Genomic DNA, 1,153,433 nt, shown 5'->3' with positions numbered 1-1,153,433 from the left:
AATGAAATTACTCCCAAATTTTTTTTCTATTTTTATTTTACCTGTTCATATGACTGACGCAAAGATAGATTTTAAAATATCTTCAAAGATTTTGAAGATATTCCGATAAAATTTGGTACATACATTTTTTTTGGTCCGACGACAAAGCCTATTGAAAGTGACCTAATTAGTCATACCTCCCATATAATGCCCGCTTCCAAAAATCACTTTAACGAGCATAAATCTCTTAAAAATGTTGGTATAAACACAAAATTCAACACAAAAATATATTCCATATAGACGTAAATCACACGACCTAATTTCATGGCGATCAGTCCATAATTAGTCATAGCTCCGATATAATGCCCTCTTCCGAAAATGCCTTTAACGAGCATAAATCTCTTAAAAATGTTAGTACAAACACAAAATTCAACAGAAATAACTTCCATATAGACATAAATCACACGACATAATTTCATGGCGATCGGTCCATTATTATTCATAGCTCCCATATAATACCCACTTCCGAAAATCACTTTAACGAGCATAAATATCTTAAAAATGTTGGTATAAACACAAATTTCACCAAATTACACCTAATTTCATGGCGATCGGTCCATAATTAGTCATAACTCCCATATAATGCCCTCTTCTGAAAATCATTCACGAAAATAAATTATAGTGTAGGGTATTACATGGTCGAGCTTGACCGAACATACTTCCTTACTTGTTTTTATCTGCTTACAAATTGAAAATCGTTTATTTTTGGATCCATAATTGCTTTTAAATATTATCGGTAATTTAGTTGTCTCCTAACAAAAAAATTCGAGTCCATTCGGTCCCTATATTTCTAAAAAAGCGGACCAAATGCCTATAACTCGGAAGTTATAACAGATAAATAGCACACGCAGACCTAGCCGAGCGCTTTCCAAAAATATAAAAATCGAATGGGAAACAAAAAAATGGCACGTGTTTAAAAATTATCGAAGGTACCCGACTTTGAGCCCGCTATCGCAGCACCTGGAGCATATGTAGTTCATATTTTAATAACTTAAACTCGAAAACTCCTTGGCTACTTTAGAAATGCCAGATTTATTTCCAAAAAATTTTGATTCTGCCCCACTGTGCATTATCAAAACTAATAAATGAGAATATCCATAGAGATTTTGAAGCACCACAGCAAAAACTTTTTTACTTTTTTTTTTCAAAATGGGCCCTTGTTTCTTAAAAGAATGTTTAGATATTTTTCTTGAAGACCTATTTGGTCGCTTAGTGGGTCGATATCTATCAAATTAAATGTTTTGTAATTCGATTTCAAAAATTGGTTCACTTGCCATGAAATCCCCATATTTATTACTGATACAAATTTTAAGGTAAAACAAATCGTTTGGTGAAAATTTTTCCCGATTTTTACCCATTGTAGGTCCGAATAACTATGCCGTTATCATTAGATATCCATATTGTCTGTATTAATGATTTAGTAATCCAGATATAGATAAAAAGAATAGGTCAAAAGTCAAAAGCCAATCAAAAACCGAACCGGTATGAATCATGTATGTAAGATATTTGGGGGCTACGAAAAGTGGATTTCAACATACAGATGAACATGGCTATATCGAATAAATCCAGAATAAATATACTTTATGGGGTTAATCAAATGAAAAATGTGTATACCCTTGCCACTCATGGAGAAGGGTATACAAATATTGTCCTTATTTTGATTCAAGGGGAAAACATATAACATTGTTACACCATTTTGCACAATGTTTTGAAAACTGTTTATTCTTCGTAATTTTAAAGTCCATTTAAAAGGATATCTGAATCGATCAAGAAAAACTGAGAGAGCATTGTTACTATTTTACCATGTGTATGGAAAAAATATTAAAACTGTTACAGTATGTTAAAATGTATTTATATAGAATTGCAAAATAATTTCTCTCAGTGCAAAAAGGTGTTACCTAATGCATTTATCGACCACCAAGGAATAAAAATGCTATAGTGGGCTTAAATAATAGTTGCACTACTAAAAAAAAAGTTAAAAGCTTTTTTATATCTCGATCTTTTCCGCCGATAATTTTATGTTTAGCTACAAAATTACCAAATAATTTCGTTTTGTTATTTGTTTACGACAAGTTTAACACTATTTTGAAGAAAATTTCATTACAATAAAAATGTCATAAAAACATTGAAATGACACTGACTACTCGCACTAACAAATCAGAAACACCCTCTCACTAGCACAATAACTACTCAATATTATTCGCAGATATATTTGTAAGTAGATGTGTGACATACAAATACAATTACACAAATTTGACAGTCAAAAATAAAAGTCAGTTGTCAAAGTGCAAGTAGTAAACAAAAAAATGTTCAACGGTCGATTGGGTGTAAATGTCAGACATTAAAACGACTTACATACGTTAGAATGTACATGACTTACCTTTCATCTGGCTGATGAAGACACTCTTGCAAGAATCTATGTTTGTATGTCATATGATTTTTTTTATGATTTAAATGGGGCCACCACACATTCGCCCTTCGCCCACATATCCCAGGCAGGCGTTTTATATGACAAAACAATAACAACAAAATAACTAAACTAATGCAATTAAATAGAAATAAAATCGTAGAAATCTTTTTTTGTATTTTCATTTCTCGAGTAAAAGTAAATATCTAACACATTCCTCACTAGTATTCATAATAAAACCATGGACGAAAAGGGGATGTATGGATGGATACATTTAAGGCTCATAAATGTTTCGCTAAAAAAAAAATCCATATAAGAACAACAACCAACGTCAACCAAATATAAAAAAATAAACAAATTTGTTAATGTACTTTTAGGCGTTCAATGTAAATAAAACACGTAAACACAACATCTTCATCATCATTAGACCAAAATGTAAAGTATTCGTATGTTGGTTATGAGAACAAAAAATAAGGATTTAAGTCGACCCCATGAGAACTCTATGTCAAGTGTCAAATATTTAGAATCAGAAATACTGGTAGAATCTAAAGTTAAACTTAATAATACACACAATGTAAAAGATGGTGTAGATCATTGATCGGCTTTCATAGCCACCAGTGCACAGTGGTTCCGCCCATAGGCCAAAAATAAATAAAACGATCACAAAATATTTATACAAAATGCAAAAAAATTGTGTCTTAAATATCCAATCTTTTTAATGGCAAACCGGTTTTTACTGGAAATCTAACGGGACTTTTTAAAAATAAAATTGAAAGCATGAGCAAATATTCATTTGCAAAGCGCAGCTGAACGCTGGAAGAATAATTCAAAGCAAAAGTGCACTTCAAAACGGTCTTGCAATTGCTGTAGTCTACAAAATTAAATTATTTTCAATGGATTTTGAAGTTAAAGGTTTTTATTTTATCTTTTGAAAATAATAAAAACTAACTTGTGTTGTAATTCTTGTGAAATTAATGTTTTAGTTAACCTATATGTTTGTTACTTTTTTGTAAAACTTCATTATGTTTACTTAAAGTTTTAGTTGTGTTCCCCCAAGATTCCCCCGTAGGTTTCTTTTTCATTGTATTAATCTGATTCTTAAGATAATAAAAGTGCTGAAGTTAGTTGCGGAAATTTGCGGATGGGCGTGTAATCTGTAATATACTAACCCGCCCCACAGAAGAATGCTTCATACATTTTTTTGCAAAAAGTGTAAGGAGTGGTTGTAGAGCACTGAAATTTGGCACAGATAATTATATGGACCAAACTAAGAAACAAGTAAAATTTTATCAAAATCGACCACGCCCACTGCCCATACAATCCAAATAGATTTGTTCGCATAAAATTTTCCCTATTCAAGTAAAAGTCTAGAAATTTGGTACATATATTTTCTGAAACAAAAAAAGAACGTAAGTTTTATTAAAATCGGACATGCCCACCGCATACCGCCCATGCAATCCAAATGCAATACATTTTTGAGCAAAAATTATAAGGGGTGGTCGTAGAGTATTGAAATTTGGCACCGAGAATTATATAGACTAAATTAAAAAAAAATTAAATTTTATCAAAAAAGTCCACGCCCACTGCCCATACAATCCAAATTGATTTTTTCGCATAATATTGTTTATATCCAAGCAAAAGTCTAGACATTTGGTACATACATTAATTGAAACCAAAAAGGAACACATGTCGAGTTTCAATAAAATCGGTCACGCCCACCGCCCACGAAACCCATACATAGATAAGAATTTTTTGGATATTTCGTTTATTATTCGACAAAAAATGTTAAGTTTTCATCCTGTTCCGAAAACTATTCTTTTTTTTAATCGAAACAAGACACTCCCACCTTTCATTTTATTAAAAAAAGAGCTTGGGGGGAAGTGGGGCTACATTTTTTTTTCTCCATGGAAAATCAAAAATACAATAATAATTAGAGTCTTATAGATTTGGGCATGTCTTCTTAACGGTTTATGGTTTCCCCATAATTTTTTTTTACTGATGTTGAAATGTTATATTTTTCAAATATGTTAAAGGTAAATGGTATTATTAGGAAAATTATACCACTGAATTGCGTGAAAATATAAGTAAATTTTTGCTAACACCCTTGCATGGACTTTAGTTCAATTTTCTAAAAATAAAATAAATTTTTTCTTAAAACTATAAGTGTACATTTCATCTATAAACATTTCTCTACAAAATTGCATCATTTGATTGTTGAAATTAAGTGTTTGAAAAATTTACTTTTTGACACCAAAATCCCTCTGTGCACCGTCTTATTTTTACATCGGTACATAAAAATCTGATCCATGGAGCTGAGGTAAGCAAGCTTGTAGTAGTGTCAATAGGTGAATTATCGGAGGAAGCAGCTGAAGCGAAAAATAAGCATATAAAACGTTTAGGTTGCAACATACCCGAAAAATATCGCGCAATGCTACAAATACAGAACTTCTAAATAGGCTGTTTTAAGTTCAGATCCATTTATTTCTGGAGGCCAAACTTACCAACAAAGAAAACAAGTAGTTTAAGTCAAGGATTTTTAAATTTGATTAATATTTGATATATATTAATGCCCTATTTTACCTTACTACCTTATATTACTTAGTAATACCTCATATTGCATTATATAACTTTGTATAACTTTTTAATTTAGTTTTTTTTTTCAGTGTATAATTCAAATGAATTAAAATGGAATAAAAATTTACTTAAATTGTTTAAAACAAACAAATTTTCATACAGAAATATTTTATTTCAAAAATTCATAAAACAAATCTAAAAGCCAATTAACCCTTGAAAGATCAAAGGGCTACAGTGGTTACAGTTGTTAATATTTTTTCTTAAAAATTTGCAAACTTTAAGTTCTTCGGGCATGCTATGAGGTGACAAATTTTGAAGACCCCAGCTTTTTTAGTTTTGGAGATATTGATTATTGACCGCTTGTTCATATAAGGGAAACCACTGTGCAGTGGTCGAAAATTATCGATTACACTGTGTGTAATTTTTTAAGTCATGGAAATATAGCCATATACGGACACCAGTACGTGATAAAAGACCAAAAATAAAAAGACCCGTGTCTCCCAGTTTTGCCCAAAGTCATGTCCTTTTTTTGTATTTGCTCATATCTTGCAAACATTTCGGAATTTTGATTTACTCAAATGACTAGAGCTGAGGTACTTTCGAGTTTATTTACAGTTGTTCAGCTTCCTAGAGTTAATGGAGGCCAGTGCATGCCCAAAGTTTGTCACCTCGGGTCTAAATTTTCTTTAAAAATTCGCCAAAAATCCATTTATAATCCGAATGATCAGAAATTTAAAATATAAATAGTCCTTGAGCAGATTTACAAAAACTAGGCTTACATGTATTGGTTATCTATATTAGATATTTAGGTTTATTGATTTTTTTTATTTTGCTCGATCTTTAAAATTATTATACTTTAAAATAAATTTTTTTAAATATTATTGGGTAAACAAAATTTAATTTTTTTTAATTGTTTTTCAAAATTTTTTTGTTTTTAAATTGTTTTTTAATTTTTTTTAAAAAAAAGTTTTTTAATTTTTTTTAAAAAAAAGTTTTTTCCAAATTTTTAAAAAAAAATTTTTTTAAAATTTTTTTTTTTAGTTTTTAAATTTTTTTCTTTTTTGGAAAAAATATTAAAAAATATTTTTCCCGATTTTGACCCATTGTAGGTCCAACTTTCTATATATATATACCTTATCCTATACCTTATCTACATCCAGATATAGATCAAAAATAGGTAAAAAATCGAGGTTGTACCGGTTTTTGCTCATTTCTCCGTTATTTATGGACCGATTTTGCTGATTTTAAATAGCAAACTTCTCGAAAGCATGTCTGACAGAATTATTGAAGATTTGGATCCCGAAGATATCTGGGGTCTTCAGAAAATTGATTTCAACAGACAGACAGACGGACATGGCTTAATCGACTCCGCTATCTATAAGGATCCGGAATATATATACTTTATAGGGTCGGAAATGAAAAATGTAGAAATTATAAACGGAATGACAAACTTATATATACTAGGGTGGGTCAATTTTTTTGACTACTAAGCGTATAGCAAATTCCTAATCTACGGAAAATTCTAAGAACTTTTCCAGAAGAAACCATGGTTCTAAAATCAAAATCGAGCTTCCGGTTTTTTACGAGAAAATTTGGAGCTCAAGACCTCTTTTGCTAGGAGACCTCGGGTATGTTCAATTTTAAAAATAATAATATTACTTCGTTTGTGTTCCGATTTCAAAAAATTACATATATATAGAATCTTCTCGTCGAGTACTACATATAACATCTCATAGCTATATATTCTTTATACATCTTCGATTTTGATTTTAGAACCATGGTTTCTTCTGAAAAAGTTCATAGAATTTTCCGTAGATTACGAATTTGCTATACGCTTAGTAGTCAATTAATAAGAGGTTAATCGAATAATTTTAAATTAACCGACTATTAACCGAATAAATCTAAACACCGATTAATTATTTGCTCGGTTAACCGATTAAACCAGAAACCCGATTAATTGAATACCCTAGTAAACACCATAAATATAATGAAAAATCTATCCAATATTTAAAAGTTTTGGTTTGTTGGAGATTGAGCTGAATAATAGAAGTCGGACTATAATTATTTTCATGATCTTTAAAATATAAAAAAAAATTCACTGGTGTTTACGAAATTTTGAGGTTGGGTTTATATAAATTTGATAAACCACAAACAATGTCCAACCGTTTAAACAGTTTGTCTGCCTAAGACTGCCAACTCATGAGCGGACTGTGAGGTCTTTCGACACTAAACTAGTATTCTCCTCTGCTACGCCTATGTGAAATTTCCAGTCAATTGTCAAACTTAATAATTCATAGAGTATGCATATTGTAGGGCATAAAGCCATCTCATAGGTATATATGTATGTTTATTTCATGTATGTAAAACTGTCTGTTGCTGTATTTTTGTAATGTTTGCTCCACTCACAACTGTCATATCCCCTTGATATGTTTGTCTTTGTTTAATTTTCATAGTTTATGAAAATTTTATGAGTATGAAGACGTTTGTCTTTTTTTTACAAGTACGCGTAAAAGGCCTAATGTAAAATCACTGTCAAATGTAATAATATTAAAACAATTTAATATAGAAAACGTAACTAATACGAGTACAAACTAATATAATAAATGTAACGATATTAAAATTATATGTTGCTACAACTGAGTGAAAGTTTTTGTAAACAAGTGGTTACTTAAACTTTGAAATAAGTTGTGGGATAAGGGGAAAATGATAGCTACGTTTTGTCCTCTTTTTGTTTCTTTCCAAGTCTTGTTCAATATTGTAGGTTCAGGCTCCATTAGAGCTATTATGTCTTTCCACACAAGACACTTAAAAGCAGACCAATGTTGTAGTTTGATTTGTTAGTGGAAATTTGAGTACAATTTTCTCCTATATTTTAAATAAAAAAATTTAAATTGAAGAATTCACAAACATATACAGCCCAATTATGAATAAAAAATTCCGCCGGAGTTAGTTCCCCGGGAGTTTTTTCCCATTGAATTTGAATAGGAAAAATGAGAAAAGGGGAAAACTCCCTGGGAATTTTTATTCATAATTGGGCTGATAGTAACCAATAAAAGGTTTGTTCGTTAACACATCTCAATGAAAAATATGTTATTCTAGGAATTTTGGTTTTTCTGTATAATGTTGCCAAAACTTAATAATTTTTCACATTTAAATAAATGTGATTTTCTAATGGCTTAAAAATATTGGATATGTGATTTAAAGAATGCTGTTTTTTTTAAATTTTTAGCTTTTATTTTGATACATTTGTACAATATAAATTTATTCAAAGTATTCCCATCTTTCTGGCAACATGTGAGTTCTGAGCCAAAACTACTGCTCATCTTTTGAGGCCAACAACGAATCAAGCCAATATAGGATATTGAATTCGGTTATCTTTCAGAATTCCAAATGAAGGTAGTTTTATTGAAGCCGATATATCGACTATCAAAAAGGCGGCTAACTGGCTCTGTCATAACAAGATATCAAGCATATATATTCGTATACATATATACTGATAGTCAAGCAGCAATAAAATCTCTGATAGGTGTCTATACAACATCGAATATAGTCCAGGAGTGCAGGGCATCCTTAAATAGGATGACGAGACATTCAACAGTCGTACTCATGTGCTTACGTCTACACGGATATACTTTGGGTAGCTTATGATCTGATGAAGAAAGGCGCCATGATGCCTGACGGACACATAGACTTCCTATGTGGCATTCTGTTATCTAATTGCAAGCAGCATATAAGTAATTTTTACTAATAGCTCGCTCAAATGAGGAGGTGAATCCATCTGTGCGATTACCAGAATGATATGGCCCGACTAAAACGAGGGCCATATCTTCTTGGCCTGACATGCTCACAATTAAGCAAAATATCCGGACACTGCAATTTTGGCAACTATGCTAGGAGACTTGGTCTGCCTATAATGACTTCTGTAGAAGTTGTCTAAATGAAGAGGAGGATGAGAAAATTGTTCATTTTCTTTGTCATTGCTCGGCATTAGGGGATCTACGCATCGGGTTTCTGGGACATAGTTCCTTAAATAATCTTTATTGGGAATAGCAATTGGCTACTATTGGCCAGACATGGGAACCTTCACGCACTGGCCCAGTATCCTTCAATAGACTGGTACATACTATTATCATCACTTCTTCTCTTCTGACCACCTTCGTCTTTATTTCTTCTACTCCTTATTCTATCTGACTTTCCCCCTTCTCTTTTCATCTCTATCTAGCACTCTTCTATTTCTATTTTCAGGTTACATAAAGGGATGTTTGGACCCAAGTGAGCTGCTCTAATTCCTGTCTTTACCATGCGGATTTCTGTTAACTTAACTAGGATTCTTTGTTCTAAAGTGAAGCGTATCCCAGAGAGATCGTTCTGCTTCGATCGAAACAAATAGTAGTCGGGACACGCTCTGGACTATAAAACGTGAGGCAAAACTTCCCAACCACTTCGTTCTAAATAGTTTTTAACAGGTATTTCAACATGTGGACATTCTGGCCGCATATTTTGGGAGTTTTTTGGCTAAGAATAACCTTAGCGCCATGGATTCGATTGGTGACGATTAGGCTGGTTGTCCGGGTTTCATATAAGATCTCTTATGCTTCCGGTTATTGTAATGGATCCATTTTTGATCGCAAGTAATGAGTCGGTGCAAAAATGATTTTCTTTTGTAGCGTTCAAGTATCATTTCGGACATGCAAAATCGTCTTTCAAGGTCTCTCTGCATCAAGTCTGTGGTAACTAATTTCACTGCTTTTGGATGAATCCTGCTACTCACAAAAGTTTTGAAATTGCTGCTTGAGTAGCCACCAATGATTTTGCAAGATCTTGTTGAGCTTTACAGCAATCTTCATGGAGTAATGCACCCAATTTGGTACTCCTCCTTGGCCTTCAAACTTTTTTGGCTGGCCTGGGCGATCTTTGTTGTCAAACTCACCAGTTCTGAACCGCACAAACCATCTCCCGCAGGTTGAAATGTGTGAAACACATTCAAAGTGAGCAATAGGTGTGCTTTAGCGACACTTATTTTCAAATTAAAGAAGTAAAGCAAAATTTCCCATATATGACGCTTTGTTGGCTCAAAATTTGACATTTTCGAAGAAGAAGTTATTAAAATCAATAACAGCGTTTAAAAGATACGGCATCTATTGTAAATCCCGCATTTTTATGTCATACATCCAATACAATTTTTATTTTCTCAATTTCAATTTGTGTTTTCTTAATATTAATTTCTATTTCTTAATTTCAATTTGTTTTTATAGCCTACACCACCATAATGGGGAGGGTATAATGCGTTTGTGCAGATGTTTGTAACGCCCAAAAATATTAGTCTAACACCCACCTTAAACAATACCGATCGACTTAGAATCACTTTCTGAGTCGATTAAATATTTCTATCAAATTTGGTACATATTATTTTTTCGGCCTAAGGACCAAGCCTATTGTAACTGACTAACTGATCGGTCCATTATTTCACCTAGCCCCCATACAAATGTCCTTCCGAAATTGGACTTTATAGGTCATAAATGTTTAATTTATCCATGTATCTATACAAAATTCATGTCACCAAATTTTGCTACGATCGGTCCATAATTAGTCATAGCTCCCATATAGACCCACTTCCGAAAATCACTCAAAAATATAAATTATTGAAATGTTAAAAGAAACATTTGTTTGCTCTTTTACTTAGTGTGGGGTATTATATGGTCGGGCTTGACCGACAATATTTTACGTGTTTCTCAATATAAATGTGTTATTCTTAATTTCATTTTTTATTTTCTCAATATAAATTACGAGTTTCCCAATTTCAACTTGAAAAGGTGAAGTTAATCGTTCCTTAATCATCTTATGGTCTCTCTAAGTCCCCATCCATACTGTGAAACATTTGCTGCAAAACATTTGAGTTTGTTGATGAAAGGGGAAAGAGGAATGGAAAAGGGTACTCTGTTTCATGTACATAAAGTTTTTGTTGAGTATGTCATTCACATTTATTCGTTCATATTCGTTCTGTACAGAAATGTCAAAAACTGAAAATCAAAAACTTCACTGTGTGTCCACGAATGTAGTTTCAAAGGAGAATTTACAAATGTTTTGTAGCAAATGTTTCACAGTGTGGACCGGGACTAATAGAGCGACAGCAGCTTCTAGAAGTTTCCCTATTCGTTTCGTTTTCTTGAACCCAAATACAACTCCACTCAGTTGTAATAAAAGGGAGTCTAATGAAAGTTCTTATTAACAAACTTTGTCAAGCAATCACGAATATGAACACCATGAACATTTGAAAACCTCTACAAGTAGCAGTATTCCTAAAGACTTGAGATTTCAAAGAGAAACATATTATTCTAATTCTAAATAATTAAACTACCAAACTATTGAAACATCTTAAATTTAAATCAAATATGTATTTTCCCTTTCGCTGACAATTGAAGCACGAGTTCAATATTTTTCTACCAAAAAAATTTAAAACTCATTATTCTACTCAGATTTCTAATCCATTACGTATTTTGTCATTGTAGTCACAATGGCTCTACATCATCTTCATTTTATTTATTTATATTTTTTTTTCATTTTGAAAGATTACATCTTCTCTTTGACACCAGCCAGGCATGTGTCTACTGCTCTGCCGTTATCTATTACTGTATCAAATGAAAATTACAAAAAAAAAACGAAAAACATTTCAATTGCAAAAATAATGAAAACTCTGATCCTTAAACATGTAATTATGCAATGCAGGTGTGTGTTTGAAATTGTAAATTTTAATTTAAGGTAAAAGTACCGGTGCACCGGTGCACTTACAGTTAATGGCAACATGCAGCAACACATGCCAGCAGCCATGACAATCAACAGTTACAGCAGCAGGCTGAAGACAGTGAAAAGAGAGAGAGAGTGTCAGATTGTTGCAAAACCATTAAACAATTGTCAAGAAATTTGATAATGATTTAAGAAAAAATACCAAAAGTATTAAAATTTCTATTGTTGGAAACTAATTGCAGGAAAAGATTTTAAACTATATTGAAGATCCTTAAAAAACTTTAAATATAAACATTACAATATTTCAATTTGTTTTGAAATGACCTATTTATTTCTCTCTTTTAAGCAACGTATTTCATTTTCTTTGCCCCATACTTTTTTTAATTTCTAATTAAAATATCAATTGTTTATTTTCCAAATAATAATGGCTTAAATAAATATTTTTTTTATTTTTTCAAAAGCTCTAAAAATAATACCTTCTGCCAATAGAAATACAGTTAATAGAAAAAGAAAGTTTTCTTTTTCTTTTGCTGTTACGATAATGATAAAATGGAGAATGAAATTCTTAACAAACCATTATCCTTTATGATGAAATACTGCCACTGCCACTTAAAATACGGTGCGTGTCTATGAATGAATTAAACAAAAAATAATTCGTTATTTTTTTCTATTTCTTCTTCCTTTATGTTTGTTGTATGCTAAACTTCATGGTGTTGTTGGTTGATGAGCTTTAGTTAGAATGTTTTAAAATAAAGATAGGGGACAGTGATTTGGAAAGCATAAATTTGGACTGACTTACATTTGTAGTTGTATCCCAAAGGGGTCATAGTAAGGTAAATAAACGTTCCCTCAAGAATTGAATTACGTGAACAACCTAAATCTTATTCGGACAAAAATTCAGTGGGAGTATCATAATTCCAGCTTTCGGTAGCAGGGAAAGTTTGACAATGACGGCAACTTACAAAATAACCGAAAAGTATCCCTAAATAACGCTTTCATATCAACTACCGTTACCGAAATAACTGCAAATACCTTTACCGCTAGACAGCATATACTGCTATCTGTAGACATTTCGACTTCACCTCAATTGAACGGAATGGCTTGATTGCTGCAATACTGTCCAAGTAAATATCGATGGTACGGCTATAGATTGAATTCCTGTATAATTCTCGGCGTAAATTTCCATTTGGAAATAGGTTTTTTTTCATCGTCAAAAGTGAGTACATTTTTTGATTTTTTTAAAATCATGAAAACCATTATATTCCGACTTACATTTTTCTTAAATCGAATCTATTATTCAGCACAATTTCCAACAAACCGAAATATTTAAATTATAATTGATTTTAGATTTTAGGAATTTCGTTATCTTAAAAAAAACAAATAATTTGTGGCTCTTTTTATCTATCTTTTGAGGCTCTCTGTAGTTATTTTTTGATCAAATCTCTTTACGTCGTAACATTTCTTCAGGTTTGGAAACAAGAAATAATCACTCGGTACTAACTCCGGAAAATAGGGTGGAAGAAGGAGCATTTCGTAGCCTAATTCAAGGATTTTTGCCCGATTGTGAGCAAACGCGACAGCCATCATATGGAAAGCTTTTTCATACCCAAGTGATCATTCAAAATTGAAACCACTGAGCCATGTGAGATGCCTATGGCTTTCATATTCCCTCGTGATTTTTTCATTTGTTTCGGCTGTACAGACCTCAACTGGGCGTCCAGAACGTTCGGCATCTTCCATGTTTGTACACAACGAAATTCAGTAAACCACTATTTTACCATTGAAATTGATGGTGCAGAGTTCCCATAGTATTTATCAAGCTTAGCCTTAATTTGAGTGATCCTTTTTATAATGCTTAATGAGCAGACGAAATTCACTTTTTTCAAATATCTCCTCAAGTTCCGAGGTAGTCTGCTATCAATGGCTGTCAAATACAAACTAAATGACGCAGCTTGTTCAAATTTTGATAGGAGTCAACTGAGAGATACATGTTGACAGAAGCAGTGTTGCCCTTTGAGTAAAGAGCCGGGAAATACAAAAAGTAGCGGACTTATTTAGTCACCCTCGTACAATGTCTAGTACGGTAATGTTTCAGCCACCTGTCTCTTAAAATTTCAAGGGGAAGTATATTCAGCATGGTCGCCAGACTGACTTGAGGAGTAGAGCTCTTTGCCGCATTATTCAGAAAGGTTAATTACTGCACTTTATTTAGATTAGAGAGGTGTGTTTTGGCCTTCACCTCAACCCATCACACAAGTCCAGCATATGGACTAATGGCTGCTGTCACATCCAGTATACAATTACGGTTTGAGACCACATATTTTCCCAAAGATTTTCTTACAAGTATAAATGCTCATATGGTCTTTCGCACACGACTCTCAACATTAATTTTCCATGAGACTAAAACTACAGCAAGGCATTTGATTTCTTTTGAGAACTCCAGAGTATTGCTATAGAAGAGGCCTGAAAGCTGGACATTTTATTTTTATAAGCAGCCCGACGTCATCAGAATTTGCATTGATATTTAGGAGAATGTTCCTCAAGAATATCGATATAACACAAACTTCCTTATACTATCCAAACTTAAACTTGAGTTTATGGTCTTTGAAAATATTACCCGTTAAATTTATTATTCGCTGATCAATCCTGATAAATTTTGTTGTCAAGAGTATCCTCGATAGTACCAGAAGTTTATTGAGAGGATACTCTTTTCTCATCAATGAGAAGATACTCCTGATGTCAACTAGTATTTGTCTATCCAGTGTTTTCGATAACAATGATAACAGACTGATTGATCTATAATCCTTTGAGTTTTGGTCAATTATACCCGCTTCCATAATTACACAACAATCTACCAGATTTGCTGATGAAAATTTCAAGGCGAAGTATGTTTTGCCTTGTTGCCATACTGACTTCAGTAGTACAGCTCTGTGCCACATTAATCAAGTGAAGCGTTAATCACTTCACTTTATATAGATTAACACCCTTCAACACCCTCCATTACACAAATCAAACATATGTATTAATGTCCGCCGTCACATCCATTATATAATTTACGGTTTGAATCTACATATATTCAAAAGGTTTTCTTACAAGTGTCAAATTTCTTTTGAGAATTTCAGAGTAATGCTGGATCAAAAAGGCCTCAAAGCTGGAATTTTCATGAGTTCGCCTATAATGGGAAGAAATATTGTTTTTATAACCAGCCCGACGTCTTCAGAATTTGCAATTATATTTACGACAAGGTTCCACAAGAATGTCGATATAACACCCATTTGCGGAAAGTTTCTTGTCACGAACTTCCTTATACTATCCAATCTTAAACTTGAGTTTATGACCAGTTCATGCTTTGTATAATGGTACAATGTCTAGGACGATAATATTTCAGCACACCTGTCTCTGTTTTTCTGATGAAAATTTCAAGGAGAAATATGTTCTGCATTGTCGCTAGACTGACTTAAGCAGTAAAGCTCAGTGCCGCATTAATCAAGTGAATGGGTACTCACTGCACTTTATATAGATTAGAGAGGTGTGTTTTGGTATTTACCACCATCCATCACACAAGTCCAACATATGACTCATGGCTGCTGTCATATCCAATATAATATTTACGGTTTGAATCCACATCTTTTCCCAAAGGATTTCTTACAAGTGTAAAATATTCAAATGGCCTTGTTCAGACGACTCTCGAAATTACTTTTCCATGAGACTATAACTACACCAAGACATTTGGTTTCGTTTTAGAATTCTAGTGTAATGTTATCCATTAGAAGAAGCCTGAAAGCAATTTTATTTTTATAAGCAGCCCCCCGACGTCATCTGAAATTGCAATTATATTTACGACAAGGTTCCACAAGAATAGGTGTTATTTTCAGTGGCATTATCAGACCTCATTTCTTCAAAAATTAAGCCGGAGATACGGTTAATGGAGATCATATGAAAATATGGATGATATTGATCAGAAAATTATGACATAATTTATATTCCCTTAGATATTCGAAGTGATCCTTTTTGAGATCCAGGAAGCTGAGTCATTTTTTGAAAGCCCTACTATTATTGGCTTTTGTATATTAACATATTAGAATTTTCTCGAAATTGGTGTAAACTCTCCAGACCCTTTATATGGTGTTATTATCTCCTTGCTCGTGTCTATGATAAGAATGGGAGAAAGCAGCATTACATAAATTGATTTGTTTGGGCTACGAGATGCTAAACTCTTTGTTAGATCCGATCATATCGGATTTGTATATCTGAGTAGAAAAGGAATTTTAGTTATTTTATATACGCCATGAAAAAATCTAACAATAATATTAGTTTGGAACAATTAAGTTTCAGTGAAAAATCCCATACTATTCTAAGATCCTCTCCATAGTAGATTTTCTAGCATTTCAAATCTAACGAATCTTCGAGTCTATTAAACTACTGTTCTGGTTGTCACACCATGAAATGAAATTAGAGAGTTGAAATAGGAAGGACATTGAGATGAATAAAATGTATACTAAATATAAAAATACCAGTGCAAACCTTCTACGAATGACAAAAACAACAAAAAAAAATCCCATAATCAAACTGAGATAACACCTTGCCTTAGATCACAATAATATCAACGTCATCAACGCCACCACCAACCAGCATCAGCAACCTCAATTTCATCCTCCTCACAAAGCAGTAGAGAAACTCATCCAAAGATTGTTTGATTTGAGGGAAACGTAAGACTTTGGCAAACTTTGTTTAGAATGGTTACGGACATACAGACGGACGGACGGATAGTATGCAAATGAAAAACGAGTTGTTGGATTTTTACTTTTAACGTGGTGGCCATAAATGTAAAACGAACAGGAAAGACAATGTGGTTGTTAAAGTTTTGTGTGTGTTCGCTCTTCTTGGCATTTTTCGGGTTTCATTTCCCTGTTTAAGGGTTTAAAGCCAAAGGCAGGTTAAAACAGAACAAAGAAGAATTTTATGTTCTGGCTTTTTTCCATAAGAAACAAAAATATGTGACAAAGAATGAAAGTTATCCTGTGAAACATTTGTTGTTCTTCTACTACATAATACGCGAATGACATTAAAGTTGTATGAGAAACGCGCCAATGCCTCTAGGGGAAGGGGGTAAAGGAAAATGCGAATGAATTCGGTAAGGAATGTTTAACTCGCTTTGCCTAATGGCACTCAGTCAGTATTTACTCGTAAATACAAAGCTGGAGTGAGTAGGAGTTGAAAAACCCGCGTAATATTATACTTTCAATATTAAATGTTGTTTCTGCAAGTATTGTCGTGCTAGTAGAAAATTATTTGGTAATGGAAAATTGGAATTTTAATTCGTTTTATTTGTTGAACATGGTCATCAACGCCATATTTTCCATTATTTTTTTGTTAAGTTTATTTTGTTTTGGGGAGAAGGTAAAATAATGGCCTATAATATAGAGCACTGAGAGAATTATTTTCGAACTTTGGAATTATTTGAATATTTCAAAGATTTCAGGTATCAATGTTCATTTTTTCACCTCCCAAATTAATATTGTAAAATTCATTTCCACGACAATTGGATCTTCACTACGGAACTACCCGACTCTCACTCCGTCAAAGATGATCAACTCAGCGACAGATGTAAGGTAAGGTTTCCAGGCAGCCATGAAGTGAAGAAGAGCAGCTCACGTGGGTTCAAGTTACCTGAAAGTAGAAAATCATAAGAATAATCAAAAAAAGATTAAAATGAAAAAAGAGAAGGGGAAGATTGAAAAGTTAAGAAGAAGATGTCCGAAGAAAGAGAGAAGGAGGAGACTTTTAAGATCTCGTACCAATGAGTCGGCGGTTATTAGATTTTTCAAAATGGATCCCCATGTCTGGTCTTTTTAACCAATTACTACTCCTTATAAAGGCAATAATGCCCTCATATTCGAGAGCTCAGAAAGACTAATTAGGGAACGATGTCCCAGAAACTTTAAGCGTAGATCTCCTAATGCCGGATAGTGACAAATAAGATGAAATATGGCATAATTCTCCTCCTCGTTTTGACAACTTCTGCAGAAGTCGTTGTATGGCAAGCCAAGTCTCCTCGCGTGGTTACAAAAAATGCAGTGTCCAGTTATGACCGCTACTACACCACAATGTGAGCGTGTCAAGCTAAGAAGATATGTTGTTCGTCCACGATCCAGTCGGGGCCATATCGTTCTGGTTATATTGCATGTGGGTTCACAACCCCATCTCATAGTAGAAGTTACAAATTTGTAGCTTGCATTTGGATAACGGAATCCCACATAGGAAATCTACGTCTCCATCAGGTAACATGGCGCCTTTTTTCGCCAAATCATCAGCAACGCAGTTGCCCATATTATCTTCGTGTCCCCGTAACTACATGAGTACGACTGTTGAATGTCTCACCATCCTGTTTAAGAATGCCCGGCACTCCTGGACCAAATTATATGGCTAATATTTCAGCCTGAATAATTCTACATTCATTTGGATGTCTAAAAGATAACCTAATGCCGAGTTACCGAATGTAGACACCTACGCCAACTCGATCTGCCTTCATAGAACCGTCTGTATAGACTCAAAGACCCTTTGTGTCATTTAAACGTCCGTCCACTGCTTCCGTGTCATACGGAATTGATAAATTCCCTGGCGTCGGAGGAGAGCTGTTAGCAACTAGCCTACTTTAACTACTAATTAGCCATTCAGGTCTTCAGCACTGCTACCATGCAAAATCGATCGATTGAGATAGAGTTGAAAATAGAGAAACCCAATTTTGTAAGAGGACGTTTACGTTTTCTTTCAGCTTGAAGTTTTAGTCATCGTTCGCATAGAAATAGAGTTTACTAAACTATAATCAGATTTCCTTCACTTAAAATGCAAAGAGAATTTAGTTCGAAGGCCGTCACCGTTTAGTCACCGTTCATATAGAAATGGAGTTAACGAAACTCAAATAATGTTTCCTTCGCTTAAAATGTGACAGAAATTATTCGTTCGATATCGCGAAACTGGCCTTTAGTTTATTCTTAAAGGAAATGATCGAAAATATAGTTATGCTGAAAATGAAATCCTTCATTCCGTTGAAAAAACATTTCCGAACCACAACATTCCTAGGGGTGAGGAAACCGATACAAAGCTGGTACCATGATAGGTACGTGGATATGAACCGGTTCTTGTTTCTTACTTTAACTTCGCGATGGCCTAGGAGAGAGTATATTCAAACTCTCTGACAGAGAAAAACAGATTTCATTCGGCTGGTTGTTTTAGTCATCGAGTTAATAAAACTCAAATCAGATTTCCTTCCTTTGGAAACCAACAGAAAGCATTCGTTCAATATTGTAAAACAGGCCGTTAGTTTATTCTTAAAGGAAATTATCGAGAATATAGTTATGCTAAAAATGAAATCCTTCATTCCATTGAAAAAACTCTTTATATGAGTGGTTATTTGTGGAGAGGAGTGAGGAAATTGACACTTTTTGAAACTCTCCGACAGGTCTCTTTCACATAGATCTTGAGTTAATTAAACTCAAATCAGATTTCCATTGCTTAGAATGCAAAGCGAATTTTGTTTGAAGACGTTTACCTGTTCATTCGGCTGGTTGATTTTGTCATCGTTCGCATAGAAATCGAGTTAACGATTTCCTTCCTTTGGAAACCAATAGAATGTATTCTTTAGTTTATGCTTAAAGGAAATGTTCGAAAAAAATGTTATGCTGAAAATGAAATCCTTCATTCCATTGAAAAAACTCTTTCGACTTACAATATTCCTAGGGTTGAGGACACAAAACTGGTAGCATGAGAGGATATTTGTGCATAGGAAACAGTTCTTTTTCTTACTCTAACATTACGTTGGCCTAGGAAAGAGTAAATTGGCACTTATTTGAAACTCTCCGACAGACCAAGGGACATACACTGAAAATGAAATCTTTCATTCCATCTATAGGAAACCGACACAAAACTGGTAACACAAAACTGGTTAATCGTGGGTAGGAATCGGTTCTAGTTTCTCACTTCAACATCGCGTTGTCCTATGTGAGGGTAAATTGACACGTTTTTGAAACTCTCTGACATATTGCAGAACTTAGATCAGGTTCACTAGGGTTCTTTTTAGGGCTTGTAGTGATACCATGAATCCAGCGCACTAATTGTTCTATGTTTCTTGCCTGCCGTCATTCTCCAGCCACCATGTTATTCTAATGAAGGAGTGAATCTTACCTAAATCACCTCTGGATAGACAGGTTTTGTCATTGAGTTTTTGCTGGCCAAGAATTCCGCATCTCAGGTCTACATATGCCGAACAGTGACAGAGAATATGTTCAGTAGTTTCCTCATCTACCTCGTTACTACAGCTTCTACAGAAGTCCTTATAAGGGAATCATAACCATTGATATTGTACTTCCTCAGGACAGGAATGCCAATATCTGGTCTACAAATGCCGAACAATTACAGAGATGTTCAGTAGTCTCCTCTTCTTCCTCGTCACTATAGCTTCTACAGAAGTCATTGTAAGGGAATCATAACCTTTGTACATCCTCAGGAGAGGAATGCTAATATCACATCTGAATTTGTTTGAATTTGTCGCAAGTTCTTCAGCTATGTTATTACCTTATATGTCCTCGTGCCCAGAAACCCATTCTCAATAGACATCCGGCATTCTTGGGCAATTTTCGATGTGATGCATAAAATCTCTAGGTGCCTAATGTTTGCTTTGCTATCAGTAAATATGTGAATATTCATGTTTGATATTCCTAGATACTGAATTTGTTCCGCCGCTACTTTTATAGCCATTAGTTCAGCTTAATCTGACAGCCTAAGCTACAGAGAAGATAGCCGTCTAATTTTTTCGGCGACTCAAGGTGTAAAATTTGGGGTACATTTGTTTCTTACGGATTGCATGAGGATTTTCTGAGTCCCAAATTCGAATATTTTGTGTATTCACGAAGCCATTCAGACGGAAATGTGCTTCATGGGAGAATATCGAAAAATTGCTCCATTACCCATTGAACGGCGCTTTCCTGATTTTTTTACGCGTAAAGATGGAGGCTTTTTGTCAAAATTCGCTGCGTTGTGCTCCGTGAAATTTGAAATTGTTGAGAACGATGCCGAATTAATGTATTCGGCGACACTCTTGCATACAGCTGCAATGTTATCAAGAGACCGACCGATACGTTGACGCATAGGAGTCTTATTGGCCACAACTACCCAGTTTCTTCAAATTTTTCGACCACTCTTCCAATGGTTGACACATTAGGTGCACTTTCTCGACTGAAAATTCTTCGAAGTTTGCGAGCGGTCATAGCATACCTTTCCAAATGTTTGTAATGAGTTTTCACGCTTTGTTCTTTCGTAAAGCGATCCATTTTTAATAATCGGAATAAATATATAACCGAACCAAGTCATGTGATTTTGATCAGTCGGTGAATATCTGGATGAGATTCTCCGAAAGATGGAGGTCATTGTCGGAATATATTATTTTTCTTCTCCAACATTAACCACCAAACCGCTGTATCGTAGAATAGAATTGCTTTGGAAACAAATCGTATAGCTGGTTTACATTTTTAGGATTAATGCCACAGTTTACATCAACTGCATTTTTACACAATTGTTAATTTAGTGGTATTGGATTGTATATTCAAATTTAGTTTATTATACAGTATTAGTCCTAGATAAAAGTGATACTCCATTGATTCTAGGGCTAACAAATTGAGGTATAAGGTAAATCCTTTTTACCAGTTGCTTTTTTGAATTGGGTTCCTACTATAAGATATCCTTGTAAAATATATCTCTTCAATCCCTTCCATTTCGGTAAGTGTACAATTTAGACCTTTAATTTCCAACTCCTTCCTTTACTCCCCCGAATTATATGAACCGTGTAATTGAAGCAGCATAAATGAACGAAAAACAACAGACACGGTCACAAAACCATTTCAAAAGCTCATCTCCACTCACTGTGTCAACTCGTAAAGGTCAGCCATGGGCAAATTCACAAAAACAATTTCATATATTAAACAACAAACCTAAAGAAAAAGTATCTAGAGTCGTGCTTTTAAAAGGGTTTCTTTCTTTCTCCACTCAACTTGTGTGCAGAGAACAGATAATAGTGGTGGTTTCCATAGCCCATAAACATTTTAAAAACAATGGCTCTCTCTACATTGTTGTAGTTGTTATTGTTTTAGTAATTTCTTGAAATAATCGTTGTCCTTTAATATCAAGTTTTTTAGGACGAGTTTTTTTTGTTGGTATCATCATGATGTTGTAAAAGTGGTCGTCTTTTTTTTTGTTTTTAATTTCAACTAATTTACATTCATTGTATATTTCAAGTTTTTTTTTTACTTTTTGGAATTTTTATGATGATGCTGCTGCTTTATGCCACAGATACTGTTTATTATTGTTGTGTATACTGTTGTGCTGCTTATGCTGTCATTAATGATGGTGGTTGCTCCAACTTGCAACTCGTTTCTTTAGGGTAGTGTGGTTACGGACATCCACTAACGAATTAACCTTTTGTGTCTTCTTTAGGGTTTTTTGTTTTAGTATAATTTTTATGTTTGAAAACAGGTTTAAGTGGTTGTATGGCATTGGTCAAGTATAAAAGAGAAAGGGTTAAAAAGATTGGATTATTTTAAATAAAAATTCAAAATGGTTTCCACAGAATTTGCTTTAAAGGGCAAAAAATTATTACACTAAAATAAAGAAAAAAATCATAACGTAAAATTTTCGAGTTTAAGAAAGTACTAAAAGTAGTATTAAAATTGGAATAAAAAAGATGAACAGTGTTATTTCTGTGTTAAAATACATTTTCATTTGCCTCCCACACAACACTCCAACTATAGCCTCCTAAAATATGCTGGTCCAAAAAACCCTTATAATTCCGTTCAAATCCGGCACAGCAAAATTATGTACGAACAAATGAGGACAGAGGGACATAAGCTTTCAGAAATATGAATGTATGACCATCCAATTAGGATACAAAGTGAGATACAGGGTGTCAAAGTTTGATTTGCATAACTTTGTAGAGCTTGTACCTTTTAAAAATATGGACAGATATTAAATAAGAAATCCTGTTTGTTTCAATTTTGAAACTTTCGATTTTTACCTCGACTTTATCTTTCGATAATGAAATGTTAATTCCAGAGTTAAAATAATCTACAATCTGGAGTGGAAATTGTTCGATTCTGGAGTGGAATAAGAGAGATAGCGTTATGTTAAATCGAATAAAGACAATAGAGAAATAATATAATTTGCTGCAGAGTGGAGTATTATATCATTATAAACGTTGCTTAATACTCCAATTTTTTTTTTTTGAAAATCTCAATCACCCTAGTTGTGAAAAATAATCAAATTCAAGAATTTGAAATAACGTGAACCCTACTCCAGGTAATTGTCGAAAATAGTTATTTTTTAACAAAATTCTAAGATTATCATTAAATAACAAGTATAATACACCGATTGTTCTGAATTTTGTATAAAATATTTGAGCTACTTTTAAGGCCATAATTAATTTCGAGCCCAAGTTTTGAACCGATATGGCTGAAATTTGGAATATAAGAGTTTTTCATAAGCAGCAACAGCTGGGTTTTTTGATTTCTGTAATAGTGAATATTTTTAGGGTTGCAACCATATGACAAAAAGTAAAAAAAAAATTCAATATATCGAAAATAAACTTATAAATTTTTGTGAAATTCGTCATGATGTAAATACGCAAGGGGGCTAATAAAATGGCGCATAAGCCGTGAAACAAAATCTTACTTGAGCATTGTGTCACCTTGACGAACAATTGTAACAAAGCCGAATCTTGTTTTGAAACATTATTTAAATCAATTTCACTGATAATAAAATTGTAAACAGCATCAGTTTTTTATTTTTATTTTTTCACAAATCCAAACATTAGAAAGTTCGCTGAGGCTGTTTGAAAGTAAATTATATAAATTAAAAACCGAAACGAAAAATAACAAAAAATAAATTCAGAATTCTTATTAACACTTCTCATCAATGAAAAACATGGCAATCCACGGCCAACATTATCGAAAGCCTATGCAAATTTTATTTTTATGAAAAAATTCATTAATTTGAGGTTAAGTTAGAATTATACGTTTTGTTAACAAAAGCAATATCGTCCACCAAAATATTTTGTTTTTTTTAATTACATACTATTCCCTCTCTTCTTCGTAGTATCCACGATTCCCTTCTATTTGTTTAATCACTGATAAAACAACGTTTTAATTCATATCAAAATTACGCTGAATTTTGAACGTTGCTTACAAATGTCTACTTCGACTGCCTATAAATCAGCTGATATTTGTTTTTACAAAAACCTAATAAGCAGTTATTTGCTTTGATTTATTCTTAATCGAACATCATTAACAAAAACATTGTTATTGTTAGTGCAAAAAATAATTTATGGCCAAGATATCGGGTTAAATTACATACTGAGCAGTGGGTCCGTGCCTATTTGAATGAAGCACTGATTTTTAGATAAAAAATTATTTTATTTTTCAACATAAATAAATAGTCTCCTTTCGTTTGTCCAACATTTCTCCATCTTTTGTATCCCTTTCAAAAAATAATATTTGTCTAGATCATTAAAATAGGTATTTTTTATGAGATGAACATCGTTGGAGTCAAATCTCTTTTCGCCGATCCATTTTTTCAGGTTTGGAAACAAGAAATAGTCATTATAATTCTCGGAAGAGGGAGCATTTCGTAGCCTAACTCATGGAAACTGCACATGTGTGTACCCGATTGTGAGAAAATGCCACAACCAAAATTGAAACCGCTGAGCCATGTGAAATTACTACGGCTTCCTTCAGTGCATCTTCAGCATCTTCGGCATCTTCAGTGCTTATACGGCCACAACGAAATTCAGTAAACCTCTTTTTTACCATTGAAATTGATGGTGCAGAGTCCACATAGTATTCAACATATTTTTGGATACATAAGTAGGTATTAGCAATAACTGTTTCGAATATCCTATTTGAAATATTGGACGGAGATTTTGTTCTGAAATTTTGTTTGATTGGATCGATTTTGTCCATTTTAAACAACAAACATTTCTGATCAACAAAGAATATCTGCAGGAAAATTTAACCACTTAGGTCAGTCCCTCTAGGCCCTATCGTTATAAAGTTATTCTCGGAAGTTTATCTTATTACTTCGATATTTATCAGATATTTATGTTTGTTAATGTGTTTTTCGGAATTGGGGGCTATGAGAAATTACAAACTCATTTATTTTTGGAGTTTGTAATTGAGGAAAATGTCCATCCCTCTAGGTCCTATCATGCCTTCAACAGAAGGACATTGCCAGATCGTCTTAGTACTGTATAAGGACCCATAACACATACTTTTTGGTTCAACGAATAATATTTCGATATGTTACAAATGAAATGACTAAATCAATATACCACCAATCTTGTTGATGATGGGTATAAAAATAACAAGTAAGAGTGCTATATTCGGCTATGCCGAATCTTATATACCCTTCACCTTTGTTGTGGTTGCATTATTATTTTTTATAATTAGTATATATGTATGTACATTGCCCACTTTCAGCGTACAGCATCCTAAATTTATCAAGAACACAAAAAACAACAACAATGCCAAACGAAACAAAACACCAAAAGAAAAAACAAAATACGCAAGCCACCCAGCAGTTAAGCAAGTAGTCAATGTATCCCTTAAAGACAGTAATTGTCACAAATGTCTTATCACTTGGCTGACTCCATTTTATATATTTTGGTCATTTGACACGTGTGTGCACTTTGTAGTGCAGAGAGAAGACAATTGGTTACTTTATGCATCCCAAGTAATCTAGCGTGAAGACAATTGTCACTTAAGTGTCTCTAAGTAATCTAGAGTGTAGTCACTTTAAACGTTTTGTGAGTAATTCGTACAAACTGGTTTTTTACAAATTGTGTTAATATAATTCTCATACAGTTTATTTTTGTTTTTGCTTAAGTATACTGATATCGCATGTAACATAGCATGAAGTCAATAGTCACTTTAGTGTCTCTTAGCAACCTATGGTGAAGTCACTTCAAACTTTTTTTTGTACTGCAGTTTATTTTACCCACCAGAAGCGTTGACTACCTTCGATCAGCTATCCAATAGTCACATTGTAATCAAAAGGGTCAATTGACCCCCTGCTTAGGACATGCATGTGTTAAAATAACTAGTCAAGTAACTGATCAAGTAACCAGTTACAAAGCTAGCAAGGTAACTGACGCTATGTAACCAGTTTGTGAATCCAATGCGTTGCCTACTTTGGACCAGCTATTAGACAGTCCCATTGTAATCAAAAAGAGACAATTGACCCCCTGCCTAGGACATGCCCGTGTTAAAATGACTGGTCACGTGGCTATTGAAGTAACTAGCTCCCACCCTAAATGATGGGTAAAATCACTAGTTCGGTACTGTCTCCTAGAACTGCTGGGCAATGAAACCAACACACATCCAAACATACGTTTAATTGTATAAAAAACAACAACAACGCCAAAAGAAACAAAACACAAAAAAAACAAAATACGCAAAGCCTGCACAACCAAGCCTACGTTTTGTTGCTTTTTTGTAAAAAAAAACCAACACACAACCAAACAACCGTTTAGTTGTATAAAAAACAACAACAACGACAAAAGAAACAAAACACAAAAAAAAACAAAATACACAAAACTTGCACATCCAAACATACGTTTTGTTGTTTTTTTGTCAAAGCATGCAATACATTGTGTTTTTTGATGAAATTTTCAGAGGTTGTCTCGGATTTTTGCTCATATCTCCGTTATTTATGGACGGATTTTGCTGATTTTAAATAGCAAAATTCTCGAAAGTATGTCTGACAGAATTGTTGAAGATTTGGATCCCGGAGATATCTGGGGCCTTCAGAAAATTGATTTCAACAGACAGACAGACAGACAGACAGACAGACGGACAGACAGACAGACAGACAGACAGACAGACAGACAGACAGACGGACATGGCTTAATCGACTCCGCTATCTATAAGGATCCAGAATATATATACTTTATAGGGTCGGAAATGAAAAATGTAGAAATTACAAACGGAATGACAAACTTATATATACCCTTCTCACGAAGCTGAAGGGTATAAAAATTTAATGTATGATGGATTCAAAAATCTACATTTTAAATAAATGTTTAAATAAATTAAAATAAATTTCCTTAACAGAATAGAAGAGCTTGTTGTACAACTGCTGTAACGAAGTAATGTTTCTTTAGAATCAAGGGTAATGTTTCTGAGAGTAATAAATTCAAATTATTAAGGAACCATTCACAGAACTATTCCAAGGAATAGTAACAAAAATTATTGATCATAACATCAAACAGAATTAGTTGCGAAACTAATGTAGTTTATCCTAGATATATTCTGTTTAGATGGTGAAAAGTTGACTTAAAGATGTTTGTATGCCAGAAATAAAGTTTCAAGAAATAACCTTCAATTATTTAACACCTTACAACTCTAATTTCCTCAATCTAAAGAAAAAATATCTTCTCAAATAATTAACGTCTGCCACACGAAAGCATATATTCAATTACAATGATACACTGGCAGCTGAATATCAAAACTAATTTGAATAATTATTTCCTCTAACAAACAGTCTGTGATTGTTTTTTGTTTAGCATGCGTCAAAAATAGTTTCAAAAACACCTTGTGCTCTCTCTCCCAATATTGGCTTTCTAAGGTAGAAATAAATAAACAAAGGAAGGAAGGATAATGGGTAATTTTTAATGGAAGCGAAAAAAAACAACAACTCTTTTCTATATTGCTCTCAAACTCATACAAATGCTAATTTAACAATATGCAAATGTAATTACGCAAAAATATTTAAATTCAAACAGCAGCAACAGCAAAAAAAAAGGTTACAGACAGTAAATATCAAAACACATAGATGCAGCTTTCTGTGTAACATCCGTATCCGGTGCATTGCATAGACAACAAAAGAAAATCGATATGTTACCCATAATTTTATGAATTACAAAACATTGAAATTGAAAAAAAAACTGTAAATTCTTAAAAAAAGAATAATAAAAAAAAGAGTTACACCAAAGAAGGAACAAAGGTGTTCTATTGTTTGAATTTGAAAAAAAATGCAAATTTTTCTAAACTCTAAAATAGAAATATTAAACCCTTTACAGACACACATAATTCATGTCAAAACGAAAAAAACGACACCCTTAAATTCGAAAAACCTCACCCAGAGTTAAAAGATTTTTATTTATTTAGAAAAAAATTAGGGTGACGCGTGTGTAGTTTGGTTTCTACATTGAATAATTGCTACTGATACCCCTGGTTTTTTTTTCGTTTTGTTTTATTTATGCTCTTAGAGTTTGTTAGTTGTTAGAAGAAATTTGCATACGATTTTATTTTTAATTTATGGATTTTTATCAAAAACACACATTGATGTTTAATTTTGTATGTTAAATAATGGAAAAAAGTTATTTAACTCTTTTCAAGACCAGTAAGTAACATTTGGAAAATAGGAAAACCCTAAAGCCTAGCACATGTTTAGCACACGCCAAGGGTTTTGTTTCAGTAGTCCTTGTCTCTACACGAGAAGCATCATCATCAGTGTCGTTAAAAATCAAGCACGCGAGTTTTGGAAATCTTCGATGGAGTTTTAATGTTTATTAGATTTCCAAAGGGAAGGTATATTAGGTTGGTTAGACAAGTTGTAACACTATAACAAATATGTGCCATAATTTCAAAAGTATTAGATAATTTCGTTTTAAATCTTTGCAGTAACACTGTGCAACACGAAAATAAATAATCATATACGTACACACAGTGGTTTAAAAACTTTTTTTTTGGAAATAATTCGGTATCTTGGGAACAATTAGAGATATTGTTTCACATGGTTTGAGCTGAGGTGTTTTCGAGTTGATTTACGTTTGTTCAGCTTCCTAGCGCTAATGGGGGCCAGTACGTAGCCCCTCAAAATTGGTCACCTCGGGTCTCAAATTTAAAAAAAAAAAATCGCCAAAGATCCTTTTATGATCCAAATGTACTGAAATTTTGAATATAAATAGTCCTTGAGAAGATCTACAAGTGTAGGTTATCTCTATTAGTTGAAGAGATATTCAGGTTTATTGATTTATTTTATTTAATTTAGCTGGATCTTTTTATGGTTTTTAAGATATGGCGGGCCTACGGAAGCTCAAAATTTATTTCTGAAATATCAGCCATATTGGCAATAAAATTCGAAATAAAATAAAACAACCTTCTAACAGTTATCTCTTCCCTATAAAAAGTTATACACATCCAAAGTTGGAACTTGTAAAAAGGGCCGTATTTTTTACGTTTTTTCCCAAAAAAGTCCATATATTTTTTCTTTTGTAGAAAAAAAATTTCTTTGGGACTATATAGAATTTTTATATTATCCGGAAAGATAACTTAATCCAAAAGCGTGTAAAGAAAAATTTGGTTCACTTAAGCGGACATACCAACCCCCAGTAATATCCAAACTTGGCCAATTTCAAAACAAAAATTTCGGTTTGGGTAAAAAATTCTAAAAAGGCAAAGCTCTGATCCACGAAAAAGCACCATATTTGTATATATATTTCTTATATTTCTTAAATACCCACTAAGGCTTTTTACTATCACACGGTAAATAATGTCACAGGAGGAACTTTTCTAAAAAAAACTAAGTTTTTTGGAGCACATTTTCCCCGTTTTAGGAATTTCGGAAATTTAGAAAATTCTAATAAAAATTCAATATAGACATTTGAGTCTATATTGGTTACAAATTTTGTTATGATATCTTTAATTGTTAAAATTTTACATTAATTCAAATTTTATATTTTTATTCGTGGAAAATCACCATATGAAATTTTTTTAGTTTTTAAGGTAAAAGAAGTCCCAACATTTTATAAAATTATTTAATTTTACTAAAATATCAATCTAAAGGTCATAATGTTTTCAACAATATCAAATACTTATATAAAAAGCCTTTATTTACTCCTCAGAAGTTCCACAAACCTTGCCCCCTTTCAAAAATTTGTACTTTTGTACAAATTAACTCGACCTCAGCTCAATCCATGTGAAATTTCGTAACAATATCTCCAATAGTTCCCAAGATACCGAATTATTTCCAAAAGAAAAAGTTTCTAAACCACTGTGGGACACCACTACGTGATAAAAGACCAAAAAAACGACCCGAGTTTTGCCCAAGTCATGCACTTTTTTTTATGGGCCCCCAAAGATTTGGGGATAAATAGGGAACATATCAAGGTTTCTAAGGCTGCTTTCCGTTTTTTTTAAACCCAACTTTAGGATTTTAGAACATGTAACAATCCGACAGGGCGACACTCCGTAGGGGCGACATATTCAAAAAATAGGACATGTTTTTTATATCAAAATGTTCTCCATGAAGATACCTTAAAGAAAAATATAAAATTGTTATATGTTCTTAAAGAATATTTATTTTTAATAACAAAAAAAGTAAAGACACCTTTTGATTCTGCCCCACTGTGCGCTGCTCAGAGAATTCCGAACATAGGGTAAAATAGAGACGGGTCTAACTTTCAAATACTTATGAAAGGTACTTAAAATTCGTTCTTACCCATTGTCGCTCACTTCCTAGAATTCTTTCCCAATTATAACAGCAAACAACAGTACAAGGCGATCAATATTACATTTCTTTATTTATATTTTAGAATTTTGTATTTTTTTTTTGTTGCTTTTAGTGAAATTATTTAATGTCAGCAGCACTTTAATTTATGCATAAAAAAATGTGTATCCCATAATTTTTTTTAACCGTTTTTTTTTTGTTTTGTTTTCATCCAAATCATTATTTCAAAGTTTGGCTGAGGAGAGCACGAGCGAGTTACATTTATCTTAAGGGTTAATGGTTTATGGAGTTAAGGTGTATGCAAATAAACAGTACAGACGTCAGGCAAAAAAAAAAAATGACACCCCACAAAATTTTGTGAGCGTATGTAGGTAGGACTTTGGCACACAGCTGTAAATGTGTTCCACTTTTTAATTTAAATGAGTTTCTGTGAGTTTCTGTTTGTACGCGTATACGCTTTACGAATTTATGAATATAAATAAAATTTAAATGGATTTAATTTAAATGTTTCAACAATTTCAGGGAGAACCTGTTTAAATATTTAAATATCGATTGTAATTTGAGGGAAGCGTAAATGGAAAAGCGAAAGAGTAGAAGATTTTAATGAGGGAAATTTAAAGGGGTTTTGAAAAGCAGCGTATGTAGGGTGAGGGAAACTTTTAAAAGCTTTTAATTAACTTTGTTAGTTTTTGTCAGAATATACAGTAATTTGGCATTCATGAATATGACAATGCAGTATTATGTTCGAAAATTCGTAATCAAATGCGCAGTTATGTTCGAAATTTTTTTAAAACTGTTAAACAAAATTCCTAGATCGTGTATAAACCTGATGATAATGCAATACTATGTTCGAAATTATATTCGAAAATTCGAACTTATATTCGAAATTTTTTTAAAGCTGTTAAAAAAATCTCTAAAATGTAAGGATTCTGAAAAAAATACTTTCAATTTAGTTTGAAATCCGTGATTCAGTTCTAGTTCAGTTCGGACGTGTTTATTTTTACTCCGAGTTAACTCGTTATTTTAATGTATCTATCGGAAAACAAATATAAATATCACCTGTTTATTATTTACGCGAAAGGACGCTTTTTTTTTTAATAATATTATTAAATAAAAAATCAAAACAACAACTAAAAGACAAATAAGTAAAAAAAAAAATTCTTTATATTTTTTTTTCTTTTTTTGAACCTTTTTTGTGCATTGACTATTAAATAAAGATCAAGAGTGTTAACGAAAGTAATTACAAATACTCTTAAATGAGTCTCTTCAACGAAAACAGTGAGCGAAGGTTAAGTGTAAACGGCAGAAATGCATACGTTACAGTTAATGTAGACGAAAAAAATATAAACAAAACAAACAGAAGAATAGATGACAACTTGTTTTTAACAGCCAAACCTGTTAACCGCGCTCGTTCTTGTTCCCCCGCATTGACAACAACTAATGATTGTCAAACAAAAGAAAATTCAACTCAATCAGAAAATAAAAATATTTTATCTATGCCTGAAAGTATGCTAGCTATATCAGCTTCAGATACGAAATCCACCACACTAACTACAAATAAAATTAACCCATTAAGCGGCGCTGTACCCAAGATTAGTCAACCATTAAATAATGAAAATAAATCCCAAATACAGGTTGGAATGGACCGGTATATTACAGTTTTAAAACGGGCACGAAGTCCCAAGTCCTCGAAAGCGGCACCCTTGGCCAAATTATATAAGGATAGTGAACCTCATAGACTAAACAATGAAAATCGTTTTTCTATTCTGGAATGTGAAACTAATGAACCAGTAAATAAAATCCATTCTACAAAACCACCCCCCATTTACTTGAGAGAAAATAATTCGAATCCACTGGTTCAGAGCCTGATCTCATTAATAGGAGAGAACTCTTTTTACGTAATCCCAATCAAGAAAGGCACGATTCATGAAACTAAAATACAGGTCAATAGTGAAAACGATTATAGAAAGGTTGTAACATATTTTGAAACTCAAAAGAAAAGTTTTTACACTTATCAGCTGAAAGGAAGCAAGGGTCTACAAGTTGTAATAAAGGGTATTGACTGTAATGTTGAACCACTCGAAATAAAGCAAAGCTTAGAAGATAAAGGCTATAAGACAAAAAATGTGATAAATATTAGAAATCGCGAAAAAATACCCCAACCACTCTTCCGTGTTGAACTTGAACCCGGTGACATAAACCTGAAAAAAAATGAAACACATCCCATATATAACTTGAAGTACTTATTGCATCGTAAAATTACGGTAGAAGAACCACACAAACGATTTGGCCCCGTTCAATGTATGAATTGCCAAGAATATGGACACACCAAGGCATATTGCAAATTGCCACCAGTATGTGTCATTTGCGGGGAGTTGCATAACACATCCCAATGTAACAAATCTAAAGATGATCCTAAAATAAAAAAATGCAGCAATTGCGGAGGTAACCACACAGCAAACTACAGGGGTTGTCCTGTCTACTCAATTGTTAAAAAATCACAAAGCCAGAAACCAAAGATTTTCCCCGCTCAGCCATTAAATAACATCAATTTGAACTACCCCCCGTTGCAACAGACATATGACAACAAAGTAACATATGCAAATGTACTTAGAAACAACCAAACTCAGCCGCAAGTCCGTCAACCCCAAAACGAAAATATGAACCCAGAGGTAAGAGAGCAAACGCCAATTTTCAATTTTACCCGACTAGAATCTACAATAGAAACTCTTGTGCAATCGGTAAATAACTTTACAAACTCAATGAGTAACATGATGCAAGAAATGCTTAAGATGCAATCAATGTTATTGCAGGCTGTGCTTAACAGACCATGAACTGCCTAAGAATATGTTTTTGGAATGCAAACGGCATACGCCAACACAAAAACGAACTCGAATATTTTTTAAGAAACCAACAAATTGATGTAATGCTGGTTTCTGAAACTCATTTGACGTCCAGAAGTTCCTTTCGAATAAATGGATATGTAATATATGACACCAAAGATCCCAGAGGTAGAGCATGCGGAGGCTCGGCAATTTTAATAAAAGCTCGAATAAAACACTACTTAATGCGTGATTTTTGCGAAGATTATCTTCAAGCTACTACAATCTGTCTTGAAGATTTTCATCGAAACTTAGTGATTTCATCGATATACTCACCCCCAAGATTCTCAATTACAGAAAGTCAATATAATAGATTTTTTAAATCACTAGGCCCCCGTTTCCTAGCTGCTGGCGATTATAATGCTAAGCACACATTCTGGGGATCACGACTGATTACCCCTAAAGGTCGTGTTTTGTTCGACTCAATCTCTAAAATGGGTTTGCATGTGCTTTCGAGCGGCCAACCTACTTACTGGCCTACTGACCCACGAAAAATACCGGATGTTATTGATTTTAGCGTGATGAAAAATATCCCTAGAGAAATGATTCAAATTGAATCCTCGCTGGAACTATCTTCAGATCACTCACCCACTATTATTACTTTATTGAGCCCCCTAGAAATTGTATCCCCGACTGGTAATTTAGCGATGGCAGGCACAAGAATAAATTGGCTCAAATATAAAAAATACCTCAGTACACATTGCTCGGAAAACATACCGCTAAGAACACCAGAAAATATTGATCACTCTCTTATCAATTTCGATAAAAATCTCAGAATGGCTGCTCAACATGCTACCCAAACACCCCGAAAATTCAGATATAATAGAATTAATTCTGCAGATGTCGAACGGCTCTTAAATGAAAAAAGAAGATTTCGAAGAGAGTGGCAATTGCACAGATCCCCCCAACTAAAATCGAAGCTTAAAGATTGTATAAAAAGACTTAAAAAGCTCTTGGAATTTCGAAAAATGGAATCATTGAATAAATATTTAGAAAGCCTGGACGCAACCCCACAATCGGATTACTCATTATGGCGAGCAACAAAAAATCTTAAAAGACCCGTTATATGTAAGTCCCCCTTGCGAAATTCAAGTGGTGGTTGGGCAAGAAATGATACTGAAAAAGGGAATCTGTTTGTTAATCATTTAAAAAAAGTATTTACACCGAACACATCAAACGAAGCAATTGAGTTGCCACCTGTTGCACCCTATTTTGCAGCAGCCGTACCCCTACGTTTTGAGATTCGAGAGATCGAAAATGCTATTGCTGATTTAAATCCCAAGAAAGCGCCTGGTATGGATAAGATCAGCAACAAGATGCTTATGGAGCTACCCCGGATAGCAATAAAAATAATTCTTTTTATTTTTAATGCTATATTACGACTTGAATATTATCCTCCAGAATGGAAGGTTTCCCTGGTTACCATGATACCCAAGCCGGGAAAAGATCACACAAAAGTAGAATCATACAGACCCATCAGCCTATTGTCTAATATATCAAAGCTATTTGAGAAGATACTTATGAACAAGTTGTACCCGATGTTAACTGAAAACAATTGTATTCCGAATCATCAATTTGGATTTAGAAGAAAACACAGTACTATCGAACAAACCCATAGACTTGTAAATATGGTGAGAAAAGCGTTTGAAGAAAAGAAATCCTGTTCTGCACTCTTCATCGACATCTCTCAAGCGTTTGATAAGGTATGGCATGCTGGATTAATATACAAATTGAGTCAAAATTTACCGGCAAACACACATAAGCTGTTGGAAAGCTATTTAACTGGTCGAACATTTAAGGTTAAAGAGGGAAACTTTTTAAGTACTGCACAACCCATTGAAGCTGGAGTCCCCCAAGGCAGTATCCTGGGACCTTTTTTATATTTGATGTATTCGTCTGATATGCCAACTAACAATCGCACTCATACATCAACATTTGCTGATGATACTGCTATTCTAAGCATTCATGAAAACCCTCAAGAAGCGTCTCGTCACTTACAAAACCACATATTTGAATTAGAAAAATGGTTAAAACAATGGAAAATTAAAGTCAACGAGCAAAAATGTACACACATTACATTTACATTGCGTAGAGAATCATGCCCCCCTATTCATATCAATAACCAAACAATAATTCAACAATCGGAAGTGAAATACCTCGGAATACATCTCGATCGTCGCCTTACATGGAAAAGTCATATAGATGCAAAGTTGACTCAAATGAAATTGAAATCAATTCAAATTAATTGGCTTATTGGCAGAAACTCCACGCTTAGTTTAGATTGTAAACTTCTACTTTATAACATGATCATAAAACCGATATGGTGTTATGGCATACAGTTATGGGGCACGGCCTCAGCGTCAAATGTAGAAAAGATCCAAAGACGCCAAAACAAGTTTCTAAGAATGATCACAGTTGCCCCCTGGTATATCAAAAACGCGAATATACACAAAGATCTAAACGTGCCCATTGTAAAAACTGAAATCTCGAAAAACGTACAAAAATATTTAAAAAAACTTGAAGTTCACCCAAACCCGCTGGCCCGCAACATATTAGATAACCGTGGCCACACTCGATTAAGAAGGAGGGACACAGCAGACCTAATCTAGAAGGAAGAATGCCAATTTAACCAAAACAACCATGAACACAAAATTTTTTCGTCCGGCACTGGCTGGACTAATTAAATAATAATATTAGATATAAGATTTGAACCACTTATTGTTAGTTCATTAAATAATGAAGATACAATAAATAAATGATGAAAAAAAAAAAAAAAAAAAAATTTAGTTTGAGGCCAATTTCTTCGATTTTCTAATTTCAAACTTAAAAATTTTCAAAAAAAAATTCAGATTGTTCATGAATTTTGAAGCACATATTTTCAATATTGTATCAGAATATTAGATATTCAAAATATGTTCGAAGTTCGAATTTAAATTCGGGTTATCGTAATGGCTCAATTTTTCATCGCAAGTAATGATACGATGCAAAAATGATTTTCTTTTATAGCCTTCAAGCATCATTTCGGACATGCAAAAAAGCCTTTCAAGATCTCTCGACTTCAATTCGTATGCTTTTGGATGAATCCTGTTGCTCGAAAACATTTTGAAATTGCTGCTTGATGATCTTGCAAGCTCTTGTTGAGTTTGACAACAATCTTCATGGAGTAATGCATCCAATTCTTTGTCTTCCGTATCAAAATCATCACTTCTGAACCGAACAAACCATATCTCGCACGTTGAAATCGATGGAAAACATTCACCATAAGCTTTAGTGAGCAATCGGTGTGTTTCAGCGGCACTTTTCTTCAAAATAAAGAGTGAAGCAAAACTTCCCTCATATGAAGCTGATGAAAATCGAAACTTTCGAATCAAAAAAACATTGTTGTTTACACTATAATCTTCAATAACTAAGTGAGAATAAATGACAGAATGTATCCATCAAAATGACATATAATTACGTCATCTATTATAAATATTAAGTAATATTTGATAGTTACTAAATTTTAATTGAATTTTCAACTTTATTTTTATCAATTTCGAAAAATATCAACCAATTTCCTTTACCTTCCTTTGCTTAGGACTAAAAGGCCACTTAACTTTTTCACATTAAGCAGCTGTAGACATGAAAAAACCAACTTACAAAAAATTAAATCCTTTTTTCTTTTTTTCAAACGATTTCAAACCAAAAAAAAATAACCCTCAAACTTAACCCTCCCAGCAAACTGTGAAAATAATACCCACAGTTTTTTTTAGTACTTTTTTTCAAAATTTTACAATATTTTTAAATATCTAACAAACAAAAGCACAGTTTTTTTATAAAAAAAAACCCAACCCGAATAAAAAATCATCTCAACTGGAAGTTTTACCCCAAAAACACAAAAAACACTTCTCATTAACTTAAGCTGCTGATGGTTTTTATAATAATTTAATTATTTTAATGAAGTTTTTTTTAGGAAACAAACAAGTTTTTTCTAAAAAAAATCCAGTTTTTCCTCAAAAAAAATCTGTAATAAAAAACTATTTGTAAAAAATTGTGTCAAAAAAAAACTGTTGAAAATAAATGATGTACGCGTGCTGTCACAGGAAGATTTTTTTGTTTTATTGTTTCACCATACATTTCTTTGTTTAATTTCGAATTAAGGTGGTTTTAAGTTACCTCCGAGTCTGTTGTTAGTTCTCATACTTACTCTAGAACATACTTGACTTTAAGTAATTTTCTTAATTATGTTTATTTAAGTTTGAATTTCTTGGCACGAGTGTGGAGAAAGAAAATGTTGGTGATTAATGAAGAAGTTAGTCGGTCATTGGTTAATGAAAACAATTAAGTTGGTTTTCTTAATCAAGGAGAGGGAGGGGTTGGATTTGGCACCATCTTTACATACTTAGGAACTTTGGGAGATTTATGTTGTTGTTAGTCATATAAATAAGCCAAATTTTTATTTCTAGGTCTTGGAGGATCTTTAGATATTCGTTTTTTAATCTCTCTATCTCTGAATTGCAAACATAATTTATATACTCGATTTAACTGCTCCAGGCGTGATGGGAGCAATCCTCAGACCATGCGAGTTATAAAACAGGGTATTAAAGAAGATAAACAAATATACTATTGAAGAACTCGATACATATTATTTCAAACGTTGAAGTATGAATAACAACTTAGCAAATATTACGGTATCTACTTAATCGGTCTAAATCAGTGTCAACCAAAAAGAGATTTCGTTTAAATGAGAATGTATTAGTATTAAAATATAAAGCTAGCTTTTGTTCAATCATATATTTGTTACCATATCTACATTTGCTTTATATGTTAACCTTAAGTAAAGGTGAAAATAAATATACGTTTTATGAATAGTTTTGAAATTTTGCTGGTAAAAGTATAATATAAATTATTTGGACTACATCATAGTATCTAAAACTGTTGCCCATTTTGAATTCCCAGTTCGGAATTTATCGATTATTTTTGTACTCGTAAATTATATTTCTTGAAGCCTTTTTCATATGATTTTTTTTATTTACTATTAACTAACTGAAACAATTTGGAAAAAATCGCTCATACATTTTGAAAAAACCAAGTATGTATAGTAAATTTTTGAAATGTTAATTTTCAAATGTTAATATCTATCTACCTATAAGATATAAATAGAATCCACAAACATGTTTTTATGAGCCAAATCGAGGATTTTAAGTTTATATTAAAATCTTTGGTTTAAAAATATTACATGTCTGAGGTGACCTACTTCGATACCCCCAGCCCTCACAGCACTGCTCTTGAAGGGATAAATCTCAAAATCCCAACATGCCTTTACCAAGGGTAGATCTGTGAAAACAGCTTTACTTTCGCTAGTTGGCTCCAGTGATGAGTCGATATCTCTATAAGGAGTATTTTCTTGTTGGCTTCCCAATGCTATCATATCCGAGATGGAGGGACTTGGAATTGACCTATGTATACGCCGAATCGTCGAAAAGATACTCGGTAACAGAGTCATATGTGCTACGATAGTTGGCGCCAGTGGAACCCCGGTGGCAAATGGTGGAACCCCGGTGTAATGTTGCCACTTCTGTGGAACATGGCTACGAATATCCTGCTGATCGAAATGGATAACAGAAGGATCAAAACCATCGCTTACGCTGAATACGCACAGTGGTATAGAAAACAAGTAAGAGTGCTATATTCGGCTGTGCCGAATCTTATATACCCTTCACCAAATTATACTTCAAACTTTTAAATATTTTTAGGTAAACAAAATTTAATTTTTTTTCCATTTTTTTAATTTTTTGGAAAAAAATTTTTTTCGATTGTTATTTTAATTTTTTTTTTTAAATTTAAAAATTTTTTTTTTTTTAAATTTAAAAAAATTTTTTTTTTTCAAATTTTTTTTTAAATTTAAAAAAAAAATTTTTTTAAATTTTTTTTTAAATTTAAAAAAAATATTTTTTGTTTTTTCAATTTTTTTTTTTTTTTAAAAAATTCGGGTTAAAATTTTTTTCCCGATTTTGACCCATTGTAGGTCCAACTTACTATGGTCTTATATACGTAGTTGCAAATGTCTTTGAAATATCTATCATTAGATATCCATATTGTCTAAATTAATGTCTTAGTAATCCAGATATAGGTAAAAAATAGGTCAAAAATCGAGGTTGTCTTGGTTTTTTCCTCATATCTCAGCCATTTGTGGACCGATTTTGCTGATTTTAAATAGCAAAATTCTCGAAAGCATGTCTGACAGAATTATTGAAGATTTGGATCCCGAAGATATCTGGGATCTTCAGAAAACTGATTTCAACAGACAGACAGACAGACAGACGGACAGACAGACAGACAGACGGACATGGCTTAATCGACTCCGCTATCTATAAGGATCCAGAATATATATACTTTATAGGGTCGGAAATGAAAAATGTAGAAATTACAAACGGAATGACAAACTTATATATACCCTTCTCACGAAGGTGAAGGGTATAAAAAGAGGGATATAAATCTGTAAGTTCTAAATGGTTAGTCCTGTTTGAATGAAGTGGAAGTGTTGTCGAGTTTAAGTTTTGAATTTGGACCTCATGGGCCCACCAGGGGTCCCCAAAGTAAGACACCTCGTTTGTGTTCCGATTTCAAAAATCGTTATCAACAGAGACTTCGGTGATCTGTTCAATTCTATTGTACGTACCACAAACATTGCAAACTTTTAAAATTTTTAGGCTACTTAACTTCAGCACTGCTCTTCAAACGAAAATTACTGCCATAAAACATGCGTCCAACTGGCATAGGTATTATCGAATATCGGGAGATATCTGTATATATACTAATAACAAGGCAGCCGTTAACGGAAAAGCGGTTGTCATATGGATAACTAGACACGATGAAAATCAGGATAATTGTATAGCAGATGATTTGTCCAGAAGGGGATCGATGATGGCTGAGGAGGCGATTGATCCATTTTCTGATATTTCCCTTACAAAATGTAAGATGTAGGAGCAGGAGCTTTATGAGACTGTACAGAACAGGTGACCTAGTGAATCTACCTGTGGACCGTGTGAGATGTCGGCAGGTCGAATCTACTTATATAATTACGTCATGAGCCAATAAGGCTAATTGTTTCATTTATTACAGGACACTACATAATCGGACATGCTAGAAGAAATGGTCTACGGTTTAACGTCCACTGTATAAGCTGTCGAAACGATGAAGAGCAGGAGACTGTGTCCTACCTATTCTGCCATTGCCCGGCTTTAAAAAACTTGAGGGAAAGTATTCTTGGAACCCCTTCCCCTCGTCTTTAGATGAGATATCAAGGATTAATCTGAGACGCATCCATTCCTTCATCAGAGATTCTGGTTGGTTGAACTTGGAAACAACTGATGCCGAATAAGTATCCTGCTTGATGAGTGGCTATCCATGGAAGCTAACCTACTCCTATGTGCAGTTTCGTGTCAATCGGATAATCTAGTTAGAAATGCCAGTTTTATTTCCAAATAACTAGTACTACATAAATTGATCTGTTGCATCGTCATAACAATGATTACCTTCTAAAGGTCCAAATAACAGAGTCCCACCGAAACCGGTTTATTCAGGCTTAAAAACCAAACCGAACCTAATATTCGCCAAAAAATTTTATTCGGTCAAATCCGAAACAAACCGAAAGTTTTCAAATGTACTATTAATTAAAAAAAAAAACAATTAAGAAAGTCAATCCCCGACAATTTAGAATAATACCCTACACTGAGTAAATGAGCCAAAACCGTTTTCATTTAACATGTCAATAATTTATATTCGTGAGTGAACTATAGGCAATTATGAACTGATCGGTATGAAATTTGGAGCGAAATTTGTATAGATGCCTATATAAAGTCCTATTTCGGGAGGACATTTGTATTAGGTCTAATAATACAACGATTTCAGCCAGTTTCAATAGGATTCGTCATTGGGACTAACAAATTTATGTGCCGAATTTAATCGAAATATCGTATTGCGACCTGTACTTTATGCATAAGGTTTACATGGACAGCAATTGGTGATTTTGACACGGAAGACGACCAGTCCAGCCAAAAAAGTTTGCAGGCCAGCAATTGGAGGCATTAATCAATGAAGATTGTAGTCATTGGGAGCTACTCAATCAGCAAATCAGCATTTTTCCAAAAGCAGGAAAATTGGGTACCATACGAATTGAAGCCGAGAGACCTTGAAAGATGATTTTGAATGTCCGAAATGATCATTTGCATGCACCGAATCATTATTTGATATGAAAAATGGATCTATTAAGACAGGCGCGGATCCAGAGGGGGTGAAAAGTTTTCGTATAAAAAAGGAATAAAAAGAAAAATGTAGAACAAATTTTAATTTTTACCCCCCAAAGGGATGACCTGGATCCGCGCCTGTATTAAGATAACCCTAAGAGTAAGAGATCGTATGTGAAGGCTGTCCAACCAGCCGAATCGATACCAAAGCCAAATATCCAAGGCGCTAAGGTAATGCACCGTTTTTGGTGGGACCCAAAGGATAATATCTATCATGAGCTGCTGAAATATAACCAAAACATCACAGGGAACCTATACCGAACACAACTGATTCGTTTGAAGCGACCATTGACTGAAAAACGCCCATATTATACGGCCAGATATGAAACTGTAATATTCATTATGACAACACTCGGACACATGTTGCAATACCTGTTAAAAACTATTTAGAAGGAAGGGGTTGGGAAGTTTTGCCTGCCACGCTTTATAGTTAAGACTTTGCCACATCCGACTACAATTTGTTTCGATCGATGTAGAACTCTCTCTCTCTCTCTCTGGGATTACGTTTCACTTTGGAACAAAGTATCCGATATAGGGTTGATTTGTTCCTGGACTCAAAAGATGAGCAGTTATTTTGACTCAGAATCCATATGTTGCCAGAATGATGGGAAAAGGTCATAGCTAACAGTGGCCAATACTATGAATAAATTTATATTGTACAAATGTTTCAAAATAAAAGCTAAAAATTTAAAAAAAAATCCTGCATTTTTAAGTCATACGCCCAATATAAGTATCAGAAGAAAATTAGGGCCTCATTTTGTAAAACGAAGCGTTCAGAAACGTAAGCAATTTGTATGAAGAATACTGGGAAAAGGGTTTGAAACTTGAATATTTTCCATAAAAAATTAGTTGAACGTTTTTCGTTTCGTTTTATAAAATGAGGCCCTTGTATTCTGGGAAGCAAATACTAATCAATATTTTTCGGAAAAAAACTTCGAAAATTCAAATATTTTGATTATTCTCCATTCATTCTATTAATTCGTATTAAAAACTAAATTTTCACTTGAGAATGGACTGCTGCTAAAGGACCTAAGAGCATTTCAATTTTATCACACAAAGCCATATTTTGTTGAAGATGAATTTAAAAATTGATTTCCCATATGTAGTTAATTGAATTTTTAACTTTTAAGGATTATCCCAAGATCTCAATCAGGCGTAACAATTAATTTTATTTAAACTTACTATATTTCCACAATGATTATCTATCACTTAACGGGCAAGTAAACAAATTTAAATATAATTTGCATAAACATTTCAATATAAGCCAACAAACGAAATCAAATGTTTTGTAATTGTCACGAATTATATTTGTTTTTTGGCAAAAATCCCTTTTTTAAAAATAGCAACCCTCTAAGGGGGTCCTTTAAAAAAATGTCCTTTAACGTAATCATTATCTTATGGATATGTGTATGTAGGTAACAGGGATTACTATAGAGTTTTTTTTTCATGGCTAAATGAATTTTATTTAGGTTTGCTGTTATTTTTTTTTTTTGGAGGGGGGTAAACAATTTAACACTTCTTATCGATATTAAGAAATCAAAAAATCATAGAAAATAAATTTACATACAAACACACAGGCAAACATCCTGGCACACACTCATCTTTATAAGTATGAATGTATGTTTTGAAGTGAAAGTGTTTGTATTTTGGTTTACCCCAACACAAGCAAACAAACAAAGGATATGTGAGAGAAAGACCGCTTAGGAAAAAATCATTTAAGGGTCAACAAGGGACCGACCGGCTCGGTATGGCGGCAACAATCACATCATTCTTATGGGATTATGTTCATACATGTAGAGAAAGTAAAGCCTAAGGAAAGGGACACCCCATTTGATTGCTTGCTACCGTCTTATTATCCTTGTTAGAATTTCTATTTCTCATGCAAATTTGTACAATATTTTTTGTATGATGGTTGTTTTCAATTGATTGTATTTTAAATTTTGCCAATATTTTTCAAATCAAGGTTAACAATGCTGTAATAAACAGGACAATCATAACAACACAACACTTTAGGCCTGAATGATTTTGATTTTATTTAAAAAAATCCAAAGAAAAAAACAAACCTTCAAGATTATATTTTTTTGATATGGAAATGATGAGTTATGTTGTGCAAATTTGTTATTCATTTTTACAGTTTTTTTTTTGCAAAACCTAGAAAATTTACCTTTTTATCCCTGTCCTGGTTAAAAATTGTTCTGTTTGCTATTATTATTCTAGTTATTGTATGTATTATCCTTAAGGAATCCTTAAATATAATTATAGTTTATACACATTGATTTTATATCAACCATCCTTATGTTGGCTGTCATAACAATACATTTACATACATTTTTTTTGTTATTTTCCTCTGTTCGTCCTGTTGTAAATATAATAATGGTCAAGGGTTTATTTTTTGTCAGCTTGGGATTTTACTTTTTTGACATTTTAAATTTTTGAAAACAGTGGGAACAATTTGAAAATTTTAATAACGGTAGTGAGGGAAAAACTGTTAAATAATATGCAACAATGTATGTTTAACCTAAATTTGTGCAAATGCCTAAAATTTAAAAGGGAAATATTTTTACATATGTTAGGTTAGGTTATAAAGGCAGCTAGTTATCAACCAGCTCACTTGGGTCCATTAAATTGGTCCCTTTGTGTTACCCTAATGATCATGCTCAGGGCCTCAAGAGGTCCTTCACATGTCAGAAATGGGTTCAATGCCGAACCAACCTGAGGCACGAATGAACGAATCCATCCTCCTGACATCCAGAGTAGATAGATCCGCTAGGCCGTGCAAAAATGGACTACCTATTGTCGCAGTCCGCACCCCTGCTAGGGCAGGGCAAAGACAGAGGAGATGTTCAATCGTCTCATCCTCGTCTTCATCATGGCAACTCCTACAGAAGTCATTGTATGGAGTATTCAATCTCCTAGCATGCGCACCTATCAAGCAATGCCCCGTGAGCACTGATATCAGAGCTCGTAGCCTAGCCCGAGGTAGCCCCGTGAGGGACATTGACCTATGATGGTCAAATACGGGCCAAGTGAGTCTCGATATCGAGCAATTTGTCAAATTAGACCATCTGAGCTGAGCAGACTCAAATAATTTACGCTGTATGGTTGACTTACAACAAGATAGCGGCAAACCGACCAAGTGATCGATCTCGTCAATTTGTAGACGTGAGCCTCTTTTAGCCAGTTCATCCGCAATAGCATTGCCAGGTACATCAGAGTGACCAGGCACCCAGAATAACTCCAGGTTAGAATGTCTCGCCATCTCATTAAGAGATACCCGGCATTCATGTACCAATCTGGATGTCGAGTAGACGCCAGATAGGGATTTGATAGCAGGCTTACTGTCGGTACAGATTCGGATATTCACACCAAATAGCCTATAGTACTTCATCCAGTGTACCGCCATTTTGATCGCTTAAATCTCTGCTTGAAATACACTACATTGGTCATGTAGCCTGAAACACACCCTCTTCTGAAGATGGGGAATATAAAAGCCATCTGTGTATATGACAAGCGTGTCCATAGAGAAAGGAGACTCGCGCGCCAATGACACATTAATATTTGGAAAACTTTTGGAGGATTTAATGTGACTACTTTCCGAAATGAGAAAACTGTAAACAAATGTATTAAAAATATATTTCCGAAACGGCGAATTCTTGTTAAAAATGATACTCTCCAAGAGGCTCTAAGCCTCGAAGACTCTAACTTCGCTCTAATTCTTACCCATTCTTCATATTTCTGCATCGGGTTGCCTTCTCCACGTATAAGCTTGGCGTCCCCTTCATCTGCTGCCTTGTGGATTCCACCCAATTGCATTTCTTGTGATGTCATTCCATAGCCAACACAATGTACAGTGGGGAGCTCAAATGAGTACATGTTTCTATTTTGTGCACTTCTTATGGAATAAAAATAAAACTAATAAAGCAAATCCAAAAATGTTTTCTGTCATTTATTTTATGTTTAATATGTAACAAAATTAATTACAATTCAAAACTAAAAACATCCAGTTCTAAATAAAAAAACAGACAAAACTAAAATAACTCGCATGTACTCAATTTTGCACCCCACAATAACTTTAGGGAAGAATTGCATTTTTTAAAAAAATTTTCAAAATCCTTTATTACGTAAATAAAATTTTACATGCATTGGCATATTTTCTATCAATTTTTCATTAACTTTTTTTGGAATACTCTCTCTCTCGTGCTTAATCCGCTGTTAAAGCTCGTACAAATTGGTAGGAGTTAATCGGTATTGTTTCAACCGCCAATTCTCGATTCACTAAAAATTCTCAATAGAATTGAACTCAAGACATTGAGCTGATAACTGCATTAATAAGAAATTTTTCTAGGAACACCATTCTTTACGATTTTTGACGTGTGCATTGGGTCACCATTCTATTGAAAAATTACTTCTTCTGCAGGATAAGCGTTATAATCTACAAAGTCAAAAGATGAATGTGAAAAACACAAAGATGATTACGTATTGAGGTCAGTATATCGAACTGGACACTATTTCGGTAGAAATTTTGCTCACTAAACCATTTTTCAAAGTTTTTGATGAGTGCTTTAATTCGCCATTCTGCTGTAAAATAACTTCTTGAACATGATTGGCGCTCTTATTTACAAAATCGGAATGGCAAGTCTATAAATTCGGTATGATTAGTCTTCAATATACGCAGATAGTCTTCTTAACTCATTATTTCGCCGATTTTTTCAAAATTGGTGATACAGTAAGGAAACAGTAAAACACGGTAATGATATGGGGTTGCTTTATATGGTGCCACCTTGGACCAATGCAAAGAATCAATGAAATAATGGGTAAAGAAAACCATCTGCGTATTTTGCAGACTCACCATACCGATTTTTTAGTCTCATCATCACGTTTTTGTATATAAAAGAGAAAATCCTGCAGAAGAAGTAATTTTTCAATAGGATGGTGACCCAATGCACAAGTAAAAAATCGTAAAGAATGGTGTTCCTAGAAAAATTTCTTATTAATGCAGTTATCAGCTCAATGTCCTGAGTTCAATCCTATTGAGAATTTTTAGTGAATCGAGAATTGGCGGTTGAAACAATACCGATTAACTCCTACCAATTTGTACGAGCTTTAACAGCGGATTAAGCACGAGAGAGAGAGTATTCCAAAAAAAGTTAATGAAAAATTGATAGAAAATATGCCAATGCATGTAAAATTTTATTTACGTAATAAAGGATTTTGAAAATTTTTTTAAAAAATGCAATTCTTCCCTAAAGTTATTGTGGGGTGCAAAATTGAGTACATGCGAGTTATTTTAGTTTTGTCTGTTTTTTTTATTTAGAACTGGATGTTTTTTGTTTTGAATTGTAATTAATTTTGTTACATATTAAACATAAAATAAATGACAGAAAACATTTTTGGATTTGCTTTATTAGTTTTATTTTTATTCCATAAGAAGTGCAGAAAATAGAAACATGTACTCATTTGAGCTCCCCACTGTATGTCCAATCCATCACCATTTACGCCTTTTATATTTCAGAGGCTATAGACTGTTGATTGGTGACCGCCAGAATGGTCGTCCACTACCTCTTCGTACAGAGGTAGCGCAAGTATTCGCAGTAGCTTCAGTTATGGAGCTCGTAAGCTTATTCACAGCTCTTACAATATCCTCAATATCATTTATGAGCTCAGATATAATTCGTCAATGCTCATCCCATATTGTCTTCCTTGTTCTCAAAAAGTGTGCAGCCCCTTCAGGTTTCCTTGTGCTCGAAAATACTTAATAACGATGATCAGATCATGTAAGAGTGGCTTGCACTGACAAGCGTAACATCAAGAACCTCTTGCCTATATGCGACTACAAAAGTATGTTCTGAGTATTGGCATCAGCCCCTATGGCCCCAGGAGTCCGAGAGTGATTGGCAGCATGCAGCATATTTCTCACCATGTTTTTGGGCGGTAGATCGGCCTGATCGTGCGCCATATGGCATGAGAGGAGCCAGATATAGGATATCCTTGACTATCAGGAGTAATGCAGCAGATGCTGCTTTATAATGATGAAGGTTCGCCTTCACCATTGTCAGGGTCATAGACGACGGTAACGTCCACGTTCTGGATCATGAAGAGAGTTAACCTTAAAAATGGTTAACTTAGTACGCTGGGAAAGTGAAGACGAATTCCTAATAGGTCCGAAAGTTTATCGCGCTTCCTGTACACGGTTGTCAATGCCTTCACCATTTTTGAGTACTGATAATTTTAAATAACTCCTGGGACATCGCATTAACTCGGAGGATTTTAGCAGTATTTATTTTAAATCCAGCCGCATCTGTTTTTGTTGTTAAGTTTCTCAGATTTGGTGCAAGATCTAAGAAGAGTAATCTGCGTAATCAAGATCGTTCATACTACCTTGCAGTCTTTGTGGAATTGTATCTTGGACTATATTCTACTTAACACTTTACTGTGTTTAATTCGGCAGCTAGCATTCTGGTAAATGCACTTAATAAGTGAAATATGTTTGAGCGTATACATATTCAGTGGTGATCGTCATTCCACAGATTGCTCGACGATAACAGGGAGACTGTTTATATCGTCGATAGTGGATTTGTGTGGTCTGAATCCCGTCTGTTCTTGTTTTAATGCTGGTGTAATCCTATTGGAGATTCTTTTTGTGATTATTTGAGCAATGTCATTGTTCATAATGCTTTGGATTTCTAAAACGGTGTAAGAAATAATATAATCCATCTGATCACTTTACTATTTACACCACCTATATCCGACCGAAACTAAAATAAAACGTTCACGTATGAGATCCTGCTTCAAAGTCTATTTTGAAGTTTCTCGACCGAGTAAAGAAAAGGACGAAGGAGAGGTTATTCATATATATTAATTTACTGGAGCATCGTCGTCTTTAAATATACTACAGAAAAAATTCGTTATGCAGAAGTCTTTTCAGTCACTTTCCATGAAGGAGAATTCGAATCAAATGTCACCAAACACTAACCCTTCTGTTCACCCTCCCATAAAAGATTTTCCTACACAGAGAAAACAGATTCGTTATAGCAACCTAATTTGTTGCCAATCGAATGATTCTACCTTAGTGACCGAATTTTACAGTTGTGGCTACAAAATTTTAAACGGGGTAACAAAAGCTTGGTTGCTTTAACCGAAATTCTTCTTTGTCAACTGACTTTCTGTGGATAAACCGAATCATTCGATTGGAAACAAATTCGGTTGCTATCTCGAATCTGTTTTCTCTGTGTAGTTCCAACACAATGCACTTCATGAACCCTGTGGGGTGGTCCAAGATTAGACACAGCTCAAGGCTGAGAAACTCAGTAATCATCTTTTAAGTAAAAATATTTACGGTGTCTGAATCAGTTAGCCATTTCTGTCCACCATAAAGATACTCGGAAGTATGAATAATAGATCAACTCAGTCGCTGTGTAGACAACTATAAGTTTTCAACGATCAATGAGACTAAGAAAGTTTGCGAAACCGATACCGAAGTACAACGTAATTGAACTGTAGTATATAGAATTCGCATGGTAAAACATATCGCGAACATTCTATGTATCTACCACAGTACATGCAAAGTTATTACTTTCGTATCGACATAAACACATCCAGAGGAATGGAAAGAAATTATTAGAGCTAACTCGCAATTAACTCCAAGAATCTGAAATAGATAAGTATAAGTTATTGATGGCGAAATGTTGAAAAATCCTAGTTCCATTAAAACAGCATCTTAAAATAAGCCTGAGTTTCGAACAAGAAATAAAAATGTATGTAAATTTATTCAAGAAAGACTAATCTATCTAAACGAAACCCTATCACCATCATATTTGGTGAAATATTTGTTGATTCGTGTTTTTACAAATGTACTCTTGATTCATAGTCATGGAAAATATCACAGTGTCAGTAAAGATGATTTAAAACATATCAAATAAACCGTAATCTAAGGACACGAACCCATTTTAGAGGACACAATAGTATTCATTCTATGATTGATTAAAAGAACCACGAAACTATGTTAAAGGAATCTTTCAAACGTAGTTCATTCCTTTCTGAGACACCACTGCCAGTCGGCGAATATAGTCGAAATACTCTACAATATGTTTCGATTAATAACTTTTTGACTTGATAAGTATTTGCTCACTCTAAGTACTCTTGTCCAGTAAGAATTCCCAATTGTATAGATTCTTTTTTTCCCACAAATTTTACGGAGATAAGGTTAGCTTTGCATGCCTGGATGCTTAGTCAGCAACCCTGGCACCAGAATCGGACGCAGTGGACCAATAACCCGCTCGCCTTAAACCCAACAATTAACGAAACTGAAACAAATACAACCGAAAATAAAGGAAATCTAACCGAAAAACGGTTTTCAGCCTGAAATATGTATCACGAATTGGAACATGGAATGTACGCTCACCACGGGAAACATCCAAGTTAACTCTCTTCTTTGGTTCTCTTCTCTCGTTCTCCGAAAATAACAATTTTAAATCATTCGGGGCGTAGAATTCACCAGTATCGGGTCATCTGGCCTCGCCTATACAATTGGGGTGAATTCTATGCCCCAAACGGTTTAAAATTGTTATTTTTGGAGAAACTAGAGGACCAAAGAAGAGAGGAGCCCACATCATATATCACAAGAAATACCAACATTTAAATATTTAACGCCAGCTTAAAATCGTTGGTTCTTTACGGCTGCGAGATATGGAACGCAGCCAACAATGAATTTCAGGCTTTGTAAGCCTTTGTCAACCGCTGCGTATGAAGAGCTCTGGATTGGAATCCTCAGGGTAGTCGGTGAAGTGGTAGGCCGGCTAATACTGGAGGCGAATGAAAGTCATAGAAGCATTAGTTGCAGGCTATACATAGCGAGACATTAAACACATAGCTTTAGACAACATAAAATGGAAAGACTATGTTAAGGCCTATGCTCCTCCTAGGAACTATGGGAAAACATATATAAGGTTAGCTTTGTAGAAAGAACCGCAATTAATCCAAATGAAAAACCAAATACCTGGCACAAATTTTGCAACCACAACTAAACAACTTGATTACAATAACCGAACCATAAGTATAACAACACAATTTTCTGCTGCCTAAGTGTACAGAAGTTTAAAAATTTTACCTTTATCTCATTAACAGAATTTCATTTATCCATTAAAGTATTTTTGCAGGTTTGCCAGGAATTACTTAAAAAGTGAAAGTGAGTGAGTGGCTGCCAGTAAGTAGAAGTTACTGGGACCCAGCCACTACTTAATAGCTTATTGTTTAATATCATTAAAATGTTTTGTCGTTCTTATCTTTTAACTCCATTTGGGTTCGGAAAAAAAAACCAAAACTTTTTAATCTCTAACAAAGCCAGTTGCGACCTACTGGCCAAGAAAAACAAAAATAAAACTTTTACTCTGACTTGTTTTAAAGGCCAGCCTTACTTGGGATGAATATTAAAATGTCCAACAAAAAAAAAGAAAGAAAGAGGAAATGCAAACCCACTTTCTCAGCAATCACAGCTCGCAAGCAAACATTATCAGTAATGAGCCTTTGGAAAAGTATGGACTCTGTCAAAAAACTGTCATTTTAATTTTTTTGTTTTTCTTATTTTTTTAAGTTTTTTATAAATAGGAGTTGGAAGGGCTTTAGACAAAGGTAAAGTTTTCGTATTTTATTTTTAAACATTGTTGGGGTAAAAACGTGTGTAAATGACTTGAAAAATGGTGGTTGGTGGAGGAAGAGATGGAGAAGGAAGTGTAATACAAAAACTGTTACTTAAATATTTTTTGATTAATCATTATGGTCATTAGATAAATGTTTTAAAGGAATTTTTAATTTTTGTTGCTTTAGAGCTTTTTCATCATTTAGGTAGAAATATGTTTCACTTTGGAATTTAATCCTGTTTTTAATAGGAAGTTGGGGGTATGATGGAGTATAGCGCTAATTACACTGTCCAACAAATTGAGACTTTTTGATTAGAACAGAATAGCGACCATATAATTCCGAAAGGGCATGTTGAGTAGTAGATCATTTTTGTGAAATAAACTTATAGTCCAGCTGGTCTGAATTTTTTTTTACTGTGGATCAAAGTTTGCATTTTTTGATCGAAGAGAGCTTTATACTAGATGAAAAAAATGTTGTAAGTTAATGTCTGAGAGAATTCTTATTGTCAGAGTTATATTGTGGAATTTTATGAGGATTATTTTTGTAGAAGATCTTAACCCTCTACCTCCTTTCTTTAGGGGTCAATTTGAAGCTTTTTTCGAACCACATATCTAAAAAACTAAAAAGAGATGGAGCAAAATTAAAAAATAAATAAACCTAAATAACTCTTGACCTAAAAGTGATAACCTACATATCTGTGCATGATTTTGGTAGATCTTCTCAAGGACTATTTATATTTTAAATACCAGCTCATTCGGATCATAAATAGATTTTTGACGATTTTTTTAAAAGTGTGAGACAAAAGGTGGATTTTTAATTTCGCTAATTAAGCGTAAAGGCATTTATTTACAACTATCTTTGGTATCTTTGGTGACCCCCACTGAAATTTTCCGGCAAAAATTTTCGTAGAATATTTTAATCCTTAAATGTTCTTTTTGAAAGGACTTTTATTAATTTTCTCGAAAAAAGGCTCAAATTGACCCCTAAAGAGAGGAGCTAGAGGGTTAAGATCTTCAACAAAAATGATCCCTATAAAATTCCACAATACAACTCTGACAATAAGAATTATCTTAGATATTATTTTACAACATTTTTTTCAGTTAGTATATTGGTCCCTTCGACCAAAAAATTAAAGCTTTGATCGACTGTAAAAAAAAATTCAGACCAGCTGGACTATAAGTTTATTCTACAAAAATGATCTACGCAACATGCAGAATTATAGGGTCGCTATTCTGTTCTAATCAAAAACTCTCAATTTGTGGGACAGTGTAATTAGCGCTATACTCCATCATACCCCCGACTTCCTGTTAAAAACAGTATTAAATTTCAAAGTGAAACATATTTCTACCTAAATGATGAAAAAGCTCTAAAGCAACAAAAATTAATAAACAAAATTAATTTGTTGGACAGTGTGTTCCTAGAAGCCGAATGTTAAAAATATAAATTTGTCTTATTTGTCTTAACGATTTTTAAGGAAAATTAAAGTAGATCTTTTAAGAAATCTCTAAAGGGTTTTGAAAATTTTGGTTTGAATTAGATTCAATTGCTTCATAGCCAGATGTTCCTCATTCTAAATGGAAAATGTGAATGTGGATCAGTTTATTGCTCAATACCTACGATGTCTCCAATCGTTTACGAACCACCAAATTATTTCCAAAATAAAAAGTTTCTAACCCCCTGTGGGCTGTATACTTCAGGTTAATTAAAAATTTTAATTTTAATAAAAATCAAAAAATTGTTTATGCCATATAAAAAATCCATAAAACAAATCCATCATCCATGAATTTATGTAAAAAAACAAAACAGCCAGCTACATCCATCCTAAAACCTTGGAACCTCTTTAATCGTCATTATCATTAAGGGCGAGAGAAATCATACAACAAAAATCTTCTCTTCAGGATAGCAGCAACGAAACATGAAGTACTATAGACCTGTTTTCAGTTACTCCAACTCCTCTAAAAGAAAAGAAGAAACTCTATGAAAAATGTTTTCTAATGTTCCTTGACTACGTATAATTCATGATTTTTTATATTTTACTACCATCTTTTGTGTATTTTTAGTCATGTACCACTTTGTCCACCCAAAGTCCTGTATAATTTTTGGGTTAGTAAGATGAGTAAAAAATGAAGGAGAAAAAAAAAATGTTCAACAATTTTTTTTATGAAAATAAAAAAAAAATACTTTCGCGAAATGTTATTTTTGGGGATACTAAAGGAATATACAGTGGGGTGTCGCTCGCTAAAATTATGGTTAAAACGTAAACACAGTAACAATGAAAAGCTTCCACCATATCATCTTCAAGGATGGTCATTTATATTGAATTATTTGATTAAGAAGAATTTCGGTTATCACAACCAAATAAAATATTTACCAACTTAAAAAAGTACACATTTTAAGTTCTTAATGGAATAATTAAGAAGCTTTAAATTAAAACTTCTAAGGATATTGATATTAAGAGAAAATAATTGTTTAAATTTGTCTATATTCAATTTGATTTGAAATAGTTCTCTTTCCCCCTTCATCCTGAGGAATTTTGGTTTCTCAATCCCATCCAGTATGGAACCTGCTGATAGTCTCGATGAAATTATGGTTCAATAACGGGGGATAGAGTAGGCGGGGGGAGTATATTCCTGAATTCGGAATAAGAATATCCTTTAGACTCCCAAATGGATGCAGCCACAGTGTATCTGGTAGAGATATCAGTATATATACTGACAGTAAATCCGCAATTAAATCCCAGGTAGGAATATGGTTCAGGAATGCCGGACAGTTGTACTCACATGGGTAAGTGGTCACATGGACAATGAGGGCAATTGTATTGCTGATTACTTGGCGGGAATAGGAGCCTTGATGTCGGATGACGAAATAGACTTCCTTTGTGGAATCCCGTTGCAAGGAACTGATACATGACTCATATTACGAACTTGCCCAAGCAAGGTGGGGTAATGTATCCACCTGTGCCATCACGAGAATGATATGGCCTGCGTTGGAGTGTAAACGCAATTCGTATCTACTACGGCTACAACGAATACGACTCAGCAACATGGTGACGATGATAACCGAGTATTCGGTACTCACGTCGCAAGACTTGGGTTACCTTTACAACGACTTCTACATAAGTTGTCAGAATGAGGAAGAGGAAGAGAGGATGGTCTCTTCCTATCCTCATTCTGACAACTTCTACAGAAGTCGCCAGAATTGCACGGCAGTGGGTGATCTACGTGCCAGGCTTTTAGATGAGCGATCCTTTAGTGCCCTCCCCAGGTTATCTGTGAAGGAACTACGGAGCATAGACGCCTTCGTCAGGGCAAGCAATGCAAATTGTACCTCTTAGGGACCCAGCAACTATCCCATGATGGTCTGCGTTAGCTGAATTCTTAACCTCTGTCCTCCTTCGACTCTCATTTCTATATACACTATACTCTTGTAAATTTCGCTATAACTCAATCTATAGATTTCGCTTTTCTTCAACATCTATTTCTCTTTTCTTTCTTTCTTCTTCAGGTATCACAAAGGTAACGATTATTGGACCCAAGTGAGCTGTACGAGATGAAGGTTTTGGACGGCGGCCTGAATACCATACCAACTTCTCTCGATTTATATCAAGCTTTCTCATATATCGCACTATACAAGTTGTTATAGATGGGATCTCATTAAAAGAGTTCAATATTTATTCAGGGGTACTGCAAAGTTTCGTTCTTTCTCCTACTCTATTCCTTATTTTTATAAACGACCTCCTACGTCAAACTTCCAACCTTATCTATTCTTTTGCAGATGACAGCAACATTTTCCATTCATATTCATTCAGCTACAGACTAAGACCAAGATTGGGGCAATGAGGCAAAACATGAATGATTCCCTTAATCGAGACCTTCTAACAATCTCTGAATGGGGTCCGGGCGAATATGGTCGCTTTCAACGATAGCAAGACTCAATGTTGCACAAAAAAGAATGACAGACCATGTCGCTTCATCTGTATTTATGGGGTGGTGTAAATATTGTGGAATCAGATGCTCTTGCTGTTCTGGGCATGCGAATACAATGTAATGTTCGCTGATCTTAACACATTTTTCAAGTGTCGAAAGAATCAATCAAGTGTCTCGGATTTCTGAAACGGTGTAGAAAGAATAAAGTGTGAAAAGAAGCATTCAAGTGTCTCGGATCTCTGAAACGGTGTAAGAATTACTTTACTCCATCTGATCTTCTCACTATTTACACCACCTATATCCGACCGAAAATGGAATACAACTCCCATGTATGAGCCGGTGCTTCAAAGTCTATTTTGGAGTTTCTCGACCGCGTACAGGAGATGGCGAAGGTGATTATTGGTGACAGTAGGGTATTCAACTCTATTGATTCGCTGGAGCACTGTCGCTGCGTTTCACTGTTCTATCGGTACTACAATGGTGTGTGTTCTGATGAAATTAGGGAACTTTTTCCTGATCCCCTCAGATTTTTACGTAATACACGTTTTTCATCAAAAACACATCCTTTTGTGGTCGATTGGCCAGGGAAAATTCGTTCTTAGTCGTACTATACGTATGTGGAACAAACTTGCCGCTGAAGTGTTTCCTGTCATTTTCAATATAGGATAGTTCAAATCAAATGTCCACAAACACTACTCCCTCTTTCATCCCTCGCATAACCTACATTCCTAGTGCCAGCTCAATGCTTTGCATAAGAAGAAAATCTCTCGCACTTCACATCTCCGATTGGCCAACACCATATCTTGATTTTTTTTCAAGTTTTTGGACATCTATTGGGCATCCAAAACATTATCCGTGCTTGTACGGCCACAACAAAATTAAGTAAGTAACTATTTTTCCATTGAAATTGATGGTGCAGAGTTCCCGTAGTATTTATTAATTTCAGCTCAAGTCATGTGGTAGTCTGCTATCAATAGCTGTCAAACACAAACTAAATGACAGATGCCTGTTGACAAGAGCAGTTTTTCCCTTTCATTTATCCAATTTGTTGTCATTACACATACCAAAATACAAATGAGAATGCGATGAAAGTGGGAATAGGGATTATTACCCTGATATCTTACAGTATTTTTCCTTTTTCTAATATATTTTAATTCATTTGAAAAAAAATTTAAATAAATTGTAATTTTGTTCTTTTTTCCTTATTTCAAAAGTACCTGTTCCACTGTCCCTCAACTCATATTACTCAAACGCGAAAATTCATTAAGGCATAGTCATTTTTCTTGGCCGAAATAAATAAAATATACAAAAGAAAAGAAAAAACAACAACGTACACACTTAAAGGCGTTAAGTAAAAAATGAAAAGTATAAAATGGAAAGTACTCGTACAAAAGAAGCAACAAAAAAATACAAAAAAGAAGAAAAGCCTTGAATGGACATTAATTCTACACCCACTCCGGTGTCCATACGAAACGAAAAAACGCACTTGTACTCCTACAAACAAACAAAATTTTTAATGAATACTTTTTAAGGATTTTTCACTCATTATTGTAGTTGCTCTTGTTATTGCTACCACCAACAACAACAACAAAAATAAAAACACACAGCAGAACGTAAAGAAAAGCCCCACTAAAACACCTGAATTAGAAGCCCTTTTTTCATTAGAAATTCAAGAAAAAAAGGAAGAAACAAAAATACGCGACCAACGACCCCCTTTTGAAGGGCTTCTTCTTCCTTTAAGAGGATGTAAAATGAAACCGTGTTAAACGAAACGTAGCATTCAAATAAAATAACAACAACATCAACTACTTACTACTCGTCCTAAGTACAACAACACTTCACTGTAGCGAAGGAAAAAAAAGTACCAACACCCATTTAAAAATTGTGCGTAATTCACGAATTTTAAAATTAACAAAGAGTCTTAACAAAAAGGAAGAAAATACTCGTTACAACAACAAAAAGAAACGGATTCAGTTTTTTTTTTGGAGAGAGAGAAATGAAAGACAACGAAGTGGCCATTAAAATAATTTTAAGCAAAGAGCTCCACTTTTGTTGTGCTTGCTTGTTCTTGTTGTCAATGTCTTAACAAAAGCCGGCTTCTAAACAGCCAAAGACCATTATCGTGCTTAGGAAATATTTAAGAACCCTACACATATTTAGTGGATTCACAAGGTATCCTATACCTTTGCGGTCCTAAAAATATTACTGGATTCACAAGGTATCCTATCATGTCATAATGTTGTAATATTTCACGACTTGGTTTATCCGGCGCCGGTTTTTCAACGCTTGCGATTGTTAGATAATGATACTCATTGGGAATACACCCTCAGATATGCTATTCTTTCCTCAAATACGAACATTGTTTTCGATTATTATCTCAATGAATTGATAACAAAACTATGAGTGCGACACTCTTATGAAAGTTGTGAAAGATGGAACTGATCGCGTAGATTTTGGCACCGATACGCTCACAGAATGATAGTACACTTGCTTCATCAGGAATGTCAGCTACGTTGTTGTAAGGCGGTCGAACTGCTCATTCAGAACTCAAGTTCCCATTGAATACGCAAATCAATGAAAATCCAACATGCAACATATCCAAGAATAGTGCGATAGCCAAAGTTTTTCAGCAATGCAAACTGATCGTTTGGAATGTGTGTACAACGCCACGAGTTGTTAAGTTTTCCCTAATTAGTTTGCCACATAAAAAACATAAGGTAGACATGATATATATTAATGGATAGGGAATTTTGTCTATTTTTCAAAAATATATATAGCTTTTGACAATTAAAAAATTCATGGAATACTTTTTTAAAAAATTTTGCAAAAATCGCTTTTTATTGAGTTTTTGCAAAGATACAAATTTTTCAATTGAAATTAAATTTTTATTTATGAAAATTTTTTAATAAAAATTTACAGTTATATAGATTTTGCCATTGAAAATAGAAAACTGAAAACAAATTTTGAAATTTGTAATCAGGAATCCTGCAATTCCTAAAATAGTGTTGAAAAATCCCAAAAATAGTTTTTTGGTTGTAATATCCATACCAAGGGCGGGGTTATCGAAACCCTTTACAAAACAATTAAAAACACATTAAGCCATCTAAATGGTTTATTATATTTTGATATCGAGTATGCAATTTGAGAATTTTTGCCCACTTTTAGCCGTTTTTTGGATGGACCTGGTCCCCTCGGTATCAACAATTTTATTTTTTTTTTCATTTAAAATATTTAATGTAAAGTTAGCTTTCCAAAAAGTTTAAATTCTTAATACACCTTTTTAAAAATTTTTTAGATAACTTAAAAAGATAAAAGTACTTTTTTCCCCAAAAACTAGCGAAAAATCGCATTTTTTAAAAAAATTTAAATTCAAATGTATATAACTTTGGAGTCGTCACGATTTTTAAAAAATTCTTTTTTTTGTTTGACATAAAAAAATGGAGAAAATCGGGAAATAGGGTGGGTAAAAATTTTGAAAATTTAATTTTCAAATGCGAATATCTCCTAAGTTATAAGAGACTAGCTGAACCCGGTCCGCGTTGCTGGCCCTTAGAAAACATCTGTTTTATATTACATCTCTATTTTAATATACAGCTTCGGACAAAGTCGCTGATCCAATGAATTCAAAAATTCAGTAAGATAATCGACGACTGTTTTCTTCGTTCATTACTGTGTCAATCTATTTGTATTTTATTGTTTTGCCAGGCAGTTTCAATTGTATTTGCTTATTGATCTTGTTAATATCATAATTTGTTGGTGCCAAAATCGCATGTTCCCACAGACAATCCGAATTGTTGTAGTTCGTTGTAAGACTTGGGAATACTTTGTCGACAACGTCTTGAATATTCATTTGCATTTGGCAGAAGTCAGGAAATGAAATCTCATTTGTGGAGGAATCAATTGGAATTTTTCGTATCGTCATTGGGAAGCGTGAGCAATGATCCAAATCTGTGGTACATTTGGCCTTTAACTTTAAAGGTGGGCATGAAGCCGACGTCATTTGAAAGCATGTGTTGTACTTTTGGATATTTAGAAGGAAGTGTTTGGAAATAGGATTGGCGCCGGAAATGTAACTTAGTAGCAGCTCAGACGGCTCAATAACTGGTGGCAGAATAACTTTACCGTTCGAACAGCACATTCCCGGGGATTCCTTAGGGAACTTCAGAATTCTGAAATGTAAGTAATGTTTGTTCATTGCGCCAATTAGTACATCCTTGTGATTCCTGTAGTCATCATACTTATTGTAATAAAATCCGGGCAACTTTAAATCGATTCTTTCTCTTGATCGAGCCATTCGGGAGCGAACAACTATATGCTTTTGAGGTGTTTCTGCAGCACTCGATGAAGATGCACTGCGACGCATTTTCTGAAGCCGTTATTCTCGTTCTCTTCCCGTTTCTGCGACTCTAGACGTAGATGCCCTTTCGAAAACAAATTTTATTTGAATAAAACCGTTATTTTTTATTAAAAATGATATGCGGAGAGTTATTCAAAATATTATTTTTTTAATAGATTTCATATGGAAATTTTTTAATCATGCACCTATTTGCAAGAGTAAACAAAATTGTTTATCATCGATTGATAATATAAAAGAACTTCTATATTACCGGACATGTGTTGGAATGTATTCCTTTTTTCGCTTACACCAAATCATTAATTTTTAGAATGATATTAAGCAACAAAAGGAAAATTGTCATTGTTTGAACTTTGGAAATAAAAAAGTATTTATGTATATGACTTCACAGTGTTACCCGCTATGCTTTTCCGAAGATTCCGTGAAAATGTTATCAAAATCGGTCCAGCCGTTTTTGAGTCCATATGGAATATACATACACATCTGTTTTTATATATAATGGCATTAACGGTATAATGTAAAAATTCGATTTTTACACACCTCTCCGCCCACAGACCGAATATGAAAAATCTAACTTTACAGTGTTACCCGCTGGGTAATTCTGAAGATTCCTTGAAAATTTCATCAAAATCGGTCCATAGATATTAGCGGTATAATGTAAAAATTTGATAATGCCACGCCACTCCGCCCACAGACCGAAAATCAAAAATCTGCAAAAGCAATTGAAAACCAATTTTTACACATTTTAAACAGCTTTTCAAAAATTCACAAACCGAACACAAAATTTTTTTCTCATTTGGACAGGACCTAGATTCAAAGTCAAAAAGAAGTGCTCATCTTTTGAGGTCAAGAATAGATCAAGTCAATATCGAATACTCTGTTCCAAAGTGAAGCGTATCCCAGAGAGAGCGTTCTGTTCGTTTTTCGGCCAATGATAGCTTCAAACGTGTGATGGTCTGGCCAGATTTCAGCAGAGCATTACATTATCGCCATGGATATTTGGCTTCGGTGGAGATTCGGCTGGTTGTCCCTGCTTCACATACGATCTCCTACGCTTCGGGTTATCGTAATAGATCCATTTTTCATCGCAAATAATGATTTTCTTTTATGGCGTTCAAGCATCATTTCGGACATGTAAAATCGTCGATCAAGGTCTCCCAGCTTCAATTCTTATGTTACCCAATTTTCATTTGGATGAATCCAGCTTCTCGAAAATGTTTTGAAATTGCTGCTTGAGTAGCTCCCAATGATTTTGTTGAGTTTTATAACAATCTTCATGGAATTCTTGGTTTTCATACTTTTTTGGCTGGCCTGGGCGATCTTTGTCTTCCGAGTCAAAATCACCACTTCTAAACCGCACAAACCATCTCTCCCACGTTGAAACCGATGAAACACATTCACCATAAGCTTCGGTAAGCAATCAGTGTGCTTCAGAGGCTAAGAAAATGTTTTCATTATAAAACGTAGGTCCCATATTTAAGCCCTGCAATTTGTTAAGTTCTCCGGAAAACCGATTTATGATGTTAGCATAGCATACATAAAAAAAAACTCTTTATAATTATATCGATTCAACAAACTATTGCTCTAATATATTCTAGTAACTGATTTATAGGGTACTATATTATCGGACCTACTAGACTATAATTTTTTCTTTGTTGTATTTAAAATAATAAAAGTAAAATAAAATCTTAAAACGCGTTATGTATGCGTGGCCATTAACGATTTCTTTTCGTGCATTTTTCATTTACGAAAAAATGGCAGGTGGGGGTAAGAGATGGTGGTCGCAAGAGGCTGGACGAAAATGAATGAATGGATACTTGGGCTGCTGTAACGGCTGCTGCTACGACAACTGTTGTTGAAGGGGTGCTTGTAATAAAAGGACACACGAAACTGTAAAATAAGAAACTCTTCAAAATTACCAAAACAAATTTACTCATTTTGTTTAAAAAATTACCTGCGCGCGTTTTGGTTTTTGTTGTGCCAAATGTTATTAATTATTCAAAACAAGTCGACATTTATAATAGAAGAAAAAGGCTTCCTTTGGTAAATTATTTTTTATATTTATGATGGAGCGAGAAAGTATTAGTTAATGGGACAAAGAAGCAGGAGTTCCTTACAAAATAAAATAATTTGAAAGCAAATATTTATGAAATAAATTGGAAGATGTTTGGAGACAATTTTGAATTACATAAAATTTACTTTACTTCCTTTAACAGAGACTCTAAATACTCTAAAATTCTATTTACTTTATTTTATTTTTTTCTTCTATTAAATTGTTTTTTTTTACCAGAAATGTCCTTTAATATTTAATTTCTAATTATATTTAAAAGTTTCTGTTTTCTTTGTGACATTTTCTGTACATAATGCATTTTGCCTTAAATTTGTTAAGACAAATTAGTTGTGACATTAAGCTGTATTTGTGTTTAATATTTTTTGTCAAAAAAAAAAACGTTAAATGTTTCACTATTTAGGCTCAATCAAAAAGAGCATTACGTTTTATTCTTAATGGCGTAGATAATTGAATTATGAATTTTAAAATATGCCTGCCCCTGCCCTTTTATTAAAAAAATAATAAGATTTAATAATATTTCTTGAGAATTTATAAAATTATAAACAAAAAAAAGTAAGAAAACATTTTGTAAAACTTTCATACATACGTACACAATATTTAAGGATAAAGGACATACTTCCCATCATATTATTAAGAAGTTTTGCCATATGAGAAAATGTTTCATATAAGAACAAATTTGTCTTAGAAAGACAAAGACTAAGAAAAACACTATTCTAAAGAATATTATGTTGTAAAGACACTGTTCAAAGAATATTCTCTTGGAAAGACGCCATTCTAAGAAATGCTGTCCTAAAAAGACATTATTCCAAATAGTGTCTTAAAAAGACACTACTCAAAGGACTACTGTCTTTGGACAGACAATATTCTAAGGAATACTATCGTTGGCAAGACACTATTCTAAGGAATACTGTCTTTAGAAAGACACTGTTCTAAGACAAGACACTATTCTAATGAATACTGTCTTTAGAAAGACACTATTCTAAGAAATACTATCTTTGGAAAGACAATATTTTATGGAATATATTCTTTCGAAAGACACTAACTATCCTAAAGAATACTATCTTTGGATAGACACTAACTATCCTAAAGAATATTGTCTTGGAAAGACACTATTGTAAGAAATATTGTCTTGGAAAAACACCATTCTAAGAAAGACTGTTTTTGGAGAGACACTATTCTAAGAAATGCTGTTCGAAAAAGACAAGTAGTGTCTTAGAAAGACACTGTTAAAAGGAAAACTGTCTTTGGAAAGCCACTATTCAAAGGAATACTGTCTTTGGAAAGGCACTATTGTAAGGAATACTGTCTTTGGAAAGACACTATTCTAAAGAATACAGTCTTTGGAAAGACACTATTCTAAAGAATACAGTCTTTGGAAAGGCACTATTCTAAGGAATACTGTCTTTGGAAAGGCACTATTCTAAGGAATACTGTCTTTGGAATGGCACTTTTCTAAGGAAAGTCACTATTCTATAGAATACTGTCTTTGGAAAAACACTATTCTATAGAATACTGTCTTTGGAAAGACACTATTCTATAGAATAGTGTCTTTGGAAAGGCACTATTCTATAGAATAGTGTCTTTGGAAAGGCACTATTCTATAGAATACTGTCTTTGGGAAGACACTATTCTATAGAATACTGTCTTTGGAAAGACACTATTTTATAGAATACTGTCTTTGGAAAGACACTATTTTATAGAATACTGTCTTTAGAAAGACACTATTTTATAGAATACTGTCTTTAGAAAAACTCTATTCTAAGGAATACTGTCTTTGGAAAGGCACTATTCTAAGGAATGCTGTCTTTGGAATCGTACTACTGTAAGGAATACTGTCTTTAGAAAGACACTATTCTAAGGAAAGACACTATTCTAAGGAATACTGTCTTTGGAAAGGCACTATTCTAAGGAATGCTATCTTTGGAAACGTACTGCTCTAAGGAATACTGTCTTTAGAAAGACACTATTCTAAGGAATACTGTCTTTGGAAAGGCACTATTCTAAGGAATGCTATCTTTGTAAACGTACTACTCTAAGGAATACTGTCTTTGGAAAGGCACTATTCTAAGGAATACTGTCTTTGGAAAGGTACTACTCTAAGCAATACTGTCTTTGGAAAGACACTATTCCAAGTCAAGACAATATTCTAAGGAATACCGTATTTGGAAAGACACTGTCTTTGGAAAGGCACTATTCTAAGGAATACTGTCTTTGGAAAGGCACTATTCTAAGGAATACTGTCTTTGGAAAGATACTATTCTAAGGAATACTGTCTTTGGAAAGGCACTATTCTAAGGAATGCTGTCTTTGGAAACGTACTACTGTAAGGAATACTGTCTTTAGAAAGACACTATTCTAAAGAAAGACACTATTCTAAGGAATACTGTCTTTGGAAAGGCACTATTCTAAGGAATGCTGTCTTTGTAAACGTACTACTCTAAGGAATACTGTCTTTAGAAAGACACTATTCTAAGGCAAGACAATATTCTAAGAAATGCTGTCTTTGGAAAGGCACTATTCTAAGGAATACTGTCTTTGGAAAGACAATTTTCTAAGGAAAGACACTATTCTATAGAATACTGTTTTTGGAAAGACACTATTCTGAGGAATACTGTATTTAGAAAGACGCTATTCTAAGGAATACTGTCTTTGGAAAGGCACTATTCTAAGGAATACTGTCTTTGGAAAGGCACTATTCTAAGGAATACTGTCTTTAAAAAGGTACTATTCTAAGGCAAGACAATATTCTAAGGAATACTGTCTTTGGAAAGACACTATTCTATAGAATACTGTCTTTGGAAAGGCACTATTCTAAGGAATGCTGTCTTTGGAAAGGCACTATTCTAAGGAATACTGTCTTTGGAAAGGCACTATTCTAAGGAATACTGTCTTTGGAAAGACACTATTCTAAAGAATACTGTCTGTGGACAGACACTATTCTAAGGCAAGACAATATTCTAAGGAATACTGTCTTTGGAAAGACACTATTCTAAGGAATACTGTCTTTGGAAAGGCACTATTCTAAGGAATACTGTCTTTGGAAAGGCACTATTCTAAGGAATACTGTCTTTGGAAAGACACTTTTCTAAGGAAAGACACTATTCTATAGAATACTGTCTTTGGAAATACACTATTCTAAGGAATACTGTGTTTGGAAAGGCACTATTCTAAGGAATACTGTCTTTGGAAAGGCACTATTCTAAGGAATACTGTCTTTGGAAAGGCACTATTCTAAGGAAAGACACTATCCTAAGGAATACTGTCTTTGGAAAGACAATATTGTAAGGAATACTGTCTTTGGAAAAACACTAACTATCCTAAAGAATACTGTCTTTGGAAAGACATTATTCTAAAGAATACTGTCTGTGGAAAGACACTATACTAAAGAATACTGTCTGTGGACAGACACTATTCTACAGAATACTGACTTAGGAAGACACTATTCTAAAGCATACTGTCTGACGAAGACACTATTCTTGCAAAACTCCAATTCTTATTAGAAACAAAATTTAAAAATTAAACAAGTAATATTTTTATTATAAATAATTATTGAAAAATTTATAAAATTATTTAAAAAATTAATTAAAAAAAAATTAAAACTAAAACCCTCTTAAAACTAAACAATTATACTCGTACTCATATACTTATCAAATTTACTATAAAACATAAATTATATTCCCAATTTACATGGGAAACATTTCATCGTATGTTGTATTTTCCATTAACATATTAGCGATGTCTAAGAACTTTTTCGATAGACCTTTCTCTAGGCCGGGAATAATTTCATTCAAATACAAATCGCGATTCTCATTGATAATGGTGTTGCCAACTTCGCCTAATACACGATCACCATTGAATAAATTGTCTAATTGCATTTTGAAAACATCGATATTGATTTTCAAGGGCATTTTGGTGAAACGAACATATTCAACGCCATCTTGGAGTACACGAATGCCGCGAATTTTGACCAAAGCTTTGGCGTTTTCTGAAAAACCAAATTAATAATTTCAGTGGAATTGTATGAATAGAAATTTGAAAATCTTAATTTTCTTAGAATCTTTTATAGCTATATCCTTACCTGCATAACCCTTCACATTACCACGTCCTTGCAAATCCAATAATAAAATATTAAGTTTCATTAAATACTTGGCCGTAAAATCAATTCTCGGCAGCGTTAAAGTCACATCAAATGCCAAATTTGAAGCATTAGCTCTGTAAAGATACAATTAGTTATAGTTTCCTTAATATAAAATTTCAATATTTCTGTCACTTACGATAATTTATTGATGATGAAATTACTGCCACCCCTTACCACCATATCACTAAAAACCGCATGAAACTGCCCACCTCTTCCCAATTCTATGTTGTCTAAGTACAAAGGTTCCAAAGGGGGAGAATGATAACCATCTCCCAAATCACCATGTGCCAATAGAGGCCTTATATCGTCTACAGCTTTAATGATGCAATTATCTAAGTCGGGATCATCACGATGGCAGGGTACAATAGAGGAGGCTGAAAATGGAATAGATGATTGTTAATTAAAATTTAATCTTAAAATATGATTGTAATTAACTGTAAGCTACGTTACGTTGAAAATATCTGAATTGTCCCTGTTGAAATAATGATCTAAATCGGTCCATAAATGACCGAATATAAGTAAAATGTAGGTTTTGAAAAACAGGGTGGTGTTATTTTATCAAGGCCGGGAGCTCTTATAGAGTTGTTGCATTTAATAATTTTTTCAACGTCCTCAGCTCTAATTATGAAATGGCTAAGATCAACACTTTATCTTGGGCACTTCGTGCTTAAATACCATCTGAATTTCTCAATAGACTCGTCTCTCTATCGTTGGCTTTATGAATTTTGCTGTCCCTCAAATAAATGTTAAAATTTTTATTTTTAGTATTCGTCAGCTTTTTCAATGTAACTTATATTTCTATGATCCTCTTCCTAACGAAGAGTTTTCTTCAGTTTTCAGCAATGAACAGCCTCTGCTTTGCTGAACATCATCTATTTTGATGCTACTCTCTCGTATCTTTTCGAAAAGACGTCTTTCAATATCAGAATTCGATATATGAGTTTTTGTTACAGGGGATTTTAGAACTTCGGATGATCGAGAGCCGAAATTAAGGTTCCCAATGGGAATTTTTGGTGTGCATTGAATAACAACAGAAAATCCGACAGTTTGTCACCTCAACTAAAATTTGTCAGCCCTAACAGAAAAATTTCGTCGTTTAGAACGAATCATTTGATTGACAATAAATTCGGTTATCACAACCAAAACTTTTTCATCTGTGTGACAAAAAATGGAAAAATGTTTATTTAAAACAGGAAAATTAACTTGTGTAGTTGATCAACTTAATACAAATTGAAATGTTAAGTTCTTAAAGGGATTCTTAACATTAAAACTCTAAAGATATTCATACTTAGAAGAAATAATGACATTCGGATTTGAAAAAAATTATCTTTGTAAAAAAATTAAGCATTTTTTCATATTAACTTACATTTTATTTTAATAAAAGTAGATACATTATTGAATTTTGATCGTTTATTTGAAAAATGTTATTGGTTTTTGGTTTAGTTTAGTAATAATAATTCTAGGAAATGAAACGTCCGAGAAATTAGGAACCCTAGCCGAAACCATTAAAGATAAAATTGAAAATTTATAGGAGACTTTGGAATATTTTTCCCGTAATATCGGTAGACTGATCGTATGATAGTGCCGTTGATATTGAATTATGATTTATTTTTTTGGAAATGGCAAAGTCTTGAAAATACCAGTAATTGAGTTGACCAGACTATAAGACATCCAAGTCATTTTTACGATCAATTAGCACCTCATATAGGTGTATATCTCTAGGATTAATTAATCGAGAACCCCCAGTATGTTTCGTATAGTAATCTCCGCAAGCCAGGAAATAATATCCAAGAATTGCAAAAAATTCATTGAACTTTTTCTCATTTGGATCAACAGCTCAATAAGTGGATTGACTATATGAGAGATACGATATCCAAGCAAATTTGTATGTATCACATTGTAATATCCTAGTGTTTCAAAAAATCGGAAAGCGTGGATGACAATCACCAACAAAGAAATGTAATTGAACTGAAGTTGATTTCATGTAGTCCCTAAAGAATGATTGGTCGGTCCATTATTTCACCTAGCCCCATACAAATGACAACCCGAAATAGGACTTTTTTTGTCACTTTGGTTGTATGACTTAAAAATGCGGGATTTACAATAGATAGTGTATTTTTTAAACGCGATTTTAAATAACTTATACATTATTTTTGCTTCTAAAATGCCGAATTTTTCATATGCGGGAAGTTTTGCATTAAATTGAAAAAAATGCCACTGAACCACGCCGATTGCTCACCGAAGCATATGGTGAATGTGACTTCCATCCGTTTGAACGTGCGAGAGATGATTTGTTGGATTCAGATGTAGTAATTTTTACATGGAAGACAAAGATCACCCAGGTCATCCAAAATTGTTTGAAGATCAAGAATAGAAGGCATTACACCATGAAGATTGTTGTAAAACTCAACAAGAGCTTGTAAAATCATTGGGTGCAACTCAGGATTCATCCAAAAGCAGGGAAATTTGATTACCATACTAATTGAAACCAAGAGACTTTGAAAAACGATTTTGCATATCCGAAATGATGCTTGAACGCTATAAAAGAAAATAATTTTTGTACCGAATTACATTACTTGCGATGAAAAATGGATCCATTACAATAACCCGAAGCTTAAGAGATCGTATGTGAAGTCCGGCTAACCAGCCAAATCGACACCATGGCGCTAATTCTCTCTATTTGGTGGGAGCAAAAGGGTCTTATCTATTAAAAGAGCTGCTGAAATCTAACCAGTACATCACAGGGAACTTGTACCGAACCCAACTGATTCGTTTGAAGTGAGCATTAGCCGTGAAACGCCCAGAATATCCGGTCAGGCATGAAACGGTAATAATCCATCATGACAACGCTAGGCCATATGTTGCAATATCTGTTTAAAACTATTTAGAATGAACGTCCCCCGTCCGACTACCATTTGTTTCGATCGATGCAGAACGCTCTATCTGGGATACGCTTCACTTAGGAATAGAGTATCCGCTTTTGGTTTGATTCGTTCTTGGCCTCAAAAGATGAGCAGTTCTTTTGGCCAGAAAGATAGGAAAAGGTCAAACATAACAATGGTCCATACTTTGAATAAATTTATATTGTACAGATGTTTCTAAATAAAAGCTAAAAATTAGAAAAAATACCCCATTTTTAAGCCATACACCCAACAGAAAGAAATCACGCGACCTAATTTCATGATGATCGGTCCATAATTGGTCATAGCCCCCATATAAGACCCACTTCTACTTTCAGAAATTTCCAATTGAATTTCAAAAATTTCCAATTGAATTTCAGAAATTTCCAATTATATTTGAGAATTTTTAGATTGAATTTCAAAATATTCCAATTATATTTCAGAATTTTCCATTTGTATTTCAGAATTTTCCATTTGTATTTCAAAAAATTATAATAGCAATACCAATTGAAACTTCTGAAATAGAATTAGAAAATTTTGAAATACAAATAAGAATTTTTTTTAATTATAAATTGAAACTTCTGAAAAACAAATGAAAAATTCTGAAATAAAATTGGAAATGGTGTAGAAATACTCAGAAAAAAAATTATTGAAATTTTAAAAGAAACAAAATTTCCCATGTACTCAGACTTGACCGACTATACTTCCTTCTTTACTTATTATTATTTTACGAATGCAAAATGCGAAGCCTTTAGCTTGTCTGCAGACACACCCAGAATCTTTGGCGGGAATCGAACCCGGCATCCTATCGTCTAGTCTAACTGGACATATACAATATATAGCTTTATTTTAAAGACAAAAATGTTTATAATGTTGTCAAGACAGATTTGAGATTAAATCCCAGAATTACTTAATTTTCTATTAATCATTATCTACGTTATCACTAGTTCATTTATTATATCAAGGTTTTTTAATTGTAAAGAAATTTGTTTACAAGTCTTTGTTTACAATCAATTACTTCTTTGGTTTATTTATCTATTCGATTAAGAAACACGTTCGCTTTAATCAAAATATAATCATATTTATAAACATTTTTCGCATTAAGCCAAACTTTAAAACTGTGACCTTGATGTATGAAAACGTGCTTAGATTTCAAAATAAAATATTGTACTTTACAATCAAACGGTTATTTCTTTACCAACGATAAAACCATGTAAACTATAAATATTTCTAGTAATCTATATAAGCAAATTAATATAAACAAATAATAACTTATTTATTTATTTAATTTCCATGTATATCGCGTTTAAATACATATTTTAATTACAATTTAAAAATTCCACACACATTTAATGTCACTCACTTACACATTCGATGCTTTAAAGGCGCTTCTAAACATTAATATTTTAATTTATATTGGCTGATAAATATTGGTATTCTTAGCTGATTTTGCAAAAAATAATAATAAAAAAACTTAAACAAATAGTTATGTTGTAATAAGTGGGGAAGTTTTGTTAATTTTTTTATTTTTGCACACCTTAACAAAATGCATTTCAATTAAGGTATTGGGTATGTGAATAGGTTTTTGGTTGGTTTAAATAACAAAGATATTGATTTAAGGTTAATTCAACTTAGGTACTAATTTGATCGGAGACAATTAAAACATAAACAATAAATCCCAGCAATTACAGAATAACATAAATTTTAAATACTACTGCTTACCATAAGCATTACTTAGATATAGTCGAATAATGACTTATTCATTATCTGTTATATAACTGCTTAATTTCTAGTTATTTTCAAGATCATTACTTCTGTGAGTCCTAACTATTAATGAGTAATTTTTATACCGTGAGAAGGGTATATATAAGTTTGTCATTCCGTTTGAAATTTCCACAATATAATTTTCCAACCCTATAAAGTATATATATTCTTGATCCTTATAATTAGCGGAGTCTATTAAGCCATGTCCGTCTGTCTGTCTGTTGAAATCAACTTTCCGAAGCCCCCAAATAACTTACATACACGATTCTTACATTAATATCTCCGGAATTCTTCCGCCTCGGTTGCTATTTAAAATCGAGAAAATCGGTCCACAAATGCTGAGATATAAGGAAAAAAACAGGAAAACCTAGATTTTTTACCTATATCTGCAACGACGTATATAAGACCATAGTATGTTGGACATACAAAATCAGAAAAAATATTTTTTAACCCCAATTTTTTTCACCAAAAGGTTTCTTTCGCCAAATATTAAAAATTATATTTTTTAAAATTTAAAAACAATTCGAAAAAAATATAAAAAAACAACTTTGGTAAAAGAAATAAATTTTGTTTACCTAAAAATATTTAAAATTTTTATTTTGAAGCATAATTTGGTGAAGGGTATATAAGATTCGGCATAGCCGAATATAGCTCCCTTACTTGTTTAATTAGTTGATGTCATGACTTCTATATAAGCGGTAGTGTAAAGTGCTTTTAGGTCATTACTTTTGAAAAATTTTGATTTTCCCAAACATCTCCATAAATTTATTTCTTATAATTTAGTGTCATGTTCTAAACATTATTGAAATTTTAAGACCATAAACAATATCTTCACCCAATACTTTTGGTAGTAGGTGTTGAAATGTTTCTTAGAATTTTTATTGACTTATTCTTTTTAGATACAATTTGCAGTATTTCTTTACGAAAATCTTTAAAAACGTAGAAAAACAAAATATATCTAAGTAGACCTTCATGCAAAATTATCTTTAAACACTTATGTAAATGAAACTATTTGGCCAAAACTAACTAACATCTTAATTGATTATAATTAAAGGTGTGTCTAGGTCTTGCAGTTTTAAGAATTGCAAACATTATTTACCAATTATGGTAAATATTGCAAGTATTTAAAAATGAAACGTTAAATTTAAATATATTAAACTCTGGTAAAATTCTGTATTACTGAAATACTGCACGCCTGGTTATAATCTTGGGGTCATTTAAGAAATATCTAAGTCAAATTCTTTGATCTGAAGAAACTATAAACAAATGGGGTTTTATGTTAAAGATCTTTTGAAGGCATATGCAAAATGTAGGATCATGGAAATACTTAAGTTTCATATACATTTTATTTGGAGTATGACTAAAAATGCGGGGTTTACAATAGCGGTTTTTGTTTTTAATAAGTTATACATGTCTTTTATTCTCACTTAGTTATTGAACATAGTGTAAACAACGTTTTTTTTTTTTTTGTTTCGAAAATTTAGAATTTTGTGCCAACAAAAGACCATATGCAGGAAGTTTTGCTTTACTTCTTTAATTTGAAAACAAGTAAGAGTGCTATATTCGGCTGTGCCGAATCTTATATACTCTGCACCAAATTATACTTTTTTCCAAAGTTGTTTTCTTAATTTTTTTTTTTTTTAAATTATTTTACAATTGTTTTTTTTAAATTTTTTAAATTTAAAAAAAAATTTTTGTTTAATTTTTCTTTAATATTTAGCGGGTTAAAAAATATGTTTTCCGATTTTGACCCATTGTAGGTCCAACTTAATATGATATTATATATGTCGTGCAAAGGTCATTGAAATACATATCTATCATTAGATATCCATATTGTCTATATTAATGACTTAGTAATCCAGATATAGGTAAAAAATCGTGGATGTCCAGGCCATCTCATTTGTGTAGCCGGAAGAATTCCGAAGATATTGATGTATGAATCGTGTATGTAAGTTATTTGGGGCATTGGAAAGTTGATTTCAATAGACAGACGGATATGGCTTAATCGATTCTGCTGTCTACAAGGATCCAGAATATATATACTTTATAGGGTCGGAAAATTATATTGTGGAAATTACAAACGGAATGACAAACTTATATATGGTGAATGGTAAAAAAAGCGTCGGTTTTAAAGTGCTAGAAATGGTTTGTGCGATTCAGAAGTATTGATTTTGACAAGGAAAACAAAGATCGCCCTGGCCAGCCAAGAAAGTTTAAAGACAAAGAATTGGAGGCAGTAATCCAGGGAAATTGGGTATCATACGAAATGATGCTTGAACGCTATAAAAGAAAATCATTTTTGAACCGAATCATTATTTGGGATGAAAAATGGATCAATTACGATAACCCAAAACGTAAGAGATCGTATGTCAAGCCCGGCCAACCAGCCGAATCGATACCAAAGCCAAATATTCGTGGAGCTATGTTAATTCTCTGTATTTAGTGGGAGCAAAAGGGTCAGGTAATTGAAGCCGACCTTGAAAGACGATTTTGCATGACCGAAATGATGCTTGAATGCTATAAAAGAAAATCATTTTTGCGCCGAATAATTATTTGCGATGAAAAATGGATCCATTACAATAACCCGAAACGTCAGAGAAGCCAAGCAAACCAGACGAATCGATACCAAATCTAAATATCCAAGGCGCTAAGGTAATTCTCTGTATTTGCTGGGAGCAAAAGTGTCCTATCTATTATGACCTGCTGAAATCTGCCAGACTATCACAGGGAACCTGTACCGAACGCAACTGATTCATTTGAAGTGAGCATTGAACGAAACACGACCAGAATATGAGGCCAGACATGAAACCGTAATATTCCATGATGACAACGCTCACGCTCAACGGCCACATGTTGCAATACCACTTATTCAGAATTAAGTGCTTGGGAAGTTTTGCCTCATTCGCCTTAAAGTCCAGACCTTGCACCGTCCCACTACTATCTCTTTCGATCGATGCATAAAGCTCTCTCTGGGATACGATTCACTTCTGAACAGAGTATCCGAAATTGGCTTGATTCGTTCTTTTCCTCAAATGATGAGCCGATATTTTGGCTCGGGATCCATTTGTTGCCAGAAAGATGGGACAAGGTCACAGCTAACAATAGCCAAAACATTGAGTAAATTTATATTGTAAAAATGATTCAAAACAAAAGCTAAAAATTAAAAAAAAAATAAGCCAATAGTTCTGTCTAATTTTTCAGATCCATAACAATGTCGATAACTGAGACGCTTGAATTATAGAAGAATTCCATTTCTGAAGGTTGCAATAATATATTTCCAAAAATGTTCTATGTTAGACAAATAATAGGTTCCCGAAAAGCCGTATATTTTGAATTACGGGAATCATATAGATTACAAATAGGAAAGAGATAGAAAGAAAAGTATCCTTAATATCTGTCTCGCTGAAAGATAATGAGATTCTATAGTATTTTTATAATATCTCTGCATAGGAATATGGATTAATAAAGTAAAACTTTCCAAATTTTAAAAATCCGACCGAATATTCGTTTTCGGATTAGGCCAAAAATCGCCTAAATTATGAGTGTTCAAGCCATTTTCTTAGGGTCACCTTGTATGGGGACTAGGGACAAATGTTGCCCGATATTCGCCATTACTTTTCAGAGTACTCAGAACTAGTTTGTGCAAAATTTTGTCAGGATAATAATCAACATATTTCAGACTGCTCAAACAGTATTCCGAGATGATATTTGTATGGGGGTTAGGTGAAATCATGAACCGATATTGCCCATTTTTAATACCAAACAAACCTTATCAACAGAGAGTGTTTGTGGAGCCAGCTAGCTCCTTTGGTGTGGGCCCTATAGTGTTTTCAACAGACAGACGGATATACGGACGGATCTAGATCGTCTTAGAATCTTATGAGGACCCAGAATATATATACTAATATGGGTCTGCGACAAATATGTTTATGTGTTACAAATGGAATGACAAAATCTGAAAAACAATGCAAAAATTCTGAAATACAATTAGAAACTTTTTAAGTATTCGGAAATAAAATTAAAAATTCTGAAATTCAATTAGAAAATTATGAAACATAATTGGAAATTTCTGAAATTTAATTTGAATTTTCTGAAATATAATTAGCAACTTTTGAAATACAATTGGAAATAGTGTAGTTTCAAACCTTTTCCCAGTATTCTTCATTCAAATTTCTTAGATTTCAAAAAGAATCGAGCTATAAAATGAGGAACTGTTTAATATTTTTTTTTTAATAATGCTAAATTATTCTTATGTCTTCAATAAATAATTAATAAAGCTTAAAAATTAAAAATATATGTAACTTACGCAGTTTTCCCAGGCACACTTGCAGTGACACGAGTATGAAAAATATTAATCCATTTACTTTAACGCACATTATTATGTTGAATGAAAATGACAATGATTTTAATGATGACTCAAAGTTGTACTATATTTTTTTTTAATCAAAAAACCCACGGAACACAAAGGGAACTAGTTAATTATAGTATTAAATTTAGTTACTTATTAATAATTTAATTATAATTTATTTTCTCTTTCGACACAGACACATTAAGTAGGATGAAATTTATTTTATGAATGAATGTAATGATCGCACTTGAGAACCGATCTAAGCTGAGACTCAGACAGCAATTCAAAACACCAGTTATGAAAACTTAAAAGCAACTGAAATTGTAAGATCTAAAACAGTCAGTATTTGAATTGAAACTTCGAAAATCAAACAAACGATCAAACCTATAACTGACAGACAAAACACATATGAGTTAAGTTAAGTACATGTGATAATGATTGTGTGTAAGTAGCAAAGTACTAACTACTTGTATTCGTACATAAATAATACATAATAAACAAAATACAAATCAACACACAAATAACAATAAAAACTGACAACTACCTAAATATTGTATTATAAATGTCATATACAGCAGCAGCAGCAACTATAAACAGCTGATCACTTTGGAAGAAAAAGCTTTGATTATAGTGTTATTAAGTAAAGCTTAACATAAAAACGTAAATATTATAGGGTGCCACTTAGAATTATGATTTTAATCTTAACCCTAGGGGGAAGACCCAAGATCTAGTCTAGTATCTAGTTTATTCTCTAGTCTAGTCGCTTGTCTAGTAACTAGTCTAGTCTCTTGTCTAGTCTCTAGTCTAGTCTCTAGTCTAGTCTCTAGTCTAGTCTCTAGTCTAGTCTCTAGTCTCTAGTCTAGTCTCTAGTCTAGTCTAGTCTCTAGTCTAGTCTCTAGTCTAGTCTCTAGTCTAGTCTCTAGTCTAGTCTCTAGTCTAGTCTCTAGTCTAGTCTATAATCTAGTCTCTAGTCTAGTCTCTAGTCTAGTCTCTAGTCTAGTCTCTAGTCTAGTCTCTAGTCTAGTCTCTAGTCTAGTCTCTAGTCTAGTCTCTAGTCTAGTCTCTAGTCTAGTCTCTAGTCTAGTCTCTAGTCTAGTCTCTAGTCTAGTCTCTAGTCTAGTCTCTAGTCTAGTCTCTAGTCTAGTCTCTAGTCTAGTCTCTAGTCTAGTCTCTAGTCTAGTTTCTAGTCTAGTCTCTAGTCTAGTCTCTAGTCTAGTCTCTAGTCTAGTCTCTAGTCTAGTCTCTAGTCTAGTCTCTAGTCTAGTCTCTAGTCTAGTCTCTAGTCTAGTCTCTAGTCTAGTCTCTAGTCTAGTCTCTAGTCTAGCCTCTAGTCTAGTCTCTAGTCTAGTCTCTAGTCCAGCCTCTAGCCAAGTCTCTAGTCTAGTCTATGAGAATTATGATTTCAATCTTAACCCTAGGGGGAAGATCCTAGGTCTAGTCTAGTCTGTAGTATTGTCTCTAGTCTAGTCTCAGAAACAAGTTTCCAAGTTTTTTCAGATGGTCAGTGTTTTATTCGTATCATGGGGTTGAAGTTAAAACATTTCGATAACAACTTGTTACTAGGACCAATTTTTTTCATATAACACCTTGGAAACTCAATAAGTCTACAGAAAATCATACAAGTTCCCCGATTTTGAAGCAAAATGAATCACCATGTATACAATAAGAAAGAGTGGGGTATTTGAGGAAATGAAGTATCTATGAATTCTGAAAACCAATAAATAACCAAGAATTTTTAAACAGAATTCCAAAAAACTCACGCCAATAATTACCAATTTCGAAACCCAAGAGGAAAGGGAACCGACACTTGGGTCAGGAACTGGTATTATTTGTAACTCTTTATAACTAAGAAAGTAACTTTAAATTTAACTAGGCGGAAGTGGAAAATTTAAAACTGTTTGTAATTATTAATCGATTATTCGAGATATCGAATTATGATTTAATCGAATAAAAATATTTTGTTATTTTAAAAACATTAACAGAAATGAAATGTTTGTATTTTTCAAAAATATATTTATATAATATTAGATGGAACGAATAATCGTTAATATAGAACCGAGTAGACAGTAATTTTTTTTATAAAAATTTAAAAAAAGCAAATAATTTTGACGAGCTTGTTATATTAAATTAAAAAAAAAACATTTAATTATTAAACGATTATTTGATTAAACAATTATTCGATTAATGAATTAATCGAATTAAATTATATTTGATTCTTTAACCTTAATTGAAGTGCATAAATCGTATTATATTAAATTATAAAAAATTGTTTTAATTATTAAACGATTATTCCATTACCCAATTATTCGAATAATGAATTAATCGAATAATATAATATATTCTCTTCTTAAACATTAATTGAAGTGCTTAGATATTGTTTTATTAAATTATAAAATTTTTTTTTAATTATTAAACGATTATTCGAGTAAACACTTATTCGAATAATGAGGTAATCGAATTAAATTATATTTTTTATTAAACGCTAGTTGAAGTGATCTTATTATATTAAATTATAAAAAATTGTTTTAATTATTAAACGATTATTCGATTAAACAATTATTCGAATAATGAATTAATCGAATAAAAATATATATTTTTCTTAAACTCTAATTATATTAAATTATAAAAAAATGTTTTAATTATTAAACGATTATTCGAGTAAACAATTATTCGAATAATGAATTAACCCAATAATATAATATTTTTTTTCTTAAACATTAATTGAAGTGCATATATCTTATTATATTAAATTATAAAAAAATGTTTTAATTATTAAACGATTATTCGAGTAAACAATTATTCGAATAATGAATTAATCGAATTAAATTAATCGAAGACCAGCATATGCTGGTCGTTCAAAAAATGTATTTGGTTTTAAAATGTAATTTTTTTTTACCCAGAGTCTCTGGCGGTAATCGAACCCGCAACCCTCAGATTAATAGTTCAGTACACTATCGACTGGTATATATTCAAACCTGTCACCATTTGTATCGGAATGGTTTCAATTTCCATTAGATTTTGTTCTACCTTCGTTATATTCCAATTAATTCTGTTGAATTGGCAATGTTTTGCTTATTAAATCAAAAATTAAGTAAAAATGTTAATTATGTAAAATTTTAAAATAATTCCGACTTTCAGTCGGAATAGAATTCTGTGACAGCCCTGAAAATTCACGAGTTTTGGGAATAATTTGAATAATGAACATGTTATTGGTCTATTTGGGCTAAATGTTTTTTATGGTATGAATTTTATGAAAATTTTGCGGAATTCCCGGGTCTTCCCGTCCCTTAATGTATTTATACCGATCGACCCAAAATCACTGTGTAAATCGATTAAACGTTGTACATCCGACCGTCTGTCTTGCTGCCCACGTAAATTTTTTCCGCCGATGAACAATTAGTCTATTATTGCACCTAGCCCCCATATAAATGTCCTCCCGAAATAGAACTTTTATGTCGCAAATGTTTGATCACAAATTCCTCCACAAATAAGTTTTATATAAAAGGATATCACAATTCAATTTTTTTTGGATCAATCCATAATTGACCATATCTTCAATATAATGCCCACTTCCTAATATTTTTTACGATTTGTAGGTCCAACTTACTATAGTCTTATATACGTCGTTGCAAAGGTCTTTGAAATACCTATCATTAGATATCCATATTGTCTATATTAATGACTTAGTAGTAATTCAGATATAGGTCAAAAATAGGTCAAAATTCGAAGTTGTCCTGGTTTTTTCCTCATATCTCAGCTATTTATGGACCGATTTTGCTGATTTTAAATAGGAAAGCATGTCTGACAGAATTATTGAAGATTTGTATCCCGAAGATATCTGGGGTCATCAGAAAATTGATTTCAACAGACAGACGGACATGGCTTAATCGACTCCGTTATCTATAAGGTCCAGAATATATAAACTTTATAGGGTGGGAAAATTATATTGTGGAAATTACAAACGGAATGACAAACTTATATATACCCTTTTCACGAAGATGAAGGGTATATTAAGTTTTGATATGAACGTGTGGATTTCCAAAGTAATGTTATTCGGGCGAAGAAAAGAAGCGCTGACGAACATTCCTTGAATTACACTGTCTAATAATCCAAATTGTCTCAGAGATCTGCCATGAAGAATCTAATCAGATAATACTACTGTTCGATATATACAGAAGCTGAGGAAATTGTAATTTATTACAATCTAGATTGTTTGATCCCTAAATAACATGTTTTATTATAAAATTTGGCTTTAAAGTTAAAGAAAAATATTACATTTAATGTAAACATTTCGAAGAATTATTTATAGAGATTATTCCTTCTTATTTTCCTTTTTATTTAAAAATTCACAATTTATGCATTTTTTAAAACGCATGAATTTTGTGATTCCCAAATGTTTAGTAATGAAACAAACCCCTAAAAACAATAATCAAAAAACATGGACAAAATTTGAATATAAAATTTTGTAACAATTTACGAAAAAATAAACAACAATTTTGAAGTTGTAGTTGCCACAATGGAAAAAGGACATATAACAATGAATGTATAAACATTGGACAAGGATATGAATGTATGATTATGTATATAAACGAATATATAGATGTCAATCTTCCATCAAGGCTAGTTAGTTCGTTAGTTACATATTTAGTTAACAACAATTTCCCTTAAATAAATGCTTGATTTCTGTTTGGTTTTTTTGTACGATTACCATTTGGAAATACACAAACCAAAAAAAAAATAAATTCAAATTCAAAATTGTATTGAATTTACTAACGAACCAACAAACAATTGCGACAGTTACAGATTAAGCGTAAAGTTAACAACCACCACAAAGTTGTGGTTGCCTTTGTTACCTCCTCTTTCCTAATCTACTGTGCGTGCAATCATACATGGACGTATTTATATTTATTCTTCTCATATCACATGTCCATCATCAAATCTAAATTCTATTGTTCAGTCAATAGATGACAATTGTGAGCACAATTAAAAAATGCTGTTGATTTTTTAAGTACAAAGGTTTGATTTGTTAAACAAAAAATGGAGAAGAAAAAAATCAATCAAATGTCATCACTTTTGTGAGTGCAATCACTAATTATTGTATATTTACGCTTAAATGACTTCTTGCTCGACATTTAATTGCAACATTTTGTTGCAAATTTTTGAGAAAAATGGGAAAATAATTGCTTCTTTTTGGGTATGCAACTAAATTTTGATTCTTTTGTTTAAAATGTTCGTATTTTTACAATGGAAACTCACCATATGCAGATGACCTTTGACACCTTCGTTTAGCTTACTTCATTAGTTAGAGGGTTTTTTTCAAAAAAAAAAGCATTTCAGGTATTATTTTTAAAACAGACAGGATTCATAGCTGTTGTCCCTTAGCAAAAGTTTAACCGAAATCCATTTCACTTCGAATCACTTTCGAATATTCATCTTTGTAATACAATCCTCAAGATTTTTTATTGCCAAACCAACTTAATTTCCGATCATATACACATTTTAATTCAACATGTGATTAAAACCATAAAAATCATATGTTTTGTAATTACTTAAATGGATGAGAAAACTTGTTGTGAATTAAATTATTTAAGTTAGCAAACAAATATAAGACGGATAATAAAATTTTGAAAACTTTTTGAAACATTCCTGACTCACTCACCGACTAAAGAAAATAACCACCTCATAAGATGAATAACAAAACTAATCTAGAGAAATGATTGGCAAGCGCGCCCCTGCCAATCTTGGAAAATAATGTAGAAAAGTGGATAAAGTTATGGTCATAAAATCAAAAACATGCTTAATTTTTAAAAACAAAGTACATACATTTGTTTGGACCATTTTTTTGAAAAAGAAAAGATGTGTTAACATACTTTTTTAAACACGTAAAGTTGTCCGAAATGAAAACACACAGAAATAGAGAATAAAAACCATCTAATAAAAACCCACCAAATAAAAGTACATCAAATTTATAATAAATTACGAAGCAAGGTAATCATGATGGAAATGCATAAGTACAACTTTTCAAATACATTACAACGAAACAGAGACGTATTGAAGTTGTTAAAAGAAAATGACTGTAAAGGGCTCTAAATAAGTTTAATAGTTAACTTCACTATCTACCGATCTATTAAGTTTAAAATAAACATAACTAACAAGTAAGAGCGTTATATTCGACTTGGTGGTGGGTATCACCAATATTATCCCTGTATTATTTTTGTGAATTTTATATAAAAAATCTGGTTCACCCGATTTCATCAAATTCTCCTAGCTAGATTCATGTATTTATATGTTATCGGGCACAATGTGGTTATTTCGAATAAATTTGTTCAAATATTTTGATACAAAACGTTTTACCAATTCAACCTATTTTGTTTATTTTGAACACTCTCGTGCATGCACCAACTCTTATGAAAAATAGGGTCAGAATAATGGATGCCCAAGAGTTCTGTGTAGGGTTTTTATCCCGTGAATTCCCGGTACAAATTTCCCGGGAGTTTTGCCAATTTTTCACTACCCGATTCCCGGGATTTTAAAAACTGACGAAAATACATAGAAAACAAGTTAAAACTCTATTTTTTTTTTACCAAAAAACAGTGAAAAGTTTTTTACAGGTTTTTGCTTATATCTCGGCAATAATAGACCGCTTATTATTATTTATTTGGGGTTTTTCGTATGAATATTTAAAAAGTGAATTCTTTATTTATAGAATTTATTTCTTATTGAATCATTCTAATTTCTTTAAATTTCTTATAAATAGAAATAGCTTCAAAAATTTATTAAATGATTAAATTTTTCTTGCTTAAGACAATTTTTTCAATTAATTTTGTAAATGATTTGATTTAACAAAAATTTAATCATTCAAAGTTTGAATAAATTCTGTTATTAATTAACTTTAAAATTAATTCAGTTTAAACAAAACTTTGGAATGAATCTAAAAAATTAAATATTAGGAATGCATTTATGGAATGAAAGGCTGACATTCTTTAATTAAGGATTAAGATTTTAGTTAATTAAGCTCAAATGTTATTAATTAATTTGAAGCTCTGATATTAAATAATTATAACACTAAGTTTTTATATGAAATTTGGCTATAATATTCCTAATTTACAGACCCGGGAACGTAGATTCCCCGATTCCCGGGATTCAAAAAAGGTCGGGGAATTAAAAACCTTAGTCTGTGCCCTATCCACAAAAAGCAGACCCTACTATTTGCACCAACTATCGAGACATATGTCTACTTTATATTGCGTACAAAATACTAAAAGGAAAAGGGTATTTCGCGCTACACCGCGTTTTTATCCTTTACTCTGGGTAACCACGATTAATAGTCTCCAAAGGACCCTAACCGAGAATAGACTTAGACCTATCAGCTATGTAGACGATGTCGTAATACTTCTAAGGGGAAAGGAATCACTTGTGTAGAAGTTCTGAAGAGGCCCTGAATACTGTCTTAAGCTGGGCTCAGCCGTGAGGGCTAAATGTTAACTCGGCGATGACTGAAATCTGTCTTTTCACAATAAATACGAAAATTCCTAAGGAGATACCTGTGACCGACAGAGTTAAGTACTTAGGTGTAATCCTTGACCGGAAATTAAAATTGAGACACCACATAGATCGGCGCTATGTAGGAGAACCATAGGCACGAAATGGGGCCTTTGTCCTACTGTGACACGCTGGCTTTATAAAAGTGTTAGACTTATGCTTCAATCGAGGCTACTCGAATGAAGATGGCACTGACAATGTACAATAGTCTTTGTACAAAAAGTGTAATATCGCTCATTTGCTGCAACAACGTCATAACTCAAAATCCGGGTGTTTTGAACTGAGTAATAAAGAATATGCGCCGTTCTTTAGTTTTTCATATAATTTTCCTCCTATTGAAATATATTTTTACGAATTTGTATTAGCGATTTGAATTTAACTGTCTGTAGCGACTGCCAGCAACATTGATCATGTTTATAAACATGTCCATCAGTAGAAGCTTATACTTATCAACAATGTTGATAGCATGCAGTTATTAGCATTGATTGTAAGTATGACAACACTAAATGTTTAAGCTGCTAACATTAACATTGAAAACTCTAGAATTCGAGTATTCTAGTTTTGTCCGTTAAGAAAAATCGAGGCTACTCGAATGAAGATGGCACTGACTATAAATAGTGGCTGCGGTTGCAATAGTGAGTGAGTTTATTATATGCGCTGTTAGAGTTAATACCCATAGGAATCCATTGATACACAGATGGCTCTAAATTGGGGAACAAAACGGGCCTGGGGTTCTACATTGAAAACCCAGAAACAGAAATATACTACCATCTACCTAATCATAACACTAGCTTCCAGGCAGAAGTCCATGAAATAACGTAATGTGTAAATTGGATTCGAATAAATATGGCGGTTAATGGGGTTAACATTAACCGTCTTATTCGACATCCAGAAGACAATTAGTGGGATATCAGATGATAAGGTTAAATCTTAGACCGAATTGGCCTGTAAAAGAGCTTTGACTGAATACTCTCTCAGAGATAAGCTTTGCATTATATGGGTACTAGGACACTCTTGAATAATCGGCAACGAAATAGCGAAGTACTTGCTTTAAAGGGAAGGGAACTCGAGGTAGTTAACCTGACGAACGCAAAACCGTTCAACACAACGAGAGCAGAATTAAAAATATGGGCCAGTGAATCCCATAAAACCGCTTGGGATAATGAAACGGTGGGTAGAACCACAAAAAAATAAATAAAAAATTTTCAAAAACAATTTTGAAAAAAAAAATTTTTGTTTACCTAAAAATATTTCAAATTTGTACATATTTTAAAATATAATTTGATAAAGGGTATATAAGATTTGGCACAGCCGATTTGTTATTCAACCATTTGAAAGGCAATTATGTACACTAAATTCGAAATCGTTACTAATAATCATAGAAAATTTCAATAACTCGCATTGAAAAAAATTTGCTTTTGGCTCTCTTGAAAAGCGGCTTAAACAACACCAGAAAATTTAAATAATTTGTTTTCAATTCCCCCTTTGTGCAACAGGGAATGAATTCCGAAGTTGCAATTCATCACCAAAACGAAGGCTCTTCAATTATTTCCTTGCATCAGCTTCTGTAACTTTAAATATTTCGAGAGTTATGGGCCCATAATTATAGTCAAACACTAAAGTCGGTTCTTTTTAAAAACAACTTTAAAATAAAAATCAGCTTTTAATTATTTTACAACTATAGTCGAAATTAAAGTATGTTTTAAATTGAAGCTTTCTCAGAATGAGCAAGTCCGGGGTTAGTATGCTGGTACATATTCTAAGTGGACACATAGTATTACGGGCACAACTGTATATAATTGGACATGCGGATTCAGACTAATGTAGAGCATGTGGAGATGACAGTGAAACTCTTGAGCACTTTATTTGCTCAATTTGATTTTCGAAATTTGATCCAAATACGATGGGAGCTATATTAATCCAGATATAATATCCCTCACGAACACTGATTGGAAAATTCTTAGGAATTACGTACAGGAAACTGGGTTGCTGAACATCAGACGATAATACCTTCATAGATCACTATATAAGTTTTTTTTTTGTCTTTACCAACAAACATTTTCCATGAAAAGTAGCGCACAACAGGCTTGATAGTGACCTAGGTGTATTTCTTCAGATTTGATGTAGTATACATCCTCCTAACCTAACCTAATCGAGAAAAAAGTGTCGAAAGACGATGCTAGACATAACTCCTCACGATGTCTACATCAAATGCATCTCTGCAAAGTATGCTCTAAAACTCATGGAGTTGCCCGAACTGAAACATGACATTATTGATATCTAAATCGTCCTACAAAATGTTGGTAGGATAATTTTGTGGCAGCGAACGGACCGTTCTTTCATAGAACCTTTAAAATCTACACTGATGGTTAAAACACAGAAACTGTCAATGGCTCTGTAATTTTTTCTTTTGAACTTGGACTCTTTCTTGGTTTCTCTCAGACGTTCCGATACCGACAGTGCCGCCAGAAGAATTCCTGAATTATCTCCAAACGTCTGCCAAAGATATATACGTAACAACCTACATATGTACATCAATCAAGGCTCTCAACTTTAGCGTAATAGGATCAAAATGTCTTCTCGATTGCCCAATTTATGCTACACCTTGACGAGTTAATATGTGTTCCAGAACATAAAGACAAGACGGGAAATGAAATTAATGATGAGTGCGCAAAAGCGGGTAGTTCTTGTACATTATTGTGCCACAAAGGACACTGGTTCCGGTATCGAATGTAGGAGAGGCTATAAACGGAATAGGGTCATAGGTCATTTCGATTGCCCAACTTATGCAACACATTGTCGAGTTTATATGTGTTCCTGGACATAAGGACAGGAGGGGAAAGGCGGATAGTTCTTGGACATAAGTCTACAACAAAGATACATTGTGTGCTGTAACGTATGTAGTAGACAAAAGGGCGTTGAAAGAGACGAAACTCTGGTGGTCCAAAAATTACCACTTGTAGAATATCCAAAATTCTCCAGCACTCTCTGGCAAAGGGAAAAACCAAGACTCTCTTGGCTCTTAATCAGAATTCTATTAGACTTATCACATATATAATTACTGGACACTATATGCACGTAACAACTATTGCATAATTTCTCCGGATGAATACTAATAGGAATCGGTGAAACCTTCTATGTGATTGCCCTGTTCTATAGGAGACTGAGTTATTTTGTTACAGGACTCTTTATTGATTCGGAGTATCTCAGAAGTTTTGGTTTTTGGTCGATTTTGAATATTCATTTATAATTCGCAGTATATGTAAAAATGTCTAAGTATATTACAATGGGCCTTCGACAATAGCGAGCCAATTGACCAATCGGCTAAAGTTATTAAAGATTTCAAGTTAAAAAGTAAACTGATACCAATATAAAGTAGAAATATGGGAATAATAAAATTAGTAATGGAATATGATGTCGGTCAAATGTCCACTTCTAGCATGTCTACATACATCCGCTCTTCTCACAAAATTTTAAACCACATTTTGCACAAAAGCTTCACTTATGTCCTAAATGCAAAGCATTTTAAATGGCCCGAAATGAAAATAGTCTAGCGGCCTTAAATATCAAAAACAAGGCGGCCATTTGACATTGCCCAATCGGAAAAAAAGCGACTGGCAAATTTCTCATGCTACAACGGGGTTGTAAGACGGCTGAAGCGAGCTGCCGAAATTTTCAGATTGAAAATATCCGCGGTTTTTTATAAAGTTCCTTAGTAATTTCATTACATTTTCGTAATTTCACTTTTCACCCTTTACCTTCGTAAGAAGGGTATATATAAGTTTGTCATTCCGTTTGTAATTTCCACAATATAATTTTCCGACCCTCTAAAGTATATATATTCTGGATCCTTATAGATATCGGAGTCGATTAAGCCATGTCCGTCTGTCTGTCCGTCTGGCTGTTGAAATCAACTTTCCGAATAATTTACATAATATCTCCGGAATTCTTCCGGAAAATCGGTCCACAAATGGCTGAGACATAAAGAAAAAACCAGGACAACCTCCATTTTTGACCTATATCTGGATTACTAAGTCATTAATATAGACAATATGGATATCTAATGATAGATATTTCAAAGACCTTTGCAACGACGTATATAAGACCATATACCCTTCAACAAATTATACTTTAAAATTAATTTTTTTTAAAAAAAGTTTTTTCCAAATTTTTTAAAAAAAAAATTTAAATTTTTTTTTTTAGTTTTTAATTTTTTTTTTTTTTTTAAATGTATTTACGACAAAAAAATTTTTTGATGAAAAAAAATTCGGGTTAAAAAATATTTTTCCCGATTTTGACCCATTCTAGGTCCAACTTACTATAGCCTTATCTACATCGTTGCAATGGACTTTGAAATATCTATCATTAGATATCCATATTGTCTATATTAATGATTTAGTAATCCATATATAGATCAAAAATAAGTCAAAAATCGAGGTTGTCCCGGTTTTTTGCTCATATCTCCTTTATTTATGGACCGATTTTGCTGATTTTAAATAACAAACTTCTCGAAAGCATGCATGTCTGACAGAATTCTTGAAGATTTGGATCCCGAAGATATGACGGAATGACAAACTTATATATACCCTTCTCACGAAGGTGAAGGGTATAAAAATTTAAAAAAATTAAAAATTTAAAAAAAACAATTCGAAAATTTTTTTTTTCAAAAAATCAAAAAAAATACTTTGAAAAAAAAAATTTGTTTACCTAAAAATATTCAAAATTTTTATTTTTAAGTATAATTTGGTGAAGGGTAAATAAGATTATGCATCGACGAATATAGCTCTCTTACTTGTTTTTCTTATTTTTTACAATTTAAGTAATTTTTCTTTAGTGGGCTCACAGCCCGACCTGAAATTTAGTCGGCGCAGATCTCCGCAGTGAGGCTTTTCACCATTTTGTAGTAAATTTTCAGAATTAAATTTGTATCATTTGATAGCCTTTATAAACTCGTATTTCGGTTTAAAAATTGTTTTTTACTCTGAAATTTATTAGTAAAATTTTGTATGTTCTTCCAACTCTTATAACATTTACTGTAAGGCCCCTTTAACATATTTCGCCTGTTCATTTTCACCTGCCTTTTTGAAACGGTAAACATTTTGGGCAGGCTGAACAAAAAAATTAAAGAAAAACTCACATCAAATCAAGAAAATTTCTACATGAAATGATGATACTTTTCTAATTAGATTTTATAGCAATAAAATTTAAACGTTACTCGAGAATATGAAACTTTTTTTGTGTTAAATCAAAAAGGTGATGTTGGTGGTGGTTGATGTATGATTTTTAGACACTTGTATGCAAGCAAACACGTATCAGGTGTATTTCTAACTTAACTTTTCCTTTCAGAGTTTTGAAGGTGTAGATGACGGTGATGTAATGTTAGATCTCATTACATTACTAGATTTTACATTTAGACACAACTTTTATTTTATGGCTTTTTTTCTTGTTTTGTGCAATGTTTTTAAAACAACTAATTGAAGATGAGTGGTCGGTCAACCTACAATTTATGAATATATCTTTTGAAATGAAGTTAAAAATAAACTAAAGAGGTGTAATGGTAATAGAAGAAACCTAAAATTTAATAATTTAGTGATTTTTCCGATAAAAAAATTAAATTCGAATTAAATATCTTAATAAATAAATTGGAATTTATATAAATCGAAAGTTACTTTAATCAATGAATTGATGACTTTTGCTTTAAAAAAGGCCGCTCTGCCGTTATTTACCGATTGATGTCTTATTAACTTTTGGTGAATTTAAATAACTTATAGGGTCTTCCAAAAAAACATTAAAAATAAAACTGAAATTTGTCTAGTCCTTTATCTTGTTAGGAAAATCATTAACATTTAATGATTTAACAAATAAAATTTAAAATTTTTTAAAAAACAATTTATTAAAGACTTCCAGAAAACGGAACAAAAAACGTAACTTTAAAAACGATTTTAAAAAAAACATAAATTCAAAATATTTACATTCCTCCCTTGGTTTGGCGAGTACGTTTTCGTTTTTTCGGCAGTGGCTCCAAGGGCGGAGCACACAAAACATCTGGATCTTGAGGCTCCGAGTCGCGTAATGCACGTTTCTTGGCGGTCTTAGCATTAATTTTTGCCAAATTATCCATTAGTTGCGTGCAAGATTCACGATTACTTTCGTTGTCTAAAGTCTCAGCATCATCGTGTGTAATAATTGTTACATCGTTCTCATTATCCGAATCGATTTCAATGGTAGTGGTTACTTTAGAGGATTTCTTTTTTGGATTTTCTTTATCCTTTTTCCTCTTCTTGGATTTTTCGTCAGGTTTTTTTACTTCTTTGTCTTTTTGCTTGCCATCTGCTGGTTTTCTTTTAGTAGGTTCTTTCTCTTTAGTCTTTTTGGCCTTTTCCTGGGTTTTCTTTTGAGCCATTTTCGAGGTAGTAGCACAAGGTGTAGAACTACGGCTGGCAGTAGTAGTGGTGCTTTCACTATCGGTTTCATTGGATTTAGTGGTTTCATCTCCCTCTGTATCATTGTCATAGACTTTAGAGGTGGATTGTATTTCTCTTGATTCCTCTTCGATTTGTCTCAGCAAAGTTTCTTCTTCATTTTCGCCATCCTCACTATCTTGTGTTGGGTCTTCGGCATCTTCGGCCTCTATTTGACTGCTATGTGAGAGAGTACGATCTATGGCTGCCTTTAGATCGGAGGTCTTAATGCGAAAATCTCTGACCGTACCAAAGTGCAGAAAATTTGTCAAACGATCATTGGTCTTTTTGGCCAAGAGTATAACATGTTTGTTAAAGTTTTCTATGCACATTATAATTTTGGGTATAAATTTGGTTTCTCTCAAAACTTTGGCCTTTTCGGCTTGGGCGTTGAATTTCTTTTTGGAGGTTTCCTCCAAAATATTACTTTCGATGTAAGTAATCAAAGCATAAATATTGGAAGGTAAAGGTTTGCCTACCACTCTCAGCAATAAATCGAATCTATAGAAAATTAAATATATTATTTACTTTAAAATAAGTTTATATGATTATTATTAAAGCTTAACTTACTTAGTTCCTTGTATGGACACTTTCACACCGCCCGCGCAACTAGTAAGAAAATGTCTGGCCAAATTTTTCAAACATATAAAATGTTGCATCAATAATTTCATTAAACCATCCATGCTGGAGCCCAACGGCAGGCAGACATTTGTTAGATGTTTCAAGGTATTGGAAATATGCACCAGTTGCGAGCAGATCGCTCGTTCCATAGACTTTAGACAGCCTAAACAATAATCACGATCATCTTCAGCTACAATACGACATTTGTAACTTAAGTTGTTAGCTTTTACTATAAAATATTCAACATCTTCGATTTGTTTACGCAAGGATTCGTAAAGATAATGAAGACATGTCTCAGCAGTAGATTCGGTTATAGATTTTAAAGTAACATTCAACTGGGTGTTGGTATCCTAACAAATTTAAACAGTTTTTAACAATTTTGTTTATTAATTAGTTAAAAAAAAAACTAACCTCTTCATCTGCTGCATTATCTCTCACAAAAGACCACACCTGGGCCAAATGCAAAGGTATCAGCTGGAAAAATTCTCCCGAATGTGTCTTCTGTCTTTGTTTGAACAACAACTTATGCACTAAACCCAATTCCTTAGCATTAAGTTCATAAGTTTTGCAAAATTTTAACAACCAAGTATAAGATTCGGTAGTCATGCGATTGCCAAAGGTTATATTATCATACAAAATCTCCAAACTCTGCAACAAATTCAGGGGTATCTTACGGCCGGCACTATCATTTAACATGGAATCGTTGGCCCCTGTCTCTTCGGAAATTTCTTCTTGCATAAACTCATCTATGAGATCTTGTAAGACTAGAATACATTCTTTACTCTTATCAATCATATGAAAATCAAAACCCTTATTAAATACGGTGGAAAATTTCGATTTATAAGTTTCATTAGCTGTTTGTAAACACTGTCGATAGCATTCTGCCGCCAAGGAGGCAGTTTTTAAATCAAAATCCCGCCACAAAGTAGATAAACGCTTGATACAACGTTCGTATACAACTTTGCAAATGTCGGTTAGATATTTTAAAGTACGTTTGCTGTGAGCCAATTGTTTATAAGCCGGTTCCAAGCGTATTTGTTCTACCTTAGCGGCCGCCACTTCTAGCACATAACGTACCAAAGATACTTTCGAGCGCAAATTAGAAGTTGTATTGCGTGAGGCAAATGGCACTATGTCTCTAAAAAAGAAATACAATTTTGTAGTTAACATCTTTTATAAATCTTCTGAATTCACTTACTCATGTAGCAAACGCAATAATCTTTCGATAACAAACAAATCCCATATATTTTCCGGTTGTGAGTGTATTTTTTTCACTGGTACTCCATTGACTGTTATATTGATGGTAGTATTTTCATTATCATTGTTGGCTTTAGCTTTCTTTTGTGTTTTTTTACTTGATAAAGACTGAATAAATAATGTATTACTGTAGTACTTCAGCTAAGTTTATAGTTAACTTGAAATTTACCTTTAGACCTTCACAGAGATGTTCATGTTCCTTGAAAAGAGGCAGCAAATGTTTTACATTTTCATTGGTTTGTTTTGAGTTTACAATGCAGTACGACATCAGACCCTCAATGAAATTAAGTTGTTGTAATATTAATTCATTTTTGAGGTGGGTTAGGGAACCAGTCTGTAAAAATTTAAGTACAAAATTGGAATTGAAATTTGAGTTTCTCAAACTCAACTATTGGATGTATGACTTAAAAATGCGGAATTTTTTAAATTGCAACATGTGGCCTTGAATTGTCACGATGGAATATTAAGGTTTAATGTCTGGCCGCATATTCTGGGCATTTTTCGACCAATGCTCGCTTCAAACGACAATGTTGCGTATAAGTAATTTAAAGCATTTAAAATTTTGTTATATTTTTGAAATTAGGTTGAAATTTTTGAGGTTTAGTTCATTTTTTCATATTTTTAAAGGAAAATACCTTTTTATAACTTAAATCTTTTAATAATTTATTTAAGCTTTTAAATGCTTTCAATTTTGTTAAAGCTAGAGCTATAATTAAAAAAATATTTTTGAGGTTAGGTTGAAATTTTTGAGGTTTTGTTGTTTTTTTCATATTTTTAAAGGAAATGTAGCTTTATTAAGCTTAAATCCTTTACTAATTTATTTAAGCTATTAAATGCTTTCAATTTTGTTACCCCCTGTCTATACTTGATAAATTTTTATCATGATAAACGTCAAAATGGTTGTCAAGATAAAAAATTATCAGGTATAGTCTCCATTTATTAGTATTATTGCTTCGTTATGACAAAATTGTTAGTGCTTCTGCTAAGACAACTTTGTCTTGACAACAAATGTCATTTATTGTTTTGATAAATATTTGCCAAGTATAGACAGGGGGTTATAGTTAGAGCTTTAATTAAAAAAATGTATTTGAGGTTAGGTTGAAATTTTTGAGGTTTTGTTGATTTTTTTTTCATATTTTTAAAGGAAAAATAACTTTTTTAACTTAAATCCTTTACTAATTTATTTAAGCTATTAAATGCTTTCAATTTTGTTATAGCTAGTGCTTTAATTAAAAAAAATATTTTTGAGGTTAGATTGAAATTTTTGAAGTTTTGTTGATTTTTTTTTGCTGGAACTTGTTTAATATTTTTGGGGTTATGTTGAATTATTTATTTTTTTTAAAGAAAATTTCCGTTTTTAAGATAAAATATTTTTTATAATTTCGTTAAGCTATTTAAATTTCACAAAAACCGATTTCAAAATATACCTTATATACTGTAAATCCGCATTTTTAAGTCATACATCCAATATTTTCTATAAATAATTTGTAGTCGAGTTTGAGACTCAACTATTTTCTATAGATATATAGTAGATTTTGAGATAGATATTTTTTTCCAATTACTTACCATATCTTCAAATTTAATATTCTTTCCAATTACTTTCTCCAGCGAAACATTTATCAAACGTTTAATTTCTCTGGTATCATATTCAGTTTCGAATTTTTCAAAAATAACCAAACAATGACTTACGAATAACAAAAGTTTGCCCAAATTATCATGAATTTCAATTTCATTCTCCAAAGCATCTTTGGCTTTGACAATTTTTTCAAATTTAATACAAAACACATGATCAACATCTTCTTCCAAGGGAGCCTCGAAAAATGAACGAAAATGCCAATCAATGAATTGTAAGATATGCGGTACCAATTTGGGATTTAATTCAACGGCACGTTGAAGATCTTTAATAAAACATTATATACATATATGATATGTTAAAGCAAAATGTTTAAAAATAAACCAAATACTTACTCTCATATAAAGTAATTTTTATATCCAAAGACTGATAGAAACAATTCCTTAGAACTCCTATGATTTCCAATGTCAACATGTCAAAATGTCTTTGAGGATTATTGCGATTACCCAAAGTCGCCTGCGACATTAGGGAAAAGCCAGATATACTATGTTGAGTGCACATACCAGAGGCACTTAGTTGGGAACGCTGAGAGTTACTGTTGTTTAGTTGTTTTAAAATCATACAAAAGCCATAAACTGCCATACGACGGGTTTTCATTTCACTTAAAAGAAATATTCATAAAATAAATTAAAGAATTAAATAAAATAATAAATTATTAACCTATGACTCATGGCTTTTCTTAAGATTTCTATAAAAGCATCCCTGATAATAGGTGATATTTTTAAAATGGGCAAAATAAAAGACATCATACGCATTGCTTGGTCACCAGGAATCTAAAAATGAAAAGAAATTAAACAATTTAAAACAAAGTGCGAATTTCCAATTTTTTTTACATAAAAACTAAAGAATATTCCTATTAAAGTTTCAATATTTACCCAAACAAAATAATCCATTACATAATTTATAGTCTTAACACATTCAGACACTGTAAAAGTATCAGCCACACTTAACAAAGTTAAACATTCTGCAAACAAAAACCAAATATTTATTAAAACAATTGAAATTTAAATAAAATCGAACAGCTTATCATACCAGAATATTGATTTTGATCTTGTTCTACAATCATCCATTCAGCCACACGTTTCACTATGCCCTGGCCGAAAACAAAACGTTTTCGTATAAATTTCGTCAGAAATCCCATGGCCAATTGATTTAGTTTTGGGCTATTTTTGGTTTTTAATAAAACAAAAACCAAATTAACTAAACCCGGTGTGACAATATCCTTGCCATCCTTATTTTGATCAATTAACACAGTAAATAATTGTTCCAAATCAACTTGTTTACGTTGCAAACTATCACGACACCAAACAGAATAATCCGACAAAGTACTTTCTTCTTCATTATTACGAATGACACTACGTATAAAGGGCAAAAGGACAGATGAAGACAAACGAGAATCGGGTTCACGATTTGCCGTAGTCATGGACAAAACAGCACTTAAGACGAAAGGAGTTAAAATGACATCAGGCGTGGCCAAGAAATTCTGTAAACAAGTATAAAAATTATGAATAGGAATATGTAAATAGTTAAAAAAAAACCTACTCTTAAAACAATACACATTTGTATTTCATTAATTTTATATTGTGTGCAATAATTTAAATGATGTAAAATTGTTTCTTCAGCTTCTCTTAGTTCTTTATCGGAAAAGGCATCTTTAAAATAAGAATAATTTTATACCTAGTATTTTCAAAGATTTTTAAGCAAAATGTTCTTACCAATACTATCAAAATCTGTTGAATTACTATTCATATCGGAGAATAGTTTTTTATAGTAATAACGATGAAAATATTTCTCCAAGGCCAATATGGGTATAATAATTTGTGGTGCCGTAGAACACATTGAGAATAATTGATATGCCAGTGCGGGCAAAGAATCTGGTGCTAGGGATTGCAAGCATTCGGTAAATTTATTTAGAACTGTAACCGTTTCCGGAGCTGATAAATGTAGCTCTCTAAGGACATGAAAAAAATTCAAGAAATCATGAAATCTAGTTTAAAAACACAGTTTTCTGGACTTACTTAAACATATCAGCAATCGGTGTCATAACCTCATTTGGCCATTTCATTGAGCATAGATTTTTGACCGTCATATCACGGTACTCTTTACCACTCATCGAAATGCCATTCACACTTAAATGCTGCATTGATGCCAGTACATTTAGTGTCTCCGGCAGTAAATCTTTCCAGCCCACACATTTCGGATCACCCGTACGCAAGCCATCAATACAATGTTCTAAGATCTCTACCAACTGATCACTGGGAAATGTATTTAGATCTTGACACAGACGAGTTATCAAATCGTAAGTTTGTTTATAGCTCAATTCGACTTTTAAAATACCATCCAGAAAACTTTTAACGCAGGCAAAACGTTTTTCTTTGGAGTCGTAATTGGAGGGTTTGAAGCCCAACAGAAGATAACTCCAAAATGTGCTGCAATCATTGCGACCCAATTTTGAGGTGAGCAGAGCGGACAACTACAGGGAGAGATAATTAAAATATATATTTGAATAATTTAAACATGTTGTTAATGTAAACAACTTACCTCCTTGGACGAAGTCTTCTCTATTAGAGACTGCAGCTGTAATATGTAATGACTTTCGCCCAGCCGTATTATTTGCCCATCCAACGTTTTGTCTTTTGTGGAACTTTTGTCATTTTTGGTGCCTATTTGTAACACTGATATCATGATTATTATAAAACACACACAAAATATTTATTATTAACAAATATAAACATAAAATTGTACGATTTTTCTGCACAAATTGCGCTTAATTGCAATGAATTTTGAAATTATTAATGAAAACTGCACTACCCACCTTAAGATCTACAGTATTTTGTTGTTTACAGTGACTTTCAAACTATAAAAACAGCTGAGAGAGAACAGCTGTTTCTAAAAACAGAGATGTTAAATTGGAAATAAAAAAACTTTTTTGGGCCAATATTTTAAATTATTTTAATTTTATGCGTTTTATGAAACCAAATGCATAATTACTTAATAATTGCTTAAAATTTATTCTCTACTTTTTTAAATTGCCACCTATAATAGGCCCCACAATTTGTTTGTTTATATTTTTTTTATATTAACAACTGGCCACCTTACAATTTCTTTATTTACATTTTTTTTTGTCCCAAAGACAAATGTCAAATTAATTTAAGCTCAGCTGTTGTCATTTACTTAAAAATTAAGAAAATTTAATCAGTTCACACACAAAAAAAGTAGACATCAATTAAACTAAGAAAAATGTGCTAATATTTTTTGTATAACGCTTAACATTATTAACAAAACCAACAACAACTTGAAGGTGATATAAAAACCTTTGGGGGAGAAAGGTTTTTTTCCAACTCACCCAAGAATTGCCACACAATGACCACATTTGACCTCACATCCGTGCAAAGCAGCCACAATAGTTCTTCTACGGCCCAACTAACAGCCTCATCAACATCTATCAATTCCGCCAGCACTTATCATCTAATAGACAGCGAAAGAGAACAGTTAATAAAAACCAACACATCTTCATTATCTTCATCAGCAGCAGCGGCCGCTAACCCAGCAACAATAGCATCTACGTCGACAACAACAACGAGTAGTACAGCTTCATTGGGCACCATAGTAGCGGCTGTGTGTGGCGGCATGAATTCATGGTTTCGTCATTATCGCATTTACAAAACTATTTTGTTGATATTATTACTGTTGGTACTCCTGCCTTTGTTTGCGCATAGAAGTTTATTGAATGTAGGACAAATTGTGTTTTTTTTTAGTGATAGTGTCTATAATGTTTAATAATTGTTTGTTATATTGTTTATAGCCTGACAATGATGTCCCTCAATTGGATTTACATAGAGCCAGACCTTTGCTGGATGCCTATGAGGATTTTAGCTCCATGCGCGCCAGTGACTTGAAAATGAGAATAGAAGAGTTATTAAGAATTAAGGTAAGTTTTCTTCTCTCGTTATAGTCATATACAAAATCAATTTTAACTCTGGAGCAAATACAAACTTATAGAAAGCGTAACTATTATTAGCACAAATTAGTTCGACCTAATATAGAAGAACTATCTAAACCTTGCTATTAAAAATGAAAGTCTATCTTTAATAGATTTTTACAATACTAAAACAATTATGAATTAAGCCATGCTTTGACAGCTTTTATCTTTTTTCAGTGACGCCCGAGAGATTAATCTGTATTACAAATTTAATCTTTATTAATTTCTTTACATTGAACAATTCCCACGTCTTTCTTACAGAGCACAGTGTCCATTGAACTTCGTGAGCTGGAAGCCCGACGACAAAAGCTGCAATCGGACATCGGTCAATATAATCAGAAGATTGAAGAACTAAAACAGGAACTCATGCGTGAACAGACCGAATTGGAAAGATTGAAAATATCTGTAGAACAAGCTCAAGTGGCACAACGCGAAGCAGTACAACGTAATACTCCCGATTTGGCATTGCCACGTACCCTGTATCCCAATGTTTTGCCGCGTAAAATGCCACCCACATCTGCACAAACAACAATCTCATGCGAAATGCACAACTGTTTCGATCATTCCAGATGTAGTCTAACTTCTGGCTTTCCCGTCTATCTCTACGATCCTGATGCGTATAATGTTTTAAAGCCGGGCTATGATATTGATGGTTTCCTAAGGACCACTATCAAGCAAACATTGGGCTATAATGCCCATATTGTTAGGGATCCTAAATTGGCTTGCATTTATTTGGTGCTGGTAGGAGAAGCCTTATTTGAGAATGATTTGGTGAAAAATAATCGCTATGCCGCCTTAGAAGAGGAGGAGAAATTTAAACTGGGCACGAATGTCTCAGATAAATATGATGCCATTGATATGAATAGACTTTATCGACTGCCGTACTGGGGTGGAGATGGTCGTAATCATGTTTTGTTGAATTTGGCAAGAAGAAATTTAAATTCCAAAGCTACCAATGCTCTACTCAATCAGAATACCATGAGAGCCATAGTGGTGCAATCTTCCTTTGAGGCCACACAATTTCGTGTCAACTACGATCTGATAGTGCCTCCCATTTTGGGTCCTCCCGGTGGTGATGTTTGGCAGGAATGTGCTGCCATGGTGCCGGCAAGACGTACATATTTGTTGTCCTTCCAGGGAGAGCTAAGACCTTTAAATGAACCCGTTAGAACACCACATCCATTGGATGATTTTATTTTGGATCACTTAATGGAAATGTCTAAGGGTCCCACTCAGGACAGATTTCTTTTGCAATTCAAATGTGTGCCCGCTACCGAGCAGCATGATGAAAACTCTGTAGTAGATTGGGCTTTATGCGGCACCGATTCATCGCGTAAGAATATTTTAAAAGATTCTACCTTTGCTTTAATCTTGCCGCCTTTGGAGAGGAGAGTTAGTTCCACTTTAATGTTGGCACGTATTTATGAAGCCTTGCGTTCAGGTGCCATTCCTGTTGTATTGGGTGCAGATGAGGTACGTTTGCCCTATAGTGAAACTATCGACTGGAGAAGAATTGCTTTGCTGCTGCCCAAGGCTCGTATAACCGAATTGCATTTTCTTTTGCGTGCCATACAAGATGGAGATCTTTTGTTAATGCGTCGCCAGGGCCGTTTAATATGGGAACGTTATTTGAGTTCGGTACAGGCCACAGTAGACACGGTTATTGCTAGTTTAAGAGATCGCTTGGGTATACCACCACGCCCTGTGCCTCCTGTTATAGCACAAAGTGTTTTCAACAATACTTTCATACCCTTGAAGTCAGATCCTCCGGTGGGCATGGATACAGAACCTGAAGAGTCACTGGGTCCTATAGAACCTCCGTATCCCAGTCCTGCTTTTAGAAGAAACTACACCATATTAAGAATGCAATCGAGGGAGGCCTGGAACGATTGGGTGAGTTAATAATTGTTTATTTCTCTATGAATAAGGCGTGAAAATAATACATAGTTAAATTAAAATTTTTTATCAAAAATCAAAGTAAAAAAGTTTTTTTTTTCAAAAAGAACGTTTTCAAAAAGAAAATTTTTAAAAAACTACTTTTTCAGAAAAATTTTAAAAAAGCCCATTTTGAAATCATACATTTTTAAAAATTAATTTTTAAAGAGTAAATTTGAAAAAGTAAATTTTTAAAAAAGAACTTTTTCTAAAAGTAAATTTAAAAAAAGTACTTTTTGAAAAACTCAATTTTTAAAAGTACTTTTTCAGAAAGTAAATTTTTTAAATATGTAGTACTTTTTTAGAAAGTAAATTTTAAAAAAAGTACTTTTTCAAAAACTAAATTATTTCAAAAAGTAAATTTTTCAAAATGTAAATTTTAAAAAAGTACTTTTTCAAAAACTAAATTTTTAAAAAAGTACTTTTTCAGAAAATACATTTTTCAAAAAGTACTTTTTCAGAAAATAAATTTTTCAAAAAGTACTTTTTCAGAAAATAAATTTTTCAAAAAGTACTTTTTCAGAAAGAAAAATTTAAAAAAGTACTTTTTCAGAAAGTAAATTTTTCAAAAAGTACTTTTTGAAAAACTCAATTTTTAAAAGTACATTTTCAGAAAGTAAATTTTTTAAATATGTAGTACTTTTTCAGAAAGTAAATTTTAAAAAATGTACTTTTTTAAAAACTAAATTATTTCAAAAATAAATTTGTAAAGTTATTTTTTCAGAAAATAAATTTTTCAAAAAGTACTTTTTCAGAAAGTTAGTTTTTCAAATAGTACTTTTTGAAAAACTCAATTTTTATAAAAGTACTTTTTCAGAAAGTAAATTTTTCAAAATGTAAATTTTAAAAAAAGTACTTTTTTAAAAACTAAATTTTTAAAAAAGTACTTTTTCAAAAACTAAATTTTTAAAAAAGTACTTTTTCAGAAAATAAATTTTTCAAAAAGTACTTTTTTAGAAAATAAATTTTTCAAAAAGTACTTTTTCAGAAAGAAAAATTTCAAAAAGTACTTTTTCAGAAAGTAAATTTTTCAAAAAGAAAATTTTAAAAAAGTACTTTTTCAAAAACAAAATTTTTCATAAAGTACTTTTTCAGAAAGTAAATTTAAAAAAAGTACTTTTTCAAAAACTAAATTTTTAAGAAAGTGATTTTTCAAAAAATAATTTTTGAAAAACTCAATTTATAAAAAAGTACTTTTTCAGAAAGTAAATTTTAAAAAAGTACTTTTTTAAAAACTTAATTTTTCAAAAAATAAATTTTTAAATAAGTTTTTTCAGAAAATAAAATTTTTAAAAAGTAAAATTTCAAAAAGTATTTTTTCAGAAAGTAAATTTTTCAAAAAGTAAATTTTAAATAAAAGTCCTTTTCAAATACTAAATTTTTCAGAAAGTAAATTTAAAAAAAGTACTTTTTCAGAAAGTAAATTTAAAAAAGTACTTTTTCAAGTAAATTTTTATAAAAGTACTATTCCAATATTCATATTTAAAAAAATACTTTTTCAAAAAGTAATTTTTTCAAGATGTATCAGTAATATTTTAAAAAAAGTTTTTTTTGTTAAAAAATTAAAAAAGAAAAAAATCTTTCAAAATTTTATCACTTATTTCGGTGCAAAAAATGTTTGGTGAAAAAAATATGCTTCCCGATTTTGACCTATTGTCGGACCGAATCTCTATACCGTTATATACGGCGTTGGTAAGGTCTTTGAAATGTCTATCATTAGATATCCATATTGTCTATGTTATTGACATAGTAATTCAGATACAGGTCAAAAATCGAGGTAGTCGTTCGAGAGCCGATTCTCCCGAATTGAAATTGCAATACAAAATAAAACATATTTTTCTTTATAGGTTGATCCCTTTTATATGTATCCTCAATTACCTTTCGATCCAGTCTTGCCCTCGGAAGCCAAATTCATGGGTTCTCACATGGGTTTTCGTCCAATTGGTAAAGGCTCTGGTGGTGCTGGTAAAGAATTCAGTGAAGCTTTGGGCGGCAACTATCCCAGAGAACAGTTCACTATTGTGATTTTAACATATGAAAGAGAACAAGTTCTTATGGATTCTTTGGGTCGCCTCTACGGTCTGCCATATTTACACAAAGTAGTTGTTGTATGGAATTCACCCAAACCTCCGCTAGATGATTTAAGATGGCCCGATATAGGTGTCCCCGTAGCAGTGGTCAGAGCTCCACGCAATTCTCTCAATAATCGTTTCTTACCCTTCGACGTCATCGAAACTGAGGCGGTATTATCCGTAGATGATGATGCTCATTTAAGACATGATGAGATCTTGTTTGGTTTTCGTGTGTGGCGTGAACATCGTGATCGTGTTGTTGGTTTTCCGGGACGTTTTCATGCCTGGGATTTGAATGATAATCATCATTGGAATTACAATTCCAACTATAGTTGTGAACTGAGTATGGTGTTGACGGGTGCAGCTTTTATACACAAATACTACATGTATTTGTATACATATCATTTGCCGCAGGCCATACGTGATAAAGTGGATGAGTATATGAATTGCGAAGATATCGCTATGAATTTCTTAGTGTCGCACATAACAAGAAAACCGCCGGTGAAAGTAACATCACGGTGGACATTTAGATGCCCTGGCTGTCCAGTATCATTGAGCGAAGATGATACACATTTTCAGGAACGTCACAAATGTATAAATTTCTTTACACAAGTAAGTCTATTTTTTTTAACAAAATTTAATTAAAAACTATAAATAACCTTTATTTTTATTACATCTCTTTCTCATTTTTAGGTTTTTGGTTATACTCCGTTATTAAATACGCAATATCGAGCTGATTCGATATTATTTAAAACTCGTATACCGCATGACAAACAAAAATGCTTTAAGTATATATAAAACAATTAAATTTATTAATTAATTAGTTAATTTTAAGTCTAATATGCTGCTTACATTTAAGTTTTAAAACCTAGAAATTACTAACAAACAAAAAAAAACGATTTTAATTACAAAATGAAATCTACAATTAAAAAACAAGGACTGCATTATCAAAACAAATATCATATAATTACTAATAATTAATTAAGGTGCAATAAATGCTGGTCAACAAAATTAATTCAATTAAATGAAAATCCTGATATAATAAAAAATACTCGATTAAAACGAGTTAAAAGGCAAGCTAAAGTTAATTAAAAAAAATAAAGTTTTAGATTTATAAAAAACAAACAAAATGCATACATATATTTTTTGAATCAAACTAAAAATTCCTCGTTGATCAGTGTTATTTTTAAAATTTTATTTATAAACGTACTATTTTACAATTGAGAAATTACTAACGACTCTTATATTTTTTACATAACTATGTGTCATATTAGTTTTATTATAAAAGTAAATTTTTAGTAAAAAAAATTAATATAACTTTCGTACAAATATTTGGTTTATTAAAATATATTTTTTAAAACAAGCTTTATTTTAAATAAACAAATACTCTGGACATTCTGTTTTTATTACAAAAAAAATAAGAAAAAATCTCAAAATTAAAATTTATTTATTTTAACATTCAAAACTAATTTTTCATGTGTCTTTCCTTAAATACGCCTTATGTTAAATTATGCGTACATTCCCTCTTTTTATATCTTTTTAGCTTGGAAACCTATTTTCCTAAATATTTAAGTTAGTACACAAATCTTAAACCTTCTTAAACCTATCTGCTTTAAGTTCTTGCTCACCATTCTGTTTCCTCTATTTTAGTACTTAAATACATATCTTTTTTTTTAGTTCTAATTTATTTTCCAAATATATTTTAAATAAATTTAGTTTATTTTATATCATTTATACTACAAAACCATAAGAATATATTTTTCCTAAACAGAAGCTAAATTAGCAAAAAAAAAATATTTAAAATATTTCCCTTTATTTTTATACCAAGCAATGCATGTAATGTGTGTAAGAAATTATTCTTTTATTACAAAAAAAAAATAAAGTTAAAGAAATAAAATAAAAAAAAATGTTTGTTTATTTTTTTTATAACATCTTTGAAGGTGGATTGAGAAAGAAAATTCTTTATTCGAATTTTGCACAGGCTTAACTTCCATATCATCGGAATTCAAGAAAATATTGAACAATGGTTTTATATACTGTACCATAACCATTTGGGAATATTTCTCCTAAAAAATTTCTTCGGTCTAAAGCATAAAAGGGACCAACAGCAACGGAAATCCTTGGAGTTCTCGAAATCTTCATCGTAATCATGCGACATACTTTCGCAATCACATGCATACAATAACCAAATGTCAAGCAAATGGATCTAACATTATACTTTATAGATTGTTGTCCTTGTCATGGTAACAATCTGGTCGAGTTGCGAGGGCTTAAGTGCATTATGTGGTTCTGATCTCCTGTGTTTATCTACAGGTTGTCTTTAGTACATATCCACAAGAGGTAATGAAATTTTAAAAGAATACGCAACCAAAGGTTACTCATTTTGTCAAGATATTTGGACGGACGTGATATCATCCCTGTCTGCGCTGCTATTAAAACAGAATATTATTTACCAATCATCTATTAGACTAGGTTCGCTCCTTGTTTATTAGCAGCTTTACCGATGGTTAAAACGTTATATATGCACTTTTATGGCCAATGAGTTTGGTAGCAGTGCCGAAGGCACTTAGTGCTTAATGAAACTAACCGCTCCCCTCAGCGTCAGGGCAAAGCGCTGTTGTATGTCAGTTGACTAGTCCACACATGCCGTCACTAAGTAACATGGTCAGTTAATACGTGGATACTAGTGTTAAAAAGATAGAAAGTAAAAGTTTAATTGGAAAGGATGTGGTAGGAGTAGATGCTGCGGAAGTGAGTACTGATGAAGGGGTAGCTGCGGTTGATGCTACGGCTTTCGCTTATGCGCACGATGTATATCTAGTTCAATAAGAATCGAATTAACATCGATAAACCCAAGTAGTGGAGAGATCACACCACTTTGGGGTATGCCACGACCAACATGCTTGTACTTAACGCTGCTGCCAAGATTTGTGATACCTATTATTGATTTCAACAGGAATACTAACCAATTGTTTGTACTCCTCAACATCTAGTTTAATAAGAGCTTGTTGAATTGCAAGAAAGCTCCCCACTCGGAAAAATGTATGTATGTTGATGTGGTGCCAGAGTTTCATATACTGAATTTGTTAGTATTAAATAAAGACATAAGTTAAGTAGACTCACCTCGTTCATCAATTTCATTGCTACGCCTAACTGGCATTGGCATCGCAACCAAGAGCTATATCATATGAAGACCCAACAAAGGCCAGGCTGGTTGTGTTGTCTACTCATGTGTCCTCCACCATGACAATGTCCAGGTCCTCTTCAACTAAGAGCACTTGAAGGTTATCTGTTGCACATTACAACATGTTCAACATCTGTGCCGGAAACCCTTTACCTTTGTGTACCTCACACCGAAGAAAATCCTTAATCCCGCCTTCCCGAGCTCGACTGAACCCGATAATGTGATGGAGGGAATTGGACATGTGTTGGCTTGTTCCATATGAACGTTGGGGTATTGGAGCTTCAATAAAGAATCCATAAACTTTTAATACTCATCTACAACAGCTTGATATTTCACGCAATCTTCCTAATCACTTTAATGAAGAATTTTTTTCATCAATTGATCGCCAGGCATTGCTTTGTGGTTAGGATTTGAGAGGGCAGTAGGGTACTGATCTGTCACCCAAATTGCTTGAGATCAGATTTGGTTCTTTGTTTTTTCATTATATGTTGGTTCCACGAGTTGCCACATAAGGGAATAGACCGTAAATGCAGTGACGTCGTACAAGGACTAGACATCGCAATTACAACTACCCCATGTCCTAGCACCGGATGGAAGCTGTTAGTGACTAATGATATTTTACCACAGCTACCAACCACGTTAACCTTACAAGTGAAGAATATGGAAGGAGGAATGGATTTAATATAGGGATAGGATAACCTATTGTTACAATTTATTTTAAGACTTCGACTGTGACTGACTTCGGATAGAGGATACCAGTCCTTAGACGACTAATAACCTAAACATTTTTCTACTTGGATTGTATTCATTAGTTAGTCCTAGCTAACCGATTGAAGGCCGAATAATTGACCTCGACCTTTGGGTCTCAGGTCACAAAGACCTGCAAGAGAATATTAGACTTCCTAGAATTGGCACCATTTTAAGGATTACTCCGCATTTGGAATGTGTTAATATAATCTACTTTCTCTATAAGCTCACTAAATAGCCACTTTTGATGGCCAGGAGACATATATGTATGTGTGTATCTGGGTAAGTGTGTGTTAAATAGTCAGTGGGAGACACGTGTGATCTTCACAAATTTTCCTGAAGCTGTTGAGTTGAGGTTGTTTGATTTTGAACACATTATCTACCACATTTCCTAGCTGTCAAGAAGGAAATTGTACTTTTTTAGGATCAGCTTGCTTTCGGTCATTGAGTTGGAGTGTATGATGAACGAATTTTATTCATTAGTTACTCTTAGAATCGTTTGGGCCTCATGACACAGATAAAATGTTTGACTTCCTTGAATTGGCACCATTATACGGATTACTCTGCAACTGGAATGAGTTAGTATAACTAACTCTCCCTATAAACTCACTATGTATGTGGATAAGTGATAAATAGTCAGTGGGAGACACGCGCGATCTTCATGACTTTTCCTGAAGATATTGAGTTGAGGTTGTTTGATTTTTGTTGAGTTGAATTTTAACACTTCATCTAAAGCTAAATTTACCATACGGATAAGTGTCTGTGTTAAATAGTCAGTGGGAGACAAGTCAACATCTTCACAACTTTTCCTGAAGATGTTGAGTTGAGGTTGTTTGATTTTTATTGAGTTGAATTTGAACACTTCTTCTAAAGCTTCAGTTAATGAAAAATCTCAGGAATTTTATTAGTTATTTTTCAAATGATGTTTTAAAGATTTATTTCTGATTTTAAGTTTGTTGTTTTTATTTATTCTTTTTTTCATTTATTACTTTTATTATAATAATATAACAAATTAAAATATAATAGTTGTTTTTTTAATGTATTGTAATTTATATATATATATAAGAAGTGTATGGTGTGTGTGTGTTTTTGTTGTATGCATTGGTGTATATAATGTGTACTTAAATGTATATTTTGTATGTGTATATAAATACATATGTATATTATTTCATTAAGTATACAAAGTAAAAATAATATTAAGTGTATATAATAATTAATTGTTGATTCTTAAGATGACTCTTGATCTGATCTCTTTTCTCTACATACATTACCTACATGTAAATATGTATAAATAAAAATAACATTTATTTAACATAAATTTGGCATAAAAAAAGGAAAGAAACCACAACATCATACGAAGGCATTTAAATAATAAAATCGAAATCAAAAACTAAAGGTATGTTGTATACAAAGCTACATATATAAAATAATATATATAATATTGCCTTAAATCCAAGATTTTAGAGCGGATTATTTAACAAAATTACAAACAAAACTACAAAAAAGTAAACACAACCTTTTAGTTGAGTTCTAAAACTCAAAAGGAAACAAAAAAATAATTTAAAGGAATAAACGTAAAATATACAAAAACAAATGAAAATAAATGTATAAACTTATTTCTAATGTTCTTGTAAACTTAATTTTAAAGCTTGTTCTATCATCTCCTGTTCACGTTGACGTTCCAATTCATATTGCTGCTGATCCTGTTGGCTGAGACGCAAAGCCAACGCTAAATCCGGATCTATAAATTTAAAGCCACCGTCGTCATCATCATCTTCGGAAACGGGTGAGCCACCCGTTGTATTGACAGCACATAAAGATTCTTGTAAAACTCTACACATAAAAGAGGAAACCACAAAGAAAAAGGCCAAGGTTTTTGGGATCAAATATTAAGGTTAAATAGCGATAAACAGGAAATATTACTTTACTTAAACCACTACTTTCATCAACCACAACACTTTAATAAAAGCATTGCAAATTGAAAAGCCAAAACCAAAAAAAAAAATTATGAAAAAACAAAAAAACTAAAACATGCATTTAAACTACTTGAAAATATTTTTCATTTTTTCCATATCATTTTTAAAATGTGTATTGGAATTTTGTGTTGAAGGTGTACGATTTCTCTGTTGGGTTATGGGTGAAGGATTCAAAGAGTTGGAAGTTGCAAAAGCATTTGAGTTTCGGTTGGGTCTTGGTGGATTTGGTGAATGTTTGCCATAGTTAATGTTTTGCTTTTGTGTACTGTTATTGCGAAATTGTGTATAATTTTGTGTGGTTAAACGATTGGGTGTTGTTCGGAAATTTACTTTCGATGACAATAGTCTAGCAGGGGAATTTAGTTTAGTTGATTGAGTAAAGGACAATTTTAAGGGAAAAAATTACAAAGAAAAATTTAAATTTGATTACTTTTTTTTAATAAATAAAATCATGCTTATGCAAGCCAATTATGCATTTTGAACTACATATCCCTTTTCTATGGACGTAAAATTTTTTCGAACAAAATACATAAAAGACCTTTGGGTACCAAATAGACAATCAAACATAGCTGAAGATTAAGTATTTTATACTATTTTCTTAGTTTGACTACATATCGTAAGACCGTGAAATTCAAATTTTAAAATTAATATTAATATTTATTCTTTGGATATTATAAAGGAGGGACAAATTTTAGGTTAGGAAGTGAATTGACTGTCAAATGGGGAAATTTCAGAAATTGACATTTATTTAGTAAAAACTTGGGAAATATTAATCAATTGTCTTTTTGAAAAACTGAACAAGTGCGAGAGACTTCCTTGTAGAGTAACACTGAAGCTATAGCGAGAGACTTCCTTATTTTGGAAGACTGGAGCTATAGCGAGAGACTTCCTTATTTTGGAAGATTGGGGCTATAGTGAGAGACTTCCTTATTTTGGAAAACTGAAGCTATAGCGAAAGACTTCCTTATATAGGAAGACTGGAACTATATCGAAAATTCTTTATGTAGGAAGATTGGAGCTATAGCGAAGAACATACTTATATAGGAAAACTGGAGTTTTAGCGAGAGACTTCCTTATATAAGAAGACTGGAGCTGTAAGGAGGGACATCCTTATATAGAACAATTGGAGCTATAGGGAGAGAAGATTGGAGCTATATAGGAAGACTGGAGTTCTAGCGAGAGACTTCCTTATATAAGAAGACTGGAGCTATAAGGAGAGAATTCCTCATATAGAAAGACTGGAGCTACAGACTTCCTTATAGAGTAAAATTTTATTTATGGCGAGAGACTTCCTTATATAGAAGGACTGGAATAGCGAGAGACTTCCATATATAGGAAGACTGGAGCTATAGCGGAATACTTCCTTATATAGGAAGACAGGAGCTTTCTTATATAGAAGGACTGGAATAGCGAGAGACTTCCTCATATAGGAAGACTGGAGCTACAGACTTCCTTATAGAGTAAAATTTAATTTATGGCGAGAGACTTCCTTATATGAGAAGACTGGAGCTATAGCGAGAGACTTCCTTATATAGGAAGACTGGAGCTATAGCGAAATACTTCCATATAGGAAGACAGGAGCTATAGGGAGAGACTTCCTTATATAGGAACCCTGGATCTATAGCGAGAGACTTCCTTATATAGGAAGACTGGAGCTATAGCAAGAGACTCCTTATATAGGAAGACCGGAGCTATAGCAAGAGACTTATATAGGAATACTAGAACTATAGCAAGAGACTTCCTTATTTTGGAAAACTGAAGCTATAGCGAAAGACTTCCTTATACTGGAGCTATAGCGAGAGACTTCTTTATATAGGAAGACTGGATCTATAGCGAGAGACTTCCTTATATAGGAAGACTGGAACTATAGCAAGAGACTCCTTATATAGGAAGACTGGTGCTATAGCAAGAGACTTATATAAGAAGACTGGAACTATAGCAAGAGACTTATATAGGAAAACTGGAACTATAGCAAGAGACTTCCTTATTTTGGAAAACTGAAGCTATAGCGAAAGACTTCCTTATACTGGAGCTATAGCGAGAGACTTCTTTATATAGGAAGACTGGATCTATAGCGAGAGAACTTCCTTATATAGGAAGACTGGAGCTATAGCGAAAGACTTCCTTATATTGGAAGACTGGAGCTTCCTTATATATTAAAACTGGAGCTATAGTCAAAGACTTCCTTAAATAGGAAGACTAATGCTATAGCGGGAGACTTTCTTATGTAAGAAGATTGGAGCTAAAGTTAGAGACTTTCCTATAAAGGAAGACTGGGACACTTCCTTATAAAGGAAGGCTGGAGTTATAGCGAGAGACTGCCTTATATAGGAAGACTGGAACTACGAGTGAATTTCAGGAGCTATAGCGAGATACTTCCTTAAATAGGAAGACCGAAGCCATAGCGAGAAACTTCCTTAAAAAGGAAAATTGGAGCTATAGGGAGAGACTTCCTTACAAAGGTTGAGGGAAGCAACAGCAAGAGACTTCCTTTAAGAGGAAGACTGGAGCTGTAGTGTTATACTTCCTTAAAGAGAATGACTGGAGCTGTAGCTATATACTATCTTATAGAGGCAGCCATAGCGGGCAGACTTGTTATAGAGGAAGACTGGTGTTATAGCGACTTCCGTATATGAAGACTGGAGATATAGCGAGGACTCCCTTTTAGAGGAAGACTAAAGCTAGTGCCAGAGATTTCCCTATATAGGAAGACTGGTATTATTTACAAAGGAAGATGAGAGGTATAGCGAGAGAATGCCTTATAGGTGAAAACTGGAGCTATAGCGAGAGACATCTTAAAAAGAAAGATAGGAGCTATAGCGAGCACTTCCTAAAAGAGGAAGACTGGAACTATAGCGTGAGACTTCCCTATAGCGATAGACTTCTTTATATCTATAAGAAGCTAGGGGCTATAGCAAGAGACTTCATTATTATAAAAACATGGAACTATAGCAAAATACTGGAGCAATATCAAGCTATATGTGGCATTTCCAGTTCGCATAATTTCTCGATTTGGCAATGTCAATTGTCCGCCTTATTTTTTGAATTAATGCCGCTGGATAATTTGAAAGATCAACAGCTAATGTTCTAAAAGATGGAATTCAGCGTTGCTTGGTATCAAACAAAAACTGAATTTATTGAAAAAACAGCGAGTCAATTTACTTCTTAACCTCAAATTTGCCCAACCAGTATGAATGTTTATGCTTAAAATTTGTTAATGGTAAAAAGAAATCGCCATGAGTTAAAAAAATTACATTTAAGCAAAAATTTAATTACAATTTTGAGTGAGGCTTATTAATTCATAAAATACTTTTTTGTTGCTAATTTGTCAAAACTTTTATATTTTCTGAGTATGGTTTATTGAGTTTAAAGTAAATCTTTTATAAAGTATTTAAAGTTTTCCAAAATGTTGGGAAACGATTTCTAATGAGCTGGCCTAAGCATCCAGCGAAAAGCGCAACAACTTAACTTAACCAACAATACAAAGTCATTTATATTCGTCAAACTTATCTTCAAATATATTTGAATGTCTAATGGCCTCTTTACAGTCAATATTTGAAAAACCCGTTTTTAAAGTCAAGCTAATTTAATTCTGCCTACTTTAGGTAGAAGAGATGATTAAACATTTCTTCTGTCCGTCCACCATCAAATAAATGATTGAATTTTCGCGAAATGAAATTTGTTTTTCACAAAAATCAAATTCTACAGATACCGATATTAATCCGTTAGGTATATAAACATTTTTAATTGTGCGTTATACAGTGAGTGACAGTCAATGGAAACTTTTTTAAAAAACTATATTTTTTAACCAAACTAATACACGATTTTAAAATGCTAGAAGCTAAAAACTAAACTATAAATCAGCAGTTTTAAAAATTAAAAAAAAATCATGTAAGAGGTACTGTAAAAAGTAAATATTTAGTAGGAAGACCCCTAGAAGACAAAATAATTTAATAGCAAGAGAGTTTAAGAATTTCCCAACAATTATTATCAATAATCATAAATTGCAAAATAATTTATCGAACTGTGGTTGGTTTTAGTTGGTATCTTCTATCAAAAAACCTTTCATTTCTACAATTTGCCGAGACAGAAATGGAATAATTTTTTTTTTGGTGAATCCAAATACATTTTATGATTTAGTGATGTGAGAGCATTTGTAAGACGCCCGAATGGAAAGAGACTGGACAGAAATTTGACAGATTATTATGAATGTTTAGGTTGCATCCTTTTTGTAATAACTACATTAAACGTATTATACTATTTTTAACAACGTTAGAATATATTGTTGTTTCCTTTTTTTATGCAACTTAGCTGGAAGTATTTTACTAGATTCTAGCGAGTAAACCGTTAAATATTGTTTGCCACCAAATTAAGCTTGTTATTTTAGCATTAAAAACCACTTGTCAAATTGTCTTATAAGCACTACGTGCATCTTACTAAAAAACGCGATATACATATTCCTTCTACGAGGTAATATTTATTTACAATAAAAAGAGATCTTCGTCTCTAATTTAAATTTGAAATTTGTTTGTTTTATTTTTATAACAATTTTGAAAAACTTGGATTGATGCCAAACAATGAATTTATGGAAAAGTTTCCATTGTATTGTCATTCACTGTTTAAAAGGTCACAGACATTTCAGTTCTAAAAAGGTTTGTTTTCATTCATTATTATAAAGTTCTACTAATTTAAATAAAATTTCAAAGCTAATTCAATTCAGTTACTCCTACAAAAAACTAATCCATGCATTTTAATACAATATAAACCCCCAAATAAAATCTTACCTCTGCAATTGTTCATCTTCTTCATCATCGGCACCCACACCTTGACCTCTTAAGGCCTCCCATATATCAACCTTATCCGTAGAAGTGCCATCAAGATTTAAGCCACAGGCACCACCAGAAGATTCCACCAAACTCTGTTCTATAGCATATTGCAGCATATCATCCTCATCTAAAGGCATTTGCCGTCTGGAATCAGTACCTAAAATATTACATAAACAATTAAAACAATTAATTTTAAGTAAATAACTAAGAAACTCTTACCCTTATTCGTGTAATGTGTGGGTATATCGAAACAACGATCATCCACTATGCATGTTATGCGATCATCTTCATTTATCGTTGTTACATTTTCAATTGGCATTGTCATGGCGAATACATTACCAAAGGTAATGCACGCATTTAGCACATGGAATAATGGTATTTCTACTTTAACTGGAAAACCGGAAGGCAGTTGCATTGTAATAAAGTCTTTTAATTTGGACACATGTGGACTGGCCATAGTGGACATAAGATCTAAAATGGGAAGTACTTGTTCTTGGAGACGCATGGGATAATCTTCACAAAGCCATAGATTTGCTTTGAAACGTTGAAGCTAAAGTGCAAAGAAAAACAAAATAGCAAATAAATTGGAGAAAAAATAATAAAATAATTAAATATTTAAGAGATCAATAACTTACCTTAGTGTTAACTTTTTTGGGTCGCCCTATATCACGACCATTTAAATCTACATCGGGTGTAAAATACTCCTGGGGTGTTATAACATTTTTAGGAGAATTTGAACCGGAATTATTAGGACTATTGCTATTAGAGGCGGCCACTTCTTCGCCATCATCTGTATTATGTTCCTCAGTATGAGGTGTGGGTGCCTAAATATGAGATATTTATATGGATAAGTGGGTTGTGATATAAATGTTCTCAATTAAAATCATTGTAATTTAAAAAAAAAAATTTTAAATACAGTGACCGACAAAAGTCTGCATACGACCACTATTTTCGTAACTCGCGGACTTCTAAACTATAATAAGTAAAAGTAATGATGCAGTTTTATTACAAATGCATTTTTAGTAATATAACAAAAAAATATCGCTAAATTTATAATTAATTTAACTTTTATTCACAAAAAATTAAAAAAATATGTTGACAAAAGTCTACATACGATCTGTACACTAAATAAACATTTTTCAGCGATTCATTAAATTCAATATTTCGTTGGGCCACCACGGGCATCTACAAGCGTCTGGGCATCTTCTGGAAGGTTCTCCTTTAACATTGGTGCACAAGTAATAAGATGTTTTCGGATCTTCCGTTGTAGAATTTCTCACACGTGCCTAATAAAATTTAAGTCCGGGCTTTGAGGTGGTGTGTACAATTGAGGAGTTCTGCTTTAATTACCATTATTATTTAAGGTTCTTTGAATTGTTCGTCGATGAACAATAACTTCTGATCTTATTGCGAGTTTTTTGGCCAATTTTGTGGTATTTACTTTTGAGTTTTTGTTGACTTCTTTTAAAATGAAGATTACATCTCTACGATGTAGTTTCTTTGGGCGACCACTTCGCAGCTTGTTTTTAACTCTACCAGTGTTTTCAAAGTTACTGAATATTGTTTGAACTGTAGACTTAATACATTGCATGCTTATCTGTTAGTATTCAAAAATTGTGTAGCGAAATTCTACCATCAGCTTCATAATAAATAAGTATAAAAAACCAAAATTGTGGATACTATTCACCGATGCGGACAACCGCAATGCACATTACCAGCATGCAAATTACATTGGAACACCATCAACACGAGGAAACAAAGATTCCTACAGTAAAGTAACACAACGTAATGTTGTAAAAAAAGTTTCTCCTTGGACGTCATCAGAGAAGTCATCTTAGCATCAGCATCACACAGCTGGAGAATCCCATGAAGGCTCTTCGTGTATACGAGGAAAACATACAAAGGTATGTGCAGGATCCATTGGATCGCAATTTATATAGGCCAGCTTTGAACGACATTCATAGAGACGTCATCAATACCGCGGTTACAGCATGATTGTTGTACTTGGAGGCCGCCCAACGCCTATAGCTGACACGTACAAATACCTACCGCGGAAAACTAGAGTAGCTCTGTTACAACTGAGGTCGGCATGGAGCAACATATTCAATTCCTACTGGTCCCGCATAGACCGTGCCGTCCCAAATGTATGCCCATTATGTGGTCAGAGTCCTCATGATACCCCCACATATATAACTGCCCAGCCAATGTTACTTCACTTAGTCCAATGAATTTGTGGACCAACCCCGTTGAAGTAGCACAATTTCTTGGCCTTGAACTCGAATGTATAGAGAGTTCAAAAAAGTTCCATACACTTCAGCTTCTAGAGTAATAGATTCTCTCAATCTGCAGTTAAGTGTACCGACTGTATAAAGAAGAGAAGTGTCAGCTGGACATGTTATGATGTGGGGTTGCTTTACTTGTGAAAGCTTAAGACCTTTACACAAACTTGACGATATTATGTACAAACAAGTGTATACAAATATATAGAGAATCTTATTAGTTGTATGCCAAATAAGATGTGCGGCATTTGTTGTTTCTAAAATCTTTACTTTCTTTGGAATTGGAAAAAGGTTATAAAGCAAATGTTGTCCAAAATGTTTTGGCCGGTACTGTACATGATTGATACATCATTAATACCGATTCGTCTATTTAAATTTGGGAAAATCGGCCCACAAAAGGCTGAGATTTATGCAAAAAACACCGGCTACCTCGATTTTTGACATATTTTCTATATATATCTCGATTAATAAGTCATTAACATATACAATATGGATATCTAACGATAAACATTTAAAAGATCTTTCCAACGACGTATGTATACATCGCTATAGAATTTTATACCGGCAATGTTTCAAAATTGGAAAAACAATTTTGTACCTCGAATTTATTTCCACCAACATTTTTTACAAAATTTTTTTTACTGATAAAATGTTTTTTTACAAATAAAAAAAATCAATATGTTTTTACCAAAAATTATTGTTTTCACCCATTTTTTTTTCACCAACAAATTCTTTCACAAAATTTATTTTCACCCAAAATTTTGTTCAATCTTTATCTTAAAGTAAACCCTATATTTCACAAAACCATTTCCATACTCCTTTTTTACTCACTTTTTCTCTCAGCGATGCTAAATCTGGACTGGCTATATACTCATCTTCTGCTAAGCCCAAAAAGCTATGGAATGGTGTTCTTGACGTTTTAGCCTAAACGAAATTAATTGAAATTGTAATTTAAACATCAAACACGTTCTAAATGTACACATTCAAAATATCTATTACCACCACCTTTATTTGTTCTTCTGATAAATGATCCATTCTGGTTTTTGTTACAAACTCCACATTACTAGCTCCGTACACTTTGCAATTGTAGCCATTAATTATTTCGGATTTTTCACTACGCCAACCCCAAATGCCCGATTTGTTGCGTTCAAAACTGATTTTTTCCATTTCAATATTATTTGTGATGACGGGGGCATTTAGGCGCGCTCTCACCGATCCTATGGGCGGTGGTATTGCAACTATATCACCAATATCAGAGCTCATTTGTTCAATCATTACCTCATGGGTGTCATGATCGATTTCAATCATTGTAGCACTGTCCTCTGTGGTAGAGAGAAAAAATTTAATATATTTTTGTTTTAATCATTTAAAATTCTAAATTACTTAATCCTTTGAATATATATGAACGATTCCCTCGTTGCCAGGTGTTATTTTCAAAACCCAACAGTGTGGTATCTATTCGTACATTAGCTCCGCGCTTGTACACTCTGTATGTATCACTTGGACAAAGGCGTGACATTAGGGGAACTACAAATTAAGAAACTTAAACAAATTTTAATTTTTATTAGTAAATTTTCAAACACCCACCCCAAGAGGTGAATTCCCATTTCATTTCTATGTAAAAATCCGGAGCATCCAATAAATGTTGCAATAACTTTGGGACATGTGTAACTCTTTGGACATGACGTTGTAAATCTCGTACTTCCAGTATGGCAGTTAAAATTTCCTCATTACTCGAACAAACAGCTTCCTGGACAACTACAAAAAAAGATAGACAATAAAACACACACAGAATTAGCGTAAAATAAACAAAATTCACAAAGTCGCACTGACACATAAACAAACATCTGAAAAGTTAATGCAACTTACTTGACCAACCCTCATGCTCATAGGTGGCACTACATTTGGCAGCTAAAAGATATTTGACACATTGTAAATGTGCTAATTTCACCGCTAACATTAAAGGTGTACGGCCACGGGGATCGATTTTTTCCTTATCAATCTAGAACAAAAACAAATTAACAATTTCAATATGAGTATGAAAATAAAACAAAAATACCTACATACATATAAAGCTTATCTTAGAAAATGACAATAAATTCGCAAATTAGCACAAAAGTACATAGCTATTTGCTTAACAAACAAAAGCAATATTTTTAATTAAATTAACTTCCAGATTTCAATGAAAGTTTGTTGGCATGATGAATGACAAACCTTTAGAGACTCTAGTCAATGCGGAAATTTTGACCCGGAAACCTTAATTTATTTTCTTCACTTTTCAACTTGTTTTACACATTTTTACCACTTGACCCTTTCCTTAGAATTGCTTTATTTACTACTATCACTACGGCCAGTTGTACCTCAATGCCTCCTCGTCGTCTATACTTTTCAACTTACTTTTTCATTTTTTAGCAACTCCCCCAGTTCGTCGACATTATTTTGCCAGATATGCCAGTGCAACGGATATTCTTGTTTAATTTCTTCCAAAGTCTTCATTTTTTAAGAAATTAATTTAATTTTTTTGTAGCAAAATTTCGCTTTTGCACCTCCTGGTCTTATTTTTAATTAGCAGGTTTCTTTTAGTTTCACTTGTCTTTTTTTATGTGTCTCCTCAGCTGCGCAAACGTTAATTTTTCATTTGTTTTTATTTCGTTTTTTTGCGGTCTACTACTGCCACTGCCCTTACTACTGCATATTTTTGTTTATTACTGCTGTGTTGTGTATTATTTTGTTGCCTTTTTCGCCTAATTAAATATTTATTTAGTGATTCGTTTTGTGTTTATGTTTGTCGGCTTTTTTTATTGGCAAATTCTTATTTGTTTTTAAATTTTGTTTGTCATGTTTTGATTTGTTTGTGTCAAATCACAAAGAAAAAAGTAATTTTGATATTTCTATGATAATTTAGAGTTGAAATTTTCAAAATGAAATAATAAAGTTTAAAATACCATATGGGCAATTCCATGAGAATGTCAACAAAAACCATTTGAACTTTTTGAAAACAGAGCTTTACTTGGGGGTTACACGATCAAGTTTTGCCTTTCAAGTTTTAATACACTCACACTTTTTTACTAATACACTCACACTTTTAAGAATTGAAACGAACTTGCATTCAATTTCACATTCAAGTTGGTGTTCAATTTTTCATTCAAGAAAACAGCTGATTACATTTTTATGTCCAATTTGTACTAAAATTGTTTTCAAGTTGCGTGCTGCCTACGTCACCGCTTTCAATTTTTATAAATTTTGACAAACAGTATATGTAAAAGACTATCAAGAAAAACTTGATCGTGTGGCTGCAGTGTTATTTGAAAAAAGAGCTATGTCTGCTTTTACACACAGCAATTTTTCTTGAAGCAAGTCTCACACACAGCAAGTCTGTGATAAATTTTGTATGTCAAAACTTAATAGACGCCATAGTACCTCTCGGTACAAGCAATTATGTATCCCTCTTCTTTCAGAAATAGCTTGAAGAAAAATTGCTGTGTGTAAAATCAGATTACCACGGCTCTTTACAATCGTGTAAACGGCACTTTTCACATCTTTCAGTAAATTTTCCCCTTTTACCCACTTGTTTCGTCTTTGTGTCACTAACATTTTTGCAACTATGTTGTTTGTAAATGTAGATACTATTTATGCAACTATGTCAGTTGTATTTACACAGTTTGAAATTATAAAACCCCCTTTTTATTATAAAATGTTTTTGAAGAACTGTTCTTAACAAATTATTTAAATGGATTATTACAGCCAGAAGAATAGAAAGGCTTAAGAATCAAATCTTGCGTTTAAAAATGGATTAAACCAACAAAAGATCCGCATAAACGTAATGAAATTCTGTTTTTAACAGGTTCAGACGTTACAGTTACATTTTATCACTATAACTGCTCTAACTACATCACACACAAAAAACAATCACTACGGTCGGCTAATCCCTTAACAAAGTCGTTTCAAATAATTAAAAATTTTGTAGGTTTTGCTACTAGCTTTTTCCAGTTGCTACAAAAAACTAGAAGGATCTAGAGATGATAAAATGCTGTCAGATTGTTCAACTTCATCTCCGACTCTCATCTAGATGGGGGACTAATTGGCTTGAAGACCCCCCATTTCTCACAATGAAAAATCCATTATAAAAAATGGTTTTGATCAAAGTAAATTAATAAAGTAGCGACAGTACTACAACAAATACAACATTTACAAAAACCACAAGCAATTTTGTTTTTGGTTTAAGGTCTGAGCTGTCAAAGTTGCCTGTTGTTGTTTTTGCTTTTGGGCTTGTTGTATTTTTCGCCACAACAACCACAAGTGAATTGACAGTTCAGACCAAAGTAAAAAAAATAGTCAGCTGTTCTACTGAGTCTACTTTATTAATTTACTTTGGTTTTGATCATTTCAGTGGCCCATGACGTGAGCAGCGCAATTTGAGAATGGCTTCAAAAGAGATAGAAACAGCGTTGCATTTTTACCAGTGTTGTTGCCAGTTTAGCGATTATTTGCATTTTGCAGAGTCCAGGGATGGAAATGTTACAATTCTAGATTTTTGTTACAATTCGATCATTCGATCAATTAATAAAAATGCTAAATTAGTAATATATAGACGTAAATAGAGTAAATAAAGTCCAGTTAAGTGTTTTCTGAAATAAATTATATAAATAGATTTGTTTATTATTATCTATTCCATATATTTTAACCTTTAGTGGGCCTTTAGTAGTCACAATGTTTGTATGTATATTTTAGTTAGGTTTCATAATATGAATATAAAAAGTGGTTTCTAATATTTCACAAAAATATTTTTGTTCTAAATTTAAAAACGTTAATCAGTAGAATATGAACAGTACATATTAATATTTGGAGCTAATCAACAGAATAAATTACTTTTTTGAATGTCCAACTGGAATTACTTTAATTTAGCTACTTTTTACAGCAACCATGCTTAACTTCACTGAACATACTCCGCTCAAAAAATCAATCATACAACCAATGATGTTAACTTTTTTCTGCAACGCCCGACTAAACTAGCTTAATTTAGTTTTTATGCAAATTTTGGCGTTTCATCTCAACTATATATTATTTTTCATTTAACTTTTACTATAATTTAATCGACTAAATTCCTAAATTCTGACTCAAATACAAAATATCAAACATTTGTTGTTGATATTTTTGGTTTCGTTAAATCGCTTAATTTAACAACAAAAATAGCTAAATTAACATCACTGCGAACAGCTGTCAGTTGCGGTGTAATTGTAATTAAATACAGAATTGGTGTAGGTTTTTTTTACTATTATCGAATATCATAAAAAAGTAAAGTTTTCTCTAAAAAATTAATAAAAATATATAAAATTTTCCACAACATTTACAAATTAATGGAATATTTTATATGTAAGTACAATTATTTACCAAAAAATTTAGCAAACAAATGTTTACAAGTGAATTAAACAAGATTGTAAATATTTTTTCTACGCAATTGATGTACATAATTATAATGATGTAAAATTGTATTGAAATGTATTTAGGGAAATAATAAAAACAAATCCAATGATGTTTTAAATTTGAAAGTCAAGGTCAGTTACATTGAAAACAAATGTCTAAAATAAATTAAGCACATACTATTGAATTGCATTCAATAATTTTGGGTGCTTTTGCCAAAAACAATAATTGGGTAGAGAATATTATACATACTGGCTTTGTTTTTGGGGGATTCGTGTTGTTTGGTAGTACATATTAGATTTTGATTCTATCATTTAAAATATCGCGATTGTGTAAATAGTTTATCAATGAAAATGTTTGATATCAGTAAAGGTACGTCAGTTCTGTGAAATCAATTAAAAACAGAACTTTTATATAGCTCTATATTTAAAAACTTTTCCATTATCTAAACCTAATATACTTACTAAATGACCGAAATACTTCTTAAAATATCAGAAACATGTTGAACGGTAATGTAGCTCATAACTGTGTTTTTAATTTCAGTAGAGTTCAAAATCGAAATATCTAAAATTTTCTAGGCTCTGGGAGTTATTACGCTGTTTTGTGGAATAATTTCAAATTTATAAACATAACCACATAAAAATTGGTCATCATATTGTCCATAAATTGTTTATTGCTGATGTTATACTTATATTTTAGTCGATAAAAACATTTATAGTATGTGTACGAGTACCATGTACCATGAGCAGATTTCACTTAAATTGATTATTTTATTTTAATCAAAAGTTAGTTTATTTCCTGATGGTTTATCTTTATATATATAATTCTTCTGTACGTGTGTTAGTAACTGAACTCCTCCTTAACGGCTGGGCAGATTTCGATGAAATTTGTTGTGTGTGTTTGAGTGGGTCCCTGAATGGTTTAGATTCATAATTGACCTATATAGGTATAATGGGCATGGCATCTCCCATACGAAATAAGCATTTATTATTTTATATCTGGAGTACTATTATAGTGGGAGTCTTCAAACTTTGTGTGAGCTATGGCAGAACAACGTTTGCCGAGACAGCTAGTTATATATATAATTCTTCTGTACGTGTGTTATTAACTGAACTCCTTCTTAACGGCTGGGCCGATTTCGATGAAATTTGTTGTGTGCGTTTGAGTGGGTCACTGGATGGTTTAGATTCACAATTGACCTATATAGGAACAATGGGCATGGCATACAAAGTAAAAATTTATTATTGCATATCTGGGGTAATATTATAGTGGGAGTATTCAAACTTTGTGTGAGCTATGGCAGAACAACGTTTGCCGGACAGCTAGTTTCATATAAAATATTTGTTGGCTTTATTTCATTTTATTTGAGCCTTATTTAATTTTCATAAAAGTTATTTGTTGACACATTTTTAAGAGTTTTTAAAATCTTTGTTACAACTAAAAACCAATAGGATCCACTTGATGTAACTTAATATCATCAGAAGTGGACTACAATTATTATTCATTTGAAAACCTTTGTCACTAGTTAAAACTAATTGTTAATAATGGAATACATAATTATGAGTGGTCGCCTCAGAAATAGTAAATTGATATATTCTATTGCTAAGCAACAATTATAATTAAAAAATCCGTTTTCGATTACAAAACTTGTCTCTGTTAATTTCGCTATACATTATGTTCTGAAAGTCATTCCTCAAATGTTATTGTTCAGGTATTTCCGATTGTATTTGTTTCAAAATATTTCGTCCCCTCAATAAAACAATAGTGTATAAGCATAATAAGAATCTACATAACTGATTCTATATGTCGTCAAAATTTGGTGAAATTCTACTTCCACAAAGTGGGTCAAAAGATCAATTGAAATATTACTTTTGTTCTAGATGTCTACTAACACAAAAATTTTAAACTCAATTATTTGGAAATGGCAAAAAAATTATACACTATTTTTTTAAGGGGAGGATTTATTTTTATATATTTTATTTTCTTCTTTATTTAAATGATCGAAACCATTGGGCCATATACGATTAATGCAATATTTTTACAATTAAATAATGAATAAAAGTAATAATAGTAAAACTAAAAGTAACAAAAACTTAAAAAATAATCCTATATTGGAAAAAAAGAAAACAAATAAAACAATAAACGATACATTTTGTAATCCTAGTTGAGCAAGTCTCTTGCCCAACAACAAAACAGCATGGAAAATTTTCTTCTCCTTAACCCGACATTACCTCCGGCATCTACAAACACAAGAGATTTGCGCAACTAAATTGCCTAGTGTAAAAGGGGTCTAAGTCTCCACGTTGCAATATTTATTCCCGCAATTGTCAAATTTGATAGCGTCCAATTTTCCATGTGTAGACTGCAATTGCCATATCTAGCAATCCATTGCGCAATGATTGCTTGAGTTATTATTCCTAAGCAGTAAGCTGTCAGTTCAATGATATGGTGTGATTAATGCATACATATTTAATTTATTTAAGGATCAAAAGTAAAAAAATTAAAAAAAATATTTGAAAATATCCTTCAACACAATTGGGTATTCATACGGTCTAAACTAATAACACTATTTGAACTATGTTTATTGTTTTGTCATAAAATAATACTTTTTTTTGTTTAAAACACAACAACAACTATTATAATGTATTAGGACATTATGATAATATGACTAATAGCAGACCATGTGAATACCTCAAATATATAAGCAAAATACACCTCAGTTTTTCATACAACTTCTCGCTTTGAAAATTTTGTATTTTTGACGAACGTTTTTCCATCTAAAGCAATCAACAATCGTTGTGCTGTTGTTCTGTTGTTCTGTCGACGTTTTTGCTTGTGCAATAAAAATTGCTACGTGGAGACTTAGGGCGATGCAGACAAATTCTATTGTTTTCGGTTACTAAATATTAATTTATACTCATCAATTTGATACCCAATAATGATATTTGGATCTCTCTTGTTTGCAATAATAACGTATTAATACTTTTAAAAAGTCTAAAGTATGGCTATATAGAAATCCTTCAAATAACTGTTGTATAAAAGATTTTAGTTTTTTATTAATATAATCTTTCCAAATTTCGCATATTTTTAGCAAAATCATAAAAATATTTTTCATTTTGATTCATTACATTTTTAAAATAATTAAAAGCTCTTTAAATTGGGATTATTTATATTTTTTATATATCAGTTATATATATCAGTTATATATTAGTCTATAAAAACAATAACGGTAAAATTTGTATTCTTTCTATTTGTTGATTAACCCATTTCCACTTAATTTTAGACGAATATAAGGTTGATACTAATTCAGAAAAATTAAATGGAGTAAATCAAAATAAAGCTAAAGGAAATATAATAAATAAAAATTTTCTAAATATTTGATACTTTAGGGAAAAATAAAAGTAAAAATCATGCATTTAAGGGTTAAATGAATTTTATGAAAACCTTGATTTACTCATATACTTTTCATAAAATCGTAATTTTGAGATAAAAAATCAGCAAATTGCACTTTGAATTTTTTCACACTCAAAAATCGCCAAAATGCCAATAAACCGGCAATTCTGGAAACAGTAGTCATCACTGACAAAACATTTTTGCACACAAGGCGAATTTATAGAAGGTGACCTCAGAAGAACAGCTGATTATTTATTTTCATCACTTGTTTAGATAATTGAACTGTCATTTCACTTGTGTTTGTTGTGGCAAAAAATACAACATACCCAAATGCCAAACTAACAATAGGCAACTTTGACAGTTAAATTATCATTTAACAAAAACAAAATAACTGTTGTTTTTGTACATGATGTAGTTCTGTCGTCACCTTCTATAAATTCTCCTTGTTTGCACACTTACAAATTTTATTGCGAATTCTTGACAATTGTGAAATATTTAAGTAAAGTTTGCAAATAAATAAAAAAAGAAATGCCTAAGGAGGACTGCAAATATTGGGATAAATGTTATCAGAAAAATCCCACACACTTGGACAAATATAATCATCCAAAAAAAGAAGAAAAGACTGAAGGAGCTGGGAAAGAATCGCCTGAAAAAATTACAACAAAAGCCCCACCAAAACGTAGATCCTCAGAAATGGAGAAGCCTGCTACATCTGTAGTAGCACCCAAAGAGGATGACGGTAAAGCAAAATATGAAACAGAAGACTTGAAAAAAGAGGCCATGGCCAATATAAGTGGTAAAGATTGGATGGCTATGTTGCAGAAACGTATTAAATTTTCGGAGCAGCAAGAATACGACAATTTGCTAAAAACCAATGAATTTATACGTCACAAATTTCTGGTAGAAATGCCACCAGATTTCTATGCATTTTGGAAATTTTTGGAACATTTTAAAAATAACCTGAAGGGTGAGGATTTGTTGTCTTATGTGGAGAAAACATTTCAATTAATGTTGGTGGGACCATTTGAATTTTTGGCGGGAAAGTTTAATAAAGCGCAATTGCACGAGCCGGGTGATTATCTACGACATTGGCGTTTTTTCTACGATCCCCCAGAGTTTCAGACATTATTCGTAAGAAAAGCCACAGGCATACACTACGGTTATTGGCGTGATGATCCCCATGATAAGGAAACTTTGCTGGTGGCCCGTAATGATGCCTCTAAAAATTGTGAATTCGAATTTGTGGCCGGCAATGCATTTGATGCCTTTTTAAGCTACTTGGAAAAAGATTTTCAAGGTACACCCTTCACAGCGGCTACTGTGAACAATGTTAAAAAATCTCAACAGAAATTCATAGAAACCAATGAAGTAAAATTGGAATCCTTGGAGAAATTGCAGAAGGCTCGCAGCATGAAAGTAGTTTGTAAGTCTTTCCACCGTGCTGGCATTGTGGTTCCCTTTGAAACAAAAACCCAATTGGGTTACCGGCCCTTAATGGAAAGTGATGCCGAGTTAAAGAAAATTTTGAAATTATTTGATACGGCTGGTTGCTTAAAGGACGACAAAGATGATCCTGTTACCAAGGCTGTAATGGATAAACTGCAACCCATTGCTACTGCTGCCACCATAGCTGTAGATGAATGTGATTTTGGCACTGCATTGGAATTGGGTATCGATTTATTTTGCAGTGGATATACACAATTGCATTCGCTTATACATTCTTTGCTGGTACCGGCATATTCATTGTTAAAACGGCCTCAATTTATAGCTATATCTAAGGCACATTTAGATAGCCGGGTAAAAGCGTTAAGTTTAAGCATGTTTGATTATGATAAGTGAATTGTTGTAAGAATAAATTAAAACCGCACTGTAGTATTTAAAAAAAAAATTACCAAGCATGATTGATTATAATAAAAAGTATTTAAAAAAATTTCCAATATTTGTTTTTTACATTTAAAAAAGAATTAGTTAAAATACGCAAAACCTTTAAAGCGTTTGACCGTTTACATTCCCAATGTTTAATATTTTACTAATAAAATAAATTATTTCTACAATACATACAACCACTAGAATGGTTGTATGTATTGTATTAACATATTTTGAGAAATATTAAAATAAAAGCTTTTTTACTTAAAATATATCCATATTTACTTGTATGTATATGAGTTTTTGTCTTCGTAGGATACCATGAACCTATTCACAGGTATGACAAAAAAAATTATTTTTTTGAACGGCAGTTTCAAAACTCCAATTTCAAATTTTTAAAAATTTTGTTAAACAAATTTCATAATTTTTTTATCATCACATTGGGATTTATTAAAGCGAATAATAATATTAAAAAATTATGACAATCACCCCTATCGCGAATCAATATTCCACATGAAATATTTTCCCTTTTCCTTTTTTCGTTCATCAACTTTGTTCATGTGAAAAAATTCCCCTTGTGGAATTTTTAGATGGAATTTTGTAAACAATAAACAGCTGTTACGAACAATGATTAAAAAATGTAAAAATTTTTTGTATACCAATTTTTACAGGTTTTAATAAATTTTATAAAATTCAAAAAATGTAGGAAACAATTACATCAACGAAATATTTATAATTCAGTGTCAAATACCCATATTTAAAATCACATCTTCAGAGGTAGAAAAGATTCATTTGCAACTTTAGATGTGATTAAAATGTCATATGTAAAGATGCATTTCCATTATTTTTTGCTGGGTTGTAAATGAAAAGTTCATGGGAATATCACGATAGCAATTTTCCCTTCTAGGGAAATGGATATTTCATGGGAACAAAATTTCACATTTTATTGCCGATAGGGGTGAATATCTCCTATAGTTTTTCCGTACATGCGATTTTCGAGAAAAACTAATTTTTTGGCCATATTTTGGCGAATAAGTCGAACTTCCTTAGTCTGCTTTTACACAGGGCAAGTTTACTTGAAGCAAGTCTCGTCGATTCCCTTTTAAACTTGCTCGTCTGTTTACACACAGCAAGTCTGTGAGCAATTTTGTATGGCAAAACCTAATAGACGCCATATTGAAAATGAGAAAACAAAAGAAATTTGAAGAGACTTGCCAGTACAAGCAAGTGTGTACCCCTCTTCTTTCTTCTTGCCTCTCTCTCCTATAAACTCTAGACTTGCGCAAGAAAAATTGCCCTGTGTAAAAGCAGACTTACTGTTATGAATTTTAATTAAAACATATTTAGAATATTATAGTACGGGTAATTCTAAATACACAGCCCAATTATGAATAAAAATTCCGCGGGAGTTTTTTCCCTTTTCTCATTTTTCCTATTCAATTTCAATGAGAAAAACTCCCGCGGAATTTTTTATTCATAATTGGGCTGATAGTCTGAAAGTTTTACTAAAATCGGAAAACGTTAACCCTTAAATCGTGAAGGTCAAAGGTAAAATTTTTCAATATTTGGAATTTCTCATGGAAAGATAGCTAAGTTGATGAAACTTATGAAAAATATAATTCTCTAGTATTAATAATAAAAGCACAAAAATAGAAATTAACCCTTAATAGCACTTGGGGTTAAAATGACCCTCAACATTTAAAATCACGAAAAACAGTCAATTTGAATGCTAATTTTAATGTTTATCAGAATTAAATAAACTGAATAATTGAAGTTATTTTTTAAATTTAATAAATCAAAAGTACACTAAAGGGTTAAAATCAGTTTCATTCTTCAAAAATCCTCAATAAAATATTCACCTTTATCATGAATCAATATTTCACATGAAATATGTTCCCTTTTCCATTACACAATACAATATTTTAAAGTTTTTTTTTCTTTAAAAACTAAATTTTGATCAGCACTATTGAAATTTACAAGTTTTTTTTTGTGATTTTAGAATTTTTAACCCAAATTGTTATTAAGGGTTAATTTTTGTGCATAACGCTCTCTCTGGGATATGCTTCACTTCAGAATTAAGACGTTTTATATGAGTCCTCACAGATGTCAATAGGTGTAATGAAAATGTAGGTAAAATTGAGTACAAATGAAACCCCGAAAGACGACTTGACCTACATTTTCATTACACCTTTTGATTCTTCAAGACAACTGTGTCCTTGAGCCAAATTTTTAACCTTGGCACTAAATTTCGTTCAGTCGTTATATGAGAACAAGTCACTGAGTAGCGTCCTTGCTGTCGAGTAGTGTAATTTACAATAACAAAATTTTGTACTTGTATCTGGTGCCCGGATACATTCACCTTGTTGAGTACTTAGAAATTAAAAAAAAACTCTATTCAGTTTTTAAAAGCGTGCATGATATGTTAATAATATACAGTACATAATTATAATTCGATTTGACTAAATAAAACAAATAAAATCATATTACTTATACACTCATTTGTTAATTTGTTTCAATTAGACTTGTAAATGCATATGTATTGTAAGGTTTCTAATATGTTTTATTTTTAATACATATTTCTCTATTTTGTACATACATTAAATTTATACTTTTATTTAAAAGTACATGTGTTTATGTCTAATTAATTTGATGATTTTTGTACAACTGTTGGCACGTTATTTTGTGGGCGTTGTCACTAACATTTAGTATTTGTTGGGTGTTCTCTAGGACATGTGGGATTTATTTTAGTTAGTGAGTAAGTAACTTTTTGTATTTTCTTAAACAATACTACCTCAACATTTGTTTTATGAAATCATAGTTCTCATGCCCTACAAAGTAGAGTATTGTAATTGTTTATAAATATTTTATAAGGAATTGTTATATGTATATCTATGTATAGGTCTTAAAAAGTAAGATATTTTTGTTTAGCGAATAGAATATATAATTTTATTTTTTGTTAGACAATGCTGAAAAATAATTTTAGCACATAATAGAACTTTCGCTTTCGTTTTATTTCTTATTATTGACGCACTACTTTATTTCCTACTTGAATTTGTTTTTAATTTAATATCAATGTCATTTTAAGTACATAATTTTATCCATTGTATATTAATGACATTTTAATGCAAACTTTAATTATTCTTTCTTTACAGATTTGTGCTTTGCCAACAGTAGTCGTCGTCTAACTTCAACACTGTGAATAGAGTCTTGTGTGCTGTGTGTTTAAGTTGTCCATTGTTTTATTGTTAATAACAAAAGGATTTATCACTTTTAAACGCACTTAAATAGGCGCAATTTTGAAAACTTGAAGAAAAGTATTATAATTTTTATTTTCGTTTATTTATAATTTAGGTAATGTTGATTTTATTTTTATTTTATGTTTAATTTTTTTTATTTAACGATTTAAAATTAAAATAATTGTTGTATGTGATAAGAAATTGTGATACAGTGAAATGCAAAGCAAACGAAAGGATCCAATATTGGTATAATGTTGAGGAGAGCATAGTAATTACAATAGTTTGCAAGGTTTTTGTTAATGACGTGATATGGGTTTGCAATTTTAGACCAGAAAAAATATTCAAAACAAATCCAGGATGTCAAAATTTATAGATTTTTATCAAGAAAAAAAAAATTACATTAAAATTGGAACAAAAAATTAATAATTATTTGAATTTGTCTCCCTGACGACACTCCAACTATCTCCTAACATGTGCTGAAAAACCAAGATAATTCGGCTAAAAACCGGCACAGTGCATATTATAAGATTGCAAAATGATGTACAAACTAATCTTACAGGAGGACATAAGCTTTCAGAAAATGAGATTTTTGACCACCCTTTTAGAATACAAGGTGAGATACTGGGTGTCAAAGTTAACAAAATTTAGTTTGAAAAGCTTCGTAGACTTGTAACGAAACGTTTACAAATACGGATAAATGTTAAATGAATTTTTGTTACAAAGCAAATAGTATTATAAAAAAAAACTTGATTTAAAATTTTGAAATTTTCGGTTTTCATCTTGACTTTAATTTGTTTTTCACAATATCTTTTATAATATTTAACAAAAATGTTTTCTAAAAAACATTATTTTTTACCCGCATAGTCGTGAAAAATAATCAAATTAAATATTTTGAATTTAGTATAAAAAAAATACATTTTGATAGAAATGAAACTTATTTTTTTTTATATTTTTCTCAAAGATTTTTAAAAAAATAACTACCTACTCAAGGTAGAATCTATGGTTCATTTTCCTGGACTCTTTTCCGTACTGGGAGTAAATTAAAAAATCGTTCCATCACCGGAAATTTTTTAATACTAAATTAAACCAAAAATCCAAAAAATTTTTTGGAATAAATAGTTTTAAAAGAAGTATAAAATAACTAATAATTTGGTTGTTAATGTTGGTCCAAAATTTTTAAGGCTTAATAATTTAATAGTGGCATTTTATAGTGTCACACTCGAAGTTTTATCGGCACAAATTCTATTATTTAAATCGGACAATGTTAAATCTGGAAAACATGCATAGTTAGTGTCGAAAGAGAAATATTTCACATCAGATTGTATATAAACCAATTTAAACCACTATTATTTTTATTATTTTCTGTAAATATGAATATCTTAAGAAGTTGTAATATTAGGCACCTTCATAATTCCTTTAAGAACATAGAATTTTAATTTGATTCATTCTTAATGAAGGAATTTTTCATCTCTGGCTGAAAAATTGTAGTTTAGTGAACAAAGTACGGTTATTTCCTGCCTGTTTCTATAACCGAACAAATTTTTGGATATAACGAATTCAAATATTCTAACTTTATGAAGAAAACTTACAAAGAAATTCCCGGGAATTATTTTCCTGTGTAGAAATCTTAGTAGGATTTTTTGGTTCGAATTATTCGACAAAATAGAATATTCGAAACCCAATTTTTCGTATATGTTGAATATTTGATCACACATTGCAAATATTTACTCAAAAAACATAACCACATTTTTATACCCTTCACCTTCGTGAGATGGGTTTGATATAAGTTTGTCATTCCGTTTGTAATTTCCACAATATAATTTTCCGACTCAATAAAGTATTTATATTCTGGATTCTTATAGATAGCGGAGTCGATGTCCGTCTGTCTGTTGAAATCAACTTTCCGAAGCCCCCAAATACTTACATACTCGATTCATACATCAATATCTACGGAATTCTTTCGGCTAGGTTACTATTTAAAATCGAGAAAATCGGTCAACAAATTGCTATTTTTTACCTATATCTGGATTACTTATTTATTAATATATACAATACGGATATCTAATGATAGATATTTCAAAGACCTTTGAAATTACGTATATAAGACCATAGTAAGTTGGACCAACAATGGGTCAAAATCGGAAAAAATATTTTTTAACCCGATTTTTTTTTTCACCAAAAGTTTTTTTTCGCTAAATATTAAAAAAAAAAAATTTTAATTTAAAAAACCATTTGAAATTTTGTTTTCCAAAAAATGAAAAAAACTACTTTGGAAAAAAAAAATTTTGTTTACCTAAAAATATTTAAAATTTTTATTTTGAAGTATTATTTGGTGAAGGGTATATACATAAGATTCGGAACAGCCGAATATACTTCCTTTACTTGTTTACCACAAATTTGTTTGGCGTTGTTTTCTAATATCAAACAGCATCAAATAAAAAAATATAAAACAATATTTTGTTTGAATTGTAAAAGGAGTTTTTGAAATAAATAAAAGAATTAAAATATGTATATTTTATTTAGTGGTTACGTCTTTTTCGTCAAATATTTGCCATGTATGAAATTTCGTCACAAATTTTAATAAATAAATTTTTTGGGATAGATCTGTCATTTAACTGTTACCTCACCCGTCCGCTCAAAAACGTGGACAGTGTAGCAGATTTTGTAAAAGTTAATCACATTTTTACTAGCATTTTATGCATACAAATTATACTATAATTATTTTGTTATTATTCATTAATCTTTTGAAATTTCAAAAATTATTACGATACCTTCAACGGAATTATTTTATGAGCTATCAAATCTAAAAAGGAAATACAGTACGGGCTCGATTTGCGCAACCGAAAGGAAATCGAGGTTGTTGCGATATTCGAAATGTTGCAATAAGCAACCACTATATACGCTATTATTTTGTATTCTTTTTTTAACAAAAACATGCAATTTAATTAACAAAAAGTCATTAATTCATTTATTAAACAAAACAAAGTAAAAATAAATGGTGTAAATAAATATAATATGTACTCGAATAAATAAAAAAATATTTTAATAAAAAATAACTGCATAAACAGCCAAAATTCTTTATGAGAGCAGTGTCGTCGTGAAAGTATTTTTCAGGTGCCTATGATTTGGCAAATAGTTTTCAATTACGCTTCTGATTAAAAAACAACCAGAATAAATAGAGAAGAGAATAGAATAACTTCTGAATTATATTACATATGAAAAAAAAATAAAGTTGCACTTATCGCGTCTGTTTTTTGAAAAAAGTTGCAGTTATAAAGACTCTAATGTTAAAAAATAGGCTGTTGCGCTAATCGGTCAGTTTGCAATAATAGGTAGTTGCACAAATCGAGCCCTTACTGTGTATACAAACATATGTATATATTTTTTTTTGTAAACTTGTTCTTACAATTGAACTAAATAAAATGAAGAAAAATCTAATATTGAAAGAATATCGAAATATCGGATATTCGGATATTCGAAGCTTTGATGTAGAAAAATAAAAATGGCGAAAATTTAAATTTATCAGAAAAAAACAAATTAAATGAAGAACAAATATTTTCATTCAATTTATATTAGATTTGAATTAACAAAAACTAAAGCATTCCAAGGTTGAATGAATTAATTCAACAATGCATGAATTCAATTCAAATAAAAACCTTTAAATGAAGCTAAATAATTTGTTATATTAGGAATGTTATTATGGAATGCGCTGTTGAAATTTTTAAATCTGAATTAAGATTTTAGTTATATTATATTTTGTTATAGATAGTGGAGTCGATATAGCCATGTCCGTCTGTATGTTGAAATCAACTTTCTGTAGCCCCCGGCTCTGTTGCTATTTAAAATGGAGAAAACCTCGATTTTTGGCCTATTTTTTATCTACATATATCTGGATTACTAAGATATTAATATAGACAATATGGAAATCTAATGATAGATATTTCAAAGTCCATTACAATGGGTCAAAATCGGGAAAAATATTTTTTAACCCCAATTTTTTTTAACAATTTTTTTTCATAATAAATTTAAATTTTTTTTATTTTTTTTTTAAAATTAAAAAAGAATTTGGAAAAAAATTAAAAAACTAATTTAAAAATTTTGAAAATAAAAAAAATTTAAATTTTTTTTACCTAAAAATATTTAAAATTTGTATTTTAAAGTATAATTTGGTGAAGGGTATATAAGATTATGCACAGCCAAATTTGTTTAACAAATTTTTTTTACTAATAAAATTAAAAAAAATATAGATCTAAAATTTGAAAAAAAAAATTACAAAAAAAATTTAATTTTGTTTACCTAAAAATAGTTAAATTTTGTATTTTAAAGTATAATTTGGTGAATGTTATTTAAGAATCGGCTCAGCCGAATATAGCTCTCTTACTTGTTTTTATTTAAGATTTTAATATTATCGTAAGGAGTCTAGCAAGAAATAAATGCAGAAGGGATATGTAGAGACTTCTGGGGTATACTTCTATTAATTTCTTTTGTATAGCACACGTGGATCAATGTTATGGAAACAAGAGTGATTTAAGTGCAGATGAGTAATTATTTTACTTGTTTATCAATTGTTTAGAAAAAAGTTTTGTATTTTATTTTTTTTATAATTATTAGTAAATAAAATATTGTATAACTATAAATGTAGTTTTACGATAATTAAAATCCACAAATTATTTTTAGAAATCAATTATTTATTATGCCATTACTAAATCATATTGTATCGATTGTTATTTCATTTGTAAAACGTTTAAAATATAATTATATGGTCAATTAAATAGAGGAAGAGATAATAAAAGAGCGATTATTTTTTATTATGTTTTAAAAGGAATTTTAAATTTAACAATCACAGATAGAAAATTATAGATTTTATGACGAAAGCAAGGTATGAATTTACTTAATATATTGTAGATAAAGATTAACCCCCATATTAATAAACAGTTTTTAAATTTATCAAAGCAGTGCTTATGTACCCTAGTTTCAATATAAAAATCCTTTTGTTTTGACAACTGATATCTGATATCACAAAAAAAATATCTTCTATTTTCTACACATGTAAAATTCAGAGTGGGACCATGAGGGAATTTCGAGATAATAAACATATAGTAAAGTTTTAATAATATTTTGAAGAATAATCAGAAAACTTTTCTGAGTAAATCTCAATAATAAATTTAAACTATATGCTTTAAGCAAGAATATTGTAAGATCATTTCGAGAGCAACTTAAAAAAAAATCTTATAAGAAATGTGTTAAGTCCCTTAAAAAAACATAATAAGTAATAACTATAAATCATACCAAATCTATATATATAAAAATGAAATGGTCCACGTATGAAATGTCATCACGTGAGAACGGCTGGAGCGATTTGGCTGATTTTTTTTTATTCGATTCGAAATTTTCAGGAGATGCTTTGTAAAGAAAAAAAATTAAAAAATTACGGCTAACACCGGCTTTTTTGAGTCCAGTCAACTGTAATAAAAAGCCCCTAAAGTATGCAGTACAAATTTAGATATTTTATTTGCAAATAAATAAGAACAAGCTGGTGTGCGTGGGTTGGAGAAACTTGAAGAACTAACATTAGTAAATGCTACCGGGCGAAGCCGGTCAACTAGTAAATAATAAAACTGCATTGTTCAAAAATATTTAAAACCAAGGATTTAAGAATGTTTTTTGGCTCCCCTGTAAATTTTGTGAAAAGGGACTTAGCACGTTTGCACACTAAGCTAACGATATTTTGTTTTTCTATTAATAGAATCCACTTGATTTACATGTTTTACTTTCATGATTCAATGTACAAATTTACAATACAATCAACAGACAATTATTCGTCTTTGAAAATAGCTCGTTTTTGAAATCACTTGATTTAGGGAATAGGGGCGGGCGAATGATTTAATTATTTAATTACGTTATTTTTATTCACTAAGATTTATTTATTAATGAGTTGTAAGAAAAACAACTATTACGAAAGATATTTGCGAAAAACAAAATAAAGTCAAGGTAAAAATCAAAAATTTTAAAATTTCTATTCTAGTATGTTTAAGAGATAACTAGTGAAATAAACAGGGGTTTTTTTTTATTATCCTATAATGCATTTAACATCTATCCGTATTTTTACAATTTACATGCTCTACAAAGCTTTGCAAACAAAAGGTGGTCAACTTTGACACATTGTATTCTAAGAGGGTGGAACAAGTTAAATTTTCCTCCTGTACGATTTGTTTCCGATCGACCACAGTGTGCCGGATTTGAACGGAATTATCAAATATATAAAAATATTTATCATCATTAGTAATGTTCATTTTTAATTTTTTGTTCCAATTTTAATTTTAGTTTTAGTATTTTTGTTTTTGTTTTTGATAAAAATCTCAAACCATAGAGAAAACACATAGAGCGGAAACTCTCCTGTCAAAGACCTAACTCAGTTGTCAAAAACCTAAGTGGTGAGAATGTATTAGTCAAAAAAACTATGAGAAAACAAAAACAACACTCGTATGTGTAACTTTTTTGAGTAATTTTTTTGTTTGAGTTTTTTTCGAGTTTCCGCTCTATGTTCTCTATGTCTCAAACGACCTAAACTAACAAATCCATGTACAGAGAGTGAGAAAACACCACAAATTATTTGATTTGTTTAAGATAATGAAAATCCTAAAATCAATCCATCGATTAAAATTTAAAAGTTTCGGTTTGTTGGAGATCGGGGTGAATAATAGATTCGATTCTGGAAAATATAAGATTTTCATGATCTTAAAAAAATCAAAAAATCAACTTTAGAGACTCTCTGTATGTTTCCCATTATGAACATAAACCTTGTAAACTAATATGATTAAGGGGATTTTTAAAAAAATTTAATTTCTTTTAATGCAAAACTACACTTAAACTCAGAATCCACATATCTTCCATGATTTTGTGGTGACTAAGAACTTTACTTTATTATATTTAATTTTTTTAATAAATCACTAAAACAATTCAATATTTTTACTGTAGTTCTAATATTTACTCTCAGTCTCACTATTAAACAATTACTCTTGTTGAAAATATATTCTCATTTTTCCACAGAAATATGAAATGGAGCGCTTTAGAAATAAAATTTGCACATGTTGCCATTAAGTCTGTAGCGGTCGGTCTTGCGGGAAACACGTACTTGTAAATTGTTTAAAAAAAAATCTACTCAAAATATACAAAAAAAAATATATAAAAATTAATTTACAATTGGGTGAAAAATATAGTTTAAATTACAATAATATGTATAAAATTACAAACAAGTGTTATAAAATAATATAGATTATTATTTAGTTGTTGCAAATTTGTTTAATTCATCGAAAATATCAGTTCTATTTTCTGGGCTCCCTGCCCGCTCTCATTACTACCCAATATGTAGTTGTTGTTATTGTTTTGTTATCTTTTTCGAGTATAATAATACATTTAAATAACACTAATAATCACTTTATTGTCAGTTTTGTTGTTGTTGTCGTTGTTGCTCTGTGTCATTTGATCTTTGACAGTAAATGGACATAAATAATTTAATTAATTAATTGTTGCATACACTTTCTTTGAATTTAGTCTATTTACAAAAATTTACATAAAAACTAAATTCAATTAAATTTAAGTAAATTGGTACAGCAATTTAAACAAATTTGTAAATTTGATTTACTTAAGTGATGTGGTATAAAAAGTAATATTGAAAAATTTGTTTCAGAATTTACAATTTAAAGAGTATTATAAAACTGAATATAACGTATTATTAAGAAGTTATCTGTAACAAATAGAAAAAGGAAATGATGCAAAATATATGCTATAAAATTTAATAATATACAACATTAATGATCATTTAAGTTTACAAGGTTTTTGTTCATGATATAATATAGTCCGTCTAACTTTGGGAAATATATATTGAGAAAAAAATCCAGGACGTCAAACTCTTGAGATATTTATTAGGAAAGATAATACAATGAAGTAAGAGTGTTATATTCGGTACCTAGAAATAACTCCCAAATCAAATAACTCGCAATGAAATAAATCCTAACAAAAATTAAATAATAATTGGCAGTTTTATAATAATAAATAGATTAAAGAGTGAGACAGAAAAAACGTATACACACTATTCCAGCCAAAACTTGTACTTGGTCCAACAAATTATAATTTTTTTAATCATGTTAACTTTTAAAAATATGTCAGATTCTCTTTTCAAGATCATTCATGTGATATTTCGGTCTAAATCGACCGCGAAAAAAAATGTACGTGAAAAAATAATTAAAAATTTTCAATAAAATCCAATATGGACTTTCAAAAAAATAGCAAAATATCTGAAGGTTTATCGTCACTCTTTTTCAAAAGCCATTAAACAGTATAATGAAGTCTTGAACATTGAAAGAAAATCTGGATGAGGAAGAAAAAAGGTCTAATAGATTGGTAAGGCAAAAGAAGTCGAAAAACTCTTTCGAAGAGCACCGAACACTTCTATCAGAAAAGTAGCTCGTAAAGTTAAGTGCTCTGATTCGTTTGCGTACAGAGCCAAAGCTAATGCTGGCTTGAAGTCGTATAAAGTTCCAGATCGCAATGCTTTAAAGAACTTAGGAGCAAAGGAACAAGCGAAAAAATTGAGATAAAATTTTATAAAACAAGTAAGATAGCTATATTCGGCTGTGCCGAATCTTATATACCATTCACCAAATTATACTTCAAAATAAAAATTTTAAATATTTTTAGGTAAACAAAATTTATTTTTTTCCAAAGGATTTTTTTTAATTTTTTAAAAAAAAAATTTTTCAAATTGATTTTAAAATTTTATTTTAAATTTGAATTTTTTTTAAATTAAAATTTTTTTTTTTTAAATTTAATTTTTTTAAAATTTAGCGAAAAAAAACTTGGTGATTTTTCCGATTTTGACCCATTGTAGGTCCAACTATGGTTTTATATATATCATTGCAAAGGTCTTTGAAATATCTATCATTAGATATCCATATTGTCTATATTAATGATTTAGTAATCCAGAAAAAATAGGTAAAAATCGAGGTTCTCCTGGTTTTTTCTTATATTTCAGCCATTTGTGGAGCGAATTTCTCGATTTTAAATAGCAACCTAGCCGGAAGAATTCCGGAGATATGAATCGTGTATGTAAGTTATTTGGGGGCTTCGGAAAGTTGATTTCAACAGACAGACGGACATGGCTTAATCGTCTCCGCTATCTATAAGGATCCAGAATACATATACTTTATAGGGTCGGAAATGAAATGTAGAAATTACATTTGCAGTTGTGGCAAAAGAAGCCAATCGTTTGTGACATCAGGTACGATTAACCCAGAAATATATATTACGTAGTGTCTACAAAAACGTGCCTTCATATTTCCGATTTGGCATCATGCCACTATGAAAAAAAGCCCCTTGAGAGTTCAAAAAATAATGTCAATTTTGTACAACGGGAGGCAAATCCACCCAACTGTCCAGAACTTCGGCATATGGAATGGTATTGGGCTCTTGTAAAAAATAATTAAAGTATACAGGAAAGATATCCCAGGACATGTCCGATTTAAAGCGTTAGTCGCTCTTTAATCCCAAAAAATGTCAGATAATTCTCAATGTATTTATTAATACTGCTGGGGTTTGCCCCAGTAACGATTTCTTGCATTGCGCGCCTTTAGATGTGTGCAAAGTTATCAAAAACCAGCTTCGCCCAGTAAAGATTTCCTTTAACGCAGATATTTTTCGAAATACTTCAGAAAAGCTTTCCCCCGGCAATGCAAGAAATCTTTACTGAGAGAAGCCGCTGTTTGATAAATCCGAATGGAAAAAACCTTTGAACCCGCCAAAGTCCGTCAATGCCAAAAAATATTATCAAGCGAAGCTTTAGATGAAATAACTCCCAATAAAGATTGCTAGAGTACAATCAAATATTTTGATGTGTTACAAACGGAATGATAAAATCAATAGACCCCCCATCTTTTTGATGTTGGGTATAAAAATAGAACCATTCAAAAGTTGAATATATTTTATTTTGAAATAATTACATTATGAATTAATTCAACAATGAATGGAATTCCATTCATATAAAAAGTTTTGAATGAAGTAAAATAATTTATTTTGTTAGGAATGGTTAGCAATTCATTACATAAAACCTCTGCAAAGCTCTGCATGTACGCAGTCAGCAATCAGAGCTTCCACTTAAGCCAACACATCGTTTCAAGAAGAGAAACCTTTTGAAGATACAAAAGTATACGAACAAATTATGCAGGTGTTCTCATGTAATAATTTTGTTTTGTTGGAGTCCATAGAGTATAGGGTTCCTACGCGGGAAAAATTACCCGGGAATACCCGGGAATAATTTTTTGTTAATTTTCGGGAAATGTTTGTTGAGAATTTTAGGGAACTCCTCCGGTTTCTTCTAAAAGTTCCAAATTCAGATACGTTTCGATGGCCAAATTTGTTGCTAATTCAATCTTATTTTAGCTAATTTCACTATTAAATTAGAAACTCTTATAAAGGCTGGACCAACAACCAAATATAGTTATTTTATACTTCTTTTAAAATCCTGCTAAAACTATAAGTCAATTTATTCGGTCAATTTATTATGGTTTAATTTAGTGTTAAAAAATTCCCGGGAATGAAAAGATTTTTTAATTTCCTCCCGGGAAAGGAAAAAGTCCGGGAAATTAGGAACCCTACTCCTGTCACTATTCCAAAGCTGCCATGGATTGGTATCGAAGCAACAAAGTCAATGTAATACCAAAACATATGAACACATCCAATTGTCCCCAACATCGGCCAATTGAAAAATATTGGGCTATTGTCAAAGCTAAATTAAAGAAAAATGGAAGCGCTATTATCGATAATAAAAAATGTTATCTGCTTGGAATAAATATTCAGCACAGGTGGACCGAAAAGTTGTACAAAAGTTAACTAGAATTTTTATTAAAAATAAAAATATTTAACTAGTTTTTTTGCATATTCATAACAGTTAATAAATAAGATTAAATTTATGGTTGAACATTATGAAATCGCATTTTTCTTTATGTTGATATTAAAGCTTAAGTGCGACCGGATTTTAAGTGAACAATGCTTTATTTGAAAGATAGAACATACTATGTCTCTTAAGTAAAAAAAGACAATTTTCAAATCAATTACAAAATAACATACTTATGATGTTTTGAAGTTGTAACTTGAAGAAAATCGCTATATCACTAATCAAAAAAAGTAATAAACGAAGTGATCGAGAAAAAACTATAAACCCCATATTCATAAACAGTTTTTATATTTATCAAAGGTTTATAAAACAAAATTTCCATACAAAATTTGATTTATAAACGTTTGATAAATTTAAGAGAGCTAAATTCGGCTGTGCCGAATCTTATATACCCTTCACCAAATTATACTTTAAAATACAAATTTTAAATATTTTTAGGTAAACAAAATTAATTTTTTTTCCAAAGTTGTTTTTTAATTTGTTGTAAAAATTTTTTTTCGAATTGTTATTTTAAATTTTAAAATTTTTTTTTTAAATTTCAAAAAAATTTTTAGTTTTTAATTTTTTTTTTTGATGAAAAATTCTGGTTAAAAAATATTTTTTCCGATTTTGACCCATTGTAGGTTCATACTATGCTCTTATATACGTCGTTGCAAAGGTCTTTGAAATATCTATCATAATATGGTACCGTGAAATACCTCCCAAATGAAATAACTCCCCACGAAAAAATGAAATAACACCCAACAAATTTTCCATACAACTTGGTACTTATTTCATTATGAAACAACTCCTAACGCATAGGGAGTTATTTCATAATTTTTTGTTGGGAGTTATTTCATAATGCAATAACTCCCAATGAAATTTTTGTTGGGTTTTATTTCATTTTATTTTGGGAATTAGGAGTTATTTCACTGTATTGATTTTAATTTTTGTTGGGTTCTACTTTGCAATAGCAGAACCCATAAATATAAAAAAAAACTGGCTTCACTCAGAAAAGTTTTTTGCATTGACGGCCTTCGGCCGGGCGCAAAGGTTTTCTCCTCTGGGGTGTTTCAAAAACCGGCTTCGCTCAGAAAAGATTATTTATACATCGTCGGCCTTTGTCAGGTTGCAACGATTACTTAATCTGGTGCGAAATGAAAATCGGTTTTCTGAAATATTATAAAACCTTTCAGCAATGAAAGAAATCTTTTTTGAGCGAAGCCAGATTTTTATACACCCCGGAAGAGAAAACCTTAGCGCACGGCCGAAGGCCGGCAATGCACAAAACTTTTGCAAAACAATGCAAAACAAATTTTCTGAGTGAAGCCAGTTTTTGACACATCCCAGAGGAGTAAAACTTTGCGCTACGTTATAGGCCCGCAATGCAAAAATTGTTTGGTAGGCGAAGAATAATTTCACTTTTGTAGTTCCTTTTTTTAGATTGCATAAATAAATAGCTTCACATTGGGAATTATTTCATTTCTATTGGGATTTATTTCATTGGGAGTTATTTCGCTTTTTTGGGACTAATATTTTTAAAATTATGAAACCGCCGATTATTGGGAGTAATTTAATTTTACCCTTTGGTAGTTATTTCATATTTCAAGTTTGGGAATTATTTAATTTTTGAAGGGAATTATTTCATTGGGAGTTATTTCACTGGGAGTTATTTCATTTGGGAGCTATTTCACGGCACCCATAATATTAATGACTTAGTAATCCAGATATAGGTCAAAAATCGAGGTTGTCCTGGTTTTTTCCTCATATCTCAGCAATTTGTTGACCGATTTTAAATAGGAAACTTCTCGAAAGCATGTCTGAAAGAATTAATGAAGATTTGGATCCCGTAGATATCTGGGGTCTTCAGAAAATTGATTTCAACAGATAGACAGACAGTATTTCCGAACTCTATGTACTCCAATGAAACAGAATAGCTATATTAGATAATGTCATGACATGATTACTTGATCTGTAATCTTAATATAATTGTGCTACAACCATAATATTATCATATAAGTTATGTATAATTTTCGATTATGGTCACCACAACCATATATTTCCATTTTACTGTCGAGTTCCAAATTTTGTACAGCTGACATTTGATCAAATGTATGATAAAGATGGTGTATGGCCTAATGTCAAGGGCTGTTATTGTAGGCGCCGTCGAATATTAAAATACAGAATATAATTTAGGTTTCAGTATTCTTCTATCGATCAATTAAAATATTATTAGTTATAACTCAATTTTTTTTATACCCTTCACCTTCTTGAGAAGGGTATATATAAGTTTGTCATTCTGTTTGTAATTTCCACAATATAATTTTCAGACCCTATAAAGTATATATATTCTGGATCCTTATAGATAGCGGAGTTGATTAAGTCATGCCATGTCCGTCTGTCTATCTGTCTGTCCGTCTGTTTGTTGAAATCAATTTTCTGAAGACCCCAGATATCTTCGGGATCCAAGTCTTCAATAATTCTGTCAGACATGCTTTCGAGAAGTTTCCTATTTAAAATCAGCAAAATCGGTCCACAAATGGCTGAGATACATATGAGGAAAAAACCAAGACAACCTCGATTTTATCTATTTTTGACCTATATCTGGATTACTAAGTCATTAATATAGACAATATGGATATCTAATGATAGATATTTCAAAGACCTTTGCAACGATGTATATAAAACCATAGTAAGTTGGACCTACAATGGGTCAAAATCGGAAAAATATTTTTTAAACCGAATTTTTTTTTTCATCAAAAAAAAATTTAAAAAACCAAAATTTTTTTTTGGAAAATTTACAAAAAAAAAAAATTTAAATTTAAAAAAAAAAATGAAAAAAACAACTTTGGGAAAAAAATTAATTTTCAAATAACAATTCAAAAAAAAAAATTTACAAAAAATTAAAAAAATAACTGGAAAAAAAAATTTTGTTTACCTAAAAATATTTAAAATTTGTATTTTGAAGTATAATTTGGTGAAGGGTATGGAAGATTCGGCATAGCCGAATATAGCCCTCTTACTTTTTTTATTTAATTTTTGCTCATGAACCTAATAATGATTCAATTGTACAAAGGGCATTTTAAGAATTTATTTTATATTTTTTTTATATGTTTACACTTTGTTGTATTCATGTATTAAATTTCTTATCACATGCACAATTCTAAAATTTTCTGTCATTTATTGTATTAACATGATAAATGTTTGTTTATTAATTATTATGTATTTTGTTATTATTTTCACATTATTTTTCAAAAAAATAAATTGTGTTTCTTGTTTTCTTTTTCTAGTTATGCTTTTTACGCGTAGACGGACTTTCATAAAAAGGTGATTGTCATTATTAACTGTTTTTTTTTCTCTTCTACTTACTATAAATTACTTGAATGTTTTTTGTTTTGAAAGTAATTAGTTTTTATTTAAATTACTATTAAATTATGGCATTATAAATATGCATTAATATTTATAACAATGTATGAACTTTTGGTTTGGTTTTAGTTTGCTTAAATTGTAATAAAATATAACATTAAAAAAAATCAATTTGTCTGAGATATTTGCTGAAGGTTTGAATTAGATTTGAATTTATTAATTTTTAATTAAACATTAAAAATTAAGAGAAACGAATTTCATTTTGGCTACTAAATTTGTTTAGAGTAGAAGTTTGCAATTGTATTTATCAAGTTGTTCAGTTTTTATACCCTTCAGCTTCGTGAGAAGGGTATATATAAGTTTGTCATTCCGTTTGTAATTTCTACATTTTTCATTTCCGACCCTATAAAGTATATATATTCTGGATCCTTATAGATAGCGGAGTCGATTAAGCCATGTCCGTCTGTCTGTCTGTCTGTCTGTCTGTCTGTCTGTCTGTCTGTCTGTCTGTCTGTCTGTCTGTCTGTCTGTCTGTCTGTCTGTCTGTCTGTCTGTCTGTCTGTCCGTCTGTCTGTCTGTCTGTTGAAATCAATTTTCTGAAGGCCCCAGATATCTCCGGGATCCAAATCTTCAACAATTCTGTCAGACATACTTTCGAGAATTTTGCTATTTAAAATCAGCAAAATCCGTCCATAAATAACGGAGATATGAGCAAAAATCCGAGACAACCTCTGAAAATTTCATCAAAAAACACAATGTATTGCATGCTTTGACAAAAAAACAACAAAACGTATGTTTGGATGTGCAAGTTTTGTGTATTTTGTTTTTTTTGTGTTTTGTTTCTTTTGGCGTTGTTGTTGTTTTTTATACAACTAAACGGTTGTTTGGTTGTGTGTTGGTTTTTTTTGACAAAAAAACAACAAAACGTATGTTTAGATGTGCAGGCTTTGCGTATTTTGTTTTTCTTTTGTGTTTTGTTTCTTTTGGCGTTGTTGTTGTTTTTTATACAATTAAACGTATGTTTGGATGTGTGTTGGTTTCATTGGCTTGCGTATTTTGTTTTTCTTTTGGTGTTTTGTTTCGTTTGGCGTTGTTGTTGTTTTTTGTGTTCTTGATAAATTTAGGATGCTGTACGCTGAAAGTGGGCAATGTACATACATATATACTAATTATAAAAAATAATAATGCATCCACAACAAAGGTGAAGGGTATATAAGATTCGGCATAGCCGAATATAGCACTCTTACTTGTTTTTTTTGAAATGTTTATTGTCTCAACAAAAAAATTGGTTCTTGAATCAATTATTTACAAATTGTCAACAAATTTTATTGTCACCTTGAATATTTGTGTTCTCTATATGATTTTAAAAAATGTATTTTATAAACAAATGTAAATAAAGTATTGTTACTTATTTTGGTTGAATTTTTTAAAAGCTTTGAAGTATTTGTTTGATCCAACACAAATTTTGTTAATTAAATTAAATTTTTTGAACTATTTTGGAAACCTTATTAATTTTCTTATTGCTATTAATTCAAATTACTAAAAAAATTATAATTAACTATTTATTTAAACACTAATAAAACACCAAACAAAAAATAATCCAAACAACAATAATAATTATATATTTTTTTATTATTCTTCTTTTTTATCTCTTCCCTTCAATATTGTATGTTGTTTTTATAACAAAAAAATAAAAAAATTTAAACACAATATTTCAGTTGAAATTGGTTCAAACATTAGAGACGCAGTATTTACACAAACACTCTAAAATTCATATAAAAAACAAATAAAAATAAATTTGCAACAATTAAAAAATAAAACAAATAAATTTTTCACCTCATCACTGTCATCTTCATCAGCATTATCTAATGTTAGTTATTTCGCTATTTAAATTGAAAACAAAGTGTTTATAAACATAATTTCTTTAAGTGTTATCGCAATAAATCACTCACTAATCCTATAAATAGTTAAAAAAAGCTAAGTTTTATACAAATTATTGCTATTTGTAATAATTTGTTATTTGTATATAACAAAAATACCAAAGAAAAAAAGTATAAATTGTTTAAAAGTACGCGCGCTATGTATGAAAGTTATAGATTTTTAAATTCACTTTTTCGCGCCACAATCATTCCCGGAGTATTTATTATAATTTGGCTAACTGGGTTGTAAGTATTGCTCTCTCTCTCCTCCCTTTTCTATGTCTTCCTTTATTTCACTTACACTAAAAAAAACTCCTCATCACATTAGTCTGGCATTATATTTTTTTTATTTTGAAATTTTATCTATTATGTTTTATGATTTTGTTTATTTCAATTGTTATTATTTTATTATCAATAAAATTTATGTTGTAGATTTTTTTTTTTGGAAAGTAGTACAGTGCAGTACAATAATATACATACATATTTTTAATCAAACATTTTCAGCATTCAGGGCCAAATTTTTTTTTCAAGTCAACATTAAATAGTTGTTTTGAAAGTAAATTTATTGGAGTATTTTTATATTTCACAAATAATGATCGAATATTTTTGCATTCTCAACTAAAATCTATTCATTTGATAAAGAAATGTGCTTCGAATAAATGTTATTTGAATGACATCGCCATTACTCCCATCGCATGACACACAGTTCTCATAAATCTTCTTCAATATAAGCTTAATATTTACTAGATGTCAACAATCCCTCAATATATAATAACTGTAAAGCACAAAAAGTACACTTACACTCGAAGGTTCATTGTGAATTCCATCAAGAAGGAAAATAAATGAAAGACTAAGGTAACAGATTTTAAAATTTTCACTTTCTAAATCTCAAAGAACGAACACAGATCTACAATGATTTTGGTGCCAAAACTAAAACAGATTTTATGTATTCTCGAAACCTTGATTTTAATGCATTAAACACATTCAAGACAGCAGGCTACACGACTACACGAACACAAATTCTGCTGGTTACAGTTGTAGTCGTGTGGCAGCTACTGAATTATTTTAAAGACGACAGCTACAATGAAAACAGCTGATTTATAATTCAGTGGTGCCACTTTAATAAAAAAATAACCGTACAAAATTCCAAAGTAATTAAGATTGAAACAATTATTTTGAGTAAAAATATATATATGGTTATAAATAATTATGTACCTGTTATTAATTTACATCAATATGGTTATCAAAAACTTCTCTTAATTAAGTAAAAAAAATATTTTTTTTTAAGCACTCATTTGATTTACATTTTTTATTATATTAGCAACACTATTTCTAATTCTCTCTTCTGGAGTTTGACAACAATCTTCAAGAAGTAATGCTTGCAAATCTTGGTCTTCAAACTTTTTTGGCTGCCTGGGCGATATTTGCCTTCCGTATAAAAATCTCCACTTCTGAACCGAACAAACCAAATCTTGCATGTTGAAACCGATGGAACATATTCAATCGGAGCAATCGGTGAGCTTCAGCGGCACATTTTTCAAATTAAAGAAGTAAAGCAAAACTTTCCGCATATGACGATTCGTTGGCACAAAATTCGACAATTAAAATCAAAGACCGCGTTCAAAAGATACGCCATCTATTGTAAATCCCATTTTTAAGTCATACACTTTTTTACAGATTAGAAGTTTGTTTTTATAGAATTTCTACGATGGAGGTCCTTCGGACACACCCGCGTGTTACTACAAGAGTAATCGGCCATCATATATTCTATCAGAGGCCAGTCTTTCCTTATTCAAGAAATTAACCCACAACCGTAGTCCCATTTGCTTGTCCTAACCCTAATTAGACAATGGCCGCATTCATACCTATGATCAGCCTAATATATACTATTTACCAAGGTTCAGTAACAACCTGGTGTCTGTCATATTCAGTGTGACGCCACAAATCCCTTGAAATTCTACAGTCCTCTCTACTCCTTCAAGACTGGTTAGTCTCGAACAAAATTTCCTCTGATAGAACCCTGTGGTAGTGACTGAGTAGTAACTTAGCAATATAACAGTGTTATTGCTATAACCACAGGTAACATTTCCTAATATTTCAAGATCGCCAGTATTTCCGAAAATCTGAATGCGTATAAGATCGTATAATCTGCCGGAACTCTTCCTACCGAAGTTTATTTCCATTGCCATATGGTCCGCGATCACCGCGAATCGTACTATTGGTAAAGTGGGAGGATCATCGAAGCTATACTGAAAGCTAGGCAGTCTTAAATTTTACCGGTATATACCGCTAGCCTTCCAATTACATTCGATATCAAATATCGTTTTCAAAATATCGATGAGAATTGACAACACATTGCAACAGGCATTCTGGTGGTGAGAAATTCCTAGTCAGGCTGAAAGTACTAGGCCAGTATAGTAAGAGCTTCTAAGGGTTTGGCGTTCAAAGAAAAATAGTTTGGCTTTATTTTTTTTAGTCGTTTATGGCCAGAATTTTGTAGTTATTGGCGAAAATTTATGAAAAAAAGGGAAATTATAGCTGAAAAACTATAATAAACCCTTTGGAGGTTTGGTTTGTTTGCACCCTGACCTGGAACTTCTCAAAACCCTGACAATGACCCCGAAAATGTTTCACAGTGTGCTAAATCGTACTAAAGGGTTGGAATATTTAAGGTTAGGAAGTCATCCTTTGAAATTTTTTTTAGATCAAACTTGGGAAATTTTATCCATGGAACGCTTTGTACACATGGAACTTTTGTAAGTTGGCTTTTTGAAACAAATTTAAGGAAAACAACGCCAATCATATTTAGTGTTGAGACCCATTTTCAATTATGCGGTTATGTAAACAAACTAATGTTGACATCAGAGAGGGCGCGCCGCTGCGCCGCGATCCTGATAAACAATTCAGTTGATGTAGAAATATAAAGTTCAGATAGAGTTCGGTTTGCTTCATAAATTGAGGACGGCATGTTCTATGCGCACTCAGTTCTGCCAGAAATACTCTTGTTTATCGCTGCAGAGTTTTTTCCTTATCTGCAATGGGCGACGTTTATGTAAATGTTAAATATTCCAGTCGTTCCTACACATACCTACTTATCTCCTCATATATCAGAAAGTCCTTCCTGACATACCTCATGGGGTCTTCAACTATATGTATGTTGTTGTAGATAGTATGACTCCTTCGATGATATTTCAGTAGGAATTGGTTAGTCAACATGACATTTTGGTCCATGAAGGAAAGAACTTTCCTCATGCAGAGGTTCCTTAGGCTGCGTTACGGTTGAACTTTGGGTGCCCCTATAGTGTGCTGGACTATTAATCTGAGGGTTGCGGGTTCGATTCCCGTTAGAGACTCTGGTTGTATCTGCAGTGTTTTTGTTTGTTAAAAAAAATTAAAAATACTATGTTGCTATTGAATTTGCTAAACCTATAGGGCTTTCATGGATCTTTTTTAAAATTTGTGGAGCACCTTGTATGTAAATTGTATAGAAATAGTATTTTCATAATGACATTATTAATTCTAATTAATACTGGAGCATAATATGCATTGTAATATTAGTTAAGATAGTCCAGTTTTCAAAGTAGATTTTTGGTGATAAACAAGTTTTATGCAAAGCTAATGTAAGTAGCCTTAGCGTTAATTTGTTTTATGATTACCTCTACAGTTGGTCCTTAAAGCTGGCATTTTGAAAACAAGGGTGTGTTCTATATTCAAAACAGTAACTAATGTCGTAAGTTATTAAAACGTTTTAGTTATGTTTAAACTACATTTTAATCATCCTCTCAATAAGTAATATATACTTTGCATAGAGATATACACATAGATCGGAAACTTAACTCAGTTGTCAAAAACCTGAATGGTGAGAATGTATTAGTAAAAAAAAATCAATAAAAACCACACACGTTTATGTGATTATTTTGAGTCATTTTTTTATAGTTTCCGCTCTATGTTTCTCTATGATACTTTGTTTTAGGAATTTTTAATTTAAGGAATCAATTATTGGGTATATGACTTAAAAATGCGGGAATTTTTAGCTTTTATTTTGAAACATTTGTACAATATAAACTTATTTAAAGTATTGGCCATTTTTAGCTATGACCTTTTCCCATCTTTCTGACGACATATGGATTCCGAGCCAAAATAACTGTTAATCTTTTGAGGCCAAAGATCATATCCCAGAGAGAGCATTCAGCATCGATCGAAACAAATAGTAGTCGTCATGGTCTGGACTATAAAGCGGATGAGAAAAAACTTTCCAACCACTTCATTCTAAGTACTATTTAACAGGTATTGCAACATGTGGCCGAGTGTTGTCATGATGGTTTGTCATTACGGTTTCATATCTGGCCGCATATTCACTCGCTTTAAACGAATCAGTTGCGTTCGGTACAGGTTGCGTATGATGGTCTGTCCAGATTTCAGCATCTCTTAATATATAGGACCCTATTGCTCCCACCAAATACAGAGCATTACCTTAGCACTTTGAATATTTGGCTTTGGTGTCGATTCGGCTGGTTGGCCAGGCTTCACATACGATCTCTTACTCTTAGGGTTATCATAATGGATCCAATTTTCATCGAAAGTAATGATTCGTTGCAAAAATGATTTTCTTTTATAGCGTTCAAGCAGCATATCAGAAATGCAAACTCGTCTTTTAAGGTCTCCCTGCTTCTCGCAAATATTTTAAAATTGCCGCTTGACTAGCTAAGAATAATTTTTCAAGCTCTTGCTGGCTTTCTCAATAATCTTCATGGATTTTCTGAACCGCACAAACCATCTCCTGCACGTTGAAACCGACAGAACACATTCACCATAAGCTTTGGTGAGTAATCGTTGTGCTTCAGCGGCACTTTTTTTCAAATTAATGAAGTAAAGCAAAACTTGCACTAAAAAACGTTGTTTACACTATAGTGTTCAATAACTAAGTGAGAATTATATCACAAACCTAGTTCAAAAGATACGCCATCTATTGTAAATCCCGCATTTTTAAGTTATACAGCCAATAGAAAGAAACGAATTGAACCTTCAGATAGTGCGGTTTTGCTTAAATTGAGATTTGTTTGAAATTGAAGACTATCTCAAATGTAAAACTTTGGAAATGCTTTAATATTATTTAAAAATTACTAGCTTTCAGACATTTTTTTGTTTACCACTTTTTTGTTTGTAAACAAAGCTATTCTCAAATGTAACAAGTAAGAGAGCTATATTCGGATGTGCCGAATCGTATGTACCCTTCACCAAATTATACTTCAAAATACAAATTTTAAATATTTTAATTTTTTGGAAAAAAAAATTTTTCGAATTTTTTTTTTAAATTAAAAATTTTTATTTTTTAAATTTAAAATTTTATTTTAATTTAAAAAAAAAATTTTGGTTTTTTAATATTTTTTTGTGAAAAAAAAATTCGGGTTAAAAAATATTTTTTCCGATTTTGATCCATTGTAGGTCCAACTTACTATGGTCTTATATACGTCGTTGCAAAGGTCTTTGAAATATCTATCATTAGATATCCATATTGCCTATATTAATGACTTAATAATCCAGATATAGGTCAAACATCGAGGTTGTCCTGGTTTTTTCCTCATATCTCAGCCATTTGTGGAATCAGCAAAATGATTTTAAATAGGAATTTAAATAGGACAGAATTATTGAAGATTTGGATCCCTAAGATATATGTGGGGTCTTCAGAAAATTGATTTCAACAGACAGCCGACAGACGGACAAACAGACAGACGGACATGGCTTAATCGACTCCGCTGTCTATAATGATTGACCTTTATAGGGTCGGAAAATTATATTGTGGAAATTACAAACGGAATGACAAACTTATATACTATACTATTCTCACGAAGGTGAAGGGTATAAAAATGTTATAGAATTTGAAAATAATGACTTCCTCAACAATTAAGGGGAATTTGCTCAAATTTTCTTAAGGATTTAATGAAAGTTTTGAAATAACGCTTGATTTCCAAATGTTTCCAAGGAATTAAGATTAATTACCTGCTTAATTTTGAATCAAATTTAACAAAGTGTTTGCATATTATTATACTGCACTGTAATTATTGTGAATGATAGTCATTTAACAAATAACTCTAATGACACGTTCTTTTATAACTTTAGCAAATTTTTGAAATGTTTTTTAGATACAATAAACACCACTTACACCAACATTTAATTAAACAAAAACTATTTAAACAATTTCTATTATAACAATTAAAACTCAATTTAAAATGAACTTATTTATTAATAACTCTTTGATGTTTTCAATTGATGGGTTCATAAATCATTAAACTTTTTTTAAAAAATCATTTATTAAAACTAGAAATTTTTAAAATTTTATATTAACGCATTACTAACTTTAGGTTTTTTTGTTTTGTTTTTATTTTTTGTTTCTTTCAATTTCAGAATATCGTTAGCCACCGTACAAATATGTTTAATAGGATTCTCAGTTGTCTTTATAGTATTACCCTTGATATTTCGTTATTCCGTAACGATACAAAGAGGCATATTATTTTTAACATTTAGTAAGTATTTGATATTAAAATTTTGTGGTTTAATTGGTTATTATTTTAGAAACTATTTTTTCCAGTCACATATCCTAGAGATCTTGACTTGAGTAATCCTTCTAGTGTGGGTCTTTATGCTAGTCGAAGTTTTTTCCTAGAAGTACCCGACTCGGATGTGGAAACTGATAAGGATGATAGTGATCATGGTGATGTAGCAAATAAACATAACACTGTGCGCATTGGTGTTTGGCATGTTTTGCCAAAGAATGTGGTGAAACGTTTTGCCAAGGAAATGCAATTGGGTGAGGTAAGTTTAGGAGAATTATTTAAATAAATCTAGAGATATTTTAATGAGTTTTTTTCATTAAGGATGCCCGTGAAGATCTGCAAAATATAACAGACTTTAAAGATGAAAACCTAGACCAATTGGAGCCGGTAATAAAATCCAGCTTCCCCATAGTAAATACCGAAAATGAACAACTATTCTATGAACGCTTGCTTAAAATACCCGACAACAATATTGTGTTGTATTGTCATGGCAATACCGCCTCAAGGGGCTCTGGTCATCGCATAGATGTCTATAAATTATTGCGCAATCTTGGCTATCATGTCATATCTTTCGATTATAGAGGCTATGGTGATTCGGATGTTGTTTCACCCACAGAGGAGGGTGTTGTACAAGATGCTTTGGCTGTTTATTATTACATACGTAATATAACCACAAATCCCATATTTATATGGGGTCATTCATTGGGCACTGGTGTGGCCACAAATATGCTATCGAAATTGAATAATCTGGATGAGAAGGGTGTGAGAGGTGTCATATTGGAGGCACCCTTTACGAATATAAGAGATGAAATTAAAATGCATCCCTTTGCCAGGGTGAGTTTTAGTATAAAATTAATAGTAAATTTTTAAAAATCGTGATAATTTATTTATTTAATTTTTTTTTAGCCTTTTAAGCATTTACCCTGGTTTGATCACACCATTTCGCGACCCATGTATGCCAATTCATTGCGCTTTGAATCCGATCAGCATATAAGCGAATTTCGACAACCGATTTTAATAGTACATGCTGAAGATGACTATGTGGTGCCCTTCCAGTTGGGCTATAGACTATATCGCATAGCTTTAGATACTCGCGGCAAAGCCTGGGGTCCTGTGGAATTTCATCGCTTTGAGGGTTCACGCAAATACGGCCACAAATTCATTTGTCATGCTCCCGAATTATCCGATTTAATTAAGAATTTTATAAACAACTATCGCAATGAAATTTTTTAAGGCTTAAGAAATAATTTCTCTTTATATAGATACATACATACATCCACCCATAAAATACAAACATACATACATTTATAAATCTTATACTTAGTATATATTAAATATACTTACATGTCTTTAGCTTTAAGTAATGTTTTCAATGGAATTTTAGCTTTAAAGTAAAATTTATCTAAATATTAAATGTTGATTCCCTCCTTTTGGAATTTTTGTTTAATTTTTATTTTTTTTTTGGCATTCAAATTAGTTTCTTCATAATTCACTGTTACATATTTTACTCTATATTATTTCATAAGTTATTTTATATTATAGTTGTGTATTAAACAAATATACAAATCAATTTTCTTTAGATTTGTTTATTTTTCAAATATTTTGTATGATCTTTTCTAAGTCATTAGTATTAATAACTTTTTAAACTAGCGTATTTAGATGTGCATCAAAGGTAATTAATAAAATAAACAAAATAAACTCTATTCAAATACGATGAGAGAGAGAAAGTGTTATGGTTTAATATTTACAACTAAAAACTATCTTCTTAAATGAAGTAATGCATATTATAGCTTTTATATAAATCTATCCTCTAGTTTTAAAAACTTTTTAAAGGATAGTTTTCATTGAACAATTTTCAACGAGTCCTAATTCTATTAATAAGCCAATTGGTATTGCTGTTGCTCCGTTTCAATAATCCCCTGATCAGAATAATAATAATGGGTCCATGAATTGGTCCATTTGTGATACCCTTGAGGATCATGCTCAGGATCTCAAGAGGTCCTTCACATGTCAGAACTGGGTTCAGTGCCGAACCAACCTGACGCACGAATGAACGAATCCATCTTCCTGATATCCAGAGTAGATAGATCCGCTGTGCCGTGCAAAAATGAATTACCTATTGTCGCAGTGCTAACCCTTGATAGAGCAGGGCAGAGACAGAGGAGATGTTCAACAGTCTCATCCTCGTCTTCATCATGGCAACTGCTACAGAAGTCATTATATGGAGTATTCAGTCTCCTAGCATGCGCACCAATCAAGCAGTGCCCCGTAAGCACTGATATCAGAGCTCGTAACCTAGCCCGTGGTAGCCCCGTGAGGGACATTGACCTGTGATGTTCAAAAACGGGCATGTGAGCCTCGATATCGAGCAATTTGTCAAATTAGACCATCTGAGCTGAGCAGACTCAAATAATTTACGCTGTATGATTGACTTACAGCAAGATAATGATCGATCTCATCACTTTGTAGACGTGAACCTCTTTTGGCCAGTTCATCCGCAATAGCATTGCCAAGTACACCAGAGTGACCAGGCACCCAGAATAACTCCAGGTTAGAATGTCTCGCCATCTCATTAAGAGATACCCGGCATTCATGTACCAATCTGGATGTCGAGTAGACGCCAGATAGAGATTTGATAGCAGGCTTACTGTCGGTACAGATTCGGATATTCACACCACATAGCCAATAGTACTTCATCCAGTGTATTGCCATTTTAATCGCTGAGATCTCAGCTTGAATTACACTACATTGATCATGTAGCCAAGCAGGTCACTTGAGTCCATTCAAAACTGATCCCATTGTGATACCCAAGAAATAAACAGCAGGATACTTATTTCATATCCACTGTTTAAAAGTTGAATCAACCAGCAAACAGTATACAGAGGTGTCACGAGACAGATTAACGATTAACTTTAACACACACTAAATTGGGTACCAACAATTTGTATCTGTGCCAACCAGATTCTCTGATGAAGGAATGGATGCGTGTCAGTTTCATTCTTGATAACTCATCTGAATACGAGAGGAAGGGAAGAAAGAATACGTTCCCTCAAGTTTGTTAGAACCAAGTTTGACAGTCTTCTTTGTTTCGACAGGTTCTAGAGAAGTCGTTAAACTGCAGGACCTTTCTTCTAGCATGTGTTCAAATTATGCAGTGTCCTGTAATAAAAGAAACAATTAGCCTTATTTGCATCACGACGGAATTCACACTAAATTGGGTACCAACAATTTGTATCTGTTCCAACCAGATTCTCTGATGAAGGAATGGATGCGTGTCAGTTTCATTCTTGATAACTCATCTAAACAAGAGAGGAAGGGAGGGAAGAATACGTTCCCTCAAGTTTGTTAGAACCAAGTTTGACAGTCTTCTTTGTTTCGACAGGTTCTAGAGAAGTCGATAAACTGCAGGACCTTTCTTCTAGCATGTGTTCAAATTATGCAGTGTCCTGTAATAAAAGATACAATTAGCCTTATTTGCATCACGACGGAATTCTATAAGTAGATTGATTTGTCCTGCCGTACTACGTACACCTAGTCCCAAAAATCTACATACGATATCGACATTTCATTTAATTTAAAAATAATTGTAATGTAAGTTAATCAGCCCAATTATGAAAAAAAAAATTCCCCGGGAGTTTTTTCCCTTTTCGTTTTTCTAACATAGAATTTGAATACGAAAAATGAGAAAAGGGAATTTTTTTTCATAATTGGGCTGAATAAAACAAATTTTGTTTTATAAAACACTAGCTGAATCCAGTCCGCATTGCTGGTCGTTAGAAAGCATCTGCTTTATATTTAATTTAAAATTTATAGCATCTCGATTTTAATATACAGTGTCGGACAAAACTAATACGGACTCCCCCGTCCTGGCCTCGCACCCTAAACACTTATTATCTGATCCTAGTGTGACCTACCCGCAATGGTTTCACTAACGAGGACTCAAATATCTTAAGTTCCTTGCGGCCACACTTTCAACATAGTGCTCAATGGGTAGTAGGTTTAAGATTATATTCTAGGCCGCCTGTGTTGTACTGCCAATAGCACCTGTTATACCTAGACATGCATACATTTGAGCTTTGTTGAGTAAAATCCTATAACTAGTCCTAACTAGGGTTTTTATCCCGGGAATTCCAGGTACAAATTTCCCGGCAATTTTGCCAATTTTTCACTACCCGAATCCCGGGATTTTTAGTCGGGAATACCGGGAATTAAAAACTGACAGACATTGAAAACAAGTTAGAACTCAACTTTTTTCACCAAAAAACAGTTAAAAGTTTTTTTTGCTTATATCACGGCAATAATAGACCGCTTATTATTATTATTTGGGGTTTTTCGTATGAAAATTTAAAAAGTGAATTCATTATTTAAAGAATTTATTTCTTATTGAATCATTCTAATTTCTTTAAATTTCTTCTTCAAATCCATAACAAAATAGCTTCAAAAATTTATTAAATGATTAAATTTTTCTTCAATTCAAATCTAGTACAAAAAGGCTTAAGACAATTTTTTCAATTAATTTTGTAAATGATTTGATTTAACAAAAATTTAATCATTCCAAGTTTGAATAAATTCTTTAAAATTAATTCAGTTTATTTATACAAAGGCTTTGGAATGAATCTAAAAAATTCAATATTAGGAATGGATTTATGGAATGAAAGGCTGACATTCTTTAATTACTGATTAAGATTTTAGTGAATTAAGCTCAAATTTTATTAATTAATTTGAAGCTCTGTTATTTAATAATTATAACATTATAAAATTTCCCGATCCCCGGGAATCAAAAAGGTCGGGAAATTAAAAACCCTAGTCCTAACACCAGATGTATATATAGCCACTTTACCTTACTTGGTAGCAAACACCAATTCTTGTCAATGAGGAGTTCCTGCATGTATTGTATTCATTAAGACTCTTCTTTAATCTCTCCTGAGTATTTATTTTCCATGATAATTTCCTATCAAGGAAGGTCTCTAAATATTTATTTGACTCACCCTGATAAAACCAGCTCAATACCGTATAATTTCGGCAAATTGAAACTCTGCAAATGTATTTCCTGGTAAAGATCCACCAATTCTGTTTTCGATGGTTTTCACTCATTTTAATAAGTTTTCATATTATACCAATAATTTTATTTAAATGAACTCATTAAGAATACTTGTTTAACTATTTAAAATTGTAGCAAAGTGCATACGATAATTCTTACATATTTGTTTGCAAAATAACAAAAATCGTATAATTTTTAAAAATACATATTTTATAACAGTTTTTAGTTTTATAGCTGACAGCATTTGTATATGTTAAACATTATAAACAACAGAGAATTTGAATTTTTGTTCTCTCTTCATTTTCTCTTAAGTAGGACAGCGGTATTGCCAGATACAAATTACACGTTACTTTATTTAAGCGTTTTTTGCGATATAAAATGTATGTAAAATTGTTTTTAATTTTTATTAAAATAAAGCACTATTATTTTTAATTTTAACAAAACAAACACTATTAATTTTAACAAAAATTTCTACTTTTTAATACATTTGTAAAAAAGTCGAAATCTTGTTCAAATAAATATAAAATCTAAGAATGAAAATAAACCAAAAGAGGGGCAACATGCTAAAAAAGGAAAAATAACAAAAAATATTAAAAAATTCCAAAAATACATACAAAACCATTCAGATCAGGGGGTTACTCCCTAATTCGATTCGAAAGAAATTCCTTTCTAATTACAATGTATTTAGCATACAATTTCAAACATTTCAGTTTTCGGATTGAGTAACGCAGTAACCCCTCAGCAAATTAACAAATATTAAAAAATTTAAATGCATTAAACCAAGTATAATAACAACTCTGTGACTCATTCCCACGACAGCCGGTTCTACGCACCGGAATGACCCGAGTTCACTCGGCCAAGGGCTGTCAACTCAGCAAACACTGCTGCTACAACAACAACAACTCTGTGACTTTAAAATAATTTTCAGACTGACATAATTTCTGTAAATAAATTTTCTATGAACATTCATATTTCAAAATTTTTAAATTTATTCAAAATCGCATTTATTTCAACCACTTACTCTTTATTCCCCCAAAATCGCTTGACAGCATTGGCTATACGTCAACTCGCTAGTTGTAGTTAGTTGTTTACTTTTTTTGAGTGCGGTTGAACGAATGTTGGTTGTCGTTAACGTCGCGGGTTGTTGGAAAAAGTTACAAAGGAAAATTATAATATAATTAAAATATGAAATAAAACCAAACAAATCTATGAAAATTATGTTAAATTAGCAAGTTTACCAATAAAAATAAATAGAAAACAAAAAGGGTGTGCAAAGTTTATATGACAAATGCCAGAAAAAAGTTCCTAAAACCAGAAACAAAGAAGAAGAAAACCTGCAAAACAAAAAAAAAGAATTGTTTCAAACTTATTTTTGCCCTAAAACAACAATACAAACAAAACTATAGAGGAGTTTAATTTGTTTCTTTCTATAAGATAAAGAAGCAAAAGGTGCAGTGCAGCAGAAAACGAGAAAAAAAAGTAAATAACATTTTTAAAAAGTTATTAAAACAAAGTATTTAAATCAAGTTTTAGCTTAGAATGAATAAAAAATATGATATAGTTTGCAAAAAAATAATTATTTTTGCTAGTCATAAAATAAAAATTATAAAGAAGAAGCAGCATCTGTTAAGGAAGTTCTCTATACAGAGTTTTTGTTGTTGTGTGAAGTTGGAATATTTTTTCCCTTATATTAGGGTTACCAAATACGTTTTATCAAAAAATCATAGAATTTATTTATTAATAAGTTATCTTAAAAATAAATTAGGATAACTTATACTTAAAGTAATGACTACTATGGACATTAGGGTGACATAGGGACGAGACGTAATTATCAAAAACCTAAGTCTGTTGCCGAAAACTTAACTCCTCCAACAACAAAATACATACTAAGGCCATTAGGGTGACATAGGGACGAGACGTAATTGTCAAAAGCCTAAGTCTGCTGTCAAAAACCTAATTCCTCCAACAACAAAATACATGCTAATCCATGTGTTTTGTTTTCGTATCAGACATATGATTTGTTGTATTGTTGTTTGACAAATCGTAGTGTCTCGTCTCTATGTATAATTCTCTATGACTTAGGCTAAACTCTAGTTTATGGGCGCCACTCCGGATCAATATCAAATTTTTAAGATGTATAGTTCCTGAGATATGGGGCTCAAAATATTGGATCTGTTGTATTTTCATTGCTTTTTATCGGATTTGTTCAATATATAATAAATAAATAAAATATATATGTATGTACCTCTTTAGATATCTTTTTGCAATGCATTTTTTGACCCATTACTGCCATTATAAAAATTGTTGTGTTTTTATACGAATAATTTTTGAAAAATGTCTACACAAAATATGTCAGGTTAATGGTATTAAATTTGTTCTAAAAATATTATTCACAAGACTTCAGGCTTTCATTTAATTTTCTATTCTCGAGTTATGGGTTATTAAGTTCGGATATATATTCATATTTTCACAATATACAGATGTATATCGATCAGTTTATTTTATACGAAACTGGTGTTCGACTTATGGAGTCCAATCAAGATAACTATGTTATGCGAAGCCAGTGTTCCATAAAACCAAGATTTTTAAAGTTTTACAGTTATCTTTATTGCGGTATAATTTAAAATAAAATAAAACGGTATAATTTAAAACAAAATTAAAAAAAACTGGATCAAAATTCGAAAAAGAATTGGGTCCGAATGTATTTCTAAAAGCTATATAAAAACGTTTTAATCTGATAACAAATATAAAAGATATACTAATATTTCAGTTTCAACTACAGAGACCCATAACTCCGAAAATATGTACGGGCGCCTATAAACATGATTTTTCCTTTTTTGGTTATAAGACAGACACAGATCCAAGCCAATTATTTGGGGGAGGTCGTGTTTTTTTTTTGTAATGTAAAATTAAGTAAAATTTATTTTCCTTTTTATACCCTTCACCTTCATGAGAAGGGTATATATAAGTTTGTCATTCCGTTTGTAATTTCTAAATTTTTTATTTCCGACCCTATAAAGTATATATATTCTGGATCCTTATAGATAGCGGAGTCGATTAAGCCATGTCCGTCTGTCTGTCTGTTGAAATCAATTTTCTGAAGACCCCAGATATCTTCGGGATCCAAATTTTCAATCAGAAAAATCGGTCCACAAATGGCTGAGATATGAGGAAAAAACCAAGACAACCTCGATTTTTGACCTATTTTTTTACCTATATCTGGATTACTAAGTCATTAATATAGACAATATGGATCTAACGATATATAAAATGTCTTATCAATATGGTTAGAATATGTTCCAAATCTGGACAATAAATTCGAGATTGACTAGAATTTATTTCAAATTTAAAAAATCGAGAAATGATTTCTATATAAGCGGTATTTTAGTTTATGAGTATTAATAAGCAAGATAATCAAGTTATCAATATATAATCTCCTGTCTTTTATATAGTGAGATCTGAATACTTATGGAAGTTTTTTTATTGCAGTCCCATATAATGGGAACAATACACCAAGTCTGGCATGCTTGCTTACATTCACCGCCCTACTGCGCTGTTGCAGCGGCTGCAAACTGCTATAAAAAGTCTGCTTATGCTAAAACAATGTTGCTAAATATATTAGAATTTGAGCGGGTTTTAAAGAAATTCTGGGTGTGAAATAAGGAGTTTAGTTGTCTGAGAAATTGGAATGTCGAGCTGGCGGATATATGTATATGTATATAGCAAACCTGGTACACATTTCAATCTCACGCTCGAATGTCTCACTATCTATTTAAACTTAACCGGAATTTATTTATTAACTGCATTCGATATAAATGCATTTTCGTCTAGTTTTTTAAATAATGGACAAATTCCGGGAAATAAGGAACCCTAATCATAACTTTAGTTTAACGCTAATTAAAATTGAATGTGTTCAGATTCGGAAGATTTAGTAAATTAAAAAAAACTACCCGCTTTTACTTAAACTCGGTATTTCTATAAAACCTTTATATTTGTTTCTATTAAAACAGATTGTTATATTCGGCATATAAACTGAATCTAGTTTTGATTATTTATATTCGATAGTTTGCAAAAATTAAAATTGCTTTATTTTTTATCTAGGTTTTTTGCTTCGAACATATACATTATTTTTTGGTTCTACCAACTTTAGCTGCAAATATTATTATTAAAATTTAGAGACGAACTGATAAAATTTCACAGAGAAAGGATTTAATGTGTCAAAAATTCGAATTGTACAATTGATTACGGGAAATAAACGATTTTCACAGTAATATAATAATTTTATCAGTACATATTTAGGTACTTTATGGATTTAAAAACGTATGTTGATCTTGATGTTTTCTTTTCTTCTTATTAATCCTTGTACTTTATATTATTTAAACAAAAATAATTAAATCTTAAGGTTTTAAACCGTCTGAATACTTTTTTCACTAAATTTGCTGAGATTTTAATTATTTATCTAAAATTTATTTGATCTTGGTGTTGTTTTATTCATATTAAGCCTTGTATTTAGTTCTTTTTAAACAATTCAAATATTGGGTTTTTTTATAAAAATATATTTTTTGCCTAAAATTTACTTTAACTTTATTAATTTTTCATTTCTAATTTTTGTTTTCCTCCTTTTTGCGGTACCTATAGGTGGCCCTATGTTTAGAAATAGTGATTTGTTTTATTAAAACAAACTGTTTATTAATCCACTTTCTTCTTTCTTTTTATTTCTCTCTTAATGTGTTTTCACAATTATCTCTCTTAATGTTTGGCTCTTCCACTGTAGTATTCTCCAAAAAATGTTTTTGCAGCAGTGGCTGGACGTCAACTCGTTATTAGTTAGTTGTTTGTTTACTTTTTTTGAGTGCGGTCGTCGACGAATGTTAACAACGTTAATGTCGCGGGTAGTTTGTTAAAAGAAGTTGCAATAAAATTTTAATATAATTAAAATAAAAATTAAAAAAGTAATTAATATTGTTAAAAAAAGTACTGTGAAAGGTGTGTTATAATTCTATAAATATTTATCTTAAGTGAAACATAAATTTATCACAGAAACAAATAAAGAAAAAGTGTCTTAAAAACGAAAATTTTTTATTAACAGCTCTAACTTTTTACACATAAAATAGAGCAGTGAAGTTTTTTTTTTTTCTCTAAAAGATAAGAAAAAGAAGCCTAACAAATACTACTTGAGATAAAAATGTTTATGGAATACTACTTTAATAAAGTAATACAAATAATTTGAAATAAGAAAAGAAAAATATCTATAAAATTTTTATTATAAAATACATAAAAGAAGAACAAGAACTAAGGAAGTTCTTATACAGAGTTTTTGTATGAAGTTGCAAGTTTTTTTTCCCTTATATTCACCGCCCTACTGCTGTTGCTGCTGTTAAGGCTGCAAACTAACATTAAAAAAATTCTGCTTACTTTACACATTTTGAAAACATCATATACCAACAAGAATTTCTTATGTAGTTATTGTTGTTGTTATTATTGTTTTATAAAGAGGTTGGCTCTGCTGCAGATTCCCTTTACATAAAAATATACAGTGTGTTTGAATGACAAACAGAGGGACAGACAGACTGTAATAGCCAGTGTTGTTGGTTTTTCTTTAACATTTTTATTGTATTCTGTTTTCAGTTGATTTTTTCGTGAATGTGTGCATGTTTATGTTAAGTGCAAATGTGTGTGCGTGTGTGTTGTTTTTTTTTCTATTAAAACATAAAAGCCGATAATGATAAATATCCCGAGAAAAACCCCCACGAATTTGTGAAAATTTGTTAACGAAAATCCCAAACAGATTTAAAAAAAACAAACATAAAACTAACACAAACAAAAAAACAAATAAATTAAACAAAAATGTTCTCAAATTAAAATACAAACATCAAAATTAGTGCTAAAAGAAAATAATCAAATTAAACAAACAAAAAAAAATATCCTTAATTGTGGAAAAAAGGAGTTGTTTTCTAATAGAAAGTGAAAGAAAAACATAAAAACAGTGAGAATGTGTAAAAAACAGAGAGCGTGATAAATTATTTTTTTGCAGACCTAAAATTTTATTTTATACTCTCTTTATATATTTTATTCACCAAAATTACTCTCTTTTTCTACTATTTCAGCAAAAAAGGAGTTGTTTGTTTTTATACTAAAACTAAAAAAAAAAGAATTAAACATTTTGAATTAACCAAATAATGTGGTAAGTTTTTTAATAATATATTTTCATTATTATTTCATAAAATTCTTTAGAGAATAAATACAAATTACACATTTGTTTAAATTCCAATGTTTAAGGAAATTAATATCAAAATAATGTCATCGCGCATGTTAAATGCTCCGTTTTTTTCATGTTATTCATTCATTTTCAATACATTTTGCCAGAAAATTTGCTAACACGCCCTTTTTTGTTATTGTTTTTATTTTTGTCTATTATTTTTCTTCACAATTTTCGGTATTTAAATTTAAACTTTATAAAAATTTGAATTTTATAGATTCAGGATAAATTAAAAAATTGTTTTTTTTTGTAAGATTTTGAAATAGATTTAAAAAAGAAATTGAGAGATTATTAGCTTTGTTCAATAAAGAATTATTAAGAAATTTTCAAGTTTTTGCAGTAATTTTAATGAAAATTCTTAACAATTTGTAATAATTTTTAAAGTTTTTTTAATACTAAACAAATTTACTGAATTAAAAAGAGTTTTACTATTAAAAAAGTTAGAAAAACTTAACGGATATGACCCTATATACCAGATTTTGTAGCTAAATATGTTATTTTTCTTACATTCTGACCATTTACTTCCTTATTTCCTGCACAAAACTCAATAATATTTAAAAGATTTTTTGAATTATTCTTAGTATAAAATTGTCTCTCATGTTTTGTTTTAATTCGTTGCGAAAACTAAACATTAATTTAAAAGATAATCATAAAATTCCACCATTAATCATTTATCTCCATATTTTGGAATAGTTTCATAAAACGTATTCTGAGGAATTTAAATGTCTAGACGTCATAATTGATAGAAAATCTAAACGATAACACAGTTAAACAGTTTGACCCCGATTTTCTCAATATCTAGTTATCGTTTTTCGTAACGATAAACCTCCAATTAACATTTTATTTGTATGAGAACTGTCAGTTTATCTTCACGATAAAAAATAACCAGAGATTGAGAAAATGGGGGTGAGTGTCCCAACGTTTTGTTGGTTGAGCTGGGGGATTTAACCGAAATTGGTTAGATGAATCTTTAGGGTGAATGTTATTATGTTGACAAAAATTACCTTAGAACAAAGATACTGATTCAAGATTCAGAGGTTGCCATCACGTGTGCTTTGAAAATGTATCCAAGAGATTCATAATCTCAATCCTAAAAATTTTTTTAATATATCGTCATAACATTAGATACATTTGGGCCATTATTGCTCCATTTGCTTTGATGATTGGCTCAAAACTAATTGTAATTTGAAGATCTAATGGATGAATGTCTACACAAAGTGGCTTGGGACTTGGGTACTGGTATCTTTTATGTTAATTAAAATAATATACACATGAAAATTTGCCTTCTATCACTTGAGCATTTTCACAGTTAGCCATTATATCGTTACCCTAATATAGAAACGCCCTAACTCGTATTTTTTTTTGTAAGCCCAGTTTTTCGATTATTTCGATATATGGTCCTCTTATATATCATATTTAGCCAACAAATCTGGACGTAAAAAAGCACAAGTTAGGGCCTTTCTATATTAAGGTGACGATATACAGTATTGGTCATAAGTAAAGCACCCCTGCAATTCATAAAATATATAAAGCTAGAAAAAAAGGCATTCCTCCATGGATATAAAATAAAAAAAAATGTATGAAAAATATTTTGTTGCAAATCCTTTGTTTTGGATGACACAAGAACATCTCTTAGGCATTGAAGATATTAAGTTTTTTATGGTGTCTTGGGATATTCCTTCCTAGACTATTTTAACACCTTTAATATCATTCATATTTCGGCAATTTTAAAGCTTTATTTTCATATTAACAATCTCCCACAAGTTATCAATAGTATTGAGGTCGGAAGATTGAGCAGGTCAATAAAGAACTTGAATCTTATAGCTCTGTAGCCAAGTCTTACACAATTTGGAGGTGTTCTCTTCACTGGCATATGACAACATTACACCTTTCAATATATCACGGTACATGAACCGATCCATAATCCCATACATTTTATAAATTGTCCCAATTCCTTGACCAGAAAAGCAATTTCAGACCATTACATGGCCTCCTCCATGTTTAACAGTTCCTTTGCAATACTTAGGATTCAGTCTTTCTCCTTTTGGTCTGCGTACACGCCTTATTTTATTGGAATTGGTTTGTATTTGGTTTCTTCAGAGATCACTGCTGTCTTTAATTTTTGGACACTCCAGAGATGTGGACTTTGACTAACTCTAGTCTAGCTTTCTTGTTCTTATCTGATATAAATGTTTTTGTTTGCTGTTTATCGGATGAATAATTCGGCTTGGTCTGGTTTAAAATTCTATCAGATTATTATCAGGAATTTAAGTAGCAGATACATAACTTCAAAATCGACCGTTGCACATTTCACTTTATATACTAGGAAGATAATGATGGGAGTCGATATATCTGTCTGTGGAGGACTGTGAATATTCCGATGATTGTAGGGCTGGTCTTCTACATCAATTGGAAAGTAAAGTAATGTTTGAAACTATTTGCTATCATCACTTTGAGTATTGTCAATACAAGGCAATTTGACGATCTCTCCTCAATTACAGATACCCAGTATTATTGTTTTTTTTTTGGAGACAATCAATGGGTATTAATTTGTTCGAACAGGTAGTCCATCTCCGTTTAAAATCTATCACACTTTTGGACACCTTTTTGGTGCTCTTCAATACTTTTTTAACAAGAGCCCATAATCTCTCCACATTCCTCAGCTCCAGGCAGTTTGAAGGATTTGCCTATCTTGATACAAATACCACATTATTGTTCTTGTACCACTCAAGAGCTTGCTCACCATAGTGATGACAAATCAGGGCAAAAAAAGTGGACACATTAAGAAGTCTTATGATTGGAAGCATCCTCTTTTGTAAATTTCGGTATTTATAGAGCCCTTTGTAACAAATGTTTGGCTTGCTTGCCATATCAAGAACTTTTTGAGAAATTTTGTCTGCTTTTGGGTCCTAAACTTTTTTTCAGCATCAGAAACATAAGAATGTTGACCTGGAAGCTGCGAAAAATTGTCCAGAACATACGTTTTGTATTCCATTATGCAGCAGGTACATTTTTTTTTATAAAATTTGGCTTCGATTTCCGTGCTTTGTCTTTGGCCTCTAAATTTTCAGCAGAGTTCCTGTCCGGAACTTTTTGGGCCTTGTATGTTTTTAAACCTGCATTGGCTTTAACATTTCGTGCCATATATTCCGAGTACTGAGCTAACCGGACTGCTTTCCTACGGGATGTGTTGGGAGGTCTTTTGAAAATGCTTTCTATTAATTTGCTTTAGAAATATCATGTGGACCATTACTTCTTTCTGAACCAGGTTTTCTATCTCTCGATACTGTTAAATAACATTTGAAATCAGTTTGACGGCAGACTTTCATTGTTTGGCCAACTTTTTGTAGGACCAAATTGGGTTTTGTTGAAAATATTTAATAATTTTAGTATGCTCTTTTTTCTCGTCTCTCATTTTAATTATATTAACAACATAAATGAACATAACTGACATTAAACATGTGTTAAGGTTTTTTCGATTTCATTCCTATGACAATCTTCAAGTCATCAGACGATCGCAAGTTAGGCGAATTTAGGGGAAGTTATTATTTAAATTTGAACATGATAAAATTCGAACGGCAGACGTTAGATTGAAAGAATCCTATTTAGGTTTCTTGCATTCAATTTAGGATACTGTATAAATTACTTGGCTCACATAAAAATACTCTCAGAAATTCTAACAAATCATGAGCTACAATTATATTTTAAAGATTTTATGTCCTTGAAATACCCATTAAAAATTAAATATCCCTTGTCGCCAAATGAAATTTTCATTCTCGTCGAGCCTTTAAGTCGCCATATCTAGCAAGCCTGATGCCTGACTTACATTTTATGGCCATTCTTTAGTATACTCGTACTTATTATATTTTCTATAAAATACTGTTACATTTTTTATCTTATTTAATATGAAACTTATTTATTAAGTCGATAATTAATATGACTAGCAAGTAACATAACAACTTACATTTTTATTGAAAGCCTTTAATTACCTGTTTTAACATCTGTCATTTACTTTGGGTTTTTGTTTTGCTCTACCAAAAACGAAATGTTGTCAATTGCATAAAATATACTCTACAACACAACATTCAAACAAATCGACCGTAAAGAATCAACTCTGGGTTGTATCTCTTTACGTTAAAATTTCTTTCAGACGACTGCTTTTGTGTGTGTTTGAGTTGTTACTCGTTTTACAATTCAATATAAATTTTTTTTTTATTTTGGCAAAAACAAAAGCCACAAAAACAATACTTTGAAAACCAGTTTAGTTTTTTGTATTTCAAATTATATAGTTTAGTTTTTGTTTTTGTTATACAGTTCGTTTTTTTGTGTTGTTGTATTAATTTGTAGTTGTTCTTATTAGTTTTTTCTCTGCTTCTTCTTGCCGTTCAAAAGCATACATCAAATAACAACAACAAATAAACCAGCAAACTCTGGCATACAAATAAACACAGCTGTGTGTTTTAATTTTTTTTGTTTTTATTTTTTTGTTGTTGTTTGTTTGAATATTTTTAATCGAATCATTTGAAACATGGTTTCGTTGAAAGTTCGTGCTTTTTGCTTAAAATTTGTATTTGTTGTTGTATTTAGTTTTGCTTTTTCGTTGTTGTTGTTTGTGTTTCTTTAATTTTTTTAAGAGCTCATCTTTTTTATCTTTGGGTGTTTTTTGTGTGATTTTTAGTGCAAAAACTTTATTTTTTTGGTTTCATAAATAATGCATTATTTCTGGGTTTTGTGTTTTTTTTTTGTTCTTGCAAATATTTCTATTGTTTTTGTTGTATCTTTTGTTAAAAGTTTAAAAATATGACAAGAGTTTCTTTCTAAGTGTAACACGAATTTTATTTTAGCTAATGTTTTTGGAAAAATTAACCGTTAATACATTATTATATTTTGTATTATTGACTTTTTAGCAAAATTTTGTCTTGACCTCAATATTTGTAGGTGATTGGTAAATTTCTGGGTGCGCTTGTAGGTAGAAATGTTGTAGAAATTACACAAAAATTGCTGAAAACCACAGTTTTTGGACCCTCGAATAGTTGTATACACTTTGTTGAACAAACTACCTCTGAACTATTTTCGGAAATGAAGAGATTCTCAGTGAGAGTGGACTTTTTAAATGTTGTGTAATTTTTGTGCAAGTGGCAACTCTGAAATTTGGCAGCTGTCACATTTTATTACGATTATAAAATATGGAGAGCTTTAAGTAGGAACAGCGCGTTTTAATTGTGAAAACGTTTACAAAGATTTGGATAAAGATTCATTCGAGAAAATGCAACTATGTAATGTGTCAACCATTCGAAGAGTGATCAACAAATTTGAAGAAATTGACACGGTTATGGACAATAAGACTCTTGTGCATCAACGTACTGGTCAGTCTATTGAAAAGAATTCTCCTATAAACGAGAGTGTCGCCGAAAACCCGAAAAAACTAAATCAGCAACGTTCCCAACAACATAAAATTTCACAAAGCACTATGCAGCGAATTATGACAAAAGACTTACACATTCATTAGTGCAAAATTTAGCTTACTCAGGAGCTCACAAATGCACCCACAACGAGCAACTGTCTGGTGGGGATTTTGGTCAAGCGGCATGATTGGGACTTACTTTTTTGAAGATGGGGCGAAGATGCAGTGACTGTGAACGGCATTATTTTCAGGAACATGATAACGGAGTTCTTGTGACCTCAACTGACATGTGGTTTCTGTAAGACGGCTGCACCTGCCACACCACGCCTGCAACAATCGATTTATTGTAGCAACGATTTTCAGAACAAATTATATCAAGAAATTCACGATACATTATTATAATGAGTCATGGTAGACTCATTATAATAATGAAACGTATCAATTATAAATCTGAAAGTTTGGTTTGGTTACCATACGCACGAAATTAAGGAGAAAACTCCGGACGTCTTTGCAAATCGTGTGGTCACCTTGAGATCCAACCGGCAATTCTGACAAATTTGACTAGATTCATCAATTACACATCTTGGAGACAGTCCAGATCATAAAAGAGAACTACATCAAGTTAAGTTATGGGTCCAATATGGATGGCAACCAAACTTGATTAATGCATGGCTTACCATCGACTTATTAGAGATGCATTTGATGTATGTAGATATCGAGCAGAGGTATGTCCAGCATATTCAAACAGATTTCATGAGTAGAGACCTGGAAAGAAGTAATAGCAAGAGAATCTAATCCATGTACTTTGATTATAATGGGGAAGTGTGGTTTAATATCCACCGATCTCCACCTGACTTGAGCAGAAGATATAGAATAGGTCAGACTATGTCTTATGACCGCTGTATACATCCATTGCAGGCTTGAGACTACAAGGTTTTATTACAAGTAACAATTTTTTATTGAATGAACCTCATTACTAAGCGAATCTGCTTTTTGATAAACATTCGTATACATTTCCAAGAGAACTTAGAATTTTGCTAATCTATTTGGCTTCCAGAATACTACCATCCAACCGTGGGGGTCTATCACTTTTCGTTGGCAGAAATTGTTCTTTAATAAGGAGCACAACATTAACACACTAAGAATTATAGCTGAACAAGTAGAAGAATGGCAGAGTAATTTGTATCTCACTTTTGTAGATTATACTACCCCATAGATTATACTACTCCGTTGCAAAAAATGCGATCTCTTAAAAATCACTGGTATTCCTTCCACATAAGCTAATTAACCATATAAGAGCTCAATATGATAACTTTCATTGCGGAGTCTTGCACAGCAACCGGCTCTTGGAACCATTGCTTCCGGAATCAGGTGTAAGATAGAGATGCCTACTGTCCCCACTACTCTTTTTGATTGTTATGGACAACGTCCTTGAAAATACGGTTGCAACTAATCGAAGCGGTATCCAATGAAACTTAACCAGTCGTCAGCGTAGTCTAACGCTAACGACATCTGTTTTCTGTCCACTAAGCATTCGGATATGCAATCGAAACTTGATGACTTGGTTGTCCACTCAGCAAATGTTGGCCTTAAAATTAACATAGGTAAAACAAAAGCAAACAACAACCCTTTTGTCATCGGTCAGGAACATGTTGAGTTCCTGCTGACTGGGAAGCATGTTTTCATTAACAGATAATGTAAAATCAGACATCGAACATAGAATTGGTAAAGCAGACATTGCGTCAGTCAATACTAAAATAAACATATTCAAATCAAACGTTCTATCAGTTTTGCTTAATAGCAGCGAAACGTGGCTCACAACAATAGTACTGAACTGTAAACTAAAAGGTTTTACAAACCGCTGATCGCGTTACATTTTGAAAATCTGGTGGTCAAACGTCATAACCAACGACGAACTATATAGAAAATGCTACATTGAGCCTATCCAAATTATTATTAAAAGAAGAAAGTGGAAATGGATCGGGCACACCCTTAAGAAGGATCCAGATGAAATAAGCCGCCAAGCACTAGATTGGAATCCACAAGATAATAGAAGAAGAGGTCGATCAAAGACCAAATGGAAAAAAGCTTGCTTAAAAACATCAAAAACAGCGGAAGAAGCTGGAATGAAATAAATGTACTTGCGAAAGATCGAATATCTTGGAGAAATTTTGCTCCACAGGGAGTTAAGAGGACAGAAGAAGAAGACAACATCGTCAGCATATGCGACTATTCTGGTAATCGTTCCACAGAGCCAAAAAAGAATTTTATCAACAATAATTTTCCGCAACACCTTCTGCCATAACCTTCCATGTTCCACCCATAACCAAACTAGTATTATTGGCCCTGTTCTTCCCCGCTCAGTTCGTTCTTTTCGTTTCTTTGGACTACACCTAAATCACTTTAGGCCTCGAATATTGAGGAATATTCACATTGTTAAAGACTCCATTTATATCCATAATGATGTCATAACATACTCTCTCCAAACAAGTGTTTCGCAAGGCATAGCTTAAGGTATTCCTTAATTCACAAATATGGAAGTGTGTCACAACAAGTTGTTTTGGCACATAGCACTCATTATCATCATCCCTTCAATCAATTTCGAATGGAATATTGAACAAATTTGATTGAGGGGTTTCAAAGAGATCCAGAAATACGGACATGCAACAGACCGTGGATCAATTGAATATAGGTTTCGAACAACTAAAGTTGTTCGCGCAAGAAACTCTTCGAAGCTCATGGTCGATCATTTCTGCATATATATTTGATCAGCGCATAAAGTATTGACATCCAATGACAACTTTTTCATTTGTATTATCAGCAAACTTGTCAACCTCACCATGCGTTTCTGACCCTATAAAGTGTATATATTCTGGATCCTTATAGATAGCGGAGTCGATTAAGCCATGTCCGTTTGTCTGTTTAAATCAACTTTCCGAAGCCCCCAAATAACTTGACAATATCTCGGGAATTCTTCCGGCTCGGTTGCTATTTAAATCGAGAAAATCTGTCCACAAATGGCTGAGATATAAGGAAAAAACCAGGACAACCTCGATTTTTGACCTGTTTTTGATCTATATCTAGATTACTAAGTCATTAATATAGACAATATGGATCTAATGATAGATATTTCAAAGACCGAAATTTTTTTCACAAAAATTTTTTTAAAATTTAAAAAACAAAAAAACTTTTTTAAAATTTAAAAAAAAAGATTTTAAAATTAAAAAAAAAAATTTAAAAAACAATTCGAAATTTTATTTTCCAAAAAATTAAAAAAACAACTTTGGAAAAAAAAATTTGTTTACCTAAAAATATTTAAAATTTTTATTTTGAAGTATAATGTGGTGAAGGGTATATAAGATTCGGCACGAATATAGCTCTTTTACTTGTTTTAACAAAAATTAACCCTCTAGACAAATATTGTTTAGATCTTATTTACTGACCACGAATATTATTACCTCCCTTATCAGCCTATATTCATTAGTCATACTAATTGCTTCCGGTTACTAAAGTGTTGCAAAGTCTTAAGTATTTTCCGTTAGACTTCAAACAAATATTACGATTTATCAATTTTTATTCACACACGTATTTATTATTAAAATTAATCATACAATGCACTTTATTTACCTTTAGAATCTTATCAATATTTAGGAATTTCTGGCGAAATTACGCTTAAAAACAGAAACTATTTATCGCCACCTTTGAAATGCATAACGGTTCTTTGTTTTGTTTACTCCCTAATCATTCGTTAAGCTGACATAATTTTACTTACCATAATTTGTTATCTTATCTATTTATTTTACCATAAACAAAATTTCTACTGCATTTGAAATATAGAAAATGATTTTTGAATGGTAAACATAAATTGAAACGTAATATTTTTATGGGAATTATGGACTTTAAAACTAGAGTTATCAGGAAATTTCATTAAATATTTAGGGGCGATGGGGTGAGTTATTTTGGAATATGATTAACAAGAAGGGGGATAAATTTCAAACAAAATCAATTTATATTTTCGTGGTTATATATTGCAGTTTTTAAAAGAATTTTCTGAATAGGTCATGTTTTAAAAATAGGACACATTTATTGAAATGTACTGATTCGAAATTGAGAAGGAATGATTAGATTTCTTAGACTTTTGCTGATGTCACTCCTAAAGCAACTCAATGGATTGACTGCCGATGGAAGCTAACCTATATAAATTTACAATTATTTGCCTTTTAAAGAGCTTCAAATTATAGGTTTCTTAATTATTTGTTATTTTTGTTATGCCGCAAAACATTTTTTCTCCAAAACATTATGACTAATTTCATTTTGTTATATTTTTTTGTTTGTTTTTTAGCTTGGACCCATATTATGAAGAATTTTAGTAATTCACTAAAAAAAAGTCTAACTCATTTCACATTTATTGTTTGCATTTGCTGACTCATTTCATCAAATTATTTATCTTCTGCACAACAGAAACCCTCAGCTATTGGTGTTTCTTTTTTTTATTGTTGTGTGAAATGAACAAATTTAAACCAGTTTGAAAATTTAGTACAAAACCTTTGCTTTTTCATAAATCTGTAAAGTTTAATTTGTTTGCTAAAAATAATCATAGTAGTTGTAAAACCAAAACTAATTGTTTTACTAATTTCTTTTTTTGACCTCAAACTATGGAGTTAGGTTTGTGTGAAATGTGTTATAGAGAAATAGTTTTTGTTAAATATGTTAAAGAGTTTTTGCAGCAGGCAATACTGGAATTTAAATTTAAAGGAATGTTTGATCTTAGGAATGATCATGTTGATCTCATGGATGTCGTTCAAAATCAGTTATTGTAACAGAAAACATAAATGCTGTTCGGGAACTGATATTGCAAGATCGTCATGTTACTTCTTGTAAGACTGAGGCAATTTTGAGTCTCAGTTGCCTTGTCTACATTTAAAATTGTATAAATATTTGGCGATGAAAGAGATTTCCTCATGTTGGATACCGAATTAGTAGAGGTCAGCACTCAAAGCTATCACAGAATATGAGAAACAGGAATTTCAAAACAGTAATCTTTATGAATCATTCAATTTAAACCACAAAATTGGTTAAGCATAAAGCACTTCAAACATAATAGTCCCAGTTTATAAGAGCGCGCTGCAAGGGAATTGCTCACCACCATTGGTAAAAAAGATAAATGCGGCCAACAATCTGGAATAATTATCCACCGCGACAAGTGTCTTTTCCAGTATTTACAATTTGAATTAATGAAGCAACCCCCAAGTACATTATTAACAAGTAAGAAAGTATGGTCGCTCAAACCCGACCATATAATACCCCACACTAAGTAAAAGAGCAAAAACATTTTTCTTTTCAAAATTTCAATAATTTATATTTTTGAGTGATTTTCGGAAGTGGGCCTTATATGGGGGCTATGACCAATTATGGATCGATCACCATGAAATTAGGTCGTGTGATTTATGTCTATATAAAACTTAACTATGTTGAATTTTGTGAGTATACCAACATTTTTAAGCGATTTATGCACGTTAAAGTGATTTTCGGAAGCGGGTCTATATGGGAGCTATGACTAATTATAGACCGATCGTAACAAAATTTGGTGACATGAATTTTGTATATATAAAACTTATTTGGAGCGCAATTTGTGGAGATACATTTATAAATTAAACATTTATGACCAATAAAGTCCAATTTCGGAAGGACTTTTGTATGGGGGCTAGGTGAAATATTGGACTGATTTCAGCCAGTTTCAATAGGCTTGGTCCTTGGGACAAAATATAATATGAAAAAATAATATGTACCAAATTTGATCGAAATATTTTCAAAATTGCGACCTGTACTCTGCGCACAAGGTTTACATGGACAGCCAGCCAGCCAGCCAGCCAACCAGACGGACAACGTTTAATCGACTCAGAAAGTGATTCTAAGTCGATCGGTATACTTTAAGGTGGGTGTTAGACTAATATTTTTGGGCGTTACAAACATCTGCACAAACGCATAATACCCTCCCCACTATGGTGGTGTAGGGTATAAAAAGGAATCAGTTGGTGCATTTCTGGAAATATTGTTCTGTAATATTAAGAAAAGTAATCAAGGAGTGAGGCAAGGAAAGCCACAGCAATCTTAACTCTCACAGGCCAGCTGCAGTGTTTAGACAGGCTCTCTCCATCATTAAGTGACACACTTTAGTCCTTTACAATAGAAGTAAGAACAGCTGTATTATAATTCCATTCTTTTATTGTGAATTCTTAAAGAAAACAATTCAGATGTAGGCATGATATCATTCTTCCTTCTGAAATCCATATGCGACATTACCACCAGATTATGAAAGTCTCTATTATCCGGACAGTGGCAGTGAAGGTATCTTCTACTGAAGTCATTATATAGGAAATTGAAACTTCTAGCAAAGTAAAAGTTGTATCAGCATTTCATTTGATCATAGAGAGTAATTAACCAAACCATTCATGTGCTTCAATGAAGGTACACCAATATCCCGGTATGCGTCGCTAATTGGGCCTGGATAAATGCGACGCAAACCGAAACGACACAAAAAGAAGTACGATTTTCCATACATTTGTATTGATTTTCATTTAATTGGTTCCTAGATTCATAATTTTTGCAGAAAAAATTGATTCTTCAATACAAACATTTTCATATTAACGACGCAAATCGAAGTACTAACAACGCAACTTCCAAGCCATGCTAAGCAAACTAAAACAAAAACGATGCAAATCGAAGCACTAACGACGCCATGCAGGCCATGCAATGCAAACTGGAACAAAATCGACGCAACTTCGAAATCACAGAAATTTTAAGAAGACGCATCTTTAAAATCGACTCAGACACCGGGGTATTAGTGTATTCATAAATATGACGTTCTCCAACAGATCCTCCAGATCATGCAAGAATAAGTTACCCATATTCTTGAATTTTTGAATCACCAGGGAGGGATAATGTAAGAGAATGTGCTTCACCGACTTCTCCTCCTGTACAGGTCGACTGAATCTACTAGATTCCGAAGCTAAGACTAATGAATGTTCGCCAGAACTATGTTCTTCTCAATCGGTCTACAAACGGAGTAAGAAAAGCTGTATTATTGTATCTGACCATTGTGAGTCCTTAACAAAACTATCAAGTTCAGACGTTTTCGATGCAGATGCTAAACAACTTTTCAAATATTAAATCTGGCAGGTGGCAACGACTCATCTTCCTGTTCGTTCTAACAATTACTCAAGAATTCATTCTCCATACAAACAATGATCACCGTTTTTAGATATTGCTGCTGAGCTCGTGGAATTTTTGCTAGAATCAGCGACCAATGACCTTTATATTCATTCAATATTGCGCTTTTATTCATTCAATTAGTCTCTGAGGACCATCTTGTCTGCGTAGAATCTTTGTAGATTCCTGAAACGATGAAAGGATTTATATCCTCTCCTAAGAGCAAAGTTCCAGTAACCCTTTATCCGTGATGCAATTACCTGGTACACCTAGGTAAAAACATTGCCATCTCCTTTAAAGACATCCATTATAGATTATTATGGCTGCTTGACTGTTGCTATATCCTATAGCTTATATCTGATAAACTCTTATCTAATTTGTGACTGATATCCCATTCTGTGGAACATTATTGGTCCGGACGACTTAAATAATAACTCATTCCACTTTGTTTAATAAAAAAGCATCCTATCCACTTTTTGGTGTTTGTGAAATCAGTCAAGACTTCAAATAAACTCACCGGAAGAGTTTGTTTCTTTTCAGCTTGACTAGTTGCAATAGAGACAAGAAGAGTCTGGGGTGTATTATTGATGAATCATACTTATATATTCTGCAAACTTCGACATGAAACTACTTTTACAAGTTGAAAGTGGTAACCCGACACCGAATTGGCCAGTTCTACGCCCAAAATGGTGACCTACTATTTAGTAAAGTCTAATCATGCATTGTTTTGCCAACTCGTTTAAAGATGCTCTCCTCTGAAGAACCAAATATCATGTGGCATTTCTGTATTTAACAAACACAAATTGCGAAGACTTAGCTTGTCAGCAAAATCACACATAGTCATTGGTGGGGATCGTACTCGCAACCCACAGACTGATACTTCTGCATCATCTATAATTTAGTCTATCGATGTACCCTTGATTCGTATTCCTTAACCAATTCGCGATCCTCTTTATGAGCGCTCAATTCTCCTTAGTTTTTGAGCCATCAGTGAAGAACTTAAAATGGCTCAACCAGAGAGTTTGATTTCTTCCATTTTGTCCAGTCCTTAGCATCGGTGATATAAGAATCTGGATCCCGAAGTTGCCAATACACCAGGATATAGTTTTTTATTAATGTATTTCAAAAGCACTTCCGAACTTTGACAGTTTATAGCGGTCATAATGTTGATGCTATATCTACCGAATTGGCTTTCATTTATTCAGTTTATTTTGCAAAATGGTAATTTAATTTTGACGGATGTAAAAATTATAAAATTGATTTTCATCAAAAAATCATCATCAGCGATTGAGGAGCATTTCTGGATGAATGAGTACTTCAACAAACAGAATTGTCGACTTTGGTTCGATACCATTCAACATGAAATCCCAGAGCGTCCTATTCATCCCGAAAAACTCACTGTTTGGTTTGGATTTTGGGCTTGGATCGGTCCATGTTTCTTTGAGAACGACGTCGGCCAGTCCATCAAGGTCGATGATTACCAACTTCTTTGGCCAGAATTGGAGAATATGTACACCAAAGATATGTGATTTCAACAGGATGGCGCTATGTGCCATACAGCTCATGCAAATTGGCCATTCTACACGAGCGATTTGGGAGCATGGCCACCGAGAGCGTACGTGGCCATAACTCGTAGGCCTATGTGAATAAGCCACAAGCCACAGCGGCCCTCATAGCAAATATAACCCATGCCAATATAAAATTTAGTCTGATTTATGTTCTAGAGGCATGGAAAATAGGTCATTTCGGAAGCGCGCGACATATGGTTTGTTTCTAAGATGATTTCATTACTGGAGTCAAATCTCTTTCCGCCGAGACATTTCTCTAGGTTTGGTAACAAGAAAAAGTCACTCGGAGCTAAATCAGGAGAATAGGGTGGAAGAGTGAGCAATTCGAAGCCCAATTCATGGATTTTTGGAATGGAACCTTACATTGACCTGCTGGAAAATATATTTTTCTTGGCCAAATGCAGTCGTTTTTTCAAATCCTTATTAAATCGACCCTATTGAATGTTTTACCCTTTTGAAGGTAGTCAATGTGGACTAAACCCCGTGGATACCAAAAAACGGTCTGACTTTATTGGTTGGCAAACTCACCTTGGCCTTTTTTTGGGTCCGATTCCGATGTTTTGAGTGCTGTTTGGTCGATTGGCTGCTGCTTTGGTCGTTTGTGAGCAAACGCGACAGCCATCTTGCGGAAAGCTTTCTCATACCCAAGTGATCATTCAAAATTGAAATCAATGAGCCATGTGAGATGCCTATGGCTTCCACAATCTCTCACACTCTCTAGGGGAACAGAAACCTCAATTGGGTGTACAGAATGTTCGGCATCTTCCGTGCTTGTGTTCGGCATCTTCCGTGCAACGAAATTCAGTAAATCACTTTTATACCATTGAAATTGATGGTGCAGAGTTCCCATAGTATTTATCAGGCTTAGCATTGAAATTCACTTTTTACCATTTTCTTCTCAAGTAACACGGTAGTCTGCCATCAAATTTTGACAGTAGTCAACTGACAGATGCCTGTTGACAGAAGCAGTGTTGCCCTTTCAGTAAAGATGTGATTAAACATTGTTATTCAAGAAAACAGGAATAGTGCTGAATATCTCAATAAATTAAAACAATTTTTAAGAACTTTTAAATTAAGTAAACATTTTATTTAACTTTGTACGACCACATTTGTCCTGGTTCACTCCTTTACCTATGGCTTTAGTGAAACTTTCTTATCTTACTTGTCTGTGGAATATTTTACATATTTTATTTCTATATTTAATTCTATTCTTCTCCATGGTATTACTTCTGGAATATTATTGCAGTTTAGAAACGTTTTTCCTCAGATTGTCTTGTCTTGTCGTTTTAGTTGTTGTTTTACACAAGTACAACAAGATATTTTATGCATTTTAATTTTATGTATTTCACTTTAGTTTTTGTTTCTTCTTTCTTTCTTCTCTAATACAAACATCTATTTTGCATTCAGGAAATTATAACTTGTGTACAATAGCATGAGGGAGAATTTAAGTTAAGAAAATATATCTACAAACATAATAAAACAAAAAACCTCAACACCTTTTGTTGTATTTTTTATAGGTCTGTGGTTATACAGCAAGAGTTTTTCCTTTAGTTTTTAGTATGAAAAAAAATAAAATTAGAAATGGCAAGACAAAAAACAAATACCTACAAATGTGTGCTAAATTCATACGGAGTTGAATTACAACAAATGGTTTTGAATTTTATTTTAAAATAAGTGTTGACTATAAAAATAATAAAAAATAAAGTATTACAATAATACCCAGCAAAAATCTGCATGTGAAACAATGTTAAAAATATTAAAATAAAATGTAATAAAACTCCTATAAGGGTTTTTAAATTACTGGGGAAAAAAAAGAAAATTGCTGTAAAAATATTTATTATGGTCTATAATATAATTAACATATCGCTTGCACCTGACCATATTATTAAAATTTATAAGCAGATGATTCATTTTTTTTAATGACTCCGACTATGTATGATGAGTGTACCCACATGCATACATTTCCTGAATGACAAATTCTTGTTACATTGAAAAATTCTAATCAAGCATTTGTTTTTAATTTCTTTCTTTCTCTCTATCATTCTATTTACTTACCTTATTCACTCCAATTGATTATTGTAATTTGTTTATTTTTTTTGTATGAAAGAAATTCTAAACATAAATACAAATTAAACAAACAAAAATATGCCGCTTTTACAGTGTGTGGAATTTATTTAAAAGCATCTAACAGTTTTCTAATGACTTGCTAAATGAGAATTTGGATTATTTTCAGTTTAATGCTTATGTTTTGAGACCGATAAAAATACTTAAAATAAATTCTAATCGTTAAAAGATGCTCGCCATTGAAGAACCAAATATCATGTGGCATTACTTTTTTAACAAACTCAAACTGTGAAGACTTTGCTTGAGTCATTGGTGGGGATCGAATCCGCAACCCTCTGACTGATACTTTAGCATTATCTAGTCTATCATTGTACCCTTGACACTCAACTCTCCTTCGTTTTTGAGCCATCAGTTAAGAACTCAAATGGGTTCAACCAGAGTGTTTGATTTCTTCCATCTATTCCAGTTCTTGACCTCTTGATCCCAAAGTAGCTAATTCACCGGAATATAGTTTTCTTCGATATTATAAAAATTTTTCCAATAAGGACTTCCGAACTTTGACAGTTGATAGCGGTCATACTGTTGATACTACATCTGTCGAATTGGCTGTCATTTATTAAATTTATTTCGTCAAGTTCTAAAACACTTGAAACTATGATCTAATCAATGTGGGTGTTCTGTTCAGGCAACGTTCCGCTAATTTTCATCAAAAAATCATTTAAAACCATGAAGAGCATTTCTGGATGATTGGGTACTTCGACTTTTGGACGCTACCAATGCACGTGACACAGCGAAGTCGCGGCGGACAGTTTCAGGATGTCTATTAAAATCTGTCATTCTTGTCCTTATTATGCTCAAAAAGAGTTGAGTTCGACTTGAATTTAAATTTACTTGACGAAAGCGCTAACCCGACACCGATTTGTCCGCTTCTAAGAATCCAGAATCCAGTAAAATCTTATCCAGAATCCAGTAAAATCTTATCAGTAAAATCTGACCTAGAATCCAGTAAAATCTTATCATGGAGTGTTTCGCCAACTCGTTAGAAGATGCAGGATATTCAAGAAGCAAATTGTATGTGACATAGAGATCCATAAGAGATATCGGCATTGATTGACTATCGTTATAGATTCGTATATTCTCTCCATATAGCCGATTAAACCTTAACCAATTTGCCACCCTTTTTTGACTGAGATCTCACTCTGTAGAACACTCAACTCTTCTTCGTTTTTGAACAATCAGTGAATATTACAAATGTTTTCAACTGGAGTGTGGTTCCCTTCCAGTGTGTTCAGTTGGGATCGAACATTATCCCGATCATCAGAGATATAAAACTCTTGTTAATTCACCAGGATATATCCTTCATTAATATAACACATCCCGATCATTCTGCAACATGGACGTGTCACTGTAGATCCGATAATTTTCAAGATAAATAATGAATACAAAACAAGCTTCCATTCAAAACTGATCCCATTGTGATACACAAGAGCTAAACAGCAGGTATTTATAATACGTCCGTAGTCTCCGAGGTGAACCAACCAGATTATCTTATGAAGGAGTGGATTCGTCTTAGATTCATGTTTGATATCTCATCTAAACTCGATAGGAATGGGATTCCCAGGATACGTTTCCGGGCATTTTCAGAATAGGTGGGCACAGTCTCTCCCTCTTCTTTATTATGACAGCTTCTGCGGTAGTCGTTGTACAGTAGGCCAAGTTTTCTAGCATGTTTCCTTATTATGCAGTGTTCTGGAATAAAGGAAGCAATTATCCTATTTGCTCACGACGGAATTACATAAGTAGATTCGTCCTGACGGTATCATATACGGGACTAGTCGACCTCGTTATAGCACTGGTGGGTTCATTGGTCCACCTGTTTTGTGCAGTTTCATATAGTCTCTGCTGTACAACCATCTTGCATTTTGCAAGGGAAATACCAGAAAAGGAATCAGTCGCCTCCTCATCCATCATCGCACCCCTTTTGGTCAATTAAATTTAAACAATTACCCTGATTTCCGTCGTGTCCAAGGATACCCGGCATTTCTCGGTTTACAAACAAAATACATTTGCAGTTGTGGCAAAAGAGGAACTGAATACTTATTTAAATTCAATGAAGCTATTCCACTGAAAGTCTGAAGGTCGCATGGTATCATATCAACAAGTTTGAATCATAAGAGGCAAGTTCTGTTCTATTTGCCTTCAACTTTGGCTTTTTGAAGTTAAATAACTTCATCTTTGGTGATAAAGCACACTGGCGTTCAAAGCTATCAATTTTGTGCTGCGATGAAATGAATCCTACGTATACCAGTGACTGCTCTCCTCATGAACACAATGACATGTAACTTGAGAGTCTCCAAATGTGTGATGTCGAAATTTTGGATGACTTCTCCGATTAAATTCCAGTTTCAGTTTCGCAATTGGCGTGTGCTGATGAGGTAGAAAGGCAGTCAAAAGATAACATAAGATCGTAACAGGTGGCGAAACATTAAACATCAGAAACACCCAAATACAGATCATTCTCCACCACGACAATGTGGTGGAGGAGGCCATACAACGGATTTTAGAGTACTGTACAAAACAGACTTCTCTTCTTTGGCAATGTGAGTTCATAGTTCGGTTCATAATTTTTGAGAACTCAAAATATCGAATTGATTGGTATTCGCACTATAGCCCCAATTGGTCACATAGTTGTAAAGGTCGTCTGATGCATGAGTAAACAACGATCGCACAATTTCGTGCGATAATTTGGAATAATTTTTGAAATCAATTGAGCTTTTACAAATTCAATCCACATTCGTTTCATACGAATAATTTGGGATCTTAACATGAAATTGAGGAATACTTGGGCATGAAGAATTGATAAACGGTTTTCTTTACATTGAATACCTCATAATTTTAGAGTCGCTCAAGAAAGGTATAGCGTGACATCTGCTGAATTATGGATCGATGATTGTGAAACCAAAAACTACGCAGTAGTTAACTGTATAGTTCTCAAAATCAGCTAAAACCTACAGAATTGTTCAAGTTCAAGGCAATTCGGCAAATGTTTCATCTTAGAATCATCATTTGGTTGCCAGAAGTATTTAGGGATATAACGATCAGTACGAATTCCGTGAGTTAAAGATCAATGAAAAATATTTCCAAAAATGTCGGGGTCGTGACAGGTGATGAATCATGGATCGATGTGAGACCCAAAACTAAGCAATAATTGACTGTATGGTTCTGAAGATGAGTCAAAACCTTAAATGTTGTGTTCGTGACAGGTGATGAATCATGGATCGTTGTGGTAACCAAAACTAAGCAGTAATTGTCTGTATGGTTCTAAAGATGAATCAAAACCTACATAATTCTTCTAGAACAATGCAATTCTAAGCAAATGTATTAACTTTGAATCATCATTTTATAGACAAATCTATTTGGAGAAATAACGAACAACAACTGTCTAACATTGATCACTCTCTAACATGAAAATTCAAGCTCTCACAGGTCGGCTTGCAAGTAAACATTTAAGAACACAAAACCTCAAATAGGTTGTTGATTGGCTGACCCGATTTGACACTTATTAGATCATTATCCACCACGACAATTCCAGCTCTCGCAGGTCGGCCTGTAAGTATCCTTCTAAGAACAAAAAACCTTAAGTTGAAGGATCATTGGTTGTCTCGATCAGGCACTTCTTTTTCTATCTATTACATTCACTTTTTTTGTTTTTACCTTTATTTAATTCTCATATACGTATTTGGAGAAATAACGATCAACAACTGTCTAACATGGATCACTCGCTAACATGACAATTAAAGCTCTCACAGGGAAACCTTTAAGAACTCAAACCCTCAAATAGGTGGATAATTGGCTGATCCGATTTGGCACTTATTAGATCATTCTCCACCATGACAATTTCAGCTCTCACAGGTCGGCTATTGAAGGATCATTGGTTTTCCCCATGAGGCACTTCTTTTTATATCCATTACTTTTTTTTGTGTTTACCTTTATATAAACCTCCTACAGTGTACTTTTTTTACTCCCCAGATTTCTTTTATAAACTAGTGTGGTGTATTTGTTTTGTTAATAATTATTTTAACATTAAATTAATATTTTAAACAAAACACGTCGTCGTACGCATCCGCGTCGTTTAATTTATGAATGAAATTAGTTGTTGTTTATTTTCTTCCTCTTTTCACTTGAGGTTGGCATACGACCAACCAACCAACCAACTAACCGGCTTAAGAAGATTTGTTATACAAAAAATTGCCTCATAAATTATTCAAAAATTAAAAAAAAGAAAATAATAAAGAAAAAATTATTCTGATTAATAATAAAAAACGACAACAACGGCAGCGAAAATTATATAAAACAACAATCACACACTTTACACAAGCAATAATATAGAAAATTGTGCAATTGTACAATTGCCGCCTCTAGAGCTCAGAGATTTGTAAATTTACAAGGAAATAATTAAGAAATATTGTAAAAAATTATACATGAGAGTATAATACTTGAAAATGAATGTAATACTTGAAATTCTACAAGTTTCTATTACAAGTCGGAAAAATTACAAAATAAATAAAAAAAACAACTTTATAATCATGTAAACAAGTCTCTGTGATAAAAAAATGCAAAAGCAATAAAAAACAAAGCAACCATAACAAGTGATTTGATTAATTTGTAGTCAAGTGTAAAATGGGTCAAGTGTCTCGGTTATGAGCTTTTGTAAAATTGAGTGACCTAAAGAATATTTTTTACAAAGTAGAACTTTTTTGAGGAGAATGGGAAGAACTGGTTTTACAGTATTTTCTTTGACATATTTAAAGAATAGAATAAATAATGAAGAAGTTTTTGATTTTCAATGTATCTTACATTGTTTAAGCTTCTTTTAGTGCCTCTCTAATAGTTTCCAATAATGAAGAAATGGTCAATTCGATATTGCTGCTTATACACATAGAAGGACAAAGTAGTCCTACGAACCAAATATTTATGGCTCAAGGAACTTTCTATAGTTGAGCCAAACTATTGCAAAGTTTTGATGAAATTTAGAAGATAAATGTTTGAGCTACATTAACGAATAGTGCTAATAAGATTTATAACAAATTTAGAAAAATGGGTTCGATAATGAGGCCAGCGGAGAAGCATCGATCGATGTGATCGAAACTAAACTGTAGTCAATAGTCCTATAGTCAGGTGTCTCTTAAGATGACTCAAAACTTTTGATGATAAATCATGGTATTTCGAAGCAATTGCTGTATGCTGATGTATTAGCATTTGTTTGTCAGATGTCTTTGGGGAAATGTATCATTCTTTATTACGACAACTGATCGACTTCTTAAGATCTCAAATATCAAATATCGAATTGATGGATCATCAGCTGTATATCCCTAATTTGACACCTACTTACTTCTTGCAAATTCAAAATAAAATGTGCGGATAATGTTTTTTTAATGAGGAAGGGCTTGATGATCTTGTTTTGGAGTTACTTCGTTAGAATGTATTACGAGTCAAGTTCAAAAGTAATAAAGATTCCAAGTGCTTCTGTGAAATTGTTCGCTTGTTGTTTTTTTTTGGAATACTTGAACAATATTTTTGTTTAGGTATGGATTAGTACTTCTGAATTCAAATTTAGCATCTTATTCTCTTAATTTACTGAGGAAGTATCAGGAAGATTGCCCCGATAGACTAGACGATAGTGTGCTGGGCTATTAATCTGAGGATTGCGGGTTCGATTCCCATCAGAGACTCTGTGTGTATCTGCAGACAAGCAAAACGCATCGCAGTTTGTGTTTGTTTAAAGAAAATGTATTCTGATGGTGTACAGAGTTTATTTGCTGAAAGATCCAAGGAGGAGTTTTTATCAGCAATATGCCAGGAGTCTAAAGAAACAATGTTGCTCGTCACACCACGTAATCCCGACGCATTTGATAATATTTTTTTTAAGTGACATTGACATCCCCTGCCGTGAACATCCATGATCTGCCTTGGCTATAAATAGAACATTGTTGCTTGATGTTGAATTCGTCTAACATCAATCCTCTTGTAGTGAAAGATTTGGAGTAATACAGCTATAATCAAATTGTCAGAATTTGATAGACCACCGAAATAACTTGTTTGGGTTCTTATACCAGACAGAACATCTACCCTTCAGTATCATTTCTAAGGACTTATGAAACTTGGTTTGTCAAGCATTCGATCATTGAAATAATACTTTATATTGAGACTTTTACTTTCTCTCAAAGCTGGATTAATGAAAATTTGTGGAGTTTCTTATGATTTTACTGAAATAAAACTGGAGGAATGATCAACGATCAAAATTGATTAACTCGATTACTATTCATACCACGAGATAGGATATATTGTAAGTAATTCCTGCTGTTATATGTTTTCGTTTCGTATCAAGACTCGTCCAGGAATTTCGGATAATTCAGTTGAATATGGCAGAAACTTATTAGACTTTTATGTATGAAAAAGTCATGTTGGATTTTTTTAGGAACGGGTTTTTAACGACACTAAAATAGCTCTTATGTTAGATATACAAGTCCAGATTTCGAGATAAATTTAACTCATTGATAAATTTAACTCAACTAGTCTTTTAGTGACTTCAAGAGAAGTTCAAATATTCATAAGCATGTTAAGACTACGTGTCATTTTTTTTTTGTTCTTGCGGGAAGTGATAGATATTACGATCGTATATATCTATTGTCGAGGATATGAAGGCTGATGGGTAGTTCGGATAGCATTAACTTGTAAACCCTTGCTCTATATACTAGTTGCTTTTAGTGATTTTAGCATAATTTCAAATATTCATAAGACTATATGACATTTACTTTATATCCTATTCTCGTAGAAAGTGATCGAAGTTTCGATCTGATAGATTTATTGACTAGGGTATGAAGACAAATTGATAGTTCTGCTAACATGAACTTGTAAACCCTTGCTCTCTATACTCTTCTTCGGCAACTCAATGGGAGTTATTGTTATATGATCTGACTGATCGATTGGCGATCGACATCTGATTAGTTCAACATTTGAACCTTGACCATTGAAATACAACCACGATTCTTATTACGGTTGCTATGCGGATAACACCAATGAAGTTTGTCTTGCTAATAAGACTACCGGTTGATTTGATTGCAAGTTGTTGGGTCAGAACGATCCGTAAATGGAAACAAATGAGCGGACAGAATCGAATTCGGTAAGCCGGTAAGGTTGATCAATAAACATTGATTACTGCATGCTACGGCCTTTCTTCATTGGGAACTTTATTTTTAAAGACTATTCGGTTTCCTGTGTATTAACTAGGGTATTCAACCGATTAACCGTTCATCGGTTAATTTCATAATTGAAATTGCCGATTTTCAAATAACAAATAAACCGATTAATTTGTGTCGATTAACCGAAAATTCTTTGTTTTTGCACTTTATATAGAAATATTGTTTTAAACACTCAAATTGTATGTCTTAACTCGTGAACATTCCCTTCTAACAATAGTTTTTTGAAGTATAGCTCCAAAACTGAAACTAAGGAATTTGGAAATGACCTTTTTTCTAGAATGTTCTATGATTATCTTTGTCCAAATTAGTCGGAGGACATTACATAAACGAGTTTTTATCAGAATTTAAAAAAACTATTAAGAGTATTCAAAATCTAAAAAAAAAATTAGAAAAAACTAAAAAAAGAACTGAGAGATTGGATATTCTTTATCATGCCTTATTTTGATTTCTCCAACATCGACAATTAGTGATACAGTTTTTCCAAGTCAAATTTTCTTAAAATTAAAGAAAAAAATCATTTAAAAGGAAAACATTTAAATTATTTTCTTTTGTTTAAAGATTTTTTCAGAAGATCTCACTAAATTCCTAAATAAACTCATATTTGTATATAAAAAGGATTGTTGAATTGTTATGTTTTGTTTGTTTTTCAGTTTAAAATTAAAATAGAAATTATTCGGTTAATTGAATAATTTAAAAATAACCGATTACTAACCGATTAAATGAAAACCCCGATTAATTATTTGCTCGATTAACCGATTAAACCAGAAACCCGATTAATTGAATACCCTAGTATTTACACAGATGATTCAAAAAGAGGGACAAGGAATGGTAGTTGCTTCTGCATTGAGGAGTTGTCAGTGAAGTTTTCCTTCAAACCACCTGATGATTGTAATATTTTTTAAATCGAAATATCTGCCATAAAACAGCTGACAATTGGCTGAGGTACTACCGAGCACAGCTACCGAGTATCTAGTAGGGATATTCGAATTAATACTAATAATAAAACGGTGTGTTTATCAAATGGGTGAGTGGACATGGAGATACTATAGGAGCCTGCATTACAGATATACTTTGCAAAAGAGGCAGCGAATAGATAGATATTTTCGTCTCTCTTCTTGTTAACGGCATGTAAAAAATTCTCTTTACAGAACAGCGATTCCACTTGGTCTATAACTACGACAACAATCCTCCAATATTGTAGATGGGTAGTTTCCAGACTTATACCATGAGTTCCGTGCAATATGTTATCCTCCATGTTTCTACTCAGCTATAGAAGATATTCTGAGACGGACAATGGGCCGAACGTTTTCCCTTGATCTAAATCAGACATCGGCAAAGAGCCACCTTAAGAGCTCTCTGGTTTTATTTTCTTTCACACTTACGTAATTGGCAAAAAAAAATTAAAAGAAATCATTCTTACAAACCTTTGTATCAGTGCACTGAATGCCAGAGAGCGCTACTCAAAAAACGCAAAGTGGTGTTAGTGTGCAAAGGCAATTTTACTCTCTGCCGATGTCTGATCTAAATAATCTACATCGTATTAATGCGTTTGTTGGGGCATTAAATTGGTTCTCTAGGAAAGCTAGTAAGGGCGAAGGATTCAACCCATTAAGGATTTTATATCCATGAATACAATGTTTTTTTCTTGGAATCAATTTTCATTTCTCACTTTGAGTTACAACCGTTATCATCTGTCTCTTGTATCTCACTTTTATGGTAAAATTTTTCTCTCTCTCTCCCGATAAAAAAAGGGAACTGTACACAGGATGAATCTTTAATGGTGAATGCAACCAATAAATTTGGCCAGGCAAGACAGGACACACTCTTCATGCTGCCAATAAAATATAAATTAATTAAAACATATTCAATTAAATAAAATAAAAGTGAATAATAAAGGAAAACTATAAGTTCTATCGAATTTCGAAAGTTTGTATTTTGATATTCCTAAGAAATCTTATATGATACATATTAAATTGAATTTGTTTCGCCAAAAATATAGTTATTATTTTCTCTACTTTAAAAAAAAAACAAAAAAAAAAACAACAAATATTTATTGTTTTCTTTTTTTGCTTTTTTGAAGTGGTATTAAGTTTAACAAATAAATTCTGCTTAAGTAGCTTAACTTTGAATTTTTACTGACGACTGGCAGACAGTCTCTCTATTGTCTGAATGCTTCAATGGCTGACTGACTTTGACTTTGTATTGTTTTGTAAGCCGCGTTAAATAAAAGAAACTAAAATGTGAATGAAAAAAACCAACAAATAGTTCTATATATTATAATATATAAAAAAGAAACTGTTTTAAACAAAGTTTAGAATTAAAACAAATAATGATGAGTGAGCGAAAATTAAAAATAAATTAAATTAAAATAAAATAAGTTCTTATAAAATGAAAAAATTCCTGAGCATGCAACTTAAGATGTTTGTGCAAAGAATAAAATGTGAATGCACTGGCAAAAAATTATGGAATTAAGGACGATTTTTTTTGAATGTTAAGAGGTAAAATTTTAATCTTTCTTTTCCCTAGAGACAGTAATCCTATGAAAATTGTAATGCCAAATGAAAATATTCAGTGCTGACCTCTAGGAACCAATCAATTCTGTTGCGATTCCCATTACATCTATGACAATTCCCAGCAGTTCTTGGTGACTGTCCCGAATTATTGATTTTACCAACCACTTAGGATTTCAAATAGTTACATAAGTAGTTACGTGCCTAGTTATTTCAACATGTGCATGTCCTCATTGTCCTTGAGCCTTTAGAAATAGAACTTTCATGAAGCTACTGGAAGGATGATGGCGCTGTGTATAAATAATGGCATCGGTTGCAGTCGGTAGTTAGTATCAAAAGTATCTGGTTTATTCTAATTAAATAAACCACCGTTTTTAAAAGGTAAACATAATATAAACGTTTAAAGTGACTACACTCTAGACTACTTAGAGACACTTAAGTGACAATTGACTTCGCACTAGATTCTTCTGCACTACAAAGAGCACATACGTAACAAATGACCCAAAATATATAAATAGGTGTCAGCCAAGTTATCAAAATCTTGTGACAATTACTGTCTATAAGGGATACATTAATTACTTGCTGGGTTGTTAGTTTTCTCTTGATTTTAATTAATTTTTCCACAGTATGGTTTTTTCTTTCTTCTTAAATATAAATCGCTGACATTCACTGCAATAATTTTAAACAATTTACACTTTTCTAACTAAAAGAACAAATTCGAAATCATCTAGTAGTCAGTCTTGCAATAACTATTTGTAAAGCTCTTCATTCCCAGCTACAGTCTAGTTAATAAAATAAAGGGCCACTTGAAAATTCTTTTTATTTTTAATTTCCTTAGACAACTATAATTATTATTATTTACTGCCCTCAAGGTGTTTTACACCTTTTTTTAACAATTTTCAATTGACGCTTAATTCTTTGCCGGCACTGTTCTTAAGACAGACGAAAGTAATAGCAAAAAGAGTCATTAAAATTGAAGAGTTTGTTTCTGCTCTAACGCTTTTTTTCTTTAGAAGTCTGTAAAAAAAACTAACAATTAATTAAACTAGAAATTACTATTAAAGCTGTGCTAAACTAATTAAAGGCAATAATAAAAATTAGTCATAATTTTTTATATTTTTAGCTGAGATTCCCACCTCAATTATCAAGTGAAAATTGCTGGCTGCCATTCTTCACATCTTAATAAACAAAGAATATTTTGCACATTTTAATGAAACAAATAAGAAATTTACTAAATTTATTAGGTTTCTTCTAAACAAAACAATATTAAAATCTATTGAAAAACAATAAAAAAAATATTAATATAAATAAACAGAAGATGAAAATGATTCTGGGATTCTTTCAATAATTCCATAACAAAGCAAAGAAAGAAGATATATTTTTAAATTTAAATAAATTAGAAAGAAATGTATAAATATCTATTGTTTAAATATAGAAAATTAATTAATTCTTAGAAGTTGATGAAAGAGCACAGCATTTCTCATTAGTTGATTGATGGTAGTGTTAGAAATAAGTTTGCAAAAACATAAAAAGTAAACAAGAATAGAAAGTGAAGGGAGGAGGTATTAAAATGAAATGGAATTTAATTGAATATTAAGAGAAAGAGATAATAAAGAACTTTTAAAGAAGCGAAAATGTAGAATTTCGCAAAATGGAGGAAGTATGTCATTACCAAAGAATTTAACTCAATATTGTCTTGTAAATAAGTTCTTTAGAGATTCATATTCATTGAATCGGAAGTTGCAATGAAACTATGACTTCACTGATCTGCCGTTAAAAAAAGAGTTTTACTGCGGAGTGAAATTGAAATTGGCACTGATCTTCACTAATCGATCACTTCACTTCATTGATCGATCGCTCAAATTAGAGTTTTTTTGCGGGGTGAAAGCTAGTGAAATTAAAGTTGGTACTGATCTTTACTAATCGACCAGTCCAATAAGGGTTTTACTGCGAAGTAAAAGCTAGATAAATGAAAATCAGTATTGATTTTAACTGATCGAAAAGTCAAATAAGGATTTTACAGCAGAGTGAAAGATATTGAAATGATTTTATTAAGAGGGAAATGAAAATTGGCAGTGATCTTTACTGATCGACCAGTCAAATAAGGGTTTAATTTCGAAGTGAATGATGGTGGAATGAAAATTAGGCGCTGGTTTGCATTAGTTAAACCGAAAGTTGCAATTAAACAATGACTTTACCGATCTTACCGGTTGATAATAGTTTTTCTGCGTTGTGAAAGCTAGTGAAATAAATATGATCACAGATCTTATCTGATCGACCAGTCAATTAAGAATTTTACAGCAGAATGAAAGATATTGAAATGAAAATTAGCATAGACTCTCCTCAGCATGTTCCAAATAAGGTGCTGGTTACTATTCATTAAACAGAAATTAGCAATAAAACAATTTCATTGATCGACCGCTCAAATATGAGTTTTACTGCGGAATGTAAGGCAGGGAAATGAAAATTGGCACTGATCTTTACTGATCGACCAGCCTAATAAGGGTTTTACAGCGAAGTGAATGATGGTGGAATGAAAATTAGCTTAAGTTATCCTCTGGATGTTCTAAATTATGTGCTGGTTCGCATTCGTTGATCTGAAAGTTGCAATGAATCAATGATTTCGCCGATCTGATCGATTAATAAGAGTTTTACTGCGAAGTGAAAGCTAGTGAAATGAAAATTGGCCCTGATCTTCACTGATCGATCAGTCAAATAAGGGTTTTACAGTGAAATGAATGATGGTGGAATGAAAATTGGGCTATATTATCCTCTGGATGTTCAAAATGAAACATTGACTTCACCGATCTGACCGATTGAAGTCAGATCGGTGAAAGTGAAAGCTATCAAATAAGGTGTTTCCTGCATAATGAAAGAATTGAAATGAAAATTAGCTTGGACTCTCCTCGGGATGTTCTAAATAAGGAGCTGGTTCCTATTCATTGAACAGAAATTTGCAATGAAACAATGACTTCATTGATCGACTGCTCAAATAAGTGTTTTACTGCGAAGTAATTGGTCGTGAAATGAAAATTGGCTCTGATCTTTACTGATCTACCAGTCAAATAAGGCTTTTACAGCGAATTGGATGTTGGCGGAATGAAAATTAGCTCATTAGCTCATTCTTTGAACCGAAAGTTGCAATGAAACAATGATCGTCACCGATCTGACCGGTTCATATGAGTTTTACTGTGAATTGAAAGCTAGTGAAATGATAATTGGCACTGATCTTTACTGATCGACCAGTCAAATAAGGGTTTTACTGTGAAATGTAAGATAGTGCAAGGCAAATTGACGCTACTCGATTTATTGAAGGTCAAAGGTCACTTGCTTTTTCATTTGATCGACTGCTAATATGCTTCGCTATGGCTTACTGTAGAATATTTATAGAGAAACTTAGTTACCAGAGGTAAATTTAGAGTATTAGCGTAAGAAATTAGATCTGGAAAACTTTCTAATTAAAAACTCACATTTGCCTGAATATTCCCTTTAAATTTCAAATCAAAATTTTAATATAAATCTCATGACTCTTTTCCTGACATTATCTGTTAAAAATTGTTTCATCACATTAATAAATTGTTAATTAATGATAATTTAATTGTAAACAAACACAATCGTATGAACTTGACACAATAAATCTGTAAGATTAAAATAAAAAAGAAACGCCCGTATATTATAAGATAATGTAATAATTATTAAAGAGTTTTGGTTTAATAAAGGGGGTGTACAACTTAATAACCATCTTAAAGCAACATAATTAAAATGATTTATAATAAAAATTGCAGCTTATGCCACAAAACATATACTTAATTACTACAATCATATATAAAAGATCGCTGTAATAAAGTGAATATTAACTGTTATATATTATATGATATAAATAACCATAGTGACCATTATATTGCTTAAAACAACTTGTAATCATATTGAAATTATTGGGGTGATCATGTACAATATCAGCCAAATCTATATATATATAAAAATTAAATGGTCCATGTATGTAATCATTGTAATGGCATCACGTTAGAACGGCTGGAGCGATTTTGCTGATCTTTTTTATTCGATTCGAAATTTTCAGGAGATGGTTTGTAAAGAAAAAAATTAAAAAATTCCGGGTAATACTCGGATTTTTTTTGCGATTTTTATTACAGTCAACTGTAATAAAAAAAGCTCCCTAAAGTATTCAGTACAAATTTAGATATTTTATTTGCAAATAAATAAGAACAGGCAGGTGTATGTGGGTTGGAGAAACTTGAAGAACTAACATTAATAAATGCTACAGGGCGAATCCAGGGCATCAACTAGTTGTGAATAAAAATTCCGCGGGAGTTTTTTTCCCTTTTCCCATTTTTCGTATTCAAATTCAATGGGAAAAAAGTCCCTGAGAATTTTTTATTCATAATAGGGCTGTATATTTATACCCTTCACCTTCGTGAGAAGGGTATATATAAGTTTGTCATTCCGTTTGTAATTTCTACATTTTTCATTTCCGACCCTATAAAGTATATATATTCTGGATCCTTATAGATAGCGGAGTCGATTAAGCCATGTCCGTCTGTCTGTCTGTCTGTCTGTCTGTCTGTCTGTCTGTCTGTCTGTCTGTCTGTCTGTCTGTCTGTCTGTCTGTCTGTCTGTCTGTCTGTCTGTCTGTCTGTCTGTCTGTCTGTCTGTCTGTCTGTCTGTCTGTCTGTCTGTCTGTCTGTCTGTCTGTCTGTCTGTCTGTCTGTCTGTCTGTCTGTCTGTCTGTCTGTCTGTCTGTCTGTCTGTCTGTCTGTCTGTCTGTCTGTCTGTCTGTCTGTCTGTCTGTCTGTCTGTCTGTCTGTCTGTCTGTCTGTCTGTCTGTCTGTCTGTCTGTCTGTCTGTCTGTCTGTCTGTCTGTCTGTCTGTCTGTCTGTCTGTCTGTCTGTCTGTCTGTCTGTCTGTCTGTCTGTCTGTCTGTCTGTCCGTCTGTCTGTTGAAGTCAGTTTTCTGAAGACCCCAGATATCTTCGGGATCCAAATCTTCAATAATTCTGTCAGACATGCTTTCGAGAATTTTGCTATTTAAAATCAGCAAAATCGGTCCACAAATGGCTGAGATATGAGGAAAAAACCAAGACAACCTCGATTTTTTACCTATTTTTTTACCTATATCTGGATTACTAAGACATTAATATAGACAATATGGATATCTAATGATAGATATTTCAAAGACATTTGCAACGACGTATATAAGACCATAGTAAGTTGGACCTACAATGGGTCAAAATCGGGAAAAAAATTTTGAACCCGATTTTTTTTTTTTTAAAAAATTGAAAAACAAAAAAAAATTTTAAATTTAAAAAAAAAAATTTTAAAATTTAAAAAAAAAATTCTTTTAAAATTTAAAAAAAAAAATTTTAAAATTTAAAAAAAAAAATTTTAAAATTTAAAAAAAAAAAATTTTAAAATTAAAAAAAAAAAAATTTTAAATTTAAAAAAAAAATTTAAAATAACAACTGGAAAAAAAATTAAATTTTGTTTACCTAAAAATATTTAAAATTTTGAAGTATAATTTGGTGAAGGGTATATAAGATTCGGCACAGCCGAATGTAGCACTCTTACTTGTTTTTCATAACAATTTAAAAAATTGTGGCGTTGGGGTAGAATCAGAATACGTTGGAAATAAATCTGTCATTTTTAACTGGCTGATTCGTTTGACATGAAATTTCAAATCGTCTTAGCAGAGGAGTATTTGAGTTTAAGTTTTGAGCGGCGCTATGGGGTCTCATAGTAGGGCACCTCAGAAAAGCAAAATGTTCAAACGCTTGGTTCGTCCAATATTAAAGTTTTTCTTAAAGCCTTCACCCTAGATTACTTAGAGACACTAAAGTGACAATTGATTCCGGATTAGATTACCTGTAATGTATACAGCAACCAATTGACTTCCCTCTGCTCTACAAAAGAGCACATAATTGTCCGAACCAAAAATATATAAATTGGAGTCAATAGCGAAAATGACTGTCTAAAGCAGCGAAATGCAAACTCACACCACTACAGTTTTTAGATATTGTAGTTGTATGAGTTGAGAATTATTCTCTGGCAAAAACAAATAGCTGAAATAATGAAATAAACAAACGTAAAAGCGTAACACAACCTGCTTCTATCAATGCTCATGCGAGACTGACTGTTTTTATACAATGTGTGTGCTTGCGTACATGTGAAAATAAAAACAAGAGAGCTCATTTGAGAGCTCACTGCAGCTCGCTGGTCTAAAGGGATTCCAGTCAATGAATATAAAATTGCTGGGCTACACCCTTTAAAAACATAAACATTTTTTTTAATTCATAAACAAACATTGTAGCAGTAAATTGTTGTTTTTGTTAAGAACTAAGAATGACATTTTATAAAGAGGAACATCCCAAATCCCGCATGGTTACAAAATGAGTCATAACGATTAAGAGGAGATGATGAGTGTGCGTGTGTGAGCTCTTTACTGGCAAGTGACTGCATACCAGTGTTGCCACCAAGAAAATTGTAAACTACACATCCTCATACCTAAATTACACATACGAGAAAAAATTACACATGTAAATAAATTTTCGTGATTTCAATAGGAGAAATTGTCTAAAATTGTCATGAATATAAAAGGTTTTTCACAGTTTGGACCAAATACGCTCACTTTATTGTCAATGGACAATTTTCACTTGCGGTGATTTTAATTTATCCAGGAATTGGATATATTAGGGTATTAAAAGAAGGTTAGCAATCTCTTTTTTTTAATGAACTTTTCTAATTTAATGAATTCTTGAGATCAGTCAAATATGTCAATCCCAAATACGCTTTTAACAAATATTAATCAATGTTCATTCGGAGATTATTCCATTGGAAATTGTTACATTTGTATTAAAAATTTAACAATATTTAAAAAATAGCACACTGTTTGCTTTCGAATTTGAATTTATTCCTATTTTGTATAAAGTGCTTTGAAATCAGTTTTGTTTTCAGTTTCAAAGATAAATATTTTTTAGTATTTGTTTAAAAATTATAGCTCTGACCATTTTCCTTCACAGTAAATACTTTACCAGTAAAATCTTGTAACGTTTATATTTTTAAAATTTGTAGTTATAAATTTGAAATAAAGCTTCCAAAATAGTAAATAGTAAGTCAATTTTATTGTTTATTATTTAAAACACACACCAGGAACCAGACAGACAATAGCATAAACACAAAACAGTTTTTACGGGTAAAAAATAACTAGTAGCAATTTGTAAAAAAAATTTTCTCACACAAATTCCTTCCTACGTTCTTGTTTTTTCTGTTAAGATTGGCTAACGTTACCCCGAAATAACTGCAATTACCGTTACCGATATAATAGTTTATATCGTTATCTGTAAATACCGCTACCCTTATTCTATAAACAATTTAAAATTATAAAAATACAAATTTTCGATTTTGGGTTATCTTGAAAATTAACGTTTTTCCAATAACAATTTTTAATAACTTGTAAAAATGTATAGTTATTGAATACTATTTGTTGTTTTATATTTTTTTTATGTTGGAATTAAAAGTCTTTAATATAAACCAAAATTTAGTTTCTATTACCAATATTACGCAAACAAAACTATCACAAACGGCGAAATGTCCACTTTGAAAACCAAACGTAGCAATCTCCAAATTACTTATCATATTTTTCTGCAAACCTTAATGTTAATTTAGTTCAAACTACACCATTTCCAATTGTATTTCAGAAATTTCTAATTGTATTTCAGAAATTTCTAATTATATTTCAGAAAATTCCAATTAAAGTTCAGAAATTTCCAATTATATTTCAGAATTTTCCATTTATATTTCAGAATTTTCCAATTATATTTCAGAAATTTCCAATTATATTTCAGAATTTTCCATTTATATTTCAGAATTTTCCAATTATATTTCAGAAATTTCCATTTATATTTCAGAAATTTCTAATTGTATTTCAGAAATTTCCAATTGTATTTCAGAATTTTCCAATTGTATTTCAGAAATTTCCATTTGTATTTCAGAATTTTTAATTTATACTTAAAAAGTTTCAAATTGTATTTCAGAATTTTCCAATTGTATTTCAGAAATTTCCATTTGTATTTCAGAAAATTCTAATAGCAATACAAAAGAAAATTTCTGAAATACAAATAGAAATTTCTGAAATACAATTGGAAAATTCTGAAATACAATTAGAAACTTTTTAAGTATAAATTAAAAATTCTGAAATACAAATGGAAATTTCTGAAATACAATTGGAAAATTCTGAAATACAATTGGAAATTTCTGAAATACAATTAGAAATTTCTGAAATGTAAATGGAAAATTCTGAAATATAAATGGAAATTTCTGAAATATAATTGGAAAATTCTGAAATATAAATGGAAAATTCTGAAATATAATTGGAAATTTCTGAAATTCAATTGGAATTTTCTGAAATATAATTAGAAATTTCTGAAATACAATTGGAAATGGTGTAGATTCATATCTTCATACATATAATTCCATTATACTGAGTATAGGAGTAAAATATAGGATAGTAGCTATTCCCTCATATAAACGTACATATTTATTTCAGTCGGTTTTGAAATCTGAACAATCCATAATTCATTCAATTAAAATCCAAAATATAGATAAAAGACATACATTGACAATTTATTTTGGATATAATTGGAATTTAAAATTACACATGAATTACACATTCACTCAATTACACATGGGCTACACATCCAAGTTAAAATTACACACAATATGTGTAATTACACATGAAGTGGCAACACTGCTGCATACAATCCGTACTCAGTCTTCTTTAGTTGTACAAAAAATGCATCATAATTTGTTGATTGTGTCTCCAAGAAGAGTCTATTTTGTTGTTTTTTATTTACTTATAATACATATTTGTTTTATGTTTTTGTTTTTTTATTATTATTGTTGCTGTCATTTGTGGGCTTTATGTTGTCCATTTAGTTTTAATACTGTTTGCCGAGACGATTTATGCGTTTATTCACATTTTGGAAAATTGTTGGTTTCGAAATGGAGTTTATAAATGTTTGTAAATTTATATTATGGCGTTTAAATGTTTTGTGAGACTGAGTGTATGCCCAGCAGTTTAGCAAGTAGCAACTTTTTACTAACTTCTAATTACTGGGCTGACTCGAATTTATATATTTTTGGTTTTTTTTGTAAGGGAAAGAGAACTCAATTGCTTACTTTATACATCCCAGGTAATCTAGCGTGAAGAGAATTGTCACAATTGTCTCTAGAATGAAGTGTACTTCACTTTAGAAAATTGTTATTTTAGCTAACAGTACGTAGTCAGGCAGACTCAAAATATTTTTACGATTATCATAAAAATTAACCCCATAATTTCACAAAAATATTTTAAAAATCCCAAAAATGGAAATTTTAGTTTTTTTTTTACTTTTGGTCCCGTCCTGGTAAAAGGTTTATTATATGGCATATTAAAAATATACTAAGGTATATGAAACTGTATTTTGTTTGGGATTTCCTGCTTTGGGATTTTAAACCAACTGGACTAAATCTGAAATTACGATATAAAATGGTTAATGCACCTCAATCCATCCTTGAAGAACCCCTATTAAAATATGTTGAAATAATCTCTGTAGTAATTTTTTAAGAAAATAATAAAAATATCGAGGGCCTATATTCAAAACTTTTCCGGAGAGCCAAAAAACTGTCAATTTTTTTGAAGTTTGATTGAAGAAATTATTTCCAAAAAATATTTGAAAATTATTTTTTTTTAAAAGATAGAGATAGGGTTTTGCATTCAGAAAAATTATTTGTGTAAGAAAGAGAAATAACAGAAATGCAAATAAAACAGCAAAAAAAAAACATGTTTGTTATAAAATTCACACCATATATGAGGGCTTTTTTACTGAAAATTTTACCATCAAAAAGTAATTTTCGTGAAAATCAAAGATAGAGGGTTTTGAATATAGGCCCTCGTTATACATTTGTAAACTATTTTGTGCAACAAAGCGTCATATGCGGAAAGTTTTGCTTTACTTCTTTAATTTGAAAAAAAGAGCAGCTGAAACACACCGATTACTCACCGAAGGTTATGGTGTATGTGTTCCATCGGTTTCAACGTGCGAGAAATGGTTTGTTCGGTTCAGAAGATCGGCCAGGCCAGCCAATAAAGTTTGAAAACCAAAAATTGGAGGCATTACTCCATGAAGATTGGGAGTTACTCAAGCAGCAATTTCAAAACTTTTTCGAGCAGCAGGGTTCATCCAAAAGCAGAGAAATTGGGTACCAACGAATTGAAGCTGAACGACCTTGAAAATCCTTACTTGCGATGAAAAATGGATCCATTATGATAATCCGAAGCGTAAGAGATCGTATGTAAAGCCCAGCCAACCCGCCGGATCTACACCACAGCCAAATATCCATGGCGCTAAGGTAATGCTCTGTATTTGGTGGAAGCAAAAGGGCCCTATATATTATGAGCTGCTGAAATCTAGCCAGACCATCACGGGGAACCTGACCCGACCGCAACTGATTCGTTTGAACCCAGCATTGGCCGAAAAACTCCCAGAATATGCGGCCAGGCATGAAACCGTAATATTCCATCATGACAACGCTCGGCCACATGTTGCAATACCTGTTAAAAACTATTTAGAAAGAAGAGGTAGGGAAGTTTTGCTTTTCCCGCCTTATAGTCCAGACCTTTCCCCCTCCCACTACTATTTGATTCGATCGATGCAGAACGCTCTCTCTGGGATACGTTTCACTTTAGAACAGAGTATATGATATTGATTCGGCTTGATTCGTTCTTGGCCTCAAAAAATTAGCAGTTCTTTTGGCTTGGAATTCATATGTTGCCAGCAAAATGGGAAAAGGTCATAGCTAACAATGGCCAATACTTTGAATAAATTTATATTGTACAAAGGATTCAAAATAAAAGCTAGAAATTTAAAAAAATCCCGCATTTTTAAAGGCCTAACATTCGCAAGCTATTAACAATTTTGAAAGTCTGAGGTGTCCTACTTTGAGACCCCACTGCCCCACTCCTTAGGGTCTTTGGGGACGTTGTCAAAAAAAAAAACTCGAATACTAATCTGCTATGATTAGTACAAGTCAGTCGGATTAGTCAGTAGAGATTACAGAAAATCTATTGATTCTGCTCCACAGTAGTGGTAATATATTGGAGAGTCAATTGTAACTTAGTGTGCTTTTATAATCTGAAGTGCAGTCTGTTATATATTGTTTTGTATTACCATTTGACTGTCCCTTAATTGTATTTCTGTTTTAAGGACTAGCTGCTTCACTAATCACTAGTATTATCAGGCTTTGACAAAAACAAGACAGCGTTGTCAAATACAAGTTTTTCTCCTCATTTCTACAATCTATCCATTTTCCAAAGAAAGTAACACAATTGATATACACCAATATTCCGGTTTGCGTCGCCTCGGTCTGTGTCGTTTCGAAGTTGGGTCGATTTTCGATTTCGAATTTGCTTCGATTTATTTTCAGTTTGATTCGCATGGCTTCAAAGTTGCATCGTAAGTGTTTCGATTTGCATCGTTTTTGTTTCAGTTTGCGTCGCATGGGTTCGAAGTTGAGAGAACTTGAAAGTCATGTCCGAAATGCTGCTTGAATGATGAAATAAAAATGGATCCATTACGATAATACGAAGCGTAGGAGATTATATGTGAAAAGTCCGGTCAACCAGCCGAATCGACACCAAGCCAAATATCCATGGCTCTAAGGTAATGCTCTGTAGTTGCTGGCAACAAAAGGGTCCTATCTATTATGAGCGGCTGAAATCTGGCCAAACCATCACAGGGAACCTGTACCGAACGCAACTGATTCGTTTGAAGCGAGCATTGGCGGGAAAACGCCCAGAATATGCGGGCAGACATGAAACCGCAATATTGCATCATGATAACGCTCGGTCACATGTTGCAATACCTGTTAAAACTATTTAGAAATAAGTGTTTGGGAAGTTTTCCTTCACCCGCCTTATAGTCCAGACCTTTCCCCCTCCGACCACTAGTTATTTCGATCGATGCAGAACGCTCTCTCTGGGATACATTTCACTTCAGAACAAAGTATCTGAAATTGGCTTGATTCGTTCGTTCGATTTGCGTCGTTGATATGAAAATGTTTGTATTGAAAAATATATTTTTTCAGCTAAAATTATGAATCTCTGAACCAATTAAATTAAAATCAATACAAATGCATTGAAAATCGAGCTTCGGTTTGAGTCGTGTTTGGCTGAGTGTTACTTCTCTTTTTATGTGAATTCTGTATCCAGTGATAACCCTAAATGATGGGAAAAATCTCTTGATTGGGAAAGTCTCCCAGAACTGTTGGGTAAATAAACATATGGGTTTAGTTGTTGCAGTCTAGAGAACATTGCACTTAATATTGAGTTGTTTGCAGTTTTATTTTAACAACAGAATTATATTCAATGAGTCAGCCAGTAAATAAAAGGAATTTAAAGGACCAGCGGATAAAATCGATTTTTTGGTTAACAATAATTGCAAAATTCCTATGAAAATTTGAATTTGTTTCTATTTTAATTTTTCGAAATTAAGTTCAGTTTAATTTTGAAATCATTTCATAATATTTTTTTTGCAATTGCTCTGTTGTTTTACATTATTACGATAAAGATTTAATTATAGTTTGGCTTCATGTTTTTTTTTTCATTATTAATTCTATATTTAACATTGACTCTGCGGAAATTAATGCCAGATTAAACCAAACCACATGCAACACTTGTTTCAATTTCATACACCAACTAATTGAAATTTAAATACAAACTTACATACAAAATAAATACATTCCTTCCTTCGTGCCCTCGTATTTATATTCGGAAGTTTGTTGGTATGAAAATATGTATTAAGTAGTGGTCGTCGTCGTCGTGGTGGATGGTGGTGACCTTTGCGAAATCCACACAATAAAATTCGAGTATATGGTTGCATTTGTAATGTATGACGGTCCGTCCGTCCGTCCGACTGGGTTGATTGTTTACACAACAATTTTATCAGTCGAATAACGAAAAGTGATTTATGGTTGTATTATTTAAAAAAATAAAAATAAAAAACATTGAAGCATGGAATGGTTGAATTGATGTCAAAGAATTTTAAGAGTTTGTATTTTTATTTTCTTTGCTTCAACAGTCATTTGTGTTAATTTGTGGCGTTTAGTGTTGTTTCGTTTCTTTTTTTTTTGAGAGTAACAAAAAGGTGAAGATTTTTTTTTTATATTTTTGTTTATTTTGTTTCCTTTTGATACAAACAATTTGGTTTATTATTATTAAATATGCCGGCCACGTCATTTTGTTTTCATGTTTTTAACATAAACATAAATTTATTTAATTTTATTTGGGTAGCAAAGCAAAGCACATCCTTTTAGCAGAAATTATGTTGATCTTAAAGGTATGATTCACTTGTGAATAGAGTGAATACTCTGAAAGTTTTAAAGAAGCATTGACTTTATTGGATTATGTGTCATAAATTCCTTGAACTCGGCTGCTTTTTAAATACATATGTTATGCAGTAAAATAACGGTTGCTATACAGAAAATTCAAATTTGTTTAATAGTGCAAGTTCAATAAAACATTTAGAGAAACTGAGTTTAACCGAAGTTTAAGTTAAATCTATAATCTAAGATTTTACTAAATAAAAATGTGAAAAGCTGATGAAAATTGCAATTATTCATATTGCAAAAATATAAATACAAAATAAAACAAGTAAGAAAGTAATGTAATACCCTGCACTAAGCAAATAAGCAAAAACATTTTTCTTTTAAAATTTCAATATAAATATTCGTGAGTGATTTTCGGAAATGGGCCTAATATGGGAGCTATGACTAATTATGGGCCTTTGGTTTTGTCCTTGGACCGGAAAATTTGTATGTACCAAATTTTATTAAAATATCTTCAAAATTGCGACCTGTACTTTGCGCACAAGGTTTACATGGACAGCCAGACGGACGGACGGACATCGTTTAATCGACTCAGCAAGTGATTCCGAGTCGATCGGTATACTTAAAGTGGGTGTTAGACTAATACTTTTGGGCGTTACAAACATATGCACAATCGCATTATACCCTCCCCACTATGGTGGTGTAGGGTATAACAAGTGCAAGTAAATAGAAATTTTTACAAGAAACAAAAACATATTGTCGGGCTCAGTCGATTAAGAGTTTAAAGCCGTATTTGTTGTCATATCGGTATTTTAGTCATAATGGAAATTTAATCCTGAATTAAATTATTAATAAAATTTACAGAAGTTAACAAGAAAGAGTGTTACATTCGGCTGGGCCTTCTATGTGGACTAGGGACAAATGTTGCCCGAATTTGTTCAAAATTATATCAGGATTTATATTTGTGTGGTTTCTTGGTGAAATCATGGACCGATATTTCCCATTTTGAATACAAAACAAACCTTTTTAACAGAGATTTCAGACATAGAGATGGACGGACGATCAAGGCTAGATCGTTTTAGAATCTTATGAGGACTAAAAGTGTATTGCAGGTGTAAGAGTTAAGATTGTTCAGAAACTTTTGTTTAGAGTCCGATTAAATATTCTGTTTCGGAATAGACCAAAAATCGGCCTAATACCAGTATTCGGGATTTACAATAAATGGCGTATATTTTGAACGCAGTTTTATACACATTGTAGTGTAACCATAAACAATTTTTTATGCTTTGAAAATGCCGAATTTTGTTCCAACAAAGAGTCACATGCGGGAAGTTTTGCTTCACTTCCTTAATATGAAAAAAGTGCGCTGAAGCGTTATATGCAGCATGTTTTGCTTTACTTCTTTACAAGAGCATGCAAAATCATTGGGAGCTACTCAAGCAGCAATTTCAAAACTTTTGTGAGCAGCAGAATTGATCCAAAAGTACGGAAATTGTGTACCAAACGAATTGAAGCCGAGAGACCTCGAAATGTAGCTTGGACGATAAAAAAGAAAATAGTTTTTGCACTGAATTATTACTTGCGATGAACAATTTAGCCATTAAGATAACCGGAAGCGTAGGAGATCGTATGTGAAGCCCGGCCAACCAGCCGAATCGACGCCAAAGCCAAATATCCATGGCGCTAAGGTAATGCTCTGTATTTGATGGGACCAAAAGGGTCCTATCTATTATGAGCTGACTGTCCGAAATTGGCTGATTCATTCTTGGCCTCTAATGATGAGCAGTTAATTTGGCTCGGAATCTATATGTTGCCAACAAAGTTTTTTTTTTTCGAAAATTTCGAATTTTGTACAAACAAAGCGGAAGTTGTTGGAAGTTTTGCTTTCCTTCTTTAATTTGAAAAAAGTGCCACTGAAGCACATCGATTGCTCACCAAAATTAGGGTGAATGTGTTCCACCCAAAAATTTGTGAAATAACTCTTAACAATAGTGAAATAATTCCGAATTCGGAAGCAATGTCTTTATTAATGCTTACAAAAACGGTAAATGTTGTATATTCTGGGGTGTATAAAAACCGGCTTCGCTCTGGGGTGTATCATCAACCGGCTTCACGTAGTAAAGATTTCTTGTATTGCTGGTAGGCTTCGAAATACTTCAGGAAACTTTTTCCTCAGGCAATGCAAGAAATCTTCACTAAGCGAAGCCGATTTTTGACACAGTCCAGAGTAGAAAACCTTTGTAATGCAAAAAACCTTAGGATGCCGTTTTTAGATACATCATTATGAAATAAGTCCCTGGGGAGTTATTTTACGGTACCGTATATTAGTAGCAGCATTATAAAACATTTAAATTTCTTGGTCTAGGAGTAATTTCGTTCGTTTTCCCAAAGTTAACCCTGAACGATCCAGTTTCGGTTATTTGAGTTTCGTTGAAGGTCACCTATAAGAGAGATTTAAGAATATTTTCATAATTCTATTCTGCAATTGTAGTTCTCTTGCGATGTTACCCTTTGGGGAGCTACTGGTTCAGCTTCATTTATTAAGAATCCATAAGTTAGGTAATCAGGCAGCCGTTCAAAACCTTCGTCTCGTACAGCTTACTTGGGTCCAATGATCGTTCCCTTTGTGGTACCTGAAGAGAAAATGAAAACAGAATGAAAAGAGAAATAGAAGTAAAAGAAAAGGTAGCCTATAGATTGAGTCAGAGTGAAGTTTGCAAGAGAAGAGTGTAGGTAGAAATGGAAGGAGTAGGAGGAGAAGAGGTTAAGAATTCAAGGAATTCAACTAACGCATACCACCATGAGACAGTTGTTGGGCCACTATGAGGTGCAATTTGCAAGTTCAGTCTTATCAACCACCTGCTTTCCCTAGTTCCTTCACAGATAACCCGGTAAGGGTACTAAAGGATCGCTCGCCTAAAAGCCTGGCACGTAGATCACCCAGTGCCGGACAATTACAAACGAAGTGTTGGATGGTCACTTCCTTTTCCTCATTCTGACAACTTCTGCAGAAGTCGTGATAAGGTTGGTAACCCAAGTCTTGCAGCATGGGAACCGAAACTGCAATGCCCGGTGATCATCGCCGCCATATTGCTAAGTGGTATTAGTTGTAATCGAAGTAGATACGACGTGTGTTTCCATGAAGCCTCATTTTGGGAGTTGTTCTTCAATGTTCTCTGGAATGGAGTGATGCTGGAAGTTTAATCGTTCTGAGAGTAGACTAGTTAGAATGTCTGACTACTATAGTTCAATTTAATTGTTATGAGTAGATGAAATTTGTGTCCGCAGATTTTATTTTGTCCACTTGTAAATATTTTGACATAGAAAAATTAACACATCTTATCATCAAACTCTCTAACATATTCTCAATTTCAACATTTAGAAACATTTTTGAAATTCCTTTAACAATAATATTGTTTACCATCTGCTTTGACTCCTAAACATTATGTATTTTATTGTTTTATTTTGAATTTAAAGCTCATTATTTCACAAAATAGATAGAAAATTTTGCCCTGCGTGTGATGAGTCTGTGACATGGTTTGCTGTATAACATACGAAATGTACTGCGAGTAATAAACTGTAACTATAAACTTTATGATCAAAATTACTTTTACACCAACGACAAGACATGAATGACATGACAATAACACTCATAGAAGACAGAAAGAAGACCATCAAATAGACAAACTTCATTATAATTTTTAGTAGTTTTATGAACACAACGACCGAGTACACCGAGCGAGCGCACACAAACATTTATTTATTACAAAATAAATGAAAGATTTTTGTCGTTTTGTTTAAACTATAAAACTTTAATGAGTTTATGCTTTTAAACAAAAAACTGAAAAAGACAAAACCAACAAAAAAACAATACGTTTTGTTATTTCCCTTTTGATTTTGTTTTAAAGGTTTTTTCAATGACTTTTTCAGCAGGCAAAGAGTCAGTCATGTTGTATGAGAAAAATAGAAAAAAATAAAAAATTATGAGGAAAAGAACTTGTAATCAGTTTTTGCCTTGTAATTTTCGTATCCTTTTTTTTACGTGCGAATATTTGAGCAAAAGTCAAAGACCTAAAAAGTCATTGATTTTTTAGTAGATGTTATTCGGTTTACTTTTTGCTGTGTTTTCATTATTTTCTGCACTTATTTGAAGGATACAAAAACTCCTATTGAAGGTAAAAGGAAGAAAAAACAAACTAGGTCTGTGCTATGTTGGATTTTTAGAGAAATCAAAGAATATTAAAGTGAGTAAGGAAAGTTTTGAGAGGAGTTAAAGTCCGTAATTAATGATTAGATTCTCGTGTTGAGGTTACGGTATTTTGTTTTATGTCGGTAAAGATTTCCAGTGTTCTTTCGTTACCGGTAGTCGTTCTTAACCATAGACCAACGTACTGGGACAATTGAATAGATAACCAGTATCGTGAGGGTTCTGGAGGCAGCGCAAGATCAGGTTTAGATCATTGGTGTTCAGAAAGAGAATATGGATATTAAGAACATGTTATGCTCTTTCTATCACTGTTGTAATTTAAGGTGATTTTTGTTTATTATTTGTCAATTTTAGTGAAATTCGTTGAAAATCGTGAAGTTTAACCGATTGTGTTCGGTTCCTGGTGTCTGCGAGTGACGATCACTGGTTTAAAGAGCCTGGATCAATTACTTTACGGGAATTTTGGAAGTACAGATCATGTGTACCTGAAAAGTAGCTTCTCCAGGATCTACTTTCATCTAAAGACAATAATGGCTGATGGTTGGAGTGAATTGGTAGGTGACAAGCCAACAGGAACTGTCTGGTCTATAAAACATTATGTTGACTAACCGACAGCATCCTGGAACTCTTTTGGGACAATATAATAAATGTACAGTATAATGAGTGCTCTTGAGGCAGGACAACGTTTTAAAGTGCCAGGAACAACTCGTTCACTCCAGCTGTTGAGGAAACTGTACCAACCGTTTCTTAAATTTGTTCGTTGAAAGCAGCTTCTCACTATTCAAGAAACCGCTGTTTGATTTAACGTTTCCTAAACAGTCACTATAGACAGAAAGAAAGTGTCTTAGATTTACATGAGCACCTGCCGCATAGGCCATATCTCATGGTGGTCTAAACACCGGATAGAAACAATGCCATTAAATACCTTGCCAAAGAACGCTCAATTTGCAAATTCTCGTACAAGACTGCACGTACAAGATTGCACCCCTTGCTCGAGAGCTCGAGCTATCTAATCCCTGCCATCCGTAGCTAGCTAATCAACTAACAAGCCCTGGACAATTATCAGAACAGCAACATCCGGCCTGGTAATCCAGTCCGATGTATGATCTCTGACTTCAAAAGTTCCCGACCGATAAAAGTCAGAGTGTGGCACTATAATACACACTTCAGACCTCGACCGAGAACCAAGCTCAACTTTAACCAACGATCTTCTTCCCGCGATTTTGGGTTTAAACCACAGCCACCACGTCGTCACCCGAAGTGAGCAACCCAATGATCCTACAGGACCTAAGTCCTGGGGCCAAAGGATCCCCGTGGTACTAGATAAGACTCTAGTCAGCTGCGAATTTAAAAGAATTAAATTCTCACCAGGAATGAGAAATTTGCATCTCGGAGCCCCGGTTTCGCTCCATATTTCCCCTCGAAGCACAACATCAAGGTCTGGAGCTAACCAAGATGCATATCCGTGACCCAAGGGGGGAAGTCACTATAGACAATCGGTCGTCGTCGGATGGATGAGTTCCGTGGAACAGGATTCTGCTTCATAATTTGAAGGTGTCGCTGGCTATTCAGGTGAAAAGCCAACATAAACTGTCTGACCAACAGCACATTATGTTACCGGGATTATCCAGCCCTTGGACAATTTAAGGAAAGGATTCGGAAACCGCTATTTGGTTTAAAGTTTTCTGAACAGTCAATATCGGTGGACGTCGAATGAATGAGTTTCGGATGTATCCTGGAAAAGGATCCTGGTAAATAATCTTAAGGTTACTCTGACTATTCAGGTGACAAGCCAACAGGAACTGTCTGGTCAACAGCACATTGTGTTACAGGCAGTGTTTAGCCCTTGGACAATTAAATAAATTCAATGTAGCGTGAGGGCTCTACAGGTAGTGAGTTAATGGTTTAAATTATCAGGAACAATTCCTTCATGGTATCAGCTGATGAAACTGTACCAACCGACTCTTAATAGTGCAAGATCTTGTATAGCTGCAGTGATGCTTCTCACTATCCGATGTTGCAGGTTCGTTTAGGACCGTGTTGTGTTTATAGCCAATAATAGTTTCGGAGACTGCCATCGGTCCGTTATTCGGTCGAAGAAGGGTTAGATGAAGTCCCGTGTACTTTCGGATGTAACGTGGAAGTGCATCTGATGGTGACAAGCCAAAAGGTACTGTCTGATTAACAATATTTTATGTTGACTGACCAACTACATCTAGTCTTCTTATGAAGATGATACACATTCGTCATCTTGACATTCGGATGAGATATGGATTGTATTATTCTGGGTATTCTTTAATTCGACATTGTTTGTCGCTGAGGAATGAGGCCTATATTGGTGGAGCATAATTGAAAATAGAGGTACAATCGTCTCCTTGTTCATGCCCCAATGGGTGTCAGTGCGAGCATTTAAGAACTTTTTTCGGATTCTCATCATATTGTTGTTCTTTTTGGTGAACAACAAATAGTGTAGTGAAGGAGGCTGTCGAAGACTATCTGTATGATTTCCGGCTTTTTCACCGCAAGTTTAAGTCTTCTTAGAGCAAGATATTCAGTATCGTCCTTACTTCTTAGATCCAAGAGGTGAAAAGGGTCACCTTGGATTGGTCTTTAAAAGTTGCCAGATATTCTGAAATATTGGCACTTATGTCCTTGATTTGTTCACCTCCTGATTAGAAAGTATTGCATCATTTGCTTATGACATCTTTGAGAAATCAGGTGGATAAGCAGGATTAGATTTATGTAAGATTTATATTGAGGAGCATTGGTGAAAGTACTCGTTCTTCTGACACGCCCATTTTTTGGATTTGTGGCCTCTGTTCTCAACAAACACTTGTCTGCCATTGAGATAGTTGGAGATCCAGGGTTTGACATTGTTAGGAGGAGTGTTGTTGTGCATCAGCATGGAGTGAAAAAGGCTTAGGATAAGTCCCAGGCATCAACAAACAAGCCTAGACACTGTAGTTGCTGATTGAGGCCATTGGCGATCTGTAAGTTTGTCAACTTAAGTGCTGTTATTGTGATACGCGACTCTCTGAAGTGTGTGGCAAGTGGGAAATCCTCTCTTAGGAATGGTCATATTAGTGATGGTAACAAAATACAACCTTGGTTATAAGTAGGGGGCGGATTTTCATGCATTTATTATTGGAAAATATGCGCCTAAAATATGCTTCAAAAAAATCAAAATATGACCTAAAAACTTAAAAAATATGCACTTATATTTTTGTGCAGAAACATGGAATTCGAAATGTCCAAAAAAATACACAACACTGTTGCCAGCAGTTAGAACTCTTTAAATTATACCAGGAATTATACAATTAAAGTTCTAAAACTATTTTTAAAATAATTTTTCTTCTGAAAAAACGATGGACGATATATTAATTGTAATATCTTGGTATGAATACTAGTTTAAAGCCATAATCTTTAGAGCTTCTCTATTTTGATCGTGCTGTAAAGTAGCATCCAACCTTAATTTTCATCTCGTAATAACCAAGCAATTAAGCAATTAGTAAATGTATCCCTTATAGAGGGAAATAATATCTGATCACTTGGCTGACACCAATTTATATATTTTGGGTCATTTGACGTGCTATTTGTAATGCAGAGAGAAGTCAATTGGTTACTTTATACATCCCATGGAATCTAGCATAAAGACAATTATCACTTAAGTGTCTCTATGTAATCTATAGTGTCTCTAAGTTTTCCAAAATCACTAGTTTACGACAGTCTCGTAGAAATGACTATCAGGAGCGGTAACTGTGTATGTGAATCTTTCGATAACGAAATCTCTTATAAATCGAATTTGCAATTAAAACAAATATGAATGTTTTTCGATACATTTAATGAATTTTTGATACTTAAAAAAACTAAACTTTTTTGAAGAAAAATGTTTTGAAATGATAATTTTCAATTACTGTTAAATCAATGAAGAACTTAATGCCAGTTTCTCGATGTCGAAAGAAGTTAGTTAGTAAATGTTATCTACTGCTATTTCTATAATAAATTCGACAAAAAAAATTGTTGTCGATACAATGTATTGCCCATTAATGACAGAAAATTATATTTTTATTAAAAATTGGCATAATATGCATATAAATATGCATTTTGAAGTAAAATATAACAAAATAAGCATTATCAATAAAATATGAAAAAATATGCACTAACAAATCGATGCCATTTTGCAGCAAAATGTGCGATTCGGATAGATAATTGGTCTACATTGTATTTGGACGTTCGAGAAAAAACATGCATTTGCATATAAATCCGCCCCCTAGTTATAAGTAATTTGCAGTAGCGACAACAGTAAATTTGTTTGGGAATTATCCTTGCCATAACAGGAAAGGTTTGTTTATTTCACTTTATGAGTCTATTGAAATTGCTTTATTTCTCACATTTTTATACCCTTCACCTTCGTGAGAAGGGTATATATAAGTTTGTCATTCCGTTTGTAATTTCCACCATATAATTTTTCGACCCTATAAAGTAAATATATTCTGGATCTTTATAGATAGCGGAGTCGATTAAGCCATGTCCGGCTATCTGTTGAAATCAATTTTCTGAAGACCCCAGATATCTTTAGGATCCAAATCTTCAATAATTCTGTTAGACATGCTTTCGAGAAGTTTCCTATTTAAAATCAGCAAAATCGGTCAACAAATGGCTGAGATATGAGGAAAAAACAAGGACAACCTCGATTTTTGACCTATTTTTGACCTATATCTGGTCATTAATATAGACAATATGGATATCTAATGATATATATTTCAAAGACCTCTGCAACGATGTATATAAGACCATAGTAAGTTGGACCTACAATGGGTCAAAATCGGAAAAAAAATATTTTTAACCCGAATTTTTTTTTTATAAAAAAAATTGAAATTTTTAAAATTTAAAATAAAAGAAATTTTAAAATTTAAAAAAAAATGTTAAATTTAAAAAAAATTTTAAATTTAAAAAAAAAATTTAATTTAAATAAAATTTTAAATTTAAAAAATTTAAAATAACAATTCGAAAAATTTTTTTTTCCAAAAAATGAAAAAAACTGGAAAAAAAATTAAATTTTGTTTACCTAAAAATATTTAAAATTTGTATTTTGAAGTATAATTTGGTGAAGCGTATATAAGATTCGGCACAGCCGAATATAGCTCTATTACTTGTTTATTTACCTTTTAATACTATAATTTCGCTAACAAAACCTTTGTATTATTCCTACAAACGTTGTCGTCTTAATTAATTAAAAACACACCCAGTCAAAGGAAAACTACAACTCTTACATAAACCTTCCAAATATACCATCTTTCCTCCAATAGTTATGTATTATTATTAGTTAATAACCACTCCAGCAATCTTCATTTCATTTTCCAAAAAAAAAAGCAAAAACTAAAAGTGTGTGAACTATTGTAATGTAAAGATGTTGGAAAACTATAAATAGCTGTGTTGTTTCACATATTTTTCTTTTGAAAAACTATTGCTGTTTGCTTTTGATGATACGCCACCATTATTATTAGTATTTCCAAATTACAAATATTTTTTTTTGAGGGGTAGGGGAGTGTCTTGTTTTTCAATTTTTATACAAGAAATGAAAGGCAAACAAATTAATTGTCTTCAACTAATTTCAACTCAACATTTATGCTCCATTTATTACAATAATTGTTAGAGATTTTTTTATTTTTTTTTTGGCATTGAATAGAAGGTTTTCTTTTTTATTTGTTCCAAGGGTGTTTTTGTTCGTATAATGACTTCTTAAAGGGAAGTTCAATAAACTAAGAAGGCAACACGCCCATTTATGGTTCATTGTAATGTCAAATGACCTGGTTAATAAGGAAAGCTGTAAATTAAAGAGGTAAATAGTTAAAGAGAAGTGTAGTTTCCATCTGTTTTATTTGTGAAAAATAGCACAAGATTATCTTTGGTTGGTAAAAGTGCCTATTATTTTTCTTATCTATATTTTTTAAAGCTGCCTTGAAACCAGTGGTCGTCACTCGTTGCTTTCAGAGGCCGAACATGATGCCTGTAAACATCACGAAGTTCAACAAAGTTCATAAAAATTATCAAATAAGAAACAAAAATTACAATCACTAGTTGATCAAATTACAACAGAGAAATTTATTTTATCCATGATCTCTTTAAGCCGACCATTCCTTTAAACTATCGGAAAAGAACTACTGAGACGTGTTCTGACGGTGTTTCTGTATTATCAGCCGATTTAGAAGGCTTTTTTCATGTAAATGATCTTGTTTTTGGGCACATATGAGAAATCGAATATTGAACCAAACGATTTCATCTTTCGTGGTCATTCATACGGCGAAGTTATGACGACTCTTTTTGCATTATTTGCACTGTTGCCCTATTGGTATTTCATCAACTGAAACTGTACCAACCGACACTTACTTATGCAAGGGCAGATCTTGTATAGCTGATGATATCCGAGGTCGCAGGTTCGTTTAGGACCTAGTTTACATTTATAGCCAATAATGGTTTCGAAGACTGCCATCGGTTTGACAATCGGTCGAAGTAGGGTTAGATGATGTCATGCTTGTCATAACGATTACGTCGTACTTTCGGATGTAACGTGGAAGTGCATCTGATGGTGACAAGCCAAAAGGTACTGTCTGATTAACAACACTTTATGTTGACTTACCGACTGTATAATAGTCTCCTTATGAAGATGATCCACATTCGTCGTCTTTACATTCGGTTACAATATGGAATGCATTATTCTGGGCCCTCTGTAATTCGAACCAAACGATTCCATCTTTCGTGGTCTTTCATAAGGCGAAGTTATGACGACTATTTTTGCTTGATTTGCACTGTCGCCCTAACGAAAAGTATTGGTTCAAAACAAAAAGTAAATAGCGAGAGAGGGGAGCGACATCATGACTAAAAATGATTTTACCAAATAGTGGAGACACCTATCCAAGACATTTAACATTTACATTTTCCCTTTTATATTCCCCTCATCCTTATCCTAAACATTCACTGGGTTATTGCAGACAATTAAATAAATCATATTATATATTTCATTCTCTCTCCCTGTTAATTGCACTAATATTTTGACCTTTTACCACTAAAAAAACCTAAAAACCAGATACCAGACACTAGAGGTAAATGCTAAACTAAACTAAAATGCAAAAAAAAATAAAGAAACCAAAAGCTATATATTTAAAATGCAATTTTACATAAATCAAATAGTAGTCGGTTACTAAGGGCATAAAACCAGTTCTATATATAACTTATTACCACAAAAAAAGAAAAAAAACTATGCATTAATCCGCTCCACACTTTCAACCATTGTGACTGGCAAAAATACAATGTTGTAAACGTATTGTGGAACAACTTACAAAGTAGTGTTTTAAGGTATGAATATGAATGTACTACACACAAGTATTATACTAATTCATACTTAAAAAAAAAAAAAACGTCATTGTTGGTTCGAACCGAAAATTCAAAAATTTGCAACACAAAAGGCGCTACAAGAACTAAAGTAGAGAAGTGAGGAAAGAGAGGAAAGGAGTTTTGAAATGCCAACTCTGACTGCTGTTAATCTCCTGGAACATGCAGCCCCTGCAACTACCCACTATGCTGAGAGTTTTAAAAATATAAATGTAAATACGAGTGGTTAATTTAGTTTAAAAGGAGATAGATGAAGTTTGGAATACCTTACGGGAAAATTATAATTTTGGAAATTTTCTAAATTTTGAAAATTGTTGTTCCTTGATCATCCTTAAAGCTGAATTACACCAATTCGAATACATTGCTAATTCATTTAATATCTTCAGCAGATTATTGTAAGTTGCGAATGGACTTCAAAACGAAGCCTGAACTACTTCTAAACTTTTAAGAGCTAATTCCAAGCTAATTCGATAGATACAATATCCATTCAGTCTAACTACCGTTACTTGTAAACAACCTTTATCCAAATATCTGCAATTAACGTTACCGCTAATAGTACCGTTACAATAAAAAATAACGTTACCGCTTTTATACCCTTCACCATGAGTTCCAAGAGTATATGTATATAAGTTTGTCATTCCGTTTGTAAATTCCACATTTTTTGTTAGCATTTTTTATACATTCTGGATCGTTATCTCCGTCTGTATGTTGAAATCAACTTTCCGAGGCCCCTAAATAACAGCGTTGGATTTTTTCAAAATATCTTTGGACTTATCGATACAAGCCTTATCAAAGCGTTTGACCATGATCCTTCAAGAATTTCGTTCTAGAGCGAGCGATGACCACATTTGAATTTGTTAAATCCAGTTTTATAGGCTCACTCACTCCTCATCGAATGTCCTAAAGAATCACTAGAAACTGCGCACTATTATGGCAAAACGTTTTTAACTTATTTGCCACAATCTTTTGCTGGATAATTCTAAACTTTAATTTAATAAAGTGGAAAACATTTTAATGCAAATATAGTTGATCTTTACACTACAAAACCTATTTTGATGATCGTTAGTTCCACTAATCATCATACGTTCCCACGAAAATTGGATAAACCCTCCGAAACGTCTCGAGTTCCACTCGGATAAAGATTGTCAAACCAGAGACAGTTGTATAATTTCTAAACAACACCTTCTTAAACGACATTATGTGATATTGGCATGATCAGTTGTTAGTAGTTGTAAGTCGCTGTATGAGAAATCAAAGAAATCTGACATGATGGCGACCAACGAATTTAAATTCCGTGAAAGTTATAAACATTTTTCATTAATTCTCTTCTTATTTTGTACTATTTGGCTCATGTAGATCTTCTATAGTCCAAAAATTACTGTAAAATTAAAGATAATCTTCAAACTAGGTAAAATTGTATTTTAATGATCAATGATCGAAAGTTCTAGTATGATTCTTTCGTGATATTACTTAGACTAATATCATAAATTAGAGAATAATATTGGTAATACAATTTAAACAACGAAGAAACAGTTTCCAATGAGCTTAATATCCAGGAGAAATCAACCAAACAAAAGAAAAATAAAACATTTTAAAAGTAATTATTGGGTGTATGACTTAAAAATGCAGGATTTTTTTAAAATTTTTAGCTTTAATTTTTTGTACAATATAAATTTATTCAAAGTATTGGCCATTGTTAGCTATGACCTTCTCCCATTTTTCTGGAAACATATGCACCCCTATCATGAAAACATGTGAAATTTAGGTTCCCATGATTTATCCAAAAATTGCTATCGTGATATTCCCCTGAACTTTTCATTCACAATAGTTGATTTTGTTCGTAACAGATGTTTATTGTTTACAAAATTCCATCTAAAAATTTCCCAACATGGGGAATTTTTTCACATGAACAAAGTTTATGAACGAAAAATGGGAAAAGGGAACATATTTCATGTGAAATATTGATTCGCGATAAGGGTGATGGATTGTGAGCCAAAAGAACGGCTCATATTTTGAGGCCATGAACGAATTAAGACAATTTCGGTTACTCTGTTCTGAAGTGAAGCGTATCCCAGAGAGGGCGTTCAGCATCGATCGAAGCAAATAGTAGTCGGACGGGGCATGGTCTGGACTATAAGGCGGGTGAAGGAAAACTTCCCAACCACTTCATTCTAAATACTTTTTAACAGGTATTGCAACATGTGATAGACCGATGTCATTTTGGCATATTACGGTTTCATGTCTGGCCGCATATTCTGGGCGTTTTTCGGCCAATGCGCGCTTCAAATTAATCAGTTGCGTTTATTACAGGTTGATGTCTGGCCAGATTTCAGCAGCTCATAAAAGATATTACCCTTTTGCTCCCACCAAATACAGACCATTACCTTAGCGACATGGATATTGGCTATGGTGTTGATTCGGTTGGTTGGCCGGGCTTCACATACGATTTCTTACGCTTCGGGTTATCGTAATGGATAAATTTTTCATCGTAAGTAGTGATTCAGTGCAAAAATTATTTTCTTTTGTAGCGACCAAGCCACATTTCGAGGCCTCTTGGCTTCCATCCAATTTCCCTTTGAATGAATCCTGCTGCTCGCAATATTTTAAAATTGCTGCTTGAGTAGCTCCCAATGATTTTGCAAGCTCTTGTTGAGTTTGACAACAATCTTCATGGAGTAATGCCTCCAATTCTTGGTCTTTAAACTTTTTTGGCTATCTTGGGCGATCTTCCATGTCAAAATCAACACTTTTGAATCGAACACGTTGAAACCGATGGAACACATTCACCATTAGCTTTGGTGAGCAATCGGTGTGCTTTAGTGGCACTTTTTTTCAAATTAAAGAAATAAAGCAAAACTTCCCGCATATGGCACAAAATTCGACATTTTCGAAGCAAAAAAAGGTTGTTGTTTACACTATGATTTTCAATAATTAAGTGAGAATGTACCCTTCAAAATGACATATAAGTTATTAAAAACAAAAAATGAGTTCAAAAGATACGATATCTACTGTAAATCCCGCATTTTTAAATCATACACCCAATAGCTAAACTTGATGTTAATGAAAACAATAGAGGAGTTATGATAAACAAACTATCGATGGGATGTTGATTTGAAAGACCATCCCCAAAATAGATTCTACTGTTTAAAACATGCATGATCTGCAAAATAATGAAAATTTGAAATATAAATAAAAATGTTTAATCATTAAACTCATATTAAAAGAAATGCGAAATTACTTTCTCTTGTGAAATTATTGTTAAATTAAAACATTAACATTTTGGTTTTGTGAATTCTATAGAACTGTTGAATTATAAAGATAACTTTCATGATCCAGATTAAAAAAAGTATGATCACTGTTAAAGAACAATCATTCACAATTGAAGATCCGATTGTGAATTGGTCATAAGCTTTGTTTATCTGCAAAAGGTTAATATCAATGAAAATTAATTTTTATTTTAATTTATTGAATTACTAATAGTCACCAACCTCATCTTTAACTTAATATATAACTTTTTTGATTGAACTGCTAACAAAGAACCAAAAAAGTGAAATATATTGAAGCTATACATACATATTTGATGACTTTACCATGGTAAAGGTTTTATATATTGGCAGTCGAAAATTAAAGACCAAAGAAAGAATAAGAGAAAGACAGACAGAAGCTTTTTTCCGAATACATTGTATTGTGTGATTTTTCGATTGTTGTTGCTTGCCACAGCCTTAAGCGATTTTCAGTTAATTTCGTTACGCCACAAAAGAAATGAACGAAAGAATGAAAATAAATTACCACAAAAAGGTGGCAACAAGATAAATTAATACAAACATCATGATAAAGAATATTATTAATAAAAAAGGGAGAAATAATAACCCAACAATGACTTGGCGTTGATTTAAAGAAGAAAATAGTGATAATAACAAAATGAAATAATAAGGTGGGTTTTTGAATTGAAAAGAAAAAAATTATAATTTTTTTCTATATTTTCAAAATTCATCAATATGACCTAATTTTTTGTAATACAAATTTATACGCACACATTTCTATTTCTATTATTATTATTATTACTATTACATTTTTTGATTTGAATTGTAAATTTAACAGGAAATCCGTTTATAAACCGTTGACACTGTATTACTTGTTGTAATTTGTAGTAATAATTTTGTAATAATTTGTTTTATAACAATTTAACCCGTGTCTTTTCATTTAACACTTACTTAATAATTTCTTCTTTTTATTGTTTGTTAGTTTGTTTGTTGATTACAAACCTAAATCTCTGAGTTTTCAAGTGCTAAAAGAAATAAAAACCTTCAGAAATGATGGAATAACAATAATAATAATAATAAATTTAATTGCTTTGTAAGTATTATTTTTTGTTATGACAAATCCGTAAGTACTCAAGCATTGAATGCAGTCAGTCTCTTTCTGTCATTCAGTTTAAAATAATTCACCATACAATAACATCAATTACATACATACGTTCATTTATATGTTCATGTAAAATGAACGTATGTTGACCGACCTTCATTATTGATCAAATTGTATAATTGGTTACAACAACAATATTAATAATAAAAAAAAATCCACAAATGTCTAAACTTTTAACTTGTAGCGTGCCTGAAATTAAATGTCAACTTTACAATTATACTTGAAATTTGTTGAAAAAGTTGAAAGAGACTCTTCAAATGTTTAGAATCCCGACGAAACAGCCTCATATTTGAGCAAAAATCGATATTCAATGTTTTATTATACCCTTCGCCATGAGTGGCAAGGGTATATACAAGGTGGCGCAAAAGTAAACTTCCGATGTTTTTTGGCTGTAATTAAAAAAAATGAAAAACTTTGATTGTTTTTGTGGATTATTTTTATTTGGTCTTTTAATTTTTTTTACATCAAGTCGAGAATATGATGTCATGTAAATGGCCGCCGCCACAGTTGATTGTCATTTGAGCCCTTTTTATGTCATTTTCCATAACTTTGGCCAAAACTTCCGGCGATAGGTCCTCACATTCTTGACGGATATTGTCTTTAAGAGCTGCAAGAGTCTGAGGCTTGTTGACATAAACCCGCGACTTCAAAAAGCCCCACAAAAAGAAGTCTGGAGCGGTCAAATCAGGCGATCTTGCTGACCAGTGCAAATCGCCAAAACGGGAGATTAGGCGCCCGGGAAATGCATCCTTCAGCATATCGGTTGTGGCACGTGCAGTGTGTGCCGTTGCACCGTCCTGTTGGAACCACATGTTTTCCAATCCCAATTCATCAAGTTGCGGCAAAAATAACTCGTTGATCATTGCTCTGTAGCGCTCACCATTCACAGTAACCGTTTGGCCCGCGACGTCTTCGAAGAAAAAAGGTCCGATGACTCCTCCAGCGAAAACATCACACCATACAGTGACTTTGAGCGGGTGTAATGGCTCTTCGTGGGTTACACGCGGATTTTCAGTGCCCTAGAAGCGTAAATTTTGCTTATTTACGTACCCGCTAAGAAGGAAATGGGCCTCATCACTCATGATTATTTTTGATGAAAAATCATCTTCCTTATTGGTCAAATAAATATTCAGCAATATTCCGCGTTCTGGAGCAGTGTAGCGTAACATTGTTTATTAACGTGTATTTCGCATGTGTTTACTACACAAATGTCAAAACAGAACTGACATTAGGGGCCAATCGCAAAATTTATAGCATTTTCTGATAGGAGGATTACTTTTGGGCCACCTTGTATAAGTTTGTCATTCCGTTTGTAATTTCTACATTTTTCATTTGCGACCCCACAAAGTATATATATTCTGGATCATTATAGATAGCGAAGTCGATATAGCCATGTCCGTCTGTCCGTCTGTATGTTGAAATCAACTTTCCGTAGCCCCTAAATAACTTACATACATGATTCATACATAAATATACCGGCTCGGTTGCTATTTAAAATCGACATAATCGGCCCACAAATGGCTGAGATATAAGGAAAAAACCGGGAAAACCTAGATTTTTGGCCTATTTTTGATCTATATCTGGATTACTAAGCCATTAATATAGACAATATGGATATCTAATGATAGATATTTCCATTGCAACGATGTATATAAGGCTATAGTAAGTTGGACCTACAATGGGTCCAACTCGGAAAAAATATTTTTTAACCCGAATTTTTTTAATCAAAATTTTTTTTGTCATAAATTATTTTTCCAAAAAAAATTTTTACCCTTCGCCATGAGTGGCAAGGGTATATATGTATAAGTTTGTCATTCCTTCAGTTTCGAAGAAAATTCCTTGTTATAGTTTTTAAAATATTGTAAATACATCTATTTTTTTTAAATTTATTGAAAACTAATCATTTTAATTTATCTTTAACTACAGATAACATTAAAATAATAATTGAATTCCTAAAACAAACTAACATTTATAACTTCATCTAAAATAATTAAGTCGAGCTTAAAGCCCAAGTAGCTATAGCTCAGTACTAAACAATTAGCTTATAATTTTTAAATTTAAGTTAATTTTATAAATAAATAAATAATTTATCTTTTCTTTGCAGGTATGTAAACAGTTCATTACTATTAATTAACGGAATAGAAAATTTGAAACCAAAACAACAGGTTAGTTTAAAATTTGAGAAATTCAGAAAAACTTAACTCCAAACAACATTAGTAGAGTCCGACCGAATATTCGGTTTCGTATTATTAAAAAAATTGGCCTAATATTAGTTTTGGGAATTCTGTCAAAATTTGGCCGTACAGGAAAATGAAAACTAGATGCAAAGGCAACCAAAACACTAATTGGATTGGTTAGGTGTAGTCTCAGAATTCTAGTAGGACTGATAACCGGTCACTGTTCAAATGGAAACAGCCAACGAGAAATTTTTTGCTGAAGTTAAAGCTGTAGTTCAAGAAACATCTATGGTCAACAATATAGTATCCAAAACCGAAATCCGGTCAACCGATTTTTCATCCACTCCACCAGTTTCGGTTTTTTTAACATTTCGGTTTTTTGACAAACCGGTTTTTGTAAGACGGTTAACCGGTTATAATGAAATATATTTTCTAAAGCTCTTTCAAACATATTTATGAAAAACTTTGATACCATTTTAAAAAATATTGATTTATTTTATAGAAAATTATAGCATTTGACAATATTTCGTATAAGATATATAATCACCCCTATCGGCAATAACATGTGAAATTTTGTTCCCATGAAATATTCAATTCCCTCGAAGGGAAAATTGCTATCGGGAATATCATGATGAACTTTACATTCACAATAGTTGATTTTGTTCGTAACAGCTGTTTATTGTTTACAAAATTCCATCTAAAAATTTCACAACAAGGGAAATTTTTTTCACGTGAACAAAGTTGATGAACGAAAAAAGGAAAATATTTCATGTGAAATGTTGATTCGCGATAGGGGTGAATAATTGCATAAATATAGAGCCTTAAGAATTCAAAAATGCTAAATTTTCGAAGATTTAGTACACAATTCTTAGCACATTTCAAGTAGCGTCCACAAATAAAAGTAAATTTAAATTTAAACCGGTTAACCGGTTTTTTGAAAGACAAAAACCGAAACCGTTTAACCGGTATTATTGAAAGACAATAATCAAAACCGGTTTTTTCAAAATCACACCTTTTCGGTTAAACCGGAAACCGGTTTTTTAAATTTGCCGGTTTTTTGGATACTCTAGTAAACAACGAGAAACTTCTTGCTGAAGTTAAAGAAGAAAATAAAATAATGGAAATGAAATTTCAAGAAACTTCTAGAGCGACAGAAGAGAAACTTCAGCAAATTTCGAAGCTACCTAGAAATACAAGCCATATACGTCAGTAGGTAAATAGGATAATAGCACGCAGGATTTTTGTAGGCTGCCCGAGATTACAGAGTCATATATTTAAATGGCTAGGTACTAAATTTCTAGATGAACTTGGGAGTGTTGCTGGTTGTAAATTGGGTAACATACACGGTTTTATCAGGAGAATAGTTTGGCTATTTAAGGGACATTCTACGATGAATTCAAATCTGTAACCACTTTACCCTCTTTACGCAGAATTGGGTTTTGCTGTCTCTAAGACAATACCTTTAAAGTTGTTTATGCCCAGATTCATCACAATATTAATTATTATAAGACAAGTAATTTTCTGAGGGGGACCATGTATGGGGACTAGGGACAAATGTTGCCCAATTTTCTCCATACTTTACAGTATATTTTCAGAGTACTTAGAACAGAATTCCATTCATATTTTTCGAACATAGTTTAATACTTGTGTTATCCGACATAAATATAATTACTGATGTTTTTTTGAACAGAAATTGAAGATATTAACTGCATGTCTTCTTGGTGATGTCGATTGTCCTCCCTAGAGCTAATATTTGACTAAGTTAGACTGTTTTTGTGGGAAGCCGTTTAAAGTTTGATTTTGTAAACTGGATTAAAAGGAGCGCTACTGCGAAACCAGTGTCATGATCCATAGAATTAATTTTTAATTCCATTTACGAAATCATAACAAATTCTATCTCTTAACCCTTCCCTTACAGAATTCTCTATGAATTAATTCATAGGCTTAATTCCTTTGTACGTCAAATGTATTGAATTCATTGCTTTGAGAATTCATTCTTTATAGAATTAATTCCTTATGGAATCATTCAAATTTAAATATTTTACAAAAAGCCTTACCCACCATCAAACAATATTGGGGGCATATTGATGTAACATATCGAAATATTGGTCATAGAACCAAAAAGTATATATTTTCAGGGTCCTTATAAGATTCTAAGACGATCCAGACATGTCCATCCGTTTGTCATTCTGTTGAAAACACAATAGGGTCCAATCGAAAGGAGCTAGTTCGCTGAAACTTTCCACAAATACTCTCAGTTGATAATATTAGTTTGGTATTGAAAAATGGGCAATATCGCTCCACGAAAAATTATTTAATTAAATTTGTATTAGATTTGAATTAATAAATAAATGTCATTTTGAATGGTACTTAAATGTCATTTATTCTCACTTAGTTATTGAACGTTATAGTGAATCAACAACTTTTTTTTTGCTTCGAAAATGTTGAATTTTGTGCCAACTAAGCGTCATATGCGGGAAGTTTTGCTTTAACGTGCGGGAGATGAAGATTGTTAAAATCAACAAGAGCTTTCAAAATCATTGGGAGCTACTCAAGCAGCAATTTCAAAATGTTGTCAAGCAGCAGGATTTATCTAAAAGGAGGGAAATTGGGTACCATATGAATTGAAGCTTAGAGACCTTAAAATACGATTTTGTATGACTTAAATCCTGCTTGATTTAACCCGAAGTGTAAGAAATCGTATGTGAAGCCCGGTCAAATAGCCGAATCGACACCAAATCCAAATATCCATGGCGCTAAGGTAATTCTCTGTTTTTGGTGGGAGCAAAAGAGTTTTATCTGTTATAAGCAGCTGAAATCTGGTCAGACCATTACAGGGAATCTATGCATTGGCCGAAAAACGCCCAGAATATGCGGCCAGGCATGAAACCGTAATATTCCATCATGACAACGCTAGGCCACGTGCTACAATACCTGTTTAAAACTATTTAGTATGAAGTATAGTACAGACATTGCCCCCTCCGGCTACTATTTGTTTCGATCGATGCAGAACGCTCTCTCTGGTATACGTTTCACTTTGAAACACAGTATCCGATATTGATTCGGCTTGATTCGATCTTGGCCTCAAAAGATGAGCTCTTTTGGCGCGGAATTCCATATGTTCCCAGAAAGATGGGAAAAGGTCATAGCTAACAATGACCAATACTTTGAAGAAATTTATGTTATAAAAAATTTTCAAAATCAAAGCTAAACATTTAAAAAAAATCCCGCATTTTTAAGTCATTCACCGAATAATTCGAAGCTATGATCTGATAGTCTATGACTTTTCGTTCATCTAAACTAGAGAAAACATGGGGTATGTGGGATTCTTTCCAACTAAAAGACCTGCCAAGATATTGCATCGCAGGCCCGCATAGTTAGCCTCTATCGTATTTGCGATCTTTAACTAGCTCCTTCTATGTTTGGGTAGTAGGGGCATATTGGAAATTCGTCTGGTCCAAACCTGTGCAGGTAACTTCTATAACCTTCGTGAGCAGATGAAAACTGTGTGAGGTGGTAACTGACCTCTCTGTGTTTTCAATTCCCATACACTTTAATGTTCTGTATAAGTCTGAATTTCCATTTACCTTCCGACTTTCTACACATTCCTTTATTAATGAATTTACAAATTAAATTGAGTTTTTGATAATTTTATTCCACAATTTATTCCGAGTTATAATGTTGCTTTTATTTCTCCAAAATTGCTGAGTTTGCATGCTTTTAATTTTTTTTGGGGCTTAAGGTGTCACACACTATTTTATAAATTCATTTATCTTTACAATCGTTCTTCTCTCTCTCTCATACATTTATTATTGTTTTGACAAATAACTGTCAAAATGCCTCACATTTCTTTTGTTATTTGTAAGAAATTTCATATTTTTTTTCTTCAAATAAATCAAATTTCTTAGTTTAAACTTTAAAATAAGAAATCAAACCTTTGGATACTGTAGCTCACTCATTCCAATTTGTTTTTCTTATCTTATAATCGTATTATAAATCTGCTACATAAATACTTGTTGAATATGTCATTATTATTTTATGTAGTTAAGAAAAATATTGTATTTAAACGTACAAAATAATTCCATTGACCTTTATTGTCATTATTTTTATTATTATTTGTTATATTTTTTTCATCTTTACGTATTTGAAATACCATAAAGTGGGTTGGTATGTCTTCTTTACCTCCTCACTATGGATAAATGATGCTGACGATGATTTTAATATAAAAAAATTACAAAAAAAAAAATAATAAAGATATGAGAACAATAATAAAGTAATACTCGTCGTCCGTCATATTCATATATAGTCACAGCCATAATGACGTTTTACTCTGATGATGATGTTGATGTTGTGTGTGAGTCTCAATTGCCTGAATAAATTGAATTGAATTTGATTTGTTTTTTACGTTTTTGGTTTCATTTCATTTCGTTACTTTTTCTTGATTTACATTTAATATAAATGAACTTTGACTTTTAAGTAAATCTAGCTGCCTGTCTGCCACTGTTTGTTTGGCTTTTCTTATGGAATTTTATTACATGTCATGAGAGTATGTGACTTTTGAGTTGCTTTTTTTCACAAACAAACAAAAAAATGTAATCATTTCATTATTACTCTAATTAAATGATGGATAGATGTCAAATTATTAAGAGATTTGTGTGTATTTTTGAATTAAAAAAATCTTCGAAAGTAAAAATAGTGATGGGTGTTCTTTTCCAGCTAAAGCTAATTAGGGAATGTTCGACTGTCTTGGGAATTGTATTACAATTATTATGTTGAACAGAAATTTCACTAATTTATTAAAAAAAGTAATTGGTTATTGGTAGCTTCAAATAAAAGAGCTAAAGTCTACGTCATAAGAAAATATAATATAGACTATAGCCTGGTTTTGTGTAAATCTTGCTTAAGATTAATGGTGTTTTCCTAAAGCAGGAAACTCTGTGGGAAATGTCACATTCTTAACTACTAAATCAGCTCCTTCGCCTTCCCAACACTCTCCGGAACTTTTTACCAAGATATTGCATTGCTGGGCCAAATAGTTAGCCTCTGTCGTATTTAGGATAATTATTCTTTCCTTATCCTTTTTATACCCTTCACCTTCGTGAGAAGGGTATATATAAGTTTGTCATTCCGTTGTAATTTCCACAATATAATTTTTCGACCCTATAAAGTATATATATTCTGGATCCTTATAGATAGCAGAGTCGATTAAGCCATTTCCGTCTGTCTGTTGAAATCAATTTTCTGAAGACCCCAGATATCCTCGGGATCCAAATCTTTCATAATTCTGTCAGACATGCTTTCGAGAAGTTTGCTATTTAAAATCAGCAAAATCGGTCCATAAATAACGGAGATATGAGCAAAAAACCGGGACAACCTCGATTTTTGACCTATTTTTGATCTATATCTGGATTACTTAGTCATTAATATAGACAATATGGATATCTAATGATAGATATTTCAAAGACCTTTGCAACGACGTATATTAGACCAAAGTAAGTTGGACCTACAATGGGTCAAAATCTAAAAAAAATTCTTTTTAACCCGATTTTTTTTTCACCAAAAAAAAAGAAATTAAAAAGCAAAAAAAAATTTAAAATTTAAAATTAAAAAAAAAAATATTTAAAATTAAAAAAAGGAAATTTTAAAATAACAATTCGAAAAAAAATGTTTCCAAAAAAATTAAAAAAAAAAATTTGGAAAAAAATAAATTTTGTTTACCTAAAAATATTTAAAATTTGTATTTTGAAGTATAATTTGGTGAAGGGTTTATAAGATTCGGCACAGCCGAATATAGCTCTCTTTCTTATTTAAGTTTATTGTGGATACATTTCACCATGCTACGTACACCTTCCAAGTTCTCCTTTGTACTTAAAATTTCGAGATTTTTTAAATTTGTTGCTTTTATTTTGAAACATTTGTACAATTTAAATCTATTCAAAACATTGGATAGCTAACAATAGCTATGACCTTTTCCCATCTTTCTGACAACATATCCGAGCCAAAAGAAATGCTTATATTTTGAGGCCAAGAACGAATCAAGCCAATTTCCAATACTCTGTTCCAAAGTTCGGATACTCTATTCCAAAGAACGCTCTCTCTTTGATAAGAGAGCGTTCTGCATCTATCGAAACAAAGTCGAACGGAGCAAGAGCTGGATTATAAGACGGAAGAGGCAAAACTTTCCATCCACTTCTTTCCAACCACTTTCCATGATGGAATATTACGGTTTCATGTCTGGCCACATAATCTGGGTGTTGTTTGGCGAATGCTCGCTTCAAACGAATCAGTTCGGTACAGGTACCCTGTGATGGTCTGCCCAGATTTCAGCAGCTGATAATTGGCTCCCACTAAATACAGTGCATTGCTTTATGGATATTTGCGATCTCGTACGCTTCGTGTTATCGTAATGGATCCATTTTTCATTACAAGTGATGATTCAATGCAAAACTAATTTTCTTGTATATCATTTCAAATATATAAAATCGTCTTCCAAAGTCTCTCGGCTTCAATTCGTATGGTACCCAATTTCCCTGCTTTTGGATGAATCCAGTTGCTCGCAAACATTTTGAAATTTCTGATTGTGTAGCTCCCAATGATTTTGCAAGCTCTTGTTTAGTTTGACAACAATCTTCATGGAGTAATGCCTCCAATTCTTGGTCTTCAAACTTTTTTTTGGCTGGCCAGGACGTTTGTTTTTTACATCTTGCGTAATTATTTCCTTTTTCATCCTTAGCAATATTTCTCTGTCCATGTAGATTGCCTTACGAAATCCCTATTGGCAGTTGGACAGACCTTCCGCCTCAACGATTGTATTTTCCCTATTGCTTCCAGTAGAGAGATTATTCTATGCGATGATGGATCACCAATGAGTTTTTTAGGTTTTCGAAGAAACACCAACATCTACTTTTTTAGGGATCTGCGAAAGTGCTCCTTAACATTTAAGCAACGATTTTTGGGGTATTCCTGATTGATAGTGTAAGAACATCGTTTGGGAATTATCTCTCCTATTAAATCCTACTTAGAAGATCTAACTTCCTCCGTTACTAATGGTCAGCTCTGTTCTATCTGGAGATTACACATTACTTTGATATTTCGGAAATAATGTCTTGGTGGGCTGTGTATATTTTTTCACCTCTAAGTCTGGAAGTTTCCACCCTTTTCCATGCCTCCAATGGGTTTGAGTCAGGTATATCTGTTTAATACAGTTTATATTGCTACAAAGAATAAAGTTGGTTGGACTCGTCTTCTAGCTTTTAAACAAATCGTTCATAAGTTGCTAATTTCACTATTCTTTGTACAGACGTTAATCTACGACTCGTCATTATAGTTTCACATGTTCTTCTGAGTTGCTTCGCCTTAGCTGCGATGTAGCATTCATTTCAGTAGACCAATAAAACTCCTGAAGTCAACGGCAAAATACGTTTTCCTAACAATAGAAGTCACTTTGTTACCGTTTGTATATCGGCGTTCCCGTTCAACCGCCCACTCGGACGATTTTAGTCAGCTATTATTTTTGAAATGCTTCACTTCATATCTTCACTAAACGATCTAACTGTGACACAGTGGCTGTACTTATATACCTCCAATTTTAACTTTTACAAATCAATTTTCAAGTTGTTTTGCAGTTTCCTCAATCGCCTTGTTTCCGTATGGAACTCTGCACCATTAATTTCAATGGTAAAAAGGGGATTTACTGAATTTCGTTGTGGACGTCCGGGACGTCCATTTGAGGTCTTTGCTGCCGAAACAATTGAAAAAATTCACGATATGTTGTTGATCCATAGCAGATTGAAAATGCGAGAGATTGTGGAAGCCATAGCATCTCACATGGCTCAGTGGTTTCAATATTGAATGATTTTTGTTTCGTAATCGTGGATGAAACGAGGATCCACGGCAACACTCCAGAAACCAAACAGAAGCTCTCTGTTGAATCGACGTCAAAGAAGGCCAAGATGGGTGACAGTTTTTTTGGGATGAACGCGGTATAATCCACATTGACTATCTTTAAAAGGGCAAAACAATCATTGGCGGACATTATGCCAACTTATTGGGTCCTGGTGAAAAGTTCTTTTTCACCAGGACAATGCTTCGAATTGCTCCCTCATCCATCCTATTCTCTGGATTTAGCACCGAATGACTATTTGCGGTTTTCAAACCTGAAGAAATGTCTCGGCAGAAAGAGATTTAACACCAACGATGAAATCATCTCACAAACCAATACTTATTTTGATGAACCCGACAAATCTTATTTTTTGGAAGGGATATAAAATGTAAGAAACGTTGGACAAAGTTTATAGAGTTCAAAGGAGACTATGTTGAAAAATGAAATGATTTTTTATCCGAAAACCTGTGTTTCACTAAAAGTCACGTACTTATTGAGCCGTCCTCTGAATCTTGGATTTTTTAATTTGATTCTTAAACCTTTATGCCTTTTAATATAAAAAAGAAAAATTATTTTGCATTCACCCATATTTTCATTCATCTGAAAATAACTCATTCCTATCCATGCTTAAGCAACTCAAACAATTCCAAACAAAAATAGTCCACTTCCATGGAATTCCATTTTTAAACTTTTAACAAATTGCCAACAATTACCATAAAATAATTTAAATTATTTCTCTTGCTATTATTCTACAACTTCAGTAGTCCAAATAAACTAAAACGTATATGATTTTACACAGCACACAAATGAGTTCTGTCATGTTTTATGACGCGTGTCATAGACTGGAAATGTTTGCAACACGCAAAATAACCATTAAACTAGTAGCAAAACTATTCCCTGCTAAATATCTAAAAAATTGGTAGCAACAAAATTAGTGGAAATGACCTTATCCTTAGGACTAAAGTATGCATTTGTAAAAGAGTTAATAGTGGTTATTTTTTTCCACCAACTAGCCCCGTCATAACATAGACCTTTCCTATGTATGTAGCGCTAAGGAAGGACATAATTTTCTGTGTTTGTGTTGAAAAATAAAATTGGTGATTCAAACAAAATTCCTCCCTTTTAACACTTTTTTCTTATTTTCTTTATATTATTGCTTGTTATATTACGTGTCCTAACAAAAGAGAGTGTAGAAAAGAAAAAATAAATAAAATATTTACACAACATGTGAAAAACTGAAAGAACTCGTAAAATTCTTTAGAAAGAAGTATGACAAATACGTGTTTCGTAAATATTTTATTACGACAAGTTGGTATTAAAAGATTTCAATGATTGAGAGATGACTGACTGACTACACTCAATGGTAATTCCCAATTATTTTATAGCTTTAGGGGAGGTTGATAACATCCACTATATAGGTAGTTCATTTTACTAATAATACTCGTAAAAGTATTATGTAAATTGAATGAAAATGGATTTTAACGATGTTAAAACAGTAACGTGGCGGATCTGTAGTACGGAGAGTATTAAACTGCTTATGTGTGTAATAGAGGAAATGATCTCGCTTTCATTCCAAGCAACAGACAGAGATCCTGGATAGGGGACTGAAGATGTCCCTCATGAATGGTTATGTTAGTTCTGGTTCTCCGGCAGTCGTATAGTGGAGACAGGAAAGAAAGCAGCTCACATGGGTCCCTTTGCGTTACCTAAAAATAAAGATAGAAAAGAGGGACAGATAGAAAAGAGGAGGGGATAGTCAGATGTAATATAGAAGTGAAGAGGATGGATGTCCGAAAAAGAGAGGAGATTATTAAGTACCAGTCAGTTGACGGTTATTGACATCATGGATACTTGAAGTGATTCAGTAAAAACACAAAAGAAGTCTTCAAAACCTCTATTTTGTGGATAATCCTTTCCGCAACTGCTTGTAAATTGGGATACTCCAAGACGCTCAATGGTGTCTGGAATACTGAAGAAACAATCAAAATGCCACTTGGGTTTCATAAAACCTATTGAAACTGGATGAAATCGGTCCATTATTTCACCTAGCACCCATACAAATGTCATCTCGAAATTGAACTTTATCGGTCATAAATGTTTAATTTATAAATGTATCTCCACAAATTGCGCTCCAAATAAGTTTTATATATACAAAATTCATGTCACCAAATTTTGTTACGATCGGTACATAATTAGTCATAGCTCCCATATAGACCCGCTTCCGAAAATCACTTTAACGTGCATAAATCGCTTAAAAATGTTGGTATACTCACAAAATTCAACATAGTAAACTTTCATATAGACATAAATCACACGACCTAATTTCATGGTCATCGGTCCATAATTGGTCATAGCCCCCATATAAGGCCAACTTCCGAAAATCACTCAAAAATATAAATTATTGAAATTTTAAAAGAAAAAAGTTTTTGCTCTTTTACTTAGTGTAGGGTATTATATGATCGGGCTTGACCGACCATACTTTCTTACTTGTTTTGAATTAGAAATCTGCTTGGAAACTAATATAATACTAGAATACCCCAACGCTGATATCGCAAATATTTCTGCTTGGAAGATGGTGCGTGAGTTTCTCTTTCTAAAGCTACATCAAATCCATAATTTCTCACAGAAAACTCCACTTCCTCTTACATTTTGTTTCTTTGAACTGTCGTTAAATACTTCAATAGCGTCAATATTATGAATAAAATATTCCCAGTCATCTCTTGGCCGAGTAATTGTAGTAATCTTCTTATTCTAATTGGCTTGAGCGGTTATAATATGCATTTTTTATATTCAGGTGACATTTACATATCAAAGATCAGGGTCTCTATCTGAATTGAGTCCTGATAATTGAGTCAAACGATAAATTTCGAGTATTCTAAACCATAGCCTTGGTAAATTTAGACCTTCGATCTAAAGTAATAATCAAAGTCACTCGTTCCGCAAATAAATTTAGTATTAAATGCTTTATCAATTGAGTAACTCCACATGAAGCTTTGAATCTATTGCTAAAATCCTCTTAAAAGTGATGTCGCGAACATGATTTCCTACAATGATGGGCTAATCAATAATTCATTCGTTCCTTCAGTATTGGGATGTGGTTTGACGGACTGCTCACTGGCGAATGTATCCAATTTGAGAATAAACGGTACAAAGAATTCCGTCGCTATGTGTTACCAGTGATTTCACCTATTATCACTAAATTTGGTAGAGAAAGATATAAGGTGGTGGGAAGTAAGAAATTCTCTATACAACTCTGATACCATCTCAGTATTCTTGGAGAAATTCTCTAGTGCGTTAACTCCAAATTCACGATCATATGGATGATGGGCTACTCCAAGGATCTTAATTTCCAGATATCAAGAAGACTTCCAGATATCTTTTTTCTGACAGATAGGATTACGGACTGGCTAAGTTGGGTTCTAGAGAATGGGGTTCTAGAAATGGAATCATTAAATACAATGATTTCAACCGGAGCTATGTATATAGGAACGAAGAGAAGATCATTCAAAAGTACCGCATTGTGGCGGAAAGGTATGATCTTTCGTCAACGTTCTATTTGACGAATATTGAGTCGGTGCATATTAAGATCATAATAATTAACTGAATTACTATGTGCACATACATGGTAATGTCGATTACTGCATCGCAAAACCTTTTTTTAGAGAGACATTTCCATATAATGATCCCGAATAGGGATTTATGGCAACGCGGACTCTTAACCCCTGATAATGTCATACAGATATACACTGATGGCTCTAATAGGGGAAATAGGGTCGGTGGAGGATTCTATATTGAAAACTTTGGGATAAATTTCTACTTTAGGCTACCTAACTTCTGAACTGCTCTTCAGGCGGAAATTACTGCCATTAAACGTGCATCCAACTGGCTGAGGTATTATCGAATATCTGGTGATATTTGCATATTTACTGATAGCAAGGCTGCCGTTAACGGGATAGCGGGTGTCTTCACGACATCTAGGTTAACCGAGGAATGCCGGGTATCCCTAAATGAGATAGCGAGACATTCTAGGATAACGCTTATATGGGTCCCTGGGCACAATGGAAATCGGGGTAATTGTATAGCAGAAGTTTGGCCAAAAGGGGTGCGATAATGAGTGAGGATGCGATCGACCCCTTTTCTGGTATTTCCCTTGTTAAATTCAAGAAACTATATGAGACTGCACAAAACAGATGGACTAATGCACCTTCCTGTGCTAAAGCGAGGTCGACTTGGCCCGTATATGATGTCAGCAGGACGAATCTGCTTATAGAATACCGTCGTGAGCAAATAAGGCTAATTTTATCCTTTATTACAGGACACTGTTTAATTGGGACACATGCTAGAAGAATGGGCCTACGGTACAATGATTACTGTTATAATGAAGAGACTGTGTATCACCTTTTCTGCCAATGCCCGGCTCTGACAAACATAAGGAAACGCATCCTCGGATTTCCATTCCTATCATGCTTGAATGAGCTATCAAGGATGAATCTTAGACAAATCTACTCCTAAAATCTGAGAATCTGGCTGTTTTAACTTGGAGGCAACGGAAGTATTGTAAATATTCTGTAGTATACCCCTTGAATGGACCCAAGTGAGCTTCTTGAAGAGCAGCTGCCCATGGAACCTAACCTAATTAACTTGGCATGGTTCTTCAGTAGGGACTCTTCCCCCCTGATGATGGTTTACAAAGAGACGTTCGAGGGCAATAAAGAAAAAGGTTCCTTTTTCTCCAAATAATTGTTTTTAGTTCGATTGTTTTAGGAACATTTTATTTCCAAATAATAGGTTTTCTCAAGGTTCAGTGATGAACTCTTAATTTGTTACAGATCGTTTGATCGTTTTGTCCTTCTTGGCGAACGATCACTCGTACAATGTGCGCTTGAAAAAAAATCACGATATGGAGTTGGCCAATCGTATATTGAAAGTCCAAGAGATTGTGGCAGCCATGCACGTTTCCATGGCAAAAATCCAGAAATCAGGCTACGAAATGCTCCCTCTTCCGGCAGCATTTGAATATTTCTTGTATCCGGTGAATATTTCTTGTATCCAAACCTGAAGAAATGGCTTGGTGGGAAGAGATTTGACTCCAACATTGAAATCATCGCACAAACAAATACTTATTTTGATGACCTCGACAAGTCTAATTTTTTGGAAGGGATTTTTACATTTTGTATAAAAACATTTATTTTTTTCTCATTTTCAATGTCAAATTTTGTATGGATACCACTTTTCTAGACATTTGAATATTCCGGGAATATATTTGTATGGCTGCTAGGAGAAATCATGTACCGATTCTTACCATTTTCTACACAAATTGTTCTTTTAGAATGGGAATAACCCGTGGAATATTCTCTGCAATATATTTAAAGAAAATTCCAAAAAAAGTTTTGAAAAATATGAAATATTTTGGAGGTTGTCTCACATTTTGGTCCATAACTCTGGTTCTACTTGATCGATTTTGCCCATTTTCGATACCAAACATTTCTGATCAACAAATAAATATTTGAGGGAAATTTCATCCCCCTAAATCCAGACGGAAGGACATAGCTAGATTGTCTTAGAATTTTACAAGGTCCCATAATATATATATTTTTGTGGATCTGTGATGAATATTTGGATGTGTTACAAACGGAAGGACAAAATCAATATATCACCTTCATATTGGTGGTGAGTATAAACAACTTATATACGATTAGAGTTAGTATTTGTACTAGAATGTTGGTATACAATTCCTTCTTGAATCACCTTTCTCAATCGCCTTACTCCCTTTTATTTGTGTTCCTTTTCTTACCCTTAGGCTTAAAACCGGAAATGATGAGAGAGTTTTTAAGGTGAATTTTCTCTGTTTATGAAATTTAACCTTGAGGTTAAAAAGGAAATTTAAACTTGAAATTAACTACACCATTCACATGTATGTATTTCAATTAAAATAATAAAAACAAAACACAAATTACAGTATTTTCTAAAAGAAACCTTATTTTAACATGAACTCCCCCACCATTAGTTTGATTTAAATGCACGTTTGTCTGTCTGTCTAAATTTCTTTCCAACGTTAAGTAGAAATAAGTAATCGTATACTCGTATTTTTGTTTTACCCCTACTTTTAAAAACATGGCCTGAGTTAATATTTTTGTTGACACATAATCCTTCTATTAACCTTATTGGATTTTTTTTAAGGGATGTTCGACATTGTTTGCTCAGCTTTAATCCGAGAATTGGAAAGACTCAGGCACACAAATATATAAATGGTAAAATCAATTGTTTTTAGGGAGACTCCATTAAAACGATTTATTATTTGTTCCTCATGAAAGTGCAATTTAGACAACAGTCTAAAATCAATTCGTACGTTACTGTCTCTAACATATGGTGTCAATTTTTGTAGGTTTTGTTTATAATTTCAGTATCTGTTCACTTCATTATTTACTTTACACTCGTTTATTGTTCAATATTATCATGTTAGTCAATTAAATCAATTAACACTTTTCGTTTGAGACTTTGGCGAAAATAAATAACGAAACAATTCTATCACACCAAACGATCGCTTGCCGTTGCTATAAAATGTTCGCTGTAGTAATTGTATCTTATAAAACATGTGTTAAATTCATTGTTTAATTTTAATTACAATTAATTGAGAGAATAATAATAATTTGTTTTAATATCTTTCACAGTTTTCTATGTGTTTAGGAATAAATGTTGAATTTGTCATGATTTTGAAAATTAAAAATTTCTAAATTGTAAACCAAATAGAAAATCAAAATAGAAAAGTTTGAAATGAAAATTTAAGAACTATTTAATTGTAGTTCTCGATATCACTACTAACTACAACATTAGAAAACAGATAGTTCGATAACTGAAGTGAACCACGAAGTGGACCACAAAGACCTTGTCTGGCAATCACAAAAAGGCGGCTTCTTCTATAAATCGATTCGAAATTTCAAAAATATAGTTGGAGAAAATGGGATCTTGTAATTCGGAAGTACAAATGTTATTCATTAAGAAAAATAAAAATTCGTGTTCATTAATTCAGCTTTGGCGAATGTGGCTATGGAATAAATCTTGCCAAAACGAAACTTGTTCTATTCACGACAAAGTACGATAACTGACTTCCGTTTCATCGTTTGAAACAGTACCGAGAACAATCTTATCGACCCTTAATTCGAAATTCAAACTAAATGATATTTAGTACAAGGGCCAATGAAGGCAAAAGTCACTCTTTCTCCTTATATACTCTCAAAATAAGTCTGGAGCTTGGGGTTGATTTAAAAACTCGTCCACACGGCCAAATATGCTGTATAGGCTTACATTGGAATTGTTACAAAAAATCCACGTTATAGTTTACCAGTGCTCTTCAAACTACACCCTCGAGACAGCGATGAACATGACTACGCTGTGAGATTCTTAGCACTGAAGTGATTATCTTCCCATTTAGATAATCTGTATTCATAAGTTAAATTCTGGAGATCCTGGATTTGGAATAAATGGGTGTGTTCGTAAATTCAGTATGATTGCATCACTGCAGCAAATTAAAAGTTTAGCGTTCGAAAAAGCATATTTGCGATTATTGCTTTACGTCAAACGTTTTTTAATGCAAATTGTTGGCAGTGATGCCGCAAATTTGTGCAACCAATGCATCATTAAGTTATATGTTGCAAAAGTTTGCAGGTCGTGGCATCAGTGATGCACAAATTTACTGCATTTACGAACACACCCAATCTTTGTAAACGAAACTTGTTCTGTTCACTATGAATTACCACATATCTGACTTCCGATTCGTATTTTTGGACAACACTAAGATCGACCTTGTGAATATACGAATTTGTACTGACAGCAAACTTGCTGTCAAATCCCTGTCTAATGTCGATTTGACATCCACATTTGTACATGAATGCCGGGTGCCTCTCGCAGGCGAGACATTCTAACCAGGAGTTATTCTGGCTGCGGGTCTTTTTGGTGTACTCGGTTAAAAAATTAAATTAGATCTATCACGTCTGCAAGTCTACGAGAGCGGTCGGTTTACCGCTCTCCTACTGTAAATCACTCATACAGCGTAATTTTTTTTAATCTGTTCATAGGTCAATGTCCATTACGGTTATCATAGGCTCGGCTATGAATTTTGATAGCCGTGTTTACAGGGCACTGCTTAATTGGAACGCATACTAGGAGACTGAATACTCCTTACACTGACTTCTGTAGAAGTTGTCAAGGTGAAGACGAGGATGAAACGGTTGAAAATCTCCTCTGTCTTTGCCCTGCTCTATCGGGGACACGGACTACAGCAATGGGATATATCGATAGTAGATATTTGGAAAGTGAATCCGCTTATTCGCACTTAAGGTTGGTTGGCATTGAACCTCTTTCCGACATGTGAAGGACCTCTTGAGGACCTGAACATGATCATTCAGGGTATCACAAAGGGACCACAATTCATGGACCCAAGTGAGCTGGGTTTACTCCAAACTCGTTGACTAGTTCAGTGTGGACCGATTCTTCTGTATGGTGTTATCATTGGAATTTCTACAAAAGGTACAAAGATTGCCCGCGATATGAGTTTACAGTGTTCTTCGCACTGCAGCCTCGGATGTACTATATATTATCCTAATGCTATTGAGGCCTACGTTGAACTTTGCAACGTACTTCGGTCATTCTATAAGTCTTGATTTTGAAGTTTCTCGGGATGTATGGCGAAATTATATTCCTGGTGGAAGGAGAGTCGTTAAAGTTTATACGGATTGGCGAATAAATTGGGGACAGGGAGAGATCTGATGTCGTTTACGCTGCTTCCATGAATATTTATTGCGGCCCATAAATCCTCACCTTTGACTGCTACTCCTCTCTGAATCATTTAAGGGTATATGAGAAATCTCAGGACAATTTTTTTCGTGAAACTTTCCTTATAACGCAAAGTATTTGGGAGTTATTCTGGTTTCGAAGCTATCCATGAATAAGAACGTTCAATAGTATGTATGATGAAATGTATGATTATTTTGTTTGGTGGATTGTCTCTGAAAATCATTGGATATGATCTTGCGGACGTTGACAGTTTCTATACGCTTCTCACATTTTATGACCCTTTTAACATGCTGAATTGTTTTCCCGTTGACCTCAATTGACATGTTACCACTGGTGTATAGAATTTTGGTTATGGAAAGTTCTCGGTGGCCACATTGACTATTGCCCTCTCTGACCTTTCTTCGCTACCACTGGCGTATAGATTTTCGGTTATGCGAAGTTCTCGGTGGACTCTCGAACACATTGACTATTGCCCTCCCTGACTTTTCTTCGACATGTCTGTAATGTGTTCATCACGATTGGAAGGACTGGACAAATGCAATCTCTCCAAGGGAACACATCTTTACTAATGCCTAGAAGCCGAAAGTGGTTGAGAACGTAGGGTTTTATATTGCACGGACTGAAACGTGGGTGTCTTTATTCTTTAAATTTGTATATTCAACATTAAGATCTTAGTGAATACTGAAATATTACTTTTCGAAAGTTCTTTCTTACAAACAAATTAATGGCTTAATTAATCATAGGCTTATGAAATAATTCTCAATTAATGCTTTTATGTCATTCGATTTTTGGAAAATAATTTAAAAAAGGATTTCTTTCGAAAAAAAATTTTTTTTTTAAAAATTAAAAAAAAAAAATTTTGAAAAAACTTTTTAAAAAAAAATTTAAAAAAAAAAATTTTATAAAAAAAATTCAAAAAAAATTTAAATTTTGTTTACCTAAAAATATTAAAAAAAAAATTATTTTTAAGTATAATTTGGTGAAGGGTATCTTCACCAATTCGGCACAGCCGAATATAGCTCTCTTACTTGTTTTTCGATTTCTTTATGAGGCTTCCAATGTCAGGAAATATTAAAGGAATTTGAGTGGATTTAATACCCAAGCACGAATAGATTTCACAATAAGTAACATAGCGATCCTCCATTTCAAAATGACTTCTGTTTGAAAGGGTTTAAGATATCTCTGCGAGAATTTAAAGATAGGGAGTATTTTGTTTGCAGTACCATAGCTAATGTATGCTGAATTCTTATAAAGTGCTAATGAAAAGCATCCCAAAAGATGGCAGGGATAGAGACCACAACCTAAAAATCGTTAATCAGAGAAAGTAAATAAATTCAAGACTTCCAAACTATATTGATTGAAATATTTTGAAGAATTTCCATAATTCAACCGTTTGTGTATACGTTTTTCCTGAGTCAGTCGTTATTTACTACAGATTTCAAAAAGTAAAAAGTTCACAGTAAAGTTTAAGTTATTCTCTTTAGTTGTCAGCTGGAAATTTCTTCAACTCATTTTCCAATTCTACTGAAACCAACAATTCTACATCTCATCTCTTTCCACAGAAATGATTAATAGTTTGTGAATCTTGAATTAAACAACTCGTGCGTTTATTGATGTCAATGTCCTACTTTAACAGTTTGATATTTTTCCCATAAATTTTCATTTGAATTTTCACTTTCATTTCCATATTTTTGTAATATATTCCCTATTGTTCTACTAGCGAGTGAGGTAACACCTTTTGTAATGTGTTACACGTGTCAAACATAGACACACACACATAATACCGAATTTCTTGTGCTATATAAATGACCAGTAAAATAGAAATAAACGGATTCGTTAAACATTGATTGTGTTTTTAACTAGAGAACAGTTTATTCTAACTACCAACCACTTTTCTCCAACATGTGTTGGTCGTAATAGTAATTGTTGTCCTATGTCCGTCTGTCTACCTTCAACTATTGTTCGAAATTTCAATAAAGAAAATCAATATTTTTTTTTCTCATTTACACACACACTTTCATACTTTTATACAATATTAAATTGCTAGAAAGGAAATATTGTTTTGTTGGTTCAAACAATCTTGACGTTAACTACATATTCTTTGTACACGTTTTATTCTCTTTTCCTATTTTCAGTTTTCAGTTTATTATTTTATATTGTATTGTTGTCTATTGTTAAATTAGTTGTCAATGAATTTCAATTTGATAGAGGAAGTATCTTCGACATTTGGTTTTTGTTTTATTCTAGTCTTGATGTTCATTTTTGTTTGTTTTTAGTTTCAAGGTTACTATTAACGAAAAATTGTCATTAAAATGATTGTTTAAAATTGCAGGGTAGAAATTTATATAGTAATCAAATGCTTTTATCAAAGGAATTTAATTATTGTTGTTGTGTATTATATTGTTAAGATTTAAATTTATTAATTTTGTAAGCCAGGAAAGTTACTGATTTATATGTATTGTAGTGTCAACTGCATACCGTTTGCATTACTTGGAAGTAGTTTAGTAATGATGGACTTATAATAATTACTTATTAACTCTTCTCGATGAAATACATCCCCATCGTTCTACTTAACTATCAAAATGTCGTGAAAACATCCTTATAACGAAAAGTATCTGGGGTTTATTCTAAATTCGAGAGTGTCTATGGTCACTGTGGCAGGAAGAACTGGGGGTATTACACCTAGGAATACTAAATATCCTTTCGACATGGTGGTTAAGCCCATACCAATGTATGATGCTGTTGTTTGGTTTCAAATTCACTCAATGTTGATCCTTTGATAGGATCTTACGAATGATCTGAAGTGTTATACGCACCACACCAGGCACTCTTTGTCATGCTGAATGAGCTTTCTTTTTACCTTAGCATAGCTCTCAACGTTGCCAAGAGACTCGATATTACTCGATACCGAAGGAACTTCGAATGACCGCACAGCATTGACTATTACACACTCCGAACTTTTTTCGGTAGTGTTTATAATGTGTCGATCACGAATGAACGAACTGGAGGAACCCATTTGAAATCTTCCCTAGTGGCTCGATGTCGAAGGTGATACGTTCCACTTAGATTTCCCTTTACCTTAGCGTTACTTTCATCATTGCTAAGAGACTCAATACTACTGGAACCGGAGGAACTTCTGTCATGCAAAGTTCTCGGTGGACTATTGGACAACATTGATTCTAGCAACTACATCTATTTCGAAATGGTCTATATGGAATACAATCCCACCAAGGCAACCCATTTGAAATCTTACTAATAGCTGGAAGTCGAAGGTGATACGCACCACACCATCTAACGCACTATTTGTCATGCTGAGCTAGTTGCTCTCAAAGTTGCCAAGAGACTCGATACTACTTGATACCGAAGGAACTTCGGTCATTCGAAGTTCTCGTACAACATTGACCATTGCACACCCCGACCTTTTTTCGACAGATTCTCTCCAGAGGAACCCAGTAGAAATCTTTACAGATGGCTCGATGTCGAAGGTGATACGTTCCACACCATCTAAGGCCCTCTTTGCCTTGTTTAGATCCCTTTACCTTAGCGTTGCCCTCATCATTACCAAGAGACTCAATACTACTGGAAACGGAGGAACTTCGGTTATGCGAAGTTCTCGTTGGACTCTTGGATAACATTGTCTATTGCACACTACAATTATTTCGACATGGTTGATATGGAATACAATCTCACCGAGGCAAATCATTTGAAATCTTCACTAGTGGCTCGAAGTTGAAGGTGATACTCACCACATCAACTAAAGCCAAGAGACTCTATACTACTAGAACCGGAGGAACTTAGGAACCATGAGTGGACAAGCTAAAGGAATACAATTCTCTAAGAGAATCCATTTGGGATCTGATGGCTCGAAGTCGAAGGTGGATATTTAAAAAGTCTTTTACATAGCACTGGCTGGAACGCGTGTGTCTTTCGACTACCAGGCCTGTGTATTTAACTCATTTTGGTTGGATATTGCTCAGGCGTTTGAAGGGCTATGAACTGACTGAGTTTTTAGGTTTTATATGCAAAAACCTTTGGAATTTATACTGATAGTTAGGTCCCCAGAAATCAATTGTGGGTGCCTACATAACATCTAAGCTTATCCTGGAACACCGGGCATCTTCCACTAAAATTGGACCTACGCTCCGGAATGACAAGAGTCTAACTCGGCCAATGATTATCAGCCCTGCAACAGCTGTATCAAATGAAATATTTTTCCCCAGGAAAGAACTATTGTTAACAGAGAAACTGTGGAGAAAACATTCGAATTTTTTCCGACGGAGATGACGGGACATTTTACAATTTGGTCCCACGACAATTGTACCTACGTTCCGGAACGACAAGAGTCTCACTCGGTCAAAGATTGTCAACCCAGCAACAGCTGTATCAAACGAAAGTTTTTTCCCCAGGAAAGAACTCTTGCTAACAAAAAACTGTGGAGAAAACATTCGAATTTTTTCGAAGGAGATGACGTAACATTTTATAGTTTGTTCGCACGATAATTGTACCTACGTTCCTGAACGACAAGAGTCTCACTCAGCCAAAGATTGTCAGCCCAGCAACAGCTGTATCAACCGAACGATTTTTCCCCAGGAATGAACTCTTGCTAACAGAGAAACTGTGGAGAAAACATTCGATTTTTTTCGAAAGAGATGACGTTACATTTTACAGTTTGTTCCCACGACAATTGGACGTACGTTCCGGAACGACAAGAGTCTCACTCGGCCAAAGATTGTTAACCCAGCAAACAGTATCAAAAGAAAGATATTTCTCCAGAAAAGAACTCTTGCTAACAAAGAAACTGTTACAACTCCAATAGTTGGAATGTTTTGGGAATTATAGTGTCCCTGGAAACTGTATTGCGGATTCAGTGGTACAAAGGCAAGCCTTGCTCTTTGGTGAATAGGTTGACCGTTTGAATGGTGCACTCCTTTCATAATGACATCGATGGGTTCAAGAGGAGTCACGACGACGAGGCCTTGGTACTACTTTCATCAATATGCAGCATAGATAAACACTCTGCTTGATAGATTAGAGAAAGTAGGGACTGATCAATATCTATAGCGTGTTTGGTGTTCACGCTAGGAGATTGAATCTCCTATATAGGATAGAATCAAATCATGACTTTTGATGGATTTGTCATGGTAATGGCGAAGAGAAGTCGCCGGGATCTTCCGCTGCCACTGCTCCGCTCTGGTAATAGTTGCCGACAGAAGGTTGGACAATTTGTCATATCCTCTTCATGAACCCATATTCTATTACTGGACCTATGGAGGACCCATAGGAATCATTCTATATAGTTCCTGCATATAAAACCTAACCCTCGATTATTTTACACATAAGTAGTTGTGTTTACCTTAAAGGCAGGATAGAATCAAATCATAACATTTTTATCAATAAATCTTTACAATAAACGAACTGTTGTAGCCCTTACATTTAACTAATTCCTTTAGTGGCTTCAAAGTAATGATTTATTCAATACAAATAACAAAATTCCATTTTCTTCATTCTATTTAAAATCCCTTTTACACTCTGTTATATTCTTCCGTTCCTATATTTGTTGAATTCTTAGAAAACTGTAATTTAATTTGCTGAAATATTATGCAAACAGAAAAAAAAACTTTTTCATTTAATTTCATTAAGTTTTGCATACTTTTCAAAGTTCCTATTTATTCCAATCAAATAAACTTTAATATACTTTTTGGTCATATTTACACAATTGATAAAGTATTGCCTACATTTGGGAGCAACTAATACAAATAAAAAAAGCTTTAAATATTTATTGGCCAAATTTAACACTTGCCCAAACATCAGCCAGCTACTACTGTGTAAAAGTAAATGTTGTGTAAAAAAATTTCGCACAAACCAAAGTATTTTTCCTGCTCTCGAAAAAAAAGAAGACGAACCCAACCGACATTTATTTATTAATCGGTCAGACACTTTAGCAAGAATGTAATTTCATTTTTAAACAATTTCCCTTGTGTGTTTCGCCTAAAATGAAAAATATTTAATGGGAAAATACATTTATCAAACATTCGCTTGCATCTATCTAAGTTAGTATTACAAAACACATTTTACACCAGTACGAGTACGAGTGAGTGCATGATGCATCAACAACATATTTTTGTGGCTTCAGGAAAGAAATTCTCGTTTTACTCTGGTTCATTTTTGTCTTGTTTTATTTTTGCAATCGTTTTTTATTTAACACTAACACAGATATTACATACAGACATAAGTACGTAATAGAGTGCTCCAAGATTGTATGGACGAAAAAAACTTTCTAGGTACAGGCCGTCCCCCCCTCTAGAATTGTTCTATGTATTGTAAAAACACGTTGTGTAAAATATTATGATGATAGGATAACGTTAACTGGTGGCGCAACGACGCTGAAGTTTTGAGGTGCATTTACAAGGGGAAAATACGTAATTTTTTCAGATTTTGTAAAAATTTTGCCATTAAATAATGACTTTTATAATTTAATTTAAAAGAATCGAAATGTGTACGTAATTGTCGTTATAATAAGATATAAAAGACAAAAATTGGTGAAAAAATGTTAAAGTTATTAAAAAATCGCCAGGCCATTAACGTGTCTCAGGCCACTAGAACAAGAAATTTATGAACAAAATTAACATATTTTGAGAAATATTAAAATAAAAGCTTATTTTTACTTAAAATATATCCATATTTACTTGTATATGAGTTTTTGTCCTCGTAGGATACCGTTAACCTATTCGCAGGTATGACCAAAAAAATTAAATTGTTTTAACGGCAGTTTCAAAACTCCAATTTAAAATTTTTAAAAATTTTGTTAAACAAATTTCAGAATTTTTTGATCATCGCATGGGGATTTATTAACAACATAATAGGGAATAAAAATGTGAAAAAAGTATGTCAATACCTCCTATAGTTTTTCCGTACCTGCGATATAAATTTTGCGATTTTCGAGAAAAACTAATTTTTTGGCCAAATTTTGGGGAATGACCAGAATTTCTTTACTGTAATGATTTTTAAGTAAAAGCTATTCAGAATAATATAGTCCAGGTAATTTTAAATATAGTATGAAAGTTTTACTAAAATCGGAAAACCTTAACGCTTAAATCGTGAAGGTCAAAGGTCAATTTTTTCAATATTTGGAATTTCTCATGGAAAGATAGCGAAATATTATATATTTTTGGGCCGATTTTGATGAAACTTAAGAAAAATATAAAATGAAGTCTAGTATTCACAATAACAGTACAAAAATGGAAATTAACCCTTAATAGCACTTGGGGTCCAAATGACCCTGAACTTTTAAAATCACGAAAAACACATTCATTTTGACCCCAAGTACTCTTAAGGGTTAATTTCCATTTTTGTACTGTTATTGTGAATACTAGACTTCATTTTATATTTTTCTTAAGTTTCATCAAAATCGGTCCAAAAATATATAATATTTCGCTATCTTTCCATGAGAAATTCCAAATATTGAAAAAATTGACCTTTGACCTTCACGATTTAAGGGTTAAAGTTTTCCGATTTTAGTAAAACTTTCAGACTATATTTAAAATTACCTGGACTATATTATTCTGAATAGCTTTTACTTAAAAATCATTACAGTAATGAAATTCTGGTCGTTCCCCAAAAAATTAGTTTTTCTCGAAAATCGCAAAATTTATATCGCAGGTACGGAAAAACTGTAGGAGGTATTGACATACTTTTTTCACATTTTTATTCCCTATTATGTTGTCAATAAATCCCTATGTGATGATCAAAAAATTCTGAAATTTGTTTAACAAAATTTTTAAAAATTTGAAATTGGAGTTTTGAAACTGCCGTTAAAAAAATTTAATTTTTTTGGTCATATCTGCGAATAGGTTAACGGTATCCTACGAGGACAAAAACTCATATACAAGTAAATATGGATATATTTTAAGTAAAAATTAGCTTTTATTTTAATATTTCTCAAAATATGTTAATTTTGTTCATAAATTTCTTGTTCTAGTGGCCTGAGACACGTTAATGGCCTGGCGATTTTTTAATAACTTTAACATTTTTTCACCAATTTTTGTCTTTTATATCTTATTATAACGACAATTACGTACACATTTCGATTCTTTTAAATTAAATTGTAAAAGTCATTACTTAATGGCAAAATTTTTACAAAAACTGAAAAAATTGCATATTTTCCCCTTATAAATGCACCTCAAAACTTCAGCGTCGTTGCGCCACCAGTTAACGTTATCCTATCATCCTAATATTTTACACAATGTGTTTCTACAATACATAGAACAATTCTAGAGGGGGGGACGGTCAAAATTCGCAATTTTATTTTTTTGGAGCACTCTAGTACGTAAGCATGTAAGTGTGATTGTAAGTTGAAATTATACGAAAGTATATGACATGAACTAAATGCAGGGTGTACGGAAAAGATGGGTTAAAGAAAGTTCTTTAGTTAAAACCAGGGTTTACAATTGCTACTATATTAGCCGTCAATTGCAGTAAATATACATTTTTATCAATCTGCATACTAAAAATATAGTTACTATTATAATTTTGTATAACTCTGCTAATATAAATTAGCTGTTACTATTCATATATTACTATACAAATTGCAATGTTAGTTTGCAATTTCTAGTAGCAGATACAACCAGTTGTCAACTCGTTATTGTAGCACAACAACCAAAATATATATTCGTGCTATAGCAGCATACACACTTTTTTGCCGAACTAATATTGCGCGTCAGCATTCGTTTTTGTTTTGTTGTGTTATCAATTTTCTCTGGCAGCAATTTACATTTCTTTGGTTGCTCTGCTATGGTTGCATTGATATTTCTTCTTTTTTGGCTATTTGGATGCTGCTAGTTATTTTATCGTCAAGTATGTAATACGAAATAACGATTATTCATTAGTGTAAATATTTTTGAATCTAATTGAGATATTGCATTTTTTTTGTAAGAACAAAAATTAAGATATCTAAACAAGAAAAAAAATGTTCGGAATAAATGTGGATCAAATTGTTCCTAATATGTATTTGCAATCCTATTAAAATTTAGATAACAATTTTAGTTTTAGAAACTCAATAAATATGTAATATGTAATAAAATCTTTATTTATTAGCAAAACTCAATGAAATTTTCAACGTTTTTTAAATTTGTCATTCCAAATTACAAAGTGTAAAAAAACTTTTCAAAATGGTAAAAGGAATCCCACAATTCCTAAAAATTTAAGCGAAAATCCCGAAAATGGTATTTTTTACAATTTTAACCATAGGGTCTACATTTCCTTCAGGGCTGGAAAAATACTTTGGGGATAAATACGGAACACATCAAGGTTTCTAAAGCTGCTTTCCGTTTTTTGATCCCAACTTTGGGATTTTAGAACATGTGGCCCAATGTAGAAACGACAGGGCAACATGTTCAAAAAATAGGACATGTTTTTTATACCAAAATGTTCTCTGTAAAGCTACCTTACAGAAAAACATAAAATTGTTATATGTTCTTAAAGAAAGTTTTTTTTTAATAAAAAAGAGTTAAGTCACATTTTCATCCAAAAAACAGCGAAAATCTACTATTTTTTGAATTCTTAAATTGAAAATCGTTTATTTTTGGATCTATAATTGATATTACTCTGAAATATTTTGTATATTACTGATAATTTAGTTGTCTAACTAACAAAAAAAAATCGAGCCCGTTCGGTACAAAAGTACGACCTATATTTTTAAAAAAGCGGACCAAGGTATGGCAAAATTTTAAAATTTCAATTTTGAAATGCCTATAACTCGAAAAGTATAAGAGATAAATAGCACACGCAAGCATATTTTTTCAAGACATAGGCGAGCGCTTTCTAAACATATAAAACTCTTTGAAATCGAATGGGAAACAAAAAAATAGGACGTGTTTAAAAATTTTGCATGTCGAAGGTACCCTATTCTGAGCCCCCATAGCGCCGCCCCTGGGGCATTTGTAGGGCCCATTTCAATAATTTAAACTCGAATACTCCTTGCCTACGCCCGCGTCAAATTTTATCCTGATCAGATCAGCCGTTTAGAAATGCCAGATTTATTTCAAAAAAATTTTGATTCTGCCCAACTGTACATTGGGTGTGTTTACTGATATGTTGTTACGCACTTATCAAGAACAGCAACTGATAGCATCAATTGCAGAAATGTCAATTGTGCTATAGCACAACTACAGAAGTGTGTATTTTTGCTAGAAAAGTTTGCCAGCACAATAAAATAAAACGAATGGAGTGCAATATTAGCACGACAAAAAAACTGTGTGTGCTACTAAAGCACGAACATATATTTTGGTGGATATGCAATGGATTGTGTTTGCTACTAAAAATTGCAGACTAGCATTGCAATTTTAATAGTAATACGAACGAACAGTATGAATATTTATATTAGCTGATTGTGATGAAATGAGATAATTTCATATTTATTGCATAGTCAAATGTAAGAAATATGTTGCTAGAGCTGAATATCGAAACCCTGGTTAAAACAAATTTTCACTCGTGAAAGGTCTGATCTCAACAAAAATTGGTTAATGTTTTCGATCGATGCATATAAGACATCAGTGGAAGTGATAAAATACATCGTTAAAGCTTAAAGACATCGCTTAAAATGGTTCTAGAAACAATCTTTAAAGTTTCCAATCCTTAAATACCTCTTCCAGTATTTGTCTAGCCAACGGACATTCTTAGAGAAGATTTTGAAATGTCTCTTCTTTTTCAAGATTACGTCAATATTTGTTAAACTGAAATCCTTATGCAGTGGGTATGCTTTCCTTTCCCTGCGCCATATCCTTGTAGTCCTTGGAAGATAAACTATGATGATTTCACTTTTAATAGTCCTAAGTGAAATATTTAAAACAGAACCCGCAATGGCTGCTTGTCAGCTCACTACCATAGTAGTCTCTCTATATGGATTATCAAAGTGCGTCTCCCATTATAGATTAATGTTAGATATCAGTCTGGTCAGCAGTTCATTACTCAGGCTTACTACGATAGAAGGATTAGTATAGGAATAGTAGCCAAAGCCGCCTGAATGTCAATTAAAATACCAATGCCCGCCAGATCCCTGGTACTTCAGCTCCTGACACTGTCTAAAATAGAAGAAAAAGTGTAAAAGTTGGGTGATAAAAGAACCGCCTGAGAATCGAAAATAATACTAATGTTTCCGTGATAGATATCCAGACGATTGTTCGAGGAACTAATCCCATTTTCATCAGCAAAGGCACTATAGTCTGTGCCGCAGCTCATGTTATCTCCATTTAGTTCTAAAGTCTAAATCGATGGCTCGAAGTCGAAGGTGGATATGGAAAAACGATTTTTTACATAGCATGGCCTGGAACGCGTATGTCTTTGGAATACCAGGCCAGTGTATTTAGCTAATGAACACCTTTTGTTGGATATTTGTCAGCCGTTTGAAGAGCAGCGAACTGACTGTGGTTTTAGGTTTTATATGGAGAATACCGGGCACTCTGAAGGACATAACGGGACATTTTACAATTTGTTCCCTCGGCAATTGGACTTAAGCTCCGGAACGACAAGAATCTCACTCGGCCAAAGATTGTCAATCCAGTAACAGCTGTATCAAACGAAAGTTTTTTTCCCCAGTAGGTTCGAGGAACTAATCCCATTTTTATCAGCAAAGGCACCATAGTCTGTGCCACAGCTCAACTTATCTCCATTTAGTTCTAAAGTCTAAATCGATAGTCTAAGGAAGTCTACATGTAAGAATCCTTTAAAGGAACTCATGGAAAACTCTACAATAAAATGAAAAAAAAAACGTATGTTCAGAAAGAACAAACTGATGAGAACATTTGAAGTGCAAAGTGGTCTTTATCCCTAAGGGTGGAAGGTTTTCTTATACGATCTCAAAGGACTATACACCTTTACTCGATCCTCCTTACCTTTGAAAGCTCTAGAGAGGTTGATTGATGTTCACCTGAGAATGTCGATGAGGGTCGGACTAGTAACCGCACCTCTACATGCCTATATGAAATTCAAATCTGTTGAAACTCTCGAGCATGGAGAATATACATTATGGCTTTCTTGGAAGTAGAAGAGGCGGCTTTCAACAATATTATCCCGGAAGCGATCTTATCGGATCTACAGGGACTTGGACTCAATCAGTTCATTACTGCCTTCAATGACCTTCTATTATAGGTGCAGCTTCAATTTATAGAGTGCCAAAAAGCGGGACTTAACAAGGCGATGTTTTATCATCGCTTCAGTAGAATTTCGCAATAAATTCACTAAACGTAGAGTTCGATTCTTTCGGTTATACGACTGTTGTGTATGCGGATGATGTCACCGTATCAGTAGCTTAAAAATATCTGGACACTATCCCTCAAATAATGGAATGGGCACTCTAGATACTCTCTGCTTGGAGTATCAGGAGTGAACTTAATGTGAATCCCGTTAAAGATCCCCATTTTCATTAGCGCAAAGTATGTGGGAGTTATTTTTGATTCAAATTTCTCTTGGAATCAGTCTAAACTTATACCAAAATGTAAAGTATTTGGAAGATATACTATCTTCGAAGCTATCTTGAAATCAGAACATTTAGACGAAAGTGTCTAACACCACTGCGGTCATTTATTCATGTTGTAAGGTGTAATGTTCAAGAGAGAACCTGGTGATTACCGATGTAATTCGCACCACAACATCTGAAGCGCAATTTACCATACTAAATTGGTATCCTGTTGACCTAATGATCAGGAGCGTTTCTCTTAGTGGTGCCATAAGACTTGAAACTACTGGTGTAAGGAACCGTAGGAACTTCGGTCATGCGAGGTTGATCTTCCGGACATCCCAAACCTTTCATCGACAGAGGCTTTAATGTGTCAACCTGACAGATAGGATACAATCTATGAAGGGGAACTCATTTGAGATCTTCACTGATGACTCGAAATTATATGCGGATAGGAGGACTGGCTTTCATATTAGGTGTGTCTTTTAGATCTTCACTGATGACTCGGAATTGAAGGCCGGTAATGGGGCAGGCTTTCATATTGGGTGTGTCTTTTAGACTACCTGATCAGTGTAGTGTTCATCCGGCTGAGATCTCAGCCTTGGATAGCACAGCGAACCGGCTGAGGTTTTACCGAGTATACGAGGTGGATATTAGGATTTGTACTAATAGTCAGGGCGATAATCTAGTCCTTTAATGCGGTACATCTCTGATCGAGATGGGCGGCTTTATATACAGGGACTTTTTTGGGGACCAGGATCTTAAAATATCCCAATAAAATTGCATTGCCGATTCATTGTCCCAAAAGCGAGCCTAGTTCATGAATGTTGAGTTTGACTGATTAGTTGGTGACCTATCATCAAAAATGTTTTCTATATGTATTTTGAAATGTTCTTAATCCACTGGAAGAAAACTTTAAAAACTAAAGCCGATCCTAGATGTGAAATTTTGGAAAAGAAAATGGTTCAAGTTCTACAGTTGGAGGGTTGTGGGTAGACGAAGATCAAAATGTTCCTGGGAATTGCATTGCGTATTCATTGGAAAAAATGGAGTCTTGCTCTTCATGTTTTAAACTAGATGGTCTCTTGAAGTCACCTGTGCAACGACAAGGCAATATGGTTTAAGTCCGACTGTCGTCAAACCATAGTTCTGATTAACATTCCCCGTTGTCGATTACGGAATGCGTGGGCAGTAATCACCGGTCACTGCCTGTTCTGGGAGCACTTTGACTTTTCTGGGTACCAGGACGCCAAAACATCCTTGGGAATTGCATTGCCGATTCATTGTCCAAAAAGAGAACCTAACTATTGGATGGTGAACTATCAATAACAATGTTTTCTATAGCTATTTTGAAATGTTCTTAATCCAATGGAATAGTTACAGTTCTACAGTTAGAGTTTTGTGGGTAGCGGAAGATCAAAGTGTTCCTTGGAATTGCATTGCGGATTCATTGACCAAAAGCGGAGTTCCGCATTATCGATTATGGAATGCATGAGCAGTAATCACCGGTCACTGCCTGTTCTGGGAGCACTTTGACTTTACTGGGCACCATGACGCCAAATATCCCTGGGAATTGCATTGCCAAAAAGAGAGCCTAATTGTTGGATGTTGAGTTTAACTGATTGGTTTGTGTACCTATCATCAACAATGTTTTCTGTAGGTATTTTGAAATGTTCCACATCCAACGGATGAAGACTTTGAAAGCTGAAGCCGATCATAGATCTCAAATTTTGGAAAAGAAAATAGTTCCAGTTCTACAGTTGGAGTTTTGTGGGTATCGGAAGATCAAAATGTTCCTTTGTATTACGGATTCATTGACCAATAGCGGAGTTTTGCTCATCATCGTGCAAACTATGAGATGGTCTCTTTATCGCCCATATAATGACTGTAGAAGTTCTGAATGATGAAAGATATGAGGAGACGGTAGTGCACCATCTCTGCTACTACCGGTCCTAGCAGGGAGTTCTTCCTGTACAAACTGACGAATCTTTCGGTGGCAGAAGTTGGGCATGATTTGGTTGAGGATTCAAGTTGGTCAGATATGAGGAATTGTTTTCTTTTTGATCCCTTATTACCCAGGAATCACATGGAGTGTTGCTCTTAACAGTTGACTACTTGTTTCACCTAACCTATATAGGGTTTTAAGTTGTGAAAAGTCTTCCAGTATAAAAATTTCATCATCAGTCATATTTGATCAAATTTCTTGATTTCCGGACGACATAAACCTTTCTGTGCTATCAATATGAATACGAATTTCTTAGGGAATTTTAGCTGCCTTGCATTTCTGTAATTTTTAATTCTTTTTATTATTACTATGCAAACAACTCATATTTCTGGATACCCTCAAATCCTCACATACTTTCTCACTCATATTTATATAAAAAAAATCGCATTTCATGTCACAGTATATAAGTTTATACAATAGAAGAAGTTGTAGGAACTACAGAAAACTACATAAGTATATAAACGATATTGAATTGCATTTGCAAAAGAACTGCTAAACGAAGAACTGTGGAAGAAACTAAATCCCGAACGACATGCAATGCGCAAAATGTAAAAAAGAAATGAAAAAAAGAAAACCAACACAAAACAACTGAAACTGAAAAATGAAAAATTTGTTGAAAGCAGGAAAAACAGAAAAAGTGAAGAAAAAAAAAACATTAACTTCAATCAATTCTATTTTGGCCAAATAAGGAGATTTAAAAACTCAAGTGACAGGCTATGAAGGGAAATGGTTTGGATTTTATTTTTTTCTCCATGTTGAACACATTTTACAACACATTCTGTGGAAACAAATGTAGTTACAATATTGTTTATATTCGTACAACATACATACATATGTAATGAAACTTTCTAAAGGGGTTATTGACTTTTAGCAGGAAAATAGTTTTGTATTTTTAGTTGAAAGGGTTTGAAAAAGCAAACAGGCTTTAAATTTTAAATTTAATGGAGGAACTTAAATAAATAGTAGAGTGTTTAAACCCCCGCCAAACAATCCATCTAAGCCCCCCTCCAAACAATCCATCCCCACCCCTTGGAAAAGATGATAACATCATGACTCCCTGGTAGGAATCAAAGATTACTATGGTGGTGTAGGGTATAATTAATAACACTGTGCTGGTTGAAAAAACTGTCAAGCAGGGCACCCGATGGTGCTCGTATTTTCGAGATATACCGTTATTTCGAAAATGAGCACTTAGCTCCAAATTATCGTAAGCGACAAAACACAAATTTTACAGGAGAATGTTTTTTTGATTATTTTTAAGGGCTCGATATATTCGCATAACTCAAAAATGGTTCAGTTTATTTAAAAAAATTAAAAAACCGAAATTCCGCAATAAAATTACCTTTAAGAAAAGCTTAACATGTTAGTATTCTTCGCAGTCCTATAGTATACATTTTTTTGGCAAACAAAAAATTATTTTTTAGCAAAATTTCTAAATTTTTGTTTTTTAAAACGACATGAAAGTTCCAAACAAAACAACCTCTAAATGATTAAAGTCTGTTTACAACTTTTGATTTTATAAACAAAAGATCAAGCAAATATCCCTTAATAACATTTCTAACAATTTTTCCCACATTTTTACAAAAAGCCTTCTATAAATTTTTTAATTTTTAAAAATTTTATAAATTTTTGAAAAGAAGACACAATTTCCTATACGTTGATATATAATATCTTTTCCACTAGTCAAATTTATGGATTCAAAATCAACAACTAACAGAAAAGTTACAGCCATTTTGTAAAAGTTACGTATCTTATCTTTTGTGAATAAAATTAAAAGATGTGGACAGATTTTCATCATTTAGGGCTCGTTTTATTTATAACTTCGTGTTCTATATGTGTGAAAAAAATTAAGAGCATATATGAATTTTCCAATTTTTAATGCCGTTTTAAAAACCAAAAATTTTTCTAAAAAATTATTTTTTTTGCCCAAAAAATAATTTTAAAAATGTTTTAAGACTTATTTAAAGGTAATTTTATTGCGGAATTTCGGTTTTTGCAGTTTATTCAAGAAACTTAACCGTTTTTGAATTACGCGAATATATGTTGTGCAACCTCCTCCATTTTTGAAATAACGGTATATCTCGAAAATACGAGCTAACCTAAAAAAAAATTCAGAATTGAATTGAATTCAGCGTACTCGAATTAGTTTAACCCACTGGGTGCCTTTCTTGACAGAAAATAAAAGTGTCAATTTCGAGCACAGTGTAATTATACAGTTAGAATCAGGGTATCGAATATACTTAAAATAAGTTTTAGTTTTACAGCATCAAAATCATTAAAGTAATATTATTTATATTATGTAATTTTACTCCATTTTTAACCTGAATTATTTTTTCTTATCTCTTTTTAGATCTCATAACATTTAAACAACAAAAACAAATTCTCAAATCTATTTCCATCATATAGACGACATCCTGTAGAAAAAAATATACTTACATACTTAAATACCGAAGATATAATTAAAACATCCCGAAAACAAAAACTATTCTGAATAACTTTTTAACAAAATCTCAAATATTTAGCAACAACAACCACAAAACTAAAGAAGACTTATAACGAAATTCAACAAGGCTTTCGTCAAACAAAAAAAAAATAAAGAAAATTTGCTATATACTCGCCAGCATTCAACGAAATACAAATATTTAACAACAGATAACAAAATACAACAGCAACAAAATACAATACAATTTTCTTATTGTATTATTAAATAATATTATTTATTTATTTATGTATTTTTTATTAAATTCTACACAATATTTTACATATAATTGAGCCTTAAAAGCCAGCATAGTTTTTTGGGAGCGCAAAAGAGGAGTGAAAAAAAGAAAGATCTACGTGGGAATTCTTTCAGAAAATTTAAAATAATTTTACAAAAATGGCGTAAGTAAACTTTAATTTTCTTGTTTATTGATTTATTTATTTACGTAAGAAAATTGAACAAAATTTTTGAAACTTGCATTTTTTTATAAAATATTGTTAAAACTTTTGTTTTGTTTTTCTGTGCTAAGGGATTTAATATTTATTTTAAAACACATTTCCTAAAAATATTGTTTTAGTTATTTAATGTTGTAAATTGCATATTTACTTTTACTGTTTTATTTATTGCTTTTATGCAAAAATTTACTGCAAAGGGAAAATTGAAAAATCTTGGGTGCCAAGACAATAGAATACGAATTCTTTATTTTTACGAAATTATTTTAAAGTCCCAACGTCCCAACCATTTTCATCTGCTGTGACGAACTCGGTTAAAACGATCTCCTGTTTTCTTCTCACGTATAGAATTTTTATAGAGACGGATGACTTTAAACTGAAATAAACCAGAGCAAAACAGTTTATTGTTACATTGGCCTTATTAATTAAATAATTTTATGGTATTAATGCTTAAATATTTTGTGTATGAATTAAAAATGCGGTATTTTTTCTAGCTTTTATTTTGAAACATTTGTATAACATACATTTATTCCAAGTATTGGCCATTTTTAGCTTTGAAATTTTCCTATCTTTCTGGCTATCTTTCCCTGTGATAGTCTGGCCAGATTTCAGCAGCTCATAATAGATAGGACCCTTTTGCTCCCACCAAATATAGAGCATTACTTCAGCGCCATGGATATTTGGCTTTGGTGTAGATTCTGATGGTTGGTCAGGCTTCACATATGATCTCTTATGCTTTTATGCATGATTATCGTAATGGATCCATTTTTCTTCGCCAGTAATGATTCGGTCCAAAAATGATTTTGTTTTATGACATTCAAGCAGTATTTCGGACATGAAAAATCGTCATTCAAGGTCTGTCGGCTTCAATTCGCTCTGCTTTTGGGAGAATCATGATGCTCACAAACGTTTACGTTGAGTAGCACCTAATGATTTTATATGTTCTTGTTGAGTTTGACAACAATATTCATGGAGTAATGTTTCCAATTCTTGATCTTCAAATTTTTTTGTCTGGCATGGGCGATCTTTGTCTTCCGTGTCAAAATCGCTTCTGAACCACACAAACCATCTATCGCATGTTGAAACCGACGGAATTCTGCAATCCTAATGCCTACCAAATGATGCATGTAAAAGTTAGTAAGCATGGGTTTATATCTCGCACCATTATGACCACGTTATTTGGGAAGAAATAGGAAACAATGAATCCACCGTCCCACAAAGTGCAATAAACAGTGAGTTTTTCTGGATTTAATGGTGTTTCGACAATGTCTGAAGTTCACAGTCATTAAACAAACGTTTTTTTCACTCAAACAAAATTTCAAATATAATTGTGGGTCAAAAGCCGATGTTTTTTCTGCTCATTCACCAAATGTAAGGCACCAACGATGATCGTGAGGCTTCAATTCCTTTGTTGAACACATTAACGAATTAACAGATATGGATCATCATCAAGATTACGCTGCACACAATCAATCGCTTGTTCTGTTCTCACTGTTCGGCGTCTTTGGGGATGCGTATTATCGTATTGCGAAAATGATCAATAGATTTTCGAATAATAATAAAAGCAGGAATACACAGCTCACTTGGGTTCATACAGTAGGCCCCTTTGTGTTACCTGAAAATATAGATAACCAGATAGAGATGAAAAGAGAAGAATAATGTCAATGGCAACTCCTACAAAAGAAGCAGAAATTAAGACCCAACCTCATGAGTCCCTATAGGCTACTAATGAGTAATGAATCATTTGTTGACCAAATATTCTAAAAGGTGTTTTACTAAGCCCGATATAACTTGCGAACTGTCATAATGTGCTCTCTTTTTGACATTTACGATCAGTAGCTCTGGCAAATCATCATTAATAGATTAACGTTTCAACAGCGCTACCAAATTATCCAAATTTAATTTGAAAATCAGTCATCGATTCGCGCAACAGACGATTGTTTTATCGCAATGAGGGTTTGTTAGTAAACAAATTTGCCATATATGGAGTGAAACAAACCCTACAGACTTCATTGCATCCAGAAAAATGCACGATGCCAAAGATCGTTACCATGATCAATGATTTTGTTGTTTAAAAATATGGATATCATTGGATCTGGGCGAGATTTGGTTTTAACAGGATGACGACCGTAACCATCGATTTATTGAAATCAAAATTAGGCAATAACTTGATTTCGAGAAATGGATCTCTCGATTATTTCCTGTGGGGCTACGTGAAGGCCCTGGTTTATGAAGATAAACCAGCAACAATTGACGCCTTGGAAGCCAACATTTTTCCGGCTTAAAAACCACCCTTTATGTCTTAAGTCCCCAAAATTGAATACAACTCTTCGGTGCTTCGAAGTCTATTATGGAGTTACTCTATCGCGTACAGGAGAGGGCGAAGGTGCTTATCGGTGACAGCTCTATTGACTCATTGGAACATCGTCGCAATGTGGGTTGTGTTTCACTGTTCTAAAGATACTACAATGGAATGTGCTCTGCAGAAATTAGGGAACTTGTTCCCGAAATCCGTAGTTTTTTACGCAAAACACATTCTTCGGCAAGGGCTCGCCAATTCGTGGTCTACTGGACAGTGTATCGCACAACTTATTACAGGCAAAATTCGTTCTTTACCCGTACAGTCCGTATGTGGAATAAGCTTCCTGCTGAAGTCTTTCCTGTCACTTTCAATATAGGAAAATTCAAATCAAATGTCCACAAGCACTACACCCTCTATCCTCCCTCCCCAGGCGCGGATCAAGGTCTACCATTTGGGGGATGGTATGTGAATCTAAATTTCTTCTACATTTTTCTTTTTCATCTTTTTTATATGAACATTTTTCGGTTTTGGAGGGGTCAAAATTCTTCTGGATCCGCGCCTGTCCCTCCCATAACATATTTTCCTAGTTCCAACACAATGCACTGCATGTGTGTTCCTTGTCGCTACTGCTACTAAATAAGTCGTTTTAAGAGATTCGCAGTCTTAGAGCGTGGAGCATATTAACCAGTAATGACAGCTATAAGGTATCTTAGGTGGTTTCTAATCGTCTACTCTCAATATTAGGACAGATTTGTCTGATCTCTTTGCAAGTGGGCTCATCCCCTGAGTGCTGGTCCAAGCAAAACAAAAGTCCCCCAAATGCCGGACAATGAGGATAATATGTTCAATTGTCTACTCTTCTTCCTTGTCGCTACTGCTACTAAAGAAGTCTTTTTAAGAGATTCGCAGTCTTAGAGCGTGGGCATCTGGAGGATAGTGACCAGTAATGACAGATATAAGGTTTCTTAGATGGAGTCTAATCATCTCCTCCTTTGTCTGGTATCTTTGCAAGTAGGCTCTTTTTCCCATCTTTCCTGGAAATCGAAAAGTAACCTTTTATTTAATACCTTTTAGGAAAGATAATGTCATTCGTTCGTGCCTAAAGTTGGTTACACTACCAACACAGAGTGCTTGGTTGGTTTGTTGGTTGTGTACCCCATTATCGTCATCATCATAGAAACTTAGTTTATGTAATTTCTTTTTGGTTCAAGGGCGTTCATATGAGCAGCAGCATTCATGTTCACTTTTTTTCTATTCTAAGTGCACATCTTTCATATTTGCCATTTTGTTTTGTGATTTTTTTTTTCATATTTTTCATTTTTGCTAGGGATGCTGACTGATGATGGTGACGTTGATGCTGAAATGCTTTCAGTTGAAATTTGTTCTAAAATAAATATTATTTCTAACATTAAAACAATAAAATTGTATATTTTTTTCCTGCTTTGAAAGAAAAGAGTAACGAAATGAACAAAAAAAAAAACGATGTTAATGAAAAGCTTTTCAAATAAATAAATAAGTCTTAGAAAGGATTTACTAAAAGTGTAAATATATTGTTGTTATTAATAAACAAAACAAAAAAACAATAAATATATAAAAAAAAGAGAGGTGGCTACTTGTGTATGAGAATGACTTTGTCAAAATATCCTTGACCCTACCTTAATGTAAAACCACAATTGAATGAAATCCTGTTAAAATATTAAAACTCATTATTTCCGCACAGATTTTGTTGTTTGTTTACACTTTGTTAATGAAGTATAATGTTCTTTTTACTGTTTTCCTGTATAATGTATTTTAACTTGTTTTAATATTTCTAATGAAAATAATAATGGAGTTTTCAGGAGCTTCAAATTAACAACATTGCTTTTTTTTTGTTATGTCTAGCTCTCTGTTGACACGCACTTTTTGCTGTTGTTATTTTGGCATGTGACTTAATTTTTGCGTTGTTCCTGTTGTCCCACTAAGGACCCCATTGGGTGAGGTCTGTGAAGCCCAACCCTCTTTTTTATGCAACAACAATCAAGGGAAATATTCTTATAATAATGATAATACTAAAGGCAGTGTTATTAAAAGTTTAGACAAAAGAAATTATTTCATTAATGTTGAATTTTACACTCTTCAGAGTTTATACACTTGAAAAAATTAAATACAGAAGTTTTAAACATTGTTGGATTTCAGGGAGGAACATTTTTTAGTTAATTTCATGTTTACTTAGGATAGACGTTATCAAGTATCTTCCATTTGGGACATCCGAACTTTGACAGTTGATAGTAGACATATTGTTGAAGCTACATTTATCGAATTTGTGTTATCGGTCCATATTTCGATCAGAACAAGGTTGGTCAGGCCATCACCGTCGACGGCGAGCGCTATAGGTCGATGAATTGGATGATATGGACACCAACGACATGTGTTTTCATCAGGACGGCGCGGCGGTACGTGCCACACAGCTCATGCCACATTGGACATTCTGCACGATCGATTTCAATTTTTGTTGTATTTTGAAGTCTTTTGAGAATATTTTAGATGGGTAAATGTGTAAGTGAATATGTGAATAGCGTTGCTGACAGTGTCGAAGGCCTTCGACAGGTCTAGCGCCACAAGCAAGTAAATACAACTGTGTATTATTTTCTTGAACATATTTTGAAACCAACATAAAACTTTTATGATTTTAAGAAATATTCTTAACTTTTCCAAAAAACTTTCAAATTGACCCACTCTGCAGCACTCCAGAGTTAATTTAGCGCCTAAAAGTAGGCAACATATTGTGTACTTTTTTTTACCAGTAGCAATATTAGTGCGCAGGCTTTTCGTTATACATACCGAGAATTCTTTAAAGATTAACTTTTTAACACTTTTAATAAATTATTACTTTGCCAAGTTAATTTTCTAAGTGTCTGGTAGCCTGTTGTGCCTCCTAAGAGAACGTATTGACACACATTAATGTGTTATATATATTTATGTGTGTGTATTATAACCCAAAGGTTAGTATATGCAATAAAGAGGCCTTTCTAAAGGCCTTATTTGGCAGACGATTAACTATTTAAATTAATTTTATTTTGAAAAAAAAAACAATTATTATTCGATTAATTTAGTCGAATAATCGTTTAATTAAATAGGTAAATTTTCTAAAAAATTGTTATTAATGCATGAAATGTTAAATTTCTATAATAATTTAATTAATTTAATCGAATAATTTTATTAAAAAAAAATTTTAATAATTTTAATCATTAAATTAATTAACCATTTAAATATATTTTATTTGGAAAACATGAAATTTAAATAATTACTCGATTAATTTATTCGAATAATCGTATAATGAAAATTTGAAAATTTTCTACAAATTTGTTATTACTGCAAGAAAACTTAGCTTTTTACTAAATATGTCACTAAAATGTTAAATTTCTATAATTATTTGTTTAATGTAATCGATTAATTGAACAGTTTTATAACAAAATCTGAAAAATTTTATTTCAAAATTCTATAAATCTCCATTAATCAATTAATTGACCATTTAAATATATATTATTCGGAAACAAAAAAAAAAATTAATTATTATTCGATTAATTTTTTCGAATAATCGGTTAATTAAATGTGTAAATTTTCCACAAATTTGTTATTACTGGAAGAAAACTTAACATTTTACTTAAATATTTCACTAAAATGTAAATTTTTTTATAATTTAACCGATTATTCGAACAATTTAATGAAGAAATCGGAAAAATTTTATTTTAAAATTATATAAATCTCCAGTAATCTACTAATTAACCATTTCAATATATTTTAGTTGGAAAACAAAAAAAAAATTAAATAATTATTCGAATAATCGGTTAATTAAATCTGTAAATTTTCTAAAAAAATTTAATTGTTGTAAGAAAACTTAGCATTTTACTTAAATATTTCACTAAAATATTAAATTTCTATAATTATTATTTTAATTTAATCGACTAATCGAAGAGTTTTATAAAAAAATAGGAAAAATTTTCTTTTAAAATTCTATAAATCTCCATTAATGAATTATTAACCATTTAAATATATATTTTTTTGGAAAATAAAAAAAATTTATAATTATTCGATTAATTTAGTCGGATAATCGGTTAATTAAAATGTGTAAATTTTCTACAAATTTGTTATTACTGCAAGAAAACTTAGCATTTTACTTAAGTATGTCACTAAAATGTTAAATTTCTGTAATTATTCGTTTAATTTAATCGATTAATCGAACAGTTTTATAAAAAAATTGGACAAATTTTATTTTAAAATTCATTAAATCTCCAGTAATCAATTAATTAACCATTTAAATATATTTTATTTGGAAAATAAAAAAATTAAATAATTATTCGATTAATTTATTCGAATAATCGGCCAACTAAATGTGTAAATTTTCTTCAATTTTATTATTGTTACAATGAACCTTAACAATTTACTTCAATAAGACATTATAAAGCTAAATTTCTATAATTAGTCGTTTAATTTAATCGATTAATCGAATAATTATCTTAAAAAAATCGGAAATATTTTATTTTAAAATTTTATAAATCTCCATTAATCAATTAATTAAAAATTTAAAAATATTTTATTTGGAAAACATGAAAAAATAATAATTATTTGATTAATTTATTCGAATAATCGGCCAACTAAATGTGTAAATTTTCTAAAAAAATTTTATTATTACAATAAACCTTAACAATTTACTTCAATAAGACCTTAAAAAGCTAAATTTCTATAATTATTCGTTAAATGTAAACGATTAATCGAATAATAATTTTAAAAAAATTGGAAAATTTTCATTTTAAAATTCTATAAATCTCCAGTAATCAATTAATTAACCATTTAAAACATGAAAAATAATAAATATTCGATTAATTTATTCGAATAATCGGCCAACTAAATGTGTAAATTTTCTTAAATATTTTTAATTACAATAAACCTTAACAATTTAATTCAATAAGACATTAGAAAACCACATTTCTATAATTATTCGTTAAATGTAAACGATTAATCGAATAATAATTTTAAAAAAATTGGAAAATTTTCATTTTAAAATTCTATAAATCTCCAGTAATCAATTAATTAAGCTTTAAAACATGAAAAATAATAATTATTCGATTAATTTATTCGAATAATCGGCCAACTAAATATGTAAATTTTCTTAAATTTTTTTATTATTACAATAAACCTTAACAATTTACTTCAATAAGACCTTAAAAAGCTAAATTTCTATAATTATTCGTTAAATGTAAACGATTAATCGAATAATAATTTTAAAAAAATTGGAAAATTTTCATTTTAAAATTCTATAAATCTCCAGTAATCAATTAATTAACCATTTAAAACATGAAAAATAATAAATATTCGATTAATTTATTCGAATAATCGGCCAACTAAATGTGTAAATTTTCTTAAATTTTTTTAATTACAATAAACCTTAACAATTTACTTCAATAAGACATTAAAAAGCTAAATTTCTATAATTATTCGTTAAATGTAAACGATTAATCGAATAATTATTTTTAAAAAATTGGAAAATTTTAATTTTAAAATTCTATAAATCTCAAGTAATCAATTAATTAACTATTTAAATATATTTTATTTGGAAAACATGAAAAAATAATAATTATTCGATTAATTTATTCGAATAATCGGCTAACTAAATGTGTAAATTTTCCTAATTTTTTTTATTATTACAATAAACCTTAACAATTTACTTCAATAAGACATTAAAAAGCTAAATTTCTATAATTATTCGTTAAATGTAAACGATTAATCGAATAATTATTTTTAAAAAATTGGAAAATTGTCATTTTAAAATTATATAAACCTCCAATAATCAATTAATTAAGCATTTAAATATATTTTATTTGGAAAACATGAAATTTAAATAATTATTCGATTAATTTATTCGAATAATCGGCCAACTAAATGTGTAAATTTTCTTAAATTTTTTTATTATTACAATAAACCTTAATAATTTACTTCAATAAAACATTAAAAAACCACATTTCTATAATTATTCGTTAAATGTAAAGATTAATCGAATAATTATATTAAAAAAATCGGAAAATTTTCATTTTAAAATTCCATAAATATCCCGTAATCTATTAATTAACCATTGAAAAATATTTTATTTGGAAAACATGAACAAATAATAATTATTTGATTAATTTATTCGAATAATCGGCTAACTAAATGTGTAAATTTTCTTATTTTTTTTATTATTACATAAACCTTAACTAATTACTTCAATAAGACATTAAAAAGCTGCATTTCTATAATTATTCGTTAAATGAAAACGATTAATCGAATAATTAATTTAAAAAAATTGGAAAATTTAAATTTTAAAATTCTATAAACCTCCAATAATCAATTAATTAATAATTTAAATATATTTTACTTGGAAAACGAAAACAATTAAATAATTATTCGATTAATTTATTCGAATAATTGGTTAATTAAATGTGTAAATTTTCTACAAATTTGTTATTACTGCAAGAAAACTTAACATTTTACTTAAATATGTCACAAAAACTTTAAATTTCTATAATTATTCGTTAAATGTAAACGATTAATCGAATAATTATATTTAAGAAATCGGTAAAATTTTATTTTAAAATTCTATAAATCCATATTAATTAATTTATTAGATATGAAAAAGCTAAATTTCTATAATTATTCGTTTAGTTTAATCGATTAATCGAACAATTTTATAAAAAAAATCGAAAAAAATTTATTATTTTTAATTAACCATTTAAATATTTTACTTGGAAAACAAAAAAAATTAAATAATTATTCGATTAATTTATTTTATTAATCGGCTAATAAAAATGTGTAAATATTTTATTTTATTATATAGCAATAATTGCGAAACCAATCATATTTGAATATTAAATAATGTTTTTTAGAAGCAAAGCTCTTCTAAACGATCCTCCGAGAGAAGGCAGAGTGGAATGAGTTCATTTAGAATGTGACTTTTAGAAGGCCTACAAAGTGAAACACCTACAATTTTTCCCGCTGCGTACTAACAAGGCAACAAGGTGTGCGTGATAACACCTTGAGTCTCTTCTTGTTTTCTGTTTTTTTTTTACTTATTCCCAAAACACATAAAATATATAAACAAACTAAAGTTTTTTTCAGGTGTTTTTTATTTTAAATTAATTTCTGTTTATAAAACCTGTAAATAGACAAACTTTTATTACCACTACTCCCCTCATTGTCTTCAGTTTTATGGTAAGAAAAGAAAATTGTGTTGTGCGAAAAACTTTTCATTTCATTTGTTTAGTGTTTTTTTTTGTGGGGGTTTTTCCATCCAAAATTTTATTTTGGAGAATGCGTAACGCAGGTTAAAAGTTGTCGAAAACAAAAATTATTATTTTTCAAAAGAGCAAACTTTATTAAATGGGTAACATTTGTCAACAAGAGCAGTAAGTTTCTTTACACTTTAACAAAGACTGTGATAAAAAGTTTTTTATAAAATAATTTGCTTAAGATAAAAAGCGTTTAAAGAATGCAAAAAAGTGGCGCGTATATGCTTTATAATAAAGTTGTTTATTTAAAGAATATTATTGTATATAAGGAATGATAAGAAAATTTAAATATTCCTAAACAGTGAGTGAAAAACGAAGGAAGATTTTAATATTTCAAATAATTGTGAAAATCTAAAATCAAAATAATTAAAAATAAGTTTCAAGACCAGATTCAATGAGTTTTTAAAAGCTACCTACAACCACATGTTAAAAATAGTAATATGAATATATAAAGCCTAATCTTAGGCTGACTTAATTACAGCCTTTAAAGTGACATTGTAAATAAATTGTTTATAAATTGCTACAGAAATATGAAGCAGCTTTTTAGGCTGCATTTACTAAAGTCTATTAACAGGCGTATTTAAAATGATCTCATATTTGTAATAACAAATAAATGTTAAAGGCTGCCATGGCGCCTAAATCTACACTAAAGTATTACTAGCTTTTACTACCTAAATCATTAAACAGTCTGGAAAAAATTAAAAATTAACATTTTTTTTGCTCACTGTTTTTGCACTACATTTAGTACCATTTACAGCTACTGAATTCAAATTTTTTTTATAATAATTTATACATATTTTGCTCTAACTGCTGTGCCAGTGATAAAACAAAAGTTTTTGTTCTGTATTTTTTTTTTGCAAAAAAAAAACTGATTGTTTTATAAAATAAAAAAAAAATGTGATAAAAACTTTGTGAGCAGTATATGAAAAATAAGTTTCATTTAGTTGGTGGTTTTTGGTTTTATTTCCTCGTTATTTATTTTTAATACTTTTTTTTTAATTATCGCTCTACAAATTATTGAGTGCTTTGAATTTTATTTCTACTTTTTCATTATATTTCACTTATTAGTATGAAATAAGTGAAATTCGTATATATTTTGAATTTGTTTTTTCTTCCAACATCCCCAAAACATCATCATTCATTTAGTTGTTCGTTTATCATCTCTATAGTATTTGTTCTATTTACCACATGATGCATTATCTGAAACCAAAAAAAAAAAATATAAAAAATAACAAGAAGCAGCTAAAACTGCATGATTGTTAAATGTGCAACGTGCTGCAGCGTGGAAGCACTCTGCTCATAGGCAGACACATGCCTAGACACACTTACCATCATGGTATCTTCTGCATAAACAACAAGTACCACATGAAATTCAAGTATCTAGTTGTTGTTGAGGTAATAATTTCGAATACATAAAGACTTAAAAGTGAGCTACACAATTTATCTGAGACAAATTTTTCAACTGAGACTCAGTCTTAAGATTGCGACAATTTTCTATGAGAATTTTACTCAAGATTGAAACAATTTTCTATAGAAAATATTACTCATGATTGCAACAATTTAGAAAATTTTACTCAAAATTGAGACAGTTTTCTATAGAAAATTTTACTCAAGTTTGAGACAGTTTTCTATAGAAAATTTTACTCAAGTTTGAGACAGTTTTCTATAGAAAATTTTACTCAAGTTTGAGACAGTTTTCTATAGAAAATTTTACTCAAGTTTGAGACAGTTTTCTATAGAAAATTTTACTCAAGTTTGAGACAGTTTTCTATAGAAAATTTAACTCAAGATTGAGACAGTTTTCTATAGAAAATTTAACTCAAGATTGAGGCAATTTTCTATAGAAAATTTAACTCAAGATTGAGACAATTTTCTATAGAAAATTTTACTCAAGATTGAGACAATTTTCTATAGAAAATTTTACTCAAGATTGAGACAATTTTCTATAGAAAATTTTACTCAAGATTGAGACAATTTTCTATAGAAAATTTAACTCAAGATTGAGAAAATTTTCTATGGAAAATTTTACTCAAGATTGAGACAATTTTCTATAGAAAATTTTACTCAAGATTGAGAGAATTTTCTATAGAAAATTTTACTCAAGATTGAGAGAATTTTCTATAGAAAATTTAACTCAAGATTGAGAGAATTTTCTATAGAAAATTTAACTCAAGATTGAGAGAATTTTCTATGGAAAATTTTACTCAAGATTGAGAGAATTTTCTATAGAAAATTTTACTCAAGATTGAGAGAATTTTCTATAGAAAATTTTACTCAAGATTGAGAGAATTTTCTATAGAAAATTTTACTCAAGATTGAGAGAATTTTCTATAGAAAATTTTACTCAAGATTGAGAGAATTTTCTATAGAAAATTTTACTCAAGATTGAGAGAATTTTCTATAGAAAATTTTACTCAAGATTGAGAGAATTTTCTATAGAAAATTTAACTCAAGATTGAGAAAATTTTCTATAGAGAATTTTACTCAAGATTGAGACAATTTTCTATAGAGAATTTTACTCAAGATTGAGACAATTTTCTATAGAAAATTTTACTCAAAATTGAGACAGTTTTCTATAGAAAATTTTACTCAAAATTGAGACAGTTTTCTATAGAAAATTTTACTCAAAATTGAGACAGTTTTCTATAGAAAATTTTACTCAAAATTGAGACAGTTTTCTATAGAAAATTTTACTCAAAATTGAGACAGTTTTCTATAGAAAATTTTACTCAAAATTGAGACAGTTTTCTATAGAAAATTTTACTCAAAATTGAGACAGTTTTCTATAGAAAATTTTACTCAAAATTGAGACAGTTTTCTATAGAAAATTTTACTCAAGTTTGAGACAATTTTTTATAGAGAATTTTACTCAAGATTGATACAATTTTGTATAGAAAATTTTATTCAAGATTGAGACAATATTCTGTAAAAATTTCACTCAGTTTCAAACTGAGTCAAGTTTTCTATAGAAAATTTTACTCAGTCTCAAACTGAGTCAAGTTTTCTATAGAAAATTTTACTCAGTCTCAAACTGAGTCAAGTTTTCTATTGAACATTTTACTCAGTGTCAAACATAGAAAACAGTTTCAGTGTTTTTAAAACTGTTTCAGTTTCCTGCAGAGTCTTCTTTTCTGTGAGTCAGACTCTGACTGAGCTGGTCTTGGTCATCTGAAACAATCTTACTATAAGAAATGTTAAATAAAGCTTTTAAGAGCTTTTTTATTTATCTAATAATATACATATATTAGGCAAGAGTTTTAGAAAAGCTTTTCATGAGCTTATCTTAACTTGAAGTAGTGCATTCCACTTGTCACTATATTGACCTCATCATTCAAGCACCAATGAATTAATTTATATTTTCTATTTTTCTTCAAACATCTCAGCTTAAAAACACCTTAATTGTTTTCAAGTGCTTTTCAACCAACTACTTTTAGTTATTTACTCTATTATAGAAAATTACAGTAAACTAACATAAAGTTTTGATGTTTTTCTTGTGCGTCTTCTTGTTTTTTAATTAATTACAAACTACAATAGTTCGACAGCACACTTGTACACTACAGTTTAGTTGAGCGTCTTCCATTCATCATTATCATAAAAACTAAATAAATAAAACGTATAAGATAAAATTGATTTGAATGGAGAAGAAGAAAGAAGCCTCAACAGTGCTGCCGGCCAAAAAGTAGGTCAAAACTAATGAGGTCAAATTAGAAGAAATAAATTAATTTGTTTTTTAGGGAACTTGTTAAAATAAAAAAACAGAAATACGTACTTGTACAAATTACATGTCAATAATGTAGAACAATGTAATAATTTTGATTTAAATTTGTTGTATACTTTTGCATATAGGCGGTTTGGCTGGCAAGGGTTTTATTTGCTGTTATAAAAAAAGGTGTGTCCTTGTTGTCAGTAGAAATTTACTGTCATCAGTTGTGGCTGGTGAGTAGGAGGAGGGTAAAGTAAAGATAATCCTTTGAAGAAAAGTTTTATTTAGTTTAATATTGTTGTTAGCAAAACTGTGTAGTAGTAAAGTTTTGAGATTTATGTAATAAAATGTAACTTTTTAGTTAATAACTTTTAAGTTTAATACTAAAAGCTTTTCATATCAAATTTGTTGTTACATCGGGCTGTTTTAATTTTTAACAAGAATTCAAACATATTTTTCGAATAGTTTTTATTATTTTTCATATTTTCTTAATTATGCTTTACGTTTTATAGCAGAAAATCCTCTTTAAACCTCACCCAACTTCTAAGTAAACTGTCTATTCATTTAAAATATTTCCCCAGCTATACAAGTCAACAACTTCTACGCATTTTCTGTTACATCAATCATAAATTTGTATGCAACTTCTGTTGCCACTGTCGCCTAAAATCTACTTCATTTATACTTATGTTCTGTTTAAAAACAGAAGGTCTAGTTACTAATTTTGGTTATTTTTTTTTATATTTTTTGGTTTCAATTGTAATTAAAATTGGCATTATGACGTAAATTCTGGTTATGACCAAAGAAAATTGCTTAAATGAACGTACAAACAGCAATCAGCAAAAAAAAAGATAAACCAAATTTGGCAGAAATTATTTACAAATAAATAAGTTTTTTTTTTTTTAATTTTTGCTTCAAGCTTTAAATTATTTGTTGCTGAAACCATCACCGGCTTGTTGGTTTTATTGATTCTTAATGAATATTTATTTGTCTTCCATATTTGCTGTCGTTGACCACATAAAATTAAATAAAATACAATGACCAATAGACAGTCAAACGCGTTTAAACTTATTGTACATTTAATATTTAATTAACTTTAAAAATATGATTGGACTGAAGCGAAATTTAAGTTTGCAAAAAAATTTTAATTTTTTCAACTAAGACAAACTTTTCTATACATAATTTTAAGCTGACTAAAACTGAGGCTCATTTTCTATAGAAATTTTTACTCTGTCTTAAGATTGAGAGAATTTTCTATAAAAAATTTTATTCTGTCTCAAGATTGAAACAATTTTCTATAGAAAATTTTACTTAAACTCAAGAGTAAGAGATTTTTCTATAGAACATTTTACTCAGTCTCATGATTCAAACAATTTTCTATAGAAAATTTTATTCAGTCTCAAGATTGAGAGAATTTTCTATAGAAAATTATACTCAAACTCAATATTGAAACAATTTTCTATAGAAAATTTTACTCAAACTCAAGATTGAGACAATTTTCTATAGACAGTTTTACTCAAACTCAAGACTGAGACAATTTTCTATAGACAATTTTACTCAAACTCAAGACTGAGACAATTTTCTATAGACAATTTTACTCAAACTCAAGATTGAAACAATTTTCTATAGAAAATTTTACTCAAACTCAAGACTGAGACAATTTTCTATAGACAATTTTACTCAAACTCAAGATTTAGACAATTTTCTATAGACAATTTTACTCAAACTCAAGACTGAGACAATTTTCTATAGACAATTTTACTCAAACTCAAGATTGAGACAATTTTCTATAGACAATTTTACTCAAACTCAAGATTGAGACAATTTTCTATAGACAATTTTACTCAAACTCAAGACTGAGACAATTTTCTATAGACAATTTTACTCAAACTCAAGATTGAGACAATTTTCTATAGACAGTTTTACTCAAACTCAAGACTGAGACAATTTTCTATAGACAATTTTACTCAAACTCAAGATTGAGACAATTTTCTATAGACAATTTTACTCAAACTCAAGACTGAGACAATTTTCTATAGACAATTTTACTCAAACTCAAGATTTAGACAATTTTCTATAGACAATTTTACTTAAACTCAAGATTGAGACAATTTTCTATAGAAAATTTTACTTAAACTCAAGAGTAAGACATTTTTCTATAGAACATTTTACTCAGTCTCAAGATTTAAACAATTTTCTATAGAAAATTTTACTCAGTCTCAAGATTGAAACAATTTTCTATAGAAAACTTTACTCAGTCTCAAGATTGAGAGAATTTTCTATAGAAAATTTTACTCAAACTCAGGATTGAGACAATTTTCTATAGAAAATTTTACTCAAACTCAAGATTAGAACATTATTCTATAAAAAAATTTACTCAGTCTCATGATTAAGACAATTTTCTATAGCAAAAATTTTACTCAGTCTTCATATTGAGACAATTTTTTATAGACAATTTTACTCAAACTCAAGATTAGGACATTTTTCTATAAAAAATTTACTCAGTCTCATGATTAAGTAAAATTTACTATAGAAAATTTTATTCAGTCTCTAGATTGAGACAATTTTCTATAGACAATTTTACTCAAACTCAAGATTGAGATAATTTTTTATAGAAAATTTTACTCAAACTCAAGATTGAGATAATTTTTTATAGAAAATTTTACTCAAACTCAAGATTAGGACATTTTTCTGTAGAAAATTTTACTCAGTCTCAAGATTTAGACAATTTTACTCAGTCTCAAGATTGAGACCATTTTCTATATAAAATTTTACTCAGTCTCAAGATTGAGACAATTTTCATTAGAAAATTTTACTCAGTCTTCAGATTGTGAAAATTGTCTATAGAGAATTTTACTCAGTCTCTAGATTGAGACAATTTTCTATAGTGAATTTTACTCAGTCTCTAGATTGAGACAATTTTCTATAGAAAAATTTACTCAATTTACTTTACTCTATAGAAAATTGTCTAAGCTTCATGATTGAGACAATTTTCTATAGAAAATTTTACTTTTACTCAGTCTCTAGATTGAGTCCATTTCCAATAGAAAATTTTACTCAGTCTCCATTAAACACATATTTTATATAAAAACTTTCCACTTCTGAATAGTAAATTTTAATTCTTTAACTTTTTTTTTTATATATTAGTTTTTCTGTTGACCCAGTTAAACTTAAAACAACATTTTTTTATTAACAACCATTTCGTAGTTATAAACGTAATAATAATATTACATGCGTTATAACTACATTCATTTTCATTACAAAACATTGTGCAGTTTAAATGTTCTTTTGCATTACAACATTAATTAAAATTACTTTTACAAGTTTAAAAAAAAGAAAAGTAAAATTTGTAGTAATTTAAAAACAGCACATTAAATCAAATGAATATGAAGCAGTGGTCGGCACTCATAGCCAACAGGGGGCGAGCATGAACAGTTTTTTGCCAGTAAACAACACATACTATTATAATCCATATTTTCTTTCTGTCGACCTTTGATATATAGAATAGAATAATACTAATAACATTACAAGACTCATTAAATAAACATAATTTTTTAAAAATTAAACCACAATAATCAGTGTTTAACAATCTACACTAGTTTAGTGTAGCAGACATCTTTATATCAAAAATATAAAACTTTTAACTCAAAATGATTATGACTTCAACATTATCATAATCATCTTCATCAGCTACGTACTCAACCTCATCATCATCATTACACTTGGTTTTGCTGCAGTAGCAGCAGATTGTTGATAAGATACACGCATCTAAGCGTTAAAATCTTAAATTATGCGGCAATTATGTAGTTTTTCAAATAAGAAAATAAAAGTTTATAAAACATAGTTATGCTTTGTAGTAATAGATGCTAAGATCTCTCGGTTTATTCAAACATTTGAGATGAGCCACATGATTTTTTATATTGTTATATTATTGATTCAATTATGAAGAAAATAAAAATATGTTGACGGTTTACACTGGCATTGGAATAAATAATATTTCTTTTGGTATTTCAAGTGTTTGTCAAAATAAAGCTTATTGATTGACCTTATATTTCAAGTAATGGGAAATCTGCATAATCATTTTGAGCGCTACTCAATCGTACTTAAAATATTGTAAAAAAATATTGGAGTACAATAAGTCCATCCACTTTACTATTTGCTTTGCTGAATCTTATATACCCTTCACCAAATTATACATTAAGATGCAAATTTGAAATATTTTTTGGTAAACGAAACTTTAAGGTTTTTGGTAAACAAATTTTTTTTAAAAATTTTTAAAAACTTTTTTTTTCGAGTCCTATGTCCTGATGTGTGTGAACTATCCTGGATCGTTGTTAATTATTCTCCCGCGTGTTCCTGGATTTATCGTCATAATTTCATCAGTAACAGTAATAGTTTCAATTGTACGATAACGGGGACAACTACTATTGTCCTGGATTCTAGCATGCTCGTATCTCAAATTTTATTTAAAAACTTTTATCCTGCAAGTGTGGTTTATTCTTTACTTTCTGCGAACCCTTTATCTATATATATAAAAATGAAATGTTCCATGTATGTAGTGTCATCACGTGAGAACGGCTGGAGCGATTTGGCTGATTTTTTTTTTATTCGATTCGAAATTTTCAGGAGATGAATTGTAAAGAAAAAAAATTCAAAAATTCCGGGTAAAACTAGGAAATTCTTTTTTTTGTGAGTCCAGTCAACTGTACTAAAAAAGCTCCCTAAAGTATGCAGTACAAATTTAGATATTTTATTTGCAAATAAATAAGAACAGGCTGGTGTGGGTTGGAGAAACTTGAAGAACTAACATTAGTAAATGATACCGGGCGAAGCCGGGGCGATCAACTAGTTTTTAATAGTTTTGAACTCAGATGAGCCCTTGGGGAACCGGGGTACTACAGAACATTGTCTAGAGAGTTACAGCTACCAGTGTCAAACAGACATATGATTGTAAATTTTTTTACCATGAAACTTTTCCGGAAAACTGCTGGCGATGTTGAAAAAACATTAGTTTGGAAAAGAAACGCTAGATGAAAATGTTCCGAGATATCCTACACATTTTTGGAAATTTCAACAAATAGACTAGGTTTAAGACGCCCAAAATATCCATTAAGAATATATGTGATCAATACGTTAGGAATACCAAATCAAAATGAAATTAGAAGGTATTTCGCAAATTGTGCGAATTATTATGGAATTATCTCATGATCATACAAGATCATGGATTTCTTTGCATGTTTCTTGCTATTACAACTGATGAAACGGGAAATTTGATTCTCTTTATTGGATCAAATGAAGCAACAGTCCTTAATTTCTTAACTGTTCGATCTGCTGAAGATCAATAACATAGCGCAGCTAGAGAAACTCGTAATGCAGTCTGTATATTGCTAATATAAATTTAACGTTTAGAAATGAAGTTTTTTTATTACACCACGGAGCTGCAATATATCTCCAATGAATAGAATTCGATGACTTTCATGAATAAATTTCTGTATGCAATGCAAAGTCTTAAGGTTTGATACTTCAAAAATTGTTTGTGTGGTAGATTAGCCCACTAGCATTCAAACATAGGATCCATGGTATTTATCATAGGTCCCTTTTATTTATCATTCGTTCTATGTTTCTTGGCCTTCCATACATGAAGGTGTGGTTTCCACCCAAATCAGCCTTAGAGATAGAGAAGTCTTGTTAATAAGTATTTGTTGATCAAACATTCTTCGCCTTATGTCAACAAGTGCCTGACTATGTCAGAGAAGATGCTTAGTTGTCTCCTCAATTTCTTCATCTTTGGAACTACTACAAAAGTCGTTGTAAGAAAGTTACAGCATTTAAATGTGAACAGCTAAAGGCCAGTGAACACTGATCTTCCTTATTTGGAATATAGGTTGAATTTTCGCAAGTCGGGTCCTCTGCATTTCCTTATTAGGCTAAATCTCCATTGTCTCTTTCCCCATCTATGCTTGACAGTTAATAGCGGCAAATATTATTGTCAGTCATTTATTCAGTTTGGTTTTCCAAACCATCATGGACGGATGTAGCGTTCAGCTACACTTGCAAATGATAGATGTTCTGCTCAGGCTCAAAATAGATGTTCTGCTCAGGCAACGTTCCGACTTCACCTAATTTACGTGATTTTTTGATGAATGGGTACGTCAACAAATACAATTGTCGAATTTGGGCCGATTACAATCCACATAAGAGCCAAGAACGTCCAATGCATTCCGAAAAAGTCTCTTTTTAAAGTAGAGTTTGGGCTGGCGGAGTCAACGACTTGATGTGAACTGGCAACCGTTAAACTTTTTCTTGTAGGGTTTCCTTAAATCGCAGGTCTATGCGAATAAGTCACAAACCACAGCTGTTCTCAAAGTTAACTTTTGTCGTCGGTTAAGTTCAGCCTGATTTATGCGCCAGTCATGAGAAATTGGACTTTTGCTCGATCTTATATTCCATACATAATGGCATTGATAGGCCTTTCAAACGAATAAACAACTTTGTTTTATTTAAATTTAAAGATAAGAAGCGCTTAATGAAAGACCCTTTATAACTCACTTCCAGTACATTGCCTCATAGTTTCAATAAACACTATTTTCTATACTATTGACTTTTCTCTAAACTCTTTTCAATTATTTTAAACGCTGCATGATTAAGTCAAATTCTATTGCTTAACTATTTAACTTTTTATTTCATCTAGTCTCTTTAGAAGGAAAAAATGCATTAATTCACTGGAAAACTTTCATTTAAAATTCTTTTCTTCTTATCTCAACTCAATACTTTTACTAAAAGTAACCAACCATTAAATACGTACTTAATGTACCAATCAAATCTAAACCTTTAATAAAATTAACTCTTCATTTTTTTCAATCTTCAAACGCCTGCGTATTCACTTAATAGAAAGAAGTCTATGAAAAATACATTAAATACAAAAAAAATAAAAAATAAAAAAACAAACTAACTCATAATTATTAATCATTTTAATGATACGAGATTTTCATCATTTCACACGGAATGTTAAAAAGAAACAAGCGCATCAAATCACAATGATTTGTTAAGATTTCTTCGGAGCTGAGCTGAGATATTTGTGTGGAGTTCAAAAGTTTTTTATAGTAATTATTTGTGTGTTCTGCTGTTCAAAAATGGCTTTTAAAGATGGTAAAGAAGATGACGTTGATGGTGAATGAGATGGACAGAAACATGGATGATTAGATTGGTAAATGGTCAGAGTGACTGATTAACAACAAGTGTAGTGTTTAAATAGTACACCATGTCCATGTACGCAAATATATATTTGTTGTAACAAGATTTTGTAAGAGCAAATATAGTCAAAAATAGTACTTTGGTTTCTAACTTATCCTAAACAAACTTTTGATGATACATTCAAATAAAACTAGTGTGTCAGAGAAGTTTAAAGTTAAAGTACATTATTGATTCACCTAGAGACAACTCATTATTTCCTGCATTACTTTGTAATACATGGTTGTTTCCATGATGCATTACTTTGTAATGATGTTTGAAACAGCTTGTAATAAGAGTAATTTTTGTATAAGTTCATAGTTTACTTTCTTATTCTTTAAACATTATTCTTTAACAATTCCTATTGGAAAAGGTGTCCAAATTATCAACATTTATAAATTTTCTTTTGTTCTATTATTTCCCCACTTTTTTCTATTATTATTATTGTTATTATTATGTTTCTTAAACTTTTAACCAGGTGCTTTTACTCACAGTTGTTAAGTTAAGAACGTTTTACAAATAATAAGAAAATAGACAAAACCATTATCACATTTAACATGACAAGAATATTAATCATTACTTTCTCACAATTCAACGTGTCTGCTGTCGCTCTGGTCAGGGTAGAAATATGTGCATTACACAGTCAGGCCAGTGAGTGAGTGCATTATGGGCCGGCCGGACAGTGAAGTCAGTGCAGTAAACTATGCGAAGCATTGTTATGCAGTATTATTTCTTGTTTGTTGTAGTTTATTAAATGTTTCGGTTGAACACTTGTTTCCTCAAATACCTGAGCGTTAGAGGTAAGAAAAGAAAAGATTTTCATTTCATGTGAAGGGATTTAGTTAGGAGGGTAGTGTGATGAGGTATGCTAGACATAGAATTGAATCTAATATTCTACAACATAAAATTGAAGCTAAAACTGGATTAGATAAAGATTTAAGATTGAAGCTAAAACTGGAATAGATAAAGAACCACGATTGAAGCTAAAATTTAATTATATAAAGGCCTAAGATTGAAGCTAAAACAGGACTATATAAAGAACCGTGATTGAAGCTAAATCTGGACTATATAAAGTCCTACGATTGAAGTTAAAACTGGACTATATAAAGACCCATGATTGAAGCTAAATCTTGACTAAATAAAGACCTATGATTAAAGCTAATACTGGACTATATAAAGACCTACGACTGAAGCTAAAACTGGACTATATAAAGACCTAAGATTGAAGCTAAATCTGGACTATATAAACCCTTTCATTGAAGCTAAAACTGGACTATATAAAGACCTATGATTGAATCTAAATCTGGACTATATAAAGACCCATGATTGAAGTTTAATCTGGACTATATAAAGACCTACGATTGAAGTTAAAACTGGACTATATAAAGACCCATGATTGAAACTAAATCTGGACTATATAAAGACCCCATGATTGAAGCTAAATATGGACTATATAAAGACCTATGATTGAAGCTAAAATTGGACTATATAAAGACCTATGATTGAAACTAAAACTGGACTATATAAAGACCCGATGATTGAAGCTAAATCTGGACTATATAAAGACCCATGATTGAAGTTTAATCAGGACTATATAAAGACCTACGATTGAAGCTAAAATTGGACTATATAAAGACCTATGATTGAAACTAAAACTGGACTATATAAAGACCCCATGATTAAAGCTAAATCTGGACTATATAAAGACCTATGATTGAAGCTAAAATTGGACTATATAAAGACCTATGATTGAAGCTAAAACTGGACTATATAAAGACCCCATGATTGAAGCTAAATCTGGACTATATAAAGACCCATGATTGAAGTTTAATCTGGACTATATAAAGACCCATGATTGAAGCTAAATCTAGACTATATAAAGACCTATGATTGAAGCTAAATCTGGACTTTATAAAGATATACGATTGAAGCTAAAATTTGACTATATAAAGACCTATGATTGAAGCTAAATATGGACTATATGAAGACCCATGATTGAAGTTTAATCTGGACTATACAAAGACCTACGATTGAAGCTAAATCTGGACTATATTAGACCCATGACTGAAGCTAAATCTGGACTATATAAAGACCCATGATTGAAGCTAATTCTGGACTATATAAAGACCTACGATTGATGCTAAAACTGGACTATATAAAGACCTGGAATTTAATCTATAACTGGGCTACATAAAGACCAACGATTGAAGCTAAAACTGTACTATATAAAGACCTACGATTGAAGCTTGAACTGTGCTACTTAGAGAACAACGATTGAAGCAAAAACTGTATAATAAAAACCTAAGATTGAAGCTAAAACTGAACTATATAAAGACCTATGATTGAAGCTAAAATTGGACTATATAAAGACCTACGATTGAAGCTAAAACTGGACTATATGAAGACCTACGATTAAAGTTAAAACTGAACTATATAAAGACCTACCATTTCTGCCCAACAAAGATAAAGATTTGAGTCATTATGATAAACCTTTAGTGTCCCTTCCATTGAAATACTTTCAGTGAAACGAATATTGCATATCGAGAGCCTATCAAAGAATGACCTCAGTATGCCTTAGTCAATCATTTTATGTTCTACCGCTCTTTTGTTTGGGCCATGTATTTTTAAACACAACCTTCGTAGTTTACATTTATTCATAAGATTCATAAAATTGTTTATGATTTAATTTAATTTCTTATTGTTTATTTTTCCCTGTAACATTTTATTAACAAACGTACAATGTCAATAATTTCCCGGTTACGCTTATTTTGTATGACAACTTGTTTATTTGTTTCTAATCTACAATATAAAATTGTTATAATAAATTCTTGAAATGCTTTTGTTGACTAACTATGAACATACTTGGGAATTCATAGAACTAAATGAAGATAAAATATTTATTTCCGGAAATTCCTTCAAAGAACTTTTTGTATTAAATGAAATATTAAAAAAAATATATTTTTATCCATTAGTATTTTAAATATTAAGAGTTTTATCCTGTTTTGCAAAAAAAATCCCCTTTTTTAAAGGTCTAAATAAAAGCGTGTGTCAATAAACTCATTTCCTTCAACAATGAAGGTCAAAATTACATTTTTACTGGGGATTTTTCGCTTTTAAAGTATTTAAATCGAGCTAGCCTGGTTGCTTTTTTTATAATTTTAATGAACCCATGATTTTATGACCGACTTCCATTAGAAGTGAGATGAAGCTTAAAATATAATGACGTTGACTTGAAAATAGGGTCGTGTTTGTATGGTCTTTGCCTTTTTTTGTTTAAAGAAAAGAAGTGTGTAAAACTCTATTTGTGTCTACGATCATGCAGTTAAAAAGACTCGTGCTAAAACTTCATTTTAAACATTTTATGAGGTGCTTAAAGACTGATCATTACCAAACACAGCATCATGTGTGTTGTGTTTGGCGGTATTTAGAGAGCTTAGATATGATAAATGGTAAAATGTGAAATCGTACTATTTATAATTAATGGTACTAAAATTGTTAAAGCGAAAAGTACTAAGATAATTCAAATGGAAAACAGCAACATAAAACTAAACAATAGAAACATCTATGATGTATAAAACTGGACTTTATAAAGAACTTCAATAGAAGCTTAAACTGGCTTTGATAAAGACCTATGATTGAAGCAAAAACTGGACTTTATAAAGACCTATGATTGAAGCTGAATCTGGCTTAGATAAAGACCTAACAGCAGCAAAAACTGGACTTTATAAGGATCTTCAAATGAAGCTCAATTTGGTATTAATAATGACCTACGATTGAAGCTAAAATTGGGTTTGAAAAATACCTACGATTGAAGCTAAAACTGGATTTTGTAAAGGCCTTCAATTGAAGCTAAAACTGGACTACATAAAGACTTAGAATTGGAGCTAAAACCGTACCTAGAGTTGAAGCTAATAAAGACTTATGATTGAAGCTAAAACTGGATTAGATAAAGACCTATGATTTAAACTAAAAGTGGATAAGATAAACACCTATGATTGAAGCTAAAAGTGGTTTAAATAAAGACTTTCAATTGAAGCCAAAACTGGCTTAGATAAAGACCTGTGATTGAAGCTAAAACTGGTTTAGATAAAGACCTACGATTGAAGCTAAAACTGGTTTAGATAAAGACCTTCAATTGAAGTTAATACTGGCTTAGATAATGACCTATGATTGAAGCTAAAACTGGATTAGATAAAGACTTATGATTGAAACTAAGAGTGGATTATATAAAGACCTGATGGAAACAAAAACCTGGCTTCAAAAATACTTAATATTGAAGCTAAAACTTTGCTTTATAAAAACCTTCTATTGAAGCTAAAACAGGCTTAGATAAAGACCTACGATTGAAGCAAAAACTGGACTTTATAAAGACTTTTAATTGAAGCTAAAACTGGTTTAGATAAATACCTATGATTGAAGCTAAAACTGGACTTTATAAAGACCTACGCTTGATGCTAAAACTGGTTTATATAAAGACCAACGATTGAAGCAAAAACTAGGCTTTATGATCTATAAAACTTGACTTTATAAAGATCCTCAATTGCATCCAAAACTAGCTTAGATAAAGACCTTGGATTGAAGCTTAAATTGGCTTAGATAAAGGGCTTCGTTTGAAGCTAAAAATGGCTTAGATATATACCTACGATTGAAGCAAAACCTCGACTTTATGATATATAAAACTGGACTATATAAAGACCTTCAATTGAATCCAAAGCTGGCTTAGATAAAGACCTATGATTGAAGTTTAAACTGGCTTAGATGAAGACCTACGATCGAACTTAAAACTGGACTATAGAAAGACCTATCTATCTGTCGAAATTACTCCACATAGTTCTTTTCATAAGACAGGTCGGCTCAATATCCAATTTCTTGCATATCTTTAAATGTTCAATTCGAAATTGTGAAAATAGTATACAAAAAAATATCTGTCATTTATCCTTTTAAATGAATTAAATATGCCGTCGTCAAAATCTAGTAACCCTCGGACACAAATTGGTTTGCTTTTGAAGGCGATCTGTAACAACTTCACGAATTTGTCCTAATCTTTTTAAATAGTACTATTTATTTAAAAAAAGTACCAGATTTATTAATTTGCTTGCTCACATATCTTAGGCCAAAAGTTGGTTGTCCAAATCAAAAAAATAAAATTCTCATTTGTTAAGACGGCCAAGAAAAACGCCTCTGTTTCTTATATTTAAGTTTTGGTATTGTTGTTGTTTTTTACTTTACATTTCAACAATTGTATGAAAAAAAATACCTTTTTTTTAGTGTTGTTCTTGTTGTCTTCAATGCATCATTCATTTGTGAGCTTGGAGACTAGATAAAAACGGTTTTGGACCACAAATACCCAAACAACATGAGTTTAATGTTTGTTGTTGGCGATTTTTCTTCTTTTACATGAACTCAACGAAGCATATACACGCCAAATATGAGCACAAACAACAACACTAATGTAAACAAAGCAAACAGCAGCAACAACAACAACTAAACACAAACATTGATTACCCATTGAACTGGTGTTCGTTCACTCAAATCACTTGCATACAACTACAAATTCTCTCCCAGTTTTTTTTTGTATATAAAAAAATAAGAAATAATCAAAGAAACCAACAACAACAACAACTATGTATTACAAATACACATAATGAATTGAACTAAACAAAAACAATGTTTATTTTATAAGAGTCATAACTTGAAACAACTTTTTATACTAGCTGTTGTTGTTTATATATTGGAGCTGATTTGTTGGTGTTTTTCCTTTAAACTGAAATTGTAATAGTAGTAATGAATTGTATGAATTAAAATGAAGACAACAACAATAACAACTCAAGCAGCCATACACTAACAAATACCAGCAACAACAACAACTACATACAGTTCAACAGAATATTCATGTCTAGAAATTGTATCTCTCTTATGGAGACTTAAGATTAGTTTTAGTTGTTGTGAGAAGCTTGTTGAGATTTGAGCTCGTTTGCGCATGCATGATTTTTGTGATCATCATCGTCATCAGCCAAGCCGCCTCTTTTGATTTCGTTTAATTCGCTTGATTTTCAAAACGGGAACGCGAAAAATAACAAAAAAATTTTACAAATAATAAAAAGTGAATTTTGTTTAGAAGTGAAAAGAAAATTCACCTAAAGTAAAATAAAAAGTGAAATTGTTTTTAAATTTGGTGAATTTGCTAAAAAAAAAATAGAAGAAATAATGGTATTATGCCCTTCTTTAGTCATGCTCTAAAAATAGAGTGCGTGGGAAAAAAAACAAGTGTTCTGAATTGAAAAATTAAAAAAAAAAAATAGATGCAGTTTTAATACAGTATGTTACAAAAGAGGTTTTCTGAAATGTGCTTGGCCTTGATATTTGAAATGAAATATTTTGTTTAAATGCGATTTTAAATTTAGTGGATATTTTTAAAATTAAATAATTATAAAACAAACTATTAAATTATTAACGATAATTTAGCAAACAATTTTTTTTTAATTATCTCAGAATTTTATAAATTTTGTTATACAAAAAAATATCTCTATAGAAAATACAGCTTTTGTACTGAAGATTTTCTAGAGAAAAATACTTTTATACTGTTATACTAAAGATTGTCGAATATAGATTTTAGAATATACTGTTATTCTGAAGATTTTCTATATAAAATTCTGTTATACTGAAGATTTTCTATAGAACATAATCACCCCTATCGCGAATCAACATTTCACATGAAATATTTTCCCTTTTCCTTTTTTCGTTCATCAACTTTGTTCACGTGAAAAAAATTCCCCTTGTTGTGAAATTTTTAGATGGAATTTTGTAAACAATAAACAGCTGTTACGAACAAAATCAGCTATTGTGAATGTAAAGTTCATCATGATATTCCCGATAGCAATTTTCCCTTCGAGGGAAATGAATATTTCATGGGAACAAAATTCCACATGTTATTACCGATAGGGGTGACTGTTGTACTGAAGAATTTTGATAGAAAATACTGTTATACTGAAGAGGAAATGCTGTTATACTGAAGATTTTCTAGAGGAAATACTGTTATATTGAAGATTTTGTATAGAAAATACTGTTATGCCGAAGATTTTCTATAGAAAGTACTGTCATACTGGAGATTATCTATAGAAAATGCTGTTAGACTGAAAATTTTATATGGAAAATACTGTTATACTGAAGATTTTCTATAGAAAAATACTGTTATACTGAAGATTTTCTAGAGGAAATACTGTTATACTGAAGAGCTTGTATAGAAAATATTGTCATACTGAAGATTTTCTATAGAAAATACTGTTATACTGACGGTTTTCTTTAAAAAATTCTGTTATTCTAAAAGTAATTTATAGAAAATACTGTTATACTGAAAATTTTCTATAGAAAATACTGTTATACTGAAAATTTTTAATAGAAAATACTGTTATACTGAAGATTTTCTATAAAAAATACTTTTACACTGAAGATTTTCTATAGAAAATAATGTTATACTGAAGTTTTTCTATAGAAAATACTGTTATACAGAAGATTTTCTATAGAAAATCCTGTTATTCTGAAGATTTTCCATGGAAAATACTGTTATACTGAAGATTTTCTATAGAAAATACTGTTATACTGAAGATTTTCTATGGAAAATACGATTATACTAAATATTTTCAATAGAAAATACTATTATACTGAAGATTTTCTATAGAAAATACTGCTATACTAAATATTTTCTATGGAAAATACTGTTATACTGAAGATTTTCTATAGAAAAAACTGTTATACAGAACATTTTCTGTAGAAAATTCTGTTATACTTTTTATAGAAAATTCTGTTATACTGAAGATTTTCTATAGAAAATACTGTTATACTGACGATTTTCTATAGAAAATTCTGTTATACTGAATATTTTATATTGAAAATACTGTTATACTGAAGATTTTCTATAGAAAAATACTGTTATACTGAAGATTTTCTAGAGGAAATACTGTTATATTGAAGATTTTGTATAGAAAATACTGTTATCCCGAAGATTTTCTATAGAATGTACTGTCATACTGGAGATTTTCTATAGAAAATGCTGTAATACTGAAGATTTTCTATAGAAAATACTGCTATACTAAATATTTTCTATGGAAAATACTGTTATACTGAAGATTTTCTATAGAAAAAACTGTTATACAGAACATTTTCTGTAGAAAATTCTGTTATACTTTTTATAGAAAATTCTGTTATACTGAAGATTTTCTATAGAAAATATTGCTATTCTGATGATTGTCTATAGAAAACTCTGTTATACTGAACATTTTATATGGAAAATATTGTCATACTGAAGATTTTCTATAGAAAATACTGTTATACTGACGGGTTTCTTTAAAAAATTCTGTTATTCTAAAAGTTACTTATAGAAAATACTGTTATACTGAAAATTTTCAATAGAAAATACTGTTATACTGAAGATTTTCTATAGAAAATACTGTTAAACTGAAGATTTTCTATAGAAAATACTGTTATACTGACGGGTTTCTTTAAAAAATTCTGTTATTCTAAAAGTTATTTATAGAAAATACTGTTATACTGAAAATTTTCAATAAAAAATACTGTTATACTGAATATTTTCTATAGAAAATACTGTTAAACTGAAGATTTTCTATAGAAAATCCTGTTATTCTGAAGATTTTCCATGGAAAATACTGTTATACTGACGATTTTCTTTAGAAAATATTGTTATTGCGAAGATTTTCTATCGAAAATACTGCTATATATAAGATCTTCTATAGAAAATATTGTTGTGCTGAAGATTTTCAATGGAAAATACTTTTATGCAGTAAATTTTGTATAGAAAATACTGTTATACACAAAATTTATAGCAGCATTCCAACCTGAAGCTGAAAATAGTTTAAGAATATGACTCAATTCGTAACAAAACGAATTAAATTTTTCATTTCCATGCTTCGGATTACTAAAATCCGACTTCAGAAATGTTTTAATATAAATTCTAACCAGTTTTGAATAAATGTTTGGCAATATTCCAAATTTGTTGTATTTTGGTCACTAAATTTAATTACAATTGCTAATATTTTTTTACCAAATTTGTTTCAAATTCATTGAAAAATTCTCCACTTTTTGCCACAATTGAAGAAGTTAAGTGATATGTCACCTTTTCACCTGTGTGGGCTAGTGCATTGTTAACAGTTGACATACATTTATCGCAGTGTTAGTATTTTCTACACAATTTAAAGAGATTCGTTTTGGCAAACCGAATAATTTGATTGTATGCACAGAGTTAGGTTAAATCAACAAAAATTTAGTTGATAATGGTTTCTTAGTATGGAATCAACTAAATTTTGTGTCAGCCTATCTAATATTTTTCATTGGAAAATGGAAAATTCGGTCATTGAGGCTGAGTCATACGACCAAAGAGTTTTATCGGGTTTCTCGGTATTAATGATTTTTTTATAAATTTAATAAGGATTAAAATAGAGCGTTATTTACAATATTTATACAAATATCAAGTGAAGAGTACATTTTATCCAAAATAACCTTAAATTTTAAAATTACCTGCTTTTGTAACCCTCTGTTTAAATTCGTTTTGCCTGAATTCTCTAGAAAAAGAAATAAATTTAAATTTTTTAAAATAAATTTAAAATAAATATTTCGTAACAAAACAACATAAAAAATGAAAAAACTTTATGCAAAAACCTCATTCTCAAGCAAAAATCGCTCAACAAAATCCAGCCATAAAGCGGATAACGAAAAACTAACCACATCCTGTTCCTCGCAAGCGGAAATTTACAAATATCATGATCCCATATTGGCCTATCAGACGACTCCGACAACAACAACAGCAACAACAAAATCGAAAGATACAAATATGAAATACACACCAAAACATCCATTTGTGAGTAAATTTCACAATTTGGAGGCATACAGAACAAATCATAATGAATTGACAGCAACATCATCAACAGCCACAGCAGCAACATTAGGCTCAACATCTATGGATGCAGCAGCTGACTTGTATAGTGATGAATCTCCATATTATTATACAATAACGGAATTGGAAAACTTACATATGTTGGATCATCGACACCCTCATTTTCATCAGCTACAAAGAATGCAACAATTACAACACTCTGCTCACAACAATAATAATAATAACAGCAATAAAGTACAATATCATCAGCATAATCAATTGGTATTGCAACTTCCTCCGGCTTCAGCCTCGGTTACATCTAATGATGTTGTAGATGCTGTACAACAGCATCAACGTTTAATTTCTCCCATCTATGAAGCACCACAAATGAATTCACATCCACAGCACCATCATCATAATAATATTAATAATTATAATTATAATCAACATCATAATCATAATAATCCGCATACAAATAGTACATCATTATCTTGTAGTCTGTCTGCCACATCAAAATCCTCATTGCTTGCACCAACATCTCCATCATCAACAACAACGGCCACAACATCGCCAGCACCACCACCGCCGCCTCCACAACATTTGATCTCTACGCATTGTGTAACAACTCGAACACCATCATCATCAACATTATCATCAGCAGCATCGCCACTTGATGTCTATAATCTGAATTGTAATATGTATGATCAAAATCAGCCTCAATTGTCATTGTCGATGATGTCGTCTCCGTCCTCCTCGGTATCGTTGTCGTCCATTTCGACTTCATCGTCGTCGTCGTTGTCTGCGCCGCGTGATAATTTGTCGTCTAAAACGGATTTTATGACCACCGCCACCACCACTATATCCCCAACAATATTTGCGTATGTTTTTTTATTATTTTATTATTTTTTTAGTTTTACTATTATTTTTTTCCAATTTAAATTTCTGGCTTACCCTACTTGAGTTGTGGCGGTCATGTGGAATGGGGATTGAATAAGAGAGCTTTAATAATCGTAAATTATTTTTAAAAACACCAGGTAGATTTATAAAAAAGTACTTTTTTTATACAAAAATTTAAAGGGCTTTGAATAAAACGTCCAGTAAGCTTATTTGGTAACAACATTCAAAGTATTTTTAATGGAAAGTACAAAAGTACATTTAATGAAAAGAACAATTATTTTAATAAAAAGTACCAACTACCAAAAATAAAGTTTTTAGTAAAAAGTACCTTAAAATTTATTACGTTTAATTAAAAGCACATTAGTACCCTAGTACTTTTGATAAAAAAAAGCATCATAGTTATTAATAAAAGTACCAACGTACTTTTAACGAAAAGTACAAAAACACTTCTAATAAAAAGTGTTTAAGTTATTTTAATATGTAAAAAATACGGCCATTTTTACATGTTCCAACTTTTGATGTATGTAGCTTTTAATAGGTACGAGATAACTGTTAGCAAGATGTTTTGACATGTTTATCTAAAAAACCAAAAATATATCGAGCGGAATTAAAAAGTAAATAAACCTAAATATCTCTTGAACTAAAAGAGATAACTTACATATGTATGTATGTTTTTTGTAGATCTCCTTAGGGACTATTTATACTTTAAATTTCAACTCATTCGGATCAAAAATTTGATTTTTGGTGATTTTTTTAAAAAAGAGAGAGACCCGAGGTGGCGTGTAATTTTGCTAATTAAGCGTAAAGAGCTTTATTTACAACCACTGAAATTTTACGGCAAAAACTTTCGTAGAATATTTTAATCCTTAAATGTCCTTTTTGAAAGGACTTTTTTCGATTTTCTCGAAAAAAGGATCAAATTGACCCCTAAAGTGAGGAGCTAGAGGGTTAAGATCTTCCACAAAAATGATCCCCCATAAAATTCTACAGTATAACTCTTACATTAAGAATTCTCTTAGACATTAGCTTACATTTTTTTTCAGTTAATATAATGCATCCTTCGATCAAAAAAGGAAAACATTGACCCACTGTAAAAAAAAATTCTGATCAGCTGGACTATAAGTTTATTCTACAAAAATGATGTACTCAACATGCCCTTTATTATAGAATCACTAGTCTGTTCCAAAAATGCTGTTGGACAGTGTAATTAATTGTCCAAAACCGAATCCGATCACTTCAGTTTTTAATTTTTGCCGGTTTTTTGAAAACTCTGATTTTAATGTCTGATTTTATTAACTCAAATATTTACTATGGGCCTAATTCAGAAACACGAAAGGAAAACGATTTTAAAATTTTTGTATGAAAATCACTCAGTTTTCAAATAATTTTTGTGTGTTTTTCATACAAAAATTTTAAAATTGTTTTCCTTTCGTGTTTCTGAATTAGGCCCTAAATTGAAAAAAATGCTTGTTCGACTTTTGATAATGAAGCACCTTTCCCGCTACCGAATTTTTCTTGTTTATATAAATTCAGTAGTGGTCGATTTTACTTCAATTCTTATTTCGTGCTGATCATCCTAAATCTGCTTGAAAAGATCGCTGTTGCGCGGATGTAGATATTGCAAGGTAGATATGGGCATTAGTTCAAATATAGTCATTTCATATTGCATGAAAATTTCATCGTCATACGGGAATACAAATGAATGAGAATTACAGACACTCAAGCTTTATTTGTAAAAATATCAAAGCTTAAACAATGTTTTTCGACAAATAAAGGTTAAGGCGTTGAAAAGACACGGTTTGGAGTTACGAGTTCGCGACATTTTACATATCCCGCCTCTTAACTGAAAGGCAAACACTGTTCCTGGCAACAGGCATCTGTCAGTTGACTCGTGTCAAAATTTTAACAAGCTGCGTCATTTAGTTTGTGTTGCACAGCCATTGATAGCAGACAACCTGAATTTCGTCTGATCATTAAGCATTATTTTTTTGCGGAAAAAATTCATCACTCAAAACAAGGCTAAGCTTGATAAATACTATGGGAACTCTGCACCATCAATTTCTCAATGGTAAAAAACTGGTTTAGTGAATTTCGTTGTGGCCGTACAAGCACGGAAGATGCCGAACGTTCTGGACGCCCAGTTGAGGTCTCTACATCCGAAACATTTGAAAAAAAATCACGATATGGTATTAGCCGACCTGAGATTGAAAGTGCGAGAGATTGTGGAAGCCATTGGCATCTCACATGGCTCAGTGGTTTCATGAATTAGGCTACGAAATGCTACCTCTACCGCCCTATTCTCCGGATTTAGTACCGACTGGCTATTTCTTGATTCCATTCCGGAAGAAATGTTTCGACGGAAACAGATTTGACTCCAACTAAAAAAAAAATATAAATTTTTTTAGTTTTTAGCAGAAGGATTAAAATAGTATTTAAACTCAACACATTTAGCCTGTAAACAAATGTTAGACCAAGATGACTAAACTCTAGGCTCCCTAGACTTTTTTCAGGCTGAAATCAAACTGAACCTGATATTCGACCAACATTTAAAATTGACAAAATCAGACCACAAATGGCTGAGATATAAGGAAAAAACCGGGACAACCTCGATTTTTGTCCTATTTTTGATATAGTATATCTGTATTACTAAGTCATTAATATAGACAATATGGATATCTAATGATAGATATTTCAAAGTCCATTGCAACGATGTATATTAGGCTATAGTAAGTTGGACCTACAATGGGTCAAAATCGGGAAAAAAAATTTTTAACCAAAAAATTTTTTTTGTCATAAATTCTTTTTCTTTTTTTTAAGAGAAAAATTTAAATTTTTTTTTTAAATTAAAAAAAAAAATTTTAAAAATGGAAAAAAACATTTTTTAAAAAAATTAAAACAAGTTGGGAAAAAAAAATTTTAAAAACAAGTTAAAAAAAAAACATTTTTTTTAATATTACTTGTTTCTTTTTGAACTGAAACGTTTTTTTGTGGGTGCAGTTTTAACCGGATGCATTTAGAGATTTTACAATTAAATTTAAGGAACATTAAGTTTATCTTTGTAAAAGTTTCGGTTTTGGTATTATTCGCCGATCCGAAACCGAATATTCGATCGGATTTTACTAAACTCCTAATTCAGAAATAAGAATTTTATAAATTTTGTGTGAAAAACACTCAAATATTATTTGAAAATTGAGTGATTTTATAACAAATTTTAAAATAAATGTTCTGTGTTCTTGAAGGCCAAATTTCTATCATAGATAACAAAGGTGTACGAAAAGCTTATTTTACGCTATCTAAGTCGTTTGAGTGTCCAATAACAATTCAGTTAAACTATTACTACTACTAATATATATCAGAGAAGCTGATCTGAATTATCTGGTGAACAGAATGACCCCCATTTTCTCAATATCTGGTTATCGTTTTTCGTAACGTATACTTCCAATTAAAATTTTTTTGTATGAGAACTGTCAGTATATCGTCACGATAAAAAATAACCAGAGATTGAGAAAATGAGGGAGAGAGTGTTAAGGATGTTGAAATATTTGTAGTCAATTTATTAGAAAATTTAGTGGTTTTTATGAAAAATGTTTTCTAAAAACTTGGGGGTCCAACCAATTCGTCTTTACCGTTAGCTAAACTAGTTTATGTTTTGATTTTCGGACCAACAAGTCTCTTTATTATTTTTATTATTATTTCTTTCGTATTTGCTATTGCCCTTTTTTATTCACTCTCTATAATTTGTTTCTTTTTGTTTGTTTTTGTTTTGTGTGGGTTACAAGCGTCTCTCGTTGTGTTTTTATTTTAGCCGTCTCGCCTTGAATTCATAAAACTAGAGTTGCATTTTTATTATTATTTGCTCTTGCTTGATTCGATGTTGTTGTCCATTTTTTTATCTATAATTTTTATCAAGTTTATTTGTTGTTATTTTTATCTTGTTGATTGGTTGGGATTTAGATTTGAATTTTTATTTCATTTTTTTCTTTTATTATTGGAAAAAAATTTGCATTTTTTTACGGTGTGTGAAATTTGTTTGAGCAAAAATTCAGTTTGAAGGATTTTGCTGGTACAAAATGAGTACGAAGAATTCTTGGGAATTTATATTATGGGTGTTATAACAGCTTGATGGATCAATAAAAATATTTCTATAAGAATTAAAATATTAGAGTTTTATGAAGACTTGATGGATTAAAAAAAAATATTTCTATAAAAAGTAAAATATTAGAGTTTTATGAAGACAAATACTAATGGTTTTCGGAAATTTAAAAATTTTTTTTTTCTTTTTTGTAAGAAAATGGCCAAAATAAATAATTCTTATAAAAATTTATTTTTATGACTTCTTGGGTTTCATTACTGGCAATATTTGATTAATTTTCCTATAAATTATAAACTATTTTTGTTGTATTGATGTTCGAAAGTCAAGAGTTCTAGAAAAAATTTGATAATAACTTGCATTTACTAATTAACACACAAAGTTAGACAATACGCTCAGATGTTGGTAATTTTAACTTTTGAAAATAATGAATAATGTGTCCTCCTAAATATTTGCTGTTTTTGCACTCTTCTTCTGAAATTAAATTCTCTAATTCTGAAACATGTCATGACATGTTGTTGATAAGTGTTTGAAAATTCACTTTCATTTAACATTTCTTTAATACTTTAAATAACGACTTAAATTATGGCATGATTTAAAATTAAAATACATAAACAAATTATAAATCCTTTTCAAAGCAGACATACTCAATAGGTTCCGCAAACATACTCGTATAAACATAGTTTCAAAACCCCTAAAGATACAACTCAGTTTACTTAACCGTACATAAATCTTGCATTATTTTATCAATCTTGAGCTAAAGCCTCCAGGCCGACTTAGATTCCTTTTGTTTGGCTTAAACTTCACACATAAAAGTGGTAACAACCACAAAAACAAGAACTGTCAAATCACCCAACAGTCATTTGACTTATATTTTCATTTTAAATTTTATTTCATTATTATCTACACAAAACATCCATAAACATGAAAGACACACATACCTTTACCTAAATGACTTATGAGAATTTTTTTATACCCTTCAGCTTCATGCGAAGGGTATATATAAGTTTGTCATTCCGTTTGTAATTTCTACATTTTTCATTTCCGACCCTATAAAGTATATATATTCTGGATCCTTATAGATAGCGGAGTCGATTAAGCCATGTCCGTCTGTCTGTCTGTCTGTCTGTCTGTCTGTCTGTCTGTCTGTCTGTCTGTCCGTCTGTCTGTCTGTTGAAATCAATTTTCTGAAGGCCCCAGATATCTCCGGGATCCAAATCTTCAACAATTCTGTCAGACATACTTTCGAGAATTTTGCTATTTAAAATCAGCAAAATCCGTCCATAAATAACGGAGATATGAGCAAAAATCCGAGACAACCTCTGAAAATTTCATCAAAAAACACAATGTATTGCATGCTTTGACAAAAAAACAACAAAACGTATGGTTGGATGGGCAAGCTTTGCGTATTTTGTTTTTTTGTGTTTTGTTTCTTTTGGCGTTGTTGTTGTTTTTTATACAACTAAACTTTTGTTTGGTTGTGTGTTGGTTTTTTTGACAAAAAATCAACAAATCGTCTGTTTGAATGAGCATGCTTTGCGTATTTTGTTTTTTTTGTGTTTTGTTTCTTTTGGCGTTGTTGTTGTTTTTTATACAACTAAACTTTTGTTTGGTTGTGTGTTGGTTTTTTTTACAAAAAATCAACAAATCGTATGTTTGAATGTGCATGCTTTGCGTATTTTGTTTCTTTTGGCGTTGTTGTTGTTTTTTATACAATTAAACGTATGTTTGGATGTGTGTTGGTTTCATTGCCTTGCATATTTTGTTTTTTCTTTTGGTGTTTTGTTTCGTTTGGCGTTGTTGTTGTTTTTTGTGTTCTTGATAAATTTAGGATGCTGTACGCTGAAAGTGGGCAATGTACATACATACCTATAGGGTAAACGCTCCTATAGTCGGCATGACCCAGTAGTCGGCATTTTTGACTTAAAAGCTTAATAAATAAGAATAACGATAATTTTATACAAAAGTAAGATTTAACTTTAATTAAACATACACTCATTTATCTTTATGTAATGTTTAAATTTGGGTGAGATGAGTATTTTCATCTATTTTTGTCCTCATTAAGTGACCATCTTTCAACTGGTGCGGAAGTGCCTGTTTTTAAAGAAATTTTTTAGTGGCAAGGCCAACTAAAACAAGTTAGTAACCATATCAATTTAAGTAATATTTTTACCAGAGTGGTGTTAAAAGATAAAACTTTGTTTAAATATTACCTACAATGTGAAAGTTTTCACAAAAAATATTTTTTTTGGTTATTTTAATTGATGCCGTCATTAGGAACAAAAATTTCTATGATTTTCAATAGTCGGCATAGTGATGCCGACTTCAGGAAAATTGCTAATTTTTTGTATTAAGCTCAAATTCTACAAATTTGTTTATTACTCATCTCTCTTGACAATAGATTTGAAGAAAATGAGTTTGAAATGAGTTTACCCAATAGTCGGCACAGTTTTAATTGAGCATTTTAAGAACTGCCGAGTATAGGAGACCAAGCATCCTGAACTCGGCAGCAGCTTTTTATTTGACTGGAGATCGTTAAACAGAGTAATATTTAGAGATTCAGTAGGTATTATTAATTCTAACATCTTAGAATTCCAAATATGGACACTCCAGAAAAAAAACCCATGCACCAATATCCTGAAAAAGCCTTAAAATATTTTCTATGCGAGAGAAGGCCCGATTTCTGTATTAGGTGCCAGTAAACAATATGGAGTTCCGCGTTCAAAAATATAGGACAAATTATACGGTTCCGAAGGTCCTATGAGAATGGGGCCGCAAACAGTGTTATCTAATTACAAAGAAAGTGAGGATTAACTTAACACGGTTCAATCAATCGTGAAGAGCAGCAAACCACACCATTTGTATATGATCTACCCGGAATGAAATGGTATAAAGGGGTTTTTAAACTGTTCTCTCTAAAATAATCATGTAAGGTACCTTAATAAACAGGCTCTTTACTAAATCAGTTGGAGTTATTAGTAGGTGATCGACCTGAAAATGAGAAAAGAAACGGATTTGGATCTAGCTTTTGAAATAGTCAACCGACTAGCTCCTAATATGAGCGTAGAATTGATTCCGATGACATTATCGAAGAGAACAATACCTTAAAAATAAATTATCAAACTACTGAAATTGTGAGTAATCTTACCATAGAGGCAGGCACGTTCATAATTAACAAGGAAAAGTTGAAAATATGGTAGTATCGCCAACTTTAGCTGCAGAAAATCACAATGAAACGTTGAAACCTGTTCACTACTCATCTCCAACTTTATCAAATAATTATTCAAATACTTGGTTTCAGCCTTTTAACTGTTCAAGTCCAATCCCAACAAGTTGTAGTTGTACATTTAAAATTTTTTCAAAGTTTTTTAATAATATTATGGTCACTGGGATATTGTATATGATTGCGGTAACCATAATATGTTTACGTTACCATTAACATGATTGTAAATAAATATATATTTATGGCAATCATTTTCATGATAATGATTTATCATAATATGTTGATCTCAGAATATGATGACCATAATCCTAGAACAACACAATATGTTGAAGTATTACATCATAAACATGGTTGCCACAAACACATAAATATTTACTACAATCATATGTATATATGATTGCTACAATGATGTGAATGGTAACTAACATAATTACAGTGACCATAATAGAAAAATAAAATAAACCAAAACAAATTAAAAAAGGAAGATAAAACGAGTTAGGGGCACATGTGAAGAGGATTTGGACACAGATCCTGAGGATGATGGTCTAAAAACGTAGGATATGATATTTGCCCACAGTGGTTTCACCTCAAATGCACTAATTTATGTTTTTTATTAGTATTTATTTAAATGGCTGATATTTTAAATAAAAAATAACTTGAATTCTTTTAAGATTTTATTCTTTTCTTAATAAAAAATGCTATGCCGACAATTGGGTCACAAATTGCCGACATTAGGATCAAGGGTGCCGACTTCGGGTACAAATCGTGTTTTTTCAAAAAACGTAAATTGCTCAAATTTAATAAAAACTGCTTGAAAAGAATTAATTGAGTCTAAAACTATACAAATTACTAAACAACAATAACCCATTTACATCCCAATACCATGTTCGCACTCATAATGGTATCACTTTAAAAACTGAAAAAAAGTTAAACTGCCGACTACTGGTGCATTCACCCTATACTAATTATAAAAAATAATAATGCATCCACAACAAAGGTGAAGGGTATATAAGATTCGGCATAGCCGAATATAGCACTCTTACTTGTTTTTCTTTACATTTTTCCCTGAAACATCCATCCATCCACATCTGAACAAAAAACAACGTATGTACTTGCTTTAAAGTACATACAACCAACATCCATCCACAGCCAAATGTAACTTAAACAGACTTGACAACTAAGCAGTTGTCAGTTGGCTGTTTGGTTTATTATTGGTTGTTTTTGGTTTTGTTTATATTACCGGCTTTTTATTACATAAAAGCATAAATCTGTCAACTTAGCAGTTTTTTTCCTTCTTCATTTACAATTTTTTTTATTTTTTTGCAAACTCTTTAGTTGGATTTGTTTGCTTTGTGTTTTAATAGAATATGAAAAAATTAAAAAAAATAATGTACGAGTAGGTATAATATAATTACAGTAAGGTTGAAAAATATATAGCAGAATATCTGAAGTTACTATTTATTTACTTATTAAAAAATAGCAAAAAAGGGGTAAAAATTGTATTTATTATTGGTACTTTTTTCATAAAATAATGTTTTTCTATAAATTTTCATTTGAATATTTTATTATGACCTTACACTACGATATTGAAATTTATTTAAATAAAATGTGTATCAATTCAATGGGGACAAAAAAAGTACCAAAAAGGGGTAAAATGGGAAAACATATTTTATTTGAAATTCGAAAGCCAATTTTGATAAAATTTTAAACATTGCATTACAATTAAATTTGTAAATACTGCGATTTTACAGAATTTAAGTTCATTCTGTTATCACTCATATTTTATATCAAAAATCTACTTTTAGTATAAACAAGTAAGAGAGCTATATTCGGCTGTGCCGAATCTTATATACCCTTCACCAAATTATACTTCAAAATAAAAATTTTAAATATTTTTAGGTAAACAAAATTTATGTTTTTTTTGTCAAAGTTGTTTTTTTTCATTTTTTGGAAAAAAAATTTATAGTTTTTTTTTAATTTTTTTTTTTTAATATTTAGCGAAAAACATTTTTGGTGAAAAAAAAAATTCGGTTTAAAAAATATTTTTTCCGATTTTGACCCATTGTAGATCCAATTACTAGGTCTTATATAATTTGTTGCAAAGGTATTTGAAATATCTATCATTAGATATCCATATTGTCTATATTAATGACTTAGTAATCCATATATACATATATGTAAAAAATCGAGGTTGTCCTGGTTCCTTATATCTCAGCCATTTGTGGACCGATTTTCTCTCGAACCGAGCCGGAAGAATTCCGGAGATATTGATGTATGAATCGTGTATGTAAGTTTTTTGGGGGCTTCGGAAAGTTGATTTAAACAGACAGACATACGGACATGGCTTAATCGACGACGCTATCTATAAGGATCCAGAATATATATACTTTATAGGGTGGGGAAATTATATTGTTGAAATTACAAAAGGAATGACAAACTTATACATATCCTTCTAATGAAGGTTAAATTAAAATGTCTTAAATCGTTAAAACATAGTAAATACTGTGATTTTAAGGAAAATAAGATCAATCTGTGAACTCAAATATCGTTAATAACTTCGTAAATACTCAATCTGTGATAACTCATATTTTTTAACCTAATTTTAGTTTAAAAAACACTCAAATATCTTGTAGATCCGGTTAAACAATTTGGTACTTTTTTAAAATATGAATACAGATTTGAATCTGTATCTCAATAAATGTCTGCAAAATGAAGCATTTAATTAAAAATTAATTATTAAATATTTTCAACAAAACCCAACTTGGTCCTACAAAAAGTTGACCAAACAATAAAAGGTCTGTCGTCAAACTGATTCCAATATTATTAAATAGTAGCGGGAGAACTTGTCCTTTGACAAGAAAAAAGAAGGAATGGTCCACATGATGTTTTTAAAGCCAATAAATAGTCTTAATTTTCATTTTCAAAAGAGCTTCCAATGCATCCGGTAGGAAAGCATCCCCGTTAGCTCAGTACTCGGACTTTTTGGCACGAAAATTTAAAGCGAATTCAGGTTTAAAAACGTACAAGGCTCAAAAATTTAGAGGCCAAAGTCAGAACACGAAAATTTAAGTAACATTTTATGAAAAAAAAAATCCTGTTGCTTAATGGATGACGAAACGTATGTTCTGGAAAATTTTTCGCAGCTTCCGGGTCAATATTTGTATATTGCTGATGCTCGAGGGAATGTTGTAGAAAAGTTTAGGACCCAAAAACAGAAAATTTTCTCAAAAAGTTCTTGGTATGACAAGCAATATGCAGTTGCGGCCAAACATTTGTTACAAAGCGCTCTATAAATACCGAAATTTACATCAAGGAATGTTTACATAAGATGATACTTCCATTCATAAGACTTCTTAATGTGTCCGCTTATTTTTGTCCTGATTTGGCATCCTGTCACTATGGTAAGCAAGGTATTGAGTGGTACAAGAACAATAATGTGGTATTTGTACTAAGAGAGGCCAATCCTCCAAACTGCCTAGGGCTAAGGCTAGTGAAGAGATATTGTGGGCTCTTGTTGAAATAGAATTTTAGAGCACAAAAAAGGAGTCCAATTTTCGTTAAAAGGCCACCAATGTCATTACAACAATGTTGTTGTCAACTAGCAGCCGGACAATGAATTAGCCTTGTTTTCTCTAACAATATTGTCAGTCAGTTCATACGATTTTAAGACATAGTATGTCTGACAATGTTGTTAGATCTGACAATCGTCTAAACAAAGCTTAAAAGTTTATTATTAAATAACACAAGTAAGAGAGCTATATTCGGCTGTGCCCTTCACCAAAGTTGTTTTTTAATTTTATGGACAAACATTTTTTTTCCAATTGTTATTTTAATTTTTTAAATTTTTTTTTTTTAAAACTTAAAATTTTTTATTTTTGAAATTTTAAATTTTTTTTTTTTTTTTTTGTGAAAAAAAATCGGGTTAAAAAATTTGTTTTCCGATTTTGACCCATTGTAGGTCCAACTTACTATGGTCTTATATACGTCGTTGCAAAGGTCTTTGATATCTATCATTAGATATCCATATTGTCTATATTAATGACTTAGTAATCCAGATATATGTAAAAAATAGGTCAAAAATAGTGGTTGTCCTGGTTATACCCTTCACCTTCGTGAGAAGGGTATATATAAGTTTGTCATTCCGTAATTTCTACATTTTTCATTTTCGACCCTGTAAAGTATATATATTCTGGATCCTTATAGATAGCGGAGTCGATTAAGCCATGTCCGTCTGTCTGTCTGTTGAAATCAATTTTCTGACGAACCCCAGATATCTTAGGGATCCAAATTTTCAATAATTCTGTCAGACATGCTTTCGAGAATTTTGCTATTTAAAATCAGCAAAATCGGTCCACAAATGGCTGAGATACGAAGGTGATGGGTATAAAAATCTACCCCAATAAATATATTTATTATCTGTCATTTAACACTTGGCCCGTCCGCTCAAAAGCGTGGACAGTGCAGCAGATTTTGTAAAGAAATCTTAAGCTACGGTCACACATGGCAAATATTTACTCAAAAATGCGTAACAAATTTTTTTTTAGCACAAATTTGTTTGACGTGTTTACTCTTACAAGTGTTTTAAAAGATCAAACAGCATCAAATAAAATAAAACAACATATTTGTTTGGAATTGTCTTAAGTAAAAGGAGTTTTTGACAGTAAATAAAATAATTAAAATATATTTTATTTAGCGGTTAAGTCTTTTTCGTCAAATATTTGCCATGTGTGACCTTATCTTTAGTAACATTTTAATCAACTGCATAAAAATTATACTAAAATTTAATCAAAAACCTAACAAATCTTTTAAAATTTAAAAATTTATTACGAAATTTTTTTTTCTACACTTATAATTAAAAGCCTCTTTCACGATGTCGAAAGAAAAATTATTCGAACAAATTTGTTTGTAAACTATTCGAAAGAATTTAAAAAAGAGAGGCATCGTGGAACAGGCAGTAACTTAAATTTAAGCCTCGGAAGCATAGATAAATGCTCATAGATCGGAAACTCTCCTGCCAAAGACCTAACTCAGTTGTCAAAAGCCTATTATTATATTATTATTCTTTAGATATTTAAAAATTTCTCTTTTATAATAAATTCATGCTATTGTTTTACTCTCTCCTATTAACACTATTACCCAGTGTTTATCAAACAAATAATAACTTTGTTGCTTGAACTAGAAACATACAACTTGAAGGTATTTATGGTACAATTCAATGTGTAAAATTCTCATACTCCTTTAGCAGATTCTTAATGGCCAATATTTTAGCTGTTTTATTTATTTTAAAGTTGGCTAACAATGTTTTTTTTATCTTTCTTGTTCACTCTTTCTCATATACAAACAAATGTATAAAGTTGTTTGTTTGAGGAACAAAAACGTATCCAACAAATGTAAAACAACAACAAGCAACATCATTGTCGTCATAACAAACCATAAATGTCTACAGATATTTAATCATTTCCTTAGAAGAACTTCAAGTGCCACTTTTTTAAGTCGAACATATAGAGGAGCAGAGTGAATTGAATGAAAACAATGAACACAAAGAGTTGAGTGAGTTTAAAAACTTGAGAGGTTTGAAACGAGTGAGAAATGTCGTTGTTATACATCTGTATGAATATACAGTTTGTATCTGTTAATCTGTACGTGCTGTTGCTTCTGTAATTCTCACCTTTATCTTCAAAAGTTCATCATCATGCAACCAAGCCAGCCATCCATCCATCAGGTTCTTGTACCTCATCACAATTATCATTATCTGGCAAACATAATCCTACTATATATATATTTCTTTAACCGTACTAGTAACTTGTAAATGTTTATAATTTATTTTATTATTATTTTGTTCTTATTTCATGTATGATTGTAATTTTTATTCTTTTTTTTATAGTCATTTTGCCATTTTTGTATTTCATTTACGTGTATTTTACACCAGTTTCAAAATGTTTTTAAACTGTTTAGAATGTTTTGTCTTTATTAGAAATTTAGCTTTACTTTTCATTTAAATGATTCATGCCTTGTTTGATCATATCAGGTGTTGTTTTGCAGTTTGCTGGAATTATTGCTGAGAAATTTTGTTCTACTCATTATTTGAAAAAAGCAAAGCAACTTCCTGTTTTTTCTTTCAAGTCATTAAAATTCTAAAAGAATTTATAGAAATATTTAAATCAACCCGAAGATTTAGAAGACATTTTGAGCCGGATATAGGCTTTGTTTTATTTGTTTAAGGAAATCATAAAGAATTTTGAACATTTATTAATTCAAATTTAATTTATTAGCTTAAAATGTGTGTTTTACAACAAGTTTGTTAAAGAAGTCATAGTCTTTACTAAATCACAAACAAATATTTATTTTCCGTCTGTAGTATATCTTCATAAGAAGAACTGACGCCATTTGTAACCCCCCCTCTTATTTGACCATTCAGCTATCAATTTGTGCGCTCAGCAAACAATTTCTAGTCTACACATGAATTTGTCTCGTGTAGACCACTCTTGTCAATGTTATGTTCTTGTTCGAATAGCGCATATTTTCGAAATAAGTCGATCATTTCAAATTCGCTACTCCGATCAACATGAAATCTTACATTGGCGCAGCACATAAGTATTCGAGTTTATTTTTGAATGATAGACCCCTCTGACCCCTCAGGAGCGCCGCTGCGAAGTCCCAAAAATTCAAAATTTGTAAATGCTTGCACCGAAATCAAAGATTTTAATGTAAACTTATAGCCTTCGATTAGGTTAATAATAAAACATATTTTTCTCAATTTCACCATACCTTGGTGTCCTAAAAACCTAAAGCTGGTATACCAAAACGACCCCCAGTTTCAGATACTATAATGGAGTTTCAGATACTAAATTATTCATATTAGTATTTTACCAGCCCCGAACCAAAACCCTCCGAATGTAACCTATTTTTAAACGATTTTTTGAATTAAGGCTGAGTGTTCTAAAAACCCAAAGCCGAGAGTCCAAAGCGGTCAACAGTTTTAGATTGTAAGGTGCCCTTTATGACATCACGAAGTTATACGTTCAATATTTATCGCGTGATCTATGATCTGCGATCCGAATTTTAAATATATTACTGGGTGTATGACTTAAAAATGCGGGATTCACAATAGACGGCGTATCTTTTGAACGCAATTTTTGTTTTTATTAACTTATATGTCATTTTGAAGGGTACATATCTGTAATTTATTCAATAAGAACAATATTTTTTTGGATTCGAAAATGGGAAGTTTTGCATGACTTCTTTAATTTGAAAAAAGTGCCGCTAAAACACACCAATTGCTCAACAAAGGTTATGGTGAATGTGTTCCATCGGTTTCAACTTGAGAAAGATGCTTTGTTGGCTTCAGAAGTGGTGGTTTTGACATGGAGGACAAAGATCGCCCAGACCATCCAAAAAAAGTTTGATGACCAAGAATTGGAGACACTACTCCATGAATATTGTTGTCAAACTCAACAAGAGGTTGCATAATCATCAAGCAGCAATTTCAAAACGTTTGCGAGCAGCAGGATTCATCAAAAAGCAGGGAAATTGGTTACCATATGAATTGAAGCCGAGAGACCTTGAAAGATGATTTTGCATGTCTGAAATGCAGCTTGAATGCTATAAAAGAACATCAGTTTTGCACCGAATCATTACTTGCGATGAAAAATTTATCCATTACAATAATCCGAAGTGTAAGATATCGTATGCGAAGCCCGGCCAACCAGGCTAACTGGCCAAAATGTTTGTGAGCATCAGGATATGAATTGAAGCGGAGAGACCTTAAAATACAATTTTGCATGTCCGAAATGATGTTTGAATGTTATAAAAGATAATAATTTTTGCACCTAATCATTACATGCAATGAAAAATGGATCTATTACGATAACCCGAAGCGTAAGAGATCGTCTGTGAAGCCCGCAGAATCCACACTAAAGTCAAATATCCATGGCACTAAGGTAATGCTCTGTATTTGGTGGGAGCAAAAGGGTCCCATCTATTATGAGCTGCTGAAATCTTGCTAGACCATCACAGGGAAGCTGTACCGAACGTAACTGATTCGTTTGAAGTGAGAATTGGCCGAAAAACGCCCAGAATATGCGGCCAGACATGAAACTGTAATATTCCATCATGACTACGCTAGGCCACATGTTGCAATACCTGTTATAATGTATTTACAAACAAGTGGTTGGGAAGTTTTGCCTCACCCACCTTATAGTCCAGACCTTGCCCCGTCCGACTACTATTTGTTACAATCGATGCTGAACGCTCTCTCTGGAATACGATTCACCTTGAAACAGAGTATCCGATATTGGCTTGATTCGTTCTAAGCCTCAAAAAATGAGCAGTTCTCGAAATCAATAATTTGCCAGAAAGATGGGAAAAGGTCATAGCTAACAATGACCAATACTTTGAATAAATTTATATTGTACAAATGTTTCAAAATAAAAGTTCAAAATTTAAAAAATTTAGAACATACCAAAACAATTGCCCGATTCCCGGGAATCAAAAATAAAAACCATACCTCTAACCCACATTTTGTTAATTTTCAAGTATATTCTAGATAAAACAAGTAAGAGAGCTATATTCGGCTGTGCCGAATCTTATATACCCTTCACCAAATTATACTTCAAAATAAAAATTTTAAATATTTTTAGGTAAACAAATTTTTTTTTTTTGGAATTTTTTCATTTTTTGGAAAAAAAAATTTTCGATTTGTTTTCTAAAAATTAATTTTTTATAAATTAAAAATTTTTTTTTTTCAACTTTTGCTGAAAAAAAATCGGGTTAAAAAATATTGTTTCCGATTTTGACCCATTTTAGGTCCAACTTACTATGGTCTTATATACGTCGTTGCAAAGGTCTTTGAAATATCTATCATTAGATATCCATATTGTCTATATTAATGACGAACTAATCCAGATATAGGTCAAAAATAGAGGTTGTCCTGGTTTTTTCCTCATTCTCACCGATTTTGCTGACAGAATTATTGAAGATTTGGATCCCGCAGATATCTGGGGTCTTCCAAAAATTGATTTCAACAGACAGACACAGACGGACATGGCTTAATCGACTCCGCTATCTATAAGGATCCAGAATATATATACTTTATACGTTCGGAAAATTATATTGTGGAAATTACAAATGGAATGACAAACTTAAATATATCCTTCTCACGAAGGTGAAGGGTATAAAAATGTGTGTAAATTTCCATAAAGAAGTTTTTGAATATGACTGTAAAAATTTAAAAAAATTGATGCTCTTTTTTATAAATACAAAGGCTAAGATATATTTAAATAAGATCATTAAGGAACCTACGAAACGCAATTTCTATACAGTATTTAAAGGCGTGTCATTTTTGTTTAACTTAGAAAATTAACCAGAATTTTCTCATTAACAAATGTATATAACTATTATTATTTTAGGTTTCTATCACTCCTTAACAATAAACCAATTTCAAAGTGTGAAATTTAATTTTCTTAATGGCCACCAATTTCAAATTTCATTAGTTAAACTAGCTTTAATTAATTGTATGTAGTTGTTTTTCGTTTCTAATTGTTTTTTTTTTTATTTGCTTAATAAACTATTTTCTATCAGATATAAAAAACGCAAGTTTTAAAAGCCTGCCATTATTTCATATAAACATATAACAATTAATTTCTTAAGCATTTAAAAGCAGCATAAAGATACAACACAAATTAAATAGTTATTAAAGTTTTAAACATCAGCAACCACAAAAAAAATATTATTAAATACATATAATTAATCATATAGGACAATGAACCTTTGAAATAAACTATTTCTTTATTTCTCTTATTAAATTGTTTAAAAATTTCATAGCTTATTAATAATTGTAAGTAATTATTTCAAATCATTATTGTTTTTCATTTTAGTGAACAAAGTATTATCGGAGCCCGAGCCTCCGTTATGGTTTACGATGATAACCAAAAGAAATGGGTACCATCGGGCACCTCATCCGGTCTCAGCAAGGTCCAAATCTATCATCATCAACAGAATAATACATTTCGTGTGGTGGGACGTAAATTACAAGATCATGAAGTTGTAATTAATTGTTCCATCCTTAAAGGACTGAAATATAATCAAGCCACTGCCACATTTCATCAATGGCGCGACTCGAAATATGTGTACGGCCTAAATTTCTCCAGTCAAAATGATGCTGAGGCATTTGCACGAGCCATGATGCATGCATTGGATGTAAGTTGACAAAATAAATTTCAAAAAATTAAAAAAATATATTTAAAATTTTATTATTTTTAGGTGCTTAGTGGTCGCGTGCCCAATAATCCCGGCCAGCCGACAAATGGCAATGGCTATGAGGAGGATATGGGCTATCGCACCATGACCAGTGAAGATGCTGCCATTCTCAGACAACAACAACAGATTACCGGCCAGGTAACACCATCGGCTCAAACACCAACTTCACAAACAAATCAAAATAATATACCACAAAGCCCACCGACACCACAGCAGGGTCATCATCGTACTAGCAGGTTAGTAATCAGATTCGGATTCGTTTATGAGCCAAGTATATGTATTTATTTAAGTCTTGCCAGTCTACAGGAAGAGAAAAGATAATGGAAACTTGAAAAATAATTAAATTGAATAGTTAAAAACTGAATTCTAAATTTTAAAAGGAAGATACAGATGTTTGTGGACATATCAAGTGACTATTTCATGATATATTGGAGATTCTCTATAAAAAATGCAAAGGTTAACAAGACAAATCCTGCTGGTTTTCAGAAAGAAAATAGTTTCGTTTAGTATTCATATTTTTGAGTGTATGACTTCAAAATGCGGGATTTTTTCAAATGTTTAGATTTTATTTTGAAACATTTGTTCAACATAAATTTATTCAAAGTATTGTCCATTGTTAGCTATGACCTTTTTCCATCGTTCTGGCAACATATGGATTCCGAGCCAATTGAAATGTTCATCTTTTGAGGCCAAGAATGAATCAAACCAATTTAGGATACTCTGTTTCAAAGAGAAGCTTATCTCAGAGAGAGCTTTCTGCATCGATCAAAACTAATAGTAATCGGATGGGGCAAGGTCTGAAATATAAATCGGGTGAGGCAAAACTTCACAACCACTTCATTGTAATTACGGTTTCATGTCTGGCCGCATATTCTGGGCGTTTTTCGGCAAATGCTCGCTTCAAACGAATCAGTTGCGTTCGGTACAGATTCCCTGTGATGGTCTGGTCAGATTTCAGTAGCTCATAATAAATAGGACCGTTTTGGTTCAAACATATACAGATAATTACCTTAGCGTCATGGATATTTGGCTTTGTTGTCGATTCGGCTGGTTGGCCGGGCTTCACTTACGATCTATTACGCATCAGCTTATCGTAGAGGATTCATTTATCATCGCAAGTAATGATTTCAAGGTCTCCCGGCTTCAATTCTTATAGTATCCAATTTCCCTGTTTTTGAATGAATCCTGCTGCTCGCAAATGTTTTGAAATTGCTGTTGAGTAGTTCCCAATAATTTTGCAAGCTCTTGTTGAGTTTTACAACAATCTTCATGGAGTAATGACTCTAATTCTTGGTCTTCAAACTTTTTTGTCTTGCCTGACCGATCTTTGTCTTCCGTGTCAAAATCACAACTTCTGAACCGAACAAAGCATCTTTCGCACGTTAAAATCAATGAAACACATTCAACATATGCTTTGTTGAGCAATCGGTGTGCTTCAGCGGCACATTTTTTTCAAATTAAAGAAGTAAAGCAAAACTTTCCTCATATGACGCTTTGTGGGTACAAAATTTGACATTGTGGAAGCAATTATCTCAAATCAAACACTATCGCCGTATTTTCATTCAAATTTTCACATATTTGAACTTTGACCTCTGTAGTATGACTTATTGTATTGTATTTTCCAAATATTATTATTATTCATAAATGTTTTACGATATATAATATCGCAAATACATCAATTCTATCATTAGCCTCGCATTTTCATTAAAATTTTCAAATATTTGACCTTTGACCTGGGTAGTAGACTTTGATCGTATCTAATTTGCCGAATATTCTTATCATTCATGAATATTTACGATATATACCTCGCAAATACGTAAAATCTGAAATTAGCGCCGGATTTTCAATAAAAGTTTCAAATATTTGACCTTTGCTCTCAGTAATAAGACTGTTATCGTATCGAATTTTACAAATATTCTAATCATTCATAAATATTTTACGATATAAGATAATTATTTATCTCAGATATGTTAAATATAACATTAGCGTCGTGAAATTTGAGGATTTGCAATGTTTGAGAATTCAGGTTTTCCGAATTCAATCATGGTTGTTTTGCACTTTAGAAAAAATTTAGATAGAGCGCTTTTATTCAAAATATTTTTATGTTTAACTTTTAAGAAGTATTTTTTTTTTATTTCTGAAATACTTCTGCCAAGTTTCCATTATTTTCTCACTCTCCTGCGTCTTAAAAACTAAATGTTATATTAATGTATGTAATTGCAAGTTTTATAGATCTATTTAAATGTACTTCTATAATTTTGTACTCAACTAGAATGCATTTCTACTTTTATTTATATTTGTTCGTATTTTTTTCTTCTGTTTTTCCTTTTTGTTGGTAATTTGTGTTTAATTTGTTTTTTTTTAAAAAAAAAAAACTCAACAACGTTCAACCACGTCATCTATCGCCATAAATATATGTATAACTTGTCATTGCTAAATCAATCAAACAAATCAATCAAACCAACAAAAATATTTCAAAATCAAAACAACGCTTGCTACTAATGTCAACTTCAAAAACAACTGTCATCACCTTTAACACTTTTGTAATTGTATCCACCACACATGTAAACACTTGAAAACTCTATATTTTGTTTACACTAACAAACTAACCAACCAACCAACCATCAAACACCTCATCATTTTCCTTTTCCATCTCTATATGTCATCCTTTTTGTTTATTACGTTTATTTTTGGAATTGTTTGTTTTCTGTCTTAATTCTAAACTCTGTGTCCTTGTTTGTAATGCCACTCATTCACCCTGTCACTCACTCACTAACACACACCCAACCCATTTCCCCTTAAACAAAAAAAAATTGGCTCAAAATTTCATACATTTTTTTAAAAATTGCAATAACCAAAAAAAAAAAACCAAACAAAAAATTCGAAAACAAAAACTATTATTTTACCTACAAACATTAAAACACTAAAGGAATTCCCTTAGTGCTCCCCCGGCTCCCCAGCCACAACAACAAATGCTACAGCAACAACAACAACAGCAGCAGCAACAACAAGCTCTATATGGTCATACTGGTAATGGGCCAACTCAGAATGGTGGCATGCCGCAGCAGCAGCAGCAACAACAGCAACAGCCAACACAACAGATACAACCACCACCAGCACCAGGTCAAACACAATATCATGCTCCCCAACAGCTGCAGCAACAACAACAACAACAACAGCAACCGTCTCAACATCAACAGCAGCAGCAACAACATTCTATTTATGCCTCACAACAAATGGTCAATGCTGCCGGTTATCCACCACAACCAAATCAGGTTAGTTTTGAATAATTTCTGTTTTTTTTTTGTCGATTTTATTTATTTTTCTTTGGCTTTTTACGTCTAACATTTGTTACAATGTTACGAGTTCATTTACAACTATAATTTACTACTGGGCTTAACATTTTTGTAAATATTTTTATTTATTGCAGTATTTTGTTTATTTCCTTTATGTATAAGTGGCCAGTATATTTTTATTTTTAAATTTTAAACTATAAATTATGTTATATAAAGTCATTTTGTGGGATTTATATTCAAAATCAACACATTACTCTCTAATTAGCTTTTGATCTGAATTGCCCAACCCAATTTCAGTGCATACATATATATTTTTTTTAAGTATAATTACTATAAGATTAAAATCGTAAAATTGTCTAAGATTTTAAGTTGTTTTACGGTGGCTAGTATTTATGCAATTGGTCAATTCACAAGGTCTCCTATCAGTCATATTGTCATAATGTCCTAATATATTATGATAGTTTAAACAAATTGTTGTAGTTGTTAAAACAAAAAAGTGTTATTTTATGATAAAACAATAAACATAGTTCAAAAAGTCTTATTAGTTTAGAACTATTTTGATTGAAGCAAAACAACAATTTGTTTAAGAATAAAAATTCCCCGGGAGTTTTTTCTCTTTTCTCATTTTTCCTATTCAAATTCAATGGGAAAAAAACTCCCGGGGAATAAACTCCCGCGGAATTTTTTATTCATAATTGGGCTGTATATTGTTACGTTTCAACCTTTTCAAAACGTTTGGTTTATATCCTTTAAATAAACCGGATACTTTTGATTGCAAATAAAAGCCGTTTAGTAGTTTAAAAATTGTAACAACTCTTTATTTATTTAAAATGTACAACAACCATAGAATTCAATAGCCACTCAATGTTTTTTTATACACGTTTATAAATTCTCAGAATTACAGACACAATTTTTAATGTACACGAATTTATTTAAAAAAACACCACACTTTAAGGCACTCAGTTGATGTTTATTCGAAAAGCGTCTCTGATAAACTCACTAACGACTGCAACCTCTGCCACTATTTATAACACTGCCATCTGCACTCTAGATTGCTCTTTAACTGTCAAAGTTCGAATATTCTAGATCATACGCCATCTGTGGTGTACTTTCTACAATGTTCTTTAACTGAATATTCGAATTCAAACAGCGTTGCCAACTTACGATCAATGGTCAACTGAAAGCTTTTATTTAATAATGCCCACAGATATGTTACAGTTTGCTATTACAGCACTGTTATTTGAAAGCATTATGCTACTTTTAAATCAGCCCTTAAAATCGTTATATTTGAATTCAAGTACAATTTCGTAACAATATATTAGGACGTTATGACAATATGACTTAATAGCAGACCGTTTGAATCCCCCAAATGCTTTATAAGGTTACTTCCAAGTCTTATATTTTTCCATATAAGAAACAAATAATATCAAAAATTATTTGGTAAATATTTTAAAAATTTACAGAATTTTCTCTTAAATCTTTCGGTTTATATTAATTTATTAAAGTACATACCTACTTTTTCATATTAAAATTTCTTAAATTTCAGGATTACAATTACCACTTGTACCATTTTTTCCAAAATTGTCAGAAATATTCTCCAGAAATTTTTGTTAAAAAATAAAATTTTTCAAATCAAATTTTCTCAAATCCTAAGATTGTTTCAGATATTCCACTATTACATTTCCCACAAGTACCCCTTGGACCAACACTTCTATATAGTTTAGTGTGCGAACCAGTTTCCAAAATGGTCACAAATCCTCTGAAGCTGTTTTTTTTAAAAAAACTAAAATTTATTTAAATCCCATGATTATTTTAGATATTCCACTATTATAATTCCAACAACTATCCCTCGGACTAATACTTTTATATAGTGTAGGGTGCAAACCATTCATTCACCCAGTTTCTAAAATGGTCACAAATCCTCTCTAGCTTTTTTTCAAAAACTCAAATTCATTTAAATTCCAAGATTAATTCTGATATCCTACTATTATTTCTCGTCAGGAATTTATTTTTAATATTTCTGAAATTATATTTATTCAAATATGTATTGTACAAATTCATTAAACATTAAAATATTTATCCACTTTTTTCGGATGAGGTGGTCCATTTACGCTTAAAATCTGATATGTCCTAGGATACCTTTACTGTGTTCTTTAATTATTTTTTTAAAAGAGCCCAATTCTTGGAATTATTATTGAACATTACCTCGTCTATCAGTCACATAAAAGTACAAAAGTTTCATCATCCATCACACAACAGGTTAATTATACCCTTCACCATTAGTGGCATGGGTATATATAAGTTTGTCATTCCGTTTGTAATTTCCACATTTTTCATTTGCGACCCCATAAAGTATATATATTCTGGATCGTTATAGATAGCGGAGTCGATTAAGCCATGTCCGTCTGTCTGTCTGTCTGTCTGTTGAAATCAATTTTCTGAAGACCCCAGATATCTTCGGGATCCAAATCTTCAATAATTGTGTCAGACATGCTTTCGAGAAGTTTGTTATTTAAAATCAGCAAAATCGGTCCACAAATGGCTGAGATATGAGGAAAAAACCAGGACAATCTCGATTTTTGACCTATTTTCGACTTATATCTGGATTACTAAGACATTAATATAGACAATATGGATATCTAATTAGTGTTTATAAAAAACCGACTTTTTAAAAAACCGGTTTGTCGGTTAACCGAAAATTGGCCTTTTTTAGAAAACCGGTTTTTCGGTTAACCGACATCGAAAAAACCGGTTAAACCGGTTAACCGTCATATATGCGTAGAAAACATAAACTGTCCAATAAAGTATATACAGCTTAAAAATTTGTAGTTTTTAGTAGTCAGGAATGGTTAATATTAAATAACTATGAATATACAAAAGTCTAAGTCCATTTTATTTTGTAAAAATTTCAAAATTATTATCTCAGTCAAATGGAATTGAGTATAAATATGTTACTATATATAATAGTTGTTTTAATTATTGGTGTATTCATTAAATTTCAACCAAAAAATGTAAATCAATTTTTTAATTAAATAATTGATAATTTTGAAATTTATTATCACCTCGACTTTCTGATATAAAACAGAAAATGCTTCAAGTCCAAAAAAGGACATATAAGGTGCAAACGCACTTCTTCATAACTGTGATAATTTGTCATTATAAATCTTACCAAATAATTAATAAAACTCCATTATCAGTTTTCAAAAATATTTCAAATCATTGAATTATTTCTGAAAAGTAACACTAAGCTAACGAAATGATTAATAAAATTAAATTTTAAGAACAAAATACACTAATGAATTCAAATTGATTGAAATAAGGTATGCATATCAAATTCAAGATAACGTTAGATAAAATCATCACTAAGTTTATAATGAATCATTATTAAGATTTAACTTAACTTCTAGAATTATGCGGAATTTCATTTTTAATAGTTTCATTATGTGCAATTTATTCTTAAAAAGTTTTAAAGTAAACTCATCGTCCTCTACTATTCAGAATCATTGTATTTCTTAAAAATATCAATATAAATTGTTTTGTATTGTAAATAAGCAGTTTAGGTTTCAAATAAGACCAATAATGTGTATACAATGAATATAAAAAATTCAAAAAACCATGAGATTTCTTGATTTTGGACCTAAATTTTAAAAACCGGTTAACCGACTGATAAAAACCGGATAAACCGGTTAACCGAAAATCAACATTTTAAATTAACCGGTTCGCAAAAAACCGAGATTTCGAAGAAAAACCGGTTTTTCGGTTAACCGCTTAACCGGTTTATAAACACTATATCTAATGATAGATATTTCAAAGACATTTGCAACGAAAATATTTTTTAACCCGAATTTTTTTTTCACAAAAAAAAATTTTTTTAAATTTAAAAAAAAAATTGAAAAAAAAATTTTAATTTTTTTTTTCCAAAAAATAAATTTTGTTTACCTAAAAATATTTAAAATTTTGAAGTATAATTTGGTGAAGTGTATATAGGATTTGGCACAGCCGAATATAGCACTCTTACTTGTTTTTTTTAATTTTACCTCAATTATTTCGCTCGGTCTTTTGCTTCTAAGTTCTTTAACGCATTGTGATCTGGAACTTTCTGAACTTTATACGACTTCAAGCCAGCATTAGCTTTATCTCTGCACACAAAAGAATCGGAACATTTCACTTTACGAGTGAAAGAGTTGTTCGACAGAACAAAAGATACTTTTTTGAAAATTTTTGATTTCAATCCAAATATTATAAAAATACCAAAAAATCAATTTGTAAAAAAATTCGAAAAAGTTTCTTTTGTTCTGCGGCTCCTCAATTAGTCATAGTTCTAAAATAAGGTGCACTTCTGAAAATCACTTTAAGGAGCATAAATGTTTTAAAAATGTTGACAGCCAACTAAAATTAAACAGAAATAAGATTCATTTAAACAGAAGTCATATCACCTAATTTTAAGACAATCGCTCCATAATTAGCCACAGCTCCCATATAAGCCCCACTTTCAGAAATTGGACCCGAAAGTTGGACTCAATCAAGATCCACAATAAACTAACAAACTAACTGGTGATTGTTCGTGCTGCTACTATTTATGCTCCATGCGGCATCTTCTAGCAATTTCCAGTATTATCTAGCGGAGACACTCGAATGTTCTACAATGATTATTGAGTGCTTTTAAAACTGTTTCACATTTAATGTTGTCATTGTTTAAAAGTAAAAGTGTCCACCAATGAAAATTTTGATAAATTGAGTAATGCAGAAACCAGCCCTTACAAACCGTTAAATTCAAATAGATAATGAAATTTCATAACAATAATTTCTGATGGAATTTTTTTTTTAATATGAATGGAATTTAAACCATTCCATATTATGCAACTCTTGGGTTTTAAACCAGTGTTAGTTTTAGGTCTTCAGTAGGAGAAACATCCGTAAATCCATAGATATTTAATTTGGTTTTTTTAGCATTCTTTTAGAGATCTCCGCACATTCCAAATACTAGCATTGCTTTTAGAAATCTTCCAATTTGTCGAGCATCTATAACGGTTAATATTCTTTGACTTAATTTGAAAAGATTAGTTTTTTTGAATTGTTAACATTTTCTTATACCATTGGAAAGATTGTCGAGTGTTTGACATTTTAGAAAGGATTTCATTTTAAATCATTGCTCTCATTATCGCAAAACAATTATGTCAGCTTGACCACAACGGCCTCTAATGTTGCTTTAATTTTCACCATTTTGACTACCAAATTACAATAGGGGGCTAAGAGATCGCCAGTATGGGGACTTGATAATCTTCCTGTCGGAAATATTTACTGTTTTTCAGAAAGTAAATTGGTTGCATTATAATTTACTTTTTCGAAAGCTTTAGCTTTTGTCGTCCTTGACAACTTATCCCGTATCGTATTAAACATTCTCAGGGCCCTTACTATGATTGTTGTTGTAGATGGGTTCTCATCAATCAAGTTCAATATTAATTTGGCGGTATTCAAGGTTCCCTCCATATTCATTCGATTGTTTGCCAAGCCAATTGTAAATTGGTTCGGTATCTTATGATAATCACTGAAGGTGGGTCGTATGAATATAGTCGATTCTAATGCTCAGTCTGCATTAATGATAATGTACAATAAATATTGAGGAAGCAATATTGGGCCATATGCCCAAAAATTCAAAATATGTAAGACAAATTTACTTTTCAATTTCATTTAAGTTGGGCAATCAAGTTAAAATGTTTATAAATTTAAGTATTTAGGTATTTCCATAAAATTTACGTAATATTTATTAATTACTAAGTATATATTTCAAAAATATCTCCTCCATTTCAACTTATTGCATGGTTTATTAAGTTGTTAATAAACTTTTATTTATATTTTCATTATTTCTTTATATTATTTCCTTTTTTCTCATTTCATTTCATGCCTGAACGCTTTTCCAACCTTTACAAAACCAATAAAAATATTATAAATATAAACTACTGCTTGATCCTATCATCAATTGAAAACAATATAAATACAAAAAAAACCTCCTGCAAATTGAAAACTACCCATCAATCAATCAAAATAAATGTATAAATATATCAAACAACAATTTGCAATATTTCAATCTGGCCGAATGATTTTCAAAAAAAAAAAACTCTTGTTATGCTCCTTCCTTTATATTGAATCCTTCCGTTCAATCATATATGCAATATCAAATATCAACAATAAACAAAACAAATAAAATAATAAAAATATCAGTATCAACAATCCCACTATGTTTTATCAAATTCTAATCCCAATCTTAATATGCATCAATATTCACAACAGCAGACCGGAGTAATGCCACCAAATGTTACACAGCCCCCCATGCCGCCACCGCATCAAAATCAAAACGGTGGCGGACCGATTTATGTGTCTTCACAGCAACAACTGGGACCAGGTATACCGAATTCACAAAGCGCCAACAGCGTGGTATACGCCAGTCAAACACAATTAGGCGTTGGTGGCGTCGGCCTAGTAGCTGCAGGTGGCGCAGGCATACCCATGCCACCGCAACCACCCCAGCCACCGGCAATGCCCAATGGACCGCCCATACCACCAAATGCTTATGGGCAAATGAATGGCGGTGGTCAGGTACAGCAGCAGCAACAGGAGAATCTTTATGGCCAGGTGCCCGCAGCACCACCCATGATGCCGCAACAAACCAATATTCCCGGTGGCAATGCACCTATGCCACCACCACTTAATCGCATGAGCAGTACTGGTGGTGGGCCAGTTGGTGCTCCCAATACCGGGGCACCAGCTCCGCCACCACCACCCACATTTGGTGGTGCCGCCGCCCCACAAATGTTTAACAATAATCCAAATCCCGGCAGTGGTCCAGCCGCACCTCCACCACCACAGCCGCCCGCACCCCCGGCACCACCTGCTATGGGCGGTATGGGTGGCGGCGGAGGTCCAGCAGCTCCCCCACCACCGCCTCCACCACCTATGGGTGGTTTAGCAGCCAAAAAAGATGATCCGCAAGCTGATTTAATGGGCTCGTTAGCTGCTCAATTGCAACAGGCAAAATTGAAAAAGAAGGTGGGTTTTCTCGTTTGTCAGCAGAACTGAAGAATAGTTTTTAATTGTAGTTTGTTTTTGCAGCAGTCCACCCCAGCACCAACAGAAAATAGCGGTAGCAGTACTCCTAGCGGTGGTAGTGGCAATTATGGCACCATTGGACGCAGTACTAATGGCATGGCCTCAATGATGGATGAAATGGCCAAAACGTTAGCACGACGACGTGCCCAAGCAGAAAGGAAAGAAGTGAGTAGAAAATAGAACTAGAACAGAACTAGAACAGAACTAGAACAGAACTAGAACAGAACTAGAACAGAACTAGAACAGAACTAGAACAGAACTAGAACAGAACTAGAACAGAACTAGAACAGAACTAGAACAGAACTAGAACAGAACTAGAACAGAACTAGAACAGAACTAGAACAGAACTAGAACAGAACTAGAACAGAACTAGAACAGAACTAGAACAGAACTAGAACAGAACTAGAACAGAACTAGAACAGAACTAGAACAGAACTAGAACAGAACTAGAACAGAACTAGAACAGAACTAGAACAGAACTAGAACAGAACTAGAACAGAACTAGAACAGAACTAGAACAGAACTAGAACAGAACTAGAACAGAACTAGAACAGAACTAGAACAGAACTAGAACAGAACTAGAACAGAACTAGAACAGAACTAGAACAGAACTAGAACAGAACTAGAACAGAACTAGAACAGAACTAGAACAGAACTAGAACAGAACTAGAACAGAACTAGAACAGAACTAGAACAGAACTAGAACAGAACTAGAACAGAACTAGAACAGAACTAGAACAGAACTAGAACAGAACTAGAACAGAACTAGAACAGAACTAGAACAGAACTAGAACAGAACTAGAACAGAACTAGAACAGAACTAGAACAGAACTAGAACAGAACTAGAACAGAACTAGAACAGAACTAGAACAGAACAGAACTAGAACAGAACTAGAACAGAACTAGAACAGAACTAGAACAGAACTAGAACAGAAAAGAAAGAAATGAGTAGGAAACGAAGAAAACGAAGGTAAGATAAGAAAACTCTAAGGTAGTGATAAAAAATTTAAGTCTTTAAAATTGGTTTCTTGAAAATACGAAGAAGTTACAAAAAATTAAAATGGTTTTAAGGTCTTGTTTCCGAATCAGGCCCAAATAGTTTAGTTTAACAGGTAGCCGCCCAAAAGAAGATTTGCACAGCTCACTTGGGTCCATATAAGTTCCCTTTATGTTGAATTACCAATTCAAAACCTACCCTTCAAGAAAACAATTTATAAATTTCAACAGCAAATTTAAAATTGTTCGATCTGAATGAATAATATTTTTATATTGAATACTTTCCCATGTGATTCTAATTGTTTTACTTAATATTTTTTTTATTTAGCCCGAACCGGAACCAGAAGTTAAACAAAGGCCCTGGGAAAAATCCAATACTCTGCCACATAAATTGGGCAATTCAAATTCCAGCAATTCCAATGCAAACTCAAATAATACATCGAACAGTGGCGGTGAATCACCCAGACCAATGCGCAAACGTTTTGGCAGTGCAAGTGAAGAAACGATACTTAAGGTAAAGTCAGGGAATTGTTTAAAATTTTGAAGAATCTTAAAAATAAATTTAAATTTTTAGCAGGTCAATGGGGATGGATTATCGGTGGCATTATCTGGTAGTGATTTGGAACAATTAAAGGCTGAAATTGTGAGAGAAATGAAACAAGAAATACAAAAAGTTAAACAAGAAATAATAGATGGTAAATACTCTTATTTTAAAACAAAAATACGAAAAACTATTTCATGTATGCATCTATCTTTACAGCTATCAAATCTGAATTTAACAGAAGATAAAATAATTATCTTTAGGTAAATAATTTTGGATCTGATTAAACGTATTTTATACATAATAAAGAAAACCCATTATATTATACATTATTATAATTAATATATAGAATACACACAAACAAAACATAAGAGAGGAACAGCATGAACTGCTAAAATAATTTTTTTTACCCTAAAACTTAAAAAAAAACCACAAGAAAAAAACAACAAGTCGTGTTTTTTTATATAAATATAAATATACATTTAAAATAATAATTCATAATTATAAAGAAGAAAAAAAAAATATGTTTTTTTTATATAAGGCAATTATTAAATTAAAACACAATTTAAGCATATATACTTATACATACTATATACATAAAATTACCATACATATAATATAATATATATTAAATAATAATTATATAAAATAATATTATATTTAAATATTAATAATGATCAAATTTATTATTAATTATTTAATAATACAATCATTATAAAAACTAAATTTAAAAAATATTTCGCAAAACAAACACAAACAAACCATTTTCGATTAAGACATTTTAACATTAATTACAATAAAAATAAAATAATTCATTTTTTTAGTTTGGTTTTAGTTAATACGTTTTTATACTTTGTACAATAAAATCTTTCAAATATCTTTAAAATTATGCTGTGTAACATTAATTCTTTAGCTTTAATTCAAATCTCTATAAATCACATTAACATAAAGTCTGGTTATACGTTAACTTTTAGTTATACTGGCGGTTAAAATAATTGTTGTATGGAAATTGTCAATATAACTTTTGGTTAAAACATAACTATACATTGTGATAATGTGGGTTAGAAATTTTACTCGAAAATCGCCCATTATTAAAACAGTTCTTTATGGGCAAAATGAAGGCGGCTAGACAAAGAAAATCACTCCATCATAAAATTTGTTAAAGCGTTTAAATAAAGACTCCTTTTAACTATTCCTCAGTAAGTTCAAAATGCTCTGTAATAATCTCTAAAACTTAGGTGTATACCTAAGATGAACTCGTCCCTACAACAATAGAAAACAACAACAGCAATTTTGTTAAAATACCAAAACTCTTTGGAAATAATGAATGCTCGAATTCAAAATAATAATAAATACTCGAGCTAGAATACATAGGAAGAGTGTGTATTCCAAAAATCTTTATCAGGAAGCCCCAAGGCTTATTTAAAGATACGAACCATAATTTTTATTCAAGTTTTAGTTGGTTAAAATTGTCATCTTCGCAAAAAATCAAATTTGATTCAAATCAAATTTAATTTTATCTCTTATCCATTCCATTCAATAATTCATTACGAATTAATTCATAGGCTTAATTCCTTAGCACTTCAAATGTATTGAATCATTCAAGCTTTCAAAATAACTTAAAAATAACTGCAGGAATGCCAATGACCAATGACTAGGTAGATATTTCACACGAAACACAAATTTATTTTACAGCTCACGTGAAGTTTTGACATAAGAACCAGATGCAATAATAAAAAAGAACAACTGTCCAAAACAATCTCTACCTATTGACTACACAGCATAATAAAAAAAAACCAAACCATTGACGCGTCTGTTGACAACGTCACCAGAAGTAAACAACAAAAGTTTAGGTTTCGACAAACTTAAATGATATGTTGGAGAAGCCACCGCACCGCGTTTTAAGAGAGCAACAGTTCGGCGATCAGTTTTTCTTCTGAGAAGCTGGCAACATTGCACAGATCCTTCCAATGTGAGTTTATACAATTTTTTGGTCTGAAACTAAAAACATTGACAAACTACACCATTCATCAAATAATTCACATTTTACTAAAATCATATAATCAGCCATCAGCGATAAAATTCCTTCTTCATGTGAAATGCCGTAAAAGATGAATCAACACGCAAATGATTCTAAAATAGATTGTGTTAATCGCGAAAGTGTTTCTGTGATGTTTTATTTTATATATTTTAGTAAATTACGCCTAAACCGCTGAAGCGACCGCTTTGCAATTTCAAGGACAATTGGATCCTTATGTGTAGTACTTTAAGCCATAAATTTCAATATCCGGTAAAGTACCTTTAAAATATATTGCAACAAAGTAATGGGTGGGCAAATTTGAGGTTATGAAGTAAATTATCTTACAACAACATTTTTTGAACAAATTAATTTTTATGGATATGAGAATTAATAATGGAATATGATGTCGGGCATATGTCCACCTTCAGCACGTGGGCAGACATCCGCACTTTTCATTAAATTTTTAACCACATTTTGCAAAAGCGCTTGGGTTATATTTTCAATACATCGGTGAATTTTATCTTTCAGAACATCAGTTGTTTATGGTTTGTGAACCCGTGAACAAAACAGAGAAAAAAGTCCAGCGGCATTAAATCGCTAGAACGGCCGGGAAATAACTCATGTAACAACCTTCTTGCTGAACCCAAAGAACATTGATACCAACATTAGCCAATTGTGGCCACAAAAAATCTATTATCATGGTTTGGTAAAGCGTCTGTGCTAATTTTCTATAAATTACGTGCCGAAGATGCGGCCTTCACGAGTGTAGCTTTCCAAAGTTAAAATTTACCAAGTTAGCAATAAATAAATGTCAAAGAACGCCAGCTTAATTCTTGACATTTCATTCATTTGACAGCCAATTCATAACCTAAAATTTTCGCACCATTTAATTACTTATGGGCCTGGTTTAGATAGTTAATAATAAAATACTTTAATTGAAGCAAACCTATGAGCAACATAAGATCTCGGATAATGAAAATGTAATAATTCCACAAGGATTCGTAGATTAAAATGATACAAAGTCCCCGGGACGGAATTTCTGAACAATTTTGGTATGAATGTTAAGTCTCATCTTTTAGATGGTCCCGACGTGACCATCCCTCCCCCTCGTTGCTAGGGTCAAATTTCTACAATTACATTAAATTAAAAAAAGTGTCTAAAAATAGACATTTTTTAAATTAATTTTTAAAAATAGTAAAAAAAAATTAAAATAATAAACATGAGGAATTATTGCCAACATATGTAACTGTTTCATAAAATATAAAAACCATGATTTACATGCAAATGTGGGACATCACATATGTTTAAACTTAACTGTTCGAAATTTTGAACTGGCTTTTCTGAAAAAATGAAAAATCGAACAATTTTTTACCCTAAAAAAGTTGTATTTTTTAAAAATACAATCTTTTGATTATATTCAAATATTAAAAAGTAAAACAAAAACTTGCTGGTATTTAACTTGAATACAAACAGTATTATGTTTTAAAACATAGAATAAACACTTAGCAAGGAAGATGAGAGAAATATCAATGAAATTAATTGAACAAAATCCCTTATAGACAGTAATTGCCATTAATGTCTGGCTCCAATTTATCATTTGACACGATGTTGGTTGGTTACTTTATATATCCCACATAATCTAGCCTGGAGACAATTTTCACTTAAGTGTCTCTAAGTAATCTAAAGTGTAGTCATTTCAAACGTTTATTTTGTATTGCCCTTTTTGTGAGTAATTTGAACAAACTGATATAATTCTCATACAGTTTATTTTCTTTTTACTTAAGTAAACTGACGTCCCATGTAACCTTGCGTGAAGTTAATTGTCACTTTAGTGTCTCTAAGTTACCTATAGTGTAGTCACTTTAAACGTTTATTTAGATTACACCAGACCTAATCTATTGGAGAGTTTTCGAAGGTAGGTTTGTCTATTAAACTGAATATTTGAGGTCAATTATCACCCGTACATGATGATCATGTAACCTGTTAGGTAGCTAGTAAGGTAATCGGTATGTGAATCCAATTCGTTGATTACTTTGGACCAGCTATAAGGCAGTCTCATTGTATTCCAAAATCGTTAATTGACCCCCTGCTTAGGACATGTACGTATTAAAATAATTAGTCACGTAACTAATTATGTATCTAGTTGTAATGATGGGTAAAATTACTAGTTTGGGACAGTCTACTTTGGATCATTCTTTTTTTGTTCTCCGTTGTCATTTATAACTTTAAAATGAAATCGCTTTCAAGCAAAAAACATTTGGTTGTCATTTATATGTTACTAGTTGATCGCCCCGGCTTCGCCCGGTAGCATTTACTAATGTTAGTTCTTCAAGTTTCTCCAACTCACGCACATCAGCCTGTTATTATATATTTGCAAATAAAATATCTAAATTTGTACTGCATACTTTAGGGAGCTTTTTTATTACAGTTGACTGGACTCACAAAAAAAAGAATTTCCGAGTTTTACCCGGAATTTTTGAATTTTTTTTCTTTACCTGAAAATTTCGAATCGAATAAATAAAAAAAATCAGCCAAATCTCACGTGATGACATTACATACATGGACCATTTCATTTTTATATATATAGATTATTTCAGCGTTGACGATCACTTGGTCGAGTGAACTCGGTTCATTTCGGTACGTAGAATCGACTGTCGTGAGAATGCATTATTGATGTTAAGTGCTCTCAGTTGTACTACAAATTTATTGCAGGAATTACACTTATTTTCAATAGCAATTACAGTAAAATGCTTATTGGAATGCACATTTCAGCTGTAAAATTAAATTTGTCAACTAGGTTTAATGGTTTGTTCGTTTGCTTCCTAGTTTCTAAAATTTTTACAAACTTTGAATAATAAAACTTTAAAAGTCGTTGTAATATTTCGTTGGTTTCTCATAAACATCCCCCTAGTTAGAATTAAAGCTAAAGTATTAACAAAATTTCTTAATCATTTCAAAAAAAGACTTCTTTTAAACTCATACTCTTCTCATGTAACCATCCCATCTTTTATTTCCTGGAATATCATTTTTTTATTTCAACAAAAAAAAAAACTAATAAATTATTTAAGATAAAACAAATATATAGGAAATATTTACAACAACAACAAATTACAATTTTATATTAATATAAATGATAAATGAACTGAACATAATTTTTATTATTTTTATTTTTATATAAATAAGTTTCGTTTTTAAATGAGTTTTTTTTGTATGAAAATATACATATATTTAGATAAAACGAAAAAGTGAATTACAAAACAAAAAAGAAAAGCAAATTATAAAATAAAATTTAGCTAAATCCCACAAAAATGCGTCTAACGATTTACAAACAGCAAACTACACAACATAAAAAAACACAAAGTAAAATTAAATTTAACAAAAAAAAGAAAAGTCCCTTAAATTTTAAATTAAATGTAACTACAACATATAAAAAAAGTTAAAGGCAGAATAATAGCATATCGAAGCTTATATTCAAAAAGGCTTATCAGCTGTATTGAAAGACCTTTTTGAGCCTTTTTGCATTATAAACCTCCGATATATTTTGTGATTTTTTTTCCTAGATGTTTAATTTAACTATTAAAATATATAGAACTTTAACATTTTACTTATACTTTATCGAAATTTCAAAATTTGTCTGTTTTAATATTAGCATTGTAAAAACTGTAACTAAATATTGATTTATAAATTATAAAACATTAATTTTATGCTTAAATTTTATAAATTATTTATCTTACTTTATGGCTATTACTCAAAGTAATAATTCGAATACAAAATTAAATGAAATGAACTTAACTTACTTTAAGTCTTTTTTTATAAATATTTTTACAATTTACTAAACACATATTTTAATCCTTTTTTTAACCGCTATTATTCTGCCCTTAATTTGCTACAACTTGTATGTTTAATTAAATTAAGTTATTTTTTTTTATACATTTTTTATTTCTTTTAGTTAATAGCGTAACACAAAACCAATTCTATATAAATAAAATTATAAAATTAATATAAAAAAACATGTTTTCCACTTTCATTGTAGTGAATAAAAACAAAAATAAAGACATTTTCAACAATAATGTCTGCTATAAATGTAGTAATTTTTTTTACTTGAACTAAGAGCAAATGAAAATATTATTAATTATAAGAAATTTAAACAAAATTTAGGTTTATGCCCGTAATTTCAACAATAAGATATCTATCAGGGCTTAGTTACTTATGGAGTAAAAATATTTGGTAATTTTTATCCGTAGATATTGATTTGAAATTAATGTCAAGTTACCTTTTAGGTAAATATATCTGCTGGATATTTTACACCGTAGATATCTATTTGTTGAAGTTACGGGCATTAATAATGGAAAAAAAAGAGAAAAATACTAATCGTAACTAAAGTTTTAAAGGATTTGTGAATATTTAAAAAAACTTTGTTAAAATTTTAAAACATTTCACATAAAACTTATTCATTAATTCAATTCACTTAAATCTTAATTATGGGGGCTAATTATAGCAGTCGAACACGATCGAATATTTATTCGAACGTGCAAGAAAATTATAATGATTGTGCTCGATAACGAACGAGCGTCCGAAATCTATTTCGATTACTAGTGCGAGAATTTATGAATGCTCAAACAGTATTCCGGGGGTACATTTGTATGGGGGATATGTGAAATAATGGACAGATATTGTCCATTTTCAATACCAAATAAACCTTATCAACAGAGAGTATTTGTGGACGGACGGACATAGCTAGATCCTCTTAGAATTTTATGAGGACCCAGAATATATATACTATCATGAGTCTGCGACAAATATTTTGATGTGTTGCAAACGGAATGACAAAATCAATATACCCCCATCATTTTTGATGGGCGAATGAAAATACGGCAATTTTTATACCCTTACCTTCGTGAGAAGGGTATATATGAGTTTGTCATTCCATTTGTAATTTCTACATTTTTCATTTCCGACCCTATAAAGTATATATATTCTGGATCCTTATAGATAGCGGAGTCGATTAAGCTATTTTTTCACCAAAAAAAAATTAAAAAATCAAAAAAAAAAATTTTAAATTTAAAAAAAAAATTAAAAATTTAAAATAACAATTAGAAATTTTTTTCCAAAAAATGAAAAAAACAACGAGAAAAAAAAAATTTTTTTTTACCTAAAAATATTTAAAATTTTTATTTTGAAATATAATTTGGTGAAGGGTAAATAAGATTCGGCACAGCCGAATATAGCACTCTTACTTGCTTTTTTTTCAAGAGTATGATGTTAAGGTAACTAGTGTATACAGGTCTGTCACAGAATTTCATTCCGATCGAGCAAACACATGTTTTTCAATAATTTATTTTCGTGAATGATTTCCGGATGTAGGCCTTATATGGGTGCTATGACTAATTATGGACCGATGTGAATTATAATTATCGAATTTACGACATTTATAAGAAATGTATGTGTATTTAAGTGATTTTCTGATTAAAAATCCTGCAGTTTGGGTTTTTTTTCAAAAATATTTTTTTTTCAATAATATGTACATATATGCTAATAATTATGTATATACATATGTATGTAAGATAAAAAAATAAACAATATTATAGAAAAAAGTTTTTTTGAAGTTTGATTGGAGTAAATTATCATAAAATGAATGGTATGCCGGTAGTATTACGCTCTTCAAATCTTGCAAGTTCTTAAACTCATTTGGCTGAATTGATAGTGAAGAAGAATATAGAGTTTTTGGTTCAATATGTCCTGTATAAGGTTGAATACGAACAGGCAGATCAATGTGATCTGTATCAAAATTTAATATACACATCTGCTCAAAATAATAGATACACCTAATTGGAAAAAATTTAAATGGCGGTAACATTGAAAATTTCCTCGCAAGCGTTAAGAATACATCATATTATTAAAATTTCTATCTGGCAATGTCATGTCAGTCAAAAATCTGGCAACTATTTGCTTTCATGTTGATTTTTAAAAACGAATTTATTTGAATTACAAAAAATTATTTGCTCATAAAAATAGATACACATCAGTAATTTGTAATTTGTTTATATACAATTTTTTTTTGTGCAATTTTTTGTTCCTATTTACGTGAAACAGTAAGTATAATTTAAATTATAGCAACAATTTTATAAAAAATAGGACTCTTTTGAAGAAAATGGGACGAAATCATCATTGTACCGAAGATGAGAAAAAAATTGTTCAAACGATGAGAAATCAAGGAAAATCATTACGGGAAATAGCAAAGAGCATAGGAAGATCTTTACATTTTGTCCAAAATGCTTTATCTAAAAAACAAAAAAGAGAAACTCGCGGTAGACCAAAGAAAACCAGTCCAGAAACAGATAGGCGGATCGTCCTTATGGTTAAAAAAGACCCTTTCATATCATCGAAAGCTATTTCTGCGGAGCTATGTAACGAAATCAGTCCACAAACAGTTCGTCGTCGTCTTTTACAAGCTAAATTGCCGGGAAGAATTGCCAGAAAAGTGCCACTAATGCGCCAAAAAAATATCAAGACTAGATTAGAATTTGCTAAAGAGCACTTACAATGGTCCGGGTGTGAATGCGAAAAAAAATGGAGAAATATTTTATGGAGCGACGAAACAAAAATAAATTTGTTTGGAAACGACTGCCAAAGAAATGTACGCCGACCAAAAGGAAAAGAATTCCACGTTAAATTTACAAAAAAGACGGTAAAACATGGCGGGGGAAACATAATGGTTTGGGGTTGCTTTTCATGGAATGGTGTTGGTCCGATATTCCGAATAGAAGATACCATGAATGCTAGTGGGTATAGAGACATATTGGAAAACGTAATGCTTCCATATGCATCGGAAAATATGCCATTAATATGGACATTCCAGCAGGACAACGACCCAAAACATAGTTCAAGATTAGTTAAAAACTGGTTCTTGGAGAATAACGTACCTGTTTTAAGCTGGCCCAGCCAATCCCCTGATTTAAACCCAATAGAAAACTTGTGGAGTGAATTAAAGATAAGGCTTTCGAAGGAAGTTTTCAAAAATAAAGACGATTTATGGGAGAAAACGCAAAAAATATGGTACGAGATTCCATTGGAGAAGTGTCAGAACTTGATATCCAGTATGCCCAGAAGAGTGGAGAAAGTTTTACAAAACAAAGGTGGATATACTGGATACTAGCTTTACTTTAATAATAAACTAATTTTTTTAAGATAAAATTTATTAGCTTTTGTTTAATAAGAATTTTTAAAAATGTATCTATTATTATGAGCACCAAATTTTTCGAAATTTAAGAAATTTAATTTACTTTATAATATTTATTATTAATTATGAAATATTTTGTTTTTGTTTTTTACTCTCCTTTTAACTATAAATAAAAATCGACTGATTTTTTTTTATAATTTTACAATATACCATTATTTTTTTTCGTTTTTAAAAAATAAATTTTGCTGTATCTATTATTTTGAGCAGATGTGTATATTTTATGCTATCATTGGATCATATAAAAGAGATCTTAAATTAGACACAGTAGGATCATTCTTTACTTGTCCTGGTCTAATGGAAGAAAAAAACATAATTTAATCATAATTCAGCATCAAACGTCATTGTTAATTTTAACAGTCTTCCTGACTTCTCTAGTAATTCTAACTTAACCCATTCTCGATTGGCAATTTAATCTCTATTTTCTCTAAGAACTTCGGTTCAGCAAATTTATTATTATCCGCAGCAAAATTTGATAGAGCTATTTTCATGGTAATTCAATTCATAATCGGCTTTCGCTATTTTGTTAAATGATTGAAAAGTGTAAAATTCATGTTCAGCATCCAAAAATTAGTAAGAAGACATGTATTGCTAGAAGAAATTATTCCAAAAAAAATATTTTAAAATTAATTATTTGAAAAGATGAGGCATAGGGTAACTTAGAGACGAGACGTAATTGTCAAAAACCTAAGTCTGTTTCCAAAAACCTATCTCTCGCAACAACAAAATACATGCTAGTCAATGTAATTTGTTGTTGTATCAAACATATTTTTGTTGTATTTTTGTTTGACAAATCGTAGTGTCTCGTCGCTATGTATAATTCTATATGGATAGAGGGTTTTGCATTCGGAAAAATTAATTGTATAATATAGAGAAATAACAAAAATTCAAATAAAACTGCAAAAAAAAAAATATGTTCGTATGAAATTCACACCATATATGAGGGCTGTTTTACTGAACATTTTACCATCAAAAAGTAATTTTCGTGAAAATCGAAGATAGAGGATTTTGAATATAGGCCCTCGATACACTATATAGTATATTGTGTTGAATTTCAACCTAATAACGATATTTATAAGAGATTTATGCGTATTTAAGTGATTTTCGGAAATGGACTTTATATGGGGCCTATATTCAAATATGAACCGATCCAAACAACATATTGTTAAAAGGTTATTCGGGAATACAAAATTAGTATTTTAGTAAAATTGTTTTTATGCTAAATTCCCAATTTTTAATTTGATAAATTCACTGAAATTTACTCTTGGGGGATAAGCTAGTTCCTATACGCATTTCACTGGTTGCTTAGGCCAGATCATCAGGAAACCTTTTTCCCAAAAGGCTTTAGAAAAATTAAAGATATTATACAAATAAAACTATAGTGTTTGAGAATTACAGACACTCAAGCTTTATTTGTAAAAATATCAAAGCTTAAACAAAACACCAACAATAAACCGTGATTTATCATTTCTTACATTTCCTTATATCCTTACATATTGTTTTTTAATTAAAGATTTCTCTAAGAGGCTTAATAGACAGTTCTTTATTCGATATTCTAAAATATTGAAAACCAATCAAACAAAACAAAAAAACGAGTTAGGGATTTTTTTAAATCGTTATAAATCTGTTTTCTTAGTCAAGGTGCATTTGACATTTGTTTAAGAGAATAAACAAAAAACGATATTTTGAAAAAAATTTAGTTACGCCTTTTTTATATTAAGCCTTCGAAATATTTAAAGAAAAAAGCAAACACGTGAAATTTTGAAATGGTGATTGGCCTCTACGGTCGCCTGATTTGACTGCTTCGGACTTCTTTTTGTGGGGATATCTGAAAAGCAAGAATTATGCAAAAAAATGCAGTCAAATCAGGCGACCGTGGAGGCCATTCAACATCACCATATCAAAATTTCACGTAACTTTCTCATTGTCACAGTAATCGATGATTAATTTTGATAAAATTTTTTAAAGATTAAAACACGTTGGTTTTTCGAATATTTTTCCATAATAAATTTGCCACGTGTCTACTTAACGACTGCCAAACATGAACTGTCAAAACTAATGTTTACCAAAATGGCGGCAAAACAAAGTAGTATACCTTCCCAGCGGAAACCCTGTATAATCAATTAGAACGATGTTTTCGCCACTGTCTAAAACGATAAATGTTTGTAAACTTTGTTTTGAACAACTTATATGGCAAATAATTCGTGTTAAATGCATAAAATTGTGTATTAAATAATTTCAGGTGAGTAGCTGTGAGACAGAATCCTCCGATACGCTCTCATCTGATTAATTACAAACATTTATTTGGTATGGACATAAGATTATAATACATATTCAAAATATTGAAAATTAAAATATTCGTAAATCCTTTAAAACTTATTCTAAGGTCTCATTTTAAATCAAACGAAATAAAAGTAGCATTAATAACAAGACACAAAAAAATTAAAAATACAAAAAAAAAACACAGAAAAAAAATTAAACATTAAAATGTAAAAAAAGTCTTCGATATCAATAAAGGTATTTATAGACGGCAATACTGAGTATTAATATTTGTCAAAAATTCAAGTATCATAATACAATTTTCAAAAAATACGAATGATTTTTGTGATTTACGGTCGGTATTCAAAATTTGTTTAAAACTATTCAAAAACTTTTTATTTTCATATGTATGGGGTATGTATTTATATATACAAATAATGCAAACAAAAATGTCAAGAAAATAAGAATAAAGTTTGCAGAAAAATATCAAAATATTTGTAATTGTATCGTGTAAATAAATAAATGTTTTTTCGAAACGATTTCTTGACATACCGAATGATTGCAATAATATTTTAAATTTGAAAAGTGTTAATACTCACTCAGTATTGCGTCTATAAATACCTTAAATAATAAAAAAAATATTTAAAATACAGGCAGTTACATTAAAACAAATTTAAATAAGAAAATACAGAAAACTTAGCATACTTTAAGGCATTCAAAAATTAACTCTTGATTATAAAAGTTTTGCTTTTAAAAATTGAACTGGTTAAATTAAAAAACAAATAAAATTGTTTAAGAAATTTTTTTAAATGAATATTAAAGTTAGCATATTTCTAAACTGTTTGACATTTTCATATTAGTTTAATAAAACTTAAAGAAATAAATTTAACATGTGATTATGTAAATGGCCTTTAAAAATGGCCAATTATTTCCAAATCTAAAACTGTTATATTCTCCATTTAATGTAACTGCCTTGTCCATTAAATCTTTAAACTTTGCTGTATTTATACTGTATGTTAAAATCTTTTATTTTTTTCTTCTCTTAAATAATTAGTAGGTTATTAAATTTAAGTAAGATTGGTATGTTTAATATTTTATAAAGTTTTTTATCAACAAAATTATTTGTTTCGGAAAAGAAAAACAAATTAACTATCATTGCCAAAAAAGCAAAAGAATTACTAAAGACGTTACTTTTGATTATAATAAATTTGGAATAACGTATTCAAACATTTCTATTCTAGTCAAATATAAAGCTTATTTTAAAACTATAAAATTTCGGGTTTGTTAAAGGTTATAAACCATAACAACTTACATTTATTTTCAAACGTTTTCAAAATTATTTAATAATATTTTGTATATCATTTTTAAAATATACATAGAATAGTTGTAGTTAGTTTTCTTTTGCAACAAATTTTCTGTCAAAGGCCACAAGTTTTTTTAAATACTTTTTGTAAATTTACATATATAATTTCCAAATCAAAAACAAATTATGTAATTATATTTCTAACAAAAAAAAAAAAAAAAACTTGTTTATATTTACACTACTATATTTATTATCATTCTAAACAAAAATCTAATTATTCATAAAATAAAAAACTGAAGAGAAAAAAACAAATCAACATCATTCATACATTACTACACTATTTACTACATGTAACTTAAACTTAAAATCTATCTAATAAAATACATACAATTATTATTATAATCTAATAGCTATGAGATGTTTTCGGTACATGGAAACCACCAGTGAAAATTAACAAAATTAATAAATCTTAGAACTATGCTCCAGGTTATTTATGTTGCATTTCTTCTGTCTGAATATAAAAATCCAATATTCTTCTGTCTTATAAATTACAAAATCATAAAGAAATAAAAGCTAAATGTTACTAAATATTTATATAATTATACAAAACAAACAAACAAACAAATTATATATTAACAAAAATAAATCAAATTACATATTAAATAAATAAATTATATACAAAAAAAAAAACAGAAAAACAGAAATAATTAAAAAACACATACAACTTATCTTATTGAGGAAACTGAAATGAATCATGAATAAAAATAATCATGTATGAACATAATAAATATTTTAACAGTTAAGTTATATTAATTAATTATTAAAATTAATACAAAAACAAAATGGCGCCTGAAAAAATCATATTTGATCATTGCCTAAAACACTCTCACACACACATACAACCAATTAGTTATTTAAGTATTCAAAATAATAAAATAAATAAAAAAAATAATAATTATAATGAAAATGTGAAAATATTTCATAAATAAAATAAAAAAAAATCTTTAAAATGTATTTTCAAATTGTTGTTTTTATTTTTAAAAATCGGTTTTCGGTATAAAATATCAGTGATCACATCGATTTTTGGTATACGAGTGATCACAGGTTAAGCTTATTTTCTCTAAACTCGTAAATATTTACGAAGTTATAAGTGCCCTGGAGACAATCAAATAAACACATCAATCACATAGTTGTGTGCGTGCAGTCGTTCTGTTTCGGCTACACGTACACGTTGTCGGCAATGATGAAAATCGAAAAGTTTTGATTTTTTAATTTGACGACTGATTATTTGATCGTCTCCTGATGTGATTGACAATCAAATTTCATTTTCTTTGCGTTTGCCATGCACGAATGAAAAAAAATATTCATATTATGTATTTTACGTCTCTGATTAACAAAAAAAACCTCAGTTACTTTGAGATTTTTCGTAATAATGGAAAAGTGCGTCCAAATACAAATGGTGATTGACGTATTTATTTGTACGTCTCTTTTAAAGCTTCAAGCATACGACACTCAAACATATGCACTGATTGACAGGTTTATTTGATCTCAGATGAGGAGCTCGAACAAAATTAAAATATTTCGATTGCTAAAAGGCATTTTGTCTTTTATCCAATAAAAAAAATTATTAAAAAAATTAATACTGCAATATCATTGGATAAAAGACGAAATGCGCATGATAGGATTTGATTTTAGACCTATGGTTTCTTGGGGAAAATTTCTTAGAATTCTAAGTAGAATGCGTTTCTGCTATACGATTTTTCGTGAAAAAAATGGACTCCTAATGTACATACTTTATTGTTATTTCATCTCATATAATGTACTCATGCACGTATTTTATGCTTTTTAGTGACTAATAAAAATAAATTGCTAAATAAAAAATTTAATTTCAATTCTAAAGACATAATTATGTACGTTTCTTTCTTATAATTTTCGGGATTTTAGATTTCCCGAAAATCCCGAAACCCCGGGTCGGGATTTCGGGATTCTTTACCAAATCCCGAACCCCGGGATTTTCAAAAATCAGTCCCGATTAGCATCTCTATTTGGTAGGCTACGATAATTCTGAATATATAAGTATTTTTGAGAGCAAAATAATGAAGAGCATGAAGAATTCTGTCATGCCATTTTAAGCTATAAAGTTTATAGTATAAACATACAATATTACATTTAATTTATATATTTAAATCAATTTACATAAAATTATAATTCATTTAAGGAAATTGTGTGTAGTCTTGTTAAATTATTTGATGATTTGTGGCATCCAGATACTAGGGATTATAAATTCACCAAATGTATTTTGTCAGTACGAATCGGATTTCAAAAGTACTGCAGTACTTCAATGATCGCTTAAGATACATTTTAAATTATGATAATGAGTGGCAATGCTGGCTATGACCATTTTTTCACCATTGAAATAATGAATTTTATTTAAATACATTTTAGTATCGTAGTGGGAGGTCATAGTATTATATGCATATGTCTATGTCAATTTATAGAAAAAATATTATTTTACGAAAAAAATAAGATTTGAAAAGCATGGACGGTTATAGGATACTGATGAGCCTGTTGCATTATCGATATATTATCTAAAACATTACGCATTCAGATCACAGCAGCAACTGCTGGTTCTCTCCTATGTTCAGATGTTTCTGCTGAAATAATGGATGAATTCTGAAATATTGTATTAAAACAAGTAAGAGAGCTATATTCGGTTGTGGCGAATCTTATATACCATTCACCAAATTATACTTCAAAATACAAATTTTAAATATTTTTAGTTAAACAAAATTTTTTTTTTTATTTTTTTGTTAAAAAAAAATCGGGTTAAAATAATTTTTTCCGATTTTGACCCATTGTAGGTCCAACTTATTATGGTCTATATACGTCGTTTCAAAGGTCTTTGAAATATCTATCATTAGATATCCATATATAGATCGAGGTTGTCCTGGTTTTTTCCTCATATCTCAGCCATTTGTGGACCGATTTTGCTGATTTTAAATAGGAAACTTCTCGAAAGCATGTCTGAATCCCGAAAACATCTTGGGTCTTCAGAAAATTGATTTCAACAGACAGACGGAAATGGCTTAATCGACTCCGCTATCTATAAGGATCCAGAATATATATACTTTATAGGGTCGGAAAATTATATTGTGGAAATTACAAACGGAATGACAAACTTATATGAAGGGTATAATTAACAAAATTGACAACAGCAGTGTATGTATAATGCATACATATTTTCAAATGTTTTAATTGAATTGGCACACGGTGTATAAATATCGGTTGTGCCAAACTTCTTTAACATACACACAAAGTCAAGACGTTCGATGAACTTCTAGCCAGAATGTCTTTGCTCTAAAATACTGACATATATTTATATATTTTCTCAAAAATTTAATAAAAATAACATACCTGAAATTATCTGACGTCCACTAACCGTAAATAAATTCTACACACTTAATGCTCACTTAATTAAATTGTAGAGCGATAAGAATATTATTAGTTTCAAAACAATGTTGTGTGTGAAAGGGGTTGCAATACATGAACGGTATTGGGAAATCAGAATTTGAAAACTTAAAAATGCGGGATTTACAATAGATGGCGGGTCCATTGAACGCAGTTTTTGTTTTTCATAACTTATATGGGGAATTCCACGAGAATGACTACGACGACCGAAAACCCAAAAACCCTTGAAACTTTTTTTCAAGATGATTTGAATAGGAGAAAACATTAAAATATTACTATGTGTAAGTACTTATTACAACATTTTATTGACAAAAATAATAGTTTAAACTGACTATATTTAATTTTTTAATTTAATTTGCATGTTTTAGGCTAAAATTGCGGTTAAAACAAAGTTCCGAATTAGCATAAGTAGTAAGAAATGAATTTAACTCTGATTGTTTATTTGCTATTATAAAATTGTTTATTGAAACCGAATGTATATTTTCTATTATTTGTTTTAGTTTTTGAATATATTTACATAATTGTTTTATTATAAGAGAAAAATCTGTCACGTACGGTATGTCACGTACGATATTAAATTTTATTTATTATAAAATCATCCAAATATTGTTTTTATTTAAATATGACGGATTGTAACGGAAAAATATTTCGTTAGGTGTAAGAAATTAAAAGAAAACATAACCGCCTCTCATGATTCGAATATTTTCGCATATTTCTACATGTACCTCAAAATTAGTTCCGTTTTATATCACGTACGATATAACTTTATTTCGCTCAATATTTTGTACAACAATATTTCGAAAGAACTATGGAATGGAACACAAGGACCAAATTATTTTTCAGATTCTCTTATTTTTGCAAAATCTATTCCACTCTATAGGCGTACAAATGTCACGTACGATGATATGGAATTGCCCATATGTCCTTTAGAAGGATACATATCTGTCATTTATTCTCACTTAGTTATTGAACATTATAGTGTAAAGAACAAAGTTTTTTTGCTTCGAAAATATAAAATTTTGTACCAACAAAGCGTCATATGCGGGAAGTTTTGCTTTACTTCTTTAATTTGAGAAAAAGTACAGCTGAATACCGATTGCTTGTATTTGGACGGACCAAAAGGGTTCTATATATTATGAGCTGCTGTAATCTGGCCAGACCATCACAGGGAAGCTGTACCGAATGCAATTGATTCATTTCAAGCGAGCATTGGCCGAAAAACGCCCAGAATATGCAGCCAGATATGAAACCGTAATATTCCATGATGACAAAGCTCGGCCACATTATTCAATACCTATTAAAAACTATTTAAAATGAAGTGGTTGTGAAGTTTTGCCTCACCGGCCTTATAGTCGAGGCTTTACCCCGTCCGAATACTATTTGCTTCGATCGGTGCAGAACGCTCTCTGGAATAGAGTATCCGATATTGGCTTGATTCGTTCTTGGCTCGGAATCTATATACTGCCAGAAAGATGCGAAAAATTCATTTATAACAATATTTGGCCAATATTTGGAATAAATTTCTATTGTACAAATGTTTCAAAATAAAAGCCAACTGTTTTAAAAAATCCCGCATTTTACAACCAATAAATACCGAAATTTCGGAGTTATCTTTTAAATATTGTAATAATAATATTTGTTAATTATTGTTTGAACAAAAATCAGTTTCAAATATATACAGCCTAATTATGAAAAAAATTCCCCAGGAGTTTTTTTCCTTTTCTCATTTTTATACCCTTCACCTTCGTGAGAAGGGTATATATAAGTTTGTCATTCCGTTTGTAATTTTTACATTTTTCATTTCCGACCCTATAAAGTATATATATTCTGGATCCTTATAGATAGCGGAGTCGATTAAGCGATGTCCGTATGTCTGTTGAAATCAATTTTCTGAAGACCCCAGATATCTTCGGGATATAAATCTTCAATAATCAGCAAAATCGGTCCATAAATGGCTGAGATATGAAGAAAAAACCAGGACAACCTCGATTTTTACCTATTTTTAACCTATATCTGGATTACTAAGTTATTAATATAGACAATATGGATATCTAATGATAGATATTTCACAGACCTTTGCAATGATACATAAAACCATAGTAAGTTGGACCTACAATGGGTCAAAATCGGAAAAATATTTTTTAACCCGATTTTTTTTCACAAAAAGTTTTTTTCGCTAAATATTAAAAAAAATTGAAAAAAAAAAAATAAAATTTGAAATTTAAAAAAAAAATATTTTTTAAAATTTAAAAAAAACAATTCGAAACATTTTTTTCCAAAAAATTAAAAAACTGCAAAAAAAAAATTTTGTTTACCTAAAAATATTTATCTTAATTGTTTCTATTCAAATTCTATATTAAACAAGTAAGAAAGTATGGTCGGTCAAGCCCGATCATATAATACCCTACACTAAGTAAAAGAGCAAAAAAATTTTTTCTTTTAAAATTTCAATAATTTATATTTTTGAGTGATTTTTGGAAGTGGGCCTTATATGGCGGCTATGACCAATTATGGACCGATCACCATGAAATTAGGTCGTGTGATTTATGTCTATATTAAAGTTAACTATGTTGAATTTTGTGTGTTTACCAACTTTTTTAAGCGATTTATGCACGTTAAAGTGATTTTCGGAAGCGGGTCTATATGGGAGCTATGACTAATTATGGACCGATCGTAACAAAATTTGGTGACATGAATTTTGTGTATATAAAACTTATTTGGAGCGGAATTTATGGAGATACATATATAAATTAAACATTTATGACCGATAAAGTCCAATTTCTAGAGGACATTTGTATGGGGGCTAGGTGAAATAATGGACCGATTTCAGCCAGTTTCAATAGGCTTGGTCCTTGAGCCGAAAAAATAGTATATATCAAATTTCATCGAAATATCTTCAAAATTGCGACCTGTACTCTGCGCACAAGGTTTACATGGACAGCCAGCCAGCCAGCCGACCAGACGGACGGACGGACGGACGGACATCGCTTAATCGACTCAGAAAGTGATTCTAAGTCGATCGGTATACTTTAAGGTGGGTGTTAGACTAATATTTTTGAGCGTTACAAACATCTGCACAAGCGCATAATACCCTCCCCACTATGGTGGTGTAGGGTATAAAAAACGAAAAGGGAAAAAACTGCCGGGGATTTTTTTTTCATAATTGGGCTGACAAATATGTAATTGTTTTAAAATTTTTATTTGATTAAAAAAGCGTTGATTTTTTACAATTTCGTTAACATCCCATTCGGTTTTGGAAACCCTATTACGTGAGCATTAATTTTGTTTCTCAATTTTTAAATCAAATGTAATCTTCATTGTAAATGACAAGATTATTTTCACATTCAGTTAGATTTAACATTCCCTCCTATCAACAACGTAATTTAATTTTTATATAAAAGCTCTTAAATAAAAAGCCATGAAATTTAAAATAAATTTGTTTACGGTTTTAATAATTTTCCTAAATTGTATTGAATTTAATGAAAGTGCTAAAATTTTAGCAGTTTTTCCGTTTCCTGGAAGATCACAATATATTCTGGTGCAGCCATTTTTAAAAACCCTAGCACAAAGGGGCCATGAATTAACCGTTATTAATGCCTATCCGGGCAAAGAGAATGTAACTAATTACAGAGATGTAGCGGTAATGGAAGTTCATAGTATAGGTTGGTACAACAGATCATTAAAAATATTTTATAGACTTTTAAATGTCTGTTTTAATATATTTCAGATTTTGTAGCTGCAGCTGAGGAGCAGGAACGTAATTTGTGGGGCGACATGACTTTTCTATCGGATTTTTTCACCAATGTGACTTTGGCCGTTATGAAGAATCCACAAGTTCAAAATTTATTGAAAACTGAAACATTTGATTTGATTATTTTGGAGTCGGTAAACACCGATGCCTGGTATAGTTTAGGTGCACATTTTAATGCGCCCATTATAGGTGTATCCTCATATGGCACTGATCCTATAATCGATGAACTTATGGGTAATATTTCTCCCTTTACATATGTGCCTTTAATGTCAACCGGGTTTACCGAGAAAATGTCCTACACAAATCGTATGCAGAATTTATTATTAAAACTTTTGGAATTAATACATAATCGTTTGGTGCATTTGCCCAGACATCAGCGCATACTAGACAAGTATATGCCCCATATAAAGCAAGATATTTGGTCTCTACGCCAGAATATGTCACTCTTCTTAATGAATCAACATTTTTCCCTAAGTTCTCCACGTTCGTATGTAACAAATATGATTGAAATTGGAGGTTTTCAAATTCAACATCAGCCCAAACCATTGCCTCAAAAAATCCAGGATTTCCTAGATAACTCCACACAAGATGTCATTTACTTTTCCATGGGTTCTAATATCAAGAGCAAGGATTTCCCTGTGGAAACTTTACAAATATTTAATAAGGTATTTGCCCAATTGCCCTACAAAATATTATGGAAATTTGAAAATCCCAAGTTGGAAGGCAAACCCTCAAATGTTTTAATCTCATCTTGGTTTCCCCAGGGCGATATATTGGCCCATCCCAAAGTTAAACTATTTATTTCACATGGTGGTCTTTTGTCTACATTTGAGTCGGTGTATCATGGTAAACCCATCTTAGGCCTACCGGCATATTTTGATCAACAAATGAATGTTAATAGAGCCAAACAGCAAGGATTTGCTTTGGCCTTAGATTTCAGGGCATTTAACACAGAACAACTGAAAACTACCATCTTGGAAATGTTAAATAATCCTCAGTACATTCAAAGAGCCAAAGAAATTTCCCTAAGATATCATGATCAACCTATAAAACCCATAGATTTGGCGGTATATTGGACGGAATATGTGTTGAGACATAATGGAGCCCTACACTTACAAAGTCAGGCCCAGAAAATGGGTTATTTTAAGAAACATGGTGTGGATTGCTTGGCAGGTTTAATAATTTTTGTAATAAGTGTTTTAGTTTTAATAATTTGGTTATTTGTGAAAATATGTAAAGTTGTGTTTGTAAAAACCTCTAAAAAAGTGAAAATAAATTAACAATTTTTAAATATTTTTAAAAAAAGGAACATCACACTCTGATTTTTTTACAATTTAACACAAGAAAAACATGAACAAAATTCCACAAAAAAATACAAATTGTTTTTGGATTTTTATGCCTTCACCTTCGCGAGAATGGTATATATAAGTTTGTCATTCCGTTTGTAATTTCCTCAATATAATTTTCCGACCCTATAAATTATATATATTCTGGATCCTAGATAGCGGAGTCGATTAAGCCATGTACATCTGTCTGTTGAAATCAACTTTCCGAAGCCATCAATATCTCCGGAATTCTTCCGGCTGGGTTGCTATTTAAAGTCGAGAAAATTGGTCAACAAATGGCTGAGATATAAGGAAAAAACAGGACAACCTCGATTTTTGACCAATATCTGGAATACTAAATCATTAATATAGACAATATGGATATCTAATGATAGATATTTCAAAGACGTTGGACCTGCAATGGGTCAAAACATATTTTTTAACCCGAATTTTTTTTTCACCAAAAGTTTTTTGTCGCTAAATATTAAAAAAACCAATTAAAACCAAAATTTTTTTTTAATTTTACAAATTTTGTTTTAAATTAAAAATCATATTTGAAAAATATTTAAAATAAATTTTTTACAAAAAATAAAAAAAAATTTTGTTTACCTAAAAATATTTAAAATTTTTGTTTTGAAGTAGAATTTGGTGAAGGGTATATAAGATTCTTCACTGCCGAATATAGCTCTCTTACTTGTTTATTTTAGTTTATAATGAATGTAAAAATAAACTTATTACGTATCCCACATAAAGAGTTTAATTACAAGAGTAATGTTGTAAATGTTAGATAACAGTTTACATAAAAGCTTTCCAAGTAAAAGCTTAGTCAACATCAGGAATGTTATTTAAGGTATATTAAAGTTTACATTAAAGTACTGTGGGACTAATGGTGGCAATTTTTTGCTTATGATTCTATAGAGAAAGACTTCTCGAGTACATATTGTTGAAGCTACATCTGTCGAATTGGTTTATTCAGTGTATAGACAACATGGTATCGATAAGCCTTTCAAACGAATAAATAAGGTCGATGATATCTCATACACATTTTGTTTTAATTAAATTTAATGATCTGAATCGCTAAATGAAACACCCTTTATCATAAATGTGGATCAGTTTAGCTAAATTTAAAAGTTTGGGATAAAGGGGTTTATAGGTTCTTTAGAAAAGCTTTTGTTTAGTTAACCACAATTGTTAGAAACAACTATATCTAAAAATAATATAAAATACCCAAAGAAAATTACTACATAGTTTATAGCATTTGCGGTTTTTACTACTCAGGAGGGATTAAAAATATTTTGTGCACATTAAGATAAATTTTTATGATTGTTTAGTAAAATAAAATATTTAAAGAACAAAGTACAATTTAAAGGTTTAGTGAAACGATTCTTCTAACTAATCATTTAAGTCGAATTTATGGTAAGAAGAGAATAATATGATATAAATGTACTGTAAATGATATATGAATATATATATTTATGTATATCATATTTAATTTAACGCTTCACTTATAAAAGTTTACTAACTGTTTCAAATTATGAAAATTGTAAAACTTGTTTTCTAAACCAACGGTTTCAAATATGCTAAAAACTCTCCAGGGGGCCCGTTAAATGGGCCGAAAGCATAATACTTTACAAGTTTAAGAATGGTCAAAATATTACAATTTCCCGACTCATAACTGAAAGGGCAACACTGCTCCTGTGAACAGTTGACTCCTGTCAAAATTGCATTAGTTTGTGTTTGACAGCGTCATTTAGTTTGTGTTTGACAGCCATTGATAGTAGACTACCTCGTGACTTGAGGATCAACTGGAAAAAGTTAATTTCGTCTGCTCATTAAGCATTATTTTTTGCGGAAAAAATCAGCACTCAAACAAAGACTAAGCTTGATAAAAAAAACTATGAGAACTCTGCACCATCAATTTCAATGGTAAAAAAGTGGTTTACTGAATTTCGTTGTGGCTGTACAAACTCGGAAAATGCCGAACGTTCTGGACGTCCTGCATAGGTCTCTACACCCGAAACAATTGAAAAAAATGAATGGTGTTGGCCGCTCGGAAATTGAAATAGAGAGGGTATGAAAAATCATTCCGCAAGATAGCTGCAGTTTCCATGGCAAAAATCCATGGATTAGGCTATGAAATGCTACATCTTCTGCATTATTATCCTGATTGAGCGCCGAGTGATTATTTCTCGTTTCCAAACTTGAAGAAATGTCTTAGACGGAAAGAGAATTGACTCACAAAAAATACCTATTTTGATGGCTTCGGCAAATCTTATTTTTTGGAAGGGATACAAAAATTGGAGCAATGTTGGACAAAGTGTATAGAGATAAAATATGACTTTTTTGGCAAATAAAATAATTTTTAATCCAAAGACCGGTGTTTCATTCAAAAAGGCACGGACTTTTTGACGCATCCTCGCAAATCTCTTAAAAATTTTGGAATCCACATAATATTCAACAGAAATAAGTTTAATATAGGTATAAATCACACGACCTAATAGCTCCCATATAATAACCACTTACTAAAATCACTTTATGGATCATAAATTTCTTAAAAAATTTTGATTCCACATAAATTAGTTTCATGTAGACAAAAATCACACGATTTAATTTGATAACGGTCGGTCCTTATAGCTTCCTTATAAGGCCAAATTTCTAAAATCACTTTAATGAGCATAATCAACCTCTTAACAATATTGATATGCAAAATAAATTTAACAAAAATAAGTTTCTTATAGAAATTAGTCACGAGACCTAATGTAATGGAGATCGGTCCATAATTGATAACAGCACCCTTATAAGTCCCACTTCCTAAAATCACTTTAATGAGCTCTTAAAAATGGTTTTATGCAAGAAAACTTTAAAATAAAGACAACAACTTTCATTGTAATGTATTAAAAAACAAGTAAGAGAGCTATATTCGGCTGTGCCGAATCTTATATACACTTCACCAAATTATACTTCAAAATAAAAATTTTAAATATTTTTAGGTAAACAAAATTTATTTTTTTTCATTTTTCTTTTATATTTTAAAAAAAAAATATTTTTTCTTTTAAATTTTAAAAAAAAATTTAGGTTTTTTAATTTTTTTTTTGGTGAAAAAAAAATCGGGTTAAAAATATTTTTTTCTGATTATGACCCATTGTAGGTCCAACTTACTGTGGTCTTATATACGTCGTTGCAAAGGTCTTTGTAATAACTATCATTAGATATCCATATTGTCTATATTAATGATATAGTATTCCAGATATAGGTCCAAAATCGAGGTTGTCCTGGTTTTTTCCTCATATCTCAGCCATTTGAGGACCGATTTTGCTGATTTTAAATAGGAAACTTCTCGAAAGCATGTCTGACAGAATTATTGAAGATTTGAATCCCGAAGATATCTGGGGTCTTCAGAAAATTGACGGACATGGCTTAATCGACTCCGCTATATATAAGGATCCAGAATATGTATACTTTATAGGGTCGGAAAATTATATTGTGGAAATTACAAACGGAATGACAAACTTATATATACCCTTCTCACGAAGGTGAAGGGTATAAAAACAGTTTTTTGCCTCTACTGAACATTTTTAAATTTTGAGTTGAATCTCTTTAGAGGAACCAGTGCGATATATAGGCGGGCTTTACCGGATATACTTTCTTACTTGTTTATTTTTAAAAATGTACTCCAAGTACTTAACAAAATGTACCACAATAAAAAGTTAATTCATCCCTGATGTCAAGCTAAACATGTTCAGTGTACAGATTGAATGAAAAGCTGTTACTCCCCATTGAAAACAACAAAAACAAACATACGCATTAAATCTTTTAATAAAAAAACAAAAGCTTTTTTCTCTCTCTGTCTTGTTGTTAACGTCTCACTAAAACAAGCTCCACACTCGCGCTCCACAGAAATAAATACCAGTCTAGTAGTATTTTGTGGATGTTTAGCATGTTTTGTGCTATTTTTGATGTGAAATAACAAACAAACAAATCAACGACAAGTGGCCAAAAGAAAAAATAACAAAAGTCCAAAAAGTTACACACATTTAGTTTAGAATCAAACGTCAACGAGTAAGGTACGTCAGTGTTCATCGCCGACTGAGGCTGGCCATTTTGTTAATTTATTAGATACAAAGTTGTTTTTATTATATCTCAGATATATTTTTGTGTTTTTGAATTATATTTTTGTTTTTTTGGTAACGCCATACAAGTTGCGGTAACTTGAAAATTGCAATAGAAAACGATTAAAACGTTGCAGATACAAACGAAGAATACATAACTAAAAATAAAAACCCCCAAAAACGAATATTAAAATCAAAAACAAACGAAAGAAAGAATGAAAAAATGAAAACAAAACGAAAATGAATTTACTATGTGTGTGAAAAAAAGAAAATATATCTATGAGAAGAATTCATAAACAGAAAAATTTAATTTTAAATATATAAAAAAAAGTGTATTGTTTATCACAATAAATATTATCAATGTTTTTTGTTATAGTTGTGCAAAAAGTGCTTTAAAATACAAAACAAAAAAACAATTTTAAATCTAAAACAAAAATTACTAAAAATTTCAAAATATACTTGAAATATTTTATAGATCTTAAGCAAAGATATAAATAATATGCACATAAATTTAAGTGAATTTTGGGAAAAAATCTATTTATTTTAAAATATTTATAAATGTTGGTCGGTTTAAAACCAAAAAGCCGCAAAACCCAAACAGCTGACATAAATTACTAATACTCAAACCCATAACCGTATTTTTTCTGCAACAATATTTAAAAGAATTAATACTTTGTTGAAATTTATGCCCTCCACCACAGCAAAAAGAGAGTTCAGTAAGTTTTATATGCCGATTTGAAAATAAAATTCTTTAATAGATTGAATTAAAACTGAAATATGTCCGTCTGTTATAATTTAATTTCCAAACAAATTTAATTTTTTCGATGAAGTGCTTTTAAAGTAAAGATTGAGAACTACACCATTTCCAATTTCTAATTGTATTTCAGAAAATTCCTTGAATTTCAGAATATGTATTCCAATTATATTTCAGAAGTTTCCATTTGTATTTCAGAAATTTCTAATTATATTTCAGAATTTTAAAATTATAGTTCAGAAATTTTCATTTGTATTTCAGACTTTTTATTTTATTAATAAATAATTATAAACTTCTGAAATAAAATTTTAAAAAGGTTGTGTATTTTTTTATTTTCGAAATGAGGATTGTTGCAAAACCAGTAGTTTATAATAAAATTTTTAGACATTTAATTATCACATACTGCTTCAGAAATACCAATAGTCTTGAAAAAACTTAATTTTTTTTTAATATGAATTATAATTCGAAAGATTCTTTCGACTGCTTCAGAAATACCAATAGTCTTGAAAAAACTTAATTTTTTTTAATATGAATTATAATTCGAAAGATTCTTTCGACATGAAATGCATATAGTACTGGGTGTTCAATGATGGTTCAAATTCAAAGAAGAACATTAATTACTCAATTTTATGTATATCTAAAAACTAAAATTCTGTAAAAATGAGCGAATTCACTTAATTGTGAATAAATTCGAAAGGAGTTAATTAATTTTAATGATCAATATCTCATTTTGTTCCTATTACATGTGGCTTTGCGATAAAGCAATAAATCTGAAAATTTTTTGACGTTTTCAATTTTTCATGATTTTATTAAAATTAAAAAATTTGCTATTTTCACGTAAAAAATATATTTTTTGCTTCAATTTGTTATTATAACTCCGAAACTACTAAGCCGATTAAAACACAATATATATAAATGAAAATTTGTACAAAGCATGGGGAAAATGTTTTCAAAATTCAATCAATCGAAAGAAGAACTACTGAATTTTATGTACATACATATATCAAACAATAAACTAAAATTTTGAGATAATGAGCGAATTAACTTAATTGTGAATAAACTCTTAAAATATCAATCGATTTTTATGATCGATATCTCAATTTGGTGCTATTACATGTGGCTTTGCGGTAAACCAATAAATCTGAACAATTTATGCCGTTTTCGATTTTTCATGATTTTTGAAAACAAAAAATTTTATATTTTCACGTAAAAAAAATGAGCGAATTATCTTAATTGTGAATAAACTCGTAAAATATCAATCGATTTTTATGATCGATATCTCATTTTGTTGCTATTACATGTGGCTTTGCGGTAAACCAATAAATCTGAACAATTTATGCCGTTTTCGATTTTTCATGACTTTTGAAAACAAAAAATTAAAGATTATGTAAATTTCAACTTTTCTAAGTTTATTTTAATAACATCGGACTAATCCTTTTTGAGTTAACATTGATTATGTGGAGAAACAACTAAAAAAATTAATAATTTTACTTCAATTTTTTTTTTAAATTTGGGCCATATTTGCACTAATGGAACCACAATACATCAAAATTGTGTAATGGTTAAAAAAGTATTTTTTTTTTTATATTTTGTTGCCTTGTGTTATTCAAATCTTTCACCATTTTTTGTTTTCGATAAACTTTAACTCAGTCCAACGGAAGTTTCCATATGTTTTATTTTCTTTATTTTATATTTAATATTTTTACAATTGCCATAATTGCATAGAGATTTCTTTAAATTTTTATAAATCTTACAATAAAAAATGTCTGTACATTTTCGTATGCGGCACAAAATCCCTCAGACAATCAGTGAAACTCTTTGAAATTTTAATTTTTTTAATCTCACAAGTTTAGATCAGATAAATGGGGGAAAAAGAAGGACATGTCCAAATATGCCCAAAATCCGCCAGTGATTCAATTTATTTTTTATAAGTTGAATTTTCAAAATTTTCTTAAAATTCTCAAAATTATATTTCAGATTCAATATGTGGTCTATTATCTTCATTTCCCATATCGTATTTTCTAAAAATCTTACAAATACATGGTTATTCCATTAGATAGAATGGAGCTTTGTCTTCATTTTCCATAACAGGTGACAAAGAAGTCCTTTTGTATTCGGTATATGACTTAAAAAAGAGGAATTTTTTCAAATGTTTAGATTTTATTTTGAAACATTTGTACAAAATATATTTATTCAATGGATTGTCCATTGTTAGCTATGACCTTTACCCATCTTTCTGGCAACATATGGATTCCGAGCCAAAAGAACTGCTCATCTTTTGAGGCCAAGAACGAATCAAGCCAATATAGTATACTCTGTTCCAAAGTGAACCAGAGAGAGCGTTCTGCATCGATCGAAACAAGTAGTAGTCTGTCGGGGCACATACAGAGCATTACCTTTGCGGCTGGATATCCATTTATCTATATATCCAAGGTCTATCGGCTTCAATTTGTATCATACCCAATTTCTCTGCTTTTGGATGAATCCTGTTGCTTGTAAAAAATTTTAAATTGCTGATTGAGTAGTTCCCAATGCTTTTTCAAGCACTTGTTGAGTTTCACAACAATCTTCATGGATTAATGCCTTCAATTCTTGATCTTAAATTTTTTTTCGCTGGCCTGGGCGTTATTTGTTCTTTTGTGTCAAAATCAACACATCTGAACCGCACAAACCATCCCTCGCACGTTGAAACCGATGGAACCGATGTGCTTTAGCTGCACTTTTTTTCAAATTAAAAAAGTAAAGCAAAACTTCCCACAAATGACGCTTTGTTGGCACAAAATTCGATATTTTCCAAGCACACATTAACGAATTCATTATTTTTCAGCTCTGGTCCACTTCTCTATAAAACAACTACATAATACTTAACTTAATACGTTTATGTATTGGTATTTATTATGAATATATGGCTGGCTCTTCTTGTTGTGAAGAGCCAGCCTGCCTGGCAGTAGTCGATGACTGCATATGGTTTTTTGATGGCCAAGTTAATCGTTGATGTTGTTCACAATCTAAATAAAATAATACAAGCCAATATAAAACAAAAATAAAATAATTAACAAATGAAATTCAAAATAACTATTTAAAAAGACATACAAGAAAAAATTAATAACAATTGTTAATAAATTTTACAAAAGAATTTTTTTAACAAAAATAATAAATAAAAGTGTAATTAATTAAACAACCTTGTTAATTGATTATTGTTTTTTGTATTATTTCTTATTAAATTTTCCAAAAATTTACATTTATTTAAGTGTAATGTAGCCCTTTGGACTATTCAAGCTGTTGGTCATTTTAAAACAATTTAACTTAAAATCATAAAAATAATTTTTCAGGGACTTGTTCACTTTTAAATAAATCAACATCTTTCTTTTCTTTTTTTGTGTTAACATGCATAATTTCCGGTTTTGTTTTTAAACTGTATGGAAAAAACTGATTTGTACTAACGAAAAAAAAGCTTCCGTTGAACATTTGAAAACCAGTTAATGGTTTAATAGAGTATACTGCAAGAAATTTTGTGTAAAATTGAAAGAATAGTAAAGGGAAAATGTATACAAAATATTAAAATTAGTTAATTTCCATCTGAAATTCATTATAAATTTGTATAAAATACCCAGTAGTTACTTTATACATCCCAGGTAATCTAGTTTGAGGTGAATTGTCACTTTAGTGTCTCTAAGTAACCTATGATGAAGTCACTTTAGACTTTTATTTTGTACTGTACTGTAGAAAGTTGCACCAGCTATTAGACAGTCTCTTTGTAAACTATGCAGGGTGTATTGACTTGTTTCTTTTGACTTGGCTTCCTTTTCTTGCCAATGTCATTTACTTGAAACTAATATCCCAAGAAATTTTTAACTGATAGTGTTTGCTCCAATATTCAAAATCTTACAATGACCACAGGTATTTTCAATCCGTTACGAAGCTCCTGTGTATGTCTTCTTACTTCATTTTAGGGATTAAATTGAAATTTTAAATTTTTTTTGACCACTTACAACTTGAGAAAATTCATTCATGCATTTTAACATGCCGTCTATCTATTTCTGGAAAACCATGCAAATTAAACAATTATTTTACAAATAAATAAATATTTAAGAAACAAATACCCTATGACACATTTAACAATACTCAAGAATTATGTATGTCTGCCAACGACTCAACAATAGACCCTGAGAATGATAAGAGTTTTATAAGTTTGTTTTATTAGCATTATTTACAAATTTTATTAATATTTAATGTGATTAGACATAAATACACACATTTTTTGAACTACTACTTATGCTATTTTTAAAGTATCCCCTAATAAATAATTTAGTAATTGAAATGTTTATTTTATGACATTTAAGGCAATCTAACTGAAGTGTTATCTTCTAAAACATAAGTGTTTGGATGTCTTTGACAATGTTCAAGAGACAATAGAAAATGCTTTGAAATTTAAATGATAATAATAATCAAATTAATTACAAATAATGAATGAATAAATTTATTAATGATAAACTATCCAATAATCACTTGGTTATTACTTGCAAATACTTAATAACATTATTTTCAATATCAAATATATACCGTCTGCATTACTTAGAAATAGTATTATTTCTAAGTAATGCAGACGGTCTCAGGAGCGACGATTTGGGGTCTCAAATTAGGACACCTCAGTCAGATATTTCACTTGGGTAGTTCATGAACGAACTAGTTCAATTGAACGATTCCATTATTTGAACTAAATGAACTAGTTCAAATCGTATGCTCACTTAGTTTAAACGCTAGCGAATTTTTTCAAGTTAATCCCACATAAATGATTTTAAAATATTCTTAAAGCTCTCGAATAGGCGTTTCGTGCACTATTTATTTCTTATATTTATAGTTAGTTATGAATATCGCAGACATCTTGAATTTGATAGATTTTTAGTTCAAGTTTTAATAGGGATCCATAACAGGTCCTTCCAAATTTAACTCATTTTATATAGATATTGCGGATCCTCAATGGAATACATTTTTTACTATATTAGTACGTTTTATCAACCTCGCACCAAATATAGAATAGGTAGACTGGTAGCCGTCCAAAGCCTTTCGTGTTATGTACAGCTCACGTGGGTCCATTGATTGTTTCCTTTGCGTTACCTGAGTAAAAGAAGAGGGAAGGTGAAAATTCGATTTAGAGTTGAGTTAATAATAGAAATTATGGATAGAAGTTAGAGGAGAGAAGAAATTCAGAGAGCGCAGACCATCATGCGAAAGATACGAGGCCACTATCAGGTTCCATTTGCATACCCGGTCTTATTAACCATCTGCTTTACATAATGAAGGCATCTATATACCTTAATTCCTTCCCAGATAATTCGAAGAGAGGAATGATCGTTCCCCTGGCAAGCATATCACCCAGAGACGGACATCATAGCCACCATATCTCTAAGTCGTATTCATTGTAGACCGAGTAGATACGACGTGCGTTTACAGTCCAATGCAGGCCATATCATATTCGCAATAACACAAGTGGATTCATTACCCCACCTTGTTTGAGCAAGTTAATAGTATGCATTATTTATCCGTTGTTTACACGTCGACAGCGGAATGCCACATAGGAAGTCTAGCTCATCTTCCGACAGGAAGTTTCCAATTTACTATGCCCGCCATTGCTGAACTATACTTGATGTTGTATAAACACCTATCAGCGATTTGATTGCCGCCTTACTGTCAGTATAAATACTATATAGATATCCTCTAATATCTGAGCCAGTTGGCCGCTCACCTAATGGCCGATATCTCGGTTTGAAGAATACTACATCCATTTGGGAGTCTAAAGGACATTCTTATACCAAATTCTTAATATCCCAAGGAATGTAGACAACTCCGCCCACTATATCCCCTTTTTTAGACCCATCCGTATAGATGGATAGCCCTATTAAACCCAAGGAGAGGTCATCATCAGATTCCATACTGGACGGGATTGATAAACCGAAGTTCCTTAGGAAGAGGGGTCTAGGAATGCAGTAATCAATATGATCAGGAAGATTTTGAATACTATATATTAAGTAAGCATGTCCATAGGGTTTGTAATTCTATGCGTTACATACGTTGAGCATGAAGGCCGTGTTCAGTGCCAACTTTAGCATTAGCTCTACTTGTAACCAGTTCAGTATTGTGAAGAACGACTTTTTCACGGTAAGAGTATACGGTTAGAGGACCTGTTCATTTCCTTCCACCACACAGAAGCCCCATAGATCGCGCCTATGGCCCTTTTGCAGACATACATACCCCTCATGGCCAGATACTCTTGCGCGCAATGTTGAGTTTCCAGGATAATTTCCTGTCGAGTATAATTTCCAAGTAGGTATTTTTCACTATTCGAGAGCGACAATTCGGTTCCGCTCAGTCGAGGTAACGTCAAAATTAGGGATCTTAGTCTTCATTGAGAACAGTACAAGTTCAGTCTTGGTAGGAATATGATCCCAATTATTTTGGGGAGTTATGGGATCTATTTTCAAGAAAATTGTTTAATTTTGAAATATTTTGATTTTGCCCCAATGTGCAATGTATAAGAATCTGTTTCCTTAAGCTTACAAAATTGCAGAAAAGAAGTGGTTATGTAATAAAATTTTAAAATTTACTATTTTTTCCCCCTAACAACCATTGCTGTAACAGAAATAAGACTCCAATGATCAAGTCTGATGACACATTGGCTGTGAACTGTTAATTTAATACTTAGGGTTCCATAAGTTGATTGTTAGATTTTTTAGAACAATCGATTTTTTGCTGAATAAAATCGAAAAGTCGAAATCGACTTTTTTTCAGAAAAAAAGTCGAACAAACGAGTGGTAAATCAGCTCTACATAGCCTTGCTGTGAAGCCGTTTGGCTTCTATGTATCGAAGCCAAGTCAAATCCTTTCCTGGCTTATAATAATCGATTACGTAATTCCAAAACCTAAAAACTAAAAAACTAAACTAAAAAAATTTGAATCGTAGATTTTTTTATTTTATATTTTTGTACTATAAGTCGATTGTTCGAATGTTAGAACAATCGACTTTTTGCTGAAAAATGTCGAAATCGACTTTTTATTCGAAAACGAAGTCGAACATTTGATAACGTTATCCCAAAAAAGTCGTAAAGTCGATTAATTAAAAAAAGTCGAATAGTAGATTTTTTTATTTTTAATTCTTGTTCTATAAGTCGATTTTTCGAATGTTAGAACAATTGACTTTTTGCTGAAAAATGTCGAAATAGACTTCTTACTCGAAAAAAAAGTCGAACAATGGATTACGTTATCCCAAAAAAGTCGTATAGTCGATTAAATAAAAAAAGTCGAATAGTAGATTTTTTATTTTTGTTCTAAAATGTCGAAATATACTTTTTATTCTGAAAAAAAGTTGAACAATCGATTACATTATCCCAAAAAAGTCGATTAACTATAAAAGTCGAATAGTCGATTTTTTATATTTAATTTTTGAGCTGTAAGTCGATTGTTCGAAAGTTAGAACAATTGAATTTTTGCTGAAAAATGTCAAAATCGACTTTTTATTCGGAAATGAAGTCGAACAATCGATTACGTTATCCCCAAAAAGTCGTAAAGCCGATTAATTGAAAAAAGTCGAATAGTCGATTTTTTATTTTTGTTGTACAAATTTTTAAAAATTTGCTTTTGTCTTCAAATAAAAATTGCAAATTTATATTTCTTACATAAAAATGGGCTAAATAGTCGAAAAAGTGGAAAAAACTCAGAAAATAGTCGAAAGGTCGACTATTCAAATATTTAAAAAGGTCGAGTTTTTGTTTCAGCAATAGCTCGGATCTAGGGGCAAATCAGCATTAGGTATAGAGATTGGGTTTTGTATATCAAGAAACCTTTTAAGATTTAATTAAATAGGCTGAACTCTCTTAACAGTGGAGGGCATACAAACATCGGCCAAGCCGATGTAATATATACATAATTTGACCTATTACTTTACTTTAAAACAAAAATCACTAAAAACACTCTAACTAATTGTTGTTTTTATTATTTTCTATTTTAGTAAATTTTACACTTTAGGTAAAATTCTATATAGAGCAACTCTTTACTCGCAATTAAACGAATTAGAAATTTTTTAAAAAAGTGCGTATAAAACAAAAAACTATTTTGCTAAATTTACACAAATACTCTAATATAAACAGACACATAAAAACACTTTTACAAATGTACATAAATACATATAAACATACATAGATACAAACATACATATATTGCTAAATAATTTTTTAAAATTTTTGCCAATTTTATTTTTTTTGTATCTTTGTTTTTGCTTTCTTTCTATTATAAATATATATTTTTGGCAGACAATTTGGCTTAGATTTCTTTTATGGAATAAAGAAAATAATTAAACGAAATTTTTTCCCAACGAAAACAAAATTTAATAAAGTGTTTTGAATACAAACAAAAAATAAAAACAAAATTGGTAAAATTGAATTGAAATTAAAAGAATTTAACTGTTTATCCAACAATAACTAACAAAAATACACTGAAACAAATTTAAAAACAAATAACTATAACAAATTTTACATATAATTTTGCTTTTTATTTCTTTTATAATTTAATAAAAATATATAAACTATTAAAACTAAACAAATTAAAAAAATATACAAAAAATTCTACAATCTACAACTATAATTTTTGTTTAAATTCCAACTTTGATTTCCGCTGGCTGCTCATCTTTAAATTTGGATTCTTTTAAACAAATTATTTCGTATTGGCTGGCTTTTTTTGTCATTATTACATCTTTAAATGTAAGTATTTAAACATTATTTTGCTATAATATAAATCTTGTATACTATTTTCTTAAATGCATTTTCAGTTTTATTTCCTCCCTTATTTGCACCCCTCTCTTATTTGTCCCAAGTCTTAAGTATAACAATTTCAAACACTTGCCTTAAAATAAAGGATTTTTTTATTGGTAAACGTAGAAAATACCCTTATGTGTTACAAAAGTGTTTTGCTTTGGTATTTTTTTGTAACACAAAAAAAGATTTTTGTCAAAATCTTTTATGAGAGTAAAAGAAAAATATTGATTTTTTGGTTTTGTCGGGCATTTAAACCCCAAGGCTGTAAAACTTTATTTTGAAGGCTGGTAAAAATGAAAAGAAAAGTTTTGCTTTAACTTCTTATCTAAATAACTGTCAGTTTGAAATATTTAAAGTCTTTTTGAAACACTTAAACAATATAATTCTAAGTTGACACATTTTATATTCGCAGAAGCCGCCTCGGCGCGCCGACAACAATTTCTAAAGTCTTTACCTGACTATGTCCGAACAATTCTGAAATAACTCCAAACAAAAGTGAAATAATTCACAATTCGGAAGCAATATATTAATGCTTACAAAAATGGTATACTTTGTATCCTCTGAGGTCTAAACGGCTTCGTTCAGTAAAGTGTTTTTGCATTGGCGGTCTATGACCGGATATAAAGGTTTTCTCCTCTGGATGTATCACAAGTCCACTTCGCATAGTAAAGAATTATTTTACTGCAGTTAGGTTTCTAAATACTTCAGAAAATATTTTCGCCCTGCAATCCAAGAAATCTGTACTTCGGTTAGTACAGATTTCTTGAATTTTTGATACATCCCAGAGGTTTTTGATACATCATCAGCTTTCGGCTGATGACCGGCAATTCAAGAAATCATTACTGAGGGAAGCCGATTTTTATACATCTCAGAGGAGCATTGCTCCCAATTTGGAATTATTTCACTTGTGTTGGGAGTTATTTCACATTTATTATAAGTTTTCTACTCAGATGTTTAAAAAGCCTGCTTCCAAATTGGAAATTATTTCACTTGTGTTGGTAGTAATTTTACATTTTTTATAAAATTTCTCCTCTGAAGTATTTAAAAAACCTGCTTCGCCCAGTAATGATTTCTTTTAGTGCAGTTAAGTTTCGAAATGCATCAGAAACCCTATCTCCCGGCAATGCAAGAAATCTTTACAAAGCGAAGCTGGATTTTGAAGCTCCGCAGAGGAGAAAACCTTGCAAGAAGTCGTTACTCAGCGAAGCTGCTTCTTGATACCTACGAGAGGTCAAATGAGCTCAGTCAAATGCCAACAATCCAAAACTTTTTTTATGGTCTAGCTCACGAACGGTTATTACTAGATCCAAAATATTTTGGAAAACATAATAAAACAAACTCAGGTTTATTTAGAGGAGGGTAACAAAATCTCGAAGTGAGCCGCTAAAATATATTTTTATGGTTTTACCTTTAAAAAGGGTGGTTTATTTGCTTTAAATAAACCGCCAATTGCAAAAAGCAATCAGTAGTTAAAAAAATAAAATACTCTAGTAATACAGTTATACTGACTCACTCACAACTCGCTGTTACTTTTTATATACACAGCGCCATCTTCTAGAATTCTCATGAATAATCTAAAGGAAAAACTAGAATGTTCTATTTCTACAATGATCACCAAGAGCTTTTAAAGCTGCTTCACAATGTTAATAACTTATAAACAATGTTAATAACAGCGTGTTATTAACATTGTTTGCTAAGAAGTAGTTTCAACTGATGGAAATGCTTATATACATGATAAATGCTTTAAGCAGCAGTTACAGACTGTTAAATTCAAATTGATAATGCAATTTCGTAACAATATATAGTATATCAGGTCTTGTAACTTTCAGTAGATAAGCTTGAGTAGATGATCAGGTCCCATAACCATTTTGGAAATGTGCGCTCTTAAGAATGTGTTTTCCCCATTTCTATAGCGATATTCCATGTTTCTCATGGTGTTCATATAACAATTTTCGTCTATAATTCGAATAAATCCTGGACATTGACACATATAATGTTCTAGCGCTTCGCCCTCTTCCGTCGAACCAGAAGAATCTAAAGTCTCCAGTTATGAGTTTTCCCCATTTCCAAAGCGATATGAATCCGTAAGATATTCGAAGTTTGGCCTTGTGTTCATATAAAAGTTTTTGTCTCTAATTTGACTAATGTTCCAGCGTTTCGTTCTCTTCCTCAAACGATCGACAGTGTCGATAGTGTTGTTGGATAGTCGAATCAGAAGAGTCTTAAATTGTGTATGTCCAGTTACGAGTTTTGTTCCATTTAGGTTCAGAATCTCCTTTGTTCTATTTGAATTTAGGTTTCCCTGTAGAGTCCAGCCAATTTCTCACACCTACTCATTCATTGCCTATTCCTTAAGTTCATCCTCTAACTTTGGGAAGGGTTTGTCATTCTATTCTGTATATCTTGTCCACGTTTTCGTTTCCGATAATGACTAGTGTTTGTTAAAAACCGCCTTTTTATAAAACCGGTTTGGCGGTTAACCAAAAATTGGCCATTTTAGAAAACCGGATTTTCGGTCAACGGTGGTCTAACAGATTTAACCGGACTTCCGAACTTTCCCAGCGGCATATTGCTGAATCTACATCTGTCGAATTGCATGTCTTTTATTCAGTTTGTTCTAAAATTGTTTTATCCAAATGGTTCTTCTGTTTGGGCAAAGTTCCGCGCGCTTCGCCTATCTTACGCGATGAGCCCCATTTCTGGATGAAACCAAACTGTCGATTTTGAGACGATACCAATCAACATGAGATCCAAGAGCGTTGAATGCATTCCGAAAAACTTACAGTTTGTTATGGTCATCGTTGTCGTCATCGGTCCATATTTCTTTGAGAATGATGTTGGCCAGGCCATCACCCTCAACGCCGAGATCTATAGGTCGATGATTTCCAAATTTTTTGGCCTGAATTGGATGATATGTTCTCCAAGGCCATGTGGTTTTAGCAAGACGGAGCTTCATTTCAAACAGCTCATGCCACATTGGACATTCTGCACGAACGATTTGAGGGCATGGTTATCTCACGTGGAAGTGATGTGAACTGGTCACTGAGACCGTGCAATTTGAGACCTTTAGACTTTTTCTTCTGGGTTTTTATTAAGTAGCCACAAACACAGCCGCCTTCAACCCCATGCCATCGGCCAAATTCAGTCTTATTTATGAATCAGAGTCATGGAACATTGGAGATTTCGGATTTCGTTGTGACTTATCAAGTTACTGCAGTAAGCTGTATCGTGCGAATTGACCCAGTTAGACTTTTTCTTGTGGGTTTTTCTTAAGTCGCAGGTCTATGTGAATAAGCCACAAAACACAGCGACTTTCAAACCCATGCCAAATTCAGAGTCATGGAAAATTTCGTTGTGACTTATCATGTTATTGCAGTAAGCTGTATTATAGCATTTTCTTTTTAAGTAATTAATGTAATGTTTATTATATTCCTTAAGTTAGTAAAACCATATTAAGTTTGTTCTAAAAAATTTACATAAAATTTAGCAATTTAAACTTAACACAAATGAGCTGCATGTTGTCTAAAAATGTTCTTTTGCCCCCAAACATGAGAATGGAGTTGAACATTTCATTTTTGTTGATAAATTAAAAAACTTTATAACAATTTCTATTTTTTTTTAGCTGGTTTAACTGACATGTTTCATGAACTTAATTTATTAATTTTGTTGTTCTTGTTAAATGACGACATACTTTTGCCAGAGCCTGTTGTTTACTTTTTGATTTATAGTGTTTTTTTTTTATTCTGGTAATTTAGCTTCTCTCTTTTACTTTCGAACTAAAACATGAGATTTTACTATTTAGTTGACCTTTTTAACTTCTTACTACTCATACTGAAAACTTGTTATATTTAGTTGCTATTAAAGTTTCAGTTTTTGTTTTTAATATATTTTTTCATGTCTTGCGTTATTTTGGCTCCAATGTTCAAGTCGTCTTCTTACATTATTTACTGACACAAAACAAATTCAAATGATGTCATCGCAAGTTGTGGAAAAAATAAATGTTTTATTAAAATTTTCAAATTTTTATTATTTATTTACTTGTTGTTGTGGTGTTGTTGTTTTTTTTTAAAAAAAGTATCTGTTTATTGTCGGCTGTCTTATTAGTTAGTAATTAATAATTAATACTTGTATTTATGTATTATTAAGTACTAGTTTTTCTGTTTATTTTCTGATGGTAAAAGAAATTCAAACACGTGTTTTAATAGAATTTATTTAACTGACCTCCCTCTAATGTTTTATTGTTTTACAGAATTAATAAAAGGTTGTGTTTTTTATTTTGTAAATTGTTTTTCATGTAAGAGTTTAGGTCAAATGTTATTGAACCTTGAAGTTGTTAACTTATTTTTGTTGCCAGTAATTGTAGAACAAGCTTAAAGCTTCTAAAAACTTTAAGTTATAATTACAAATAAACACATTTTTTAGCTCTCATATATTAACTTCATAAAAATGTTTCTAGATTTTTAAATGTTCTTGAAATTCAAATCTTTTAATACTGAAATTTTGTTTGTTTTTTTACATATATCCAGCTACTCATTTGAGTTATGCTGTTTATTTGAGCCTTAAGAATGTTATTAAATCTCTGTACTGGTATTTTTTTCTTTCTAATTGCAAAATGACTCGTACCTTTAACGTTCAGGTGTAATAATGGCATAAATACCTTTTTGTATTTGCCGTGTTATTTAACTGCTAAAGGGTGTGTGTCTGAGTTGTAAAATGGTTACAAATTTTATTCACATACTCAGACACATGCTTTAATAGCTTAGTGTCATGGCAATGAATGCAGAGCTTTAAAGGAATTTTATTATTAAAATATTCTCACTAAGCAAATTTGACAAGAAAATGTCTCCTTTATCCGACCTTACCTCTGACATCAACAAACACAAAAATTGCGCAAAAGACTTGCGCAACTAATTGCCTAATATGAAAGAGGTCTTACTAGCTTTAAGAATAGATTAGAAACCAAGGGAAGTCTTAAGAAAATGATGGCCTGGCCAGATGTAGCTTCAACAAAATGGTCGCTATCGACTGTCAACGTTCGGAAGGTCCTATAGGAAGACCCTTTAATAAGAATGAAATTATGCTGCTCTTAGATGCCAAAACACGTTGGAATTTGTCAAAATGCTAGCGGAAATTTCCAATAGTGGGCGCCTTTTGTGCGAAAAATAAGATCATCAATCATTTAATACATAATTGCGATTGATAGATACTAGCGATTAATGGAGCTTCTTTGAATCGTAATCGCGATTATAAAAACTTGAGATTAAATGCAGTTAGCTAAGGTCCCCTCAATATAGTTTCTCACAGATGGTATGATCGGACTGATCAATACGAGCCAGATGAGCCTCAATTCTGTATGTAGGTTTAATTAACACATGAAATAGTCTATTGAGGTTTAGAATCTCTTTTATTCTCTTTAGGTTTGGCTTTCACCCAAGAACGTCAGTCGTTCTGCCGACTGTATAGTTTCCTTAAGATCATCATTAAATTTCTGGAAGAGTTTGAAAGTTTCCAGATGGCGGTATCCATATATACTATCCTGGACAGCTTGTCCGCTTTCTTGTTTTCAATAATTCCACGGTGGCTTGGGACTCATATGATTTCAAGATATTCGCAATTGGAGATAGAGTTTATTTCATTCTTATATTGTAGAAGGTTGCTATATTTAACAATATTATTCCTTATGTATGTTGTTGTAACAATTCGAATGTGGCCGATAGTTTTTTCTTGGGAAAAAACTTGGAAACAAATTTTCGGTTTGTACAGCTTTCGCTGAGTTGACAATCTTTGGCCGAGTATGATTCGGGTCGCTCCGGAGCGAAGTTCCAATTGTTGTGGGAATAGTTTCTTAATAATCCATAAAAATACGAGTTGAAATTTTGTCTTCATCATCTTCAAACATTTAACTCCGTAATCTCAGCCTGAAGTAGCGGTGTTATGATCTGGGGTACCATATGCATATATGTATGTAGATCAGTTATTTAGTTATTTCTTACTCTTGTTACTTCATCCTATTTTTTTCTTTTAGGTATAATGGCAATGAAGTTAATTTTAACATGTGTGGTCTCAATTCTTTCACATACTTCTTTTGTTGTTTAGTTACATGGTCATTTATGAATCATTCTCTCATTACCAGCAATCTACTTGCAGCTAGAGTTGATTCTTATTTCAAATATATTTCGATCGGTAGTGTTAATAAAATGTTTTTAATAGCTTCGGCCTATGTGCTTTGCTTTACAGATGCAGCATAAATTCTCTATATTTTCAGAAAAGGTTAATATTAACTTTCTTTTCAATATCCTGTTCCTAAAGTTCCAAGATTCCTGAATAAGAACAACATGTAGCGAATATTTTGTAGTTTATTTGATCATTTATGGCATAGGCTGGCAATTTTGCTGTGGTTTCATCCTCAGACATTGCCACGTTTTCAGGACTCTTCATCTAGGTCTTCCCAATTTTGAAGAAGATGACCGTGCTGCCGAAAAATGCTTTCACATTCTTCTTTTCCAGCTATGACATTGAGTTTTTGTCTAAGCCAGCCATGATCACAGTATCGATCTGTCCGCAGCTCGCAGAGTGAAATCTGTCACAACTGAGTTCTTTAAACAGGCTTCTAAGCATTCTTTTTAACATTATCTGTTTTACTTTGTCTTTGTATGATCCTTCAGTTGCTCTTCCTTTAGTTCCCATTTGAGATTGGTTTCGTTTTTCCATTTTCTGTTACTCAAATAAGCGTGTTTCACACTATAACTCAAAATTCTTGATGAAGAATATGAAAAGAGTTTGGTTAGTTTCGGATATTATATTCGGATATTATGTTCATTTCAATGTTGCCCTGCAAAAAACGATTCCAGCAGACTTCTGATTGACCTCTGGTTTTTTCAATCCTGTTTTTTTTAATGCCTGACAGTGATAGAAAAGATTCAGTAGTCTCCTCCCTTCCTCATAATTACAGCTTCTGCTGAGGTCGTTGTAAGAGATTGGTGTATGTACACCTAGAGATCAGTATCCAGTAATGGCCGATATGAGGTTTCTAAGATGAACTCTACGCAGATTTATCGTAAATCGTGTCCTCTGCATATTCATATTGGACCAGATTTTTCTCTTTGCAAGTGGATTATCTTTCCCATATTTATTTCTGGAGTGAAGTTTTTGGGAAATCAGGCGTTTACCCCACAAGAGAGGAACGCCAATATCACTTCTAAATTTGTTCGAATTTATGGTGCGTCATCTTTTTTATAACCTTCTATTTCCCAGTATCCAGGAACCTATACAATGCTAACTGATGAATATATCGCTATCTACTCTAGAGACACCCGGAATACATGGACAATTTTCGATCTAATATTTACACTCTCTATGAATCTAATTCTGCTCGATATTCCTTGATACTGTATTTGTTCCACTGAAATTATTAAGAAATTATTCGTTTGAATTTATGGTAGTGCCGGCTTACGCAAGTGCGTCATCTTTTTTTATTACTGTTTAGTTCCCCGTGTCCAGGAACCTATACAAGGCTAACTGATGAATATTTCGCTATCTACTCTAGAGATACCCGGAATTTATGGACAATTTTGTAATATTTACACTTTCTAGTGATCTAAGCTGTCAGTAAATATGTGGATATCCCCGTACGATATTCCTTAATATTGAATTTGTTCCCCGGACATTATTAAGCCCTTTTCCGAATACTCAGGGCGTGACTTCTTTTCTGATATTACGAATGATGCCTACTTTCAGACTAGCAATAAACTGACGCTTCACTATAGGCAGCAGCAGTCCATTAGCCGCTCATTTTGAGGACAGTCGTTGATGAATTTTAAGTTTACGGACCAATTGAGGAGAGACAAGGTCTAACGTTCGCATTCTCTGCTCCATATATGAAGAGGAAGCTGAGAAAGAAGTTGGTGCCTATTAGCCGCCCCAAGTAGGATTAACCGACGTTAAGAGGCAGGTTGTAGTTTTTAATTCGTGCTCTGCTTAGATCTCTCTGGAATGGGTGGCCTTACTTGTATTGAAAAAAGTCCGATAGAACTTGGATATTTCAAGGATTGTAAAAAATACAACTATTGTAGACAATACTCTATTATTGGGTTGAAATATTTTACGTCATTAATGGAAAATGTTTAAATTTCTTTCCATTTCATTGTTCAAATATGTATATTCCCTTTAATGATTTCATTCCTTTAAACACGCGATTTAACTTTATTTGTAAAAATGATGAACAAGAACACTAAAGCAGTAATGGCGTCTACTTTGCGTGCCATTTGTAAATATTTAATAGGCTTGGGAAACGCCAAATAGTACCAAGAGTACTAAACACCATATCGTAGCTGTCAGTAGCAGCAGCTATAACAACTAAACTAACAAAAAACTAAAAATAATTGTTTGTTGTTTTTTTCTAGTTGATGTTAGTAAATAGACACCAACAAGATGTTTGCTACCACACAAAAAGAAAATCCATCAAAGGAAACTATTTTTGGTGGAAAAAAAGCCGCCCTTTTAGAAGCTTAAAAGTAAATGTATAGGAATGTATGAAGTTGTACTTTTAGGTAACCTATAAAGATGTGAATATTTCATTTTCGCTATATTTTTGTTTTCTTTAGCTTTATAACCATAATAAATGACGTCAGTTTTTATTTAGCTTATGTTTGATAATAAAAATGTGAGATTTTTTTTTTTACACACAAACTAAATAATACGTATTTTTGTATTTATAGAATGTGAGTCAAACTGAAATTCATCTATAAATATAAAAAAAAAATATGAAACTGGCATTATGGAATGAATTTAAATTTCAAATACTTTAACACATATTGCATTGTTTTGATTTACACAAAGAACACTGATTGAATGTGTTTCAATACAATTGATTTTTTAGGTTTGAGGAGCGGTGTTTAAACATTTTTATGTTAAGGCTGCAAAATTTTGTTTAGATCTTGGGTTATCGCAAACAAATAGTTGAGCAAAGTTTATAAAACAAATTTAGGTGGTGTTCAATATCGATTTGCAACAATTTCAGTGCAATGAATCATTATTTAATATGAACTTAAATAATAGAGTCCACTGTTTTACTCAAGAGACTTTGTCCCTCATGATTCGAGTTTTCCTTTAGTTTAAACATTTTGAATTTTTGTAAAGTTTTTTATATTTAAACATAATTTAAGGATTTTCATTCTCCAAAGTATAGTCAGGTTTTTTATTCTCAATTCTATATTGTCATTTTGCTAATATAACTAAAACATTTCATCCCAATCGGTGTAGAATTTTCCATTCTATTGGGCTGATTCATCCCAAATTGGATAGAATTCGAATTTTTCATTTACCACAGTTATTATTTCTGGTCCAAAATTGTTACAAAGTCCCGATCTAGTTATACTTTGCTCCCGGATAACAAAGCATAATTAGGCGATGCCATTAATCCTTACTTCGTATTAATAACGTAGATAAAATCCGTTGTTAGCCGACCGAGAGCCGAAGCATTAATCTCGTCGGATTGAACTCATTATCTAGTAATGGCCAATAAGTTGAAGTTAGCCAACCGAGAGCCGAAGAATTTATCTCCTCGGATCGCTTCCATAGCTATATTTATCCATAATTAGTATTTAGCTGAACGAGAGCCGAAGCATTTATCTCGTCGCATTTAACTCATTAGCTAGTCATGGCCAATAAGTTGAAGTTAGCCGAGCCAGGAGTGAAGAATGTATCTTCTCGGATCTCATCCATAGCTATATTTATCCATAATTAGTAGTTAGCCGACCGAGAGCCGAAGCATTTATTGAACCGGATTGAACCCATAAGTTAGTCATGGCCAATAAGTTGAAGTTAGCCGACCCAGAAGCGAAGAATGTATCTTCTCGGATCTCATCCATAGCTATATATATCCATAATTAGTAGTTAGCCGACCGAAAGCCGAAGCATTTATTGAACCGGATTGAACCCATTAGCTATTCATGGCCAATATGTTAAAGTTAGCCGATCGAGAGCCGATGAATTAATCCATAGCTATATTTATCCTAATTAATAGTTAGCCGATCGAGAGCAAAAGCATTTATCTCGTCGGATTGTATTAATTTACTAGACCTAACTTATAGATCCAAGGAATTTATCTCCTCGTTAGCTTACTGAGATCCGAAGCGTTTATCTCGTTGAATCCTTTTTTAGGAACTTTGCCCATTAACAATCATATCCCAAAGATACAGGACAGCTCTGTGGTAAAGAATATTTCAAAGGAAGCAGACCTAGGAGACGAATTCAATGGCTCTATAAGTTATAGCAATTTAATTAATACAAACCGACGAGATAAATGAAAACCTGAAAGGGTCTCGAGTTCAAAAAGTCTATGATTTGGTAAGCACTTTCAATACATAATAACTGTGGTAAATTTTATTAAAAATTCTGAGATGAGAATTCCGAAAATTGCTATTTTCTGTCCTCTTTGGTATGAATACCCCCTATTGCTATTTTATTTCTCCATTTAAAAACACTTTCTTGACTTCATAGAAAAACTGCATTAACCTATATTTTTTGTTTTTTTTTTTTGGCTGATAATACACTTGTTTTAATACTGTGTGTATTCTATTCTGTCATTTAAATGTATTCGTGTGTAAAAATATATTAGATAAATACACTTTGTAAGTTTGTATGTTGATACCACCATTTTGTTGTAACATCTGTGTCATTACTTTTGACAACGCAATTTGAACCAAAATAAAGGAATTTATTTTAGTGCGCAGGACACGCAATTTTTATTTTTGTTCGTTACTCTTTTAATAATTGCACGCTACATTCCAAAAAAAGGAGTGTTAGATTAAATGGAAAGTGGTTTAGTTGTTAATGAGAACTAAACATAATAATAGAAACAAAAAGGTACTTTTCAGCATGATTTTAGTACTTTTATAAAAAGAACCCAAGGATATAACAAAACTTTGAATAATTTAATATTTAAGAACGTATTAACTTTTAAACATTGTTGAGTGTTGTCTATGAATAATGAAATTTTAACATAGAATATATTTAACTTTGTATTGTGACTTTTTACCTTTTTCTGAATGTAAATCCGTAATTGTATCACCTTCGTTATACGATCCCAATAATGCCGAAAATTATATCATGGGTCCTATTGTGATAACTAGAGAAGGACCAGAACTGAAATAATGTATCAGTATTTTCATTTGACCATCGAACCCCAACCATACCAGTTTATCGCTTAAATAAAAATAAGAAAAGCAACTTGTCACTTCTGCAACCATTCAGAGTTGTACATGACAAGGCAAGGTAAATATCTGCATGCTCCTCTTCATCTCAAAAAGGAACATTTATAAGATTGGTTCCATTGTAATAAATGGAAAATGACTAGAAGAGTAAAACAATGTATTTCATTTGGGCATCTAACCCGAAACTTCTGAACTTCATCTCCGATAGTAGTGTTAAAAAAACGTATCACTAAAACGTAACCATTCAGAGTTGTACATGACAACTCTTCCTCTTTATTTCAAAAAGGAACATTTATAACATTGGTCCCTTTGTGATAACTGGAAAAGAGCTAGAAGGGTGAAACAATGTATCTGTATTTTTATTTGGCTATCTAACACTAACCATACCAGTTTATCGAGAAAATAAATAAAGAAGATTCAACCTCGTTACATTGTCTCAGGACTCACTGTAGCCAGCCACAACCAAATTACTTAGCTGGTAGAAGGCTTTAATTCTTGAGAGTAATAATTATGCTTCATAACTCTTGATCATGTAGTCTCTAAAGACTATATAAGCAGTCTATAAGTCTAAAGACTATATAAGCAGTCTATAAGTCTAAAGACTATATAAGCAGTCTATAAGTCTAAAGACTATATAAGCCGACCAATCTCTCACCAATTTCCAATTTTCCAATCTCGTTTTCAGCGAATGATTCCTTGGGGAAAGGGAAAGTGACTATCTGAATGCTCTCTTTCATCTCAAAAAGGAACATTTATAATATTGGTTCCATTGTGATAACTAGAAAAGAGCCAGTAGGGTGTAGCAATGTATTAGTATTTTCATTTGGTGATCTAATCCGAATTATGCCAGTTTATCGCGAAAATAATTGCGTTTAACCTTCTGATATCCATCTCCGATAGTAGTGTCAAAAAAGCAACGTTTCACTTCTGCAACCTTCCAGAGTTGTACACGACTCTGGATGGGATTATCTAAAGGCTCGAACCAAATCATTTTTTGGACTTCCATCTCCTATAGTAATGTCAAAAAACAGGTTATCACTTCTGCAACTTTCCAGGGTAGGGCATGACAGAGGAGACGCCTAGCAGTCAGCTCTTCTTCATATCAAAAAAGCAACTTATCACTTCTGCAACCATTCAGAGTTGTACACGACAGGGGAAGGTGCCGATCTGTCTGCTCCTCTTCATCTCAAAATGGAACATTTATAACATTGGTCCCTTTGTGATAACTGGAAAAGAGCTAGAAGGGAGAAACAATGTATCTGTATTTTTATTTGGCCATTTAATCCTAACCATACCAGTTTAACGCGAAAATAATTGTGTTTAATTTTCGGATCACCAACTCCGATAGTAGTGTCTGTAACTTCTGCAACCATATAGAGTTGTACACGACTCTCAACAATCTCCAATTTTCCAATCTCGTTCTCAGCGAATGATTCCTTGAGGGAAGGGAAAGTGACTATATACATGCTCACTTTCTTCTCAAAAAGGAACATTTATAACATTGGTTGCATTGTGATAATGGGAAAAGAGCCAGAAGGGTGAAGCAATGTATCAGTATTTTCATTTGGCGATCTAACCCGAATCTTGCCAGATTATCGCGAAAATAATTGCGTTTAATCTACTGATATCCATCTCCGATAGTAGTGTAAAAAAGCAACGTGTCACTTCTGCAACCTTCTGGACGGGATTATCTAACTGCTAGAACCAAATCAATTTTTGGACCTTAATATCCTATAGTAATGTCAAAAAACAGGTTATCACTTCTGCAACTTTCCAGGGTAGGACATGACAGAGGAGACGCCTAGCATTCAGCTCTTCTTCATATCAAAAAAGCAACTTATCACATTTGCAACTCTGCTCCTTTTCATATATAGAAGATTCAAACTCGTTACATTGTCTCAGGATGCAATGTGACCAGCCACAAACAAATTACTTAGCTGGTAGAAGGCTTTAATCCTTGAGAGTAATAATTATGCTTTATAACTCTTGATCATGTAGTCTCTAAAGACTATATAGGCAATCAATAGCTATGTAGATTCCGATCAATCTCCAGCTTGCAAGAAGTGAGTGGTAAACCGACTCGTTGGTCGATCTCAACGAATGATTCCTTCATTGAATGTTATATAGACAACCATAAAATATTTTATAGTCGGCTGGCTATGGATAAAATTTCGAATATCCTGTCAGTAAACTTGATAGAACCTTATTCAGGTTCCAAAGAATGGTTAAAAACACCCAACCCTAGAAGCTTTTTGTTGAAAATTATGCTTCTGTATATTCATAGTCCCATCAGAATCAATATAAAAATCTGTGTTACATTAGCTCCTTCGATGTCCTTAAAACTCATCAATACCAATTTTCTTTGTTCAAAGGCGAAGGTTCTCAATTGTGGAGACTAATCCCATACGGAGGAAAACAACGTATATGAATTAGTCAGGGCGCTCTTCTATATCCACCAGATTGTACTGCCAAGTCTCGGAGATTCTTCTGCTATTAAGCGTCCAATACATTCAGTTATATAGGGACATCTATATCCTTAGGGCCAGGGGTTATGTGCGATGTGAAATGGTGATCTAAGTGTAATGGGGATCCATTAAGATCTTTAGAATCTCTTGTTCACATTAGTCCAACTTCCTCTAGTTTTTGTAAATAGCTTGCAAGAGGCGGATGGGATGATTGTTTATTGAGCAATCGAATCGTTGAATAGAAAACCCTTATACAAAACTACAGAAGGAGGCCCAAGATCTTTGACGCTTCCTATAAAATTGTCTTAATATTGGCACAGATTACTCAGGATCATTCAAAAAAGATTTTAATTTCCGCCATTTATGCAACCACTCAACAAACGCGACACTGTTTGGTGTGATTTCTCGAAAATATGCAGGTTCTCATATAGCAATTCTGTTTTATTGGATTAAATAGACTTCGGAAATTCTTAAATTTTTTTCGATCGTGAAATAACAATATTCTTAAAGTTACAACTTAAAAAAATCTAAGTACGTGTATATTGTTTTGAAATTGATTTTGAAACCTTTTGAAAATCGTTTTAAAAGTGGCTGTCGTTTAAATTTCAAAAGAAACACTTTTTCCACAAATATTCAGTTTCTTCATGCTCTAAGTTGATCCTGAGGCTGTAAATTATTTTTCTGTTTAAAAAGTAAAACTCATATCTTTCAAACTAAATAAACAATTTTGAAATTAGTTGCAAAAGAACATATTTATGATGTTTTGGAGGATATCGTTTTTCACTAAAACGAAGTAATCCAATAACATGAGAACCTCTGCATATTTTTTCGATTACTTGTACATATATCACTGTATTATTAACTGAAATATATATACAGTTACAAATTTAATTGTTATTCAGACGCTTTTTTTTGTAATTCAAGCTAAATCTTTTAAATGTTGCGACATAATTATTACCCTGTTAAATAATTGATATGAGAAAGAGTCCATATGTATTTCATAACATTATTACATGATAATTTTGATGGCCTATAATATCATGAATTCTTCCTTCAATTTAATTTATTTTATGGATTTTTATGTTCGACTTCCTTTCATTTTTTTTGTACTACAAACTCATTTTATTTATTATATAAATATTTCAGCTGTTTCATGCATTTCGTAAATTGCCATTTGTTGTAAATTACATGACATGTACCCAGTAGTTTTACAAGGAGTCAATGTATCCTTTATATAAAGGGATTTTCACTAATCTCTGATCACTGGGCTGGCTACAATTAATATATATTTTTGGGTCATTTGATACGTAAGGGCTCTTTGTAGTGCAAAGGGAAGTTAATTGGTTACCTTATACATCCCCGGTAATCTAACGTGAAGTCCGGTTGACTTCACTTAAGTGTCTCTAATTAATCTAGAGTGTAGTCAGTTTAAACATTTATTTGTTCTACAAGTTGTGTTGATATAATTCTCATGCAGTTTATTTTCATTTTGCTTAAATATTATCACTTTAGTGACAACTAATCATTTACTAACCCAAAATAATCTATTCGAGAGTCAATTGTCAACTAATGTCTCTTTGTAATCTAATGTTTAAATTTACTATTTCTAGCTATTACTGCGCTTCGGCACCCAATCATAGTAAAATTAAATTGAACTGAAACATAAATGTGTCAATTAGTCGGTAAATAGAAAAAAGAACAATAATCTGTGATCACTTTATTTTCATTCAGAAATCGAGTTTTCATATGAAAACTAAAAGAAATATAAAATCGGTAAATAGTAATCTAAATGGAAAAAGAACAATAATCTGTGATCACTTATAGTTTCAATCAAAAATCAATTTTTCATGTCCTATTGTAGCTGGTTTATAGAAAATTGGTTCTATTTTCGTAAACATATAGTAGTCGGAGGATGGTTTGTTTGGTAGTTTCACCAGAATATGTTGAACTAATTCATACCATTTTAATCTAAAACAAGTAAGAGAGCTATATTCGGCTGTGCCGAATCTTATATACCCTTCTCCAAAATATACTTCAAAATACAAATTTTAAATATTTTTAGGTAAACAAAATTTATTTTTTTTCCAAAGTTGTTTTTTTAAATTTTTTTTTTTTTAATTGTTATTTTAAATTTAATTTTTTTTTTAAATTTTAAAATTTGTTTTTTAAATTTAAAAAAAATTTTCCTGTTTTTTAATTTTTTTTTTGTGAAAAAAAGTTCTGGTTAAAATTTTTTCTTCCGATTTTGACCCATTGTAGGTCCAACTGGTCTTATATACGTCGTTGCAAAGGTTTTTGAAATATCTATCATTAGATATCCATATTGTCTATATTAATGACTTAGTAATCCAGATATAGGTCACCAATCGAGGTTGTCCTGGTTTTTTCCTCATATCTCAGCCATTTGCTGATTTGCGATTTTGCTGATTTTAAATAGCAAACTTCTCGAAAGCATGTCTGACAGAATTATTGAATATTTTGATCCCGAAGATACCTGGGGTCTTCAGAAAATTGATTTCAACAGACGGACAGACAGACATAGCTTAATCGACTCCGCTATCTATAAGGATCCAGAATATATATATACTTTATAGGGTCGGAAATGAAAAATGTAGAAATTACAAACAAAATACCCTTCTCGAAGGTGAAGGGTATAATAATCCTGACAATGATTCGATTCCATAGAGAAGAAGATCGGTTCATTGCTCAAAGATCTTAAAAACGAATTGAAGGGACATTTTCTAAATATCTATCGTAAGAGTTGGAGATTTTGATGACAACTAATCAATATTATTAATATTTTCTTACACAGAGAAAACAGATTTGTAATGGCAACCGAATTTGTTGCTAATCGAATGATTCGGTTGCATACATCGAATTTTTCGGTTCTAGCAACAGAAAATCAGTTGATAAAGAAGAATTTCAGTTGAAGCAACCTAACTTTTGTTACCCTTTCTAAAATTTTGTAGCCACAACTGTAAAGTTCGGTCACTAAGGTAGAATCATTCGATTGACAACAAATTCGGTTGCTATCAAGAATCTGTTTTCTCTTTGTATTTCTTATAACACAAAATTTAAAGAAAAATTTGATAATTTCGAAAATATTCTCGAATCACCCAACAATCAACAAATAATCTGCAGTTTGTTCTGAAACTCTCTCCAGCTTTTTCTCGTCTTGTCAACCTGTCCATGAGTTCCATGAGTTCGTGAGTCTTTCTCTCCAATGGCTATATTGTGGATTCCAATTTATAACAGTTCAGGCTATGTCGTCCTGGGCTTACATAGCATATCTCCAATTCAAATCCATTTCTTTTGATTACATGCTCAATAGGTATTTGAATTGACAGTGTTCAGTCGTTTTCGGTCGGAATATTCTGAGAATTCTATGCAAGATTCCATTTATAAAGACCTGTACAGCGTTAAGGTCATGCAGTGCTGCCAGGTCTCGCGGACCTAAAATGGTATTTAGTTGGCGTTTGAATTGAAAGTTATTTTGACATTCGTGGAAAGTGAAGTTGATTTTCACACATTCGTCAATCGTTGAAATTCTTTATTTGCTTTATGTGTTCTATATAACCTTTGAGAACCTCCCGAACTCATTATATTGCCATCTAAGCATCAAAAATTGTACACGTCTTCTATGGCATTGTTATCGATTTTGAAAGTACATGGCTTCAAATGCTTGCTTCGTAGACTTAATGATTTCTATATAACCTTTGAGGAGCCTACCGAACTCGTAATATTACCATCAAATCACCAAAAATTGTCCATGGCCTCTATGGTATTATTATTGATTTTGAAAGCCCGGTATATCACGCTGTTTATTCTCATTACCATGGCTTTGTCCACAATTATAATTGGTCCCGCACTGGCTTCGGATTGGAAAGCTTGTCTAGTGTTTACGACATGTCTGTATAATTGTGCGACAACAGACAAATGTCATCTAGATCCTCCATCTGAGTACCGATCATTCACACTATTCCTCGTTCTGCTACAAGGGCTTCTCCCATGCCCATATCCAGATCAATGTTGAGGAACAATGGATGGTTTGTTTAAAAGAAACCGGTTGTTGGACTAAGTCTTTGTAACTTATATCTGGGTTCCCTGAAAATGAGTGATCTACTAAGAACACTTTATTAGACAATCACATTGTAGCTTATATCTTATTGGATTGAATACTAGGAGGTGCCTTTTAGCGGTCAATTAACTTCCGTAGCTAGTCAAGTAACCAGTTAGGTAACTAGTAAGGTAACTGACACTCTATAACCGGTATGTGTACCCCATGCCTTGACTACTTTGGACCAGCTATCAGACAGTCTCTTTGTAATTTATATAGGGTAAATTGACCTCTTTTGAGGACATGTGTTATTGTGGCAGTCACCCAGAACTGCTGGGTTTTATGATTATACAAATACTCACTTAATATTCTCGTTATCCTTGAGCTTTGCCTGTGTGTTGTTTTATTTTTTTGGTAACTTCAAATTAGGTCGTTTGCTTATAAGAGAAGAGTTGAGTTGAGAGGAAAATCAATATTTTTTTTGTTGTATTCAGTTGTTTATTTCACTTTTGTTAAGTCTTGTTGTGAGGCAGTAAAAACGTGCCACTGAAACGTGTTGTTGAGTTGTTTACCAGCCCAGAGTTTAATCGATATTTACTGTCTTCATTTTTTTTTGGTTAAATTATTTTAGTGATTTGGGACTTTAAGCCCAAATATATACAAGAAATATTTAAATATTAAATTTGTTGTAATGTCTAGTTGATGAATTGATAAAGGGGAGTGTGTACATTAAATGTATTCAAATTCTTGGTACTTAAAAGTATTAATATGGAAGATTTATTAAAGAATTTTTGGATTTTTTCGAGAAATATAAATTTATTCATAGAAATAAATTTATGTAGAAAATATATTTGCATTAAATTTATCAAGAATTTTGTATAAATTGAAAGAATATTAAAAATAATTTAAATTTAAATTTTAGTTAAATTTTCTAGCTAGATTATTGTTGTTAATTTACTCATTTACGTCAAAACACGCACTCTTACAAAAAAAAACCTATTGAAAAGCAAACTGAAAATATTCCATACATAGAAATAGTGAATCGAATTGTAGCGTAATGTACTCGTTCATACAAGTTTTCAGTCAATACAATACAAGTACTCGCCGCACGAATAAATAATTTACTTACTTGAAATTCGAGTAAGAGAATATTTTTATTTTTGTAATTATTTTCATAGTCGTTGGTTGTATTTATTGTATATTGAACTTGTAAAGTTTATTTATAGTCAACATGTAGAAAGAACAACAATACTCAAAAAGGGGCAACAAAAAAAAATACTAAAAACATTAAAATTATATTTACAAAGTAGAAATGTTTTGATACGTTTTCGTTTTTATTCATTCGTTGCCATAATTGGTAGCAAATTTTACAATATGAAAATGGAATAGTGAGGCAGGGTGACCAATAAGTTGAGAACAAAAGGTCTAAACAATATTTGTATTGGAATGTTTTATCAACTGAATTCTAGATTCCGATACTTTCCTGCCTAAATTGTCTATAGAATCAATTTTTTCCAGTTGTATCATATATATACTATTTTATTCGGGAAACAAATTTCGAAATACCAGTTAAACATTTCACCTCAGCTTCGGAAATACAGTATAAATGTCTAATCCTTACTACTTCTTATTTTTCTCACAGCAATAACTCTGTCTAATACAGTTTTCAAGCATCCATTTACCGAAGTTTCTGAAGATCACATGCAATTAAGAGAGAGAGAAAGGGTTCTTAGCTAAGATGTCATACTGCCTAGGTTAAAAACCAATCAATTAAACTATATACAAATCAAATCAATCAAAAATAGTTCACGTTTTTATTGACAAATAAATCAGACTTTTGATACGCATCTGACCAATATCAAAAATCAATTTTCCATATTTTTTCAGGTTCGTATCGTAAAGTCACTAAATTACCATTATCATATTCTGCTATAAAACTACAGGTTGTTGATTATATTCCCATGAGATTCCTTATTACCTTAAAATTGTTGGCCAAATTTGTCCCGAAATGAATTAGTTAAACCAAGCATATTTCGTCTGTGAGTCTAAATAACAAATATTGGTTGAGTTTCAGAAATTACGATCACAAATCTCTGTGTGATGGGGTTGTGTTTCTAATGAATCTGTTTCCTAGATTTTACTAATCTAAAAAGGGTAGTTTTCCAAAAGACTTTGAACTAATTTATACGATTTGAAGCTTATTTGATTGGTTTAATTTTGGAAATATTCTCGATTCACCCAACATTCAACAAGTAATCTTCAGTTTGTTCTATCTATTTGTATGTTCTTAAACTCTCTTTAGCTTTTTCTCGTCTTGTCAAACTGTCTCTTCCGTGTGTTCGGGAGGCTTTCTCTTCGATTGCTACCTTGTGAATTCCAATTTATAGCATTTCATGTTATGTCGTTCTCCAATCCAAATCCATTTCTTCTGATTAAATGCTCGATGGGTATTTTATTTTTCAGTGTCCATAGCATACTGTTTTAATTCGATTTGGTTCAGAATATTCTGAGAATTCTACGCAAGCTTCCATTTATAAAGACGTTATTTCTCTCCAGCTTTTTCTCATCTTGTCAACCAGTCTCTTCCTTGTGTTCGCGAGTCTTTCTCTTCCATGGTTACCCTGTGAATTCCAATTTATAGCAGTTCAGGTTATGTCGTTCTTCAATCCAAATCCATTTCTTTTGATTAAATGCTCGATAGATATTTTATTTTTCAGTGACCATAGCATACTGTTTGAATTCGTGTTCGTTCATAATATTCTGAGAATTATACACAAGCTTCCGTTATTATAGCGCGGAGATGCCAGATCTTGCAGCCATAGAATAGTATGGAGTTGACGTTTGAATTAAAAGTTATTTTCACATTCGTGATATCCATATATTCGTCAATCGTTCAAATGTTTGCTTCGTAGACTTTATGAGTTCTATATAACCTTTGAGGAGCCTCTAGAACTCGTAATATTGCCATCAAATCACCAAAAATGTTCCATGTTATCGATTTTGAAAGCCTGGTATATCTCGCTGTTTATTCTCAGTACCTTTGATTTGCCCACAATTATTCTTAGTCCCGAACTGGTTGCGGATTGGAAACCTTGTCTAGTGTTTACGACTTGTCTGTATAATTGTGCGACAACAGACAAATGTCATCTAGATCCTCCATCTGAGTAACGCTCATCCACACTTTTGCTCGTTCTTCTACAAGGGCTTCTCTCATGACCATATCCAGATAAATGTTGAAGAACAATGGAGTCATACGAAGCTCTGCAAAACACCTTTAAATACTGGGATCCTACTACTGAGCAGCTTTTAAAGTTGGACTAGGTCGGACAGTTTGGCAGTTTGCTCCTCTATATATAGCTTCAGTGAGCTTCAGATGTGTTGTGCGATATTCTTTTTATGATAATGTGGGCGATTATTTTATGAATGATGCAGAGCAAAGTCCCCTCCAGTTTACTCTGTCAGTTAAATAATCTTTCATGGGCAGCTTAACAATGAGGCCTTCCTTAAGCTCGTTTGATAGTTCTTCGTTAGTTCAGATATCCTTTAATAGCATAATAATTTTGGCAATTACTAGTGGCTCGGCTTTTAACAACTCTGGCGGAATTCATTCAAAAAATAATTAAGGGTCTAAGCAAGGGTCTAATTCTTGAGTTTGCTTAGTAAAGGTTTTATGTAATTAAATATTTCGGCATGTAAATAATGCAAAGCGAATCCTTTTTTCAACAGAGGTACATAACTAATACATATTTGCCATAATTGTAAGAGTAATAATGTTTGTGGATATGATTACAGTTCAAATGTATCATAAGATCCATGATGATCCTTTTTTCCCAACAAAACAATGAACAAATATTTAGTATTCTCCTTCTCGTTCTCATCCCAGGACCTCCAGCGGAAATCATAGCGATATCTCTACTACTCATCGTTGTACGAAATGTTCAGATGTGTCTATAATTGCCCGACTCGAATTTGTCAACTCTCCAGTCATACACAAAGTAGAGTATTCCGAATATGAAATGACCAGTTATTTCTTAAAGAGATGAGCGGCTATCGAGAACTATTTTCGTGTTCAGGAATGAGGATTCCGGTGAAAACGACATTCACGGCAGTTGTGAGTGAAATATTCAATCCCAGTCCGTATACATCTGCCTGGATTGTTTATATTCTCTGCCTGAAAAATATTGCTGTGATCCAGGAGAATGCTTGATGTACACAGATAAAGATTTTGAATTTTTTTTTGAGCGTTAGGTCAGTTTTAACTCTTTCAGCCATGGTTTTATGTGTAATAAGTTTATAATCAAAACAATTGCCTTTTTACTTTAATTAAGCTTCATTTGTTATGAAACAAGTAAGAGAGCTATATTCGGCTGTGCCGAATCTTATATACCCTTCACCAAATTATACTTTAAAATAAATATTTTTAGGTAAACAATATTTAATTTTTTTTAAATTGTTTTTCAAAATTTTTTTTTCCAAATTGTTTTTTAATTTTTTTTAAAATTTTATTTTTTGGAAAAAAAATGTATGACAAAAAGAAATTGTTTGATGAATAAAACTTACTATAGCCTTATCTACATCGTTGCAATGGACTTTGAAATATGTATTAGATATCCATATTGTCTATATTAATGACTTAGTAATCCATATATAGATATATAGATTATATAGGTCAAAAATCGAGGTTGTCCCGGTTTTTTGCTCATATCTCCGTTACTTATGGACGGATTTTGCTGATTTTAAATAGCAAACTTCTCGAAAGCATGTCTGACAGAATTATTGAAGATTTGGATCCCGAAGATATCTGAGTCTTCAGAAAATTGATTTCAACAGACAGACAGACGGACATGGCTTAATCGACTCCGCTATCTATAAGGATCCAGAATATATATACTTTATAGGGTCGGAAATGAAAAATGTAGAAATTACAAACGGAATGACAAACTTATATATACCCTTCTCACGAAGGTGAAGGGTATAATAACAATACAGATAATGGTTTTTATAGAATGGGGTGGTTAGTATATTAACCACCATGGCGGTTGGCATTAAAAATAATTATGTTTGAAAGCTAATCATTTTGACTACATTTCTTGACCAAAACAAACGAAATAGCTGTGTAGGAATTTTATTATATCATTTGCTTTATCCCCATCTCTTCCAATCTAATATTGGTTCCACTACAACAGTTTGGGTAGATAAGTCACTAACAGAAGTATTAGCCAAATTTCATAGAGGTATGCTGTCATACGAATGCAAATCACTATAAAATTTTGACTGGAGCTCCATAGATATATCACTGAGCACCATCAGATCGGTTTGCTACTCATAATTTTCTTCTTTGTCGGATTGACCTTCCAACTAAATAGCTTCTACATTCACTTTCATTGAGTACACGCGGCATCCTTACAGAATAACATAAAATTATATAGATAAACACATTATATAAAACCTATGTATTTCAGTCACAGTGGTTAGAAGTTAGATGCCAATAAAAATGTTTTAAAGACTCTAGAAAAGGTGGTTAGAAAAGTGACCACCAAACCGCAAAGAGTTAAAACGTTTATTGCATTCCTATGCCAATTTTGAGTTCATTCTCTTACAATCTAAAATAGGAATGATTAAAATTTCATAAGTTTTTTAGAAAAATTTTTAATATATGGGGGATTTCATGTCAAGTGAACCAATTTTTAAAATCGATGTCTTCCGATCAGATGTAATTTGCACCATTTAATTTAAGACCTATTAAGCAATTCAGATACAATTTTTCAACAAGATCGGTCAAGAACTCAAGTTATAGGGGGTAAAAATTTTACATTTTGGCCAAACATGTGTTTTTTCTCATCCATGTAACTTATTACCTATTGTTACTTTTTAACCTTTTCAAAACGTTAGTTTATTTCCTTTAAATAAACCGGATACTTTTGATTGCAAATAAAAGCCGTTTAGTAGTTTGAAAATGGTAACAACTCTTTATTTATTTAAAAATGTACAACAACAGAATTAAATAAGTGACTATTGTTATAATGTTTTTTATACACGTTTGAAAATTCGCAGAAATACAGACACAATTTATAATGTACACGAATTTACTTGAAAAAAACACACTTTAAGGCACTCAGTTGATGTTTATTCGAAAAGCGTCTCTGATAAACTCACTAACGACTGCAACCTCTGCCACTATTTATAACACTGCCATCTGTACTCTAGATTGCTCTTTAACTGTCAAAGTTCGAATATTCTAGATCTTACTAATACATACGCCATCTGTGGTGTACTTTCTACAATGTTCTTTAACTGAATATTCGAATTCAAACAGCGTTGCCAACTTACGATCAATGGTCAACTGAAAGCTTTTATTTAATAATGTTACAATCTTTCGAAAAAAAAAATTAAAAAAAAAAATAAAAAAAATTTTAATATTTTTTTTCCGAAATCAAAATCTTTTTTGAATTTTTTTTCAAAAGGGGCCCTTTTTTTATTTTTTGGTTAAAAGAAAGCGAGTTCTTGACCGATCTTGTTGAAAAATTGTATTTGAATTACCATCTAATAGGTCTATCCTTGGTGCAAATTACATCCCGATCGGAAGATATCGATTTTAAAAATTGGTTCACTTGTCATGAAATCCCCCATATATTTATCATTTTGCAAAATAAATGATTAACTGCTAATATTTTAAATTAAATAGGTTATTTTCCATATTTCTGCTCACCCTGCCTGGAAAAAATAATGATTTAGCAAAATGTCTAACTAATTGTAATACTGCAATATGCATATGAAAAATGTACAAAATTACATAAATAAAGAAGTAAAAGTGTTACGACGACAGTAATTGGTTATTAAATAGAATTAAGTAAATAAAACAAAATAAACTAAACTAAAATTTACTAAAATAAAACTAGACAACATTGACAAATTAAATATTTAACAACTTGGCAATTTTCAAATCTATTATTAACAAGGAATAATTAAAGGTTTTCTTTAATTTAACAAATAAATTAATATATTAGTAAAAACTGTCTGGCTAATAGTTTAATTATAAATATTTATTTAGTTATAATTTAAATTTTATGGAGTAATTACTTAAATATTTATTCATTCATAAATGTGTTTTGGTTTTTATTTTGTTTAGTTTTGGGCGAATTCGTTTTTTGGAGGCCAAATTATTTCGAATAATTTGTTTAGTTTTTCAAGTATAATTGATATTACGAGTGTTTATGTTTATACAAATATTAAATTATTTAAATGTGTTTATAAAAATAGCATTTGAAGTGGTTGGTTAATATTCCTATTTAAAACTAAATTATTTTTTAAGCTTTTAATGTAAATTATTTTGTTTTCAGAGATTTTGTTAGACAGCTGACAGTTAGAGTGACAAGTCTAGAGCATTTCAATATTTTATAAGGGTTATTACTATAATTACTTTAACCCTATTTTTGTTCATGTTATGGGTTGAGTAATTATAATAATATTATGCCTTGCGTTTGAAAATTCTGATAAAACAAGTTTCAACCTGTCGTTGAAATAATAAATATGGGACATTTCATGTCAAGTGAACCAATTTTTGAAATCGATGTCTTCCGATCGGGATGTTATTTGCACCAAGGTTAGTTTTGAGAGATATCCGACCCGCATCCCTCTATACGACCAAATAGTTCTTAAAGGAAAAGAGCTAAGCTTTCTTTTGAGCATAAAAAAAAATTTCAAAAAAGGGCCCCTATTGGAAAAAAGTTCGATTTTGCAAAAAAGTCAAAAAAATTTATGTTTTGAGTTACAAAACATTTTTTTTGATAGATATCCCACTCGCATCCCACTAAGCGACCAAAAAGGTTTTCAAGGAAAATATCTAAGATTTATTTTAAGAAAAAAAGACCCATTATTGAATAAAGTCAAAAAAATTTTGATTTCGAAAAAAAAATATTAAAAATTTTTTTTTTTTTTTTTAATAAAAAGATTGAAGAAAGTGCTATCTAAACTATTTGGGACACATTTTGCTAAAAACAATAGGTAATAAGTTACATGGATAAGAAAAAACATCTGCTTGGCCAAAATGTCAAATTTTGACCCCCTCTTACTCAGAGAGTTCTCTATCGATCTTGTTGAAAAAAAACCTTGGGGCAAATTTCAAAAGTTGGTTCACTTGACATGAAATACCCCATATGTATTTTTTAAACTAGTGGCGCGATTTTAAAATGATATGAGAACGAATCGTAGAGAAGGGAAAAAGCTTCCAAAATCAGGCAGCATTTGTCCCTAGTCCCATACAAGGTCCCTCTCAGAAAATGACTTAAGCATTCATTATTGTCTTACAATAATTAATATCGTGATGAAATTGGGCATAATGAACCTAAATGTTTCTACAAACTTTTGTCATGATCGGTCCATAATTGGCCCTAACCCCCATATAAGCCCTTTATCAGAAAAATATTGATGCTGGGTATGCAAGATTCGGCTTAGCTGAATATAGCAGTCTTACTTGTTTTGTAGTTGCTTTAGGAAATTTACATTTTAATGACCGAATTTATATTTGTAAATACAGAATTTGCATATTTTTTTTTTGCTTTTAGTATATAGATTTTTATTCGTTTAGAATAATTTTGTATAAAAGTATGCGTGTTAAGCAACATTTTTTTTACTTCAAATACTACACATGCCCATATCAGTTTAGACGCATAGGGATAATTTTAAAAGTATCATCATCATTTGTTATTATCATACTGCAATAACCCAGTGAACAAACAAATATATAAAATCAAATTATAATGAAAGCTAGTCAATAGAGCATTCAAAACTGAAAACCGGTCAACCGGTTTTTTCATCTTTGTTAACTTCACCGGTTTCGATTTTTTGACAAACCGGTTTTTGTAAGACGGTTAACCTGTTTTAATGAAACATATTTTCTAAAGCTCATTCAAACATATTTATGAAAAACTTTGATACCATTTTTAAAAATATTGATATATTTTATAGAAAATTATAGCATTTGACAATATTTCGTAAAAGATATAAAATAATTGCATAAAGATAGAGCCTTAGGAATTCAAAAATGCTAAATTTCCGATGATTTAATACACAATTCTTAACACATTTCCTATTAGCGTAAACAAATAAAAATAAATTTAATTAATTAAATTTCATATTAAACAAAAAGTTAATATAAACCGGTTAACCGGTTTTTTTTAACACAAAAACCGAGACCGTCTAACCGGTTTTTTTAAAAGGCAATAATCAAAAGCGGTTTTTCAAAAAACACACTTGTTCGGTTAAACCGAAAACCGGTTTTTCAAATTTGCCGGTTTTTTGGACACTCTAATTGGGTATTAATCGCAGCAATTTTATTTCCATTTTCTTTTAAAATTACTGCGAAACCCCTTTCATTTTTACACGCATCAAGTTGTCAAAACTTTTCAAGATAATTTTTGACACTTAACAACAATTCAAAGGAAAATCTTTAAAAATTCTATACAATCGCAAGCCATGTGAAATTTAGCTACTTTTCCTACCCCTTTTGCTTCTCTACACTTCTACCCAACAAACCTAAAAGTTGCTGCAATTTATCGAGTGAAAAGTTATCAATGTAAATGAGGAGCCGCAGAACAAAAGGTACTTTTTCGAATTTTTTTAAAAAATTCATTTTTTGATATATTTATAATATTTGGGTTGAAATCTTCTAGAAAAAGACTCTAAGAAAAATTATATTTCATTATATTAAAAATTAAAATCCAAATTCGAAATGTTTAACAATTTTTAATAACCCAGCAATTCTAGGAGTCTGTCTCGAACTAGTGATTTTACCTATCATTTAGGGTGACAACTAATTACATAACTAGTTATGTGACTAGTTATTTTAACACGTACATGTCCTAAGCAGGGGGCATTGACCCTTTTTGATTTCAATGAGACTGTTTGATAGCTGGTTCAAAGTAGACAACTCATTGGATTCACATACCGGTTACATAGAGTCAGCTACCTTACTAGCTTCCTAACTGGTTACTTGATCAGCTACATAACTAGTTATTTTATCATGCACGGTACTAATTGACCTCAAATAGTCAGTTAAAAAGACATTTCATATACAACTCTATAATAGAATACTTCTCGTTGTTAAAAAATCTACTTTCTTAAGAGCAGTATAAAATAAATGTTTAAAGTGACTACACTATAGATTACTTAGAGATACTAAAGTGGCAATTGACTTTACGATTGGTAACATGGGATGTCAGTATACTTAAGCAAAGAGAAAATAAACTGTATGGGAATTATATCAAAATTGCAGTACAAAATAAGATCTAGATTACTTACATAAACTTAAATGTCAATTGTCTTCATGTTAGATTACCTTGGATGTATAAAGTAACCAATTGTTAAATGTGCCAAAAATATATACATTGAAGTCAGCCAAGTGATCAGACATTAGTGACAACTACTGTGTATAAGGGATACACTTCTTCTTAAATGACTTAATGCATATCTTAAAAGGCCATGGTCCATAATCAAGTCAAACACTAAAGTCGGTTCTTTTTAGAAACAACTTTAAAAAAAAACCTGCTTTTAATTATTTTGCAACTATAGTCAAAATTAAAGTGTGTTTTAAAAAAATATAGACAAGTGGCACCGCTGAACAGCTGACATAGAAAATTAAAAAAAAAAACAAAAAAGGTAAACAATAAAAGTAACAGCAAAATCTAAAGAAAAAAGCAAATTGTTGTGGAAAATGGAAAAAAATAAGATTAATATCATAATTAGGATATTTTGGTTCTAATTTTATTGATAACTGTTCAATAAATGCAAAATCTCTGCCAATATCTTGTAACATAAATATTTTTGATTTTAGTCGAACTTTTTTACTTGGTGAAGAACAGTTGATGCTGTTGTTAAATGAGTTAAAAACAGCTTCAGCTAGTTTTATATTTACAGTCGACTTTAACGTCAAAAGTATATTTTATATTGTCTATGGTAGACCTAAAGTTCACTCTTAAGTAAAGACGACTTTATTTCTCTTAAAATATACTTTATTTCTGACTATGATTATGGGCCCATGTCACTAACAGAGCTGATTTTTTTTACAATTGTTGAACATGACAACAAGTGACTCACTGACATTGGCAAGTCATGCAGTGCTCTTCAAATATGATCGGCATGACAGTATAAGGACATACCGAAAGAAAACTCATATAAATTGCAGCATCTTTTTAAAATTGCAATGAGATATCATACATGAATGATAAAAACAATTGATTTACACAGTTCGTTATTGGCTAGCTAAATGACATGCGTGACATCTGTTCTGTGTGATGATCGCATGTCATTTATTTTTTTATTTTTGATGCATGCAATAAAATAATTAAGATTAGCTGAAGGTTTTGATTTCAAGATGATTTCAACCTAGTAAATGTTGAAAGCTATATTCCTCTAAATAGGAATATAGGAGTTTTAAATGAATATTCTTAAAGGGTTTCAAATTGTATGTCAAGTCAAATCCTGCAGTTTTAAAATTGTTCACTGGGTAGTGGGACAATTTATCAAATAAAATATAATGAATGTACTAAAAGTATTTCCGTTCTAATGCAGAAAATAAAATTAAATAAATGTTAATGTCATTTAGTTTCACTTTTTGTTTTCATTTCAAATGAAATTTTTATGAATGAACATTTAAATGTATGAACTCATACATAAATAATAAAACAAACATACATGAAATATGTACATTATGAAAAATAAAGGAGAAACAAATCAGTAAAAAGTAAATTCTATGACACACATTTTTATATTACAGTTTTACTAAGAAAATGTAAAATTTTACTTACAAAAATGACATAATTTAATTCAAATACGACTCACTGTGATTAGCCTAAATGTTAAGTGTGTGTAGTATGATTCAATAATTAAATCGTATGCATTCATTCAATTTCATTTTATCTTTATATGGTTTTTAAAACAAATTTTCTTTCTATGGAGTTTACCTTGACTTAAAGTATTGTTTATAAATAATTGTGTTCAATTTAAAATGGATTTTGAAATGGCAACTAACTAAACAAATAGTTCAATGTCCAAAGTTTGCTGCAATATCTTAATAATTATATTTATATTAAAATTTCCATAGCTTAAACGTTAGTGCGAATAATTAAAACAATTATTAGCGATAAAATTTTATTTCTTTCCATTATTCTATACTAAGTTTAATTAAGCTATTCTTGTTATTTGCATTTTGCATAAAAATGATCACGTACAAAATCAATCAATCAAGTATTTAGTGCTCAAGTTGTTTTGTTTTATTAATTTAAATGATCTCATCTTTTAATACCATTATGGTTTAAATTAAAATGAAATACATACAATGAAATGTTTATTTGATTTTATTGTTATAAACTTTTTCAAAATGATCTCACATCGTAAAAAAAAATACTGAAAGAAGAGAAAGAAACGCATAAAAATTAAAGATTTTATGGAGCGTCCAAGTTGCAACGAATTTTGGATACCCTGTCAAAACACCATAAATCTTCTGAAATATTAATAATTTCCTAACAAACACTTCCAGTGGAGGCAAGTACTTACCACAACCGCTTATAAATAAGTCATTATTTTAATAACACTATAACTACACCATTTCCAATTGTATTTCAGAAATTTCTAGTTGTATTTCAGAAAACTCCAATTGAATTTCAGGAATTTCCAATTATATTTAAGAATTTTCCAATTATATTTCAGAAATTTTCAATTATATTTCAGAAACTTCTAATTGTATTTCAGAAATTTCCATTGGTATTACTATTAGAATTTTCTGAAATACAAATGGAAATTTCTGAAATACAATTGGAAAATTCTGAAATTCAAGTGGAACTTTCTGAAATATAATTAGATATTTCTCAAATACAATTGGAAATGGTGTAGTTACAAGTAATGACTGAAATAACTCATTGATAGTTAGGTCTCATAGAAGCCGTTATTGGTAAAAACTGAATGTACACATGTAAATGACTAGAAAGTAAGCAGTTATATAACAGATAATAAATAAGTCATTACACGACAACTTCTATGTAATCCAGACAGTATGTAGTAGTCATTGAAAAATAAGTTATTTAGTAATTACCAAGTTTTTGCTAAATTCTCTATTACTATTTCAAGTTTTGAAGAATGAGTGATGTGACCTAAATTTTTTTCAAAATATCTATTATATTTCTGATAAAATTTCAAATAAAATTAAAAAAGTTCCATTCAGTTAAAATTACTTAAATTTCTATAATATTTATGGAATTCTAAAATTATTAATTTTATTATTTGTTTCATATTAAGTAAATACGAATGACATTATTGTGTTGTATGTATTTCGATTTCTATTTTAATAAAACAATAAAAGTTTCAAAATATTTATTACTGCTGCTGAGTGTTATAATCATAAAAAGGTAATTAAAATTGTTAGCTAAATACACTAATAAACTCAATCAAACGTTTAATATTTTTTAATTAAATAAAAGCTTGGTTTTTAATAATTATTAAAGATTTAAACCTAATCCTAAGTCCGGTACTACAAACCAAACAATATATTTTGTTTGTAAACAATAAATATAGAACTCAAAAATTCCACATACGTTTCCTATACTCACATAGGGAATGAGTGGCGGAGTTTTGTCAAAAATTAAGCAATATGGATATCTAATGATATATATTTAAAAGACCTTTCCAACGACCATAACAATTCGGACCTACAATGTATCAAAATCGTGAAAAAACAATTTTAACCCGAGTTTTTTTCACCAAACAGATTAATTTCAGAGTACTTAAAACTAATTTGTTAAACATTTTATCAAGATTAGCGCATAATCAACATATTTATGACTACTCAAACAGTATCTCGGGCGGTCATTTGTATGGTGCAAGGTCAAATCATGGACCAATATTGCCTATTTTCAATACTAAACCAACCTTATAAACAGAGAGTATTTATGGAAAATTTCAGCCAACTAGTTCCTTTCTCTTGGGCGCTATCGTGTTTTCAACGGACGGACATATCAACAGATTCAGCAATCTAGATCGTCTTTGTATCTTATGAGGAGCTAGAATATATATGGTGCATTTCATGACAAGTGAACCAATTTTTGAAATCAATAATTTTTGATCGGGATAATGATAGATAACCCACTCGTATCCCACTAAGCGACCAAATAGGTCTTCAAGGAAAATATCTATGCTTTCTTTTAAGAAAAAAGGGTTCATTTTGAAAAAAAAATCAAAAAAGTTTTTTTTTCGAAAGATTGAAGAAATTACCATCTAAACTATTTGGGACACATTTTGCTAAGAACAATAGATAATATGTTACATGGATGAGAAAAAACACCTGTTTGGCCAAAATGTCAAATTTTGATCGGTCGAGAACTCAGAGAACTAACCTTGGCGCAGCAGTAGATTTCATCAAAACGGGGTCCCTTCGACTCTACTTGATTGTTCGCACGTAGTGAACTACCACGTAAACCAACCTTGGCGCAATTTCATCCCAATCGGAAGACATCGATTTCAAAAGTTGGTTCACTTGACATGAAATCCTCCATCTACTTGTGTGGGGCTAAGATGTGTTACAAAAATATAGGCAAAATCAATAAACTCACCATCTTTCTTGATTGTAAGTTTAAAACTCTGTCCAATTTTTAATAGGTATTTAAACTATTTTAATTGCTAATTTTTATAAATGATCTGAAATTCCAAGCTGAGTGCAGTTTTGTATAGCTTAGTATATTTTTAATAAGTCATTTTACCAGCCTCGAACCAAATATGGTACCAGAGGGTAAAACTTCTAAAATTCCCATTTGTATATATTTAATCCCCTTTAATTCCCAGTGGAACAACAAATGATTTCCATTGTATATTATCATTACACAACAGTTGCATCTCAATCCAGGATACACCCTGAGCTCATGCAACTCGTTCTCAATTTGTCGTCTCCAAGTATATGCAGGTCTCCTAGTATATTTGGGGTTATATTCAACGGACTGTCTAGTTATATCGTTAGCTGGCTTTCTCATTGTGTGTCAACCAAATTTAAGCGATCGTGATTTGACCTGATTTGTTCTGTTCCACAAATCTTGATTTGATATCCTGGCTGGCCAGAATATTCTAAGTATACGCCTGAGACAACGGTTTACAAAAGCTTGCATAGTAGGTACTCATTTCGCGACTAGATATATTCCATGTTTCTCAGCCATATAGAAGCACAGATGTCACATTGCTGTTAAAAACCTTGACTTTGGTGTGAGTTGTGAGCAAAGGGGAAGTGTTGTCGAGTTTAAATTTTAAATCTGGACCTCATGATCCCACCAGTAGCTGGGGCAGGGGTCCCCAAAGTAGGCCACCACAGGTATGGTCAATTTTAAAAATTATCCTATTTCTTCGTTTGTGATCCGATTTCAAAAAAATTACATATATAGAATCTTCTCATCGAGCACTACATAAAACCTCGTCGATATAGATATTCGCATTTGAAAATTAAATTTTCAACATTTTTACCAACCCTACTCCAGTTTTTTGATGACCGCGGTTCCAAATATTTCCCGATTTTCAGATGTTTACATCAAATAAAGAAAGAATTGTTTTAAAATCATGACTGAGTCCAAAGTTACATGCATTTGATTTTAAAAAAATTAAAAAGGAGATATTTTTTTTGGTAAAAAAGTACTTCTTTCTTTTTAAGTTATCTAAAAAATTTCTAAAAGGATGTATAATGAATTTGTACTTTTTGAAAAGTACGAAATATTTCAAATGAAAAAAAATTTATAATTTCTGATACCGAGGGGACCAGGGCCATTAAAAAAACGCCTATTTTTCTTTTAAAATTCAACTTTAGGGCAAAAATTCTCAAATCGCATAGTCGATATCAAAATATAGTAACCCATTTTATATGGCCCAATATGTTCTTAATTATTTTGTAAAGGGTTCCGATAACCCCGCCCCTAGTATGGATATTATAGCCAAAAAAACGAAAATATCCCATTTTTGGAATTTTTAAATACTTTTTTGGGAATTGCGGGATTCGTGATTACAAATTTGTTTTTATTTTTCCATTTTTAATAAAAAAAAATCTATATAAGTGTAAAATTTCATTGAAAAATATTCATAAATAAAAATTGTATTACAATTTGAATCTATGCAAAAACTTAATAAAAAGCATTTTTTGTCATATTTTTCAAAAAAGTATTCCATGAATTTTTTAATTGTCCAAAGTTATATACATTATTGAAAAGTAGACAAAATACTCTATCCATTGATATATAACATGTCTACCTTATGTTTTTTACGTGGCAAATTAATAAGGGAAAACTTAACAACTCGCACAGAATATACCTAACATATAAAGTCATAAAAAAGCATGTGGCCTACGTAACAACATTTTTATGAATGTAAATAACAGTGCTAGGTATGTATATTCTCTGCGAGTTGTTAAGTTTTCCCTAATTAATTTGTCACGTAAAACACATAAGGTAGACGCGTCGTTAGGGTGTAAGGATTATGTCTACTTTCAGAATCTCAGGAGGTATTCCATTAGGGCCGATATTTATATCGTTCTTTACGTTATTTATGTGATGCATTGAATCGCAATCACATATTGTTGTAGATACCGTCGGATTGACCGACAACAGTTGATTCTCCCATTACTCTAGCTATTGATCATTGGCATATATCAGTTCGCCCTGATCATTCCTCAAAGGTTTTATAGTGTGTACTACCTACAAAATTTATTAGCTATATGTTAAATTATTTAGATCAATAATACATATTTAGATCAAACTACCAAAAGGATTTGATAAGATTTGAAGTCATATCTATGTTCTATATCAAAGAGCGATCTAGAGTATCTATTTATAGATCAAATGATCCCTCAATGTTACGATCAACTTTCTGTTAAGCCGTCTTAACAGATCGAGCATTATAATAGGCATGCCAATAAAATAAATATGTATGGGTCTGTCTGGTTTTGATATAAAGGCTTGGACCTTGTTTCCCCAGACGTCTTGAAAAGTTTCGAATAATTAAAAAATCAAATATTTATAAATCATGCCAACCACTTAGTATGTTTATTTGCTAAATAATTATTAATAATTTGTTGTCCATTTTTTTTTAATTAAAAATATTTTTCAACAACTATTTATAAATCTAGTTTTCTATATAAAAAAATCAATAATTTAATAATGTTAATATTCTTAACTTTAAATATGTACAAATACCAAGAAAACAAACAAATACTAATAGTAAATTAAACAAAACTAATAATAATAAAATTAAATAAATAAAACACTCCCCTGGCAATAATTACAGCTGTAGACAAACAAAAAAAACACTAAAATGACATTTTGGTCTTACGGGCGATTAATTTATTTAATATGCCGACTATTTTGGCATGTTCGATATAAATTTTGTATAGAAAATTCAATTTAGTTCGGCGACCAAAAAAAAAAGATTAATGGAGACCAAATAAGTCTCAAAGTTTAAATAAATACAAAATTTATTTTTATGTATTACGATTTGCTTGCAGCTAAATTTGCAACTCACAACAATGATACGTCGGTAATTCATTTAAAAAAGACTCTTACAAGAGTATAAAAAAATTGTACTTTTTTATTGTTCAAAAATACATTTTTAATTCAAGAAGTTCATTTACCTTCTATATTTTACAGAAAGAATAATGTTTGTATTGTATTATTTTGTGATATTGCGGTATATGTTAGTAGGTAAGAGCATGTAGCAGAGATGAGAAAGAAAAATTGGAAATAGTACCAGGGAAATGGGAAAATTAGAACTATATTGGTATACAGATGACTTTAAACAGCTATAAAAAGTCCTTCCACAATTAAAGTACCAATGGAAACTAGTTTTAAGTACCAACGAAATCAAAAAGATCGGAAGAACTAGAATTAGTACCAATTCTACCAAATAGAGTTTTAAATTCTGTCCAAAATCAGTACCAAATATTGGTACATTTTTAATCCCTGCCCAGAAAGTTTGTCTCTAGAAATCGTTTTACTCATTTGCATATGAGTTTTTGTGAAATTTATTTCTCTTCATAATAAGTATGTATGTATTTCATTGAAATTGTATTTAAATAAAATGCACTTACTTGACTTGTATCTAACTATGTATATGCAATTGTAGCATGTAGATACTCCATTCTAGTCAACTTTGCTCCATTCATGTCTACCTAGTTAAACAAATTTTGTTCACAAACAATTTATTGCAGCAACACGTTTCATATTGTGTTGCCTTCTTTTTATATCTATGTACAAGTATTTTCTATATTTAACTGTCTTTATAACGGTTCTCTTTCGTTTGAAAGTGACACTATTAAAATTATTTAAAACATTTGCAAAAATGTATGTACACTGCTCTGGTGGCATGCAGAAATTTTCAAAACTACGACTATTGTAAGCGAGTAGGTACTTGTAGCGAATTTGGTGTGAGATTGTTTCACAGCCTTATAGAGTTTTATGCAAATTCATTGTAGAAACGAGGGTGGAATGAAAAGTTATTATAAAATGTGACTATAGAAACAAATGAGATTGTAAACAAATGAGAAGTGTATGAATACACTTTGACATACAGACAGACTGCCAGAAAGACAGACGGACGGACATCGCCCTCCCCATGGTGGTATAAAAAAGTACAAATTTCTAAAGAAATTGTTTTGGTATTTTGAGCTATTAAGTGACAATGTAATATAAACTTTTCCATATATTCACTTAATAGCTCAAAATACCAAAACAATTTCTTTAGAAATTTGTACTTTTTTATACCACCATGGGTAGGGCGATGTCCGTCTGTCTTTCTGGCTGTCTTTCTTTGGTTAGAATCGGTCCATTATTTCTCCTAGCCCCCATACGATTGCCCTATCTGAAAATAATTAAGCTCTCATTATATTGATATCCAAACCAAATTCAGCAAAAATAAGTTTTATATAAGCCTAACTCGCACCGCCAAATTTTGTGATGATCGGTTCAAAATTAGTCATAGCTCCCATATAAGACCCACTTTCGAAAATCACTTTAAACAGCATAAATCTCTTAAAAATGTTGGTATTCCAATTTAACACAAATAAGATGTATCATTACACCAAATTGTGTAACGATCGGTCCATAATTAGTCATAGCTCCCATATAAGACCCACTTCCGAAAATCATTTTAACGAGTATGATATCGTAAACATGTTGGTATTCAAATAAAATTCAACAAAAATAAGTTTCATATTTATAGAAGACATGCCATTTAATTTTAAAAGAAAACTATTCTTGGTGTAGCATATGGTCGAGCTTGACCGATTATACTTTCCTACTTGTTTTAGTATTAGGTGTATGACTTATAAATGTGAGGGTCTAGCCAGATTTCAGCAGTTCATAATAGATAGGACCCTTTTGCTTCCACCAAATACAAAGCATTACCTTAGCATCTTGGATATTTGGCTTTGTTGTCGATTGGCCGGACTTCACATATCTTACGATCTCTTACGCTTCGGGTTATCGTTATGAATTAATTTTTCATCGCAAGTAATGATTTGGTGTAAAGGTATTTCAAGGTCTCTCGGCTTCAATTTCCCTGCTTTTGGATTAACCCTGCTGCTCGCTAACGTTTTGAAATTGCTAATTGAGTAGCTCCCAATGATTTTTCAAATTTTTCTTGAGTTTGACAATAGTTTACATGGAGTAATGCCTCCAGTTCTTGGTCGTTTGGCTGGTCTGGGCAATATTTGTCTTCCGTGTAAAAATCATCACAAACCATCTCTCAAACGTTGAAATCGATGGAAAATTAAGTCGGAGTTCGCGTTACGGTCATTGGAGATTGTTAACCCACCATGATCAATGATTTTTTGTTTGAAAATATGGATGAGATGTGGTTTCATCAGGATGGCGTTACGTGCCATGGTTATCGTCAAAATTTGACGATAACTTGATTTCGAGAAATGGACCTATCAATTGTCCTCCACCTCTCGTTATTTCCTGTGGGGCCACTCGAAGTCACTGGTTTATGCTGATAAACCAGCAACAATTAAAGCCTTGGAGGCCATCATTGTTCGTGTTATTCGTGACATACGGCCAGCAAAAAATGGCACTAAATTGGACGTTCAGAATGTGCTTCGTCAAGAACAGGGGTGAACATGTGCCCAAAAGCAATTTCAAAAGTTAGTGCCATATACTGATCTTGCGAATAAAAAGATTTGTTGATTTAAATTTACTTTTTTTATACCCTTAACCTTCGTGAGAAGGGTATATATAAGTTTGTCATTCCGTTTGCAAGTATATATATTCTGGATCGTTATAGATAACGAAGTCGATATAGCCATGTCCGTCTGTATGTTGAAATAAACTTTCCGTAGCCCCCAAATAACTTACAAACATGATTGATACATCAATATATTCTTCCGGCTCTATTACTATTTAAAATCGAGTTACTATTAAAATCGAGAAACTATTTAAAATCGAGAAAATCGGCCCACAAATGGCGGAGATATAAGGAAAAAATGGGAACAACCTCGATTTTTGGCCTATCATTGATCTATATCTGGATTAGTAAGTCATTAATATAGACAATATGGATATCTAATGATAAAATCGGGAAAAATATATTTTAACCCGAATTTTTTTTTATCAAAACATTTTTTTTTCACTAATAAATTTAAAAAAAAATAAAAAATTTGAAAAATTAATAAAAAAATTTTAAAAAAATTAAAAAAAAACAGTTTCAAAAAAAAATTGTTTAAAAAATGTTGAATTTTTTTTTTAAATTTTCAAAAGCATTTTTGAATTTTTTTTTTAAGTTTTGATTAACTAAAAATATTTAGAATTTTGTATTTTAAATTACATATAATTTAGTGAAGATCACAGCCGAATATAGCTCTCCTCTTACTTGTTTGTATTATTTTTTACAATTTCAAGTACTATAGGGCTTAAGAAAACTGTCTTACTTATTTAAAATATGCTGATATAAACAACTACGATTAAAGCTAAAATATGATTATATAAACATCTAGATTTAAAACTGAAATAGTACTAATAAAAACAATGGATGCAGCTATAATATGACAATATTAACGTCTAAGATTGAAGCTAAAATATGACTGTATAAACAATTACAATTAAAGCTAAAATATGACTATATAAACAACTAGGAATAAAGCTAGAATATGACTGAAAAAACAACTATGATTGTAGCTAAAATATATAGCTATGATTAAGGCTAAATTGTGACAATATGGACAACTGTGATTGGAGCTAAATATGGCTCACTACGATTAAATCCAATAATAACTATATAAGCAATTAGATTGCCCCTAAAATTTGAATATGTAACCAACTATGGTTGCAGCTAAAATATGATAGTATAAACGAATATTAGAAAATCAAAAATATGGCTATATAAACAACTACGATTAAAGCTAAAATATGCCCATTTAAGCTAATAGTATTAAAGCTAAAATATAACTATAACAGATTCTAATGAAACTAAAATACTTATGTATGAATAACTACGATTAAAGGAAAAATATGACTATATCAACAACTACTATTGAAGCTAAAATATGACAATGTAAACATTTACCAGTTAAGCTAAAATATTTGAAATAAAGTTAATGAATCCCTTCCTTTAATTCGCTATGCTGTTGAGCATATTAAAACCATAAGCAAAATAGGTCAATAATCTAATGTTATGGAGACTATAATTTAACACTTTTCAATTACTAATTTCATGCTTTAGACAGTTTTAATGATCAAATTATTTTGTTATTTTTTTGCACAACAAAAATTATAGACACAAAATTTATGGCTGATATGTGTTTAACAAAAGCCCACAAAAAAATTGTGCAGAAAATTTGAAAAAAAAACAATTTAATTTAAAACGTTCATTGTTTTTAGCGATGGATGATGATGGTGTTGGGGATGTTGATGATGATGATGAATTTTACAGAGTACAATGACGATGTCATTGATGTTGCTGGTGATGATGATGACAATATGGCTGTGAATGTCGCTATTTGCTTTGAAGCGTAACATAGCTTTTTTATAAACAAAAGACTTTGACACATAGAAAAGTACTAGTACTATTTAGTACAAGTAACAACAATGTGGTACTAAATTGAAATATAGTCAGTCAAATGCCTACATACTTACATACAGTGTGTAGTAAATGTGTTTTAGTCATTTTTGTATTTATTTTTAAAAGTTCATATACTTTTTCTCTCACACTTACTTATGTATCTGCTTTTAATTCATTTCAGAATTTTCTTTCTATTTTTAAGTTTCTTTTTTTTTAAATACATCACTTAAACCATGATATTAAAATTTTGTAGCCGCTTTAACTACAACTTAACTGGTTTTGAAATTGTGTAAATTAAAACCATTGTTTAAAGATTAATGACCTTAAAATAAGAAGCTTTCCCAAGATTTGCTAAAGACAGAGAGTGAAAAACTAGATACACTCAAAGAAAATAAAAATAAGTAGCAATCAAAATGTTTAATCTCAGTTTTAATAATAAATATACTCAAATTTAAGCTGATATAATTGATTATTAAACTTTTCTTTAAAAGGAGGTGCAAAAGATCACTTAGCGATCTTTTCTTTTTTTTAATTTGCTGCAATTTACTGTCTATTATCAGTTTTACAGATTTCATTTAATATTTTAAACTAAATGGAAATTTCTTAAACAAATCCGTTTTGCTGCAATAATAATAAATCTGTTAAATTTACAAATCGTTAGTGTAAACAAACAAAACAACCTCAACAAATTGTAAACACCACAAATTTTGTTTTAATTAAATTATAAGTGATTCATTTTATGGCTAAGCAGCTGTTGAATGTTTCCACCAAACTATTAAAATGAAAACTTTAAATTATTTTTGGTTTACTTTATGAAATACAAACAAAAATAATGATTTGTTAAGTATTCTCTTTTAAATGCTCTCTCTGTATATCTCTTAGAATGTTTCTTTTCTAATATTTCTCTGAAATTTCTGATTTTGTGTTTTTTTTATGAAAAACATAAATTTTCTTTATTTTTTTGTTCTAATTTTCAAAACAAAAATAACTTTAGTCTTTGTATGAAGAACCGGAAGAATTATGTTGAGTTTTGTTTTACACCGCATAAATATGAAATCAGGTCAACTTGTTGCTTCACTAAGTCTAAGATGTCTATAAAAAGATATATCTTTTGTACATATTTTAATAATGCAAATGATTTTGAAAAGAATAGAGGCAAATTTTAAAAATTTTGGGATAGATATGGAAGAGGAATGTTTTGTATAGTCCCGAGACTTAAATATGTAAACTATTGGAGGTAAAATAGCGTCAGGTTTTAAAGTGAAAGAATATTAAATATGACAGTATTAGGACATACATATTATAGCAAAAATATGACTATACAAACAACTACTATTGAAATTAAAATATGATTATATCAACATGTAATATAGCAGCTAAAAAATGACTATAAACAAATAACAAATATGAAGCTGAGGTAGGAATATATCAACCACATCTTAAGAAGTTAAAATATGAATATTTAAACCACTACGATTAAAGCTAATGTGACTATATAAACAACAATGATTGAAGCCAAAATATGACTATTTAAATAACTATGATTGAAGCTAAAATAGGGCTATAAAAATAGTATCAATTGAATATGACTATAAACCTACTAAGAGTTAAGCCAAAATATGATTAAACAAACATCTACGATTGAAGCTAAAACCTGACTTATAAATAACTTCGATTAAAGCTCAAACATAACTATATAAACAACTAAAATATAATTATATAAACAAATATGATTAAAGACAAAATATGTCTATATAAATAACTATGATTGAAGCTAAAATATGCTGATATAAACAACTACGATTCAAGCTATAATCAATCTATGATATAGATTCTATATATATACAAATTAATGTATATCTGTTTATTTGTTTGTCTGTGACTTATAGGACACTAAACCACTGGACGGATCCTCTTTTTACTGTCGTTCTTCTATATCTGGAATTAACAATAGGATACTTTTTATTTTGAAATTTCATGTGGGCGTGGCACTTCCCCTTAAAAGTAAATAGTTATTACGGAATATTTGGTGAATCTTGTGAACTATAACTTAAATTTACTTCGGTACCATTATGCGCTTATTGGCTGAAAATGGACGTGGCACCACCTATACCAAGTAAATAGTTATTTTCTAACTAGAACTATAATTGTGAAAGTCTTCAAACTTTACACGAATCAATTTCTTATCAGTGTATAAAGTTTTACCAAAAATGGGACGTATCGGAACAGGGGTTGTGGACACTCTCATACAAAGTAAATAGTTATTTTCGAATATCTGGAGAACTATAATTGTGAAAGTCTTCAAATTTTATATGAATCAATTTCGTATCACTTCATGAAGTTTAACCAAACAAGTAAGAGAGCTATATTCGGCTGTGCCGAATCGTATATACCCTTCACCAAATTATACTTCAAAATACAAATTTTAAATATTTTTAGGTAAAAAAAAAATTTTTTTACAGTTTTTTTTTAATTTTTTGGAAAAAAAATATTTTTAATTGTTATTTAATTTTTTTTTTTTAATTTTAAAATTATTTTTTTTTTAAATTTTAAAAAATTTTTTGGGGTTTTTTAAATTTTTTTTTTTGGGAAAAAAAATTCAGGTTAAAAAATATTTTTTCCGGTTTTGACCGATTGTAGGTCCAACTTACTATTATGGTCTTATATACGTCGTTGCAAAGGTCTTTGAAATATCTATCATTAGATATCCATATTGTCTATATTAATGACTTAGTAATCCAGATATAGGTCAAAAATCGAGGTTGTCCTGTTTTTTTCCTCATATATCAGCCATTTGTGGACCGATTTTGCTGATTTTAAATAGGAAACTTCTCGAAAGCATGTCTGACAGAATTATTGAATTATTAGGGTCTTCAGAAAATTGATTTCAACATACATGAAGGGTATAAAAATGGGAGGTTACATGAATTGGTACAGGGTGAGTCACCTCCCATAAAAATTAAAGAGTTATTTTTAAATATCTCAAGATATTTAAAAATTATTTAAACTTTGTCCGAATACATACATAGCTCTCTCGTTTAACATATACTTTTTTAACTATAAACTTTTTATTTCGTTACGATACGGGTTTTAGCTAATATAACTAGTATATAAACAACTACTATAAAATCTAAAATATAACTATAGAAACAATTACGATTAATGCTGAAATGTGACTATACTAGCGAACCTGGTTGATTTCGCTAATCCAATCATGAGTGTATGACTTAAAAATGCGAGATTTTTTTTAAAATTTTTTGCTTTTATTTGTACAATATAAATTTATTCAAATTATTGAACATTTTCCCATCTTTCTGGCAACTTATGAATTCCAAGCCAATAGAACTACTTATCTTTTGTTATACTCTGTTCTGAAGTGTATTCCAGAGAGAGGGTTCTTCATCAATCGAAACAATGGTCTATAAGGCGGGTGAGGCAAACCTTGCCAACCACTTCATTCTAAATAGCTTTTAACAGGTATTGTAGTGGCTTTCGGTACAGGTTCGCTGTGATGGTCTGATTTCAGATTTCATTAGCTCATAATAGATAGAACCCTTTTGCTCCCACCAATTACAGATGATTGTCCGGACTTCACATACGATCTCTTACGCTTCGGGTTATTGTAATGGATACATTTTTAATCGCATCGAACATTTAGAATCGTCTTTCAATGTCTCTCGGCTTCAATTCGTTTGGTAGATAATTTCTGATAATTCGCTGCTTTTGGATGAATCCTGCTGCTTAAAAACGAAAATTGCTGCTTGAGTAGCTATCATTGATTTAGCAAGCTATTGTTGAGTTTTACAACAATCTTCATGGAGTAATGCCTTCAATTCATGGTTTTCACACCTTTTTGGCCGGCCTGATCGATCTTTGTCTTTCATGTCAAAATCACCACTTCTGAACCATTTCTCAAACACATTCCCCATAAGCGTCGGCGAGCAATCGGTTTACTTCAGCCGTACTTTTTTTTCAAATTAAAGAAGTAAAGCAAAACTTCCCGAATATGACGCTTATTCTACATTTTCGAAGCAAATGTTAGAATAAATTACAGATATGTACCCTTCAAAATGACAAAAAAGGTACATTTGACTTATGAAATTCTATTTTAATTCTAGATCGAATATAAAACCGATAACTTTCGATTTCACGTGACCAGTGTACTTTTTCTGTCGTTTTCAAAACTGATTCCGACAATGATTGGATTCTATGACAACCCCGATAACTTATTAAAAAGAAAGCACCAAAGCTAAAGAAATTCAAGCACTTGAACATTTTATTGGAATTTGACTTGAATGCAAATGTAAATATTAAATCATATGGATTGAATCCATTGTTTCCATTTTACTGGAGAATGATATGGAAATAATGTGTAACACAACTGTAATTCAAGGGTTGAATTACACTTGCTTTCAACTTGAATTCTAGTACAAATGCTTATTGGGACATATCTGGAAATAAAGCTGCTGGTTTTAATATTATTAAAAATATGCCTTGAATCCTGGTGGAACTTGGTTTTGAATATTGTAAATATAAATTGCATATATAATCGTTTTCGTATAATTTGTATAGCCTATACCACTATAGTTTGGAGGGTATATTGCATTTGTGCAGATGTTTGTAACGACCAAAAATATTTAACGATCGATACAGAATCATTTAATGATACCGTGTTGATGTCTGGTCCTGTCAGGTTCACTTTCGAAAAACACTTTACGTGCATAAATCTATTAAAACTATAGGCATCCTAATAATATGCAACATACATAAATAAGTTTTAGTTAGAGAAGACGACACCCACGCTTCTCTATCGTTCCATATATGCCCCTTTTCCGAAAATCACTTTTACGAGCATAAATCACTTACTTTTGGTATCCAAATAAAATTCAACACAAATAAGTTTTATATCTACTTAATTTCAAGACGGTCTGTCTATGATTAATCATAGCTTCCATATAAATCTCTCACGAGAAACTTATTATTGAAATTTTAAAAGAAAACTGTTTTTGCAGTGTAGGGTATTATATTAACGGGCTGACCGGCTTACATTCTTACTTGATGGACATACAAATGTTAAGGTATGCACGTGTGTATATAATTTGATTATAAATAAATAATTTTGCAAAATATCTATTATGAATATATATATTTTTGTATGAATAATCTGATTTTAATTGTCAGCTAAAAATCAAACATAAATTTTCTGCATTAGCGCACAATTATTAAGAGTAGTCACAGTTTATAAGCTTAAAGCGAAATAAACAGTGAGTCATTTACAAAGGCTAAATAATAAAAAAAAAATATTTTAAACAATTTTCTATTATAATTGATTACTATTACTGTTTTCAATACGATTTCAAATTTCTCACACTTGACGTATTTTTCAAAACTCATGTCATCCTAACAAAAACTACATGGAAATTATCAATTACACTCAACTAAATATCGTAAATATCATATTATTAACTAATTAAACATATGAATGTAATTTCAGAGAAATCCAAAACTGCGTAAAAATATTTACTTTATTTTAAAATTATTGGTTTGTTTATTATCTCAATTTTCAATTTGAATAACAGAAAAACTAAAGAAATGAAATTAAAAATAAAAATATAATTTAAATAAGTTATTTACAAATCATTGCACAACTATGTAATTTTATAATAATTGCAAAAATAAAACAAAACAAAAAACTATAAACACACAAATACTAACTAATAGATACATAGATGATAGATAGACAGACAAATAAATGTATTCATAAGATCTCATCATACTAGAGTATCACTAATTTCACTCTAATACAACTAGACAGACGCTATTTGCGATGAAAATTTTGTAAGAAAAAACAATATAATTTTTGTATTTTAAATAATGATTTTAGCTGGTTTATTTCATTTGCAGTTAGTACAAAGATTTGTTTTAGGATTTTCATGTTGCACGAATATCTTGTGTTATTATAATATTGTAAATATACATACGAATATATTTTGTATTTAGTATATAGGTTTTCTATTATGAGACTACACTGCAGGAAAAAAGTGGTTTCGAAAGGTTGATTATGGGTCAGCAACTTGAAGTTATGTTGTATTAAGATAAGTGCTTTTTAAACAATGTTTTTTTATTTTCAAACTAAAATTTGTTATTTGTAATATAAACTTGATTAATACCAATTATTCTTATGCTTTGATATCTGTCATTCAGTTTTGCTTATTTATTACTGTATGTCAAAAAATATTGCGAGATCAAAGTTTATTGACAACGAACAAAGGGAAAAGAAAACCTATATCGACTTACTTTAACAGCAATTTATGGATTTTAGAAAGCGAACATTAGCATTCGTACGATATCAACGAACAGGCCCTAAAAAAATTGGAATATGAAATCTAATTCTCTTTCAAAATGAAAAAAATTCGCAATAAATTATTGTCTGAAATGGGTTGAATAAGCCTTTACTTAATTCAAAATCATTATAAATTTATTATTGCATACTAAAGTTTTAAAGAACATGAGATTAGAACATAAACTTCTAAAATTTGTATAAGCATCGATTATTTTTAATACTCAGATATCTCGCTAGCTTTAAGACCTAATAATAGATCACGATGAAGATAAAGATCTTTTCGAAATCACGATAGCTGTCCCAATATTTTTTTTAAACGGAGTTTGAGTCTATTGGTATTATTACTATGTATATTATTCCAATATTCCAATTTATGTCATAGAGAAAATATACATAGAGTGGCAACTTGAAAAAACTCAAACAAAACAAGTAAGAGAGCTATTTTCGGCTATACCGAATCTTATATACCCTTAACCAAATTATACTTCAAAATAAAAATTTGAAATATTTTTAGGTCAACAAAAAAAATTTTTTTTTTGCCACAGCTGTTTTTTCATTTTTTTGAAAAAAAAATTTCGAATTGTTTTTTTAATTTAAAAAAAACTTTTGGTGAAAAAAAATAAATTCCGGTTAAAAAATATTTTTTCCGATTCTGGCCCATTGTAGGTCCAACTTACTATGGTCTTATATACGTCGTTGCAAAGGTCTTTGAAATATCTATCATTAGATATCCATATTGTCTATATTATTGACTTAGTAACCCAGATATTGGTAAAAAAATTGGTAAAAAAATCGAGGTTTTAAATAGCAACAGAGCCGGAAGAATTCCAGATATTGATGTATGAATCGTGTATGTAAGTTATTTGGGGGCTTCGGAAAGTTGATTTCAACAGACAGACAGACGGACATGACTTAATCGACTCGACGAACATGACTTAATAAGAGTCCAGAATATATATACTTTATAGGATCGGAAATAAAAAATGTTGAAATTACAAACGGAATGACAAATTTATATATACCCTTCTCACGAAGGTAAAGGGTATACAAATTACCACCTAGGTTTTTGACAACTGAGTTAGGTATTTGACAGGAGAGTTTCCGCTCTATGTATATTTTCTCAATGAGTCAGACATTGAGGAACTATCAGAGAAATTGAGTAACTAGGAATTTTTTTGTCGCATACTCTGTTCTGAAGTGAAGTGTATCCTAGAGAGAGCTTTACGAAGCGATCGAAACAAATAGTACTTAGTCGGATGGGGCAAGGTCTGGACTATAAGGCGGGTGAGGCAAAATTTTCTAACCACTTCATTCTAAATAGTTTTTAACAGGTACTGCAACATGTGGCCGAGAGATATCATGATGGAATATTGCAGTTTCATGTCTGGCCGCATATTTTGGCCAATGCTCGCTTCAAACGAATAAGTTGTGTTCGGTACAGGTTTTATATGATGGTCTGGCCAGATTTCAGCAGCTCATAATAGATCAGCTCCGACTAAATACAGATAATTACCTTAGCGCCATGAATATTTGGCTTTCGCTTCGATTCTGATATGTGGCCGGGCTTCAAAAACGATCTCTTACGGTTCGGGTTATTGTAATGGATACATTTTTCATAGCAAGTAATGATTCGATGCGAAAATGATTATCTTTTATTTCAAGCATCATTTCGGACATAAAAAATCGTATTTCAAGGTTTCTCGGCTTCAATACCTTTGATATCCAATTTTGTTGAATCCTGCTGCTCGCAAACGTTTTTAAATTGCAGCTTGAGTTGTCACCAATCATTTTGCAAGCTCTTATTGAGTTTAACAACAATCTTCATGGTGTAATGGCTCCAATTCATGGTCTTTAAACTTTTGTGGCTGGCCTGGGCGATCATTGTCTTCCGTATCAAAATAACTCTTCTGAGCCGAACAAACCATCTCTCGCAAGTTGAAAGCGATGGAAATTAAAGCAAAACCTCCCGCATATGACGCTTTGTTGGCACAAAATTCGACATTTTCGAAGCAAAAAAACTTTGTTGTTTACACTTTAATGTTCAATAACTAAGTGAAAATAAATGACAGATTTGTACCCTCAAATCTATTGTAAACCCCGCATTTTTCAGTCGTACACCATATATTATTCGCATCGGTATTACCGATCATGTTTCCTGTATTACACCGAAGAGTATTGATCTTCTCATTCACTATTTCTCATCAGTTTTCAATACGATTAAGGTTGAGAGTCTGGCTGGCCCATTCTAGGATGGTAATCTATCTTTGCTGCAACCAGTTATTCATAACCTTTGAGGTGTTTTTTACATCGTTGTCATGTTTGGATTCATATTCTCTCGGGTATGTGGCAGAATATTTTGATACATATTTTTACTCATATTCTATCTCATGCGCCCTCCATGCTTATCAGAACCTTGACAGTATCGAAAATGCAAACGTTGATTAGTATACCGACGTCGAGACGTCCGAATTTACCATATTGAATAACATATTTGCGTTTTCTTTTCTGGCATAAATAATGCCTTTATTCTGCCTATTACCCTTCTTTGTGTTCTTTTCTGGTAAGTGTATAATGTGTTATTTTCAAATAATGTTGCCCTAAAACCCCGAAAATATGCTACATGTTTCACCCTTAATTTTCTCCAGAAAATTAAAGTTATCGATACATTTTCTCTAGAAAATCAAAGTTATCGGGAAATATTCTATAGAAAATTATAGTTATCGATAAATTTCCTAGCGCAAATTTAAGTTATCGATATATTTTTAGAGATAATATAAGATGTTGATTCACTTTATAATTATTTATTTCCAATTTCCTTAAACTTTTATTTCAATAGCCACAAAAATCGAAAACAAATCGTTTTACACAGTTGTACAATAAGAATTTGGCATTTGCCGATCAAAAAGTCAAGCAAAAACATCTTAAACAAAAAAAACGAAATTTATGGGAGGGAAACAATCTAAACGATTTTTTTATTTTTATTTTGTTGCAATGCAACAATTTCACATCAAGCCATTTATTTTATTCTTTCTAATGTTTTAATAAAAAAAAAAAAAAAAAAACTTAAACAATTTTCTTATCATGACGTCAGAGGTATGAGGTAGGTGTGTTAACAAACTGTGATGTAATGTTTCAAACCAACAGACAGTTGCCACACATGCCACTTTCAATTAAAAACCGAATACACAATGGCGTAGTTTTCTTTTATTTCTACAGAAAATATTTTTACACAAACTATTGAGTATTTTTTAAGTACCTTGCAAACAGAGTTTGGTGTTATGATGTCGTCATTATTATTTATTTTAATTTCATTCATAATTATCTCTATGATTCGACGCAGTATAAACTATGATCTTAGGTGTGTATGTGTCTCTTGGCCACTTTCGAATGAAAATTGGAAAATTCAATTCAGTTTTCTTTTGATTTTTGAAAGCAAAAATTTTCCGTTTTTTCGCTTTAACGCTTTAAGTTTGTTTTTTTTACGATTTTTCTTTCCTTGCGTTCTGTTTAATTTTTACGATTTCGATATTTATTATTAATTTTGGATTATTTTCCGGTTTTTTTCTTTTGAAATTTAATAATTGAATTTTCAATATTTAATAAAAAAAATTATTTGTTTAAAATTTGTTTTAAAAAAAGTGAGTGTTAATATGAATAATTTAAAGAAATTATTAAATTTGAAATAAAATTTTGTGAAAATATATATTGAAAATTCTAAAAATAGATTTTCGAATTTTGTTGAAAATTGTGTGTATTTGAAGAAAAATTAAAGAGATGCGCTGCCCAGCAAAATGTTTAACAAATGTTTTAGAAAGAGAGAACTCCTTGTTATATGTTAATGGGAGAGTGAGAGTAAACAATGAAACTTTTAATTGGACTGTGACAACATATTTGTGTGTTTGTGTAGAAAAAAGTGGTTACAAGTGGAGAAATATTCATTACTAAGACTAAAAACATGAAGTTAAAGAAAGTTTAACTTTAAAATTAAACAATATTGTGGCGTTTAGTCAAAATCTTATATGTACACTAATCGAACTCAATATTGCTTTCAATTTGCTATTCAAAATTTTAGTAGTTTCACTTCTTATCAATTATTGGCGGAATTAAATCATTAAACAAAACGGAAAAAGTTTTTTATTGTTATGCTTTTATCGGGGATCTACTGAAGTGATATTTGATTCTTCGACCTCTCAAATCAATGATCTGAATCCTAACTTGTTGGTCCTCTTATTACCTCATCTTTATTATGAAACTCTGTTTGCTATTATTAACATATTTTAGCAAATTGTCTTTCAAATCCCCACAAATTTTACTGGGTTACTCATGTACTGCATAGATGTCTATTATTTTCTTATATTTATTTTTTTTCTCCTCTTTCAGATTTATTTCCTCTCTATCAAGTGTTTATTTAAGAAAAATCCCAGATGTATTTGTTCAGTTTCTTTTTTCAAACAATTGCAATAACAAATATTAATTTTTAATAAAAATCTTATTTATTTTTCTATTTGTTTCTTTTGTTTTGCAAATTTTTCTTTTTTTTAGCAAAAGATAATATTTAAATATTTGTTAATTATATGAAAACAACAATACCGCATTATTTATATAATTTGTTAAAAGATTTTTTGTTAAATATTAAAGGAAAACGCAGGATTTTAATAAAAAAAAAAATTAATAAAACTTTACAAAGAATTTGAAAATCTAGTTTGAATATAATGAGATTTGGAAATTGGATTAAAATTTTAAGTACTGTAGAAGATCTAGTAAAATGTGTCCATTTATTTCATTAATTTTTATTAAATTCCTCCTTCTTGTAGTTTAAAAGTTATATTGAATTAAAGTTTTACAAATTGTATGCCTTAATTAAGTGATGCACACTATTTATGAACAAATATTCAATATTTTGCTTTGTTTACATTATGCATTCATACATCAATTCATATTTACATACATATGTATGAATGTATGTATGTTTGTATTTATTTAATTTTGACACTTTGCAAATAATAACAACAACTGGGTGACAGCATTATCAAACGTGTGATATTCAAAATAAATATATGATTTACATACATAAATTTACATTACATATTCAGACACTTTTAGATACAATATGAAAGCAATCACAATTTCCTTTATTTGAGAAAAAAAATATTTATAAAATTTGGCAGTGAATGAAATTTTTGGGTCTAGTCGAATTTGAATGAAAATATTTAATTAAGCCATGATTCAAATCATTATAAATAAAAGCTAAAACTTTGGCCAAAACCGGATAAAATAACCCTTTTACTGTAGAGTTCAAAGGTCAAATTTTTGTTTATTTAAAATTATACATGAACATCAAAATAACCAACCCAGCAAAAACTTACATTTAAAATTCTAATATATTTACTATTCACTTCTTATACATTAGCAAAGTTTTCCAAAAAAATATAAACGATGACTTCAAAAAATATAATTGTTTAGCAAAATGCCAATAGATGCCAATAAAATATGTTTTAAACACTATAGAAAAGGTGGTTAGTAAAGTGACCACTAAACCGCAAAGAGTTAACTCATTATTTTAACACGGTGATGCCATTGGAGGCAAGTAGCAGGGTTTAAAATTAGTTTAATGTTTTTTTACATTTGACTACCGACTGCGCAATAAATATGAATCGTTTTCATATTAATGTGCACAAATACTTGCCAAGTAGTTACCACGTTCGCTTACAAATACGATCTAAAATAAGTCGTTATCACGTTCGCTTACAAATAGGTACTTAAATAAGTAATCCAATATAAATTGTCCCTATAAAATTTTTCTTCATCTACTTCGTAAGAGATAAAAAAAATTAAATTGAATGCAGAAAAATATTTTAAATCAATTTGAATTAACTCAAATGTAATCATTCAAAGATTTATAAAAGAGTTATTACTAAACTACTTCTAAGTAATGCTCATGGTATGAAGAAGTCTTGCAAGTCATCACCATTTGCTGGGAACATTTTAAATTGGCTAGAAAACACTGTTTGATTAAAATTAATGTGCAAAATGAACTTAAGAATATTTTGAAATAGATTTTAAATAAAAAGTTGGAGAGAATTTATTCTTGATTAAATTTTTAAAAACAAATTGTATTAGATCTCTTAACCATTCCATATAGCATTTGTTAATTTAAACGTATTCAATTCATTCTTTTGAAAATTCAAATCCCTTTTTTAAATTTTTTTTTTTTTTAAATTGGATTTTATAAAAAATCTAACTTTTTTGTATTAAAAATCTAATTTATTCATAGGATTTATTTATTTGTAATTCAGACGTATTCTTACATTACTATAAGAATTCACTCAATTAATTTTTGTTTAATTCAAATTTAATTAAATCAATTTTTTCATTAGATTTGAATACAAAAAATTAATGAAAAATATAATTTTTATTTGAAATCATTTTGACCAATTTTTAATTATTCGACTATAGCTTGAATATCGAATAATCCCAAACATTACATATTGAAATTTGAGTTTTAAAAATACAATAATCAAATTATTTTGGTCATAAAAAATCAAAAATATATTATTTTCATTTGATATCAAACAAAATTCTCAAACGTTTCTCAAACTTAAACAGATGTTTATTTAAAAGTTAATTTGAATTTAGTTTGAAACAATAGTATAATTTATATTAATGTTACAAATCTGAAAAAATAAATTTTTGAAAATCTCAAACCTTTGAATTCTGTTTATTTAATAGTTGATAGGTGTTTATTTAAACGTTTTTTGCAGTATGTCCTCCATTTGATATCAAATACAGGATGGGCCATTTTGACAAATTCAGTTTTATGTCTGGAAAAAATTCCACCTCTAGCACTTCGGCATACGTATCTCTTATTATCTTGGCAATGCAGCGCTAAATTTAATTATTCAGAGCACCAGTTGTTTGTGATTTGTTCACTTAAACCAAAACCTAATGGCTTCAGAAATTTGTCCAGTGCTGTTAAATATCAAGAACGTGGCGTCTAATTGACATCGCCAAATCGGGAAATATTGCATGCAAAAACTGAATTGTTTGAACGGATGTGTGGCTCGTGCCACACTGATGTCATTATGTTGAAAAATGCATTGTTTTCGTTCAGTTTTTCCGAAAAGACAATTCGGAAACGCTCCATGATTAAAATTTCCCATGAATGTACTAAATAAATGCCAAAGAATGACAGTTTAATTCATGACATTGCAGCATTTGTTAAACACCATTTATTATTCTCAAATTATTCTCTAACCTAAAAACAAGTTAACGTTAAAACATTCAAAGACAACAATTTGCATGGATTTGTTTTTTTAAACATGATCTTTGATCAACAATGGTGAATCAATAATTTATGTTTACAAAAGATCTTGGGAAAACTGGAGATGGATTAATTTATAACTTCAAAACAAGCGATAAACTTTCCAAATTAAATATTTATGTGTCACATTTCACATCAGTAAGGAAAGCTTAATAATAAAATTAATCCAATCGTTTTCAAACATTTTCAATTGAATATCAAAGAGAAAAGAAAGCTTGAGAATGAAATTGTTTCTCTATTCTTTTTCAAACGTTTGAAATTTGAGAAAGGCTTTGGTTTCAAATCGTTCTCAATTGAATATCAAACCTGAGCAGATCTTCAATTTAACAAAATATAATCTGAATATTTATACATGATCATTTCTTTTCGTGTTATATTTCAATATTTTCCAATTGATTTTGTTTACAAGATAATTCGATTTCGATACGATTCCACTATAACAAAAACTTTAATTTCAAACTTCACAGCTTATTATTCTATAATTCTTATCATATCTTAGAGAAAAGAGAAACGAAAGAAATAAAATTTACAAGTTTCCTGATGTTTTTATAGTTTCCTATAAAATTTCATAAATTTTTATAGACTTTTATCGGTTTACTAATCGAAATATTAAATATAAATTAGTATTTTATACCCCAACATTATCACCAGATTAATTTTGAGTTAGGTTTAGTCGTAAAACCTGAAACACTACAACTCTGACTTAAGAAACGGTTTAGTTAAACATGGAATAAATTTGGCTGATTACAGGGCGTTTTAGCGGCCCTTGTACTGTGACAGCTGATTTGACAGTTCTTGGTTGGCAATTAATCAAGAATTGACTCAAGCCAGAGCAACGTTTGCAAATTGTTAAAATTTATTTTGAAAATCATGTTTTAATACGACAAACTCATCGGTCATAATGTGCATTGTTGGTGCTCATAATAATCGATCAGAGCGATTAATTTGGGAAACTATGGATCGTTTTCGCAATATGTTTACTCGTAACGATAATAAACACAGATGATCCAAATGTATCAATTCGTCATTGATACAATTAAACTTGTTTCCTCACGATCATCGTAATAATTGAAATATTTATAAATCTTACAAAATATGGAAGTATTTCCAAAAATGTTTATATACTTTTAGATAGGTCTTTAAAATAGTTTAAATTTTTTTTACGAATATATGCAAATCTGAGGTATATATTCATTATAGTACCGATTAGACCAACGACTTTGCAAAGAGGGGTACTTTTGTTTGTGGTGAATTTTATCTCGATATCGACATTTATATGATACTTATAGGATTTGAAACAATTTTCGGTTTTATATGGAAGTTGAGGTCAGTTATGGTCCAATTTTTGGGGAATATGGTTGCGATTTATTATTATATGAGTGCAAAAATCTTATTCCGGTAGAAATATTGTATTATAGGGCATATTTTTTATACCTATATTCATCTTTTAAAAATCTTCTTTATAACTCATCAGCTTTTTTTATATTTTCCTAACTATTTCCAGCTACGATGCCCATGGCGCTAACTATTTAAATTCCCCCCCAAACGTTTTAAAATATTATGGATTTAGCCGATCAAGTCGATGATTATATTTGTACATTTGAAGGTCTCGGTGATATAACAATGGATTCATTAGCAATGTTTATATTTATATGGGCCGTATTGGCTCTCTTCTTAGTATGGCTGTGTAAATTTTTATACCAAAAATATGTGCTGAAAGATAAACCCGCCAGTGCCACCAACAGTCGACAGAGTAGTGTTGCACCCGGCGCCGGTGGTATTAAAACCGAAAAACGTCTCTCGGAACCCCGAGAAATACTGGCAAGTAAAAGTGAAATCAAAGATTTACTCACCAAACCGGCGGCAGGTGGCAGTGGACGTGGTAGGACACCGGTAGGTGGTGTGGCTGCGGGAGGACCGGGAGTGCGTAGGCGCATGGTGAGACAGGGTTCGACAGGACCGGAAAATCGTAAAAAGCGTTATGTGCCACCGCCCTCAAATGTTGTTGGACCAGAAACGGTAAGTGTTTTTTTCTCTGTCTAACAAAATATTATAGTTTTATGTTAATTTTATTTTTATTTTAAAATTTAATAGAGTGGTTTTTTGTTGTTTAATGAATTATTGTTATTGTTTCTTTGTTTAGACTTCCGTCACTTGGACTAGCCAAGTTTTTCGTTGGCTTTATAGTGATTTGGTGATTGTTAACGAATTATTAATGTCTTGGGTTATCGCACTTAACGATACTTTGCATAAAAACGAAGAAGAGGTGAGTTTTTATTTAAATTTTACATGTTTTTATTTCTCAAATATAAAATATTTTAAAGTTTAGTGACATCTTAGAAAAGGTGTTAATTAAATGTTATTTTAATAATAAGAAAAGTTGTTCTAGGTAGATTTTTGTAGGCTCTACAAAAATATATATTTGTTTGATAACACAGGTCAACAGCAAAAAAAAAAAATAAATTTTTTACATGAAAATGGCAAATTTTTTGGTTTTTAAAAAATCATGAAAAATCGAAAACGGGTGAAATTGTTTAGATTTATTGCGTTATCGTAAAGCCACATCTAATAGCAACAAAATGAGATATCTATCATAAAAATCTATTGATTTTTTTAGAATTTATTTACAATTAAGTGAATTCGCTCATTTTCACAAAATTTTAGTTTTTAATTTGATATACATAAAATTTAGTAGTTAATGTTCCTCTTTTAAATGATTGAATTTTGAAAACAATTTCCCCATGATATGTACAAATTTTCATATATATATTGCGTTTCAATCGACTCAGTAGTTTCGGAGTTATAATAACAAATTGAAGCAAAAAATATATTTTTTACATGAAAATAGCAAATTTTTTGGTTTTTAAAAAATCATGAAAAATCGAAAACGGCAGAAATTGTTTAGATTTATTGCTTTATCGTAAAGCCACATGTAATAGCAACAAAATGAGATATCCATCATAAAAATCGATTGATTCTTTTAGAATTTATTTACAATTAAGTGAATTCGCTCATTTTCACAAAATTTTAGTTTTTGATTTGATACACATAAAATTTAGTAGTTAATGTTGTTCTTTTAAATGATTGAATTTTGAAAGCATTTTCCCCATGATATGTACAAATTTTCAATTATATATTGCGTTTCAATCGGCTCAGTAGTTTCGGAGTTATAATAACGAATTGAAGCAAAAAATATATTTTTTACATGAAAATAGCAAATTGTTTTGTTTTTAAAAAATCATGAAAAATCGAAAACGTCAGAAATTGTTTAGATTTATTAATTTATCGCAAAGCCAAATGTAATAAGAACAAAATGTGATATCCACCGTAAAAATCGATTGACTCTTTTCGAATTTATTTACAATTAAGTGAATTCGCTCATTTTCACAAAGTTTTAGTTTTTGATTTGATATACATAAAATTGAGTAGTTAATATTGTTCTTTTAAATGACTGAATTTTGAAAACATTTTCCCCATACTATGTACAAATTTTCACCTATATATTGCGTTTCAATCGGCTCAGTAGTTTCGGAGTTATAATAACAAATTGAAGCAAAAAATATATTTTTTACATGAAAATAGCAAATGTTTTGGTTTTTAAAAAATCATGAAAAATCGAAAACGGCAGAAATTGTTCAGATTTATTGCTTTATCGCAAAGCCAAATGTAATAACAACAAAATGAGATATTCAACATAAAAATCGATTGATTATTTTCGAATTTATTCACAATTAAGTGAATTCGCTCATTTTCACAAAATGTTATGTTTAAAAAGCCTCTAAAATTGTTTCGATTTTGTTGGCCTGTGTAGTACTAGATGAAGTTATGGTAAAAATTACCAATATGATTTCGACTGTAAATAAATTTAATTTTCTGTGTCATTTTTTGGGATGTTAACTTTTTATAGCAATTAATTATCAGTAAGTGATAACGATTCTAGAATGAAGATATTTTGTTTAATTTTTCAATCAATTAAAAGGGTCAGGTCATATTTATCTAATAAAAATAAATATTTTTTTATTACAATATTATTTAATGTTGTTATGATCCCAATAACAAGTTAAATGTCAATAAATTGACAAGTGTCATTCGCACGAACGAATAGATGGATGGGATGCATGAATGGCTAAAAAACTTTCTCATTGACATAGACATTATTGAAAGCCAACTGTGACACAAGTCGCAACAAATGGTTACATATATTTATACATGTAATGAACATCTAATGAGTGCATAATGTAAATCAAAACCAAAAGATGATTTGTAACAAAAAGCAAAATGTATTGATACATGTACTATTACTAATATATGGAAAATTTAACCGAGCATGACATGAAAAATTGTAGATACAATGCCACGGACCAAATACTTAAGCAAGTAGTCAACAACTATAAGTTGTAAATGAAATACTGAGTACTAGGTATGGATTTCAAATAATGAAAGGAAGGGTAATGAAATATACAACATTGTATAAATAATGAAGAGATAGGGTCGAGGTTATTTATTAATAGTTACAAAAATATTTAATAATTTTATAATTTTTGTTACTTTTTGAAACTTAAATATTAAACTGTGAATACCCCTTTTAATAAATATTTGCCAGAATTCTTGTTTGTTCTACTAAATATGTAAATACTATAATAAATGATTGAATTGTTTATTAAAAGCAAATTCCAGAAAGCAAAACCAGAATATAGAAAAAATTCAACATACATTCAAATGATTCTTCTGTTATAAATGATGTAAAATATGGAAATTACTAAAATTTTTATGTTCGTATGGAAAAATCTAAGAAAATGACATCATTGTGAAAAAAATGTCTTTAGTTCTTAGATTCCATTGAAATTAAACAGTTTTAGGTGTTTTAAATAGATGATGTCACAGTTAGTTGGAGTTTTTAGTATTCTAGTTTAAAAACTGTTTAAAACGTAATGTTAATGATTAACGACAGCATTAGAAAACAACTCAGTAAGTAAGTAGCAACAGTCAAATCCGAGTACAAACATAATGAAATTTCATTGCATCAACATACAATGGTAACAGAATAAGTTTTGTGGTTTGCAAAGTTTTGAGGTTTGAGAGCGGAAACTCTCCTGTCAAAGACCTAACTCAGTTGTCAGAAACCTAAGTGGTGAGAATGTAAGATACAAAAAACTCTCACAATTTAGTTCTCCAGATGTTGACTGTTAAAATCCTGAAAATTTTTAGCCAAGCTACTAGAACTGAACTAGAACTGAACTAGAACTGAACTAGAACTGAACTAGAACTGAACTAGAACTGAACTAGAACTGAACTAGAACTGAACTAGAACTGAACTAGAACTGAACTAGAACTGAACTAGAACTGAACTAGAACTGAACTAGAACTGAACTAGAACTGAACTAGAACTGAACTAGAACTGAACTAGAACTGAACTAGAACTGAACTAGAACTGAACTAGAACTGAACTAGAACTGAACTAGAACTGAACTAGAACTGAACTAGAACTGAACTAGAACTGAACTAGAACTGAACTAGAACTGAACTAGAACTGAACTAGAACTGAACTAGAACTGAACTAGAACTGAACTAGAACTGAACTAGAACTGAACTAGAACTGAACTAGAACTGAACTAGAACTGAACTAGAACTGAACTAGAACTGAACTAGAACTGAACTAGAACTGAACTAGAACTGAACTAGAACTGAACTAGAACTGAACTAGAACTGAACTAGAACTGAACTAGAACTGAACTAGAACTGAACTAGAACTGAACTAGAACTGAACTAGAACTGAACTAGAACTGAACTAGAACTGAACTAGAACTGAACTAGAACTGAACTAGAACTGAACTAGAACTGAACTAGAACTGAACTAGAACTGAACTAGAACTGAACTAGAACTGAACTAGAACTGAACTAGAACTGAACTAGAACTGAACTAGAACTGAACTAGAACTGAACTAGAACTAGAACTGAACTAGAACTGAACTAGAACTGAACTAGAACTGAACTAGAACTGAACTAGAACTGAACTAGAACTGAACTAGAACTGAACTAGAACTGAACTAGAACTGAACTAGAACTGAACTAGAACTGATCTAGAACTGAACTAGAACTGAACTAGAACTGAACTAGAACTGAACTAGAACTGAACTAGAACTGAACTAGAACTGAACTAGAACTGAACTAGAACTGAACTAGAACTGAACTAGAACTGAACTAGAACTGAACTAGAACTGAACTAGAACTGAACTAGAACTGAACTAGAACTGAACTAGAACTGAACTAGAACTGAACTAGAACTGAACTAGAACTGAACTAGAACTGAACTAGAACTGAACTAGAACTGAACTAGAACTGAACTAGAACTGAACAAGAACTGAACTAGAACTGAACTAGAACTGAACTAGAACTGAACTAGAACTGAACTAGAACTGAACTAGAACTGAACTAGAACTGAACTAGAACTGAACTAGAACTGAACTAGAACTGAACTAGAACTGAACTAGAACTGAACAAGAACTGAACTAGAACTGAACTAGAACTGAACTAGAACTGAACTAGAACTAGAACTAGAACTGAACTGAACTAGAACTAGAACTGAACTAGAACTGAACTAGAACTGAACTAGAACTGAACTAGAACTGAACTAGAACTGAACTAGAACTGAACTAGAATTGAACTAGAACTGAACTAGAACCGATTTAATTAATTTCACACAAACTTGCAAGGTGATTAAAAGTATAATTTTTTCTTCTACTTGGACCAGCATTCAAGGGATGACCCCAATTCATGCTAAGCATTGTGTTGGAACTAGGAAAATAGGTTATGGCAGGGAGGAAAGATGGAGTAATGTTTGTGGACATTCGATTTGAACTTTCCTTAATTGAAAATGACAGGAGACAGTACAGTACACAACGTGATGCGTTCTTGAGGAAAAACGTGTACATATTACGTAAAAATCTGCGGATATCAGGAACAAGATCCCTAATTTCATCAGTACACATTCCATTGTAGTACTGATAAAACAGTGAAACGCAGCCCACATTGCGACGGTGCTCCAGCGAATCAATAGAGTTGGAAATCCTACTGTTACCAATAATCACCTTCGTCCTCTCCTTTACGTGGTCGAGAAGCTCCAAAATAGATTTTGATTTTCGGTCGGAGTGAAGTACACAGTTTTATCCGAGACACTTGAATGCTTTTTTTGACACTTGAAAAATGTGTGTTGACCAGCGGACATCACATTGTATTCTCATGCTCAGAACATCAAGAGCGTCTGATTTCACAATATTTACACCACCCATAAATGCAGATGAAGCGACATGGTCTGTCAACATGCAACACTGAGTCTTGCGAGTGTTGAAAGCGACCCTGTTCGCACGACCCCATTCAGAGATTGTCAGAAGGTCCCGATTAAGGGAATCATTCATGTTTTGCCTCATTGTCCCAATATCCGACAGACTTGGTCTTTAATCAAATGAATATGAATTTCAAATGTTGCTGTCATCTGCAAAAGAATTGATAGGGTTAGAAGTTTGATGTAAAAGGTCGTTTAGAAAAATAATGAATAAAGTAGGAGAAAGAACGGAGCAGTACCCCTGAATTTATCTTGTACTCGTTTGATGTTATCCCATATATAATAACTCGTATAGTGCGATCTCTGAGAAAGCTCGATATAAATCGAGAGCAGTTAATACCGACACCAAAAACAATATGTTTTGACTCTATCGAACGCCTAGGAAATATCCACTTTACTCTCGCCAAAATGGTGAATAGAATGACACCATTTTTCTGATAGGAAGGCTTGCAAGGCTCCGTTAAGTAAATTGTTGGACTTCAAATATTTAACCAGATGGTACTTTCCAGAACTTTGGAAAGTGCAGAACAAATTGCTATTGAACGTTTTCAGGGTTATTAGCCTCTCTTTTTTTAGGAATTGGCGTGACATTAGCAACTTTCCAACATACAAGAAATACGCCGGCACGGTATGGAATACTGAAAAGGTTAGCTAATGGACGAGCTAACGTCGAAGAGCATTGCTTCAAGACCAGCGCTGGTATGCCATCTGATGCTGGAGACTTATTTACATTGAGATCCGATAAAACCCTTTTTAAAGCACGCGCTCGAATGAATATATTTGATATAGTCACTAATACTCTTTCGAGTTTGGGCAGTTGTTGATCACTTTCTGGCAAGTGAGAATTAATTGCGAATAATTCAGCAAAAAGGTTAGCTTTATTGACTGGGTCAGTGAATGTTTAGTCATCATTTAAAAGAGTCAGAATTGAGGAACTAGCATTATTCTTTACACTTTTAACAAATGACAAAAAGCTTTTACTATAGTTTCTGCGTTAAAGCTGTTCTCTGTCACTATCCGAAATTTCTGGACTGAAGACATAGAATGTTTGGTCAACAAATACTTATAGCAGACCTGTCTAACTAGAGGTGTTTTAAGTAAGATTCACAACTTCATTAGAACAATAGCTTCGCTGAAGAATAGCAACAGCCAAGAAACATTGGAAGAATGGTGCACGAGGTATCACAACTTTACATAAGCTTGTCTAAGCTATCCTATATACAATGTAATAAGCAGTTTTATCAATTGTGGCTCTAAACTCCATCGTAATTCAATCGAAATGTCTTCTCAATTGCATTTCTTTATTGGTCCAACTTTGGCAACATATTTGCAAGTTAATATGCTTTCCAAAGGAAATTTAATCGAGTATATGTGCGCAACGACCCACGTCCTTGGACGTAACAAATGAATAAATTGCAGCCTCGAATTTTATTTGAAAGAAATGGAACTGAGGCGGTCAAAGATAACTACTTGTAAAGTATCCAAATCTCTATCAAAAAAAGAACCATGACTCTCTTGGATCTTGGTAGGAACTCGATTAAACTTCACACAGGAAAGTATATGTTGTTCACGTTGCACAAGTTATTTGTACTAAGAAAAGAAGGAATTGGTACAACAACTTCTATGTGACAACCCTGAGCAGTGACTACAGGATCGTAGATATCTTAGTACAGGACTCTTCTATAAAACCATTCCATACACCTTTTATGTGAGATGCCAGTATCTAGTGGATTCCACCTAATGTTTAAAAATGTCTTAAAATTTCCTATTTTTCCAACATATTTTGATTTGATTCAAGATGGTATCAAAATACACAAGCTCTATGTATCCAATTGCGAAATGGTGTTTTTAATTATCTGGCAAAGTTTGTAATATTTACTAATAACTCTAGTCTCTCTCTAATTACCTAATCTAATTAAAATCACAAACAATTTGGTAATTCAACATAATAAATCTAATTTAATACTTATTAAAATTTTGTTATTAAACTATAATTACCTAGTTTGTTTGGTACAACAAAATTGTGACAGAATTAAAAATAATTAAAAACAAGTAAGAACTTAATTTGAATATTATAAAAAAAATAACTCACAAAATCTAGGTCAAAATAAAATATTAATATTATCGTTAGGTACTCAGCAATATGTTGTTGTTGTTATTGTTTTGTTTATTTAATGTATTTAATAACAAACTCATTTTGTTCAAAAATATACCGCAAAAGTAAATTATTTTAATCGAGCTTACAGTTTTTTATACTACAAATTAATATCGAATGGCTGGTTGGCTGGCTACTTTTGTAAATAAAAAAATCTCTAGTATTATTGAAAATATATATAAAAAAATCTTTATCAACATTTGATTTTTTTTTAAATAAATTTTATAAATAATTAAAATTTATGAAGTATGAAGTTACAGTTGGTTGTTCAGCATACCGGTGTGCTACATTTATTTATTTCCATATAATTTATAACAAAAAAAAATTATAATAATAATGAACCAAAACCAGCAATTGTTTAAATCCAGAATAATTTATTTAAAGCTCAAACCACGTACTCATACTCTGGCACCTCAATTACTCTTTCGAATTGAAATAATATATCAAAAACTCTGTGGTGATTCATACCCTTAAAAAAATAACACATATTTATTTTTGGAATACTCTAAACAAAAATTACGTAAGCTTTAAAAAAGACTCCGTCTTAAAAACTAAATAAGAAGAAATAACTACAAAAAACTCTAAAGAACGAGTTCACCATTTATTTATCATCATCAGACATGCTATATACTTAAGTAAGTATTATACTGGGGTTCGTCTGTTTGTCTGTCCCTTTTGTATACAAATGAAAGCAAAAAAATAAAAATTTATATATTTTAAATTAAGACCTTGACCTTAGTATTGAAATTGAAATAAATACATAAGAAACAAATTAGTAATCCAGCGTATAAAACTCATTTGGTTTCAAGTGTTGATTTTTATATGGGTCTTGATAATATTGTTTTGTTTTTGTTGTTGTTTTAATGAAGTAACCCACGTTCAAGGAAAAAGTTATCAACGGGGCTGACTTAAAGATTTTTTTTTCACATCTGTTCCAGCTGTTTATTAAGAGAAGTATTTGAGAAAATATAATTTGTCACTTTATTAAATTATTGTGACAAACAGCCAAATCAGAGGTTGAAATCACAGAATTCAATAAATTACACAGGTCAACAGCAAAAAAATGCTGCACTAACCACTATATAGATTTGATGCATCATGTTTACAAAAATGGTAAATTTTACATGTGTTTTGTTATTGTAACAAACACATGTAAAATGTACACTCAAAGTACACGCTGGTACTCACACGCAATTTTCTGAAAATAAGCGAATTCACTTGATTGTGAATAAATTCGAAAATAATCAATCGATTTTTATGATCGATACCTCATTTTGTTCCTATTACATGTAGCTTTGCGATAAAGCAATAAATCTAAACAATTTCTCTCGTTTTCGATTTTTCATGATTTTTTTAAAACATAAAAATTGGATATTTTTATATTAAAAATATATTTTTTGCTTCAATTTGTTATTATAACTCCGAAACTACAGACCCGATTAAAACGCAATATATATGTAAAAATTTGTAAATAGCATGGGGAAAATGTTTTCAACATTCAATCAAACGAAAGAAGAATATTAACTACTCAATTTTATGTATATCAAATCAAAAACTAAAATTTTGTGAAAATGAGCGAATTCACTTAATTGTGAATAAATTCGAAAATAATCAATCGATTTTTATCTTCGATATCTCATTTTGTTGGTATTATATGCGGCTTTGCGACAAAATAATAAACCTGAACAAGTTCTGCCGTTTTCGATTTTTCCTCAGTTTTTTAAAACATAAAAATTTGCTATTTTCACGTAAAAAATATATTTTTTGCTTCAATTTGTTATTATGACTTCGAAACTACTGAGCCCATTAAAACGCAATATATAACCGGTTAAAGGTTATATAAATTTTAACATTCTTAAGTTTACTTCAATAATATCGGGCTAACCGTTTTTGAGTTATCATAAATTATGTGGAGAAACATTTAAAAAAAATTCACAATTTTAGAAAAAAAATTTAAAAACTAATCTATCCATAGATTTTAAAAATGTTCCCATTTTTGTACTACTGGAACCACAATACATCAAAATTGTGTAGTGGTTTAAAAAGCATCCACAATTTTTTCGATTTTGTTGCCCTGTGTTATTTAAATAATATTTGGTTTACTGCTTTATAAAACTTATTCACTTTTATATTTCACTTTAAAGCTAGAAATTGAAAAAAGATTCAAAGATTTGTTTATTACGTTTTCGCTATTAATTGGTTCCTTTGGATTGGATGTAGAAATAAAGGGTGTTTTTTAAAGGCACAAAAATAACACAAAAATGTCAAATTGAATCAAAACAAGAATCACCAAGTTTTTTCCAAATTTTTTTTAATTTTTTTTTTTGTAAAAAATAAATTCTTTTTACAAAAAAAAAAATTGTTTATGAAAAAAAAAAAATATTTTTCCCGATTTTGACACATTGTAGCTACAACTTACATCGTAGCCTTATATACATCGTTGCAATGGACTTTGAAATATCTATCATTAGAAATCCATATTGTCTATATTAATGACTTAGTAATCCAGATATAGATAAAAACAAGTAAGAGATCTATATTCGGCTGTGCCGAATCTTATATACCCTTTACCAAATTATACTTTAAAATAAATTTTTTTAAATATTTTTAGGTAAACAAAATTTAATTTTTTTTTAATTGTTTATCAAATTTTTTTTTTGGAAATTGTTTTTTAATTTTTTTTAAAAAAGTTTTTTCCAAATTTTTTTAAAAAAAAATTTAAAATTTAAAATTTTTTTTTTTTTAGTTTTTAAATTTTTTTTTTAAAAAATTTACGACAAAAAAATTTTTTGATGAAAAAAAATTCGGGTTAAAAAATTGTTTTCCCGATTTTGACCCATTGTAGGTCCAACTTACTATACTCTTATCTCCATCGTTGAAATGGACTTTGAAATATCTATCATTAGATATCCATATTGTCTATATTAATGGCTTAGTAATCCAGATATAGATAAAAAATAGGTCAAAAATCGAGGTTGTCCTGTTTTGTCATTCCGTTTGTAATTTCTACATTTTTCATTTCCGACCCTATAAAGTATATATATTCTGGATTATTATAGATAGCGGAGTCGATTAAGCCATGTCCGTCTGACTGTCTGTTCTGAAGACCCCAGATATCTTCGGGAACCAAATCTTCAATAATTCTGTCAGACATGCTTTCGAGAAGTTTCCTATTCAAATTCAGCAAAATCGGCCCACAAATGGCTGAGATATGAGGAAAAAACCAGGACAACCTCGATTGTTAACCTATTTTTGACCTATATCTGGATTACTAAGTCATTAATATAGACAATCTATAACGATCCAGAATATATATACTTTGTGGGTTCGCAAATGAAAAACGTAGAAATGACAAACTTATATATAACCTTGCCACTCTGAAGTCCAATTTTTGGGCCACTTTTTCGAGCATTGCTGGTCGTATGTCACGAATAACACGAACAATGTTGGCCTCCAAGGCGTCAGTAGTTGCTGGTTTATCACCATAAACCGGTGACTGCACGTGGCCCCACAGGAAATAATCGAGAGTTGACAAATCGCACGACCTGGTATTCACAGGCCAATTGACAGGTCCATTTCTTGAAATCAAAATTTTGATTTCAATAACTCGATGGTTGAGGTTGCCGTATGACAGGTAGCGGAATCGTGTTGAAACCACATCTCGGCCGGATCATTGCCAACCATTTTTTCAAACAAAAAATCATTGATCATTGCGCGGTAACGACCCCAACTGATTTTGATTGAAAACGGTCCATGATTTCGCCTGGCTCCCCATACAAATTCTCCTCGTATTTGCTCATAAAAGTGTTAATTAAGCAAAAATCATAATCAAATTTAGCAAAGATCAGTTTTGTGTACTCAAATGCTCCTTAGTACAGCGTGTAAACCGCAGCAAATGGTGCATTTTTCTAGATGTTGTGTATTGGTCTCACTCCATATGCGGCAATTTTGTTTATTAACAAACCAGTTAAGCCAAAAACTAGCCTTATCGCTGAACACAATTTTGAGACAAAACAGAGTTTCAAAGTAAATTTGGATAATTTGGTAGCGTAGTTCAAGCGTCAATCTAATCGAAATGATTTGCCAAAGTATACTGATCATAAATACCAAAAAGTGAACAAACAGAGATAACTTACATATATGTATATGCATGTTTATTGTAGATCTTCTCAAGGACTAATTTTATTTTAAATTTCAGCTCATTCGGTTCAAAAATGGATTTTTGGCTTGTAATTTTGCTGATTAAGCGTAAAGAGTTTTATTTACAACTTTGGTATCTTTGGTGACCCCCACTGAAATTATCCGGCACAAATTTTCGTAGAATATTAAAATCCTTAAATGTCTTTTTGAAAGGACCTCTAAAAAGAGGATCTTTAAGATCTTTCACAAAAATTATCACCATAAAATTCCACAATATAAAACTGACAATAAGAATTCGCTCAGACAAAAACTTAAAACTTTGACCTAGTTAAAAAGAACTCAGTCCAGCTGGACTATACAAAGTTTATTCTACAAAAATTATTTACTCAACATGCCCTTTCTGAATTTTAGAGTCGCTATTCTGTTCCAATCAAAAAGTCTCAATTTGTTGGTCAGTGTTATTATAAGACAATTATGAACGTTCAATTCATTTTCTGAGGAGGTCCTTATATGGGGACTAGGGACAAATGTTGAACGATTTTCACCATATTTTACATTATAATTTCAAAGTACTTCAACTAATTTGTGCAAAATTTTATCATGATTGCTGCATAATCAACATATTTATAACTGCTCGGAGAGTATTCCGGGGGGACAGGTGAAATCACGCATCGATATTGCCCATTTGCAATACCAAATAAACCATACAGGGGCCTATCGTGTTTGCCACAGACAGATAGATGGACAGACGGACGGACATATGTAGCTAGATCGTCATAGAACCTTATGAGGGCGCAGAATATATATAATTATGTGGGCCTGCGACAAATATTTTGATTTCTTACAAACGAAATGACAAAATCATCTTTTTTTATGGTGGGTATAACAATATGAAATAAAATGCAGTGAAACTGCATCTTTTGACTTTTTCAGTTAGCTCCTTCCGTTTGGGCTCTGAATAGGTTAGTTAAGTATGCAGTCAAATCCATACCGAACACACCCAGATTCATCATAGGTACCGTGTGATAACTCAGTAATGAGGGTAGACTAAAAGGAAAAGCCATCTCATCCATCCATTCAACAAGTCGGAGTACTCAACGCAATCTTTTCGATGCACGAATGAAAACGTTCTTCTGAAGTTCGTCTCTGACTGATCGGTTAGATCAAGCAAAACAGAACCTCAGCTAGTTTTGTGTGAAGTGGAAAGTGTCAGATTTTTATACCCTTCACCTTCGTGAGAATGGTATATATAAGATTGTCATTCCGTTTGTAATTTCCACAATATAATTTTCCGAATCTATAAAGTATATATATTCTGGATCCTTATGGATAGCGGAATCGATTAAGCCATGTCCGTCTGTCTGTTCCAAATAACTTACATACACGATTCATACATCAATATATCCGGCTCGGTTTGTATTTAAAATCACAAATGGCTGAGATATAAGGAACAAAACCAGGACAACCTCGATTTTTGACCTATATCTGTATTACTAAGACATTAATATAGACAATATGGATATCTAATGATATATATTTCAAAGACCTTTGCAACGACGTATATAAGACGATAGTAAGTTGGACCTACAATGGGTCAAAATCGGAAAAAAATGTTAACCCGAATTTTTTTTTTCACCAAAAGTTTTCTTTTGCTAAATACTTATTAAAAAAAATTTAAAAAACAAAAAAAAAATTTTAAATTTAAAAAAAAAAAAAAAAATTTTACCTAAAAATATGTAAAATTTTTATTTTGAAGTATAATTTGGTGAAGAGTATATAAGATTCGGCACAGCCGAAAATAGCTCTCTTACTTGTTTATTCTAGATCATTTATTAGGCAACTTCTTCTTAAGACATTATGTGGGGAAATCAATATTATAGCGAACACACCGAACAAGTAGTGACCATTGATCACAGCTAGCACATTCTACATTGATGGAAAGAGATGTCTGGATTCTGGAGTAGATTGGACTATATTTACTAAGGTTGCTTCTTATTTATTATGAAAATGTATCGGTCTTAAAAAACCACCCTTTATATACAAGTCACCTAATTTTATGACAATCGGTCCATAATTAGTCATATCTCCCATATAGCGCCCACTACTGATAAAACTTAAAATTGAGTTTTATGTAAATTACATAATACTAGCATATTTTAAGTCATTCAGATAATAATTGGTCTTAGCTCTCACATAAGGCACACATTCAAAAATATTTATTTTAATACATATAACCACAATTAGTAGTGCTCAATAATAAACCCTCGATTTATTAAAAGGATTATTTTAAGTCTAGAGCATTGGTAGGCAAAAAGATGCATTTAATTTGTGTGCTCTTTTGGATAAAAAATAAAATATCCACAACAACATCAAGAAACTGAATGAATTGTGTGTATTTTTACGCTCTATTACGCTCTTTTGTTCACATTCGGGTTGTTTGATGAAAATCATCGTAACCTGCACAATATGAACGCCTACCATGGGTCTAGAGTCTTCGCTGAAAGTAATCCTTTAGATTTTATGTGTCTAATATTTCTTAAATAATTAGTGGATTCACAAGGTGTCCTATCATGTCATGTTGTCATAATGTTCTATTTCACAACTCGGCGGCTCGGCACATCCGGATCATAGGCGATCAGCGCAGGTCTCTGCTGGCAGGAATAGATTTTCTGAAACACTTAAATACAAATTAAAGAATATTAATTTTTTCAGCAGAAAATAAATGACGCATTTGCATGTTTGATTAATAATGAAATTTTTCCATATTTCAGGGACTCTCTGTTGAAGTTGTACGTGTATTGCCCGACAGTCCGCCACCCGGTTTAAGCAACATTTTCTGTAATGCCGATGAAGCAAATCCAGCTGATATGGTAAGTTAACACATCCATTAAAATGTATTTTCCAATAATTCAAATATACATATTTATACATAACAGCTTATTACCTTCGATTGTGATGCCATGCCGGTATTGCAAGTCAAAACCTTCCGCCAGAGATCGGGAAAAGTTGAGACCTCTCATTACAAGGTGACCGTATCGAGATTCCGAGCACGCATTGCAAATGCCATGAACTACAATACATTAAAGGGTGATATGCGGGTTGAAGGTTTTCCAGATGTAAGTAGATTAACATTTTCTTATTTTTGGATTATTAGTTATAATTTTTGTTTTATTTTAGATACGCATTGCCATGAATAGTGTGGGTGCTATTAAGCCCATGGACCAGGACGAACAACAATGTCAGGCTCAAGTTTCCGAAATTTTAAGTAGAGCCCTGCGTGATACCATTTATCCAGTGGATTTCTCCATCTATACTACATGCCCTCGTGCCGATATTGACCCCATGGATTTGCCTGTAATTTACCCCATTCCATATGATACTATGGCGGTGAGCGTAAGAACATTGAGAAGAGTACAATGCTTGAAATATTTATAAACAGTCATGAGTCTTATGACATAAACCTTACATGGTCATTGACAACAAACATGACATGTCATGATTTCTTTTTTCTTTAATTTTTTTTATACTTTCATTACCTTTACAGATTTTACCCTTTAATAATTTGGTTACTTTATGTTGAAGTCATGGTGTCAGTATTTGTGTACTTTATGTTTACTGTTATGTTTTTTTTTACCACCCTACCTACACTTCTCTCTGTTCTTAACCCTTTACCACGCCCCCTTACAGTTTTCCCACATTTAAGTTTATCATTCTTAAATGTTTTAAACTCAAAAATATGCCTTTGATAACTGTTACTTTTAACAAATTTCTTCCATATCTCTTTGGAATATTTCTCTGTGTTAAAATTGGTTTAAAATTGTTTTTATTTTATCTTCTTTTTCTTCCTATACAGGGACCTTTTCAATATTATTACAATTACTAAAAAAAATTTAACGAAATATTCATAAAAACAAAATCAAAAATTATTAACAAACCTACAGACATGCTTACATACATAATTATGTATTTAGATAAGTTTGTAAATCAGATATGTAAATTTTGAATAAATTTCGTTTTGCTTTCAAAAAATCAAAGGCTTATTTTTAGGTTTAATTGTTCACAAATAAAATCTTCATATGTACATTTAAACTGTATTAAAAAACAAATCTAAACATTTCCTAAACACTATACATTTCCCAGAATCAAATGGACTTAAGCATGCAGCAGGGAGGCGGTTTACAGCCCATGATCTCGGGCCGTCGCTTGTTGGTGAAAATTGTTAAAGGTGAAGCTCTCAAAGATGCCAAAGATCCCTTTGTGGTTGTGGAAATGGATGAGCCAGCCCAAAAGAATCAAACCGGAGCCAGACAGGGCAATAATCCCTATTGGGATGAACATTTCTTATTGTAAGCTTGGTTTTTTTGTTATAAATTCCTTTATTAATTAAAGTGTTTGTTTTTTCCAGCGACTTGGCACCCCAATCTGCTGAAATCCTCTTCGAAGTCTATGATCGTCCCGCCGATCATTCAGATGCTCCCAGGTTTTTGGGCCTAGGTTTGGTAGGCATCGATGAATTGGCTGTGGGTCCTGCCTCGACTCAAGTCCTTGCATTGCAACCCCGTCCCTATGAAACACAACCGGTCTCTGGTTCCATAACTGTAGATTTTGTGTTCATTGAGGGCGCCGAAATACCTGCCGGTCCTAGACCGTATAAACTTAAGGAAGCTCTGCATATAAGTACACCGGCCATTAATGAACACATGAAGAATGGTTCTAATTTGGCTGATGCTGCCGTACGTGCCTTACAGGAGGGTGCCTTGAACACAAATGGCCAGCCCAGTAAGAGTACACTGATTATACACAGTGTTCAGAGGGTAAGTTGTTGTTGTTGGATTATAGCCAATAAAAAATATTGTTTGTGACATAGTTTTGGGTAGATTTTAATTAAGGAGAGGGTCCATGAAATGTTGAGGCGAGTTTTAAAGGAAGGAATACTTTTGAAAGCTACTGACTGAAAAGCTTTCAACATTTCCCATAAGATTTTAACGAATGTAGAGATTATAAATAAGGATTTATTGGAAAAGCTTTAAAGACTGAAATAACTTTTTCGAGGAAAGTTCTTTTTAAACCTTAAAATATTGTTGTTAAATGAAATATAACTTTATAATGCTAAGAAAGCTTTATTAAAACTAGAAAACGCTTAATTAAAAAGAGAAATTAAATGTTTTTTAAACAAATTCTTTTGAATATAAACTGAGATTTGCTAAAACAAGCTTTCATAAAGCTCCTTTTTACTACGAAAAAATATTGACATTCATTTTAAATTTTCATATTAAATTTTGTCCAAAAATGGAAAAGCTTCATGAAACAATTTTAAAGTAAGCTTTTTAGTACAAAATTAGGCTTTTCTAGAAAATAAAATGATATTTTTTGTAAAAAAAACAAATATTTTGGTAAAAAGGATTTACAAAAAGCTTTTTAAGAGCTTTTATATCAATTAGCTTTTTAGCAAAAGACAACTTTTTGTATAATTAGCATTTTATAAAATAAGTTTTTTTTGTAGAAAAGAGCTTTTAGGTAAACAATGATTTTTAGTAAAAAGAGCTTTTTTCAATCTTTCTAAAAAAACGTTAACAATATTTTTTGGGAAAATACAAATATTTTTGCATAAAAAGAGCTTTTTTAAATTTTATTTTTTTGTAAGAAAGAACATTTATTTTTTGTAGAAAAGAGCTTTTTGAAAAAACAGCTTTTTATATTTAATTTTTTTGTAAAAAAGAGCTTTTTCAAAAAAAGATTTTTTTAAGAGTATTTTTTGTAAAAAAGAGCTTTCTTTAAAAATACGCATTTTTTAAAAAGAAAAAAGCTTTGTAAAATAAGCTTCCTTAAAGCTCTTTTTTACTACCATAAACATATTTATCATGATTTTGTTTAAATAAACTTTGATTTTTTAACTTGCAAATATCTAGAAAGCTTTCAAGCAAAAATTAAAATTTTGTAAAAAAAATATTTTTTTTGTAAAAAATAGCATTTTTCGGAAAATAAAACTCTTTTGTAAAAATTGTTTTTTTTGTAAAAAAGATCCTTTCTGCTAAAAATTTATATTTTTGTTAAAAAAGCTTTTTTGGAAAAATAGTTTTTTTATATACCAATCCTTAAAAATTCTTTTTTGTAAAATAAAAAATAAAATTTTGTTATAAAGAGCATTTTGTTAATTAAGGCTTTTTAAATATAGTTTTTTTTTATAAAAAGAGCCTTTCTAAAAAAAATAGATGTTTCTGTAAGAATATTTTTATCAACTAAACTCTAAATTATAAAATGGAAGACAGTTTTTTTAAACCTTTAAAACTCTCAACATTTCATTAGTCCGAAAACCTCACGCACTATTCGCTTTTTCTTCACCAAAAATTTTTGCACTTTTTTTAAATATTGATTTATTTTGGGTTTTTTTATTTTATTTCTTAATTGGTTTATATCTTTTCATGACTTGTTTGAACCACACCACATTACATTTTCAACAAACAATTCAAAATCATTACGATTTTTTATTATATCCTCTCTATTTAATTCGCCCTCGCACAAAACTCAAAATCAACCAAGCAGAATTCAACAAATCCAAATGCATTTAAGGTAATTATTCAAAATAATAAACCATCTAAAACATTTTTCAATAACATTTAGATCAAAGTTTCGTTTTGAGTTTTACTTTTAACATTTTTCCTTTATTTTTATTTTAATGAGTTTAAGTTTGTTTTAAATTTAAGTTGCCAAATCACACATTTCTCTCAAAAGCTCATAAAGTATATTCAAACAAAAAAAATAAAAGAACTTTGTGAATAACTTTTAGTTTATAGTGTTATGAAAAGCTAACAAAACGTTTTTCTCTTTTTTTATAAAAAAAAAATTTTGAAAATTTTCATTACTGCGCTTTATTAACCCTGCCCTGATAAACCAAACCAAAAAAAAAAACAAAAATTATTTGCTTCATAATGATTAATTAAACGCCTGTAAAAAAAAGGTTGAAGTAAATAAAGATGGTCAAATCGAAGTTAAAGAATCTCAAGATGTTTTAAATGCCGCCGCAACAAAAGCTTTAGAAAGCCCTGAATTAGCGCACACACCAGAAGCTATGGTTATAGAGCTTAACAGTGAAGATCTAGAGCAAATAGTAGCGGATACATCAGTGACTACAGATATAACAGCGAGTCCAACTGATTCGTATCCCCAAAACGAGTGCCTAAATACCGAAACACCGTCCCTAGACAACACAGGTAACGATAGTGCTTTGGGAGAATCCGCCTCCGAGGTAAGTAATCGCTTTTTGTTTACAAAATGTTAAATTTACTAAAATTACCAGCCGGCATGTTATTTCTAAAATTCATTTTCTTTTCTATAAAACAAAATATTTTAAAAAATCATTTCTTTTTTTATAAACAGTTTGGTCAACCGAATGCTGCCTCCTCACCCAATGGTCACAATAATTATAATGCCAATGGTGCCTCTGCCGGCTATTCCAATGGCCATAATAATGCCTCCTCTTATTCAAATAATGCCTTCTCCAAGAATGGTAGCTTACCTCGCAACGGCATGTCGTCGCCCGACAACAATTTCAATTTACATGAAGCCGAGGACCTGTCGGCAGCTGGTTTCGATGATCGTGGCCGCAGTAAAAAACGTAATTTCTTTGGTACACTGAAAAAGCGTTTAAGCCGCTCCAAGACACGCACCCATTCAGCTGATCGTGGCGCTTTAACGTCACAACAAAATAATAATCTTACAACCCCTACAGGAACACTTAACGGTGATTCACGTTCATTATCTGTCGATCGTGCTGTTTTGTCTAAAAGCAATTCACTTGGTAATTACCTTAGATCCCCCCACACCAACTCCACCGCCATCCTCACCCATTCACTTACTCACTCACTCACTGTCTCATCTACATTGTAGTTCATTTCAAACACTTCATCCATTAGATACTAACTTGTTTTTTTTTTGTTGGAAATTCATTTTTAATTTTCATTGTGCACTTTAGTTTTTCGTTTTTGGTTATACGAGTATGTAATTTAAGGAGATAATTTTATAGTTTGTGGTGGGATTATATAAATTTTCAATATAAGTTAGATTGTACAGTGGCCCGGCTGATCCGATTAACATAAAATTTCACGTAGGCTTAGCAGAGGATATTCGAGTTTAAATTTAGACGGCAGACCCATAAATTGTTTGTGGTTCTTTTACAATCAAATATTTTAGTATGTGCATCCATATAACCAGCATTTGAATATTCAATATTCTCAGTGGATTTGGAAAGAAGAAACTAAGGCTTTTCGAAGGTTATATATGATTTTTAAGTAAGTGCTGGTTCACACACAAGTTCACTTGCGCAAGTATTGAGTTTGAGAGAGGAGATTGGAATGATTTTCCACGTTTTCTTCCTCTCTCATAAACTCAAAACTTGCTCAAGTAAACTTGATATTCACCGCTATCGCGAATCAATATTTCGTTCGAAAACTTTGTTCACGTGAAAAAATTCCCCATGTTGTGAAATTGTTAAATGAAATTTTGTAAGCAATGAATGCTCTTCCGAATAAAATCAACTATTGTGAATGAAAAGTTCATGGAAATATCACGAGGGGAAGTTGATATTTCATGATTGTAAAAAAAGTTAACTGTATAAACACACTCAGATTTTTCAAGTTTACTTAAATATTATATATACGATTCGAAAGACCTCTCTTTCTTCTTTCTAAATCCCTAAGAAACTTAAAATCGGTTGTTATTCAACTAAGTTATTGGCTTATAAGTGCATAAAGGTATGAAAAATTGTTCTTTTTTACCCGTAACTCAAGATTTTGACAAATTAAAAAAAAAAAGATTCTTATTGTAGGTACTCGACAACACCTACCAGAAAAATAATAAAATTTTCCAGGTGTTTTATTTTTGTCGCTCAGTGTAATTAATTGAATAATTTTGAATTTGATTGTTCAAATCAAAGAACAATTGATTAGTTATTGAAAGTAAGACTTAACCCTTCGACGGTTGAGTAGTTTTTGCACTTTAGGGAATTTTATATGAAAACGCATTTTTTAAACAATTTTTTTGTTTTGATTTAATGTTAGAAAAATTTAATTTAAAATTATTAATTTTTATGAGTTTTATATGAAAAAAGCCTAAAAAACTATTGTTGAAATTTCAGTACAAGGTCCCTTTTCACACGTTCCCGTACTAAACACATTTAAATCTCAATAGAAACTAAACTATTTTTTCGCTTTGATTTTTTTAAACAATTCTAGATAAAATTTCCCGGGTATACTTCCCATGGACCATCAAGGAGTAATTTCAGTTTGAAAATAAAAAGGTCCACAGGGACCTTCTCACCCGCCGGAGGGTTAAAAATGCGGAATTTTTAAAAATGTTTAGTTTTTATTTTGAAATATTTGTACAACATAAATTTATTCAAAGTATTGGCCATTGTTAGCTATGATTTTTTCCCATTTTTCTGGCAACATGTGGATTCCGAGTCAAAAGAACTGCTCATCTTTTGAGGACAAAAACGAATCAAACCAAATTTTGTTCCAAAGTGAAGCGTGTTTGAAGCAAATAGTAGAAGGATGGGGCCAGTTCTGAACTATAAGGCGGATTGAGGCGAAACTTCCTAACCAGTTCATTCTAAATAGTTTTTAACAGGTATTGCAACATTTGGCCGACCTTTGTCATGATGGAAAATTACAGTTTCATGTCTGGCCGCGTAATCTGGGCGGTTTTCAGCCAATACTCGCTTCAAACGAATCAGTTTTGTTTGGTATAGGTTCCCTGTGATGGTTTGGTCAGATTTAAGCACTTCATATAAGATAGTGCCCTTTTGCTCCCACCAAGTACAAAGCGTTACCTTAGCGCCATGGATATTTGGCTTTGGTGTCGATTAGACTGTTTGGTCGGACTTCACATTCGATCTCTTACGCTTCCGGTTATACACAGAGAAACTAGATTCGTAATAGCAACCGTGTTTGTTTTCAATCGAATGATTCGGTTGCATACATAGAAGTTTGCGTTTCTATCAATAGAAAGTCAATTGTTAAAGAAGAATTTCGGTTGAAGCAACAAAACGTTTGTTATCCCTTCTAAAATTTTGTAGCCGCAACTGTAAAATTCCGTCACTATGATATAATCATTCGATTATCAACAAATTCGGTTGCTATCACGAATCTGTTTTCTCTGTGTAGTAACGGATCCATTTTTCATAGCAAAAGTTTTGAAATTGCTGCCTGAGTAGTTCTCAATGATTTTGCAAGTTCTTGTTGAGTTTTTAAACAATCTTCATGGAGTAATGCCATCAATTCTTGGTCTTCAAACTTCTTCAGCAATTCTGAATCGCATAAATCATCTCTCGAACGTTGAAACCGATCAAACACATTCACCATAAGCTTAGATGAGTAATCGGTGTGCTTCAACGGCACTTTTTTCAAATTAAAGAAGTAAACTTAGTATTCTAACAGGGTGTTCACAAATTTAATGTTCTTAAAGCCTAGTTTTAAGTTTAGAAGATTCTGATTTATTACCACTTGTTTGGCGACAGACATAAATAAATCTGTAACTTCTAAAAAATAGATAGTCTTATTTTAATAATAAAATTGCATATAGCTGAGTTTAAGTTTTGAATTTGGAAGGAGGCGAAGTCTCAAGGCACCAAAATGGGTTATCTCAGGTGTATGAAAAATGGTTGTCACAAACATATATTTATTTACTGCAGCCATATACATGATAGCTACAATCATGTGAATCGTAACATAACCATATTTGGGTTACCGAAATCATACAAACAATTACTGTGACTATAATATTGTTGAACAACTTGTAAACATGTTGAAGTGGTTACAGTAAATATGTGATATAGATGATACAAAGAGGAAGGGTTCGGTTTCCAATAAAGCAGCCAGCACCTGTTGCACAGTGATTTAGATCAGGGATGCCCAATGCTAAATCTGCAGTTGTGTTGGTGAGCGAAAGAGAAATCCACTGAAAGAAAAGTTTTATCAGGATTTATTTGTTAACAATAATAGTCAAAATAAAAGTCAAAAATCTTAATCAAATTGTCGGCGATATATTAACATATAATAGAATATTTTTTTTGTATAGTGGGTTCAAATGCCCTCTTTTCACGGATTTATTAATATCTCAACAACAACAATAACGAGGCTCGCAAAATTTTACGTGAGCAATCCGCATATTTTAATAAAATTTTAGGGATATAGTAGTGGGAAGTCAGATACCCCCCAAATAAAATAAATAGTATTTATTTGCACAAATTTTTTAGTTCTTGTGTTACCCATTTTTTAGCTTTTTTTCTCACAATGTGTAATTTCAACACGTGACTATAAAAATACCGTTTCATATTTGCCATTCACTTTTTGCCTGCTGATGTAGAATGTGCTTTTAAAGCGGGTACTTTCAGTTTTCACGATACTTGAAGTACCTTGGCCCCTCTCTGCCTTGTTTTGATTAAATTAATTTCAAATCTGAAAAAAATTGTTCACAGAAGTAAATTGAGAGAAAAAGCCAGAAAACAAATCAATGATTTTCCAAGGTTCGAAATATTTCTTTCAGCTTTATGAACAAAAAATTAAAAAATAGCAATACACCCACCTAGCATGTGCATTCGTCGCTGTCTCAGTGACGACTAAACAAAAGAGAATAAGGATATGTGTGTTGTTAGTCAGCTAGAAAGTACCTTGAAATGTGGACCATTAGTTTAGACTCGTTCACAAGCTACAGAATTATTTCCAAAATAAAAAGTTTCTAAACAGCTGTGTACCATTAGATAGAAAAGTTGTGAGGCTACATTATCTCATGTCAAGTAAAACTGATCTGTTAAGAGGTGTCATCGTGTATTAATCACTATTTTTACCAGGAAAAGCTTTTAAAAATATTCTTCATTTTATGATTTTTTTTTTATACATTTTTGTTCAGTTTTTAGTATTTTTTAAATTAAATGTTTTAGTTTTTTTTATCCATTTACATTTTCATTTCCCTTTCCTCTGTGAAATTTTAAAATTGTTTCTCTCTTTTTTTTTGGTTTCTTTGTCTCTGTCTCTTTACAACAAAATAACATTTCAAACAATTAATAACAACCAAATAACATTTAAACTCTTATTACTAATTTAAACAAAAAAAACTCAACTAAATTGTACACTAAATGTTTAACTAAATGTTTTATTAAAATGTGTAACAATCAACCTCCACCAACAACTGTATGTATAACAAATTTAACACCTACAAAAATACATAAACTATTATTTAAAAAAAAATGCTTACACATATACATCTACACACACCTACACACACTCAAACACTTTTAAATTTAAAACAAAATATTTATGTATTAAATGTATTTGTTTTTAATTTAAAATTATTTATTATAAATTGCTTTGAAAACAAAATTTTATTTAATTCTTTTATTTTATGAAAAATCAAATTTTAATTTATTTTCTTTTTTTTTAACTTCTCATTTCATATTATTACAAAACAAATTATAATTTACGTTTTGTTTTTGGGTTTCTAATTTGGCGTTTTGATTTAATTGACCTCAACTTTAACTACAAATCCACCAAAAACCAAACCACCAACCCCCTTTGACTACTTTATGGTTTTATTTTGTCTATGTAAATAACTGGTGTAATGGTTAATTATTTATGATTATTTGTAAACTATTTGATGCCAAAAATCCTGCACGCATTTTTTTATAATTTTTATGCGTAAACATTATTATTGTTTTTTACTTTGAAAAACAAAATAATACATCCACTGGTTAATTTGTGTAATCCAAAAAATAAAAATATTATAAACAACATGTAATATTGGGGTTTTAGGACCTCGCATGGGCATTTCACCCCCATTAGATCACTCAAGACGCTCTTCAATTTCAGAGTCCTCAGCAATCTCAGGTTTTTCCTCAGCCAGCACAAAAACTTATGTGCATGAAGCATCAACATTGGTGCTGGAAACTATCGAAAATGGTATTAAGAGGTAAGTTATGTTTTCTATTAAAAATAAGCTTTAAAGCATAAAGGAATTAAGATATAAATAAAAGTTAAATTTACATGTTTTTATAATTTTTAAAGTTTCTATATAAAAATGTATGTTTTGTATTAATATGCAAAATTTTCATATGAAAGCTTTTATATAGCTTGAAAACTAATAAAGCTTTAAGATATAAAAGTTTTCAAGGATTATTTTAGACATATTTTCAAAAATTTTAACTTTTTTTTGGATATACATATGTTTATTAAGCTTTCATATGAAAAAGCTTTGAAAGCTTTTATATATATGTAGCTATACAAGTTTTAACGGATTGTTTCGGATAATTTTAAGCTTTTATATATGAAAGCTTTCATAAAGCTATAAGCTACGAACAATAATACTAATAGCATAACAAAAATATAGGTTTTTCTCTGCTATGAATTAATTTTAATCTTTTACATATGAAAGCTTCCATATGCACAGCTTTAACAATAATAAGTCCTTAAGCTATACAAGTTTCAATGGATTATTTCAGGATTATTTAAAAAAATATTAAATTTTTCTCTGATTTGAAGTCATTTGAATCGTTTATATATAAAAGTTTTCATATATTAAGCTTGAAAAATAAAAAAGTTTTAAGCTATGAAAGTTTTAACGGATTATTTCAGACCAATTTTGACAATTTTTACGTTTTTCTTCGATATAATTCATTTGAAGCTTTTATATGTGAAAGCTTTCAAAATAATAAATCTTAAAGCTGTGAAAGTTTAAACGGAGCAAGCACCACACTCTATTATAAATTTTTTTTTTTTAACCGGACAAGTTTGTTTCTGTGAAACAATATATTGTATTAAAACAACACATTATAATTTTAAGTTTTCTTATAATCAGATCATTATACCTATAATATGTATGAATATTTAAAAGTCTCAAATAAACTTAACTTAATTAATTTTAAACCTTTCCAAATGAAAGCTTTCATAAGTACAGGTTTAAAAATAATAAAGCTTTAAGCTCTGAAAGTTTCAATTAATTTAGACAGACTTTATTTTAGTTTTTTTTTCATAGAATTTATTAAACTAATTTTTTAATACAATTTTATCAAGCTATTTCTAAACTTTAAAACTTTTTTCCTCATTAGACACTTTATTGTTCCTCTGAATATTGCACAACGTCCCAGATGGCGTCGTAAAGGCACAAAATTACACATTTACAATGATCATACCTTTATTGCCAAGCATTTAAGCGGGTAAGTTATGAAAAGCTGAACTAGAACAGAACTAGAACTGAACTAGAACTGAACTAGAACTGAACTAGAACTGAACTAGAACTGAACTAGAACTGAACTAGAACTGAACTAGAACTGAACTAGAACTGAACTAGAACTGAACTAGAACTGAACTAGAACTGAACTAGAACTGAACTAGAACTGAACTAGAACTGAACTAGAACTGAACTAGAACTGAACTAGAACTGAACTAGAACTGAACTAGAACTGAACTAGAACTGAACTAGAACTGAACTAGAACTGAACTAGAACTGAACTAGAACTGAACTAGAACTGAACTAGAACTGAACTAGAACTGAACTAGAACTGAACTAGAACTGAACTAGAACTGAACTAGAACTGAACTAGAACTGAACTAGAACTGAACTAGAACTGAACTAGAACTGAACTAGAACTGAACTAGAACTGAACTAGAACTGAACTAGAACTGAACTAGAACTGAACTAGAACTGAACTAGAACTGAACTAGAACTGAACTAGAACTGAACTAGAACTGAACTAGAACTGAACTAGAACTGAACTAGAACTGAACTAGAACTGAACTAGAACTGAACTAGAACTGAACTAGAACTGAACTAGAACTGAACTAGAACTGAACTAGAACTGAACTAGAACTGAACTAGAACTGAACTAGAACTGAACTAGAACTGAACTAGAACTGAACTAGAACTGAACTAGAACTGAACTAGAACTGAACTAGAACTGAACTAGAACTGAACTAGAACTGAACTAGAACTGAACTAGAACTGAACTAGAACTGAACTAGAACTGAACTAGAACTGAACTAGAACTGAACTAGAACTGAACTAGAACTGAACTAGAACTGAACTAGAACTGAACTAGAACTGAACTAGAACTGAACTAGAACTGAACTAGAACTGAACTAGAACTGAACTAGAACTGAACTAGAACTGAACTAGAACTGAACTAGAACTAGAACTGAACTAGAACTGAACTAGAACTGAACTAGAACTGAACTAGAACTGAACTAGAACTGAACTAGAACTGAACTAGAACTGAACTAGAACTGAACTAGAACTGAACTAGAACTGAACTAGAACTGAACTAGAACTGAACTAGAACTGAACTAGAACTGAACTAGAACTGAACTAGAACTGAACTAGAACTGAACTAGAACTGAACTAGAACTGAACTAGAACTGAACTAGAACTGAACTAGAACTGAACTAGAACTGAACTAGAACTGAACTAGAACTGAACTAGAACTGAACTAGAACTGAACTAGAACTGAACTAGAACTGAACTAGAACTGAACTAGAACTGAACTAGAACTGAACTAGAACTGAACTAGAACTGAACTAGAACTGAACTAGAACTGAACTAGAACTGAACTAGAACTGAACTAGAACTGAACTAGAACTGAACTAGAACTGAACTAGAACTGAACTAGAACTGAACTAGAACTGAACTAGAACTGAACTAGAACTGAACTGAACTAGAACTGAACTAGAACTGAACTAGAACTGAACTAGAACTGAACTAGAACTGAACTAGAACTGAACTAGAACTGAACTGAACTAGAACTGAACTAGAACTGAACTAGAACTGAACTAAAACTGAACTAGAACTGAACTAGATCTTGGAGTGAACTTATAAATTTTTTAAATATTTGTTAATTGTTTTAAACTTGTTTTTATTTATTTTATTAGAAGCGGCTTGCAATGTTCTATATGTATGAAATCAATACCCCGACGACCTGGTAAACAGGGTTATGAGTGTCGTGACTGTCATTTAATTTGTCACAAACAATGTCATGTCCGTGCACCACAAGCATGTCCCAATCCAACTGTACTCTCTATGGAATTGTAAGTATTTGATTTTCTTTTAAGCATACAGTTTTATTTCTTAATAAACTAAAGTGAAAAAAAGTTATAAATTTTATAAACTGAAAACAAATGGAAGAATTTTTATAAGTTTTATTAAAAATAGTTAAAAATTCTTGCCATAAATTGTTGTCTGTTTAGAAATTAAACTAATACCTTTTTATATTTACTCTTATTTATAAACTAATTTAAATATTTTTATTTTATTTTTTCACTTTTTCTTTTATTCTTTTTATTTGTGAATAAATTTAATGGTATTTAAAAAGGGCCTCAATTCCGGTACTCACAGAACAAGATTTACATTTAGTTAATTTAGCTAAATAATCGTAATTTATTATTATTATTATTCATTTTACATTTATTTTCTTTTAAAAAAAAATAATCAAAAAAACAATAAAACCAAAAACCTTGATTTAAGTTTAATTAATAAAAGGAAAGCTTTTAATGTAAAGCTTTTCGTAGAAGAAAATGATAATTTAAATTATTGTAAAAAAACAAGTAATTGTTTAAAAATATAATGCTTCTTATACTTTAGAGTATATTTGAGATAATGATTTAAACAAGTTATGATTTGATTTGCCAAGATTTGGGAATTATTAAAAGAAATGACAAAATTCAAAAAGCTTTTTAGCTAAACTTTAATATTTTAAAAACATTTAAAAGAAAAATACACAAAAAGCTTTCACATATTTTAAATATAATAAAGCTTTTAATACTACATTTATATTTCGTTTGTAAAAGCACCTATATTCTTAAAGCTTTTGAAAAACTTATTTTTATATTGTAGTTTATTTCCCAGTTTATTAAATTTATTTCCTCATTTAATTTGTTTTTTAAAAGCTGTTTACAAATTTTACTTTATTTAAAAGCTTTTTTATGTGATTTCATATTTTAAAGTTTTCCTTATTTAAAGCTTTATATGTTTTATTTACATTTTGTTTGTTACTTAAAGCTAAAACTGTATTATTGTTAATGAATTTTGTAAAAAGAATTCTAAATTTTTATATTTTGTATAGATATGCTTGAAACCCCCAAAGCTTTTTTGATTACAAAACTTTTAAAGCACACCTATTTTCAAAAGCTTAAACATAAATGCTTTTTTTACTTCTGTAAGTTTTTATCCCATTTTCAAGCTTGTTTTTATTACCTAGAACTTTTATAAATAGCTTTTTTAAAATACCTAAATAAAACCCTATTAAATGGTTACTGATCTTAACCTGTATTTCCATTTTTCTCTCTCTCTTTTTTCCTCAATTAACTTTAATTAAATTTTGTTTGTGCCTCCCAATTCCTTCAAAAACAGGATCTTCAAAGTTTAGTATAAATTCGAATTTTGTATTTCTTTTAAAATTCTTTAGCCGCAAATCTACAAACTAAATCAATTTTATCTTAATTCAATTTTACACATACAAATACTTAATTATCGATTATTGTGACAAGTAACTTTTTAAAATGAAATCTCCCGAAACGTCCATTTAGTAAATGATTTTGTTTGTTACCAAAAACAAAAAACATCGTTATAAATTTTAGTCAAAAGCTGGGTAAGAAGAATTTGTTTTGCATGTTTTCTTTTCCAAAAATAATAAAAAAATCTAAAAAAAGTTTATTGTTTTTCTTGTGATTTGTTTGAATTAAAAAAAATGTTAACAGCATGTTAATTTAGCCTTAATATAAAATCAGATGTTTCTGATTAGAGGTCTTTGTTATTTAAAGACTTTTGTTAGACATCTGTTTTCTATTTTCCTTCTAACTTTGTAAAATGTTTGCCTTGTTTCAAAATTTTCTGTGAGTTTCATGGATCCGGATTATGTTCTAACGCTTAAATTATTAAAAGCTTTAATAATATAAAAAAACAAATTATTTAAATATTTTTAATCACTTGTTTAAATATGTTTGCCATATTAAAAACTTTAACTGCTTAAATTATGCTTTTGATTGCTTAAATTTCCATCTTCCAAATAAAATATGTTTCCAGTTCAGCAACGGAAAACCTCCCAAATTATGCAACGAACTGGTTAACAAATGGTAATCCTTAGAGATCCTAGATCTAGGAACTGTAACCTTTTTATAAAATTTTACTTAAACCTTTTAAACATCGTAAAATTAGTGTTATCTAAATTCTATTAAAGTGTATAATTTCCGGGATATCTTTGTTGGGATAATTTTGGGAAAATGTTTGTTTTCATTTTAAAATATATACTCCTCGAGGAAACGTAGGGCCATAACAATCTCGATCGTCGGTTCGATGCTTAAATTCGTTCGTCCACTTCTTTCGCAATCTCGAAAGTTATGTTGTTTGTAACCGCTTCCCTGCGGGATCCTGTCTAAGCATTTCTTGAAAATGGCATCGTCTGGTTTTCGGAAGGTGTGACCTATCCAACTCCATTTCCGCTTTTTTATTTCTGTTTCAATAGGCATCCAAAGTTGTTTGTTGGATATTGTTACAGAGTGGATTTTATTTTGGAATTAAATAATTTGATTTTGTTTCGAAATATTAAATATTATCGACGATATGTGTTGCATTAAACCGATGATTTAGTTTTGGGTATATTTATTTTCAGCCCAACTAGTTTTGCGATCTCATTGATGGTGGAAATTTTCAACTGCATCTCTGAGAATTATTGGCTAAGTAGACATACATATGTCATTGGCATAATATAAGTCCTCCAACCGCCCTTGTAAGCCCCATATAATATTTAATGATTTATAGACAGATTTTATCGCTTTGCTATTAATTTCAATCTTACTGCTCTTGATTGTTTTACAAGTTACATAAATATATTTGGTGCCACCAAAACTAAAACTGATTTTAAATACATTCGATACACTGATACTAAATGTATAATCGTGAAATTTCAGTTTTCGAAAATAAACGATTTTACATTTTATTAAATTATTGTACAGATTAGAAGCTTATTTTTTTAGATTTTTTATGATAAAGATCCTTAGGATACTCATTCGTGATACTCCAAAAGTAATCGGTAATTTATTTCATTCAAATAACTCGTTTTTTTTCAATTGCAAACAAACAATTGTAAAACTTTTTATTTATCTAAATTAAAACAATTTAAATAGTCACTCACTTTTAATACAAAACGCACTTTCTCATCAACTGTTTACACTGGTAATACAGTTGATGAGAATTCTAACAGCGCCTACGATATACTACTCTTCAACTCGCTGTTACTATTTATATACGCCATCTGCTAGTTGTTTCATGAATTATCTAACGGACAAATCTTGAATGTTCTAGAGCTCTTAGCAGGTTAATAACAGCGTGTTATAAACATTGTTAATAAGTCGAAATTTCTTCCGATTATAAATATTTATAAACATGAGGAATGTTGCAAGCAGCCGTTACAGTCCATTAAATTCAAATTGATAATGCAAATTCGTAACAATATGTATATTACAGCGACCTTGGTATCTATCTTTCATCACTTTTAAATCTTAATAGAAACGTTCTCCTTTTCTGTCTAAATGACTAAGCAGATAGTATATTTTTATGCTCATATTATATTATTGGTTTTTTAAAGCTAATTTTCAGCCTTCTGATTTCCTAAGAAAATTTTAACAATGGCAATAAACGATTTCCATGCCTCTGCTTCTAAATCATTCATTGAATATATGAAATCGTTGTTTTATTTGTGGGCCATCAAAAATACCAGCTTTTAATTTTTCTGTACCCAAACATGGAACCTTTCTTGAAAGAAAAGCAAAACATGATCCAGTTTTATCTAATGCCTTTACATACCACTTCCTATTTGATGTGTAATGAAGGCAAAATGATCTTATCTCTGGAATCAAAATGCGAGTTTATAACATTTTGTTTTCCAACAGTCATATTTTCTCTCAGACTCCAGTCATTATTGATCATGTTTTGCTCTGCTGTCCCATAAACAGAATGAAACATGGATATTTAGTGTACCCACTTTGTTGGAATAACAAGAAATTAAACATGTTTAATTTGGCTCATACAACCCGTAGCCGAGCGTTGTCATGATGGAATATTACGATTTCATGCTTGGCCATATATTCTGAGAGTTTTTCGCTCAATGCTCTCATCAAACGAATCAGTTGCGTTCGGTACAGATTCCCTGCGATGGTCAGCAGCTTATAATATAATATATATGAAAGATTTCAGCAGCCCATAATGTATAGGGCCCTTTTGGTTCCACCAAAATCAAAGAATTAAATTAGCGCCATGGATATTTGACTTTGGTGTCGATTCGGATGGTTGGCCGGGCTTCACGTACAATCTCTTACGCTTCGGATTCATTTTTCATCGCTAGTAATGATTCGGTGAAAAATTATTTTCTTTTATAGCGTTCAAACATCATTTCGGACATGCAAAATCGTGTTTCAAGATCTCTCGGCTTCAATACTTGGTCTCCTATTGCCGAATAATCAACATATTTATGACTAATCAAACAGTATTCCGGCGAGAAATTTGTATGGAAGCTTTGTGAAATCATGAATCGATATACCAAACCAACCTTATCAACAGAGAGTATTTGTGGAAAATTTCTGCCAGCTAACTCCTTTCGTTTGGGCCCTATCGTGTTTTCAAAAGACAAACGGACGGATGGACATAGCTAGATAGACTTAGAATCTTTTGAGGTTCCAGAATATATCGCACTGGTTACTCTAAAGAGAGTGAACTCAAAAATTTTCACTATTTGCAAGAAATCGATGTACAGTGGTCATATCTACCCACTGTAAAATTCTTACATCATTTTCTCTACTCTTTCGCCGAAAAAATACAGATGTATCCGCCTTCAACTTTTATTGCAATGTTTTAATAAGGGAAACAGTTGTTTGCCTCTACTGAAAATTTTTGACTTGAGAGTCTCTTGAGAGGACTGAGACATATGAACGCCATCCTGTCGGTCAAATTTTGCACCACTTTTTCGATTATATCCGGTCTTATTTCTTCAACAGAGCTTCGAATGTTGGCTTCTAAATGATCAGTCATTGCAGGTTTATCAGCATAGACCAGATATTTGAAGTAACCCCACAAAAAGTAGGTAAAATTCACAGGTCCATTTCTTGAGACAATTCAGTCTCCAAACGTTTTGGCTCAACAAAGTGATATTTTCACTCGCTGTTGTACCGTCTTGTTGGAACCATTTCTCCTGCAAATGATTTGCAATGACATGAGGAATAATAAAAAAATTACGAATCATTTGCCTGTAGCGTTCGCCATTCACTGAAATGTTGGCACCGGTTTCGGCTTTAAAGACAAATGGGACGATGACTTCTTCGGCATGTAAACCACACCAAACAGTGATTCGTTTGGGATGTAATGGAGTCTCAAGAGTCCAAATGATTTACAATAACATGAGTAATAAAAGAAAATCACGAGTCTTTTGCGTGTAGCGTTCGCCATTCACGGAAATGTTGGCTTCAGTTTCGGATTTAAAGACAAATGGGCCAATGACGCCTTCGGCATGTAAACCTCATCAAACAGTTATTCGTTAGGGATGTAATGGAATCTCATGAGGATTGTGCTCTTTCCAAAAACGACAATTCTGCTTGTTTACCTACTTGTAAAGCCAGAAATGAGCCTCATCGCTGAATATGATTTGACTTGAGGAAATGCTCTATAACTTTGGCGAACAGAGCTCGAATTTTGGAAAAAAATATCCACAATTAGGGTTTTTCATAAGGGCATAAATGAAAATGTCTGCTAAAACATGAAATTTTCAAAATTTTTTTAAAATTATTAAAATGAAAATCTAATAATTTCCAAATGTAACTGCCTTTAAGCAAGTCCGCATGTAGTCGCTTTAAATTTACTTTAATTTGATTATTTTATTTGTTTTTCGTATTTTTAATTTAATAACTTTCGATTTTTTTAAGCCTATTAAATATTTCCAGCTTAATTTTTGTTAATTTCTTAAACTTTTTATATAAAATTTCAATTATTTTTCTAGAAAACTAATAAAATTTCGTTTAAATATCTTTACAGAACAAAACTTAATTCAGCAGCAGCAGATAGAAGCATTAGAAAATTATGAACAAATTAAAATAAAGAAATTATTTAAAAATAATTAATAAAGATAATTTTAACATAACTAACGAATAACAAACAAACGTTCTCTCTATAACTTTTATTTTTTAAAGTAAATAAAAGCAACAAATTTTTCAATAAAAAAAAACTAAGAAAATTCTAAAAAAAAACAATAATGAATAAAAAATTTAATAAAAAAAACTAAAAAATAGAATAAAATAATTTAAACAAAAGCCTGGATATATGATGCCTCATTTCTTTACTAAAACACAGCAGCATGGAGAAAAACCTCAAAGCAAAAGCCATTGGAACACTTGGAACACAAACTAAACTTACTTAAGTGTTGGATTTTTCAAGGCTACCACACAGTTTTAGAATAAAATGGCATCATATTTAACAAAATAATCGCACATGGAACCAATATAAATAAAAGAAATTAATTCATAATTTTCTTAACGAATTTTAAAAGTTATAATTAGAATTATAAAGTATAAAGTATAAATTCAATTAAACTAAACTATAAATATTTATGTTTAAATGTTGTCTTTGTGAATCCTTGTAATACAATTAATTCATAATTTTTGTTATTAAACTATTAATAATAATTTTTCTCTATCTTCCTTAATATTAAACAATATACATATAAAAGTGGCAATATTTTTTTTTAAATTTTATTTTAATTATATTTTTTTATAATGTTTTTTGTCTTGTAATTTTGTGATTTTTTTTTTATTTCGTATGTAAAAAATTTAAAATATTTTGTAATCTCATTTTATGTTAATTTTTCTTTCTTGGTAATATGATCAAAAACAGCTAATTTTAGTAATAACAAATTTATATGGAATTGTTGTTAATTAACGATGTAATAACATAGAACAAACAAAAAATAATAATAATTTGTTATGTACTTGTTTTTTGCTAAGAATGAAAACAAAAATTAAGAAAAAGAATCAAAAAAGTAAATAATATTAAATAAAATGGTGGTTTACGATAAACAACAACAAAATTTTAATGGAGTTTTATTTGAAAAAGAGTAAGAGCTATATTCGGCTGGGCCGAATCTTATATATCCTTCACCAAATTAAACTTCAAAATAAAAATTTTAAATATTTTTAGGTAAACAAAAATTTTTTTTCCAATCGTTTTTTAAGTTTTTGGAAAAAAAAAATTTTCGAATTGTTATTTTAAAATTTAAAATTTTTTTAAATTTAATATTTTTTTTTTAAATTTTTTTTTGGTAAAAAAAAAATCTGGTTAAAAAATATTCCAATTTTGACCCATTGTAGGTCCAACTTACTATGGTCTTATATACGTCGTTGCAAAGGTCTTTGAAATATCTATCATTAGATATCCATATTGTCTATATTAATGACTTAGTAATCCAGATATAGATAAAAAATCGAGATTGTCCTAGTTTTTTCCTCATATCTCAGCCATTTGTGGACCGATTGCTGATTATAAATAGGAAACTTCTCGAAAGCATGTCTGACAGAATTATTGAAGATTTGGATCCCGAAGATATCAGGGGTCTTCAGAAAATTGATTTCAACAGACGGATAGACAGACAGACGGACATGGCTTAATCGACTCCGCTATCTATAAGGATACAGAATATATATACTTTGCGCTTCGCTACCCCTGTCGAAGTAAAATAAAAAAAAATGTGAAAAGATTTTATAAGCTAATAAATGAATATAATTAATACCGGAATTTCTTGTTTGTGATTAATTGCATACTATGCCGTTGAAGGTATAAAAAATATCCTGTGATTTTAAAAAATCTTGAAGCTTTTTTTAAGACATTCGCCTATTTTTAGTCAGACTCCTTATAATGATATGAAAGCTATTTATTATAATAGTTAAAGTAATGCTTCAACTGAATTATTTTGTTACCATTGTATATAAAATATATAAATATTCGAATATCAAGTGAATCTAATTGTAAGAGTCTTTAAATTTTGTGTAAATTACGTCCTGTTATGCCAGAAATTAAGAAGGGGTGCCACACCAATTGTTCCCATCCGTCCCATTTTTGGATAAACTTAATGTACTGATAAAAAATTGATTCGTAAAAAGTTTGAAGGCTGTCGTAATAATAGTTCTGCAGATATTCGAAAATACTATACACTTTGTATGGGAAGTTCCACGCCCACTTATCCACTCCCGCCCATTTTCAGCTATTCTATGTAAAATGATAAGAGGGCTATTCGGACAAAGTAGGAAGAATCTAGTAATTATAGATCTCAAGATATTTAGAAATAACTAATTACTTTGTATGGGAGGTGACTCACCCCGAGTTCCGATCCTTCCCATTTTTTTTACTAACTTCTTGCACTGATAAGAAATTAACTCATATGAAGTTTGAAGCCTTTCCCATTTACAGTTCTCCAGATATTCGAAAATAACTATTTACTTTGTAGGGTAGGTGCCACGCCCACTAATTTAATACCGCCCATTTTCAGCACCATGATAAGGGTGCTATTCGGACTAAATTTCAAAACTTCCACAATTATAGTTCACCATATATTTGAAAATAACTATTTACTTTGTATGGGAGGTGTCACACCCCCTGTTCCGATCCATCCCATTTTTAGTTAAACTTCAAACAGTGATACGAAATTGATTCGTATAAAGTTTGAAGATAGTCACAATTTTAGTTCTGCAGATATTCGAAAATAACTATTTACTTTGTATGGGTGGTACAAATTTTGCCCTCTTTTGTCCCTTTGTGGTCCAAGCTGGAGTTGGATTTTGGCCATTCTCACCCCCCAATTTGGTGAACATTAGTAAAAAAATCATCCTGAAAAAATTTTAGGTAAAATTTTAAATTTTAAAATTAACCCTTAACTTTTAAAATCATAATTTTATTTAAGAAGTTTGGGTTCATTTTAACCCCAAGTTCTATATAGGGTTAATTTTAATATGTCTGCTGTTTTTGTAAATACTAGGCTTTGTCTTATATTTTTGTTAAGTTTCATCAAAATCGGCCCAATAATATACAACATTTCGCTCTTTAAATTAGAAATTCAAAATATTGAAAAATTTGACCTTTGACCTTCAGGATTTAAGGTTTACGGTCTTCCAATTTTAGTAAAACTTTCAGAGTATATTTAGAATTATCTGGACTATAATATTCTGAATTGGTTTTACTTAAAATTTATAACAGTAAGGAAATAGAGCTCATTCGCCAAATAATTGGTTTTTCTCGAAAATTTCAAAATTTAAATGCAGGTACAGAAAAACTATGAGAGATATTTCAATAATAATTTTTTCATATTTTTATTCCCTATTATGTTCTCAATAAATCCCAATGAGATGATAAAAAAAAATCTGAAATTTGTTTAACAAAATTTTTAAAAAATTTAAAATGGAGTTTTGAAACTGCCGTTAAAAAATAATTATTTTTTTGGCCGTACCTGCGAATAGGTTAACGGTATCCTACGAAGACAAAAACTCATATACAAGTAAATATGGATATATTTTAAGTAAAAATGAGCTTTTATTTTAATATTTATCAAAATATGTTAATTTTGTTCCTACATTTCTTGTTGTAGTGGCCTAAGACACTATAAAGGCCTGGCGAATTTTTAATAACTTTAAGATTTTTTGACCGATTTCTGTTTTTTATATCTCATTAGAACGACAATTACGTACTCATTTCGATTCTTTTAAATTCAATTACAAAAGTAATTTTTTAATGGCAAAATTTTTACAAAAACTGAAAAAAATGCATTTTTCACCTTGTAAATGCATCTCAAAACTTCAAAGAGCTTGCGGAACGTCTTAACCCCAACCGATTTACCTAAAATTTTTTCAGGATGATTATTTTACTAATGTTCACCAAACTGGAGGGTGAGAATGGCCGAAATCCAACTTTCGTTTATTAAGGGCCACCCTAATATATACCCTTCTCACGAAGGTGAAGGGTATAAAAAAGTGGTTACGTTTTTTTGAGCAAATATTTGCCATGTGTGACCATACTTTAAGTCATTAATATAGACAATATGGATATCTAATTATAGATATTTCAAAGTCCATTGCAACGATGTATATAAGCTTATAGTACTTGGACTTGGGTCAAAATCAGGAACCCAAATTTTTTTTACCAAAAACATTTTTTTTTTCGTATTTTTTTTTCACTAATGAATTTAATTTTTTTTTTAATTTTTAAAAAAAATTTGGAAAAAATTTTAATTTTGTTTACCTAAAAATATTTAAAATTTGTAATTTAAAGTATAATTTTGTGAATGATATATAAGATTCGGTACAGTCGAATATAGCTCGCTTACTTGTTATACCCTTCGCCATGAGTGGCAAGGGTATATTAAGTTTGTCATTCCGTTTGTAATTTCTACATTTTTCATTTGTGACCCCACAATGTATATATCGATGGCTTAATATAAAAAGGCTTTTTTTGGCTAATTATGATATATGATCGGACCATTTATCGAAATAAACGGAAATCTGGACTTACAAAAAAAAACACGAGTTAGAACCTTTTTATATTAAGCCATCGATATATATATTCTGGATCGTTATATGATTCATACATCAATATATCGGGAATTCTTCCGAATCGGTTGCTATATAAAATCGACAAAATCAGCCCATAAATGGCTGAGATATTAGGAAAATACAATATGGATATCTAATGATAGATATTTCAAAGTCCATTGTAACGATGTATATAAGGCTATAGTAAGTTGGACCTACAATGGGTCAAAATCGGGAAAAATATTTTTTGAAAAAAATTAAAAAAAAAATTGGAAAAAAACTTTTTTTAAAAAAATTTAAAACAAAAAAAAAATTAATTTTGTTTAAATAATAATATTTAAAAAATATATTTTTAAGTATAATTTGGTGAAGGGTATATAAGATTCGGCACAACCGGATTAGCTCTCTTACTTGTTTTTAATTGAAAAAGTTTTGATTTAGCTAAATATAAATCACCGTTACACATTTGTGCGTCAAAGTTAATCGAAGGAATTTTTTTTCAAACGTGCTTGCCAGTTCAGTTATGCTAGGTCAATTTTAGGTCCGTGTTTCTCGAATTGTGTTCGTAATAATTCATTGGTTTAAAATGAAAATTAAAGTGAGAATTAAAATGTGTTTAATAAAAGCTGCTTTATATTTATGTCGCTATATCAGAAAATAAATCATTTTCCTACATAACCTCAAAACGGTACAATTTATCCAATAAGACCCGGTTTCGAAAATCCCATATAACGCAATATATTTTACTGCATATAGCTGCAAAAATTGTGGAGATGCATTGGAAGTGGAGAAGACGAATTTTTTAAGCTCCGAATTTTAAAAAGCTAAAAAAAGTTATGGTAATTATGACCCAATAAACTCAGAAAAGCCATCAGAAACTAATTTGCAAATTAGGTTTAGGAACCAGGTGCAAAAAGGTGAAGAGTGCCTCAGGGCATTGTTGCCGGTTTAGGTGTAAAAAACAATAATTATGATACGATTTTATTGAAAAAGTAATTAAAAGTAACTAATAAAAAATATTTCGAATAGATCGGGCAACTAAAGATTAGTAAAACTTTGATTTTTTTAAATAAAAAAGACACACAAAATTTCACGTGCTAAAATTATGACATCATTTACAAAACAGCTGACAGAACAAAAACTAAAAGTCAGAATGGATTTCGACCTTCGAGGGACATGTTAACAAATCTGTAACTAAAGTCACAGTTAAATTTAAAAATATATATAACTACTTAGATGGTTAAGCTGTGGATACTCCAGATCCATTAATTTCCACATCATTTGTAAATAGGCGCTTACAAAAGCGGAAACGTTCCACACTGAAGTAATTGAACTATTATGTTCCAGTGAACCCATGGAAGAATTTCACCTTATCCAAAAAGCCGATGAAATTAATAAAAGTGAAGAGGACCTTTTTGATTTAAATTTACTAAATTTTAAGCAATTACTAAATCTGTTAGTACAGTAGTTTTGACTAGGGATGCCAATCCCGAAATCCCGATCCCGAAAATCCCGGGATTTTTCGGGATCGGGATTTCCCGAATCCCGGGATTTGTGAAAAAGAATCCCGGGATTTTTCGGGATTAACAAATCCCGGAATATTATGAGATTTTTGATATTTTAGGAAGATTTTTGAAGCACCCAAAATACCTAGAAAGCTAAATTTCAGCATATTTATAATTAGTGACCGAATTTTACAGTTGTGGGTACAATATTTTGTTAGGGGTAACTAAAGTTTGGTTGCCTCAACTGAAATTCTTCTTTATCAACTGACTTTCTGTTGTTAGAACTGAAAAATTCTATGTGTGCAACCGAATCATTCGATTGGCAACAAATTCGGTTGCTATCACGAATCTGTTTTCTCTGTGTACTAATCTCGCTTCAAATCCAAACGCAGACAGATTTTTTCATTTGAATCAGGGAGCAGCGCGTCTACCTTGCATTGACAGACTTTTACACAATTTACACTTTTTCGAAATTTATGTTCTAGTTATTTTCTGAAGGGGACTATGGGCAAATGTAGCCCGATTTCCGCAATGCTTTACAGTATAATTTCAGAGTACTTACAACTTATTTTGTGCAAAATTTTATAGGGATATTTAGGACTGCTCAAACAGTACTCCGGGGGATAATTGTATGGATGTAGGGAAAATCATGGACCATTATATTTTAATTCAATGCATTAGTTTTAGATTTGTTATATTTTTACTTAAATATATTAATGAAATTAATAGTTTTTATTCTTGAATTTGATGTTTTTGACGTTTAACTAAAATCCCGAAGTCCCGAAAAATCCCGAAATCCCGGGATCCCGAAAAATCCCGGGGTCCCGAAAAATCCCGGGATCCCGGGATTTACATTTCAAAAATCCCGAATCCCGGGATTTGTAAAACCCAGTCCCGTTTGGCATCCCTAGTTTTGACTTACCTGCCTTTCACTTAAGAACATTTTGCATATAAGTGCACAAAACTTGTGTTTTGTATATTTATTTACCAAACTGCATATAAATTCGTTAATTTAAGTGCATTGTTCATACCTGCACATTTAAGATAAGTGCATAATACTTTTGGAAGCTATAACTGGTTTTCATGAACAAAAATTTAATTTAGCTGCCTAATACAAAATTAAATCAAAACAAATAAGAAAAATACGATTTTGAATGAAAAAATATGTTGTAAACTTTTTAATAATTTTAAAAGTAGCTAAAATATCAATTTGACGTTATTTTTAGACGGAAAAATCACAAAGCTTCGTGTAAATTATTTGCCGTTAGCTGCTTTTTTGATCAGTAAACTGTAAATGCACTTACCAGCATCAATGAGCAGGTAAGTGCATTGAGGTTAACTGCATTTTTAACTTACCTGTACAAAATATCGTGCAAAGTTGAATGAATACAATGTATTATGTTTGAATTAATGGTTGCAAAAGGTTTAATTTTTGGTCGTTAGTGGGTTAAACATAATTTTTTAATAGAGTTATTCTTACTTATGAAATTCTTTCAGGTTTTGATTTGAATACCATGATTTAGTAGTCGTTGTTAATTGTGCACAGAAAAAATGGTCATTTGATCTATAATGCGCTGGCGAAATATAGGGCAAATTATAACCATTTAAATACCACTTTAGCAACCACAGCAAAAAAGTTTCTGGTACAAGTTCCTAATTGACACTTTTCAAACTGCTAGTTTATTACGAAATTATGTATTGCGCTAAAACCTCACACTAATGTTAGCTCTGGTAATGCTGCATTCTCACATATTTTATTAGTTAGCTAATACACAAACCTGCAATTAACAGCTGTTACGGATGTACTAGTTAAGGCCGAGAGTACACGATGCTGACAGTAGTCAAGTAAGGTGAATATGAAAAACAACCTTACACTGAACGTGCTATAACAATGTTTAGGAAACAGAGTTGTAAAACAAAGTACAAGCAATAATTTTTCATACCCCATGTCTTCACGCAGCAATATTTATTGCTGCAATTGTCAAATTTGATTGCATCAATGAAATTTGCGAGTGTAGACGGCAAATTGCAATAAGTAACAATCCATTGCGCAATGATTGCTCTACTGATTGCCTGAGCAATTATTGCTAAGCAATAAGCTGGCAGTTCAGTTGTCATTAATGTAAAATTTCTTCTTTCTATGATTCGGTGCGATTGATTCATACATATTTAATTTATTTCAGTACCAAAAGTAAAAAACAAAGAAATTAGTGAAAAAAATCATTCAACGTAAAATTAACATCAGTTTTTCATAGAATATCTCTCGTTGAAAATTTTGTATTTGTGACGAACGTTTTCTCCACCTTAAGCAATCAGCAATAACTCTGCTGTTGTTCTGCCGACGTTTTTGCTTGAGCTTAGCAATAAAAATTGCTACGTGGAAACTTAGGGTTATTGTCTTTTGTCATTTAAAAGTATATAAGTAACAAATATAATAATTTAACAAATTCGATAATGTTATTTATTGCATTTATTAATTGTGTTATTAAGGCATTTCATTAGTTTTTTTAATAAAACTTATTTTTGTTTAAACTACTCCCTTTTAAAGCACTACTGCTGGTTAAGGTGAATATGAAACACAACTCCTCACTGAACATACGCCAACAAACAACCTACTACTATTTTGTACAGCTATTTTGTTATACTGTTTGTTGTAGTTGTTGGTTTGATGAAAACTGTCTGAAGGTTGGATCAATGTAAAATACATTGGTTTGTTTGTCGACCGAAATGTGTGGTCTTTTGTATGAATCAGTCGCATACAAAATATACATGTTTGTGTGTAGCATGTTGTTTGAATAACACATAATAGCAAGTCTACTACTATTTTATACAGCCGTACAGCAAAATTCTTGTTTCTCATTTGCTGTCAAAAATTCGAGACGTTCGCGTATGGGTTTTTCGCACGACGACGACAGACAACAAAAAAAAAAAGAATTGTATTTAGAAGAAAAAAAAATTATATTTTAATAGAAAACGTAGTTGAGTGAAATTTTGTTTAAATTTTAAAGCCTCTGCAGAAAAAAGAAAATGCTGTCAAAAAAATTAAATTATTTAATTTAAAGAATTTTACGAAAATGAACGTGGAGTGTGAATAGAAGAAAATTATAGCGTTTGTAAAAAAGTGAGTGCTGAGAAAGTTTTTTTTTTCATTATTATAATTTTTTTTAAGTTGACGTCGCCCTTGTTTTTTTGTGTTGTGTTGTTTTTCTTGATATTCGGTGGTACGTTTTAGAAGTGTCGTCTTTGATTATAAAATAAGAAATTAAAGTAATAAAATATTAAAGGAAATTTAAAGTAAAATTAAAATGGAAATTAAAAAAAATTCTAAAGTAAAGTGATGATTTTAAAAAAATTAAATCAAAAATATAAGAGAAAAACACATTTTTTTCAATTGTTTTAAAGTGCGAGTGTGTTTGTTGTTGGGTTGGCGTGTCCACTTTGTTTAGTTATTTAGACACGCACGCCCCAGGTTTAACCCCCTTTGCCAAAAACAACTACAACAATTTATTTATAATATAAATAAACAATTTTTATTTAATTTAATAGAATATTGAAAATTGTGCAAAATTTTATTTAATATTGGCTGGTGTTTTGTTGTTGTGAGAGAAGTGTCAAGGCAAAGCTAAAAACAAAAAAAACTATTTTTCTTTACAAAGAACGAAAGCCAGTAAAAGCAAAGTGAAAACAACAACAGCAACAACAGACGAAAAAAAACAAACAACTAAAATAAAATTGTGGCCACTTGTTTTGCCTGTTTTAATTAAAAGCCAAAAAGAAACGAAAACGTATTAAAAAAAAATAAATAAAATTAAAATTGTTTGGTCTGTCTTCTTTTTTTATTATTTTGGTGTGTGTTGGAAAAAAAACGACGACGCCTTAGAAAAAAAGTAAATGAAACAACAACAACCATGAAATTAATTTAAAACAAAAATAACAACAATTTGCAACCACTTGTCTGCGACGAAAAAAAAGCTGAATACAAAAAAATCACAAGAATTTCAAGTTAAAAAGCAATAAAAAGTGTAATAAAATTGACAAATTTAAATAAATCAGAAACAAAATAAATAATTAATAAAAAAAAATTAATAAAATTTATACAAAAACAAGATTTAAAATAAACGCAAAACTTAATTAACAAAATTATGCAATTTTGTTTTATCACCTCTTTAAAAAAGCAAACGAATTATGTAAAAACAAATTTAAAAACAGCAGCAACAAAAACAAACGTAATCTTTCCTCTTTAATATAAAAAAACAACAACAAAACTTAAAGAAATTTAAACAAAACAGCTGTTTTTTAAACCTCCTTTCTCCTCCTCGTTTCTGTTTGGAGAATTCTTATTCAAAATTCCCCCACATTTTCCAACTAAACTCTATTACCAGGACTTTAAAATTCCTTAAAAGAAAATAAGTGTGGGTGCAAATTAAAGTGTGTGCTCTTTTCTCTTATCCTCTTTTAAAAAGTGCCTAGTTTTTTGTGTTGTTGCAATTGTTGTTATTTAACCTCTTTGTCCACCCGGCAATTGTGTTTTTTTTGCTTTACTCTTTTTTTTCTTGTTTAACTATTCTAACTATTCTATTTTGTTTGTGCAGTTTCTATTTGTTTTATTGTTGTAAAAAAGTGTAACTCTACTTGTGTTTTAAATTAACAACAATAAACCAGAAAATTCTAAAACATTTTTTTGGCTGCAATTAAATCTACGTGAAAGCAAAAACAAATTAAAACTAAAAATTCAACAAATCTTTTGTGTCGTGTGTCGTTTTTCTACGTCCTCTTTGATCATAATAATTTCACCAACTTTAACAACTATAACACTGTAAAATCGTTTAAAGATGGCTCATCACAATGCTAATCTTTTGAGTTCGGATATATCACGTCGTAATCCACAAGATGAGTATGAGCTCATACAGAAAATCGGTTCCGGCACTTATGGCGATGTTTATAAGGTGAGTTTAGTGAACTTTTTATTAAAACCTAAGTAGGTCTAATAAGGAAAAAGTGTTAAGTATCTATTTCATATTTTGAAATAAACAAATAAAATAAGATTTTCTATTTAGAAGGCACCAAAGAACAATTTTATATCGTTAGCTTAGTGTCCAAATAAGTTAAGTCCCTTTTACACATTTTTGCTCAAGAGACAAAACACGTTCTAAAATCCTAGGTTTTAAATGTGTATTTTTGAAATCTGTCAATGCAGTTTTAAGGCCTGTTTCATGATGTCGAAAGAAAAATGACTCGAAGAAATTTGTATCAAAACTATTCGAAAGAATTAAAAAAACTGAGTGTTTTTCATACAAATTTTTTCTACTCATTTTTCTTTCGATATCGTGGAACAGGCAGTTATTACTTAATTATTATAATCATAATAATAAACATAAAATGAAGATAATGTTGGTGCCGAAATTTATTATTTTTATTTAATTCAATATTCTAGGGATACTAAAAATCCTTACAGACTAGAAACTTGAAACTAAATTTTACATTCATAACAAATTATTTAATTGATATTGTCTTAGAGTGGTTAACAAAACAATGGAAACTTTTCCAAATTAGTGGCCTAAAATCTGAAATAATTTTTTAAAAATTTTCAACATTTTTGTAGTACAAAAAACAAAGGACATAATTAATTAAATTCTAGAAAACAAAATTAAAAGATTTCTTTATTACGGCATTGACAAAACAATGGAAACTTAATTATTATTTTAACAAATATGGTCTAAACTTTGCAACAACTCAATATTTTGTTGGGTATCCTTTATTTTTTATAACGGCTACACATCGACGTTGCATTGAACCAATTAAAGAGTCAATGGTCTCCTTTCTAAATCTTCCTTCCTGGTGTAATTTTGGGTCCTTATTTTTTATGATCTACAATTTCCCATAGATTTTCTATGAGATTGAGATCTGGCGATTGGGCAGGCCACTTCAAAACACGTACCTTGTTGTATTCGGTTACAACCCTAGAGGAGTGTTTCGGGTCGCTGTCGTGATCTCCAAACTAGCGGCATAATTTCCTCAGCGTATGGATACATAACATCGTTTAATATGGTTCTGTATCCTATACCTGTCATGGTATCTTTTATAATATGAATTGGGCCCATACCTTGTGCTGAAAACCATCCCCATACCATAATATTGCCACCGCCAAACTTTACAGTCTTATTTGTGTACTTTGGATCTAATCTTTTTCCCTTTGGTTGTCTTACAAATGTTCTCCCATCACTGCCTCTTAAATTGTATTTGGATTCGTCGGAAAAGAGGACAGTATTCCATTTCTGTATCGACCAGTTTAAATGATCCCTGGCAAATTGTAGACGAACAGAACGGTTCCTTTTAGAAATGAGTGGTTTTTTCACAGGACGATAGCAACCAAGACCAGCCTCATTTTCCCTGTGACAAACTGTTCGGGTACTTATTTCTAATTTTAGGCTATTAACAACCACTCGAGGAGTTATTTTTGGGAATTTCGCTATTAAATTGTCTTGTCTAGTAGTAGTCTTACGAGGTCTTCCACCAAAATCTTGATTTTTTACAGAACCGGTCTCACGAAATTTCTTTATAATATTTGAAACTGCTGATTTATTTATTGAATATTTGTCACAGATACTTTTTTGTTTTAAACCAGCTTTAAAATCGTTAATTATTTTATTTTTTAAGTCTTCACAAATCTTAACTTTAGCCATTTTCGTTAACTTTGAAAAAAAGCAATTATGCATAAAAATTAGAAAAAGAAATTGTGAAAAATTAGCAGAATTTAAAAATAAAATAAAATAAAATAAAATAACTGTACACAGGATGCTTTTTACATCGTTATTTTAAATTTTATTTTAGTTTTACACTTCTTTCTTGCAGAAGTTTAAAAGTTTCCATTGTTTTGTCAGTAGAGAAATAGTGAATATAGGTCTCTTACCATGTCATATTGTCATAATGTCCTAATATTTCACAATGGTTTTTATTGCTTTTCAAGCAAAAAATGTTCTAAAATAATACTACTCTGTATGCTATGTTTAATGTGTTATCGTAACCAACCAGCAGAGACCTGCACCGAATGCCTAAGAGTCGGCTAAGACTGCCGAGTCGTGATATATTAGGACATTATGACAATATGACTGATAAGAGACCTTGTGAATTGACCAAATGGTTCATATTTCTCTCTGATACTGATCTCTGAGTAGCAGAAATTTCAATATTATGCAATAGATCAGGGCAGTCTAAGATACCACAAACAATTTCATGAAGAAATAATAAAGAAGAAATATTTCTTCAAACTTCTAAAGACTTTATTGAAATCCTGATACATACATACATCTGTTTTCGTAGGAGAAAGAGGAATTGAACAATTTAAAGAAGGAAATGCAAATTTTAAAAATTTAATTTGTATATTTTCATGGCAGTTAATATGTGTACTAGCATTTGCACTTAGTGGGTGCTATGAAGGATTCCTAATTTCTCGGTAGGAAATTTAAAAATCGTTTAATTTGCTTTTGTTAAACCAAACACCAATCAATTTGTTTCTAATAAACAGTCTTTAAATTTTGCCAGCGTTTAAAAATAATTATAAAACAACTATATTTGGTTTTACAATGTTCTAACATTTTTAAGGGGTTCTAATTTAATTCTTGGTATTGTCACACGCCATGTTTTAATCTGAATAAAATCATTAAATTGTTTTACTAAAAAAACATTTCGAAAGAGAAATTTTTTAATTCATTATTCACTATTATTGTTATTATTTTCTCTAAATATGAATTTTTTTAGAAGGTGAATATAAAATTTCAATATTAATTCATTCTTATTTCAGCTGCGACTGAAAAACTATGTTTGAGTGAAAAAATTTCAAAAGTACAGCTTATTTGGCAACTGTATAATGGAGCCATTCAATTAAAAACATATTGGGCCATTACATCGAATCTGAATATTGTAACTTTAAGAAGAAAACTTAAGGAGTGATATTGAAAAAATCTTAACATACATAAATGTTAACTAAACCCACAGTTTTAATTTTTTTTTATTTGATTGAAATTATAGTTCTAATAAATTTATTAACCTTTTTCGGAAGATTTTATAGAGCTTTCTGTCACTTTGCTCGAACAGGTAGTCCATCTTCGTTTAAAATCTACCACACTTTTGAACACGTTTTTTTGGTTCCTCAATTCTCTTTTAACAAGAGCCCAATTTCTCTTCATCGGCCTTAGAATCCTCCAAATTGCATGGATCTAAGGCTTAGATCGAGGCAATTTGGAGGATTTGCCTCTCTTGGTACAAATACCACATTATTGTTCTTATACCACTCAAGACCTTGCTTAACATAGCGACACGATGCCAAAACAGGCCAAAAATAAGTGCACACATTAAGAAGTCTTATGAATGGCAGCATCCTCTTTTGTAAAAATTCCTTGGTGTAAATTTCAGTATTTATAGAGCGCTTTGTAACAAATGTTGGGCTTCTTTTGCCGCAACTGCATATTGCTTGCATTGTGAAAAACTTTTTGGGAAAAATTTTCTGCTTTTTGGTCCTAAACTTTTCTACAACATTCTACAAAAACATTCTGCGAAAAAAAAAAACAGCAGGTATATTTTTTGTATAAAATTTGTCTTCAATTTCCGTGCTCTGTCTTTGGCCTCTATATTTTTAGCAGAGTTTTTGTCGGGAACTTTTTGAGCCTTGTATGTTTTTAACCCTGCATTGGATTTAACTTTTCGTTCCAAATAGTCCCTATACTGAACTAACCGGACTGCTTTCCTACCGGATGTTGTTGGGAGCTCTTTTGAAAATGCTTTCTATTTATTGGCTTTAGAAATATTATGTGGACCATTCCTTCTACCTGAACCAGGTTTTCTATCAGAGGACAAGTTCTCCCGATGCTGTTTAATAACATTAAAATCAGTTTGACGGCAGACCTTTGATTGTTTGGCAAACTTTTTGTAATTTTGAAAATGAATCAAAGGTTTTTGGATAACAAATTATTTCATTTTTCAAATAGTCTGCTTTGAGCTCTATACACTCCTTCCAAAAAATTAGATTTGTCGCGGTCATCAAAATAGATATTTGATTTCATGGTTTGAATCAAATCTCTTTCCAACTAGATATTTCTTCAGGTTTGGAAACTGGAAATAGTCATTCGGAGCCAAAGCATTTTGTAGCCTAATTCATGGATTTTTGCCATGGAACCTGCACATGTGTGTACCTTTTTCTCAGGCCCAAGTGATCGTTCATAATTGAAACCGCTGAGCCGTGTGATATGCCTATGGCGCACATTGGTTGAAGAGTGGCCGAAATTAAATTTTTTCATGTTCGCCGATTTGGATAATTTTTTTATATTTTGTTGTCAGATATCTGAATATTATGATTCCGTAATATAAGGCTGATATATTTTGGACAGACACGATCGAAGTTCATATATGTTCGCTTGTTTAAAATGGCATGCAAATTTACTGTATATTCAATCTTTTCATACAATCACAGTAAACTTATCATTTGACTTTGTTATATATTTTCGTAAATGAACAATTACCATAGATGAGATTTGCATTAAAAAAAGTTGGAAAAAGTGCCATATAAAAAATTTCGTAGAACAAAATATTAACAACATCAAAATTTCAATGTTCATCAACTTCAGTGGACTGCATCTTTTTAGCGCTGTGGAGCTCTGTTTAACGAAAGATGTCAAATTACAGCTTGAAGTCTCAGCTAAAAGTTAAAAAAAAATTCAGCTGCTCCTACCTGCTCCTTTCCAAAAAAAACAGTAAAAACTATAAAGTGATATAGTGATAAAGTAACAACATATGAATTTTCGTTCATGCATGTTGTTGTTGCCATAATTCTTTAGTTGTAGGAAGGATGAATTTATTTCCTTTCCTGGGTGTTTTGTTATTTTATTATTTTTCATACTTAAATTATTAAGTAAACCCAAGCCAGTCGATCAACGTATAAGCTGGGTAATACTTTTTATTTATTTATTTGTTTAAAGGGACAAATCGGACTATAAAATTCTTAATCTGTCCTCTTTAGTATTATATTTTATTATTTAAAAAAACGCCGCTTTTTAATTTGGTCAACTTTACCAGTGGACAGTTTATAAGCGAATGAATTTTATTTCAAAAAATATTTATAGCTAAGCTTCAAATTAAATCAATAAAATAATACAGGATTAACGGTATTTTAAGAAGTAAATGAGAGTTGAGTGATAACATGAGAAGGGAGTTATGAAACTTTTTCAATACAAGTTGTATGGGAAGTGGGCGTAAAAGTGGGCGGATCAGTTGTATATTTTCAGGAGCCCATTCTAATTGTAATATTTATTTTTTGAGAAAATTGAGTTGATACATTAAAAATCAAGGGAGTTATGAAATTTTTTCAATACAAGTTGTATGGGAAGTGGACGCAAAAGTGGGCGGATATTTTTCAAATTTCACACAAATGATTCTGAGTGTTGCTATGTGCCAAAAATCAATGCCGTAGGTCAAAATTTAATCTTCACTTTGTATGGGAGGTGGGCGTAAAAGTGGGCGGATCATTTTGATTCTTCAATTTTTGATTCAAACAAAAAATGTCTATGTGCCAAGTTTCATTGTCCTTGGACAACTTCTTCTATTTTTAGTAGCTCGTTGTATGAACTTCAACGAATGTGTGGAGTCCACAATCTCTCGCACTTTCAATATCACATCTACAGAGTTTTCAAAATATTTATTAATTTTTTATACCATTGAAATTGATGTTGTAGAGTTTCCAAAGTATTTATTAAGCTTGGCCTTTATTTAAGAGGGTTTTGTCCTCATAAAAGTAGACGAAATTCTCTTTTTTTTCAATTTTTCCTCAAGTAACTAAAAAACGCAGCTTGTTCATATTTTGCCAAGACTCAATTGACAGATGCCTGTTGCCCCTTCGGTTATGTGCCGGAAAATTCAAAAAGTCACGGATTTATTAACTCTCCCTACTGTTAGGGTTGTCACAAATTTCATTTTCTGAATATTTATGTCCAACATTAGAATTTTTTTGTACATCATTTTGCAATCGGATCAGAATTTTAGAAGAGACATATTTGTTACAAGTAGGGTTTTGAATTTCCCGACCTTTTTTGATTTCCGGGAATCGGGAAATTTTTTTCTACATTCCCGGGTACCCGGCTATTCCCGAAATACATATATAATGATACTGTAAATCAGTGTTTAAAAAGCTACGATAACCGACAAATTTTTAACTGTTGCTACAACTACAGCTTCAAAAAAGTGTATGTAGCGGTAGCAGTAGCAGTAGCATTTGTCTTTTTTCGTTTTCTTGTTTTTTTAAAACTACTGCTACCTTCAAAATATAAAACTCTTAACAGAGCAGTAGTAATAAAACATGAATTGTAAACGGAGTAATAGCATAAAAATACAAATCATTGCTACTGCTCTATATCGAGTTTTAATTTTTAAGGTAGCAGTAAAGTAGCAGTTGATGCAGCAGTTAAGGTAGCAATAAAAGTAGTCAAAAAAGAAAATCTTCAGTCATAACACCAAAATTGACAGAATTAAACACTGTGTGTTATTTTTGTTTTGAGAGAGTTTGAAAGAATTATTCGATTTTATTCGTCTCAGATGTTCGTGTTGCTAACAGAAAGATCGTGTTTTCTGTGTGTATAACAAAAAAGCCGAACTTTTGTTTACAACACGACCAACATACACAAATATACATTCACAACAACAACACATAATATACTTTTTTGGCTGAAGATTTTTATTTTTGACTTATTTTATTGCTACCTCAACTGCTACTTAGCTGCTACTTCAACTGCTACTTAACTGCTACTTCTTCTACTACCTCAACTGCTACTTCTATTACTACTAAATTTTGAAAGTAGCAGAATTAATAAAAAACTAATGACTGCTACATCAAAACATTTTCTTTTTTAAGCTAGCAATAGAAAATAAATTACTCTGCTACTTTTAAATTTTTCTTTTATTAGTACTACTACAACTACTGCTACCAAAATGTGAAGGTAGCAGTAGTAGTAGTAATTATTGACTCCGAGTTTTTATTAATTTTTAACTAGACTACTTGTGTTTTTTCGTTTCTACTGCTACTTGTAGTCTAGTTTTTTAAACACTGCTGTAAATTAGAAATATTATAGCCAAATTTCATATAAAAACTTAGTGTTATAATTATTAAATATCAGAGCTTCGAATTAATTAATTAAATTTGAGCTTAATTCACTAAAATCTTAATCCGTAATTCAAAAATGTCAGCATTTCATTTCATAAATCCATTCCTAGTATTTAATTTTTTAGATTCATTCCAAAGCCTTTATTTAAACTGAATTAATTTTAAATTTAATTAATAACAGAATTTATTCAAACTTTGAATAATTAAATTTTTGTTAAATCAAATCATTTATAACATTAATTGAAAAATTGTCTTAAACCTTTTTGTACTAGATTTTAATTGCAGAAAAATTTAATCATTTAATAAATTTTTGAAGCTATTTTGTTATGGATTTGAAGAAGAAATTTAAAGAAATTAGATTGATTCAATAAGAAATAAATTCTATTAATAATGAATTCTCTTTTTAAATTTTCATACGAAAAAACCCAAATAAATAATAATAATAAGCGGATCTATTATTGCCAAGATATAAGCAAAAAGGTGTAAAAAACTTTTCACTGTTTTTTGGTGATAAAAACAGAGTTCTAACTTGTTTTCAATATATTTTCGTCAGTTTTTAATTCCCGGGATTGCCGACTAAAAATCCCGGGAATCGGGTAGTGAAAAATTGGCAAAATTCCCGGGAAATTTGTACCGGAAATTCCCGGGATAAAAACCCTAGTTACCAGCTTTAATTTATGTTCAATTCATTCGAAACATTGTTGTCCAAAATATCAAGCGAAATAAGAGAAATAGGCGAAAATTTGCGAATCGTGAGTGCAGTTATATTTTCCTTTAATTTCTTACACTAAACCAAATATTTTTCCTTAACAATCCGTCATATTTAAATAAAAACAATCTTTGGATGATTTTATAATAAATACAATTTAATATCGTACGTGACATACCATACGTGATAGATTTTTCTCTTATAGAAAAACGATATATATTCTGTACAAATTTCATTATGATTTTAATCCAGTACTAGAGAATTGAATTTTTATCCTTAACGATTGAGTTTTTTTCAGAATTTTCTACAACAATTTATATAAAAAATTGTAATAAAACCTTTAATAAAACATTTACACCTACAAAACAAATTTATGTTCATACACAAAACAGTAACAAAAATCTAATCTTAAAAATCTATTCAGGCAAACGTTCCATTATTCATAAAAAAAAACATTCATATAGAATTCACAACGACACGATTACAATTTATTTTTGAGTATGAAAGTTCAAAAAATAAATTTTATTTACAATTCATTCATAAACACCAAAAAGAAAAAAATTAATAAAAAAAAATCACATCATAATGAAAGAAAGAAAAAAAATCTGCTAAAGAGGTTTTCATCAATTTTAAAAATGCAAGTAGAATAAAAAAGCAAAAAATATAAAAATAAAACTGAAAATAAGAATTCTGAAATATTACATACATACCAAACAAACAAACATACGTCGAGTACTTACTATAAATATTTTACAAATATATATTTTTTTTTAGCAGCTCGTGTCCTCACAGCTCAAGATGGTAGCATAAGTGTGCGTTTGTGCTGCGCTCTGCATTTGAATGCTATTGAATATTCAATAAACCATTTCGCATTTTCTATGTGTAAAACTGTAGACATTCACATGGTTGAATTGTTGTTTGAATGAAGAAAAAAAAATACAAATAAATTGAAAAAAGAAAAATAACAAAAGTATATGAAAAAAAGAATTGAACAAAAATATGAGTAATAAAATCTGAAACACAGATGTAAGTTTTTGTATGCACTCGCAATTACACACTGCTTTTTATGATTCTTCAACCCCTCTTCTAGGTTTTTTTTTGTTTTGCTGCGTGCAGTAATAGATGCGACACATGGGTGATTTAATGAGTAAAAAACCTCAAGATAAGAATAAACTTCCACTGATTATAAGTAAATTTTTTTTTAAATTTGTACATAAATATGTATATAGCTGTATGTAATATAATATTTCAATATGTATTTTACAATATGATTTATAAATTATTGTTGAGACACTTCTGAGAATATTATAACATATTCAAAAACTCTTATAACTATAGCATACAATTGTTTCAGTCTCAAGTTATTCAATTTTGGCTTATTTTAATAAATTTCAATTTAACTGCACTTAAAAATTATGCTTGATAGAATAGGTAATCAAATTCCAAATAATACAAAACAATTTTTGGATTAACAATTATTAGTATTTGCATATTTGTGTGAAATCCCTCTGATTTTCTTTTGTAGTTTGGTGACAAATATATCCTATGAATTATTATTTTAGGAAGCTTACATCTCTTTCTTAGTAAAGTATCACAGAAATTTGGCCACTGCCTTTTACCCGAACTTTGTAAGGAGTAAATCAAAAAAGCTATTTATGAACTTTCTTAAGATTGCAAGCAATCTCAGAGTTAAACGTTTCAAATATCACGACTTTAACATTTGATATCAAACATGATTCTGAAACGTAACATAAATATTCAACAAGAGAGCTATATTCGGCTGTGCCGAATCTTATATACCCTTCACCGAATTATATTTTAAAATAAAATTTTTAAATATTTTTAGATAAACTAAATTTAATTTTTTTTTTCAAAATTGAAATTTTTTTAATTTATTAGTGAAAAAAAATTATGAGAAAAATTTTTTTTGTAAAAAAATTAAAAAAACAATTTTTTTTTAAAAATTTTTTTTTTTAACAATTTTTTTTTAAAAATTGTTTTTAATTTCAAAGAATTATTTTTTTTTAATTTATTAGTAAAAAAAATTATGAGAAAAATTTTTTTTGTTAAATAATAAAATTTTGTAAATAATATTTTCCCGATTTTGACCTATTCTAGGTCCAACTTACTATAGCCTTATGTACATTGTTGCAATGGACTTTGAAATATCTATCATTAGATATCCATATTGTCTATACTAATGACTTACCAATCCCGATATAGATCAAAAATTGAGGCTGTCCGCGTGTTTTTTCTCATATGTCAGCCATTTATGGCCCTATTTTCTCGATTTTAGCAACCGAGTCGTAAGAATTCCTGATATATTGATGTATCATCAATCAAGTTTGTAGATTATTTTAAGGGCAACTGGAAGTTGATTTTAACATACAGACGGACATGGCTATATCGACTCCGCTATCTATACTTTCTGGGGTCGCAAATGAAAAATGTAGAAATTACAATTCCGTTATATACCCTTGCCACTCATGGCTCTACCTTTTTAAAAATGGTGGTTTATTTCTTTTTAATAAACCAGATACTTTTATTTCCAAATAAAAGCTGGCAGTAGTTTAAAGTGTCATAGGCAGGAAGTTTTGCTTTACTTCTTCAATTTGAAAAAACTAAATTCACCAAATCTTGTGGTGAATGTGTTCAGAAGTGGTGGAAGATCACCCAGCCAGCCAAACAAGTTTTAAGACCAAGAATTGGAGCCATTACTCTATGAAGATTGTTGTAAAACTCAGCAAGAGCTTGCAAACTCATTGGGAGCTAGTCAAGCAGCAATTTAAAAACAGGATTCATTTAAAAACAGGGAAATTGGGTACCATAAGAATTGAAGCGAAGAGACCTGGAAATACGATTTTGCATGTCCGAAATGATGATTAAATGCTATAAAAGAAAATCACGCTTGCACCGAATCATTAATTGTGAAGAAAAATGGATCCGTTACAATAACCCAAAGTGTACGTGAAGTACGGCCAAGTAGCCGAATCGACACTAAAGAAAAATATCCATCAGTATCGAACGTAATTGATTCGTTTGAAACGGTCATTTGCCGAAAAATTTCCAGAATATTTGCGGCCAGACATGGAACGGTATTATTCCATCTTGAGAATGCTCGGTCACATGTTACAATAACTATTTGGAAATAAGTGTTTAGAAAGTTTTGCATCACCCGCCATATAGTCCAGACCTGGTCGAAATTGGCAGTTTTTTTTTGCGGCGAAATCAATATGTTGCCAGAAAGATGCTAACAATGGCCAATACTTTGAATAAATTATGAAAAAAATCTCGCATTTTTAAGTTATACCCTCAATATTTATATACACAGTGCCATATTATAGTAGTTTCATGAATTATCTATCATACAAAACAAGAATGTTTTATTTCAAGAGCTTTTATCAGCTTTAAGCGTTAATGTTGTCATACTTATAAACAATGTTAATAACAGCGTGTTATCAACATTGTTTATACGTAGAAGTTTCTACTGATGGAAATCTTTATAAACAGGATGAATGTTACAAGCAGCCGTATTACATCGTAGACCAAGTCAAGAACATATTGATGGCCAAAAAATCAATGCATTTGAACTGACTTTAATATAATCTATGTATGTTATTTTTTATGTTTGATCAATATAAGATCTGAAATTGTTCATGAATTCAACAATGTTTGATAACACGCTGTTAACATTGTTTGTAAGTATGACAACATTTACTGCAAAGAGGTCTTAAGACCTCTAGGTGATCATTGTGGAAATAGAACATTTGAGTGTATTTCCTTAGATAATTCATGAAACTACTAGAAGATGGCACTGTATATATAAATAGTAACAGCAAAGTTACTGAGCACTTAGTATATCGTAAGCGTAGTTTGATTTAACATCAACTGTATTACCTGTGTATTCTTGTAAATTATAAAGTTTATTATAAATTATTTAAACAGTGTGTATTAAAAGAGAGTGACTATTTAAATTGTATAATAAATTTAAATAAATAAAGAGTTGTTACAATTTTAAACTACATATAGCATTTATTTGCAATTAAACCAACGTTTTTAAAAGGTAAAATACAATATGATTGATTGCAATGATTTTAAAAATATCCAGCAGTTCTAAATTTGTATTAATGTCTAATTATTTGGCGGACTATATGAGCTTTTTGTAATGCAAATACAAGATAATTATACACCTCAAGTATTCAATTGTCACTTTAGTGTCTCCAAGTAATCTAGGAGGTAGACACTTTTATCTTTGTTTGTACTTCACTTTAAAAAGTAGTTATTTTACCCAGCAGAAAAAGTAATTTACATATTAAAGAATCAATTGCGGTTAAGAGTCCTTTTGCAAACCCAATTTTAGTAACTGTAATAAATGTCGGTTACTTGAATGTTATTAAGTTTATAATGTATTTAAAGGGCATTCCACGTGAAACATTTTAAAAGATAACAACAACTGGTAAAATTCTCAAGATAATGTAATATTAAAATAATTTTACAATCGCTTAACTAAATGATAAGGAAATCATTAGCCAACATTTATGATACACAAAAAAATGTCTGTTGTCTATAAGATACTAGATTCCTATTGGCCGTCAGAAGTGACAATTGTTAATATTTCATACTTAATAAAATAACCATTCTATACGCTGATAATATTATTTAAACTTGGTATTGAATTAGAGCATTTGAAAATCACCATCGAACTTTACACGAATGTTTCTCTTACAGATATTCGAGAGCGACTATCGCAAACGTTTGGAAACATGTTCACCTGTCGATCAGTTTCTGGCAGCAATTTCATAATTCTTGGAAGTTCGACAACGATATCAAGAACTAATCATAGCAAACATTTTTCATTTTAACTTTTTTTTAAAAAAGAAGATGTAAAGTCAAATTCAAAGGACTATGACGAGAGTGCTAGTGCCCTGATGTATTCTTGTTTTAACAAAGCAAAGCACCTTATTACAGAAACTCTTCAGAGAGAGAGAGCTGCCGTCATTGTTCCAATCATTATTCCTTTTTCGTTTTAGTGTGTATTTTGTATTTTGTAACCCCTTCTGTTTTCATTTATTCGTCGTAGTTGCATTCGTTTGTACTCAAGATAAAAGCAAGTGATCACATTATGATTATTATTATGGCATTCTTAAATATACAGAATGTAATAAATATTGTTATATCTAAACAAGCAAACAAATACACACATTGCCAGCAGGGAAAATAAGTAGTACAGAGGCCTTCTAAAAGGCCTTAATTAGCAGACATACTCATGCAATCACAGTTCTTGTAAAAGTCCTACTTTAGAAGCTGTTCTAGAATTCATATTCGATTTATTTCAAAGCCTTCAAGAAATTATTTAATCGAACAAGAAGCCCTTCTAAAAGCAAGGAAATTGGAATCCTAGATATTTAGAAGGGAGAGTAGAGGTCTTCCAGTAGGCTTTCCATGGAAGACACGCTAGAATGTGAATTGAATCGAACGATATTAAAGAAGGGAGAGCAAAGGCCTTCCTGAATTCATATTCGATTTATTTCAAAACCTCACAGAAATTATTTAATAGAACAAGAAGCCCTTTCAAAAGCAAGAAAATTGGAATACTAGATATTTAGAAGGGGGAGTAGAAATCTTCTAGAAGGCCTTCCATGGAAGACATGCCTAGAATGTGAAATGAATCGAACGATCTCTAATAAGGGAGAGCAAAAGCCTTCCAGAATTCATTCAAAGCCTCAAAGAAATTATTTAATCGAACAAGAAGTAGAAGGACTTCTTGCAAGAAAATTGGAATACTAGATATTTGGAAGGGAGAGTAGAGGTCTTTCAGAATGAAAGACATGCTAGAATGTGAAATTTATCGATCAATCGATTCATAAAAGGTGAATATAATCAATCGATAGATAAGAAGGGAGAGCATAGGCCTTCCTATAGATTTTCCATGTAAGGCACACCACAATGTGAATTAAATCTAAAAGAAGTTCAAACTAGCACTTCAAAAAGGCCTGCTAAGTGAAGGCCTTGTGATTTGTTCCGCTGGTTACATTCCTATATGTTTGGCCATATTTATACGTCTGTCAGTCAGTCAGTCCGTATGTCAGTTGCTTTGTTTGTTTGTTTATTTGTCTGCATAATCGTATGCATCGCAACTTGTGAATTTTTATCCTCTATATGTCTGTGTCTGTTTGTGTTGTTTTTCGTTGTTGGTTCCAATTTACAATTTGTTGTTATTTGCACATAAATATTAAACTCATCATCAACATTTTGTAGCGTCTGTCGGCATGTCGATTTGTTTGTTTGTTCATCTCTCTCTGTCTCTCTTTATTTTTAGAGTTTTGTCGGCGTAAAGACAGAGTGTTAAATACATTAGAATACAATTACAAAAAAATTGGGAGAAATGTATGAGTCAGAAGTAGAGGGTTTGAAAGGAAGATCGTATAGGGGAAGACGATAAATTTCATAACATTAGTAATAAAATACTGATAATTTAGAAACCTTCTTACAAAAAATTTTGAGCTTTTTAACAAAACAAAAGATGTTTTTTTGTCATTTAGCGGCAAGATTGGCGCCTTTGACTGGTAGAGTCAATGCTGTGGTCTTAGATGGGAATAAGCTAATTTTCACCAAAATTTTCCTTTAAATTTGAACCGAATAATTTAGTATTTTAATCGAATAATTAATTATTCGCTATACATGATTTTTAAATTTTATAGTTATATTGATCTAAGAATATTAGGATTTTTTTTATAAAGTTTTTATTTAAATTTAAACCGAATAATTCAGTATTTTATTCGAATAATTATTTATTCGCTTAAAAATTACTTAACATTTTTGCATTTTTACTTTACGTTTATTACGAAGATTTTAATATACTTTTTAACAAAAATAAGCCGAATATTTGAAATTTTTTATTCGAATAATAATTTATTCGTTATTAGTTTTTCGGTAAAATTTTCCATTTAACCTATTTTTATGTATAATTCCAGTTAAAAAATTTTATATTAAAAAAATTAACCGATTATATAGAAATTTTATACGAATAATTTTTTATTCGCTAGAAATATGTTTCCAGCATTTAGAATTATTATTTCGTTGGTCTTAGACAGTTATAAGCTAATTTTCTCAAAAATTTCAATTCAAATTCGAACCGATTAATTTAGTATTTTAATCGAATAATTAATTATTCGTTTAAAAAAATTACTCTGATTTTTAAATTTTATATTATTTTGTGATCTAAGAAATATTATGACATTTTTTGTATTGTTTTTATTTAAATTTGGAACGAATAATTCAGTTTATTGTTCGAATAATTATTTATTCGTTATTTATTTTTCGGTACAATTTTCCATTTAAGCTTTTTTTACCTTCGAATTCCAGTTAAAAAAAAATTCAAGATATTTTTTGTTAAAAAAATTAACCGATTACATAGACATTTTATCCGAATAATTTTTTATTCGTTTGAAATATGTCACTAGCATTTTTATTCATTGTTTATTTGGTCTTATAAAGTAATAAACTAAATTTCCCAAAATTTTCTTTTAAAATTTGACCCAACTAATTTTGTATTTTATTCGAATAAGCAATTGTTCGCTTAAAATAATTAAACTGATTTTTAAATTTTATATTATTTTGTGATCTCAGAAATATTATGACATTTTTTGTATTGATTTTATTTAAATTTCGCCCGAATAATTTACTTTATTATTCGAATAATTATTTATTCGTTATTTATTTTTCGCAAAATTTTCCATTTAAGCTATTTTTACCTTCAAATTCCAGTTAAAAAAGTTTTAAGAAATTGTTTATTAAACAAATTAACCGATTATCTAAATATTTTATACGAATAATTTTTTCTTCGCTCGAAATATAACGCTAACATTTTTAATTAATATTTCTTTGCTTTTAGACAGTAAGAAGAAAATTTTCTCAAAAATTTCTATTAAAATTCGAACCGATTAATTTAGTATTTTAATCGAATAAATAATTATTCGTTTAAAAAATTACTCTGATTTTTAAATTTTATATTATTATGTGATCTAAGAAATATTGTGATATTTTTTGTATTGTTTTTATTTAAATTTGGACCGAATAATTCAGTTTATTATTCGAATAATTATTTATTCAAAATTTTCCATGTAAGCTCTTTTTACCTTGGAATCCCAGTTAGAAAAGTTTCAACAAATTTTTTATTAAAAAAATTAACCGATTACTTAGAAATTGTATACGAATAATTTTCTATTCGCAAGAAATATCTCGCTAACATTTTGAATTAATATTTCTTTGTTCCTAAACAGCAAAAAGAAAATTTTCTCAAAAAAAATTCCAACCGAATAATTTAGTATTTTAATCGAATAATTAATTTTCGCTTAAAAAATTTAACTGATTTTTAAATTTTATATTATTTTGTGATCTAAGAAATATTGTGTTTTTTTTTTGTTCTTATTTCAATTTAGACCGAATAATTCAGTTTTTTATTCGAATAATTATTTATTCGTTATTTGTTTTTCAGCAAAAATTTCCAATTATTCTATTTTTACCTTGGAATTGCAGTTAAAAAAGTTTTAAGAAATTTTTTAATAAAAAATTACATAATATTTTATACGAATAATTTTTTATTCGCTAGAAATATGTCGCTAACATTTTCAATTAATATTTCTTTGTTCTTAGAGACTAAGAAGAAAATTTTCTAAAAATTTGAACCGAATAATTTATTATTTTATTCGAATAATTAGTAAATCGTTAATTATTTTTGGAATTATATATGTATATTTTCAAATTGTATGATTTATTAGAGCTCACTCTGTCTGAAATCTGTATGCTTATACATATTTCTATTTGTATTTATTTATGCATGTTTTCCGTCCAGCCTATATCTATGTCTATATTTGTTTATCTGACTTGTGTACATCTGTATGTTAGTTGCATTATACTCGTCCGTCTGTCCGTCTATCCCCCTTTTTTTTTTGCATGTCTACAGCAGGGTAATGCGATTATTTCTTGTTGGATTTTATTTATTACTTTTTATTTTCTAAAATTTCTTCTTTCGCTGATGCTTTTTACTTGAATTGCAAATTTGTTTCTTCCCTTTTTTGAATTGGTTTTTCGTATTTTATTTCTACTTAAAAGAACTGCTGATTCGGTGGTGTTTTATATTGAGTTCATTTGTGGCTACAAAGTTCATCTCATCATCATCATCATTCACATCAACATCATCGTCATGTACAACAAGAGAAATATTTTCATTTTCCTTTCATATTGTATTAGTTTTTCTTGTTGCTGTAGGTTTTATGTACGAGTATTTGATGAAATATTTGAAATGCCTCAGACATTCAAACCCTCGGGTTTTAAAATTAAACTACATCTGTACGACGAGTATTTTTTGATTTGTTTTTCCATTATTTAGCTTTTTCTCTAACTTCTGCAATGTATGTTGAACAACTTCATGTTGAACTCTTTATTTTTTCTTTTTTTAATTCAGTTTTTCTTTTTTTTTGTTATATTCCAACTGCAGACATGTCTATTAAGTGCCAAAAGGTTATTATACAGAATATGGTTATTACGAGTACCTACTATGGAATCAACAATAGTAATGGTTTCCTTTTGGCTGTTTGTATATGTAAATACTGAGTCCGCAGGAAATGCCAAGTTAAAATTAGATTAAATAAAGTTTACTTTTCCATTTAAGAGGGGTTGCATAAAGATACAGTTATTTTTTTCCATTCTTTTGATAATGGAAAATGTTGATATTTGTGGTAAATGAAGATATGTAATTGCTTTTTAAGGGATTATAATAGCAACTTAACAGCATCAATGAACGAATTAAATCAACCTTTAGGGGACTTATACCTTTAAAGAAATAAAGGTAATAAGTTCACTTAAACAAATTTAAACACAAGTCTTCCTATATAAGGAAGTCTTCCTATATAAGGAAGTCTTCCTATATAAGGAAGTCTTCCTATATAAGGAAGTCTTCCTATATAAGGAAGTCTTCCTATATAAGGAAGTCTTCCTATATAAGGAAGTCTTCCTATATAAGGAAGTCTTCCTATATAAGGAAGTCTTCCTATATAAGGAAGTCTTCCTATATAAGGAAGTCTTCCTATATAAGGAAGTCTTCCTATATAAGGAAGTCTTCCTATATAAGGAAGTCTTCCTATATAAGGAAGTCTTCCCATATAAGGAAGTCTTCCTATATAAGGAAGTCTTCCTATATAAGGAAGTCTTCCTATATAAGGAAGTCTTCCTATATAAGGAAGTCTTCCTATATAAGGAAGTCTTCATATAGAAGGAAGTCTTCATATAGAAGGAAGTATTCCTATATAAGGAAGTCTTCCTATATAAGGAAGTCTTCCTATATAAGGAAGTCTTCCTATATAAGGAAGTCTTCCTATATAAGGAAGTCTTCCTATATAAGGAAGTCTTCCTATATAAGAAAGTCTTCCTATATAAGGAAGTCTTCCTATATAAAGGAAGTCTTCCTATATAAGGAAGTCTTCCTATATAAAGGAAGTCTTTCTTTATATAGGAAGTCTTCCTATATAAAGGAAGTCTTCCTATATAAAGGAAGTCTTCCTATATAAAGGAAGTCTTCCTATATAAAGGAAGTCTTCCTATATAAAGGAATTCTTCCTATATAAAGGAAGTTTTCCTATATAAGGGAAGACTTCCTATATAAAGGAAGTCTTCCTATATAAAGGAAGTCTTCCTATATAAAGGAAGTCTTCCTATATAAAGGAAGTCTTCCTATATAAAGGAAGTCTTCCTATATAAAGGAAGTCTTCCTATATAAAGGAAGTCTTCCTATATAAAGGAAGTCTTCCTATATAAAGGAAGTCTTCCTATATAAAGGAAGTCTTCCTATATAAAGGAAGTCTTCCTATATAAAGGAAGTCTTCCTATATAAAGGAAGTCTTCCTATATAAAGGAAGTCTTCCTATATAAAGGAAGTCTTCCTATATAAAGGAAGTCTTCCTATATAAAGGAAGTCTTCCTATATAAAGGAAGTCTTCCTATATAAAGGAAGTCTTCCTATATAAAGGAAGTCTTCCTATATAAAGGAAGTCTTCCTATATAAAGGAAGTCTTCCTATATAACGGAAGTCTTCCTATATAAAGGAAGTCTTCCTATATAAAGGAAGTCTTCCTATATAAAGGAAGTCTTCCTATATAAAGGAAGTCTTCCTATATAAAGGAAGTCTTCCTATATAAAGGAAGTCTTCCTATATAAGGAAGTCTTCCTATATAAGGAAGTCTTCCTATATAAGGAAGTCTTCCTATATAAGGAAGTCTTCCTATATAAGGAAGTCTTCCTATATAAGGAAGTCTTCCTATATAAGGAAGTCTTCCTATATAAGGAAGTCTTCCTATATAAGGAAGTCTTCCTATAGAAGGAAGACTTCCTATAGAAGGAAGACTTCCTATAGAAGGAAGAGTTTTTGTATAAAAAGTGTCTTCTTACTACATTTTTCCTATGGAAAAGTTTCTTCTTATGCAGACAGTTTTCCTATAGAAAAGTATAGGTACCTATTTTACCCCTTTTACTCTTTCAACTTTCCAATTTTAATATCAACTCACATTTACATTTATTAACACCATGACACTTCTTCACCCTTAAGCTGTAAAATTTTGCAGCATGCAAAACAGAAACACATATTTCTTGTTCTTAAAACTCTAATTACTCATTTAAAAGCTATTCATTTATTATGACACACTACAATCTCTTCGCAGCCTATAAACTTGCGAAAGAATTAAAACTCGTATCAACTCTTTTGGTGGTTGATTTCCAAAAAAAAAAAATACTTGAATATTTTATAATAACAGACAGCTACAAGTAATTGAGAGCTTTTCTAAATTAAATGGTTTGTGTGTGTTTCTATATTTTTTGGGAAATATTCATACAAGGAAAATATAATCTGAGCCTTAAAAAAACACACCCCTTGTGTAGCAAAAAAAAGCAAAGTTTTTAAATCGTTTTTTTTTTGCTTTCGAGGAATTCATTAAAATGCTAATTTATAATACAAAATTTATAACAATGAAAATGCGCATAAGTATGTATATGAGGGAATGAACAGTGAAAGAAATTTTATGTTTAATAAGTAAAATACAAAATACACCACTACTTGCTAGAACAACGAAACTCTTATATCTGTCTATAGAGCAGGCTTTATACTCTCGTCTACAGAGCGGTCTTTATAGTTCTGACTATAGCCTCTTGTCCTATTTCGAATATTATAGTCTCTCGTCCTATAAGATGGACTGTAGTCTCTCGTTCTTTAGTGTAGACTATATTCCATCGTCCTATAGAGCAAACTATAGTCTCTTATCCTATAAAGCAGACTATAGCCTCTCGTTCTATAAAGCAGACTATACTCTCCCGTCTCATTATAAAGCAGACTATAGTCTCTTCTCCAATAGATCAGACTATAGTCTCTCGTCCTATAAAAGCAGACTATACGCTGTCGTCCTATAAAGCAGATTATAGACTCTCGTTTCATCAAGCAGATTATAGTCTCTCATCCTATAAAGCAGACTATAGTCTCTCGGCCTATAGAGCAAAATAAACCACCCATTCTGCTGAAATGCTGACGCGATCTCAGGGTGGATTGGAGATGTCATAGCGCCACTAGTCGATAGTAACGTCTACAGAGACTATAGAGCAGATTGCTGTAATCTCGTCTATAGAGATCTCCTAGTGGAAGTACAAACCAATCAGCCAACTATTTTTCTCAGTATTTGTTTGCATTGCAGTCCTAATCATTTAGTCTTAAGCCAATCTAGTTTGTTGCAATTGTGTAAATTATTAACAAACATATAAAACACCTACTACCCACATTTTTATAATACGCAGCATACAGAGTAAACTTTGTACAGAAGACAGACAAATGTTTTACACAACCACACATAGAAATACATTGTACCTCATATTAATGCCAAACCTGCAGCAGTAGCAGCAACAATAATAGGCAAAGTTTGTTGGCTGAACTGGATGCCAGTCAGTCAGTCAGGCTGGTAAGCAAGCAAACTAGTAGACAGGCATAAAATCAAGATTTCCTTTTGTATGAGCTGTTTATTATTATTATTACGCTCATTCTTTCTTTTTTTGTTTAATATAAAACTCACAAAAAAAGAGTGTAACAGCAACGTCACTACTATTTCTACTATATACTATTAATGTTACTGTTTCTGCTACTGCCTGCCACTTCTTCTACTAACACGACAAAGGAGCGATGAAAAAAAATACAGGGAAAAAACTCAGCAATTGTTATATGAATGAACAACAATAACACTAAGTCACTGTCATATAGTCAGTCAGTCACTGTGTTGACCTAATTTTATGATTTATACTAAAAACAGAGCATAACGGAAAAATGTATAATAACAAAAAAACATGGAGCAGCTTTATGTGGCAGGGATGAAAAAATTTGGTACAATTGTTCTGGGTGTTGGTAGCCCATGTGGAAAATTTTGTGGAAATGGTTGAAAAGGTAGTAGTTTCGTAAATAGTTAATAAGTAGACACATTTTTTAATGAATTTTAAAAGTGTAATATTTCCCAAGTTATTGCAATCTATTTTTGTAATCAATAAATCTTCAAATAATCAAGATCGATCGGAACGGAATATTTTGATCATTACAAGAGTAGAAAAAGTCTGGTGGCGCTGAAGGCTTTGATTTTCCATGTGATCAACTCTAAGATGTTGGATATTTATCAATTAATTGCAATCTATTTTTGTAATCAATAAATCTTCAAATAACCAAGATCGATCGGAAAAGAATATGATCATTACAAAAAGCAGGAACAGTAAGGTGGCGATGAAGACTTAGATTAGCCCTATCAACTTCCAATATTGTGGAGTGTAAAAGAGACTGAACTTACAGATGACTGAAATGGAGGTAAAACCTTAGATTTGACATTATTATAGGCTAATACCTTCGAGGTGCCCCCAACCACTTCTATGAGAATTGAAGGAACTGCAAATTGTGTCTTTATTGTTGTACAGAGCTTCATTCTAAACATGTGGCCGAGTGGTGTCATGATGGAATATTACAATTTTAATATTTGCTTCAAACGAATCAGTGGCGTTCGCTACAGGTTGCCTGTGATGGTATGGCCAGATTTCAGAAACTCATAATAGATAGGACCCTTTTGGTTACACCAAATACAGAGCATTACCTTAGCGCCATGGATATTTGGTTTTGTTGTCGATTCAGCTGGTTGACCGAGCTTCACATGCGATCTCTTACGCATCGGGTTATTGTAATGGATCCATTTTTCATCGAAACTAATGAGTCGGTGCAAACAAGATTTTCTTTTATAGCAATAAGCAATGATTAAAATGAGTGACGAGAAAAAGTTTGTACTAAAATTATAAAATATTTTTTCAACAAAACCCAACTTAGTCTTACAAAAAGTTGGCCAAACAATCAAAGGTCTGCCGTCAAACTGATTTCAATGTTTTTAAACAGTATCGTGAGAACTTGTTCGTTGATAGAAGACCTGGTATAGGTAGAAGGAATGATCCACATGATGTTTCTAAAGCCAATAAATAGAAAACATTTTCAAAAGAGCTCCCAACACATCCGGTAAGAAAGCAGTCCGGTTAGCTCAGTACTCGGACTATTTGGTACGAAAAGTTAAAGCCAATGCAGGTTTAAAAACATACAAGGCTCAAAAAGTTCCCGGCAGGAACTCTGCTAAAAATTTAGAGGCCAAAACACAGCACTGAAATTGATGTCAAGTTTTATAAAAAACTAGTTGTCCGCCCGGCTTCTCCCAGTAGCTATTTACTAATGTTAGTTCTTCAAGTTTCTCCAACCAACATAAAATATCTAAATTTTGTACTGCATACTTTAGGGGGCTGTTTTTATTACAGTTGACTGGACTCAAAAAAAAAATCCGAGTTTTACCCGGAATTTTTGAATTTTTTTTCTTCACAAACCATCTCCTTAAAATTTCGAATCGAATAAAAAAAATCAGCCAAATCGCTCCAACCGTTCTCACGTGATGGCATTACATACATAGACCATTTCATTTTTATATATTGTTAAAATAACGATTTTAACGGCTGGTTTAAAAGTAGCATAATGCTTTCAAATAGCAGTGCTGTAATAGCAAACTGTAACATTATTAACATTGAATAAATGGTTTCTGTTGACCATTGATCGTAAGTATGGCAACGCTGTTAGCTTCGACCGTATATTCGAATTCGAATATTCAGTTAAAGAACATTGTAGAAAGTACACCACAGATGGCGTATGAATTAGAAAGCTCTAGACAGTTAAAGAGCAATCTAGAGTGCAGATGGCAGTATTATAAATAGTGGCAGATGTTGCAGTCGTTAGTGAGTTTATCAGAGGCGCTTTTCGAATAAACATCACGTGAGTGCCTTAAAGTGTGCTGTATTTTTCAAGTGAATTCTTGTACATTATAAAGTGTGTCTATATTTCTGCGAATTTATAAACGTGTATAAAAACCATTGAGTGACTATTTAATTCTGTGGTTGTTGTACATTTTAAATAAATAAAGAGTTGTTACAATTTTCAATCTACTAAACGGCTTTTATTTGCAATCAAAAGTATCCGGTTTATTTAAAGGAAATAAACCAACGTTTTGAAAAGGTTAAAGCGTAACAATATAGATATAGCTTCCAGGTCAATATTTTTATGTTGCTGATGCTCGAGGGAATGTAGAAAAGTTTAGGACCCAAAAGCAGAAAATTTTCCCAAAAAGTTCTTGGCATGGCAAGCAATATGCAGTTGAGACAAAATAAGCCAAACATTTCTTACAAAGGGCTATATAAATACCGAAATTTACATCAAGGAATGTTTATAAAAGAGGATGCTTCCATTCATAAGACTTCTTATTAAGTCCACTTATATTTGGCCTGATTTGGCATCCTGTCACTAGGTAAACCTGGTACAAGAACAATAATGTGGTATTTGTACCAAGAGCGGCAAATCCTCCAAAGGCCAGTGGAGAGATATTGGGCTCTTGTTAAAAGAGAATTGAGGAGCACAAAAAATGTGTACAAAAGTGTGGTAAATTTTAAACGGAGGTGGACTACCTGTTCGAACAAAGTGACAGAATGCACTAGAAAAACTTTAATGGAAGGGTTTCATAAATTCATCACTATTGATTAGAACTATAAAAATAATATTTTTTGTAAGTTGTAATAATAATTTCAATCAAATAAAAACTTTAGGTTTAGTGGTGTCTTCTTTATTAACATGTATGTATGTTAAGATTTTTTCAATCTCACTCCTTAGGACGAGTTCGATATGACAAACACTCAGCTTCTGAGTAATATTTATTTATATTCAAATTCACATATTATCTTAAGATTTATTTCAATTAAGCTACTTTAATATAATATTATTCTAATAAAATTAAAATGTCTTGCTTGTGGTACTGAATTATCCATCTGTGGTATATTCGAATCTATGTTTAAATGCGTGTATATGTATAACATAAGTTTATAAATAGTATGTATAGCAATATTTTTATAAATATTGTATAATAGTAAAAATAGCAAATATGTATTATGCAAGTGAATTGTCGGCTTGTGAGAAGAACACCATGGCTACATAATAATGCTCTGGCTGTTGTACAGGAGCAAAAATAATAAACAATCATTATTGTACTTCAACAATATAATGATTGTAAATATTATCATACTCATTATTATTTGCTATAAACAACATTATTTGTTATTGTCATTATTATCATCGTCATGCCAGAATTAAAACCTATATACAATAATATATGCACATATGTACCTTTAGTTTATACACGCATTTATAAGCATGAATTTGTGCTATTTACTCACTCATTTTATGGCTCACATAATGTATTAAGAGCTTAACAAAAAAAACTACAATAAGGAACAATTATAATAGGAACTAACTGTAGAACAATCAGGATTAAATGAGTCAAATATTTAAGAAAAAAAAGCAAACTACCCAGCAGTTCTGGGTGACTGTTCCGAACCTATTATTTAAAGGGGGGTCAGACGGCATGTATTGCTTGTGTTTTGTGCCATGTATTGGGACATTTTTCCATATGTAAACATATACATACCGTGTGATCCATATGAAACTTTGTGTATGTAAAATACATGTGTATTACACGTGACATTTTTGGCAATTAGAGCATGTTCTATTTTCGCGTGTATAACAGTGTTGTATTTTGAAATACAACACTGTGTCAGTGCAAAATAAAAAAACAAAACAAAAAATAGTAAAAAAAATCATAACAAAATAAATTTCATTGCATTAAATATATTTATTGTGATTTAAAAATGTTTTAAATAAATATATTGTTAAAAACAACAAACATATAAACTAATAGAGGTTATGTCACATGCAATTACATATGTACGTTTGAACGTGGAAATTATGAATCGTATGTATAATGTGAATTTTGACATACACATGGAATTCCATATGTATCGAATACATGTCCCAATACACAAGCAATACATGCCGTCTGACCCCCCTATTAGGGTGACCAGTAGTTATTGTATAATAGAAATACTTCCTAAAGTGCAGTACAAAATAAACGTTTAAATTGACTACACTCTAGATTACTTAGAGACACTAAAGTGTCAATTGAATTCACGTTAGTTTACATGGGATGTCAGTATACTAAAGCAAAAGGAGAATAAACTGTATGAGAATTGTATCAACACAATTTGTATAGAACCAGTTTTTCGAATTACTCACAAAAAAAAGTAATCCACTCTACATTACTTAGAGTCACTTAAGTGACAATTGACTTAACGCTAGATTACCTTGACTTCTCTCTGCACTGCAAAGAGCACATACGTGACAATTGACCCTAAATATATAAATTGGGGTCAGACATTAGTGACAATTACGAACCACTAAGTTGACTATGATTTCAAACTGCATTATCATTGGTCCTTCGCACCAAAGTATCTGCACATTTTTGCGTTTATATTGTTATAGTCCGCTCTCTGCATGTCAAAAATGAGACCGTCTTACCTTTCATTTATTGAATTTATCACTATTATGTCTATCTTGTTGCTTTCAATATATTAATGTGACGTATTTTTTATTTTTTTTTTTCAGGTACGTCAACATTATTTTTATTCCTAATTGTATGAAAATGTAAGTAAATTTAATTGTGATTTGGAGATTTAAAATTATTAAAATATACTACAGTCTTTCATAAGTTTACAAAGTAAATTTCATTATTTAGATCTGCCAAGATCCAGAAACTCTTGAACGAGAAAGTAATTCACCTTTATCGCGGTTGGCCTATGTGTTTTACGCCACAGTTTCGTACTAGATTAAAGATCAAATCTAACCAGTTTCTTTAATCTAGTACGAAACTGTCGTAGGTGTAAAATACATACCGCGATAAGGACGATTGTCTTCGTACAAAATTCGATGGAAAAATTTAGTAGAAAATACTATTTCTCAGTCGACATAGAAGAGTTCAGTTTCAATCGACTTTGAAAGAAAATCTTACGGCGCAACGCCAAACATAGAGGAATAGGATTTTGGGTTGGCAGCGTCATCGACCCATATTTCTTTGAGACCGACGTTGAGACGCCAACGGCAAGCGCTATAGGTCGATGATTGGTCTGAATTGGATGATATATACACCAACGACATGTGGTTTCAACCGGACGTCGCTACTTGCCACATAGCTGATGCCACATTGGACATTCTGCACTAGCGTTTTGAAGGCTTGGCCATCTCATGTGGAGGTGATGTGAACTGGCCACCAAGATCGTGCGATTAGACCCCGTTAGAATTTTTCTCGTTAGACAGCTGCAATCAAAGCCAACATAACCCATACCTTCGGTCAAATTCAGCCAGATTCATGAAAAATTGGAAATTTCAGATGTGCGCTTCGCTAAGTCGCGGCGGACATTTACACGATGTTATATTCCATACATAATAGCATCGATAGGCCTTTCAAACGATTAAAATTTGTTTAATTTAAATTTAACTATAGAAAGCTCTTAAGGAAACACTCTATATACAGTTTAGTCATCCTTCGAACCTTTCCGAAAAGTGTTTCTGGCTTCCGAAAAGAGCCAAAACGTTTAAGCCGATAGCGTGGTAGTGCAGAGCATTGGCGGATTAAGGGTGTTCTCAAACACCATCTGCAAATATCATCCAATCACATTCGAATCTTCATTAGGAAATATATAAGATCATTAGGTCCTGTAATAAGAAACGGCAATAATATTATTGGTTTGAAAATGCTGCATGAGTTTCTCAGTCTAGAACTACGTCAAATTCCCAAATTCTCGTAGAAAACTGCACTCTTTCCTGATTTTCAATCAGCCAGTAAATATTTCAATAGCTGCAATACTACGATTCAAAGACTCCCAGCTATTTCATGACCTAATGCTAGATAGTGTTCCAATGGACTTGAGCCATAATGTCTTCAGTTTTTAATATTTTTAAATCAAATATGAGAGTCTTTATCCTGTACCATTGATGTTGAAAACTTTTGCTATCTGGGGAGTATAGTTTCAAAAAGTGGGGGTAGCAAAGAAGATATTCAGAATAGACTTTGTAAGGCAAGGCAAGCTCAACAAATTCTGGATATCGCAAAATATCTCAACTCATACCAAAGTCAAGGTTTTCAACAGCAATGTGGAATTTGTGCTTCTATATGACTGCGAAACATGGAATATATCGAGTCGCGAAATGAGTACTATGAAAGCTTTTGTAAACCGTTGCCTCAGGCGTATACTTAGGATATTCATTCTGGCCAGCCTCGAACGAATCAGTTTGCTTTGGGTTTATATATACGATCGCGTAAATTTGATTGGCTGGGACACACAATGAGAAAGCCAGGTTCTAGGAGACCTGGCAGACCTGCAAATACTTGGAGACGACAAATTGAGAACGATTTGCGTGAGCATGGTATATTCTGGAGTGAGATGAAACTGTTATGTAATGATAAAATACAATGGAAAACATTTGTTGCGGCCCTATGTTCCACTGGGAATTAAAGGATTAAATATATATTATAACTATATCGAAATCCCAAAAAGTAGAAGTTTCAATGGTCAGACACATTTCAGCAGGGTTGGCTACCGATTCGAATTGGTAAGAAGATAATACTAATTTGTCAAATGACTTGTCCCTTAACTGGTGACTAAGTGGCCACTTTAAAAAAAGTTCACACTGACTACCCTCTAAGTCCAATAACTAGGCTTTAGTGAAAAATTGCCACTATCCAAACTGAAACGATTTTACTTCCAACGAATTGTGGTTCCCTCGGTGCAGCTCATCCTGCCAATACAAACTACATACATACATATGTGGCTGCCAACCACTGTTGTAAACCCTTGTAAGATGGTTTGATTTTTTTAAATTATCGTTTGGTTTTTTTAATAAGGTACAATAAGTAGCTTCCGCTTAAATTTTAAACTTCATATTTTTTAAAATAATAAATGTTTTTGCATTAATTTTTCCTTACAACATCCTTCAATCAATCTAATCCCCTAGGAATTTCCACTTTCCCAATATCACTCACTTCAAAAATATTGTCATCAATCGTTCTTTTCCGTGTATTAACACCATTCGAACGTGATAATCAGGTTGGAGAAAAAATTGACTTTTATTTTGATTTTTGGAAGGCACAGAAATATGTTGGAATGCTGGTCGTTTTTCTGTTGTTGTTTGGCACAATGTATAGATTATTGTTGCTTTTGTCATGATTGTTTTGCCATAACAATACCGGCATACTCTGGCATGTTGCTGTCGATGGTTGCTGCTGCCTTCTGAGAAAAGCTGTACAAGTCATTTTTCTTGCAAAACTTGTGGGTGTTCTAAAGTACTGTGAATTATGCAAACTATGTAGTACAATACGTATAAACGAACAATAAGAAATAAGTTGGAGCTTCTTTTGTTTTTTTTTTTTTTTAACAAAACAACCCAAAATGTTTCAGTTTCTGATTTTTGTACACATTTTTTATTTTGTTTTAGGGATGAGTTGTATAGAAAAGGCGATTTAAACATTTAATCAAATTGCTAGAGTTAGAAAACTTTTAATGAGGCTCATAATTACAAAATCGTTTTTAAAAGCAAATCCTTTCGATATCCTTTTTGGAAGGCTGACTAAAAATGGAAAATGTTGGAAAAATTATGCAGGAATTAAGATTTTCTTAGTTAAAAGGGTAGGAGAAGTAACGAAGTCTTTACATTACTGTACAAGGTCTACGAATTGTGTTGATATTGAGAAACATGTATAAATGAGTTCAATTTTATGCTATTCCTTTTCGTAATTTTGAATTTAAGCTTTAAAGACTTTGTAAAATGATGAAAATTACTCGCATGCTTCATTTTCTGTAATGAATTTTTAAACAATTCCCAGAAATTAGAAACCTGTAGGGTTGGTAGGGTATCTACTGGTTTTCATATAAAGTTCTTTTATATGAAAACCAATGAAATAATTTAAAAAGATCTAAACAAGCTCAAAACGTTGATTAATGTAGATTATGTCTCAGCCATGAATGGGCTGGAATTGTCTAGAAATAGCTCAATCATCTATTGCAAAAGACCTTGTATTAGAATCATGGCATTTTGAGTCACCGGCATGACCAGTAATAACCTCTATAAGAATCCTTAGATGAAATCTAGGCAGGTTTATCTCATGTCCGTTTCTGGTCTTCATCCCTATGGGCTCTTCACCCATCTTTCCACAACTGAACTCATTGAAACAGAAGTAGGAGTCGGCATTCGCAAACACATCAATCCATATATGGGTAACCGATGAATGTTTCGCTATCTCCCCCATAGACATCAGGTATTCTCCTACAGTTTTCGATAAACACATTCTCCAGGGACCACAATGAATGCTTTACTATCAGTAAATATGTCGATATCCCTAATTTCGAGTTTAATTGCGCTACCGTAATCGGGTAGACTGAGGAACAGTCTCAAATACAACTAGTCTGAATAGATAAAACATCTTACACTTTCATGTGTGATCTTGATCCGTTAGGGAATATTTGAATTAAATTCCCTTGAAAGTCCTAGTCTGAACTATTCCCTATAAACGAGTTCCTGAATCGGAAACGGGTTCAGGTATTGCGGTAAATCGTAATCAAAAGGACGATCCATATCCAAATATTTCCAAGACTAACTGTAGCTGGGCAGATGACCAAACTTCAAAGACCAGCTGTGCGGAGGCTTATAGACGTACTCGTTGGTCAAATTTCAGGTTCCTTCGTCTGGGTATTTACATTAAGGATGCGATAAAATATCTCCACACATCAGCCAAGCGTCAAGTGATGAATGTCGAATATGTCATAACGAAATAGCGCGGCATTATATCATGGAGTTGTTCCTGGTGTTGGAACATGTGTTATAGGAAGAAGGCTGGTTTGATCATACTTTAATGGTCAGATAAGCAGACTTCGGGGTACCTGCAGGAACGTAGTGTCTTCCTGCAGGTATCACATGTCCTCCAGGACCATATTGCTTAATTTGGAACAAAATAAATTGGTGTTCATTGATCTATAGCGCTCACTGTTGACGAAGATGTTTCATAGAAAATCATCATCGAAGATGTTGAAAGTAATGAGCCCGCAGACTCAAATTCAGCAACAAACAGTATTGGTTTGTAGATGCATTACTGGTGAACCTCGTGTGGGTTGGTGTCGCTTTGCTTGAATATATTTAGCGGCTTATCGTTAGGCGTTTGCACGAACGAACTCTCATTTTGATAATAAAGTTTTATCATTTGGAGGTGTTACTCAATCGTGTAACTTGCCTCGGTAATTTGGCATCTGTGACTGCGTAATAAACAACTGATTTGACATTATCCAGGAGGCGGACATTTAGAGCTAATAACGAAAACCCAACTTGGTCCTACAAAAAGTTGGCCAAACAATCAAAGGTATACCGTCAAACTGATTCAAATGTTATTAAACAGTAACGGGAGTACATGTCCGTTGATAGAAAATCTGGTTCAGGTAGAAGGAATGGTCCACATGATGTTTCTAAGGCCAATAAATAGAAAACATTTTCAATAGAGCTCCCAACACATCCGGTAGGAAAATAGTTCGGTTAGCTCAGTACTCGGACTATTTGGTACGAAAAGTTAAAGCCGATGCAGGTTTAAAAACTTACAAGGCTCAAAAGGTTCCTGATAGGAACCCTGCTAAAAATTTAGAGGCCAGAGCAGACAGAGACAGAGCAAGGAAATTGAAGTAAAATTTTATTAAAAAAATATATCTGCTCCATAATGGATGTCGAAACGTATGTTCTGGAAAATTTTTCAAAGCTTCCGGGTCAATATTTTTATTTTGCTGATGCTCGAGGGAAAAGTTTAGACCCAAAAGCAGACAATTTTCCTCAAATGTTCTTGGTATGACAAGCAATATGCAATTGAGGCAAAGGAAGACAAATATTTCTTTCAAAGGGCTCTATAAATACCGAAATTTGCATCAAGGAATGTTTACAAAAGAGGATGCATCCATTCATAAGACTTCTTAATGTGTCCGCTTATTTTGTGGCCTGATTTGGCAACCTGTCACTATGGTAAGCAAGGTTGGAGCTAAGCCAGTGAAGAGACATTGGGCTCTTGTTAAAATCAAGGTACAAGTGGTACAATCTTCCAAACTGCCTGGAGCTAAGGCCAGTGAAGAGATATTGGGCTCTAGTTAAAAGAGAATTGAAGAGCAAATAAGAGGTGTCCAAAAGTGTGGTGTATATTTTAAACCTGTTCGAACAATGTGACAGAAAGCACTATAAAACCTTAATGGAAGGGTTTCCGGAAAAGATTCATAAATGCATCACTATTGATTAGAACTATAAAAATAATATTTTTTTTATTTAAGTTTATGTATGTTAAGATTTTTTCGATCTCACTCCTTAGTTACTCTAAACTGCCGGGCATGCAAAGATACTGAAGCATTACAAATGGGAACATTTTAAAGGGATTACTAAATATAATACCATATATAATCAGACATCGAATGGAAATCTTTGAACGGAATACTGAAAAAGACTGGGCTCAAAACCTCTCAAAGTTTTAGGCAGTTTTGGAGGTGGCTCATGATTTATCTCAATTTAGAACAAAGGACGAGAAGCAGGTCCCTGCTGATGAGAATAATCAAAGTAGATACAAAACAATATTAAACATTTGTATTTGCTAAAATAAATCAACAAAAGGCTCATATTATTAATAACAATCCTTTGAGAATTTTATCCTCAAATTTTCAAAAAACTATAGTTAATCATAAAAACCTCCTGTGTACCTTTAGTGTCAGGTGCAGAGAAAAAAAAATAACTCTTAAAGCTACTTAAAACTTTTTATCTAGTCAACATTGACCAATTTTTTATTTCCAAGAATTGTACAAAGCAAAAAAAAAACAGATTTACCATGTATCCTTGATAACATATCAAGGATAACAACAGAAAAACATTGAAATATTGTGAAATAAAAACGTAAATCAAACAAAGCCATTAGTATAATGTAACTACAGCACAACAACAAGAAGAAAAAACACTAAAATGTTGAAAAAAAATCAACCTAAAAGAGGAATAAATACTAGATAAAATGCAAAAAGGGGCAAAAAGATACACAATGAACAAAACACAACGCCCATTTGGCCAAACCCTCAATCTACACACTGGCAAAACGACAGCAAAAAAACACAACTGACAAGAAAATGGGGAAAAAATTAAATAAATAAAATAAAATACAAATAGAAATAGAAAAAAGCAGGACACCACCAACCAAATTATAAGAAACAAAAACGAAACAGCAACATAAAAGGAACAAAATGTATTAAAACCATAAAGCCAAAAACTAAATAACCAACTGTGTCAAAGTGTGGTCATATCGGTTGGTTTTTTCCAGCAACACAAGCAGCACCAACATCATGAAAAACTCAAAACAAAATTAAACAATTCCAGCCAAGAGTTTAGGACAAGGAACTGCTGAATATAAAAAATAAACTTTTTCGGTTCCTAACGAACTTTACAAAAAAAGAAAAGAAAAAAATTAAAGAAGGATAACACAAACACATCTGCAAAAGAAATAACAAATATTTAATAGATATACAAAGGACTAGAAGGCGTAAAAGGACCAAGTATTCCTCTAAACAAAATGCTGAATGGCATGGTTAAGATGAAAGAATATAGTCGGTTTAGTTGGTTTTTCTGCTTTCCAAGGATAAGTATGTGGGAGTTATTAGATGAAGCTAGCAACATAAGCATGTAATATTAAAACCACCACATACCTCTATAGAAAACCAAGGATTTTTCATGATTTTTTTTCTTCTTAAACCAATATACAGTATAGTAACATCTTTCACACACATTTTCCCAGTCAGTCATCTATGCTGTTGATAAACACTGTTTAAATCCCGACATATTAAAGAGTTCTTTACATAAACACAAATAAAAAGGAACAAAAAAAAAAAATCGGAGCAAAAACAAACAAGTTCAAAATTAACACTTAAAAGAAAAACCTGCTCGTTGAACCTTAAAGAAAAAAGTTAAGTATTAAAGTTAAAATGAAAAAAAAAAAATAAACAATAAGAACAAAAATAATATTGAGAAAAATAAATAAAATAAGTTAAACAAATAAACACATCCGGTGACTGGAAAACTTAACATTCGCACCAGGATTCAGACAGAAAAAACAACATATTGAAGGCATCATTAAATAACTACAAACAAATAACTTAACCTTTTGATGAGCAACGATTTTTGGGTTAAGCAAACTTAATTTTCTTTTGTTAAGAAAGTTTAAGTGATATAATATTGAACAGTTTGAGTTGTACAGTGACCAGAGGATCAATATGTTTAAATTGGCAAGATTATAAAGCAATTTGAGGAGACTGGAAGCGTTACAGTTGTTTGCGCACTGACGAAAATATCGCTTCTGTTAGTGAAAGGGATTTTTCCAAAATGACGCTAGAAGATCGTCACCGTCAATTCAGAACGATATAACCGTATGATAACCGACTTTTTTTTGTTTGTAATTGAAGATTTTGAACTGGACGATATGTGGTTTCAACAAGATGGTGCCACGATCCACACATCAAGACCGATTTTGGCTTTATTGCATGGGAAGTTTCCAGAACGCGCAATTATACCGTGTTTTATTTAACTTTACTTTTGAAACCGAAAAATGGATAACCCGTTAAGCTACGTTTCCGCATACACCGTAATCGGCACGGGAAACGAAACAAAACGGCAACGATCATTAACGAAAAACCTGTCATTTGGGGCCGGAACGAAATCAACTTCAAGTAGGTTGTTTTCGGTGCTGTAGGAACGAAATTATTTTAATTATTTTTTTATTTCAAATTTAAAGAAAATCAAAATGAAGAAAAAAACTAAATTTTCTTTATTGGAAGAGGAAAAAATAATAGATTTTGTCAAAAATTATGAAATTCTATTTAATGTGCGACATCCAAAATTAAAAAATAATGTCGTTTCTGTTTTATGCCGCAACGCACCCAACTGAAACGAAAACAATTCAGAAACGAGACGGTGACGAACACCAACGTTTTTTAGTTTCAGTTTTCGTTATCGGCGCCGATTAAGGTGTATGTGGAAACCCAGCTTTACGGATTCAAGTGGTTGCAGAAATTTCCAAATCTTGAAAATTATACTAAGCATTAGGAAGCATAATCTAAATGTCTCCGAAATATTCCAACCAGCAACAATTCCCATTTAGTTTAACTGAAAATAAGTATAAGTGAACAAACTGTGGTTACATTCAAGTTCAGTTTAAGTGTGACGAAAATTCGGTGTTTAACAACACGTGCAAATTATGAAATTGTTTTAATAAAAATCGGTGTTCTGTTAGGACAACGTTCCAGGCACTACGGTCACCATAATCGTCCTACTGTTTCTGAGTTCACTGTTTCAGTAAACAATGAATGGCAATGGTAGGATCTGACGAAATCATCGCCGCTTTTCATTAGGAGAATCCGAGGCATTCGATTTCGCATCACTCACAAGATCTTGGACTTTCGCAGACCACAACTTTCTTTGGGATTTGCAAAATTCATCTGATCCAGGAGCTGAAGGTAAACGACCATAGCCAACGACGTGTGTTCGCTGAATGGACCATGGAGTTGGAAACTGACCATAATTCTTATCAAAAATCACATTCTGCGATGAGGTCCATTTCTGAATGAATGGGTACGTCAACAAATCAAATTGTCTCCAAATTTGGGACGATGCCAATCCTCATAATATCCTAGAGCGTTCAATGCATTTCGAAAAAGTCACTGTTAGATGCGGATTATGGGCATGCGGCGTCATCGGTCCATATTTCCTTGAGAAGGAATTTGACCAGGCCATCACGGGCGAACGCTATAGGACGATAATTACCAACTTATTTTGGCATCAGAACGACAGTAAGTGCCACATTGGACATTCTGCACGAGCGATTTGAAGGCATGGTCATTTTACGTGGAGGTAATTTCAACTGGCCACCGAGATCATGCTACTTCACCCGGTTTTGCGAATAAGCCAAAAACTACAGTAGCCCTTAAAGCCAACATAATCCATGTCATCGGTCAAATTCAGCCTGATTTATACGCCACGGTCATCTCAAATTGTTCATTTAACATATCGATCTTCACTCTTCCAAATATTATCAACTCAAACAATTGGATATTCCGGAGCACGAGCCGAGTCCCTGATGGCAGTATAAACTAGAATTAACAAGGATTTCAGTTTATACGTGGATAAAGATTTTTTTTTTGGGGATTTTATCTAATGATCTTAGCCTCAAACATGCTGAAAATACTAAGACCTTTTTACAAACACGTCGACCATTATGTAGAGTCTTACATACATCTAGGTCAACAAACGTCGAAAGTTCTTTTCTAGGGAAACAAATTTCAGTTGATAAGCTGGAGACTGCGCGGCAAATGTGTCTTCTTTGATCACCATGGTGTAGAGTCTTACATCCATCTAGGTCAACAGTCGTCGAAAGTTCTTCTCTGGGAAACAAATTCTAGTTGATAAGCTGGTGACGGTAAACGTGTCTGCTTTGACCGATACTGTAGTTAAAAGAGGGTTTCATATCCCTATCGTTTCATTATCAAACCTGATCAATTAACGAACACTCAGAATTTGGTCTGTCTCCGAGATATCTAGAATTATTTGGCCTTATGGGCATCCGAAAGGAGCAAGTCTCTATTCACTCTAAACAGAAATTCGATTAGATTTCTTACATGGCACCATATGATTAGACTCATGTCGGATCGTAGGGATTATCCATAACTAATAACTATTATAGTGTTCAAAGTTGAAGAAGGTGACAGCTCTACTCTAGAATCAGATTCCTTGATCCCCTTTTACAATGCAGAAATTGAAAGGCAGACAGACGAAGTTTTTAGGCGAGGGGTTGAAGAGGTAGAGTGTGTATTACACAGGTTTAGGTTAGTTCAAAAGAGAATGAGAAAAATGTCTGCCTTTCAATTTCTACATTGTAAAAGGGGACTTGGTATGCGACTTATTACTCTCCTAGAGATGATAGATTTGTCAGAAGTTTCTATGGAAGGCTCATGAATCGTTAATTCGATCTGATTATGGTGGGTGGGATCGGTACAATACCTTATATATTACAGCTCTGCTCTAGAATCTGATATCTTGGCATGCGCTTCATTAATGATCTGGACACTCGTAGAGATGACAGATTTGTTAGAATTTCCTATGGAAGCCTTATCAAGCGTTAATTAGTTCTGATTGTGGTGGGTGATTATTATGTCTATAAGTAATTCTCGATCTCGGTAACTAGAGAATGTTGTATTGTGATAGCTGTAACTTTACTAAAATACACTTTTCTTAGAATAACAGAGTGTATAGTTTACATCAGGTAAGGTTAGGCTACCAGGCAGCCGTCTAGTCGAAAGCAGGAAATAACAGCTCATTTGGTAGGTCCCTTTGTGTTACCTGAAAATAGAGAGGGTCAGAGTGAGGTAAAAAGAGAAGAGGAAAGTCAGATAGAATAGAGGTATAGAAGAAATATAGAGGAAGAGGTCAGATGAGGAGTAAGATGAAGATTAGTAGACTCCACACATTTGCCGGATACTAGGTCAGCACGAGGCTGGCTTGAGTAGCCAATTGCTATTCCTTATGCCAATTGCTATTCCTGGTACGATGTCCCAGAAACCTAATGCTTAGATCTCCTAATCTGGTCTCATCATCCTCTTCATTCTGACAGCTTCTACAGAAGTCGTTGTGGGGCAACCCAAGCCTCCTTGCATGGTTGCCAAATTTGCAGTGTCCTGTTATCGCCGCCACTGCATTAATTAGTTGTGAGTTTGTTAGGCCATAAAGATATGATGTCCGCTCTTGGTTTAGTCGAGGTCATACAGGTGGATTCACACTCCCATCTTGTCTGATCGAGCTCATAGTAAGAGCTACTAATTCGCTGCTTGCATTTAGATAACGGAATCAAGCATTGGAAGTCTATGTCTCTGTCAGGCATTATGGCGCCAGATCATCCTCAACACAGTTGCCTAAAATATCTCTGTGTCCATGTACCCCATATGAGTACAACTGTTGAATGTCTCGTCATCCTATTTAATTATGTCCGGCATTCCTGGACTATGTTCGATGTTGTGTACACTTCTGTCAGATATTTTATTGCAGCTTGACTGTCGTATATATACGAATATCCCTGCCTGATATCTTGTTATAATTGAGCCAGTTAACCGCCTTTTTAATAGCTGATATTTCAGTTTGAATAATACTACATGAATTTGGAATTCTAAAAGGTAACCTAATTTCATATTCCTGAATGTAGACACCTCCGCCAACTCTATCTCCCTTTCTAGAGCCGTTCATATATACAGAGAGACTCGTTGTGTCAAGTGGAAGTCCATCCATGTTGTATTGAATTGAGAAAGCAAAGTTTCTCGATAGGAATGGCCTGGGGAGTGCAATAATCAATATTATCTCGAAAATTCTGCGTATTTTCAATATACTGGCGTGACCATATGATCCATGTTTCCCTGAATTAGTCGTGAATGCCATTTTTCTGGCCATTAGATCCACAGGGATCCACAGTTTAATACTGTAAATATGGACTTGCAGTCGTTCTTAGAGCTCCTGTTATCAGAATTTCCATTCTCCTTAGATTACTCCATTTAGTGTAGTTTATGTAGCCTTGAAGTAATCCGTGGATGAGGAGAATTTAAGAATATCATGTCTTGTTGTACTAATTTTAGGAAATAACACAACTTTCAGCATTCTCTTAAACAATTTGTACCATCAATGAGGAGGCCTATAACTAAAATCCTTAAAATTGATTTATGTCTTTAAACCATATCCCTACAAATCTAACAGTTTGAGTTTAATTTAAAAAATTCCATTTAACAACTGCATTTTTTATGCTCATTTATCTATTTATATTAATTTGATTTGATGATGATGACCATGTGATTAAATATCAAAATAAGTTGCTATATTTATTTTACAACCTCCATGTCGTTAATCATGACTGGCCTTTTTGACAACAAATCTTGTGTCTCTTTCAACTATCATTGATTGCTCTTCTCTCTATCAACAATATTTTTTTTTTTTTATTTTTTTTTTTCACTTTTGTCCTTTTCATTTGTCTTTGCTACCACATCATTAATTATTCGGTTTTAATCTGAAGGAAAATTCAATACAGCAACAGAGAAAATGAGACAAATTTCGTATTTAATTATAGTTTTAATGAAATTGTTGCAACATGACATGAAAGACATAAATAAATATATAAAAAATACATGAAATCTTTAATATTTTATTCTGTTTAAGGTGTGCGTGTGAGTGTATTTGTATGCTTTAGATGTTGCCACATAATCTACTTCTTGTATAGTTTTTATACCCTTCAGCTTCGTGAGAAGGGTATATATAAGTTTGTCATTCCGTTTGTAATTTCTACATTTTTCATTTCCGACCCTATAAAGTATATATATTCTGGATCCTTATAGATAGCGGAGTCGATTAAGCCATGTCCGTCTGTCTGTCTGTCTGTCTGTCCGTCTGTCTGTCTGTCTGTCTGTCTGTCTGTCTGTCTGTCTGTCTGTCTGTCTGTTGAAATCAATTTTCTGAAGGCCCCAGATATCTCCGGGATCCAAATCTTCAACAATTCTGTCAGACATACTTTCGAGAATTTTGCTATTTAAAATCAGCAAAATCCGTCCATAAATAACGGAGATATGAGCAAAAATCCGAGACAACCTCTGAAAATTTCATCAAAAAACACAATGTATTGCATGCTTTGACAAAAAAACAACAAAACGTATGGTTGGATGTGCAAGCTATGCGTATTTTGTTTTTTTTTGTGTTTTGTTTCTTTTGGCGTTGTTGTTGTTTTTTATACAACTAACCGTTTGTTTGGTTGTGTGGATGTGCAAGCTTTGCGTATTTTGTTTTTTTTTGTGTTTTGTTTCTTTTGGCGTTGTTGTTGTTTTTTATACAATTAAACGTATGTTTGGATGTGTGTTGGATTTTTTGACAAAAAATCAACAAATCGTATGTTTGAATGTGCATGCTTTGCGTATTTTGTTTTTCTTTTGTGTTTTGTTTCTTTTGGCGTTGTTGTTGTTTTTTATACAATTAAACGTATGTTTGGATGTGTGTTGGTTTCATTGCCTTGCGTATTTTGTTTTTGTTTTTTCTTTTGGTGTTCTGTTTCGTTTGGCGTTGTTGTTGTTTTTTGTGTTCTTGATAAATTTAGGATGCTGTACGCTGAAAGTGGGCAATGTACATACATACCTATATACTTATTATAAAAAATAATAATGCATCCACAACAAAGGTGAAGGGTATATAAGATTCGGCATAGCCGAATATAGCACTCTTACTTGTTTTTTATAGTTTTCTTTATTTTTTATTATTTTTTCCTTGTATTTCTTCTTTATTTATTTTTTTTTTGTTATATAACTACATTATTTTTCCTTGTATTGTAGATATATATTTTTTTATTTACCCCATCAGTTTTTTGTATGTGCTTTTCTTCTCTATTTTGCACTTGCACAGCATAAATCTTCTTCAAGGCCATTGTTATTATATGATTTTTCTTCTTCTTCTTTTCTTTTTGTATTTTTTTTTCTACGTATTTTTCTTTTAGTTTTTCTCCTTAGTTGTTGTGTATTTTCTTGAGTTCATTGCAAATAATAAGTTTAAAGTTTATTTTTCCCCATCATCTTGTCTTAGGTTTTACCATTATTGGATGGTAGAAGAAGTTTTAGTGTAAATTACAAGGTTATTGGTTAAGGCAAAGCTAGGCATGAAATTCCAGTGGAGTCGAAAACACTCCGATTTAACAAGACCACATCTGTCGTCAGATGTATGGTTTGGAAAAGTGAAAGTCTGGTCATACCGAACCTTAGATACATTTGCCGAATTACATGCTTTGGAAGAGTGAAAGTCGGGTCACACCGGAACGAAGATCCAATTGTCATTAGTCTCTTTGGATCTCTTGTAAAGATTATCAACTGAAACAATTGGATATTCACTTTACGAGCCGAGCCTCTGACAAATCGCTGATAGCAGTTTACCCAAAAACAAACTCTCAGCAATATTGGAACTATCAGCAACGATATCATCGGTCAAAAGTTGTAATGTCAGAGCTGAGGTTAGTTCGCGTATGTTTTAAAGACAGGAATGGTGTTAATGCCAACACTCAGTAACTGTGGAAATCTTACAACAACCGTATCTGGATACTCAAGTAGTAACAATTATAAATTTAAAATGTGATAGAACATAGGAGTCACCCATGGCTTCTTCTCTGAGTCCCTGAAGACCAGAACCCCTATTTCGTTTAGGAATGTCATCAGACCTATTCTTACCTTAGCGCACTTGTATCGTAACTCTTTACTCTACAAAAGATGAAAAGAGTTTGGTTAGTATGTAAATCATTTCCTCTTTTTCCACAGTCCTAGCAGCTACAACAATGGTCGTTAAAGGGGAGTCCAAGGTGAATTGTATGCTTGCCTCGAATCCAGTGCCCCGTTAATACTGCCAGCAACCTTGATATATCCCTTCTATTACGGGTTATCAGTTACATAGTTCGTTTTTCGTTAAAAGATGGCCGCATTAGCTTGGCTTACCCTATCCAAGATGAGACATTTATTCTCAGCCTTTGTAAGAAAATGTCTGAAGATAATACTTTTAATACTCCACAACGGAATTGGTATTGAAATCGCATTGGATATATCCAAAGCAGATCCCATTCAGGTAGACGACTGCTCATTGCCATACTAGTCTCTATGCGCAGGGACCCAAACTAAAGTAATGTAAGATAGACGATCTACCCTTGACAAGGTATTCTTACATTGCCTGACTAATGAAGATAACGTTGTAGGCATTCAAGGAGAGCAGTGACGCCTGGCTGTCGACAAAACTACCAATAGTCCCGCTAGTACTATGGTAATGTGCTATATTACAAACTACCATGACTGCGAAACTTTCAGCCTGAAAAACACTACAATCATTAGGAAGAAGGTTTGAGATACCTATAACAAGTTCGTAACAGAACCAACACCACAGCTAAGGGATAGTCGAACAAATCTCGGAAAGACTCTTTCTTGAAATGATTTTTTTGAAGAATTAGTTGGCCATTTGCTTCTAATGTCAAACTATTTGTTGGATTTCCCATCATCTTGCACTATTCTACATTAAACATGGGAAAATCTGACTCAAGTACCTAAATACTCATCGTTTATCCGAGATTTTCGAAGAAACTGGCTAGGATTTGCTTATATTACTTTAAGTATATAATATTTGTAGGATTTGGATGGTTCGAACGCATCCACGATTCTTCCTTCGTCTATTATAGTTATGAAGTATATTTTAAAAACCTTACATATGAGTGATTTATCCATTAACTGGATCTTGCCATTTATAACGATTTTGAATGTCAGTTCCATCTACCCTACAAGTTCTACACCAATGGATTTTTGGTGGTTTCTTCTCATAGTCTTCAACCATCTATACAAGACATTTTGCGTTATTTTCCAATCGAAAATAAACATGAACAAGTTCGTACGATTTGTTATGTTTTGCATGCGGATTTCCTTAACGTCAGTGGGACGAACAATTTGAATGGACTTTTTGTGCTCTTGCGCAATCCTGGATCAACGTGTTTCACTGGTTTTCAAAATCGTTCTTAACTTAAAAAAGGATAAAATCGATCGCAAGAAGGAACTGTTGATCGCAATTCTTTAAAATAGATGGTGAAGCCCACGCATGTACTCTTTTGATCTTTCGAAATCAAACGATAGTTGAGTACTATAGAAAGTAAATGCTCATCTTTAAATAGCATCGTAAACCTTTGAATCCTCAAAATAAACGAATCTTCGAACACGGACCATTCTCCACCACAATTATCTCTCGCAGTTCAAAACAAACTACTTTTTGAGCTCTATAAATTTCGAACTGATGGATGCTTGAACAACGTTTTCGGACAGTGTTCCGATCAACTCGAGTAATCATACACAATCCTGGATCACCGGGATTTATTAGCTTTTCCGGAGGAATTTCCTTCATGATGTTGGAGTATCATTTTCCACAAAGATCTCTCGCTGTTCAGACTAATTACTTTTTAAAGGACTCAATATTTCAAATTTGTGGGTCATCAGCGGTTATAAGTTCTAAGATTTGGGACGTCTGAAAAAGAAGTGGGTGCGTTTAAATCAATTGTCATGTGGTAACCTTTTACTGAGGTTTCGTCTTTTAAACTCCTCATGAACTCTCAGTAACGAAGTCTTCGGCAACATATTTTACTAGCAGTTTCAAGGAGATAAAGCCTAATCTTAGCTATAATCGTTGAAGTCCACATTCAGATTGTGAATACATTTCAGCAACTTAATTCATTGGAATCACGCAAAAAATCAAAAGTAAAGTCACAAATCAGGAACGTTCTCTATCTGCTAGAAGTACTGACCGGTCAGTACACAATTACTTTGCTCCATTGTTGTCCTTTTCATTGTATATTAGCCAGTAGATAAATATTCAAAGCTGTCAAAACGAAGCCTTAAGGACTTCACTGGCTGCATGGAAATCGAGGAAACGATGATTATGCCGGTTATGGAACATAATGTCATATTCCTTCTGGGATGTCATCAGAGTAGTAATCCTAACTGGAACTTCATTCATTTAAAGTCTCCTCCGAGACATGTCAGGAAACTCTTTCATATTCACGAGAATAAAATACACAGTTATCCATTGAATCTCAGTTCGTACATTGTAATTTTGAACGACATGCATTGATATGCCAATATCTGCTTGGTCGTATGATATCGCATTAATGTAGATAATGCCGTGCTGTCATAACTGGGATATGGATGGAGTAAAAGTAAGTACCTATTGGTTTCATTGAAACATTGCCGCCTCCAACTTATGCTCAGTTTGTGGTCAGGTTCTTCATGAGATGACAAACTTATTCAACTGCCGGGTTAAACCTACTTCACTTCTCCCACTTCACAATTTCATTACATTGAACTGGAAATATACGCTGCTAAGACAAGTCAGGCTCGAACAGATATTATAGTTCCCAGGATATAAGGATATTTGGGCAAATAAATTGACTGTAGAGTTTAAGGGATTGGCTTTGAACGAAACAATATCATCAAATCTCCAGGATCAATGAGTACACATGGAAATAGAACCGGAAAATAGAACCAATAACATCCTGGCTGGTGAACTGAACAGAAACGTATCGATTATAGAGGAAACTTCGGCTCCAAATTCCAGTCACATGCTCCTAAAAGTATATAAGGATATTTGGGCAAATAAATTGACTGCAGAGTTTGAAGGATTAGCTTGGACATCCCCAAATCTCCAGGATCAATGAGTACACACTTAACCCTTTAATGAATATTGTTGCCAATTGTCTACATTCCAGTTCCAATTAATTTTAGACAAATATAACCTTGATACTAATTCAGATTCTAATTCAGAAAAATCAAATGGAGTACGAAAAGTTTCAGTTAAAGAAATTCTAAATCAAACTAAAGCTAAACTCAATATAATAAATAACAATCAACTAAATATTTGATAATTTATGGAAAAATAAAAGTAAAAATCATGCATTTAAGGGTTAAGAAAGCGGAACGTATGTGGTAAAAGTTTTCCACAAATTTTCTATGTCTCTCACTTCCCGAAAATAGAACCAATAACATCCTGGCTAGTGCACTGAACAGAAACGTATCGATTAAAGTCGAAACTTTGTTATCAAATTCACATCCTCCTAAAAGTATCATCGATTAGGATCAATGAGTGATCAATCTGGAACATAAATGAACGTGGTCTACGATTATTACTGGTAGGATATTTTAACTTATCGAAACATAATAAATTATCTCCTTACACTTTTTAAGAATTTGTTACCACTTCTGATTGGACACTTACATAATATTTGACGATCAATGATTTTTATTGTTTTTCAATACTTTTAACTAGTTACTTGTGCTCTGTATTTTACAATTAAAAATTTATTGCTTTTAAAACAATTTTCTTTATCCCCCTAGACAGGTGGCATAACCGGAAATTTATCTTTACTTCATAAAATATGATATAATGTCTCGAAGGACCAACAAAAAAAAGTAATGAGTTTCAAAACTAAACTAAAACATATGCTTACACACATGCAAAACTTTAAATAAATTGAATTAAATAAATACATAGATGATGTTCCTCACTTAAGGCATTTCCAATTTAAACCGACATAATTTCATTTTATGCCAGCAGTCTGTTAATTTCAATCATATGTTGAGAATTTAACTTTAAATTTAATAATTTCTTTCATAAAAAAGTTGAGAAAACAAAAAGGAAAACTTTCACAAAAAAATGCTGCACATTATTTCATTAAAAAACCTATATAAATTACAAAATGAGTTACAAAAAAGCACACACTCTGACTCACATGCTCAACTGACACCAGAAGACAAAAATGAAAATGTTTTATAACTTTTAAATTAAATTTCTTGTTTGTCAATTTCAATACATGGCGCGAGAAGAGAGTACAGCACAGCACAGCACGCACATCATATCATGTGTTTGGAGACAGTTTTAGTTATTTTTTTATACTTTTTTTTTGGCATCCCCAAAATATGTTTGACTTTAATTCCACTTTAACTGAATATAAAGTTTTTTTGAGGAATGCTGCTCCTCCTCTCTAAAAAACTTCTTTATAATGAACATTTGTTCCTTTTTTTATTGTAGCTACTAAGCAAAAAACACATTGTTTGCCTGCTGCAGAGTTGCAAGTGTGTAGTTTGTAGTTCTCAAAGAATTTTTATAGATATTTGGCCTTTTACTCGTTTTTTAAATTTTTTATTAGTTTTACTTGAAAACTACATACAACAAGTTGTATTATCATACCCCAATAGACAAGTCGTCGTATAGTGCTGACTGTCAGGACAAACAGGCAGACATTCGTAGCAAAAGACATGACACAAAACACGCAAAAATACATTTCAAACTTACTCACTCACTCTACTGCTGCTACAGCAGAGTTAATGGATATAAACTGCAAAATAAACGACAAAATGTACTTTGCTGCATTTGCAAGCTGCAAATAGCATTATAAATGAAACAAAATAAATACAACTTATAGTTTATTTCTTTTATAAATATAAATAAATATACACATGATGATGAAGCAAGAAAGAAAAAGTAGCATAGAGAGGAAGACTAAATGCAAGAAGGGGGAAAAATATGTTTGCTATAAACTAAAATAAAATACAAAAACTATTTGTCACCAGTTTTTTTTTTTTTGAAACCCATCATGAGTATGAATGCTATAATATAGAATGCGAATAAGTAGGGTTTGTGGTTTTGTTGAGAGTTTTCTTAAAGGTATTTTTGGAGTTTAGGTTGGATTAGAATCGATATTATTCCATTTTGATTGCAACACACCACTCAATGAGTTTGTGAAACTAGTTAATAGTTGTATGATAGTAAGATGAGTGCTGGATCCAACCTGTAGCATTTAGGTATCCAGGGCACTCAGTTTGGTTCCCGATACCTCGGATCTACGTCCAGATTTCTATGTCTGAAAAGCAATCAAATAAAACCGTTACAATCAGATCACTTAATGAGTTTGAGAAAATAGATCAGTGTTAGATTCCAGTGATATTAATACTGGATCCAACCAGTGGGATTCATGTTCAATTCAGTATAATGTTGCTGCAGATATCGATGCTGGATATTTACAGACAAGATGTATTTTCTTATGCTGGAAACCAGATGTCCATGATACATTTCTAAGGGTATTACAGGGATCACATATCCTAGCCTGTACTTTTTTTATACCCACATAGGTTAGGTTATATAGGCAGCCAGTAGAGTAACACAAAGGGACCATGTTCAGGTCCTCAAGGCCGAACCAACCTGACGCACGAATAAACGAATGCTCCTTCCTAACATTCACACTCAATAGATCTGCTAGGAAGTGTATGAAAGGACTACCCATTGTCCGTGTCCTCGATAGAGCAGGGCAAATACAGACGAGATGTTCAACCGTTTCCTCCTCGTCTTCATCATGACAACTTCTACTTAAGTCATTATAAGGAGTCTCCTAGCATGCGCACCAATTAAACAGTGCCCTGTAAACTCGCCTATCAAAATTCATAGCCGAGCCCGTGATAGCCCTGTAAGAGACATTGACCTATGATGGTCATAAACGGGCCATGTAAGCCTCGATATCGAGCAATTTGTCAAACTAGACAATCTGAGCTGAGCAGACCTAAACAATTTACGCTGTTTGAGTGATATACAGCAGGAGAGCGGTAACTTGCAGACGTGAGCTTTTTTGGCCAGTTCATCCGCAATAGCATTGCCAAGTACACCAGGGTGACCCGCGATCCAGGGTCAGAATGTCTCGCCATCTCGTTGAGAGTACCCGGCATTCATGTACCAATCTGGATGTCGAATAGACAACAGAGAGGGATTTTATAGCAGGTTTGCTGTCAGTACAAATATTCACACCAAATAACTTATAGTACTTTTAATGGCTGAAATCTCAGCTTGAATTACACTACATTGATCATGTAGCCTGAAACACACCCTCTTCTGAAAACGGGGAATATAGAAGCCCCCAGCCACACCAATCGCAGACTTGGAGCCATCTGTATAGATGAGAAACATGTACCTAGAATAAGGTAAACCTCACACTATCGATACAGAGAAGCATCTGTCACTAAAGGTTAAGGGTGTGCAGTAGTTAATGTTTGCAGGGTGATATACATCCCAGAATAGACTCATGACCGGTACAACCATACCTCCATGCTCCCACAGTGCTTAGCCTAACCTCCGGTAGCCAGTGCAATATAACGAATAAAGCACGAGGTGGAGTGCTGCTCTGCGCACCCGTAATCATTAGTGAAGAGATTCGCAGCATTCTCTCAATCATCTCGCAGTAGTACTGAGATACCTCTACCATACTAGTACTATATACATTAGTATGGAGTTTACCAACATGTCAAATAGCCTTTTTGCATTCCTAAGGCTTATTTCCCAGGTTTTCCCAATGCCCCTTCTACAGGCATAAATAGCATAGCTGCCTTAGATGCTCTCGTTTGGATATTAATTCTCCAGGATAGCTTGGAGTCTAGAAAGATACCTAGGTACTTCTCACTATCCAAAAGCTTAAGTTACAACCCTTTAAGGCGCGGTAATAGGAAGGAGAGAATTTTGTACCTTCTTGAAAAGAGCACAAGCTCAGTGCTCCAACGGCTAGGTGTACTAAGTGAAGTTTGTAGGTGTACTAAGTGAAGTTTCCACAAGCAAGACAAATAAAATCGATAAACGAAGGTGCAGATCGATTATCCTTTCCATGGTCTTGAAGAGGAAGGACGATAGACTAATAGGCTTAAAGTCCTTCGGCCTATTATGAGAAGTCTTCCCTCCCTTATGGATGAAGTCTATAGGACATTTGGTTCAGGATTCCGGAATATATGACCAAGCTAAGCAGGCCGAATATATTCGTGTCAACTAGGGTATGATTAAATCATCATTCGGTTGCAGATCAGCCGGAATGCTACCGTCAGGACCCGATGATTTATATGGGTCAAAACTACGCAGGGCCCATTTCAGTCTATCCCCGTTTATGAGAATTGAGACTTCAAAAGCCTCAACGGAAAGTTGCGCAATGTTCCCTTCGGACACTGCCAGGGAAGTGAGCGTCCATCAAAACCTCTAAGGTTTCTTTTCCGCTTGTGGTCCAAAAAGTAAAAGAGACGATTATTGGACCCAAGTGCGAGACGAAGATTTTGGACGGCTGCCTGAAAACATACCAAAAGTGACCTGATTGACCTCTTTTTTTGGGGAGTTTTATTATCTCCCCTCTTATTTCCAATCGTTTGGTAGCCGTTCCTGGTGCCAGACATCTGTCATGAAGGGGTGTATAATTCCTGCCGAAGTTGAAGGAAATTCCGTTTTCTCCTGGTGACTTGTTCTTATTTACTGCAGCTATAATCTGCTCTATAGACGGGTGGGAGGGTGTCGATGTCGATTTGATCTCAGCCTCGTTTGCCTCTTTTGAACTATTTATCCAAAGAAGTCTATAAGAAGGTATTCAGACATGAAAAAGTTAATTTTGTCCCATTTATTCAAAATTATAAGCAACGTAAAGCATTCGGAATAAAAAATATCTGCAAAAGCAAACGACTTTTATTACTTCAAGTCATCTGTCTTAAAACCCTGATTTGGAAATCCATTGTGAGGTCTTCGTTGTTCAACATTAATGCAGCAGAAACTTGTTCAAATTGTTTCAAATGACTGCAAAATTATATCAATCATCATCAAGAGTGTTTTAAAAGGCAATCAATTATAATTTTTACCTGTTTCTTTTACAAAAAACACCAGCAGTAACCATTTTAATTTATATTATTGTAAATTAATAGGCATTTAATCTCTTTACAATTTTAATTTGTTTTCTTAACTTCAACTTAATTATTAAATTCTTCAAATTCCTCAACACTTGAATTCCCCCTACCATAAAAGCTCCCTAGGCAAACCCTAATTGCAACTGCAGTTTGCGTTTAATGATGTTTCATGTATGAACATTTGTTTGTTGTGTTCATGAGCGAGCGTCTGCTGCATGCATGCATCATGCATGCCACTACACGTTTAACCGTGCATGTTTCAATGTGTCCCATGATAATGGGTGTATGCGAGAGTGTGTATGTGTCTGTATCTGTATGGGAGAGTAAGTGTGTGCAAGTGTTAGTAATGCGTGTCATAAAGCAGTTGTTTAATGTTGTTTATTATAAATTTTTTTTTTATATTTTTTTCCTACAAAGTGTCTATTTTAAGGGGTAGGGGAAAGAGTTAAATTCGTGGAGATGTTTAAATTGGGCAGACAACAAACCTTAGAGTACAAAGATTGAACAGATGGAGTATCGTAATAACTTTAATTTTACCATGGAAGACAACGATCGCTCAGGAAAGCCAAACAAGTTTGAAGATCAAGAATTGGAGGCATTACTGCATGAAGATTGTTGTGAAACTCAACAAGAGCGTGCAAAATCATTTGAGTTATTCAATTAGCAATTTCAAAACGTTTGCGAGTAGCAGGATTCATCCAAAAGCAGAGAAATTGGGTGCCATAAGAATTGAAGCCGAGAGACCCTGAAAGACGATTTTGCATGTCCGAAATAATGCATCAACGCTATAAAAGAAAATCATTTTTGCACCGAGATATCGTATTTGAATCCCAACCAACCAGCCGAATAGACTACACAGAAAAAGTACATGGCGCTAATTCAATTCTTTGTATTTGGTTGGACAAAAAGGGTCCTATCTATTATGAGCTGCTAAAATCTGGCCAGACCATCACATGGAACCTGTAGCGAACGTAGCTGATTCGTTTGAAATCTGAATCGATCGATGTACAACGCTCTGTCTGGGATACCCTTAACTTTGAATCCATTCTTGCCCTCAAATCATGAGCAGTTCTTTAGCCTCGGAATCCAAATGTTGAGAGATCTGTATAGAATGGTGAGATTTTGTGGAATTCCTGAACTTAATTAGTAGAGAACTTTTATATATTTCTGTGTAAAATCTACGAAACTACTTAAACTCTCACCTAATGTAAACATGCATTTTCGTTTTCTGGTTGTTTAGGCGGCAATTATTTTTAACTTAATTTTATTTCTCTTTTCAAGTTTGTTGAACTATATTATTTATTATTTCGTTTATTGCATTTAACTTTGTATTGCATTGTATTAAATATTTTGTTGGCTTTAACGTCTAAGCCGCCTCATCATGCTCTCCTCATCATCAGCGTTCGTCATCTCCACCATCAAAAGTATTTTACCTTCAAATACTACAAAAAATTCATATTTTTTTTGTTTGTAATGATTTGCGTGAGTCAAATGTATTTTTGTAACAAACAATTTTATTTCTTTCATAATTAACGAATTGCAACACCAAATCGCTTTTAAAGTCATTAATATTGTATATTTTTGTTGAAAATTGAGAAACGAGACTTTATTTTCACAATTAAATAAATAAAACTGAAAATTGTCATTAAGAAATAAAGTTTAAATTTAGAGTAATTAAATCTATTAAGAATTTCACAAATTATTAGTTGTTGTCCCCATTTTTTTGTTTCTAACTAAAAGTGATAAATACTTCTTTCTAGTTGTTATTTTTTTCTTCAACTAGTGGAGGGGGGGCTGGGGGTTGTCCTTAAGAAATAAACAACAACTGTTACCATTTGCAAACAATTTAATCAAGTTTGTGTTTTTTTTTTGTTTTCAACATTTCAATTTTGTTGAGTTTTGAATTTCAATGATACAGTGTGACAGGGAATGCAAAACAATTTAATGCAACCTAATGCAGTTTGCAAAGAATATCTGGATCTGGAAAAAATTAAAACGTTTGGCTCACATTTCATAATCCCACAAAAATATAGACTTATGTTACAATCTTCATTATAAATCTATTTCTCAACACTGAACTCTTCAACCGATAGCATTAAATCCAAAAGGAGTAAAAATATTAAAGCCTTGATTGGTCTTCGAATCGTTCTGCGGCAACCTACAAAATTGTATTGATCTTCGTATAGAGTATTTCTTATACAAGGTGGCGCAAAAGTAAACTTCCGATGTTTTTTGGCTGTAATTAAAAAAAAAAAAAATGAAAAACTTTGATTCTTCCTGTGGATTATTTTTATTTGGTCTTTTAATTTTTTTTACATCAAGTCGAGAATATGATGTCATGTAAATGGCCGCCGCCACAGTTGATTGTCATTTGAGCCCTTTTTATGGTATTTTCCATCACTTTGGCCAAAACTTCCGGCGGTAGGTCCTCACATTCTTGACGGATATTGTCTTTAAGAGCTGCAAGAGTCTGAGGCTTGTTGACATAAACCCGCGACTTCAAAAAGCCCCACAAAAAGAAGTCTGGAGCGGTAAATCAGGCGATCTTGCTGGCCAGTGCAAATCGCCAAAACGGGAGATTAGGCGCCCGGGAATTGCATCCTTCAGCATATCGGTTGTGGCACGTGCAGTGTGTGCCGTTGCACCGTCCTGTTGGAACCACATGTTTTCCAATTCCAATTCATCAAGTTGCGGCAAAAAGAACTCGTTGATCATTGCTCTGTAGCGCTCACCATTCACAGTAACCGTTTGGCCTGCGACGTCTTCGAAGAAAAAAGGTCCGATGACTCCTCCAGCGAAAACATCACACCATACAGTGACTTAGAGCGGGTGTAATGGCTCTTCGTGGGTTACACGCGGATTTTCAGTGCCCCAGAAGCGTAAATTTTGCTTATTTACGTACCCGCTAAGATGGAAATGGGCTTCATCACTCATGATTATTTTTGATGAAGTCAACGACCGGTTATTGGTCAAATAAATAGTCAGCAATATTCCGCGTTCTGGAGCAGTGTAGCGTAACATTGTTTAATAACGTGTATTTCTCATGTGTTTACTACACAAATGTCAAAACAGAATTGACATTAGAGGCCAATCGCAAAATTTATAGCATTTTCTGATAGGAGGATTACTTTTGCGCCATCTTGTAGTACACCTTTATTATGAATCGAAGGTGGAACTCTTTAACCGATAAAAAAAAAATTTACATGGGAATAACACATAATAAAGATCATCAATTAAAGCCTTGAATGGTCAACATAAGCTCAGCTTGGTCAACATATTCAGCTGATTATAAATACTTTATGGAATGAATTCGTATTACAGCCGGATAGTAGAAGTTGGCTCCAAATGTACCAAATCTATCGGAAGATAGTTTTATCATCTTCCGATAGATTTAATGCATTTTGCAAATATCGGGATCTTTCAGTTGAGTTTCGATATTTGTGAAGAAAACAGACACAGAATATACGACTACAAATATTCGGAATTATACGTCAGTGACTTTGCGATTTCTATAGAAATTTATCAAATGGATCCAAAATCAGTCATGAATAGACAATACATCCTCTCAAAGTCACTGCTTAAAGAGCTACTTACACCGGATGTATCACAAAGCCTTTTTATATCGAGAACGTCTTGGATAACATGGTTAACTTGATTGGTTAGCGATACAGAACCATAATCATGCACTTTTTATTAGAGCAAATAAATTAATTGGGACAATCCTGGCGCGCCAATCAACATTTTGAAGGATACGTTTCCGGGTCGCCTGATGTCTCGTTTTGGGGACATCCAGTGATCCTATCCCTCGAAGTTCAGATCATAACAGCTGGAAATACATTAAAATGAGCCCAAATGGTTACCAAAAATCGCGGCACCCACTTGACCTAGATTTCATTCTTTACTTAGCGATACAGATACCACGATCAATCAGTTTTTATTGCTGCAAATAAATGAACAGGGACTGGATGATATGATATTCCAACAGGACGATGCATTGGCCAACAATGCTCGTAATACAATTGACATTTTGAAGGATGGGATGCAGTGGACGCAAGATTACCCGGTTTATCGCTCCAGATTTCTTTCTTCTGAGTTTTTAAAAATTACTCTATGCAAGAAATAAAAGCGAGAGGCTATCATTCGATAAAAGCCCAAATGATCACCATCAATGACGGCACCCACTTGACTTAGATTTCTTACCTAAGTAAGATTTGCTGCAAATAAATTAACTTGGAAATGCTCGCATGACAATTGACATTTTTCGTGTCGCATAATGTCTCGTTTTGGAGTTTTTTAAGCCGTGGGGACAAGGCACAAACTGTGAAAACTCGAAGAAAATATCAGACAAGAGTGTGAGGAATAATCACTCGAAGTTCTCAGCAAAACGATAGAAAATGCGTTGAAAATAGCCCACATGATCATCAGCAAAAAAAAAACCCTTTTTATCAACTCCATCGGATGAAAGCAGCCAGATCCTAATCTAACCTAGGTTTGTAGCTTAAACAGGCTGTCATATAATATAGTGACACACTTGGGTTCTTAAACATCGGTCCCATTGTGATACCTAGAATCAATACCTCCTTCAAACGTAATGACTTCTTAATCAAACCATTTATTTGCATGAACCTAGTCATATATCCTTTAACGTTCATCTCTGATATATTCGGCAGTTGGTGTAAAAAGAACCAAAGTAATGTTCGCGTCTTAGATCAGCTAGGGACGGACAGTGGCAGGTGAGATGATCTCAGCGTTTTCTCCTCTTCCTCGTTATGATAACTTATACAGAAGTCGTGAAATTATAGATTGTATCTTCCGGCTCGCAAACGGAACAATCCGTGGTCATCGCTACTAGATTCTGCAGCTGAACTCGCGGAATGTTTGTCATAGCAATCGATCGATTACAACTATACTTCCTACAAGTAGTCTCTGTGAAGCACATCGTTTGTACACATTCATAGTGTCCCGTCTAAAGTCACCAGAGCCAGATTATCAGGGACGTGATAACCATGTACACCTTGCTGTTCCGGTATTCAGTAGAGTCCAATCTAACCTTAGAGTTACTTCAAACGTTTTAAACGTTTCCCTCTTAAAACATCTCTTGACATGTTTCTTCATATTTGTGTTTCTCTGTAGTTGAAAAAGTAACCTTGATACGTTCATCGTCATCATCATCGCAAACATTTTCATCTTAATCAACATCTTCTAAAATGTATACATGTTGTTGGTTGGTTGGTTGATTGTTATGAAAATTTAATAACCTTGTTTAGCATCGAAAGAAATTCCGAGTATTAACAGTTTGCTAAAAACAATATTCCCCAAAACAATAAATAATTGCTACGAATATTTTATTCGCAAAGTTTACATCAACCTAAAACATTGGTTTATATAAAATAGTTGAAAGGTTTGTAACATTTCCACTAAATTAGAATTTTCATTTTGAAATCAGTTTCACATTTTCTTAGAAGTTTGAAAATTAGCAAACTCGCTCCTCAGATAAGAGAGAGATATGAGCATATGTCGATAGATGTCTTAGTAAATTTCCTGATGTATTTATTTTCTTATATTTAAAAAAAAAAAAAAACAAACACAAACTGCGAAGCGTTTGTTCTGGCAGTAATCGAACCCGCAACCCTCAGATTAATAGTCCAGCATACTATCGACTAGTCTATCGGAGCACCAGCTTAGCATTCTCAATGAATATTTGAATATCTAGTCTGCAATATTTGTACCAAATGCGTTTATTTTCTGAGTTATGATTTGGTGGTCCCCAGTGGTCTATGCCAAATTTTCATTCCTCTGTAAAAATCCATTATTCTCTTTAAAAATATTAAGTTTCCACATGTTTATAAGCTTCGGTCCATTAGGTGTCATTTTACTTAAACTTTTACTTTTTTTTATTAATTAATTAGTTAAACTAAAACAAAATACAACACAACTAACTCATTCCTTCTACCGCTCTTTCTTTTCCTCTCTTGCACTTGTCTCAATCTGAACTTTTTTTGACATTTGGTTTCGGTTGCCTTTACTGCTGCTCGTGTCACTCCTTTGCCAGGTCTTTGTTCTACTTATTTACGCTACTTAAGAGTTTTTGTTTTGTGTTCTTGCGTTTATATTTATATTTTTGTATAACTTTTTTTTTGTTTGCTGTTGTTTTGTTTTTTACGTTTAACTAGACATTTGAAAAGTCGTTTTTGTGCATACTCAAGACAATAGAGAAAAAACAAAAAAACAACGAAGTTAATTAATGCTGACATGCTTGAATTATTAAAATATTATTTCGCTTATAAAGAGCGAGCAAAAGAAAGGAGAAAATAAATATGGAAAGAAATGAGTTAAGAGAGCACTCTCGCTTAACTTAAGGTGACTTAAATGGGAAGGTTGTGTAATAAGTTTGTTTACTGGAGGGAGTTACACTGTAATTCGAAAGGAAAGGAATACATTGTAATGTCCTTGAGCATACCAATTCAAGCATTTACAGTTTCGAATTGAGGTAAGAGTAATTCTTCGAAGAATAATGGGTAGATTATGGATGGCAACCGAACTTTATTTGCATTACAGAGAAACCAATTAAAGTTACAAGAAGCAGGTATTATAGCTTAGGTAAAGAGCCAGACTCCTGTCCTTGAGGGTGGTTTAATGTTCCCAGGTCAAGGATTGAGTATCCAAGAGAAGTTTAAAGTCTCTATGGGTGACACATTGTAAGTTTTGTGTGAATATTTTAACGTAATGAGACCTTTATCTTGCAGCCTTATTAACTTCTTTGGAAGATATAATTTAACTTGCCTAACTCCCTGTTTGGAGAGGGCATTCTCTATTAAACATTCTTCCAGGTGCATAAATGTTTGCCTTCCTCGATTTTAACTCACTGCTGCTCTCATATGAATTGAGGATGTTCGTAGACAGATCATGGAGTTTGGTCTTGGGTTCCCGGTGTTGGAGCCATTTCGACATCAGTACATCCCTTTAAGCTTCCTAAATATTTTTTAACAGCAGTTTTCACAGTTTTAGTGTGCAGAAAACCCAATTAAAGTGCCAAGAAGCAACTATTACAGCCTTATTAGAGTGTCGATAGACAGACTCCGGTTCCTGAGGAGTGAACCGGTTCCTCAGGTTGACTCAGTAGAAGTTCCCTGCGAATATTTTAACTTATTATCTTGAATTTGACTTCCCTGTTGTATGCAATGACTGCATTAATGGTTCTACTAAACAAACGTCTTGCCTTAGGTACATTTTAGGCTTCCACTCTCACGGCTGCTCTCATGTGCATTGGGTATGTTCGTAGACTTATTATTGAGTTCGAATGAAAGTCTCATGAGTTTAGTGCTTTTGGGATTGGGTTCCCGGTGTTGGAGCTATTTCGACATCAGTTATGCAGAGGCTAGAACATCGTCAATCTGTCAATTATTGAACACTCATTCGGAGAGCTGCAAAGTCTCCTTGAATAAATTCGAAACTCTAAATTTTAAACATCCGTCTGTCTTTGTATAACAGGCTTAGGTTCAAAATAAATAACGGAAATTAATGAAATACCCACAAAATAGTTTATCATTGTCCTAAGTAGTTTGAAATGTGAACTAATTCCCAATTTCATTGTTCCACCAGGGTATATCCCTTTAAGCTTCCCAGACATTTTACTAACAGCTGTTCTCACATGCATCGCGGATTCTTAGTCATATGTCTAAGATGGAAAGCTCAATCGGATAGCTACATGGAATTTCTGAATTTTGTCTTTTAAATGACCGTCCGCCCATCTGTTTGTCTGTGTAAAGCAAGCTCACGTCCAAAATACACAACCAAAATTAATGCTATTAACACAAAGTTATTTATCACGGTGCAGTAGTTTATCATTGATCTAAGTACATAGTTTGATTTTCGAACTAACGTCCTGCCTTAGTTCTCAGTCTGCCAAGTTCATTGTTTCAGCAGGGTACATTCCTTTAAGCTTCCTAGACTTTCACTAACAGTTGATCTCACATGCATCGCGGATGTTTACTCAAATCCTAGCATAATTCTTAATCATCTGTCTAAGATGGAAAGCTCAATCAGATTTCTGAATTATGGCTTATAAATGACCGTCCTTCCGTCTGTTTGTTTGTGTAAATCAAGCTTACATCCAAAATACACAATCAAATTGAATGATATTCATACAAAGTTATTTATCATTGTGCTAAGTAGTTTGGTATTGCAAATCAGCAAAATCGGTTAAGTATAAAAATAAGTTTTAATTTATTTCGCCAACATCTTTAAAAATCATAAAATGTTTCACTATCTTTAGTTTTTCTTAAGCTTTTGTATTAAATTTAAAAAACCTAAGCTTTTTTCCAAATAATTGGCTTAGTCCTGCAGACCATCGAACCACATCAGAAATAAAATCCAATTCGTTTTCCAATTAATTTCAATTTCTCTGATTTTTTTTTCAAAACTGAAAAAGCATTTGCTTGGAACACCATTTAAAACTAATCAAAAACGATTTAAATTGCAATAAAGCAATTTGTAAATCTGTAACAAAATAAAATTAACTGAAATATACAGGAAAAAACTAAAACAATCTGGCATTTATATTTTTAGTATAAATTTGAAATAAAACAATTGTAATAACTTGATGCAAGAAAAGGCAAAATAAACAAATGGAATAAAAAACTATTAACCCTTTAAAAGCCAAGGTGTAAACCTTTTGCAAAACCTACCTATTATTTATATTAATATAAAATGCTCACTTCAAGGGTTAATACCTACCTGCACAACTTGTTATTGTTTTCTGTTAAGTGTTGTTGCCAGCTGCCGCCTGCTCTGGGTATTCCACAAAGCCAACGTCAGCTGCAAGTAGTTGGTTGCAACTTCCCCAACAAAACAATAATAGAACCTGATGAGCTTTCAGTTTGTTTCGTTTTGTTTTGTATTCCGCGTTTATTTATGTTTTTTTTCGTTCTATTATTCTTGTGTTTCCAACATTCATTTCTTAATTGGGAATTTACTGGCGCTGGTGGTTTCAAAACAACAAAAAATCACTACACAATACAGGTCATCAGGATGTTAGCCAATAGTATCAGGATAAAAGAACCACCAGATTACATACAGCCTCCGTCCACACTATTTGCTACAATCCCAGCCATTGTTGTGCACTCAGCTTGTTTGGCCTGGATGATGTGGCAAGAAACTAAGAAGAAGTAGAAAAAAAACATTATTTCATTGCAAAAAATGTTGTTGTTGTTTTTGGCAGGTGTTGCAAAATACATACTTTATTTCCATTGAAATTTCTTATATATAGAAAACATTTTTATTTTCCAAAAGTCTAGAGGTGGACAATAAGGGTTTTGCTAATGATTTATATTAAGGTGATAGAAAATGGTTTGCTTTAGGCAGCGATATTTGAAATAAATTTAATCGATTCAATGATTTTCACTTTGTAAATGATGTTTTTTAGAGAAAACTCAAAATAACTTAGGATAAATTCAATTCAGTTAAATATAAACACCTAAACCATTAACTTCTCTTCCTTCCATGAAACAAATTAAAAAGAACGCCTAACTCTAGTTCCATCTCTTATATAGGAAAGAAAAGACTTCCAAATTTCCTATAGAAAATAAATAATTAACGCTAGATCATCCAACTTTCTTATAGGAAAGAAAGAACTAACGTTAGCTCCAACCTTCCTGTAGGAAAGGAAGAACTAACGTTAGCTCCAACCTTCCTGTAGGAAAAGAAGAACTAACGTTAGCTCTAACTTTCCTATAGGAAAGGAAGAACTAACGTTAGCTCCAACTTTCCTATAAGAAACAAAAAATTAACGTTAACTCCAACTTACATATAGGAAAGGAAGAACTAACGTTAGCTGCAACTTTCCTATAGGAGAGGAAGAACTAACGTTAGCTCCAACTTTCCTATAGGAAAGGAAGAACTAACGTTAGCTCCAACTTTCCTATAGGAAAGGAAGTACTAACGTTAGCTCCAACTTTCCTATAGGAAAAGAAGAACTAACGTTAGCTCCAACTTTCCTATAGGAAAGGAACTAACGTTAGCTCCAACTTTCCTATAGGAAAGGAAAAACTAACGTTAGCTCCAACTTTCCTATAGGAAAGGAAGAACTAACGTTAGCTCCAACTTTCCTATAGGAAAGGAAGAACTAACGTTAACTCCAATTTTCCTAAATAAGACCCTTTCTGTGATGAATCACGAGACATTATCTGCCGAGTACTGACATATCTCTAACTTTCTTCTGATGTCAGCATAATTTGAGTCACATTCCCAATATTAACACTTACATTCTCCTTAAATTCTCTTCTCTTATTAAGAAATCGTCGACATTCGGAGAATACATATCTAGTGTCCTCCTTCACATACTTATATGTACAAACGGTGCAGGTATGATTTAAAGCTGTTTGTAAACTAGGAAATTAGGTGAGGTAGTGATCCAGATCACCATGTTTCTGTGCGAAGGGTAGCATACCAAATATCACTGACACCGCTTAATATGGCACTGTCATAACGGTGCAGCAATTTGAATAATAACCAATCTGTGAGAAGCATACATTATGATACTCCTTACAACCAGTGGCAAAGTGCAACATATGTGCCTATTATGAACATTTGGAATTCTCAGGCCGAGTTATTTAAGATGCTATGTCGTTTGAATTACGCAGTAACCAATGATTATCCTAGAATTGTCAATGTTTTATGCCCAGTTTATGTCAGTCCCATTGAGTTTAGTTTTTTAGAGTTGTAGCTTCCTTAATGTGTTTTGTCACAACTATTAGAGCTAAGCCAATAACAAAACCAATGAAGCACCTTAAAATAGTGCTTCATTATTGCTCTTTACAGCCAATGTAACAATAACATAGAATTTTTCGAGTTCTTGATAAGCCTTCTGCCATTTAAATGCTAGTCTCCAAACGTTTTTAGGTAATACTTCCTGGTTTCTTCCCTTTTTGAAGTAACTAGTACTCATTCCTGTAATCAAGCACTGATAACTTTAATGTGTTTTTCGGGAAAATGTTTGGCGACCTGTCTCAAGACGAAGTTTGGAATGCCGAGATTTTCTGTCTTGGAATTTTGAAACAGTTAATCTTTTGCAGTTTTAGTTATATTAAGTACTGGCAACTTTGGATTAGTTTTTACTTGCGCTAGTACATCCACCTAGGATGTTTTTTTACGTTTTAAAAATGACAAGGGCGTCTGGCCCAGTCGGTTTCTTCTTGTTCCTAACCTTAGGTTGAATCTTAAAACAGTTAGACTCCGTACCAACCCTCTCCAAAGATCCACTTTCTGGTTGGATCGATGTGCTAGTATTTGTATTCTCTCCTGTCTGCTTTGGTGTGGTTTTCACTTCGTCTTCCTTTTCTGATTGTTTTCCTTTGGACTCTGGGATACTGGGTCTCGTCTTCTATTTGGAATGTCCAGGGGTAGGGTCCAAGGTATGTTTATTTTCTTCTATTTTTCTTTTCGGCTTGTTTTCCTTTGGACTCTGGGATAATGGGTCTCGTCTTCTCTTTGGAGTGTCCAGTCGAGGTAATGGTGTTCAGCTGTGTGGGTATCAATGTCAATTGTCTAGATCTACTGGCACTTGCATGAGTATTGCATGGATCTCTAGCGTCATTTAGATAATCACCTTGTTCACGTTCGTTCATCATTCGAAGAACATATCTAGTTTACCTGCATTCTTATTAATCAATACCATTGTGATCTTGATGGCTTTTCGAAGAAGATTGGTGCTGTTGTCGGGTGTGGAGGGGAGGTTTTATAACAACTAACATTCTTTTATAAGAATCTTCAAAACGGTCGAAAATATATATGTCTAGACTGTATGTCTACTCTCTCTGTCTAGTCTTTATCTAACCTATAACTAAATAACTAGAGCCCTTTTTATTTTGCAATAATTCACATTCATGCTATCATGTCATTATCTGTAATAACTCATTGAGTCACTATCATTGCTATTAAAGAAATACTGTTAAATAAAACATTAATTGTATAAAAGCATTTGTAGCTAGGTTAAGGTCGTGTTTTATAGCTGCAGTTTTAATCATTTAATTATAAATAATTTGTGTCTGGTTTAAGGTTGTCATAGTGAAAAAACTTTTATAAAATGAATTAATGAAGAAGCTGAATAGAATCTTTGTTTATAATTCCTTGATCTCATTAAAAGTGCACATTACATTACAAAACAAAATGTACTTATTTATTATATGTGTAAAATCTTAGTGATGCAGACAGTTTGTAGAAAAATGTATTGGTTTGAATTCCAACTAGTTAAGCTTAGGAAAAATATTCTTCTTTCTTATTGGAAATTGGTAGCCTAGCATTTTTTTTGGAGATAGCTAGCTTAGCGACGCTTTCCTATGTATAGAGGAAAGTTGGAGCTAGCGACTGTCTCTCCTTTGTACATATGAAAGTTGGAACTAGCGACTGTCTCTCCTTTTTATAGTGGAACATTGGAGCTAGCGAATGTCTCTCCTCTGTACATATGAAAGTTGGAACTAGCGACTGTCTCCTTTTATAGAGGACAGTTGGAGCTAGCGCCTGTCTCTCCTTTTTATAGAAGAAAGTAGGAGCTAGCGACTGTCTCTCCTTTGTATATAGGAAAGTTGGTATTAGCGACTGTCTCCTTTGTATAGAGGAAAGATGGAGCTAGCGACTGCCTTTCCGTTGTCTAGACGAAAACTGAAGGAAATTGAGGGAAGTTGAAGCTAGCTACTGTCTCTCCTTTGTAAAGAGGAAAGTTGGAGCTAGCGACTGTCTCTCCTTTTTATAGAGGAATGTAGGAGCTAGCGACTGTCCCTCCTTTGTATATAGGAAAGTTTGAATTAGCGAATGTCTTCTTTGTATATAATAAAGATGGAGCTCGAATGCTTTTCCGTTGTCTAGACGAAAACTGAACTAAATTGAGGAATGTTGGAGCTAGCTACAAAGGAGAGACAGTCGCTAGCTCCAACTTTCCTCTTTACAAAGGAGAGACAGTAGCTAGTGTCTCTCCTTTGTAAAGAGGAAAGTTGGAGCTAGCGATTGTCTCTCCTTTGTATATAGCAAAGTTGGAATAGCGACTGTCTTTCCGTTGTCTGGGATAATGAAGGAAATTGAGGAAAGTTCGAGCTAGCTACTGTCTCTCCTTTTTATAGAGGAAAGTTGGAGCAAGCGACTGTCTCCCCTTTTTATAGAGGAAAGTTGGAGCTAGTGACTGTCTCTCCTTTGTATATTGGAAAGTTGGAATTAGCGACTGTCTCCTTTGTATAGAGGAACGATGGAGCTAGGAACTGCCTTTAATTTGTGTAGACGAAAACTGAAGGAAATTGAGGAAACTTGGAGCTAGCTATTGTCTCTCTTTTGTGAAGAGGAAAGTTGGAGCTAACGACTGTCTCTCCTTTGTATATAGGAAAGTTGGAATAGCAACTGTCTCCTTTGTATAGAGGAAATTTGAAGATAGCGACTGTCGACGTTGTCTGGGATATTGAAGGAAATTGAGGAAAGTTCGAGCTAGCTACTGTCTCTAGCGGAAAGTTGGAGCAAGCGACTGTCTGCCTTTCCTCTGTATAGAGTAGCGACTGTCTGTCTTTGCTTTGTAAAGAGGAAAGTTGGAGCTTGCTACTGTCTTTCCTTTGTATAAACGAAAGTTGAAGCTAGCTACTAGTGTATAGAGGAAAGATGAGGCTATCGACTGCATTTCCTTTGTAAAGAGCAAAGTTCAAACTAGCGGATGTCCTTCCTTTGTATAGAGAAAATTGGAGATATTTTATTTTTTATTTTTCCGTTGTCTAGACCAAAGTTGAAGCTAGCTCTCTGTCTTTCTTTGTATAGAGGAGCAAGAGACAGTCTGTCTTTCCTCTTTATAGAGGAGCGACAATCTGTCTTTGCTTTGTATAAAGGAAATATGGAGCTAGCGACTATCTGTGTTTTGTATTGAAGAAAGTTGGAACTAGCGATTGTCTCTCCTTTATACCGAGGAAAGTTGTAGCTAGCGACTGTCATTCCTTTTTATTGAGAAAAGTTGGAGCTAGCGACTGTTTCTCTTTTGTATAGAGGAAAGTTGGAGCTAGCGACTGTCTTTCCTTAGTACAGAGGGAAGTTGGAACTAGCGACTGTCTTTCCAACTGTCTTTCCTTAGTATAGAAGAAGGTTGGAGCTAACGATAGTTATTCCTCTCTATAGGAAAGTTAGTCTGACGTTTGAATTCCAATTCGTTAATCTCAGGAAAAATATATTTACTAAAGCCTTAAGAAATACAAAAGGCTATTGTTATATGCAATGTTATATATATGTATTATTTATTTCATCTGTTTCAACAAATTAATTTTAATTATTGTATATTCTTTTTCGTTTCAGGTATGTAAAATTTGCTTTAATCTGAAAAAAACAAGTGAGTAAAACAAATAATAAAGAAAAAAAACTTATTACTTTTAAGTAATGAGTATTATATAATAAGACAGGGAATAGTCACTCTGTCATGCTCCATTTAATTTAATATTCAAATCAACAGTATAACAGATATCATCAATACCAGCTAACGACGAAATTGTCTTCATTTCCACGCGATTCAATTTAACCTTCTCCTTGTCAACATTTCGTATGATTTTTCTCTATTACAAAATTGTAATTAAAGTACAAGTATGAATCTCTAACACTACATGGCGTGTAGATAGATTTTCTATAACCTACAAAGTTTTTCTTGTTATCTGTATTTATCTGGCTAAAATCACTGAAATAAAGATAGAATACCAAACTAAATATTCCAATTTGTTTACCTTCAACAGCGCCAAATACAACACACAAGGCTCTTCTGGCTGAGTCTCGTTCGACGTGTGTTGTAAACTGAAATCATAATGTTTGCAAAACAAGAAAAAAAAAAATTTAGAAAAAATATTCATTTGATTTAAACCACTATTTGTGCAAAAGTTAGTAAATATTTAATATGATAATGCTGCCTCCTGCCACATTTACGTTGTTAACAGAAAACACACATACATTTAGAGATTGAGTAAAGCTCATGCACATTGCATGTACTCTTAGAAACACATGGTAGAATATAAAGAGTATTGGCTAGAAGGAAAGCTGTGAAAAATAAGCTGGATATTAACCTAGATTCGAGACTCTGGTAAATACAGCCTGGTCTTAAGATTGCGATCCAATTCTTCTTCTGAGACTGCATTAGCAAATCACCTGTATATTTTAAAACCCACGATTATTTTGTTAACCGCAGCTGCGCTTCCATTAACTTCTCTATGGAAACAGTGACCATGAGTTCATTTATATTATTGTGGAATATTCTACTACTACAGCTACTATAATATATGAAATACTTACATATAAATTTCAAATAAACACAATGACACCACTACACAATCTACACTAGTGTACTTTACAACATGGCATGCTGTACACTCAACTCTCTACACTACACAAGTACTTGATAAAAAAAATAAGTTCGCGTAACGGAAATTTACAGGAAATTTGAAATATTTCGTTTCGTATTTTTTTTTGTTTCATTTGTTAACATAGAGAGCCAGGAAAAAACGAAAGAAATTTAATTTGTCTGGCTTAATAATTTATTTACAAAAGTAATAAATACTTGGTAAAAGAATCAGCGAAAAAATAAACACAAACAAAAAACGGAAAACAGAATCAGCAACCCACTTAATCCTCTTTCAGCAGTTTGTAATTTCAGTTTTATGTTTGTAGTTTTTTTCCTCCGCTTTTTATAGTCGCTTATTAACATTAAAAAACAAAAAAAAAAACATTAAATGTTCAAAATTAATGGAAAAAAGCCGAAAATTCTGTTCTTATATTAAATGAATTTAAGTGCAGTGATGTTGTTTATTATGTCGTATTAGATAAGAGGAAATGTTGTAACAAAATTGAGGGGAAAGGCTTCAAATTTAATACAGAAAGTAAATACTAGTAAAGGAAGGGCTAACGTTAGTTCTATCTTTTCTAAAGGAAGGGAAGGGCTAACGATAGTTCCATCTTTCCTATAGGAAAGGAAGAACTAACGTTAGCTCCAACTTTCCTATAGGAAAGGAAGAACTAACGTTAGCTCCAACTTTCCTATAGGAAAGGAAGAACTAACGTTAGCTCCAACTTTCCTATAGGAAAGGAAGAACTAACGTTAGCTCCAACTTTCCTATAGGAAAGGAAGAACTAACGTTAGCTCCAACTTTCCTATAGGAAAGGAAGAACTAACGTTAGCTCCAACTTTCCTATAGGAAAGGAAGAACTAACGTTAGCTCCAACTTTCCTATAGGAAAGGAAGAACTAACGTTAGCTCCAACTTTCCTATAGGAAAGGAAGAACTAACGTTAGCTCCAACTTTCCTATAGGAAAGGAAGAACTAACGTTATCTCCAACTTTCCTATAGGAAAGGAAGAACTAATGTTAGCTCCAACTTTCCAATAGGAAAGGAAGAACTAACGTTAGCTCCAACTTTCCTATGGGAAAGGAAGAACTAACGTTAGCTCCAACTTTCCTATGGGAAAGGAAGAACTAACGTTAGCTCCAACTTTCCTATAGGAAAGGAAGAACTAACATTAGCTCCAACTTTCCTATAGGAAAGAAAGAACTAACATTAGCTCCATCTTTCCTATTGGAAAGGTAGAACTAACGTTAGCTCCATCTTTCCTATTGGAAAGGTAGAACTAACGTTAGCTCCAACTTTCCTAAAGGAAAGGTAGAACTAACGTTAGCTCCAACTTTCCTAAAGGAAAGGTAGAACTAACGTTAGCTCCAACTTTCCTAAAGAAAAGGTAGAACTAACGTTAGCTCCAACTTTCCTATAGGAAAGGAAGAACTAACGTTAGCTCCAACTTTCCTATAGGAAAGGAAGGACTAATGTTAACTCCAACATTCCTATAGGAAAGGAAGGACTAATGTTAACTCCAACTTTCCTATAGGAAAGGAAGGACTAATGTTAACTCCAACTTTCCTATAGGAAAGGAAGGACTAATGTTAACTCCAACTTTCCTATAGGAAAGAAAGAAATAAAGTTAACTCCAACTTTCCTATAGGAAAGGAAGAACTAACGTTAGCTCCAACTTTCCTATAGGAAAGGAAGAACTAACATTAGCTCCAACTTTCCTATAGGAAAGAAAGAACTAACATTAGCTCCAACTTTCCGATTGGAAAGAAAGAACTAACGTTAGCTCCAACTTTCCTATAGGAAAGAACGAACTAACGTTAGCTCCAACTTTCCTATAGGAAAGAAAAAACTAACGTTAGCTCCAACTTTCCTATAGGAAAGAAAGAACTAACGTTAGCTCCAACTTTCCTATAGGAAAGAAAAAACTAACGTTAGCTCCAACTTTCCTATAGGAGAGGAAGAACTAACGTTAGCTCCAACTTTCCTATATGAAAGGAAGAACTAACGTTAGCTCCAACTTTCCTATAGGAAAGGAAGAACTAACGTTAGCTCCAACTTTCATATAGGAAAGGAAGAACTAACGTTAGCTCCAACTTTCCTATAGGAAAGGAAGAACTAACGTTAGCTCCAACTTTCCTATAGGAAAGGAAGAACTAACGTTAGCTCCAACTTTCCTATAGGAAAGGAAGAACTAACGTTAGCTCCAACTTTCCTATAGGAAAGGAAGAACTAACGTTAGCTCCAACTTTCCTATAGGAAAGGAAGAACTAACGTTAGCTCCAACTTTCCTATAGGAAAGGAAGAACTAACGTTAGCTCCAACTTTCCTATAGGAAAGGAAGAACTAACGTTAGCTCCAACTTTCCTATAGGAAAGGAAGAACTAACGTTAGCTCCAACTTTCCTATAGGAAAGGAAGAACTAACGTTAGCTCCAACTTTCCTATAGGAAAGGAAGAACTAACGTTAGCTCCAACTTTCCTATAGGAAAGGAAGAACTAACGTTAGCTCCAACTTTCCTATAGGAAAGGAAGAACTAACGTTAGCTCCAACTTTCCTATAGGAAAGGAAGAACTAACGTTAGCTCCAACTTTCCTATAGGAAAGGAAGAACTAACGTTAGCTCCAACTTTCCTATAGGAAAGGAAGAACTAACGTTAGCTCCAACTTTCCTATAGGAAAGGAAGAACTAACGTTAGCTCCAACTTTTCTTAGGAAAGAAAGTCCAACGCTATATCCAACTTTCCTATATTAGAGGAACGACAGTCGCTTTCTCCAACTATCACTAACTCTATTCTTTCATTTAAAAAGGAAATCTATTTTTCCCCACCCTATATGATTGAATTCTGTAATTTATATGAAATTTCCAAAAATTACATCATAGAACAACATACAACAACCCTTTTGCTTTATTTCCTCTACTTACACTAACGATTGTTTTCATTTATTTTTTTGCGAATTCAACAAAAACATTTTGCCAACTGTTTTCAAAAGAAAACTACTACAGCTCTACTAGTTTGACTGTTTTTTTTGTTGCTCTCTCTTACCAATTTAAAAGCAAATTAACTAAATGCACTTTTATCAAATGAAAGAAAAGAAAACTGAAATAAAACAACAACTGCAAACTACACTCCACAGATGCAAAATGAGATGGTAAATGGCCAAATGAAGGCTGGTTAGTTGTTTGAACTTATGGTAACCAGAAAAAAATACAAAATAGTAACAAAAAAAAACTTAAACTTTTGCTGCTAATAATGATTTCGCCCTAATAGTTGGAAGTGGAGTTTAAAATTAAAAAAATTATACATCAAATGATTCAATTAATTTTTATGTCTTAAGTCTATTATGCTGTTATCATAAAGATAATTAAAACTGATGTTTCAAAACTTTGTTAAATTTTGGGTGAAGGGTGTCTGAACTTCCAACATGCCTTCCATTCAAACTTCTGTCTCTCTGGTTTTGCGAAAATTGTAAGTCTACACAGAAGCACGCCTTTTGAAGTGGGCTCATTATAACGAAACAACGAAACTATTATGCCATCAACTTCAAGTTGGGAACAAAAGGGATTCTTTCAATTGTTTTTGTCGTCATCATTGCCGTTATTGCATCTAACTAAGCTGCTGATGGAGAAAGCACTTCGTTAAAGGCAAAACTTTTAGTTTTCCTTGTAGTTTGCTAGATTTTTTTTTTGTTATTCCTGGCAATAACATGGAGAAGAAACTGCAGTTTTCCCTCATTGCCAAAGGAAAACAATAAGTTTCACAGATTGTAAAATATTGAATAAAATTTTTGATTATATTCAGTGATTTTTAGAATAATAAAAAAGTTTTTGTTTTATTTTATGGAATATTTTTTCCCCTAAACTTTGTTGTATTAGTTTTTTTATTAGAATTATGAACTTTAACAAGGGTAGATACTATATAACCTTGGGTAAACAAAAATTCTGCATAGGAAAGGGTTACAATTATAGTGTTTCCTATATCATAGCTACATTTACTAGTCCTAAGTTGTTAAATCAAATATTATGAATAATATCCGTATGCTGTAAGTAAACAAACAGTCTAAATGTTTTCATAAATCCTTAAAAGCTTAATGAATATGTTTCCTGGCAAATTTCTTTTGTTTCCTTCCGTTATCCGTTTGTTACATAAAATAATAATGCCATTGTATATGTTTTTCTCTGTCGCTTGCACATAATATTATCTATACTCTCAATCAATATTTCAATTAAGTGTGTATTTTATTGCCACACACTATCAAATACAAACACGCACTCATGCAAATACTTTAATACAAACACACATGCACACACAGAAGTACTTTAATCCAAAATACGCACATTATTTATGACTACAATTTAACAAGAATGCAACACTTGTAAACTACTTATGCCTGCCACCATCAGCACCACCGACATCCTCTCTCTCTCTCTCAGGAATTTTGAGAAATTATTAGCTTTAATAGCCATTTATATAAAGGATGGCTGGCGCAAGATGCAGCAACAACGACTACAATACCTTAGACAATTTTGTATCTTTGTGTAACTGCAGTTAACCGCACTGCTTAACGAGTATTATTAGCAGGAGACCACCACATTCATGCTACGTTTTGTTTGAGTTGGAATGAGTTCAAAGCGTCCTTACCAAGTAATTTAATACTCAAGTAGGCCATTCAAATGAAATATTATGACACTTGATAATGTGAAAAGGAAGATTTCGTTGTTTGTACTACTACAAAGGTAAAAGTGTTCAATTCAGTCTTATTGAAGTAATATTGTTACAAGGGATAGAAGAAAGACGAACGCTAGGAAAGACGAACGCTATGCAAGGAATAACTAACGTTAGCTACAACTTTCCTATAGGAAAGGAATAACTAACGTTAGCTCCAACTTTCCTATAGCAAAGGAACAACTAACGTTAGCTCCAACTATCCTATAGGAAAGGAACAACTGACGATACCTTCAACTTTCCTATAGGAAACGAACACCTAACGTTAGCTCCATCTTTCCTATAGGAAAGGAAGAACTAACGTTAGCTTCAACTTTCCTATAGGAAAGGAAGAACTAACGTTAGCTCCAACTTTCCTAAAGGAAAGGAAGAACAAACGTTAGCTCCAACTTTCCTATAGGAAAGGAAGAACTAACGTTTGCTCCAAGTTCCCTATAGGAAAGGAAGAACTAACGTTTGCTCCAACTTTCCTATAGGAAAGGAAGAACTAACGTTAGCTCCAACTTTCCTATAGGAAAGGAAGAACTAACGTTAGCTCCAACTTTCCTATAGGAAAGGAAGAACTAACGTTAGCTCCAACTTTCCTATAGGAAAGGAAGAACTAACGTTAGCTCCAACTTTCCTATAGGAAAGGAAGAACTAACGTTAGCTCCAACTTTCCTATAGGAAAGGAAGAATTAACGTTAGCTCCAACTTTCCTATAGGAAAGGAAGAACTAACGTTAGCTCCAACTTTCCTATAGGAAAGGAAGAACTAACGTTAGCTCCAACTTTCCTATAGGAAAGGAAGAACTAACGTTAGCTCCAACTTTCCTATAGGAAAGGAAGAACTAACGTTAGCTCCAACTTTCCTATAGGAAAGGAAGAACTAACGTTAGCTCCAACTTTCCTATAGGAAAGGAAGAACTAACGTTAGCTCCAACTTTCCTATAGGAAAGGAAGAACTAACGTTAGCTTCAACTTTCCTATAGGAAAGGAAGAACTAACGTTAGCTCCAACTTTCCTATAGAAAGGAAGAACTAACGTTAGCTCCAACTTTCCTATAGAAAGGAAGAACTTTCCTATAGGAAAGGAAGAACTAACGTTAGCTCCAACTTTCCTATAGGAAAGAAATAACTAACGTTAGCTCCAACTTTCCTATAGGAAAGAAATAACTAACGTTAGCTCCAACTTTCCTATAGAAAAGAAAGAACTAACGTTAGCTCCAACTCTCCTATAGGAAATAAAGAAATAACGTTAGCTCCAACTTTCCTATAGGAAAGAAATAACTAAGGTTAGCTTCAACTTTCCTATAGGAAAGAAATAACGTTAGCTTCAACTTTCCTATAGGAAAGAAAGAGCTGAAGTTAGCTCCAACTTTCCTATAGGAAAGGAAAAACTAACGTTAAATCCAACTTTCCCATAGGAAAGGATGAACTGAGGTTCCTTTAGGAAAATCTATGTTTAGTTCTAGCATTAGTTCCACATTTCCTGCCTTGTAATAAATCTCTTTACTCTTGGCTGGTCATGCAACTGTTTGTTTACTTAATCATTTGTTTTTGTTTGTGCTTTTGACACGATTTTCGTGTGTTTCTTTTTTCCTTATTAGCATAATTTAATCCTGTACCTTTCACATGCACACACTTGAATGGCTATAAAATTCATATTCTAATTTAAATACAGTTTGCTACATTATTCATAAATATTTTTTTTTCGTACTTTTGCCACCAGACACACTCGTTCAACTCATGTTGAATAATTCAATTCAATCGAGCCAGTGAAGCACAGGTTGTTGTCTCTGACTCGGCGTCGTTGTTGCCCTGCCAGTCAGTATATTCCATTTTAATTTCAGGCTCATATTACCGGGGCATATTCTAACTAGCAGAATGTGTGGTTGGTCTGTCTGTCTTTCTTTCTAACCCAAATAAATGGAGAAAGCAAACAAATAAACGAACAAACACAAAAACCAATAACTAAATTGACAGGTGTAATGGATTGACTACCACTTGTACTACTACTGCTGGTACTTAGTTTTCTTTTCTCCTCTCTATGACATGTTTTTATGGTTTATTTGGTTTTGGTTTTCCAATAGCCCCCCTTCTAACCCAAATCCACCAACACTTAGTGAATGAACAAATGAATAAATGTGTCGTCGTCTTAGTAGCCGTCATCATTTTATATATGCTCAAAGAAACAACAACGAACAAAAAAATAAAAAATTGAAATTGGCTGGTGTCAGCTGTTATCAGTGGTTGTCATGATACATTAGTAGCGATTTAGCGAAGAGTGTGCTGGTGTGCCAAGCAAGAGCAGTATGTTGGGGGGCAGAGTGTCTGAACAAGTGGAAAATAATACGATAAATATTTATTATTTATTAAATTAAATTTGTTTAAAAAATATGATGGAAAACATATGCTTCTAACTATTGTTTGCTGGCCAATTCAAAAATATTTTATACTGGCACAGTAGTGGGAAAGAGAATAGAACAGTTTTGTTATATTTTAGAAAATAATATTGAAGACTTATTTTGGAAGAATTCTAAGGAATGGTGTTGAATGATTTTTGCTCATTATTGTTTAAAACTAGTGGATAAGACTTTACAATACCAGCTCAAGTTTTGTTATAGAAACGAAAGATTATTAAAGACCAGATATAGTTTTCTTGTAGATAGGAAAGACTATTTAAGACCAGCTCAAGTTTTTTTTTTATAGAAAGGAAGGACTATCCAACACCAGCATAAATTTCCCTAATAGGAAGGAAGGACTATCTCTATCTCCTATAGAAGGTTTTTATATGAAAAGGAAAGACTATCCAAGACCAGGTCAAGCTTTCTTACATTACATTGTGGAATGAAAAGACCTTCTCAAGTTTTCCTAAAGAAACGAAAGTTTAGCCAAGTCCATCTCAAGTTTCTCTAATGAAAGGAAGGACTATATCCAGATTTCCAGTGATAAAGGAAAGACTATCCAAGGACTATTCAAGATTTCCTGTAGAAAGGTAATAAGGAGTGAGATCGAAAAATTCTTAACATACATATATGTTTATAAAAAAGAAACCACTAAACTTACAGCTTTAATTTTTTTTTTATTTGATTGAAATTATTATTACAATTTACAAAAAAAATTATTTTTATAGTTTTAATCACTAGTGATGAAATTTTGAACCTTTTTCGGAAACCCTTCCATTAACGTTTTTATAGTGCTTTCTGTCACTTTGCTCGAACATGTAGTCCATCTCCGTTTAAAATCTACCACACTTTTGGACACCTTTTTTGTACTCTTCAATTCTCTTTTAACAAGAGCCCAATATCTCTCCACTGGCCTTAGCTCCGGGCAGTTTGGAGGATTTGCCTCTCTTGGTACAAATACCACATTATTGTTCTTGTACCACTCAAGGGCTTGTTTGCCATAGTGACAGGATGCCAAGTCAGGCCAAAAATAAGTGGACACATTATGAAGTCTTATGAATGGAAGCAGCCTTTTTTGTAAACATTCCTTGATGTAAATTTCGGTATTTATAGAGCCCGTTGTAACAAATGAGTGGCTTCTTTTGCCGCAACTGCATATTGCTTGCCATACCAAGAACTTTCTGGGAAATTTTGTCTGCTTTTGGGTCCTAAACTTTTCTTCAACATTCCCTCGAGCATCAGCAACATAAAATTTTTGACCTGGAAGTTGCGAAAAATCTGCCAGAACATACGTTTCGTCATCCATTATGCAGCAAGAATATTTTTTTATAAAACTTGACTTCAATTTCCGTGCTCTGTTTTTGGCCTCTAAATTTTTAGTAGCGTTCCTGTCAGGAACTTTTTGAGCCTTGTATGTTTTTAAACCTGCATTAGCTTTAACTTTTCGTACCAAATAGTCCGAGCACTGAGCTAACCGGGCTGCTTTCCTACCGGATGTGTTGGGAGCTCTTTTGAAAATGCGTTCTATTTTTTTGGCTTTAGAAACATCATGTGGACCATTCCTTCTACCTGAACCAGGTTTTCTATCAACTGACAAGTTCTCCCGGTACTGTTTAATAACATTGGAAACAGTTTGACGGCAGACCTTTGTATGCTTGGCCAACTTTTTGTAAGACCAAGTTGGGTTTTGTTGAAAATATTTAATAATTTCAGTACGCACTTTTTTCTGGTCACTCATTTTAATCAGATTAACAAAAAAATTAATATAATTGACATTACACATAATAACTGACATGTTTTTCAAAGGTAACTTGATCAAAAAAAAATTCAAATAATACTTGGGTTAAAAAATGTAATGAAAAACGTGTGTTAAGAATTTTTCGATCTCACTCCTTACTATTCAGCTAAATTTGACTATTCAAGAGCAGCTCAAGTTTTTCTATAGAAAGGTAGGATTATCGAAGACCAGTTTAAGTTTTCCTCAAATTAAGCAAAGACAATCGTTTTATGGATGGGCTATTTGGAGATATAAAAGGTATTTTGAGTTTGAGAAGCCAAACAGTTCGAGGCTAATTGAAATATTAGCTTATGCTACTTCTTCCCTCCCAACTGTATAGCTCTACAATGTAGTAGTAAAGTATTTTTATTGTTGTGGTTGAGCGTTGTAAAAATTCAAATATGCAAAACAGCACGTTTTTCATTCTCTTCTTATTTAAATTTGACATTTATCATTTGTGTTTTTTTTTTTGCTTTTCTCTTACTTTTTTTTTGTATTTTGGTGCTTCTTTGTTATTATTGTAAAATGCTTTTGTTGTCTGTTTACAATTGCTGCTACTGCTGTTTATATCAATTTACAATTGTATAAATAATGATGTTGTTATTGTTGTTGCACTGTAGTATTATTACAATATTATCATTGTATTTTGTGCTTTTAATCAATTGTCAATCATTGGAGAGAGAGATATGTAGGAAGCAATGTAACGAATGTGACTAAATGAAAATGTTCAGCTCCATATTAAATGGTTAAGTCCTTGGATATGTGCTATGCAAAGTATATTAAATTAATTACAGAAATACATATACAGAATTCTATATAGAGGTCTGAATGGATCGTTAGAGTAGATCCAATCAAAGCTTTAATACAGATGTAGGTTATGAGCTGAAAGAATGAAGATTATGTTGTAATTCCAGTTTTCGCTCTCTAAACACCAGATAATCTAGCTATTCTCTCATTTTGCACTGTCTTATTTAATAGTTCCTTATATCCGCCTTCTTTTGATTCGATTCAAAATTAAGTCTAACTACCATCTCATCGTGGAACCTTCAGATAAATGATACCAGCAATATACTACATAATTTGTCAGCCGGAATGAAACAATTTCAGTTTCCACTAAAGCTGAAATATTCACCGGTTCATAGATCTAGTTTGATCAGAAACTTCCAGAAAGTACCCGATCGTATTTTAAGCCTAAATCTACGTGACTTATTATAGTATGTTACTGCTGGTACATAAGTCACGTATATTTAGGCTTAAAATACGATCAGGTACCTTCTGGAAGTTTTTGATCAAACTAGATATATGAACCTGTGACCATTTCAGTTTTAGTGGAAACTGAAGTGATTTCAATCTCTGGTCCTTTTAAAACAAAATTTAAGCTTATAATTTGTGACAGCGTACGAGGTATCTATGTAAATGAAATTTAAGTCTATCCACCTCATCGCGGAACCTTCGGGTTAAAGATACCAACAATAGACTACTTCCGGAAGAAAGCAATTTCAGTGTTCACTAATGATTAAATATCTGATTTGGGTACGGGTTCGTGGACATTTATGTACGATCTTTTCACATATGGTTTTCATAAACATCCCAAGTCTATGCGATCTTTATAGTAGCCACGCTATCCAATCACTAACCCTGTTATAAAGACACAATTTGAGCTTATGTTCAATTTGAGAATTTTGGTTCAATTACCATACAAAATTTATAATATGGCGCTCAGGGAAAAGGAACACAGGTAGTAAATAATCAAATGCGTCGCTAACTATCAGGAGTTCAGTATGGATTAGGAGGAGGGGCAATTCTATGATCACACCTACATCAGACTTTTTGATGTATCATTTAAGTTTAATCAAGTAATCTGTAATAATATCCAACATAACTCGAGATATCAGAGTAGAGAAACAAAAAATGCTTTCTTCTTTTCCAAAGAATGTAACATAATTAACATAGTATAGGCATTAATTGCCTGAGCTTAACTTCTCCTTAAAAAGAAGGCAACAAAAATGAAGCAGGAGGAATAGTATACTTCTGCTCTTATAATTAATATTTTGTAATTATCTAATAACATAAATAAACGGTAGTGGTGAATGTTTTTCAGTGCTGGTATGAAGAAGCGATTTCTGTTTCAACCCAAAGAAAGCGGATTCCTATTGACCAAATAATCGTTCATTCGCAGCAATGTCATCGTGTTCACATCCGCAGCAAAATGTCAATCAACTGTGCGGTCCGTTCAGAGATTTGGCATAACCCATGAGTACACCCGACCTAACTTACCTCTTATAAAGATGAATGCAACCTTCCTAACCTTCTTAAGGCCTCAATCTTCGAAGGTCATACTCATGGCATCAACTTACCTATGGGCGCCCACCCGTCCATATTTCAGACAGAGATTTATGCCATCCTCATCTCCTTTGTTGAGTGTTTGAGAAGGAATGTCGTCTGTTTAGACAACTAATCCCTTTCAGGTATAAGAACCTCAAAATTCTTGTAAAATATGAAATATGATACAGATATACTCTGCCACGCATACATAGCTTGTCCTAGTAGTTTTATGGGATAACTTAATTTCATCCGTGATACCTCATCCTCTATGCCAATTTTTAGAACGTCATCGTTCCAGTGTGGAACCTTGATCTCTGTTTCACTATGCCAAACACTGCAATTTTAGCAGGCTGTCACTGGGCTGTCAACCCACCAACAACAACTGCAATTTCAATTAATTACACGCCAATCTGGTTTGAAAGTAAAACGTTCAAATTTGTTACTCGATTCGATAAAAAATCTTTTGAATTTGTATTCGTTATAAAGGATCTTCCAATAGGAGCTTCCAAGCTTTGACAGTTGATAGCGGCCATATTGTAGAAGCTATAACTGTTGAATTATCTGTCATTTATTCAGTTTGTTTTGCCAAATGATAAAACTGTTTTATCAAAATGAATGTTCAGCGATGAGGCGATGGATGAAAGCGTCAACAAACAAAATTGTCGAATTTGGGACGATTTCCCATCCACATGAGATCCAAGAGTGTCCAATGAAACCAGAAAAAGTATATATATCTTGCTGGTGGCGTCATCGGTTCATATTTCTTTGAGATCGACATTGGTCAGGCAATTACCGTTAACGAAGATCGCTATAGGTCGATGATTAGCAACTTCTTTTGGTCTGCATTGGATGATATGGACACCAAACAATTGCGGTATCAAGTGGACGGCGCTACGTGCCACACAGCTCATGCAATATTGGACATTTTTCACGAGCCATTTGAGGTCACGATCATCTTGCCAGTTTATAACTGGTCAACGATATCGTGCGATTTGTCCCCGTTAGACTTTTTCTTGTGGGATTGTCTTAAGTCACAGGTCTATGTGAATAAGCCACAAACCACAGAACCTTCAAAGCCAAAATAACCCATGCCATCGTTCAAACTCAGCCTGACTTATGCTCCAGAGTCATGGAATTTTAGCCATTTCGGATGAGCGACGGACATTTGCATGCTGTTCTATTCCATACATAATGGAATCCATAGGCTTTCCAAACTCCATGTCCTACAACTGCAGCACATCCTTGTATTTGGGTGTTGAAGTAGCGGAACATCGATTGGATTGTTTTATCTAGAGCTTAATGATATCGGTGTCGTCGGAATTATTTCTCCGTTGGGATAGATTCCCAGTAGATTTTAGACGATGTCCCTCAACACTTAGGTATCATCCATTAATTTAATAATTGAGTTAGGATCATGAGACCCTCCTATAGGTTCAGTTAGATCCACAGGAGCATGTTATGAAGGTAGGCAGGACATCCTAAAAACACTTGGAGGGTAAAGAGTCATATTGTGGCATTATGTAGCCAGAAAAGCAAGTCTGACGTTGGAGAAGCATTTGTAATACTGTAACCTTCTTCAATGACATAACTTCGGTTCGTATTTGCTGCTTATTTCTCAAGGATTCTCAGGCTACCACTGGTCGCAACTCTCTTGTTTAGTTTTTACTGTACTACATATCTGTAACAAAAACATCCCAACAAAAAATTAAATTACATCCGAAGCAAGTGCATATTTGTATCTGTTTATCTTAAGAAATTCGTTCACAACTAAAAATTAGGAGTAAAAAACTCATCTAAGCAAATGGAAGTATTTTTTTTTAAAGAAACACAATAACATCACTTACAAATCAAGAAAGTAGAACCTGCAACCTACTCCTATAACCCATTTTAAATTCATTGCTGTTTTTAATTATTTCTACTTATTTATCTCTTATTTGGAAATCCTTTTTTTATGCTGGGATATTCCATTTCAAATATTTAATCAAATCATGGCTAAAATCAGTATCTGTCTTAAAAGTCTCTTAATCAAAAACGCTACCAAACATACGAGTGACTGAGTGATTGCATGAAACAAGAACAATATAAACTGATTACATGTGATTTATACTGCGGAACACGATAATAGTTTTAAATGAAATATGGGATAGAGTATCCATCCATCTTTGTTTGCAACACCAAAACTTATAGAAAAACTGCCAACAACAACAAAAAAACACAAAAAAACAAACATGGCAAAATTAATGATGACCTAGTTTTTCTGCTAGTTTTTCATCTTTTATTCTTCCCATTTTTATTATACTACCTTAAGAGAGCCATAAAAATGGGTTTATAGTGTTTTTTTTATATTTTTTTTTATTTTCGAAGAAACAATTTTTTATCATTTTGTTTTCTATTTCATTTTGGTTTTTTTCTTTCTCTCTATTCTTTATTGTTAGAAATCCTCACGACATATGAGGTCATTTTAGTAGGGTCAATTCTAAGGTAAAACTCTGGGTATTACAATGCAAACAATGCCCAATGACTATGGTAACGTTGGAGGTGGGGACACCTACTGGTTTTTTGTTTTTTTTGTAATGTTCTAAAAATATTTATGACTGCTAGACTGACAAACTTACAAGCAGTCTGTATTACTAACGTTTTAAAAATGAGCAAGAGTAAAAAAAATAAACATGAACATGTTGGTATGAGATATTGGCCAGTTGGCCAGCTGCAATTACTGATTGCACTGCATGCTTTTTTTAGTTGAAAGAGCAGAAAAAAGAAAATTATACCAGAATTATGTACTTGGCAAAAGCCAGAACTAATCATTTCCTACATAAATTTACAGTGGCTGATTTATGAAGTGATTGCCAGAATTAAATATAAATTATATGACAATTTTAGTCAGCGATCAAGTTTGTTTCGATATGTGGACAGCAAATCTGCCATTAGATTATTGCAAAAAACAACAAAGATATCGTCATTTACTAAAATGTTATACCCATTTAAAACTTCCTTTGAATTTGGACTGCGGAAATAGCTGCACTTCTCAATATTCTATATCTGGTGTTACCAAAACATATTTTATTCAGAAAATAGATGCATCTTGCACTAACAACAGTCTGGAAATATTGAAAGTGCTAAATACCTTTCATTATCTTTAAATATAAATAAAACATAGACCTGTGATTTAAGAAAACCACACAAGAAAAAGTCAAACGGGTTCAATGCGCATGATCTCCATAGCCAATTCACATCATCTCTACGTGAGATGACTATGCATTAAATTCGCTCGTGCAGTAGGTTTAATGAAGTTAGTAACCATCGAGCTATAGCACTCGCCGTTGACGGTGATGGTCAGGCCAAAGTCGTTCTTAAAGAAATATGGACCGATGACGCCGCCAGACCAAACAGCAATTTTTTTCAGAAATCATTGGGCTCTTGGATCTCATGTGGATTTGTATCGTTCCAAATTCAACAATTTTGTAGTTGACCCATTCATCCAGAAATGGACCTCATCGCTGGAGATGATATTTTTATAAAAAAAAACGAACACAATTATAGCTTTTGCAAACGAAATAAATGACAGCCAATTCGACAGATGTAGCTTCAACAATATGAACGCTATCAACTATCAGTTGGTATGACACTATTGGAAGGTCCTTTAGATGCTCAGCAAATGGAAAATCTGTTTGGTTATTGTGTAATTCAATTGGAAAGAAAAGATTTTCGACCAATTCCAGATGGCATTATACTAGCAGGTCTAACGCCTGATGTAGACGTTCTGTTATATGCTCCGTAAAGGATTTTAGACCAATCTGCATTTCTTCCTTTCTACTGAGACATTGGAATAGTTCATTGATGTCTAACGTGACATTGCTGAATACCTCCTCATATTCATGTGAATAGAAATTAGTCTATAATGATTTAAATAGCAATATAGCTATAGTAATAACTAGATAAGTATATTGATAAGGATTCCGAGCTAAAAGAACTGCACATCCTTTGAGGCCAAGAACGAACCAAGCCAATATCGAAGTATCTGTTCCAAAGTGAAGCGTATCCCAGAGAGAGCGTTCGGTATAGTAGTCGGACGGTGCACGGTCTGGACTATAAAGCGGGTGAGGCAAAACTTCCCAAGCTTTTCATTCAAAATAGTTATTGCATAATATGACCTAAAGTTGTCATGATGAAATATTAAGGTTTCATATCTGGCCTCATATTCTGGGAGTTTTTCGTCAAATGCAAGCTTCAAACGAATCAGTTGCATTCGGTACAGGTTCAATGTGATGGTCTGCTCAGCAGCTCATGGTATATAGGACCCTTTTGCTCCAAACAAATACAGAGCATTACCTTAGCGCCATGGATATTTGGATTTGGTGTCGATTCGGCTAATTGGTCCGGCTTCAAATACTGTAATGGATCCAATTGTCATCGGAAGTAATGGTTTGGTGCAAAAATGATTTTCTTTTATAGCGTTCAAGCATAATTTCGGACATGCAAAATCGTCTTTCAAGATCTATCGGCTTCAATTTGTATGGTACCCAATTCCCTAGCTTTTGGATGAATCCTGCTGCTCGTAAACGCTTTGAAATTGCTGCTTGAGAAGCTCTCAATGATTTTGCAAGCTCTTGTTGAGTTTAACAACAATTTTCATGAAGTAATGCCTCCAATTCTTGGTCTTCAAAATCACAACTTCTGAACCGAACAAACCATGTCTCGCACGTTGAAACCGATAAAACACATTCACCATAAGCTTTAATTTTCTTCTCTTGTAAATTCATATCCAAACTAAGGGACGATATTCGATTAACCACAGTCGAATAATACTAAAATTGTGTTTAAAATGTGTCAAATTTGTTGAGAAAGCTTTAATTTTAACTGAATGTTGCCCTGATAGACTATACCGTGATGAACTGGACTATCAGTCTGAACGTTGAGAATTCGATTCCCGCTAGAGACTTTAAGTGTATCTGCAGACAAGTAAAACGTTTCGCAATTTGTGGTTGCTTAGAAAAAAGTAAACATTTGAGAGTACAGATTGTGACTTAGTTGTTGAGAAAGCTATTATTGTCAAATCAACCAATGTCTGACATTTGAGATTAAACCTTCTACGTGTTTGATAGGATTCAATTGTATTACAATTCCGTTTAAATTTTTGATAAGCAGACTTTTCAAATTCTAAATTTTTACGTGAACTACAAAAAAGCATTTTCTTTTCTTCCCTAAGCAAAGGCATTTCCAAACTTTAATAACGTATTCGATTGTCCTTTTGCAGAAAGTTCTACTACAATTTAAGGAACAATTCTAGTATACTAATAGCAGTGTCTTCCCACCATACAATCTAGGAGCTCACTAATGTACTTTGATGTGGATATACTACTCAGGAGAATTTCATCTAGTCTTGAGTATGTTGATGAGAGATATTTTCCTCATTTTCTATCTCTCTTCTATGAGTGAGATCGAAAAAACCATAACACACGGATTACGAAACGTATGTTCTGGAAAATTTTTCGCAGCTTCTGGGTCAATATTTTTATACTGCTGATGCTCGAGGGAATGTTGTAGAAAAGTTTAGGACCCAAATGCAGAAAATTTTCCCAAAAAGTTCTTGGTTGCGGCAAAAGAAGCCAAACATTTGTTACAAAATGCTCTATAAATACCGAAATTTACATCAAGGAATGTTTTCAATAGAGGATGCTTCCATTTATAAGACTTCTTATTATATCCACTTATATTTGGCCTGATTTGGCATCCATTTACTATGGTAAGCAAGGTCTTGAGTGGTACAGGAACAATAATGTGGTATTTGTACAAAGAGAAGCAAATCCTCCAAACTACCTGTACGAACCAAGTGACAGAAAGCTCTAAAAAACCTTAATGAAGGGTTTCCGGAAAAAGTTCATAAATTCATCACTATTGATTAGAACTATAAAAATAATGGCCCATAATCATAGTCAAACACTAAAGTCGGTTCTTTTTAAAAACAACTTTAATATAAAAACCAGCTTTTAATTATTTTGTAACTATAGTCAAAATTAAAGTATGTTTTTAATTGAACCGACTTTAACTGGGTTCCACCTCAAATATAGAAAATGTTTTCATACAATATACAACAAAATATAGACAAGTGGCACCGCTGAACAGCTGACATAGAAATTTAAAAAAAAACAAAAAAGGTAAACAATAAAAGTAAACGCGGAATCTACAGAAAAAAAACAGTTTGTGGTGGAAAAATGGAATAAATAAGATTAATATCATATTTAAGATATTTTGGTACTAATTTTATTGACAACTGTTCAATAATTGCAAAATTTCTGCCAATATCTTGTAACATAAACATTTTTGACTTTTTGTCGAACTTTTTTGACTTTTTGAAGAACAGCTGATGCTGTTGTTAAATGAGTTAAAAACAGCTTCAGCTAATTTTATATTTACAGTCGACTTTAACGTCAAAAGTATATTTTATCTTGTCTATGGTAGACCTAAAGTCCACTCTTAAGTAAAGACGACTTTATTTCTCTTAAAATATACTTTATTTCTGACTATGATTATGGGCCAATATTTTTTGTAAATTGTAATAATAATTTCAATCAAATAAAAAAACAAGTAAGAGAGCTATATTCGGCTGTGCCTTCACCAAATTATACTTCAAAATACAAATTTTAAATATTTTTAGGTAAATAAAATTATTATTTTTTTTAATTTTTTGGAAATTTTTTTTTTTTGAATTGTTATTTTAATTTTTTTTTTTTATTTTAAATTTAAATTTTTTTTTTTAAATTTTAAAAAAAATTTACTTTTTTTTTTATTTTTTTTGGTGAAAAAAAAATTCGGGTTAAAAATATTTTTATCCGAATTTGACCCATTGTAGGTCTTATATACGTCGTTGAAAATGCCTTTGAAATATCTATCATTAGATATCCATATTGTCTATATTAATGACTTAGTAATCCAGATATAGGTAAAAAATCGAGTCAAAATTCGGGTTAAAAAATATTTTTTTTCGATTTTGACCCATTGTAGGTCCAACTTGCTATGGTCTTATATACGTCGTTGCAAAGGTCTTTGAAATATCTATCATTAGATATCCATATAGTCTATATTAATGACTTAGTAATCCAGATATAGGTCAAAAATCGAGGTTGTCCCGGGTTTTTGCTCATATCTCCGTTATTTATGGACCGATTTTGCTGATTTGAAATTGCAAACTTCTCGAAAGCATGTCTAACAGAATTATTGAAAATTTGGATCCCGAAGATATCTGGGGTCTTCAGAAAATTTATTTCAACAGACAGACAGACGGACATGGCTTAATCGACTCCGCTATCTATAAGGATCCAGAATATACATATATGTACCTTATAGGGTCGGAAAATTATATTGTGGAAATTACAAATGGAATGACAAACTTATATATACCCTTCTCACGATGGTGAAGGGTATAAAAATAAAAACTGTATGTAGGTTTCGTGGTTTCTTTTTTATTAACATTTATCTATGTTAAGATTTTTTCGAACTCACTCCTTATATGAACCAGCACCTAGAATTGAAATATACCAAATTTGGTTTAAATTATGCTGTCTTTCAGTGGTAATTTTTAAAAATATTTTTCAAATTTAGCAGCTGGGATTTTACACTCTTTTTTGACTCACTCCTTACTATTAAACAATTCAAGATAAACTTGTAACAAGCTTGTCTTACAAATACATTAATACCAATAGGATCTTTAAAATTCCATAAATTGAAAACTTGAGTTAAGTTTCTGAAATTGAACCCACTGTTCTCGAAATTATTTGTTTGTCTATGTTTGTTGTTGCTGTTATTATTGTAACAGAAACATTACAAGTGCTTTTCTATAGTATAGTTTCAGTTTTATGATTTTGTTTTTATTGTAACATGATGATAGAACACATGCATACACATGGATAAATGATAGATACATGAACACACACAGATACTCACCCACATACCAACACACGCTCTATACCCAGGGGAACATCAATTTCTTTCATTCTTTACTTACTTACTTACTTAGTCCACAAAAGAGCAAGGGTTCGAGTGAGAGAATGAGTGAGGGAGTAAGTGCATTTGGGAGTGTGTATGGAAAACTAATTTTATGAAGAAGGGGAGGAGTAGGTGACGGCAGCAGTAACCGCTAGCATAGGAAACACTTTAGAACAAAATATAGAGTAAACTTTTGTTGTAGTTGCAGTTTATGAAAATGAAAATTGGGTCAAAATTATCAAAAAGCTATTAAGACAATAAAATACAACAAGAGAAACAACAAAACAGCAATAGCAACATAACTGTAACAAATACAAAGGCTCATTGGGTCATATATAGCAGGACAGAGAGAGTGAGAGAGTGATAGTAATATGTTCGGGGAACGCGGAGGGTTCCAGAGATACTAAAAGATGGAGAAAAGTGAACTTAAACACGTACTTTAAAACTTAAACGCCCCCACATGCTAACGAAATCTTGTTCGTACAAATTTCTGCCTCCTTTTTGCCGATTTATAGATAGAAAACGTTTTTAACAAACACAAGTACTTTGGACTACAAACATGACCCAGCAGTTTTTCAAATATTCAATGTATCCCTTCAGACAGTAATTTGCTGACTTGGCTGACTCCAATTTATATATTTTTGGGTCATTTGTCATGTATGTAGTTTTTGTAATGCAAAGAGAAGTCAGTTGGCTACTTTATACATCCCAAGTGAACTAGCTTGAAGTCAATTGTCACCTTAGTGTCTCTAAGTAATCAAGAGTGTAGTCAGTTTAAACATTTATTTTGTACTGCACTTTAGACCCCCCAAAGTAATCCAGAATCTTTATAAACTAGCTAGGGTCATGATCATGTTTATATGATCGTGTTAATATGTTAGACAAACTCATTAGGTCTGGCAAGTTAGACAGAGATGCTGGGACATATAAATGTTTGTAATATTATGTGTATGGATAAGTGTTCTTTCATTTTACAGACAAAACATAAAATTACTGAAATTAAAATTACAACATGTCGTTTGTTCACAAATTTATGTTGCAAACTACAAATAATTGAGATCAAGTACTTTATGGACAATAATAATTTGTATTTGATGTGTGTGCAGGCAGGGTGGAGCACACAACATAATTTTAATAGTTTTTTCTTTCTTTATTTCTCTACACTTATAGATGTGACATGTGTGTCACATGGAATTGATTAAAGGAAAATGTTTTGATATAAATAGAAAGGATATTAATGTCAACTAGTTAAACTTTGAAGTAAATTTCAATATAGAGAAAAGCTATAGCCAAAGATAGTCATTCATTTATATTGATAGGACAAAAAATAGCGATAATTTTTGCTGTATATATGTAGGAAAGACTAGAGCTAGCTGTACAATTTTCTCTATTTTCTTTAGAAGTGACTGGAGCTATCGGCCACAGTTAGCGATACTCTTTGCTACAGCTGGCGGTAGACTACCCATTATATGTGTAGCAAAGTCTAGAGCTATTGGCCAGAGTTAGAGTCTTGACTAAAAACGGCAATAGGCTTTCCATTATAAAGGCTTGACAAGAACCAGCGATGCTTTCGAGTATATGATAGCGGAAGTCTTTCCATTATATGTCTAGCAAAGTTTAGAGCTACAGAAGTCTTCATTTATATAGCAATGATCTGAACTATCGATAGTATTTTCATTATGTAGCAATGACTACAGCTAGTGATAGCCCCTCCTTTCTATATCAATAACTAGAGATAGCGAAAACCTTGGTTATTGATAGCGATAGCCTTTCCTTTATATAGAAAAGTCTAGAGCTAAGTCTAGAGTGATAGGCTTTCCTTTATAAAATAACCATAGCTAGCAATATCCTCGACTATTAATAGCTATAGTCTTTTATATAGCAAAGCCTAGAGCTATTTCCTTTTCATATCAATGAACTAGGTGTCCAAAAGCCAAAATTGCTGCAAAAATTATTTCCAAGGGAACTAGTATCATAAAACATTGCGTAGAGACCGCTGTTGCTAAAATAATTATTTAAAAAAAAATAGGCAATAACGCCATCCCCCTCTTTTCTGATAACCCCCACCCCACGAACTCACCAAACATTTTCAAAAAAGATTTCAATCATTATTCTCATAGCACTTTCCACAAATACCATTTCAAAAAAGTTGTCATCAACTCCACCCCCCTCACTTGCCTTATAACCCCCTCCAACTCACCAAAAATTTTCAAAAAAAAAACTCAATTTGTATTCTCATAGCACTTTCTACGAATAGTATTTCTTCGTTTGTTTGGCGTTTTAGTGGGGCTCCGCTATAAGTAATTTTTGGGTAAGCAATTGTGTATGTCTTTGACATTCGATATCGTTATAAAACTTGCTACATTAAGCTCTAATGCTGCATTAAAAGTAGTTACAAAAATGTTTAGTATGTTTCTAGAAAAAAGTAAATTATTTGCTTCGGTGCAAGTAGTTGCAAACAATTTTAGTATGGCATGAAGCCTGACCTTCTCACAAATAACCACATATGTATCATTCCTTTGGCAAATGTAGGCAACGTAAGTTCTATACTACAGAAGGCAATAAAATTTTTTCGAAACTTCACAAAAAACATGTCTAATAAAAACACGAAATTTTACACATAATATAAATATTTAGTAAAATATTTTATTTTTGTTTTAAGTACATACCTCCGGTATTTTAATCTATTTAGGTAAAATTTTAGTTTCTTTTAAGAAAATCACTTTATCCTTAATGCAATTTTTTTACTTTTTTTAGCTTGAAAACTTTATTTAAAAAATGTAAACTTTCACAGATGTTTAGATATAAACTGAGTGGCCAATTGGCATACATTTTTGGCATTTACGTCGTCGAAGTGTTAGGATTTGAACCGTAAATTTTTTTTTCAAAAAGCGAAAGTTGATCCTTTGAATTTTTGCCGCAAAAATTGGAAATGGGCACATAGTGCAATGACTCAGTGATTGCTCTATATATAAATGTCTTTCAGTCTTTCCTCTATAAATATAGCCATTCTTTTATAAAGGAATAACCAGAGGTAACGAAGGTATTGTTTATTGATAGCTATAGTCCTTTTTATATAGCAATGTCTAGAAATCGCAACAGCTAGCGTTGGTCTTTCTTTTATGGAGTGAACATAGATAGCGATAGAATTTTCTTTATAAAATAATGACCGATGCTACGTATAGACTTGATTATAGCTTTCCTTTATAAAGCGATAGTCTTTCCTTTATATAGCAACGTTAAAGCTACATATAGCTATTCTTTATACATCATTGAGCGTCGATATTGGGCTTATAATAATCAAAGTTCTAGATATTAAGGAGTGACATCGAAAAAACCTTAACACACGTCTTTCTTTAAAACTTTTAACCCAAGTATTATTTGCAAAGTATGTCAGTTATTATATATAATGTCAATTATGTTCATTTGTTGTTAATCTGATTAAAATGAGTGACGAGACAAAAGTGCAAACTAAAATTATTAAATATTTTCAACAAAACCCTACTAGGTCCTATAAAAAGTTGGCCAAACAAACTGATTCCAATGTTATTAAACAGTATCGGATGCTAGAAACCCTGATTCAGGAAGAAGGAATGATTTCTAAAGCCAATAAATAGAAAGCATTTTCAAAAGAGCTCCCAACACATCCGGTAGGAAAACTGTCCTATTAGTTCAGTACTCGGACTATTTGGTACGAAAAGTTAAAGCCAATGCAGGTTTAAAAACATACAAGGCTAAAATAGTTACTGACAGGAATTCTGCCCAAGACAGAGTACGGGAATTGAAGTCAAGTTTTGTACAAAAATATGCCTGCTGCATAATGGATGACGAAACTTATGTTCTGGAAAAATTATCGCAGCTTCCGGGTCAATATTTTTATACCCTTCACCTACGTGAGAAGGGTATGTCTGTCTGCCCGTCTGTTTGTTGAAATAAATTTTCTGAAGACCCCAGATATCTTCGGGATCCAAATCTTTAATAATTCCTTCAGACATGCTTTCGAGAAGTTCCCTATTTAAAATCAGTAAAATCGGTCCACAAATGGCTGAGATATGAGGAAAAAACCAGGACAACCTCGATTTCTGACCTATTTTTTACCTATATCTGGATTACTAAGTCATTAATATAGACAATATGGATATTTAATGATAGATATTTCAAAGACCTTTGCAACGACGTATATAAGACCATAGTAAGTTTGACCTGCAATGGGTCAAAATCGGGAAAAATAATTTTTAACCAGAAACATTTAAAAAATAAAAACATTTTTTTTTTTTTAATTTAACAAAATAATTTTTTATAAATTTAAATTTAAAAATTCGAACAAAATTTTTTTTCAATAAATTTAACAAAAAAAAAAAATTTTAAAATTTAAAAAAAAAAATTTAAATGAAAAATTCGAACAAAATATTTTTCCAAAAAATGAAAAAAACAACTTTGGAAAAAAAATAAATTTTGTTTACCTAAAAATATTTAAAATATTTGAAGTTCTGTCTTATCAGGATTTACACTAAAATCAGTGGTGATTCTCCATGAACAAAGAATTTTTAGTGTCATCACTAATCTCTGAGAGTTTCGTGAGATGGACAAGCTGGAATCCAATTTCATAAGTAGGTTATTATATGAATATAATGGGTCTTCCAATGGGGAATTCCGAACTCAAGCTATATCTGTCGAATTGGCTGTCATTTATTAAGTTTGTTTTGCCAAATCGGACGGATATAGCATTTAACAACACTTGCAAATGCTAAAAGTGCTTTATCAAAATGAGTATTCTGTTAAGGAAATGTTTTGCGTGGTTCGCCCATTTTTCGGTGAGGCCAATTTCTTGGTGAAAGGGTAAGTCAACAAACTAAATTGTCGAACTTGGGACGAACCAAGAGCGTCCTATATATCACATCTCTATTTGGTGTGGATACTGGGCTGGCGGCGTCATTGGTCCATATTTCTTTGGAACTACGTTGGCCAGGTTATCACCATCAACAACGTGCATTATAGGACGATGATTATATAGACATTAACGGGAAATTGGACATTCTGCACTACAGACTTGAGGGCATGGTCATTTCAGAAGGAGGTGATGTGAACTGGCCACAGCGGTCCTCAAAACCAATATAACCCATGCCTGATTTATGCGCCAGAGTATTGGAAAATTGGACATTTTGGATGCGCGCCACTCATTTGCCGCAAAATTTCCATGATATCTCACACGCACTTTGTTTTATTCATATTTAAAGATAGGAAGCTCTTAATGAATGATCCTTTACTTTGAAACCATTAATGAGACTAACGGAAAAGATAAGATACATATCTCTTCTGAATAAAAATCGTTCAAATTTTTATTAATTATTCATATACCCCATGGGATCTTAAATCCCCCCCCTCAAGTTCAAAATCAATACCTTCTCTATAGGAACTGCACCGCCTCATGGGAAATTTTATTAAAATCGGACCAACCATTTAGAACTTACAGATTTATTTCCAATTTGTTCAGTGCATCATTTGAATAACAATTACAATAAAAAAATGTACATGAACGTATTTTCAACATATTTATTGCAAAATGGTCCTTCGCAATAATAGTGGCAATTCTGGAGAAAGTAATGGAAATAAATAATTTACTCACAAAACATTTCGCTTTTATTTTAAGTTAATTATGGAAAAATAGTAAATATTTTGCATAAATTCTGGGAAATTTAAAATTCTTCATTAAATTTTCTGATATTTTTTTCCTAATTTTTCCATATAAAATACCAAAAAAAACTGCAAACAAAATTTCAAAAAAAAAAAAAAAATGTCAGACAACTATTTGACCACACACAACAACGACATTGTTAGCAAAGTTTTATTTGTATTTTTTTTTTTTCGACCAAAATAGTTTATTTGCACAAAAAAACTTTAACAAAATTGTTTAAAAAAAAACAGCGAACGAACGCTCTTTCTCGATTAAAGGTACAAAAGCAGGCAACAAAACTGGTTGAGGTTGGAATTTAACAATTTCACCAAAAAGGGAGGAGTAAAAAATAAAAAAAACTGGAAACTTGAAAACAAATAACGACAAGTGCTGGCAATTTATTTGGAGTACCACCAACAGCAAACTGCAAGCAAATATTCTGGGAAAACAATACACAACGATGATGAAGTTGATGGAGATGAAAATGATGATGATGTTGTTAAAAAAGAAAGAAAATTTCCAATTGAATTTTACACACATGTTTACACTATGGTTGCTTTTTCTATTTTTATTTTGTTTAGTTTTTATTACTTATTTCTAAAATATGGCAACATATTAAATTTATTTGCGCAAAAAGGAATATTTTACAACAAAACAATTTTACAATTGTTTTATAAATTTCTAGAATTTCTTTATGTTTTAACAAAAGTTTTGACAGTTGTATTAATTGAAAGGAAAAGAGAAATTGCAGCAATAAATTTATGGAAAATAAAAACCCATAAATCATAAAGAAATTAAGAATATAAGATTTAAAGGCAAATGACCTTAACACTGCAAAAAATAATATATAAGAAATTTAACATTTTAAAAATATATATAGAACAAATATGAATTGTGTTAATTAACAACATGTTTTTGCTCTTAAGCTCCATTTTCTGGAACTTAGCGCATTTGTGATTCAAATTACTTAAAAAACTAAATGGTTTAAAAAAATGTATAAATGTTTGTGCTTCATATAGTAATTATATTGTATAACAAATATGTTATAGTTTGATCTCGTTTTTCAGTTTTAATTAATTTTGTTTGTTTAAATAATATTTATGACGTTTCGCTTTACAGTGAATCATGTTTTGTATTGTGTACATGAGTTTATTTAATCATTTATATCTAAATTGCTTGTCCAAAGTGCAAATAACTGGTGATTATTACTTTGGAAAAGTTTTATTTAATTAAAAATTTAAAAATAACAAGTAATAGAGCTATATTCGGCTGTGCTGAATCTTATATACCCTTCACCAAATTATACTTCAAAATAACAAATTTAAATATTTTTGGGTGAACAAAATTTTTTTTCAGTTTTTTTCATTTTTTGGAAAAAAAATTTCGAATTGTTTTTTTTTAAATTTTTTTTTTAAATTTAAAAAAAAAATTTTTTGCTTTTTAAATTTTTTTTGGTGAAAAAAAAAATTCGGATTAAAAAATATTTTTTCCGATTTTGGCCCAATGTAGGTCCAACTTACTATGGTCTTTTATACGTCGTTGCAAAGGTCTTTGAAATATCTATCATTAGATATCCATATTGGTATATTAATGACTAGTAATCCAGATATAGATAAAAAAATAGGTCAAAAATCGAGGTTGTCCCGGTTTTTTGCTCATTTCTCCGTTATTTATGGACCGATTTTGCTGATTTTAAATAGCAAACTTCTCGAAAGCATGTCTGACAGAATTATTGAAGATTTGGATCCCGAAGATATCTGGGGTCTTCAGAAAATTTATTTCAACAGACAGACAGACGGACATGGCTTAATCGACTCCGCTATCTATAAGGATCCAGAATATATATACTTTATAGGGTCATAAATGAAAAATGTAGAAATTACAAACGGAATGACAAACTTATATATACCCTTCTCACGAAGGTGAAGGGTATAATATTTCGCATAGATCGGGCGACTTTGATTTAAAAAAAAATTACACACAAAATATCACATGCTAAAATTATGACATCACTCACAAAACAGCTGACAGAACAAAAACTAAAAGTCAGAATGCATTTCGACCTTCGAGGGAAATGTTGACAAATCTGTAACTAGAGATGCCAAAATGAAAAAACGTACAAACTTGTCAAATGGGGCAAGGTTTGTGGAACTTCTGAGCAGTAAATAAAGGCTTTTAATATAAGTATTTGATATTGTTGAAAACACTATGAATCGAGGATTGATATTTTAGTAAAATTAAATAATTTTATATAATTTTGGGACTTCATTTACCTTAAAAACTAAAAAAATTTCATATGGTGATTTTCCACTAATAAAAATATAAAATTTTAATTAATGTAAAATTTTAACAATTAAAGATATCATAACAAAATTTGGAACCAATATAGACTCAAATGTTCTCAAATCAATGGCATTAGAATTTTTGAAAGTTTTTATTTTCAAATACGGAAATTCCTAAAACGGGGAAAATGTGTTCAGAAAAGTGTATACTGTGATGTTATTTACCGTGTGATAGTAAAAACACTTAGTAAGTGTTTAAGAAACATATGGAGTTTTTTCGTGGTTCAGTGCCTTGCTTTTTTAGAATTTTTTACTCAAACCGATTTTTTTTTTTTTTTTTAAATTGGCAAATTTTGTATAGGACTGGGGGGTGATATGTCCGCTTAATTGAGTAAAATTTTTATTTGCACGCTTTTGCATTAAGTTATCTTTTCGGATCATATAAAAATTCTATAAGTTCCAAATTTGAATGCGTATAACTTTTTATAGAGAAGAGATAACTGCTAGCAACTTCCTTTTATTTTATTTAGAATTTTAGAACCGTAGGCCTGATCGAGCAAAATTAAAAAAAATAAATCAATAAACCTGAATATCTCTTCAACTAATAGAGATACATTTGTAAGCTTATTTTTTGTAGATCTTCTCAAGAACTATTTATATTTAATATTTCAGCTCATTCGGATCATAAATGGATTTTTGGCGATTTTTTTTTTAAATTTGTGACACGAGGGGCTACGGAAGGAAAAGTTCCCAAGATACTGAATTATTTCCAAAAAAAAAGTTTTTAAACCCACAAAGGAAATATGAACAAACTTTTTCATCCAAAGATTCATTAAAGTATTTCCTGACAATTAAAATTCAAATGACTGATTATTTATTTAATTTAAAAAAAAGAATCGAAAGTGTTTTTAAAAAGACTTAGTTATTTTCAAATATCCAATAAAAGTACGGAGTACTGGTTGACCCGGTGCCCTTCGCCACCCCAATTAGAAGAAAGAAATAGTACTATTAAGTCTCCCTTTGTGAATTAATAATAATTCAGCATAATATGCCACAAGTTTCAAGTTTATTGGTTCATTGTAATGTGAATTGTAGCTCATTCGAAACGTATTATTAGAATTAAAAAAAGTACCATAAAAACCCACATTTTGTATTCCCAATCAGCATCATGAATGCCTAATTTCATATTTCTGGGCCCATTATTATTGATAATGCAAAAGAAATGTACCACTAAAGTTACCTTTTGCGAATTCTAACTCATTCAGAATCATGTGTATCTAATTTTTAGGTTTATTATTATAAAATATTCCAAAAGTACTATTACAATAAAGAAATAGTACTATAGCCAACTATTATGTACATAAAAGTAAAATAATTTAATATAAAAAAGTACAATTAGTAGATAAAGTACCAATTTTCAACAATTAAATCCCCGACAAGTTTGAAATTAAAGTAATTTCCTGATTATAGGTACTAAATCCATAAAGTACCATTTTGAAAAACGAAAAAGTACTAATTAGTTTGGTTTAGTGTTCCTTGTTTGGTATCATAATACCATTGAGCCCCTATTCTTGAGTATTTCTTTACTGAGAAGCATAGTATCCAACTTTAATGTATATAAGCAAACTAATTTAATATATCAAAAAAGTGCCATTAAAAAAAAAAGTACCAATTTTCCTTTATTCTCTTGAACACCCGTCAAGTTTGAATTCTTCGGTTTTTTTGAAACTCTAGTCTAGACTGTCGCTAGCTCCAGTCATTCCTTTATAAATATTATTTCTATCTCTAGTCAAGTCTATCGCTAGTTCTGGTCATTGCTTTTTAACGGAAAAAACTATCGCAAGATTGTTTGATTGATCGCTGTCGCTGGCTCTAGTCAGTATTTTAAAAAGGAAATACAACCACTGGCTTGAGATACTGTCGCTAGTTCTAGATTTGCTATATAAAGGAAAGACTATTGCTATAAATAGTCAAGACAATCTCTAATCATTCCATTATAAACGAAATATTATTTCCAGCTCTAGTGATTGATCATTCCCCAAGACTATCACTAGCTTTAGTTATTTTTTTATAAGACAAAGTCCATCGCTCTACTGTCTACTGCGTTCACATTTTTACATTTATGATAAGTATGCCCTGGCAAATCATTATGAATGGATGACGCTTCAACAACGCTACCAAATTATACAAATTTACTTTGAAAATCAGTCATCGATTCGCGTAACTGATAGGCGACAGTTTTATCGCAAAATTATCTTCAGCACTGAGTCTCATTTTTGGCTTTCCACAACATACCCTACAGACTCCATTACATCTAGAAAAATGCACCGTTTGGTGCTAGCTCCTGGCATTTTTTTATAGATTAAATACTATTTCTATCGCTAGTTCTGATCATTCCTTAATAACTGAATGACTATCGCTAGCTATAGTGATTGCTGTCGCTAGCTCGAGTCAATATCTTAAAAAGAAAAAAACACTCACTGGCTCTAGTCATAGATAATAATGGAAATAAAGGGTGTTTCTTTAAGCCCGAACTTACGAAAGGATTAACTGTCAAACGAACTGTTATACTGCTCTCACTTTCTGACATTTATGATCAGTATACTCTGGCAAATCATCATGAATAGATTGAGGGCTGAACAACGCTACAAAATTATGCAAATTTGCTTTGAAAATCAGTCATAGATTCGCGCAACTTATAGACGACAGTTTTATCGCAAAATTCTCTTCAGAACTGGGTCTCATTTTTGGCTTTCCACAACATTACCCTACAGACTCCATTACATCCAGATAAATGCACCGTTTGGTGGGGTTTACACGCTGATGGCATCATCGGAACTTATTTATTCAAAAATTAAGCAGGAGCTATCGTTATGGTCAATAAATCGTTAACGCAACCATCGGTTTATTGGAATCATAATTTGGCAATAACAATTGGCCTCCAAGGTCGTGCGATTTGACAACTCTCTATTATTTCCTGTGAGTCCACGGTTTATGCTTATAAACCAGCAACAATTGACGCCTTGGAGGCCAACATTGTTCGTGTTATTTGTGACATACGGCCAGCAATGCTTGAAATTGAACGTCCAAACAAACTAACCAGCATTAAAAAAGTGAAGGAGTTTGACTTAAAAATTAGGAATTTTTTAAAATTTTTAGATTTTATTTTTAAACATTTTTACAACATAAATTTCTTTAAAGTATTGGTCATTGCTAGCTATGACCCTTTCCCATCTTTCTGGCAACATATGGATTTCGAGCCAAAAGAACTGCTAATCTTTTGAGGCCAAGAACAAATTCCACCCCCCCCCACCAAAACCGAAAAGTTTTCATATAAAAAAATTAATAATAAGAAAAATGTAGAACAAATGTAAATTTTCCTCCCCCCAAATGGTTGACCTGACTCCCCGCTGCCCTAGCGCCATTGATAGTTGGCTTTGGTGTCGATTCGGCTGGTTGGCCAGGCTTGACATATGATCTGTTATGCTTATGGTTATCGTAATGGATCCATTTTTCATCGCAAGTAATGATTCGGTGCAAAAATTACAGACATACAGAATCGTTTTTCAAGGTATCTCGGCTTCAATTGAGTATGGTAACCAATTTCCCTGCTTTTGGATGAATCCTGCTGCTCGAAAACGTTTTGAAATTGCTGATTCAGTAGTTCCCAAATGATTTTGCAAACTCTTGTTGAATTTGACAACAATCTTCATGGAGTAATGCCTCCAATTCTTGGTCTTCAAACTTTTTTGGCTGGCCTGGGCGATCATTGTCTTCCGTGTCAAAATCACTACTTCTGAACCGAAGAAACCATCTCTCGCACGTTGAAACCTATGGAACACATTCACCATAAATTTCGGTGAGCAATCGATGTGTTTCAGAGGCACTTTTTTTCAAATTACAGAAATAAAGCCAAACTTTTCGCATATGACGCTTTGTTGGCTTTGTAAATCCCGCATATTTAAGTCATACACCCAATACATAACATTTTGAAGTTCTTTAAACAGGAAAACGATTAGGATATGAAAAACTGAGGTGTTGTACGGACTAGATATAAACAAAAACTTACAAAAGAGTTTTAAGTCATGGAAATATAACCATATACGGTCACCACTTCGTTATAAAAGACCAAAAAAAAGACTCGTGTCTCCCAGTTTTGCCCAAAGTCATGCACAGTTTTTCTATGGGCCTCAAAAGATTTGGGGCATCGGTGTAATTTTCGCAAAAAAGTGATAATTTTCTCAGGCTCATATCTTGCAAACCGTTCGGGATTTTGATTTACTCTCTGAGGCATAGTTGTAGCTCTTTTCATAATGAACATAATTGACAATAAACATTAAAACTGACATAATTTTCAAACGTAACTTGATCAAAATAAAAATTAAATAATTCTCAGTCAATATGCCGATTAATGTGAAGGGTATATAAGACCCGACACATCCAAATATGTAAGCACTGTGACTTATTTTCATTTCAAACTGTGTCTAAATTTATACCTTTATAAAACTGCTAAATTTTTATTTTCAACTTTAATAAAAGAACAAAAATAACAACACCTTGAATTATTTGTTTATAAATAAAATTTTTGTTTATATTTTTTTGTTTTTATTTCTAAATTTGTATTTGTATATTCTAAAAGTGTATTTGTGTTTTTAACCATTTCATTCAGTTGGAAAAAAAACAAAAACAGTTTTTATTTTTCTTTAACAAAAAAAAAACAAAAAATGTTTTATGTTTTGTATCTTTCTCTAGTTTTACCTTTAAAACTTTTATATGAATTTTAAGGCTTTGTGGAAAAAGCTTTTTTATATTTGTTTAAAATGTTGTGTTTCTTTTAATGTTTATATTAAGTTTTTGTTAAAATTTTTGTTTGTAAACTGTTTGTGAAATAAGACTAAAATTGTTGTTTAATTTAACTTTATATATTTCTGTATCTATTTTCAGGTATGTTTACTTTACTTTTGGTTTCTCAACTTTGGTACTCGAAACACTATTCTCAAGTAAGTATATTAAATGATTTTTTCGGTGTAGCTGTCATTATTAGAAGAAACATGACATTGAAATATTTGGAGAGAGAGAAAAAATAATGAAATACTTAGCAATTTTATAGACAGCTAAATGTTTGGCAAATCCAGTGTTTCAGTTTCAGGATTTTCATTTGAAACAATGCACAGTGGGGCGGAATCAAAATTAGTTTTGGAAATAAATCTGGCATTTCTAAACCGCTGATCCGATTGGAATTAAATTTTATGCGGTCGTAGTCAACGAGTATTCATTTTTATACCCTTCACCTTCGTGAGAAGGGTATATATAAGTTTGTCATTCCGTTTGTAATTTCTACATTTCTCATTTCCGACCCTATAAAGTATATATATTCTGGATCCTTATAGATAGCGGAGTCGATTAAGCCATGTCCGTCAAAATCGGTCCATAAAAATCAGCAAAATCGGTCCATAAATAACGGATTACTAAGTCATTAATATAGACAATATGGATATCCAATGATAGATATTTCAAAGTCCATTGCAACGTAGATAAGGCTATAGTAAGCTGGACCTACAATGGGTCAAAATCGGGAAAAATATTTTTTAACCCGAATTTTTTTTCATCAACAAATTTTTTTTGTCATACATTTAAAAAAAAAAAAAAAATTTAAAAAATTTGGAAAAAACTTTTTGTAAAAAAATTAAAAAACAATTTAAAAAAATTTTTTTTTGAAAAACAATTAAAAAAAAATTAAATTTTGTTTACCTAAAAATATTTAAAAAAAATTATTTTTAAATATTATTTGGTGAAGGGTATATAACATTCGGCACAGCCGAATATAGCTCACTACTTGTTCCTATTCAAATTCAATGGGAACAAACTCTCGGGGAATTTTTTATTCATAATTGGGCTGAATGATTCTGACAGTCATATTAAAATATGAAAAAGTGGAATATTTTTAAAGGACGGAGTTTTAAAGTGGCATATTTTTGAAACTAATTGAGATGTTGACTTCAAATCTTTTTTGTAAGAACAACAAGTAAGGAAGTATGGTCGGTCAAGCCCGACCATATAATACCCTACACTAAGTAAAAGAGCAAAAACATTTTTCTTTTAAAATTTCAATAATTTAAATTTTTGAGTGATTTTCGAAAGTGTGGGGTCTATGGGGTGTATGACCAATTATGGACCGATCACCATGAAATTAAGTCGTGTGATTTATGTCTATAAAGTTAACTATGTTGAATTTTGTGTGTATACCAACATTTTTAAGCGATTTATGCACATTAAAGTGATTTTCGGAAGCGGAGCTATGACTAATTATGGACCGATCGTAACAAAATTTGGTGACATGAATTTTGTGTATATAAAACTTATTGGGAGTGGAATTTGTGGAGATACATTTATAAATTAAACATTTATGACCGATAAAGTCCAATTTCGGGAGGACATTTGTATGGGGGCTAGGTGAAATAATGGACCGATTTCAGCCAGTTTCAATAGGCTTGGTCCTTGGGCCAAAGTAATATGTACCAAATTTGATCGAAATATCTTCAAAATTGCGACCTGTACTCTGCGCACAAGGTTTACATGGTCAGCCAGCCAGCCAGCCTCCCCACTATGGTGGTGTAGGATATAAAAATTAACTTATCTAAACACAAAAAATTAGTTCAGAATAAATGTGGATCATATTGTTCCTAATATTTGCAATCCCATTACAATTTTGATACCAATTTTAGTTTTAGAAACTCAATAAACATTTAATATGTAATAAAAACTGTATTTATTAACAAAATTCTATGAAATTTTCAACGTTTTTTATGTTTGTCATTCTAAATAATAAAGTGGAAAAAAACTTGTCAAAAGTTCAAAAGGAATCCCGGAATTCCTAAAAATTGGAGCAAAAATCCCAAAAATAATCTGTTTTACAATTTTGCCCATAGGGTCAACATTTCCTTCGGGACTGGGAAAATACTTTGGGGATAAATAGGGAACACATCAAGGTTTCCAAAGCTGCTTTCCGTTTTTTGATACCAGCTTTAGAATTATAGAATATGTGGCCCAAAGTTCAAATTTTGATAAAAAAATAAGTTAAATTCCGAAGGGCGTAGGAGCGTCATATTCGAAAAATAGAACAGGTTTTTTATACCAAAATGTTATCCGTACAGATGGCTTACAGAAAAACATAAAATTGTTATATGTTCTTAAAGGAAGTATTTTCTATATATATAAAAATGAAATGGTCCATGTATGTAATGGCATCACGTGAGAACGGCTGGAGCGATTTGGCTGATTTTTTTTTATTCGATTCGAAATTTTCAGGAGATGGTTTGTAACGAAAAAAAAAACTAAAAATTCCGTGTAAAACTCGGAAATTTTTTTTTGACTCCAGTCAACTGTAATAAAAAAGCTCCACAAAGTATGCAGTACGAATTTAGATATTTTATTTGCAACTAAATAAGAACAGGCAGGTGTATGTGGGTTTGAGCAACTTGAAGAACTAACATTAGTAAATAGCTACTGGGCGAAGCCGGGGCGATCAACTAGTTTTTAATAAAAACAGAATTAAGTCAGCTTTTCGTGCAAAAAACAGTAAAAATTTTATATTTTTTTATTTTTAAATTTGAAAATCGTTTATTTTTGGATCCATAATTGATATTGATCTGAAATCTTTTGTATATTATAGGCAATTTAGTTGTTCACTAACAAACAAAAATCGAGTCCATTCGGTTTAAGAATACACCCTATATTTTAAAAAAAGCGGACCAAGGTATGGCAAAATTTTAAAATTTAAATTTTTAAATGCCTATAACTCGGAAATTTTAAAAGATAAAGACCTAGCCGAGCGCTTTCCAAAAATATAAAAATCTTTGAAATCGCATGGGACACAAAAAAATGGCACAAGTTTAAAAAATTTACATGTCGAGGGAACCCTACTTTGAGCCCCCATAGCGCCGCCTCTGGAGTATTTGGTGGGCCCATTTAAATAATATAAACTTGAATACTCCTTGGCTACGACCATGTGAAATTTTTTTTTTTTTTTTTTTTTTTTTTTTTTTTTTTAATTTTCCGCCAGCAAACAATTGCCAAAATCCAGCAAACATACAACAGGAGACGGCACATAGATTTCTGGTTGCCTCCGGCAAAAGGTCATGTGCGTGAACTTTTGGTATTTGTATGTTAGAGTGTGTTATTGTGAGAGACACAAGGACATCTACATAAAGAGAATAGTGGTAATAAAACTTAACATCAAGTCTGAAAGAAATGTGAATATTTCATTTAAATAAAATTTGTATACTTAAGAGAAGGGCATAAAGAAATTATATACAGCTTAGATGGTAAATACTAAAAGAAAAAAAATAGAATTATAAAATGAAAAACTTTAATATTCATAATTCTATGTTCTGCGAAAGATGTGATGACCTTTGCAGAAAAATAATAAAATTTTACGCTGTAAAAGCAAGAAATATAGGTTGAGGTTTGTGAAGTAAAGCAGCAAAATAATGTTTTTAAAGGGGAACGATTGCTAGGAAAACTTAATTTTGAAGTGTTCGAAAAATGAGATAGACCGTTATTAATCAAGAGTTCAGAAAGGTCGACTAAAAAATATTTTTAGTTAAAAAAAATTTTGTGAAAAATAAATTCGGGTTAAAAAATATTTTTTCCGATTTTGACCTATTGTAGGTCCAACTTACTATGGCGTTATATACGTCGTTGGAAACGTATTTGAAATAGCTATCATTAGATATCCATATTGTCTATATTAATGAATTAATTCAGATATAAATAAAATATAGATAAAAAATCGAGGTAGTCGTGGTTTATTGCTTATATCTCAGCCATTTGTTGTCCGATTTTCCCCATTTTAAATAGTAACCGAACCGGGACTATAGTGGATATATTGATGTATGAATGATGTATGTAAGCTATTTGGGGGCTACGAATGTTGATTTCAACATGCAGACGAATGGATGGACATACGAACATTGCTATATCGACTCCGCTATCTATGATCCAAAATATATATACTTTATGGGGTCGCAAAGGAAAAAAGTAGAAATTACAAACGGAATGACAAACTTATATTTACCATTCATTGCCCATACACAGATCCAGTGGAAAAAGGAAAATCATTGCAAATCTGTGTTTTTAAACCGAAATTAAGAAAAACTGGATTTTGTATATTTATCAAGCAAATATTTATTTTAATTTGATTTTATTGTTAGAAAATAGAAAAACCGAAGAAAACTTATTCCTAAAAAAATTTCAAAAATCCCCCCAAAGGAATTTTTATTTTCAAATTGGGAATTTGAATTTTCTGGCCCCAAAAAAGAAAAGAACCAAGAACAATAAATTTCCAAATGAAATGTGCAAAAAATCCCTTAAAAGGCATTTTTATTTTAAAAAAAGAAAAAGAAACCAAAAAAAAGAATTCTTAAAAAATATTCAAAGATCCCCTAAAAAGGGATTTTTATTTTGAAATTGGGATTATGATTTTTTTTCCATAAAAAGGAAAGTCTTAAAAGGCACAAAAAAAGATTTGTTTTCCACAAAAAATTTAAATCCTCTTTATAAATTATTAAATCCCTGAAAATTCGCATTTTTTTCACAAAAATATTAATTAGTAAACCTAAAATTCATTAGAAAATTTACCAAAATATCACTTTTAAATGAATTCCCAAAATAAAACTAAGAAATCCCCAACGGGGATATATATTTTATAAAGCAAAACAAAATGTTATATTAATATTAATGCTAATAATGTTTTAATATTCAAATTTTCAACTTTAAATTTAAATTCCTAAAATCTTTTTCAAAATCCCCAAAAGGAGATTTTATTAAAAGTCATGGGAATCTATATTTTTTCGGAAATTGAACGTAAATTACTGCACGGCAAATCTTTAAAAATATATTACTACAAAATACTTCTTAATAAAAAAACAATTACAAAAATATCACTTTAAAATGAATTACCAAAATAAAAGTAAGAAATCCTCAATGAGGAAATCTATTTTTTAAAGTAAAACAAAATGTTATATTAATATTAATGCTAATACTATTTAATATTTAAATTTTCAACTTTAAATTTAAATTCCTAAAATCTTTTTCAAAATCCCCAAAAGGAGATTTTATTAAAAGTCATGGGAATCCATATTTTTTCGGAAATTGAAAGTAAATTACTGCTCGGAAAATCATTGGAAATGTGTTACTAAAATATTTCTTATTAAAAAACACAATCCCATGTGGGGAAAATTAATTTTACTTTTTTGACCTAAAAAATATTACCACTATTTTATATTTGTTACCTAAATATTTACATTTTTATATTATTTCCCTCTAGTTGGGGGAAAAACTTGAAAGAACTCACTTTCTCCCGTTTCTTATAATCATAATACATGGTTGCTTCCCGGTGTAATTTTTCTCTTTTTTAGTGGTGTTTAGAATAGGGGAAAAATGAAAATATCCTACGGAAATTTTAATTTTTAATAAAATGAATATTAAAAGGGGAAACTTCCCGCTGAATTGCTATACATAATAGGGCTGTTAATAAAAAGTCGTATAAAAAGGTAAATTATTTCCAAAACAACATAAATAACCTAATTCCCAAAATCATTTCGAAAATTTCCTATAAGGGGAAATTTATTTTTTAATTAAACTTGCTTTTTTAATTGTATTAAAGAAATCTATTAAATTTTTGGTTTTTTGAACATAAAAACCTGAATTCCTAAACATTTTTATAAAATTCCCAAATAGGAGATTTTTATTTTGTGTTTGGGAATTCATTTTTTTCTTGGAAAATTTAAATTTTTAATGAAAAAATCGTTTATAAAGGTTAATTATGCCCAAATTATTAAATGCCCTTATTCCGGAAATCAATGTTAAAATCCCTTTAAACATAAAATAAAAACCTGAAATCCTTAAAATGTTAGAAAAAATTCCAAAAAATTGAATTTAATTTCGTATTTATTTGAAAATTTAATGTTTTTTCGAAAATGGATATCTTTAATGAACAAACTTTTAAATAGCTTAATTATGTCCGAAATAATTATAATTCCCAAAATCAATTTAAAAATCCCCTAAACATTGTTAAACCATTGAAATCGATTTTTTTATTGAAATTTTTTTTTTTTTTTTTAAATTAGAATAAACACTGAAACACCTTAAACACTGAATTACTAAATATGTATTTTTGACAAATCGCCAGAAAAATTGATTTTTATTTAGTATTTGGGATTTTATTTTTTTTTTGAGGAAAATTAAAATTTTTTGTGAAAAATGTTGTAAAAGAGATTAATTATTTCGAAAATTACATATATAACCTAATTCCCAAAATTTATTTCAAAATCTCCTAAACGGGGAAATTTTCTTTTAATAATGATTTGCAGTTTTTTGTTTTTTTAGCTATAAAAAGTAAATTCCCAAATATTTTTGAAAAATTCCCAAAAAGTAGATTTTTAATTTGTATTTGGGAATTAAATTTTTTGGAGGAAAATTCAAATTTTTAATGAAAAATCTTGTAAAAACATAAATTATTTAGAAATCACATACTAAATAATCTAATTCCCAAAATGTATTTAATAATCCCCTAAACGGGGAAAATTATTTGTTAATAAAATTTAAGTTTTTTAATGGCAATAAGCAAATATTTTACAGTTTTTGTTTTTTGACTATAAAAAAATAAATTCCCAAATATTTTTGAAAAATCGCCAAAAAAAAATAGATTTTTATTTTGTATTTGGGAATTTAATTTTTTTTAAATTTTGAATGACAAATCTTGTAAAAAAAAGGTTAATTATTTCGAAAATCATATATATAACCTAATTCCCAAAATCTATTTCAAAATCTCTTAAACGGGTAAACTGATTTTTTAATAAAACTTAAGTTTTTTAATAGCAATCAGATAATGTTTTGCAGTTTTTGTTTTTTGGCTATAAAAAATGAATTCCTAAATATTTTTGAAAAATCGGCAAAATGAAAATTTGTATTTGGTATTTGGGAATTAAATTTTTTGGAGGAAAATTAAAATTCTGAACGAAAACTCTTGTAAAAACATAAATTATTTCGAAAATCACATAAATAATTTAATTCCCAAAATGTAATTTATAATCCCCTAGACGGGGAAACTGATTTTTTAATAAAACTTAAGTTTTTTAATAGCAATCAGATAATGTTTTGCAGTTTTTGTTTTTTGGGTATAAAAAAATAATTCCCAAATAATTTTTAAAAATCCCCAAAAAGGAGATTTTTATTTTGTATTTGGGATTTATTTTTTTTGGATTTTTAAACATTTCAAATGTGTATTTTCATAATGAATTCATCCAGACTATGAGTTTAGCTTGTTACTTTTTTTCTTACTGCTTCCAAATTCTGTCATATTTGAGCTTTTTGTGTCAGAATGATTTGTTGCTTTTCATGCCTAATTCCTCCTCCCCGAGCATAAGTTATACACTCAACTTCTGTCTCTATTACAATGCTGAGTATGCCTCATCATACTCAGCATGTAAGCGCCCCAGAAAAACTACATATCCCACTTTATTTTTAAAGGAAGGACGAAAAAAAACTCCTGTACCATGAAAACTGACAATTAAAAATTTTTTTCTTAACGTTTATTTGCACCTTAAACTACTATATCCATCAAAAATGTTGTTTGTTTTTTTTTTTTGTTTGGTGTAGACGTGGCAGAAAATTCATTTGAATTTTTATTTTTATAACATTCGTGTAGCAAATAGTAGTTACTCTAACGTTTCCTGGGCACTTGATTTTTTCCCCCACTGCTTTTTAACTGTCAAGTATTTCTGTTGAATTTCCTAGTGCATGTGTTTTTATCTAACATCTTTCGTGTTACATAGCTTTTTCCATATATATTTTTTTTAGGGATTTTCACTTCGTGCCGTGATTTCTTGTTTCATTTCAGAAATTCTCATAAAATCTTTAGCTACACTCCCCTCATGAATTTCTAATTAAATTACCAAAAAACGTAAATCCTTGCTGTTTGTAGGTGGTGAAAATGGCATTTAAAGATTATTCCTTTTCAGCAGAAGGCACGAGTTAAAACCAGTTAAAGGGCCACTTAATACTTTTTCAAGTTCTTTCCCTAAGTTAAGGGATAGCAGCAGTATTTGTAAAGTGCTGAAAAGTTTCTTTTTGGAGTTTGATTACACACTCTACTATTTATTTAAATTAATTGTTGCTTTATGTGGCAGAAACTCTTACTATTTGCACTCGCATGGCAAGTATAGATATTTTCTTAGTAACCCTTTCGTTTTATTTTTTTTAATAGTCTTAAAGAAAAAGTTTAAATTGGCCAGTGGTTGTTGAAGTTTTTAAAGTACCTACCAGTAACTATACCTTAAATCATCATAAATAAAACTCATCCTTTTATATTAGAAAATTTAAAGCAGTTCATGGCTTGTAGTCCATTTTGTTGAAATTTGTTTAAGAAGTTTATGCAATGCATGTTTGATTACTTAAGTAGTCTCTAGTTGTTTAAAGCTGTGGGGATATATGCAGCATGTTAAATTTTTAAGTGAAAGTAATTTAATAATTTTGACCACTTCTGGTGTTAAATTAAGTAAGTAGTGTTTTTTAATGAACTTTACTACGCAAAGTAAGACAGATGTGTATACAGAGAAAATAGCAATCGAATTATTTGGTTGTACACATAGAATTTTTCGGTTCTATCAACAGAAAGTTAGTTTATAAAGAAGAATTTCGGTTGAAACAACCAAACTTTTTTTACCCCTTCTAAAATGGTGTAGCTACAACTGTAAAATTCTGTCACTAAGGCAGAATCATTCGATTGGCAACAAATTTGGTTGCTTGAATAATCACCCAAAAGAAATTAAAAATTTCCAAAAACGGCAGGTTAATTTTGGATCTAACTAATCTTCGTCCTGTTGAACTTCTTTGGGGTAAGACTTTGCTTATAGACACCTAAACCAGAAGATACCAAGAGATTTCGTTCTCGGTCACAAGTGGAACCATTTGAGCACGTAGTGATGTTTCAAAGTCGGTGAAAACCGCAGGTAGAATCTCCAGTAACAGTCTAAAAATCATTTTTTTTTCAGGATCTATCAAAACTGAACGGATCTTCTCCGTCAGTTGGCCATGAAATTACAATCAGGTCTCTACTAGACATTCAATCTTCCCTGTGAACTTAATTAACGAAGTGTCTATTCATTAAACTTGTGGACTATTTTGGGTACCTTTCACGTCCGTCCATCCATCACTCAGATCAACGAATATCTCATTATATCATAGTTATACATTTAAGTTTACACTGTGGTTTACATATTGCACGATCTAGCGACGAGCGGTCTAGTCCTTGAATGACAGTAAATTGCGGATTATTCGACGGTGTTGCTAATTAGGTAATTTTCCTAATTTCATTGGCATTACATTTCATGTATCGATTACGGATGTGCTTTATAATTATTCCTCAATTCATTTGAGGTCTATTGTGTGGAGAGGGAACCCCATCAGCCCCTATCGCCGACTTCTATATTGCAAAGACTGGTACACAGAGAAAACAGATTCGTAATAGCAACCGAATTTGTTGCCAATCGAATGATTCTACCTTAGTGACCGAATTTTACAGTTGTGGCTATAGAATTTTAAAAGGGGTAACAAAAGTTTGGTTGCTTTAATCGAAATTCTTCTTTGTCAACTGTCTTTCCGTTGATAGAACCGAAAAATTCTATGTGTACAACCGAATCATTCGATTGGCAACAAATTCGGTTGCTATCACGAATCTGTATTTTCTGTGTACGAACATATATTCTAGACTAACGGAAAAGTATTGTTTTATTCGGTCCGAGATATCAGAACGATTAAACCGACTGCAAACTAGATCACTTACGATCAAGTGAATTGGTGGAATACACGAATCATAAGCTATGGTCAGACATGAAATCACAGTCTGATATATCATCTAGTAATAAGATTCTGAGTCAGTCAACTGTGGAACTTTTTTGGCTATCTCTCTCCATTCTCCACTTAACGGTTTCTTGTATAGATCAGGGATAGATCAGTGTAGTCTTTGCCATAATCCCATGAAAACTCATTTGAATTCTATAGCTCAAAGTCAAGGAAACTGTCTGTTATCTAAAAGTCCTCCAATTCACTCTGTGAGTGCTAGACATCTGTTAATCTTGTAAAAATGGTTAATTATTTCGAAAATCACATATATAAACTAATTCCCAAAATCTATTTCAAAATCTTCTAAACGGGGAAACTTATTTTTTAATAAAACTTAAGTTTTTTAATAACAATCAGAAAATGTTTTCAAGTTTTTGATTTTTGGCTATAAAAAATAAATTCCCAAATATTTTTGAAAAATCGCCAAAAAGGAGATTTTTATTTTGTATTTGGGAATTAATTTTTTTGGAGGAAAATCCAAATTTTTAATGAAAAATCTTGTAAAAACATAAAATCACATACTAAATAATCTAATTCCCAAAATGTATTTAATAATCCCCTTAACGGGGAAAATTATTTTTTTAATAAAATTTAAGTTTTTTAATAGCAATAAGTAAATATTTTACAGTTTTTGTTTCTTGACTATAAAAAAATAAATTCCAAATATTTTTGAAAAATCGCCAAAAAATAGATTTTTATTTTGTACTTGGGAATTTAATTTTTTTAAGGGAAATTTAAATTTTGAATGACAAAACTTGCAAAAAAGGTTAGTTATTTCAAAAATCACATCACAACTTAATTCCCAAAATCTATTTAAAAATCCCCAAAACGGGGAAACTAATTTTTTAATAAAACTTAAGTTTTTTAATAGCAATAAGATAATGTTTTGCCGTTTTTGTTTTTTGGCTATATAAAATAAATTCCCATAAATTCTTGTATAGATCAGGGATAGATCAGTGTAGTCTTTGCCATAATCCCATGAAAACTCATTTTAATTCTATAGCTCAAAGTCAAGGAGACTGTCTGTTGTCTAAAAGTCCTTCAATTCACTCTGTTAGTGCTAGACATCTGTTAATTAGTGCCTGGATATCTTACTCCATTCTTCTGCACGGAATTTCGCTGAACTATCAAGGTTGGATAAACCAGGGCTGCATCACCATTCCATGTGATGGATCATGTTCTAATCTACATACATACATCGAAAGCTTGATAGCTATGGAATATCTGTTGGGTTTTTCAACCATATCCAATCTAGTTCTTGTGGATCATTTGGTAACCTTCCTAATTTCCATGACTGGAGATTTCGTGTATCGATCACGAATGAATCTACTTAGGCTTTATCATCATCCTTAATTCGTTTGAGGTCTATAGTAGATGATGGATCAATGTCATGTTGAAGATTATGCAGAGGCATTCATATTAAACGATACCAGCTGGTGTCAGCCATTCAGCATTCTGTAAACTGGCTCAATTTATTTCGAGTATACAGGAGGGATATTCAAAACTTTGGCAATAGTAAGTTGCTCATGAAATTAAGCTTTTGTGCAACCTATCTCCTTTGTTCAGCATGAAATTGCATATATCCATCATGTGTGTATCAACGAGGCTGAATTCTCATCTTAGGATTCAATTGATCTCTGTACTGATATCTCAATCTGGTCTATTAATGCTGGATATGTGCCTTTCTTGTTTCATTTGAAGGAGAATTCTAGCATTAGTCGCATTATCATCATCTCATGAGGATTCGGTTTAGGTCTGATCTGGCTCAATGACAGGGAAAATGCTGGGAAGAGGATTTTTTTCCTCGTTAAATGCGTTCTTTTGGTTTGAGATATCAGTCATTAAGTGGACTGTATACAGACTTATTATTAACCACCTAGAAAGGGAAATCCATTTACGTTTTAATCCCATCATCTGATTTCTGACAACTATTCGGTTCATCGCTCTCATATAGCGATCAAGGGATTGATCGGAATCTTGAGATCTAATATGATTGTTAATATTCAACAACTCTGATGCAAATTCAGGGTTATCAATTGCAGAATTTCCTGGTTGAAATGAATACTGAAGCGCGTCAGGAGCGCATGAAGACTGTTTAGTCTTCCATGTAAAAATTATTAAGACGAGGAGGAAAATTAAACTAATCAGGCCTGAAGAGCTCTGATCACTCGATGATGCACGTTAGAAAGCAGAACGTATTTATTCGTGTGACAGATGTAATATTAAACCTTCCACTTCAGAGGTCAAAGGTCAACTTCTTACATTTTAATAAAATTTTAATAAAATACCTTGTATTGATAATCCATTTTTGTGAAATGTCCAAGAAATATTTCCAGAGCTCCTTAAAAAATAGTGTGTGCTTGTCAATTGCAAAATTAATTTTTTATGAACGATAAAAAAAAAACATTGTATAATTAACCCGGGTTAATTTTTATGTTGGGGTCAAGTTGGACCCTGCTGTTTTTAAAGTCTTTAATATTTTTTTGCCTGGCTGTATTTAACAACTCTGAGAAATCTAAAGTTTCATAATAGTTCTTTATTAAATACAAAATATATCTTTTAATTTTTACCTTTTAATGAAATTTCCAAAAGTAGTCAAAATGTTGACCTTTCACCTCTGACCTAGATAATGTTGTAAGCTTTTAATAAAATCAATAAGACAATAGCCAAACACCAAAAACTTTTAGTAGACTTTATATCTGCACTAAATAGAATAAATTCCACAGGGATTTACCAACAAAATTATCAAATTAGTAGCAGACTCATATTCACTACATTTCATTTATGCGAACAGTTGTTTAAAAACGTAGTTAGCAAGAGTTCGTTACCATTCTACAGGAATTTGACCAGCTGTTTTAAAAGATTAAATGGCTTTACGCAATTACAACAACAAATAATAAATAGAAAACAAAAACAAACCCGTATGATTGCAGATTGTGTTATTTTTTTGTGTAAAACAAACTTTCTGTAATTGAAATACATAACAAAATGACAAAAACAAATGTTTTTGTTTGTGTTTTTTTTTTATCAATACATGATCTAGAGATGATTGAGTAGAGAGATAGAATCCAACAAATCCATTCATTTCAAATGTCATTATTTGTATGAAGAGCTAAATGTATGAAATAAAAGAAATAAATAAATAAATTGAAAAAATAAATATCAAAAACATTTGTAGATTATTTAAGGATTTAGAAATCTGTCGAGAACAAAAATTCATACAAATATTTTTTATTTTTATTTGCTAATGCTGCTGCTGCTGCTATTGTAGTTTTGTAAATCAGAATAAATTATAAATAAATTCGTTTATTATTTGGTAGTTTTTTTTTGTTGTAATAAACAGATGAAAGAGAACAAGTAAAACAAAAAATATTTGAAATAATTGTTGAAAATAGAAATTGTGAGTTCTTTAAAATAATAATAATACTCATTTACATTTAAGATTTTCTTTAGTTTTAGTAAAATAAACACTAATAATTTAGCTTAATGTAAACACATACAATGGTTATGGGAAAATTTCTTTACTGGTTTTGCTAAAAATCAAAAATTTTAACCTCATAAAATTCGTATCCAACTACCCAACCAAAAATTGTGCATCCTAGGATGCAATAGACATTTTGGAAGCAATTCTATAACTTACATTTTAACTGCTAACAGTAATAGCTTACATACATGCAGTAAAGAAGCAGCAATGTAAGGGAAACTTGTGATTTTAATTTTGGGTGCAAAAAAAAATCGATCTACTTTAAAATTTCGGTCCAAAAATATGATGTTGCACAGTGGTATAGAAAAACAAGTAAGAAAGTATGGTCGGTCAAGCCCGACCATATAATACCCTACACTAAGTGAAAGAGCAAAAACATTTTTTTTTTAAATTTAAATAATATATATTTTTGAGTGATTTTCGGAAGTGGGCCTTATATGGGAGCCATGACCAATTATGGACCGATCACCATGAAATTAGGTCGTGTGATTTATGTCTATATTAAAGTTAACTATGTTGAATTGTGTGAGTATACCAACATTTTTAAGCGATTTATGCACGTTAAAGTGATTTTCGGAAGCGGGTCTATATGGGAGCTATGACTAATTATTGACCGATCGTAACAAAATTTGGTGACATGAATTTTGTATATATAAAACTTATTTGGAGCGCAATTTGTGTAGATACATTTATAAATTAAACATTTATGACCGATAAAGTCCAATTTCGGAAGGACATTTGTATGGGGGCTAGATGAAATAATGGACCGATTTCAGCCAGTTTCAATAGGCTTGGTCCTTGGGCCGAAAAAATAATATGTACCAAATTTGATCGAAATATCTTCAAAATTGCGACCTGTACTCTGCGCACAAAGTTTACATGGACAGCCAGCTAGCCAACCAGACGGACGGACGGACATCGTTTAATCGACTCAGAAAGTGATTCTAAGTCGATCGGTATACTTTAAGGTGGGTGTTAGATTAATATTTTTGGGCGTTACAAACATCTGCACAAACGCATAATACCCTCCCCGCTATGGTGGCGTAGGGTATAATAAAATAGAGGGAAATAAATCTATAACTTCTAAACACTTTGTCCGATTTGAATGAAATTTGACAGGCGCAAAGAGGAAGTGCTGTCGAGTTTAAGTTTTGAATTTGGACCTCATGGGTCTATCAGAGTCGCGGCCAGAGGTCCCCAAATATGACACCTTGGCTATGTTACATTTTTATAACGATCCTATTTCTTCGTTTGGGTTCTGATTCCAAAACAATCGTCGAGCACTATAAAAATCCTCCTCGTAGCTATCAATAATCTCTTATAGCTAGAAAATATTTGCATTTGAAAATTAAATTTTCAACATTTTTACCCACCCTTCTCTAGTTTTTTGATAATAGTGTGTCCAAATATCTCCCGATTTTCTCTATTTTTACATTATTTAACTAACAACAAATATATATGTCAAACAGCAAAAGAATTGTTTAAAAATCAAGACTAACTCAAAAATTATATGCATTTTAATTTAAAAAATTTCAAAATTTTTTTCGATTTTTTTCGCTAGTTTTTTTTGGAAAAAAGTACTTTTTTCATTTTAAGATATCTACAAAATTTCTGAGAAAATGTATTAGGAATTTATACTTTTTGAAAAGCTAACTTCACACAAAATATTTTAAATGAAAAAAATGTTGATAATTTTTGATACCTAGGGGACCAGGTCCATCCAAAAACCTCCTATTTTTATACCCTACACCACCATAGTGGGGAGGGTATTATGCGTTTGTGCAGATGTTTGTAACGCCCAAAAATATTAGTCTAACACCCACCTTAAAGTATACCGATCGACTTAGAATCACTTTCTGAGTCGATTAAGCGATGTCCGTCCGTCCGTCCGTCTGGTTGGCTGGCTGGCTGTCCATGTAAACCTTGTGCGCAGAGTACAGGTCGCAATTTTGAAGATATTTCGATCAAATTTGGTACATATTATTTTTTCGGCTCAGGGACCAAGCCTATTGAAACTGGCTGAAATCGGTCCACTATTTCACCTAGCCCCCATACAAATGTCCTCCCGAAATTGGACTTTATCGGTCATAAATGTTTAATTTATATATGTATCTCCACAAATTCCGCTCCAAATAAGTTTTATATACACAAAATTCATGTCACCAAATTTTGTTACGATCGGTGCATAATTAGTCATAGCTCCCATATAGACCCGCTTCCGAAAATCACTTTAACGTGCATAAATCGCTTAAAAATTTTGGTAAACACACAAAATTCAACATAGTTAACTTTAATATAGACATAAATCACATGACCTAATTTCATGGTGATCGGTCCATAATTGGTCATAGCCCCCATATAACCCCACTTCCGAAAATCACTCAAAAATATAAATTATTGAAATTTTAAAAGAAAAATTTTTTTTGCTCTTTTACTTAGTGTAGGGTATTATATGGTCGGGCTTGACCGACCATACTTTTTTACTTGTTTTATATATATAAAACTATAGTTAAATATGAAATTTTGTCTTTCTATTATGATTGCAACCCGTGCCGACTTTTAGATTTAGTTTTGAGGTGCATTTACAAGGGGAAAAATGCATTTTTTTCAGATTTTTTTTAAAATGTTTGCCATTAAATAATTACTTTTGCAATTTAATTTAAAATAATCGAAATGTGTACGTAATTGTCGTTCTAATAAGATATAAAACACAAAAAGTGGTTAAAAAATGTTAAAGTTATTAAAAAATCGCCAGGCCATTAACGTGTCTCAGGCCACTAGAACAAGAAATGTAGGAACAAAATTAACATATTTTGAGAAATATTAAAATAAAAGCTTATTTTTACTTAAAATTTATACATATTTAATTGTATATGAGTTTTTGTCTTCGTAGGATACCGTTAACCTATTCTTAGTTATCAACAAAAAAATTAAATCTTTTTAACGGCAGTTTCAAAACTCCATTTTCAAATTTTTAAAATTTTTGTTAAACAAATTTAAGAATTTTTTGATCATCACATGGGGATTTATGGACAACATAATAGGGAATAAAAATATGAAAAAAATATGACAATACCTCCTATAATTTTTCCGTACCTGCGATTTAAATTTTGAGATTTTCGAAAAAAAACTATTTTTTTGGCCATATTTTGGCGAATGAGCCGAATTTCCTTACTGTTATGATTTTTAAGTAAAAGCTATTCAGAATATTATAGTCCAGGTAATTTTAAATATAGTCTGAAAGTATTACTAAAATCGGAAAACGTTAACCCTTAAATCGTGAAGGTCAAAGGTCATTTTTTTCAATATTTGGAATTACTAATGGAAAAATAACGAAATGTTATATATTTTTGGGCCGATTTTGATTTTGAAAAATATAATATGAAGTCTAGTATTTATAAAAACAGCACAAAAATTAAAATTAACCCTTAATATCACTCGGGGTTAAAATGACCCCAAACTTCTAAAACCATAAAATAATTGTTAATTTCAATAGTGCTGATCAAAATTTGATTTTTATAGAAAAAAAAAATTTTGGGACACTCAATGTCCACCTTATATTTTTTAAGTGACAAATTAATTACGTAACACTTAACAACTCACAAAGAATTTACCTAGCACTGTTTATGTTAAATAGTCCCAATCATTGGTCTCTGTAGTGAGCACGGAATACGGAAACAATTTCGCGTCATTCTTAAGTCAGTTTTGGCTTCAATTATTGCTATGTCCATCGGCTCAACAAGTTGGAAATTTCAGGTTTATTTCCAAAATATTTTGTTTCTGTCCCCACTGTACAGTGGTCGGCATATAGAGAACATAGATTGTAATAACAAGTTTTCTTCTCTGTTGTAATATAACAAGGTATTTATTGTGAATTTTAGGTTTAGCTAGGTTAATTTTTAAGAATCCATCATGTTCGTCCCTGGTGCCTATGAATAGTGATCACTACTCTAAAGCTTTGGCAGGATATTGTTCAGTTACTAAAGGAGCTTTAAAGAAGACAATCATAGAATAGTTCAGAACTAAAGTCTTGTCTAAACACTAAGCGTTGGGTATTTAATATTTTTCATATTCCATCTCATATACAATGAAAATTAATCAAAAACTGATCTAATATGCCAACCCTACATATGTAATCCCCATTTCCATTCACCACAAAACCAATTTATTCCCTCTTCTTTGGATGGTGCTTGTGTACATTTCAATTAGCAAAACCTGCAAGTAATTTTTCAATAATACAAAATCAAACTGAAGCAGTCATGATTTTCTTTGTGTATTTTGGATTACAGGAACACGGAAAAAATTTTTAAATTAAATTCTCTAACATATAACACCCTCCTCACGTTCAATGGGGTAGCAGCAACAACTAAATAAATATTGAAGATTTGTTTATAAAATTGAATTTAATAGCGTAATATTTAAAGAATTTTTATAATTATTTATGGCAACATTTAATTAAAAACAAATTGTGGAAATTGGCAGATTATTTTGTTTGTTTTTGGTATTTGGCGATTTTATGCGTTTTATTTTATTGTTCGCAAGAAAATAAAGTTCAGTGAACGCTGCACAGTGGGAGCGATGGGAAAAATGTGGTAATACAACTGTATCTTCTAAACTACGGATGTACGAATAAATCGAGTATGAGGTCATAAGTTTCGGAAATTGAAGTTTGTGACCACCCTGTTTGAATACAAAGTGTGAAACAGGGTGTCAAAGTCCAAAAAAGTATTTACATCGTTAAGAAATCAGCAAGAATTATTTTATTGCAGCCTAAATTAAATAATGTCAACTACTTACCTTTTCCATTACTTAGAAGTGGTTTAGTAATGTTAGTCTTATAATCTAATATATAATTCCTTACTTATTTACTACTATTAAACAACTTTGTAGCTAAGTTTTCTTTATAAAATATTAAATTTTTTTACAATTGAACAAACAGCTGTTACTATTTATACTGTCCTTTTCATCTCCTCTTAATTTAACTCTTTTTCGTTCAATATACGTTTTTGTTACATTTTTCTACATGTCCATTTGAAATAAGTACAATTGTATGTATTTGATTGGCTATCTCAATTAGTTTTATGGATGTCTGTGCTGCATAAAATAACAAGAACATTAACATCTACTACTTGTCGTTTGTTGCAATTGACATTTTTATGGCATGACAATATTTTATTTGTTTCTTGTATTTTAGCTCAATAATTTATTATGATAGATATTTTTTTGTTTGCAATATTACTCTCTCTCATTTTGTATATAGTTTTACTTGCAGCTCTCTTCATTACTATTGTTGCTATAGAATTGGGTTTATGAATTGCATATGTGTCATAATCAGGGATGGAATATGAAGCTCAAAATCCTCTGTGTTGAGATATTAAAAACATGGCTTGTAGCCAATATGGCCACCAAGAATTTTTGTTCTAAAGATTCGTCTTGTAACCCACAGAATCTTCACAAACCCCTTGTAGCATTACCCAGAGCGTACTTGTGATATCTTACCCCAGAGTGCCCTTTAAACAAACCCCTAAGTATTCATATCGAGCAATAGTAGCTGCACAGAGAAAACAGATTCCTGATAGCAACCGAATTTGTTTCCAATCGAATGAATCTATCTGGATCTATTGGAATAGGTAACAAAAGTTTGGTTGCTTCAACCGAAATTCTTCTTTATCAATTGACTTTCTGTTAATAGAACCGAAAAATTCTATGTGTGCAACCGAACCATTCGATTGGCAACAAATTCGGTTGCTATAACGAATATGTTTTCTCTGTGTTTGATTCACTCTTGTATTCCTTTATGGCGTGTCTTTTCCAGTCTCTTCTCTGACATATATATTAGGGATATCAGAGAAGTATTCCTATCCCACAAAAGTACGTCGAGCTCCTCTATTAGCTAAACAATCGTGTACTAATGTCCAGCACAATGTTAGACCGTTTAGCCTACCTCGTTCATTCAAAGATGCGACACATTCAATGATAACTCCCGACCTTATCTCATACAACGATATGAACATGAGCAAAGACCAGCATTTCGACATCCCAAGTATACTAGTACCCCTTAACACTCTCCTCAAGTACTTTCATCTGTATGATATTTTCCCATGCTGATTGCTCTTGAATATTTTGTCCGTGAATGCCATTTGTGTACTATACTTGGTCAGCTACTTCGTGCCACCAAGTTCTATTGAACTACTGGACCCTATTGGATACTGGGTCATCAAAGGTACTATAGCCTATAGCCTGTTTTCATTAGACAATTCAGATATCCCTTGTAAGCGAATTGTGGCGATGGAAATACAAATGGGGCCAAACACCTTATACAGTGAGACCAAAGATCTTATACAGTGGCGAATTTACGAACTTATTATATCAGTGGCCAGTTTACCTGGAGTCACCTCAAGTGTCTAAGCCTTTGTTGGGTTTAGTTAGAGCCCATTAGGTTTGCCTTCGTTGGAGCCCATTAGTTTTGTTTTCTCTACAGAAGAACTGTACCTTTTTTTTGGTTTCTTGCCGAAGTTGGGTCCATCCTTTTTTCCTCTGCTAAGGGAAGACTTGTATGCCGAAGTTGTACCCTTCTCCAGACTGATAGATTTGTTAGAGGACCTCACTGACTTGCCTTGGCAAATCACCTGAATATGGAATTTCCTCCTTAGGCATATCGGGGTTGGAAATTGTCTTACACCATGAAGATTTATAATCAGACAATCTGTCTGATTAAACCTGCTGTGTTTTGACAGTTGGTAGGTCTTATATACACAGTTTCTTATCCTATGGGATGTCCTTCCCAGGGACTTGAATATGGAACTTCCTCTTTAGGCGTTTCGGGCTTGGTAATCGTCTTACACCATGGAAGTATATCATCAGACAATGTTGGATTGATTTCCATTTCGTATAATTAAGCCTGCCTGCTCCGGCGAATACGTCCGCCTATTTGCATATGTCTTTCGTTATCCCTGTGTTTTGTCGATTGGTAGGTCTTATGTGAGCAGTTTCTTATCCAGAGCCTATGTGGTGTCCTTTCCAGGGACCTTAAATAATGGTTAAAAGGTGGACCCGCAGTTGAGTCCATCTCTTTTTCCTCTGATAGGGAAAGACTGTTACGCTGAAGTTGCACCCTTCTCCAGATTGACAAGTTTGAATAGAGGACCTCACTGCCTTGCCTTACCATAACACCTGAATTTGGAGTTTCCTCCTTAACTGTATCGGGCTTGGTAATCGTCTTACACCTTGAAGGTTTATCATCAGACAATGTTGGATTGATTTCCTTTTTGTATAATTAAGCTTACACTGCTTCGAGGAAGACCTTCGCTTTTTTTGATATGTCTTTCGTCATCCCTGTGTTTGGTCGGTTGGTGGGTCTTATTTGAGCAGTTTCTTATCCAGAGCCTATGTGGAGTCCTTTCCAGGGACCTTAAATAACGGTTAAAAGGATGGACCCGCAGTTGAGTCCATTGCTTTTTCCTCTGATAGGGAAAGACTGTTAGGCCGAAGTTGTATCCTTTTCCATATTGACAAATTTATTAGTGGAGCCCACTGCCTTGCCTTTCCGAATCAGCTGAATGTGGAGTTTCCTCCTTAGGCGTATCGGGCTTGGTAATCGTCTTACACCTTGAAGGTTTATCATCAGACAATGTTGGATTAATTTCGTTTTGGTCTAATTAAGCCTGCCTTGCTCTGACGAATGCGGTTGTCCTTTTGGATGTGTCGTTCGTAACCTTTACTAACACTCTTTAAAACCTTTCTAACGAGAGATCATAATTTTGACTCTCAATAAGGGAAAGTACTCCAGTAGTTGGGATTTCGGTATTTCTGTAATAGGAAGGAACCTCTTTCTGATATAATACTCTGAGTTCGGCATCACTGCATTAATTCATTAAGGAAACGTTTGCCTTTTCAATCATTATATACATTGGATCATTATTATATATGGATGTTTATACTTAAACGTATATCCAACAAACTGCTGGAATTTCGGTGGAATGACTCCAAGACATATTAACTCAACGTCCTTATACATAGGCTGTCTGGGAATGAGGGTTTTTTTTTGGCCACCAGTGTGTCTATAGCAGTTGATCCAGTAGACTTTATGAAAGCTAGGCTTTCATCGGTTTCACCTGCCACTCTTCCTGGGAATCTTAAGATCTTGTAGCTCACTACGGACCATGGGTAGATTGTGAATAAGGAAGCATTTGTTATTGAGGTTGGCAACAATTCGGTTGCCACAACGAAACTGTTTTCTCTGAGTACTCCTTTTCAGGACATCCATTCAGAATTGGTTTAGTTTGTTCATCTTCTTCGAAGGTTGCTGGATCATTGTTTAGAAAGTCATCAAGTTTTAGTGAAAATTCAGTCCAATCTAATGGTTTTGCTTCGGCATTTCGTAAAATTGTTTTAGGACCTTCAGCAATATGGTCTTGATTTTGATCTTGTATAAACGATCGTGGATCTTGAACCTTCCCTTATATCCCTTATATGTTTTGTAGGAAGGAACTAATTAGAATATTGATACATTGGTATTTTCTGATTGATAACAAATTCAGCTGCCAGAATAAAACAGTTTTCTCTGTGCACTTCACCAAACGGCATTCAATTAAACAGTATATTGTCTCCTTTTCAGATATTAATGAATTTGATCTTTTAGAGCGCTTTATATTGATTCTATGTTTTACTAAACGTCTTTTGGTAAAACTGTTTATAGACTCCTTGATTTTGATCTTGCATAATTGATCGTTAACTTCTAATATATCTAGATCCGGAACATTTCCTTATGCCGATTACTGATTTATCAATGATCGTACATTGGAAACTGCTGAAAGTATCATGGTACTCTTGAATTTGAAACTGTACAAACTTTTCCATGTCTGTTCCTAATGTAGAGTATTGTTGTTTAAAATATATCAATTCATTTTTTGGTTTAGTTTTTTGTTATTGTTTATATTTATACACATTATTTTAAGTTTTTTTGTTTGTTCAAGAGAGCCATATTGAACATATTTGTGAGTATGAATTTCCATTTCCACAGGGATAAATTTATTTACTTAATATTTACTGACTTTTAATTTATTATACAAGAGTTCGGAGTTTATTTTTTTTTGAAATGCAAGCATGTATTTTATGTATTTTTCATAAAACATATTGAAGATAATTGATAGGAATGGATTTTCTATTTCATATTTTTGCTATCAATGGGAATAAAGTAAATTATGTTTTTCATATTACATAATTTTTTTTAATACAGATTTGTATAGTAATAAAGTTTAAATTAAATCAGAAAATTATTACACACTCTGGGGAAATTATTTGTATAAAAGGGGGCAGTTTTACATATGACCTTTATTCGATTATATAAGGAACACTTGAAATTATAATGCCAGCTTTAAAATATTTAACTATAAAAAAACAAGCCGATTTTCTCGATTTTAAACTGCAACATAAGTTGGACTATCGCGGATATTTATATTGATGTATCAATCATCAAAAAGGGATCTGTTAACTGCCCACTTCGTTCAGGTGATTTGACGTTTTTAGATTTTATTAACTGTTGATGTGTAAAGTACCAGATCTATGTAAATAAACCTGAAACAATCGAGCACTTGGAAGCGAATATACTAAAGACTACCCTGTCTTCTACTAAAGACTACCGTCTTATACTAAAGACTACCGTCTTATACTAAAGACTACACCGTCTTATACTAAAGAATACCATCGTCTTATACTAAAGACTACAACGTCTTATACTAAAGTCTACCCCGTGTTATACTAAAGACTACCCCGTATTATACTAAAGACTACCCCTTCTTATACTAAAGTCTACCGTCTTATACTAAAGTCTACCGTCTTATACTAAAGACTACCGTCTTATACTAAAGACTACAACGTCTTATACTAAAGTCTACCCCGTCGTATACTAAAGACTACCCCGTCTTATACTAAAGAGTACCCCGTCTTATACTAAAGACTACAGTCTTATACTAAAGACTACCACGTGTTATACTAAAGACTACCACGTGTTATACTAAAGACTACTCCGTCTTATAGTAAAGACTACCCCGTCTTATACTACAGACTACCCCGTTTTATACTAAAGACTACCCCGTCTTATAGTAAAGACTACCGTCTTATAGTAAAGACTACTCTTATACAAAAGACTACCGTCTTATACTAAAGACTACACCGTCTTATACTAAAGACTACCCCGTATTATAGTAAAGACTACAGTCTTATACTAAAGACTACAGTCTTATACTAAAGACTACACCGTCTTATACTAAAGACTACCCCGTCTTATACTAAAGATTACCCCGTCTTATATTAAAGACTACCCCGTCTTATACTTAAGACTACCCCGTCTTATAATAAAGACTTCCCCGTCTTATACTTAAGACTTCCCCGTCTTATACTAAAGACTACAACGTCTTATATTAAATATTACTACCGTCTTATACTAAAGACTACCGTCTTATACTAAAGACTACCTTCTTATACTAAAGACTACCCCGTCTTATACTAAAGACTACCGTCTTAAACTAAAGACTACCGTCTTATACTAAAGACTACCGTCTTATACTAAAGACTAACACCGTCTTATACTAAAGACTACCACCGTCTTATACTAAAGACTACCGTCTTAATATTATAAACCCTTTTATCTTTATGCCCAACATTGAACTAAATAGTCGAACGTGTTGGGATTCTGGTGGATACGAGTGCCGACCACTGCTATATAAGTTCTTCAATTTGAGCAGGTTTATTGATCTGACTTGTTTACTTTTTAAATATTTTTTTTGAGTGCATAATTTCTCCCTACTAAAAAATATTATTATTAAAATTAATGAAATAATTGAAACAAGTGGGATTTCAACAGTAAAAAAACGCATAAATATTAATTATTCGTTCATAAAAATCAAAATGAGAGCGCATACACAGGCTCTTTTCCACATATTTTATATTCTTAAACTCTACTACAAGATTAATTTAAAACAGATTTATTATTCAAATTAAGTCTATTTTAATTTTAATTTGAAATACGTTATTGTTTTTCATTTGTGTTTCTTTCAATTCAATTTGCTTGCTTTTATTTGAATGTATTCGTTCAATAACAATTAACTTCTACTTTAACATTAGCCACCTGACATTTAACTAAATTGAATTTGTTTTCCAAAAATAAAAGAAGAAAATCGAAATAGCAGCAGTTCTTTGTTGCCACTAACAAACAATCCAGCCAGCCTCTGTGCTGCTATAGCTAATGCTTTTTCCCTGTCTGCTGATTTTGTGAAAATTATTCTTCATTTAATTTAGAGCCGGCTGTTGCTCTTGCAGTTTTTTTTATTAAGTAATTTAAAATAATACTGAAAAGCAGCACCGGGGAAAAAAAACTACGACAATTTGCTTTCATTAAATGTGGGCGTTTGGCTGAGTGCATGGACTGACTGACTGGCTGCCTTGGATGGCTGGCTGGCTGTCGTTTGCCAGAGGTCAACTTATTGCCTTTTATATTTTAATACAATTTTATTTCTGTTGCTTTTTTCCATTTTATCCAAAAGTTGTTATTTTGTTAAATTCTTATTTGATTGTTGTATTTTATTCATTAAAAGGCATTTAGTAACGTCTACTTTACCTTTTTTTTTGTTAACTGTTCCTTCGAATCATTTAAATCTGTTTGAGGATAGCTGCTTTTAAGGGGAAGTTCATGTGTATTGTAAAATTAATGTTAATCTATATTTTATTATTCATGTAAGGAATAATCTTGGAGTAGACTTTACTTAATGACTTAAATTCGCAGAAATTTAAATGAAAATTCAGAATTAGAAAGACATTTTAAATTAATTTATTTCCTCTGCAAAGACAACATTGTTTTATTTCTTTTTCTAATAGTTAACAACATAAACTATTCAATTGTGGTTTCAACAAGACTGTGTCACGTGCCATACATTTATTCATTTACAGCTTGAGACATTTTCCGGTGTTGTACTCTCTCGTTTCGGTGATCAGAATTGTAACCCTAGATCAAAGGTCTAGGTCAAGCCCAGCCGTGAATTAATAGAGCCAATTCATCGCTGCAACACCGAAATTCAGCCACATTCTTGGACAATTTCCACAAACGAGTGCAACACGCCCTTCTAAAGTAGGCGTGGCCACTTAATTTGTTTTGAAATTCATGCTTTAAAAAGAATTAAATAAAAACTAAAGCTTTTATGGCTGGTGTTCACATAAATTTCGCCTTAACAGATTAATACTTTCCGCCCACTTTTTTTATAGTTAAATTATGTTAATCTTACACTCCAAACTCATGTCCTGATGTCCGCGTTTTATTAAAAAACAAACAAAAAAATCCATAACAATAATTCCTTTTAAGCTGCCAGAAAAACAAAATACGGAATAAACTAAAACTGCTGACCAGACTTAAATGTCACATGAATTGTTTTACTAAAGATTTTTATTTATTTAGCTGTTTTAACTTTAACATTTTGGCAAAATGAAAACAAAACATTTTTTTTTTTTTTTTTTTTTTTTTTTTTTTTTTTGTAAAACATCAGAATAATGAACAAAAGAATGAGCAAATAAATTTATAACAAACATTAATTTAAACTAATGTCCAATGAAAAGCAGCGACTGACTAGCAACAAGGAGTCATACAAAAGAAGGAAGGAAAAGACACTTTGAAACAGTACAAACTTAGAAAATATATGAATAGAATAGAGTAGAATGGAATGGGGAAAAAGGACACTATGAAAAGCCAGTGAAACGTAATATAGAAGCAGGAGGCTGCTGCTAAGTGGAAACTTGTTTTTATTTCTTTAGAAAAGTGTTGAAAGTTCATTAACACCACCCACTCTACTGTACAGCCCAGCTGTACTCGTGTCAGTCACTTGGCTGACTCAAATTTATATATTTTGGGTATAAGACGGTAGTCTTTAGTATAAAACGGTAGTGTTTAGTATAAGACGGTCGTCTTTAGTATAAGACGGGGTAGTCTTTAGTATAAGACGGTAGTCTTTAGTATAAGACGGTAGTCTTTAGTATAAGACGGTAGTCTTTAGTATAAGACGGTAGTCTTTAGTATAAGACGGTAGTCTTTAGTATAAGACGGTAGTCTTTAGTATAAGACGGTAGTCTTTAGTATAAGACGGTAGTCTTTAGTATAAGACGGTAGTCTTTAGTATAAGACGGTAGTCTTTAGTATAAGACGGTAGTCTTTAGTATAAGACGGTGGTAGTCTTTAATATAAGACGGGGTAGTCTTTAATATAAGACGGGGTAGTCTTTAGTAGAAGACGGTAGTCTTTAGTAGAAGACGGTAGTCTTTAGTATAAGACGGTGGTAGTCTTTAATATAAGACGGGGTAGTCTTTAATATAAGACGGGGTAGTCTTTAGTAGAAGACGGTAGTCTTTAGTAGAAGACGGTAGTCTTTAGTATAAGACGGTAGTCTTTAGTATAAGACGGTGGTAGTCTTTAGTATAAGACGGTGGTAGTCTTTAGTATAAGACGGTGGTAGTCTTTAGTATAAGACGGTGGTAGTCTTTAGTATAAGACGGTGGTAGTCTTTAGTATAAGATGGTGGTAGTCTTTAGTATAAGACGGTGGTTGTCTTTAGTATAAGACGGTGGTAGTCTTTAGTATAAGACGGTGGTAGACTTTAGTATAAGACGGTGGTAGACTTTAGTATAAGACGGTGGTAGTCTTTAGTATAAGACGGTGGTAGTCTTTAGTATAAGACAGTTGTAGTCTTTAGTATAAGACGGTGGTAGTCTTTAGTATAAGACGGTGGTAGTCTTTAGTATAAGACCGTGGTAGTCTTTAGTATAAGACGGTGGTAGTCTTTAGTATAAGACGGTGGTAGTCTTTAGTATAAGACGGTGGTAGTCTTTAGTATAAGACGGTGGTAGTCTTTAGTATAAGACGGTGTAGTCTTTAGTATAAGACGGGGTAGTCTTTAGTATAAGACGGTAGTCTTTAGTATAAGACGGTAGTCTTTAGTATAAGACGGTAGTCTTTAGTATAAGGCGGTAGTCTTTAGTATAAGACGGTAGTCTTTAGTATAAGACGGTAGTCTTTAGTATAAGACGGTAGTCTTTAGTATAAAACGGTAGTGTTTAGTATAAGACGGTAGTCTTTAGTATAAGACGGTGGTAGTCTTTAATATAAGACGGTGGTAGTCTTTAATATAAGACGGGGTAGTCTTTAATATAAGACGGGGTAGTCTTTAGTATAAGACGGTAGTCTTTAGTAGGGGTAGTCTTTAGTATAAGACGGTAGTCTTTATACATCCCAGGTAATGTAAGATGATTGCAATTGTCTATTTAGTGTCTCTAAGTAATCTATAGTGTAGTCACTTTAAATATTAACTGTTTACTGCACTTTATAAAGTAATTATTTACCCTTCTTATATAGTCTTCTATTGGAGAATTATCGGAGGATGTTTTGTTTACAAGCAATCGGTTATTGGACAGGTCATTTGAGGTCAATTAGCTGATCAAGTAATCAGTTAGGTAGCTAGTGAGGTAAATGACTCTATCTAACCAGTATGTAAATCCAATGCGTTGACTACATTGGACCAACTATCAGACAGTCACATTAACCGTCTGCGTAGGATATTCAAATTTTAAAATAACTAGTCTCATAGCTAGTTATGTAACTAGCCCTAAATGATATATAAAATCACTAGTTCAGGACAGTCTCCTAGAACTGCTGGGAATTAAAGTTATTTAGCAGTGGTAGTGGTGGTGCTAGCATACTTCCCTCCCATTTGCTATTTTGAACTGTTAAAGAAGCCTGCAACTAAATAAAACGTTGGTAGGAAGGAAACGATGAAACTAAATAAATGACAACATTGACTCTTTGGCCTTTTTAATAGAGAACTGTTTGCTGTTTTTTTTTTTTTTCTCCTTTATTCATTTCATTTTATAACATTTTTTCTGTTGATTATAGTCCATTAAATGAATATTTTTTTTTTGCTTTCTTTACTCTATTTTTTACATTTTGTAATTTTGACACAAAGACTTCTTTTCACTCTTTCTCTCTCAAATAATTTTGTATAAATGTCAACGTTGTTAATGCTTGATGACCGTTAAAATGTGAAAAAATTCAAATTTTCTAAAAATGTTTATTACTGACTGCTCTTGGTCCTGGAGCTGAAAAACAAAAGCAAACTCATATAAAAGGAGGATATTTTCTAATGCAGCAGAGAAACTTTATCTTTAACTTTTTTATGGAAATTATCTTATTTTAGTTTATTTTATTTATTGAAACCTTCTTGTTGGTTAGGGAGTATGATGGGAGTATAATATTTATGTTCCTTTGATGTTTTCTTAATCATATTTATGGAATTATTAAGAGTGAATAAAACCATTAGCTGGACAATAACTAAAGATTGTAATTTTTATTTTGCTTTATAGCTGTTTAAAGTAAACTATAATTTAACGTAGTGGAACTAAGTAGTATAATATTTAAAAACAAACTAATATTGAAAACTTATATTGGTTTAACATCAAACAAATTTGAAACCCAGTCTTTGGTCACTCAGTTGTTTATCCACATAATCTGTAATAGTATTAGAGTTTTATAATCACTCAGAGAGGCTATGAGAGCGTATACCAGATAGAGTGTTCTGCATTGATCGAAACAAATAGTAGGCGGGTGAGGCAAAACTTACCAACCACTTCATTGTAAATAGATTTTAACAGGTATTGCAACATGTAGCCTAGAATTGTCGTGATATAATATTAACGTTCATGTCTGGCCCCATATTCTGGTAGTTTTTCGTCCAATGCTGGCTTCAAATGAATCAGCTGCGTTCGTAGCTGGTTCCTGTGCTGGTCTGGTCCGATTTTAGCAGCTCATAATAGATAGGACCTTTTGCTCCCACCAAATACAGAGAATTACCTCAGCGCAATGGATATTTGGCTTTGTTGTCGATTCGGCTGGTTGGCCGGGCTTCACATACGATCTCGGGTTATTGTAATGGAACCATTTTTCATTGCAAGTAATGAAAAAAAAAATTTTTTTCCAATTTTTTTTTTAAATTTTAAAATAATTTTTTTGGTTTTTTCATTTTTTTTTTTAATATTTAGCGAAAAAAAACTTTTGATGAAAAAAAAAACTTCGGGTTAAAAAATATTTTTTTTCGATTTTGACCCATTGTAGGTCAAGCTTACTATATTTTATATGTCGTTGATAAGGTCTTTGAAATATCTATCATTAGATATCCATTTTGTCTATATTAATGACTTAGTAATCCAGATATAGGTCAAAAATAGGTAAAAAAAATCGAGGTTGTCCTGTTTTTTTCCTTATATCTCAGCCATTTGTGGACCGATTTTGTGGAGATATTGATGTATGAATCGTGTATGTAAGTTATTTGGGGGCTTCGTAAAGTTGATTTCAACAAACAGACAGACGAACATGGCTTAATCGACTTTTTTGATTTTTTTAGGATCATGAAAATCAATTTAGTCCGACTTAAATCTTTTTTTTAACAACCGAATCTATTATTCAACTCAATCTCCAACAAACCGAAACATTAAAATTTTAATCGGTGAATAAATTTTGGGATTTTCGTTATCATAAAAAAATCAAATATTTTTTGGTGTGAAAGAAGTAAAATGCCGTAAAGAATATCCCATTTACCAATGAAGGCTCCAATTAAGCAGTGCCCAGTTTCTCACTCCTACTACATATCAGAGAATTTTTCTATCCAATCCAATTAGTATTCTGTTTGCCTTTTGTATCCAACTTAGGCCAAATAGTCCTGGACACCCCGCAATCCGTCTTACTATACCATAATTGGTTCGTAGAGTCCCGGAGTCTTTCGAAGATCAACCTATTATAGTGGCATATAGGAGGTTTAACCTCCTCCTTTTAATATAGTCCAAATCCGAAACCTGTCTGGCCAGTTCATCTGCTATCTGCCTCCAATTTTTGGTCTTCAAACTTCTTTGGCTGGCCTGGACAATCTTTGTCTTCGGTATCAAAATCACCACTTCCGAAGCGAACAAATAAAGTCGAGATGAAATATGTAATTTAAATATATTTTAAACTAAAAGAGATAACTTAGTGAAATGATTTCTTAACTAGAGGTGATCGACTTTGATAGCCTCTAGCTCACCTTCTGTTCGAACAGGGTTGTCCCAAATTAAATTTTCTTAAAGCCTGCGTCCTCGTCTATGAGTCGTTCATACATCATTTGCCAATTGTACCAGTAGTTTCGAAGATTCAGATTAAATACCAATTTTTTGCGATTCACCCCAGTTTTTTTATTGGCTACACATATTTTCTAGTAAATTGTCTACTTTTAGGCGCTATATAAAGGTTGTATAAGGCAAATATTTCAGGGACCGTAACAATTATGACATCTATATATATAAAAATGAAATGGTCCATGTATGTAATGGCATCACGTGAGAACGGCTGGAGCGATTTGGCTGATTTTTTTTTTATTCGATTCGAAATTTTCAGGAGATGGTTTGTAAAGAAAAAAAATTTTTAAAGTCCAGTCAACTGTAATAAAAAAAGCTCCCTAAAGTATGCAGTACAAATTTAGATATTTTATTTGCAAATAAATTAGAACAGTCAGGAGTATACGGGTTGGAGAAACTTGAAGAAGTTGTGGTCAACTAGTTTATAATAAAAATGACAACATAAATGTTATTTTCTGATTTTTATTTTTTTTTGTCAGAAATATTTGTCAGACTTTGATTTTTATTTTTATTAAAAATCATGTTATTTTATGAAAATATAGTTGAAGCATACAAATGGTATGTTTGACTTGACAATCGGATATTTTCTTGTGATGACTTTTTTCCTTTGAAATTTCAAGAATAATTATTATTTTCGGTCCCTGAAATATTTAGTTTTATTTTATTTGATGTTATTTGATCTTACAGAAAGAACACTTGTAACTGCAAACAATGTCAAACAAATTTGTGCTAAAAAAGGTGGTTACGCTTTTTTGAGTAAATATTTGCCATGCGTGTGACCCTACCTTAAGTCAATTATTATTAAAGTACTAAGGACCAAGAGACTGAGTCAACAACTCCTTCAAAAAAAAATATGACTATTACACCCTGTTGGTCATTAGCAACCCTCATAAAACTTTTCAGCCTTTTCTTTGTCATTATGATTCCAGTACAAATAAGTTTACAAACAAAGTTAACATTTAAATTATCTTTTTAGATTTTATTTGTACATATTTCTTGGTTTCTCTGTATTTGCATTATGATTATGATGATTATAAAAGCAACTGTCACTTAATAAATCTCAACTCAACTGTATAGCAGACAAAGACACTGAATATTTCTTTAATTTCTACTGGTTCAAAAGACAACACAAGAAAAACTAGAATTTTATATTTGAAAAATATGTAGATGAGTTTTTAATGAGAATTGTTTGTTTGTAAATGTGCTGGTATTTTATGAAAATGAGTTTTAAATAGAAAAAGAGATTTTGGTAATAATTTTCTTCATAATTTGTTAAATAAAAAGTCTTTGAATTCTAAAAAATAAAAAAGTATTTTTACTGTTACTTCCTTTAATATTGACAAATTAAAGGCTTTATTTCCTTTAAATGTTGGTTCCCTTGCTACATTTTAACTTATTTTGTCAACAAAAAATCCCTGACTTCCTCTCAATATTTCAAAATATTATTTACTTCCTTTCGCTCATTGATTTCATTAATTAAATGGGTAAGGAAAAGCAAATAATAAGAAAAATACTATTTACTCGCATTGACACATTTCCCTACAGTTTACTTGCGGTTTCTTTAAAAATAACTGTTCAATAAACAAGACTATTTAAAGAAAATTACTTATTTTACTTTCAACAAAATGTTAAATATCCTTAATAAACATGAAATGATATGATGATAATAGTATTATTTAATAATAATAATAAAAAGGAATAATTGCATTATCTTCATCAGCCATTTAAGGATATTGAACCACAAGAGAAATAATAAAAAGAGGAGAGAAAGTTTTACTTGTTTCAACATTAACTGTAAGTTATTTTACAGGTTGACCAATACAAAGCGAAGCTGTATTCATGTTTAAACTTCCAAGGAAACTGCTTAATAAATGGCAAATATATATCATGCACTTTTTGCTTTTGGTGTCTGTAATAATTTCTCTCGAGCTTTCTAAAAGATCGCACTACACGAGTTGTTATAGATGGGATCTCGTCAAACGAGTTCAAGATAAATTCACGGGTACCGCAATGCTTCGTTCTTTCTCCTATTCGATTCCTTATTTTTCTAATCGATCTTCTACGTCAAACTTCCCACCCAATCTATTCTTTTGCAGATGACTGCAACATTTTTCATTCATATCATTCAGTTATAGACCAAGCCGGTCGGAGATTAGCGCAAAGAGGCAAAACTTGAATGATTCCCTTAATAGGAACCTTGTGACTCTCTCAAGACTCAGTGTTTCATGTTAATACAAAAACGTACGGCAGTCCATGTCGCCTCATCTGTATTTATGGGTGGTGTAAATATTGTGGAATCGGACGCTCTTGATGTTCTGGGCATGAGAATACAATGTGATGTCCGCTGGTCGAAACACATTTTTCAAGTGTCGAAAGAAGCAATCCAGTGTCTCTGTTTTCTGTAACGGCGTAGGAATTACTTCACTCCTCATTATTTACACCACCTATATCCTACCGGAAATGGAATACAACTCCAATGTATGGGCTGGAGCTTCAAAGTCTATTTTGAAGCTTCTCAATCGCGTACAGGAGAGGACGAACGTGATTAATGACAGTAGGACATCCAACTCTATTGATTCGCTGGAGCACCGAGGCAATGTGGGCTGTGTTTCATAGTTCTTTCCATACTACAATGGAATATGTTCTGATGAAATTAGAGAACTTGTTTCTGATACCCGCAAATGTTTACATAATACACGCTTTTCATCAAGAACACATCTATTTTTAGTCGACACTACAGGGAAAATTCGTTTTTTAGCCTCGATGTCAGTCAAACAACTTCCCGCTGGAGACTTTCTTTCCCGTCATTTATAATGTTGGAAAGTTCAAATCGAATGTCCACAAACTACTCCCTCTTTCCTCCTTCCTCTCTACCATAACCTATTTTCCTAGTTCCAACACAATGCATCGCATAAGTAGAAGTCATCCCCAGAGTGCTGGTCCAAGAAGAAAAAAAATTTATGACATAAGTCATTCACTTTTATTGAGTGAATGACTTAAAAATGTGTTAATTTTTTAGCTTTTATTTTGAAACACTTGTACAATATAAATTTATCCAAAGTATTGGCCATTGTTAGCTGTGATCTTTTCCCATCTTTCTGGCAACAAATGGATTGCGCGCCAAAAGTACTACTCTTCTTTTGAGGCCAAGAACGTATCAAGTAAATTTCGGATACTGAAGTGAAGCCTATTCCAGAGAGAGCGTTCCGCATCAATCGAATAAGTAGTTGGATGGTGCACGATCTGGACTATAAAGCGGGTGAGGCAAAACTTCCCAACAACTTTTCATTCTAAATACTTTTTAACAGGTATTGTAACTTTGGCCGAGCGTTGTCATAATTGAATATTACGGTTTCATGTCTGGCCGCATATTCTTTGCGTTTTTTGGCCAATGCTCACTTCAAACGAATCTGTTGCGTTCAGTACAGGTTCCCTGTGATGGTCTGACCAGATTTCAGCAGCTCATAATAGATATGACGCTTTTGCTCATGGATATTTGGCTTTGGTGTCGATTCGGCTGGTTGGCTGAGCTTCACTTACGATCCCTTACGCTTCTTGTTACCGTAATGAATCGATTTTTTATCGCAAGTAATGATTCGATGCAAAAATGATTTCAAGCATCATTTCGGACATGCAAAGTAATTTTTCAAGGTCTCTCGACTTCAATTCGCATGGTACCAATTTCCTTGCTTTTGGATGAATCCTGCTGCTCCCAAACGTTGTTTAATTGCTACTTGAGTAGCTTCCAATGCTTTTGCAAGTTCTTGTTGAGGTTGACAACAATATTCATGGAGTAAGGTTAGGTTAGAAGAAGAAGGAAGATCAGCTCATGTGGGTCAAGGCAATAGGTCCCTTTGTGTTACCTGAAAGTAGAATGACAGAAAAAGAGGGTCAGATAGAAATGAAAAGAGAGAAGGGTATAGTCAGATGTGATTAAAAGATTGAAAAGTTAAGAGGAAGATGTCCGAAGAATTGGTCTTTTTAACCAATTACTATTTCTTATAATGGCATTAGCCTCTTATTCTAGAGCTCAGAAAAATTATTTAGGGAACAATGTCCCAGAAACCTTAAGCGTAGATCTCCTAATGCCAGACAGTGGCATAGCAGATGAAAAATGGTCTCATCCTCCTCATGTGAAGCTTGCATTTGGATAACGGAATCCCACATAGGAAATCTATGTCTCCGTCAGGCATCAGCAACGCAGTTACCCGTAGTATCTCCATGTCACCGTACCCAATTGAGTACGACTGCTGAATGTCTCGCCATTTTGTTTAAGGATTCCCGGCATTTCTGGAGCAAATTAGATGTTGTGTATAAACCTTTTAGAGATTTTATTGCGGCTTGACTATCAGTATATATATACGAATATCCCTGCCTGATATCTTGTTATAACTGAACCAGCCGCCCTTTTAGTGGCTGATATTTCAGTGTGAATAATAATAAAGGTTCATTACAAAAAAACCTTTGTTGTTTACACTATAATGTTCAATAACTAAGTGTGTATAAATGACAGATATGTATCCTTCAAAATGACATATATTATAAATCCCGCATTTTTACACCCTTAACCTTCGTGAGAAGGGTATATATAAGTTTGTCATTCCGTTTGTAATTTCTACATTTTTCATTTCCGACCCTATAAAGTATATATATTCTGGATCCTTATAGATAGCGGAGTCGATTAAGATCCCTGAAATCTTCGGGATCCAAATCTTCAATAATTCTGTCAGACATGCTTTCTAGAAGTTTGCTATTTAAAATCAGCAAAATCGGTCCATAAATGGCTGAGATAAGAGGAAAAAAACGGGGCAACTTCGATTTTTTACCTATATCTGGATTACTAAGTCATTAATATAGACAATATGGATATCTAATGATAGATATTTCAAAGACCTCTGCAACGACGTATATAAGACCTTAGTAAGTTGGACCTACAATGGGTCAAAACATTTTTAACCAGAATTTTTTTTCACAAAAAAAAAAAAAGTTTTATAAAATTTAAAAAAAATAATTTTAAATTTTAAAAAAAAGATTTTAAATTTAAAAAAATAATTCGAAAATTTTTTTTCCAAAAAATAAAAAAACTGCAAAAAAAGATAAATTTTGTTCACCTAAAAATTATTTAAAATTATTATTTTGAAGCATAATTTGGTGAAGGGTATATAAGATTCGGCACAGCCGAATATAGCTCTCTTACTTGTTAAGTTATACACTCAATATTTTGGAGAATATTTCATATGGACTGATCTCTCCATTACCAAGGGACAATAAAGTATCGAGAAATAACTTGGGCTCAATGTAAATTACAAATAGTTATATATTATAGATTAGAATGGTCGTTATTTTACACTGTTGGGATGCTTTGAACAGTATTTTTGACTTTGGGATTTCCAGGTAAAAGTCCGGGAAATTAGGAACACTATTATTTCCTGTGGGGCTAAGCGAAGTCACTGGTTTATGCTGTTAAATTTATAACAATTTAAATTTTCAAATTGCACTTTTTCTCGTAACTTGATTTTATCTTTAACTTCTTCATTAATTTAAATTATGGTTAAGCATTAAATATAAAAAAATTAAGTAATTCAAGTAGAAAAATATATTGTTGTCTTTGCCAGACAGATAACATAATGTAAAATACATTAATAAAATTATCAACACCTGGCAGGTTTTTATTACAACAATAAATGTAATTAAGTTTTTACCAAAAACATAAATAAAAATACTAGACATTTCACAATAAATGCTACGTTAAGACAAACTAAATATATAAAAGCTCCCAGTATTATAAGGTTTCGACGGATGTAATTTCTTGGAAAAAGGATATACAAGTCTGCACAGGAACTCTCTTACTATTTGTTCTTATGAGTTATTTTTAAAACCTAGTTATAGTAACAGGCTTAATTAAATCTTTAATTCACTTAAACATATAAACATTTTAATATTCATTTAAAATTGAAAACCTTGATGCTTTTCATTTTATATAATTCTGATTTTTGTTTTTCATTTTATTTATTTTTCTGTTGATTCAGTTTATTTGCTTTTACAGCAACAAATTCATTAATGTCCTTAATGAATAATAAAAAAAAACAGAACAGAATTTGCCCAGCATTGAGAAAAAACCGAAATAGCAAATTATATAACCAGTGTCCTTGAATCGAAAAACACAACTTCCAATAACATGAAAATTGGCCAATAAAAAAAATGATGCTCTTTTTTATTATTTTTTTTTTTTTTTGGTTAGGATTGCCTCTTTAAAGGTCACAACTACCTTTATGGCTACAGTGGGAATAATTATTTCTAAATATTTTGAAGTTTGTTAAAGATTTTAAAATGAATTATTTCAAGTAGTGGGCAGCATAAAGAGAATTTGGATTATTGTAACTCTGGCGCATAAATCAGGTTATATTTGACCGATGACATGGATTATGTTGGCTTTGAGGGCGCTGTGGTTTGTGGCATATTCGCATAGACCAGTGTCGATTGGAGTTTTACATCCTCTGAGGAGGTATCGTATTTGTTGTCACTATGGTAGACACGCAGGCTGATCGTACCAAATCCATAGAAGACCTTCCCTTTTGGTTTCCTTAGCGGCCCAAAAGAGTCCTTATTTAGGACAACGGTCGTCTTTCTGGAAGATCCCTCAGTGTCAGTAACCTTAACAACTTTCCAATCGTTTGTTGGAAGCTGTGGGTTACAGCACTGGAGGACAGGTTACAGCACTAGATGGCTCAGTTGGAATTTTAGCTATGGATCTAGTCTTTCGGTGTATTTCACTCACCGATACCACCTCAAGCCTAGATCCCATACTTCGCCCAACGATGCGACAGCCTTCTTGAGTAGCAACGCTGAGCGTTCATCTACACAAGACATGAGTTTGTCGTGACCCTGGTTCCAACCAGGGAGGAGAAGTGCCTGGGTTCTCTTTGAGATCTTTCTAGAACACCCCTACCAATTTTTGCTAGGGTTTCACTCACCGATACCACCTCAAGCCTAGATCCCATACTTTGCCCAACGATGCGAGAGCCTTCTTGAGTAGCAGCGCTGAGCGTTCATCTACACAAGACATGAGTTTGACGTGACCCTGGTGCCAATCAGCATCATCGCATTGAGGATGAGTGTCTGGGTTCTCTTTGAGAACTTTCTAGAACACCCCTAATAATTTTTGCTTCACCATATCCCAATTTGATTGAGATATGGATCCGTCATTGGCACTCCGATCTATAACCGCCCTAACGAGGCTTTCTTTGACAATCTTGAGTATCAACGCTGAGCTTTCATCTACACAAGACATGAGTTTGACGTGACCCTGGTGCCAATCAGCATCATCGAATTGAGGATGAGTGCCTGGGTTCTCTTTGAGAGCTTTCTTGAACACCCCTACCAATTTTTGCTTCATCATATCCCAAATTTATTGAGATATGGATCCGTCATTGGCACTCCGATCTATAACCGCCCTAACGAGGCTGTCTTTGACAATCTCGCTAAAGGACTTAGCTAGAGATCTTTGAGCCGCTTTAAGCCTTTTGGCTCTTCCTCTGAACGTTGCCGTTTAGGCAGCGCTGATGACTCAGCAGAAGGTGAGCTTTCGCCCAAGAGAGAGAAGCCTGTTGCTGCTTTGTGAGGTCCTCGACTTTTTTAGAGCCGAGAGGATGGCAGGATTTTTATGCCTAAGACTGTTATCGGAGCTGGAGTTGGCAAGGGGTGGTGCGGCTATAGGGCAGGAGGATTCCTTCACAGACCCTGAGCTCACAATTGGCATATAGGAGGCGACTGAAAGGATCGATTTTGTCGCTTCCTCCTAAGAGGCACCCGAAACATGGGGTTTAACCGCCTTGACGGTTAGGGCTTTAGCAGCTATGGAGATACCTAGGGAGAAAACCAAATTGACCTCCTGCGACACCAGTAGCATACAGACTAGTCTGGCTCGGTGTAATCACCTGACTAGCCTGGGTCACAGTAGCATTCGATTCACCACAGTCCATTATTATCGCTCTGGGAGTAGGGTCCCCGGATATTGTGAAGCCCCCTAACGGGTACAAGGGGCATTACTTGCGATACCTGGGATATGATTTGCCAAAATCTAACGGTGGCCAGTTCACATTTCCACGTGAGATGACCATGCCCTCAAATCGCTGTTGCGATGGTTTCCATCATCCAATTCAGGCCAAAGGAAGTTGGTATTCATTGACCTATAGCGCTCGTCATTGAAGTTAATGGGATGGCCAACGTCTTTCTCAAATAAATATTGATCGATAACGCCGCACATTGGTTGAAGTTCATACAACGAGCGGCTAAAAATAGAAGAAGTTGTCCAAGGACAATAAAACTTGGCACATAGACATTTTTTGTTTGAATCAAGAAAAAATTTAAAAATCAAAATGATCCGCCCACTTTTACGCCCACCTCCCATACAAAGTGAAAATTAAATTTTGACCTACGGCATTGATTTTTGGCACATAGCTTTTTTAAACACTCAGAATCATTTGTGTGAAATTTGATTTGAATATCCGCCCACTTTTACGCCCACTTCCCATACAACTTGTATTGAAAAAGTTTCATAACTCCCTTGATTTTTAATGCATCAACTCATTTTTCTCAAAAAATAAATATTATAATTATAGAATCGGCTCCTGAAAATATATACCTGCTCCGCCCACTTTTACGCCCATCTCCTATAGAAAAAACATGAAAAAGTAATCGTACTCCAATTTTTTGATTTGCAGCTTTGAGCGAAATCTATTTATAAATGGGAAAATTCATGTTTTGTTACTTTATCACTATATCACTTTATAGTTTTTACTGTTTTTTTTTGGAAAGGAGCAGGTAGGAGCAGCTGAATTTTTTTTAACTTTTAGCTGAGACTTCAAGCTGTAATTTGACATCTTTCGTTAAACAGCGCTAAAAAGATGCAGTCCACTGAAGTTGATGAACATTGAAATTTTGATGTTGTTTATATTTTGTTCTACGAAATTTTTTATATGGCACTTTTTCCAACTTTTTTTAATGCAAATCTCATCTATGGCAATTGTCATTTACGAAAATATACAACAAAATCAAATGATAAGTTTACTGTGATTGTACCAAAAGATTGAATATACATTAAATTTGCATGCCATTTTAAACAAGCGAACATATATGTACTTCGATCGTGTCTGTCCAAACAAATAATAAATATATCAGCCTAATATTACGGAATCATAATATTCAGATATCTGACAACAAAATACCAAAAAATTATCCAAATCGGCGAACATGAAAAAAATGAATTTCGGCCACTCTTCAGCCTAAAATCCACAGGAAACATTGACTTTTTAGGGAGGCATTGGACGCTCTTGGATCTCTTATGGATTTCCAACTGCTCCAGGGCCCATTCTGTGAACACACGTCGTTGTCTTTGGTCGTTTATTTTCATATCCTGGGGCAGTTGAACTTCGGCAATGTTTTCAGCATTTCTTGAGTTTAGTCGTCGTACTGTTGCTGGTTCATTGTTTACGGAACCAGCTGACTCAAATTTATCCACCAAACTTCAAATAGTCCTGTCGTTAAGACGATTATGGCGACCGTAAAATGGGCAAAGCGAGCGGAACTATGCCCGAACAATATGGCCGCTATCAACTGTTCGAAAGTCGCTATTGGAAGACCCTTTACTTTCTTTCTTTGTTGGAATTTGACAACCTATTGATTGTGATTTTTGTTTCTTCGTTGATAGATTTATTATTAGTTTTTTGTCGATTGACCCCACTGTGTGTTGTAACATATGACAATCTATTTTGATGCTGGCAATTCATACAACATGTTCCAGCACACCTTTTTTTTATAGCACACACATACAAAATAAAATTATCTCTATAACTTTTTTATACTTTGCAGTTTTTTTTTTGTTGCTCCTGTTTTTCACATTTTTGTCAAGTCTGTTGAGATTTTGAGCTGAAAAACCTCAAAAACAGCACCAAAGATGTGAAAAGTTTTCAAATAATGTTTGTTTCCACTTCCTCTCATTCTCGCTCTCTATCTTTTGGTCCTTTTTTCATTATTACACAATTTGTTGTACAAAAATATTTTCATTTTGCTTGTCACACACTTGTTTGGGTACGTGTTTATGTCAAGGCATCCTTAAGCTACAAAACAACAAACTAAAAAAAGGACCTTGATATTAAACCACAGAGACTTTAATTTCATATCAAATGGATGCTATACTTTTCTTTTTTTATTATTATTTGCCAAGTGCTAATCTTCGACAGACAATTTAATTTCATTTTGGCTGGACCAGAAGAAGACAAGCAAAAAAAAACAAAAAAAAACCTAAAGCAATTAAATTGTTTTGTTTTTAGCAATTTATTGCTAAAATCTCTAGAGGACTTTAATATCAGCATTGTTAACATTTATCGAAGCTCTTAGAATAAGTTTTGTTTTCTAAACAGCTTATTTTGTTTCATTTAATTTTTAAGTATTTATAAGTATTTTTCAATTGTGTTTAATAAATATTTAATGCAAGTCTTTACCTACTTTTTTTTCTTTCTTTTATTTGCAGGTATGTTGTTGAACATTTCTGTATACGCTGAAGTCCTGAAGTATGAAGTTGTGTTGTTTAACTGTTTGGCACAACTTTTTAGACAGTAAGTTAAGCTAGTTTAACTACAATAGAAAGCAACTTATTCTAATTAGTGCAGAAAAAAACACTAAAAATCAATTTAAACTAATTGAAATATTCATGATTTATAAAGCCACTTGAATAACTTCAATATAATAAGTTTATTCTACAATATTAATAATTCTCATTTAGTTAATGTTAATAATCGAAGTATTTTGGGGCAGAATCCGAATATTTTTCATTCCCAGCTTTAAGATTCAATTGTTCAAATATTTATAAAAATGTTTTCCATGAGATAAGCTAAATCTCAAACAAATTCGAAATGTCTTAAAAATAAACTATTTTTGGGCTCCTACAAAATATTTTTTTTATAAAAAGTTTCGTGTGATCGAAAAGAGCATTTTCAAAACAAAACAGTAAAAGTTAAGGGTAGTCAGAGCAAAATTGTATCTGCTATTTGAAAAAAAAAACTACTGCATATTAAAACAAAAATTGTGAAATTGTAGCATTCATAAATATAAGGAGTGAGATCGAAAAAATCTTAACATACATAAATGTTAATAAAAAAGAAACCACAAAACTTACAGTTTTGATTTTTTTAACTTTTCGTATCAAATAGTACAAGTTCTAAGCTAAACGTGTGCTTTCCTACCGGATGTCTTTTGAAAATGCTTTATATTTGTTTAACTTTACAAACATCATGTTGATCATTCCTTCTACCTGAACCAGGTCCTCTATCAACGGACAAGTTCTCCCGATACTGTTTAATAACATTTGAATCAGTTTGACGGCAGACCTTTGATTGTTTGGCAAACTTTTTGTAGGAGCAAGTTGGGTTTTGTTGAAAATACATATTTAATAATTTTAGTACATATGCACTTTTTTCTCGTAACTCATTTTAATCGGATTAACAACAAATGAACATAATTGACATTAAACACAATAACTGACATACTTTTCAAAGGTAACTTCATCAAAAAAAAAATCAAATAATACTTGGGTTAAACGTTTTAAGGAAAATCGTGTGTTAAGAATTTTTCGATCTCAGTCCTTATGTAATAAAATCTTTATTGATTGCCAGAACTCAATAAAATTATCAACGTTTTTTAAATTTGTCATTCTAACAAACAAATTGTAAAAAAAAACTTGTCAAAAGGTCAATGGGAATCCCGCAATTCCTAAAAATTTTGCCCATAGCATCCACATTTCCTTCGGTGCTGGGAAAATACTTTGGGGATAAATAGAGAACACATCAAGGTTTCCAAAGCTGCTTTTCGTTTTCTGTCCCAGCTTTGTTATTTTAGAACATGTGACCCAATTTTGAAATTTTTATAAAAAAATAGGTCAAGTTCCGAAGGACATGTTTTTTATACCAAAATGTTCAGCGTAAAGATGCCTCACAGACGTAAAACATAAAATTGTTATATGTTCTTTAAGAAAGTTTTTTTTTTAATAATAAAAGAGTTGAGTCACCTTGTCACTTTTTTTTTAATTTTTAAATTGAAAATCTCTTATTTTTGGATCTATAACTGATATTGCTCTGAAATATCGAGTCCATTAGGTCCAAAAGTACGACCTATATTTTTAAAAATGCGGACCAAGGTATTGACAAATTTTAAAATTTCAATTTCATACCTTATACACGCAAGCTTGTTTTTTAAAGACCTAGCCGAGCTTTTTCCAAAAATATAAAAATCTATATAATCGTATGGGAACCAAAAAATACCACGTGTTTACTTTGAGCTACCATAGCCCCCCGCCACTGCACTATAGGTAATTTAACCTATTTTTGAGGCAAAAAGTCATCTTTTGCACTTTTTGTTGTTGGTATTTGATAAGGAAAACATTAAAGCAAATAACGTCAAGTTTTGTTTTTGTAAAAAATTAACGGCTACCGCTTAGCAAGTGGTCAAAGTCATTGATTGTGAGAAAAGTCCGATATAATTTTTAATTTTAGATTTTTTTCTGAAAAAATAAATTTTGGATAAGCTTTTAAAAAATTGGCCGGTTTTATGGAATCCGGTTATGTGAAGGAAAAAGTTAGAATTTTTTGTAAGAATATCACAGTTAGATGGATGATTTCCGGCCATATTGGATCCGCCATTTTGAAACTGAAAAATTTTACCTCAGATTCGAAATCAGCATCCTTGAATACCCCCATATACTGATTTTCATGTAAATCAGAATTTTGAATTTTAAAAATTTTACATCAGAAAATCCCCGTATACCGATTTTCATCCTTCAATGATTCCTTATAGTTTTGGCCACAAAAATGGGTGAAATTACATATAGTGCACTGTAGCATTTGTAGGGCCCATTTTAATAACTTAAACTCGAATACTCATTGCCGTATACACCTGTATTTCCTGATTATAAATATTCAAAAAAGAGTAGTTGGGTGACTTCATTTACTTTGCCAAAGCCCCGCATTTAATTTTCAACCAATGTTAAATATTTCTATAATCAAAGCAATATTTGGAGCAGCCGTCTTTCGTCTTAACTAAAAATATGGGCGAGCTCCAAGGACTTGCAGATTGTTCGATTACTCCGTTCCGCTCCATTTCGTTAACCAGCTGCTTCATCTCGCTTCGGTAGGATAGAGGAATACTTCTTGGCGACTGCTCTATTGGCCTCGTTTTTACCTTGGCTTTAAATCTTTAAGGCGAAGACGGAGGCATGTTTCTTCAAAAGCTGGTTGGCCTTATCATTAATCCTTCTACTCATTTCCCCACATATTCCGCTCGTGTTCTTTGGTGGACTTATTAGCAGTTTCCGAGTTCTTCTCACAATAGATTACTGTCTCTGTTGAAGCGCATTGACCTGTTTCGGAATATGACTTGACGACATTTTCATAGCTGGACAGGTTAAGCTCACCTACAGGAACTATTCTGTTGTTGCAGGGTTTAATGAGGGCTTCTTTGCAAAATGGGTTAAATTCAGAATAACCTAGGGAATATCCATCTATACAATTGTATGCATTTTCTTTATTATGTGTAACCTAGGAAACTATAATTAAAATTTCCGAAATATTTAGATGCAAAGATCGGCGTAAAGAGATCATGTATTGTTGTAACATGATACTCAATTGCTTTCTCTGTTCTAATCTGGCAAGCTATTTATAGAGATTTTTGTTTCTTATTTGATTTATGAAGTTCTTTGTTATTCTTGTGGTTTATAGCTACGAGTGGCTGTACCAGTGGCTAATTGGTTACTTTATACATCCTATGTAAGCTAACATGAAGATAATTGTCATTTAAGTGTCTCTATGTAATCAGGAGTGTAGTTATTTAAAACGTTTATTTTGTAATGCATTTTTTGTTAGAAATTCGTATAAACTGGTTTTATACACAGTGTGTTGATATTATTTCCATGTAGTTTATTTTATTTTTGCTGACATCACATGTAACCTGCATGAAGTCAATTATCACTTTGCTGAACCGGGCATAATTCTTGTTTCGGCTATAATTCTTTTTCCTTCACCTTCGTGAGAACGGTATATTCCGTTTTTAATTTCCACAATATAATTTTCCGACCCTATAAACTATATACATATATTCTGGATCCTTATTGATAGCGGAGTCTATTAAGCCATGTCCGTCTGTCTGTTGAAATCAATTTTCTAAAGACCCCATATATCATCGGGATCCAAATCTTCAATAATTCTACCAGACATGCTTTCGAGAAGTTTCCTATTTAAAATCAGCAAAATCGGTCCACAAATGGCTGAGATATGAGAAAAAACCAGGACAACCTCGATTTTTGACCTATATCTGGATTAATAAGTCATTAATATAGACTATATGGATATACAATGATAGATATTTCAACGACGTATATAAGACCATAGTAAGTTGGACCTAGAATGGGTCAAAATCGGAAAAAAATATTTTTAACCCGAATTTTTTTTCACCAAAAAAATTTTTTTTTTAATTTTTTAAAAAAATTTTTTTTTAAAATTTAAAATAACAATTCGAAAAAAAAATTTCAAAAAATTAAAAAAAACACTTTGGTAGAAAAAAATTTTTGTTTACCTAAAAATATTTAAAATTTGTATTTTGAAGTATAATTTGGTGATTCGGCACAGCCGAATATAGCTCTTTTACATGTTTTAATTTATGTATGTTTTTATTTCGAAAATCAATCATTTAATTTAATACCTCTCATGCTATGACATATATGAAGGTATATTTGAATTATTTTTAAACATTTTGAATTCAATTATGACTCGTGTTCAGGTCAACCATAGTTGTATGAATAAATTTTTAAAATGTCAAACATAATTGAGTTGAGCCAACTTATTTTACTGTCACCAACAAATTCCCTGGTTAACACACACGCACACACATATTTTTGCCACTTGTTTTAGTGCTTAAAATTTTGTTACCTAAAATTGTTTAGAATTTTAATTTTGGCGAAAAAATTCCCTTCAAAATAGTTTGGTTGCTATTAGAGAATTTGATTTGCAGTTAGTTGCAAATAGAATTAAAATGCAAAATGCGCGTATAGTCGTCATATTATCGGCAGGAAAGGGGAATGTTATACTTAAAAACCCTGCAGTTTTAAAGGTAGCAATTGTTTAAATTGCTGTAAATGTTTTGCTACCTTGACAGTTTTTAATTATTTATTTGTTTTGGTTACCAATGTTTACCCTTTGCATTACCTTGCACCCACAAAATCGCTAGTTATATATAAACATTAAATAAGTAGCAACAAAATCAAAAAATTGCATCAATTATTTACTAGTAAAAGGTTTAAATTAACCTCTATACAATAACATTTTAAATTCATTAGAAAAAAGCCTGCCAAGAGGGGTTAGTGGGTAATAGATGGTTGGTTTTATATAGCAAACTTATGTAGAACTACTACCCGGATATGCTGGGTATTTTTTTTGCTGCTAAATATTTTAGCAGCAAAAAACTATTGTAAGTAAATAGTAGTGGCCCATTTTATAAAATGTGTGCTTTTTTTGTAATCTCGTTGATTTGTATTCGTGTATGTTGCACAAAAATATCCAACAAATGTGCTGTGTTTTTTTTTCTTTACTAATTTTTTGCTTTGTTTTTTTTTGGTTTTATATATGGCACATGTGTGTATCCCAGAAATTATAATATGCCAGAACTACAATATTTATTATAATTTTTTGTACATACCTACATGATGCTACGGATTTTGTGCTAAATGCTTGGGGTGCCAGAACTCATAAACATACACTTTTACAGGCCAACTTATAGGATATAATGCATATGTGTATGTGAAGTTTACAGATACGGTTTTTACACGCACTGCGTAAATGTATAAAAATATAACAAAAAACACACACAGTTTACCCAGAAATTATATGCAGCACACAATTTTCCATACAGTAGCCCAGCAGTTCTCTGGGCGTTTCTCGAATTGGTGTTTATAGCTAACATTTGTAGACGTTACTGTGGCTCTACTTTGATTTCAAAGTTTACAAAAGTTCTCTGTTACACATTACTTTAGATGACTAAAGTAAATACCTCCTTTAACAAAATGTAAATCAAAGTGTTAAGCTGACGATACTCTAAATCAGTGTTTCGGCTCTAATGACTGACCACCAAGGAATGATTTGGATCGGTTTTTTTGTCAGTTAAACGAAGTTCATAAAAACCCTAATATAAGAAACGAAAATCACAATCGATAGTTGGTGAGTAGGTCGACCTTATTTGCAGTTTTTGGATTTTCAAAGCTGCAAAATCCAAAATTATATACTGAAAATTTGACCAAATCGGATAACGTTAAGAGGTTGCACATTTTGTTTAAAGGTTCAAGAGTAGACAAATTTAAAAAAAAAAAAAAAAAATTGAAAAAAAATTCCAATTGAAAATAGTTTTTGTATTTCATTCATCCATTTATCTTTAAATATAAAAATTTTTTGACATCGTTAATAAAGGATATTTCATTAAGGGCTTCCTATTTTTAAAGAATGTCCTATAAGGCGTTAGTGTCCATATAATCCAATTCAGGGCAAAATATATTGGTAATCCGCCGCCGTTGACTGTGATGACCGATTGTATGGGTTGTTGGCATTGAGGGCCGTTCTAGTTTTCTGCTAATTCACATAGAAAAGCGACTTAAGAAAACCCCACAAGAAAAAGTCTAACGGATGATTTCGGTAGCCAGTTCACATCACCTACACTTGAGACAACCATGCCCTCAAATCGCTAGTACAGAATGTCCTATGTGGCGTTAGTGTCCATATAATTCATTTTAAGACAAGAGAAGTTGGTAAACATCGACCTATAGCGCTCGCCGTTGTCATTGATGGCCTGGCCAACATCGTTCTCAATGAAATATGCACCGATGACGCCGCCAGCCCAAAATTCACAACAAACAGTAACTTTTTCGGGATGCAGTGGAAGCTCTTCGATCTCATGTAGATTAGTATCATCCCAAATTCGAAAATTTTGCTTGTTAACGTAAAAAATTCACCATGAACTGGGCTTCACTGTAAATGGGTGAAGAGCGCGGAACGTCGCTCGAACAGAACACCCATTTTGATAAAACAATTTTATCATTTGTTAAATATGACGAAATAAAAAAGTTAATTGCACAGTTTAATACAATACAATAATTGCTTTTATCGGACAAATCATATGAGCTCTATACACTTTGTCCAAAGTGCCTCCAATTTTTCTATCCCTTCCAAAAAATAAGATTTGTCGAGGTCATTAAAATAGGTAATTGCTTGTGAGATGATTAGTAAGATTGTGTTGGGTACCAGGGCATTGCGACATACAGGGAAATGAGGTAGCAGATGAACTTGCTTGACATGGTTCTGATTTAGATCATGATACTAGGGAAAGGGGGGTAACTACACTACTACAGGTTAATATATGAAAGATTCCGTGACTATACAAATCAATTCTGGTGCAGTAGGACGGATTGCAAAGTGTCCAGGGCCTTATGGCCAAAAATGAATGCAAACGCAACCAGAACACTGTTTGAGTTGGAAGGTATAACCTCAGGATTCTAGTAGGAGTGATAACCGGTCATTGCTCAATTGGAAACTTTAAGGGTAAATATGATAATGGCACTCAGGATTTCTGTACAGTGTAAACTAAACTTGTGAGATGATTTCATCATTGGAAACGGCGCAAAAACTCTTTCATATTGCAGTTGCACAACGCCAAAGACAATTGCGAAGTTGTCACACGAAAGCTTTCTTAAATCGAAGTGATCATTCAAAATTGGCTTCCACAATCTCTCTCACTTTCAATCTCAACCTTTTCAAAGCCATGACCTTTTCCCATCTTTCTGACAACATATGGGGTCCGCGCCAAGAGCACTGTTCATCATTTGATGCCAAGAACGAATCAAGTCAATTTCGTATACTCTGCTCTGAAGTGAAGCGTATCCCAGAGAGAGCGTTCTGCATCGATCGAAACAAATAGTAGTCGGAAGTGGCAAAGTCTGGACTATAAAGACTACATTTTAACAGGTATTCTAACTTGGAATATTATGGTTTCATGTCTGGTCGCATATTCTGGACGTTTTTCGTTTAATGATCACTTCAAACGAATCATTTGCGTTCGGTACAGGTTCCCTGTGATGATCTGGCCAGATTTTAGCAGCTCATAATAGATAGGAGCATTTTGGTCCCACCAACTACAGAACATTACCTTAGCGCCATTCATATTTCACTGGTAGTCCGGGCTTCAAATACGATCTCTTACGCTTCCGGCTATTGTAATGGATCCATTTTTCATCGCAAGTAATAATTCGGTGCAAAATTGATTTTCTTTTATAGCGTTCAAGCGTCATTTCGGACATGCAAAATCGTCTTTAAATGTCTCTCGGTTTCAATTCGTATGGTACCCAATTTCCATGCCTTTGGGTAAATTCTACTGATCGCAAACGTTTTGAAATTGTCGCTTGAGTAGCTCTCAATGATTTTGCAAGCTCTTGTTGAGATTTACAACAATCTTCATTGATTAATGCCTCCCATGCTTGGTTGTCAACTTTTTTGGCTGGCATGGCCGATCTTTGTCTTCCGTGGCAAAATCACCACTTCTGAACTGCACAAAGCATATTTTAAACGTTGAAACTGATGGAACACATTCACCATAAACTTCGGTGTGCTTCAGCGGTACTTTTTTTCAAATTATAGAAGTAAAGCAAAACTTCCTGCACATGACGATTCTTTGGTACAAAATTCCAACGAATAAATTACAGATATTTACCCTTCAAATGACATACAAGTTATTAAAACCAACAACCGTATTCAAAAGATAGCCAAGAATTTGAATATATATAAGTTTGTCATTCCGTTTTAATTCCTACATTTTTCAGGATCGTTATAGATAGCGATGTCGATATAGCCATGTCCGTCTGTATGTTGAAATCAACTTTCCGTTGCCCCCAAATAACCTACATACATGATTCATGATTCAATATATCCGCTATAGACCCGGTTCGGTTTCTAATTAAAATCGAGAAAATCGGCCCACAAATGGCTCAGGTATAAGGAAAAACCCAGGACAACCTCGATTTTTGACCTATATCTGGATTACTAAGTCATTAATATATACAATATGGATATCTAATGATAGATATTTCAAAGACCTTTGCAACGACATATACAAGACCATAGTAAGTTGGACCTACAATGGGTTAAAATCGGGAAAAATATTTTTTAACAAGATTTTTTTTCATACCCAAAAAAAAAATAATTAAATTTTGTTCACTAAAAAATTTTGAAACCATTTTTTTTTTTTTAAATTTTGAAACAATTTTTTTTTTTAAATTTTTAAACAATTTTTTTTTTTAAATTTTGAAACTATTTTTTTTTAAAAAATTTTAAACTATTTTTTTTAAAAAAAAATTTTGAAACTATTTTTTTTTTAAATTTTGTTTTCCTAAAAATATTTAAAATTTTTAATTTAAAGTATATTTTGGTTTAGGGTATATAAGATTGGGTACATACTTTAACCCAAAATTCGAAACTTCAAATAAAATGAGCTACCTCAAAACTTTGTCCGATTTTGCTCAAATTTTTATCGTTTGGTTTTTAGATGACGGTAGAATAATTTTAGACCTTTGAAGCAACGAAAAAGGTCAAAGTAAACGTCACTCTATTTTTCACTTTCTGTCGACCACTGTTCTATATTACTTAGGGCTATAAAATTAGAAATTGACTCTACGCTTGATTACTTGGGATATGTAAAATAATCTACTGACTCCTCTTTGCATTACAAAGAACCCATAAGTGGCATATAACCAAAAATATATAAATTCGAGTCAGTCAAATAACTAGACATTACCAAAAGAAAACTGTGGAAAAGGGGACATTGTCACTATTAACACAGCTGGAATATTTATATGTAAAGCATGTAAATACTGTAACGGACACAGGGACAGCCGACAGACGGACATACATACGTTCACACCAACAGACAACTACAGACAGATTTCAACTGCAGGAAAAGTGGAAAGGGGAAAAAGTAGAGGCATTTTCAACATTCCATAAGTGATGATGAGATTATAAACCACAACTTACAACATATTTGTTGCACTCCTTTCTTATCTGGGAAATGTGGTAGGTCCCATACATACTACATAACTGACTGACTGCCTGCCTGACTGCCACACTGGTTGGCTGAATGACTGACTGGTTGCCACCAGCCTGCTGGTGCTGCTGCTGCTGCTGTTACAGTAACTGTCAGCTCCCCTCCGTAAGTCTTTTGTGGAAGTTTAATGGCAAAAAGGGCATAAACCAGAGAAAATGTGTTTTAATATTTAAAATTTTCATGCATGCTGGCTGGTGAGTGAGTGAGAGTACGTGTGTGTGATTGCCTGAATGTAATTATATCTTAACTTAACACTTTATACAGTTGCTGCTTTTAAACACCAAGATATTTTGCATTTAAGTTCAAGTATTATTTGGTTTGAGTGTGTAATAAAATATGCATACATATAGGTATAATTTATTTATTTTATTGGATTAAGCTTAAAAAATAACTTTATTACATTTACAGCAGTTAGTTAACTGGGCGTTTTGACAAAGTTTAATGTTTTAATTAATTGCCATTCATTAAGAACTGTTTTCCAAAAAGATTAAGTGTCATTAACTCTTTGTGGTTTAGTGGTTAGTTTACTAACCACCTTTTATATAGTGTTTAAAGCATAGTTATTGTCATTTTGCTAAACAATTACATTTTTTGAAGCCATCGTTTATGTTTTTTTTTCTTTTTTGCAAAACTTTGCATTTGAAAATATTGTAAACCGCAGTGTTTCTAAGAGACTTTCATGCATTTAATAAAAAATGCACAGAGTTTTTATTCCAATTCTGTGTTATTTCGTTTGTTTGGTCAGAAAATTTTGACAAAATTATTAGATTTAAAACAAACGCCACGGTGGTTAATAAACTAACCACCTCATTCTACAAAAAATCTTGAAATGAGGCGTTTTTTTCTTATTTTTTATAATAAACTAACCTTGATTAAAGTAAAAGTGCTGATTTGATTTCGATTTGAAACTTTTACACATAAAACCGTGACTGAAAAAGTTAACACATTATTTAAACTTTGAAAAAAACATAACTGATTGCGGTTTTTAGAAGATTAATAAGCAAAATCAACCCATTTTAAACTTAGCTAGCTATCTCAACTTACTGATATCAATTAACTTCCAATTAATGAATATCACACTTATAAATGATTACTACACACTGCCTGCATTACTTGGAAGTGGTCTAGTAATGACTTATTTTTTTTAGCTGATATGTAACCACTTATTTGTTAGACATGGTTTAAAAAATTCAAATTTTAAACTTCCATTGAAATGACATACATTCTTAAAAGCCATTTCGTTTGCTATCTTTTTCTGTCAATATAAAAATTCATAAATAACAAATGTTTTTTATAGACTTCTTTTCATTTAAAGTTTTTCGTTACTCAATATTCCTAGTAATCTAGAAATATTACTTAAAAGATAAACTTCTACGTCCCCTAGAAAAGCCAAGACTAAGGAAAAATATTTACTTGAAAAAGATTTTAGTTATATTTGGTCATAAAAACATATTTATAGACTCCTATAGAATAAAATTTCTCTTACGTTATGCAAAATAGTGAAACAGACCAATAAATCATAGATTTAAGGAGGAACTGGAATATAAAATAAGGGAGGTTTTATAAAATAATACGGCTGTAAAGGGAAAAAGATGTTGAAATCATGTGTGTAAAGTTTACACATAAGATAACAGAGTTTTTATATGTTACCAACTTTTTATTAAGAAATGTTTTTAAAAAAAAGGCTATCAAGGACGAGCTGGCTGTTAAAAGAGTTACAGGCGAATGTTTTAATACTCTATAAGTATTAAATCTAATTTTCAAATATATTTTTAAAATTATTAAAAACTTTTCTTAAATTTAGGAAAAAAAGAATTAAGTAAATGTTTAAGTTTCTACATCGCTGTTCTTGTTCACATAAAAAAAACCTAGTAAATCTACCCAGAATACTGCTCTTATTTATGTTTCTACTTAAATACAAGAAAAATGTAAAGCTACAAAAAAATATAGCACAAAAAAAACAATATCGAGCGTTATTTGATAACCTTGGTTGGGCAAACAAAAGAAAAGCAGGCAATATTTTCAAATATTTGCATAAAATTCATAGAAAATAAAAGAACATCTATGCAGCCATGTGTAGAGTGGAGGAGACTTATTTAAAAGGCAAATGAAAATCCTAAAAAAAAATATTTTTATGAAAAGTTTAATAAAACAACAATTTACAAAAAGTTGGAGGAACAGATATCAATAAATCTATCTATATAAATAAATTTTTAAAATGTTAGTCATAGCCCAACTTAGGTTTTTACGGAATGAAACATTTACCACGCCCACTTCTACGCCCACTTTTTTCGATTTATCTAAAATCGGAAAACGGCTACATTTATATCTAAAATCGCAGGACGCCTGGACCGATTTAACTAATTTTTTTTAATGATCGCAATACATAGTCCGCAAAAGTTTTTACATAAATAAAAATTGTCCACGTCCACTTATAAAATACATCAGCAAAATACTCATATTTCAGACCAAAATTCGAATACTTATATAAAAACTCTCAATAGCTTAAATCGATAATAACTTGGCCAATAAGCGTTTAATCAAGAAAAGGAGCTCGATCTGTGATCACTCATTTTTCAAAACAAAATTCGATTTTTTATATAAAAACTCACAATATCTAAATTCGCTAATAACTTGGCCAGTAAGCTTTTAATCAAGAAATGGAGCTCGATCTGTGATCACTTATATTTCTGACCAAAAATCGATTTTTTATATAAAAACTCAAAATATCTGAATTCGCTAATAACTTGGCCAATAAGCGTTTAATCAAGAAAAAGAGCTCGATCTGTGATCACTCATATTTCTGACCAAAAATCGGGTAAAGAAATCTAAACAAATTTCTACAAAAACTCGTACATTTGTAGTCGATTGGCCAATATACAGCAAAACACTTTCATCAATGCTAATTTCCAAAGCTGGGATGATTTGAAAACTTAATCGGTCCCATGCACCACTTATATTAGCGATACATTTATCAAGAAAATACTTTGAGAAAACGTCCAAGCATTTGGTTACTCTATATCCCCTCTAAATCTCACCGAATACAAAACTAGGTACCTGACTATCCCCATTAGTGCACACAGAAAACAGATTGATAGGAAATCGGTTGTCATTATAAAAATTCGAAATGGTAAACTGAATGTTTGTAATTATCATTGAAAAACTATTAAATTAATCAATTTTCTATATTCATATTTAAAAATCCATTATCGTAATCGAATTATGGTTTCAAAAATTGTAAATTTATTTTATTTACTCAATTCATACCTTCACTACAACTGTATGCTTAATTCGGTAATGAAAACGAAATTAAATTTAGTATTTGTTCATCACAGCTGCTATTAATAGTGGTTGTAATCGAATAATTGTTTATGTTATACTATTTATAGTTAAACATAGAATTTCAGGTATTGTAACCAATAATTAGTTATAAAACCGTAAAAAATTCGATTGTGATATGAAAATTCAATTCGATGTTCACAACCGACAAAAAATGACATTTAAAATAAATAAATTAAATAAACAAAAAATCTCATATATTTTGCAACAATTTTTAATAAAGGGGAACAATTAGATAAAAAGCTGATTATTGCATTATACTACTACTATAAATATAAATGTTCAAGAGTTATGAAATAGTAAGTTAAAGATCATTGCATACGAGTGTGTATTTACAAGATTTCTATAATTTTACAAGAAATATCTTGAAACATCTTCCAACATGAACATATGTGTGTACATTAGGGTGGCCCTTAATAAACGAAAGTTGGATTTTGGCCATTCTCACCCTCCAGTTTGGTGAACATTAGCAAAAAAATCATCCTGAAAAAATTTTAGGTAAATCGGTTGGGGTTAAGACGTGCCGCAAGCCCTCTGAAGTTTTGAGATGCTTTTACAAGGGGAAAAAATGGTGTACATATCCGTTCACAAAGAGCATGTAAGTGTCTTCTAAATCGAATTGGACATCGTTATTAACAGCTTTCAACGTGTATAGTTACTCCTAATGCGTATTTTATATTTCGCAGCGCTTTCGGTGAAAAACAATTGCCCTTTTCGCTATTATGGCATTCAATAAATTAAGAACATGGAATATGACAAGAGAATAAAGAAGATACACACAAGAAGAAGTAGACGGAAGAATTGGAGTCTTAATATTTAAAATTATTACTGCCCAATAATGTATTTTTGTAAATTTAAGGAGAAATATAAAATAAAATTTATTTTTAATGCGATCCACAAATATATGTGTAATAAACAATATTTCAGTTACACGTACTGATAGTTTCAGTTCTTTCAGCCGAATTATTATTTTAAAATGGTTACATGATTTATATATACAGTAATGTAAATCAAATTATTCTGTTATTGCAATCGAATCATGCGATAGTACCTGGAACCGAACGAATTCGATTGGCGACAAATTCGGTTGCCACAACGAATCTGTTTTCTCTGTGTGAGTGCGTCATCCACAGCGCGTTCAGCCTATTTGGATTCGATGTCACCCCATTCCTTTAATACAGGATATCCACCAACATGTTGTCTTTAACTAGCGCCTTAAAAGGTCTTCGTATGAAAGGTCCGTCGATTTCTTGAGTTCCTTCCATATTTTTGACTATTTTCCTTCCTCATTATTAGAGCGCTTGTTCTCTGAACTCAAGATCTCTTGCGGAATCCTTAAGATATCTGTCTAGCACAGCATGATATTTAGCCCAATCTTCCTAGTCGCTTTTGTGAGTAACACTGTATTCAGCTATCTTGTCTAGAATGAATAACACTTGAATATCTTTATGACTTGAAGGCCAATTGTTGGGAAGCAGATGTATTTTATTAATATCTCCTGACTGGAAGAGAGCAGTTCGTACTCGGATGTAATTTTTGTTTTTCTTTTACTTAATTTTTGATTACACGAGTAGGCCCATAGCGGGATGGACGATGCATGCAGTGACGGATCAGTCAGCGATCTGCTAGACTTTCAGATTCTTAGCACTGCTACCAACCACATTATCGTTACAAGCGGGAAAATTGGAGAAAAAGGGAATTCAAAAATATGAGAATTAGTAAGGGAGTTAGATAGCAAAGATAAGGGAACCATAACTTATTTAAACAAATAAAATTATATTTTTAAACATTAAACAAATCTAATGGTAAATTATTGAGGAATCTATTAGCGCTGGTCACTGCTTCTTCAAATTATATCAGGAGTAGACGGTTGAGCATTCATCTCTGCCACTGTCGCGCCCGGGCGGATCTCATTTTTTGCACGACCTAACTGATATGTTAGTTAGGTCGTTAGGTTAAAATTTATACAATTATTTTAGTATGAAAAAGTTTTTAAAGCTTTTTATGTTTGTCATTCTAAATAACAAAATGTAAAAAAACTTGTCAAAAGGTCAAAGGCAATTCCTAAAAATTGAAGCGAAAATCCCAAAAATGGTATTTTTACAATTTTGCCTATAGGGTCCATATTTCCTTCGGGGCTGGGAAAATACTTTGGCGATAAATAGGGAACACATCAAGGTTTCCAAAGCTGTTTTCGGATTTCTGATCCCAGCTTTGGGATTTTAGAACATGTGGCCCAAAGTTGAATTTTTGATAAAAAAAAAATAGGTTAAATTCCGAAGGGCCATGTTTTTTATATCAAACTGTTCTCCAAAAGTACGACCCATATTTTTAAAAAAGCGGACCAAGATATGGCAAAATTTTAAAATTTCAATTTTGAAATGCCTATAACTCGGAAGTTACAAGAGATAAATAGCACACCCAAGCATGATTTTTTCAAGACCTTGCCAAGCGCTTTCCAAAAATATAAAAATCTTTGAAATCGAATAGGAAACAAAAAAATTTGTAAGGTACTTTGAGCCCCATAGCGCCGCCCCTGGATCATTTGTATGGCCCATTTTAATATCTTAAACTCGAATACTCCTTGGCTACGCCCATGTCAAATTTTATCTTGATCAGACCAGCCGTTTAGAAATGCTAGATTTATTTCCAAAAAATTCTGATTCTGCTCCACTCTTCCTTGGCGTATTTAACTCATAAGTGTAGAATTGTAGAAAAAGGGTATAATAAGATGAGATAGGCAAAATAGAAATAAGTAAAACTATAGCCAGCCTACACATCTTAAGTATTTGAACCAAGACAAAATTTAAGAATATCTTTTGTGGTTTTTAAAAGAGAACGTATCATAAAAAAGTGGCGCATGGTCCCCCTTCTATCCTTAAACAAGTTCTTTAAATTTTCCTATGATAAAACCACGATATTAAATATGATTTTTTCAACTTTAAAGTCTTTCAAGCAAAACCCAAAACCAACATTTACACCCCTCCTTCTAATACTCTATTTATACTAAACACAATTTATTACACTAAATAAAAATTGGGATTCTTTTTTCACTTTTGTTCAAAAATATTTTATCATTTAGCATGTAAATCCTTGGCAAATACCCTACAGACACAAAGACAAACAATAGAAGAAAAAAACAGAAAAAAATTCAAACGAAAAGTAACGGACAAATATGTTTTATTTCTCACAATTTTACATTTAAATTTGTCTAACTACACTCAGCTACACATGTAGTATTTACTTACACACTTATAGACAGACAAGTACGTACAATAAAATAAATACAGTTGCAAAAAAAATAAAAAATATCCTTTTACATGGAATTACTTGGTGTCCTCTGCTTATTTTTTCTATGTTGAAATTTGTGCTAAAAGTATGCAACACTTATTGGGGGGCTATTGAATGTTTACCAAAGTGTTAGTTAGTGTTAGTATGTCTATGGGTGTGTTTCTATGGATTTGTGTGGATCTGTGTGTTGGGGTTTTTCTGATGTGTTTGTGCCAATTTCAATATTTATGTAATAAAAATTCAATTTAGCAAAAGTTAAACTTTATTGGCAAACAGAGAACCATTACAAGTGTAAGTGGAATTACGTTGTGTGAGTACAGTTTATGTGAGTGTGTGTGAGTGATGAGAGTGTCTGTGTGGGCGTTGGTGGAAAATAAAATATATTGTATTACAGATATTTGAAGGTATTAAATTATATGTTTAAGGGAAAATAAATCAATATTTGATTAGTAAATTATTCAGGCATGAGTGAGTTCATTGAATTGTGTTACTTAGAAAGACAATTTTTTTTGGAAAATGTGACATGAAATGTCACATAGACACTACAGAGAAGTATTCGAGCTATGACCTGACAGCCACGGTCCCACATGATCTTTTTCACAATAATTGACACACTTTTTGCCAGATTCCTGGCCGATGTAGCTTCATCATTATGACCACCATCAACTGTCAAAGTTCGGAATTCCCTATTGAAAGACCCTTTAATATAAATTGCTCTTTTACACAACTGCTTCAGTTTCTTACAACAGTAGCAAAATATATTTCTTGTTGTATTTAAAAAAATAAACATAAAATACCAGAAAGACTGGCAAAATATCATGGAATAAATGTTTACTGTAGAGAAAAAACTAATGGAGCAATTCTAGGAAAATAAAACCAAAATCAAGAAGGAGAGAAAAGCTAAAAAAAAGAAGTAAAAATAATATAAGAATTTGCTATAACTAAAGCAAACTTTAATACTTAATACCAAACAAATACACAGACATCTATGGATTTCTGTTGGCCACCTCTTTTTCACCCACAGAAAATAGAATAAATGCGAAAAAATATGAAATATTATATAGCAAATAATGGAAAATACACCAACAATATTTGAGTTTTCTTAGGAGATATTTTAGGGGCATCAAAAGTATTGAATAGAGAGTTTTAGAGACTTAATAGGAGTTTGAAAATTGTTTTAATCAAGTTATTCAAATTGAATCTTAGTTATCTTGAAAACTACTTGATCAATTGCAACAAAATGTATGATTTGAATAGAGTATTATCTGTTAATTTCACCACAAATACACAGAGAAAACAGATTCGTAATATCAAACGAATTTGTTGTCAATCGTATGATTCTGCCTTAGTGACCGAATTTCACAGTTGTGGCTACACAATTTTAGAATTGGTAACAAAAGTATGGTTGCTTCAACCGAAATTCTTCTTTTTCCACTGATTATCTGTAGCTAGAACCGAAAAATTCTATGTGTGCATCCGAATCATTCGATTGGTAACAAATTCGGTGGCTATTACGAATCTGTTTTCTCTGTGTAGATTTCTAAAATTTTGGGAAAAAATTCTTCAAAGCGAAGGAAGCATAATTAGTATGAATATAATGAAAACAAGGAACTGTGTTATGTTCGACAGTGCCGAATCTTGTAAACCTTTCATATTTGGTTAATTTTAAGAAAAAAATAAAAAACAGTCAATCGCGTTGAAAAGATCTTTGAAATGCCTTTCATTAGATATACGTATTTGTTTTTATACACACCATCATAATATTGGTCGTAGAATTAAAAAGTATACATATTCTGGATCCTCAAGATTCAAAGACGATCTAGATATGTCCGTCGTATATTTGTCTATAGCAAACACGAAAAGGCCCAAACGATAGGAGATAGCTGTTTGAAATTTTCCACAAAAATGTCTTCGTTGACTTTTAACTTTTGTGAGGATCGGTCCATAATACAACCCTTATATAAGACAATATTTTTTTGTCACTAACCTCCAGTAACACGAAGACTTGTTATGTATTAACAAATAGTTAAACTGACAGTTTTCATACAAAAATATTTTTAACCGACAGTATAACTATTAGTTAGGCCATAACCAGGCTTCGTGTTAATGGGGGTAAATGTATAATACTGTGATATTTAAAAAGCTTTGTAATATCATTCCCTGCCAGTAATTCGGTTGGTCTAAAAAGTTAGCTTAAAGTGGGGTTTTTGCAGAAGCTTTGTATTAAGGAGTGAGATCGAAAAAACCGCACGTTTTTCCTTAAAACTTTTAACCCAAATATTATTTTTTTTTATCAAGTTACCTTTTAACCCTCCGTCATGCACATGTATCTGGCCAGATATTTTACGAATTTGGAATTTTTTTTTCAAAAAAAATTTTTTTTAAAAAAAATTTGAAAAAAAAAAATTTTTAAAAAAAATTAAAAAACAATTTCGAAAAAAAAAATTTTTGAAAAACAATTAAAAAAAAAAAATAAATTTTGTTTACCTAAAAATATTTAAAAAAATGTATTTTAAAGTATAATTTGGTGAAGGGTATATAAGATTCGGTACAGCCGAATATAGCTCTCTTACTTGTTAATTTATTGTTTAATAACAAGACAAATTTGAATGAAATCGCTCATAAAAACGGGGTATTTAAAAAATTGCAGCCATATTGTTGAAGCTACATCTGCCGAATTTGCTGTCATTTATTCAGTTTGTTTTGCAAAATCATCATAAAATTGTTTTATCAAAATTGGTGTTCTGTTCTGACCATCATATTCATCAAAAAATCATCTTCAGCGATGAGGCCCATTTCAACAATCAAAAATATCGAATTTGGGATGATACCAATCCACATGAGATCCTAGATCATCCAACGGATCCGAAAATGTGACGTTGGTCATGCCATCACCGTCAATGGCAAGTGCTATAGGTCGATGATTACTAACCTCTTTTGGCCTGAATTGGTTGATATGGACACCAACGACATGTGGTTTCAACAAGACGTCGCTACGTGCCACACGTAACATTCTTTACGGGCGATTTGTGGGCATGGTCATGTCACGTGGTGGTGATTTGAACTGGCCATCGAGATCGTAATATTTGATCCCGATAAATGTTTTCTTGTGCAGGGTTTCTTAAGTGGCAGGGCTATGTGAATAAGCCACAAACCACAGCGGTCTTAAAGCCAACATAACCCATGGCATCCCAGCAAAGACGTGGCGGACATTTGCGCGATGTTATGTTTCATACATAATGGCATCGTAGACCTCAAACGAATACAAAATTTCGATGATATCTCACACATGCTTTGTTTTATTTAAATTTAAAGATAGGAAGCGCTTAATGAAAGAGCCTTTATAATAATAATTGAGAACATTAATCTTTGAAACTGGACGAACCACGAAAAATCGTTAAACAATTTTTGCATTTCAAAGGTGCCCCTGTTCGATACCTCACAGCGCCACTCATGGGGCTTTTGTGAGGTCTCTTGTCAAACCATAAACAAAAACTCCTCTGCCACGCTATGCCACTCTATGTGAAATATATGATTTAGTTCCAACATTTTTCGATACTGCCCCTGTTATTGGAATGAATTTGAAGACTATGAGGGAGGACCTGTCATACAACTGTCTTTAGAGATCTTAACAATTATTAACAAAAAATCTTACTGGGTTATTATTTCTTATTTCGCTCCTAAGTAGTGGAACTAATGTGTATGTAGTAAAATCAATTTCAATATTTTTTTATTTCAACTTCTTTCTTATTTTTTTCATAGTTGAAACTAAAGTGGTATTATGATGCGATAGATTTCCTTTCTAAACTTGCAATTTTCTTTTGCCTTCATGTTGTTGTCATGATGTTGTAGTTGTTTCTTAAGTTTTATTTTCTTTTTTTTGGATCCTTTACCCCTGCAGAAAAAGGATTATTTGTAAAATAAATTGTAAGAAAATTGTATAAAATGCAAAATACATACAATGAATGTATATATGTATGTAGTTGTTGCTAATACTTTGGCAATAATAGATTTTATTTTTAAACTGATTTTCAGCTTAAATTTGGAAAGAGAGCAAAATATGTTTACTTGATTACTTTTTTTTTGATAGGATATGTAGTTCTTGAAATGCTACAACCATTAAAAGGAAAATGACTTAAGGAAAAAACTGAGAAATTGTTAGAAATTAAGCTGAAAGTTTGAAATTGTAAGGAAGTTACTTGAGAACAAAGTGGTTGAAAGTTTAAGAGGCTCTTAAAGCAATCAAAATAAATATTCAAAATATTTGAATAAAAAGGTTTGCAAAATAATACTAGTAATGTTTAGAGTTTTAAGAAGAAAATGTAAGAATTAAGCTTTAATATTAACATAATAGGCATTACAATCTTTGAAATATTTAATGCATTTATCTGTTTTCCTTATCATCAATATCTTTTAACTCTTAAACTTTTCCATTTATTTTATAAATAATTAATACCATTTAACACACTTGAAAGCGAATGAAAATGCCCGTTTAATTCTTAAGATCCTTCATTTTTTCCCTCTTTTATTATCAACTATTTAATAGATTTTCCCAAAGAAAAACAAGAAAACTACAAACTCACTTGACTTGACTGCATACTAAGGGAAACAATTTCATTATGCATCTCATTATAGTTTTTATTTTCGCCATCAAAGGATTGTTTAAGAAAAATGTACATAATACTAAAGAAATGTAAAGGAATTTCAATTTGCATTAAAAAAATAAATAAATACTATACAGAGCAAGTAAAAGGAATAAACATGAATAAAGTAAATCCCAGCAGTTTTGAAGGTAGAAATAATTTAACGGTAGCGAAAAACTGGATGATAATGTGCTGGTCTATCAGTATGAGCGTTTAGGGTTCGATTCCCGCAAAAGACTTCTTTTGCAGCCAACATACTGCTAAAGTTATTTCGCTATCTAAACATGACTTCATGTCGAATTAAATAAGATTTTTATTGCTAATTACATTTCTTATTGAACTATTGGTTCCCGCTGCATTACCTTTCTCCTACCAAATCGCTAGTATATTAAGTGGCTGTTCACAAAACCAACGATAAAACAATCTCTTGTAGATTTGCTAGCACACGCAGAGAAAAAATATAATTGGGCATGGTTACTGTAACCATTTAAATAGTGTTACAAGTATTTTAACAATATTATAGTCACTGTAGCAATTTATATGATTGTGGTAACCATAATATGGTTAATTTATGATTCACATGATTGTATCAACCATATATATGGTTACAGTAAACAAATATATGGTTGTGGCAACCATATTTATGATGAATAATTTCATCATAATATGTTGTTCTCAGATTATGATAAGCCTTAAGCCGAGAGCAACATAATATGATAAGTCCTTCATCATATGAATGCTTGTCACAAACATATATTTGTTTACTGTAACCATATATATGGTTGATACAATCATGTGAATCGTAAATTAACCATACTATGGTTACTACAATCATGTAAATGGTTACTGTGACTATAATATTGTTAAAAAACTTGTAACAATATTGAAATGGTTACAGTAACCATGCCCAACTATATTTTTTCTCTGCGTGCACGCTTCAATACAATATATGACAAAGATGTCAATTGACCCAATCTTGATGGCATGTTTATGTAAAATTCGCCTGTTTAAAACCTTGCAAGTAGGTTGATGGGTAACCAATACAGCATTTTTTTGCAGCTAACAAATCCTTCAATGAAAAATTCTATTCCAGCACTACAGGGTTTTAGCATGAGTATATGAAAGTAAAGAATTGAAATATGCACTTGCAGTATTTAAGTGAAATACGTAAATAACACTAGAGGAAATATGCTAGAGCTCGAAATAAAGAGGTGTAATTTAACAGATAAGCTCAGTTTTCATTAAAAATAAATTAGTTATAATCGAATTTTTCTACATAAAGCGCTATAATCAGTGTTATTCAGCAGTTCTGTACCGATCTAGTCATTCATTTGTGGTGACAGCTAGTTACATAACTAGCTACGTACATGACCTAAGCAGGGGGTCAATTGACCCTTTTGGATAACAATGATACTGTCCGATAGCTGGTAAAAAGTAGTCAATTGGATTAACATAGCGGATACCTAGAGTCAGTTACCTAACTGGTTACTTGATCAGCTACATAACTAGTTATTGTAACCTCAAATAAATTAAAAGACATCTCATAGACAGTTCAAAAACCGATTATTTGTAAACAAAGCTTCCTCCGACAACTGTCCAATATATTAAAAAAACTACTTTCTAAAGTGCAGTACAAATGAAACGTTTAAAGTGTGAAGTCACTTTAAACGTTTCTAGATTACTTAGAGACACTTAAGTGACAAATGTCTTCACGCTAGATTTCTTGGGATGTATAAAGTAAGCAATGACTTTTCTCTGCACTACAAAGAGCACATACAGTGACGGACATTACAATAGAATCACTATCAATATTTCATTTAAAACTAGGAGCAATCATAAGGATTGGTGTGGTCCAGAAAATATAAAGAAGTGGCAAAATGTGTTGTGGATGGACGAAACGACCATTAATTTAATTGGTAGTGATGATAAGACATGATGGGTTAGACGTCCAAAAAATGGCAAAAACCAAAAACGTTTAAACATGGTTGGGGAAATATTATTATATGGGGATGCTTTTCTTGGTATTGCGTTGTTCCAATTTATTGGATTAAAGAAAATATGGATAAGCACTTGTATGTAAATATTTTGGAGAATGTTATAAAGCCACATGCAGAATGGAATATGCCCTTAAAATGGCTCTTCCAGCAAGATAATGACCCAAAGCACACGTCAGGTCTTGCCAAAAAATGGTTTTTATATAACAAAATTCATGTTATGGAATGGCCGTCTCAATAACCAGACTTAAGTCCTATGGAAAATAGTAAAAGACAAACTCGGACCTGAAAAATTGAAAAACAAGGAAGAACTTTGGCAGAAAATTCAGGAAATATGGTATGCAATTTCCCGATCTACATGCGAAAGTTTGTTAAATTCAATCCCCAAAAGATTTGATGCTGTTATTAGAAATAATTGATATGTAACAAAATATTAAGAAAACAACGAATTCTTATGATGATTTTTTATTTTTAATCATTTTAAGACTGATTGATTCTATTTGAATGTCGCATATTTTATTTAGTCTTTTAGATTTGACATCGTTTTTAACGTAAGAATGTGTTATTTTTTTATTTTATTTTTTTCTATTTATTGTTTACGTTATGAGCATTAATATATAATGAACAAATTTTAAAATTTGAAATCAAATTTTGTAGTTTTACCGCTTTAATCGAATTCATATGTAGTGATTCTATTGTATTGTCCGTCACTGTACGTGTCAAATTACCCAGAATATAGAAATTTAATTCAGCCAAGTGATCAGACATTAGTGACAATTACTATCTATAAAAGGAGTGAGATCAAAAAACCCTTAACACTCGTTTTTCCTTAAAACTTTTAACCCAAGTATTATTTGATTTTTTTTTTTTATCAAGTTACCTTTGAAAAGTGTGTCAGTTATAATCTGCTTAAAATGAGTGACGAGCAAAAAGTGTGTACTAAAATTATTATATATTTTCAACAAAATCCATCTTAGTCCTACAAAAAGTTGGCCAAACATTCAAAGGTCTGCCGGCAAACTGATTCCAATGTTATTAAACAGTACACAGTGGGGCAGAATCAAAATTTTTTGGAAATAAATCTGGCATTTCTAAACGGATCAACTGATTGGAATACAATTTGATGTGGGCGTAGCCAAGGAGTATTCGAGTTTAAATTATTATAATGGGCCCTACAAATGATCCAGGGGCGGCGTTATGGGAACTCAAAGTAGGATACCTTCGACATGTCAAATTTTTAAACAATTGCAATTTGTTAGCTCGGTTAGGTCTTGAAAAAACAAGCTTACGTGTGCTATATATCTCTTATAATTTCCAAGTTATAGGCAAAATTTTAATTTTAAATTTTGCCATACCTTGGTCCGCTTTTTTAAAAATATAGGTCTAACTTTGGACCGAATGGACTGGAATTTATAGTTAGACAACTAAATTACCAATAATATACTAAAGATTTCAGAGCAATATCAATTATGGATCCAAAAATAAACGATTTTCAATTTAAAAATTCAAAAAAGGTAGATTTTTACTTTTTTTTGGGCGAAAAGGTGACTTAACTCTTTTTTTATTAAAAAAATACTTTCTTTAAGAACATATAACAATTTCATGTTTTTTTGTAAGGTATCTTTACAGAGAACATTTTGGTATTTAAAACATGTCCTATTTTTGGAATATATCGCCCCTACGGCCTTCGGAATGTGACCTATTTTTTTTTTTTTATCAAAATTTCAACTTTGGGCCACATATTCTAAAATCCCAAAGCTGGGATCAAAAAACGAAAAGCAGCTTTAGAAACCTTGATGTGTTGCCCAAAGTATTTACCCAGCACAGAAGGAAATGTCGACCCCATAGGCAAAATTTAAAAAAAATGCCATTTTTGGGATTTTCGCTCCAATATTTAGGAATTGCGGGATTCCCTTTGACTTTTGACAAGTGCTCCATTAGGAAATTCTATATCTGTAATGTTTTTGAAATCGGAAAACAAACGAAAAAATAGGGTCGTTTTAAAAATTTAACATACCTATTTTGGGGACCCCTACTTTGGGGACCCCCCGCCGTGGCCCTGTAGGACCCATGAGGTCCAAATTCAAAACATAAAGTCGATATTACTCTTAATTGTGGATGTGAAATTTCATTCAACCGGACTAACCGTTTAGAAGTTCCCTCTTCTTTTTTTCCATACCACTGAGCGTCATCGTCAGCCAAAAATTCACAGAAAATAGTGACTTTTTCGAGATGCATGGACACTCTTGGATCTCATTTGGATTGGTCTCATCCTACATAAGACAATTTTGTTTGATGACATACATACCCATTCATACAGAAATGGGCCTCATTGCTGAAGATAATTTTCGGATGAAAAACGAACATTTTCATTTGCTCGTGTTCTTGAACGCCATAGTGATTTGGCTACTCAAACTGAATAAATGACAGCTAATTTGACAGATGTAGTTTCAACAATATGACCTATTGAAAGAACCTTTATATGTAATGAAGGTATGAATCAAAAATATTTGCAAAAAATAAAATCAAGGTAAAAAACGAAAAATTCAACATTTAAGCTTAAATATCATTTAAACAATTCATGACTTTCCCTCTTGCTTTATAACAATGTTTTATTCATTGAAATCTGTTCATATTTGTACAAGTTACAAGCTGTACAAAAAATTCATTCTTAGACAGAGAAGCCTGTATCTCTAACAAAACAAAGTTAATTTTTTTAAAAACTGTGCCTCCTCTACGAATCATTCATATATCATTTTGCAATCGTAGCAGTAGTTTAGAAGATTTAGATTTATTTTTTGCGTTTCACCCCACAGTGTGCCGCCTAGTCGAATAAAACACTCTCACTTGTTTCTCAAATGATGCCTTAAATTATGTTTCTTTGGTTTCTTTACTAATTCAATCTAATAATATGTTCTACATTTTTGCACAAAATGAACAAAATTAATTAAATAGAAACATCTTGCTTTACAAAAGAAGGGCTTTTTTAAAGAAAAAATAAGTAAGAGAGCAATATTCGGCTGTGCCGAATCTTATATATCCTTCACCAAATTATACTTCAAAATACAAATTTTAAATATTTTTAGGTAAACAAAATTTATTTTTTTTTCCAAATTTTTTTTTTTCATTTTTTTTAAATTTAAATTTTTTTTTTAAATTTTATAAATTTTTGTTTTTTTCATTTTTTAAATTTTTAAAATATATTTTAATTTTTTTTTTGGTGAACAAAAAAATTCGGTTTAAATTTTTTTTTCCGATTTTGATCCATTATAGGTCCAACATACTGTGGTCTTATATACGTTGTTGTAAAGATCTTTGAAATATCTATCATTAGATATCCATATTGTCTATACTAATGACTTAATAATCCAGATATAGGACAAAAATAGGTCAAAATCGAGGTTGTCCTGGTTTTTTCCTCATATCACAGCCATTTGTGGACCGATTCTGCTTCTCGAAAGCATGCCTGGCAGAATTATTAAAGATTTGGATCCCGAAGATATCTGGGGTCTTCAGAAAATTGATTTCAACAAACAGGCGGACAGACAGACATGGCATAATAGACCCCGCTATCTATAAGGATCCAGAATATATACTTTATAGGTTCGGAAAATTATATTGTGGAAATTACAAACGGAATGAAAAACTTATATATACCCTACTTACGAAGGTGAAGGGTATAATAAAACTACAATATTACTTGTAACGACGCACATTGGTTGAAGTTCATACAACGAGCGGCTAAAAATAGAAGTTGCCCAAGGACAATGAAGCTTGGCACATTGGCATTTTTTGTTTGAATCAAGAAAAAATTGAAAAATCAAAATGATCCGCCCACTTTTACGCCCACCTCCCATACAAAGTGAAAATTAAATTTTGACCTATGGCATTGTTTTTTGGCACATAGCATTTTTAAACACTCAGAATCATTTATGTGAAATTTGAAAAATATCCGCCCACTTTTACTCCCACTTCCCATACAACTTGTATTGAAAAAGTGGCATAACTCCCTTGATTTTTAATGCATCAACTCAATTTTCTCAAAAAATAAATTTTATAATTGCAGAAAGGGCTCCTGAAAATATATACCTGATCCGCTTACTTTTACGCCCATCTCCCATAGAAAAAATATGAATAAGTAATTTAAGCATAGTCTTTTAATAATTTTTTAACATCATTATCGTACTTCCATTTTTTGACCGAAATCTATTTATAAATGGGTCTGCAGACAATAAAAGATTATGCATTACGTCTTCATTAGTGGCTACACTTCCAATTCTTCGCGAATGATGTAATCTATAGGCTCTATAGTCTTTATTCCTCGCTTCCTGAGCTTCCTCGGACAGCATACAAAAAATCAATTAATATGTAAAAAATAAAAATGAAATCATTGAATAAGGGCCTTTAGATAGAAACACACCTATTGGCAGAATATTCTTCTGGTATAATTTTGCTACCATGCACCAGAATCTTATGCACAGTTACAGGCTTGTAAAGAATACCAGTCATATGGCAACAACAACTTTATCACTTTATAGTTTTTACCGTTTTTTTTTTTTTGGAAAGAAGCAGGTAGGAGCAGCTGAATTTTAACTATTAGCTGAGACTTCAAGCTGTAATTTGACATCTTTCGTTAAACAGCGCTCCATAGCGCTAAAAAGATGCTGTCCACTGAAGTTGATGAACATTGAAATTTTAATGTTGTTTATATTTTGTTCTACGAAATTTTTTATATGGCACTTTTTCCAAATTTTTTTAATGCAAATCTCATCTATGACAATTGTCATTTACGAAAATATACAACAAAATCAAATGATGAGTTTACTGTGATTGTACCAAAAGATTGAATATACAGTAAATTTGAATGCCATTTTAAACAAGCGAACATATATGAACTTCGAGCGTGTCTGTCCAAACAAATAATAAATATATCAGCCTAATTTTACGGCGAACATTAAAAAATGAATTTCGGCCACTCTTCAACCAATGTGCGTCGCACAGTCTATTGAAACACTCTCACTTGTTTCTCAAATGATGCCTTAAATTATGTTTCTTTGGTTTCTTTACTAATTCAATATAATAATATGTTCTATATTTTTGCACAAAAGCAACAAAATTAAATAAATAGAAACCTATTGTTTAACAAAAGAAGGCATTTTTTTAAAGAAAAACAAGTAAGAAAGTATGATCGGTCAAGCCCGGCCATATAATACCCTACACTAAGTAAAAGAGCAAAAACATTTTTCTTTTAAAATTTCAATAATTTATATTTTTGAGTGATTTTCGGTAGTGGGCCTTATATGGGGGCTATGACCAATTATGGACCGATCACCATGAAATTAGGTCGTGTGATTTGTGTCTATATTTGCTATGCTGAATTTAGTGAGTATACCCACATTTTTAAGCGATTTATGCACGTTAAAGTGATTTTCGGAAGCGGGTCTATATGGGAGCTATGACTAATTATGAACCGATCGTAACAAAATTTGTTGACATGAATTTTGTATATATAAAACTTATTTGGAGCGGAATTTGTGTAGATACATATATAAATTAAACATTTATGACCGATAAAGTCCAATTTCGGGAGGACTTTTGTATGGGGGCTAGGTGAAATAATGGACCGATTTCAGCCAGTTTCAATAGGCTTGGTCCTTGAGCCGAAATAATAATATGTACCAAATTTCATCGAAATATTTTTAAAATTGCGACCTGTACTCTGCGCACAAGGTTTACATGGACAGCCAGCCGACCAGACGGACGGACATCGTTTAATCGACTCAGAGTGATTCTAAGTCGATCGGTATACTTTAAGGTGGGTGTTAGACTTATATTTTTGGGCGTTACAAACATCTGCACAAACGCATTATACCCTCCCCACTATGGTGGTGTAGGGTATAAAAAACAAAACTACAATAATACTTGTAACGACGCGACGCTAGCATTTCAACAAAAGCTGTGTAACTCAAACGATGTTAGTTTGTTTGAAACAAACAAAGGTTTAAGGAACTCACTGTATAAAGGTTTATTTAAGGAGCAAAGGCTTTAGCTGCTAAAGTGCATACACTTAAATTAGTTAAATAAATGCACATAATACAATACTTAGCAATAATACAGCTCACCAGAACACTGACATTCACAAATACTAAACCTAGGCATGTAAATATTTGAAAGCCTATTTCATATACAAGTGTTTCCTTTCTTCTCAGTGTTTCTTTTTAAAATACAAACAAGTGTAACCCAGCAGTTCTAGGATACTGTCCCAAACTAGTGATTTTACCTATTATTTAGGGCGACAACTAGTTACATAACTAGCTACTTGACTAGTTATTTTAATACGTGTATGTCCTAAGCAAGGGGTCAATCGGCCCTTTTGGATTACAGTGAGACTGCCTGATAGCTGGTCCAAAGTAATCAAGGCATTGGATTCACATACCAATTTCATAGAGCCAGTTACCTTACAGGATCAGGAGGGTTTACTTACATACAAGTAAATTTACATGCATACATCATCATGTAAATGTAATAAAGTCATACATGCAAATTGCATCAAACAAACTTAAAGCCCAGACTCCATTCATCTCGTATGTTGAAATTCGTAGGTTATTTTCCACATCACCTATTGCTTTCATGTTGAGAATTATGCCTTTTGACTTTTTTTTCTTTTTCTTTGCTTCGTTTTACAAAAAACTATAAAGAATTTTCTTATGATGATGAATTTCTCGTCAGAAAATTTGTAATGGCACAAAAATGTCATTAAAGGGAATTTCATTTGATGATTTTACAAACATAAAAATTTAACTATTTTTTTTTGTATTCTTTTCTTATTTGTATTTTAATACGAATTCTATGTATTGTTTTAATTACTTTTTAATTTTGTTTACCTATTTGAACAATAGCACTTTGAAATCATTTTGTGTTCTACAAATATAAAACTTTATCTTAAGTTAAAATGTTTCCTCCCATTTCGATATATGTTGCTCAGTTTAAGTAAAATAAATTATCAATAGCAAATGTATACCGAAAATTTTACTAAAATCTTAGAACTTTAAAGATAAGATATTTGAATATTTGAGATTCTTCATTAAATTGTTGCGAAATGTTATGCATTTTTAGGAAACTTGAGAAAAGTATTTAACTAAATTTAGAAAAAATAATCCAAAAATAACGAAATTAACCCTTGCATGCTCTTGGGACCAAAATGTTTCCCAAACAATTTGGACCACAGCTGCACAAAAATCTTAATTTAATTGTCTTTTTTAAAAACAATAATAAAATGTTCTATTGGGTTTAAAAAGTTGCGAATATTTTGAACCCACTTCATTCTAAATAGTTTTTAACAATTATTGCAACATGTTTTCCGAGTATTGTCATGATGGACAATTACAGTTTTATGTCTGACCGCATATTCTGGGCGTTTTTCGGCCAATGTGCGCTTCAAACGAAATAGTTGCATTCAGTACAGGTTCCCTGTGATGGTCTGGTCAGATTTCACCAGCTCATAATAGATAGGACCCTTTTACTCCCCCACCAAATACAGAATCCTGCTGCTCGCAAGCATATTGAAATTGCTGCTTTTACAACCTCTTGTTGAGTTTTACAACAATCTTCATGTAGTAAAGCCTACAGTTCTTGATCTTCAAATTTGTTTGGTTGACCTGTGCGATCTTTGTCTTCCATGTCAAAATCACCACTTCTGAACCGCATAAACCATTTCTCGCACGTTTAAACCGATGCACAGTTTTTGGGAAATAATTCGATATCTTGGGAACTATTGGATATATTGTTACGAAATTTCACATGGTTTGAGCTGAGGTGATTTCGAGATGATTTACGTTTGTTCAGCTTCCTAGCGTTAGTGGTGGCCAGTGCGCAGCCCCTCAAAGTTGATCACCTCGGGTCTCAATTTTTTTTAAAAAAAATCGCCAAAAATCCATTTATGATCCAAATGAGCTGAAATTTTAAATATTAAATAGTCCTTGAAGAGATATTGTTGAAGAGATATTCAGGTTTATTGATTTATTTATTTGGTCGAAATTTATTTTTGAAATATCAGCTATATTGGCGATAAAATTCTAAATAAAATAAAAACAACTTGCTAACAGTTATCTCTTCCCTATAAAAAGTTATACGCATCCAAAATTGGAACTTGTATTTTTAACGTTTTTTCCCAAAAAAGCCCATATATTTTTTTCATTTGTAGAAACAAATTTTCTTGGGACAATACAAAATTTTTTACGATCCCGAAAGATAACTTAATGCGAAAGCGTATAAAGAAAAATTTGGCTCACTGAAGCGGACATAACACCCCCCAGACCTATACAAACTCGGCCATTTAAAAAAAAAATAAAAATTGGTTTGAGTAAAAAATTCTAAAAAGGCAAAGCACCGATCATTGAAAAAGCTCCATATTTCTATAACCCAATATGTTTCTTAAATACTTGCAAAGTTTTGTTTACTATCACACGGTAAATAACGTCACAGTAGACACTTTTCTAAAAAAAAACAGTTTTTGGAACACATTTTACCCGTTTTAGGAATTTCGGTATTTCAATTTAAAAAAATTTCCAAAAATAATAATGCCATTGATTTAAGGACATTTGAGTCTACATTAGTTCCGAATTTTGTTGTGATAACTTTAACTGTTAAAATTTTACATTAATTAAAATTAATTTATAATTTATATAATTTTAGTTTTTAAAGTAAATGACGTCCCAAAATTTTATAAAACTATTTAATTTTACTAAAATATTTATCTTCAAGTTTTAAGGTTTTCACCAATACCAAATACTTATATCAAATGCCTTTATTTACTCCACAGAAGTTCCACAAACCTTGCCCCCTTTGAAAAATTTGTACATTTTTTCAATTTTTAAAGTTTTTTGCGATTTTGATCTTGAAGATGAAGTTTTTTTTTTATTTTATATGTTCATAATTTTTGTTCTTTATTACAAGGTCTACAACTTTGCCTCAGAGAGTAAATCAAAATTCTGAACTGTTTGCAAGATATGAGCCTGAGAAAATGATCAGTTTTTTGAAAAATTACACCGAGGCCCCAAATTGTTGGGGGCCCATAAAAACAAGTGCATGACTTTGGGCATAACTGGGAGACACGGGTCCGTATATGGTTATTTTTTTCGTATTGCACTGTGTAATTATTAGAACACAAAAATTTACTTTTTATTGTTAAAGATCTTCTCTCAAAAAAATAATTTCAGTTAAAGATGAATTTTTTAATTCGAAATATTTGAAAAGTTTCGTTTTATTCCGGATTAGGCCGAATCATGATTTTTTGTCCGAATGTTAGATTCGTTTCGGTTTCGGCCTGAAATACCCGGTTTCGGTCGGATGCTTCAGAATTAGGTTCAGTTTCCAACTGATCTAGCGCCGATTCAAAGACCACATGACGCAAAATTTGCCAAGTTGTTGTCTGCGAAAGGTCAAGTTCTTGTGAGCAACGCGAAATCGACTACCTTGGATTATCGCACAATCTCACGGATAGCGGTAATGTTTTCGGCAGATCTTCAGTTTCGTCATCGTATGGGTGTTATTTCATTATTTACTGAACCAGTGGACTTATATATAAAATTAGCGAAGCGCGAGGAACATTGCCCGAAAAGAACCCTATTTTGATAAAACAATTCTATTCCTTCAATGGTGATTTGGCAAAACAAACAAAATGATGTAGCTTCAACAATATGGCCGCTTTCAACTGTCAAAGTTTAGGAGTCCCTATTGGAAGACCATATAGCAAACACATTACCAAACATAAGAGCCGAACTGAAGAACGGGTTAAGATTATCTGAGTTGACTTAAATTTTAAGAGTTGTACGATTATATCAAGTGTCATAGTAATCCGAATCGCAATCCTCGAAATTCACTAATAACAAGTAAGAAAGTATGGTCGGTCAAGCCCGACCATATAATACCCTACACTAAGTAAAAGAGCAAAAACATTTTTCTTTTAAAATTTCAATAATTTATATTTTTGAGTGATTTTCGGAAGTGGGCCTTATATAGGAGCTATGACCAATTATGGACCGATCACCTTGAAATTAGGTCGTGTCATTTATGTCTATATGAAAGTTATTTATGTTGAATTTTGTGTATATACCAAAATTTTTAGGAGATTTATGCACGTTTAAGTGATTTTCGGAAGCGAATCTATATGGGAGCTATGACTAATTATGGACCGATCGTAACAAAATTTGGTGACATGAATTTTGTATATATGAAACTTATATGAAACCAATTTCGAGAGGACATTTGTATGGGGGCTAGGTGAAATAATGGACCGATTTCATCAATTGGCTTGGTCCTTGGGCCGAAAAAATTATATGTACCAAATTTGATCGAAATATCTTCAAAATTGCGACCTGTACTCTGCGCACAAGGTTTACATGGACAGCCAGCCAGCAAGACGGACGAACGGACATCGTTTAATCGACTCAGAAAGTGATTCTAAGTCGATCGGTATACTTTAAGGTGGGTGTTAGACCAATATATTTTGGCGTTACAAACATCTGCACAAACGCATTATACCCTCCCCACTATGGTGGTGTAGGGTATAAAAATCATAAAATTTAACGCTAATGTTTACGGATAAAGTTATGTTGGGGAATGCTGGAGTTAATGGTACTTTTATTCCTGCTGATGGCACGAACTAAGACAGACTTGAAGTTAAAAATATATAAAAATTCCCTAAAAAATTTAGTTCGATAAAATTAAATTCTTATTACGAATATAGTCTCTCAATAATTATATCCTTCACATTCTTGAGAAGGGTATATATAAGTTTGTCATTCCATTTGTAATTTCCACAATATAATTTTCCGAACCTATAAAGTATATATATTCTAGATCCTTATTGATAGCTGAGTCGATTAAGCCATGTCCGTCTGTCTGTCCGTCTTATGTTAAAAACGATGTCAAATCTAAAAGACTAAATAAAATATGCGACATTCAAATAGAATCAATCAGTCTTAAAATGATTAAAAATAAAAAATCATCATAAGAATTCGTTCTTTTCTTAATATTTTGTTGCATATCAATTATTTCTAATAACAGCATCAAATCTTTTGGGGATTGAATTTAACAAACTTTCGCATGTAGATCGGGAAATTGCATACCATATTTCCTGAATTTTCTGCCAAAGTTTTTTCAATTTTTCAGGTCCGAGTTTGTCTTTTACTATTTTTTCATAGAATTTAAGTCTGGTTATTGAGACGGCCATTCCATAACATGGATTTTGTTATATAAAAAACATTTTTTGGCAAGACCTGATGTGTAGTTTGGGTCATTATCTTGCTGGAAGAGCCATTTTAAGGGCATATGGGTCAAAATCGGAAAAAATATTTTTTAACCCGAATTTTTTTTTCACCAAAAAAAAATAAATTTAAATTTTCCAAAAAATGAAAAAAAAAACTTTGGAAATAAAAAAATTATTTTGTTTACCTAAAAATATTTTAAATTTGTATTTTGAAGTATAATTTGGTGAAGGGTATATAAGATTCGGCATAGCCGAATATAGCTCTCTTACTTATTTTCCCTAGACTTTTTTTAATGTACTCTGTTGTCACTCTTTTGTAAGACTGTAAAAATTCTTATTGTTTTTTCCAAAAATATTGAAATAATATTCAAATTTATTGAATTTCATAACTGGATACGACTGAGTAACCTTAAAAAAGAAATGGTTCGATAGATATTGCCCAGTGTATGTTGGTTTTTTGCTGTGTATGGCAAATTTTTTTGTTTATTACCAAACGCCACATTAAATAGATAACAAATAAAATACTAAATAATACTCGTTATAATAAAATTATGACGATAACAAACAAATAAATGAACATTTCAAATTCAATGTCCAAAGTTTTATGTACCATACACAAGTAGAAACAAATTTTGAGTTTTGAAAGGCTGAAAGAAAAAAAAATATACAAATTTTCATGTTGTCGTCTTGCCCCCAGTTATTATCGATGGGAAAAAACCCATAAACAGGGCAATAAATGACACAACAAACGTGTGTATCTTTTATCAGGGGTTGACAATAGAAAAAAACACAAACTCGATAAAATGTTTAAAAAATGTATGCGGTATATTTATTTTAGATTATTTAAGCAAGACCTTTTCAATTCATATGAAGCAGCCCTGTTATATATTCATATATTTATGTTTTTTAACCCTGCACTTAAACTAGGGTTCTATTTCGTTTCATAGAGTAAATTTTATGTTTGTTTGTTCAATATTTTGCAATGGACAACGAAAAAGCAAATTAATTTTAATGGAATTGTTCAATGAAGCAGGAGTTGTGGGACAAAATATGGGGTAAGAGGTTGCAGTACAAATTTCTGGGAAAGATATCAGTAAATTTGCCAGTTTTAGCCTGAAATAAAACTATTGTGCACGAAAAAATCTAAGCATACAAATGAAAATTTAGCTGATTTGAAATGAAAATAACATTTATTTCATTTAAAAACAAGATAAATGCAAATCTTTTACTTACTTTCATATCTTTCATATTAAAAAATTTATTTATTTTTATAAATTTATAATTAAATTGAAAATGTTCCCCAAAGTACCGCATAACAAATAATACGGCTCAATAACTTCAGTAGATCAATGGTCAACGATAATAAAGCATAACATAAAAAATATAATAGACCTACAGCTAGTGACTGAAATATAACAAAAAATATCTTGTTTTTTCTATTAGAAATTTATATTGCAGACAAACGTTGAATGAGGATTCAATGATAATTTGATATGAAGCTCAAGACATCTAAAAATTAAGCATGTTTTTTTACAACTTATAATGTTTTATTAAGTTAATTTTTTGTCACTGGTTGTTTATACAGCAAAATAGACTTGAACTGAAAATAAAATAAAATGTTTATATTATAATCTCTCATAATGGTTTGACATTCGTATCAATAAAAGTATAAATTGTTTAAAAAAAATGAAAGTGTACTTAAAGGGTATTTGAATAAATTATGTTAGAATTTATAGACAACATGGACTATGCGGCTTAAAGAACTATAATTTAGCCTGTTTTCCCAAAATTTTAGTTCTAAATTTTACTTTTTTCAAAAAAATAAAAAACAAGTCAGAGAGCTATATTCGGATGTGCCGAATCTTAAATACCCTCCACCAAATTATACTTCAAAATACAAATTTTAAATATTTTTAAGTAAACAAAATTTTTTTCCAAAGTTGTTTTTTTCATTTTTTGTTTTTGAATTGTTATTATAATTTTTTTTTTTTAAATTTTAAAAAAATGTTTTGGTTTTTAAATTTTTTTTGGTAAAAAAAAAATTCGGATTAAAAATATTTTTCCCGATTTTGACCCATTGTAGGTCCAACTTATTATGGTGTTATATACGTCGTTGCTAAGATCTTTCAAATATATATCATTAGATATCCATATTGTGTATATTAATGGCTCAGTAATCCAGATATAAGTCAAAAATAGGTCAATAATCGAGGTTGTCCTGGTTTTTTCCTTATATCTCAGCCATTTGTGGACCGATTTTGCTGATTTTAAATAGCAAACTTCTCGAAAGCATGTCTGACAGAATTATTGAAGATTTGGATCCCGAAGATATCTGGGGTATTCAGAAAATTGATTTCAACAAACAGACTGACAAACAGACGGACATGGCTTAATCGACTCCTCTATCTATAAGGATCCAGAATATATATGTATACTTTATAGGGTCGGAAATGAGAAATCTAGAAATTGCAAACGGAATGACAAACTTATATATACCCTTCTCACGAAGGTGAAGGGTATAACAAGTAAGAGAGCTATATTCGGCTATATCTCAAAGTTGTCTTTTTAATTTTTTGGAAAAAAAAATTTCTTCGAATTGTTTTTTAAAAATTTAAAAAAAAAAATTTTTTTAAATTTTTTTTTCAATTTTTCTTCAATTTTTTTTTAATATTTAGCAAAAAAAAAACTTTTTTGGAAAAAAAATTCGGGTAAAAAAAAATATTTTTTCCGATTTTGACTCATTGTAGGTCCAGGAGGATTCATATCAAAACGGACAGAAAAAAGCTATTTGCGGATTTGACTTCGATTTTAATGAAATTTACCACACATATTAAGGTTTCAAATGGTTCCTCAAATCAATGACTTTTTCATTGGAAACCCTTTCCATTTCAAAAATATCGCGATTTTAAAATTGAAAAATTTGTTAAATTTGTCTAAAATTATATGCACAGTCCAACATAATTTTTTATTCCATTTTAAAGGCAAAGATATTGTCCTTTAAATGGTGCGAATAAAATTGTTTACTTCCAAAAGGTTAAAGGTCAATTTTCGAGGTATATATTTCAATGTAAAAAATACCAAAAATCGCGATGTTAAAAATTCAAAAAGAACATAGCATGAGGACACCTATACTCTCTACTATATTCGTGCAAAATAATTTTCGATGGAGACTCGATTAGTTCAGGAGTTATAAAGAAAAACTTTATTAAAAGTACGTTTTTTCATACAAATTCATATAAAATTTATGCAAATAGAAAACCGAACACAGTTGAATCAATTTGAATGAAAAAACGTACTTTTAATAAATTTTTTATTTATTATTCCTGAACTAATCGAGTCTCCATCGAAATTATTTAATTTTTGTTGTTTTTTTTAATTTTTTGGAAAAAATTTTAAAAAATATTTTTTTGTTTTTTTAAATTTTTTTTTAATATTTAGCGAAAAAAAAATTGAAAAAAAATTCGGTTTAAAAAAATATTTTTTCCGATTTTGACCACTGATATGAGGAACATGGTAAATCTGACTGCTGTCCGCTTTCACATGGATCCTCCCTATGGTCTTATATACGTCGTTGCAAAGGTCTTTGAAATATCTATCATTAGATATGCATATTGTCTTAGTAATCCAGATATAGGTAAAAAATCGAGGTTGTCCTGGTTTTTTCCTTATATCTCAGCCATTTGTGTACCGATTTTCTCGATTTTAAATAGCATCCGAGCCGGAAGAATTCCGGAGATATTGAATCGTGTATGTATGTTATTTGGGTGCTTCGAAAAGTTGTTTTCAACAGACAGTTAGACGGACATGGCTTTATCGACTCCGCTATATATAAGGATCCAGAATATATATACTTTATATAGTCGGAAAATTATATTGTCGAAATTACAAACAGAATGACAAACTCTTCACGAAGGTGAAGACTATAAAAATGAAAGTGTACTTAAAGGGTGTTGCAATAAATGATGTTAGAATTTATAAACAATGTGATCCAGATCTATGCAGCTTAAAGAACTAAAATTTAGCGAAAAAAGTAAATTTCCAAAAAAAAAATTTGGACATTTTTCTGATCCTTTTTTTACAACAACGTATTTTTAATATTATAACAAAAATTATCAATATATCTGCAAAATACATGTAATTTGATACCCCATATGCCAACTATCAACGCCCAGAAATATATATAAAGGGTCTTTTAATAGGGACTTTCTAACTTTGATAGTTGCTAGTGGCCTTATTGTTGAAGCTACATCTGTTGAATTGCCTGTCATTTATTCAGTTTGTTATGCCAAATCACCATGGACGGATATAGCGTTCAAAAACATGTGGAAATATTTTTTTTTTTATGAAAATGGAAGAATTGGAGAAATTTTACACGATGAAGCCCATCTCTAGATGAATAATGAGTACGTCAACAAACAAAATTCTCGAATTTGGGACGATACCAATCCACATGAGATCCAAGAGCATCGATGTGGATTTTGAGTTGGCAGTGTCATAACCAGGCCATCATTGTCAACGGCGAGTGTTATAGGTCGATGATTACCAACTTATTTTCGCCTGTATTTCGTCATAAAATATAATTATATGTTCTTAATTTTAGCAAAACCCTATTTACATTTGTGATGATTTGTAAAAAATACGAGTACATCCGATGAAATTAAATGCATTACACATTATCACATAAATAAATACAAGAAAATAAAATTATATTTAACAACTCAAGGTTTAACGCTTTTTTTTTTTTTGGTTTGTAAAAAAAAATAAAACACATATTTTAATATCATTCATTACCTTGTGGTTTATTATGGGAATAAACAGTGAAAGACAAAACATAATAAATTTAAAAAAAAGTAATTAGTTATGTTGATTTTCTGCGAATCAGCATTTTCAATTTTTAACCTAACCGCTTTTGTTCGAATTTTGTTGCTTTCAATAAATTAATTTAATGTTGTTTCTTTTCCTTTTCAGGTATGTCCAAATGTTTTTTTATTCCTTCCTATGTGACAAAGTGAGTAAAATAATTTCTGATTTTATAAAGTAATATTAGTTTTTTTAAATCTAAGATCAAATTTATAATTTTGATTACAAATTTAATACATGGCTTAGTAATGAATCACCAGAAGTCATAACTAGTTTAAATAACTCAATACACCCTTTAGTATAGAGTCATACATATTAGCATTTTAACTGGTTACTGGTAATGACAATTTCCGAGGGATAGATAGATAACAGATGAATAATTGCGGTATCTGTTTATTTCTATTTTTCATTTCACTGTTTTGTTAAAACTTGGCAGTTGTTCTTCCTTTCTTGTCACTCACTCTTACTTTAATAAACCACTGGACAATACTATGGACTAGACTATGAACTATACTATGAACTAAACTATGGTCTAGACTATGAGCAAAACTAAGGACTAAAATATAGGCTAGAGTATTGACTAGACTATGGATTTTGAACTATACTATGGACTAGACTATGGACTGGATTATGAACTAGACTATGTACTAGACAATGGATAAGACTATGGACTAGACTATGAAATATACTATGAACTAGACTATGGACTGAACTATGAACTTGACTATGGAATGGACTATAGACTAGACTATATACTAGACTATGGACTAGACTATGGACTAAACTATGGAATAGACTATGTACTAAATTATGAACTAGACTATGGACTAAACTATGGAATATACTATGAACTAGACTATGGACTGGACTATGGACTGGACTATGGACTGGACTATGGACTAGACTATGTACTAGGCAATGGATAAGACTATGGACTAGACTATGAAATATACTATGAACTAGACTATGGACTGGACTATGGACTGGACTATGGACTAAACTATGTACTAGACAATGGATAAGACTATGGACTAGACTATGAAATATACTATGAACTAGACTATGGACTGGACTATGGACTAGACTATGAAATATACTATGAACTAGACTATGGACTGGACTATGAACTTGACTATGGACTAGACTATGGACTGGACTATGAACTTGACTATGGACTATAATTGGGACTATAATATTTACTAGACTATGGACTAGACTACGGACTAGACCATGAACTAGACTATTTTCTAGACAATTTTTTTGACTTTGGGCTATAATATGAACTAGACTATAGACTAGACTATGAACTTGACTATGGACAAGACTATGGACTAAACTATGGAATAGACTATGTACTAGATTATTAACTAAACTATGGACTAGACCATTGGTAGGCAAATAGAGGCATTTAATTTGTATGCATGTTTGGTAAAAAATAAAATATTCGCAACAACATCAAGCAAATGAATGAAATGTGTGTATTTTTACGCTCTATTACGCTCATTTGTTCACATTCGGGTTGTTTGACGAAAATCATCGTAACCTGAACAATATGAACTCCTACCATGGGACTAGACTATGAACTAGACTATGGACAATGGACAAGACTATGGACTAGACTATGGACTATACTTGGGACTATGCTATGGACTAGACTATGAATTAGACTATGGACTATAATATTTACTAGACTATGTACTGACTACGGACTAGACTATGAACTAGACTATTTACTGGACTATGAACTAGACTATTTACTGGACTATGAACTAGACTATTAACTGGACTATGGACTATACTTTGGACTAGACTATGAACTAGACAGCGGACTAGACTATGGACAAGACTATGAACTAGACTATTTTCTAGACTATGTACTACACAATGGACAAGACTACGGACAAGACTACGGACTAGACTATGAACTAGACTATGGACTGGACTATGAACTTGACTATGGACTAGACTTTGGGCAATAATATGGACTAGACTATGAATTTGACTATGGACTAGACTATGGACTAAACTATGGAATAGACTATGGACAATGGACAAGACTATGGACTAGACTATATACTGGACTATGGACTAGACTATGGGCTAGATTATGGACTGGACTATGGACTGGAATATGGACTATATTTGGGACTATACTATGAACTAGACTATAGACTAGACTATGGACGAGACTATGGACTAAACTATGGAATGGACTATGTACTAGATTATTAACTAGACTATGGACTAGACTATATACTGGACTATGGACTAGACTATGAACTAGACTATAGACTAGACTATGGACTATACTTGGGACTATACTATGAACTAGACTATGGACTATAATTGGGACTATAATATTTACTAGACTATGGACTAGACTACGGACTAGACCATGAACTAGACTATTTTCTAGACTATTTTTTAGACTATGAACTAGACTATTAACTGGACTATGGACTAGACTTTGGACTAGACTATGAGCTAGACAGCGGACTAGACTATGAACTATACTATGAACTATAGTAGACTATAGACAGGACTATGAACTAGACTATTAACTGCACTATGGACTAGATCATGAACTAAACTATGAACAATAATATTGACTATAGTGAAATGACCAGAGTCTCTGGCCGAAATCCAACGATTAATTCTATGCTAAACTACAATCAGTGGTTTCATGTGTTTTTCCTTCATTCAGTTTTGCTTCTGTACAGTGGATACATATTTTTATATATTATTTTTGTCAAACATATTTTGTACATTTGTATTTATGTACTTAAAATACTATAAATTCCTTTATATGCTTAAGACATATAGAAGTATAATCTTGCCTTGATTAAAGCATAAGACAGGATAGTCTGCCAAGAGGATTTTATTCTGTAGTTGAGTATAACAAACAGGCAGATTACATACTTACAATATATTTCATATAAATTTCAAAGCCAGACACTGTTATAACTGCTCTGGGTTTGGTCATTTACCAGAGGTGGCAATCTGTGTGTCCTCAAACAATTTCCTGAGGCTTATTGCTATCTACAAGCAATAGGCAGTGCTGAAAGAAAGAATTATGATGTATTGTCTGTCTTGTGAAAACTATGGCCACCCCTGTTATATAATGCGGTGGCTAGGCAGGCTTAATAATGTGGGAGTTTACCTTCTTAATTTTGACATAAATATAAATTATAATAATATAAACACATTATATATATAGTTTATATGAGATAAATTAAATTCAATTTAACAAACAACAAATATTTAAGAAAATGTTCGTTAACATTTATATTTGACTTGATGTTAAAATTTGCAAAATTTCAAATTCCAGAAATGTTTGTTTAAGAACATTTTATCTAGGAGTTTAGTTATTTTGCTAAAGATATTTTAAATATTGTAGGAAATCTTAAGTTGTAAATACATGTAATTGGAATACATATAAAGGGTCTTCCAAGAGGGACTTCCGAACTTTTACAGTTGATAGCGGACATGTTGTTGAAGCTACATCTTTCGAATTGACTGCCATTTATTCAGTTTTTTTTTGTGAAATCACCATGGTTGGACATATTATTCAAAAACATATGCAAATGATAAAATTATTTTATCCACGAGCTTCTTCCATTTTACGATGAGGCCTATTTCTGGATGAATGGGTACGTCAACAAACAAAATTTTCCAATTTTGGACGATACCAATCCACATGAGATCCAAGAGTGTCCAACACATGAGAACGATTTTGGCCAGGCCAATACCGTCAACGGCAAGCGCTATAGGCTGAATTGGATGATATAGACACTAACGACATGTGGTTTTAACAGGACGGCACTATGTGCCTCACAGTGGGGCAGAACAAAATTGACGTGGTCGTAGCCAAGGAGTATTTGAGTTTAAATTATTAAAATGAGCCCTACAAATGCTCCAGGGGCGGAGCTATTGGGGCTCAAAGTAGGGTACCTTTGGCATGTAAAATTTTAAAAACTATTTTTGTTTCCCATCCGATTTCAAAGTTTTTTATATTTTGGAAAGCGACCGGCTAGGTCTTACAATATTTTGGAAGGACAGAGTTTTATATGTGGCATATTTTGAATCTAATTGAGATATTGACTTGAATTTTTTTCGTAAGACCAAAAATTAACTTTTTTTTTACAAATTTTAGTTTTAGAAACTCAATAATATCTCTATTTTCTATCTTCTTCTTCTATATATATAAAATACAAAAAATGTTTCTACCTATGTCCGTTATAGACTCTGAGAGCATCCAACCGATTAGCTCCAAACTAGTATCATTGGAAAGGAAATTTTCTGAATATGGTTTTAGACACCCAAAATACTACATTACGTCCATTCGGTGCTTTCGTAAAGAAGATTTTCGAATTTTCTCATACAAACATTTTTCATCTATTCATATACATATGTATATAAAAATTGATGTATGTTCCGAATGAACTCAAAAACGGCTATACCGATTTTAATGAAATTTTCAGGGAATCTTCAGGATAGCCTAGTGGGTAACACTCTAAAGTCTGATTTTCGGTCTGTGGGCGGATGGGTATGGGAAAATCAAATTTTTACATTATACCGCTAATGTGCCATCTATATATATTAAAACCGCTGGACCGATTTTGATTAAATTTTCAGAATAGCCCACCGGGTAACACTGTATATCCAGATTTTTGATATTCGGTCTGTGGGCGGAGGGGCATGTAAAAATCTAATTTTTACATTTTACCGCTAATGCCATATATTTCATAAAAATGGATGTGTGTAAAGTCAGATTTTTGATTTTCGGTCTGTGATAAACAATTTTGTTTACTCTTGCATATTATGTGCATTTCTATATGAAATCGACTTTTAATCAAAAAATTATGATGTTAACAAGCTCGATGACCAAATACAATAGAAAGTGCCTGGCGAAACAATAAAATACAAATCGATTGACACAGTAATGAACGAAGAACAAGTCGTCAATTATCCTACTGAATTTTTGAATTCATTGGCACCAGCCGAAATGCCACCACATGTATTAACATTGAAGGTTGGATACCGACTTTTTCCGACACTGTATATTAAAATCGAGATCGAGATGCAATATAAGACAGATGTTTTCTAAAGGCCAGCAACGCGGACCGGGTTCATCTAGTTTTTTAATAAAACTCAATGAAATTTTCAATGTTAAATTTGTCATTCTAAATAACAAAGTTTAAACAAAGTGTCAAAAGGTCAAAGAAAATCCTAAAAATTGGAGCGAACATCCCAAAAATTTTATTTTTTTTAATTTCATTTCATTCCACATTTCCTTCGGGTCTGGGAAAATACTTTGGGGATATATAGGGAACACATCAAGGTTTTCAAATCTTCTTTCCGTTTTCTGATCCTAGCTTTTTGGATTTTGGAACATGTGGCCCAAATTTTAAAATTTGTTAAAAAAATAGGTCAAGTTCTGAAGGGCGTAGGGGCGATATATTCGAAAAATAGGTCATGTTTTTTATACCAAAAATATTCTCCGTAAATAAAACTTACAGAAAAACATAAAATTGTTATATTATGTTGTTAAAGAATGTTTTTTTTTTAATGAAAAAGAGTTAAGTCACCTTTCGCCCAAAAGAACAGCAAAAATCTACTATTATTTTAATTTTTATATTGAAAATCGTTTATTTTTGGATCCATAATAGATATTGCTCTGAAATCTTTTGTATATTAATTGTAATGGTTAGTGAGCGCTTTCCAAAACTATAAAAATCTTTGAAATCCGATGGGAAACAAAAAAATTGTACGTGTTAAAAATGTTACATATCGAAGGAACACTACTTTAAGCCCCCATAGCGCCGCCCCTGGATCATTTGTATTTATTTCCAAAAAATTTTGATTCTGCCCCACTGTGCAGTTTCCATCAAAGCCAAGATAACTCCCGCCATCAGTCAAATTCAGCTTAATTTATGCATCAGAATCATGGAAAATTGGACATTACGAATGCTCGACACCCAGCGAATCCGCAGAGGACATAAGCACGATGTTATATTCCATAAATAATGGCATCGGTGTAGGCCTTTCAAACAAATCAAAAATGTTGATGATGTCTCACTTTCACTTTTTTATACCCTTCACCTTCGTGAGTAGGGTATATATAACTTTGTCATTCCGTTTGAAATTTCTACATTTTTCATTTCCAACCATATAAAGTATATTTATTCTGGATCCTTATAGATAGCGGAGTCGATTAAGCCATGTCCGTCTCTCTGTTGAAATCAATTTTTTGAAGACCCCTCGGGATCTAAATCTTCAATAATTCTGTCAGACATGCTTTCGAGAAGTTTGCTATTTAAAATCAGCAAAATCGGTCCACAAATGTCTGAGATATGAGGAAAACCCAGGACAACATCGATTTTTGACCTACAGTGAGTCTCAAAAATATTTGATTTTTTTTTAAGATAATAAAAATCATAAAATTTATTCACCGAATAAAATTGTAATGTTTCTTTTTGTTGGAGATTAAGTTGAATAATAGATTCGGTTGTGAAAAAAAAGATTTAAGTCGGACTATAATAATTTGCATGATCCTAAAAAAATCAAAAAATTCGCAGGTGTTGACTTACTTTTGAGGCTGTGTGTATATCTGGATTACTAAGTCATTAATATAGACAATATGGATATCTAATGATAGATATTTCAAAGACCTTTGCAATGACGTAAATAAAACCATAGTACGTTTGAACTACAATGGGTCGAAATCGGAAAAATATTTTTTAACCCGATTTTTTTTTCACGAAAAGTTTTTTTTTTAAATTAAAAAAATTTAAAAAAAAAATTTTCCAAAAAATTGAAAAAACAACTTTGGAAAAAAATTTTTTGTTTACCTAAAAATATTTAAAATTTTTATTTTGAAGTATAATTTGGTGAAGGGTATATAAGATTCGGCACAGCCGAATATAGCTCTCTTACTTGTTTTATTTAAATTTAAAGATAGGAAGCACTTAATGAAAGATCCTTTATAAGAATAACTGAATTTAGGTAGAGTTTTCTAATACAAATATTTCTTTTGGCGCTTATTTAGATTTTTTCCTGATCTACCAGGGAGATCTTCGAAAGATCGGCCATTCATTTGAACTTTTTCCCCTTTAGTCCCCTTTTCTGGCACATCCACCGATTTACTGAGACCTTCACTTTTGTTTTTATTGATTTACCATTCGTTTAATAGGAATTTTGTAATTTAACCAGATTTTAAGCCAACCTTTTAAATAACTCATTACGTATTTATGCCCGAAGCGGATAAACAAAAAGTTTCACCCTCAAAACTGTTAAACATTTAATTTTCCGGCTTAAATTTTCTGTTTAAAAAAATAACAAAAATACCAGAATAATTTTTGTTTGTGTAAAAAAAAATTCGTTTATATAAAACTAAATTTTGTGCCAGTGGCCATTTAGAGCAAGCAATTTTTATTTATTTTTTCCATATTTGTTGCCCATCAACACAACAGGGTTAGAATAAAAAAAAAACACCGACTCTAGATGAAGGGAAGGGAATGAAAGTAATGGGCATTAAATGAAATCGTTTATGCATTATGGAGGACATCATCGTGATGATCATAATATTATAGTTTCAATTTCTCAGTATGGTCCAAAAAACTCAAACACATACACACTCAGTGATACGCACACGTCCAACAAAACATGCATTTAAGTTTAATATAGAAGAGATAATATTGTAAATATCCTTTGGATACGTGTAACTATTCAACCAAAAATAGTTGTAGAGCAAAAAGGTTTACATGTGTTGGGAGCATATGAGTGTTTGAGTTAGTGTGTGTGTGTGGGAAGTGTGTGTTTTTATTGTATAAGAAACATGTTTGTTTGTTGCCTGTTGGCAACATCCGCTTCAACTATTGATGTAAACAACCTTCATACACTCTCTCAGCTACAACTACTCGTACATGCAAGTACAACACAGCAAGTTTATACAGCTACATCTGCAAGTAAAGCATTAATGAAATGAATATTCTCATTTTGTCCGTATGTTTTGTAGGATCAGGGACGTAAGAAGCTTAGTATATGATGATAGTAGGTTTTTTTCTTTTACTTGTCTATGATGAATCCATATTAAATGGTAAATTGATGTTTAAACATGTGTAAAACAGCTACATGATTCTGGTTAAAAGATGGCTGCTTTTTAAGATACATTTGTATGTATCACTTTAGATCAGGGGTTCTTACAAGCTTTTGCTTCAGGACCCCCCAATTCATTCAAAGCACTTTCACTTTATTTAAAAAAAAGCAATTTCTATTGTTAGGCAATACATGATAATTGATAATTTAATTATTCTGTATACCCTACAGCAGCATAGTGGGGAAGGTATACCGATCGACTCAGATTGATCTGCATACTTTAACCCGATGATAGGAAGTGACAACATCAGCACTGTCTGGTGAACTACACCAGACATTTCAACTCTTCAAAGGTGGATCGATATTGCCGCATAAGGAGATATACCTTTACATCACTCATGACAACTCACGCAATCAAATTGATCATATATGAGTGAACAGAAGATGGAGAAACTCCTTCCTTAATGGATGTCAGAAACAGAAGAGGTACTGACATCGGTAGTGATCATGAACTCATGGAAATATATCACAGCAACATATAACCGTGTCGCTTGGATATCAGACGACACTTGGAACCTGGTTTCTCAAAGAAGGGAATTCAAGCTGCAGTTAAACAACTACTGGCAAAACAAGTAAAGAAAGCGGTAAGAAGAGACAAACAAAAGTTCCTAGAACGGCTTGCCATATCGACAGAAGAAGCGGCTATCCTCAACAATATGTGAAAACTGTACCAGACGATAAACTGTCTCACCAATCGAAAGTTTAACAGGAGCCAACCAGTCGCTGATCGCAGTGGTGCACTATTAACAAACAATGATGCACAGACTCAAATACGGAGAGAACATTTCGAAGAAATTAGTAACGTCGCTACAGATGCAACAACTGAGAACAACAAAAACAACAGTCCTGCAGAAAATATCCTAAGAATATTAAGCAGCCCCCCAGTATAAGTTAGATAAAGGAGCCCATCGAGAAGTTAAAAAATAACGGCATCAGACGAAAATGGAATACCAGTTCAAATTATCAGGGTTGACATCGAAACCACAGCTGAACTTCTACGACTGCACATAAGTCTGGGAAGAGGAAAGTCTACATGGAACTTGGAAGAATGGCATCAATGTTATGTTACCGAAAAGTGGTGACTTGAACGATTGCAACAACTGCAGAGGAATTAATCTACTTAACACCGTATACAAGATACTAACGGTCATAATACATGGAAGGCTTCGAAGGCCGGAAACCTGCCTGTTCATCTCGTAGAACAGGCAGGTTTCCAGCCAAACAGGAGCTGCGTAGACCAGGCCAACACCCTACGCATTATAATAGAACATTCCCTAGAATGGCGTACACCACTGAATCTACTGTTCGTAGATTTCACAACGGGAACATAAGTCAACATCATGATCGAACAGTGTTCAGAGAGAAGAGGAATCACATGGAGTTTTGCACGCCAACTCGAGGATTTGGATAATGCGGATGATATTTGTCTACTCTTGTACAAGATCTCCAACATGCAAGCAAAAGTAGAAGATACTACAAGGCCAACTAGTTGAATATCTAGAAGGCTTCTGCTATCTAGTTACTACATTGTCAACGAATGTCGAATGAAAGACTACAACCAGTATGGAGAAGCTCGCAAATATCCAGACGAACTCACAAATATCTTAGAATATTCAACGCATGTGTAAAGTCCACTCTATTGCACAGAAGTGAAACCTGGTTAGTAACGAATACCATCAGGCAAAAGCTACAGGTATTCATCAACAAGTGATTCGGAATCATATGCAGAATATTTTGGCCTACCAACATCAGCAACGCGAATCTCTGGATCCTTACCAATGAGGAACCCATACTAACAAATGAAATTTAGGAAATGGAGGTGGAACGTCGATACTACCAGAAAGAATCCAGTGTATAACAAGGATGGCACTAGAGTGGAATCCTCAAGGCTGAAGATGCCGCGGTTGACCAAAGAATACATGGAGACGCACCATACTTCTAGAACTAGGGAAGACGCGAAAACAACTTCAACTAATCGTGTAAGAGGGAGATGCTTTGTGGAAGAAATATGCTCCCAAGAGGGTTAATGGAGAAAAAAAATACTTTTTTGGGGATACATGCATAATTGACCATATCAAAAAAGATGTGGAGTATATTGATTTTGTCATTCCGTTTGCAACACGTTGAAATATTCATCGCACAAAAGTATATGTATATATTCTGGGTCCTTATAAAATTCTATGACGATCAAGCCGTCTATTTGATGAAAACACGATAGGGACCAAACGAAAGTAGCTAGTTGGCTGAAATTTTCCACAAATACTCTATGTTGATACTCTCTGTTTGTTTGGTATTGAAATTGGGCAATATTGGTCTATGATTTCACCTAGCCCCCATACAAATGTCCTGTTGGAGCAGTCATAAATATGTTGATAAAATCCTGATAAAATTTTGCAAAAATTAGTTCTAAATACTCTGAAATTATACAGTATTATAGTATGGCGTAAATTGGGCAACGCTTGCCCCTTGTTCCCATATAAGGTCCCCCTCAGAAAATGACTTGAACATTCATAATTCCAGCTATCTTCTTTTGTTTGGGCCCTATCGTGTTTTCAACAGACAGACGGACGGACGGACACAGCTAGATCGTGACAGAATTTCACAAGGACCCTGAATATGTATACTGTGGGTCTGCCATGAATATACCCCCATGGTTTTTGATGGTTGGTATGTATTACTATATGTGACAAAAATTAACATAATCTGAAGATCCAAGATAAATTTTTTGGGTAATGTACGATGGAATGAATGATATAAAAATACTATTATATTAATACGCCAATCAATAGTATTCTTTCATTCAATTCACAAAAAACTGCTTAAAGAAATACATAAATACAATTTTTGTGTAGCTGTAGCTGTTGAAAAAGTTCATAAAATTGTTGCTCTGATGTATTTAAACACGTAAAATTCATAAAAAATTAATAAGAAAAAAATAGGAGAAGAAAACTCAAGAACAAATTCATGACACTGCTCAAAAAATACACATACAAGCACTGCACAGTGGGACAAAACCGCAATAAATTTAGAAGCGTTTAAAAATGTTGCATGTTGGAGGTGTCCCACTTTAAGATCCCACAGCGTCGCTAGTGAGGGTTCTTTGGGATATGTCTTCAAAAAATAAACTTGAATACTCCTCTGCTATGACTACATAAAATTTCATGCCAATTGGATAATGGAGTTAGAAATGGCAGATTTATTTCCAAAATATTTTAACTCTGCCCCACTATACACTGGCTTAAACACAGTCACACAACAACAGATAAACATGAATTTTCATAGCATACTTTAAGGATGCAAAAAAACTTTCCATTTTTTTTATTATTTCTGTGTATGTGTGTTTGTGTGTGAACAAATACGAGTGCAAGTACAAGTATCATAAATAAAATTTTTAAATTGTTTTCTTATTTTTTTTCACAGTATTTCTTAAATATATAAAATTTGTAAGTTTATGAAATGCACACGTTCATGAAATATAAACGAGTACATTCATTCATACATGTGTAAGCTTGAGCCAAAAGCGAAGCAAATAGTTTTCATTCTAAGATGTTGGGATTGTAAAATTTATGCACTCGAAGAAAGTTTGTCAGGTTGCCTGTTATTTGACCTTAATAAAGAAATAAATTTAAAAATTTTTTCTTTTCAAAAACTATGGATTAACTAAGAAATGAGTACATTCATAGAAAATATAAAAATAGTATAGAACTCTTTATGTTGTATTCATAATTTATTTGGGTTCTTTAATTTATTAAAGTTAAGTTTTGTTTTTGTGAGTGTATTTTAAAGGTAACATTTTGTAGTTGTGTTTATTATAATGCACATGTTTCTACTAGAGAGTCTATAAAATATCATACATGCTCTATTTTATAGTTATAAAACAAACTTAATTTTAATATTTATGACAGTGTTGAAATGTGAGCCATTTCTCAAAAAACCAAACAACAATTTATGATTATAAATTTTACCTTTCCACAGAAATGGAATTATAAAATTAAAACAAATTAATCAAACCGTTTGAAAAGGCGAAATAAATTAATTGCTATTGCGTTGCTATTCTTTTGTATTACTTTGTTCCTGCTCATAGTCTATTGTAGATAATTTTTTCTTTATTTAAAACAAAATAGTAGTTGTAGTAATTCTTTTTATTTTATTGTAATAATGCTTAGTTTTTCAAGTATAATTGCCCTCGTATTTTATTGTTGTATGGCATTGTGTTTTTTTTTTTTCAAAAACTTTTAACTAACTTTCCTGGTTGTAGTTATTTAATGATGTGGCTCCTGATGGCAGGCGGCGATAGTGCTGCACAATAAAGTTTTACTTTTTAAATGTAAATACAAAATGTTAATGGAACCAACTTACAGGACTCGCTGTATAGTTGGTACATGAAAAGTTTTGGAAATGGAATTATTATGCAACTGGTCTATTCGCTAATATAATTTGGAATTGCTTTGGAAGAGATCGATCACATGTGGTCAAGTTATATTCAGAAGCTTAATGAATTCAACATAAGAACACAGGCAAAACTCAAGTCTTTGACCGATTTTGACTATCGGGGTTGTCATAGAATCCAATCATTGTCGGCATCGCTTTTGAAAACGAGAGAAAAAGTACATTGGTCTCGTATAATCGAAAGTTATTGGTTTTATATTCGATCTAGAATTAAATTCTTTAAACAAAAAATAACATTGGATTTCATAAGTCAAATGTACCTTTTTGTCGTTTTCAAAACCGATTCCGACAATGCACTATAGGTTAAATGACTACTTTTTCTGTGCTAAATTAATAACGACTACAAAATCATGGTATTCAAACCAAAATCTTAAAGAATTTCATAAGTAAGAATAATTCTATTAAAAAAATGGAATTTAACCCACTAACGACCAAAAATTAACCCTTCTGCAATCATTAATATTTGCATTTGAAAAATTGGACTTTAGCACAGTTTTGGTAGCCATTTAACCTATAGTGCAATGATTGGATTCTATGAAGATCCCGTATATTTCCGTAAACACATACCCTTTGGAAAATTACATTTTAAATTTCCAAAAATTTTATTTATGATTAGATTTTGGATTCGATTGATTTTATTGGGTATATGACTTCAAAATGTGGGATTTTTTCATAAACTTTTCCCATCTTTCTGGCAACATATGGATTCCTAGCCAAAAATGCTGCTCATTTTTTGAGACCAAGAACGAATCAAGCAAATATCGGATACTCAGTTCTAAAGAGAAGCGTATCTCAAAGAGAGTAGTCTGCATCAATCAAAACAAATAGTAATCGGCCGGGGCACAATGTGGACTATAAAGCGGGTGAAGCAGAACTTCCCAACCACTTCACTTTAATAATGGAATATTACAGTTTCATGTCTGGCACTTCAAACGAATCAATAGTATTCGGTACAGGTTCCCTGTGATAGTTTGGTCCGATTTCATCAGCTCATAATAGATAAGACCCTTTTGCACCCACCAAATAAAGAGAATTATTTTAGCGCCATGGATATTTGGCTTTGGTGTCGATACGGCTGGTTGGCCGGGCTTCACATACGATCTCTTAAGCTTCGGGTTCTTGTAATGGATCCATTTTTCATCGCAAGTAATGATTCGTTGCAAAAATGATTTTCATTTATAGCATTCTAGCATCATTTCGGACATGCAAAATCGTCATTGAAGACCTCTAAACTTCAATTCGATGTGCCTGATTTTGAATGAATCCTGCTTCCTGCAAACATTTTGAAATTACTGTTTGAGTAGCTCCCAATAATTTTGCAAGTTCTTGTTGAGTTTAACCACAATCTTCATGGAGTACTGCCTAAAATTCTTGGTCTACAAACATTTTTGGCTGGTCTGGGCGATATTTATCTTCCGTGTCAAAATAACCACTTCTGAAGCTCACAAACCACTTCTCGCTCGTTGCAACCGATGAAACACATTCACCATAAGCTTCTGTGAGAAATCGGTGTCTTTAGCGGTACTTTTATTTCCAATATATAGAAGTAAAGCAAAACTTGGCGCATTCCCGTGACTCCGCCAACCAATTATGGTGTAGTAGGACGTATTGCAACGTGCCCAGTGCCCTTTTTGGAAAAAATTGAATGAAAAGACAACCAAAACACTAATTGGGTTGAATAGGTGTAGCCTCAGAATTCCAGTAAATGGGCTAATGGCACACAGGATTTCTGTAGGGTGTGTCGGGATGTAGAGTTATGTGCAACTGCCTAGTCTAGGTCATTGTAGTAATATTCACTGTAGTGCCATTAAATGTCTAGGTAACAGATTTCTGGATGGACTTTAAAGTGTTGCTGGCTGTTGACTGAGTAACATACTAGATTTTATCAGGGACATAGGTTGGAGCAAAAGGTTTACAGTGATTTCAAATCCGTAACCAAATTTTTCTCTATGCAGATTTGGATTCTTCTTTTTATACCCTTCACCTTCGTGAGAAGGGTATATATAAGTTTGTCATTCCGTTTGTAATTTCTACATTTTTCATTTCCGACCCTATAAAGTATATATATTCAGGATCCTTATAGATAGCGGAGTCGATTAAGCCATGTCCGTCTGTCCGTCTGTCTGTCTGTCTATTGAAATCAATTTTCTGAAGACCCCAGATATCTTCGGGATCCAAATCTTCAATAATTCTGTCAGGCATGCATTCGAGAAGTTTGCTATTTAAAATCAGCAAAATCGGTCCATAAATAACAGAGATATGAGCAAAAATCCGGGATCTATATCTGGATTACTAAGTCATTAATATAGACAATATGGATATCTAATGATAGATATTTCAAAGTCCATTGCAACGATGTAGATAAGGCTATAGTAAGTTGGACCTATAATGGGTCAAAATCGGGAAAAATATTTTTTAACCCGAATTTTTTTTTCATCAAAAAATTTTTTTTCTCATACATTCTTTTCCCAAAAAAAAAAAAAAAATTAAAAGCTAAAAAAAAAAATTTGGAAAAAACTTTTTTTAAAAAAAATTAAAAAACAATTTCAAAAAAAAAAAATTTTGAAAAACAATTAAAAAAAAAATTAAATTTTGTTTACCTAAAAATATTTAAAAAAATGTATTTTAAAGTATAATTTGGTGAAGGGTATATAAGATTAGGCACATCCGAATATAGCTCTCTTACTTGTTTAAACTATTTTTTCTCTATATGTGACTCTTGAAGGGAATCACAATGAATCTTGCACATAGTCATAAAGCCAATAGAATCACATTTAGTTCACTCAGCCACTATCGTTACTTCTGACTCCTACAGGCCATTAAGTGAAGACAGGCAGAGGGTTAAAGTGGTATTTTAAGTACGGATGTTTCTATAATAACGTATGATGCAAATCTCAAACTTAACAGACATAAATGTTAATAAAAAAGAAACCACTAAACCTTCAGTTTTGATTTCTTTTATTTGACTAAAATTATTGTTAAAACTTATATTATTTTTATAGTTCTAATCACTAGTGATGAATTTATGAACCTTTTCCGAAAATCCTTCCATTAAGGTTTTTATAGAGCTTTCTGTCACATTCTTCGAATAGGTAGTCCATCTCCGTTTAAAATCTACCACACTTTTGGACACCTTTTTTGTGCTCTTCAATTCTCTTTTAACAGGAGCCCAATATCTCTCCACTGGCCTTATCTCTAGGCAGTTTGGGGATTTTCCTCTCTTGGTACAAATAACACATTATTGTTCTTGTACCACTGAAGACCTTGTTTACCATAGTGACAGGATGCCAAATCAGGCCAAAAATAAGTGGACACATTAAGAAGTCTTATGAATGAAAGGACCCACTTTTGTAAACATCCCTTGATTTATAGAGCCCTTTGTAACAAATGTTTGGCTTATTTTGGGGCAACTGTATATTGCTTGCCATACCAAGAACTTTTTGGGAAAATCTTCTGCTTTTGGGTCTTAAAATTTTCTACAACATTCCCTTGAGCATCAGCAACATAAAAATATTGACCCGGAAGCTGCGAAAAAATTTCCAGAACATACGTATCGTCATCTATTATGCAGCAGGTATATTTTTATACCCTTCAGCTTCGTGAGAAGGGTATAAGTTTGTCATTCCGTTTATAATTTCCACAATATAATTTTCCGATCCTATAAAGTATATATATTCTGGATTCTTATAGGTAGCGAAGTCGATTAAGCCATGTCCGTCTGTCTGTCTGTCCGTCTGTCTGTTGAAATCAACTTTCGGAATCCCCCAAATAACTTACATACACGATTCATACATTAATATCTCCGGAATTCTTACGGCTCGGTTTCTATATAAAATCAAGAAAATCGGTCCACAAATGGCTGAGATATAAGGAAAAAACCAGGACAACCTCCATTTTTGATCTATATCTGTCATTAATATAGACAATATGGATATCTAATGATAGATATTTCAAAGACCTTTGCAGCGACGTATATAAATAAGACATAGTAAGTTGGACCTGCAATTGGTCAAAATCAGAAAAAATATTTTTTAATCCGAATTTTTTTCACCAAAATTTTTTTTCGCTAAATATTAAAAAAAATTGAAAAAACAAGAAAAGATTTAAATTAAAACATTTTTAAAAACAATTCGAAAATTTTTTTTACTAAAAATGAAAAAAAACTTTTGTTTTTATTTTGAAGTATAATTTGGTGAAAGGTATATAAGATTCGGCAAAGCCGAATATGACTCTTACTTGTTTTTTTACATTTCGTACCAAATGGTCAGAGTACTGAGCTAACCGGACTGCTTTCCTACCGGATGTGTTGGCAGCTCTTTTGAAAATGCTATCTATTTATTGGCTTTAGAAACCTCATGTGGACTATTCCTTCTACCTGAACCAGGTTTTCTATCAACGGACAAGTTCTCCCGATACTGTTTAATAACATTGTAAACAGTTTGACGGCAGACCTTTGATTGTTTGGTCAACTTTTTTTAGGACCAAGTTGGGATTTGTTTTAAATCAAATTAACAACAAATGAACATACTTGACATTAAACATAATAATTGACAAACTTTTCAAAGGTAATTTGATAAAAAAAATCAAATAATACTTGGGTAAAAGTTTTAAGGAAAATCGTGTGTAGCCCTAGCCCTATCTTTTTGGTGGTGGTTATAAAAAAGTATAATATAAAGCAATATAGACAAGGTTTCCAAAAGAAAAAATTTAAAATCTTGAGAAAAAAATTTCAACAAAATTTTGATGCCATCGTATGACATCGAAATGTGTTTCCAAAAATAACAGACATACATTTTTAAACGGGAAATTTCAGAAAAATATGAAATTTTTTAATTGTATGTCCTTTACAATTCAATTGAATCGTTTCGCGGATAGTTTGGCGTGAGGCAATGATTACTTATCCTTAACTGTCATATCAGAGTCTTTAAATTTAAAAAGAAGTATTTTGTAAAAATTTCTTATGTTTTAATCGTACTTTTCTAAGCCTTAAAAATATTAAATTTCAAGTTAAATCTTTGTGGGTCACATTAATCACGTATTCTGAACCAAACACAACATCTCTCTACTAGCAAAATAAGCTTAGAAAAACAGCAAAATACTTCTATACCCAGCACAATGGGACTAATCCAAATAAATAAATAAGTAGGTAATAAATATATATCTCCTACTGATGGGATTTTACTGCTTGAATTGAAATTTTATTTGAGTGTGAAGAAAATTACATATATTTTATAGCAAGGAAGAGCTAATTGTACTTAATTATAATTTTAACCCTCTAACCCGCAAACTTTAAAAAGCTGAAAAAAAGTTGTCGAATAATTCTTTTTAGGGTAATTATGACCCAATAAACTCAGAACAGCTATTATAAACTAATTTGCAAATTAAGTTTAGCAACCAGGTGCAAAAAGGTGAAGAGTGCCTCAGGGCATTGTTGCCGGTTTAGGTGGAAAAAACAATTTTATTGAAAAACTAATGAAAAATACAAGCTAGTAAAACTATGATTTAAAAAAAAAATACACACAAACTTTCACGTGCTAAAATTATGACATCACTCACAAAACAGCTGACAGAACAAAAACTAAAAGTCAGAATGCATTTCGACTTTCGAGGGAAATATTAACAAATCTGTAACTAAAGTCACAGTTAAATTTTTAAAAAAATATATAATTACTTTTTGAGATAATTGTTATTTTGTAATGCATGCCTTGAGGCACTCTTGCGTGTTAGAGGGTTAATAGAAATCATAAAAATTTTTCCTTTTTACATACCAATATGTAAAGATATCACATATTTTTCAAAACTACAACTGGACCGACCCACTGTTTAGCAACTAAATAAATTTGAAGTCATTACACGATTACAACAAAGCACTGCTGTAGTACACACAAACAATATCAGGCACAAAACTAAAACAGAAAAACTTTTTGAGAAATGTGGTTTGGAATATAAAGGAAACAAAAAAAATAACAACAACACAAAAACACAATAACTACTACAATAACAAGGACATTGTTATTCTTTAATCATACACCATTATTTGTAGTTGTTGTATTACTATTTAGTAGTAGTAGTAGTTGTTGTTGCTGTTGCACTATCAGCAGAGCACAGTGGGGAAATTACAAAAAAAAATGGAAATAAATTTGATAAGATAAGATTGTTCATGGTTTTAGAGGAGCTGTAGTTGTACTTTAGGTTTTGAATACAGACTTTAGCATCATTTTTAGCAGAATAATGCGATTAGGTAGCTAAAAAAACTGAAATTTTAATATTCAAATGCGAATATCTCGTAAACTATATGAGACAATATGATAGTTTACAATATAATACCCAATTTTGTGGTCTTAAACTCAACTAAACTACTAACGTATGCGGAATGAAATTGCAACAAAACAGAAAACGCTATATTTGTTTCCAACGTTAAAACAAATTATTTATAAAACCTTTATAAAATAGCCCATTGTATTGATTTAATGTTAGCAAAAAATTTATTATATTCATGTACTTTTGTGGCAGTTATGAAGAAATTTATATACAGGTGTTGAAAATACCGATGTTTGCACTTTTCTGAGCTCCTATCTGAGTTTCAGAGTCTTATTTTTCTCGATTTTTGTTTTAAATAATCTACAAAAACTCTTCTATTTAAAAAGGTCCAAAAACTCTCAAATTATTTTTAATTTAAAAAAATATGGAATTTTTTTCACTTTAGAAAGTCTGGAATTTCAAGGGTGTTGGAAACACCATAATCATCTGGGCGTGACAGTTGGATGATGGAACAGTTAAGAAGAACTTTGTTTTTTAAAAAAAATTCTCTGATGTTTCTTTTTATGAAATGATTAATTTTGTGTACACATTTCATAATGTATTAATTACAATTGATGGTCAAATCAAATTCAAAAAAAGTCAAAACTTCTAATTTACATCTGATTGATTAAGGTCCATATATATTTTTTTAGAAAAAACATTATGTTCTACTTTGCACATCTTATCAATAATAGGTTAATTTGCTTCCAAAAAAAGTCCACTTCTCTGCCATTTAATGTAAAATATAACAAATTGTTCCCGATGATAATTGATAAAATATGGAAAAATTACAAATTTTTTTTCAAGGTAGTTCTTTTTTTGTTAACATTTTGAGATAACTAAAAGCCAGATTTTCAAATGGGGTTTTAAAGTATAAAGGCAAAACATAACGTAATTCAAAATAAGTCCTAAAACACTAATAGCTCATATACTATTTCTTATGGCCAGTGTCAAATTTTTGTTGCAATTTCATTCCGCTTACGTTATTCCTCCATGGCAATGAAAAATTTTATTAAAATCGCACTATACGTTTAGAAGTTACAGATTTATTTCCACTTTTTTCCAGATCCCCCACTGTGCCACTTTAAAACTCCGTCCTTCAAAAATATTGCACATTTTCATACTAAAAAATTTGTATAAATTTTCTTAATATTTTATTCAACAAGTCAATGGTTCTGACTTAATCATATTAAAATCAAATGAAAAAGGGCAATATTTTTGAAGGACGGAGTTTTAAAGTGGCATATTTTTGAATCTAATTAAGATATTCACCCTTATCGTGGTTGGCGTAAACGTCTTACGCCTACGATTGTTTCGTACTAGATTAAAGATAAAATGCAAACTGTTTCTTTAATCTAGTACGAAACTGTCGCAGGCGTATGACGTTTACTCCAACCACGATAAGGGTGATTGACTTGAAATTTTTTTGGAAGACCAAAAATTAACTTATCTAAATTAATTCGGAATAAATATGGATCAAATTGTTCCTAACATTTGCAATCATATTAAAATGTTTATACAAAGTTTAGTTTTAGAAACTCAATAAATATGTAATAAAATCTTTATTTATTAACAAAACTCAATGAAATTTTCAACGTTTTTTAAGTTTGTCATTCTAAATAACAAAGTTTAAACAAACTTGTCAAAAGTTCAAAGGAATTTCCCAATTCCTAAAAATTGGAGCGAAAATCCCAAAAATGGTCTTTTTTACAATACTTTGGGGTAAATAGAGTACACATTAAGGTTTCCAAAGCTACTTTCCGTTTTCTGATCCCAGCTTTGAGATTTTAGAATATGTGGCCCAAAGTTGAAATTTTGATAAAAAAATGGGACAAATTCCGAAGGGCGTGGGGGCGACATATTCGAAAAATAGGACATGTGTTTATACCAATATGTTCTCCGCAAAGAAACCTTCTAAAACAACAGAAAATTGTTATATGTTCTTAAATAAAGTTGTTTTTTTTAATAAAAAAAAACAAGCCAGAGAGCTATATTCGGCTGTGCCGAATCTTATATGTATACCCTTCACCAAATTATACTTCAGAATACAAATTTTAAATATTTTTAGGTAAACCAAAATTTTTTTGTTGTTTTTTTAATTTTTTGTTAAAAATGTTTTTTTGAATTGCTATTTTAAATTATTTTTTAAATTTTAAAATAAAATTTTTTTTTGGTGAAAAAAAAAAATTCGGGTTAAAATATTTTTTTTCCAATTTTGACCCATTGTAGGTCCAACTTACTATAGTCTTATATACGTTGTTGCAAAGGTCTTTGAAATATCTATCATAAGATATCCATATTGTCTATATTAATGACTTAGTAATCCAGATATATGTCAAAAATCGAGGTTGTACTGGTTTTTTCCTCATATCTCAGCCATTTGTGGACCGATTTTGCTGATTTTAAATAGCAAACTTTTCGAAAGCATGTCTGACAGAATTATTGAAGATTTGGATCTCGAAGACAGACGGACATGGCTTAGTCGACTCCGCTATCTATAAGGATCCAGAATATATATACTTTATAGGGTCGGAAATGAAAAATGTAGAAATTACAAACGGAATGACAAATTTGTATACACTCAGGTCTCGTTTTATGCGGATTCAAATTTATGCGATTTTTAAATTCATTTTTTTTTTTAGAATTTTAAAAGATTTTGAAATTTTAGATGGTTACATAACTGATCCCTTAAGGGCCTTAGCTTGGGTGAATTCCAAAATGTATGTATGTATGCAATGCAGTCATATCTTTATCAAGACAAATCATGCATATTTACAGAATTTCCTTAAAAAATGTGTTAGCTCATTTTTTTTGGATCATTTTCACTTTTTCTGTAATTATAAATATTTTTGTTTATTTTTTTTAACGTATTTTGTTTTTATTGTTTAAGTAAATTAAATAAATATATTTTTGTTGATTTTTTTATACGATTTTGTTCTGATTTTTTAATTAAAATCTGAATTTCAGAATTTTGGAATGAATCATTAGTTTTTATATGAAGTTAGAGTATCGTTTTATGCGAATTCAATTTATGCAATTTTTTTTGAAACGCATCTATCGCATAAAACGAGACCTGAGTGTATACCCTTCTCACGAAGGTGAAGGTTAAGTCATTCGGTCCAAAAGTACGCCCTATATTCGTAATAAAGCGGACCAAGTTATTACAAAATTTTCAATTTTCAATTTTGAAAGGGCTATAACTCGGAAATTTAAAGTGATAAAAAGCACATGCAAGACCTAGCCGGCCCACACTGGTTTTTTCCCGTTTTTTTTTGTTGGCATAAAGTAAATTTTTTTTTTAAGTATTTTAAAATTTTTTTAATTTTTAAACACCCTAGTTAGAAAAAAATATATTTAACTTTAACATGTGGACTAATACTGTTCTGTTTGCGCACTGTTAAAGAAAGCTTATTATGTACCACACGCTTTGTGTAAAATTGGCGGGGAAAATTTTGCAACTTTGATTGTTTGTTCTGGCGAAAGTTTATACAAAACTGAAAAGGATTAATATGGAAAACGTTTGTCCTGGTATGTAAAACTATATTTTACCAATGTTTGTGACGTTGTTATGTGTTTTTGTCCAATTGTACCGTGTTTTGTTTATATGTATTTTTAGAATGAGCTTGTTTCGTGGATCAGTACTTTAGCATGGCAAAGCGTTGCAAAAAGTTGTAAGTGAGAAGTTCTTAACCAAAGTGTGCAGATTAATAAGAAACTAATCCTTTTTGTCCGAATCCACACGTTTTCGAAAAAATCAAAATTTAAAAATTATATTTTGAGTGGAAACGTCAAAATGTCAGCCAGATCGGTTATATGGCAGCTATATGAAATAGTGCTCCAAATTATATGAAACTTTGTAGGTCATCTTAGGAACATAAAAAATTAATACAAATCAAATTTGACTTCAATAGATTGATAAACAAAAAAGTTGGGGCAAATCGGCTATATGAAATAGTGCCCCAAATCATATGAAACTTAGCACGTCATCTTGGGAGTATAAAAAATGTATACACACCAAATTTCAATTCAATTGCTTTTAAATTAGAGTTGATGCCAAAACGTAAAAAAAACCAGTGTGCAGCCGAGCGCTTTCCAAAAGTATAAAAATCTTTGAAATCGGATGGGAAACAAAAAAAATGGCATGAGTTTAAAAATTTTACATGTCGAAGGTGCCCTACTTTGAGCCCCCATAGCACCGCCCCTGAAGCATTTGTAGGGTTCATTTTAATAACTTAAACTCGAATACTCCTTGAATACTCCTTGACCACGTCAAATTTTATACCAATCGGACCAGCCCTTTAGAAATGCCAGATTTATTTCCATAACATTTTGATTCTGCCCCACTGTGCAGTGGTAGTAGTAGTTAAAAAGTTTTACAACGAAAAAATATAACAAGTAGTAGTTGTGTGTGTGTTTACTCCGTTAAACCACACTGAATCAATGAATAACAAAAAAAAACAACTACAATAAACTCACTTACTTGCTCACTCATGTTTACAAACACACACAACTTGCACTTAAAGGATTCAGCATGTGAGTAGAAATGTAGAAATATGAGAGTCTCCTAGTAGAGGAATTTGATTGCGTGTGAGTGTGTGTGTACGAGGATATTTCTTTACATTTGTATTTTTGTGATTTTTTCTTGTATTTTTTTTGTTGATGTGACAATACTAGCAAATGCACTTTGTATTGCATTAATCTTTTATTCAGTTTCTTCTTTTTTTTCCTTCCTCTCTTATTGAATTCTTTATAATTTTCAAGGAAACCCAATCTAGTTTTATGTGTTACAAGCGTGTGTATTGTGCATTTACATTAGGGTGTGCTTATTTAGCATTTTTTTTGGATTTTCGATGCTCTCAAATTCTAATTATTTTCCATATAATCTAAAAAAATGCTGAAAATTTCAAATGCAAAATCGGATAACGTTTAGAGGTTGCACATTTTTATTTAAAGTTTCGAGTTTTGGTTCAAAGTAGCAATACACATTGATGTACCAATCATGTATGAAAGTTTCTTAGGAACTTTTTTCTCCAATCTTTGGTAATGCAGTAGTCGGCAATGCAGTGAACAAAAATGTATAATACATGCATGGTAAACATGGTAAATAACGAATGAAAATGCAACCTTTAGCTGTTGTACCTATAATATGCTGACGTGGGAACCGATTTGATTTTTGCAAATTGATTAAAATTCTTAAATTTTATTTTTGAAAATCGAGAAAGTGCAAAATAAAGGCCACCCTAATGTATACATGTGATTGTTTGAGTTTGAATTGCTTACAAGACATAATAAAAACAGAAATGGAGAACAATTACATACATGAATGCACTCATATTAAAACACATGTATTATTGCAGGTTATTATGATTAGTTTGTTGGAAAAAGTGATTTTATAAATATGAACATACTGCATACATACACATGTAAATGATTTCTTTTCGTCTAGTGGAATCAAAATAATCAGGGGGGGATCCCTAATTGGAATTATTATTTAATTCTTTAAGATGATTAATATTTTAAGACTGTGTGTCTTACAGTAGATTGTACTGAGGCAAACGAGGTTTTGTATTTAGTAAAGGATCTTGCATTAGGGACTTCTGAACTTTGTTAGCTGATAGCGGACATAATGTGGAAGCTACATCTGTGGAATTGGCTGTAATTTATTAAGTTTGTCTGCCAAATCGCTAGGGATGAATATAGCGTTGAACAACACGTGCATATAATATAATTTTTTATATAAAAATGGGTTTCTCTTCTCCCATTTTACGGTGAGTCCCATTTCAACAAACAAAATGTGTAGAATTTGGGACTATATCAATCCACATGAGATCCAAGAACAGGATATCACCGTCAGGTCGATGATTACCAAATTCTTTTGGCCTGAATTGGATGATATGGAAACCAACGACTTGTAGTTCGAAGGCATGGTGCTGTCACGTGGAGGTGCCACCGAGATCGTGCTTGCGTGTGCTATTTATCTCTTATACTTTCCGAGATATAGGCATTTCCGCTTGGTCCGCTTTTTTTAAATATAGGGAGTAATTTTGGACCAAATGGTCCCGAATTTTCTTTGTTTGTTAGACAAGTAAATTGCCAATAATATACAAAAGATTTCAGAGCAATATCAATTATGGATACAAAAATAAACGATTTTCAATTTAAAAACTAAAAATATAGTCGATTTTTGCTGCTTTTTGGACGAAAAGGTAGATAGGTGACTTAACTTTATTAAAAAAAAACTTTCTTTAAGAACATTTAAAATTTTATGTTTTTCTGTAAGGTATCTTCATGGAGAACTTTTTGGTATAAAAACCGTGTCCTATTTTTCGAACATGTCGCCCCTACGACCATCGGAATTTTACCTATTTTTTTATCAAAATTTAAATTTTGGGCCACATGTTCTAAAATCCCAAAGCTGGGATCAAAAAATAGAAAGCAGCTTTGGAAACCTTGATTTGTTCCCTATTTATCCCCAAAGTATTTTCCCAGCTTCGAAGATAATGTGGACCTTTGGGCAAAATTGTAAAAATACCATTTTTATGATTTTTGCTCCAAATTTTAGGCATTGCGGGATTCCCTAATGGGCTCGATTTTTTCTTTGTTAGGTAGTCAAGTAAACTACCAATAAGATTTCACAGCAATATCAATTACAGATCCTAAAAATAAACGATTTTCAATTTAAAAATTCAAAAAATAATAGATTTTTGCTGTTTTTTGGACAAAAAAGTACTTAACTCTTTTTACAAACTTCACCTTCGTGAAGGGTTTTGTAATTAGTTTTTTCCGACCCTATAAAGTATATATATTCTGGATCCTTATAGATAGCGGAGTCGACTAAGGCATGTCCGTCTGTCTGTCTGTTGAAATCAATTTTCGGAAGACCCCAGATATCTTCGGGATCCAAATCTTCAATAATTCTATCAGACATGCTTTCGAGAAGTTTGCTATTTAAAATCAGCAAAATCGGTCCACAAATGGCTGAGATATGAGGAAAAAACCAGGACAACCTCGATTTTTGACCTATATCTGGATTACTAAGTCATTAATATAGACAATATGGATATCTAATGATAGATATTTCAAAGACCTTTGCAACAACTTATATAAGACTATAGTAAGTTGGACCTACAATGGGTCAAAATTGCAAACAATATTTTTTAACCCGAATTTTTTTTCGCCAAAAAAAAATTAAAAAACAAAATTTTTTTTTAAATTTAAAAAAAAAATAAAATTTAAAAAAAGAAAAATTTTAAATTTGAAAAAAATAATTTTAAAATTTTTAACAAAAAATTAAAAAAAACAACAAAAACAAATTTTGTTTACCTACAAATATTGGGCGTTGGACGGCCAGGAAATCTGCGACGAAATTTACGTTGTGCCAAAGTCACCGACCGATTATTCGTCAAATAAATAGTCAGCAATATTCCGCGTTCTGGAGCAGTGTAGCGTAACATTGTTTATTAACTTGTATTTCGCATGTGTTTGCTACACAAATGTCAAAACAGAACTCCTAATGTCAGTTCTGTCAATTCTGCCAATCTCAAAATTTATAGCATTTTCTGATAAAAGGATTACTTTTGCGGCACCTTGTATAAGGTTTCTTTGCGGAGATCATTTTGGTAAAAAAACATGTCCTATTTCACCCTTAGGAATTTGTCCCATTTTTTATCAAAATTTCAACTTTGGGCAACATATTCTAAAATATCAAAGCTGGGATCAGAAATCGGAAAGTAGATTTGGAAACTTTTACGTGTTCCCTATTTATCCCCAAATTATTTTCCCTGCCCCGAAGGAAATACGGACCCTATGGGCAAAATTGTAAAAATACCATTTTTTTTGGCATTTCGCTCCAATTTTTAGGAATTGGGAAATTCCTTTGAACTTTTGACAAGTTTGTTTAAACTTTGTTATTTAGAATCATAAACTTAAAAAACGTTGAAAATTTCATTGAGTTTTGTTAATAAATAAAGATTTTATTACATATTACACATTTATCGAGTTTCTAAAACTAAACTTTGTATCAACATTTTAATAGGATTGCAAATATTAGGAACAATTTGATCCACATTTATTCCGAAATTTTTTGTTTAGTTAATTTAATTTTTGGTCTTACAAAAAAAATTGAAGTCAATATCTCAATTAGATTCAAAAATATGCCACTTTAAATCTCCGTCCTTCAAAAATATTTGGATTGTCAAAAAGTCAAAAGAAATCCCACAATTCCTAAAAATTGGAGTGAAAATCCCAAAAATGGTATTTTTTTACAATTTTGCTCATAGATTACTTAGAGACACTGAAGTGACAATTGACTACATGCTAGATTACGCCTACACTACAAAGTGCACATACGTGTCAAATGATCCAAAATAAATATATTGTAGTTAGTTAGATGTGTTAGTGTTGAACCACTAATGTCTCGTTTTTCATTACAACACTCTAGAAATCTTTGCTAAAAGTTCATTACCAACCTGTATAAAAAGAAGTACCTATTCTACTAAATAAAAAAATTGTGCTGGGTAGCGACCACTCATTACAAAATAATGTATGTGGTAACTAGTTGTAATTACCAAAATTCACAAATTTTTTGCCAGGTTGTTAAATAGTATTAAGTTAATGTTCTTAAATACAAGTTTCTATTCTTATATCAATAAATTTTACACCACAACTAATATTTTATTTTATTTAATTTTCAAATCAATAATTTTTATCTATTTCTCCTCAGTCTTGTTTTTTATATAGCTTAACAATAAAAAACTGAAACCACAAGCTTTAAATTTATTTAAATAAAACTATATTATTTAGAATACGAATGTGAATGTACGTATCTATATCTATAAAGAAGAAATAAATCCCATATTTTCTAAGTGGTTGCGGTAAAATCTCTGTTTATAATTTACATAGATATTTTCTGTCACTTCTCTTCACTTGCGACATTTAGCAGAGTTCTAAATGACCCCACAGCTGTTTCAGTAAATAAATTCAGTTTTCTTACTCATTTATGCTTCGAAAAGGCTTAGGAATAGAAAATAATGAAATGTAATTAAAAAAAACATAAAAGTTTAGAATAAAGTGATGAGATGGAAATATCAATTGAACCAAATAAAAGAAAATTTACCATTTTTTATACCAACCACCAAATACCCAGCAAAAACTTTACTTACCTAGTAAGCCAGCAAGTATAATTGGAGCAAAGCGATAACTACTTATTATTTGACTGAAACACTACTTACCGTTGTTCGAGATTTTTAAAAAATTCAGGGGTCAAGCTTACAAATGTACTTACAATCAGTTGAGAAATAAGTAGTAAATTCACAACAAGAATATGTAGCTAAAAAAAACACAAAAAATATTGCCTTGTGTGGGAATCGAACAGTCACATTATTTGCTTGTGTTTGATAGTCAAGCTGCTAACTCACTGCTCCATGTACGAATTATTTTATTGGAAGTTAACAATAGTTTTAACATCAACATATAAATGAATATGATATGAACAAAAAAATTAATGGCTTTGACAGGTGGCGAACCACTAACCTCCCGTTTTCCAGTCAAACACACTAGATAGCTGTGCTAAATGCAAAAGTTCATTACCAGCCTGCATAAAAATAAGTACTTATTCTAGTAAATAAAATAATGAGCTGGGTAACCACCACTCCTTACAAAAGAATGCATGAAATAACTAGTTGTCATTACAAAAATTCACAAAATTTTTGCTGGGTAGTTGAGGATGTACTGATTTTCTTAATCCGTTTGTAACACATCGAATTATTAATCGCAGAACCTTGTTCTTTAAAAATTCTAAGATGATCTAACTACGAGAGCGGATCAATAAGTCAGTGATTTATCTAATGAAACACAGGTTTTTGAAAAAAAATAAAATCATTTTATTTTTGAACATAGTCTCTCTCTTTGGGCTCTATAAACTTTGCCCAACGTTTCTCCAATTATTTTTATCCCTTCCAAAAAAATACGATTTGTCCAGGTCATCAAAATATGTATTTTTTGTGAGATGGGTTCATCGTGGGACTCAAATCTCTTTACGCAGATCCATTTCTTCAGGTTTGGAAACAAGAAATAGTCACTCGGGGCTAAATCCGGAGAATAAGGCGGATGGGCGAGCAATTCGTAGCCTAATTCATGATTTTTTGCCATGGAAACTGTACATGTGTTTACCCTTGAATTGTCATTGTGAAAAAGAACTTTTTTGGCCAAGAACAATTGCTGTCGTTTTTTCCAAATCCTAATTAAATTGATCCAATAAGTTGGCATAATATTCGCCATTGATTGTTTTATCTTTTGGAAGGTAGTCAATGTGACAAACCCACTTTGGCCTTCTTTGGCGCCGATTTACCCCGAAAAACCAACTATTTTGTCTGCTGTTTGGTCTCTGGTTTGTTGTGGTGGATCCACGGTTACGAAACGGCCCAAAAACTAGTCCATATTACGGTTGAACAGCGCCAAACACTCCTGCGAAGTTGTCACACGATTGTGTTTCTGGTCGATTATGAGAAAACGCGGCACCCATCTTGAGGAAAGCTTTCTCATACATAAAGGATCATTCAAAATTGAAACCACTGAGCCATGTGAGGTGGCTGTGGCTTCCACAATCTCTTGTACTTTCAATCTCCGATCGCCCAACACCATCTCGTTAATTTTTTAAATTGTTTCGGGTGTAGAGTTCTCAACTGGGCTACCAGAACGTTTGGCATCTTCCGTGCTTGTACGACCACAATGAAATTCAGTGAGAAAATTTTTTGCCATTGAAATTGATGGTGCAGAATTCCCATAGTATTTAACGCTAAACACTCGAAATTGCCACACGATTGGGTTTGTGAGGAAATGTGGCACCCATCTTCGGAAAGCTTTCTCATGCCCAAGTGATCATTCAAAATTGAAACCATTGAGCCATGTGAGATGCCTATAGCTTCCACAATCTCTCGCACTTTCAATTTCCGGTCGGCCAACATCGTGATTTTTTGCAAATTGATGGTGCAGAATTCCCATAGTATTTAACGTCAAACACTCCTGCGAAATTGCCACACGATTAGAATAGCTTCCTCATACCCAAGTAATCATTCAAAATAGAAATCACTGATCCACGTGGGATGCCTATGGCTTCCGCAATCTCGGAACCCATCATATGGATACTTTCTCCCAAGTGATCATTCAAAACTAAAACCACTGAGCCATGTGAGATGGCTGTGGCTTCCACAATCTCTTGCATTTTCAAACGCCGATAGACCAACACCGTATCGTTAATTTTTTCAATTGTTTCGGGTGTAGATACCTCAACTGGGCGACCAGAACGTTCGGCATCTTCCGTTCTTGTACGACCACAACGAAATTCAGTAAGACACTTTTTTTACCATTGAAATTGATGGTGCAGAGTTCTCATGGTTTGCACAAGAATTTTTTTTTTTAGTCTGATATCACTGGTTGTCAAACACAAACTAAATGACGCAGATTGTTCAAATTTTGACATGAGTCAACTAACAGATGCCTGTTGACTGGAGCAGCCCTTTCAGTTAAGAGGCGGGAAATTCAAAAAGTCATCTGATCCGCCCTTGTATGTCGGTCCGTCTGCATGTCTGTTGAAGGCACGAAAGGTCCTCGAGGAAAACAACTAGATGAATGAAAAGTCCCCCAAAATATTTTATGTTGATCGAGTAGTAGTTGCTACTGGACAAGGCTCAATTTCGAAAAAGTTTGGCAAATTCAAATCATACTTGAATTTTGAGACAATTAATCTTTAATAGCTAGCTTACGGTATGTTTTTCATTTAGAGCCCTTGTGAAAGTACCTTAATTTAAGTACCTTTTATTCCCTCTTCATTGCCCTTTAGACAATTATTGATATTTTCCGTTCTTTTTTCATATTTTCCCTTTTAAACTTTTATTTTTTTCCATTTTTGCCTTCACAGGTCAATGATTTAGACAATTTTTTTGTTAAATGCCTTTCTAACATTTCATGTTGCATGCAACTCTAGAACACATACTTTACTGCTGTTCAGCACACAAAAAGGGTATTTACAAACAGATTTGTTTGAGTGTTTGTGCTGGTAAAAGGAATTTGAATTTAAAATTGTGTGCGTGTGATAGAGTTTTATCAAAATTTAATAATTGTTGTAATTGCATTCATTCAATTTGAAAATTGATGGCAAAATAATGATTTTATTTTAACTTTTTTTCCATTTTCCGAACCACAAAATCAATTTAATAATAGAGAGAGAGTAAACAAAAATAATAGAAATGGGATTTAATCAAAATTTAAATGAAATTGTAAATAAAAGCAAACAAATAGAATTAAACATTAGTTTGATAATTGGTAAAATTTAAATAAGTAAGAGGAAATCATTTTATAGCTCAATAAAAATAAACCAGCATTTACTGTTTTATAAATCTTTTCACACCCCATTTCATGTATATAACAATTATTTATTAATTTTCCTACCATCCTTCCTTTCTCTTGCAGGCCAAACGCATACAGAGCAACGAATTGGCCGCCATAAAAGTGATTAAATTAGAACCCACAGATGACATACAAATCATCCAACAGGAGATTATTATGATGCGTGACTGTCGTCATCCCAACATAATTGCATACTATGGCTCATATTTGCGTCGTGACAAATTGTGGATTTGCATGGAGTATTGCGGCGGTGGCAGTTTGCAGGATATTTACCAAGTAACCGGGCCACTGACAGAACAACAAATCGCCTACATGTCCCGCGAAACATTAAAAGGACTCGAGTACCTGCATTCCATGGGTAAAATGCATCGTGATATTAAAGGAGCCAACATACTGCTAACAGAGTACGGCGATGTGAAGTTGGCGGATTTTGGTGTATCGGCACAAATTACGGCCACCATTAATAAGAGAAAAAGTTTTATTGGTAAGTAGTGCAGTGCAACAAAATCATCATAATTTTTTCGTATTGTATTGTAACCGTAACTATGGTAATATGTTGTATGTGTTTTGGGGTTGTTGCATGACAAAAGAGCCAACGTGAGGCTTTGCTTGTGGTGGCTGCTGCCTGCCACACAAATTGTAGTATGAAAGCTACAAAAATTTAATTAAGAATTTTGCATATTTTTGTGTTGTTGTTTTTCTCATTTCAAATTATATAATGAACACGTTAAAGATAATTTAATGGTGGCCAGCTACAATGTTGTATGAACACGTTGTCTTTGGAAGAAAATGCGTTATAAGTTAAATTTAATGAGTAAATCAGTTGTTGCGTAATAATTATTTGTTAATAATATGTATATTGGAGAAAAAAGAAAAACATGTCTCGAATACTGTTGGAGGAGTGCTATTAAATATGTATTAAGGAGCAAAGGAGCAGTTTAAAAAATCGTTTAATAAATCTTTAAATCTGAACAAACTTGAAGAAAACTAGAACAGAACTAGAACAGAACTAGAACAGAACTAGAACAGAACTAGAACAGAACTAGAACAGAACTAGAACAGAACTAGAACAGAACTAGAACAGAACTAGAACAGAACTAGAACAGAACTAGAACAGAACTAGAACAGAACTAGAACAGAACTAGAACAGAACTAGAACAGAACTAGAACAGAACTAGAACAGAACTAGAACAGAACTAGAACAGAACTAGAACAGAACTAGAACATAACTAGAACAGAACTAGAACAGAACTAGAACAGAACTAGAACAGAACTAGAACAAAACTAGAACAGAACTAGAACAGAACTAGAACAGAACTAGAACAGAACTAGAACAGAACTAGAACAGAACTAGAACAGAACTAGAACAGAACTAGAACAGAACTAGAACAGAACTAGAACAGAACTAGAACAGAACTAGAACAGAACTAGAACAGAACTAGAACAGAACTAGAACAGAACTAGAACAGAACTAGAACAGAACTAGAACAGAACTAGAACAGAACTAGAACAGAACTAGAACAGAACTAGAACAGAACTAGAACAGAACTAGAACAGAACTAGAACAGAACTAGAACAGAACTAGAACAGAACTAGAACAGAACTAGAACAGAACTAGAACAGAACTAGAACAGAACTAGAACAGAACTAGAACAGAACTAGAACAGAACTAGAACAGAACTAGAACAGAACTAGAACAGAACTAGAACAGAACTAGAACAGAACTAGAACAGAACTAGAACAGAACTAGAACAGAACTAGAACAGAACTAGAACAGAACTAGAACAGAACTAGAACAGAACTAGAACAGAACTAGAACAGAACTAGAACAGAACTAGAACAGAACTAGAACAGAACTAGAACAGAACTAGAACAGAACTAGAACAGAACTAGAACAGAACTAGAACAGAACTAGAACAGAACTAGAACAGAACTAGAACAGAACTAGAACAGAACTAGAACAGAACTAGAACAGAACTAGAACAGAACTAGAACAGAACTAGAACAGAACTAGAACAGAACTAGAACAGAACTAGAACAGAACTAGAACAGAACTAGAACAGAACTAGAACAGAACTAGAACAGAACTAGAACAGAACTAGAACAGAACTAGAACAGAACTAGAACAGAACTAGAACAGAACTAGAACAGAACTAGAACAGAACTAGAACAGAACTAGAACAGAACTAGAACAGAACTAGAACAGAACTAGAACAGAACTAGAACAGAACTAGAACAGAACTAGAACAGAACTAGAACAGAACTAGAACAGAACTAGAACAGAACTAGAACAGAACTAGAACAGAACTAGAACAGAACTAGAACAGAACTAGAACAGAACTAGAACAGAACTAGAACAGAACTAGAACAGAACTAGAACAGAACTAGAACAGAACTAGAACAGAACTAGAACAGAACTAGAACAGAACTAGAACAGAACTAGAACAGAACTAGAACAGAACTAGAACAGAACTAGAACAGAACTAGAACAGAACTAGAACAGAACTAGAACAGAACTAGAACAGAACTAGAACAGAACTAGAACAGAACTAGAACAGAACTAGAACAGAACTAGAACAGAACTAGAACAGAACTAGAACAGAACTAGAACAGAACTAGAACAGAACTAGAACAGAACTAGAACAGAACTAGAACAGAACTAGAACAGAACTAGAACAGAACTAGAACAGAACTAGAACAGAACTAGAACAGAACTAGAACAGAACTAGAACAGAACTAGAACAGAACTAGAACAGAACTAGAACAGAACTAGAACAGAACTAGAACAGAACTAGAACAGAACTAGAACAGAACTAGAACAGAACTAGAACAGAACTAGAACAGAACTAGAACAGAACTAGAACAGAACTAGAACAGAACTAGAACAGAACTAGAACAGAACTAGAACAGAACTAGAACAGAACTAGAACAGAACTAGAACAGAACTAGAACAGAACTAGAACAGAACTAGAACAGAACTAGAACAGAACTAGAACAGAACTAGAACAGAACTAGAACAGAACTAGAACAGAACTAGAACAGAACTAGAACAGAACTAGAACAGAACTAGAACAGAACTAGAACAGAACTAGAACAGAACTAGAACAGAACTAGAACAGAACTAGATCAGAACTAGAACAGAACTAGAACAGAACTAGAACAGAACTAGAACAGAACTAGAACAGAACTAGAACAGAACTAGAACAGAACTAGAACAGAACTAGAACAGAACTAGAACAGAACTAGAACAGAACTAGAACAGAACTAGAACAGAACTAGAACAGAACTAGAACAGAACTAGAACAGAACTAGAACAGAACTAGAACAGAACTAGAACAGAACTAGAACAGAACTAGAACAGAACTAGAACAGAACTAGAATAGAACTAGAAAGGAGTAGAATTCACAAGACCGCCTGGGACTAATGAAATAATCTGCTGACGTAAGACGATTTTTTCTTCGATTAATTAAGTTATTGACCTCAGAGACTTTTTATTACAAGTTAGTAAATAAAAAGTTCGTAGCATCTGCTACAATTCACTTAAACCGAACTTTTGCTTAACAAATAAACCAACCAATTTTTATGATTTTTTTTTTTTAAATTATTATAATAAATTCGAAAAACCTGGTAAATAGCTAAAGGTTATTAGACTAATAACAAAAACTAAACAATAACAAAAATACATATATGATTATAAGGAGCTTAATATAAAATTCATGCGAAAAAAATATTATAAAACTAAAGTTTTTAATGTTGTTAAGCCAAAATAAAAATATTTATATTTCGGACTCTGCTATGAAAGTTAAATCTGTATGTTTTTGTTATAATTTCTCTGCACCCCCTACAAACTCAAATTGAAACAATTTTCTGCATAATAATTTATATGGCTAAGCAAAAAAATAAAAAAAAAAACATAAAAATATAATGCTGATTAACCATATAGAAATATTCTGGCAAAATAGTTTAGTTTTATATGTATTTTTCATTATGCTGCATGTTTTCTATGTTGGCTGCTGTAAAACTTTTTGCTATTTTGTGGTCATTTGTTTGAGTTTTAAAACAATGAAAATGAAATGAAAATCATGGTTTAATTTTTTTTGTTGGTTAAAAATAAAATATTTGTATATTATAAGGGGAGAATAAAAAAAGAAAAAATGGAATTGAACGTGTTAAATAAATTTACATAGTTTATTTTTTGTGTAGCCTGCTGCTATTTGTTTTCACCATGTCATTATTTAACATTTTATCCATTTCATTATTTAGTTGCAATAATGTAAATTTGTTTAAATTTCGTTCTGTCATGAATGTTTGATTTTTTATTTATTTTCGTTTTGCTGGTGGTCATCAGGTCGCATGGGTGATATTAATTTAATTCAACGCATAGTGTGCGTGAGTGAGATAGAGAGAGAGAGAGATAGAGTTTAAAAATACTCATACGTTAAAGTGGTTAAATATATATTATATAATTTTTTACATTTTAAATGCCACAGTATTAAATATAATAACAAAGTTTGCTTGCAAAATAGTTTTTACAAAGCTGTTAGCATGTGAATTATTTTAGAAGGTATTTATTGAACAGTTTTTAATCCGGTTTGGATTAAATTCTTAAATGAAATAAGTGAAAATTTGACAAATTACAGGAAATGTTATGTGTTTATGTCAGTAGATTTGTTAAATAATTTGGATATGGCGAAAGTGAGGATAATTGTTGTTAAAACTATGTGTTGGTGACTGTTTAAATTTGACATTTAGCAAATTGTTTATGTCGAATATTTCTGGCCTTATCCTCTTTTGAGGTAAGTTCTGGTATTGCATTGGTTGATATTGTGCTCGGTGAGAGCCATCAAATAATAATTAATAACATAATTTTTAAATTGAAAATGTTTTATTTTTGGATCCATAACTGATATTGAAATTTTGATTCTGCCCCACTGTGCAGCACTGGATTCCGTTTTATAATCACCCGGGTATTAAAGGAGGAAATTCCATGCCACATCAACAATACTCAGCCACTTTTATGCAAAATGCTTATGGAAAATTTCGTGTCAACACAGCCATTGATGGCTGTTCTAGTTCTGTTCTAGTTCTGTTCTAGTTCTGTTCTAGTTCTAGTTCTGTTCTAGTTCTGTTCTAGTTCTGTTCTAGTTCTGTTCTAGTTCTGTTCTAGTTCTGTTCTAGTTCTGTTCTAGTTCTGTTCTAGTTCTGTTCTAGTTCTGTTCTAGTTCTGTTCTAGTTCTGTTCTAGTTCTGTTCTAGTTCTGTTCTAGTTCTGTTCTAGTTCTGTTCTAGTTCTGTTCTAGTTCTGTTCTAGTTCTGTTCTAGTTCTGTTCTAGTTCTGTTCTAGTTCTGTTCTAGTTCTGTTCTAGTTCTGTTCTAGTTCTGTTCTAGTTCTGTTCTAGTTCTGTTCTAGTTCTGTTCTAGTTCTGTTCTAGTTCTGTTCTAGTTCTGTTCTAGTTCTGTTCTAGTTCTGTTCTAGTTCTGTTCTAGTTCTGTTCTAGTTCTGTTCTAGTTCTGTTCTAGTTCTGTTCTAGTTCTGTTCTAGTTCTGTTCTAGTTCTGTTCTAGTTCTGTTCTAGTTCTGTTCTAGTTCTGTTCTAGTTCTGTTCTAGTTCTGTTCTAGTTCTGTTCTAGTTCTGTTCTAGTTCTGTTCTAGTTCTGTTCTAGTTCTGTTCTAGTTCTGTTCTAGTTCTGTTCTAGTTCTGTTCTAGTTCTGTTCTAGTTCTGTTCTAGTTCTGTTCTAGTTCTGTTCTAGTTCTGTTCTAGTTCTGTTCTAGTTCTGTTCTAGTTCTGTTCTAGTTCTGTTCTAGTTCTGTTCTAGTTCTGTTCTAGTTCTGTTCTAGTTCTGTTCTAGTTCTGTTCTAGTTCTGTTCTAGTTCTGTTCTAGTTCTGTTCTAGTTCTGTTCTAGTTCTGTTCTAGTTCTGTTCTAGTTCTGTTCTAGTTCTGTTCTAGTTCTGTTCTAGTTCTGTTCTAGTTCTGTTCTAGTTCTGTTTTAGTTCTGTTCTAGTTCTGTTCTAGTTCTGTTCTAGTTCTGTTCTAGTTCTGTTCTAGTTCTGTTCTAGTTCTGTTCTAGTTCTGTTCTAGTTCTGTTCTAGTTCTGTTCTAGTTCTGTTCTAGTTCTGTTCTAGTTCTGTTCTAGTTCTGTTCTAGTTCTGTTCTAGTTCTGTTTTAGTTCTGTTCTAGTTCTGTTCTAGTTCTGTTCTAGTTCTGTTCTAGTTCTGTTCTAGTTCTGTTCTAGTTCTGTTCTAGTTCTGTTCTAGTTCTGTTCTAGTTCTGTTCTAGTTCTGTTCTAGTTCTGTTCTAGTTCTGTTCTAGTTCTGTTCTAGTTCTGTTCTAGTTCTGTTCTAGTTCTGTTCTAGTTCTGTTCTAGTTCTGTTCTAGTTCTGTTCTAGTTCTGTTCTAGTTCTGTTCTAGTTCTGTTCTAGTTCTGTTCTAGTTCTGTTCTAGTTCTGTTCTAGTTCTGTTCTAGTTCTGTTCTAGTTCTGTTCTAGTTCTGTTCTAGTTCTGTTCTAGTTCTGTTCTAGTTCTGTTCTAGTTCTGTTCTAGTTCTGTTCTAGTTCTGTTCTAGTTCTGTTCTAGTTCTGTTCTAGTTCTGTTCTAGTTCTGTTCTAGTTCTGTTCTAGTTCTGTTCTAGTTCTGTTCTAGTTCTGTTCTAGTTCTGTTCTAGTTCTGTTCTAGTTCTGTTCTAGTTCTGTTCTAGTTCTGTTCTAGTTCAGTTCGGCTATCATTGGCTAACTACTTTTTTGAACTAACTTATCGGGTTTTATATTAATTAGAATTTATCAATTTCTTTTCATTAGATTTGATAAGCCGTTTAACACTATTGTAGCGTGTATTTTGGATGAAAGTTATTGATATTGATATTTTTGTTGTCCTCATTAAATATTTATAATTTTAATTATACTAGTGCTAATTATTGTTTTGATAACTGATAATGTTTATGTTTTTAGATAATCACACTCGATTGATTAAAAAGTTTTTTTGGTGTTAAAAGAGGCAAAAAAAAAAATTTATATTTTTAAATATTAATTAATTGAATGTGGATGAATACATTAAATTGAAATACATATATTAGCGTGGGAGAAAAAGTTATTCGTTCATTACTACTGACACAATCAGTGGAGATCTATACCGAGATATTACTTAAAGTTTCAACCAGTTTCAAAATAAAGACCATTTTATGTTTCTAAATGAGTTGGCTTTATTCTATAATTTCTTTTGAATGCTTAGATTTATTCTTGCAATATGTTGAACACTCAACTAACTGTTATAATCTTTAAAATTTATTTATTAAATCAGAAGTTATAATATCTTTTATTAGTGCCCTATCTCAATCCTAAAAAATGTCACTGTTTTTTTTTAAGTGTCTGCCAGAAAGTACTGCACAATTACTTGAATATTTAATACTCTGGTGTATAGAATATAAAGTTAAACAGAAACATATTGTTAAGTGTTTTCTATTTAGTTTTTTTCTATTTTGGACAGGAATGTGAAATAGAAAAGAAGCAACACTATAACAGATAACCACACACTAGGATACACTAAACGAAATTCAATTAGAAGCACTATATTTTTGATAAATATAAAAAGGAATTAAGGAAAGCCTTAAAACTTGTGCTTAGTATCAGTTATTGTTGGACTTATTTGTGAAATTTCAAATTTAATTGTAACTTAAAATACATAAAGAAACAAATGTGTATTTAAACGAATTTCTGCAAGTGTAACTAGTATTTGTACACAATATTATTTTTTGCCTTTGTTTTAAGGACATTTTATACAATTTTTTTCTTTTTCCAACCAACTACTGTTTGTTGCAATAAAACAGCAAAATAAATAAATAAAAAATATAAAGAGCAGGCTATAGAAAATATGTATAAAACTTAAAAATCCACTTAACTAAATACAACACAAAACCCCGTTTAGGTGTAACACATCTTAAGATGCGTTTTGTGTTGTTTAAATGTGGCATGTTGTTTGCTGCTGCTGCTGCCACTATTGTGGTTTGTTTGAAGAAAATAAGTGAAACAAATAATAATAATAATGAAAATAAAGTTTCTTTAAAACAATGGCGACTACTTCAAGCAATTCTAGTACTTACAGACATATTATACAAATAATTCTTAAGCATTTTTTAAGAAAAACAATTATTGTGATATTTTCAAGAGTTGTGAAGAAGTTATTTTGCTATTTATTTTGTAAGGAGTAATGTATGCACTTAAAACTATACAAATAAATATGAGCTGGAATAAAAACTAAATTAAAAAATTGTTAAATTTTTGTAGAAATTTAAAAAAGTACCCGTTTTTATAACTTTAAATTTTTAAACATTAGCACAATATAAATTTATTCAAAGTATTGATCATTTGTTAGCTATGACCTTTTCCTATATGAATACCGATCCAAAAGAACTGTTCATCTTTTGAGGCCACGAACGAATCAAGTCAATTTCGGCTACTCTGTTCTGAAGTGATGCGTATCCCAGAGAGAGCGATCTTCGTCGATCGAAACAAGTAGTAGTCGGACGGGGAAAGATCTCTATCATAAGTTGGGTGAGGCAAAACTTCCCAACCGCTTCATTCCAAATACTTTTGAACAGATAAGGACTGAGATCGAAAAAATCTTAACATACATAAAATTTAATAAAAAACAATTAAGAGAGCTATATTCGGCTTCAAAATAAATTTTTTTAATATTTTTAGGTAAAAAAAAATTTTTTTTTTGCCAAAGTAGTTTTTTCATTTGTTGGAAAAAAAAATTTTCGAATTGTTTTTTAAAAATTTTTTTTTTTTAAATTTTTTTAATTTTAGAAATTTTTTATTTTTAAATTTTAAAAAATTTTTAAAAACTTTTGGTTGAAAAAAAATCAGGTTCAACTTTTTTGACCCATTGTAGGTCCTACTTACTATGGTTTTATATACGTCGTTGCAAAGGTCTTTGAAATATCTATCATTAGATATTCATATTGTCTATATTAATGACTTAGAATGACTTAGATATAGGTAAAAAATCGAGGTTGTCCAGTTTTTTCCCATATCTCAGCCATTTGTGGACCGATTTTGCTGATTTTAAATAGCAATGTCTGACAGAATTATTGATGATTTGGATCCCGAAGATATCAGGGGTCTTCAGAAAATTGATTTCAACAGACAGACGGACATGGCTTAATCAACTCCGCTATCTATAAGGATCCAGAATATATATACTTTATAGGGTCGGAAATGAAAAATAAAGAAATTACAAACGGAATGACAAACTTATATATACCTTTCTCACGAAGGTGAAGGGTATAAAAATAGGTCAAAAATCGTGGTTGTCCTGGTTTTTCTTATATCTCAGCCATTTGTGGACCGATTTTCTCGATTCTAAATAGCAAACCGAGCCGGAAGAATTTCGGAGATATTGATGTATAAATCGTGTAAGTTATTTGGGCGCTTCGGAAAATTGATTTCAACAGACAGACTGACAGACGGATATGGCTTAATCGACTCCGCTACCTTCTCACGAAGATGAAGGTTATAAAAATAGGTAGTCCATCTTCGTTTAAAATCTACCGCACTTTCGGACAACTTGTTTTAGCTTTCCAATTCTCTTTTAACAGGAGCCCAATATCTCTCAACTGGCCTTAGCTCCAGGCAGTTTGGAGCATGTGCCTCTCTTTGTACAAATAACACATTATTGTTCTTGTACCAATCTTTAACTTGCTTACCATAGTGACATGATGCCAAATTAGGCCAAAAATAAGTGGACACATTAAGAAGTCTTATGAATGGTAGCATCCTTTTTTATGAACATTTCATAGAGCCCTTTGTAACAAATGTTTGGCCTCTTTTGCAGCAACTGCATATTGCTTGCCATACCAATAACTTTTTGGGAAAATTTTCTACTTTTGGCTCCTAAACTTTTCTACAACATTTCCTCGGTCATCAGCAACATACAAATATTGACCCAGAAGCTACGAAAAATTTTCCAGAACATACGTTTCACAACAAGGGGAATTTTTTTCACGTGAAGAAAGTTGATGAACGAAAAAAGAAAAAGGGAAAATATTTTATGTGAAATGTTGATTCGCGATAGGGGTGTATATTTATTGGCTTTAGAAACATCATGTGGACCTTTCCTTCTACATGAACCAAGTTTTCTATCAACGGACAAGTTGTCCCGATACTGTTGAATAACAATGGAATCAGTTTGACGGCAGACCTTTGATTGTTTGGCCAACTTTTTGAAGAACCAAGTTGAGTTTTTGTTGAAAATATTTAGCAAGGTCTGGACTATAAATCGAGTGAGGCAAAACTTCCCAACCACTTCTTTATAAATACTTTTCTATTGCAACATGTGGCATAGCGTTGTCATGATGGAATATTACGGTTTCATGTCTGGCCTCATATTCTGGGCATCATTCGGCCAATTCTCACTTCAAACGAATCAGTTGCTTTCCATAGAGGTTCTCTGTGATTGTCTGCCAAAATTTCAGCAGCTTATAATACTTTGCGCCATGAATATTTGGCTTTGGTGTTGATTCGGTTGGTTGGTTGGGCTTCACATACGATCTCTTACGCTTCGGGTTATTGTAATGGATCCATTTTTCATCGCAAGTAATGATTTGGTGGAAAAAGGTCTCTCGGCTTCAATTCGTATGGTACCCAATTTTTCTGCTCTTGAATGATTGAGTAGCTCCCAAGCTCTTATTGAGTTTGAGAACAATCTTCATGGAGTAATGCCTCCAATTGTTGGTCTTCAAACCTTTTTGGCTGACCTGGGCGATTGTTATAATAAGCATTTCAGAACCACACAAACCCTCTCTCGCACACTGAAACCGATGGAACACATTTACCATTAGCTTAGACGAGCAATCGGTGTGCTTCAGCGGCACTTATTTTTTCAAATTAAACAAGTAAAGCTAAACTTCCCGCATATGACGTTTTGTTCGCACAAAATGCGATATATTCGAAAGAAAAAAATGTTGTTGTTTACACTATAATGTTCACTAACCAAGTGAAAATAAATGACAGATATGTACCCTTCAAAAAGCTGCAGAACAAAAGGTATTTTTTTTTAAAATTTAAAAATTTTGGGAAATTGATTTTTTCTAGAAGATTTTAACCAAAATATTATAAAAATACAAAAAAATAATTTGTAAAAAAAAATCGAAAAGGTACCTTATGTTCTGCGGCTCCTCATATAAGTTATTTAGAACAAAAATCGCTTTCAAAACATTCGCCGTCTACTGTAAATCCCCCATAGTTTTCCTTGACCTTGAAGCTTTATTAAATGTTTTGTCTAGTTCTATTAATTATGCTCTTAATTGCGATATAAATTACCATAAACTTTCCTCTTGTTTTAAATCCATTAATGAATTTAGTAGAACAAACGAAAATATAATCTAAACATCTTGAAAAACAAAGCACTTCATTAAACTTTTTAGTTGGCGTTAATGAATTTGTCCCTTAGTTAGTGCTAAAAAATATGTGATTTGTTTATTTTACTCTTATCTTCTTTCGTATTATCCTTGTCTTATTTCTTTGTAACATTTCTGGCTTTCCAACTGGTCTGTTTTGTGCTCCCAGCGAATTCTTTTAACTTAATTCCACTTCATAACTAAACTACAGTGACAATCTGTTTAATTTAATTTGGACAACACCAACGCTTTCACACAATTAATACTCTGAAATAGAGAAAGTGTAAGAAAGGCCAGCAAGAGGGCCTTAATTGAAACTCTTAACTTTCTTCTTTCTTCATACCATTGTGTGTTTTTGTCTTCTTTTAAAGGCCTAATTCGAAAATGTGTTGAAAACCTATCAAGTTATGTGTTTGAGTCTAATGTAAGGCTGAAATCAAATCTTTTATAAACCCTTTAAAAGGCTCTGTCTATTTGTCCCTTATAAATTACTAGCTTTTGCTATATGACTCCCACTTATAAACCATGTTATTTAATCAAATCAAATACATAAATTTCAACTAATAAGCTGGAAATAAAATTTTATGTGGCAGCTTAGAATGTTTAAGTTGATTTTATATAAGTATATTTTCATATCATTAGCATTTTAAGGACCATTATAATAATAATAACAACAACAACGAGCACCACGACAAAGTTAAACTACAAAGAAAAAGACAAGCTAAATGAAACAAAATTATGATGATGATAATAATGATATATCATGGGGGTAGTAGACAGAGAGTAAAGGCAAAAGACGACAGCCGACAAAGACGTTAGTGTTGACTGCCAAGAAAAGAAGACAAATGTCTGGCGTAAACAGCACAACAACAAAACAAACACTAAGGAAAATAGAAAAAAATATAACAAACAGCCTAAAAACATCAAAAACAGTTGTAAACAAATAACCTTGAAAATGGGTCAATAGTGCAAAATAAAAGCAAAAGAAACGCAAAACACATAAAAAGCGACTAAGACACAAAAATATCACAAAAGTTTTCCCAAAGGCTCAATAGAAAGTAGAAAAAAAACAGTAAAACATAAAAAGCAATAGTTTTTATATACTGTTACATAAAAACATATATATTTGGCCCAAATTGTTAGCATTTGCATATAAATTAAAGGAAACGGAAATAAATACAACAAAACACACGCAGTACACACACAACAGCAATTCTTACAACTGTTTAACACAAGCACATTTTTAAATCTAAAAGAAAAAGTGCCGGGATATAAGAGAATTGTATGTATGAGTGTGTCTGTATAATAGCGAGAGAGAGAAAAAGGACACATTATTTTTAATACAGACCATATTAAATTTAATTCAACAAAATATCAAATATAATGTTAAACTATAAAACTGTAGTTATAAATAATAATAATAGTAACAACACAAGCACAGCTGCAACACTAAAGACTACAAATACAAAGTATTTTGAAAAATGAAAACGGATGTCAACAAATATCCAACCGGAAATGTATAGAAATTCTCTTTGAGTTCAGAACAAACAAAAAATTGGTATCAGTAAGAGCGAACACTAAATTTGGCACTGTGGGACAGAACCGAACTAGAACAGAACTAGAACAGAACTAGAACAGAACTAGAACAGAACTAGAACAGAACTAGAACAGAACTAGAACAGAACTAGAACAGAACTAGAACAGAACTAGAACAGAACTAGAACAGAACTAGAACAGAACTAGAACAGAACTAGAACAGAACTAGAACAGAACTAGAACAGAACTAGAACAGAACTAGAACAGAACTAGAACAGAACTAGAACAGAACTAGAACAGAACTAGAACAGAACTAGAACAGAACTAGAACAGAACAGAACTAGAACAGAACTAGAACAGAACTAGAACAGAACTAGAACAGAACTAGAACAGAACTAGAACAGAACTAGAACAGAACTAGAACAGAACTAGAACAGAACTAGAACAGAACTAGAACAGAACTAGAACAGAACTAGAACAGAACTAGAACAGAACTAGAACAGAACTAGAACAGAACTAGAACAGAACTAGAACAGAACTAGAACAGAACTAGAACAGAACTAGAACAGAACTAGAACAGAACTAGAACAGAACTAGAACAGAACTAGAACAGAACTAGAACAGAACTAGAACAGAACTAGAACAGAACTAGAACAGAACTAGAACAGAACTAGAACAGAACTAGAACAGAACTAGAACAGAACTAGAACAGAACTAGAACAGAACTAGAACAGAACTAGAACAGAACTAGAACAGAACTAGAACAGAACTAGAACAGAACTAGAACAGAACTAGAACAGAACTAGAACAGAACTAGAACAGAACTAGAACAGAACTAGAACAGAACTAGAACAGAACTAGAACAGAACTAGAACAGAACTAGAACAGAACTAGAACAGAACTAGAACAGAACTAGAACAGAACTAGAACAGAACTAGAACAGAACTAGAACAGAACTAGAACAGAACTAGAACAGAACTAGAACAGAACTAGAACAGAACTAGAACAGAACTAGAACAGAACTAGAAAAGGACTAGAACTAGAACACTGATTATTAATTACTGAACACTTCTAATACTGATTAACAGGGAAACCGGAAATATGTTAAAATTGACATCATATATTACACAGTACAACATTTTTCAGTTCATGGCTTTGGGACTCAATTCTGACAATTGCACGTGAAAGTAGCCTCAAAAATAATAACTTCTGCATCATTAGTTTTGTCAATTTGGCTGCATTAATAATTTATTTTAACACGGTTATATCTCGGTTTACCGTAGGGTTTTTATCCCGGGACAAATTTCTCGGGAATTTTTCCAATTTTTCACTACCCGATTCTAGGGGTTCGTAGTCGGTATTCCCGCGAATTAAAAACTGAAGAAACTACAAAAAAAATAAGTTAGAACTCGTTTTTTTTCCAAAAAAATGTGAATAATTTTTCGTTTATATCTCGGCAATAATAAACCGATTATTATTATTTATTTGGGGTTTTATGAATGAACATTTAAAAAGACATATGGAAAACTGCACGATCTAGAAATAAAGGTGACTAATCTTCAATGCCAAGATGTACCGGTGCGAATTATTCCAGAAACTTCTAGTATCTGAAGACTTTTGTATCTGAATCAAAGTAGTAGATATTCAGCCCAATTATGAAAAAAATTCCCCGGGAGTTTTTTCCCTTTTCTTTTTTTTAACATAGAATTTGAATAGGAAAACTGAGAGAAGGGAAAAAACTCCCGGGGATTTTTTTCATAATTGGGCTGATTGAATAGGAGAAAAAAAAATCGCAAAAAAATGCCCATCTTTTAATTTTTTTTTTACCAATTTTTCATCTTTTTTGCTCAATAACTGGATTACAAATCCAATTATGGACCGATCTCCATGAAATTATGTCGCGTGATTTGTGTCTATATGAAAGTTATTTATCATGAATTTTGTATGTTTACCATCCTTTTTAAGAGATTTATGCACTTTAAAGTGATTTTCGGAAGCGAGTCTTATATGGGAGCTATGACTTATTTGTGTCGTATTTTTTGCAGTAATTACTGATATCCATATTCTTATTTTGTTTGAAGTTTCCAAGTTTTTTTTACTTATTAAGACAATATGACAAATTTTATTTTTCTGAAAAAAAATGTTGATATAATAAATGTATGCTGAGAAACAATTCGATAAAGAAATGTACAAAAAATAAATATCAAACTAGAAAAATGCTGAAAAATGTGTACAAAATGATAAATATGCTTTAAAAAGTAAAAATATGCCACAAATATGCTGTAGAAACTAATTAATGCAAAAAATATGTTCTTAACGGCAACATATGTACTAACAGATCTATTCTAGAGTTTATTTGCATGATTCCGGTTTCCCTGCTGATGAAATATATTGGAAACAGTTTAAGGACATACCTATATTTCTGTGGCAAATAATATGAAGGACCAATAGGAATTGCATGATTAAAAAGGCTAAAGTAGGCTTGGGTAGAAAGTTTTAGAGATCTCCGGAGAGATCGGAGATAGTTGGGTTGACAGCCAAAACCTGATAACTTAAATGCAAATTATTATTCCCCATCATAAGGTGTTAAATCGCGGTTTTGGACATACAGGTACTCTAAACTGTAATGGGGTCGCCTTAAAACAACAAAACTCAGACGATTACTGAGATTACACCGAGTGCTTCATAAAGCTTCGCTAGAACTAGTTCCGTGGGTGACAATTTCAAACAACGATTCTCTAGAATCAGTGCATTAGGTGGCAATTTCAAACTAAAATCATTAGTCGCAACTCCAAACTAGATCGAGTACTGGCTGTATACATTAAGGTTGCCCTTAACAAACAAAAGTTTTTCCCAGTTAACCCCCAGTTAGGTGAATTTTGGTAAAAAAAATCATCCTGAACAAATTTTAGGCGAATTTTAACGTATTAAAATAAAAGCTAATTTTTACTTAACATACATAAATCGATATTTACTTGCATATAACTTTTTGGCCCGTTTTCTCAATGTATCAAACTGCCTGTTACTAAATGTCGACATAAATTTATTAGGCCGATAAACTGTCCGTTAACAATTTTGTTTTTCTCAATATACCGACAAAAAAGATTATTTTCAGTTGGCAATACCTCTCAAAATAGATGTGAAAGTTGTTAACCCTGCCTTCAATTGACAACATGTTTACATAAATCAGCTGTTTAACGTGGCCATCGACAGCCGGAATCTTTTGAAATATTCATTATCCTCCATGTCTGCAAGGTAGTTAGGCCTGGCATTATAAAATTTTTCAGCATTCACTTGGAACTCATGTTCTTCGTGTTTATCCTCCATCAAATTAATGTTTATTCCTCTATTAAACTTTTTTTTATAAAATCTATTTAATTTCGTTTACAAAAACACAAACACATACAAACTATGAACAGCAGTCAGCTGATTGAATTTATCTGTACGATAAATAAATAATTGGCAGATGAGGTCGGGTTAGCTTTGCGACAGAATAGAAGCAAATGAGACATTGAGAAAACCAAATTTCTTTAATCTGCAGTTTTTCGTTGGGAAAAAAAATAATCACCTAATGAGAAAACGGCCCTTTGTCTTCTTAGAATACCGTTAACCTATTCGCAGGTATGATGAAAAAACATAATATTTTTAACGGCAGTTTCAAAACTCCATTTTCATATTTTGTAAAAACAAATATCAAAATTTTTCGATCATCACAAACTATGACAATACCCCCTATATTTCCGTACTATTTATTTGTCTATACTTTGGCGAATGAGCTCAATTTCCTTACTGTTATGACTTTTAAGTAAAACCTATTCAGAATATTAGAGTTTAGGTAATTATAAATATAGTCTTAAAGTTTTAACAAAGACGGAAAATTCCACTCCTTAAATCGTGGAAAGATAGCAAAATGTTATACATTTTTGGTCGATTTTGAGGTTAAAGTTACCCAAACTTATAATATCATAGTTCTGGTATGCATGCGTTTAAGAAATATCAGTTCAACTAATACCTTTTTTCTGGGTGATTATGATTATTTTAAATTTAGTTATTTCAACCTTCTAATTATTTAAATTACTTACAGAAGTAAAAATCATTTTGAACATTTTTCCATAATACATATTTTAAAAATTTCAAATTTACCATTATTATTATTAAATAAAGTGACCTTGCAAAATTCATAAACTATTTTACATACGAAAACAACCACTCAATTCAATTATGCACAATGTCAATCATTTTTCTCCAGCACATCACATCACAGCACCTTGTGCGTATGAGTGATATTTAATTTTTGTCACACCAAAAATCATTCACATTATTCATACGCAGCAGTGGTTGACCGCATTTTAATGGTTTTGCACATGATTACAAATTAATGACAACTCGCTAGCTAACTCACTCAGTCACTCACTGAGTGACTGACTCACTTTAAATTAACAAATAAAAAAATAAATACATAAACAAACAAACAAGATAACATTTAATAAATATGTAGTTTATTTTATTGTTTTCTGTTTTATAAAATATTTTTATTTAATAAATAAAACAATAAATAAAAAACCTACATAAATAGCAAGTTAAATAAACAACATTAAAAGCAAAAAAAAACAAACATCATAAAAATTACACGTGTCATTTGTTTTAGTTATTTTTTGTGTCCTGATTTTTTTATTTAATTTATTAAATTCATAAGTATTATTTTTATAATATTTAACAAGTAAGAGATTATGATGTGGTATATTCTTGTGATTATTTGAAGGAGTTGTTTAAAAGGTTTTTTATCTTTGTCAAGTAAATACTTTTCTAATTCTTATTATATTGGGTTTTTTAATGTTTGAAAAGTCTTTAAATTCTAAATACATGAGATGAATGTCGTGCAGTGTTTTTTATGTATAACTTTTTGTAATAAAGACATTCATTTATTAATACTTTACTTTATAAATGTGTGGGTTTTTTCTTATTTGCCGCCATTAGCAATTTACGAGGGTTGTTTACTAAACTGTTTGGTGACTTCGAACACTTAACATACGTTTTTCCTTAAACCATTTCACACAAGCATTATTTGATTTTTATTATCAAGTTACCTTGATAATGTCAATTATGTTAATTTGTTCTTAATCTAATTAAAATGGGAGACGAGAAAATTGTGCGTACTAAAATTATTAAATATTTTCAACAAAACCCAACTTGGTCCTACAAAAAGTTGGCCAAACATTCAAAGATCTGCCGTTAAACTAATTCCAATGTTATTAAACAGGTTTAGGTAGAAGGAATGGTCCACATGATGTTTCTAAAGCCAATAAATAGAAAGCATTTTCAAAAGAGTTCTCAACACATCCGGTAGGAAAGCAATCCGGTTAGCTCAGTACTCGGACTATTTGGTATGAAAAGTTAAAGCCAATGTAGGTTTAAAAACATACAAGGCTCAAAAAGTTCCTGACAGGAACTCTGCTAAAAATTTAGAGGCCAAATATAGAGCACAGAAATTGAAGTCTAATTTTATAAAAAACAAAATACCTGCTGTATAATGGATGACGAAACGTAAGTTCGGGGAAATTTTTCGCAGCTTCTAGGTCAATATTTTTATGTTGCTGATACTCGAGGGAATGTTGTAGAGAAGTTTAGAACCCAAAAGCAGAAATGTTACCAAAAAGTCCTTGGTATGGCCTGCAATATGCAGTAACAGCAAAAGAAGCCAAACATTTGTTACAAAGGGCTCTTCCATTGATAAGACTTCTTAATGTGTTCACTTATTTTTGAGCTGATTTGGCATCCTGTCAAGGTATTGAGTGGTACAAGAGAGGCAAATTGTCCAAACTGCCTGGAGCTAAGGTCAGTGGAGAGATATTAGGCTCCTATTAAGACCACCTGTTCGATCTAAGTGACAGAAAGCTCTATAAAAACCTCCGGAAAAGGTTCATGAATTCATCACTATTGATTAGAACTATAAAAATAAAATTTTTTGAAAGATGTAATAATAATTTCAATCAAATAACAAAAATCAAAACTAGGTTTAGTGATTTCTTTTTTGTTCTAGTTCTGTTCTAGTTCTGTTCTAGTTCTGTTCTAGTTCTGTTCTAGTTCTGTTCTAGTTCTGTTCTAGTTCTGTTCTAGTTCTGTTCTAGTTCTGTTCTAGTTCTGTTCTAGTTCTGTTCTAGTTCTGTTCTAGTTCTGTTCTAGTTCTGTTCTAGTTCTGTTCTAGTTCTGTTCTAGTTCTTTTCTAGTTCTGTTCTTCCCTCCCTCGCATATGACTGCGACAATTTTAATCAATGTCACTCAGCAGCATCATTTTCATAAACAACAACAAACAAACATCATACTCACTTCTCGTCATCATTATGTATTTATAAACAAGATACTCTCCTTGTTTACTTAGGTTCTCAGCTCTCTTCGTTTTTTTTTTTCATCTCTATAACTTCTTTTGAAATGATTCATAAACACCAAAACATAAATACCAACATTCATATATATAAACATATGTGTGTGTGTGAATACGTGCATGAATATTATGTGTATGTGTGTGATTATTTTCATTTATTTTTTAATATCTAGCCTATTCAAGGTTGTGTGCGAATGGTGGTAGGAGGGAGTTTTTTTTAAGTATGAGGAAGGTTCTTTTTATGCTGTTAATGACTTTGTACCAGTTATGTTTTTTTTATTGAATAATAAAGACATGATGTCATGTGTATGTTTGCCAGAATTTTTTATGTTTGTAATAATGTTAATGTAAAGTACCAAAGATGTTTGTTAAAAGGATGTTGTTGATATTAAAATATGGTACCTTAAAAATACTCTTTATGTAAAAGTACTCTTGCTAATGCAGATATTAAATAAATTTAAAAAAAATGCTAAAAATTATATATAGCTTTTTAGTACCTTTTTGTGTACTTTTAAAAGTATGTAGGTACTTTAATTCTATTAGCATTAAATACCTTATTTTCTTATTTATCTTTTGTATACATTTCGCTGATGTCATTGCCATCTTATTTTTTGTGTTATATGCTTAACACGAGTGCACTTTTGTTAAAGATTTCATGTAGACATTAACATTATTTACATTATTTTGTCAAGCGTTTATTGTGTATTTATGTGATCATTAAACTGTTTTTCTTAGTGGAATTAATTTGGGCAATGACTTAATGTAAATTGTTGTGATTTGTTAAATTTAAGAAATATTTGTTTGAAATTTAAAAAAAAGTATAGACATGACTTGTTTTAATTTAGTTTTCTAATTTTCTTGCAATCTAAAGAAAGACAAAATAAAGCTTTTTAAATTATAAAAGAAATATCTCACTTATTAGTTCTTAAATTTAAAAGAAAATTATATTTGTGGAAATTTTACAACCCACATAAATAGTTTCTTAAGCATCGCCTTAATCAAATTTAGTTGAAGTGTAGTGAGTATTTAGAAAGCTTAACATTTCTGCAATTATGTTCATAAGTTGTGTGCAGCTAGGTTTTATAGTTTAGCAGTTATCTAGAAATTATGTTTTATTTTGTATAGGGCGTATGATTGATATTAATTATTGACTTGTGAAACAAATTTAGCTATAACTTTGATTATTAATGAACATTTGAGAGATTTTTTGACAGTTGCTTAAAGCTAGCTTATTAAGACTTAAAAACTATTACAAAACAAATATCATGTCTAAATCAAAGTGTTGAAAATTTAAATAAAAAAATTAAAAATTAAATTTTTGAAATTTTTTTAGTTAATAAAATTTAGTAAAACAACATGTTTTTCTTGAAGTTTTCATATGATCTTATACATAACATGCTTTATATGTCCAATTACAATTAAAGTTGTCAGTTGTAGGTTAAATATTTTGGCATCAATATTTCTCACTTGTTTAAGGATTGCAAAAATACTGGTGATGTCTAATAAGAGGCAGCAAACGTTTTTGCAGTTATTATTTTATATAAATATCCAAAGTCATACTTTAAGAGGTGACAAAGGCGGGCTCTTCAAACCACAACTGCAAACTGCTAGCCAGAACATTTTCTCTTTATCAAAGTTATTAATTTTTTTTATATTTTTGGTCGACATGCCTCCTTGCATTTTTTTGTGCGATCATTGCCGGTGAGACCCGGATTTTGCTTTACTGAAAGCTGTATTTTCTTTGTAAGTTCTGGGTTTCTTTTAATACCGTTCCTGCTTTATTTTTGTTGTATCGTTTTATAATATAATTTTCAGTAATTTTTATAATCTTTAGCTTTTTTGCAATCATTGAACCTGACAACGTCGGATTTTGAAGTAATTTGTGCATGATTTGTTTTCTACTTCGATTTTCCATTGACCTCCACTAGTACAAATATCACAGCTGTTCTAGAAGGCTGTCCAGAACTAGTGGTTTTACCTATCATTTAGAGCGACAAACGGTTACATAACTATCAGGTTATTGACCTTTTTGATAGCTGGTCCAAAGTAGTCAACGCATTGGATTCATATACCGGTTGTATGGAGCCAGTTACCATCTCAAATAGTCGGTTAAAAAGACATTTCATAGACAGTTCCCAATAGATTACTTCTGGTGGTAAACTAATTTCTTTCTAAAGTGCATTCCTATTTTTAAAAGCAATGTCTACAGAAAAATACTTTACCCATTCCTCTATTTAATTTGCAAGTTGTGTGCAGTTTGGTCCAGTAGTTTAGTTGTTATCTATTTATCAAGTTTTATTTTAAAGGGGACGTATGATTAATATTAATTATTGACTTGACTAACAAATTTATCTATAACTTTTTATGTAAAAAGTATTTTTTTTATTATTTCGAAGGTTATTGTAAGTCAACATTTGAAGACTTTAGGTCCAGTAGAAAATTAAACTTTTCTTTAATAGAAATGTCTGAAAATTTAATGAAAATAATGGAAAAATTTTCAAAATTAAAATTTTAGTATTGAGAAACCTGCTGCCAATAAGCTATAAATTAAGCAATATTCAGACATGTGATGAAAAACGATCGTTTTCAAAACTGAAATCAATTTCAAAAACAATTTAGGTGTGATGAATTTCGATTGATTTCATATTCAATTTTTGTTTCATTCCGATTCATTTTTATAACAAAAACAACAAAATAAGCAACTCTCCATTTGTTAACCTTAATTAATCTGAAACTTTAATTTCAATAAATTCCGTTTTAAACAAATTCGAATTTGAAACTAATGTGACAAAATGATTCAAATAAACACATCACACCTTTTGTTGTTTTCGAATCATTTTTGCATCTAAATCGCTTTTCATCACATACCTGATTATTTGAATGGAAATATTTCAAACAACTCTACCCATACACAACAAACTGAATAAGATATCGGCTACTTTTTCCCTTAGTATTATAGTAATTCAGCTATAACTTGCTTGAACTCACTATCCAATGGTAAATAATAGAATTTTCTATTGATAATTTCGTTGTTGGCAAATTGTAAGTATTAATTGTACTTTTCTTATTAAACAAAAACTCTCCTCCTCCCCTGTTAGTATTTAATTCTATTTGTCAGCAGTCATTTGATAACAACTGTTACGTTTTAATTTATTTTGAAATGTCAAAGGACTGACATAAAAAAGCTGTTACATAATTTCTCAATTATAACACTCTCCCACCCTATACGTAATGGTGTCTCATTGAGTGACATTAAATTGTAATTGAAATTGGAAATATTACCACATACTTACTAGTAATTATTGTATTATAAAGTAACCATGACACTAGCAGCAGGAGTCTTTATATAAAAAAAATAGTTCATGAAAGTCGTTGAAATTTAATAAAAAAAAGTTTAAATATAGAATGAAGCTAGATTGCAATGAAGTTGGAAAAGTAGTTTAAAGGTGGAATTTTTTGTTTTCCAATTAGTCTTGAATTCATGATCAATATCTTCTTTTTTTCTAAAACTTTCAATGGAATACACATAGTTTAAAAAAGTTTTTTGTTAATTAATAGTGTTGGTTCACAGACGTCAATTTTACTCGAGCAAGTCTTGAATTTATAGATCCTCTCATCTCTCTTCTATAAACTCCAGACTTGCTCAAGTCAACTTGACGTGTGTGAACCAGCCCCTACTTTTTATACCTCAAGTTTAATTTGAACTTTAATTTATTTTACCTTTGAACAGCGAATAAAAAGATAAAATTGTCAGTTTCTATCATCGTCAAAAACATTAATAAACACACATTCTTACATAACCTTACACAGACACAGATTTAATGCGTACGTAATATTTACACACACTTTTGTTTGCTGATGCACGCACACAATCAAAAAAAAAAAATAAACACATACACCTACATCGACATATAAAACGGAAATAAAATTAAAAGCATTTAGCTAAATTGAGATGTTGTTTTTGTTTTACTTCTACACAACAAGAGTGAAACAGAGAAAAATGAGATTCAAAATAAAAAAACTACATAACGTAAAGCTCACACAGACAGTAGAAGATACATACGTGTGGGTACAGGACTACCCAGCAGTCCTGGATTGCTCTAACACGTACTAGTTATTTTATCTATCAAATGACCCTTAAATATACATATAAATTGGTGAAAGCCATGTATTAGACACTAGTGAAAATTACTATCTGAAAGAGACACCTTTATGTCTGAATATATAGGCTTTTAGAAACATTTAAAAGCAATAAGAAATACTTATTATGATTGTTTTGTAATAGCTTGTATGCTATTATTGTTCAGCTAAATTTGGTTCACAACTCAATAATTAATATTAATCATACGCCCTGTACAAAATAAATCATAATTACTAGATAAAAGCTAAACTACAGGTTTAAACTGAATACAATTTGGAAGAAAAATAGAGGAAGCTTTCCAAATATGTATTACAAATGAAATAAATTTTAAAGCTCAAGACTAGCAACTGTGTGTTTAAAACAAACTTTTTTGCAGAAATTACTTTTACAAATGTTAATGATTCTCAAGATACTTAGTCTTTAAAGAAACTGTATTGCTAATGATTTAGGCAGAACTACGATTGAAGCTGTACTATAAAGACTAAAATTTAAGGTGGACAATGAAGACTGCGATTGAATCTGGACTATAAAGATTACGATTGAAGCTCGACTATAAAGACTGTGATTGAAGCTGGACTATAAAGTCTTCGATTAAAGCTGGACTATAAAGACTGCGATTGAACTATAAAGAAGCTTAATTATATAGAATAATACTATGAACTATAAAAACTAAAATTGAAGGTGGACTATAAAGACTGCGATTGAATCTGGACTATAAAGACTGCGATTGAAGCTGGACTATAAAGACTACGATCGAAGCTGGAATACGTTTGAAGCTAGACTATAAAAACAGCGATTGATGCTGAACTATAAACAAGCTTGATTATATAGAATACGATTGAAGCTGGGCTATAAAGACTGTGATTGAAGCTGGACGATTGATGCTCGACTGAGGATGTATAAAGACCTACGATTGAAGCTAAAATATGACTGTAAAAATATATACAATTGCAAATGGAAATGACTATGACCTATGATTGAAGTTAAAGTTTGATTGTATAAAGACCTATATTTAAACTAAAATATGAATGTATAAATACCTACGATTGAAGCTCAAATTAAAATGTATTACACCGTACGACACTCAATATTAGACACGAACCGGATGATATACGTCTGAAACAATAAATTAAATGGAGAAAAACTGCGTTTTCAGTTTTTCATTTCGTTATCCTGTTTCCTTTTAAAAGGACTTCAAATTGTCAGAGGAGCACATTTTTTAAAAAAATGTTTTAAAATACTTCTGATCATCCTACTATGTCAAATTTGGTGTCAAATGATCAAAAAGAGTTGTAAAATATTTCGTATTATTTTTATTTTATCCTGTAAGGATCAAAATATGTCAAAAATGTTCTTTAAAATTTTTATCCTTGAATATCCTTTTCGATTTCCAATAAATTTTTTTAAAAAAATAGTGAGTTAAAGATCCAAATATTGAATACCACATGCCAAAATTTCATCCTTCTATCTTAACTACTTGAGTATTAAAAAATATTTTAAATTTGAATTATTTGATTTTTTATATTTTATTTTAATATTTCATTCGAAAAAAATATAACAAAATCCGTTGTGAAAAGCAACGAAGAAGACTTTTTAATAAACAAATAAAATGGTATAGTCGCCCGACCTTATGATACCCTACACCGGGTATATGATTATAAATAGTTTTCTTTTGATATGAAACTTATTTGTGTTGAATCTTATTTGAATACACACATTTTCGGTAGTGAACCTTATAAGGGAGCTATGACTAATTATGGACCAATCGTCACAAAATTTGGTGGGATGAATTGCGAATATATGAAACATATTTGTGTTGAATTTTGTTTGGATACTGACATATTTAAGAGATTTATGTATATTAATGACATTTTCGAGAATGTTGCTTATATGTTAGATATGGAATATTATTGACCGATCGTCACGAAATTTGGTCGTGAGAGTTCGGCTTACATAAAACTTAATTGTGCTGAATTTGGTTTGAATATGTTTATAATTAAGATATTTATGAGAGCTTAACTATTTTTAAATATGCCAATTGTATGGGGGCTACGATAAATAATGGGCTGATTCTAACCAAATTCAATAGCCTTTGTCCTTGGGGCAATATAAAGGTTTGTGCCAAATTTTGTCGAATTATCTTTAAACCTGCGACCTGTAGTTTGATTACAAGGTTTACATGGATGGACGGACAGGCCGACGGACATCGCTTAGTCGACTCAGAAAGTGATCCTGAGCAGATTGGTATACTTTAAGGTGGGTGTTGGGTAGTGTTTATAAAAAACCGACTTTTTAAAAAACCGGTTTGTCGGTTAACCGAAAATTGGCCTTTTTTAAGTAACCGGTTTTTCGGTTAACCGACATCGAAAAAACCGGTTAAACCGGTTAACCGTCAAATATGTGTAGAAAACATAAAATGCACAATAAAGTATATATAGCTTTAAATTTTGTAATTTTTAGTAGTCAGGAATGGTTAATATTAAATAACTGTAAATATACAAAAGAGCTAAGTCGAATTATTTTGTAAAAATTTCAAAATTATTATCTCACTAAAATGGAATTGAGTATAAATATGTTACTAAATATATAATACTTGTTTTAATTATTGGTTTATTCATTAAATTTCAACCAAAAAATGTAAATCACTTGTTTAATTCAATATTTGATAATTTGAAATTTATTATCAACTCTACTTTTGATATGAAACAGAAATTGTTACAAGTCCCAAAAAGGACTTATAAGATATAATCCCACTTCCTCTTAGCTGTGATTATTTGTCATTATAAGAAAAACTCCATTATCAGATTTGAAAAATATTTCAAATAATGGATTTTAGAACGTTTTTCGTCTCTCCTGTAATATTTTTGAAAAGCTAACGAAATGATTAATAAATTAAAATTTTAGGAACAAAACACACTAATGAAGTCTAATTTATTGAAGAAAGGTATTTACATCGAATCCAATTGAACGTTTGGTAAGATCATCACTAAGTTTTTAATGAATCATTAGTAAGGTTTAGCCTAAACTTATAGAATTATGCGGAATTTAATTTTTAAATTTATTCTGAAAAAGTTTTTAAGTATACTCATCGTACTCTACTATTCAGAATCATTGTAATTCTTAAAAATATTAATCTAAAGAGGTTTGTATTGTAGATTAGCAGTTTAGGTTTCAAATCAGACCAATAATGTGCATACAATGAATATTAGAAATGCACAAAAACGTGAGATTTATCAATTTTAGTCCCAAATTTTAAAAACCGGTTAACCGAGTGATAAAAACCGGATAAACCGGTTAACCGAAAATCAACATTTTAGATTATCCGGTTCGCAAAAAACCGAGATTTCGAAGAAAAACCGGTTTTTCGGTTAACCGGTTAACCGGTTTATAAACACTAGTGTTGGGACAATATTTTTGTATGTTGCAAACAACAGCCCTAACCCATTATACCTCCCTCACTATGGTGGTGTAGTTTATAAACATGCACTTTTCTTGATAAAACTTTTTTGTATACTAATCAATTTTTTTATATTTTAATTTGACCTTTATATATATAAAGGATGAAATTTTGACATTTAGTATAGAATATTTGGGTCTTTAAGGCACTATTTTTTTATAAGTAATTTATTGGCAATCTTAAAGGATATTAAATGATAAACATTTTAAAGGACATTCTTGACATCTTTTGATCCTTACAGGATAAAATAAAGATAATACAAAATATTTTAGAACTTTTCTTGTTCTTTTGACATACAATTTGTCATTGTTGGAATAGCATTAGTATTTTTAAATATTTTTTGAAAAATGTACTTCTTTGAAGCTTTGAAGTCCTTAAAAAGGACACAGGATCACAAAATGAAAAACTGAAAACACAGTTTTTCTCCATTAAATTTATAGTTTCAGACGTATATCATTCGTTTCGTGTCTAACGAATTTTTTCTCTATTTGTCGGACGGTGTTATGAACTAAGGTTGAAGCCAAAATATGACCAACGATCGAAGCTAAAATATGACTCTACCAAGACATGATTGAAGCTGAAATATGGCTGTATAAAGACCTATGAATGAATCTTATATTGAAGCTAAAATATGTCTGTACAAATACCTATTATTTATATTAAAATATGGCTGCATCAAGACTACAATTGAAGCTAAAACATGAATGTATAAGCCCCTACGATTGGACATAAAGTGTTATTGTATAAATACCTATGATTGAACCTAAACTATAACTTCAGAAATACCTACGATTGAAGTTAAAGTATGTCGTTAAAAAGGCTAAAATGTGACTGTATAAATATTGACGATAAAGTATGATAACTGACTTCACGCTAGATTACATGGGATGTATAAAGTAAACAATGGTTTTACTTTATACATCAAAGTGCACAAAATACATCAAAGTCCAAAGAGTTAAATGAGCCAAAAATGTATTAATTGGAGTTAGCCAAGTAATTAGAATTTAGTGGAAATTACTGCCTAAAAGTTACTACTTAAGTAGTCAGTATAGAACTGCTGGGTAATTGCTTAAATACCAGTGATGAGTGAGTGCCTGTAACAAAGTGTGATGGGAAATGTTTGCAAATAAACAAAAACAATGGCAAACAATAACAAATAGCAACAAAAAGCAAGTGGTAAAAAAGTACTACTTAATAAACCAGTGAACTTTTATTTTTATTTGATGTAAAACATGTCAAAAGCATACGAGGGCAACTAAAAAAGTCTCAATAATTTTGTATTATTAATAATCACTTCATATTCCAGTGAGAGAGAATAAATATCATTCTAGTCTCTTGGCTGGGTTCAAAATAACGACAATTTTAAATAGACAAACCTCTCATGTACAAACATAAATATGTCAGAAAAAACTTGTCTTCTTTTTTATTTGAAAGACGAACGAACCCAAAGTTTTTATTATTTTTATTAGTGATTTCATATTAACATTTCGCAATTTATTATATTATATTTGTTTGTCATTTCATTACAATTATTCCAGGAACTGTTTTATTTTACCGAGAAAATGTAAAAGGAACAGACATTATTTCAATATATTTGTGTCTGTATTTAAATTTGTTTTATCGGTAAAACATATTCACCCCCATCGGCAATAAATATGAAATTTATGATCCTCTGAAATATCCATTTCCCTCGAAGGGAAAATTGCTATCGTGATATTCCCATGAACTTTTCATTCACAATAGTTGATTTTGTTCGTAACAGCTATTTATTGTTTACAAAATTCCATTTAAAAATTTCACAACCAGGGGAATTTTTTCACGTGAACAAAGTTGATGAACGTAAGTAGGGAAAATTGTGAAATATTGAATAGCGATAGAGGTGATTTAGAAATGTTAAATATTTCTCATTTATATTTCAAAATTGCGTTCAGTTTGGATCAGTAGTTTAGCTGTTATCTAGTTATTACGTTTAATTGTGAAGGGGACGTATGATTAATATTAATTATTGACTTTCGAAACTAATTTAGCTATAACTTTTTCTGTAATAAATATTTTTGGATTATTTGTAATGTTTCTGAAAGCTAACATGTTAAGAGCATAAGAACTATTATAAGAGCAATATTTTCTTTAAAACGATCTTCTAATAGTATTGAATATTTAAGTTTGGAATATCAACTATCTGTGGAGAACAAACAAAACATCTGGATGATTGTTATTTTTGTTGTGTTAACAAGAAGGAATTGTACAATAAGAATCGATCCAATTGGGAGTATTCAAGTATCTTAAATCTGATACTGATTTAATTAATAGCTCACTACTTATATTATTAGATTTGAATTTATTGGTCTAGGATTCAAATCTCAGTTTTGGCTATTTTATTTTTAAAGTTAAGAAAATCGAAAGTTTTTCCAACCAAGCCATCCTAATATTCTTACATAATTTTGTTACGTTTCTTTCCTTAAAAATTGTACATGTATTGGTAGCGGTGTTAGAAATAAGAATCTTGTTTGAATAACATGAATGAATACTGAATACATGCATACAATCTATAAAAAGACAGTTAGAAAAAAAAAAACAAAACCTACCAAAGGATAGAAATACAGATAAACAAATAGACAGACACAAATAAAAAACGTTGTAAGTCCTTTGTTTTACAAAATATCTACAACAATCTCATGTTGCTAACTCGACTACTATTACTAGTTCTGCTTTTACAAACATGAGCATGAATGAACAAGCAAAACTGATGATTGTGTACAATCTAAACAACAGGAATTATTGGTATGAAGAGCTTTTCTGTTGTTGGTTTAATTCTATTCTTACACATTCTCGGCATTTTTACAAGAATTTCTGCACTAACTTAGATACATGCCAGTCAACAGATTTAAAATCAATGTCTTTCGGAAATGAAATTTAAATCAAATTTTCTTAAATTCAAATCAAAATTTGAACCCAAAATTGCTCAGTCTAATTGGCTTATCCTCCCTGAAATGTCCCCATACATCCTGTTTTATATATGATCCTTGTATTTATATCTTAAACCTGCTTAGCTCTCACGTTAAGAGCTGAAAACATTGCTGTCTTTTCCTTATAGTGTTCCTTGACCTTTTTAACCCCCCGACTCCTCGCTTACAAGATCATGTGATAACATCTAAATGTACTCACCCGTGTGTCTTCCTCACAAAATATAAAATCACACCCACTGTAATGAAATTCCATCATCTCTAAGCTGCAGCATTTCAATATTCTTCCTTGTCTTTTATTTTCTAGTTTTCATTCATTTCTTCTTTATACTATTATTTATTGTTGCTGCTGTTGCAGTTGCAAGAAAATTATGCCTCAAGGCAAAAAGAACAATTCCAAATACTGCTAAAAAAAAAAACACTCAACAACAATAACAAACGGGGTGAAAAAACTATGTTAAAGGTTGAATTTATTTTTGAAATTATAGTTGGTTTGGTTTCTCTGTTTTCTTCAGTTTTTTTCTTTCTAACACAAAGTAAAATACTGAGCAAAAGCTGAGGCAGCACATACAGTCTTTGTGTCATGTTATTTTCTACTTTAATTCTTGTTGTATAGAGTTGATATTGTTGCTGTCATTGTAGCTGTGTGAATCCCACAGTCACATTTCACATTTATTACATTGACATGACAACATGAAATGTTGAATACACACAAACACCTACAAACTATATACATACTTGCATATTCATTAGGCTGGCCCAAATTTGTGGATGTTTCCAATTAAAATAAAAGTTAAATTCATTTTATGTTACCGCATTTAAAGCGCCCTTCAAAGACCTTTTTCATGACATATCTTTCCTTTGGGAGAAATATGAAACAAATCATAAAAAAAAACCTTAAAAAGGAGCTTTTTATCCTTTGATCCCGCTCGCCAAATACTGACGCTGCTCGGAGGCTCTGAAATTAATTTAAATTTAATGACATTCTATAGTAAACATATTGAAACTAAGGTGGCCAAAAAATTTGATGAAAATATTTGGTAATTGTGGGCGTGGCATATTTTTAAAAACAAATATTTTATTAAAACAATGTGATTTTTGTAAATTTTATCAAAATTGGATTTGAAGTTAACAAAACGACAATATACTCAACTCAGATTGCGTGCGATTGAAAAAGGCTCAAATCTCTATCATCACATAACTACTGTCACCAAGGGACACTATTACAATCACACCGATTTCGACAGAGGTACAACTTCAAAATATATTTAATAATACTGCCCAACGCTTGCTACTGACCTTAACACACCTTATTCCATAAAACTCTTAACCCAAGCTTTATTTGTTTGATTTTTTTTATCAAGTTACCTTTGAAAAATATGCCAGTTGTTATGTTTAATGTGAATTATGTTCATTTGTTGTTAATCTGATTAAACTGAATGACGAGAAAAAAGTGCGTACTAAAATTATTAAATATTTTCAACAAAACCCAACTTGGTCCTACAAAAAGTTGGAGAAACAATCAAAGGTCTGCCGTCAAACTGATTGCAATGTTATTAAACAACATCGGGAGAACTTGTACGTTGATAGGAAACCTGGTTCATATAGAAGGAATGGTGTTTCATTTGTTACAAAGGGTTCTAAAATACCGAAATTTATATCAAGGATGAGGATGATTCCATTCATAAAACTTCTTAATGTGTCCACTTATGTTTGGCCTGGTTTGGCATCATCTCACTATGGTAAGCAAGGTCTTGAGTGTTACAAGAACAATTATGTGGTATTTGTAGCAAGAGAGACAACTCCTCCAAACTGCATGAATCAAAGGCCAGTGGAGAGATATTGGGCTCTTGTTAAAAGTGAATTGAAGAGCATAAAAAAGGTGTGGTAGATTTTAAACCGAGATGTACTACCTGTTCGAAAAAAGTTACTGAAAGCTCAATAAAAACCTTAATGGAAGGGTTTCAGGAAACGATTAATAAATTCATCACTATTGATTACAACTATAAAAATATTTTTTGTAAGTTGTAATAACAATTTCAATCAAATAAAAAAAATCAAAACTGTAGGTTTAGTGGTTTATTTTTATACCCTTTACCTTCGTGAGAAGGGTATATATGTACATACATATAAGTTTGTCATTCCGTTAGTAATTTCCACAATATAATTTTCCGACCCTATAAAGTATATATATTCTGGATCCTTATAGATAGCGGAGTCGATTAAGCCATGTCCGCCTGTCTGTTCGTCCGTCTGTCTGTTGAAATCAATTTTCTGAAGACCCCAGATATCTTTGGGATCCAAATCTTCAATAGATCTGTCAGACATACTTTCGAGAAGTTTCCTATTTAAAATCAGCAAAATCGGTAAACAAATGGCTGCGATATGAGGAAAAAACCAGGACAAACTCGATTTTTGACCTATTTTTGACCTATATCTGGATTACTAAGTCATTAATATAGACATTATGGATATCTAATGATAGATATTTCAAAGACCTTTGCAACGTATAGTATGTTGGACCTACAATGAGTCAAAATCGGAAAAAATATTTGTTCACAAAAACCCTTTATCATGGGGAAGATGTCATTGTTAAGCATATTTTAGTACAACTTGGAGATTTATCAGACGATGGCCAGGAAAATAGGAATAAGGATTACAGATTTTATTACAGATACAAACGATTCTAGAGGCACCGGTTCTAGTGAAAACTGCTCTATAATTGATAAAGTGTGACACTGTTCACAAAATTATTCTGGGTATTATTAAAATGTTTTTTTTTTTATCTGCTTATAACTTTTTGTTATAGTAAAGCTGATTAAAAAAAAACGCTATAAAAAAATTAAAAATTCAAATTTAGCCTTAAATATCTCAACAACTGCTGAACCGATTTTAATGAAATTAAAACTACAGAAAAATTCAAGAAAATATCTCGCCATCAATATTTCTAAAATATCTCTATTAATTCAAAAGTTACAGAGTTTTGGCCAATGTAAAACGATTCTAAGCATCTGTGCGCCGTGACAAAAATTTTATGAAATAGTCTTTTCAAAAAAGCTAAATTTTTAATTTTAGTTGCGAACATGGACACCTTATTTTTCCTCCATAAGGACTGGTGCACCCTAATATACATACATCTAACTAAAGCAAGCATCGTGCATAAACTGTTTTAGCAATAGAAACAACAAGAACAACAATATGACATGATATGACAAAATAAATAGACAATTGAAAATGAAACAGAACAAAACCCAAGACAAGACTTACATGAATGAAATAAATAAATGTACGAGGCTGAGTTGATAAGTATCTTTCTTGATGATTTAAGTATCAGGATATGGAGAACTTAGTGTAATTTTATGTGTTCTAGTAGTATCTATATATATAAAAATGAAATGGTCCATGTATGTAATGGCATCACGTGAGAACGGCTGTAGCGATTTGGCTACATTGGAAATTTTCAGGAGTTGGTTTGTAAAGAAAAAAAATTCAAAAATTCCGGGTAAAATGTAATAAAAAATCTCCCTAAAGTATGCAGTACAAATTTAGATATTTTATTTGCAAATAAATAAGAACAGGCAGGTGTATGTGGGTTGGAGAAACTTGAACAACAAACATTAGTAAATGCAACCGGCGAATGCAGTGAAGAGAGTTTTTGTGGTCTAATAGTATTTTATCATCGAACAGTTGTAAAAAAAAGAGGGAAATAAATCTGTAACTTCTAAAAGTTTAGTCAGATTTAAATGAAATTTGACATGCACAAAGATGACACCTCATTCTCTGCGAGATGTTAAGTTTTCTCTAATTAATTTGCCTCGTAAAAAACATAAAGTGGAGATGTTATATATCAATGGAGAGGGAATTTTGTCTATTTTTCAAAAATATATGTATATCACTTTTGAGAATTAAAAAAATTCATGGCAAACTTTTTGAAAAATATGACAAAAAAAAGCTTTTTGTTTTTAAAATTGAAATTAAATGTTTATTTATGAATATTTTTTTAAATAACTTAAAAAGAAAACAAGTAAAAGAGCTATATTCGGCTGTGCCGAATATGAATTGAATAGCAAAAGTTATTTTTTTCTCCAAACTTGTTTTTTAATTTTTTGAAAAAAAAAAAAAAATTCGAACTGTTTTTTTTTAAATTTAAATTTATTTTTTTTAAATTTCAATTTTTTTAAAATTTAATTTTTTTTTTAAAAAATTTTAATTTTCTTTTTTTTAATTTTTTAATATTTAGCGAAAAAAACTTTTGGTGGAAAAAAATTTTGGTTAAAAAATATTTTTTTCGATTTTGAGCCATTATAGGTCCAAATTACTATGGACCTATATACGTCGTTGCAAAGGTCTTTAAAATATCTATCATTAGATATCCATATTGTAATGACGTAGGTCTAAAATCGAGGTTGTCCTGGTTTTTTCCTTATATCTCAGCCATTTTTAGACCGATTTTCTCGATTTTAAATAGCAACCGAGCCGGAAGAATTCCGGAGATATTGATGTATGAATCGTGTATGTAAGTTAGTTGGGGGCTTCGGAAAGTTGATTTCAACAGACAGATGGACAGACAGACATGGCTTAATCGACTCTGCTATCTATAAGGATCCAGAATATATATACTTTATAGGGTGGAAAATTATATTGTGGAAATTACAAACGGAATGACAAACTTATTATGTACATATCGCACTTGTTCCTCTAAAGGGAGTCAACTCAAAATTTTCAAATTTTCAGTAGAGGCAAAAAACTGTTTTTTTTGGAATATTTACAATGAAAGTTGAAAACAATTATGGCATTGTAAAGAAATATGAGTAAGAAGTATACAACGGTAGTTGTTTTTGTAATTTTTTCAGGGATTATTGAAAAATAACAAGTTTTTTGAGTTGTTCCCCTTTATGTGAAATTTGTTCATTTATATAGTGGTGTCATTTCATGTTGTGCCAGTTTAACTGAGAATTCTGTTTAATTCTAATAAACATGTCACTTATGGTTAGAAATATCAAACTTATGTATCCTAAAGTAAATCAAATTTATATTATTCAGTTTAAAATGGTTTAATTAATGTTTATTCACATACATACATAACAAAAAATAGTAATTAAATTTAAAAATGAATGAAAATTAGATATCTATTATGTTTTTGTAGTACGATTCGTAATACTCTTTTGGAATGATGTTTTTTTTTACCAATTCACTTATGTCTACTTTTTTAATTTCCGATAATGGTAACTTTTCGGAATAAGCAGAACAAAGCCTGAAAGGAGAAAAATGGTTAACTTTTTTACAACTTGTATTGCTAATTTTAATTAATAAAAACTTACTTAAGATTATTCCAATCGTCAGAAGACTTTAAGTTTTTTTTTTTTACATACACCTTGTCAAATTTTGTTTCTTTATAAGATGTTTTGTATAAAAACGAATCTAAGTTATCCTTTTCTACTCGTAGAACTTTAATGTTATTCCATTTAACTTTTTGGTTGCCCTCATTTATAACAAAATTTTGGCCCCATTCTTCTTGTAGTGACTTAAGGTCGTAAAATGCATCATGCGATAATTGGTGAACTGCATATGGAGTTCCGGTCTTTTTAGCGGCTGTTATTAAGGTGGTATATTGATCTGGCGTATATATTGGTTTGCTACCTAGATATCTCTTCACTTGTTTTTCTATTACGCTATGTACGTTGTCTCCTTCGTTTTGAGAGTGGCCTTGGATCAAATACTTGTGTGTAATGCTTCGTAAATTATACTTTTGAACTGCATAAAAGTACATTGAAAGTAAATACTTATTTTTTTGCTGTCCACAGCAGTTGTCTGAATAAAATATTAAATCTAAATCTTGGACGTTATCTGTTTTTTGTACAAGATTATTAATATACAAAAGTACACAAGTTCCAATCTCATTGGAGCCACGCTTTCCTTCCACTTCGGTCCAAAAAAAGCAATCAACATTTTTAACATAAAGGTCGCTGATGGTAAAATTATAGCAGTTTATTTTACTTTTGTAATAAAAGGAAGTTGTAAATCCTTTTGGCAATGGAAGGACTGCCTGCAGATCATATACAGCAACATTGCCTTTTTTCTTATCTAATTATTTTTCTTCTCTACATAATTTCTTTTCTTCCTGGTGTAAAGTGTAGACTTCAATCAAATCTCTTTTGCCATTTTCGTCTGAATTCTTGAACGATTCGCAGAGTTCACATTGGTCTTTCTTAGGTTTAAAAAAAGATAAGTTAAATTCTCCATTGAATATCCTGTAGAACATAATTTTACTTCCGGGCGTTAAATTCTCTGATTCGCGATTCTCTTTGTAGTCCCTGTATAGATCTGCAATACTTTTACCACTTTCAATATATTCACGTGTCGTTTGAGCTCGCAAATAATGAGACTCAATTTTAGGTATATTTTTTATAAATTCACGTATACTATTCCTAATTTCAGAGCTTACTTTCAGATGATTGTTATGCTTTCCACGAAGGTCACCCTCTACAAATCCTTCTTCATTCTTTTTTCTAACTGCTGTATCTATAACTTTGTTGGTTATATCAAGGGTTGCTTTAAAAAATGTCTTACATACCCTTATTGATTTTGAGTCGACTTTCAAGGAAAAACTGTTATTTAGTCTACGAAAATCTTGTGTGCAGACGTACCTATATTTTGGTTTAATTGGCTTTGTATGGCTAGCTATAAACTCCCTTTGTCTTTGTAGGTCACCAAATGACCAATATTTGTGGAAAATTTGCATGCGTGTTGATTCGGTTATTTTTTCGCTGCATCGCAAACGACACTTTTCTCCGCAAGGTGGGCGCAAACTTCTAGATTTTACATTTTTTTTGGATTCAGATAACGATGTATACTGAAGTCCGAAGTCTCTTAAAAATTTTTGTTGTTTTTGCTTTTTATTTTTTGTGGAATTATAGCGGTATATCTTTCTTTTTCGACTAATTGCTTCTTCTACCTGATTTTCGAAGTCCGAAGAACTGCTTTCAGAAACTGCCGATGTATGAAACTCGTCCTCAGAATTGTCTATGAATGGATCCTCCGTACTATCATCGCTATTCTCAACGAAATAAGCTGAATAGTGTTCTAGATTCGCACACGTCATCGTCAAAAATTTAAGTTTTTATGTAAACCAGGCGAGAATTGTTCAAAATAATTATTTTTTTGTGCTATTTCTATTGTAAAACAAATTAACAACAGTTTTGTTTAATGAAAAAACTAAGAATTAAAATCATGGACTACTGACTAGGCATGATAGAAATAAAATGATAAGTAATTTTTGCTGTTTTTTTAAGGTTTTTGTATAGTGACTAGCTAAAACTCGGATGGGAAAATACTGTAATAATTTTAAGAAAATCGGTCCAGCATTTAGCAGTCTATAGAGTTCAGACATACATGCATACAAATGTACAAGCGCACATTCAGTTTTTTGTATATAGTTTAAAATGTCACAATAATTTCATAAATATAGAAACAAAACGAAATATAACAGCACAATAAACTTACCTATAACAACTAAAAAGAGACAACACAAAATCGAACATTATCAAAGTAAACCGCTGTGACATAAACACTAGCACAACTTAAAATATTTCTCTTTAGTTGAAACACAACTGATATGAATTCAGCTTACATTTGGGGACAACTCAAAATATTTCTCTTTAGTTGACTCTGGAGAAGCTACTTTTATATCAAGAAGAGGGATACAACTGTATTTTTTTGGCGAAAGAGTAGAGAAAATGATGTAAGATTTTTACAGCGGGTAGATATGACCACTGTACATCGATTTCCTGCAAAAAGTGAAAATTGAAAAATTTTGAGTTGACGCTCTTTAGAGGAACCAGTGCGATATATACCCTTCTCACGAAGGTGAAGGGTATAAAAAAAGTACTTTTCCAAAAATACTAGCGAAAAATCGCCCTTTTTACATTTTTATACCCTTCACCTTCGTGTTAAGGGTATATATAAGTTTGTCATTCCGTTTGTAATTTCCACAATATAATTTACCGATATACCTATAAAGTATATATATTCTAGATGTTTATAGATAGCAGAGTCGATTAAGCCATGTCTGTCTGTCTGTTGAAATCAATTTTCCACAAATTTCCACAATATAATTTACCAATATACCTATAAAGTATATATATTCTAGATGTTTATAGATAGCAGAGTCGATTAAGCCATGTCTGTCTGTCTGTTGAAATCAATTTTCTGAAGACCCCAGATATCTTCGGGATCAAAATCTTCAATAATTCTGTCAGACATGCTTTCGAGATGTTTCCTATTAAAAATCGGTCCGAAAAAATATTTTTTAACCCGAATTTTTTTTTTCACCAAAAAATTTAAGAACAAAAATTTTAAAATTTAAAATAACAATTCGAAACATTTTTTTCCAAAAAATTAAAAAAAAACCAACAAACGAAAAAAAAAAATTTTGTTTACCTAAAAATATTTAAAATTTGTATTTTGAAGTATAATTTGGTGAAGATTCGGCACAGCCGAATATAGCTCTCTTACTTGTTTAAATTCAAATAACTGTAGTTTAAGTCATTATTTTTTAACAATTCTTTTTTGATTTTACACATACAAAATAAACAAAACGGTAGCAGGGCGGATAAAAATTTCGAAAATTTAATTTTCAAATGCGAATATCTCGTAATCTATAAGAGATAATTGATAGCTACGAGGAGGTTTTTTGTAGTTCTCAACAAGGAGATTCTAGATGTCTTTGGGAACTCGAAAGTTAACCTTTTTGAGCATGTGGAATTTCATTCAAATCGTCTAAGGGTTTTAAAGTTACAGATCTATTTTCTTCTTTTTTTCTATAACACTGTACGACGGAGTAAACGACCCGGAAAATTGTCTCATGCAGTTATTGTATTGTTTCACGGCCTGAGTTGCATTTGAGACGGTCTTGTAAATCGCATTGTACCAAAGAATGTTTCATGTAAAATACTTTTCAGACTATCCTTAATTGTGATATATGCCTGAATGTTAAAGTACATGTTTAAATGTAAGAAACGCAATAAGGAAATAGAAAGATAAATAGAGAGCATCCTTTTTGTTTTAAATTCAAAAAAAAAAATAAAAAATTCCATCTTTTTTCAATTTCCCCAAACTGTGCTGGATGTAAGTAAGTGTGTATTTGTGCGGTTTTATAGCTTCAACAAAATGAGGAGGTGCGAAATTGTTTTGTGGTAAATAGAAACAAATACTCTTACTGTTATACGAACAGCAAATAAACATGTAATAAATAGAAAAATGTATCATTATAAAGTGATTTGTTGTGTAAATGGTTGTTAGTGATTGTAACGTTGTTTTTTATTTTTTTTTTTTTGACAGTGAATGTCTTTTTGCTAAAGAACTGTGGGAATTTTAAAGATGTTTCTTTTTTCATGGAATTTGCTAAGGACTTAGAATGTCCTTTTTTGTGTTATTCATTAATAATAAGATATTGATGGTGGTAATTGAAATTCAGGTAGTTAGATGGGTGTGCTATGGTGGTTTGTATTAAATATGAAGGTCGTTAGGGGGGAAATTTATTTAAATTTTAATAATAAAATGAATAATAAAGTATTTAAAAACAACTAGATATTTTTTATTTAAAATTTAAGGTTTGATTTTGGATTATTTAAATATAGCAAAACTAGCTAAATTTACGTTACCGAAGTAAGCCAAATTGTCATTCACAGTTTCAAATCGGTATCCAAACTTGCTTCTTAAAATGAGATTCTCTTTTTGATAATTTGGTTAATTTTACTCCTTCAAATATTTGATGTTGTTATACTGGACGTATGATAAATATATCTTACAATCTTTAATACTCATACGCCTTGATGTTTTACAAGTTAATCCTAAAATAATGTTTTTCGTAATTTAAATTAAGCAATTTAATTTATTAAAAGTTCTTAATTGTCTTGTTATGTACAATATTGCTAAAATCTCTATAAATCCTTGTACACCACACCACAAGTCTGTAGTTTAAGGTTTAAAATAAATAAATTATTAATTAAAGCAAATGTAAATTGCTTTGTTAATGATAAAGACACTTGTGTTGTTTTTTTTCTCATAATTTATGCATAAATTTCTCATTTAAAAGTTTGATTTAATTTACATCAAATTAATCACACAAAAACAATAAACAAAGAGAAAACACCTACATACAAACATACATACGAGTACATGCACAGAAATGTAAACAGAGAAACACTTTAAATCAGAGACAAACACGCACACATACTATACACACTAGGGTTGTCCTTATTTTGAAATTTGAGTAAAATCGGATAACGTTTAGAGGTTGTACATTTTGTTTGAAATTTCAAGTTTTGGTTGAATGTAGGATTTTTTCGAAAAGAATTTAAAAAATTAAATATTGAAAAAAAATCCAATTAAAACAAGTAAGAAAGTATGATCGGTCAAGTCCGACCATATAATACCTTACACTAAGTAAAAAAGCATTTTTCTTTTAAAATTTCAATAATTTATATTTTTGAGTGCTTTTATAGTGATTGTATAGTGATTTAAAAAGCCTTTAAAATTGTTTCGATTTTGTTGCAAATGATTAAACAAAAACAAAACTGAATGAAGAAAAATATTTTTTTACTATTTGTATTGGATTTGAATTAATAAAACTTGAATCATTCAAAGGTTAAATGAATTCTGTTATGAATTAATTCAACGAAGAATGAATTCTATTTAAATAGAAGCATTTGCATGAAGCTAAATAATTAGATGTTGGGAATAGATTTATGGAACAAATGGATGCCTTTTTTTAATTCTGAATTAATATTTTAGTAATCAAAGCTCAAATTTAATTAATTCGAAAGTCCATCGATTTCATCGTGCGAGAGATGGTTTGTGTGATTCAGAAGTGGTGATTTTGACAAGGAAGACAAATATCGCACAGGTCAGCCTAAAAGTTTGAAGACCAAAAATTGGAAGCATTACTCCATGAAGATTGTTTTCAAAACTCAACAAGAGCTTGCAAAATCATTGGGAGCTACTCAATCAGTAAATTCAAAACTTTTGCGAGCAGCAGGATTCATCCAAAAGCAGGGAAATTGGATAACATACGAATTGACGACGAGAGATCTTGAAAGACGATTTTGCATTTCCGAAATGATGCTATAAAAGAAATTCATAACTTGCGATGAAAAATGTATCCACTACGATAACCCGAAGCGTAAGAAATCGTATATGAAGCTCGGTCAACCAGCCGAAGCGTCAGCAAAGCCAAATATCCATGGCGCTAAGACGAAAAACGCCCAGAATATGCGGCCAGACATGAAACCGCAATATTCCATCATGACATAGCTCAGCCACATGTTGCAAACTATTTAGAATGAAGTTCGCCTCACCCGCCTTATAGTTCAGATCTTGCCCGTCAGACTACTATTTGTTTCGACCTATGCACAAGGCTCTCTCTGAGATACGCTTCACTTCAAAACACAGTATCCGAAATTGGCTTGATTCGTTCTTGGCCTTAAAAGATAAGTATTTCTTTGGTCTCGGAATCCATATGTTGCCAGAAACATGGGAAAAGGTCATAGCTAACAATGGCCAATATTTGGAATAAATGTATATTGTACAAATGCTTCAAAATAAAAGCTAAAAATTTTAAAAAGAAGGCCGCATTTTTAAGTCAAAAATTATTTTATAAAATAGTTTTAAATTATAACAAATTTGTGCGCAAAAACTAAAATTCCTCGAAATTCGCCAATTTTAAATCGGTCCCCACGATAACCAAGGTACAACCTTGGTTATCGTTATATACCATTCTCACTTTCGTGAGAAGGGTATATATAAGTTTGTCATTCCGTTTGTAATTTCTACATTTTTCATTTCCGACCCTATAAAGTATATATATTCTGGATCCTTATAGATAGCGGAGTCGATTAAGCCATGTCCGTCCGTCTGTCTGTCTGTCTGTCTGTCTGTCTGTCTGTCTGTCTGTCTGTCTGTCTGTCTGTCTGTCTGTCTGTCTGTCTGTCTGTCTGTCTGTCTGTCTGTCTGTCTGTCTGTCTGTCTGTCTGTCTGTCTGTCTGTCTGTCTGTCTGTCTGTCTGTCTGTCTGTCTGTCTGTCTGTCTGTCTGTCTGTCTGTCTGTCTGTCTGTCTGTCTGTCTGTCTGTTGAAATCAGTTTTCTGAAGACCCCAGATATCTTCGGGATCCAAATCTTCAATAATTCTGTCAGATATGCTTTCGAGAATTTTGCTATTTAAAATCAGCAAAATCGGTCCACAAATGGCTAAGATATGAGGAAAAAACCAAGACAACCTCGATTTTTGACCTATTATTTTAACTATATCTGGATTACTAAGACATTAATATAGACAATATGGATATCTAATGATAGATATTTCAAAGACATTTGCAACGACGTATATAAGACCATAGTAAGTTGGACCTACAATGGGTCAAAATCGGGAAAAAAAATTTTGAACTCGAATTTTTTTTTTTTTTTTTAAAAATTTAAAAAACAAAAAAAAAATTTTAAAATTTAAAAATAATTTTTTTTTAAAATTTAAAAAAAAAAATTTTAAATTTAAAAAAAAAAAATTTAAATAATAATCGAAAAATTTGTTTTTCCAAAAAATTCAAAAAACAACTGGAAAAAAAATAAATTTTGTTTACCTAAAAATATTTAAAATTTTGAAGTATAATTTGGTGAAGGGTATATAAGATTCGGCACAGCCGAATATAGCACTCTTACTTGTTAATACTCATATTGTTAATTTATGGAAATTTCGTTTTAAAAAAAAATTCTGAAAATGTAAAATTTCGGTTTTGAGATGTCAAAAATATGAGATGATTTTGTCATTCAGTTTGTAAAATATCGAAATATTCGTCTTAGAATCAAAAAATATTTATATTCTGGTTACTCATAAGATTCTAGAACGATCTAGTAATGTCCATCCGTCTGTCTGTCTGTTCAAAACACGATAGGGCCCAAACGGAAGAAAATTTGCCACAAAAACGCTCTGTCAGTAAGGTATTGAAATGGGCAATATCGGTCCATGATTTCACATAGCCCCCATACAAATTTCCCCCAGTATATTATTTGAGCAGCCATAAATATGTTGATTATGCAGCAATTGTTATAAAATTTTGCAAAAATTAGATCTAAGTACTCTGAAATTATACTGTAAAGTATGGCGAAAATCGGGCAACATTTGCCCCTAGTCCCCATACAAGGTTCACATTAGGAAATGACTTGAACATTCATAATTGTCTAACAATAATTAATATCGTGAACTAATTGGACAAAATCCAGTTTTATATGAACCTAAATCTGTCTACCAAATTGACCGATCCTCACGATTAGAAAAATATTTTATTGTCACATATTGCTGGTGGGTATACAAGACTCGTTTATAACACTCTTACTTGTTTTCTCGAAACTTCAAATAAAATGTGTAAGTTTGATAAAATTTTAGATGACATCGAGTAAAACAATTTTAGAAAAATGTGCAAAATAAGGACCACCCTAATCCACATACTCATGTAAATGAATGTTTGTGTCTCAAACTCTTGACTGATGAGTGAGATAGTATGAGATACACTGCATTATTGCCAATTAAGTGTAAATGTTGAAAGTGTCTATAGGGTTTGACAAGGATTTTAAGGAGGGGTATGTAAATGAACTATGTGTGTTTATTTATATCTCTGTCTGTCTGTTATTTTAATTTAATTTTACACTAATGTTATTATTATATTTATATGTTTATTTTTTTGTAAGTTTGAGATTATTTAGTAAACACATGTTTTTTTTTTGTTTTGTTTAATTACAGATTTAATTAATTTTAAATGCATTATAATTTTTCTATTATTTAAGCCTAATTTTATGCTTTATTTTTTACGCTAGTTTAAATTCAATTAAATTTTATGTTTTTTTTTCTAACCATAAATTTATTTTCATTAATAGATAATTAAATTTAGTTAACTGTTTTACCTTTGGTTTGAAATTGTTTTACAAAATATGTATATATAAATACTATAGCCTTGTTTTTTCTATAAATTATTAATAGTATAAATATTTTATAGCGTTTTTTTTCTAAATTTTATATATTTTTGTTTTGTTTTCCATTGCAGGCACACCATATTGGATGGCTCCCGAAGTAGCTGCTGTTGAACGAAAGGGTGGTTATAATCAATTATGTGATATTTGGGCTTGTGGTATAACAGCAATTGGTAAGTGGTTTAATGTGTTTTAGACAAAACATTTTTCTGAAGTAGATTTAAATGAAAATTACTTACAAGTATTTTGTAATAAGTAGTTATAGGTGAAAATACAATACTGCTTGTGTATAATATAATTTTTTTTAAGCTGGACAATCAATAGAGAAGGCTCTTAGCTTTCAGAATATTCCTGAAATCCCTTAGTATAGATATCTAACTAAGAAGCAAACAGTTTTGTATCTTTTTTAAAACATATTTTATCTTGAGCAAATGAACACAGATTTGAATCTTTTGAGACATATATTGCACCAAAATTTTGTGTTTTGCAATGAGATCTTGTAATGAGATCTTTCTTTAACAGTACATCACAAATAAATGTCTGAATGAGCCAAATTACAGTTGCGAGGCGACCAACAGATCGATATTTGTGCCGTTATTACAGATGCGTTCAAAACGATTATTTGAGGAGTGCGTGTCACAATTCCAAGGACTGCTAAAACTAGATATCAGTTATACCCTTAACAAATCAATAATTATGGCACTGTAGCACTCACCAGCAGCATGACGTTTCAAGATACATTTTGTGAGAAAAGGTCATAATGACACCTCTCCAAAATACATGTCAAAACTATTTATTTCCTCATTTACTTCTCGTCAATCCGATCAATTGTCATACCCGACGAGACGAATATGCGAAATTTTTCTCCCAAAATCGAAAGCAATTGCAGTAGGTGTAAGCTCGAAACTGAGAAACTACAATGAAATGCCTTCTGCATATATCTAATCAGCACAGTGATTTTAATGTTGAGTTATTAAGATCGATTCACAGGGCTTTACTTCAACTATAACTATTTTTTCAAAAAAAACGAAGCATAGGTTTGTAATTTTTTAACGTTACTCAAACGTTAAACGGCTCATTTAGTCACACGACAGCAAAAAAAAAGGCTTGACTGACCATTATATAGATTTGATGCATCATGGCTACCTAAGTACAAAAATGCTAAAATTTTTCATTTCTATGGATAGATTGTTTTTAAAAAAAAAAATTTAAGTAAAATTATAAATTTTGTTAGACATTTCTCCACATAAATAATGATAACTCAAAAAGGGTTACAAAAGTTGAGATCTACATAACCTTTAATCCGTTTATATATTCCGTTTTAATTGGGTCAGTAGTTTCGGAGTTATAATAACAAATTTAAAAATATATTTCTTAAGTGAAAATAGAAAATTTTTTTATTTTAAAAAAATTATGAAAAATCGAAAGCGGCAAAAATTGTTCAGATTTATTACTTTATCGCAAAGCCACATGTAATAGAAACAAAATGAGATATCGACCGTAAAAATCGATGGATTATTTTCGAATTTATTCACAATTAAGTGAATTCGCTCATTCTCACAAAATTTTAGTTTTTTGTTTGATTTACATAAAATTTAGTAGTTAATGTTCTTCCTTCGATTGATTGAATTTTGAAACTATTTTCCCCATCCTCTGTACAAATTTTCGCATATATATTGCTTTTTAATTGGCTCAGTAGTTTCGGAGTTATAATAACAAATTGATGCAAAAAATATATTTTTTACGTGAAAATAACAAATTTTTTGGTTTAAAAAAAATCATGAAAAATCGAAAGTGGCAGAAATTGTTCAGATTTATTATTTTATCGCAAAGCCACATGTAATAGAAACAAAATGAGATATCGACCATAAAAATCGATTGATTATTTGCAAATTTATTCACAATTAAGTGAATTCGCTCATTTTCACAAAATTTTAGTTTTTTGTTTGATTTACATAAAATTTAGTAGTTAATGTTCTTCTTTCGATTGATTGAATTTTGAAAACATTTTCCCCATGCTATGTGCAAATATTCACATATATATTGCATTTCAATCGGCTCAGTAGTTTCGGAGTTATAATAACAAATTGAAGCAAAAAATATATTTTTTACCTGAAAATAACAAATTTTTTTGTTTTAAAAAAATTATAAAAAATCGAAAGCGGCAGAAATTGTTCAGATTTATTACTTTATCGCAAAGCCACATGTAATAGGAACCAACTGAGATATTGATCATAAAAATTTACGGATTCTTTTCGAATTTATTCACAATTAAGTGAATTCTCTCATTTTCGCAAAATTTTAGTTTTTTGTTTGATTTACATAAAATTGAGTAGTTTATGTTCTTCTTGCGAATGATTGAATTTTGAAAACGTTTTTCCCATGCTAGGTGCAAATTTTCACATATATATTGCGTTTTAATGGGCTCAGTATTTTCAGAGTTATAATAACAAATTTAAGCAAAAAATATATTTTTTTACTTGAAAATAACAAATTTTTTTGTTTTAAAAAAATTATGAAAAATCGAAAGCGGCAGAAATTATTCAGATTTATTGCTTATGGCAAAGCCACATGTAATAGGAACTAAATGACATATTGATCATAAAAATTCAAGAATTCTTTTCGAATTTATTCACAATTAAGTGAATTCGCTCATTTTCACAAAATTTTAGTTTTTTGTTTGATATACATAAAATTGAGCAGTTAATGTTCTTCTTTCGATTGACTGAATTTTGAAAACAATTTTCCCTATGCTTTTTACAAATTTTCACATATATATTGCGTTTCAATCGGCTCAGTAGTTTCGGAGTTATAATAACAAATTGAAGCAAAAAATATATTTTTTACATGAAAATAGCAAATTTTTTGGTTTTAAAAAAATTATGAAAAATCGAAAGCTGCAGAATTGTTCAGATTTATTACTTTATCGCAAAGCCACATGTAATGGAAACAAAATGAGATATTGATCATAAAAATTGACGGATTCTTTTCGAATTTATTCACTATTAATAGAATTCGCCCATTTTCACAAAATTTTAGTTTTTTGTTTGATTTACATAAAATTGAGTAGTTAATGTTCTTCCTTCGATTGATTAACTTTTGAAAATATTTTCCCCATGCTATATACAAATTTTCACATATATATTGCTTTTTAATCGGATCAGTAGTTTCGGAGTTATAATAACAAATTGAAACAAAAAATATATTTTTTACGTGAAAATAGCTAATTTTTTGGTTTAAAGAAAAATCATCAGAAATCGAATCTCAACTTTAATACATTTATTTTAACAACATCGGACTAAATAAACAACCTTTAGTACAATTTCAGAAATTTAACGAAGCAATATATGGCATCAATGACATCTTGGCTTGAATTCATAAATTGCCATCTGGTTCAATTTTTTTTATTATGTATATTAAAATATTAGCTACAAAATGTTGTTATTAAAAAGTAATAGTTCAATTTAAAAGTAGAGTTTTTGCCTTAAAACCAATTATTGAGCCTATAGTTCAGTGTTCCCACTTTAATTTTACTATTACTTACAACCTTTTTCTACTACAGTCATATTATGACTAATATGACTTTATATAACTTGACAGTTTCCTGATTGGAATATAACAGTGAGAGTTACAAAGTGACTCTATATTTTATTACTTCCATAATTTCCTCTTTGCAGGCACTTAAGACAATGACATTTCAAACAAAACATAAAACTTATAAATACTCTAATCAGTCTACTTGTTCATATGTGCCAAATATTTTGCAGACTATTTTATTGCCATTTTAATCCCTATTATTTATGACAAAACTGTTTTCCCCATAAAATAATATTTTTGCAATTTTTATGAGTTTTCGTCGTTTTAATGCTGTGACCACATACCAGAGACAATAATAAGTAATAAAAAATACAATAATTTATATATTAAAAAGTTCTCTTTTGTCCTGGAGTATTTTAAGTGTTTTTTTTCTTTCCTTAAGTTTTCGATTTATGACTATAATGTACTAAAAAAATTTATGAGCAAAAAATGTAGCAACAAAACATATTGATTTTTATGAAATTCATTAGTTTTAACAAAAGGTTAATGTGGTTGGGTAATTAATTTTGTGTTGTGTGACTTGTATAATAAAAATAGCTGGAAATGTGTTCGTTTTATAGCATAAATATATATTTAATTTGTTAATTTCCTTATTTTTTTTAGAATTGGCTGAACTACAACCTCCTATGTTTGATTTACATCCCATGCGTGCTTTGTTCCTGATGTCAAAAAGTGGTTTCAAACCTCCAACTCTTAGTAATAAAGATAAATGGAGTCCTACATTTCATAATTTTGTAAAAACAGCTTTAACGAAAAATCCTAAAAAACGTCCCACAGCCGAAAGGCTGCTGCAGCATCCCTTCGTACAGGGTGAGATGTCGGTGCGTGTGGCCAAAGAATTACTTAAGAAATACATGAATCCCAATCAACAATTCTACTACAATTGGGATGGTGATGAGGAGGTAAGAGCAAAGTTTTTAAATGTAAATTTAAATTGTGGTAATTAATTATACAAAAAAAGACAGTTTCTGAAAGTTTTAATTAGCTAAGGTAGGCGTATGAGGAATATTTAATAGGAATTGTATATAAATAATAATCATACGTCCTGGTGTTTAAGGTAAATTGGAACAAATAAGAGCGTATGATTAATATTTGTTTCTTATCAATAAATAGAGAATACTCATACTTCTTGGAGATTCATAGAACTAAAAACAAATTTAGAAATTAAAATATAGATTTTTAATCATCAAATATTTTAACAATGTTAAAGTATTTTATCTCTCAAGTTAAGTTAAATATGTTTTGTTACTGCAACAACAATTCAATCAAAGTATGAAGTTGTTTTTGATATAGAAACTGTCAGTAAATGTTCATTGTTTAAATTAATTTTCTCCACAAATCATCATTTCACTTGTATAATATTTCAAATTCAAAACATTTACTTTCAGCATTTTCTTATACATATTTATTTATTTTTAGATATATTGTTAATTGTTTACCATTTGTTATTATGTACTATGTTGCTGTCTAAAAACTTAACTAATTAAAAATATTTCCTAATTAATTGTTACATTATAAATTTTTTTCTCATTTCTTTCCCCCTTCTTTTTTTTACCTACATTTATGTGTACCTGTTAAATGTTGACACACTGCATACACTACAACCAACATTGGAATGGATTTTTCATGTCTTGATCCCTTCGTGTCTGTTCTATTTGTTTTAAATCCTGGCTACAAAAAAAACTAAAATTGATGTTCGTTTAGACTGTTGCCAGTGTACCACAACGTATTGCCAGTAAAATGACATCAAGGCCAAATGGTATTTCACCACAAAATCATACTTTAAAAACAGGTACGTATGAATGAATGAATGGATGAATGAATGTGTAAAGGGATGGTTGGCTGGCTGGCTGGTTGGTTGGTAATTGTGATGAGAAGAATGTTTTGGAAGGGATGGGTTTTTGAATCTACAATTTAACTATTAATTTTAACAGTTAAAGTTTAAGCTTAATATTTGAAATAGTTTAAAAGTGACATAAATTATTTCTCTTTACTTTAATGTTATTGTAATTAAAATGCATTTGATAGATTATAATGAAATTTTGCATAATTTTTTGAATACTAAGTTTTTTGAAGTAATAATTCTCTGTTGAATGTCTAATTTTCCAAATTAAGAAAATCATTTATTTTTTAAATTATAACAGTGTCGTAATTATTAACGTATTTATCATTGGTTAGTAACTGGAGGTGTATAGATTAATGAGACTCAGGTCAACTGACCTGATAATACGCAAACTTTAAAAATCTGAAAAAGTTGTCGAATAATTTTTTTAGGATAATTATGACCCAATAAACTCAGAACAGCCATCAGAAATTTATTTGCAAATTAAGTTTAGGAACCAGGAGTAAAAAGGTGAAGAGTGCCTCAGGGAATTGTTACCGGTTTAGGCGTAAAAAACAATTATTACGATACGATTTTATTGAAAAACTAATGAAAAAGAACTAATAAAAAATATTTTGAATAGATCGGGCGACTAAAAGTTAGTAAAACTTTGAAAAAAAAAAATGTCACTCAAAACAAAAACTACATGTATTTCGACCTTCGACGGAAATGTTAACAAATCTGTAACTAATGTCACAGTTAAATTTTAAAAAAAAATTTTGAGATAACTGGTGTTTTGTAATGTATGTCTTGAGGCACTCTTGCGGGTTAGAGGGAACGATTCATAGCAGTTGAAGATATCAACTTACCATAGTGGCAGGATGCCAAATCAGGCCAAAAATAAATGGACACTAAAGAAGTCTTATGAATGGAAGCATCCTCTTTTGTAAACATTCCTTGATGTAAATTTTGGTATTTATAGAGCCCTTTGTAACAAATGTTTGGCTTCTTTTACTGCAACTGCATAATGATTGTCATACGAACTTTTGAGAACTTTTTAGGAAAATTTTCTGCTTTTGGGCTCTAAACTTTTCTACAATATTCCCTCGAGCACCAGCAACATAAAAATTTTGATCCGGAAGCTGCGAAAAATTTTCCAGAACATACATTTATTCACCCTTTATGCAGAAGGTATATATTTTTTTATACTTTTTTTTACTTCAATTTCCGTGCATTGTCTTTGCCTCTAAATTTTTAGCAGAGTGCCAGGAACTGTTTGAGCCTTGTATGTTTTTAAATCTGCAATGGCTTTAGCTTTTCGTACCAAATAGTCCGAGTACTGAGCTAACCGGACTGCTTTCCTACCGGATGTGTTGGGATCTCTTTTGAAAATGCTTTCTATTTATTGGCTATAGAATCATCATGCACAGAAAAAATTATATTTCAATTCAAACATTTATCCCATATTGAACTGGTTTCAATTATTTCATAATTAAATCAAGTATTCATTTGTTCAAAAACTAAATTTCTTGATATTTTCTATTGAATTTTGAGTTTTGAATTTGATTATTTTGACAATTGAATATACAATTTTCGTTATCGGTTGAAATTCAAATACAAAAATTATTGAATAGATAATTTTCGTAATTGAAACACAAAAAATAACAAAAATGTGTTTTTAATTACGAAAATTATCTATTCAATAATTTTTGTATTTGATATTCAACGCTAAACCGCTCTTGACCGGTTTCAGGGTAAGTCATTGACTTACCCTGAAATATTCGGGTTTTGTCTACATTCGACCAACATGTAGATAACTATCTTAACTTTCAAATCTCTAGATTTGGAAGTTGATACCCATATTATGAGTTCCTACTAAAATTATATTGTATAATGGTCGAGAAAGTGGATGCTCCATTAGAATTTCATAGTTGCCTTTAGTATGAAGCATTACATTGTATTAATTTGACACGTCATCCTGACACATTGTTTTTGTCCGTTTGTAAGTCTTGCCATGGTTATATGTCGGCTTTCGACCAAAATGTAAAGAACCACTTCCTTAGCTAAAGAGGGGTATAAAGACTCATTATACTCCTAAAATTTCGGAATGGTGGTCAGATTATAAGCATTTATGTTGACGTGCCCAACTTTGAGTCATGTAAATCAGATCAGCCATTTAATAAATATTTTGATTTTTTGAAATGGCGGCAACTTCAAATCATGTTCGGATTTTTGTACTGTCTTTATTTGTTGTTACTAATATTTTCTCAAAAATAAATGTAGTAGCCTCGTATTACTAAATAAGTTAACTGATATGTTATACTCACAAAATTATCATAACCTTTATGTAACTACAAGAATCTACACAGGTGTTCTGTCTGTTTGACAAAAAAAAAATGTCATAGATCGAGCTGCTAAGATCTTTGACATTTTTGTTGGTTTTATTTATTAATCCAACAATATGTGACATTTTAACGAAAGTTCGGTGATAATGACACTTTGTATTGACAACAATTTTAGTTTTAACTACTTTTTTTAATAATGTCATCGATGTAGTTTCTCTCTTTCTTGTTTACGACAGGATTAACAGTCAGATGTGTTAACAATGAGTTACTATATGTCTTTTTGTGTGTGTGTGTATATATCCTTTTTAACATCTGTCTGTATGTGTTCATCTCTAATGGATTTTTCTCATACATTGTCAATAAAAATAGAACAAACTTTTATTTTGTGTATTACATAATAACTTTTTTTTTGAGTTTAACTATTAATAGTTAGTAGTAAGTATATTTTTAATTTTACTTTCACTAAACTCAACTTTATTTATATATGTACCTATGTGTGTATTAGGGTGGTCCTTATTTGGCACATTTTGACAATTGACTACTACATAACTTGAAGAGAAAATGAAAAAAAGTTAATTTCACTCAAACCAAGGCTAATCTTGATAAATACTGTGGCAACTCTGCACCATCCATTTCAATATGGTGTTGGCCGATCGCAGATTGAAAGTGCGAGAGATTGTGGAAGGCATTGAAATCTCACATGGCTCAGTGGTTTAAATTTTAAATTAAATTTCTCATTACCAAGTATTATGAGAATGCCTTTGCTCACAATCGACCACAAACTCAATCGTGTAACAACTTCCCAGTAATGTTTGGCGTTGTTCAAGCGCAATATGGACGAGTTTTCCGCCATTTCGAAACCGTGGATCTACCACAACACATCAGAGATCTAACAGTGGGTTTCTAAAGCGAAGGTGTGTTTTGCAGCCAATAAATTTATGGCGATCGGTCATTGACTACCTTCAAAAAGGTAAAAAAATCAAAGGGGAATATTATTTCAAGTTATTGGGTTGATCTAATGTGGATTTGGAAAAAGACGGTAACTTCTAAACGGTTAGTCCGGTTTGAATGAAATTTCACATGCGTAAAGAGGAAGTGGGACCTCATGACCTTCATTACATTGTGTACATATTGTGTAAAGACGCATTGATTGCATCCTTATAACTTTATAATCTGGATTTCATACGAACTTTGGAAAAAAACGTTTGAACAATTCTCGACAAACAACATTGAATGAATATTTTACCAAGCAAAATAATAGCTTTATAATTTTTTGTTTTTGTTATTTTCTTGAATTGTTGAATTGAAATATGTTAATACTTTTTTATAAAATGTACATACATACTATAAATGTTCTTTTTAAATGTAATCATTTATTTAAATGATGCGTAAATATAATATATCATTAGATATGTGTTTTAAAAGCATTGTATGAAGAACAATGTTTAAAATTTGTATTCGGTAGTCCGGATAATTTGATAATCCGGATTTGGGTCTGCAAACAATTATCCGGATTATCAAGGTTTTAATGTACAGTGGGTTTTGTCTATTTTTCAAAAATATATATAGCTTGACAATTAAAAAAATCATAAAATACATTTTTGAAAAATATCAGAAAAAAAGCTTTTTATTGAGTTTTTGCAAAGATACACATTTTTTAAATGGAAATTAAATTTTTATTTACGAATATTTTTTAATGAAATTTTACAGTTATATAGATTTTTTTTATTGAAAGTGGAATTTTGTTATCAGGAATCCTGCAAGTCCCAAAAAAGTTTTTAAAACTCCCAAAAAATGGGATTTTTTTAGTTTTTTGGACATAATATCCATACCAGGATCGGGTTTATCGGAACACTTTACAAAATAATTAACAACATATAGGGCCATCTAAAATGGATTACTATATTTTGATACCGACTATGCGATTTGAGAATTTTTGCCCTAAAGTTGAATTTTCCATAAAAAAATGGGGGTTATTTGGATGGACCTGGTCTCCTCGGTATCAAAAATTTTCAAACTTTTTTACATTTAGAATATTTGGTGTGATGTTAGCTTTTCAAAAATTATACATTCCTTATATATTTTCTTAGAAATTTTTTAGATAACATAAAAAGAAAAAAATATCGAAAATCAGTTTTTTTAATTTGTTTAACCCAGATATGCCGAAGGCTTGAGCTTGATCATTTTAAAAGTACTTTTATATTATTTTGGAAGCAAATGAGAAATAAAAACAAGTAAGAAAGTATGGTCGGTCAAGCCCGACCATATAATACCCTACACTAAGTAAAAGAGCAAAAACATTTTTCTTTTAAAATTTCAATAATTTATATTTTTGAGTGATTTTCGGAAGTGGACCTTATATGGGGGCTATGACCAATTATGGTCCGATCACCATGAAATTAGGTCGTGTGATTTGTGTCTATATGAAAGTTTATTATGTGTTTATTTTGTGAGTATACCAGCATTTTTAAGCGATTTATGCACGTTAAAGTGATTTTCGGAAGCGGGTCTATATGGGAGCTATGACTAATTATGGGCCGATAGTAACAAAATTTGGTGACATGAATTTTATATATATAAAACTTATTTGGAGCGAAATTTGTGTAGATACATATACACATCTGCTCAAAATAATAGATACACCTAATTGGAAAAAATTTAAATGGCGGTAACATTGAAAATTTCCTCGCAAGCGTTAAGAATACATCATATTATTAAAATTTCTATCTGGCAATGTCATGTCAGTCAAAAATCTGGCAACTATTTGCTTTCATGTTGATTTTTAAAAACGAATTTATTTGAATTACAAAAAATTATTTGCTCATAAAAATAGATACACATCAGTAATTTGTAATTTGTTTATATACAATTTTTTTTTTTGTGCAATTTTTTGTTCCTATTTACGTGAAACAGTAAGTATAATTTAAATTTTAGCAACAATTTTATAAAAAATAGGACTCTTTTGAAGAAAATGGGACGAAATCATCATTGTACCGAAGATGAGAAAAAAATTGTTCAAACGATGAGAAAACAAGGAAAATCATTACGGGAAATAGCAAAGAGCATAGGAAGATCTTTACATTTTGTCCAAAATGCTTTATCTAAAAAACAAAAAAGAGAAACTCGCGGTAGACCAAAGAAAACCAGTCCAGAAACAGATAGGCGGATCGTCCTTATGGTTAAAAAAGACCCTTTCATATCATCGAAAGCTATTTCTGCGGAGCTATGTAACGAAATCAGTCCACAAACAGTTCGTCGTCGTCTTTTACAAGCTAAATTGCCGGGAAGAATTGCCAGAAAAGTGCCACTAATGCGCCAAAAAAATATCAAGACAAGATTAGAATTTGCTAAAGAGCACTTACAATGGTCCGGGTGTGAAGGCGAAAAAAATGGAGAAATATTTTATGGAGCGACGAAACAAAAATAAATTTGTTTGGAAACGACTGCCAAAGAAATGTACGCCGACCAAAAGGAAAAGAATTCCACGTTAAATTTACAAAAAAGACGGTAAAACATGGCGGGGGAAACATAATGGTTTGGGGTTGCTTTTCATGGAATGGTGTTGGTCCGATATTCCGAATAGAAGATACCATGAATGCTAGTGGGTATAGAGACATATTGGAAAACGTAATGCTTCCATATGCATCGGAAAATATGCCATTAATATGGACATTCCAGCAGGACAACGACCCAAAACATAGTTCAAGATTAGTTAAAAACTGGTTCTTGGAGAATAACGTACCTGTTTTAAGCTGGCCCAGCCAATCCCCTGATTTAAACCCAATAGAAAACTTGTGGAGTGAATTAAAGATAAGGCTTTCGAAGGAAGTTTTCAAAAATAAAGACGATTTATGGGAGAAAACGCAAAAAATATGGTACGAGATTCCATTGGAGAAGTGTCAGAACTTGATATCCAGTATGCCCAGAAGAGTGGAGAAAGTTTTACAAAACAAAGGTGGATATACTGGATACTAGCTTTACTTTAATAATAAACTAATTTTTTTAAGATAAAATTTATTAGCTTTTGTTTAATAAGAATTTTTAAAAATGTATCTATTATTATGAGCACCAAATTTTTCGAAATTTAAGAAATTTGATTTACTTTATAATATTTATTATTAATTATGAAATATTTTGTTTTTGTTTTTACTCTCCTTTTAACTATAAATAAAAATCGACTGAATTTTTTTTATAATTTTACAATATACCATTATTTTTTTTCGTTTTTAAAAAATAAATTTTGGTGTATCTATTATTTTGAGCAGATGTGTATAAATTAAAGATTTATGACCGATAAAGTCCAATTTCGAGAGAACATTTGTATGGGGGCTAGGTGAAATAATGGACTGATTTCAGCCAGTTTCAATAGGCCGAACAAATTATATGTACCAAATTTTATCGAAATATCTTCTAAATTGCGACCTGTACTCTGCGCACAAGGTTAACATGGACAGCCAGCCAGCCAACCAGCCAGACGGACGGACATCGTTTAATCGACTCAGAAAGTGATTCTAAGTCGATCGGTATACTTTAAGGTGGGTGTTAGACCAATATTTTTGGGCGTTACACACATCTGTACAAACGCATAATAACCTCCCCACTATGGTGGTGTAGGGTATAAACAGTGCAATTATAGTTTTCTAAAAATTTATTGAAGAAAGTGATTTTTTAAGTCGTCCTATATATAGGACATAGGGGTCACAACAACAAAACTAAAACGCAATAATGAAACATTCATGCATATAACAATTAAGCTACTCTTCATAAATATAAATTCCAAAAAAATATTGTATTTCTTCGCTTGTAAATGTACAAAATTTTACTTTCCACACAAACGAGATATGTCCATAATGACTGAATGGCAATTTGAAAATATCACAAATTAAAAATTCAATAATCCAAAAATAGTAGCAAAAAATAATGCGATCACACAATCTCCCATGAGGTATTGGTGAGTACTAAGTATGTGAACAATAACAACATGTACTACATGTAGTACAGTCGGCATATCTGGGTTAATTTGGATTCAGTCATGATTTTTAAACCATTCTTTTTATACCCTTCACCATGAGTGGCAAGGGTATATATAAGTTTGTAATTTCTACATTTTTCATTTGCGACCCCACAAAGTATATATATTCTGAATCGTTATAAATAGCGGAGTCGATATAGCCATGTCCGTCTGTGTGTTGAAATCAACTTTCTGAAGCCCCCCAAATAACTTACATACACGAATGATACATCAATATCTCCGAAATTCTTCCGGCTGGGTTGCTATTTAAAATCGAGAAAATCGGTCCACAAATGGCTGAGATATAAGGAAAAAACCAGGACAACCTCGATTTTTGACCTATTTTTGACCCATATCTGGATTACTAAATCATTAATATAGACAATATTGATATCTAATGATAGATATTTCAAAGACCTGTGCAACGACATATTTAAGACCATAGTAAGTTGGACCTACAATGGGTCAAAATCGGAAAAAATATTTTTTAACCCGATTTTTTTTTTTCACCAAAATTTTTTTCACTAAATATTAAATAAAAAAAAATTAAAAACTAAAAAAAAAATTTTTTTAAATTAAAAAAAAATTATTAAATTAAAAAAAAAATTATTAAATTTATAAAAAAAATTTAAAAATTTAAAAAAAAAATTAAAAAACAATTTCGAAAAAACAACTAGAAAAAAAATTGAATTTTGTTTACCTAAAAATATTTAAAATTTTTATTTTAAAGTATATTTTGGTGAATGGTATATAAAATTCGGCACAGTCGAATATAGCTCTCTTACTTGTTTTATTTGACATATACGTTTGTTTTTAGACCAATAAATGAAATATAGAGATAATAGGGAAATATTTGGACCCACTGTTATCAAAAAACTGGAGTAGGGTGGGAAAAATGTTGAAAATTTAATTTTCAAATGCGAATATCTCCTAAGCTATATGAGATAATTGATAGCTACGACAGCTACGGAACACAAACGAAGAAATAGGATCGTTTTAAATTTAACATACCCGAGGTGTCCTACTTTGGGGACCCCTTGTCGCGATACTAGTGGGACAAGGTGAAATTTCATTTAAACCCGACTAACTTTTATACCCTTTACCTACGTGAGTAGTTTCCACAATATAATTTTCAGACCCTATAAAGTATATTTATTCTGGATCCTTATAGATAGCGGAGTCGATCTGTCTGTCCGTCTGTCTGTTGAAATCAACTTTCCGAAGCCAAAAAAAAAAACATACATACACGATTCATACATAAATATCTCCGGAATTTTTCTGGCTCGGTTGCTATTTAAAATCGAGAGAATCAGTCCACAAAGAGATATAAGGAAAAAACCTAGATTTTTGACCTATTTATAGATTACTAAGTCATTAATATAGACAATAAGGATATCTAATGAGAGATATTTCAAAGACCTTTGCAACGACGTATATAAGAACAAGTTGGACCTACAATGGGTCAAAATCGGATAAAATATTTTTTAACCCGAAAGATTTTTTTCGCTAAATAATACAAAAAAAAAAATAAATAAAAAAAAAAATTTCAATTTTAAAAAACAATTCGAAAAATATTTTTTCCAAAAAATTTAAAACCACTTTGGAAAAAAAAATATAAATTTTGTTTACCTAAAATTTTTATTTTGAAGTATAATTTGGTGAAGGGTATATAAGATTCGGTACAGCCGAATATAGCTCTCTTACTTGTTTTCTATATAACTGTACGACAGCTTTAGGTCACTAGGACAATCCAAAGGGGCACAGATGTGCAAAAATCCATGAATTAGGCTACGAATTACTCCGTCCTTCTTATTTTTTTGGAAGGTATAAACAAAACTGGAGAAACGTTGGATAAAGTGTATAGAGCTCAAAGGAGATTACGTTGAAAAATAAAATGATTTTTTAGCCAAAAACCTGTGTTTCATTCAAAAAGTCACGGACTTATTGCTAATTGAACCCAAAATTCGCAACTTTAAATAATATAAGCAATCTCTTTGCATTATCCAATTTTGTTAAAATTTTCTGAAATTGATTTGTAAATGGAAGAGAACTATTTGACCTAGAGATTATTGAAAACCCAAAAAGTGCAAAATAAAAACCTCCCTAGTGTGAATGTTTTAACATTTTTTTCATTGTATAACAAACATGTTGTGATTGAAATTAATTGCTATTGTTGTCAGTAGGTTGTATATAGAAAAACCATGTAAATTTTTGTAATTATATTGTTTCTAAAAATTTTAACTTTTCTCTTCTATTATTTTCTTTTGTAGGCATGACATCATCTAGTTCACAGTGGAATAATGAACGTTCTTCTAGTCCTGAAACTTTACCAAGTGACATGTATGTATTTGTAATCATATAATTGTTAAATTGTAGTGTATTTTATTTTACTTGGTTTTATTTTACTCCTCCTGGGTTTTATGTATTACATACTCTACTATTTATATATAATATATAGATATTTTTCCTTCTTTTATACTTTTACATACTTTTTAATATTACAAACTATGAAGTACAAAACAAAAAAAAGAAAAGCAATTTTACATTGAAAACACTTTTTATACTTAATAAGCAACCTGCTTTCTTCGGTGAAGTACTACATGCAACATGCATCAGACGCGCTTGTTGTACTTGTTATTATCATGTTGTAATTGTGCTTGAACAGAAATAATTATGTTTAAAAGCTTTTAATCATTCTAATTTTAATACTTTTGGCTGGCAGTGTGTGTTACTTATTTCTTCCTTCTTTTACATTTATTTTTCTATTAAATTTAAAAAAAAAAATCATAATATTTATTACATTTATAATAATCGTTTTTTAAATCCATTTACATACATTACATTAATTATCAGCGTGTTTTTAATGGCTAATTATCAAAAGAGCTTAAACATTTTCATGGGAATGGGAACTATTCAGGCCTTATGTTTTATTTACATTGATTGGTTCATTGTTAGGGTTTGAAATTATTAAGAGCAGAGCAAAAATATACATGGAAAGTATAAGAAAGTAGACCTTGATATGTTTAGACTTTGTTTCATTCCTTCATCATGCTGAAGTTTTATTTGCATCATTATCTCATACTAAAAACTAATTAACATTTACAAAGTACCAAATTGTGAATATATCGATGTAGTAATTCAGCCTCCTTTCTATTGCTATAAATTTCAAATATCGCAAGTCTTTTTTCAAAAGGATTTAAATTCAAATTTGACTCTAAATGACAACCGTCGCACAGTGGGGCAGAATCAAAATTTTTGGAAATAAATCTGGCATTTCTTCCTAATATTTGCAATCCTATTAAAATTTTTATACAAATTTTAGTTTTAGAAACTCAATAAATATGAAAATGTAAAAAAAACGTTATTTATTAACAAAACTAAATAGAATTGTCAACTTTTTTTAAATTTGTCATTCTAAATAACAAATGTAAAAAGACCTGTCAAAATGTTAAAGGGAATCCCGCAATTCCTAAAAATTGTAGCGAAAATCCCAAAAATGGTATTTTTTACAATTTTGCCCATAGGATCCATAGGGAAAATACTTTGGGGATAAATAGTTAATACATCAAGGTTTCTAAAGCTGCTTTCCATTTTCTGATTCCAGCTTTGGGATTTTAGAACATGTGGCCCAAATTTGAAATTTTTGGGTTTTTATTGAATCAAAAAGTACACAGGATTTGGAGCATAATTCAAAACATATCATTAGAATGAAGAAAAAAGTATCATTAGGTCTCCCTTTTCACTGGAAGGAAAAAGTTACAAAAAAGGAATGTACTACAAACTTGTTTTCAAAAAAGTACCAATCGCACTCAGGTACTATTGTTCCTTCTAGTTAATTAATTTTAATCAATTGATAAATAATAGATCATTGATCAGAGTTTCAGAGACATAAATACAGTCGAACAGAAAATAAAACAAGCCCATTCTTCATTTAATATTCCTCTAAATATGCCAAAGCAGCAAGCGAACACATTAGCTTGAGTTATGAAAGCTAAAGCCAAATGCTGAGAAACGATCATAAGCAATAAAAAGTTCAATGTCTGAGCTCTGCCGATCACTACTCTATACTATGGGCCTGATTTTGTATATCTAAGTAATGTTTGTAGAGGTCCTATGAAAGCAATTCTATTTGAATCCATAAAGTTGAGAAATACGTAGTTTTATTCGATTACTTCACTTAGTATTGGGTATATGACTTAAAAATTTACAATAGATAGCGTATCTTTTGAAGCGGTTTTTCTTTTTAAGGGTACATATCTGTCATTATACCATTCACCTTCGTGACAAGGGTATATATAAGTTTGTCATTCCGTTTGTAATTTCCACAATATAATTTTCCGACCCTATAAAGTATATATATTCTGGATCCGATTAAGCCATGTCCGTCTGTCTGTCTGTTGAAATCAACTTTCCGAAGCCCCCAAATAACTTACATACACGATTCATACATCAATATCTCCGGCTGGGATGCTATTTAAAATCGAGAAAATCGGTCCACAAATGGCTGAGATATAAGGAAAAAACCAGGACAACCTCGATTTTTGACCTACATATATCTTTATTACTAAGTCATTTATATAGACAACATGGATATAATGATAGATATTTCAAAGATGGGTCAAAATCGGAAAAAAATATTTTTTAACTCGAATTTTTTTTCACCCAAAGTTTTTTTTCGCTAAATATTAAAAAACAAAATTTTTCAAATTTAAAAAAAAAAAATTTTAAATTAAAAAAAAATTTAAATTTAAAAAAAAACGAAAAAAAATTTTTTAAAAAAAATTAAAAAAACAACTGGAAAAAAATCTACCCAATCAACAATTTCTAAATGTTTGCAAGCAGCAGGATTTATCCAAATTGAAACTGAGAGACCTTGAAAGACGATTTTATAAGTCTGAAATGCTGATTTCGATGAAAAATGGATCCATTACGACAACCCGAAGCATTAGAGATCGTATATGAAGGTCGGCCAACCAGCCGAATTATTCTCTGTATTTGCTGGGAGCAAAATGGTCCTATCTATTATGAGCTACTAAAATCTGACTAGACCATCACAGGGAACCTGTACCAAACACAATTGATTCGCGTGAAGCGAGCATTGGCCCAAAAACGCTCAGAATATGCGGCCAGACATTAAACCATAATATTCCATCATGACAACGCTCGCCCACATGTTGCAATACCTATTAAAATGTATTTATAATGAAGTGGTTGGGAAATTTTACCTCACCCGATTTATAGTCTAGACTACTATTTGTTTCGATCAATGCAGAACGTTATCTCTGGGTTACGCTTCACTTTGGATCAATGTATCCTATATTGGCTTGATTCGTTCTTGGCCTCAAAAGATGAGCAGTTATTTTGGCGCTGAATCAATATGTTGCCAGAAAGATGGGAAAAGGTTATAGCTTACAATGCCCAGTACTTTGAATAAATTCATATTGTTAAATGTTTCAAATAGAAGCTAAAAATTTAAAAAAAATCCCGCATTTTTCAGTCATTCCCATTATGTATTTCCGTACTCTATGGACTCGAACAAACCAGAATTACTACATGAAACCCCCTGCATATTTGTTTCATTCACTTTTTTATCACTGTGTAATTAACAGTTTATTGATAATGGAAATTTAATTTGACAAACCTTTGATAAACTAAAAATTTCTTTATTACAAAAATATCTTAGTATCTAAATTTCCTTTTAAATTTATGAACTTTGACTTTCATTTTCACCAATTTTGCTTTAAAACTTCTCGCTCGCCAACCAAACATTACTATTCATTGCATTTGGGTAATTGCCACATACAATTGTTAACTAACTTTTCACATAAAACTTAATTTATATCAATTATTATCTTCTATTTCTCGTTTTTTTTGCTGATTCCATATACCATAGTATTAAAATTTGTTCCCTAAAAAAAATTTCTTTGATTTTTCTTATTTTTTTTTGATTTTTTTTTCATTTCTTATATACTTTTAGTCCTTTATTAAAACAACATCAACAATTACAACAAAGAAAACAAAAACTTACTGGAACTTTAATTATGAACATGTCCTTAAGGTCAGAACACAGGCAACTTTGTTCTGTTCGGTTCAGTTCAGTTCTGCTACTGTTTCTTGTATTTTATTTTATTTAAATTCTTTTCTTTATTTTAAAATAATTTCTCTTTTTTTCTTATGTTACTGGTTTTTTAATTTAATTTTTGTTCTGTTTTAATTCCTTTTTTTTAGCGCTTTTTTTAACAAAATTATTTAAAGAAAATGTTCTTTCTTTTATTTTACGCTGGAATTTTGTGGCTTGAGTTTTGTTTTGTTCTTGAAATTTTCTGGCTTTTTTGGTGAATGCAACATAAAAATAAGGAGAAGCCTCCATTTACTTTGTTTGTTTTATGGTTTAAGGCATCTTAATTTAAGTTGGCTTTTTTGCATTTGAGAGGTTATAAAAGCCCAGCAAATAATTGAATATCATGAAATTAATCGAATTATTAAAAGAAAAAATAAGTTAATATTGTTGGAAATGGTCTTAAATTATAGGGGCGGGTCAATAAGTCCGTGACTTTTTGAATGAAACACAGGTTTTTGGCTAAAAAATCATTTTATTTTTCAACATAGTATCCTTTGAGCTCTATACACTTTGTCAAACGTTTCTTCAATTTCATTATCTTTTCCAAAAAATAAGATTTATCGAGGTCACCAAATAGGTATTTGTTTGGAGTCAAATCTCTTTCCGCCGACAGAGAATAGGACGGATGATGGAGCAATTGGTAGCCTAATTCATAGATTTTTGTCTTGGCCAAGTGCGGTCGTCTTTTTCGATATTCTCATTAAATAGACCCAATAAATTGACATAATATTCGCCATTTACCCTTTTGAAAGTAACTTTGACTACAGCGTGCATCCCAAAAAACGGTCGCCATGACTTTATTGGCTGACAAACCCACCTTGACCTTCTTTGGCTCCGATTCACCCGAGAAAGCCACTGTTTGGTCTCTGGTGTATTGTGGTGGATCCACGAAACGGAGCAAAAACAACGCCAATCACTCCGGCGATGTTGTCATACGATTGCGTTTGTGGTCGATTGTTAGCAAAAGCAACACCCATCTTGTGGAAAGCTTTCTCATACCCAAGTGATCATTCAAATTGAAACCACTGATCCGTGTGAGCCTTTCACAATCGCTCGCACTTTCTATCTGCGATCGGCCAACACCATATCGCGAATTTGTTCAATTGTTTCAACTGGGCGTCCAAAAAGTTTGTCTATTTGGTTTTTTTCCGCAAAAAATAATACTTAATGAGCAGACGAAATTCACTTTTTTCAGTTTCTCCTCTAGTCATGAGGTAGTCTGCTATCAATGTCAAACACAAACAAATGACGCAGCTTGTTCAAATTTTGACAGGAGTCAAATGACAGATGCCTGTTGGCAGAAGCAGTGTTGCCCTTTCAGTTAAGAGGCGGGAAATTCAAAGAGTCACGTAATATGATTATTTTGGATCACAATATGATTTCATTTGATAATAGATATGATTACTTGGATCATAATAGCATCTCATTGCGTCATAATATTATTACTTTCGATCATATTATGATTGGTTTGGATCATAATGTCTGACAAACTGTATTTGCTATTAATAACGATCATAATATGTTTGGACTACAACCATTAATCTTATCATTATGTTTACCACAACCATTTTTTTTCTCTGCTGTGATATTATCTTAATAAAACATTTATTCAACATTTGCTGGGTTGCTTTTAAGTTTCTTAATAAGTTTTATTTAATTTCTAAAGAATAATAAGAAAAACATTAAAAAACAAATATCTAGACAAGATGTTGTTGGCCATGTTAGTGGTTGGTTGGTATGCGCTGTTGCATTTTGCATAAACCGCCAACCATCAACAAACAATGCAGACACAATAAAGTTTTTCCCCCATTTCCCGGCTACGTGCGTAACTGTTTGTGCGTTTCAACTCGCCACGAACAAAAATTGCAACAAAGGAATGTGTCACTTGGAGACATGACTAAGTCAAAACTGCATGATAGTTAACTTGTCATAACTTCTGTGTATCCTGGCCACAGGATTTGTTATTTAGCTTTGTTGTTGACTGTTTTAGTTTTTCGTTTATGGTGGCTTGTTCAGCTTAGCTTGAAGTTAAATTTTTGGTTGACTGCTTTGGTTTTTATTACACAAGGCTTTAATGGCCTTGGGTTTGGTTAGTTTAAATACAGTTAGTTTGGTTAGAAAATTCACTGAAAGAAAGTTTATGTTATGGTCACAACAGTGGTCGGCATTTATGGTAATCACGATAGGAAAGACAATGAAACACATAAGAATGAGCTAATGTGGAACTAAAAATTACTATCAGCCCAATTACGAATAAAAATTCCCCGGGAGTTTTTTCCCTTTTCTCATTTTTCCTATTCAAATTCAATGGGAAAAATCTACCGGGGAACAAACACCCGGGGAATTTTTTATTCATAATTGGGCTGTATCTGAATCTTTTGCACTTTCTAGAAAGTAAAGTTTCTTTCAATAGGGGCTTTCGAACTTTCACAGTTGATAGCGTCCTCATTGTTGAAGCTACATCTGTTGAATTGGCTGTCTTTTATTCAGTTGATACCGAGGGGACCAGGTCCATCCAAAAAACGCGTATTTTTTATGTAAAATACAAGTTTAAGTCAAAAATTCTCAAATCGCATAGTCGAGATCCTAGAGCGTCCTATGTATCCCAAAAAAAGTCACTGTTTGGTGGGGAGTCTGAGCTACCGGAGTCATCGGCCCATATTTCTTTGAGTACGACGTTGGCAAAGACATCAGCGTCAATGGCGAGGCGCTATAGGACGATGATTACCAACTTACTTTGACCTGAATTGCCTGATATGGACAGCCTAAGGCATCGACAATTTCTCGCACTTTCAATCTCCGATCGGTCATATCGTGAATTTGTTCAATTGTTTCGGGTGTAGAGACCTCAACTAGGCTTCCAGTAACCACTTTTTTAGCATCGAAATTAATGGTGCAGAGTTCCCATAACATTTATCAAGCTTAGCCTAGCTTTTTCCGCAAAAAATAATGCCTAAGACCACTTGAAATTCACTTTTTTCCCATTTTCTCCTCAAATTACTCGATGGTCTGCTATTAATGGCTGTCAAACACAAACTAAATGACGCAGCTTATTCAAATTTTGACAGGAGTCAACTGACAGATGCCTGTTGACAGAAGCAGTGTTGCCCTTTCAGTTGAGAGGCGTCAAATATAAAAACTATTCCTTAAAGGTTCATCATTTAGTTTTAATATGACGTTGAACAATCTTAGGCCTTGGGAAAAAGTGCAAAATAGGGGCCACTTTACTCTATTTCGAAAATGTTTTCTTCGGAATCAAATAACACAATAAGGGCCTAATTCAGAAACACGAAAGGAAAACCATTTTAAAATTTTTGTATGAAAAACACTCAAAAATTATTTGAAAACTGAGTGGTTTTCATACAAAAATTTTAAAATCTTTTTCCTTTCGTGTTTCTGAATTAGACCCTAAATGTAGGTGCACACACGTCAAGTTTACTTGCACAAGTCTTGAGTTTGTTGATTAGATAGGAGGGGATATTGGAAAGATTCTCCTCATTTTCTTCCTCTATCTTCTATAAACTGAAGTCTTGCTCAAGTAAACTTGACGTGTGTGAACCAGCACTAACTCCCCAGATCACATGTTTAATTATAAATGGTGACATGATCAGATGTTGATCACTTTTGGGAAAAAGTTAACTGGGGCAAGTCTTGAGTTTGTAGATTAGAGAGGAGCTGAGATTGGAAAGATTCTCCTCATTTTCTTCCTCTCTCCTCTATAAACTCAAGACTTGCTCAAGTAAACTTGACGTGTGTAAACCAGCACTAACTCCCCAGTTCAAAAGTTTAGTTATAAATGGTGACACCAGTGAGAAGATTTTCTAAATCTGCTGACGATCACTAACTAAACACGCAGAACACTTCATTCGGTCATTTCCTAACAGAGGAGCCAGTTATTTATTTAAATATGTTCTGTTTTTGTAGAGCAATAGGTCGTTGAATGTATAATTGGAAAACAAATTGAACTTGCTAAAAAACCACAGAATTGGCCTTTATTTTCTTTCAGTGTATATTTTTTTGCATGTTTTTTATTTTATTTATAAAATATCCTTTAAATTGCCTCAATTACATTTTTGGCATTCTTTTAATTTAAAAACTTAATTTATTTGAATAGTTTAAATATCCTTAACACTATTTAACGCCTCTTTGTCTCCTCTTTTTGTTTATAAAATGTTTAAATAGCAGCCTTTTTAAGCACAAAAACACAATCATAAATCAATTTATGATTATTTTCTTGCTGTCGACTCAAGTCGAGACATCTTTTTCTTACTATTTATTCCTATTCTGGCTTATGATGAAGGCACAACAATCTCAATGTCAGCAAATGTGTCATTTATGTCAGAAGAAAACGAGAAGTGGAAAGAAAAAAAAGAAAAGAAAAACTTGAAATTTCTATAAAATGTTAAAAAATCAGCAGCAAGGCAAAAATAGAAAACAAAAAAAAAAACTTTGCAGACGGCTTAAAAGAAAATATTTTAGTTGAAGGCGTCAAATGATAACTTTATATACCAAAAAACAAAAAAATCTCTTCATTTTCTGTTTACTTTGCTGGCGTTTTGTTACGTCTTTAACTTAAACTACAAGTAGGACTGTATGTAACAGTGTTATTACGAGTAAATGACAAGTATGAAGGAAAAGTAACTATTTCTTATGGCAAAATGCCAAAAAGAATTTTTGCTGTTTCTTCATAAATGTAAAGCCAAGAGCCCCTGTTATGTAAAAAATAAGAAATAGTGAATTACTGCTCTTAAGTTTTTATTTTTTTTTCACTGCTCAAGTGTCATTATGTTCAGCGTGCGACATTACGAAAAACTGCATTTTATGAAGGGTGTTTTTATAAAAAAACATTGATTTTTTTACATTATTTCTCTGTGGGGTACTAAATGGGGTACATTTTTGTGTAGAATAATGTTATTTTTTTCACTTTTGACCTTTTGAAGTGGTATTTTAAAGTGAAATGTAATCAAATGTAGGAGCATTAACATGACTGTCGCTTTATAACATTGATTTATGGGTTTAGTTCGTTTATATCGATTGTTAAGATAAGAACATTTTAAAGTTTCATTAAATTTACAACCTTGAAATGAAACATATTCAGCTTTTACTTTCATAATTGTGCCACAATTTTCGCACGATTTGAATTGAATAGAAAACACAGTTATTTTGATTTAGATTGTTATTTTTTTTTATTGAATCATAAAGTACATTGGATGATGGTGTATGGCCTCCACGGCTTCACTGGAACATACGCACTATTTCCATGACCAATATGCTTAATTCTGGCTGGATTTCGTCTTTGGCATTGACCCTTGATGTTATAAATAGAAATCCTATGGTGTTCACTCACAAAATCTCTGGAGCTAATTATGATGGGTGAAAAGTTAGAGAGGAAATTCGACCACGGAATTTTCATGTAGTAAATGTCTTATACTCTTGTTCATATTACATATCGTCCATATCAATATCTTTCAATTAAGACAACTGTGTCTAAGATTAACGTGGGTACCTGCCGCAAGGGTCCAAATCACACGGTGGTCTTAACACCGGATAGAAACAATGTGTCTATCAGCGTCATTGAGTGATTTGCAAGGAACACGCAATTGGCAACTTCTTGTACATTGACTGGACCAAGAACCAAGCCCAATGATCAGTACATCAATGATAACATTCCCACGACAGCCGGTTCTATGCACCGGAATGACCCGAGTTCACTCGGCCAAGGGCTTTCAACTCAGCAAACACTGCTGCTACAACAACAACCAGTACATCACGAATGCTACTACCCCAATACATTTCCTGAGCACAACGCCACTAGCCCAAATATCAGTCCTTTAACCAACGATCTTCTACCCGCTTTGGGTTTTAAACCAAAGTGACCTCACCAATGATCCTACAGGACCGCAGTCCTGGGGCCATAGGATCCCCGTGGTACTATATCAGACTCTAGTCAGCTACGAATTTAAAAAAAAAAAAATTCTTACCAGGAATGAGGTCCGTGCACCTCGGAGCCCCAGTTTAACTAAATATTTCCCCTTGAGGCATAACATCAAGGTGTGGAGCGTCACCAAGATGCTTATCCATACCCCAAGGGGGGATGAAATTAAGAAATATATCTGTTATCCTGTCACAATACCGAACATCAGTAACATTCACTGCTTGACCAGCCTCATTTTCGACGGATGTCTCTAGCCAAATTTCGCGTCAAACAGAATAAATAAAAGATTTCCAAGACGCTGCTTCTGAAACATTATTTGAATGATTTATCAACGCACTTAAAGCATCTTGCGAAAAAAGTGAAGGCGTCGGTGTCATGTTTATCCGAAAATACTTCCTGCATCTCTGTGTTCGACAAATTTGATAGAAGTTGATTCATAGGAGTGCAGTAGAGGCCTAACATTATTCAAAGTATTGGTCATTGTTACCTAAGACCTTTTCCCATCTTTCTGACAGCACGAATCAAGCCAATATCGGATATTTCGTTCCAAAGTGAAGCGCATTCCAGAGAGAGCATGCTGCATCGATCGAAATAATTAGTAATCGGACGGGGCAATGTCTGCGCTATATAAAGCGGGTGAGCCAAAACTTCCCAACCACTTCTTTGTAAATACTTTGCAACATGTGGCCGAGCGTTGTCATGATGGAATATTACGATTTCATACCTGACCGCATATTCTGGTCGTTTTGGGCCAATGCTGCACAGTGGTATTGAAAAAAAGAAGGAAATATATCTGTAACTTCTAAACACTTAGTCCGATTTGAATGAAATTTGACATGCGCAAAGAAGTGTTGTCGCACTTAAGTTTTGGTTTTTGACCGCATGGGTGTTCGGCTAGGGGTCCCCAAAGTAGGACACCTTGGGCATGTTAAATTTTTTAAACGATCCTATTTCCTCGTCTGTGTTCCGATTTCAAAATAAACATATATAGAATCTCCTCATCGAGCACTACAAATAACTTCTATTATCTGTTATAATTTAGGAGATATTCGTATTTGAAAATTAAATCTTCAACATTTTCACCCACCCTACTCCAGTTTTTTTATAACAGCGGGTCCAATTATACCTTTCCTTTTCAAGACTTGATTGCATCTGCGACTTATGGAATCAACCATTTTTTTTTCCAAAAGTCCTTGTCAATGGAAAACCACTCTTCCTGGATTCTTTCCCAAAATTCGTCCTTATTTTTTGGACCCTCCAGCTTCATCTTGAGCACTCCACAAAGGTGTTCTATTGGGTTTAGGTTCGGTAACTGCGAAGGCCATTCCATAAGAGGTACTTTGTTGACAGAAACCCAGTTCTTTTCCAATTTTAAGGAGTGCTTCGGATCATTGTCCTGCTAAAACTCCTATCTCAAGGACATCTCTTCCTCAGCAAATGGAAGCATTAAGCTTTGCTATATATTTACGTACTCCTGAACGCATATTTCGTTCATTATCCAATATACTGGACCGACACGAGAAGAATAGAAACACCCTCATATTATGATGGATCCACCGCCTTGTTTTACGGCATAATTTCAGACATACAAAATCGTTTTTCAAGTTCTCTCAGCTTCAATTCGTATGATACCCAATATCCCTGCTTTTGGGTGAATCCTGATGATTGAAAACTATTTGAAATTGCTGATTGAGTAGCTCCCAATGATTTTGCATGCTCTTGTTGAGTTTGACAACAATCTTCACTTCCGAATCTCACAAACCATCTCTCGCACGTTGAAACCGGTGGAGCACATTCACCATAAGTTTTGGTGAGCAATCGGTGTGCATCAATGGCACTTTTTTCAAATTAAAGAAGTAAAGCAAAACTTCCATATGAAGCCTTAAATTTTTTATATTTATGCGCAGAAATATAAGTTATTTGTATGTCATATTTTGTATTGTTTTATCCCTCCGACGGTTGAGTCATCCGTTGCCCTTATACGAAGTACAAGGTCCACAGGGTTCACACGTCCGTGAAAAAGAAACTAGACTATTGGTCGGATCGCTTTGATTTTTTTTAAACGATTCTAGATAAAATTTCCTTGGAATACATGTGGGGGCGGGTATGCTTCACCCGCCGGATGGTTAAACAGGCTATATGGCTTTATGAAATATTTTTTTTTTAGTGTAACTTGAACTATTTTATTTTCCACACTTTTACAAAGTAGACCATTTAAATTCTTGTATACTTTTTGATAAAGAATTTTTTTTATAGATTTATCTTCCTTTTTCTGTTAACCATTTAAGCCTTTCTGATAATTCTATAAAACCAAGCAATATATTATATTAATTTCAATTTCTATATTGCCCTGTGAGTAGAAATATTTACTAAAAAAACAAATCCATTTTAAATCTAACCAAAATCAAACAAATCCCAACAAAGAAAGTTAATATCCCTATAAACATGCAACCTTTTTACGTTCAACTTAAAAAAAACCAAATAAAAAAAAAACAGGACAACAACAATAACAATGGATAAATACTTACAATCAAATACCAGCATACACTTTCTTACATACATGTATTATTTATGACATTTGTCTAGTCTACTTTTTCATGTAACTCTCCTTTGTTTTTAACAACAGCACACACAATACAAATAAAAAGGATTCTATCTCACTCTCTCTCACTTTCTGCCAATAGAAGTCCCTTAGCTGCTGTATGTCTAAAACAATAGATGACCCTTTTTTATCTATTATTTCTTGTTGTATATTTTGTATTTTATGACATGATATTGGTTATAACCATGGTAATTACCATATATTTTAAAAAAAAATATTTTTTTGGTTTTCTTTGTCAGTTTTTGTTTTTATATATAAAATTCCTATGACAAAGGTTTATTGGTTATATTTTTATTTATATACATATGTGTGTATCAAAATGTTTATTTGTATGCTGCAAATTGTTTTTAAATTGTGTTGTGCCCCCTGTAAAAAGGATTTCAATTGAAAACATATTGGTTCAATGAAGTGAACATTATTTTTTTTTGTTATTTCAAATTTGGTTCTTACTTGAGCAAATTTTTATTAATTGTTGTTCTTTTGAGATTTGAATGAATAATATTTAGTTTGTATATTTTTTTTGTGGGATTCGAAGAGTTGTCCAAATCCTAAATGATATGGATGAATGAACTCTGTTACTCTGATGCTATATCGAGCAGCAGTAACAGTTACAGTTTAAGCAGCCTCATTCTGTCTTCTTTCTAAAATTCACAGCAAAAAGTGACACATTGTAGAAGCATTTGTTTTTCAACAATTGGCAAATACGGCAATTTTGACACTGTGCTTCAGCTCGATAAACTTTCATTATTTTTTTAAATCTTGTTCAACAATGAAATCGCATTGTTTTCTTGTGTAATGCTCCATTTTCACTATCCCCTATTCTGCATAAACATTTTGATGTTAATAATAAAATTCTTTTCCAATTTTTAAGGGAAAATATTAAATGCAAAATTCTCTATTATTCAAAAAAAAAAACTTAAATTAGCTGTGTTAAAAACTAATTACAATTAGCTGAAAAATTAATACATAATCCTGCAAACATCATTAAATATTACACTAAAATGGTACTTAACTTAACCATAACTTAATTTTTAACATTTTCAATTAAATTCAACATTCCACAGTGGGGTCAATCACAAAAAAAAAGTTGGCTTTGAGGTCCGCTGAAGTTTTTGGGTTATAATTTTGGGTGTATGACTTAAAAATGTTTTTAGCTTTTATTTTGAAACATTTGTACAATATAAATTTATTCAAAGTACTGGCTATGAGCTTTTCCTATCTGGCAACATATGGATTCCGAATAAAGGATAGTGTGTTCAAAAGTGAAGCGTATCCCAGAGAGAGCGTTCTGTATCGATCAAAACAAATAGTAGTCGGCACGGTCTGAACTTTAAAGCAGGTGAGGCAAAGCTTCATTCTAATACTTTTTAACAGGTATTGCAATATTTGGCTCATGTCTGGCCGCATATTCTTTGTGTTTTTCGGCCAATGCTCTCTTCAAACGAATCAGTTGAGTTCGATGCAGGTACCCTGTGATGGTCTGGTCAGATTTCAGCAGCTCATAATAGATATGAGGCTTTTTCTCCCACCAAATACCGAGCATTACCTTAGTGTCATGGATATTTGGCTTTGGTGTCGATTCGGCTGGTTGGTCTGGCTACACATACGATTTCTTACACCTCGGGTTAAAATGGATCCATTTTATCGCAAGTAATGCTTCGGTGCAAAAATTGTTTTCTTTTATAGAGTTCAAGTAAAATCGTCTTTCAAGTTCTCTCAGCTTCAATTCGTATGGTACCCAATTTCCCAGGGGGGTTACTCTCTATTGCGATGCGAAACCAATTTCGATACGAAAGGTATAAACAATAGCAAAGAATGACAAAATGAAATGTCAAAACTTGTAAATAAAAACATTTTAAACTAATTTTTTGTGCGATGCGAAAGCGCAATAAAGGGTACCAGTTGTACCATTTTTCTTTCGCATCGCAATAAAGAGTAATCCCTGCTTTTGTGTGAATCCTGATGATTGCAAACGATTAGAAATTGCTACTTAGTTCCCAATGATTTTGCAAGCTCATGTTTATTTTTCCGTGACAAAATCATCACTTATGAACCGGACAAACCATCTCTCGCACGTTGAAACCGATGAAACACATTCGCCATTAGCTTCAGCGGCACTTTTTTTCAAACTAAATAATTAAAGCATAACTTCCCGCATATGACGATGCGCTACGAAAATTGACATCTCAACAATATAATATTTATAAACGCAACAAGAAAAATTCTGACGGGGTCAAATCGCTAGATCTCGTTAGCCACTTTACATCACATCTACGTTAGATGACCATGCACTCAAATCGCTCTTTCAAAATGTTCAATGTGGCACATCCTGTTGAAGCCAAATGTCGTTGGTGTCCATATCATCCAATTCGGGCCAAAAAAAAGTTGGTAATCATCGACCTATAAATTTCGCAAGGCCTGGCCAACGACATTGTCAAAGAAATCTGAACCGATAACACCTCCAGCCCAAAATCCACACCAAACATTTACTTCTTCGGAATGCATTGGATGCTCTTTGATCTCAAATTCGACAATTTTGTTTGTTGACGTACACATTCATCCAGAAATGGGCGTAAAATGGGAGAAGCGCGCGAAACGTTGCCCGAAGGGAATACCTATTTTGATAACACGCTATAGCCATAGATGACAATTAGATAGGTGACTGAGAGTCAATAACCTAAGTCTGTTGTCAAAAACTTAATTCATGAGAATGTATTGCCAAGTATTTTGTTATTGTATCATCCATTTATGTGAAAAGAGAGTATTTTTGTTTAATTTTTTTCATTGACATTTCACTCTCCTTCCGTTCTATGTATTTATTTTACGGCTGTAGCCATCCTTTGTGATTTGGCAAAACAAACTGAATAATTGACAGCCAATTTCACATATGTAGCTTCTACAATATGTCCACAATCAACTGTCAAAGTTCAAAAGACTCTTTAGTTAAAATATTTAAGTTGATTAAATTTTTTAAATTAAAATCTATAGTTAGTGTTATGTTTAAGTTATGTTTTATTATTAATAATGGGGATTAATAGGAACTTTAGTTTTAACTAAAATATATATAAATATCAATATGTATCAATACAAATTTTTAGTGTGGCTACTACATCCTTTACTAGGCTTATGGTTACGAAAACTATACTGTGTTCTTTGTAACAATATTTTAGTTACTTAAACATTCGTATGTTCACCGCAATTATAAAGTTGAGTATGGTTCACCAAAATATAATTAATTTTCAAACAACTAAAGAATGATAAATAGGTAATTCCCATTCGCTCTATAGTTTTATTTGTATAATAAATTTATAACAATAAATTTCGGTGAATTTATCAATAATATTTTAATTAAAATTAAATTTTGTATTCCCAAAAATAACTTTTAATGATAATATGATTAATTTGGATGATAAAATGATCTCATTGGATCATAATATGATTACATGGGGCCATAATATGATTACTTCAGAACATATCGAGCCCTTAGCGCCAAATTATCGTAAGCGACCAAGGGTCCTCAAAGTAGGACACCTCGTTTATATTACATTTTTAAAATTATCCTATTTCTTCGTTCGAGTACCGATTTCAAAAAAATTACACACATAAAATCTTTTCATCGAGTGCTACAAAAGACCTAGTCGTAGCTATCAATTGTCTCTTATAGCTTAGGAGATATTCGCATTTGAAAATTAAATTTTCAACATTTTTACCCAACCTACTCCAGTTTTTTGATAACAGCGTATCCAAATATTTTCCGATTTTCTCCAGTTTTCCTTCATTGGACTAACAACATACATATGTGTCAAATAAGAAAAGAACTGTTTAAAAATAATGACTAAGTCCAAAGTTATATTCATTTGAATTTAAAAAAAAACGATTTTTCGTTAATTTTTTGGGAAAAAAAACTTTTTTCCTTATTAAGTTATCGCAAAAAAATTGTAAGAGGATGTATAAGGAATTTATACTATCTGAAAGCTAAGTCTTCATAAAATATTTTAAATGAAAAAAAAAATTAAAAATTTTTGTTTTTCGCATATCGCATATTCGATATCAAAATATAATAACCGATTTTAGATGGCCCAATATGCTTTTAATTATTTTGTAAAGGAATGCGATAACTCCGACCCTGGTATGGATATTATAGCCAAAAAATTACAAATTTCCATTTTTGGGATTTTTCAACACTTTTTTGGGAATTGATGGATTGCTGATAATAAATTTCAAAATTCGTTCTTATTTTTCCATTTTAAATAGAAAATTTTACATAACTGTGAAATTTCACTAAAAACTATTCATAAATAAATATTTTATTTCAATTCGAAAAATTTGTATCTATGCAAAAATTCAATAAAAAATATTTTTTGTCATTATGTTCAATAAAGTATTCCATGAATTTTTAATTGTCAAAAGTTAGTCTGTTTTTACACAGGGCAAGTTTACTTGAAGCAAGTCTCGTCGATTCCCTTTTAAACTTGCTCGTCTGTTTACACACAGCAAGTCTGTGAGCAATTTTGTATGTCAAAACCTAATAGACGCCATATTGAAAATGAGAAAACAAAAGAGAATTGAAGAGACTTGCCAGTACAAGCAAGTGTGTACCCCTCTTCTTTCTTCTTGCCTCTCTCTCCTATAAACTCTAGACTTGCGCAAGAAAAATTGCCCTGTGTAAAAGCAGACTTATAAATATTTTTGAAAAATAGACAAATAGCTTGAACGAAATTATAATATATCGCATCATAAAATGTTTAATTCTATGTATAAATTTCAAAATAATCGAAAAAACCTTCTCCTGTAAAATTTGTGTTTTGTCGCTTACGATAATTTGGCGCTAAGGGCTCGTTATTATGATCATGTGTGACAATGATATTACAATTATATTTGATCATAATATGATATTAATAATGATCATAATATGTTTGGATTACAATCATAAATCTGATCATATGTTGCTCTTAGTTTATGTTTACCACAACCATGTTTTTTTATCTGCGTGTGGTAAAATATTAAACACACTTAGTACACGTTTAATGCTATATAGTTGAAATTATATTTGAAATGTATTATTCTAAATTCAGAATTTATATTTTAACCCTCTAATGCCCAAGCATGCCCAAGGCACTCATCGCAAAAATGCCAATAAATGCAAATATAACTGATTTTGCATTTCAAAAACTCATGTAACAGTTGCTAAAAAACGCACTTAAATTTTTTTAAAAAGCTTTCAAAGTTTTTGAAATGTAATATCAGTTATATTTGCATTTATTGACATTTTGCGATGAATACCTTGAGGCATGCTTAAGCATTAGAGGGTTAAATAATTAATTTATTTAATATAAAGCTTTTGTTGTTAGTAATTTACTTAAGGCTTTAAAAGAAAACAACAAACTTCTGCGTTCTAAAACCTTTACTTTAGTTCTTAATAAACTTTTTATTACATTAAACTATTCTTAGCAACAGAACAAAAGAGTTCTTTACACTCTGCTTTATCTTTTTACTTAAACTTAGTTTGGTTAAATACGTTGGGTTCGTTTTTTTATTATTATACTCTTTTTCTAATTAATTATTGTGTTACTTTTTGTTAAATATACTTACACTTTGTTTTTTTTTCCACAAAATTTGTTTTTCTACAAATTATATATTTTTTACTATTTATATTATTTTGTAGGAGTCTCTTACAATATATTGATGAGGAACTAAAATTAAGGTAACTACAACAACTACTCTTACTAGTACTAGTACAACATACTTAACAACAACAAAATACCAAATACTTTTACCAAAAATAAACATCATACTACTACAACAACAAAAACATGTTTCTAAATTTTACAAAATTCAAATTCTCACCCCCCTTACTACTACTATCTACACCCCTGTTTCCATGTGTTTTGTTTTAGTTATTGCCTAAAATTTAGTAGTAATTAATAATGAAATTAAAAAAAAATATTTTGGCTTTGTTTTGTATGTTTAGTATTCTACTTAAAAACCCCTCTCCTAACCCCCAAACAAAGAATTTTTTTAACTCTCTCCTTACCCTTCTTACTCATGTCATTAATGTGATCATATTTCTCATTTATGGTATCATCATTTCACTCACTCATTTGTATATAAATCTATTAAAGTCCATATTTCATTTGTGTTTTGGTATCAGATTTCCTTTCCATCGTGTCTGTTTTTAGTTCATTCATGTTTCTGTCACAATTCAATAATAGTTTTTTTCTATGTGTAATAAATACAAAATTTATATGTTTTAATTTTATTTGTTTTATATGTGTGTGTTTATTTATGTCCACAAATTGCTTGTTTATTTTATTTTATTTTTTTTGAAACTCTGGCCTAAATTATAGTGCTAATTTGGTTGAAGGAGTAGAAAAAACTATAAATGGCTTTTGAATTAATTAGTTATGGGAATTTATCTAACTATGGCATTAATTTACAGTGTGATATAATGGCAAATGAACGAGTAGAATTAATTTTAGTTCATCTACTAAGTGTTCACACTATACATACGAATAAATCATTGTTCACGTTAAATCTGGTCGCACTTTAGTTGAGTTTTTAATATTGGGTGTATGACTTTAAACTACGGGATTTGCAATAGATGTTGAATCTTTTGAAAATGTCGAATTTTATGCCAACAAAGCGTCATATGCGGGAAGTCTTGCTTTACTTCATTAATTTTGAAAAAAAATTGCCAGTGAAGCACAGCGATTGTTCACCATAGCTTATGGTGAATGTGTTTCATCGGTTTCTACGTACGAGAGATGGTGATTTTGACACGAATCACACAGGACAGCCCAAAAAAGTTTCAAGACCAAGAATTGGAGGCATTACACCGTGAAGATTGTTGTAAAACTCAACAAGAGCTTGTAAAATCCTTGGGAGCTACTCATGCAGCAATTTCAAAATGTTTGCAAGAACATGGATTCATCCAAAAACAGGAAAATTGTGTAAAATACGAATTGAAGCCGAGAGACCTTGAAAGACGATTTTGCATGTCCGAAATAATGCTTGAACGCTATAAAAGAAAATCATTTTTGCAACGAATAATTACGTGCAATGAAAAATTGATCCATTACAATAACCTGAAGCGTAAGATGTCGTAGGTGAAGCCCGGCCTTTGATTGGAGCATTCTATTATGAGCTGCTGAAACAACTAATTCGTTTGAAGCAAAAAACGCCCAATCATGAAACCATAATATTCCATCATGACAAGTTTCGGCCACAGGTTATAATACCTGTTAAAAAGTATTTAGAATGAAGTTAACTGCATTAAAGTCCAGACCGTGCACAGTTCGACTTCTATTTTTTTCGATCGATATTAGCTTGATTCGTTCTTGGCCTCTTTTGGATCGAAATCCATATGTTGCCAGAAAGATGGGAAAAGGTCAAAGCTAACAATGGCCAATACTTTGAATAAATTTATATTGTACAAATGTTTCAAAATAAGAGCAAAAAATTTCACATTTTTAAGTCATACACCCAATATAAATCATTGTTCACGTTAAATCTGGTGGCACTTTAATAGAGTTTTACAAAAACCGTTCAATTTATTTGTTTCTTTTTAAAGCGATTTTCCGATAATTGTAAAATCAGTTAGGAAATATCTGTATGCTGAAAAATGGAAAATCAACTAAAATATTTTCCTGCAAAATCCTCTAGGAACACTTTTGTTTTGCCAAATCATATAACGTTCAAAAACACCTGCAATCCACATGAGATCCAAAAGCGTCCAATGCACCCCGTTACTGTTTAGTGAGGACTTTGGGCTGGTGGTGTCATCGGTCCATATTTCATTGAGAACGACGTTCCATCACCTTTAACGGCGAGCGCTGTAGGTCGATGATTACCAACTTCTTTGGGCCTGAATTGGATGATATGGTCACCAACGACATGTGGTTTCAACATGAATTTACCACATTGTAAATTTTGCACGTGCGATTTGAGGACATGTCCATCTCACGTGGAGGTGATGTAAATTGGCCATCGAGATCGTGGATTTGAGCTTATTAGACTTTTTCTTGAGGGGTTTTCTTAAGTCGCAGGTCTATGCGAATAAGCCATAAATCGCAGCTGCCCTCAAAATCAAAACATAACCTATACCATCGGTCAAATTCAGCCTGATTTATGAGCCAGAATCATGGAAAATTAGAGATTTCGAATGGAACTATGAATGGCATACAACATCGTGTACAACGCTTTGCTGGTACTTATGCACTCTTTTCCCTGACAATTTTCCATAAATAGGTCTAAATTTCGTTGAGTCAACATTGAGTTTCCTTCTGCATTGCACGAGTTGTTGTGGTCTTGTTGGCATATCAAGTAACCTCATTAAAATAAATCAAATGGTGTAAAATTACACGATCTATGGGGCCAATTCTGATCACCGAAACGAGAGTGTACACGACCTGGAAATGCCTCATGTTAAATATTTGCTAATCTTACACTGTCAATTTGTTTTTTGGCAATTACTGCACAAATGGCGGAGAATTTCAAGCAATTTTTTTTAATTAACTTTTCTGCGATCGGATTTTAACAGAGTTTTTAATTATTATTTTTTTTTATTAGTTTCATAATTTAATTTCATATAAGTATTTAAATGGTTGCGGTTTAATAACTATATATTATACACATAATTTACAAATATTTCTAAACATGTTTTTAATATTTTGAATTCATTTCATATTTTTTGGAAAAATATTTTTATTTAATGAAAAATTTATATGAAAAACAAATCAGAAAATGTCGATTTAGAAGGATCAGCTAACGATTCCAACATAAATGCATAAAAGCTTTAGTATATCAATTTTTTACGTGCAAATTTACGCAAATTCTATTTGCTATAAATTCACTGAATAAGCTTATCATAGCTTGATGATCTTCTGTGTCTTTGTACAGAACCTTCAGATTGATAACAGTTAACTTTCTACTGTGTCTGAAGCCCAAAGAAGCCTAAAAAAAGTTTAGGAATACAAAGAATGTTTCGTCTGATATATATAACGGCAGTCGCCTTCTCAATCACCTATATTTTTTTAAACAATTAGATTATCAGTGTCTGAGACCGATTTTTCTCAGATACTACACATATTCTTTTCTAAGCTTTAAGTAAAAACATCTCAAATCTCACAGCTGATCTATCCCGGAGTTCTTGTATATACTGAAAATGTCAGGTAATATATCTATATCATTACCCTGCGACTGGTACTCTTACTGGTTTAAAATACGTTTTGACAACAGAGTTACTATTACAGCAATAATAACCAGTAAATCGGGCCTGTCAGTACAAATCGTGTCTCCAACTAATTTCTTTCCATCCCGTGCAAGATCCTAACAGAAGTAAAATCATATGTCAAAATAATTTGTGAACAAGAATTTCAATATAGCCTTCTCTTTATACCGGTGGCCGAATATTTACATTTAAACAATACGATTGTCTAAAAATTACCAAATAAGAATTAGAAATCACAATCAATAGTTGGTCAGTTTACAACAGAGAAAGAAAGTGCATAACATTTATCACAATTCATATTGTCTTTCTGCCGACCACAGTTTTTTACTCCTGTGTTCCAAATTTGAATCAAATGAGATTATCTTTTTAAGATACTAATAAAATATTTGACGAAATCAGCCAGACCTTCGTTTATCTTTTGCCTCTCTAAGACGTTTAGGATGTCAGAAATTCTAATGCAGTTTTTATACCCTTCACCTTAGTGAGAAGGGTATACTATATAAGTTTTTCATTCCGTTTGTAATTTCTATATTTTTCATTTCCGACCCTATATGTATATTCTGGATCCTTATAGATAGCGGAGTCGATTAAGCCATGTCCGCCTGTCTGTTGAAATCAATTTTCTGAAGACCCAAGATATCTTCGGGATCCAAATCTTACATAATTCTGTCAGACATGCTTTCGAGAAGTTTGCTATTTAAAATCAGCAAAATCGGTCCATAAATAACGGAGATATGAGCAAAAAACCGGGACAACCTCGATTTTTGACCTATTTTTGATTATATCTGGATTACTAAGTCATTAATATAGACAATATGGATATCTAATGATAGATATTTCAAAGTCCATTGCAACGACGTATAGTATAGTATGTTGGACCTACAATGGGTCAAAATCGGAAAAAAATATTTTTTAACCCGAATTTTTTTTCACCAAAAAAAATTTTAATTTAATAAAAAAATTAACAAAAAATGAAAAAAACAATGAAAAAAAAATAAATTTTATTTACCTAAAAATATTTAAAATTTGTATTTTGAAGTATAATTTGGTGAAGGCTATATAAGATTCGACACAAACAAATTTATTGTTTTGTTTCCATTCGTCTAGGTTTCTTAAAGAGAATTTTAGATTGTCATGGATTTTATCATGTTCTACATTAACATTCTTTCTTAACGATCAATACCTAACATTTCATGCACTTGTCATATTTTCAAATCTCAATTTTCTCATTTCACAAAAAAACATAAGATTCCTTTTATCCTAGACTTGAACCTTGTACGAATTGCATTAAGTTCTTAACATAAAACATATCTCAAGGCTGTTAAATTAATTATGGCAATTTTGCTTTTGTGTTGTTGTAATGTCCTAACAAAATTTACATTAAATCCTTGTTATATATTGCTGTTTTCCAGGAAAAATGAGAAACTAATTTATTTATTTTTTTCAAATTTCACTTTTTTCACAGTAAATATTTTCACTTTTTTTGTTGGTTTGTTTGTTGGCCATTCCACTCTGTCATTCTGTAATATTAAGTTAAATTACCAAATCCAAAGTAAAATAAAAATATTGTACAAATGAGAAGAAATGTCTGACAAGATTTTTACATTTGCAACATTTCGACTCGTAAGAGTAGATTTTAAGTATTTTTTCATTCACTTTTCGTTAGCATCTATTCATTCCACCCCACTTTACGTTCGTTGTACGAGTATGTTCTTGAGTACTTGTTCAAATTCTATTTTTTTTTTAGTTTTTGCATCAAACATTATTTAAAGTCCATTTGCATGCAACAAAGGATTCATTCGTTATTTTTGTTATTTTTTTTTCCTACATTTTTCCCTTTTCTTTTTTACATTTTTACTGTATGTTGCATTAAATAATGTAGTTTTTTTTGTTCTTCTTCTGTTGTTCTACATTTTGTTTGCAACATATTTTTTTCTTTTCTATTTTTCACACAATTAATTTTCGTTCTGTTGTTTTATTTTCTAAGAATTTGTAAGTTTTTGTTCGTTGGTTTTGTTTTTTTCTAACCATAATTATGCAAACTTTTACAATTGTAAATCGTAAAAGAAAATGCCATTATAAGAATAAAAATATAATAAAGTTTTCTTGTTTTTTTAGACTAAAAATCCAATTTGTACTTAAGACTCTATTTTAAATTAAGTTTTTCGCTTGTTGTTTTTTTTTTTTTCTTGAGGTTGAAAATAAAAATAACTTAGTGTTTTTGAGTAAGATGGCTAGATTATCACAAACATAAAAAAAGAGGGAAGTAATAACTAAATGACTTCAAAGGTTATTGCACCTAGAAATAGGGTGAGGATACAAATATCCAAGATAATGAAGACATCATAAATATTTTAATTTAAATTTCAAATTATGAAAACTAAACAAGCATTAGGAGATAGCTGAGAATATCCATAGAATGTCAATAAGATACTAACTCCTGCCAAAACTCCAATAATATTTGAACAAAGGGACGAAATATATTTATAAACTCCCCTTCTTATATTTGATTAGTTTCTTTATAAAAACTGTTTTATGCAAATGCAGCATGTAAACGAATCGCGATAACTGAAACTGATTGCTTTCTATAAAGCCAGGCGCGGATCCAGATAGGGTGAAATACGAATTACACCCCCCCAAAACCGAAAAGTATTCATATAAAAAAGGGGAAAAAAAAGAAAAATGTAGAACAAATTTTAATATTTTCAGCCCCAAATGGTTTACCTGTATACGCGCCTGCATAAAGCGAATGAGTGTAAAGATCTTTCAAAATAGGTTTTCTATAATATTGGGTTGAAATACAGAGGTGAAATTTCCATCAAAAAATAAAGGAAATAAATCTGTAACTTTAAACGGATACTCCCATTTTAATGGAAAAAGTGCAGTTGAATTTGGACTTTAAAGACCAAGGAGGGGCTGAGTCTCAAAGCTCTAAAGTGGGGTACCTCGGGTATATGAATAGTTGAAAATGATGCCACATTATTGTTCTCGATTCGATTTAAAAGATTTTAGTATAAAGGGTCTTTCGTTAAGCGCTTCCTATCTTAAAATTTAAATAAAACAATGTGTGTGTAAGATGTCATCGAATTGGTTTTATTGGTTTGAAACGCCTTTCGATGCCATTATTTGTGGAATATAAGATCGTGTAAACGTCCGCCGCGGCTTCGCTAGGTGGCGCCCAGCCGAAATGTCCAATCTTCCATGACTCTGGCGCATAAATCACACTTTGACTGATGGGATAGGTTATGTTGGCTTTGAGGGCCTCTGTGGTTTGTGGCTTATTCGCGTAGACCAGCGACTTATGAAAACCCCTTAAAAAAATCCAACGGGGTCAGATAACTCGATTTCGGTGGCCAGTTGACATCACCTCCACGTGAGATGACCAATCCCTCAAATCGTTGGTATCCATATCATCCAAAATAAGTTGGTAATCATCGACCTACAGCGCTCTTCGTTGATGGTGATGGCATCGCCAAAGTCGTTCTCAAAGAAATATGTACCGATGACTCCGCCAGCCCAAAATCCACACAAAACATTGTCTTTTTCGGTATCCTCTTAGATCTCATGTCGATTAGTATCGTATCAAATTCGACAAGTTTATTTGGTCATCCAGAAATAGGCCTCACCAAAATAGGGACACAATAGGGACCGAACATAACATCGAGTTTGATAAAACAATTTTATCATTTGCACATGTTTTTGAATGATTAATTACAATCGGACTGTCCGTTTAGAACTTACAGATTTATTCACTGTGCAGAGTTGTTTTGCCTGATCTCGATAAGTCCGTTTTAAATCTTGGAAAGTTGTTAATTTACTATCCAATAGTTTTGTCCCAATTAGGCAGCATATTCAGCTATTGAGTATTGTATTCAATCATTTCTATTGGTGGTGATGATGAGATTATGGCATTGTATACAATGATTGTTCTGGAATTACCTATCTTCAATGATCTCTTCTGTCCTATTGGACATTTAAATGGATCGTATTGGTTGGCTTGGTTCCGTGGTACCGATTGTTCTATGACTGTTGGAATCTGCAGTAAGAACTTCATATCAAACCTTCCTGATATATATATTGAACCGAAAAGAACTGTTTAAGGATTTAATTATGACATGAACCGTATTCAATGATTGTTTTAGATCTTACTAACACGATATTCTGAAGGCCGAACTGTGCAACTCACACGTCCAACTAAATGCCTTGATTTCAGTAAGATTATCCACCTAGATGACTATGGTCTTCATATACAGTCACATTTAAGTTAAAAGATGAACCGCTTACTGCGCTTTCGCCAACCAATTCATTTTCGCTTGTCTCTTTGTCAGAGAACCCTTCCCGACTCGACATGGTAAAGTCCAAGGTATGATAATGGATGAATTAGAGTAATAATTTAATGAATGACTTGATTGCAGGTATTGGGGATCCTAAAACAGATAATAATGTCAAAATCATCAAAGAAAATTCTTGAAAGAACAGAATAAGAATTCGTTGTTTTCTTAATATTTTGTTGCATATCAATTATTTCTAATAACAGCATCAAATCTTTTGGGGATTGAATTTAACAAACTTTCGCATGTAGATCGGGAAATTGCATACCATATTTCCTGAATTTTCTGCCAAAGTTCTTCCTTGTTTTTCAATTTTTCAGATCCGAGTTTGTCTTTTACTATTTTCCATAGGATTTAAGTGTGGTTATTGAGACGGCCATTCCATAACATGAATTTTGTTATATAAAACCCATTTTTTGGCAAGACCTGACGTGTGCTTTGGGTCATTATCTTGCTGGAAGAGCCATTTTAAGGGCATATTCCATTCTGTATGTGGCTTTATAACATTCTCCAAAATATTTACATACAAGTGCTTATCCATATTTTCTTTAATCCAATAAATTGGACCAACGCAATACCAAGAAAAGCATCCCCATATAATAATATTTCCCCAACCATGTTTAAACGTTTTTGGTTTTTGCCATTTTTTGGACGTCTAACCCATGTCTTATCATCACTACCAATTAAATTAATGGTCATTTCGTCCGTCCACAACACATTTTGCCACTTTTTTATATTTTCTGGCCCACACCAATCCTTATGATTGCTACTGGTTTTAAATGCAATATTGGTAGTGATTCTATTGTAATGTCCGTCACTGTATATCTAGCATCGCTAGACTATCATGACGAGTGGAGGATCGTCACTATTAAGTATAGGGACGACCGCAGTTACATAGCCAGTGTATTTTCGAGACTCTCTTACCAAAGGTTTTATTACATACATGACCTTCATATTCGTTAAATAGAAAAAACCCTTAACTGTCTCTAAACCCTAAATGCAATAATTTTGTCGATTAACAAAGCCATGAACGTGAAAATGTGCTCCATGGCTTAGAATTATTTTGCCCGAACAAATTAGTATACACTTGTTGATGTTCAATAAGCCATTCATCCATTTTCGCTGAGCAGGGCCATTAAGAATTCAGTTCTTGTGCATTTAGATCTATTTCCCAGGGACTAAAAGCTGTAGTAAGCTTCTTGTCTGTGCTCCTGGACTTTCTCCAACAATCTCACTCACTGCTTCGATATTGATATTTGAACGCCTCCTTCAATTTTTCAATTACTCTCTTCAAATATGGTCGCCAAAATTTCATTATTTTTGAAATATTGTTCAACAATGAAAACGTGTTGATCTCTCGTGAAATGCTTGAATTTTACTAACCCTAAACTGTCAGCTGTCAAACTCTGTTTTTGTTAGTTTGACAACACTTTATCAAACAATAACGGCAAATTAAAATCTTGAGACAAACTTTATAAGAAGCCAATAAATCTCGTTTTTTTTTTAAGTCCACAGCAGATTATGTTTCATAATCATCTTTTTTTAATTATCTGAATAGAGCAATATTCTTTGTTGGTTGTTGCCTTTTTGGCAGAGACCGTAACGGTTATAAGTGACATAAAAATGTTATTTTATAACAGTTATTTTGTGACTTTAAAAATAAAACTCCATCTAAAACAGTTATTATTCAACGTAAAAATAAAAGTTCGCATGAAACTTTTAAAAAAAGAGTTTCAAATAGACGTCATAAAAAAACTCATTTGAGGAGTTTTATTTTTCCCGTCAGAAAATAAAACTCATTTTATATAAATTGACACCTAAAGCTTGCCGTCAGATCATCACAATTTGTAAAGCTCCTTGCATTGCAAATGTCATTAAAATAAAAACAATTGGGATTTTAATTTGCTATTGTTTGATTCCTATTACTAAATTGTTCTTGTTTTTTTTTTCTTAAACAAATGAACTCAATAAAGAAAGATACTAAAAAAAGTAGAAAATAAACGAAAAGAGTTTTATTTTCTGACGGGAAAAATAAAACTCCCCAAATGTGTTTTTTATGACGACTATTTAAAACTTTTTTTTACGAGTTTCATCCGGACTTTTATTTTTACGTTGATAAATAACTGTTGACTGTGGAGTTGAGATAATTTGTTTAATATCACCATAGATTCTGAAAGAGCACGTCAATACGAATCTATTAGTATATAACAGTATAGGTCTCCGTTGATTCTTTCATAAACTTATCTTTCTTCCACTATATTCTCATTTTTGATCTCATTCTCAAAATTGATCTCATTGATCTTCTTGAATATTATCTAAAATTTTCAGTAATTTGAATTGTATACAAATTTGAAAATTTTATGATCTATTCACGGTCTAAATGATCATGAAAAATTTTATGTATTTAAATTTTATTGGCAACACAAATTGTTCTAAACTTGCCTAATTATTAAGGAGTATTAAATCGATTACGACTTTTAATTATGTGCCAAAAAGTGGCTTAGTTATAACATAATACTATTTATTTCTGTGGACTTTTGACAAAACAACTTAAGTGGAATTTTAAATTTTTTTAGGATAGTGTAAAATCTGTTGAATTGATCGATAGTTATTTTATTATTTGTTCTTAAAGAATTTCGAAAGCTCTCAAAAAACTATACAAAGCTTTCGAAATGTTAGAAAAATTTTAAAATTCACTTAAGTTTCTCAAAATTCCATAGATTTAATTTAACCTTATATAAATAACGCTTCCCAATATATCAAATTATCAAATTATTCTGGCTTAGAGCAGTCAAATAAATAAATATCTCTACGGTGGTTTCTAAAATCGTTTACATACAAAATTTCGCACTAATCTCTCATTGTCATAAATTCCGTTTATGATTTTAAAGACATTGTTATTTTTTATTATTTATTATACTATTAGTTTTAGTTAGACAAAATAAAAATGCATAAATATGAAATGTATGAATATAAAAAAATGCTACAAATTACTAACAACACAATTTGCATAAAATCATACAACATGTAGTACTAACGATTACATAGAAAGCGTATGTTGTCATCATCATCATCATCCTCAACATCAGCAACGTTATTATAATAAATTTTAAATACAAGTTAAAACTATAAAAATAAGACTAAAAAAAAGAAAAGAAAAATACAACTATTAATAAAGCCTGTGTATGTAACAAGCTCATAAATAGCTGACATATGTGTGTGAAAATTATATGTAAAAGTGTTGAAGCAAAAACAGACTTTTAAAGGAATTGATATAGAATTTAGTTTAACTCTCACATACCTACATGTAGTACACATTAGGATAGCCCTTATTTTGCAATTTTGCGATTTTCTATGCTCCCAAGATCTAAAATTGTTCTTCGTCATTTAAAAATTATATGCTGAAAATGTTAGCAATATCAGAGAACGTTTAGAGGTTGCACATTTTAGTTCAAGATTTGCTTCTAAGTAGCAATATTTTCCAAAAAAATTTAAAAATGAAATGTTGCAAAACAATTTTAGACCCTGGGGAGTACCGAAAATCCTTATAGTGCAAAATAAGCTGCACCTTAGTACTCATGTATACATTCATTATCCTGGCCTTAATTGTCCTTGTGGTCTTTCATGTAAATCTTTTAAATTATAACTAACACATGCTAACGAAGTATACTAAAAATGCATACAACACACATACTCACTCGTCCTTTAACATTCACACACACATATACTCATCCACACACGTACACATACTCATTCAAACACAAACTAACCCAGCTCAAATGCAAGCAAACAACCTTAAACTCTCTTAACCCAACAAACCAGTCAATACAACTTTTGTATGGTTCCTTTGTTCATTTGCATGTGTGTGTTTGTTAGTGTATCTGTGTTTATGTGGGTATAAGTGTAGGTGTTTATGTGAGAGTTTCCGTTTCAATTTTTGTTTATTTTCCTTTTATTTTGTTTTGTTGTTATTGTACATTTACTAAATAAACGTATCCTTTCAGTGATACGTTGGCTCTTAAAATGTCATTCACATGCATTGTGTTATATATTTATACAGGGATTCTCAATTTGTTTGAATTTTTGTGGAGACTATTTAAAAGGTTGTTGGAAATTAAATAGGAATTCTGAATATACTAACTGAACCCTGTCGGCGTTTCTGTTCTTAAATAATTAGTTTAGCACCGTTCTGAGTACATAATACTATGAAGAATATTAATTTTTGTAGAACAATAGTGTCAAATTTACCCATTTTTCTCCGTTTTTATTATTTTTTTGTGCTAAGGATCTAAATGTCCCGCAAATTTAAAAGTAATCTGTTCAGCGATTAAATGACCAACATCTAAAACTATGAAACCATCTATCGGACAATAACAATACTTCACAGCAACACTCCTCACGTCCTATAGAACTTAAACGATTTTCTCCAATTTGGTGTAGCAGTTCTTAAGTATATCGAATACCAACAAACAAACACTCTTATGAACATAAGGAGTGAGATCGAAAAAATCTTAACATAGATAAATGTTAATTGAAAAAGAAACCACTAAACCTACAGTTTTGATTTTTTTTTATTTGATTGAAGTTATTATTACAACTTACAAAAAATATTATTTTTATAGTTCTAATAAATAGTGATGAATCTATGAACCTTTTCCGGAAAGCCTTCCATTAAAGTTTTTATAGTGGTTTCTTTCACTTTCCGTTTAAAATCTTCCAAACTTTTGGACACCTTTTTGTGTTTTTCAATTCTCTTATAACAATAACCCAATATCTCTCCACTGGCCTTAGCTCCATGCAGTTTGGGGATTTGTCTCTCTTGGTACAAATATCACATTATTGTTCTTGTACCACTCAAGACCTTGCTTACCACAGTGACAGGATCCCAAATCAGGCCAAAAATAAGTGGACAGATTAAGAAGACTTATGAATGGAAGCATCCTCTTTTGTAAACACTCTTTGATATAAATTTCGTTATTTATAGAGCTCTTTGTAACAAATGTCTGGCTTCTTTTACCGCAACTGCATATTGCTTGCCATACCAAGAACTTTTTGGAAAAATTTTCTGCTTTTTGGTCCTAAACTTTTCTACAATATTCCCTCGAACACCAGGAAGCTGCGAAAAATTTCCCTGAACATACGTTTCGTCATTTATTATGCAGCACATATATTTTTTTGTATAAAATTTGACTTGAATTTCCGTGGTCTGTCTTGGGCCTCTAAATGTTTAGCAGAGTTCCTGTCAGGAACTTTTTGAGCCTTGTATGTTTTTAAACCTGCATTGGCTTTAACTTTTCTTACCAAATAATCCAAGTACTGAGTAAATTACTAATTTTTCTCCGTTTTTATTATTTTATTTGTGAAGGATCTAAATGTCCTGCAAATTAAAAAGTAATTGGTTTAGCGATTAATAAATCGCTTACGGTTTGAAAAACGCAAAACGCATTTCACCATGTTCTGAAAACCACGCGATTTGCTATTGTTTTCAGTATACACTAGCGGTTTGAAAACGTAAAATTTCGCGTTTTCAAATCGATAAATTTTAAGGGATATACGCTTTTCAGAACATGGGTGTATGAAGCCATATAACGGACAATAATAATATTTCACTGGAGCAATCCTCACGTCCTATAAAACTTACATGAATATCTGGTATTTGGTACAGTAGTTCTTCAGTATATCGATTACGAACAAACAAACACTCTTACTAACATATTCCGTTTTGCTGCCTTATTCACTCTATTTCATCAGCTTTCCCTAATATACAAGAATTTCACCTAACCTACAACCATGAGTATCTTCAATTCCATCTTATAACGTTTACCCAGACATCTAAGTCTGTTTCATGGACTGGACAAACACAATGTCGACATAACTAGTCGCCTCTAACTTCCTATTGACGTCAGTCGGTATCAATTTTAAGGCTCTTCAAAATTTTAGCTTGGAAGATAAGACATTTGTGGGGAATCTTAATGACATCATAGTGTTCTATAATCAGAAGACACCACCTCCACCTTAGATCCATTTCTTAACACTATAAAACATTCAAACAGTCTTTCGGTGCCAAGCCAGTCATCTGGGATCTCTATTGGGAGTGTAGTATTAACGAAATCGACTTAAGCAATATTATATTCGGTAATTACCGAATAATAACGTTGTGTTCAAGGTAGTGATACGGCCTTCACCAATTAGCTTCACTAAATCAGACTCATAGATTCGGGGTAAGGTTCATGTCGTCTTTCCAGCAACATATTAATATATAGAATGAGCTGCCATACCCCAGGCAGCTTCTAACGGCACAAGTGATACAAAGTGCGGCACACCTTTGAGCCTAAGTTAGTATCTTTCTTCCTCCAGAGAGTGAAACCATACTACGTAAGGATAGTTTCAAAAACCGATACGTAAATTCATTTTTCTAAACTAGTTGTAGACTCCTATGAAGTCCCTTTTTAAGCCTTTTTTGTGTGCTACTTACTGTCTTGGATAATTCACAAGTACTTCGCGTTCTCCTCTTATTTTGAATTCACTCCTCGGAATTTCAACATTTTAAGAGAGAATTAATTATTTTTTATCCGTTTTGAGTACCACTCCTCTTTCACAAACAAAATGTTCGCCCATGGTTTCACTGATAGTAGGGTAATTTAGTATCTCTCGACCTCTTGTTACAAAATTTTTCAGGATATCGTTGAGCGTCAGTAGCCATAGTTGTGGTAATTTATAGTTTGCAATTCCTTGAGAACTCCTTAAAGAATAATTAAATTGAAAATTACACGAAGAACACCCAACGACTAATTTTTACCAAAATGCCTGGGGATCTGACCAAACGAACTTCTCGACCTGTTGACCAACTAATACAGGTGTCCCAAAAACACTAACCCGATGTTATTTGGCTATAACCAAATGAGAGTTTACTATCTTGGAAAATACCAAAGTTCTTTGCTTCCTCCTCCAACTTAAATCAATTCATCTAATGTTCGGTGTCGTAAATCTCTTTACCTTTGATCTCCTCATAAAGAGAACTAAATCTGATATTTCCTCGTGGACTTTCACTTTTTTCATAAGAAGAATGATTGCCAACGCTGACTGCTAATCTTTGAGAACTTTCCGCATCTGTGGTTTGCTTAGTTAGACCTTGGACTTAAAAAAGAATCCAAAGAAAGATGTCTGGATCAATCATATTGCCGATCTTCTAACATATTGTGTCGACCACAACAAACATTAAGCGATCCGGAAATACACCCTTCATCAATTTGCGGTAATAAAAGTTCATTGGAAAGCTCTTCATTTAGAGTAACCCCATTACTTTAAATATGGCAGCATGTAGTGATTCAGTGTCTTCGTCGCTCATGATCACTTCGCCATAATCACTGCCATTCGGTTTCATTTCATTTTTAATTGATAAAATTAAGTAAAGTGTGATTTATATAATTGATACAATTAAGTAATTGTTGGACACATTGCCGGTATTGATCCTCGAAGAGAAAAAAATTTTCTTTAAAAAAAGATATTTCCAATTACAAACTGTTCATAAATCCAAACTATATTTTCCAATGGCAGCAACACAATCTAATTTTGTCCAATGATTAGTGTCGAATCGGTTAGATTTTTCCTTGGCAAGAATTCAAAGGTGTAATCAAAATGAAATTAAGTTAAAAATCCATTATAGATCCTTTTTAATATTAAATTCTGATCAAAGAAGTAAAAAGGAAAAATCATATCAAACTAATTAGGTGATCAACCAACAGAATCATGTTATAATTTTACTTAATTCTTACTTAATATATGTATGTAGTGTATTGTTAGTAAAAATTTAGTATTGCGATCATCCATGTCATATAAATTCGCTTAAGTATAGATCTTCATAATTCCTAACCCCCTATAAAAATTGTCTCCTAAAGCTCTACAAAACTATCAAAACATTATTTTTGATTAAAAAAAAAAAAAATAGCAACAAACAAAAATATTGAGAATCCCTGTAGCGTACCTCTAATCATTACATAGTTTTTTTTGTTGCAACGTTTTTTTTTCTCTTTCTCTTTTTCTTTCCGTTGCTTTTGCAGAGCCACTTTGCCATTAACTGATACCAAAGATTTACTAAGCACTGAATGCAATTGTAGCCATAATGGTGGAGGAAATAGTAACCATAACAACACATCATCATCATCAACATCAGCCGTCGCATCATCGGCAGCAATAATAACAACAACATCATCATCCTCGTTGTCGGCGACAAGTAACAATGGTTGTGCAACTGATGTCGCCGCAACAGCAACTACAAATAGTTCAATAATACAGGGCAGTAGTTGTACAAGTAGTAGTGGCGGCGCGCACACGACCACAAATGGTTCTGGAAGTTCTTCAACATCAGTTGCTTATGGTGTTGGTGTAGCTGGTGGTGGCAACAACGGCTTATCAAACATACGCACAACAGCAGTGGATCATGTTGATAATCATGCATCATTGTTTGCTCACTTTGATATGCTAAGACATGGTGGCCATCACAACAACTACAGCAATACAACATACAATCGTCCGATATCAACACCGGCTTCGGCACTAATTAACAATGCGAATTTATCGTCGGCGGGTGGTGCCACAACGAACGGCCAAATGTCAACATCAACCTCAATGTACAGTCATCATATTTTGGATAATTCAAGCTCAGATTTAAGGGCTGGTGGTGGTGGTGGTGGGGTTGATATATACCATGGTGGTGGCGTTATTGGTAGTAATAGTAGTAATAATAGTAGTAGCGGTACAACAAACGTTGGCGGTGTTGGTGTTGGGGGCCATCATCATGGTTCGAGTGTGGGTGGTGGTGGTGTTGTTATTAGTGGCAGTCACTATCATCATCACCATCATCATCACCATCGTCATCATAGTCAAGATAGTTATACATCAGCTTCACCCTCTTCTCTGTCAGCATTGTCATCGTATCTGCATACTAACAATTCTAGTGGTAGTAGTAGTGTTGTTGGTGGTGGTGGTGTTGGTATTGGTGGTCATTTACATTCCTCCTCCTCCTCTTCCTCCATTCTGTCCTCGTCTAATGCTAACAACACCTCTTTAGCGTCTACAACTGCTTGTCATACTTCAAATTTAAATTCCAATTCGATTTCCTATGCCTCCTCTTCCCCTTCCCCATCCCCTTCCGCATCCACTTATACTAACAATCATAACAATCACAATGTCATGTCAACCGTTATGTCTGCGTCCATTTGTTCTAATTCCGCCTCTCCCTCCTCCTACAATTCTTCTACAACAACATCGCATTTTTATAATAATCTACTACGTAATAATGGTTCCAATTATTTAAACAGCAATACGACCAGCGATGTCGTGGCCTCAACTTCTGCCAACTCCTCCTCCAATTTCTCCTCTGCGTCAACGAATGATCCACAAGCGTCAACAACTGCGGCAATAACAACAACAACAACCACCAATAATATTACAAATAACAGTCATCATAACTGTGATTATCGTCATGAAAGTAATCAGGTTAGTAGCGGTAACATTTTATGTTTTTTTTTTTTTGAAATAATTATTTTTTGTGTTTTAATTTAATTGCATTTTTAAAATGCAATCCTTAAAGCCAGAGACGTATTTAGTATTTGGAAGGCAAATTTCAAATATTTTTTTACTTCCCTGAATTTGCAACTGTTTGTTATTAACATTTAATTATTTGTAATTGTTACAGAATGGTTTAGAGGACTCGCCACGGCGACATAGTTCAATGGATCAATTATTGGGTTTACTCAATGAAATGGGTAAATCATCACGTACTCGAAGTCTCAGTGATGGGGGTACACAAGAAGATGACGACGAACGTAAGTTAAACTATATATTTTTTTGAAATTAACATTTCTGGATTTCCTTTAGCTAGAGCTTCAAGTATTCCTATAGCACCTTTAGCTAACGCTTCAGTTTTTTTTGCGCTAGAGCTTCAAGTTTTCCTGTAGGAAACGTTTCGCTAGAGCTTCAAGTTTTCCTATAGGAAACGTTTCGCTAGAGCTTCAAGTTTTCCTATAGGAACCCTTTCGCTAGAGCTTCATGTGTTCGTATAGGAAACCTTTAGCTAACGTTTCAAGTTTTCGTATAGAAAACCTTTAGCTAACTCTTCAAGTTTTCCGATAGGAAACCTTTATCTAACGCTTCAAGTTTTCCTATAGGAAACCTTTAGCTAACGCTTCAAGTTTTCCTATAGGAAACCTTTCACTAGAGCTTCAAATTTACCTAAAGGAAACCTTTAGCTAACGTTTCAAGTTTTCTTAAAGGAAACCTTTAGCTAACGCTTCATGTTTGCCCATAGGAAACCTTTAGCTAACGCTTCAAGTTTTCCTATAGGAAACCTTTAGCTAACGCTTCAAGTTTTCCTGTAGAAAACCTTTAGCTAACGCTTCAAGTTTTCCTATAGGAAACCTTTAGCTAACGCTTCAAGTTTTCCTATAGGAAACCTTTAGCTAACGCTTCAAGTTTTCCTATAGGAAACCTTTAGCTAAAGCTTCAAGGAAACCTTTAGCTAACGCTTAAAGTTTTCGTAGTCATATGTTGTTGGATTACTATGACATTTTCCAATATTGCACTTTCCTTAGTTTTTAAATTCAACCAAATTAATTATTTATACGTTTTCTTCCTTTTTTTCCAGTTGACAAAGAAGCTCAACCTGATTTATTAAACAATACACCTCCTGTGCCTCCTAAACGTTCCCATAGACGACGTCACACACCACCACGACCCATATCGAATGGCCTGCCACCAACACCTAAAGTCCATATGGGTGCTTGTTTTTCCAAAATCTTCAATGGCTGCCCTCTACGCGTACACTGCACCGCCTCGTGGATACATCCCGAGACACGGGATCAACATCTGTTGATCGGCGCGGAAGAGGGTATATTCAATTTGAATATGAACGAATTGCATGATGCTGCCATAGATCAATTATTCCCACGCCGTACAACATGGTTGTACGTCATCAAGGATGTCCTAATGAGTCTGTCGGGCAAATCGTGTCAGTTGTATCGGCACGATTTGATTGCACTGCACTCAAAGCAAACACATCGATTTTCGTTGCACATGAATAAGATACCGGAGCGTTTGGTGCCACGAAAATTTGCACTGACCACAAAAGTACCCGATACCAAAGGCTGTACACAGTGTTGTGTTACGCGGAATCCCTACAATGGCTACAAGTATTTGTGCGGTGCCACACCGAATGGTATTTTCCTAATGCAATGGTATGATCCATTGAATAAATTCATGCTGTTGAAACAATGCGAGTGGCCGGCCACAAGCATACTGGGCGGTGGTCATGGTTGTGTACAGAACGGTCATACTCCGGTCTTTGAGATGATTATAACACCGGAACTGGAGTATCCCATTGTGTGTACGGGTGTGCGCAAGGCTGCCAATGGCTGTCTCAAGTTGGAGCTGATCAACATGAACAGTGGTATAGATTTCATTTTACGCCTTGGAACATTTATATAATAAGTTTCTTTGTTCTTTCTTTCTTTCATTCTCTCTCTTCTTTGAATTTTCTTGTGTTTTGTGGCTGCTGCGCCTTGTGTTTGTGTGCCTGCTTTAAAACCGATCCTTGTCTAAAACTTATGCTTTTAACTTGTTTTCCCTTTATGATTTTTTTTGTGTATTTCATTTGTTTTGTATAATTTTCGGTTGTGTCTTCCTTCCTACATCTTACTATTCCTTATCCTTCCTCATGTTTAATTGCTTTCCAACCTCAATTACGACGTAACCATAACAGGTGCAAGTTGGTTCCATTCGGATGATTTGGAATATGATGCTATGGCCACTATGGTACCAAGACGAGACTTGCTTAAAGTCGTTAAAGTTCATCAGGTGGAAAAGGATGCGATTATTGTTTGTTATGGCAACATTATACAGGTGGTAACGCTTCAGGGCAATCCAAAACAACATAAAAAACTGGTCTCACAATTAAATTTCGATTTTAATGTGGACAGTATAGGTAAGTGTGATATTATTAATTCATTTTTAATGTACTTTTAACATTAATGGAATTAAATTGCGTTTAATTGTTTTACAGTGTGTCTGCCAGATAGTGTTTTAGCATTCCACAAGCACGGCATGCAGGGCAAGTCGCTGCGTAATGGTGAAATCACCCAAGAAATTAAAGATATGAGTCGTACATATCGTTTGCTGGGTAGTGATAAGTATGTACCAAACCATTTCTCTTACAGCGGGTATATAACATGAAGATTAGAGATTATTTTGTTTTATTTGTAAGTTTAGACGGCCAATATTGGCGGGTTAAAATCCAAAGAAACAGCTGATGAAAAAACACACAATATTTAGTGTGGATTAACGTTGGATTTTTAGATTTAGTAATCTTATTATTAATTGGCATTTGATCTTCAAGTCAATAACCCGACCTTAATAAATTAACTTTAATTATTATTAAAATCTCTTTCTATCTCTTTACAGAGTGGTGGCATTAGAAAGTCAATTGTTACGTACTGGTTCCTTAGGTAGTGAAGAGGGTCATGATCTTTATATATTGGCGGGTCATGAGGCCAGCTATTAAGTCTTTAACTGTAATAGAAAACCACAAACAAAAAAGTTAAACTGCTTAAATTAGTATTACACAACAAAATACACAAGCAACTAAATTTGATTATACAGAAAAAAAGTCAAAAGATAAAATTTATATATTAAAAGAAAAACAAAAAAAAAACAATATTTTAAACTTAAAATCAAACAGAGATTGTAAAAAATAATTTAGAATTTAATATTTAGAGAGGCAAAGTTTATTTATAAAAAAAACATACCCAAAACGAAATGGAAGTAAATTTAAAAGAAAAAACTTCTAACTAAATTTAGCTAAACACAACTACAACAAAAATATATGTAAATTATTAAGAATTTTTGTATAATCCCTTTATAATTTTCTTTTTTAAATTATGTATTATTTCATAAAAAAAAAACTGCTACTACAACTTTCAATCACTCATATTCCAAGTGTAGCCACCCCTTGAACTGAGTTACAATAAAAATAATAAGACTTTAAATTACCGCCCCCCCCCATCCATTTTTTAACAATTATTATGTTAAAAATTTATATTAAAAATAATAAATAAAAACAACATTAATAAATATAATTATTTAATAAAACAAGCCAACAACAAATCAACCAATAATTATGTTTAATTGTATGTAAATTGTTTGTATTAATTAAAAGAAGAAAAAAATTCAAAATAAAATAATAACTTTTTTATGATTAATAAATTAATTGATTTAATTTTTTTATTGTAATTTTTAATATTAATAATAAACTACTTTATACTTTATTTTTTGTTAGCATTTAAGTTAATGAATTAATTAATATTTAGCATTAAAGGAAAGTGATTTATTGATTAAATTTAAATAAACAATAATAATTATTAAAATAAATAAAAAAACAATAACAATAACACTTTATAAAACTTCAATTTACATAAAAAATTAACACTCACTCAACTCATTTCACACATATACACACATACACACCCTCAGAAAGAATTCACAATTATATAAATATTAAAAAAATAATACATTTAATTATAAACAAATAAACAAAAAAAAAAGTGAAACAATTTAGATTGTAGTATTGTACGTATAATACTTTTAGTATTTAAATAAACAATTTTAAATATTAATTAATTATAAATAGAACAAACAAAAAACAAATGAATCAAAGTGTGAGAAAAAGTTTAATTGCCACATTTAATATCGATGAATTTGAAATTCATTTCTTATCTCTTTACCAAGTGGTAAAGAAGAAATCCATCAGAATCCGAAATCCTTCCCAAATGAACATCTAGATGACTTAACCGATATTTAGCACAGATGAGATCTGAGATAGTTTAAGGATAGCTTAAGAATAATACATATATAAAAAAGGCGTATTTTTTAAACTTGAAAATAGTATTTTCAGAATATCTGTCCTATCGAGTATAGCTCTTGGGAGGAGAATTAAAACTACCCAGTAGTTCAAGTGATTTTACCTATCATTTTGGGTGACAACTAGTTACGTGTCTAAGCAGAGGTTCAATTGATACTTTTGGATTACATTGTGAATGTGTGATAGCTGGTCCAAAGTAGTCAACGCATTAGATACACATATCGGTTACATAGAGTCTGGTTCCTTACCAGCTCCCTAACTGGTTACTTAATCAGCTACAAAACTGGTTATTTTATCATGTACGGTTGCTAATTGACCTCAAATAGTAAGTTAAAAAGCCTTCTCATATACAGTCCAATAACCGATTGCTTTTCAACAAAACTTACTCCCACAAATGCTACTTTCTAAAGTGCTGCACATAATAAACTTATAAAGTGGAGACACTAAAGTTACAATTGACTTCATGCTAGATTATCTGCGATGTTAGTATACTTAAGGAAAAGGAAAATAAACTGTAGGAGAATTATATCAGAACGATTTGTATAAAACAAGTTTGTACGTATAACTCGCAAATAAACTCTAAATTACTTAGAGACACTTAAGTGAAAATTGACGCTAGTTTACATGGGATGAATATAAGTAACCAATTGACTTCTCTCTGCACTTCATAGAGCACATACGTGTCAAATGACCCAAAATATATCAATAAGAGTTAACTTAGTTATCAGACATTAGTGACAACTTTTCAATGTCTAGTAACTAGAGTTTTTCTTTTTCTGCACTTTTTCATATCCCGGGAAATCGTGATTAATTTTGAAATTTCCAGGGATTCCAGGAATGGCTTCAATTTCCATTACATTTTGTTCTACTTTAGTTAGATTTCAATTAACTCTGTTATTTAATTTTAAATTGGCAATGGTTTGCTTGTTAAATCCAAAATTAAGTAAATATGTTAATTAAAACTTGAAGAAAACTCATTAATATTAAACAAAATTAAATTCCACTGAAGGTAGTTTTATTCCAAAAAATTTCGTTTTACTCTGTGAAAAAGAAAAATACTAAAATAATTCCACTTTCGATCGGAATAGAATTCTGTGACATCCCGGACAATTCTGTGACAACATTCAACCAAAAAATTTTACTGGGTACTGTGATATTTGCTAAATCAAATATTGTTTAGTTGAATAATCTATTTTTAGTGATTAATATTTCTAAGAATACATTGAAATGTTATAAATCGCTTGATACTACTTATAAAGTGCAAAATCAATTATAAAATTTTTTCGAAGGTTGTTGTCAAAATGCGTATTCCCAGATATAAAAACTAGCAAATAAATCCATAATAAAATTTCCCATTTGGTGACTTAAAATGTTTAAAATGTTATATACCCTGGAAAAATGTTTAGAATTTGTTCTAAAATAACTAGTTTTAGATTCTTCAATGACAGCCTTGATGTGATGTAGCATTTACTTCAGGAACCCGTGAACTATTGTGATTTTAAAGTAATTATGTAGAGTTTTTAGGAACTTATTCTTTGGCATTAGTTATACATTGGTTCTAGAATTGTTCTAAAAAACCTAAAGCATCTCTAGAATTAGTTCCGTGAGTGATAATTTCGAATTGGCTGATTTTGTTTTATTCGATTCGAAATTTTCAGGAGATGGTTTGTAAAGAAAAAATTCGGAAATTTTAATTTTTAATATATTGCCTTCTTTTCACTTCTCACTTTTCTTAATAAGAGACATTTTTTGGAGAAACTTGAAGAACTAACATTAGTAAATAGCTACCAGGCGAAGCCGGTGCGGTCATCTAGTTTCAAATAAAAATCATTTATTAAAGAACTGGTACTGTTCCAAATAACGTGTACTAGCACCGCAACGATTATCTACAACAAGTTCTGGAGGTGACAATTTTATTCGGTTATGTTTTTGAAATATATAAGCAGGAAAATTAAAAATTTTGAACTGGAAAACAACTTATTTTAAAAGTTAGTGCAGGTGCACACACGTCAAGTTTACTTGAGCAAGCGTTGAGTTTATAGAAGAGGGAGGAAAATATTTGCAATCACCTCTCTCTTCTATAAATTCAAGACTTGCTCAAGTAAAGACGTGTATGAACCAGTACTTAATTTCCATCTAAATTTTTGGGTGGAAAAAGCTGAGCTAACAGTGAATAATTTTCTGCGAAAATACAATTTTTTTAAGACATATTTAAATGTTTTGAAACAAGTAATAGTAAATTCAAGGCCAAACATTTAAATTGTTAAATTCAAACATAAATATCATGGATTTTAAGAGTAAACATTAATTTTTAAAGAAACGCTTCAATATACATTAACTCGCTCTGTATTCGATAGAAAAAATTCGATTAAAAGTTTAATTGGTTTACAATCGGGTGTATAATTAAGAAGATGCATATTTATTGTCAATTGGCCCCACTGTCATAGAGGAATGAAGCGAATTTGTCTTAAGGAATAAAACAGCTACTTCTGCTGACAGACTTTGATATGAGTATCTGTTTATTGAATTTAATGCAAAACAGTGTTCTTTACTCGGAATTATAATCTGTTGTTTTGTGCTTTAGCAAGTTATTCAAGATTTATTTCTGTCAGAAAGATTCGGATATCATATAAAGTGTTACTGGTCTGTTTTGCCTTACCAATATCTTTCAAAATAATTCGTGTTCTTAATGATCCAGGTTTTTAGTTTGGATTTAAAACTAAACGTGATAATTTATATGGAAAACAAAATATCAAACAATTGTATTTGTTTTGAAAAGATTTAATTTTCTGGCATATTCATTAAAAATCAATGAATTTGAATCAATTTAATATCTAATATACATATATTAAAAATCAGTTTTTATATAATTGATATTAAATGTGGCAATTATCTCCTTGTTTTATTACTAGATACTAGTAACAAAATTTAATAAATACTAAAAAAATTAATCAAACAACAAAAATATATTTTTCTTATTATAATAAAAAAAAAAACAAAAAAAATTTCAACAACTTTAAAAGTAAAAAAAAATGAAAATTCACTTACACCACCTTAAAAAGCAAACAAACAAAAAGAAAGCGACGAAAAATACCAAATCCTGCAACAAAATAATACCTAAAATTTAAAATAATTAACAAAAAAACTGAAAAATAAAAAAATTTAAATAATTGTTAAAAAGAAAAATCAAATGAAATGTATTATAAAAAAAATCAAAAAAATAATTCAAATATTTCCTCTATAAAGCCGTTATTACAAAACAAATGATAAAAAGTTTAAAATATTTAAAATAACAAAACACACACCAACCAACACATTAAACAAAATATTGTATGTAATTTAGCTGGATCAACAAAAAAGGCACATTTTATGAAATTGTTGCAAATATTTAAATTATATATTTACGAAAAATAAAATTGAAAAACTAAATCACTAACACCCCTACAAAAGAAAAATTCTAATTAGAAATTAGTTAAAGCAAAAGAAACAAAAAAAAAATTTAATTACTAATAAAAAAAAATGTACGATGAAAACTTTAGTAAGATTATATTAAATGTGTTGTTGAAATTTCTATATAAAACGATAAGAAAATTAAACAAAAAAAAAATAAATTAATAAAACAAATAAGAAACAACAAAACCAAACAACCAACCCCATACAAAAAAAAAATAACTTACAACACAAAACAAAACACTTTTTGCTCATTTTGTGTAGTATTACAAAATAATTATTAACAATAATTATTATAATTAAAATAATATTTGAAAAAAAAACAGAAAACTAAAAAAAATACAAACAACAAACAAAAGAAATTAATTATTTTAAGTATGATGAACAAATAAATTAAAAATTTAAAAACAAAATATTAAAAAAATATATTAAAGTGTTTTCATTTTAGCGAATGAGTTTTGAAAAAAAAGAAAATTTAAAAACAAAATATTAAAAAAATATATTAAAGAAAGTGTTTTCATTTTAGCGAATGAGTTTTGAAATAAAAGAAAAATGTGAATTAAATTTTACTGTAATGGTTGACCAGGATCCGAGTCTGCGTTGGATTTTATATTTGGAAACTTTGTTATTTGAAAGAACGACATATCTTATAGAGTAAACGTCATCATTTTGCATGCAATGTATGAAAAGACGTTAAAAATTTTCAAGGGGGTCAAGGTTTTTGGAGTTTCTGAAGAGTAAATATAAGCTTTTTATATAAGTATTTAGTATTGGTGAATACCTTAGGACTTGAAGATTGATATTTTTATTTTTTTTTATTTTATTTATTTATTTCAATGTCAGTCGTAAGCCTATAAGGCCAATTAACTGCAGATAAATCTTATAATATGACATTATAATTAATTTTAATTTTATATATAAATTTATGTTTTAATACGCCTTTACATTTTACAAAATTAACCCCCCAAAAATATTTGTACAAACACAACTGTTAAAAATACAATATTCAAAATTTAGTTTTAAAACAAGAGAAAAAAAAACGATTTAGTCATCAGCAATAAGATTTTATACTTATAGATGCATTTTAAAAATATTAGCAAAATGTGTCACCTTATGCGTAAACTTTCTTTCTGAATATGGAATTACTGAATTCCAAAGCCTAGCTACTTTCATTAGAAATGATCTGTTCATAGCTAATGATGAAAATGTTGGATATATTACTGAATGAGTCCTATTTGAAGTACCGAAATCAAATTTATCAGCTAGATAGGGAGGAGAGTTATACTTCTTGATCCTGTAAAACAAAATCATTTGTCTGGAACTAATGAAGTCTTCAAAATCACAGCCTAGTAAATCTAATCTATGTCCAGAAACGTGCTCTCTTACTCCGAGCCTGTATATATATCTGATAACCCTATTAAAACACAACTTTAGAATATTTATATTATCACGTGATGTACAGCTAAACATTTCTAATCCATACAGAAATAAGGGATAACATAAAGCCATTCCCACTCTGCGTCTGATCGCCAATGGTAAGTAAGTTGAAACACTGTATAATCTACGCAAAGTGAAAGACACTCGTGAGACCACAAAATTTATATGTCGATCGAAGCTCAATTTATTATCTAAATAAAATCCAAGTGACTTATGAACATCAACTAACTCAATTCTTTCATTATTCAAAAAAATATTTAAACGACGATATTTTGGTAAAATTAAATAATTATATCAATCTGTCGGAAGTAATTTACCTTAAAAACTAAAAAAAATATAATATTATGATTTTCTACGGTGAAAAAAGTTATCATAACAAACTTTGGAACTAATATAGATCCAAATATCCTTAAATTACTGGTATTATAACTTTTGCCATTTTTTGTTTACATATACCGAAATTCCTAAAACAAGGAAAATGTGTTTCATAAGCTGATTTTTTTGAAGTGTTCACTATGACATTATTTACCGGGTGTTAGTAAAAAAAACGTTTGTGTTTAAGTAACATATAGGGCTATACAAACATCAGTGCTTTGCATTTTTAGAATTTTTTATCTATTTTTATTTATTTTTGATAATTTTTTAGAAAAAAAATTGAGATTTGAGGTGTCCAACTTCGAGAGGCCATCCACTTACCCCATTATGCCTACGAAGCTGAATAAATATAAATCAACTCGAAAACACTTCAGCTCCAACAATGTGAAATTTTGTTACGATATCTGCAATAGTTACTAAGATACGGAATTATTTAAAAAAAAGTGTTTAAACCAATGTACAGTGCTACTTTTGTAAACTTTAATTTTATTTGGGAACATCGAATACGTTTTTTTGTTTTATTCAAATGGCGTTAATAAATTTTAATTAAATTTCCTTTATTTTATGATTTTATTGAATATATTTTCAAAGACTTTTCTGAAATTTATAATATTTAGGATAATATATCGATTTCAAACTGCTTGCTTATCTAAGAAGATATATGAATATGATAACAGACTTCTATAATTGTAGGTTATTTCCCCGTTGAGAAAAATGGTTTACATTTGGATCACAGATATTGTCTGGTTCTAAGATTTTGGCGTTCTCTTCGCCTGACATTCTTGGACTTCGATTTAAAAAAATCTGGCATTCACAAAAGGCCTACTCTTATCTAATATTATAACACACTGTGTATTTAATTCCCACCCTAATAGGGTTTACATATTGTTTACAGCGCCACCTACTGCGTGGTAGCGCAACTTTACAATATTGAGATATATGGTTGTGGTCTGGACTATATAAACATGAATGCATTTTTCACACCTAGAGGTCCCCTCACAAAAAGCAGATATAAGCTGAGGCGGAAGATAAGTGGCAACGCCAACGGCTGACATCAGCAAACCTACATTTTTATATGAAGTTTATATGTGCTAAATTTGGGGGGTCTTGAGCCAACTCATCCACATAAGAAATACACGGAGTGTGTGTGTGTAGTCATGCTGGTGTCATCCGGAGAGTTGCCGGATCTGTTCATGTTGAACGGATAATAAAGTGCTGCCAGATTGTACAATCGTACAGATCTGGCAGCACTTTTATCAATACTTTATTCATATGCGCTCCTAGGGAGAGAAAATACTTATTATTAATGAAAAAAGTTGAATAATTTTTACAATTTTCAACCGATTTGAAAAATTAAAACCATGTTTTACATAATGAGAAAATTTACACGAAATTGAGTCAATACTATTTCATTCGTTTCATTCTAGACATATGTTAACAAGACACCAAAATAAAGAAGACATAATGAAAATTTGTTAGACGATACATTTTTGCGGCGGAAGATACGTGTGTACAAACACGCGAATTCAAACAACCAAAAAAATAGTCCTGGTGTGGAAGATTGGCTCATACCACGTCTAGCCAACAAACGGCTACAATTTACAACTTGTTTGAACATCTTTAATATTGTAGAAAGCACAGAAAAATAGAAAGTAGAAAGTGTTGTGTACAATTTTCATTTATTATTAGATTGTTTTTCCTTTTTAATTTAAATTTTCGTTTAATTATTTTGCATTAATTTTTATAATTTTTAATTCGTTTGTTATTAAATTATGTGAAGTGTGTGTGTGAGTGTTTTATTTTTATTTATTAAAGTTAATTTTAAAGTAAAATTTCTTAATAGTAGACTTGTTTTAAATTTTTTTTGTTTTTGTTTTCTTTTTTTTAAATATATATACTACATTATTAGAATACAATATACATACATTATTAATATTATTATTTATATTATTTTATATATATATAACTATTTATATATAATATATAAATACAAAGGACATGTAAAAAATTTATATAAAAAAAAACAATTAAACAGTTAAATAGATGGTTTGTTTTTTCCATAATAGTAGACAAAAAATATTGCGTTTTAGCTGCTTTTTATATTACAATGTTAAGAAACAATTTAATCGGTATAAAAAATAAACAAATACATAGTTACATATAAATATTTAATTCGATTTGTTTTTTTATGAGTTACAAATTAAGGAAATTTTAAATAAAATGCCTTAAATAAAGAGATTGGAAGGAAATTAATGGGGCTTTATTAAATTAGTGATATAAAACAATTGTCGTGCAAGCAAATAATAATCAAATGGAAATTTAATTGATGTATAAATCAAATTTGAAATATTTTAGTAATAAATTTATTAGTTATGCAGCAGAGTACAAATTCTTTCGGTTGAGAAATTTGTTAACAGTCTGTTTTTATAAAACTTAACGGATTATAAAATTTTTAAACATTTTCATAATCAAAAGTTTTGAAAAATAAAATTGCTATACATAATTTGTTTTATAAACCATTGATTAATTTCAAAAACTGATTATGAAGAGAAATATACATAATGCGTAAACTAAAAAAAAATCATTCAAAAAATTATTCGAAATAATCTTATGTACGAGTGTAGGTTTTTTTACTAATACTTTCTCACCGCTTAGGTTTTTGATAACTGAGTTAGGTCTTTGAGAGTTTAGTTTTCCATCTATGTCTATTTATCTATGAATAAGGGCTTTAAAATTTTGGAATTTCATTAAATTTACTAAAAACAGGCTGCTTGGTTTAGTTAGACCTTATTTTGTAATTCCAATTTCAAGCAGAACTCAACTATTTGTCATGCTGATGTATCTTATTTTTTAATTTAGAAGATTCTTATTTTAAAATTTGCCTGGATCAGCAAATTTCTCAAGGTCTTCGGATCTAAATTGATTTTTTTAAATGCTTGTTTATATATTGTTTGATAACACAATTATAACAGCATTAATTCCTTCAAATCTCTGCATGAGTATATTTTCAATAAAAAAACTTGTTTTTAATTACAAGTTATAAAATATTTTAACTAGATAATAATTGATATAATGTAAAATTTGCCATTTTTATTACAAAATTTAAAAAAATATTGAGTTCAGTTAAATTTTTTATAAAAGAGTTTGAATATAAAGCCTAAATATCAAACAATTTCAGATACCGTTATCACTGCTAGTCAGAAAACTGCTTTAAATTAGAAAACTAATATGTGATGAAAATCGATCTTAATCAATATGATCGATTTGAAATGATGAATTCCGACCGAAATCAGAATAATTTTAAAAATAACAGATTTTGATTTTCTACCAAAAAAAGTCCTGGTGACAAATCGCAAAAAATTTAATAGAATTTTGGGCAAGAAATAAAATATAAATGAATTCAAATCTCATAGTGAAAGTTTAAACATAATTTTTGGTTTACAAAATCGTTATCTATTAAAACCTGATACAATTTTAAACTTTTTTAGAAATCTAAGATGTGGATAAGACATCAATGATTCCATAAAATTGGCTGTAGCTGTAAAATCATAGATATAAAAAAATCTGACAAGGATTTTTTCACAAAAATAAGTATTTAAGTTTTAGAACAGCTTATAACTCAGGTATGAGATTGAAATTGATCGATTTGAATTGGTGGAATGATATTCGATCGATTTAATCTATAGTTTTTAAGACAATATCTTATTATTTCCTTGCAAAATGTATATCAGATGGGAAATGTATCAAAATCAAAATGGAATTTTAAAAATTACAAAGAATGAAAAGTTTTAGAACAGATGCTGGTGTGTTATTTCCTTTCTATTTTGTTTGACACTCAGGTATGTGATTGAAATTGATCGACTTAAATTCGTGCAATGAATTTCGATCGTTAATTTGAAAAAAACTTAAAAAAATTCGAGTCGTACTTTTTTTCCTCTGAATTTCAATACAAATTATCAGCTACATATGTGATGAATATCGATTTCAAAATCTATCTCTTATGTGCTTAAAAATACAGACCAGATGACAAATGTCTCAAAATCAAACGGAATTTATTTTCAAATAGACTGCTTTGTTGTGATAAAAGCAATTTGAAGGTCTCATTTTATAAAACTCAACGTTTTGAAAATAAGATAAGATAAAATTTTTCAAAAGTTTATCGTTTAATAAAATAAGGTTCTGAAACTGCATATAATTTGAGAGAATGTCTGGAGTTTTATTGTGTTAAAAATCAAATGAAATAACGAAATAAAACTGTTTATAAGAAGGCTTTAAATGATAACACTTTACATAAGACTTTAAGAAGAGAAATTCAAATGAAATTTAATCAGTGTACTAATAAATGTAATCAAAAGTCAAGTGTGTATTGTTTTTCGTTACCCGGTAAACCGTTGAACTAATGAGACTCCCTTGTATTTTGAAAATGTCCAAAAATAAATATAGAGTTTTACATTTATTCCGTATTTTCTTAGTATCAAATGCTTTACGATAGAAATCCGATTTCGAAACCGAAGCAATTTTTCCGTTTTGTATATTGTTTAAAACTTAATTTAAATAAGTTTTCTAAAAATTTTATCACATTTCTGGCTTTAATTTTCATTAATCAGTTGTAATTTTTAATTGCACAGTAATCTGGAAGGAAATAATAAATAAATTGATACTTAAAATCGATCGAAATTCATAAAAGCATGTGAAAACGAGCGATTTCCAACACATATCTGAATGTTTTTAATACCAATCCGCGTTTTCAAGACCTCTAGTTATTTCCTAACACAAAGATATACTGTTGGTTAAAATATTTTTTATATGAAAACGGTCAGTATAATTTTAGGCAAAAAACTAACCAGATATAAATAGTTAAAATAATATTAAAACATACAGGATAATTTCCAAGTCCAAAAGTGTAATGAAAATCTATAATTTTCAAATCAATTGATTTAAAAAGGCTTGAAAACTTTAGATCGATTTTAAATACAATTTTTTAACCAATGCTTTAATTAATTTACTTGTAAAATATTGGGCGGATGAATAACAGCAATTGTTTTCAGAGAATTAAGACAAGAAATGTGATAAAAATTTAGGGAAAATTATTAAAATTAAATTTTAAACAATATACAAAAGCATAGGGTAACATAGAGACGATACGTAATTGTCAAAATCCTAAGTCTGTTGTCAAAAACCTAACTCTTGCAACAACAAAATACATGTTAGACAATGTATTTTGTTGTTGTATCAGACATATGCGTTGCTGTTTTTTTGTTTGGCAACACGAAGTATCTCGTCTCTATGTACAAAACAGAATTAATAAATACATCACACTTTCTATGAATTCAAATTTTTATGACAGCTGAGTGTAAGTCATTTTGATTTGTGAAAAAAAAATCGAAATTGAAACTTTAAGTCAAAGAGGACTTTGAAACCGAAGGTTCGAAAGAATTAATTCCTAATTCCATTTTTGAAATCAAAATAAATTTTATCTCTTAACCATTCCGTTAATGAATTCATTATGAATTAATTCATAGGTTTAATTTCCTTTTACTTAAAATGTATTGAATTCATTCCTTTGAGAATTCCTTCTTAATAGAATTAATTTCTTATTGAATCATTAGAATTTTCTTGAATTCAAATCCATTATAAAATAGCTTTAAAAGTGCATTGAATGATTAAATTTTACTCTAATTCAAATCTATTACAAAAAAGGTTTCATTTCGTTATGTAAATGATTATAACAAAACAAAAATCAAACTAATTGAAGAAAAATTATTGTAATTTCTTTGAAGATTAAGAATTCGATTTTGGGAATTGATTTATAGAACGAATGGCTGAATTTGTTTAATTCCGAATTAAAATTTTAAGGAATTAAGCTCTGTTTGAAACAAAGGTTCGAGTTTTTTCAAAATTTTCAAATGTTTCTTAACAACGGCTCCTAAATCAAATATTTAATCCCGGCAAACAAGTTTAGTTCAAAGTGACCCTTGAAATATGAAGATGGTATACAAATTTAACTCGGAAAAAGTTCGGTATAAAGCGGAACATCCAATTACTTAATATAATTTAATGTTAATTCATTAGCATCAGTAATAAATTTGTCATCTTATTACAAAATTTAAACAGGCAAATTCTACAAAAATATCGTCTTAAAAATAAAATTATTAAAGGCTTATAATTTTCGTTTTGATTGTTATAAAATAAAATAAATTGAAATGTTAAATATTACACATAGTTGTTTAGTTTTTTTCTTTAGGTGTACAATTATAATTTTTGTTTTGTTTTTGAAATGACTATACTATCAGTCCATGTTTGTTTGTTGCGCTTTTTTTTTTTTTTGTTTAACAAACATTTTGTTTGTTTTCCAGAAATGCTTGGGTTTCTTTGATAATTGAGTTTTTTTCATAAAGATTTTTTGTTCGTTATTATCTCATGTTGGAAGGAGGTGGGATAGGTTAAAAGGAAAAGTTTGTTTAAAAAATTTACAAGTTATTTTAAAAGGCAGTGGGAAATGGGGTGGGGAAGTAAAGGAAGAGAGTGATGTTTTGTTTTTCTTTTTGTTCTTAAACTTTAAACTTATATATGACTATAATTAAATGGCATAAATTCTTTTAATTTTTTTTTTGTTTTCATCTCGTTTTCGAATGTGTTTTCAGTTATTTTTTTTTTTTTTAAATAGTTTAACAAATTTCATGTGATGTCAATCATCAGAGAATATCGGGTGTATTGTTGTCATCGTGTGAATGTTGTAGCAAACCTTTTCTTTCGTCCGGTGCTGTACTTAGGTTATTTTCCGGCACTACAGCCGGCTCAACAATGGCATCGGCGTACATTGATTCGTAAACAGGATTGGCAAAATTGCCCTGGAATTTAAAGTTATATTAAAATGTTATTAATGTTCTTTGTTTAATTAAAGTAGTTTTTACCTTATCATCTTCGTGCACAAAGGCGGGAGTATCATCGGCATCTCCTCGATACATGGGATTTGTAAGCATAATTTCAACATTTTCCGTAAGACGGGCATGTGAGAAGGGTTGTGATATGCGATGTTTTCTGAAATTATAAATGGAACAAAAACTTTTAAAAATATTTTGTAATAAATCGTTGTAAATCTTGTACTCACTTCAAAAAATATAAACCTCCGCCGAACAGAGCCAGCACTAAAATAGCTATAGCCAAAATAATGGCTATAATTGACATAATATTGGCGGAATGTTCTGTTTCACTTCTTAAGGCATTGGCACTGTCAGCCAAACAAGTGGTTACTCTACCATCATCACATCTGAAAAGTCAAAGAAAACAAATTAAAATCAAGTTCTATTCCAATTCCTTTTCGAATAGCTGAGGCCGTCCAACTTACTTGCACTCATTTATGGAACTACCCGTCTGACAAACACCACACTCGCCCACACAGGAGGGTGGTACATCACAATCATCACCTTCCCACTCACCAATACACGAACAATGCGGTATCGCATACGCATCCAAATGGCAAACACCATTATTTTGACAATAGCGTATACAGGGATTATCTTCGGCAACGGGTCGCTCACAGAAGTCGCCATTCCATTGATCTGTGCAATTACACATGGCCACGGTTTTGATGACGTGACAGGTGCCGCTATTTTGACAAATAATGCCAGTACATGGATTGCGTAGGGGAATTTCTGAGGCATCACAGACTAAGAAAAAAAATGTTATTAAATTTAAGCTGTATTTTAAATTTACAGGTTCCACGACGGAAGCTTTATCAAATATGGTTAAAAGAGAATAACAATATACTTATTTCAAAAGATTGTCGCTGAAATACTGAACATTTAAATTTTCTTAAGGATTTTTTTGGATTTTGATTGAATATTTGTAAAAGTTTCCATTGTATTCTCAACCACTGTATTTATTTCATTACTTACACTGCGGTGGATTTGTAGTTTTACATAAATCAGTTTCACAACGATCTCCTACATAACGCTCGGAACAGGTACACATTAGCATTTGTTGTTTCTCAGCACATATACCGCCATTGAGGCAAAAGTTGGCACAGGAATCCGATTCGCATTGTTCGCCATAGAAACCTTGCAGACACTGGCATTGTGGTCCGCCTTTGGTGCCTATATTACAAATGCCACCATTCTTGCAGAAACCAGCACAAACATCCACCTCGCAACGTTTACCGGTGAAGCTAAAAAATTAATATTTTGATTTATTATAGATCTAAACTTTTACAATCTTCATTAACTTACCCATCTGGACATTCACATTGTGTTGTACCCGTTAGCGTTTCTCGGCAAATGCCACCATTTGCACATGTTAGATTGACACAATGCTCACATTGTTCCCCTATATACATGGGCGGACAGGTACATTTCATGTGTTCGTCTGATATCAGACAAACGCCACCATTATGACAACGTGACTGACATTCTGGCACTGATGTTTCACAACGTGGACCCGACCAACCCGGTGTACAGCTACATTTGAGTGGTGGTGGTTCCAATGAACCCGGTATTTGTGGTGCTATAATGCAAAGACCATAATTTTTACAATAATTCGAGCAGCGATAATGTTCACAGAATTCTCCTTCAAATTGAGGCTGGCAGACACATTTCGGTATGTGATTGATGAGTTTACAAGTGCCTAGATTACATTTAAGTGGGCAATAGTCTGGTATGGTAGCATGATCCGCCACACATTTACCATTGGCTTCATGATAATCCTTGGGACATTTACATCTGTAACCGTTGTCGGTTTCAGTGCTTAGAATACATAAAGAACCCATTTGTTTACAAGGTTCCTTGGCACAAGGGTTTGTTACTAAAACACAAAGCAAATAATATTTAGTACTAATTTAATTTTAATAATAAAATTCAAAAAACTTACTATTACGATTTTGCTTGAGTGGATGTAAAATACCAATATCTGAGGATCGATAACCCTTAAGCAAATAAGTGCCATTGTCATTGCCAAATTTATTCATTTTAATAATACTTTGATCATATAATTTAATATATAAATAGTCCTCAAACACATCTATTTTTTGGGGTTTTTCTACGAATGAAAAAACAAACATAATTTCTTATAAAATATATTCTACACAAGTTAATGAATCTTCAAAATTTACCTTTATTCGAAAATCGTCTAACCACATTTCGTTCTTTGCCATTCAAGCGACATGTTTCAACAGTGCCCTTACGATAATCCGCCCAATACAAACGGCCTGTTGGATAATCTATGGCCAAACTAATGGGCCAACCCACATCACGTTCCACTAGACTTCGTTTATTTTGACCATCCAGCGAAGCCATTAAGATGCCATTTTCCAAAGTCGACCAAATCATAATGCGTGATTCTGGTTCCACCACAATATCGGTGGGATTTAAGCCGGTAGACACAAGTGAGGCATATTTCTTGCCATCTATGTCGGTGACAATGATTTCATTGTGACGTGAATCGATTATATACACCAACTGGGTAACCCATTCTATGGCCAATGATTTGGGATCATCCAAGGCGGGTATCTGTAATAATAGAAGAGCGGTAAGCGATTTATTAAAAATTCTTTCAAAAATATTAATAATTAAAACTTACATCAAATGCCTTCAATTCCTTAAGGTCTCTTCTTACTCTTACGGCCGTTACTTCGGTATTAGGTGTGGCAATTTTCATGGTATGCACTTTACCATGATGAGAATCGATCCAGAACAGTAAAGTATCCTTGGGTCTAATGAGAATATCGAAAACATCAATTTTTAAGCTGTCAGTTTGGAAGAAACCCACAACAGTGGTGCCTTCTTGTTTGGCGGGCAAAATAAAACGGAATTCCTGTTCCGAGGCAAGCAGCAAAACCTGATCGGGTCCTAAAAGAATTATGTTTGCTATCAATGTGATTTAACTAATTCATATCTTTCTACATACCCGATGCCAAACAAGTATCATTTTTATGCGATCCTTTGAAATAACCCTCTGTACATTTACAATTGAAATGACCGGCCTTCTTTTCTATACAAATCTGGGAACATGTGCCAAAACCACAAACTGGCGGCTGACAATTCATTTCATCTGAGCCATCAATACAATTGTACTGTCCATCACAGCGGAATATTTTTGATATACAATCCTCATTTTCACATTGGAACTGATCATGGCGACACTTGGGTAGAGCAGCACAAACCTCATCGGCCTCATCTTCATTATTGCCACAATCGTTAACACCATCACACAAAGCTGACTTGCGTATACACTTCAGATTGGAGCACTTAAAGGCATTGGCATGGCAATGCACCAAAGCACAAGTTTCGTAACTTTCATCACTGCCATCGGTACAATCATCCCAGCCATCACATTTCCAGCGAGCCATAATACATTTGCCATTCTTACAAGTGAAATGATCATGAGGACAAGTACAATTGACCTCATCGCTGCCATCGGGACAATCGTCGTCACCATCACACTGGTATTGTCTAAAAATTATAACAAAAAACTCATGCTAATCTATAGAAAAATATTTAATATTTCAAAGTCATACTTATTTATGCAAGTGTTAAAGGCGGCACATTTAAACTGATGCTCTTTACATGTAATATTGCAGTTTATCTCATCACTGCTATCATCACAGTGTATTTCACCATCACAACGGTGATCATGTTTAATACATTTGCCGGTGCCACATCTAAATTCGCTTTCCGAACAGTTACGCATTTGACAATTCAATTCATCACTGCCATCTCCACAATCATTTTCATAATCACAGCGCCATCTGCCGGGTATACATTTTGAATTGTTGCACTTAAAGTAGGTAGGATCACATTCCTCCTTCGAGGAGTGACAGGAAGGTGGCTCATCTTCACCATTTGGACAATCATCCTCACCATCACATCTCCAAGACATGGGTATGCAACGACCGGACCCACATTGAAAATCACTAGGACCACAGGAAACTCTTTCACAGTTAAGTTCATCTGACTTATCGGGACAATCAATGTCTCCATCGCACACCCATATAAAAGGCATGCAACGATTATTGCCACATTGGAATTGATTTTTCGTACAGTTGAGAGGAGTGCAGCCACTTTCATCTTCTCCATTGGGACAATCCCGCACGCCATCACACTTCTTGACATTGTCTATACAGAAGGCTGTGGTATTACCGGAGGCCTCACATTTCAAATGATTTTCGAAACAGGTGAATTTATCGCAATTTTGCTCATCTGAATTATCGCCACATTGATTGGAACCATCACATATGGCTGAAGGATGTATGCATTTCTTGTTGTTACACTGATACTGGCCGGGTTCACAATGGAAGGGAGGGCAATTCTCAGGTTCATCACTGCCGTCACCACAGTCATCTTGGGTATCACATTTCCAATAGAATGGTATGCACTTGTAGGTCTGCGAGCATTGGAAATGGGCAGCTGTACAATTGGCTATACAAGATTTATTATCATCGGCCAAGATGAAATTATTGGGACAGGCACATTTGTAGTAAGGAGCTTCTGGTGAAAGTAAACACAAAGTCGAGCAATTGGCCTTGTCACAAGGATTACCCGTGTGTGGCTGCTGTTGTCGATAAGGATGATAGATTCTTAGATCCATGGGTCTATGTATGGTGGTAATTAAGGTAGAGCAGTTTTGACCTGTGAATTTGTTACAATATTCTATGGACTTTGTTTCCCAGTCGGACCAGAAAACTTTATCCTCCCACACAGCTATGGCAAATATGTGATGCAAGTTCAGTAGTGGATTCAGTTTGCGTGCCATAATAACTCTTATATTTTTGCCATCTAAATCGGAAACGGAAATTGTATCTTCCCTGGCATCTCCCCAAAACAGTTGATTGCTCTCGAAGGACAGTGTTAAGGCATTTGGCCAACCCATATTTTCACGTATTAAAACTCGGGGATTAGAACCATCCATGCCGGCTTTGCCAATATGAGGATTATCACCCCAATCCGACCAAAACAGATTGCGGTTGAAAGGATCCAAAGCCACTCCTCGTGGTTCTCGTAGATTTTCATTTATTAACACTTTGCGATAGCGGCCATCTAATTTGGACACCTCGATGGTATCCAAACCCTTGTCACACCAATAAAGATTTTTGGCCACCCAATCTACAGCCAAACCATCAGGATTCTTTAGCATGGCTTGATGTAAGGTAGTGGTCTTATTTTCCACCGTACAATAACGTTTTATCATACCCACTGTTGAGGTAACATCCGACCAAAATAGACACTTTGAGCCCCAGTCAAAGTCTAGAGCCACAGCATTAGATAACTGATGTATGAGTATGGAACCATTGCCCCGCATATCGACTTGTCTAATATAATAGCGATTGGAGAATATCAATTTGGCGGTTTCATTGCTGGTGGCCTTGCAGGTGTGTTGATCATCCTTCAGTTCATAGCCTTTCATGCACAAACACTTGTAGGAACCATAAGTATTGGCACAGATTTGCGAGCAGTGATGTGGCCCACTACATTCATCAATATCATCGCATAAGTGGTGGTTGTTGGCGTGTAACTTGTATCCAGGATCACACTGACATTCGTAACCAATTTTCTTGTCTATACACACATGTTCACATATATCGGGCGTCAGACATTCATTGACATTACACAAAGATTCATCGGAGAAATCGCCGCAATCATTACGCCCATCACACAAAAAGTCCTCCGAAACACAGGCACCATTCTTGCATTGATACTGGCCATGACCACAAGACATGGTAGATTCACCACACAAGTCCAGTGACTCGTCGGAAGCATCAGAACAATCAGGACGGGAGTTACAGGTCAGGTTTTTGGCTATACATTCTAAATTATGACACTGGAATTCCACTTCTTCCAAACAGACTTGTGTGTAATTAAAATGGACACAATCTTCGTACTCATCCTCGCCATTGGGACAATCATGATCTCCATCACATACCAAATGGCGATCCAAACAAATACCAGAGGAACATAAAAAGGAAGGAGCGACACAGTCGGGTATATGGGGCACTGAGGCCACTGCGCAATGCTCACCCTCATCTTCAAACCCAGGACTGGGACAATCGCGTTCACCATCACATACCCATTTCTGTGGAATACAACGGCCTGATGATTTGCACTGGAACAAATGAGGTCTACAAACTCGATTGGGACATTGGGCTCCCTCATCCGAACCATCTTCACAGTCGGGTTTGGCATCACATTGCCAACTAGCTGGTATGCACATGTTGTCACATCTAAACTCATTTGGTTTGCACTGTAACTTACAGCCCACTTCATCGGAACTGAAATTTCCAGCCACCGCATCTATACAATCATCTTCACCATCACAGCGCCACTTCTCGTTAATACAACGACCATTGGAGCACTGGAACTGACCCGGTCCACAGGCTACTTTAGTAACATGCTCACAGTTTTGTTCATCACTGCCGTCGGGACAATCGTTATCACCATCACAGCGCCACACGGGCATTATACAGGCTGTCGAATTGGGACAGTGTTCATAGAGAGCATCACCTGCAGGACACTCAGAGGCGGGACAATGTTTCTCATCACTAAAATCTTTGCAATCACGCACCTGATCGCATACAAACTGCTGGGATATACACTCACCACTGCCGCATCTAAACTTCTCCGGTTCACATTTGCAAATCAATTCCGATTCATCGGAACCATCACCACACTGATGTACACCATCGCAAGTTTCATTTTGTGGTATGCAACGATGATTGTTGCACATGAAAAAGTCATTGGGACACACTCGTATTATACAGTAACTGCGCGATTCATCGGAGCCATCCAGACAATGGGAAATACTGTCACAGGTCAAGTGCAAGGGTATGCATTCTCCCGAACGACAGGGGAATTGATTCTTTTCACATTTGGTGTTCAATTGCTGTATACATCTTCTGCCATCCGAGGCCAAAACGCCGCGAGTGCATTGACAACTGGCAGTGCCATTCTTATTCAAGATGCACACATCTTCACAGCCGCCATTTAATATCTTGCACTGATTGGAATCACAGTTAACGGTGGTATTCTGTATAGCCACCACACCCATGGGACGTTCAATATGATCTCTCAACAATACCATATCCGAGCCGGTATATTTATTTGCTCTTACCAAAGCCCCCAAAACCCAATCAGACCAGAACAATAGATCACCATAAACAGCTATGGCAAACGGATGTTTGGGTGTAGAATGTGCCAGAATCACTCTGTGAGAGCCATCATAATTAGATCGTTCAATTTTATCTATCCGGGCATCAGCCCAATACAGTTTTTGATCCTCTAAATCCAAAGTAATGGCATTTGGCATTTTAATATCCTTCTTTATAATCGATTCCAAACCAAATCCTGTAACATAAGCACGCTGTATAGAGGGAGCTTCTTCATTCCAATTGGTCCAGTAGATCATGCCTAAACAAGGTTCTACCGCAATGCCCCGAGGCTTATCCTTGGAATTCAATACCCTTATGCGGCTGACCAGCTGAGTGTTATTATCGGGATTTTCATGGATATAATGTAGATCCAAACTGCATATGGAAGCGTCATTATTAGAAGTCCAAAATAACATTTCATTGACAATATCAAATGCCAAACCCTCTACGCGACCTTGATGACTAACCAGCACCCGATTATTGCTGCCATTAAAGTTCACTGAGTTTATGGTGCTCAAGACCATATCCGAGTAATACAACACGCTGTTTTCATAGTCATAGGTTAGGGCTATAACATTCACCATCATTGTGGAATTACGTATACTGCGCACTGGTCCATTTTTGTCTGTATGATCGGTGAGATGGACACTCTCTATTGTGCTGCGATGGGAGAATAACAGAAAACTATCATAAGGCTCACAGGATAAACCATCGCTGGCCACACGACTATGGGAGCAGGCACAAATGGCTGAAGTACCATTAAACAAACACAGTTCCTGACAACCACCATTGTTCTCAGCACATAAATTAGTGCCTTTTTGTAGTCTTTTCGAGAAAATTTTCATGTCTTTAATGGAATAACCTTCAAAGCGTTTCAGCTCTTTAAAGTCAGTCAAATTATCCATGCTGGCCACTTTGAAAGTTCCCTTATTGTAATTATTATCCGCCCAGTAAATGAAATCATCCAATTTACCCACTGTCGTAGGATATTCCAAAGTATGATTCAACAGCACCTCCTTGACATTGCCATCATAGTCGACTTTCATTATGGCCGGTTGCACAATGGCATTCTTGGGCGTCTCACACCAATATACTTTTGTAGCCTCAATATCCAACACTAAACTGGTAACGATTTTCTGATGATTCACCAAGATAAATGGCTGGGAGCCATCCAGACCCGTACGTCCAATAATGCCATCTGCAACATAGAATAATAAACCCTGTACGGGATCTATAGCCAAGGCACTGGGTTTTGCAACATTGGAAATGATAACATGACGATAAGATCCATTCAGACGAGCCACTTCAATAACATTACGCTTTACATCACTGATGTAGATATTTTCTGCTATCCAATCGATGGCTATACCGCCCAACCAATCTAATTGTTTATTATCCATCCATTCGGGCGATTGTATGATGACTTCACGTTGGGTACCATCTCGCTTTATGCGTGAAATAGTACCGCTGTCATTGTCACCCCAGTACAAATAATCCTTGGCAGCATGATAGTCTATGTAGGAAGCCAAGGAAATACGTGAAATGGGTCCTAAAGCCTGTAATAAACAGATATTAATATTGAAGGAAATTAAGACAATTTGAGACTCTTACCATTTTCTGTCCCTGTTCATCCAAAGTTTTACTAGGATTATAAACTTCAATACCTTTCAACTCGTGATTGGAGTAGTACAGGAACTCCTCCAAGCCAATGCACTGGGTAGGATTATTTGGATCTACACGATAACCTATGGAACAACCACATACATGTTCCTTAGAAGATATAGCTAAACACAAATGCGAACAGCCGCCTTTCAAGGGACCAGCGCAGGTGTTGGTACCCTGTTGTGCTTCAGCATAAAACATTTTCAAATATTGTATAGATTTGGTATTTTTACGTAACATAAAATACTCCGGACACGAGTCTTTATCGCAGGACATTATAACACTTTGGATATTTTCGGGGAAATACAAAGTGCCATTGTAGACTGTTACCGCACTAATGGTCATTACTTCACTGGAGGCCAATACCACGTGTATGGTTTTTGTGGCAATGTCATAATAGGAAATACCAGAATTGTCATATACATAATACAAACGTGAAGAATCAAAGTCTACGGTTAGAGAGGCCAATGTTTTGTTGTGCTCAAATATGCTCTGACGATCACTGCCATCCAGATTACTTTGTTCAATTTGCCAAATTTGAGAATTGCGGGCCGAAGATATCCAATACATTTTACCACTAGTAAAGAGAAGTAAAACATTAAAAAATAAACCTATTTAAATTATAGCATTAAACTTACTTGACTGGATCCAAAGCTATGCTCTCTACCATATTGAGATCCGCTAAAATTTCCGTAACATACTCTCCTTTCAGATTACTAGCCCAGATATCGCTTTTCACTTTACCCGTAGAGAAATACATATTCTTAGCTATCCAATCTATGGCAAAACCAAATGGGTTTTGTATATCTGTATTAATAATGGTATCTATGAGACCATTTGATATGCCAGCCGTTTTTATCTCATTCAATTGAACATCCGACCAATATAATCTACTGTCCTCCACCGTAAAATCAATACGCTGGGGAGCCAATACTTGAGGCGATTGACGTATGGTGGGTATGGTATGGTGAATGGGTTGCATTAAATCAATGCCTCTAATTTCATCTCCCATTATAAACAGCAGCACTTGCTCATTAGCTACACAGGTACGATTATCCGTAGGATCTAAACGCATAACATGGGGACAAGCACATTGATAGGTTTTCTTAACACTGCAAAGAATAATTATCAATGAAATTTGGGAATTTTAATAAAATCTAATTAAAAACTTACTCTAATAAACATAAATGCGAGCAACCACCATTGTTCTCACCACAGGGATTGTCTGCCTGAGGCTGGCGACTCGAGTGTAAAACTTGTATACCAAACGGTTGAGTTTGTGTTCTGTGTATAACTTGTATGTCGGTGCCATTCCATTTGTTGGCCCTTATCACTGAGGTCGTTCTCCAATCAGTCCAATAAACATAATTTTCAAATACTGTTATGGCAAAGGGATGTGATAATATCTCGCGATCTCTTAGCACCAAATGTATATCGGAACCATCATATTTTATGGTATAAATCGAATCCGATTTGGCATCTACCCAGTATACACGTTTCTGTGTGTAGTCCAATGATAGACCATTAGGCCAACCAGCCGATACCATCGATGTAGTGGTAATAGCTTGCCTATGTTTGCCCGCCATGGAGCATCTCTCTATGCGAGGATAATTATCATCCCAATCTGTCCAGAACAGCAGACCTTCACGAGGATCTAAAGCTATAGCTCGAGGACTCTCCATATCTCCAGCTATCAAAGTACGCCTGAAACTTCCATTTAGTTTAGCCACCTCTATTTGATCTAGATTAGAGTCTATCCAATATAGATTCATGCCAATCCAATCCACCGCCAAACCTTCTGTAGTTGAAAGCCCCGAATGTACCACTGCCTCAACTTTATGTAAAGCTTCTCCCACTAATTTACCTCTATAGATTTTATCGTCTATAACATCAGTCCAAAATATTTGACTAGATTCATTGTTGTATAGAAAATCCAAGGCTATGGTATTTCTCAGGGAAGTATAAAAATTGCTTATGGTGCTCTTTTTCAAGTTTAAACCCCTTATTTCCTGGCGATTGGTGAAAATTACATATGGATCGTCTTCGGCTGTACTTTTGCAAGTAAAACGATCATATTGCAAGTCATAGCCCTCAAAACATTTACACTCATAACCCTTGCCCATGTTGGCACAGATTTGCGAACAAGAGTCCCAATGATCACAGGCATGCTGCATACTGCAGCGCTTGCCATTGGGCAGCAAATACATGTGGGTCGGACAGGAGCAAATGAAACCCTCCGGGGCATTATGGCAGTAATGAGAACATTCATGGGAACGCTCACATAGCTTGTCATCGCATAAAAATCCTTCATCTGTGGTATCCTCGCAATCAATTTTGCCGTCACAAAGCTGATGCACTGCTATACATTTATTGGAGACGGCACACAAACGTTCGGGCGGTTCACAGATCATGGTTTCATTGAATTCGAAAGGATTCGTTTTAATTTGGGTGCAATTAATTTCATCAGATTTATCGAAACAATGGGGAATGCCATCACATTTAAAGAAATGTGGTATACATTCGAAAGGATCAGAGCAGCCAAATTCAAAGGGTCCGCAATAGTGGGCTTCACCCAAATCAATAACATGATGATCCGATTTGGTTTCATTACAATTGGCTTCATCGCTGAAATCCAAGCAATCGTGTATGCCATCGCACATATGGGTCTCATCGTAGCAACCAACGGGTATGCAATAACGTTCTCCTGGTCCACATTCAAACTCACAGGAAAGTTCATCTGAATTATCGCTAAAAGTTAAAAAATGAGTTATAAATATTAAACTCGATCTCAAATTAAAATAGGAATCTTCAACTTACCCACACTGATCGACACCATCACAGACATCCGAAAACGGTCGACATGCTCCATTCTGACACTCGAATTCTGCACATTTCTCATCGAACAAATCTTCACCTTCCTCATCCGAAGAATCATCGGGACCGCAATCCACCATACCATCATTAACCCAAGACAATTGTATGCATTTACCACTTTTCGCACAAGTAAACTCGTTCATATTACACGAATGCGTTTCACAATTTTGCTGATCTGTGCCATCCAAACAATAGTTTATCGAACTACACAGCAGCGAACGTTGATAGCAGCGCTCATTGCAAACAAAATGCAAATTTAAATCACACTTCTTGGGATTACAAGGACCCTCTGCAGCATTACTTTCATCACTGCCATCATCACAATCATCGAAGCCATCACACAAATCCTTGACATCAACACATTGTGGCGACTTCAGACATTGAAATCCTGTCGTACAGTTTTTCACTTTCACATCGGTATCCTTTGGATATGGTATACACTGAGCTCCGGTACCATTTAGAGAAAACTTGTCTGGACACCGACAGATTGAGGTATTCGGCGTATTGAAACATATACCAGGACATTTGGTTTTGGCACAGGCATTGCTTAAGGCTGTGGGTTGACTGTTGATATCAAATATTTTCAGCTTGGAAGTGCGTCCACGCTCAAAAGAAAACAGCTGTGATAGAGAGTTATTTTTGACTGTGCCACTTAGATGATGTATGGAAAACGTTTTGACAGAGCCATTCTTGTTGTCCACCCAGTAAACGGTACCCTTGTGGAAAGCAATTGATATGGGATGATATCGATCATCTTTAAAGATGAGTTCACGATCGGCACCATCGAAATTCATGCGTTCTATGGTGCTCTCTTTGACATCGCACCTAAAAAAAAAATTGTTTAAAGAAATTAAAATTATAATGGGATTATATACAATTGCTGTTGTTATTGCAACAATCAACTGAAAGATTGCTCTTTCCTGAAAGATTGTAAAAAATGTGTTAATTATTTATATTAGTGTCATTAGGTGGCAAATTTCTTTGCTGGATTTCACTCAATCTTAACCAGAGATCAATGGGGCTCAAGTCAGTTGACCTATTGCAACAATTTAGCCAGTATCGTGAGGGCTTTGTAGACAGGCAGGGCAACAACTATTAAGCTGGGAACAATTTGTTCATGTCAGCAGTTAACCGAATTTCAAACATGAAAGAAAGGATAGTGTAAGACTGGGTGGTTGCAATTCATTATCCGAGATTGCAGAGGGTGTTCCCTCAGAACTCTGTTGCATCTATGGCTTTAATTAACGCTAAGAACAATCGCCGACTTAGGATGGAATGAAGTCCTAGAAGTTCTCTCGATTATGGCGCAAGTCCATTCGAATATGTCGGGAAAGGCAATATTCCATCAGAATATGATTGGCCAACAAAAAATCATGTTACCAGCTGTCGATCAGACAGGTCTCCTCATGTAGAAGATCAATTTATATCATCTAGAAACAACTGGCTGAAATACGATGTGCATGAAGCTGGGACGTTTGTAGACCTAGCCATTGACAGTCCCTGATGTTTGACCTAATGTATCAGTGACGGCCAATGGCGATGGAAGCCTAGTTGAAAACAGAACAAGCGATTGACTTGTTTATAACATCTCTGTTCTTCACCTTCTGGTTGATATAGCAGGCGTACGAGGAAAAATGAAGGAAATTGCCGAAGACTACTCCTAGATGTCGAATGAGAATGAATGAGGTATATACTAGGACAGCGTAATTGAGAAGAGAGTAACTGATTGACTTGTATGTTGCTATAATTGTCTCTTTACTCATGAAGAGAAGGAGTCAGCGAGAGCTTTCAGAAGGTTGATGTAGTTTGTGTTCGTGGAAATGAAGGCTGTCAAAGTCTATTTCTAAGATATTGGAGTTATGTACAGTAGAGATACGTTTGCCTTTCACAGAGATTTTCCTTGGCCTAAGAGAAGAGCAACGCCGCGGCGCACACTTTATTTTATAATTTGCGTTGCCTAGTGGTTGCCAAATGTCCAGCTATTGAATGACGAGAATATAGAGCAATCATTAGCAGGAAGCTAGGCAATATGAATATTGAAGAGCATTGCTAAAAGATCTTCTGGCACACCAATTTTTATCTTGAAATACTTGAATATTTTGACTCTCTTGTCTGTCGCAGAGGTAATTGTTAATCCAATGTTTGACATATTTGTGGAAGAGTAGAGTTCAAGATGTCATACGTTAGTGTAGAAGGATTTGAATATAACCAAAATAACAACTACGGTCGTTGCAGATTGAGGCCCGATCTGTGAGGTTACCAAATTCAAAGAAGTGGTTATGTGCTTCACCAAAGATGGTAACAGATGGGATTCTAACACTTTTGCCACGGGTAAGAAAGGGGATATCAAGCGCTATGATTCTTCAAAGTTTGTCAGGTTTTAGAATGGGAATAATAGGTGAACCGAGGGTCCTAGAAATTGTGTATGATACTTCAAACTTCAGCAAAGAGATGCAATCAGAACCAAGAGCATTTGAGGGTTTTGAATAGGATATATTTTATTGAACTTCGCTGCGAGTAAAGAACTATGCTTCAGATTTTCTTTTCAGATTCTTGGTTCTCCGTGCAACTGCTCTTTTGGTCTGGCTCTTAAAATTTCTAAGGATTCAGTACCAATAAGTATTCCAACCATTTTATGAACACAATATCTATGATTATGTATTAGACTAGAATTCCGAGATATGTATAGTTGAAATTTTGACGAGATCATAGATCGAGGAACAGGTTAATCAGATCCAAAAACATTCTTGTGATAAATTACATTGATTTCATTGCATATGTAAAACCAAAGCTAACCATAACAAAAATCGATTATGATAAGCTTATTTAACAGAATTTTTTTCTTTAGCTTCCTATAAGTATTTCAGATGCAGATTAGAATCGTCAGTAAAGTATTTTGGTTAAGAATTCATATTATTTGCAAGGACTTAAAGTAATTGGCGAATCGTTGGGGAAATGAGAAACAATTGGAGAAATAATACACCAAAATATTTGTTAGATAGAGTTTTAGGTATTTAAATGTTGCAGATAAGAACAAACACTTACCAATACAATTTCTTATGCTGCACATCAACAACCAAACTTAAAGGCCATTTCATAGGTTTATCATCCGTAGATTCTATCAGCATATCACGATGAGAACCATCTAACCAGGCACGATAGATTGAAGCCTTCTTATTGTTAGTCGTCCAATGAGACCAGAACATGAGGCCATCAATAGGATTTAAGGCTAAGCACCTACAAAAGATTAAAAAAAACAAATTTCAAAACAATTTAACTACAATTTCAACTCTATATTAAACTTACATGGCTTCTGCTTTCAAAGGCAAGGTAACAATTTTCGACATATTCGCAACAGGAGCCACATATAAACTCTCAATACCACCCCAATACAGATTGGCCGATAGCCAGTCATAAGCCAAAACGGAAATACCTTCCGTGCCATTTGTTAGCGTTTTGCGTTGTAGACCATCAGTTGATTGACTTAATATTTTATAGCCAGTTCTAAATGGATTTGAAAATTAAAGTTTTAATTTTAAGTAAAAATTTCAAAAAATAATTATTTGTTTAGTTTAATTCATCAACTCAATAACTTACCTTTCTTGCTGCACATAATAAACTAATTTATGATGAACATTAATGTCGGTTGGCATTATCCAAGTAACATTGTAAATAGGCACCATGGCATCTTCCACAGCAGCAACAGAGGCATCCGACTCATCCTGCTGGTTCGTATGTCGGCCAGCTTGATTTAGTGGTATGCCCGCTATACTGGCCAAACGTTGTCGAGCCAGAATTAGAAATTTATCAAAATGCTCAAATACGCATTCGGTATTATTGCGTAATTTATAACCATGTGAGCACATGCAGGTTGCACGAGCAAATCCCTTTGTCCACATTGGTACACAAATCTGATTGCATAGACCATTGTTATCGCGACAAGGATGAGCAACTGCAGCAGCACCAACAACGAAATGAAAATGAAAACAAAACAGAAAAATATTTCTTTAATAAAAATAGTAAAAAAAAAATTGTGACAAAAGCAAACAATTATACAAGCGAGTGGAAAAGTGAAACAAGGACACTTGTTCTTAACCAAGAAAAAATAAATATTTATTAGTTTTTATTTAAGCGGCCATATGTTGGGATTAGTTTTGTTGGCCTATGAATGATTTAAAAACTAGTAAGATAGCTATATTCGGCTGTGCCGAATCTTAGATACCCTTCACCAAATTATACTTAACAAGTAAGAGAGCTATATTCGGCTGTGCCGAATCTTATATACCCTTCACCAAATTATACTTTAAAATAAAAATTTTAAATATTTTTAGGTAAACAAAATTTAAATTTTTTTTCCAGTTGTTTTTTCGAAATTTTTTTTTTTAATTTTTTTTAAAATTTTTTTTTTAAATTTAATTTTTTTTTTAATTTTAAAAAATTTTTTTTTTAGTTTTTAATTTTTTTAATATTTAGTGAAAAAAAATTTTGGTGAAAAAAAAAATTCGGGTAAAAAAATTTTTTTTCCGATTTTGGCCCATTGTAGGTCCAACTTACTATGGTCTTATATACGTCGTTGCACAGGTCTTTGAAATATCTATCATTAGATATCCATATTGTTTATAATAATGATTTAGTAATCCAGATATGGGTCAAAAATCGTGGTTGTCCTGGTTTTTTCCTTATATCTCAGCCATCTGTGGACCGATTTTCTCGATTTTAAATAGCAACCGAGCCGGAAGAATTTCGGAGATATTGATGTATCATTCGTGAATGTAAGTTAATTTGGGGACTTCAGAAAGTTTCAACACACAGACGGACATGGCTATATCGACTCCGCTATCTATAACGATTCAGAATATATATATGTACTTTGTGGGGTCGCAAATGAAAAATGTAGAAATTACAAACGGAATGACAAACTTATATATACCCTTGCCACTCATGGTGAACGGTATAAAAATATTTTTAGGTAACAAAATTTAAATTTTTTTCTTCGAAATTTTTTAAAAAAAATTTTTTTTTTTTATTTTTTTCTTTTGAAATAGTTTTTTAATTTTTAAAAAAGTTTTTTCCAATTTTTTTTTTAAATTTAAATTTTTTTTTTTTTGGAAAAATATTTTGACGAAAAAAAATTTTTTGAAGAAAAAAAATTCGGGTTAAATATATTTTTCCCGATTTTGACCCATTGCAGGTCCAACTTACTATAGCTTTATATACATCGTTGCAATGGACTTTAATATATCTATCATTAGATATCCATATTGTCTATATTAATGACTTAGGAATCCAGATATAGATAAATAATAGGCCAAAAATCTAAGTATTCCCGGTTTTTTCCTTATATCTCAGCCATTTGTTGACCGATTTTGTAGGTTTTAAATAGCAACCGAGCAGGAAGAATTCCCGATATATTGATGTATGAATCATGTATGTAAGTTATTTAGGGGCTACGGAAAGTTGATTTTAACATACAGACGGACATGGCTATATCGACTTCGCTATCTATAGCGAAGGGTATAACGAAGTAGTTTATATTGAGTAGGATTCTAATTCTTAGCCATATGTCAAGTTCTAAGTGAAGATAAACAAAATGAGGATGAGGCTCATTGGACACTTGTACAAACGTTTCATATTGTTCACAATTCAAACCAACAGTTAAGCATGTACTCAATGTATCCCTTATAGACGACCCGTTATATAATCTAGCGTAAAGTCAATTGTCACTTAAGTGCATCTAAGTAATCGAAAATGTAGTCACTTTATGTTTATTTCACACTGAACTTTCGTACAAACTGGTTTTATAGACATTGTGTTGATATAATTCTCATACAGTTTATTTTATTTTAATGTGACTTCGGGAACATAGGGAATGAGATCGACAAAATCTTAACATACATAAATGTTAATAAAAAAACCTACTGTTTTTATTTGATTGAAATTATTATTACAAAAAATATTATTTTTATAGTTTTAATCAATAGTGATGAATTTATGAACCTTTTCCAGAAACCCTTCCATTAAGGTTTTTATAGTGATGTCATTTTGTTGGACACCTTTTTTGTGCTCTTCAATTCTCTTTTAACAAGAGCCCAATATCTCTCCACTGGCATTAGCTCCAGGCAGTTTGGAAGTTTTGTGTATCTTGGTACAAATACCACATTCTTGTTCTTGTACCACTCAAGGCCTTGCTTACCATAGTCACAGGATGCCAAGTCAGGCCAAAAATAAGTGGACACATTAAGAAGTCTTATGAATGGAAACATCCTCTTTTGTAAACATTGCTTGATGTAAATTTCGGTATTTATAGAGCCATTTGTAACAAATGTTTGGCCTCTTTTGCCGCAACTGCATATTGCTTGCCATACCCAGAACTTTTCTGCTATTGGTTCCTAAACTTTTGAACAACATTCCTTCGAGCATCAGCAACATAAATATATTGACCTGGATGGTGCGAAAAATTTTCCAGAACATACGTTTCTTCATCCATTATGCAGCATGTATATTTTTTTATAAAATTTGACTTTAATTTCCGATCTCTGTCTTTGACCCTTGTATGTTTTTAAACCTGCATTGGCTTTAACTTTTCGTACCAAATAGTCCGAGTACTGAGCTAACCGGACTGTGTTGGAAGCTCTTTTGAAAATGCTTTCTATTTATTGGCTTTAGAAACATCATGCGGTCCATTCCTTCTAAAAGAACCAGGTTTTCCATCAACGGACAAGTTCTCCCGATACTGTTTAATAACATTAGAATCAAGTTTGATTGTTTGGCCAAATTTTTGTAGGACCAAGTTGGGATTTGTTGAAAATATTTAATAATTGACATTAAACATAATAACTGAAATACTTTTCAAAGGTAACTTCATCAAACAAACATTTATCTTTCAAAGTATCAATAATTTATATTCGTGAGTGTTTTTCGGAAGTGGGCCTTATATGGGAGCTATGACCAATTATGGACCGATGGCCATGAAATTAGGTCGTGTGATTTATGTCTATATGAATGTTGTGAGTGAGAAAATCCAAAAGATGGTACTTAGAAATACATTCAACAGAATTCACATTTCTTAGAAAAGGAACAATTCATGGCGAAACTTTGATAACATTGTTTATAGATATGACAACATTAACTGTTAGCTGCTAACATTAAAGCTGCTAAAAGCTCTAGAAATAGGATAATCTTGTTTTGTCCGTTAGATAATTCATGAAACTACTAGAAGATGGCACGAGTTGAATATTTGTCAGTTTATCATAGGCGCTGTTAGAATTAACATCAACTATGTATATTACCAGTAATTCTTGGACATTATAAACTGTGGTTTTAAAGTGTGTGTATTAAAAGATTTAAACAATTTTTAAACTTTATTTACAATTAAAAGAATACAGTTTATTTGAAGGAAGGTTTTTTAAAAGGCAAAAACCAGATTTGGAATTATACACATTCGTCTCGATTTCAAATGAAATAAATCCGGTAATGACGGTATTCGTTGTTGTCAGACCAATGTGAGTAACCAAAGAAATATGATGACGATGTATTGAATTTAACGCCCGAACAAATGAAGACTATTTCAATGGTTATTTATAAAAAATAAACTGCATGTGGCTAACAATTCTGATCTTTCATCATTAGGCTCTTCTATGGGGATCTCTTCTATTGACGATTTCAGTAATTTTGAAATGTGTTAAATAAAACAAGTAAGAGAGCTATATTCGGCTGTGCCGAATCTTATATACCTTTCACCAAATTATACTTCAAAATAAAAATTTTAAATATTTTTAGGTAAACAAAAATTTTTTCCAGTTTTTTCATTATTTGGAAAAAAAAATTTCGAATTGTTTTTTAAAATTTAAAAATTTTTTCCTTTTTTTATAATTTTTTTTTTAATATTTAGGGAAAAAAAAACTTTTGGTGAAAAAAAGGGTCCAACTAACTATGGTTTTATATACGTCATTGCAAAGGCCTTTGAAATATCTATCATTAGAGATCCATATTGTCTATATTAATGATTTAGTAATCCAGATATACATTAAAAATAGGTCAAAAATCTATGTTGTCCTGATTTTTTCCTCATATCTCAGCCATTTGTAGACCAATTTTGCTGATTTGTAGACCAATTTTGCTGATTTTTAAACTTCTCGAATGCATGTCTGACAGAATTATTGAAGATTTGGATCCCGAAGATATCTGGGGTCTTCAGAAAATTGATTTCAACAGACAGACAGACAGACAGACGGACAGACAGACAGATGGACATGGCTTAATCGACAACGCTATCTATAAGGATCCAAAATATATGTACTTTATAGGGTCAGAAATGAAAAATGTAGACATTACAAACGGAATGACAAACTTATATATAATCTTCTCACGAAGGTGAAGGGTATAAACGAAATTTCGAAATCATGATGGATTCTAGCATCAATATCTACATTTCAAATACTTTTACAGGTCATCCAGTTTATCAGTTTATCAGTTCAGCGGTGAAACGCAGATGATTCTATCGCTGGAAAAGAATGACCATAGAACAATTAATTAGCTTTGGTCAATATTGAGCCGAAATTATGGATATCTTGCGAGATACAAGATGAGATCTCTGAGCATGTATATTAGGACTAATTGTGAATTGGCCCATTATTCACAAGAAGAGCCCGGTTGGAAAATGGTTGAACACCAACGGTTATCCGTGAAATAAATATGTCTTACAGCAAAAGCTGATGTAAGAACCATTTCAAATTATTTTACAGGCCATTCAGTTAATAAATGTAACAGGATTCGGAGAAAATAAAAAGTACCAGAGCCAGTCTTAAAAAGCTGTCAATTGGAAGGCTTTGAAATGAGTTAAATAAAAAAGGGCGTCTGTTATTTTAAAGTCTGTCTCAATTCAAGAAGGTTTCTTGCAGCTAAAAATTACTCAAAGACTATTTTAAATCCTTTTACAAATAAAATTTAATATTTACAATGACATTCATAGCTTTCATATTAAAAAAAATATCGCTTTATTAAAAGAAAAAAATAACAACACTCGTTTACGTTTGCTTTGTGATCCTTTGTCCCTGACCCGATATGATAATTCCAACATGTTCCACTTTTAGTTTTCATTATTCATTGTTCTTTTTTTATTATTGTTTGTGTTCCAACAATTTAATATCTCTTTCACTTTTCTTTATGTTTCCAAGTTTATGAATTTATGAGTTCATATGCAATAAATCTAATACTAGCAGAAAAAGTGTAAGTACATTTATGCACAATAAACTAGCACACCACTTACCCTCGGGCTGTTTTTGACGATGAAATATTCTAAAGTCATACGGACGTTTGACATCTTTAACGATCTGCTTGGCCGTTAATGTGTATTTATCCATGGCAACAATAACCGTATCACTCCATGGTGCTAAATAGACGGTATTTTCAAATACTTCAACGGCATGCAACGATTTTAAGGGCACATGTGTCTGCAACAAAGAAATATGCGTGTGAAGAAAAAAAATATAAGAGAAATGAAATGTAAGATTAAAAGAAATGTCCATGATTAATAGTGATATGCATAAGACATAAACATAGATATTGATAAAAATAGGCAAAAAGGATACGGCAATCAATCATATTGGGGGGGGATATAAAAAGAGGAGAACTATTAAAACTTCTATGAAATCAAAGTAATCGTGTAGTGCTTAATATCAAAAATTATAAGCATCTTCTAAAAAATTTGGCTTTTGTAATTTAGTGATGTCTTTCTTAAAATCAGCGACAATTTTAAGAGGTTGAAAATCTCCCAATAACACTAAAAATTCTGTTAAATTATTGAAATACTGTCAATTGCAACTATCTAGCTTTTGGTTCAGCTTCAAATTAATTAAAATTTTCTTTGATTTATTTCCATAAAAAAAAATGTTTCAATTAAAATTAATTTTTTGGTTTTCTGTTGTTGGTTTATTTTCATTTGGTTTCTGCCTTTACACATTCAATGCTTATAAATACATAAGACGTTAATTAAAATTCATGTGATTTTATGCTTGTGTGGCATTGGTGGGAAATGAACAGCCAAAATATTCTCCACAAAAGCTTTGATACCAAATGGCAACATGACCAAAATCAGAGTTAAGTATTGCCAAGCTACCAGAATCACACACACAAATGCATACCAAATTTCCACATGTGTGAATGTTGGAAACATACATATATACATTAGGATGGCCCTTATTTTCGGCTTTTTGGAAAAGTTCTAAAATTGTTCTGCATCATCTAAAAACCAAATACTCAATATTTTAACAGGGACCATAAATAACGGTTATCCAGAAAATTTAAACTCAAAAACTCTCCATGGTAGAGTCAATGGAGACATATACTGAATCTGTGACATTATAAAAACGATCTCAACTCCACAGTAAACAGTTATTTGTCAATGAAAAAATAAAAGTTCATTAGAAACTCTTTTACTTAGCCGTAATAAAAAAACTCTTTTGAGGAGTTTTATTTTTTCCGTCATATAGCCAAATACTCAACATTTTTACAGGGACCGTAAATAACGGTTATCCAGAAAATTTAAACTCAAAAACTCTTCATGGTAGAGTCAATGGAGACCTATACTGAATCTGTGACATTATAAAAACGATCTCAACTCCACAGTAAACAGTTATTTGTCAACGAAAAAATAAAAGTTCATTTGAAACTCTTTTACTTAGCCGTAATAAAAAAACTCTTTTGAGGAGTTTTATTTTTTCCGTCATAAAATAAAACCCATTTGAAGAGTTTTATTTTCCAGTCAGAAAATAAAACTCTTTTCGTTTATTTTCTTATTTTTTTCAGTATCCTTCTTTATTCAGCCTATCTGATATAATGTGTCTAATTTATTTGTTTAAGAAAAAAAAACAACAATAATTTAATAATAGGATTCAAACAATAACAAATTAAAATCCCATAATTCTTTACAAATTGTAATGATCTGACCAGCGGCAAGCTTTAAGTGTCAATTTACATAAAATGAGTTTTATTTTCTTACGGAAAAAATAAAACTCCTCAATGAGTTTTCTTATGACTGCTAATTAAAACTCTATTTTTAAGAGTTTCTAAAGAACTTTTATTTTTACGTTAAAAAATAACTGTTTTAGATGGATTTTTATTCTTAAAGACACAAAATAACTGTTATAAAATAGAATTTTTGATATCACTTATAACCGTTACGCGGTCCCTGAATTTTAACGATTCAGAGCTTTCACATTATATTCGAGTTTTCAAATACATTAAATCTTGGAAAAAACTTAATTTAAAAATTGCTTTTGTATTTTATTTTCCGTAGGTGTTTAAATATAAAAGTAACAAATTTGTCTGACATCTGAAACCTATTGGGTGTAACACTTAAAAATTATGATTTTTTTTTTCAAATTTTTAGTTTTTATTTTGAAACATTTGTACAATATATTTATTCAAAGTATTGACCGTTATTGGCCATCATTCTGGCCATTTTTCGTTTGGGAAAAATTTGGATGATTTTTTTAAATGTTTAGCTTTTGAAACCTTTGTGCAATATAAATTTATTCAAAGTATCGGCTATTGTCCGCTACGACCTCTTTCCATCTTTCTGGCAACAAATGGAAGTGTTCGGCATCGATAGAAACAAATAGTAGTAGTCCGATGGGGCAAGGTCTGGACTATAAGCCGGGTGAAGCAAAACTCCCAACCACTTCTTTATAAATAGTTTTTAACAGGTAATTCAAAATGTGGTCGAGCATTGTCATGATGGACTATTACGGTTTCATGTCTGGCCGCATATTTTGGGCGTTTTTCGGCCAATGCTCGCTACAAACGAATCTATTGCGTTAGGTACAGGTTCCCTGTGATGGTCTAGCCAGATTTCAGCAGCTCATAATAGATAGGACCCTTTTGATCCCACCAAATACAGAGAATCGATTGGACTGGTTGGCCGGGCTTCACGTACGATCTCTCACGCTTCTGGTTATCGTGTTTAGTCTCGTCTATAGTTTCAAATTTAGTCTCATATATGTATATGTAGTTTAGATCTATGGTTTAGACATTAGTCTCATTTATAGTCTCGTCTACAGTTTCGTATATATTCTAGTCTGTAGTGTCGTCTTTAGTCTCGTCTGTAGTATTTTCTTTAGTCATGTGTTTAGTCTCGCCTTTGGTCTCTTCTATAGTCTTGTCTATAGTTTCGTATTTAGTCTCATCATTAGTCTCGTCTCGTCTCGTCTATGGTTTCGTCTTTAGTGTCATTTTAGTCTCGTCTATAGTTTCGTTTATATCCTAGTCTGTAGAGTCGTCTATAGTTTCATCTTTAGTCTCATCTATAGTCTCGTCTTTAGTCTTGTCTTTAGTCTTGACTTTAGACATGTTTTTAGTCTTGTCTATAGTTTCGTATTAAGTCTCATTTATAGTCTCGTATTTAGTCTTATCTGTAGGCCCTGCTGTAGTCTCTTTAATAGTTTCATCTTTATTCTTGTCTACAGTCTTGTCTATAATCTGGTCTATAGTGTGTCTATAGTTTCGTCTATAGTCTCACCTAAAGTCTCGTCCGTTATCTCGTCTATAGTCATTACTCTTCATCATTAGTCTCGTATATACTTCGTTTATAGTATCGACTTTTGTCTTTAGTATTGTCTCGTCTCGTTTATAGTCTTGTCATTAGGCTCATCTTCAATCTCGTTTATGTATCCTGCTGCTTGCAAACGTTTTGAAATCGCTCATTGAGTAGCTCTCAATGAATTTGTAAGCTGTTGTTGAGTTTTACAATAATCTTCATGGAGTAATGCTTCCTATTCTTTGTCTTCAAACTTTTTTGGCTGGCCTGGGCGATCATTGTCTACTTTTGAACCGAACAAACCATCTCTGGCACGTTGAAACCGCTGAAACATATTCACCATAAGCTTCGGTGAGCAATCGGTGTGCTTCAAAGAAGTAAAGTAAAACTTCCCGCATATGACGCTTTGTTGGCACAATATTCGACATTTTCAAAGCCAAACAAACTTTGTTGTTTACACCATAATATTCAATAACTAAATGACAGATATGTACATTTGAAAATGACATATAAGTTATTAATAACAAAAACCGCGTTCAAAAGATATGACCAATTTTTTTTAAAAAAAACAGCAACAAATATTCCATGTAAAAAAAATCCTGCAGTAATTTTTGTAAACCTTAATATAATTCTAAAACGTATTAGAAAAAAAGTATATTATTTTTGTAATAGTCACGTAAATTAGCAACCCAAAAAAAAATTTTAATTAAATATTAGAAAATAGGGTACGAAATGTATTTTTAAGGAATTTTTTTATCCAAAAACTAAATTTCGTTGAAATCCGCCAATTTTAAATAAAACTGTTTTGAAAATTTTTGGAATATATTGCTACTTTGACTTAACACACAAAACTTCAAATAAAATGTGCGTGCAAATTCTAAACGTCATCCGAGTTTCCTCAAATTACCAGCATTTGGTTTATAGATGGTGGAGAATAATTTTAGATCTTGGGAGCATCGAAAATAGTGCAAAATAAAGGCCACCTTATTTTCCAAAAACACATAGGCATTATTACGCACACATATTTATAGAATTTTGAAATGAAAAACATACATAAGCGTGGCAATGACTGACAGTTAGTCACTCATCAAACCATTAAATCCCACCAACATTCATTACATTCACACATACAATAGTATAGCTATCCATACATATATAACTACACACAGGACATATTATGAATTGCCTCTCTCTCTTTCACTCTATACTTACATCTGATGTTTTTTTCATGGCCCAACGATTTCGTCCTTCATAATCGACTCTCTCCACAAAATCTTTATAGATATCAATCCAATAGACATGTTCATTGGGTAAATCCAATGTCAAGCGGCTGGGATAATAAATTTGTGTGGAAACCAATATGGTACGATTTGTGCCATCTAGATTGGAGCGTGATAAACTGGGACTCCATTCGGTGAAAAATATGAAACTGTAAAAATGTAATGGAAATATACAAAAAAAAAAAAAAACAATTGAATACTCAATAAAAATAGGAACCAAAATTATAAACGAAATGTATGCAAATGAAATAAAAGCGAATCCGTTTTAAATTATATGCAAAAAGGAAAATGTACACACAAAGTGTATAAATAATTTATAAAACAATCATGAATAAACATGCAGAGTGGCACAGTGGGTCACATTAATTTTTCTTACATTCTTGCTCTGTGTACTAGTTTCGATATTTACAACCAGCCAGCTTTGTTTATGAGAACATCTCAAAATTTTACATATTAATCAATTTAATAACGTTTCTTATGAATATTTGCATATTAGAACGTTAATAATGAGATATTTTCTATATATATTAGACAACTAAATTTGAACTTTAACATATTGTTGCCAGGAGATATATTTTGTACGTCTCTAAATACGACTCAATGTGTATCGCTTCAATGTGAAATGAATCCAGAACATGCTTGATAACCACGACTATGGTTGAGGGTGTCTTTTATAGAAGCTTTAAATTGTAATAAAACATATAAAGACATTTTTAATATTCATACATCCATTTCCATTGTAACCAGGAGGTGCAACTTTCACAGACGGTATTTCGGAAATAACGCGTCAAATATATGGTATTTCCAAATTAATATAATGGCGTTCAATATTTCACTCAGTAAATTGCTTCTATGGACTCAACGAAATTCAGTAAACCATTTTTTTACCATTGAAATTGATGGTACACAGTTTCCATAGCTTAGCCTTGGTCTGAGCAGACGAAATTCAATTTATTCCATTTTCTCTTCTTAACACCTAACAGTTAAGAGGCAAAAAATTCTGCAAGTCACGGACTTATTGACCCGACCCCGTATCATATATATTCTGAGATTGAACCAATATTAGTATCAAATACATAGATAACAACGTCTCTATATTGGTTATAGCCTCCATATAAGGCCCACATTTAAAAAATACAATAACGCGCATAAATATCGAGATTTGTTTCAAGTTAGAATATATGTTGCTACTGGATTTTCCGACTATCGATACATAATTATACATATGCTGATCCAGTGTGGTCGCCTTTGTTGAGTGATACTCAGTGGAGAATAGGCAGCCTTAAGGACCCTCACAGGTTGCCTTCACATTGCCTCCGAACACCACCTTCACGAGGAAATTAAGGTTCTACCGGTCAAGGAATATAAGGTCATGGATGTCATCACACAGTTGGAGTCTCCCCCGAGGCATGTCAGATAGGACCTACGCAAATACGAGGAGAGCATACAGAGGTATGTGCAGAATCCATTTCATCGCCGTTCATATATGACAGCTTTGAACGATATTCATAGTGACGCCATCAATTCTTATATACTAAGGAGTGAGATCGAAAAAACCTTAACATATGTTTTTCCTTAAAACTTTTAACCAAAGTATGATTTGATATTTTTTATCATGTTACTTTTGAAAAGTAACTCAGTAATTATGTTTAATGTCAGTTATGTTCATTTGTTGGTAATCTGATTAAAATGAGTGACGATAAAAAAGTGCGTCTAAAATTATTAAATATTTTTAACAAAAACCAACTTGGTCCTACAAAAAGTTGGTCAAAGTTATGCAAACTTTTTCCAATGTTATTAAACAGTATCGGGAGAACTTGTCCGTTGATAGTAAACCAGTGATGTTCAAAAATAAAAATGAAGATGTATTGGTGAGAGAGCTACCAAGCAAACATAATGTCAAATACTTAAAACAATAACAAAATGAAGAAAGTTTAGATTTAGAATTTTGGTACGAAAAGTTAAAGCCAATGTAGGTTTAAAAACATACATGGCTCAAACAGTTTCTGACAGGAACTCTGCTAGAGATTTAGAGTCCAAAGACAGAGCAAGGAAATTGAAGTCAGATTTTATTAAAACAAGTAAGAGAGCTATATTCGGCTGTGCCAAATCTTATATACTCTTCACCAAATTATACTTCAAAATACAAATTTTAAATATTTTTAGGTAAATATATTTTTTCCAGTTATTTTTTAATTTTTTGTTTAATTTTTTTTTTTCGATTTGCTATTTTAAATTTATTTTTTTAATATTTTAAATTTAAATATTTTTTTTTTAAATTTAAAAAGACATTTTTTGGTTTTTTAAATTTTTTTGGTGAAAAAAAAAATTCGGATTAAAAAATATTTTTTCCGATTTTGAGTCCAACTTACTATGGTCTTATTACGTCGTTGCAAAGGTCTTTAAAATATCTATTATTAGATATCCATATTGTCTATATTAATGACTTAGTAATCCAGATATAGATAAAAAATAAGTCAAAAATCGATAATGTCCGGATTTGTTCCTCATATATCCATTTGTGGGCCGATTTTAAATAGGAAACTTCTCGAAGCATGTCTGGCAGAATTATTTAAGATCCAAATCCAAATATCCCGAAGATATCTGGGGTCTTCAGAAAATTGATTTCAACAGACAGACGGACATGGCTTAATCGACTCCTCTATCTATAATGGTTCAGAATATATGTATATACTTTATAGGGTCGGGAAATTATATTGTGGAAATTACAAACGGAATGACAAACTTATGTATACCACCCTTCTCACGAAGGTGAAGGGTATAAAAATATACCCGCAGCATAATGCATAACGAAACGTATGTTCTGAAAAAATTTTAGCAACTTCTGGGTCAACAGTTTTATGTTGCTGATGCTCGAGGGAATGTTGTAGAAAGGTTTAGGACCCAAAATAACGTGGTATTTATACCAGGAGATGCAAATTCTCCAAATTGCCTGGAGTTAAGGCAAGCGAAGCGATATTGTTAAAAGAAAATTAATGAGCAGCAAAAAGTTGTCCAAAAGTGTGATAGATTTTAAACGGAGATGAACTACCTGTTCGAACAAAGTGACATAGTGTAAGTTTAGTGGTTAAGATTTTTTCGGTCTCACTCAATATTACTTGTTACATTTATATTATAGATGATCACATATTGATCATTTGCATATGGGGAGTCGACATGTGTTTATCGGTATGCAATACTAAATCTAATATTTAGCGCCAAAAGTAAATTTATGAATAAAAGTATAAACCACTGTGCACAGTTGCATACATGTTATTAAACAGACTCGCATAACTACATTCTCCAATTGTATACAAATCTATAGAGAGAAAAAAAGTGTGTGTGAATGTTTGTGTGTGTGTGCATACATACCCTTTTGTGGGATCCAAAACCATTGATGAGGGATTCTGTACATCCTGCAATATAATGCTACAGTATTGCATTGTATTGGTGCACATAAATATTAAACCAGGCTCATTACTCAAAAAATACCAATTGCCAGTTATCCAATCGAGACGTAATTTATCGATTGCTATAACAGAAAATATACAAAAAAAATAAAAAAATAGAGAGAGAGAGAGAGAAAAGAAGAAAATACAAATATAAAAAGGACAAAGAAAATGCAATATAAAAAAATATGAGAAAATGTTGATGATAACGAGAATGTTGAACGATGATGAATAAAACAACAAACAATGTCATTGCTGTTGCTGTTGCAGCTACTACATAAGTGCATCATCACGAACGAACATTATTGCACATAAATATGTACAAAGCAGATACACTCAGTCAGTAGAACAGACAGACATTCATACAGATTTACTGTATTAAGTATTTTTTATTATTTTTTTGCTTTTAAAAGCTGGCAGTTGCTTGCAACAAACAATAACCGAGCAAATAAAGCTGGCCGTGTGCAAATGTACAGCAACTACCAACCAAGTTAACTTCATTTATGGCCAGTACTTACAGTGTGTACTCGTAATTAGTTCCGGCAAAGGCATCGACCATGTTACATTGAAATCATCGATACGATAACATTTCATATCAACCGCTGTCCAGGGACTCGAGTACATTGCACACAAAGTGCGATTACGATGCCAAATCTCAATTGCCGATATATCGTTCGAATTCAAATTAGCTAACAGCGTACCATTGTAGGGATTAATCCGACGCACATTCGACTGCGTAAGGAATATCAAAGAAGCCATCTCATCTTTGGGCACTGAAATGAAAATGTAGACAAGCGAAAAACAATCAAAATCAAAATGAATTAAAATCAAAAAAGGAGACAGGAAATTAAAAAAGATTGAAAGCAAAGTGAAAAAAAAATACAAATTAATTGGAAGCAAAATTAATCGTGTATTCTTTTTTTTTTTTTTGATTCACTCATAAAAGTAGGCTTTATTTTTCCATTAATTTGAAATGCCTTAAAGTATTGCTATTGCTGTTACAAATAATTGTATATGGGATTGTGTTTAAAACTGTTGCAATTTTGAGGGAACATAATGAAATGCTTGTTTTTTCGGAGTTATATCAGACTCAGACATTTTTCGTTTCGAAAAATTTGTGTACTTTTGGACACATGGTTTTTTCGTTAGGAAAATCGTGTGAGTTTTTAGGATAACAATGTTTTTTTTTCTTCGAGTTGTTAAGTTTTCCCTAATTAATTTGCCACGTAAAAACATAAGGTAGACATGTTATATATCAATGGATAGAGGATTTTGTATATTTTTAGAAGAAAAAAAATATACATATATAACTTTCGACAATTAAAAAATTCATGGAATACTTTTTTGAAAAATATGACAAAGAATGCTTTTTATCGAGTTTTTGCAATGATAAACATTTTTCAAATTTAAATTAAATTTTTATTTATGAAATACACTATACAACACCAAAAAAAATTAGGTCCGACCAATACATTTTGATAGAGGAGGCAAAAACAAAAGACACGTGTATCGGCGTTTTGAAAGTTTACATCTGAATTTCATTTGAGGGGGGGTTAAAGTTTTCCAACTTTGGCACATTCTTATTGTTAATCGTCATAAGAAACCATGTGATCCTTACATTTTAGGTATAAAATGAGTTCAGCAAAGTTATGTAAAATTTAACGGAGAATATTTTTGTAGAATATTTTAACCCTCTAAATCCTCAAGGCATGGGTCTTTTTTGTCCTTCTTTTAAAATTGAGCAAAAAACACCATTACAAAAGGGATTTAAGGGGTTAAAATGTTCCGCAAAAATATTATCCGTAGAATTTTACTATAAGTCCCTAAATACACCTAAACGAAAAATTCAACCAGAAAGTCAGAAATAAGACATAACAAAAGAGACCCGAGGGTTAATTTCGCATTTATTAAGAATTTTATTTTAAAGAACATTTGAGGTATAAAATGTGTTCAGCAAGTTTATGCAAAATGTTGCGGACAAAATTTTTGTATAATATGTTAACCCTCTAACTCCTCAAGGCATGGGTCTTTTTTGTCCTTTTAAATAAGAGCAACAAACTCCATTAAAACAGGGATTTAAGGGGTTAAAATGTTCCGCAAAAATATTGTCAGTGAAATTTTACTATAAGTCCCTGAATACACCAAAACGGAAAATTCAACCAGAATGTCAGAAATAAGACACAATAAAAAAGAGCTTAGGGTTAATTTCGCATTTATTTAGAATATTATTTTAAAGTACCCCAAAAATTTAACATGCGCACCTATTGAAGAACGCCTATAGCTGAAATATGCGTATGGTAATAAAGTGGAATTGCCTAGAGTTAAAAAAATGTAATTAATGAAGACTTCCTATTAAAATTCTTAATAAATACGAAATTAACCGTAAGCTCTCTTTGTTGTGTCTTATTTCTGACTTTCTGGTTGAATTTTCCGTTTAGGTGTATTTAGTGACTTATAGTAAAATTTCACGGACAATATTTTTGCGGAACATTTTAACCCCTTAAATCCCTGTTTTAATGGTGGTTTTTGCACTTTTTTATAAGAAGGACAAAAAAGACCCATGCCTTGAGGATTTAGAGGGTTAACATATTCTACAAAAATATTCTCCGTTAAATTTTACATAACTTTGCGGAACACATTTTATACCTAAAATATAAGGATCATATGGTTTCTTATGAAGATTAACAATAAGAATGTGCCAGAGTTGGGAAATTTTAACCCGCCTTCAAATGAAATTCAGATGTAAACTTTCAAAACGCCGATACACGTGTCATCTTTTTTTGTCTCCTCTATCAAAATTTATTGGTCGGACCTTGTAATTTTGGAAAAAAATTGATTTTGTTGTATAGTGTTATTTTTAATGAAATTTTACAGTTATATAGATTTTTCTATTGCAAATGGAAGACTGAAAACAATTTTTGAAAGTGTTGAAAAATCGCAAAAAATGGATTTTTTTTATTTTTTGGCAGGGTTATCGGAACCCTTTACAAAATAATTAAGAACATATTTGGGCATCTAAAATGGGTTACTATATTTTGATATCGACTATGCGATTTGAGAATTTTTGCCCTAAAGTTGAAATTTACATAAAAAATATGCGTTTTTTGGATGTACCTGGTCCCCTTGGTATCAAGAATTTGCAAATTTGTTTTCATTTAAAATATTTGGTATAAAGTTAGCTTTTCAAAAAAGTTTTTTCGAAGATATATACTTTTGGTTTGGTAAAACTAGTATGTACGATCTTTCTTCGTTTATAGAAACTTTGGTGTTTTCGAATATACATTGTTTTTATTTGGTAAATATTGTTTGTTTTCGGTCACAGATTTTTTCCTTTTGGAAAAACTTGGACACAAACTTTCTTCGTTTATAGAAACATTGGTGTTTTCGGAGTCACATTGTTTTTGCATTAAAAGCCTTGTGAATTTAAGGATACAGACTTTTTTCGTTTAGAAAACCATTGGTGGTTTCAAAGATGCATTGTTTATATTTAGAAAAACTTTGCTGTTTTCGAAAATACATTGTTTTGGTTTTAAAAATCTTTTGAATTTTCGAACACAGACTTTTTTTCCGTTCAGAAAACTTTGGTTTTTTCGGAAATACATTGTTTTCATATAAAAAAAACTTTGTGTATTTTGGAGTCATATTGTTTTTGTAAAAAAAACTTGTGAAGTGAAGTGACAAGTACTTTTTCCGTTTAGAAAACTTTGGTTTTTTTGAAGATACAACGTTTTCATATAGAAAAACTTTCTGTATTTTCGGACACAGACATTTTTCGTTTAGAAAAGCTTATATATTTTCTGAAACACTTTGATTTCATTTGGAAAAACTTGGGTTTTCGGACGCAGAATTTTTTTGCTTAAAAAAACGTTTTTATTTTTGGATACATAGATTATTCGTTTGGGAAAAATTTGGATATTTCGGGTACACATATTTTGATTTCGTTCAATGGGTGCATGACTTAAAAATGCGTTTTTTTTTTAAAAAAAATTTTAGGTTTTTGTTTTGAAACATTTGTACAATATAAATTTATTCAAAGCAAACTCATCGGCTATTGTTAGGTATAACCTTTTACCATCTTTCTGGCCACACATTGATTCCAAGCCAAAAGAACTGTTAATCTTTTGAGGCCAAGAACGAATCAAGCCAATATCGGATACTCTATTCCAAAGTGAAGCGAATCCCAGAAAAGTGTTCTGCTTCGATCGAAACAAATAGTAGTCTCGACTATAAAGCGTGTGAGCCAAAACTTCCCAACTATTTCATTCTAAATATTTTTAACAGGTATTGCAAAATGTGGCCGAACATTGTCATGATGGAATTTTACGGTTTCATGTCTGGCCGAATATTCTGGGTGTTTTCGGCCAATGCTCTCTTCAAACGAATCAGTTGCGTTCGGTGCAGTTTCCCTGTGATTCACATACGATCTCCTACGCTTCAGGTTATCGTAATAGATCAATAATAGCCTTCTTTTATAGCGTTCAAGCATCATTTCAGGCATATAAACAACTTTCTCGGCTTCAATGCAATTCGTATGGTACCCAATTTCACTGCTTTTGAATGAATCCTGCTGCTCTCAAACGTTTTAAAATTGCTGCTTGAGTAGCTTTATGTTATATTTTTCTTAAGTTTCACCAAAATCGGCCCAAAAATAAATAACATTTCGCTATCTTTAAATTAGAAATTCCAAATATTGAAAAATTTTACCTTTGACCTTCACGATTTAACCTTTATGTCAACAGCAGAACTGCTTTACGCTCGTCAACAGCAACATACCTGGGTATGTTCATACGTTTTGTATGGTGAATGGCTGCCGTTAGCATAAAAATGCTAATATCTAACTCGTTTGTTGGAATTTCTGTATTGTTTTTTTTATTTTGTTAAAAATAGACAAAAGGTTCAAAAATATTATGATAACCAGTTTTACCCTTACATTTAGTCATTGTTTTTTGAAAAAAGTGGTTGTGTAGGTATGACAAAAAATGCGTTTTATTGAGTTTTTGCAAAGATACAAATTTTTCAAATTAAAATATTTTTTTTATTTATTAATAGTTTACAGTTATATAGACTTAGTAGATATAGAAAAATAAAAACAAATGTTGAAATTTGTAATCAGGAATCCCGTAATTCCCAAAAAAGTTTTGAAAAATTCCAAAAATCGGATTTTTTAGTTTTTTTGCTATAATATATCCACACCGGGAGCGGGATTATCGGAACCCTTTACAAAATAATTTAGAACATATTTGGCCATCTAAAGTAGGTTACTTTATTTTAATATCGACTACGCGATTTGAGAATTTTTGCCCTAAAGTTGAATTTTACATAAAAAATAGGCGTTATTTGAATGGACCTCCGTATAAAGAATTTTTAAATTTAATTTCATTTAAAATAGTTAGTGTAAAGTTAGCTTTTCAAAAAGTATAAATTCCTAATACATTATCTTTGAAATTTGTTAGACAAATTAAGCATAAAAAAGCAGAGACATAACTGTTATAAGAAATATCTAAAAAATTTAGCCTAACTGTTATATTGTAGAAATAAATTTTTGTTTCTTTAAATAATAGTTATTCTCAATGAAAATAAGTTTTGCTTTTCAATAAGTGTTATTCATAACAAATATTTTTTTCGTTGCTCATAACTTTTATTTTTGATTTTTATGTTTTTACGTTGCCTTATAAGAGTTATTCATAATAAATATTTTTTTACGTTACTCATAACTCTCCACTTCAACCAATATCCGATTTTCTGATTGACGAATCGACGAATCTAAATACGTCATCGTTGTTCGGAACATCAATTAGAGAACTTGGATTTATCTTCAGAAGATGATTAGCAGCTATAGCTGAAATAGAGAGCTTTAAACCTTGACTGAGAAAAGGTGCAACTTGGCGGACAATGCGTTTGCTAAAACATTGATTGTGAAACAAAATTCTTTATAATTAAAAAACACACAATAAAAAACATCAATCTCATACCAAGCTTATTTTTTGCGACTTTAAAGGTTAAATTCAATGTATGTACTAATAAAATGCAACCAAGGTGGCGAAAGAAACTTCTTTTGAGTTATGAGCAACGAAAAAAATATATTCTTTAGAATAACTCTTATTAGGCAACTTAAAAACATACAAATTAAAAAAAAAAGTTATGAGCAACGTAAAAAAAATATAAATCGAAAATAAAAGTTATAAGCAACGTAAAAAAATATATATTATGAGTAACACTTATTAGGCAACGTAAAAAAATGTAAATCGAAAATAAAAGTTATGAGTAACGGAAAAAAATATTTATTATGAATAACTCTTATTTGAAAACGTAAAAATTATTCACTGATTTATGCCTAACTTTTTCAGTCTAAATAAATTTAATAACAGTTATTATTGGTCTCTGTAAAAAAGTACTTTTTTCCAAAAACTAGAGAAAAATCGCCTTTTTAATTTTTTTTTAAATTCATATTTAAAAAAAATTGACATATACATTTGCTGTTAGTCCAATACTTTATTTTTGTCATATTTTTATTCCCTATTATATTCAAAATAAATCCCAATGAGATGATCAAAAATTTCTGAAATTTGTTTAACAAAATTTTTAAAAATTTGAAAATTCGAGCGTTGCCAAACTTAAATCAGATATAAAACAGGATCTTGTCTGAATATAAATAATATCAATATTTATCAGTGATATCTGTTTCTATGTTTAAAACTACCGTTAATCTTTGTCACCTGTGGTAACACTGGGAATTGCCGGGTTAACAAAATTTTTAAAAATTTTAAAATGGAGTTTTGAAACTGCCGTTAAAAAATTTTATTTTTTTGTTCATAACAGCGAATATTTTAACGGTATCCTACGACGACAAAAACTCATATACAAGTAAATATGGATATATTTTAAGTAAAAATGAGCTTATATTTTAATATTTCTCAAAATATGTTAATTTTGTTCCTACACAGAGAAAACAGATTCATGTTCACAACCGAATTTGGCATCAATCGAATGATTCTGCCTTAGTGATCGAATTTTACAGTTGTGGCTACAAAATTTTAGAAGTGGTAATAAATGTTTGTTTGCTTCAATCGAAATTCTTCTTTATCCACTGATTTTCTGTCACTAGAACCGAAAAATTCTATATGTAGAACCGAATCATTCGATTGGCAACAAATTCGGTTGCTATTACGAATCGGTTTTCTCTGTGTACATTTCTTGTTCTAGTGGCCTGAGACACGTTAATGGCCTGGCGAATTTTTAATAACTTTACAATTTTTTGACCAATTTCTGTTTTTTATATCTTATGGGAACGTCAATTACGTACACATTTCTATTCATTTAAATTAAATTGCAAATGTAATTTTTTAATGGTAAAATTTTTACAAAAACTGAAAAAATTGCATTTTTCCCCCTTGTAAAAATGCTTCACATCTTAACCCTAACCGATATTTGCTTAAAATTTTTTCAGGATGATTTTGTTTTACCAATTTTCACCAAACTAGGGGGTGAGAGTTGCAAAAATCCAACTTTCGCTTATTAAGGGCCATCCTAATGTACGCTTCAAAATGACATATAAGTTATTAAAAACAATAATCGCATTCAAAAGATACACTATCCATTGTAAATCCCAAATTTTTAAGTCACACACCCAATACATCTCAGCTGTATTAATAAATTTGAAAAATATTTAATTTTATTTTATGTTCTAATAAAATATTCATTCTTTTTCTGGGTAAATACCATTTATCCAATAAGCTTTTTCTATCATAATAAACCATATTGCATACAATTTAACCTAAAACCCATAAAAAAGGACCATAAAAAGTTCTCAAAAAAATATAAAATAAAAATAAAAGAAACAACTTACCATTAATGGCATAGCAATGATTCTTTTGCTTCACATAACCCGAAACACAAGAACACTCGTAGGAACCAGGCGTATTGCGACACAGCTGATCGCACATGCCCTCAATAGAACATTCATCGAAGTCCATACATTGTGTTACATTGACAGGCACCTGTCCGGGTGCACAATAACATTTGGGACCCTGGGGTGTTAACTTGCAGTTGAATGAACAATTTAAGGTGGCACACTGAGCTTCTTGGTTATCTAAAGGATGAACAAAAACATCATCACAATTACCAAACAACGTCATAGTCATCATCATCAGCATAGTGAGCCGCAGTGCAGTTGGCGTCATTACAACGACAGGAAACAAAATTTTACAAAAGTTACAAAGAAAAAGGCAGGAAGGAAGTAGATAATGCGTGTTAATAAATTATTTAAAATATTCGAGTGGCATTAAATTTTATAAAATCTTTAAGAATTCTTATAGATTTATATTTTTAAAAATTGACTTTTTAAGCTATAGCTTAGTACTTACCACATTTCACTTCATCATTACTGCAATCCCATTTGCCATCACAAAATCTCGATATATCCAAACACATTCCACTGCTGCATTCACTTTGATAGGAACGACATTTTAATGCATCCGAATGACCTGTAAAATACACACACCATTAAGAAGAAATTGAAAATTAAAAACAAAAAACAATATACCCAAAATGGGAATTGCCATAAAATCTTTAACATTATGGCTAATGGTTTTTTAATATAAATAAATGAAAGGTGTGAACAAATTTTGTTAATTTATTGGAAATTTCATAAAAATTATTTAATTGAACTTCTAAAAGAGAATTTGAGGAAAAAAGATAAGCAAAAATGCTATATTCGGCTGTGCCGAATTTTGTATGCCCTTCATCAAAGTACAAAAAAAGTTGGTGAAAAAAAATCTTGGAAAATAATTCAAGGTAGTCGTGGTTTTTTGCTTATACCTCAGCCAATGTTGGGTCAAATTTTCTCGATTTGAAACAGCAATCTATGTTGGACTATAGTGGATATATTTTTGTAAATGTAAGGATATATTTATCATGTAAGTAAGTAATTTGGTGACTTCGGAGAATTGATTTTAACATACAAACGGACATGGCTATATCGACTCTGCTACCTATAACGATCCTGAATATATGAAGAAATTCATCACATGCTATGAAAAACATTTTCATCTTGATGGCTCGACAATTAAATGCATCCACAATGTGACACTGTTGCGGATTGTGTGGTGAAGGCATCATAGGACCACGCTTCTTCAAATATGAAATTACTTTTACTGGTGCTCGATATCGCGACATGATAACAGACTTCTCTTTTTACCGAATTAGATGATATAGATGTAAATGCAAACCAATTTCTTATTAACTACAATCAGTTTCTTACACTTATTTTGAAATTTGTGGTTAATGTGCTTTAAAAGCATTTTCACGGTCAAGAACGTGACGTGGTTTCAACAAGAAGCTGCCACATGCCATATATCCGGTGAAACACTGGTGCTCGATATCGCGACATGATAACAGACTTCTCTTTTTACCGAATTAGATGATATAGATGTAAATGCAAACCAATTTCTTATTAACTACAATCAGTTTCTTACACTTATTTTGAAATTTGTCGTTAATGTGCTTTAAAAGCATTTTCACGGTCAAGAACGTGACGTGGTTTCAACAAGAAGCTGCCACATGCCATATATCCGGTGAAACAATTCAATTACTGCTTGAGACATTTTCTGGTCCTGTACTTTCTCATTTCGGTGAATTAGCCCACTAGATCGTGTGATTTAACACCATTGCATTTAATTTTATGGGGGTTTTCGAAGTCAAAGGTGTATTGATGGATGAAGTTCAACGCTGCATTAACGAAATTCATTCAAATTTATGGAAATTGTCGACAAAAGAGTGCCTATGTGCCAATAAAGACGTACAGGAAATTTGCCTGATGTCCTATTTAATACATATTTCCTCCGATTAGTCAACCAGGATCGAAAAATAAACTGTTGATAATCGTCGTGTTTTATTGAAGATATTTCAATATAATTTGGTACATATAATTGTTTCGGCACAAGGACGAAGCCTACTGCAACTGGATGAAATCGGTACAATATTTCACCTAGCCCCCATACAAATGTCCTCCCGAAATTGGACTTTAGCCATAAATGTTTAATTTATGTAGGTATCTACACAAATATTGTTCCAAATACGTGTTATATATACCGAATTCAAGTAACCAAATTGTATTATGATCGGTCCATAATTAGTCACTGCTCCCTTTCGTAAATCACTCACGAATATAAATTATTGAATTTTTAAAAGAAAAATGTTACTTAGTGTATGATATTATATGGTCGGGCTTGACCGACCATACTTTCTTACTTGTTTTTTAAGGAAATTTCACGATATTTATAGGAAAATGCATGGTGATAATAATAAAAAAAACATATGGAAAAATCGTACGTTCGCGACCTGTACGTTCGCGACCGGTAATTAAGCCAATTAAACAAAAACCAATAGTGATATTTTATTGTGTAAATACCTGATAGAGACCTACATTAATATACTTTTAAAATAAATTAAACGCTTTTAAATATTCCGTTCCATTTCGCAGATTTTTACATTTCACTACTGTCAGCCAAAGGTGACTTCTATTTTGAGTTTTTCATATATTTTGTCCCAATTTTTTACCGCTTCTAACTATTTCTTTCATTTTTGGACACATAAGTCAGCTAGATCCTAACTTCCATAGACAGAAGGACGGACGGACAAATGTAAATAGTTTTAGAATTGTATAAGGACCCAGCAAATACAAAATTTTATCGATGTGTCAATGGAATGATAAAATATACTCCCCATATTGTTGGTGGTTGGTATAAAAATATAAAGAAAGCTCAAATATCATAAAATTGCTTATTAGATTTTGTTCATGTTCTAATGTCACGTTCTTGTTCGAGTTTGTCATCAGTACTCCGCTGATAATCGTATCTAGTTAGAAATTTAAATTCAAATCAATGTGACCTTAACTTAACAAAGTTACTGCATATAATAACCACACCAAACATTTTATTTTGATTTTTTAAGAGTGTCACGTTCGCTATTGTAAGCATGTCATTTTTTTGGCTTCGAAAATGTAAAATTTTGTGCCAACAAAGCGTCATATGCTCTACTTCTTTAATTTGAAAAAAAAAAAATGCCGCTGAAGCACACCGATTGCTCGCCGAAGTTTATGATGAATGTGTTTCATCAGTTTCAACGTGCGGTTCAAAAGCGGCAATTTATATACGGAAGACAAAGGCCGCCCAGGCCAGCCGAAACAGTTTGAAGATCAAGAATTGGAGATATTATTACATGAAGATTGTTGTAAAACTCAACAAGAGTTTGCTTAATTATTGGGAGCTAATCAATCCGCAATTTCAAAATGTTTGCAAGCATCAGCAGTCATCCAAAAGTAGGGAAATTGGGTACTATACGAATTGAAGCTAAGAGACCTTGAAAGACGATATATGTAAAAGAAAATCATTTTCAAACCGAATCAATTCATGCGATGAAAATATTATCCATTACGATAACGCGAAGTGAAAGAGATCGTATGTGAAGCCCGACCAACCCGCCGAATCGACGCCAAATATGCATGTCGATAAGGTAATGTTCTGTATTTGTTGGCATCAAAAGGGTCCTATCACAGTGAAGTTTTACCGAACGCAACTGATTCTTTTAAAGATAGCATTGGCCGAAAAACGTCCAGAATATGCGGCCAGACATGAAAACGTAATATTTCATCATGATAATGCTAAAAAACATTTCGCAATATCTGTTAAAACCATTTACAAAGAAGTATTTGGGAAGTTTTGCCTCTCCCTCCTTATGTCCAGACCTTGGCTCGCCCGACTACTATTTGTTTCAATCGATGTAGAACACTCTCTCTGGTATACGCTTCACTTCAGAATAGAGTATCCGAAATTGGCTTGATTCGTTCTTGGCTTCAAAATATTTTCTGAATGTTTTTCAAACATAATTTAAAATAAAATTTTTCGTCCGAGTTTTGATTTAGGTTTTTTTGATTAGACTGCTGAACTTTAAAACTTTTTTTTATATCCATATTGAAATCAATTTCATTTATTAATTCTTATTTTTGAAAACTTTAAGTCCATTTATATAGTTTTTTTTCCTGTCTATGGACAAATTTATTAAAATTGCCTCAAGGTGTAATAAATACGAAGCTTTTATTGAAATTACTTGAACTAATCGTTATTATAAACGTGACGGGAAAATATGTCGCGAGCCAAATCATACTAAAGTTTGTTAGAATAAACAAATGCAAATATTTCAACATGGCAAATGTCAACTGAAAGATACATTATTTTACTTTAGATTAAACAAAATCGATTAAAAAATATATTCCAATTTGCAGATTTTTTGCAGTCGAACCCATTATTATTGGGAATATATTGGAAACAACAAAACCTACATTATACATAGTAATACAAAAATGCTATCGAAAAATGGAAACAAAACTAAAATATTGTAAGGATTTATTTTTTTTTAATTCAAAAGGTATACAAATGTCACGTTCTTGACCGAGGAAATTATTTTAAAGCACCGTAACTACTAAATTTAGATTCAAAATAAGTCCAAGAAAATTATTGTAGATAATAAGAAATTGGTTTGCATTTACGTTAATAAAATAATTCTTTATATTATCACTCACTGTACTTTGGGCAATACTTACAATTAATTTCATCCGATACATCCGAGGTACCACAATCATATTCACCATCACATACCCAATTATTGGGTATACATTTATGTGTGACACTGCACTGGAATTGACCTTCATTACATTTGGAAGCATTGGCTGTAACGACAAAAACAAAGAAACCATTTTAAATTTAAATCTTTTTAATATACATATTCTGTTTGGTGGTAGTGAGTGTCGTCGCGGTGAGACCAGAGATAACATTGTTTAAAAAAATTTACTCTTTTTTTGTTAAACAGTTTTTGTTGTTTCTGTTAAATAGCTAATATCCTTAATCTCTAATTATCTAATTGACTTTTAAATGTATTTAACATTAAATGAAAAAACACACAGACAAAATAAGGATAATTTTCTAAAAAAAAAATGGTGGGGGCTAAAGGAAGATGAACAGCAAAAAAATATACTCTATACAATTTGCAAATGACATTTAATGTATTCTATATGCAAACTAAATAGTTGCTATGTTGGGTGACTTTGTGTTTTAGTTTTTTTATGATGGCAGACAAAAGAGTATCATACTAATATTCATACATATGTATGTTTGTATGTATGATCATTAGGGTGACGTTTATTTTTTCATTTATGTTTTGCAAACGAAATTTCTAAAAATGAAGCGAATTATTTTGTATATAATTATGTGGAAGGCATTTTGTTCCCAATTATCCTTTTGACACTTAACATGATCCTTTGACTTAAGTCCTGAGGATTTCCAGTTCGAGTCTGCCTGATATAGAGTAAAACCTCATTATACAGTGGTTATACATATGGTACTTTACTTTAAACCTTCTCACTCACTAAGCAAACAATCTCACACTCATGCACCCACAAAAATGGAAAAACTGACGCAAAAAAAAACTGGTCTTCTCATTTGAAATGCAAATTCATTTTTAGCTGAAGAAAAATATAATAAAAGGGAAAAAAATGTTCACCCTTCTCTTCTTTCTAAACCATACGATGCCATATGCAGATGAGTAACATGACGACCACAACTGCGACAGTTGATCAGTTGAAGGAGGAATGGAAAATATAAAACATATCCTTATTACTTTCACTCAATTTGTTGGCTATAAATATCTACAGATGCAGTTTGGGTTTAAAATAAAAATAGATAATAATAAATAGAAAATTTTAAATTCTTTGAATCACATTAATGCAAATAAGTTTATTCAGAATAATAAAAAATTCTCATGAGTGTTTAAAAACTAATTTTAGTGCATCTATCTGATAGGAGCTTAAATTTTGTTAGAAAAGTATTGAATTTATTTGTTAAATATTTTCAAATGCATTAAATTATTTATATAGATGCTGTTAATAATGAAACTAACTTAACAGCAAGCAAAATTATGTGGACTTTAGTCGTTAGCAAGGTTGGCTACCGATTTGCCAACATTTGCAATAGTTTTTATGTGGGTAAGACATCCTTATGAGAAGTCTAATCCTGTCAAGACCCTATAGAGTCTTGGTGATATTCTTTGCCAGTTTATTTTTTCCATTACCCCTCTTGTGGGTACCATAAAGCATCTTATATAAGTAGTCTGCTGTAGCAGTTCTAGTATAATGGGGCTGCCATTTGTCGTTGCTTTGTCTGTATATTTGGTGTAGTGGTGGGGAACCTTGCTAATCATTGATTCCTAACTTTTTTTCCCAGGGGATGGCGGGCTGCCTGACCTTTGCCATGCTGTTATCCTCTTTTCCCTAGGGCGCACAGAGGGATTTTGGTGTCAAAAAGTCAATTTTTCAAACACTTAATTTCAAAAATCAAATGATGCAGTTTTGTAGAGAAATGTTTAAAGATGAAATGTACACTGATGGTTTTAAGAAATTTTTTTTTTTTTTTAATTGAATTAAAGTCCATGTGAGGTTGTTAAGCAAAAATTTACTTATATTTTCACGCTATTCAGTGGTTTATATGTGTATAATTTTCCTAACAATACCATTAACATTTAACATATTTGAAAAATATAGCATTTCTCCATAAATACAAAAAGAAAAATATGGGGATATCATAAACCGTTATGAAGATATCGCCATAAAAATAGTTTTCGGATGTTTTCGGAACAGGACGAAAACTTAACATTTTTTGTCGAATAATAAACGAAATATCAAAAAAATTCTTATCTATGTATGGGTTTCGTGGGCGGTGGGCGTGACCGATTTTATTGAAACTCGGCATGCGTTCCTTTTTTGTTTCAATAAATATACGTACCAAATTTCTAGACTTTTGCTTGGATATAAACAATTTTATGCGAAAAAAACAATTTGGATTGTATGGGCAGTGGGCGTTGGGCATGGTCGATTTTGATAAAATTTCATTTTTTTCTTAATTTAGTCGGTGCCAAATTTCATTGTTCTACGACCACTCCTTATATTTTTTGCATAAAAATGTATTGCATTTGGATTGCATGGGCGGTATGCGGTGGGCATGGCCGATTTTAATAAAACTTAGCATACGTTCTTCTTTTGTTTCAGAAAATATATGTACCAAATTTCTAGACTTTTACTTGGATAGAAAAAATTTTATGCGAAAAAATCTATTTGGATTGTATGGGCAGTGGGCATTAGGCGTGGTCGATTTTGATATAATTTTATTTTTTTCTTAGTTTGGTTCATATAATTCTCGGTGCCAAATTTCAGTGCTCTACGACCACTGCTTATAATTTTTGCAAAAAATGTATGAAGCCATCCCTCTGTGGGGCGGGGAGGTCAGGTGTCTTCTTGGATAAATTTTTCAGAGCGGGGTTAATTTCTAAAAACTTGAAAACCATGCCATGGCCTGGGCCAGTAAATTTTGGATATTCTCTTTCAAAGTTCATTCGTCAATGATATTAGATGCCACGACCAAGGGCATATGAATGTCTATTTGCGCCACAATTACATTCATGTTTTGGAACATATATGAACTCAACAAGGTATTGTGTAGGTTTAGTCATTGAAAATGCAAGGTTGGTCACGTAGACATAAATTGTCGACGTCTCGAGATTATATTCTCAGATTCTGTTTGTGGCTTAGCCGATGGTACAGATCTCTGTCTAGAAGACGCTGCAGTTATCGAAAAGTTTGAGAGAAACTAAGAGGCCAAGTTCATCAGAGAAAATTACTGAGCTGAATTACTGAGTTTCTATTTCAGTGTAAGTGTAGATTGAAATCGTCCCAGCAATCCCTTGTCATTATTCGAATCCTAAAGGTCCACCCACTGCCTCTTGATTGCCCAGTTTATATTTGTGGGATAGAGGCGTGACCAATTACGCTCATGGTTCACTCCTGAATCTTTGATGTAGATATCAAGGAGATAGTAATAACAAGGTTGGCTAGTCTCTGTAACTTGTCCAGAATAGAGAGGTGTGTTTTAAGTGCGGACCAATGATGCTGCTCATGTGCGAATACATCTTATTTATCTGAAACGACGATACTCCCTCAAGTATTGTGGGTAAGTATGTCAGCTTGTCTTGAGTTTACAGCTGTGAAATTTATTGAACAGTAGTTTATCTCCAATCAGACTAGTTGGCCATAATATGTTTTGTGGAACGGCCTAAAGAGTTCATCGTCTTGGACACTCTAAAATACTGGACAACTATTGTCATATTCACAGTAATGTCAATTATTGCACCGCAAGACCATTCTTTAACATGTAATACCGCATAGCTATTCCGAATAGGGATATGTGGCTAGGACTCTACCCCCTGTTACTGTCATAAGAGTGTATACTGACAGCTCTAAAACAGGATCGGTGGTCGATTCTTTATTGAGGACTTTGGGATAGAATCCTACTTTGGGTTATATAACTTATGCACAGCATTCTAGGAGGAAATTACTGCTATCAATCGAGCATCCAAGTGGCTTAGGTATTATTGAATATCTGGGGATATCTGTGTATTTACTGATAGCAAGGCTGCCGTTAATGGATTAGCGGGTGTTTTCACGACATCTAGGTTGACCGAAGAATGCTGGGTTTCTCAGATAACGCATATATGGGCCCCTGGACATGGTGGTAATCTGGATAATTGTATGGCAGACGATGTGGCCAGAATAGAAGCGATGATGAATGAGGAAGCGATCGACCGACATTTTCTGCAAGGCGATTACTCATCAGAAACTATATGATACTGCACAGGACAGGTGGTCCAATGAATGCCGGCAGGACGAATCTACTTATGGGATTCCATTGTGAAGAAATAAGGCTAATTGTTTCTACCAGTACAGGACGCTGTCATATTAGAACATATACTAGGAGAATGGGCCTACGGTTCAATAACTACTGCAGAAGATGTCATAATGAAGAAGAGGAGAATACTGTGTCCCACCTATTCTGACATTGCCCAGCTCTATCCAACAAGAAGGAGTGCATATTTGGAACCGCTTTCCTTTCGTGTCTAGAGGATGAAGCTGAGACCCATCAATTCCTTCATCAGAGAATTTGGTTGGTTCAATGGGTATCACAACGGGATCAACTTTGCAGCTTCACGAGTGGCTACTAAAGGGCTGCTCAAGCACATCCATATGCTATTCAAGACATTCACCAGCACAACAGTTACTTCAGATCGTTGGGTATTTATTTACAAAACGAATGAGTGTGAATGAGGAACAATAACAACCAACGACAGAACAAAACAACAGAGTATAGAATGAGAGACAGTATATGACAATGAGAGTATATATACACCGAGTTAGTGGTATATGATTTCAGGTCACAATAAAGCCGTGTTCACTGAGAATATTTTTATTATTAAATGTTCGTCTGTATAGGAATTTCTAATGTACGTCTTCCAAAAAAAACAACGAAAAACCCCACGATAGGTCGCACACATTCACACACATTGAAATGCATACATAGAAAAATTCATTAATGAAAACAAAAATAATTCGAATGATTCGAATCATTCTTGAAACAGTGCATACAAACGTTGTATCATAGCATTGACTGTGCAAAAACATGGAACGTGGAAGGGCATGCTAGCATACGATCATATACAAAACAAACTCATATTCGTTTTATTTTTGTTGCGTACACTACTCATTCACTTTTCAATGTGTATATGATATAGATTACAAACGATGGAATTTTACAGCAGTGTCGAGTGAAGTGAAGCATGTCATTCAGTGTAGACGACAAAATGAATGTGCTTGTGTAGCCCTCTAGTGCCTACCCGTAGAACCTAACCTAACCTACTAAATTAGCTGAATTTTACTGTACATTAAGTCGATACAAATCCTCTTTCATATACATAATTTCGGGTTGTTATCATAATTATTTAAGACAAGTTTCCTGAAAATCTTGGATCGTATAGCGAAGAACAAGGAGAACGTTTCCATCAATATTTCAAAGTGATGGAAGATAGATACCAAGGTCGCTGGGATGATCATATGATGGCAGATTCCTGTTAAAGTATCACACAGGAGTGTCCAAAGGAACTCCATCGCAGAAAAACTAAAAAAGAAGCTTCTAGTCTGTAAAATAATTCCTCGAAAGTTACACGCATCATTGGAATAATAAGTACACAGTTCTTGAAATCTGTTTCAGTTTTGGCGTCATTAAAATCTTTGTAGATTTGTGCAATTTTTGGAGCAAGTATTAGAAAATTTCCTATTTTCTATGCTGTTCTCATATAAATTTATATATGTTTCAAACATTTCTTATTTCCCACTGTACTCTAAACAAAATGCACTTTCGTATGTTTGGAAAAAAAAAGTTGCAACATTTTATTATTACTATTTAGATTATGAACTTTTAGTACTTCTATATTATATGTATATATTTGTTTTTTGTACAATTTCATTTCATTTCGTTGTTTTGCAGCAACTTTTGCAATAAAATCCCAAATTTATGATTGTGACTTTTTAACAATTCACATTGACTATTGAAGTGTAAACAATTTTCACGTTAAAAATTATTCTCTCTATTTTTTTTTTGTTTAGCTGCAGCTAATGCACACAAAAACTCTAGGATATAGAGAGATAAAGTTGAAAAATTTATATTTTAACAAAAAAAATATTAAACAATTTAACAACTCAGCAAAAATATTATTTAAATTAAGCCATTTTGAATTATAAAAACAAAATTGTTATGCAAATTTCTATCAAATTAAATGAGTTGAAAATATTGGTTAAATTTAATGGAAATTTGAAAATAATTTGCATTTTCAAAACAAAGGAGAAAAAACACCGAATATTAGCAAATCATTGGCTGTGTAAAAATGTTATTTTGAATATTATTATTATTGACTGTCATAAACATTTAGCACATCCTCTGGCTCATTGCATTTTATATATAATAGTAGAACATATACATTTGTTGACCATAATAAACTTACCACAACCAATAGTCTCATCAGAGCCATCATCACAGTCTGGTTTAGAATCACATTTCCAGCGCATTGGTATGCATTTGCCATCGTTGCATGTGTAATAAGATGGTGGACAAGTTTCTGTAAAACAAAAACAAGGATCATATTAAATTGTATTTAAAATGAAATTCAAATTATGTTGTTTTTTCTTCTATACATGGTTTTAATTACAGCTACAGACTGCTATAAAAAGAGAGAGAGAGAGAGGAATAGAAACTCACACACTTTCAATGGGTTTTAATTTTAAATTGTAATTTAATTAGTGTGGAAATTAGAACACTAAAAATGTGTATAGGGAAATTATAATCAAGCACAGACAAATATGAAATATACAGTGGGATTTTAAAGTTGTAATTTTTAAACCTAATAACCAAACAAATGGGTTACAGTGCATGATTTTTAAAGTAAAACAATTTGGTTACCCTATCCTTCATATTATATTATTTCCATATCAAATTTTATAGTAATATTTTATAAAGGAAAAATAATTTTTTTTTTAAATTTCAAAAATATTTTCTCTTTACAAAAATTTATTAAAAATAGAAATTAAACAAATTTCACCACTAATTTTATTACATTAAATATCAAATATTGTATAGAATTCATGATAAAAATTTCAGAAAATTCGAACAATAACTTTTGCTTATACAAGGGTTTTAGTAAAACTTCACCTGAATTAATATTAATCATACGTTTAGTAGTTCTTTATAGTAAAATGCTTATAACTTCAAAATTACTAAAACTAATAAGCAGAAAATTACAATATGAATTTATGTCATGAATTTAGTGGTAATATTTAAACGTGTGTTTATTAAATAATTAACAAAACTATTTTTTAAAAATAATAATGAAAAAAAAATTCAAAAATATTTTAATCACACTAGAAAGTAAATTCGATCTGATAGAAAATTTTGTTATCCTATCGTTCATATTATGTTATTTCGTTATCAAATTTTATAATAATAATATTTTATAAAGGAAAAATTAATTTTTTTTTTTTTTTAAATTTCAAAAATATTTTCTCTTTACAAAAATTTATTAAAAATAGAAATTTATCAAATTTCACTACTAATTTCATTACATTAAATATCAAATAATGTATAGAATTCATGATAAAAATTTCAGAAAATTCGAACAATAACTTTTGCTCATACAAGGGTTTTAATAAAATTCCACCTGAATTAATATTAATCATACGTTTAGTAGGCCAATAGAGTAAAATGCTTATCACTTTCAAATTACTAAAGCTAATCAGCAGAAAATGTATGTATAAATAGCTGCATACAAAATGAATGTATATCATAAATTTAGTGGTAATATTTTGCAGTTTGTTTAGAAAAATTAATAAAAACAATTTTTTAAAAATATTAATGAAACAAATTCCACAAATATTTTAATTACGCTAGAAAGTAGATTCTATCTGGGAGAATATTTGCTTACCCTATCCTTCATATTATGTTCTTTCGTTATCAAATTTTATAATAATATTTTATAAAGGAAAAATAAATAATTTTTTAAAAAATTTCAAATATTTATTAAAAAAAAGATATTAAACAAATTTCTCCACTAATTTCATTACATTAAATATCAAATATTGTATAGAATTCATGATAAAAATTTCAGAAAATTCGAACAATAACTTTTACTCATACAAGGGTTTTAATAAAATTTCAACTGAATTAATATTAATCATACGTTTAGTAGGTCATTCGAGTAAAATGCTTATAACTTCAAAATTACTAAAGCTAATTAACAGAAAACTTATGTATAAATAGCTGCATACAAAATCAATTTATATCATGAATTTAGTGGTAATATTTAGACGTTTGTTTAAAAAAATTAATAAAAACTATTTTTTTAAAATATTAATGAAACAAATTCCACAATTTTAATTATGCTAGAAAGTAAATTCGATCTGAGAGAAAATTTGGTTACCCTATCCTTCATGTTATGTTCTTTCGTTATCAAATTTTATAATAATAATATTTTATAAAGGAAAAATAAATAATTTTTTAAAAATTTTAGAAATATTTTCTCTTTAAAAAAATTTTTTAAAAATAGAAATTAAACAAATTTCACCTTTAATTTCATTACATTAGAAATAAAATATTGTGCTGAATTTAGAAAATTCGAACAAGAACTTTTGCTCATACAAGGGTTTTAATAAAATTTCGCATGAATTAATATTAATCATACGTTTAGTAGCTCTATATAGAAAAATGTTTATAACTTCAAAATTACTAAAGCTAATAAGCAGAAAATTACAATATGAATTTATGTCATGAATTTAGTGGTAATATTTAAACGTTTGTTTATTAAATAATTAACAAATACTATTTTTTAAAAATATTAATGAAAAAAAATTCAAAAATATTTTAATCACACTAGAAAGTAAATTCGATCTGATAGAAAATTTTGTTATCCAATTTCGTTATCAAATATTTTAAAAAGGAAAAATAAATAATTTTTTTTTTAAATTTCAAAAATATTTTCTCTTTACAAAAATTTATTAAAAATAGAAATTAAACAAGTTCCACCATTTATATTAGAAATAAAATATTGTATAGAATTCATGATAAAAATTTCAGAGAATTCGAACAAGAACTTTTGCTCATACAAGTGTTTTATTAAAATTCCACCTGAATTAATATTAATCATACGTTTAGTAAGCCAATAGAGAAAAATGATTATAACTTTCTAATTACTTAAGATAGTTAGCAGAAAACTTATATGTAAATAGCTGCATATAAAATGAATATATATCAAGAATTTGTGATAATATTTAGCCGTTTGCTTAAAAAATTAATAAAAACTTTTTTTTTAAAATATGAATGAAAAAATTTCAGCTATATTTTAATTACATTAGAAACTAGATACAAAATTTAACTTATTTCCATTTTTTCATTTCACTGTAAAGCCATTTATGGAAGCTCCCATTAAATAAATATGATTCATATTCATGTATGCATATTGTCTGCATGTGTATGAGTGTTTGTGTGATTTTTATTATGATTATTTTTAAAAAAAATTTGAATATTTTTAGTGGATGTGTGTGTTTTGTAAAATACTGGGTTTTAGAGACGTGTCTTCATTTCATATGCAATGCCAAATCAACAAAACATTTTTGTGAAATTATTTTACACTTAACAAAAATCGAATATAAGATTTGTAACGAATTTCTATTTCCAAAAGATATTAAATATTTTTCTGAGAAACGATTTAAGGTCGTGGCATAACAATGAAGGGAAATTAAATTTGAATTCTAGAAGAAAATTTTTAGAATTACAAAACGGCAGGAATTTTTTTCATATTAGGATCTAATTTTATATGGCGAATGAAGACGAATATGTCTTGGACACTAAGACTCTTTTGGCACTTTCATTTATGTTTGGAATAACTTTGCGTTAAGAGCTAAACATTGTGAACCAGAATAATAATTCCGGACTTTTTCATTAATTTATTGGTTCAATATTTAATCGACTCCAAATTGATATTGTTACGTTTATACCTTTTAAAAACGGTGGTTTATTTCCTTTAAATAAACCGTATTCTTTTAATTGCAAATAAAAGGGATCAGTAGTTAAAATAATTTTAACAACTCTTTAGCAGTCTAACAGCGCCTTCAATATATTGACTGACGGCAACTTGCTGTTACTATTTATGTACACAGTGCCATCTTCTAGAACTTTCATGAATTATCTAACGTATTGAACTGGAAAGTGATATTTCTAGAGCTTTCAGCAGCCGTAATGTTAATGTTAGCAGCTTTAACAGTTAATTTTGGTAGCACTGTGCTGATAAGTATGTACTTCTAAAGTACTTCAATATATTTACAGTGTAGCAGCAGTATTAAACCGACTGACGGCATTATTAAATATTTGTATGTAAGTATTTATGTGGGCATTTAGTATATATGAATGTTTGTGTGTTTAAATATGTATAAAACAATTGCTGTTTATTATTTATTATTTGTAGACAGAAGATGAAAGAAATATGAAACTTTTTTAGTATTTTTATTTTTTTTTTTGTTGTTTTTTGGTTAAAACGTACTACTTTACCAAAAGGGAATAGAATACAAAACGTGACTTCCAAATGTTGCCACATTAGATTGCGAAACACAAAAATAGAAATAAACAAAAATATAATATTTTGAAACTGAAACTTAGGCCTCACGTTTTTCGCTGAGGTTCATATAACGCTTTCAATTTGTATTTGAATTACAAACAAACAAGAGACAAACCAAAAATAGAATAAGAATAGAATTCAATAAAATCAAATCAAATGAAGCATTACGAAATGTAAGATGGCTGGCATTAAGTGTGATTTTAATAAATTTAATTTGCAGTTTGACTTTAATGAACTTGGAGTTTACACAATCTAAAGGTAGTGAGTGTCACACATGCCAAATATTTACTCAAAAAAACGTAACCACTTTTTTTTTGCACAAATTTGTTTGACATTGTTTGCTGTTACAAGTGTGTTAGAAAATCAAACAGCAGCAAATAAAATAAAACAAAATATTTGTTTTGATTTGAATTGAAAACTGTCATTTTAGTTGGGAATATCGAGCCCATATTTTTACTCCCTACAAAAGGTGCCACCCAAATGTACATATACCGAGCCCTTAGCGCCAAATTATCGTAAGCGACAAAACACAAATTTTACAAGAGAAGTTTTTTTCGATTATTTTGAAATTTATACATAGAATTAAAAATTTTATGATGCGATTTGTCTATTTTTCAAAAATATTTATAACTTTTGACAATTAAAAATTCATGGAATACTTTATTGAAAAATATGACAAAAAATATTTTTTATTGAATTTTTGCATAGATACAAATTTTTCGAATTGAAATAAAATATTTATTTATGAATAGTTTTTAATGAAATTTCACAGTTATGTAAAATTTTCTATTTAAAATTGAAAAATAAAAACGAATTTTGAAATTTATTATCAGCAATCCCGCAATTCTTAAAAAAGTGTTGAAAAATCCCAAAAATGGAAATTTTTAGTTTTTTGGCTATAATATCCATACCAGGGTAGGAGTTATCGGAATCCTTTACAAAATAATTAAAAGCATATTGGGCCATATAAAATCGGTTATTATATTTTGATATCGAATACGCGATTTGAGAATTTTTGGCCTAAAGTTTAATTTTACATAAAAAATAGGTGTTTTTTGCATGGACCTGGTCCCCTCGGTAACAAAAATTTTTAATTTTTTTTTCATTTAAAATATTTTATGAAAACTTAGCTTTCAGAAAGTATAAATTTCTTATACATTCTCTTAGAAATTTTTTGCGATAACTTAATAAGGAAAAAAGTTCTTTTTTCCCAAAAAATTAACGAAAAATCGGCTTTTCAAAATTTTTTAAATTCAAATGCATATAACTTTGGACTTAGTCATTATTTTTAAACAGTTCTTTTCTTATTTGACACATATGTATGTTGTTAGTCCAATGAAGGAAAACTGGAGAAAATCGGAAATATTTGGATACGCTGTTATCAAAAAACTGGAGTAGGTTGGGTAAAAATGTTGAAAATTTTAACTTTCAAATGCGAATATCTCCTAAGCTATAAGAGACAATTGATAGCTATGACTAGGTCTTGTGTAGCACTCGATGAAAAGATTTTATGTGTATAATTTTTTTGAAATCGGAACACAAACGAAGAAATAGAATCATTTTAAAAATGTAATATACCCGAGGTGTCCTACTTTGAGGACCCTTGCTCGCGGCCCTGGTGGGCAAATGAGGTCCACGTTCAGAACTTAAACTCGAGAACACTTCTTCTTTGCGCATGTGAGATTTCATTCAATTATTTCCCTCTTATTTTTCTATACCACTATGTGTCGCTTACGATAAAATACGTTTACTGTAAAATGTAAACACTGACTTACGATAAAATCTTACCCGCTATAATTTTGAAGTTATTAACAATTTTGATATTCTGAGAAAGCTAAAACATCAGTCGGTCCATAAAATTTTAATTTTTGCAATAAAAAAAAAATTGAAAATGTCGCTTACGATAATTTGACGCTAAGGGCTCGATATGACAAACATGTTTATGACACAGATTTTCAAAAGCCATAAATTTGATAAAATATTTTCAAATAAAACAGTCTATCAAATGAGAAAATATGACAGTTATGTATGTATGTAACATTAAGCAAATTTCATAAGTAATAAAGCAGATTTTGTAAAGAAATCATTATTCATAAAGTTCTTACTTAAGAGAGATTGTATTTATAACAACTTTTTTATGGCACAACATAAGTTGGTTACAACTAATTATTATCTTAAAATCTGCTTTTTTCTGAAACTTTTGCTTTTTTCATAATTTTTTTTTCATTTAACAAATTTGTAAACATATTTTATCTTTAATATTCAAATATTTTCTTTGAAGTTTAAACAACAAACAGCTAAATCCATAAAAATTTTATTTCATAAAATAAAATGCCACTCACGTGCCAATGTTTTTTTGTTTTTTTTTTTTTTTTTCATTCTTTGCAAGATGGTAATTTTTGTAAATGATTGTGTGTTGTTTTTTTGAATTTTATTTTTTATTATTAGTACTTTTTTTATACAATATATTTTTTTATTTACATATTTTGTCATATAAAATTTGCAAACATTTGTATGAACAAAGTTTTTTTTATTATTGATTTTATAACACGTAATAAATATTTGCCACAACATGCAATCGCAATCATAAAAATTTGTGAAAAAAATATGTATAATAAAATTGTGGAACCATATTTTTTGTTTTGTTTTATTTTTTTTATTGTAGGGTAATAATGTTGCAACAAAATAAAAGCAAAAGCAAATGCAGCAAAAACTGGGTTAGAGGCGAGAACTACTTTGTAATTTGGTAATAAATTGTGCAGTACTTGAGGAGGAAACCATAGATGATAAAAATTGTTGGGCTTTCAGGTTGAAATTTTAATAGTGCCGCATAATGAGGCAACTACTGTTAAGATAAAATCAGCTTTAAATGTAACAAGTAAGAGAGCTATATTCGCTATATATACTATATGCCGAATCTTATATACACTTCACCAAATTATACTTAAAAATATACTTTTATAAATATTTTTATTTAAACAAAATTATTTTTTTTTTAAAATTATTTTTAAAAAGTTTTTTTTATTGTTTTTTAATTTTTGTTTTAATTTTTAAAAAAATTGTTTTTGGAAAAAGAATTAAAAAAAAAAAAAAATTTATGAAAAAATATTTTTTCCCGATTTTGACCTTGCTATAGCCTTAATCGTTCCAATTGACTTTAAAATATCTATCATTAGATATCCATATTGTTTATAATAATGATTTAGTAATCCAGATATGGGTCAAAAATAGGGCAAAAATCGAGGTTGTCCCGGTTTTTTTTCTTATATCTAGGCCATTTGTGGGCTGATATTGTCGATTTTAAATAGCAACCGAAGTAACACTCAGGCAATTAATATGCCTATATATAAATGTGTTACTTTCTTTGGAAAGGCGATAGAGTGTAGAGGAAAAGGTGGTGAAAGGAGGAGAAAAGCTTTTTAATTGACAACTCTGCAATTGCGCGTTATGTTTGTTATTAGTGCAGGTTGCATCGCCTCTGATGGTGAGATGGCGCCTTAGTCAAGCCAACAACCTTTATTTAATTATTTTACTTCGGTGGCGTTTTAGTGTTATACCACCGAAGGAGGACGCTGCTGTTGATTGGCAGCGGCTGGGAATCGAATCCAGGCCACAAATACCATATCATGCTTAATGATCAAACGCGCTAACCAATTAAGCCGCAGCACCCTCAATACAGACGGACATGGTTATATCGACTTCGCTATCTATAACGATCCAGAATATATAGTATACTTTTTGGGGTTGCAAATGAAAAATGTAGAAATTACAAAAGGAATGACAAACTTATATATGTATACCATTGCCACTGTAAAAAATAACTTATGAATTAAATCAAATTATTTTTTCTATATATATAAAAATGAAATGGTCCATGTATGTATGAACAGCTGGAGCCATTTGGCTGATTTTTTTTTATTCGATTCGAAATTTTCAGGAGATGGTTTGTAAAAAAAAAATTCAAAAATTCCGGTTAAAAAATCCTTTTTTTGTGAGTCCAGTCAACTGTAATAAAAAAGCTCCCTAAAATATGCAGTACAAATTTAGATATTTTATTTGCAAATAAATAAGAAGAGGCTGGAGTGTGTGGGTTGGAGAATTTTGAAGAACTAACATTTGTAAACAAATGCTACCGGGCGAAGCCGGGGCGATCAACTAGTTTGTAATAATTCAAAGAGTACATTGAACAAATAATTTAGAGACTTAATAGACTGGAATATACTTTCTGAACCACTACAGACTTCCTTAGCAATCGGCAGCTAGCTTGCGGAATGCTATGAGATGCCTATGGCTTCTACAATCTCCGATTGGTCAACACCATATCGTAATTTTTTTAATTATTTCGGGTGTAGAGACCTCAACTAGACGTCTAGAACCTTCGCCAATTAAGTAAACCACATTTTTACCTTTGAAATTGATGGTGCACAGTTCCCATAGTATTTATCAGGTTTAGCCTTTATTTGAGTGATGAATTTTTTCCGCAAAAAATACTATTAAACGAAAAAGTGATTTTTTTTTCAATTTCTCCTTAAGTCTCACAGGTACTCTGCTATCAATGGCTGTCAAACACAAACTAAATGATGCAGCTTGTTAAAATTTTGACAGGAGTCAACTGATTGACAAAATTTGTTTTCTAAAACTTTGATAAAATAAAATTCAAGTATGAATAAGGGGTTAGTCTATAACATATTGCATCAATATTTTAATTTTAATTATTTTCAATTCGAAAATAAAATTGAATTTCCAAACATTTTCACATTTAAGAAGAACACCCCACAACACCCCACAACTCTTCACCAATATTTGCTGAATTCACAACAATTTGTATTGTGTATCTTGTATTAAATACAATTTTTGTTTATTAGTTTGTGAACACCCATTGTATATTGTATGAATGTTTTTGAAAGCGTAGTATGTATAACAAATAGACCGACTCTCATTTTTTTCAAATTACTCTCTCACATATACGGTTACTATGTGTGCTCAGAGAAATTTATAGCTGTAAACCAATACAACTTTTTTAAAAACATACAAAATAAAAGTCCAACAACAAGCTTACACTATTGTATTTGAATTCAATAATACACTCGATACAATGATACAAGGGGTTTTGTGAATTCAGCAATTATTTATTATGACTTATTTAGACCAAAATTTAATAAACCTACTTAAAGCATTTAAAATAATCCTAGTAAACGCAACGCAAGCCAAAATTCAACACAATTCACTCCCACCATTTCAAACTCAAACTGATACGAGTAGACAAGAATTAAGTGTCCTTAATAACAATAACATTTTGTTATAACAATAAAATTATGGCTTCTTTTATATCGTATTCTCGTAAATGCTCATACAAGTATTTGTTCTAATGTATACAAACCCTGCAGTTTTGAAAGTGGGAATTGGAAACTTGGTTGACATTGATTCCGCTGGAAACTTTTCTAGAAGTGTATGTTTTTTTAACAAAAACAAACTGCGAAGGTTATTGCTTGTCGGCAGATACACGCACAGTCTCTGACGGGAATCGTACCCGTAACCCCCGGATAGTACAGCACACTATCGTATAGTTTATCGGAGAGTAGTCTTATTAACGATGTTACTATGATCAAGATATTACTAGATACTTTTCCTAAACTGGGTAATGCAGGCGTTGTCAATTGCAAGAGTTATGCAAAAGTGAGTGTAATATTCAAAACATGCGATAAATATGGTCAACTCTTTACTTTGTTCTACTTGTCCTCCACTATTCAGCAGTGATTCCATTAGCGAATGGTAGTTCAGAGAATATCAAATGCAGCCTCTTCAATAACATCCCTGATTCAAATGGATTCAATCACTGCAGGGTATGTAAATCTATGTGTGAGCTAATGTTAGAGTGTGTAGGCTCCATTTAAGATAATGACAAAACATGACAAACGACAAATGACTTTATAAATTTAATGTTGTAAAGATTAGAGTCAGTTTATAAATGGATTTTAGAAATTAAAAATATATTTAGCAAAGCAAAAAGTTATGAAACACAAAATGCTGGTAAACTGGCACAAAAACATAAATCACAAATTTACAAAAGACAATAATTAAGCCACAAAGTCTAAACAGGCGCCTAAATACATCAGCTTTACAAGTAGTCAATGGGATGACTCCAATTTATATATTTTGTGTCATTTGACACGCATGTGCTCTTTGTAGTGCAAAGAAAATTCAAGAGGTTTCTTTATACATCCCAGGTAATCTTATCAGTTAAGTGTCTCTAAGTAATCTAGAGTGTAGTCACTTTAGTTATTTTACGCACACGAGATATCCTATTGGAGAGTAGTTGACGGAAGGTTTGTTTACGGTAATTGGACTGTATAGGAGATGTATTTTTAGTTCAATATTTAAGAAAAGGAAAACGAAAAGCTTAATGCAAATACGAACTCTTCGTAAATATCTAGACTTGCATAACTGGAACATCAAATGTCGTCGTATAAGATTGAAGTCTTAGACAAAGCGAAATGAGATGGAATGGTAATGGCGAATTTAACACAGGGAATTGTAATAATCTACTTAACAGTTTAAAAGAAAATGGCGACAAGAGTGAACATAGAAGCCTATATCAGATCAAGTAATAATGACATGCTTCAAGAGTAGTATAAGACATATTACCATAATAAAGTGCTATGCGCCAACAGAAGACGGCGAAGATACTAAGAAGGATACATTCTACGCACAAGAGATCCGAACCACGCTCAACGAGATCGTGAGGATATATAATCATAACCATGAGTGACTTTAATGCGAAGATAGGAAGCAACAACAGTTGTGGAGTTATAAACATCAACTATGAGCGGTTAATAGGATTGTGCCAGATATTTCAACTCATCATTGGTGGTTCCATTTTCCCGCACAAGATACATAAATAAACATCGCCGACCAACAACTCACACAACCAGATCGATGATATAAGCGTGAGCAGAATATGGAGTAGCTCTCTTCCAGAGCAGCAGACATCGAAAGTGATCACCAGCTCATCACAGGAGAAATCAAGATAAAGTTGAAATCGCAAAGAAGAACAATGAAGCAAACAAGACGAAAACGGCTCTACATACAACAACGTAACTAAGAACACGTTAGCAGTGGCAATTCTCGAACAGTTACCATCCCCAATCATGGCTAGATATCGTGTCAATATATAATCAAGACGCAGAAGAAACACTGGGTATAGTGCAACCACAAAGAAAATCCTGGACATCAGACGACACTTGGAACCTAATTTCGCAAAGAAGGGCACTTAAGCTGCAGCTGAATATGACAGGCAGGTTTCTGGTAAATATAAGCTCCTTATATCAGGCCAATTCTCTACGCATTATAATACAACAATCTAAAGAATGGCGTACCCCTACTGTTCTACTGTTCATAGTCTTCCAGAAAGCCTTCAATACCATCAGACAAACTGCCATATGGAAAACATAAATCATGAGTATCAAAGGAGTACCGTCCAACCTTTTCATACAAACGCTGGAGTTATCAACAGGAGCCAGGCAGTCGCTAATCACAGTGGTGCACGAAAAGGTGAGAGCATTTCGAAGAAATTAGTAGATGATGCTAGTGAACACAACGAAATAAATCATGCAACCCCCAAGTCAAAATTAGATAATAGAGGCCATCGTAAAATTAAGAAGTAATAAGCCAGCAGACGAAGATGAAATACTAGCCGAAATTCAATGGGCTGATATCGAAACATCAGCTGAACTTCAAAAGCTTCATTCACATCACATTGGTCTGGGAGGAAGACAGGCTGCCTTCAACTTGGAAAAAACGCATAATTGTAAAGTTGCCGAAAAGCGATTTGATAGATTGCAACAATTGGAGAGGAATTACTCTGCTTAAAACCATATACAAGATACTGGCAGTCATAGTATAGGAAAGAGTTCAAAACAAAATAGGGAACAATCTGCGAGATGAACAGACCGGTTTCCGGCAAATAGAAGCCGCTTACATAAGGCCATTATAATAGAGCAATCTAAAGAATTGCGTACTCCCCTCTATCTACTATTCATAGTCTTCAAGAAAGCAAAGGGAAAACATTGAGTAGCAAAGGAGTACCACAGAAAATAATTCAAATCATCAGAGCTATGTACGAGGATGCAGAACTCTCAGTTCTTCACAATGGGAAAATCAGTCAACCATTTCATACTAACGCTGAAGTAAACAAGGATGTCCTTTATCACCTCAACTGTTCACCATCGTTCTGGATGTTATAATGAGCGAAGTCTGTTTAGAGTAGGGATGCCAATTTCCCGAATCCCGGGATTTGTGAAAAAGAATCCCGGGATTTTTCGGGATTAACAAATCCCGAAATATTATGAGATTTTTGATATTTTAGGAAGATTTTTGAAGCACCCAAAATACTTAGAAAGCTAAATTTCACCATATTTTTTATAATACTAATCTCGCTTCAAATCCAAACGCAGACAGATTTTTTCATTTGAATCGGAGAGCAGCACGTCTCCCTTGCATTAACAGGCTTTTACACAATTTACACTTTTACGAAATTTATGTTCAAGTTATTTTCTAAAGGGGACTAGGGGCAAATGTAGCCCGATTTCCGCAGTACTTTACAGTATAATTTTAGAGTATTTACAACTTATTTTGTGCAAAATTTTATAAGTATTGCCGCATAATCAAGATATTTATGACTGCTCAAACAGTACTCCGGGGGACAATTGTATGGAGCTAGGGGAAATCATGGACCATTTTATTTTAATTTAACGCATTAGTTTTTGATTTGTTATGTTTTTACTTAAATATATTAATGATATAATAGTTTTTATTGTTGAATTTGATGTTTTTGACGTTTAACTAAAATCCCGAAGTCCCGAAAAATCCCGAAATCCCGAAAAATCCCGGGATCCCGAAAAATACCGGGGTCCCGAAAAATCCCGGGATCCCGGGATTTACATTTCTAAAATCCCGAATCCCGGGATTTGTAAAACCCAGTCCCGTTTGGCATCCCTAGTTTAGAGAGAAGAGGAATTACATGGAGTCTTTCACGGCAACTCGAGGATTTTGATTATCGGGATGATATTTGTCTCGCACAAAATCTCCAATATGCAAACGAAACTACAAGATTTGGAAATATTAGCGAGTAATGTTGAACTTAAGATAAGTATCCAGAAAACCAAAGCCAAGAGAATTAACAATGTTAGCACAGGGAACATCATGCTACAAGGCCAACTGGAGGAATTAACATATATCCAGACGAACCAAGCTCAGAATATTCAATGCATGTTTAAAGTCTGATGTACGGCAGTGAAACCTGGTTAATATCGAGTACAATCACGAAAAAATTACAGGTATTCATCAATATGTAGGATATTCTGGCTCCGGATCTCAAGAACCCCAGCTAGCATTTGGAAGATGTCTTTTTCGACTAGTTTTGATGACCTAAAGCTGATTAATAAGTTGCAGGCTTAAAAAATGATTCCCATTAATGATTAAAATGTGACTCTAATAAAAAATTGTTCAAAAATGAGTGGAAACTGATCAGAGGAAGGGCCCATAAAAGACTCATTTAAACGAGTCGCACCATATTCTCCCACCATTGGTGCGCCATTTTCGCCCAAAAAAAGTATCATTTATGATCAGAAAATAAGCGTATATTCCAGCATTTTAGTCGCGCTGAAATATCAAAAATTACTAGAATTTGATAATAACCAATGAGGAAACCAGACTGTCACAGGAGTATTTTATGAATATATTTGTATGAATAAAACCGAAACCATGACAAACCTCATAGAAGTCGCGGATTTTTTCTAAAGGAATTAACTCCAAATATAATATAACATATAAAATAAAATAAAAGTTTTAATTTTGCCAACTTAAAACTTAACTTACTTGAATAAAACGTACTTATGAACTAAATTTAATTAGTTTCTTATGTTCTTTAAATCCACTTTGGTTTTATTATTAAAATCACTTGTACTATATTTCTTTTTAAACATCAAATAATACAAGGGGAACAGTTAAACTTGTAAAACTATAAACACCCCCCTATATAAACATACACACTAGGGTGGCCCTTATTGGATTTTTTATGCTCCCTAGGTCAGTTATCCGTCATATAATGGGAGTATAACTGACAAATGAGGGATTTAAAATAGATGGCGTATCTTTAGAAATCAGGTGTTTCGAAAATGCCGAATTTTATGCCAACAAAGCGTCATATGCGGGAAGTTTTGCTTTACTTCTTTAATCACCAAAGCTTATGGTAAATTTGTTCCATCAGTTAAACGTGCGAGAGATGGTTTGTGCGGTTCAGAAGTGATGACTTTGATCGCCCAGGCCAGCCAAAAAAGTTTGAAGACCAAAAATTGGAGACATTACTCCAAGAAGATTGTTATCAATCCCAACAATAGCTTGCAAAATCATTGGCAGCTACTCAAACAGCGATTTCAAAATGTAGGAAAATTTTAAATCGCAGGATTTATCCAAAAACAAGGAAAGTGGGTACCGTATGAAAAGAAAATCGTTTTTGCAGTGAACCATTACTTGCTATGAAAAATGGATCCATAACCCGAAGCGTAGGAGATCGTACGTGAAGCCTGACCAACCAGCCGAATATCCAAGGCTCTAATGGAATTCTCTGTATTTGGTGGGAGCAAAAGGATCCTATCTATTATGAACTGCTGAAATCTGACCAGACCATCACAGAGAATCTGTACCGAAAGCAACTGATTTGTTTGAAGTGATCATTGGCCGAAAAATTACCAGAATAAAACCGTAATATTTCTGTTAAAAAAAGTGTTTGGGAAAAGTCCAAATATAATATATATAAAGTCCGTCTACTATTTGTTTCGATCGATGCAGAAAATGCTCTCCCTGGGATACGCTTCACTTCAGAACAGAGTATCGGAAATTGGTTTTATTCGTTCTTGGCCTTAACAGATGAGCAGTTGTTTTGGCTCGGAATCCATATGTTGCCAGAAAGCTGAAAAAAAACATAACTAAATCGAAAAAGTGCAAAATAAGAACCACCCTAATACACACATACTCTTAAACATTATTTATTCACACATATATAGAACTTAATGTAAGAAACTGGGTGTATCTGTGTTTTCACAAGGATATAAAACTTGTTGGTATTACGGGGAGCTTGTAAAAAACAAAAACATATTCTACTATAAAAGCGAGTGTAAAAATAACTATAAAAATAATTTTATTTAACAGAAAACATGTTGTTGCATATAATTTTGTTTGAATTCATGTTGTTGAATTCACACAAACAGAGAGTTACAAACTTAAATGCCAGTGCACGAGTATTATAAATGTGAAAAACTTATGAAAGAAAGAAAGAATACACTGAATTGCTCACTAATTAAGTGCAAAACTGTGTTATTTGACCCACAAATAACAGAAATGGAGGAGAAAAATAAATTTAAAAAAATAAATATATAAAAGAAATTACTATTCGTGCTACTGTATGCTGTTCATAAAATTAGTTGGAAGTGTAGATATGCAGATTCTTATAGTGGTATGGTGGCGTATGTAAATGTAAAACTTTTGGAATGTACCGCATGTATATCAAACCATTCGCCATAATAATTTTCAGTATATACACTGGTATTAAGCTGTGTATAATTGTGTGGCTTAATCTAATATATTTTTCATATTTCGCAGAAATTTAGAAATATTAAAGAAAGCAGTACATTACAGTTCAACGTGGAAATGGAGGGCCTATACAAACAGTGGCAATGACCGCTATACAATGTTAGAAAGCCCTATCTTGTAAACTAAGGTCTCAAATAAGAGCACACAGTGTGGACAGTTAAATGACAAAGTTGACCACCTTTTTCATAAATAGATGTATTTGATTTTCGATAATTACATGTGGATTCGTTCTCTGAACTCCAAATGTGTCAATTTTGATAATTGAAAAATTCATCAAGGTGAAAATATGCAGCAGGAAATGTAGAACCCGAAACTGTCAGCTGTAAATATTTAAATTATTTTTTGCTAAACCAAGATTTGAAAACTTTCAACTATGAGTGTTTTACCCTTAATAGCACTTGGGGTTCAAATGAACCTGAACTTTTAAAATCACGAAAAAATCAGTAATTTTGACCCCAAATGCTCTTAAGGGTTAATTTCCATTTTTGTGCTGTTATTGTAAATACTAGACTTCATGTTATATTTTTCTTAAGTTTTCAAAATCTGCCCAAAAATATATAACATTTCGCTATCTTTCCATTAGAAATACCAAATATTGAAAAAATTGACATTTGACCTTCACGATTTAAGGGTTAACGTTTTCCGATTTTAGAAAAACTTTCAGACTATATTTACAATTACCTGGACTATAATATTCTGAACAGATTTTACTTAAAATGAACACAATAAACAGTAAGGAAATTGGGCTCATTCGAAAAAAATGGCCCAAAAATTAGTTTGTCTCGAAAATCGCTAATTTTATATCGCAGGTACGGAAAAACTATAGGAGGTATTGAAATACTTTTACACATTTTTATTCCCTATTATGTTGTCAATAAATCCCCATGTGATGATCAAAAAATTCTAAAATTTGTTTAACAAAATTTTTAAAAATTTGAAAATGGAGTTTTGAAACTGCCGTTAAAAAAATTAAATATTTTTGGTCATACCTTTGAATAGGTTAACGGCTTCATACTAAGACAAAAACTCATATATAAGTAAAAATGGCTATATTTTAAATAAAAACGAGCTTTTATTTTAATACAAGGTGGCGCAAAAGTAATCCTCCTATCAGAAAATGCTATAAATTTTGCGATTGGCCCCTAATGTCAGTTCTGTTTTGACATTTGTGTAGTAAACACATGTGAAATACACGTTAATAAACAATGTTACGCTACACTGCTCCAGAACGCGGAATATTGCTGACTATTTATTTGACCAGTAATCGGTCGGTGACTTTGGCACAACGTAAATTTCGTCGCAGATTTCCTGGCCGTCCAACGCCTACTGGTAAAACACTGCGACGTTTAGCCGCTCGCCTCAAAGAGAGTGGCACAACCACGAAGTGTCATCGGACCTTTTTTCTTCGAAGACGTCGTGGGCCAAACGGTTACTGTGAATGGTGATTTCGAAGTTTCCAAATAACTTACGTACATGATTGATACATAAATATACGTGACAATCAAGCTATATGCCCCCCTCCTGGAAAATCGACACACAATTGGCAGAGATAGAAGCATAAAACAACGATTACTTCCATTTGTATACCCTACACCACCATATCAAAGTACATATCCCATTCTCAATAATAATTAGACAAAATTTGGTACAAACTATTCTATTGTCCCAAGGACAAAGCCCAGCCCCCTATCCGAAACTAGTTGAGCTCTCATAAATATCATAATTATAAAGATATCCAAATCAAATTCAACACAAATACTTTTTATATAAGCTGAACAGCTGTATAGCTTGCCCAATAAATGTTAAAACCAGATTTATAAAAATTTATAATGTGAACGCAAATTAGGTGTGAATACACTATTAGTGCCATGGATACATACGATCCATTTTTCATCACAAGTCAAAATTATTTTCTTTTTTAGCGTTCAAGCATCATTTCGAACAGGCAAAGTTGGATGAATCCTGCTACTCGCAAGCGTTTAGAAATTTCTGATTGAGTAGCTCCCAAATGATTTTGCAAGATCTTGTTGAGTTTTACAATAATCTTCACGGATTAATGTCTCCAATTCTTGGTCATCAAACTTTTTTGGCTTGTCTGGGCGATCTTTGTCTTCCGTGTCAAAATCACCACTTCTGAACCGAACATACCACCTCTCGCTCATTGAAAGTGATGGAATACATTCTCCATAAGCTTTGGTTAGCAATCAGTGTGATTCAGCGGTAATATTTTTAAAAAATTTTGTTACAATAACAAAACACATGTAAAATTTACACTCAAAGTACACAATTGTACGCACATTTAATTTTCTGAAAATAAGCGAATTCACTTAATTGTGAATAAATTCGAAAATAATCCATCGATTTATATGATCGATACCTCATTTTGTTCCTATTACATGTGGCTTTGCGAGTAACAAATCTAAACAATTTCTGCCATCTTCGATTTTTCATGATTTTTTTTAAAACAAAAAAAATTGGATATTTTTACATAAAAAATATATTTTTTGCTTCAATTTGTTATTATAACTCTGAAACTACTGAGCCGATTAAAAAGCAATATATATGTAAAAATTTATACACAGCATGGGGAAAATGTTTTCAAAATTCAATCAATCGAAAGATGGACATTAACTACTCAATTTTTTGTATATAAAACAAAAAAGTTAATTTTTGTGAAAATGAGCGAATTCACTTAATTGTGAATAAATTCGAAAAAAATCAATCGATTTTTATCTTCGATATCTCATTTTGTTCCTACTACATGTGGCTTTGCGATAAAGTAATAAACCTGAACATGTTCTGTCGTTTTCAATTTTTCATGAGTTTTTTAAAATACAGAATTCACGCTATTGATGTTAATCAAAATGCATGATCGGGTCATCCAGCTAGTGTACATTAAACAATCAAATTACACGTACACATCAAGCATTTTGATAGTAAATGGTACCCTTAAAATTTTTTAAAAGAAAGTATCAACCTTTGATGATGGGAATAAAAAAGCACAATGTTCATAAAATTATGAAAACTTAATCTGTTCAAACATTGCAATACCTTTTTGAAAATTCATATAAAAATTATTTCTACTAAAATTGCATACTTTATTACAACTCTTAAAGGTTTTTCTGATTTTAATTCATTTAAAAAACCTTGAATGTAAATTTACGTAGTTATTTTTTTGCATACATTCATAGTTTACTTTGTCATCGACCTTGTCCAATTATAGTTTATTTATTTTTCTTAAATATTCTTCTTTTAATCTTTATTTTTAAAATACATCAAAACACAAAACTCTTCACAAAAACGTGCTGCACAAAACATAACAAAGACAACTTGTCAAAGGCACTCACTCACTTTGTTTAAGAGTACAGCAGGTTGTATGATGAATATTAAACTATTTTAATTACTCATACGTATGGGTGGTATTCTATTTTAGAAAACACAGCTTGTTAAATTTTTTGTGTAGGATTTTTTTTTTAGATTTTTTTATTAAAAATCTTTGCAATAAAAACATTTGCAACATTTTTAACTATTTTGTGGAAATATTGTTATTTTGTTACAATATTAAAATAAAAATATTTATAGAAGTTTTATATATGTATGTATGTCTGTTGACAACACGATATGACCCAAACGAAAGGAGCTAGCTGGCTGAAATTTTCTGCAAATACTCTCTACGGTTTGTTTGTTTATTGAAAATGTGCAATGTCGGTCCATGATTTTCCCTAGCCACCATAAAAATCTCTCCCCGGAATACTCTTTGAGCAGTCATATATATGTTGATTAGTTATGCGGCAATAAAGTTTCGGCTCCTCTCGACGGACAGACAGATGGACGGTCATCTTAGAATCTGATGAGGACCCAGAATATATACACTATCCCAGCAAAAACTTTACTTACATAGTAAGCCAGCAAGTATAATTGGAGCAAAGCAATAACTACTTATTATTTGACTGAAACAATACTTACCGTTGTTCGAGATTTTTAAAAAATTCAGGGGTCAAGCTTACAAATGTACTTACAATCAGTTGAGAAATAAGTAGTAAATTCACAACAAGAATAAGTAGCTAAAAAAAAACACAAAAAATATTGGCTTGTGTGGGAATCGAACATTATTTGCTTGTGTTTGATAGTCAAGCTGCTAACTCACTGCTCCATGTACGAGTTATTTTATTGGAAGTTAACAATAGTTTTAACATCAATATATAAATGAATATGATATGAACAAAAAAATTAATGGCTTTGACAGGTGGCGAACCACTAACCTCCCGTTTTCCAGTCAAACACACTAGATAGCTGTGCTAAATGCAAAAGTTCATTACCAGCCTGTATAAAAATAAGTACTTATTTTAGTAAATAAAATAATGTGCTGGGTAACCACCACTCCTTACAAAAGAATGCATGAAATAACTAGTTGTCATTACAAAAATTCACAAAATTTTTGCTGGGATGTTATAAATGAAATGACAAAATCAATATCATCTTTTTTGATCTATTTTGATCTTGCTCACCAAATTTTCAATCCAAATATCCAAAAATCTCCTCAAAAAAAAAAAAATAATAAACTATCATTCTACACCTTATTTGTCCACCATATAAAAGGGGCCACCGTAATATAAATATTTTAAAATATTTTTTCCCAAAAGTCTATTTTTTATTTGTATTTTAAAGTTACTTTTCGGTATAAGTTTTTTGTAATCTTTTGTTTTAATATAAATATGAGAATGTATGCATAAAAGTTCTATTTGATTTTACTATATTGTCAATTATGTTTACCACCTATGGTGCCCATAAAAATGGGCATCATAAGCCGACAAAAGAAAAAAAAAACCTGAAATAAATGGCAACAGCAAAATAACTGTTTCATAATAAACCAAACACTCATACAATCTGCCACTTTGCTTTCGTATACATACATATTTCTATATACTTAAAGGGTGGTTCAAAAGGAGGTATCTTTTTGGGAAAAATAAAATGAACAATACATAAGTGGTTTTATTAGAAATCTCAAACATTCTTAATATTAATGGTATACAATTTCATGGTACAAATATTTTTGGAAATAAATCTGGTATTTCTAAACAGCATCTGGTATTTCTAGGAGCATTCGAGTTTAGATTATTAAAATGGGCCCTACAAATGCTCCAGGGGCTGTGCTATGAGGGCTCAAAGTAGGGTACCTTCGACATGTACAATTTTTAAACAAATGCCATTTTTTTGCTTCCCATCCGATTTCAAAGATTTTTTTATTTTTGGAAACCCCCCGGTCTTGAAAAAACATTATTGTGTGTGCATTTTAATATTTAAGTTTAAAAATGTTGTCATATTTTGGTCCGTTTTTTTTATTATATAGAGCGTACTTTTGGACCAAATGGGCTCGAATTTTTTTGTCATATTTTGGTCCGTTTTTTTAATTATATAGAGCGTACTTTTGGACCAAATGCGCTCGAATTTTTTTGTTAGTTTGACAAATAAATTAACATTAATATACAAGAGCAATATCAATAATGGATCCAAAAATAAACGATTTTCAATATAAAAATTCCAAGAATAGGAGATTTTTGCTGTTTTTTGGGAGAAAAGGTTATTAAAAAAAACTTTCATTAAGAACAGATACCAATTTTATGTTTTTCTGTAAGTTATCTTTACCGAGAACATTTTGGTAAAAAACATGACATATTTTTAGAATATGCCGCACATTGGTTGAAGTTCATTGTCGAAGGACAATGAAACTTGGCACATAGGCATTTTTTTATTGAATCAAGAAAAAATGGAAAAATCAAAATGATCCGCCCAATTTTACGCGCACCTCCCATACAAAGTGAAAATTAAATTTTGACCTACGGCATTGTTTTTTGGCACATAACATTTTTAAACACTCAGAATCATTTAAGTGAAATTTGAAAAATATCCGCCCACTTCCCATACAACATGTATTGAAAAAGTGGTGTAACTCCCTTGATTTTTAATGCATCAACTCAATTTTCACAAAAAATAAATATTGTTACGTTTTAACCTTTTCAAAACGTTTGGTTTATTTCCTTTAAATAAACCGGATACTTTTGATTGCAAATAAAAGCCGTTTAGTAGTTTGAAAATGGTAACAACTCTTTATTTATTCAATTGTACAACAACAACAGAATTAAATAGTCACTCAATGTTTTTTATACACGTTTGTAAATTTGCAGAAATACAGACACAATTTATAATGTACACGAATTTACTTAAAAAACACAACATACTTTAAGGCACTCAGTTGATGTTTATTCGAAAAGCGTCTCTGATAAACTGACTAACGACTGCAACCTCTGCCACTATTTATAACACTGCCATCTGCACTCTAGATTGCTATTTAACTGTTAAAGTTCGAATATTCTAGATCTTACCAATACATACGCCATTTGTGGTGTACTTTCTACAATGTTCTTTAACTGAATATTCGAATTCGAATATACGGTCGCAGCAAACAGCTTTTACAACTTACGATCAATGGTCAACTGAAAGCTTTTATTTAATAATGCCCACAGATATGTTACAGTTTGCTATTACAGCACTGTTATTTGAAAGCATTATGCTACTTTTAAATCAGCCCTTAAAATCGTTATATTTGAATTCAAGTACAATTTCGTAACAATATTATAATTGTAGAATGGGATCCTGAAAATATAAACCTGATCCGCCCACTTTCACGCCCATCTCCCATAGAAAAAGCATGAATAAGAAATTTAAGCATAGTCTTTTAATAATTTGTTAACATCATTATCGTACTCCAATTTTTTGATTTGCAGCTTTGTGCGAAATCTAGTTATAAATGGGTCTGAAAACAATAAAAAATTAAGCATTACATCTTCATTAGTGGCTAGACGTCAAATTCTTCGCGAATGATGTAATCTATAGTCTCTATAGTCTTTACTCCTCGCTTCCTGAGCTTCCTCGGATAACATACCTGATACAAATAATCAATAATTATGTAAAAAATAAAAATTAAATCATTAAATAAGGGATAGATAGAGATTCATTGTTTCATGTTCATTTTTTATTACTTTATCACTTTATAGTTTTTACTGTTTTGTTTTGGAAAGGAGCAGGTAGGAGCAGCTGAACTTTTTTAACTTTTAGCTGAGACTTCAAGCTGTAATTTGACATCTTTCGTTAAACAGCGCTAAAAAGATGCAGTCCACTGAAGTTGATGAACATTGAAATTTAGATTTTGTTTATATTTTGTTCTACGAAATTTTTTATATGGCACTTTTTCCAACTTTTGTTGATGTATATCTCATCTATGACAACTGTCATTTACGAAAATATACAACAAAGTCAAATGATAAGTTTACTGTGATTGTATCAAAAGATTGAATAGACAGTAAATTTGCATGCCATTTTAAACAAGTGAACTTCGAGCGTGTCTGTCCAAACAAATAATAAATATATCAGCCTAATATTACGGAATCATAATAGTCAGATACCTGACAACAAAATACTAAAAAATTATACAAATCAACGAACATGAAAAAAATGAATTTCGGCCACTCTTCAACAAAATTGTACCGCCTCTACGCCCTTCAGAATTTGATATATTTTTTCTATCAAAATTTCAAATTTGGGCCACATGTTCTAAAATCGCAAAGCTGGGATCAGAGAATGGAAAGTAGCTTTGGAAACCTTGATGTGTTCACTATTTATCCCCAAAGTAGTTTTCCAGACCCGAATGAAATGTGGACCCTATGGACAAAATGGTAAAAAATACCATTTTTAGGATTTTCGCTCCAATTTCTAGGATTTGCAGGATTCCCTTTGATCTTTTGACAATTTTTTTTTTACTTTGTTATTTACTACTTTTAATTTAAAAAACTTTGAAAATTTCATTGAGTTTTGTTAATAAATAAAGATTTTATTATCAAATTGTTGGTGGATGTCTCCAAAATGAAAACTGTATTAAAAGGATTTAAAGATTGAGAAAACACTCTAATTCCCCAAGTGACTTTTTATACATATAATATCTTAAAATAATAATATGTAATCCAGAAAAGAACAATTCTATCACATTGTTGCAATAGTCCTATTATTAACCACCTGCTGGAAAATTAGGAAAAGCTTTCCTATTGTGACATTATTAGATTTAAAACATTTGGAAACCTTAGCTTGGGTTCCATTAAAAAACTAGATACGACAGGAGCACAACCACAGGTCGGATAACAACGATATTTTACAAATATTTACACAGAGTAAACTGATTCCTAGTAACAACCGAATTTGTTACCAATCGAATGATTCAATCTTTATAACCGAATTTTACAGTTGTGTTCTTGAAGGGGTAACAAAAGTTTGGTTGCTTCAACTGAAATTCTTCGTTATCAACTGACTTTTTGTTGATAGAACCGACAAATTCTGTGTATGCAACCGAACAATTCGATTGGCAACATATTCAGTGGCTACTACGAATCTGTTTTCTCTGTGTAGATGTAAACGATTGTCACTGACAAACTTATTGAGGATCGTTTTAAAAATTTAACATGCGGTCCAAGTTCAAAACTCCAAATTCCATTCAAATCGAACTAGCGGTTTAGAAGTTACAGATTTATTTCCCTCTTTTTTTTCTGTACCACTGTGTGTCGATCTCAAAGCAATGTGGTCCGTTTTAAAAATATCCTTAAATTTACACCACCCTGTCCATTAACCATTCTACAGTAATACAAATGTACGGTTGCTGTTTCTGGTTCTAACAACACTGCTTGTGTGTTTGTGTTTGGTGTTTTTTGTCTATGTGTTTGTTTATGTGTGAGAGAGTGTTAGAGCGTGTTTATGTGTTAGTAAAAATCGACAAAAACAAAAACACAAACGACAAAAATATTCCATAATAACCTATAAACACAGAGGAAACTTAATGGCATATTAAAATATAATTTTATGAGCTTTTCCTAGCTATTTTTGGTTTAAGGTTTTTGTTCTTCTAGTTTTGTGTTTGGTTTTTTTTTTTTTGGAAATAAACACAGAGTTGAGTGTGTGTTTGTGTTCAAAATGCAATTCCAATTGTTTTAATGTTGGAATTTTGTTCCTTTATGTGACTTTTATGTAAAACTAAACTGTGTTGGTTTCCGGTACAGATTGTTTGGTATAGTTTTTGATGTGACATTAAATTCAAATAAACAGAGTTACAGTGGAACAAGAGGTAACAGGTTATCTTTTAAGAGTATGCCTTCGTGAAAAGTTTTTATCACATACGTTATATCATATTTATATCACAGCTCAGTTAAACTAGTTAAAAATAACAAATTTGTTTCCCAAATATTTTGCGAAGGCAGCAAACATTTTGTTCAATAAAAGGCAACGATTGAAGTTTAAATTTGGTTCTATAAAGAGCCGCGATTGAACCTAAAATTTTGTTCTATGAATACACACTAACGAAGCTCAAATTTGATCTATAAATAGCCACGATTGAATTAAAATTTTGTTCTATAAAGAGCCACGATTGAAGCTAAAATTTTGATCTACAAATAGCCACAATTGAAGCTATAATTTTTTTCTATAAAGAGCCACGATTGAAGCTAAAATTTGGTCTATAAATAGCCCCGATTGAAGCTAAAATTTTATTTCACAAAGAGCCATGAATGAAGTTAAAATTTTGATCTATAAAGAGCCACAATTGAGGCTAAAATTTTGATCTATTCAGAGCCACGATTGAAGGTAAAATTTTGATCTATAAATAGAAACGATTCAAGCTAAAACTTTGTTCTATAAAGAGCCACGATTGAGGCTAAAAGTTTGGTCTATAAAGAGCCACGATTGAAGCTAAAATTTGGTCTATAAATAGCCCCGATTGAAGCTTAAAATTTTTTTCTATAAAGAGCCACGATTGAAGTTAAAATTTTGATCTATAAAGAGCCACGATTGAGGCTAAAATTTTGATCTATAAAGAGCCACGATTGAGGCTAAAATTTTGATATATTCAGAGCCACGATTGAAGGTAAAATTTTGATCTATAAATAGAAACGATTCAAGCTAAAACTTTGTTCTATAAAGAGCCACGATTGAGGCTAAAATTTTGGTCTATAAAGAGCCACGATTGTAGCTAAAATTTGGTCTATAAATAGCCACGATTGAAGCTAAAATTTTGTTCTATAAAGAGCCACGATTGAAGCTAAAATTTGGTCTATAAATAGCCCCGATTGAAGCTAAAATTTTATCTCACAAAGAGCCATGAATGAAGTTAAAATTTTTTTCTATAAAGAGCCACGATTGAAGCCAAAATTTTGATCTATAAAGAGCCATGAACGAATCTTAAATTTTGTTTTATAAAGAGCCACGATTGAATCTTAATTGAAGCCAAAATTTCGTTCTATAAAGAGCCACGATTGAAGCTAAAATTTTTATCTTTAAAGAGCCACGAACGAAACTAAAATGTTGTTCAATAAAAAGCCATGATTGAAGTTAAATTGAAGCCAAAATTTCGTTCTATAAAAAGCCACGATTGAAGCTAAAATTTTTATCTGTAAAGATTCTCGATTATAGCTAATATTTTGTTCTATAAAGAGCCACGATGGAACCTAAAATTTTGTTCTATAAAGAACCACGATTGAAGCTAAAATTTTGATCTATAAATATCCACGATTGAATTAAAATCTTGATCTATAAATAGCCACGATTGAATTAAAATTTTGATCTATAAATAGCCACGATGGAACCTAAAATTTTGTTCTATAAAGAGTCACGATTGATGCAAAAATTTTTATTTGTAAAGAGTCACGAACGAAGCTAAAAAGTTGTTCTAAAAAGAGCCACGATCGAAACTAAAATGTTTATCTGTGAAGAGCCAGAAAAAGAGCCATGAACGAGGCTAAAAACCACGATTGAAGCTAAAATTTTTATTTGTGAAGAGCCAGAAAAGGAGCCATGAATGAAACTAAAATGTTGTTCTATAAAAACCACAATTGAAGCTAAAATGTTTATCTGTAAAAAGCCACGGGCGAAGCTAAAATGTATCTAAAATTTAGTTCTATAAAAATCCACGATTTTAAGCTAAAATTTGTATCTGTAAAGGGCCACGAACAAAGCTAAAATTAAGCTAATATTTTCTTCTATAAAAAGGCACGATTGAGAAAATAATTTTCTCTATAAAGATCCACGATAGAAGATAAAATTTGGATCTATAAAGAGCCACGAACGAAACTAAAAATTTGCCATGTAAAGAGCCACGAACGAAGCTAATATTTGGTTATATAAGGAGCCAGGAATGAAGATAACATTTTGATTTATAAATTGGCATGAATGAAGCTAAAACTTTGTTTGATATAGACCCACAAATAAAAGCGAATATTTAGTTTTACAAAGACTCACGATGGAAGGTTAATTTTTTTCTATATTGATGCAAAATTTTGTTTTCTAAAGAGCCACAATTGAAAGCTAAAATTTTGTTCTATAAAGACCTAAGATTGAAGCTAAAATATTGCCTATAAAGAGCTACAATTGCAGCAACAATTTTGTTCCATAAACATTAATGAATGCATCTAACATTTTATTTTATAAAGTCTTACGATCAAAACCAGAATATTATTTTACAAAGAGCCACGAATGAAGTAAAGGTTAAAGGTAAATTTAAAATTTCATGGATATTCAACAACTCTTTCACTAATCTGCCATTCATTCATTACGCATCACTAACCAATACTTCATTTTATTAAAAAAAAGGAAAACCTTCACAATCTGTAGTGAACATTAATTAAAAGATGCTCCTTAAAAACAGAAAACTCTTAAAACTCAATATTAAGGCCAATACCCCTTAAACACTTGACCATGTTCCATGAGATTATGAATATTGCAATGTTACATAGGAACAAACAAAAAATTCAATTAAAACAGTTTCCGCCCAAACAGCAAAAACCAAAAAAAAAGATCCAATTCAAAGTAAAGGGAAAAATTACTCACAAATTGGAAAAAAAAAATATTTACAAAAGTTAAACCCATAACTATAGTTGACTTAACAAACTCACTAGTAAATACTAAAATTTACAAAAATAAAAAATACAACATTGAAATTCACCTGCAAGTGATGAAGTTGATTTAACATGCAACAAAATGAAATCCAACAAAAAAAAAAAACAAGAAATTACTCTTCAACATACAAAAATACATACATTGGAACGGTACAATGATGTAAAATAAAATCCATTCAAATCAACCAGTAACTGTAACAGAAACAGTAAAATAAAAACAAATGTTGTAGGAAAAAAAAAACAAAGCAAACAACTGTGCAACCCCAAACCTAGGCCAACAAACTTTGAAATGTGTTCTTTTTTTGTTGTTTTACTGTTTTCTTTCTGCCATTTTTCTGTCCATGACTTATAAAACAACCTCTGAAACCAAAACCAAAGCAGACATTTTATTGTACAAAAAAAAATTACAACAAAAAATGTAAAATATATATAAAAAAAAAATATGTATAACAACCAACAACAAAATCAACAAACCAAACCAAACTGTAAAGTAAATAAAAATTCTTGCAACAAAAATTTCTTAAACATACAAATATGTTGGGTTTTGTTGGTATTTGTTTTAATGTTTGTACTTAGCGGGTAAAATATGCAGTAAAATAGGCCTTCCAAAAGGCCTTATTTTGCAGACACAAGGACAGCCAGATGCTTGGCAAATTGGTTTCAATTGTACACGAAGAGTCATTGGAGCCAAGGCCTTGTATATTCATTTCTGTTACAAAGCTGATAGAAGACAGAAATAAGGCAGATTAGAAGGTCTTTCGTTGAAGGCCTATAATGGCCTATAATCTATTAAAAGGGCTGGAAATTAAATTCTATCTGATTGAAATAAGCCTTAAATTTAGGTTATTATGAAAATTATTCTCAATAAATTCAGCATAAAACTTGAACAATGGACTTTAAAGAATCGCGTGTATAGATGTATTTATAAAAAACCACTTCACAACATCAAATGTTATAAAACGCAAAATATTTTAGGTGATTTTGAACCTTTCTTTGGCTTCATGTAAAGTTTTACAATAAAAAGCAAAATTATTTTAAAAATAAATTTTATTATAGAGAGACAACATACAGAAATAATTGCAAAACCAATCAAAAGCAGAGTAGCATAAGTATCGCAACTTTTAGTGTAAACAGCTCTTTTAGAAGGCCTACACAGTGAAGACCTTGCATGTGTACCCTGCAGTACATTGAACTAGTTTCGGCACGTCGAATTAGTTAGTTACTGAGAACTACTACTAATGAATTTTCAAACCCCTCGACTCCTTATTGACTGGTGAATTTAACACGGGATGTAATTGGAAGTGTACGATTGGCACACTCAGTATAACACCTCGCTATTAAATTCAATAGTACTAATGCTCCAGCATTTGAGAAAAATCAAGTAAGAGAGCTATATTCGGCTGTGCCGAATCTTATACTATGTTCACATGTGCAGAGTTAATCATCTCAAACGTGATTAAGCTCTAATCACTTCAAAATCGAGATGATTATCCATACTTTTAAATGATTTGTTAATCACTTCAAATTGACATGATGAAATCTTAATCACTTCATTAAGCACGTAGGATCAACTGAACATACCTCAAACTGATCATCATCAGCATCGGCCAACTTTTAATGCAGTACCGAAAAAGTTTAAAATAATCTTTAATAAAGTATTTATTTCCATTTTTAACGCCTTAAAGAAATATAAATTTGTTTTGTTGTTTTTTATTTGTCAACTTAATCATTTTAGTGTCAACTTAATCATCTTAAATGTAATGTGAACGGCTTTGATTAACTTAACCAAAATTTTGCTTAAACGCGTTTAAAAGCCCAAGTGTGAACATAGCATTATATACCCTTCACCAAATTATACTTCAAAATACAAATTTTAAATATTTTTAGGTAAACAAAATTTATTTTTTTTTCAAATGTTTTTTTTTTAATTCTTTGTAAAAAAAATTTTTCGAATTTTAAAAAAAATTTAATTTTTTTTTTTAAATTTAAAAAAAAAAATTTTTTTTTTCAAAGGGAAACCAAAATATGCAAATGCATGTTTTTTCTGGTGGATTTGTTAGTGCATATTTTACCCTTAAATGCATATTTTTGCATATATTTGTTTTAAGAGCATATTTATGTCATATTTTTGCGTTTTTAGAGCATATTTTAATGTTTAAAGCATATTTTGACTTTATCAAAAACAAATTTTGTCTTACTTATTTTTCGCTGTTGTGTCACAGGTTTTTACTTCCTTTGTTTAAAATTCAAAATTGAAAAATAGATCGCGTTTTTTTAATATAAAATAAGCACTATTTTAATAATAGCGCCATCTACATAAATATCAAATTTTAGTTCTAATTCAAAATTAACCGTTCTTAGTGTTAATAAAATATTGTCTTTTAAATTTGCTCCTATAACATCAGTTGATGTCGAAAGAACATTTTCAATGTATAAAAATGTTTTCAGATCCAATAGACAACGATTTTTATTTGAAAATTTAAGTCAATATTTTATAATTTATTGCAATAATAACCCTAATTGAAGAAGTGATTTTATATTTATATAAAATATCATCAAAAAATACCTCTCGAGACCTTTTCATAGCTTATTGTTTTTATGTTGTATTTATTTTTTTTATACTTGTTTTAGTTCATGTTATTTTATGTTACTTTACCCTTTTAGAAATGAATTGTATTGATTTATTTAAATAAAAGTATATTTTTTGGTTAAAAATTATGTAAAAGTTTGTTTTTTAAGAGCATATTTTTTAAATTTGAAAGTTTTTACTGCATATTTAAAGCGCTTAAAACGATTTTTTTAGAGCATATTTCCGGTTTTCCTGGTAATGACTTATTAATCCAGATATACATAGGTCAAAAATCGAGGTTGTCCTGGTTTTTTCCTCATACCTCAGCCATTTGTGGACCGATTTTGCTGCTAAGAAAAATAAGAGACTCCTCGAAAGCATGTTTGACAGAATTATTGAAGATTTGGATCCCGAAGATATCTGGGGTCTTCAGAAAATTGATTTCAACAGACAGACAGATACTAGTTACTAGTGTAAGCTTCCCAATTTTCACTTTTCAAACTGCTGTGTATATTTCCACACACACACAGATACATAAATATTACGAATACAAATAAATATTGATTCCAAATACAGTGAGTAAGAAAAGCTTGAAGAATCCATTCTATCAGTTTTAGAATAAGACCGATTTAATAGGATTTTTCAAATTTTTAACTTAAATTTTGAAACATTGTTAGCTGTGACCTTTTCCCATCCTTCTGCCAACATATAGATTCCAAGCCAACAGACTTGCTTATCTTATGAGTCCAAGAACGAATCCAGCCAATTTCGGATACTCTGTTCTGAAGTCGATCGAAAAAAAATAGTTGTCGGACGGGGCAAGGTCTGGGCTATAAGGTGGGTGAGGCAAAATTTCCCAACCGCTTATTTCTAAATAGTTTTTTACAGGTATTGCATAATGTGGCCGAGCGTTGTCATGATGGAATATTACGGTTTCATGTCTTGCCGCATCTCAGTTGCATTCGGCACAGGTTCCATGTGATGATCTGTTCGGATTTCAGCAGCTCATGATAGATAGGACCCAATTGCTCCTACCAAATACAGATCATTACCTTAGCATCATGGATATTTGGCTTTGGTGTCGATTCGGCTGGTTGGCCGGGCTTCGCATACGATCTCTTATGCTTCGGTTTATAGTAATGAATCCATTTTTATCGCAAGTAATAGATCCATTTTTAGAAAGTAACGATTTGGTTTAAAAACGATTTAATTTTATAGCAGCAGCATTTAAGACATACAAAATCGTTTTTCAAGGTAGCTCAGTTTCAATTCGTATGGTAATCAATTTCCCTGCTTTTGGATGAATCCAGCTGCTTGCAAACGTTTTGAAATTGCTGATTGAGTAGCACCCAATGATTATGCAAGCTCCTGTTGAGCTTACATAATAAAAACGTTGTTGTTTTCACTATAATGTTCAATAACTAAGTGAGAATAAATTACAGATATCTACCCTTCAAAATGACATAAGTTATTAAAAACCGCGTTCAAAAATCCCGTATTTTTAAGACATACACCCCAATAGAAAGACACATATTAATACATATTCTAAACTATAAATTTTTGAAAACATTCTTAATAAAACCAAAGTTAAACTTTAACTTTCTTGGAAATTAAAAATAACAAAAATAGTTTATTTTCATTTCGTGTTCAAACTAATAAAGGAAATAGTGTAATTTTCAGGTATATGTACATATCTACATACACATTTAATCTCATGTACACATATTTACATGTTAAATAATGTATGTATGTTAGAGCTGATCGTTACCCTGCAGTTCGTGGAAGAATAACCCCCTCTAGTTACCCACCAATCTTGGAAACAGCAGGATATAAATATGTCCCAGGAAAACATTTTTTGGATTTAAAATCTGTTATATTTATTAAGCCTACTTTTAGACTACGTTATAGCTTCTTCTCACTGGAAGTACTCTGGAACAAATATCATGAGATATTTCAGAACCATTTACCAATTATTGGAAGGCACCAATTAAAATTTCTACCAAAGCACCAACATTTTTTGCTGGTCTTTTCTATGTAAATATGTACGAAAACAAATATTAAACAAAACTCAACTTTTATCATTTCGAACATGAAACATACAAAGAAAAACAAAAATAACACAAGAAAAAAAGGAGCAAGAGATTAACAGGGAGGCAGTACTTAAAGCATGAAATGTGAAAGGAAAAGAATATGCGGAGAGTGTGAGTGCAAAATGTACTAAAAATAAAACAAACTTCTAAATAAGAAGTATTTATCTTTATTTGTTTAGCAACAATACGAACACAGCAAAAGCAACAGAAACAACAATGTCTAAAAAAAATATCAAAACAAAAAACAAAATGAAGTTCATTTCCTTCTTGTCGAGAATAATAACAACAAATACATGCAATATTAGCAAATATCAACAACACAAACACAGCATGGTAATAATGGAGGAAATATCAGCAAGAGAAGGAGGAAAAAGCAAGAGAAATCAACAATAAACCAAACACATTCTTGTAGACATGAAGCCACTGTATTTATACGAATTGTATTAGAACGTGCCAAATGTCCAACAATGATATTTCATCATTATTTAGAAGTCCTTGCTCGGAAACAAAAAATAAATCTAATACATTAGCAAAGAGAAAGGCAAAAAAGAATAAAAAAAGCATAAAAACAAAAAGACACAAATGAAATACAAATAAAACATTAAGAAATATGGGTGATTCCTAAACAAATTGATTTCTGCCAAATATCTTTAATATTTCCCAAATCTCATAGTCATATGAGACTATGACTAGAGTCTAGTCATAGTCTAGTCATAGTCTAGTCATAGTCTAGTCATAGTCTAGTCATAGTCTAGTCATAGTCTAGTCATAGTCTAGTCATAGTCTAGTCATAGTCTAGTCATAGTCTAGTCATAGTCTAGTCATAGTCTAGTCATAGTCTAGTCATAGTCTAGTCATAGTCTAGTCATAGTCTAGTCATAGTCTAGTCATAGTCTAGTCATAGTCTAGTCATAGTCTAGTCATAGTCTAGTCATAGTCTAGTCATAGTCTAGTCATAGTCTAGTCATAGTCTAGTCATAGTCTAGTCATAGTCTAGTCATAGTCTAGTCATAGTCTAGTCATAGTCTAGTCATAGTCTAGTCATAGTCTAGTCATAGTCTAGTCATAGTCTAGTCATAGTCTAGTCATAGTCTAGTCATAGTCTAGTCATAGTCTAGTCATAGTCTAGTCATAGTCTAGTCATAGTCTAGTCATAGTCTAGTCATAGTCTAGTCATAGTCTAGTCATAGTCTAGTCATAGTCTAGTCATAGTCTAGTCATAGTCTAGTCATAGTCTAGTCATAGTCTAGTCATAGTCTAGTCATAGTCTAGTCATAGTCTAGTCATAGTCTAGTCATAGTCTAGTCATAGTCTAGTCATAGTCTAGTCATAGTCTAGTCATAGTCTAGTCATAGTCTAGTCATAGTCTAGTCATAGTCTAGTCATAGTCTAGTCATAGTCTAGTCATAGTCTAGTCATAGTCTAGTCATAGTCTAGTCATAGTCTAGTCATAGTCTAGTCATAGTCTAGTCATAGTCTAGTCATAGTCTAGTCATAGTCTAGTCATAGTCTAGTCATAGTCTAGTCATAGTCTAGTCATAGTCTAGTCATAGTCTAGTCATAGTCTAGTCATAGTCTAGTCATAGTCTAGTCATAGTCTAGTCATAGTCTAGTCATAGTCTAGTCATAGTCTAGTCATAGTCTAGTCATAGTCTAGTCATAGTCTAGTCATAGTCTAGTCATAGTCTAGTCATAGTCTAGTCATAGTCTAGTCATAGTCTAGTCATAGTCTAGTCATAGTCTAGTCATAGTCTAGTCATAGTCTAGTCATAGTCTAGTCATAGTCTAGTCATAGTCTAGTCATAGTCTAGTCATAGTCTAGTCATAGTCTAGTCATAGTCTAGTCATAGTCTAGTCATAGTCTAGTCATAGTCTAGTCATAGTCTAGTCATAGTCTAGTCATAGTCTAGTCATAGTCTAGTCATAGTCTAGTCATAGTCTAGTCATAGTCTAGTCATAGTCTAGTCATAGTCTAGTCATAGTCTAGTCATAGTCTAGTCATAGTCTAGTCATAGTCTAGTCATAGTCTAGTCATAGTCTAGTCATAGTCTAGTCATAGTCTAGTCATAGTCTAGTCATAGTCTAGTCATAGTCTAGTCATAGTCTAGTCATAGTCTAGTCATAGTCTAGTCATAGTCTAGTCATAGTCTAGTCATAGTCTAGTCATAGTCTAGTCATAGTCTAGTCATAGTCTAGTCATAGTCTAGTCATAGTCTAGTCATAGTCTAGTCATAGTCTAGTCATAGTCTAGTCATAGTCTAGTCATAGTCTAGTCATAGTCTAGTCATAGTCTAGTCATAGTCTAGTCATAGTCTAGTCATAGTCTAGTCATAGTCTAGTCATAGTCTAGTCATAGTCTAGTCATAGTCTAGTCATAGTCTAGTCATAGTCTAGTCATAGTCTAGTCATAGTCTAGTCATAGTCTAGTCATAGTCTAGTCATAGTCTAGTCATAGTCTAGTCATAGTCTAGTCATAGTCTAGTCATAGTCTAGTCATAGTCTAGTCATAGTCTAGTCATAGTCTAGTCATAGTCTAGTCATAGTCTAGTCATAGTCTAGTCATAGTCTAGTCATAGTCTAGTCATAGTCTAGTCATAGTCTAGTCATAGTCTAGTCATAGTCTAGTCATAGTCTAGTCATAGTCTAGTCATAGTCTAGTCATAGTCTAGTCATAGTCTAGTCATAGTCTAGTCATAGTCTAGTCATAGTCTAGTCATAGTCTAGTCATAGTCTAGTCATAGTCTAGTCATAGTCTAGTCATAGTCTAGTCATAGTCTAGTCATAGTCTAGTCATAGTCTAGTCATAGTCTAGTCATAGTCTAGTCATAGTCTAGTCATAGTCTAGTCATAGTCTAGTCATAGTCTAGTCATAGTCTAGTCATAGTCTAGTCATAGTCTAGTCATAGTCTAGTCATAGTCTAGTCATAGTCTAGTCATAGTCTAGTCATAGTCTAGTCATAGTCTAGTCATAGTCTAGTCATAGTCTAGTCATAGTCTAGTCATAGTCTAGTCATAGTCTAGTCATAGTCTAGTCATAGTCTAGTCATAGTCTAGTCATAGTCTAGTCATAGTCTAGTCATAGTCTAGTCATAGTCTAGTCATAGTCTAGTCATAGTCTAGTCATAGTCTAGTCATAGTCTAGTCATAGTCTAGTCATAGTCTAGTCATAGTCTAGTCATAGTCTAGTCATAGTCTAGTCATAGTCTAGTCATAGTCTAGTCATAGTCTAGTCATAGTCTAGTCATAGTCTAGTCATAGTCTAGTCATAGTCTAGTCATAGTCTAGTCATAGTCTAGTCATAGTCTAGTCATAGTCTAGTCATAGTCTAGTCATAGTCTAGTCATAGTCTAGTCATAGTCTAGTCATAGTCTAGTCATAGTCTAGTCATAGTCTAGTCATAGTCTAGTCATAGTCTAGTCATAGTCTAGTCATAGTCTAGTCATAGTCTAGTCATAGTCTAGTCATAGTCTAGTCATAGTCTAGTCATAGTCTAGTCATAGTCTAGTCATAGTCTAGTCATAGTCTAGTCATAGTCTAGTCATAGTCTAGTCATAGTCTAGTCATAGTCTAGTCATAGTCTAGTCATAGTCTAGTCATAGTCTAGTCATAGTCTAGTCATAGTCTAGTCATAGTCTAGTCATAGTCTAGTCATAGTCTAGTCATAGTCTAGTCATAGTCTAGTCATAGTCTAGTCATAGTCTAGTCATAGTCTAGTCATAGTCTAGTCATAGTCTAGTCATAGTCTAGTCATAGTCTAGTCATAGTCTAGTCATAGTCTAGTCATAGTCTAGTCATAGTCTAGTCATAGTCTAGTCATAGTCTAGTCATAGTCTAGTCATAGTCTAGTCATAGTCTAGTCATAGTCTAGTCATAGTCTAGTCATAGTCTAGTCATAGTCTAGTCATAGTCTAGTCATAGTCTAGTCATAGTCTAGTCATAGTCTAGTCATAGTCTAGTCATAGTCTAGTCATAGTCTAGTCATAGTCTAGTCATAGTCTAGTCATAGTCTAGTCATAGTCTAGTCATAGTCTAGTCATAGTCTAGTCATAGTCATAGTCTAGTCATAGTCTAGTCATAGTCTAGTCATAGTCTAGTCATAGTCTAGTCATAGTCTAGTCATAGTCTAGTCATAGTCTAGTCATAGTCTAGTCATAGTCTAGTCATAGTCTAGTCATAGTCTAGTCATAGTCTAGTCATAGTCTAGTCATAGTCTAGTCATAGTCTAGTCATAGTCTAGTCATAGTCTAGTCATAGTCTAGTCATAGTCTAGTCATAGTCTAGTCATAGTCTAGTCATAGTCTAGTCATAGTCTAGTCATAGTCTAGTCATAGTCTAGTCATAGTCTAGTCATAGTCTAGTCATAGTCTAGTCATAGTCTAGTCATAGTCTAGTCATAGTCTAGTCATAGTCTAGTCATAGTCTAGTCATAGTCTAGTCATAGTCTAGTCATAGTCTAGTCATAGTCTAGTCATAGTCTAGTCATAGTCTAGTCATAGTCTAGTCATAGTCTAGTCATAGTCTAGTCATAGTCTAGTCATAGTCTAGTCATAGTCTAGTCATAGTCTAGTCATAGTCATAGTCTAGTCATAGTCATAGTCTAGTCATAGTCTAGTCAGAGTTTAGCCGTGTTTTCGTTGCGAACAGTCGTGTTTATATCTGAGCTCCAAATTATTGCCCAAAAAAGTGGTTTAGTGAAAATAAAAAACTTTAAAAAAAACAGAAATATACTGCAAAATATCTGCCTTAAATTTATAAAAAAAAACTGTAACAAACATATATTTGTTTTGTTAAAAAAACCTAAATAAATATCAAATAATAAAACATTAAATAAAAAAAAAACACAAAACGCAAAACAAATATCAAACACAGAAAACTTAAGAGTAAAGTGAAAAAGCGTAATACAAAAAAAAAAAATAAAAAATGAGTTTGTGCTCTCAGTGTAATAAAGAGTTATCGACAAAGTACGTCAAGTGTTACGCATGTAATGCTCTCTATCACTTCTCTCCTTGCTGCTCGCTATCAGAGAAAACTTACGCGACTATGGCAATTGATAGGAGAGCCGATTGGAGGTGTCATACATGCAAAACAAGAAAAGCATCTACCAACAGCAACAACGCATATCACGTAATAATCGATGATACCCACCAGCCAACACAAAGTGCAAATCAACAAAAACAACAGCGAGATGAATACGATGATGATGTGTACGAAAATGATGGTACCAAACGCTTCAAAGACTCTCTCTCTCTAAGTGATGTTAACAATAGTGTTTACTTCGTAAAAAACAACGTTTCAGCTCTTAAATCAGACGTCTCAACTATGAAATCAGATATAACAGAGATAAAAACAACCATACAACAACTGGCAATATCTGTAAATCAAAACAACCAAATAAACTCAAACATACAAGCTGCTCTTAATACAATCACGAGTACTCTTTCAACTCTTACCTCTCAAGTAAGTGAGCTTTGTGAAAGTAACAATGCAAAAGAAAAGCAAATAAATGATATGGACAAAAGAATTAACGATTTGGAACAACAACTTTTAACTAAAAACATCGAAATAAAAAACATAACAAACAAAAATATAAACCCAAACGATGTTGTTAAAAAGATTGCTAATTCGCTAAATGTTGAATTGAACGATAACGACATTAGCAATTCTTATAGCCTAAAAAAATCTCAAAAGATTATTGTAGAATTTACTTCTCTCAATAAAAAAAAAGAGCTATTAACAAAAATAAACCGACACAGAGTGGATTCGAGCTTAATAAACGAAGACACCAACATCAAATATATATATATAAATGAACACCTCACCCCATATAAACGGCGTTTGCTCTGGTTAGCTAAAACTAAAGCCAAAGAGTTAAATTGGAAATTTGTATGGGTAAAAAATGGCAATATCTACGCTAAAAAGAATGAAATTTCTAATCCAATAATAATAATGAATGCCGCAGATATTGAATTGATTGCATCAACAATTTAAAAATAAATAAATAAAAAATATATAAAATTAAACTTAAACAAAAATCAAAAACATTTTCTTTTATTATGTAAAAATGTTACAAAATCAAATTTTAGATAATTTTAATCAAATAAATAAAAACCTGCTAAGTTATCCCACAACGATCATATATATGAATATTCGTTCTCTACGGCTAAACTTCACCCCTTTCTTAGCTAGTCTACATAATATCATAAATAATATAAACTTCATACTACTTGTGGAGACCAATATCAGCAATGATGAACAACAAAACTACAATATAAATGGTTTCAATTCTTACTTTTTTTAATAGAGATAGCAGAGGTGGAGGTGTAGCCGTTTATGTACGAGAAAGTATAACGCACGCCAATATCAGTTTAAACACAATCTCTTTTGAGTCAATACAAATAAATGTCACAAACAAAAACAATACATTTTCTCTGTTTACAATTTATCGACCGCCAAAAAATAATGTAAATGAGTTCATAATAGAACTGGACAAAACGATAAACACAGTTAAAAATAAACAAGACATAATTATTATTGGAGATATGAATATTAATATACTCAACCACAACATCACAACAACAAAATACACAGAAATGATCTCTTCAAATGGACTGCAATGTGTAATAAACGAAATAACAAGAGAAGATGTAACAAAGAGAACACACTCTTGCATTGATCATATGCACATCAGAAACAACAAAACAAACACACAAACACATGCAGCAGTAGTGAGAACAAACATATCTGATCACTACTCGCTTTGTTGTTGTATAGAAGAACAAAAGAAAGATGTAAACCAGGGTGCGGAAAGCATACTTTTTCAGGGTGCGAAATTAAATAATTTTAAAGTTAACAAAAATATTAAAGCAATAAAATGGAATGAATTAGTAAATCAAAATATGAATACTAATGATATATTTAATCAAATTTATGCAAATTTTAAAAACATCTATGAAACATCTAAATCATATAACACACAAAATAAAAAACATAGAAAAGTGAATCCGTGGATGAATGAAGATTTAATAAAATATTGTGAAGTTCGGGATAAACTTTATATCAAATGGTTAAATAACAAAAACAATAAAACTTATGAATATGAGTATAAAAAATTTCGAAATTGTTTAAACAAAAAATTGAATTACGAAAAAAATAACTACTTTAAGAAAAAATTTATAGAAAATAGAAATAACATTAGAGTTACGTGGCAACTTATAAATGAAATTACCGGGAAAAAAACAACCAATATTGACTCTTCTATTATAAAAAATTTCAAAAACGATAATATACTAAGCATAGTAAACAAATTCGCAAACAACTTTAATGATAATGTGAATAAAATTTTACATAAATGTGATATTAGAACTTGCCAAAATCAACCAACAACAATTCAAAACTCAATGTTTCTCTCTCCCACCACCGATGAAGAAGTATATAGAATATTAACAAACTTAAACATACGTAAAGGTGCAGGAGCGGATGGAATCAGGCCGAGAGACCTGAAATATAATTCTACTATTTTTACGCCTATAATTACAACATTAATAAATTCAAGTATAGACAACGCTATTATACCGAATTTGCTAAAGACATCAATAATACGCCCGATATATAAAAGTGGTCCTAAAAACGATTGCAATAATTATAGACCTATTGCAATACTACCAGTTATAGAAAAAGTTTTGGAAGAAATTCTTGTACGAAGGCTAAATGAATTCCTAAGAAAATTCAAAATTATAAATCCGAAACAGTATGGATTCCAAAAAGGGAAAAACATAAATAAATTATTAGGAGATTTTTCAAACAATATAAACACGTGTTTAGGAGAAAATTTACATTGCCTGGTACTATTTATTGATTTCAGTAAGGCTTTTGATACATTATCGCATTCTAATTTAATTCACATGCTAGAACGAAACGGCGTAAGAGGCAAATCTTTGGAATGGTTTAAAAACTACCTAGAACTCAGAAAATATCGTGTCAAAATTACGGAAATACTAAGCGATGAAACTTGCTCTAATAATGGTGTCCCACAAGGATCAAAACTTGGACCAATATTGTACCTGATATATGCAAACGAAATGTTAAACATTCTTAAGGAGTGTTCGATGTTTGCATATGCGGATGATACAGCTATTATAGTATCACATAGAAATATTGATACAGCTTGTGAAATAATGCAAAAACAATTAAATGACGTATCAAAATGGTGTCATGATAATGGCCTTGTAATAAACGCTGCTAAGACTAAAATTATGCATATTAGACCACGTCATTTCTCTAGAACAGATGCAAAGATTATATTCCACGACTACCAATGTCTTCACAACATAAACAACACTGGATATACTGACACATGTAAAACAGCCATAGAGATAGTACAAACCTATAAATATCTCGGAGTGCACGTGGATGAACATTTCAAGTGGCTGCCGCATATACAACAACTATCAAAGAAACTGCGAAAAGCCGCTTTTAGTCTTTATCATCTAAGCAACTGCTCAACCTTTGATGTTCTCAAACAAGCATATTTTTCGTTAGCCGAGTCATATATTAGGCATGGTATTACAGCGTGGGGAAACTCAACATATTGCAGATCTCTACAGCAGACACAAAACCAAATTCTTAAAATATTAATGAAAAACAAACTACACAACCAACAACAATTACAAATGTCGTTAATATATGAAAACAATTTCAACATGTATACTAACACCAACAACACACCAACAAATCCTAACAACAACATAAACCTATTCAATACTACCAATATCAACAACAATACAAACACAAATATCAATACCACAAACAACACAAACGATGCCAACATATCCAACGACATCCAACACATAAACGAAACACACATCAATACACACATCGTCAACTCGCTCACCAACAATAACACTTACACCAATGGCACAAACAATATCACGCACAACTACAACACAAACAACATTAACATAAACAACACACACCTAAATACAAATAATGTTATCCTGTACAGGAACACAAACAATATCACTATACAAAACACAACAAACATTAACACATACAACGTTACTACAATTAGCACACCAAATGTCAACTTTAATGTTGCTAACAACACCACAAACAACAACAACAACAACAGATTCCAACACAATACAATTTCAACTACAAACATTGCCAGCAGTCTGCAGATTTTAAACATCAAAAGTCTATATTACAACACGCTGATCAGCGAATTTTATAATGATCCCCGATATCTGAAGCCCATAAATCACGCATATAACACCAGACGACGTGCAGAAGGAAGATATAAGGTCGAACAACATAAGAACAACTATGGAAAAAATTCGCTAAACATTACCCTACCAAATGTATTTAACAAATTACCATTATATTTATTAAATATCACAAATCCCTATAATAGAAAATTAAATTTAAAAAAGCATTTCATACATTCGCAATGAAAACATCAAATAAAATGCATATATTTAAAATCTAAATTTATTATATCCTGCAGACAAGCCAAATGGCTTCGCGGGATTAGTTATAAGATTTAAAATGTATATCAAATTGAAAATAAATAAATTGAAAATTGAAAAAAAAAAAAAAAAAAAAAAAAAAGTCATAGTCTAGTCATAGTCTAGTCATAGTCTAGTCATAGTCTAGTCATAGTCTAGTCATAGTCTAGTCATAGTCTAGTCATAGTCTAGTCATAGTCTAGTCATAGTCTAGTAATAGTCTAGTCATAGTCTAGTCATAGTCTAGTCATAGTCTAGTCATAGTCTAGTCATAGTCTAGTCATAGTCTAGTCATAGTCTAGTCATAGTCTAGTCATAGTCTAGTCATAGTCTAGTCATAGTCTAGTCATAGTCTAGTCATAGTCTAGTCATAGTCTAGTCATAGTCTAGTCATAGTCTAGTCATAGTCTAGTCATAGTCTAGTCATAGTCTAGTCATAGTCTAGTCATAGTCTAGTCATAGTCTAGTCATAGTCTAGTCATAGTCTAGTCATAGTCTAGTCATAGTCTAGTCATAGTCTAGTCATAGTCTAGTCATAGTCTAGTCATAGTCTAGTCATAGTCTAGTCATAGTCTAGTCATAGTCTAGTCATAGTCTAGTCATAGTCTAGTCATAGTCTAGTCATAGTCTAGTCATAGTCTAGTCATAGTCTAGTCATAGTCTAGTCATAGTCTAGTCATAGTCTAGTCATAGTCTAGTCATAGTCTAGTCATAGTCTAGTCATAGTCTAGTCATAGTCTAGTCATAGTCTAGTCATAGTCTAGTCATAGTCTAGTCATAGTCTAGTCATAGTCTAGTCATAGTCTAGTCATAGTCTAGTCATAGTCTAGTCATAGTCTAGTCATAGTCTAGTCATAGTCTAGTCATAGTCTAGTCATAGTCTAGTCATAGTCTAGTCATAGTCTAGTCATAGTCTAGTCATAGTCTAGTCATAGTCTAGTCATAGTCTAGTCATAGTCTAGTCATAGTCTAGTCATAGTCTAGTCATAGTCTAGTCATAGTCTAGTCATAGTCTAGTCATAGTCTAGTCATAGTCTAGTCATAGTCTAGTCATAGTCTAGTCATAGTCTAGTCATAGTCTAGTCATAGTCTAGTCATAGTCTAGTCATAGTCTAGTCATAGTCTAGTCATAGTCTAGTCATAGTCTAGTCATAGTCTAGTCATAGTCTAGTCATAGTCTAGTCATAGTCTAGTCATAGTCTAGTCATAGTCTAGTCATAGTCTAGTCATAGTCTAGTCATAGTCTAGTCATAGTCTAGTCATAGTCTAGTCATAGTCTAGTCATAGTCTAGTCATAGTCTAGTCTAGTCATAGTCTAGTCATAGTCTAGTCATAGTCTAGTCATAGTCTAGTCATAGTCTAGTCATAGTCTAGTCATAGTCTAGTCATAGTCTAGTCATAGTCTAGTCATAGTCTAGTCATAGTCTAGTCATAGTCTAGTCATAGTCTAGTCATAGTCTAGTCATAGTCTAGTCATAGTCTAGTCATAGTCTAGTCATAGTCTAGTCATAGTCTAGTCATAGTCTAGTCATAGTCTAGTCATAGTCTAGTCATAGTCTAGTCATAGTCTAGTCATAGTCTAGTCATAGTCTAGTCATAGTCTAGTCATAGTCTAGTCATAGTTAAGAAATATATAAAATCTTGCGAAAACTACTTTGTTATTGACCAGTTGTACTGTTATTCATATTGATACATCCATGGTAAACACCATAGTACTCCCTTCTTAGCTCCCCCTGAGCAAACAATACATATGTAGTAATTCAAAACCCCCAAAGACTTAAGTATAATTTAAACCTGTAAAACGAATAAATTTACTTAAGGAAGCCTTAAAACCTACAAAAACATAGTCTTACACTAATATAAATTCTGAGACAAAAAATAACGAAATAGAGGAAAAAAAAGAAACAAAAAGAAGTCCTTCATGTTGCGAGACATAAATAAGGACTGCCTCAATAAATACTAGACAGAAGGAAAAAATCCCAGCACGTGTGTGTATTTTTTCTTTCGAAAATATTTTTTTCTTTAATTTTATCCCACTATGTGTGCTGTACGTCAATAGTAAACTAATATGCTAGCATTTTTTTCTGGCTACACAATTTATTATTATTTCTAGTTAAAAAAACAAACGAAAATCCAACATAAAAATAAAACAAACTAATTGTTAAACCACAAGTTACAACGAATTTCGAGAGAACTTTAAGCCAATTTCCTATTAAATAAAGTTTTCAGGGAAATCTTTAGTAGACATTTAAATTTAACTAAAAACTTAAATGTCTACTTTGAGACAAGCGATACAGCACCACTCATGGGAGATCTGTGGGAATGTAAATCAAACAATTTTACTATTAATTTTAAAAAATTCTTTAAAAATCGAAAAAATTACATTTTCGAAATAAGTAAAAATTTTTTGGGAAAAGCGGTCAACTGCCTTTACTTTGAGGCATGTCCTGTAATATTTTCTAGTTTCAGTACAACTTAAAAAATTCAGTCAGTGTCAACACATAAAAATTAAAAAATTCTTTAAAATCTAAAAAAATTATACATTCGAAATAAAGTTAAACGTTTACAGTAGATGGATTGCCTTTAATTTGAGGTATGTCCTGTTTTGTAATCTTATCTGGTCTGGTCACATTAATATAGTCAGAAAAATGGCAATATGTCAAGTTTGGAAAATTCTTTAAAAATTTACAAAATTACATTTTCGAAATAAGTAAAAATTATTTGGGTAGAGGGATCAATTGCCTTTAGTTTGAGGTATGTCCCGTAATATTTGATAGTGTGTTTACAACTTAAAAAATTCAGTCAAATCGTCAATATATAAATATTAAAAAATTCTTTAAAAATCGAAAAAAATTTACTTTCGAAATAAATTTAAACGTTTAAAGTAGAGAGTTTAATTGCCTTTAATTTGAGGTATGTCCTGTCTTGTAATCTAATCTGGTGTGGTCACAATATAATAATGTCAGAAAAATGGCAAATTTTGAAAAATTCTTTAAAAATCGAAAAAATATTACATTTTCGAAATAAGTAAAAATTATTTGGGAAGAGGAGTCAATTGCCTTTAGTTTGAGATATGTCCCGTAATATTTGGTAGTGTGTTTACAACTTAAAAAATTCAGTCAAAGCGTTAATATATAAAAATTAAAAATTCTTTAAAAATCGAAAAAATTATACTTTCGAAATAAATTTAAGCGTTTACAGTAGAGGTATTAATTGTCTTTAAATTGAGGTATGTCCCGTCTCCCAATCTTAGCTGGTCTGGTCATAACTTAATAATGTCAGTAAAAGTGTCAAAATATAAATTTTGAAAAATTCTTTAAAAATCAAAAGATTAAAATTATCGAAATAAGTTTAAAACATAACGGTAGAGAGAACAATTACCTTTAATTTAAGGTAAGCCTCGTTCCTCGATCTTGTCTGGTCTGGTCACAACTTGACACTTTGACAATATATAAATTTTCAAAAATTCTTTAAAAATTTAAAAAATATATTTTGGTTTAAATAATAAAAAGTTTAAAATATTACTATAGATGGGTTAATTGTTTTTAATTTAAGGTATGCCCTGTCTCTTTATTGTTTCTACAACATAAATAAGTCAGTGAATGTGTCAAAATATAAGAATTTATATTTAAAAATTGGTTTACAATTGAAAAATTTACATTTTCGAAAGTAGTTTAAAATATTATGGTAGTTTTTCCAATGGTCTTAAATTCTTTCTAGTATTTAACTCTTAAGTTCGCAAACTCTATGTCAGATTTAGCATGCTTCTACCAGAAACATAAAGTACAAAACAACAATATTTGTCGACATGTACGTTAAGTTTTATAAAGTTCTTTAATAGTTAAACACATAGAGATACACATGTAGAGATATAAAACCTACATTAAGACATGCATGTTGTTTATCTTCCCTCAATGTTTTTATCATTTTTGTTTTTAGTTGAGCTTCTATGTCTGTTCATTATTTCATCGGAGAATTTTCTAACAATATTTGTGTTTTTCTTACACATATTGAGGGGTACTTATACACTTTAATAGTAAAAGTAGTAGTAGTAGTGTTAGATATACATATATGAATAGATAGATACAAACATATAAATATCTACATATATATAACTATCTCACAGTTTGTCTTAAGCTGTATGCGTGAATACAAGCAAAAATGTGTCGTAATATTTTCGAATTGAAATAAACTGCCTTTAGGCAAACAGATCCTGCTACAAACTCATACATTTATAATAAATTCCTTTGCATTTGCACACTCACACAATATAATACATAGAAATGTGTATATTACACATTTATATGTCTATGTATATTTTTACTTATACAGACATATATTAAGTTTAGTAGTCAATTTCAGAAAGGATAACATTATTTCAAGTTTTAGGACAAGTCTACTTATTTCTGAGTTTTCTTTGTTTCTTTTAGTTCTGTTTAGTTTTTTCTTTGCAACAAAATCTTTTTTTGACATGCCCACACATTAGGCTGGACCACAAACACAATTCTTAATATGAAGGATGAATAAGGAGACCATTTATCGTACTTATAATGCCAACAATTAAGTACGTATTTCTATACATATAACGTTTTTAGCATTGAGAATAGTTAAAGCTCTATTACGCAAATCAACTTAGATCTAGATTAAGCAATATAATAACCAAACCTAGGTCAAATTATCAAAAGAGACTTATATTTGAGTTATGATCAACTATGAACCTATCATCATCAAATGTAGTAATATCAGAAACGGATTTGCATCTAATAAGGAAACATAAATTTATCAGAGCTGTAAATGAATCATTCATTTTTGAATTAATTCTCGAATTATTCATGTACTGAATTTACAATTTCCATTTTTCATTCCCCCTGGATCTATTCTTGAATTTGATTGATTGCAACTCATTTTTGATTTCATTCATTTGAATTGCAATTCATTGTTCGAATTTAATTGAATGAATTCAATTTAAACGAATTGGATATGAATTGCAATTCACTTTAACAAATTCATTTGAATTGGAATCGAATTGCAATTCTTTTTATAGATTCATTAGAATTGAAAACGAACTGCAACTCATTTTTATAAATTCATTTGAATTGGAAATGAATTGAAATTCATTTCTGCCTAAATCGTATGAATTAATTCAAATTTCATTCAATTCTTTTTTGTTTGTGAAAAGAATTAATTAAAAATTTAGCTAATTCGTAACGAATTAAAATAAAAAAAAAATTATTCATTTACAGCTCTGAAATTTATTCATTCATCTACCCTCAAATTAGGCTTGCCAGATCGAAATTGGTAAAAAGTTTGACATTCAGAAGAAAAAGCTGATTTTTCTTGACGTTAAAGAAAAAAAACTTGATTTTTCTTGACAATTTAAAATTCAGTTAAATTAACAAAAGAAAAATTATATTTTTTTTTCATTTGAACAAATTTGGTACGTTTTTGAATATTTTACATTGTTTGAGGATATATAAAGGGCATTTCAAATAAAACAGTTAAAAATACAACTACGTTAATACGTAAATATTTTTTTATTAACAAAAACAAGTAATAAAATTACATATAATTCAGATTACATTACAATATTAACAAAAACTTAAAGAAAAAAACAAAAAATTAAAGTACAGTAGTGACAAATTTAATCAAATTCGTAGCATCTGGTAAATACTGCTGAAAATTTCTACAATTTTCATCACAATTTTGTATAAGGAATTTATACTTTTTGAAAAGCTAACTCTATATAAAATATTTACATTTTCAATAGAAAAATATTTTTAATTGTCAAAAGTTATATATATTTTTGAAAAATATACAAATGTCTTTGACGTGGCAAATTAAGTTGATGGAAAAATTTCTATTCCTTTTTAGTTCGACAATTGAAATTTTTTCTTGATTCTTGACACGCATTGAAAAAGCTTGACAATCAAGCCCGTCTGGCAACCCTACCACAAATAGATCTACCATGGTATTTTTTTTTTAAAAAATTTTAATATTTCATAGTAACAATATAATACCACTTGTACGTATTAGTGATTTAAATAGTTTAATATTCATCATACAACTTACTGTACTCTAATCAGAGGAATGTCATTCAAAACGTTTGCAAGCAGCAGGATTCATCCCAAAGCAGGGAAATCGGGTACCATACGAATTAATGTTGAGAGACCTTGAAAGACGATTTCGCAAATCATTACTTGTAATGAAAATTGGATCCATTACGATAACTCGAAGTGCAAGAGATCGTACGTGAAACCAAAGCCATGGAGCTAAGGTAATTCTCTGTATTTGGTGGGAGTAAAAGGATCCTATCTATTCAGAGCTGCTGAAAGCTGACCACACCATCACAGGGAACCTGTACCGAACACAACTGATTCGAATCGAGCATTGGCCGAAAAATGCCCAAAATATGAAACCGTAATATTCCATTATGACAACGCTCGGCCACATTTGCGATACCTGTTGAAAAGTATTTAGAATGAAGTGGTTGGAAAGTTTTGCCTCACCCGCCTTATAGTTCAGATCTTGCCCTCTCCGAATACTACTTGTTTTGATCGATGCAGAATTCTCTGTCTGGGATACGCTTCACTTTGGAACAGAGTATGCAGATAAGCAGTTCTTTTGGCTCGGAATCCATATGTTTCCAGAAACAATGGCCTGGTTTAATCAAGATGCTCAAGCGGCTGCAGAAACGAACCTTACGAGGAAAATGTACAAAATAATAAAACAGATGACAGACAAACAAACATCTAAACATCACAAAACCTTTGACGAATGAAGATGGCATTCCAACCTCTTCAAGGCTACACGCAGAGAAAAAATATAATTGGGCATGGTTACTGTAACCATTTCAATATTGTTACAAGTTTTTTAACTATATTATAGTCACAGTAACCATCATGATTGTGGTAACCATAATATGGTTAACTTACGATTCACATGATTGTCTCAACCATATATATGGTTACAGTAAACATATATATGTTTGTGACAACCATTTATATGATGAAGGACTTATCATATTATAGTGCTCTCGGCTTAAGGCTTATCATAATCTGAGAACAACATATTATGATAAAATTATTCATCATAAATATGGTTGCCACAAACATATATATGTTTACTGTAACCATATATATGGTTGAGACAATCATGTGAATCGTAAGTTAACCATATTATGGTTACCACAATCATGTAAATGGTTACTGTGACTATAATATAGTTAAAAAACTTGTAGCACTATATAAATGGTTACAGTAACCATGCCCAATTATATTTTTTCTCTGCGTGTAGAACAAATAACAATTTGTGAACACATTATGCTAATATGTTCTCAGTCCCACCAACATCAATTTTGTAGATGTCTACACCATGTAGAAATTGACGATATTCCCACCTGCGCATCAGACTATATAGCGGCAATCAAAGAACTCAAGAACCACAAGGCGCCTAGTCCTGATAACATTCCTCCAGAATTATTAAAAGCAGAGCAACGCACAAGCGCAAAAATTTTATACCTTACGAGCGATTTTGGGCAGAAGAAGCTCTTCCTGAATATTTCATACATAGGCATTATAATTAATCTCCCCAAAAAAGGGGATTTTCCAATCCAATTTATACAAGTACGAATGAGTGATCTTGACCCCCATTTAAGAAGGGAACAAGTAGGTTTTAGTCCCCATCGATCATGCATAGATCATGTCAACACTGTTAGCATAATAGTGGAGCAGTCTGTGAAATGGCGTTCACCGCTTTATCTTACCTTTATAGATTTTGAAAAAGCGTTTGATAGCGTTGCAACACCAGGTTATTTGGAACGCACTCGAGTGTAAGGGAGTGCCGCACAAAATCATAAAATTAATTAGGGTAATGTATCAATGTGCAAGCTGTTGTATCAACTACGATCGAACACAAGGATGTTCAACATTGTATTGGACAACGTACTGATAAACACGAACCAAACAAACACTGGTATTACATGGGGCCTTCATGGAATGCTAGATGACTTGGATTATGCGGACGACATTTGTAATTTCGCTCATAAAAGTTCCCATAGATTAATGCGGGATAAAGATTAATGTTGACAAAACAAAAATTACGGCGTTGAAATAGAATCAGTAACCTCCTTCACATATCTCGGGAGCATCATCTCCAGTTCTGGCGGTTCCAGTGAAGATATAATGTCAGGCTTGTGTAAAGCTAATGCTGCCTTCGGCGTTCTCTCTTCTGTTTGGCAATCCACAACCATATCCAGAGACACAAAAATACAAATCTTTAATGCCAATGTAAAGCCTACGCATGTGAAACGTGGAACCCATCCAACCGCGAACTGCAAACAATGCAAGCTTTTGTGAATCGTTATCTGCGTAAAATTATGCGAATATTCTGGCCTAACATCATCACAAACAATGAGTTGTCGGAACGGACCCGGCACACAGCGATTCGTATAGAAATTAAATGACGTAAATGGTCCTGGCTTGGACTTGGACGCAAACCATAAGGTGATGTAACAAGACAAGGTATCGAATGGAAATCTCAAGGAAGGCGAAGGACGGGTCGTCCATCCAAAACCTAACGCAGACTAGTGGAAATGGAAGCCAATCACAAACCAAGATGAAAACCTTTGTTGAGTACCTATGCTAATAAAGGAAACTACGGGAAAATATAAACACAAAAGTGCAAGTGTTGTCTTTGGATCATTGAAAAACAGAAATAACCTTTTAACTTAGCACTTTTATGATTTCTTTAGGCTTCATATTATCGGCGCCAGCCTACTCTACATGGCAGATATGTATGTTGGCCTGTTTGTGTATTAAAGAATGCATGTTTAAGTAAATTGTAGACAACTTTAAATGAATGATTTATGTATCTGGCTCTATAAAAGTATTAGCAGAGTAACCCTTTCTTGGAATATTTCACCCCTAAAGACAACACAACTTAAAAATTTTACATATCAATAACATTTCAAATACACACTGACTTATAGAGAGCTTAGCAAATCGAAAAATATAATTTGTTTGGAATCCATACCAAAATAAGGATTAGCCTACTACAAACGTTATCATGTAGCAGTATGTTTGTCTTGTTGACTACATCCTTAAGAGTGTGTAAGTATGCGTGCGTGTGTGTATTTGTACAAAGTTCTGCTCAGATTGTGTGTGAATTGGTTGGATCTGTGTGATGCCAATATTTTTTTGTTTTACCCTCTCCTTTAGGAAACATATGTTTTCACTTAGTTGGTGTATGTGAAAGGATGTGTGCATCTGTATCATAAGTTGCTAGTTGCTTAAGTAGATTTCCTTCATTTTCCACTACTGTTTCTGTTTCTGTTGCTGTCTCTGCTTCTCTGGTATTTATAACTTCAACTATATCCTGCAGTTACCTCGATTTTCCTCAATTTTTCTTAGTTCTTTGCGTATCAGTATGAGTTTGTATGTGTCTGAGTTGTTAATAAATCAAAAACAAAGAAAAATTTCATTGAAAAACTTTGAAATTTATTTGAATTGTTCAGAGCTCTGACTTTAGTTTCTTTGCTTTTTTCATCCTATTTTGTTATTTTTCTTTTCAAAGAAAAAAAATTAAAAAAAAAAAAATATTGACAAAAAGAGGTGGAAAAAACCATATTAAATGTTCAAGCAAATTGAATTTAGGGGCATATATTTCTCATAAACACACATGGTTATACATATGTATGTATATAGCCAAGCAGTTTTACAAGTAGTCAATGTTTCCTTTTAGACAGTAATTTTCCCTAACGTCTGGTCACTTGGCTGACTCTTTGTAGTGCAAAAGGAAGTCAATTGGTTACTTTAAATATCCCAGGTCTCTAAGAAATGTACTGTATTTTAGAAAGTTGTTACTTTACCCACCACAAGTAATCCATGGGAGAGTCAATTGTCACTTAGGGTCCCTTTGTAATCTGTAGAGTATTATGTTTAATTTTATTTCTTTGTATTCCATTTGTTCGGTAGCTAGTAAGGTAACTGATCCTATGTAACCGGAGTGTCTAACCATTATGTGATTTATTACATGCTATAACTACATTGGATCAGCTATCAGACTGTCTCTTGGTAATCTATATAGGGTCAAGACAAAGGCTTAGGAAACACACATTTTAAAAAAGTAGTGACTGTAAATGATAAGTAAAATTCCAGAACAGTCAACCAGAACTGCTGGAATATTCGTTCACACTCACACACCTCCAGTGTAACAATATGTGTGGCAAATCCTTACATACACACACATATATTTTACAGGCAATTTATTAAGCAAACATTTACTTTACGTAATTGATGTTTTTGTACATAAATGGCAGAGTTTATTTTATTGTTGTATAATAGAGTTGAACTTCAAGATCAAACCTTTAGAGTAGCTTTAATACCATTCACTACAACCTGTATTATTTCCAATAAAAACCCAAACGAATAAAACAAAAATGTGACAATAAAACGTATAAAATATAAACTTTGTTGGCTTTTGAAGGTGTATTTTTTTCTATATACTGTAGATAAAAGTAAATTTTAAAAGCTTTATATTTATTGTTCCATAAAATCATTGTTTAAACCATAGGAAACCTATAAAATTAAAGGGATTTTTTTGTTGTATTATAATTGAGACCTTTTTATTTGATTAAAAAACAAAAATTCAATTTAAATTTTTTTGTAATTTATCATAGAATTTTATTTCTTTGTATTGAAAATAAGATTATAATAAAAAATTATGTTGAAAATATATTGTTACGTTTTTAGCTTTTTAAAAACCAAGGTTTATTTCTTTTAAATAAACAGGATTGTTTTAATTGCAAATAAAAGTATCAGTAGTTAAAAAATGTTAACAACAATTGTAAATAGTCACTCTCTTTTAATACACACCTTTTAATTTCCACGAAATATTCTTTAAATTAAAATAATACAGTTGATGGTAAGTATAACAGCGCATACGATATACTAACTCACTCACAACTCGCTGTTACTGTATATATACACAACGCCATCTTCTAGAAGTCTCATGAATAATCTAACCCAAAAAACTCGAATGTTCCATTTCCACAATGACATCGAGTTTCAAAAACTGCTTCACAGTTAATGCTGTCATACTTATAAATAATGTTAATAACAGCGTGTTATCAATATAATTGATAAGTAGAAGTTTCTACTGATGGAAATGTTTATTAACATGATGAATGTTGTCAGCAACCGTTACAGATCATTAAATTCAAAATAATAATGAAATTTCGTAACAATTTTTTATAAAAAAGCGCTGTAAGTGGTCGGCACTCATAGCCTCACATGAAAACAAAGTTCATACAACTTATCAATCAAGAAACAAAAATCACAATAAATAGCTGGCCAGATAACAATACAGAAAGAAAGTGTATAGTATTTTATTATAATTCATACTCCATATCCTCATGCCAACCACTGCACGGTGGTCAATTCCTGCCAAAAATCCATAACTTGAAATTTGGTATTTTAATTAAGAATAACATAACCGATCGATCGATGAATATTTCGATGTTCAAATACAGGTTTTGGTCAAAAAATTATGGTCGTTCTAAAAGTATCAAAAAAAATAGCATGGAAGTAATCTAAGAGGCTGAAGTTTTGTCCAAATATAAAGAATAACATAAGTGATCGAAATAATATTGGTTATTAAAATTTCGGATACATATACAGGGTTTGGCCAAATAATAATGTACGTTTTAAAAGTATCGACAAACATTATTTTATTCATTTAAATGACTCAAAATTTGTTCCAAAAATAAATAATAGCATACGTGATTGAAAAAAATTGTTGTATAAATTTCGGAATATATATACAGGGTTTGGCCAAACTAACATGGACGATTTGAAATTATTGAAAAAATTAGGTTATTCATGTAAATGCCTGAAATTTGGTGTGCAAGTTAAGAACAACACACTAACGCAAAAAAAATATTAAAAAATTGCATTCAGGGTTTGGCCATATAAATATTGATGTTATAAAAGTAATTAAAGCCATTTATGGAAATGGCTTTAATTAGGTTTATAATTAAAAATAACATTTCGACATACAAATACATGGTTTGGCCAAATAAGCACAGACGTAAATAACACTCAAACTTACATAATTTTTGAAATTGACCAAAAAAAAAAAATACAAAACAAGTAAGAAAGTATGGTCGGTCAATATAAGGAGTGAGATCGAAAAATTCTTAACATACATATATGTTTATAAAAAAGAAACCACTAAACTTACAGCTTTAATTTTTTTTTTATTTGATTGAAATTATTATTACAATTTACAAAAAAAATTATTTTTATAGTTTTAATCACTAGTGATGAAATTTTGAACCTTTTTCGGAAACCCTTCCATTAACGTTTTTATAGTGCTTTCTGTCACTTTGCTCGAACATGTAGTCCATCTCCGTTTAAAATCTACCACACTTTTGGACACCTTTTTTGTACTCTTCAATTCTCTTTTAACAAGAGCCCAATATCTCTCCACTGGCCTTAGCTCCGGGCAGTTTGGAGGATTTGCCTCTCTTGGTACAAATACCACATTATTGTTCTTGTACCACTCAAGGGCTTGTTTGCCATAGTGACAGGATGCCAAGTCAGGCCAAAAATAAGTGGACACATTATGAAGTCTTATGAATGGAAGCAGCCTTTTTTGTAAACATTCCTTGATGTAAATTTCGGTATTTATAGAGCCCGTTGTAACAAATGAGTGGCTTCTTTTGCCGCAACTGCATATTGCTTGCCATACCAAGAACTTTCTGGGAAATTTTGTCTGCTTTTGGGTCCTAAACTTTTCTTCAACATTCCCTCGAGCATCAGCAACATAAAATTTTTGACCTGGAAGTTGCGAAAAATCTGCCAGAACATACGTTTCGTCATCCATTATGCAGCAAGAATATTTTTTTATAAAACTTGACTTCAATTTCCGTGCTCTGTTTTTGGCCTCTAAATTTTTAGTAGCGTTCCTGTCAGGAACTTTTTGAGCCTTGTATGTTTTTAAACCTGCATTAGCTTTAACTTTTCGTACCAAATAGTCCGAGCACTGAGCTAACCGGGCTGCTTTCCTACCGGATGTGTTGGGAGCTCTTTTGAAAATGCGTTCTATTTTTTTGGCTTTAGAAACATCATGTGGACCATTCCTTCTACCTCAACCAGGTTTTCTATCAACTGACAAGTTCTCCCGGTACTGTTTAATAACATTGGAAACAGTTTGACGGCAGACCTTTGTATGCTTGGCCAACTTTTTGTAAGACCAAGTTGGGTTTTGTTGAAAATATTTAATAATTTCAGTACGCACTTTTTTCTGGTCACTCATTTTAATCAGATTAACAAAAAAATTAATATAATTGACATTACACATAATAACTGACATGTTTTTCAAAGGTAACTTGATCAAAAAAAAATTCAAATAATACTTGGGTTAAAAAATGTAATGAAAAACGTGTGTTAAGAATTTTTCGATCTCACTCCTTAATACCCTACACTAAGTAAAAGAGCAAAACATTTTTCTTTTAAAATTTCAATAATTTATATTTTTGAGTGATTTTCGGAAGTGGTCCTTATATGGGGGCTATGACCAATTATGGACCGATCACCATGAAATTAGGTCGTGTGATTTATGTCTATATTAAAGTTTATTATGTTGAATTTTGTGAGTATACCAACATTTTTAAGCGATTTATGCACGTTAAAGTGATTTTCGGAAGCGGGTCTATATGGGAGCTATGACTAATTATGGACCGATAGTAACAAAATTTGGTGACATGAATTTTGCATATATAAAACTTATTTGCAGCGAAATTTGTGTAGATACATATATAAATTAAACATTTATGACCGATAAAGTCCAATTTCGGAAGGACATTTGTATGGGGGCCAGGTGAAATAATGAACCGATTTCAGCCAGTTTCAATAGGCTTGGTCCTTAGGCCGAAAAAATAATATGTACCAAATTTGATCGAAAATTTTGGCAGGAATTTACCACCGTGTACTGGTTTGACTTGTCGGAAATTGCATCACTTTGCACCATAAGTGCTTAATCTCATGTTTCTAAGTTTGTTATTAGAAAATTTTAAAAACTACTTAGAATTTGAAGGATGAAAAAGTATCATTAAGTTATGGATTGTCAATCATTCAGGATTATCCAATTTATTGTTTCTATGTTCATTATTAAGAAGAACGAAAAATATTATTAGGCCTCTACTTTTTGGGTATGAAAAAGTACCATTAAGACATAGTGGGAAGTGGGATCAAAACAGATTCGTATTAGTAACCGAATTTGTTGCCAATCGAATGATTCTACCTTAGTGACTGAATTTTACAGTTGTGGCTACAAAATTTTAGAAGGGGTAACAAAATTTAGTTGCTTCAACCGAAATTCATCTTTTCCAACTAACTTCTATGAATGCAACCAAATCATTCGATTGGCAACAAATTCGGTTTCTATCACGAATCTGTTTTCTCTTTATGCGGTTTACAATAGATGACGGATATTTTGAACGCGATTTTTGTTTTTTATAACTTAAGTGTTATTTTAAAGAGTATATATCTTTAATTTATTCTAACCAAGTTATTGAACATTATAATGTAAACAACAATGTTTTTTTTTGTTTCGAAAATTTCGACATTTTTGCCAACAAAGCGTCATATGAGGGAAGTTTAATTTGAAAAAAAGTGCCTCTGAAGAACAACGATTTGCTCGCCAAAGCTTATGTTGAATGAGTTTCATAGGTCTCAATGTGAGAGAAATGGTTTGGGCGGTTCAGAAGTGGTGATTTTGACACGGAAGACAAATATCGCCCAGACCAATAATTGGAGACATTACTCCTTGAAGATTTTTGTAAAACTCAACAAGAGCTTACAAAATCATTGAGAGCTACTCAAGCAGCAATTTTAAAACGGTGGCGAGCAGCAGGATTCATCCAAAATCAGGGAATTGAAGCCGAGAAACCTTGAAATACGAAATGATGCTTGAACGCTATAAAAGAAATTATTTTTTGCACTGATTCATTAGTTGCTATGAAAACTAGATCCACTATGACAACTCGAAGCGTAAGAGATCATACGTGAAGCCCGATCAACCAGCCGAATCAACACCAAAGCCAAATATCCACGGCACTAAGGTAATGCTATTTATTTGGTGGGATCGAAAGGGTCTTATATATTAAGGGTTGCTGAAATCTGATCTGAGGGAGCCTGCGCCTAACTCAACTTATTCTTTTGATGCGAGCATTGGCCGAAAAACTTGAATATGAATATGCGGCCAGACATGAAACAATACTCCATCATGACAACTCTCGGCCACATGTTGCAATATCTGTTAAAAACTATTTATAAAGAAGTGGTTGGGAAGTTTTGCCTCAGCCGCCTTATAGTCTAGACCTTGGCCGGTCCGACTACCATTTGTTTCGATCGGTCCGGAACGCTCTTTCTGGGATAGGCTTCACTTCAGAACAGAGTATCCGAAATTGGCTTTATTCGTTCTTGGCCTCAAAAGATGAGCAGTTATTTTGCATCGGATTCCAGATGTTGCCAAAAAGATGGGTCATAGCAAGCAATGGCCAAGAAAGAAAACTTGTTTTCTTACAGAAAATGTTGTAGAAAAAACTTTATCGTTCAAGTTTTCTTAGAGAAACCTTTGTTGGGCTAGTTTTCTTACTGAAAACTTTGTGGAGACCAAGTTTTCTTACTGAAAACTTTGTGGAAACCAAGTTTTCTTATAGAAAACTTTGTGGAAACCAAATTTTCTTATAGAAAACTTTGTGGAAACCAAGTTTTCTTATAGAAAACTTTCTGGAGTACATTTTGTGGAGTGGAGTGCAAGTTTTCTTATAGAAAACTTTGTGCAGTGCAAGTGGAGACCATGTTTTCTTGGTGGACACCATGAAGCATTATGGAAAGCAAGTTTTCTTATAGAAAACATTGTGGAGAGCAAGTTTTCTTATAGAAAACATTGTGGAGAGCATGTTTTCTTATAGAAAACTTTGAGGAGACCAAGTTTCTTATAGAAAACTTTGTGGAGTGCAATTTTTTTTAATAGAAAACTTTGTGGAGACCACATTTTCATATAAAAAACTTTGTGGAGACCAAGTTTTCTTGTAGAAAACTTTGTGAAAACCAAGTTATCTTATGGAGAATTTTCTGAAGCAACTTTTCTATATATTTTTGTTTAAATCCAATCTACTCTTAAAACTCTAGTTGATTTAATAATCCTGTTTTAAATAAATTTTCAAATTTCATTCCACGTTAGTGCTTTGGTTATATACTTTAACAACCAGCACGTAGTTTATATGTACAAATCCTGCAACATTTACGATATTACCTTTTAAAAATGTATGTGTAAAGCAAAATCATGAACATAAAGCTTAAATATGAATAAATTATTGGGCACAGAATAAAAAAAAAATAAGAAAAGACAGACAGAGGCAAAATATAGTTTAAAAATTAATGATGTGTAGTGTAATTTTATATGCAAAATGTTCACAAACAAAAAAATAGAATGGAAAAACATACACTCAATACAGCAGGATCTGCTGTGGAATATTTGTGTGGCACGGCACTTTAATGGCCATGTTGCATGTTTAGAGATTATCAAAAGCTTTGTATATAGAAGCTCATACATATTGAAAAGTAATTTAAAACCCGGCTACAAAACAACAACATAATTTTTAAATATTAATGAACGTGAGAATTCACATGAAAGGGACATTTTGTTTTGTGCTTTAAATTGACATCCTGCATGTAGTTTTAGCAGGTTGCTTACAAATTTGCAGTTTTTTTTGCTTTCTTTGTCTTGCTATGAATAACATTATTTTATGAATTTTTAATAGCAAACAGAAATTTTGTCTAAAATTAATGTCTGAGATTTGGAGTTTACAAAGTGTGTAGCAGCAGTTTTAACAGAAAAACAAATCAAATTTTAATTTACTACGACAGGAGAAACTAGGCAGCTGATATTATATACAGGGTATTTTCTGTTTTTAATTTCAGCATATTTTTGATTATTTAATTGCAATGTGGTCTTCTCTATTCTGCATAGTGTAATTCCCATCTCTGCACATCATCTGCATTGCCAAAGTTTTCTATAAGAAAACTTGCTTTGCCAAAGTTTTCTATAAGAAAAAAGTTTTCTATAAGAAAACTTGCCCGACAAAGTTTTCTATAAGAAAACTTGCCCGACAAAGTTTTCTATAAGAAAACTTGCCCGACAAAGTTTTCTATAAGAAAACTTGCCCGACAAAGTTTTCTATAAGAAAACTTGCCCGACAAAGTTTTCTATAAGAAAACTTGCCCGACAAAGTTTTCTATAAGAAAACTTGCCCGACAAAGTTTTCTATAAGAAAACTTGCCCGACAAAGTTTTCTATAAGAAAACTTGCCCGACAAAGTTTTCTATAAGAAAACTTGCCCGACAAAGTTTTCTATAAGAAAACTTGCCCGACAAAGTTTTCTATAAGAAAACTTGCCCGACAAAGTTTTCTATAAGAAAACTTGCCCGACAAAGTTTTCTATAAGAAAACTTGCCCGACAAAGTTTTCTATAAGAAAACTTGCCCGACAAAGTTTTCTATAAGAAAACTTGCCCGACAAAGTTTTCTATAAGAAAACTTGCCCGACAAAGTTTTCTATAAGAAAACTTGCCCGACAAAGTTTTCTATAAGAAAACTTGCCCGACAAAGTTTTCTATAAGAAAACTTGCCCGACAAAGTTTTCTATAAGAAAACTTGCCCGACAAAGTTTTCTATAAGAAAACTTGCCCGACAAAGTTTTCTATAAGAAAACTTGCCCGACAAAGTTTTCTATAAGAAAACTTGCCCGACAAAGTTTTCTATAAGAAAACTTGCCCGACAAAGTTTTCTATAAGAAAACTTGCCCGACAAAGTTTTCTATAAGAAAACTTGCCCGACAAAGTTTTCTATAAGAAAACTTGCCCGACAAAGTTTTCTATAAGAAAACTTGCCCGACAAAGTTTTTCTATAAGAAAACTTGGCCGACAAAGTTTTCTATAAGAAAACTTGGCCGACAAAGTTTTCTATAAGAAACCTATCAGCTATAGTTTTTAAAACATTTGCCTTAATATCTACTGCACTTTTAAACTTTAATTTCTTCCTGGAACTTAAAATACATGACTTTCAATACCTAATTAAAATGAAATTTTATATTAATTAAAACTCATTAATTAACCATCTGATGAAGATGATGATGACTACATTGACGTTGATGATGTGCAACTATTATATTCAACTATACAAAACTACATAATTTATATTGATGAAACAAAAATAAAACACCACAACCTTGTTATACAGCACTATAATGTGAATAAATTTGATACTTAAAATTACATAGAATTTTATTTAAAAACTTTACAAATTTTATATGTTTGCGATTATAAATTAAATGACCTTTTAAAGAAGATTTAAATAAAATTACAAACATCCACCCACAACTGCTGCAGCAACAACTTGTTTTGCACAACGATAAAAACGAGGTTGCAATGTAGTGTTGCAGTTGCTAGAATTACAACCGCGGTTGTGGTTGCTGTTGTACTAGTTTGTATAATTGTTTATTGTTTTAAAATACATGAATAAGTTTCTTGCATACATGCTTGTATTCTGATGTTTGTATATGGGGTTCTATCCCAATAGGAAATATCTGATGACATGTCAACTATAAAAATTTGGAATTTTTCACAAAAAATGTTTTTTGAAATGTTTCAATACATAGATTTATTCATAGTATTGGCCATTGTTAACTATGAACTTTTCCCATCTTTTTGGCAACATATTAATTCCAAACCAAAAGAACTGCTCATCTTTTGAGACCAAGAACGAATCAAGCCAATTTCGGACACTATGTTCCAAAGTGAAGTGTAACACAGAGAGAGAGAGAGCGTTCTGCATCGATCGAAACAAATAGTATTCGAACAGGTTAAGGTCTGGACTATAAAGCGGGAGAGGCAAAACTTCCCAACCACTTCATTATAAATAGTTTTTAACAGGTATTGCAACATGTGGCCTAGCGTTGCACAGTGGGGCAGAATAACAATTTTTTGGAAATAAATCTGGCATTTCTAAACGGCTGGTCCGATCGGGATAAAATTTGACGTGGGCATAGAGAAGGGGTATTGGAGTTTAAGTTATAAAAATGGGCCCTACAAGTTATCCAGGGACGGTGATATGGGAGCTCAAATTAGGGTATCTTCGACATGTAAATTTTTTAAATACGTGGCATTTTTTTGTTTCTCATCCGATTTCATGGCATTTCTAAACTGCTGATCCGATCGGTATAAAATTTGACGTGTGCGTAGCCAAGGAGTATTTGACTTTAAGTTATTAAAATGGGCCCTACAAATTTACCTGGGCGGCGAAATGGGAGCTCAAAGTAGGGTATCTTCGACATGTAAAATTTTTAAATACGTGCCATTTTTTTGTTTCCCACTCGATATCAAAGATTTTTATATTTTTGGAAAGCGATCTTGCCAGCGAGTGCTATTTATCTCTTATAATTTCCGTGTTATAGGCATTTTAAAATTGAAATTTCAAAATTCGGCCAAACCTTAATCCACTTTTTTTAAAAATATAGCTCATAGTTTTGGACCGAATGGACTCTAATATTTTTTGTAAGTTAGACAACAACATTATTAATAATATACAAATGATTTCAGAGCAATATCACTAATGGAACCAAAAATAAATGATTTTCATTTTAAAAAATTTCAGATTTTTTATGTTTTTTGTATAAAAGAATGGACTTGAATTTTATTTGTTAGTTACACAACTAAATTACCAATAATACACAAAAGATTTCAGAGCAATATCAATTATGGACCCAAAAGTAAACGATTTTCCAATTAAAAATTCAAAAAATATTGGATTTTTGCTGGTTTTTGGGCGAAAAGATGACTTAACTCTTTCTTTATTTGAAAAAAACTTTATTTAAGAACATATAACAATTTTATACTTTTCTGTAAGGTATCTTTACGCAGAACATTATGGTATAAAAAAATGTACTATTTTTCGAAAATATCGTTCCTACGTCCTTCGAAAATTTACCTATTTTTTTATCAAAATTTAAAATTTGGGCCACATGTTGTAAAATCCCAAAGCTGGGATCAAAAAGCGGATATCAGCTTTGGAAATCTTGATGTGTTCTCTACAGAATATGAACTTCTCTATTTATCCCCAAAATATTTTCCCAGCCCCGAAGAAAATGGGGAAACTATGAGAAAAATTGTAAAAAATACCATTTTTGGGATATTTGTCCCAATTTTTAGGAATTTGCGAGATTCGCTTTGACCTTTTAACAAGTTTTTTTACACTTTATTATTTACAATGACAAATTTAAGAAACATTAGAAAGAAACATTCATTGAGTTTTGTTAATAAATGAAGATTTTATTACATATTTATTGAGTTTCTAAAACTAAAAGTTGTATAAACATTTTAATAGGATTTGTAATATTAGGAGCAATTTCATCCACATTTATTCCGAATTAATTTTGTTTGTTTAGATAAAATTTCAAGTCAATATCTCAATTAGATTCAAAAATATGCCACCACGTCCTTCAAAAATATTGCACTTTGAGGAAGGTACCCAAATTTAAGCCCCCATAGCGCCGCCCCTTGAACGTTTGTAGGTCTCATTTTAATAACTTAAAATCGAATACTCCTTGGCTAAGCCGTCGTGAAATTTTATCCCGATCGGACCAGCCGTTTAGAAATGCCAGATTTATTTCCAAAAAATTTAGATTCTGTCCCACTGTGCATCATTAATGAGATGCAAAATCGTTTTTCAATTCGTAGTACCCAATTTCTCTGCTTTTGAATGAATGCTGCTGCTCGCAAGCGTTTTGAAATTACTGCTTGAGTAGCTACCAATAATTTTGCAAGATTTTGTTGAGTTTTTTTTTTTCTTGATCTTTTTTCAATTCTTGATCTTTAAACTTTTTTGACTGGCCTGGCGATTTCGTGTCAAAATCACCCCTTCTGAGCCGCACAAATCATCTCTCACAAGTTGATATCGATGGAAAGCTTTAGTGAGGAATCGGTGTGCTTCAGCGGCATTTTTTCCAAATTAAAGAATTAAAGAAAAACTTCCCGCATAAGACGCTTTGTTGGTACAAAATTCGACATTTTCAAAGCAAAAAAACTGTTGTTTACACAATAAAGTTCAATAGCTAAGTGAGAATAAATGACACATAAATTCCGCACCCGCAATTACACCCAATAATATAATTAAAAAGTACTGTCCTTTGAATCGTTTTATGCAGTAACCCAACTGTCATAACAAGATGTCAACAGGACCTAAAATTTTCAGCTGGTTTGTTATAAATTTATTATTTTGTCATTGTCCTTATAACTAAATTTCCTACTGGGAGTACTTATTTCTCTATTATAACGCGAGATAATACACTGACATTACAAATGTAAAAACACTTAATCATAACAATTTATTACAACAGGTATTAAATTCAGCTTAAATGAAATTTTGTTTGGCAAACCGAGAGTAATTTCAAAAGGTCCTTCAAACTAAACAAATCAAGGTTTTAGAAACAAATAATTATTCAGAAAAATATTAAAATTTACCTTTGTTAAAGCTTTACTTTATGAAAACGCGTTTGAAAAAATATGACTGATAAACAGTAAATTTTAGCAACGACAATTTTAAAGAAGAGTGTTAATAAATATAATTGAGGCCATCAGTGCAAAAGTGGTGTAAACCACAATTACCAACTATCAATACCAATGGGGTTTTCAAAAGCAGTTGGAGCTGAACAAATCGTTATTTTACAGAGAATAATATATCAAAGTAATGTAGCAAAAGTGGTGTAAGTTAAATATACCACTAAGTAAATAGTTTGGGGTTACACCACTTTTGCGCTGATTGCCTCAATTAATGTGGCTCACTGTGCAAATCTGTGAATTTATTCTTTAATGTTAAAACTTTGTTAAATGTATTTCTTGTTACAGTGTAAACAAATACATATTTATGCATCGTATAACAATTTAATGTATTATTTAACACTTACAATACATATGTTGCCTTTGTATTACATGTTTCACTTCGTCCGTCCGTCTGTCTGTCCGTATTTCTTGACAATATTGAAGACATTAATTGGCATAAAATACTCGTATCGCATTATGTTTCAAAACCGACACTTTGGGAGTCATAAATTATAGCAAATGATAAATAAATTCAAATACTACAAAGTAAGGAAACAATAAAATCGAATGTCTTATTAAAATATTTAAATGTACAAGAAGCAAATAAACTTTATTTAACTTTAAGAGATTTACTGCATATAAATACTAAAGTAATTTGTTATTTATAATTTATTTGTAGTAATACTTAATTAAAGGCAAAAAAGTTAAAAACAAGTTTTCAAAGTACTGGTACTGATTTCAGAACTAGTGAAAAGAGGTCATTACTGCACTAAAAGTGTTAAATAATTTATGAAAGAATTAATTATTTTTAATCTATAATCTGAATGGTGACATGTCAACATTTTCCTGTTCCCTGAGAGACTTGCACATGACAAGATCCGTATCCGTATTTTATTATCCGATTGTGAATATGTTTTATAACTCTTGAATATATGTATGTACACAGAGAAAACAGATTCGTGATAGCAACCGAATTTGTTGCCAATCGAATGATTCTACCTTTGTGACCGAATTTTACAGTTGTGGCTACAAAATTTTAGAAGGGGTAACAAAAGTTTGGTTACTTCAACCGAAATTCTTCTTTATCAACTGACTTTCTGTTGATACAACCGAAAAATTCAATGTGTGCAACCGAATCATTCGATTGGCAACAAATTCGGTTGCTACTATGAATCTGTTTTCACTGTGTAAGAGTAGTCTAAACATGGATTCCAATTAACTACTTAGTTTCAGCTTTCTATATCAAATAAATCCATCTGCTCAAATTTTAGCTTAAAGTTCCTGGCATTACTTTATTTTTTACCTTTAAAATTCACATGTAAAGCAAACCGATTTATAATATAATAATTTCAATCAAACGACTCACACATTAGATACAAAATATTAAGGTAAAAATCTCTTGGCCACATAAATTGTTTCATATTTATGTATTTTTCATTTAGAAACAAAAAAGTTTCTTTAGAATTTTTTTTGTGGCTGTGTTAATCTGATTTTGCTACATCATTTGCCATCTTGTTTAATTTTTTCGCTGCTGTGTTTTTTCTACAACTTCCCTCCTGTGTTTGATGCAGAGCCAGGTCAGAGTCTTTAAATAAATTATTCGTAAATGTAAAGCCTTAATAGAACTACGTAATTAAGTTGTAGATTCAGTTCTTGATGCAGTTTTTAAAAATTTTAGAATTTTAAAATGAAATAAAAATAATAAAAGTTCTAGATTCAGTTCTAGACTTTGTTCTAGATTCAATTCAAGATTCAGTTCTAAATCGAGTTCTAAAATCAGTTTTAGATTCAATTGAAAGTTTCGGTTGTAGAGTCAGTTCTAGCATCAGTTCTAGATTCAGTTGTAGATTCAGTTATAGCTTCAGTTGTAGATTCAGTTCTAGATTCAGTTGTAGATTCAGTTGCAGATTCAGTTGTAGATTCAGTTCTAGATTCAGTTGTAGATTCAGTTCCAGATTCAGTTGTAGATTCAGTTCTAGATTCAGTTGTAGATTCAGTTCTAGATTCAGTTGTAGATTCAGTTATAGATTCAGTTTCAGATTCAGTTGCAGTTTCAGTTGTAGATTCATTTGTAGATTCAGTTCTAGTTCTGTTCTAGTTCTGTCTAGTTCTGTTCTAGTTCTGTTCTAGTTCTGTTCTAGTTCTGTTCTAGTTCTGTTCTAGTTCTGTTCTATTTCTGTTCTAGTTCTGTTCTAGTTCTGTTCTAGTTCTGTTCTAGTTCTGTTCTAGTTCTGTTCTAGTTCTGTTCTAGTTCTGTTCTAGTTCTGTTCTAGTTCTGTTCTAGTTCTGTTCTAGTTCTGTTCTAGTTCTGTTCTAGTTCTGTTCTAGTTCTGTTCTAGTTCTGTTCTAGTTCTGTTCTAGTTCTGTTCTAGTTCTGTTCTAGTTCTGTTCTAGTTCTGTTCTAGTTCTGTTCTAGTTCTGTTCTAGTTCTGTTCTAGTTCTGTTCTAGTTCTGTTCTAGTTCTGTTCTAGTTCTGTTCTAGTTCTGTTCTAGTTCTGTTCTAGTTCTGTTCTAGTTCTGTTCTAGTTCTGTTCTAGTTCTGTTCTAGTTCTGTTCTAGTTCTGTTCTAGTTCTGTTCTAGTTCTGTTCTAGTTCTGTTCTAGTTCTGTTCTAGTTCTAGTTCTGTTCTAGTTCTGTTCTAGTTCTGTTCTAGTTCTGTTCTAGTTCTGTTCTAGTTCTGTTCTAGTTCTGTTCTAGTTCTGTTCTAGTTCTGTTCTAGTTCTGTTCTAGTTCTGTTCTAGTTCTGTTCTAGTTCTGTTCTAGTTCTGTTCTAGTTCTGTTCTAGTTCTGTTCTAGTTCTGTTCTAGTTCTGTTCTAGTTCTGTTCTAGTTCTGTTCTAGTTCTGTTCTAGTTCTGTTCTAGTTCTGTTCTAGTTCTGTTCTAGTTCTGTTCTAGTTCTGTTCTAGTTCTGTTCTAGTTCTGTTCTAGTTCTGTTCTAGTTCTGTTCTAGTTCTGTTCTAGTTCTGTTCTAGTTCTGTTCTAGTTCTGTTCTAGTTCTGTTCTAGTTCTGTTCTAGTTCTGTTCTAGTTCTGTTCTAGTTCTGTTCTAGTTCTGTTCTAGTTCTGTTCTAGTTCTGTTCTAGTTCTGTTCTAGTTCTGTTCTAGTTCTGTTCTAGTTCTGTTCTAGTTCTGTTCTAGTTCTGTTCTAGTTCTGTTCTAGTTCTGTTCTAGTTCTGTTCTAGTTCTGTTCTAGTTCTGTTCTAGTTCTGTTCTAGTTCTGTTCTAGTTCTGTTCTAGTTCTGTTCTAGTTCTGTTCTAGTTCTGTTCTAGTTCTGTTCTAGTTCTGTTCTAGTTCTGTTCTAGTTCTGTTCTAGTTCTGTTCTAGTTCTGTTCTAGTTCTGTTCTAGTTCTGTTCTAGTTCTGTTCTAGTTCTGTTCTAGTTCTGTTCTAGTTCTGTTCTAGTTCTGTTCTAGTTCTGTTCTAGTTCTGTTCTAGTTCTGTTCTAGTTCTGTTCTAGTTCTGTTCTAGTTCTGTTCTAGTTCTGTTCTAGTTCTGTTCTAGTTCTGTTCTAGTTCTGTTCTAGTTCTGTTCTAGTTCTGTTCTAGTTCTGTTCTAGTTCTGTTCTAGTTCTGTTCTAGTTCTGTTCTAGTTCTGTTCTAGTTCTGTTCTAGTTCTGTTCTAGTTCTGTTCTAGTTCTGTTCTAGTTCTGTTCTAGTTCTGTTCTAGTTCTGTTCTAGTTCTGTTCTAGTTCTGTTCTAGTTCTGTTCTAGTTCTGTTCTAGTTCTGTTCTAGTTCTGTTCTAGTTCTGTTCTAGTTCTGTTCTAGTTCTGTTCTAGTTCTGTTCTAGTTCTGTTCTAGTTCTGTTCTAGTTCTGTTCTAGTTCTGTTCTAGTTCTGTTCTAGTTCTGTTCTAGTTCTGTTCTAGTTCTGTTCTAGTTCTGTTCTAGTTCTGTTCTAGTTCTGTTCTAGTTCTGTTCTAGTTCTGTTCTAGTTCTGTTCTAGTTCTGTTCTAGTTCTGTTCTAGTTCTGTTCTAGTTCTGTTCTAGTTCTGTTCTAGTTCTGTTCTAGTTCTGTTCTAGTTCTGTTCTAGTTCTGTTCTAGTTCTGTTCTAGTTCTGTTCTAGTTCTGTTCTAGTTCTGTTCTAGTTCTGTTCTAGTTCTGTTCTAGTTCTGTTCTAGTTCTGTTCTAGTTCTGTTCTAGTTCTGTTCTAGTTCTGTTCTAGTTCTGTTCTAGTTCTGTTCTAGTTCTGTTCTAGTTCTGTTCTAGTTCTGTTCTAGTTCTGTTCTAGTTCTGTTCTAGTTCTGTTCTAGTTCTGTTCTAGTTCTGTTCTAGTTCTAGTTCTGTTCTAGTTCTTTTCTAGTCCTGTTTCTTAACCAAATTTTGTTATGAGATTTGACTCATTTAAAATCATCCTAAATATATGCTTCATTCTATATATCTTTACATATCTACCTCCTATTTTCCCTAAAGTACATGTAAGCATTGAGTGTGCCTTTGTGGGTTAAATAAGAAAAAACGTAATGTCTTTTAAAGTGGCATGTCGTCAAGTTTTTTTTACAGCTACAATTTTTTATTCATCTTCTCTTTAACGCTTTTGTAGCAAAGAGCGAGTGTGTGTTTATGTCAGAGTGTGTATATATTTTTTTATCACTGCAGTGTTTTTGACATTTTACACGGTTTTATTAAATTTTCGCTACTTTTTACCATGTCTTTTTTGCACTTGTCTCCTCTGACTTGTTCGCAAAAGAAACACATTTTCTTTACTGCTATTATTTTTTTGGCGGAAAATTTATTGGCAATGATTTTTTTCCTTTTCTTTACACAAAAGACTATACATCCTACTTGTGCTTAAGCTTAACAAAGAATTGCTGCTAAACATGATTTTTGGGTGAATTTTATTTCGTAGTAATCGATTTTAAATTATGTAGAGATATTACAAAATTTGCACAACATTTCAGAGAAGCATTAAAAGCAGGATTTAGCTTGTTAATACAGAGAATATAGGTCGCTGTAAAAAGGGTATTGCTGCGACAGATTGTGGGAAATGGGAACACAATTTTGTGTTGTAAAAAATAAAACTGAAAGGGAAATTTGTTAAAACAAAAGTAAAGCCTGTTATTAGGAAATATCAAAGGAAATAATATTAAAAAGAGAAAATGTTTTACTTTTCATTTAAATTGAAAAAATGGGGTTTAAGCTCTAAGATTGTTTTAAATTCCGTGTCGAATGTTTAACTTTAAATCTACTTTAAAAGGAAATACATTTTGTTTCAACTTTTTTAACAATTTATAAAAAAAAAATATTTAAACTTTTCTTTTCTATAACAAATTTGGAATTTTCATAATCCATGTGGCAAGACGTGCATACATTCATAACAAGTTTTTGTTTTCATTCAACAAATAACCGGAAATCTCTCAACACTTATAAACAGCAAAATAACAGCAACTATTTTTGACTCATACATGCCTCTCTGAAAAGATCCTCCTTACACACCAACTACTACAGTTTAAGTAAATGCGAAAATTAGTTCTAAGTACTCCTTGTTGCTCGTTAACACAAAAACGACACCAAATAATACAAAAAAAAATAATATTTTTAAGATAATTATACACAGTAACAGAACATGTAACAGGCAGTGTCAGATATTCACCCATACAGATAAACAAATCGTATAGATGTATCTATGTTACTATACATGCAAGTAGAATATACAATCATAAACATTCCTTCCTTGCAAACACTTCCTTTTCCGGTCTGTTTTTGTGTAGCTGGTTGTTTTTTTTTTTCTACTCTAGTTTTAATAATATTGCAAATACATTTATACAAAAGCTACACATACTGGCACGTGTTTTTGGAACACATACAAATAAATACACAAACATAGATACGTAGATTCATATCTATGGATGTGTATGCAATTATCCTTATGTATGTTTGGGTGTCTGGATGTTTGTTTGAAAACAGTCGATATTTTGAGTAGACGAAAAAAGAGAAATATTTACAAAAATATTCAGAACACAAAATAAAAGTTTCTTGTTTATTTTTTTGTTGAGTTTATGTAGAAACGAATTACGAAAAAACTGTAAAAAAAAGAAATAAAAACAACTTTTGCCGCAAAAGATAACGGAAACGCATAAAAGTATGCTATGAAAAAATAAAACGAATAAAATAGTAAAAATACATATGTTGGGCTTAAGTGGGATATTAGGGTGAGATAGTTTTGTACAAAATTAAAGAACTAGAACAGAACTAGAACAGAACTAGAACAGAACTAGAACAGAACTAGAACAGAACTAGAACAGAACTAGAACAGAACTAGAACAGAACTAGAACAGAACTAGAACAGAACTAGAACAGAACTAGAACAGAACTAGAACAGAACTAGAACAGAACTAGAACAGAACTAGAACAGAACTAGAACAGAACTAGAACAGAACTAGAACAGAACTAGAACAGAACTAGAACAGAACTAGAACAGAACTAGAACAGAACTAGAACAGAACTAGAACAGAACTAGAACAGAACTAGAACAGAACTAGAACAGAACTAGAACAGAACTAGAACAGAACTAGAACAGAACTAGAACAGAACTAGAACAGAACTAGAACAGAACTAGAACAGAACTAGAACAGAACTAGAACAGAACTAGAACAGAACTAGAACAGAACTAGAACAGAACTAGAACAGAACTAGAACAGAACTAGAACAGAACTAGAACAGAACTAGAACAGAACTAGAACAGAACTAGAACAGAACTAGAACAGAACTAGAACAGAACTAGAACAGAACTAGAACAGAACTAGAACAGAACTAGAACAGAACTAGAACAGAACTAGAACAGAACTAGAACAGAACTAGAACAGAACTAGAACAGAACTAGAACAGAACTAGAACAGAACTAGAACAGAACTAGAACAGAACTAGAACAGAACTAGAACAGAACTAGAACAGAACTAGAACAGAACTAGAACAGAACTAGAACAGAACTAGAACAGAACTAGAACAGAACTAGAACAGAACTAGAACAGAACTAGAACAGAACTAGAACAGAACTAGAACAGAACTAGAACAGAACTAGAACAGAACTAGAACAGAACTAGAACAGAACTAGAACAGAACTAGAACAGAACTAGAACAGAACTAGAACAGAACTAGAACAGAACTAGAACAGAACTAGAACAGAACTAGAACAGAACTAGAACAGAACTAGAACAGAACTAGAACAGAACTAGAACAGAACTAGAACAGAACTAGAACAGAACTAGAACAGAACTAGAACAGAACTGGAACAGAACTGGAACAGAACTGGAACAGAACTGGAACAGAACTAGAACGCAACTAGAACAGAACTAGAACAGAACTAGAACTGAATCTAGAATTGAATCTACAACTTGAACTGAACTGAATCTAGAACAGAATCTAGAACTGAATCTAGAATAGAATCTAGAACTGAATCTAAGACTTAATCTAGAACTGAATCTACAACTTGAACTGAACTGAATCTAGAACAGAATCTAGAATGTGAACTGAATCTAGAATTGAATCTAGAATTAAATCTAGAACTGAATCTAGAACAGAATCTAGAACTGAATCTAGAACTGAATCTAGAATAGAATCTAGAATTGAATGTTGAACTGAAGCAAGAATTGAATCTTGAACTGAATCTAGAACTGAATCTAGAATTGAATGTTGAACTGAATTTAGAATTGAATCTAGAACTGAATCTAGAACTGAATCTAGAATTGAATGTTGAACTGAATTTAGAACTGAATCTAGAACAGAATCTAGAACTGAATCTAGAACAGAATCTAGAGTTGAATGTTGAACTGAATTTAGAACTGAATCTAGAACTGAATCTAGAACTGAATCTAGAACTGAATCTAGAATTGAATGTTGAACTGAAGCAAGAATTGAATCTAGAACTGAATCTAGAACTAAATCTAGAATTGAATGTTGAACTGAATTTAGAACTGAATCTTGAACTGAATCTAGAACATAATCTAGAATTGAATGTTGAACCGAATTTAGAACTGAAGCTAGAACTGAATCTATGACTTAATCTAGAACTGAATCTACAACTTGAACTGAACTGAATCTAGAACATAATCTAGAACTGAATCTAGAATTGAATCTAGAACAGAATCTAGAACTAAAACATCTCAGTGCCACCCTAATGCCAGTGTATTTCGTAGTAAAATGTGACACTCTATCTTTCTGTGTGCGTATATGGGTATGGGTGTATCATCTGTTCGTGTGTGAACAATTCATTTGTGTGTGTATATGTACAATAACAAAAACTTTTTGTTTATAAGTGTGAGTATTATTTACTGTGTGTGTGTATGTGTGTGCATGTGTATTATTGTAGATTTTCAAGTTGTTTTCAAGTTTATGCATATGTTCGAAACAATAAGAACAACAACAACAATAACATAAAGAAACAAAAACACACACTCAAACATTAAATATAAAAAATAAAAAACTTTAACTATGTTCAGTGCTATTTAAGGCTCTGGGCCATACTTGTCTATTTTATGGAAAATAACTGAAAACAAATAAAGAAAAAAGAAAGGAGAAAACAAAAACAATAAATAGACCTTGGTGTGGAAATTCTCTTTGAGAGGATGATAAAATATACGGACGATTAAGCATTGTTGTTGTCATTTTGGTAAAAACTGGTACAATAAAAAAAAAAAATTATCGATGTAGCTGAGATTTAAGTTAAAGAGGGCACTCGGGAGGTACTTTATGGTTAAAGAAATGATTCGGATTGTTATTTAAACTATGAAAAGAATATAATAATTGAATAGAAAAAATTGTGTATGCACCAGCTATAACCGAATCTGGGGGTTTTTTCATATTTACATAGAGTTTCTGATTCTTGTTTAGTGAAAAAATTATAAATAAATTCAAATGTTTTCATATGAAAGGATATGTTTTATATGACGAAGATTTCTACAAAATGAAGGAATAACTTAGGCTAGGTTATAAAGACAGCCAGCTCATTTGGTTCCATGAAAGAGTCCTCTTGTGATACCCTAAGGATCATGTTCAGGTCTTTAAAAGGTCCTTCACATGTCTAAATGGCGCATGAATAAACGAATCCATCTTCCTAATATCCATACTCGATAGAGCCGCTAGGCTTTGAATAAAAGCACTAACCATTGTCGTAGTACATGATCCCGATGAAACTTCCACAGAAGTCTTTATATGGAGTGTTCCGTATCCTAGCATGCGCACCAATCGTAGCCGAGCCCTTAAGGGACATTGACCTATAATGGTCAAAAACGGGCCATGTGAGCCTCGAGCAATTTGTCAAACTAGATAATCTGAGCAGACACAAACAATTTACGCTGTATGACTGATTTGCAGCAGGAGAGCGTTAAACCGACCAAAAGATCGATCTCGACGTGAGAGAGGAACCAGAGAGGAATAACTGAGGAATGAAGTAGAATTCATCTTTTAGATGGACAAGTTATTCCTACCCCCGTGCAAATTACTTTCTCTACCAAAATCAGTTGCAATAATAGCTGGTGCCGTGGTCTTCGATTATACAGTTCATAACTGTTTTTAGTATCTTAGATATGTATTTTTTGCCAGAGCAAGCCACCAAACGAGGAATCGGATAAACTATTGCATGTTTGTGTTCATTTCCCAACTTTTCAATGACCTTATTATTGGTCTAAAGGGCGACTGTTGTTTTCTTCACACATTCCTTACAATTCACCCTGAAGCTGGTCCCTTGTATACATTGTATCCATATGGATACATTTTAGATATGTATTTGCTCATAACTTCGATATTTATGAATATTTTTAAAAAATAGTTTTTTAATCTATTTTATTTTGAGATATTTACAATTCATTTCTTTAAATTATCGCTATACGATTAATAGCAATTTGAAAATGTGTGTAAATAGATTTTTGAATCCAAACATTTGTATACCCTTCAGAAGGGTGTCATTCCGTTTGTAATATCCACAATATAATTTTCCGACCCTATAAAGTATATATATTCTTGATCCTTATAGATAGCGGAGTCGATTAGGCCATGTCCGTCTATCTGTCCGTTGAAATCAATTTTCTGAAGACCCCAGATATCTTCGGGATCCCAATCTTCAATAATTCTGTCAGACATGCTTTCGAAAAGTTTCCTATTTAACATCAGTAAAATCGGTCCACAAATTGCTGAGATATGAGGAAAAAACCAGGACAACCTCAATTTTTGACCTATATCTGGATTACTAAGTCATAAATATAGACAATATGGATATCTTATGATAGATATTTCAAAGTCCTTTGCAATGACGTATAAAAGGCCATAGTACGTTGGACCTATAATGGGTCAAAATCGGAAAAAATATTTTTTAACCCGAATTTTTTGTTCACCAAAAAATTAAAAAAAAAATTTTTTTTTAAAAATTTAAAATAAAAAAAAATTTAAAATGACAATTCGAAATTTTTTAACCCGAATTTTTTTCACCAAAAATTTTTTTTTTTTAAATTTAAAAAAAAAAAATTTTCAAAAAATTAAAAAAACAACTTTGGAAAAAAAAATAAATTTTGATTATCGAAAAATATTTAAAATTTTTATTTTGAAGTATAATTTTGTGAAGGGTATATTAGATTCGGCAAAGCCGAATATAGCTCTCTTACTTGTTTTTTTTTAAAAAAAGTGTATTTGATTTTTTGCCTACAAAACTTGTGAACGATTCCTGTGAACATTTCCCAACTCTCTTCTTTGACCATTTTACTGGAGTACAGAGCGACTTTTGCTTTCTTCACACTTTACTCGACATTCAGATTGAAACACAACTTGCTGTTCAGAAGGAAATCAGGGTATTTCACCCATGTCGGTAAGAAGTTTCTCTTATATCTCAGTAATTTATGAACAAATTAAGCTAATTTTATAAGTTGATATGTTATAAAATCTTGAACAAGTTTTGAGCCTGTAAAGATATTAACTAAATAATATAATAAATAATTTAACAAAAATCTGCAACTGAACAAAAAATAATTTATGTTAAATTAAATTTTTATACAATAGTTTTGTTATTCTTCTCGTGTTGTTGTTTATCTCATATTGTTTTTCTTTAATTAAAAACATGTCGAAAGTTTGACACTACTTTAAGAACACAGACATGCACTATAACATTAGGATGGCCCGATTAAAAAAAAGTCAAAAAAATATTATTTTAACAAATGCTTCAACCTTGATCTCTAATCCAAAATTGTTCTGGATAACTCTGCTTTACCATTAGCCAGTAAGTTCGATATCATGATTAACTTAAACAACGATCTATATCAATTGATCTTTTCGCTATAAATTCGTCAGTCAAAGCCCTACAAATAGATTACTGGGTAACTAGTGGTCGTTTGTTCAAAAAAATCTGTCAACACTGAACTAGTTCTTTAAACAGAAAGATAACTATATATTATTTAAATTATTTTTAAGCCCCATCCTAATTCTCTTAAATATCCTCACATCCACACAACTCTATAATATAAATAAAAACTTCTCACATGAAATTGTGTGGAAATTGTCTTCTACACATGGATCCCAAGTACTTGGAATGTTTTTGAAATAAAATATTTTTATTAAATAAAATTTATGATAAATAAACTAACACAGTTATAGAAAATAATAGATACTTGCATACAAGTAACTCTACTCATTTGAGCATTTAAAATACTTTTTGCAAAAGTTTAAAAGCTTTGGATGCAATAAAACTGCAATACCATCAATCCATCCATACACACACTTACCTGCAAAGAGAAGAATATAAAAAATAGAATTTAATTTTAAAATATATTTTAAGTTAGAAATAGAAATGATTTAAAAGGAAATTATTGTTTGTAAAACGGAAATATATTTTTAGATAGAAAAAAAAATGTCAACAATATGTAAGAAATGTTTCGCAAACTAAAAGAGAATTCATTTAGAAATACAATTCTATTTCAAACAACATTATATATTTATTATACTTAATTTATGGTAGATATTTTCAATTAAACTACAAATACAGGATACTGCAGTTAAATGCAGAAAATTTTGTTTAACAAGTTTGTAAGTTATTGAAAAATGACTAACAAAACTAAAAAAGCATGTCCATACACTTTTGTTCCATGGATAGCCATAATTAAAGCATCTAACTTGGTTCCATCCAAAATTGATACTATTGCGATATCCAAGAAGTAAACAGCTGGTCTCTAAATCAACACGTTTTGTTTCCATATGAACTAAGCAGATACTCTGGTGAAAGAGTAGATGTGATTTTAAAATTTCAGTGTCATTTTAACCCCAAGTGCCAATAAGGGTTAATTTATATTTTTTGGCTGTTATTATAAATACTAGACTTCATGTTATATTTTTCTTAAGTTTCATCAAAATCGATGCAAAACTAAATAACATTTCGCTATCTTTAAATTAGAAATTGCAAATATGGAAAAATTTGACTTTTGACCTTCACGATTTAAGGGTTAACGTTTTAAGATTTTAATAAAGCTTACAAAATATATCTAAAATGATTTGGACTATAATATTATAAATAGTTTTTACTTCATAACAGTAAGGAAATTGATATCATTCTCCAAAATATCGCCAAATAATTTGTTTTTCTCGAAAATTTCAAAATTTTTAAATCGCAGCTACGGAAAAACTATAGCAGATATTTTCATAATTTTTTCACATTTTTATTCTCTATTATATTCTCAATAAATCCCAATAAGATGATCAAAAAAATTCTGAAATTTGTTTAACAATATTTTTAAAAATTTAAAAATTGAAGTTTTGAAACATATTTTTTTGGTCACACCTGCAAATAGTTTAACGGTATTCTACGAAGACAAAAACTCAAATACAAGTAAATATGTATATATTTTAAGTAAAAATAAGCTTTTATTTTAATATTTCTCAAAATATGTTAATTTTGTTCCTACATTTATTGTTCTAGTGGCCTGAGATACGTTAATGGCCTGGGGAATTTTTAATAACTTTAACATTTTTTTAACCAATTTATTTTTTTTATGTCTAATTAGAACGACAATTACGTACACATTTCTATGCTTTTAAACTAAATCGCAAACGTAATTTTTTTAATGGCAAAATTTTTACAAAAATTGAAAAAATTGCATTTTCCCCCCTTGTAAATGCATCTTAAAACTTCAGAGGGCTTGACGTGCCATCTTAACCCCAACCGATTTCCCTAAGATTTTTTCAGGATGATTTTTTTTACCAATGTTCACCAAACTGGGGGGTGTGACTGGCAAAAATCCAACGTTCGCTTGTTAAAGGCCATCCTAGTTTGCTGGAATAAAGTGGAAGAAGACATTGTAGATCAATACTTGATAAGGTCTATCGCTTGATCTGTGTTTCTTTGAGAGTTATACTGTAGAAATCTGCCTTACACATTTTGGTAATGGAGGAGGCCTATAGCAAAACACCCAGGCAGTCGGGTATATCCGGTGCCGGGTGTTTGGGTTGGGCATATGCGGATTCTTAGAATCGTTAAGAATGATTCTAGTACTGCAGTAACGGACTACATATCACCTACTTTGGTGTTATCCAGGAACTTTGTGCCTGATCATGCTGTGATCATGCCGTTGGACCTGAACCTTTCTTTGGAATCTCGCGGTGATCCTCTTTAGAAAGAGTTGGATCTTGGCTTGAATCGGAATTTGTTCGTAATTGAGGTAACAGGCTAAAATCTGTTATAGCTAGGAAAGAGCGATTTTAGAATACTTATTGAATTATTTACTGGAAATTGAGGTCTCAGATACCATCAATTTACTTCAGGCAATGTTGGGACAAAACAGTGCCGAATATTGGTAACGAGCAGAGAGAAATGTGTAGGTAGGTGTTAATGGCCCCTGGTGATGCTTTTTATACCCTATACCACCATAGTGGGAGGGTATAATGCGTTTGTGCAGATGTTTATAACGCCCAAAAATATTAGTCTAACACCCACCTTAAACTATACCGATCTACTTAGAATCACTTTCTGAGTCGATTAAACGATGTCCGTCCGTCTGGCTGGTCGGCTGGCTGTCCATGTAAACCTTGTGCGCAGAGTATAGGTCGCAATTTTGAAGATATTTCGATCAAATTTGGTACATGTTATTTTTTCAGCCAAATAACGAAGCCTATTGAAACTGGCTGAAATCGGTTCATTATTTCACCTAGCCCCCATACAAATGTCCTTCCGAAATTGGATTTTATCGGTCATAAATGTTTAATTTATATATGTATCTCCACAAATTCCGCTCCAAATAAGTTTTATACATACAGAATTCATGTCACCAAATTTTGTTACGATCGGTCCATAAGTAGTCATAGCTCCCATATAGACCCGCTTCCGAAAATCACTTTAACGTGCATAAATCGCTTAAAAATGTTGGTATACATAGAAAATTCAACATAGTTAACTTTAATATAGACCTAATTTCATGGTGATCGGTCCATAATTGGTCATAGCTCCCATATAAGGCCCACTTCCGAAAATCACTCAAAAATATAAATTATTGAAATTTTAAAAGAAAAATGTTTTTGCTCTTTTACTTGTAGGGTATTATATGGTCGGGCTTGACCTACCATACTTTCTTACTTGTTTTTCATTCATCTAGTAGGATAATTGGCTTCATACGTAGCCTGAACCTGTCATTAGATGGACAAAAAATGCTATGGGTCGCAGTACATGAAGCCTTACTATTAATGATAATATATACTTTTATCAAAATTATCATCGAACATTTTGCATGAATATAGCTGAATTTCATTGATTCAGCGTTAAACTCCACCTTCAATACACCCAAACTTGTGTGCTTTTTGGTATAGTCCCTTGACTTCAAATAACAAGATAATATATGAAAGAAAATGTTTGTTTCACGGGCTGCGTGAAATGTGGCACGGACTTGTTGAAACTATCATTCATTATTTTCAAAATATGTTTGAGAATGAAAATACTAGATTCGGTTTGGTTTTGGCCTTAAGAAATAGGTGTCGGACTCTAATATATAAATATGTCCGTATATATAATTAACCTATATTAGTAATGAATCTCATTATAAATACATGCCATACACCTTCAACTATAATCACCTTCGCATATGCAAATTTGTTAATGCATATTTTAAACCTAATTGAAATGTAACACAAAAATTAATAAATAATTTTATAAAACGTTATTACATAGGAGGGTGGGTCAATACGTCCCCGATTTTTTTAAATTCCCGGCTCTTAACTGAAAGGTTAACCCTGCTCCTGTCAACATACATCTGTCAGTTCACTCGTGTCAACATTTGAACAAGCTGCCACATTTAGTTTATCTTTGACAGCCATTGATAGCAGAATACCTTGTGACTTGAGGAGAAATTGGAAAAAAGTGAAGTTCTTCTGCTCATTAACCCTCTAACCGGCCAATTTTATTTACGGAAGAGGCCGAACATTCTGGATGCTCAATTGAGGTCTCTAATTGAAAAAAAAAATCACGATATGGTTGGCCGATCGGAGATTGAAAGAGCGAGAGATTGTTGAAGCCATAGGCATTTCACATGGCTTAGTGGTTTAAATTTTGAATGATTACTTTTGGGTAAGAGAAATCTTTCCTCAAGATGGCTGCCGCATTTGCTCACAATTGGGTACTAAATGCTCCCTCTTCCGCAGCATTCTCCGGATTTAGCCCAGAGTGGCTATTTCTTGTTTCCAAACCAGAAGAAATGACTCGATGGAAAGAGATTTGACTATAACGATTAAATCATCTCACAAAAAAAAATATATATTTTGATGACCTCGACAAATCTTATTTTTTCAAAGAGATAACAAAATTGGAGAAATGTTGGACAAATTGCATAGAGCTCAAAGTAGACTATGTTGAAAAATAAAATGTATTTTTATCCCAAAAACCTGTGTTTCATTCAAAAAGTCACGAACTTTTAGACCAACTATCGTATTTAATATTTTTTGTTTTCTATTCTACTTACAATAATTTATTATTTCACTGATATTACTATGTATTCAGACATATTCTTTAAATAATTTATTTATTTATTTACATTATCATATTTAAATTAAATACTGCAAACAACCAGAAAAAATAAACTATAACAACAATGATTTGTGTAAATTTTTATAATTTCATCATTATAAATTCATAATCTTGTACAAATGGATATTAAAAATTTCACACTTTTTTTTTTGCAAATAATTGAATAGTTTATATAAATAAATTAATAAATAATGAATTTGTAATTAAACAATAAATAATAAAATGATTTAAAACATATGTTATGGAAATTAAATGTCATTAAAGAGTTGAGTAGTAATGGCTAATGAAGGAGTGAATTTTAATTTGTTTTCTACAGAACCGATTTTGCTAAATTTTAATTACAAGCTAACTAGAATAACGACAAAGCTTGTGGAATTAAGATATTTATTTAAGTCTTATACTTTGGATGTGAGCATGATTTACACACACAAAGGAATACTGAGTTTGGGGGGTCAAATATTTTGATTCTTTAGTGTTTCGAGTATTAGTTGATCGAAATTATAGAGATCGGACAGTACTTTTCCACCAGTTTATTACACAGGTGTACAATGATGCCAATGCCCACCTAATACAAAACCATTGACGGTATCTCGGCACCAGAATTTGTTTTTATATTTGTTGACATGATTTATTATTGGTGCTCTTTTTATACCCTTCACCTTCGTGAGCAGGGTATATATAAGTTTGTCATTTCGTTTGTAATTTCCACAATATAATTTTCAGACCCTATAAAGTATATATATTCTGGATCCTTATAGATAGCGGAGTCGATTAAGCCATGTCCGTCTGTCTGTCCGTCTGTTTGTTGAAATCAATTTTCTGAAGACCCGATATCTTCGGGATCCAAATCTTTAATAATTTTGTCAGACATGCTTTCGAGAAGTTTCCTATTTAAAATCAGCAAAATCGGTCCACAAATGGCCGAGATATGAGGAAAAACCACCTATATCTGGATTACTAAGTCATTAATATAGACAATATGGATATATAATGAGAGATATTTCAAAGACCTTTGCAACGACGTATATAAGACTACACCTACAATGGGTAAAAATCGGAAAAAAAAAATTTTTTAACCCGAATTTTTTTTTTCACAAAAAAGAAAAAAAAATTTTTTTAAATTTAAAAAAAATATAAAATTTAAAAAAAAAAATTTAAAAAATAAAATTAAAATTCGAAAAAAAATGTCCAAAAAATTAATAAAACAACTGGAAAAAAAATAAAAGTTGTTTACCTAAAAATATTTAAAATTTGTATTTTGAAGTATAATTTGGTGAAGGGTATATAAGATTCGACACAGCCGAATATAGATCTCTTACTTGTTTTATTATTGGTATTATTGGTTAAAATTAAAAAAAAATTAATATTTAAAAAAAAAAATTTAAAATTTAAAAAAAAAATTAAAAAATCGAAAAAAATTACAAAAAAACATCTGGAAAATAAATAAATTTTGTTTACCTAAAAATATTTAAAATTTTTATTATGAAATATGATTTGGTGAAGGGTATATAAGATTCGGCACAGCCGAATATAGCTCTCTTACTTGATTTATTTTTGGTCCTCTTTTTTTACAATTGGTCCTTTTGTATAATCCTCAATTTGCCTTCCTAGTTTCCTTTGTCACTCTGTCAAAATAATTTCCCATCATTTTACCATATGCATTTACATTTTAATATCTTTGTCTTTTATTTGCGAATAAACAAATGAAAACTTTTGGGGATTAAGTATTTAAACGAAATTTTAGAGGGAGACAAATAACAATAAAACACAACAGAAAAATAGTTGCTACTTATATTTATAGCAACTTATAAAATACTTTAATAGACTTATAAGGAAGGTACAGTAGGGAGTACTAAAAGAATAAGAAAAAATTAATCCTTAGGAAAATGGAAATATATTTAAAGGAGAGGAAAGATAGTCTTAGAAAACAACATGGAACTACTTGAAAGTTAAAAACTGGAGAGATAATGGTGTTCGAAGCTTTGAAAAGTTATAAAAGTCTCCTTGTAAATTTTGAAAATTCCCGTCAGACGTTATGATATTATCAAACACTAATTAGCAACTTACTAAAGTTTAAGCGTAAGTTAAGTAAACAAAATTAAATAGTAAAAAGGACACAGTATTGTTAGCTCTTCGAGTTTATCCAAAAATGTCTCTTATTAAGAAAAGGAGGCATTAAAATTTAGTTCTTTGAAGATGCAATACATTAAAAATTTAAAATTTTCTAGTTTTACCATTTTTTTTCTTTACAAACCATCTCCTGAAAATTTCGAATCGAATAAAAATAAATCAGCCAAATCGCTCCAGCCGATCTCACGTGATGCGATTACATACAGGGACCATTTCGATTTATATATTTTTTTATTTGTTTAATGGATGAAGTCATTATGTCCAAATCTGCCCCCCATACGGGGCAGCTTTGAACGGCAATTTTTATCTTGTAGCGTTTATGTACAAACATACCATAAACAGTTCTATTTTGTTTATATATAATAAATTCGATTTATTTATGACGAAAAACCATAAACATTAACATTTAAAAATAAAAAGATAATCAATTTATTTCACGAAAGAAAACACTCTTACAAAAAATTTACAAAATTTACTGCAAAAACATGGTCACCCAACTACATTCGGTCGACGACTGAAAAAACTAGCGAAAGTTGTTGACGTTGCTACAAAACAAGGTTGCCATATGAAAAACTCGGTTAAGGATCGGAAAAAATTGTTAACTGAGATTTTATTAACATTGTTCAAAGGTACCCCCTCTCTCCTACATATATAGATGTAGAGTCTCAACAAGTTCATTAAATATTTGTTTTCCACTGGCCTTCGCTTTCCTATTGGCTTTTTTCCCTTTAATTTCGAGCTATCCTACGGCTGGCTTGGAAATACCATATTATTGATTGAAATAATTGTAGGGCTGATATCGCGACATGCCACCTATTTCATATAACTATTGTCTATACATATAATCACGAATCACGACCCCCTTCCTTAAAGAAACCATTCAGTTGATTGAACCAAGTAATCCTGCCCAGAACCATATGTCTCTATGTCAACACTCGTTCTCGACAATTGCACTAGTTAACATGTCGACAACTTTCCTGCAAGTGTGAGAAGAGATACGTTAGAGACAACAGTTCTCTGGTGACATTGTCAACGAACGCGTCAATATTTAGGTTTTTTATTATGTTGTACAGTCAATAGGTATCGAAAATAACTACCTAGTCAGTAGAGCTACAGCTAATGGTGGATTTTCAATGACATTTTGTCAGGTCGATCCAAAAGTAGCAACCTAAAGTCTCGAATCTTAGATCCACTAGAGTTGCGAAGTAGGAAAAATGATATTGAACTGTTTCCTACTCTCTGTTATTATTACAACCTCCACAGAAGTCATAATATGCTGGATTTAATCTCCAGAACTTTAATGTATATATACTTCTTTATGAAGCTCCGAAGACATTGAAAGTTGAAAGTAGATATAATTAACTGCTAACTGCTCTAACTACGTCAGTTATTTTAAATTCAATTAGGTTGTGGAATGTCTCCATTGCTTGGACTTAGTTAATCTTATTTATTGATCTTTGATATTTTATTATACCTAAACTTAGATCGTTGATCATAGTAATGTCTGGCTTTTGTATATGGATTTGACACATCATCTACATTCTACATTTTGCAACTGTTGTTGTGTAGTGAGAATTATAAATAGTTTGCCGCATTTATCATCAAATCGACAAGTAGCTAAGAGCTTATGATGAACGAGTTCTTGTTGAGAGATATTGAGAACAAGTGCCAAATTTAATCAGAACACATTTTGTAAAATGCTTCAGCATTTACAGAAGACTGAAATACTATGCATATTGCGTCGATGCTACAAAGAATCCATAGATAACCAAAGTCGCCTTACTCTGTACACGGCTAAGAAGGTCCCAAATAGACTTTGAAGCACAATAGATAAATTTGTATTCCGTTTTCTATCGGATATGCAGTAAATAGCAAGATCAGGGTGAAAAATTTCCTGCACCACTTTAAGAAAACCAACGCACTTAAATGTTTCTTTCGACACTTTTGTTTAATCCATCGGATATCTCACTGTACTTTTAAATGCAGAACATCAAGACCTTCTGATTCCCTAATATTTACACCTTCCATAAATACAGATGAACTAGCAGGATCGGACGCGCTTTTCTGTGTTAAAATACAACATTGATTGTTGTGAGAAAGTGTCACTAACTGTGACAGTCTGGCCTAATAGTTAAATGAATATGAATGGCAAATGTTGCTTTCAACTGTAAAAGAATAGAGAGGGTTGGATGTAGAAGTTCATTTAGACAAATATGGAATGGTTTGAGAGATCTTAGGGAGCATAATCAAAAATTCGTACATAATGGTGCATATGAAATGGAACCTACAATTGCAGTATAATTGGTTGAGAACGACTTTTCAAAAATATGTCAGCAATACAGAAAAGCAATCAAGACTATCCTTAGTTGGTCTACCATTCTCCAAATATGATTCTTCTTTGTATTATTTGTTATGCCCGCAAATCGCTCGAGCAGAATATGCAATGTACCATCCTGTTGAAACCACATGTTGCTTTCAATTCAAGCCAAAAGATTTTGGTAATCACTTCCAAAGTCGTCCTCAAAGAAATATGGACGGATTACGCCGTCAGCCCAAAATCGACACCAAATAGTGACATTTTCGGCATGCATTGGCAGCTCTTGGATCTCATGTGGATTGGTATTGTACCAAATTCGACAGTTTTGTTTGTTGACGTACCCATTCATCCAGAAATGGGCCTCATAGTAAAACCGGAGAGGTGCGCGGAACCTTGCCCGAACATTTCGATAAAAGAATTTCATTATTTGTACGTGTTGTTGAGCGCCATATTCGTCCATGGTGATTTGGATTAAGAAGCAGAATAAATGACAGCCAATTCTACAGCTGAAGCTTCAACAATATGACAGCTATAAACTGTCAAAATTCGGATGTCACTATTGAAAGACTCTTTACATACGGAAACTTCAACTCCATACAAAACTGCTTGTAAGGCTTCCTTTACTAAGTCAACGGCAATCACGGCTTTGTTGAGCTGATCGATCTAGATGAGGCTGATTCGTTGATTAGGACTCTCGTTAGACAGAAAATATAATGACATTCTGAAACCAGATTAAAAAATGTATATTTTCTAACATATTCAAATTTAACTCTATCATTATCCTGACTGTTGCATTTAAATGTTTGCTAGGTTATTATTTTCCCACTATTTACTGTTATCTATGAACGAGTAAAAGTATTAATAATTCCAGTGTATTTTATATAGCTAAAGTTTGTAAAGTTTTGTTGAATTTTTAATTGACTATGAAAGCGCATAAAATTATGAAAAAAGGATTAATTTTTTCAAAATTAAAACAAAAGGAAACCAAAGTGACAACTTTTAATACATTTAAAAAGAAAAAGTTAAAAAATTTACTTTAATTTAACAAAATGGAAGAATATTTAGTGACATGGTTGGCAAAACCAAGCTTACAAGGCTTTTATTTTGGGATTCCATAAATAATATTTTTGACAGCACTTTCAGTATGAAGTCTATTTAACAATATCTGACAAATTTCGAAAGCGACCTGTTTACTTTTATAAAGGGTCTTCCAATAGGAACATGCGAACTTTGTCAGTTGATAGCGGCCTTATTGTTGAAGCTACATCTGTCGACTTAGCTGACATTTATTCAGTTTGTTTTTCCAAATCACTATGGAAGGATTTATTATTCAAGAACAACGGCGGGTGTTCGCTGAATGGACCCTGGAATAGTTGAAAATTGACCCCACTTTTCATCAAAAAATAATCTTACGCGATGAATACCATTTCTGGAAAATGGTATTCATCAAAATGGTCGATTTTTGGACGATACCAATACACATGAGACCCAAGCTCCAAGACGCATCCCAAAAACATCACTTGGTGTGGATTTTGTGCTGACGGCGTCATCGGTCCATATTTCATTGAGAACGACGTTGGTTAGACCATAACCGTCAACGACGATTGCTATAGGTCGATGATTACCAACTTCTTTTGTACTTTTTGTTAAAACGGTAGAGCGCTACGTGCAACACAGTTCAGGCCACATTAGACATTCTGCACAAGCGATTTGAGGGCATGGTCATAACATTGTAGAGATGATGTGGACTGGCCACCGACATCATGCGATTTTAAACCGTTAGACTTCTTCTTGTGGGGTTTTCTTAAGCCACAGGTCTATGCGAATAAGCCACAAATCACAGCGGCCGTCAAAGCCAAGATAACTCATGTCATGTCATTTTGTAATTATACCCTTCACCTTCGTTTGTAATTTCTACATTTTTCATTTCATATTCTGGATCCTTATAGATATCGAAGTCGATTAAGCCATGACCGTCTGTCTATTGAAATCAATTTTCTGAAGACCCCTGATATCTTCGGGATCCAAATCTTCAATAATTTTGTCTGACATGCTTTCGAGAAGTTTGCTATTTAAAATCAGCAAAATCGGTCCACAAATGGCTGAGATATGATGAAAAATCCAGGACAACCTCGATTTTTGACCTATTTTTTACCTATATCTGGATTACTAAGTCATTGATATAGACAATATGGATATCTAATGATAGATATTTCAAAAACTTTTGCAACGACCTATATAAGACTATAGTAAGTTGGACCTACAATGGGTCAAAATCGGAAAAAATATTTTTAACCCGAATTTTTTTTTTCAACAAAAATTTTTTTTTTTAAATTTAAAAAAAAAAATTAAAATTTAAAAAAAAAAAAAAAAACAATACGAAAAATTTTTTTTCCAAAAAATTAAAAAACTGCATAAAAAATTTTGTTCACCTAAAAATATTCAAAATTTTTATTTTGAAGTATAATTTGGTGAAGGGTATATAAGATTCGGCACAGCCAAACTTGCTTTACTTACATTTATCCCAAAGAACCTTGGTTAAGTTTCGTAATATAGCAAGGTTCTATAAATGAGCATCGAACTATATATCGGAAATTTCAATCGTAAGAGTCTGAAATAGTGACATTTTCTATTTACTTATTCTCAAATAATGATTTGCTTAAATCTCTCACAAACTTTTATACTAAATTTGTTCTACTATAGAAATTTCTTTAACCAACATTTCTCAATTAAGCAATTATTTGCTTAAAATTTAAAATTTTTGCAAAAAAAAAAACAGAGGTTATGACATTTATTTAAACAATATCTTTTTGTTTCTTTAAACAAATATTTGCCATACATTTTCGTTGCTCAATAATAAATATTTAGTTAGTGGCATAAATCAACAAACAACTAATTGTCAAACTAAATAAATAAATAAATTGAAAAATTACTTTTAAATGAGCAAAAGGAAAAAAGTAAACATGAACAATAAAGGTGAAATAAATAGCACTAAATCGAAGAAATAAATTACAGATAAATCCCAACCACTTCAGATTCAGATACTTGGAACCACTTTCAGAACCAATTTTGTGGAACTGTATTTTGATTGTTCTTGATTGTTCTGTGCTATTTCCCTGCCCTAAACTGTTCATGTACATACGAATATTCTAAATTAAATTGCACTTAAATGCAATAAACACAAATATTTCTATTTTTACGTAGGTTTTATATTTTAGTTATAAACTAAATTGATCTTGATTGATAACCAGTTCTTGTGAAATTTACTAGAAAATTGTATTTATTTATCATTTAATTTATGGCATTTTATGTAGTTTTTTTTTTTGGAACCAACACAAACCCAGTTACAGACATTTTAATTAAAATACCGAAAGATAACAAGAAAACTAAGGCAAAATATTACAAAATGAATTATATAATTCATTTTGTAATATTATAATTCTAAAGAAAAACGACTTAATTTCAAGAAAATTGTTTACTTCCCTTGAAAAATGTTTGTGAAATATGAAAAAAAGAAATAATTCAAATTTAAAGGCTTAAAAGTTTGCAGACGTTGTTACTTTTATTTTGGGGAGTTTTAATTGTTTGTTAATGTTTCTTGTTATATAATAATGAAGGAATTGTAAGTTTGTATTCAATTTAGACACCTGTCAAATAGAAGCCTGCTATGACCTTAAACTGTCAACTTGCTGTGTTTGTAATTTGGTTTTTAGAATTAATTTGTATAATTACGAAGGTCGTCTGGCTAGACATGAGAGTAGTAGGGAAATAAATCTGTCAATTTGTCTATTTAATATTATATTTAGGTAAATGTCAAATGTGACAACAAATTTTTCACATTCTGGACCTTTTTATCTTTTAACACTCTAAAAAGCATGAGGTGTATGTTTTTGCACCATTTGGTAAATCGGATCACTCTAAAATGTTTGACTCCTTTTCACTCTCTGAACTTTTTAATGTTTTATGGAAAGCTACAAAACTATTATATACGAAAAGACTCATTGGGCCGAGCTCAACGACTTCTTTCTAAAATTTCATGATTTAAATAGTTGAGAAAACAATTATGGTGGAGATTTAAATGTTTATTCCATCTTCTTTTCGACTAGACCTAAACATAAGAGAACTTGGCCGTCAAGGTCTTTGAGTGCCAAAGCTACTGCTACTGGCACGATTCATGCTTGTCACCAATACTTTGAGAGAACGTGGGGTTTGAACTCAAGAATGATCTATTAGTCTAGCTGTAATCAGTGCGTCATAGTATCGTGGAACAGGTCTATCGATTAATTCTAACCATTACTGCGACCAAACCCCACTTATACTCTAGAAAACATACTGCATATTCTTTCCTTATAAATATTGTCCAGCTATAATTGAAACTTTAAAGAAGCTGTTTAGTGTAGTTTGGAAGGGGTGTGATTCCCTTCAAGAATCATATACAGTAAAGAAAGAATGTGAAGAAATATAATCCAAATCCTCATAAGGATAGAAAAAGAATGATTTTGTTACAGATTTGAAATTGCTGTAGAACGTCCTTTAAATAGCCAACCTATTCCCCTAATAAAACCTAGTATGTTACTTAGTTTACAGCCAGCAACACTAACGAGTTCATCCAGAAATCAATTTCCTAGCCATTTAAATCTATGAGCCTGATGTCTAGGGCTGCAGCACATAATATGATCTACTGTCTCTAGCTCCTCTACATCCCCACATGTGTGTCATGTGCCATTCTGTGTGCCATTATCCCATTTAACTTTGAATACCCCAATTGAGCAATGACTCCTACTAGAATCCTGAGGCTACACCTATCCAACCCAATCAGTGTTTTGGTTGCATTTGCATTCACTTTTGGCCAAAAGGCCCTGGATACTTTGCAATCCGTCCTACTGCTTTAGGATTGGTTGGTAGAGTCACGGAATCTTTCAAATATTAGCTTGTAGTTGTGACATATAGGAGGTTTTACCCCCCGTGATCCAGATCAGAAGCATGTCTGGCTAGTTCATCTGCTACCTCATTTCCCCGGTACCCAAGATCTTATTAAGTAGTGTACCAATTACTCCTCGAGAGGTCTCCTACAGTATTCAACTAAGCTGGAATGTATTAAATTACATTTCAGAGCCTGAATGTTCACATAAATAGTCACTACAGAAACCTCATTGACGTGTGCCTCTATCAACTCTGTGGCTTTCCAGATCGCAAAGATATCTACCTGAACAACGTTTCACTCGTTAGAGAGTCTAAATGAACATTTAATATCCTTGTCGACCAAATAAAACTCGGCCCCTGTACCAGAGTCCATATTGGATCCGTCATTGAAAACTGCACCCCCATCGAACAGTTCATCGGATCCTACCCAATTATTCCTACTGGGGGTGAGGCACCGAAGTTGAAGGTCGCGACTCTATGATCAGAAATTCCAGAAGGAATGATGTCCTGACCGGTAAGACCTGCCTCATACAGTAGCCTAGTATGACCTACCCGCAAAGGTTTCACTAACGAAGACTCGAATAGACTTAGTAAGTTCCTTGCTGCACTCTCCACATAATTCTCAATGGGTAATAGGTTTAGGATTATATCCAAGGCCGCCTGCGTGGTGCTGCCAATGGCACCTGTTATACCCAGACATGCACACCTTTGAGCTTTGTTGAGTATTATCCTATAACCACGTTTGCTCATTGCCTCCCATCACACCGTACAACCATAAGTAATAATAGGCCTAACAACAGCTGTGTAGATCCAATTAACCATTCTTGTTCGCAAACCCCAATTTTTGCCAATTGAGTTCCTGCATGTAAGAAGGGCCTTATTTAATATCCCCTGAGTATTTATTTTCCATGACAATTTCTTGTCAAGGAAGGTTCCTAAATAGTTGGCTTGCACTGATAAACTCAGCTCAACGCCGTCTAATTTCGTCAAATTGAAGATATCCACCTAGTATTTCCTGGTAAGTAACACCAATTCTGTTTTAGTTTTTGCCCAGAGCGAGAGATCACCAAGGGCTTCCTTCATGATATCAGTGATAGTGGAGAGAAACTTTCTCTTAATCAGAATCACTACGTCATCTGCATAGGGGACTATCTTCCTACCTTTAGACTCAAAGATTTTGAGAACAGAGTTTACCGCCAGTAACCACAAGAGTGGAGAAAGAACACCACCTTGTGGTGTGCCCCTGGCAAGCCGTCTTCTGATCCTATCGTCTCCTAGGGTTGAGTTGATAATTCTGCTTTCCAGCATTAAGACTATCTAACTCACCAGGAAGTCATTAATCCTAAATTTCACTTACGAATCCCAAATTGCCTCTATCATTATGTTATTAAAGACTCCTTCTATGTCAAAAAACGCAGCTAAAGTATATTCCCATTGCTTCAAACTGTGCTCAATATAAGCCACCATCTCATGAAGCGCACTCTCAACTGACTTCTCCTTTAGGTAGACATGTTGAGCGTTGCTAATGAGGTGAGTATATATATTGTTGCACCTTATATGTAGATCTATCAGTCGTTCTAATGCCTTCAAAAGAAAAGACGATAGGCTCATAGGTCTGAAATCTTTTGGTTTCGAGTGGCTGGCCCTACAACCTTAATCTCCCTCCACCCTCTAGGCAGATATCTAAAGCACCTGTTGGAAATAGATAATTAATGTTGTCCAAATCTTCACCGAAACAGCACAATATAGTAGCCAGGTCTAGCTAATCACATGGCAGAGTTGAGAGCAACTCTTTTATACATACTATTAGCGGAAAATAAGTTTATCATGTCAAGAAGAACCTTAGATGCCATGTTCAAGAAAATTTTGTAAAATGCTTCAGCATTGCAAATCTACTTCCTACATAATTGTCCCAATCTTAACTTCCCTTCTTCTTATGTGACCAAAATCTACCAGTTTTCCAAATAAAGAATATTTAATAGTGCTAAACGTAGTTATTGAAAATCACAAAACTATCGAGGTATGACAAACACTAAAACATACCCCAAATCAAATACAGGTATGAAAATATAGCTGTGCAATTGTATTAATGACATGCGTACATATTAGACTGCTACAAATTCTATGGAAGTGATAAAGTCTAAAGTCCTTCACTGCAATCGCCCAATGCAATAACACACTCATAAATGAATGTTTTTAAAGCAGCGGCATACGAGCTTTGATTTAATGGATCCTACACATATTTCTATTTGTTCTCTTCGTACATACGTAGGGTCTCTTGACAAGTCTCGGCTGAGGATAACTTTCGAAAAACAGCTCAGAAGCTACGTACCACATCGCATTGTGTTCCATAACTGAACGAACCTCCGCTTAATCTGGCAGATGCTTTTTCAACGAATTAACCTATATGAAGTGTAAATTCCTGTTTGAATCTATATAACTGTGTAAAATTCTTAAACAATAGAAATTTTCATAAATTCTCAACTTAATAATATCTGCCTCTGTCAGTATAATTCTTGACAGAGGCAGATACCCATCGGAGCCGAGACCCCTTCCGATCAGTGCGTCAATAAACGAACTACACATTCTCTACCACCAAACCTTCAATGAATAGCAACGGTGGTGAAATGACTATGTTGAAAGAGAGACAGATTAAGATATGGGAAAAAAACTACAAAAAAAAACTTCTCTCTGCACCACCTCAAACACCGACAGCAAGCATATGCACCTGCCTTCAACACTGGGAGACAATCAATTTGACACCGCACACCCGAGTATCTCCGAAATATCATTCGTTTTTTCATTCCTGAAGTCCAATAAAGCACCTGGCTCTGATAACATACATCCAGTGTAAGCGCTTAACTCCTGCATCTGCTAGTATCGGACTTCTGGGATTGCGAAACACTGTCGACTGAACTCACGGAGGCGATTAGAGCTCTGCTGCCAAAGAAAGTATTGGAGAGGTGCACACCGCCACATCGAGAAAGCGTTTCACACTATCAGCCCAATTATGAATAAAAAATTCCGCGGGAGTTTGTTTCCCGAGAGTTTTTTCCCATTGAATTTGAATAGGAAAAATGAGAAAAGGGGAAAAACTCCCGGGGAATTTTTATTCATATTTGGGCTGTATGAAACACAATGTAATCTTGAGACCACTAGAATGCAAAGGAGTCTCGAGCTAAATCACCCGTGTAATCAAAAGCTTATACGACGGCGCCAACTGCCGAATACGTCACGAACAGCAACTAAGTGACCAAATTTCAGTGGAGGAAGGTGTGCGCCAATGATGCATCCTATAACATAGAACATGATGCAGTAATAACCCGGGTATCTCAAAATAACAGGGGAATTACGTGGGGACTACAAGGCAATCTTCACACATAAACACACGGATTATAACTGGTATGGTGATCGATATTGAACCGTATGTTGCGCTAGTAGGGTTGTCAACCTAAAACAAAAAAACACCCGAACAATTCCCGTGGCTGACAATCCATTATATAATGTGGATTCATTTTGTTATTTAGGCAGCCTCATTACTGCCAAATGTGGAACATCTGAAGATATAAGATGCCGAAGAGAAGATATGGACGTCCACATACATCACAAGAAACTTCAAAATTAAAATATTTAACGTCAGCATAAAATCGGGGTTATTTACGGCTACAAGACATGGAATAAAGCCAAAAAAGAATTGCAGGCTTTACAAGCCTTTATCAGCTGCTGCTTACGAAAAATCATGCCCATCTTCTGGCCGAATATAATCGAAAATGCGGCCTTATGGACGGCACCAGGAGAAATCCGACGCTGTAAGTGGATGTGGATTGGCCACACCCTAAGAAAGCACCATCATGATATCGCACGCTCACCTCTGGATTGGAATCCTCGGGATAGCCGCAGAAGAGATATACGGGCTAATACATGAAGGCGAAGTAGAAGCACCACAAGCCGACTATACATGGTGAGAAATTAAAAACTTAGCTTTAGACAAAATCAAATAGAAAGAATTTGTTAAGTCCATATGCTCCTCCTAGGATCTATGGGAAAATATTTTATCACACTGATGAGTGATCACAGATTATTATAAACGATCTATGAGTGATTTTAGATTTTTCATATAAAAACCGATATTTGGTGGGGATTATGAGTGATCACAGATTATTGTCCTTTTTCTTATAGGACCTCTTAGAAACGATATATGAGTGATTTTAGATTTTTCGTATAAAAATCGATATTTGATGATATATGAGTGATCACAGATTATTGTCTTTTTTCTTCTAGGACCTCTTAGTATCGATCTATGAGTGATTTTAGATTTTTCATATAAAACCGATATTTGGTGGGAAATATGAGTGATCACAGATTATTGTCCTTTTTCTTCTAGGACCCGGATCATAAAATATACTTTTGAATATTCGCGAGGTAAAAACAAATTCTTGACCTAAGGTTTCTAGGGCAAAGTCGCTTAGAATCCTTCGTAGAATAATTTCCCTCCTAAGATGTTGTAGTTTTTTTTTGCATCTATACAAATCGACTCACCCTATTATATATCGATATTCGGCTGAAAAACTGTCTAAAATAGGAACAACAGCAGCAACATCAAACAAAAAAGTCACAAGCACAAATAGTTTACTACTGTGTTTTTAAACAAACGACTATTGACACACTTCAATGATGATGCCATGCCGTTGATGCTGTTGCTGCTGATGATGATGACAATGTTGATGACAATGACAACCCACAAGTTAAAATTGTTTTGAAATCTATTTAAGGGTTTCCTGAAAAGGGTTTAACTTTGTTTTTTTGCTGCTTTTTTGGTTGTGTTGCTGTATTCATATTTCAATTCTCGATTTTGTTTTTTTTTTTTGGTTTGTCATCTGGTTTTGTGCATGTTCACCAATTCGAATGTGATTTTTCAGTCATCGATTTTTGTGGTTGCAAAGAGGGAGAGAACAGGAGCGCAGATGGTTAGATAACTAAAGGATTAAATACAAAAATAGGTTTATAGCATTTAAAGCCACAATTAAGGGCAATATGTTAAGAATGGAAAAAAATGACAGCTGTCACTCTTGAATATTTCATTTTGGAAACATTGAATTTCTAAAACTTAAATTTTAAGAAAAAAGTCTTGCGAATTTTTCTGCTTAATTTCAAAAATATATGACCATGAAAAAAGTAAGAAGGAATGAATTCGAATCCTTTCGTTGCTGCCTCTTGCAAATATTAATGTCTCTTCATGTAACAATCTTGTCAAATTTAGTACTCCTCCTCCTCCCCCTGCTACCGCCTTTATTCTAACATTGTTCACATATTGTTTACATCTAAAGCGGATTTTTCTTGTATTTTTATCAATTTTCAGTGGTTTGTTACAATACGCTCAATATCTATTGACTGTTAGACTGACTGACAGCGTAAGTGAGTATGACTCGACAAGACTGGCTGCATGAATGAATGAATGACTTGACTGTTTTCTATAGCTGCTGCTGCTGCTTCTACTCGCTATACGATTGTGAGAGCGCAGAGTGTAAAGTTTTGTGCGAATGATATGAATTGACAACTTGTTGTGATTGATGCGCTGTCAAACTGTATTTTGTGGTTGGTAGTTTGTATTTTGTTCTATTCTTTAAGCTTTTCTCTTACTTTTTTTTTTTGTTTTATTTTTCGGTATGGATGTGTTTTAGTTTTTGAAGGGTATTATTGAATGAGATACATTTATTTATACATATGTTTGTATGTCTATTATTGGTTAAAATGGATGGCAAACCATAAAATGTTTTAAATTAGTGATAAATGTTTGTTAAAAGAAAGTATAATGGTTTTTGTGGGCGGAAAACTAGAACAGCGATTAATATTATGGGGACAAAGTCATATGATTTAGTTTGGTTGCTGGGGAAAATGGGTGAGAAAAACAAGCTTTTGTCATTACAGAAAACATAAAGGATGTTTAAGCAAACGATTCCATACTCAAATATATTATTAACCATTATATCTATAAGTGACATTCAATTAGTGGCCAGTGGGGAAAACGCGTGAAAAAAAAAGTTTATATCATTGGCCATTTCAGAAAACATATAGGACGTTAAAGCACAAATTTATTGGAATTCCAAAATTATTTTAGATATGCCACAAAATCACTCCGAAGTAGTGATTTTGACACCGAAGATAAAAATCGGCCAGGCCAGCCAAAAAAGTTTGATGACCAAGAATTGGAGGCATTGAGGACGAGTGAACTTGAAAGACGATTTTGTATGTGTGAAATGCTGCTTGAACGCTAGAAAAGAAAATAATTTTTTCACCAAATCGTTACTTGCGATGAAAAATTGATCCATTACGATTACCCGAATAGTAAGAGATCGTATGTGAAACCCGGCCAACCAGCCGAATTGACATCAAAGCCAAATATCCATGGTGTTAAGGTAATACTCTGTGTTTGGTGGTACCAAAAGAGTCCTATTATGAGCTGCTGAAATCTGGCCAGACCACCACGGATAACCTGTACCGAACTCAACTGATTCGTTTGAAGCGAACATTGGCCGAAAAACGGCCATATGTTGCAATACCAGTTAAAAACTATTTAGAAAGAAGTTGTTGGAAAGTTATGTCTCACCCGCATTATAGTCTAGACCTTGCCAAGTCCGAATACTATTTGTACGTTGACTGTAGTTGTTCTTGGCCTCAAAAGATTAGCTGTTCTTTCGGCTAGGAATCCATATGTTGCCAGAAATGTAACCCATATTTTTGGAAAAAGGTCATAACTAACAATGGCCAATACTTTGAATAAATTTATATTGTACAAATGTTTCAAAATAAAATCAAAACAAGTAAGAGAGCTTTATTCGGCTGTGCCGAATCTTATATACCATTCACCAAATTATACTTTAAAATACAAATTTTAAATATTTTTAGGTAAAATTTTTTTTTCCAAAGTTGTTTTTTGTAAATTTTTGGAAAAAAAATTTTTTCGAATTGTTATATTAAAATTTTTTAAATTAAATTTTTTTTTTAAATTTTAATTTTTTTTTGAATTTTAAAGAAATATTTTTGTTCACCAAATTATACTTCAAAATACAAATTTAAAATATTTTTTTTTCCAAAGTTGTTTTTTAAATTTTTGGAAAAAAAAAATTTTTTTAAGTTAATTTTTTTTTAAATATTAAATTTTTTTTGAATTTTAAAAAAATTGTTTGTTTTAAATTTTTTTTTTGTGTAAAAAAAATTCGGGTTAAAAATATACGTCTTATATACGCAAAGGTCTTTGAAATATCTATAATTAGATATCCATATTGTCTATATTAATGACTTAGTAATCCAGATATAGGTCAAAAATAGATCAAAAATCGAGGTTGTCCTGGTTTTTTCTTCATATCTCAGCCATTTGTGGATCAATTTTGCTGATTTTAAATAGGAAACTTCTGGAAAGCATGTACTTTATAAGGTCGGAAAATTATATTGCGAAAATTACAAACGGTATGATAAACTTATATATGTATACCCTTCTCACGAAGGTGAAGGTGATACAACCAATAGATAATGAGAGTACAAAAAAAATGGCATCACTTGAGAACGGCTGGAGCGATTTGGCTGATTTTTTTTTATTCGATTCGAAATTTTCAGGAATGGTAAAGAAAAAAGATTCAAACATTCCGGGAAAAACTCGAAAATTTATTTTTTTGAGTCCAGTGAACTGTAATAAAAAAGCTCCCCAAAGTATGCAGTACGAATTTAGATATTTTATTTGCAACTAAATAAAAACAGGCAGGTGTATGTGGGTTGGAGGAACTTGAAGAACTAACATTAGTAAATGCTACCGGGAGAAGCCGGGCGGTCAACTAGTGTTATATAAAACTGAAACCGCTCAATATACAAATTTCCAAAAAACACGCAAATTTATTCAGATATTGCACAAATTCATTAAACATTAAACTATTGGTATATTACTCTGTATTAATAAATCTATCCACTTCTTTCGGATATCGTCCCTTTAAAGACTTTATAGTTGGTTCCGTTACCTGGTATACCTTTACTGTGTTGTTTAATTCTTTTTTTTACAAGAGCCCAATACCATTCCACAGGCCGAAGTTATGTACAGTTGGGTGGATTTGCCTCCAGTGGTACAAAACTGACATGTTTTAATACCACGGTTTAATACCACTCAAGGGACTTTTTTCCACAGTAGCATGATGAGAAATCGGGCCAGAAATATGAAGCCACTCTGTGCTGTTTTAAAAGGTAAAAGCCATTTTTTTAGACATTCCTTAACCCTTAACCCCTGATACAGGCAAACATATTTTTATTGTAAATTTGTTTCAACACCCCGAATTTGATAAAAAATATATTTTTATTGCAATTTTATTTTTATTACTCTTTTAAATAATTTGAATTTAATATTGTTTTTATGTTTTCGAAATAAAGAGTGATGACATTATTTTCAAACGCGCCGTTTTTTATTTATATAAATATGATACATTGCTACTAGCATCGACTGATAGTGATTGCGACTAACGGAGGGTTAATATATGGGGGATTTTATGTCAAGTGAACTAACCTTTGAAATCGATGTCTTCCGATCGAGATGATATTAGGTTAGTTCTATTGGATAGTAATTCAGGCACAATTTTTTAACAAAATCGGTGGAGAACTCTCTCAGTTAGAGGGGGTCAAAATTTTACATTTTCTCATCCATGTAACATTACCTATTTTTCATAGCAAAATGTGGCCTAAATATCAAAAATTTTGTCGACTTTTTGTTTCAAAATGGGCACTTTTTTCACAAAAGAAAGCTTAGATATTCGCTTAAAGGCGAATATCGATGCGAGTAGTATATCTATTAAAATAAATGTTTTGTAACTCAAAACATAAAATTTTTGACGTTTTTTCTTCCAAATGGGCTTAGGTCCATTCATTTAAAAGGTTTTTGGTCGCTTAGTGGGACGCGAGATCTATCAAAATAAATATTTTGTAACTAAAGACATAAAATTCAAAAGAAAGCTTAGATCTTAGTGGGATGCGTGTGGGATCTTGTTGAAAAATTGTGTCTGAAGTAGTATCCAATAGAACTAACCTTGACGCAAATCTTCCAGTACATAACTTTCATCATCAATCACACAACAGGTGTATTTTATACCCTTCACCTTCGTGAGAAGGGTATATATAAGTTTGTCATTCCGTTTGTAATTTCTACATTTTTCATTTCCGACCCTATAAAGTATATATATTCTGGATCCTTATAGATAGCGGAGTCGATTAAGCCATGTCCGTCTGTCTGTTGAAATCAATTTCTGAAGACCCCAGATATCTTCGGGATCCAAATCTTCAATAATTCTGTCAGATATGCTTTGCTATTTAAAATCAGCAAAATCGGTCCATAAATAAAGGAGATATGAGGGAAAAACCGGTACAACCTCGATTTTTGACCTATTTTTGATCTATATCTGGATTACTAAGTCATTAATATAGACAATATGGATATCTAATGATATATATTTCAAAGTCCATTGCAACGATTTAGATAAGGCTATAGTAAGTTGGACCTACAACGGGTCAAAATCGGGAAAAAAAATTTTTAACCCGAATTTTTTTTTCACCAAAATATTTTTTGTCATACATTTTTTTTCCAAAAAAAAAAAAATTTAAAACTAAAAAAAAAAATTTTAAAAAATTTTTTTTTAAAAAATTTGTTAAAACTTTTTTTAAAAAAAATTAAAAAACAATTTCAAAAAAAAAATTTTGAAAAACAATTAAAAAAACAAATTAAATTTTGGTTACCTAAAAATATTTAAAATTTTTTTTTTTAAAGTATAATTTGGTGAAGGGTATATAAGATTCGACACAGCCGAATATAGTTCTCTTACTTGTTTTTTAATAAAAGTTTACCTATTGCTCGTTCTATTGCTTCCAAGTTCTTTAACGCATTGTAATCTGGAACGTTCTGAACTTTAGACGACTTTGGCTCTGTGCACAAAATAATCGGAGCATTTAACCTTATGAGCTGATAGAAGTGTTGGGTGCTCTTCGAAAGAGTTGTTGCGACTTCTTTTGCCTTACAAAATATCTGTTAGACCATTTTTTCTTCCTGATCCAGATTTTCTTTCAATGTTCAAGTCTTTCTTATACTTCATATCATATTTTTTTAAAATTCATGTTGGATTTTTCTCAAAAGTTTTAATTATTTTTTTTAAGACCGAAGATAATTAATATCTGATATATTTTTAAAAACTTACGTGATTAAACAAAATAATTTGTTGAGGCAAGGATAAGTTTTGGCTGGAAGTTTATTTTGACTCACTCTTTATAAATTTGTTTAATATAATTCAATTATTATGACTGTTAATTGATTAACTGCAAAATGGGCTGTGCTAAACAATGTGGTTTATGTCTGTGCTAGTTAAATTTAAATTGATCTTCACACACATAAAAAACTATTATGCAATTGGCAGAAGAAATTAAATATAAATTAAGAAATAAATGTGTGAATTTTTGATACTCAACATTTATTCAAACAATTCAAGCGAAAAAAGTTTCAATATTTCTTTCTGAAACTAATAAACCATTTCAGCACAAAACCACTTAAAAACTGTCTTTAAAGTTATTTTAACAAAAAAAAAAATAAAAAACTCCTTGTCACACTTTAAGTTTGTTTATTTTGTTCTTTTAAATTAATTAAAGACATTTATTTTCTTTTGCCATGTGCATGTTGGCAAACAAAACAAAAAAAATAAACACATCAGAAAATCAATTAAAAATTTTCGCAACAACCATTAAAACCGAAAATTGTAACACAAACAAAACACAAACAAAAAATAGTGCCATTTTCTTATAGTCATTTTCAAGGATGTGTTAAGAATGTGTTGGGTTGGAGTGAGCTGCGTGCATGTGAATGTATAAATGTGTGGGGTGTTCAGAAAGATAAAATAGCTTACTGAACTTTGCACCTCGTTCAATAATAATTTTTCTTATGCCGCTACTTTCGTCTCTACAACATTCGCCATGGCATGGCATGCTCAGCTTCAGCAACATTGTAGTCCTGGCAGTAGTTGTATATAGTGAAGGTTTGGGGAGGTGTTGGTAGTTGTCTTTAACGGCAGGAAACAGGAAATGTGCAAGAACAGTGCGACTAACGAACGCACTACTAAGTAACTTTCATAACTGTTATAAAAATATAAGTGGATGATGGAAGACAAACAGGCAGACATACATCCAAACAAGCATTCAAAGTTATGGATGTGTTAAAAGGCAGGGACTTAAAGGAATCAAATGGCTACTAGAACTTGCTGGACTAGGTAATAATAAAAGTTCAGTTCAGTATTAAAATGTTTTCTCTCAAATCATTGATTTTAGCTTATTAAGTCAAAAAAAAATCTATTCTTTTAATTCGCTGCAACTCGTTATAACATGACACAAGTGTGTGAAATAGTCTTTCTTCGATTTTTGTTTTATTTTCAATTAAAAATTGTTTGCCAAAGAACTTCTACAACTTTGCGCGCTTTTCTCCTATGTGGCAAACGGTTGGAGTGTGAGCTGTCTCGAAAGTAAATGTAAGAAAAACTCAAGAACTCACATCTGATTTTGGTATTTGCGTTTTTTCATATTTTTCTTTCATAATGAAAATCAAACAAGTCTATTAGTAGTTTTCTTTTTATATTAGAGAGTTTGGCGGTTTGTGGACACCGAGAAAAATAAATTTATATGACGCTGCAAGCAGCCAAAAAGTTTGTATCAATTTAAGGATTATTTGATGATAAAGCATTATGTAAGGAGTGCCTTGATTATCGATTTGACACAAATCCTTCATAGCAGTTTCTTATGTTAAGATTATGACATATTTTTGTGAAATTTTGCAGATTTAAAATACTCCTTTGAATTTTAAGAATGGTATGGTTTCATAGTTCATAAAGGAAGCAATTAAAATCCTAAGAATAGAACTTGTAAACATTTCATTGGAGATTCAAGTGACCAGAAAATATGATTACAAAGCGAACACAAATATCAAAAAGAAACTAATTGTTTTATAAATTTAAAAATTGATTATAAATCTTATAAAAATAAAACTAATTGCTCTCTAACGAGAGCATTGATTGATAAATGGACATCATCTTAACGGGGTGACAGATCGCCTCTACGAAACCTTGATCTGGTTTCGCTCTGAGCGATAAGGCGATCAAGCGAATTCGGGTGACATTGTAGTTTCATCCTTCACTAGTGCAACTTCCAACTCCCTGTGTATGTTTTGTGGTTCACCATCCATCGAATTACACATTCGTGTCATTTCTGGATATAGAAGGAGCCTTCAATAATTTGAAATCTTCAACCATAATATCAGCCTTATGTTCCTTAGGACTTGACCAATGCATTGTTAGGTTTATTAGTTACGACTACGATCTCTAGATTTAGCAAAAGAGGCACTCTCCAGTGGGGTGTAATATCTCCACTCTTGTGGAACTTAGGCTTGAACTGTCTGTTTAGGAAATTAAATTCCCTAAACTATAAAACTGTTGCCTATGAGGATGCTGAAGCGCTGCCAGTTTTTGGGATTCATTTGGCCACGATATGGCAACGACTGGAAACGGCACTTGAAATACTAAATCGATGGGGCATCGTGGTTCGAGTGTAAATCCTAGCAAGACTGTACTATTGCAATGTTCTCAAAGAGGACTGAGCGGAAGCAACCTCAACTGAGCCGAACCGAGTTGTCGCTCTCGGATAGTGCAAAATACTTGGCTGGAAATGATCGTGGAAATCCAACATTTCGGCAAGAGCATCTGAGGTCATGTCAGCTATGTATGTCTGCAAAAGGGCCATAGGCTCGAGATAGAATACTCTTTGAAAGGATATTGAGAAGTATGGTAATCCTGATAACAGCGGCATTACCTACTATCGCGACAGAGCGACTTTGTCGCGAACCAGAACTGCTTACCAGAAGAAGTTGGCACTGAACACGGTCTTCAGGCGCAACGCATTGAATAATAGAAAGTATTTAAAATCTTCCTGATCATATTGATATGAATTTTTCAAAATCATATTTTTTTGAAAGTCAATTTTGTCAAATACCAAAATTAGTTCAGCTATCCCACTAATAGTGCATCATTAAAGACCTCTTGGACTACCAAACATATAAAGTGTGTTACGTGTACCATTCCAAAAAATGGCCATTTTTATCAATGATCCTCTAGAGAATTCTTTCAAAAATCATATTTTTTGAAAGTCAATTTTCTCAAATCCCAAAATTAGTTCAGCTATCCCACTACTAGTGCATCATTAGGGACCCCTTGGACTACCAAACATATAAAGTGTGTTACGTGTAACATTCCAAAAATGGCACTGTTAACTGCAAAATAAGCTGTGATACAAAATGTGGTTTGTGTCTCTACTAGTTAAATATGAATTCATCTTCACACACATACCCCTAGACCATTTTCCCTGAGGAACTTTGGTGTTTTATTCCCGTTCAGTATGAAATCAGATGATGGCCTCTCCTTGGGTTTAATAGGGCTATCCATTTATATGGATGGTTCCAAAAAAGTGGGCGTAGGTGTCTACATTCCTGAATTTGGGTTAAGAATATCCTTTATACACCCAAATAGATGTAGTATTCTTCAGGCCATTAGTAGAACGGCCAACTGGCTCAGATATTACAGGATATCTGGTAGGGATATTCGTATTTATACTAGCAGTAAGGGAGCAATCAAATCCCTGATAAGAGTTTATACAACATCAAGTCTAGTGCAGGAATGTCGGGCATCCTTGAATGAGATGACGAGCAACATTCAATAGTTGTACTCACTTAGGTACGTGAACACAGGGATACGACTTAGCAATATGGTGGCGATGATCACCGGGATTTGCACTTTTGGTATCCATGCTGCAAGACTTGGACTGCCTTACAATGACTTCTGAAGGAGTTGTAAAAATGAGGAGGAGGAAGAGATCATTTTACACTTCTTTTGTTATTATTCGGCACTGGGTGATCTGTGTGCCAGGTTTTTAGGCAACCTCTCCGAATTATCTGGTAAGGAATTATGGAAAATCAGATGGTTAATAAGACCGGGCAAGAAAATACCTCATAGTACCCCTGTATATGTCGCATGATAACTCTTCTAACTTGCCAGGCTTTTAGGTAACCTCTCCGAATTATCTTGTATGGAATTATAGTGTATAGACGCCTTCGTTAGATATAGCTAGGGTTTTTAATTTCCCGACCTTTTTTGATTCCCGGGAATCAGTCAAATTTTTCTTTACATACCCGGGTACCCGGCTATTCCCGAAATATTTAATAATACTGTAAACTATGAATATTATAGCGAAATTTCATATAAAAACTTAGTGTTATAATCATTATATATATATTGAGCTTAATTCTCTAAATTCTTAATCCGTAATTAAAAAATGCATGCCTTTCATTTCATAAATCCATTCCCAATATCTAATTATTTAGCTTCCTTCAAAAGCTTCATTTAAATTGAATTAATTTTGAAGTTAATTAAAAACAGAATTTATTCAAACTTTAAATGGTTGAATTTTTGTTGATTCCAATCTTGAAAATACCAAATGGTGTGCCGCCATCTACTAGTGTTTTCTGAAACAATTCGCACCGGTCAATCTTGGCATTGAAGATTATTTACCTTTATTTCTAGATCGTGCAGTTTTCCATATGCTTTTTTACATGTTCATTCGAATAACCTCAAATAAATAATAATAATAAGCGGTCTATTATTGCCGAGATATAAGCGAAAGACAGTAAAAGACTGTTTAAAAAAACAAATACAAGATAGAACTTGTTTTTTTATAGTTTCGTCAGTTTTTAGTTCCCGGGAATCCCGACTAAAAATCCCGGGAATCGGGTAGCGAAAAATTGACAAAATTCCCGGGAAATTTTTTTCGGCAATTCCAGGGATAAAAATCCTAGATATAGCATATGGCTAATAAGAGAGCGCGTGATGGTATTTCTTCTCTCCTCTTACTCATCTAACTTCTATCCATAATTTCTCTTATTAACTCTACTCTAACTCAATCTATCCCTCTTATTTTACTTCTCTTTCTGCTCTACCTCAGGTAATACAAAAGGAACAGTCAATGAACCCATATGAGCTGTACATAGGACGGCTACCTGTCAACCTAACCTATGGTACATCCGTCATGGACCTAAGAATCTTCAATTGAGTCCTCTGATTAAGATCAATACTATTATTACTTGCCGTTCCTCATAATTGAATTCCATATGTCCAAATTAGTTTTAAAACGCTTTAATACAGGATGACTTTATAACTGATTAACCAACGAAGGCTAGATGCTTTAATTAAATAGAGGGTAGGTGCAAGAATACTTCCTTGTGGTACGACTGCTCCAATCTTATGTTCTCTTGTCATGTGATCATTGTACTTAACTGTAAATATAGATTAGATTCCAGTAGTTTATGGGTAAATGGTGATAGTAAACATACGATTAACTTGTTCGATAGTTCCGTGGCGTTCGCGGAAACCAAATTGATGTTGTCAGAAAGTTTATCATTCCGTTTGTAATTTCCAGAATATAATTTCCCGCTCCTATAAAGTATATATATTCTGCATCCTTATAGATAACGGAGTCGATTAAACCATGTCCGTCCGTCTGGCTGTCTGTCTGTCCGTCTGTTGAAATCAACTTTCCGAAGCCCCCAAATAACTTACATACACGATTCATACATCAATATATCGGGAATTCTTGCGGCTCGGAAGAATAAATCAGTCCACAAATGGCTGAGATATAAGGAAAAAACCAGGACAACTTCGATTTTTGACCTATTTTTGACCTATATCTGGATTACTAAGTCATTAATATAGACAATTTGGATATCTAATGATAGATATTTCAAAGACCTTTGAAATAGTAAGTTGGACCTGCAATGGATCAAAATCGGAAAAAATATTTTTTAACCCGAATTTTTTTTTCACCAAATTTTTTATGCCTAAATATTAAAAAAAATTAAAAAACAAAAAAAAATTTAAAATTCAAAAAACAAAAAAATTTTAAATTTTTAAAATTCAATCTATAGGAGCATGGTACGGTCAAGTCTTTACCTGGCTTTGGTATCATTTTTATTTGTGAAGTTCTCCAATTTGTCGGAAAAAATCCTAGCTTAAAGATCGCATTAAATATTGTAGATAACCCAATTATTGCCACAGTCGGTATGTTTTTAATCATAGTAGGTGTCACTGAATCATTATTCTCTTTGATAATTTTAGTAAGTTAATCATTTGTTGTCGAATTTGGTTGATTTAAGTGATCTGTAAATAGTTCAGCCTTTTTCTTTGCGCTGCGTACACATGTACCATCCTACCACTACCGATGGCTTGATATTTTTTGTTGCCTTATTAAAAATGTATAAAAAAAATTTATGTTTTACACCTAATTTGTTAACTGTGTACCAAAGCATTTCCCTCCTAACCGCTCATCACCCTTTCCGCTTTGCTTCGTTGTAACAATTAGTTACACATTGCAAACTCTATTAGTTGAAATAATTTTTTGTTTCTTTCATTCTGTTCTAATTCTTCGTCTGTTTCTTTTCAGACGCCATTATGTCTGTTTGTTTTAGTTTAGAACCCAACCAACAAACACTCTCTGAATACCAAAGCGCCAGGTATTCAATATTCAAGATGTTTTTTATTTTTTCGTTTTGAAAAATAAAAAAAAAAACGTTGATTGTGGCATGAAAGTAGATGAAACGCTAGAAAACAAAATTGTTATAAAACAACAAGGCAACTAGGGATGCCAATATAACTAGAACAGCCGATATAAAAAATTCCGGGATTTTTGCACAAATCACTGATAGTTCTAAAGGAGCTAGATTTTCAAATTTCAATGTGGTACCAGCAGCCATTTCCTACTGATTTTCTTTTTCTGTTTAAAATGTAAAACTCATATCTTTCAACCAAAAGAAATAATTTTAAATTCTGTTTCAAAAGAACATCATTAATTCCAGCTTTAGTCATTTTTTAAATGTTATGTGGAACAGGGAGATCCGAATCCCGGGATTTAAAAAATTTATACACGTTTGGCAACCCTAAACGCAACACACAAGTTGTTGTTCCACTTGATTCGTTAATGAACAAATGAATGAATGAGGGAATGATTGTAAGTAAGTAAGTTTTAGTTAAGAAAATTTCTTGCGATTTTTTTTGTTTTTTTTTTTAATTGAAGGTAAAATAGATTCTTTTTGGTGTTGCAAGTACAAGTTGATGGTGAATTATGAATGATTTTTTTAAGGGGTACGAAAACAAAAGAATTTTTATGAATTTAAAAGTGTTTAAATTAATAAAGAATTTAAGTACGAGAAAAAGATTTAAATAATTTAATATACGATTGTTTTAAGTTGAGTCATGTCTACATGAGTATATTCTAACAAACCATTCTTTTCGGTGAGAGGAAGTGTTTTCGAGTTTATATTTTTAACTTGGACCTCATGGGCCCACCAGGGTCGCGGTCGGGGATCCCCAAAGTAGGACACCTCGGGTATGTTAAAATTTTAAATCGATTTTATTTCTTAGTTTGTGTTCTCCTCGTCGAGTACTACAAAAAACCTCGTTTCAATTTCACTTTTTTCAAAATAGACTTTTTTTAAAAACAGTTTTTCTCAAATTCCAAAATTATTTCAGAAATTCGACTTATGCAGTGTCATTTAGGACCCTTTAGACTACTCTGCCTATATAGTGCGTTACGTGTTACAATTCCACATGTTTTCAAATTCGTCGCCTGAAGTTCATAATAAAAGTGACTTTTTTAAAATTAATTTTTTTTAAAAAACAGTTTTTCTCAAATTTCAAATTATTTAAGAAATTCGACTAATGAAGTCGCATTTAGGACCCTTTGGACTACCCTCCCTATATAGTGTGTTACGTGTGCAATTCCATATTTTTCCAAATTCGTCTTCTGAATGTCAGTATAAAATTTACTTTTTCAAAATTAATTTTTTTTTTTTAATAGATTTTCTCAAATTCCAAAATTATTTCAGAAATTCGACTTATGCAGTCTCATTTAGGACCCTTTGGACTACCCTCCCTATATAGTGCGTTACGTGTGCAATTCCATATTTTTGCAAATTCGTCGCCTGAATGTCATTATAAAATTTACTTTTTCAAAATTAATTTTTTTTTTTAAATAGATTTTCTCAAACTCCAAAATTATTTCAGAAATTCGACTTATACAGTCTCATTTAGGACCCTTTAGACTACCCTGCCTATATAGTGCGTTACGTTTTACAATTCCATATGTTTTCAAATTCGTCGCCTAAAGTTCATTGTGAAAGTGACTTTTTCAAAATTGACTTTTTTAAAAACAGTTTTTCTCAAATTCCAAAATTATTTCAGAAATTCAACTTATGCAGTCTCATTTAGGACCCTTTAGACTATCCTGCCTATATTGTGCGTTACGTGTTACAATTCCATATGTTTCCAAATTCGTCGCCTGAAGTTCATCATAAAAGTGACTTTTTCAAAATTGACTTTTTCAAATTCCAAAATTATTTCAGAAATTCGACTAATATAGTCGCATTTAGGACTCTAGACTACCCTTCTATATAGTGTATTATGTGTGCAATTCCATATTTTTCCAAATTCGTCGCCTGAATTTCATCATAAAAGTGACTTTTTCCAAAATTAAATTTTTTTTAAAACAGTTTTTCTCAAATTCCAAAATAATTTCAGAAATTCAACTACCGCAGTCGCATTTAGTACCCTTTGGACTACCCTCCCTATATAGTGTATTACGTGTGCAATTCCATATTTTTTCAAATTCGTCGTCTAATTTCATCATAAAAGTGACTTTTTCCAAAATTAAATTTTTTTAAAAACTGTTTTTCTCAAATTTCAAAATAATTTCAGAAATTCAACATATGCAGTTTCATTTAGGACCCTTTAGACTACCCTGTCTATATAGTGCGTTACGTGTGCAATTCCATATTTTTCCATATTCGTTGCCTGAATATCATCATAAAAGTCACTTTTTCAAAATTGACTTTTTTTCAAAATTATAATAAAAAAATATTTGAAATATTTTTTTAAATTTTATATTTTTGATACATATTTCAGACGTATTTTTTTGTATTAAAATTCAAGTATCAAGACTGTTAAGTGATTAACAGTGCTCTGTTGACTGTAAAATAAGCAATGTTAAAAAATGTGGTTTTTCCCTAAAGGAAGGAACAAATATTGCAATTTGTTTAATACCAGGAGTTTTTCCATAATTCAAAAATCCTTCAATCCCATTCCCTTTTAGCTATAATTTCTTTCAGACTTCCATTTAACATAAAAAATACCACCCATATGGTCTATGTGTGAAAAAAACATAAAATCAGTTACTACTGTTATAATAAAACTCCCTTTTTCCCAGATCATTTAAAATTGCAGCTAATTTTTTTTGTAACAATAATTTACATGAGCCCAAGCATGTAAATAATAAAATAAATGTATTTATTTATATAAAAAAACAAAAAATAAATAAAAACTAAACGCCAACTAATGTAAATTGCATTGGGTAATTAAAATTAATTACAATTGTGGCGTATTATAGTTTTTTTTTGTAGCTGTTTCGCTCAACTAAAAATTTCTACTCACTTTACACACTTTAGAACTTAAATCCTTTAGTAGAAAATGTTGAAAAAAATAACAACTATAAAACAAACAAACTACAGCAAAAACAACAACTAGAGAACTAACAAAAAAAAAATAACAACAACACCAACTGAAACTAGAACTTAACAAAAACAACAACAACAAATTAATTGTCGAGTGCAAAGCAATTAAAGTAAATTTACCATACTTTACGTTCAAACTCTTATTATAACACATGCAAAAAAATAAAAGCAGTGGAGGGCATTTAAATAGCACAAATGGAAATTTTTAGGCATTTAAATGTATTGGTGGGTTGCGGTACCAACGCCTTTGATTGACCTGTCAACATGGCTACCTAAAAGGTCTATTAGTGAAGTATGCTCTCCATGAGGCTGTAAAAATCAGTTCGAGCTGCTGAAAGTTGTAAAATGAACTCCTCAAGGTAGGTTGATATACTATAGATAATCTTCTGAACGTGGTTCTTGTTTTTAATAACTTATATGTCATTTTAAAGGGTAAATATCTGTCATTATACCCTTCAACTTCGTGATAAGGGTATATATAAGTTCGTCATTCCGTTTGTAATTTCCACAAATTAATTTTCCGACCCCATGAAGTATATATATTCTGGATCCTTATAGATAGCGGAGTCTATTAAGCCATGTCCATCTGTCTGTCCGTCTGTCTGTTGAAATCAATTTTCTGAAGACCCCAGATATCTTCGGGATCCTAATCTTGAATAATTCTGTCAGACATGCTTTGCTATTTAAAATCAGCAAAATCGGTCCACAAATGCCTGAGATATGAGGAAAAAACCAGGACAACCTTCTGATTTTTGACCTATATCTGGATTACTAAGTCATTAATATAGACAATATGGATATCTAATGATAGATATTTCAAAGACCTTTGCAAAAACGTATATAAGACTATAGTAAGTTGGACCTACAATGGGTCAAAATCAGAAAAAATATTTTTTAACACAAATTTTTTTTTCATCAAAAAAAAAATTGAAAAAACAAAAAACATTTTTTTTTAAATTTAAAAAAACAATTCGAAATTTTTTTTTTTACAAAAAATGAAAACAACTACTTTGGAAAAAATAAATAAATTTTGTTTACCTAAAAAATATTTAAAATTTTTATTTTGAAGTATAATTTGGTGAAGGTTATATAAGATTCGGCACAGCCGAATATAGCTCTTTTACTTGTTTATACATACATTTCTGAACGATCTATCTGTGGTATGGGAAAACAGACGTTGTGATCATATTGGATACCCGAATGAGACAAGTTGGATCTAGTACTAATTTTACTTTTTTCTATTCCGTATCTAGTTCATCGATCTCATCATGTGAGTGCTCTTGTCAAAACGGAGTCATATCGATTCTACTAGAAGAAGACATTAGAAAACAGATTAGACAGTGTCCTCTCATCACGACTACCAAAACCAGTAGCCGATTCCTAGCACCAGTGTTTGCCAGTTCGTCGGGTACATTATTACCAGAATGATCCGGTAGCCAGAATATCTCCAGGTTAGAATGTCTCGTTATCTGGTTAAGAACCACTCGACATTCAAATGCTAACCTAGACGACATAGAGATACCAGAGAAAGATTAAATTGTAGGTTTACTTTTGTTACAAATCCGGATATTCTCACTACATATACTGTAATATGTCAGTCAGGATTTCTACAGATGCACTCTTGATGTTTGGAACATCAGCCTGGACAATGCTGAATTGATCCTGATGCCTTACGAAAACGAGAATCCATCTGATCTTGAATTTGTCCCCTAATGAATATATAGGATTGCAATAGTCAATATTCGCAGATATGAACATCATTCCCACACAATACGGAGTCTGACCGACGAATGGTGACAAGCGAAAGAAATAAAACCTCAAGTTTGAATGGAAGAGTGCAAACTACAACATTTGTATGCCGTTCAAAGCAATCTCCTGTAAGGCTAGAAGGCATTAAGGTTGTAAAAAGGCATTACTTAAAAAGTGACTACCAACACGATTTTGGTTTTGCTAAACGTACTTTTTCCACCTTAGGTGGACTATGGAAAGTCTGTCACGGAAATGATGATCCTTCTTATAACCTTCTTCTTGTTGTGTGATTTGAATTTATTCTCAATGAAATGATTTAGCCTTGTGCATGCAAAATTTATAATGGTAATCAGGCAGCCGTCCAAAACCTTCGTCTTGTACAGCTCACTTGGGTCCAATAATCGTTTCCTTTGTGACGCCTGAAGAAGAAAATGATAAACAGAAAGAAGAAGAGAAATAGAAGTCGGAGAAAAGGAAAGTCTATGGATTGAGTTATAGTGAAATTTTCAAGAGTAGAGTATAGATAAAATGGGAGGAGAAGAGGTTAAGAATTCAACTAACGCAGATCATTATGGGATAGTTTCTAGGTCCCTAAGAGGTGCAATTTGCATGTTCGGTGTTATCAACCAACCGCTTTCCCTGATAAAGGCGTCTATGCACCTTAGTGCATCCGGAGAGGGTACTAAAGGAGGGTACAATTACAAAAGAAGAGTAGGATGGTCTCTTCCTCATTCTGACAACTTCTGCAGAAGTCGTAAGCCAAGTCTTGCGGCATGAGTACCAAAAAATTTATAATAGAATTGTTGAATCGAATCCACTCACGACTACTAAAAATATAAAGTTGCCACAGATCTAGTTATATATGAACAAGTTGATCTTTGAAATTTGAGAAGAATGCTGAGGTCTTCGAAAAAGTATTTTTAAATACCTTTTCATTTAGCCGAATACATCAAATTCTCAACTTCCATAATTGTTAAAATTGTTCGCTTAAAAGTGATCTAATTGTTCAACAGGCAGCAGGAGTATAAGCAAAGGAAGACATTATGCATTTTGTAATAGTCGGTAAAGAAAAGCATGCACTTCCTAAATCGAGGAGTTCCTCGATATGTTAACAATATCATGACTGTTAGCGTATCGAGGAACTCATAGACTAATCGAGACGGATTCGAGTTGAAGTCTAAGTATTACGAGGTTGTCTAATACATTATTTTATATCTCGTCTTAAATTTATGTTAAAAATTATTTGATCTCAAATGTACATATGTATATTCAAAATGTATTAATCTCTATAGCTGAGAAGTTTTTCTGTTTAACTCAGATGGGAACTTAGACAGATAGTTAAAAAAAATCTGGTGGACTGTAAATGCTTAATATCATAAGATAGTTCAACGAATCTGAATAACATCTAGTGAAATGATTTGAAGTCAAACCATTAACATTGTTTAATAGACCCTTATATACTTAGTATATCAAGGAAAGCTATCCCACGAATCATCACTATTATTTTACTCTCAACTCTATCCAAACTTCTACACACACTTAAGAGTTCATGTTACAAGTTTTTATTATTTTTTTTTTCGCCAGTTGAGACGATTTTTCTGTTCTTTTATATTTTAACACCCCATGAGCAATAAAAAAGGGGAAACTATTCAACGTATGAGACCGGCAGACTAAGACGAAGTCTGGAAATGTTGCACACAAAATAACTGCAAGAGAAAAAACTTGATTGTATATAAATTTCATATAAATTGTTGTGGGTTCTGGTTGTTATTTTTTAAACATTATTTATTATACTTTTTTTGCCTTTTATTCCCCGTCTGAATTTAATATATTAATTTATTTTAAGTATTGCGAAAAATGCCTCTTTTCTTTCTATCGCCATAACCATCATCAGTAAGCTGTATAAGCATCATCATCAATCATCCAATTGATTTTGCAGATTTTTTTAGTGTTTTTTTTTCTTTTTTTGTTTGGAGTTATAAAAGAAAAGAGATTTTTGTCTGAGTGTTTGGTTGAAGATGAAAATTTAACCTTCAGTAATCTTTCAAGATATTTAGGAATTCTTGTTTTTTTCTTTGGTGTTGGGTTTATAAAATTTTTTATATTATATTTGTTATATTCTTAAGGAAAAGCTGTAAGTATGATCTTAATAGTTATAAGAAAATAGTCATAAATGTATTTTTTAATAGAAATTGGTTTTAACATGTTTTTTATATTTAAAACGAACTCTATGATATTGAAATTGTAAAAAAGTTTGTGGAAATATAAAAATATATACAATACATACTTCAAGGTATACAGTCCTCTAGAGGTAAGGGAATTATGAGGTAACTAGTTACTACACTGGTATCTTTTGGATATGATCAGTCAGTTTAATACGCAAATAATATTGGAGGGGAAAACTAATAATGAATCTGTGACTGGTCATTGGACTATAATTAAAGAATTGATTGGCATTCGATATACTTATAAGAAAGAGACATGCAACTTTAACCTGGTAATAAACCACTGTGGTTCCAAATTCAAATTTAGCTGAACAAATATAATTTGGTGATGTTTTTATATGGATTTTGTTAGAAGGACTTCAACTGTCTTTCTTAATAAATCTTTTAAAATTGTTTTTAATTGAGACAAGCTAGATTTGGGATTGAAACCTTAGTGCGAACTAGTCATGTGCTGGGTTATTTTGTATAGGAACTAGTTCAAATTTGTTTACAGAAGAGCTGCCTCTTTTTAACAGCATTTTCATTGGTGGGTAATTTAACAATTTTTAAACAATCTGTGGCAGATCACTGAAATTATTGTGAATATGCAACTGTTGCAGCTCTTTATGTGAATGTTGCCTGCCACTTTAACATGCCTTTGTCAATGCAGAAACTAATTAACACTATTTTGATACTCCGTTACCAGAGCTTTGAAGTAATTAATTAAATTTTAGCTTAATTCACTAAAATCTTAATTTGGAATTAAAAAATGTCAAGCATTCATTCCATAAATCCACTTCCAACTTCTAGTTCTTTGATTCAAAAGGCTTTATTATACCCTTCACCATCGTGAGAAGGGTATATATAAGTTTGTCATTCCGTTTGTAATTTCTACATTTTTCATTTCCAACCCTATAAAGTATATATATTCTGGATCCTTATATATAGCGGAGTCGATTAAGCCATGTCCGTCTGTCTGTCTGTTGAAATCAATTTTCTGAAGAACCCAGGCATGTTTGGGATCCAAATCTTCAATAATTCTGTCAGACATGCTTTCGAGAAGTTTGCTATTTAAAATCAGCAAAATCGGTCCACAAATCGCTGAGATATGAGGAAAAAACCAGGACAACCTCGATTTTTGACCTAAGCCTGGATTACTAAGTCATTAATATAGACAACATGGATATCTAATGATAGATATTTCAAAGACCTTTGCAATGACGTATATCCATAGTAAGTTGGACCTACAATGCACGATGGGACCAATGGCAGGTTCTGAGACAAAAATGCCTTTTTTCATGTCAACCTTTTAAAAAAAATAATAACGGAATTTTATATTTAACACTTTGAAACACACAAATATTAAAAAATTAAAGTCAGGTGGCAACTCATGACGACATGCCGAGCTGCCAAAGTTGCCAATTTTTGCTTTGCTACATTTTCTGACATTCAATCATAATGAAACAACAAAGGAATTTTAGTCGTCAAACAAAAACTTTAAGTTTATAAAAATTTTGTAAACTGGAAAACACTTGTAAATGTATGTAAATTAAAATGTTATAAAAATTTTAAAAAAAATTAGATGTGGTAAATAATTTTTTTTTTGTGTCAACTTGTGTTGTCTTTTTTGTGAAGTTTTTGCTTTCGTCCATATATTCTTTGGAATAGAACTTTGTTTATCCGATCGTATCCGTGAAACAATTTATATGTGGAGAAAGGTAATAATGTCTACTATAATTTTTTGGAAAAACCATCTGCCGCTGTTTATAAAAATTTATTTCCAGATAGCGTATAACTTAAAAATTTGGATATTTATACCCAAAACCTCCATAGTGGAGAGGGTATACAGGGTTAGTGCTGATGTTTATAACGCGCAAAAATATTGTCCCAACACCCACCTTATGGTATACCAATCTGCTCAGGATCACTTTCTGAATCGATTAAGCGATGTCCGTCCGTCGGTCCTTCTGTTAATGTATACCTTGTAATCAAACTACAGGTTGTAATTATAAAGCTAATTGGGCAAAATTTTGTACAAGCTTTTCTCTTGTCCCAGGGACAAAGCCTATTGAATATGGCTAGAATCGGTCCATTATTTCTCCTAGCCCCCATACGATTGCCCAATCTAAAAATAGTTAGGCTCTCATAAAAATCTTAGTTGGATATCTATCCAAACCAAATTCAGCACAAATAAGTTTTATATAAGCCGAAATCGCACCACCAAATTTTGTGACGATCGGCCCTTAATTAGTTATAGCAGAAACTTATTATTTTCCAGTGATCTGCATCCGCAGTTGCACTTTAATCCACCTACTGGAAATGGGCGTGGCACTGTCCGATTGACTTAAATTTTTTGCTGAAGATTTAGATACTTCTTATTATCATCTGTACGAAATTTGAAAGGTCTAGCTGTTTTCCGTGATTTATTGCCTCAAAAACTGGTCATTGGCCCCATCGTGCAATGGGTCAAAATCGGAAAAAAAAATTTTAACCCATTTTTTTTCACCAAAAGTTGTTTTTTTCGCTAAATATTAAAAATAAATTGAAAAAACAAAAAAAAAATTAAAATTTAAAAAAAAAAAATTTGAAATTTTAAAAATTAAAAAAAAAATTTCAAAAAAACAATTTGAAAAATTTTTTTTCCAAAAAATGAAAAAAAAATAAATTTTGTTTACCTAAAAATATTTAAAATTTTTATTTTGGAGTATAATTTGGTGAAGGGTATATAAGATTCGGCACAGCCGAATATAGCTCTCTAACTTGTTTATTTATTTTTTTATTTAAATAGAACTCATTCATCGTGGAATTAGTTAAAATTACGCCTTGAGAAAATTCATTAAAACTTTGTATGATTAAATTTTTGTTTATTTAAATCTAATACAAATTTAATTAAAATAGTTTGTTATCATTCCGTTCTGTTTTTGTTTTGCTTTTAATCATTTACAAAATGAATTGAAAAACTTGACTTAAGACTTTTTGTAATAGATTTGAATTGAAGAAAAATTTAATCATTCAATACAATTTTAAATTCATTACAAAGAATTTGTATTCAAGAAAATTTTAATGATTCAATAAATAAATAACTCTACAAAGAATGAAGGAATTCAAAGAAATGAGTTCAATACATTTGAAGTATAATGGAATTAAGCCTTTGACTTAGTTAATCATGAATTCATTAACGGAATGGTTAAGATATAAAATTATATTTGATTTCATTCAAATCATTCTCTGTGACATATTACTGATCCTTTCATAAACAAACTTGTTCCAAAAGGATATAATATATTTTTTAACAAATTCGTTTAAAATTCTTTTAGAATTGTTTTATTTTTATGCATTTTTGTAACCGATGAGATATATACATATATATATGTCCCCTTTTCAATAATCAGGAGACTAGTACTTTTTAAACAATTGATACAAATTTACCTAAAGTTTAGCTTTCCTCTCAAGGTAGCAGATTTTGCAAGAAATTTGTCAAATATAGAAAATAAGTGCTGTAAATTTCTTTGACTATCATCGGGAACACTCACCTGTAAAGAAACAAAACGAAATGGTAAATTAGTTATGAATATAAAATAAAGCATTTATATTTAAACTAAATAATCATATAATGTTTAAAAACAAAACCACCAAAAACGAAGCTAAATTTATTTGGTTTATTTCCTTTAAATAACCTGTATTATTTATTTAAAGGCGATCAGTAGTTTAAAATTGTTACAACTCATTATTAAATTTATTTAATTAAATTTACATAACTATTTAAATAGTTGCTCTCTACAGTTGATGTTAAGTTTAACAGCGCCTATGATAAACTGACTGATTGTATCTTGCTGTTACTATTTGTATAGACAGTGCAAACTTCTAGTAGTTTCATGAATTATCTATCTAACGGACAAAACTAGAATGTTCTTTTTCTAGAGCTTTTTGGAAGCTTTATTTTTAATGTTAGCAGCTTTAGCAGTTAATGTTATTATACATATACACAATGTTAATAACAGCGTGTTATTAATATTGTTGATAAGTTGCAAGCAGACTTTACAGACCGTTAAATTCCAATCGCTAATGTAAATTCGTAACACTGTCCCATACTTACGCCTGTTCGTACCGAGTAGGCATAGAATCACCTTTCCCAAATGCAGCTAATCGTTGTAAATGTACAACCTTCATTTTAGATCTCGGGCTCTTATAATTCTGTATACCACGTTTATCTTTTAATTACCATGCATGGTCCATTCTAATGGGTTTGTAGTTTGGTAGACAATATTTTCTTTCGTTGTGAGTTTTACAATAGTACAAGCTGGCCTTCGTAAAATTCTTCAGAGTTCACAGCTCGATCGTATCTGGCTTTCATTTTGTTTTAATTCGCTCAGATTAATCACTCGTCGCTATCCGCTCAAATAGGGCATCCGAGTTGCACTTCTGCTAAATTCCACGAGTTTTGGTTGCTATGCGTTGTGGACAATTTGATATCCAATCGGTAACAGCTTGTTGACATCTGACCCAATAGAAACGTTTATATTTTCTAGAGCTGTTGTCGCACCGAGATGACCACTGGGACCCTTGTGGAACCCCTTCATTACTTCTTTAATTTCAGAGGACACAATTGGTTTTCTCGCCGATTTGCCGTATATGGTATAGGCAGCCATTTATCGACTGGAGACTGTTCCACAGGGCTCGATATGATTTCATCGGAGATTTCATTGCGGCAAGGCCTTCTGTATTGTTCTTTAGCCAGTACGAGGTCATTTCTTGGCGAAATACACCAATCGTTACTGGAATCCGCACTCATCAGTCGAACATTAATGACGAAGTCCTTTTCTTCGACCTTTGTACTCTGTTTGTGCTCTTGGGCGCAAGTTTGTTCACATTACCATGTTTTTCATCATTCCTATATCTTCCTTGCCATTTTCGCTTAATGTTTCTCCAATTTTGTTATCCCTTCCAAGGAATCAAATCTCTTTTTTTCGCCGAGACATTTCTTTAGGTTTGGAAACAAGAAATAGTCACTCGAGGCTAAATTCGGATAATAGGGCGGAAGGAAAGCATTTCGTAGCTTAATTCGATGTTTGCCATGGAAACTGCACAGTTGTATACCCTTATATGCACCTGATTGTGAGCAAACGCGGCAGCCATCTTACGGAAAGCTTTCTCATACCCAAGTGATCATTCACAATTCAAATCACTGAGCTATGTGAGATGCCTATGACTTCCACAATCTTTCGCACTTTCAATCTCCGATCGGCCAACACCATATCGTAATTTTATGAATTGTTTCGGGTGTAGAGACCTCAACTAGGCATCCAGAATGTTCGGCATCTTTCGTGCTTGTAAGGCCAGAACGAAATTCAGTAACTGATTTTTTTAAAATTGAGTAGAGTATTTATCAAGCTTAGCCTTAATTTGAGTGATGGTGTTTTCCAGCAAAACATTATGCTTAATGAAAAATTTCTCAATTCACGAGATAGTCTGCTATCAAAAGCTGTCAAACACATACTAAATGGCGCAGATTGTTTAAATTTTGACAGGAGTTAACTGACAGATGCCTATTGACAGGAGCATCCTTGTATAATTGCCTAAAGATCTATGATTGAAGCAACCTACGTCGAATATTGAAGCTTTAATATGACTGTTTGAAGACCTACGATTGAAGCTAAATAAAACTTTATAAATACCATAGCTGTAAATTGTGAATATTTTTATTCAAAATATTTCCAAAAACTTAATTATTTTTGAATTTTAGTTATATTTGAAAAAATAAATTTATATTGAAATCATTCTTTATTATTCAAAATGGGATACTAATTAATTCATATCTATTTAGAATATAAAGCAATAAATATTATTTGATTTAAATAGAATACGATATTAAATATATTATACTTAAAAGTTTTGAATAAACATTCATACAATTATACTAATATTATTTGTATTTTAGTAACAATAAGTTGTATTTTATTCAATATATAATGAATAGATTTTAAAATATTTTAATCAATATGAAAACATGTAATTATTTTCAAATTATATTTTTATAGTAAAAACTAAATATTAATTTAGTTTATTCATAAATGAAATATTATTTTACTTATTCGAAAATTTGTTGATAGATTTTATTCAAAGCAATTTTCTTTGAATAATTTTATTTCTCCAAAAAAAAAGAAAAATATTTAAATATTCAACAAAAAAATTTAGAATACTTTTATTCATTTAAATTTTCTTTGAATAATTTTATTTATGAAAATAAAGTCAAATATTTTAACAACAAATTTTTGCACAATTTTATAAAAAAATATTTTTGTGTGTAAAAATGAGCTCGGACGATGAAGATTTTTCAACCGATGATTATGAAAAAGATCCTTCGTTTGCTATGAAAAAACAAAAACAATGCTCAAAAATAATTCAACGATAAATAGCCCTAGGAGGAATGCCATGTCAGACGATCATTTTGAACAACTAGTTACTTTAAAACAGTTTTCAAAAATAATTCATGAATTTTCTTCTTCACAATTTAAATTAATAATAAACCTCCAATTGAAACCATAAATCTGTGTTCATATTCTAGTGATAATCAATGATTAAGTAGTAGTTTTTAAAAATAGAATATTATATATCAGAGAATTAGGGTCTGAAAAAAATTTGTAATTGCAATGCAATCAGAAGACATTTTACATCAGTATTATTGTGAAATAAAAATATCCTTTAACATTTATTAGAATTATTTCTATTCAGTAATTTTTGGAAAAAATAAATTTATTTGTTTCAAATTTGCGAGAAATAAAAATATTTCTAAAGTTTTATTAGAATTATTTCTATTCAATAATTTTTTGTTTGAATAATTTTAGTTTTTTGTGTTTTGTTTGAATAAATATTCCAAAGAAATTAGTTGATTTTTTTTGTATCTAAATGAAATAAATTTTAATTTTATTCAACTTTGTTTTATTTGAATATATAAAATTTTACTATTTTCTAAAAAAATATCAATATAATTTAATTAAACTAATATAAAATGATTATATTTATAATTTATTTGGTTTTAAAAGATATAAATATGGATTAATTTAACTGTAAATATTATTAATAAATTAGACAAATACTTTATTTAACTAATAAATAATTTGGAAAATAAATATTTATAATTGGAAACAAAAACTAAAATAATATAAAAAATATTTATATTTTGTATTTTATTCACAAGTTACAGCTATGATAAATACCTACGATTAAATATAACATACGATGGTATTTATTAGAATATCTTAATCTAATTCTTTTCAAATTTAATTGAAACTCTCCAAGTTTTTAAAGAAGCTTTATTCATGAAATAAACACAACTAGCCGACTGTTTTTTTTTGTCAAATAGCAACTATGTATGTCTAATTTTAGTAAATCTCTCTATTATATATTTATTTTCAACTTAAATTGCTTTTAAAAAGTTACAAATAACCAAAGAAAACTATTTTCCTATATGACCCTTAAAAGATGTTTATCGTCTTTTGTGTTTATGTGTTTGAATATTTTATGCCATGTGTTTTTTTCTGTTTTTTTTTTTCTTATAAAATTTATAATCCAACATAATTCTTTTAAAGAAGAAAAAACTACTAACAAGCATAAATGTTTTATAATAAATTGCCGCATTATAGTCGTACGAGATTTGGAAAAAGCACAATTTTTTAGACTTTTATGAAAAGTTTCTTTGCTGTCTGATGACAAACAACACAAAATAACTAGGGCTTTGTTTGTTTGCAATAATAATTTAATAAGGTGGCGCTGGTTTATATAGAAAATTAATTGATAAAAAATGGACAAAACAAAAAGCTAGGCAGCAACCTGAGTGGAAAGTATAAATTTTAGTTCTATTGTTTTCAAAAAAGGCAACATTTTGCAAGTACAAGACAACATTTAAAAAATTTTGTCATGTAATAAGGCAACATTTATTTTCAGAAAAGAAAATACTGCATGAAATTTAAGACTTTGTGAAGGTACAGACTTCCATCCAAGGAAAGCTTATATAAATACGATCTTGGTTATGTAATTTGTAATTTCCTCATTAAACACTACCCTAATCCATATACATACAACTTGCATTGAATTTCAGCCAAATTGTCCATATTGTCCAGACATATGAGATAAATTACCCGCCTTTTTGTCTTCCATTTACTGCTAATAATAATAATAATCATAATAAAAAATAATAAAATAAGGAGACAATAATACCATTATAATTCAAATTATGTTGCATTATCATTCAGTAACTAAGTCTGTAATTTGTTGTCGAAATAAATTCTATATATTGTAGACAAATAGCTTAATTTATATAAAAAGAAACTAAAAATATCAATCTTTCAAACTAACCATTTAATAACACTTCAAATACAAAGCAAATAATAATCAAATTTGAGGAAGGCGTAGCCACGCCCCTTAGAAGCGCCTTTATTTGATGAGGTCACGTAGAATATGTTTTCCGATTGTAGGGCGTTGGAGGTTTGAATAGCTATGATTCCCAAGATACTCTTAACGGCTTTATAAGGGTTACAATGTAAGCAGTCTCTATTCAATTATAAAATTAATGTATAACTAGTGAAGAGTTGCTGGCTAAATATAATTTAGTATACTAAGACTTTCGATTCCCACCACCTGTTACTTGTACATTCATTTTACACTTAATGCCTGACTAAACTCTTCCATTAATTCTCTCTAATTTTCTTTATCGCCATTAATCACAAAACAAAATGCATCATCAGCATTTCTAAGTTCAATCAGCAGTTCATTGAACATATTTTTCGTAATTTTTTTTATAATATTTCTTTACAATTTAATTGCCATTTAACGGTTTCGATTGTATAATAAGTTTATAATGGAAAAAATCAAACTGCACAACGTGTTTAATTCACAAAAACACAATTCAATGAATCATTAAGATTTGATTTATACTTTTGATTGTGTGTTAATAAATTTTTAAATACAAATAAAAAAATAATTTCCTTTATTTGTGTTTAAATAAAAAAAAAAACTTAAACAAATTAACATGTTTAAATTGAACAACAATCACGATTGTAGTTTAAGTTTCTCAGTTGATGTCATCTAATATAATTCCAAAGAAATATTTTAAGGGGGAATGAATAAGCAGCAATAAAATTCTTATCAATTGAGGTTACAAAGTGTAGTGGGATTATTTTGTTATTATGAGCAAAGTTGGAATTAAGGTAACGATTGATACGTTAGATCTAAACAAGGTAAACTAACGTAACTAAAACTTCAGAACTAGAACAGTACTAGAACTTAATCTAGAACTGAATCTAGAACTGAATCTAGAACTAAATCTAGAACTGAATCTAGAACTGAACGTAGAACTGAATCTAGAACTGAATCTGGAACTAACTCTGGAACTAACTCTAGAACTGAATCTAGAACTGAATCTGGAACTGAATCTAGAACTGAATCTAGAACTGAATCTGGAACTAAATCTAGAATTGAACCTAGAACTGAATCTAGAACTGAATCTAGAACTGAATCTAGAACTGAATCTAGAACTGAATATAGAACTGAATTTAAAACTGAATATAAAACTGAATATAAAACTGAATCTAGAACAGAACTAGAACAGAACTAGAACAGAACTAAAACAGAACTAGAACAGAACTAGAACAGAACTAGAAAAGAACTACAGCAGAACTAGAACAGAACTAGAAAAGAACTAGAAAAGAACTACAACAGAACTACAACAGAACTAGAACAGAACTAAAACAGAACTAGAACAGAACTAGAACAGAACTAGAACAGAACTAGAACAGAACTAGAACAGAACTAGAACAGAACTAGAACAGAACTAGAACAGAACTAGAACAGAACTAGAACAGAACTAGAACAGAACTAGAACAGAACTAGAACAGAACTAGAACAGAACTAGAACAGAACTAGAACAGAACTAGAACAGAACTAGAACAGAACTAGAACAGAACTAGAACAGAACTAGAACAGAACTAGAACAGAACTAGAACAGAACTAGAACAGAACTAGAACAGAACTAGAACAGAACTAGAACAGAACTAGAACAGAACTAGAACAGAACTAGAACAGAACTAGAAAAGAACTACAACAGAACTAGAACAGAACTAGAAAAGAACTAGAAAAGAACTACAACAGAACTACAACAGAACTAGAACAGAACTAGAACAGAACTAGAACAGAACTAGAACAGAACTAGAACAGAACTAGAACAGAACTAGAACTAGAACAGAACAGAACTAGAACTAGAACTAGAACTAGAACAGAACTAGAACAGAACTAGAACAGAACTAGAACAGAACTAGAACAGAACTAGAACAGAACTAGAACAGAACTAGAACAGAACTAGAACAGAACTAGAACAGAACTAGAACAGAACTAGAACAGAACTAGAACAGAACTAGAACAGAACTAGAACAGAACTAGAACAGAACTAGAACAGAACTAGAACAGAACTAGAACAGAACTAGAACAGAACTAGAACAGAACTAGAACAGAACTAGAACAGAACTAGAACAGAACTAGAACAGAACTAGAACAGAACTAGAACAGAACTAGAACAGAACTAGAACAGAACTAGAACAGAACTAGAACAGAACTAGAACAGAACTAGAACAGAACTAGAATAGAACTAGAACAGAACTAGAACAGAACTAGAACAGAACTAGAACAGAACTAGAACAGAACTAGAACAGAACTAGAACAGAACTAGAACAGAACTAGAACAGAACTAGAACAGAACTAGAACAGAACTAGAACAGAACTACAACAGAACTAGAACAGAACTAGAACAGAACTAGAACAGAACTAGAACAGAACTAGAACAGAACTAGAACAGAACTAGAACAGAACTAGAACAGAACTAGAACAGAACTAGAACAGAACTAGAACAGAACTAGAACAGAACTAGAACAGAACTAGAACAGAACTAGAACAGAACTAGAACAGAACTAGAACAGAACTAGAACAGAACTAGAACAGAACTAGAACAGAACTAGAACAGAACTAGAACAGAACTAGAACAGAACTAGAACAGAACTAGAACAGAACTAGAACAGAACTAGAACAGAACTAGAACAGAACTAGAACTAGAACTAGAACAGAACTAGAACTAGATCAGAACTATACCCTTCACCAAATTATACTTTAAAATACAAAATTTAAAATATTTTTGGGTAAACTAAATCTAAAAAAAAAAATTTTAAAATTTAAAATTTTTTTCAAACTAAATATAATTTTTTTTTTTAAATTTTTCTAACAAAAAAAAAAATTTTTTTTTTCAAAATTGTTTTTCAAAATTAAATTTTTTTTTTAATTTTTCCAATTTTTATTTTAAATTTATTAGTGAAAAAAAATGTTCTATAACAAAAATCAAGATATAGATCAAAAAAAAATTTTAAAATTTAAAATTTTTTTCAATCTAAATATAAAATTTTTTTTTTAAAAATTTTCTAACAAAAAAAAATTTTTTTTTCAAAATTGTTTTTCAAAATTCAATTTTTTTTTTTTTTTAATTTTTCTAATTTTTATTTTAAATTTATTAGTGAAAAAAATGTATGACAAAAAAATGTATGACAAAAAAATGTTCTATAACAAAAATCAAGATATAGATCAAAAAAAAAAAAAATAGGCTAAAAATCGAGGTTGTCCCGGTTTTTTCCTTATATCTCAGACATTTTGTGGGGCCGATTTTCTCGATTTTAAATAGCAACGGGAGAATACTGGAGAATACGCGAAATATTGATCTATCAATCAAGTTTGTAAGTTATTTGGGGGCTACGGAAAGTTGATTTCAACATACATACGGACAGACGGATATGTCTATATCGACTTCGCTATCTATAATGATCCAGAATAATGTAGAAATTACAAATGGAATGACCAACCTTGTCACTCAGAATTGATTTATAAATCAACGAACAATTTTGGGATTTTAGTTGACTAAAAAAAGTATTTTAAACTGTTTTATCTTAAGTAGTAGGATTTAAGTTTTTGGCTTTAAATATTATAACATATCTAATTACATATAATTAACCTAAACTAATATTTGATTTACACATATGTACATAAAATATCATAAAATCTATGAGTTATTATTAAACTAACCTACTTTTTTACAATTTAAAGCCTTAAAACTATTCTAAACAACACCCACAATTGAATAATAATAAAAAAAAACTATCGCATTTCATTGATGAACTTTATTTTTAAAAAGAGAACCATGATCCCTAAGGGTGTCACTTTCCATTTAAAATTGCATTCAAATCTCGAAATGTGTTTATTTTTTTCACTATTCAATTCAGGTTACGAAAATGTGATAAATAATAGTTTTCAAATAGACACACACTCTATAATAACATTTGAATATAACTAAACAAATAAATATAGTTGGCTACAAAAAAAAAAAAACAACAAAAATAAATATTGGCCAAAAAAAAAAATAAAGAAAAAGGTAAAACTAAAAATTTGCCATAAAAGCAATTTAAATTGAATAACAAACAGGTGAGTGGAAAAGGTTATTTGCCAGGTCTTGAAGAATTCAATGTAAGCTACAATATTGTATTTGCAAAACCTCAATACTTTTATTACCAAGTAATGGGTGAAAATGCTAATATATTGTCTATTCATTAATTACCAAGCAACAAATTGGGTAATAATGACTTGGAATTACTTAATTGCAAAGTTTTCAATGACTACTACATATCGTCTGCATTACCTAGAAGTAGTCAAATAATGACTTATTTGTTATCTTATGTGTAACTGATTATTTGGCGTTCTTTTGCATAGGCTCTTCCTGTGAGTTCTTACTGTCAATGAGTTATTCAAGTCGTTACTTGTAACTACTAGATAAGTGTCAAATATTAGCATTTAATCCCATTACTTGGAAGTTGTTGTTGGTAATATTCTAACACACCTCTTTTATATGCATGTAGTAAAGTAGCTACTTTTCCCAGTCGCTGTTTATCACCAGTACGACGGCAACCTACCATTTTTATTTTATAAATGTACGTGTATAATTTAGTCCCCTGTCAATAATAAAGTCTATAAAACTAGTTGTCAAATTTTATATTGAAGTTCATAAAAAAAATGTGACAAAAACAAACCAACAACATAAAAAAGATAGACAGAAAATAAAATAAACTAAATTTTATAGTTGATTTTTACACTATTTTTTGTTGGGGGGAAATAACTGCATAAACAGTTTTTCCACATCAAAACTAACTACAATAAGAAAAAAAGTTATTGCCTAAAACCCATAAAAAATATAAGAGTTTAATAATAAAAGCCAGTAGGAAAGTTAAATAGGGAAAAGGCGATTTTTATATACACTGCGCAGAAGTACGCTTTAAAAGAAATTTCAGAATTATTTATATGGAAAATGTTACCGATAACATTTTCACTACCCAGGTCAAAGGTCAATGTTGTGAATATTTGGAATTTTTTTTAACAACACTAACCCCCAGTAACACGAAGTCTGGTTATGTGTTAACTAATAGTTAAAGTGACAGTTTTCATACAAAAATAATTTTAACTGACCGTATAACTATTAGTTAACACCTAACCAGGCTTCGTGTTAATGGGGGTTAGGTGATATTTAGAATTTTAGAAACTAGGAATGGATAAAACATTAACCAAAAGCAAAAAATTTTCTAAATGGAGTCATTATTTTTTTGCACTGCACAGTGGGGCAGAACCGAAATTTTTTTGCAAATAAATCTTACATTTCCAAACGGCTGGTCCGATCGAGATTTGACGTGGGCGTAGCCAAGGACTATTCTAGTTTATGTTAAAACATGGGCCCTACAAATGGTCCAGGCTCAAAGTAGAGTACCATTGAAATGTAACATTTTTAAACACGTGACATTTTTTCCCATCCGATTTCAAAGATATTTATATTTTTGGAAAGCCCTCAGCTGGGTCTGGAAAAAACATTCTTGCATGTAATATTTATCTCTTATAATTTTTGAGTTATATGCATTTCAAAATTAAAATATTTTTAAAAATATAGGGCGTACTTTTGGACGGAGTGGACTTTACTTTTTGTCGACAGTTTGACAACTAAATTACTATTAATATACAAAAGATTTCAGAAATCGATCCAAAAATAAACGATTTTCAATTTAAAAATTAAAAAAATAGTAGGTTTTTGTTGTTTTTTGGTCGAAAAGGTGACTAACAACTTTTTTTTAAAAAAAATAAAAAAAAATTCTTTAAGAACATATTAAAATTGTATGTTTTCCTGTGAGGTATCTTAACAAAGAACATTTTTGTATAAAAAACATAACCTATTTTTCGAATATGTCGCCCCTACGCCCTTCAGAATTTGACCTATTTTTTATCAAAATTTCAAATTTGGGCCTAATGTTCTAAAATCCCAAAGCTATGATCAGAAAATGGAAAGCTGCTTTAGAAACCTTGATGGGTTCCCTATTTATCCCCAAATTATTTTCCCAGCCACGATGGAAATGTGCTCCATGTGGACGAAATTGTAAAAAATACATTTAAATTTTTAGAAATTGCGGGATTACCTTTGACCTTTTGACAAGTTTTTTAACTTCGTTTTTTAGAATGACAAAGTTCAAAAATGTTGAAAATTTCATTTAGTTTTGTTAATAAATAACGATTTTATTACCTATTACATATTTATTGAGTTTCTAAAACTAAAATTTGTATCAAAATTTTAATAGGATTGCAAATATTAGGAACAAATTTGATCCACATGTATTCCGATTTAATTTTTATACCCTACACCACCATAGTGGGGAGGGTATAATGCGTTTGTGCAGATGTTTGTAACGCCCAAAAATATTAGTCTAACACCCACCTTAAAGTATACCGATCGACTTAGAATCACTTTCTGAGTCGATTAAACGATGTCCGTCCGTCTGGCTGGCTGGTTGGCTGGCTGTCCATTTAAACTTTGTGCGCAGAGTACAGGTCGCAATTTTGAAGATATTTCGATCAAATTTGGTACATATTATTTTTTCGGCCCAAGGACCAAGCCTATTGAAACTGGCTGAAATCGGTCTATTATTTCATCTAGCCCCCATACAAATGTCCTCTCGTTATTGGACTTTATCGGTCATAAATGTTTAATTCATATAGGTACCTACACTAATTTCGCTCCAAATATGTTTTATGTATACAAAAATCATGTCACCAACTTTTATGATGATCGGTCCATAGTTAGTCAAAGCTCCCATATAAGGACCGCTTCCGATAATCACTTTAACGAGCATAAATCTCCTAAAAATGTTGGAATACACATAAAATTCAACAGGAATAACTTTCATATAGACATAAATCACACGACCTAATTTCATGGTGATCGGTCCATAATTGGTCATAGCCCCCATATAAGGCCCACTTCCGAAAATCACTCAAAAATATAAATTATTGAAATTTTAAAAGAAAAATGTTTTTGCTCTTTTACTTAGTGTAGGGTATTATATGGTCGGGCTTGAAAGACCATACTTTTTTACTTGTTTTGGTTTAGATCAGTTAATTTTTGGTTTGACAAAAAAATTTCAAGTCAATATTTCAATTCAATTCCAAAAATTTTTTTTTTCATATTTTTATACCCTTCACCTTCGTGAGAAGGGTATATATAAGTTTGTCATTCCGTTTGTAATTTCCACAATATAATTATATTTTGGATCCTTATAGATAGCGGAGTCGATTAAGCCATGTCCGTCTGTCTGTTGAAATCAATTTTCTGAAGACCCCAGATATCTTCGGGATCCAAATCTTCAATAATTCTGTCAGACGTGCTTTCGAGAAGTTTGCTATTTAAAATCAGCAAAATCGGTCCATAAATAACGGAGATATGAGCAAAAAACCGGGACAACCTCGATTTTTTACCTATTTTTTATCTATATCTGGATTACTGAGTCATTAATATAGACAATATGGATATCTAATGATAGATATTTCAAAGTCCATTGCACCGATGTAGATAAGGCTATAGTAAGTTGGACCTACAATGGGTCAAAATCGGGAAAAATATTTTTTAACACGATTTTTTTTTCATCAAAAAATTTTTTTTTCATACATTTTTTTTCCAAAAAAAAAAATTTAAAAAAAAAATTTTTAAAAAAAATTAAAAAACAATTTCCAAAAAAATTTTGAAAAACAATTGAAAAAAAAATTAAATTTTGTTTACCTATAAATATTTAAAAAAATTGATTTTAAAGTATAATTTGGTGAAGGGTATATAAGATTCGGCACAGCCGAATATAGCTCTCTTACTTGCTTTATCTATATCTGGATTACTATGTCATTAATATAGACAATCTGGATATCTAATGGTAGATATTTCAAAGACCTTTGCAACGACGTATATAAGACGATAGTAAATTGGACCTACAATGGGTCAAAATCGGAAAAATATTTTTGAACCAGAATTTTTTTTCACTAAAAGTTTTTTTTTCGCTAAAAAAATGAAAAAACAAAAAAAAATTAAATTTAAAAAAAATATTTCTTTAAAATTTAAAAAAACAATTCGAAACATTTTTTTTGTCCAAAAAATTAAAAAAAAAACTTTGGAAAAAAATATTTGTTTACCTAAAAATATTTAAAATTTTTCTAAGTAAATAGGGAAGCTGCTAGTTCCATTGTTTAAAATGCGGTATATAATTGTTAACTCTTTCAGAGACGGTTTATGTGTATAAGTTAAAAATCAAAACAATTGCATATTTAATTTAAAAAATCAAAACATGAAAAAATCCACCCATTTCATGGTTTTTTGTAAAATGAGGTGGTTAGTTTATTAACCACCGTGGCGGTTGGCTTTAAAAATAATACTATTAAAAATTTTCGTAGCGTATAATCTTTTTTGAAATCTAATCTTTTCGACCAAACAAACTAAATAGCAAAGTAACACTGAATTCGATGAACAATAAACACTCTGTGCATTTTTAATTGATTGCGTGAAAGTCTCTTAGAAAAACTGAGGTTTACAATATTTTCAAATTAATATATAGATCTAACCAGAGCACTCTGACTGCAAAGTTTTGCAAAAAAAATCATAAACGATGACTTCAAAAAATTTAATTGTTTAGCAAAATACCAGTAGATAACAATAAACTATGATTTGAAGTGTACAGAAAAGGTGGTTAGTAAAGTGACCACTAAAATGCAAAGTCTGATTTAACATCTGTCTCATGGTCCATTATTTTTACTCAAAGAATCATATAACTTTCTGTAAACGGAAAACGGAGACTGTAGCTTTGGAGTTTAACTATCATCATGTTTTCTTCCATTGAATCGAGAACATTTCGAAATATTTATTTAAAACATTACTGAACTGGAAACTTTAACCAACTGATATCAGATTCAAACAGTGTTATCTAATCATAAGTGGCAAACCTAATTTTTAAATGCCCAGGCAAAATTTTTAGAACCCCCAATTTGCACATAATATATACATAAATACAAATTGAATAAATTTTCAAATATTTATTGAACAAACTTTATGCCACAATACACCACATACATGAATACAGAAGCAACGGAATACATTGAATGAATGGAAATATTTTTTGGAAGATGCTACAAATAAAATTACATAAAAAAAACACAATAATCGGGTCAACAATGGCACGACAGTCAATATTAAATTGTTTGTTACAATACAACAAAATTGTTAAGGAATTTGTTGTTGTTGTTGCTAAAAATATTTTCAGTTTAACAAATAAACAATAATTCAGAGATACTTAAAGGGTAAATTTATAGGGGATCTGCTAAAGGACACGTAAACATTTATTTAGAAGTTAGTGGTCCTTAAATACGAAACGGTTAAAAAGTAAGGCTAGAAATTGTTTTTTTTTTATTAAAAAATTCCTGTGGTCTTTCTACAAACGCTTCAAAGGTTTCATAAGCTCTTATTATCTACTATTTGGGAACTGCTGGCCATTTATGCACAAAAACTTCATCGAAAACTGTTTTGAATTTTTGTTTTTTTTTAAAGAGAATTTTTGTTGCTGTTGTTCACTTTTTTATTTTACTCATTGGACTTTGTTTTCTTTCTCTTTGGGGAAATTGCTTTTTTAAATGTCATTTTAGTTTTGTTTTTACATATTTTTTTTCTGCAACTTTTTTTTGTTTGTTTCCTTATGACAGTTTTATTTTTTGTGGAATTATTTTTATTTTTATTGGATTTTGAGTGTTTGTTTTGCGATTTAATCAGGAAGTGACAGAGAGAGACCAGAGAAAACCAAACCGAGTAAAATATATCAAACATAAAACAATTTGAATCCAATAAAAAGATATTTATTTTGGAATTTAAAGAATAAAAAATCAGATCTTCTGTAACCGCGTGCTTTTAAGTTTAATAGTTATTTGCCTTAATTTGATACCAAATTAAAGTTATTTAAAAGATTTTTTTTTTTGCTTTTGCCAGGGAATCTTTCGAATAGGGAAGAAATACAGTCAAAGATGTCGAAAACCGTATAAGAAAGACAATTGGAGCTTTCATAATTTGTTATAAACAGAATGACAAACTCAGATTTTTTGATGGTGGGTATTAAAATATTACTATACAGTGCAACACGAAATTAAATAACCATATATGGACACCACTACGTGATAAAAGACAAAAAAAAAAAGACCAGTGTATCCCAGTGTTGCCCAAAGTCATGCATTTTTTTATGGGCTCCCAAAGATTTGGGGACTCGTTGTAATTTTTGCAAAAAAGTGATAATTTTTACAGGTGCATATCTAGCAAACAGTTCGGAATTTTGATTTACTCTCTGAGGCAAAGTTGTAGTCCTTGTCATAAAGAACATTGTGAACATATAAAATCAAAAAAACTTCATCTTCAAGATCAAAATCGCAAAAAACTTAATAAAAATCGAAATAAATTTAAAAATATTTTTTTAAGCTGCCTAAAAGTATGCTTTAGTTCATAATAATTGAATAGTTCATGGCTCAAAACACTTAATTCCTTTAGTTTGACCTACCTAAACGGTGTTAAGAATCATTCCTAGGAAGTTCATATGTTCTAGAAAGTTGTTTATTAAGATCTTAGCTACATTTTTGTAGTGGATTGTTTCCTTGAATTTTGCGCGGTTTGCTACCTATGTGAAAAAAAGTTAAAAAAATCTAACTTTTTTAAGTTTTTTTGAAGTTCTTGAAGATGAAGTTGTTTTGATTTTATATGTTCACAATTTTTGTTCTTTATGACAAGATCTACAACTTTGCCTCAGAGAGTAAATCAAAATTCCCAAGTGTTTGTAAGATATGAGCCTGAGAAAATGATGTTTTTTTGCAAAAATGACATAGAGGTCCCAAATCTTTGGGGGTTTTTTTTTGGTCTTTTATCACATAGTGGTGTCCGTATATGGTTATATTTCCATTACTCAAAAAATTACACACATTGCTATTTAAAACAATTTCATATAATAATTTCCTGCAATATTTTTTTAAAAATATTAGCTTTTTATCTAAAATTAAAATAAAATTGTTTTTAGTTCCATTTGCAAACATATTCTTAATGATACTTTATTTCATTTCCTTAAAAACAAAAAACTTAAATGAAAAATGAAATTCAAAGTACTTTAATTGCTATTTATACAGAATCATGTGTGTTGTAGATGAGGAAGCATTTTGTTCTACCAGCTACTCATATTGCTATTGAATGTTTTAGAAACAAAATAATGAAATAAAGTGAGAGAGAGAAAATTTCAAAGATTGACACTTTATACACTAAAGATTTGAAAACAGTAGAGATGGACATGTGAACTGGATGTACATTAGGGTAGAGCAAAAAAGCGGCTTTTTTATTAGCCAACTTAATAAAATTAAAAACAAATTTTTTTTTTATTGGTCATTAGTGAGCTGGATCCCACATAAGAAATGTGCTTTTTTCAGGATTTTCTAATGTTGTTCAGATTTGTTGCAAAAGATCCATATCATCGTCTTGCAAATTTATATGGCTTTCATATAAAAACTAAACAGTTTTTGAGGTATCCTGGAAACATCTTCGATGCCTCAATAATGGAGTTTGGTTACACTTGCTCGAAAATGTCTCTTATCTCAATCCACAGTTTTCAACGACGCACAGGTTGCTAATTTTGAAATAACGGCCAAAAGTCTTTTTTTATTTTGTCGCCAAATTTTAATTTTAAATACTCATAAAATACCTCAGAAGCCAAAAATTCAGGGTGATTCAATATGCTCAAGTATGATACTTATACTCTATACCACCATATATGTTGTATAGTATAAATACATTCTTGTGAATAAAGTATAGGTTGCAATTTTGAAGATATTTCGATAAAATTTGCTACATAAAATTTCGGCCCAACGACAAAGCCTATTGAAACTGGCTGAAACCGGTCCATTATTTCCCCTAGTCCCCATATGAAAGTCCTCCCGAAATTGCATTTTATCCGTCATAAATGTTTAATTAATATAGGTATCTAAATTCCTTTCCAAATAAGTTTTATATATACATGACCTAATTTCATGGCGATCGGTCTATAATTAGTCATAGCTCCCATATAAGGCCCTCTTTCGAAAACCTTTCAAGAAAATAAATTATTGAAATTTAAAAGAAAAATTATTTTGCTCATTTTCTTAGTTTAGGGTCGGGCTTGACGGACCATACTTTCATACTTGTTATTATTATAATTCTTTACTACTATTATCATTATTTATTAAATTTTATTGGAAAATAAAATATTTCTTATAAAATTTTCTAAAAAAATATTCAACATTTTTTTTAAATTTTTTTAATTATTCGACAAAAATATGGACTCAGAAAAGTTTTTATGTTATACAATACAATAAATAAAAAAAAAATTCTTACTTAAATTATGGCTAATAATTCTTCAGAAAATAACTATCACTTTTCTAGATATCATAACTACATTTCGCCACAACCTAATATACAAATTAATATACCAAAATAAGGGTAAACAAGTCAACTATAAAACAAACAAAAAACACATTAAAAAATTCCGCCTATGTCAAAAGTTATAGAGTTTTGGCCGCTATTTTTAAATTTGCCACACTGTGCGACGTTTTATATGATATCGAGCTGTAGTTTTTTTGAAGCTAATATGAGAAAATCCTCAAAAATATCGACTTTATTAATTTTCCAGCTCTGCAAAGGCTAACCCTAGCATATCGAGGGCCTATATTCAAAACCCTCTATCTTTGATTTTCACGAAAATGACTTTTTGAAAATGAATTTTCAGTAAAACAGCCCTCATATTGGTGTGAATTTTATAACAAAGATGGTTTTTTTCCGTTTTTTTTTGCATTTTTGTTATTTCTCTATCTTACACAAATAATTTTTCTGAATGCAAAACCCTCTATCTTTTCAAAAAAAATGATTTTCAAATATTTTTTTGAAATAATTTCTTCAAACTTCAAACAAATTTACAAAAGCAAAATAAAAAATTTTTTTCTATAATTTTTTGTTTAATATTGTAGTATTAGACGCTATCTTAAATAAATTATGTTAAAAATTAAAAATAATTAATTTTTATTAAAGTGCAAAATCCTCTATCTGATCATTTCATACATACACATTGAATATTTTTGAAAAACAACACCCTATATCTATCATAAAGTCCACAATAATGTAAAATTTTAAAAACCAATTATATGAGAGATTCAGTAGTTGCTTTAAACAAATATTGTAGAATACCGAATTTTAATAACTCAAGTAATACGCGAAAAAACTGTTTTTTGGCTCTCCTGAAAAGTTGTGTTTTTGAAGATAGAGGGATTTTCTATATAGACCCTCGATATACATTTTGTATTTCAAGCAACTATGGATTATTTTTGGCTCCACCCTAATGTACTACATATGACTTTGTCCATACATATGTATATCGTTGTAAATATGTTCGTACAAGAGAAAACTATTCATCCATTTTAAAACACTTTATATGCAAATAAAATTATTACACTACGCAGCCAGAGATCATGGCAAATTATTTAATAAAAAAAACAATATGAAAAACTTATGCCGTTTTCTCATCTGGACATTTAAGGTATCAAATTAAAAGTATTTTCAAGATCTCTCATAATAAATAAATGGTAATTTCGTAATTTTGACCATGTTAACGTATGAGTAATATGTGTTAATTGTCAGAAGTAGGAGTATACTTAATACAATAATCAAATATTACTCATACGCTACCCTCATGTGAGTTATGTGAGACCTTGGACCAGTTTTTCAAAATTTTTGCATTGTTTGTAATATTTTTATTTAATCCTCAGATGAGTCATCCGTTGCTCTTATACGAAGTACAAAGTCCACAGGGACCTATTTCTATTTGTTTGGAATTTTATATGAAAACGCCATTTTTTTTGTTTTGCTTTAGAAACTAAACAATTTGTCGGATCGCCTTGGACTTTTTTTTAATTATAGGTAAAATTTCCTTGGAATACATGGAATCCCATGGATCAACAAGGAGTAATTTCAGTTTGAAAATTAAAAAGATCCTCAGGGACCCTTCGCACCCATCGGAGGGTTAAAGCAGTGTTCCAAATTGAATATGTCTACTAGGCCGGGTCGATTTGTATGGGGGATCAAAAAGTAAAAAATCGTATAACAGAAACCCAATCTACGGACAATTCTAAGAAAGTTTCCTCAAGAAACCATAGGTCTAAAATCAAATCCTATCTGGCGCATTTCGTCTTTTATCCAATAAAAAAAAACTATTAAAAAAAATTTATATTGAAATATCATTGGATAAGAGACAAAATGCGCAATATAGGATTTGATTTTAGACCTATGGTTTCTTGGAAAAAATTTCTTAGAATTTTCCATAGAATGCGTTTCTGCTATATGATTTTTCGTGAAAAAAATCGACCCAAACTAATGTCTGCACATAATTCGCTTTTTTGTCTAGTTGTTATATGAGCAAGAATCACAGTCCAAATTTTTAACGGCTAAAAGAGAACTCAAGCGAAAAAGAAAAGGCTGTAGATCGGGGTTGTCATAGAATCCAATCATTGTCGGAATCGGATTTGAAAACGACTGAAAAAGTACATTGGTCTTGTGAAATCGAAAGTTATTGGTTTTATATTCGATCTAGAATTAAATTCTTTATCGATTAAACAAAAAATTAGATTGGATTTCATAAGTCAAATATATAATTTTTGTCGTTTTCAAAACCAATTCCGACCATGATTGGATTCTATGACAACCCCGAGTATTCATAAAAGATATTGATTTTTATATAGTCATCCAAACAGTTTTATTGGCCTTATTTTTAAAGATCGCTTCAGACAATACGACGACAAAACTAAATGTGATTCCATTCTTATGTCAAAAATGTGAAGAAAATAGTTAACAGTTGCTTTTTGCATTAACATTATTAGTATGATATTAAAAATAAATTTGTTTTTTTAGGGGAGTGTGTTTCAGGCTACAGGATCAATGTAGTGTAATTCAAGCTGAGATTTCAGCCATCAAAAGGGAGCTACACTAGATGAAGTACTATACGTTATTTGGTGTGAATATCCGAATCTGTACTGACAGTAAGCCTACTATCAAATCCCTCTCTGGTGTCTATTCAACACTCAGATTGGTACACGAATACCGGGTATCTCTTAACGAGATGGTGAGACATTCTAACCTGGAGTTATTCTAGGTGCCGGGTCACTCTGATATTCTTGGTAATGCTATTGAGGATGAACTGGCCATAAAAGGCTCATGTCTGCAAGCAGATGAGATCGATCTTTTGGTCGCTTTACCGCTATCCTGTAAATCAGTCATACAACGTAAAATGTTTGTGTCTGCTCAGCTCAGATGGTCTAGTCTGACAAATTGCTCCATCATAGGTCAATTCCCCCCATGGGGCTATCACGAACTCGGCTGCGAGTTTTGAAATCCGTCCTTACTGTGCACTGCTTGATTGATGTGCATGCTAGGAGACTGAACACTCCATAAAATGACTTCTGTAGAAGTTGCCATGATGAAGACGAGGAGGAATCGGTTAAACATATCCTCTGTCTTTGCCCTGCTCTATCGGGGGCTCGGACTTCAATAATACTGTGGATTCGTTCATTCGTGCGTCAGGTTGGTTCGGCACTCAAACTATTCCCGACATATAAAGGACCTCTTGATAACCTGATCTAGATCCTTAGACTATCACAAAGGCACCAATTCATGCAACCAAGTGAGCTGGTTAATACTGGCTGCTTTCATAACCTAACCTAACCCTATTTTCTATCAATGTCAAATAATTTCATTACAAAGCAGTTTTAAACTATTCAATTTGTACTCTTTTACGCAAAATTTCCGCAGATTATATTACTTGTGAGACAATATAAACTGTGCTTGAGTAACATCAGTTCCTCAGTATTTAGAAAGTATTGAGCAACACAACTTAAATTAGCTGTAACCGGCTACACAACGATATTAAAGAATATTCAATCGTAAGAATTTATACAGTCTTAGATTAGCTTTAATCATAGTCTTTGTACAGTCTTAGATTAGCTTTAATCAGAGTCTTTATACAGACTAAGATTAGCTTTAATCATAGGTCTTTATACAGTCTTAGATTAGCTTCAATCGTAGGTCTTTATACAGTCTTAGATTGGCTTAAATCGTAGGGCTTAATAAGTCTAAGATTAGCTTTAATCGTAAGTCTTTATACAGTCTTAGATTGGCTTTAATCGTAGGTCTTCATACAGTCTTAGATTAGCTTCAATCGTAGGGCTTAATAAGTCTAAGATTAGCTTTAATCGTAGGTCTTTATACAGTACTAGATTAGCCTTAATCGTAAGTCTTTATACAGTCTGAGATTAGTTTTAATCGTAGGTCTTTATACAGTCTGAGATTAGCTTTAATCGCAGGTCTTTAGACAGTCTTAGATTGCCTTAAATCGTAGGGCTTTATACAGTCTAAGATTAGCTTTAATCTTAGGACTTTGAACAGCCTTGTTGGTCTTTATATAGTCTTAGATTAATCGTAGGTCTTTATACAGTACTAGATTATCCTTAATGGTAGGTCCTTATACAGTTTTAGGTTACCTTTAATCTTAGATCGTTATACAGTCTTAGATTAGCTCCAATCAAATGTCTTCATTTAGTCTTACATTAGTCTTTATACAGTCTTAGATTAGCTTCAATAACAGGTCTTTATTTAGACTTTATACAGTCTTAGATTAGGCTAAATCGTAGGTCTTTATACAGTCCTATATTAGTATTTATACAGTCCTAAATTAGGTTAAATCGTCTTTAGTTATATTTGCATCAATCGTATGTCTTTATACAGTCTTAGATTAGGTTCATTTGTAGGACTTTATAGTCTCAGATTAGCTTCAATCTTTATACAGTCCTAGCTTCAATCGTAGGTTTTTATACAGTACTAGGTTACCTTATATTCTAAACTCAGCTTTAATAATATTCTTACTCCATTCTCTTGCCATTTTTAACATCATTCAAAGTGTATGAAAGAATTTAAATCGTATTATCAATATGTTGAACTAAAAAATCAAAAAAAAAAAACTAAAATTTTTAAAACAAAGACAACTTTGTGCTTTTCGGTAAAACAAATTGAAATAAAACAGAAACAAAACTCTATAGAAAATTGACAAACTGATGGGTAGGAGTAAATTTGATTTGTTAAGTCAAGTGTTATAGAAATAAGATAAAATAAAAATACAGAAATTTTAAATAAAAAAAAAACACAAATGAAATTTCATATAAAGAAAATTAAATTGATGAATAAAATAAATGGTTTAGGGTCATATAGTTGTACATACATGAAGATTTTTTTTCTAAAATAAATAAAAATTTAACCCATTTTCTTGACAAGAGGGAGTGAGATTTTATTTCATTTTAAAACTCTTTTGTAAAAGTTTTATTACAACTTATGTCATAATTTTTTTTATAGCTATTTTTTTTATTATTATTTTCAATAACATTTTTATTTTGCCAACATTTTATTCTCCTAATAATTCATTTCGTTTAGTAAGAGGCCAACAAAGAAATATATTTATTAAAAGCACAACTACAATAAAATAAAATGAAATGTTTTTGAAAGGAACCGAATAAAACTGAAAACAAAAATTATGGAGAAAAATTTATTAAAAACAATAAATCGACTGTGTAACCTTTTAAGGCAACTTGTCTATTGCCTCAGACAGTCATGATATTATTACTGTATTTTTTTTTTTTTTTTGAACATTTTATTTGCTTTATTATTATGAATTTCATTAAATTTTTTATTCTCAAGTATGACAAGCAATTCTGTGGTCATAGTTGTTTTATTCTTTTTTTTTAATATTTTTATTCTATTTTAATTTTACTTTTACTCCATTTGAGTTAAAGATGTTTTATGGTTTAGAATCTGGTGAGTCATGGTTTTTTTCTCGAGATTTTGAAAGAGAGTAAGATTAATTAGTAGGGGCAAAAGGAAATACTACTAGTTGTTACATTTATTTGCAAGTTACTTGCTACAAATTTCAAAAAATACATCAACTTGTATTTGCGGTTGAAGCAAATGTTGTCTTTTATTAACATTTTTTTACGATTTGGGTATCTATAAAGTCTTAAATTGTGTCTTCTATTAATTTACGGCAAGTTGAACGACATTGTCTTAAATTATTATTCCTTCTATCTACCTTGACGTCAACTTTAGCGGAAATGTCCTGAAGGCTGTCCCTCTCAGACCCTAATCTCACCATGAGTGGGAAGGGTATAAGCAAAGATTTTCATTCCGTTTGTAATTTCAAAATTTTTCATTTGCGTCCCAACAAAGTATTTATATTCTTTATCCGTCTATCCATATTTCCGTCTGTATGTTGAAATCCACTTGCCGTAGCCCCCAAATAACTTACATACATGATTCATACATTAATATATCCGTTCAATTTAAAATTGAGAAAATTGGTCCACAATTGGCTGAGATATAAGGAAAAAACCAGGACAACCTCGATTTTTTATCTATATCTGGATTACTAATATTTCAAAGACCTTTGCAACAAAGAATGTTACGCCATAGTAATAAGTTGGACCTACAATAGGTCAAAATCGGGAAAATATTTTTTACTCGAACTTTTTTTTACAGAAAATTAAAAAAAAAAATTTTGAGAAAAAAATAAAAAAATTAATTCTGAAAAAAAAAAAATTTTAACAAAAAAAATTTAAACAAAATTATATGAAATTAAAAATAATAATTTTGATTACCCAAAAATTAAAAAAAAAAATTTTTGAAAAAAAAAATTAAAAAATAAATTTTTGAAAAAAAAAATAAAAAATTAATTTTGAAAAAAAAAAATTTTTTAACAAACAATAAATTTAAACAAAATTATATGAAATTTAAAAAAAAATTATTTTGATTACCTAAAAATATTTAAATTTTTTATTTTAAAGTATAATTTGGTGAAGGGTATAATAAATTCATCATAGACAAAAACATCTCTCTTACTTGTTATAAATATTTTCATTTGTATCCCTCACGACACTCCGACTATAGACTCCTAGCATATACTTATACCTAAAACCCTGATCCGACACACAATGAACCGCACGATCGAAAGAAAATTACTAATAAATCTTTCTATTCTAAACTACAGGTACGCTTAAAAATTATGTATAAACAAATCGTACAGGAGGAGCTCTCAGAAAATGAAATTTGAAACCACTCTATTAGAATATAAGGTGAGTATTAGAATTAGAGGGTATTAGAATTGACCACCTTTCATTTGCAAGGGAGCACTTTTAGGGAGGATATTTGTATGGGGGCTAGGTGAAAGAATGGACCGATTTCAGCCAGTTTCAATAGGCTTGGGCTAAAACAAATGTATGTAGTAAATTTGATCTAAAAATCTTCAAAATTGCGACCTATACTTTGCGCACAAGGTTTACATGGACAGCCAGCCAGATGGACGTACCCCGTTTAATCGACTCAGAAAGTGATTCTAAGTCGATCGGTATACTAATACAGACTAATATTTTTGGGCGTTACAAACATCTGCACAAACCCAATATACCCTTCCCACTATGCTAGTGTAGGGTATAAAAAACTACCTCAAAAATATGTTTCATTCAATGAATAAAAAAAAATATTTTATTTTTTGTAAACTTGTGTTATTAAAGCTATATGATTTTAAAGCTAATTAATTTCTATATTGTTTGTGTTTTATTTTTCCGGCATTTCAATTCGATTTAAATTAATTGATTTTGTTATTTTTTTAACAAAAAATAAATGAATCAATTCATGGAACAGCAAAAAAAAAAATCGTTAACAAAAAATTTAACAATTACTTACTTATTACCTACTCTAACAAATGGAAACATAAATACAGTGAGCCTCAAAAGTGAGTAAACAGCAGCGAATTTTTTGATTTTTTAAGATCATGAAAATCATTATAGTCCGACTTAAATCTATATTTTTCACAACCAAAGATATTATTCAAGCCAATCTCTATCAAACCGAAACTTTAAAATTTTAATCATGGATAAATTTTAGAATTTTCATTATCTTAAAAAATATCCAATAATTTTTGGTGTATACTCACTTTTGCGGCTCACTGTAAGTCATTACTTTGAAGCATAAAGGTAATGACTTCAGTTATTCGTTAATAAAATTACGATTCATTACTTTTTTTAATGGTTATCAATTAAAACAGAAAGTCATCTTAGTTCCTAAGTACAAACAAAGATTTTTATATTATTTGAAAGCTTTTGGATAGATCTTGAAAAACGTGCTTGCGTGTGTTACATATTTATCTCTTATAAATTCCGAGTTAAAGGCATTTCAATATTGAAATTTTAAAATTTGGCCATACCTTGGTCCACTTTTTAAAAATATAGTAGGTACTTTTGGACCGAATGGTCTTGATTTTTTTTTTGTTAGTAAGACAACTAAATTACTAATAATACACAGAAAAAACTATTTCTTAAACCGTTTCAATTCAAATATTTGTCACATATTGAACTGGTTTCAATTATTTCATAATTGAATCAAGTATTCACGTGCTCAAAAACAAAATTTTCTGATTTTTCTATTGAATTTTGAGTTTTGAATTTGATAATTTTGACAACTAAATATACAATTTTCGTTATTGGTTGAATTTTAAATACAAAAATGATTGAATAGATAATTTTCGTAATTGAAAACACATTTTTGTTATTTTTTGTGTTTTCAATTACGAAAATTATCTATTCAATAATTTTTGTATTTAAAGTTCAACCAATAACGAAAATTGTATATTCAATTGTCAAAATTATCAAATTCAAAACTTTCAATAGAAAATATCAGAAAATTTTGTTTTTGAACATACGAATACTTGATTCAATTATGAAATAATTGAAACCAACATCAATTATGGTTCCAAAAATAATCGAATTTAAATTAAACAAGTAAGAGAGCTATATTCGGCTGTGCCGAATCTTATATACCCTTCACCAAATTATACTTCAAAATAAAAATTTTAAATATTTTTAGTTAAACAAAATAATTTTTTTTTCCAAAGTTGTTTTTTAATTTTTTGGCAAACATTTTTTTTCGAATTTTAAAATTGTATTTTTTTTTAATTTTAAAATTTTTTTTTAAAAATTTTATAAATTCAAAAAAAGTTTTTTTGTTTTTTAAATTTTAAAATTTTTTGTTTAAGTTTATAAATTTTTTTTTTATATTTTAAAATTTTTTTTTTTGTTTTTAATTTTTTTTTGGTGAAAAAAAATTCCGGTTGAAAAATATTTTTCCGATTTTGACCCATTGTAGGTCAAACTTACTATGGTCTTATATACGTCGTTGTAAAGGTCTTCCCGATATAGGTAATCCCGATATAGGTCAAAAATCGAGGTTGTCTTGGTTTTTTCTTCATATCTCAGCCATTTGTGTACTAATTTTGCTGATTTTAAATAGGAAACTTCTCGAATGCATGTCTGATAGGATTATTAAAGATTTGGATCCCGAAGATATCTGGGGTCTTCAGAAAATTGATTTCAACAAACAGACGGACGGACATACACTGCTTAATCGACTCCGCTATCTATAAGGATCCAGAATAAATATACTTTATAGGGTCGGAAAATTATATTGTGGAAATTACAAACGGAATGACAAACGAAGGTGAATTTTTTTATCAAAATTCCAACTTTGAGCCACATGTTCTAAAATCCCAAAGCTGGGATCAGAAAATGGATAGCAGCTTTGGAAACCTTGATGTGTTTCCTATTTATCCCCAAAGTATTTTTCCAGCCCCAAAGGAAATGTGGACCCTATGGGCATAATTGTTAAAAATACCATTTTTGGAATTTTTGCTCCAATTTCTAGGAATTGCGGGATCTTGACAATTGTTAAAAGGTCAGAGAAACAATTTTAGGAACAATTTAATCCACATTTATTCCGAACTAAATTGTACAAAAAAATTTCAAGTCAATACTCAATTGAAACAAAAAACATGGAAACAAAAAAATGGCGCGTGTTAAAAAATGTTACATGTCGAAGGTACACTACTTCGAGCCCACATAGCGCAGCCCCTGGAGCATTTGTATGGCCCATTTTAGTAATTAAACTCAACTACTCTTTGGCTACGCTCACGTATCAGCAGTTTAGAAATTTCAGATTTATTTTCAAACATTTTTGATTCTGCCCCATTATGCTGCGGTACGTTATTTATACGGAATAGCTTACTGTAGGGCTTCCTTCTCTACTGACTTTTACGAAGAATTTATTCATAGAATATTCTAAACTAAATGGCTAACTAAATTTAGGAAAAGGTTTCCTGATGATCTGGCCTGAGCAACCAGTAAAAAGCGCATAGGAACTAGCTTATCCCCCAACAATAAATTATAGTGAATTTATCAAAAAAATTGGGAATTTAGCATATTGTTACGTTTTTACTTTTTTAAAAACGGGGATTTATTTCATTTAAATAAAGTAGTTTAAAAATTGTAACAACTCTTTATTTATTCAAATGTACAACAACAACAGAATTAAATAGTCACTCAGTGTTTTTATACACCTTTATAAATTCGCAGAAATACAGACACACTTTATAATGTACACGAATTCACTGGAAACTACAGCAGACTTTAAGGCACACAATTGATGTTTATTTACACACAGTATCATGAACTAACTAACGACTGCAACCTCTGCCACTATTTAGACACACGCCATCTCTTGTGAACATTCTACGACGATTTTAACGGACAACTATATTCGAATTCTAGAGCTTTCGAAGTTAATATTAGCAGCTTAACAGTTAGTGTAGCCATACTTATAAACAATGTTAATCAACAGCATGCTATAAACATTGTTGATAAGTAGAAGCTTCTACTGATGGAAATGTTTATAAACACGATGAATGTAGCTGACAGTTGCTACAGACCGTTAAATTCAAATCGTAAAAATATGAAAACTAAATCTTACTAAAAGATAATTATGTTAGTTTTCTGTTATTTTCCAATATTTCATGTGTGTATTTTAATGCTATGAATTTCTGTAAGTTGAGAAAGTGATATTCTAAAGCATATGAACTTTTATTTAAGTACTTATGTTTCAGATTATAATCATGATATTACCAAACTAGTTCCAAGTAATGCAAACGGTATTTCCTTTATTATAGAACAATATCATGTCATTTCCAAGTTTCTCTAGGTACATTGAGATTTGTTTAATCTGATTTTAACCAAATTCATCAGTACTGCTTCTTGGGCCAGCTGTTTATATTCAAAACAAGTAAGAAAGTATGGTCGGTCAACCCCAACCATATAATACCCTACACTAAGTAAAAGAGCAAAAATATTTTGCTTTTAAAATTTCAATAATTTATATTTTTGAGTGATTTTCGGAAGTGGGCCTTATATGGGGGCTATGACCAATTATGGACCGATCACCATGAAATTAGGTCGTGTGATTTATGTCTATATGAAAGTTTACTATGTTGAATTTTGTGAGTATACCAACATTTTTAAGAGATTTATGCACGTTAAAGTGATTTACGGAAGCGGATCTTTATGGGAGCTATGACTAATTATGGACCGATCGTAACCAAATTTGGTGACATAAATTTTGTATATATAAAACTTATTTGGAGCGGAATTTGTAGAGATACATTTATAAATTAAACATTTATGACCGATAAAGTCCAATTTCGGAATGACATTTGTATGGGGGCTAAGTGAAATAATGGACCGATTTTAGACAGTTTCAATAAGCTTGGTCCTTGGGCCGAAAAAATAATATGTACCAAATTTGATCGCAATATCATTAAAATTGCGACCTGTAGTCTGCGCTCAAGGTTTACATGGACGGACGGACATCGTTTAATCGACTCAGAAAGTGATACTTTAAGGTGGGTGTTAAACTAATATTTTTGGGCGTTACAAACATCAGCACAAACGCATAATACCCTACCCACTATGATGGTGTAGGGTATAATTACCAACTGACATTTTCTGACAAAATTCCAGACATTATCAAATGGTCTTGAATTTCATAAGAGACAGGCAAAATTAGAGACTTAATCCTTATTATTATTTTGAAATGGATAATTTTCACTAAATATTGCATTTATTTAAATTTCTGTTATTTCCATTAACAAATTAATGAAATTGTCGGCTCAACCATGTAGGTGTTAAAAATAATTGCAATGCGAGAGAATAATTTAAAGTGACTCATGTCTAGTGGGAATTTTTCGCACCTCAGATGACAGTAAATGTGACATTTTGATTTCAATACTTAAGTTTTCAATTAGAATCAAACGAATTGCTATAAAACGATGACAAATGAATGAAAAAGTTTAAAATAAATAAAAAAAAAACTAAACAATATTGGACATAACTACAGAATTTCACAACTAATGAGGGTATTGACGTTTTAAAAGAAACAAAAGTTAAACTAATTTGCTGATTTTTAAGGCCTTATTTATGCTCTGTTCAATTTCCAAAACACTCATAAATAGCCCAGCTGATTCCAAAGTGATCACAAAGGATCATAGGTAAATTATGCCCTATAGATAAGACATGAACTTAGGATGTGATATGTATTCTCAATATTCCTCATATTTAGAAAGCTTAAGAATCCATATAATCCACTTATTTTTAATACACCAATTTCCAACATTCTCCTCTTACTCCTAAACCTATAAACTCCTTTAATTTTTAGCTGCTTTAAATGTATTTAAAAAAATATCTTAAGTTCCTTTTTGCTATTTAATTCCTGTTTTTATTTTTCCAAAAAAAAAAAAAAAAATGGTGCACAATTTTTTTTCCCCTTTGTTGCATTAACAATAATTGTTGTTATTGTTGTTAGTGTTGGTGTCGCTCTGTATCGTTGTCGTTGTTTGGCTGCTTTGTGTCACTAAAACCTTTTGGTGGCAACTACTCCCTTTTGTACTCCTACTAAATTCAATACTAAGTATATGTGTATGTGGCAAGTGTATGTTGCATGTCTGATATTTACTCTAGAGCTCAATGTTGATTGTGTTGTGAGAGTGTATCCTGTTCCTTTAGGTTCTGCGGAGTTCTGTTCAGTTCGGTTGAGTTCTCTACTGTTTGTTTAAGTGCAGTTGTGCAGCTTTGTAATCTTTAACATTTATTTGAAAAACTTAAGAATGCAATTTAGAAGAGCAAAATAAAATATAAGGAAACAGGATTATAACGGAAAGGGACTAACAGTAAAAATGTATATATTAGGGTAGGTTCTAAAGAAGTTGGCTATATTCTTAAGTCAAATGAAAGCATGGGTCATATTTAGATACAATAGTAGGTTGATATACTGTGATGGCTTAACTCGACTTAGAACCTGGGAGCTATGACTAATTATGGACCGATCGTAACAAAATTTGGTGACATGAATTTTGTATATATACAAAGCGGAGCGGAATTTGTGGAGATACATTTATAAATTAAACATTTATCACCGATAAAGTCCAATTTCGGAAGGACATTTGTATGGGGCCTAGGTGAAATAATGGACCGATTTCAGCCAGTTTCAATAGGCTTGGTCCTTGGGCCGAAAAAATAATATCTTCAAAATTACGACCTGTACTCTGAGCACAAGGTTTACATGGACATCGTTTAATCGACCCAGAAAGTGATTCTAAGTCGATCGGTATACTTTAAGGTGGGTGTTAGACTAATATTTTTGGGCGTTACAAACATCTGCACAAACGCATAATACCCTCCCCACTATGGTGGTGTAGGGTATAACAATTAAGAGAGCTATATTCGGCTGTGCAGAATCTTATATACTCTTCGCCAAATTATGCTTCAAAAAAAAATTTTAAATATTTTTAGGTAAACAAAATTTATTTTTGTTGTTTTTTTGGAAAAAAAAATTTCTCGAATTGTTATTTTTTTTTTAAATTTTTTAAATTTTTAAAAAAAAAATTTTGGTGAATTCTTGTTAAAAAATATTTTTTTTCCATTTTTACCCATTGTAGGTCCAACTTACTATGATGGTCTTATATTCGTTGCAAAAAGATATCCATATTGTCTATATTAATAACTAGTAATCCAGATATAGGCCAAAAATAGGTCAAAAATCGAGGATGTCCTGGTTTTTTCCTCATATCTCAGCCATTTGTGTACCGATTTTGCTGATTTTAAATAGGAAACTTCTCGAAAGCATGTCTGACAGAATTATTGAAGATTTGGATCCCGAAGATATCTGGGGTCTTCAGAAAATTGATTTCAACAGACAGACAGACAGACGGACATGGCTTAATCGACTCCGCTATCTATAAGGATCCAGAATATAAATACTTTATAGGGTCGGAAAATTATATTGTGGAAATTACAAGAGAGCTGCAAGAAGAGATAAAAGAAAGTTCCTAGAACGGATGTCAGCTTACAAAGCGGCGGAACAATATGAGAAAATTACACCAGACGATGAACTATCTGACCAAGGTTTCGGCCAAACAGGAGCAGCGTATACCAGGCCAACACTATACGCATTATAATAGATCAATCCCTAGAATGGTATTCTCCCCTGTACCTACTGTTCGTAGATTTCAAGAAAGCCTTCGATAGCATCAGACGGACTGCCATATGTGAAAAAGGAGTAGAACAATGATGGCCCTATCAACACTGCTATTCACTATAGTGCTGGATGACATCATGAGCGAAGTCTGTTCAGAGAGAATAGGAATAATATGGAGCCTCTCACATCAACTCGAGGATTTGGATCATAGACCGGCGGATAGAGAGGATTACTATGTGCATGTGTATAGGTGACACTACACAGAGAGAAATAACATGTAATGTTAAAATAAACCTCAATTAAAAATTCGTTTGTTATTTTGTATAATTTCATCATTCATGTGATCGCTGCTTCTCAGTGTACTGAAAACAACAACAAAAATTAAATATTTGTATTTTTCTACGCTCTTGTACTGAGAAATAAATAATAAAAAAAAGTTAAAAAAAGAACAAACATGCGGCATAGACCTGCTTTGTTGAATGTTGTCTAACAACTGAATGAAATATTTGTATTTTTACGCTCTTTGTGAGTATTGTTTGCGATCAAGATTTCTAACATGCAAGCAAAAGTAGAAGATTTGAAAAGATTAGCACGCAATGTTGGACAACGTTAGCACCGATAACATCATGCTACAAGGCCAACCAGTTAAATAGTTGAATACGTAGTAGGATGATTGATTCTTCGACATTTTTTAGAAACCGGTTTTCGGTTTCTTCGAAAAATAGCAATTTAATATAAACCGGTTGCGGTTTCGGTTTTTATTTATAATAACCGGTTTTTTTTGTTAAAATAATAGTGATTAAAACAATTTTTATTACCGGGCAGATCACCCTAATACGTAGAAAGCTTCTGATATCTAGGCAGTTCAGTATCAACGAATGGCAGCGCTGAAACATACGTAAATAACAGGCTCAATAAAGCGAGAGCGGAATTCGGTAGAATACAACTAATATGGAGAAACTCACAAATATCCTGATCTCAGAATATTCAACGCACGTTTAAAGTCTACTCTGTTGTTCGGAAGTGATACTTGTTTAGTATCGAATACCATCACGTAAAAACTACAAATCTTCATCAACAAGATCCTCAGAATCATATGCTGAATAACAGAATCAGCAATACGGATCTCTGGTACCTTATGAACGAGGAACCCATACTAACACAAATAAAACGTAAGAAATGGAGGTGGGTCGGCAATAGAGTGGAACCCTCAAGGCTCAGGAAGACGTGGTCGGCTAAAGAATACATGGAGACGAACGATACTCCAAGAACTAAGACAGTGCAATCTTACATGGGTAGACGCAAAAACAACTTGGAACCAGACTCAAAAAGCCATGGATGGTATAAGATGGAGATACTTTGTGGAAGCCATATAAAAAGGAAAATTAGAGTGATAAGGCCAACAATAACATAAGGCTTATAGAGCCGACTTTAAATGGCTCGTCTATTTAGGTTTTGAATGAAGTAAATTACATTGGATTTAAACTTGACAAGACCCTCATTTTTCCAACACTACAAACACTATTTATTGGCTGGAACGCGAGGGGTAAACCAAGGTTAGTTTACTGGTTTTTTGTTACTGTGATAAGACCAATACTAATATATGCCGCCCTAATTTGGTGGAATAATGTGGAACAAATTACTGCGAAATCATTACTTGATAAGGCCTATCTCATCATCTGTGTTTCTATTACTAGGTCCATGAGGTACTGCCCAACTCATGCTCCTAAACATATCACGTGTAATGCCGGGTGATCTGGTTGTTATAGACTGCTGGACATCTTTGAATGAACTCGTTGAGCACAATGAAGTCACCTTATGCTGGGTACCTGGCCATGAATGTCATGTAGATTGTCTGACCAATAGGACCCCCGACGTTCTTTCGTTCTTCGGCATTCCACGTGGATACATTATGGAACGTATTCGTTTTTGGGTATAATCGAATTTAAGGTGTCACCAATTTATTTTAGGTAATATTGAGAATGAACAGTGCAGGTTTTGTGAACTTCATGCTGAAACCTCTGAATATATTCTATGCGACAGAAATAAATGGCTCAGAACGGCCTTTATTGCCCCTTGGGATGTAATTGATCTCTAATCAAATATAATAATTGGCTTCATATGTAGCCTAAACCTGTTATGATGAAAATTTAGGGCTGCACACAAGATTTTATGGGTCGAAGTGCGTAAAGCCTAGCTAATAATAACACTAGTTTACAAGGTTTTTGCTCATGAATTGAAACATATTGGGATTTGTGTATTTAGGTCTTCTAACTTCGGAAAAATATTAAAAAAAATCCTGGACGTCAAACTTTTGAGATATTTATTAAAAACGAAACATATAAAAATGTACATTAAATTAGGACAAAAAAATTAAAAGTGAAGTGTTTAGTCCTCTTTTTATAATTATTTTCATTTGTCTCCCTCACGACACTCCAACAGTATTCTCCTAGCATATTCTGATCCCAAAAACCTTGATAATTCCTCTCGAAAAACTTTAAATCTTGATGGAAACTCTCTCCATGTTCGACACTCATGTGTCCGAGGTTTTCCGGGAAAAAATCCACATGAGATTGTAAAAAGTGAATTTTGAGGGCTATATTTACACCCATCAGTTCAAAATTATGTAATAAATTCTCAACAATATCTCTGTAATTTTGACTTTTCTTATTCCACAAAAATTCTTGAACAACAAGTTTAAAAGAATTCCATGCTGCATTTTCAACATCAGTTAATAGACACTCAAATTTGGTATCAACCAAAATTTTTCTTATTTGAGGACCACAAATATCCCTTCTTTTAGTTTAGCCTCAGAAAGACTCGGGAACACGCTGCAATAATATTGAAATGCTGGTTTTGTCTTATCTAAAGCTTTTACTAAAATTTTCATTAAACCTAATTTAATGAGGAGTGGCGGCAAAACAATTTTTTGTGAGTCAACCAAACTGACATTTTTAATGTTCATTTTACCTGGAATATATTCACTACAATTTGTGGAAGTCGAATGAGGGACCCACTTTTTATCCTGATTTTACATGGGGAATCCAAAATAATGTAAATAAGCATTTTGCAGTGTTTGTGTTATAGGAAAACCTCGATTTGACTGAATAATTTTTCCGCAAATAAAACCAAAATGGTCTGGGTTTATTTTACACTTTCTAGAAGACATTTTAAAATAGTTTTTAGTTTAGAGTTTTGTATTTAATAGCGATTTATTAACGTTTATCTACAAAAATATGTACTTTTAAACAGTATTTATTATTTTCCCGTTAATTTTTTTTGAATTTGTTAAAAAAAGACAACTCTGAAAGTATGTAGTAGCTTCGCCAGAGTGTTGAGTACCCAAAAACTATGTAAATACCTAATTACTACAATTCGGTACACTACAGTATGCATTAGTAGTACTCGGGGCAGGTGAAAAATAAAAACCCATATATCTCAACATTTTGACGTATAGGTGGGAAACAAAAAATGGTCAATAAACTAGCGTCCCTAGCTCTTTTCAAAAATATAAGTTTCATTCCATGAGCAAACAAAAATGTTTGATTTGTAAACTAGTGTAATTATAATCGTCATATTTTAGCTTCAATCATCGTCTTTATTTTGTCATATTTTAGAATTCACAGGACTTTATTCGTTAATATTTTAGCTTCAATCGTAGGTATTTATACAGTCGAATTTAGCTTAAATCGTGGGACTTTATTCAGTCTTATTTTAGCTTCAGTCTTTGGTCTATATTCAATCATAATGTAGCTTCAATCATTTGTCTTTAATCATTCATATTTTAGCTTTAATTGTAGGTGTTTATAAAGTCATATTTTAGCATCAATCATTGGTGTTTAAACAGTTATTTAGCTTCAATCTTGGGTCTTTATTCAATCATATTTCAGCATCCATCATAGGTCTTTATACAGTAAAATTTATGTCTCAATCCTAGATTTATTTAGTCGTATTTTAGCTTCAGTCTTAGGTCTATATTCAGTCATATTGTAGCTTCAATCATTTGTCATTATTCAGTCATATTTTAGCTTTAATTGTAGGTGTGTTATTCAGTCATATTTTAGCATCAATCGTTGGTGTTTAAACAGTAATTTAGCTTCAATATTGGGTCTTTATTCAGTCATATTTCAGCATCCATAGTAGGTCTTTATCCAGTACAATTTATATCTCAATCCTAGATCCTCTTAAAGTAAAATTTAATCCTCAATCTTAGGTGCTATACAATCATCTGGTAGCTTCAATCTTAGGTATTTATTCAGTCCTAGTTTTAATCATTAGTGTCTCAATCTTAGATGATCCTCCCTATTGCATATATGCAAAAACGGATGCATGAGTCCTTCTTAAATATTAAACGAGATTTGTAAATGACACAAAAAGGGAAGAAATAAAAAAAAAACATACGATTAAATTAAATAAAAATTATTATAATGACTAAACATGACTGTGAATTAAAAATAAAACGATTTAAAACAAAGTCATAATACAAAGAATAAAAAAACTAACGGAAAGGGGAGAGTTTAATTGGAATTGTTTTGAGTTAAAAAAAAGGAAAACTTTTAAACTAACATATTAATAATGTGAAGACAGATAACAGAATTAAGGAAAAATGTTTAGCAATACTTTAAAGGGAAATTTGTGTAGCCACTAGAAATTTTAAATGGTTTAAATTCTTTATAAATACTTTTTAATCAAAAAACACACCACCCACCCACTTGTGACCACAATTTGGCTGTGTCAACAATATCATTTCAACTGGACTTATCTTAGGAGCACAACAAATAACCACTGAAATCTGTTAAATTTATGAGAATCGTTTTTCCGGTATTTTAATCATACTTGTTCATACTGAACAAAAAAATTAAATGGAAAACAAATGGTTTCTTCTTATTCTTCTTCTGCTTGATGAGTTTTTCCCTAATATATTCCAAGCAAAACCCCAAAGAAGCCTTCACAAATTTATTCATATGACGCTACATAATTCATGCTATGTTTTTGTTTTTCTCCGAGAGAGTTTTTTTTCTATACCCACCATCAAAAAAGATGGAGGGTATATTGATTTTGTCATTACGTTTGCAACATATCAAAATATTCTGGGTCCTCATACGATTCTAGGACAATCTAGCTATGTCCGTCCGTCCGTCTGTCTGTTGAAAACACGATAGGGCTCAATACGAAAGGAGCTAGTTGGCTGAAATTTTCCACAAATACTCTCAGCAGGAATCCTGATACAATTTTCCACAAATTAGTTCTTAGTACTCTGAAATTATACTGTAAAGTATGACTGAAATAGGGTAACATTTGAAGGGGACCTTGTATGGGGACAAGTCATACAAGGTCCCCCTCAGATACTACATATCAGAGCTGTAAATGAATCACTCATTTTTGAATTAATTCGCGAATCATTCACACAAAAAAATGAATTGAATGAAATTTGAGTCAATTCAAATGAATTTGGTAAAAATGAATTGCAATTCGTTTCTAATTCAAATGAATTGAATTGATTTTGAATTAATTCAAATGAATTTGGTAAAAATGAATTGCAATTCGTTTCCAATTCAAATGAATTGAATTGATGTTGAATTAATTCAATTCATTTACAATTCATTTGAATTGAATTGATTTTGAATTAATTCAAATGAATTAGAAAAAAATTAGCAATTCATTTCCAACTCCGACGCGAAATTCGCAGCATATTTAGCAGATTGTTCAAAGTCATCAAGTATGCAGTAATTAATCGACGGTTAAAAAGTCTTTCTTTAAATATAATGCGCCGTTACCATCGTCAGCTGGCGTTGAAAGATTATTTTCGTACGCCTCTATTCTAAACATCCCTAAACGTGGATCACTTTCAGATGATAATTTTGAAAAGCTATTATTGTTTAAGGTGAATGGTGCATTCTAATTAAATCTAATTAGCCTTATTTATGAAACTCAATTGTGTTTTGAACTACATACATTGTTATTTTTCCTGATTTTTGATTATTTTTGGAAGATAGTTTTATTTTTTTGAAATAAATATAATATAAATATTAGCAAAAAGTTTGTCGTTGGGTGGTCGTGGGTTACAAAATTTCAAAAATTATTAATTGCTTCTTGAATATTAAATATGTTTTGTCGTTCAGCGTATTTCAAAATAAAAATCAGTTCTTCTTGAAGAAATAAACCCCAAACACCATGTTTTCATTGATCATGCGCGTATACAGGACAAGGCTTTTCAATTTTTTTACTGGATATTTTCATTTTGGTAGGAGAAATCTTTCATTCCCCCTAGAGATCTGCTCTTGAATTTTATTGATTGCAATACATTTTCGAGTCATTCATTTGAATTGCTAATTCTTTTTTCTAATTCATTTGAATTAATTCAAAATCAATTCAATTCAAATGAATTGTAAATGAATTGCAACTCATTTTTACAAATTCATTTGAATTAGAAATGAATTGAAATTCATTTCTGCCTAATTCGTTTGAATTGATTCAAATTTCATTCAATTCATTTTTTCAATTCAATGAATTAATTCAAAATTTAGCTAATTCATAATGAATTAAAATCAAAAAAGAATGATTCATTTACAGCTCTGCTACATATTGATGGTGGGTAAACAAAATTCGGCACAGCCGAATATAATGCTGTTATTTGTTTTTTTTTTTTTGTTAATATTTATTTATTGTTTGTTACCCTACTTGATTCAAAAGGATTCCATAGAATTTCTGTAATTTCCATGGTATCATTGTTTATGGCAGCAAAATACGCAAAATACAACTTTACGACAAACAAACAGCAACAAAAGCCATAACAATAACAACAATTTGGAATAAATGGGTTATTTTTTTATTGTTATTTGGTTGGATGGATGGTACTTATTCCACATTTGCTGAGAAGGACTCGAAATGTGAAGGAAGAAAGAAAATCGAATAAATACAAACATAAACATAAACAAAAATAAATTATGGTAAAATACAATTAACTAAAAACATGTACAATACTCAAACTCATTCTCAAACACAAATAAATATACACACTGCTGCATATCTAGTTCGTTACACTGTGCTATGTACTTACAGTGTGTTCGCATAAATAGCAGCTCTTCTATCAATTCAATACAGACTGTGTGGTAGTAGATGCTGGTAGAGCAGCACAAGGCATATTTGCCTTGTCTAAATATGAACAGCAACAAAAACCAACAATAAACAAAGGCAACAACAACGAAATAGTTAAATAAACTTTTTTTGTTGGTATTTTTGCTGTTGCTATTTCTACTTTGCCATGTTTTTACTGTGCGAAGCCAAAACATTAAGCAACCAAAGAGACACCAACAAACAACTGAAAAATGCAAATTATTTAATGGAAACAAATTCATGCCAAAATGTCAGAGGTTCTCAAAGAATAGCAATATGAAAGGAAAAGACTTTAATAGTCTTTCCTTTAAATTTTTAAACAAATCTCTGGCAAGTAATTTGCAAGTCTCGTGCAAGTTTCAGAAAACTTATAAATATAAAGCAATTTCGTATAATTTTTTCTTTTTATTTTTTCTTCTTGGACCAGCACTCAGGTGATGGCTGCTATTCATGCAAATCATTGTGTTGGAACTAGGAAAATAGGTTATGGTAGGGATGAAATAGGGAGTAGTGTTTGTAGACATTCGATTTAAACTTTCCTACATCAGCGGAGTCGATTAAGAAATGTCCGTCTGTCTGTCTGTCTGTCTGTCTGTCTGTCTGTCCGTCTGTCCGTTGAAATCAATTTTCTGAAGACCCCAGATATCTTCGGGATCCAAATCTTCAATAATTCTGTCAGACATGCGAGAAGTTTGCTATTTAAAATCAGCAAAATCGGTCCATAAATAACGGAGATATGGGCAAAAAACCGGGACAACCTCGATTTTTAACCTATTTTTGATCTATATCTGGATTACTAAGTCATTAATATAGACAATATGGATATCTAATGATAGATATTTCAAAGTCCATTGCAACGATGTAGATAAGGCTATAGTAAGTTGGACCTATAAAAATTAAAACAAAAAAAAAAAAAAAAATTAAAATTTTTTTTTTAAAAATTCGGAAAAAGAAAAAAATTAAAAAAAAAATTTGGAAAAACAATTAAAAAATAAAAAATTAAATTTTGTTTACCTAAAAATATTTAATCAAATTTATTTTAAAGTATAATTTGGTGAAGGGTATATAAGATTCGGCACAGCCGAATATAGCTCTCTTTCTTTTTTTTTTTTTTGTTAAAAATTTAGCGAACAAAATTTTTTGGTGAAAAACAAATTCGGGTTAAAAAATATTTTTTCCGATTTTTACCCATTGTAGGTCCAACTTACTATGGTCTTATATAGGTCATTGCAAAGGTCTTTAAAATATCTATCATTAGATATCCATATTGTCTATATTAATGACTTCGTAATCCTGATATGGGTCAAAAACCGAGGTTGGTTCTTTCCTTATATCTCAGCCATTTGTAGAGAGATTTTCTCGATTTTAAATAGCAACCGAGCCGGAAGAATTTCGGAGATATTGATGTATGAATCGTGTATGTAAATTATTTGGGGGCATCGGAAAGTTGATTTCAACACACAGTCGGACAGACAGACGGACATGGCTTAATCGACTCCGCTATCTATAAGAATCCAGATTATATATACTTTATGGGGTCGGAAATGAAAAATGTAGAAATTACAAACGGAATGACAAACTTATATATACCCTTCTCACGAAGGTGAAGGGTATAATGACAGAAAACACTTCAGCGGGAAGTTTGTTCCACATACGGACAGTAAGGCTAAAGAACGAATTTTCCAGCGAATCTATAGATACCCTGCCAATAATCACGTTTATCCTCTCCTGTACGCGGTCGAAAAGCTCGAAAATAGACTTTGAAGCACCGGCCCATTTTCGGTCGGATATACATACAGTGAGCCTCAAAAGTGAGTAAACAGCAGCGAATTTTTTGATTTTTTAAGATCATGAAAATCATTATAGTCCGACTTAAATCTATATTTTTCACAACCAAAGATATTATTCAAGCCAATCTCTATCAAACCGAAACTTTAAAATTTTAATCATGGATAAATTTTAGAATTTTCATTATCTTAAAAAATATCCAATAATTTTTGGTGTATACTCACTTTTGCGGCTCACTGTACATATATAGTGTAAATAGCGAGGATATGAGATGGAGTGAAGTAATTCCTACACCGTTTCAGAACACCGCGACACCTGAATGCTTCTTTCAATACTTGAAAAATGTGTTTAGACCAGCGGACATCACATTGTATTGTTATGCCCAGAACATCAAGAGCGTCTGATTCCGCAATATTTATACCACCCATAAATACAGATGAAGCGATATGGTTGTCGTTCGTTTTCGTGTCAACATGCAACACTGAGCCTTGCGAGCGTTGCATGTAACGAAGCGGAATCATTCATGTTTTGCCTCATTGTCCCAATATCCGACAGGCTTGGTCTGTAATTGCATGAATATGAATGACAAATGTTGCTGTAATCTGCAAAAGAATATATAGGGTTGGAAGTTTGACGTCGAAGGTCCTTTAGAAAAATAAGGAATAGAGTAGGAGAAAGAACGGAGACTTGTGGTTCCTCTGAATTTATCTTGAAATCGTTTGATGAGATTCCATCTACAAAAGCTCTTATAGTGCGAACTCTGAGAAAGCTGGATATAAATCGAGAGAAGTTAATACCGACACCAAAAGCAATAAGTTTTGATAAAAGTGCACCATGCCAAACTCTATCGAACGCCTTGGAAATATCTAAAGCCACCACTTTACTTTCGCCAAAACGGTGACAGGAACTAAGCCAATTTTTCGATAGGAAGAGCTTCCTCTACGAAAGTCATACAGCCGATGGTTAAGTAAATTGTTGGACTCCAAATATTTAACCAGATGGTAGTTTACCATACTTTCCATAACTTTGGAAAAAGCGGAAGAAACTTCTATTGGAATGTAATTTTCAGAGTTATTAGCCTGACGTGACATTAGCAACCTTCCAACATACAGGAAATACACCGGCACGGTATGAAAATTTTAAATCATACATGTAATACTAAAAGGGTTGATAATGCCAAAGTCAAAATTAATTCAAATATTCTAAAGGATGTATTCTAGTGGAGACAGGAGAGAGATCAGCTCACTTGGGTCCCCTTGTGTTGCCTGAAAATAATGATAGAAAGTCAGATCAAATAAAAAAGTGAAGAAGAAGGATGTCCGAAAAAGAGAGGAGAGGAAAATATTAAGTACCAGTCAATTTACGGATATTAGGTCTCTCCGTGTCTGGCCTGATTAGCCAATTTCTATCTTCGTGTCCGAAAACTCAAAAAAACTATTTAGGGAACGATGTCCAAGAAACCTTGTGCATAGATCTCCTAATGCCGGACAATGAAAAAGATGACAAAACGGTATCATACTCCTCTTCATCCTGACAACTCCTACAGTGGTCGTTTTAGGACAGGCCAAGTCTCCTTGCATGGTTGTCACATTACTAAATTGTGAACGTGGCAGGCCAAGAAGATATATTTTCCGCCTTCGGTTTAGTCGGGGTTATATCATTCTGTTTAACGTACAGGTGGTTTCACATCCCCATCTTGTCTACGCGAGCTCATAGTAAAAGTTACTAATTAGTAGCTTGCAATTAGATAACAGAATCCCGCATAGGAAATCTATGTCTCCGTCAGGCATCATGGCGCCTGTTATTTCCATGTCCACGTACCCACATGAGTACGACTGTTGAATGTCTAGCCATCCTGTTTAAGGATGCCCGGCATTCCCGAACTAAGTTTGACGTTGTGTACACACATTTCAGAGATTTTCTTGCGGCCTGATTGTCAGCATATATTCGAATATCCCAGCCTGATATCTTGTTATAACTGAGTCAGTTAACCGCCCTTTTAATGGCCGAGATTACAGCCTAATTTCGAATTGCTGAGTATAGAACGTCCCTTCCAACTCGATCTCCCTTCCTAGAGCCGTCCGTATAGACTCAGAGACTCGTTGTGTTATGTAAAGGTCCGTCCATTTGTTCCGTGTTGTACGGAATTGATAAACCGAAGTTCCACGATAGGATCGGAGATGCAATAATCAGTATTATCTGGAAGATTCTGTATACTTCCGATTATACTAACGTGACTATATGGAGCATGCTTCCATGCACCAATCGCATTTAGCCTGAAGGCCGTAGTGAATGCAATTTTTCTGGCCATTAGATCCACAGGATTGCCATTCTCCTTAAAACCCTCTCGAATAGCATACAAATTGAGCTTCTGTATGGTGCCTTCCACCATACAGAGACTCCTTAGAATAACATCGGTTTGGTGATCGTATCGAATAGCCAATTTACATACTGGGGTCTAACACCCCAATGCGTACCAATGTTCTTCCTGTAGACATACATTGTCGATAAGGCTTTGGATGTCCTGGAAATGATATTGAGTATCCAGGATGTTTTACTATCCACAATCACTTCCAAGTATTTTGCGCTGTACGATAGTGTTAGTTAAACACCATAATCGTGGAAGAGGAAAATGAGGAATCTTGTACTTCCTTGTGAACAGAACAACCTCGGTTTTGATTGGGTTTACACTCAGTCCCCTGTCAGTACTCCACCGACTTAATATACTGAGAGTATTTTCAAACCGTTGTGTATTGTGAAATTAGGAAAAGAATAAAATCTGAAACGTTTGAGAACCTCCTACCACCAAATACTCACAGGCTGAAAGCATGAACGGAATGCCTAAACATATGTTTAAAGTATGGTATATTTTTTTTGGGCAAAAAATGTTCGAAATTAAAACACAACACAAAAAAAAATAACAACAAATTTGTTAAATCAACTTTTATTAAGTTTTCCGCTTTTCATCGGTATCATTTGAAATATGTATAAGTAGAGGAGAAAATTGACAGATAGCAGGAAGAGCAGACAAAAGAGAGCGGAGCGAGTGAGAGTATATATTGAGTTATGAAGGGAATAAATTAAATATTTTTGCCAACAAAACACACAAAATATGTTAATGATGACCTAATTAGATAGATTGAGAGAAGATAATGATGATGAATATAGAGTATAAAATTGAAATCAATTGAATTGATACACATTCACTCACACACAAAAGCACATAAAGAATAAATTAGTTCATTAAGGACTGAGTAAATATGTCCTAAATATGAAGCATATTTAAAGGATTTTAAGACATAGAGTAAATAATAGGATGAGAAGGGGGATATTAGGCTTAATGTAACTTTTTAATTATAAAAATCTTTCAAATTATTTACTTTTATTGTTTTCTAAAAGCATTGAAGGACCTTACCCATTTCATTTATTTTCTTAGGATTTTCATTTATTTGTTAAACAAAACAAAGAATAAAATTGGATAATAAATGATTTAATAAATCTTAAATAAACAATGAAGTAAGCCCCAGACACTCCTACTCTCCCCACTCATTAGCAAATGCAAACAAAACATTTTATAGAAGAAATTTATTTAGAAATATACATATATATTTTTATGGCCCCACAAAAATCCAATAAACATTTGCCAATGAATATTATTGCAATAAATACTTAAATAAATTACAAGTCATAAAATAAGTCTATAATATTTAATTACGCAAGAGGAAAATGATCAAATACAATGTAAGAATTTTCTTTCATTCTTAACCAAAACTATTTTTAGTTAAATAGACGTAAATATTATAACTAAAAGAGAATTACTTAAAGAAACGGATAGGGATTAGTGATCCAAAGAACAGAAATTGAAAATTAGAACCAAAGTAAGCTCAGAGATCAGATTACAAATAAAGGATATTCCAGTAGGGACTTCCGAACTTTTGCAGTTGATAGCTGGCATACTGTTGAAGCTACTGAACTAGTTCAGTTCTAGTTCAGTTCTAGTTCAGTTCTAGTTCAGTTCTAGTTCAGTTCTAGTTCAGTTCTAGTTCAGTTCTAGTTCAGTTCTAGTTCAGTTCTAGTTCAGTTCTAGTTCAGTTCTAGTTCAGTTCTAGTTCAGTTCTAGTTCAGTTCTAGTTCAGTTCTAGTTCAGTTCTAGTTCAGTTCTAGTTCTAGTTCAGTTCTAGTTCAGTTCTAGTTCAGTTCTAGTTCAGTTCTAGTTCAGTTCTAGTTCAGTTCTAGTTCAGTTCTAGTTCAGTTCTAGTTCAGTTCTAGTTCAGTTCGCTTTATATACTTTCTCTCCAAGGAAATTGACCTAATAACACACAAAATTCTCATAAATTTGGTTGGATTGTTAAACAAATTCAGGTTCTTCATAATGCCTTTACATTGTAGAGTCCCTTAAAGCCACCTCGAACTAAAGCTTTACAATTTTATTTCCACATTTTCCCATAAATTTCTTTAACAAACACAGCATTTGTCGAAAATGTTTGACATCACTATTTTGTAAATTTACTGTTTTGTTCATTTGTACAACAGCAACAACATTTTTACATTAGCAAGCAAAAAATTCTACAATAAACAAATTGTTTACAAACATCAATGGCCATAAATTAAGTTTCTTTTATACATTTTTTGTACAAATAAAACATCAAAAAAAATAGCAACAGAAAATTATAATTTATGGAAAAAAAAATCAATAAACAAAACTGCAAACAACCCCAGGAAAAGTAGATCACAATTATTCCATTTACTAATATTTGAGGAAAAAGTTGCTAAAATTTTATTGCATACTTTAATGCAATTGCAGTGAATAGTTTATGGTAAGTAATAAATCCTAAAAGTAGACTATGATTGCAATAAAGAGTTAAATGAAGAAAAGAAGAGAGAGATTTGTTTTGACTAAACAAGTTGAGAGAGAAAATATGTAGCAATGTCGTAATACTTTTTACACCTGATTTCTGAATACTTATTTCATCATAAAATATTATTTATTTTATTTATAGATTTTTGGTAATTATTCGAACTTTTTATATATATAATTTGAAAGTCATTTTTTATTTTTTTTTATTTTTTTTTAATTAGGCTTAAGTTCATTTTTTTTTTTTTGTTAACCAAAGGTTGACTACAGCAACACTAATAAAATGATAAATTTGTAATAATAAGAATACCCATATATAATAAAAATATTTGAAATTTCGTCTAATTTACAAATAATATAAATATGAATTAGGCTTCCCATATTCTAATTCCTAATAATAGTAAGTTAAATAGATGATATTTACAAATAGACCTTGACAATGAAGATTGTTGATGACGCCCTTGGCAGGGTAGAAAATGCATTCCAATTTGCCAATTGTCTAAAATTTTAGTATTCAGTGATATTCTTTGAATTATTACAAATAAATTATAATAAAAATAAACTTAATCCTAATTAAAAAAAAAATTTACTTTCAAATTATATAAAATATTATTATAAGCTAAATTGAGCATGTGTGAACATTAAATGTAATTGCTCAATTTAAACTAAAATGAGACAATTAATGATGCAAGTCTGAACATAGTATTAAATGCCAAACGATAATTGAAATGGCCAAATATAAATCCATTAATAAGTCCTGTTGAAACCTTTGATTATATTATATCAAAAAGAATCAGTGAAATGTAAGCGATTTTTTGTACATCTTCAGACATCACTCCTACCGAATCCTAAGATTCTGTCATGTCATATGTTTCTATTTTAATATAAAACCTGTGTAGTGAATTAATTATCACAACCAGTTTGAATATTCTGAGTGCTTCAGCGTTTATTCTTTATGAAGTTCATAATAATGATGTTAAAAAGTAAATTCTTAAAAGTAGGCTGTAGTTTTGATGGAGTCGCCAGCAGGCACTTTATGCTAGATTCACTTCAACATTTTGAACACCTCCTATTGTTGATTTAAAAATGTGTCTTTCCCTTTATTGATAAGATACAAATTCATGTAAATTGTATAGAGCAAGCCGTACAATATATTTGGCAGGATCGTAGACTTCCTGAATAGCAGTAATATAAAATTCGATATGGAAGTAGGAGTTACAAAATATTCCAAATAAGAAAACTATTATTGGGTGTTACTAAGTAAAAGCGCGAACATTCAGAATGATGATAGAAATTACCGGCAATTTCTGACACAAATAAAATTATGTATGAAGCACCAATGTAAAATTGATTAGAATTAAACTAATAGAGCAATATTTTTGAAGGAGAGTTTTCCAAAAGCAAATATTTATATCAAACCATTATAATAGAAATTAGATTCTAAAGACACATTTTGAAGAAATAAGCACACGTTTTTCAGATTATGGAGGCGAAAGCATTTGAAGGAGAATGAGGCAAAGACAGAATATTATAAAAATTAAAAAAATGCGAGTTATAGAATACTCTTTAAGAAACTGTGAGCTATTCTATATTAATTTTTATACACCAGAATTTCTAGTTAGAAATATCTTGGCATGACCGACAAAAATAATCACAATATTTTGATAGGTTTGACCGAGTGCAGTCGATAGATAGACTTAACAATAGACTTAACATTGTCATAGTACATAGTACTATCATCTCCACAACTGTCAACTACTATTTTGAGAGGATTAAAAGTTGTCTCCAAAATGAGCTGTGGTGTTGGTTCTGGTGTTCACTGTGACGAACTTGGGCACTATTTTCCTACGCAGTCTTTCGAACTAATGCTGGTTTTTTTCAAGCTAAAATATTTGCAATCGTATTAGCCTGCAAGGAACTATATGATTGCAACATTTATGATAATATTGGTAGTTTTGTAGACAGTAAGGCGTCAGACTGAACTCATATGTCAATTGCTTCAAGGCTCATTCTTATACAGCATGAGTAATGAAGACCAGCTGTCAAGGTCGTTTATCTGACATTACTCTAGTATGGGTCCCTGCGCATAGTGACCACTGAACAGGCAGATGAGTTGGCCAGAATGGGATCATCACAAATGTAATTCCGTTGGGGACTATTAAAAATAGTATCTTCAGCCACTTTCCTCAAAAGGTTGAAAATAGATGGCGTAATATGAATTCTTGTAGGGTGTCCAAGTTAATGTGGCGCTATTTTAACGATAAATGCACTAAACTATTTATAAACCGCAACAGAAGGGATATATCAAGTTTGCTGCATTATTAACGCGTCACTGGATGCTAGGTAAGCATGTAAGTAGACTCGCACTCCCTTTCAACGACCACTGTCGTAGTTGCAAGGACAGGGAAAAGGCGAATATTCAGCCCTTACTGCCATGATACAAAGATTCCTGGGCAATTACATATTAACCAACCTCTATGAATCCAAACTAAAAGACCTGCTGAGATACATCATGGCTACAGGTTAGATCTGCTACCCGCCTCTCTAGTATTTATACATTAGGATATAAATAACACTGCATGTGCTGAGTGGTGTGGTCTTGTCTTGTCAAAACGGGATGCTTTTGACTCTACTTGAGTGTTTGCGCGCAGTGCACTACCATGATAACCAAGCAACTAACTTTGAAGTATTGAAGTAACAGAAAGGGCAACATTGCATCTGTCAACAGGCATCTATCAGCTGATTAATTTCCATTTTTGTACTGTTATTGTGAATACTAGACTCCATTTTATATTTTTCGTAAGTTTCATCAAAATCGGCCCAAAAATATATAATATTTCGCTATCTTTCCACGAGAAATTCCAAATATTGAAAAAAATTGACCTTTGACCTTCACGATTTAAGGGTTAAAGTTTTCCGATTTTAGTAAAACTTTCAGACTATATTTAAAATTACCTGGACTATATTATTCTGAATAGCTTTTACTTAAAAATCATTACAGTAAGGAAATTCTGGTCATTCCCCAAAATATGGTCAAAAAATTAGTTTTTCTCGAAAATCGCAAAATTTATATCGCAGGTACGGAAAAACTATAGGAGGTATTGACATATTTTTTTCACATTTTTATTCCCTATTATGTTGTCAATAAATCCCCATGTGATGATCAAAAAATTCTGCAATTTGTTTAACAAAATTTTTAAAAATTTGAAATTGGAGTTTTGAAACTGCCGTTAAAAAAAATTTATTTTTTTGGTCATACCTGCGAATAGGTTAACTGTATCCTACGAGGACAAAAACTCATATACAAGTAAATATGGACATATGTTAAGTAAAAATAAGCTTTCATTTTAATATTTCTCAAAATATGTTAATTTTGTTCATAAATTTCTTGTTCTAGTGGCCTGACACACGTTAATGGCCTGGCGATTTTTTAATAACTTTAACATTTTTTCACCAATTTTTGTCTTTTATATCTTATTATAACGACAATTACGTACACATTTCGATTCTTTTAAATTAAATTGTAAAAGTCATTATTTAATGGCAACATTTTTACAAAAACTGAAAAAATTGCATATTTTCCCCTTGTAAATGCACCTCAAAACTTCAGCGTCGTTGCGCCACCAGTTAACGTTATCCTATCATCCTAATATTTTACACAATGTGTTTCTACAATACATAGAACAATTCTAGAGGGGGGACGGTCAAAATTCGCAATTTTATTTTTTTGGAGCACTCTAGTGTGCACCCACGCAGAGAAAAAATATAATTGGGCATGGTTACTGTAACCATTTAAATAGTGTTACAAGATTTTTAACAATATTATAGTCACAGTAACCATTTACATGATTGTGGTAACCATAATATGGTTAATTTACGATTCACATGATTGTATCAACCATATATATGGTTACAGTAAACAAATATATGTTCCTTGGACAGTATGGGTCAGTTACTGCATTTTGTATACCCTGACTTATGTTGGATTTCAGGAGATATATAGGAATTGGAGAGAGCACTGAACATTTCATATGAATTGGGTTCGGCAATCAATAAACTGTCCGACATATTGCTCTTTGAATTAGAACCTAGTTTGAATTTTATAACGAGCACGGGTTTACGTAGCGAACTCTTCTTGAATAATGTAACATAGAATCACAAGGTTTATAACACCTAACTCACCTAACTCCTGTTAACAACATCTACGTACAAAGGAGTGTCAAAACTTGTGTAATTAAGAAATATTGTTGAAATCAGATTTTGCATCAGTATAACTAAAATACTAAGGACAACTCCTTGCTATTTCTATAAGCCAGACTGTAAATGACATAACTATTTTTAAGTATAATAAAAACATGCATATTTAGCATGTCTATTAATTTATATTATGGTCATTTCACTAATTATTATTATAACCAATAAACCCACTTATGTTTTATGTTTAACTATAAAAAAAGTACAATTTAATAGCAAACAATAGAATTTATGGAAAATTATGGTCGTTTTTGAACATTAAAACGTTTGGGTTTTTTTTTCCTTCATTCATTTTCTGGAACTCTAACAATAATGGCCAAACAATTCAGCAATTGAGTGTTTATTGTCATGTCACAGACATGCAAGTATTTCTATTGCTATTGGTGATTGAGACTGTGATGAAGAGCATGACGATGGTGATGATGATGATGATGGTGACTAATTCAATACAGCTCACAAAGCCAATTTGTCCATTAACTTGTACCTCCTCCTCATCATCCTACAGCTCCTGTTTTTAGCTGTATGTGTAAAAAATAGCAGCTGCTTAATGTTTGGCTGTTTATGTTAATTTAATGTAATAAAATTTATTTTTACGGTTCACTACAAAATTTATTTTTTTCTATATTTTTTTATTTGATTTTTTTTTTGCAATCATCGCCATTAGCAGTATTTTATTGTAAGAGGAGAGCCACCAAGAGCTGACTGTGACAATGGGTTTGATAGGCGGCCATTAAAATTATTCAAATTGTCAGACAGCTTTAAGCAATTTAAGGAAAATAGAATTAAAATTAAAACAAATATTTTTGTTGTTAATAATATTGTTTCTTTTGAGCGGGGTTAAACTATTTTTAGGTTGGATAAATAAGTTGAGTGTTGCGGAGCTTAAATTTAACTTACGATTGGGCGCTTCTCCCTATGTGGATCCACTTCTTAGTGGATTAGTCACTCAGTAATGTTACTCTTTTTATTAAATAGAATTTAACTGCAAAAACCAACATTTTGGTATGAATTACTCACCTGCAAATAAAAAGAAAGAGATTTCAAAAATTAATGAAAACAGTTTAAATATTCTGGGAGTTTTATAAAATATAGACAACTCGTAACTCATATTATTTCAACATTCATCCCTGATTATACCTATCTTTCTCCATCAAGTAAAATTTTTTCGAATATTCGAGAGATTTAATTAATTCGCTTCTTAAATTTCTCTCCCAATGTTTTGTTACCCAAAAAAAAAATGAAATTAAACACGTTTCATATTGATTTCAATACATTTTTGTTTATATTAAATTTATCCTGCAGCTAGAAACTTTTTTCTCCCCCAATTGCGGTGTTTTCTGTTTAAACTTACTTTAGTCTGTTAATAATATCAAGTAAATATAATTTGAAATAGTTAGACAAACAGCAAATAGACAACGGACACTGAATACGAATGAATAGTTAAATACTCTCCAATGGCCATGGAAACCAGCTATCCAACAGAAACAAACAAAAAAAAATATGCTGCAGCTAAAATAGAGCAAAAAAAAGTACATACTACAATTCAAACAGAATAACAAAGCAAAACTCATCATCATTATTAACGCAGTAGCCAGCCAGTCAGTCAGTCATCAGCACCGAGAGCAGCCACATTTTACAAAATCTAAAGCATCATCATCATTATTATTACAATAATCAACTGCATCAGTGTCAGTCATTATTAAGACAAGGAAATATTACAAATCCCCCAAAAATAAAAGTACCTGATTTAAATTACTCAACGAAAAAGGGAAATATTTCTCTTTATCGCTAACAATTGTTTTAAAAGTTTAATCAATTTGTTTAGCTTTAAAGCTGGAAATAGTATAAAGCTTGTATGCTGGACCATAGTATTATCGGCAGATACAACTAAATTATCTGATGAATGAGTAACTGTATTTGATATTGTTACGTTTTAACCTTTTCAAAACGTTGGTTTATTTCCTTTAAATAAACCGGATACTTTTGATTGCAAATAAAAGCCGTTTGGTAGTTTGAAAACTTAACAACTCTTTATTTATTTAAAATGTACAACAACAGAATTAAATAGTCACTCAATGTTTTTTTTATACACGTTTATAAATTCGCAGAAATACAGACACACTTTATAATGTACACGAATTCACTTGAAAAACACAGCACACTTTAAGGCACTCAGTTGATGTTTATTCGAAAAGCGTCTCTGATAAACTCACCAACGACTGCAACCTCTGCCACTATTTATAACACTGCCATCTGCACTCTAGATTTCTCTTTAACTGTCTAGAGGTTTCTAATACATACGCCATCTGTGGTGTACTTTCTACAATGTTCTTTAACTGAATATTCGAATTCGTATATACGGTCGCAGCAAACAGCGTTGCCAACTTACGATCAATGGTCAACTGAAAGCTTTTATTCAATGTTAATAATGCCCACAGATATGATACAGTTTGAGAGGCACTGCTATTTGAAAGCATTATGCAACTATTAAATCAGCCGTTAAAATCGTTATATTTGAATTCAAGTACAATTTCATAACAATATTCATTCCTCAGAACTCTTCTATGCATGAGAGGAAGATCATGCCAAATATGCTCTCCCTCATAATGGTCATTGCTCTTGACATTGCTAATGTCTCTCCCTAACTGGTGGTTTCATAAGGGTTTAGACAACCATATTTAGCTTCCATTGTAGGTATTTTTTTTATAATATTTTAGCATCAACCTTGGGTGATTATTCCCAAATACTTAGGGTCTTATTTTAGATCCTATCTCAAATCTTTATTACGACACATTTAAGTTTAATTGTAGCTCTTTATATAACCATATCTTAGTTTCAGTAGCTAGCATTTATTCAGTCATATTTTAGCATCAATCGTCGGTCTTTATTTAGTCATATTTTAGCATCAATTTAGCTAAAGGTTAGCTTCGACTCAATCATATTTTAGCTTCAATATTCGGTCTTTTTTTTAGATCCTAACACAAATCTTTATTTCGACATATTTAAGTTCAATTGTAGCTCTTTATATAACCATATCTTAGTTTCAGTAGCAGGCATTTATTCAGTCATATTTTACATTCAATCGTCGTTTTTTAATTTAGTCATATTTTAGCATCAATTCAGCAATATTTTAGCTTCAATCGTAGGTGTTTATTTAGTCATGGTATAGCTTAGATTCTGTCATATATAGCTTCAATTGTTGGAATTTATTTAGTCATATTTCAGCTTCAATTCAATCATATTTTAGCTTTAATATTAAGTCTTAATTAAGTCATATTTAAGATTCAATCGTAGGTCCTAATACATTAATATTTGGCGTCAATTATACGGTTTTATTTTGCTTCGAATCAATCATATTTGAGCTTCAATTATTTAGTCATATTTTAGCTTCAGTCCTTGTTCTTTATTTAGTATTTTATTTTATCATCAATTCAGTCATATTTTAGCTACAATCCTAGAGGTTTTTTTAGTTATAGTTTAGCTTCGATTCACTCATATATAGCTTCAATTGTTTGCCTTTATTCAGTCATATTTCAACTTCAATTCAATCATATTTTAGCTTGAATATTAAGACTTCATTAAGTCGTATTTTAGCTTCAATCATAGGTCTTAATACGGTAATATCGTACGGTTTTATTTAGCTTCGATTCAATCTTATTTTAGCTTCAATATTAGATCTATATTTAGTCATATTTTAGTTTAAATCGTCGTTCTGTATTTAGTCATATTTTGTCATCAATTCATTCATATTTTTGCTTCAATAGAAGGAATTTGTTTAGTTATAGTTTAGCTTCGATTCAGTCATATTTTAGCTTAAATTATTGGCCTTTATTAAGTCATATTTTAGCTGCAATAGTCGGTCGTTAATTAGTCATATTTTATCATCATTTCAGTCATATTTTAGCTTCAATCGTAGTTTAGCCTCGATTCAGTCATATTTTAGCTTCAATCGTACGATTTTATTTAACTAAAGTTTAGATTCGATTCAATCATATTTTATCTTCAATTCAATCATATTTTAGCTTCAATATTTGGTCATTATTTAGTCATATATTAGCTACAATCATAGGGGTTTATTTAGTCATTTCAATTGTTGACCTTTATTCAGTCATATTTCAGCTTTAATTCAGTCATATTTTAGCTTCGATTCAGTCATATTTTGGCTTTAATTGTTGGTCTTTATTCAGTCACATTTTAACTTCAATCGTAGGTCTTAATACAGTCATATTTTAGTGTCAGTCGTTCGGTTTTATTTAGCTAAAGTTTAGCTTCGATTCAATCATATTTTAGCTTCAATATTAGATCTATATTTAATCATATTTTAGCTTCAGTCGTCGTTCTGTATTTAGTCCTATTTTATCATCAATTCAGACATACTTTATCTTCAATCGTAGGGGTTTATTTAGTCATAGTCTAGCTTCGATTCAGTCATATTTTAGCTTAAACTGTTGGCCTTTATTCAGTCATATTTTAGCTTCAATATTAAGTCTTCATTAAGTCATATTTTAGCTGCAATAGTCGGTCTTTAATTAGTCATATTTTATCATCATTTCAGTCATATATTCAGTCACATTTTAGCTTCAATCATAGGTCTTAATACAGTCATATTTGAGCATAAATCGCACGGTTTTATTTAGCTAATGTTTCAATCATAGTTTAGCTTCAATTCAATCATATTTTAGCTTCAGTATTTGGTCACTATTTAGTCATATATTAGCTTCAATCATATTTTTTTTATTCAGTCATATTTCAGCTTCAATTCAATCATATTTTAAATTGAATATTTAGTCTTCGTTAAGTCATATTTTAACTTCAATCGTAGGTCTTAATACGGTAATATTTTAGCATCAATCGTAAGGTTTTATTTAACTAAATCTTAGCTTCGATTCAATCATATTTTAGCTTCAATTCAATTATGGTTTAGCTTCAATACTAGGTCTTTATTTAGTCATATTCTAGCTTCAATCGTCATTCTGTATTTCGTCATATTTTGTCATCAATTCAGTCATATTTTAGCTTCAATCGTGGGAGTTTATTTAGTCATAGTCCTGCTGCGATTAAGTCATATTTTAGCTTAAAATGTTGGTCTTTATTCAGTCATATTTCAGCTTCAATTAAATCATATTGTAGCTTCAATATTAAGTCTTAGTTAAGTCATGTTTTATCATCAATTCAGTCATATCTTAGGCTCAATCGTAGGGGTTTCTTTAGTCATAGTCTAGCTTCGATTCAGTCATATTTTAGCTTCAATATTAGGCCTTTATTTAGTCATATTTTATCATCAATTCATTCATATTTTAGCTTCAATCGTAGGGGTTTATTCAGTCATAGTCTAGCTTCGATTCAGTCATATTTTGGCTTCAACTGTTCGGACATATTTAAGCTTCAATCGTAGGTCTTAATACAGTCATATTTTAGCATCAATCGTAAATGCTTTTTAGTCATAGTTTGATTCCTTGATTCAAAGAACTGCTCATCTTTTGAGGCCAAGAACGAATCAAGCCAATTTCGAATACTCTGTTCTGAAGTAAAGCATATCCAAGAGAGAAAGACTTATGCATAGATCAAAACAAATCTGGACTACAAGGCAGTTGAGGCAAAACTTCCCAACCACTTCATTCTAAATACGTTTTAAGAGGTATTGCAACAAGTGGCCGAGTGATGTCATGATGGAATATTACGGTTTCATGTCTGGCCGCTTATTTTGGGCGTTATTAATTTAATGCTCGCTTCAAACGAAACAGTTGCGTCCGGTACAGGTTCCATGTGATGTTCTGACCAGATTTAAGCAGCTTATAAAAGAAACGATTCTATTGCTCCCACCAAATACGGAGCATTACCTTAGCGCTATGAATATTTGGCTTTAGTGTCGATTCGGCTGGTAGGCTGGGCTTCATATACGATCTCTTACGCTTCGGTTTATCGTAATGGATCCATTTTTCGCAAGTAATGATTCGATGCAAAACATATTTTCTTTTACAGCGTTCAAGCATCATTTCGGATATGCAAAATCGTCTTTCAAGTTTTCTCGGCTTCAATTCGTATGGTACCCAACTTCCCTGATTTTGGATAAATCTCGCTGCTCGAAAACGTTTTAAAATTGATGCTCCCAATGATTTTGCAAGCTCTTGTTGAGTTTGACGACAACCTTCATGGAGTAATACCTTCAATTCTTGGTCTTCAAATTTTTTTGGCTGGCCAGGGCGAACTTACTGAACCGAACAAACCATCTCTCGCATGATGAAACCGATGAAACGCATAGCAAGCTTCGGTGAGCAACAGGTGTGCTTCAGCTACAGAAAACTTTGCCGACAAGTCAAATTTCCATAGAAAACTTACTCGACAAGACTGTTTTCTATAGAATACTTTCTCTACAAGTCACTTTTCTATAGAAAACTTTCTCGGAAAGTCAGATTTCTATCAAAAACTGTCTCTACAATTCAGTTTTCTTTAGAAAACATTTTCGACAAGTCTAGAGCACTTTCTCGACAAGTCAGTTTTCTATTACAGAAAAATACAGAAAAAAGGTAAATATTCCAACTATCTGAAACATAAGAGTTACTGCCTCCCTGCTCCACAGCTAAATAACTTTTGTAGCTTCCCATAAACTAACCTTAATATGTACAAATGAAAAACTATGAAGAAAAAAAACACTGGCACAACACACAAAAGTGCAAATTGTTAAAACATGCTGTTTGACTTTTGTCGTAGATATAAAGTTCCACCAAAAAAAAAAAAAAACAGTAAAACCTTGGCTGAAACCATTGAGCATCAAAAATATGTATAACGAATGTACCAGCAGACGAACGTATACATTAAATGGATGGATAGATGAATGAATGAATGCATGAATAGTGAATAATAGTGGTTGTAGTTTGTATGTCATGGCAGTGCAGCTTACAACGTAAGGATAAATAATGTTGGTTTGGTGTTCTTTATAACAGAAAGATGGACGGACAGACAAGACAGACCACTAACTATAACAGGACGAATGCTTGATGAAAAATATCATCACTTCATACACTCGTAAACATTGTACTAAAAATGTTTTATGAGAAGACAACACCAATAGCAACAGCAACAACTAGAGTGAGTGATGGAGTGAGACCACAATGGGTTTTGTACGAGAGAAATTTAAACAAATAATTTCAGATATGGATTAACGAATAACACTGGTGCAAAAACTACAAACTTAACTTGGTCAGAGTATCTCCACTTTTATGGAAGATCTTGAGAATAAAGATCACCGCTATTATCCATAACAGGGGAACATAACTCCACCTTGTAGTGTTCCTCGGGTAACCCGTCTTCTAATACTGTCATCCCCTGACAAGCATCGAAACTATCCAACTTACCAGGAAGTCCTTAACCCCCAAACACAGTCCTTAACCCTAACGACTCTCTTATTGATTCAATCTTAGTGTTATTAAAGATCCTCCTATGTCCAAAAACGCAGATCGCTCGATGCTCTAAGTCGTGCTCAATGCAACCCACAACCTCATACAGAGCACTCTCCACAGACTTACCCCTGATGTAGGCGTGCTGAATGTTGCTAATGAGGTGAGTATCTATATTGCTCCTAAGATAAATATAAAGATCAGGATCTGTGTGGACCTAAAAATGTGTCAATGAATGATGTGGCAGGATTTCATAGTAATAAACTAAAAAAATCGTCTTAAAATAGACCTTACAAAATGATGCCCTTTTCTAAACCAAACCCTACCCACAGTGCATTAGTGGTCGCCAAAATTGAAACACAGGAAGGTCATAGCCACGTTTTTTCATCATTATTTTTTCTTTTTTTTAGCAAAACAAATACCTCTCTCTCAAAATAGCAAAACAACACAAAAAAGAAAGCAACGAATTGGCAAAATAATAAAAATAGTAGAGTAAAACTTTTTTTATTTTTTTAACAAACGACCAGCACAGACATAAAATACATAAATAAAGAAATATGCACAAATAAAAGAGGAAATAATAAAACAAACATAATAAAACGTGGTTTATATTACCACCAAATAATAATAATCATAAAAAAAAATAGAGAAACATATTCCGCGTCCATCCATATTTACTCATTTCCACCAGAACAGCATCAAAAAAAAAAAATACACGAAGAAAAGTATTGTTTTATGATGATGATGGCACCCTTAAGCATTTCATTATGACGGAATCTGTTGGTTGGATAATTTTTAACCATAACGCAAAATAAAATGGAAATTACTAAATTTAAGGATTTGAGAAAGAATATTGTGGAAAGAAAGCAAATTAAAGGATTTGTAGGTGGATAATGTACAATAATAAGGAAATTTCAGAATGTTGAACTGAACTAGAACTGAACTAGACCTGAACTAGAACTGAACTAGAACTGAACTAGAACTGAACTAGAACTGAACTATAACTGAACTAGAACTGAACTAGAACTGAACTAGAACTGAACTAGAACTGAACTAGAACTGAACTAGAACTGAACTAGAACTGAACTAGAACTGAACTAGAACTGAACTAGAACTGAACTAGAACTGAACTAGAACTGAACTAGAACTGAACTAGAACTGAACTAGAACTGAACTAGAACTGAACTAGAACTGAACTAGAACTGAACTAGAACTGAACTAGAACTGAACTAGAACTGAACTAGAACTGAACTAGAACTGAACTAGAACTGAACTAGAACTGAACTAGAACTGAACTAGAACTGAACTAGAACTGAACTAGAACTGAACTAGAACTGAACTAGAACTGAACTAGAACTGAACTAGAACTGAACTAGAACTGAACTAGAACTAGAACTGAACTAGAACTGAACTAGAACTAGAACTGAACTAGAACTAGAACTGAACTAGAACTGAACTATAACTTAACTAGAACTTAACTAGAACTGAACTAGAACTGAACAACAGAAGTTGTGATTTTGACTCGGAAGACAAAAAGTTTAAAGACCAAGAATTGGAAGCTTTAAACTTGCAAATCAATCAGCAATTTCAAAACGTTTGCAAGCAGCAGGATTTATCCAAAAGTAGGGAATATGGTACTTTGAAATACGATTTTGTATGTCTGAAATGCTGATTGTACACTACAAAAGAATCACCGAATCAGTACATGATATAAAAAATAGATCCCTTACGATAATCCGAAGCGTAAGAGGTCGAATATAAAGCCCGGCCAACCAGCCGAATCGACTCCAAATCCAAATATCCATGGCGCTAACGCAATGCTCTGTATTTGGTGGGAGCAACAGAATCCTCTCTATCATGAGCTGCTGAAATCTATCCAGAACATCACAGCGAACCTGTACCGAACGCATCTGATTCTTTTGAAGCTAGCTTTGGCCGAAGAACTCCCAGGATATACGGCCTGACATGAAACCGTAATATTTCATCATGACAACGCTCGGCTACATAGACTATTTAGGAAGAAGTGGTTGGGAAGTTTTACCTCACCCGCCTTGTAGTTCAAATCTTGCCCAGTCCGATTACTATCTGTTTCAATAGATGCAGAAAGCTCTCCCTGTGATATGTTTTACTTCCGAAGTATCAGAGTATCCGAAATTGGCTTGATTCGTTCTTGGCCTCAACAGATGAACAGTTCTTTTGCAAATATAAAGATTTCAACGGCTGGTTTAATGTTTCTCAACCTTTCTATTTCTGGAGGCTTCGAATTGTGGACAATGTTGTTTACCGGCTGATTAACAGCAGTTAACATAACTGTGGACATTATTAACATAGCTGTGGAATATACAACATTGAAAGAATGCTTTGAGTTGATCATTGTAGAAGCATAACTATCATGATGCTACCAGAAGGAAGATGGCGCTGTGTATAAATAGTGGCTGCAGTTGCAGTGTCTATTTAAACTGTTGTTAGTTCCCTAAACACTAATATTTTAACTTCAAATGTAGGGGTTTATACAGTCACATTCAAGCTTCAATCGTAGAAGTCCATACAGTCACGATTTAGCTTCAATCTCTTTATACAGTCATATTTAAGCATCAACTCATTTAAGCATTTCTAATTAAACATTTCTCTAACAATGATTTCCCTTCAATACATATTTAATTAAATCAATAGCAACAAATATAAATACAATTTCCCCACAGCCTTCAACTAAACAAATAATGTTTATTATCAACTTACTTATGAAGATTTCCAAACATTTCTAGCTGAACTAATCATTGTCTACTATTTGATGTCTCCTCAAGCTTCCTAAGGAAACCACAGCTAAATAGATAATGAGAAATTCATTCACACTAGCGAAGATAATGGCTTAAGATTAAAACATTTTGGTTGCAGTAAACAAGTGCAATGGCAGTTGTTGCAGTTGTTGTGGGAACCATTTCGTCTTATGTGTGTCAATGTTTTTGTTTTCTTTTAAATATTTAATTTCAATGTTCGTTTATTTGTTCAGGAATCTTGAGTCAAATGAAAGGTTATCGGCTGTATGCATTTCAAAATGTATTTATGAATGTAGATTTATTTTGGTGACTGGTAGAGAAACTATTGACAAGTTAAGTTTGTTCAATCGCTTAGAAAAAACAACTCAATATTTTTTATAAATAATTTGATAAGAAGTTTGTAGAGTCTGACCGAATATTCGTTGTCGGATTAGGATGAATATTAGGTTCGATTCCGTTTCGGACTGACAAAATAGAAAATTTTGTTAAAATTGCTTAAATATTTGGATATTTGTTTGACTTAACCGGACCTTTGTAAGAACAAACAACAACGAAATTTATATTTAAAAAATCGTGTAGCTTCAGCTAATCGAAAACCTGTTTTAAAAACACTTTATCCTGTCTAAACATCTTCTTCTAATCCTTCAACTGGAAACCTTTAAAAAATCTTAAAATAATTAACTTCATTTAACCTCAATTCTGTTTTATACTCTTAAAACTAGATGACAATTTAGTTTTTCCTCAATTTTCTTCAAAACCAAAATTGCATTCACACTATTAAAACAGCAATCAAAACAACAAAAAAAACTCTTTATGGCGTTTAAACAAGTGGAAAAATTTGAAAATTCCTTTTAAAGCTAAAACCCAAAAATAGTTTTCTTCGACTTCCTGTAACAATTTCTTTTGGTCTATTAAATTTATAAAGTTTTCTTTCCTATTCTCTCACATAGAACGAATAAATATATTTCAAAGCAACATTTGAAGATGAAAGAAAAATTTTGCAAAATGCTTTCTTTTTTCTTCATATAACTTCCTTTATCACCACCACGTTGACGATGATTCTTGAGAGGAAGTAAGCTGCAACCAAAAAAAAAACTATAATGGAAGAACGAAAGAAATTCAACTAAGAAACTTGAATATATATTATAAGAGTATGTATATTTTATTTGTATGCTGTTGCATACCTTATGATCACATTTATTTTAATAGAAAAAATATTTTATTTAAATTTCAATCTTTTTGTATGGGAAATAGTGGTGCTGGTTGCTACACACGCAGCTAACTATACAAAGTTGTATGGCTATAAAGTACCCTGAATGCGTTTTTTAGTTTTACGATGGAGTCTTTTTTCCAGACCATGCTTTACTGGGTATATTTTACATATTATTTAATAACTTAAGAGGAGTAGAAAGGTTCTCAAACTTCTATAAAAAGGCAATAGTAGGTTTTTATATGGTTATATTTCAGCTACAATCATAGGTCCTTCGAAAATCACATTTTAGCTTCAATCATTGGTCCTTCCTCATTCTCATTTTAGGACCAATCGTAGGACCTTCTACAGTCATATTTTGGCATCAACCGTAGGTCCTTCGAAAATATAATTTCAGCTTCAACCGTAGGTCCTTCGAAAACCTAATTTTAGCTTCAATCATAGGTCCTTCCTCATTCTCAGTTTAGCTTCATTCGTAGATCCTTCTACAGTCATATTTAAGCTCCAATCGTAGACACTTCGAAAGTCTCATTTTAGCTTCATTCATAGGTCCTTCTACAGTCATATTTTAGCTTTAATCGTAGGTCCTTCCACAATCACATTTTAGCTTCAATCGTAGGTCCTTCGACAATCATATTTTAGACTCAGTCATAGGTTTCCTACAATCACACTTTAGCTTTAAACTAGGTTTTTCTACAATCATATTTTGGCTTCAAACGTAGGTCCTTCCTCAGTTATATTTTAGATTCAATCCTCCTACGAAAATCTCATTCAATCGTAGCTCCTTCTACTGTCAAAATTTCGCTTCAAACGTAGGTCCTTCGACAATCATATTTTTGATTCAATCAAAGGTCCTTCCACATTCTAATTTTATGTTCAATGTGATTGTCTAAGAACCTACGTTTGGAGCTAAAATATGACTGTGAAGGACTCATATTTTAGCTCCAAACGTAGATCCTTCGACAATCATATTTTAGCTTTAATCATAGGTCCATCCACATTAAAATTTTAGCTTCAATCGTAGTTCCTTCTACAATCATATTTTAGCTCCAAATGTAGGTTTTCCTACGATCACAATTTAGCTTTAAACTAGGTTCTTCTACAGTCACATTTTGCCCTCAATCATAGGTCCTTCTACAGACATATTTTGACTTCAAACGTAGGTCCTTCTTCAGTTATACATATTTTAGATTCAATCGTCCTTCGAAAATCTCATTTTAGCTTCAATTGAAAGTCATTCTACAGTCATATTTTGGCTTCAAACGTAGGTGCTTCAACAATCATAATTTAGAATCAATCATAGGTCCTTCCACATTCTCATTTTAGCTTCAATCGTAGGTCCTTCTACAGACATATTTTTGCTCCAAATGTAGGTCCTTCGGCAATCATATTTTAGATTTAATCGTAGGTTTTCCTACTATCACAATTTAGCTTTAAACTAGGTTCTTCTACAGTCACATTTTGCCCTCAATCATAGGTCCTTCTACAGACATATTTTGACTTCAAACGTAGGTCCTTCTTCAGTTATACATATTTTAGATTCAATCGTCCTTCGAAAATCTCATTTTAGCTTCAATCGAAAGTCATTCTACAGTCATATTTTGGCTTCAAACGTAGGTCCTTCGACAATCATAATTTTGCATAAATCATAGGTCCTTCCACATTCTCATTTTAGCTTCAATTGAAGGTCCTTCTACAGACATATTTTTGCTCCAAACGTAGGTCCTTCGGCAATCATATTTTAGATTCAGTCATAAGTTTTCCTACAATCACACATTAGATTTAAACTAGGTTCTTCTGCAGTCATATTTTGCCCTAAATCGTAGGTCATTCTACAGTCATATTTTGGCTTCAAATGTAGGTCCTTTCTCAGTTATATTTTAGATGCAATAGTCCTTCGAAAATCTCATTTTAGCTTCAATCGTAGCTCCTTCTACAGTCATAGTTGGTCCTTCGACAATAACATTTTACTTTCAATTTTAAATCTTTATGCAGTAGTTTTTAGCTACAATCGTAGGTCGGTATACAATCATATTTGAGCTAAAATCTTACATTTAATTTAATTTAGCAACAATCATAGGCATATAAGGAGTGAGATCGAAAAATTCTTAACATACATATATGTTTATAAAAAAGAAACCACTAAACTTACAGCTTTAATTTTTTTTTTATTTGATTGAAATTATTATTACAATTTACAAAAAAAATTATTTTTATAGTTTTAATCACTAGTGATGAAATTTTGAACCTTTTTCGGAAACCCTTCCATTAACGTTTTTATAGTGCTTTCTGTCACTTTGCTCGAACATGTAGTCCATCTCCGTTTAAAATCTACCACACTTTTGGACACCTTTTTTGTACTCTTCAATTCTCTTTTAACAAGAGCCCAATATCTCTCCACTGGCCTTAGCTCCGGGCAGTTTGGAGGATTTGCCTCTCTTGGTACAAATACCACATTATTGTTCTTGTACCACTCAAGGGCTTGTTTGCCATAGTGACAGGATGCCAAGTCAGGCCAAAAATAAGTGGACACATTATGAAGTCTTATGAATGGAAGCAGCCTTTTTTGTAAACATTCCTTGATGTAAATTTCGGTATTTATAGAGCCCGTTGTAACAAATGAGTGGCTTCTTTTGCCGCAACTGCATATTGCTTGCCATACCAAGAACTTTCTGGGAAATTTTGTCTGCTTTTGGGTCCTAAACTTTTCTTCAACATTCCCTCGAGCATCAGCAACATAAAATTTTTGACCTGGAAGTTGCGAAAAATCTGCCAGAACATACGTTTCGTCATCCATTATGCAGCAAGAATATTTTTTTATAAAACTTGACTTCAATTTCCGTGCTCTGTTTTTGGCCTCTAAATTTTTAGTAGCGTTCCTGTCAGGAACTTTTTGAGCCTTGTATGTTTTTAAACCTGCATTAGCTTTAACTTTTCGTACCAAATAGTCCGAGCACTGAGCTAACCGGGCTGCTTTCCTACCGGATGTGTTGGGAGCTCTTTTGAAAATGCGTTCTATTTTTTTGGCTTTAGAAACATCATGTGGACCATTCCTTCTACCTGAACCAGGTTTTCTATCAACTGACAAGTTCTCCCGGTACTGTTTAATAACATTGGAAACAGTTTGACGGCAGACCTTTGTATGCTTGGCCAACTTTTTGTAAGACCAAGTTGGGTTTTGTTGAAAATATTTAATAATTTCAGTACGCACTTTTTTCTGGTCACTCATTTTAATCAGATTAACAAAAAAATTAATATAATTGACATTACACATAATAACTGACATGTTTTTCAAAGGTAACTTGATCAAAAAAAAATTCAAATAATACTTGGGTTAAAAAATGTAATGAAAAACGTGTGTTAAGAATTTTTCGATCTCACTCCTTATTTAGAAAGAAGTGATTGGGAAGTTTTGCCTCACACGCTGTATTGTCCAGAACGTGACCCCTACGACTACTATTTGTTTCGATCGATGAAGAACGCACTCTCTGGTATGCTTCTCTTTGGAACAGAGTATCCTAAAAAGGCTTGATTCGTTCTTGGCCTCAAAAGATGAGCAGTTCTTTTGGCCAGAAAGATGGCAATTTTTAGTCATACACAATGATAAATTTAAGTCATTATTTAACTACATCCAGGTAATACAAACCGTAAGTCATAGTCTAGTTTTTTTCTGGCTTATTTGAGAACCCCTGACTTTACAGTCAATATATGTGAAATATGTATATTTGTGTATTGCTTTCAATTTTTTGTTTTGTATTTTTATGAAATACAAATTTCAATTTCATTTTTAAGGGTTCTTTAAGGAGTTTGTTGCAATATTCTAAGGATACCCTACAAATGAAATGGTTGATTAGATTCTTAACAGCTTGAAATAGAAATAATTTTAAATATGTATTATGATCATCATTTCAATCAGAAGTATTGGTAACCAGAGTCAACCTAAAAAGAGAAATGCTTTTAAAGAGAATATATTGGTCTAAAAATATAAAGGTGATTGTATTGGTAACTGCTTTCCATATTGAAACAGGAGACCTGATCTGTTTAACTGTTAGCTGAGAGTTTTGTTGGCATTCGTGTAAAATGCCGATTAATGTTCGTGATCCACGAATTAGTTTGGTTATAATTACTTTACCCTCTTTTAGTTCTCAGCTGAGTTGGATAAATGTGATGAGTTAGTGTCTTAGCTCAGCTGTTTTAGAAAGGTTTCTTAAATGTAGATTAAACTTGAATCTGTAAAAGCACATGTTTTTTGACTTTTTAACAATTTAACTACATTTTCCATTCATTTCCAAAACAAGTGCTATTTTGCCTTTGAGTTAGTTCATAATATTCTTATAAACAAAGTAGTGGCTGGTTAGTATATTGCGTGGTTTTTTTTTCAAACAAATTTTTTGGTTTTTTTCTATACTGTTGGCCATATTTGACTTACAATACTTGTATTTATTTACTGTATTGCTGGAACCAAAAATAAGTGTACATAGCTCAAGTACATACTAAATATTCTAGACAAAATTTTTTCTGCACATAATTTTTGGTTGATTTTTCTTTTTTTTTCTTTATTTTTTTTGGCAAAGTGAAAAAATTACAATAAATTGTTGTGGCCAAATGAAAATACATACACAAATCAACTTAAAAATAAAAAAAAAAATTTAATAAAATCTAAAAGTGGGTTACACAAATATTTTGTTTATTTTCAAATATTTGCTGTTTTTCAAACAAAATTTAATTTCAAAAATTTATTATTTTTTTTTGCATGCGCGAGCAAGTTCTCATTACAATTGTTTTATTTTAGATTTTTTTCGTTCGTTGAATAAAACAACAACAACAAAACTAAATTATTAATGAAATTTGTTTGATTATTTTACCATGTTTTTATGTGATTTATTTGTAAAGCCATAAAATGCAGATTTTTAGAATATGAAATTTGTGTATAATTTGCTTAGTTTTGGAGTAGTTTTGTGGTATCAATATATATACATTTTTAATATTATTTTAAGGAATTTGCATAATTTATTTTATTATGCGGTCAATAATGTAATATAATTGAAGGAATATATTAGACTAACAGCTGTTATCAAACAAACACCCCCCTATAATCAAAATATTGATTACACAGGTCAACAAATAAAGAAAATACCATTAGTGGTTTTGTATTAGGTGTGCATCTTCAATATAGGCTGCCATAGGTAAATTCCTGCTCCCGTTTCGTTTTAAAGAGTGAGCCAAAAAAACTTATACTTGTATTAAGTTTAATACAAGCTGAGGAAAGTTGGGTTTTTGCCAGTCGCACCCCCACCCTCCCCCAATTTGGTAAACATTGGTAAAAAAAATCATCCTGAAAAAATCTTAGGGAAATCGGTTGGGGTTAAGACGTGCCGCAAGCCCTCTGAAGTTTTAAGATGCATTTACAAGAGGAAAAATGCAATTTTTTCAGTTTTTGTAAAAAATGTTGCCATTAAAAAATTACTTTTGCAATTTAATTTAAAAGAATCGAAATGTGTACGTAATTATCGTTCTAATGAGACATAAAAAACAGAAATCGGTCAAAAAATGTTAAAGTTATTAAAAATTCCCCAGGCCATTAACGTGTCTCAGGCCACTAGAACAAGAAATGCAGGAACCAAATTAACATATTTTAAGAAATATTTAAATAAAAGCTCATTTTTACTTAAAATATATTCATATTTACTTGTTTATTAGTTTTTGAATTCGGAGGATATCGTTAACCTATTCACAGGTCTGACCAAAAAAATAAAAATTTTTTAACGGCAGTTTCAAAATTCCATTTTTAAATTTTTAAAAATTTTATTAAACAAATATCAGAATTTTTTGACCTTCTCATTGGGATTTATTGAGAATATAATGGGGAATAAAATTATGAAAAAATTAAGAAAATATCTGCTATAGTTTTTCCGTGCCTGCAATTTAAATTTTGAAATTTTCGAGAAAAACAAATTATTTGGGCATATTTTGGAGAATTAGCTCAATTTCCTTACTGTTATGAATTTTATGTAAAACTTATTCAGAATATTATAGTCCAGATAAGTCTAAATATACTCTGAAAGTTTTACTAAAATTGGAAAACGTTAAACCTTAAATGGTGAAGGACAAAGGTTATATTATTCAATATTTGAAATTTCTAATAGAAAGATAGCAAAATGTTATTTATTTTTGGGCCGATTATGATGAAACTTAAGAAAAATATAACATGCAGTCTGGTATTTATATTAACAGCACAAAAATATAAATTAACCCCTAATGGCACTTGGGAGGTCGAAATAGGATACAAGTGTAAGGAAAATAGAAAAATATGGATATCAGACATCACCTGGAATTTAATACAGGAAAGAAATCGCTTAAAACAACAGCAATTGGAAAACCCAAATCTAAAACCTCAATAAAACACAGTAGCAAATGTCGTAAAGACATCAGCCCTAAGGGACAAAAGAAAATACTTCGAGAACATAGCAATTGAAGCAGAAGCAGCAGGAGCGAATAGTATGAAAGAGCTACATGAACTAGTAGGACGACTTTCTAATTAAAATATAAGCCATGCCATAAAGGATACAAATGGTCAGATACTTACCAACCTAGAAGATCAAACTAGCCGATGAAAACAACATTTCTGGTCTAATAGACCAGAGTCTGGTCTAATAGACCAGAGTCTAATGGACCAGAGTCTAATAGACCAGAGTCTAATGGACCAGAGTCTAATAGACCAGAGTCTAATAGACCAGAGTCTAATGGACCAGAATCTAATAGACCAGAGTCTAATAGACCAGAGTCTAATAGACCAGAATCTAATAGACCAGAGTCTAATAGACCAGAGTCTAATAGACCAGAGTCTAATAGACCAGAGTCTAATAGACCAGAGTCTAATAGACCAGAGTCTAATAGACCAGAGTCTAATAGACCAGAGTCTAATAGACCAGAGTCTAATAGACCAGAGTCTAATAGACCAGAGTCTAATAGACCAGAGTCTAATAGACCAGAGTCTAATAGACCAGAGTCTAATAGACCAGAGTCTAATAGACCAGAGTCTAATAGACCAGAGTCTAATAGACCAGAGTCTAATAGACCAGAGTCTAATAGACCAGAGTCTAATAGACCAGAGTCTAATAGACCAGAGTCTAATAGACCAGAGTCTAATAGACCAGAGTCTAATAGACCAGAGTCTAATAGACCAGAGTCTAATAGACCAGAGTCTAATAGACCAGAGTCTAATAGACCAGAGTCTAATAGACCAGAGTCTAATAGACCAGAGTCTAATAGACCAGAGTCTAATAGACCAGAGTCTAATAGACCAGAGTCTAATAGACCAGAGTCTAATAGACCAGAGTCTAATAGACCAGAGTCTAATAGACCAGAGTCTAATAGACCAGAGTCTAATAGACCAGAGTCTAATAGACCAGAGTCTAATAGACCAGAGTCTAATAGACCAGAGTCTAATAGACCAGAGTCTAATAGACCAGAGTCTAATAGACCAGAGTCTAATAGACCAGAGTCTAATAGACCAGAGTCTAATAGACCAGAGTCTAATAGACCAGAGTCTAATAGACCAGAGTCTAATAGACCAGAGTCTAATAGACCAGAGTCTAATAGACCAGAGTCTAATAGACCAGAGTCTAATAGACCAGAGTCTAATAGACCAGAGTCTAATAGACCAGAGTCTAATAGACCAGAGTCTAATAGACCAGAGTCTAATAGACCAGAGTCTAATAGACCAGAGTCTAATAGACCAGAGTCTTATAGACCAGAGTCTAATAGTCCAGAGTCTAATAGACCAGAGTCTAATAGACCAGAGTCTAATAGACCAGAGTCTAATAGACCAGAGTCTGATAGACCAGAGTCTAATAGACCAAAGTCTAAGAGACAAGAGTCTAATAGACCAGAGTCTAATAGACCAGAGTCTAATAGACCAGAGTCTAATAGACCAGAGTCTGATAGACCAGAGTCTAATAGACCAAAGTCTAAGAGACAAGATTCTAATAGACTAGAATCTAAGAGACCGGATTCTAAGATACCTGATTCTAAGAGACCAGAGCCTAATAGACCAAACAAAATTTAATTTCAATATCTCAATTAGATTCAAAAATATGACACTTTAAAACTCCGTCCATCAAAAATATTGCACTTTTTCATAACAAAATTTTTTTGTAAATTTTCTTAATATTTTATTCAACACAAGTTATTGGTTCTGACTCAGTCACATTAAGAAAATTTATAAAAACAATTTTAGTATGAAAAAGTGCAATATTTTTGATGGACGGAGTTTTAAAGTGGCATATTTTTGAATCTAATTGAGATATTGACTTGAAATTTTTTTTGTAAAACAAAAAATTAACATATCTAAACAAAAAAATATAACTCGGAAAAAATGTGGATCAAATTGGTCCTAATATTTGCAATCCTATTCAAATTTTGATAGAAATTTTAGTTTTAGAATCTCAATAAATATGCAATATGTAATAAAATCTTTATTTATTAACAAAACTCATTGAAATTTTCAACGTTTTGTAAAACTGTCATTCTAAATAACAAAATGTAGAAAAACTTGTCAAAAGGTCAAAGGGAATCCCGCAATTCCTAAAAATTAGAGCAAAAATCCCAAAAATAGTAATTTTTACAATTTTGCCCATAGGAGCCACATTTGCTTCGGGCTGGAAAAATACTTTGGGGATAAATAGGAAACACATCAAGGTTTCCAAATCTGCTTTCCGTTTTCTAAGCTCAGCTTTGGGATTTTAGAACATGTGACCCAAAGTTGAAATTTTGATAAAAAAATAGGTCAAATTTCGAAGGGCTTTTTATACCAAGAAGTTTTACGTAAAGCTACCTTACAGAAAAACATAAAATTGTTATATGTTCTTAAAGAAAGTTTATTTTTAATAAAAAAGAGTTAAGTCACCTTTTCGCCCAAAAAACAGCAAAAATCAACTATTTTTTTGACATTTAAATTGAAAATCGTTTATATTTGGATCCACAATTGATATTGCTCTGAAATCGTTTGTATATTATTCGTAATTTAGGTATCTAACCAACAAAACAATTCGAGTCCATTCGCTCCAAAAATCCTACCTATATTTTTAAAAAAGCGGACCAAGGTATGGCAAAATTTTAAAATTTCAATTTTGAAATGCCTATAACTCAGAAATTCTAAGAGATAAATAGCACAGCAAACTTGTTTTTTCAAGACCTAGCCGAGCGCTTTTCAAAAATAGTAAAATCTTTAAAATCGGAAACAAAAAAATGGCACGTGTTTAAAAATTTTACATGTCGAAGGTACCCTACTTTGAGCCCCCATAGTGCTGCCCCTGGATCATTTGTAGGGAACATTTTAATTACTTAAACTCGAATACTCCTTGGCTACGCCCATGTCAAATTTTATCCCGATCGGACCAGCCGTTTAGAAATGCCAGATTTATTTCCAAAAAAATTTGATTCTGCCCCACTGTGCATTGCTTTTTGCAGTGGTTCTTGATGAGATAATATTGAAACTATGCGCGAAGAAAGGGGGGATTGTGTGGGACTTTCGCAAACATCTGGAAGACTAGGATTTCGCGGACGATATCTGCATCATTTCGCACAAATTCAACGACAAGCAAAGCATGTTAGTTAAAAATTAATGAATTATATTTATACTGTTTAAGGTAATTTAACAAAAATATAGCAGTCATCTATGTGGATTTTCGATTCTGTCAATACCAAACTTCAAATCAACTAAGATTACCGCTTTCTCACTGTCTTAAATGTTCACTACACACTTTACATACTTATACTGTTTTGAAACCTATGTGTGTGAAGATAAATTTAAATTTATTTAGCACAGACCTAAACCACATATTTTAGCTCAGCCCATTTTGCAGTTAACAGAGCACTGTTAATCACTTAACAGTGATAATACTTGAATTATAATAAACAAATTTATACCTACATAATCTGAAATAATTTCAGAATAAGAAAAAAATGGAAAAAATTAAAAAAAAACTATCCATCTGAAATAATGGATGGATATTTGAACCCATCGTAATATCAGGATTCCAATAAATTTGACTTTTTTGAAAAAATAAATCTGGAGAGGATTTTTGGCCATTATGGAAATTAGGAAAAGGGCTCGGATATGACACTATATAGAAATGGTAGTCCTAGGGTCACTGAATGGAACTGTGGTAGTGGGATATCTGAAATAATTTTGGGATTCCAATAAATTTGAGTTTTGTGAAAAAATAAATCTGGAGAGGATTTTTGGCCATTATGGAAATTAGGAAAAGGGCTCGGATATGACACTATATAGAAATGGTAGTCCTAGGGTCACTGAATGGAACTGTGGTAGTGGGATATCTGAAATAATTTTGGGATTCCAATAAATTTGAGTTTTGTGAAAAAATAAATCTGGAGAGGATTTTTGGCCATTATGGAAATTAGGAAAAGGGCTCGGATATGACACTATATAGAAATGGTAGTCCTAGGGTCACTGAATGGAACTGTGGTAGTGGGATATCCGAAATAATTTTGGGATTCCAATAAATTTGACTTTTTTGAAAAAATAAATCTGGAGAGGATTTTTGGCCATTATGGAAATTAGGAAAAGGGCTCGGGTATGACACTATATAGAAATGGTAGTCCTATGGTCACTGAATGGAACTGTGGTAGTGGGATATCTGAAATAATTTTGGGATTCCAATAAATTTGACTTTTTTGAAAAAATAAATCTGGAGAGGATTTTTGGCCATTATGGAAATTAGGAAAAGGGCTCGGATATGACACTATATAGAAATGGTAGTCCTAGGGTCACTGAATGGAACTGTGGTAGTGGGATATCTGAAATAATTTTGGGATTCCAATAAATTTGAGTTTTGTGAAAAAATAAATCTGGAGAGGATTTTTGGCCATTATGGAAATTAGGATTTCTATATAGTGTCATATCCGAGCCCTTTTCCTAATTTCCATAATGGCCAAAAATCCTCTCCAGATTTATTTTTTCAAAAAAGTCAAATTTATTGGAATCCCAAAATTATTTCAGATATCCCACTACCACAGTTCCATTAAGTGACCCTAGGACTACCATTTCTATATAGTGTCATATCCGAGCCCTTTTCCTAATTTCCATAATGGCCAAAAATCCTCTCCAGATTTATTTTTTCACAAAACTCAAATTTATTGGAATCTCAAAATTATTTCAGATATCCCACTACCACAGTTCCATTAAGTGACCCTAGGACTACCATTTCTATATAGTGTCATATCCGAGCCCTTTTCCTAATTTCCATAATGGCCAAAAATCCTCTCCAGATTTATTTTTTCACAAAACTCAAATTTATTGGAATCCCAAAATTATTTCAGATATCCCACTACCACAGTTCCATTCAGTGACCCTAGGACTACCATTTCTATATAGTGTCATATCCGAGCCCTTTTCCTAATTTCCATAATGGCCAAAAATCCTCTCCAGATTTATTTTTTCAAAAAAGTCAAATTTATTGGAATCCCAAAATTATTTCAGATATCCCACTACCACAGTTCCATTCAGTGACCCTAGGACTACCATTTCTATATAGTGTCATATCCGAGCCCTTTTCCTAATTTCCATAATGGCCAAAAATCCTCTCCAGATTTATTTTTTCAAAAAAGTCAAATTTATTGGAATCCCAAAATTATTTCAGATATCCCACTACCACAGTTCCATTCAGTGACCCTAGGACTACCATTTCTATATAGTGTCATATCCGAGCCCTTTTCCTAATTTCCATAATGGCCAAAAATCCTCTCCAGATTTATTTTTTCAAAAAAGTCAAATTTATTGGAATCCCAAAATTATTTCAGATATCCCACTACCACAGTTCCATTCAGTGACCCTAGGACTACCATTTCTATATAGTGTCATATCCGAGCCCTTTTCCTAATTTCCATAATGGCCAAAAATCCTCTCCAGATTTATTTTTTCAAAAAAGTCAAATTTATTGGAATCCCAAAATTATTTCAGATATCCCACTACCACAGTTCCATTCAGTGACCCTAGGACTACCATTTCTATATAGTGTCATATCCGAGCCCTTTTCCTAATTTCCATAATGGCCAAAAATCCTCTCCAGATTTATTTTTTCAAAAAAATCAAATTTATTGGAATCCCAAAATTATTTCAGATATCCCACTACCACAGTTCCATTCAGTGACCCTAGGACTACCATTTCTATATAGTGTCATATCCGAGCCCTTTTCCTAATTTCCATAATGGCCAAAAATCCTCTCCAGATTTATTTTTTCAAAAAAGTCAAATTTATTGGAATCCCAAAATTATTTCAGATATCCCACTACCACAGTTCCATTCAGTGACCCTAGGACTACCATTTCTATATAGTGTCATATCCGAGCCCTTTTCCTAATTTCCATAATGACCAAAAATCCTCTCCAGATTTATTTTTTCAAAAAAGTCAAATTTATTGGAATCCCAAAATTATTTCAGATATCCCACTACCACAGTTCCATTCAGTGACCCTAGGACTACCATTTCTATATAGTGTCATATCCGAGCCCTTTTCCTAATTTCCATAATGGCCAAAAATCCTCTCCAGATTTATTTTTTCAAAAAAGTCAAATTTATTGGAATCCCAAAATTATTTCAGATATCCCACTACCACAGTTCCATTAAGTGACCCTAGGACTACCATTTCTATATAGTGTCATATCCGAGCCCTTTTCCTAATTTCCATAATGGCCAAAAATCCTCTCCAGATTTATTTTTTCACAAAACTTAAATTTATTGGAATCCCAAAATTATTTCAGATATCCCACTACCACAGTTCCATTCAGTGACCCTAGGACTACCATTTCTATATAGTGTCATATCCGAGCCCTTTTCCTAATTTCCATAATGGCCAAAAATCCTCTCCAGATTTATTTTTTCAAAAAAGTCAAATTTATTGGAATCCCAAAATTATTTCAGATATCCCACTACCACAGTTCCATTCAGTGACCCTAGGACTACCATTTCTATATAGTGTCATATCCGAGCCCTTTTCCTAATTTCCATAATGGCCAAAAATCCTCTCCAGATTTATTTTTTCAAAAAAGTCAAATTTATTGGAATCCCAAAATTATTTCAGATATCCCACTACCACAGTTCCATTCAGTGACCCTAGGACTACCATTTCTATATAGTGTCATATCCGAGCCCTTTTCCTAATTTCCATAATGGCCAAAAATCCTCTCCAGATTTATTTTTTCAAAAAAGTCAAATTTATTGGAATCCCAAAATTATTTCAGATATCCCACTACCACAGTTCCATTCAGTGACCCTAGGACTACCATTTCTATATAGTGTCATATCCGAGCCCTTTTCCTAATTTCCATAATGGCCAAAAATCCTCTCCAGATTTATTTTTTCAAAAAAGTCAAATTTATTGGAATCCCAAAATTATTTCAGATATCCCACTACCACAGTTCCATTCAGTGACCCTAGGACTACCATTTCTATATAGTGTCATATCCGAGCCCTTTTCCTAATTTCCATAATGGCCAAAAATCCTCTCCAGATTTATTTTTTCAAAAAAGTCAAATTTATTGGAATCCCAAAATTATTTCAGATATCCCACTACCACAGTTCCATTCAGTGACCCTAGGACTACCATTTCTATATAGTGTCATATCCGAGCCCTTTTCCTAATTTCCATAATGGCCAAAAATCCTCTCCAGATTTATTTTTTCACAAAACTTAAATTTATTGGAATCCCAAAATTATTTCAGATATCCCACTACCACAGTTCCATTCAGTGACCCAAGGACTACCATTTCTATATAGTGTCATATCCGAGCCCTTTTCCTAATTTCCATAATGGCCAAAAATCCTCTCCAGATTTATTTTTTCAAAAAAGTCAAATTTATTGGAATCCTGATATTACGATGGGTTCAAATATCCATCCATTATTTCAGATGGATAGTTTTTTTTTAATTTTTTCTTATTCTGAAATTATTTCAGATTATGTAGGTATAAATTTGTTTATTATAATTCAAGTATTATCACTGTTAAGTGATTAACAGTGCTCTGTTACCTGCAAAATGGGCTGAGCTAAAATATGTGGTTTAGGTCTGTGCTAAATAAATTTAAATTTATCTTCACACACATTTGAAACCTTGTCTTCTTCAGGGACTTTTGAGGTCAAGAACGAATATATACAATATCGGATACTCTGTTCCAAAGTGAAGCGTATCTCAGAGAGTGCGTTCTACATTGATTGAAATCAATAGTAGCCGGACATGGGGGCATGGTCTGGACGGGTGAGACAAAACTTCCCAACCACTTTATTCTAAATAGTTTTTAACAGGTGTTGCAACATGTGGCCGAGCGTTGTCATGATGGAATATTACGGTTTCACGTCTGGCCGTTTTTCGGCCAATGCTCGCTTCAAACGAATCAGATTCGTTCGATGCAGGTTCCCTGTGATGGTCTGGTCAAATGTCAGGAATTCATAATAGATAGGACCCTTTTGCTCCCACCAAATATAGAGAATTACGTTAGCGCCATGAATATTTGGCTTTGGTGTCGATTTGGCTGGTTTGCCGAGCTTCACAAACGATCACTTACTCTTCCGTTTATTGTAATAGATCCATATTTCATCGCCAGTAATGATTCGGTGCAAAGAAATGATTCGGTCTTTCAAGGCCTCTCAGCTTCAATTCGTATGGTACCCAATTTCTCTGCTTTTGGATAAATCAAGCTGCTTGCAAACGTTTTGAAATTGCTGATTGAGTAGCACCCAATGATTTTGCAAACCCTTGTTGAGTTTGACAACAATCTTCATGAAGTAATGCTTGGTCTTCAAACTTGTTTGATCACTTCTGAAACCCATCTCTTGTTTCTAACTTAAATTATAAATGAACAACCATTTTAAAAAAGCAAATGTCCAAATAATTATTTTCCAATATAATTACAATTCCATTATAACACACCCCTTTATTCTCCTCCTCCTCCTCCTCCGCACATATTTACCAAATTGTCCTGCTGTTCAAATTGCTGAATATTACACAATTACAAACTAAACTTTGCACTATTGATTATTTTTAAGTCATTAATCACTGCAAATTAATTGAAGCGTTAAACGTCTTAGCGTCATCATCTTGGCATTATTATGTCTACATGTAATTACATGCCTCGTATGTGTCAATAAGTGTTAAGCTGGTAAACTTAAAGGATGTAACAAAAGGTAAATGGTTAGACGACACCTACTACACTTATGCTTAGCTCACAAACATACAATTTAATTTGAATACGTATTTATGTATTTAAAACTACTTAAATTTATCAAACCTACATTCAGACCTTCCTTCTTTCCCCGCCTGCTGTTTCAAATTCTTTGTTACTTAATCCGAATTGTTGATGGTAAATACTTATGAGGTCCTGTAGGTTGTGGGAGTGTTGGTAGACTAGGGAATAGACTAGCTCTAAAGGAGCTACTAGGGGACTAGTGACATTATAACATATATGAAATTACTTAGGAACAATTACTTCAACAGTCCTAAGAAGATACTTGTGCAAGCCTCTAGTTTATGTTACTGGTAGAGGACTAGTGAATTGACTAGTTCTAAAGGGGTTACTAGTGACTTTTCTATATATATAACTGCCCTAGAAGATGGCTTTTGATTGCTTGTTGCAGATTACTTAGGATTAGTTATTTCACCGTTGCTAGTAGTCAATTAAACTCACAATATAGAATTATATACACTGATAGACAATGATGATTCTTGGATAGTTAATAAATTAATTTACGGAATTATTTTGGCCAGAATTGGATAATATGGACAAAACGAAATGTGGTTTTAACCGGACGTCGCTACTTGCCACACAGCTCACGCCACATTGGATATTCTGCAACTGCGATTTGAGAGAATGGTTATGAGAACTGGCCACCTAAAGGTGATGAGAACTGACCACCGAGATCATAACCAGTAACCAGTCCCCCACTAGCCTACAGAACTACAGGATGCCAACAAATTTATCTACAAATCTCTCTAAACACATGTGTATTTGTAAATTAATGTGCGTGTGAGTATGTGAATTTCCTCTTTATCTATTGTTTTAAGCTCTTAATAACAATGGGGCCAGCCAGATTGAAACAATTGCTGAACATTGAATATTAAACATTTGTAAATAATAGATTTTGTCTTAAACGATAAAAGCTTAAAGCAGCAGTAGCAGTAGCAGCAGCCTTAAATTATGCTTTGGTTTACGCTTCCTTTCATCATCATCCAAGTAATAATAGACATGTTAATGGTGTGAGTATTTAGTTCGAAATTCCATTGAACTTTGAATACTGTTTAAATCAATAAGGATTTTAGAGTCTTAAGTTATTACTGCAAGCAGGTGCATAGTTTCTCTATATGAATGTGTGTTTTTGTTACATATTGAATGAATGCTAGGGTTTGAGTAATGTTAATAATTTGTATTGGCCCCCTGTCACCACACAGTTTTTCATTGAATAGTTTCGCTTTAAAGACAATTTTCCATAAATGTCTTTAAAGCTGGGTGGTATATTGTATTGAGTTTTTTTATTTTGGGAGTTAGGTTTTAATAACACTATGCAACAGCATTTTTGGAACAGAATAGCGACCCTATAATTCTGAAAGGGCATGTTGAGTAGATAATTTTTGTTGGTCTGAATTTATATAGTCCCGAAGAAAATTTATATTTTAAATTTGAAAAATACTTGCATTTTTGGCGATTTTTTTTAAAAATGTGAGACCCGAGATGGCGTTTAATTTTGCTAATTAAGCGTAAAGCTCTTTATTTACAACTTTTGTATCTTTGGTGACCTCCACTGAAATTTTCCGGCAAAAATTTTCGTAAAATATTTGAATCCTTAAATATCCTTTTTGAAAGCACTTTTTTTGATTTTCTCGAAAAAAAACTGTCAAATTGACCCTTAAAGAGAGGTGGTAGAGGGTTAAGATCTTCCACAAAAATAATCTCCATAAAATTCCACAATATAACTCTGACAATAAGAATTCTCTCAGACATTAACTTACAATATTTTTTGCAGTTAGTATAATGTTCCCTTCGATCAAAAAATTAAAACTTTGACCCGCTGTAAAAAAAAAAATTCAGAACAGCTGGACTATAAGTTTATTTTACAAAAATGATCTACATGCCCTTTCAGAATTATAGGGTCGCTATTCTGTTCCAATCAAATATGAGATGAATAATTTTTAAACACTTAAGAGAACTAACTTCATTCTTCAATATTGGCTCTCATAAGTAAATTCGTGTGCCCGTTCCGTAATCTTATATTTCTTGGTGTGTGACTTAAAAATGCGGGATTTACCATAGATGGCTTTTTTGTTTTTAATAACTTATGTCATTTTAAAGGGTACATTTCTGTCATTTATTCTCAATCAGTTATTGAACGTTATAGTGTAAACAAGAACGTTGTTTTTGCTTCGAAAATATCAGATTTTGTACCCACAAAGCGTCATATGCGGGAAGTATTGCTTTACATGTTTAATTTGAACCTTCACCAAATTATACTTTAATTTTTTTTAAGGTACACAAAATTTATTTGTTTTTTCTAAATTTTTTCTAAATTTTTTCCAAATTTTATTTTGAATTTTTAAATTTTTTTTTTTAAATCTGACAAAAAAATTGTTTGATGAAAAAAAATTCAGGTTAAAAAATATTTTTCCCGATTTTGACCCATTGTAGGTCCAACTTACTATAGTCTCATCTACATCGTTGCAATGGACTTTGAAATATCTATCATTAGATATCCATATTGTCTATATTAATGACTTAGTACCATATATAGATCAAAAGTAGGACAAAACTCGAGGATGTACCGGTTTTTCCTTATATCTCAGCCATTTGTGGGCTGATATCAAAATAGTTTTTCAATTTTTTTTTCAAAATTTTTTCAAATTTTTTTTTCAAACTTTTTTTTTGTGGAAATAGAATTTATGACAAAAAAATTTGTTTGATGAAAAAAAAATTCGGGCTAAAAAATATTTTTTCCGATTTTGACACATTGTAGGTCCAACTTACTATAGCCTTATATACATCGTTACAATGGACTTTGAAATATCTATCATTAGATACCTATATTGTTTATAATAATGACATAGTCATCCATATATAGATCAAAATTAGGAAAACAATCGAGGTTGTCCCGGTTATTTCCTTATATCTCAGCCATTTGTGGGCCGATTTTGTCTCTATATATTGATGTATGAATCATGTATGTAAGTTATTTGGCGCCTACAAACAGTTGATTTCAACATACAGACGGTCAGATGAACAGGATTATATCGACTTCGCTATCTATAACGATCCAGAATATATATACTTTGTGGGGTCGCAAATGAAAAATGTAGAAATTACAAACGGAATGACAAACTTACATATACCCTTGCCATTCATGGTGAAGGGTACAAAAAGAGAGCCCCTGAAGCACAGTGATTGCTCATCGAAGCTTATGGTGAACGTGTTTCATCCGTTTCAACGTGCGAGAGATGGTTTATGTGGTTCAGAAGTGGTGATTTTGACGCGGAAGTCAAAGATCGCCCAGACCAGCCAAAAAAGTTTAAAGACCAAGAATTGAAGGCATTAATCCATAAAAAGCTTGCAAAGTCATTGGGAGCTACTCAAGCAGTAATTTCAAAACGTTTGCGAGTGGCAGGATTCATCCAAAAGCAGGGAAATTTGTTACCAAACGAATTGAAGCTGAGAGACCTTGAAAGACAATCATGTATGTCTGAAATGCTGAAATAAATCTGTCATTTCTAAACGGCTGATCCGATCGGTATAAAATTTGACATGGGCATAGCCAAGGAGTATTCGAGTTTAAGTTATTAAAATGAGTCCTACGAATTATCCAGGGGCAGCGCTATGGGGACTCAAAGTAGGGTACCTTCGATATGAAAAATTTTTAAACACGTGCAATTTTTTTTGGTTTCCCACCCGATTTCTTGTAAAAACTTACTTGCTGTGCTATTTATCTCTTATACTTTTCGAGTTATAGGCATTTCAAAATTGAAATTTTAAAATCTTGCCATACCTTGGTCCGCATTTTTAAAAATATAGGTCGGAGTTTTAGACCGAATCAACTCGAATTTCTTTTGTTAGGACAATGAAATTACGAATAACATACAAAAGATTTCAGAGCAATATCAGTTATGGATCCAAAAATAAATGATTTTCAATTTAAATATTCAAAAAATAGTTGATTTTTGCTGTTTTTTTGGGCGAAAAGGGACTTAACTCTTTTTTTTATTAAAAAAAAACTTTCTTGAAGAATATATAACAATTTTATATTTTTCTGTAAGGTATCTTTACGAAGAACATTTTGGTATAAAAAACAAGTCATATTTTTCGAGTATGTCGCCCCTACATCCTTCGGAATGTGACCAATTTTTGATCAAAATTTCAACTTTCAAAAAACGGGAAGCAGTTTTAGAAACCTTGACGTGTTTTCTATTTATCTCCAAATTCTTTTCCCAGCCTAGAAGGAAATGTGGACCCCATGGTCAAAATTGTAAAAAATAAAATTTTTGGGATTTTTGTTCTAATTTTTAGAAATTGCGGGATTCCCTTTGACCTTTTGACAAGTTTTTTACATTTTGTTATTTAGAATGACAATTTTAAAAAACGTTGAAAATTTCATTGAGTGTTATTAATAAATAAAGATTTATTACACCGAACCATTACTTGCGATGAAAAATGGATCCATTACGATAAGCCGACGATTAAGAAATCGTATGTGAAGCCCGCAAAGCAGCCTAATCGACACCAAAGCCAAATATTCATGGCGCTAAGGTGGAAGCAAAAGGGTCCTATATTTTATGAGCTGCTGAAATCTGACCAGACCATCACATGAAACCTGTACCAAACGCAATTGATTCGTTTGAACTGAGCATTGGCCGAGAAATGCCCCAGAATCTGTAATATTCCATAATGACAACGCTCGGCCACATGCTGCAATAAACTATTTAGAATGAAGTGGTTGGGAAGTTTCGCCTCACCCGCCTTATAGTCCAGACCTTGCCCCGTCCGACTAATATTTGTTTCTATCGGTACGCTTCACTTATGAACAGAGTATCCAAATTGGCTTGATTCGTTCTTGACCTCTATAAAAGACAAATCAAAGCGAACTTTAAATTTGGAAAGGGTAAGAACCGATTCCTTTTGGTAAACATGTTCAGCTACTGTTTGCCATCAATTTTGTTGAGCTATCATTGAAATGAGAACAAAGTCCACATGCAATCCACAAGCTTATTTAAGCATTTTAAAGATTAGGCAAAGCCTAATATAGCACTTCTACTTGTTCTTTCTTGGTATTAAATTTAAAAATTCTTCATCCTAATACACACTTTAAATTAAAATAAAGAAACATTTTAATTTATTCAAAAAAAAAAAATTATTTTAATAATTCGTATAAAATTGTTTCTGTGAACTGCTGAAGTTAAAAATAAATTGACAACATGACAAAAGTTAATTTCAACAAGAGACATCAACTGAAATATAAACTTGAAAATACCCAGAGAATACCGACAAACTTTAAGTACAATTTCTCAAATTCTAAGTTTTTTTTGTCAATCTTCATTGTAGGTAACACTTAGAAGCTTTTTTGTATATTTCTTTTATTTTGAAGTGACATAACATGATGCTCTGTTAAATTGACATTTGACATTGAGTTGTATAAAGGAAATGTATTTTTTTTTTGTTGGTGTAACAAGTTGAAATGTTTAACTAAAACTTGTAGTCGTAACCCCGCTTTCAAAAAAAATAAATATTACTAAAATATAAAGTTCCATAGTTGTTAATGTGGGTGAAGAGAGAAGCTTCAAATAACTGTAGGAAAAAAATGGAATGATGTCCTGCCAATGCCAAAGCAATGAACATGTTTTTCATATAAAGTGTTTTGTTTTTTTCTTTCTTTGAGAAAAGTTTTCTTTTACATTTTGTTTTTTTATGTTTGCCCAAAAAAACTTTTTTTTTATATTTCTAGCAAACCTCCCCCCGGACAGTTAAAAACTTTTTACATTATAATTTTTCTTTTTAAATATTAATTAGAATATTTTTTTGGGGGGCCAAAACAAGTATAAATAAATAATATCACCCGAAAGTCAGAAAAACAAATTTGCAGATAAATTTAAGTTAATAAGCCATAACCCAACATAAAAGAAAAAATCCCAAGGAAAACTATTTAAGAGAAGCCGGAGAAGGGGTAGCCCAACAGAAACTTTCAATGTGACATTTAAATAAAGTGTTTACATTTACCAAGTTATTTGCAACAGGAAGACAAACAATTTGATAAAGTTACTTTTAAATTTATTTTTATACAATGGAATTTATTGTTGGGAGGAAACAAACATTTTCGACAAGACATCGAACCTTAACCGTTTCTCATTTTCTAAAGGGATTTCCAATAAGGATATCTTACGATATTTGATAGTATCGCTCTCTTCGCTCACAAGAACTCGACCTGTACCCGTACAAAATTCAACTAACCCAGGAGTTGAAGGTAAAGGCCCAGGAGCAGTTGGAAACTGAATCTAATTTTCACCCACTTCTAGATGAATGGGAATGTCAGCAAACAAAATTATTAAATTTGGGACACTATCAATCCAGAAGAGATCCAAGACCCTTGGTGTGGATTTTGGACTGGCGTTGCACAGTGGAGCAAAATCAAATTTTGTTGGTAATAAATCTGGCATTTCTAAACGGTTGGTCCGATCGGTATAAAATTTGAAGTGGGCGTAGCCCAGGAGTATTCGAGTTTAAGATATTAAAATGGTCAACACAAATAATCCAGGGCCGGCGCTATGGGGGCTCAAAGTAGGGTAGCTTCGACATGTAAAATTTTTAAACATGTGAAATTTTTTTGTTTCTTATCTGATTTCAAAGCTTTTTATATTTTTGGAAAGCGCTCAGCTAGGTCTTAAAAGAATATGCTTGCGTGTGCTATTTATCTCTTATACTTTTCGAGTTATAGACATTTCAAAATTGAAATTTTAAAATTTTGCCCTACCTTGGTCCGCTTTTTCAAAAATATGGGTCGTACTTTTTTACCGAATGCACTCGAATTTTTTTTATTAGTTAGACAACTAAATTACGAATAACAGACAAGAGATTTCAGAGCAATATCAATTATGGATCCAAACATACACGATTTTCAATTAAAATATTCAAAAAATAGTTGATTTTTGCTGTTTTTTGGGCGAAAAGGTACTTAACTCTTTTTTAATTAAAAAAAAACTTTCTTTAAGAACGTATAACAATTTAATGTTTTTCTGAAAGATATCTTTACGGAGAACATTTTGATATAAATAACATGTCCTATTCTTAGATTATGTCGCCCCTACGCCCTTCGAAATTTGACCTATTTTTTATCAAAAATTCAACTTTGGGCCACATGATCTAAAATCCCAAAGCTGGGATCAGAAAACAAAAAGCAGCTTTGGAAACCTTGATGTGATCCCTATTTATCGCCAAAGTATTTTCCCAGGCCCGAAGAAAATGTGGACCCTATAGACAAAATCCCAAAAATTCCATTTTTGGGATTTTCGCTTCAATTTTTAGGAATTGCGGGATTGCCTTTGACCTTTTGACAAGCTTTTTTAGACATTGTTATTAAGAATGACAAACATAAAAAACGTTAAAAATTTCATTGAGTTTCGTTAATAAATAAAGATTTTATTACATATTCATTGAGTTTCTAAAACTAAAATTTATATAAAAATTTGAATAGGATTGAAAATATTGGGAACAATTTGATCCACATTTATTCCGAGCTATATTGTTTTGTTTAGATAAGTTAATTTTTGGTCTTACAAAAAAATTTCAAGTCAATATCTCAATTAGATTACCTAATATTAAAATCTTTGATATCGGATAGCAAACAAAAAAATGCTACGTTTTTAAAAATTGTACATGTCGAAGGTACTCTACTTTGAGCCTCCATATCGACGCCCCTGGATCATTTGTATGGCCCATTTTAATAACTTAAACTCGAATGCTCCTTGGCTACGCCCACGTAAAATTTTATCCCGATCGGACCAACCGTTTAGACATGCCAGATTTATTTCCAAAAAATTTCGATTCTGCCCCACTGTGCGTCGTCATCGGTCAATATTTCTTTGAGAATGACATTGGGCAGAACATCACCGACAAAGGCGAGAGCTATAGGTCGATTATTACCAACTTCTTTTGGACTGAATTGAATGTTATGGACACCAACCTTGTATGTTCAACAGGACGGCGCTTAGTACCACACAGCTCACGCCACATTGGAGCAAGGGCGATTTGAGGGCATGGTCATCTCACGCGGAGGTGATATCAACTGGCCACCGAGATCGTGTGATTTGACCCCGTTAAACTTTTTCTTATGAGGTTATCTTAAGTCGAACAAGTTACAAACAACAGCAGACTATTTTACTAAAACTGAAAAAATCTTTACTTAAATCAAAATAAGTATTTCAATTTCAAAAATACACTTTTAATATACAGCAATTTCTGCTACTTTGAATTTAAATAAGTGTAATGCATTTATTAAGTGGATTTCGTTTAAATAATAGATCAATAAACTATAAAAATGTTAAACATGTAGAACTGCAAGCAAGCAAAACAGGGAAGTAAAATACGAATACAAATAAGTGGAAAACAAAACTTGAAAACTGAATGAAACCAATTAATCAAAATTCTAATTGAATCAACTACTACTGTTCGCCGTATGCATGCCAGTATAATGATATGAATGTTGTTGTTTGGCTACATAAAGTTAAGTATTGAGTACTTACAGCTGAACAATTTATTAGGGCAGCCACAATTTATAAATCAGCAATAGTATTGACAACTATTCTATAACATAATTTTCCTTCAAATACTTAATATCTCGTTTACTTGCGTGAGTGGAATGCATGTGGAACTTAACCTCATTTTAAAGCTGGCTCATGCAAAATGTTAATAATTGCTAGATTTTACTTTTAGTAACTGGAAATTCTACACTTTTGAGAATTTAAGGATTTTTGTTAACAAATAGAGACCAAATCCGAATTTAAAGAATTTTCAAATTCTGTATTCTTTTTATAATTTTTTTTTTATAAAATAGCAAACATTTTTAATTTTTCCTACACTTATAGTTCTGAACTACTTGTTTATACCATTTTCACTTACAATTCATTGTAATATAGCTTAAATAAGCGAGTGGATTGCATGTGGACTTTGTTCTCATTTTAATGCCAGCTTAAAAAATTTGATGCCAAACTATAGCCACTAAAATTTTAAACAATAATACTTAATAAAATCGTTCTTTACAACATTTTGGTTTAATTAAATTAACAAAAATCTTAATATTGTGAAAGTTTAAAATTTAAGCCAATATTTACAAAAAATTCTTAAAGAAAAAAGCTTTAAACACCGACTTTGCAACTTATTCTTGTTTTAAATACCAGTAGCTATTGTTTGCCATCAACTTTTTGAAGCTAGTACTGAAATGAGAACAAAGTCCACATGTAATCCACTTGGTTATTTAAGCTTCATAAAATGAATTTTAAAGTGAAAACAGATGAAGTAGTTTTGAACTGTTAGTATAGGAAAAATATAATAATTTCATGTTACTAAATGTTAAAGCTAGCATCTGTAAACAATTGTTTGAGCTAGCTTAAAAATGAAGCCAAGTTCATCATACATTCCACTAAGAGTTTCAAAGATATCAGATCCAATGGAACCCTTTAGGTAGTACCAAGTCTAGCAGAATTAAGTTTCGCATGTATTTTGCAGATTCCCGGAACCCATGCATATCATTCAGAGTTAAGCAGAATTGTTAGAATCACGGCTTGAGAAATATTTTTTCAGTCTGTTTTGTCACATTGTACACATTATATGATCATCAAGCATTCTCTCTAGAGTATTAAGTAAAAGGAAGATTAACAATAGATGTGGACTTAAAGTTTTTAAAAGCTAGCTCAATATCAAGGATATGCCATCTGCTTTCTTTCTACCGATTAAACTGTATGGTTTGTAGTTGTGTTTGCGCAGCTAAAACTATACAATTTCCAAGACTGGGGGTCCTGCATTACTGGATTAGTCTATAAATATATAGGACGAAGAGAAGTAGGGTTTGTAGGACATTGAATATGTGGGAGTATTCAACAGAACCCTTCGAATAAAAAAAGGGATGGTACGGTATGTACGGAACCAGTAAGAATTTAGTCTGCAGTTTCATATTGACCTCAATTTTCCTAGAACTACTCTTGTTTGCCGCTCCATGTTGTTCTCTGTGGCTGTTATGAGTGACAACCAAGTACGACATTAATGCGATGTCCTGCGACCAAAACTACCAGTCGTTCAAAGTTTCGATACAATGGATACTGTACATAGTTCTGTATGATTTTCTCGTATACACGTTTTGACTTCAGGATATCCTGGAAGAGTGTGGAATGCAAAGGCCTTCGACAAGTCTAACCACCAAGGACTGTCCAGTAACAAGTTCTTTGCTGGTTAAAGTCCTGTCTTTGTACTGAGCATTTTGTGGAATCCATTAAGTCGTCTGTTACATCATTAGGCTTTGATGTTTCCGAGAATAAAAGGTTGTAAATAATCCTACGTTTCTCCTTACCTATCTCAGGTTCCTCAATGAAAATCCAAAATAAGCACGCGAGTGCAGTTCAGGTTCGGAATTGATGATATGCACAAACTTAATCGCGAATTCTTGTTTGTGTTGGACAGTGTGCTGTACTCACAGGCGCGGATCCACACGCAGAGAAAAAATATAGTTGGGCATGGTTACTGTAACCATTTCAATATTTTTACAAGTTTTTTAACTATATTATAGTTACAGTAACCATTTACATGATTGTGGTAACCATAATATGGTTAATTTACGATTCACATGATTGTAAACAAATATATGTTTGTGACAACCATTCATATGATGAAGGACTTATCATATTATGTTGCTCTCGGCTTATAGCTTATCATAATCTGAGAACAACATATTATGTTCAAATTATTCATCATATAAATGGTTGTCACAAACATATATTTGTTTACTGTAACCATATATATGGTTGATACAATCATGTGAATCGTAAATTAGCCATATTATGGTTACCACAATCATGTAAATGGTTACTGTGACTATAATATTGTTAAAAATCTTGTAATACTATTTAAATGGTTACAGTAACCATGCCCAATTATATTTTTTCTCTGCGTGCAGGTCTACCATTTGGGGGGGTAATTAAAATTTGTTCTACATGTTTCTTTCCTGTGAACTCAAGTTGCAAATTTTTGAAATGATATAACCATTTTCTCCGTTGTGAAGTGTGTCTGCACTATGGAATGAAGGAACTTCATCTCTGCTTCGTTTACGTTGTATCAAGGGTATCAATAGAACACTAAAGATGCGATCTGTAAATTTTCTGAAGTCTGCATTCTTTTGGTTGATGTAGTTACGGCGTTCTGAAACGATGAAATATTTAGTGCGATCCAGATCCAGACAAACGATTGTGAGTAAGTGTTCAGACTGTAGTGCACGTCACATTGTGATGTTTATCATAACAAGACACGCTATTAGCATTCACGCTGAAGAAGGTGCTTTTGTAAATTTGTTCCGCCAACAACGAACCTCTATAGGTTAGACTAGCAGAGCTGATGATGCTTGTTGAAATTCTCTAAACTAGACGATAAAAATATGTCATAATTTCATGAGTGCAGCCTGTTCTAGAGCTGGCTACTAGCAGAACTTACGACATTATATAGCTCTAACATCGTTTCCCAGATCTAACAGCAATATCTTGATACCGTTTCAATTATGCAAGCTGGAATTTCTCCTTAACCTCAGCTATAACGATGTAGTTTTGCAATATGAATATCAATCCAGGTCTCCGGAATTCAAACGAAATGCGAAAATGGTTATAGTTGTTGAGCAGTGGTTGCTGAGTTGACAACCATTGGTTGGGTTAATTCGGGTCATTCCGGTGCATAGAACTGGTTATTGTGGGAATGTGGGGAGAATGGTATTACAGATGTTGTAATTACTGCTGTTGCAATTGCTCTTGGAATGGTCTTAGTGACAAGTCGTAATAGGATAACGAAGTCGGTAAATTTCATCATTGTTGGGATTACGGGACGACAAATTTATCTGACCACACCATTTAATGATTAAGTCCGGGGCAATTCCTGAGGTGACATCAGCCCAAACAAGAGATACGCCTTAACTGGATCGACAAATGGTAAAAACACTTCTGGCATACTGCGCAGAGCCATGATCAGGGATTTATTCAATTCCGGCATGATATAATAAGATGCGGGACAGCAATACCGTCAGCTATTGCTCCATTGGAGAAAATTTAAGAATTATTCCTCTCGTGTTTAGATGAGTTATCAAGAATGAATCTGAGGTGCATCCAAGTTGATTCAACTTGGAAACAAAGGATGTCGAATAAGTATCCTGCTGTTTGCTTCCTGGGTATCACAAAGGCATCAGTTTTGAATGAACCCAAATGAGATGCTTAATGAGCGGCTCAACATGGAACCTGACCTACCGGTGTTGACAATCATTGATCGAGTAACTCGAATTATTTCGGTGATTAGATTAAGCGCAATGTTTCCTGTAGCACTGCTTGATAAATTCAATTGTTCCCAGGCTACCACTATGATCTAAATGTTACTATCGTTTATGCAATATACTTTGGATATAATTAGTATTGGTTGTATAACTAATAAATGCAGGATTGATGGCGTATCTTTTGAACGCGGTTTTTTGTTTTTAATGAAGCACACCGATGCTCACCAAAGTTTTTGGTGAATGTGTTCCATATGTTTCAACGAGCTAGAGATGGTTTGTGCGGATCAGAAGAGGTGATATTGACATGGAAGACAAAGATCGCCCAGGCCAGCCAAAAAGTTTGAAGATCAAGATTAGGACGCATTACTACATGAAGATTGTTGTCCAACTCAACTAAAAGTTGAGATGTGTTTGCAAAATCATTGGGAGCTACTCAATCAGAAAATTTTAAAACGTTTGCAGGATTCACTTAAAAGCAGGAAAATTGGGTATCATACGAATTGAAGCTGAGAGACATTGAAAAGCGATTTTGCATGTTCGAAATAATGCTTGAACGCTATAAAGAAAATCATTACTTGCGATGAAAACTGGATCGATTATGACAACCCGTAGCGTAAGAGATCGTATGTGAAGCCCAGCCAACCAGCCGAATCGACACAAAAGCCAAATATCCAAGGATCTAAAGTAATTATCTGTATTTGATGGGAGCAAAAGGGTCCTCTCTATTATGAGCTGCTGAAATCTGATTAGACCATCGCAGGGAACCTGTATTGATCGCAAATGATTCGTTTGAATCGAGCATTGGCCGAAAAAAGCCCAGACAATGCTTGGTCATATGTTCCAATACCGTGCAGAGAAAACAGTTTCGTGATAGCAACCGAATTTGTTGATAATCGAATGATTCTACCTTAGCGACCAATTTTGTGGCTACAAAATTCTGGAAAGGCTAACAATGGTTTGGTTGCTTATAAACTGACTTTCTGTTGATAGAACCGAAAAATTCTATGTGTGCAACAGAATCATTCGATTGACAACAAATTCGGTTGCTATCACGCATCTGTTTTCTCTGTGCAGTTAAAAAGTATTTAGAATGAATTGGTTGGGAAGTTTCACAAGCCTTATAGTTTAGACCTTGCCTCGTCCAACTACTATTTGTTTCGAAAGATGCAGAACGCTTTCTCTGGGAAACACTTCACTTTGGAACTTAGTATCCGATATTGGCATGACTCGTTCTTGGTTCTAGATCACAGCTAACAATGGCCAATACTTTGAATAAATTAATGTTGTACAAATGTTTCAAAAGAAAAGCTAAAAATTTTAAAAGATCCCACATCCATTAAGTCATATACCCAATAAATAAAATGGAAATGAGATGTAAAATAAACCAAGAAGATTTGTGGATCATGATCCGTCAAGGCGCGATCGGATAGTTTTAGATTGCTGACATAATCGCGGTAGCCTTATAACTTCAGATAAGAATTACAAGAGCAAGATCAGTTTAAGGCGCGATCATATCTTTTCAGATTGTTAGAGATCTTGCAAGTAGAGAAAATAAATAAAAACTTCAAATTAAATTCCTTTATAGCACTAAACTGGAATTTCCAGTCGTGGTTGACTTCCTAATAGAGGGATTGGAACCTCACTAAAAGAATTTCAACTTATTTGCTGGCCACTAAAGTGGCAACCTAATGAAATTTGCAAACTAATAGATATGTATGCAATACATATCTACTGCCATATACTAAGTATGATAATGAATTTGAAGTAGAAATGCAAATTTCTAATACTCATGGAAATAGAAATTGGAAAAAAAAAGAAATACAAATTGGAATATGTGAACAAAATTTAAATCATTTAGTAAATGAAAAACTATACAGCACAATCTCAAAACAATCTCTATGCATTTATGTATGCAAAGAACGATGATACAGTTGTGAACAGGCACAGACAGACAACTAAGAGGATGCAGAGAATGGACGGACGGACGGTCGGACTGACAGAAAGACCTACAAACAGGCCGACAAACTCTTATGTGAACAAACTATAAGATGAAAACATTGAAACCTAAATATGAACTAAATAATAAAGAAGCTCATAAAAAAACAATTGAATGTTTTATGTCTTTTAATTACTAAAGACTTATTAAAGCTAATTAAGAATACTTAAATAATTTTTTTTTATTTTTTTATGGTTTCTCAAAAATTATATACAGCTACACTTCATAGATACTTTTACATATACAAAAGCATGCAATCAACTGCAGTTTCATACATTTGAGGAATATCAAGTGAAAAATAATGTATTGTAGTTGAACGAAGTGATGTGCAGTGAAATGAAAACGAATCGTATTGAATTCTTTACGTATTTTATCATCTGTGATCTGTTTAATGCAACTGTTACAATTATGGATTGTTTAATTACAATTATTTCTGTTGAGTTTTATTTTGTTTAAGTGCATTTAAAAAACAACATCCACAAAATAACATACTCAAGATTGAATATGAAAAACTATACAACAAAATGAGAATTAATATTCAACACATGAATGAATTGCCAGCCATTCAAACAGAGAGACAGACAGACAAATCGGCTGTCGAGCTGAGTGGTTGCAAGGAAGTATGATTAAACAGAAGGACAGACGGACGGACGGACGGACGGACGGACGGACGGAGGAACAATGAGTCAATTGTTCAATGGTACTTACAGAGCACATCAACTTAAAATATACCACTTACTTATTTTCGTACGTACTATTTAATGTTTATAATTTTTAATGATTTTCTTTTTTTTTTGTTTGTTTTGTATTGCCATTGCTGTTATTGTTTTAATGATTACATGTATGAAATTCTGATGTTGCTGATGATGAGTCTGATGTGAAGGAATTAAAAATTTTATGGACACATTGAAACACTTGTATGTAGTAAGCACAGTCCCAATCAGCTGTAAATTATGAAGAGTTCATATGAAATTTTTAGTTGTTTGTAATAACCCTGCAGTTCATGTCACTAAATTCGCATTGATGAATATGTTGGTAACCAGAAGCCACCAAAATACCGGAAAGTTTAACGAAGAAGTCGCATCATCACAAGAGAATGGCTTACGAAGTGTTCAATTCCCACACGTAGAGAAAAAATATAGTTGTCCATGGTTACTGTAACCATTTCAATATTGCTACAAGTTTTTTAACAATATTATAGTCACAATAACAATTTACATGGTTGTGGTAACCATAATATGGTTAATTTGCAATTCACATGATTGTATCAACCATATATATGGTTACACTAAACATGTTTGTATATGTTTGTGACAACCATTCGTATGATGAAGGACTTACCATATTATGTTGCTCTCGGCTTATGGATATCATAATCTGAGAACAACATATTATGATAAAATTATTCATCATATAAATGGTTGTCACAAACATAGACTTGTTTACTGTAACCATATATATGGTTGATACAATCATATGAATCGTAAATTAATCATATTATGGTTACCACAATCATGTAAATAGTTACTGTGACTATGATATTGTTAAAAAACTTGTAACAATATTGAAATGGTTACAGTAACCATGGACAGCTATATTTTTTCTCTGCGTGCACCCTTTGCACAACCCTTCGTTAGTAACATCTATAGTAAATGGTGTAGGCTGAGATAGTACAAACCGTAAAGGTTGTTTTTTAAGCCCAATATAACTTGAAATTGTAAAAAATAACACAAAAAAGTATTGGGTGTATGACTTAAAAATGCGGGATTCTTTCACATTTTTAGCTTTTATTTTGAAACATTTCTACAATATAAATTTATTCAAAGTATTGGCCATTGTTATGACCTTTTTCCATCTTTCTGGCAACATCTAGATTTCGATCCAAAACAACTGTCCATCTTCTGAGGCCAAGAACGAATCAAGCCAATTTCGGATACTCTGTTCCAAAGAGAAGCGTATCCCAGAGAAAGCGTTCTGCTTCGATCGAAACAAATAGTAATCGGACGGGGCACGATCTGGACTATAAAGCGGATGAGGCAAAACTTTTCTAAATACATTTTAACAGGTATTGCAACATATGGTTGACCGTTGTCATGATGGAATATTACGGTTTCATATCTGACCGCATACTCCAACGAATCAGTTGAGTTCGATACAGGCACAATATATACAGAGATGTCAAATTTGAGGTTTCAAGAATTCAATATCAGATGATAGGGCAGTTCTCTTAAAAAGGGATAGCAAATATTTTGTACTACAATATAACTGATGTGTTAAAGCAAAACGCTATACCCAACGCGAATATGGTAGACAAAGTAATGTAATCAAATCAAAGAAATAAACAAAACAAAACGATGAAAAGGGCAGTTTATAAAGAAAGAGACAAATAGAAAACGAGATTATTTTCTGTCTCGTGACGCCTCTGTATACTTTGTGATACAGGTTCCCTGTGATGGTCTGGTCAGATTTCAGCAGCTCATAAGCGATAGAACCCTTTTGCTTCCACCAAATACAGAGAATTACCTTAACGCCATGGATATTTGGCTTTGGTGCCATTCCGCTGGTTTGCCGGGCTTCATATACAATCTCTTACGCTTCGGGTTATGCTAATGAATCCATTTTTCATCACATGTAATGATTCGCTGCTAAAATGATTTTCTTTTATAGCGTTCAAACATCATTTCGGACATGCAAAATCCTGTTTCAAGGTCTCTCAGCTTCAATTCGTTGTATGGTACCCAATTTTCCTGCTTTTGTATGAATCCTGCTGCTTGAAAACGTTTTGAAATTGCTGCTTGAGTATTTCCTAATGATTTTGCAAGCTCTTGTTGAGCTTGACAACAATCTTCATGGAGTAATGACTCCAATTCTTGGTCTTTTTGTCTTGCCTAGGCGATCTTTGTCTTGTCCGTGTCAAAATCACCACTTCAGAACCGAACAAACCATTTTTCGCACGTTGAAACAGGTGGAACACATTCACCATAAGCTTTGGTGAGCAATCGGTGTGTTTCAGTGGCACCTTTTTCAAATCTTCGTGGAGTAATGCCTCCAATTCTGGGTCTTTAAACTTGTTTGGCTGGTCTGGGCGTTCTTTGTCTTCCATATCAAAATCACTACTTCTGAACCACACAAACCATGTCTCGCACGTTGAAACCGATGAAACACATTCACCATAAGCCTTGGTGAGCAATCGGTGTGCTTCATTGGCACTTCTTTTCAAATTACAGAAGTAGAGCTAAACTTCCGCCATATGACGATTTGTTGGTACAAAATTCGACATGTTGCGGTTCATCCTGTTGAAACTGCTTCTCGCCCGGATCAATGTCATCCATATTTTCAAACAAAAAATTCTTGATCATGGTGCGGTAACGATCTCCATTGACCTTAACGCGAGCTCCGAATTAATTTTTGAGGAAATGAGGTCCACCAGCATATACTAAGGTTGTAAACCGCAACAAACGATACATTTTTCTGGATTTAATGAAGCCTGTATGGTCTGCTGTGGATTGGTCTTACTCCATATGAGGCGATTTTGTTTATTAACAAACCCTTTAGCACTTTTTTTGTGATAAAACAGTCGTCTATAAGTTGCTCGAATCGAGGACTGATTTCCAAAGTAAATTTTGATAATTTGGTAGCATTGTTCAAGAATCAATCTAGTCCTGATTATTTGCCAGAGTATACTGATCATAAATGTCAAAAAGTGAGCTCAGTATGACAGTTCGGTTGATAGTTAACCCTATTGTTAGTTCTATCGGGCATAAAAGACACCCTTTAAATTGCATTTCCTTCAGTAAACCAGTGAAGGTTCTTACTTACATATACTAGAAGATAGACTGCTAAACAGTGCATAGTGGACAGAATGAACTATGTTGGGATTAAAACTCTTATTTCTATTGATACAATCGTATGATTGACACAATCGTAGTAGAGGAGTGTTCGAGATTAAGTTTTGTAGAAGGATTCCCCAGACCCCCGAGGAGCGGCGCTGTTGGGTCTCAAAGTACAGCAACATTTTTAACGCTTGCTAATTGTTGGGGTCTCGGCTAGGACTATAAAAAACATGCTTATGTTTGATTCTTATCTCTTAAAGTTAGCTAAATATACGCATTTTTATTTTACTGAAAAGGAATCAAGAAGCAAGAGCTTCTTAAGAAACTTAAAATGTTTTTCTAGTTTTTTTAAAGTTTAGAAAATATACTTATATTGATTTCCAAAGGTTCTTGATTCCTAGAAGATAAAATATTCTTAAGAAACTTAAAATGTTTTTCTAGATTTTTGAAAGACATCTCAAGGCTTAAAAATATACTAATATTGATTTCCAAAGGTTCTTCTGGGATTGCAAAAAGGGCAACATTCATAGATAATATCATGTATTATAAATCAACTACAATATCTGAAGGAGAGTCAATAAGTTTGTAACCTTTTTAATTTCCAGACTCTTAATTGAAAGGGCAACAATGCTGCTGTCAACAGGAATCTGTTAGTTGAATCCTGTCAAAATTTGAAACAAATGCTTTAATTAGTTTGCGTTTAACAGCCATTGACAACAGACTAACGCGTGACTTGAGGTTAAAAGAGCAAAAAGTGAATTTCATATGCTCCTTCACTATCACTCATACAAAGGCTAAGCTTGATAAATACTATGGGAACTCTGCACCATCAATTTCAATGGTTAAAAAGTGGTTTACTAAATTTCGTTGTGGCCGTTCAGGTACGGAAGATGCCGAACGTTCTGAATGCCCAATTGAGGTTTATATACCCAAAACAATTGAAAAAAATGTTGGCTGATCGTAGATTAAATGTGCGAGAGATTGTGGAAGCTATAGGCATCTCACATGGCTCAGTAGTTTCAATTTCAAATGATCTCTTGGATATTAAAAAACGTTCCGCAAGATGGCTCAATCTGTCAATCATGTGACAGATTCCCAAGAGTGTTTGGCGGTGATCAACCACAATATGTATGAGTTTTTGCGCCGTTTCGTAGCTGTGATCCTCCTCAACTCACCAGATACCAAACATCAGTCAAAACTGTAGATTTCTCGTGGTGAATCGGCGCCAAAGAAGGCAAAGGTTGTTTTGACAGCCATAAAGTCATGGCGTTTTACGCGGTATAATCCAGATTATCTTCAAAAAGGTAAAACAATTAATGGCGAATATTATGCTAACATATTGGGTAGATTTAATGAGGATTTTAAAAAAAGAACGACCGCATTTGACCAAGAAAAAAAGCTCTTTCTTTCTTTTTAACCAGGACAATGAAAGGCCGCAGTTTCCATTGCAAAAATCCACGAATTAGGCTACGAAATGCTCCCTCTTTTACCCTATTCTGCTGATTTAGCACCGAGTGACTATTTCTTGTTTCTAAACCTAAAGGAATGTCTCAGCGTAAATTTGATCCTACAATCAAATCATCTGACAAACAAATACCTATATTGATGATATTGATGCCGTTTCGTAGTAGTGATCCTCCTCAACACACCAGAAACCAAACATCAGTCAAAACTGTAGATTTCTTGTGGTGAATCGGCTCCAAAGAAGACAAAGGTTGTTTTGACAGCCATAAAGTCATGGCATTTTACGCGGTATAATCCATATTATCTTCAAAAGGGTAAAACAATCAATGGCGAATATTATGCCAACTAATTGGGTAGATTTAATGAGGATTTGAAAAAAGAACGACCGCATTTGACCAAAAAAAAAAGTTCTTTCTTTCTTTTTAACCAGAACAATGCAAGGCCGCAGTTTCCATTGCAAGAATCCACGAATTAGGCTACGAAATGCTCCCTCTTCCGCCCTATTCTGCGGATTTAGCACCGAGTGACTATTTCTTGTTTCTAAACCTAAAGAAATGTCTCAGCGGAAAGATATTTGATCCTACAATGAAATCATCTCACAAACAAATACCTATTTTGATGACCTCGACAAATCTTATTTTTTTTGGAAGGGATTGAAATTTGAGAAACGTTGGAAAAGTGTCTACAGCTCAAAGGAGCTGTAAATGATATTTTTAAATTTCGAAAAATAAAGTTTAATTCGGAAGGGTCTAGGAAAAGCGCTATTATCGGCCATAAATTGAGTCCGATATTATGAAAAAACCTGGCTAGTGTATGTTGAAATTTTGAAATTTAAATTTTCAAATGCTTATAACTCTATAAAACTAACTATAAAAGATAAATAGCACAAGCAAGTAGGTTTAGTCGAGAGCTTTAAGAATATAGAATATTTAATTATGGACCAGCCTTACTTTGAGACCCACAGATTCGATTCTGAGGAGTCGGTCGCCAAAAATTAATCTGCAATCAGATGAGCTAGTCGCAGATTTGTTTCCAAAATATTTCGATTCTCCCGATTTGTATGTAGCCAACAAGGTTTCCATAACCATTCTATAAGTGCTGCCGGCTAGTGGTGACTGGGCTACGATCAGAAATCTCCTTCTTTTTGGTGTATTTAGATTGTATTTCTATAAAATCCGTTATGGCTATGCTTTGGCTACATTTTTGTGCAGCTTACGATTATGAACTGTTGCCTCTTGCTTTGATGCTACTTTACAAATTACTTATTTAAAAAACTCTGACTTTTCTACCGCCTCACTTAAAACCTCAAACTTATATGTATTTGCCCATCAACGAACAACTGACGATCGGCCACTCAATTAGCTCTCAGGTCATTGGTGGGTAACTAGTCAAGGTTTTTCTATAACTAACAAATTCGTTAACCCGGAACTAAGATCCATACACTGCAGGGAATATACTCGATCTTAAATACCTTTAAAGAGAATTTATTCTTAATTTAAATTCACAAATACACACATTCATACATTAATCGTAAGAGCCTCTGTCCGCTTTAGAGGTTTAAGTTTTATTTTCTGTTTTCAATGTACTTGAATATTTTAATATTTTTTTTTTTTTCGCTTTTTCTGTTTTTCAATTGTAAAGAATTATTTTTGTTTTCTGTAGCAAGATTTTATTCTTTCTCGGTAGTGTTTGTTGCTGTGTAATTTAAGTAGCAGTTGAAATGTTATTCTTTTTTTTCTTAATTTAAATTTTTGCTTATTTTTAATTTTTATTATTATTTCTTAAGCTGTTAATGTACATTAAATGGGCGTTGACAGGCATCTACTTGAATTAAAGTTCAAGTTATTTATTAAAACGGCACGGCACGATGTGAATATAAGAGAGAGAGAAAACAACAACGAAACACTTAAGACCTCACAAATTGCAATCTTTGTTTGGGGGGGATTTTTTTTTTCAAAAAGAAAAAATATGTCAGAGTTGCTGGTTGAACAATAATTGTAAAAGATCAAAAGTTTGAATGATTAAAGCTTATCACATAGCAACTACTTAATTTGTTTTAATAAAAACATTTAATGTAAGACTAAAAAATAAGATGCTTTATGGCTGGAGTCAAAGAATTATGAAAGGTTTTGAAATACTTTGTCATTTAAGAACTTTTTAATGAAGATATTTGCTTTCCTTAAGCAAATAACCTGATTTATATGACCTTTGACCTTTAATATCTTAAAGTATGAGAGGGGTGTTTTAATCTGACCAGCTATTCATTGTGAATTTTTATTTCTAATTTGATAATTTTTATGAATTTCCATGCTAATAACCCAACATGATCGGCCTCTGTTGGCTGTGAGTGCCAACCACTGATTTATTTTAGTCGACTATAACTTACATCTGATGGATTTTAATTGATTTCATGGCATTGGTTTTGTACTCACCTAAAAAGAAAAGAAAATTGTTTAAATTAATATTATTTTAAGTTTTTTTTAAATAAATTTCAATGAAATTTTTCATTTAAAAGTCAATATTTGTCATAAAACTATATAGATATAACCTAAAAGTTATAAAACCTTTTAAATGTTAGCTCCTTGGAAGCTTTAAGACATTGTAACTCTCCTAAGAATTTGTCTTTTTACTGTAAAAATATTGTTACGTTTTTACCTTTTAAAAACGATGGTTTATTTTCTTTAAATAAACCGGTTATTTTTGATTGCAAATAAAAGAGTTTATGTAACAACTCTTTATTTATACAAATTCACACAACAACAGTTTAAATAGTCACTCAGTGTTTTTATACATGTTTACAATTCACAGAAATACACACACTTAAATTATACACTCCATAATGTACAAGAATGCAGTTGATGTTAGGTCTAACAGCGCCTATGGTTTTCACTAACGACTGTAACCTCTGCCACTATTTATACACAGCGCCATCTTTCGAGTAGCATCATGATTGTTATTAACGGACAACCTGTCGCATCGGCTGTTACATTTTTAAGATGTGTGTGAAGATAAATTTAAATTTATTTAGCACAGACCTAAACCACATATTTTAGCTCAGCCCATTTTGCAGTTAACAGAGCACTGTTAACCACTTAACAGTCATAATACTTAAATTATAATAATCAAATTTATCCTACAATATCTGAAATAATTTTAGAATAAGAAAAAAAATGGAAAAAATTAAAAAAAAAACTATCCATCTGAAATAATAGATGGATATTTGAACCCATCGTAATATCAGGATTCCAATAAATTTGACCTTTTTGAAAAAATAAATCTGGAGAGCATTTTTGGCCATTATGGAAATTAGGAAAAGGGCTCGGATATGACACTATATAGAAATGGTAGTCCTAGGGTCACTGAATGGAACTGTGGTAGTGGGATATCTGAAATGATTTTGGGATTCCAATAAATTTGAGTTTTGTGAAAAAATAAATTTGGAGAGGATTTTTGGCCATTATGGAAATTATCCCACTACCACAGTTCCATTACGTGTCCCTAGGACTACCATTTCTATATAGTGTCATATCCGAGCCCTTTTCCTAATTTCCATAATGGCCAAAAATCCTCTCCAGATTTATTTTTTCAAAAAGGTCAAATTTATTGGAATCCTGATATTACGATGGGTTCAAATTCAAATTATTTCAGATGGATAGTTTTTTTTTAATTTTTTCCATTTTTTTTCTTATTCTGAAATTATTTCAGATATTGTAGGTATAAATCTGATTATTATAATTCAAGTATTATGACTGTTAAGTCATTAACAGTGCTCTGTTAACTGCAAAATGGGCTGAGCTAAAATATTTGGTTTAGGTCTGTGCTAAATAAATTTAAATTTATCTTCACACACATCATTTTAAGATGTATTTGTAAGAAACACAAAAGAACACTTAGTGACAATTGACTCTGAAATATATTGATAAAATATCTGGCAGAGTGGTCAGTCACTAGGAGACGTTAAGTAAACTCACTTATAATTTATAGTAGTTACTCACTTACAAATCGTATCAAATCTCTAAAACATAATAAATACAGTAAATTCAAGGATAAGTCTTTTAAGGATTAATCATATTACAATTGACCTTACTACATAATACTTGGCCCAAGACAACTACCAAGTTCCTAAGCCAAAATGTGGTAAATATCATCAAAGTCGGAGATGTCAAGTCCAGCTGTTGCCCACTAAAGTAAAATATAAGCAAATTATGTTAAGAACACTCTAATATACTTAGGTACATTTAATGTGTCGATTATGGATGGCAACCGAACATCAGTTGCATTGCCAGAGGGCAACCACACATTTCTGGTTGCCATTTGCCAACAGAAAATGATGCTGCCAGTTGCCATCTGTAATACCATTTAGACAACTGACAACGCAACTGAAGTTCGGTTGCCATCCATAATCGACCGATAAGAGTCAATTGATTTCAAGCTAAGTACATTAACTGGGATGTGTAAAATAGTGAATTGACTTTACTGTCCATGAACTGAGTCAAACAAGTAAAATGGCTTAAATAGCTACTTCCTCAAATGAAAAATAACAAACAGAATACTCTTCAGATTACTTAGGGACTCTAAAGTGACAATTGACTCAACGCTACATTACCCAAGATGTGGAAAGTAGCCAATTAACTTATTTTAGTAGTAAAAGGTCTTCCAATAGAGACTTCCGAACATTGACAGTTGATAGCGGCCGTATTTTTGAAGCTACATCTGTCGAATTGGCTGTCATTTATTCTGTCTGTTTTGTCGAATTTCTATGGTTGGATACAGTATTCAACAAAACGTGCAAATGATAAATTTTTTTGTTAAAATCGCCCATTTTACGGTGATACCCATGAAAGGGTACGTCAACAAACATAATTGTCGAATTTTGAACTATACAAATAAACATGAGATCAAAGAGCGTCCAATGCATCGCGAAAAAGTCACTGTTTGTGTATATTTAGGGCTGGTGGCACTTTCGTCCATAATTCGTTGAGAACCGCGTTTCTCAGACCATCACCGTCAACGGCGAGTGCTATAGGTCGATGATTATCAACTTCTTTAGCACTGAATTGGATGATATAGATACCAACTACATGTGGTTTCAACAGGACGACGCTACGTGCCACACCTCACAGTCTGCATATACGATTTGAGGGCATGGTCAACTCATGAGAAGGTGATGTGAACTGTAAGACTTTTCTTTTCTATGCGAATAAGTCACAAACCACAAGATATGCCATCGGTCCAATTCACACTGATTTATGCGCCAGAATCATTTCAAATTGGAAATTTCGGATGAGCGATGTTGCATTCCACACATATAACCTTCCAAACGAATCAACAAATGTCGATGATATCTCACACATAGTTTTATTTAAATGCGGGAAGTCAAATTCGGGAAGTTTATCTTTATTTCTTTAATTTGAAAATAAAACACACCAATTGCTCTATAGAGCTTATGGAGAATATTTTGGTTTGTGCGGTTCAGAAGCGGTGATTTTAAAACGGAAGACAAAGAAGACCAATAATTGAAGGCATTACTCCATCAAGATTGTTGTCGAACTCAACAAGAACTTACAAAATCATTGGGAGCCACAGAAGCAGCAATTGCAAAACATTTGCGAGCAGCAGAATTCATCCAAAAGCAGTAAAATTGGGTACCATACGAATTGAAGACGAGAGTCCTTGAAAGACGATTTCGAATGTCTAAAATGCTACTTCAACGCTATAAAAGAACATATTTTTTGCACTGTATTATTACTTGCGATGAAAAATGGTTCCATTACTATAACCCGAAGCGTAAGAGATCGTATGTGAAGCCCGGCCAACCCACCGAATCGATACCAAAGCCAAATATCCATGGAGCTAAGGTAATGCTCTGTATTTGGTGGGACCAAAAGGGTCCTATATATTATGAGCTGCTTAAATCTGGCTAGACCATCACAGAGAACCTTTACCGAACACAACATATTCGTTTAAAGCGAGCATTGGCCGAAAAACCCCCAAAAAATTATGCTACCAGACGCAATATTCCATCATGACAATACTCGGCCACATGTTGCAATACCTGTTAAAAAGTATTTAGAATGAAGTGGTTGGGAAGTTTTGCCTCACTCGCTTTATAGTCTAGACCATGCCCCGTCCGACTACTATGTGCTTTGATCGATGCAGAACGCTCTCTCTGGAATACTATTCACTTTGGAACAGAGTATCCGATATTGGCTTGATTCGTTCTTGGCCTTAAAAGATGAGTAGTTATTTTGGCTCGTAATCCATATGGCCTAACTATGGCCAATACTTCGAATAAATTTATATTATAAAAATTTAAAAAAATCCCTAATTTTTAAGTCATACATCCAATATTTATTGTATTTGTAAAGAAACTAGACTCTTGGTATAAACTTAGATATACATCGTTACATCGAATTAATTCAAAGCTGCCTTCATCCCCTTCTTGCACTGTATATTCGAAAACACTGTTTTCCAAAGAAATTTAATTAAATGATCAGCTTTTAAAATGTGTCAATTTTCACTTCATACTCTATTTATTACAAGTATTATTAAAATACTGGTTTGTCTTTTAAACCATCTGAGCAAAAACAATAACTAAAATATAACGTTAGCTTAGAATACAATTACGTTAAGTAAGTTTTTACAAATTTTTCAGAATAAGCTTAAAAACTGTATAAAATTATTTAAATCTGTTTCCTTCCTTATGTTTCAAAGATTTTGACCACAAAATACACACAATTTAGAAGAAATGTGCTGGGGTATATTTTGAGTTAGCTTCTTTTGTATATTTTAGAGCAGTTAACATATGTTCTTCTACCACTTCTTCTTGACTTTTAATCTTATCATTCACAGACCGTATCCTTACTACATCATTGTAATTTTTAAACAGACTTAACTTATATTGGACTTAGCTTCTTTTCCCTCTAAGCTTAAACCTACTAACTACATATTTTATTTAAAATTGTTTGCAATTTTAATTTCATTTTAATTCTCGTATAGTAAGTATCTGTCACATTTTTAACATGTTTTAAATTTATTTCATTTTTCTACAATTTATTCATAAAAATAACAAAACATACAAATAAACTCAATTCACTGGATTTCCGTATGAATGAATTTAATAATTTATTCTACAATGTGGTCATAATGGCTTTAATTAGTAGTTACCCACAATACAGATGATGTATGCTGCAGAAGAATAAATGAATTATAGAAGAACAAAATATACCAAACCCAATAGAAAATTTAATTACAGAGATCTGAATCATCTAATAGAAAAACTATTCATTTCACAAAGAATTCTAAAACTGTCAAATTAGATTTTTCCTCAGCTTCTATAAAAACAAACTGTTTTGAAATCTTGGTTGGTAACAGTAACCGCTAAAATATTCCTTTCACATAGTAATATTAATAGTAATAATAGAAACGATAAAAATTTAAAGTTAAATACAGCTATCGCTGAGTTGCAAATTATTGGTCGAGTTAGACTCCCATCATTGCGAAGTTTCTACTATCGTATATAAATTTCAGCATTGCCAACTTAATTGGCTACACCTATTTCTTAACGTAATTGGCAACACCAAACTACTCTTTTTTAATTAATCCATTTTTTCCATAATACCGTTTGCTCCATTATACCGTTTGCACCACTGTGCCCTGCACATGATTGTTTATTATAAATTATATACATTTATTAAATTTTTGACCATTGATACACAATTTATTTTTTGCTTGAGCCACATTACAAGTTGATTTTGGTTTAATTTATACTCCTCGTTTATGTTTATTTTGTTGTATATACATGGATTTTTTTTTTTTGTAGTTTTAATTATCACTGCGAGATAATTTAACAAAATTACTCAGATGCAGGCTACTACCACTGTATGTTTATGTTTATTAAAATATATAAATTTATTTATATGCAAAAAAATATATTCCATATAAACAAAAACTTCTGCTACAATAAACATTTGTACAGATATTATTTATTTGGCAACGTTAATATTAAAATACTGTGGAAAAAAACTTTTTTTTTTTCAAAAACTTTATTTTTACATGAAACATTTTGTTGAAAATTATTTCATTTTTTCAATAGCCTCAGGGAGGTTTAAAGTTATTAAAATAATAACAACAAGAACCACAGCTGGAAAAGTAAAAAATATAGACATCGATAAATAGAATAAGGTACGAACTAAAATTGAACTAGAACAGAACTAGAACAGAACTAGAACAGAACTAGAACAGAACTAGAACAGAACTAGAACAGAACTAGAACAGAACTAGAACAGAACTAGAACAGAACTAGAACAGAACTAGAACAGAACTAGAACAGAACTAGAACAGAACTAGAACAGAACTAGAACAGAACTAGAACAGAACTAGAACAGAACTAGAACAGAACTAGAACAGAACTAGAACAGAACTAGAACAGAACTAGAACAGAACTAGAACAGAACTAGAACAGAACTAGAACAGAACTAGAACAGAACTAGAACAGAACTAGAACAGAACTAGAACAGAACTAGAACAGAACTAGAACAGAACTAGAACAGAACTAGAACAGAACTAGAACAGAACTAGAACAGAACTAGAACAGAACTAGAACAGAACTAGAACAGAACTAGAACAGAACTAGAACAGAACTAGAACAGAACTAGAACAGAACTAGAACAGAACTAGAACAGAACTAGAACAGAACTAGAACAGAACTAGAACAGAACTAGCACAGAACTAGAACAGAACTAGAACAGAACTAGAACAGAACTAGAACAGAACTAGAACAGAACTAGAACAGAATCAAGAACTGAATCAAGAACTGAATCAAGAACTGAATCAAGAACTGAATCAAGAACTGAATCAAGAACTGAATCAAGAACTGAATCAAGAACTGAATCAAGAACTGAATCAAGAACTGAATCAAGAACTGAATCAAGAACTGAATCAAGAACTGAATCAAGAACTGAATTAAGAACTGAATCAAGAACTGAATCAAGAACTGAATCAAGAACTGAATCAAGAACTGAATCAAGAACTGAATCAAGAACCGAATCAAGAACTGAATCAAGAACTGAATCAAGAACTGAATCAGGAACTGAATCAAGAACTGAATCAAGAACTGAATCCAGAACTGAATCAAGAACTGAATCAAGAACTGAATCAAGAACTGAATCAAGAATTGAATCAAGAACTGAATCAAGCGTTGAATCAAGAGTTTAATCAAGAGTTTAGTCAAGAACTGAACCAAGAACTGAATCAAAAACTGAATCTGGAACTGAATCTTGACCTGAATCTAGAGCTGAATCTGTAACAAAAAATTGAACTGAATCTGGAACTGAATCTAGAACTGAATCAAGAACTGAATCAAGAACTGAATCAAGAACTGAATCAAGAACTGAATCAAGAACTGAATCAAGAACTGAATCAAGAACTGGATCTAGATCTGATCTAGAACTGAATGAAGAACTGAATCAAGAACTAAATCAAGAACTGAATCAAGAACTGAATCACGAACTGAATCATGAACTGAATCAAGAACTGAATCAAGAACTGAATCAAGAACTGAATCTAGAACTGAATCAAGAACTGAATCAAGAACTGGATCAAGAACTGAATCAAGAACTGAATCAAGAACTGAATCTAGAACTGAATCTAGATCTGATCTAGAACTGAATGAAGAACTGAATCAAGAACTAAATCAGGAACTGAATCAAGAACTGAATCAAGAACTGAATCAAGAACTGAATCAAGAACTGAATCAAGAACTGAATCAAGAACTGGATCAAGAACTGAATCAAGAACTGAATCAAGAACTGAATCTAGAACTGAATCTAGATCTGATCTAGAACTGAATGAAGAACTGAATCAAGAACTGAATCAAGAACTAAATCAAGAACTGAATCAAGAACTGAATCACGAACTGAATCAAGAACTGAATCAAGAACTGAATCAGGAACTGAATCAAGAACTGAATCAAGAACTGAATCAAGAACTGAATCAAGAACTGAATCAAGAACTGAATCAAGAACTGAATCAGGAACTGAATCAAGAACTGAATCAAGAACTGAATCAAGAACTGAATCAAGAACTGAATCAAGAACTGAATCAAGAACTGAATCAGGAACTGAATCAAGAACTGAATGAAGAACTGAATCAAGAACTAAATCAAGAACTGAATCAAGAACTGAATCTATAACTGAATCTTTGGAACAGCTTATGGAGGCATACTCTCCGGGTTGAAGAGATGATGAAAATTAGAGTTTCCACATAGGTTTTTATTGTTTGCGTGGAAAAAGTTTCGTGGGGGTGCTATCCTTCAAGCCCTATAAATCTCCAGGCCATCAGGCCATTGCTTATTATGATATCTAGGAATAGCCTGGAAACAGGATACATTTCTAAGGCATGGGGAGGGGTTACTGTGGCATTTATCCCCTAAGCGTGACCATATTACCGCCAAGGACTATAGACCAATCGGTATATCATGGTTTTTATTGAAAACACTAGAAAGACTGGTCGATATCCATGTAAGGAACTTCCACTCTCCTGATAACATCTGTAGGGCACAACACGCATACCTTAAAGGGAGGTCGGAGGGGACAGCCTTGCATAATGCTTTCGGAACTATCGAGGGGACACTTGACAGATACTCTTTTCTTTATGGCATATTTCTGAAAGAAATATGAACCGGTGAAGCCGCCAGCACAAAATCCATACCAAACAGTGACATTTTCGGGATGCATTAGACGCTCTTGGATCTCATGTGTATTGGCGTAGCCTTTCATCCAGAAATGGGCCTCACCTCAAAATGAACGAATGCCGCGGAACAAAACACCCATTTTTTATCATTTGCACGTGCTGCTAAATGCAATAACCGTCCATGGTATGTTGGTAAAACAAACTGAATAAATGACTGCCAATTTGAGAGATGTAGATTCAACAATATGCCCGCTAGCAACTGTCAAAGTTCTGAAGTTCCTAAGGGTCTTCCCCTTTATTATTGACAGATGACATTATTAAGAAAAATTGTGAGATTTTCAAATCAATTAATATTAAGTTAGAGTTAAAATAATTTCTTATGATCTTAAAAATTTCTTGTTTGAAAATCATCAAAACTACCAATTTTGAGTTTTCTTCCCTATTGGCTACTATTAAGTTTCAAATCTTCAATTCCCTATTAAATTGTTTTACGGTGTATTTTAAATGATTTTTGTAAGCCTGTAGACGTGTGTTTAATTTTTTGTTTGCTGCAGTGACAGAAGTGTTGATATTATAATAATATTTGTTGACAGTTGAAATATGTTTAAAAAAAAAGCATTTAAATTTAATAATTAATGCAAGGAAACGGAAGAGAAAAAATATTACAGTAGCAAGTTGAATAAAAGCGATTTAAAAACATATTAGTTTAGATATTACACAAACTATTGCTCAAAAAAGCAATAAAATTTAAGCTATTTGGACCGGAAATTTATGGAATATTAATGAAAAGAACTTGACATTATTTAGAATTATAAATAATGTCAAGAAAAGTTTTGTTTATAAATATGAAATATAACATTCTAGTTTTGTCCGTTAGAAAATTCATGAAACTACTAGAAAATGGCACTGTGTATATAAATAGTTAGAATTGCCATCAATTAAAGGAAAGCGGTTTATTTAAAGTAAATAAACCATCGTTTTTAAAAGGTAAAAATATGAAAAATACATTTTTATATTTCTGCTATGAAATTTATTAAACTAATTTCGTTTTAAAAGCATTTTTGTTTTGTTGAACTTTATCCCAAATTTAATTTGTTTATTTTCACGTATAATTAATTGTTTTTCAAATTGTATGCCCTCAAAACCATTTTGATTTATCAATAATAAATCACATTTGATATATAAACGATTATAGATGAAAATTTATTTAATTTCCCACTTTTTTTTCTCGTTTCCAATTGATTAAACAAACTAATAACAACATTTATTGAATTTTTGCGTTAATCATTAAAAACAACTAAGGAAAGACTACAATAAATGTTATATCTATTTATTTTTGTATAAACAATTTTTATTTAGCATACAAAATTTAATCGTTGAAATATATTTCCATCATCTACGTTGTGACCACCAGCAAAAGGCATGAAGAAAAGAAGGAGGAGACGAATGGTTGGCAGAGGTGTGGCAAAGTGCAGAGCAGTGCACAGCAAAGAAGAAAAAAAATGATTGCAAAATTCAATGCGTAAACTGTGATGAAGTTAAAGAGTAAATATTTATTTTGTTAAGCAACAACGACAACAGCAGTAAAAACTAAAACATAACAATGACAACAACTAAAAGTGCTACCAGAGACTATGCAGCAGAATAAAGTGGCACAGTGTGTTTTCAGGAAACAAAAAATTTTCATAAATATTCCTAACTTTATAACTTCTCTTTAACACTCTCTTGATTTTGATTTTCTTTCAATCAGTAGCTTATTAAAGAAGTTTCTGAATTTTGAATTTAGTAATTGTTTAGATTATATAAAACAATTAGTTTTTTATATTAATTTTACAATCACTCCACTCCCACTGTTCCTCCTATATTAACAGCAGTTGCACCAACAACTTTAAGTCCACTCATGGCATTGGCAACATGCTAGAGTCGCTTGAATGGTTGGCATTTCATGGTTGTGCTTAACTCAAGAACAAAAATTCAAAAAAAAAAAAAATATAATAAAAGACAATGCAAACAGGTAAAAAATGTTAAATAGAAAACTAAAAGTTACTAAATACGATATGAAAAATACTCTGAATAAAAAATGCAGCTTTATTAAACACACAAGTTCAATTCAGCTTGAAGTTTGCGAAGGCGGAGGCGAAAAAAAACAACTGTTTATATATGGGCACTACAATAGAATCAATGTTTTGTTTATTTTTCGCAAACACCAGTAAAATACCAGTAGCTGGTGGAGAAGAGCTGGGTAAGAGCTCTTTGTTGAAATAATATTTTTACAATTTTTGTGTGATTAAGAAAGGAGCGAAATAAGCAGAGTAATAAGCAGACACACACATTTTTACTTAAAAAAAGATCAGGGTTTTTATAGCACTCAGCTTTTATATAAATTCAGTTCCAGAATCGGCTCTAGATCAGTTCAAGATTCAGTTCTAGATTCAGTTCCAGATTCAGTTCTACACAGAAAAAATTATATTTCAATTAAAACATTTATCCCATATGGAACTGGTTTCAATTATTTCATAATTAAATCAAGTATTCATTTGCTCAAAAACAAAATTTCTTGATATTTTCTATTGAATTTGATTATTTTGACAATTGAATATACAATTTTCGTTATTGGTTGAATTTCAAATACAAAAATTATTGAATAGATAATTTTCGTAATTGAAACACAAAAAATAACAAAAATGTGTTTTCAATTACGAAAATTATCTATTCAATAATATTTGTATTTGAAATTCAACCAATAACGAAAATTGTATATTCAATTGTCAAAATAATCAAATTCAAAACTCAAAATTCAATAGAAAATATCAAGAAATTTAGTTTTTGAGCAAATGAATACTTGATTTAATTATGAAATAATTGAAACCAGTTCAATATGTGACAAATATTTGAATTGAAACGGTTTAAAAATGAGTTTTTTCTGTGTAGATTCAGTTCCAGATTCTGTTCTAGATTCAGTTCTAGATTCAGTTCCATCTTCAGTTCTAGATTCGGCTCTAGATTCAGTTCCAGATTCAGTTCTATATTCAGTTCTTGATTCAGTTCAAGATTCGGTTCTAGATTCAGTTCCAGATTCAGTTCTATATTCAGTTCTAGATTCAGTTCCAGATTCAGTTCTAGATTCAGTTCTAGATTTACTTCTAGATTCGGTTCTAGATTCAGTTCTAGATCCTGGAACGCCTGGATTCCCGACGAAACCGGATGATAACATTACTGAACTAGAACTGAGTACCGAACCATTGGAACTGCTTATGGATACAAAATTTCCGGGTTGCAGAGATGATGCAAATGAGAGTTTCCACATAGGTGAATTATTTAGCTCCACTGTTAGCGTGAAGAAAGTTTCGTGGGCGGTTTGATTCAGTTCTTGATTCAATTCTTTATTCAGTTCTAGATTCAGTTCTTGAATCAGTTCTTGATTCAGTTCTTGATTCAGTTCTTGATTCAGTTCTTGATTCAGTTCTTGATTCAGTTCTTGATTCAGTTCAAGATTCAGTTCAAGATTCAGTTCAAGATTCAGTTCAAGATTCAGTTCAAGATTCAGTTCTAGTTCAGTTCTAGTTCTAGTTCAGTTCTAGTTCAGTTCTAGTTCTGTTCTAGTTCTGTTCTAGTTCTGTTCTAGTTCTGTTCTAGTTCTGTTCTAGTTCTGTTCTAGTTCTGTTCTAGTTCTGTTCTAGTTCTGTTCTAGTTCTGTTCTAGTTCTGTTCTAGTTCTGTTCTAGTTCTGTTCTAGTTCTGTTCTAGTTCTGTTCTAGTTCTGTTCTAGTTCTGTTCTAGTTCTGTTCTAGTTCTGTTCTAGTTCTGTTCTAGTTCTGTTCTAGTTCTGTTCTAGTTCTGTTCTAGTTCTGTTCTAGTTCTGTTCTAGTTCTGTTCTAGTTCTGTTCTAGTTCTGTTCTAGTTCTGTTCTAGTTCTGTTCTAGTTCTGTTCTAGTTCTGTTCTAGTTCTGTTCTAGTTCTGTTCTAGTTCTGTTCTAGTTCTGTTCTAGTTCTGTTCTAGTTCTGTTCTAGTTCTGTTCTAGTTCTGTTCTAGTTCTGTTCTAGTTCTGTTCTAGTTCTGTTCTAGTTCTGTTCTAGTTCTGTTCTAGTTCTGTTCTAGTTCTGTTCTAGTTCTGTTCTAGTTCTGTTCTAGTTCTGTTCTAGTTCTGTTCTAGTTCTGTTCTAGTTCTGTTCTAGTTCTGTTCTAGTTCTGTTCTAGTTCTGTTCTAGTTCTGTTCTAGTTCTGTTCTAGTTCTGTTCTAGTTCTGTTCTAGTTCTGTTCTAGTTCTGTTCTAGTTCTGTTCTAGTTCTGTTCTAGTTCTGTTCTAGTTCTGTTCTAGTTCTGTTCTAGTTCTGTTCTAGTTCTGTTCTAGTTCTGTTCTAGTTCTGTTCTAGTTCTGTTCTAGTTCTGTTCTAGTTCTGTTCTAGTTCTGTTCTAGTTCTGTTCTAGTTCTGTTCTAGTTCTGTTCTAGTTCTGTTCTAGTTCTGTTCTAGTTCTGTTCTAGTTCTGTTCTAGTTCTGTTCTAGTTCTGTTCTAGTTCTGTTCTAGTTCTGTTCTAGTTCTGTTCTAGTTCTGTTCTAGTTCTGTTCTAGTTCTGTTCTAGTTCTGTTCTAGTTCTGTTCTAGTTCTGTTCTAGTTCTGTTCTAGTTCTGTTCTAGTTCTGTTCTAGTTCTGTTCTAGTTCTGTTCTAGTTCTGTTCTAGTTCTGTTCTAGTTCTGTTCTAGTTCTGTTCTAGTTCTGTTCTAGTTCTGTTCTAGTTCTGTTCTAGTTCTGTTCTAGTTCTGTTCTAGTTCTGTTCTAGTTCTGTTCTAGTTCTGTTCTAGTTCTGTTCTAGTTCTGTTCTAGTTCTGTTCTAGTTCTGTTCTAGTTCTGTTCTAGTTCTGTTCTAGTTCTGTTCTAGTTCTGTTCTAGTTCTGTTCTAGTTCTGTTCTAGTTCTGTTCTAGTTCTGTTCTAGTTCTGTTCTAGTTCTGTTCTAGTTCTGTTCTAGTTCTGTTCTAGTTCTGTTCTAGTTCTGTTCTAGTTCTGTTCTAGTTCTGTTCTAGTTCTGTTCTAGTTCTGTTCTAGTTCTGTTCTAGTTCTGTTCTAGTTCTGTTCTAGTTCTGTTCTAGTTCTGTTCTAGTTCTGTTCTAGTTCTGTTCTAGTTCTGTTCTAGTTCTGTTCTAGTTCTGTTCTAGTTCTGTTCTAGTTCTGTTCTAGTTCTGTTCTAGTTCTGTTCTAGTTCTGTTCTAGTTCTGTTCTAGTTCTGTTCTAGTTCTGTTCTAGTTCTGTTCTAGTTCTGTTCTAGTTCTGTTCTAGTTCTGTTCTAGTTCTGTTCTAGTTCTGTTCTAGTTCTGTTCTAGTTCTGTTCTAGTTCTGTTCTAGTTCTGTTCTAGTTCTGTTCTAGTTCTGTTCTAGTTCTGTTCTAGTTCTGTTCTAGTTCTGTTCTAGTTCTGTTCTAGTTCTGTTCTAGTTCTGTTCTAGTTCTGTTCTAGTTCTGTTCTAGTTCTGTTCTAGTTCTATTATAGGTTCTGTTCTAGTTCGCAATTTAAACCAATAGTTTATATTTATTAACAATAATATATCAATAGACCTCAGCTCAGGTGTCACATTTCAAGTAAAGTACATAAATTAAAATAAAACTCATTTCCATTTAAATAGAAGACAGCTGATTTCTCTAAAACAAACATTAATTTAAAGCATTTTCAACAAGGTTTTAAATTTCCTTTATCCTTTGAGACAGACCTCAACTCATTGTTCCAAAAACCACCTTTGTCAATGACAACAAACAAATGCAGATGTTGCTGGTGCTGTCCCCAAGGAAAAGGGCTGATGTGACAGATTTCTGTTTTGTTTACATCTACAAAAGACAAATAGTGATATTAAAAATAAAACAATACACAAAAATTATACAGAATATGTCAGCATTTTGCAAATAAAAACATTTTTTGATTATTATGTTTTAGTATGTGCGTGAAAAAAAAAACAAATTAAAAATCAGCAATGTTTCTTTCAACACATCAAATAAAAAAAGTTTACGCAAACATCAGCTTGTATATATGTGGAAGACAGAGAGAGAGAGAGAGAGGTGGAGTGTTGTTGTTATTGTTTGGCAACATCAAATGCTGTTATGTTTGTATGCATACAGTGTGGCAACAATTCACAATAGAGCAAGAAGATAACAAAGCAACATAAACAAAACAGTAGTAGAAACAATAACAAACATGGCTACTGCTGCTGCTACTGTGCGATTGAGTAAAATCGTATCTTTGGTTATTGTTTGATTATTATTATTATTGCTATTATTTTGTTGTTTATTGCATTTATATGCGTAAAATAATATGTACAAATAAAATATGGTAATGTTGTTTTCCTGGCCACGGTTAATAGCTGTGGTACGCGTATTTCCGTTTCACATTATTTTATGCGTGCGTCCGCGTGTTTTTGCATGTTTAACACCTGCTTTTTGCTGTTGTTTGCTATTAATGTTGTTGGGTGTCTAAGAGTTCACCTGTGTGTGAGTCTAATTGGTTTTTTTTCGAGTAGGTGTTGATATAAAATATGTTTTTTGGCTGATAATTTATGTTTACAACTAATTTATTACACTATATTTTGTGTAATTTATGTAAATTTTGTAATTTTATACCAAATATGTAAAATGTGGTTAGGGATTGGCGGGAAAAACATTTTTGTGGTCATTATTTACGAGCTCATAAAGCAAAATTTTGCTTAGTGGTCCAGCAAGAAGAAAAAAAATATATAATTTATTTTAGTTTATAAGCAGCTAAGAACCTTTTGAGTTTTGTATACGATAAATCATAGAAAAAATGCTGAAATACAGTCCAAAACTATAGAAAAACAGTCATCAATATATCAACGCTTTCAACCCAACAAATCTAGCTCCTCTAAATACCATAAAACATTCCCCTATTACCTATTTATTTTTGTAAAAATATCAATTTCTCTCCCTCAATCATAAAATATTCCAAATCCTCCCCAACAAAAAAACGATAATAATATGTTCCCCTTTCTGTACTTTCCTAATGAGTACAACAAATTGTACACATTTAACTTTATTAAACAAAATTAAACATTTTTGCCAACAAATGGTTTAATTGCTTCAACAGAATTTTCATATATTTAAGTACGAATATTTATTTCAACCCGCATATAATTATAATAATTTTTCTTATTTATTTGTTCCTTCTTTCCCCCTTTTTAATCGTGTGAGTGTTTTTTTTTTCCTCATCTTTTGTTTAATATTCAACACTCGTGTATCATGTTACAGCAAATGGAGTTTAAATCGAATGACGTGTGGAAAGAACATTTCCCTTTAACCAGCTAAAAATTCACTCAAGCCACTTAATTAAATTAATTCTGTTTTTATTTTATTATTATTGTATTATACTTGTGCTTACAAATTTGGTGTATGTTGTACAAGTATTTGACATTTGTAGGGAATTTGCCCTGTCCCCCTTTAAAAAATAATGTTGTAGAAGCTTTAAGGACTTTTCAGCCATTAATTTTATAATAAATTCTTGTTATTCTGTTTTTTTTTTGTTTGTTTTCGGTCTTATACTTTATTTAATTTTATTTTGAAAACATCTACAATCCAGCTAAGTCATCATATTTTCAATTGGATGAATGAAAAGGAACATATTGTAAGGACAGGGTATCAGAAAATATGTCATACAAGGAATTTTCATAGTTAGTATTTGTATTTTTCAGTATTTCTCTCTAACTAATGCAGAGTCTTCCAGGCAGAGATCGTCGAGATCTGGAAAGCCACATTGACAAAAGCACACGTCACAGAGGGGTTTGTAGTGACTTAGAGCTTTGAAATGCCACATAATACATTCTAGGATAGTGGAGGACTTCAGGAGAACTCTTCAAGAGTTATCAGTATACTATTCAATCAGATTATGTTGGACAACAGGGCTCTGTAACATATAGGGAAATGAGGTAGTAGATTTACGGGTCAGACATGGCTCAGATCTAGATCATGGTGCTAGGGACCGGGGAGTAAGACCTCCTAATTGTCGCTAATATTTGAATAATTTCGTGACTCCCCCAATCAATCTCAGAATAGTAGGATGGATTGTCAAGTGTCCAAGCCCTTTTGGCCAAAACTCGATGGAAAGGCAACCAAAAAACACTAATTGGGTTCATAGGTAAATGTGATAGAGTGTGTGGGGATGTAGAGAAGTTGGAAAAAGTCGAGCACATTATGTGCAAGTGCCCCAGACTACAGAGTCATCGATTTAAACGGATACGTACTAGACTTCTAGATGAACTTAGGGGTGTTGCTGGCTATAAATTGAGTAACATACTAGGTTTTATTAGGGGATATTCTACAGTGAATTCAAATCCTTAACCACTTTTTCTTCATTATGCAGATTTAGATTTTTTATTTTGTTTCTCTTTTTGCTATATCTAAGACAGTACCTTTCTTCTTCTTCTTTGTTTTCTTTGTGTTCCCCTTTTTTTGGAAATGCAAACCCCTTCCAAACTAAACTATTCACCTGTTTCTCGCGGTCGATCATGGCTGGCTCTGCATAACATGACGATAATATGGTGGAGAACGTCATGCACTTCCCTTGTCTATTACTTTAGAGAATACTTAATTTGAATAGGTCCAGTACCCTGTCCTCTCACTTTGGTATTGACCATGAAAAAGTTTATTCTAACACGACTTCTCCATATGCTGAAGGAATCCTTCATTCATATTCATAGATGTGAAATAAATGTATGTATAATCAAAGGTTCTCTAGAACTTACACCGTTAGAACATTTTTTGTTCTACGAGAGAACTCTCTCGTGGTCGATCATGACCAACTCTATCAATAATAATGAAAATAGGTCGAACACTTCCATTCTCGATAAGTTTGGAGACGACTAACTTTGACATAGTCCCAACCAGTCATGACCATTTTACTCTACCAATCAGAGACAAAACTCTGATAGCTTCAAAAAGTTTTATAAGATAGTGAGAACCACACGCTCTTATGAGTGAATTCTCGCGCTATCTGGAAGCCAGGCATGCCAAACGCTGCTGAATCTGCGGCGACAAGAATAATGAAGAAATCATCGATGTTGAAACAAAATTTTTATTGGTCTACACTGACTTATGAAAGAACACTCTCGTGGTTGATCATGTCCAACTCTATCAATAATAATGGCCTAAAGGTAGAACACTTTCATTGTCGATATTACTCTACCACTGCTTCATACGGACAAAGCTCTGATAGCGCTCTTATGAGAAAATTCTCTCGCTATCTGGAAGCCCATCATGCCAAACTCTTAATCTGAAGAGAAAATCTTTGACTATGGTAATTAATATTGTGTAGAAACCTTTCGTTCTGCCACCGCTAACCCATATGATGATGGAGATATTCAATTTAATGAGATCTTCAAACCCAAATAGACGAAACATTGATATTGTATGATGAAGAATTCTTTGGTTCTAACATAGTCTTGTGAGAGAACTCTAGCGGTATTTAGAGGCCCTTTATAAACCTCCCAGCAAAACATACGGACACGAGATAATAAAGAGAACATCGAATACATTATGTTGTCCTCTCCCTGAGGAGGAGACGTCTTTAATAAAATCAGGAGTTGTCATGGTCTGCATTACATCTCTGACCGAACTAGGAACGAATATGTGACTAAAAATAGCGAATCCTGGTTTGTATAGCCGTTTGTTCGCTCTTGCAAAGGTATACATAAGCTAAGACTAGCTTAGCGATCTATCTTGATATCCAGAAGTAAATTCAGCTGACAACATTATTCGGAGTGCGATGTATTAGTATGTTCGTTATCAGAAGAAGAATTTGTAACACCACCAACGTCTCCATCACTTGAGATTTCACGTGTTTCAGCGAAAATTCCACCATTATGGAAGACTAATCCAAAATTGTGGTTTAGTCAAATAGAAAATAAATTTTTTAATTCCGGTATATCTCAAGATGCGAAAAATGCGGCAATTGTAATCAGTTAAGATGTCTGACGATATGTTTCCAACGTTTGCCAACAACTTGAAAAGCGGTGTTGTCAAAAAGTTCAGATAGTTTAGATAACATGGTGTTCTTGGCCGACAAATTAGTACGCCTTCGTCAAGTTAGATTGACGATTTGAACACTTAGAAACTAAGTGAATTTTTTCAACATATTGATGAAATAAATTCTTTTACGCTATCCCATGGAAGAAAGAAATCGTAATAGAAGCAGAAGCAATAGCAGAGGCCGAAATGTATCAAGCAATTTATGTTGATTTCATTGAGGAGCACGGGAGACTTGAAGATAAGTCACCTGTTCTTACGAGACAATATTTCTAATCGGCACAGTAGGCGACGTAACTAATCATAAAACAACACAAGGACCACCAGTCCATTGCAAACAAAGAAGATTATCACCTGAAAAGCATAAAACCGTTAAAATGGAGTTAGAATATAGGATGCAGTTTGGTATTTGCCGTCCTTCTAAAAATAGTTGGTCAAGTCCTCTTCATTTAGTATCAAAATTTATTAATGAATGGAGAGAGTGCGGCGATTATCGACCTTTAAACAAGGTTACTGTACCAGATAGATACATGATTTTGCGTCTATTCTTCATGGTAAGCAAAAGTAAAAGGATACTTTCAAATTCTCATCGAAGAAGCTGATATTCCGAAAACAGCAATTGATACACCAATTGGCCTTTTTGAGTTTAAACAAACCTTTCAGCGATTTATGAATGAAGTGATACAAGGATTAGATTTCTGCTATGCATATATCGATGAAATTCTTATTGCTTTAAGAGCCGTAGAGGAACACAAAATTCACATTCGAGAGATTATGTTCTTATGGTCTGACTATAAATATCGAAAAATGTGAAATTAGTAAGATATATCTTTGTTTTCTAAGTTACATCATGTGTTTTCCCCTTACTGAGGTCATGTAAAACTAAATTTCTTAGGAGAGAACCCTATTGGTTACAAGGCATGTTTCTAATCTCACCTATACGTTTGGTTAGTTTGAGTGTAATTCATATAATAAAGGGGATTTCATGACAAGTGAACCAACTTTTGAAATCGATGTCTTCCGATCGTGATGAAATTTACATCAAGTATAGCCATATTGGTTAGTAATTCAGACTATTGATACTTGTCGCAGATTTGACACACATAGCGATGAATTCGATATCTTGGAAATCATTTAGGATTATTTCTTTTGAAGAAAAACGAGTTGTGACTGCAACCAAAACTCTGCCAGCTTCCTTTCCTATTCTATCACGTCTATAAACTTGAACATTACTGCACATGATTTCGGAATTGTCGATCCTCTTCTCAGGTTTATCTTGTAGCCATGTTTCAGTTAGCACTATGATGTTTTGCTCCTTGAGTTTGTATTAATGCCACGAACATTTTGATAAACGATAGAGATTAAGGAAATGTCCATAGTACATTTAACGGATTACTCAATTTAATTAGTTTTTTGGAAGAGTTCAGTTGTTATCATCACGATAAATAAATTGTCGAACAATTGTATTTTTTGGCCAACAATTTGGATGGAATAATCTGTCGAAAATACTCTCAGGAATAATGATCGTAAATGATGCTCTATTACGGACATTAATCTTAAAGATTTGGATATTATTTTACAGCTCCCTGCCAAGATTTCTTCAAATATGATAATCCACATCGTTTATGGTTGTATCATGAGCCAAACGAGTGGCATATATAATTTTCCAACGACAGTAAATGGAATTATGTTCGTTGACAAGTTTTATGAAGATACATTAGAAATTGAAATTAATTTTGGAGGAACCACTATCAAATTAGCAGGAGACATGTTCAAGGGCTGATCAAAAACCACATTCACGTAAGATGCGATATTGGAGGATGGTGATGGAGTAATAATAATTGGATTTGGAGAAACCACAGTTAGAATTTGACTACACAAAAGGGTTGGATGTTGCAACGACAGTAAATGGATTTACAGGCTGATGTAACGTTAGAGAAAGTCGATGGTAAAGAAGTAGATATTAGTTCATAAGGATGAATGTTCGCAATTTGATCATGAACAGGAATTGTGTTATTGACAAGTTTTGTGAAGGAGATACAGAAGGAGTAACTGTAAAAGATTTTGAAGGAACCACTATCAAATTAGCAGGAGCTATGTTCGAGGACTGATCGTAAGACTCGTTATTAGAGGATGCTGATGGAGTAATAATAATTGGATTTTGGGAAACCACAGTTGGAATTTTACAACAATTTGGATTTTGATTTTGAATTAAGGAGTTGAGTAACAGCTTAATATCTCTTTAATCCAATCTAATCACGAATGTGGTTCTAAAGTTGGATGGGAGTGTCTGTTACCGCTTTAGAGGTATTAATGGAATTCATCATTTGACTTTTGCTCTTTATATCGTTTGACTTTTGTGAAGATACAGAAGGGGTAACTTTAATAGATTTGGAGGAACTACTTTCAAATTAGCAGAAGCCATGTTCGAGAGCTGATCCAAAACAACATTCATGAAAGACGCAATATTAGAGGATGGTGATGGAGTAATAATAATTGGATTTGAGGAAACCACAATTGGAATTTTACTACAATTTGGAGTTTGATTTTGAGTTGCGGATTGATTAACAGCTTAATATCTCTTTAATCCAATTTAATCCCGAAAGTTGGATGGGAAAGTCTGGTACCGCTCTAGAGCTATGGAAGGAAATCATCGTTTGACTTTCGCTCCTAATAATTTCGTATCTTTTCGTCCACATTGTAGGCAATCGAAAGGAATGTAGAATTAAGGTGGTACCTGTCCTATATATAAAACAATTAAGAAAGTATGGTCGGTCAAGCCCGACCATATAATACCCTACACTAAGTAAAAGAGCAAAAACATTTTTCTTTTAAAATTTCAATAATTTATATTTTTGAGTGATTTTCGGAAGTGGGCCTTATATGGGAGCTATGACCAATTATGGACCGATCACCATGAAATTAGGTCGTGTGATTTATGTCTATATTAAAGTTAACCACTATAGTGGTGTAGGGTATAAATAATATTTCAATATTTTGTTGAAGACTTTTGAAATTATCCTCTCTCATTTAAGATCCTGGGGGTTTTTAAATTCTTTTTAAAGATTGTCAATGTTTGTATGAACTATTCCGTACTACACTTTATTTATAAATACTTTTAGCAGCATACTTACACACTTATATTTAAAAAAAAATAAAAAATAAAATAAAGTGAAAAGAAAATATATTTTCTATACATACGATTACGAGTATATTGTATGTGGCGTGTGGTTATTGACCCTGTTTGTTAGTAATTCTCCCTTTCAACAAACTTCACTGAGAAGGGGTAAGAAATCTACACTTAAGAGTGGCATAATACCCATATTCGTAACACTAACACCAACAATATGAACCTACAACAAACTCATTTACTATCCAGCTATTATCCCAACCCCCTGACTTTCAGTGTGCAGCCCTTTACTTTGAGCTCTCTTCTCCCTTTAAACATTCAAGCCACCATCAGTTAAATCATGTATACAATTCATAAAACATTGTGTAAATTTAATCACATGTGCAAAATTATGCGGGAACACACGTTGTTTGTGCAGCCATTCAGCCAACCATCCCGGATCTCGACACATTTATGCCACTCACAAAAATACTGGGTAAATTTTTTTGTACTTTTTATCTTACTCTTACTCTTTTGATTTTAATTTTTTTTTTTAATACATGAATGTTAAATAAGTAGCAAAAAAAAAGAAAGTATTAAAACGTAGCTATAGAAGGAAAAGGGAAAATCTACTTAAAATATATTGGCTGAGTAGGGGAATATTGTTAATTTCGCATATGGACAATTTAGTTTAATGGTTAATGATGTTAAAACACCAAATTTACAAGTGAGGAAAACGTTTTGTAATGAATTTTTTGGGGGAAAATAACATATTTTATTAAATAATTGTTTAATTAAATTAAAAATGAGAAACGTGTTGAGTTTAAGGGTTTAGAAAAGGGACCACATTATAAATTAAGTACTAAGAAGAAGTAGTTAATAAGCAGGATTGTATTTATATTTCTAAACAAAAAATTTCTATTGGGTGCATGACTTACAAATGCGAATGTTTTGAAAACGGTATTTGTTTTTAATAACTAATATGTCAAAATTTTTTCCAACAATGCGTCATACGCAGGAATTTTTGTTTTCCTTTTTTAATTTGAAACAAGTAAGAGAGCTATATTTAGCTGTGCCGAATCTTATATACCCTTCACCAAATTATACTTAAAAATATTTTTTTATACCCTTCACCTTCGTGATTTCTACACTTTTCCCTATAAACTATATATATTCTGGATCCTTATAGATAGCGGAGTCGATTAACCCATGTCCATCTGTCTGTCTGTTGAAATTAATTTTCTGAAGATCCCAGATATCTTCGGGATCCAAATATTCAATAATTCTGTCAGACATGCTTTCGAGAAGTTTGCAGTATAAAATCAGCAAAATCGGTGCACACTGAGATATGAGGAAAAAACCAGGACAACCTAGATTTTTGACCTATTTTTCATCTATATCTGGATTACTAAGTCATTAATATAGACAATATGGATATCTAATGACAGATATTTCAAATACCTTTGCAATAACATATATATAAAACCATAGTAAGTTGGACCTACAATGGGTCAAAATCGGAAAAAATATTTTTAACCCCATTTTTTTTCACCAAAAGTTTTTTTCGCTAAATATAAAAAAATAATTTAAATTTAAAAAAAAAATTAAAATTTTAAAATTTAAAAAAACAATTCGAAAAATTTTTTTCCAAAAAATTAAAAAACTGAAAAAAAAATAAATTTTGTTTACCTAAAAATATTTAAAATTTTTATTTTGAAATATAATTTGGTGAAGGGTATATAAGATTCGGCACAGCCGAATATAGCTCTCTGACTTGTTTTTAAATATTTTTACTTTAACAAAATGATTTTTTTTAAAAAAGTTTTCCATATTTTTTTTTTAAATTTTTAAAAAAAAAATTTTGTAAATAGAATTTTTGACAAAAAAAAATTCGGGTTAAAAAATATTTTCCCGATTTTGATCCATTGTAGGTCCAACTTACTATAGCCTAATATACGTCGTTGCAATGGACTTTGAAATATCTATCATTAGATATCCATATTGTCTACATTAATGACAGTATCCAGATATAAATCAAAAATAGGCCCATAATCTATATTACCCCGGTTTTTTCCTTATATCTCAGCCATTTGTGGGCCGATCTTGTCGATTTTAAATAGCAACCGAGCCGGAAGAATTTCGGAGATATTGATGTATGAATCGTGTATGTAAGTAATTTCAGGTCTTCGGAAAGTTGATTTCGACGGACAGAGGGACATGGCTATATCGATTCAGTTATCTCTAACGATTCAGAATTTATATACTTTGTGGGGTCGCAAATGAAAAATGTAGCAATTACAAACGAAATGACAAACTTATTCATATCCTTGCCATTCATGGTGAAGGGTATAATAAAAAATCCGTGGGAGTTTTTTTTCCTCTTTTCCCGTTTTAACATTGAATTTGAATAGGCAAAATGGGAAAAAACTTCCGCGAATTTTTTATTCATAATTGGGCTGATAGAAAATATTCATCTCACCTCTCTGCTGTCTGATATATTTTTCGTTTGGCAAGTTTTCATGTCAGACTTTATATCTGAATGAAATATTTCAAGTCAGACTTTCTGTCTGACATAATTATTGTTTAGACATTTTTCATGATAAACTTTCTGCCCGACATAATTTTCGTATATGGGGCATTTCATGTCAAATGAACCAACTTTTGAAATCGATGTCTTCCGATCGGGATGAAATTTGCACCAAGGTTAGCTCTATTGGATAGTAACTCAGACACAATTTTTCAACAACATCGGTCGAGAACTCTCTGAGTTATAGGGGGTAAAATTTTGACAATTTGGTCAAACAGGGGTTTTTTCTTATCCATGTAACTTATTACCTATTGTTCTTAGCAAAATGTGTCCCAAATAGTATAGATAGCTATTTCTTCGATCTTTCGAAAAAAAATATTTAAAAAAAAAATAAAAAATTTTTAATATTTTTTTTCCGAAATCAAAAACTTTTTTGACTTTTTTTTAAAATGCGTCCTTTTTTTTTTTTTTTTTTTTTTCTTAAAATAAAGCTTAGATATTTTCCTTGAACACCTACTTGGTCGCTTAGTGGGATGCGAGTGGGATATCTATCAAAATAAATATTTTGTAACTCAAAACATAACATTTTTGACTTTTTTTTGCAAAATCAAAAACTTTGTTGACTTTTTTTTTTCAAAATGGACCCTTTTTTAATCTTTTTTTTTAGGTCAAACAAAAGCTTAGATATTATCCTTGAAGACCCTTTTGGTCGCTTAGTGGGATGCGAGTGGGATATCTATCAAAATAAATATTTTTTAACTCAAGACTTACAATTTTTGACTTTTTTTTTTGCAAATACGATTTTTTTTCCAAATGGGCCCTTTTTTTAAAATTTTTTTGTAGTCAAAAGAAAGCTTAGGTCCATTCCTTTAAGATATTTTTAGTTCCTTAGTGGGATGCGAGTGGGATATCTATCAAAATAAATATTTTGTAACGCAAGACATACAATTTTTTAATTTTTTTTTGCAAAATCAAAATTTTTTTCCAATATGGGCCCTTTTTTAATTTTTTTTTTTGCTCAAAAGAAAGCCTAGGTCCATTCCTTTAAGATATTTTTAGTCCCTTAGTGGGATGCGAGTGGGATATCTATCAAAATAAATATTTTTTAACAATTTTTTAATTTTTTTTTGCAAAATCGAAATTTTTTTCCAATATGAGACTTTTTTTTAAAAATTTTTTTTTGCTCAAAAGAAAGCTTAGGTCTTTTCCTTTAAGACCTATTTTGTCACTTAGGAAGATGTGAGTAGGATATCTATTAAAATAAAAATGTTGTAACTCAAGACATTCAATTATTGACTTTTTTTTTGCAAATTCGAATTTTTTTCAAAATGGGCCCTTTTTTAAAAAAATTTTTTTAGTCAAAAGAAAGCTTAGGTCCATTCCTTTAAGATATTTTAGGTCCCTTAGTGGGATACGAGTGGGATATCTATCAAAATAAATATTTTGTAACTCAAGATATACAATTTTTGATTTTTTGGCAAAATCAAAAACTTTTTTGACTTTTTTTGAAAATGGGCCCTTTTTGTAATTTTTTTTTTTTGCTATAAAGAAAGCTTAGGCCTATTCCTTTAAGATGGTTTTGATCGCTTAGTGGGATGCGAGTGGGATATATATCAAAATAAATGTTTTGTAACTCAAGACATACAATTTTTGTGTTAAAACATTTATTTTGATAGATATCCCACTCGCATCCCACTAAGGGACTAAAAATATCTTAAAGGAATGGACCTAGGCTTTCTTTTGAGCAAAAAAAAAAATTAAAAAAGGGCCCATATTGGACAAAAATTTTCATTTTGCAAAAAAAAATTAAAAAATTGTATGTCTTGCGTTACAAAATATTTATTTTGATATATATCCCACTCGCATCCCACTAAGGGACTAAAAATATCTTAAAGGAATGGACCTAAGCTTTCTTTTGACTACAAAAAAAATTTTAAAAAAAGGGCCCATTTGGAAAAAAAATCGTATTTGCAAAAAAAAAAGTCAAAAATTGTAAGTCTTGAGTTAAAAAATATTTATTTTGATAGATATCCCACTCGCATTCCACTAAGCGACCAAGTAGGTGTTCAAGGAAAATATCTAAACTTTATTTTAAGAAAAAAAAAAAAAAAAGGACGCATTTTAAAAAAAAGTCAAAAAAGTTTTTGATTTCGGAAAAAAAATATTAAAAATTTTTTATTTTTTTTTTAAATATTTTTTTTCGAAAGATCGAAGAAATAGCTATCTATACTATTTGGGACACATTTTTCTAAGAACAATAGGTAATAAGTTACATGGATAAGAAAAAACCCCTGTTTGACCAAATTGTCAAAATTTTACCTTGCTAACCTTGGTGCAAATTTCATCCCGATCGGAAGACATCGATTTCAAAAGTTGGTTCACTTGACATGAAATGCCCCATATATAATTAGCATGACATAATTTTCGTATGGAAAATTTTCATGTCATAATTTTTGTAGAGAAAATTTTCATTCATTTCACACTATATGTCTGACATTATTTTCGTATAAAATGTGTTTATGTCAAACTTTCTGCCTGAAAAAATGTTCATGTCAAGTTTTCTGTTTAACATAATATTCGTTTAGACAGTCTTCATGTCAAATTTATGATTTGTCTGACATAACTTTTTATTTTGCTTATATAATTTTCATGTCGGACATAAATTTGTTTAGAAAGTTTCCATGTCAGACTAACTTTCCGGCATAATTTTCGTATATACAATTTTCATGTTCTACTTTTTAGCATAATTTTCGCATAAAAAATTTTCATGTCATGCTTTCTGTCTGACATAATTTTCGTATAGAACATTTACATGTCCAGGATTATGTCTGACATAATTTTCTTATAGAAAATGACAGACTTGACCCAATTTTCCCATAACAAAAACTTAATATTTGTTTAGACAGTTCAACTTTTTGTCAGACATAATTTTTTTTTGTTTATACAATTTTCATGTCATAATTTATGGCTGACATAATTTTGTTTAGAAAACTTTCATGTCGTACATAAATTTGTTTAGAAAGTTTTCATGTCAGACATAATTATTCTATAAACTATTTTCTTGTCCGACTTTTTGACATAATTTTCGTATAGAAAATGTTCATGTCAGGCTTTCTGTCTGCCATAATTTTCTTATATAACATTTTCATGACAGTCGTTCTGTCTCACACATCTTTCTTATAGAAAATTTTTATGTCAAACTTACTGTCGGACATAAATTTGTTTAGAAAACTTTCCGCCTCACATAATTTTTTAAAGAAAATTTTCATATCAGGCTTTCTGTCTAACATAATATTCGTTTAGACAGTCTTCATGTCAAACTTTTTGTCTGACATAATTTTTATTTTGTTTATACAATTTTTATGTCAGGTTTCTGTCTGAAATAATTTTCTTAAAAACATGTTCATGTCACACTTTCTGTCTGAAAAATGTTCATATAGATAATTTGATGTCAGACTATCTTCATGTCAAACTTTTTGTCTGACATAATTTTTATTTAGTTTATACCATTTTTATTATGTCATATTTTGTTTAGGAAATTTTCATGTCAGACATAATTTTTGTATATACAATTTTCATTTCAAACTTGTCAAATTTTTTGTCTGACTTCATATCTGACATTATTTTGTTTATACAATTTTCATGTCGACTTTCTGTCGGACATACATACATTTTTATTTAGAAAATTTTCATGTCAGACTTCAAATTTATAAAATTTTCACATGTGACTTTCTGTCTGACATATTTTTCGTTTAGAAAATTTTCATGTCAGTCTATCTGTCTCATATAATTTTCGTATTGAAAAATGTCTTTCTTACTGACGTTATTTTCGTATAGAAGCTGCTCATGTCAGACTGTCTGATAAAATTTTCTTTCAGAAAATGTTGATGTCAGACTGTCTGATATAATTTTCTGTCAGACGTAATTTCTGACGTAATTTTCGTATAGAAGCTGTTCATGTCAGACTGTCTGATAAAATTTTCTTTCAGAAAATGTTGATGTCAGACTGTCTGATATAATTTTCTGTCAGAAAATGTTCATGAGAGGCTGTTTGAAATAATTTTAGTCCAGAAAATGTTGATGTTAGACTGTCTAATAAAATATTCATCCGGCTCGGTTGCTATTTAAAATCGAGAAAATCGGTCCACAAATAGCTGAAATATAAGGAAAAATCAAGACAAATTCGATTTTTGACCTATTTTTGACCTATATCTGGATTACTAAGTCATTAATATAGACAATATGGATATCTAATGATAAATATTTCAAAGACCTTTGGTCAAAATCGGAAAAAAAATTTTAACCCGATTTTTTTTTCACCAAAAAAAAAATTTTTTTAAATTAAAAAAAAATTTTAATTTTAAATAACAAATCGGAAAAAATTTGTTTACAAAAAAATGAAAAAAAACACATTTTCACCAAAAAGAAATTTAAAAAGCGCAAAAAAATTTTTAAAATTAAAAAAAAAACACTTTTTTCACCAAAAAAAATTAAAACAATTTTTTTTTTTAATGTAAACAAAAAAAATAATTTTAAAAAACAACTCGAAAAAAATTTTATAAAAAAAAATTAAAAAAAAAACTTTTTTAAATTATAATTCAAAAAATTAAAAAAACACTTTTTTTCACCAAAAAGAAAAAATTTTAAAAACAAAACAAATTTTTTTCATATTAATAAAAAAATTAAAATAACAATTCGAAAAATTTTTTTTTACAAAAAATAAAAAAACCAACTTTGGAAAAAATTATAAATTTTGTTTACCTAAAAATATTTAAAATTTATATTTTGAAGTATAATTTGGTGAAGGCTATATAAGATTCGGTACAGCCGAATATAGCTCTCTTACTTGTTTTATATGAACTTTTCACAATTAAAAACGCAGTCGGAATCCGCATAAAATTAAAATCTATTTTATTTTCATTCCATTCATATTCCACTCTCTCTATCTAAACTTTTCTACTTTTTTGACAGATGCGTAGGATACGAAAAACCGTAGAAGACGTGGTGTGGACCTTCAGCTTTAATGCTTCTCTGAGAAGCATTAAAATCCACAAGCTTTTGTTTCTATACTAATTATGGACTTACATTTTCAGCAATAGTTTTCACATTTTCATTCAAACATTTTAATAAAGAAACCGTTTTAATTTAGTACTCACCTAAAAAGAAAAGAAAAAAAAAATCATATTTAATTGCTGTTTATTCAAATGATTTAGAAATAAATGTTCATAAAATAACCAAAGCATTTTTATATAATTCTTGTAGTTTTCAATGAAATTCCTTTAAAGGTTATATTTACTATAAAAAAAAGAAATTATGCATCTTAACCCAAATATTTCCACTTGGATGTTTAATTAAATCTAAACTAAATAAATTTCTTTTAAAATAGAAAAAAAAACAAACCTCTTTATAAATAAATAAATAAATAATTCACCAAAGACATTTTCATATTTAAACATACAAATTTGTAGTAAAATTCTGACAAAAAATACAACCTTATAAAAAACATAGAAAAAAAATTGAAATTGTTGTAAAAAAGAAATATTTCTTTGGTAAATAATACAGCAGCAACAACAGAAACAGTTTGAAGTATTTTTGCTTTATACCTTGTTATACAAAAAGATTTTTATGTTTTTATTTTTCAAACATGCCAAACTATATGAAGATTATGATTTTATAAAGTTATTTTCTAAAATATCCTTTCATTCAAAAGAAAAAGCATATAAATATATCCAAAAAAATAAAGGAATTACAAAATGGAGACAAAACCTCTTATCCTACATATGTATAAACATAAACCCACATGTAAACATCATGGTAAAGAACTTGTTAAATTTTGGGTTGTCTTTTGTACACGAATACAAAGTTGAGTTTAAAGTGTGTTAAAAACAAGTTAGAGAGCTATATTCGGCTGTGCCGAATCTTATATACTCTTCACAAAATTATACTTCAAAATAAAAATTTTAAATTTTTTTTGCTGAACAAAATTAATTTTTTTTTGCAGTTTTTTCATTATTTGGAAAAACAAAATTTTTTCGAATTTTTTTTAAAAAAAATTTTTTAAATTTTAAATATTTTTTTTTAAATTTTGAAAAAAAATTTTAAATTGTTTTTTTTTGGTTAAAAAAAAATTCGGGTTAAAAAATATTTTTTCCGATTTTGACCCATTGTAGGTCCAACTTACTATACGTCGTTGCAAAGGTCTTTGAAATATATATCATTAGATATCCATATTGTCTATATTAATGACTTAGTAATCCAGGCTTAGGGCAAAAATAGGTCAAAAATCGAGGTTGTCCTGGTTTTTTTCTCTTCTTCTGATTTTAAATAGTAAACTTCTCGAAAGAAATTGAAGATTTGGATCGCGAAGATATCAGGGGTCTTCAGAAAATTGATTTCAACAGACAGACATGGCTTAATCTTAATCTACGGACATGACTTAATCGAATCCGCTATCTATAAGGATGCAGAATATATATACTTTATAGGGTGGGAAACGAAAAATGTAGAAATTACAAACGGAATGACAAACTTATATATACCCTTCTCACGAAGGTGAAGGGTATAACAAAGAAACCCAATTTACCAGCAGTTATGCTAGTAGTCAATGTAGCCCCTATAATTGTCATTAATGTCTGATCATTTGGCAGCTCAGACATTATGTACTTGCTCTTTGTAGTGCAGAGAGAAGTCAATTGGTTACTTTATATATCCCTGGTAATCTAGCGTGAAGTCAATTGTCACTTATGTGGCTCTAAGTAATCTAGAGTGTAGCCACTTTAAACGTTTATTTTGTACTGCACTTTAGAAAGTAGTTATTTGACCCACCAGAAGAAATCTATTGAAGAATTGTCGGAGGAAGGTTTGTTTACAAGCAATCGGTTATTGGACCGGCTATGAGATAGCTTTGTAAATGACTATTAGAGATCAATTAGCACCCGTACATGTTAAAATAAATAGTTATGTAGCTGATCAAGTTACCAGTTAGGTAGCTGGTAAAGTAACTGACTCTATGTAACCGGTATGGAAATCCAATGCGTTGACAACTTTCTCATTGTAATCAAAAAGAGTCAGGCCCTCTGCTTGGGACATCGACGTATTAAAATAACTATTCCCGTAACTAGTTGTCACCCATAGATAAACTCACTAGTCTCCAAGAACTGCTAGGTTTTTATAAAAAAACACACACTTATTGGCAGCTCCAGTTAACTGTCAACAACATCAACAAAACTATGCCAGCCATTAAGATATAATGAAAACAAATACTGTAAAAATACATAGTAGCAACATTGTCACACATAAAGTTACTGTTATAAATAAAACATATTTCAGTTTGTTTTTTTATTTATTTTTTTTATTTTGCTATTGAGGCAGGTTCAATAGGCGGCATTAGTGTATTCATGTATGGATGTAGATTACGGTTTATTTGAAAATAAGTGTGTCTCTCACTCTTTACATTGCATCAAATTTGACAGAACAGTGTTGTCAATTTAGCTGATTGTCTTCGACATATAGCGATCGCCGTTGACGGCGATGGCTTGGCCAACGATGTTCTCTATGGTTCGTGGTGTATTCGCATAGACCTGCGACTTAAGAAAAAGTCGTCAATTTAGTTTGTTGTCTTACCCATTCATCCAGAAATGGGCCTCACCGTAAAATTAACGAAGCGCGCGGAACGTTGCCCAAAAAGAACAACCATTTTGATAAAACAATTTCATCATTTGCACGTATTAGGCAAAATAGTCTGAATAAAAACAAATTCGACAGATGTAGCTTCAATAATTTGGCAGCTATCTACTGTGAAATTTCCCGTTTCAATCAAATGATTCAATCTTAATCGTATTATTCGATGGGCAACAAATTCGGTTGACAGAACGAATGAGGAAATTGTTTATTTCGCAGAAATAACCATTTACCAGACCGCATAGAATTTCAATATTCTGAATTGCAGTACTAGGCAGCATATGAAATCACTCGCACTCATTGTGGTAGAGAGGTAGTAGTTGTTAAACAAGAATGACAATAGCAGTTTTGAGCATTTGTCGCTAAACTCCACGAACGACTTGCGACCACTCGAATATTTTAATCCATCTCTTCAATTTGTTGGGCATTGTGGACTGGAGGATAACCTGCAAGAGAGCGCCATGATTGACAGTGTAGAAATCAGGTCTACCATTATTTCACAAGGCCTCTGCTGGTTTAAGTCCTGTGAGATCTCAGTTGGATAATACAGTGCTGGTGCTGTGTATTTTACAGAATCCATGCTCTCCACATGCTGCTGGTTGGTGATAGATCGGCTGGAGGAAGAGAAGAGACTCGAGAGTATTCGCGACAGGTGACAAGTACAATATCGGCCTTTATGATTTCCCCTCAGTCGCAGTCAAAGGTTTTAATAGCTGGTTACTCACTGACATGTATTCGACTGACATTCGCAAAGTGTTTCGTACCGAATAGCATAAGTTGGTTTAGCTGAATAGACCATCAGTTGGCGAGTAAAGCTTTTCGATACTGGAAGGTTACGTTTCACCTTGTCTAATGCACGTAAGCACCGTTCCGGATCGGATAAGGTCTGCAAACGTAATCAGTATGCTTCTTCGTCGGGTTGCCAACTTGGATGTAGCGATGACAATTTTGCGAAACAGAACCGTGGAATCAATTGGCTCTCAAATGTATTTCAAATTTCACAGCTCATAGCCGAGTTGGAATCGAACTTAAGTTTTGACCAAGAACCTCAGATATACTACATGAGGTGCTGGAACCTAGACCATACGGTCGCATAGCTATCTCAAAGCAACAGGTTTGATCACTTCCAGTTTTAAGTTTTGACTAAGATCGCCAAGTTTGCCAATAGAGGATTAGTCCGACCGATGATTGCTGCCTCAAAATTATTATCCTGGCTCAAAGATCTCTTCACCTTCATAGTTGATGAGTACGGTTGATCATCCCCAGATCTAGCTCTCTTTATAGTGTCATTTTGGGAGCCTTTAACAGCGCTAGCAGGAGTTGAACAACAAGTCTTCATCGACACCGGGATCTTCAGTACCTTCGTCGAGGAATGCCGAAAAATGCCAGCTTTGTATGTAATAAGAAACTGGTTTCTAAACAATATAGCAGAGGAGCTGGAACCTAGACCATACGATCGTATAGCTATCGCAAAGCAACAGGTTTGATGGCGTGTATCACTTCCAGTTTTAAGTTTGGACTAAGATCGCCAAGTTTGTCAATAGAGGATCAGTCCGACCGATGACTGCTGCCTGAAAATTACTATCCTGGCTCAAAGATCTCTTCACCTTCATAGTTGATGAGTACTGTTGGTCATCATCAAATCTAGCTCTTTTTATTGTCTCTTTTGGGAGCCTTTAACAGCGCTAGCAGGAGTCTTCACCGATAACGGGATCTTCAGTACCTTCCGAATGCCGAACACTACTAACGTTGTTTCATTTAAGGTCCCTTTTACGGAGTACTCTAAGGAAACTAGCCGGAAGTTTACATGCACTCTTCACGCTTGATACCTGTGAAGATGACGTTGATGCCCTACTATCATAAACAGCTCTTGCCAAAGCCCTGAGCGCTTCTCAAGTTGGAGCACCACCGTTCTTATTTACACCTAAGAGACATGCTGACGAGTGCTTGCCTGGTCGACGTCAGCATCTGTATGACACTAACCAGAAGAAGACGAACCCAAAACTGCTGTTACTGGACCGGTATTCTTTCGAATTTAGCGACGTCCTGCCGATGCTTTTTGAGAAGCTACTTCTCCTTTGAGGTAAACGAAGCCGGATCTCTCTTCTCCATCTTAGCCAGATAAGCTAGAGATTTCCAAATTCCGCTCCTAGCTTTCTCTTCAATCGGCTGGTATTCACAATGGAGGGGCACTCCTCCACGGCGACATGCCGAACAAGCTTGATGCGTTTAATGTCATGTGGGCGATCTTCTAACGATCTACTCTTTTGGATTCCCTTGTCCTCGTCTGTGCGAGGCGATCCCTCTGCCTTCTGACTGTTAGTAGATATCAGAGTGATATCTAGCTCCTCGAAGTGATTTATATCTCCTCAGGGAGTAGAGCCATCTCCTCGAACTTTTGAAAGGTACTCTATTCACCAATAGAGTCTCTCGACAATCTCAGAAGAACCAAAACCGTAACCTGTCCTTCATGCTCCATTATCCTGGGTTAGGGTAAGACACTCATCTCCCGCGGGTTCCCCTTCGTCCCTCGCGTAGCTGCAACCCCAGCCACCCCTTCCTAAGATGCCTAGAATCAGCAAACATTTGGTAAAATGTCAAGAGAACAAAAAATTACAATTTCCAAGTAAAATTAGTTATCTCAAGCTAAAGTATTTTGATTGACTTCATTTTGATTTAAATTATATTAAAGTTTAAAACTAATCTAATGCAGGACTAAAAGCAGCCATAACATTCCACATTTGCCATTAAAAAAAATCACCAAATCTGTCATCAGTATTTACACTACTAAACATTTGACAACAACGCAACAAAAATAACAGGAACATATATATAAATATGAAATGAAAAGTAAAAAAAATATATAATACTATAAAAATCCCTCTTGTAATACTACTATTATTTAACGACCATATTGAAAGAGACACAAACAAACAAACAAACAGACAGGCGGACGGACGGACGTACGTACGGATGGAGACACCCATATAAAAACTCTTAAAGAATCTAGTTCAAGTTATGATTACGATTATTTACTTTAGTTATAAGCAAAGCATGCGTGTGCATGCAGGCAGCCAGCCAGGCATGGGAGTGTGTGTGATGGTTGGTGTTGAAACAAGTTTTATACATTTAATACTCATACGTTGTACGGGGACAGCATACAACATATTTATCTCTCACATGTTTTATTATATTCTTATAAAAAGATTTCTTTTTGTTTTGTTGTTGGTGTGGTACTGATTTTGACACATAACAACATGATGTTTATATTCTAGCCATATTGTTGTTGTTATTGTTGCCATTGCTGTAAATTTGTTTTCATTTATTTGACTTTTATATAAGGGTTATTGTGTAATTCTCTCTCACTCTCTCTCGCCTTAAAGGATATTCATAATAATGGGTATTGGCAATTTAAGGTTGATTTTTATGATTCCAAAAATGAAAAGATATTAAGAACGAGAAGAAGCAAACGAAAACGTAATACTGTAGGGAGTAAAGAAGAGATTTTTGTGACGTGATTGAACAAGTTTATTATTTCAAGGTTTTTATGTTTGATATTGGTTGTCACAAAATCGAAAGTGTTGTGGTAATAAATAAAATTAAGTAAATATGAAATAAGTTTTTATAACTCTATCATAATCAAAAGTTTATTAAGATGAAGGAGAAATGTAAAAGGAATTTTAGCAGGAGTGAAGTGAAATGTTGCCTAAAGCTCTAAGAAAAATCAGGTGGTAATTACAGGACTCTGACTACATAATTACAGATATCAAGTTGGCTATAACACCATCAATAGATATCTAGGATAGGGATGATCGGTACAATATAGGAAGGAGGTTAGGCTATATTTACTGATGACATAGTGAAGACGCACACTAGAAGATTTTTCAGAAGAATGTAGTGTCTTTCAGGGTAATAAGGTTATTTTCTATGTTGATAGTCAGCCTGTGTTAAAGGGAATGGAGGGTATCAGCGGCAAATCCAGTATGGTGTAGGAAAATCAAGTATTTATTAGAGATTAGCTGAGCCGACAGACGTTGTCCTGTCCAAATTATAAGAAAATTTTGTGTTGGATTTGTGAGAAGCTGTTTAAAATCTGTAAATATAGTTAAAAAGAGAAAAAACAAAACGTAGTACTTTTGAGTGGTAATTTTTATTCTTCTCCTCTGTACTTTCCTTTAAGTATAGTTGCTTCGATGGCGTTATTCATCAGGTTTTTTAACGCAAGTCATTACGAAGACGTGCTTGGTTTATGTGTCGCAACATTATGATTAACGATCCGACTTTCAGTTGGAGATTGTGAGGCGGTAATTCGGGTAATTCCAGTGAGTGTAGAAACACTGTTGTATAGTTGACGACATCATCTTGGGAAATAATGGAATCCACTGATTTGTACGTCATCAATTTCACTTTGAATCTTTTAAATTCAATTCGTCGACATCAATGTTTTTCACATCAACGTTCGCTCAACCAATTGTAATTTTGTGAAATGTTTCGAAACACCTTTGGGATGAGTTCGTATTTAGATTTAGTGAACTGACACAAAGCGAAGGGAAATTGAATGCAGCCGGTCGAAATATCAACCGGGATTTTGCCGTTGCCACTGTCCAGCAATTGTTTGGATAATACTTCTCCACATTGATCGTTCTGCAGCTCGACATGCATGTTCACAGTCAATTTGAGTTTCTTGACGACTTCAAAAATGCATTAAGTTCATCGGCTGGCGTTGACCGTGGAATCACTGCCATTGTTTGCCGAAAATCACCTGGCAGCAAAATCATCACACCACCAAACCAGCTTTGAATGTTTCGTAAATCTTGCTTTTTATGCGCCATTGTACACTTATCCCAAACGATAAGTTTCCTTTGCTGCAAAACTTTGGCCATCGCACTTTTCTTGGAAATGCTACGTGTTGGATTTTCATTGATTTGCATATTCAATGGCAACTTGAGTGCTGAATAAGCAGTTCGACCACCTTTCAACAACATAGCTGCAATTACTCAATCGTTGTCAAATCAACGCGATCAAAAAAGTTTTTCCAGTTTCACTGGCAGCGTCGAAAAACAAAATCCCTCCTGTTTTATCTTTCACAACATTCATAAGAGTGTCGTACTCACATTTTTGTTCTCGGAACGTTTGTTCGAACTGATTCCCTCAAGGCATCGCAATCATATTGTTTTTCGAGTCACAACTCTTGATTAAATACGTCTTGAATCGGACGATTGCTAGCTGTCATGTCTAACTTGTTCGACATGTCCTCAATTAATATCAAATTTCCTCGCTCAGTTGCAAATTTGGATGGGAAGCATGTTGAGATAATTATCGAAAACAATCTTCGTATTTGAGGAGCATTTGATGAAAGCACATCATATCCATGGTCCAATGAGTATCCTTCTCTAACAATCGCAAGTGTTGACACGCTTCTCTATACGTGTTACACAATTCACCATTTATAGTTCTCAAATCTTGGAATGATGTTGGATCATGAACGTTGACTAATAGCAAACGTAAATAGAAACACTCATGGTTTCTTAGATGAACTATGTAAAGACGACCTAATGCGTCGGAGGTAAAAAATAGAGGAAACCTGGAAACCGTTGAAATTTCTATGACGATTGACACCAAGTATAATATCTTGGCATTTGGGAGTATGTCAGCGTTTGGTCAAAGTCATCATTCCGACACATTTCAATGTTGTAGATGGCGATCGATCTTCTCGTTATAATACATTCTCCTCAGTAATGTACACTCTTTGACCATTTTCCAAATGTAGGGCTAAATGAACAACAGTTTAATGTCTTTAATGAATGGCTAATGAAAAAATGCACCAAATTACTTCGTTACTGCTAACATAGCGGCACATTTTAAATTGAGTTACTTCTTCGTTAGAATTCTCCGTACTATTACATATTTGCAGATGTATTTAATAAGTGGGCATATAGTGGGCGTGATCAATTTAGCTCTCTTTAAAAATTTAAATTGCATTACTACGAACAACGGCTTTAGCTGTTTTCCGATTTTAGATAAACCGAAAAAACTGGGCATGGTAAATTTTTCTTTCCGAAAATTTAAAAAAATATAACTTGTCCAAACCGGACCAAACCGATCCAAACCGGATTAGCTGTTCACAACTGATGCAATTACCAACGAACGACATTTAATTATTCCCTTCACCTTCGTGAGAAGGGTATATATTAGAGTGTCTCTTAGAATTAAATTTTTTGAAATGTTGAGATGGTACCCCCTGAAAATTTTGTTCTAAGAAGGTCAACCCGTGCCGACTTAGCGATTTAGATTTGAGGTGCATTTACAAGGGGAAAAAAATGCATTTTTTTCAGTTTTTGTAAAAATGTTGCCATTAAATAATTACTTATGCAATTTAATTTAAAAGAAGCAAAATGTGTACGTAATTGTCGTTCTAATAAGATATAAAAGATAAAAATTGGTTGAAAAATTTTAAAGTTATTAAAAAATTGCCAGGCCATTAACGTGCCTCAGGCCACTAGAACATGAAATGTAGGAACAAAATTAACATATTTTGAGAAATATTAAAATAAAAGCATATTTTTACTTAAAATATATCCGTATTTACTTGTATATGAGTTTTTGTCTTCTTAGGATACCGTTAAACTATGTATAACCAAAAAAAAATATTTTTTTAACGGCAGTTTCAAAACTATAATTTCAAATTTTTAAAAATTTTGTTAAACAAATTTCAGAATTTTTTGATCATCACTTGGGGATTTAGTAACAACATAATAGGGAATAAAAATAACTCCTATAGTTTTTCCGTACCAGCGAATTAAATTTTGAAATTTTCGAGAAAATTAATATTTTGGCCATATTTTGGCGAATGAGCCGAATGATTTATGATTTTTAAGGAAAAGCTATTCAGAATAATATAGTCCAGGCAATTTAAAATATAGTCTGAAAGTTTTACTATAATCGGAAAACTTTAACCCTTAAATCGTGAAGGTCAAAGGTGAAATTTTTCAATATTTCAAATTTCTCTTGGAAAGATAGCGAAATGTTATATATTTTTGGGCCGATTTTGATGAAACTTAAGAAAAATATAACACAAAGCCTAGTATTTACAAAAACAGTAGAAAAATTAAAATTAACCCATAATAGCACTTGGGTTTTCAGGGGGTACCGTCTCAACATTTCAAAAAATTTAATTCTAAGGGACACTCTAGTATATATAAGTTTGTCATTCCGTTTGTAGTTTCCACAATATAATTTTCCGACCCTATAAAGTATATATATTCTGGATCCTTATAGATAGCGTAGTCGATTACGCCATGTCCGTCTGTCTGTTGAAATCAGATATCTTCGGGAACCAAATCATCAATGATTCCTTCAGATATGCTTTCGAGAACTTTCCTATTTAAAATCAGCAAAATCGGTCCACAAATGGCTGAGATATGAGGCAAAAACCAGGACAACCTCGATTTTTGACCTATATCTGGATTACTAAGTCATTAATTTAGACAATATGGATATCTAATGATAGATATTTCAAAGAGGTTTGCAACGACGTATATAAGACCATAACAAGTTGGACCTACAATGGGTCAACATAGGAAAAAATATTTTTTAACCCGAATTTTTTTTTTTCGCTAAAAAAAAATTTTTTAAATTTAAAAAATTTAAAAAAAAAATTAAAATAACAATTCGAAAAAAAAATTACAAAAAAATTAAAACCTAAAAATATTTAAAGTTTGCATTTTGAAGTATAATTTGTTGAAGGGTATATAAAATTCGGCCTAGTCGAATATAGCTCTCTTACTTATTTTTATTTATATAGATTTTTCCTCTACTGCTATATTTAAAATCTCAACTGTATTTTATCTTATTGCCCTGTTGCTAAACTACATATATGCAACATTATGTTTTAGTTATCATAGTAGTTGTTGCTAGTTATGCTACTATGTATATTTATTTTTATTGCAGGTATTTCATAAGTATTTACAGTTGGTGTCTCCATATAATTTTTATATTTTACTTATGTTTAATGTTTAGTTAAGTTTTTGTTTTTGTTTATATTTATATTTTATTTTTAAGTGCCACTTAAGTATGTCGCAGTTAGTAAGTAGTACTAGTGCTACTTCTATATAATGTTTTGTTTTCCCCTCTGTAGTTTAAACACAACAAAAAAGTAAGCTAGTTAAAGTCCTTATGTGTTGAAAATTTTGTTATGTTGCTTGCAACATGTAATAATAAATATATAAAGCTTGCCTACTTATAAAGTACTAGCACTAGTTTCTACATACTTTTTATTTCCATACTTATAACAACTCATGTATTAAAACATATACAATTACAACATACACATTTAAGCTTATGCACCTGTAGACAGGACGTTGCAAGTCTCCTTTTTATATATATAATCGTTGGTACACAACACTACAATAAACCGCAATCATGTTTACACTATAATTGTCGATGGGGTAAGTAAGAGTCTGTGTGTGTAAAAGAGCGAGAGAGTGTAGTTTTGCGTAGAGTAAAGTGCAGACAAGTCCATCTGAATGTGTTATAAATGTCATTACCTTTTAATGGGCTGTCATTGTTCTTGTTATTGAGTATTAGTTAAGAGATTAAGCACTTTCGCTGAGGTTGTGGAGAGAAGATAAGAAAGGGTCTAAATTAGGTTGGGGAAATTATGAGGTCATATGGGGACACTCTACATAATCTTTTTAAAACAATAAACGTAATATTTTCCAAGTTTAAGATTTCTTCCAAACAATACTTAACTCTTAAAATATAAGGAAGTTGGTTTTGACACTCTCCTTCCTTAAAACATGACGAGTGAAAGTGTTCAAACAATCGTTATTTTTGACATCTGCTTAATGCATTCATACGACAAAGGAGACAATTCCAAGTTTTAGATTCATTCTGAAAAAAAAATTCCTCTAAAATGTAAGGATCTGGGTTGTGCTAGCCTACAACCTGAACAAATATTCAAATTATACAACACCCAATATAAACATTTGACTAATGCACAGTCGATGTTCTACCAATTAATTGACTTTTTTCAGAAATTTAGTTTGACAACAATATCGTGAATCTAAGTTTTAGATTCCTTCTGATAAAAATCTTCTAAAATGGAAAATATCTGAGCTTTGCTACCGTGCAACCTGAACCAATATTCAAACTATACAACACCCCATATGCTCTGTATTTTTTTTCTTCTTGGACCAGCACTCAGAGGATGACCCCTATTCATGCAAGGCATTGTGTTGGAACTAGGAAAATAGGTTATGGGAGGGAGGAAAGAAGGAGTAGTGTTTGTGAACATTCGATTTGAACTTTCCTACATTGAAAATTACAGGAAACACATCAGCAGGAATTTTGTTCCACATACGTACAGTACGGCTAAAGAACGAATTTTCCCTGTAGTGTGTTGTACGGTCCACTAGCCAGTCGAGCAAAAAGAGATGCGTTCTTGATGAAAAACGTGTATTACGAAAAAATCTGCGGGAATCAGAAACAAGTTCCCTAATTTCATCAGAACACATTCCATTGTAGTACCGATAGAACAGTGAAACGCATCCCACATTGTGACGGTGCTCCAGCGAATCAATAGAGTTGGATACCGTAATGTCACCAGTAATCAACTTCGCCCTCTCCTGTACGCGGTCGAGCAGTTTCAAAATAGACTTTGAAGCACCTGCCCATACATGGGAGTTGTATTCCATTTTCGGTCGGATATATGTGGTGTAAATAGTGAGGAAATCAGATGGAGTGAAGTAGTACCTACCCCGTTTCAGAAAACCGAGACAATTGAATGCTTCTTTCGGTACTTGAAAAATGTGTTTAGACCAGCGGACATCACTTTGTATTTTCATGCCCAGAACATAGAGAACGTCTGATTCCACAATATTTACACCATCCATAAATACAGATGAAGCGACATGGTCTGTCGTTCGTTTTTGTGTCAACATGCATCACTGAGTATTGCGAGCGTTGAAAGCGACCCTATTCGCATGACCCCATTCAGAGATTGTCCCGATTAAGGGAATCATTCATGCTTAGCCTCATTGCCCCAATCTCCGACAGGCTTGGTCTATAACTGAATGAATATGAATGGCAAATGTTGCTGTCATCTGCAAAGGCATAGATAGGATTGGAAGTTTGACATGAAGCCGTAATATTCGATCATGACAACGCTACGCAACATGTTGCGATATCTGTTAAAAAACTGGTTATAATGAAGTGCTGGGGAAGTTTCCCCTCACCCCCTTTATAGTCCAGACCTTACCCTGTCCGACTACTACTTGTTTCGATCGATGCAGAACGCTCTCTCTGGGATACGCTTCACTTTGGAACTGGCTTGATTTATTCTTGTCCTCAAAAGAACAGCAGTTCTTTTGGCTCGGAATCCATATGTTGCCAGAAAGATGGTAAAAGGTCATAGCTAACAATGGCGACTACATACTTTCTTCTTCAACATGCGCGATCGTTTTTGATTCAAATCAATGTCGAATCTGTCCAAGATAATCGATGTGAATAATATCAAAAGATCCGCCTTAGCCTTTTCATATGCACGTTTACCCAGTGAAGTTCAGTAGTTTGACTGTTTCTTTGATCTTGATGGATCCATTTTCGTCCAGGGTTATAAAACGGCCCCAAAACTCCATCGGATTATGATTGATCTTTTTGTATGACCAATCACATCAAGTACTTTCATTATCCGATCATCCATTCCATCGTTTTTATCGACCACAACGATACGTCCACAACGTAATTCAGTACACCACCTTTTTACCATTGAAATGCATAGAGGATACAATTTGAATATTTCTGTTCCAAAACAACTAGGGTCAATTGAAATTGGAATATTAGGAAGTTAAAGTTGATCATATAAGCTCCAAATTAAAAACCAGTAAGATAGCGTGTCCCGAATATTTAACGAGACACTATGTACATTGAGTTAATTGGTGGCTGATGGGAGTGTTCACGGGTCAATGAACCGGATTAAACTTGCAAATAGACTCGGCATCCCCTTTAATGATTATTGTAGCAGATGCCGACATTTTGCGGAAGGAAATACAGTTTTCATCTTCCATTCGAAAGTCCGGCATATTATGTAATAAGAGAGGTCTATAGGAAAACTCATGCGAATTAAATGAAACTGATCAAAGTGACCTTTTTACATATCTCAATACCACTTTAGATCCAGTATTCCATAACTTATCTGCAGTATAACTTCTATATAATCATTGACGAAAGGTGTGGTCTAAGAAAAACGAAATCCTAAACTCTCTACTAGTTTCTATTTGATTATTTGCGCTTAGAAGGCTACTATGTTAACCAAACTAACAAACTCTATAAAAGGCTTTTGTTTTAAGATGATCTTCTTTAGACATTGATCGTGACAAAGGAACTCACAATTCCAATTTTCCCTTGAATATTAGTTCACACAATCTCTATTCGAAGTTGGGATATTTTAGTTTGAGTTGTGCAAGATTTAGATTCTTTTGAATTGAGTGTTACCATCGCAGAATATATCAATAGAAATGTCCAAACTTGCAAGATGTGAATTCGCTATGGACATTTATAAGATTCATCAGTCATGGTCTTTTTAGTTCATGGAACTCCTCTATTTATCCAAACTTCCGTTGTTTCTTGCCATATCTATTCCTTAAGTTTGTTGCTTCACGTGCTCCGTTGTTATTCCTCTGATGACAGTTAGAGGCAAGCAGTATAGATCACAGCAAACCAGTTTTCCCCGAAACCGTAGGTATATTGGATCTCCTATGTTTCAGTTTTCAATAGGAATTTCCTAAGCTATTTAACTTGCCATGCAAGATGTGAATTCGCTATCGACATTTATTAGATACTTCATTCATGATTTTTTTAGTTCCTGGAACTCCTATATTTCTCCAAACTTCCAATATGGATCCCATTGATCTCCAAGTTTCCGAATTCCTTATACTCTTCCTTATACTCTTCAGGATCTACTGTGTGTCAGTTTTCAATGGGAATTTCCTAACCTTTGAGAAGACATTAATGCTATTTAACTGTTTGAAAAGTAGTCTCCAAGAGATACTTTTGGCCACCAAACATGCAAGATGTGAATTCTCTGTGAATATTTATAAGCTTCTTCAGTCGTGATCTTTTAAGTTCGTGAAATTTCTCAATTTCTCCAAACTTACAATGTTTCTTGCCATATCTATTCCTTAAGTTTGTTTGTTTCACGTGCTACCATAATTTCTTTGGATCCTAGTAATCTCCAAGTTTCCGGATTCCTTATACTTGCCAGAATACTTCAAAATTACCTCCGTTATTTCTCTGGCGACAGTTAGAGACAACCAGCAATCCAGTTCTCCACTAGATCCAAGGTATTTTGGATCTACTGCCTGTTAGTTTGCAATAGGAATTCCCAAACCTTTGATAAGACGTTAATGCTATTTAACTGTTTTCAAAGTAGTCTCCAAGAGATACTTTTTGCCACCAAACATGCAAGATGTGAATTATCTGTGGACATTTGTAAGACTCTTCAGTCATGGTCTTTTTAGTACGTGTAACTCCTCTATATCTCCAAACTTCCGATGTTTCTTGCCATAAATATTCCTTAAGTTTGTTTGTTTCAAGTCCTACCATAAATGCTTTGGCTCCTAATAATCTCCAATTTTTCGGATTCCTTATACTCTTCAGGATACTTAAAAAATACCTCCGCTATTCCTCTGATGGCAGTTAGAGGCAACAAGAATCCAGTTTTCCCCGAGAGCACAGGTATTCTGGATCTCCTGCTTGTCAGTTTTCAATAGGAATTTCCTAATCTTCGAGAAGTCCTTAATGTTATGCATTTTCAATTTAAAACTCGTTTTTGCTCCTGATTGATTTTCAACATCAACCAGCTTCCTTGATTTTCGTTTTCTACTGGGAATATTTTCCTAAAAGCAGTTGCAGTTGTTGCAGTATCACAGATGAAATTTGTTTAGCACATTAATTCTAAAAGTAGAATTTATGCTAAAATTTACAACTTGCTGCGTGTTTCATTAAAACAAAAAAAAGCTATTTTTAACACCACCACGCAACGCACATCGTAAAGTACTCTTAAAAACACTCACACGCATTCCAAATATGTTGTTACGTTCCAAGCAAAAATGTTACACACAAAGAGTCTCCAACGAGTGATCACTTGTCTCGTCCCAACCCACTCATTATGGGGCTGCATTAAATAGCAGCAAAATTCAAATTCCTAGTGCAATGACACATTTCAACTGACATGCTGAACAAACACACACATACTCACAACAATTTCCTCTATAGTGACTGTGTGTGTGTGTGGAAATGTTGTAAATTATTGCCATATACAGGAGAGTTTAACAACAACAACCATGTTTTGGTATGATTGCGAACATTTATTACTGGCAACATATGTTTTTGTTGGTTTTATTGCATTGAACTTTTAATTAAAAAATCCTTTTCATTTATTTTCATAATCCCTGGCAAATGTCCTACATAAGTTCATACAAATGATTAGCTTTTTGTGTTGCTTAACGTTTTTAATCTGCGGCTGCTTCTCTTTCTCTCTCCCTCCATCCATCTCTTTCTCTCTACAGTTGGCTTGTCGAAAGTCATCTTGTGCTGTGGCATATTCTTAAACTGTAAGGTGTTAATTTCACACAACAATGTAATAGAGGAGCTGTACTGTTTGTCTGTATGTGTGTTTCCTTTCCATTTAATGTTGGAGAATAATAGGTTTTTTTTTCGTTATATTTTTTTTTTGTAATTTGAGGTCAAAACAGGATGTTGCCAACAAATATTACCACAACATACATTGTAACCAAACCGCAACAATTTGCAACAGACATGGATAAAATCAGCAACAGCAACAAAATGTAAAATATCATCTAAAGGCAACAAGGGAAAGGTTTAAAGGTATGAATTCATTAAGAAATAGAAATGAATAAGTCCTGTTGTTGATTGAGAATGCTCTAGGTGCTAAGCTTCGACAAGACTTCATATGGAGCTGTAGAACAACACTATTATTATACACGAAGGATGTTTCGGATATTATAAGGATCTGGATCTCCATTATCTTCTATCATATACAGATATTAAGTTTAACTTATGTGGACTCCGAAGACCATGCAAGCGACCAGGATCTTTCCACAAAGTGATGTATTATCATCTCAACTCTCATCATCGATGAGCTGTTGGAAAACTTGGAAAGAAAAATAAATTTATAAGTCCTTGTGTAGGATTAATCATGCGACATCGTTGATTGAGAATGCTGTAGGAGCTAATTACATAGTCTCATGTACATTTATCGACATTCAGGAGACCTTCGACAATACTTCTTTTGGAGGTATTGAACAACACTCTTCCTATACAAGAAGGATGTTTCGGATATTATAAGGTAGTGGATCTCCAGCATCGTCTACATCCTATAATCTTCCTATACAAAAAGTATGTCTCGGATATTATAAGGTAGTGGATCTTCGAAGACCATAAAAACGATCTTTCCACAAAGTGATGTGTTATCGTCTCAACTCTGGTCATAGAAAAACTGTTGGTAAACTTAAGGCTTTTCTCCGAAAAGAAAAATAAATTAATAACTCTTTGTCAAGGATTAATCATGCGATGTCGATGTCTATGTGATAATCACATAGGCCCATGTGCATTAATCGACATTCAGGAGACCTTTGACAACACTTCATTTGGAGCTATAGAACAACACTGTTCGTACACAAGAAGGATGTTTTGGATATTATAAGGAACTGGATCTCCAGAATCATCTACATCCTACATCATTCCTATACAAGAAGTCTCTTTCGGATATTATAAGGTAGTGGATCTCCAGCATCATCTATAACTTATGTGTATCGCCGAAGACCATACTAGCAACCAGGACCTGTCCACAAAATGATGTATTATCGTCTCAACTCTGGTCATTGATGAACTGTTGGAAAACTTATGAATTTTCTTCGAAAATAAATGAATATGTCCTTATCTAGGATTAATCATGCGACGTCGTTGATTGAAAATGCTCTAGGTGATAATCACATAGTCCCATGTGCATTTATCGATCTTCGAAAACAGTTCATTTGGAAACATCCTTCTTCCTCTACTTAAGATTCTTTGGGATATTATAAGGAACTGAATCTCCAGCATCATGTACATCCTTCCTATACAAGAAGTCTCTTTCGGATTCTTTGAGTTATAAGGAACTGAAACTCCAGCATCATCTTCATCCTTCCTATACAAGAAGTCTCTTTCGGATATTATCTATCATCTACCGATATTAAGTTTAACTTATGAGGATCACCGAAGAACATAGAAGTGACCAGGATCTATCAACGCTGGTCATCAATGAACTGTTGGAAAAACCTAAGGCTTACATATAGATGTTTACGCCAACGACCTAATAATATACTCGTAGTCAACTTTGTAGAATGACGTTGTGATATTGGAATCTTACCAGAGTTCTAAGACTATTTGATCCAACTTTGAATGATTTCTCTATTGAGTTCCCGAATATAGTTAAATTATATCTTTTGATTAAACTTGACAGGACCCTCTCTTGGATCACGACCTAAGGAAGCATAGCTGAATGCTACCGGGAGCGTTCACAGATTGCGGATAGTGGAAAGATCAGTAGATATACGGAGCAGCTGCAATGGCAGTCGCGGACAATCAACGGTTCCGAGTGGAGATTCTCAGAGGGTTTCCGGGTGGTGCCGGACTCCTCACAATTTCTGAGTGCCTACGATACTTGGAACGTCAAGGAGAGTGATTGGCGCCTTAAAATATCCAATAGCCAACAACTACCAGTGACTGTCCCTCATGTTAGAGGCGGCTTGAAACGGGCGTCGGATCTTGCAACAAACGGCTCGCTATATAAACGTGATGTAAGGCATCTAGGCAGCCCGACTGGAGGCCATGCTGACATCCCCAGTTCGAGGATCGGACGGAAAAGCCCAATCAGCTACTCATCTTAAACCAACTGATTACCGAAACCTCGAGGCCCTATGCTCCTTATAGGAACTAAAGGAAATAGTATATATTAGGATCATCTGTGTCTGAAAGCGTCTGTTTGGTAGAACAAGTCAGTTAAATCCGAGGAGGATTTACTGGTTTGGTTACTGTAATCTGGTCAATAGTTACTATGACGCGTTAGTATGGTGATTTAAAGTGGAACAGGTGATTTGGATAATTTTGCATTTGAATGGTTGATTTCTTATACATTACTCGTTTATATATTTTGGTAGAGGAGAAAGCTTGTAGGAGATTACCTAACAAAAACCGGGCACATGCGAATTCTCGGGTTGTTTGAGAACGGTTCTTACAAAGGCGAATCCAATAAGGACAGGACGATGTTTTAATAAAATTAAGGAAGATGTGTGTAACGTTCTTGTTTTATTTTAAAAAGCATAGTCCAAAAGAATGAAAGAAGTCCAATGATTCAGCTCATAGATCCGTCTGAAGTTGGAACGCATCGGTCAATTGCAATTTATTGGAATAGAAGAGCGACTTCAGAAAACCGTTGTAAAAAGTGTAGCTCGGTCAAATGGCGGCTTATTCAGGTAACTTCCGATAGACATATATCCATAATGGAATTTGTCCATTGTGGCGGTTGGTTCGTGGAGGAACCACGTGTCGTCCATGTCCATATCGTTCATTTTGGGCCAAAATTATCTGTAGTGCTCATCGTTGACCGGGATGGCCTCACTAATATCAAAGTATAGACCAATGTTACCGGAGGCTCAAAATCCACGCCCAACAATAACATTCTCTGGATGCATTTGTATCTGCTGAACGTCGTGTAGCTTGTTAACATACCATTCATCCAAAAATTCGCTTCAATCGTGTAACATTATGACTTGGCATCAGTTTCAATGACACTATCGACCCGTCCTTATTGGAAATATCTGTATTAAGGTATCAGGTTAGGAATTCGGAAGTTCTGAATAAAAGGATCTGTGATAGGATCATGCTTGGTCACATATCGATCAGGAGTGTTTTAACAATGGTTCTAAACAGGTCAATTGTGACACACTCAAAGGAGTATTCATATCTGCGTTCAGTATTCATCAGTAGGATTTCCATCGTCATCATCATCTGCGTTGCTGAGTGTTTGAGAAGGAGATTGAGGGACTAAGGATTTCGAAGAAAGAGGTATGGTAGGGTATCGCCATGCACGGCATTACATCTCTGAACGAATTTTATATGTACAAAGGTTGACATTGAGCTGGGTACTTACTCATAAGAGTCATACCAGAAATGAATTGGTGGATTGTTTGGCTTTCAAAACTCAGCACACTCTCGTAGGACCTGAACTTTTTATAATCAGTTTAGTAACTTATCCGGATTCAGGCCGATTATTTACACTGTTCAGGGGACACTACCAACAGCAGCTCAGAAAGAGCGATCTGTGAATACTTACAGGACTAGTTACCGTAGACACGAAATGCGCGATTATCGTGTGCTTCCTGACTGTCCAATGATGGGAGCGAAGTGGATCTGAAGATCTTCAATGGCCCCGGTGGGTATTGTTTTATTATTACTAAACAGGATAATTGGTTTCATACGAAGCCTAGTTGTGATAGGTTGTGATGAAGTTTCGGGCTTTATATGGGATGCTGTGTATTTGTCAAACGAATAGATTCTTTTACTGTAACCTTACTCCAAATCCAAAATACGAAATGAAAAGGCGTTAACAATGCTTAGCACTACAAGAATAGAAGAACAACACACAAAAACTTATACAAAAAAAAGTACGTAAAATTAGGCCAAAAACTTTTGTTTTTAGACTAATAAAATGAATTGTGTGGGTGTAACAAAAGGAGGTTGTAGAAAAATGATTAAGAAGAGCAACATTTAGTAATTAAAACTCTGCAAAAAAAAAACATACAACAAGCTAAATAAAAATGAGAAAACTTTTCAGTTTTTCTTACACATCTTTTCACAGAATTTGGTTTTGTTGTGAATGTTTTTTTTTCTTTGGAAATGAAATACTTTTATGAGCCCGTAATAAATAAATAGGGGTTAAAAATTCATTTTTGTTTGTATTATTATTATTAATGACAATAACACCATATAACAAAATAAGGAAAATAAACTGTTTAAAGTTTAAAGGTTTTAAAATTCGCATGCAATGTCCTGCCACACGCTACTTATACTCTAGCTTCCAGCATACAACTACCACGACAATAAACCACCCTTATATTTAGCAAAACTAATCAGTCTTCAACACAACCCAACAAATATATAGAGATATTTGTATACAACCAAAACCTCCCTCAAATCCTTAAATTAAAAACAAAAAACCTAAACAACAGACATAAATGAAAATCTCCAAGGATTCATGAAAAAGAAATGTGCAAGCAGGACTCCTGTAACTAAATAAATGAAGAAGGTGTTTGGCTGTTTCAAAACAAAAAAAACTCAATACAATGGTTTCAAGTTTCTCAATTGTGTGAGCGGATGTTAGCGTGTCTATTGAAAAAGTTAGTTTCATTTGCTTTTTTTTCTTTTTTGCTTTAAGGATTATTTATAATTGTCATTTTCCAAAGTCACTTTGTTTACTGAAATGAGCTAAGAGTTGTAAGGGATTTAGCAGCTGTAGCTTAATGTTAAAATTGAAATTAACGTTTTTGTAAACTACACTCATTGGCAATTTAAGGAGAATTGTGTTGCATTTTAAGGTATTCATTACATAGACTTTTATTTGATAAGCAAAGATCCAGAAGGGGTTCCCAACAGGAACAAAAGCCCAGAACAAAATCTCTTCTGTTCCCACGGCAATTGGATCAATGGTCCACAACGATCCAGGTCTCCTTCGACCAAATATTGGCAACTCAGACACAGCTGTAGTAACCGGAAGTTTTAAAGATTCCTATTCAAACAAACCTTGGAAACACATAACTCCGGCAAGAACATCAAATGCCATGACGTCAATATATGTCTGCAAGGAGGCCATGATATGTGTTATCAGAGTCTATTGGTTCTCTGTCCGGAGGAAATCACTGGATAAGACCTTAAACTGCAAACTATTTGAAAAGGTATTAAGAAGAATGACAATCCTGATAATGGAAGCCCTGTGTACGATGTCGATTTTTGCGATACAGAACTGGATCCTGGTGGATCTTATGGTCAGAGAATTGAACACGCCCTTAGGTTTATTATTATTGAAAGCATACAGCATATATTGGTCTAAAATACCATTCTTCTCAAGAAACATCGGAACGACACGTCATTAGTAGAGGGTATTTCCAATGAAACGATAGGAGGATCGAGTTGGCGGAGGTTTCTACAGCTACAAAAAGTGCGACTAACTGACTTAGATATAAAAGAATATCGGGTAGGAATATTCGTATATATACTGACAGTCAAGCAACGATACAATCCCTGAGGCACTATCGAGTATGATCCAGGTATGCCGGACATCCTTTCGTACTCATATCGATGCTAATGAATCGACGAAACCAGTAGCTATGATGTCCGATTACTATTAGTGATGCTTCCAATGAGCTCACTCAAATAAGGGTAGTAAACCTAACAGGATGATCGCAATGATGATATGCCCTAGGTTTAACCGAAGGAAGGACATCATTCCTTCGGCAATCTATCTGAAATTTACATATCTTTCTATATAAGAAAGCTGTATAACTAGACGGCAACATATTGATCTAAATTAACATTGGTTCGCAGGGTAGAATGATGTCCATTAGTTTTCTTCAGGCAGAAATCTACACCAGCGATAAGTCTTGGAAGCGAATCAGGCAAATTTAGGTGAAAGGCTTCACTGCAATCACAAGTTTCAGTTCATATGCATTGAACATTTGGGTCGATTGTGTGCTGGACTATCAATCTGGGGTTACGGGTTCGATTCCCACCAGAGACTCTGGGAATATCTGCAGACGAGCATATACAATTTCCTTCGTTATCGAAATTGACGGGAATAGGAGCCTTCGATGGTAGAAGATGAAATAGACTTCCTATGGTGTTGGCAGAATGATGTTGGCATTTTACATTTCTTGTGTAATTGTCCGGCACTGGGTGATCTACGTGTCAGGCTTTTAGACTAACTTTACTATCACTGAACCTATAGATTTCCCTCTTCTTTTACTTCTCTTTCTTCTTTACTTTATTTTCCATCTTCTCAGGTAACACAAATGGAACAACCAATGGGCCCAAGTGAGCTGTACGAGACTTTATTTCACTCAAAAATATATTTTTATTGAGTTTCGGCTAGATACTTGTTGTGTGCATGTAGACTGGCCCTCGGAGAAGGATCAATACTCTCTTGGCTCTAGATAAAAATTCGATTAAACTTGTTTACTTTATTCGTCATTGTATGAAGAGGAATCGAACCAACATATTTTTTGGAGTCTTGCTGGAATGCATACAAATATAACTAAGGTCGCACTATCACCATGCTTTTTACTAGATGAATAGAACAATTTTAATCGCCGCACTCTTTGAAAACCAATTATTTCAATCGTGGATCCTTTAGTAGAAAAATATCAACTCCATTTCAATATTAATCAAGGCTCTTTTTGAAGATCAATTTTTATTTCAATCGTGGATCCTATAGTAGAAAAATATCAACTCTATTTCTCCAACTCCAATAACAATCGTGGATTCTTTGGCAGAACAATTTCAACTTAAATCGATGCTCTCTTTGAAGACCAATTTTTATTTCAATCGTGGATCTATTAAAAGAACCATTTCAACTTTAGTCGAGGCTCTCTTTGAAGACCAATTTTTATTTAAATCGTGGATCTATTAAAAGATCAATTTCAACTTTAATCAAGGCTCTCTTTGAAGACCAATTTCTATTTCAATCGTGGATCCTTTAGTAGAAAAATATCAACTCTATTTCTCCAACTCCAATAACAATCGTGGATTCTTTGCAAGAACAATTTCAACTTAAATCGAGGCTCTCTTTGAATAGAATAATTTCAACTTTAATCGAAGCTCTCTTTGAAAACTAATTTCTGTTTCAATCGTGGATCTATGAACAGAATAATTTCAACTTAAATCGAGGCTCTCTTTGAAGACCAATTTCTGTTCCAATCGTGGATCTATGAATAGAATAATTTCAACTTTAATTGAAGCTCTTTTTGAAAACCAATTTCTGTTCCAATCGTGGATCTATGAATAGAATATTTTCAACTATAATAGAAGCTCTCTTTGAAGACCAATTAAGTATCAATCGTGGATCCTTTAGTAGAAAAATATCAACTCTATTTCTCCAACTCCAATAACAATCGTGGATTCTTTGGCAGAACAATTTCAACTTTAATCGAGGCTTACTTTGATTACCAATTTGTATTTCAATCGTGGATCTAGTAATAGAACAATTTCAACTTTAATCGAGGCTCTCTTTGATGACTAATTTCTGTTTCAATCGTGGATCTATGAATATAATAATTTCTACTTTAATCGAGGCTCTCTTTGAAGACCAATTTTTATTTCAACCGTGGATCTATTAAAAGAACAATTTCAACATTAATCGAAGCTCTCTTTGAAGACCAATTAAGTATCAATCGTGGATCCTTTAGTAGAAAAATATCAACTCTATTTCTCCAAGTCCAATAACAATAGTGGATTCTTTGGCAGAACAATATCAACTTAAATCGAGGCTCTCTTTGAAGACCAATTTTTATTTCAATCGTGGATCTATTAAAAGAACCATTTCAACTTTAGTCAAGGCTCTCTTTGAAGACCAATTTCTGTTCCAATCGTGGATCTATGAATATAATAATTTCAACTTTAATCGAAGCTCTCTTTGAAGACTAATTTTCATTTCAATCGTGGATCTATTAAAAGAACAATTTCAACTTTAATCGAGGCTCTCTTTGAAGACCAATTAAGTTTCAATCGTGGATCTATTAAAAGAACAATTTCAACTTTAGTCGAGGCTCTCTTTGAAGACCAATTTCTGTTCCAATCGTGGATCTATGAATAGAACAATTTCAACTTTAATCGAGGCTCTCTTTGAAGACCAATTTTTATTTCAATCGTGGATCCTTTAGTAGAAAAATGTCAACTCAATTTCAATATTTATCTAGACTCTCTTTGTATTCCAATTAAGTTTCAATCGTGGATCCTTTAGTAGAACAATATCAACTGCATTTCAACATTAATCGAGGATTCCTTTGTACACCAATTTTAACTTAAATCGTGGATTCTTTGGTAGAAAAATATCAACTTCATTTCAATATTAATCGAGGCTCTCTTTGTACACCAATTTTAACTTCAATCATGGATCTTTTAGTAGAAAAATTTCTCCAACTCCAACAACAATCGTGGTTTCTTTGGCTGAACAATTTCAACTACAATCGTGGTTCTCTTTTTAGACCAATTGTAATATAATCGTGGATCTTTTAGTACAAAACTATCAACTCAATTTAAACTTCAATCATGGAAAATCATACCGAGGTCTAGTTGACTCGATCATTTTGGACTCCTCAAAAACATCACTTCAGGCGAAGTGAATTTTCGTCTTAGCGAATTCTGTCCTTGGAAAGGTATTCTCTGTGAGAAATAGTTTGATAAGAAAGACAATTTCCGACTTTAAGGCTACCATTTACTCATTATTATATCCATTGCAATAAATGTTCCGTACAATTTGAGGTTCTCTGATTATTGATTAGACTCTTTAGATGGAAAAGATAACATAAATAGATCGGCTTCCGCATAGTCAGTATCGCAATATCCAGGATCTCCTAAATATCCTGCATTTTGACATTTAAAAAAGGTCAATTAATGCAATCGCATCTATTTTATTTTAATATGTTTTTTCCTAAAATAAAAAAAGTAACTCAATTTCTCTAATATTTCTATGTTTTGATTATTTTACTACTTAATCAAAGCATTTATGTTCTCCACTCCTTTGAAAACACCACTATTTACACTTTATTATAATAATTAAGCCATTATTTTATTAAATTTGTTTTCTCAACGTTTATTTTTTCCTTCCTTTTGCTAAACTTTCCTACCTATAAAATCAATTTGCAATATTTGTATAAAACATTCCCATTCCCTTTCTTTTTAGCATGCTTATCACATCATTATTTACACGATTATTAAACCATAAATAAGAAAATAAACAATACGAGAAACAAACAGCAATAACATTGAAGTGGAGAATAAAATAACCACAACAAATAGTTGAATGACACCTTATAAGCAACTAAGTATGACTTTGTAATAAATAAATAAAAAAAAGTGTAAAGCAGCAACAACCAAATAAACTATGTAGTAGACAAATACAAAAAAAAATAAAATAAACAAACTAAAAATGCAACTATAAATACACTAAAGAAAAAAAATTGGTGGAAGAATTTATATTCTTCTACCAATTTTCTTGCAAATGAATATAACCGCAAACTATGAAACCGTCGGCACATAATTTGGTTATGTTTTTTAACAATCTAGATAAATATTTATCAGTGGCCTGTGTTCCCCCTGATCATATGGAAATATGTTCGGTGTTACTTTTAAACACAGGGGAAATAAAAACTAACGTAGACTTCTAACTCTTCATTTCATTTATGCTTTTAACTCTCTCAAATATGCATCATTTACGGATCCTCTAAGATTAAAAAGAATAGATTGATTTGATTTGTCAATTGATTCCTTCCAATTGACAAATCTTGTTTTGACGAAGATTTCCAAGGAAAGCGTGGAGACATTTTAGCATCGAATTCATTCACATAGAACATGTTTTGATTTACTGACGATTCATTTGATCGTGATCGATCTATAGCCAAGTTTTTGTATTGTAGAACACTCTCTCCTACCTTGATTGCTTGATTTTCATTTGAGTCCTTTCCGTGTCCAAATGTTATTGTTGAGAGATTGGCATAACATGCATCTAAATGTACTAAATAAATCTAGTTTTTTCTTTTAATGCGTGATAGTAACAGGTGGCGCAAAAGTAATCCTCCTATCAGAAAATGCTATAATGCTAATAATGAAAATGCGATTGGCCCCTAATGTCAGTTCTGTTTTGACATTTGTGTAGTAAACACATGCGAAATACACGTTAATAAACAATGTTACGCTACACTGCTCCAGAACGCGGAATATTGCTGACTATTTATTTGACCAATTCCATATGACAGCAATTCGGTGACTTTGGCACAACGTGAATTTCGTCGCAGATTTCCTGGCCGTCCAACGCGTACATAAATAAGCAAAATTTACGCTTCTGGGGCACTGAAAATCCGCGTGTAACCCACTAAGAGCCATTACCCCCGCTCAAAGTCACTGTATGGTGTGCTGTTTTCGCTGGAGGAGTCATCGGACGTTTTATCTTCGAAGACTTCGCGGGCCAAACGGTTACTGTGAATGGTGAGCGCTACAGAGCAATGATCAACGAGTTCTTTTTGCCGCAACTTGATGAATTGGGATTGGAAAACATGTGGTTCCAACAGGACGGTATGCTGAAGGATGCATTTCACGGGCGCCTAATCTCCCGTTTTGGCGATTTACACTGACCAGCAAGATCGACTGATTTGACCGCTCCAGACTTCTTTTTGTGGGGCTTTTTGAAGTCGCGGGTTTATGTCAACAAGCCTCAGACTCTTGCAGCTCTTAAAGACAATATCCGTCAAGAATGTGAGGACCTATCGCCGGAAGTTTTAGCCAAAGTGATGGAAAATGCCATAAAAAGTGCTCAAATGACAATCAACTGTGGCGGCGGCCATTTACATGACATCATATTCTCGACTTGATGTAAAAAAAATTAAAAGACCAAATAAAAATAATCCACAAGAAGAATCAAAGTTTTTCATTTTTTTTAATTACAGCCAAAAAACATTGGAATTTTACTTTTGCGCCACCTTGTACTTGAGACAATTGCTGTTCATTTGAGTCCTCAATACTACGATGGGAAATTTCGGGGAACTAAATCTCTCTATTAAAGCCTGGATTTCTACTGCGATCTGTGCACACAATATTCTGATCCTTCTTAAAGGAGAGTCAATGTTGAGCCATATCACCATGACTGAGTTTTCGTTATTTCAATATTTAATATCCAACGTTTGGTGCACAAATTTGGGACGAAGTAATGCTAGATCACCGCTTTCAACTTGGATAATTTTGTGTCGGGACTTGGTCATATCTCAGTACAAGATGCAACTGAAGAGTTAAAGGTTAATGGCCATGCTAGCCCAAACCAGGTTCACCATTTGTCAATGCATTCACCAATAAATTTAGTTTTGTAAAGAATTTTGGCCGGCATACTTGCGTACTTCTTCAACGGCTAGTACTACAGAACTCTGATAACTCGGGATTTGTTCATACCTCCATATAAAATTCCACAGAGTAGCTCAACGTAACACCTTTTGTTCGTCGACGACACCAAGCCAATGCACCCACAAACAAATTTAGTTTGATAAGGACTTTTGGTCGGCGACATCTTTAATGAGTACTTCTTCTAAAACAACGTTGGTGAGACCATCTCCATCAACGGTTAGCACTACGGAACACTGATAACCACATCACAGACAACCAATTTATTTTGACCCACATAGAACAATATGCAGGACGGCACTAGATTTTTTTTTGGGAAGTTTTCCGAAGTCCAAAGTCTATGCAAATAAGCCACAATCTATCGATGCCCTTTGAAATCAACATAACCGAAGCCATTTCTCAAATTCTGGCGGACCTATTAGGCAGCGTCATTGAAAATTGGACCTCTCGTACCCGTGTGACTTCGCGGCGAACATGAAGATGGAAGAACTTGATTTCTTTTGATATATGATTTCAATCAAACCAACGATATTAGATTGCATTGTTTGGTAATCGTTTTCTTAGCCATATGGAGATGACAATTGACTTTATTGGAGCAGGATTAGACATTAGTAATGCGGCTAATCTATTGGATGTATGACTTAAACATGCGGGATTTTTTGAGGCCAAGAACGAATCAAGCCAATTTCGGATACTCTGTACCAAATTTAAGCGAATCCCGATCGAAATAAATAGTAGTCCGACGGAGCAAAGTCTGCAATATAAGGCGGGTGAAACAAAACTTCCCAACCACTTCTTTCCAAATAGTTTTTAACGGGTATTAACGGGTGGCCGAACGATATCATGATGGAATATTATGGTTTCTTGTCTGGCCGCATATTCTGGGAGTTTTTCGGCCAATGCTCGCCTCAAACGAATCCGTTGCATTCGGTACAGGATTCCTGTGATAGTCTGTTTAGATTTCAGTAGCTCATAATAGATAATGGCCTTTTGCTACCACCAAATACAGAGCATTTCCTTAACGTAATGAATATTTTGCTCTATTGTCGATCCAGCTGATTGGACAGTCTTCACATTCGATCTCTTAAACTTCGTGTTATCGTAATGTATCCATTTTTTATCACATGTAATGATTTTCTTTTATAGCGTTCCAGCAACATTTCGAACATGCAAAATCGCCTTTCAAGGTCTCTCGGCTTCAATTCGTATGCTACCCAATTTACCTGCTTTTGGATGAATCCAGCTGCTCGCAAACATTTTGAAATTGAGTAGCTCCCAATTATTTTGCAAACTCTTATAGAGTTTTACAACAATGTTTATGGAGTAATGCCTGCAATTCTTGGTCTTCAAACTTTTTTGGCTGACCTGGGCGATCTTTGTCTTTTCCGTGTCAAAATCACCACTTCTGAACCGCACAAAACATCTCTCGCTTGTTGAAACTGATGGAACACATTCACCATAAGCTTTGGTGAGCAAATTAATGAAGTAAAGCAAAACTTCCCGCACATGACGCTTAGTTGGCACAAAATTCGACATTTTCGATGCATAAAAACTTTGTTGACCACACTATAATGTTCAATAACTAAGAGAGCATAAATGACAGATATGCCATCAATTAGAAATGATACAGAACCTTTAACAACCCAACCATGTTGAAGATAGAGCCAGAAGACCCAGTTTGTCCTTAAAAGCGTTTAAATTCAATTGAAATTATTTTTTTAAGTGTACCAAGTAAAACAATAACAAAATCACTTCAAAAAGCTCCAAACTAGAGTCTCTTTCAAAAATGCTTATCACTTTAATAAATAAAAAAGTAATTTATCCAATAATGTTTTAATAAAAATGTCCTCACAATATAAGATGCTCCCCTGGTTCACAAAGGAAACTGTATCCTCAACCAAATCTGACCAATATGGCAAGATTTTACTGTATATTCGAGTGGCGCATGCGCAGTATGTAAACAAAACAACAAAACGTATCTCCGCACATACGGAACCATAAAAAGTAATTGCAAAAAAAAAGAAATACTGAAATGCAAATAGTTATTTATTTATATCTCTGTAAGAGACGATAAATGAATACGAAAAGCCAACAACAGCAATACAAAAGACAACAAATGAATACGAAAAAGTCCAACAACAATGAAATCAAAAATAGTAACAATACAAAACAAAAACTCCAATGACTAAAGACTGACTAATGACATTGTTATTGTCATTATTTATTTAAGAATTATAAATAAATATGTCCAGCAATGAAAACAACAGCAACAACATCAACAGCAGGCATCAGCAACAAAGACAATACAAATAATTTTGTTGGTTTTATTTTATGTTTGGTGACCATAACGCTGTATGTCGTTTGCTGTTTTTGGGCTACACCGACACAGCCGTCTTTGCAATCCATAGCCATGGTACAGGTACACACCGGCGGAATTACAAAAAGACCACAATGTGGACACAATAATAAAACACACAAGTCAACAATACTCGTACCACACCGCAGAGATTGCAACCTTTGTGTATGGCCTGGCCATATGAAAATATTTAATTATGTATAATTAAATTTTCAAAAATATGTAGTGGCAAAACCAACAATGTTTAGAACACACAATGAAATCTGATATATACATAGAAATATTTGTAAAATTAATTATTGAAAAATAGTTGAAATAATTCTTTTAGAAAAAAAATAACTAAACAAAAAAATCACTAGTTAAGAGTAGTTGGCAACGCATCCAGATAATTGGCAACTTTGATAAGTAAATAAAGGGTTTTCCAATCAGAGAGGGCTGAAGTTGCCAGTTTGTAGAGGTCATATTGTTTTGTCGGTCTCTGTCAAATATGTTGTTCATTATTCAATATCTAATGCCAAATGACTATGATAGATTACACTATTGATCAGCACTTTAAAATGATAAGACTCTGCTATCAAAATGAGCGACCCTTCAAAATCGGCTCTCCAACATTTTCTAATAAAATTCGAGGCCATAGGTTCGCTAACAATCCAGCAACAGCGGTATGTGAAAGGAACGCCAGATCGGCAGATAATAATGAGTGAATGTGTGCAGGAGAACTAGAGAATTTTCTGTCGACACTTGGACATCCACTCGTTCCATGTCCTACTGACCTGACGCTCAAAATTAATCACCCAAGAGGACGCCCTTTGTTAGCTGACTGGTCTTCCGAACGATTGGAAGAGGACAATAATTTTAGACGAAAAATAGTTTTTTGTGGCGAGACACTTTCTTGTATGAATGGCTATGTCAAAAAGCCAAATTTCCATATATGAGACGATGACAACCCACACGATGTTCACCAGGTGGCAATGCATCCACAAAATGTTACTATTTGGTACACATTTTAGGCTGGCGCCATCATCGGTCCAAAGTTCTTTGATAACGGCATTTTATGCCTTCGCAACTGCAAGTGCACCAGTTTAATGAAAACCAATTTTTTCCCGGAATTGACAGTTATGGACAATGCATGAAAGATTTGAAAGTTTGGTTATCTATCGCAGAGGCCACCAAGGTCGAGCGATTTTACAGCGTCAGACGAAGAGTATGCAAGAGTACCCTAATTTTTGCCGAAAAATCATGACGTTGGAAGGCCATTACCGTTAAAGCTACATATCTATGATAAACTATTTATTTTAGTCATCATATAGAGGATATTTGGTTCCATCAGGACGGCGCTACATGCCCCACAGCGAACGCTGTTAATCTCGCTCAAATTCATTAGGATCTATGCGACAAGGTTAGGTTTGGTTATAAAGACAGCCAGTATTAACAGCTCAATACTTGGGTTCATGAATTGATCCCTTTGTGATACCCTAAAATATCATGTTCAGGTCCTCAAGAGGTCCTTCGGATAGCGGAGAGGGCTTCGATACCGATTCAACCCGAACGAATCCACCTTCCTAACATCCACACTCGATAGATCCGCTAGGCCGTACATGAAAGGACTACCCATTGTCGTAGTACGTGTCCCCGATAGAGCAGGGCAAAGACAAAGTCAACAGTTTTCTCCTCGTCTTCATCATGACAACTTCTACAGAAGTCATTATAAGGAGTTTATAGTCTCCTATCATGCTCACCAATTAAGCAGTGCCCTGTAAATACGGCTATAAACATTCCTAGCTGAGCCCTTGATAGCCCCGTATGGAATATTGACCAATGATGGTCATAAACGGGCCAAGTAAGCTTCGATATCAAGCAATTTGTCAAACTAGATCATCTGAGCTGAGCAGGCTCAAACAATTTATGCTGTATGAGTGATATACAACAAAAGAGCGGTAAAACGAAGAAAAGATTGGTCTCGTCGACTTTTAGTACACATTGATCCGGGATCCAGAATAACTCCAAGTTAGAATGTTTCGCCATCATGTTAACTGATACCTGACATTCATGTACCAATCTGGTTGTCCAGTAGATACCAGATAGGGATTTGATATCAGGATTGCTGTCCGCTGTGATGGCTGAACCCTCAGCTGGAATTACACTACATTTATCATGTAGCCTGAAAACTAAGAATACAGAAACCCCCACCCACCCCAATCGCAGACTTGGAGCAATCTGTATAGATGACAAACGTCTCCCATCGATACAGATAAGTGTCTGTCAATATAGCGTAGGGTAGTGCAGTAGCCAATGTTTGCAGGGATATTAGACAAACATCCCACCCCTAATCATTAGAGCAGAGATTCGGAGGATTCTCTCAATCATACCGCAGTATGTGGATTTACTGAGAGCCCTTCTGCATACTAGTACTCCATATATTAGTATGGGCTTTACCACCATGTCAAATAGCCATTTCGCATTACTAGGGCTTATTCCTTAAGTTTCCCAATTGTCCTTCTATAGGAATAAATAGCAATAGCTGCCTTAAATGTTCTTGCTTGGATATTCAGGCTACAGGATGGCTTGAAGATACCCATGTACTTCGCACTATCCGAGAGCTTAAGTTACCCACCATTAAGGAGCGATAGTGGGAAGGAGGGAATTTTGTACCTTCTTGAAAATAGCACCAGCTCCGGGATTTACACGAAGTCCACTACCAGTGCTCCAACGGCTAAGTGTACTAAGTGAAGTTTGTAGGCAATGTGATAATGTGTCAAGATGTTTCCCAGAAACAGCCACAGCAACATCATTATTTTATTTAAAATTGTAAAATTTTGGGCTACAATTTGTTTTGTATTTTGTTTACGTTTTTCATAACTTTGCACATGGTACTTTGTGCTAATCAAAGTAAAAAACATTCTGAAATTTGCCACTGGCCGATGATGAGGAATACAAAAAAACATTTAGATCCATTTTTATTAAAAGTTTTATGCATTTTTTTCCACAATTTAACAATTTATCACAAATTTATTTATTTTGTTTTCCTTTTTTGTTTTGTTTTTCTTATTGTCATATGCTTCAGCAATGTAAAAAATAGTTGTATGTAATATAAATTACGATCGACTACCGTGATCCAAAACATTGCAGCCATCGAAATTTTTTTCTACACGAACGTGCACTCGATATCGAATGCCGTGATTTGCCCCCTGCATTGAAAGACTTCAGCTAGAATTTTATGCCAGATGCAGATATTACGATCTGGCGTCTTAGCATTTTCTCATACAAAGATCTCCTCATTTTATGTAGTATGTATCACTTTCTGCATTATTGCTTTAACGTTGAGATGCTCTAGAACCATTTTAAAATCGTGATCTCAGGCATTAGTTGATTGGTAACCGTCAAGTACAAATAACTTGGAAATAATTGACCCCAAAGGATAACTTATTAACCGGGTCACTGTATGTTCGACCATCCTTTAAAAGAGAAGAAGCAGAAGCTTTTGAATACTTCAGGAGCTATTAGAAATTTAGCAGGAAGTAGTTTCTTCATACTTTAGCACTTCGGCATTTGTCCAATTTTTTAATGTTTTCTCTCAGGATCGGCTTACAATCTGATTAATCGATAGGGTCTTTGATGGAAATACGGTTTAAATTCCCGCAATACTATGACAACACCACAATAATTGCACGTCTGATCCAACTTAGATTTGTCCTTAGTTTTAACTGAAATTGTATTTGTTGTAATAACGGCCAAACATAGGTGTCCACAATTAATATTAACTTTGGCGCTTCCTATCTATTTCCTTCATCGTTTGAAAGCCATATCGATGTCATGGTGTATGAAATATAATCCGAAATGTCCAGTTTTCCATGACTCTGGCTCATAAATCAGGTTGAATGAGACTGATGACATGGGTAATGTTGGCTTTAAGAGACGCTATGATTTTTTCGGGATGCATTGTATGCTCTGGATCTCATGTGGATTGGTATCGACCCAAATTCGACAATTTTGTTTGTTAACGTATTCATTAATCCAGAAATGGGTCTCACCGTAAAATGGGCGAAGGCCGCGGAACGATGCTCGAACAGAACACCCATTTTGATAACACAATTTCTTCATGTTACACGTGGTTTTAAATTCTATATCCATCCGTGGTGATTTGGCAAATCAAACTGAATGAATGACAGTAAATATGGCCGCTATCAACTTTCAAAGTTCAGAAATCCCTATTGGAAGACCCTTTGCATTTGGATGATCGAGTAGTTATTGCATGTAGTAAATATTCTCACCATTTGTTGAGAGTAGCAAGGAGCGCATTAATAATAAAATATAAGTTTATTTAAATAATTTAAAAATTAAACTAAAAACCACAAAAATTTATAAATAAACAAACATGTTAATTTTTTACTAGTTTTTTTGATAAAATAAAGTTTAAATGAACTTTATTTTTTTTTTAGAATTTATTTGAAAATAACGAAATTACAGGCAAAAGTACAAACATGTGTGAAAAGTGAAGTGAGAAAAAAAGGAATTTAGATTTTTTTTGTGACTAAATTTATTTCTAGTGGAATTTAGTTGGAAAAAATTACCAAATAAAATAGTAAATTGTTTTGGAAATTCTAAAAACAAACCACAAAAAATTTATAAATAATTTATTTAGCAAATAAATACACAAACATGTCAAAAGTTGTGCTGAGTTTAGTTAGTATGTAGTTTTTTTATTTTTTTTTGTTATTGAATTTGCTGTCGAATTTTCCGTCACACATGCAAACATTTGAACATACTTTACAAAGTGCAGCCTGCAGGTTATGTACACACTGTAAGAACCAGTGTTGCCAATTTATTTTAGTTGTAATTTCCAATCAAAGTACATATTTTGAACTAAATGCACCCTGGTAAAATTAAACTTATATGACTCAGATTAAACTGAATACATAATTTATACAGATAACACGAGTAAAATCCTGGAAAATTAAAATGTTGTACCCTTTCCGCATTATCTAAACTGAATTATAATACCTGGTACAAAAAAAGAATCAAATCCTACTTAGTTTTAACTTAATCCCCCTAAATGGCAACACTCCACTCTGTACAACAAAGTTAGCTGTTGATTTTTGTTGTTTTTCTGTACGTATATTTTAACAAAAACAACAAAATCAGCATCATGCTAAGTTTTATTTTTGTTTTGCTCATGTGTACTTCAATAGCATTGAAACGAAAAAAAAAATTGAGCAAAATAATATGGAGACAACAACAACTTTGTTGTTTGTAGGTTTGTTGTCTATTATTCTGCTGCTACTCTTACTGCTGCTGCTGCCACAGTCACTGCGCTACTGCTGTCAAATAGCAAAAACGAAAGAAAAACACAAAACTGCCGACAACTTGTTAAGAGTTGTCAACTTTTTTAAACGAGGAAGTGTTGTAGAAATCGCTAAATTTATTATAGACAATTAATTGTTAAATTATTATAAAATGTGTGTTAAAGTATTCGCGTATTAATTAAGAACGAAACAATTAATAAACAATTTGTAATAATTAAACAGTTAATTATTGTTGGCAAAGGGTGTTATAAAAAAGTGTGAAATTTAAGGAAATTTTAGCATTCATGTCAAGTGAACCAAAAGTTGAAATCTATGTCTTGCCATCGGGATGAAATTTGCACCAAGGTTAGTTCTATTGGTTTACTATCCTGACACAATTTTTCAACAAGATCGGTGAGAACTCTTTGAGTTAGAGGGGGTCAAAATTTGTCATTGTGGCCAAGCAAGAGTTTTTTCTCATCCATGTAACTTATTACCTATTGTTCTTAGCAAAATGTGTCCCAAATAGTTTATATAACTATTTCTTCAGTCTTTCGAAAAAAATAAATAAAAAATTTGACATTTTTTACGAAATCAATACCTTTTTTGACTTTTTTTCAAAATGGGCCCTTTTTTCTAAAAAGAAAACTTAGATATTTTCCTTGAAGACCTATTTGGTCGCTTAGTGGGATGCGAATTGGATATCTATCAAAATAAATGTTTTGTAACACAAAACATTAAATTTTTAAATTTTTTTGGAAACCAAAAACTGCTGACTTTTTTTTCAAAATGGACCCTGCTTAAAAATTTTAAAGGATAATTTGAAAGTAAGTGCTGAAAATTTAGGTCTTTCAGCTATACAAGAAACAAAACTACCCTAAACAGTTAAATTCACCTCCGCCATATCCAGACCTTAACCCAATAGAGCACCTGTTGGAAATTTTAGACCGGAATATTAGAAAACGAAGCAATTCATCTAAGCACGAACTATGAAGAGCTTTAACGGAAGAGTGGGGCCAAATTACTAAAGATGTAACTGAACCTCTTGTAAACTCCATGAAAAGGTGACTAGGGGACGTCATTAAGCTGAATGGAGGACCAACAAAATATTAACTTTTTATTTTAGGATTTTGTATACTAATTTTTGACGGTTGTTTTCTTTTTCCCATAAATTTTTAATTTCATTTTTAATTTTTAATACGCCTTGATTTTGACTCTGACTGTATATGTCATTTTGAAGGGTACATATCTATCATTTATTCTCACTTAGTTATTGAATATTATATTGTAAAAACAAAGTCTTTTTTTTTTGCTTCGAAAATGTCGAATTATGTGCCAACAAATTGGCCAATATGGGGGAAGATTTGCTTTACTTATTAAATTTGAAAAAAAAGCCCCTGAAGCAAACCGATTGCTCACCGAAGCTTATGGTGAATGTGCTCAGATTTGTTTGAGACAGATGGTCTCAACGAGCCAGAGATGGTTTGTTTGGTTTAGAAGTGGCCAAAAAGATTGTTGTAAAACCCAATCAACAATTTGAAAACGTTTGCGAGCAGCATAATTCATCCATGATCAGGGGAAATTGGGTACGAATTGAAGACGAAAGACCTTGACTGATTTTGTATGTCTGAAATTATTTTCTTTTATAGCGTTCAAGAAAATAAGTTTTGCACCGAATCATTACGAAGCGTAAGAGATCGTATATGGAGCCCGGCCAAATATCCGAATCGACACCAAAGCCAAATACCAATGACACTAAGGTAATGTTCTGTATTTGGTGAGAGCAAGAGTCCTATCTATTATGAGCTGATTAATTTACAGAGAACTTGTACCGAACGCAACTGATGCGTTTGAAGCGAGCATTGGCCAAAAAACGTCCAGAATATACGACCAGACATGAACCCGTAATATTCCATGTTGCAATACCTGTTAAAAACTATTTAGAAAGAAGTGGTTGGGAAGTTTTCCCTCACCCGGCTTATAGTCCAGACCAACTACCAACTCCAACTACTATTTTTTTGATCGATGCAAAACGCTATCTCTGGGATTTAATTTTTTTTTTTGGGAAAAACAATTAATGACAAAAAAAATTTGTTGATGAACAAAATTTTTTTTATAATTTTTTCTTTTTTTTATTTTTTTTTTTAAATTTTTTTGTTTAAATTTTTATAAATTTTTTTTTTTAATTTTTAAAACATTTTTTTGGGGAAAAACAATTAATGAAAAAAAAAATTTGTTGATGAAAAAAAATTCGGTATAAAAAATATTTTTCCCGATTTTGACCCATTGTAGGTCCAACTTACTATAGCTTTATCTACATCGTTGCAATGGACTTTAAAATATCTATCATTAGATATCCATATTGTCTATATTAATGACTTAGTAATCCAGATATAGATCAAAAAATTCGATTTTAAATAGCAGCCGAGCCGGAAGAATTCCCGACATATTGATGTACAGTGGTGGCCACCAATTTAAGACAAATACTTGAATTTTTTTCATCAACTTAATTTTAAGTGCGATATAGCCTAAATAAAAGGACCTCTAATGCCCAGTTTTTGACTTGTTATTTAAATACGTATTTAGTTAATTTTAACTTAAAATTAAGTTGTATTTAAATACAGTTTGAGTTTTTCAGTGCTACATAATTTGTCTTATTTAAATAAGATAAAAGTATGGTAGCACTACTAAATATCAAAAATTTATCGATAGTTTTGCTTAAAACAGCTGTTCAACCAAAACAAAAATTGATACATTTTGCCCAATAAGAAATAAAAGTTTATTAAACAATAAAATTATTGGTTGGAAAATGCACAAAAGAAGCTCCAATTGCCCCGCATCGGAATTGTAGTTTTTGCAAGACGCTTTTTTTAGCAAGACGCTGTTGTTTGTTTTTTTTTTTTACTACAATAGAGTGAAAAAAAACCAAACAACAAAAGTCAGCTGTCAAAAACATATGGTAGTTTATGAAACTTAAATAGAATTTAAATGACCAACGTCGGCCATTTAAGTATCATTTAAAAAAGCACTGAGAAACTCATTTTCGCATTTAAATAGAACTTAAATATAATTCATATTTAAATACGAAGTCAAAAACTGGCTCTAAGGGTATGAAATTTATTATTAATGTTTCTAGTTTCTGAAAAATGTTTGGAAAAATCGGTAAAACATATATGGACAAAGATATGTGGAAATACGTTGACCCACCTCAGCGAACATCCGCTGTTAATAACATGATATGACCGAAACTAATGGAACTAAAAATACGAAATTTGGTCCTAATATTCTATAATAATAAAAATATAATGATATAAATGTGAGAAAATATGTTTATTTAAAAAAAAATTTTTTTGGTCAAGTTGTAGAAAAATTGTATGTGTTCGTGGTGGATATGTATGAATTGACACAGTCGAATAAAACACACATGTGTGTTAAAACAGTCCTCATGCATACATATTTGTGGAAACATTTGAAAAAATAATTGACAATCACGTGGAATTTAGCAAACAATTTTTGTCTTAAATTCCTGGCCACCACTGTATGTAAGTTATTTAGGAGCTACGGAAAGTTGATTTCAACATACAGACGGAGAGACAGACGGACATGGCTATATCGACTTCGCTATCTATAACGATCCGGAATATACAGTGGTGGCCAGGAATTTAAGACAAAAATTGTTTGCTAAATTCCACGTGATTGTCAATTATTTTTTCAAATATTTAAACAAATATGTATGCATGAGGACTGTTTTAACACACAAGTGTGTTTTATTGGACTGTGTCAATTCATACATATTCACCACGAACACATACAATTTTTCTACAACTTGGCCAAAATTTTTTTTTTTTAAATAAACATATTTTCTCACATTTATATCATTATATTTTTATTATTATAAAATATTCGGACCAAATTTTGTATTTTTAGTTCCATTAGTTTCGGTCATATCATGTTATTAACAGCAGATGTTCGCTGAGGTGGGTCAACGTATTTCCACATATCTTTGTCCATATATGTTTTACCGATTTTTCCAAACATTTTTCAGAAACTAGAAACATTAATAATAAATTTCATACCCTTAGAGGTCCTTTTATTTTGGCTCTATCGCACTTAAAATTCAGTTGATGAAAAAAATTCAAGTATTTGTCTTAAATTGGTGGCCACCACTGTATATACTTTGTGGGGTCGCAAATGAAAAATGTAGAAATTACAAACGGAATGACAAACTTATAAAAATCTCGAAGAAATCTCGCATTTGGAAAAAAAATTCAAAAATTGTTTATTTTTTAATTGTTTCTTTCGAAAGATTGAAGAAATAGCTATCTAAACTATTTGGGACACATTTTGCTAAGAACAATAGGTAAGATGAGAAAAAACACCTGTTTGGCCAAAATGTAAATTTTTGACCCCCTCTAACTCAGAGAGTTCTTGACCGATCTTATTGTTCTCGACCGATCATATGTAAATGTGTTTAAAGAGTGAGCCGAGTTAAATAAAACTTAAACCGTTCAATATGAAAATTCTCAAAAATACGTTAATCATTAAAATATTGGCATATTACTCGGTATTTATAAACTTATCAACTTTTTCCGGAAATTCTCGCATTAAATATTTTATAGGTAGTTTTCACTTTCGCTTAAAATGGGACACTTTTCCTGTATTCTACAATTCTTTTTTTTACAATTACCACGTCCATCAGCCTATTTAACTTTAGGAGCTGTTTTTCTGATAGAAGTGTGCTCTTCGAAAGAGTTTGACTTATTTTGCCCTGGCAATATCTGTTAGACCTTTTTCTCTCCCTGATCCAGGTTTTTCTGTCAATGTTCAAGTCTTTCTTATACTGTTTAATGGCTTTTGAAACAGTGTGATGATGAATCTTCAGATCTTTTCCTATTTTTTTAAAGTCCATATTGTTTTTTTTTTAAAGTTTTAATTATTTTGTTTACGTACTTTTTTCGGAGACCATTTTGACCGAAATAACAGTTTGAAATTAATGATTTAGAAAAGATATTCACCCCCATCGTGAAAAACATGTGAAATTTATGTTCCCATGAAATATCCATTTCCCTCGAAGGGAAAATTACTATCGTGATATTCCCCTGAACTTTTCATTCACAATAGTTGATTTTGTTCGTAGCAGCTGTTTATTGTTTACAAAATTTCATCTAAAAATTTCACAACATGGGGAATTTTTCACGTGAACAAAGTTTATGAACGAAAAATGGGAATATTTCATGTGAAATATTGATTCGCGATAGGGGCGAATACATATGTATCTGACTTATTTTTAAAAGCTTACGTGATTAAAATTATAATAATTTGTTGGACCAAGGATAAGTTTTTGCTGGAATAGTGTGTATATGTTATATGTATTTCTTCAAAATACCACAAAATAATAACAATTAATTCAACTCATTTCGAAAACAAAATCACATAATTGTCAACACTGCCGGCCGGCCGGTAGACCACTCACACAGGTTTTGTAGACGACACTCAGACAGACGATGTTGGCGTTTATTTTTGGTAATTCAACAGCAACAACAACAAACAAAAAAAAAAGAAACTAGGTATTAAAAAGAATTAAATAAAACATGTTTCTTATTTTAAGATTCTCTATTATTTGTTTGGTATTGCTATTTTTGTTCTTTTAATTTAATTTAATTTCTTACTTTTAATTTTGTTTATAATTCTTAAAATTTTTTTATTTTTTTTGTTACGCTATTATTGTTGTTGTTATATTATTGGTGTCTTAATATTTTACACACATTTTAATGTTGTTGTTGCTATTTAATGTAGTTTTGTTGTGTTTTTTTATTTTTTTCATTTTCTTTTACATATTTCATTTCATTTGTTTGTAATCGCCAACGAGGTTATCGTTTGCTCTTGAACTTGAATGTGTTTCAGCAAAAAAACAAAAAAAAACAACATAAACATAGCAACAACACAACAACAAAAAAATCAAAATAAAAAAGTAACAATAAACAAGACTTAGCAAAAAAAAAAGAAATCAGAAAACAAAAATTGAAATAAAATAAGAAAAAAACAATAAAAACTACTGGAAAAAAAGTTAAATAATTGTTCGTTCTTACTTTTCAAGCATGACGATTTGAGAAAACATTCTACAAAAAGCACTCCTAGTATTCCTTCACACAAGTAGAAGCTGCTGCTGAGGCAGTCAGTCAGCCAGCCAACCACCAGCAGCATCACAAAAACAATTGCAGCATCATCATTATCGTGTAGTCAAGTATAAAAGCAGGAAACTCTAAAGAAGTTTCTTCTACTGTGTTGTATTCGTTCTTGAGTTTTTTTCTTTTTTTTTATTCTTTTTGTTTAAATTCATTTATTGTTTTCCTTACAACAATATGTCTGGTTTAAACCAATAATGACTTGGCTTAAAATGAGGAAAACTTGTTTGTTTTGTTCGTTCGGCGTGTTTATAGCCTTTCAAGTTGTTGTTGTTATTGCAAAATTCTGTTGCCAAAATTGTAGAATTCTCTTGCCCACCTTTTTAGGGTTTTTGCAGCAACAACAATAACAACACAATCCTTGTTGATCTTGTCAAACAAAGAAAACAAACAACAACAACAAAAAACTGAAAAAAAACCTGTTTGCAGTTACAAGTCTTCACAGACATTAATTAATCTGTTAAGGACCAATGGATGGCTCAAAGTTCTTTGAGAAAGGGAATAATTTCTTAACAATTTCGGGAAATTTTAGTACGGATCTTCATTAAAAACTATTTTAAAGTGTGAACAAGTAAGAGAGCTATATTCGGCTACGCTGAATCTTTTTTTTACCAAATTAAATTTTTAGGTAAAAAAATATTTTTTTCAAAATTGTTTTTAAAACATTTTTTACAAAATTTAAAAAAAAAATTTCAAAATTTTTTTTTAATTTTTTAAAAAAAAAAAATTTTAAATTTATTAATGACAAAAAATTTCTTTTGGTGAAAAAAAATTCAGTTAAAAAATTATTTTCCCGATTTTGACTCATTGTAGGTCCAACTTACTATATAGCTATTTGCAATGGACTTTTAAATATCTATCATTAGATATCCATATTGTCTATATTATAGTGACTTAGTAATCCAGATATAGTGCAAAAATCGATGTTGTCCCGGTTTTTTCTTATATCTCAGCCATTTGTGGCCCGATTTTGTCGATTTTAAATAGCAACCGAGCCGGTAGAATTCCCGATATATTGATGTATGACTCATGTGTTTAAGTTATTTGGGGGCTGAAGACTTCAAGGTGAAAGGTGATTTCAACATACAGTACATGTCTATATCGACTTCGCTATCTATGGAGTCGAAAATAAAACTGTAGAAATTACAAACGGAATGACAAATTGCCACTCATGGTGACGGGTATAAAATGATTAGTAATACTTCTCATATATTAATTCCTTCAATTTTAGGATCTGACTTTTAGTTTTAGCAAATATGAAGATTTTGAAACATACACAGAGAATATGCAGTATTATCTGGTTAAGAATTACATAAGGAGAGATGGCTGACATAATTACTCTTTAAGAACCAGGCATAGTAGAAAATAGTTGGCTATAACGTTTAAGGCTTTCAATTCTTTAAATTAAACATTCCTTTTCAAACGATTGGCATCCAATGCAGCTGCTCAAAATTGTAAATTTTTGAAATTTAATGCTTTTTGGAAGTATACTTTTCCAGATCATTTCATTTACTATCCGCAATATCCGAGTTTCGATGTATTAATCAAATCTGAAAGGGAAATCTGTAGAGACTGCACTTCGCTCCTTAGTGGGGTATATTGATAAATAAATCCCTTGAATTTGACAATTTTACATTAGTGGCCTTTCTGAATATTTTAATGTAGAATCTTAATTTAATAATGTAGAATCTGCCACTATAGCATCAGCCCTACAGGATCTCGGTCTGGAAGAATCAATTGTTGGGTTTATCACGAACCTTTTACACTATAGGATCATTCGTACTGAAAAAGGAAAGGCCACGATTACAAGAATGGCCACGAGGGGTGGAATCTGGCGATAAATTGTCTGCTCAGGAAATTGAGTATCATGGGTTCTAAAGGAAGAACAAGATTCCTTATTTCTCGCTAATCATTTTTCAAATTATAATATGACGCTTGTTGGCACAAAATTCGACATTTACAGGTACAGAATTGTAAACATTCCGGAATTTCAATATCTCGTTGAACATTGATTATTCTACTCGTTAACCTATCTTTGCAATGAAATTTAATTCCTTCTTATATTGAGGACTTGATGATGTCCCCATCCCCTTTAGAACTAACTTCCTTTATAATTACTCACCCTGTTCAAAGAGAGAACTTCCTTCAGACTCCCTGATGAGCGCAATATCGAATATAAAGCTCTTAGCTCTTATTGGTGAGTGGGGTATGCTCTGGACACCTCTATTACGGATGCTAGGACAAAGGTAGGAACAGTGATGTATGACGAAAATATAGATCTTTTCTGTGTCATTCCCCTTCTATTCTTGTAAAAATAGCTATATATGCTATGACTCAAAGAAGATGGCTAATTGAGACTCTAGCTTGGGTAATATGGTTATTAATGAACCCAGTGAGCACTCGTTGACATGTTGGCGACGATTACTGGAAACTGTACTTACGCAAGCCATCTTGGGCTTTCCTTTAACGGCACTTTTATTTGGTCAACAAATTGTTTCACCACTCGAACTTGTCAGGACTAATGATGCTAGCTTTTATATGATGTCCACATCATGACTTATATCCCTTTTCTTGTCAATATAATGAACTCGCACATGCAATTCCTGTAAGTTCGCTACTCATACACGATGTCTGGAGCTTCCCATCAACGACTCATGTAGATGGTGTCACAATGAAGAAAGAGTCGTAAACTATGTTTCATTCTTGCCTCAATGTCTGGAGCTTCCCATCAACGACTCATGTAGATGGTGTCACAATGAAGAAAGAGTCGTAAACTTTGTTTCATTCTTGCCTCCATTGTAGATATACTACGTTGAACAAACTAATCAGGTCGAATAATGCAACCCATAATATCATTACAACACCAGTATTCCATCCTTTTTCTTAAGGATATGGAAAGCTAGTCTCCTAAGGAATATTGTTGTTATTTACCATTTCTCTTGCTTTTATTTAATTCTCCTCTCTTCAGGTAACACATAGAGACCGATTGTTCACTAGGGAAACTAATCAGGGAGAATGATCTTGAATCTTTATATAATTTAGACGCCACGACTTCAATTCATTTCCTGGTTGATATGGACAACTGGGCTCTCTCCTCATATTGTTCTTAGTTCCTTTTGACTAGATTTTATATTATTCCCCTCCCATCAGTCAATGCACTGATTGTACACCCAAGTAGACAAGAAGAAGAAGGAAATTCAAAGCGATTTTATGCTAAATTGGTCTGGAATAATTTCGAAAAAAGAGCAAGTATGTGCCAATAAAGTCATGGATGCATTTACCTGATGTACTACTCCATACATTATCCTATCATGTGTACTTAGGTTTTCTTCAAATCTTGAATTAATTTTTATTTATAGTAAAATGTTGGCCTTTGATGGGTTAATTATGATTTATTTTCAACTGCAAACAAGTTATGACCAGTAATTTGATACATTTTTTGCAATATATTTCATTTTCTCAGGCTTTAAACTAAATTCCTTGACTTTGTTGTCCAGAGAGAAAGTGTCATTTTAATAACCAATCAATTGGGCTTAATTTTAATGGCTTTAGGTAACATTAATAACTTTTAAAAGTACATACTTTGAAATTAGTGGTTATTTAAGCATATTAATATGAACTAAACACTTGATTATAATAAGGCTGTTAATGCAAAAATAATTGAATGATACTTAAACTATTAATTGTTTAAATGTTTGCTTAAAATATTAAAGAAAAAATGCAAAAATTCTATTGTGAATATCACACTTAACCATCGGTTTCAACTTGCGAGAGATGTTTTGTGCAGTTCAGAAGTGGTGATTTTGAGACGGAAAACAAAGATCGCCCAGGCCAGACAAAAAAAGTTTAAGGACCAAGAATTAGAGGCATTACTCCATCAACATTGCTGTCAAACTCAACAAGATCTTGCATAATAATTGGGAGCTATTCTAGCAGCAATTGCAAAACGTTTGCGAGCAGCAGGATTCATCCAAAAGCAGGCAAATTGAAGCTGAGAGACCTTGAAAGACTATTTTGCATGTCCAAAATGATGTTTGACCGTTATAAAATAAAATTTTTTTTGCACCAAATCATTACTTCATGTAAGAGATAATTCGTGAAGTCCGGCTAAATCGACACCAAAGCCAAATATCCATGGCGCTAAGATAATTTTCTGTATTTGGGAAAAAGGGTACTATCCATTATGAGCTGCTGAAAGTTGACCACACAATCACAGGGAACCTGTGCCAAACCAGTTTGAAACGAGCATTGGGCGAAAACCGCCCAGAATATAAGGCCAGGCATGAAACCGCAATATTCCATCATGACAACGCAATATGTACCAGCTAAAAACTATTTAGAAAGAAGTATTTGGAAAGTTTTGCTTCACCCGCCTTATAGTCCGAATACTAATTGTTTCACTTTGGAACAGAGTATCCGAAATTTGCTTGATTCGGCCATTGGCTTGATATGGCCAGTTTTCTTGGCTCGGAATCCTTATGTAAACGTAATATTCCATGATGACAACGCTCGGCCACATGTTGGAATACCTGTTAAAATCTATTTAGATCAGTGGTGCTCAAACACATACCATCAAAGCTTTGGTTGTGTTGGTAAAACAGCGGAGAATAAAAACAACAACAACATCACAACTGATTTAATTTTGTTCTCTGATATGAAAATAAAGCAACAAACACATGATCATTATAAGACAACACACAAGTAACCTTATAGTGTATGTGTATCAAAGTAACGTCAGCAGAATTTGCTTGCCCTATCACGCGTGCTAGGGAATTGTGATATTGAGAGACACTGATTTAGATTCAAGTGATTGGGAAGTTTCGCCTTATAGTCCAGACCTTGCTCCGTCCGACTACTATTTGTTTAGATATATGCAGAACGCTCTCTCTGGGATATGCTTCTCTTTGAAACAGAGTGTCCGATATTGGCTTGATTCGTTCGTTGGAATCAAAAGATGAGCAGTTCTTTTCACTCGGAATCCATATGTTGCCAGAAAGATGGGAAAAGGTCATAGCTAACAATGGCGAATTCCGCATTCAATCAAAATTTTTTAAGTTTAATTAAATAATTCAAAAATGTCAGCTTTTTGCTATTTTATTTCTTTAAATTTTAAACAAATTAATAAATCTCAATTATAAATCACTATTTTACACAGAAATAAATAAAATTCTGAAAATAAAATTATTAGAAAGTCACACAAATAAATTGTTAAAATTATATTGTCATTTTCACACCCAACAATACCTGATACACATGGTTGGTTGCATGAGCAAACAGATTTATTGTTTTCATAATGATTGGCAATAAAAACCCATGTATAAATATTATGACAGTATTTAGTAAGTTTTTTTTTGTTCATATGTTGTTGACTATTTGAGTTCTAATATTTATAATCAATAAAGTAATTGGTTGGAGTTGCCAAAATATAGAGTGTTTCAAAAGGAGAAACAAATATTGGCATAAAAGAGGGCAGCATATTGTGAGAGAAATTTGGAATATTTCTAAAGAGACAGGTGGAAGATCTCAAAAATTAATTTTGAGAAGTTTTGAAAAGTAATTAGCTGGGAAAGTTGTTTACATAACAAGCTAGTAACTTAATAATGACAGAAATGAAAAATACCTCAATTTTATTCACACATTAATTTATTATTTTTTTTATATGAAACTTAATTCCTCACAATGATTCAATTATGACAATATAATATCAAAGTCCAATATCATGTTGTTTTTTTTTTGTGCAAATTTGTCCACATTCCATTTATGCATGTGTTTTAAAAAGAGTATTTTTTTCTCAATGATTTTTGCATTTGAATGAATGAACACAAATGCATTGAACTATTATAATATGTTTGATTTAATTTGTAGCGTGATTGTTCAAACCAATGAGCCATTTTTTTATTATTTTTTTTTTTTGCTAAATTTGCCTGCAATTGTTAAAGTTGTTGTTGGCATTGTTAAAATGTCGATAGCATATTGATTAATTACTGTTGTTTAAAATTGATTGATTGTTTAATTTACATACAATCTGCAACGTGTATTAATAAAAGAAATCAATGAAGTAGTGTAGATTTCAAAAAAATAAAAATATAAAAACTTTAGCTATCAAATGATATACAACAAATTATTTTGTTGTATATATAGAGTAGATACTCACCCCTATCGTGAAAAACATGTGAAATTTATTTCCCATGAAATATCCATTTCCCTCGAAGGGAAAATTGCTATCGTGATATTCCCCTGAACTTTTCATTCACAATAGTTGATTTTGTTCGTAACAGCTGTTTATTGTTTACAAAATTCCATCTAAAAATTTCACAACATGGGGAATTTTTTCACGTGAACAAAGTTTATGAACGAAAAATGGGAAAAGGGAACATATTTCATGTGAAATATTGATTCGCGATAGGGGTGACTATTGATATGATGAGTTGTTTGTCTAAAACAAATGCAATTTGTCATAAATTATTTTCAAAGTGCAGGTTTTTGCTTGTGGAGAGAACAACCTGATGATCCACGATTATTCTACTGTTGCTTACTTATGAGTATAGGACAGGAAAAATTCGAGAAATTGGAAATCGGTTGCTTCGAAATGGCAATTATGATCTTATATATCATTTTTAACTATTTTTTTTGCAACATTTCCTACTTAGAATAAATCCACACGAGCCTCTTTTGTACAAATGATCTTCAATTTCCACAACTTCCTAGCAAAACCTCACAAGTCTCTGTTTCATAGTCTTTTTGGTAGATGCGCAGCTTTATTGTATCAAAAGCGTATTATGTTTTGTGCAGCCTCTCTCGAATTGGGGACAAACATTTCTTGTTTAGGATCACAAACTTTTTCTAGTCTCAACTCCCGGATTGGCAACACTAAAAACCATTAATTTGTGGATTGGTAGGTCTGGATTACTGATCTAGATATACGTCCAGATCTCCACTGGGTGTAGAGGTTCTGCTGGAATAATCGCACCATATCCATCCTCGGTAAAGCCTTAATTTCCATACGTACGCAATATACAGTTTTGAAGGAATCGCTGAAGCTGCTACACCGTTGGCTTCTCCTATTGTAGAGGAGTCAGAGATTTCCAGCTCGACCAAGAGTGTTTTTGAGCAAACTATAGGGAACTTCTCGTTGTTGGTTAATTTGTCGACAGATTTGGACAATATCTCTATAGAAGAACATTGGAAGGTGAAGTGGTTGAAAACTGCCAACTTGTTTTCTTATGTTAACCTTTTTTGTTGATTTGTTTTTAGTTATTTTTAGCAAAAATCCTTTGATCAGGTAATACAACTTCCAGAAACTTTCCACCCCCAGCTGCTGGTGATCACCCTCAGTCTGAGGGCACGGTGCAAGGGCTTAATCATCCTAAGGATGTGATATAAGAACTACTCGTGGAACCTCCATAGCTCACATCCTCTTTCCACAATGTTAAGAGCGGCTGTGGGGTAAATGACCTCTTTCGGTCGTATTGCGATCACGACCTCAGCTCGGTAGCATCTGTCTCTCTGCATATTTCGATGTCGGTCTGGGACTCTGGTTATGGGTTACCTAGGCAACATAACCGTACCTTCTAGTTTCTGTTTCTTATGTTAAGGACGGCTGGAATGTACAATCTGGATATGTCTGGAAAGTTTTGGTATAAAGAAAAATCCAGGATGCGTCTGACTCACAATGACTTCATCCTGGTCAGCATGTGACTTCAGAGGAGCGGCAGTGTCAATTCTTACCTATGAAAGAGGTATAAATTGCCTCAAAAAAGACGACCCTTGGTCGAGGGTGCTAAAATCTATAAAAGTAAGTACTCAGGTCTGAGTGCCGGTGGAGCGACCATACGAATATCCCTGGTTTGATAGTCGTTGATGCTACAGGGGTAAACAAATCGTACAGATTTCTAAACAGACAGGAAAGATTGACTTTGGACGACAGTGAACAACCTCTCAGATCTGAAAGGGTTAAACCTTTATGAGACCTTTACGAGAACTTGCTCATGATGCACTCTCAATAAAATCTGTTCGAAGACAGAACAAATCCGGAGGTCCATGACCCTGCAAAGACAGACAAAGGACCGAAGAACAAGGAACAGGACAAAGACCTAGACGAACGGAAAAGGTTGGCGGGATACATGCGCTCTCTCCGGTATGTCAGGACGTTGGACTCACGAGATTCAGCGTCCTTGACCACTAGGGAAATACGGTTGTAGCGTAAACACACCTACCACATACAGATGACTGAGGCTATGCTAAATACTACCGTTGTGGAGGTCAGACCAGCCAAGACTACGATCGAAGCAAACCAGAGCAGGTATCTAAACCAATGACCCATGCCTTGCACTGGACCGAACACGATCAAAGTCTCGGAAAATCTTGACGTACGGCCATCTACATCAACGAGGGTCACGTCGGGACCAAAGACAAGTGATTACCAATTACGAAGTCTTCTAGTACAACACCCAAGGTGCTGTCCTCAATCTCATCCACTCGAGGAACAGCGACGGCTGTCAAAGGTCCAGCAAGCAGGCCTAGTATTAAGCGGCAAAGATCAGTTGAAACGCAGATGTCTGAGGGTAAGCGGCTGCAATCATCAACTAGCTTAACATCAATATCTGAACTACAAGTAGCCATTATAGATCGTAGTCAACCTGAGGGAAAAATGACGAAAGATGGCTGCTTCTGAGGATGATTCCTTTACTGCATTTGACGGCTCCAAATTGTTAAAGGGTGTCAAGTTCATTGGATGTGGTAACGAGAAAGCCCTAGGCCTCTTAGAAGCTACATCCGAAAAACTGCATTCTTAGCTAATAATTGTCTTCTGGCCGACATCCCTATACAAATAGGATTGTGAATGTATGAAGAGAAGTTATCTTTTAAAATAGCTCTACAGACAGTATTGGATTTTTTTTTTAAAAAACATCTGAAATTCACTTACGTCTCTGTTAAAATTGTGAAGGAGATACGAACTAAAACAATTCACATTGATTTCGTGCGCACTCCTTACTAACACCCGCAGTTAAAACCAAATATAAAATCAAGCTTAAATCAATTCTTAGAGATTATTCTGTACCCAGTCTCAAGCAAAATTACTTTTCCATTATTGTTTTCTTCTCTCAAACTTTCAATATTCTTTTTGCTTGCCAATACACATTATGTATGCAAAATAAGCTGCAAAATTAATTTATTCAAATGAGAAAATTGCCTTCATTATATGTTGTTATGGTTAAATGTTGATTTATATTAAACAAAAATTATATATTTATTCTGTTATTTCTGTTCGTATTTATAAGCAAAATATCGTATAATATTGCTATTGATACTTATGATACTACCACCTTATGGCAGATTGGTTAGTTTAATAATGAAATTGAATTAAATTATACACTTTGGTAAAATAAATGTTTTAATATTGAACAAATGTGTATATTGCAAGCCATGGCAGAAATGTCAGGATATGCAATGGAATTTTATTTTAATTAAAATGTAAAAACAAAAAAATGAGAAATTCAAAATAAGATGCTTTAAAATTTAAGAAATTTTGAGGATTATTTGCTTAAATTTCTTTAATGCTTTTAAATTCTTGACAGCAGACATGTTTATGCTGGATTAGTTTATACAGAGCTGTATTTTACTTTACATAGTTCAATATAGTTGGTTACATTTTCGTCTAAAATGTTTAGTAAAATATGTTAGTGCCCTAAATTCTCTAATGGAAATTTATTTATTTTATAAACATGTGTCCAATAGCGCCTGCCAGAATCATCCATTTCAACAATTGTTTTTTTGTTTTGGTTTTCATTTTTGTTGGCTAATGAAAATATTTATTAGGCTTATTTTCATATTCAAATATCATTGATGAGTGTTGAGACCACAATTTTTTTTTTTTTTGTTTTTCAATTCTGTTTGATTGGCACTCAGGTATGGATAATGAAAATTTGATATAAACGCATATTTCAGGCATTTTGGTAATAAATTAAAATGTGTTTGTAGTACCAGCTACTCATACTATTTTATGTTTAAAAATATTTTCATAATCAATATTGAATCCTTATGTTTCAGCTGGAAAATATTTTAAAATTAAAATATGTGTAATAATAATAATAATAATATTCTTGTGAAAGTATACATAATTTTTAATGACTTTTAAAGGCATAAATATTTGTGGAAATCATGTGTTTATATAAAAACAAGTAGATACAGTGAGTGACAATACAATATAAACTGTTTTGAAAACTATTCCTAGTCAAATGATGATGCGTTCTGGTGTAATGTACCGATTATGGATTGCAAATCTATTTTAATCATAAACGCGACTATTCCCACCATTTAATCGTAAATACAATCGCACCTTAAATATTGCGATTTTACAAAACTATTTACAAATACAAAAAATATCAAACGCGTCTGGTCCTTCGTCAAGAGGATTCGGAAAATCACCGGTATTTTAATTCTTCCTCTTCTTATGGGGGATGTCCAAAACCAAAACGTTTGCCAAAGCATTTTTCTTCAACTTCATCTCTTCCCGATTGCAATCAATCACTGCCTGTGATACCTAATGTAACTTGTACTTTGTTCAAAATATTCTTCTGCACAAATCGCGTGATCCGGATTGTATACTAGCACTTGTTTTAAAAAAATGTTCCTCACCGCTGGTCCGTCTAGTTATGAAGCTTTTCTATCAATCTGAAATTGAATAGACTTCTGACTTCCGAAGTAGTCGTTCAAATGCGGAATTACTGGCGTTTCTTTCAGAACAGTGGAGGGAGAGTCTAGTAGTCGCACTCGACATTTCGAAAGCATGATGGGACTAGTTTCGAAATTGATCTAGTTCGGTGTCGGGATAGAATTTTCTAGTTTTATTTCTAGTTTACTTCGTGGACATACTATAAGGATACATTATTATGGGGTTTGCACCGAGAACTTCATATTGAGCTTTGGAGTTCTTTCTCCTTCCGAATCGAATAGACTTTTGAATAAAAAACAATATGGCTTCCGAAGTATTTGTTCAACTGGGGAGCTAATGGCGTTTCTTTCAGAACAATGGTGTTAATCAATAAACCGCAGGAGAAAGAGACAGGTAGTCGCTCTCAACATTTCGAAAGCATGATAGGCTAGTTTCGAAATTGATCTCGTTCAGTGTGGGGGTGGAATTTTCTAGTTTACTTCGTGGACGTGCTATACGCGCTCTTGAAGGTTATAGAGAGCATAAACTATCACCTAGTCCGTTATTTGGAATCGAATAGACTTCTGAATAAAAGACAATATGGCTTCCTCAGTAGTCGTTCAACTGGGGACCTAATGGCGTTTCTTTCACAACAGTGGTGTCAATCAATACATCGCACTCGGCATTTCGTAAGCATGATGGACTAGTTTCGAAATTAATCACGTTTGGTTTCGGGGTAGAATTTTCTAGTTTTATTTCTAGTTTTATTTCTAGTTTACTTCATGGACTTCGTGCTATAAGAATAATAATAGAATGGGGTTTTGCACCGAGAACTTCATATTGAGCTTTGGAGTTCTTTCTCCTTCCATTTTCTTCAATTTTCATAAATAATTTACTAACAATCTCTTCAAATCCAATTTATTTATTAGCGAATGACAATAATATCTGTCACTCATATTCATATTTGATTATAGACCAACTCTTCCTTAGGTTAAACTCTCAGGAATGAATGTGGATGACTCGTGACGTTACAACAATATCCAGATGGGTTGAATTGAATTGAGTTAATTTCAATGCACTCAAAACTAAGTGTTGCCTTGTTGTCTTGAGATTTCAGCACAATAAATTCTTCGTATGGCTAACAAAGTTTTTGTGGTTTCACATAACCTTTTGATTCTAGGTACGAGAATACAGTGTTACGTCCGTTGGAATCCTCATATATTTAATGTCGCGAAGAAAACTTTTAGGTGCTTGGGTTTCATGAGACGTTGTTGGACATATTTCTCCTCTTCCGACCTACTTCGTATGTACACTAGTCTCATTTGTCCAAAAATAGAATATAATTCCCACATATGGGCCGGAGCTACATCAAGTCTAGAGCTGCTTGACCGGGTTCAAAGAAGGGCAATTGATATTATAGGGGATAAAACTGTTACCCGGTTTATTGATACTTTAGAACATCGTCGGAATCTGGGCAGCTTATTGTTCAGAAGACATAAGTAGTCTAATACCAGCAGTTCATAATATATATCACCATTTTGCTCCCACCAAATACAGATAATTATCTTGGCTTTGATGTCAATTCGGCTGGTTGGCCAGGCTTCACATATAATCTCTTACTCTTCTGGTTATGTTATGAATCCATATTTTATCGCAAGTAATGATTCGGTGCAAAAATGATTTCCTCATTTCGGGCATCATTTCGGACATGCAAAATAGTCTTTCAAGGTCTCTCGGCATCAATTCGTATGGATGAATCCTACTGCTCGCAAACGTTTTGAATTTGCTGCTTGAGTAGCTCCCAATGATTTTGCGAGCTCTTGTTGAATTTTACAACAATCTTCATGGAGTAATGCCTCCAATTCTTGGTCTTCAAAAATGTTTGGCTGATGTGGGCTATCCGTGTCAAAACTTCTGAATCGCATAAGACATCTTTTGGAAGTTGAAACCGATGGAACATTCACCATAAGCTTTGGAAATCGAAGTGCTTCAGCGGCATTTTTTTTTCAAATTAAAGTAGTAAAGCCAAACTTCCAGCATATGACGCTTTGTTGGCACACAATTCGACATTTTCAAAGCAAAATTGTTTGAAGGAACTAGTGGAGTGGTTGACCGTATTAGATCTTGTCAACCGCTCGGCTTTGGAACTCACATAGCTATTAAAGCTGTGAGGAACCCAGTTGGAAAAAATACATTCCGGAAGCAGCGAATAAAGTCACACGAAATTAATATATAAAAGGTATCCACTTCTCGCATCACTAAATATGACTTGAGAATTCTTGATTAAAACGGACATCTACTTGCTGTGGCACTGAAGCAAATTTCTTAAGAATTTTTATTCAACTAAGATCCATTAAGTGAATATGTGAAAAATATTGTCAATCACTGTACATTCATAGTATATAGATACGTTCATATATAAGCAAGTACTTTTATATACATGCATTGAAAAAAATTATAAATATCGTATATGATTTAACAAAATAAATAAATTTATTTTAAGTTTTTTTCCAGCTGTGAAAAAAATGTTTAATATAAAAATATATGGTTAGTTTATTAAAGTAATTTAAACAGATTCACACTATATAATCCATATATGGTATTATTGCTTTAAATTGTTTAAAAAAAATTGTTTTTTGCACCAATATTAAAAAAATATCAGTTTTTAATTTAAAACTACTTAATTTGACATAAGGTTGGCAACGCTAATTAAGAGAGTGTTACAATGTTAATTATGTGACATGGATTTATTGAGAGATTTTCATTAAGCCGGCAATTGTGCCAAAGAATACATGGATTTAATCACATTATTTTAATCAGCCTTATCGTGTAAGGCATTGGCTTTTTATCCCATCAACAGTTTCGTACTAGACAAAAGCTAAAATGCCCGAATTTCATCAGCCTTATGCTTACACGATATACATAGCTGATTAAATGGAATCCTAGGGTTAAAAGGAAATGTTTGTCACTTTGATAGTTGTGCAGCTTTAAGCAATCAAAACAATAGGCGTCTCTCAAAGTGTCACCACGACAACATTTATAGTCTAAACTTCTGCATGGCTAAGCTTAACCTCCTTTTAATAGTGGATTGGTAGGTCTGTGTTATTGCTCTGGAAGAACGACAGCATCTCCCCAGGTTGCTAGTTTCTGCCGAAAAATTAGCGAAGGATATCGGTCTGCATGATATTTCGATCCAACATCGCGACAGGCCACATTGCTACTACGCATCCATTAGTCCTGAAAGATGGCTGCGTCTTTGACAGTCTCCACTAGTGGATTTGAGAACTATTTCTTTATATAATGTTCGTGTAAAGATTTATTACGATTTTAGAGGTATATAAACTCAACTATCCTCTAGAATTTGGCAATAAAAAAGAGTCAAGCTTAAGCATTGCTCACACTCGCTTAAAGATAATCAGTATGTTCGTTTTCTTTTCCAATATTTTGTTTATTTGTGCCTTAATATCCCTGGTCCTGATACTCAACACAGTCATAATTCATAGTTCCTGGATTCAGAGCTCTCTTATGCACCAAATGAGATTTGACCTAGTGGATCTCAAAATCCTTTAACACTGGCTGACTGTTAAAATTTCACACTTCCCAGCTCAAGATCTGATCTTTTTGAGACCCTCAGAATTTCAGCATGAAACACCACTTACATCCGGAAGTCTAAAAAAATATTTAGCGTCCGTCTCCACTATGTAGATACCGGTGCTTTTTTCCATCTTAGATCCGTCAGCAAATACCACACTATGTTTTAGTCCGAAATAACCGGATTTGCCATAATATCAAGTGCAGAAACCAATATTTCATGAAATCTTCGAATGTTACGTGTTCCTTAATCTCGCAGAGCTGACTCTTAAAATTTCAGTCGTTATCCAATTACCACAGGTAGGTACTATATCCAAAATTGGATGGATTATATGGTTTTTACATAGTATCTGGAAGGCTCAGTATGTTTTCTATCTAGATCAGGCGCGGATCCAGAGGGTGAAAAAAGGAAGTATCCCCCTAATGCCAATAATGTTTAATATAAAAACCAAATCAGTAGTTGAGCTGAATTCGCGTCTGTTCTATTTCATGTAGGCCGCCAAAGATATCCAGGAAATTCCGGCAATCGTGGTTAAATCACAGACTTAAGTAGCTAAGGACAGCATGGGGGATGCTTTAGTTATAGTTAATAAAGATATTTCATTCATAATCTAGATATATAAACGAATAGAGAGAATTCGAAAAGACGAATTCTTCAGATCTTAAGTATTAAAGTTTTTTTTGGTATACAAGCTAATATTTACGATATCCAACGAGATAAATCGTGACTAATCTTTATGAATAACAATTTATGGATGTAATTCTATGATATAACTTCTTCTGCTCCCAATCGACATAATACAAATTCTGGATCTTTCCCAACAAATGGCACTAATAGCCACTAGTCCAATTGATCCATCCAAAGCTTAGTTGGTCCGGAAATACTATTGTTTTCGATAACCAACGAGATAAATCATGACTAAACATTTAGAATATCAATATATGGAAGCAATTCTATGACATAACTTCTTCGGCTCCCAATCGATAAAATACAAATTTTTCTTTCAAATTGCGTTGACATTCACAACATCATTTCTATGGTTCCAAGTTGGAACAATGGGCCGTAACGAAATTCTTCTGTCGGGATATGTCCTGTGCCATTAGTTTTATCTCAGACCATGTCTTTCCTGTTCTGCTAGTTTCGGATTATTCTTCTGGGTTCCAGTCAATTGCAATCTTTGATATATCATCATGAGGTCTTCTCAAAATATGGCCAACCCAGCTCCATTTCCTCTTTGCAATTTCTATGCGGATTGGTGTTTCGCCTGTTCTTTGCCAGAGGTCTCTGCTGGAAACTACGTTCGGCCAAAATATTCACTAAGATTAGGATGGAGCCACTAGTCATATAGCTCCATCCTAATCTTAGTTGGCCTGGAAATACTCTTGCTTTCTGAGGCAGAGTTTGATCGGATTTTGCAATAGGTGGAATTCAAAGTAGATATTCATGCTGTAATCTATAATCTATGGATATTCTTCGTACATACGAAGATCTTCCCTGATATATCTGATTGTAGAATCCAACACCGTTTTTTTAAAGTGTATTTCTTTTGATAACATCCCAGCAGCGACTGGCTTGTGATGATGGTGTTGAGTTCTTTGAAAATGATGGCAAAAAAGCTTTCTTTCCCGATAAGAATAAACCATATTTTCAATTGAGCCACTAATTCAAGAATCTAAATTTTAGATCATCTGTTTGTACATCTCATCAGAGAAACCCGATTCAGTCCATACATAAGAATATAAGCATTTTGACATTTCGATTAGGAACTGATGCATACATCATTACATTCCTAAGGTATCCTGGAAAACTGGATTATATTTTAACGTTTTTTTTGTACAAGAACACATACTTATTTTCTCTGAAAGATTAGCTGATTCGTATACTTTCCTTGAATATCTCTATAATCCTCAAATAATATCTTTAATGTTATTTATTTTCTTTGTTAAAAATACTTTAAAATCATTAACATGCATCACCAGTAGTAGTTAGTCGGTTGACTAACAAAATTGCAAAATATTTCACGCCTACGTCACGTAAAGTCGGCTCAGCTCATTTAACATTCGTAACTAATAGTGTTAGTGTAAGCCGCTTAAATCATATAAAAAGCTACGGCTTTGTTTTAAGTTTTATTCCGCTTTTTGCAAAATAAGAAAAAGAAAACACATGGAATAAATAAACGAAAATATACTTGTATGTATAGAATAATGTTTGCTGTAACCAAGATGACGTCTAAAATGCAATTTCGTTTGTCTTTTGTTTGTTTTGCGCCTCTATTAACGAGCAATCTTGTATATATTTATATCTACGTAAGTAAGTCGTCTTATAAACATTTGAAAAGTAAATTATTTAAAGATGCCTTTAATGAAATTCGTTAGAAAAGGGCATTATGTCACAAAGCGGTGTTTAAGATTTTCAATTAGTAGCTGGTATCCAAAGCCTCCGTCCGACAAGCTTCCATAACAATTAAGATTTCAAGTGAAATCTAAAACTTAAATCATTGTTGATTCAATCTAAGTTGTTTGGCATTGTCAATTGCGGAACATTTACAAACAAAATAAGTCAACAATTTCAATATTATATTCGTGATCTACATCAATAGGCAAACAAACTAGCCAATGATCCAGCACATTCATGAGTTGGTAAGATGAAACTTACATAAACTTTTCCCTTACGTTTTCGGAAAGATAAGAGATTAAACCAAAACATGCCTAAGTTATAGCTAGGTGCGCCCTTTTTTTCGCCCGACTATTTGACAAACTTTGGAGACTCATAAGGGGCAAGTGGAACTAGATTGGGACTTACCACCTACCACCTACTACATTTTTGTTGCCCCTACCCTGATCTACCTGAACACTTTTATATTATCAATAGATTATGACCTGCATAATATTTATGTTAGTACTTTGACTGATATTCTTGAACGAGTTGCTCCTTTTTTTGATAAAGTGTTTGTTAGCATACACGCAGAGAAAAAATATAATTGGGCATTCGTCATTCATCATATAAATGGTTGTCACAAACATATATATGTTTACTGTAACCATATATATGGTTGAGACAATCATGTGAATCGTAAGTTAACCATATTATGGTTACCACAATCATGTAAATGGTTACTGTGACTATAATATAGTTAAAAAACTTGTAACAATATTGAAATGGTTACAGTAACCATGCCCAACTATATTTTTTCTCTGCGTGTAGGGAAAAGCTGAACTCTTTCGAAGTTTATTTTTTATTAAGGCTCAATACATTTTAAAAAGGGCTTCACTGGGTGGTCTAACGAAATGTGCCATGTGCAAATTGTAGATGTTTGGTAAGTCTAAGGATTCCATTCTTCTAAGGCGTCTGTGACCCTCTAATGATACCAACTCCCTTGTTAGGGGATTTGGAAGATCTAATAGTTGTACCATATATTTGAAACTGAACTATTTGATCTCCTCGCTTATTGAGATTCCTATTAATATTAAAATTTCGAATGTAGCATGAGGCACTCGTTATTATCCTTAAGAGTATTGGCTGCATTTTGTTTTTCTCCATTACCCCTCTTGGGGACATTTGGCTACCACAAAGCATCTCCATCTTATACGATTTTTTGCAGTATATTTTCGCGTGTTTCCCAGATTTCACTGTCCTATTTATTGGATTATCGTGCATCTAAATGTACGATGTTGCCATTAGATCCAGTATTTTTGTTATTTTGTATCAGTTTTCGTTAAACTAGCATCAGTAGCTAAGGAGAGGGAAAACTACAGACTTATGATAAACACCATTGTATAATCGTTTACATTTGAATCGAAGAAGATTCAAAAAGTTGGAATTAGAGGTGGTTCTATTTGGGGAATTTTAGTATACAAATTGTATGTGAAGACAACAATCCCTTCTTAGAGTGAGTGTAAAGAGGACATATTTGGTAGCATTAGCCTTTATTTTCCATTTAACCAGCCATGCAACTCATAAATGTAAGACTGGAGTTGTTCGGATAATATCAATGAATTTTTTGTAAACTAACTAAAACACTATAACACTCAGATTGTGTTGGGTACCAGGATACTGCAGCTACAGGGAAATGAGTTAGCAAAAGATTTGGCCAGACATTGCTCATATCTGGACCATAGTATTAAGGACCGAGGAGTAAGACCTCCTGTTTGTGACTAATACATGACAAACTTTGAAATATTCCCTGACTCAACCAACCAATCCTAGAATAGTAAGACTCAATACTAATTGGATTGGAGAGGTGTAGTCTCAGAATTCCAGTAGGAGTGATAAAAGGTCACAGGTAATGGGATAATAGCACACAGAATTTTTGTAGAGTGTGTGGGAATGTAGAGGAGTTGGAGACAGTAGATCACATTATGTGCAGCTGCTCCAGACTACAGAGTCATAGATTTAAATGGTTAGGTAATAGATTTCTAGATGAACTTGGGAGTGTTTCTGGTTGTAACATTCTTGGGTTTATCAGAGGAATAGTTTGGCTATTTTACGGTGAATTCAAATCTGTAACAATTTTCTCCCTCTTTACTCAGATTTGGAATTTTCTTTTTGCTTCTCTTGCTATCTCTAAGGCACTACCTTCCTTCTTCTTTCTTTTCTTTATGTCTCCTTTTTTAGGCAAGGGAATCACAAATGTCCTCCGCGGCTTTGCTCGGTGGCGCGCATCCGAAATTTTCAATGACTCATGCTCATAAATCTGGATCAATTTTATCGATGGAATAGGTTGTTTTGTGGTTTGTGGCTTATTCGCCACAAATGGGACAAACATGGCCAATTCGCATGATCACGGTGGCCAGTTCACATCACCACCCCGAAATATGACCATGCCCTCAAATCGCTAGTGCAGAATGTCCAATCTTATATGAGCTGTGTGGCATTTAGCACCGTTCAATTCAGGCCAAATTAAGTTGGTAATCATCGTCTTATAGCGCTCACCGTTGACGTTGATAAACTGGCCAACACCGTTCTGAAAAAAATGTGGACCGCCAGCGGAAAATACACACCAAATAGCATTGGAAGCTCTTGGATTTCATGTGGATTGGTATCGTCCCAAATTCGACAATTTCTTTTGTTAACATACTCCTTCATTCAAAAAAGGATCTCACCAAATACAACGCTATATTCGTCTATGATGATTTGGCAAAACAAACTGAATAAATGACAGCCAATTCGATAGATGTAACTGCAACAATATTACCGCTATCAACTGTCAAAGTTCAGAAGTCTCTATGGAAGACCCGTTATTAATAAATGACCCTCCATAATACAAAAAATATATAAATCAGGCCTGTAGAATGGAGATTTTGAAATGGTACTGAATTTGTACCAAAAGAGTACTTTATTGAAATTGATAGTACTCAATTAATTTTATACTTTCATCGTATACCTATAACAAATTATAAGAAATATTTTGGATTAAAAATGTCTAATTTGAATTTTGAGAGAATTTTCAGAGATAAAAAAAACAGTATTTCGAAAAAGTACTAAATATCTCTTGCAGTACTGCTATAATTTTCTTTGTCAAAAAGTCCAATAGTACTTAATTTTCCATCCCCGTTATAAATAATAAGCTAAAAAACATTCAACATTTTTTTTGTAGTTGTTGTTGATATACATATATTCTTCTTCTCCGTTTGCCTGCTGCTCTCAGATTTTTTGCCCAGAGTACAACGGCAGGTTATTGTACTTAATTTAAAATTCTTTTAAGAATTTTTCTTGGAATGTTTTTTTATTGTTTTTATTTGTTTGTTTGCTTTTATTTATACGCATTTTTATATAAAGATTTTATGTACATACATACTATATTTACATTTGTTTTTCTTTTGTTTTTTTTATATTTTTCGCAAAAGAGTAGTTAAGAAGACCAACCAAATGTATACAATGTAAAGATGAAGAAAAGGAAGAAAAAAAACATGAGCAAATAAACATTTCATAATTTATTTGACAAGCTTTTAAGCTGCAATATTTTATAAACGAACAAAAAGTAAAAGTTCAAAAAGTACGAAGAAAGAAGCAATTCGCTTTTTTTTGTTACTTTTATTATTTAATAGACAAGACACTGAGGTACTTAAATTTTATGAAGTGTTTGATTCGAAATGACCTTACTGGAAAAGAAAAACTTGTGTTGTTTTAAATAAAAATTGAAACTTTAAAGCGAAAATATTTAAAAACAAGTAGGACTGTTTTATTGAAAAAAATTTTGGTGAAAAATAGGAGAAGAATCGATGTAGTCGCGATTTTTTGCTTATAGCTCAGTCATTTGTGGGCCGATTTTCTCGATTTTAAATTGCAACCTAAGTTGGATATAGCGGATATATTCATGTACTGATCATGTAGGAAAGTTATTTGTGAGCTTCGGAAAGTTGATTTCAACAGACAGATGGAAAGACGGACATGTTACTCATGTCTAACATTTTTTTAAAAAAAACTGGCCAATTTTGGATATGCCTGGGGCGGCCTATGTCAGCTTAAATGAGCCAAATTTTATTTTTTAGTTTTTTTTTTTTACTTTGGAAGGAGTGAACACTGTGTGCACTTCCACTCGGAGACCATAATGTCCATTGTGATTCCCTTCAAGAGTCCTATAGAAAGAAAAAGTATGGCCTTCCTGAAAGAGGGCGACATGAACAAACGAAAGAAGAAGAAATGTAGTGTTTTAGAGATAGCAAAAGGAGAATGAAGAAGAAATATACAAATCAGCATAAAGAGGAAAAATTAGTTACGGATTTGAATTCACTTTAGAATGTCCTTTAAATAGCCAACCTATTCCTGATAAACCCTAGCATGTAACTCAATTTACAGCCAGCAACACTCCCAAATTCATTTAGAAATCCATTGAAACTTATGACTCTGTAGTTTTGGTCAGTAGCACATAATGTCTCCAATTCCTCTAAAACCCCACATAACCTACAAAAATCCTGTATGCTATTATTCCATTTACCTATCAAACCAACAATTATTGTTTTGGTTGCCTTTGCATCCAGTTTTGGCCAAAGGGCCTTGGACACTTGACAATCCGTCCTACTATTCCAGGATTGGTTGGAGGAGTCACAGAATCTTTCAAGTATTAACGTGTAGTAGTGACATACCATGGTCTAGATCAGACACATGTCTGGCCAGTTCATCTACCATCTCATTTCCTTGTATGTTACAGCGCCCTGGTACCCAAAACAATCTAATTGAGTAGTGTATCAATAATTATTCAAGAGCTCTTCCACTAAGCTAGAATGTATTAAGTGATATTACGCAGCTTAATTGACGCCTGACTATCCACATAAATAGTCACTATAGACCCCTCAGTGACGTGTGTTTTGAGCTGTAAATCTTGAACTCGGCTCCAACCTTGTGAAATTTCGTTACGATATCTCCAATAGTTCCTGAGATATCGAATTATTTGAAATGTACATATGTATTTAGAAATATTTAACCCGTTGATATTGATTTAAAGTTAATGTCAATTTATCTCTTAATAAAAGACATCTTCTAGGTATTGATTGGTAATGAACTTTAAACACGGTACTAGTACCACTGTATTCGGTGCAACTAGGTGCAAATGTGATCTGAATTGAATGAAATTCAGTTGATAAAACCCCCAACCAAGTAAATTAGGTGTAAAAAGCTTCACAAAATTATATTTAAATCTTATATAACCTTCACCCAATTATACTTAAAAATATTTTTTTTTTAATATTTTTATTTAAACAAAATTTAATTTTTTTTGAAAAAATTTTTTTTTTTTTAAATGTTTTGATTGTTTTTTCCAATTTTTTTTTAATTTTTAAAAAAAAATGTTGGTAAAATTTTTGATGAAAAAAAATTCGGGTTAAAAAAAAATTCCCCGATTTTGACCTATTGTAGGTCCAACTTATTATAGCCTTATATATATCGTTGCAATGGACTTTGAAATTGCTATCATTAGATATCCATATTGTCTATATTAATGACATAGTAATCCAGATATAGATCAAAAATAGGTAAAAAATCGAGGTTGTCCCGGTTTTTTCCTTATATCTCAGCCGTTTGTAGGCCGATTTTGTCGAGCAACCGAGCCGGAAGAATTCCCGATATATTGATGTATGAATCATGTATGTATGTAAGTTATTTGGGGGCTACGAAAAGTTGATTTCAACATACAGACGGGCAGACGAAGATGGCTTATCGACTTCGCTATCTATAACGATCCAGAATATATATACATATATACTTTGTGGGCTCGCAAATGAAAAATGTAGAAATTACAAACGGAATGACAAACTTATATATACATACCCTTGCCACTCATGGCGAAGGGTATAATTATTAGAAGGAATCTCGAAAATGGTTAGAATTTTGCAAAAATAAATTACTGTTAATTCACATTCATACCCAATAATCATTTTTACTGGAATTCAAGTTGAATACAAGTGTAATTCAAGCCTTGAATTTTAGCCAAATGAATTGAATTACAGTTGTATTACAATTTATTTCAATAAGTTCAAGCCATGTTTATTATTTGAAAAATACATATTTAATTTTTCAAATATTTTTCAAGTTTAAAACATAGTTGCATTTGCATTCAAGTCAAATTTCAACAAAATGTTCAAGTGGTTGAATTTTTGGGGCTTTGGTGCTTATTGAGTAGTAATAATATAAAACCATAAAAATACATTTTAAAAACTTTTGAGATCTTAAACTTTTTTAATATCTACCCAATAATCCCATTAAAACTAATTAAACTCCAGTATATGGTAACCCTTTCCTTCGCACCAACTTTAAACAGGAACCAGAAAGATTCTAATAAGAACTTCCCTTTTAACACACTTCCTTCCAATCTGCAGCAGTTTCTTAAAGAAAAACTTCTTTTAAGACTCAAAACAAAGTTTCATTACGTACTAACTAGCAAAAAAGCAAAACAAGAAAATTAACTACAGATTATTTTTTCTTTAACTTACTTTTTTCATCAAACGCTGATTTAGTTGAGGATAAAGATGATGATGATGATGACAACTGCTGTGGTTTGCGACGTATTTGATGATGATTATGACCACTACTAGCAGCCACAGCACCAGCATTGCCACTACTACCTATAAAAGTGGTGGGTGATTGTATGGCACCAGTTGAACTAACACTAGAACGACGTAAATCCACATTGAAACGAGAACTAGCACTACCAGTTGCTGTAGCACCTACACCACCACCACCACTAGCCCCACTACCACCACCAACACCAGCAGCGCCCAAAGGATGTAAAACGAAATCCTGTTTCACAGAGGAAACGGAAGATGTTGCTGCTGCATTTGGGGGCGCAGGCGTTGCAGCTGGCGTAGTGTTGGGGGCATCATCGGCACCATTGTTGTTGTTGAAAGTAGCACTAAATTTATGCGTTTCCGAAATATCACCGGCATGCAGAAAAGCACTTTTTGCCTTGGGCTCACTAATGCTGGAGGCTAAAACACTACCGACACCGCCACCAGCACTCCAACTCATGCAATTTGTTAAAATTAACACAAAGTAAATAAACAACATTTTGCAATTTACAACACTTGACATAGAAAACGTGATGGCAACATTACGCGAAGACAACGACGTTAACGACAAAACCGGCATTTTCGACGTAGACGCAGACGTCGACTGCACCCACGGCCCAGTCGACTTTATTAGCATCTCTTTACCAACAACAAACACGCACGAAAGCACACACACAAACAGCTGCCTTCCTTGGCTCTCAGAGACAGATAATTTTTATGATTTCTTTTATAATTTTCTTTCAATTTGAACTTTTTTTGTATTCTTTTTTTTTGTATTTTATGTATTAAGAATTTTTATTTATAATAAAAACTGAAACAGCCAACAACAGTATTAAACATGTTTATAATTTTTCTTCCTTGGCTTATTTATTAAGTTGTGTTGTTGTTTATTTTTGATATTTTAATTTTTCTTATTAACTTCCTTTATTTTCAAAACAAAAATATTTTTACACTTTTCATTTAATATCTTCTCGCTCTCTACTCTTTATGTGATGTTTTTAACAACACAACAACAAACATAATGATGAACGGAAGGAGACATATACATAAAAGTAAAAAAAAGACACACAAGATATTTATTTATTATATTGCTTCTTTAATTTCTTTGTGGCTAAATTAAATAGCTTTTTTTAGTGTAAATACTAACGCACTAGCTTTTGTATAATATTTCCTTTGTATATTACAATTATATTTATTTTAAATTGCTTTATTTTTTGCTGTATTAATAATAATAATATTCACACACCAAACACTTAACGTTTAACAGTAATCCACGCGTTGCCATCTAGAACAAACCATCACTCTCAGAAGTCACGATGCGACTGAAGCAAAATGCACAAAGAGTACATGAAACAACCTCAGTGATTTTTTTGTTATTTTCGAAACTACGTAACGGAGAGTGAACACATAAACAAACAAACACACATGTATAACCGCTATATTAAGAACTTTAGTTTTTAACAGTTATTTAATAAAAATATTGCCATATTGTAAACAACATAAAAATAAAATGTTAAATAAATAAAAAGTAATATTTTAATAAATAAAATAATTGTTTTACTTAAGGTTTTTGTCGTTTAAAACGAGCTGACCTACACCAATATTTAGCTTTTAGGGGGTTAATTAAATAACTTACGTCATTATTATTACGTTTGCAACGTAATCATTTGTTTACGAATACTAAAAAGAGGAAATGAAAGATTGTGTGATGCCAGCTATATTTGGGGCTTGATTAGAAATCCAGGGGGAAATGTAAATTTTAAAACAGGATTTGAAACGGTTAAAAAGTAACTGTAAAGCTAATTTTAATTATTTCGGTCAGTGTTGCAGGGTAAATTTTAACTAATGTCTTCAAACTGAAAATCGATGTCCCCAAAAAAATCACCATATCAAAATAAACAATTTTTCTTATATTACAGGCAAATCCCGGTATAGCGAATCTCACTTTAACGAAAATTCTATGTATGTACATATAACGAACGTTTAACGCCTTGGTAGGCGTTCATATTGTTCAGGTTACGATGATTTTCGTCAAACAACCCGAATATGAACAAAAGAGCTTAATAGAGCGTAAAAATACACACAATTCATTCAGTTTCTTGATGTTGTTGTTGTTTTTTACCCAAAAGAGCACACAAATTAAATGCCTCTTTTATTAGGAATGGCTCAAATATTCATCGATCTCTAAAGAATGTGTGTATCCCCTTGTGGAAGAGGTGTTTAATTATTTATTACTCGACCTGAGATAAAAACACATTTCAGTTAATAGAATTATTTTAATATCTAGAGCCAAATAAATACAAAGAGGCTTTATAATGGTGGATATCATGCAAGTGATATCTGTATTAAAAAAATACGGTATAAGAATCAGCATCGTTTCGCAACAAAGTGTTGTTGTAAATTATCTTCATTGAAATAATGATTATTTTTAATGGTAGAATCATTTTTAGAACCTAAACTCCTTTAAGTGAAGGCTTTATTAATCCTTGGTAATGCTTCAAGTCAACCAAGCGAAGAGCAATTAATAAAAACTACAAAATATGGAAAAATTTTGGACGGTAGTCATGTCTCCTAATGTCGCAACGCTTAAAAATTATTCAGAAAATAAATCTCGATTTAACGGATGGACCTGACAACATTTCGTCCGTATACAGGGATTTGCCTGATTTTAAAATGTGAATTCTATTAAAAAAAGGAAAAATTATTTCTAAATTTTTGTATTTCCAACATTGATTAAAATAAAAAACTACTAAAATAAAAAGTTTTCGTTTCCCAGACCGATTCCATCTGATAACAACATAAAGTATTTTCTTTTATCGAGAAATTTTAATAAGAATATTTAGATATAATTCGAGAATAGTAGTTTAGAAACGTTTTTTGAAGATATCAGAACGAAATTTCTCAAGATTCGTGCTAAGGTTTTTTCGAGTTGATTTATAGTTGTTCAGCTTCCTAGGCAGAATGGGGGCCATTGGGTGGCCCCTCAAATGTGGTAACCTCGGGTCTCAGATTTTTTAAAAAAATCGGCAAAAATCCTTTTATTATCCGAATAAGCTGAAATTAAAATGTTATCTCTTTTTGTTCAGGAGATATTTAGGTTTTTATTTATTTATTTTTATTTTGCTCGATATTTTTTTCGTACGGCGGGTCTTTCAGGACTATATTCAGGACTATATTCAAATTTTATATGATCCGGAAGGAGAATATAATGCAAAAGCGTATAAAGTAAAATTTGGCTCACTTAAGCGGACATAGTCCAATCCAAACTTGGCCAATTTTTAAAAAAAAATTTAGGTTTGAGTAAAGGATTCGATTACGTTTCAGTTTCTACTTCAGATGCCCATAACACGGAAAATATGGACCGGTAACTCATATATATGATGCATGGTAACTCAATTGCAGTAAATATCCCGGATATTTAGTTGTATTTCCTTTTCCCAATTTCCCTAAAATTAAACTCTCTTCCCAACACTAACATTGTAAAACAATCTGGTAGCACCAATATCCCTACTAAACTTAATATGGTAATACTGTCAATGCAAAACTTCCATATGGCAATACCTCTGAATTTTTTGGCAATGTTTATATTTTGGCGGTGTATTTCCATTAAGAAAAAAATACAAATTATTTTGATAAATTCAACAGAAAATGGAGCCGGGAATTATCAAAAAATTAGATGAAGTTGTGGTCAATCGTATAGCTGCTGGCGAAATCATACAAAGACCAGCAAATGCCTTAAAAGAGCTGCTGGAAAATAGTTTAGATGCCAAATCCAATTTCATACAAGTGACCGTCAAATCGGGCGGCTTAAAACTATTGCAAATACAAGACAATGGCACGGGTATACGCAAAGAAGATTTGGCCATAGTGTGTGAACGTTTTACCACCTCTAAGCTAAGTAAATTTGAAGATTTAACTAGTATAGCTACGTTTGGTTTTCGTGGCGAGGCTTTGTCCAGCATTAGTCATGTGGCGCACTTGACCTTACAAACCAAAACGGCCAAAGATCAATGTGGCTATAAGTAAGCTCAATAATATACATTTTCAGATAAGGTTATTAAACAAAATATCTTTACTAGAGCTTCTTATGAAGATGGCAAACTAAAGGCTCCGCCTAAACCTTGTGCCGGCAATCAAGGTACTATTATTACCATTGAAGATCTATTTTATAATATGCCGCAGCGTAAACAGGCTTTAAAATCACCCAATGAGGAGTTTCAGAAAATATCCGATGTCATGTCTAAATATGCGGTGCATAATTCAAAAGTCGGTTTCATGTTGAAAAAGTATGGTGAGCAACCTGCTTTGAAAACGGCCCCGAACAGTACTCAGGAGTTGAATATTCAATGTATATTTGGTGCTAATATTGCCAAGGAGTTAATGGCGGTGGAACTGAAAGATGATATTCATAGGTTTACAATGAAAGGATTTATAACGAAAGTTAATTTTAATGCCAAAAAGGGCATCATGTTGCTGTTTATCAATCATCGTTTGGTGGATTCAGCAGGTAAGATTAACATTTTTAAATGGGTTTTAATTCAATGTATTTTAATTCAAGAAAACTTTAATGATTCAATAAGGAAATAATTCTGTAAATAATTAACTCTCAAAGGAATAAAGCCTATGAATTTGATTTTGAAAATTGAATTAGTAATTAATTCTTCCCCATCTTTGCTAGGATTCTAAAATAAAAAAGATTTCGAATTTTTATCTTAAAAACACTGTAAATCGCAGGCGCTTGCCTTTCACATCGACTAATAGAGTAACCATTTAGTTTCTTAATAATATAATGGCTTAGTACAGATATAATCTTCCCTTTTTACCCTCAAGCTTTAAAAACCGCCATAGATACAGTCTACAGCACATATTTACCCAAAGGCATGCATCCATTCGTCTACATGAGCCTCGAGTTGGAACCCTCAAATGTTGATGTCAATGTTCATCCCACAAAACACGAAGTTCATTTCCTATACGAAGATGAAATTATAGAAAAAATCAAAGCACAAGTAGAGGCACAACTGTTGGGCAGTAATTCTACACGTACATTTTACAAACAACTTAAACTACCAGGCGTAACAGAGGATGTGGAAGCAAATCAATCATTTAAAAATGCTCTGGGAGAGAAAGTTTATGCTAAGGATATGATTAGAACTGATAATAAAGAACAAAAACTGGATAAGTTCTTGTTTATGGGTGGAGTTTCAAAAAGTGATTCGGCGGGTTCTTCAATGAGTTTGAGTGGTGGTTCTAGTGGAAGTTTTCTGGGAGAAGAAAGTTTTCGTGATGTAGCTGCCAGGAAATCGAAGGAAGTACGCTTAACTAGTGTTTTATCAATGCAAAAGAAAATTGAAAATGGCTGTTCAGTTAGTTTGAGAAAGATACTCAAGGAAATGGTGTTTGTGGGTGTGGTCGATAAACATTTTGCCTTGTTTCAACATGAAACTAAACTTTATCTAGCAAATACTTTGAAATTAAGGTAATTTTATGAAAATTAAAAAAAATATTTTAAATTTTTAAGTAATTTTCTTTACAGTGAAGAATTATTTTATCAGCGCATGGTGTATGAATTTCAAAATTTATCTCAAATCAAAATAACACCCAATAGTTTACCCGTCAAAGATCTAATTTATATTGCTTTAAATTCTTCTGAAAGTGGCTGGACAGAGGAAGATGGTGATAAACAGGAGTTGTCTAAAAATGCGGCAGGGATTCTTCTAGACAAATCTGCCATAATGCGTGAATATTTTTCATTAAATATTAACGAACAAGGAGAATTAGAGACTCTACCTTCTTTACTAAGACAGCATTGCCCCAGTAAAACATTTTTGCCTTTATTTATGCTGCGCTTAGCCACCGATGTTGAATGGGATGCCGAAGAGGAGTGTTTTGAAACGTTTTGCCGTGAAACGGCCAATTATTATGCGTTAGTATCGGAAGTTGAAATACAGGCTGATGACAAACGTCATAAATGGCAGGTGGAGCATGTTTTGTATCCGGCTTTAAAAAGGTATTTATTACCCAACAATGAAATGAAGAAACATTTTTATGAATTAACTAATTTGCCCACACTCTACAAAGTTTTTGAGAGATGTTAAGTTTAAGGATATGCATGAATTTTTATAAAATATATGATTTCACATGATTGAGCTGTTCCTTACACAAGCAATCAAGTTTTGTTCTTAATAAATAAGGTTTTGAAACAATCTTACCCCATCCATTAAATACACATTTTTATTATAATTAATTCAATTAATATAATTTAATAAACAAAAAAACACATTACACTACGTTTATATAATATCTAAGACGTTTAACTCAGTACTTCATTAACAAACAAACAATTTATAAATTGGGTTGTCTTAAACGTTTTTCACGCTGAGCATTGGCCACATGTTCCTTAAGCATTTTCATGATTTCATTATCATACTCGGGTGGTGTGGGCTTAGTTTGTGTGGCCCAATAGTAAATTTCCCAATCATTAGTAACACCATTGATTAGTTGATCATATTGCTCAGTTAGCTTGGCATCCATACCCTTCAGAAATTTGTCGATAAATGTACTTAGGAGCAAATCGTTTTCCAACATGCCACGTTTGCGGGATTGATAGACAAGTCTGGAAAAAAAATTTATACAGGAGTGAAAATAATTTTATCACATTCTGGACCGGTTTTGAAACTAGTTTTAATAGAAAATTCTGTCCGGTTGTGAGACTATTTTCTATAGAAAATTTTGTCAGAAACCGGAACGGTTGTGAGAGTATTTTCTATAGAAAATTTTGTCACAAACCGGAACGGTTGTGAGACTATTTTCTATAGAAAATTTTGTCACAAACCGGAACGGTTGTGAGACTATTTTCTATAGAAAATTTTGTCACAAACCGGAACGGTTGTGAGACTATTTTCTATAGAAAATTTTGTCACAAACCGGAACGGTTGTGAGACTATTTTCTATAGAAAATTTTGTCACAAACCGGAACGGTTGTGAGACTATTTTCTATAGAAAATTTTGTCACAAACCGGACTATTTTCTATAGAAAATTTTTTTGTCACAAACCGGAACGGTTGTGAGACTATTTTCTATAGAAAATTTTGTCACAAACCGGAACGGTTGTGAGAGTATTTTCTATAGAAAATTTTGTCACAAACCGGAACGGTTGTGAGAGTATTTTCTATAGAAAATTTTGTCACAAACCGGAACGGTTGTGAGAGTATTTTCTATAGAAAATTTTGTCACAAACCGGAACGGTTGTGAGAGTATTTTCTATAGAAAATTTTGTCACAAACCGGAACGGTTGTGAGAGTATTTTCTATAGAAAATTTTGTCACAAACCGGAACGGTTGTGAGAGTATTTTCTATAGAAAATTTTGTCACAAACCGGAACGGTTGTGAGACCATTTTCTATAGAAAATTTTTTTGTCACAAACCGGAACGGTTGTGAGACTATTTTCTATAGAAAATTTTGTCACAAACCGGAACGGTTGTGAGACCATTTTCTATAGAAAATGTTTTTGTCACAAACCGGAACGGTTGTGAGACCATTTTCTATAGAAAATGTTTTTGTCACAAACCGGAACGGTTGTGAGACTATTTTCTATAGAAAATTTTGTCACAAACCGGAACGGTTGTGAGAGTATTTTCTATAGAAAATTTTGTCACAAACCGGAACGGTTGTGAGACTATTTTCTATAGAAAATTTTGTCACAAACCGGAACGGTTGTGAGACTATTTTCTATAGAAAATTTTGTCACAAACCGGAACTGTTGTGAGACTATTTTCTATAGAAAATTTTGTCACAAACCGGAACGGTTGTGATTGTCACAAACCGGACTTGCTGTGAGACTCTTTCCTATAGATAATTTTGTCACAATCCAGACAGGAAAACAGGTCCGGAACGTTTTTTGTGACTTTAAAGCAAACTTATACAAAAACTGGTAGGTATAATCCTATTAAATACCTTTGTTTCTTAACATCCAAAGGCTCATTTGTCTTGAAAGGATACTCCGGCAAGGGTAAATAATCAGGATCCTCATAATCGATAATGGGAACATCTGCATTATTTATAATATCCTTCTGTTTGCCACCATCACCGCCAGCAGCAGCTGAAAAGCGTTGGGTACGAGCCACAGCAGGAATTAGGGACTTTTGGTAAACATTTGTCTGCAAACAGGAAATGTTTGTTTTTATAGTATTCATCAATTGTTATGCAATGAGATTTTCATTCAAATTGTATTCAATTATTTGAAATTTTATTAAAAACTGAAATATACTTACTAGAATTTGACGCAACATTTTGCTAAAAGTGTTTTTAATTTATTAAATCAAATTAATTATTGTTTTTTTCCAATTGATTACAAGTTTTCCAAAGCTGCCTGCCGGATTGCACTGCTGTGTTTATGGAAAATTTCAAAACATAACAATAACAAACACATGCACATTTGACAGTTAAATTAATGGGGGGTTTTCAATGAGTTGCCAGATTTGAGCTTGTGTATTATTTATATGGTGAAGAGTTACCATATTGCTAAGGTCACTATTTAACCCTGGAAATGCCAGTTGGGTAGAGAATTTAAGACAAATATTCACCCCTGTCGCGAATCATTATTTCACATGAAATATGTTCCCATTTCCCATTTTTCGTTCATAAACTTTGTTCATGTGAAAAAATTTCCCATGTTGTGAAATTTTTAGATGAAATTTTTTAAACAATTCTGCTACGAACAAAATCATCTATTGTGAATGAAAAGTTTAGGGGAATATCACGATAGCAATTTTCCCTTCGAGGGAAATGGATATTTCATGGGAACATAAATTTCACATGTTTTTCACGATAGGGGTGATTAAGTTTGTATAAATATTAGTTTGTATGGCATATTTTAATGACAAGGGAAGATTAATATGTGGAATGGGTAGCCAACTTTGCTATTTAGTTATTCAGCCCAATTATGAATAAAAATTCCGCGGGAGTTTGTTCCCCGGGAGTTTCTTTTCCATTGAAATTGAATAGGAAAAGGGGAAAAACTCCCGGGGAATTTTTGTTCATAATTGACCTGATTATCTTTATCTCTCCATTTTTTGAGAGTGAGATTGTGCATAGTATTCCTTCAAAATCCTATTAATAAAATGAAAAATACCACACTCTATTTTAAATTCAATTCAATTTTTATTTCAACATCTAGATTTTTATTCAACAAACAAATGTAACTCTGACTATATAATAGTAACTATAGTAATACATATTTTAAAGCTTTAAGCTAAATATTGTTAACGATTTTAACAACTATATAGTAATATAATTCTAAAAATTTAGTAAATGCAGCTTGACTACTAAACAACTAAAACTTAACAAACAATTCCGTTCAAAAACATATAAAAAAAAACTTAAAATTAAATACTAATTTAATACTAATCAGAAAAAATAATTAAATTCAATTTACTGCAATTCAACAAATGCTATGAGTTTCGGATTTCTTGCAATTCAGGCGGAATGTTTTTTAGCACTAAAACAAACGTTTAAATTTTAAACATATAAATACCGATAAACCAATGGCCAAAGTATATTTAAAATAGCATTTAAATTTCAAACGTTTACGTTCGGCTAAAAACTCATCATAATCAATGTAGAGAGGATTTTTGGGAGGACTAAATGAGGCCAGCTGGGAAGTGAAAAAAGAAATAGTTTTAATGAAATTTATATTGTAGCAATAATAAATTCATTATTACTTACATATTTGGTAGTCTTTTTCAATTCTTTTAAAGTGTGCTTATAATGTTGCAAATTCTTTTGCATATTCGATATATTGGCATAATCAACATTACCTAGTAAATCGTGTTGTAAATGATGTTTAATAAACTTTAAAGAGGAATTGATTATAACCAAATGCTGCAAATGATTGGCGGTTATCATGAGTATCTCATAGAAACTAGAAAGGGAACAGAAAAATAAGATTTTAGAAAATAAATTTTATTAAGAAAGACTTACTTTTCTGGGGAATTTTTGCTGACTCTAGCTATAGACTTTTTAGACCAGTGATGCAATTGAAAACTATAGAAAATTTACCTTTAAAATCAGTGAATTTTTATAAAGTTTAACTATTACTACTTACTCCAGTAAACCTTTCATTATTTTCATGCGATACAGCGGAAACATAATGCCCAACTCTTTTAGTTTCTCATCGGTCATACACAAAAACTGTGCCAATGTTATGCGTCCTTTGGCAAAGTACTCCAAAAAATGTTCCCTACTTATCGACAATAATATTGTGCTGATCTCTTGAAAATATTCGGGACATTCAGATTTCAAAAATATACGCGGTATATAATCACGCAAAGTGTTATAAGCTAAAAATTGTGAGGGCACGATATAGGCTTCCTTTTCCTTAGGCAGCAATTCGAGTAAATCATAGAAACCATGAAATTGGGCCACTTGTATGGGTGTATAACCCTTACGATTGGCTATTTTATAATTAACTCCCTCATCCACTAGAATCTTAACAATATCACCACGATTATTTTCGATGGCATGAAAAATGGGCGTACAACCCTGATTGTCGAAGGCATCGAAACTGACTTCCTTGATCATAAGGCGCACAATGTTGGTGAGACCATTTTTGCAAGCCAGCATAAAGGGTGTAGTGCCATATTTATCGGCCACATTTATGATGGCTCCATGTTGTAGCAGTAACTTGGCCATTTTGTCAATAATATGAACATCTTTACTATGGGAGTCACAGGCATTCATTAGTGGCGTAACGGAATCGAATTGTTTATTTACATCGGCTTTCTTTTCCAATATCAGATATTCTACAATGTCTAGAAAGCCCTGTTTGCAGGCATGCAGTAGTAATGTAAAGCCACCTAAAATGGAATTAGAAGGAAAAAATATGGAAATTATTATAAATTAGAGTCTAAGCGAAAAAATCTTTTAAAATCTAAAAGGAACTTTTTTTGTTTTGTTGAGTTTAAGTTAAGGCAAGACGCTTTAACGAATTACATTACCTCCATAAAGGCAGCCAGAACACTCGAACTAAAATCCTAAGTTTCATTTGGTACTCCACAATGTGTAAAATTATAGGTTATAAATTATAACCAAAGCGAATGCATGTGGCCAATCATCTTCGATAAAATGTGAGAAACAGTTAGACAACGCCAAAAATTAGCCAATGCCAGAGTGAAATGCAAAATAGACGGACTTCTTTTAAATCTTATTTATCTCTAGTTAACTCTTATTTTATTACTTTTTAACTTAGTTTATAATTGAAAATTTTAATGCAAAAGCAAATTCATTAATAGTTTGTCATTCTCAAATAATTCTCTCACTCTTGAGAATGTCAAAATTTTTATATAAAATATTAAAGAAATCGTTGGAATTTGACTGAATCCACCATTGCATCCAAGTTTAAACTAAGTTTAAATACTAAAAACAAGAGTGTTAACTAGAGATAATTAAGGTTAGAAAACGCAAAAGAGAAAAATCTCGAAAACCAAAAATATTTTCAATAATTTTTAATATTTTTAAGAAAAATCCATTCAACATAGATTTTGTATTAAAATTAGCAATTTACGTTTCGAAATGGTTATACAAAGGTATGATTAAATTGGATTTTATTGATTTTTTATAGCAGAATTGAAACTTTAGCTACAACTTCATAAAATACGAAAAGTAAAGTGGAAAAATCGATTAGTCGTTACTTTTGAGAGAACTTTTTGCAGGAAAAATTTAATATTACTAGTGTAATTTTATAGAAAAAAAATACAATAAATTTGGACTTTTTTTAAAAAAGGCTGGTCATTTAAAAAGATTTTGAATTCATTGAAAATTGGATTTAAGGAGATTTTAATTGTACAATTTTCCAAAACAATATCACAAAACTTAATTTTTATGAATTGAATTCTTTATATAAATATTTATAAACTACCTCCCCCTTACCTTTCACCGACGCATTCACATTGAAATTTTGCAAATCCACTTGTTGCCTCACCTCATCCAAATTCCCTTCCAACATCGCTTCATACAGTTCCTGTTCATCATCTTTATGCCAGTAATTTTGTTTCGGTTTCTTTATAATCTGCAAACCACAAAACAAGTGCATACATAAAATTGTAATAGTAACCTTGAATTAGTTCAAAAGCCCTTATTTATTCTTTGGGTTTGGTCTTCTCTACTCATTCAAACAATGAAAGAAATTTCACCATCAAAATACACAACCACAACAAAACCTATGAACTCACATCATCACCGAAAGCAAAACCATCATAATCATCTTCGGAATCGCTATAAGGTGGTCGATATATTATATTTTTGTTAGACATGGTTATTTTGTACTATTTTAAGTTCAATTGCTTTAATAAAACATAATTTTTTAAACAGAACAATTAAAAGCTGCGATTATTACTGCAAGTATAAACAAGAAAAAATGCGAATTACTGAGAAAAAAAATGTAAACAATAATTATTGTTGCTAAATGTGCTGCCATACATTTTCGCACGTTTTGTAAATAATCATTCACAATAGTGTCAGTGAAGCGTGGTGAGTTGTGTAGTTCTATTTAACGGTTTTTTTAAAGGTTAGTTTTTGCGAAAAATTAATGAGTTAATTTTTAATGGATTTATCAATACCACGTTCAATACCAAGTTCACACAATATTATTTAATTAATTTTTGAATTAAAACATGAGTGATACATGTGATTATTTTTAGTAATTTTCTTGTTTGAGTTTTTTTCTAGTTTCCGCTCTATGATTACTTCTATTGTAACTTATGGTAAATTGTTTAAACTAACGGTAGTTTATGTTGGGTTTCTGAGGAATAGCTGTTGTATGATGAGAGGGAGAGAAATTTTACATTTTAAAAACTTAAAAATTCAGTATAATCGATTGATTTTATTTAAAAGAAAATTATGCAAATGTAAAGCTAAACCCCCATATGCATAAACAGTTTATAAATTTATCAAAGGTTTATAAAACAAAAATTTTCCATACAAAATCTGTTTCATAAACCTTTGATAAATTTATAAACTATTTATGCATATGGGGGAAAGTGTTTTACTATTGCAGCACTTCATTGTTAAAGATATTTTTAAGTTTGATCATTTCACTGAAATTAATTTAAAAAGTGGTTGACAGTACAATGATATTTTGACATCTTAGGTCAAAATCTAAACTGTACCAAAAAAAATTTTGAAGAAAAAAATTAAAATAAAGTAAATACAAAAAAAAATAGTTTTGTTAAAAAAAATAATTTTGTTGAAAATTAAAAATACTTGCCAACGCACGCAAAACCGCGTTGGCATATTGCCAACGCGGTTTTGCGTGCCAAATCACATTCTGGACGTCCAATTTTGGGTTACTTTTTCGAGCATTGCTGGCCGTATGTCATGAATAACACTGCTGGTTTATCAGCATAAACCAGTGACTTCACGTGACCCCACAGGTAATAATCGAGAAGTGTCAAATCGCACGACCTTGGATGCCAATTGACAGATCCATTTCTCGAAATCAAGTTATTGCCAGATTTTGACTTCAATAAATCGATAGTTGCGGTCGCCATCCTGTTGAAAATACATCACGTCCAGAACAATGTCATCCATATTTTTAAACAAAAAATCATTGGCAATTATCTCTATTGACCGAAACGCGAATTCCGGCATGGAAACCCCACTAAACGATGCATTTTTGTGGATGTAATGGAGCCTGTAGCCTCATCGCTGAACTGAATTTTGCGATAAAACAGTCATCTATAAGTTGCGCGAATCGATGACTGATTTTTAAAGTAAATTTGGATAATTTTGTAGCGTTATTCAACCGTCAATATATTCATGATAACTTGCCAGAGTATACTGATCATAAATGTCAAGCAATGACATTAACCCTTCAAAATATGACAGCTAACCCTTTCGTAAGTCTATAGGGCTTAAAAACCCTTTAAAATGTACTGCTATATTGCAGCCAAAGAATTTCTTTATAGGCACTGTTACGCTCTTAGTTAAAATCATTTTGAAAGTTTAAATTATTTTTTAAAAAATCTACATTTTTTAAATGCTTAGCTAATAGCTAAGATACAATACTTTTAAATTCATAATTTTAAAATACCTAAATTAAAACATGATTTTCTAATACTTGTGTCAACGAATTAAAAAATGTCGAGTATATTAATTAGTTGTCTCAGATTTTTGGCAATATCAAATTTACATAATAATTTCAATATGTTTGAGTTGATACTTGGATCCAGTCTTTTTCCCTTTGACCGTCTTACAAATGCTATCACTATCCCTTATATAGTATTTGGATTCATCCGAAAAGATGTTCCTTGATGTTCCTTTTCTTCATATATTATTTTTGTTTTAGTCTTTTTATACTCTTCACCTTCGTGAGAAGGGTTTGTCATTCCGTTTGTAATTTTACATTTTTCATTTCCGACCCTATAAAGTATATATGTATGTACATATATTCTGGATCCTTATAGATGTCTGTTTGTCTGTCTGTCTGTATGTCTGTTGAAATCAACTTTCCGAAGCCCCCAAATAACTTACATACACGATTCATACATTAATATCTCCGGAAATCTTCCGGCTCTGTTGCTTTAAAATCGGTCCACAAATGGCTGAGATATAAGGAAAAAACCAGGACAACCTCGATTTTTGATCTATATCTGGATTACGAAGTCATTAATATAAACAATATGGATATCTAATGATAGATATTTCAAAGACTAAAACAAAAAAATATTTTTTAACCCGAATTTTTTTTTCACCAAAAGTTTTTTTCGCTAAATATTAAAAAAAAAATTTAAAAACAAAAATAAAAAAATTTTAAAAACAATTGGAAAAAAAAATTTTTACAAAAAATTAAAAAACAAATTTGGAAAAAAAAAATTTTGTTTACCTAAAAATATTTAAAATTTTTATTTTGAAGTATAATTATATATTCTACCGAATATAGCTCTCTTACTTGTTTCTTATAGAACTTAAAAAGTTTCCATTGTTTTGCTAATGATTAATGTATTTTTTCAAATTTTATTTCTTGAAAATACTGAAATTTACTAAATTTTAAAAGAAAACCTAGTCAATTTTAACTCCCTGTCTATACATGACAAATATTTATCATAACAATTAATGACGTTTGTTGTCAAGGCAAAGTTGTCTGAGCAAAAGAACTAACAATTTTGTCAACAAAGCAAAATGATTAACGTCAAATTAGTTGTCAAGATAAAAAATTATCAGGTATAGTCTCCATTTATTAGTATTATTGCTTCGTTATGAAAATTGTTAGTGCGTTTGCTCAAACAACTTTGCCTTGACATGATAAATATTTATGTTATGATTAATATTTGTCAAGTATAGACAGGGGGTAATTTCTTATCTTGACAACCATTTTGACGTTTATCATGACAAAAATTTATCAGGTATAGACATAGCGTAATTTATCTTAGAAATACAATTTTCAAAACAACTTTATTTATTAGTTTAATCTTTATTAGCTTAAACACATTCCCAACATAAAAATCATTTGTTAAAAATAAAGATTTCCCAACAATTTAGCATCAAAAAACTTTATTCGATTTTAACTTAATGGCACATTTAAATAAAATTTTATAAAAAAGTATAACTTAAAAACTACTACAATTTAATAAGTAATTATTATACTGCTTAAACAATATAAACTATCACAACCAACTTAAAATATTTAAAAAATAAATGTCGTTTTATCTTATTCACTTAAAATAACAGCTCCATAAATGGGGCACTAAATAATCAGACCAACTATTAAACTCCTTCGGGCAATTAAATCGCGTATAATATTCCATGCTATACAAGGAAATCATCATACAATTGCCATAGATTAAACTGAACCACAGGAAAATGTTGCCCAAATTCTTGGGAGTATAACGTGTTAAAAATATCATGGCCACACCTATTACCCCAAAGAACACAAACATTACAGGGAAAACCACTTGCAAAGCATAACCCAAAACATATTCGTGGAAGAGGGCGGATATTATGAAGACCGTTAGAGATGAAAGACCTTTAGAACCCTTAAAGATGTAATTGTAGAAATCCTTGTAGATATATTCATATAGCCAGTCATGCACCACCACATTCCAATTGCGATAGTAGGCCTCATAATTGCTGGCTGTCCACCAATCCTTGTAAAACATACGATCGCCAAAACGCAACACTTCAGCGGTGAAATTAAGCCAAGCATGTAGGAGCATATAGAAACCGGCCAAAAATATTATAATACAAGGCATTAACATGCCAAATAATTTAATGGTTATGGAGGCAGCATTCAATTGCTCCACACCAAAATTACCAAAATGATGCCAGATGTGACGTTCGTGAATATAGCTGTACATGAAGGCCACCGCTACCACTTCTAAGAAACGGGCTAAAGCAAATTTCCATCTTATCGTAGATGTGCGTGGATACTCATCTCGATACAATAGAGTAGGGGCAAATAAATAATACAAATACTTGTTGAATGAGGGAAAATTAATTTCAGAGCCAGACTGCTCTTCAGCTTTTAATTTTCCCTTTAGAACTCGAGGCGTTATGCTTCTAACGAAGGAATGCATTTTCATTAATAATCTTACAGTTTCCAGCATCAAAACGGAAGCCGTAACAAATGGCAGATTTAAGTGAAGACATATTCTAGAGGGCACATAGGCAAATACTAATTGGCTGGCGATATAGATGAGGAGGCAAGAAATGGACCATATATGTTGTAGGGTTTCTGAAATAAAGTGGCAAAATTAATAAAAGTTAAAAAGTGAATATGTATTGTAAAAACTTACTGTGTTTAGCTAATTTCGTTCTGACATTGCCCCAGCCTTTGAGGGAAAAGTAAACACTGAATACAACAAGATGTTGCAGCATCCATATACCAGCAACTTGATCAATCTTTTCAAAGCCTGTTTTGAAGGTACCCAGACCAAAGCTTACGCTAAAAGTACAGAAATTATTATTATTTTTACAAAGTTTATAGGTTTAGAATGAATTTTAATTTAAAACTTACCTTCCTTTAACCAAATACTCATAACTGATATTGTTCAGTAAAAAGACCAAAAATATTATATAAAATATATGATAAATTGTCTTCATATGATCCACCTCCAACAGGGCAGTCAAAAACGATTCACGCATGACAAATACCTTATCGGGCAGTGCATAATGTTTCTTTAGCTTGGCCCTCTTGGACTCTGCACTACTATCGGATACATCGCTATTTAAATTATGAGTTAATCTTTTATTTGTATCTGAATCACTTTGATCTGCCATATCTGTAACATCTTTGCGGCTGTTATTTCCCGTCTTTGGAGTATCAGTGGCAGTTCTGATGCGATTACTCCAGGTGCTTGACTTGTTGTGGCTGTTGTGTGGCATTTGTGGCGTTGCAAAATTACGAAATTCATTTGTTTGCAGTTCATGTTGTCGAAGTTCTTGCATGACCTCGTCTATCATGCCCGACATACGTTTCTGAACGTCACGCAATACTGTGGCTTGAAATGTTTCCAATCTGTTGCGCACAAAATTTAATTCAATTGTTTGATCGTTTAGCATTGTGGATGATTCTAAGTAGGAGATACATGTGTGAGTAATATGAAATTATTATTAATTTATTTGTATAAAGAAGAGTGGAGTAAGAAAATGTGTTTCTTTAAAACTTTAAAAACATATGCAATTGTATAAAATGTTAAGAATTGTTTAAGTTAAACTTTGTTCATTTTTTCCCCATAATCTAGGTTTAACTAAGAAACTGCAGTAGTTTAAAATAACTAGAACTAGAACAGAACTAGAACAGAACTAGAACAGAACTAGAACAGAACTAGAACAGAACTAGAACAGAACTAGAACAGAACTAGAACAGAACTAGAACAGAACTAGAACAGAACTAGAACAGAACTAGAACAGAACTAGAACAGAACTAGAACAGAACTAGAACAGAACTAGAACAGAACTAGAACAGAACTAGAACAGAACTAGAACAGAACTAGAACAGAACTAGAACAGAACTAGAACAGAACTAGAACAGAACTAGAACAGAACTAGAACAGAACTAGAACAGAACTAGAACAGAACTAGAACAGAACTAGAACAGAACTAGAACAGAACTAGAACAGAACTAGAACAGAACTAGAACAGAACTAGAACAGAACTAGAACAGAACTAGAACAGAACTAGAACAGAACTAGAACAGAACTAGAACAGAACTAGAACAGAACTAGAACAGAACTAGAACAGAACTAGAACAGAACTAGAACAGAACTAGAACAGAACTAGAACAGAACTAGAACAGAACTAGAACAGAACTAGAACAGAACTAGAACAGAACTAGAACAGAACTAGAACAGAACTAGAACAGAACTAGAACAGAACTAGAACAGAACTAGAACAGAACTAGAACAGAACTAGAACAGAACAGAACTAGAACAGAACTAGAACAGAACTAGAACAGAACTAGAACAGAACTAGAACAGAACTAGAACAGAACTAGAACAGAACTAGAACAGAACTAGAACAGAACTAGAACAGAACTAGAACAGAACTAGAACAGAACTAGAACAGAACTAGAACAGAACTAGAACAGAACTAGAACAGAACTAGAACAGAACAGAACTAGATCAGAACTAGAACAGAACTATTTTCCCCCCATTTTCTCAATCTCTTGTTATCGTTTTTCGTAACGATATATGTACTACCAATTAATACAATTTTTGTATGAAAACTATCAGAATATCGTCACGATAAAAAATAACCAGGGATTGCGATAATGGGGCTAAATCTATGTAAGATTTATTAAGATAAGTATTAGAATAATATCAAAAATCTTAAGCCATAACTGAAAAACTGTTTACTTAGTTAAAGCTCAAGGCAAAACTTAGTTCGGATTTATCCATATAACTAGTGTTCTGACAACATTGGATAGAATTCTTCACATCACTATTATACAAATTGCAATTTAATGATAACCTTTAATTTCAATGTACTCTAGTATATAATAAGGTTATCTCTAAACTATGATCATTTGCAGACATAAAAACTATTTAATAATTATTATTATATTGATTATAACAGCGATAAGGAACTACTGATAGTGTTGTTTAGGCATTTTAATGGTCATCACCGTTTTAACTTTATAGTACTAATAAAACATATGTTCCTGTTATAAGTCTACATTATTGCCCAAGTAGTAAGAGGTTCTACTAAGTACACTAGCACCAAATCCTGTTTCATTAACTATTTTAATTGAAAATAAACTTATGGAGTTTTCCAACTCAGGGTGAGTGACAATACAATGGAAACTATTTTCCGTTATTTTAGTTTTGAAAAACATGACCTGGCTCAATAAGTCCGCCACTTTTTGAATTTCCCGACCTTTTTTGATTCCCGGGAATCGGGAAATTTTTGAAGCTATTTTGTTATGGATTTGAAGAAGAAATTTGAAGTATTTAGAATGATTTAATAAGAAATACATTCTATAAATAATGAATTCTCTTTTTAAATTTTCATACAAAAACCCCAACTAAATAATAATAATAAGCGATCTATTATTGCCGAGATATAAGCAAAAAACTGTAAAAAAAACATTTCACGTTTTTTTGTTTTCTTTGTATTTACGTCAGTTTTTAATTCCCGGGATTCCCGGGAATTAAAATTTGAACAAGCTGCGTCATTTAGTTGAACAAGCTGCGTCATTTAGTTTCTGTTTGACAGCCATTTATAGCAGACTACCTCTTAACTTGAGGTGAATTTCGTCATCACTCAAATAAAGGCTAAGCTTTATTAATACTACGGGAGCTCTGCACCATCAATTTCAATGGTAAAATAGTGGTTTACTGAATTTCGTAGTGGCCGTACCAGCTCGGTAGATACAGAAATTTCTGGACGCACAGTTGAGGTCTCTACACCCGAAACAATTGACAAAAAAAATCACGATCGAAGATTGAAAGTGTGAGAGATTGTGGAAGCATCTCTCTTGGGTATGAGAAAGCTTTCCGCAAGATGGCTGACGCGTTTGCTCATAATCGGGTGCAGAAAAGGGTACACATATGTGCAGTTTCCATGGCAAAAATCCATGAATTAGGCTACGAAATGCTCCGTCTTCCGCCCTATTCCTCGGATTTAGCCCCGAGTGACTATTTGATGTTTCCAAACCTGAAGAAATGTCTTGGCGGAAAGCGATTTGACTCCAGCGATGGAATCATCTCACAAAAAATACCTATTTTGGGGTCCTCGACAATTTGGGTACTCATACGATTCTAATACGATCTAGCTATGTCGGTCCGTCTATCTGTCTATTGATAACACGATAAGGCCCAAACGAAAGGAGTTATCTGGCTGAAATACTCTCTGTTGATATTTGTTTGGTACTGAAAATGGGCAACATCGGTCCATGATTTCAACTAACGCCCACAGAAAAACCCGGAATATTGTTTGATATAATTTTGCACAAACTAGTTCTAAGTACTCTGAAATTATATCACTCCAAATCCATCATATTTTTAATTTGTGTTCATTTTTATTAAAGATAAAACATAAATTTATCAATTAATTTATTTTGAAAATCTCTCGTTTTTGAAACCACTCGATTTATAGATCAGGAGCAGTTGAGTGCTGCAACTAGTAATGAAGGGACCGATCACATTTTATAAAATTATAATATCATACACAATTATTTAAATTTGTAAATGTTTTCGTTTCGTTTCAAACTCTTTAATTGTATACATTTTAAAGTAAAAAACATTTCAAAACTATTATTTGGTTAAAAACCTTCTTAACCTTTAACCCTGTTTTTGTTTGAATATTAAATTTAAACAAATAATTAAGGGTTTAATGTTTTGTTATTTTATTTTTAAAATTTTATTTACTTTTAATGATTATTCTTGAAATTTCAAATAAAATTAATAGATACAAGAAACAACCGGAAACTTTTAAATCAAAACAAATTATAAATTAATAACTTTATTATTGTTTTGTAACAAAAAACTATTAGGAATTATTAAAACTATCACAAAACATTTAATAATTCCAAATAATTGCCATTTTACCTTTAACACTTTTCATATAATTAATTAGAAAAGTTGTTTTCTCTGGACTGCAATTAGAAATTCTGATATTTGGAACGGATGCTGAAATTCTAATGGCTTCAAATGTGGAAAAAACCCAATGGCACCATAAAATAACAAATATACACAGTGACCCCAATGTGTCTTTGGTATAAGTTAAGATCCCAAAACAAGTAGAAACTTATTTAAAAAAAAATACTTCAATCCCAATCAAACCTACTAACTCTGCAATATCCTAAATAATACCGCCACATGGGATTAAGAAAGAAGGACAATGAAAACTAAAAACTTGGAACACTTTCTTTCTTACTTATTATCTTAAGGGCACTGCTACACGTTCAATATATATTGTGATATTTGTATCAGAGCCCTAAGAAATCGAGATATTTACATAATTACGAAGATTAGTAATTTTTCAGGAATTGCTGATTTTAAATAGAACAAAAACATCGGTTCATATATATTCGATTTACAAGTTTGGTTGGAAACAAATAGCGTGGCTGATGGCAATCTGAAATGTTGGAGATTCTTCATAGATTTCACTAAAATTTAAGACATTGAGATTTTAGATATTTGTTAGAGCCATTCATTTAATTTGACCTACGACTACCGGAGTTTTATAATATTCTTTTGGAATTTTAATTTTTTAAAATTTTATAACAAAAAATTTCAACTAACTTCAATTAAACAATAAAATAAACACTTCTTTTTTCTTTTCCTTTCTTGCACTTACCACTTTGAGCACATTTCTCTGGAGAGTTAATTTTTCTATCCGGTCTTTTTTCAACCATATTATGTTGATATTAATTTAATAAAAGTTTAGTTTTTGTTCAATTCTTTTATTTTATTATAATTTTTATTTTATAAATTATTAAAATGCTTATAAAACGAACTAAAACAAATGTTTTTTTTTGTATGTTTTCACATTGAAATTCAAAATGAAACTGATCGCATTTGTCCTCAGCGTTTGCACAATGTAATACAAACTAAACGATTAGTCGACGAGCAGTATTCCCCCACAGAGTACAGGGAGTTTAACTAAACTAATCCAAGTACAACAATATACGAGTACAACACAGATTACCCAGTAGATATATTTAGGGGTACTTTTATAGATAATTGGAGATAGTTTTATGAAATAGGGAAATATTTTGTAGATATTTTCAGAAATTAATCTTAAATTTAATAAATTTACAAGGAAATTAAGAGAAACGTAGAAAGACGCTGTACTTGTATTATCCTCACTTTGACAACCATTCTTAACCCCAAGACATCCATTTGTTCAAGCAGCGAACAATTTCTTGTCCGCACAGGAATTTGTCTCGTGAGGACAACTCGTTGTTATATTCTTGTTCGAACAACGTCAGAACAATTGTTCGCACAACTATGTCCGACATCGAATGTAATTTTCACACAAAAAGGCCGCTATTTTTAAAATTTACAAAGAAAACTATGAAGATGTATAAGTTTTCCCCACACAGAAGAAAATGATTAAATTTGTGCTTGTAATTCTGCCGATGTTATCCTCTTCGACTGACAATACGATGGCTTGTCAAGACGTGGAGTAAATAAAGAAGTCATTGAAGAATATAAAGATATCACTGCAATTATATTTCGAATCTGATCACGATTTTGTCTTATTCGAGTTACAAACCATTATAAACACGCGCTAAAGAATATATTCGATTATCACTCACAATCTCAATGGATACAACTTCTACAATCTTTTAACTTTTATTATGATTTCGAAACGTTCTTTGTTTAAACTTTAGAAATTATATATGTTTATTGGGTATTCATAAATATGAACTGATTAAAAAAAAACACACATTATTTCAAGACCTGTGTGTTTGTATAATTTTGTTAAAGAGTCTACATTATGTAGACTTTGTTCTCACTTTATAATGTAATAATTGATGAAAAAATATAACGAAATTGTTATACATTCTCAGTTCTTAAGACATACTACAGCTCAGTAAACGGTATTATTACTCTTGACTATAGGTTTGTATAACCTACTTCAAAATATATAGCAATCAAATTAGCATTTTATGTTCTGAATAAGGTACTAAAAGTCATCATAGATAGCGTGTCAACAGCTCGAGATAATGGAGGTCATAGGTCACAAAAACAATTTTTACTTATAGATCTGTTATTAATCGTTCTACAAGATTGGGAGTTATTACAAACTTTTTATTTTTGTAATGGAAATCGATTTGTTCATCTTATTATTGCTTCAGGAGTCTAGGATTTTATTTTGCTTAAATTGGTTCAAAAAATATTCTTAAATTGTATGAGAAGCTGCAGAACAAAAGTTACTTTTTCGAATTTTTTTACAAATTGATTTTTTGGTATTTTTATAATATTTGGATTGAAATCTTCTAGAAAAAATCAATTTCCCAAAATTTTCAAAAAAGTACTTTTTGTTCTGCGGATCCTCATATAGAAATTCATCACATTATTTCAAATGGATCGATTTTCATCACATAACTAAATGGGAGTATGAAATGGGCAATTTTAATTTTGTAATGGTACTAAACTGGAGGTTAGATAATTTTTAAGGACCATAACATGGGCTCTGCGGAATTTCGAGAAGTGGGTATTGATTGAAAAGAAAACTTGTTAAATCAAATGTCATTTTCTTTTCTGGGAAATAATGTTTCCTTTCTTATGTCATTTCTTGATGAAATTGTTTTTAGGTACTGTAAAGTCATTAGTCTGCAGACAACCGATGTGACAATGAGAGTCGAACCACTTTTCGTTATCTCTTTTTATTTATTTCATAAATTGATTTTATTTTGTACTATCTACGAGGCTCTTAACTGAAAGGGCAACACTGCTCCTGTCAACAGGCATCTGTCAGTTGACCCCTGTCAAAATTTGAACAAACTGCAACATTTAGTTTGTGTTTGACAGCTACTGATAGCAGATTACCTGACTTGTGAATTTTGTCTGCTCATTAAGCATTATTTTTGCGAAAAAGAACATCATTAAAATAAAGGCTAAGCTTGATTAATACTATGGGAACTCTGCACCATCAATTTCAATGGTAAAAAAGTAGTTTCTCGAATTTCGTTGTGGCTGCATAAGCACTGAAGTTGCCGAATGTTATGGACACACCCAGTTGAGGTCTCTACATCCGAAACAATTAAAAATAATGACGTTATGGTGTTGGCCGAAAGTACGAGATTGTGGAAGCCAAACACATCTCACATGGCTCAGTGGTTTCAATTTTGAATGATCACTTGGATATGAGAGAGCTTTTCGCAAGATGGCTGCCGCGTTGGCTCATAATCGGCTACACACATGTGCAGTTCCAAGAATTGCATGGCAAAAATTCAAGAATTAGCCCCGAGTAACTATTTCTTGTTTCCAAACTTGAAGAAATGTCTTGCCGGAAACAGATTTAACTCTAACGATGAAATTATCTCACAAAAAATACCTACATAAATAAATAGATTGAAAATACCACTAAATAAATAGTTTGGGGTTTCATCACTTTTGCACTGATAGCCTCATATATAACTTGCTCGTCGTACAGTTGATTACGGACTGCCTCTATACAGGGCATAGGCTTTCTTTAAGTATATTCGTCGTCTGGTCCTTTGTATATTCGTTGTCTGGTCCTTGAAGCACCGATGTTGTTAAACGTACATCCTAGGCTGACTGACATCTCGTTAACTTCTTGTAAAGTTGATCTTCGCCAGGTGTTTCAATGTTAATGTCATTAACTTCTGCTCTTTCCCAAAGCTATTCTTTTGTTATTGTACGAGGCCAGACGATTTTAAGGACTCTTCAAAGACATACACTTGGCCGCATAAGTTTGCGTACAAGAACGAAAATTAAAAGTATACTCTAATTTTGGATATAAAAATAAACGCTACTCATTTGAAATTTTTTATATAAAACTGTTAAATATTTAAGAACACAACTGCATTGTAAAATGCATATTTAAGAATCAACAAAACTTATAAGAATTCAATTCATAAAAAAATTCAATTCCGCATGTAGGCAAAAGTTTGCGTACATAAAAAAAAAAATTAAATATTACTGATTTTTATAAATTAAACTGTATTTTAATAATTAGTTGGAAAACCCCGACGACTAAGAACATCAGGAAGGAGTTTTGTCATTGATGAAACCAGTTTTTCGGTGTATTTGGAACTAATATTTCTCCATTCCTCAGTTAATACTGTTTGAAGCATTTCCTTTAATGTTATTACATGGTTTCGTATTTTTCACTCCCGCAAATCCCATAAATGTTCTATAGGATTTAGGTCTTTTGACTGCGGAGAAGTTTCCAATTGTTTTTGTTTTATTAAACAACTACCAAAGCCTTGTATTGTGTGTAGTATGCTTTGGGTCATTGTCTTGCAGGAATATATAATCATCTTCAATGCCAAATTTGCTAACACTTTCGGTAAGATTTTTCATTAGAATGTCTAAATAGACCTTATGATCCATTGTCGATGGAATAAATTCTAAATTTCCCACGCCTTCACTTGTCATGTACCCCCGCACCATCACTGTACCACCACCATACTTAACTGTTAGTATTAAATTTTTGGGACTAAGCACTGTACAAGGCTTTATCCAAACAAACTGACGGTTTTTTATGCCATTGATGCAGTACTTGCATTCATCCGTGAACAGAACATTTTTCCAGAACTCTGGAGGCATATTTATGTGTTATTTAGTGAAAGCAATTCGTTTTTGTCTATTAACTATCAAAACTGGCGGCTTTTTCCGTGCTACATGGCTTCTATAGTTGGCCTTTTTCAAAATTCTGAGCACAGTGACTTTGGACACATGTTTATTAAATTGTGAATTTAAGTTTTCAGCCATTTTCGATACAATAAATTTTGGGTTTTCCTTCACAGATTGCATTATAACCCTTTTTTCGCGTTCAGTTAATTTTGGTGGACGACCAGAACGAGGCTTTGGGACAAAAATTCCAGTATTTTTAAAATTGTTTATCACTCTCTGGATGGAGGAGAGAGTACGTTTAACTACTTGATCGATTTCGCGCAAAGTTTTCCCTTGTTTCCGTAAATGTATAATAATATTACGTTCAGCTACATTAATTAAATTTCTGTTTGCCATTTCTTGAAATTATTCCAATTTGAAACAAAAAAATTTCAAAAATCACTTTTATGAGTTTGAAACAAAAACTGCAGTATTGTAGTATCACACAATAACAAAAACAGTTATAAATTACCTTTAAATTTTATGTACGCATACTTTTGCATACACGAAAAGTTAGCATACCATTGTTTTTAAGCTGTCAATTATTACCAAGCTTTGCAAATGCAAAAAGAAGATACCTATCATAATTTTCAAATGTTTATCTATACATAAAAAACAATTTCAAATGATTACCGATGTTACTTACAACTAAAATAGCTGTTAAAATATATAAAGTAGTTTGTACACAAACTTATGCGACCAAGTGTATGTTAATAAAATCTTGTAGTTTATTTTTAATACCTTCTATAACAAACCAAGTTTCACATCCATAGAGTAATACAGCTAAGACGCATGATTTGAATATTTGGATTTTGATATTAACGCTATATATAGTAGAGTTGCAGACCTTGTTAAATTGTGTGAATGCTCCAATTGCCTTTCTTATTCGACTTTAAACATGTTTGACTGTACCACCATTCACAGTTATGACACTTTCCAAATATTGGAATTCTTCTACACGTCTTAGGTACATATTTTTGAAGAAGTATTAACGGGTCGTCCGATCTAGAGCAGTGTTGCCAGACAAAGTTTACCTTATGTCCCCAATCTGAAAGTCGATGTCCCCAAAAAATCCCCATTTGAAATCCCCAATTTTGTCACCATAAAAAAAATTAAATTATATTGTTAATACTAAATTTTACTATGTTGAGTTTAACAAACTAAAGTTGCAATCTGGCATAATAACATACGACAAGCATTTTTACATCTATTTACCTCATTGTCAGTTTTCAAAATGTTGATTCATCGATTTTGGAACAAGTTGTTTGGAAGATGTCATTTTACTTTGAAACCTGCCAAAGAATTCTTGATGTTTATCCGATTTTTGTATGAATTAGTTTTTATAACTCCTTGAGAAATCAAGAGCTTTATAATATTCGATTTTTTATTCCAGAAAAAGAAAGTATATTTTGTAAAAAATGGACAAAATAAGCCATAATTTCACCGCATCGGAAGTGGAATCCATTTAAATATAATTTAAAAAAAGCATTGAAAAACTCATTGTCGTATTAAAATAGAACTTAAAGATAACACTCTGCTGCAAAATAAAACTTTTTGTCAGAACTTGAAAAGCGACCCAATGGTGGTTGTAGACCTAGGTAAGGGAATACTAAAACCGTTTTCAAAGATTTTGAAACTTCCTCAAAATTTTGAGTTATTTTGAAAAAAACTGTTTTAAGTAGTACTTAGTACCTCTAACTCACACATTTTGCATATTTTTTTCGTCGTTTTTCAAATTCAACAAAGTTATTTTAATTTTTTTCTATGAAAACCTATTTTTTACACAGTGTTTTAAAGACAATAGAATATATAGAAATAAACATTACTTGTCGAAATCGGTTTATATTTGCAAAAGTTATTAAACTTTTTCGAAAAAAGTTCCAAAGAAGGGTATATTGAGTTAGTGCTGATGTTTGCAACGTGCAAAAATATTGTCCCAATACCCACCTTAAAGTATACCAATATGTTCTGGATCACTTTCTGAGTCGATTTTGCGATGTCCGTCCGTCCATGTAAACCTTGTAATCAAACTACAGGTCGTAATTTCAAAGATAGTTTGGTACAAGCTCTTGTATTGCCCCAAGGACGAAGCCTATTGAATTTGATTATAATGGGTACATCATTTCTCATAGCCCCCATACGATTGCCCTATCTGAAAATAGTTAAGCTGTCATAAATATCTTAGTTATATAGATATAAAAAACAAATTCAACAAAAATAAGTTTTATATATGCCGAACCTGCATATATAAAACTCACCAAATTTACCATATAATGCCCACATCCGAAAATTATTTTAATGAGTATAGATTTCTTAAAAATATTTCAAACTCAAATAAAATTCAACACAAATAGTTTTCATATACATATACAGAAGACATGTTAAGAACTAAATTTTCTTTATACATTGCAATAAAAATGTAAATCAATGCATTGGTATAAGCTTTCATATCAAAATAAGTATTGAAATGCTATTAAAATCAAATTTTGTTTTTTTTTAGATATTCTTAACAAAAACAATACTTATAACTTACAAATGTATCAAAAGATGCACGGTATTTTAAAACGTAATCAGTTTTCTTTCCAAACCCGTTTAAAAATATAAAGTCGTACAAAAACTGACTAAAGCTGGCCCACACGGAATGATTTGTTCGCCTGATTTGTGATTGAAAATTTTCAATTACTTGTGATTTTTATCGCGCACATCCCCATTAACAAGTAACAAGATGTCGAACACGACCAAATCATAATCACAAATCAACCGTGTGTGGCCAGCTTAAGTTACAGGTCGACCATAAGTTGAAGAACATCATTGAAAACTTTTTTTTTTGAATAAATTCTGAATTTGAGGATGTTTTTTGAAATTTTTTGACATTTTTTTCACTTTCGCACAGTGTAATTAACATTTAAATACGAAGTCAAAAATTGGCTCCTAGAGAATGATTCAGCTTTCTGTGTTTAGCAAGAATTTAAAACAATTTAATATCTGTGAACTCTTGATGAAATCCTTTTTTAATTTTTTTATTATCAAAATAGTGTCCTGGAAACGAAAAATCTAAAATTTTTGTGTTTTTCATCAAATTCTGAAGAAATGAAAGAAATAAAATATGATTATTTAAACAAAATATAAAACCAAATAGATTAGAAATTGAAATGTTTGTCAATAAATAGCTCTTCTGCTTTATTACTAGGCCAAGTACTCTACATTGTGAATACCGTTAATGTCTAAAAATGTAAAATCCCCAAAAATGGATGTAAATCCCCAAATTTTGTTAAAATCCCCAAATCCCTCCCCACGAAATTCTGTCCCCAAAAAAATCTTGAAATCCCCAAATTGGGGACAAATCCCCACATCTGGCTACACTGATCTAGAGTACTGCGGATATCCTTTGTCTTTGATACATTTATTCAAAGGCCAACCGCACTTGATGTAAATGCCAGGGCATTTAACTTATTCTGCATGTCACATAGCCTATGGGAGAATTCACATTTATCATCAGCGTAGTCCAATGACTCAAGGCGATTTGTTTTCGTTAGTACGCTTGGAAACTGCATCTATAACGATCAGGTATAGTTGAGACGATAAGCTTGGCGTACTCCAACTGTTCTGATATTTGACTTTTCTGCCCATATACACTCTCTATGAATCGAATCAAATGCTTTTTCGTAATCTATAATTATTATATACTTAGGGCAAATATATTTCAAAAAAATCAAAATTAAATTTCAATTATTGAATCAAATTAAATTAATAAATACTGCGACGTATACTTTTTCGTTTTTAAATAAATTTAGCAAACAATAAAGTCGGTTTTGCTTGATTGTAATGTTAATATTGATATCACATATTTTGATAATTATTTTTTTTTGTTATTTATCGCTGTCTGGTATTGTACAATTTAACGCATTTTAAGTACAAATGAGTAAGAACATTGTAACTGATTCATCAATTTTAAGTGCAAATAAATAACGGTTCATTCGTGTAGACACTTCAAAATAAAACAATTATGTAGCTATGATTTTATACTTTAACATTTATACATTGTAAATTGATGTACAAATTCGTTGTTAGATGGTATTTCCACATAGGGTACAATGTTAACATATTTATGTTTGTCAAAAGGTGTTTGTTTATTTTTGTTTTGCTGCAGTGAAAGAGAG

General features: G+C 32.0%; 15 protein-coding genes across 49 annotated transcripts; 8 read left to right on the top strand and 7 right to left on the bottom strand.

The window, feature by feature from the left end:
- Nucleotides 1–65,065: 65,065 nt before the first annotated feature.
- On the bottom strand, nucleotides 65,066–67,291 carry Jhbp10 (Juvenile hormone binding protein 10). The gene is made up of 4 exons (XM_065512655.1): nucleotides 67,252–67,291; nucleotides 65,748–65,985; nucleotides 65,552–65,685; nucleotides 65,066–65,458 (listed from the first exon to the last, which is right to left on the bottom strand). Exons 1-4 carry the CDS (start codon nucleotides 67,289–67,291, stop codon nucleotides 65,157–65,159), a joined length of 714 nt encoding a protein of 237 aa, XP_065368727.1. The 3' UTR covers nucleotides 65,066–65,156.
- Nucleotides 67,292–88,095: 20,804 nt separating this feature from the next.
- On the bottom strand, nucleotides 88,096–94,912 carry FANCI (Fanconi anemia complementation group I). Its single transcript, XM_065513270.1, has 14 exons — nucleotides 94,679–94,912; nucleotides 94,156–94,610; nucleotides 93,853–94,088; nucleotides 93,680–93,789; nucleotides 93,170–93,620; nucleotides 93,013–93,101; nucleotides 92,798–92,910; nucleotides 92,473–92,738; nucleotides 92,071–92,402; nucleotides 90,674–90,838; nucleotides 90,446–90,612; nucleotides 89,659–90,385; nucleotides 89,197–89,597; nucleotides 88,096–89,127 (listed from the first exon to the last, which is right to left on the bottom strand). The coding sequence occupies exons 1-14, from the start codon at nucleotides 94,820–94,822 to the stop codon at nucleotides 88,134–88,136; spliced, it is 4,650 nt and encodes a 1,549-aa protein (XP_065369342.1). The 5' UTR covers nucleotides 94,823–94,912; the 3' UTR covers nucleotides 88,096–88,133.
- Nucleotides 94,913–95,326: 414 nt separating this feature from the next.
- On the top strand, nucleotides 95,327–101,358 carry botv (exostosin like glycosyltransferase 3). The gene is made up of 5 exons (XM_065511886.1): nucleotides 95,327–95,869; nucleotides 95,943–96,068; nucleotides 96,381–98,012; nucleotides 99,902–100,738; nucleotides 100,820–101,358. Exons 1-5 carry the CDS (start codon nucleotides 95,501–95,503, stop codon nucleotides 100,922–100,924), a joined length of 3,069 nt encoding a protein of 1,022 aa, XP_065367958.1. The 5' UTR covers nucleotides 95,327–95,500; the 3' UTR covers nucleotides 100,925–101,358.
- A 3,598-nt stretch (nucleotides 101,359–104,956) lies between these two features.
- LOC135960290 (ankyrin repeat domain-containing protein 13D) lies at nucleotides 104,957–115,982 on the bottom strand. 3 transcript variants are annotated; one of them, XM_065511537.1, is made up of 10 exons: nucleotides 115,536–115,982; nucleotides 115,008–115,140; nucleotides 114,726–114,896; nucleotides 114,522–114,665; nucleotides 114,138–114,460; nucleotides 113,970–114,062; nucleotides 111,495–111,683; nucleotides 111,079–111,409; nucleotides 110,818–111,016; nucleotides 104,957–105,890 (listed from the first exon to the last, which is right to left on the bottom strand). In XM_065511537.1, exons 1-10 carry the CDS (start codon nucleotides 115,632–115,634, stop codon nucleotides 105,677–105,679), a joined length of 1,896 nt encoding a protein of 631 aa, XP_065367609.1. In that variant the 5' UTR covers nucleotides 115,635–115,982; the 3' UTR covers nucleotides 104,957–105,676. The 3 variants fall into 3 exon arrangements, with proteins under 3 accessions (XP_065367609.1, XP_065367610.1, XP_065367612.1); XM_065511538.1 differs by having other exon boundaries at nucleotides 114,144–114,460; nucleotides 115,536–115,981; XM_065511540.1 differs by lacking the exon at nucleotides 115,536–115,982 and adding an exon at nucleotides 115,353–115,461.
- A 2,372-nt stretch (nucleotides 115,983–118,354) lies between these two features.
- Nucleotides 118,355–151,550, top strand: LOC135962025 (lysophosphatidylserine lipase ABHD12). Of its 2 annotated transcripts, XM_065513734.1 has the most exons (7): nucleotides 118,355–118,511; nucleotides 126,971–127,169; nucleotides 141,275–141,311; nucleotides 149,675–149,793; nucleotides 149,859–150,082; nucleotides 150,145–150,657; nucleotides 150,730–151,550. In XM_065513734.1, exons 3-7 carry the CDS (start codon nucleotides 141,277–141,279, stop codon nucleotides 151,054–151,056), a joined length of 1,218 nt encoding a protein of 405 aa, XP_065369806.1. In that variant the 5' UTR covers nucleotides 118,355–118,511; nucleotides 126,971–127,169; nucleotides 141,275–141,276; the 3' UTR covers nucleotides 151,057–151,550. The 2 variants fall into 2 exon arrangements, with proteins under 2 accessions (XP_065369806.1, XP_065369805.1); XM_065513733.1 differs by lacking the exons at nucleotides 118,355–118,511; nucleotides 126,971–127,169; nucleotides 141,275–141,311 and adding an exon at nucleotides 143,354–143,515.
- Nucleotides 122,404–123,883, top strand: LOC135960218 (histone PARylation factor 1-like). The gene has a single exon (XM_065511454.1). The coding sequence runs from the start codon at nucleotides 122,481–122,483 to the stop codon at nucleotides 123,789–123,791; it is 1,311 nt and encodes a 436-aa protein (XP_065367526.1). The 5' UTR covers nucleotides 122,404–122,480; the 3' UTR covers nucleotides 123,792–123,883.
- Nucleotides 151,551–252,216: 100,666 nt separating the features above from the next.
- Nucleotides 252,217–314,488, top strand: ena (enabled). Of its 8 annotated transcripts, none has more exons than XM_065514480.1 (9): nucleotides 252,217–252,725; nucleotides 301,281–301,602; nucleotides 301,666–301,898; nucleotides 304,592–304,937; nucleotides 311,181–312,005; nucleotides 312,072–312,230; nucleotides 313,390–313,575; nucleotides 313,639–313,756; nucleotides 313,822–314,488. In XM_065514480.1, the coding sequence occupies exons 1-9, from the start codon at nucleotides 252,721–252,723 to the stop codon at nucleotides 313,848–313,850; spliced, it is 2,223 nt and encodes a 740-aa protein (XP_065370552.1). In that variant the 5' UTR covers nucleotides 252,217–252,720; the 3' UTR covers nucleotides 313,851–314,488. The 8 variants fall into 8 exon arrangements, with proteins under 8 accessions (XP_065370552.1, XP_065370551.1, XP_065370550.1 ...); XM_065514479.1 differs by having other exon boundaries at nucleotides 252,223–252,725; nucleotides 312,069–312,230; XM_065514478.1 differs by having other exon boundaries at nucleotides 252,224–252,725; nucleotides 313,636–313,756.
- An 18,766-nt stretch (nucleotides 314,489–333,254) lies between these two features.
- LOC135960481 (UDP-glycosyltransferase UGT5-like) lies at nucleotides 333,255–334,949 on the top strand. The gene is made up of 2 exons (XM_065511783.1): nucleotides 333,255–333,551; nucleotides 333,617–334,949. Exons 1-2 carry the CDS (start codon nucleotides 333,308–333,310, stop codon nucleotides 334,918–334,920), a joined length of 1,548 nt encoding a protein of 515 aa, XP_065367855.1. The 5' UTR covers nucleotides 333,255–333,307; the 3' UTR covers nucleotides 334,921–334,949.
- A 3,968-nt stretch (nucleotides 334,950–338,917) lies between these two features.
- LOC135959756 (uncharacterized) lies at nucleotides 338,918–438,840 on the top strand. 18 transcript variants are annotated; one of them, XM_065510802.1, is made up of 16 exons: nucleotides 339,013–339,029; nucleotides 347,834–347,913; nucleotides 403,670–404,118; nucleotides 404,243–404,365; nucleotides 418,508–418,606; nucleotides 418,673–418,852; nucleotides 418,914–419,123; nucleotides 419,877–420,082; nucleotides 420,142–420,550; nucleotides 422,280–422,306; nucleotides 422,695–422,982; nucleotides 423,114–423,534; nucleotides 428,540–428,696; nucleotides 429,832–429,939; nucleotides 431,648–431,803; nucleotides 432,088–432,545. In XM_065510802.1, exons 3-16 carry the CDS (start codon nucleotides 403,723–403,725, stop codon nucleotides 432,143–432,145), a joined length of 2,838 nt encoding a protein of 945 aa, XP_065366874.1. In that variant the 5' UTR covers nucleotides 339,013–339,029; nucleotides 347,834–347,913; nucleotides 403,670–403,722; the 3' UTR covers nucleotides 432,146–432,545. The 18 variants fall into 18 exon arrangements, with proteins under 18 accessions (XP_065366875.1, XP_065366874.1, XP_065366881.1 ...); XM_065510803.1 differs by lacking the exon at nucleotides 347,834–347,913 and having other exon boundaries at nucleotides 338,918–339,029; XM_065510806.1 differs by lacking the exons at nucleotides 339,013–339,029; nucleotides 347,834–347,913 and adding an exon at nucleotides 398,204–398,416 and having other exon boundaries at nucleotides 403,604–404,118; nucleotides 423,114–423,477; nucleotides 428,597–428,696.
- Nucleotides 438,841–446,683: 7,843 nt separating this feature from the next.
- Nucleotides 446,684–759,169, top strand: hppy (MAP4K3-like protein hppy). 8 transcript variants are annotated; one of them, XM_065514167.1, is made up of 16 exons: nucleotides 446,684–446,953; nucleotides 448,425–448,778; nucleotides 656,556–656,976; nucleotides 700,456–700,554; nucleotides 704,582–704,880; nucleotides 705,683–705,770; nucleotides 715,427–715,496; nucleotides 719,134–719,214; nucleotides 733,480–733,518; nucleotides 749,435–750,004; nucleotides 750,695–750,872; nucleotides 751,072–751,201; nucleotides 752,020–752,820; nucleotides 753,133–753,354; nucleotides 753,433–753,559; nucleotides 753,831–759,169. In XM_065514167.1, the coding sequence occupies exons 2-16, from the start codon at nucleotides 448,665–448,667 to the stop codon at nucleotides 753,928–753,930; spliced, it is 3,339 nt and encodes a 1,112-aa protein (XP_065370239.1). In that variant the 5' UTR covers nucleotides 446,684–446,953; nucleotides 448,425–448,664; the 3' UTR covers nucleotides 753,931–759,169. The 8 variants fall into 8 exon arrangements, with proteins under 8 accessions (XP_065370239.1, XP_065370240.1, XP_065370238.1 ...); XM_065514168.1 differs by having other exon boundaries at nucleotides 446,684–448,778; nucleotides 752,020–752,817; XM_065514166.1 differs by having other exon boundaries at nucleotides 446,684–448,778.
- Nucleotides 759,170–766,741: 7,572 nt separating this feature from the next.
- On the bottom strand, nucleotides 766,742–1,124,704 carry LRP1 (LDL receptor protein 1). Its single transcript, XM_065513583.1, has 27 exons — nucleotides 1,123,393–1,124,704; nucleotides 815,416–815,529; nucleotides 809,081–809,206; nucleotides 804,846–804,965; nucleotides 804,329–804,571; nucleotides 797,001–797,255; nucleotides 796,406–796,565; nucleotides 792,966–793,182; nucleotides 788,487–788,670; nucleotides 782,816–783,170; nucleotides 782,525–782,722; nucleotides 782,264–782,455; nucleotides 779,162–780,043; nucleotides 777,518–779,092; nucleotides 776,983–777,456; nucleotides 776,294–776,921; nucleotides 771,059–776,238; nucleotides 770,449–770,993; nucleotides 770,122–770,390; nucleotides 769,655–770,051; nucleotides 769,414–769,581; nucleotides 768,777–769,347; nucleotides 768,447–768,715; nucleotides 767,897–768,218; nucleotides 767,660–767,818; nucleotides 767,463–767,589; nucleotides 766,742–767,399 (listed from the first exon to the last, which is right to left on the bottom strand). The coding sequence occupies exons 1-27, from the start codon at nucleotides 1,124,102–1,124,104 to the stop codon at nucleotides 767,244–767,246; spliced, it is 14,598 nt and encodes a 4,865-aa protein (XP_065369655.1). The 5' UTR covers nucleotides 1,124,105–1,124,704; the 3' UTR covers nucleotides 766,742–767,243.
- Nucleotides 1,124,705–1,127,115: 2,411 nt separating this feature from the next.
- Nucleotides 1,127,116–1,129,585, top strand: Mlh1 (DNA mismatch repair ATPase Mlh1). The gene is made up of 4 exons (XM_065511479.1): nucleotides 1,127,116–1,127,489; nucleotides 1,127,547–1,127,974; nucleotides 1,128,298–1,128,943; nucleotides 1,129,001–1,129,585. Exons 1-4 carry the CDS (start codon nucleotides 1,127,116–1,127,118, stop codon nucleotides 1,129,560–1,129,562), a joined length of 2,010 nt encoding a protein of 669 aa, XP_065367551.1. The 3' UTR covers nucleotides 1,129,563–1,129,585.
- A 110-nt stretch (nucleotides 1,129,586–1,129,695) lies between these two features.
- Nucleotides 1,129,696–1,131,895, bottom strand: LOC135960818 (succinate dehydrogenase assembly factor 2-A, mitochondrial). The gene is made up of 3 exons (XM_065512215.1): nucleotides 1,131,739–1,131,895; nucleotides 1,131,422–1,131,624; nucleotides 1,129,696–1,130,080 (listed from the first exon to the last, which is right to left on the bottom strand). Exons 1-3 carry the CDS (start codon nucleotides 1,131,754–1,131,756, stop codon nucleotides 1,129,810–1,129,812), a joined length of 492 nt encoding a protein of 163 aa, XP_065368287.1. The 5' UTR covers nucleotides 1,131,757–1,131,895; the 3' UTR covers nucleotides 1,129,696–1,129,809.
- A 712-nt stretch (nucleotides 1,131,896–1,132,607) lies between these two features.
- On the bottom strand, nucleotides 1,132,608–1,135,855 carry Gasz (ankyrin repeat, SAM and basic leucine zipper domain-containing protein 1). The gene is made up of 6 exons (XM_065512214.1): nucleotides 1,135,696–1,135,855; nucleotides 1,135,394–1,135,532; nucleotides 1,133,571–1,134,321; nucleotides 1,133,447–1,133,509; nucleotides 1,133,192–1,133,387; nucleotides 1,132,608–1,133,120 (listed from the first exon to the last, which is right to left on the bottom strand). Exons 1-6 carry the CDS (start codon nucleotides 1,135,774–1,135,776, stop codon nucleotides 1,132,965–1,132,967), a joined length of 1,386 nt encoding a protein of 461 aa, XP_065368286.1. The 5' UTR covers nucleotides 1,135,777–1,135,855; the 3' UTR covers nucleotides 1,132,608–1,132,964.
- Nucleotides 1,135,856–1,138,997: 3,142 nt separating this feature from the next.
- On the bottom strand, nucleotides 1,138,998–1,145,412 carry LOC135961781 (sterol O-acyltransferase 1). Its single transcript, XM_065513372.1, has 4 exons — nucleotides 1,145,261–1,145,412; nucleotides 1,140,477–1,141,032; nucleotides 1,140,256–1,140,404; nucleotides 1,138,998–1,140,194 (listed from the first exon to the last, which is right to left on the bottom strand). The coding sequence occupies exons 1-4, from the start codon at nucleotides 1,145,316–1,145,318 to the stop codon at nucleotides 1,139,176–1,139,178; spliced, it is 1,782 nt and encodes a 593-aa protein (XP_065369444.1). The 5' UTR covers nucleotides 1,145,319–1,145,412; the 3' UTR covers nucleotides 1,138,998–1,139,175.
- Between the last annotated feature and the right edge of the window lie 8,021 nt (nucleotides 1,145,413–1,153,433).

Source organism: Calliphora vicina, chromosome 5, assembly GCF_958450345.1.
Source record: "Calliphora vicina chromosome 5, idCalVici1.1, whole genome shotgun sequence".
In the NCBI taxonomy this organism is placed as follows: domain Eukaryota; kingdom Metazoa; phylum Arthropoda; class Insecta; order Diptera; family Calliphoridae; genus Calliphora; species Calliphora vicina.
This window is presented reverse-complemented; position numbering and strand designations above follow the sequence as displayed.

Excerpts from the sequence above, each read along its gene's own strand:
- FANCI (XM_065513270.1), bottom strand. The coding sequence starts at position 94,822 with ATGATATCAGTGTTACAAATAGGCACCAAAAATGACAAAAGTTCCACA. Across the intron at positions 92,403-92,472 it reads AAAAATTACTTTATATGAGA|ATCTTCAACGTGCCGTTGAA; the intron begins GTAAGTATTTGG and ends GTTTTATTAAAG. Across the intron at positions 89,128-89,196 it reads GTGTCCATACAAGGAACTAA|ATTCGATTTATTGCTGAGAG; the intron begins GTAAGTTAAGCT and ends AATTTTCTATAG.
- botv (XM_065511886.1), top strand. The coding sequence starts at position 95,501 with ATGACCACATTTGACCTCACATCCGTGCAAAGCAGCCACAATAGTTCT. Across the intron at positions 98,013-99,901 it reads GGGAGGCCTGGAACGATTGG|GTTGATCCCTTTTATATGTA; the intron begins GTGAGTTAATAA and ends TTTTCTTTATAG. Across the intron at positions 100,739-100,819 it reads GTATAAATTTCTTTACACAA|GTTTTTGGTTATACTCCGTT; the intron begins GTAAGTCTATTT and ends TCTCATTTTTAG.
- Gasz (XM_065512214.1), bottom strand. The coding sequence starts at position 1,135,776 with ATGTCTAACAAAAATATAATATATCGACCACCTTATAGCGATTCCGAA. Across the intron at positions 1,135,533-1,135,695 it reads GTTTTGCTTTCGGTGATGAT|ATTATAAAGAAACCGAAACA; the intron begins GTGAGTTCATAG and ends TGTGGTTTGCAG. Across the intron at positions 1,134,322-1,135,393 it reads TGTGAATGCGTCGGTGAAAG|GTGGCTTTACATTACTACTG; the intron begins GTAAGGGGGAGG and ends ATTCCATTTTAG.
- hppy (XM_065514167.1), top strand. The coding sequence starts at position 448,665 with ATGGCTCATCACAATGCTAATCTTTTGAGTTCGGATATATCACGTCGT. Across the intron at positions 448,779-656,555 it reads CTTATGGCGATGTTTATAAG|GCCAAACGCATACAGAGCAA; the intron begins GTGAGTTTAGTG and ends TTTCTCTTGCAG. Across the intron at positions 750,005-750,694 it reads ATGTCAACATCAACCTCAAT|CAATACGACCAGCGATGTCG; the intron begins GTACAGTCATCA and ends TTATTTAAACAG.
- LOC135962025 (XM_065513733.1), top strand. The coding sequence starts at position 143,430 with ATGTATGAAAGTTATAGATTTTTAAATTCACTTTTTCGCGCCACAATC. Across the intron at positions 143,516-149,674 it reads ATAATTTGGCTAACTGGGTT|AATATCGTTAGCCACCGTAC; the intron begins GTAAGTATTGCT and ends TTTCAATTTCAG. Across the intron at positions 150,083-150,144 it reads AGGAAATGCAATTGGGTGAG|GATGCCCGTGAAGATCTGCA; the intron begins GTAAGTTTAGGA and ends TTTTTCATTAAG.
- LOC135960290 (XM_065511537.1), bottom strand. The coding sequence starts at position 115,634 with ATGAAGACTTTGGAAGAAATTAAACAAGAATATCCGTTGCACTGGCAT. Across the intron at positions 114,063-114,137 it reads AAGAACAAATAAAGGTGGTG|GCTAAAACGTCAAGAACACC; the intron begins GTAATAGATATT and ends AATTTCGTTTAG. Across the intron at positions 111,684-113,969 it reads TAGCATCGCTGAGAGAAAAA|GCACCCACACCTCATACTGA; the intron begins GTGAGTAAAAAA and ends TCTCATATTTAG.
- LOC135960481 (XM_065511783.1), top strand. The coding sequence starts at position 333,308 with ATGAAATTTAAAATAAATTTGTTTACGGTTTTAATAATTTTCCTAAAT. Across the intron at positions 333,552-333,616 it reads AATGGAAGTTCATAGTATAG|ATTTTGTAGCTGCAGCTGAG; the intron begins GTTGGTACAACA and ends AATATATTTCAG.
- LRP1 (XM_065513583.1), bottom strand. The coding sequence starts at position 1,124,104 with ATGCTAATAAAGTCGACTGGGCCGTGGGTGCAGTCGACGTCTGCGTCT. Across the intron at positions 815,530-1,123,392 it reads ATCAGCGTTTGATGAAAAAA|AAACTTGTCCACCATCTTAT; the intron begins GTAAGTTAAAGA and ends TTTGTTTTACAG. Across the intron at positions 809,207-815,415 it reads TGATGAGACTATTGGTTGTG|CCAATGCTTCCAAATGTAAT; the intron begins GTAAGTTTATTA and ends TTGTCGTTACAG.
- ena (XM_065514484.1), top strand. The coding sequence starts at position 282,959 with ATGAAAAAACTTTATGCAAAAACCTCATTCTCAAGCAAAAATCGCTCA. Across the intron at positions 301,899-304,591 it reads GGTCATCATCGTACTAGCAG|GAATTCCCTTAGTGCTCCCC; the intron begins GTTAGTAATCAG and ends AAAACACTAAAG. Across the intron at positions 304,938-311,180 it reads ATCCACCACAACCAAATCAG|TATCAACAATCCCACTATGT; the intron begins GTTAGTTTTGAA and ends TAAAAATATCAG.
- LOC135959756 (XM_065510795.1), top strand. The coding sequence starts at position 403,660 with ATGGATTTAGCCGATCAAGTCGATGATTATATTTGTACATTTGAAGGT. Across the intron at positions 418,853-418,913 it reads GGGTTGAAGGTTTTCCAGAT|ATACGCATTGCCATGAATAG; the intron begins GTAAGTAGATTA and ends GTTTTATTTTAG. Across the intron at positions 431,804-432,087 it reads ACTGTACTCTCTATGGAATT|GGCCTCAATTCCGGTACTCA; the intron begins GTAAGTATTTGA and ends GTATTTAAAAAG.
- Jhbp10 (XM_065512655.1), bottom strand. The coding sequence starts at position 67,291 with ATGACTTGGATGTCTTATAGTCTGGTCAACTCAATTACTG. Across the intron at positions 65,686-65,747 it reads TTCATCATCAATAAATTATC|AGCTAATGCTTCAAATTTGG; the intron begins GTAAGTGACAGA and ends GTATCTTTACAG. Across the intron at positions 65,459-65,551 it reads TAATGTGAAGGGTTATGCAG|AAAACGCCAAAGCTTTGGTC; the intron begins GTAAGGATATAG and ends TTGGTTTTTCAG.
- LOC135960818 (XM_065512215.1), bottom strand. Across the intron at positions 1,130,081-1,131,421 it reads TTGGATGTTAAGAAACAAAG|ACTTGTCTATCAATCCCGCA; the intron begins GTATTTAATAGG and ends TTTTTTTTCCAG.
- Mlh1 (XM_065511479.1), top strand. The coding sequence starts at position 1,127,116 with ATGGAGCCGGGAATTATCAAAAAATTAGATGAAGTTGTGGTCAATCGT. Across the intron at positions 1,127,490-1,127,546 it reads AAAGATCAATGTGGCTATAA|AGCTTCTTATGAAGATGGCA; the intron begins GTAAGCTCAATA and ends TATCTTTACTAG. Across the intron at positions 1,128,944-1,129,000 it reads GCAAATACTTTGAAATTAAG|TGAAGAATTATTTTATCAGC; the intron begins GTAATTTTATGA and ends TTTTCTTTACAG.
- LOC135960218 (XM_065511454.1), top strand. The coding sequence starts at position 122,481 with ATGCCTAAGGAGGACTGCAAATATTGGGATAAATGTTATCAGAAAAAT.
- LOC135961781 (XM_065513372.1), bottom strand. The coding sequence starts at position 1,145,318 with ATGGTTGAAAAAAGACCGGATAGAAAAATTAACTCTCCAGAGAAATGT. Across the intron at positions 1,141,033-1,145,260 it reads AGAGAAATGTGCTCAAAGTG|AATCATCCACAATGCTAAAC; the intron begins GTAAGTGCAAGA and ends TCTCCTACTTAG. Across the intron at positions 1,140,405-1,140,476 it reads GAGTATTTGGTTAAAGGAAG|CGTAAGCTTTGGTCTGGGTA; the intron begins GTAAGTTTTAAA and ends CTGTACTTTTAG.